The 1,153,433-nt window shown below is 39.7% G+C and overlaps 1 protein-coding gene and 1 pseudogene across 3 annotated transcripts; both read left to right on the top strand.

The window, feature by feature from the left end:
• Positions 1–529,358: 529,358 nt before the first annotated feature.
• On the top strand, positions 529,359–1,098,371 carry SGCD (sarcoglycan delta). 3 transcript variants are annotated; one of them, XM_047873975.1, is made up of 8 exons: positions 529,359–529,429; positions 726,090–726,278; positions 878,044–878,145; positions 946,324–946,411; positions 952,109–952,228; positions 988,521–988,593; positions 1,088,435–1,088,558; positions 1,089,906–1,098,371. In XM_047873975.1, the coding sequence occupies exons 2-8, from the start codon at positions 726,090–726,092 to the stop codon at positions 1,090,077–1,090,079; spliced, it is 870 nt and encodes a 289-aa protein (XP_047729931.1). In that variant the 5' UTR covers positions 529,359–529,429; the 3' UTR covers positions 1,090,080–1,098,371. The 3 variants fall into 3 exon arrangements, with proteins under 3 accessions (XP_047729931.1, XP_047729939.1, XP_047729923.1); XM_047873983.1 differs by lacking the exon at positions 529,359–529,429 and adding an exon at positions 705,441–705,661 and having other exon boundaries at positions 726,090–726,158; XM_047873967.1 differs by lacking the exon at positions 529,359–529,429 and adding an exon at positions 705,445–705,661.
• Positions 629,980–630,111, top strand: LOC125147654 (uncharacterized; annotated as a pseudogene).
• Positions 1,098,372–1,153,433: the final 55,062 nt, after the last annotated feature.

The raw sequence follows: 1,153,433 nt of genomic DNA, 5'->3' as shown, positions 1-1,153,433 counted from the left end.
CCCAGTTAAAGTGTAAACAATGTCTTCAACTTACTGCTCATCTTTTTACTCTCTCAAGAGCATCCTTTGAGCAGAAAACTCTAACTTAATATAGTCACATTTATCAATCTCTTTCTTTTGAGTTCTGTTTGAGACGTCTTTTCCAACTTTGGGGTAGGGAAAGAGATTCTCCTATGTTACCTTTCTAGAAGTTTTATTGTTTGAGCTTTCATATTTATTTATTTTATTTTATTTTTTTTAATTTTTTTTCAACATTTATTTATTTTTGGGACAGAGAGAGACAGAGCATGAACGGGGGAGGGGCAGAGAGAGAGGGAGACACAGAATCGGAAACAGGCTCCAGGCTCTGAGCCATCAGCCCGGAGCCTGACGCGGGGCTCGAACTCACGGGCCGCGAGATCGTGACCTGGCTGAAGTCGGCAGCTTAACCGACTGCGCCACCCAGGCGCCCCTTGAGCTTTCATATTTAGATCACCTGTTTGCCTCTGGTATGAGGTTATGTTCAAGTTTAATTTCCTTCCGTAGATATCTATCCTACTGACCCAGAATCATTTATTGAATATTCTCTATGGTACAAACTTTATAATAAGTCAAATGTTCTTGTAAGTATAAGTCTGTTTCTGGGCCCTCTTTTGTCTCTTTTGTCCAACCACACTGTTTTAACTCCTGATATTTTATAGTAAGTCTTGAAATCTAGTATAACAAGTCCTCCCAAACCAGCTTCCTCAAAATTTCTTATCTATTCTCTGTCCTTTGTATTTCCATATGAATGTTTAGATAAGCTTATCAAGTTACAAACACAGACATCAGTTGGGATTTTGATTGGAATTCCTTTGAACCTGTAATTCAAATAGAAAATTAACTTCATTACGTCATGAGACTTTGAATCCAAAAATATGGCATATCTCTCAATTTATTTGTCTTCCTTAAATTCACTTAATAATGCTTTTGAGCACAGCTCCTTAAATTTTAGCCAGCCTAGATGGCTTTTAAAATCCTGATTGCTGGGTTCCCACCCCAGAGTTTGAGTACATCTGGGGTATGACCTGAGTATTTGCATTTCTAAGAAATTCCCAGGTGATGCTTATGATGCTGGTGCTAGGACCATACTTTGAGAATCACTAGTTTATGATTTCCAGAATACTGGTCTTGTATATATTTTATTAGACTGATTCCAATTTATTTGGAATTTTTTAATTTAAATTTTGTTTAAATGTCATTTTCTGTCTATTGTTGGCATTTTTAATATTGACTGTGTATCCATGGGCTTGCTGTTCTCATTTATTAATTCTAATGATTTATCCATAGTTTGTTTGGGTTCTCTGGGTAAACACTCCCTAGGAGACTGTCAAAGTGCTGCTTAGCCTCTCATGTCTAATCCCATCTGTAAATGCCCTAAGGTCGAATGTGGCCCTAAATATCTGACTTAACCTCTCTGTACTTCTTCTTCCAGCAGCTTGGCCCTGTAAGGTTCTACAACCTTACTACCTCTCTGATGCCTTTAAGCAGACACTTTATATTCTGCCCATATTTTCTGACTGTCCTCAGCAGGAGGGCTTCTTTGAATTACTATGCTACCTATACCAGAATACCCCTTCCCATAATTGGAAACCAAGGGCTCTTAATTCTTTTCTATAGATTAATATTTATTTACTTCTTAGATAATCTTCTATTAAACTCTTCACCATAGAGCCTGGGATAAATAAAGTAAATACACTTCATATAAAAAACCCTTTGGAGAAGATCATTGAGCAGAGTATAAAAGGGAGTTAACAAAGGTGGTGAGGACAGATTTAACCACTCCCAGTTTGGGCCAATATTGGTATCGGAAATAACTTGTACCCAAATACACATTTCAAGTGATTACCTCTTTTTATGTATGAAATGTTTTGCCTACACTCTATTCTGGCCATAAGTCTCGGGTAAGTCACGTAAGTTAAGCCTCACTTCTGGAAAATGCAAGAAAGAGGATTAATTTGGTAATTTCTACCTCTACATTGTAAGCATCACAGAATAAAAGCAAACACCTACTATAAGACCTTGTGAGATTCTCCTTATATGGTAGTACTCATAAATATTGGTTGAGTAAAAAAATGAATATTTTAATCTCTAAGTGACTTTTTCTAGTTTATGATCCTCTTTAAGAACTGACAGTCCTTATCTTCAGAACCACCTACCTGAGAAAGGTAGTCCAGTCGCTCACAGCCCCCCATCCCATAATGACAGTGGGAATTGTAAAATATGGAGCATGTAAAGTTATATATTGGAAGAGAATAATGGAGGAACTTCTTAAGATTTTTTTTCCTGGAATTTGGAATCAGATAGTATATGCAAGTGCTTCTGCCACTTGATTTTGTTTGCCACGGCTGGAAATATGATGTGAGGCTCATTGTGTCTCAACTTAAATATCAAGTTACATTGCTAAGTGCTTAATGGGCTGAAATGGACACTTGGTCACAAACACCCTTTTCATGAGAAGGTGAACACAGTGTTGTAGGAAGCAGAAACAACTTCAGATGGAGTTGTTCGTGTCACCAGCACATACGCCTTTGCACCAACACACATGCAAGAGACATCATTGACTGGCTCCAGGTGTTAGCCCCAACATTCAGTCTAAGCTTACTCCAAACCTCAGAAGGCAAATGCCAGTCCAGGAATTAATTGTTCACCAGTCTTCCAAGACCACATATTCACAGTACTATTTGGATGACATCCGTTCAGGAGGGTGGCTGGGAAATGAGAGTGATTCCAATCTACAAAAGAAAGCTTGGACCCAGATCGCTAATCTCTGCTAATCTTTGCTAAAATTAACTTTGAGATTGTAACTTCTCCAAGTATAGCTGGCGGCAATGACTGTAGTGGCTGCAGAGCTCAAAGAGGTGATCATAGTGGACAATAACCTCGCATCCTTGATTCTAAGGAAAGGATGGGTGAACTCATGTCTGCTTCCTTGTATCAGACTTAAATCCTTCTTTGCTCTCTAGAAAGAGAGAACAGGTCTGACTGAGCTTTTAGGTTGCCATTAGGAAAACCGATCGGTAAGGTCATCTTTACAAGCCCGTTCAAGAGACACAAGTAAAGTTGACCTCTTGGCCAAACAAGCTTCAAAATCTTGTTGGGGATGCACAGACTGCCATGGTGAATAAAAATGCAAAAGTAGAAGTTCAAGAGGTTATGAAGAATGAGATTGGGGAAGAAAAAAACTACAAGCAGTATGTTTCAGTTCTATTATTGGCGTGACCTGGAATGCTCTCAAACTGGAAGACATTGGTTTAATGTGATGAACTTTTGCTTCATTATTGTCACATGTCAATAAGATTAGTCTTACTCATGTGAAATATTACTCACCTCCCTCCCTCCCTCTACCTCTACCGCAAAGCTTCACTTCTCCACTTGGGTTTGGGGGCCCTAGTCTTCTGATTGTACTATTTGCGAAGGCTGAGGAAGGAAATCCATAAAATTAATTTTCACAGTGAGAGACATACTCATTGAGTACCACTGGGTCACAGGCATTGATACGTAGTTCACAAAAGTAGAAGACAGCCATGGCTGTCTGGAGAGAGAGAAGCTCCAGACCTTTGCATTCAGTGGTACATACTGATAGTGACAAAAATGTCTACACCTGTCAAGACCCTGTTGTTTTTTCCTTTCTAGAAAAGCCTATTGTATACATTGCAATGCGAAAACTGGCATAGAGAAGACATAAATAAAGAGCCATGTGGATATAGAAAAAGGAGCAACTTGATTCTTTCTGGAGCATTTAGGGAACAGTTTTCAGGGCACTTGAGTTGGGCCTTAAAAGATGCGTTGGATTTTCCCAGGTTGGGAGGAAAGAAGGTCATTTTATACAGGGAACTAGCATGATCTCCATGGCTCCTCTGCACATGTCCTAAATCCCACTGCCATTTAAATTCTTTAACCGTTCCTTATAGTCATGCTTGGGGGGCTCAAGAAGTGCTGGCTCCTCCATCCTCACAATTCATTTTATGTAGATAGGCACACCTTGCTTTGCCAGCTACTGTCCTTTGCACTGTCTGCTGGAAAAGCAGGGCCATCTGTTCTGACAGACGTTACCCAGATAACGTCAGCAATGCCAAGGGCTTTTTCTTTCTCCTCTGACCTACTTAGTCTTCCACAATTCGACATTTTCTCCCCTTTGTTACCATGTTGTGCTGGAGCTCATTGTTCTCTCCCCTCCTTTTCGGCTCAGCGACGTTCTCTTTGCTTTTAGGAAAACACTTAGCCATGGAGCCAATTTCTGAGTTATTGTGCTTCTGTATCCCCTTGTAATCCATATGCAATCATCTGCTTATTAAGGTTAAATGAGTTCAACTGATACTATAAAACCATGATTAATGGAAACATATGGGTAATGCTTCTGGTTAATTGAATTTTCAGGTTAACTGAGGGTTAAATGGGAGATTTAATAAAATTGCCAAGCACTTATCTTTATCTGTTTTATGGCATTTATCACATAATATGTTGCCTTGGCATTTTTAAAGTTCATGTCCTATCTTTCTTAATAGACTGTGAACTCTCTGAGGGTAGAGTCTGGGCCCTGTACTTCTCTGTAACTCAATGTGACCCAACAGATAGTATTTTTAGGATAATTACATTGTCTTCGTCATCATCATCATGTCATCATAGTTGTGTCATGGTTAGTAGCATGGACTCTGTAGCCAGACAGCCTGAATTCGGATACTGCCTCTGTCATTTTCTGGTTCTGTGGGCTTAAACAAGTCTTTTTGTTTCTAAGTGCCTCAGTTTCCTCATCCATGCAATGGGATAGTAATTATCTCACAGAGCTGTTAGGAGAAGTAAACAAAGAGTCAGTAATTATAATGTGCTTGGAAAACTAAGCAAGGCATTTTACTAAGTGCTCTATCTACATCCCATTTGATGTCAGAAGAAGATGCTATTATTATCCCATTTTACATATGAGAAAACTGGAGGTCAGAGAAGTAACTTTCTTAGGTCATATGACTAACAAGTAGTAGAGCCAGGTTTGAATTAAGGAAGTTTGATTTGGTACCCTGCATTCTTCACATGATGCTCTTCTGGAATCTGGAATATTCTGGACTATTTTTGCGCTTTCAGAATAATCATACTCTTGGATCTGCCTAACTATGGGGAAATCATTTGCCAACATTGTATGTCCAATACAGTTAGCAGGGAGCACCAACTGAGAAAGCCAGGTGGACAAGGGCTTCATTGTGACCTCTGGGCTATGTTTCCAAGGCTGTCGCAATAGTAGGAAGAGAACACAGTGTATCACCCATTAGCCTTAAAAATTAAGCATATCACTTACACTCATATTTTACTGGCTAAACCAAAGCACATGGCCACACCTAACTTCAAAAAGCGTAGGAAAGTACAGCCTTACCATGACCCAGGAGGCAGAAGGCTGGAAATACTCCACAAATACCAATACTTCCTGTATCCGAAGATTCAAATTACCAGACAAAACCTGGGCACTGAGTCATAGGGTTAAATGGGAAGGTGCACAAACTAAAGAAAGTCAGGTTCTTGCTCTTGAGCAGTTTCTCAACCTTGGCACTGTCCACATGCTGAACCAAATGATTCTTTGTTGTCGGGTGGGGAGGATAGCCTGTGCATTGTAGAACATTCAGTAGCATCACTGACCTCTGTTCACTAGATTCCAGTAGCCTCTTGTCTCCTTCAGTTGTTACAAGTAAAAATGTCTCCAGTCATTGCCAAATGTCCTGTGGGAGGCAAAATCACCCCCAGCTGAGAACCACTGCTCTACAAGTGACCTACTTGTATCCACAGCTGTTGAGTCCCAGGAAAATTCTGGTGATATTATGACCCCATCGTATAAATGAGGAATGTGTGGAAGATTTTGCAGATTTGAAAACAGACGTAGAGGGTCAGTGGCTTGCAGGAAATCATGGGTTTCAAGTTGGCACAGGAGGCTACATCATCTGGATCTTTGTCCTCTTTTTGCTATACCATATTTTCAAATCCCCTTTTTTCTTTTTCTTTTCTTTTTTTTTTTTGCAGTGAATTTATACTATGCAAAGTTCTTCAGTGAATCTACCTCAAATTGTCAGCCCCTGTAATTTTCATCCTATTTATTTTTCTTGGTTCTCTGTGGAAGTAGGGAACAGCTGGTCATCATGTTCCGTGTAATAACTTTTCATATATTTGAAGACTGTTATTAAACCATCCCCAAGCTTCTCTTTGCTGGGTAATTGTTATGCTCAGACATGCTCTAGGAATTGTGCAAAGCCTAGAAGAAGATAGAGTCTCCACACTAATGTTTGTGTATTAAATTTGAAGAAAAACAAATTTTGACTGAAAATATCAATGGAGAAATAAGGTTAAAATCTGAAATCTAAGGTTTATTTTTTAGAGTTTTTTTTCTTCTTTTTTTTCCTATTTTTTTATTATAGCTACTGTAGCTGACCTGGAAATTTTAATTTATTATGGTGGAAATTAATGTCCTAATTAAGATTTTATAGTACTTTTAATCTTAATGACATTTTAATAGAAATCCAGTGATGGACAAGATAGTGCATCTCTGCTTGTCACATCTCAGGACATGACCAAACATAATCCAGTTAACTGCACTGGCGTTGATGAGAGGCCACGGCTTGAAACAAGGCTTTCCCACAATAATATATAACGTGGATGACCACTGATTAAAAAAAAAAAATCTGCCATTTATTCCATGCCTTCCATCTGTCAGGCCAGATGCTAAGAGATTTATAAGAATTATCTCATTTAATCTCATTAACTCTAAGAGGTAGTTGCCATTATTTTCCTTATTTTTCAGAATTAGAAACTGCAGATCAGAGAGGTTAAGTAATGTATCCAACATCACAGAGATGGTAAGTGGTAGAGTGAGAGTCTGAAATCAAGCAGTCTGACACCAGAGCCCATGGTCTTACCTGTAATAACATATGGCCTCTCTGCACACAGAAGCCATGCCTTATTAATTTCTGTATTCCAATGTCTAGCTCCTGAAGTCAGTTCTCAGAAATATTTATTGAATGAATAAGGAAGTAGTGAATGACAGAGCAGAAATGTGGAACAGCAATATGGGCTATGGTTTAGAACATTAGAAGAGCATTATGTTCTCAGGTACCACTATCCCACTTCACCCCCGGGTGGGTTAGATGCCCTTTCTAGGATTCCATACTAACTTGTGTATGTCTCTATCCATGCATTGACCTCATTGCATTATAATGATATTTATGTGCCTGTTTCTTCTGCTAGAGCACTGATTCTCAACCTGGGGCAAGTTTTTCCCACAAGGGAACTTTGAAAACATCTTTAGACATTTTTGGTTGTCACACTGGGGGACTGCTACTGCCACTTAGTGGGTAGAGGCTGGGATGCTGCTTTAAATCCTACAATGCAAAGGACAGCTCTCTATCACAGTTATCGACCCCAAATCTCATTATTGTCAAGACTGAGTAGCCCTGTCCTACACAGAGAGCTCCTTCATGAAATCATCCTTGTGGTTCAGGATAATCTCTGTGTCCCACGTGCGATGCACAGTGCCTGACATATCAATGGGGCTCAATATACATGCATCAAAGGAGTAGAGACCAAAACAGTGCAAGAATGGATGACAGAAGGAACAATGCAGACTGGTTTTCATTTGTGGTGAGTGTCAGTAATCACCTGGGTCCTAGAAGAGACACTGCCAGTTAATGTTGGACTCGACCAGGCTAAGAGAACTTGAACACGATGAGTTTTGATGTAGTCCAAAGGCAGTTGTCATAAGGGAAGCGTATCAGGTTACTATTTTGATTTATTAACCTATGTTTTTCTCCCTTTACTTTCTCGTATTTTATAATCCTTCCATTTATAGAGCAGCTAGAATATTCTGTAACTCCTGCCCTCAAAGAAAGGGGTGAAGCAGCCATAACCAAAAAAATAAAGGAATAAAATTTCTAAATTTGGAGTTTCAAAAGCTAAGGTTCAAGTAAGTATAAGATAAAAAGACTTAGGAAAATATAGTTGGTTGTGTCCAGTTTCCTTGTTTGTGACATGAAATCAAAAGGACAAGAAGAGAAAGAAAGATCAGAGTGGTCCTAGGAGGGTCCTTGAGGAGAGTTACCTATTCTCTTCCCCTTTTCTGAGTTTTGGGCTGGAGGTAGAGAGAACATCCCCAGAAAGATCTAAGGAGTCTGAAAACAGGAATGTACTCCTCCATCCCTGGATAAACCACAGGGAGTAGGTAAGATCCCAGAATTCCCTTGCACCTGGAATGGTACAGGAAAAATGGAGCAGAAATGACTGCATAAAATATCTAGGTAGAACCAGCAGGCTTCCTAAACCTCAGTGTGGCCCACAATAGTTTAGACACTCCTGTAAACCACAGACCTGCAGAGCCAGACCTGCAGAAGCCCTGGGGTTGGGAAAGGAGGGTACAGCAGTGATCTCAATGAGACTAGATTGGAATGAAGTTATCTGAGAGGATGCCAACATGGATGGATGACAATGGCCCTTATCAGCTTCCTCCCACTTACACCATGGCCCCATGTAACCCTGGGGAAAAAGAGGGGTGGGGACATTCTGCATTGGGTGAGTTCAGTTTCTACTGCAAAGAAGGACATCTCAGAATGGTAATTAAATTCAATGTAAGAAAAACATAGTTACATTTCCTGTCTCCTGTCTTGTGGTCTACCATTTATAGTTGCTATAGAAGTTGATCAGTTACTGGCATCTCAGCAACAATCGCAAAGTTAAGGGCAAGCTCTGCATGGATGACTGATAGGACCAAAGCATGACTCTAGGATTGAGGGTATAGTATACAAAAAAATATTATCAACTCAGAACTTCATTCTCTGGGAGCAAGGCAGGACTCCTGGACCAGAACTACATTTCAAGGAGCCTGCAGGGCCTGGGAAATGAATGAAGTTGCTGAGTTCCCAAACTCAGGGACAAGGTCAAGCTGAATTAGCAATGGCTGAGACCTGTGTGGTGCTCTGAGCATGGGATGTAACCTGTTTAAAGGCCTTCCTTCAAGAATCATCCTTGGCCATAATGAATGAGATGGGCAGAGTTTAGAGGGAGAGTCACATGGCCTCAGTCCCAGAGAGGACTAAAAGCCTGAGAATACTTGTCTAAGTGATTCAGTCTTTGATAAATGAATCTTAAAAAAAAAAAAAAAGACAATGTGAATTACTAGGTAAAAATAGTGTCCACACTACTCATATTGTGTTTAAAAACCTTGTAGGTTTTAATCCAAGAAAGAATCTTATCATTAATATTAATTTTTCTGTCAAGAATTTTTGGTACTTACTAATCTGACATGAGGGAGAGGGGATTCCATTTGGAAGAAAGCATGACGAAAAGTATTTCTGGAGTGCCTTTTGGGCTGATCCAATCTTGTAAAACACAATCTTTTACATGTTCATTTCTCTTTTCTTTTCTCTTTTCTTTTCTTTTTTTTCTTTTCTTTTCTTTTCAATTTGTGTCAGATTGCATGACACTATCCTTCCCCACGTCCAACTCCCCTAAAAGGGCTAGAGGAATCTCCTCTATCATTAGTATGTCCTTCAAGGGCCCCTAAGCATTGATCCCTCTCAGTCTCTCAAGGCTCATCTCCTGACATTCTTCATTTCTCATCCTATTTTCTATCATACTGGCCTTCGTGAGTTCTTTGACTACAGTAGTTTTTTGAATTGGGACTCACCAGGATGTATGTTCACATGGAACTTCAGAAAGTGGGCTTAATTGAACTAAGGGACTTTGTAAACAGAGTAAAGATCTTCAGATGAAATTATCCTGGATTAGGGTGGACCCTAAACTCAATGATAGATGCCCTTATAAGAAACAGAAGAGGAGAAGATTCAGAAACACAAGAGGAGGAAGCCATGTAAAGATGGAGGCAGAAATTGGAATGATGTATCTACACACGAAAGAATGCCAATAGTTCCCAGCAGAAGCAAGGAAGGAGTGAATGGATTCTCTCTCAGAACCTCCAGAAGGAACCAGTCCTGCTGAGAGCTGTATTGATGTTAAGTATCGCAGACTTGTAACTTCCAGAACTGTGAGAGAATAAATTTCTGGTGCCTTAAACCACCAAATATATGATAATTTGTGACAGCTGCCCTAACGACTAAGGCAAGCACTCAAAGTTTTTTTCCTGCGTGCTCTCGCTTCTCAGAGACAGTACATATACTGTATCCTTCCTGTGGTAACTTCCACCCACTCAATCCCCTGTCTTCAGTGACTTTTGGTCAGTTCTCAGTAGACTTTCTGTAAAGGACCAGATTACAAATATTTTAGGCTTTGTGACCAATATACTCTATCACAACTACTCATTTCTGCCATCGTATCATGAAAATAGCTGTAGGTATCATGTAAACACATGCACATGGTTGTGTTTCAGTAAAACTTGATTTATAAAAGTAGATGCTTGTCTGGATTTACCTGCGTGCAATAGCTTGCTTACCACTGCTTTTTGTTATTCTTCAGATCTCAGCTTAAACATCATTTCCTCAGGAACTTCACCTGAACTCTTTAGGTCTCCATATCAGTTATTCTACTTATGAGTATTTTTTTCCAGCTTTTACCAAGGTATAATTGACATATACTGTGTAAGTTTTAGGTGTACAATGTGATGATCTGATACATATATATATTGAGAAATGATTACCGCAGTAAAGTTATTTATACCTCCATCACCTCACATAATTGCTATTTTCTTTGTAATGAGAACATTTCAGATCTACTCATACCAACTTTTGAGTATATAATGTAGTTATGTTAACTATTATTGCCATGCTGTACGTTAGATCCCCATACCTTATTCATCTTAGAACTCAAGTTTGCTTTGACCAACATCTCCCCATTTCTTATACCCCCTCGCCCCTGGAAACCACCATTCTACTCTTTATTGCTATGAGTTCATCTTTTTTTTTTTTAAGATTCCTCATGTAAGTGAGATCATATAATATTTGTCTTTCTCTTTTTTCTAGTTCTTTAAATTGAAGTATAGTTGGCACCCAATGTTATATTATTTCAGGTGTAGAACCTAATGATTCAACAACTCTATACATTATGCTATGCTCACCACAAATGTAGCACACAATGCTATTACAATACCATTAGCTATATTCCCTATACTGTACCTTTTAACCCCATGATATGTTCTTTTCATAATTATAAGCCTGTACCTTCCACTTCCCTTCACCCATTTTGCCTTTGTCTGACTTATTTCACTTAGCATAATGCCCTCAAAGTCCACCCATGTTGTTGCACATGTCAGGATTTCTTCTTTTTTTATGGCTGAATAATACTTCTCTGTGTGTGTGTGGGGGGGGGGGTGTATATCACCTCCTCTTTATCTCTTTATCTGTTGGTGACACTTAAGTTGTTTTTATATCTTAGCAATTGTGAATAATACTGCATTGAACATGGTACAGATCTCTCTTTGAGATCCTGATTTCATTTCCTTCAGCTATGTATCCAGAAGTGAGATTGTTGGCTTATGTGGTATTTCTATTTTTAATTTTTGAGGAACCTTTATGCTGTTTTCCATAGTGGCTCTACCAATTTACATTTTTACCAACCATGTACCAGGGTTCCCCTTTTTCCATACCCTCACCAATACGTGTTATCCTTTGTCTTTTTTAAAACTTTAATTTACTTCAATTATTACTATTTTTTACCTTTTGAATCCCTTCACCCATTTCTCCCACTACCCACCCCTTGCCTCTGGCAACTTCTAATATGTTCTCTGCATTTATGAGCCTTTTTTTTTTAGATTTCACATAGAAGAAAGATCATATGGTACTTATCATTCTCTATCTGACTTAATTCACTTAGCATAATGCCCTCAAGGTCCATCCCTGTTGTTACAAATGGCAAAAATTCATTTTTTTTATGATTAATATACCATTGTGTGTATGTGCGCACGTGTGTGTGTGTGTGTGTGTGTGTGTGTGTGTGTACACAATACTTTTTTATGCATTCATCCATCAATGGACATGCAGATTGTTTATCTTTTGTCTTTTGGATAACAGCCATTATAATAGGTATGAGGTATGGTTTCAAATTGCAATTCTCTGTTGATTAGTGATACTGAACTCCTTTCCATGCACCTCTTGGCCATTTGCTTTTTCTTTGGGAAAACGTCTATTTAGATCTTTTGTAAATTTTTTAAATCAGATTATTTATTTGTGATTTTTTGTAGTTGAGTTATATTCCCACTTATGAATAAAATCATTGTGCATATATTTGTTTTATGTCTGGTTCCCAACCAAACTGAAAACTCTATGAGGTTAGGAACTATAACTATGTCTGTATTTGCTCAATGCTGAATTCCCAGTACCTCCTACAATCCTGGCATGTAGCATTGCTCAGTCAGTAATTAGTTTTGAGAATCCAAGAATAATTAAGCTTAGTTCTTGAGCTTCTACAAGTAAAGTCTCATTGCTTAAATCTGTTTTAAAAATATACAAAAGGTTGTTTCTGAAAAAGTTGAACACAGAATGACCATATGATCCAGCAATTCCATTTCTAGGTATAGACACCAAAGAACTGAAAGCAAGGTGTCAGAGATATTTGTGCACTCATTACCACCATTATTCATAACAGACAAAAGACAGAAAACAACCTAAGTGTCCATCAGTGAAGGGATGAACAACCAAAATGTGGTACACACATACAATGGAACATTTTTCAGCCTTAAAAGGGAATGAAATTCTGGTACATGCTACAACATAGATGAATCTTGCAAACATTATGCTAAGTGAAATAAGCCAGACACAAAAAGACAAATGTCATGTAATTCCACTTATGTCAGATACCCAGAAAAGGCAAATTCAAAGAGACAGAAAGTAGAATGATGGTTGGGGCAGGGGGGGCAGGGGCGGAAGGGGAGAATAGGGTGTTTTGTTTAATGAATTTAGTTTCTGTTTGGGATGACAGAGAAGTTCTGCAGATGGATGTTGGTGATACTTGCACAACACTGTGAATGTATTCAGTGCCACTGAATGGTACAGCTAGGACGGCTAAAATAGCAGATATGATTTACAAATATGCAGGAGGAATTAATCAGTTGAGATATGGGAAGAGACTAGGCCAGGATGGAATAAAACAGAATGGAAGATAATGGATCATGGGGAACTTGGGTGGCTCAGTTGGTTAAGCATTCGAGTCATGATTTTGGCTCAGGACATGATCTCACGGTTGTGAGAAGGGGACAAAGGGACAGTGTGGCTCCGTGGAAAGCAAACTGAATTTCAGAAAACTTGGGCTCAAGCCCATCTGGACCACTGGTTTGCTATGTCCTCAAGCACAACCTTGGTCCATATCTCTGAAATTTGTAAGTACGAGCTCTGGTTGCTCCATTGTCCTGGTTTTTGGTATCAGTCTGGAATTTCTTTTGGGTCATCTAGGCAGGCAGGTTGTTTGCTTGTAGTGAAGGGGCTTTTCTGAATTTTGGCTAATTTTGGTTATTTTCCTCTGCTTGGTCTCCAGCCTCACTCTAATTTTCTTTGCAGTTTTGGGTCAAGATGTCTTTATTAAGAAACACTTGCTTGGCTCACTTTGCTTCACACAATGTGTCAATTCTGTTTCTTGGGTAGGGGCAGCCAGCTTCAGTGGAAGAAGCCAGGAGTTCTAGCATCTACTTTAAACTCTGACTTGAACTCCCTTAATCTTATGTCAATCAATTGACTTCTAGGGGATTCTGTTTTCCTAAGGATAATGAAAGATAAGTTTAATGCTCTTTCTTTCTTTCTTTCTTTCTTTCTTCTTTCCTCTTAACTCAAAAGATTTTTGTGAGGATCAAATTATTAGATGAAATTGACTCTACTTTAGTGGACCCCTGGCAAAACAAACAAAAACAAACAACAAAATAGTGGTTATATCTGTTTGATATTTCACTACCCAAGTGTATGCTTCAGATGACAGGGGCTTTCTCTGCACAAGCAGGCAAGGAAGATGAATAAAAAGTGCTATGGATTCAGAGTCACGAAGATGGCTTCCGGTCCTGGTCTGTCACCATTTTGCCTCATGGTGCTGGGTAGATCAGGCCACCTGCGCTGACTCGTTTCCTCCTCTGTAAAGTGAGGGGCACTGTAAGTTTCCTTGTAAGTTTCCTTTTCTCTCTGACAGCTTATGATTTTTGTACTTCTTCTGGCTCTTAGCTCTGTGCCTTGCATATCTTAGGAAATTAATCAATGTTTACAGAGTTGAATTTAGTTAATTGCTATTTATCATTAGTCAAGTGTCATTGACTCATCACATCATTTGGGTTTCTGGAAAGAAGTTTGGTACTTTTTTATCATTCTTAGGAGGAATGTGGTGGTTCTAAAGATGAACGGGTAATAATAGTAGTAGCAATAAGTAACAAACATAAATCGAGTGCTTGTTATCAGTTCCAGAATTAAAATTTTTAATCCTCAGCACGAACTTATGAAGTAGATATGAACATTAACCGCATTTTACAGATGAGAAGGTGGATATGTTTAGATAACTGGACATGTTCATATACAGGTTTGTAATAACTGACCTGAGGACACAGCTGGTAGATGGTAGACCTAGAAGTTGAAATTTGTTTAGTCTGGTTTCAAATTGGGTTGTCACGCTCAGCAAATAAAAATACTAGGTGCCAAATTAAATTAAAATTTTAGATAACCTATGAATAATTATTTTACTTAAGCATGTCCCATGGGTAATATATTTTTTTACCAGTAGCTTATAGATTCAGCAGGTAAAATGGGTTCACCTGGAGAAAATTAAATTGGAACAGACCTCTTGTTTCTTACAGGAAATTTGGAATTCTCTACTGTCGGGCTGACTGGAAATCAGGGTAGAATTTAGTAGTAGGTGGTGAAAAGATACAAAGATGAAAGGTTTCCATATCAGGAAAATGGCCCCACATGTTGCAAAACTTTCTTTTCCCCTGGATCTCTTATACTGAGTGGCTTTGTATCTTAATTTCTCTCATGAGTGCCTTCTCTGCTTCTTGGGCTTTCTGTTTAAACTAAAAGGGGGAGCAAATGGAATTTAAAAAAAATTCACACGAAATCTGGAATGATGACACTGAGTTCAGGCAAGTGCTCTTGTGGATCATTTGAGAATGTAGCTTCTGTGTGCTCGAGCTGGAACATCTGATGTGTCTGTTGCTATGACAATGGATTCACGTTAGTGGTGATGTAGAAGTTTGATCTGTACATTCACAACGAGGGGTCGTGTTGCAGCCTCTTTGTTACAATTCCAAATCTCATCAAGTTGGAGGTGTTCCACCTTAATCTAAGAAACTAAATCTACAGCAGGAGGCAGTATATCTCATTGATTAACTCTGGGGCCCTGGAGGAAGTCAGGCCTGGGCTGTGGTCCACTAACCATCACTTTAACTCAATTTCCTCCACTGTGAAATGGGTATAATAATAGTTCCTACTTCATAGGCTTATGTGAAGAGGGTTCAGGAGGGGATATACGTAAGATATTTAGCATAGTATCTGGCAACAGTCTTCAATAAATGCCTCTGCTGATGTTATTTTTGTCATGATCGTTAAATCAAAATAGTCTAGTCCAGGGAATCTTGGTGAAGGTTTATAAAGTTACATTTTATATAAACCTTGGTGAAGGTTTATAAAGTTACACCCAGTTCACCCCCCCCCCCCCATAGGGAGGAAGAAGAGTTAAAACTGGAAACCAGAAACTGGAGCCAGAAAACAAGGGCTCTAGTGGTAGTTTCCCAGTCTGGTTTTGGGAATTACGGCAAGGTTTTTGACAACTTTGAACCTCATTGCCTTTTCTGTGAAATAGCAATAATGATCAACTCAGGCCCTGCTGTGCCCCTCACAATGTTGCAGGGATTAAATGAGATCCTTTATGGGAAATACCTCACTTGGCAGGAAGTGCTCTACAGATGTAAACATTGCCTGTGTATAGGAGCGCCTGGGTGGCTCAGTAGGTTGGGCTGTGGACTTCAGCTCAGGTCACCATCTCATGGTCCGTGGGTTCGAGCCCCGCATTGGGCTCTGTGCTGACAGCTCAGAACCTGGAGCCTGCTTCTGGTTCCGTGTCTCCCTCTCTCTGCCCCTCTCCCACTCACGCTCTGTCTCTCTTTGTCTCTCAAAAATAAATAAATGTTTAAAAAAATTTTTTTTAAAGATTGCCTGTGTATAAACAGCCATTTTCCACAGGGGCCTCTGCTCACTTGTGCTCCATCATTTTAGCATTTCTCTCCTCAGGTTTGGGAATTGATCCTTATCTGCTATGAGACAAGAGGCTACTCTTTGCCAGGGCCAAGCATAGGCACCATAGCTTTACTTCATGAGTGGGATGTTTGTTTTGCTAATTTTGTGATTTGGCACATTCTGTTCTTTTTCAGGTGTGTAAACGTGGGCAAGCTTCTGTGTGACTCCATTCCTTTAGCTATAAAATGGGCTGAAAACGAAGTATTTCATGAATGTGTTGTAAAGGTTGAATAAGACAGCATACTTCATGGATTTTGCATGACGGCAAATACTTTAAAAGTTAGGTATTAATCACTAGGAGAGTTCTTTCTGTACATTTGTTTCTTCCAGTGCTATCCTATGACCCTATACAATTTCAGGCTGGTTTTTCTTGCTTTTCAAGCTGCGGGAATCTGTCGCTATCAGTTGAGAAGGCCACTAATAAATGCTATTCTTTTCAAAGAGCTCTCTGCATCTGCCCTCCAAATCCACGCTCCATAAATCAGGAACCCCTACTTCACTGTTTAACACATAACCATATGCTTTATGTCGATGCCTACCTACATATATTAAAACTAAAATCATGTTTGGAGAAAAAAAAAGCTACTTTTAGCAAGCAACGAGACAAAGAATTGCATACACGGCAATTTCTCATATATTAGATTTAAGACGGCATCATCTTTGTATTTTCATTATCTGATAGTTCTATCTAACATTGGGTGCTCTCCTCTGGGGTTCTCTCCCTGGTGCCACTCCCTTTGATTCTGCCACTCTTTGTGAGTATTCAGTTTAATTTGGGGAACTAACGACTCTTGGCTATGAAATCAAAATCCTTTCCGTTTCACGCTATTAAGAGGGAAGTTTCCGATCGCTGCTCAGCTCCTGACTGCCTCTCACTGAGTTCAGTGGGGAGGGTGGAAGTTCACTTTGCCACAGGATGTCCCTCACTCCCTTGCTCCTTTGTGAGAACAGAACGCAGGGTGCTGGTGTGGGTACAGATTGGGTTTCCTGACCTCGTCCTCAGTTTTCAATCTGCTTCTCCTCCGATACAGCAGTCCCCATGTGTTCATGATGACCTAGAAGCAGTCAGGCCTAGCCTGAGTGCCCAGCTAAGGCAGACTGCAGCCATCAGATGGTGTTTTGAGGTGGGGCACATTTTCAAGTGATTAGTAATCCCAAGTGGCTATCGGACCATGGCCAATGCCCCAACAGTAGTTCCTTATTCCAGTCCTGTCTCTAAGCAACAGAACACCCAAGTCAATTTAGTTTTCACAGACTGAATTTCAAATCCTATTCTTTCAAAACCTGTGAGCATTCCTTCTTGGAAATTAACCAGTGAAATTAAGTTGAAAACTGTTGAGGTGATATTATTTATCTTTATGGCGTCACGGAAATTGGCCTCCTGGGGACGATTTTTCTTCCGGTTCAAAAGTCATTTTTCCGATGAAAAAGGCCTAGATTGGCATGAAGTTAAAATCTACTACCTGATAGCTATGATCAAGACATTAGGACTTTCACACGTTTCTGGTGGGAACATAGATGGTCCAGCCATCTTGAAGAACTTTGGGGCAGTTTCTTACAAAATTGACACAGCAGATCATTCAGATACTGCACTCCAGGTTATTCATAGGAGAAGTCAAAATATTTGCCCATCCAGAGATTTGTATACGGATGTACAGCCTTGCAGTAGCCTCAAACTGCAAGCAGGCAATGTGGACACTGCAGATGAGTGGATAAATAAATTGTGGCATACCCATAACGTAGAACACCACTTAGTAATAAAGGGAATAAATTACCAGTGCCCACAACCACATAAAATAATCTCAAAGACACTGTGCCAAGTGATAAAATCTAAAAAATAAAGAGTACATACTGTGTGAGTCCATTGATAGGAAATTCTACAACAGTCAAAACTGATACTAGAGGTGACCTGGGGTGAGGTTCACAATGGGAGCGAACGCAGAAGACCATAAGGAAACTTTGTGGAATAATAAAAAAGTTTCCTATACTGATTGAGATGATGTTTTCAAAGGTAAATACACGTGTCAAAATGCACCAAAAGGTACACTTAAAATAGTTGCATTCTGCTATATGCAAATTATCCCTCAATAAAAGTACTTAAAAATAAAATACCATTAAAATACCATAAGCACAGTAGAATGAACTTTCAATAATACTATTACTTCTTTTAAAAAATGTTTTTATTTATTTATTTTGAGATAGTGCGAGCGGGGGAGGGGCAGAGAGAGAGAGAGAGAGAGAGAATCCCAAGCAGGCTCCAGGCTGTCAGTGCAGAGCCTGATGCAGGGCTCAAACTCACGAACTGTGAGATCATGACCTGAACTGAAATCAAGATCCAGACACTTAACCCACTGAGCCACCCAGGTGCCCCACGGTATTACTCCTATATTCCTTATCAGATTATAAACAGGTTGGGTAAATGGTTGGACTCTGAAGTACAGATTCCTGTAGTAGATTTGAATAAACCGTAAGGAATGAACATGTCACATAATTCACATCTTCTCATCGTATTGTGTTCCAGTAACACGGATGCGGAATGTTTTCATTGGTTGCTAAATCCTTAAGGAGTAAGAACACCATAGCAGTGTCCCAAATCTATCAGTCTCATCCTAGATAAAACATGTTATTGGTTCACAGAGTTTGTGATCCATTTTCCAAACACAGTAAGCCTCCTGGAAAAAAATTTTATTTTTTAATTCTTCGTAGGAACACCAAGTCTCTTTATTACGTATGATTTAAATTATTTACCTTTGGCTAATTCTGGGAAGGGGATCTTGAATGATCAAGGTAAAACTTAGGCGAAGCAAAGAAAACTATAGTGGATTGTAGTCTCTAAGGGCAGTTTTGGGGGTTAGAATCTCTGGGTTCAAATCCCAGGTATGTCACAAGTTACATGACCCAAGGCAAATGAGTTATTTTCTCCAAGTGTCAGTTTATATACTTGTCAAATGAAAACAAAATACAACCCAATGTTGAATAAGGGTTAAAAGAAACCATACAAATGAAGTAGGCAGTATAACTTTTGGCAAATGGTGGGAGAGGTACTTTTTTGTATGTTAAAGGATTAGGAGACAATGAGAGCTTATTCACAAGAAAAATATGGACAGGAAAGGCTGATAGAGACAATGAGTTCTTCTGATTATGAAAAGACTCATCAGGTTTCAAACGTACCAAAAGCACAACATTTTCACATAACTTTTCTCTCTTTAAAGCACAGATCTATCCTGACTCTCTGAGAAGGCGAGACAGATCAAGAGCAAGGAACTTGGAAGGGCATTTGCCTGATAATTTGCTCCCTGACAGACATCTTTTGACAGGGAGATCAAAGGCTAAAAGGGGAATGCCTGCCAAGGCTTTTTGATAGAGAATGGTCCAGAAATCCTGTAGGGTTTTTAATATATCTTTACATATAAGCTTTCTGTGTCTGGAGATGGAAATCTTCTCAAGTGTGAAGATGTCGTCAAAATTATATTAATTACCCTAATTAATATAATATAATTATCATATTATATTTTGAGGTTTGGAAAACCCTAATGCCTTGTGAGAAGTTATCTCCAAGTGCTTCTGGTTGTGTTTCTTAAAATCATGTCTTATATCAGTTATTTGTGATATTTGTTGACGATTCTGGTTGGCTTTTTCATAAAGAATTTCTCCACTAAAAACTGAGTAGGAAAATGCACCGCATTCTGTTTGTTCAGTTTACCTCAGGGTGACAGGTGGGATGGCCACAGAATCCTAACACACCTATTACAGTCCACCCAGGGTAAGTGCACACTAGCTAACTACAGGCCAGATATCCTAGGGGGAGGGAGGGTGGGAATTAACCACCGCTGGGAGTTTGAAGTCTTGTCAAAAGACACCTGAATGTAAATGAGAATATTAACAGAATGTGGGTTTAGTTCGTTCTAGTGTAGCCAGTTCAGCTGGTTACAGCAGGAGTCAACAAACCTCTTCTGAAAAGGGCCAGGCAGTAACTATTTTCAGCTTTGCAGGCCTAGCGTCTCTCCTGCAACTACTCCATTCTGCTGGTTTTGTATGCAAACAGCCGGGGGATGCTGTAAACAGGTGAACATGGCTGTGTTCCAATAAAACTATGTATCTACACTGACATTTCAATTGCATTTTCATATCGTTTTCACATGCCATCGAATTCTTTATTTTATTCAACCATGGAAAAGGATAAAAACCATTCTTAGCTCACAGGCCATGCTGTTAGGTAGTGGGTTGGATTCAGCCCATCGGCCATAGATAATCCACCCTTGGGTTGAGTGTCGCTCTCTTAAAAGGCAGAGTTGCCCTTAGGGTTCAGTTTGCCTTCTCCTGCCGAATATTTTGTGCCATGGTTGATACTTCTCCACCTTTCCAATGTGGACCCCCTAATGGCAAGTATTTTTTCCTTGTCCTGGGTTTAACGCATGACTCATTTACTTTGTATTATAACCCAAGAAAGAAGGTACCATCATTAATTCAGATTAATAGACCAGATTGGAAGACGAAGGCTCATCAGTGTTAAAAAACTTGCCTAATATTACACAACTAGGAAGATACAGAACTGGTTTCTCAGTTGGATGGGTGGATGTGGATGGCTTATTCATTGTGACCAGTAACACAATTACTAGGAAGCACAATTCATAGCCCTTAATAGATGCGCTCCTGGGGTGGTTGAGGACAAAATCTTTATCGCCATTTACAAAGAAAGGCCTTTCCTGCCTCATGCTTTTCAGTGAAGCTCAGTAAGTCATTCAGAAAGCCCCCTTCTAACCATAACATCTAAGATAAATTTTCCAGGAGTCTGTTGGCAATTTGGATACTGCAAATCTCTTCCCAAAAGCACTTGCCTTGTAACGATGTGGCTATTGGGAAAGAATTTTCCCACTCTCCCAGGGAAAAAAAAAATCTATAGAGCGTAATACAGTTTGTACCCAGGCAGCTCTCGCTTAGAGCTAATTTTTCTTCCAGAACTTTAAATTTGCAGTAAGTACATGCAATTTAGCTGGAGTGGCAGAAAGCTTATAAATCAGACCACATCACTCTCTGGCTAAAATCCCTCCAATGGCTGCATTCTAGAGTTAAAACAAAATCCAAGCTTCTTATAGTGACCTGCCAGGTCCTACGTGACCAAACCTTGGCTCACCTGTCAATTCTCATTCATACTCCTCTCTCCCTCTGCTTTGTACTCTCCAGTCACATGACCCTTTTTCCTCTGCACACACTGTCCCCTTTCCATATGCTGTCCCCTATCCCTGGAATGTTCTCCCTTTCATCTGTGTGTAGCTGACTTCTCAGCTTCTGGGTCTCAGTTCATATATTTTTCTCCTCAGTGCAGCCTTTCCTAACTACTTGTGTATTGACATTTCCTGCCTCATCACCCCAGTGTCTATCTCACTACCCTGTTTTATTTTCTTTAAAGCATGTGTCACCACGTGAAATAATCTTTCAGTTTGTGCATTTGTGTACTTGTCTGTCACTTTCCACTTATGTCCCAGCTCCTAAGATAGCAGGTGCCTTGTGCAGTTCACCTTCTAGTCCTGGGACCTAGTGCAGATATTCAATAAATGTTTGTTGAATGGAGAATGAATGGCTATTCTGGAAAACCAAAGAACTAGGCCTTACCTTACTGTGATGATACAGACTAATTTTAGACTTTGCTCACGTCTTGGGTAGAGCAGACAGACGAGAAAGTTGTGGAGGTCTTCTTGGTCAACAAATGTCAACTCAGATTTATTCTCCTTTCTTGTCCAAACCTCAAATTCATTATTAATGTGCAACCAGTTGACAAGCTTGAGTTTCCTCGAATATGTCTATGACCAAAAAAATGGACAATATATTGCACAATGAGCTCTTGATTTATAAGCCCCCCCAGCAGACATACACATTATTCTGAATACATAATTACATTGCAGGCAGCACATTTTTCACCCAGGATACGGCACATCTAGATAAAAACTGAGTGTGCTCAACTGAGTGCCTTGTCTAAATCTGGGTGTGCAGAATGCATATAACACTAACATTCCATTAAAAAATGAGCTGGGGCACCTGGGTGTCTCAGTCGGTTAAGCGTCCGACTTCAGCTCAGGTGTCATGATCTCACAGTCCATGGGTTCGAGCCCCGCGTCAGGTTCTGTGCTGACGGCTCAGAGCCTGGAGCCTGCTTCAGATTCTGTGTCTCCCTCTCTCTCTCTGCCCCTCCCCTGCTCATGCTCATGCAAAAATAATAAATAAAAACATTAAAAAAAATTTTTTTTGAATAGCAAAATGTGAGACATGGCTGTAAAGAGGCGCTCGCATCGTCTGACATATGAAAATGGCAGAAGCACAGCAAGGAGGCTCTGGCTTCCTCGGGGCATTAAGGTATGTGTCAAAGCTACTGAGGTCTTAGGCTTCCGTTGACTTTTCAGAGGCAATGAGGACACGTACTGTTTGGTTACTGAAAGCACACAATGATCCAGTAGTTAAGAGAAGCGTCTGTTAAGTCAGACAGTCCTGGGCTAATATTTAATAGCTGTGAAACTTGGGTCAAATCCCTTACCCTCTCTGAGACCCAGTTTTCTCAACTGCAAAAAAGGGGAGAGCAATACTATATATCTCACAGGATTAGAGACAACGCAGGGAAAGCATGGCACCAGCCCATGATACGTGTTTAGATAATATTAAATACCAATAACTCTGTAGTTGCTGCACCCTCAAAATCACTAAAGTCATCTACTGTCCTGGTGAAGCGATATTCCAATGAAAGAAGATCTGGGTTTGAGCTTCAGTCTGCTGGTTCCCGGGAGTGTTACTTGGGCAGGTTTCCCGCCCTCTGTGGGTTTGAATGCAGCATCTGTTGGTTCAGTCTGTGAAACCGGTCTGCCACCAAGTATTTTCAGAGCATCCATGCTCGAAAAACCCAACTTTTTGTAATGTCACCTGATCAGTTGCCCTCTGTTTTCGGAGAAGAGCAGCACTACCCCCTGCTTCGTGCAGTGGGATTTAAATTTAAAAGCACAAGATTTGTTTCTCAGTGAGATGACAATGCAGTTTGGAACATGGGACAAATATGACACAGCTAACAGGATGAGGGAATCTAGGAAAGCAAATAAGAAGTCACTTGAAACGTGCTGTGCTGTGCTTTGCATAGAGAGAGGGGAAACTGAGGAAGTCTCGAAGAGTTCCGGAGGACTTTCTGTACATAGCAACATTTGAGCGTGAAAGGTGTAGGGTTCAGGTAGAATGAGGGCAAAGTAAAATACACTCAGGAGTGAGGGGACGTTATTACCAAAATTTAAATGCATTTATCCTATAGAGAGACAAGTAATGCAGATATAGCCAGTCTTAATAATGCAATTGACAATGACACCAGTTTTCAATGGAGTCAAGTTTAATGCCTGCACCGATGGCAAGTAAGGTCAGAAACAAAATATTCACCAGACACCCTACTGAGCTTATTACTTCTAGCATTATCTCATGTAATCTTTTCAACAACCGGATTCTTCAGGAGTCTTTTGGTTGTGAGTGGCAGACATTCAATACAAGCTAGCATAAGCATAAAAGGAAATGTATTGAATCTCATAACTAAGACTCTCCTGGAGCTGAGTTTGTGTCCAGCTGGATGGAGGGCCCAGACAATGTCATTAGGACTCTGTCTTTTTTCTCTACCTCAGGCCGACTTTCTCTCTGAGGTAGAAAAGATGGACTCCTGCAGATTCATACTCACCGCGTACTAACGTTGCAGGCCCAGGGGAAAGAAATTGCCTCTAGAGGCATCTTCAGGAGAAAGGTTCCACGGAGGGTTCTGATTGGCCCAATTTGAGTCCCATGCTCATCCCTGAACCAATCGCTGAGAACAGAGACATGGTGTACAATGATTGGTCAGACCGGAGTCTGCCGCTGTGCTATTACAGTATATTAAAAAAATATATATATTTGATCTTCATCCCTGGTTCCTGACACAGAGCCCCTTGGAATTTCCTGAGTGATAGGTGTGAGAGGAAGGTCTTCTTATTCGTAATAAGTCTCTTTCAACCATACCTGGGCTTACGTTAATGAGATAACTGGTGGCTAGAAGTCCTCAGATCGCTTCAGGATGGGGCTAGTTGCCAGAGGGAACCAATCATGTGATTAGAAGATTGGATCTTTCAGCCCCAACTCAGACTTCCAGGGTTAGGAGAAACGATAGGGATTGAGTAGCCGGTGATATAATCAATTATGCCTATGTGATGGAACTTGCGTTAAAACCCTAGACAAAGGGGTTCAGAGAACTTCTGAATGGTGAATGCATCCACATCCCAGTTAGGTGGTGTGGTTCGAACTTCATGGGCACAGAAGCTCTTATGTTCAGGATCCTTCTAGGCCTCACTCTATGTACCTCTTATGTTCTTATCTGGCTGTTCATTTATATCTTTTATAATTTCCTTTATAATAAATGATAATGGTAGGTAAAGTATTCTCTGAGTTTCCTGAGCTCTTACAGCAAATTATCAAACCTGAGGCAGGGGTCATGGGATTCCCCCAGTCTGGAGTCAAGTCAGACGAAAGTGTGGGTAACCTGAGAACTCACTGCTTGTGATTGGTGTCTGAAGTAGGAACAGTTTGGTGGGCCTGCACCTTTAACCTGTAGGGTCTGTGCTAACTCTGTCTAGTTACTGCCCAAACTGGAGAATTGTTTGATATGGAAAACCCACACATTTGGTGCCAGAAGTATTGTGAGTAAAAGCATATTGTAGTATCCACTTACATGAATGAGGGCACGTTGATTTACAGTGGATTCCACTGCACAAGTTCTCCATAGTGAAAGAGGGACCCTATTGGCACAACAGGATTGGGAAGAAGCTCTAGGAAGGCAAAGACAACAGATGTCACAGCAGATGCCATGGCATCAATGTTCCAAATTGTTGCTAGCCCCCTTTTGCAGATGAGGAAACAGAGGCTTGAAGTGGATCAGAGAGGCAAGAGGTCCTAAAACCAGGAATGCACCTAAGTTTCTCTGCCTTCAGAACCTGTGCTTATCACCGACATGTCCAGTGGTGGTTATAGTGCCTGGCGGCTATTTCTCAGCACCGTGGCCTCCTATTGTTCTTAATTTTTTTGAAACCCCAACAAGTTTCCATCATGTAGTAAATTTCTGTCATACTTTTGCTTTCCTCTCAGAACTTTCTCCCTCTGTTTGAGGAATTTGCTAAACACAGGGCTCAGCCCAGACTGGAGAGGCTGAAGATGCCAGAAAGTCAGCTAGGGCACAGCTAGGGCACAGGCACATGAGCTACGCTCGAACATATGCTCACCCGGACTTTGAATGGGAGCTAGTGGCCCGAGGCCCCTCGCTGGCAATGGGGCTGGTTGTAACAAGGTTGTGCTCTCAGGGAGAGCGCTTGCTAACACTGGACTCCCTCGCCAGTGACTGGCCTGATCGTGACAGCAAGTGGGGTATTAACAGATCTGCTGTGTGAATTTAGGTGCTGTTTCTGACCAGTTAGCTGCTAGGTCCATTGTCCAGCCTTCCTGGTGATCAGGAGCCACCCAACTTCCTTCTAATGAATAATTTTCTGCTTCAATGAACCAGACTTAGTTTCTGGCAACTCAGAGCCCTCTCTGATATACACACATCCAGGGAGAATGGCTTGGCTTCTTACTCTCTCCTCTGGTGCCAAAGGACTAGAACTTTTCTGAATACAGTTAATTATTTGTGTTGTCTTAATAGTTCCTCCCGCCTCCCCTTTTTCCTCTTCTGCCCTCCCAACATTTTCTAGAGACCTTGATATTCTAGGATAAAATTCTGTGCCTTTGGGAACACGGCAGCTTCCCTCCTATCTGTCCTGGCCTCCTCCGGCTCTTGTGAGATCACCTGCTTTGTTTTAATTCCCTCCCTCGTTTCCCTTTCTTCTGGGAGCGCCTCTTTTCTTCCATGCTCCCAACCCTTTCATTCTAGGTTAAAGTGTCTTTAAAAAAAAACTGTAATTAAAAATAACTTTGACTTCCCCAAGTTCAAGTACAAACCCATAGGCACAGACCTGGCCTTGAACACCTTCAGGAACTCAACCCCAACCTCATTAGAAGGGATGTCACTTGGATCAGCGGCTGTCCTCCCTGGAGAATGAAAATGGATGCTCTTTTAGATAGAGGTTTGCTCCCAATAAATATGGAAGCTTTGGGGCCAAAGCCTCTGAGAGAAGCTTGCAGGTGCCCTGACCAACTTTGTAATGGACTTGACCTGAAACGGTGTGTTTATTTGCTGTTTCCTGAAATAAGCACTGCTCAGCTTCAGGGAGTTGCTTCAGGCGATGTGAGCCAGCCAGAGAAGGCAGGGCAGAACTGTTTTTAAGGGAGATTTCAGGGTACATTTGTACTTCACCCTCACCACCGAGTATATCCCCCTAAGCTTGGATGCTCTGAAAGTCAGGCTTAATTGGGGCTCTTTAACATAATTTAATGCTTTTTTTTTTTTAAGAAGAAAGATAAAAAGTTGTCCAGAAGGGAATATTGAGCTCAAGGTATTTAAAGAAATTATTCTTTGAGGATACAGATAACTATCTCAGCCTCCACAATTCATTTTAATAAAATGAGATTAGCATTTCAATATAATACTTGTTTTTTTTTTCTTCCTATTTCACTTCTACTCTGTTTTTTAAGAACAAAAAGGGGTGAGGGAGATGCAGAAAATAGAAAACGGAAGCAGTAACCTCATGCTAGTGAATGATGGGAAGCAGTCTCTAGTTCTTAAACCAGAGGCCTGCAGACCACCCCCCCCCCCCACCAACCTCTGCTACCCAGACAATTAGCTTTCTCATTTCTGTTAGCAGTGGAATCAAAGATCCTCCAGTTGTACAAGCAACAGTAGGACATAAGTTTGCAAGTCAGACATCTGGAATGCACACTTTTGAGAGACACTGAGCACTTACTGTGGGCCAAGCTCAATGTTAGGTACTATGGAAATGGGAAAAAATCTTACCTTTAACTGGAAGGAGCTTCCAGTTACAAAGAGAGACAGGGAGTAGATTGGGCTTCATTTCACAATAAGTTTAATAACTCCCACTTACTGAGCACTTACTTGTCTTATGCCAGAGACTCTGCTAGATACTTTGTACATCATTTTATTTAATACTGCCCAAAGCCCTATAACACATGCTGCCATTATCGCCATCTTGCAGCTAAGGAAACTGAAGCTCCAGGCAGACAAGCACCTTCTCCCAGGTCCTAGAGCTGCTAGTACATCCGGAAGCTTGAGTTCTAATTCATGTGGGTCTAAGAGTAAAGTCTGTGTTCTCTCTATTAAACTCCCATTGGATGCCTGAAACCAGATTTGGATCTTTAGATTAATAAAAGATAGATGCTGCCCTCTGGGTGTTTATATTATAGTAGAGAGGAATAAGGCAAGAATGCAAAATGCTGGAACATAGAGTAAAACCTCGTGTGATAGGACTGTGCAAAGGAGTGAGGTGTGAATCTTCAAAGGAAGGAAATATGACGTCTGAGAAAATGATACTGGAGTTGTGTCAAATGGTAAGGGGGGGTTCTTCAGACAGAGCTGGGTATCTGACAACCCCCAACAGCTCAGATTCCCACCTAGAAATGGTTTTAAAGCAAGCCAGATTATCAAACGTTCGCCACTCTTCCTCCCCGCTTGTCAGGGTCATAGTGACATTGCACAAGGTGCTGATGAAAAGCAGGAGCCTGGAGAAGCAGATCGGGTAGGACCTCCCACAGCAGTGCCCGCTCCATTTCTGTGCGAGCTGAGGCAATGTCAGCAAGGAGGCGATTCAAAGAAAACACAGAAAAACATTTCTTGTCTTTTTCCTCTTAGGTGTGACTCCCCCGATATCACATAGGACACATGTTCTCATAGGGAACAACTGTGTCCTTTAGCAGACACGGGTGTTGTCCCAGCTAGCAAGCCCATTCCTGCTGAAGAAGCTATTGGATCTCTGATACGAGTGTAGGACATTTGCAGACAGGACAAGGAGGTTGCCTGCAGGTTCCTGCACTCTGCCTCCGAATAGGCTGCTGGTGATTCTTTTCTGTTCTGAAAGTCACAGCAGTTGTAGACTTTGCATAACATTGCATTCGTAGAACCTAAGAACTCAGGTTTTGTCCTGTAATTGTCTAGGTTTCTAGCCAATCTTTTTTTTTTTGTTTTGTTTTATTTATTTATTTTGAGAGACAGAGACAGTACAAGTGGGGAGGAGCAAAGAGAGAGGGAGACAGAATCCCAAGCAGGCTCCACGCTGTCAGCACAGAGTCCAATGCGCAGCTTGAACTCACGAACCATGAGATCATAACCTGAGCTGAAACCAAGAGGCATACGCTTAACTCACTGAGCCACCCAGGCACCCCTATCCACTCTTACCCCAACCAGTGTGGGTTTGTTGGGAAAATAAAAGTAATATTCATAATTGCATCATCACTTAACCATGTAGATATTCATTGCTCTTACATACAATTATAATTAGTAAAATAGGAATTTCCTCTGCATCAGTAGGAATGGGCACAGCATGGCTATGGACAGTCAGCCTCTCCTTTGCTCTTACCACCTGCTGCAGAGTCAAGGGTGGCTCTCATATTTGGGCACGGGATGCAAGTATCAAAATAGAATTTGGAGGCTGGAGCTCTCATGGTGAGCTGACTTGTTGTAGGATCCCTGCCACGAGTGACTCCCAACAGTTTCTTGGTTTGAGTCAGATTTACAATTTCTTCAGAATGATCTCTAGAAAATTATTCGTTGAGAAGTCTCAACATGCTATACACTTGCTTTGCAAGTACCAAGAAGGAGGGTGTGGTTTTTAAGCAGCAGGGAAAAAAACTTGAGCTTGACTGCTGCCATCTGCTCTCTAGATCAATGCCACAAGATCTTGCAGGAGGAAAGGAGTTAAGGTTACCAAAAAATTAGAGGGATTGAACCAGGGAAATACCACCCTGCATCCTATCTGAGACTTACCCTGGTAATGTTTTAGATGGACAGCCAGAGCCACCCCCATAGACACAAAAACAGGGAAGATGTTCCAACCTAGCTGTGGCATTTCACATGGTAGTGCCATAGTCATGGGTAAATATGTGGGCACAGTAAGTGTTTAAAGCAGGCCATGAGGACTTCCAGGGGCCCCTTTTCATCTAGCACAATGAACAAGTTGTTCATTACTTCTAAAGCAAATTTCCCCAGAGTTATGCAGGCTACCTTGTACCTGGATGAAGACATGCTCAGAACCTTGCTCAAAAAAATCCCTCTGCATTCAACAATAAATTGAATGAATGAATGGAGTGAATGAATGAATGAGAATGAATGCCTTCCACATCCCCACTTCTCACTCACTCTTCATCCTTACAAGGTTCTTCAGAATAAAGGACCCTGACTATACTGGATTTTAGTGGACCCTTTCAAGCAATCAACCACCAAGTATAACAGCAGCCAGTCAATTAATTAAAGGACAAACCAAGCACAGATTCATCAAAGCCACTATTTTGCTTCCTAATTAGTACTCATAATCACTTTGCTGGGTTTTTTCCTCCAAATTCATCAAGGTCTGATTTAATTGTCACAAAAACCTGAATAGAAAATTAAAATTGTTAGGCGTTCCAGGCATTCTGGTTGAAAGTAGGAATGATGAGGCTTGCCTTCCTACATGGTACATGATGGTCAAAATTTCTGATTGTTTTTGGATTTTTGTTTTCAATTCCTATGGCCTAGATTTCTAAGTCATAAACTTGGGGGGAGGGCTGTGGGGGAGCCATTCTTTTTCCTTTCTATGAATACATGGATTGGATTTTCCCCCAATTTCTGCTGGAGCATGGTGGGTGGCTACTGTGGGCATTGCTAGCATAGGTTTTCAAAGGCCACTTATTTTGTGAGAGCTTCTGGATAAAATGCAGCTGCCCCTCATTGAACGACTCTATTCGACTATCTAATGGTGAATGTGTAAATTGATCATTTGACATCATGAATAGAAAATTATAGATGAATGTCTTTGGTTCTTTTTGTCTCTTAGAAGAGAAAAATGGAAAATTTAGAAAGATATAGTTTCTGTTTCCAAACATTCTCTTAGATTCACCCACCCTTCTCCATCACTACTCTTAGGTACCAAGATCTCCCTTACCTGGTGAAGTGCGAGAACTTCTTACCTCCTTTCTCTGCTCCCATTCCAACTGCCTTCCTGTCCCCCAATCCATTCTTTATTCTGAAGCCAAGGTGACCCTTCACAATCTAAATAATGATCATGTCTCTCTTGTGCTGAAATGCCTTCTGTGCCTACCTGTGGTATTTAGGACAAAAGCTCAAGTCCTTATGGCCTAAAATGCCCTGATATGTACCTTGTGACTTCTCTGACCCCACACTACTCTTCTGACTTATCTCCATTCCTTACCAAAAAATGCACAAGTGTGGGTACACATACGCATACATGCATACACAGCTTTCACCCATGGGCAGTGGTAGAGGGAGGGGAGAGATGGGGGGAAAAGGCTTTCAAAAATGCCTTTTCTTCTGTCTCTCATGCTCTTTCTTACATTTTTTCTCTTCAAAACTCAGGTGCACAGAATTAGAATAATCATAATCCTCAGCTCACAAAACACTCTTTACATTGGTACTAGTTAGGAAATTAGAATACCTACAATAACTTATATTTACTCATGAGATTCTCCACTGTCCTAATCTCTTTCCCTCCATCCAAAGGAAACCATCAGAATCTTGAGTTGATCTTTCCTCTCTCCCTCTCTCTCTCTCTCTCCTCTTCCTTCCATTTCTTCTTCTTCCTTTCTTTCTGTCATACTGGTGTATTCTTAAAATGTACATTTTTAAATTATAGTTTATTTTCTTTCTGAAAGTGCTATCATGATGTATATAATTTGTAATTTTTCTTTTTTTTTTACTTTTTTAATTCAACACTATATATATATATATACACACACACACATACATATATATATATATTAATGTTTATTCATTTTTGAGAGAGAGACAGAGTGCGAGCAGGTGAGGGGCAGAGAGAGAGGGAGACACAGAATCTGAAGCAGGCTCCAGGCTCTGAGCTGTCAACCCAGAGCCCGATGAGGGGCTCAAACTCATGAACCACAAGATTATGACCTGAGCTGAAGTCAGATGCTTAATCAACTGAGCCACCCAGGTGCCCCAACCCTATATTGTTAAGATTCACCCATTTGGGTGTAAATACCTATACTGCACTCACTTTGGCTGCCATGTTCTGTTGAATGAGTGCTCTTAGGTATCAAGATCTCCCTTATCTGGTGAAGTGCAAGAACTTCTTACCTCCTTTCTCTGCTCCCATTCCTACTGCCTTCCTATTCCCCAGTCCATTCTTTATTCTGAAGCCAAGGTGACCCTTTACAATCTAAATATGATCACATCTCTCTTGTGCTGAAATGCCTTCTGTGCCTACCTGTGGTATTTAGGACACAATGAATTTATTTATTCTCCTGTCAGTGGGCATTTGGGCTACTTCTAAGATTTTGTTGTTACACGGTTAGGGCCACTGTGAGCGTTCTCAAATGGGTTTCCTGTTGTGCAAAACTTTCTCTTTGGTATATATCCTAGGAGGGGAGTTGTGCTGAGTCGTAGGTATGTGAATGCTGACTTTATGCTATAATGGCAGTTATCCAAAGTTACTCCATTGATTCATACTCCATAGCAATGTATGAACGATCCCTGGTCCCACTCTCCGTTGGCACAAATTAACAAGTTCAACAATACATAGAATATTTGGTGCAATTGCAGTAGTATAAAATTTGTATCTTACTATGATCTTCATTTGTATTTCCTGATCACCAAAAAGGGTGTATTCTTACTATTTGTCCTTATGTTAAATCCTATTCAAGCTTCAGGTTCAACTTAAATGTACTTCTTCACATTGGCCTTCTTAAATTTTTCCCTCACTGATCCAAGTCAGTTCTCTCAACTTTCTGTATTCTGGGCATCTATGGGCAATTTTGTTGTAATGGGGACATCTCAATACTGTCTTCTTTGTCAGGAAAAGACCCTTTACACTTCAGATAGCCTCAAATGTATGATGAATAAGTAACATGAATTGATGCGGTCAAATAAATGTCAGAAATGGGAAAACCCATAGAAATTATTTAATCAGATCCCCTTGTGTTGATTTGAAAGTCGAAAAAAAACCAATTCAAACTGCCTTTAGAATGAGAGAAGCGTTCATCAACCCATGTAACTGGCCTTTCCAGAGGCTGAGATTCAGGTCTGGTTGCATCAAGTCATTCCTATAGAATTACCAGGACTCTGTCTCTTTTACCATCACACGGTTTTGTTTTTCTTTGTCTATCTGTGTTCTCTCCTCTTGTGGTTGGCTTTTTTCTGCGGCCAGGCAGGATGGTCCTGGCGTCTTCAACTTCACATCGCCAATTTTGTAGCTGCGGAAGGTAGAACAGTTCCCTCTCAGTATTCGCTTAATAATACCAGGAAATCATAATAGTAAGTAGCCTAGCCAACTTTCATTGGGTACTTGCTTTGTACTCCTGGCTTTGTACTTACCCTTCCATGAAGTTACACAATTCCTTGAGAATTGCTGTTATCATCTCTGCTGAGAAAGTGGAGATCCGGTGGCATTAAGGACGCTATCCAAGTTGACACAGCTTACAAGTGACAAAGCAAATTTAGAACCCAGACAGTCTTATTGGCTCTGCTGGAGTCAGATTTCCTGAAATCCTCACTGGCCAGGGGGTGGGCCGCCATGCTTGACCCGGCCCTTGTCTCGGGTGCGCCCTCAAGTCAAGGGTGAGTGTGTGGAGAAGAGAGTTTCCCCAAAACAAAAGGGAGAGTACCCAAAACAAAGGAGATAAGCGTACATTCTGGGAAGACCAAACAACAATAGCTACCACAGCCCATGACACCCCTTCTGTGATAGACAAGGAAATGCCCTCTGGAGAGAGGAAACGTCTTTTCCAGGGTTGAGAGCCATGGGAAGGTTATAGTCAAGATACAAAGCTGGACACTCTGATTCTTTTTTTTTTTTTTTAACGTTTATTTATTTTTGAGACAGAGAGAGACGGAGCATGAATGGGGGAGGGACAGAGAGAGAGGGAGACACAGAATTGGAAGCAGGCTCCAGGCTCTGAGCCATCAGCCCAGAGCCCGACGCGGGGCTCGAACTCACGGACCGCGAGATCGTGACCTGAGCTGAAGTCGGATGCTTAACCGACTGAGCCACCCAGGCGCCCCGACACTCCGATTCTTACGCTTTCTCCTCCGGGCTCCAGCTGCCTTGCAGAAGAGTAGAGCATGCATTTCTGAGGCCGCAAGTATGAGAGAACCCTCCCACCTCCAGGGCTTTCTGCACGGGGTCGGCAGTCCATCAGCTGAGGGTGCTGGTCTGAATTAACTGTGAAGGGTCTACAACACACAATTTGAAGAGGCTATTTCCCAGCTCCTACCCTGAAGTGTCTGTGAAAGCTTTAACGATTTCCCACTGCTTCCATGGTGACAGCAAGAGGGCTGGCCGTCCAGTACACACGTGGAAGTAGGCGGGGGTGCAGCTCCACTGCCTGCCTGAGCAGATACCCGACACATTGCTGTGCCTGTCACTTACCATTTCAGATGGATCCATGTTTCCCGGCATCAAACTAGATTGAATTTCCATTAAAAAAAAAAAAAAAGAGAGGGAGAGAGAGAGTAATTCCTTCCTCGGCTTGTCAGAAGCCCTGCCTGAAGTTCGCAGCAAATGTAATCTGCTCTACACACGGGCATTTCCCTTTGATACATGTAGTAGTTGATAAAGACAGTGATTCTCTTCGGGTCTCCTGTCCCTCTCCACGTCGCACTCTTCCTCCCATTTCCAAATTCTTTATACTAACCGCGAAGGCACCCCTGGCCCACACAGGTTACACTGATAGAGGAAGGGCCTGGGACCCCTTTCTATGTTGGGTCTAAGAATCTTGAGCACAGAAACTCCCCCCACAGTTGAGGTCTCCAGTTGAGCAACCTCCCCATTAGCGAAGAGTCCACCTCTGGCTTTCTGGTGGGCTCAGAGAATCCTATCCTTGGAAGAACATGGGGTGTGTGTGCAGTGAACAGGAAGATCCTTGGCTGGAAAGCCAGGGGACCTAACTTCTAATACTGGCACTGCCTCCTTTGTCTTGTTCTTCTCAGTCTCTAAGCTTCTGATTCTCATCTGTATGGTGGAGCAATGCTTGAACACAAAGGGCATAGGAGGCAAGCATCAAGGCCCTATAAATGTAAAAGTGTGGGTTTGTAAATTGTGTGTGTCAGCCTGGCCTGAGGAAATTTATGGCATGTCATACCGATCTTTGTTTGAGCTGAGAAAACATTTTCCAAAGGGCAAAACTTGCAAATGTTTTGGTTTTCAGTTTGGGTTCCATGCTAGCCTTTCTGAGTAATCTGCATCATATTATATATTCCTCCAGATCCAATCTCCAAGGGGAAGCCTCTATAACACCAACAGCCTCAAACACTGATATTCGTTACATTGTTTTAAAATAAGGCATCAGTTAGCTGGTAACAGTGAGCTTTTAGGATTAACTCCCTTTCCTCATTTACACCCAATTCCTTGTGAAAACCACCAGTGGAAAGATTTATGACTGAAGATGTCTCGTGGGAAGATTTACTATGAAAGTTCAGGGTTGGGGCAGATGCTGACAAAGTCACAATACTGATTCTGAGTAAGGACTCAGCTTGTAAAGGAGTTTTCAGCATGAATAAATCCATATTCCATGAGGGCCAACAAAACTGTTCTAAACTGCAGCTCTATTTCATATGGCAGTATTCACACAAGACCCCACCCACAGGCATGTTGACGGGGCTGCAGTGAACAGCAGACTTGACATTCATTCATCCCACAGCAATTATTTTCTGAGTATGTCCATACTATGTGCCAGGGTCTGTGTTAGGCTCTGGGCCAGGAACACTGAACAACACAGATAAGGTCTGCTCATTGGGAAATGTGGTAGGATGTATAACGGGCCTCCGGGGATGTGTCCTAATTCTTGGAATGTTCAAATGTTACCATATAGAGCGAAGGGGATTTTGCAGATGTGATTAAGTTAAGGATCCTCAGCCAAAGAGAGCATCCTTATTATCCACTGGGCTTAATGTAGTCACAAGGGTCCTTTGCAGAGGGAGGCAGGAGATAAGAACCATTTGTGGGAGACAGGACAATGAAAACAAGAGAGGGAAATGATCTGAGAATGTGGCCGTGAGTCAAGGAATGCAGGTGACTTCTAGAAGAAGGCAAGAAAATGAATTCTTCCTTGAAGTCTACAGAAGGAATGCAGCCCTCGGGATAGCCCGATTTTAGACTTCTGGCTTCCAGAACTGTAAAAGAATACATACATTTGTGTTGTGTTAAGCCATCAAGGTTGTGGTCCTCTGTTACAGAGCAATAGCAGACTGATACAGGAGCTTACATTTCATCTGAGAGCAACAGATAAGATAGCACGTTGGTGTTTCCCAACAGGGGCACCACTGGCACTTTGGGTGGTTTTTGTGGTTCAGAATCATTCAGGCTTTGCTGGACAGTTAGCATTCTTTAGCTCCATCCACTAAATGCCAGTGGTGGTCTTCTATTAGTAGGTCAATCAAAACTCTCCCCACACATGTTCAAACACTGCCTCACGTGGCGATATTGACCCAGGCTGAGCACCACTGATGTGGATCACAGGAAGTGGCAAGAGGACCCTGAGGTGAGAGATGTCACACAGAGACTGGAGTTTGGGCACAACCGTCAGCTGAGAGTGCTCTAGGAGGCCTCCAAAGACGTGGGAACCAAGCTGGGGCTGCATGATGGGAAGGATGCAGCCTAGTGAACATCTGGGGAAGAGTGTTAAAAGTCCAGGAAATGTGTGCAAAGGTCCTGAGGCAAGAACACGTGGTGTGTGTTGGGAAGGCAGTGCAGTGGTCAGAATGTTTATGTCTCTCTCTCTAAATTCATATGTTGACTCCTAACCCTCAAAGTGATGGCATTAGGCTGTGGGGCTTTGGAGAAGATTATGAAATCGTGAGGGCACAGCTCTCATGAGAGGGGTTAGAGAGACCGCAGAAATCTCCTTTGCCCCTTCTTCTTCTTTTTTTTTTTTTTTAATAATTTTATGTGTTTATTTTGAAAGAGAGAGAGTATGTGAGCAGGGGAGGGGCAGAGAGAGAAGGAAAGAGAATGAATCCCAAGCAGGCCCTGCTCCCCCAATGCCGATCCTGATGTGGGGCTCGAACCCACAAAGTGTGAGATCATGATCTGAGCCAAAACCAAGAGTCAGTCACTTTACCTCCTGAGCTACCCAGCCATCCCTCCCTTGCCCCTTCATGAGGAAGGGGCATAATAGCCATTCAAGAGGAAGCGGATTCTCACCAGACACAGAATCTGCTGGCACGGTGATCTTGGACTTCGCGGCCTCCAGAACTATGAGACATAAATGTTTGTTATTTATAAGCCATGTAGTTTGTGGTATCTAGCAGCCCTAAAGGACTGAGATAAGTAGGTTGCCAGAAACAAGGGGAGGGAGTTGGGAGGTGAGACTAGGAAGAGGCAGAGCCTTGTGTAAGGCTAGCGAGTTGTGCCAAGGCGTCTGGCTTTTATTCAAGAGACAAATGAATTCAAAGCGATCTGTTATCAGTGCAAGACCTATTTACTTCATGTGTTCATTGGATAGTTGGCTTTATGCACGAATTACGATGGATTGCAAGCAAAGTTAAACTAAAGGAAAGAAAGGAAGTAAATGAAACGAGAAAAGAAAAAGAAAAATGAAAGAACAAAGAAAGAGAAGAAAAAAGGTGAAGTAGTTTTTGGGGGGGTTCTTTCAAGAGTAATATTTACGATATTGCTCAAAATGTTTTCTTATGTCGTAGAGGGCTTTGCAAAATATTTTTAATGTATGTTATCTCCCATATCTCACGAAGTCTACGAGAGTTGTTTCCATTTTCCATAGGAGGAACCCTGCCCCCACTCCCATTACTTGGTGGACATTGGCCTCATCCCTGGTTTTCTGCTCCTTATTCCAGGCTGTTTGCACCATGCAAGAGCACCCCTGGATAACAGGATGGAGGTTTGGAGATCTCACCCAAGATCTTGACTCTTTCATTTATTTCATTTGTTTCCAACAGTTCCTTACATTTGTGTGATGATTTGGATTTTCTGAAATATTTTCCCATCTGGCATATGTCCCAGGAAGGGATAGTGTCCGTTTTGTGGTGGGAAAACCAAGGCTCTGGGTTTGTGTGAGGTCCCAGGAAGTAAGACCTCTGACTCAGAATCCATTGTTGTTTTTTTTTCCCCTGATATTACACCGTTTCTCAAAGCTTTTCATTCTGAAGCTTCCTTTCCATTCATACTTGCTTTATGGAAATCTTATATGCACTTTAGATTTTAGGACCTAATGCTGCTGGCACATGTGTTTTTAAGCAGGCAGTTTGTGAGGCAGTGACTCAAACCTTAGTTCCAGCTACGGAAGCTAGTCTTTTATGACATCAGTCATATCCTCATTGTTGGGGCTAGGCAGATTAATATGGCCCATTTGATAGAGCAGTAACATGGTGTTTTAGCTGCACTAATTCTATATAACTTTGATTGTGCATTATATTGTTTAGTTAGGAGAAAATTATAGTGGAGCGAAACTCCTGGAAGGTCCTGATAGCAAACTGATTTTCATTTTAGGTCAGGTTTGAAGATGTCCCTAATAATGTGAAGGGAATCTGTGAGCTCCCCAGAGGAAACTATCATTTCATTCTGCTGCCTCCAAGAACTACAGCTAGCCAAGATCATCCCAGTAGCTACAAAACATAATAATTGTTCCTCTCTTCACTTCTTCCCCAAATTTAGATTCTACAGAAGTTTCTCTCCCCTCCTTTTCTGTAAAACCTAGACTGGTTAAAAAGCTTTTCATGAACATCTGTCCAACACTTCTCAGCGTATTACACAGTTACACAGGAGGTAGCAGGTTGATAAGATATTGTCCCCATTTTTTGGATTAGTGCACTGAGTTTCTGGGAAATTAAACCAGCTTGCCCAAGCTATTGCAATTCTGGCAGAATCGCTGGGGTCTCTGAGAGAGGTCCTCTGGCCTCAAAGTTCGCAGCTGCTCTAATCCTTTGTGCTGCTGGAGCTCCCCTATGTTCTGTTAGGTGCACTGGGAATTTCTTGACCTGAATTAAAAAAAAAGGCACTCCGCTTTGACTTGGATGGGTCACAGTTCTGAATCGTGGCTTCCACAAGAGAACTAAGGATAGGCAAATAGTAATACAGAACAGCAGCAGAAGCCAGACAAAACCAAGCAGAAGAGGGGACTGGAATCTGGGGAAATTCTAATGGTAGTCATGCATTATTTCTAGAGCGGTTACAGCGTTAGCAATAGTGTTAAGCACATATGTGCATTATCTCATTAGATCTTTATAATTACCTTATGCAGTTGATATTATAATTACCCCCATTTTATACTTGAGATATTTCAGGCTTGGAGAGGTTAAGTAACTTGCCCAGTGTTAGACAGATAGCAAGCTGGCAGGCTGGCAGGCTCTATCTGTCTGACTCCCAAGCCTGAGCTCTTAATCATTCGATTACACTTGCTGACGATGCACCAGGAGATTGAGATCATTTCCCAGGCTCCCTACTCACCCATCAAGCTTTCCCTGACACCCCATCCCCCTTTCCACGTTCTCAGAGATTAATGGCATGGAGAACGATATGTCTTCTTTGCGTATCTCTCAGAGGTGCCTATCCAAGTGGTACAGGCGTCAGAACCAATCCTCGACTTCAAGATGAGCCAAAACACCACAAAGGGGCTTTTCGGGCCCTGCCTCCCCATGATTTAATATCACAGCACTTACCCTTCATCAGTTGCTGTGGGCAATTGGTCAGGCAGTTAATAAACACATCAACTTACTTTGAATTCTTGAGCACAAAGGGAAAATAGATATGAGCACAGACAGATTTATTACAGTCTAATTTAATAAAAATGTCAACAAATAAATGCACATTTAGCTGGGAAATAAATATCAACGATGAGGAAAGCTGACGGTGGAGTAGGTTGTAAGAAATTAACATTAAATGGTTTGGGTTGACAGTGACTATAAAACAAAATTGTACCTTGGAGACATCTTGAAACAATTTAACAAATGTGTGCTTTGAACCTGATAAGAGGCAAGTGAGGCCAGGTGGCTTTGATGCAGGACAGGATCCCACAGAGCAGTGGAGAACAATCGCTTGCATTCTGTCCCATACGTCTGCAAAATGCCATTTGGGGCACACCAAATCAATAATCTGAAGATCATTTTCTCAAATCTCCCAAGCACCTACCACAATGCCTGCTATAATGTAGCAGCTCAATAAAATCTTACTTCTTTAAGATATTTATTTATTCAACAAATAATTATTGAGCACCTCCTATGTGCCAACCTACAGAACTAAGGATCAATGAGTGATCCCTTCCCTCAGGAAGCTCCCATTCAGCACAGGGAGACAGAAGATAAATGGTGACTATGATAAACAGATACAATATATAACACGTTAGGTTGTGTGTCAAGGAGGAAAAGGAGAACAGAGCTTGTAGGAAGAGTAGGTTGTAATTTTAAAGAGAAAGATCATGGGAGGCTTCAGTGACGAGATGACATTTATGTAGAGTTTCCAGATTTCACAAATAAAAATATCAGTGGCCAAGTTTAACTTGAAATTTAGGTAAACAACAAATTTTGGTGCAAGTATGGCCCCAAATTAAATGTCCCAAATATTGTATGTCCCAAATACTGCACGTTCTATGTCACTGTTCATCCAAAATTCATATACTGCTGGGTATCCTATAATTTATCTGGTGGCCCTATGGTTTGGGCCAAGACTATAAGTTATCTGTGTGTATATCTCCTTGTCTCTCTGCACAGAAGTGTACTGATGAGTATGCTTTTCTTTTTCTTTTTCTTTTTAAAATATTTATTTATTTTTGAGAGAGAGACAGAGCATGAACAGGGGAGGGGCAGAGAGAGAGGGAGACGCAGAATCCAAAGCAGGCTCCAGGCTGTGAACCATCAGCACAAAGCCTGATGTGGCGCTTGCACTCACAAACCACAAGATCATGACCTGAGCCAAAGTCAGATGCCCAACCGAGCCACCCAGGAGCCCCCATACTTCTTTTTTCCCTAGTAGGAGGATTTTGGGGTGAGCCCATCTAATAGCATGGAACTTCCTAGTTTGCTTCACTCTTTCATTGGGGTGAATTCATTTATTTTTTTTTTTAGTTTATTTATTTATTTTGACAGAGAAAGACAGAGAGAGACAGACAGAAAGAGAGAGGGAAAGAGAGAATCCCAAGCACTGACAGTGCAGAGCCTGATGCGGGGCTCAAACTCATGAACCACAAGATCATGACCTAAGCCAAAATCAAGAGTCAGATAACCAACTGAGCCACCCAGGCGCACCCTCATTGGAGTGAATTCTTAACTGTCCTTTTGTATCATTGCTGGTCTACCATCCAGGTCCTCACCCCCCCCCGCCCCCCCACCACACACACACATACCCAAGTTCCTGATGAGTTAGTTACCTGGTAGCCCATTCAGAAATCTCTCCATACTCCTGGAGCTCAACTCTCTTGGTGTGAACCTCCTGAATGACTTCTTTAAAATAAATTTTGTATTTTGGAATAATTTCGGATTTACAGAAAAATTGTAAAGGTCGTGCAGCAAATTCTCGTACCCACCCCACCTAGTTTCCCCTCATGTTAGCATCTCACGTTACCAAGGTACATTTGTCAAAATGAAGAAATCAGCATTGTTATATACCTTTAACTAAAGTCAAGATTTGATTCGGATTTCACCCAATTTGTCCAGTAGTACTCTTTTTTCTAGGATAGAAGCCAGGGCACTGCACTGCATTCAGTCATTGTGTGTCACCAGTCTCCTCTGGTCTGTGACAGCTTCTTGGTCTCTTTATATTTTACTTGACTTTGGCAGTTTTGAGGAGTAGTGGTCAGTTTTACACTTTGCAAAATGGAACTCAGGGTGTGCTTGTCTGAAGTCGTCCTTATGATTAGACTGGGGTTGTGGATGTTTTTCTTTTTTTGGGAAGAATGCCACAGAAATTAAGTGTTCCTCTCATCATATCACAACGGGGGTTGCATGATATTAACTTCCAGCTGGTGGTGTTAATTTCGATCACTTGGTTATCTACCAGGTTTCTCAACAGTGGTTACTGTTGTCTCCCTTTCCATATTCTTTTCTTTGGAGGCAAATCACAAAGTCCAGCCCACATTCAGAGATGGTGGGGGATTAATCTCCACCTCCTAGAACAAGTTTTGTTCCTTCTCACTTATTCATTCATTCATTCATTCAATCATTTATTTACATCAGTAAAATTCAGTATGAGCTCATATATATTTATTTTATACTTTGGGTTATAATCCAATACTACTTATTTTTGCTTCCAATTACTCCAGCCTTGGCTGTTGAGGGTTCTTTCAGGTTGAAGCCTGTGTCCCTTTGACATGCCCCCAACCGTCTGGTTCTTGAACAGATCTTCACTTTCAGGCATTACAAGAATTTCCAGGGTCATCTTGTGTTTCTCCTGCCCAACCTTAGACTGAGCTATTTCTCCAAGGACCCATTCTTCCTTTCCTTAGATAATGGTAGTCAGAAAAAGCAGAATCTGGACAATGGGTACCCAAAGACACATAACTGGGGTAAAAGTATTCTTCCAGGAAGGGCTCTGGAACCACCTGCACATATTGTGTATTACCCAGAGGATGCCAGCAGAGGTCACCAAGTGACTGGATCAGGATGTGATGGGATTGACAAATTGGGGGGGTAAGGACAACTTTACATTCTCCCAGTTGGAGCCGATCTTACAAGTAGGCACAATGTTGTCTATGCAGCATGGTTAGAAAGGCAGTCATAAGACTCCCTTTTTTTTCATACCCCATTCCAAAATATCTCCCTAAGGGAGATATCTCCCTAAGAATATCTCCCTAAGAATCTCCTAAGGGATTCTTCTAGAGTTTAAGCTTTGTCACATAGGTCATCAGGAACCCATAAATGTTCTTAACATGATGTGCTGTATGTTTTCATATGGTGATAATGTTGGAGGTCACACTGGTTCCCCATGTGGCAAAGAGCAGCCCTGGGCATGGGAAGAAGTGCCAGGAGCCTAGTGCAGCCAGGAGGGCTCTGGGTGAACAGTGCCCCAGAGCTGCGCTTGACAAACAAGATTCTTTGCCTGCCAAAGTCTCAGGCCATAATCGTCAAAAGGATCTTAGGGAGTAATTAGGAGAAGACTGCTTCAGGATGACTGATTTTAATTTTTTCAGAGCCTGGTCGTTTGGGTGCAGAGGCTGGGTTTATTGACCTGTTATGTGCAGTGAGATTGGGGTGTGCTGAGACATCTTCATACCCTCAACTGGGGTGTCTTGAAATTATTAGCAAGGACTTTTGATGGAGCTGCCTGGGGTTGGAATGTTCTGTTCCTACTGCTACTAGTACTGTTAATTCGAGCAAATACTCTATAGCTCCTACTGTGTGCCAGGCACTAAGATAAATCTATATCTGTATCTGTATACTCTTGTTGACTTTTCACGAGCACCCTATGAGGTTGGTTCTATTATTATCCTCATTTTATAGACCAAAAACATCGAGGCACAGAGAGGTAACGTGACTTGTCCTAGAGTCACAGTCTTATTAAATAGCAAAGACAAGATTTAAACCTAGGCAATCTGGCTCTAGCTTTCTGGCTCTTAACCGTATTCTGTGCTGCTGACTTGAATATGTCTTCTGCCTCTTGGAAGATAATTCTCCCAAGTCATCACCTGGCTCCATCCCTTTCCCTATGCCTCCAGAATCCTACTCTTCAAGACCCTTCCCGATCAACTTTATTTTTCCTAGGCCTCACTCATGAGCTCTCTCCCACACCTTCAGCCATCTCATGACCTCTTGGGGCCTTTCCCATCCCCTGACTTCACTTCCCCCAGTCGTTACTGACAATGATATTTGATATATTGAGCTGATATGTTGACGTAACTTACTTTTCTAGGGGCATATTCATATTTCACATAGGACTGCTAGCTTAACTCGAAGGAATACATTCTAATGACAGAAAAGAGGCCAATAAAAGGTCAGTAATAAGGATAATAACAATAATGCCAGCTTGGCTAGGCATATCATAAATGCAGCTGTTAGCATTTATTGAGTGCTTACTTTATGCTGAGCACTGTGCAAAGTGGTGCACGTAGATAATTCCACTTGATTCTTACAGTAATCCTAGATAGCGCCATCATTGTCTCTCTACATACATGAGAGGTTGAGTGGTTTGCCCAAGGTCACACAGCAGATACACAGAGGAGCAGAAATTTGATTGGCAATAATGAGCCTCCAAGAGCCCTTACCCTTGAGCTTGACACAGTACTGACTACAGCACCCATCAGATGATCCCAGACTGCCAGGCCCAGTGTTATCTAATTCAGTCCTATTCAAAAACTGTGGAGGAGGACCACTGACAAATTTCATCTCCGATATATTCTGGATTAATACTTCTATAAAATACGATAACAGTGAGTTATGTGATCACATGCTTGGATGTTATGCCTATGTCAACTTGTTATCAAACTCTCTGAATGCTTTCATTAATTTCTGCACTTACCCCAGTAGGCTGATAATCGACATTTCGTGAGCTGGCATGAGTTTGTGGACCATGCTCTGAATAGCACTGGTCTAATTGCATTCTTTTCAGTAACGTGATTCCTCAAATGTGTGTTTGGATATAAATGAATTTTTATTTCTTTGTAGGTTGTTAGACCTTGTCTTCCAAGTATCAGTTGTTAAACTCATAGACATTAGGTGGACCTGAAGCCAGACACATCTGGAATCAAATCTAATCCTGCCAATCCATGTGACCTTGAGTAACAGTTTCTCTGGGCCTCAGTTTAATTAACACTAAAATGGGGATACTAATATTTACCTGGATGGATTATTGTGAGGATTCGATGAGACAGGGATGCCTGGCACCTAGTAGGTGCTCAAAGTTTGTTCCCTAGCTACCCCACCCTACCCCACAGATACCAAACTAGACTAATATCAAGGCTTCTTGTGGCCATAACAAGAGGCTTATCAACTGGCATACATGTTGGGGAGCTGATAGACCCCCATAAATTATTAACACTTGTTTGGATAACTGACCGTGTTAAGCCAGTGCTTAAACACTTCTGATTGGGAAAAATGCACTTTTACACAACTCCCACTGGGGAAACAGGTGTCAGGGGTGGGGATGGTCTGTGCACTAGGAGGGAGAAGTTGTATCTGAGCAGAAGTCTCTCACCTAGTGAAACAATTCATTAGACCCCTGGAGGCTGGCCCTCCTCTGTCCCTTCTCCCTCCCTGGGTCCGGCTGCCTCAGGCACACTCAAGGAGGACGAAGCTCAGAGTGGGCCACACGGTGAAAGAAGACTGATGTCAAACTATTAATTCAGAGTCATCACTGCTGGGATATAAGCTAAATAGGCACTCCTTTTAGCCCAAGGAGTCCACCGAAACGTATTCTCAGTTCTTAATTTTTTTTTTAATGTTTATGTATTTTTTGGGGGGTGGGGGGAGAGAGAGAGAGAGAGAGCATGAGTGGTGGAGGGGGCAGAGAGAGAGGGAGACACAGAATCTAAAGTAGACTACAGGCTCTGAGCCATCAGCACAGAGCCCGATGCAGGGCTTGAACCCATGAACTGCAAGACCATGACCTGAGCCGAAGTCAGATGCTTAACTGACTGAGCCACCCAGACGCCCCTTTCAGTTCTTAACCTACAAGTGGAAGAGGGTGTTGTTGGCAGGCCTTGAGGATCTGAAAGGTTATTGCAGGCCATTGATGGGGACTGAATTGTTGGAGGATCCACCAGTTAATTTTCTGGAGACTATAGGATTGGAGAAAGTTAGAGCTGGACAGAGCCTTAGGTATCAACCTCCCCCTTAAAATTAGAAAGACAGGGCTGGTCAGGAAGTCAGGGGCACCTCCCAGATCCGCCGCTCATGATTGGTGTGATGTTAGGCATTTACCTTACTTCTCTGAACCTTGATGTCAGCGTCTATAAAATGGACATAATTAAAAGGTCTCCATTATAGATTATGCCTGCAGATTGAACTCGAACACACATGTCATTGGCTCTTTTAATTCTTAAGGGTTCAAAGAAAGTCTTTTCCCCACAAGACTCTGACTCATTCCTTCATGCACCACCTCTTTTGCACCTGTGGCAGGTGGTGCAAAAGGCAAGCAAAACTAGACATGCTCTCCATCCCCATGAAGGTGAAGTTTGATGGGAGAGACAGACCCTGATGAACTCACCACTCCAAGTACCGTAAGTGCGACGGCAGTACATGCTATGGAGGAGTGGTTCCAGCTGCCACAAGGGGCATCAGAGGGGAATCCGATTAAGCTCGGGAGGCCAGGCCAGCTTCCTGAAGAAGCAACGGCTGATCTGAGAAGTGATGTGTAAGTAGGAGTTTGGGCAAACAGGAGAGAGCACAGCAGTGGAAGCTGAGGAAATAGCACGACTGAGTCTCTGTGGTGCCTGCTGGGAGAGGGGCAGGGTGCAGACTGCTGGGAGAAAGTGGTAGGCCATGAGCTTGGAGAGGTAGGCAGGGACAGGCCGGGGGCGTGGCCACACTAAGGATTTGTTGTCCTCATCCCAAGAGCCGGTGGGTGGTTGAGTTACATGATGATCCATCTGTCTGCAGTGAGGACAGCAGAGTCTGCTCACAAGCCTGTGTTCCCAAGAGTGCTGTTGTCCTCAGTGTGGGTTCCAGGCTCTGCCTTCTGCCTTCTTCTTCCTTAGTGATCTGGTTCCTCCCCTGCTCTCCAGCCGCAGAGTCAGACCTGCTTTTGTTCTTGCTGCTTTTCCGTTGCCCTGAGGCACCTGCCCCCTACTCTCATCTGCAGCCTCTTGGCCCTGGCTTTATCGTCCTCATACTCGAATTGGGTTCTCTTGTCCTCCAGCCCTCCTCCCCCTAACCAGCCCTCACAGAGATTCCTGCCCCTATAGATTCTCATGTCTGCCAACGAGGACAACCACCACCTGGTGCATAATATTTTAAAATTTTATGAAGCCCATTTGCATTTGTTCCTCTATTAGCTCCTCATTATAATCCCATGAAATGAGTTGGACAAGAATTATTACCCCCATTTGCTAGATAAGAAAACAGTTCCAGAAAAGACTAGAGACTTAGGCATGGCTGTGCAGATGATGGGTAGCCGGGCTTATGCCCTATAACTCCAAACTCCTTGATTTTTTTTTTCCTGTGTTCACTTAGGATTTGTTATTACCGTTTGCTTCTTTACTTTTTAGCAGCCTTATTGATAGACTGAGCACAAGTGTGTACTTTGATGAGCTGTGATACAAGACATACCTGTGCAGTCATCACTCCTAAAATTTTCCTTGTACCCCTCTGAACCCCCTCTTCCAGCCCCTCCAGGCACCACAACCCCTCGCCAGGCAATCACTCACCTATGTTTTATCACTACAGTTACTTTGCCTTTTCTAGAATTGAATAAAAATGGAATCAAACAGTATGTGTGCTACTTTTCAGGCTTCCCTCACTCAGCTTCGTTCTTTGGAGATTCATCCGTGGTGTTGTCTGTATCAATAGTTCATTCCTCTTTATTGCTGAACACTATTCCATAATGCGGATATCTCACCATGTGGCTATCCATTCACCTGTTAGTAAATGTTTGGGTGGCTTCCAATTTGGGGGGATTACAAATAAAGCTCTTGTGAACATTCATGTTCACATATACAAACTTTGACTTTGTTCTCTCTTGGATAAATACCTAGAAATTGAGTGACTAGATTGCGTAGTAGGTGTATGTCTCATTTTTTTAAACACAGTGCAGTTTATCTATTTTCGAGGCTATTTTTACAAAGCGGTTCTACCGTTTAGCTCTCCTACCAGCAGGGTGTGAGAGTTCCAATCCCTCTACATCTTTGCCAATGCTTGATATGGCCTTTTAAATTTTGGAGGTGCCAAGAGATGTGTAGTAGTATCTCATTGTGGCTTTATTTTGCATTTCCCAAGTGACTAATCGTGTGGATTTTGAAGCATTCCTGCTTGTTTGCAAGGTTGATGCCATTCAGTTTTAATAATAAATTTCTTTCATTAAACTGATACGTGTTATTAGATTAGTTTGTGATCACGGATAAGATAAGGAATGGCTTTTTACATGTGTACAATGTGATCCCACCATATACATTCATCAGGAGTGACATTTATCATACTGTGTAAACTTTCGTTTATGTAAAGCTTCTGCTTCTCTACTCAACAGTAAGCTCCTCAAGAAAAAGTCCCTGTCTGATTTATTTTTATATGCCCCATGTCCATCACGGTGCCAGGCTCATAGTGGGAAATTTGTTTAACGACTTGAATTCATGTGTTTATCTATGAAAGCTGGCTCCGTGGTAGCTGCTCAAAAAATATTTAAAAGACAGACAAGATGAATGCCTTTTGGGTCTTCTAGTATATAATTATGTGACAATGGCCTCTGACCCTCAATTTTCCTGTGTCCTTAATGGGCAAGTTTGATTAAATGCATTTTGGGTTTTTGTAGTGTTAAGATTCTATGATTCGAAGTGTTAACAATATCCCCAGATTTTAGCAACCTATGATAAAAACAAAATAAGGTCATATTTCTTTTAGTGCTCAAACGACACTGACTCTGAATCATGCTCAGATGAACAAGGAATCTGGTCCTGAGATATCTTACCCGAAATCTTTCCCAGATGCTTATTCCGAGAAGCATCTGGCCACAGGTGAGAAAGACGCATCTCCCAAGAGGACACAGAGCCCTGAGGTCACCTCCACTTCAGAGCATCCCTGGCAGGGTTCGGGGTGGAGGGGACTTAGGAAGGGGTTTACTCCTTCTTCTACTCTCCCTACAGAGTATTACAAAGATTAGCAGAGCAGAGAGGGGAAACAAGTTGAGGTGCCCATCTGGGCCACTTTAGGGAAATGGGAAGTGAATTCCTTATCATGGAAGGTAATTAAGCCAAGAGACTGAGAGCAGGTCCAAGAGTCAACGCGGTTTATTTATGGTGATGAAGAGATGGCAAGGATCTGGTGACAGTGCTGGGAGATGAGATTAAAATAAATGTAAAAAGCGTTGGCGTATCGACTGTGTGACCTTAGACTGCTCTAAAATTTAATTTTGTTCAAAGGCTCATATTAAATATGGAAAGTCTGTCGCTCTTTAGCGTCATGTAATATTCTGAACAGTGTCCTTGCAACAATCAGATCATTGTGGCACCATGGCTATGCTGAAAGCAATGTTTATTCGTTAAGTTTCTCCCTCTTGTTTCAGAAATAGGGCAGTAACCACCTTTAATCTTTTAACGAGTCAGGTCCTTTCAGTGAGGAAAATATTACTTTTTCTCGTGGGGTGGTGAGGTAAGTTATATTTCGTTGTAATAATTACATAATTATGGCAGGCAAACCTGTCTTTACTTACAGGTTTTCATATTAGAAGTCATAACTATGCCTGTTTCCTTTTCCCAAATTCTTTCTTTTTTTATTTTCTTTTTTTTATTTTAGGGAGAGTGAGTGAGTGCGCAGGGGAGAAGGGCAGGGGGAGAGGGAGAGAGAGAATCTCAAGCAGGCTCCATGCTCAGTATGGACCACAATGCAGGGCTCGATCCCACAACCCTGGGATCATGACCCGAGCCAAAACCAAGAGTCAGACGCTCAACCAGCTGAGCCACCAAGGAGCCCCTTCCCAAATTCTTAAGTGAGAAACAGAGAGAGCTCTGAGAAGAATGTCAACATTTGTGGTAAATTACTGGGGTGGTCATTTAGTGAGAAAGCCCTTGTGCTAACCTGAGACATTCAAAATGTTTTTCTTTTAAAATTATTAATTATGGATGATTCATGTAAGGATAATTAAAATGTCGCATCTAAAATCTCAGTTGCATCGGTTTCTAATGGAATCTTCTGGTGGAGAGCATTTCACATTCTGTAACCCAGTCGGTTAAATCAGGCAAGCTTCCTGAAAAAGGTGACCTTTTTTTAAAAAAATTTTTAAAAATGTTTATTTGTTTTTGAAAGAGAGAGAGAGACAGAGACAAAGACAGAGACAGAGCACGAGAGGGGGAGGGGGCAGTGAGAGAAGGAGACACAGAATCCGAAGCAGGCTCCAGGCTCCAAGCTGTCAGCACAGAGCCCAACACGGGGCTTGAACTCACAAGCTGTGAGATTATGACCTGAGCCAAAGTCAAAGGCGTAACCAAATGAACCACCCAGGTGCCCCAGGAGGTGAATTTTTAAGGTAGCAAGTCCAGACTCAGATGTTCACAGGGGCCAACCAGGTAACACAAATATATGAACCAGGGCTCAGTCTGCCTTTTTCCCCAAGACCTTTGGTAGCCATATAAGTAGAAAACTTTTACTTTTCTTTTAACTGTGCTGTTACATAAAACCACAGCTGGCAGTTGGCCTTGGAGCCCCGGAAATAACCAGAAGTGGTGCAGAGTGTAGCAAACCCGAGATTCCCTGGGGTCTGAAGAGGTGATCTCTACTCGGGCCAGCTGATATTTGGCTTGAGTGAGGTGTCAACCTAATATTGCCCGCCATTGCATCTTTTTTGTTTTTTTTTTTTAAAGAGAAGCTGGAATTCTAGATTTTTTTTTTTTCCAACGTGAAACCACCATTCTTTTCATTAGCAATTAATTCAGACATTTTTTAAACTCATCTCAGGCCACCACCGTGTGGGCCAAGTCAAACATACTTGTGGAACAGTCGAGCCCACTGGCCTCTGGTGATGTCTTCTGTTTGAGGGGAATCACTGTGTTCCTCTCGTTACACATCCTACTAGTTTTCCTTCAACTGCAATCTTACCTTAGTGGAAATTTGGAAGAAAAGCAAACAAATGATATGTTTATGTGCTCAAAGACAAGTTCTTGCTAGATATTAGAATTTCCAAGAAAGGTCAAATTTGGAGTCTTATAAAATGTTGTCTCTATTACTCATTCTTGAAGAAGCCCAGTTTTATTCACAGCTGTGACTCTAACTTAGTTTTGAAAAATACCTCCAGCTCTGAGAAGAGATATTTTATGTGACATGGTAGCAAAACTCGGATATTTTCCTGTTTAGATTTATGGCTATTTCTTGCTCTCAGAAGGGCTGCTGCTGGCTCTATCAGTGAAATGGTGAATTGTCTCTGACAGCAATGAATTCACTCAATGTACTCTTAAACCTTCCCAATTACTGGCTTTTTCCTAAGCCTCAGAGTACATTAATCATGTAACCAAGAGAAGACTTATTATGACCTTCTTTTGTATCCAGTTTAGATATACCCTATATGTGAAAAAGCTGTCTGCAGATGCGTCCAGTGTTTTCCATGAGAATCTAAGTACATCAAATAAGAAGGAAAATGGAAAGTTGAGAAAGGAAATTAAGACCTTTTTAGGATAGAGCAGTGTCATCATAATCCCATTTAACTGGAGTGGACATAGTCTTTGTGGGAAAGAGAGAGGGAGAAAGGTTAAGGAAAGAGTTCTGACTGGCATTTTGACCTTAACCAGGAAGGAGTAAAGGCAGAGGGGAATCTGCTTCTGTTCAGTTTGTTTATGTGCCCATGTGCTTCCATAATGGGAGCATCTTATGGAGAATATGGAGTTTAAAATGTTATATTAAAAAAAAATAACATGACCCATAAATGCAAGCCATGTCCATCATGTGACGCTTTGCTGGGGAAATCTGGATATTACATAAGCTGTTACATAAATGTAATAAGCCCTTTAAGCACAATATTTCCGTACCCAATGTGACACCTTCCTAGTATTTTTCAAGGATGGTCTTGACCTTTCACATTTTTCACTTTATGTGCTGACTTTAGAACCTACCTTCTGTTGAGATATTTTCTGCAGTATACTTTGTCATTCTCAACCATAATCATCATCATGGTAACCTCTGCCATTACTGTACCCACAACAGATGGGCCAATCCATGTCTCTCTTTCTAAACTCTACATTGCGATCATTCATACAGGAAAAGGGACTGAAGAAACTGCTTTCTCGGGCTGATTCATCAGAACACTAAAAAAAAGAGAGAGAATTATACAAGGGATGATTATTTTCTTCTAGCCTCTCATATGCCATTTTCATTCCCCATTGAACATGAACACACGCTAAGTGCTGACCACTCATAGGAACATGTTTCTTGCTTGGTGAGCATGACGAGTGCACCACACCCTCTGAGCTCTTTATTTGCTAAGGACTTGTCACAGATAGAAGTAACCACCTGTTAAGTGCTGGAATAGAATCCAAAGCGTTTTCTTCAGGAAAATAGACTAGCTTGCTTTTTTTTTTTTTAATTTAAATGTGATTGGAGATAGGTGATCAAAGGAGAAAGAGTAAAAGAGAAACCATGGAATTTATAAGGGGAAATTGGCAAGTCCAATTGCAACCAGTTATTCAAAGTATTAGGCAACCATCAAGGGTTAACCCAATACTCATTACTTGCTCAATTTTGTGTTAAGTGCCGTGAAAGAAAAGAAGAGTAGAAGGAGCTGACAACAAACCTGACAGTGTAAAAGAATGAAATAACATAAAAAGAACATGGTGAAGTAATTATTTATCTAGTTCCTTGTGGCTTAAAAAGCACTTTAAAATACATTGTCTTATTTGGCTCACCCAATTACTTTAAGGCAGGGATTATGACCCGAGTCTACTGGACAAGGAAAATGAGACCTCACTGAAATCAAATAATTGGTCCAGCTGGGTAGTGGCTTAGCCTGGTTTTGAACTCAGATGATGTGACAGCAAACTCGAACCACAGAAGTTCAGAGGAGGTGTAAGCAATTGATGTTGAAAGCCTGTTCTCCACCAGGTCTCTCAATCTTTTTGGTGTCTTGCCCACAGAGGCGCTGACTGCCTTTGTTCTAGACCATCTTTTCAAGGATGTTGGTAGAGCACAGAGCCTTGAAAGGTAGAGATCATGCCCCCTCAGGAGCAGGAGGGAGGTTTATTTCCTGTCCAGTGCAATAAAGATCATGTCTTCCTGTAGGGCAAAAGATCAGGCAAAGTCTTAAAGATTTGTGCTCCCTGAGACACTTTATGGATTGAAAGGATATTAGAAGTTCTACAATCTAACTGCCCCCCAACACACACACACATACATTAAAAAAAAAAAAAACAGCTTCACTGAGATGTAATTTAAATACAGTAAAGTTTACCAATTTCGGATGTACAATTTGATCATCATATCTATAGAATACTGTCACTACCAACACAATCAAGGTATAGAGCATTTCCCTCACCTTCAAAAGTTCCTTGCTGCCCCTCTGCAGTTAGTTTTCTCTCCTAAATCCCTTGCCTCTGGTCACCATAGACTCCCGCCATGTTGGTTTTCTGTCTTTGCCTCTTCTGAGAGTCCATACAGATGGAATGGTACAGTGGGCTGTCTTCTTCTATGTCTCATCTCTTTTACTTAGGAGAATGCACTTGAGTTTCACCCACGTTTTGGTGTGGATCAGTAGTTCATGAGTTTGTTTGTTTTTTTAATTTTCTGAGTAGTAGTATATGCCTCTACATCAACTTGTTTATCCACTCACCAGTTGAGAAACATTCAGATTAGTTCCAATTTTTGGCTGTTGTGAATAAAGCTGCTATAGAGGTAAACACAAAAAATTGCATGGAACCATACTTTTTAAAAATTTGTCGTGGGTAAATCACAATAGGATTACTGGGCTATACAGTAAGTATATATTTTTATTTTTGAAATGGCCAACTATTCCAGTGGTTTTACTGCTTTTGCATCCCCTGTAGAAATCTATGAGTATTCCAATTGTTCCAGATCTTCAACGACACTTGCCATGATTAGTTGTTTCAGCTGTGTGTGTGTGTGTGTGTGGGGGGGTATGTAATGGTACCTCATTTGTGATTTTAATTTACATTTCCCTGATGACTAATGGTGTTGAGCATGCTTTCATGGGCTTATATGCCATCTGTGTATCTTCTTTGGTGAAGTGTCTGTTCCACTATTTTTCACACTTTAAAACAAGTGTCTTATTTTGTCTTCTTATTAAGTTGTAGACATATTTTTATGTATTCTGGAAATAGGCCCTTTATCAGAGGTATGTGTTGCAATTTTTTCCCATTCTATGAAACACCTTTTCATCTTCATTACAGCATCTTTTTTTAAGCTTATTTATTTATTTTGAGAGGGACAGAGGGAAAGAGAAAGAGAGTGGGGGAGGAGCAAAGAGAGAGGGAGAGAGAGAATCCCAAGCAGGTCCTGTCGGCGCAGAGCCTGATGTGGGACTTGAACTCATGAAGTGTGAGATCATGACCTGAGCCCAAATCAAGAGTCAGACGCTTAACCCACTGAGCCACCCAGGTGCTGTTTACAGCACCTTTAAAAGATCTTTGCAGTGTCTTTTAAAGAGGAAAATGTTTAGTCTTAATATCCAATTTGTCGGTGTTTTCATCTCTGATCTCGTGATTTTTGCTACCTTAAAAAAAACCTTTGCCTGAACCAAAGCTGCCTATATTTTCTTTGAGAAATGTTATAGTGTTAGCTTTTCCATTTAAATCTGTGACTCATTTCAAGTTAATTTCTTACGTGCAGCATGAGCTAAGAGTTAAGATTCGTTATTTTGCATCTCCGGTACACCCACTCACTTTTATCGAAAAGATTATCCCTTCCCCACTGAATTTTGTTGCAAACTGACTGATCATGTGCATAGGAGCCTATTTCTGTACTATCTACTCTATCCCATTAACCTATATATCTATCTTTGTACCCATACAATGTTGTCGTAATTATGATAGTTTTATGGAAAGGTGATATAATCCCTCCAATGAAGGTAAGGCATTTGTCCCAGGTCACACAGCAAGGCGGTATCCAATTCGGGACTAGCATTGACATATCCTCAGTCCCAACCCAGTTCTCTTCCCCCTTACCCTTCATTGCTTTATGGCACCATTTCTTTCTTAACTCCTGCCCTCACTCCATGCCCCTACGGCAGAGGAGAGGGACATGTTTTTATCTTAAAAGTTCGTGAGATTTTTGCATTCTATCCAATCATGTATTGTTTGATTTAATATAAAACAATGTTTTTGTTTTCTCTACACCCTTTCTTTTTCTTTAAATGCTTTTAAATTATTATTTATTTCTGAGAGAGGCAGAGCGTAAGCGGGGGAGGGACGGAGAGAGAGGGAGACACAGAATCTGAAGCAGGCTCCAGGCTCCGAGCTGTCAGCACAGAGCCCGATGCGAGGCTCAAACTCACTGAATGCAAGAGCATGACCGGAGCCAAAATCAGATGCCTAACCGACTGAGCCACCCAGGCACCCCTCTACTGCCTTAATACCCCTCAGTACCCACTTGACACTAGAACATTGCATCCCATCTGTCCTTATATGTTGTGGGGCGTGCACCTCAACTGAATGGAATGGACTGAAGCAAATCTGAAATGAGTATTGCTCGGTGAGGACACAAGCCAGCACTGCCATAAGGTGGGCTGGCCACTAGACTCTCCAGAGTCACACCTGAGGCGTTTTCTTTGGCTTTCCTCCTTAATCAGGACTTCCCTGTTACTATCAGTAACAGATGGCTGGTACAATATGGAGCAAACAGTCACAGGAGGCTGCTTCTGTTTCCCAAACTTCCTTTCTGTAGCCAGCAAACATGAAATGTAGGACATCTGACAAGTCTCCAGGCATGGGAATCCCAAAAAGGTGTTCTCAGGCATGTATTCTTTCCACTCCGGAACTATGACTTCAGCCCCAAGGATCTGCAGAGATCTTAGGCCTTCCTTTTCAGTTATCTGGAATGCTGGGCTCTCATTGGAATGTAGGCTCCAGCCAAGAAGCGTGTTGCTTGAAATAGGTATCTTAACCACGTTTTATTCAGATTCCATTACCACTGTAGTTTTGTGCTTCTTTATACTTAAGCTTTCAGCCTGATCTCTCCGTCCTTACTTCTGACACACAACTTAAATATTGATTGGGAATTTTGTTGTCTAGTGGAGAGCGTGGGTGCATGGATGTGTGTGATCTGCTGGATGGGGATGGGGTATTAAAAACTGCATTTTATTGAAAAGATTTGAAAAATAATTAGCAAAGCCAGAGGGGGGAAAACAAGAGAAGGGTCATATAACATTTAGAAATATGTATGTTATCAGATAAGAAAATTGATTAACTCACCCTTTCATGTCTAAGGTAACCCTTTCCCCCTTCTCACTCTTAAATAAAGAAAAAGATCAATTTAGCATAGATGGTTTAGGGAGTATCACATTGACCATTGTATTTATATGCTAAATATAGTAAAATCTCACTTAACTACATGACTCTAAGAATAGCATTCTAGTTATTTTACTTTCCTGATTGAGAGTTTAAATAGAATCTTCCTCTTCAGCTTATGTTGAAAACCCTTCCAAAATGTATGAGTATGCTTCCCTGTCTTCATAATTCTGGGGAACATAATTGTGTTCTTCTTATGATTCAGGATCTGAAGATTTAGGGATCATTTGGAAAATGCATTTCCTTATTTAAGGTCATAACAGCAGAATGAAATTGTGAGAGTTCCATTAAGTGAGTGAGGACTCTAGCCCTCAGTTATTCATTTATTTGTTTATTTTTATTTTTATTTTTTTAATTGTCAAAGATGGCAATGGGGCTGCAGTTATGGTTTCTGCACCACACTGCAGAGCCCCCGGCTTCCTACATATCATGCGCAGCCTGAGATGTTTTTTTTTTTTAATTTTTTTTTAATGTTTATTTACTTTTGAGACAGAGAGAGACAGAGTGCGGGCGAGGGAGGGGCAGAGAGAGAGGGAGACACACAGTCTGAAAGAGGCTCCAGGCTCTAAGCTGGCAGCACAGAACCCAATGCAGGGCTCGGACCCACAAACCATGAGATCATGACCTGAGCCGAAGTTGGACGCTCAACCTACTGAGCCACCCAGGCGCCCCACAGCCTGAGATGTTTTGAAGATTGTCTACATCATCACACTGGTCTAAGAGGTGGTTATTATCACGCCCATTTTGAAACTCAGGCTAGAGAGGTTGTGTGTCCCGCCCAAGGTCTTGGAGTGATGGGGGAAACAAGTCTGCAGGAAATTCAGCCTGTACTTTTCCCCTGTACTTCCTTCCACTGGCCCCTTCTGTGAGTTCTTGCAACTTCGCTTTCTCTCCCCACTGGCCCCTGTGTCCTGAAAGACTCTGGTTTAGGCTTACCATCTTTGGGTAATGAATCAGGCTAAAACTGTCCCTGCCCAACAGCTACTCTCTCCGGACCCAGCACCAGCTAGCTCGAATCCGAATATATTCCCACTTTCGAAGCCGTCATACAGAGAAGCACAAAGGGTGTCACAGTGGCAGAAAGATCAAGGGCCGTTGGGGGCTCGTGGCCCTCCTCATGTTTGAGATGCCCTGCAGTGCCTTCCTTTAGAGGTCCTGAAGTTGGCTCTTGAAGTTTGTTCCCGGTTTGGGCTTGTTCTAGGAGGTTGTCAAATAGATTGCAAAGCAAGGGCTACAGGTTTATTTTTCCTTCTGTTTTGTTTTTAACTTTAAAAAATTAAAACATTAGTCTTTGCTGCAGAAAAATTGAAAGAAACAAAGAGCTATAGAGGAAACAGTAATTGTTTTAAAAATGCAAATTCAGGAGGCCTGGGTGGCTCAGTCGGTTAGGCGGCCGAGTTCGGCTCAGGTCATGATCTCTCTGTCCGTGAGTTTGAGCCCCGAGTCGGGCTCTGTGCTGAAAGCTCGGAGCCTGGAGCCTGTTTCAGATTCTGTGTTTCCCTCTCTCTGACCCTCCCCTGTTCATGCTCTGTCTCTCCCTGTCTCAAAAACAAATAAAACGTTAAGCAAAAAAAAAAATTTTAAATAAAAATGCAAATTCAGTCACGTCATTGTGCTGCTCAACAGACTTAAATGGTTTCTACTTACACTTAGAATAAAATCCAGACCCCTTCTTGCTTACAGGGTTCCGCACATTGGCAGGCTTTATTGCATCTTTATGCATTTTGCATTGTTTTTATTTTCTTATTTTATTAAAAATTTTTAAATATTTATTTATTTTTGAGACAGAGAGAGACAGAACATGAGCAGGGAAAGGGCAGAAAGAGAGGGAGACCCGGAATCGGAAGCAGGCTCCAGGCTCTGAGCTGTCAGCGCAGAGCCCGGCGCGGGGCGGGGCGGGGCGGGGCTCAAACTCATGAACAGGGATATCATGATCTGAGCCGAAGTTGGCCGCTTAACCGACTGAGCCACCTAGGCTCCCCTAATGCATTTTATATTGTTAAAAGCACTATTTCATAAGAACTTTCCAGTGAAAACAAACGAACCCAAAAAACTCTGAAAACCTCAGGGTTATAACTTTATTGCACTATATGTATAGATCATAACACACTCATTTCCCTCACGTTGAACAATTAGGTGGTTTTCAGTTATTTTCCTTTATAAAGAGCACGGAGAGGAACATCTTTGTGTGCAAGTATTTATAGGCGTTTTTCGATTGGAAAGACTGTAGCAGTTAGGAGCCTAGCGAGGTCATTTAAATGAGGTAATGGATGAAAGCACTTAACTGTACTTACATGTGCGTTTTCATAATGGATGCAAATTACTCTAGCTTCAGATGCAGTTCATGTCAGTACTGACTTCAGGAATAAATTGGCCATCTCACAGTATGACCTGGATCTAGCCCTCTAACCAGTCTGCCTCCCAATCCTGCAATCAATGATTGTAAATGTTATCAGGTCAAGGTTTTCTGCCGCAATACTGATGTTGCTATAGCTGGTGTCCAAATCTCTGAGGCAGATAACTCACGGGTTCTTCCTGCATTTCAATGGAGCCTATGTGACGTCATAGCAGCTGAGTGGGGAAGTGATCTGGAGTCAAGCATCCCTGGAGCACACTTGCAAGTCTCCTCAACACTCTGATGGGAAGGTATTATTAAAATAAATTATCTAATACTTCAATGGATGCCTCGAGAGAAGGCTGATTTCTTCTCTCTCTCTCTCTCTTTTTTTTATATCTCTAAACAGGAGGCTTTGTGGGAGTTTGTTTACATTTGACAGGGCCAGGAAAGCATGGGAAGGCAAAAAAGAACTAGTTGCTTTTTTCGTTGAAGCTTGTTTTTTGAAAATCCTGCTCACTTGCAATTTGAGTTTACAACTTCATCTCTTTCTGTTTGTTTTTTATTCTGTTTTGGAAAATGCTTTACTCTAATAGTAAAAAAGAAGAACGTCTTTAAAACAGACCAGAAACGTTTGGGAAAGGGATGGCCTGAAATATTTGCAGGAGAATTTGACTGATTTTTCAGGGCCAAAAGATAAACTGAGGCCCTCCCTGCACCCCAGTCTGAGCTAGTGTTCTCAGACCCAACTTTCTGCTTCCAAATCCTACATCTAAGGTCCCAAACTCAAATAGGCACATGATTTAGGCAGATGACTTTAATGTAATCAACCAGGTTGGGACAGAGGAGAATGGAAGGACATTTTAAAACACTGTGTGGGCCTTAACAAAACCTCTGTGCAAGCTAAATGCAGTCCATATACAGCAGATATGCACATGAAAGTAGTTATACATGCACAAGTATGTGTGTGTCATATATTATCCAACTTGGTATGCATCTATAATGAGAACATCCTCAAGTTTTTAACCTTGACTTCAGCCTATTCAAGAAAGCAGTCTATATTATTTTATTTATTTATTTAAGAGCAGTGGAGGAGGGGGTGCTGGGTGGCTCAGTCGGTTAAGCCTCTGACTTCAGCTCAGGTCATGATCTCACAGTAGGTGAGTTGTGAGTTACAGCCCGCCTCAGGCTCTGTGCTAACAGCTCAGAGCCTGAAGCCTGCTTTGGATTCTATGTCTCCCTCTCTCTCTGCCACTCCCCTGCTCACACTCTCTCTCTCTCTCAAGAATAAATAAACATTAAAAAAATAAAAATAATTTAAAAAAAAGGGGGGGGCAGGGGCAGAGAGAGACACAGAGAGAGAGAGAGAGAGAGAGAGAGAGGGAATCTGAAGCAGGTTTCACAAGCCTGACATGGGACTAGATCCCATGACCTGAGCCAAAATGAAGAGTCAGTTGCTCAACAGACTGAGCCACCCAGGCACTCAGCAGTTTGCATTATTAAACAGAATGCTTAGCCTCTTTGTCAGAAACATTCACATTTGTATTAACACCTCAGTTTAGGACTTCTTCAAGAATGAGGGGAAAGGCATAGGGATACCTATTAACAACTTGCACAAGTTTTGTGGAATGCACTGGAAAATTGGAAAATGTTTTCCTGTAATATTTAGTACCCCTGCATACCCATGTAAGAATTTAATTACAAACATCTTCGGCTTAGCATGAAATCAGTAATCTCTTCTTGAAAAATCTAATGTTCTACACAAAAACGCTAACCAAGAGCATATTTACTTTTATTTTAAATGGGAAAACTTATAATGCATTATTCATCAACCCCAAATTTACAACTAATTTACTAAAACACAATTTAAGTACACACACATATATATGTAACAACTTATAATTTAGGATATCAAATGCTTAAAACATTGCTTCCTGATAACCAAATTGTCAATATGATTGTTAGCAAACAGTTTATGTATGGAACATAATGGTCTGATGCCTCTTTGCACTAGCAACATTCCCTTTGATGATAATCAGCATGTAATAAAAAACGGGATTCTGATTTTCCACAATTTGTAACTGGAATGTAACTTGAGAGTTTTTCTCTACACTTCCTTTTTTTATTCATTTAAATTCAGGTTAGTTAACATATAGTGTACTATTGGTTTCAGGAGTAGAACCCAGTGATTCAACACTCACATATAACACCCAGTGCTCATCCCAACAAATGCCCTCCTTCATGCCCATCACTCATTTAGCCCATCCTCCCACCCAACTCTGCTCCAGCAACCCTCATTTTTCTCTGTATTTAAGTCTCTTATGGTGTGCCTCCCTCTCTGTTATTATCTTATTTTTCCTTCCATTCCCCTATGTTCATCTGCTGTGTTTCTTAAATTCTACATATGAGTGAAATCATATGACATTTGTCTTTCTCTGACTGACATATTTCACTTAGCATAATATCCTCTAGTTCCATCTGCATTGTTGCAAGTGGCACCCATTGTTTTGTTAAAAAATGTTGTATGAATATTCAAGACTTAAAAGTAAAATTTTCACATATAAACGGTAGTGAAACCCGTTGTATTTAGAAATATATAAGTTCTGGGGCGCCTGGGTGGCGCAGTCGGTTAAGCGTCCGACTTCAGCCAGGTCACGATCTCGCGGTCCGTGAGTTTGAGCCCTGCGTCAGGCTCTGGGCTGATGGCTCGGAGCCTGGAGCCTGTTTCCGATGCTGTGTCTCCCTCTCTCTCTGCCCCTCCCCGTTCATGCTCTGTTTCTCTCTGTCCCAAAAATAAATAAAAAACGTTGAAAAAAAAATTAAAAAAAAAAAAGAAATATATAAGTTCTATGAATTTGAGTCTAAAAAAACAAGAGTTGTTGTATTAGCAATCATCAACTGTAGAGGTAGGCTGCAGGGCAATGACAAAATGAGCTATTGTTCATAAACATAATGATATAATAAAATGCCTTGTTAGGGATCTGGTACAGTTCAGGACACTTTTTTGTGTTTTAGTAATATTACGGCTCCTATTTTCTCTTAATAAATTCTACCAATAAATTCATTAATTGGGATTATGTTTATATTTCCTTTATGAATTTAAAATCTAATTCATTTTAAGAAACATTTAGGAACCTCAGTTGTAATCTGGGTTTAAGTTCTCTCCCACAGTAAATTGAAGAATGTGTTTGGCCACCTGATAGATTAAGGAAAAAAAAAACAAACAAGAAACAGTCAATGAGGACTAGTCTGAATTTGGTTTCCTATTCAAAGAAACAGAATCCAATGATTAAAAATCAACTTAAGTTTAAGCATGGTAAAGTAAGCTCCTAATAGATGTATTCTGCTGCAGATAATACCTATAAATTCTGGACAAAATCTAAAACCCAACTACTTTAAGGATCTGAGAACAAACAAAAGCTGGCAAATTCTAGAGAGTAACAGATACTTGTAAAAAAAAGGACTAGCATAGGATAAATTTTCTGTTAATATGAATTTAGGCCTGAGTGTAGGCAAGGTTGGCACCATGTGCAGCATCTAAACTTGTGATAGGAACCCTATAGCCTTCCTGGCCTGAAGAAACAGAGGGCAGAGTTTATGGCAACCATAATCATTAAGAAGTGAGGTGGGGATCCTCGCAAGGAGAGAACCAGAAAGGGAGGAAGAGGGCAAATTCTGTGTATCTTTTCCAGCCAGATCTCTGGCTGATCCCTGAACAGCACATATCCCTGCCATACTGCAAACTAACCCTAACCCTAACGAAACAGATTTGCACTGCAGCCCAACAGACACAGTTTGGAGTTGTATTCAAACCAAGTAAATTGTCTCCTAGAATAAACAAACTAAAAACGTCAACAATTTTTGGAGGAATGTAATAGAATGTAGCCTCTACATCATAACAGCACAATGTCCAGCATACAATCCAAAATTCCTTGACATGAAGAATAGGGGAATGTGACCCATTCTGAAGAATTGATTGTTATCAATGGAGGCCAATCCCAAGATGTCTCAGATGTCAGAATTAGCAGACAGTTTAAAGCAACTATGATAACTATAATTAATGAGGTAAAGGAAAATATATTCATGAATGAAAACATAGACAACCTCAGCAGTGAAATAGACGATATAAGAAAAAGCCAAAAGAAATTTTAAAACTGAAATAGCAAATCTGAAATAAAGTATGCAAATAAGAATAATTCTCATCTTTAATGTAAATCTTTTACTTTGTATGTAAAAATACTAAAATATTAAATATGTATTTCTAAGTCATAGAAAATATTTTTACCATCTTTCCTTTTCTTTGGTGCCTCTCTCATTCTCCACATGGTCAGCAATATCTGCCTAAAATGTTTTTCTCTTTTCTATCCTACTTTCAGCTTCCAGGCTGCCCAAATTTCTACCAACATCTACCTGAAAAGGCTTCCTTTATTGCGTTTCATTCTGTTTTCTCTCTTCTCTTCCCCCTTCCTCTTCTGTTTAAGGATCTCTGGATTTTGTTTTTTGCTTATTGTTCAGGAGCCTCACAACCATCAAGACTCAATTTTTTTTAAATTTTAATTCCAGTATAGTTAACATATAGTATTATATTAGTTTCAGGTATACAATAGAGTGATTCAGCAATTCTGTACATTACACAGTGCTCATCATGATAAGTGTAGTCTTTAATTTCCATCACCTATCTCACCCATCCCCCCACCCACCTTCCCTCTGGTAAACATCAGTTGTCTATAGTTAAGAGTCTGCTTTTGGTTTGTGTCCTTGTTTCTTCATTTGTTTTGTTTTTTAAATTCTACATGAGTGAAATCATATGGTATTTGTCTTTCTCTGACTAACCTATTTCACTTAGCATTATACCTTCTAGCTCCATTCATATCATTGTAAATAACAAGATTTCATTCTTTGTTATGACTGAGTAATACTCCATTGTGTGTGTGTGTGTGTGTGTGTGTATACCATGTCTTTCTTATCCATTTATTTATTGACGGACATGGGTTGCTTCCACAATTTGGCTATTGTGACTAATGCTGCAATAAACATAAGGATGCATATATGTTTTTGAATTAGTGTTTTCATATTATTTGGATAAATGCCCAGTAGTGGAATTACTAGATCATATGGTAATTCTATTTTTAATTTTTTGAGGAAACTCCATACCGTTTTTCAGAGCGGCTGCATTAATTTGCATTCCCACCAACAACAGTGCATGAGGGTTCTTTTTTTTCCCCACATCCTTGACAACACTTGTTTCTTATGTTTTTGATTTTAGGCATTCTGACCAGTGTGAGGTGATATCTCACTGTAGTTTTTATTTGCATTTCCCTGATGATAAGTGATGTCGAGCATGTTTTCACGTGTGTGTCGGCCATCTGTATGTCTTCTTTGGAGAAATGTCTGTTCATATCCTCTGCCTATTTTTTAATTGGATTACTTGTTTTGGGGTGTTGAGTTATTTTCATTTTCGTTTTCAGTTCATTATATATTGTAGATATAAATCCTTTATTGGATACATCATTTGCAAATATCTTCTCTCATTCAATAGTTTGTCTTTTAGTTTTGTTGATTGTTTCCTTCACTGTGCAGAAGCTTTTTATTTTCATGTAGTCCCAATATTTATTTTTGCTTTTGTTTCCCTTGCCTTAAGAGACATATCTAGAAAAAAGTTGCTATGGCCAATGTCAGAGAAATTATTGCCTTGCTCTCTTCCAGGCTTTTTATGGTTTCAGGTCTCATATTTAGGTTCTTAATCCATTTTGAGACTATTTTTGTGTATGGTGTAAGAAAGTGGTCCAGTTGTCCAGTTTTCCCAGCACCATTTGTTGAAAAGACTGTCTTTTTTTCCCACTGCATATCCTTATCTCCTTTGCTGAAGATTAATTGACCATAGAATCATGGGTTTATTTCTAGGCTCTCCACTCTGTTCAGTTGATCTATGTATCTATTTTTGTGCCAGTACCATGTTGTTTTGATTACTGCCATTTGCAGTAATCTGGGATTGCAATAACTCCAGTTTTGTTCTTTTTCAAGATCGCTTTGGTTATTCAGGGTCTTTTCTGGTTCCATACAAATTTTAGGATTATTTGTTCTAGTTCTGCAAAAAAATTCTGTTGGGATTTTGATAGGGATTGCATTAAATGTTTAGATTGATTTGGGTCGTATGGACATTTTAACAATTTTTGTTCTTCCAGTCAGTGAGTGTGGCCTATCTTTCCATTTGTGTCTTCTTCAATTTCCTTCATCAGTGTTTTGTAGTTTTCAGAGTACATTTGTGTCACCTCCTTTGTTAAGTTTGAAACTCAAATTTTGACCCTGTAGGCAATAGTGTCTTTCCTTTGGAGAAAGAGAGAGCAAGAGAGAGAGAGAGAATGAAAACATACAGTAACTACTGATGTATTTTTGTTCCTAACCATAATGAAGTAAAGTGTAGTTATGTATCCATAGACTTGTCTATCTGAATCCATGTGTCACTTTATAGATATACCCTGTTCCCTAGTATGCTCTACTGCTGACATTCTTCCTTTTCATTTATCTTCATTATTTATTCTGCCGCCTACTTTTCTGTCCTTCCACTGCCTGCACCGCTGTCAACTTCTACTGTAACATTGGGTCTAAGGCCAGGGTCTAAGGCCACCACTGCCTGGGAACAAGTTAATTCCTCTGGCCACAGAGTACACCTACTTTTGTCCTTCTTCAGTTAATAGGAAAGTTTCCCCCCCTTTATATGACCACTCCTTCAGAGAGAATTCCCGCGGCATAGTTTTTGGATTGTTAGTAACCTAGTTTTTTCATTTATACTGTATAATTCTTGCCCGGTGTGAGGGCACAGGTAAGTAGCAGAGAAAGAACAGATTGGAGTTTGGCGACAGCCAGACTCAGATGGAGGACCTGCTGTTCAGTCTTGACCAGTGTGATGTGTATGTGTGTGCGTGCATGTGCATGTGCATGTGCATGCATTTTCTTTCTCTGCATTATGATGTTTTGACATTTAAAAAAATCTTTCTGGTGGAGGAGAGAGTGATACTGCCTGAGCTGGCCAATTTACTATCTTCCTAGGATAGCAAAGGGCCCAGTGGGGAACACTTCTTTGATATGCAAACTAACTAATCCAGAGCCATATTTCCTCTCTCTGGCCCTTGCACCCCAGGAGGTCATCTTCCTCTGTGTTTATCATCCCTGGACCAGGTACAGGACCCCTAGGGGCCACCTCTACAGCCCATATGACCCCATGGGGTGTGCTGTGGCTTCTGTCCCTAGGAACTGTGAGTGTGTAAACTTTGTTTTTCCTGAATCTTTCCTTGGTCTCCTCTTGTGGCAGAACCTGACTCAGCATCTCAAAAACTAGTAACAAACAGTCACTCTATCAGGTGCTTCCTCAGGGTTCCTTTCTCTCAGGATCTTCACTGCCCCTTTTCCCAGGCTGGCCTCTTCCAGGAGCTCCTTATCCATTGGCTTATCTGAATCCCAGTTATAATCTAGTTTGAAATTTTTACCCACAATCCTCCTCTGTCCTCAGTACTGTGAGACATGTGGCTGGTTTTCTGTTTTTTGTTAACCTAGAACATTCCATGACAATGAAAAAATGAAGAGATATTTCAAGAAATTTTATTTAGAAGGCTGGCTTTCTCAGAGCATGCAGCAGACTTTCAGTTGGAGGTATGACTGGCCATAAAGGAATTCTGGGAATACAGAAGAAGAATCAGCGGCTATATTTCATAAGGGAAGTAAAGTTTTTTCTACATTCAGGGTCCGTAGCTGGGACTGACAGGAGAAAAGCATACAAAATTTTTAAAAGTAACATTTGCACGTACACTAGAGACTTCACAAGAAAAAGGAAGACCCAAAGAAGCGGTTAGAAGCCAGAGTTTACATGTTGGGTTGGACACAAAGTAGTAAATTGTGAAAAAGTGACAACATAAAGGGGTTTGGGCTAGGGCATTTAATTGCGGAAAACTAACTAAGAAGATAAGCATTAGGTTAACAAGGTTTGTTTGTACAGATTTCTCTTGTTCCCCACTCTCCATCTCTGGTGAAACTGATGTCTTCCTTCTTCCTGGTATAGGGAGGGCATCTTTCACATGGGAGTTATATCTCCTGCTTTTAAGAAGAAAAAAGGTGAGAGTACCCATTTTGTATTTGCTGTTTTCCTTTTTTGTTGTTTTTTGTTTGTTTGTTTTTTCTTTTTTCTTTTTTTTTCTTTTTTTTCTTTTAATATGAAATTTATTGTCAAATTGGTTTCCATACAACACCCAGTGCTCATCTCAACAGGTGCCCTCCTCAATGCCCACCCCCCAGTGTCCCCTCCCTCCCACCCCCCATCAACCCTCAGTTTGTTCTCTGTTTTTAAGAGTCTCTTATGGTTTGTCCCCCTCCCTCTCTAACTTTTTCCCCCCCTTTCCCTCCCCCATGGTCTTCTGTTAAGTTTCTCAGGATCCACATAAGAGTGAAAACATATAGTATCTGTCCTTCTCTGTATGACTTATTTCACTTAGCATAGCACTCTCCAGTTCCATCCACGTTGCTACAAAAGGCCATATTTCATTCTTTCTCATTGCCAAGTAGTATTCCGTTGTGTATACAAACCACAATTTCTTTATCCATTCATCAGTTGGTGGACATTTAGGCTCTTTCCATAATTTGGCTATTGTTGAAAGTGCTGCTATAAACATTGGGGTACAAGTGCCCCTATGCATCAGCACTCCTGTATCCCTTGGGTAAATTCCTAGCAGTGCTATTGCTGAGTCATAGGGTAGATCTATTTTTAATTTTCTGAGGAACCTCCACACTGTTTTCCAGAGCAGCTGCTCCACTTTGCATTCCCACTGACAGTGCAAGAGGGTTCCCATTTCTCCACATCCTCACCAGCATCTATAGTCTCCTGATTTGTTCATTTTAGCCACTCTGACTGGCATGAGATATCTGAGTGTGGTTTTGATTTGTATTTCCCTGATGAGGAGCGATGTTGAGCATCTTGTCATGTGCCTGTTGGCTATCTGGATGTCTTCTTTAGAAAAGTGTCTATTCATGTCTTCCGCCCATATTTTCACTGGATTATTTGTTTCTCAGGTGTGGAGTTTGGTGAGTTCTTTATAGATTTTGGATACTAGCCCTTTGTCCGATATGTCATTTGCAAATATCTTTTCCCATTCCATTGGTTGCCTTTTAGTTTTGTTGATTGTTTCCTTTGCAGTGCAGAAGCTTTTTATCTTCATGAGGCCCCAATGGTTCATTTTTACTTGTAATTCCCTTGCCTTTGGAGATGTGTCAAGTAACAAATTGCTGCGGCTGAGGTCAGAGAGGTTTTTTCCTGTTTTCTCCTCTAGGGTTTTGATGGTTTCCTGCCTCACATTCAGGTTCTTCATCCATTTTGAGTTTATTTTTGTGAATGGTGTAAGAAAGTGGTCTAGTTTCATTCTTCTGCATGTTACTGTACCGTTCTCCCAGCACCATTTGTGAAAAAGACTGTCTTTTTTCCATTGGATATTCTTTCCACTTTTGTGGATCCAATTCTGGAGTCTCTCTTCTATTCCGTTGGTCTATGTGACTGTTTTTGTGCCAATACCGTGCTGTCGTAATGATTACAGCTTTGTAGTAGAGGCTAAAGTCTGGGATTGTGATGCCTCCTGCCTTGGTCTTCTTCTTCAATATTACTTTGGCTATTCGGGGTCTTTTGCGGTTCCATACAAATTTTAGGATTGCTTGTTCTAGCTTTTTTTTTTTATTTAAAAAAAAATTTTTTTAACGTTTATTTAGTTTTGAGATAGAGAGAGACAGAGCATGAATGGGGGAGGGTCAGAGAGAGGGAGACACAGAATCCGAAACAGGCTCCAGGCTCTGAGCTGTCAGCACAGAGCCAGACGCAGGGCTCGAACTCACGGACTGCGAGATCATGACCTGAGCCGAAGTCTGCCGCCCAACGGACTGAGCCACCCAGGCGCCCCATAGGATTGCTTGTTCTAGCTTTGAGAAGAATGCTGGTGCAATTTTGATTGGGATTGCATTGAATGTGTAGATAGCTTTGGGTAGTATTGACATTTTAACAATATTTATTCTTCCCATCCATGAGCACGGAATGTTTTTCCATTTCTTTCTATCTTCAATTTCCTTCATAAGCTTTCTATAGTTTTCAGCATACAAATCTTTTACATCTTTGGTCAGGTTTATTCCTAGGTATTTTATGATTCTTGGTGCAATTGTGAATGGGATCAGTTTCTTTATTTGTCTTTCTGTTGCTTCATTATTAGTGTATTAGAATGCAACTGATTTCTGTACATTGATTTTGTATCCTGCGACTTTGCTGAATTCATGTATCAGTTCTAGCAGACTTTTGGTGGAGTCTATCAGGTTTTCCATGTATAATATCATGTCATCTGCAAAAAGTGAAAGCTTGACTTCATCTTTGCCAGTTTTGATGCCTTTGGTTTCCTTTTGTTGTCTGGTTGCTGATGCTAGAACTTTCAACACGATGTTAAACAACTGCATTTGCTGTTTTTGAAGTACCTTCAACTCAAAATAGTCAATGTATCAAGGCAACATACTTTTGGGTGACAGCTCTGAACCCCTACAGTTTCCAACACTGTTCACATGTAATGTTTCTAAAATGTGCACAGGCCATTTAGTTTCTTGCCATCTTTAAAAATGTGGCAGTAAAACTATAAAGCATCGTGTAATTCATAGTGTCTTAGAATTGAGGAAATATGGTACTTTTAACTAAGGCTGAGTGGTTAGTTAACTAGGGTTAGTGATAGTGGTTATTCTAATAGAGAAAGTGGCACCTATTAGACCTTGAAGGATAGCTGAAACTTTGTCAGATGGAGACTGACATAGAATGTATTCTGGGAAGAAAGACTAGGAAGAAATGACCCAAATATAGAGGGTGAGTTTTGGGGTTTTGAGGCTTTGTGAACTGTGTGGACCAATGTATGGGTTTTATACATAGAATGGGAGATACATTTGAAGATCTACATGTTTTAATTTGTGTTGGCTGAGAATTGAAAGCTAAGAGCATTTATTTTCACCTGATATTGGAATAACTAAAGGGTTTTAAGCTGGGGGGTGCTTTCAGTACACTGAATTTTCAGGAGCCATTTGAGGCAATAAGACCAATAAGGGAATTATAGCAATAGTCTAGCAAGAGATGATGAGCATTTGATCTAGAAGCAGTAACAGAAAGATATAGGAAAGAGGGAGATAGTACAACTCCAAAGATAGATGTGGCAAAACATACACGTGGAGGGTTCTGGGAGGAAATGAGGTAAAAGAAGAATCAAGAGTTTTTACCTCGGATACTGAATAGATAGATGATGGAGCCATTTATCGAGAGTAAATACAGGAGGAGAAGCAGGCTTAAGGTCTTAGAGCACAGTATGAAAAAGACAGCAGTAGACTATTTGTGTGAACTTTGAGGCTTCCAAGGCGGCACAAAATTAGGTAGTAAGAAAATCTGGGGAATTTATTGGAAAGGGATTTGAACGAAAGGCATGCATGCATTCTTTATTTTAGTATGTAATGATTTGGGGGGGCTCTCCTATGTGCAAGTTTCCATTGTGGGTGCTAATGATACAAAAATGAAAAAGTCCCAGCTCCTGCCCTGACGGAGGTCACAGTTTAGGAGAAGAGATACATCAACCAATCTGAATTTCTTGTCCAGATGATTAGCAGTATAATTAAGGTATGATGAAAGTCCTGTAGCAGACCCTGTACACGCCCCAAATTACGTGTCTACTCAGCTCTCAACATTACTGTACATGCCAATCCCACAACTTCCAACTTCAAATAACTGATGCTTTTTTGAGGGGGGGGGGGTGGTCCTCTGGCAGTGGGAACCCTCTGAAAGGGTCAGGGGGTTCCCACACCTCCCTTGCCAAGTAACTCTCAGCCAAGACTATGAGGAGTTAGTAGATAAATAGCTCCTCAACCTTACTTCACTGTTGGGGAGAACAGTGGGCTTATTCTATGCTGCATCACATAGTTGTCACTGAGGTTGAGCCCTAGTTGGTTATAGCACTACTCCACTAGTTAAGTCACCCTGAATTCTTGCACTTGACTTGTTGGCTCAGAGGTTGTTTGGTGGCAGCTTTTAAACATGGCTACAGGGTCACTTGGGTGGCTCAGTTGGTTGAGCATCCAGCTTGGGCTCAGATCATGATCTGGAGGTTCATGAGTTCAAGCCCCACATCTCTGTGCTGACAGCAGGGAGCCCACTTTGCATCCTCTGTCCACCCTCCCTGCCCCCGCCCCCCGCTGCCCTTCCTCAGTTTGTGTTCTCTCTCTCTTTCAAAAATAAACATTTTTTTTAAGTCAAAACAATAAAAAATAAACATGGCTACAAGCTCTGACATGCTCTTCATCAAGAGATGGGATTTAGATCCCTATCCATTAAATCTGGCTGTATTTTAACCTGTAGGTTTATAGTGGAAGTAATGCTATGTGAGTTTTGAGCCTGGGTCATAAACGACCATGGAGCTTCTGCCTCATTCGCTGGAAAGTTTGCCATTGGAGCTCTGAGCTCCAGGTGAGGAATCCAGTTTGCTTGAGGCTGCCATGCTGGAGATGCCACACTGAAAGACCACATGGGGTTCTGGACACTCTCTAGGCATATAGTGAGATGCCCAATGAGCACCTTGCTCTTTGTCATTTCCAGTGTAAGTGTGACACATGTGAGTGAAGAAGCCTCCAGATGATTTCAGGCCCCAATATAGGAGTCACCCCTAGCCATCCCTGTTTTCTCAGTTGGATTCCAACACATCATGGAGCAGGGACAGGTTATCTACACTGTGCCCTGAGTTAGTTCCCAGCTCACAGAATCATATGCATAATAGTGTATGAACATAGTAAAATGGTTTTACACCACTGAATTTTGGAGTGATAACCAGAACATTGACCTAAGATAGTACCTACATAGTCAAAGCATCATGAGCATTTGCAAGATAGTTGAAAACTGGAGTATGAAATAACTCATCAAGGGAGAGGGTGCAGCACAATTATTTTCTACCATGCAGAGATGATTTGCCTTATCTAAAAAAAAAAAGGGCACATTCTGCATGCATTCTTTCACCCCAAATAAGACCAGCCTCAATTGATTATCTAAGAACATTGGCTTCCAGGAAGTCACATGGTCTGAATTAGGCTCATAAATTACAAAAGGACTACCGAGGGGCCCGTGGCTAATAGGTTTTCCACAGCTTTCCTGTTTTAAAAGTATTTGTTTGTGCTTCATCATTAGTAATCAACATACATTTAGTTGGAAATAAATGTAACCTGAAAAAAGACTGAAAAAAGATTCTGCCTGAGTTAAGCTCTAGATTCTCTCCGGTGTGAACATGAGGTGAAAGGGAGGGGATAGTTCTCAGGTGATTGGAAATTATTTCTGTGTTGGATGTGATGTCTGTCACATCCAATCACCTGGTGCCTGTTTAGGATCAGACAAATGACAGCAGGTGGAAGTGTGCCTTTTGATCCTGAAATGGCAACAGACCCTCACGTCTGCAGCTTCATCTGACAAATTTGGCAGGAGGAAAGAGGTCTGGAACCAGAAGCATCTGCCACTGAGTTGGGAGAGCTGAAATAAATGATTTTATTAAAGCCGTTTCCTCCAACTGCTATCCAGTGAGTTTACAATGGACACAAGATCAGACCCAAGCATGTTGATCAATATGAGGATCCTGGGATCATCTGTCCATGACTGTGGTGCTTCTGAGAGTCCATTTGAATCAGTCGAATCCACGTCGATTCGAGAGACATGTTTACACTGTGTTAGGTGGGTGTATGTCTGTGCTAGAACCATGGAGGAGACCTGAGCAGGGTATAGTTCATGCCTCCCTGACAGTCATCCCCCATCTAGTCATTAGGTAGGTGCCCCATCACTGGAGGGGAAGCCTCACTTCACACAGGATGGATTACAGTTAACTTAAAAATAGAAAAGAGAAGAGTTTAAATGCAGAAGAAAACACATGTCACTATTGGATACCATGCTGGGCAATCATTTTTCTCTAAAAACAATGGAAAAGTTCACACAGGTAAGAGATGATAATTTGTATATGAGTGAACAAAAGCTACTATGGGCCATAAATCTAAATCAAAAAGGAAATGACACACTGAGAAAATATTTGAAATAAATACTTGGTTAACTTCTTGAATGTAGGAAGAAATCTTACCAACAAATCTTACCAATCAACTACAACAAACAAACAAACAAAAACAAAACCACACACACACCCCAGATGAAAACAAAACGAGTAAAGAGCATGAGCAAATAAATCATTCATTAAAAGTACAAATGGCTAATAAAGGTATGAATAAAAGAAAACAAATTAGGGGCGCCTGGGTGGCGCAGTCGGTTAAGCGTCCGACTTCAGCCAGGTCACGATCTCGCGGTCCGGGAGTTCGAGCCCCGCGTCAGGCTCTGGGCTAATGGCTCAGAGCCTGGAGCCTGTTTCCGATTCTGTGTCTTCCTCTCTCTCTGCCCCTCCCCCGTTCATGCTCTCTCTCTGTCCCAAAAATAAATAAATAAAAAAAAAAAAAAAGAAAACAAATTAATATGCCACATTTTGCCTATCAGATTTGCCAAGATTTCTTAAAAGCAATAACACCCAGTGGGGTGAGAGCGTGGTGAGATTAGTAGTTTCTAACTCCTTCCCTATGGCTGGTAGGGACAGTATTTCCCTTTTAGATACAATCTGATAATGTGTGTCAAGATATTGAAGGATTTCAAAAGCTTTTTGATTCATCCAGAGCACTTCCAGGAATCTGTCCTAAAGATAAAAGAGATGACGTACAGGTTTATGAAAAGAATAATTATCAAAATGAAGTTTATTACAAAAGAAATATGAAGACAATCTAGATGCCTCCAAAGGGCATGGTTACAGAAATATTTATATATGCATAGAATATAGTAATTGCAGGGGCGCCTGGGTGGCTCCGTCGGTTAAGCGTCGGACTTCGGCTCAGGTCATGATCTCAGGGTTCGTGAGTTCGAGCCCCGCGTCGGGCTCTGTGCTGACAGCTCAGAGCCTGGAGCCTGCTTCAGATTCTGTGTCTCCCTCTCTCTCTGCCCCTCCCCTGTTCATGCTCTGTCTCTCTCTGTCTCTAAATAAATAAATAAACATTAAAAAATTAAAAAAAATAAATAAAAAGAATATAGTAATTGCCAAAAGTTAAATTTGCAAGTCATATTTGATAACATAAAAAATTCTCTTATTGGAGTACTGATGAACAACATAGAAAATGAAAGGCGAGAGAACAAAATTTACTAACAGTTTGTTACCGGTATGGAACACGTGTTCATAAATACCGGAAACAAACACACCAAAAGTGTCAGCAGGGTTACTGCCTCTTATGGTGAGATGATGGGTGATATTTATTTTCCTCCATTCAACTCCTTCAGGTGTCCCAAATCTCTACAGTAAACACTGAATTTGTTTTCTATCGCTGCACAGCGAATTGCCACATCTTTAGTGGTTTCAAGCAATACCATGTATTCTCCGCTTCTGCAGATCGGAAGTCTGAGGTTGGCTTAGCTGGAGCTGCCACTTGAAGTCTCACAGGGTGAAAAGTGAGTCCAGCTGGGATGAACTCTCACCTAGAGCTCATTCGAGCTCGTTCGAGCTCATTCAGGTTGTTGGCAGAGTTCAGTTCCTGAGATTGTAGGACAGAGGCCCCTGTTTCCTTGCTGGTTGTCAGGGACGGCTCTTTGCTCTGAGAGGCTTCCCATAGTTCCTTTCCACCTGACCCTGTAGGCAGTCACGGTGTGAATTTTGCCTCTGATCACATGGCGTTGGGTAAGTTCCGTAACCTCTCTGAGCCTCAGTTATTTGTAAGATGGGGCAACGGTAGTAGTGGTAATATAATAGTTGTCGTGGTAATTGTCTCAAAGGATTGTGGTAAAATTTGTGGCAAATGTAAATGTAATGATATTTCGTTACTTAACTTGGCATGAAGTGTGGTTTTAGTTTTGGTCTCAGAAAATGCAAAGCAAAACTTAAAAGCCCACAAAAACCAGTTGGGCAGGACAGAATCTGACCAGGCGTCAGAAAAAGCTCCAGATGTTTCTCATTATCTCTTTTTCTAGTCAATGGCGAAGAGCCTGTTTAGTCCCTACCTTTGTGCGGTGAAATGAAGCAGAAGAACACCTCTCTGTTGCTCTGAACTCTTTCTCTTGATGCTCTGCTTTGTCTGTCTGTGAAGATTTCTGCTTCTTTTGTTAGGGGCCCCACATGGCAGGTCTAAACCTGCCTCCTCAGGTCAGCCTCTTGAAGCTTACCAGTGTGGAAAAGGAGATAAACGCTGAAGTGCCTGCTTTGGGGCCCAGCCTACTCTGTTCTAGGCTATTTGTTCTCGCTGCCACCAATCCCACCCTTCGTTTCATTTGCACCCACCTCCCTTGATACTGTGTCATCTCCTACTGGGAGAAGAAAATGACTACAGGCAAATCAGATCTGCTCTTGGGTTTTCTGGAAGGTGCTCCACACGAGGGTCAGGTTGCTGGGTCCTGAGATGTACCTCTCCTCCTCCTCCAGCCAGAAGTAATGGGATCATAGAAGCCAATAGCCAGGTGAACGAGGCCAGGTTCTCTGGCAGATAGAATTGTGGTTTTGTTTTTGTTTTTGTTTTAACCCAGAGTATATGTTCAGGAAATACCTTTGAAAAGAACAAGTGGCAGGGTGCCTGAGTGGCTCAATCGGTTAAGTGTCAGACTCCTGATTTGAGCTTAGGTCATGATCTCCCAGTTAGTGAGTTCAAGCCCTGTGTAGGGCTCTGTGCTGACAGCGCGAAGCCTGCTTGGGATTCTCTTTCTCTGTCTCTCTCTGCCCCTCCCTCAATCAATCTCTCTCTCTCTCTCTCTCTCTCTCAAAATAAATAAACTTAAAAGAAAAAGGATGAATGAGAATAAATTATGACAGCTCCTACAGATGAATGCCCTAACATTAATTATAAAACAGTTATTCCCTTATTGCGCATGAGAATATGGGTATTTGAGTTTGGGTTACGTAAAAAAAGGAACGTCTTATAAAATATAGCAAAAGCAGGACTTTTTTTTAAAGTATTATGTGTTAGATGCAGTGCCAGGTGCTTTATAGGCAGGATCTTAGTTAATCTGAACTAGATTGTAAACTGTAGGAGGACAGAGATCAAGTCTTCCCTGTGTGTTACGGTATCCTCAGTGTCTTGCATAGGGGCTAGTGTAGAGCAGTGTAGAATGTCTGTGAATTCCTTCAGCATGTGTTTATGGAGCGTTTACTTTGTACTGGAGCAACCCGACCAATAGACACTGATAGATCTCCATACCAGGGAATATGCAGTGCATAAAACTTGCAAAAATCCTGACCCTCGTGGAAGGTAGTCCTTAAGAATGAAGACTGGAGGCAGGTTTAAATTCTGTCTTTGCCACTCATTAACCATGTGAGTTTGGGCACTTATTTCATATCTCTGGGACTCTGTTTCCCCATTTGTAAAACGGGACGAATACTGCCTAGGTCTTAGAGTGTCCCGAGAATAAAAGAACAATGCTTGGCTTATGGTATGTTCTCAGGACATGGCAACTGCATGTTATCACAGGCACCTGTGAGTATGAGTTGAATGTGTGTGTGTGAATAATTCCTTCCAACAACCCAGAGAGGATGCATATTCTCCATGTCATGAATAAGAAATCTGAACTAGAGACGAGTTAAGTCCCTTGCCCAAGGTCAAACATCTGGTAAGGAGCAGAATTGTGATTTGCATCCAAGACCGTATGACTCCAAAGTCCATTGTGTTCTGTGCTATTGCTGTGACTTTCTATTAATGGTGAATGTTGACAAGCAGTATAAACACCTGGTAAAGGATTCCTGAAAGGAATTAAGGCAAGAGGGCAAATACCATGTTGTTTCCCTATAAGAGTGGGGCCAGGGAGGTAAAAAAAAAGTCCTGCAAAACTCCACCGGGGTCCAGCTGCCAGTGCGGGAGTATTGCTCAGTCTAGCTGTTAAGCATTATGTGCCAGTTGGAAGTGGGCTGCATTTTCCTCATGTGACAGCTGGTCTTGGTAGCAAGGAATGCCTCGAAGTTGGCACTACAATTCAGCCCAGAAAACATTTGACTTGATTCACAAATCTGTAGCTGAAAAACTACAACCAGAGAGAAGGTGGGCTCAGAATAGAGTCTGAAAAGCAGACAGATGAGAAAGGAACATTTATTACTCTGTTTGCATAATTAAAGATGCTACATCTGGATACAAATCTCCAATTTACTAATGTATGCTCTCAAACATGTTCTCAAACACAATAAACATTAACTTCTCTATCGATGGTGTTTTTGATCAACTATAGACCTTGCTCTTGCAGGTTTTGTAAAACGGTCCCATACAGGGTGTAATTCATGCAGAGATCACAGTGAGTCTTATTTAGGTTTTCTGTAGATTTATCTCGAGTGCCACCTACTCCACAATGACCTCTTTGGCTCGCTTTATTCATTGATTCACTCATTCATTCATTCATTCATTCGTGTATTTTTACAATTTCGTACATATTTACTGAATACGTACTATATAAAAGATTGGTGGGAAGCTTGAACAGGGTCCTTGCTCTTATGGGATTTGCATTCTATATATTCTATATATGTCTGTTAGAGAGACAATACATAAGTAAACCAACAAACAAGGAAATAAAACATTTACAGAAAGTGGTAATTTCTATGAAGGCATAAGATATGTTATGATGCCTGAGATGGCATTTGAGCTAAAAAATGAATATTGGGGTGGGATGGCCATGAATAGAGCTGAGACAAGTACTATGGGCAAAGGGAAAGGCTGGTGCAATAAGCCTTATAACTATAACATAAGAACAACTCATTTCAAAAATGGGCAATCGACATGAATATACATTTCTCCAAAGATATACCGATGGCCAGTAAGAACATGAAAAAATGCTCAACATCATCCCCTAGAGAAAGGCAAATCAGAACCTTGGTGAGATACCACTCCACACTCACTAGGATGGTTATAATAAAGAGGTAATAACAAGTGTTGTCTGAGATGTGAAAAAATTGGAACCCCCATACACTCCTGGTGAAAATGGAAAATGGTGCAGCCACTTTGGAAAAGAGTCTGGCAGTTTCTCAAGTGTTAAACACAGAGGTACTGTATCTTTCAACATTCCCACTTCTGAGAATGTACTTGAGAAAAGTGAAAACAGATTCACACAAACGTTTACACAGCATTTTTCATGACAATCAAAAAAAGTGAAAATAACCCAAATGTTTGCCATCTGATGAATGGATACATAAATTGCGCTCTATGTATGTAATAAAATATTATTTGTCAATAAAAATAAATGTAACACTGACACATGCTAAAACACATATGAAGTTGGAGAATATTAAGTGAAAGAAACCAGTTATAAAGGAACATGTATTGTAGGACTGTACATATATGAAATACCCAGAATAGGCAAATCTGTAGAGACAGAGGTAGATGAGTGGTTACCTGGAATGGAGGGAAATAAGACTTTGGGGGATTATGGTTGAGCGGAGAGGGATTTCTTTTTGACATAATGAAAATGTTCTAAAATAGACTGTGATGATGGATGTGCCACTCTGTGAGTATAATAAAGTCATTGAATTGTGCACTTTAAGCGGATGAATTGTATGGTATGTGAACTGTATCTCGGTAAAGCTGATTTTTTTTTTTTAAAGAATAGACTGTTTGTAGGGAAAGATTAGAGACATGTAACTAAATTAGGAGGCTGTTGCTCTTGTCCAACCAGGATATAGTGGTGGCCTGAACAAGAGTAATCCGGTCACCCTGTCCGTTACCAGTCCAAAGTAAAAATTTCTCTCATTTTTTCTCATGTGTCTACCTACATCATTAATACTTACCGCATCGCACTGAAGTGATCTGTGTAACTGTCTGTAACCCTTACTACACTGTAAATTTCTGATGAAGGACTTTATTCTTAATTTTTTTTTCAACGTTTATTTATTTTTGGGACAGAGAGAGACAGAGCATGAACAGGGGAGGGGCAGAGAGAGGGAGACACAGAATCGGAAACAGGCTCCAGGCTCTGAGCCATCAGCCCAGAGCCTGACGCGGGGCTCGAACTCACGGACCGCGAGATCGTGACCTGGCTGAAGTCGGACGCTTAACCGACTGCGCCACCCAGGCGCCCCTGAAGGACTTTATTCTTATCTCACATTTTATATCCCTCTACACAGGATATCTGCACACAGTAGGGACCAAGTAAATATTCAGTGAATTGATGTGAGCCAGAAGCTGATAGCATTAAAGATGTTTCAGATATTTCTAGAAGGTATACAGCTTAGTATAATTAAGACTGTATCCAACACTCTCATTTTCTCTCTCCCACATCTTTATCTAGAATTCATTTCAGGAAGTTTAACTGAAAGAGAAAACAATCCACAAAAAGAAAATCTTAAGGGGTTAGAATAGAAGGGAGTGAAAGAAACAAAACTGTCTCTATTTCCAGAAATCTGATTGTCTATATTGAATATCCCAAGGAACATAAAATCCCAGGGAATTTATAAAAACAACTCCTAGAACGAAATAAATGAGTTTAAACTTATTTATTTATTTTGAGAGAAAGAGAGAGAGAGCAGGGGAAGGGGCAGAGAGAAGGAGAGAGTCACTACAGAGCCCAACCCAGGGCTTGAACTCATGAACCGTGAGGTCATGACCTGAGCCAAAATCAAGAGTCGGACACTTCACTGACTGAGCCATTCAGGCACCTCCTAAATAAATTAGTTTGAGAAAGTCACAGAATATAAGGTGAACGCACAAAAATCAATTATACACTAGCCATGAAAAATAAAACAAACTTTTAAAATAGCATTTACAATAGTATTCAAAAACAGAATACATATGTATGAATATAAGAAAACATGTATAGGGTCTCTATACTGAAAACTAACCCCAAAAACGTGGACAAAAGAAATGAAAGGTCCAAATAAATGGAGACATATATTCATGGTTTGGAGGACTTAATATAATAAAAGTGTTAATTTTGTCCAAATTCAGTTAGACTTTAATACAATTCTATGAAAATCACAATAGGCTTTATATATATAAGTGAAGTTGAAGGAATCATATAAAGACCGCCTAGAAGGGTGCCTGGCTGGTCCAGTCAGGGGAGCATGCAACTCTTGATCTCAAGGTCATGAGTTTGAGCCCCACATTGGGTGGTGATTACTTTAATAAATAAAACTTAAAAAAAAAAAAAAAGACCAGTATCAAGAGTGTGGTATTGGAGAAGGAATATGCATATAGACCAATGGAATAATACAGACTCCAGAAGTAGACCCACACTACTATGGCTAATTTATTGTCTTTTATTTCTTTCCAACAAATGGTGTTGGAGCAACTGGACGTCCATATGAAATAAAAATGAGTCTTGAGCTAAGCCTCATACCCTATGCAGTAATTAGATCCAAGTGACATCATCAGTCTCAATATATATTGGAAACTAGAAAAAATTACAAGGAAACACACAAAAAATTCTTCCAGTCCTAGAGCTCATCAAAGAGGCCTTAGACCTGACACCAAAAGTATGATCCATTAAAAAAGTGGTAACTTGTATTTCATCAAAATTCAAAAACTTTTGCTCTGTGAAAGATACTATTAAAATAATGCAAAAAATAAGCTAGGGGTGCCTGGGTGGCTCAGTTCATTGGGCATCCAATTCTTGATATTGGCTCGGGACATAATCTTGAGGTTGTGAAACTAAGCCCAACATAGGGCTCCGTGCTGAGGGTCGCGCCTACTTGGTATTCTTTTTCCTTCTTTCTCTGCCCACTTCCCCATTTGTTCTCTCTCTCTCTCTCTCTCCCTCCCTTCCTCCCTCCCTCTCTCTCTCCCTCTGTCTCTCTCTCTCAAAGAAATATATATATATATATATATATATATATATATTTCTTTATATATGTATATATAATATACAGTATTTGGGGGAAATATTGCAAAACACACATTTGACCCAAGACTGTATCCAGAACGAACTCTCATAACTCAACAGTAAATGAAAAAACAACAACAAAAAACAAACAACCAACAATGAATTTTAAAATAGGCATAAGACTTGAACTTTACCCAAGGAGATATACAAATAGCAAATAAACATATGAAAAGATGTTCAACATCATTAGTCACTGAGGAAATATGAATTACAACTCCAGGGTGATAGAGAATCACGCACCTGTTAGAATAACTAAAATTAAGATACTGAAGATATCAAGTGGTGAAAAGAGCAACTAGAACTCTCTCACTGCTTAAGGGAGTGAAAAGTAATCAGCCACTTTGGAAAACAGTTTGGCAGTTTTCTTGCATGTTAATCTGTGACCCCTCAATCCTACACCTGAGTATTTACCATAGAGAAATGACAAGTATGTTCACACAAAAACCTCCTCATGAATGTTTATGGCAGCTTTGCTCATAATTGCTCCAAATTGGAAGTGGTTCAACGCCCTTCAGTGAGTGAATGAGTAAACAAACTAGGATATCCATACAGTGGAATACAGTGCTGCAATAAACAAACTATTGATAAATGCAACAATTTGGATCAGTCTCAAAGTCACTATGCTTAAGTGACAGGAACCAGTCTCAAAGGTTACATACTATATCATTTCACTTATACGTCATTCTTCTCTTAATTTTTTATTGTAGTTAACACCCAGCATTATATGAGTTTCAGGTGTACAGTACAATGATTCAACAATGATTTCCATTACTCAGCCCTCATCATGGTAAGTGCACTCTAAATCCCCTTCATCTGCTTCATCCATCCCTCTACCCACCTCCCTTCCAGCAACCACCAGTTTGTTTTCCATACTTAAGAGTCCGGGTTTTTTAATCTCTTTTTTTGTTTGCTCATTTGTTTTGTTTCTTGAATTCCACATCTTAGTGAAATCATATGATATTTGTCTTTGTCTGACTTATTTCACTTAGCATTTTCCTTCTAGGTCCATCCATGTTTTTGCAAATGGCAAGATCTCATTCTTTTTCATGTCCGAGTAATATTCCAGTATGTATGTGTGTGTGTGTGTGTGTGTGTGTGTGTATCTACTTTATCCATTCCTCTATTGATGGACACTTGCTTTGCCTCCTCACATGACATTTTTGAAGAGACCGAATGTGAAGGAAAACAGATCAATGGTTGTCATCGGTTAGGATCAGGAATAAGATGTGACAACACAGGGGTTGCTGAAAGGAGTTTTAGGGATGATGACGTTGTTCTGTATTCATATTATTGTGATTGTAAGAATTAATATGTGTTTTAGAATTTCTAAAATTTTACAGCAAAAAGGCAATTTTATGGTAAATTAATTTTTAAGTAAAATACAGAAGTAAAACAACTTTCTTGATTCTCAAGAACTCTGGAGACAGACTTACCTGGAATTTGATCTAGCTTTGCTACCTAGTGCCTGGGGTAATTTGGAGTTACTGTTTAATGTCAGTTTTCTCATTTGTAAAATGGAGATAAGAACACGGGGCACCTGGGTGGCTCAGTCAGTTGAGCGTCCAGCTCTTGATTTCGGCTCGGGTCAATCCCAAAGTCATGGGATTGAGCCCCTGCTTGTGATTCTCTCTCTCTTTTCCTCTGACCCTCTCCCCCAACATGTGCTCTCTCATTCTCTTTCTCTACCTGTCTCTCTCTCTTAAAAAAAAATGAAAAAAGAAAAAAAAAGCACAATATCTGTCACATGGTAGGAAAAATTCAATGGGAATACCCACATGGCACTTAGCACAATTCTTGTTACATGGTGAAACTAACATTCAACTGATGTTTCTGTTGCTATTTCTGTGCTCTCTACTACTATCTTATCGAAGAGAACAATGCCAATAAAAACAATATAAGTCTGGTATTTTAACCCTTAAAATGTTAATATCAGGACATTTTGAGAAGTAGCAACATGGAGGCAGCACTGTGATATTTTATCCTGAAATCATATCCCAGGGCTGGGCGGGAAACAGGTTGTTCATCAGTGCCCTCAAACAAACAGAGGCCACTGTTCCACAATACCCCAGTGCATCTGATCGAGCTCCATCTAGAATCTCTGATCCTACCGTTCACGCATTGGTTAACCTTGGAAGCAGGTTCAAAATAATAGATTAAGAGAAAGCCTTTTGAGAGGTCCTGTGCATCTTCACTCTAAGGATGGTTTCCAAAAGCTAATAAGAATTACCATTGCTCGTGTGTGTGTGTGTGTGTGTGTGTGCGTGCACGTGCACACAAGCATGGCAGTCTTCTAAATTTCTCTGCCAGTATCTCACAGCCACAGAAGGCTGGGTTTTAAGCATTTGGATTTCCAGTTCTTATCTTCCAGAGTTAGCATTGAGAGCCCAGGACAGCCTCATATGTAAGTGCCTGATGTCACTGATCATCTATAACTGATAGAGCTGGGATTCCTGATTGAGTATGTCCAATCGCTTAAGTTAATAGAGAAGCTTTATCATGTGCCTCTAATCTTTGCCATCTGACTTGCAGCCCTGTTCCCTCCCTCACACTCTGAGCTGGCAAATTTCCCTCCACCTGCAATCTCCTGGACTAGAGTATCTCTCCAGGAGGCAGCAGAGGCTCAACTCCTGGGCCATCTTGTTACCTTCTAATCAACTCTAATAGCCCTCCATGCTCGCCACTTGAGAATCATATTAAACAGGGCTTCCTGGTGTGTATGTTAGGGTTTGTTTAGAAACATCTGTGATGGGCAGGCCGGGAAGAGGCATTGCCAGCTATAGAGAAAGAAGTTGCTCAGCCTGGACGAGTCCTCCATATTTCCCTCTGGTCTCAATTTTCACAACCGAGATGGTTGGATCAGATTGTTTCTAAGGTCTATCCATTTTGATATTCCAGGACTCTAGTTCACAAACAAGTTTTTGTTGTTTAAAAAAAATCTCCTTGCCCTCTGAAATACACATTGATTCTGCACTCTTCATGTTTTTTCTCCCCAAATAATGCTCACATTTAAATTGAGTCAGGAGTACTATAATCTTTGTTGCATGATTCAGTCTGGCTCCAAAGAAATTAGCTCCTGAACTATCAACAAATAAACATTGATTCGTGGTTACTGTTCAATGCAGATTTGACACTAACCATAAACTTAGGAGTTTGGGGAATACATTTTTTTGGTAGCAGAAGTGGTTGAAAATGGATTAGATTAGTTCAAGTGCTTGTATTCTTTAGTAGGAGGCAGAGGTGGAAAAATTGGTAGCAGCAGTGATTGAAGGGTTAGGAAAGAAGGAAGGGGATTTACTAACCTCATGTGGCAGCACAATCACAATTACGCAAACCTTCTCCCTTCATGCTTAGACCAGAACATGTTAGCCATTTACCTTCTAGATTCACTCCTGAGCCAGAGGAGTGTGCAGACTGAGACAGCATCCTCAAATTAGAAAGAAGCATCTGAGTGACCTTGACCTTGTTTCATGTACAGCTCCTGGCACCCAGGCATCAAGGAGGAAGATAGGATGATAAGGAAAAAGACTAAATTGGCCTACTGGGTCCAGTACATTTTCTTCAGAGCCAAGCTTCACAATTCTATATTTACGAGTGGAGACGTTTCTCAGACTATGCTTGCACAATGGTGAGATAAATCCTTGCCATCACCTCATTGCTCAGTTAAGAAGGCTGGAGGACCAGGGGTGCCTAGGTGGCTTAGTCGGTTGAGTGTCCGACCTCGGCTCAGGTCATGATCTTTCAGTTCGTGAGTTCGAGCCCCGCCTCGGGCTCTGTGCAGACAGCTCAGGGCCTGGAGTCTGCTTCGGATTCTGTGTCTCCCTCTCTCTGCTCCTCCCCTGCTCACACTCTGTCTCTCTCTCTCAAAAATAAATATTAAAAAAAAATTAAAAAAAAAAAAAGGCTGGAGGACCAGTGTAGTATAAGGAACACCAGACCTGTTGTTGGAAGACAGGGGGTTGGGTCTTGCTCTGTTCTTTATCAATTATATGACCCTGGGAAGTCATTTAACCTCTATTATTCATTCCTGGATTATTTGAGGAGGTATATATTGAATTCCTGCTATGCCATTCATAAGCAACAAGACTACAATGAGACATTCTTTCTGTTTTTATCAATCTCAGAACCCTAATTATCACTTATACGAGTTGGCATTTGTTGAATTCAATCTGTGTGTCAGGCTATCTGCGTTCTATATAAATTATGACACTTAAATCCTAAGAGAGTTATTTTTTTATATATATAATTTATTACCAAATTGGTTTCCACACAACACATAGTGCTCATCCCAACAGGTACCCGCCTCAGTGCCCACTTTCCCCTCTCTAAGAGAGTTATTTTTATCCCCATTTTGCAGAAAAGGAAACTGACGCTCAGGTAAGTTAGGTAATTTATTCAAGAACACAGAACAAGTGGTACAAGTAGGACATTCAGTCCAGAGCATTAGAATTTAACTATGGTACTACACAGTCTCTTTCATTTTGTATTTTATTTTATTTCACAGTATCTTTTAATTGGCTAATATGCAAATGTAGATAATACTATTTAATTAAATATATTTTGTAAGGTTTTGTGAAAGTTTTTAGTAAACTCTGTGTTATTACAATGCATTCAATTGTATAAGAGGTCAATCAATGAAGTGGCTCAGGGGTGAATACTATCCTGCTCTATCTTTAGTAAATGGCATGGCTGTAGGCAGGTCACTTTAACTTTTTGAATTTTAAATGTATCAACTGACAAAATGGAGGAAATTGTTGTCAGTCTTCCTTGAAGTTTGTGACGAGGATCAGAAAAAATTGAGAATGTGAAATGCTGTGGATAAAAAGAGCTGGGAGAATTTAAGCTCTATATCAACATACCGTGAACATTTTTTATTTTGATAAACCAGAGGGACACCAATGTGGAATCTCAGAATGTTCTATATTATAATCCCATGCTTAGTAACCACTGAGTATCTGACTCTTGTCTTCCAAGAGGCGACGTTAAACAGAAAAAGGCAATGACATAATTGTCTCAGAGAATGTTAAGAGTTCCCACATGTCTTATGAACTTTGGAATGCATTCTGGGTCCTACCATCCAGGTACTCTGATTTGTAGACCCTAGCCTGGGTCACAGAAGTCTAACCCTTTAATAGACATGCTGCCCGGGTTAACTGATTCAGAGAAAACTCAAACTATCCTTTGAATCTCCCACCTTGTTCAAGACCTTCCCTTTACAGGTTGGACACAAAGATGCCTGGCTTCTAAGGAAACACTCTTCATAAAACACTCTCTTGGAATTGAATTCGCTCATTCAACAAGTGTTCAATGAGTGTATACTATGTGCCGGGAATTGTTCCTGGGGCTGGGGTATTGCACTCATGGAGCTGATGTTCTAATAGAGGAGGCAGGCAGTAACATGCTAAACACACCAACAAATGATACAGTGGGCTTGGTGCACAGGAAAGGCCGATCTATGAAAGGAACTGAAGCAGGGTAAGAAGGTAGAGTGTTATAGGGGGGTCCCGTCTTTCTCATAACTTTACCATAGCTTTACCTGATGCCTGGTTGAGTTCTGGCCACACCTTAAATTGCCACTGAGGACACTCAGGATAGGAACTGATGATTTTTCTGGGGTGTCAGAACATAGCAGGGTGGCTCCAGTGGTGAAGTCACAGAGCTCACGTATGATGTTTGAAAACAGACATGACAAGGGTGCCTGGGTGGCTCAGTTGGTTGAGTGTCTGACTTCAACTCAGGTCATGATCTCAAGGTGCTTGAGTTTGAACCTGTCTTTGGGTTCTGTGCTGACAGCTCAGAGCCTGGAGCCTGCTTCGGATTCTGTGTCTCCCTCTCTGCCCCTCCCCAGCTCACACTCTGTCTCTCTCTCTTCCTTAAAAATAAATAAACATTTAAAAATTTTTAAAAAAGGGGCGCCTGGGTGGCTCAGTCGGTTAAGCGTCCGACTTCGGCTCAGGTCACGATCTCGCGGTATGTGAGTTCGAGCCCCGCATCCGACTCTGTGCTGACTGCTCAGAGCCTGGAGCCTGTTTCAGATTCTGTGTCTCCCTCTCTGTCTGACCCTCCCCCGTTCATGCTCTGTCTCTCTCTGTCTCAAAAATAAATAAACGTTAAAAAATTTTAAAAAAGAAAAGAAAAGAAAACAGACATGACAGAAGGGAGAGAGAGAGAGAGGCTCTACAGGAAGTGAGAGAACAGAACCCTGGGAAGAGGAAATAGCAGATGCAAAAGATCTGAGGCCAAAGTATGCTTGGCATATCCAGAGGACAGCACAGGGGCTGGGGGCTGATGTGTAGGAAGTAAGGGGTACATGCCCTCTTTATTCTCAAAAACACAACTCTGCACCTGCTTCCAGCTGCCCAATTTCTTAACCTCACATTTAAAGCCTTTTACGATCTGGCTCCAAACTCCACTTTGATTTTTTCTCAACTTCTCTTTAACATGAAAGCTCAGGTCCAGCTGACCTCCCCTGGCTTTGCATGGCCTCCCTCCCTCGGGGTTCCCCCTGACCTCTGAGATCCCTAACTTTCTCTAAGATAGTGGTTCTCAGCTGCGGAGAGTTTTGCGCCCCCCCCCCCCCAGACTTAAATGGCAATGTCTCCAGATGTTTTTGGTTGTTGCAGTTGGGAAGTTCTACTGGCATTCAGTGGGTAGAGACCAGGGATGCTGCTGAACATCCCTACGTGGCACAGGACAGCTCCCACAAAGAATTATCTGGACCAACATGTCAGTAATGCTGAGGTGGGAAGATGCTGCTCTAAGGCATCATTCACTCTTCAAAGTCAGAGCCTCCTGTTTGCAGCTTCCCTAAACCTCACACCTCATTCTACACGATTCTCTGAATTCTGTGGCCCTTACAAACTGCCTTTCATCATTATATCTATTGTGACATGATTATGTGTACAGGGTTTTGGAATTATACAGCATGGATTTCGTTCTCAGTTCTATCTATATGATCTTAGGTATACTATTTAACTTTTCTGATATACTGTTTCCTTACCTGTAAAACAGGACAAATCACACTTTGGGGAGGATTAAATGAGTTAATGTGTATAAATCCCTTATCACAGTGCCTGATGCAGGGCATAATAAATATTAGTTATTATCATGATAACAATTATTTGATTTCCTTAACTGGTTTGTATGACTCTTGGAGCCATTGATTATACCTTATAGTTATATACCTTATACTTCCTTGTATCCCCAGGGCCATGTGAATTAGAGTTGTTTACCAGAACTTTCTTGGTGATGGTGAGGTATGGAGTAAGTCTTCAGTATCTTTCCTAACGACGGCCTCTTAAAACTGGGAGTGGAAAGTAAGTGCATCTCCCTTTGAGAAAATAAACAGCTTACTAAAGTTGGTGAATAAAGTCTTTCAGCTTACCAAATACTGATTCTTGATCCAGGACAAATCCATCACTAGGGCTGCACCTGAGTTTTAGGAGACAGCTTTCCTCTTTTCTGTGTTAAGATAAAAAAGAAAAAGAAATGGTCAGAATAGAAAGTTAAGCACAGGCTGAACCTGATAAGAAACAGGACTGTGTGAGGCATTGATGGACGCAGGAGTAAAGAGAAGTGATAAATGAACTGAAGACAGACTGAGAGCTGTTCATTTAAAGGAATCCTGTGCCCCCACACCTTTTTTTTTTTAAAACAGTCCACTGGTATAATTTCAGTGGCTTCTTGGTTGTAAATACATCTCTTTCTCTCTCACCTCTACTCCTGAGTAACTAGCTGATTTTCCAACTTGCAATCCAGAGATCAGAGCAGTAAAACAAGACAAACGGAGGCTAACATATTGTGCAAGCAAATATTCACTACTTCACTCCCCACCAGTTTATCTTTTATTTATCTATTTAAAATGTTTATTTTTGAGAGAGAGAGATAGAAACTGAGCTGGGTAGGGACAGAGAGAGAAGGAGACAGAATCCCAAGCCCCGAGCCCCATGTGGGGCTTGAACTCATGAGCGGGAGACCCGAGTCAAAAGCAAGAGTCAGACGCTTAACCAACTGAGCCACCCAGGTGCCCCTCCCTCCCCAATTTATCTTTTAGGTAAGTCGAGATGTTTACCCATAAAGCTCTCTGACATTGGGAAATATAGAGCCCCAGATGGAAGTAGAGGGCTGTGACTTTCCCCTCCTACTCACCGCTAACAGGGGACCTCCAAGAGGCAACAGAAAGGGGCGGGCTTTTATTTTTTCTTATTTGGCAGAAACAGGGTTGAAGGGGGTGCTGGAGACAGGAAAAGGCCTCTGTGGGTCCCTGAACGTAGCCGCTCTTTTTCAGTTCTGAGGACATCTCTCTCTCTTCCCACCTTGGGACTTCCCACCCACCTCCTGGCCCTCTCTCTTCTATCCAAAGCCTGCTCACCCTTCAGTCACAGTTTAAATGTCTCTTCCTCAGGGAGGTCTTCCCTCACTGCCCTTGCCTGGCTCTTTTCCTCTCATTCAATACCCCAGCACCCTCTACTTCTCCTTTATGATGCTTATCACAGTTTAATAAATGTAAATCCTATTGTCCTCTACACTGTAAACTCCAATAAGAGCAGGAACCAAGACTGTCGCCTTCCTTACTCAATTTCCTGCGTTCACAACAGTGCCTGGAACATGGTAGTCTCACAGTAAATGTTTATTGAATGGATCCGTGAAGTAGATATTAAAAGACTTGGGTTTTAGACCCAACTGTGTCATTGACTTGCTATGCGACCTTGAGCAAATGTTTTCTTCTCTAAAGTAGTTTACAGCTACAAACATTTTATGTGCCTGCTTCTATTTAGTCCTCACCACAGCCCGAGAGCAGATGAGTACTATTTGTTATCCACATCTCGTAGATGAGAAAACTAAGACTCAGAGGTTAAAGACTGGGTCCAAGTTCACACGGTATTCAAATCACACGATAGCGATGCCTCAGTTTCCCTGCCTATAATGCTAAGGCGTTAAGCTAGGTAAATTCTGAGATCCCTTCAAAGTCCTATTTTGTAGAAGTTTGAAACTCGAATATTAAACTGGAACTAGTAAAATAGAATGGCTACAGTGGGGATGGATATAGAAAGATCAGCTTAAAAATTTGATTCTATTGATGTAGGTCTAGGAACATGAGGGCCGGGGGGACAGGGCCAGCAGAAAGAAGGTCCGCTCATAAGAAGTGATGTGTCTATTCTCATTCCAACTTATCCAAAAAGTTAAATGACTCCAGCAAGCTTTAGCAGTTGGCATAGCACTTAGCTTTATAAGATTTGACAAAGATCAGGCAGGAGTCAATAGTTTGCCAGAAGCTAAATGATACATTCCAAATACGGCATCTCATTTATAGTCACTCTTTCTCACTCTCTTGCCTCCCCACCCGTGTTTTTTTGTCTCCTTGTTCTGGAATTTCTTGCTATCTGACAGCAAAGCAAATGAGCTCTGCCCAGTGAAGAGTGAAAGCACAACTCCTGTACCGTGCTTTGCTCACTGCCTCTGTTTAATCGTGCATGACTTCCCGAGTAATTGGAGATGTTGGAGGTGAAGTGAGGAATGTGCAGATTCTCCAGCTCTCTTGATGATCTCCATCTGGCTTTGAGGATCCAGGGATACTGTCGTAAGCAAGGACAGTAATGCTATTGAGGGGCAAGGTGAGAATGAGCCACTGGGAAAGTGGGTGGGCAGGGCTTCCCCTGGATTTCTAGGTCCGGCATCACTGGCAGTGCAGAATGTATGTGCTGACCAAGCTGCTGATGCAGTGTATTCCTTCAAAGCTCTGTCACCAACTCCGGTGACCTTGGCAAATTCACTCTTCTGGGCTCAGTGCTTCTCCATCTATAAAGAAAAGATAATGGAACATTACGGGGGTGCAGAGGCTTAATTATTGTTTGCAGAGGACTTGGATATTCTTGGATGAATGGCGCAATCAAGGTGCTCTGCAAAATATTATCATTTTGCATGTCAGTTAGCAGGATGGCTTACACCTGTCACTGCATACGGGGTAAGTCTTAATAGAGGAAGTGCTGCAGATATAAAGAGGAAGAAATAAGGGGCTGGAGACTGGCTAATGCATGGAGATAACAGCTTTTCAGTCCAGTTGACCATCCTTCCAAGTTCTTATTATTCCTAGTGTTAGCTACTATAGCACATTAAAGATGGCCACAAATTCGTTGATTGTCTTTTTATCAAGAAGCGTTCCCTCTTCTCTTGAACCTGGGCTGGACTTGGAGTATGTGGAAGTGACATCGAGGCAAGTGTAGTCTTGGAAGCCAGAGACCAGTAGCACTTGTCCTGGTCTCAGGGAGTCTGAGAGTTCCAACTTGCCTGATGGAGAGTCCGAGTGAACGCATCCTGTGACTCTATGGAGAGTGGTCACCAAGGAGCAGGGTATGTGAGTAAAGCTTTCATGGAACTTCTTGGAGCTCTAGATCAGTTCATCTGCCTGCTGAACATCCCCAGGCAACCCAGTTGTTGCCACATGGAACATAAGAATCATTCAGTTAAGCCCTACTTGAATGTCTGATCCACAAAATCATGAAATATAATAAAATGGGGATTTGGATATGAATCCATGTGTGAATGAGTCTGGAGCTTATGGTCTTTCCATGACAATACCCACTTTCCTTGGCCCATCTTTCCTGAGGGCCTGCCCTGGTACATGAGGTATTGATTTAATACTGTGTTTTTGGGGCTTAATACTGCCCAAATTCCATTCTTATGCAAGCACAGAAGGATATGTTATCATTCAGCAGTCAATAATTGGAAGTAGCTCTCAGATATTTATTGCCAGATTATTTTTAGCTGAGAGCAAGATGTGATCATCTCTAAGAATGATCACTAACATTTATTGAGCAATTCTCTGTGCCAGGCTCCGTGTTTTACCTCTAAATCCTCACCATGATTTGTGAGATGTGTACTGTTATCTGTCTTCCTTTTACAGATTACGTCCAAAATCACCTAGCTGGCTCACCAAGATTAGATTAGACCCATGCAGGTCCTATTCTGACCAGTTCCCAGGGTAGGTGGATCCATGAGTTCCCCGCATGATAAGCAGACCTACTGGTCTAAGCTGGTGCTATGTAGGGGGCTGATTCCAGTAGATCCTGGGCAGGCTGCTGCATGTGCTGCCCAGGTCAGTCATTTGCTTCCTGTAGGGTCAAACTGCCAACACCCTGAGAAGCATGGTGCTCGAGGATCAGAAACTCAGCTCTTGGCCCCCTCTACTGATTCCCAGATTGGTCACTGTGGAGGGGAGGAGGGTGGTTGGTGCGTGCTGAGCCTTGCTCACTGGGGACATCTGAATCTGAGCCTACATACTTACTCTTGGTAGGTGACCTGCAGTATGTTAGTTAGTATGTTAGCCCCTTCAAACGGTCTCAGAGTTAACAGAACATTGAGTAATGCCTCTTCCAGACCCTTCATTTCAGATAAGTGAACTACTTTTAACATTCTCTTATGGATGTTTTGTAGACCTCATCAACCACTACTATCTGTGTCACTTACTGCTCTGTAATATACTAGCCTTCTTTCTCTTTCTCAAAAACCTAAGCTTGGGCCTTCCCTACAGCCTTGGCACTTGCTGTTTCTTATACCCAGAGTACTCTTCATCCACATCTTTCCGTTTTTGCTTCTTTTATTTAGCTGTCACTTACAGAACACTTGCTGTACCAGTCTTTGTATATATTAACTCATTTCAATCTTCACAATCACCTGGGGAAACTGAGGCACGGATAGGTTAAGTCACTTGCCCAAGGTCACACAGCCAGTTAGTGATAAAGCCAGGATTTGGATCCAAATTGTCTGGCTCTGGCCATCATCCATGCTCTCAACTCATACCATGCTGGCTCAACCTCCTGATGTTCAGTCCTGAACTTAAGGTCACATTACACTGTTCTTATTACACATTCCACAGCACTTAATCATGATCCGAATTTGCCATGTTTGTTTGTTTGTTGTCGGTTGGCTATCTGTCCCCTCTCCCCAGGACATGTGTACCCCATGAGTATAGGTACGTGGGTTTGTCCTGTTCACCACAAAATTTCTAGTGTCTTTAGTAAGTCAATGAGTGGAATAAAGGCCCACAAAATCGAATAAGTTTGTAGGGGAAGAGGTGATTGGGCAGCGTGGTCATCCTGACTTCAATCTGATTCCAACTTTGCTTCCCTTTTTTCTTTGTCATTCTTTACTGTTGCTCTTTCTTGGAGAAGTGGCCCTTTTAAGGGGGAAAACACACAAGTCTAGCAAAAACAGATCTGGCTTTGAGTCTGTTTGGTTCCTGCCAACTGCTGGGGGAAGGCACTGGGCAGGCCATTTAGCCTTTAGGAGTCTGTTTTATTTCCTGAAAAAGGGGGGGGGTGGTCCCTTTTTTTCCCCCACAGGGCTGGTTTGTGGCTTAAATAGCAATAATAGTAGTAGCAGTCATAGCTAATGTGAATCAGTCCCACCTGTGTGCCAGGCCCCGCGCAAACCCCATTACTTGGGTTGTCTCAGTGCTTCTCAAAACCTTATGAGTAAACTGGGTCATGGAGAAGTTTGATATCTTGTCTGAATAAGAATCAGATTGTGAGCCCATGTAACCTGACTCCAAAATCCAAACTCTGAACCCCTAAGAATGCACGTCTAAAGTGCTATGAAAAATGTTGGTGATTATCATCGGTGCGATGTGCCGCATAATGCGGAATTGGTGGTTGCCTGTTGGGGTTAAATCTATAGCCAAGAGCAGCACTGTGTTTGGCCTGCTGTGGGTTGAAGTTAGCACCTGTAACAGATGTGCTTCACCCTGGCAGGAGGCTGACAGGATGATAGAGTATTGCTCCCAAGTTGGCAGGGTGGGCAGAGACAAAGCAGGAGAGAGAGAGAGAGAGTGGGAAAAAAAAGAAGGTTAAAACATCTCAACATTTCATAGAGCAAATGCCTCCCTTTCCTGCTGAACATTAGCTGGCATTTAAAGAAAATTATATAACTGTGCAACTTCCATATAATAAATTGGCTTATAGCTGGTGCAGTATGTTTCATATCTTTTTAAAAACTAGAGCAATATGTTGGTAGAATAAACACAGTTGTACTTCAGCACGTAAAAATTGAGATAGATATTAAAACGCCTGTTTCCTGTTGTGTGAACCAATAGGAGGTATTAGAATCATTTTTACTAATTATGGTAATACATGTTGCTATTGAAATGAACAGCTTACTTATAAAAAAAATCATGAGTATTATTAGCTTCTTTGCATGACAGTAGTTCCCCATCCATTTTTAATGTTATAATCTGGAAAGCTCATTGACATTTCATGTTGGCAATACATGGAGTGCTGCGTCGCAGTGCGGCCGCTTAGGGACAAGAGCATGTCAAGATGGGGGGCAAGGAGGATCAGAGGTGCGGAGGGAGAAAGCACTGATTCAGCTGAAGTCCAGGCTGAATCAAACATTTCATGTCCACTATTTACTTATCACTATGGCACCTGAGGAGGTAATAAAAACTAACATTTGCATAATGTGCTTTAGTTTACACAGACTATCGCATACTTTCTTCCTTTGAACTCGGAGTTTATTATCCCCATTACAAATGTCGAAATCGACATGCAGGAAAGATGTGACATGCCTAATTTATCATTAGGTCCTGGAAGATCCAGGGTTTGAATCACTGTCTTCTGACGACAAGGTCTGTTGAATTACATTCCACTCCCCCTGATACGATTACTATTACTGTTTTGTCTGATCCCTTGACAGGGAATAGAAACAAAAGATCTGGCCTGTGAATCCAGTGATACTGCTGGTGTTTTTAATATCAGGTCAGCTGACAAAAACAATGTAGTTTATCTTTTCAGAATCCTATACAACACTTTTGGTATTCATTCATCCATTCATTCATTCATTCATTTATACATATTTATTTAACATCTGTGAACATCTTTGATGTTCTAAGTTAAATGATCTATGTTAGAGTAAATACAAGTGGAGGAACATTATGCAAGAAATAAAAGAATGAGGTAAATCTGTATGTAGTGACACATCGAGATTTCCAAATCTTATTGTTATACAAAAAGAGAAAAATACTTACAGTAGATATGATTGATAGTTTAAAAAATCAGGGAAACAATAATTTGTGTGTTTGTGTATATATATCTATGGAGAGATACATATATACACTCAGAAAGTCAGACACACACACACTAAAACATGGTCAAAAAGATTATATTCTGTACAAATGGCTACCCCTGGTGGGGGAAGGGTTGGAGGGTTAACATAAATGTAACAGATAAAGATTCTGCTTTATTTGTACTTTCTCAATTTTTTACTCATAGAACTAAAATTAAAATAAAAACTCTTTCATCTCATGTCAGAGTGAAGAACACTTCTTTCTCAGAGTAACAAAGGAATCCAAGTGCTGTATCTCAGCTCGGGCTGCTATAACAAAGTACCATAGACGGGTGGCTTATACATAGCAGAAATTTATTTCTCACAGTTCTGGAGGCTAGAAGTCCAAGGTCAGGTGCCAGCTTGGTTGGGTTCTGGTGAGGACCCGCTTCTGGGTTGCAGACTGCTGACTCCTTGTTGCAGAAAGAGGACTAGAGAACTTTTTGGGGTCTCTTTATAAGGGTACTATCCCATTCATGAAGGCTCTACTGTCATGACCTAATCACCTCCCAAAGGTCCCACCTCCTTACACCATCACACTGTGGGAGCGGGAATTTGGTGGGGGACACAAATATTCATCCCACTGCACTCTGAAATATGGTTGCATATTCATAAAAACAAAGTTTTCCTCTAGACCCCAAACAGCCTCCTTTCTCTGTCTTCTCGCACTAAAAGGACTAGGGAAAAAAAATGGAAATTACCAATAATATATCAGTTTTCTGATCATTGAAAATCATTCTTTTAAATAGTAAGCTTTTTCGTGGGGTCTCTGCATATAATTCTGGAGAGCTAGTTGGACAGTATGTGACATTAGCTGGGCTATTGTAATTCTATTCTTGGAGCCATATTGTGATTTCAAGTGAGTTACCTATCACTTGCTAACTTCAGTGGCTTTTTTGAAAGTTGAGTGGCTTTCAGTGGAATACATTCAACACAGAGACTTTTCTCTGCTCTTTCCAAAAGTAAAATCACACAAAAATTGCTAAATAAGGCAAATAAATAAAAACACAACTGACTTTAGTGGCAGTGGAGGTACACCACTCTCATCTCCATCCAGAGGACCTGGTGTGAGCAGGGTCACTGGCTGACAGGTACCAGCTGTTGTACCTTCAGACCCACTACATTATGGTCACCGAGACCACATTCCTGCTGGGATGCTCCCTGGCATTGACTGAGGGTGGTGAAGGAAGTAGAGCCAGGCCGTTTATGCCCAGTGCAGGACTTCTATGGACTTCTCTGCCTGGAGGTTCCCCATCGGCTGTTAGAACTTCACCAATGTCCATGATCTTCTTACCTACCCCTGCTGCCCTCCCCCTCTCTTTTCAGAGATGTCAGTACATCAGCACAGTTCAAAGGCTCTCCCCACCTACTCTTCCTCTATTTCTCCCTCTCCCTTACCCTCTACAGGTGTCTCCTCTCATTGCTTGCAGGTCTGATTCTATCTTGTCCCCTGCTCCTTGGAGGACCTGAGCTGACACAGACCTAAACAAGATACAGATCCCTGCAACAATGACAATGGGAAAGGGGATTCTAGCAGTCTTTGATCATAGTTTGGAAGATGGAAAGTGGACAAATGAGTGGTAAGTGTCATAGCAGAGTGGAGAAAGCTATAACCTCTCTGCCATGTAGGCTGGGGGTGGGAAGTGTGTGATTCAAGCTGAAGAGTTCTAGAAAGTCTGGAATTAACAGCGTCTTGTATCCTTCAAGCTTGTGATTCAGAATAGGGCTAAAGTGAGGGGGTTGATGGAAAGTCTGAACAATTATGACAGATCAGAAGATCTTTCACTCCCTCCCAGCTTGGAAGGAAAGAAGTTTGAGCTTTTTAGTTCAGAAAGTCTCTCTCCCCCTGGGACATCAGGCACAGAAAAGACAGAGCAGGATGTCTGCATAGGTGACATCGTGAGAATTTCTACCACTTTATTACCCATTAAGTTTCCAGAATGCTGGCACCAGCCTTATATAATGCATGCAGGCAAGTGGAGGCTTTCTCTTGGAAAAACTTATCTATGAAAAAAATAAAGTGGTACTGACATCAAGAGGTCCCCCAAGGAAATTCAAGGCCCTTGCTTATTCACCCTATAATGCTCTGCTCAGTCACACGTAGTTTTCTATCAGCTTTTTAATGCTTATCTCTTAAGTATGGCTGAACAACCAAGGTTAGCCAGACATGAAAACATGAAAAAAAAAAAAAACAGGAAAAAAAAAGAATGTAAGAGAAAACAGAGACATGGTAGAGAACAGACAAAAACCGAAATAAGCCCAATCATCACTACAATTTTTAGATAAGGAATTGGAGCCATGAAACAAAAATCTAAAAAATAAAAGAGTATTCAAAGAAGAAAAAATAAGTAATGCAAATTTAAAATAGAACAGCTGAAATTATTATTTCTTTTTTTTTTTAATTTTTTTTCAACGTTTATTTATTTTTGGGACAGAGAGAGACAGAGCATGAACGGGGGAGGGGCAGAGAGAGAGGGAGACACAGAATCGGAAACAGGCTCCAGGCTCTGAGCCATCAGCCCAGAGCCCTACGTGGGGCTCGAACTCACGGACCGCGAGATCGTGACCTGGCTGAAGTCGGTCGCTTAACTGACTGCCCCACCCAGGCGCCCCTGAAATTATTATTTCAATAGAAGACTTTTTTGAGGTAAAGCTATGAGATTTTCCTATAAATTAAGACAAAAAGAGAAAATATGAGAAAAGATTTCTAAGTTGGAGAGTTTAATAAGACTAACATCTGACATCACTGAACTCCAAATGGGAAGACAGATACATTGAGGAGAGGAAATAACAAAAGAAATATAGAAAGATTGTCCCCCCAAAAAAAGTGTGCCTGATATTCCAGATTAGAAGTTCCCCTGAGTGTCAAGCATAACAATTACCAGACACACACACACACACACACACACACACACACACACACACAGGCTTTCAAGCACCGGGGATAAAGAGACATTTTTTCAGCTTCCAGGAAGAGACTGGGAACGATTTGTGTTAAAACTACTCGCCAACATAATTGCAAATTAGATGGAAATAGAACAATACTTTTAAAATTGTCATCAGAAGTGGTTGACAAGCTAGAATTGTATACCCAGTGAGACTACGCAGTGAGTCACTGCATAAACCAACAATATTTTTAGTGAAGCAAGTTGTCAAAAAATTTGTCTACCAATCACCTTTTGTCAGGAAGCTATTTGAGAGCATGCTCCCCAAAATGAGAGAGTAAATCAAGAAAAAGAAACAAAGCAGAGGATTCAATACAGGTGTGAAGAATTCTCAGATGATGGGGAAGGAAAAAAAATTAAAAAACAGGGCACCATCTACACAGCAGGCTTCGAAAAGAACCAGCTGAGATTAGAACTTAGTTGGGGGGGGGGGTGTTCTCAGAGCCATTATCTCCAAGAGCAAAAGAAAACAATGAATTGGATAGATTTACTGATGTTATTGACTCTATTGAGGATCAGAGATTTGGGGGCGGAGCTGGAAATACATATGTAAAAAGATAAGCAAACAAATGAAAGCACCCATTATTAACTCTTGGAAACACAAATTTTATATCAGCAAGGAGTTCTATGAAACACTGTGTAGTACAGCTGTGAACAAACAACTGGAGTCATATTGATGTGAACACTACTATTGATTAGCCTAAAAAGTATTATGTGATTTCACTGGGAGGATGGGGAAAGGGGGTTGGGGTGGGAAGAAGAGTTTCAGGGCATATTGTACAGTAGGAGGTCAATATCAAAATGGGAAATAAATCAAGAATGGCAGTATAAGCATGTTATTTAGAATGTGGAAGATAAATAACAGAAGAGACACCTAAGAAATTTGGAAGGTAGGGGCACCTGGGTGGCTCAGTCGGTCAAGCCTCCAACTCTTGATTTCAGCTCAGGTTATGATCACAGTTTGTGGGATCCAGCCCCACATCAGGCTCTGTGCTGACAGCATGGAACCTGCTTGGGATTCTCTCTCTCTCCCTCTTTCTCTGCCCCTCCCCCACTCATTCTCTCCCTCTCTTTCTCTCTCTCTCCCTCTCAAAATAAATTAATTTAAAAAAAATTTGGAAGTGGCCACCTGTAGGTAGCTGGAACTGGAGGGGAGCAAGGACAGAGCAGGAGACAGCTCCTTCCATGTCTAAACTTTGTGGTCTTCTTCACCTTCTAAGTCATATAGAAAAATCCTTTGATAAAATTAAGAAATAAATGTTATAAAAGGCATGGATTAGAAAACTGAGGGGAGAAATATCCCTCCCTGCCACAAAGGATTTTTCGAGATAAAAATTTCCAAATTCCTTATTGTCTCATTCCTCTTCTGATGTGCTCTGGGGGAGACAGTAAAACAGACCCTTTCAAGATCAGACATTCTGAACTTAGCTTCTTCGCTTTGTTTCTAAAACCCAGGAAGCTTTTTGTTGCACTGTTTGATTTTTTAACAACAATCTTTCAATTTTTGGTAAAAATCAATGATCACAACCATAAAAATAGAAGTGCTGATCTTAGTTGATGTCCTGTGTATGCAAATAGCCCTCTGTTAATAACAATAAAAAAGCTTCAATAAATTCAATATAATATGAATGCAGAAGAGGCAGACTATTAAGGCCTTTCTATGAGCCAGATACAGAGCAGAGCACTTACTGTGCACGGTGTCATTTAACCCTTACAACAACTCCAGCAAGCACTTATGGCCCTCATCACCTTGAGTTTCCCAAGACTAGCAGGGTCTAATTGCACACATCTTGCTTCTCAAAATGCTGGGTAACCTCCCAGTTTCTCAGGCAGTAGTAGCCAAAAGAGGCATGCGATCTTAATCTAATTAGACCTCACCATCTAATTTCATCCTCACAGAAATTTTGGAATGAATGCAAGGCAGGCGTTAGTTTCTCCATTTTACCAACAATTAAAATAAAGCTTAAGTAAGTTGAATGATTTGTTAACATATACCCAGAGTAGGAAGTTATATTGCTGGAAAGAACCCCAGTCTTTCAATTCTGAGCCTAAGGAAGTTTATCAGTTAAAGAGAAATATTTTGGGGGCACTCGGGGGGCTCAGTCAATTGGGCATCCAGCTTTGGCTCAGGTCCTGTTCTCACAGTTTGTGGTTCGAGCCCCGCGTCAGGCTCTGTGCTGACAGCTCAGAGCCTGGAGCTTGCTTCGGATTCTGTGTCTTCCTCTCTGTGGCCCTCTCCACTCATGCTCTGTCTCTCTCTCTCTCCCAAAAATAAACATTAACAAAAAATTAAAGAGAAATATTTTTATCTTTGTTGTGATGGACTTTCGTGCTTCTGCTCAAACTATGATAGCCCAGAGGAGTTGTCTATCCAGCTCACACTCTTGCATTCTTTGCAGACATCAGACCAGGGAGAGTCTGTAGCTATAGTTCTCTGGACCTGGTTTGAAATATATACACTTTTTTTTTCTTCACACAATGGTGTTCCTTCTTCATATAATTGAAAGTCAGAATTATTCTAATCAACTTGGACTCATTTCTGGTAATTTATACCCTTAAACATCCAAATGTCATATTTCTAGCAGAAGCCTGAGAATGACAATCACATGTAGGATCAGAATGCTCTCCAGGTCCATTGTGCAGGACTGGAGAGCAGGGAGCTTTGCAGGGGAGCTCTTAAATTCCAGAGCAAGACTATAATTAGCTGTAATAGGACCCAGAGTAACTTCACTGTCATAATTCTCAGCAGGAAAACAATTATATTGCAGCCGTATAACTAGACAGACATGCTGTAAATACAAAACATTCTCTGGAAATATATGCTCTATACTTCTAAATACATGGAAAATTAAATAAGACACTTCTTTGCTAATTGTAACTCAATACAGTATTATTTTGTTTTCCTCAACATTTTTTTTCTTTTTCTTTCCTTTCCTATTTGGTTTCCTGCCCAATTTTAGATTTTCTATGTTAAAATATAAGGAAGGCATATCTCACTTAGGAAACATATAATAAGGGAAACAATGATGAATTTAAAATATGGTATATTCCAGGAGAGCCTGGGTGCCTCAACTGGTTGAGCATCTGACTCTTGATTTCGGCTCATGTCATGATCCTAGGGTCAGGGATAGAGCCCCATGTCAGGCTCTATGCTAAACCTGGACCTGCTTAAGATTCTCTCTCTCTCTCTCTCTCTCTCTCTCTCTCTCTCCACCCCCCCCCCCCACAATGTGACCCTCTCCCATTCTTGTGTATGCTCTCTCTCTGAAATAAATAAATAATAAAATAAAATAAAATAAAATAAAATAAAATAAAATAAAATAAAATAAAATCTGATATGTTCCAGACAGGCAATCTGGGGCCAAGAGAGCCCTGATCTTGGATCTGGGAGACTGGATTTTTTTTTTTAATTGAGATATAGTTGAGGGTGCTTGGGTGACTCAGTCAGTTAAGCATTCAACTTTGGCTTAGGTCGTGATCTCGCAGTCTGTCGGATTGAGCCCCGCGTCAGGCTCTGAGCCTGCTTGAGATTCTGTGTCTCCCTCACTCTCTCTGCCCCTCCTCCGCTTACATTCTCTTTCTCTGTCTGTCTCTCTCTCTCTAAAATAAATAAACATTAAAAGAAATTTGAATTGAGATATAATGGACATATAACGTATTTGTTTTAGGAGTACAAATATGATTCAGTCTATGTATATATTGCAAAGTGATCACCACGATAAGTTAACATTCATCACCACACACATAGTTACAAATGTTTTTTGTGTGATAAGTGCTTTAAGATCTACTCTCTAGCCAACTTTCAAACTTACAGTGCAGCATTGTTAAGTACTGTCACCATGCTGTACATTACATCCCCAGGACTTACGTATCTTATAATTAGAAGTTTGTACTTTTTGAGCACCTTCACACATTTCACCCACCCCTACCTCTGGCAATCACCAACCAATCTGTTCTCTGTATCCAAGAGTCTGGTTAATTTTTTTGATTCCACATATAAGTGAGATCATACAGTAGACACCTTTTGTCTGACTTAGATCACTTAGCGTAAGTGAAATAAGTCAATAAGTAAATAAGGACCTTAGCCCTCAAGTTCCATCCATACGGTTGCCAATGGCAGGATTTTCTTCTTTTTTTTTTTTTGTGATTGAACAATATTCCACTACACACACACACACACACACACACACACACCACATTTTCTTCATCCATTCATCCATCCACAGACACTTAGGTTGTTTCTATGTCTTAGCTATTGTATATAATACTGCAGTGAACATGGGGTGAAGGTCTTTTTAAGACAGGAATTTGGTTTCCTTTGGATAAATGCCCAGAAGTGGAAATGCTGGATCATATGGTAATTCTATTTTTAATGTTTTGAGGAACCTCCATACTTACAGAGTGGCTGTACCAATTTACATCCCTACCAGTATTGCACAAGGGCTCCTCCTTCTCCACATCCAAAGCTTATTTTCTTGTCTTTTTTGTAATGGCCATTCTAACAGGTGTGAGGTGATGTATCATTGTGGTTTTGACTTGTGTTTCCCCAATAATTAGTGACGTGGAGAACCTTTTCATGTACCTTTTGACCATTTTGTCTTCTTTGGAGAGACTGGATTTTTTATCTCGTACTGCACCTAACTGGACCAGTCATTTTGTCCTGAAGCCACAAAATGGCAGCTTACATATGAGTTCTGACGAATAAGTGACAGATGTCTTTGTTATAACCTGTGCAGTATTTGTGGGGGAAAGTTTGAGCCAACCTGTAAAAGTCAAAGATTCTATAAGAAAATCTTGATTTCTGGTTTATCATGAAAACCTCAGAAGATGTGACCCCACAGGGTCCACAATTCCTTAATGCAACAGTCAGCAGTGGCTGGGTAAATACTGCTTCCTTTGGGTGAGACATATGCTCCCCAGTTCACCAACAAATTCACTTGTTCATTCTGCTCATTTAAACTATCCACTTTGTAATCCATTTCCTCACCTATTAAAAGCAGAGGTTAGATTGAAGGTTGCAAGTTGGACTGCTTAAGTATTCATTCATCTTTTAAAATCTAGGATTTTGTACCATTACTAACTAAAAGACTGATTCAGAAATGACTAAATGATATAAGGATTTTTTAAAAGCCTAAATTATATATTTTTCCTCTTTTCAGTTTGTATGCTTATGTTGCTGATAGTCTGCTTTTACCCCTGGTAGAAGAATCATGATAATCACAGATGCCTGCAAAAAATGCAATCTCTCCCTGCATGGGAATTTACACCAAGTTAAATGGATAGTTACTTACACATAAGGCTGTTTAAGCAATTGGAAATCTTTGGGTTTCCTGGGGTTAAATCAGAACGTTGACATCATTTTAACACAGTTTTATCTTCCTATGACCTCCAAGGATCCTATATAATCCTAAAATCATAGCTATTCCAAGGGAATCATTTCCTCCTGCATTCTGCTCTACAAAGACTGTGCAGCAAAGAGCTCCACAGGCACCAAAGAGGGAAAGAACAAATTCCTGAGTTCAAATGTAGGAGGTTCTGTCCACCCTACAAAAGCCTTGGTGCTCTTGGCCCCACCTTGGCCCCACTCATGTCTCCATGCAGAGAAAATGACCAATGAAGATGGAATTAGATTTCATTGTGATAAAAGTTACGGTTTCAGAGTTCTGAAACTATGACTTCCTAGCCTGCCATGACCTGCCATCAGGATGGATAAAGGTACGGAGGATTTTACAAACCATCAATGCTATGAATATCTTTGGTTGAATTATCAAAGTGGAATTCTCCGAGTCCAAGCTTTTCTTTTCTAGTGGTTGACTGAAGAAATTGAGATCCATTATAAGACTTGGGTGAAATATATTACTCTTTAATTAATCAAAATAATGTATCTGTGGATTATTGATGTTTTCCCTGGAGACAATAATGTTATCTTCAAATACTAAGTGTTTTGTTTGTTTGCTTTTCAATTTTCATGCTTCTGTATACATTTTATGCTTTTTATCACCTCAGTACATAGGATAGGATCTTCAGCACCATATTGAATGAGTGTGGTGATGGCCAAAATTTGATCTTAAGTGGAATACTTTAACATTTTACCATTGTCTTAAATCTTTGCTTGTTTGTTTGTTGATATGTATTATCAGGCTAAGGAAGTTCTTTCCACTTCTCTATGCTGAGAGGGTTTAGTATGAGTGGATGTTGAGTTTAATTTATTTTAGTTTGTTCACCCTAGAAAGTTTCCCTGTGTCCTATTGCCTTAGGCAGTCACTGATTTCTGTTGTTGTACTTAGAATTTAACATGACTAGAGTTGTATAGGTTGTACTTTCTTATGTCTGGCTTCTTTTCATCAGTATAAATATTCATCCATGTGTTAGTTGTATCAGTAGTTCATTACTTCAAGACATATTTTAGATACAATCTGCATAAAGTTCACAATTCTAAAGTGCACAATTGGTGGTTTTTTACTATAGTCACTGTATTGTGCAACCACCACCACTGTTCTAGAACATTTCATCACTCCAGAAAGAAACCTTCCACCTGTTAACAGTCACTGCCTACCATCCCCACTTCCTATCCCCTGACAACCATTCATTTACTCTCTGTCTTTATGGAGTTGCCTCTTCTGGACACACAATAATGGAGCCTTTTGTTTCTTTTTTTCACTTAATAGAACGTTTCCAAGGTTCAGAGCAGATGGTGAATTTTATCTCATCTTTTTTTCCCCTGCATCTATTAAGATGACTCACATGATTTTTCTCTTTTAATGGGTCAATATAATCAACTACATCAATCAAAGTTTAATGTTAAGGTAAACTTGAATTCCTAAAAATATCCAAACTTAGTCCTGGTTTCTTAATTAAACTGGATGCCTGGTTCATTTACTTTTAGCCTTTATTTCTAAAATGTGTATTGGGGCACCTGGGTGGCTCAGTCAGTTGAGCGTCCAACTTTGGCTCAGGTCATGATCTCACAGTTCATGGGTTCGAGCCTCATGTTGGACTCTGTGCTGACAGTTCAGAGCCTGGGCCAGCTTTGGGTTCTGTGTCTCCCTCTCTCTCTGCCCTCCCCCACTTGTGCTCTGTCTCTCTGTCTCTCAAAAATGTTAAAAATTTTTTTAATAAAATAAAATGTGTATTTAGGGGTGCCTTCCTGGCATACAGGCATGTGACTCTTGATCTCAGGGTTATGAGTTCAAGCCCCATGTTGACCATAGAGCTTATTTAAGAAAGAAAAAGAAAGAAAGAAAGAAAGAAAGAAAGAAAGAAAGAAAGAAAAGAAGAGAAAAGAAGAGAAAAGAAGAGAAAAAAGAAAAGAAAAATAAAGTGTATTTAAAGCTAGTTACGTATTTTCCTAATAAATGTTGCTCTCTGGGGCACATGGATGGCTCAGTTGGTTGAGCGTCTGACTCTTGATTTCAGCTCAGGTCATGATCCCAGGGTCATGGGATCGAGCCCCACATCAGGCTCAATGCTTAGCTTGGAACCTGCTTAGGATTCTCTCTCTCTCTCTCTCTCTCTCTCTCTCTCTCTCTCCCTCTGTCCTTCTCCCCTGTTTGCACTCTCTCTCTCTAAAATAAAAAAAAATGTCATTCTCACTGTATCCCATAAGTTTGATGTGTAATATTTTAATTGACATTCAGTTTTAAGTTTTAAAATTTTCCAACTTCTGTTATGATTTCACTGTGCCACCAACCCTTTTAATGTGCTTTTTGAATTTTCAAATATATGGATGTTTTATGTTTTTCTATTTTTTAAAAATATTTAGAATTTTAACTTTGTTCTATTATGGTCAGAGAATTTTTTGGTAGCAAACTAATCCTTTTAATTTGTTGACTTGTATGTTAATTGTGTTGTTTAGATTTTCTATATCCTAATTTTCTTTTTGGTACACTTGATCTACCAGTTACTGAGAATGTCCTTCTTGATGGTGGATTTATAAAATTCTTTTGTAATTCTGATCATTTTGACTGTATACATTTTGAAGCTATTAATTAGGTCCATATCAGTTTAGAATTATGTCTTTCTGGTGACAAGAGCCATTTATTCATAGGGACCCTCTTTATCTTTATTAATGCTTTTGCCTAATGTCTAATTTATCTGTTATTAACATAGGCATCCTAGTTTTCTTTTATTATTTTCATAATATATACATTTTTCATACTTCTACTTTTTTAAGTTCTTTTGTATTATTAAATATAACTTTAAAAAGAGATCTGTTATGTAGTTGCAAAAAAATCATGCAGCTAGGATGATGCTTCAGAGATATCACAACTTGGGTAAGGTTATCTGACTCCAAAATCTTGTATCGCCTAGGCTATCCCCAAGGAGAGGGTCAGAGACTTGAGCTGAGGGCAATTCTTGGGAAAGACCACAGCTCTGAGCCATCATCAGGCAACACTTCTAGATACTGATGGAATGGTCATTTCGATATTGAACAGTGAATCTGGGTAGTGCACCACAGCATCCATTAGTAAATCGTATGTGCTTTTGAGAGCTGCTTGCTTCAGATAATGAACTCATTAAATCTGGCACCAATTCCTCCAGGATTCTTTGTTCTTCTTCCTGGAGAAACTTAAAAGAGCAGGATTAGTTGAGTGGACTCTAGTCTCGGATACTGTAGCTGGTCTCAGGGTCAACTGAAACGCGTTTCTTCCCCTCTTCCTTCTCCCTCAGGCAATACCTCTTTTACTTAGTTGCTTACCCACTGAAATAAGTCAGACCTTCTTTGATTAGTCTGAGCCTCTACTCACCATTTTCAGGTTGTGGCAGCTGTGCTTGACTGCCTACCTTCAAAATTGGCAAGGGAGTACCAAGAGATGCTCTTGGAGATCACCCGGGTGCCCAATATACCTACTCCCAATAACCATTAGCAGAGTGGTGACACTTTTTTGCCTGGTGTTTTGGTGGTGTTAGAAGCCTACAGAGATAAGGGGCCCCTGGCTGGCTCAGTTGGTGGATTATACGACTTTTCATCTCGGGATTGTGAGTTTGAGCCCCAAGTTGAGTGTAGAGATTACTTAAAAATAAAATCTTAAATAAAAAGAAGCCTAAAGAGAATGGGTGGCAATCATAATTTAAAGTCTACTTGAACATTTGCAGTGTCTTCTTATGGACACACTGCACTCATAGAACTAGAACCCTTAGGTCTGAGAAGCATAGACTTTTGAAAATGGGATGCACAGATTCCCCAAGTTGGTCTCTAGGAATGATAGTTAACAAAACCACTCCAATTCCAATTCTTAGTTCTGGGACCTATGTTTCTACCTGTTGTGGACGTAGCACCATATAAGAATTAAGTTAGGCTGTATTTCCCATATTCAGTGTATCATCCAAGCTGGTGTCTAGGCATGACTTCAAAAGGCGATTTGATCATTCTATCAGGCCATCAACCTTGAAGAGTGAGGTATGTGACAGGATCATGGTCGTATGCCCATTGCCTTTCTCCCTCAGTCTGAGGCAGTGTTCATGGAATCCCCTGCCATTGGATCAAACATTCTGAGTCCTCAGAATGCTGATTGAGTCCTCAGAGTGCTGATTGAGACCGTATGGGAAAGAAGGGCAAATCTGTATTGAGAGAATTTTCCAATTTGCATCAAGATGAATTGCCACCCCTTCCAGGGTGGAAGGAATCCAATATAATCAACTTATATTGGCTAATCTCCTTGAATGGGAGCTAGTTCGGGGGTTCAGTATGGTGTCATCTGCTGGGAAGTTATATATTTGGCATTGGCAGTAGCTGGATCTGCCTTCCTGAGTGGCTGCCCTTACTATTGGCTAATGCCTAACCTCCATCCCAACCACCGTAGCTATTCCATTTGTGGTAACGTTGTACCAGCACTGCAGTGGTGAGTGACAGAGGTTGGATGATGTCATCTTGCTAAGACATCTGGTCTATCTGCTTACTAGTATCTCTTCCACTGTTCATATGTCTTGTAGTTATTAACATTTAAATGAAAGATACTTACTATCTGTTCCCACTCTGGTAGTTCATCCACATATTTCTTCCTCAGACCTCCTCGTTCCTTATGTTTGAAACTCTCTCTTTCCAAGCCCCTTTCTTCTCATACAAAGTGGATGACTATTAGCATCACCTAAAACTCTGCCCACTGAGGGAACTTCCACTTCCCATTGCCTTTCTGGGACATTCTCGAGTAAGGCAGTAACATAGCTGTTCATTTTTGGTTTGTGTTCACATACAAACACAATTTGAGCTATTTGGTCCATGAACCAAGCTTGGCCTTTTTCTCCTCTGCTCGCTAGTAATAAGGGACACCCTGCAACATGGCTATACATGTGAGTAGAGGGAGAAGCACTGGTATAACACATGTGGACATTGTGGGAATCTGGGTTATCAGCTTATACTTCTTACTTATGCCTTCCGGCATAAGTACTTGTACTTATGCCTATGGCATAGACGTGTTTGATACCACAACTACTGCTTCTATCTTTATTTATTTATTGAAAATATGCTACAGTTCACTTATATATTTCCCTATTAATGGGAATTGGGGTTTTTCCAATTTTTACAACTAAAATTTTGCTGAGATTCTATGTCTATATCTACTTGTTTACATATGCAAGAATCTCTCTAATATGTATATACCTAAAAAAGAATTGCAATAAATATTGTATGTGCATTCTCAATATTATTATGTGTTGTATTTCCCTAAGTTCTAGTAGAGTTGAACATAAATGGCCATTTATTTTTCTTTTTTTCTATTCATCTTCTTGCCCTTTATTCTGTTGAATTTTTTCTTTAATATTTAATAACCCTTTCATTCATTTCTCTCACCTCCTACCACCTGGAAATCCATCCACATTATTTCAAATGGCACAATTTCATTCTTTTTCTATAGCTGAATAATATTTTATATACTATATATATATTTTTATATATGTGTGTATATATGGCCCAATTATATACATATAAAATTATATATATACCATATATATATATATAATTATATATATACCATATATATATATATGGTACAATGGTACATATGGTAATATGGCACAATTTCTTTAGCCATTTATCCATCAATGGACATTTAGGTTGCTTCTGTATCTTGGCTATTATAAATAATGCTGCAATGAATTATGAATGAATATGGTATTGCATATAGCTTTTTGAGATGGTGTTTTCATTTTCTTTGGATAAACACCCAGAAGTGGAACTGCTAGATTGTATGGTAGTTTTATTTTTAACTTTTTAAGGAACGCTATGCACTTTTCCATAGTGGCCACACTAGTTTACGTTACGGTCAATAGTGCACAAGTGCACTTTTTCTCCACATCCTTGCCCACACTTGTTATTTCTTGTCTTTTTGATAACAGCCATTCTAACAGATGTGAAGTAATATCTCATTGTGGTTTTCATTAGCATTGGCCATCTGTATGTGATCTCTAGAAAAATATCTATTCAGATCTTTTGCCCATTTTTTAGTTGGATTGTTTGGTTTTTTGATGTTGAGTTGTATGAGTTCCTTAAATAATTTAGATATTAACCTCTTATCAGATACATGATTTGCAATTATTTTCTGCCATTTAGTAGGTTGCCTTGGCATTTTGTTGATGGTTACTTTTGCTTTGTGGAAGCCTGTTGATGTAGTTTCACTTGTTTATTTTTGCCTTTGCTTTGGGAGTCAGATTCCAGGAAATCATCACCAAGACCCATCAAGGAGCTTACTATGTTTTCTTTCAGGAGTTTTATGGATTCAGGTCTTACATTCAAGTCTTTAATCCATTTTGAATTAATTTTTGTGGGGAGTTGCGGCAAGATGGCGGCTTAGGAGGACGCTGGGCTCACCGCACGTCCTGCTGATCACTTAGATTCCATCTACATCTGCCTAAATAACCCAGAAAACCGCCAGAGAATTAGCAGAACGGAGTCGCCGGAGCCAAACGCAGACGAGAGGCCCACGGAAGAGGGTAGGAAGGGCGGTGAGGCGGTGCGCGCTCCACGGACTGGCGGGAGGGAGCCGGGGCGGAGGGGCGGCTCGCCGGCCAAGCAGAGCCCCCGAGTCTGGCTGGCAAAAGCGGAGGGGCCTGACGGACTGTGTTTCCACAACAAGCGCGACTTAGCGTCTGGGAGGTCATAAGTTAACAGCTCTGCTCAGAAAGCGGGAAGGCTGGAGGACAAAGGGAGGGAGAGCTGCTGAGCCCCCTGACGACAGAGCTCAGTTTGGTGGGGAACAAAGGCGCTCGCCAGCGCCATCTCCCCCGCCCATCCCCCAGCCGAAATCCCAAAGGGAACCGGTTCCTGCCAGGGAACTTGCTCGCTCCGCGCAAACACCCAACTCTGCGCTTCGGCGGAGCCAAACCTCCGGCAGCGGATCTGACTCCCTCCCGCTGCTACAGGGCCCCTCCTGAAGTGGATCACCTAAGGAGAAGCGATCTAAGCCTGCCCCTCCTGCCCCCGAGCACCTTGCCTACCCACCCCAGCTAATACGCCAGATCCCCAGCATCACAAGCCCGGCAGAGTGCAAGTAGCCCAGACGAGCCACACCACCCCACAGTGAATCCCGCCCCTAGGAGAGGGGAAGAGAAGGCACACACCAGCCTGACTGTGGCCCCAGCGGTGGGCTGGGGGCAGACATCAGGTCTGACTGCGGCCCCGCCCACCAACTCCAGTTATACACCACAGCACAGGGGAAGTGCCCTGCAGGTCCTCACCACGCCAGGGACTATCCAAAATGACCAAGCGGAAGAATTCCCCTCAGAAGAATCTCCAGGAAATAACAACAGCTAATGAGCTGATCAAAAAGGACTTAAATAACATAACAGAAAGTGAATTTAGAATAATAGTCATAAAATTAATCGCTGGGCTTGAAAACAGTATACAGGACAGCAGAGAATCTCTTGCTACAGAGATCAAGGGACTAAGGAACAGTCACGAGGAGCTGAAAAACGCTTTAAACGAAATGCATAACAAAATGGAAACCACCACAGCTCGGCTTGAAGAGGCAGAGGAGAGAATAGGTGAACTAGAAGATAAAGTTATGGAAAAAGAGGAAGCTGAGAAAAAGAGAGATAAAAAAATCCAGGAGTATGAGGGGAAAATTAGAGAACTAAGTGATACACTAAAAAGAAATAATATACGCATAATTGGTATCCCAGAGGAGGAAGAGAGAGGGAAAGGTGCTGAAGGGGTACTTGAAGAAATAATAGCTGAGAACTTCCCTGAACTGGGGAAGGAAAAAGGCATTGAAATCCAAGAGGCACAGAGAACTCCCTTCAGACGTAACTTGAATCGATCTTCTGCACGACATATCATAGTGAAACTGGCAAAATACAAGGATAAAGAGAAAATTCTGAAAGCAGCAAGGGGTAAACGTGCCCTCACATATAAAGGGAGACCTATAAGACTCGTGACTGATCTCTCTTTTGAAACTTGGCAGGCCAGAAAGAATTGGCACGAGATTTTCAGGGTGCTAGACAGGAAAAATATGCAGCCGAGAATCCTTTATCCAGCAAGTCTGTCATTTAGAATAGAAGGAGAGATAAAGGTCTTCCCAAACAAACAAAAACTGAAGGAATTTGTCACCACTAAACCAGCCCTACAAGAGATCCTAAGGGGGACCCTGTGAGACAAAGTCCCAGAGACATCACTATAAGCATAAAACATACAGACATCACAATGACTCTAAACCCGTATCTTTCTATAATAACACTGAATGTAAATGGATTAAATGCGCCAACCAAAAGACATAGGGTATCAGAATGGATAAAAAAACAAGACCCATCTATTTGCTGTCTACAAGAGACTCATTTTAGACCTGAGGACACCTTTAGATTGAGAGTGAGGGGATGGAGAACTATTTATCATGCGACTGGAAGCCAAAAGAAAGCTGGAGTAGCCATACTTATATCAGACAAACTAGACTTTAAATTAAAGGCTGTAACAAGAGATGAAGAAGGACATTATATAATAGTTACAGGGTCTATCCATCAGGAAGAGCTAACAATTATAAATGTCTATGCACCGAATACCGGAGCCCCCAAATATATAAAACAATTACTCATAAACATAAGCAACCTTATTGATAAGAATGTGGTAATTGCAGGGGACTTTAATACACCACTTACAGAAATGGATAGATCATCTAGACACACGGTCAATAAAGAAACAAGGGCCCTGAATGAGACATTGGATCAGAGGGACTTGACAGATATATTTAGAACTCTGCATCCCAAAGCAACAGAATATACTTTCTTCTCGAGTGCACATGGAACATTCTCCAAGATAGATCATATACTGGGTCACAAAACAGCCCTTCATAAGTTTACAAGAATTGAAATTATACCATGCTTACTTTCAGACCACAATGCTATGAAGCTTGAAATCAACCACAGAAAAAAGTCTGGAAAACCTCCAAAAGCATGGAGGTTAAAGAACACCCTACTAACGAATGAGTGGGTCAACCAGGCAATTAGAGAAGAAATTAAAAAATATATGGAAACAAATGAAAATGAAAATACAACAATCCAAACGCTTTGGGACGCAGCAAAGGCAGTCCTGAGAGGAAAATACATTGCAATCCAGGCCTATCTCAAGAAACAAGAAAAATCCCAAATACAAAATCTAACAGCACACCTAAAGGAACTAGAAGCAGAACAGCAAAGGCAGCCTAAGCCCAGCAGAAGAAGAGAAATAATAAAGATCAGGGCAGAAATAAACAATATAGAAACTAAAAAAACTGTAGAGCAGATTAACGAAACCAAGAGTTGGTTTTTTGAAAAAATAAACAAAATTGACAAACCTCTAGCCAGGCTTCTCAAAAAGAAAAGGGAGATGACCCAAATAGATAAAATCATGAATGAAAATGGAATTATTACAACCAATCCCTCAGAGATACAAACAATTATCAGGGAATACTATGAAAAATTATATGCCAACAAACTGGACAACCTGGAAGAAATGGACAAATTCCTGAACAACCACACTCTTCCAAAACTCAATCAGGAGGAAATAGAAAGCTTGAACAGACCCATAACCAGTGAAGAAATTGAATCGGTTATCAAAAATCTCCCAACAAATAAGAGTCCAGGACCAGATGGCTTCCCAGGGGAGTTCTACCAGACGTTTAAAGCAGAGATAATACCTATCCTTCTCAAGCTATTCCAAGAAATAGAAAGGGAAGGAAAACTTCCAGACTCATTCTATGAAGCCAGTATTACTTTGATTCCTAAACCAGACAGAGACCCAGTAAAAAAAGAGAACTACAGGCCAATATCCCTGATGAATATGGATGCAAAAATTCTCAATAAGATACTAGCAAATCGAATTCAACGGCATATAAAAAGAATTATTCACCATGATCAAGTGGGATTCATTCCTGGGATGCAGGGCTGGTTCAACATTCGCAAATCAATCAACGTGATACATCACATTAACAAAAAAAAAGAGAAGAACCATATGATCCTGTCAATCGATGCAGAAAAGGCCTTCGACAAAATCCAGCACCCTTTCTTAATAAAAACCCTTGAGAAAGTCGGGATAGAAGGAACATACTTAAAGATCATAAAAGCCATTTATGAAAAGCCCACAGCTAACATCATCCTCAACGGGGAAAAACTGAGAGCTTTTTCCCTGAGATCAGGAACACGACAAGGATGCCCACTCTCACCGCTGCTGTTTAACATAGTGCTGGAAGTTCTAGCATCAGCAATCAGACAACAAAAGGAAATCAAAGGCATCAAAATTGGCAAAGATGAAGTCAAGCTTTCGCTTTTTGCAGATGACATGATATTATACATGGAAAATCCGATAGACTCCACCAAAAGTCTGCTAGAACTGATACAGGAATTCAGCAAAGTTGCAGGATACAAAATCAATGTACAGAAATCAGTTGCATTCTTATACACTAACAATGAAGCAACAGAAAGACAAATAAAGAAACTGATCCCATTCACAATTGCACCAAGAAGCATAAAATACCTAGGAATAAATCTAACCAAAGATGTAAAGGATCTGTATGCTGAAAATTATAGAAAGCTTATGAAGGAAATTGAAGAAGATTTAAAGAAATGGAAAGACATTCCCTGCTCATGGATTGGAAAAATAAATATTGTCAAAATGTCAATACTACCCAAAGCTATCTACACATTCAATGCAATCCCAATCAAAATTGCACCAGCATTCTTCTCGAAACTAGAACAAGCCATCCTAAAATTCATATGGAACCACAAAAGGCCCCGAATAGCCAAAGGAATTTTGAAGAAGAAGACCAAAGCAGGAGGCATCACAATCCCAGACTTTAGCCTCTACTACAAAGCTGTCATCATCAAGACAGCATGGTATTGGCACCAAAACAGACACATAGACCAATGGAATAGAATAGAAACCCCAGAACTAGACCCACAAATGTATGGCCAACTCATCTTTGACAAAGCAGGAAAGAACATCCAATGGAAAAAAGACAGCCTCTTTAACAAATGGTGCTGGGAGAACTGGACAGCAACATGCAGAAGGTTGAAACTAGACCACTTTCTCACACCATTCACAAAAATAAACTCAAAATGGATAAAGGACCTAAATGTGAGACAGGAAACCATCAAAACCCTAGAGGAGAAAGCAGGAAAAGACCTCTCTGACCTCAGCCGTAGCAATCTCTTACACGACACATCCCCAAAGGCAAGGGAATTAAAAGCAAAAGTGAATTACTGGGACCTTATGAAGATAAAAAGCTTCTGCACAGCAAAGGAAACAACCAACAAAACTAAAAGGCAACCAACGGAATGGGAAAAGATATTCGCAAATGACATATCGGACAAAGGGCTAGTATCCAAAATCTATAAAGAGCTCACCAAACTCCACACCCAAAAAACAAATAACCCAGTGAAGAAATGGGCAGAAAACATGAATAGACACTTCTCTAAAGAAGACATCCGGATGGCCAACAGGCACATGAAAAGATGTTCAGCGTCGCTCCTTATCAGGGAAATACAAATCAAAACCACACTCAGGTATCACCTCACACCAGTTAGAGTGGCCAAAATGAACAAATCAGGAGACTATAGATGCTGGAGAGGATGTGGAGAAACGGGAACCCTCTTGCACTGTTGGTGGGAATGCAAATTGGTGCAGCCGCTCTGGAAAGCAGTGTGGAGGCTCCTCAGAAAATTAAAAATAGACCTACCCTATGACCCAGCAATAGCACTGCTAGGAATTTATCCAAGGGATACAGGAGCACTGATGCATAGGGCCACTTGTACCCCAATGTTCATAGCAGCACTCTCAACAATAGCCAAATTATGGAAAGAGCCTAAATGTCCATCAACTGATGAATGGATAAAGAAATTGTGGTTTATATACACAATGGAATATTACGTGGCAATGAGAAAAAATGAAATATGGCCTTTTGTAGCAACGTGGATGGAACTGGAGAGTGTGATGCTAAGTGAAATAAGCCATACAGAGAAAGACAGATACCATATGGTTTCACTCTTATGTGGATCCTGAGAAACTTCACAGGAACCCATGGGGGAGGGGAAGGAAAAAAAAAAAAAGAGGTTAGAATGGGAGAGAGCCAAAGCATAAGAGACTTAAAAACTGAGAACAGAGGGTTGATGGGGGGTGGGAGGGAGGAGAGGGTGGGTGATGGGTATTGAGGAGGGCACCTTTTGGGATGAGCACTGGGTGTTGTATGGAAACCAATTTGTCAATAAATTTCATAAAAAAAAAAAAAAAAAAAAAAAAAAAAAAAAAAAAAAATTTTTGTGTATGGTGTAAGATAGTGGTCAAATTTCATTCTCATGTGGATTTCCAGTTGTCCAAACACCAGTTAGTGAAGAGACTGCCCTTTCCCCATTGTATATTTTTGGCTCCTTTGTTGTAAATTAATTAACCATATATGTATGCGTTTATTTTGGGCTCTCTATTCATTTCCATTGATGAATGTGTCTATGTGTTTTTATGCCAATACCACACTATTTTGGTTACTACTACAGCTTTGTAATAGAATTTGAAATCAGAATTTGAAATTATGCCTCCAGCTTTGTTTTTCTTTCTCAAGATTCCCTCGTGGTTCCATAGAAATTTTAATATTGATTTTTCTGTATATATGAAGAATGCCATTGGCATTTTTTAAAGATGGCATTGAATCTGTAGATGCAGTAATATGGACATTTTAACAATGTTAATTCTTCCAATCCATGATAATGGAATATTTTTCCATTTATTTGTGTTGTCTTCTTTTTATTAACGTCTTACAGTTTTCAACATGTAGGTCTTTCACTTCTTTGGTAAATTTATTTCTAGAGGTGTTATTCTTTTGGCGAATTATAAATGGGACTTTTTTCTTAATTTCTCTTTATGATAGTTCATTAGTAGTATATAGAAATGCAACAGATTTTTGTGTATTGATTTGTATTCTTCAACTTTACTGAATTTATTTATTAATTCTAACAGTTTTTTTGATGGAGTCTTTATGGGTTTCTCTTTATAATATCATGCCATCTGCAAATAGTGACAGTTCTACTTCTTTCAACTTTGGATGACTTTTATTTCTTTTTCTTGTTTAATTGCTCTGACTAGGAATTTCCAATATGAAATTAAATAAAAGTGGTGAGAAGGGGCATCCTTATCTTATTTCTGATCTTAAAGGTAAAGCGTTCAGCTTTTCATTATTTAACATGATGTTGCCTGTGAGCTCATCAAATATGGCCTTTATTACATTGAGGTAGGTTTCCTCTACATGTGCTCTTTTGAGAGTTTTTATTTAAACATTAAATGGATGTTGAAATTTTTCATGCTTTTTTCTGCATCTGTTGAGATGATCATATGATTTTACCCTTCATTTTGTTAATATGGTATATCACATTGATTGATTTGTGGATATTGAACCATCCTTGCATCCCTAGAATAAATACCACTTGATCATGGTGCATGATCTTTTTAATGTGTTGTTGAATTTGGTTTGCTAATATTTGCTGAGAATTTTTGCATTTGTGTTCATCAGGGATATTGGCCTGTAATATTATTTTCTTGTGAAATCCTTGTTTGGTTTCATATCAGGGTGAGGTTGGCCTTGTAAAATGAGTTGGGGAGAGAGTTCCCTCTTCTGTTTTTTGGAAAACTTTGAGGATTGGTATTAATCTTCTTTGTTTTTTTAAATTTTTTTTTCAACGTTTATTTATTTTTGGGACAGAGAGAGACAGAGCATGAACGGGGGAGGGGCAGAGAGAGAGGGAGACACAGAATTGGAAACAGGCTCCAGGCTCTGAGCCATCAGCCCAGAGCCCGACGCGGGGCTCGAACTCCCGGACCGTGAGATCGTGACCTGGCTGAAGTCGGACGCTTAACCGACTGCGCCACCCAGGCGCCCCGGTATTAATCTTCTTTGAATGTGTGATAGAGTTCACCACTGAAGACATCTGGTTCTGGACGTTTTGGGTTGGGAGATTTTGACTACTGATTCAATCTCCTTATTAGTAATCACTCTGTTTAGATTTCTATTTCTTCATGATTCAGTGTTGGTAGGTTGCATGTTTTTAGGAATTTATTTCCTCTTGATTGTTCAGTTTGTTGCAGCATAATTGTTCATAGTCATCTCCTATGATCTTCTGTATGTCTGTGGTACAAGTTGTAACATCTCTTTCATATATTATTTTATTTATTTGAGCCATCTCTCTATTTTTTTTTTTCTCTTGGTGAGACTACTTAATGTTTTCAATTCTGGTTATTAAAAGAACAAAAACAAAAACAAAAACAAAAAACCAAACAGCTCCGAGTTTTGTTGATCTTTTCTATGGTGTTTTTAGTCTCTCTTTCGTTTATTTCTTCTCTAATTTTTGTAAATTCCCTTCTTCTACCAACTTTGGGCTTTGTTTGCTATTCTTTTTCTAGTACCTGAGATGTAAGGTCAGGTTGTTTATCTGAGCCTTTTCCCATTTCTTGAGGTAGGCCTATGTCACTATGAATTTCCCTCTCAGAACTGTTTTTGCTACATTCCATAAATTTTTCTGTGTTATATCTTCATTTTTGTTTGTCTCAAGGTATTCTTTATTTCTTTTTCAATTTTTTCTTTGATTCATTGGTTATTCAGTAGCATATTGTAAAATTTCCACATATTTGTGAATGTTGTAGTTTTCTTTGTATAATTGATTTAGTTTCATATCATTGTAGTTGGAAATGATGCTTGATTAAATTTCATTTTTGCTAAATATATTAAGATTTGTTTTGTGGCCTAACATATGATCTGTCCTGGAGAGTATTCCATATATACTTGAGGCAAATGTTAATCTATTGCTTTTGGATGGAATGTTTGATGTATATTTTTAAAGTCCATCTGGTCTAATGTGTCATTTGAGGCTGATGTTTCCTTACTTATTTTCTGTCTGGATGATCTATCCATTGATGGGTGGATAAGTGGGATATTAGAGTTCCTGTACTGTTACTATATTGCTACCTATTTCTCCCATTAGGTTTGCTTATAAAAAGAGCTTTATATATTTAGATGTCCCTATGTTGTATGCATAGATATTTACAAATAGAGGCTTACACCCTCTTGTCTGATTAACCCCTTAATCATTATGTAATGCTCTTCTTTGTCTCTTATTACGATCTTAGTTTTAAAGACTATTTTGTCTGATATATGGATAGCTACTCCAGCTTTCTTTGTTTTCAGGGTTTTTTTTTTAGGTTTTTAAAATGTTTATTTATTTTTAGAGAGAGAGAGAGAGAGAGAGAGAGAGAGCGAGAGGAAGCAGGGGAGGGGTAGAGAGAGAGAGAGAGAGAGGGAGAGAGAGAGAATCCCAAATAGTCTCCATGCTCTCGGCACAGGGCTCGATGCAGGGCTTAATTCCATGAACTGTGAGATCCCGACCTGAGCTGAAATCAAGAGTTGGTAACTTACCTGACTGGGCTACTCAGGCACCCCTGTTTTCACTTTGAATTGAATACCTTATTATCATCCCTTCATTTTCAGTTGTGTGTCCTTACATCTAAAGTGTGTCTCTTATAGACAACACATTAATGGGTTATGTTTTTGTTTTGTTTTGTTTTCATCCATTCAGCCACTCTATGTCTTTTGTTTAGAGAATTTAGTTTCTTTACATTTAATGTAAGTATTGATAGGTATGCATTTATTACCATTTTATTAATTGTTTCCTGAATTTTGTTGTAGGTTCCTCTCTTCTCTTTCTCTCTTTATTATTATTGTGCGTGTGTGTGTGATTTGAGTACTTTCTTAAGTGATATGCTTACTTTTTCTTTAAATTTTGCGTATTTATATTAAATTTTTACTTTTTAGTTACTATGTGGCTTACATATAACAACTTATATTTGTAAAAGTTTCAGTTGATAACATGTTTGCATTCTAAAGCTCCACATTTTTACTCTCTCCCTCACGCTTTACGTTTTGATTTCACATTTCATGTCTTTTTATCTTGTGTATCCCTTGCCTAATTATTGCAATCACAGTTGTTTTTATTACTAGTGTTTTAATTTTCATACTAGCTTTATAAGTGATTACTCTACCACCTTTACTATATATTTACCTTTCCAGTGAGATTTATTCTTTCATATGTTTTCTTGTTGTTAATATGTGCCCTTTACTTTCAGTTTAAAGAAGTCCCTTCAGCATTTCTCGAAAGGCCAGTTTAGTGGTGATGAACTCCTTTAGCTTTTCCTTGTCTGAGAAACTCTTTATTTGTCTTTCAATCCTGAATGTTAACTTTGCCAGGTAGACTATTCCTGGAATAATTGGAATCATTTTTCCTTCATCATTTTGAATATATCATTCCATTTCTATCTGGCCTGCAAGGTTTCTGCTGAAAATTATGCTGATGGTCTTATAGTAGTTCCCTTGTATATAAAAAGTTGCTTTTCCTTTGATGCTTTTAAGATTCTTTCTTTCTCTCTAAATTTGACATTTTAATTATAATGTGTCTTCGTGTGGGTTTGGGTTCTTCTTATTTGGAACTCTTTGGGGTTCCTGAATCTAGTTACCTGTCTTCTTCCCCAGGTTTGGGGGAGGGGATGCCCAGAAGGACACCTGGAAAGAGAAGAGGAAGAGAAAGGGACAGAAAATGATTTGAAGAAATAATGGCTAAAAATTTCTACCTTACAGTAGATTGTTTCAAGACCCTTCTAAACTTACGATGTTTCAAGACCTTTCTAAACTTATGACTTGGTGGGTCTGAAAGAACCCAGTTCATGATGGGCAGTTCTGTCCCCATAGTCACTTGATGTTCCATGATTAGATTCTCTGTTTTTACCAGCATCTAGTTGCCTGTCAAGAGAAACTTTTTTAATGGTGTATAGTTTTCTGCTGCCAGTGCTATGGCCTTTCTTCACCATGCTATAGTGTTGATGATGTGATTCTTCTTTGAGGCGTGTCACAACGTTATACATATATCTTTTCTGACTTCAATTTCTTTAAAACCTAAAGACTGGTAGTATATATGACCTACAAGTCAGGGCTGTTTCCACTATGTCATGGACCTGGTATAGAGAACTTACTGCTCTGAGCACCCACTCAATGGAAGCCGTCTTTCATTTTAGTTGATAAATTGTTCAAAGCAACATTCTTAAGGTTAAAGCTATCATTTTGTTGCCTAACAGCTCTAAATCTACTTTTTATCACCCTTCTTGAGATAACTAGAGCTGTATTTTGTAAATGTTTTCCTTTTGCCAGCTTGCATGTAATAAAGCTTTGCCAGTAGAGGGTGCTGGAAGGTGTTTTTGTTTGTCTTTTTTTTTTTTTTTTTTTTTTTTTTTGTCTAGTTCTGGTGTATTTTCCTTGCTTCTTGCCCCTCTGGTTCTTAGCTAGCATGTGTGACATCCAAGCTGTTCCTTGATTTCAATAAGTATGATAATATTACGGAGCAGCAGAGGCCAAGTGGCAATACTTCTAAATAGAAGGTGGCCACACTTTGCAACCATAAAGAGCAGCAGGGACATACTGGTAATTAGAATGCCTTGGCCTACGAAGCCCTTTGGAAGTGCTTAACTGATTGTGTTGTCCCAATAACAAAATTTATGGACAAGTTGCTAGTATATTGCTATATCTATATAACTAAAGAAACCTCTAGCTCTGATAGCAGAAAACCTGACTTGCATCACCACAGTGGTTAGTTACAGCCTCATTTCCAGGCCTAAACCAATTCACAGACGCTTAGGTTCCTTGATTGAAGGGGAGTCTAGGTCCCTTTGAGGAAAGACCTTGTAACATCGCCACAAGTACATACCATAAATCTTCCTCCAAACCTTCTGCAAGGAATCTGTAGCCATACTAGAATGACTAAGCATTTGGGGAAAAGGAAATGAACAGATCTTTCAGAGATTACTAGACAATGGCTTTGAATTGATGCTAATTTCTGGGACACAGAGTAAGAGCCTTATGGCAATCAAGTTATAGATAGACTCTTAGTTCAAGTCTTAATCATACTATGACTGGTTTACCACCTCCCACCACTAGACCTATTCCATGGTTATTTGCTCCAGTTCCTTAGTGTATCTCTTTATATTTTTTAAGTAGGCTTCATGCCCAGTGCAGGGCCCAATGTGGGGCTTGAACTCACGGACCTAAAGTCAAGATCTGAACCAAGATCTGAGCTCAGATCAAGAGTTGGATGCTTAGCCGACTAAGCCACCCAGGTACCCCTCCTTAATGTAGAATTTGAAGAGACATACCAGCAAGTAGGTGGAATATCCACATGCTTATCTGAAACAGAATTATTATGGTAGGAGGGGCCAAGTGGAAGCCCCTGGAACTTCTCACTACCAAGATAGTTAACCAGAAGCAATACTCTATTCCTGACGGAATTGCAGAGATTGATGACACCACCAAAGATCTGAGAGATATGGGCATGTGATACATATCACATCTTCATTCAACCCATCTGGTTGACCTATACAGAAGTTGAGTGGGTCTTGAAGACTATGGACTATCATAAGTTAATCAGGTTTTGATTCCAATTGCAACTGCCACCTCGGATATAGTGATTTTACTAGGGCAAAGTGACATGGTCCTTGCATTTGGTATGTAACTATTCACCTGGGTTATGATGTTTTCACCATGCCAATTTTCAGGGACCACCAGAAGCAGTTTATTTCTCTCTGCAGAGCCAACAATATATTTTTACATCTTGCCTCAGGGTTACATCAATTCTGCTCTCTGGCATAAAATAGTCTGCAATGATCTTGATCATCTTGACCATCTACCAAATACCACACTGGTCTACTACACTGGTTATATTATGTTGTTTTAATCTGATAAACAAGAAGTAGCAAGTCATTTGATACGTTGGAAAAAAATATGAATGAGATGATGGGAAATAAAGCACATACAATTTCAGGGTCCCGCCACTTCTGTGAAGGTTTGGGGGGGTTCGCTCACTTGAGATATGCCAAGCTATATCCTCCAAGGTAAAATACAGGTTGTTCAATCTTGTGTCACACATTATGAAAAAGGAGACACAATGTTGGGTAGACATTTTTGGACTTAGGAGTCAATATATACCACATTTGAGTGTGCTACTTCAACCTATCTATGAAGTCACCTTGTACGGTTGCCAATTTCAACTGGGGAACAGAGAAAAAATAAAAGCCTCTGCAGCATTTCCAGGCTGCATTATGAGCTGCTCTATCACTTGGACCTTATGATCCTACAGACTGGATTATACCTGAATTATCTGTGGCCACTAGGAATGCTGTATGGAGTCTCTGACAAGCACCAATAGATTACAGCATACATATCTATGTTGTTGAAACAAATCCATACCCTCTTTTGCTGATAACTATTATCATTTTGAGAAATGGCTTCTTTATTGCCGGTTCCTCTGGGGAGACTACTACATTCCTAATGATGGTACATTAGATGACCATGTGACCTACGCTTCTTGTCATCAATTGGGTGTGTCTCACACACCCCGCCATAAGGTTGAGTGCATACAATCTATCAAGTAGAATGGCAAACGAGAGATAGAGCTCAGATAGGGGCAGAAGGCATGAGTAAGTCATGACCAGATCTCTCTTGCTCTGGCAGTAATGAGATCTGTTGCATTGTCTCCTTTCCCCAAATCCATATCTATGCCCTTTGGGGGAGTTATTAAGAGACTTCTCTGCAGTGGACGTAACTTTGGGGAGCACTCACATGAGACACAAATATCTTCAAAGTTTTTGCCCACTTAGGATTTGAACCCTTAGAAATAAAGGTTTGTTCACTCCACCAGGTGAAAACTGACCAGCTTAAGTTCTGGCTGAGGACCAGGAAAATATGGAATGAACAGCGGAAGAAGGAAGTCACAGATATCAATTCCAGCTTCTGTGACCACTTACAGAAACAAGGACTATTTTCTCTTTGCTTATTGTATTTGTATATGCTAACCAGTTTTTTTTCTTGCTTTATTTCCCCATTACTATTATTTATGTAAGTTTTTGAGGTAAATTTCTGATTAGCAGAATATTCATCATGATTTCAGATTTGAGGAGTAATTAATATAGTCTGACACAGATACAAAGGTTGTGGGATGTTGTGTCTCTTTCTCTTGAGAAAAGAGTGAGAACTTCTTCACTTGTAAAAAGGATAGCTATATCCTGTAAGTTAGAACATTTGGTTCATTGTACAGAAGTTCAAATGTCTATAGGGTGATGCATAGAGAAGCTGAATATTCAAAGGGGTGGACTGATACCAATTTATTGACTGTCAGCTCCAAATCTACTCATCATTGCCCTGTTTGTAATACTAGGGTTGCATGTTGCAAACATTTCTCCTTTGCCAGTGAGCTTGATGTTAAACTTTGCCAGTAGAACCCCCAGAGTGTCACTGCAGGAAAACCAGGTTTATTATGATGATGATGATGATGATGATGATGATAATTATTATTATTATTTTGGTTCTGGTGTATGTTCCTTGTTACTAGTTTCTAGGTGGCTGAGCTAGTACCTCAGACCCCGAGTAGAGCTCACTCCCAGTGAGTTTCAAACAAATCTTACAGGAAACTTCTGGTGAATTCTACAGGCTTCAGCTGACTTCCCAGAGAATTCAGTAGTGTCCCCTATTGGCAGCTTCCCAGCAAGCTTTCTTGGTAGTCCTGGAGGCAGTTTCTCTTTATTCAGTCTGGGACTGCAGCATCTTAGAGATGAATTTCTCTTCCATCCAGTAGGTTATAGATATACTTTCTCCAGTGAGGTCAGAATCGCAACCGTGGGTGGTCCTTTTCCAAGACCTTAGGTACCTGCCTCAGTTCTAAGTAGTGACTGCTCATTTGTGGTTTGTGATTCTTGTATTATTCCAAGTTCTTGTTAGCTGTTAGTAGCCAAAACCCAGTTAGTAGCTAATTCCTTATATTAAAATTTTCTGAGTAGATCCCATCTAATATGCCAGGTTTAGAATCTATTGCCTCCAGAACCTGTGCTCCTTCTTTAGGAGTAGAAGGTTCAAGATGAAAAAAAAAAAAGTTTTTACCTACTTTGGAGGGGGATACTGGAAAGTCCCACTCCACTGGATCCCTAAAACCTTCACTGATATGGTGGGATACCATATATTTGTAGGGTTTAATTTTCCACCCTCTATCTGGTATGTATCCTATCAAGTCCCTAAATATACATACTTACTTCTTGCTTATCTGGACCACTTAATATGATGTTATCCATATAATGAACCAGTGTAATTTTCTGCAGAATGTCAAAAGAGCTTAGATCTAATAGTGGGCAGAAGAGTTAATGTAACTCTGAGGCAAGACTATAAATTTATACTGTTTCATCTTACCCAAATGTGAACTTCTCCTGATCTTCCTTCCTGATAGGGATGGAAAAGTATGCGCTCACAAGACCACTGGCTACATAACATGTACCCGGAGCTGTCTTAATCTCTTCTATCAAGGTTTCAACTTTGGGCACAGTAGCTGCAATGGGACTGATGGTTGTTTGAGTCTCTGGTAGTCCACTCTCATTCTCTAGGATCCACATGCTTTTTATAGGGGCTGAACTTGAACTTATGAATTAAATGGGAAAAATAACTGGTGTACCATTTCTGTATATTTTAGATTTTTTAATTTGGCATTAATCTTTGCCATGGGACTCCCCCACTCCCTTAATACAAGTTTTGATTTACTGTCTTAGCCAGTTTCACAAGTTTTCACTTGGCTTTTCTCACTGTGAGAGGACAAGGAACCAATAAGGGGGCTCTCCCAGCTACCAAGAATGTCTATGCCAATTATACAGTCAGAGACTTAAGAAATGTCCACTGGTTGGGTCCATGCACAAATTAGACTTATTGGTAACCAAATCTGGGCCAATATTTCATTTATTACCTGGTCCTCCCAATATTCCCCCATTTAAAAAGGGGGACATGATGACACTTCAGGTATCAGTGCCAACTCAGATCTTGTGTCCAACAATTCTTGAAATATATGAGTATTCCTCTTTTCTTGGTTTACTGGATTAAATAACAGTAGATTTTGGTGGGGGGGAGGACTGTATACTCTTGCTGAAGTGTTCTGCCCTTCCCTCTGGAGACCTGGCACTGTCCACCAATGAGTTCCTTTCTCAAAACCGGTTTTGATCTGGAAACTAGGAAAGGAACCATTTAGTTTTTATTGGGACAGTGGGCCAAAGTCTTTTTGATATTCTTTTGATTGTATAGTATAAGTCAGAAGTTGGCAAACTTATTCTGCAAAGGTCTATATAGCAAACATTTTAGGCTTTGAGGGCAATAAGGTGACTATAATAACTAGTAAGTTCTTTCATTGTAGCACAAAAGTGGCCACAGATAACATGTGAATGAATCAACATGGCTGTGCACCAATAAAACTTTGTTTATGGATACCAAATTTGAATCATATAATTTTCACCTATCATGAACTACTCTTTGTACTTTTTTTAGCCATTAAAATGTGTGAAAAACTTTCTTGGCTCATAAACTGTATCAAAACAGGTGGTAGGCTGGATTTGGCCTTAGTTTGCTGACCCATGGTTTAAGCACTGCCATTGTTGGCTGCCCACCTATCTTGTTCCTAGGGATGCGGTATTCTTTTAACAGTTTCTGTAGCTCTCTGCAAGTCAGACCTTCTTAGTTGCCACTATGACTCTAATCACAATAATATAATTGTGCCTTGATTCCAATAGTCAAGCACCACCACTTGGATTTACTGTCATCCTCAGTTCTATAAAGGAATCCAGTTTGTAAAATAATTTCCTGTTAAATCCGGTCTAGAAAAGGACAGTCACCACTGAGCTTCTCAATGGTTCTGGTGCCCATCTCACCAGTATTCCCAAGTGCATTGTAAAACATGACATTCTCCACATTCTCTACATCTTCACACAGAATATAATTGGCTGTTGGTATTTAGCTTTGTATAGCAAGTATACTCTAGGCATGCACACACTTTTTTAGCCTTTTTTGTCTCTCCTTTGATCATCTGCCATAATAGTTTTGGCATATCTAGTTCACTGAGTTTAGGCCACTGCTGCTTTCTCCATATTGCCAAGAGCCATCCTAACTCTGTGTTATCATTGTCTCCTTGGGTTTTTGCCAGCATATTCAATCCTACATCTTGAGAAGGGATTTCTATGACAGAAACTCCTCTTTGTCCAACTTAATGATCTGTCCCCCCCTAATAAGCAACCCCAGGTTTCATCTCCACAGTATATTGTCCCAACTCCTGCTGATATGTGTTGGCTATAATGTTGATTATGATTCTTTAATCTGTGCCTATTTTATCCTGTTATGTATCAAATTACCAGATGTTATAAACCATAATCTCTCCAAGTCTCAGCTTTCCATCTATAAAATAAAGTATATTCTTCATGATATTGATTTGAAAATAACAGAACTCCCATGCTAACTAATTTTGGCAGAAAAGGATTTGCTAAAAGACAGAGTCTTTATGGAGGGCAGAGACCCATGCTTGAAGATGATACATCTGAGAAAAATGCCTGAATGACTGTGCCTCCTAGTAGAGACTCCTGTGCTGCCACAGTGGCTAGAAACAGATACTAAATCTAGTATCACAGATGATGTGTATGATGCAACCCATGAACCACTGTCTTTGCCTTCAGCCCTCATTTATTCTTCAGGCTCACCAGAAAGTAGATTCCACATGCCTATCCCTACACATTGCTCCCTTCTGAACAGAGTACCAAGAGAGCATGACTGATTGAAGAAGCTTAGATGAAATACCTGTGTCCTAGTTGCTAGAGAGTCTGGAAAAAGTGGTTCTGGCTTCTACCTTATAAAGGAAAGATTCAGAATGTGGGAAAGCCCACAAGCAAAGGAAGGCTTTAAATGACGCTAGGTGGCCACACATATGACAAAAGTGTACTAGAAAAGGAGATCTATGAACAGTAGAAACCTAATACTCAAATAGAGTAAGTAATCAAGATAATCTCTAAGCAGCCCCCAGCTCTTACATTCATTGCTTCTATGATCCTGATGAGAACATGTCTTTGCATTTAGAACATGTGGATGCATAAAATTATGATATTTGTAAAACTCTCTGATATGATTTTATAAATTTTGCTGTCTAATTCCATTTAGTATCAAATGCATGTCACACACACACACACACACACACACACACAACTAACCTGGTTTATCTGATTTTAAAGCTAACGAAAAAAACTCACTCCCCACTTCCTAATGAGAAACTTTAGATCACCACAAGTAAGATTATTTAAATATGGTAATTTGTAAGGTGAAACAATTCTAGTCTCAATGATTTTTTTCAGACATATTCTTAAAACCTCTTTGGCTACCTAGTCAATTAAATGATTTGGAGATTGTTCAAGGAATTTAACCTTTAGGTTACCCTTTTTTTTTTTCACTTACAGTTACTCAAATTTCAGCTCAATGTATCTGATCAGTTATCTTGTCTCTGCACTAAAATACCTAAAGATTATGACTTCTTTCTATAAGCAACAAACATTCACTAAAAATACAGTTCTTAACTGGGGAGGGGCCATGCCCACCAGTTGAAAAACATATTTTCACCCATCCTACTTCTTCATCCTTTAGCAGCTTGGCAAATGGGCTTTGGCTTGGCATGGGCTTTGCATCTAGGGCAGACTACACAATATCCATTCTCCCTTTCTTCCTCCTGTTAGATTCTGGAAGCAAAGTGCCCAGCCCCCTTTGTAGCTGGAGGTAGACAAAGCAAGTGGAAGTTTGAAAGTGGAGCTTCTAAGAAGATATCTTAAAAGGAACTGACTTACCGGGGAGGTTTATCCTTTTATATCTTGGCCACCTTCTTTTCTTTTCTCTCTGGGATTTGGAGGTGAGAGACAGAAGTCTTGCATCCATCTGTGTCCTTGAAGATGAAGGCAGCGCCATGGATAGCTAAACAGAAAGGTAGAAAGATTCTGGGTCCATGACAACTTCCTGGAACTGCTGTAATAGTACCATGTAGCTTACCTATGGACTTTCATTTTTTTTTCTATGAGAGTAAACCACTACTCTTTAAAACAAACAAACAAACAAACAAACAAAAAACCTTTTTTTAAAGGCTACTGTGAAATAAGTCATACAGAAAAAGACAGATACCCTATGTTTTCACTCTTACGTGGATCCTGAGAAACTTACCAGAAGACCATGGGGGAGGGGAAGAAAAAAAAATAGTTAGAGAGGGAGGGAGCCAAACCATACGAGACCCTTAAAAACTGAGAATAAACTGAGAGTTGATGGGGGGGTGGGAGGGAGGGGAAAGTGGGTGATGGGCATTGAGGAGGGCACCTGTTGGGATGAGCACTGAGTGTTGTATGGAAATCAATTTGATAGTAAATTTCATATTTAAAAAAATAAAAATAAAAAAATAAAATCTACTGTCTGTAATACTGTCAGCCAAACACATTTTCTAAACAATAAAAATCAGATTCAACTTGGTTCAAATCTCTTGGTTCTATGCCTCTCTAGCTATAGAGTTCTGAGTCTGTCATTCACCTCTCTGAGATTCATTTTCATTATGCAGAAAATGAAGATGCCTGTTTTATTGTGTTGCTCTGAGATTCCAATGAGCTAATATGTGGGAAGTACCCTACCCGGTTTCTTGTACAAAGTTGATTCCCAATGAATGTTAAGTTCTTCTGACTTTCTCTTTGTAGTTTTTCTCTTAGTGGTAACTTTGGGAGCAATAAAATCTTCCTAAGGGGCTACTGAATCACAGGACAAAAAGAAATTGTATATTGTAAAGTCCTATGGGGAGTGTATTTTGTTTAATTTAAAATAGTTGAAAAATTAGTTGTTTTTATACAGGTTGTATTTAAACTTTCTATTAACTAGACTAACCAGACTACCTTTTTAGTTAAGAAACATGACATTGCTAAAAGAATAATCAGTTCTCTGAGACTGAAGGGCCTCAACGGAAGGCAGCTGACCAGGGACCTAATTTAAGCTTGTAGGAGGAATTAAAATTTCAGACCTGGGTTTTACTACACTACTTAGCTTTTCAAAATGTATGCATCCTAATGTTTTTCCTCATTTTATCTTCTGTATGCCTTTTACCAACCACAAAAACTTTGCTGACTTTCACTGACCATCACCTGTACTAAACATTATAAGAATAATAAGTATATACACTTATATAGCAATTTACTTCCAGTATAGTACAAGATTAAGAACACAGGTTTGGTGTTAATGAATCTGGATTAATTAGAGATTACTAGATATACACATCTTAAACCACACCTATAAATTCTTCTTAAGTTTTTTTAATGTCTATTTATTTTTGAGAGAGGCAGAGCATGAGCAGGGGAGGGGCAGAGAGAGAAGGAGACACAGAATCCGAAGCAGACTCCAGGCTCTGAGTTCTCAGCACAGAGCCCGACACAGGGCTCAAACCCACAAACCATGAGAATATGACCTGAACCGAAGTTGGACCCTTAACTGACTGAGCCACCCAGGTGCCCCCACACTGATAAATTTCTAATGGCGAACTATTGGGCAAGGTGGTAAGACCAGTTAAGATACAGAGAAGACACCCTGCATTATATCTTTATACAGCGGAGGGCTAGGTTCTAGTACCTTTGTGGGGATTGAGGTTCTGGAGTCTGCTGGAGTCTCCAACTCCTTGTCCTTCACTGAGTAAAAGAACAAATTTAGTAATAGTAGCAGCAGAAACAGCATCAAGGGGAATGGTAACCATCATCATAATAAGTTTCTTTAACATTTTCAAAATCCATTCACTGTGCCGCTATGGAGGCATACCCCCCCACATCCCCCTTCACGGGAGAACCTTCTGTTTGGAGTACAATAAACTGACAGCTTCCAGCCACATACCTTGCAGGATCTGCACACAGCGGTAGAGCCAGGCCATTCCTGCCCAATGGAGCACTTCTCTAACAGGCAGTCTATGCTCCCAGCTCTCCATGGGCCTGCCTGAGACTTTCTCGGAACTGCACTGCAGGACAAGGCTCTTTCTACCCAAGCAGCCTTTCTTCTGTCTTCCCATTTATGGATGTCAGACTTGCACTGTGGCCTGAGGGTTCTCGTTGACCACTCACGCTCTCTTTCTGCTTTATCCTTTTGTATTCGTTTGCAAAGTATCACAGACGGAGTGGCGTATACAACACAAGTTTGTTCTTCCACCAGCTTGGAGGCGAGAAGTCTGAGATCAAGGCGTTGATGGGATTGGTTTCTTCTCAAGTGTCTCTCCTTGGCTTGTAGATAGCAGCCTTGTCACTGTGTCCTCACGTGGTCTTCCTTCTGTGTGCGTGTCTGGGTCCTGATCTCCTCCTCTTCCTCTCAGGACAGCAGCCACCTTGGATTAGGGACCACGCTAATGACCTTAATCAGCTCTTCAAAGAGCCTATCTCCAAATTCAGTCACATTCTGAACTCCTGGGATTCAGAGTTCAACAGATGAATTTGGGAGGACTCTAGTTCAGCCCATAGCACCGCCACCAGAATTTCTTTCAGTAACTCTCTTGTGCTTCTCATTCGGTCCTGCATCTGTTTCCCAAGACCTCAAGTGACCAGTGCCCAAAGGTTATTTCCCCTAATCGCCTGAACAAGCCTGTTTTAGAAGTGAAAGGTGAAATAAGTTCACCAAGCCATCATTACCAGTACACGTGGTGGCCAGAATCTACATCTTCCCTCAGCTGGATGCGATTTTGTCTACGTCTTGCTGGAGTAAACTGTTTGTTTCACGTAGTTGAGCTAAGATGCAAAAATTTCCCTCCAGGCCTTCTTACACTGAATTGGCCATAACACTATATAGTTTGGTGCGTCTTTAACAAACTCACGTTGTTTATCATTTTCTCTGCTTTAATTACTAGTAGCCTTTCCCTTTTTTTTTTTTTTTTTTTGTTGTTGTTGTTGCAAATGAATCCCATTTCCAGACTCCTGTTTTGAAGGCTGGGATTTTGTTCTTTTTCCTCTCTGTTCTTCTATAGCGCCCAGGGTAGACACTGACTCTGTTCCCCTACAGTGTCTAGTAGAATGACTTCACACAGTAGATGCTCAGTGAAGACAGCTTGCTTGAACAACCACTGCGTGTGCTCGGGTGCCTGTTCTGACCTGCGTTCCTAATGCCTAACCCCACACCTAGCGTATGCTACTTCTCAATATAAATGTATTACGTGAAAAATGTGTTACTATTTCCTGAGCAATTACCGTGTGCTAGACGTAGCATTTTCTCACTTAAAACCCATAACAGTCCCTTAACAGGTGGTACTGCTATTATCTCCATGATTCGGATGTGATCTGAGGAGGTTCTATTGCTTGTTAATGTCACAGAGTTAGTGACAGATCTAGAATGCAAACCAAGGCTGTTCGATTTTCGATTTAACAACTGCTTCACACTGCAGAGTATCTTCAGTTGGTCGATGGCTTTCCCAACACAAAGCTGTAGAAGAAAACGAATTAGAGAGAACTCATTACCTTTCAAAACCTTGAAACAACTCCTTGGCCTCTATTTTTCAGTCATACAAAGTATCATGACTCATTAACAGCAGGAGTCCTGTTGTTGTGTTGCAGGATTACAGTGTTGTAAGGTATCCTTGAGAGAAACTAAAAATAGTTCTTTAAGACTTTCAGTGGGGGAAAACTTTGGGGAAGGATTTTTAGGAGTCAAAGTTGACCTTTAATACTTACTTTGTTTTTGTTTTGTTTTGTTTTGTTTTGTTTGTCATGGATCATTTGATTTGACAACTGATAGACAATTAAAACTATGGCCAGATTTCAAGTTTTTCACTATAAAAGTTACCTTCTCATGAGCATTGTGAAATAGGACTCTGCCACAGCCGAAAGTAGGAGAGGCAATGTGTTTCATTCAAAATATTTTTTTTTTTGAGGATCTAACTGAAAAGATACAGTGTGGGAGTTAGTGAGAATCCAAAAAGGAATCACTTAAGAGTCACTATCTTCCAGGAGTTTGAAGTCTTGTGGGAAAGACTGACATGTAAATTAAACATCCAAACTCTTTTCTGAGTGCCCTCTGTTTCAGACACTGTGCTAAGTAGGGCAAGGACTAGGGTGAGACAAGTTAAGCACTCATCTTGGGTGTATAATTTACAAGGACAACGCCCCAAACTCAGTATTCAAGATAAATAATATGTCATGTTTTAAATAATTTTAAACCAAAGCAAATGCAAGCAAATCCATGATGGGAAAAACCAATTTTAAATAAAGATAGGATCAGTATTACTGATTTTTCCTTTTGCCTCAGGCTCAGCATGGCGCTGGAACTAAGCACTTGACATATACATCAAATGCATATGTTTCTGCCATCCAAACCACTTGCCTCCAATTAATTTCTCAGGAAGATGACTGGAACTTTGGAGAAAGAAGGTTTTCCTTTAATGTAATGGTTAAGAACACAGGTTTCTGGCTCAGGCCCACCTGAGTTCGAAGCTTGTCTCTGATGCTGATTCATTATGCCCTTGGGTGAGGCACTTCATCATCCTAAGCCCTTGATTCCCTTTCTCTAAAATGGAGCTAATAGTACTCAGCTCCTGGAGTTGTTGTTTTAAATGACCTAATACAGGGGCGCCTGGGTGGCTCAGTTGGTTGAGTATCCAACTTCAGATCAGGTCATGATCTCAGGGCTCGTGGGTTCGAACCCCACGTAGGTCTTTGCGCTGACGATGCAGAACCTGCCTCAGATTCTTTTTCTCTCCCTGCTCTTCCCCCGCTTGTGTGCACGCAGGCCCTCAAAAATAAATAAACATAAAAAAATTACAAAATAAATGAGCTAATACATGTAGAATGCCTAACTAATGTGTTTGATACGACTCTCATATAATAAATGACAGGATGTAGTAAGATATTAGTGATGCAAATATTATGCATCGCGATTGTAAAATTGAGAGTCATTTGTGCCAGGGGGTGGGGGGTGGGGTATTATTAAAGGTTTAACAGAGGAAGTTATGTTGAGTCTTGAAGAAACTTGAAGTAAAAACTTAACAAGTGAGGGAATGCATTTGAGACCAAGTCTCTATTATAAGAGAAGCATGAAATCGTGAATGTAAACGGCAAATTGTGAGTAGAGCATGTAGTCTACAGAGGATGGTAAGAGGGAATAGAGATTAGCCCTCGGAGTTCTGTCTACCATCTATTTAATGGGAAGTGCTAGAAGGTTTTTGAGGAGGGGAGCGCCATATACTGACCTGACTTTTAAAAAGATGACTGGCCCCAGGACGAAAGACTGATGGCTGAGTTGACGTTTTCAGGGGTAATAAAACTTCATATACATGGATATAGAGACTGTTTCATGGATTACATGAAAGAAGAAACTGGTTTGCAGTTACATTTACAGCAAGTGATATTTTTGAGTGTCCCACTGAGGAGAATAGTAGATCATATTTTCAAAATGTAATCCTAACTGGAGAATTCAGGAAGACTCAAAAGTCCTATTGCAAAGAGCTCCGCTGTATCTTGAGGAAGATATGGTACCGGAGATGTCCTGTAATTAACCTGGACCCTACAACCCAGGGCTCAAGCAATGATTCTGCCTAAAGCAATCAGTTTGTGGGCACGTCGTAATTTGTTTTACTGAACTTGTATTTTTCAAGTCTTAGTTATTCTTAAAATAAGGTTGTAGCAAAATTAAGCAAAGTGTGAAGAAAATTAGCCATAGTCTCACCATTCTGATACAACTGTTTTATTCTCCGGGCTTCCTGCTGGTTCATTTGTATGTATGTGAATTTTCACTCAGTGTAATCAAAGCACATGTCTAATTTTGCAGTCTTTTTTTGAAGCCTAATGTTAGAGTACCATTTTCATTATTCTTTTGCCAAAATGTACACCATTCAATAATAATCCACTCCCTCCTCACTAAAAGATGGATAGTCTATCATAGGAAAGAGAAGAGGTTAAAACACCTGAGATTAGAGTTGTAGAAATTAGGGTTGGAAACCCAGCTCACTTCTTCTAGATGGCTGAATTTGGCAAAGTTATTTACGCCTCAGTTTCTTTGTCTGTAATGTGAGTAATGGCAAATTTTGCATGTGCTGGGAGGTGGAAATGAGGCATAAGGTTCATAAAGTGTACATATGTAAGCATAAGTTAAATACTCAATAAAAGGTAGCAACACTTATTATTCCTGTCAGTCACTATACCAGCAGTCTGGTATATTTTTTTTATTAAAAAAAAAAAAGTTTGTTAAAGACTTACTCTATACTAGATACTGTGCTGATCACTGTGGTGCAAAACTCAGGGTCCCTGCTTTCTAGGGGCTCTCAGTTGAGTAGGGGGTGATAGTTCTGTAAATGGATGACTGCAATGAAACCTGTTAAGTCTATTTTTGGTATCTCTGTCCTGCTTCACAGGTACTAGCATCCTGGTTTTTGTGTTGTCTTCACTATGAGCTGCTGGGTCTTTCTAAATCCCTTTGCAAATTTCTTGAGTCGGATTAGCATGGGTCCAGGGCCTACCGGCCTTACCCCGAACACTTTCTGTGAGTGGGGCTGCTCCAGAAGGTAGCTCTGTGACCAGAAGAGTAGGCACGACTGTCAGACAATCAGCTTGCGAACGCCAGCTTGGCCACGTGTGAGACTTTGAGAGAATTCCCTAACCTCTCTGAGTCTCAGTTTCCCCAAGTGCTCATTGAATGGGGGTAATGCCTGCCTCGAGGGGTAATTGTGAGTATTAAGTGAGATAATATTTGTGATGCTCTTAGCTCATGCCTGGCCCATAGTCAGCACCGTGTAAATGGAAGCTCTTATAATCAGTGTTTATCTTGTAGCTCTGTGAACCATCATTGGCTTCACCTCATCTGTACTTTGCTCTGACTCATGAAATGCCAGTGCCTTGAGAGGTAATGAGAGAGGTCCAACCAAACCCCAAAAAAGACATCTGACACCCACTGTGTTTGCCAAATACTACCTTAACTACCTTAACTTGACTTCCTCCATGATTTCCTGTTTATAACCTGTATCCTTCTCAAATTTATGCTTCTTCACATGACTAGCTGTCCCTCCATCCTCTCCACCTGTCCACTGTCCCTCTGGTCAAAATCTGATATCTGTGGGTCTGCTAAGCAACTCCATCTACAGTCTGGCCAAATCTGCCATTGGCTTCACAGACCACACTGGATATTCTGGATCCACGTCTCAGATTCCACACATGGTCCATGCACCCACCACAGCCTCTTCTTGGCCTGACAGGCCCTCTCAATACCATCTGCTTCTCTGCCTGACGGGAGGTTGCTTTCTTATTTCTACTTTTGATGTTTTAGGTGGCAAAGAACAGCTGAGTGGCAGAGTATCAATAGGGAGTTGGTTCTCCTAGGGAAAAAAAAAAACAAAAACAGCTCTTTTTCTCAGTATTCTTTTGCCTGTACAGTGTCTACTCTTTCTGTTCGCTAATCCCCTCTACTCTCCACATGAACACTATTTGTTACAATTGGACAAGGCTGGTGGTTCAGTGTACAGGTGCTTTGTAACATGCGTCCTCGTGATATGCATGCACACGTATACATTTGTGTTGATATTAAATTCACGTAACATGCCATTCACCATTGTAACCATTTCCAAATCTATAATCCAATGACTTTTAGTTCATCCACAATGTTGGGCAACCATCACCACTATCAGGTTCTAGAACATTTCTACCTCCCACAGGAAGAAATCACTTCCCATTTCTCACTTGCTCCAGTCCCTCCAAACCACTATCTGCTTTACATCTCCATGAATTTGCCTATTCTGGACATTTTAAGTAAATGGAATTGTACAATATATGACCTTTTAAGTCTGACTTCTTTCTTTTTTCCTGTTTTATTTTTTTAATGTTTATTTACTTTTGAGAGAGAAAGAGCAAGAGAGAGAGAGAGAGAGAGAGAGAGCAAGTGGGGGAGGGGCAGAGAGAGAGAGGAAGACACAGAATCTGAAGCAGGCTCCAGGCTCTGAGCTGTCAGCACAGAGCCCGACGTGGGGCTCGAATTCACAAACCGTGAGATCATGACTTGAGCCAAAGTCAGACTCAACCAACTGAGCTGGCCAGGCTCCCCCTGACTTCTTTCATTTAGCATTATGTTTTCAAGGCTCATTCATGCTGTAGCATGTATCACTCCTTTTATGGAAAAATAATATTCCATTTTATAGATATACCACATTTTGTTTATGCACTCATCAATTGGTGAACACCTGAGTTGATGTCACCTTTTGGCTACGGGGAACAGTGCTGCTGTGAACATTCCCGTATACATTTTTGTTTCAATATCAGTTTGGGGATGTATAGCTACAAATGGAATTGCTGGGTCATACTTTATGCAATTTCACTTCAATATTTTGTCACAATTAATTAGGTTTGCTAAAGTCACAAAATTCATATCTTATTACATATATAATTTAATCTCATGAGATTCCAGGGTACTAAAGTAAATATTTGGTTCTATTGGTATGCTGGGTCTCAAATTTTCATTCTGGAAAAATTTTCCGGGAGAGTCAATATCTTGCATTGAAGTAATATTTGTGTTACTCAGAACTACAACAACAACAAAAAGAACTCACATAAAACATGCTTTCCAAAGAAAATACTGTATGGAGAAAGCATTGGTGAAAAAAATTATACAGCTTTGGAAGCCCAAAAGAATAGTTCAGTTCTGCCTGGTTTGCCATAGAGGGTGAATAATGAAATACAGAATCCTTTCTTTTAGTAATTTGGAACTGGCTGGCAATCTTCATTTTGCTGTTCTCTCCTCCAAAAGCCAATGAATAGATGAGGAAAATGGATGGAAATGAGGATTTGAATCACCTCCTAATTGTTTTACTCCGTTCAAATGGCCACAGTTACCATCCACACATTTTTGTCTGCTAAGGAATCACCAGATGATAGAAAACAGTCATCTTTTTAAAGGATTCCCTTATTCCCTCTATTTTTGTCCCATATATAAACTGGCACACAGTCTTCTAAATGCACACTTGCACTTTGTTATTGGTATCTAAACCTAAATCAGACTCTCCTCATCAAGTTTGATTTTATCTGCTTCATTGAGATTGAATCTAATAGCCACCGAATACATGCTGTGGGCAAAATAACATTAATGTGCACCGAGGCAAATGCCTATGCAATGAAGGGACATTTTAATAGTGGCATGCTGAATAATCAATTCCACTTTAAGACACAGATCAATATTATCTTTGAGATGTCTAAATAGCCATCAAATATGAACAGAACAGGTCTAGAAAGCAGAAAAATGAGAAAGAAGATTGTTTTTGACAACAACATGAGGCTTCTAATGATTTTGAATAGGGCAATTGGCTTGTCTGGAAAATTAACTGTTATATTTTTCTCATTGACAAGTCTAAATTAGTTAAGTTTTGTTTTCATTTTTGTTTTCGTTTTGGGTTTTTTTTTATGCTTTAAATATTTTATTATGTGAGAAAAGGATACTATGTATTTCCTGTAGCCTATCTCCTGGGGCTTTACATTTGTTTTTGGTTGTTGTTGTTGTTTAATTTTTTGAAAAGCTTGTTTACTTTTCAATAGTTTTAGATTTATAGAATCTATACAATTTATACAATTACCAAACTAGTAAGAGAGTTCCCATATACTTGTATACATCATACCTACTTCCCCCTACTATTAGATCTTAAATTAGTATGGTAGCCTTGTCACAATTAATGAGTCAATAATACATTATGGTTAACTAAGGCCCATTTTGTTCATACATCTTAGTTTTTAAGTTAATGCCCTTTTTCTGTCTCAAGATTGCATTAGGGTATACATTGCATTTAGTTGTCATGTTTCCTTAGATGCATCTTGGCTGTGATAGCTACTCAAACTTTCTGTGTTTGATCATTTTTGACAGTGTTAGGTGCACTGCTCAGTATTTTGTAGAATATCCCTCAAATGGGATTTGTTCGCTGTTTTCCTCATGATTAGACTGTGGTTGTGGGTCCTTGGGAAGAAGATTATAGATGTAAAATGCTGTTCCCATCACATCATATCAAAAGTACATATCCTCAACATGACATCACTGCTGATCTTAACCTTGATCACTTGGCTGAGGCAGGGTTTTTCAGCCTTCTCCATTGTAAAGTTCCTCTTTTATCCCACTTTGTATACTGTGCTCTTGGAAGGAAGTGACAACACCCATCCCACACTTACAGGAGGAAGAGTTAGGCTTCATCTCCTTGAGGGAGGTATGTACATAAAACATTTGGAATTCTTCCATATGGGATATTTGTTCTTATTTATTCAGCCAGTTGTTTACTTATATCAGTGTGGACGTCTTAATATTTATTTTAGACATAGACCTATGTCTAAAGGAGTCTTGGCTCCTTTGTCCATTTGACATATTCCCCCAATACTCTGTGTGTGTGTGTGTGTGTGTGTGTGTGTGTGTGTACGCGTGTGCACGCATGTGCGCATGTTGAGTACATCCTTGCTTTCTGGCACTACAAGATGATCCAGGCTCATTTTGTACATTTCCCACCCTAATTGTAGGATCAGCCATTTCTCTAAGATGCTGTGGGTTTTTGTAAATGGAAAATGGTATTAGAAACTAGGATCTGGGTGCTAGGTATACTCATTTTTACTGTGTCATTGCTTTTAGGCCCTCTAAGATGACAGAACAAGGAAATATACGTGTGTATACTAATCTGTATGTGTTCACATATCTGTAATGATTTCTGTATGTATCCATCTGATCTGTATGAGTTCAAACTGATCTCTCCAACTCTAATCCATTACCACATGGATTGTTCTAACTTTCGCTCATTGCTTATCTGAAATCTCCCACTCCAAGGGTGAGAAACCAGACTCCCACTATCATTCCTTTACATAATTGTTCAATTCCAGCAGACATGGATGGTGGTTTCATAATTGTTAACGTGCACCTGCACAAGAAACAACCTGATCAGCCAGGAAACAGTGCATATGTACATTTCCTTTACATTTGGTCTTACAGACTCCACTCATTTTTAGTTATTTAGGTCAACAACTTCTTCCTTCGCTTCTTCCAGTGACAGTGTTTCATATATTTGTAATGTGATTAAGAGTCTCTTGGGGCGCCTGGGTGGCGCAGTCCGTTAAGCGTCCGACTTCAGCCAGGTCACGATCTCGCGGTCGGGGAGTTCCAGCCCCGCGTCGGGCTCTGGGCTGATGGCTCAGAGCCTGGAGCCAGTTTCCGATTCTGTGTCTCCCTCTCTCTCTGCCCCTCCCCCGTTCATGCTCTGTCTCTCTCTGTCCCAAAAATAAATAAAACGTTGAAAAAAAGAAAAAAAAATTAAAAAAAAAAAAAGAGTCTCTTGTCAGAGTCTGCATTCCTTCCTGAGATTGCCTAAATGATTCCTTACATTTGCATACATTAAGGTTTACTCTTTGTGCTGTAATGTTCTATGGATTTTGACAAACGCACAGTGTCATATCCTACACAATAGTTTTGCCACGCTGAAAAATACTCTGTGCTTCACTCTTCAGTCCTCCTTCCACCAAAGCCCCTGGCAACTACTTATCTCTTTACCCCCTCTCTAGTTTTGCCTTCTCTGGAGTGTCCCACAAATGGAATCATATAGGAAGTAGCCCTTTCAAGCTATCTTCTTTCACTTCTCAATGCGCATTTAAGGTTCTTCCATGCCTTTGCATAAATGGGTAGCTCATTCTTTTTCATTGATGAATACCATTGTATCATATATATCATATGCATATACTACAGTTTATCCATTTCCTTATTGAAAGACATTTTGGTTGCTTCCAGTTTGGGGCGATGAATAAAACTGTAATAAACATACGCCTGCAGGTTTTTGTGTGGACATTTCTTCACATTAATTGGGTAAATACCTAAGAATGCAATTTCTCAGTCGCATGGTAACACTATGTTTAGCTTTTAAGGAACTGCCAGACTATCTTCGTTTTTTAAAATTTTTTTAATGTTTATTTTTGACAGAGAGAGAGAGAGAGAGAGAGAGAGAGAGAGAGAGAGAGAATGAGCAGGGGAGGGGCCGAGAGAGAGGGAGACATAGAATCTGAAACAGGCTCTAGGCTCTGAGCTGTCAGCACAGAGCCTGACGCGGGGCTCAAACTCACAGACCGCGAGATCATGACCTGAGCCGCAGTCGGTCGCTCAACTGACTGAGCCACCCAGGTGCCCCCAGACTATCTTCTAAGTGGCTGTACCATTCTGCATTCCCATTAGCAATAAATGGACATTCTTGTCACTTAGCATCTTCACCAATAATTGGTATTGTTATTTAAAAATCCATTTTAGGAGTGCCTGGGTGGCTCAGTCGGTTGAGCGTCCGACTTCGGCTCAGGTCATGATCTCACAGCTCATAGGTTCGAGCCCTGCGTCAGGCTCTGTGCTGACTTTTCAGAGCCTGGAGTCTGGTTCGGATTCTGTGTCTCCTTCTCTCTCTGCCTCTCCCCCACTCATGCTCTGTCTCTCTCTGTCTCTCAAAAATAAGTAAAATGTAAAAAAAAATAAAATAAATCCATTTTAGGGCCACATGGGTGGCTAAGACTCTTGATTTTGGCTCAAGTCATGACCCCAGAGACGTGGGATTGAGCCCCTGCCTTGGGCTCTGTGCTCAGCGTGGAGTCTGCTTGGGGTTCTCTATTTTTCTCTCCTTGCCTCTCTCCCCTGCTCATGTTCACTCTCTCTCTCTCTCTCTCTCTCTCAAAACAAACAAATAAAAAACAAAAATATATTTTAATAGGTGTGTTGTCATCAAAGTACTTAAATTGTGTTTAGTGACCATATATTCATCAGAAAAATATACACATCAAAAATGTATGTGGATTTATGACTGGATAGTTTTGATTGTTAGAGGCTTCCTTTTTTTTTTTATTTTAAAGAGAGGATACGAGTGGGAGACAGGGATGGGGAAGGAGGGAGGGAGAAAGAGAGAGAGAGAGAGGGAGAATCTTAAGCAGGCTGCATGCTCAGCACAGAGCCCAACAAGGGGCTTGATCCCACAACCCTGGAATCATGACCTGAGCCGAAATCAAGAGTCAGATATTCAACCAACTGAGCCACCCAGCTGCCCTGAGGCTTCCCTTTTTATAATACGTTTTGCACCACCAAAACTTTACATTTATCTCACATTTCTTCCTGAGGATATAAAATGCAGAATAGTGTAGTAGTTACTTACTTTAACTTTGGAATGAAGTAAATCAAATTTTAATCTGGACTCTCCGACTTAGTACTTCTGAGACTGTGGGTAACTATTAACTTGCTCTGCTTCAGTTTTCTCTTTCTAAACCAGAGACAAAAATGGAACTCAGCTAAGAAGGTTATATGAATTTAATGAGCAAATGCGTGGAAAGCATTTAGCACAAGGCCTAGAACATGGCAACCATATGGTTATCATGGTCATTGCTGTATTGCCGCTGTAACTATTCCTACTACTGCTACTGAAGGCTCAAGTTATTTCTTAAAAACTGTACACTTTCAATCCTTCACTTTTGAGCTGCACTGATCTTTTTCACCCAACCATGGCTCATAAAAATAGAATAAACACACTTCACATTCATTACATTTCTTGCAGCATGATTTTTTTTCTACTCCAAAGAGCATGGTGGAATAGATATTTGCAAAGGTAACCTAAGTGTTACAACTCATTGGCTTCCTGTTATTTCTTGTATTACTAATAATCTCTTACATTTTCTCAGTGCTTGAGATTTTACATAGTGTTAGCTTCACAGATATTATCTCATTTGCTTCTTGAAGAGCTTTCTGAGGTAGGCAGGGCATGCTTGTTAACCCCCAGTGAGGTAACTTGTCTAACAGGTAGGCGCAGAGCCTGGGTTTGAATCAGGGTTCTCTGATTCCTGACTTAGTGTACTTCCCAGTAAACTAAAATGAATCCAAATGAACTGAAACATTAATATCCAGATCAATGTGCCTGGGACAGTCATTGGTTCCCATTAATTTTGGCTCATCTGTACAGGATCATGGGTGGCAAGGATCTTTAAAATAGTCTCCATTGCATTTTGGGCTTCAATCAGTGTTAACATCACTAGTCCTCATGTCCCGCTAGTGATCTCCTACATACAATCTAGTGTGTGCATACTGAGATCCCTCACACCATTTCTAAAGCACTTGACTGTTCATGTTAAGTGTAGTAGTCTGGGTCGCCTGGGTGGCTCGGTGGGTTAAGGCAAGCATTTGACTTCAGCTCAGGTCATGATCTCGAGTCATGAGATCAAGCCCTGCAATGGGCTCTGTACTGTCAGCACAGATCCTGCTTTGAATTCCCTGTCACCCCTCTCTCTTTGCTCCTCCCTAATCTCTCTCTTTCTCAAAAATAAATAAACATTTAAAAAATTTTTTTAAAAAAGGAGTGTCATAGCCACATTTCTGCATTCTGTCTGGGATTTATTCTAACCTACCTTCTCCACTTCATATCTGAATCACAGGGCTAAGCTCCTAGCAGCTTTGTTACTGTTATGAGTACATCCTCCTGGTTCTGTCTGATGGACCACAGGTGAACATTTGACCAATGAGATACCCTCTCCTGAGGGAGACCCAGCGACAAGTCAAGAAATGCATGGGATGGATATTATCTTGTACAGGAGCAGAGAAGCAGTCAGGTCTTTTGCAGGAAGGGAAGAAAGTAGAAGCAGAGCAAGACAATGAGATGAAAAAGAGAGAGAGAGAGAGAGAGGGAGGGAGAGAGAGAGAGAAAGAATATATGCGCTCTAGCAGGATTCTATTCCTACTTTCCAGTCCCTTCCAGAGGTCTTGCTTCATTACTTTCCATGGATTTCTTGAGTCCCTTGATTCTTTAAAATCAGTTTCCTGCCCCACGCCTCAAACTAGCTTAGGTTGGTGTCTGTTACTCCAAACAACAGAAGAGCGCTAATTTACACTGGGAGTGAAATTCCCCTGATGCACAAACTTCCTTTTGAGCTTCAGCCAAAGCAGCTTTCAACAGCAGCATTAACTTTCAAGTGTAATGGACCACCACTGAGTCAGTTTGTGGATTCTGCATAGCGGGGGGGTACTCAAAGTACTTAATAGTATTTCCACCTTGGTGTGAACAACCCTTCAGAGCATCCCAGAATCTCAGCACGAGGGGCCCCTTTTCAAGTCAGCCATTCAATCCTTTGCCCCAATCAGAACTCTGTCCTTCCATCTTCCAGACAGTTTTTGCTGGAAATCTTCCGTGGCGGGGCTGCAAAGCGCAAGAAAAGAGGGAGAACGGATTTGGGAGTAACACAGGCTTTTGTTCAAAACCTGATCTGGAACTTTGTAACCTTAAAATCTTAGGCAAATTATTTACCATTCTGGATGATCCTGCCTTTCCTCACTTGCAAAATGGAGATTAAAACCTCCTACTTCATGGATTTTTGTAAAAGGGGGTTTTATGAAATTCAAGCATGAGAAATAGCAGCTCCAGTGCCTAGTCCATAGTAGATACTCAATAAATATATCCACTCCAGCCTTTTCAAGTAACTCATTGATCATCTTCACCTTGAATTAGAGATTCCTCCCATGTCATCTGTGGCATTCCTGTGTAAAATATATATGCCTGCGTTTGAAAGTCTGAGATGAAATACTTCAGCTATAGCTTTCTTAGATATCTCATGATAAGGAACTCTGTGATAACTTCCACAGATTCCTTTAAAAATTTTTTAATGTTTTTTAATTTATTTTTGAGACAGAGAGAGACAGAGCATGAGCAGGGGAGGGGCAGAGAGAGGGAGACACAGAAGATGAAGCAGGCTCCAGGCTGTCAGCACAGAGCCCAATGTGGGGCTTGAACTCACCGACTGTGAGATCATGACCTAAGCCAAAGTCAGAAGCAAACTGACTGAGCCACCCATGCGCCCCATATAGATTCCTTTAAGATAGGGGGTTGAACTGGTGGACACTTGAGATGTCTATACCATGAGATACTGTAACTCTATTGTGCACATTTTAGGTTATGATTTTATTTATATGAAATAAATCATAATACTCTCCACTCCATCTAAGAACAGTAAGCACTTCTTCATTCTCTGTGGTCTCTTTCCTGTGGCAGGGAAATCATTGCCTCCAAAAGAATCTATTTCATTTTGGAAAGATATCGTTGCCAAGCATCTCTGTGTATTCGAACAAAATCCACTCCCAGTTATTTTCTTCTCTTTGTCAGAGACCCTGGTCCCAGGACGACAAGACCATGTGAAGCTTCCCTCTTTTCATGTCAGGTTTGTACGGATATGTCTTCCTCATTTCCCCATTTCTTTTCCTTTTCTAAGATTCTGTGTTCGCTACTCAGCTTCTTTCCCTCCTACTCAAGTCCCCAACGTTTCGAATTTTGTGAAGCAACAAAGGTGAACACCATTGGCAAAGAAGATTCTGGCCAACAGTGGAGCATTTGGAATGCATGACTGTTTTAGAAATGACCTTCTGTGCTCATAGTCCATTGATATTGCTTCAGGGAACTGGAGTTTTGGGTAAATATTTTCCTGGCTTAGGTTCTTCTACACGCCAAGCTTTGTTCTCTTCTTCCCTCGGCTTGCCCCAGTCCCTGGCTTCCATCGGTTTATGCATTAATGGATTCACTCATTGAATAGTTATTGAGTTGCTACCTCATACAGAACCCTCCGTTAACTCTGATCTATAGTTCAATGATAAAAAATCTGAACCTTGCCTCAAGGAATTCACTGTCTAATGGAGGAGATAAGATACACACACATGCAAACAAAATCCAAGATAAAATAATTGATAGCATGGCTCAATATTTCTCAAGCCCCAAATTACAGCTCTTTAGCAGGTCATGGAATCTATTAGCAGGGCATGGCCAGCATTTTTTTTTTAATGAAATAAATTGGATAGAAAATATTGAAGTGAACTGTACATTAAAGATATGTGTTGTTTTATGAAACATTTATTTAAATTATAAGTGTGTGTGTGTGTGTGTCGCTGTGGTGTAATATATGGCTTTTGAAAAAACATGCATCACACTCAAAAGTTTGAAGAACACTAGCTTAGGAGAGGAACAGATAGAGAAAGGAATCTTAATGTATCAGCTAGGAATCTTACGACAAAGATTCTGATTGATTGGGAATCAGAGGGTGGGACCTCCGATTCTGTGCCTGGTAAGCCTGAGATGCTGTTGGTGCTGGTCCACATCATGGGTTGCTACACAGAGAAACTATTTCCACTGGAAGAACCCGAGGAGGTCCTTGAAGTCATTCATTTGTGACTTTAAGAGCCTCCAAGGAATAAAAGAAAACACGATTTCCCCTTCCCTTTCTGGTTTTCTGTTTTGGTTGATTGATAGAAATCCTAACTTAGCCCATTCTTCTCTAAAGGCTGTTGCTGTCCAGCTCCCCAGTGTTGAATGTTAAACCAAGGGACCAGATAAGCTTCAGATCAGTTACTGTGAAAAGCTCCACTTCAGTCTCTGAGGGTTGGCGTCCAGCTTTCCATTGTATCTCAAACACATGCCCCTTTCCATACAGTGTCCCCTGCAATTAACAGCAGAGTACTTCCTATAAAGGAGGCTTAAAAGAACAGAGTTAGAAAGTTTCATTGATTTCAGCTTTACCTGCCACCACATTTCATCAGGCTTCTACCACTTGCATCTGGATAGCTGCCTTGACCTCCTAATGGTTCTCTCTGCCTGCAATTCCTTCCCTTCCCGCCTGCCCCCCCCACTCCGTCTCCTTCCTCCTCCCTCATCTCTTCCCCCCCCCCTTTTTTTATCCATTCTGTACAGGACATATAGATTATCATAAAATGAAGCTCTCATTTTCTTTTACTGCTTAAAACCCTTCAGTGGCTCCCATCACCCAGGCAAGCTCTCTGCTCCTGCCAAACTTGTTTGCTCCTCTTGTAACACGTCCTTCTTCATCTTTCATTGTGACCTCTCTCCCTCCCCTTGCATGGTCTGGCTTTTCCAGATACCTGAATCCTGCCTACTGTTTAGGGTTTAGCTTAAATCCCAACACTTTTACGAAGCCTTTTTTTTTTTTTTTTTGGAAACCCAGAGGAAACAAACGTCTCCCCCTTTTTGCTGATGTCTCCTCACAATACTGCTGAGTATAATCTGTGTCCTGGTGTGTGGCAGAGAAAGCACTGGTTTGCCAGTAGAAGACCAGACTAACCAATTGGATTATGTGTGACCTTGGACAAGCCATTTGCCTTTTCTGAGCTTCAATGTTTCGGCTTAAATAATGACAAGATTGGAGACAAAGATCTCTAAGTAACTGCACATGTGCCCAATAATAGGTGCATTTTGCTAGTTTTTTGTTTCCCTAGAGATCTATTTTGTAACTATAAAAAAAATCACGTTTCTTGTTAATATCAAATTATTTATTACACATCTTTTGAAGTGTCTTCTAATTTAAAATTTCTCACAGGTATTTGTTTTGTCTTTCTTACTCCAATGAGGAAGGAGCCTCATTTTCTGGTTGGAGCCAGGAGGCCCAAGGAGGGCCTGCTAAAGGGCGCGCAGAACAGAGAACACAACTTGAAACCGGGAAGGGCCCGACGATTCAGGACACTGCCCGGGCATCACTCAAAGTGAGTGCTCAGTAATTATTTGTCACTTGATTGGAGGTTGTCAGGCCCATCTTGCAAGACAACTCCTTTCTCCCGGGAAGGAGGAGCCCCTTGGAGTCTGTTGGTTAACGGGAAAAGTGCTCACTCTGGGAGGAAGGCGGGGCCAGCCGGAACAAGCTCTCTCTGGGAACCCGCATATTCCCTCACTCGGTGTTTCCGAACCCTGTTCTTCTCCCCGGAGAGGTGAGGGGGTTCAAGGATACTTGGAACCCGTCCCTTTGGTGGAGACACGTAGCCGCCTCCGGCCGCGGCTCCCGGCTGATCCTGCGGAGTGGAGCGCCCCCCCCCCCTCCCGCCCCGGGTTTAGCTCAGGCTCCCTCCGTTCTGCAAACGGAGGGGGGAGCTGGGGGAACCTTGCACACCAGTCTTCCCGGAGCTGCAGACCAGAAGCCCTGCGCCCCAGGGAGCCTCTCGGCGGCTTCCCCTCCGCTGCGCGGGTGTGCAGGCTCTCCCCGCCACCCCCACCCGCGGCTCGCCCCAGCTCCCTCCCTCCAGCCCGGCCGGCCGGAGCGCGCACACCGGGGCTCCGGCACGTGGGCGCGCGGGAGGCGGCGGCCGCTGCTGCCGCTGCCGGAGCCCAAGCCCGAGCCCGAGCCCTAGCCGGCGAGATCGCCCTCCATGCTGCGGGCTCTGCGGTCGCCTTCCGCTCAGCCTCTGGCCCAAGCCCAGCCCCGCGAGCCCTGCGAGCTGGTGAAACAGCGGAGGGGAGGAGGACTCGGGCAGGAGGAGGGGCGCGGCGGGCTGGGGCGAGCCGGGCTCTGAGCTAGGGGCGCCCGCAACCGGGAGGAGGCAGCCCGGCTCTCTCGCTCGCTCTGTGCTCCAGCCGCTGCTGGGGGTTCCAGGCGGTGCGATGCCGCTGTGCTCCTTCTAGGCGGCGGCCAGCGGAGGCTTCCTGCAGCCTCACGGCCCACGCCTGCCCCCATTCCACGGGCGAGTCCCTTGTCTATCCCAGAGGACGCGCCCGGCCGCTCGAGCCGAAGCGAGCGCGAAGTCCGAAGTCCACCCTCAGCGCCGCCAACTTCCCCGGGAGCCCCTCTCCCCACTGCAGCCTGCGCCAGCTCTGGGAGCGATGCGCCCCCAGCCGGGCGGCGCGCCCTCTGCCAACTCGCCACCCATGGGATCGACTGCCCTCGGCTGCCCCGCTTGGAGCGCGTAGCCTTCGCCGCGTGGCCCGGGAGACGAGCGAGACACCCAGGCGTTCCACGGATTCCACGCGCTTCAGTCTGTTGGGGTCCCCTGCGGGGGCAGCGTTCATACCCAGGGGTGAGTAGCCCGTTCGTGGCGGCGAACCTTTCCCCCAGCTAGTTGCTTGCAGGGAAGGCAGGGAGACACCAGAAAGTTGAGCTCCTTTGCACCTATCCTGGGATTTGGCTGCGAAACGCAACATTGTTTCCCCCAATCCGATTGCCTTCGGGGTTTCCCCGAATGCCTTCATTTCTGAACCGAGGAAGGAGACCCCTTCCGGTTCCCTAGGTGCAAGGGGGCTCCCTAGAGCAGGCCACGGACTGTTCCCCCTCAATGTGCCATTTGGGGCTTTTCTGCCGCCCGCGCATTAAGGAGACACCCAGCTAAGCGCTTGGAGATCCGCTGCCGCCTGGGCGCGCTCGGAGATCACGGGCAGCCCGGGCCCCTAGGGGAGGCTAAGCGCGCTTCATTAAAGAGTAGTGACTGCTGGAATATTAAGGAAGTATGTATGTGTGTGATTGGGAGCAGGAAAGATAGCCATAGGAGGAGGGCGCAAGTGAATTTTTCTGTTGCTGATGGATTGGGTACCTTGGAAGCCCTGCTTCTCAGTGCGGGTTTGAGGGCGCAAGATCTAGGGCGGCCGGACAGAGTCCAACAGGTGGCCTGCACGGGCTTCCTGTGGCCAGGCACGCGGGAAGGGAACCGCAACTGAACCGCATCCAGGGGCACATCTGAACATGGGTAAGGAAATGCGCTCTGCTCTCAGGCCCGATTTGGGTTGAGTGTGTGAGGCATCCAAATGCCTCCTGTCGGAAAACAGCGGCCTCATTGTGTGCCTGACTGAGGTTTCAACTTGCAGGCAACTGAGGGGCCATTCAGCTGGGGCGACGCGGACTTGGCTGGTCCTCGGACGCGAGCCCCTGCCTTCTGCGGTCCCTGGTGGCGGGTATTCCCGCTCCCTTAGCTGGGCAGCGGGCCAAACCTCAGCATTTTGCCCCTCTATACTCCACCAAGGGGAGGGGGGAGTTGCGGGAGCATTAGGAGCCATGGCCTGAGTTTATTCTTCTTTACCGGCCTGGCCTCCTACACTTTCATCCTAAGACCCAGAGAGAGGGCTCAGGGTGGGGAAAGCGCGTGTACAGGTGGTGGGCGCGGATTAGCGTGCGGACCCGTCGAGTTTGAGAGCTGCACCGGAAGAAACTAGGAACGAAGTTCTGCCCCTGCCGACGGAGATTCACATTGAGAGAGGCTGTGGTTCAGCCTTGAAAAAAGTTTCTTCTGAACTCACCATCCTCTGGTGTTTTCCAGTATGCAAAATACTCTGGGTCCTGATAGCAGCGGCACTCCAGAGGAACCTCTTCTGGAGCCTGCTGTGCAACTTCTCTGTCCCTCAATTTGCCTAACTGCAGATCCGGAAAGTTACCCCTGCTCCTGGCAGGAACTCTGGTATGTCTATAAAAGAGGTGCTTAGAGATGGGTTAGGGTTGGTAGATGGAGGGGCAGCTGGGGGGTTGTCGGAGGTTGTAGCGTGGTCTGGAGGCTACATGCAAAGCAGACACACAATTTTTATTTAGAGTTTGTGTTTTGAGGAGGTTAGTGGGCTCTGAGAAGACTGATAAAAATTTTAAGAGGCTGAAGCTTTCCCAACCACCCCGTTGGCACCCCCACTGCACTGCCTGCCCTCGTGTGTATCTTGGAAATGGAGTGATAGACAAACCAAATTGCAGAAGAACTCTCCACTGCTGGGCTTGGCCCCGTGACTTCCCGTGCGGGAGACACTCCAGGTACTAGAGCCGTCGGGCCCTCCTGTTTCTACTCCGTAGTTGCTGCTGCATCTTCCCGGCCCAGATTTCGTTTCTATTCCTTTGAAGGATCCTCCTCAGTGGGGGTCTCTGGCAGCAGATATCCAAGAACTTGTAAGTAGACTGAACCTCTTATAGAGGGCGCTGGCTGACTTAGCATGGGGCACAGGGTTGCCTGCCCAGAAGTGTGCCCCCTGGAGGCTCCTTGGTGAGAGGGGAGCCAAGAGCCAGGCATCAAGTGGAGGAAGGGGCAATGAGGTATTGTGTGTGATAGAAAGACAGGGAGAGACCCACAGACAGAGGCACAACAGGAGGGGAATCAGAGAGAGACACACATATACCCCCGGGGCAAAATGAGAGAGAGAAAGAGGCAAAAGAGAGAAGGAAAACTGCAGGGTAGAGGGGGCAAACATAGGAGAGAGGAGTGTAAGGAAGGGAGAAAGAAAATAAATCTGAACAAAAGAGCCTGAGCACAGAAAGCATAAAGGGAAAGCAGTGGAAACAGGGGTGAAGTCAGTGGGGGAGGAAAGACAGGGTGGGAGAGCAGAGCAGAGGAAGGGGAAGGCAGAGGAAGTGGAGAGGCACTCACTGCTTGTATTTAATTTTTACAAACCATGCTGCCATTCTAAGGAAGTTGACATAACCCACATCCGTAAGTAGCCAGCCCTTGGCTAGTGTTTGTTTCTCTGGGGAGTTGTGAATTATGCACAAATTGGACACTTGCTTGGAACCCAGCTGCACTGGAGATGACAAGAATGTAGGAAGTTTAGATTCTTGGTAAATGCACAGATGCACAAGTTCATTTGCCTTCACTGTGTTGTTCCCCCCTCCCCCCGCCCGGGTAAACACAGGACTGGAGAATTAGGGGGAGGATTTTTTCATCAACTATATTTGCCAGTGATCCTCCAACTCCTGTGTAGCTCGTGAGAAAAACAGATTGCTGGACCCACCCCCTTGGGAGTCTGATCCAGTAGGGACAGGAATAGGCTTCTTTAATGACCGCCCGGTTGGTTCTACAGCACATCATCCCTGAACCACACTTTGATAAACATGGTATAGATTGTATAATGCCTTTCTCAAATTTGTTCCCACGTTTCCTCTTAGGAGGCGTGACTTAATGCCCTCCCTCCAATATCCCACCCTTTCCCAAAAAGCTCATTTCCTTTGAATTTCTCTTGATAAAAGGACAAGACCAAGGATTGTGCAGCCAGGGTTACCTTTCCCTGAACCTCATTAATCACAGTAGCTCCAGGGGACAGCAGGAAGCTCTTCTGGCTGACCTTGGCAGGGGTATCCACAACTAACAGCTATTGAGCACTCAGCAGGGCACTGTCCTGGACACTCTTCATGCACTGCCTATTTCACACAAAACTTTTTAATCACAAAAAACTATGCTGTAAGTGCTGTTTTTTTTTTTATCATCAGTATTTAAAAAAAATCTTTTTTAATGTTTGTTTATTTTTGAGACAGAGACAGAGTATGAGCAGAGGAGGAGTAGAGAGAGAGGGAGATACAGAATCCGAAGCAGCCTCCAGGTTCTGAGCTGTCAGCATGGGGCTCGAACTCACAAGCTGTGAGATCACGACCTGAGCCGAAGTCAGGAGCTTAACTGACTGAGCCACCCAGGTGCCCCTGTCATCGGCATTTTATGCTTACAGTTGAGGAAACTGAGAGTTAGAAATTATATTACTTGTCCAGGAGAAATGATAGAAGTTGTCCGGCAACTGGAGAGCAGCAGTGCTGAAACGGGGACCAAGGTTCGGTGCCTTGAGGGTCTAAGGTCCTAATTATGCTCCGTGGTGGCCCCTAACCCCTACACTATGTTCGAGACTGATGGAGGGAGAGATCCTTGGAGATCTTTCCCATGGACTCTCTCTCCCCCGCCTTATCAATTGGGGGAAAGGAGAAGTGGCTGAAAAAACAAAGAAGTGACTTCCCAGAGATCCCACACCCAGGAGGTACCAGAACTGGGACTAGCACCCTGATAGCTTGAGTCTCAGTCCAGCCTTTTCCCCATCAGACCAGTGCTGATTGCACCTGGCTGATCATCAAGGTCACATGAGCATCTCAATCGGAACTCAAGCTCTTGGAACCCAACAGAGGCTTACTGAATCCAAACCTTGGGGCAAAAAGCCCATTTTATTGGTGCCCCAAGTCTGCATCTGCACATTACCATTTGCCCCAGTTATTTCGTAGCTCCTGGATTCTGACTTTCAAACGGCTTCAAGAGCTCTCCAAGTCCCTCCCCCTTCCAGCAAAGCAGACACACAAAAAGTAGTATCCTCTGTGTGTTCTGCAGCTCTTGCTAATGTTCCATGGGTAAGGAAACAAGCTGGTCAACCCAGAGGCAACTTTGAAAGTTCTTTGAGAGGTATAGCAATCACATTGATGTTTGTTACACTTGGTTTTTCTTGTGCCAAGTCGGAAACCATTTAAGGAAACATCAAATGCTCCTTCAATGCATCAGTGTAGGTATTTGTACTAATACTTGACACAAAATGACACCATGAGCCAGGCCAATGTGCTGCTGTGTCAAAAAGTGTCAAGCTCCGTCTCCCAATTTAGTGGATCTAGCTGTGGTGTAAGAAAAACCCCTTTCCTCCTCTTCATTATTACGCTTTTGACTGCCTCAGACTATGTCAGTGTCTCCTGCAGGTGAAAAGGAGCCATCACACACACTGTGTCTCTTTCTGGCCCACTTAAATTGTTTTCTCAGTGACCTCAACATCTTTTCCCTTCCATTTCATTGAAAAGTGGCCAAAGGGGCCAGACATCTTGTCCAGCAAACTGTTTTGTCATCTTTCCCTTTTCAGATCCAGATTTATCCTCTGAATCTGTTGCTTTTAACCCTGACCTCTTATTGAAGAATCATAATGGAGACTCAGGTGGCTTTGATAAGCAATTGTCTGATAACATGTGTTTTAAATAATGGCAGGTGTTTGACTAGAACACAAACCAAGGAATATACAGGTAGTTACTGCGTCTTTAATACACTGGGAATGTTTTGCCATTTCAGTGGTGAAAACCTACTTTTCTGGCATTGGCTGGCAACGGAGAAGTAGAAGGTAGAAACACCGTTAGTGGTTAAGACTGGGGCTTAGAATGCAGACAACTCGGGATTAAGGCTTGCCTCCAACTTGCTGGCTGTCGTGACCTCCATCGGCTTATAGAATTTCCCTAAGCCTTTGTCTCTTCCCCTGGACATTGAAGACAGTAACAGGATGCTCTTTCTGTGCATGCTGCTAGGACTTATCTTCGTCAGGGACTGAAGTGTTGAGCGCAGCATCTGGCATGTGGTAAGGACTCATCTATTAGGTGGTACTTGTTAAACATTTGTCCTGTGCCAGGCTCCATTTAACTGTGGATGAAACTGACAACACAGAGGTTAAGCAACTTGCCCATGTCACCCAGATCCTGAGTAACAGACAGAGACTTGAAATCCAGATCTGTCCTTTTAAACTTCCCCAGAGTCTTACTGTTGCATTGGTTTGAGTCCCTGTTGTTTTCTTACATGTTAAGAAATGATGCTGCGTATGCAACATATTCTTTCTGGTTTGTATTTTAATTAAATCCATTACTTAGAACATGATGTAGAACAGTTCTAGGTGGGGATCTTTTGAATTGGGGGGGGGGGGATAACTTTTAGGTAGTTACTTTACCTCCCCAAATTTTCTTGTGCTTTTCCAGGAATTGGTACGAGTTTCATGGATTAGTAAGAGTTCCCTGACTCCTCAATGGCTGGGTTATGAGTCTTTATAATGTGTTCCTCTACTTAAACTGTAGTGTATGTACATTTCTCTTTACTTTTCTCTATATGATACTTAGTCTATGTATAGGCTTCTTGAGTTCAGGAATCTTGTCTTAATTGAAGTTGTATCTACAGGAGCCAGGACAGTACATGACATACAGAAAACTCACACAATACTTTTGAATGACCAATTGTAACTTTGAGCTAATTCTTGGTGGCCCAGAAAAAGTGACCATTGTGTTTAAACTCTAAAAGACAAACATCCAACCACTGGAACTGCAAACCATAAAGTATAATATGTTCCCAGAGGCAGCAGTTCTTCAGATAGAAGGAGTGTAATGGTATCAGAGTTGTTGATTAACTATGTTGGTAGCTCTGGGCAAGTTCCATTGTGATGTTGCTGAAGGTATAATTAGAAGGGACATTCTGATATATAAGTTAACGTGATTTTATCTGTACAGTTAATTAGCTTCTCAGAAAAACACTTTTGTTTCTCAGCCCAAAAGTTTGAAAAATAGACTTCTGGGGTTAGAACCAAAGATAGAGATAATCTAGTTCTACCAGCTTGTAGGAGAGAAAACTGAGGGCCGGAGAAGGAAAGGACTTTTCTGAGGTTATCCAGCAAATGGGTGCTAGAGCCATCGTGAGCTCCAGAGGCTTCTGGTTGCTAGCTCAGGACTCTTAATGCACAGCTGAGGGTCGTTAACACATCTGTGGTAAGCTACTTGTTTGCTTCGAAGGCATTCTTGCAAGCCGTCTGCACAGACACAGCCTGGCCTCTGCAGAATTCCAAGATCAAGCCCATGCTGGAAAGGAGGAAAGCAAGATTGAGGTAGTGTGTAACTGGACAAACCTCAAGTTTCAGAGAAGTTTGCAGGAGAGTTTGCAGGTAGCAGGTCCTGTGTTGCCAAGGTCATATGGGCTTCTGGGATTCCCAGTCTGCTTTTCAAACAAGGAAATGTGGCTTGACAGGCATCTTCTTCTGATGTTCAAACATAATATTTCAGGGAGATTTAAGGATATATGGAAGTGCATTGCCAAACCCCTGGCTGAGGGTTGCTGGCAAAATAATGGTTTAGATAAGGCTCCTCTTTCTTCTTGACTGTTTTTGTTTTTGTTTGTTTGTTTTGTTTTTAATGTGGGATGTAGTCACCTTAGGCCCTTTGTGTCTCCCTCCAGGATGCTTTGGTGTCTGACTAAATGGACCAGCCTAAATACATCCACAGGCACAGAAGTGTGGGCAGTTACTCTGACATTGTTAACACACAGATCTTTATCACATGGTGTCAATATCATGGAGACAGTAAGACACAGATCATTGGTGCGATGTATTGTGGATGATCTTTTGGAAACATTATAATCAGTGCTGACAAGGCAGCAGAAATCTCTCAACATAGCACCTTCCCCGCATCCCAAAGTGTTTGCCCAAACCAACCAAAAGTAACAAAATTGTGATTATTCAAGGAGAGAAGGCCCCGTTAAGAATTCTCTTTCCTCTCAACCACAATCAGTCTGAGATGATTGGTGCTATTTATGATTTGGTCTTCAAGGACTGGGTGCAAGGGAGAGGCATCTTTCTTTGTATCCCTACCACCAGAATGAATTACTCTCTTCCCTACATCGTCTGGGTTCCTAAAGTCCCACTGTGAAGGAGTAATTCCTATGGTGTTTGTCTTTCTCTGACTGATTTCATTTAGCATAGTACACTCTAGTTCCATCCATGTCATTGCAAATGGTACGATTTCAATACCATATGATTTTACTCATGTGGAATTTAGGAAACACAACAGATGAACATAGGGGAAGGGAAGGGAAGGAAAAATAAAATAACCTAGAGGGTGGTAAGCCATAAGAAACTATTAATTATAGAGGGCAAACTGAGTATTGCTGGAGGGAAGGTGGGTGGGAGATGTGCTAAATGGGTGATGGGCATTAAGGAGGGCACTTGTGATGAGCACGGGGTGTTATATGAAAGTGTCGAATCACTAGATTCTAGTCCTGAAATGAATGCTACACTCTGTTAACCAACTTGGATTTAAATACAATCTTGGAATGAAAAAAAAAGTGATTACTTTGGGATTCAAATAATTTGGAATATTTTGTGGTCCTCTATTAAAATGTAAAACTTTCTGAGCAGGATATCATTTAGTTACTTCATCCGTTTAGACCTACTATCTCATCCATATGTCTGACCCTGCTGGAGGCATTTTGATAGCCATTAAGGATAAACTCGATCATTACTACCACCACCACCTGTTACTATGGCTTCTAATTCCACTATTACTCTTGCCATTTATTGAGGTCCTACTATGTACTGAGGTGGTCCTAAGTTCCTTCCATGTTTTTTTTTTTGTTTTTTTGTTTTTTGTTTTTTTCTCATTTCATATGCCCAGTAGCCCAGTCAACAGGACTCGCGATGTTACCATAGATTGACAAATATACCCCAAAGTTGGGCAGGATCTGCCTAGAATTGTAAGAAAGAAAGTAGTAGTCTGAGCAGGAAAATATTAGGGAGCAGCAATGCAAAAGGGCAGGAGGGAACGTGATCTCTTCCTTTTCCCTATTCCCAGACACCCCCGTCTCCAAGTGGGATCTTCAGAGAAAGCTAAGGAAGCTGACACTTGAAAGGTTAATGTGCACCAAATCGTCACCACTGACAGTGTAGAGCAGGGCTTTGAACCCAGGCTTTTCTCAGGTTCGAAGTTCACTAGGTCATACTGTCTCCAGTTGACTTAGAAAATTCCTAGCTTGAAAGGAGCTTAGAGAATATCTGTCTTGTCCTGTGGCTTTCAAATGACTATAATGTACATGAAGAAACGTTTTACATCCTTATCTAGTATATAGCCACACACAATGGACACAAAGGTTTTTTAAAAAAAATAACACCTTGACTGTGTTTATTTTGTGGTATTTCCTGTTCTATTACTGTGCACATATCCACATACAGATACAACATACTCACAAATATACACGAAACAAAAGTTTCAAAAAATGATACTTACCCTTAACATGGGTGATATACTCTGATGCTTTCCATTCTATTCTAGTTATTTTTTTAAAAAAATTTTGCTGTGACCCATAAAATTGATTTCACAACTAATGGTGTGAAACCCACAATCTGAAAACTGCTTACCTAATCAGCCACTATAGATTTTTAGAGGTGGAGAAAGTGAGGCCCGGGGAAGGATAACCATTTTCCCTGGTCCAAGGTACCATGACAAGCTAGTACAGAGCCAGTGTTAGACCTGGGCTCCCGGTGCCCACTCACACCTATGAGTAAAGGCATCTTTGATTGTGGATGCTGGACCATAATTTAGCATCAGTCTGATAGTGGATTGTTGTCATTGATTGCTCATGATATCTGCCTTCTGACTTAGCCTTGACTCACTCCCTTCGTATGGAGACTTTTTGTGAGATTTGAGTGACAGTTGATCTGTGATGCATGAGTTTGGTGGTGGGTGTTTGTGGCTTAAAGCGTCTTTGGAGAGGCAGAGATGGTGGTGGCTCCTCCGTGGACCTCCACAGACATATTGATCATATGACTAAGGCTATGATACTGGAGGATGGAAGAAGCATTAATGCCACCTAGGAGGTCCTCTCTCCCTATACCCCTCTCTCTCTGGCCACTCCCCCTTCTCAACTCAGAGGCCATTACTCTTAGGTTTAAAGACATTAATATGAACAGCTTATGAGAGCCTGGCTTTGCCGTTCTGGGTGTACAAAGAACTCTTTCTGGAAGCTCTGATGAGTCCTGGGATGGGGGGCAGACCTTTTAAAAAATGGTAAGTTTTAACTTAACACTGTGTGCAAATGGTAAAATGCTAACCAATACAAATTGGCAAAAAGGAAGCATTCTTCCATTTCTGATCCCAAGTCCTCAGTTCCCTCTTTCTTGGTACAACCATGATTCTAGTGTGTTCTGCATTTTCCCTACTACATCTGGGGACAATATGCACATGATTTTCCTCTTTCATGTGAATGACAGCCTAAAACAGACCTCGTTTTTTAAAATTTAAATGGTACATTTTGGTGAATGTTGACATATGTTTGTACTGAGCTGCCTTTTTATTTTTCTGAGCTGTATAATGGATGTGCTGGGATTTATTTAGCTGTGGTCAACTGTAGTGATAAAGGGCCTAAAGTCTGGAGTGAACCTGCTTGTGTGTATGAGTGTGTGTTGGGGGGGGGGGGGAGTGAAGCCAGGGAAGGCCCCAGTGAATTGAGCTGAATTTGCACATGTTTTTAAGAAACGATGGGGCACCTGGGTGGCTCAGTTGGTTAAGCATCCAACTCTTCATCTGGGTTGAGGTTGTGATCTCATGAATTCTGAGATCAAGCCCTGCATTGGGCTCTGTCCTGACTGCATGGAGCCTGCTTGGGATATTCTCTCTCTCTCTCTCTCTCTCTCTCTCTCTCTCTGCCTCTCCCCTGCTCTCTCTCTCTTAAAAGAAAAAGTTTTCACTATTGTATGAACTTTTTTCACACCATGAAACTATGGACAATTATTTGTTGAGGATCTTGGCATCCTCTTGTTGAGGATTTGTCTCTGGGATCCTGGGAAGATAGCAGATAAAGACAGACAGTGCTTCTAGTCCTTGATGAATCTGTAAATGGCATTTACTTACTCAAAACAGGTGGAGAATGATAAACAATTGTGTGTTATTGAGACGTAAGCCAGATGTTATTAGGAGTTATCTGCTAAAAGAACCTTCCAAGCAGAGGGAGAGTGAGTACACAGGCCCTGAGGAGGGATTGTGAGTTTCACAAAAGAGAACCTGCAAGGAAGCTAGTGGTACTTGAAGTAGAAACTATAGTAGTTCATCTTGGTTCCTAGGAAAGAGGTGCATTAGGCCAATGGATAGGTGTGCTGCACAAATAGAAATGTTCCAACTAGGGTTCTCTAGAAGGTCTGAAGAAGGCTCTACATGGCGATTTCTCAATTATAAGAAAATAGATTTTCCTATCTATGAATATATTAGAGTTCAGGAGTTTTCAGTGAAACTCTCTTGCCTATAGTTCTGGCGAGTTCAAAGGAAACAGCAAAGGACCCAGTAAATGTTCAGTGAAGGAACATACACTTGAATAAATGAATGAATCAGAAAACAAACTCACTAGGTTGGCTAGTGTGAAAATAACGGGGCAGCTCCCTCCTAATGGGCGCGCAGAGAACTCAGTGAAATTTGTAAAACAGCCAGTTTTAAGGGAATTTCCATACCAGCCAAAGGAGGGAGGAATTTTTGCTTTGTATTCAAAGTTGTGAGGTTTTTGTCAGCTTTAAGATCTGTTGTTTTGAATGAAATAGAATGAAATGAAATAGCCCACAGTTAATACCAGCCAGTTCTTCTGTCCCCACCCTGCCTTTATGTGTTCCTTCCATGCTACCCCCACCAGCTCAAAAGAGATAAAAGCAGACTGTATCAAAATGCTTGAAATGTGTTAATATATTTTTATTGAAGGACACACATTTTTAACAGCAAAAATATCTCAACTCTTAGCAAGATTTTTATTTTTATACATCCCAGGGAAGAGTGTTATGGAAACATATATATAGGACTACTTGATTTTGAGAAAATATTTATATTGGATGTTTACTGTGCATTTATTTCTGTTAAGAAAATAACATAGCCGTGAAAAACACTATCAGTCCGGTGGTTCCTTTTCAGATGCAAAATCCCTCAAACTGAAAACCCTTTTGTACTCAAATTGAACCTGCCAGCTTTAAAAGAGGGCAGTCGGGAGAATATGATAAACTGGCCCCTGCGTTCAATCTTAGCTCATCAAGGCTGCGCCAGAATTGACATTTTCGTACAGTATGGCTTGATGCTCTGATTACAAATTGGACCCGAGTAGCTAGACTCTTTGTAATTTTATTCACTAAGGGATTGTGCTTGTATCATTAGGTCTGTTTTGGTTGTTACTCTTGGAGGAGGAAATAGATTTCTGCTTCCCATCACTTGTTTAAAAATGTGATAGAGAGGGAGATTCATACAGAAACAAATGCAATTTATTATGTGCAAAGTTAAGAGTTTCATTTTCCCTCAAGGCATTGGTGGTACCCTTTCCCCTCCCACCTCCTCCAGGAAGTTTTGCTGTGAACAGTTTAAATTGTAGTTTTAAGAAGGGGGCTGGGTATTTATATTTCTCATCATTGATTTTACTTGTGATAAATGGATGAATTGTTTTGGAAAAGAGAAGATCTGTAATTGTGTCTCTTTTGTGCTTGTTTTCAAGAATTCTATTTTTAATTCAATTGTGTGAACTTTTCTTTTTTAACACATGAAATTACCAACAATTATTTTTTGGTCAAAGAACTTTTGTCCTTGGGGTCCTGGGAGAATAGAAGACAAGTAAAGACCATGCTTTCTGTCTTTGGAGAACTTAGAGATTGCATACACTTACCCAGAGCATATTGAGAACGATAAACTATTGTTTATAGTTAAGACTTAAACTGGATGCTTGCAGACAGTGAATTATCTAGGATCCAGAGAAGGAAGTGATTAGGTAGGAGTGACATAATTGGATGGCATTTCTAACGTGTCATCAGAGAGCCACCATATAATGGATAGTGAACAGTTTTATATGACCCGGATTATATCAACTGAACTCTTACAACAGTAAATTAAAAATAGTTATTTTATGCTTTCACTTGGCAGACTGTCTCAAAGGGTCTAAGTATAAAATACCTAGATCATGGTTAAACCTAGGTTTAATGCACTGCTAGATTTGGAGTAAGGGAAATCCCTAACCCTCCAAATACCCAACCACCACCCCAAAGAAAACAAACACAAAACTTGAGCAGAAATTCAAGTAGAATGTACTGAGCAAGGAACAAGTGAGGATGACGAGAATTGTTCTGAGGCAAATACCCATAAAGCTCTGTATCTCAGGATCAGCCTTGAGTAAGCCGGTTGGAAACAAGAAATGAGAACTTGACCCCTGCATGAAATCAAGACCCGAAGGGGACCAAATGGTCCTAGGTTGGTAGCCTCCTGCGGCTTTCAGCAAAAGCAACCACAAATCCTCTCTAAGGAAAGCATGCCTTATTTGAGACTACAGGAAACCCAATGGTAAAGATAAAGAAGTGATCCGACAATCAAAGATGATAAAAATACACAAGAAAACCAGCCATTATCAGAGATATCATAAAACAAAGCAGGAAATACCCCCCCCCTTTTTTAGTTATTGGAATTAGCACATGTAGAATATAAAATAAAGAGAGATGAAACCTCAAAGGAATAAAGGCAGTTATTTATTTATTTATTTCAAGAGAGACAGAGATAGAGAGCAAGCAAGGGAGCAGAGAGAGAGGGAGACAGAGAATCCCAAGCACTGACAGTGTGGAACCCCACGTAGGCTCAATCCCATGAATCGTGAGATCATGACCTGAGCTGAAACCAAGAGATGCTTAACAGACTGAGCCACTCGGGGAACCCCTAAAGGCAGTTATTTAAAATGGTAGCCTGCAACAACAGACTAAGTTTGTTATATGCTTAATCGGAGCCCCAGAAAAGGAACAAAATGGAGGAGAGACACATTTGAAGAGATAATGTCTGAGAATTTTCTAAAACCGATGGATGATGTCAATCCCCAGATACAGAAAGTACAAGCAAGAAAAATAAAGAATGAGTCCATACCGAGACATGTTGTAGTGAAATTGCAAAACATAGCGAAATGTAAACATACAAATGGTAGAAGGTTTTAGAAGCATCTAGAGAGCAAAGACAGGTCATCTACAAAGGAACCACAATCAACACGGACGGGAGGCTGTTCCTTGACAGCAGTGGAAGAAGAAGACCTGGCAGGGTCTCTTCAAACACCTGAGAGAAAATAAGCTGTCAAGCAAGACTTGTTACCCTTTTAATAATAAGAACAAAATAAACGACACTTCCAGACAAATAGAGCTTCACTATGGAAACTGTACAAAGGAAAAGTATCCTAGAAAGAAGGTCTGGTACAGAGAAGGTGGAATGGGAGGTAAAATAAATTGGTAAATTGTAAACAAGGTTAAATACTAGGCTGTTTTTCCTCACCTGTGTATTTTTTGAAGAAAATAAACAAAATACTAGACAACAGGAATGTGTGTCTAATCAACCACAGAATCAAACTCCCAGACAGCTTTATAATCTGCCTTCCATCTTCCTCTCTCCTGCCCCCCCCCCATGGATCCCATTAGCTGCTTACCAGTTTTATTAGACATTGCAAAAGAAACCGTTGACTTTATAGTTCCTTTGTTTTATATTACTTCAAATATATGTAAAGTGAGGAGATCAGCCACAAACTGGAAAGTTGTTATTTTTTATTTTCTTGCAACACATGTAAATGATGAAGAAGTAGTGAATAGCATATGTAAAAAGCTACTACAAAAGAATAAGATAACCTAATGGCAAAATGGCCAAAGGACTTTAGTAGGAGGTACTCTGAAAAGGAAGGACATATGGTAAATTTTTTTTTACATTTATTTATTTTTTGAGAGACATAGAGACAGTGTACAAGTTGGGGAGGGGCAGAGAGAGAAGGAGACACAGACTCTGAAACCAGCTCCAGGCTCTGGGCTGCCAGCACAGAGCCCCATGCAGGGCTTGAACTCACAAACCATGAGATCATGACCTGAGCCGAAGTCGGATGCCCAACTGGCTGAGCCACCCAGGCACCCCGGGAAGGACATATGATAACAAATGTATGAAAAGTTGCAAAACCTCATTAGTAACTGGGGGAATGAAAAATGAGACATCAATAAAATGTTGTTTATGCTTGCTTGATTAGAACAGATAAAGATGCCTTAACATATGAAGCCTTGGAGAGGACTTTAATACATTGCTTTGAGTGTATCATCGGCCATCATTTAGAAATGTGGCATTTTCTTGTGAAGTTAGACATTGGTGTCCTCTCTGACCCAGCGGTTCTGCTACTCTGTGTATGTCTTCTAGATACTCTTGCTTATGTGATGCAGTTGACACATACCAGAATATTCATGCAAGCATTATTTATAATAGTAAAAAAATGGAAATAACCAAACTGCCCATCATTAGGAGGGTGAATAAATAAGTTGTAGAATATTTATGCAGTGGATGACATGGCAGAGAAAACATGTGAGTTGTGACTACATACGCTAACCTAGAGATGAGTAGTGAGATCAAAACGTTGAATGATAATTACATTATTTATGGGGTTCCTGCGTGGCTCAGTTGGTTGAGCATCCAGCTCTTGATTTCAGCTCAGGTCATGATCCCAGGGTCATGAGATCGAGTCCATCGTTGGGCTCTGAGCCGAGCATGAAGCCTGCTTGGGATTCTCTCTCTCTCCCTCTGCCCCTCGCCTGCTCATGCATGTGTGCACACTCTCTCTCAAAAATAAAAATAAGAAATACATAATTTATGGTATTCTATTTATAATAACATTTTTGCATTTTGCTTGAGAATAAGCACCACTAAATTGCTTATACGTGTATAATATATTTGAGAGGAAGGAAAATAAATGAAGTTCAAAGTCGTGTATGATCGCGGTCTTCTTGAGGGAGAGGCAGGGGATGCATTAGGAGAGGTGCATGGCCAGTAGGGTCCAGAGATTACTTGGCTTTGAGAAGCAGAGGGTTTAGGTAGTTGGCTACCCTTTATCTGAGAAAGTGTGGTTATTGGAGTTGATTGACGTTGGGAAGGGGAGACTCTCACTGATTAGCTGGCTTTTAAATTTTGCTTGCTTAATTTGTATGAGTTTCAAACCATTTCCTTGTAATGACGGATGCAGAATAGTCAGTCTTTTCCTTCCTTTTATTCTCACTTGTGAAGTCTGAATCTTTCCATTTTGAAGGTGTTGTGGGTAACTACTAGCTTGAGTTACTAGCTACGAAATGGTGGAGCTGGGATTTGAACCTCCGTATTCTGGCTTCACAGTCTACCATAACATAAGGTAGTTATATCTAAATATAACACTTATCATATTCTGTGTTACAAGCTTATAACAAGATTATTCTTATCCAAAGTCTTAGAGTTTTTCCCTAGCTTAGTGTTGCTACTCTCCACTTCTCTATCTCAGTAAAATGGCTCCAGTTAGGCAAATCAAAAACCCAGGCTTCTCCTGGACATTTCTCAGAATTTCTCCCTACCTCTAATTAACTAGAGTCTTAACATTCCTAAACAGCTGTACAACCTGACCATTTATTGCTGTGGTAAAGAAAAGGCAAATCTGATCCTGTCACTTTTGGCTACCAAATGTTAAAGAACATTATTCTGTTCTTTTTATTTTGTCTTCGGGTAAGAATCAAATCCTTCCCCTACTTCTCCATCTTGTCTCACACCTGTCTCTCCCTCTCACTGGTTGTGTGGCCTTTGTTTTTTTTCCCCAACCTCTTGTTCTTTCTGAGGATAGGGCCTTTCTATGTGCTGTTTGATTTAAAGTTTGAACCCTTGTCTATTACCAGCTACTGTCCCTGGGTATGGTAGTTCACAGATCCCCAGGTCATGGCTCTTAAATTCTTAAAGATTTTAGATCCTGGTTGGCTCACTGTCTTTCCTTAAAACACCTCTGGTTATAGTTCTTGATGATTGCAGTTTCTACGCACAAAATTCTACTCTGTAGCTCACTTCCTTCTAGTAGCTTCACTCCAGTGATTCTCTGACAATCCCCATCTCTAATCAGATATAAGAAAATGGAGAGTTTTGTAATGATCCAGTGCGTGTGATGTATGCAGCAATTAGCATGAGTCATTCAGGAGTGGTGTTATTTTCTCGGTGTCAAGTTTGTTTGAAATTTCTGGAAATTGTCGCAGTGTTCTGCCTTCCTTTCTCCATGTATATTAGTCTAACTTAAAAAAAAAAAGTCAAGTTGTTAAGCTCCTGTAGGCAAAATGGTATAAAGCAGATACAAAATACATTAATAAACTTTGTTCAACTTAAAGATGTGAAACACACACACACACACACACACACACACAATTTACTGCAGGATTTTTATTGTTTTCATCAGGCCTTCTAGTAATTTCATCTAGGTCCTTTCAAATCATAGGTATTTCAGATATTTATCAAATCTGTTTTTATTTTAAGAAAATATCTAAAGCCATATCATTCTGTTCCTGAAATGAATAAGGAAGCCATCTGTGTTTGGTGATAGTATCTTACATTGATAAGTGCTGTGGTGTTGCTTGCGGAAATGATTTCATATCATTCTTAACTGCAATCCTATGAGATGGTGGGGAAACGCATCATACCCCTATTAGAAAAACACAGACTGGAGGACTCCAGCAGCCTGTCCAGGGACACAAACTCAGTCAATTTGGACAACATATGGACCTTCTGGTTCAAAATCCAGAGTTCTTCCCATTTGGATTACAGAATCGTGCTGGGTCAAGAAGATCCAGAGATCATTTAATTTAGGAATCCCAAGGAGATATGAAAGCAAATGGCATCAGCCACAGAGTATGATAGAGACCATCAAAATCAGACTCCAGCTGATTGTCACGGTCTGGCTATGAGTATTGCCTCATCTTCTGATTTTCAAAGGAAGCTGGAAGTATGGAGTTTTACTTATATGTTTTAAATTTAAATATGTTTACACAACTTATCTTAGGAGGAAAATAGCATGGAGGGCCAAACTGAACATAATCTGATCTGTCTGTCTGTGGGGGTGTTTGGTTGAAACCTGTGATCTAAAATTATATTGCGGGTGGGAGGTATTCGTTCTACAACAGTCTTAGCATGTGGTAGTTTGGCCTTTGCTCAGATATTTCTAGTGATGTAGAATTTTCTAGAACTTAATAGGCTTGGTTCCATTGTTGGTCACCTCACTGTTCTTAGGTTACTTATCCAGAGCTCCTTCCTCCTGCTTATAGCCTGTGTTCAGTTATTTGTGATTCCACAGGGAATCCTTTCAGACATTTTGAGAGAGTGCCCTTTTTTCCTCAATTCTTCCCTACCCCAACCAGGCTTCATAAGTTGTACATTCATAGCCTTTAAACTATTCATCCTAAGATATGGTGTTTAGAGCCTTTATAATCCCAGCTACCTTCTTCTGGATGTTCTCTAAATTAAATGTTCTCCAAATGTTAAATTTCTCCTGATCAGAGTAGCCCAAAGTGTTCCAAAATAACATCTCTTACCCAATAGATAAAAATTAAGTTTTGATTCACTGTAACATCACTCAGACCCACATAGATTTCTGACATATTTTTGAGGTTATGTTGGGAACAATATGACCAAAAATGTGGTCTATGCCATAATATTAAATTCATTCTTCCAAGTACCCCTAGATGATAAAGGTCAAGAGGCATATGTGATCATCCACTGAGAAAGTCTTGCCATACTTCCTGAGCCCTCATGAGCAGAGAAAATAAATCGTTCTAAAGAAGGGCCCTACATTAAAAGGTTCAGAAATTCTAGGCATGACTTGTGGTAGAACTGGTCCCCACAAGGGCCAGGGTCTCTGGGGCTTGCTGCAGATAGTGGACTCTGGAGTCGAGAGTCAGGAACTTTGGAGATGTTTTAATGACATGCTTATGAGTGATTCTCCCAGATAAGGTTGTAAGGCCAACTAGTTCATAATGGGAGCCATAGTTTATTAGACACCTGCTCTGTGCCAAACACTGTAACATAAGACATATTGATGTGATAGTGCTTGTAATTAATGATTCAAATAGGTGATAGATGCTATTATCATTATTATTAATATCCCTAGTATGTTCACTATGTTATTTAGTCATTATTCTTTAAGCAATAATTATTATCGCCATTTGATAGAGAAGGAAACTGAATTAAGTGAAGTTCGGGGATCACCTAGCTTGCAAGCCTCACAGCTGGGGGGTCTTAAACTCTGCCCCACATGTTCCTCCTTCCCCCTCATGCTGCCTTCTCCCTTGCAGCCTAAGATGGGCTTGGATCCATGTGTAACCCTCTGTTCCTTCTGAGTAATTATCCAATTATTTCTCTGTGTGATGATTTGGCAATGGATTTAATTTTGAGCTCAGATGTAGAAATAGGCGTTTACCTTGTCAAGCATTTATTTGTGGTATTGGCCCTGTATTCTAATCTATTTAGATCACTTTGATACTCTAAAATTTTAATCATTGTATGAAACTTGTGCCATGCATACATTTGACAAGCAGGATTGGACTTCTAGGACTTTTTCCTACTCTTTAATTAAAAGATTTTTTAAAGTTTATGTTGAGAGAGAGAGAGCACAAGAGTGTGCACATGTCCACTTGTGCGGGAGAGGAGCAGACGTGGGGTGGGGGAGGGAAGAGAGAATCCTAAGCAGGCTTATGCTGTCCGTGCAGAGCCTGACGCAGGGCTCAATCCTATGAACTGAACCGTGAGATCATGACCTGAGCCAAAATCAAGAGTCAGATTTTTAAGTGACTGAGTCACCCAGGTGCCCCAAAAGATTTTTTAAAGAGGATGCACAATAGGGGGAGGCAGCAAAACAGAGCCTTGGGGCACACTCTGAGAGATGCTTTCATTCTTGTAAGCTCTGATCTTTGTATCAGTCATAAATTGAAGTTCTTTGTCTATGGTGGGTTGACCTGATATACATTTACCACCCTAATCTTATCATAATCTACCCTACGTTTTTTCCTTCTTGTCCGTAAATTTATCACAAAGTATTTTGGCAGCTTTGTTACCAAAACCTATAGATTTCACAATTATGGAATTCTATTACTCTGCAAGACAAGTAAGCTTATTTAAAATTCAGGTGACTTTGGCATGAATTGTTTTTGTTGAAATTATAATGACTTTAGTTATTGCTGCTTTTTGATATTGATTCATGCTTGTTTGGCCTGAGAGAGTAACATTTCTTTCACTTAAAGATTCTAAAATGATTCCAGCTTTTAAACTGACTTTGGGAAGAAGAGGGCTAGGAACCTGAAAAGTTTTGAAGCAAACCATCATTGTTACAATTAGAATCTGGGTGTTTGTAATGATTTTGTATAATCACATGCCATCAAAATGAACGTACAGATGTACTGCAAATAGAAAAGATATTTTTTACATGATTTAGATAAATAATAGTTTTGGTGTGGGAGGATTGTTCCAAGAATGTACAGAAAGTAAATGTATTACTCATTCCTTTACATCTTGTCCCACCATAGGGCAGAGAGTTTATTTAAACATAGACCAGAGCTGGCATGTTCCACATGTAATTTTCCCATATCTGCTAGATGGTAAAAGGAAACCACCCTGGAGAGATGCATTAAAGGCTGCATTTCGTTCGGGAGGAAAAAAAAAATAACCCATATTTGTCCCTTTTAATTAATGTATGAAGAACAGTATTTCTCTAAAGATTCCGTTCCTAGTCTGTATTTATAGAACAGCGTCTTAAAATGACAGTTTTCTTGAAGAATGAGAATTTTAAAACAGCTTCATACTTTACATTACAAAATACATTTTAAAAGATACTGCGCTTAATGGTTTGTGAACAGTGAGGGATCCTTCTCAGTTTAACACCTTGGTGTTCGTGGGCTACTTTTGGCCCTTGGCCAGAGTTACATGTAAGTCCGAGAAGCTGTTCAGTGGAGGGAAGTGTGTTTCAGTGAAACCGGATTGCCCTTTAGGTGGGAGGTGTGCTCACTGTCTTATAACAGCGCTTACTCCTCCAGACTGTTGTATACATTTGCTGTCCCTGATGGGGCTCTGTAAGCATTTGAATTTGTAACCTCTCCGGTAAAAGGAAGAGGGGTGGTCTTGTGAATGTAATTGAGATGATGTAATTGAGATGTAATTGAGATGGTAACACCTTTGTGGATTAACTAAAACCCTTTCACATTTAGAATTTTCTTTTTCTTTCTTTCTTTCTTTCTTTCTTTCTTTCTTTCTTTCTTTCTTTCTTTCTGTCTTTCTGTCTTTCTGTCTTTCTGTCTTTCTGTCTTTCGCCAAAGTGGTTCTTTGATAGTTTTAGACCTGCTTAGCACCTCACTATGTAAATTCAACTACAAAATGTCTTGATGAAATGCACACAAAATTAGGGGGCACCTGGGTGGCTCAGTCTGTTAAGTGTCTGACTTTTGGTTTCTGCTCAGGTCATGATCCTACAGCTTCGTGGGTTCAAGCCCTGCAGCGGGCTCTGTGCTGGCAGCACGGAGCCTACTTGGGATTCTCTCTCTCCCTGTCTCTCTGATCTTCCCCCACTTGTGCTGTCTCTGTCTCTCACAAAATCAAGAAATAAAAACGTAAAAAAATGTACACAAAATTAAATCATGGCTACATTTATTTTCAATGATGATAATAAGAAACCATTGCATGGTTTTAGGGAAGTGGGTGGTAAAAATATTCACCAACAGGAGTTCTACATTTTTGAATTTGACAAATTGTCAGTGGATAGGAGTGCACATGTTTTGTTTTGTTTTTGGTACTCTTTGATCTATGTACATGAGCACCCTGACAGCTTCTGTCTCAAAATTGCTATATAACTTTGAAATGACTATATTTGTTTGTGATACAGATCAAGGCTCTAAAATTAAAAACAAAACAAAACATTCTTTTGTTCAAATAAAAGCCAAGGTTCAACCCTTTCTTATATTACATTTTTTAAGTTTTATTTTTATTTATTTTGAGAGAGAGGGCACTTGAGAGAGAGATTGAGAGCAAGTGGGGGAGGGGCAGACAGACAGGGACAGACCCCCAAGCAGGCCCCATATATCAGCACAGAGCCTGATGTGGGGCTCGAACTCACAAACCGTGAAAACATGACCTGATCTGAAATCAAGAGTTGGATGCTTAACTGAGTGAGCCACCCAGGCGCCCCTCTTATGTTACAGTTTTGACTCACTTGGTGCCATCTTCTAAGGCATTACTACCTTTATTTTGTAGCCTGCCTGTCCAAAGGCAATTTGGGATAGTGCAGAGTACTTTGAAGTCAAGCCTATGGGCAACCATTTGACCCTGAGCAAACCACATGATCTCTTCAAGATCTTGTTTTCTCTATACTTAATGAGACTAGTGGTCTTCCCTACTGAGATTTTATGAGGATTAAATGAGATAATGCATGTAATATCTGTAACAGCAATAATAACAAGTGTTATTTAAATAACACTAAGCCCTATTCCGCTTTCCTTCATCCCATTGCCAACACTATAGCCTAAAGGACCACTTGTTATTATCTGGTGGAACATAATGTCCATTTAACTTCCCGCCCCCCCCCCCCATGCCTAATTCTCCACATGCCATATACCTAGAGTGATAGATTTCTGAAGTTAATATGATCTGACCAGTTCCAAGGCTCTTCATTGCTCATACTCCAGGGCGCCTGGGTGGCTCAGTCATTTGAACGTCTGACTTTAGCTCAGGTCATGGTCTCATGGCTGTGAGTTCGAGCCCCGCGTCCAACTCTGTGCTGACAGCTCAGAGCCTGGACTCTGCTTCAGATTCTGTGTGTCTCTCTCTCTGTGCCCTGCCCACCCCTTGCTCTCTCTCTCTCTCTCTCAAAAATAAACATACAAAAAAGCAACAGTCCACAAGTTTCTGCATGGTGTGGTCTCTGCTACCTAACCTCAGTATTATCAGCCATGCTCCCCATGGCTTGCATCACTCAAGTATCCTAACTTTGTTATAATTTACGTGTCCTGCTCTGACTCACTGTCTCCCAGGGGACCCTCACTGAGGCTGTGTTTCTGCTCAGTCTTTTCTCCTGTTCCCAACTGATGAATGCCTACTCATTTTTCAGATTTCTCCTGCTCTCCAGCTACTTCCTTTTTTTAATTGTTAAAGAAATGTTTTTAAAGTTTATTTATTTTTGAGAGAAACAGAGACAGTGTGAGCAGAGGAGGGGCAGAGAGAGAGGGAGAGAGAGAATCCCAAACAGGCTCTGCGTTGTCAGCACAGAATCCAATGCGGGGCTTGAACTCATGGACCCGTGAGATCATGACCTGAGCCCAAACCAAGAGTCGGACACGTAACCGACTGAGCCACCCAGGTACCCTCAGCTATTTCCTTTTTTTCCCTGACCCTTAGCCTCCCCAGTCAGGTCTGATTCCCCCACCCCCAATCTCATAGGGCCATAAATGTCTCCCTCAAAACACTTATCATGGTTATAATTTTGTATTGATTTGTGTGATTATTTAATCAATCTCCATCTTATCTGCTAGAATGAAAACTGCATGAGGTCAAGGACTAGCCCTGTATCCTCTGCACCTAGTAGTTGCCTTAAGATCATAGATGCTCCATCAATATTTGCTGAATGAATTAATCATGAATGAAGGGAACACTTACTCTACACTGAATCCTTGTGATGGCACTGTGAGGTGGGCATCATTATTCCTTTCTTATGGAAGAGGAAAATGAAGCGCGGAGCATTTTTAGAGCCTTTGCTTACTATAATGCAGCACATTGGAACCGGTGCCGTAATTTGCATTCAGGTTACCTTGCTTCTAATACCATGCCCTTAACCTCTAGCCTTTGCTGCATCTTGAAGAACCTAGAATAAGTGCTCAGTGTCGTCGCTCCTCTTACAGCCAGAAACCATTTCATCTCAACTACCTCTCTTCCTTTTGTTTGTTTGCCTTCAGAGGACTTGAGTTTTATCGAAACCTTCTGTAATTCACGGTCAAACATTATTGAGTGCCAGGAAGGCTTTATGCTAAGTTAAGTTTAGAAGCAAAATCGCTACACAGTTTCTCTTGCATTGCACACAGAATTATTTCTCATCCCAGTGTGTGCAAAGGGCTAGGAGAGTTCTGAAGAAAACCTGCCTAACTCTGACTGGGAGGAGTTGAAGAGTGGCTTCCCTGAGGGGGTGATGTTTTGATGGGTCTGCCCATCATTTCTCAGTAGACTGTGAAGCCTCAAGACCAAGGACAGATTTCCTATTGGGAATTCATTTCTCAGTTGTTGGAGGAATATGGTTCCCAGGTGTGCCTCTGTGTGCATTGGGAGCTTTTATTCCTTAGATACGTACTGACAAATACGTATAATGCAGGAATCACCACCGCCTGCTCAAGGCCCAGATTTACGGCCTCTTCTACCCATCCTTAAGTGTATTGTCTTTTGACCCATATCCTATTTAAAATTCTTTTGAATTGGCATGCTTTTTTAGACAGAGTTCTCCCCAAATGCTTACCACTTCGCCATAGTCCCCACCATTCCCTGCTGTCTTGCACCGATATGATTCAGTCATAATATTCACTCATATTCCTTACTTGAGTTTACAGACCATGCGTGAAGTACCAGGGTAAAACACTTCTTGAATTACGAGGCACGCAACATATTCTAGAAAAAACTGAACTGGCATCTTCAACCCCAAGCTTGCTGTTCACCTCACATGGCCTTGAGTGCTCCTCTCATCTTCTGTCCCCTCATCTCTAAACTGAGAATCATAATCTCTGCCCTGTCTTTCCCATGGAGATGTTGTGAAAGCCAGATGAGATCATGGACAATGAGAACATTGAGTAAATGGAGAAAGGTTCAAGTATAAGGGACTATAATTAAGTGTGAGTTTGGCTTCAGACAGAGCAAGATGGCCATGGACAGCCTGCCCTACAATTTTTGACACCCACCACAGAAAGAGGACTAATTAAACGGGCAAGAGTTGCAGAGTTAAGACACACAGGCACAGGGGGAGGAGATCCCCTGCTTCCAATCACCAGCATGAGGGAGTAGGAGAGAGGAGGGAACATGAGTTTGAACGGAGTCCCAGAGAACTATACAATTATGCAAATGATCACACTGCAGTGTATTGTGTTGGCTCTGGAGCAGTGTATGTTATGACATCAATTATAAAGTGGACCATTAAACACTCTATTTTTAAACCACTTCTTAGCGTTAAAAAACTTTGTTCAAAAGTGAGCTTCATTTATGCTTTTCAACAGACAGGCAAGAGGCAATGGAGTTTTTCTAGCCTTAATTGATAACTGAAAGTTTATCAATAATGCGTTTCATTGCATACGGCTTAATTTCATGCTTAGTAGTAGTTGTAATTATTTCTAACCTTCTACTTACAATTCTCCCTCGACTTTCTGCATTTGATGTCTTTCTAGATAGGATTTTTGGCTTACTGTCAGCCCAGTTTTGCAGCCATGACAGCTGGATAGAATCCAGAGAAGTGGGCGACATACAGCCACCTACCTCTGAACTGTGATGAGAACACACGTTAACCTTTGTGTCCTCGAGGCGAGAGACTGCCGGGGTGCACGACGCTCCTGTTGGTACCTTTCCATACAACTCGGTGCATTTTCCTTGTGACTCACCACGAGATGTTATCATAGCTCATGGAGAAATGTTATTAACTTTAATTTACCAAAATTGAGTGCTCTATGAGACATTGAATCAAGCTGCATTCTCCTAGCTGGTAAACACATTTATTAAAACAAAAAGATTAGCAACTTACCGTGCCCTACCTGGGCGGATTCACATAAACTATGAAAATTACATTCTCATATCCTGGGACTCGATACTTTATTTCATTTCTGTTTGTACTGTTCTGAGACCTATTCTATGAGACTAATAGAAGAATCAGACCTCTCCAATCTAACATCATGAAACACATTATCGTGGAGTCACTTAATTTGTGGGGAAAACATATACTTGGCCCTTCTCTGTAAGTCAGGAGATCAACCAACGTGTTGTCCTAGCTGAGGATGCTGTAGCTAATGCATAGTGATGGGTAAATTAAAAAAGGACTATCTCTTATGGTTCTTTTTTATGGGTAGACTTGCACTGAGCCTTTCTTTTCCTTCTGTGTTCATGGGCATGCCTGGGGGGTAGGCCACATCTTTCTGTGTTCTTGTAACCCTGACAAGATTTCTGAGAACACACTGATTTCCTTTTATATAACTCTTTTTTTACAGCGATTTATCCACCTCCAGACTGTGAATTACTCAGGAGCTGGCACTCAGTTTGTTAATGTTTATGGTCCTGATATGAGCAGAGTGCTGGGTAGATATTTGGTGCGCAATTGATGGTGGTTAAATACGTGAATGGTATTTGCATCTTTCCTTTTCATAGTCACGGCGGAAAAAAACCCAAAAAACAATAGAACTACAGTTTGGTGATTTAAACTTAGGAATAATTTTCACCACCTGGCTGGTATTCACATCTTGCCATTTGTTCAATTACAGTGTGTATCTAATGATGAAGAGTGTGGGCTCTGGAGTCAACCAGCCCGGGGTTCGGGTGCTCGTTCTGGCACTTACCAGCTGTGTGGCCTTGTGAACTTCCTGGCTCAGTGCTTCATTTATAAAGTGGGGGCACCAGTAATAAAGAGTGCTGATCTCACTTATATAAAACAACGCTGGCCATTCTTAGATCTGCACGCAGAAGCGTGTGTGGACTGAGGCATTTTCCTAAGAAATGCGGTGCACCCATTGAGACACATGTGAAGGTCACCTGGAGGTCCGGAAAGGGGGAGGGGAGTTTGAGCTGTACTTGGAATGAGACTTACTGTTTTTTTTGTTTGTTTGTTTAATGTTTATTTAGTTTTGAGAGAGAGAGAGAGAGAGAGAGCACGAGCAGGGGAGGGGCAGAGAGAGTGGGAGACAGAGGATCCAAAGCAGGCTCTGTGCTGTCAGTGCAGTGCCTGATGTGGGGCTCGAATTCACAAAGGGTGAGATCATGACCTGAGCCAAAGTCAGACCATTAACCGACTGAGCCACCCAGGTGCCCTGAAACTTATTTTTATTATAAAAAGCTCTTGCCTTGTTGCTAGGTGATAGTCTTTTATTGCACAGTTTGGTCTTTTCTCCTCTTCCCATGGCCCCCTGGGTGGAAACCCCCCATGGTGGGGGGAAGAACCCCACACCCCACAAAAACTGTTGATATGTTGGTCAATAAAAGGTCCTGCAAATGTCACTTGAAGCCTGATAAGTTTCAGCACCGGCCCCCTCAAGTTGGTGTAGGGATTGAGTGTGATTATGTTGAAAATAAAGTTTCTGGTCCACAATTAACCATTCAGTAAGGATTAGCTATTGTTTTGGTCACTGTGGCCCATCTACTATTGCAGCTGTATGTGATGAGAATTAGTCTAGAAACATTACCGGTTTATGAGAAACGCCGAGCATTTTTTAAGTATAGCTCATTATTATTGAGCACGTCTTGGAGAAGCTGTCCAAGAAATGGCATTTACCTCACCCCGAAGCTTTTGCCTGAGATAGGCATGAGTTGCCCACACTGGTGTGGTGAGATGTCAACCACAAAGATGGCACGGGTGTAGCATCAACCTGACCCTTCCTCAAAGCGTCTCAAACCTCAATTACATCTCAGGTTTCCGGGGTAAATGCCAGAACTGGATGTGTGTGTCTGTCCGTCCTTTTCCACAGGAAGTGGTGCCCGATACCAGGGCTGTCCGTCAGCTGTGGGCCACAGTCTGCGATGGAAGGCCCTGTGCAGGGGTAGGTGGGAAGCTGGTCCTCAGCGCCTCACTGGGGCTTCTGACTTGGGGTTGTGTGTTCTGACTCAGTTTCTAAGCAGGGTGGGAGCCAACATTCTGGGCTGGGAGACAGGAAACCCAGGTTGAAGTTTAAGTAACAAGAAACAAAGGTTACCTAATCATGGAAGGCTTAGAGCCTTGTACAGTTAGTTCATTGTATTATAGCAGTTCTCTAATACTTAGTTCTTTATTCTATTTTCAACTTGGTAGCAGCCGTGTGTATTTCTTTAGGCGTCAGGAGCACCCCGGGTAGGTGAGATTCCATGTCAAGGGCTTGTTATGTCTATATAGTAACAATGAGCTAGTATTTATTGAGTATCTACTATAGGGTAGGCACTGCATTACAACTTATTTAATTCTTACAATAGCCCCACAAATTAAGCAGTCTTTTATCCGTCTTCCTATGTGCCAGATCCATGCTGAAGGTTTTGTATAAATTACCCCATTTAATCTTGATAACTGTCAATGGGGCTCGTGATAGTAAATTCGGAAATGGAAAGGTCTCAGGTCTTGGAGATCTCAGATGCCTCATTTAGCCACAAGCAGTTTCTAAATGGCAATGCCAGGTGGCGAAATCAAGTATCTCTGAGAGCAAAAGGTGAACACTGCTGTTTCTTGTCTCATCCTTTGCTTACTGTGGTTGACAACAATAGCTGTAAGGAACCTGCCCCAAATTGTACAGGGTGTTGGGTGCATCTTCTTTAGGATCTGAGTTCTTTCTCTGTTCTCAAACTCTCCGGTAGATTTGTATGACCTCTACAACCCATCCAGCTCTGGTCTGGTGTTGTGTGTCTGCTCCTCATTCAGCTGTTGAGTCTCCTATGCGAACACCTTGAATTGAAGTTCCCCATCATGTTTAGGTTGGTTCTGAGTTACGTGTAGGGCCAGGATAGAACATCGGTGGCAAAGTGACTTTCCTCATTGCTAATCACCTCTGTAGATGTGTGCTCACCCCTAAATTTACTGTTTCCTCCGCTGTTGGCAGGGGAAGGACAGTCTTTGTATCCAACTTTGATACATCTTGATGATTGAAGTCATCGAGAGTTTTGTCATTACATGAGTAAAATTTGCAGAAAGATAATTTGCCAAGTGTAGTTTCTCATTTCATGTGGTCTGGAGTGATTGTGGCTTTTTCCCCCCTCTCTCCTTATGAATATGATCCATTCTGAAAGGCTAATAGCCTTCTATTTTACGCTTTCATTGTCTTCAGGGAGTTGGTGGTCCATTTACTGTGGTATTTGGTCATGGAACTATGGCTGAGAAACTTTTCAAGATGTGACGTAGCCTCCAATTTGTCCCAAAATTTCTTGTACTGAATTTGCATGGTAGTATTTAGACATTAACCTTGGCAGAGAAAATATTTTTTGTATCATAGCCAAGGGGCTGAAATTAATATTTTATTTATGTCTAATACAGAACATTACTGTGTTACAAGTGATTCATATCACCTCTCTCTCTATCCCATCTCCTGCCTCTTTTTCTCTCTAGTGCTTATTTGTTTTACTTTTTCTTTTTTCTTCTTCCTTCCAGAGTATAACACATTCTTCACAGGCTATAATGATGCAAAATAATGATGCTTGTCTTTATTAATTACTTAGGACTTTCCGTGTACAGGAGTGCATGTGGACAAGGGTGTCCTATTCTTTGAATCCATAAGTCAGCAGTGTGCATATTTCACTGACAAGAGTAATTATGGTGAGATGTTCACCATCAGGAAGTAAATGATCAGATGTATTATTAACTAGTGAAGTACTATGTTTTAACACACACTTTTGCCTTTCTTATCTTCTCTTGAACCCACTGGAGAGGTCACTTGGTTTCAACTCCCAGCCCTTTGTTGATCTCCAGATCTTAGTTGCCATCAATTACTCCTCAGCTATTATCAAATTCTTTGGGTCAAACAGCTTCCGGCTTTTCTGCCAGGACCAGGAAACTTTTTTGTGAGGTAACTCCTATCCTGTCTGTGTACATGAATTTCATTAATCTGCCTTAAGACAAAGCAACTTCTGGGAACTGACCCACGAGCAGTTTCCACTGTTCTCCTTAGCCTCCTCCCTGTTAGCCTATGATCCTCTCCATTGTCACGGCCATCACCACCGGCATCATAATGGTCATTGTGCCTGCCAATTGCTGAGCCCTCATTATATAGCACACATGAGACACCTGAGTCTCAGGAAAGTGAAATTAACTTGGCCAAGTCCAAGTCCAAGTCCAAACAGTCACTAAATGGCCGAGCTGGGGTGGGGGCATCTCTTGTGTTTGGCTCTGAAACCTGTGCCAAGGTGTCACTATACAACTATACTCCTCCTGACTGGCTCCTTCCCTTTCCTGGGCACACCCAGGCTGGTTGGGGATGGACAAAACAAATCCAGGGCCTGACCACTGTGAAGGATTACCAGCTAGCTCAAGCGCTGACCAGCTGGTGGCAATGTACAAGTCACATCTGGACTTTAGGTTTACCCAGATGAAAAAAAAAAGACAAAAAAAAAAGACATTTGAATGAAATGAAGCTTAATGTCCCTTCCCATAAAAATTTCGGTGCTTTTTCTGACCTGTCTGCTAACCCACTATAAAAAACACTAACATCTTTGATTTTCACAAAATTGATCTCTCTTAATAATAACGTTATCATCTATGGTACCTTACAATTTGCAGTGTACCTTTGCTTATTTTAATAATAATAATAGTAGTAATCATAATACTAGTTATCTGCTATTTAGCACTTACCATGTGCCGGGGGCTCATTTAATCTTTATGGTGGCTCTAAAGGTTTTTGTTAAGCTGTATCACTTTTTTATTTATTTATTTATTTATTTATTTATTTATTTATTTATTTAAAAAAAATTTTTTTTTCAACGTTTATTTATTTTTGGGACAGAGAGAGACAGAGCATGAACGGGGGAGGGGCAGAGAGAGAGGGAGACACAGAATCAGAAACAGGCTCCAGGCTCTGAGCCATCAGCCCAGAGCCTGACGCGGGGCTCGAACTCACGGACCGCGAGATCGTGACCTGGCTGAAGTCGGACGCTTAACCGACTGCGCCACCCAGGCGCCCCTATTTATTTATTTTTTAACATTTATTTACTCTTGAGAGAGAGAGAGAGAGAGAGAGAGAGGTGTGAGTGGGGGAGGGACAGAGAGAGGGAGACACAGAATCTGAAGCAGGCTCTAGGCTCTAGGCTGTCAGCACAGAGCCCAGTGCAAGGGCCCTGAACTCACAAACTGTGAGATCATGACCTGAGCTGAAGTCTGTTGCTTAACCATGGACTGAGCCTCCCAGGCGCCCCCAGCTGTATCACAGTCTTGAAACATACCTGTGTATTGTGATACAGTTCATTGTATTACAGAAGTTCTCCCAATACTTAGTTCTTCATTCTATTTTCAGCTTGGTAGCAGCCATGTGTATTTCTTTAGGCATCAGGAGCACCCCTGGTAGGAGAGTGAGATTCATGTTGTCAGGAGCAGAGCAAAGGTGAAGAGACTGTTGATTTGCAGTTTCTCCTTTCCCCTCCTCCCTGCAGACACTGCCGGTAGAGCAGCTGAATTGGCACCTGGAGCTTGCTCACTGGTGTTGAAAAGATAACATGCCCAGAGCAGAAATCTGCCTCACGTGTGCTTAGAATTGATTCTTTGTTCTTTTTCCTCAGTTTTGTTTGGGGTCATTTAATTCTTCAGTTAAACTCTCTTGTTACTGGGATTAAAACCATTGTAGCTGGCCCTGGTGTTTTGATCACGGTGCTCTTTGAAGAGGAGGGAGTACAGGACTTTCTAATCTCTGGGCTGAAGGAATTACAATGGAACCTGATGTTTCCCAATAGCAATTCTCAACCAGGGAGGCTGGCTTTTTAGAGGGTTAGAGGGAGGAGGGGCTGCCAATGGATGAAAAGACTCATGCAATATTCTGAAAATAATATTATAGCTAAGAAATGAGAAATAATGAATATTGTTAACCAAGCTATAGAGAGTTAAGCCTTGTAAAATCTTCTCAACTGGTAGGGCACAAAAGTTAGATATTCCCAACAAGATGGGTTCTTCCTCTCTCCAGGGCAGAGTTTCAGAATGTCACTGGTGTGATGGGCTATATCTCCGTTCAGGAGAAATATGCAAGGTTGTTTTCAGAAGCATCATTTGTAATAACAGAACCAAATAGAACTGGAAAAAAAAAAAGACTCATTAAAGGCAGAGTGGCTGAATTAAGTCAGTGGGGTATCATTGTGCCATTGATGTGAACAAACAGCAGTGTGGATATTGGAAGATCTCCAACATATATTTCAAGTTAAAACAACAACAACATGAAGGGCACAGCGAATAGTGTTAAAAAGAAAACCACAAAGCCCCAAATGGTGTCACTTTAAGGCCTCAAGTTAGTAAACCAATTAATACCTAACCTGACTGCTGTTTCAGCCCCCCAGAAATGTAACCTTTACCCAGTCGACCTGGGAATTTCCTGGTCAGCGCTAGGAAATTTACTCATAGACCCCTTCCGTTTCCCTTAGGGTGACTTGCCTAAAACAACGGATTCTTTGTTAATAATTTCCTTTTTTCTACTCCCTCTTTCACTTTAAAACCCTTTCCTTTTCTGTAGCCCTTTGGAGCTCCCCTCTCCTTGCTAGACAGGCTTGCTGTTCAATTCATGAATTGATTAATAAAGCCAATGAGATCTTTAAAATTTACTCAGTTGCATTTTTGTTATTTAACAGTAGTGTGATCCCGTTAGTATGGAAACAGCCCCCGAACCTTATAAAAACAATAAACATCCCTCTCTCTCAATTATGACCCCCTCCCCCTCTCCCTTGTGCTTATACATGTACATAGACTTTTCTTTTCTCCTGGAAGGATACCTAAAAATTATTCTAGGAAGGCTACCTTGGGGAGAGAAACCACAGGAAGGGAGACTTAAACTTTCACTTAGTACTTACTGCTTTTTAAAGTTGCATAACTAATCATCCAGTCATTTATTCCACAAATATTTTTTGAAAGGTTACTGTGCCGGGCAATGTAATGCTCTCTTTAAGAATGGCAAGATCCCAACTTTCAGAAAGCTAAGTCTACTGAAGAAACGGAAAGTAATAAGAAAACACAGAAAAGAAAACACCAGAGAGTTCTAAGAGCTAAAAAAAAAAAAAATAACAAAGTAAGTTAAAGATTAATAGAGGACCATTTTAGATAGCATAACCATCAACTCTTGCCCCTTAAATGCTTCGTACATTAAACAAAACAAAACCAAAACACCCTAAATGATGCCTTGACACAAGCATTTATCCTGTTGTTCAATTCTGCTAGTCAACTGTGACTCAGCAGATCTAGGCTGGGCATGGCTGGGAAGTTGTGGGTCAGTCATCTGGGTTTGCAGGTTGCAGATTGCACTCAAGTCTGCTCTGTATTTGTTCATTCTGGTTCCCAGGTGGAAAGCACAACAGCTCTTCTGGGAGACTCTTTTCATGATAAATCACTAGAGTGCAAAAGAGCCAAGCCCAACTGTGCAAGCCCGGTGAAGGCCTTTGTTTGCATCATTGTCTGCTCATGTCCCACAGCCAAAGCAAGTCCTGTGGCCAAGCCAAGTGAACAGTGGGGTGGAGAGTTATATTCGATGCCTGGGGACAGTGCATGCAAGTGAATATGTGCTACAAAATAGCTGACACTATAAGTCAAGGCCACTCTGATAGTTGAGCTGGAAACTGAACAGCAGTGAGCCCAGACATGCTTAAAACCATGCTAAGACCTAGGAGTGAGGGTGAAGGGATCATTCCAGGGAGAGAAAACAATAAGTGCATAGAGTTAGTATCTAAGCCATCAACTAGAATGGACTGATCAGATCATAGGCCATTTTTTTCTTTAAACTTTCCCTTAAAAGTAAATGCAAATGAATGTTCATTCATAAAGGAGTGGTCTGAGTTGAAAAAACTCTAAGAAACACTGGCTGAATCTGGAGCCTTATATCTAATTTTCTATATAGAAGAACTTTTGTGGTCATGAATGTAACAGGACACGAAATTCACCAATTCTGAGGCACCAAGATGCAATAGGGGCAAAGGAGGCGCTGGTCCATATGCAGGATTCCAAAGTGGATAACCCAAAATCAGTTGGATGGCCATTACACCCCCCACTCACAAGGGGGGTTAATATAAAAAACAATAAAAAGATATTTTTGTAAGGGTTTCTTTGAAAATGTTGTGCTGAGATTCCCGGCTCCTGCCTACCACCAAGTGGGAGTGATAGAGAATGTCTCCCCCTCACCTCAAGTCCAGCAGGAAGGTCATCAGTGGTACCACTTTGGGCAGAGGTCTGGAGCCAGACCCACATCTAAGAAAACTCAAGCAGCCTGTGGAGAAGGGGGCTGCTCTTGGGTGTGTCTGCCCTCCCCTCTTATGGGGTCCAAGGGGTGCAAAGTCCTGGAGAGATATATAGAACTTGTGGCATGCTTATTGGCAGGGGTCATTTTAAAGCGTTCCTGCTTAAGAGGGCACCATGCCAGGGTGAGGGCTCTGTGCTACTGTAAGAGGCTGGGATGCTTCCCCAGGGGCAAAAGCTCAGCCACCCAAGAGAAGTCGTAGTGGAGGCACCTAGCAGGGAGAACCCATGACCTTACGCATGAGAGAGAGAGAGAGGGAGTGCTTTAAAAATCTGCCTGGTGCAGGCAACAGGAAACCATCAAAGGACAGTAGGATCCATGAAAGAGTTTTCATCCCTCTTAACTCTCCAACCCCTCCCACAAGGACTTTAAACAGGTCACACACAGCAGCTACCTAGAGGGGAAGGAGGTAAGCAAGAGAGAGAAGCCTTGGGGAACCACAACCCATTGTCAAAGGCAGATGTCAAAGGCAAGGGCTGTGGCTTGTGGGGGAGGGGAGAGAGGCCCTGCCTTGGAGAGAAGAATGTTGTGTGTTTTGCCTGGTCGACTGGACTTGCCGATTTCTCAGTAAAGACCGGTACTGAGTTAGAGTGACGGCAAAGCTTTCTAAGAGTGGTGAGAAATATCACTGGAACTGTTTACATCTTTATCCAGGATAGGGCTTCAGCTAAACCATGGCAGATTTTAGGGACAGTGGCAGTCAAAATGGATTTGCTTTTATGATTACGTCTTTTGAATCTTGTCCAAGCTACTAGCTGCATGAACGTTTATTGAAAGGTAGAGATTGAAGCATTGTGTTGAGTTTTATAGATATTAACTCGTTCCTGTGAACTCTGTAAGGCAATTATCATTATGCCCATTTTACAGATATGCATTTTGAAGCCAAAGGGAGGTTGAGTGATGGTCCATCTTATGGCATGGTTTCAGTCTTTACCCATCCTGCTCACTCTCATGACCTTATTCCCATGAGTCATGTGTAGCCTCTCTGCATGTGGGAATACTAAACATTGTATTTGATCACATGTGTGTCACTTGGCTGATGCTTCAGCTCCTGACCAAGAGCAGTTGCACGGAGGTAGGCTAGGGCCTTATGGATGCACTTTGTACAGGGTCTCCTGCTGTGATTTTCACCAGGGTGACTGAAGCACACACGCTCCATGTGGCAGTCCTTAGAAGGCATAGCAATTACCTCTTTATATAGATCTCCAGTTCCTTGAGTTTTATGAGATGGAGTGAGAATCTGATAGTGGCAGAGCATTAAAGCAACAACAGCAGCAGCTCTCTTTCTCCCTAAATGCTTTCTAATAATACTGGAAATAGTTTTACTGTGTGGCCTCTCATGTATTCACTCACTTATACATTTGTCCAAGCATTCATTCATACAGTAGATGCTTATTGAGAGTTTACTCTGAATTAGACACTGAGATACAGTAATGGGTAAGGCAGGTCCTTGTTCCTGGGAAGCTCAGAATCTAGACTGGGAAGTGGGTAAATAAATCAATTGTCATGCTCTGGTGGGAAAAGTACTAAGTTGAGGTGTGAACCAAACACCGCGAGAGCACCCAGGAGCAGGTAACTAGGATCGTTCTGGAATGTCACACAGTGTTAGTCATGGTGTTGGGCCTAAATTAGAAAACCAAAAAACAAACAAACAAACAAACAAACAAAACTGTGAGAGGCCTTTCTTTCAAGTTCTGGCTTTATTTTACAGAAAACTGTTCATCTTCTGAAGGGCTGGGGTGACAAATGCTGTATCTTTTGTACAGAAAGACCTATTTGACCTTGCAGTGAATCACCCCAGATATTCCTCTTGATTTGCATGTTATCCTCTCATAAAGGAAGGCCTGAGTTGCTGGGCCCCAGGCTGTGTCCCTGATGCCCTTCTTAATTCTGCTGACCCTCCTGTAAGTGCTTTCCAGAAAAGTGGACCCATTCACTACTTCTGCTATGTGCTTGCAGAAATGAACCAAACAGCTGCACAAAGATGTGTATTCAAGGGTGTTCCCTGAGGTATTGCTTACAATAGTAACAAATGAAAGTATCTTAAAGAGCCCCCAGTAGGAGATTGACTGAATATATTAAAGGCCATACTACAATGAAAGACCAAATTGCTGCCTTAAAAAGATGAGTAGGATCTCTATATATATTCACAATACACAAATATATATATATATGTATATGTGTATATATATATATGTATGTGTATACATATATATGATATATATGATATACATATATATATGATATACATATATATGATATATATATATGATATACATATATATTATATATATATATATCATATATATATGATGGGTATATATATTCTGGGCTGTGAATGGAGGTTTTATAAATTTTATAAATTATTTTTATAAATACATTTTTATAAATGTACATATTTTATAAAAACTAAATGCATATTCAATTACAGAAAGAAAAAAAGAACAACGTAGAAGAGAGAGTTGTATAGCAGAATGAGAACATGGCTGCAGGTAACAAACTCATGGAGTCTGGCTCTTCTGTTTGGCTTTAAATGGTAGCCAGGGTTGAACTCACTATCTCCCTTAACTAACCCAGAACCTTCACTCTTCCCAGATTTTCCCGTTTTCAACCTTGGCATAACCTGGGAGGACCTACTTCTTCTTCTCTTGCTTTCCGTTGTCTAATCAATTGCAAAGGTTCTTTTGTGTAGTTTCACTTTTTCCTTTGACCCTTTTTTTTAAAATTAAAAAAAATTTACAGTTTAATTTTGAGAGAGAGACAGAGTGTGAGCAGGGGAGGGGCAGAGAGAGAGGGAGACACAGAATCCAAAGCAGGATCAAGGCTCTGAGGTGTCAGCACAAAGCATGACGTGGGGCTTGAAACCATGAACAGTGAGGTCATGACCTGAGCTGAAGTCAGCCACTTAACTGACCGAGCCACCCAGGAACCCCTGCTCTGACTCTTTTATTCTTCTGCGATACACTGGCCTGGCCTACTGGTATGACTCTCTTCTGGTCTCTATCCTTCATACATTTGTACCGTCGATAAGACAGATTCTTCTAAAGCATAGACGTAACAATTTTACTCTCCTTATCAGAGACTTTAAACAAATCCCCATTGCTCATGGAATAAATACAGATTCCCTTGTTTAGCCCTCAAGACTGTACAAGATGCAGTCTCACCAGCTATGTCGTTTCGCATACCTCACGGAAGACCGAACTTGCGCTTTTCTCTTTCGTGGTTTTGCTTGAAACACCTGCTTCTCATTTTTGTCCTACCCTGTAAACACTTAATGTATACTACCTGATGTTACAGCTATTGTATTTCTGTGAATCTTCTTTTTTCATTCACTCATTAATTCTGTAAATCTTCATGGCGTGACTCCTGTGTATCTGGTACCGTGCTGGGGACTGAAGATACGGCAGTGGATAAAACAGACCTCCATACCCCTGCCCCCTCCCCACACCCGGGCAGAGCTAAAGGAGACAAGCAGATACAAGTACCACTTGGGGAAAGCCATGGTAAGAGAATGAACACAGGGCTGAGAAAGAGAATAACAGTGATGACGGTGGGGTGCAGGAGGAGAGAGGGTGTGATTGGGAAAAAGTCGCCTTTACTTCCCACCTCACGAACAGGAGGGAAGGAGCCAGCCAGCCATGGCGCGAGTGGGAGTAGAACATTCCAGGCAGATGGAATATCAAGTAGGAGTATATTCAAAGTTCCTGAAGCAAGAAAGTGCTTGGCTGTACTGGGATCTGAAATAGGACTTGGGAGGAGGGAGGTTGAGGGAGAGAGTGGCAGAAGATGCTCGGAAGGTGGGAGTCTTCAAAGTCAGGCCTTAAAGGTCATGTAACGAACATGGATTTCCATCCAAGTGCAATGCTATTGTCAGGGGAGGGGGGACTTTAAGCAGGGAGGTGAGATTATAAATCCAGTTTATCCCTTCCTGCCTTCCCCTCAGCACCTGTCACAGTGTCCTGCATATAATTGTTGCTCAGTGAGTACTTGTTGCCATATTGAAGGATGCGGCTGTGATTGATTATAGAATTAGCCACACTTCAGCAGGGGATGAATTTAGTTCTCTTTATCGGTTTTTATCCAGCAAGCTAGATAAGTTCATAAAAAGGTAACTTTCCTGGTAATCTCCTATTTTCGGTTCATTAATCATATACTGAATGATGGCTCTGGTTTTGCCTTAAAAAAACTGTGAAATGATCTCTTAAGTATTCTGGATATTTGAACTTTCATTTAAATCCCGTGGAGAAGTTCTTTCATTTTTCTTTACTAAAAGACATTTAAATTTTTGACGGAAAAAAAGTTTGGGAAGTGCTGCTGTATTCTGAACCACACAATATATGTTTGTTGGTAGTTTAGAACATAGACGGATCCTGGGATCTTCTGGATGAAAAAACAAGGTCCAGAGGGTCAAAGTCCCTTGTCTGAAGGCATCCTTTTAACATTCGTATTTCCTGGATTCCTGCTATGCTCTGCCATATTGCTACTTATTATATGGAAGTGTTTGTCTTTCTCCAGATTCATCTGTAATGCAGCATAATGTTTGTAAGCACAAGGCCTGATAAATATTTGTACTATGCTCCTTAAAAAATAGCTCGAGAAACCTATTCATTTGATTGTTGTGAAGAAATAACTTGAAGGATTTGCTCCTCTTTACTTTGTGGTGAAGGACGTTAGTCAGGAATCTCTTTGTTCCAAGAGACAGAGACCAAATTCAGAAGCAGGAATATATTGATGTACGTTGGTAAGCTGTGGGAGGTAGAGTGGGCCTCAGGTCCCGCAGGGTCCCCCACACTTCAGAACCTGCCCTTTCTGTCTCTTGCTTCTGCCTGGGACAAGGCAACACCTCCTGTTTGTTTGGACCAATGACTAGGGAGGGAGAGGGGAGCTATTAACTGCCCCAGAATCAGAAGGTGCTGCTTCCAGGGGAAGGAAGGGCATTGACAGAGTAAGTTGGCTACCCCATATTATAAAGACTGGCTATTTGGGCTAGCCATCATGGTAGCAACTATCTGTGTAACACTTTGATATTTCCAAATGCTTTTGTGCCTATTATCTCATTTTATCTTCAGGAAAACCTGGTAGGTTTCCAGGAGGGGCAACACTTTGGAGGCAAGTAAATGAGGGAAAGAGATGAATTCAAAAGGATGTAAGAAGAGTCAGGTCGTGGAGGCTGTGGCAGAGGTGGATTGAGTGGGGGTCTAAGTCCGGAAGCCAAGCTTTTAGTCACACATCGTTTTGTAGATTCTCCACTGTGGCAACTTTTTCTCAAGTGTACGTTTGATTTTTAGAAACAAATGTTTTTTGGAGGCAAGTCTTGAAGATATACAGTAGACCACGGAGATAGGTGTAAGTTATTGAGACTGGTTTCCTGATGTTGCTACATTGATGCTTTGATTTCTTTAACCAACCTTTGTCATGCCCATTATGTGCCAGGCACAGTGGTGAGCATTTAGGATTCAGAGAGGAATAGGGGCATTGTCATTGCCCAGGAGAGGCCTCCAGGTAGTTGGGGGAACAGATGCATAGGCAAGTAATCAGAACAGTGGCATAGCTCCTAATGATACTCTGTCCCAAGATGGCAGGTGGAGCAAAAAGCAGGGAGCTGGTCTAAGGCTTAGAGTCAAAGAAACCTAATGAAGGAGACAACATTTGAATTGAGTCTTAAAAATATATATATAAAATTGAATGCCTTTTACTAGGTCTTAGGGTTAATAAATGGAAGAGGGACACCGCAAGCGAGGAAACAGCATGTGCAAAGGCAGGCAGTGGAAAAGGTGATCATGTGACCTATGCATGGGATATGGGTGGAGAGGTGACGGTGGTCCAGAAATAGTAGAATGAGTGTGTTCCTGTCTCCTCACTCCAGAGTCGACCCTAAAGATTACAACAGGCACGTGGATGATGGACTTCTAGAGTGCTTGATAAAAAATTGGACTCCTTTATGATTATGCATTACCTCTCCAGTTCTCAACTTAGGTTTGGAATGCATTTTCTCATAAAGTTAACATGTAAGAATGGAGACAATGAGATAATTTCTTTCAGCTTGAGGATGTTGGATTTTAACTTTGCTCAAAATCCTGGGTCACTTCCAAGATATTTTTGTGCTTTTGGAAGTTAGCCTTTTAGCTTTTTTTTTAAGGAAATTGTTGTGGTAGAAAGCTCTTCTCAGAATTTTCACCCAGTTGCTACCCATCTGTAAATGAACTCTCAGTTGGGAGTCATCTGGGTGCTTTGTAACATTCTTCTTCATTAAAAATAAGAGCCAAAATCAAAGAACAGGGGTCACTTTTTCCTGTCTCTGTTGTCATTTCCTGCGGCTGTTTTAAGGAATCATCAGAAACTTAGTGGGCTACCCAACACAAGTTTACTTTATTAACAGTTCTGGAGGTCAGAAGTCCAAATGCAGTTTCACTGAGCTAAAGTCAAGGTGTCAGCGGGGCTGGTTCCTTCTAGACACTCAAAGGGAAGAATTTGATTACTTGCAATTACTTGCAAATCTAGTCGTCACCTGTATTTCTTGGCGTATGTTCTCTTCCTCCATTCAAGACACATCACTGTAATCTCTGCTTCCATTATCACATGGTCTTCTCTCTCTCTCTGTCTTTTAAAGTTGTATTTATTTATTTTTGAGAGAGAGAAAGTGTGAGAGAGAATGTGGGAGTGGAGGAGGGGCAGAGGGGCAGGGAAGACAGAGAATCCCAAGCAGGCTCCATGCTGTCAATGCAGAGCCCAACACTGGGCTCAATCTCCTGGTGAGATCAAGACTTGAGCTGAAATTAAGAGTCAGACACTCAAAAGACTCAGCCACCTGGTAGGCACCCCTATGGCTTTCTCTTTTGACTCCTGTGTTTATCGTGTAAGTGCCCCTGTGATTCTATCAGGCCCCCCCCCCCAGATGATCCACGATAATCTCCCCATCTCTAGATCCTTAACTTGATCACATATGCAAAATCACATATGCAAAAATATTTGCCATGTAAGGTGATATTCACAGACTCCAGAGATTAGATGAAGGACATTTTTGGAGACTATTATTTCACCCTGCCAAGGTCCCCTGGCAGCTTATGAATCCTTTGATGGTAGCAGCAATTTGGAGACAAGTCAATGAGGAAAAAGAATAATAGGAGATGAAGTCAAAAGGATATAAGAACAAGATCACGTAGGCAGAGATGTCCATATTGAAGCCATGCACGTTTTGTTTTTGTTTTTGTTTTTTTTTTTTAGTTTGTATACAGTTTTTCTAATTTCCATCTAAATGCTTTTGGATTTTCTATATAGAACAATGTCAATAGGAGATTTGGTGGTTGAAGCTTAATATCATTGTTTCTAAGAGTTTCTTACGACTTGCTTGACGATGAAGATACTACTTTGTTTGAAGATACTTTAGTAACTTCAGAAAGAGAAAAATGTTTACTTTTAAAGGACTAGAGAGAGCCACTACTGGGAATTTACCCAAAGAAAATGAAAACACTAATTCAAAAAAATGTATGTACTTCTATGTTTATTGCAGTGTTATTTACAATATCCAAAATATGGAAGCAACCCAGAGTTCCCCTGATAGATGAATAAAGAAAATGTGGTATATAAGTACACAGTGGAATATTATTCAGCCATTAAAATAATGAGATCTTGCCATTTGTGACAATGTGGATGGACCCAGAGGGTATTTTTCTAAGTGAAGTGAGTCAAACAGATAAAGACAAATACTGCATCATTTCACTTGTATGTGGAATCTAAAACAAACAAATGAACAACAGCAACAAAAAACAGAAACAGACTCATAAATAAAGAGAACAAATTGGTGGTTCCCAGAGCAGGCGGGGTGGGGGTGGAGTGGATGAAATAGGTGATGGGGATTAAAAGGTACAAACTACCAGTTATGAAATAAATAAGTCTTGGGGATAAAAAGTACAGAATAGGGAACACAGTCCATAATATTATAACAACATTGTGTGGTAACAGATGGTAACTAATACTCATCCTGGTGAGTGTAGCATAATGTACGGAATTGTTGAATCACTATGTTGTGTATCTGAAACTAACGTAATATTGCACATCAACTATAATAATTCTTAAAAATTTTTAAAATGTTTGTTTATTTTTGAGCATGAGTGTGGGAGGGGCAGTGAGAGAGGGAGACACAGAATCTGAAGCAAGCTCCAGGCTCTGAGCTGTCAGCACAGAGCCCGATGCGGGGCTCGAACTCACAGACTGTGAGATCATGACCTGAGCTGAAGTCTGACGCTTAACTGACTGAGCCACTCAGGCGCCCCTATAATAATAATTTTTTTAAGGTAATACATTAAAAAAGGCAGAAAAAAAAGCTGGCGTGATTGACTTCTCATGATCCTCTGTGACGTCTTATAGCACTTCATAGCTCTTTTAGGGCACCCACTTTGTCTTATGTTCAAGTTGTTTATATACATGAGTTGTCTTTTTTTAAATTATTTTATTTTATTTTTTTTTAACATTTATTTATTTTTGAGACAGAGAGAGACAGAGCATGAACAGGGGAGGGGCAGAGAGAGAGAGGGAGACACAGAATCTGAAACAGGCTCCAGGCTCTGAGCTGTCAGCACAGAGCCCGACGCGGGGCTCAAACTCACGGACCACAAGATCATGACCTGAGCCGTAGTCGGACGCTTAACCGACTGAGCCACCCAGGCGCCCCCATGATTTGTCTTCTTACTAGACTGTAAGATTCTTTTTTTTTTTTAATTTTTTAATATTTTATTTATTTTTAAGACAGAGACAGAGCATGAGTGGGGATGGGGCAGAGAGAGAGGGAGACACAGAATCTGAAGCAGGCTCCAGGCTCTGAGCTGTCAGCACAGAGCCTGACGAAGGGCTCAGACTTGCGAACTGTGAGATCATGACCTGAACTGAAGTCGGATGCTTAACCAACTGAGCCACCCAGGCACCCCTAGACTATAAGCTTCATGGGGACAGAATCCTTTTTTGCTTTATCAGTGTATCTGATAGAGCACATAGCATACCTAAAATATAATTAAGGTGCTTTGAATGTGTTAACTTTTTAAATGCTCACAAAACCCTGAGACAGGCTCAGAGAAGATATATAACTTGTTTCAAATTAGACAGCTACTAAGATACAGTGCTACTATTCCAGTCCACTCTGACTTCTGCACCCATGCTTTTATCAACTCCATTATGTTCCTCTTTACTAGGGCACCAAAGTATATGCTGAATGAATAACAATTATTGCTTCATAGCTAACACAGCACTTTCACATACATTAGATTATGAGATCCCCATTAAAAAAAAGGCAGGCAACAATCACCTGCTTTTTTATTTTAGAGATGAGCAAACAGGCTCTGAGTGGTCCAGTGTTCACTCATTCAGTCTTCATTTGTTAAACAGACATTCACTGAACCTTCATGAGGCGCTAATGCTGGGCGAGGTCTTGGGAAATTGTGGTAAACAGACAAAAATCTCTACCCTCGAGGAATTTATGGTGCTCTGGGGAATCCAGCACCATTACCTGTGCCATGACTCCTCCACAAGAGAAGTAGAGTGTTTTGTAGAACAGATAATAGGGGAGTGTCGGATCTGTGGCATCGCAAAAGGCTTCTCTGAGCAGCATATATTAATCAATGCACTTTTGGTTTCCCAGTAACAGAAACTCATTTAAAATAGCTAAAACTTTTAGGTACATATTGGCTCAGGTTGCTAAAAAAAAAAAAAATCTCTGCATATAAACTAGCTTCTAAATTAGATCCGGAAATTTCTATGATGTTATTAAAACTCTGTGTTGGATTTATTCTTCATTCCTGGTTACAAAGATGGCTGCTAGGCAGTGAGATGTTTTTGTTTTTCTTATTGTTAGAGACCCAGAAGAAATAAGGACAGTTCTTTTCTGGTAGCTCCAGGAAACATAGTTCTTTAGGAGGACTCCATTTGGCTCTATTTGGACCTCATGTTCAAATATGATGATGGCCCAGGGTTCAAGGTACTCGGGTTGGCTGGACGGGGTCACATGTGTCTTTCTACTGTGGAGAAATCAAATTTCATGCCTGATATTGGGGAAGTGACAGTTTTTTGAATGGCAGATTTATTCAGTAGATCAAATTAACAGGTATTCTCTGCATGGTGACATAGGAGGTCACATACAGGCAGTTATGCAATAATATCAAATACAAAACAATATGAACTCACAATAACCACACTATGCAAATTTAAACAATAGAAGTCATGGGCTTATGGTAAAAATGGGGTTAGGGGCATCACAAGCAAAGGGTAGAAACATAACAAAAACAGCAGCACAGCCATGTCCACAAATACTTCAGTAAATATGGCACTTTATCTTGAAAAAGATCTGGAATTTGCTTTTGAAGATGGACAACGAATGGGTTCCTCCTGATGAGTTATTGTGAAGTGGTTTAAGGAGGGTAGTACACATTTGCTATCTTTTACAGCCTTACATTCTGGAGCATATTTTTCTGCTGTTGAGACTAGGGCCTTAGAGGCATATGTTTATAACTGATAACTTGTTTCATCAGATCAAAAATTTGATCCGATGGATAGCTTTATTCTGTAATTAATTTTGGTAGGGCTGCTACAAATTTTTACAGCGTTTTTGTCTTCACTTGTGGCTTCACCCAACAGCTGACAGTTTTGGAAATTTGTAGAGATGTTTGAGGCCACCACACCTGCCACTACTAGCGCTAAAATGAGCCATTTATGCTGGATTTGGCAATTTCTGTTTTAGCTTAAGGTCTTCTTAGATAGATGGTGCTTTCTCTTTGATCATGAAAAGGCTTGTTTCTGTTTTTTTTTTTCTGTTTGTTATTTGCTGTATTTGCTCAATATTCTCTTCATCTACTTCTGTGTCCTTATGAATTCACAACAGTTGAATTGTTCTATCTGTAGAGTTTTCTGCCCCCTCACATTGATTCTGATGGTCTGCAATCCTGATTTCTTCATGCCCATTACTCAGGAGAGCAACATGTTCTCTTGCTTTCAAAATTATTAATTCGAGTTTTAAAAAAAATTTTAATGTTTATTTCTTTTTTGGGGGGTGGGGAGAGAGAGAGAGAGAGAGTAGGGAAGGGGCAGAGAGAGAGGCAGACCCAGAATCCGAAGCAGGCTCCAGGCTCTGAATTGTCAGCACAGAGCCTGATGTGGGGCTCGAACCTATGAACTGTAAGATCGTGACCTGAGCTAAAGTTGGACATTTAATGGGCTGAGCCACCCAGATGCCTCAAAATTCTTATTTCAAGTTTTTTCTCAAGATTTAAGACTTACCTTCTGCATATACTTTGTGGCATTTTTGAATCTGGATACTTTGACATAAATAGGACATTGAAAGAGTGTTTTTTCATACAGGCAAGTTCACAGTTACCAAAGAAAAGTGAAACACAGCATTGTGGGATAATGCACACAGTGAACTAGTTGCTGTTAGATATTTGAGATGCGTGCCTTTTGTGTCTTCTTGTATGGCTGCGTTCACCTGGATGGAGTTTCTGTGTTTACCTAGTATAGTGTTTCTGGTGGACAAAATTGTGCCTATGCAAATGCAAAACTTGTGTTACATGCAAATTGTTTTCTAACGTATCAATTACATTACAACACATCTGCAGAAGCAGAATAAGCATTATAGAAGAACTTACTATAATTAGAAGAGAAGAGAATATAACTGAGACCTTCAAGCTTTGCCACTTTTTGCTCTACGCAGCAGTGTTATTAGATCTAGCAGTTGTGTGAACACTCTTGAGTTTTCAAATATAATGAAGTTAACACAGAAATACCAGAGCCTAAGTGTCTAATCTTGTTACCTTAGATGTTAGGTCTTTACATTTATTTTTAGACTGTTGCAGCCATTGTTTAAAATGAATTTGGAACAATTTTGCTTTTGCCTTTGCCTGTAGAGCCATTTCATGGCATATTAAGAAATCATTTTCACTGTTTTATTACCAAGTCTCTATCAAGTATCCCTACTTGATCATTATTTTTTTTCTCTGTCTGATTGTGAAACACATTGCCAAAATAGAGTTTATGAGAATACTCTATAAAGCCTAAAGAACTGCGCTCATAGAAGTTGTTATTTTATGGCTTGGCTATACTTACCAAAACATGAACTACATCTTTCGAATATAAGCTTTGCCACCATTGAGGATTTCCAAAATAAAGTGCCAGAGACTTTGAAGGTAGTTCCAAAAGAGGAGCTCTTAAAATGAATTGAGCTGTGCTGGGAAAAGTTGTATGGCAAGCTTAGTTTGAATAAGCTTTCTTGATCTCTACTGTAATGTATGTGTCCTTTCACCATTTTATAATCTCCGCGTAGATTTCTGAAATTTTTAAAACCCAGTGAAACCAAAGTGACAGAACTTGAGGAGTGGGTTCATATTTTAATCCTTTGTCCAGTCTGGTATCTCGTACACGGTGAGTACACAACTGACGATTGCCTGTGGGCTAGTTTGTCGGTGCCTTTCTAGTAGTGTCCTATGCATAGAAGTTACTCAATGAGGATTTGATGCTCTGAATTTTTTGTTTTACTCTTATTGTTGACTACGGTATTTTTTAAGTAGGAAGGATTAATTTAAGTGAAACAATCAGCGGCATAGAAGAAACTTTTTATTATTATTATTTTTTTGTTTCCTCCTTTTGAATCTTGGTTGCAGAAATGTGAGCTTATAACACGCCTCAACACATAGTGAATTTACGTTACTGGGCCCAACAACTCCTGTCACTTGTGTTAGTATGTTATTTCCTTTCAGCTCCAAACCCCAGGCTTATTCTCTTCCTCCTGAAGATTCTATGAATCTCTACATTTACAGGTATTCTTATGAAATGCATGGTACTGCTTTGGAGGCTGTAGGCTTTTAATTTACATAAAAATCATGTGCTGTTATTTATCTTGTTTTGTGTTTCTTTTTTTCAACTCAGCAATGTTTTTGATGTCTGTCCAACTTATTGTTAGAAACCGAGTGTGTTGTTTCTGAATTATATTCTATACAAAGTTTTCCACAGCTTCAGTTATCCACTTGCTTACTGATAGACCTCTAGCTTGTCTCCAGATCACTGTTGCTACAGAAGTGCTGCCTTTGTTGAGTATCCTTGTATATGTCCCCTTATAAGCCTCTTAGGAATCAATGTGAGATATTCTATGGGCCAGATATTTAAATATGAGACTTCTGACCCATAGTGAATATTCATACTTAATTTATCTAGAAATGGCCAGATTGACTTTGGATATAGCTGTTCCAATTTACAATCTCCAAATCAGTGCTTGTCCTCTCACATCCTTGCCAATGCTTGGTATGATCTGATTTTCCATATTTGCCTCTATAGTGGGTATGAAGGGATATCATATTCATGATTTTTAAATTTTTTTAAGTTTTGCATTTATTAGAGAGAGAGAGAGAGAGAGAGAGAGAGAGAGAGAGAGAGAGAGAGAGAGAATGAATGGGGGAGGGGCAGAGAGAGACAGGGGGACAGAAGATCCAAAGCAGGCTCCATGCTGACAGCAGAGAGCCTGTTGTAGGGCTCAAACTCATAAACCATGAAATCATGGCCGAAGCCAAATGCTAAACTGACTGAGCCACGCAGGTGTCCCTATATTAATTATTTTAGTATGCACTTTTCTGATTAAGGGTAAGCCTGAGTACTTTCTCATAGGTAGCGGGCACTCATGTTTTCCCTTTTGTGAATTTTGTATTCATGTGTTTTGGGGCAGTTTTTAAGCATTTTTAAAGGGCATACATTAATTCACTGGAAAAAGAAAATGCTACTCTTAGATTTGCAGGGACTCAGACCCTGAAATAAAATATAGATAATCTCTTAGTAGATTTGGGTCATTATATTCACTTTTTTTCTAGATGCACAGCAACAGTATAGATGAATTCTGGATTCCTGGTTTCTCTGTCTGATTATGGCATGAAGGGTTATCTGATTGTGCGACACTTAGGTCCTTCCCCGAAACAACTTGATAGTGTCACTTTCTGAAAAGACACTTGGGAAGCGTTGTGGCATTCAGAGTCATATTGTGTGGTCTACGCAACTGAGTACATTTTATGCATCCTGGCAGGATTTGATTTCAAATGGTTAGAAAATGCTCTCTTTGTGGAGCCAATTAAAATAGTGACATGGATAGTGCATTATTTTTCTTCCTCTGGAGTGGAACTTCTGTCAGAGTTCCTGTATCTTATTTGGCTCTATTTGAAAGGAAAATTTGAAATCCCCCACTGCACTATAAATGTACTTATTTTTCCCATGAATTTCCATCTGGTGCCTTTACAATGATTGTTGACAATTACTTGTCTTGCTACTCCTTTGGGGAATGAGGTGCAGCGTCATTTGAATGGAGGAGAGCACTCCCGCCTCAGACAAGGTTGCGTTCCGTAATGGTGGGAGGTGACATGTGGTTCCACTAGGTGCAAAGGTGAAAACGTGATTTCTAGAAATGCACATCTCAGTATGAATTCACAGTAAATGGTTAACATTGATGTATAGCAGTGATTCTCAAACTTGTGTTCACGAGGAATTATGAAATATTTTTTGCCCCCGCATTTGAAGAGAATAAAAGACCCCAAAGGACTTGGATCAAGATAACAGTATGTGAAATCATCAGACTTATCAAAGTGTTTCACAGACTTTCTCAGGCACCTAGAGTTAACACAGTACTGACTTGGCCATTCTTCTGACCAGCGCTATAGTTTGAATATTAAGGTTCACATACTTCTGGCTTGTCTGTCTATTTATTTACTTATTTATTTTTGAGAGAGAGAGAGAGAGAGAAGGGATGGGAGGGGCAGAGAGAGAGGAGAACAGAGGATCTGAAGTGGGCTCCATGCTGACAGCAGGGAGCCTGAGGTGGGGGTTGAGCTCACGAACTGTGAGATCATGACCTGAGCCAAAGTCCCATGCTTAACTGACGGAGCCACCCAGGCAACCCTGTCTGTATATTTAAAATAAAATCATGGAATGACTTCAGCTTTTATTGTGTATTCAGCTTCCTTGAGAGGTAAAGTCTAACTTTCAATTTGATTAAATGATGAACTGTTAGTTGTATAAATGGCCCTATTCATCATCTAGCTTGATTGTGTTAGAGATGAGGAATCTGAGACTCAGAGAAATCCTATTCTTAAGTTTTAGGAACCTCTCAAAAGAGAAATCTCTCCTCTCTCTGTTTTTTTTTTTTTTTTTTTTTTTTTGAGACCTTCCTGATAAATAGGTCATGGAGTCATACGGGTCTTTTTATCTCAGGTTCTTTGGTAATTTTCATCCATCATAGAGCCCAACAAACCCTCCAATGAAAGAACATGGCAATAAATGGCTCTTTCGAGTGTTTGTTAGTTTGTTGATGTCCAGATAGGTTATAAACTGACTGATAAACTAATAGATATTTTCGGTGAATTATCCTAAATGTTTGTATTCCTTAGATTACTTGATCATTAGACTCAGTCCAGCACATCTGCCTAGAGAAAGATGAAAAGAGTATTAGTAGTTAGTGGCTTGTACCCACATACCATGAAGCCCAGAGATTCCTTGTTGGTTACTTGAAATGGAGGTCTCACGGGAAGGAAGGGCTAAGTGGATGGAGAGGGAGGGGTCTTAGAGATGAACTCCAGATGTTTCACATTCGTTTCAGTCAGAGCCATAGCATTTTATCTTTTTTTTTTTTTCTTAATGTGCATTTGGGTTTAGTTTTGTACAAAGGGTTTTCCTGCCACAGAACGTTTGAAAAACCACTGCTAAAGCTCATTTAGGGAGACGGTAAGTTAAACAAGAAGAGACTAGTTTGTTATTAGTAGTAATTTTAGCAACTGACTGAGGTGAGTATGGATCTCTTGCATGGCAAGAGCTCTTGTGCACAAGAGGGTCTTGCTCCTGAATGTTCTAAGGGATAAAATAAAGCCTAAAGTCTCATTTTTTTTATTTTTTGGAAAAACAGTACACAGGGAAATAGATTCCAGCTCCATATAAGTAATAATTGTCTAAAATCACAGGATTGATCCCAGAGTTAGAAGGAGTAGACAGCAAAGGAGAGACGGAGGGAGGGCGGCAAGAAGGGGGTTGGAAAGGGAGAGAACTTGATGTGTCCGAGCCTCAGGTCTGTCATCTGAAAATTCAAAGATGGGCATCTGCTCTTGTGAGATGTTCTGAAGATGAAATGATACAGTGTATGTGAATCATGTCTGGAAGTGCTGGTATGAGCGGAAGGGAACTTCCATCAGTGCGAATGCTCTTGGTGGGAAATTAAAAACACCACTTCCTATCCTATGAAAGATTGAAGAGGCAGGCAAGGACAAATGAAAGAAATGTCAACATTTTAAACATTTTAAAGTGATACGGAGCTAAACTATAAAAAAAGTTGAAGGGCAGTTTATATGAATTCATAAATGAATATTGAGCTCTTAAGTGATACTACAGTCATATTCCTGATTCCAGTGACCTTTGGTGTTGCTGTTTAGGACAGGAAATCTAGCTGCTTGGTGACTGGTTTGTCCAATTACAGAATTGCTATATTTTTAAAAGTTAAGAAATGCAATCAAAGAAATGCAAATCAAAACCACAATGAGAGGGGCGCCTGGGTGCCTCAGTTGGTTAAGCATTCAACTGTTGATTTTGGCTCAGGTCATGATCTTGTGGTTCATGAGATTAAGCCCTGAGCTGACAGGGCCCTGAGGCTCTGAGCTGACAGCATGGAGCCTGCTTGGGATCCTCTCTGTCCCTTCCTCTCTGTTCCCTCCCCTGCTTTCTCTCTCTCAAAAGAAATACATAAACTTAAAAAAACCCCAACACAATGAGATGCCACCTCAAAACTATCAGAATGGCTAAAATTGATGGCTCAGGAAACAACAGATGTTGGCAAGGATGCAGAGAAAGGGGATCCCTTTTGCACCATTGGTGGGAATGCACACTCATACAGCCACTCTGGCCAACGGTATGGAGGTTCCTCAAAAAATTAAAAATAGAACTTCCCTCCAGCCCAGCATTTGTACTATTAGGTATTTATCAAAAGCATACAAAAATGAAGGGGGTGCATGCACTCTAACAATGTTTATAGCAGCACTAGCCGAAGTATGGAAGGAGCCCAAATGTCTATTGACTGACGAGTGGGTAAAGAAGATGTGATGTACATGCATGCATGCACGCACGCACTGGAATATTACTCAGCTCTAACAAGGAATGAAATCTTGCGATTTGCAACAATGCGGATGGAACTAGAGAGTATTATGCTAAGTGAAATAAGTCAGAGAATGACAAATACCATACGATTTCATTCATATGTGGAACTTAAAAAACAAAACAGATAAACATAGGGGAAAGGAAGGCAAAATAAGATGAAAACAGAGAGGGACGCAAACCCTAGGAGAGTCTTAAATACAAAGAACAAACAGGGTCGCTGCAGGGGAGGTAGGTGGGGAGATGGGCTAAATGGGTGATGGGCATTAAGGAGGGCACTTTTCAGCATGAGCATTGGGTGTTATATGTAAGTGATGAATTCTAAATTCTCCTGAAACCAATAAAAATTTAAACACTAAGTGAGAAAAAAGGATCTAGAAGGGATTTTTTTTTTCATGGAGTCTAAAAGCATAGTCCCTGAAAGCATTCTGTATTTGTCACAGTGGAAACCAGTAGCACATGATAAAACCAAGCAACCTAGAATAGGACTGATTAATTGCCCCAGATTAATAACAACACTTGTTCAGTCTAGAATTAATTCATGCTGAAAATAACATTGCAACAATATCAAGCATCTCCCTCTCCAGACCTCAAATACCAGGAAAGCTAGGCTAAAACATTCTATCCCCTGTGTGGAAATGAAGAGTGTGAATTATTTTGAATACAATGTATGATAGCAACAAAGCTACAGGAATAATCTGCAGCTATATCTATGACAAACCGAAGAAACAAGAAAAGTAGAACACAAAAGAGATAAAATCGAGTTAGCAACTTTGTTTGGTCTTGCTTTCTCCTGATGTCCCCTCTCTGGCTCAGGCTATCATGAGTATGATAGTGGTGAGTTAACCAGCCTGGGTTCCTGCTCTAGAAAGGCTCCCGATCCAGTGGGGAGAAATATACAGATGAGGCAAGTGTGCTCTTGTAAGGACTAGGTGCCAGGCTTGCTGGAGCAGAGTGCTCTGTGTGCCTTTGACACGCCCCCCCCCTTTCCAGATTTGGGGAGTTGTAGTAGGTTTTCTGGAAGGAGTCCTAGCTAAGCTGTAAACTCAAAAAGGGAATGGAAGTTAGCCTGGAGCAAGTAGATAGAAGTGGACAGGAGAGATTTCCAGGCAGGTCTGAAGACCTGTGAGGAAAAAGCAGAACTAATAGCTATTGAGTAATGTTGGAGCGAGGAGAGTTTCAGGGTCAGGGCAAGAGGTGATGCTAAGAAGGTAAATGTGGCAGGCAGACAGTATCCAGCAATGTTAAAAGGATTTGGATTGAGTGGGTAGTTAGGTGTTTGAAGCAGAGGAGAGTCATGATCCAACTGGATTAGAAGGACCACTGGCTGTAGCTGGGAGAGACCAGTTAGAAGGTGGTTGTGGTTGTGGTGCCTGGGTAGCTCCGTCGGTTCCAACTTTGGCTTAGGTCACTATCTTGCCGTTTGCGAGTTTGAGCCCCATGTTGGGCTCTGTACTGACAGCTCAGAGCCTGGAGCCTGTTTCGGATTCTGTGTCTCCCTCTCTCTCTCTGCCCCTCCCCTGCTCTCTTTGTCTAAAATAAATAAACACTAAAAAAAAAAAAGAAGAAGGAGGAGGAGGAGGAGGTGGAGGAGGTGGAGGTGGTGTGGTAATCTGGGCTAGGAACATGATGTGACGGTATATTTGTGGGGCAATGTTGATCCTGGCTATAAAATAAGATGTTAGAGCCCATTTTTTATTTATGTTTTTTTCCTTTTTCCTGATCCCTTATCTCTAGCATCTACAAAAAAGTCATATGTTAAAAGTGGTTTGAAAATTATAAAGATATACACAAATATCAGCTATTAACAAGAAAGCGGGATGAAATGGGTCAGGTTATACATAGTGCTTTTAAGTCAGGTATTCCTAATTCTTTCACTGTTGTGAGATTTTTCACATGAATTTATTTTCTTTTTATTTATTCACATAGGATTCTATTTTTCTCAATTGTCAGGATATTCAAATTGCTGGTGGGAATATAAAATGGGTCTGTCCAGTTTGTAGACCAATCTGTTATGACATAATGAATTTGAAGTTGTGTATGGCTCCTATATCCACTTCTGGCTATATGCTTCAGAGAAATTCTCACACAGTTTGCATATAAGGGATGTGTGTATTACTGGGGTATTCATCATAATACTGTTTGTTCTAATGAATGATTGATGAACGAAAACGCCTAACAGGCCATTATAGAGAAACTGATAAATTGTGATTTATTTGTATAATAAAATGCCAAAGAAATCTTGAAGTGAAATATATATTTATGTATATAAATTATATATAATTTATAAATATAAATCATATATATATATGATTTATTTGTATACAGGGACAAATTAAAAAAAATTAATTCAGGCCAACCAAGGGAAGTTATAAAAGGATATACTGTGATACCATGAATGTAGGTTTTAAAACTCATAAACCATTATACCTTATTCTGCGTGTGTACATATGTGGTAAAATGCACACAAAGGCATAAGAAAACTCAGACCGACTTCACCAGTCTCTTTAAAAACATCCTCATAGTCTTTAGTATATTTATCTATAAATAGCAAGATAAGTTCCACTGTAAGATCAATAGAGCTGTAAATTAAGCCTTTCTCAGTATAAATAACCTGAGTGTTCCAGATATTACTATGATTGCTGCTAGTTTCCATTTATTTAGTGCTTCCCATATACTTTTCCATTTATGTGCTGGACTGGCCCTTTGGGAGTTAGCTGATGTTACCTTGGGGGATGTGAAAGCAATATTTGTCATTGATGACAACATCTGTTTGGAGTATGTGATCATATTTTCTTTCTCTATACGTGTACTACTTAGGAAATGTTCAATAAAGAAAAAGGAGGACGGATAGTGCTGCTCTTCTGAAGAAAACACTTTGTTCCACTTGCAATAATGTCTCTTTTTAGTCTGGACTCATTCTGTCGCAAATGTCAGAAACTGAAGTCCCCCTAGCTTAAGGCAAAACGAGGATTATGGGCTTGACTCCCAAAAGCCTGGGTGATGTTTCGTTAGGCACGGCTAGACCTAGACCCTTTCACCTTTTTTGTGAGCTCTGTCCCTCTGTTTGGCAGTGCTCCCAGGCAGACAGCCCCAGACTCGCTCACTCCCGGCGTAGCCACCTAAGCAGCCAGAGAACATCTCTCCTGCAGGAGAGTCTTGAGGAGGTTTTGGATCAGTTTGCCTCGGCTCACAAGCCCCTTTCTGAAACAATCACTATGGCGCAGAAATTAGTTGGTGTATTTGGTTCCGGCAAAGGAAGTGTGAGACAGCAGGTAGAAGAAATAAGGAAGGAGTATTTCATTAAAGGGACTGCAGGGTGATGTTGCCAGGGGCCGGGTCCAGGGGGCATGCTAAAACTGGAGATGCCATAGAACACCTTCGATTCTCTTCTTTCATTTTTCTCCCTCACACACCTAAAAGAAAATGCATAAGAAACAGGCTATGCAGGTTTTAAGCACTCTTGAATTTTGCTGAAGCATAATTGACTCCTAAGAATGAATGGCCTTTCCTCAGGTGAAACTCTCCTTTCCCACCCTAATATTCCTCATCAGTAGCATCTGGCTGAGTGAAAATTAGGGAAGCTCCTCTAAGAGATTTACCAGAAATTGCCTTGTTCAGCGATGGGCTCGAAGATGAAACCCGTGCTTTCCCACTTTGAGAACATTAGCGATTGGAGCTAGTTCATTAGCTGCCTTAATTTATCCCGATCCTGATGGAAGACTGGAGGACCCACCTTCATCAGAATGCTGCCAGAGTGTGATCTGAGTGAGCGCGAGTGAGCTTTTGCTATTAAAGGCCCAGTAATGACTTGTGTCGGTTTATGCAGATTTGCACTGCTGGGTTACTCTGTGCCCAGCACTTGGCAATGCCCAGATAACATTTAAATCAGGCACTAAGTGTAATTAAGTACTACCCTCAGCACAGCTCTCCTTTTAAGACATTTTTATTCACCATGATTTAGAACATGACAATTGGGTGAGATTAAAGCAGCAAATTGTGCCTATAAAACAAACCCCTGAAAATAGCAAGGGACTATAAAATTTTATAAAGGGAATACTGCACATGCCTCCAATCCGATAAAACTTTTGTGAGCTGCGAGATTAACTGTGAAATAAAAGTAAGCCCATACAGTATGTGCCACATCCAGACTATAAATCGCATATTATTGTTTAGTATAACTTTTATATTCCCTCCCCAAATGACGCCTTAGCATCTCGAGAATACCCCAGACAGCAAGCAGTTAATTAACCTTCAAGGGAATCAACTCAAGAGACAGGGGGCCATTCTGTGAGTGTAAGGAATCTGGGTGACAGTGTTGTAATGCGATGGTATTTGGTCTTTGGGGGATTTCTGTGGTTCTTGCAGTTGCTACTTTGGTTTCCTTATTTACTTGGTTCATGTTTATATCCTGTCTTGTTGTAAAGGATGGAACTGATTTCCGAGGCTCTTGAAGGCTATCTGCTTTTTGCTTAGAGTTCCAGGGTTTTATGGCTTCATGGCTCGTGAGCGCTCATCTACCCAAGCACCTGTTTTTAAAAATGAAGAGGCTGAGGTTGCAAGCATCAAATGGCTTTTAGGTTCACATAGTAAGGTAGCGGGACACTGGATTCTCCTTCCGGGATAATCATGACCCGTTCTTTTTTTTTTTTTTTTTTAATTTTTTTTTTCAACGTTTATTTATTTTTGGGACAGAGAGAGACAGAGCATGAACGGGGGAGGGGCAGAGAGAGAGGGAGACACAGAATCGGAAACAGGCTCCAGGCTCTGAGCCATCAGCCCAGAGCCCGACGCGGGGCTCGAACTCCTGGACCGCGAGATCATGACCTGGCTGAAGTCGGACGCTTAACCGACTGCGCCACCCAGGCGCCCCTGCCCCGTTCTTTTTGCGTGATACTTTGAAGGTTTTCTTTCGTTAAATGGAAATAATGTATAGGCATATTTTCCTGATTGTAATAACAGAAGACTCTTTTTTTTATAACATTGAGAAAGTCCAGAAAATATTTTGAATTAAAAAAAAAAATTCACCTGTAATCTAACCAACCAAAGATAACTGCTTGTATATTGTGCATCACATTATATTGTATATTCTTCTAGCTTTTTATCTACATACATGAAGGCAGAAATATAGGTAAAACTGTTTACTCAGAAAAGTAAGGAATATTCTGTTTTATTCACTTAATACATTTCTTGGGAAGATATTTCAAAAGCATGATTTTTGGTAATTTTATGTTACCTCAAAGTTATATGGCTAAATAACACTTTGTATAGTTATGGCACTGTTGTTTTATTGCTGGTCCCTTTTTCCCCTGGGTCCAGGTACTAGAGACTTTTGAAAATAAAAAATGACTTGGAGACACATGAAAAATGACAGATTATTGATGGAACATAAATCTTTTTAATGGTTCATATCCACAGTAGTTTTATGTGAACAATTGAATCAAGTTTTATGTGATAATATCCAAGATATTCATACCAGATAAGATTGGATAATATTATTTCTATATCAGGATAGATTTATAAGTTAGGTAGATTTTTTTTTATAATTTGAATTTGCTCTCCTGCCAAGTGTATGCTAGCTTATAGGTATCAATCTGTAGAACTTTAAAATACTGTGTCTGTCACTTGGCCTTCTATAGCATCTAGCCATTCATTGATTCATTTGTCCATTTTTTGCTTTCACGTCCTTGCCTTTTAAGCATATGCCAAACTCTAGTGTGCCATGGACGATAGGAAGATGAATATGGCATTGTTTTTGTCTTTAGGGAGTTTATACTTTAGTTGAAGAGGCAGGTACATGAACAATTTACCATTACTAGGCCGAACATTCGGTGGAATAATGGCAAGGCATGGCTTCACAGCCCGAAAATGAGTGAGGATTTTGGTGGACATTGGACAGTCCAGGCCAAGAGAATAGCAAAGACACAGAAGAGGCAAGCTTCCTGGAGTGCTCAAGAAATGCTGGTGTATTTGGGGAAGGGGGAATGTGGAAGGGGAGAAACGAGGTGTCAGGCCATAAAGATATGCTTCTTTTACTTTCCGTATTTAGATACATTTAAATACAAGGAGATAAATATCTTTTTACCTGATTCTCTTCGTGTCCGTAATTCAGGTGGGCTGGGCATTGAGGGATTATCAAGACTGTGAAATGAGCTGGAGACCAGGGAGTTGTAAGTTCTAGTCTCTTCATGTTACTCGACATTATATAGTGATGTTTCTTGAACTTAACCTTCTTTTTTTTAAACATAGGCTGTTTCTCGAGTGTGAAATGGAAATCTCAGAATATAGCATAAAGCATGTCCATAATATTTAGATATTGTCACCAAAGAGAGTGTCAGTAACTGTTGGAGTTTGCACTGAACTTATGTCACAAATGTAGGCTTTCCTCTCTCACAATCAGAAAGCATACAATTTAGAGTAATACTTCAGATAGTTGGATTAATGGAGACTCTTTGAAATTATTATTGAAAGAGAAATGCAGCTTTATTACTTTCATATACATAATTTGAATTAAGCTAATAAAGAATTGCTTAATAGATGCCCTGATGAACCTGCTTTAATGAATACATGAAAATAATTTGTAATTAGAATAATAATTTTATGCAAATGAAAGCTGGCGAGGTTTTCAAGTGCCTGAAGATAGTTTGTTTTCTGAAATAGGATAAAAATACCTCTTAGAGTTACACAAATACTGATTCTTAAACATTTGCATAGTGCTTTCTCATTTTCAAATGTAATACTTTAAAAAACACCTTCTCATTTGGTCCTCACAACAATTATGATCCCCATAAAATATGTTAGGAGTTTTTAAGCCTCATTTTATAGATAAGAAGTCGTGGAGTTACAGAAGTTAAGTGATTTGCTGGAGGTAACAAAATTAGTAATTGATAGAACCAAGCCTAGAGCCTAGGGCCTTTGATAATTAGTCTATGGTTCTATATCTCAGTTTATGCTATTAATTTTCTTAGTATTTCCTCATTTTCCTGCTATAGTAGATGACCATCAGTACCATATGTTTTGGACTTTGCATAAATTCAGAAATCCATAAGCATCAAGGAACCTCGCTCATATTTCTAGAAGCAAAATGTGTGGTATGATGTTCCTTATGACTGCCTCAGTAACTTGAAACAAACCCATAAAATCCAAACTCTAGAAACAATGTTTTACTCCTATGTTTTTAAGTTGAAATTCTCCAGTTTAGAGGCTATCACCATTGATCTTCAGTTACTAGAAAGATGGGAACTCTTTAATTATATAATAAAGACTGGGTCTTTTGAAAAGTTGGAAGGTCATCCCAGATATCATGTTTGTTAAGAATATATCCCAGAAAGAAAGAGATAACTTTATATTCTTACTTTTCATTGGCTGCTTTCATGAATGAATATGGAAAAGTTAAACTTTGAAGTTGCAAACATTTCCAGGCTTTCATTTAGATACTAGTATGGGGACTGATGAGATCCATTATGGCAAGATTAAGTAATAAGATAGAAGAATAGGCACTTCAAATGGACTGGTTTTTAAAGAATTTCGTACATATAAGGACAGTTGTATCAAAGTGATTTTACATGTTTTAGGAAAAATATTGCTGTCATCTTCTAAGTATATAGATCCAAAAGAAAAAGCAAATCCATACCCCCCAAAACATGAACAACATGGAACATCACTGTGTCATTTCCTTGTTATATTATAGAATTGCTGTAAAACACCTCTTCCTTCAGGGCTATGCATCAAGATTTGCTGCTGGAAATAAGAGGTATATTGCTTGTTCTTTTTTGTCTTTTATATAAAATCTGGTGACATGCATACTCATTGCGGCGTTATGCTTAGGCTGCAATACAGTGATTTTGCAGTATTCTAAGTAGCATTTTAAATTCCTTTGCACTGTACAAAGCTCTTCTCAGCTACTTAATATAATACTTCTCCATCTGTCTGTCTTCCATGACAACTTTTGAAGGGACTGGTGGAATTTATTTTACAATGAACAAAAATATGACAGGGTTCTGGATAGGGTGGAGTGACTTGGGGGGTAGAATATTACTGTTGTTTGTAACAACTGGAAAATATGGATAACCGTGTAAAAAGTTACGCTTAAATGCATCAGGGAATTTTTGATCTAATGAGAACTAGAATGGCTAAAATTTCAGAGATAGTAACAACCATGGAAATATGAGCTGATGATTGATAGATACCTTTTCTCTGGGGAAATGCCCTACTTTTGGCCATGGGTAGGAAGTAAAGAATAAAAACTCAAAAAAAAAACACAAAAAACAAAAAACAAAACAACAACAAAACCAGACTTAAGGAAGTAGAGAATAGGGCCTCTGCCCAGGTAGAGGCTGGTGTTACTATAAAAAGAAATGTACAAAATTTTGGTCATCTCAAAGGAGTGGAGTAAAAAATTAAAAACAAAAAAGTGATTCAAAACACAGCCTACTTTTTCCTTATTCTGCTAAATTCTGAAAATGAATGAAGGGCTGGGGCGGGGGGAGGGAAACAAAACAAAAATGAAGTCAAGAGCTTCTGGGAAGCAGCATTGAAGCAACAAAGATTAGTGTTCAAGAACTATTGGGATAATGATCCTGATGATCATATTAGCTATTCAGTTGGAAGCGTACAAGACTACACCCTAGGGGGAGTAAACTTCTAGAGGTTCTTGAGCCTTAGTAAAACTACAGCCCAGCCTCCAAGCAGATTATTCCTTGGTTGGATAAGGATGATCAACTCTGACTCTATCTGCCTAGCAGAAAAAAGGGCAATTTTTCTCTGGAGGAAGATAATGTAATCTGGAACCTCTACAATTTTTAACGCAGTGCCTGACATTCATTTAACTCTAATTGGCCAAAAAATATATATCAGGACAAAAAAAAAAAGGGTCAATAGAACATATTCACAGGTGATAACAATTGATGTTATAAGACAAATATTTAAAAATGGCTATGATTAGTGTATTCAAGAAGATAGAGAAACTGAGTAGCAATGGATAAAAAACATGGATACTTTTACCACAGAAGTACCATCTATAAAAGGAATCAAATGGACATTGTAGAACGAAAAAATATGATATCTTAAGTTAATTACTTCGTAAGTGTATTTGACAGTTGAATGCAGGAACAATAATCTGGTAGACAGCTCAACAGGTTGAACCTGTCCACAACTGAAGCACAGAGAGGAAATAAAAGAATGTATAATAGGTAAAGGAAGGATAAGAATTGTAGAATATAATGTAAATGTCTAACATACAAGTAATTGGAGTATCAGAATTAAAGCAAAGAGTTCAAGATGGTGGCATAGAAGGATCCTGAACTCACCTCCTCCCATGAACACAACAAATCTACAGCTACATATGGAACGGTTCCCTCTGAAAATGACCTGAAATGTAGCTGAACAGCACCTCTACAACAAAGGACAAAAGGACCACATCAAGACAGGTAGGAGAAGCAGACACATGGTCTTGGAAGAAACCACACGAGGTGTAGTGACCCACTTTTGGGAGGGATTTCGTAATATGGAGCTTGCCCCTGAAGAATGAAGTGTTTGTGCCCCACACAGGCACCCCAGTCTTTGGGAACTGCATTGGAGAGATGAGATGGCCTTGAAAACCAGCAGGGCTTACTTTAAGAAGAACTATATGATTATAGGGAATGGAAAATCTACACTTAAAGGCATCCTGTGTAGACCCACTCACCCCATGACCTAGCCCGGAAGCAATAGTTTGAAAGGCATGTGGCCCATATGAGAAGGAGACTCATTTGTTAATCTTAAAGTGTCTGCCTGGAAGGCAGGAACCTGTTAGGAGTCTTGCCAGGGATGGAGGTGCTGGTAGGTGCCATTTTTGTATTCTTTTCTTGCCTAAAGGGGTTTTCAATCCCCTCTTTCTAGCCTGTGGCTCTGGTGGGAGCACCCCACCCTGCAATGTCTTAGCCACAGCCTTCCCCACCACAGCTGGTGGGCTTGTACAGCCTACCCCCAGGAATGCTCCTTGAGTGCCCAGCCCTGGTGGCCAGGGGAGATTGTGTTTCTGGGGACCCATGGGTTTGAAACACTTGAAGAAATAGTCCTTGGCAGGCTACCACCTCCAGGCACTGCACAAATAGCAGACTGAAACATCCCCCCATTCTTTATTTCTTCATTATTTTCTTGTCCTGGAGCTTTAGCCTGAGGGACAGGCTTCAGGTTTGCCACAAATCCCAGAGGTTACAGAGTTGCCCCCAGGGAACATGGGCAGGGAGACACCACATTAATACCCTCCCTTGGCCTTTCCATAGCTCACTGATATTTCCAAGAAAGAAGCTTATATCTAAAGCCATGATTTTTGCAACAGTTACTCAGGAGATACCTTCAGATCTCCTTGTCTGAGGCCAGCAGGGTTTATGATAGTGGACTCCTATGACTCTATATATTTACATGCCTTAAAAGCTTCTGCCTGCAGATCTGACTTACAGCTAAACTAGGCATTATCTGTTCCTTTGTGATACTTACTCATCTTGGCACACCTTCAACAACTTGGATCTATCAAGAACAAATAAGGGGGCACCTGGGTGGCTTAGTCAGTTAAATGTCTTCCTTAGACTTAGGTCATGATTTTGCGGTTTGTGAATTTGAGCTTTGCTCTGGACTCTGTTGACAGCTCAGAGCCTGGAGCCTGCTTTGGATTCTGTGTCTCCCTCTCTCTCTGCCCCTCCTCTACTCATGAGCGTGCATTCTCTCTCTCTCTGTCTCTCTCAAAAATAAATGTTAAAAATTAATTAAAAAAAAAAAGAAATCAAGCTACTTAGAAAATCACAAAGGTTTGAGAAACAACCAGAGTAGGGCAAAGTTGAATGATAAGGTCCATCTCCTACACAAGTCCACTCCTTAAAGACTGGGAGAAATAGCTGTTTTGCCTAATACATAGAAACAAACACAAAGATGTGGGTTCGGCATTCAGCTTTGTCCAGAAAAGCTGAGGAACGCAGAAAGGATTACTCAAGACTCCGCGCAAGTCAAGAGAGGTGAAAGGGAGGGAACTCTCCCCGAGCTGTTCTCAAGCTCCCATATTTATTGAGCATACATTCAGGGAAACATTGTGCAGTATATCAGTGGGCTACATGACAGTCAGAATGTATATAAAGCATGAAAAACAAGACAGGATAAAATATTCCATTCGATAACATGGTCTAAGGAATTTATGAGCATAGGCAGGACCTAACCCCTAGATACACATTAACTAAATAAGCAAAACGTGGCCTGCTGTTTTAAGCAAGACCAGAAAGCAATGTTCTGCTTTGCAGTGAGTTCCCTATAATCTCCTAACCCAGGACATAGCTCTTTGATTTCCCACACAGAGAGCCACTCAAAATGAGGACACAGTGATATGTTCCAAGTGAAAGAAAAAGACAGAAACTCAGAAAATAACCTTATGATATGGAGATAAATAATGTACCTGATAAAGAGTTCAAAGTAATGGTCATAAAGATGCTCACTGAACTTTAGTGAAGACAGGATGAACACAGTGAAAACTTCAACAGAGACAGAACATATGAGAAAGTACCAAACTGAAGTCAGAGCTGAAGAATACAGTAATTGAACTGAAAAATACGCTAGAGAGTTTCCGCAGGAGATGAGATGCAATAGAAGAATGGATTAGCAACTTGGAAGACAGGGCAGTAGAAATCACACAGAGCAGGAAAAAAAAAAAAAAAGTGAAGATAGTTTAAGGGAGTTGTAGGACATCAAGCAGAATAACATTTATATTATAGGGGTGCCAGAAAAAAAAAATAAGAGAAAGGAGTAGGAAACTTGTTTGAAGAAATAATGGCTGGAAACTTTTCTAACCCAGGTAGGAAAATAGACATCCAGATCCAGGAAGCACAGAGAATTCTAAATAACATGAACTCAAAGAGATCCACATCAAGACATATTATACTTAAATGTTAAAATTTAAACCAAGATTATTAAAAGCAGAAGGAGAGAAATAATGTGTTATGTACAAGGGAATTGCCATATGGCTATCAGTTGATTTTTCAGCAGAAATTGTGCAGGCATAAGGGAAAGGTATGATATACTGAAAGTGCTGAGAGGAAAAAGCCCAAGAATACTATACTCAGCAAGGTTATCATTCAGAATTAAAGAAGAGATAAAAAGTTTTCCAGTCAAGCAAAAGTAAAGAAGTTTATCACCACTAAACCAGCCCTCAAGAAATGTTAAAGTGACTTCATTAAGCTGAAAAGAAATGGCACTGGCTAGTAACAAGAAAATATGTACAAATAAAAATCTTACTATAAATGCAAATATGTAGTTAAGGTAGTATATTATTCACTTATAAAGCTAATATGAAGGTTAAAATAAAAGTAGTAAAGTTAGGGTGCCTGGGTGGCTCAGTTGGTTAAATGCTCGACTTCAGCTCAGGTCATGATATCATGGTTCATGAGTTCGAGCCCCACATCAGGCTCTGTGCTGACAGCTCAGAGCCTGTACCCTGCTAAGGATTCTGTGTCTCCCTCTGTCTCTGCCCCTCCCTTGCTCATGCTCTGTCTCTCTCTTAAAAATAAACATTTAAAAATTTTAAAAAAAGTAGTAAAGTTAACAATAACATAGCAATTAAAATAAACAAAACATAATTAAATAATTAAACAAAAAATAAAAAGATGTAAAATATGACATCAAAACCACAACATTTTCAGGGGGAATAAATATGTAGCGTGTTTAGAATGTGCTCAAATGTAAGTTATTATCAACTTAAAATAGACTTCTGTATATACAATATTATATATGAATCCTATGGTAACCACAAGCAAAAATCTATAGAGGAACATGAACATAACACTGAAGAAAATTACCAAACCAGAAGGGAAGTGATCAAGAGAAGAAGAAAGGAACAGAGAGGAACTATTGAAAATAAGCAGAAAACAATCAAGAAAATGGCAATGATGGCATATCTCTCGATAGTTACTTTAAATGTAAATGGACTAAGTTCTCCAAAAGACATAGAGTGGCTGAATGGATAAAAAAATGGAACTCATATGGTGTCTTGAAGAGACTCACTTCAGAACTGAGGACACACTAAGAGTGACACTAAAGGGATGGAAAAAGATACTCCATGCAAATGAGGAATCAAAAAGAAAGCTGGTGTAGTTATACTTATATCAGACAAAATAGACCTTAAAGCAGAGACTCTAATAAAAGACAACGAAGAACATTACATAATGATAAAGAGAATATAACAAAAGGATACAATAAAAGTATATAAAAAATTATGTATATTTATGCACCCAACATAAAAGCACCTAAATATATAAAGCAAATATTAACAGACCTAAAGGAAGAAATTGAGAACAATACAATAGTAGTAGGAGAACTTAATACCCCTTGTACATCAATGGATATGGATGGATCATCTAGACAGAAAATCAGTAAGGGAACATTGGGCTTAAATTGCACATTAGACCAAATGGATTTAATAGATATAGATAGAACATTCCATCCAAAAGCAGCAGAAAATACATATTCTTCTCTAGTGCACATGGAACATTCTCAAGGATAGATCACGTTAGGCCATAAAACAAGTCTCAGTAAATTTAAGAAGATTGAAATCCTATCTAGCATCTTTTCCAATCACAATTATATGAAACTAGAAATCAATTTTGGGAATAAAACTGGAAAAATAAAAAAATATGTAGAGATTAAACAACATGCTACTGAGAAACCGATGGGTCAATGAAGAAATCAAAAGATAAATCAACCCCCCCCCCGACACACAAAAAGACTTGAAAATGGAAATACAAAAGTCTAAAATCTATGGGATGAGCAAAAGCATTTTTTTTTCAGTAAAGTTGTAGGATACAAAATCAGTTTACAGAACTCTCTTGCATTTCTGTAAACTAATAATGAACTATCAGAAATTAAGAAAACAATCCAATTTACAATTGCATAATAACGAATAGAATAGCTATGAATAAATTCAATGAATGAGGTGAAATATCTTTAAATTGAAAACTACAAGACCCTGGTAAAGAAGACACAAATAAAGTGAATGATATTCCATTCTCATGTATTAGAAGAATTAACATTGTTAAAATGCTCACACTGCTCAAAGCAATCTACACATTCAATGCGGTCCCTATTAAAATCCCAAAGGCGTTTTTCGCAGAACTAGAACAGATAATTCTAGTAATTATATGGAACCACAAAAGACCCTGGATCACAAAAGTGATCTTGGGAAAGAACAAAACTAGAGGCATCACTCTTTCTGATTTCAAAGAATAGTACTAAGAGCTAGTCATCAAAAAAGTGTGGTATTGGCATAAAAACAGATCCATACATCCATGGAACAGACTGGAGAGCGCAGAAATAAACCCAGACACTTATGGTCAATTGATTTATGACAAAAGAGTCAGGAATATACATTGGGGAAAAACAGTCTTCAGTAACTCAAAATTAACTCAAAATGAATTAAAGACTGACATGTCAGACCTGAAGTCATAATACTCCTAGAAGAAAATATAGGCAGTAAGCTTCTTGACATTGGTCTTAGTGATATTTTTTTGGATCTGACTTCAAAGGCAAGAGAAACACAAATAAACAAGGGACTATGTCAAATTAAAAAGCCTCTACATAGTGAAGAAAGCATCAACCAAATAAAAGAACAATCCTGAATGGGAGATTTATGTAAATCGTGTATCTGATAAAGGGTTAATATCCAAAATATATAAAAAACTCCTGCACCTCAACAACAACAAAAAACAAACAATCAAATTAAATAGGCAGAGGACCTGAGTAAACATTTCCCCAAAGAAGGCATAGATTCAATAGGCACAAGAAAAGATGTTCAACATCACTAAATATCAGGTACATGCAAATCAAAACCACAATGAGATATCACTTCACACCTGTTAGAATGGCTATTCTCAAAAAACAAACAAACAAACAAACAAAAGACAAGTGTTGGAGAGGATGTGGAGAAAAGAAAACTCTTAGACACTTTTGGTGGGAATGTAAATTGGTGTAGCTAAAATAATTGTGGAGGGCTAAATAAATTGTGGAGGGCTAAAATAATGAAAAACATTGCTATTCCACTGCTGAGTATTTATCCAAATATATCAGCACTAATTTAAAAAGATATATGCACTCTTATGTTCATAGCAGCATTGTTTATAATAGCCAAGATATGAAGAGAATCTAAACGTTCACTGATGGATGAATGGATAAAGAAGATGTGAGATCTCTCTCTCTCTCTCTCTCTCTCTCTCTCTATATATATATATATATATATATATACACACACACATACACACACATGCATAGCATTTATATATACACATACACATGTTTATATGTATGTATTAACCATAAAAAGGAGGAAATCTTGCTATTTGCAACAACATGGATGGGCCTTGATGGTATTACGCTAAGTGAAAGAACTCAGATGGAAAAAAATGCCATGTGATTTCACTTATATGTGGAACCAAAAAACTTCCCCACAAATGAACAAATAAAACAGAACTGATGAATATTCATAATCTTTTCTAGATAAAAGGAAAAGAAGGTATATTATCTTTATTTCATGATTCTTAATTTTTTTTATGTTTATTTATCTTTGATAGAGACAGAGCACAAGTGGGGGAGGGTCAGAGAGAGAAGGAGACACAGAATCGGAAGCAGGCTCCAGGCTCCGAGCCGTCAGCACAGAGCCCGGTGCGGGGCTCGCACCCACAAACCTCAAGATCATGACCTGAGCCGAAGTCGGACACTCAACCAACTGAGCCACCCAGGCGCCCCTTATTTCATGATTCTTTAATGCGAAGATTACAAGAAGTTTAATAAAGTCAGAAACCTAGGTATTACAGTATGTTATAAAATAATTCAAGAGGCGTTTCAGTCCTTATAACAATCTTTATTAGAATAATAAAAATTATTCCATATATATGTATTAGAAATGCATAATCATACTACTCAAGACTGATTTGTAAGTGTCTATCATCTTCAAAAAGAGGCCAATATAATTGTTATTGGAAGTGGTCAGCAGTACAGAGCTGTACTTCCACTGAGTTTTATGATTTAAAGATCTTTTGATGATAAATGTCTAACAGTGCAAAGTACATTGGTTTGGGATTTAGAAGACCTAGGTAAAAATTTTGTTGCAAACTGCTTGTGACTTTAGACAAATAAGCTAATATCTCACAGCCAAATTGTTTCTTCATCTGTCCGATGAAGGCTTTGGGCTTGAAAATCTTAAAAGACTCCTGGCAAATCTGATGAAATCTGAGTTGTCTTTCCTTTCTACCCTATTGAGAAAGGCAAGTGGCAAAACGTAGAGATTTTTTAGGCATTGACTTGCCACAATTTTTAGCACCCCGTGAAAGTTATCCCAGGAGTGAGTGATACCACTGATTTCCTCTGTACAGGGATGCTGACAAGTGGGCCTTGCGTGACTGTGTGAGTTCACAAACTCTGGGTTTATTTACCCGGTTGTTACTAAGCCTTTGGGAAAACAAGCAGGCACCAGAGGTAACACATTCTCTAGGTCACAATCTCAAGGCACCTGCTCTGACTTAAACCCTTCTCTGTATGTTCTAAGACATTTTTCTCTGCCCATATACCGCCCCCCCCATACTCCCATACACAGTTCTTTTTCTTTTGTTGTCATAAGAATGTCAAAACTTTTGAGTCTCTTCATTTTTATTATGCCAGTGTTTCCAAGTAACTTGCTGTTGGCCACCTGTTATAACTGACTAATGTTCCCTGATTTCAGATATTTTATTTTGAACTAAGTGACACAAAAGATTTCCAAACATACCAGAACCACGTGGTTATGCATTCTCCTTAATGATACCTCAAACCAAAAATATTTCATAGACTATTTAACAATACTTTTTCCAACTTCAGGACAATAGATTTACATCCAACCAGTACCGTCTTTCACACTATTTCCATGGAAAAAAATTGCACGAATTTTACTATCAGTCTTTTTAAACAGTAGTAATTGTGTGTGTTTTGACTCATTTTACCAGGTCACACTAGAGTCTCTTCCATAATCGGAATGCACATTACTAACGTGCTTTCCTTAGACACATTTTCTTTTCTAATGACACATGTCACGGAGGCACTGTTTTCATGAATGATCTCAGCCTCTGTCTGTAGGAGGTGATAGACACAGAGATGCCAAAAACATCTGTGTGAGGGATGTTTTCAGAGGAGTACATTTAAAGCTAAGGAAATGAGACGATTTTGGCTCTGCCCTTTTCCTGGGGGATTTCTAGGGGAAAACAGTCGGTTTCACCATAGTTCCTAAGTCATTGCAGTGACATGCATGTGATACAGATGTTCATTCCAGATGCATATTAAATGATCTGTAGAGGAAACCTAGGGAAGAAATGCATGCATGTATGTAAACATTAGTTTGTCCTTTTCTTTGTTTTCTAGGTAATTCCTGAGTGAGTTTTAGATGTTACTTTACATGCAACAATATATTCAGGACATATTCACTGGACAATTCATCACTACAGTCTGTATCTCATCACTGTTCAAGGGACACAATCCTCTCTCTTTGGCCAAATATCTGTCCATGTACCTTTTAAAGATATATTAAAGCAGTCCATGATTCACATATCTGTTTGATATGCATTTTACACTAAAAGGATTCAAATTGAGATTTGAACAATTGTTTTATTGACATGGAAGTTCAACTGTCATCCGATAATAATTACAAGTCCCCTTTTTGCTGGTTCACACATAGATGATTGCTATTCCTTGGTAGCAAAATACAGTCCCACCCACAGTCCATTTTTTTTTCTTCATTATCATCAAAATTTTACTCGCTTTCTACTTCTCTGTTACTTCCCACAAAGGATAATAATGTTTATTTCCACATCTTCTTCCATATATGCAACATGTATGTCTTTGATGCATGCAGTATAATGCTTTCCAAATGTTTTTATCTTCTCCTTATTTCTACCTCCTGCTTCTTTTTAATTTTTTTCCGGAAGAGTTTAAGAAAATGTATCTCTAAGTGTCTGTTGTGTTTCAAATATCCCTCCCTGGTACTCATATTACACGTGCCCACCCAGTTACAATTCAGTGCCCACCCAATTACAATTCACTGGTGTATCTGCTTTAGTGTATCCTCCCTTCTATATATTTTTTTAAACTCAGCTTGGGCTCATTTGTTGTTTGTTTAGGATACTTTTTTTCAGGTGTTTCAGATTAGTCATGCATATGATATGCTTTCTCAGTTACTGCAAGCCCTAGATGTTCTTTCTTCCACTCTGATTGGTGAATTATATCTTGGTTGGCAGAAAGTTCTTGAGTTGCAGACCTTTTATGAATGTGGTCTATAGGTGCTTTAGCTTCTAATACTGCAGATGAAAAGTCTGATGCCTGTCTGTGTTTTGTTTTCTTTTTAGGTAGACTTTTTTTTTTTTTTTTGTCTGACAGTTTAACCATTTGTTTTAATCCTAAAACTTCATACATTGTATCAAAATAAGACTGGGAATTTTTTTTTTTTTTCTCCGATCAGCACAGCCTGGAACTCACAAGCCCTTTCAGTTTCAGATTCAGATCTTTGCCCAGTTCAGGGAAGTACTTTTTGTTTTTGTCTTTGTATTGTTAAAAGTTTCTTTTAATGTTTATTTATTTTTGAGAGAGAGCACGAGCAGGGGAGGGGCAGAGAGAGAGAGACAGAATCTGAAGCAGGCTTCAGGCTCTGAGCTGTCGGCACAGAGCCTGACACAGGGCTAGAACTCACAAGCCTTGATATCATTACCCTATCATGACCTGAGCGGAAGTCAGATGCCTAACTGGGCCACCCAGGCGCCCCTTTGTCTTTGTATTGTTTTTCCTAGTATTGGTTTCTAGGCATTAATCACTATTATTGCCTTTATGCCATCTGTTTCTTTTTCTCCATTTGTATTATGTTGCATCTGTCATCTTAGTTTCTTAGTCTTTTCCTTTGTGATTTCCTTGTTTTTTCTTTTTGTTTTGTGCCTTGAGAGATATTTCCTATATTCAATCTTTTGGGCCACTGATTATTATCTCAGGAGTCAACCTATTCTCATTTTTAATTCTTTTACTGAATTTTATCGTTCAAAATCATATCTTTAAGTTCCAGGAGGTCTATTAAGGTTTGCACTCGAATCTCTCTGGAACCTTTATTATTTTACATTCGGGTGCACCCCTCTCTTCCAGGAGTGCACGTTTACCTGGCCCACTTCTTTGCTTGCTTGGCCTCCCAAGAAGGTAAGGTATTTTCCTCTGTTGACTCCCTGGGACTCAAGTTTAGTTGTGAGGATATTTTTAACTGTAGATATCCTGTATTTGGTGGGGGCGGGAAAAAGAGATTTCTTGCCTTGTGGGTAAGGGGCTTAGGACTGTTAAATTCCTTTTACCACAGTAGTTAAGCACAGTAGAAAGTCACTTTCTGATCTGATCTCCCTCCACACTCTAAACCATGGGAGTAGGGGAGATGTATTATGTTCATTTAGTTCCCTCCTGGACATTGAAGGCTCGGGGAGACCGTATTCTCTTTTTAAATTTTTTTTTTTTTTTTTAATTTTTTTCAACGTTTATTTATCTTTGGGACAGAGAGAGACAGAGCATGAACGGGGGAGGGGCAGAGAGAGAGGGAGACACAGAATGGGAAACAGGCTCCAGGCTCTGAGCCATCAGCCCAGAGCCCGACGCGGGGCTCGAACTCACGGACCGCGAGATCGTGACCTGGCTGAAGTCGGACGCTTAACCGACTGCGCCACCCAGGCGCCCCGAGACCGTATTCTCAAAATGGATGAAGTTGAACTTCCCTTACCCTACTCTGCTGAGCTCTGTAGACGTGGCATTACCATGCTTTATTTAGGGCTCTGAGGCTCTCTGGCGCTTGCACAGAATTTGTTTCAAGTTCTTGCCACAGGTATTTCACTAGATTCTGAGTCCTACTAAACATCTCATAGCAGCTGCTGACTTTAGAGAGGCAGATGGCTGAGCTGATGGAGGTAGACAAATAGTATAGGTGATGATTTTGGAACACTCGCTTGGTTCCTTTAGAATTATGGTTATTTGTAAGTTTATGCTTTTATGCCACTTTGGTATAAAAATAATAAGTAATAGTGGTGGTAGTGGTAGCAGTAGGCTCTCACTTTCCATATTTTGCCTGCTACAGATTCTATGATATAGGTGTTAACTTAGAATTGAGGAGAAAGAATTCTGGAGTCTGGAGTGGCTCAGACATTAATCAACTGTGAGATATTGGACAAGTGATTTAACCCCTCTGTGCCTGTTTCTTTTCTGAAAAAATCACAATAATTATAATAATGCTCTTTTGTATTGTTTTTGGGGTTGATATGCTTAAGGGGTGCCTACCTATCCTATTCCTCTCTTCTTCCCCTCAACCTTATCTCTTAGAACTGCTTTGCCAACAGGGCTAGTCTAGCAGTCCTACTCATACTAAATGACCTTGTTTCCCCAGGAGTGGCTGAGGGAGTCTGCTGACCTTGGACCCACGCTGGGTCAGATGAAAGTGATTTGCCTTAAATTGGGGATTTAGAGAATCCTTAGTCCCATCAGGGCCACCTGAACCAAGGACAGGCTAACATAGATGCTGAGGATAGCATTGTGGGGTGGCCAGCCATCTCAGCCATACGTAAAGAGAAGCCAGAGAGTCCACTGGCATGCAGATGAGAACAGATAAATCGTAGATGGAGAGAGAATGACATAGGAAGAATATTTCTTTGGTTCCTGATGATTTTCTAGTTCTTGGCTTTATTCTTCCTCCATAGGCTTGCCTGAAGTTTTTCTCCTTGGAACTAGTGAGTTTGCTTCTAGATTAGTAACAAATTCTGCCCATTTTCTGTGTCATTCAGTTAGTTTGGGTGAGTATCTGTTCCTAAGAACTGGAGGATTCCTAAGGCACTTCTCATTGTAACTGACCAAGTATACATAGAAAATGATAATGGAAAGATGGGTTGGGAAATAAGCAGATTCAGAAAGACATCTTCTTGCTCTCCTGGCCAAATAAATATGTTCATGTATCAATAATTTAGATAACTTCTGGATATTTTTATTCATTTATTTTTTATTTGTGTTTTTACAGCTTCTACACTTTATTTTTATTTACTATTTATTTTATTTATTAAAAATCTTTTTTTAATGTTTATTTATTATTGAGAGAGAGAGAGCGAGAGAGAGAGAGAGAGAGAGAGAGCGAGAGAGAGAGAGAGAGAGAGAGCACAAGCAGGGGAAAAGCAGAGAGAGGGACACACAATCTGAAGCAGGCTCCAGGCTCTGAGCTATCAGCACAGAGCTGGATGCGGGGCTCGAACTCACAAACTATGAGATCATGACCTGAACGAAAGTGGGATGCTCAACCGATTGAGCCACTCAGATACCCTAGCTTCTACACTTTAAATTAGGGCCGTTAGTCTTGTATCTAAGGTATTTCAGTCAGAAGTTGGAGCATTTTTTAGCACTAATTGGGGTGGATTTTGGTCACATTTTGGAATCAGTCTCCTTTTTCTTTCTCCTGTATTTCTAGAGTTGGAGTGAAAGTGGGGGAAAGAAATAAGCCAATATGCTGTCTCTTTGAAGTCCAGCCTCCATCTACTACTCACAGAGATTTCCTGTCTGAGGAATCAGTCTCCTTTGGGGAAATGGTGAATTTTTCCACAAAGGAGAGCATGTCCATGAGGAGAAAAGTAGTTTCAGCTTTGACAGTTTCTTCTACACTTATATCCCTAGGAGATAAAACATCACAAAATTCATGTTTCCTTTAGAGTCACTACATTATGAGGCACCTGGGTGGCTTGGTTGGTTAGGCATCTGACTTCGGCTCAGGTCATGATCTCACTGTTCATGGGTTCGAGTACTGCTTTGGGCTCTGTACTGACAGCTCAGAGCCTGGAGCCTGCTTCAGATTATGTGTCTCCCTCTCTCTCTGCCCCACCCCTGCTCATACTCTGTCTCTCTTTCTCTCTCTCAAAAAACAGACATTAAAAACAAAACAAAACAAAAAACAAGAGTCACTATATTACTTCTCCACAAGCAATGAAAAAAAAAATGTCAGAAATAATCTGTTCCTCTAACTACTCTTTTCAGTCATTCATCCAAGGTAAAAATAGGAAAAAAGACATCATTCCTATCTTTGTGTCTGTCAGTGTCCAATCAGGAAAACAGAAACTCCTCAGTGTATTTCAACAGAAGGGATTTAATGGTGCAGAAAATTCATTACATAGGTGACAGAAAAGTTGAAAGAGAAACCAGGGGCATGAGGCCATGTAGAGAGTAAGAAGAGGCTTGAAGAAACCAGAGGAGGGAGTATTATCAAAGCCCCAAGGCCAGAGTTCACAGGGGCAGGAACATGGGCAGGGCTACCCTTGCAGGAATTTGGCCTATGGAGAGAAGGGCTATTGGATCCAGGAGGACTGGTGCCTTCCAGAGAAGGGACACTACACAAGGCAGAGTAAGAAAACACTCTGACTTCTCTCCTTTTCCCACATGACAGTACCTTTCATTGGATGAACCCACCTAGAAGGCAGTTGGCCAAAGAGCTCTGGGGATGTCATTCCTTGAGATGCAGAGCAGGAGAAGGAGGGGAAATGGATCTGGGAGCTAGCAGGCAAAGTCTACCATATAGCTCATGGAACTCCTGAAATACCAGTCCTCTCTGAGCATTCCTGTTTATTTTTTTCAAGCTTACATCTAGGAGGGAGATTTTAGCCATGGAAATAGTTTTTAGCGGCTGATAGTACTACTGCCTTTATAGGGAACATGGGAAACATATAAGGACATTTTGTTGTTGGGGGAGGGGAAAGTGGGTGATGGGCATTGAGGAGGGCACCTGTTGGGATGAGCACTGGGGGTTGTATGGAAACCAATTTGACAATAAATTTCATATGAAAAATAAAATAAATAAAATACCTAGATTGTACAGTAAAAAAAAAAGACATTTTGTTGTTTCTACAGTGATTTTGTGTGTGTGTGTGTGTGTGTGTGTGTGTGTGTGTGTGTGTGTACATGCATGTTCACAAGCTACTGGTATCTAGAGGGCTGGAGATGCTCCATGTCCTGTAATACATGGGACAGCACAGTATCATAAAAAAAATGCCACATCCATGTGCTAATAGTGAGTGTCTCATAGAGAAACATTGTGATTTTATGTTAGAGTCATCTGCCATGGAAAGAATTGCCTCAAGAAGCAGTAAGTTCATGGTCATTAAATGATGTCAATTAGAGACTGAGCAATCCTTGGCAAGAATATTGTAAAGAGGATAAGGAAAGGGGCGCCTCGGTGGCTCATTCGGTTAAGCGTCCGATTTCAGCTCAGGTCATGATCTCACGGTTCGTGGGTTTGAGCCCCATGTCGGGCTCTGTGCTGACAGCTCAGAGCCTGGAGCCTGCTTCGATTCTGTCTCTCTCTCCTCTCTCTCTCTGCCCCTCCCCCACTCCTGTTCTGTCTCTCGCTCTCTCAAAAATAAATAAACATTAAAAAAATAAGTCAGAGGGGCACCTGGGTGGCACAGTCAGTTAAGCGTTCGACTTCAGCTAGGTCACGATCTCGCGGTCCATGAGTTCGAGCCCCGTGTCAGGCTCTGGGCTGATGGCTCAGAGCCTGGAGCCTGTTTCCAATTCTGTGTCTCCCTCTCTCTCTGCCCCTCCCTCGTTCGTGCTCTGTCTCTCTCTGTCCCCAAAAAATAAATAAACGTTGAAAAAAAATAAGAGAGTGAAGACAGAAGATAGGGTTGGAGTTGGATTGACCTCTTGGTCTCTTCTGTCTTTAAAGATTACTTTTGATAATTATGAAAATAGCAATATTTATTCATTGCCTGTTAGGTATGTTTCTGTTGAGCACATCATACATTATCTCATAATCTCTTCAATAAAACAGTGAGGAAGGTAAATATTACCGTTACCCACATTTTATAGATAAGGAAACTAAAGTTCAAAGGAGTCGACTGACTTGCCCAAATTACCTGATTAGAAAATGACAGGAGGAACAGGAGCCCAGACTTGTCTGACTCTAAAATCTGTGTCTGTAGCCAGTCAGTATGCTCTGAGGCTTTCCTGTTCTAGTTTCTATGTCCCCGTTGTCTCTCCAGAGTTTGAATTTTCCCCTTGGGATCTGTGTGCATTATAATTGTATCATCTATATCGTTGCTGTCGCAGGATTCAGCTGTTCCAGGAAGCCAGTCAGGATAGACTCAGTCTGGGCAACTGTCACTTGGCTTCTGGAATGTTAATTTTCTGACATATGACTCTTCTGTTTGTCCTGATGCCCTGGATTTTATTCATTACTCACCCTGACCATATTTTGCCACTCTTGACTGAAAGCTCTCTGTGCTGACCAGTAGCAAACTGCAATTTTCAGAGCCTTTCAGTCTTGGCTTTGCTTTTATTTTTTCATGCAAATAGAGAAAATGGAAGTTAGCACCCCCAGGATCCCTGTACCTTAATTCATTCATGTAAATATTTATGGAATACCCACTGTGTACCAGGCATGTGTATGAATATAGATATAGCCCCTCACTCTCTTGACTTTCTAGTCTAGATGCTGTGCTGCTCAGTGGAACCGTCTACACTTTGCAGTACGGTAGCTACTAGGCACATGTGTCTATTGAGCTGTAATGTGGCTAGTGGAACTGAAGAACAGAATTTTCAATTTTGTGAAATTTAAATTTAAATACTGTATTTGGGCAGTGCAGGTCTAGAGGGAAAAGTAGAATATTATGAGAAGGGATGTACACTCATTTAACATTTATGGAGTATCTACAGCAGGCAAATCAAGGGGTAGAAAGAAGAATAAGACTTGGCGGATTGGAGTTCACAGAAGGGGAAGATACAAACACTGAAGTAGATATCTAGTATATGTGTAGGTTGAAACATAGCTTAAGCAAATTGGGTTGGGAGAAAGTGAGGGAGTTACTGGCAACCTGGAAAATCAGGGGCTGTTTCAAGGACAAGGTGAATTCTGAGTTGGACCTTGACAAATTGAGGAGTTGGCTGGCTGGAGGGAAGTCCTTTCTGGTAGGACAGAGTCCTTCAATCTATTTACTACTTTAGGCTAGGTTATATTTAGTAATAGATATTTGGGGCTGGATAGTTCTTTTCCATGGATGACTGTCCTCTGTGCATTGCAGAGTGTTTAGCAGCAGCCGTGGCCTCTACCCACTAGATGCCAATGGCACTATCACACTCCTTTGTGATACTCCAAAATGCCTCTGGTCACTGTGAAATAGTGTCTGGAGAACAGACTAACCACTGGCTGAGAACCTCTGATGGAGAGGAAACACTGTGTGAAAACCACAGGTGTTCAATACGAGGATGTGAGTCACTTAAGGGGGGAGCATGGGTAGGGAGGATGGTGCTAATGAGAAGGAGCACATTGATGGGGGTGGGGCCAAATATGAAGCGCTTCAGACAGCATCCGTGGAGCGAGAGAGATTTCGTAAGCAACAGAAAGCCAGTGGAGACTTTTATGGTAGAAGAGGGAGAGGATTGATTTCGTTATTTTGGAAGGCAAACCTGAAGTGGGGTGTTCTCCTGCACATTGTGCTGAGTGGGAAACCAGCCAGGTTGGGGAGCCATTGGAAACAGACCATATCAGGGCTGATGTCATGGCTTGTGCCAGCACATAGCAAGGGCTTGACCAAAGGCTGTGATAGTTTTCAACTATCAGCCACTCAACAACATTTAAATAAATCAAGTCTTCCACTGTGTACAAACTCACAAATACATTTTTGGAAGGACAGATTTTGAGAAAATTTATGTGATTTTTTTTTGTAATTCCATGCTTTTTGCATTTTGTATTTTCATTAGAAATGGAATTTTTTTCTTCTTAAAAAATTTATTTTTTAAAAACTTATTTCGAGAGAGAGAGTGAGCGGGGGAGGAGCAGAGAGAGAGAGAGAGAGAGAGAGAGAGAGAGAGAGAGAATCCCAAGCAGGCTCCATGATGTCAGTGCAGAGCCTGATATGGGGCTCGAACTCACCAACGATGAGATCATGACCTGAGCTGACACCAAGAGTTGGATGGGTAAGCGACTCAGCCAGCCAGGTGCCCCAGAAATGAAAGTTTTCTAGAATGATTTTACATGTAGATTTTTTGAATGAAGTGTCAGAAAATGTTATTTTCCTATTTTCATTTTTATTGTGATATTGAGATAGGGAAGGTAAGAATATGATTTTCATCTTCATTTATAATAAATTCTGAGTAATTTGAATATATTTAATATATATGTATTTATTGTGATATGTGGGTATAGTAAGATAAATGTTATCTGTTTTTATGAGCAGTTTGAGTATTAGGGATTAACGCTTATAATTACTTGATATAAATGTCTTGAATCAGAGAAGACAGCAATGAAAGAATAGAAATGTTGTGGTTTTTAGGTCACTGCTTCTTTTAGACGGCACTTTGCTATTGTATTAATTTCACTTGTAAGTCATGTGGTTAGTTCATTTAAACAATCTACTGTATTTAGAACATAGAGTAATTAGCACAAAAGGGCTTTATAAGTTGAGGTTCTGAATATGCAGGGCTAGATTGATCTCGAGGGAACATACTATGTCAGCATTGAGACTAGCAGTGAGGCAAGGGGACGGATAAGTAAAAACAATGTGCATAGTGTACAGATACATATATGACATATACAAACCAGACTGTCTGCCTGATTTTCTTAGGTTAAGTGAGGGAAAGAAATGCCCCTAGAGATGTTTCTCTTTTCCAAGACTTCATGTTTAATGGTAGATGCTTTTAAGAGCATGTTTAATGCTCTTAAGGGTTTAAGAGCAGCCCTCCCTGACTGAATTCCTATTATTTCCCCATTAGTCCAGTGGTTTAGCTCTTAATTTATTCTATCTTGTATATTTAAATCCTTGTGAGATTAAACCATGTACTGTATACATGAGCACATGAGAAGTTGTGTTTGGGACCATTATTTCCCTTATTTGGATTTTGCTTCTACACTAAGAGAGTAAGCTCCTTGAAGGCAGGGACCAGATCCAATATGTTTTTATACAAACTTTGTAGAAATAAATTGGGATTCATTTGTGTTTCAATTCCTCTAATGAGCCAGCTTGTGGTTAACATACTTCAGTGTTGGTCCAGCCAGTAGGTTCTGTGTGTAGAAGTTAAAACAAACCCAAATACCAAACCGTCATTAAATTGTGTGTGTGTGTGTGTGTGTGTGTGTGTGTGTGTGTGTGTGTGTGTTTAATGGTAGAACTACGACCTGTTGCTTGAGATAAGTCCATAAACTCCATAAAGCATTCTCTTTGAGCTTTCTTAGATTATTTTAGTGCAGCCCATAAAATATTTCTTGGTCATTTCCATTATTTCTGTTCAAAAGAAAGTTTTCCTTGTTTTATGATATAAAGCATTTGGTATATTTTTTGTGGGAAACTGGAGCTTATCTGTTTGTTTGTTTGTTTGTAGCAGAAGATGTTTCAGAACGTTTGGAATGCCAGGTGCGACTCCAAGAAGACTCCTTTTATTGAGAGAGGATAGTTGTTTGTTTGTTTATGTATGTATTTATTTATTTATTTTTGTTTTTGTTTTTTTTTTTTACCTTTGAGTCTTGGAGTTGGGTGGGTAGGGTCCCATGGGCCAAACATAGCTAGTTAGGAAAGAAAGCTGGAGGCAAAAATAGTACCTTATATTAGTAATATGTTGGCTCTTTGGATGTATTTAACTAAAATTGCTATGTCAGCCACCTGATAAAAAATGGGATGAATAAAAATTGAGATTTGGGTGAATGAACTTGCACTGGCACTTAAAGACCCCTGTAGGAGTTCTGAGGGTTCTGTCCTGCTTTTATAATTTCATTTCCCTGGCTTGTTTACAGCTAGACCACATATCCCATGGGCTTCCTTATTTCTACTCAGAACAAGAACTTAGAGTTGGTATCTTGCCACTTTGTGGTTTATTCCTCCCCCCCACCCTTGTTCTGGCATTTAACAAATTTCCATTTATTTCCAAATCTTTCTCGCCACTGAAAAGCAGCACCCACCAGAATACTGTTCTAAAAGGTGCTTGTGTAGCATAAACGGTTGATGGACAGAAAATCAACCTGGTTGCATTTTGTTTTCCTTAAACCTTTTCCCCCACCCCTGTTGGTAGGTAGAGTGGAGAAGACTCATGTGAGGCAGACAGAGGCACAGACACTGTGCTGTTGGGGAGAATCTGTTCTCTTCATGTAATAGTTACCGAGTCACTTTTCTATCCCATAAGTTCCTCCTGCTCAGGAAAATCCAGTGGAGATTAGATGATGCTGAGCAAGCTATCCCATCTGTGAGAAATAGATAAAACACAGAGTCATTTATTTGAAAATGAAAAAAGCATAGAGATTATCCAGCTCCTGGGTTATCATTTTGATTTTAGTAGAACTCTTGAGTGGGTAAAATCTTTCATAAAGTAGTGATGTTTGAGACAATAATGATAATGATAGAAAAATTTATCGAGTGCTGTCCAACACCACGGGTGTTCTCACAAGAAACTGGAGGGTATGAGAAATAACGTATATGCTAGAGTCACACAGTTACGAAGAGACAGCTCTGGGTCCTTGCTGTCCTAGAGCCACAGTCACCCACCCTGACACTCTGTACTTGTAGACTTCTTTATAAGGAGGTTGATGGCATGTTTTTATTGCATTAGCTTTTGCCACTCAGATATCTTATATGAGCTGAATACCTCTTAAGTATGTTGCAAGAGAACTCAGCTACCTAGTTGTGGACTCACAAGTCTAGAGCTGATAATTGCCTTTTACCTGCAAGTCTCTGAACTATTTCTGAGGGTCCGCCAGGCACAGTGCTAGGAGCTGAGGTACATCTCTGCCAGTCTCAGGAAATTCATAGACTGGTACCATAGACTGTATCATAGACTGATACATTTTGACTAGAGTGGTTACACTAGGAAATGAGAGACAGTATGTAGAGGAGTGTTTGTCTACATCATTGTGTTTAGTCTGTTCAGGCTTCTATAACAAAATATCACAGACTGGGTGGCTGGTAAACAAGTTTATTTCTCACAGTTCCGGAGGCTGGGAAGTTCAAGATCAAGGTGCCTGCAGAGATGGTGTCAGATGAGAGCCTGTTTTCTGGTTCATAGATGGCTGTCTTGTCTCTGTGTCTTCACATGGGGGAAGGGGCAGGGGAGCTCTCTGGGATCCCTTTTATAAGGGCACTCATTCCATTCATGAGGGCTCTACCCTCATGATCAAATTACCTCCTGAAGAACCCACCTCCTGATATCATCATGTTGGGCATTAGGTTTAAACATAGCAATTTTGGAGGGGCATGAGCATTCAGTCTGTAGCACACTGTTAACTGCAAATGAAAAGAACTTGGTTGTGTATTTAAAATTATTGAGAAGAACCAAAAGATGATGAATGTAGTGTGTTTAGTAGGAAACTAGTGTGTTCAGAGATATTCTTGCCTAAAGTTTGAGGTTAATATCTCCAGCCGTTTTCAACAAGGGTCTTCGTATTGCTTTTGCCTTCAGTAGGTGAACAATCTTGCTGACTTGCTTACCTTCCTAGTGCCTGAATGTATGATTGTAAGTTCTCGGTTGGCAGACAGAAAGAATGGGGAGTGGGAGGGAACAGAGGAATAGAGCCAGGGAAAAGAAAAGTGAAGATAGAGAGGGGAGAGGAAGGAGGAGGGTGGAAGAAAGGGCTACCATCTTTAGGAAGGATAAGCATCTTGTGGAGAATACATAAGTGGTAAAAGAAAAGAGTCAACATTTTGGGCCCTGAATGAATGTCACTTCATACGCATGGCAACAGATAGTTAGGATTACTTCATGAAAGCATTATCTTTCCTTCCTGAAGACTTTATCAATGAACATATAACTCTGTAATAGCCATATGATGGATGACTTTCTGGAATGTGTGATCCTGGCAAGTGAATAGACGTCTTTGGACCTCAGTTGTCTCTTGTGTAAAATGAAAGAGTAGAATAAAATGAACCTCCCTTTTCAGTGCAAATATTCTCTTCTGTTTCCTTCCTATTGGCTTAAAGGTTGGTCATTTATTGCTGGAACAGTTAATTTGTCCAGGATTATTACTTTCATTAGATGTAATTAACAAAGAATGCATATACTTTGATGTTTTTATTTTCACTAAAGATAATGGGGATATTAATTTAAGACTGTGCAATCTCCAATAAAATAAGCCATTATAAATTTTAATGCCGTTGCTTTAAACTAACTAAACCATGTGTTCCTGTACTTAATTTTTTTTTCTTGTCAGATGCTCTTTCCGTATGTTCCTTTATTTCTGTGCAGAAGCCAACACACCTTTTAATAATTTGAGCTTTTGTCTTGCTCTTTAAAAATAAAACTGTAGCTTTGCAAGATATTTTGCTTTTAGAAGGTTGTATTTGTTATTTCATTGTGGTTTTCCTCTTCTTCCAAACGTCAAGCCAATTTTTGAGAGCATTTTTAAGGGTTATAGATGTCTTTATCTGTCTATCCCTGTATCTACCTATCTAATAATAGCATAGGTATCTCCCTTTGATTGCATCAGTTATGTTAGTTTACGTTCATACAGTTACAGTTAACCTTCCTAACTTCAATAAAGATAAAATGAAGAACTAAATGTTGATTAAGTCCATAAAAAATGTTGGGAATGGGAAAACAATCATTCGATGAAAATTAGATCTACGAAAAGTTTTGCAGTAAAGCGTGGATAAAAAGATTTGCCTTAAAAAGATCAATCGTGACTTTGTGGACTTTGGTTTTTCTCTCAGTAATTTTCCTTTAATGTCTGCTTTTTACTGATAAATTCCATTCCATGCTAGATTCTTGGTCCCACAGAACTACCAATAAATCATTATGTTTTCCAGAAATACTCTTTTCTGTTGTCATTTAGGCTGATGCTGGATAAAATAATCATCTGTGAAAGTATGGCGTAGGATGTCTATTTCACAGAACCAGAAACAATGGCAGGATTTTAAAACTAGCCCCCAGTTCCATGGCTGGAAATTGGCAGACCCTCAAAAAGGTATTTGTGGAATAAACCTGGATTCTTATGAAGAGACATGTCCCTTAGAGAATAAATTGGGCCAAGAAGGAAGTACTAATCCATGGTCTATTGTTCAGAATGCCGCTCCAATGTCAGTCTGACCTCACCCTGATAATTTCTTATTGAAGGCATTAAGCTGGGAACGAGCATCCTCAGATCATGAAAAACCAAATAAACCACCATACATTTAATACTCTAAAGTTATTGTCAGTTCTTAATTTCCTTCAAAAATTCCTATCACCAGAAACAGGTACTCAGCTGAATTCTGCCATTAGCATGTCAATAGAGAAATATAATGAATTAGAAGAGCAGTCTGTTTGAAATGTAGGAAGTCCACCTCAACACTGCAGAAACACTGAAGTATTTATTCCTCAAAGTATTTCTCCAAGTATCACTTTAGGACCATTGAAATCAGAACCAGGTCTGGTGCTAGTTATCGGGTGGATTCCCTGGATCCACCAGACTATTTCAACGCAGTATTTTGAAGCCCGCTTAGGAATCTGCGTGTTTAAGTAGTTTTCCCAGGACGTCTTCAACTGCTTCAATTAAATCATCTTCCCCATGGAGTACCATTACTGTGGCTTTAGTTGTGCAGCCATCCTGGGAACAAACCAGGAATCATCACGATTGTACTTGGTACAAGAAAGTAATATTTTCAATGGGAGAACTTAAAAGTTTGTTTTTGTTCTAGATGCCTATGACTCCTGTGTCTTTAGGCATCTTGACTTGCGTTGCAGAGGTAACTGATGGTGGGATTAAAAGAAAATGAAAGGAAGAAACAAAGGAAGGACATCAGGATGCTTGAGACTGGTTGTCTTTGTCATTGCATCTAATAAGCAGAACAGTGGTTTGATCATGGTGAATATGTAGAGGGTAAGTGAGAAGGGGTTAGAGAAGCATGTGGGGGCATGTAGGAGGTATGGGATGTCATGTGGCAGGCTTAGAAGTTTTTATTCTATTCTTCAGGCCATGGTGAGCCACTGAAGGTGGGGCAGGGCGGAGCGGGGGGGAGGGTGAGATGATCAAAGCTTGTTTTCAAAAAGCAAAGAAAGAAAGGCAAACTATCAAGTGGACTGCAAGGGAGAGGGCAGTGCGTTTGAAACTGCAAGAGATTTTTGTTTGCATGCTTGAAAAGAAAAGACCTGTTCATGCATGAATTCAGTGGAGAGCAAAGGGCTAGCTAGAGAATAAAAACAAAGCATCCCCAGGTCAGAAGAACACCCTGTGAGCAGGTCCTAATCAAAGCCCCCAGTCTCATCACTTCACATCACCCTCCCAGGTCACTGTTGGAGGACAGTTTTCCTCTAGGTATTTTCTGTGTTGTTGAGCTGGCATCCTCTTTGGGATTCTTCTGAAGGCTTGTTGGTTGACTCTGTAACCTCAGAACATTTGCTTGTGATTTGATAGTTTTCCAGGGAGACTTTGTTGGGGTCCTGCCCTGACCAGACTTTGGCTTTGATTATGGAGCAGTTCACTTGTCTGGTAGCCTCTTATCCCATTCGTTTAGACATCAGTTGCACTGGATGTATTTTTAAATGCCACTGTGAGAGGATAGGCAGGGAAACAGTAGTGGCTGGAGTCTTCCCTCCCGCCACCCTCGTTAAATCTTCCTCAGTAACTCAGAATCTCTTAATTCTTTGAGGAGAGGCAGAAGATCATTCGTTCATTCTTCAGTCCTCCAACAGACATTGAATGCCCACTGTGTGTCAGGTGCTCCCCAAGATTCTGGGACTATGTATGGGATTATGAAACAAGAACATTCGCTGTCACATGTGGAGGGACAGGCATTTACATGCCTCAGTATTAGTTACTATTATTCTTAGGGTACGTCACACATTCTTCATCTGGCTTCTCAGGCCCTGTGCCTTCTGTCCCCTACATAGTTTCCAGGTACATCTTCCTCTACTCTTTTCATGTTAAATGTGCCAGCCAAACTTCTCTTGTTTGCACCAGCACCTCGTGCCTGCCAAGATCCTCTCCACCTCGGAGCTTTCCCGTTTGCCCGTTCTGCTTCCAGGAGTGTTCTTCTAGCTCCCATTTGTCTGGCCAGATTCCAGTCATCCTTCAGCATTTGACTGTAAACCGTTACTTTTCCCTTCTTTGTCCTTCAAGACCAGATGTTTATCTCTTGCTATATATTCTCATCACTCCCTCATCACAAATACCTTTTCTTTTTTACAGCACTTATCAGCAATATAACTGATTGTTTTCACGATGCTAGATTTCTATTTCTTATTCTAGACTCTAAGCTTCATGCGAGAAGGCATGGAGGTTAAGTCATTCATTGCGGTAACGTCCACACATTGTCCGGGCCATTAAATGGCACTCCTTGAACATTGTTTGGATAACTGAGTGAATGAATGAATGAATGAATGAATGAATGAATATAAGGTGGTAAGAGCAATCACTGCATATGCACGGAACATAGGAGGGACATACTAAACTCAGTTTTGGAAGGATCAGGGAAAACCCTGAGGCCAATACTTTAAACCTAATATATACTTACCATACAAAATAATGCCCTGTTTCTCTTTAAGATCCCAAATCATCCACCACAAACTAAACCCTATTTCTTGACTCTATTTACTAAGATGGTAAAAGCCACACTGTTTTAGAAAGAGAATCCATGACAGTTAAACCCAAATGGTTTTTCATGTAAGTCTTAATTATAAGAAAATAAAATAACGAAAAGGCTTTCAGTCAGTGGATATTTCCTAGAGAGTAAACACAATGATCAATGATTGTTTCTTGTGGCTCATCAATGTAATCCTTTCTGATATTAAGTAAACTGTCTACTACCCAGTTTAATAAGTTTAACACAATTCTTAGAGATTGGTGTTATTATTTGCTTCATTTAATCTTAATTTTATATTAGTACACCTGTACTAATTTGTATTAGTAACTTATGTATCTCACTTATTAAAATTTTTTTAATGTTTATTTATTTTTGAAACAGAAACAGAGAATGAGTGGGGAGGACAGAGAGAGAGGGAGACAGAATACGAAGCAGGCTCCAGGTGCTGAGCTGTCAGCACAGAGCCCTATGCGGGGCTTGAACCCACCAACCATGAGATATGACCTGACCCAAAGTTGGATGCTTACCCGACTGAGCCACCGAGGCGCCCCTGTATCTCATTTATTTTAAAATTTTTAAACATATCTGTGTTATTGTCCACCAGTTCAAATCATATTTTAACCAGACTCTATATTTGAAGCTCCTGTGTTCGTTCGTTCTTTCTTTTTCTTTCTTTCTTTCTTTCTTTCTTTCTTTCTTTCTTTCTTTCTTTCTTTCCTTCCTTTTCTTTCTTTCTTTCTTTCTTTCTTTCTTTCTTTCTTTCTTTCTTTCTTTCTTTCTTTCTTTCTTTCTTATTTAAATTCTAGTTAACATACAGTGCAGTATTGGTTTCAGGAGTAGAATTCAGTGATTCATCACTCACATACAACACCCAGTAGTTATCACAAGTGCCCTCCTTAATACCCATCACCCTTCCAGCCCATCTCTCATTCACCTCCCTGGATCAACTCTCGGTTCTCTATCAGTAAGAATATTTTGTGGTTTGTTTCCCTCTCTTCTCTCCCCCCCTTCCCCGCCCTTACCATATGTTCTTCTGTTTTGTTTCTTTCTCATTTTTTAATGTTTACTTATTTATTTTTGACAGAGAGAGAGAGAGAGAGAGAGAGAGAGAGACAGAACACAAACAAGGAGGGGAGGGGCAGAAAGACAGGGACACAAAGAATCTGAAGCAGGCTCCAGGCTCTGAGCTGTCAGCACAGAGCCTAACATGGGGCTTGAACCCATGAACTGTGAGATCATGACCTGAGCTGAAGTTGGATGCTTAACAGGCTGAGCCACCGAGGCGCCTCTTGTTTCTTAAATTGTTAATAGTCTTTGTCATTTTTGTTCTTTACTAATTTTTGCCTGTTTGTTATACATCCATGAAAGTAGTTCATAGAGAAAATTGTAACTCACATTCATGAAGTGGAGACATATTTGCTGCTCTCAACATAAAGTTAGAATCCATAGGATCTATCTAGAATATTAGTTGGACAAAGTATGAAGCCATATACATGATACATAATAAAAACAAATTCATTTGAACCATTATTCCGAGTTATCACAGACATGTCCATAATTAATAAAAATTGGCAATAAGTAAAGACTGAGAGGCAAAGAGAGAAGGCAAGGGTAGACAGATTTAGCACACTGGAAAACATTTACTGATGGTTGTATTTATAATACAACTGCTATAATACAATAGCTAACTGACTAGCTATTTTGAAGTTGAAAACTTAGGGTTCCGTTCATTGAGCAAATTTGCTGAGTATTCCCTTTGTAAAAACCTTTTTCCTGGGCTTAATTGGAACTAGTGAGAAAAAAATGGATGAGGACTGGTTTTTTCTTTTGAGAACCCAAAAATTGTGTAGAAAGGTAAAAACACATATCATCTAGCAATTGGTGGATGCTTAGAACATGATGTAGTAACTAATGAAAATAATTGTCACAAAGATAGTGACTCTGTGAGAAATCACTGAAGGAAAGCTTCCTAGAGATGAGTTTTGGACAAAATGTTGAAATTGTAGAGCTTATAGATTTGTAGGCACAAGGCAGGTCCATGACTTCCTTGAATGTGCCTTTCATGGAATAATTCATATACAGGTCTCAATGAACATATTAGCTTAGCTAATAAGGTCACAGTGGAAACACATTGAAAAATTATGTGGGTGGGCTGAACAAATGGTTGATGTAAAAGTAGGTTGGATAATAAAAATTACTAATTTTTAAGAAGTTCTGAGGATTTATACATTTTAAAAAAGGAAGTCCCTTATTTACTTCATGCCTGAACACAACTATTGTGGACCTGTTTCCATTTTTATATATTGCTCTCCAAATTTTCGCTGCATCTGTATATTTTACGTTGTTGCTCTCATAGTGCATACAGCATTTTGTATTTTGCATTTCTCATTTAACTGTGCATCGTAAACATTTTCTACATTTCCTTCTAGTTACAATAATTTTAACAGTATACAATTTCATCATGTTGATCTATTGCAATTTACTAAATCATTGCCTTATTGTTGCATATTTAGATTGCCTGCTGGTTTTCTTTTATTTTTAGTAATGCTGCAATAAATACTGTTGTGCATACACTATTTTTCCTTCCACTCAATTATTTTTAGAGTACATATTCACAAAAATAGATTTATTGGATCTGAAGGTTAGAACATTTTTATAGCACTTGCTTTTTACCATTCTGATTTTGGAAGGATGCTACCAATTTTACTCAGCTGCAAACAATGTATATAGGAACTGCTTGTCCTCGGGTCTGTGTCAACAATAAGTTTAATCATAAGAAATGTTTTTGTTAATTTTATAGGCTTAAAATTACACTTTAAGATTGATTTAATTATGGTTTCTTTCTTCCTTGTGAAGATGGTAATTTTCTTAATTTGTTTGCTTATTATTTGTATTTCCATTCATGTAAATTATGTATTCCTATCATTTGGCCTTTTAGCTAATGAACTCTTTTTTTCCCCCAGATATGAGAATTATTTATAGGGCATGAGATTTTATATACAGCCATTATTAGCTCAATGTCAGAACAGGAAAACTTTGTTCTTCCCATATGAAGCCTGAGCATATCTAAATAAATAAATAAATAAATAAATAAATAAATAAATAAGCAAGCTAATGCCATATCTGGTTGAAAGGCTGGTATTGGGTCCTCTTTCTTGGACTTCTCATTCTCTTGGCTACAGAAGTACCTCAGAAGATTGAGCATTAACATTATTTCAAAAAACTTTAAAATAGAACTACCCTACGGCCTAGTAGTTGCACTACTAGGAATTTATCCGAAGGATACAAAGATGCTGATTTGAAGAGGCCCATGCACCTTCGAGGCATGTGGGCATGCTATCAATGATAGCCCAAATGTCCATCAACTGATGAATGGATAAAAAAGATGTGGTCTATATATACAATGCACTACTACTCAGCAGTGAAAAAGAACAAAATCTTGTCATTTGCAATAACATGGTTGGAGCTAGAGGGTATTATGCTAAGTGAAATCAGTCAGAGAAAGATACCATATGATTTCACTCATGTGGAATTTGAGAAACTCAACAGATGAACGTAGGGGAAGGGTAGAATAAGATAAAAACGAAGAGGGAGGCAAACCATAAAAGACTCTTAAACACAAAGGACAAACTGAGGTTGTTGGAGGGGGCGTAGTAGGGGGATGGGTTAAATGGGTGATGGGCATTAAGGAGCATACTTTTCGGGATAAACCCTGAGTGTCATATGTAGGAGATGAAGCCAAGACTACCTTGTATGTTAACCAACTTGAATTTAAATTAAAAAAATACAACGTGGGCGCCTGGGTGGCGCAGTCGGTTAAGCGTCCGACTTCAGCCAGGTCACGATCTCGCGGTCCGTGAGTTCAAGCCCGCGTCAGGCTCTGGGCAGGTGGCTCGGAGCCTGGAGCCTGTTTCCGATTCTGTGTCTCCCTCTCTCTCTGCCCCTCCCCCGTTCATGCTCTGTCTCTCTCTGTCCCAAAAATAAATAAATGTTGAAAAAAAAATTAAAAAAAAAATACAACGTTAATTTATAGTAGGAAATGCACGTATTGGAAAAAACAGCCTATGACTGGCATTTAGATCACAAGTTACAGTAAAGATGTTTTAGAATTGAGAGGCTATAAAGAAAGTTTTACTGTAGACTTTCTGAAGAGTCAGACATGCAGAATATATTTTTCCTTATTCAGTTCAGTAAACACTTCATAAAGAGAACATGCTGATTGCTGGGAAGAATACAAAAATGAACCAGGTTATGACTGAACCCTGAACAAGCTTTCTATATTGTGGTGGAGATAAGATACGTATACAGCAACATACAGGATCCTGAGAAAATTCTCTAACTGGGCAACAAGTACATTTCATTTTTATGTACAAAAGCAAGATAATTTCTTTTGTGAGGTTGCGGGGGGCGTGGAGCAGAGGTTATCTCAAAGTGTTAATGAGATGTCAGTAGGGAAAATACGGAGTTGGAAGGAGGGTATTCCAAGAAGAAAGGAAGAGGCAAGAAGCAGGTTGTGGCGACAGATAGAGGAGGGGAGTTGGAAGGGATGGGCAGAGTTCAGATTAGGTTGAACATCCTCCGGGGAGAGGGACAAGGCAGGAACAGTCATAGCGAGGCAGAGGGGGGCATGCTTAGGAATTTTATACTCCTTACTTTGGGAATAAAGGTATTTAAGGAGGAGGGTACCAAGATCAGAGCTGTCTTTACACCACTTATAGCATTTTTTTTTGAGATTTTCCTTTTGCAGCTTCTGTATTTACACAGTTTCTCAAGAATGTTCTGTAAATTGTTAATAGGAGAATAACATGATGTAGTAGAAAGAGAACTAAACAGAGAGTCGTGAAGCTGGATTATAATCACAGCATACTGCAGCCTTAGGGGTAGGTAACCCCATCCCTCTGGGGTTGAGCTTTTCAACATGTATTCTACACTTCATTTATTTATTTAAAGTAGGCTCCACATCCAATGTGGGGCTTGAACACATGACCCTGAGATCAAGAGTTGCATGTTCTACTGACTGAGCCAGTCAGGCACTCCCAGCTTTTTCACATGTTCAAGGGAAGAAAGGACTGTATATTTTCAAAGTTCCTTATAACATGAATGTTCTAAAATCCCAGATATGCTTCAAGAAACCTTAAAGACCTGTTTTCTTTAAATTCCTTCCTTCTTTCCCTCCCTCCCTCCTTCCTTCCTTCATTTTCTTCCTTTTCTTCTACCCTTTCTTCTTCCCTTTCTTTTCAATCACATGTATCTTCATTTATATGTATATACACCTGAAATTTTATCTCGAGAGTTTAATTTCATTGTATTTCAGCTTCTCAGTATTCACTAGTTTTCTCCCCATGTGCAAACAACACAGGGGTAATATACCAAATCAGTTGGTTATTATGAGTTCAGAAGGATTTAATTATATCAACTATTCTCTCACTTGACAGCTGGAGGAGTAGGGATGTGTCATGTGAGAAGGGACTGCTGACTGGAGGGAATAATAAACAAAGAAACACTTACGTGGCATTACCATGTGCATTTCCATTTATTAAATTGCTTAGTCACAACAATCCTACAACATCTATACTATTAAAATCTTCATTTCAGGATGAGGATGCTAAGGCATGGAGACTTTATTATTTCCTTAAAGGCACACAGCTCATTAGTGGCCGAGCCAGGATTTGAACCCAGGAATTCTGACTGAGTCCACACTTCTAGCCACCATATGCCACTTCTTCTTGAGGGTCTGTGGAGAGAAACATATGTGGATCTGGATTCTGTCCATGGAAAGCACAAATATCTCAGTCTCCATGGGAAATGGGAAGACGAGTTTTGAAAAGGGAGATAGAAATGTGCCGGTGATACTCCTGTGACTTCAACATTTTGCTCAGGAATGTTGTGATCAGGAGTTTAAATAACTGATGAAGACAGTGTAAGCCTTTCCCTTCCCTGAATGTATTTTAAAATGTAGATTCATGATCATACAATTGTAGCCTGCATTGATTTCACTTAGATCTGTGATTGCACAGAGTTGGTTGTTTTTTTGAGCAAGGCTAGAATGTCCAAGCACCATGGTTGTGAGAATGAGCCACATCAGTTGGTTTTGAAGTTCCTGGGTCATATTCAGGGGCCAATGCTCTGTTATGTATTTCCCGGCACTGGTCTTTGAAAGGTCAAGCTGTAATCAAACCTCCTAGTCTTTTGCCAGTTCCCTCTAAGTAACAGTTTTGCCACAGACTCCCTGAGAAATACTATTTTGCTTTTGTTTTCTTTGAGTTTGGCTCTTTAGCGTATCATAGATAGGTAACAATGAAAAGAAAGGTCTAGTCTTCGATGTATAGGGGTGATTTGGTCATCAGTTAAAATAATGCATGTGGATGTGCTTTGTGTCCTATAAACTGCCATACAGATAAAAGGGTTATAGTTATAGCAGCCTTAGTATTTATATTGCAAGTGACCATTACTTGGGAGTTTCCTCTGTTAAAAGGTGCTGGTTGAGTGGTCAAGGTCACAGCTTTGACAAGGAACAGACCAAAGCTTCAGTTCCTAGCTTTATTCTTAACATTTGTGTGGTCGTCATGGACAAAATGGGATTAACGTCCACACTGGCCCCAGAGGCTTGTTGTAAAGCTTAAATGGGATACTGCATGCAAATTGCTGAGCCCAGCCCCATATGAGGACTCCATGCATCTTGGCTTTTAACGGTAGTGGTAGTGATAATAATAGAAATATTATTCCAAAGCAAAAGTCAGAAAAAAGCAGTAGAACAAATTGAATATATAACCCAGAACACACCTGAAATCTAAACCTATCACTTTTAAGCAGAAAACACATACAAGATAAATTTTCAGAAAACAGATTTGTGTCCTGAGTCTTTGGAAGCTCATTCTCTTTGACCCAGTTTTTTCCCCCCACATCTAGGACTCTGTTCTAAGTTAATAATCAGGGATTAAGGCAAAGGCTTATATACTAAAAGAGTCATTGGAAGTTATTTTTAACAGTGAAAATTATAGTCTAAATGTCCATCCATAGGAGAATGCTTTAATACTTTGATATGATAGGATATTTATTTTGTAGAATATTAAAAAAGTTATAATTCAAGAGAATATGTAATGACAAGTAACAATGTTTATTTACTATTTCAGAGAAAAGGCAAGATCATATTGTAATACTATTAAATATATTAATATCAATTAATATGCAAAATAAACATATTTAAATACATTTTTGTTCTTCAGCTGGAAATGGGGCTAAAATAGTAATGGTAATGCCTATATTTTAGGGATTTTGTAAGGACTATATGATGATTACTACATGCCTGATATATCTATCATATCATATACATATCATATACATATATCATATACATATACATACATATATATATGCATCATTAGATGTTGACTAAGTTAAATTTTCCAAATTTTACTTAAATGTCATGTGTATTAACCATCTTTTACTGAGAATCTATTATGTTCCAACCACTGAATAAGATGCTGGCAATACAGAAATGGTTAAATGAAGCTCACATTCCAGGGAGGAGGGAGAGGTATAAAAATAAAGCAACAGTGGACTTATATCTAACTATTTAAATTTATAAAGTCAGCTTCTAAAGTAGCCCCTCTCTGGACAAATGAATTGCAAAAACGTACCTTTTCATCCCAGCTGAATCAGCTAAACAGTAAGGAACAGGTGGGTTTAAGCCCCCTTGCCCTCTCAGGGTGCTGGTTTCAACCTGCTTAAGTTTACACAGAGGTCCTGAAAATAACCTTGAAATGTCCTGAAATTGACCATGAAGCACAGTAAATAAGATTTGGTGTCTATAACCCTGGACAATGATTATTTTGCACATTGAGGTTTGAGAAATCCTGAACTAGATTAAATAATGGAACAAAGAAAAAATCTATAGGCAGTTGTCTGGATAATCCCTAGCACTGAGTGAGTGATGGATGCAGAATTCTAAAATGTTTCTGCTCAACTGTAGGATTTTATCCATTATGTTTTAGTATTCAGTCTCTGTAACAATGCACACTGATATTTTTACTTGTCCTTATGAGCATTGCATAAAATAACATGTAGGAAAGCATGTAGCTCAGGGACTGGCACATAGTAGATGTTTACTAAATATTAATTGATCTATATATCAAACTTGCTTGATCACATCTGAAACACATTGTCCTTTGAAAACTTCTGGAGTGGAGATTTCCTCCTGCTTTTTGTCTTTCCTCACTGATGTCCTGCTAAATAACTCTGAGTAGCAGTCCCTCCCAAATGCGTGGTCATCTGTCTCCCCTTTTTTTCAAAGTTAGGGACTCAACCCATGAGCTAAATGGTGTGTGGAGTGGTTCCCCTGAGATACAATGGATGTTAGCACAGGGTTCCGGACAGAAGTCTAAGGTGCCCAGAAAAGAGGTAGAATCTTTCCTGATAGCTAGCTGCACATTCACTCTTTTGCTCTAAATTAAAAAATGTAAGCAGTGGCTGCAAACAATAGGCTTCAGAATGCTGAAGAAATATCACCTGGTGCTTGTTTCTTCGGGCATCATTACTACCATTTTGCCTGTATCTGACCATTTCCACCTGGGAGTTTGGAACTCTTCAGCTGCGAATTCATAGTTGATGTTTCTGTTCTAATCCCAGATTACCACACCAGGACAACTGGAACGGACTGAAATCGAGAAACTCTTAGGGGAAAGGAAATCATTAGCCTGTCGTGAGTCACCAGGACTGATGAAAAGTCAGATTAGGAAGGGTTTAAACTGCTATGGAAAGCCTACGATAGGCTGCCGGAGTATTAATCTTGAATATTTCCATTCTGCTAAACTTGCCTGGAAGTATTTTTAACATTCATCAGAGACATAGGTATCCCCTGTTCAAGAATTGATACCTTTCTGTAAACAAAAACAAAAACAAAACCTGGATTATTTGAAGACTGATTTTCAGTATGCGCTATAGGCCTGTATAGTAGTTAAATGTGGGCAGGGATCAAGGCTGTCTGGATTCACATCCTAACATTTCACCTGACAAGTTACTGTCACCTCTCTGTGCCTCTGTTTGCTTATTTGTTAACTGGAGACTATGGTAACACCTGCCTTCTAGAGATTTTGGAGAATTAATGAGTTAACACTTAAAACACAGTCTTGCAAAGGCTAAACACTTAATAACTGTGTTGTTATTATTATTGTCATTATTATCGTAGGTTGAGAGCTTTCCAATACTGGTGGGTTTAATTAGTATCAAATCTCCCATTATTAAAGCTTTTCTACTATTAAATACTTGAGAAATGTTCTTAACAGGCAAGTTACTTGTAGGGAAAATAAATCCAGTTTATTTTATATGCGTCATCATTTGCTTGTTTGAATTTTATTTTGTTTTTAAAATTTATAATGATCTGTCATAAAATTTATGGTTTATAAAACACCTTCACAGGCATTACTCTCTAAGTCCTTGTAAGGATGCTGAAGCCAAGGCCCTGGGAAATTGGGTTCTTTGATTAAATAACCTCTAAAGAGATTATTTAATCTCTGAAGATCGTGAGGGGTTAAGACTTGAATCCGTGTTTTCGGACCCCATGTTCATCTCTCTGTTATGCTGAGTGGAGGGGAGCCTGAGAGAGCAGAAGTGCACAGGCTTTGGGGCTGTTAGAATCTTGCTTTGAGTTGTAGCACGGCACTCGCTATAGGTTGTGGTCAACAAATTGCCTGGTTTCACTGAGCCTCGCTTTCCTTATCTGCAAGAGTTAGAGGACCATACCTTCTCTAAACTTGCCGTGCAGATTAAAAACCAACCAGCTCACATGTAGGAAAGGCCCAGGTCCATGGCCATGACATGGTTGAAGACAGTTTTTGAAAAAATAAATAAAGAGGAATTCTGCCTTCATTTCTTGAGCATTGATAACGTACTGGGTACAGCGCTGAACTCATTTGTTTTTGTAACCAAATATGTATTTCATCAGTGAGGGCCTGTGTCAGAGTTTGATTCTAGTTGCACCAAGACATCCTGTGATCCATATGATTCCATTTCCAGCCACTCATGATGATTAATGCACTTCTGTGAAAAAGGAGAAGGGACAGGAGGGGAATGAAGGTAAGAGGGAGCAGAGAAAGAAAAGCCGACCTCCTCTAGGCTTAGGGAACTTGTAAAATTCATTAGCAGCTAAGCAGCACGGGGAAAGGTCCCTAAACAGTGGCTTCATCTCTTTGCTCCTGTGAACTAGGTGTTCCAGACTTCCAAATAGAGGGAAGGTGAGAACCGTGTGCTCGGTGGGTAAATGGTATACTGTGTTACACCATCCGGGTCATGTTTTCTAATTATTCAGAATTAACATTTGAAGGTGAAACACCTGCTTGGTCTAAGGGGTCTTTGGATTTGATGGTGTGCTCCTGATTCTTCATTAGCGTATGGTGCTAGGATTCGAAGGTGAAATGATAGAAAAAGCAGGAGGATGTTATAGTTGCCACAAACATGTCAGACAGGTGCAAGGTATTGCCTCTTCATACAGTGGAGATGATTTTGTACATTGATTTTTTGGGAGGGCCTGTACTGGGTCAAAAAAAGCAAGTAAATTATTTCTCAGATGCTTGATTTCGAAAAATATCCCAGTGAAGTTTGAAGGAAGCTCCACTGAACAGATCCATAAATACAGAGAACAAACGGTTGCCAGAGGGGATGGGGGCAAGGGGATGGGCAGAATGGGGGAAGGGGAGTGGGAGGTACAGGCTTCCAGTGATGGAATGAGCAAATCATAGGGCTGAGAGGCACTGCGTATAGTCAGCGGTATTATAATAGTATGGTGACAATGATGGCTTGTGGTGAGCATAGCATGACATGTAGAAAGTTGAATCACTGTGTTGTACACCTGAAACTAATGTGACATATTGTGTGTCAATCATCCTCCCCCCGCCAAAAAAAAAAAAAAAAAAAAGGAAAAAGATAATGGAAGCTCCACTGAAAAGGTGAATACTGTTGCTGGTGCAAAATGCCATCCATTAGCCAGTCAAGCGATTATAGCTCTAAAATGTCCCCCAGATCTGCCTGTCCCTCTCCAAGTTGGGTGCTGCCACCCCATGGCAGCCATCTTTGTTTCTCAACCGGATTACAGCATTGGGCTCCCAATCAAACTCCTCGTGGCTGCTCTTTTAGCCTCATAATTCATTTTCTACCCAGCAATTGGAGTGATTTTTTTTTTTTAAAGCATAGACCTTATTCTCTGCTTTAGAATCTTCCATTGGCTTCCTATTTTACTTATTGCACTTACAATAAAATCTAAATCTACTGTCATGGTCTATAGGATCTGATAGAATCAGACCCTTCTATCTTTCTGACTTCTCTCTTACTATCCCCACCCTTGCTCCAGGCATTCCTCTCTCTGTTTAGTCTTCTTTCTGATCCTAGAATCAGCCAGATTTCCTTCTGGCTTGTGTCTTTACATTTGCTGTGCTCTGGATGAATCACTGGGTCTTTCTTGGCATGCAGCTCTCACTCTCTAGATAACACCTCTTCAGATAGATTTCCCTTTCTGCTGCTCAGTGTCCAGAACTTTATCTGAAGAATCCTAGGTGAATTTATGTTGTTCATTTATTCACTTTTGTATTGTCTCTCTCTTTCTCTCTCTCCCTTGACCACAATGCAAGCTCCATAGGAGTAAGAATGATGTTCATTTCTTGCTGTTGTCATACCTGGTATGTAGAAGGAACCATTAAGAATGTTTGCTGACTGGCTGATTGAATGAATGAATACAACTAGACAATGGGGATCTGTGAATGAATGAATAAATATGACTCCAGAGTACAGTATCCATGGATGAATGAGTGAATGAAACTATATTTAATGAATGAATCAGTGAATGAATAAGCCATGAATAAGTGAGTGCATGAATGAATGAATGAATGAATGAATATAATCCTCAGGATCCTCAGGGCCAGCAGTGGGCCTTGTCTTTTTTCCTCTATACTGTTTTGCATGTAGGTACTCAGTATCTGTTGAATTGGATTCAACCAAAAAATGTATCTTCCTGTTCAGTGAGAAAAAGTGTAAGATGAAATTTAAAAACATGTTTTGATAGTACTCTTCAGGGAGGAAACCTGCTTTTTGGATAACTAACCATCCCAGTTTGCCTGGAATTGATTTCCAGGATGCAGGGTTAGTGGTTACCCTATGTGCTTTCCCTGGCTTTAGAATCAGAAAGACCTAATATATCAACGAGGCATTGTACTTAGCTGCTCATAACAGAAGCCAGAAGTGACATTATTTTACACAGGAAGAGATTATTCTTTCACATAAAATGAATTCAAATGTGGGCACACCAGGGCTGTATGGCAGTGTGAAGGTCATCAGTGACCCAGGTTCCTTGCGTCTGGAGCTTCACCATCCCTAGTACATGGTGTTCATTCTCAGAGCAACCTTGCGTGCTATCACGGCAGCTTGGAGCCTTCAGCTCTCACATCTATGATCCACACAGGCACTGTGCCCACTATCTGGCCTCTTAAGGAGACTTTCTGTGTGTTCCATCTAAACTCTTGTGTTTGCATTTCACTGGCTCTCTGTAGCTAAAAGAGAGGCTAAATAATAGGAGATGATCTTTCAGCTGTGCAGATTGCCTCTCTGAATAATTTTTAGTAACATGTTACTGAGAGAGACTGGTTAATGAGTAATAGACACTTAGCACTTACCCACTCCTGCCATATCTGGATTCATCACTTTATTGATATTGTGACCTCATGAAGGCCGCTTTATTTCTCTGTGCCTGTTTCTAGGTCTACCCTATGGTCATGAAAATAATGGTAGTAATGTCTATCTACATATTGGATTCTGGTACTTGTCAGGCAACGTACATACAGAATGGTCTGTTCTGCAAGGGGTGTGTTATTCTCATTTAGATGAGAAGAGCGAGGTTAGCTGGTGGAGATAAATCTGGAATACAACCCAGAGCAGTTTGACTCAACATCCATTCTTTCTGTTATACTTCACGTTCTACCTCATTGGCTGTAGAGATTAAATGAGAAAATGAATATGAACTGAAGTGCTTGACATGTAAATTTTTGAAATAAACCAAAGCAATATCTCCGTAAAGAAGATACTTGTGAGTTTTCTACAAGAGATTGTCTATGGTAGATGCATATGGAAAACGTTTTGATGTCATCTCTAAACCAAGTGAATCTGATGAACAACCCCTCACCCTCGTCACCCACCACCCCATCCTTTCTCCACCCCAGCCTCTTCTGGTGTTAAAGAACTCTCCCTACAGGAAGTGCTTCTTGTAGTCAGTACAGATTGTTTTTTTTGGTTTTGTTTTGTTTTGTTTTTTGTTTGTTTTTTGTTTTTAATTCTGTCTCCAGTGGAAAGCTAGAAGATCTGGCCACGATTTTTGAAATGCCACTTGAGGGGAATGATCAAGTCACTTTTCACTCTCTTTCAATGTAATTTAGAGGCGAAAGAAGTATCTGAACTGGTCAAAGGAGATGATAATCCCCTGGTACTAGGGGTGGATGACCATACCCTTCCTTAGCACTGGCAGTAAACATTTAGGTAATGCAGTGTATTCCTTTGGCATTCGTGTGCCTCTGAGCCTGTAGCCTAGCAAAAGGCCCCACCCCCCACCATTGCTCTTTGTTCAAGGAGGTCAAATTTTTTGAAAATGCATGAAGTTTTAAAATAGCTTTTCTCCCCCTCTGAAACTGGCTATAGGCATTATTCTCCCTAATAATGTCTTGTCAATAGCTGATGTCTGATTTCCCTAAATTGCACTAGACTTTTCTTATCCCAAAGCCCTTACAAGGGATCTCCCCCCAGACACATTTCAGAGTGTGATGGCTGTCTGTGTTTCCAGGGAATAATAAATGAGAAGAGAGCAGGGAGACTATATACATTCTTGGGCCTCAAAGGAGGCTGCTAACAAGCAAAATAAAGACACCTGGTTTTGGAAAGCTAACTCAGCCAGTTTGGGAGGCCACTATGGAAGAAATTGAATAGGAAATTTAGAAGCCAAAGTAGCAATTTATTTACCTTGTCATTTATCATCATTCCCCCCCCCCTTTTTTTTTTAACTGTCTTGGTTTAGGTAAAAATGTGGATGGCACATAATCTTAGGGGTAAAATTTCATGCAAAAGTAGTAGATGAGTGAGTGAGAAGAGCCCTGGATCGGAAACTTAAGTTGTATTAGTGATTCTGAATCACAAGAATCATAATTCAGGTTAATACTTATCAAGGGCTTCTACATGCCTGACATTGTTGCTAAGATCTTTAAATGCGTTCTCTCACTGAATTCTCCAAGTAGCCAAAATAATGATGTATACTGGACGGTGACATCATCTCTCTTCACAGATGAGGGAATGGGAGGCCTGGAGTGGCTTCATATTTTGCCCCAAGTCACTCCATTAGCAAGTGGTTGAGACTGAATTTAGACCCACTTTTGTCAGCCAGGGATTGTAGTATATTAATCTGCCAGGACTGTCATAACACGCAATACCGGAGACTGGGTCACTGCGACAACAGAAATTTATTTTCTTACAGTTCGGGAGGAACCAGGAGCAAGGTGAAGTGGTGAGTTTCTCCCGTGGCCTCTCTCCTTGATTGCAGATGGACACCTTCTCACTCTGTCCTCACGTGGCCTTTTCTGTGCGCACGTGCGCTCTCTCTTCCTCTCATAAGGACACCAACCCTATTAGATTAGGGCGCCACTGCTATGACCCTGTTTAATCTTAATTACCTTCTTAAAGGCCCCATTTCCAAATACAGTCACATAGGGGATTAAGGCTTCGATATATGAATTTTGGTGGCAGTGGGGACCCAATTCACTCCATAACTAGAGCCCATGAACTTAACCAGTGTCCTCAGCTATTCTGGTAATAGGACTTTGCTCAAAATCATTATAACTTCTCTGGCTGCAAGTCTGTCGTAGGTTAAAAAAAAAAAAGTCCTTATTTTTTGAAAATAACTTTGTTAAGTAAGGTATTATTGATATATGATAAAAACTGCACTGATTATTCAGTTTTTAAAGACTTCTCTCACTCTAAAAAAGCTTATGATTAAGAAATAAATAGCATATAATTCATCAGCAAATCGAGGCATTATTGGCATAAAATTAAAATGGGGCCATTCTCATGGTGTAACTCTTGTGAAGGTGGGGAAGCATTGCAACTTTCTTTGGGGCCATGTCGTTACTTCAGTCTATTATTACCATCTTCCCATCGTGTTATTGGCTATCCTTTTTTTCAAACACAAAAGAATTCAGTTTCTCTTCTTGCTTCTTTATGACTTTCCCCAGCAAACAATTATTGCTAGTTTGGTGTATGCTAGGCTTTCTTTTTTCAAGCTTAAGCTCACTGAATGCTTGTTATATGTGAGACACTCTTTGAAGGCCATATGCTCCTTGTGTCTGATTTAGTCTTTGAATAAGCCTGGAGGGTGGCACAGGTGGGGAAATTGAACCTTTTGGTGCTTAAATAATTTCCCTGAGGTCAGTCAGCTAGAAATGGGAGAGCTGGTATTTGACTTCAGGTCTGATTCGCAAGCCTGGGTCTTTAGCTCTTAAGCCACTGAGATGAACAGCCTCTTGTGCTCTTGTAAGACTCTTAACGCTTTCACTGGCTCTTGTGGCTTTGATTTTTGTTCCTATTGACTGCCTCTTCTGGGTACCCCTTCTTTCCCCCTTACTTCCCCCTCCTAGTTCATTTTATCTTGGATGGTGTACACAATATGAATGAGGGAGTTCTGCCTCTGTTTCACTCCCAAGTTTAATTGCATTGTCTGCTTTAACCTCTTGCCGATTAAGTAGTGGCAAATGTAGAAACCATTGTCAGATTTATAGGAGAAAGCAGGTTGAGAAGTGCCCTTGCTTTTTGAAGGATGCTTTCTTTTTTCACTGACATTACCTGGACTTTTGTATGCAATTGTTTTGTGCCTTCCATTATTTTTAATTTCAGCTTACAATTAGAGCTTGCAAATTGAATTGCTTTCTCTGAGGAGCAACGATTTCTCTATTTGGCAAGTACCAGTGTTCCCCCCCACCCCCACTCCTCTCTTGCTCAGCTGAAATTAACATGGTTGATTTTGTTTCCTTGTACTGCAAACCCGCCTGATCAGTAGAATCATGACCGCACTTAGTAATTGCTTCCACGGAGTCTATGGGGAGATTAGATATCAGCAGTGCTCGGTCTGATGAGGAGAACGGAGGTTCTCGAGGGAAGTACACAAGGAGCTTTAGGCAATGATCTTGGGGATTAGAGAGAGCTGTTCCTTTTCAGTTGCGCTCAAAAGTCTTGTGGCGTTTACAAAAGCCATGAAGGGCCCTGCTGTTGGAGGCGTCTTCTTCAGAGTCAGAATAAATTCAGAGACTTGGTTATTTACTGTGGCTCACAGATGCTGCAAAGGGGGCCACATCAACCCTGGATATTCTAGCTCACCCTCAGCTCAGCTCTGATTATATTTACTCGTGAAAATTTAATATCTAGCCAATTCTTCAGGACTTCGTGTTTCATCTCAAAAAAGTTGAACTGATTTTCGTTCCACGAGTGAGAGGGGGATTAAGTGTATACCGAGAGACCACAGGGTGCAAAATGAGAGCCGGGATAGCTGTGTGGGTGGTCAGTGTTGGGTTCCTGAAAGTGCTCTGGAATCTAGACGCAGATGACCTGTAATATCCTTTCAGCTCCTGAGATTCGAGATCCACCCCCTACTCTGAGCCTTACCTCTCAACATGTACCATAGGGTAGCACCCCGTATCTCTGTAATAGTTATGAACCTGGTAGTCCCTTAATACCCCAGGCATTTTTATGTCTCTGTGCCTTTGTACCTCTTCTTACCTATTTCTGGGAAACTGTTTTCTCTGGTCTCCTGCATGGTTGATTCCTAGCTAGTCTTCAGAATACAATCCGAGCATTACCACCTTTCTGTATATGAACATCTATCTCGAGGATTGAGTATAGGCTCTGTTCTGCACCCCTGCATACTGCCCCTGTAGTACTGGGCACATTGTTTTGTAAGTGTTGGCTGACTTACTCTTCTCCCCTTATTGAGATCCATGACGATGCTGTATTTATTTTGTAAATCACAGGTTGAAGATGTAACAGACTTACGAAAAATGTTGTTGAATAGGTGAATGAAACACAATAGCAACGATGTTTTGGTGTATATCGAACCGTAGATTTTTATTTTTATTTTTTAAATATCTTTCTAACGTTTATTTATTTATTTTTATTTTTATTTTTAAAATTTTTTTTTTCAACGTTTATTTATTTTTGGGACAGAGAGAGACAGAGCATGAACGGGGGAGGGGCAGAGAGAGAGGGAGACACAGAATCGGAAACAGGCTCCAGGCTCTGAGCCATCAGCTCAGAGCCCGACGCGGGGCTCGAACTCACGGACTGCGAGATCGTGACCTGGCTGAAATCGGGCGCTTAACCGACTGCGCCACCCAGGCGCCCCAGTTTATTTATTTTTGAGAGAGAGAGAGAGAGAGAGAGAGAGAGAGAGAGAGAGAGAGAGAGACAAGAGTGTCAGCAGGCAGGGCAGAGAGAAAGGCAGACACAGAATCCAAAGCAGGCTCCAAGCTCTGAGCCTGATGCGGGGCTCAAACTCACGAGCTGAGAGATCATGACCTGAGCTGGCGTTGGACACCCAGCCAATGGAGCCACCCAGGTACCCCACGAACTGTAGATTTTTAAAATACATTATTTTTGTTAACATTGAAAAATATATTTTATTTCATTAGTTTTTTTAGTGAGAGAGAGCATGTGCAAGAGGGGCAGCAGGAGAAAGAGAAAGAGAGGGAGAGAGGATCTTAAACAGTCTCCACACTCAGCACGGAGCTGATGCGGGGCCCATTCCCATGACCCTGTGATCGTGACCTGAGCTGAAATCAAGGGTCAGATGCTCAACTGACTGAGCCAGTGCGGTGCCCCTGAAAATTTCAATGAGACTATTTTTTATGCTTACAGTACCTAGTTTTCTCTTTTACGTACTTTGTAGGAATTATATATACATTTTGTGGGGTGTTGTCAGTGAGCATGTATACCAGTTTTTAAGAAAGTCACAAGGCACTGAACTAAAATTTAATAGTTAATATAAAGAAATAACCATTATGTAACACTTATTTCTGTAGAAAGAAACAGATTTTGTGTTTGTAATGTCAAATACAATGGGTAAGGAAATCTCTTCACTGGTGAATGGTTTGATGAATCCAATGGAGCAACTCTCCCTTTTGATTTGCAAATTGGAGAGGTTTTTCTGGTAATCCTGGGCATTCAGGAGACCTCCTTTCCAATAGAGGGCGCTGCTACTCCACAAGCTATGAGGGACCCCAACGGATGAAGACATCAAAAGAATTGTTCTAAATGCATCACAGCTGGCTACTTGAAATTATGATTTATGTTCAGCTGGAGCCCAATTTGAAGAATTTTTAACCAAGGGGGAAAATGTCTACCTGCTCATTTTGCAAGCCCCAGTCTTGTTACACGCTATGTTTCGGCACTTTTCAGGTTCACTGGGGAAACCACAGTGAGTCTCGCAGAGCCATGTTTAAGAGCCTCCCATGTTGCCTCTGCATGATGTATGAGTACCTCTACCTTTCAAGGAACCCATGTGTGCTGAACGCATTTCTACTTTACTTTCTCTTTCTAATAAATTTAGGCTAGGTCTGCCTACTTGGCCTCTGGCTACAGGAGGAAAGTGAATATGGAATGCACATGATTAATAACCTCAATGAAGAGTGTAGAGAATGCATTTTCTTAGAGATCTGGTGCTGAGATGTGGAAGGACCTCAGCCTTTCTTTCATGCTTCCTCACTTTCGTTCACGCTGTTCTCTTAGCCTTGACTGCCCTTGCCCCTTCTCTGCCTTCTACATCCTCACCGTTCTCTGACAGCCAGCCCAAACACCCGTGTAGAATTCGATACTCATACTCATGTACCACCCACCCCAGCTACTTTCTTGTAATTATGAGTGGCACTTGCTTCATTTTGCCTTATATGATTATTAGCTGTTTATGTATTTGTCTCTCCTCTAAGACTGTAAATGCCCCATGGCCGGAGCTGGGTTGTATTCATCTCTGCACCTCGGGCACCAATAGACTGCACAGCATAGTGCCCAACAAACATTTGTTGATTTGAAATACATGTTTCTGAGGTCTGTACTACATGCAAACACTGAATTTACAGTAATGAATGGTCACAGCTTTATGGAATTTCTAGAAGTGTGGCTGTCTATATGTATTGATAAAAAATAAAAAGGGGCGCCTGGGTGGCTCAGTCACTTGAGCATCTGACTTCAGTTCAGGTCATGATTTCATGGTGTGTAAATTCAAGCCCTGCATCGGGCTCACTGCTCTCAGTGCAGAGCCGGCTTGATATCCCTCAGGGATCCTCCTCTCTCTGCCACTGTCCTGCTCTTGCTTTCTCACTCTCTCTCTCTCTCTCTCTCTCTGTCTCAAAAACGAATAAACATTTATTAAAAAAATAAATAAAAAGGATAAAAAAGCATATGATAGTTGAAATACGACGAATTGTGTGGTGTGGATACAGATGATACTGCAATTTAGGAGATGGTCTTTTGTAGACTTTGGCTACAGTGGCACTCTGGGATTTTCCTTTTTACTATATTTTCTGTTTTCATGAAAACTCCGTCTTTAGATGATTCCTAGAAAGGCAGTGCTGTGACATGTGATGCACCCCAGATAGCTCTTGCCAAGTCCTTTTGACATTTCTTTAATGTTTTTACGCAGTTACACCTTTTCTTCCTTGTGACGTGAATGGTCACCCAGGTCTCCCTTTTCCTCATGTCTGACACCATGTTTACAATGAAGCCACAGTGTCACACGGTGAACCCATGAGGGAAGATGCCCCGCCGGTTGTCCACGGAACTGTTTGTGAGAACCTTTGGCTTCCGTCATTGTTTCTGACAAACCAGAAACCTTTATCACAGGACTAACGTGCTCGATGTGAAAAACGGAAATAATTTCTACAAGTATAAATGGCATGAAAAGCGAGATTCTCTTCCTTCACGTGTTCTCCAAACTCTATTCTGACCCCCAGAGAACCACAGTTTCTAGTCACTTATATGTTTATACACACACATACACATACATACACACACACACACACACACACACACACACACACACACACAATTTTTCTTTAGAGGTACTATTTTGATTTCCCATTTTACCTAGTGACAGACAGTAGGATTATAGCCAATCCTAGCAAGACTCTTCTTGCAAGTTTAAGTCCTGATAGTTCTGTTTGCCTGTCCTTTTTTCCCCATGGCTTATCTAAATGCTGGGCACTTAAGGAGGGTCATGGCTTCTGGAGTGAAAAAATAGCTGGACTCTATGGGGTATGTTCACCTTAGAATTTTCTGCGGCATGTATTGTCCTCCCTGGTTCCTGGATCCCTGAGCACCCAGTAAGGTATTGGCATTCCTATTTGGTCCTTGGCTGCACTGTGTATGTCACTACCTTCTGGTCTGTATAAGAGCCCTTCAGGCGTATAGACTTTCTTCTGTGCTGATGAGGAACAGTTCTTCAAGATACGGGGAGCGAGGGGCACCTGGGTGGCGCAGTCGGTTAAGCGTCCGACTTCAGCCAGGTCACGATCTCGCGGTCCGTGAGTTCGAGCCCCGCGTCAGGCTCTGGGCTGATGGCTCAGAGCCTGGAGCCTGTTTCCGATTCTGTGTCTCCCTCTCTCTCTGCCCCTCCCCCGTTCATGCTCTGTCTCTCTCTGTCCCAAAAATAAATAAAAACGCTGGAAAAAAAATTAAAAAAAAAAAGATACGGGGAGCGAGGTGGGGCTTCCTTTACCTTTCACATCCCCCTTCCCCATACAAGCATCCCAGGCATCTTTCGTGAGTGAGTGAGAGCCCCCTTTGGAAGTGCTTGCCCCAGGGAAAACAGGCAGCAGGCATCTCTGCTGTCAAACCCTGTATATAGCAGAAGGTTCTGTTTCTCCCATACCCTTGAAGCTAACCTTGGGGGAGAGAGCAGAAGTATCTCTCTCTTCTTCCACTACCCATGGAGAGGTATTCCGCCCACCCACGTCTTCTAGGATAGGTAACAAACAAAAAAATGGTGTTGCAAGTGTTGTACACATGGATCTCAGCTTTTAAAAACTGAAATGTCAGGAGTTGGATGTCTTTTTCTATCTGCAGTTCTGCAGTGACATCTTTATCTTAACAAGCGACGGAGTACCTGAAGTGGGGTTACAGTGCAAAAGGAGTTTGGGGGAAAGTGTACTCATTCACTGGGCACAGAATCACCCAGACCCCCAAAAGACACATATGCACACCTGCATAGTTGTACCGTTTCCTTTCTGTTGGTCCTTTACGTAAATGGGATCATACTTCACGTATTGTCTGTGATGTGCTTTTTTTTTCCTTTAGTGATATATCCTGCACATATTTTAATTGTTGCATAGTGTCTCTTAGTGTATTAGCCTAATCTGGTGGCCATAAAAAAAATCCTGTATTTCTTGTGGTTAAAACCACAGGAGTTTATCTCTCACAGTTCTGGAGGCTGGAAGCCAGATCAAGGTGCAGCAGGGTCTGATTTCTGGTGAGATCCCTCTTGCAGACTTGCACATAGTCACTTGGCCTTTCTTGAGTGCACATGGAGGGGGAGTTCTCCGGTGTCTCTTCTTTTAAGGACACTAATCCTACTGGATCAAGACCCCACCCTTAAGACCCCATGTAACTTTTATTACCTCTTTATAGGCCCTATCTCCAAATACAGTCACATTGTGTATTAGGCCTTCAATATATGAATTTTGGGGAGACACAGTTCAGTCCATAGCACTTAATGTGATGATAAATGCATTCTATAGGATGAGTATTAACCATTGGTTACATATATTTTAGTAGTTTTCTAATCTGTCACTTGATTAAAACATTGTGGTAGTTTTCATTCTATAAACTTTTCAAATATATAATTTTTGATTTGGTAGGGGCATCATAAAATGTTCTCATAATCCAGTGCTTCCCACAATTTACACAAGGAGAGACCTAGTCATGGCATTCATAGTTCTTCTTCTCTCCGTGCACCCCCTATCCTCACAGCCCCCCCCCCCCCAGGTCACACCTCCTGGACTGTGGTACAGAGAAGAAATGCTTAGAGTGCCTGTTGTCATAAAAACCATCAGGATAGGGGCGCCTGGGTGGCGCAGTCGGTTAAGCGTCCGACTTCAGCCAGGTCACGATCTCGCGGTCCGTGAGTTCGAGCCCCGCGTCAGGCTCTGGGCTGATGGCTCAGAGCCTGGAGCCTGTTTCTGATTCTGTGTCTCCCTCTCTCTCTGCCCCTCCCCCGTTCATGCTCTGCCTCTCTCTGTCCCAAAAATAAATTAAAAATGTTGAAAAAAAAAATTAAAAAAAAAAAAAAAAAAAAAAAACCATCAGGATAAAAGCAAAGTGAATGTAATTCAGCCCGCTTTCCTTATGCAGAAATCAGCAAAAACCATCTTACGTCTCCTTGAATTGTCATTTCTGAGTTAGTGACTCTTTTGTGGGCTGTTGAACTGTCTCAGCTCTCATTTAGAATTGCATTTGGAGACTTCTAAAAGGCATTTGGCCCACTGAGCACCGAGTTCCAGTGGACATATCCGGAGAAGTCATCTTGTTTGTTTGTTTCTTTCTTTTTTTCTTATTTTTTTTATGAAAAAATAGAAACACAAAAAATTAGGAAAATAGTGTTGTGAGATTTGTGACCTCAAGGCCTAGCCTTGACTCCCCCTGACCTTCTCTCCTCCATTTCATTGGATTCTTTTGAAGCAGGTCGTGAGTGTTGCATTATTTTATCTACAACTGTTTCGTCCTGTAAGTGCCCATATTCTGTATTTTGCTGGCAATCTCCCTATGGTGTCATTTAACATGTTCCTCCGTATATCTTGTAAATGGGCTGTCAGTTCTAGAGCAGCAATTCTCAAAGGGTGGTCTGGGGTCACGTGGCAGGGGGTTTCTGAGGCACTCTCAAGGGATGTATGGGATCTAGACTGTTTTTACAATAATGCTGAGGTGCAAATTGTCTTTTTTAAAAGTTTATTTACTTATTTTGAGAGAGAGAGAGAGACAGAGCCAGTGTTGGGGTCGGGGAGAGGGAGAGAGAGAACTGACACAGAGCCTGATATGGAGCCCAAACTCATAAACTATGAGGTCATGACCTGAGCTGAAATCAAATCCAGAGTCAGACGCTTAACTGACTGAGCTGCTCAGGTGCCCGTTGCTACGTGTTTCTTTAGGCTCATGTATTTCCTGCCTCAAGTTTGCGGTCAGCCATTTCTCCTAGGAGCTCTGGTTCCTTTTATTGGAGAATAATATTAAAAACCACAATCCGGGTGCTAGGTAGGCTCATTGTTACTCAGATGCTGTTTCTTTCAGATATCAGCTAAGTGAGCATAGAAATATGTATCTAACCTGTGTATACATGTAACTCAATATTTCTTCATGTAACCATCTGCACCTATATTAATCTAAATATGAGTTTATACCCGTGTCTCCAATTCTGTTCCCACGTGGATCATTCTAGCCTCTACCCCTTGCTTATCTGTAAATTTCCACTGTTAACAGTGAGAAACGTGGCTTCTAACATCCACCATCCACTTAATTGTTCTGTTCTAGTATACATGTGTAGCTGTATCAGAATTAACCCATAGTCTCTTGGGAAACAACGTTATCAACTAGAATACAGTGTGTTACCTGCAGTTCCTTTGACCTTTAGTCAGCACTTTTCCCCTCCCCCGAAGTTCCCTTCTCCCCAGTTGTATTTGTGATACAGTTAGATTCTCCTCACAGAATACATTGTTTCCTGGGATCCCCCTAGGTCCTAAATGAGTTTTGGAAATTTATATACATTAAGGTTTTCTCTCTGTGCAGTAAAGTTTTGTGGATTTTGATAAATGTATTCACCATGGTAAAAATCCCCTATGCTTCAACTATTCAACCTTTGCCACCTTTTATTTATCACATATATAGTTTGCAAATATTTTCTCCAAGCTTTTGAACTGTTCTTTGATTTTTTTAACAATGTCTTTCACAGAGTAGAAGATTTTAACTGCTATAAAGTCTAAGTTATCAGTCTTTTCTTTCATGGATTATGCTTTGGGTGTTGTATCTAAAAACTCATTGCCAAACCCAAGATCATGTAGAGTTTCTCCTATGTTTTCTTCTAAAAATTTTAAAATATTGCATTTTATATTTGGGGATATGATCCATTTTGAGTTAACTCTTTGTGAAAGGTGGAAGGTCTGAGTGTAGGTTCAGAGTTTTGTATACTACATCCAGTTGTTTTAGCACCTTTTGTTGAAAAGACTATCTTTGTTCTTTGCTCTTCTGTCAAAGATCCGTTGGCTATATTTGTGGGTTATCTATTTCTGGGCTTTCTATTATATTCTGTTGATTTGTGCATCGATACTGTGCTGTCTTGATTATGGTAGCATTAAGTAACTCTTGAAGTTGGGTTGTGTCAGTCTTCCAATTTTGTTCTTCAGTATTGTGTTAGAACTGGATCTTTTGACTTTCCATATAAACTGTAGAATCAAAATAGCTTTCTATTTCAAGATTATGTTTTGTAATTAAAAAAAGAATTATAGAACATTCATGTGATGCAAAAGTCAAATCTACAAAACGCCCATTTTTGTCCTCTCCATTCTTTTTGCTACATGCCCTAGTAGATATATTTAAATACACACACCTGTGTATGTACATCTATTGCATATGTACGTGTGTGTGTGTGTGTGTGTGTGTGTGTGTGTGTGTATGTGTCAGTCTGTTTCCTGAATACTTTGCCAATATCCTTTCAAACTTGTGGATTTTTTCTAATTTGATAGGTGAGAAACAGCATCTCAGTGTAGTTGTAATTCACACATTTCTTATGAGCAAGGTTCAACATCTTTTCAAATGTTTAAAATCCATTTGTATTTGATTTTTTGTGAATTCTCTGCTCATGTCTCTGCTCATTTTTCTATGTTGATGGTTTCATTCTTTTTTATTTTATAAGCTCTTTTTTATTAGGGACATCAACCATTTGCCAGTCAGGTGTATTGCAAATATTTTTTCATAGTGTGTCACTTCTGAAAGTTTATCTTGAAGCTTCCAGAAAGCATGATATTTTTTTTCATTCCATAAGTCCTGTGGGAGAACTATCTCTTCGTCATTTTATAATAGTCATGTTTAGTCGATGTGGTTTGGGAGTATGTGACTACCCTTTCTTCCCCAAATGTCCAGGGGAAGAAAGAAAACCCAGAGGTGGTTGTGTGATTTCTGTCCTTCTGGGCTGTCAGGTAGCACATCCTTCTAGACACATTAGTTTTTCTGGCAATGGAGTCGGGCATGGTCCAACCAAGACCAACAGGAATGCTTTTTTGGGTTTGTGAAATGCTGTTGGAAAGGCCTCCCTGATTTTATCATCCATGAGTGTGGGCTGCTGGGAGAAAATGTCTTCTGTCTTTTTGAAAGAGTAGACTTGAAAATGACGCCAAAATAGAGAAGAGAAGAGAGACAGGTGAAGAAAGAGAGAGAGATGTCTGAAGATAATGAACCTCTGCACCTAGCTGGACCTCCATTTCGGCCACTTTATCGTATGAGCAAGAGAATTACTTATTTTTGTTTAAACTAGTTTGAGATTGTTTTTTCTTAATAACCCAACTATGACCAACTACTACAAAGTTGCTTGTTTTCAAGGGATGCTTGTTGCTATCTAGTGGTTCTAGGTAATATCAGTTCAGAGAAGCAACTGTGTAATCATGGAAACTGACACATAGAATTTTAATAAAATTAACACAGCATTACAAAAAGTCTTCCAATTAGTGGGTAGAAGTGTCTAATTATGTTTGTCATTAATTCAGCTTTCTGGGAAGTATAAAAGTAAAACAAAAACAAAATAGAAATCTCCAAACTACTTGCCTGTTCTTCTGTAAAAATGATTAATTATGGATATCAGGGCATCGTTTATCTTCTGCTAACACTTTTATTGTAATGATGTCTGATCAGTTGTTATATGAATCTTTTTACCAAACTGACTCCAAATTTGTAAACTCCCCATAAAAGCTTCCAGTTTCCCAGAGTCCATGTTCTTTGTAGTCACCTTGAAAGCTGTGTCTTTATTGCTTCCTCCCTCCAGTTTTAAAATAATCAACTTCTGTCCTCAAGAACGGGTCTGGTAGAAGAGAGATGTTTGTACAAAGATATTATGTCTTAAGTGAGGATTATGTTAGAAAGTCTACACATAAGACAAAAAACACATATGCTCATAGTTGACCTTGAAAAACAAAGAGGAAGTTTCCATTGGGAAAATAGCAAATTGCCCATCACTGTGTTGGGCATAGCCACTTTTTCCTTCGGTTTTGCATCCGGTGGCTATTTCTTCAATTAGATAATGTACTTGGCCTTGGTCTAAGGGGCATTTTTTAGGGAAAATTTGTATCTTTAAATACTAGAGTAGCACTTACACAGCAAGATACTCCACTGAGGTGACAGCAGATTTGTATTTTCCAAATCATGCACACACTAGGAATATGTTCACTGAGTCCGTCAGCAGACAGAATCCTCAGTTTCAAAATTATTTATCTTTCTCTCAAGTGTGTGCATTGAAGTCTCAGATTTATATGCACAATGGATTGAATGTTTGTGAGGTCCCCCACCCCAAATCATGTATGTTCAAGCCCTGACCGCCTCCCCCCCCCCCCCCACCATGTTCTGGCATTTGGAAATGGGACCTTTGAAGGTGATTAGGGTTAGATTACTTCTAACTTCCACCCTCATGATGGGATTAGTGGCCTTAAGGGGAAGAGAGAGAGGGAGAGCCCTATACATACACTGAGGAGAGGCCATGTGAGTACACAGAGATAAGGTGACAGTCCGCAAGGCAGGAAGGAAGCTCTCGCCAGAACACAAGCATGTTTGTACCCTCACCTCAGACTTCCAACCCCAGAATGGTGAAGCATGTTCTTTAGTCCATCTAGTCTATCGTTATTTTTTTGTGACAATCCAAGCTAAAACAAGTGATAGGAGTTAGCTGAACTATGTGACCCATTCCTTCTACCCAGGGCAAGACCAAAATAGAACAGGAGAGGTGACTTCTGACTCAAAGAAAGACAGTCTGATTCTCTTTCTTGTAAGTGTAGAACTCAGATTCAGAAGGGAGATACTTACTGGGGATGCTCCAGCTAGGACATGATGTGGCCCCAAGGTTCACCTGTAGCTTTGACTCTCAGTGGCTTCCTACTGCTCTGTCCAAGTCTCTCACAAAGCACAAAACGTTTCTTCTGACTCCATCTCAATGGACACATGTAGACCCTTCTAATAAATTCTGCACCATCATCTCTTCTCCCAAACACGTAGTTCGGCTCAATCTACCTTGAAGTGAGTTTCCGTTATGTCCCAAAGTCCTTGATTTATGGAGTGCTACACTTAGAACAAACACAACCCATTATTCTTACGGTGGTGTGAATAACTTGTAGTAGGGCTGATGCTTTGAAACTCAAAATTCATTTCCTCTGCAATTTAGAATGAATGTCAATAATATGAATTCAAAAAACACAGCTCACGAAGGCCTTGTGTATTGAGATTGAGTTTGTGTTTCCCTTGATTTTACATTCCTTCTTTGCACGTAGCCCTGCCCCTTCAACTGGCTATGGCAGCTTCCCACTTTACCGGATTTCTAAAATCTTGTATTTTTTTTAACGACAATATGTTGTCCTGTATTTCCCTTCTTCATTGTAAATTCTCCATCTTCCTTAATTAGGTTCTTCCCACACTTACTGCATAAAAACTCATCTTAAGCAAGTTTGTTAATTGCCAGAGGGTGTTGCTAAGACTTAGAATGTGGTTTTATTTTTATAAATAAGGCTGTTTATAACATATTAGAATAAAGTTGTGACTCAGGGATCCTGGAAAGAGGCATCATTCATTAATAGAAGCCTTTCTTACGATGATGGAGGGAAAGAGGAGATTCTATAGTAAATGTAAAGGAAAGAAGGCAATAACCATACAGCACTGTCATCTACTTCCTCTTAATTGTTACTTACCAAAACCTAATTGAGGAAGCTTCGTGCTGCCATCCTCGTGTTGTTAGTGCTGGCAATGGAACAGAGCCTAAAGGTAGTGACTCACCTAAGTTCACCTGCTCAGTTAAAATCAGCATCATAAGGAGCAGTTTGATGACTCTTAAGAGTATTATAGGAAAGGTTGAAGCCTTGTCCTCCAATCCATGCTACTTGATGACTAGGTGACATTGGTTATTTCACCTTTCTGTGTTTCCATCATCTTATCTTCAAAATGTACTAACTCGTCTTGGTTTCAATGAGACAATATGTAGGAAATGCTTGCTACAGTCATTTCACAGTCTTAAAACTGTTACCAAATTTCAATCAGCCAATTGCACATCCTGCTGCCTTCCACACTGTCTTTGTGGCTGAGTAATTTGATAATTATAGTAGAAAGGTGTGGGATATGTGCCTTCTTCTCGATGGAGTTTGAAGAAAAATTAAAGGGCCGAGTTGTAAGACCCATACCTGGTTTTACACATTATCTTCCCTCACATTTAATTTTGCCCAAATAAGGCCATAACAATGAACAATTTTATTACAACTCCTTTCTCCATAAATGTGTAACGTCTCCACCCTACTTAACTTCCCGCTGAAAAATAGAGCTCAGAAATATTTGATGGATGTAATCATAGTGGTGATAAGGTGGGAGACTTATAGGAAGACACCAGATAACTTTTTGTGTGTCATACAGCCTCCCAGACGTTGGAGGCTCGGAATCCCTGGCAAAGCTAATTCACGGTCTGCAAACCCATTTTTTGTGTGTGCAAGCCTAGGGTTCACAGAGGACCAGGAAAGACTCCTGTAAGAATTATGCTGACTCTTCAGAACATTGCTGCCTCTCTCTTATCTTGGATGTTCTCCTATCTGGAATCTTCACTTTCCTTTTAATTTTTTTAATACTTTTTTTATTAATTTTTTTTAATGTTTATTTTTCTGAGAGGGAGAGAGTGCAAGCAAGGGGCTATGCAGAAAGAGAGGGAGACACAATCCGAAGCAGGGTTCAGGCTCTGAGCTGTCAGCACAGAGCCCGATGTGGGGCTCAAACCCACGACCCGTGAGATCATGACCTGAACCGAAGTTGGACACCTAACCGACTGAGCCACCCAGACGCCCCTTTCTTATTTTAATTCCAGTGTAGTTAGCATACAGTATTATGTTAGTTTCAGGTATACGTATAGTGACTCAGCAATTCTATACATTATTCAGTGCTCATCATGGTAAGTGTACTCTTAATCCCCTTCAACTGTTTCAACCATCCCCTCCCCACCTTGAAACCATCAGTCTGTTCTTTATAGTTAAGTGTCTATTTCTTGGTTTGTCTCTTTTTCTCTTTGTTCATTTGTTTTGTTTCTGTAATTCCACATGAGTGAAATTATATGGTATTTGTCTTTCTCTGACTGACTTATTTTACTTAGCATTGTACTCTTTAGCTCTGTCCATGTTATTGCAAATGGCAAGATTTCATTCTTTCTTAGGGATGAGTAATATTCCATTGAATATATGTACCACTTCTTGTATATTCATTCATCTATGATGGATACTTGGGCTGCTTGCACAATTTACTATTGTGAATCACGCTGCAGTAAACACAGGGGCCCATGTATCTTTCAATTAGGAATAATTGCAGCTCGGATAAACCTCATTGGCTTCGATACTACCACTGCACAAGGCTGCATGTGTCTTTTCAAATTAGTGTTTTCCTATTCTTTGGGAAAATATCCAATACTGGATCATCTGGTAATTCTGTTTTTAATGTTTTGGACCAGTTTGCATTCCCACCAACAGTGCACACGTATTGTTTTCTGTGTTTTTTGATTTTAGTCAGTCTGACAGGTGTGAGGTGATAGCTCATTGTTGTTTTGATTTGTATTTCCCTAATGATTATTGACGTTGAGCATCTTTGCATGTGTCTGCCTGCCATCTGTATGTCTTTTTGGTGAAGTGTCTTCTGCCATTAAAATATCCATTTAATTGGATTATGTGTGTGTGTGTGTGTGTGTGTGTGTGTGTGTGTGTGTTGAGTTGTATAAGTTCTTTGTATATTTTGGATACTAAGTCTTTATCCAATTTGTCATCTGCAAATATCTTCTCCCATTCAGTAGGTTGTCTTTGAGTTTTGTTGATTTTTTTATTGTTATGCTGTGCAGAAGCTTTTTAATTTGATGTAGTCCTAATAGTTTATTTTTGCTTTTGTTTCCCTTGCCTCAGGAGACACATCCAGAAAAATGTTGGTATGACCAATGTCAGAGAAATTATTTCCCCTGCTCTCTTCTAGGATTTTTATGGTTTCGGGTCTGACATTTAGGTCCTTAATCCATCTTGAGTTTATTTTTGTGTATTGTGTAAGAGAGTGGTCCAGTTTCATTCTTTTGCATATAGCTGTCCAGTTTTCCCAAAACCCTTTGTTGAACACACTTTTTCCCATTGTATACTCTTTCCTCCTTTGTTGAAGATTAATTGTATAATCAGGGGTTTGTTTCTGGACTTTCTATTGTGTTCCATTGATCTATGTGTCTGTTTTTCTGCCACTACCAAACTGTTTTGGTTACTACAGATTTGTAGTATATCCTGAAATCTGAGATTGTGATATCCCCAGTTCAGTCCTTCCTTTTCAAGATTGCTTTGGATATTTGGGATCTTTTATGGTTGCATACAGATTTTAGGATTATTTATACTAGTTCTGTGAAAAGTGCTCTTGGTATTTTGATAGGAATTGCATTAAATATGTAGATTGCTTCGGGTAGCATAGACATTTTAACAATATTTGTTCTTCCAATTCTTGAGCATAGGATATCTTTCCATTTGTTTGAGTGGTCTTGACTTTCTTTTATCAGTGTTTTATACTTTTCAGAGTATAGGTCTTTCACTACTTTGGTTAGGTTTATTCCTTAGTATCTTATTATTTTTGGTATAGTTGTAAATGGGATTGTTTTCTTAATTTCCCTTTCTGCCACTTTGTTATTAGTGTATAGAAATGCAAGAGATTTCTGTACATCGATTTTGTATCCTATGACCTTACTGAATTCATTTATGACTTCCGGGAGTTTCTGGTGGGGTCTTTAGGACTATATATATGTACATATATATGTACATATGTCTCTATATATGTACATATATATGTGTGTGTGTATATATATATATATATATATGTATAATCACATCATTTGCAAATAGTGAATATTTTTTTCTTCTTCCTTACTAATTTGGATGTCTTTTCGTTGTTGTCTGATTGCTGTGACAAGGGCTTCTAATACTATGTTGAATAAAAGTGGTGAGAGTGGACATCTTTGTCTTATTCCCAATCTTAAGGGAAAAGCTCTCAGTTTTTCCCCATTGAGTATGATATTAGCTGTGGCTTTTTAATATATGGGCTTTATTACATTGAGGTGTGTTCCCTCTAAACCTCCTTTGCTGAGGGTTTTTATCTTGAATGGATGCTATACTTTGTTAAATGCTTTTCTGCATCTATTTAAATGACCCTATGGCTTTTAATCCTTTGTCTTGTTGGTGTGATATATCAATCACCTTGATTGATTTGCGAATATCGAACCACCCTTGCATGCTGGGAATAAATTCGGCTTGATCATGGTAAGTGATTTTTTTTAAGTTTATTTACTTATTTTGTGAGGGGCGGGGAGGGGCAGAGAGAGAGAGGGAGAGAGAGAATCCCAAGCAGGCTTCATGCTCAGCACAAGCCCAAAAAGAGGTTCAGCCTCGTGACTACAAGATCATGACCTGAGCCAAAAGCAAGAGTCAGATGCTTAACTGACTGAGCCACCCAGGTGCCCCATTGTGGGAAATGATTTTTTAAATGTACTGTTGGATTTTGTTTGCTAATATTTTGTTGATATTTGCTAATACTTGCATCTTTGTTCATCAGAGATATTGGCCTATAGTTTTCTTTTTTTGTAGTGTCTTTATCTGGTTTTGGTATCAGGATAATGCTAGCTTCAGAGAATGAATTTTGAAGCATTCCCTTTTCTTATAATTGTTGGAATAGTTTGAGAAGAATAGGTATTAGCTCTTCTTTAAATGTTTGATGGAATTCACCTGTGAAGTCATCTGGTCCTAGACTTTTGTTTATTGGGAGGTAGTTTTTTTTTTTTAATTAATTAATTAATTTCTGATTCCATTTCATTGCTGTTCAGATTTTCTATTTCTTCCTGATTCCGTTTTAGGAGGTTATGTGTTTCTAGGAATTTATCCATTTCTTTGGAATTCTCACTTTTCTTGGCCTCCTGCCCACATGCTTCGGTCTGAATAGGTTTGCTTTTTTAATTTCACATATAAACCTGAGACGAGCTGAACAAGTTTTCTTGGTTGGGAAAACAATTCTCTTTGTAGCTTCCCATGAAAGATAATGCCCATGGGCAGTATGGGAATTCTCAGTGTCATCTCCGGCAGGAAGTAATGACTGGAACTTTGTATCCTCTCTTAAGAATTTTATTCATGATAACTTTTAGTGACTTGAGGAAATCAGAGTATTTTTCATGAAGGTAAGAATTTGATGTTGTATGGAAATCAATTTGTCAATAAATTATGTTTAAAAAACAGCTTTACCCCCCCCCCAAAAAAAGGGGAAAAAAAGAATTTGGTGATGTTAATTTTATTATAATTTCACTTAGAGTACATACTAGATAATCAGTCAACCTATTTGCCCGGATACACCATTCAGCCTACGAATCGGAAATCAGCCACTTTGTAGTGGTTTCCTTTAGATTTTTGGTGATACAGATTTTTAAGTGAGTAAAATTCTAAAATGAAGGGCTTATAGTTTATTGCTCTTTGAGTGCCTTATGGGTTTGTTGTGGTAACAGATATACTTATAAATTGAGTGGAGCCTTTTCTGCTATACCTTCTCTGTGTTTCACCCATTGTCTGTCCTTGTGGTTAGTGAAGGACCTCCATCCATGTTGTTATGTTCTGATTCCCTATAAACCTTGAAGGTGATTTTTAAGAGTCATTTGTCTGATTCACCATATTTCTCTTTGGTTCTAACAGTTTATACTCTGACCACAAACCCACAACTGCCATCTAATTGTGCCAGATTTTTTTTTATCTCTTAAAGAATTGGCTCAGAATCTCTGCATAATATAAAGTGCTATGGGAAATAACATTTTGCTTTAATGTCACTGCCTTCTGAGATCTATTTTATTTCTTCTAGGACCCCGTGATTTAGACTAGTAATTATTTTCTTGCCTCTTATGTTTTTTTTTTTTTTTTTTAATTTTCTGTTTAACCTTCAACCTCTCCTTCTTGAGCTGCTGGTAACTCAGTTTAATTTTTTCTTAATTTTTTAATGTTTTATTTATTTTTTGAGAGAGAGACAGAGGGTGAGCAGGGGAGGGACAGAGAGAGAGGGAGACTCAGAATCCGAAGGAGGCTCCAGGCTCTGAGCTGTCAGCACAGAGCCCGACGCGGGGCTCAAACCCACAAACCGTCAGATCATGGCCTGAGCCAAAGTCAGACACTTAACCGACTGAGCCACCCAGGCACCCCAACTCAGTTTGATTTTTTGCTCAAAAGGAATGTCCACTGTTTTCTGTCATCTTTGTAGATGTGGTTACTTCAAAAGCACATATTTGAAAATATGAAATATAAAATTACGGAGACATGAAATGGTCATAGTTACTCAATTGTACCATTGTTAATGAGAATAGCAACTAACCTTCCCCGAGTGTCTGCCATGTCCCAATGTCTGGGCTAGGTGTCTGCTCTGTGTGCGTGCATACTCCTCTGTGGGTGTGTGTACATGTGTCTGCAAGTGCCTGTGGGTGTTTGTGTGTTGAATGAAATCTCATTTAATTATTAAAAATCAGAGGCGCCTGGGTGGCTCAGTTGGTTAAGCATGCGACTTTGGCTCAGGTCATGATCTCGCGGTCTGTGAGTTCGAGACCTGCGTCAGCTCTGGGCTGACAGCTCAGAGCCTGGAACCTGTTTCAGATTCTGTGTCTTCCTGTCTGTACTACCCACCCCCCACCCCTTGCCTGCCATCTCTCTCTCTCTCTCAAAAAATAAAATAAACATTAAAAAATTTAAAAAATTCATCCATCTGGGTAGAAGTATTAGCCTCCCTTTTCAGAGGAGAAAACAAAAATTCTGAGTGGCTAAATCGCTTACCCAGTGTCACATTCCTAGGACACAGTGGAATCAGGACTGAAAACCATGTCTGTGAGACAACCAAGTCTTGCTTTTGATGACAGCATGTTGCCGTGTTGGTGCTTTGTATTTTACCTCATGGCACAGTAATTTGGGATTCGTCTTGGCTCACTGCAAATTCTTTGACACTTTTCCCATTGAGGGATGGGTCTCTTTCCCCTTTCCTCCAGCTTGGACTGTGACTTTGTGGACAAATGGAGGGTGATGGAAATGATGCTAGGGCAGTTCTGGCCTCACCTTTAAGAGGATTGGCAGGTTCCACTTTGATCTCCAGGGACCGTGAGCCAGTGTTAGAGATACAAGTACCCTGAGGCCTCCTTGCTGTAAGGAAGCTCAAGCCACGCAAATGGAAAGGCCATATGGACAGGGAAAGCTGCCCAGTCAGCCCTCAGTTGTTCAGACCCTGACTGCATAAACCATTTTAGCTCAGATCCCAGACTTCAGTGGAGGAGAAATGAGCTTATTCCTGCTATGGTCTGTCTTAATTCTTCCTTTTTAGTTTTAAAAAAATTTTAATATTTATGTATTTTTGAGAGAGATAGAGTGCAAGCAGGGGAGGGTCAGAGAGAGAGGGAGACACAGAATCTGAAGCAGAATCTGAGCTGTCAGCACAGAGCCCAGCGCGGGACTCGAACTCACAAACTGCAGGATCGTGACTTGAGCCCAAGTCGGACGCTTAACCTACTGAGCCACCCAGGCGCCCCAGGTCTGTCCTAATTCTTGACCAGTAGAATTATGAAATCTAATCATAATAGGTTGTACCAAGCCATTATGTTTTGGAGTAGATTGTTACAGAAGAATAGATAATTGAACGCCCACCTTTGTGAATGACATACTCTTTCAAAGCAGGGATGCCGTCTCATCCATCTTTATACTTCTAATTTCTAGTACAGGTTCATTCTTAGAGTTGTGGCTCAATTCATTTTAGCTGATTAAATGAGAAAATGAATGGATGGAAGGAAGCGACAGGGAAGACAAGCACACCAGTCCCCTGGAGCTTCTGTTCCAGATAGTGTGGAGGGAGACAGACGAACAAAGAGATACTCTGAGGTGGTGGGTATGCTGTGAAGACAAATAAGGTAGAATAAGAGGACATTTCTGCAGAAATGTGCCTGCAATGAGTCAGACACTACCTGTATGCCACCGAGCCTGTGGCTCTGGGGTCAAAACATCAAGGATTTGGCATCAGCATTCTCGGTTTCCACACACACCGCCACTGTTGGCAACCTCACACCTCAGGGCGTGAAAGGCGGAAGGTGCCAGAACAAAAAGGAAGTCTGGGTGGAAAAAGCGCCGATTAGGATATCGCTCAACAAAATCGCTCCCTGAGCGTGTACAGCCTCCACTTCCAAGCCCTTGCAGATGTAGTCCTTCACACGGAATGTTCTTTGCTGTTGAAAGCCCTCTCCTTTTTTTCTGGTCAAGTTCAGTGTTCCATTCTCAGACACCGAAATCTCTTCTTCTACTGCATTGCAGATCTTTGCTTTGATAGCACCTCTCGCTAATGCTTGCTCACCCTCCCTAATGTAAAAGCTGTTTATGTAGCGTTTCCCCCAGTTGTTTGAGAAATCAGTTAGAGCAAGGAATGTGTGTCTTACCATCATATCCACCACAGTGCTTGCCCTAGTATTTTGCCATAGAAGCTGCTTAATAAAATGCTTGTTCAAAGCAAGAAAAAGAGGAGAGAAATAAGGGGAAAAAAGGCCTGCCTCCTTATTTATGTAAGGTCTGGGCATAGAATGTATTCAATAAATAATTGATGAATGAATGAATGAATGAATGAGTGAATGAGTTTGTGAATGCATTAATTAGTGCATGGCTAACATAACGCCGTTTTCAGTATTTTTAATCACGAACGAGTTCATTATTTTGTCATAAAACATCCCGTATTGAATTATTAATGGCAAACATATGTCCGTAAATGTTTTTGTAATGGATGAGAAAAACCGCAGATCATCCAGGGATGTGAAAAATGGTCACCAGACCATGTCCTCAAGTTTTGTCCATTTACTTTAATTAACGTTGTAATGGAAATCAGATTTTTCCAATGTGAAAGCTGTTCCTGGGAAGTAATAGGAATTTTGAGAAGCCTAATGCCCCCCCCACCCCCCCTTTCTCATGTCCACCATCAGGGCATAACTTACAACTATTTAAGCCCATTAACTAAAATACTACTGAGCAGAAAATGCCATTTTTAATACTAAGATGCCCAATTTATATCTAGGAAACACTTTGTGGAGTGAGATGCCTTAATGTGCGGTATCTTGTCTATCTATCCTATTTAGATATAATCCAAATAAAGGATTAAAAACTACATTTTCATCACACATGCCTGCGGTCTCTTTACAGATAACAGCTGTACTTAAAACTTTGCTATCTTACATAAGTTTTTAGAAAGTTGTTGATTAATCAGGAGAACATAACGGCATTGACTGCACAATTCTTATTTGAATAGCAATTTGGATTACATAGCATAAGGGAATATGGTAAGAGTATGGTAAAATAAGAGTATGGTAAAAAGATATTAGCTATGTTGTTTTGCATTAAAATGGAAATGGACTTTGTTTATGTCATTCCATTATGTCAGGTAGAATTGAATGGTTTAGATACATTAGCAGACACCCTAAATGCCACCTCTCCTTTTAAATATCATAACTGGCCAAAGCACACATCTTAGTGAAAGTACAAATATCTGATTCAGTGGAAGAAAATGACCTTGAATGAGTTGACAGAGTTAAAAAAAAAAATGATTCTGATTCAATACATTTGAAGAATTAAGCCAGAAACTTTAAGCTGGGACATTAGAATGAATGACCATATCATTTGCTATACAAATATCAGGAATGGAATGCTTGTTATTTGCTGTTTGCTTAATTGGTTGGTTTCTGGCTGTAAAGAGAATATTGGGCTCATCCTAATTGATTAAATACCTTGTTTCCCCATATTCTTTAATTTTGGATTCAAGGCTTGTATGTAATCCATTTGATGGTTTTATTTGCTTTTTTCTCTAGTGCAACTTTGCTGACTAGGAATTGGTTTACTCTTTCACGTCTGAAAGCTCTGATCAATTGAGGAGCTTGGGCAGACAGCTCTTTTATCCGAGAGCCCTTACTGGGCTGGTGATATTGCTGAAACCTGTCTTGACTTAAGAGCCTGCAGGGAGGAAGAAACAAGGGAAATTTTTTGCAATGACCTTAAGAAAAAAAAATACAAAACAAAACCAGAATTCACTCATGCAGCAGTCTGTGCCAAAGTAAGAGGGTGAGAGTAGGCCTCCTTTTGTTCTGCTTTGGCTGATGAAAGGATGGTGAATTGATAAAATGATCAAAAGTGACATTGCAGGCCAACTAAGAAATATCAAAGGAGACTATACGCCGACCAGTCACGGGACTCGAGTCCACCAGGGAACAGCCCCACAAACGTTTGCTGAGTGATTATGTAGAAACCATAGTAGGTGATGTGGCAGGTACAGCGATAACACTCTCTAGGTCTGTCGTCCCTTTGCTGCTCTTGCCTTTTCTGTTGACTTTGCCCCTCACCCTGCCCTTCTCTCTCCTTTTGCATGGACATCAGACCCATTCTGGGGGTTCCAGAGATGCATGTGACACAGTTCCTGCCTTCAAGGAAGTCTCAGTCTGTTGGAAGAGATGGGAAGAGAAGTCTCAGTCTGTTGGAAGAGTCTCAGTCTTTGGAAGAGAGTAGAACTAGAAATGATTATCTGAACTTTTGTTTTGCTTGAAAGCAGCTTCTGATAAAATCACAGAAAATCAATGGGGTGTGGAGGCCTTGTTACATTAATAAATGAGCTGTGATTTTTATGATTGTCAGAGGATATATATTGTATCTGATTTCTTCTATTTTTAGAGTGCCAGTTAATTAGAAGCTTTACTAATTACAGTTCCAAGCAGCTGGTATCTTTCTTTCTGAGAAATTCATTTTCCATCCCGTCTTTTGCCTGTGTTAGTCATACATATCAACTTCAGGCTATGACTTACAAATCTGACATGAATATGGCAAAACACAGTGTGTTCTTTGGGATTAATCTGTAATATTTTCAAGATCCACATCAGTTGAATGATCTGAGCTTATGAAAAGACTGTATCTTCCAGCTTTCCAGAGGAACACAAGAATACCTGGGGAGCTCATTGTGTTCTTGGATGAAAGAGAAAGGAGTTTGTTGTCAGGATCAAGCAAAAAACGCAGTTTCAATTGTGAGCTGATACTTTTTCTTTCTTTCTTTCTTTCTTTCCCCCCCGCCCCCCGGCTGCTTTGAGCAATTCATCATTAGAGGGTCCAGCAGTGCCTTTGGTCTTTCTTGTGATGGAACAGTGTACCAGTGGAGGAATACAATGTTAATGACCAATGCTAATGGTCAGTGCTGACTTCTGCTAGTTTTGACGTTCTGGTGCTGGCTGTCTACCTGCGTGTCAGTGCCAGGTGGCCCCAGTGCTACTGTTGCAGAAGCACAGTTCATTATAAAATGCTATCCCTTTGTCTATAAAGGTCTGCCCTACATATTCTACGTGAATAAATCATTCTGGCTTCCTGGACATCTGCTGATTTTGCCTGCCTAGAAGCTATCCCTTTTTCCTGTACCACCATCTTGATTTTACTTTGGAGAGCTGCTTCTTCCTTCCTTAGTGTGAATCTATGGGAAACAGCGTCACATGGTGTTGAACTGGGTGGTGTCTAGAACAGGGTTTGTATCCCACCTACGGTTTGGATCCTAGCCCCGTCCACAATACTCCCAAGGTATCCTGTTCATATGCCCATCATCCATTGTGACCACACTCATTCACTCTTATTGATCTACCTGGATCTGCTCCCAAATGACTGAGAATCTCGGGAGCTCTTTGAGTTGTCATTTTCATTTGGACAACCTCAGCTACTCGCCCAAAGCCCGGGTCAGGATAGGAGCTCAGAGGACTAAATGCAAGAGCTCCTGTCCTGGATAATGACATGACTTGTGGCAGAGCATGCGTGGCATTGTTCATGCTCCGTCTAGACTCTTTAAAGTTGAATGAAAAAAATATTTTCAGAGTTTGATGTTGAAAGAACTATGTCTTCTTCCACATAAAAATAATCCTGTTATTTCTCAAGTTGCTTTTTCCCTGTGTTATCTTTTCCCCAAATATGCTATAACTTGGCATCAGATCATTGAATGAATGGAGAGTGTTTAAGGGAGTCCACCCTTTAGAAATTGTTAATAGGCTTGACCATGTCGTGATTATTGTCTTGTTATTAATTTGATGTGTTTGTTCACTGTAGTGAAGTTCTTTTTGAAAAGCTGAAGATGTATGGATTCATATGCTTCGTGGTTTTTGGCGAATGTATTTGTGATGGGGACTTCTTGAAGGTATTAGAACTTTCATCATGACTTCTCTTATTATAATACAATTGCAGTGAGATCTTATTGTAAATAAGATTATTTTAAAGAAGCATTTTTCCCCTTCACCAATGAAGGATTAAGGTCAAAGACAAAGGAGAATGGAACAGATTTGGATGTGAATTTTTCCTGCAGGAGAAAAAGTTAACATGTAGTTCATTGAAAGCTGTTGTGGCCAAATGCATGGATGTTGTCTTTCAGGAAGAAGAAAAGTGAGGGAGAAAGAAATTTAGAAAAATGTTAATTCACCCCTTTACACTTGTAGAATAGTAAACTTTCTGCATACCTCTTTTCATTGTTGTTTATAGGCCTTGATGTGCTGATGTCTTACATCACAGATGCTAAATCACAACTTGGTGCAGTATTATGGACTCGAGTCAGAGTTGCCCAGGTAATGGGGGAAGAGTTACAGTTCATAGGTTCTGAATCTTGATTTCAGAATAACACTTTGCTTCTCACTGTTATTTACATTTTGTAGGAATTGACAGATGCTTTTAGTAATTCTTCTCTGACTTGCATCTGTTGATTTCATCTTGGGTTTTGGTATGCTAAATGTCCAAACCTTAAGATTGGAATAATTCCAGTGATAGTGTAATGAATAGAAACATCAGGGAAATGAAAACGGTTTTAGTGCTGTTATTTAAGAGTTTATTATTAGCATGCATTAACATATATTTAGTAAATTGAAAACTCAGTGTGCTTACATGCTTGGGTCTCATCTTATTTAGCTTGTTTAGGGAAGAAAATGTGTTTTCAGCTCTTTAGTTTTGCTACAACTGTGCTGTAACAAAGCAATTTTAGTAGAAAAAATGGATTTGGATCACAGTTTCTTGTGGAGTTGGGTGGAATTTGTCAGTTAGAAAAAAAATTGCCTTGCTGAAAATGCGTTTGCTTCTCTGCTTACATGTTCTAATCTTGGTTCTGATGTTATTTGAACAATTGTTGACAAGCCTCTTTACCTTCCAATAGTTGGAAGTAAAAACACTCATTCTCAATTTTTATTTTGTTCTTGTACCTTTAAAACTTGATTAAAAGTCGGCAGGTTTCTCAGAGTTCTAAGTGAATAGGCATTGTCATTAGCTCTTTGATAATGTTCTCTGTGTTCTATAAACCAAGTAATCAGGTTTAGCTTGTACTTGTTGTGTTAAAGTTCCCAGAGGGTTTGCTAATGAAAACAAAAAGGCAATGCATGTTGTTGTAATAAACCGTCATTTCGCTTAAAATAATTTGTAAAAGAAAATTTTAGCCCCATGTGCCATAGCTTTGACCTTAGAAATCCCTGCGTTCTTCTCTGTCATCATTTTAGCTATTATAAGTTGGGGTGAATTAACCAAGGTCATGTCTATACCAACATTGTAATTACCTGGCTTTGTGGATGGCTTGTTGAAATTGCTTTCATCTGGCAGGTTGAAACACAACAAATTTATGGTAGGGATTGCTGCTCAGGGTTCAAGGCTTCTTGATGTGTGCTTCTTGTCATAGGAAGCCTTTTTTTTTAACATTTAAAAAATATACAGTATTTTATGATTTAAGAAAACACTTGCGTATCAGAAGTGTTTATTGTTTAGAGACTCCAGTGATTTATGGCATTACTATGTAAACTGTAAATCAGGATTCCTCAAGGTGGGCACAGCCTTCATTGTGGGGGGCTGTTTGTATTGTGGGGTGTTTGGCGACATCTCTGGCCTTTCGTCACTAGGTGCCAGTAGCATAATACAACCCCTCCCCAATTCTGACAGTAAACTGTCACCAGACACTGCCAAATGTCCTCTGGGGAGGTGGGAACAAAAGAATCATCCTAGATTGAGAGCCACGCCTCAGAATTATCATTTTATCCAGATTTATGTTATTGTTTTACTTCATTTTTGTTACCCATTGGTGTGCTTCTCTGGCAGAGACAGTCAAGATTTACATAGTTTTCCCCTAAGAAGTGATTCTTTTCCTTGGATAAAAAAAAAAAAAAAAAAAAAAAAAAAAAAAAAAAAAAAAAAAAAAAAAAAAAGTTTTAATCTCTATAGATAGTTTGCCTTGGAGTATAGCTCCTTATATTTTATTTGAATTGATTTGATTATAGGTAGATTTTACAGATTCAAATTTTTGGAAAGCGTGTTTTCGCTATTAAGAACAAAACAATACATTATTTCTATACGGTGAAAACTTTTGTGTAGCACTTTCGGTAACATTTGAATTGAAACCCAGAATAAAGATGCTTTAGTGAGACCTTCCCATATTGATACCCCGTTACCTCCTAATGTGAATAGCATGCATCATAAAAAAATTCACAACTTGGTGGGCGCCTGGGTGGCTCAGTCAGTTGAGCATCTGACTCTTGGTTTCAGCTCACATCATGATCTCACTGTCATGAGAGTGAGATCTAGTCCCATATCAGGCTCTGCACTGACAGCATGGAGCCTGCTTGGGGTTCTCTCTCTCCGTCTCTCTGCCCCTCAACACCCACCCCCCTCAAAATAAATAAATAAACTTAAAAAATTCACATTTTAGGTATAGTATTAATAGAAATTATTATAATAGTGGCTGGCATTGATTGTGCCAGGCACTGTAATAAAGCTTTACTTACAGTGAGTCTTAAAATGCTTGTAAGTACCCTGAGGGTCAGTACTGCTGTTGTCATTATCCCTGTAGAGAGAAAAGCTTTAGAAAAGTTTAGTTACTAGACCAGTGTAAACTATTGTTCAGGGTTGGCATTAGGGCTTGAACCCTTTCTGATTCTTAAAGATCTTGCTCTCAACTTCTGTGCTGTTATGCCCACCACTTTCTTTTTTTTAAATATAATTTTTAAAATTTTTAAATATAAATTTTTTGTCAAATTTTGCTTCCATATAACATCCAGTGCTCATCCCAACAAGTGCCCTCCTCTCTCCCCATCATCCACTTTCCCCTCTCCCCCACCCCCCATCTACCCTTAGTTTGTTCTCAGTCCTTAAGAGTCTCTTATGGTTTGCCTCCCTCCCTCTCTGTAACCTTTTTTTTCCCCCTTTCCCTCCCCCATGGTCTTCTATTAAGTTTCTCAAGATCCACCACTTTCTTTTCTCTGCACCACCTCCTCGGGCTTACTGTTGTAAAACCCTCTGGACTGCTTTAACTGCTAATATCTACGTCTTGGCTTGAGGGTCTGCCTTGCTTCTTCTGAGACTATCCTATCCATACTGGAAGCAAGAAGTTTCGGTGAATTAACACCCATGCTCCTTTAGCAACTCTCAGTTAATGACTGGTGGGAGCGGTTGTATACATATACATACCCTAGGTCTCTGACCCTAAAACGATATAGCTCTGAGACTGCTACACTGGGCTCCAGAGTTTCCCAGGACCATTAAGCCCATGTTGATAGTGTATTTGCTGGCTAATATACCCGTTATTAGCTGCCTTCCCCTTCCCTATAGTGCTCCTTTCCTCCCCTACCAGTGGTTCACTTCCCAGGTAAACTACTTGCCTTTGAAATCTTGCCTCAAGGTTGATTTCTGGGGAAACCCAAGCTAAGTTGGTTATCTTTCCCAAAATTTGCTTTGATGGAGAAGATGATACATGAGTGGTGTTGAATCCACACTAGAGTTCAACATTAATGGAAGAAAAACTTGTACATTTATATAGTGGTAGAGCAGCAGTTGAGATATTTTCAGCTGATGTATCACAATGTGTTTCTTATGTTATAATATATTTATATATTACATTGAAATTTAATCTCCTGAAGTGTATAGCCATATGTTGAGCTTAAATAATGTGCCATATGGAGACTCAGTCTCATTAACAATCAGTTTCTCAACTTCCAGAAGGTCTTTGGTGACTTTGACATTTTTTATGAGCTTTATTTATATCCTATTTCAATCTATAGTATCTGAATACATAATATGTTTTCAACTAATTCATTCAAGGACTATGCTGGGTGTTGTGGGCTTCTTACCCTTAAGAAGCTTGCAACCAATTACAGGAAACAAAATTTGTACTCTTGAAGCAAATTGAAGAACAATATAAATAATAACATAAAATTTCAAAGTTTTACAATTTAAAAAGCACACAGAGTATTAGAGAAGACAACTGTATAATGGAAAGACTCTTAGACAGCAACCTGGTGTATTACTTTCTTAGGGATGCCATAACAAAATACCGCATATTTGGTGGTTTAAAGACAATAATTTCTTGCCTCACAGTTTTGGAGGCTAGAAGTCCAAAATCACAGTATTGGCAGGGCTATACTCTCTCTTAAGGCTCTAGGGGAGAATCCTTTCTTGCCTCTTCCTAGCTTCTGGTGGTTTGCCAGCGGTCTTGGCTTATAGATGTACCACTCCAATCCTTTATTGCCAAATGGCATTCTCTTTGTGTCCTTGACCTCAAACGGCCCTCTTCTTCTAAGGACACTAGCCGTATTGGGTCAAGGGCTAATTTTACTCTATAAACTTCATCTTAACTAATTGCAGCATTTTGTCCAAAGAAGGTCACATTTTCAAGTAGTGAGGGTTAGGACTTCAATACATCTTCTTTTGGGGGACATAGTTCCACCCATAGCACCTGGCTTGTGGTTTTGGTTCTGTTTTCAAACAGCCATGAATTGCCTTGGAAAAATCCATTGCCTCTCTGACCTCAGTTTCATCATCTATCAGAGAAGAGGCATAATTAGAAGTCTCTGCTCTGAGATTCTTTCTTATTTCTCCTAACCATCTTGATTTGTAAGCAGAAAAAATATTATTATTGTTTTGCTACTTTACACACTCAGACTCAAGAAAGTCAAGTGACTTGACCAATGCCATACTACTTCTTGATTGCAGATGGTGGATTAGAGCCCACCAGCACTCTTGCCCAATAACAAATAATTTCTCCATATGACAGTCTACTTTCCATGTCCATGATACAAATATTAATAACTCTCATTCACTGAGCACCTACTAAGATCTGAGTCTGTAAATCTCAACTCTGAAAGTATGTCCAAATCACCTGGGGACCTTTCTAAAAGGCCCCAATGTCAGGGCTGGTCATCAGGGACTATAATTCAAGTGGTTTGAGGTAGGGCTCAGGCACTGAAACATCTTTTTAAGGTTCTCTAGGGAATGCTAATATGCAACCACAGCTGTGAACCACTGATCTAGTCACTGTGCTAGACTTTTGTATTTGAATTAAATATAATCTTTGCAAAAAATCTTGATATATGTTAGTTTAAAATCTTTCACCTGACATAATCCACAATAGTTGATGGGATAATCAAACATGCTGTATTGATACATTAAATATTTTAATTTAATTTGACACATATATATGTACATATACTTACCATTCTTTAGATACACAGTCAAGGCCTTTTCTTTGAGGATATGTCTGTTTATCGGGCACAGGGTTTTTTTTTTCTTTTTTTTGCATATATTATATCCACAATGAATCATCTGCCATGTTCATCTTTGGTGTCTTAAAGTATAGCAAAAAATTAAGACATTTACAAAGACTTCCAATACCAGCCAAAATGGAATAACAAGAATGAGATTTACTCTCCCATTTGAAACAACTAAGGGAACATACAAAATGTATGAAACAAGGGTTTTTAAGATGTTGGACCTTGTGCTGTGAGTGATGGTTATCCCTGAGGAACAGGAAACAAGTAAGCCAGCCCCATGTGTGCCCCAGGCTACTACCTGGAGTGAATTTCCAGGCTGAAGTTCACGGAGGGAAAAACTAGGCAGAGTAAGTGTGGGGAGATAGAGCCCGGAGCCCAGTGAGGCCAAGGCAGTTCAAATTTGCAGGGTAGAGTACAGGACAGAAGAAAGCTGCACAGAGAGGGAAAATCTCCAGGGATCTTCAGTAGATTAGTACATTAAAACAATTTTAACTGTACTCCATATATTCAAGAAGCAAGAGAAAAGATTGATCATATCAAAATATGGAAAAGATTAAGAGTGCCTGTGTGGCTCAGTGGGTTGAACATCTGACTCTTGATTTCTGCTCAAGTCATGATCTCAGAGTCGTGGGATCCAGCCTTCGATCTAAACTGTCTCTGTCTCTCCTTCTGCCTCTCTCCCCCATTTGTGCTCTCTCTCTCTATCAGAATGATATGGACAAGATTTTGTAAGTCTATAATATCTATAATATATCATATATTAATATATATTGTATATTATATACATTATGTTATATATTATACAATTAATAATGTATTATAATATAATACATAATAATAACATTATATTATGTTATATATATAACATAGCCAAAACTTGGAGACAAGGAAATTAAAATGTTGGAGATGCAAAATGTAATAGATGAGATTAGCAATAGTTTAAACATGGCAGAAAAAAAATTAATGAACTTAAAAATATAGCAATAAAAATAAAAACTATCTAAAATGAAACAGAAAATAAACTAAATAAGAAATCAAAACAATACCCACAAATGTATATAGACACTATACATCTTAAAGAAACAACTAAAATATCTCAGGTTACAGTTACGAAGACAACACAAGATCATATAGAATCATCACAAACATTATCCCCCCCCCCCCACAAAAAAAAACAGAGAAAAAGGGAAAGAATAACAGAGAAAGGATGACACAAATATTAAGAAGGTATACTTAGACTCAACCATATAAATAATCATATTAAATGTAAAGTGTCTAAAAACTCCAAAGATACTGTAAGTTTCGGTTTATAAAGTAAGATCCAGGGATGCCTGGGTGGCTCAGTTGGTTGAGCTTCTGACTCTTGATTTTGGCTTAGGTCATGATCCCAGGGTCCTGGGATTGAGCTCTGCATCAGTGTGGAGCCCTCTTAAGATTCTCTGCCTCTGTCTCTGTCTCTGTCTCTCTCTCTCTCTCTGAGACCTCACTCCCCTGCTCATGCTCTCAGTCTCTCTAGGAAAAAAAAAAAAAAGACCCAATTGCATACTGCCTGCAGGAAAACCACTTTAAATATAAAGACACAAAAGGAAGAAAACCCAAAAAAGGAAGAAAGAGGTACATTAGACTTTATCGTAATTAAGAACTTCTGTTTGAAAGACACCGTTAATTAAGAAAGCATAAAGACAAGCCTTAGTGGAAGAAAACATTTGTAAATTGCATCTGTACTAAAGGACCTGTATCCAGAATATATAAAAATCTCTTAAATCTTGGTAAAACACTCAGGTAAAAAAATGGGTGCAAAATTTAAACAGACATTTCACCAAAAAAAAACCGCATAAAAGAAGCAAGAAGGATATGAAAAGATGATTAGATTGGTCCTCAGAGAAATACAAATTAAAGCCATGAGATACCTCTACACACATATTAGAGTGGCAGAAATTTTAAAAGGAATGTGCCAATGTTTGTCAAGGACATATAGCAACACAACTTTCATACACTGTCAGTAAAATATAAAATGGTGCAACCACTTGGGAAAACAGCTTGGCAGTTTTGAAAGAAGTTAAACATGTATCTACTATGTGGCTCAGTCGTTCAACTCCAGAGTGTTTAGTCAGAGGGAATCAAAATATATGTTAATGGAAATGGTTGTACAGAAACATTAATGGCAGCTTCTTTGTTATGTACAGAAATTGCAAACAAGTCAATGTCTATCAGCAGGTAAGTAGATAAAATGTGTCATATCCATGGGAATATCAATCAGTAATAGAAGGAATGAAATCTTACACAGGAAAACACAGATGAATCTCAACATAATTATGCCGAAAGAAGACAGCACCCCAAAAAGAACATATATTTATGATTACATTTAAAAAAGAAATCTAGAAAATGCAATCTATCCTAACTGAAAGCAACCCACTGGCTTTTGCTAGGGAGTAGAAGAGATGGGACCTGGGAGGTAGAGGCAGGAGGGCGAGATTACGGAGAGACACAAGGAAACACTGGCGTAGGACAGGTAGGTTCGTTATGCCTGTGATGATGGTTTCAAGCATATCTGCACTTGCAAAACTCATCTAATGGTACTATTTAAATATCTGTACTGTATTTAATGTCAGTTATACTTCTACATTTATAATCTTTTATCATTGTCCACACAACGTCGAGAGTACTGGTTTTATAAACTCACCCTTATTGAGTCTTTACAAAGCACCCAGCTTTTGGCATTTCAGCTCTTTTCACTCTCAAAATACATTGTTTTATGTAATATTTAATTGTATTACCTAATTAAGATAGCAAGCAAAATTTAAGACTTGCTAGCAAAATCAGCTTTCGCTGTGTAGGGAACAAACACGATGACTGGTAAAGCAGTCAGCGTTTCTGTTAGCAGGAGAAGCTGTGGGTCTTTTATAGCCTTGTTCAGTGTCTGCCTGTGGACCAGCAACATGAATGTCCCCTTGGAGCTTTTTAGAAATGCAGAATCTCAGGCCCCAGCCTTAATTACCTAGGTGATACCTATGCATATGAAAGGTTGACAAGTGTTCCATTTGGGAATAACCCTGTAGCTTGGAGAATTCAACATGGTCTGACTATCAGGCAATACATTTTTTCTCTTATGGAAATGGAGGGCTTTTTTTTTTTAAGGTTTATTTTATTTTGAGAGCTACAGAGCCCGAGTGGGGCAAAGGCAGAGAGAGAGGGAGACACAGAAACAGAAGCAGGCTCCAGGCTCTGAGCTGTCAGCACAGAGCCCGACGCAGGGCTCGAACTCATGAACCGCGAGATCATGACCTGGGCTGAGGTCGGACGCTTAACCGACTACTGAACCACCCAGGCGCCCCGAAATGGAGGGCTTTAATTCCAAGTATTAGTTAAATAGAGAGTGATTCCTTACTTTCTGTGGTTATAATTTTTATTATTTTCAGATCAGGCCTTAATGAGGAATAGTTTACATTCATTAATGGTCAACAACTTTATGTGTACAAGTCTGAGTTTTGAAAAGTATATATGGTCCACAATTTCCACAGTCAGGATATAAATATTTCCATTTCCTCACAAGGTCTCCTTGGACCCCTTTGAAGTCAGTCCTCTCCCCTTAATCCTTGGCCTTTGGAATCACTGATCTGCTTTTCTACTATTAGAGTTTTGCCTTTTCTAGAATTTCATGGACATGAAATGACCTAGTATTTAATGTTTTTTTTTTTTTCCCCCACTTAGCCTGTGCTTTTGAGATTCATCCCTGCTGGTGGATCAATAGTATATACCTTTTATTACTGAGTAGTATTCCATTGTGTGGGTGTATCTTAAAACTGGTGGTAGGAGGCAGGCGTGAGCCCAGTGGTTAGGGAACCCAGAGAGAGCCATGGGACCGACCCCGTGTGGCTGCTGAGGCTGTAATGGTTATGGTCTGAGAAATGAGCACGCCCCTCCCACTGAGCCCAAAAGTTGGAAACGTGGGTGTACACATTTGGCCCTCTCCGAAAAATCCAGGTGATATCCACATCTCAGATGTGGGAGCTGGTCAGGCCATCCATTCATCACAGGGCTCTGAGAATCCAGAAGTTTCTCTGAAAATTGCGAAGTCCTCTTGTCTCTGGCCATTGAGAGATTGCTCCAGGTACAGCCCTTCTCTCCATACATTTAATGCCCTTCAGAGAGGAAGATGAGGCGGGGGAGGGACAGAACTATTTCCTTGAAGTGCTGAACTTAGTGTTACGTACTGTGTAGCATTATGTGCGTAGAGGTATGTGACGGAGACTGGGCCAGTCGGTAAGGAAACTAAGATGTGTTGTTTTCTTAGGAAACTTGTCACCCAGTGTAAATTTTGGACCGATTTGCTTCTAAGTGCTTCTCATAGAAGTTATTTGAGAAGGTTAGCCTGGAGACTCAACTGGTTATTTCCTGCTTTTAACTGACAATCCTGACATGTAAAAATTTTTATAGTGTTGGTAACATTTGATCATTTTAGAAAAGTTGCATCTTGGTTTCATCATGATTTTCAGTTGAGAAACTGAGTCAAACCTCAATTCAGGTTCACTGAAGTCTTTTTTTTTTTTTAAAGAGCAGATGTTTATTTATTTTGAGTGAGAGAGAGAGAGAGAGAGAGAGAGCAGAGGGAGGGGCAGAGAGAGAGGGAGAGATAATCCCAACCAGGCTCTGTGCTGACAGCCCCCTGCCTACGCATGGGCTTGATCCCACGAACTGGGAGATTGTGACCTGAGCAGAAGTCAAGAGTTGGACACTTAACCGACTGACCACTTAACAGGCGCTCCAACTTCACTAACATAGTTACTTTCCTAAGCACCCTCTTGTAGTGATAATAATTAGCCACTAGACAACCCTAGCAGAAGTATAAGATTAGTGCTGAAACAAGAAAGGTGAAAATAATCAGAGGATTTGCAAACAACTGAGACACTGAATTTGAGGTCTGTCTTTGAAAGATTCGTTTCCTTTTGCAAGCTGTTGATATCTCACTTCCCTAGATGTCTTGCAAAGTATTCTTGATGAAATGCATGCTTCACAGGAATCATTTTCCCTGTGTTTGGGAATACCCATTTTGATATTTTGGAATGCCCTGTATTTGAGAGCCCACTTCGAGGCTCTCAAGCGATTCACTTAAGATTTTCAAGATTTCTGCTTTAGTTATTTTTAAAGAGTAAAATAAAATCCAGGGAATATAGCTTTTGATGTGGAAAGTCTGAAACAAAAACAATTTGATGACTGTCACAGACAAAGCAGCAAAACCCTAAAGTAGAATTCAAGGTTTTTATAAACTCCAAGTTATAGGTTATTCTTTGGCAAATAAAATGAGTTCTGAGTCTAGAAATGGTTTAATTTGAAAACTTAAGTTGAGGAAAAGAGCAGAGAATCTGCACATTCATATAGCTAAGATATACATACACTTTTCAGTATATGCATATACAGAATGATCATTTATCCAACAAATGTTTGTCACGCACCTCTATTTTTTTTTTATCTTATTTATTTTGAGAGAGGGAGAGAAAGAGAGAGCAAGCGAGCACAGGGAAGGGGCGGAGAGAGAGGGAGAGAGAGAATCCCAAGCAGGCTCTGCACAGTGCAGAGCCCATTGTGGGGCTTGAAACCATGAACCATGAGATCCTGACTTGAGCCAAAATCAAGAGTCAGACACTTAACTGACTGAGCCACCCAGGCGCCCTGTCATGTACCTTTAATGTGCCAAACCTAGTCCTTGCTCTTGTTGAACTTACAGTGTAGTGGGAAAGACTTACAATAAACAAGTAATCGGAACAAGTGCCTGCTGGGACAGGAACATATATCGGGAGGAAATAGCTTAGTTGAGTCAAAAAAGTCCTCCTTCAAGAAGTGATGTTTATATTTATTATTCCTTTATAACATCTTCCTCTTATTTAACTTCTGACCCCTTGGAGAGGGGGGAGGGTCATTCAGGGCTCTGTTTCCCATTCCTCTGGGACCTGTGGGCCATGGAGAACTCCTAGCCCTGCCTCTCTGTGTGTGGTCTTTCTGGCTTATTCTTCGATTCTGTGGGATCTGAGAGCTAGAGGATTTTACCAGCAGGTGGGGGTATCCTATTTAAGTTCTCTGATGGAATCCATAGTTTTGTCGTCTCTCCTGATTATTTTCCCACTAGTAGAAGACTTGCTGGTTGGCTCCCACAGACCCCATGAGTTCTTCTGTGGCAACCCCTCCCCCAGCCTTATGTTAAGTAGTTAAATAATCGGGAACAATAATTAATAACGATGGCCAGCCCGTGGAGTGTTTGCTTTGTACCAGCCACGAAAGCTGTGCATGTGACACAAGAGTCCCATGGTTATGTGCTTTTAGCTGTGTTTACTTGTTCTCCTCCCCATCTCTTCCCAGGAGAAGGAGACAGCAAGAAATAAAAACATAAGCAACTTGGGTAATGCTGCTAGTGATTCCTCTCAGTGAGCCATGGTCCAGAGAGACCTGTCTTAAGTGACTTGGCACATGTCCTGTGGCACCTGCATAGTTTGAGCATCTTGCTGAGAACTGTGCGTGACTTCTAGGGTGCAAATGGTATTTTAACCTATGCATACTTTCACCTTATTCACCCACACTGGAACACAGCCCTAGTTGTTCACGCCCCACTCCCTGCCTTATTTCAGTGAATTCTTCCAGCAATTCTGTAAGATAGAGACACATATGATCTCTCTTCTGAGGGTCGGTGGAAATACAGCAGAGAGGGAAATAACTTGTCTATAAACCTAGTAAGTGGCAGGGGCAAGATTTACGCCCCACAGATCCCCAAGGTGTGCCTCCTGTGATGCTACCTTCTTACTGTCAGCAGTTTGTTCAGAAGCCTGGAGACATTTGTTTCGGACTCTAATACTGCCTTTCACAACAGTGGAGAGAGAAGACCCAGAGGGGAGGTGTCCTTTGGTACCATTTTAGAAAATATTATCAGGGAAGCAGGGAGCTCTATCTTTGCTGAACCAGGGACATTTTGAAAGAACCGTCAAGAGGTCTGAATGCATTTTGGAATGGACAACGGGTGTCCTCTGACTTGACTCACAGAGAGGCGGGGGAGTCGCCACCTGAAGCCAGCAGCCAGAAGACTTATAACAATATTGGGCCCTAGTCATCCCCCCAGGGCATGGCGGCTCCATCCAGATGTAGAGCTGTCTTCATGGCCGCTTCCTACAGCCCGACTCCCACCTGGCTGCAGTTTGAGGCAGCAGGTTCTCATTATGCTTTAATTTTTTAAAAATGTGTTCTTGAAATTGAATTAAAGTTGCTTCCTTCATGGTGTGTGTTGATTTTGAAATGACTTCCTGGTGGGTTTTCTTCAAGATCTTCAGCCGCAATGCAAAGGTTCTCAGGGTAAAATGAGAGATCCAACCGGATGAGAAAACAATGTATGATTTTCTTACCTTTAAGTTTAACTCAAAGATGCTGCGTTTTGACCAATCACAGTCTTTATTTCCTCAAGTGTTTTTGCTTTCCCTGCTGGAATGGCCTAAGTCAATTACCCTTCTCTCCCTGAGGTGTTGTTAGACCTCATTCACAGAACAAAAAAATTCCTCCTCTCCTCCAACAAAATTGCCAATCTTCTTGAAACGATTGCATTTTCCATGGATACTGAAATGCTCTCTCCATGGGAGATTTGGAGATGAGGGTCAGGATCCCCTTTCAGTGTATCCCAGGGATCATGTTCATAAAAATGCCTCCTTCCCTTAAATTCTCGAGAAAGCCTCAGAATCAATAAGGCCTAAATAGCTGTCATTTGTTTATGCATTCATTTCTCCATTCAACAAATGCGGGATGGAGCGTATACTGTGTGTCAGGTGCATAATAGGAAAAACAGACAAAAATCCTTCCCTCAATGAAATTGTGCATCAACGGAGAGACAGTCACCAAACAGATAATCAAACAAGTAGGTTAGCCAGAGGAAATTGCCAAAGAGAATAATAATACATGCACAGAGGGAAGGGGAGTGGGGGCGGAAGGGTGGGATGTGGGTGTGTGGGAAAGGGGGCTGCTGGCTAATGGCAATTTCAGTTAGGTCTCCAGGGAGAGTTTCCCTGAAAAAAAGTGAGGGCTCCCTGGAGGAACATTTTCCGGAGGTGAAAAGAATAAGTGCATGGAGATCTGGTGTGTCAGGAGAATAGCCCGGAGACTGGGGGGCCAGAGCAGAGTGGCCTGATCAGGAGGGGGCACAGTAGGAGGTGAGCTCAGAGAGGAGGTGGGAGCAAGATGTGGGTGTCACAGCAAGGACACTGGTTGTGCTGTGAGCTGGATGGCGGTGCTACAGAGGAGGTGCTCCTAGCTAATAGCTGTACTACAAAGCTGTAGAAAAATTTTGTGCAGAGTAGAGGCATGATCTCAGTTCTGTTTTATTTTTATAAAGTTTATTTATGTCTCGGACAAACCGAGACAGTACGAGGAAGGGAAGGGCAGAGAGAGGGAGAGAGAGAATCCTAAGCAGGCTCTGTCCTGGCAGCGAGAGCCTGACGTGGGGCTTGAACCCACGAAACTTTGAGATCATGCCCTGAGCCTAAACCAAAAGTCTGATGCTTGACCGACTGAGCCACCCAGATGCCCCTCAGTTCTGTTTCAACAGGACGGCTCTGGCTGCTATGTTGCTAATTCTAAAGGGTGGCAAGGGTGAGGACAGGGAGGTCTTTCAGTAGAGGGTTGAAGTAATCCTGGCCAGAGATGGGTTTGGCTTGGATTGATAAACAGAAAAGTGGTTTCCAGGGCTGGGTTATTGGAGTGATTGGAAGTATTATCTTTAAAGGTAAATGAAAATGTTTCAAATGCAGAGGAATTTGAAATTACTATTGCAATCTTGATGAATGAGATTTTTAAAAATGGAATTTGAGGGGCACCTGAGTGGCTCAGCTGGTTAAGCGTCCGATTTCGGCTCAGGTCATGATCTCATGGTTCGTGGGTTCAAGTCCTGTGTCAGGCTCTATGCTGACAACTCAGAGCCTGGAGCCTACTTCGGATTCTGTGTCTCCCTCTCTCTCTGCTCCTCCCCTGCTCTCTCTCTCTCTCTCTCTCTCTCTCCCTCTCTCTCTCTCAAAAATAAATATTAAAAAATATTAAACAAAATAAAATTAAAAAAAAATGGAATTTGAATACAGCTTTAGCCACCGAAAGAGTTAATGAAGCACTTACTAAATAAAACCCGGCTAAATAAATGGTAGGATTCCTGATCTTCTCCCGAACAAGTTACTTTAATCTCGTTGGATAAACTACAAAAACATGTGAACATTTGTTCTGGTATAAATTATGCTTAAATGTTTGTGAGAAACCTAATGTTACTGAGTGCCCACCATCTACCAGAGTTAGTGCTGGGATTTTTCCATAAGCAAGCACATTTAAACCTTCAAAACAACCTGTGCCAGCAATTTTCAAAAATCTTGGTTCCAGGACCCCTTTAGACTTTTAAAAATCACTGTGACGCTGGGGCACCTGGGTGACTCCATCATTAAGCACCCAAATCTTGATTTCAGCTCAGGTACTCATCTCATTGTGGTGAGATCAAGCCCCACTTCAGGCTGTCAGGCTCATGCTGGGTGTTGAAACTTAAGATTCTCTCACTTGCCTTCTCTCCCTCTGCCCCTCCCCAGCCTGGGCATGCTCTCTCTCCCCCTAAGAAAAAAACGTTGAGACCCCGAAAGAGCTTTTGTTTATGTGGGTTACAGATATTGATGTTTAATTGCTATATTAAGAATTAATGAGGAGGGGCGCCTGGGTGGCTCAGTCAGTTAAGTGTCCAACTTCAGCTCAGGTCATGATCTCACAGTCCGTGAGTTCGAGCCCTGCGTTGGGCTCCGTGCTGACCGCTCAGAGCCTGGAGCCTGCTTCAGATTCTGTGTCTCCCCCTTCTCTCTGCCCCTCCCCTGCTCATGCTCTGTCTCTCTCTGTCTCAAAAATAAATAAAAACATTAAAAAAAATAAAAAAGAATTGATGAGGGGAATTAAAACTATTAAGATTTAAAACCAAAACATTTAACAATGATTGATTAATTTAAAATAATACCCTTCGTATGTTAACAAATAACATACATTTCATGAAAATACTATCATTTACAAAGTTTTAAAATGTGGAAGGAATGGCACTGATGTACTTTTTTGCATGTCGCGATGTACTTTTTTGCATGTCGCTTTCATGTCTAGCTTGATAGAAGATGTCTGAATTGTCACATTTGTCTCTTGTGATGTATGGTTGTGGTTAAAGTATATGAAGAGAATCTGATCTCACACACATATAGAGTGGAAAAGGAAGGCGTTCTTTAATATTCTTTTTAGATCATTGTGGATATTGTCCTTGGATGCTAAACTAAAACTCAACAAGTGGAGGCTTCTAGAAAGTGAGTTGTAATGGGGAATCTGAGGTAACATTAGCTGTTTTATTCTGGTAACTTAACATCCACTGATCACTTTGCATGTTACCCAGGCACAATGTTGTAACATCATACATTTGTCATTTGGAAAATACTGACTTCCTGAATGATGCAGATATCCAACTGCTGACATATTTTATTAGCTAGTTTTTAAATGTCACCTGTGTTAGTATTGCCACCCGTCTCATCAGAGAAGTCTTTCTGTTTTAGGAAGCTCTCAAGCCATTAGAGTGTCAAATGCAGGTTTTCCAAAATCGGTGATGAATGTTGTCGATTGTCTTCCTTGAAGGGACAGGCTTGCTTCTTTCATTTTTAAGAAAATGTTTACCCCGTATCCAGGTCCCGGTAACCACAGGATGCATGTCGCTACTTCAAGTGAACAGGAGGCTCTGTGGCCAAGACTGCTAGTTTCACTTCACAACTCAAACCGTTGCCCAGACGCTTTTCCTTGGGATGGTCATAGTGCTTCACTGAGCGAAGGAAGTGCCTTCTGTAACATCCATCTGGTCACAGAGCATATTAAAAGATGAGCATCCAAGGGCCCAGATTTAATATTATCAATCATATTTAATACTTCATCAAGGCAGTATGTGCAAGAAAACTTTGCTCTTCTCTCTCTCTCTTGCTCTCTCACTCTCCTGCTCTGTCTGTTGGCACTGAGTGGTGATGAGTACAATGATTGCTATGCTACTTTGGTACCGCTGCTTATGTTGCTGTGTTACTTTTGGTGTCCGGGCCGAAGTGCCAGCGGTTTTCTCTTCCGTTACTTTTGCACCATCAGGGCGAGTGTCAAAGCAGGGACAAAAGCCAACAATCTTAGTGTTATTATACAGAGGTTTTGTCACTGCAGACTCCTTGAGAGGATCTGGGGATACGGAGCCCATCTCCTACCTCAGCCTGACGGGTCTGTGGGCCACAATTTGAGAACCGCTGCTGCTTGCAACGTGTGTTTCCTGGATGAAGCAAGATGAGCCGCAGAGAAGTGAGGCAGCTTGTCTCGGATCACATGGGTTTGTTGGAAGCACAATCAGGACTCCAACGCAGGCCTGTCAGACCCAAAGTTAGTCTGGAAAGTTGGTCTCCCCTGCGCCCCGCCCTCTCCTGGCACACATGAGAGTAGAATTTGTGTAGAACTCGGAAGGGAGTATGAACTGGATTGTTCGGAAGGACACAGGGGTCTGGATGAGAAGACTAAAAAAGTGCAACAGTGAGGACTGGAATGGGCACAGTTTATGTGGTGGATAAAGGAAAGACGGAGCCTAAAGCAGAGCACCCATTGGCCATCTCTAAAGACAGTTTTGGATGGGAGGATGGGATGAATGGATTGAGGAGCTGAATGTCAGAGTGAGGAGCCTGACCTTAACTCATAAAGAAGCTTTTAAGTTCTTAAACAGCACCGGTGATGAAAGTAACATGAAACCGGCCTTGGTGGTGGATGTTTTACCAAAGAAAAGAGGACAGAGTCAGAGAAAGTCTTGAAGGTCATTGTGGTTCATCAGCACGTGGTAGTCGTTTGAACCACCGTCAAAGGGAAAGAAGAATAAAAAAAAAAAAAAATAGAGCCAAGATAAAGCATCCAGAGTGTAGTCATTGGTGATAGGGGAATGCAGAGGAAAATGATTTCCCTGGATTCCCAGCTTTCAAGTGTGAGCCTTCAAGGGAGACATGATATTTCTCAGAGATTGGTGGTGAATATGTGGACAGTTTATGGTGAGCTGGTGGCGGTGATATCAGTGTAGCAGACCGAAGACATGACGAAAATAGTTTTTTGTGCCTTATGTCGGGGTTATGGTAGACGCAAAGGTGGATTCCCTGAGAGTGGGTGGTTGAGGGCTTATAATGGAAGATGCCTTCCCTTAGGATGGAATGAAGAAGAGCCAACTTAGGAGAAGGAGCTTGTGACTTGAGAGGTGGAAGCACATCAGCGGCCACTGTAGCTGTCGCTGTCGTCATCAGCATACGTAATAATGGTAATAATGGTGGTGGCTGACACATACCGAGATCTTATCATGTGCCGGGCTTGTCATGCAGTGGGTGATTGGATTCTCAGAACAATTTAATGAATGAGAATAGGTTTTAGTCCCAGTTTGGGGGATGGAGACGATAGGGTTTAGAAACATTAAACATCTGTCCAGGGTCGCATGGTGAGGGAGCTGGTTTCAGCTGGTCTTAGACTCCCGCTCTCTCGGACTCCAGCACCCCTCGTCCACCTGAATGCAGTCTTAGGGAATTCAAGGAGCGGAATGTGCTCAAAAAGGTCTATGCAAAATTGCCAAGCGAAGTTGGAGATGATGAAAACCGAAGAAGATCGTCATCGGACTTTATGCGAGGTGTCAGTAGAGTGGTGATGTTGGAAGCAAATGACAGGACGTGGTGACAGTAACTATGGGAGTACAGAAAATGGACGGCTTGTGGGAGAGGTTTGTGCATAAAAGAAGGAAAAAAAAACCTAAAATAGCTTAACGTTGGCATGGATTTTTAACTGAGGTGACTTAAGGTGTACATGAGAGGAGGCTGAAGTTCGTGGAAGGTGCATGGGAATGATGTGTCAGATGATAAAGAGATTGTTGGTAGGAGGGGAGACAGGTTTGGGAGAAGCAGACTGGGGGGAATAGGATGCAGGGTGCAGGGAGCAACTTTGGCAGGGAGGGGGGCCCTTCTCCCGAAACAGCACAAAGAGTAATTATTATAGAAAGTAGAATTTGCTACAATGAGTAAAAGTCATCTGGTAACCCTAAACTGGTGGTCTCGGAATTAAGGAAACATAGAGGTTATCTGTTCTCTTGAGGCTTAACACGGAGCTGTAAATCTCAGGGTTGGAGGGGACTTTGGATGTTAATACTTTAGATTGTCTCTCTCTACTGTAATTAATCATTTCATCGTACACGTTTAAGGGATCTGCTAGTTAAGAAACATGACTTTCATTTCCCTTTCAGTCTTGTCTTTGTAGGCCAGAAGGAGCCCTGTGACAAGGCAGAGACCCCACTGATTGTTTCTGGGCACCGTTGAGCGCCTAGCACCCAGACTGTTGCCTGGTGCAGAGTAGGGGCTCAAAAATAGTTGTTGCACGAATGAATGGATGTGGTCTCAGTCATCTGATGCTTCCTTTACCTTTGTTACTTCATTCTTTCCTCACGTTTGGGTAAAGCTCTGCAATTTCTAAAATGAGTTTACTCTTTTCAGTCATGATAATGATACTGTGTTAGGAACACTGTTAGCATTCCTGTTTGATAGATGTGGACACTGACTGTCCTGTCTAAGGTTACAGCACATTGTAGCTGTTTGGAGCCTGGACTTTGGAGTCAGACCTGGTCTGAGAACCACCTCTGCCATTTATAAGCTATATTCCTTTGGCAATTTTCTTTACCTCTCCTAGTCTTAGTGTTCTTATCTATAAAAAGGAGGCATGCAACTATCTTGTACAGTGATTGAAAAGATTAAATAACATAGTGCCTATAAACTGAGTTATAACACAAAACTAGGTAGGTATGTGCAGTGGTTAAAAGCACAGACTGTGAAGTCAGACAGCCTGGGCTTGAACCTGAGCTCTTGAGTTTACTGCTGTGTGATCTTGGGCAAGTTATCTATCCTTTCTGTGTCTCAGTTTTCTCATCTGCAAAATGGGGATAATGAAGGGTCACAGTATCAGGGAATTGTCCCCTAATTTCTTCTGACCAATCACTGCTGAATCACAGTTAACTCTCCAAATTGTATTATCTTATTTTTTTGAATGTTTGTTTATTTTTGAGAAAGAGAGAGACAGAGCGAAAATGGGGGAGGAACAGAGAGAGAGGGAGACACAGAATCCGAAGCAGGCTCCAGGCTCCGAGCTGTCAGCACAGAGCCCATGCGGAGCTTGAACCCAAAAACTGTGAGATCATGACCGGAGCCAAAGTTGGACGCCTAACTGACTGAGCCCCAGGCACCCCATCCAAATCTTATGATCTTATTTATGTTATTTGCCTTTGCCTCATCCCTTGCCAAATACTCTAAGAGGATCTGTTATTTACTAAACATGGCTTTCATCCCCCTTTCTTCCTTCTTCCTTCCTTCGTTCCTTCGTTCCTTTCTTCCTTCCTTCCTTCCTTCCTTCCTTCCTTCCTTCCTTCCTTCCTTCCTTCCTTCCTTGTAGGCTCCATGCCCAGCATGGAGCCCAACATGGGGCTTGAACTTAACCTTGAAATCAAGAACTGAACTGAGATCAAGAGTCATACGCTTAACCAACTGAGCTACCCAGGGGCCCCTCATGTCTGTCTGTCTGTCTTTCTTTCTTTCTTTCTTTCTTTCTTTCTTTCTTTCTTTCTTTCTTTTTTTGTTTTTACTTTGTTTGCCAGAATGAGCCCCAAAATACCTAATGATGGACAGAAAAGGAATATCCAGGATTTTAATATTCTGATGATTATGTCATCTGCCCTGTCCTTGTAAAGGATACCTTAAAATGATATTTACCCCAAATCACACTTTATTAGACCCCTTCTCCACCTGCCCCGAATTCTTCCTACTGAGAAACCCACCCTGTGGGTGTCCTGCTCCCATGTCGGAAACAAAAGAAAAACCCAAAAGTGGTTTCGGAGGAGACATGTGAAAACACCCTGTTGAAATGCTCTCAAGACGATGCCTTTTTTTGTAGGTGACCCTTGTTCCATCTCTGCTGCTTCAACCAAGAGGTTGCTGTACCCGATTATTATTTTAGCTTATCACTATCAACAGAATGAATAGAGTCCATTTGCACAATTGTTGCTTTCAAAATAAATTACTCAGGATGAAAATCTTTGCAGGGTCGGAAAAATAGATAAATATTCTCAGCAGGATGTAAATAAAGGTGGGGATGGAGTATCCCAGACTGTTGATTAGCTTTGCAACTTATGCAGAGGCGCTGGGAAGCAAAAAGAGAGGGGACCCAACAGAGGCATTTGTTGGGAACTCCTACTACATCATACGAGAGCCTGTTCTTGCTAATCAAAATGACATTCCCCCATGATGTTTGGAGCCCTCGTTTACAGAATTATAGCATTTTGGTGCTAAAATCTTTTAGTGGAATAAATCTCTCCTGGACAAATGAGATGTCTATTGTCATAGACCATTGCTGAAACTGCAGGGCTCGAGCACATCCAGAATGTGGTCCGGGAAACCCAAGGCCTGTGTTTGTGCCTTTAGGGTGTGCTACCTATCTGCCAAAGTCCTTATTTCTTCAGAAAACTTTTGCTAGGGACTGTGGTATGCTGGATGTCATGCCAGGCCGTGAGATGGTAAGAAATGCCCAGGTGGGAATCTCGGTCTGCCTGGGGAGCCAGATAAATGAGCAACTGTGATTTAAAGGTGTGTTAGGTCATAAACAAAATGCTGTGGGAACACGTGCCAAAAGGTAAGAAGAAGAGAAATTGCTGTTCTGAGCATGTGCCGTGAGCCAGGCGTGGTGCCGTTCAGTGGGGGGACCAAGAGGAAGGTAGGGAACTGGGCATTTTTGGGAGGTAGGGAGGCTGTGATGGAAATTTCACCTGGAGGTGAACATGTCCAAGAATGACTGGCCAGGCCACGGGTTGTTGAGGGAGGGCTGGTAGCGAAGGGCTGGAGGTGAAGCTGAGAACATTTTGGGCATTATTCTGCCTGTAAGTGGGAACCACCCACGTCTCAAACACGGAAGAAGTACATCATTAGATTCGTGATCTTAAAGCTCTGAGGGTAGCATGTAGGATGAGGTGGAGAGCAAGCGCCCGAGTTAGAAAGTCTCGTTAGGAGAAGATGACAGTTGCCAAGGCAAGAAATAATGAGAGCTGGACAGTTGTGTTAGGGGAGAGAAAGGCAAGAGGTCCAGTGGATTGGAGCAGTGGGACCTATGACAGAATCACAACAGCTCCTGGAAAGGGGGAGGGCCATCTGCCTTTTCTAGCACCTCTTACTTCGCGTATGTTACTTAAGATGACGCTAAGGAAGGAGAAGGGGAAGTTAATAAGTTACTACATCCTGGGGGAGTGGGTGCCTGTAGTATTAACTTCCATCCCTACAAGGAGTATGAGAATGTCTATGGCCAAGATGGTAGTGAGGATTAAATGAGAAAATTTATGTGGAATCTTCAGCATAATGCCCAGGACATAACACCTCATGATAAGTATCGTCTCCTCAAATTCTCTGTCTCATGCACACACATACACACCTATACACACACAGAAAACTCCATAGCCTATTGACATCTTTAAAATCTTGCCCCATATGTAATCATATTTTTAATCCTTACAACATAATTTTTAAAGTCCAAAAGCATTGCTGTTAAAATCGAGAGGCAGCCAGCATACAAGTGACCTTGAACAGAATTCGTTCCCAGAATATTGTAAAGGTTGCTATGTGTTTGTAAGAAAAAGGTTAATGTACATCGCGTGCGTTCCTTTTGCCAACTACTGAGTAGTTTGTCCTAAGTTTTTTTTTAAGAGGCACTTCTCTGAGTGCCAAGTAATGCCAGATGCTGTCCCAAGAGAATCAACTGCTATGGCTGTGAAATTTCTTTCCTTCTCTGGTAGCGGACTGCCATTAACATGGAAAATATGGCCAGTCTGGTGTGGGCAAGATGTAGGTTGATAATGCATAATCCAGGAAAACAATGAGATCCAGCATTTGTCGTTACTTGAAGTGTTCTTATAATTAGAGCAACACACCCATATAAAAATTTTATGGGTACAAAAAAAAACCTGTTGTGAAAAAAGCCTGGGTGTCTTTTTCAAAACTAAGTAGATATCCCCTTCCTAGAAGCCAGTCTCTGGGCAGGTCTCCAAGAGGTTACAGCTTCCCAAGAGCCTGTCCTTACCCTGATCAAGGGAACGGTGCACTAAATACTCCTCTGGGTGCCTGAGCAAAGGCTACATGCCTCTAGGGAACCTTCTTTGGTTTCGCCTGTCCTACATGGGGCCCTCCCTCCCCAAGAGAATGCTAAGCTTCACTTGGTGGATGTCCAAGCCAGTTACCATCATTTCAACGTGCTTCACTTTAGCCAAGGTTTCCATTAGCAGTCTTGCTTCTCCACTCAGGAATGTTAGTGCCTCTCTCTTCCCCCTGGGACTTCTCTCTTAGCACCTGATATTGCCTGTGTAATCAGGATCTCATGGAAATGAAAATTGGAGTGCCATGATGATAAATTCTTTAGGAGTCATAAAAGCTGAATTATAATGAGACTTATTAGCTGTGTGACCTTGGGCAAGGCAAACCCCTCTGAGTCCTCATTTGATTACCTCTAAAATGTGGATAATGATGCCTAATACTCAAGATTGTTGGGAAATTTAAATGAGATACTGTATATATGAGCTCCTAGGACAATGCCTGGCACATGTAATTGCTCAACAAATGTTGATTCACAAAGAGTTAAAAAAAAATCCCTATTTAAGGATTTGCATGTTAGAGAATCAAGGTGAAAATTCTTTGTGGGCTTCCTACGTTATGAATGTCAGACTTCTTTGGAAAGAAGCCTGAATTCTGAGTTAACAGATCGTTTGGAATGGAGACTTCTAAATATTCATTCACAGTTGTCCTTTGGGCTTCAAGAATTTTAACTTGCAAAATACCATGCTAGTGAGGCAAAATGCCTTATTATGGCAACAAATTCAGTAGTGCAAATACTTGGCAGTTTATCCATCAATAAATGTTCTTAAAAGTAGCATGCATGAGAGTTATAGCAACTGCCAGTTTTGAGAGCTTTTTCTGCTTTAGGGACGGTGCTAAACTCTTTGCGTACAACTTCCTACTTAATCTTCGCAACACGCTGAGAAGGACGTTCCTCTCCCAGTTTTACAGCTCAGAGAGGCTGATTAAATTACTCAAAGTCATATAGATAACACAAGTAAGATTTGAACATCAAGATGTGTGATCCTTTCTGACCTATTGAGCCTCTGCCTTGTACCCAGAACTGCAGAGAGAGGTACCCACAGGGCAGGGGACGCTCTGTATAGAAATTCAGCCTGTGTTAGACTGTAGTTGGGGCCTGGGGCCTGGGTAGTGGTTGAATGAGGCCAGATGCTGTATCAGACTTGGGAAGGATGGCTGAATGGAAGACAGATGTGGGTAGTATTGCTCTCAAGACCTTTGTGAAGACTGTGCGTATGTTCTGCCCAGGGATATTGTATGAAGGGGTGAGCGGTGTTGAGTCCTATTTGCACTCTGCCTACTAGGTTGGGCACCTGCAGGGCTGTGGCTGCCATGGCGATGGGAACCATTTCTTCACTGACACAGAGGCACCAAATGGGCTGACAGCAACCCGGCATCAGCTCATTTCCCATCCACGCCAGCCAGTGCTCCATCAGCGCAAAGGGCCTGCAGTCCCAAGAGGCGGGAAGGAAGAAGGCTGGAGAGGGAACATAGACCCATTCCTTAGCAAGTGGAGTTCAAAGGAAGGTCACGATAAAACAAAACATTTTGGAAAGAAGAATCAAAGGCAATTAGATGTCTGCAAGGACTATAAACCCACTGAGTAGAATATTGATCTATTATTTGAAAGGTCCATGACAAAGCTGGGGGGAAAATTGCCCCTGACAGTAGAAACGTGCTCAGATACCCAGTAAGTAACCACCAGCATATGAGAAACTGTAAATATTAATGAAGTGACAGGGCCAGCATTTTAAAAGGAGCTTTTTGCTCTAAGTATCTTTTGTACAGGGGGAAACAGATCTTTAAACTTTAAAGGGATGAATTTTCTCTACTGTATACTGGAGTTTTATAAAGCACTGCCTCTTGCCAGACTCTCTACAGTGGACTTTATATTCTTTTGGAGAGAGGCATTTGAGAACCTATAAAGGCAGGTCAGGCCTACAGTATTAGGAATTTATAGTAACAAAGGAAAGAAAAAAGAGACCAAGTGAGACAATAGAAGAAGATGAGTTAAGACTACCTTATTTTGTGGCATGATGGGATTATCAGGAAAAAATGAAAGAGCAGTGGGCTGATGTTCAGGGACACTAAGCGTAAGGCAGGGTTTTGTGAATGAAGACCTGATCACAAGGGGAAGATCGAATTCATGTTTTGACTTCTCCTGCTTGTGAAAAATAATCTGCACACAGGAGTGGTTCTTAAGAAAACATTCTAGGTAATTAGCTAAGTAAATCTTTGTTTAAATCTTTATTTCTATATATTTAAAAAAATATTTATATGCCTTGACTTTTATTCTAGCATTGAAAATAATTAACTTTAACTGTACGATTGCCTACAAATCAACTTGCAGTACCAATGATTTCCTTATATTTATTGAATAAATAGGCATCCAAGTGTTTGAGCTTCAGGTTTATTACCTGTTAAATGGCAACAATCGTATAATAATATAAGTCTGCTTTCTCTTTGGGGTTGTTGTGCGATTAAATGGCACCGTGAGCTCGTGAAATGTTAAAGCTAGGAGAGACCTTTTGGACTATTACATCCATGTTCTATGTTGAAGCATGATCCGAGGGTGAGGCACTTTTGTTTATCCTCATCTCGTGGCACGGCCATGCTCATACACGTTGGCAAATCAGAGTAGTAAGTGGTATGTGGTTTCAAGGTAGGGCTCACTAGTTTCTGAGCCGCGTTTGGGCATTTCGTGGTAGTGGTTCTTTTGCAAAACGTGTCACTGGGAGATGATTGGAAACAGGCAATTTCCTGGAAACAGGCATTAGGTAGGCAAACCTACCTAATGATACAGGTCCCGATGGGACAGGGGGAATAAAAAACCAAACACCTGCTGCTAAGCATGTTAACTTATCTTTTAATATAGCAAATTAAGATTAATTCACATACCATGTACAGTTCACTTACTTAAATAGTGTGGAGTTCAGTGGTGTATAGTATATTTATAGCTGCACAGTTTTAGAACATTTTCATTGCTCAAAAAAGAAACCCTGTACCCATTAGCCATCAGTCCCCATTTCCTCCCCCGCTCCAAGCCCATGGCAACCACTCATCTCCTTTATGTCTCTACGGATTTGCCTGTTCTGGATATTCTGTATACATGGAATCATATAATATATGATCTTTTACAAAAAGCTTCTTTTACTTAGCATGATGTTTTCGAGGTTCATATATGTTTTAACAGGTATTAGTACATTGTTCTTTGTCATGGCTGAACAATGTTCTATCATATAGATCTACCGTATTTCATTTAGCCACTTATGAGTTGATCGACATTAGTTTGTTTCCACTTTTGCCTGTTATGAATAATGCTGTTATGAACATTTGTATACAGGTTTTTGTGTGGGCATGTTTTCATTTCTCTTGGGTGTATACCTAGGGTTACAGTCGCAGGGTCATATGATAACTCTGCTTTCAACTTTTTAAGAAACTGATTGACTTCTTTTTCAAGCGGTAGCACCGTTTTGTGTTCACACTAATGTCATCTGCTTTCTGCTTTATTAACTTTCGTCCTCTTAAAATTTATCTTCTTCCTATTTTCTTTCTTCTGTTTGATTTGGGTATTATTGTTCTGCTTTTTTAGTTTATAATGATGGGAGTTGGGAGCATTGATTTGAGACCTTTTTTGTTTTCTAATGTAGGTGTTTTGTGCTATAGAGTTCCCTCTCAGTATTTTAAATGCATCCCACAAATTTTGCCACATGGGTTTTCATTTTCATCTGGTTAGAACTACTTTTTAAATTTCTTTTTAGATTTCTTTTTCATTTAATCAAGCGTTATTTAGAAGCATATAATTTGGTTTCCAAATATTTGGGGAATTTTTACTTATCTGTTATTCATTTATAATTGAATTCTGCATTAGGCAGAAAATGTACTTGGTATGACATGAATCGCTTTAAATTTATTCAGACTTTTTAATGGCCCATATATAGTCTATCTTGGTACATACTTTGTGCACACTCGAGAAGGAAGTGTATCTTCCTATTCTTGGGTGGAATGTTCTATAAATACTAATTAGGTCAGGTTAGTTGATAGTGTTGTTCATGTCTTCTGTAGCATTACCGATTTCTGCCTGTTCTGTCATTTATTGAGAGGGAGTGTTGAATTCTTTGGCTGCAATTGTGGATTGAATACTAGCATTTTAAAGGTACAGATAACGTTCATTTCTGCAGTATCTCATAGTGCTAATTGCTGGAGATGCAAAGATGAATAAGAGACGTGTGGCTCCTGTAATCATGGAGTGAAATACAGAGTGCATCCTTAAAATAGCTTGGATTCACTTTTTTTTTTTTAATTCTATTTCCACTGGTCCTTTCTAACCTGGTCTCTCTTCATTTTATACTCAAGTTCCTGCAGATAGTTCTTTGCTTTATTCCTAACTGTCTCTGAGCCATTTTTTCCCTACTAGGTCTGGCTTAATCTTCTAAGGACAATTGTCATTGTATTCCTTCATCCTTGTTGATGGGGGCTGTAGCACAGTGACTCATGGAATGTGTCATGATGCTCGGTTATCATTGACACCTTGCATCTGATAAAAGAGTTCTCTATTTGGTCCCTTTGTCTTTTTCTAGTACTTCATGTCCAAACTCCTCCTTGTTACTTTTTGAGGTAATCCTTAAACTAGCTATGCTCTATTAATCCTAACTTTCCAACACTTCGTGATATAAAAGATCTGTCTGTTCCCTCTAGATGCAAATCGTTTCCCCAGTTCCTAATCTTTGCATTAGATGCGGTGTACCTGAGGTTAACATCCTTCCAACTAATAAGACACCTGTAAGAAGTTAATATTTTTAGGGGCAGACTTCATTAATCATTTGGTTTTTTATCTCCTCAGGGCCACCACTGGTGGTTTGCTCATCACTTGGTTATGACCATAGTAGGAAAACCAATAACATTTTCATTGAATTTAATTGAGATACTGTTCTTTCTGATTTTTAAATTGTGTGCCACCATTTTGCTTCGCAAAGCCATTCCCAAAAGAATACACACATAATATTTATATTTCAGTAAGAGCATACCTCTTAAAAAGTTAAAAAAGCACAGCATTTTGCAGTTATAATTTTATGACTCACCAGGGGGAAAAAGTACTTCTAAAAGGAAGAGATGAAGCCACTCATCCAAAGGTTTAAATTAGTCGGTCTTCAGTTTTAAACACCATCTCAGAAAATTTAACATGGCATCTATTTTTCATTTTTAAAATCGTTCTTTTCAGCCGGGATCAATTTTTATATCATCCTCCCCCACTACAAGGAAACAGTTCTCTATACCGTAGACTTTTTTGAACATTTACATCATTGCTCATATCAGCGGGAGGCTTCTTGGAATTCCACAGCAATTATTGTGACCATATATGCTTTGTACAGTGTTGCACATTTTTTTCTTCTTATTCTGCCTTAGGTTTTCAAAACCTGCCTTAGGTTTTGTATTTACAAAATGAGCATCACCCTCTGGCCTAACGCAATTGCAGGGAACACATTTTTACGATGTGATGAGAAAAAGAACATTTTTTACAGTTTGCCACAGTGTGAGTACAGATGTATATTAAAAATAATAACAACAACAACAAATCTATGGGATTTCTAGAAACTTCTTGAAACAGGAAAAAGCTTAGTGACTTTGGGTTTGTCAAAGATTTTTTAATATGACACAAAAAAGTAAAAAAGTTTAAGATTAAAAAATTACATTTGCTTTTTTGAAAAAGCGTGGTTAAGAAAATGAAAAGGCAGGGCACAGGCTGAGAGAAAATATTTGCACGACAGCCATCAAACAAAGGAGTTGTATCTAGACTATATAAAGAACGTTTATAATTCAATAATATAAGAAAAGCAAACGAATGCACATGGGACAAAGATGTAAACATGGTACCAGAGAACATATGCAAATGGAAAATAAACTTATGAAAAAAAATGCTCAACATTGCTAGTCATTAGGGACATGCACATTTAAGCCACAAGGAGCAATCATTACACATCCCTAGAAAGGCTAAAGTTAAATAAGAACAACCATGGACATACCAGGTGTTTTTGAATATGTGAAGCAACCGGAAGTCTCATTCATAACTGGTGGGACTGCAAAATGGTCCCGCTGCTTTGGGAAAGAGCTTAACAGTTTCCTAAGAAGCTAAACATACAACCATTTAACATATGGCCCAGCCATTGTACTGCTAGGTATTTACCCAAGAGTAAAGAAAGCATCTGTCCACACAAAAGAACTACATATGAATATTCACTGGAGCTTTATTTCTAGTAGCCAAAAACTGCAAAAAATGTCTAACAAGAAATGAATGGATAAGCAAATTGTGATATATACGTACAATGGAGAGCTTCTTGGCAAAGAACAGACTCTTGGTGGATGCGACACCATGGATGAAAATCAAAATGCTATGGTGAGTGTTCTTTGCCAGGCAAATAGATGAGTGCCTACCGTGGGATTCCACTGATATAAAATGTCAGAAAATGCAAGTTATATAGCGATTGTGTAATTCGTGTCATTATTGCCTGGTTTGGAAGAGGGTGATTGGAGAGAGGTAGGAAAGGGAGATGACAGAGGGATACATGGAAATTACTGGGTCTGATGAATGTGTTCATCATCCTCATTGTAGAAATAGTTCCATAGCATGAATATATGCCCCAAATTACCAAACTTTACTCTTGGAATATATGTGGTTTAATTTATGTCAATTATAACTCAACAGATCTTTGAAAAAAAAACACAAAACAATATAAGTAAAGATGAAAGAAATGAGCACCTTGTAGAACCTTTTACTTGGGAAACTTCTATCAAACTTAACAACCTGGTACATTTGCTCTTAAGGACTCTTGCAAAACTTGTGATATTTCTCTAGGTCTCCATCTGCCTTCTACCAAGCTGCAGCAATTTAAAGATGTTTCTATATTCTCAGAAACTGATGTATTATTTTTAACCAGAGTTTAGAATTTAGTCAAGATGGCTTGACTTTTTTTTTTTTTTAAGTGGTTAATGGCTTTTTTTTTTTTTTAACCTTCCTTTCAAAGCCATGATGGCAATTTCCCCAGGCCAGAGGCAAGGATGTCTGGCAGTCCTGTGACAGTTCTGTCACAACCTTCTAAGGAGTGGGCAGAATCTCCTAACACCCCCTGCTGTCTGTTATAAATTGATGGCACTTTGGGTGGCCTGATGGAGTTGGAGAGATGTGGCTAATAAAGAATTCACATCATTGCAATGTTCCAAGAATTGATGAGCGAATAAAAATTGAAAGCATGTTAAACATCAACTGAGAGGGGCACCTGGGTGGCTCAGTCGGTTTAGCGTCTGACTTTGGCTTAGGTCACGATCTCACAATTTGTGCGTTTGAGCCCCACATTGAGCTCTGTGCTGACTGCAGGAAACCTGAAGCCTGCTTCAGGTTCTGTGTCTCCCTCTCCATCTGCCCCTCTCCTGCTCATGCTCTCTCTCTCTCAAAAATAAGTAAACATTAAAAATATTTAAAAAAATCTGCAAACTAGCTTTGATCATCTCCACCCCTTCTGTAGCATCCAGCTTGATTTTCAAAAATGTTTTGAGACTGACATGGATAAGAACACTTCATCTCTCTCTATATTTGGAGTGACATCAGTATAAGAACATCTGTATATCTTCCCATTTTGGGGAACAGTATCACACTTTTTAAAAATAAAAAAAAATGCAAAACACATTGGAAAGCACCACACGAATGGAGGTGGTTGTGTTATAGTTAATAAAACGTACCTTCCTTTTGAAGTGCCTTAATAACAACACTTCGTGTGAAAGAACTTTTTAGAATTTAATTTGAAAAGTAATACACTTCTTAAGCCAAGCCTTTTGACCTTTGAAGAAAATTTACATAATTTGTTTTGAAGCGTTGTAAGTTATAATTTTAAGTGTTTTTGTCTACAACTTAGCTGTCTTTCTTAATGTCCTCCTTTTGTGATGATAGAAATACTTGGGCAGATACCCCTCTCCATGGTGTGTGGTTATGTAGGCTACTTTAGAATATTAAAATGACATTTCATCATTTGATTGCTAGTCAAAGGACAAGAGGCTATTAAAAAAAGTTAAGGCCTTTTACCTCTTTGGTTAGGTTTATTTCTAGGTATATTAATTGGTTTTGGTTCAATTGGAAATGGGGTCGATTCCTGGATTTCTTTTTCTGCTGCTTCCTTATGGTGTATAGAAATGCAGCAGATTTCTGTATGTTAATTTTTTTATCCTGCAATTTGCTAAATTCATGTAGTAGTTCTAGTAATTTTGCGGGGGGGAGTCTTTCAGGTTTTCCACATAGACTATCATGTTATCTGCAAATAGTGAAAGTTTGACTTCTTCCTTGCCAGTTTGGATGCCTTTCATTTCTTTTTGTTGTCTCATTACTGAGGCTAGGACTTCTAGTACTATGTTAAATAATGGTAGGGGCACCTGAGTGGCTCAGTCAGTTGAGCCTGTGACTCTTGATTTCGGCTCAGGTCATGATCTCAGTTTTGTGAGTTCAGACCCTGCGCCGGGCTCTGCGCTGACATTGGGGAACCTGCTTGAGATTCTCCCTTTCACTCTGTCCCTCCCCCACTCATGCTGTCTCTCTCAAAATAAATAAACTTAAAAAAAATAAAAACAAAGAAACAAATAATGGTGAAAGTGGACATCCCTGTCTTGTTCTTGACTGCAGAGGAAAAACTCTCAGTTTTTCCCCACTGAGGATGATATTAGCTGTGGGTCTTTCATATATGGCCTTTATGAGGTTGAGGTATGTTCCTCAACCATTTTGTTGAGGGTTTTTATCAAGAATGGATGCTGCATCTTGTCAAATGCTTTTTCTGCATCTACTGAAAACTATAGGACAATTATGAAAGACATTGAAGAGGACACAGAGAAAAGAAAAAACATTCCATGCTTACAGGTTGGAAGAACAAACATTGTTAAATATACTACCCAAAGCTATGTACACATTTAATGCAATCTCTATAAAAATACCACCAGCATTTTTCACAGAACAAACAATCCTAAAATTTATGTGGAATCACGAAAGACCCTGAATAGCCAAAGCAATCCTGAAGAAGAGAAGCAAAGCTGGAGGCGTCATGATTCCAGACTTGAAGCTATATTACCAAACTGTAGTCATCAAGACAGTATGGCACTGGCACAAAAACAGACACATAGATCAGGAGAGCAGAATAGAAAACCCAGAAATGGACCCACAACTGTATGATTAACTAATCTTCGACAAAGCAGGAAGGAATATCCAGTGGAAAAAAGACAGTCTCTTCAACAAATGATGTTGGGAAAACTAAACAGCGACATGTAAGAAGTGAAATTGGATTACTTTCTTACACCAAACATAAACATAAATCTGAAATGGATGAAAACCTACATGTGAAACAGGAAACCACCAAAATCTTAGAGGAGAACACAGGCTACAATTTCTTTGACCTTGGCCACAGCAGCTTCTTACTAGACCGTCTCTGGAGGCAAGGGAAACAAAAGCAAACATGAACTCTTGGGACTTCATCAAGATAAAATCTTCTGAACAGCAAAGGAAACGATTAACAAAACTGACAGACAAACTATGGAATGGGAGAAGATATTTACAAATGACATAGCTGATAAAGGGTAAGTATCCACAATCATTAAAGGACTTCTCAAACTCAATACCCCTCCCACTCCAAGTAACCAGTTAAGAAATGGGCAGAAGACATGAACAGACGTTTTTCTAAAGAAGACATCTAGATGGCTAACAGACACATCAAAAGATGCTCAACATCATGCATCATCAGGGAAATATAAATCAAAACCACAATGAGATACAACCTCAAACCTTTCAGAATGTCTAAAACTAACAACACAGGAAACAACAGATGTTGGCAAGGATGTGGAGCAACAGGAGCCCTCTTAGGCTGTTGGTGGGAGTACAGACTGGTGCAGCCACTTCGAGAACAGTCTGGAGGTTCCTCAAAAAGTTAAAAATAGAACTACCCTATGTCCCAGCGGTTGCACTACTAGGTATTTACCCAAAGGATACAAGCATATTGATTCAGAGGGGCACTTGCAACCTGATGTTTATAGCGCGTTATCAGCAATAGCCTAACTATGGAGAGAGCCCGAATGTTCATTCACTGATGAATGAATAAAGAAAAAGGGGCGCCTGGGTGGCGCAGTCGGTTAAGCGTCCGACTTCAGCCAGGTCAGGATCTCGCGGTCCATGAGTTCGAGCCCCGCGTCAGGCTCTGGGCTGATGGCTCAGAGCCTGTTTCCTATTCTGTGTCTCCCTCTCTCTCTGCCCCTCCCCCGTTCATGCTCTGTCTCTCTCTGTCCCAAAAATAAATAAACGTTGAAAACAAAAAATTAAAAAAAAAAGAAGATACCATTCAGCCATCAAAGAGAATGAAATCTTGCTGTTTGCGATGATGTGGATGGAGCTAGAGTGTATTACGCTAGGTGAAATAAGTCAGAGAAAGACAGATACCACATGATTTTGCTCTTATGTGGAAGTTAAGAAACAAAACAGATGAAAATATGTGAAGGGGAAAAAAAAGCAAAACAAAAGAGAGAGGGAAGCAAACCATAAGAGACTCTTAACCATAGAGAACAAACTGAGTGTTGATGGAGGAAGTTGGGTGGGGGATGGGCCAGATGGGTGATGGATATTAAGGAGGGCGCTTGTGATGATGAGCACTGGGTGTGGTATGTAAGCGATGGGTCACTAAATTCTACACTTGAAGCCAAATTTACCACGTATGTTAACTAACTAGAATTTAAACAAAAACTTAAAACAATCAAAAGCAAAAAAAAAAAATGTAAGGTGTTTTAAGGACACAGATATTCTGCCTTTGTATGATCTGCACTGTACTTAAATAAGAAGATATATTTCTACATGACAATTAAGTGAAAATACTAAGTAAAGGCTATACTAGTTTGATAGATTCTAAGAAAAAACGTGGGACAGTAGAAACTAACAGACAGATTTAACTTGTATGACTACTATATATTCTGTATTTTGGAATACCTTCATTGTCTTCAAGAAACTTATGGCTGTGTTGAGATGCTCAGAAAACCTTCTCAACTTCAATAATCTTTTATTTGTGAGTGATCTGTCAACGTCTTATGGGCTTAAAAAAATTAAAGCCTAAAGAATCCCAAAGGATTTCTGCAAATGCAAATGTTGTTAAGAAGAAGGCTGTGGCTGTTTGTGCCAGGATTAAATTAAATCCAACTGTGTCTTTAAATAGAAGTGTCTCCAGATCATATCAACACTACCGCATCCTGAAGCCATCAACCCCGGTTTTAAAATGCTCACTGACACTCAGCACCCACATAGCATTCTTGTGAGGTTTGCCAAGTTACTCACGGCCAATTTCAGTCAGTATGAAGAGTGCATGTCTAGCAATAGAATCTGGCTAGTAGTTTTAAGTGTAGGATGAAGTTCTTTTCAGGAACTGTGAAGAGTGTGAGTCATGTAAATCACAGCATAACAGGGCCCATTGTCTTTCTGGGCCTCCCTTTTCTCATCTGTTAAGTGGGTTTAAATTTTTTTACCATTTTATTTATTTATTTTTTTTCGAGAGATGGAGAGAGACAGAGAGCGAGCAGGGGAGGGGCAGAGAGAGAGGGAGACACAGAATCCAAAGCAGGCTCCAGGCTCCGAGCTATCAGCACAGAGCCTGACGTGGAGTTCGAACCTGTGAATAGGAGACCATGACCTGGGCGGAAGTCAGGCACTCAACCCACTGAGCCACCAGGCACCCTGGTTAACCTGGTTAACACCCTGGTTAACTATAACAATAGTATCTGCAATTGATGAGTTAAAGTGTTTTCTGACAGCACCCAGTCCAGAGTAAGCATTCAATAATTGTGAGCTATTCTCACTTAAAAATGGTTTTTATTGCAAATAGGCAAGCTTAAATGGTGAAGTTTCTTCAATACATTTTGTTCCAATGTACTTGTTTAAAAATTCTTGGGGTTAAGTTAATGCTTCTCAAAGTATGTTTGGAAAAACATCCGTCCTCCTGGATTAATTAATATATTTTAGGCGTGAAAAAAGGGTTCTGTGATTAGATAAGCTTGGGAAACAAACCCCTGATTAAGCACAATAAAGTTAATTAGGTTTTATTGCTGCAAGACTTCTTAGAGTGTTGAATATGATAGTAAGCAGTATGACTCAAAAGGGTTGTTATGGAGAACTTATGTATTAAGGTCAAACTCTTTCGGATACTATTTTTCTTGCTACCTTAGTAAACTAAGAATCACATTTTATTTAGCAGACAAGGGACGATTTCTAAAATCACCATATCTTCAATGTCCGCATATTTTCCCCAGTCCTGTAACGCAGAGGAAGCCATTAATATGGGTGACTCCGAATTCATTTGAGACTGTATGCTCAGCAGTGGGCTTATGGCAGAAGTGGAATTTTTGGTGTTCAGGTGGAAGTTTGTAGCAATTCACGTACTCTTGGATGCAAGTAATAGAAACCCATAATCAGAAATGGCAAACTGCAAGAATATTTATTATCTCATAAGCAGTCTAGAGATAGGTTCCAAAATTGGTTAATCCAGCAGGAAGTGACTTTTCATGGACCCAGGTTTTTCCCTTTTTTTTTCTCTCTACCATCCTCAGAATGTGGGCTGGTAGTCTTACATGGACTACCAAGTTCAAAGAGGTTCAAAACAAGCTAAAAGAAAAGAAAAGAAAAGAAAAGAAAAGAAAAGAAAAGAAAAAAAAGTGGCCAATAGAACACTGGCGCATCTGGTATTTTTTCTTTATTCAAAGTAAAAAGATATTTCCAGAAATCCTCAAACAGATGTTGCCTTACATTTTTTGGTCAATGTTGGGTAACAAGTCCACGCCTAAAACAATTTCTTTGCTAGGAGACTAAAATATGCATTTTGCTAACCCATATGATATTATGCATCACAAAATAAGCATTTTGTTAACCCATATGACATTATGGGTGCTATTTTCAGATCCAGTAGAATTAAAATAGTCACATGAGAATATGCAAAAGTGGAGTCTGTCACATTTGAAAAGGTATGAAGCAAGCTCAATACTGGGGCCTCATGTTATATTTTATTTTTTTATTTTATTTTTTATTTTTTTGTATATATTGTATTTTATTTTTTTCTTTTAAATATGAAATTTATTGTCAAATTGGTTTCCATACAACACCCAGTGCTCATCCTAACAGGTTTCCTCCTCAATACCCATCACCCACCCTCCCCTCCCTCCCACCCCCCATCAACCCTCTGTTCTCAGTTTTTGAGAGTCTGTTATGTTTTGGCTCCCTCCCTCTCTAACCTCTTTTTTTTTTTTTTTTCTTCCCCAACCCCCTGGTCTTCTGTTAAGTTTCTCAGGATCCACATAAGAGTGAAAACATATGGTATCTGTCTTTCTCTGTATGACTTATTTCACTTAGCATCACACTCTCCAGTTCCATCCACGTTGCTACAAAAGGCCATATTTCATTCTTTCTCATTGCCGCGTAGTACTCCATTATGTATATAAACCACAGTTTCTTTATCCATTTGTCAGTTGATGGACTTTTAGGCTCCCCATGTTATACTTTAAACCGAAGTACATGTTCTTACTTTTTGCTGCTTCGAGCAAGTTTGACTGGGTTTTGGTTTATTAGTGACTACTGGCAAATAAAACTGAGTTTGCATTTTTTTAATTGAGTTGAAGATGTGTAAGTTCTGTATTTCACACCACACAGCCAAACCCACTCAGTACACTAAAGGAGATAGCTGTAGTCATCAGGAGCTACATCTGCAACTTAGAAAAAGTATTTGGGGTTGGAGGTAGGACAGATTGAATTTACTCATCTTTCATCCCCTGCTATAAAAATTACATGGCTTTTAGCCAATACCTATATACTTTTCATTCTAAGCATCAAATGTCCTAGCATGTATAAACTGCAAAGTTAGAACTCACGGATGTGGCATGTATTTAATTAAACACATAAAACAGCAAACTGTATTTATGAAACTGTAACCTGCTCATTTTGTACATCAGAATGATTTTTCTGTGGGTGCAGCTGGATTCTTCATGCTTCCTATCGGTGAAGCAGGTACGAAGGCTCAGAATTAGGCGTTGCTGGTTGTCTCACCGTCTGGGTCAAAATGATGCTAACTGAAAGCTTTTTTGACAGCTTCTGCCGATAACTGTTGTCCCCTCCAAGTTTACCCCTCAGAGATGTGTGATTGAGACAATTGAATCATCACAGAATTTCCTTTGGATGCAAATGTTCTTTCTTGCAAAAACACCCTTTCTGGCTTCTGACGTTCCTTATCATATGCAGTACAGTTTTGGAGCAGGATATTTTTTAAATAAAATATAGGAATACAGGATTTTTTTTTTTGAATTTCCAACCACTACATTTTATCTTATTATGTTCAAATGATGATGGAAATAATGAAAACAAATTGTCTATAGGTTTTCATTTTCCCCAAGAATTTTCACATTAAAAAAAATGTCATCCTCACCACAACTCTGTATACTAAGGCAGTTGTTTTAACAAATTGATAGATTAGAAGACCCAGGCATGAAAACAGAAACAGTCTTGCCACTACTCTCATAGGCATTGCCTAGTTTGGCTTAATTTAAAATCTTATTTATTTACTTATTTATTTTTAATACTTTATTTATTTTTGGGAAAGCGCAAGCGGAGGAGAGGCAGAGAGAGGGGGGCAGAGGGTGTGATATGGGCTCTGCCCTGACAGGCTGACAGCAGTGAGCCTGATGTGGGGCTAGAACTCTCGAACCATGAGATCATGACCTGAGCCAAAGTCGGACACTCAAATGACTGAGCCACCTAGGTGCCCCTACTTTTATTATTTTTTTTATTTTATTTAAATCAAAGTTAGTTAAAGTATAGTGATTCATCCCTTACATACAACATCCAGTGCTCATCCCAGCAAGTGCCCTTCTTATCCACTTAGCCCCATCCCCTGCCTACCTCCCCTCCAGCAACGCTTAGTTTGTTCTCTGGATTTGAGTCTCTTACAGTTCACTCTTTTCTCTGTTTTTATTTTATTTGTCCTTCCTTTCCTCTACATTCATCTGTTTTGGTTTTATATTTTATGTTGTCCTTTATAGTAAGAAAGACAAAGAGGTTACACTGTCATTTTTTGCTACCCATTTTCTGGCTGGAAAAGCTGAATTGGGGAGTTTTGCAGTAACTTATCCAGATTTGTATAGCAACTAAATAGCAGAACTGTAGGAACTCTAAGAGAGCAGCAACTATGTGGTAGTGAAGACCTCTGGAATCAGCCACACCTCAGTTCAAAAGCCAACCGGGCTGTTAAGTGTATGTGTGTCCTGGGGCAAAGAACTTAACAACGCTGAGTTTCAGTTTCCTTACCCGTTAAAATAGGAGTAAGGTCATACCAACCCTCTAGACGATTGAGGATTTAATGAGAACGTGCCTAGCACGCGCGCACCCACACACACAGACACACACAGACACACACAGACACACACACACACACAGACACACACACACACACACACACACTGGTAGGCGCGCACACACACACACGCATGCACACACTGGTGGGCACACGTGCAAGCCATGTTATAGAAGAGGAGATGGTGGGATAAAGGGGTGTTTATGCCTGATTTTGTACCCATGCATATCTTCTAGCAGCTCTGACCTGTGACTCTCCACAGCTCTGACTCCAGCCAGCAAACCTGCATTTGCATTTGTATTCCCACCAGGAATGTTGTGGGAATGTGTTTTTTTTTTTTTTTTTTTTCTGATTCCTTCTCTAAAAAATCCAGACTGTACATTTCCCCTGCGGATAAGGACATAGATTTGTTAGTCTTGTCAGAACCTGATCTATCCTTCTGCTGTTTTTATTTCAGAATTTTACTTGTATTCGACTCCTGGGCAAGCAGAAAAAATTCCTTCTTTTGGGTGAAATGATCACCCGTGGTATTTTCGAAAGTTAATATTCTGAGATTCAGAAATGCAGAGTCAAAGACCTCTGCAGCTAAAAGCAGTGTTGGAGACTGTCTAATGAGACGTCTTATTTTAAAGATGGGGAAACTGAGGCTCGTGGGGGGCGAGGGGAGAGAATCCTCAGTTGAGTAGTCAGACTAAATAATAGCCAGGTGTTCTGACTTTCAATCTACCAGAATTCCCATAAATAAAATGCTTCCACCTGTAGTCAGTACCAGTTAAAAATTAAGAATTTAAGGGTTCATCGGCTACGTATTTATTTGATAAATGGAGACATGAAGGCTCATAGCATTTCAGCACAATCCTACAGGATAGTTAGTGGCAGAACTGGGAAACGAGTCCAGATTTCTAGACTCCCGTTTCAGTGCTCTCTCCAATCACATGGTTTGTGCCAATATGCCCATAATGGGAATTCGCTCTCACCAATGGTTTTTGAATGCTGTTACTGCCCTATTCTTCTTGGCTTTTTGTATCTCTGATATAAGCCATCCTGCACACAACTGAAAACCTCTGTTATGACCCAGGTGACACCTAAAGATGATGAATCCTTTACCAAGGTGATTCATAGCTCTTTTGTGCGAGGTGAGGGAGCTTGAGAGACCTGCTTTCGTTTACTTTCAAGCCACTTGTTTGTCTTTCTGTGTCTCTGGAAGAATCCACAGTAGTCACTCTGCTGATTTATGATCTGATTAGTGGTTCTGGGGCTGCTGCTCTCCTCAGGAACAATAAATTCCACACAAGTCCTGCCCCATTCCCTGTGGTGATGCCTGGGAGCCTTCCAATGTAACCTTTGGCAGTAAATTCGGCTCATCATCAAGCTTTCAACTATTATAAAAACTGTTTACCATTATTTAAGGGCTTTTCTTAAGAAAGATTACTTCCAACTGTTATAATTTCATAATATGTGTACATGCCTTATGCCTAAGTAAGGATTCCCAGGTTGAAATACTCCAAAACATAGCAAGGGTTTTCTTCTTTAAAAAATTTTTTTTTTGAGAAAGAGAGAGAGGGGGGAAGAGAGAGAACCCCTAGCAGACTCCGCTCTGTCAGCACAGAGCCTGATGTGGGGCTTGAACTTATACACTGTGAGATCATGACCTGAGCAGAAACCAAGAGTTGGGCACTTAATTGAGCCACCCAGACACCCCAGCAATTTTCTTTATCAGGCCTCATTGCTCTATCCTTTTGCTATACAATTAGTGCCCTTCAAATTGGTATCATTGTCTCTGGCATCTAGTTAGTATTAACTGTAGAGACTGGCCAACCTGAGTTCAAAACTCTGTTCTGCCACTTATTAGCTGGGTGGCCTGGAACAAATTACTTAAAACTTTGTGGACCCCAGCTTCTCAACCGGTAAAGTGGGAATAGTTAAGAGCACCTAGCTGGTAAAGACTTCTGATCATGAAATGAGATAATGCATGTACAGAACTTAACATAATACCTGATATACAATAAGGGATTGAATGATAGGCTGCTACTGCTGACAATAGGTCTGACAGGTTTCAAAGGATATACACTTTCAGTTATGAGAAGAGTAAGTTCTGGAGACCTAATGTACAACATGGTGACTGTCTTGAGTAGTAATGTAGTATATAACTGAAATCTGCCTAGAGAGGAGATTTCAAGTGTTGTCAGCATATACCTATGTGCAGAGGTGTAGCTATGTGAGGTGATGGGTTGTGGTAATCATTTTACAGTGTATGCCTTAAATATATATAATTTTTATTTGCCAATCATATCTCAGTAATGCAGGAAACATAGTCATGACGTGTTTTATAGAAGTACTTTCTCTCTAGCCTCCATCAAATTAATAATGTCTTATGCTTTTTTTAAAAGTTTATTTATTTATTTTGAGAGAGAGAGAGAGAGAGAGAGCACAAGCAGGGGAGGAGCAGAGAGAGGAAGAGACAGAATCCCAAGCAGAATCTTGGGGAAGAGGAAGAGATAGGATCTGCGCTGACAGCTCAGAGCCTGACCCTGGGCTCGAATTCATGAACCGTGAGATCATGACCTGAACTGAGATGGAGAGTTGGACAGTTAACTAACTGAGCCACCCAGGTGCCCCTATCTTATGCTTTTTTCTCCATCCTTCTCCTCCCCCTAGCACTTAGCCTAGATGTATATCATGAGTGAAAGATCATGTACTTAATTAGTAAACACGAATTTACACCCATAGAGTCCAAAGTGACATGCTTCTGGGATACATATAGTTTATTTGGGTGGATAATATATGCCCACTTTTTACCATACAGTGGTAGTTAATAATTGCTTACGTACTAGGGATTGTACTAGGTGTTGAGAATACAGAGACAAAGGACAAAATTTCCTGCCCTTAATAAGTTCCCAGCCTAGTGTAGCTAAACAGGTGTTAACGCAACATAATATTTGTTGACATAGAGGCAAGCATAAAAATTCAGATGTTATGAAAGCCCAGAGAAGTGACATAGGAGGTGGTAAGGGAAGGGCAGTCAGTAGGTGGAGAGAAACCACTTGAAAACATACCAGATTATTAAGTTAGGAGATACAGCATTATGTCTGGATAGGACCAAAGTAAAAAATAATAGTAATAATAGGGTGCATACATTCTTATGTTCTTGCAAATATTATGAACAAAATGCTTATTTTTTGTATTTTGAATTTTGTGCAGCCACTAATCTGCATATTAAATGCGAGCTTGGGTGTTTGACAACATGAACAACTGCTCTCTAAACGGAAAACTTGAATGTGTATTATTTTCTCTGTAAGCAAGTCCCAGGGAATTTAATTTTGTCTGTTACTTTGTTTTTTTTTGTTACAATTTATTTAATGTTTGTTTATTTTTGGGAGGGGGGGGGGGAGAGAGAGAGAGAGAGAGAGAGAGAGAGAGAGAGAGAGAGAGGATGAGCAGGGGAGGAGCAGAGAGAGAAGGAGACACAGAATCTGAAGCAGGCTCCAGGCTCTGAGCCATCTGCATAGAGCCCAATGCGGGGCTCAAACTCATGAACCATGAGATCATGACCTGAGCCAAAGTCAGACGCTTAGCAGACTGAGCCACCCAGGAACCCCTCTCTGTTACTTTCAAGAAGAGAAAAGAGTAAGTGATGATTTGCCTTTTATAATCAGTGATCTGTCCATCTCAAAAATAGTATAAATCTTAAAACCACTTATTCCAAACATGGGTACATTGGAGATCCAAGAATGCAGAAAAGTTAGAACAGATGTCGGTGTTTCCTTATATTTTAGTTTCTCCATCTATGAGTAGGGTCTGAAATGCCACACCAACAGTCATGATTAAATAACACACTATTGGGGTGCCTGGGTGGCTCAGTCTGTTGAGCGTCCGACTTCAGCTCAGGTCATGATCTCACGGTTCGTGGGTTCGAGCCCCACGTCAGGCTCTGTGCTGACAGCTCAGAGCCTGGAGCCTGCCTCAGATTCTGTGCCTCCCTCTCTCTCTGCCTCTCACCTGCTCACACTCTGTCTCTCTCTCTCTCTCTCAAAAATAAACATAAAATTTAAATAACACACTATTTGTAGGCCTACTTTGAGAAAAACACTGTTTATTATCATTATTATTTTTCTTACAAATTTATTACAGAGAGAAAGTCCTTGCTTCTGCCTTATCTTGGGCTTCTGGAGAGTGAAATTTCCAGCATTATTTGCATTGATATAAAATTCCTTTGCTGCATGTCTTAGTGGAGGCTTTTAAGTTATAAGTAACAAGTACTTGTTTTAACTAACCAAATCCCAGAAGAGGTAATTTTTTTGAAAAAATACAGGGGTATTTCAGGCAGTTTAAAAGAAGGAAGTTCAGTGAGGCCTTGGAAGGGGCTGGATGACCATCTGTAGCTCCCAAGTGTCTACTCCCTGCTTCTTGCTACACTGGAAAGGTGCTCCCCCAAACGCTGGTCTTGGCTCCCAGCTCATATTAGCACACACCATCCAGAGATTCCAAATTCCCAAATAAGAGAATCTGGTTGATGGATCTTGAGTCATTTGTCTGTTCTTGGTTCAATGAGAACCAGAAGGATGGGTTCATTCCACACAAACACGATGGCAGAGGCGTGTGTGTGTGTGCGCGCGCGTGTGTGTGTGTGTGCATAGGCCCACGTATTACATGCATGTGCACAGCCGTAGACGAGTGAATAAGTCATGGGACCAGCAGATTACACAGATATTGTCTACTCTAGAGGAAAGTATTCTGGATACCAGGCATAGTTACAAAATGATGTTCCTGCACTGAAGATGGAAAGAAAATACATGGGCTTTAAAGAGTAAAGACAAGTTCATGGTGGGTAGGGATTTATTTAGGCAAGCTTCCAGGACTAGCAGCTGAGATTCCTACTTCCCTGCAGCCTCCTATGACTGCTCTGTCAGGGAGTGTGCCCAGGGGCCAAATCACTCAGTAGGAAGCCTCACTGATTCGGATGTTCTCCTCAGAAGCAGCTGCCGAGTTAGCTCTGTCATTCAAAACCAGATAGAACATACTGGCTGCAGATTTCCCAAAAGCCTCTGGTGGAGCTCTTGGCGGGGAAACCACAACCTTCCTTTCTCTTGCCATCGAAAATCTCCTGATGGGCAGTCCCAACAGGAAAATTCCTGGCTTCCCTTTTATTCACTGAGACAGCCCTGCTCATGGAACAACACTAGGGCTCTAACCGCATATCACGGTTGACGCTGGGAATGCAAGCGTTGGGAGAATGGAGTCATAAAGATACTTCTCTCCTTCACACATGGGTTGCTTCCTGAGAAGTTGCACAGAAATCAAACTTGTGTTACTCCAGTGGTATTTTCTCTCTGCCTTGCAAAGCGATTTTTGAGGCACTTTTGCATTTCTGATTAATCTTCTGCTAGCAATAGTTCTTCATGCTTTACTGTCTCAGGTTCTCTGTTACTTGGTCTTTCTTTTGAGTAGAAAAATGATTTATGAACACACCACATTTCCAACTCCACTACTCTAGTCCATTTTAGTGTCTCTGAGCTTGTTAAACGAATGATACCTCTCTCCCCTTACCAAGGTAACTTTGCCCTATCCCAGAACTTCCCTTGCCTTCTGAGAGTGTTGGTGTTCAGACTCTATGTTCCTTTACTTATTAGCTATGTCACTCAAGCTACTTCTTTGCGCTTCAGTTTTTACCGCTGTAAATGTGAATAATGATATCTGGGTTTCTTACAAGTACTAAAAGAGATCATGTATATGAACCTCCCAGAATACTGGTGGCATTTGGTAAACTCTGAATAAGTGTTACTTTTTCAATTAATAGTGTATTTCTGTCTTTTAATTTTTTTATTATTATTTATTTTTGAAAGAGAGAGAGAGAGAGAGATATACAGAGTGTGAGTTGGGGAGGGACAGAGGAAGAGAGGAAGACACAGAATCTGAAGCAGGCTCCAGGCGCTGAGCCCAATGTGGGGCTCGAACTCAGGAACTGCAAGATCATGACCTAAGCTGAAGTCGGATGCTTAACCAACTGAGCCATCCAGGTGCCCTGATTAGTAGCATATTTCAGTTTATAGCATTGTCATTAGAAGACTCCCAAGCTAGATGGTTATTTCTGTTTCTCTTCCCTGCCATCTCCCCATGAATTATTCATTACATATTTGTAGTAATAATGGTAGTAATAGTGTCACTGTTCAGGGGGCATTGAGCATTTAGTATGTGCTTTAATTTATACTAGGTGCTTTACACCGTTAGCTTCTTTGGTCCTCTCAATTTTACTGTCTTTCTTCCTTTCTCTCCTTCATTCTTTCTTTAATGTTTATTTTTGAGAGAGAGAGGGAGAGAGAGAGAGAGACCACAAACATGTGTGAGCGGGAGAGGAGCAGAGTGTGAGGGGGACAGAGGATACCAAGCAGGCCCCGTGATGACAGCAGAGAGCCTGATGCAGGGTTCGAACTCATGAACTGTGAGAGCATGACCTGAGCTGAAGTCGGATGCTTAACTGACTGAGCCACCCAGGATCCCCAACACTGTCTATATTTTAAAGATGAGAAAGGGGAGGCTCAGAAAGATGGGATGACTTGTGTGATGTTGTATGGCTAGTGAGTGGCAGGGTCGTCTTATTCCCAAACTCATGCTATTGACACCTATAAGTCCCTTTAACCAAATACAGCCCATTTTGGTTCTGAAATATTTCTGGAATGGTTTGCTCCTCTCCATCCCAGCTTCTACAGATTTCTCTTCTGATCATAAGGCAGTTTTCTGTCTGCCATCCTGCCCCCAACTTCTCCTTCCACAAACCATCCTCCAGCCTCCTCTCAAAGTTATTTTTCTTAAACGTTTAGTAGATATGAGCTTTTAGTGGGTGTCCATTTATGAAACATGTCGGTCCTTCATAATCCGTATTCCCAGTTCCACCATGGTGGTCCAGTCTTACCATATTGCCATTGATTCTTCTAATGTCCGTGGTGTCCTTAGTTCCTGTTCTTTTACACAGGCTGTTGGGTCTGTCTTGAATAGCCTCCACTCTCCTCACTGGGTTAACTTGCTGGCCTATCAGACGCTTCTCAGATTCCTGTCTTTTCTCTTCCCCACTCCTCTCAGAACAAATTGACTGGTTTCTTTCCTCTACTCTTATAACTCTATATTCATGCACCTGTACAGTAATTCTCATAGTGTATTTTTTCCTCTTTTTCAGTATCTGTCTCCACCACTGGACTCTGGGTTCCTCAAAGGCAAGGAGCATGTGTCCATCATCTCCTGTCCTAGGTTCCCAAAAGTTTTGTATGCAGAAGGAAGCCAGTAACTGAACTCACCTACAAAGAGACTGATTAAGTAAACTCCCAGGCACAACTATATGTTTTTGGTAGACTAATTTTTAAAAATAAGAAGGTTTCCTTTCCCATTTGTAATCTTTGTAAGTTTGGGCACTTGGGTCATATGTTTCCTTAAAAATAGGATCTAGTCTAGTAACGTAAGACCTAATGTTCCTCTGAAGAAGTTTAAGCCCCTACATGAAAGCATTATCATTCTCTGGGAGGTAGAGTTTTTTGTGTTTTCACTGCATAGAAGATTCAGGAGGTGGTAATTAAAGTGATTAACAAGAGAATATGGGTGTTTAAGTAATCAGCCTAACAATTATTCATTAGAGGTCTGTAACTCCTAGGTAGGAGAATTGTTAATTTAAACACCTTTCATTATATCTTGGATCTTATTGTCAAAAGATGAATAATGTCAGAGAGACCTTGTAAATGGAGGGTTGTCAGAGGCAAAAAGTACTGGAAAGTTAGTCAGAAACCTGCTTTCTTAATCAGGGGTCTTGCAACATCAAATACGTTGTCCAACACTCATAACCGTTTATGAGTAAAACCGTACCACTGATCCTATATCAGGGATGGCTCCAAGTGGACCTTGTGACCTTGTCACACTCCCATCTCCCCATCTCTTGGCCAGTTGAGCAGAGAGTAGTCACCTAAACTATTCCATAGACTGGTTAAACCAGGCATGTGAAAGACTGGGGTCAAATAGCCTTTTTCTCTCAGAAACATGAAGTAAGAAATATTCAGACAAGAAAGTCAGCCTAGTAGGAGCAAATGCTGAGAGTTTATGATACAGAGCATCATATTTAATTTTTTAATGTTTTTATTTACTTTTGAGAGAGAGAGAGAGAGAGAGAGCAAGCAGGGGAAGGGCGGAGAGAGAAGGAGACACAGAATGTAGAGCATGCTCCAGGCTCTGAGCTGTCAGCACAGAGCCTCACGCGGGGCTCAAACCCACGGACCGTGAGATCATGACCTGGGCCAAAGTTGGACACTTAATCAACTGAGCCACCCAGGATCCCCCAGAGCAGCATCTTTAGAGACTACCTGCACCAGAATTAACTGGCACTCTTATTAAAATGCAGATTCTCAGGTCCCATCTCCAGATTTCAGATTCATGGATGACACAGATGGGAAAGAATGTTTAAGAAACACTCTATCTTACTTACATTAAGGTTTACCAATCAAGGCTGTATAGTGAGGCTTGGAAAACCATGATGAGCCACGGGCAAGCTAAAGTTGCTGAAGAACAAGTGTCAAGAATAAAAGAGAAGCTCTGTGGAGACAGACACATATCCTTTATAATTTGTTGGTGTAGGTTCTTCGGATATAGGAAATCTGTTATGGCCAAACTTATATCCATTGGAAGGATATAAAATAGTTCACAGATTATAAGGGGAGGGTGGAAAATGAGGTTCAGAAAAGGAAAGGACACAGGGCAGGTATGGAGTAGCCTTGGGATAGCATTAACTAATTACCTTAACAAGACTGGTTTCACTGGAATGAGCTCCAACCTATATTTCCCATCTTTGTGTCACTCAGCTCAAGATTCGTCATATGGAGTGGTGGTGCTGGTAGACTATGGCTTCATGTTGGCCTAGCTTAGGTCATATGCCCATCCCACAGTCAAGTGAGGGCAGAACAACCTGATTATCAGCTTTATTATGTTTATCTACCAGGCAGGATAGGCCTTCCCAAAAAAAGGTTGGGGTATCCCAAAAGCATAAGAAAAAGGTTGCTAAATATCTCCTAAAATAAAAAATATCCTGTGGAGGATCAAAACCCATATTGATGGGTGCCTGGTTTGGTCAGTCTGTTGAGCACCTGACTCTTGATTTTGGCTCAGGTCATGATCTCATGGCCTTGGAATGGAGCCCTGTGTCGTGCTCTGTGCTAGATGTGGAACCTGCTTGGGATATTCTCTCTCTCTCTCTCTCTCTCTCTCTCTCTCTCTCTCTCTCATTCTGCCCCTCTCTCCAAGCACCCCCTCTCTAAAAGTAAAATAAAATTGTGGGGTGCTTGGGTGGCTTAGTTGGTTGAGCATCCGACTTCAGCTCAGGTCATGACCTTGTGATTCGTGAGTTCGAGCCCCGCATCGGGCTCCGTGATGGCAGCTCACAGCCTGGAGCCTGCTTCAGATTCTGTGTCTCCCTCTCTCTCTGCCCCTCCCTTGCTTGCACTCTATCTCTCTAAAAAAAATAAATAGACATTAAAAAAATAAAATAAAATCTTAAACAACACAACACAAAATAAAACCCCTCATATTGAAAAAGAAAAGAGAAAGGCCAATATGTAAATAATAGTATAAATGAAGAAAAGTCTTCAAACTCCTACTGCTCATATTCCTAGATAGATTTGGGATATAGAACCACCTCTGGGGGCCTACTGTTCTAGAGGCCCAGTTGTTGAGCTTTTCCTTATTTCTCATTTACGTGTCTCATTCTGGTCACCACTCACTCAGCCCAATTGTGTCTCTTCAATTTATTTGTGGCTAAAAGTGAAATAAAACTTTTGAGCTCTGTCTCTTTTTTTTACATTATTTTTAATGTTTATTTATTTCTGAGACAGAGAGAGACAGAGCATGGGTGGGGGAGGGGCAGACACAGAATCAGAAGCAGGCTCCAGGCTCTGAGATGTCAGCACAGAGCCGGACGTGGGGCTCGAACTCACAAACCGTGAGATCATGACCTGAGCCGAAGTCGCTCAACCAACTGAACCACCCAGGTGCCCCCTTTTGAGCTCTGTCTTAAAGAGCTAAGTGGTCCTGGTCAGTAAATGCCTGTCTCCTTGGGCCTCAGTTTTTTCCATTTATAAAATGAGGAGGTGGGCTTATTAAGCAGTTTTTCTAATCTCTGCAACAGTAGTACTCATCTCCCCTCCCTCCCCATCCTTCTATTCCTGATGAATATAAATGTGGTAAAGGAGTTGTCAAATTCAAGAGGAAAATAATTTTAAGAGTGTTTTGTTTTGTTTTGAATATGCATTACCTGGTTACACTCTCAATTTGTCCTTCAAAATAGAAATGAAAACAATATGGCAGTGCTCCACGCTGACCTTAAGTACTCTGACACATATATTCCATGTCTGGCAGATAAGTGACATTCATGTTGGATGTCAATGCTCACAGAATTCCCATGTTGGAGAAATCTTAGGAACTAAAACCCCCAATTAGTCACCCCAGTGTTAAGGCACAATCTAATTATACAATGCTTACTTGTATTTTTCTAGTTAACGAGAGAAAGATCCTTAAACGTGTTTTCCCCTGCTTTTAGTGGCAACAGAATTGAGACCTGTATCTGTTTCTTGAGTTTCTCTTGAGAATTATAAAAATAATCTATGAAATGAGATAATACTCTAGTGTGTATTATTTCCACTGCAAAAGTACACTTTCTTCGGGGACTGAAAGATTACTTAGCTCTCATATTTTTGGACATAGGTTATTGCTTTTTTTGAACTGTATTTTGATCTCTTTGGAGGAACAAAACAGTCATGGAATCTATCTTGTGTCTAAGGCAGGGATTATAAACTTTGATGCTTACAGTGGCTAGGCATGTCCTGCCTGGGGCATGAAAGAATGACTTAGTTGGTTCTATAGGGAATGGACAGATCTGTGGAGGACACATACCCCATGTAAAGGCATACCTGGGGGTTCAGTGCTAGTCAATTCTTGCCCTTTGAAAATGCAGGTTTTTGTATTGCCCATCTTCTGATTTTTCAAGATGACTTAGAATTTGGGATATTTGTATAAATTCTTATGATTTTTAAATGTTGGCAACTATTTTACTTAAAAAGGGAAATATTTAGGTCAAATAATATGCATCCACAGTGTAGATGTCACCAATAGCAAACTCTGTTCTAAAGGATCCCTAACATGTGGAGTAGAATAATGAAAAAAATCTTGGTCTTCCAAGTGTTGACATAAACTGTGTTAAAACTTGACTCATGGGAATTAAGAATACACTTACCTTGATGAGCACTGAGCAATGTATAGAATTGTTGAATCATGTTGTAACCTGAAACTAATTAACACTATATGTTAATTATACTTGAATTAAAAAAAAACTGAACTATTTCTCATTATCTGGATATTCAGCATGATTCAGTTGAATTATATGAATGGTTGATGTTTTTTTTTTTTTCTTTTTGCGTTTGATTATTAAGACCAGTTGTCAGAGAAAGGCATGATGAAAGAGAGACATAGATTGGCCTTTATAGTCCCAAGGCCAGTATTTGAGTCCCAGCAGATGGTAAATTAGCCAGATAAACAAGGGTAACTTACATGACTTCATTAATTTTTTTTCTTTCTTTATAAAATGTGACAGTAGTTCAAACACCGTGGATTTAGGTAAATATTAAATGAGGTAATGTATGTGCAACGTGTGTGTCATTTGAACTTTTTTTGCCCTTGGTCTGACTCCGTTTCTAAAGCCTGGGCCAACTCAAAGCCCACCCCAACTCTTTTCAGATTAGGATTGTCAGACCTCACTTGTGCTTTCATTCCAACAGATTGTAGTCCCCCTGGCCTTTTCTCTCTTAGAGTCGCACTGTGCCCAGAAACAGAACCTGGTACTAATGTATTTTCCTTAAAAATCCATTCACACTTAACATTCTATAGACTGGTAACTTTGATACAGATACTTGGAGGTCCCAGGCCAAGGCTCCCATGTATTTCCCTGTTCCTTTGTCTCTCTCTTACTCTCCATCTCATCTCCCTCCTTGAGTCCTTGCATTTTACCCTTGACTCACCCCACCATGTACAGATCCTGCACAGGATTCCTGTAGTATAATCCCTCCTCCTCTTCTGTTTTTTGTTTTGTTTTGTGTTGTGTTGTTGTGTTGTGTTTTAACACAGAAAGTGGCCTTGCTTGGCTAGTCTGCCTTCCCTGTCCCCTCTGGAACTCTGATGATGAAAATGTTTCTCTACAAGGTTCTATACACATTCTGTCCTCTCTCTACCTCTCTGCATTTCTTTGAGCTGATAATTGCTGGGATCTCTGATTATTACCTTTTTCCCTGAGACATGCTTGGAAACTTAATTGTGGGGCTCACTCCCTGATTGATCTCATCAGTTTTGAGGTTTTAATTATAGGTCTCCATACTGGTTACTCCCCAGTATTGATCTCCAGATTGTACTCATGTCCTGCACTCCATGTTGTTTACATAACATCTCCCTTTGGATATCTAATAATATGCATCTCAAATTTTAGATGTCCAAAGCTGAACTGAACTTCAGAACTTTCTCACAAAAACTTTTCAGTGTTTCCAGTAAGACAGGATGTCAGATAGTGTCAAATGCTGATAATAGGTCAAGATACATGATGACAGAGAACAGACTCTTGGATTTACCAATGTGGGTGGCATTAACCAGTGGGGAAACCATCTAAAGCCTGATTGGATTTAAGAGAAAATGGGATTGGAGAAGGATTGGAGACAATGGTAGTGACAGCTTTTAAGAGTTTTGCAGTAAAGGGAAGTAGTCACTGGGAAGAAAAGTGGGCTCAAGCAGTTTTTTTTAAGAGATTACTAATAATAACATGTTTGTATGCTGATGGAATCGATCCAATAGGGAGGAATAAATTTGAGGGAGGAGAACTGCTGGAGTTGTGTCTTTGAGTAGGTGGGAAGGGGCTGGGTCTAGTACACAAGCCCAATGTGTTGGCCTTAGGTAGATGTACAAGTAGTTCATGTATTGCCACAGGCAATAACATAAAATAGAGTAAAGCATACAGACCACGTACAAGTGGTATGAGATTAGAGATAGATGGGAAACTGAGGTGGCTCTTTGGAAATTCTCTTCCAGTTGCTTTGGTTTTTCCATATAGGTCAGAGGAAAGGTCTATCAGCTAAGAGTGAGGGTAGAGGAAGAGGTGTTGAAGGTGAAGAGAGAGAAGTGTTAAGAAATAATTAAATAGCTGTCTAAGAAGGTGAAAGAATAATCAAGAAGGAAAATACAGAATGGTTGCCTTGTGGTGTTGAGAGCCCCTTGAGTTTTTTTTTTTTTTTAATTTTTTTTCAACGTTTATTTATTTTTGGGACAGAGAGAGACAGAGCATGAACGGGGGAAGGGCAGAGAGAGAAGGAGACACAGAATCGGAAACAGGCTCCAGGCTCTGAGCCATCAGCCCAGAGCCTGACGCGGGGCTCGAACTCCCGGACCGCGAGATCGTGACCTGGCTGAAGTCGGATGCTTAACCGACTGTGCCACCCAGGCGCCCCAAGGGCCCCTTGAGTTTTCTACACAACAATTGACACTACGGTTGTATGCTTGTCTGCATCCACAGCAACCTGGGACATATGGTCACCCTACTTATAGGGATTAAAATATGGAGGTGAGGAGATGCTGGGAATATGGGGGTTTCTTGTAATGACACTTAATCGGGGATAAAAGGCATAATGAGATTTGTATCTGGGCTTGAGTCAGATGGAGGTAGATGAAAGTCTGAGTGCTGGGAGTATCAGGGCCAGCCTTCCCGCTTGAGCCCTAAAAATGGAAGCTGGGGCAGGGCACTCTGAGACTAAGGGCTTCTGTCTTGACTCCTGTTGATGGTGTGAAGGGCCTGGGGAGTTGCAATCTCAGGCACTGAGTTCACCAGTTGGAGGCAAGATAATCAGAGGAAGGTGGGTCTTATGCAAGTGCGTGGATTTTCTCCTGAAAATCCATGGAGGCATGTCAATGGAGGCAAACAGAGTCCATGTGCCTTTGAAGCTTCACGGGAAAACAGTCTTCCTGCCTCCACACAATAAGGTGCAAGAATGCCACGTCCACGTGACTTTGTTCCCTCCACAAGTAGGATTGACATGTTGGGTTCAGTTCTCAGGTGGCCAACAATCTGGGGGAGGTTTGAGATCTGGTTAACAAAGTGCTGTCTGATTGGGTCGTTGGTCTTCAGATATATTTGAAAACCTGTTCCTAGCAAATGTTTTTCTTTCACCCTTTAATGTGTTTGTTAAGTGAATTAAACTGAGTTCTTTGAATGGCTGGAAGGGAGATAGTAGTTGAAAGTCCTCTTTAATGGGTTCATATTTGAAGCTAAAATATTTGAGCATGGTGGTTCATAGTTAGGGGTTCGGGCAATAACAACAGTACAGACATCACACTCTGCTGTCATCTTTCAGCCTTCACTAATGTCCTGCTGGTAAGTGACACCTTGTATTTAAATAAATACATTTGGACCTAAGTTCTGCCTGTCACGCTGTGAAAGAACTGTCAAATTCGAAGTGTAATGACTGTATGATTTCTTGTGATGGCACCAAAAAAACCGCCCTGAAAAACAGATTTGAATGTCATCTAAGTAAATTCTCTGTGGGATGCAGACCCATTTAGAGATTACTTTGCCTTTTGGCTTTTATACAACAAAGCAGGAGCACATTGCAAGGATGTGAGTAGAAAGTGGTATCTCAGGGAGTAATACGCAGAGTGAAGCCTTACAGTGCCCGGAAAATTAAAATCGTTGATATTATTTTACTTGAACTACCCCATTTCCATGAGAGAACTGACCCGCAGTGTTGTCTGAGACGTATGGCCTTTGGCTTAAATGAATTCTCTCTCTTACACTTTGACTTACCTGGTGAAACAACCAGAAATCCTCAATTTTCCCAAACGGATTGGTTTTCCTGTGTTCTACTCCATTTTCCCTGTGGTATCTTAGTATGTTCTAGAAATTCTAATGTTTTAACATCCATACAAGATCGTTGGTCCTTCATCAGATCTCTCTTGGCTTTCATATTCAGTAAGTCAGTTGAACATGGAATAGAAGATAATGTGCTGGAATGGAGAGGCAAAGGATCTGAGTTCTAATACCAGCTTAGGGGTGTTAAGTGGGACATCTTAAACTTTTGGACTTTATTTTCCTCCCTATTAAAATGAAAGAGTTGGAATAAATTAGGCAATTTTCAAACTGTGCTCCCTTGAGTCCCTGGGTTTTTCTGAGACAGCCCAGCAGTCACCATAGGGTTTGCCAGCCTAACAGGCAGGGTCTTACCCCCAGTCATGACACAAGTTTGTGTTTGGACAAAAACCCTCCAAAACTTAAAGTTTGAAAATCAGTATCTTGGATAATCTGTGAGAACTTCTTCTAAGTTCAACATCACATGGGTGTGATTCTTTGTTTTTTCATAAAAACAATTTCAGCAAAAGCACACACTGTTATTCAGGTGTGTATTTGTGTGACGTGTTGATGACGTTGTATGGTGCATTTCCTAGGAGGCGATGAGATACTTGCAATGACTTATTCCTTCTATTCTGTAAGGTCCATGAGGGCAAGGCTCATGTCTACCTGAATCATACTCAATTGCTAGCATGTAGTCCATGCCGTGATACACAGCAGATGCTTAGTAAGTTCTGGATGGGTGAAGGAATAGGTAGATGAATGAACACCCGAGCCCCTTTCTGATCTTTTGGTTTGAATTCTTATATTCAACTTTGAAGCCACTTCCACTGGCACTTTATATAGCCCCTTTTCCTTCTGCTGTCTTCTCAGTTGGTAACTTCTAAGAATTGTGCCTGGGATACTTTGAGCAGTTGCCTTGTGGGTGAACTGTCCTGATGTCCCAGGTGAATATCAGAAGACTTTGGAACCACTGTAAGCTACCATTTGGGGAACACTTTTCTTTAATAGCAGATATGAAAAAAAAAATAATAGAGAAATAAATGTGCCAAGAATAGCACCAAGTACTTTTCTTATGTCTCTGTATATGTTTATTAATTTATCTATCCACTTATTCATTCATATTCTCTTTTAATAGACTTGTATTTTCTTCTCTGTGCTTAATCCTATGCTAGGGAATGGAGAGTTCGCAGTCTTTGTTTTTAAATTTATTTCTGTTGAGATATAATTGCTGAACAACACTGCGGAATTTCAAGGTGTACAATGTATTGATTTGATACACTTTTGTGTGGCAATATGGTTACCACTGTGGTGGAGCTAACACCTCTCTCACATCACATAGTTATCATTTCCTTTTTGTGGTGTGAACAATTAAGGTCTAGTCTCTTAGTAGCTTTAAAATTTATAATATAGTATTGTTATCTATAATCACCATGCTGTACATTGTATCTCCAGGATTTATTTATTTACTAGTTGCAAGTTTTTACCCTTAAAAAACATATCCCTATTTCCCCTAGCCACCAGACCCTGGTAACCACCATTCTACTCTCTGGTTTTATGAGTCAGCTTTTTAAGATTCCATATATGAGTGGTATCATACAGCATTTGTTTTTCTCTAATTTATTTCACTTAGCATAATGCCCTCAAGGTCTACCCATTTGTTGTCACAAAAGGCAGGGGACCTGCTTTTTCATGGCTGAATAATATTCCAGTGTGTGTGTGTGTGTGTGTGTGTGTGTGCGCATGCATGCACGCGTGCGCGCACGCATGCGTGCATGCACGCTCACGTGCAAAACAATGTCTTTATTCATTCATCCATTGATCATCCATTGATGCATACTTATGTTGTTTCCATATCTTGGCAATTGTGAATAATGCTATAAGGAACATGGGAGTGCAGATATCTCTTCACTATCCTGTTTTCATTTCCTTTAGATGTATACCCAGAAGTGAAATTCCTGGATATATGATAGTTCTATTTTTAATTTTTTGGGGAACCACTGTCATGTTTTCCATAGTGGCTGTGCCAATTTACATTCCCATCAACAGTGTGCAAGGGCTCTGTTACCTTTACATACTTGCCAACACTTGTTTTCCCTTCACAGTCTTTTAAATGAGCCATATATTTGTGAAGATATTGTACCAATATGAATAGATGCCTTTAGAAAGATATCATAAGAATGTTTTGGGAGCCACATGGGTGAGTATTCTCCCCTGGCTAGGAATATCTGTAAGATGCTCTGAAAAGCAGTTAACCAATAATACTTAAACAATTCCAGCCTTTTTAGTAGGCATTCCAGGGTTGGTACAGTATCCGACGTGATATCCTAAACAGGCATTTCCCCAATTCTTCCTCTTGGGTGCCAGCCTCACGACCTCAGCAGTCTCTTCTCACAGTTGTGGAATGCTCCAGAGCTCAGGAATACCAGGCTTTCCGAGGTTGCTTTTGAAGGAGACAAAGCAGCCACGGTGGTGAACAGAAGCAGTTCTCTTGACACACTTCTTAATCAGGATGGGTAGTTATTCCTAGAGACCTCTAAACAGATACCTCATATCTCATTGGTTAGAACTGGGTCACATGACTACCTCAAGCTGCAGTGGAAACTGGGAAACTCAGTATCTAACTTTCAGCTTCTTAAATGGAGGCCAGCAAGGCAGGAAGAGATTAGGAATGACTATTGAGCAGACCACCGCTAGGATCTGACAAATTAGAGGAGTCAGGAAAGATATTACCAGAAAAGGCACTACTGGATTTGTTGTGAAGGACTTACTAGAGCTTGCCTGGAGGAAAATGGGGGAAGCTTCTAGGCAGAGAAATGGAAAGACTTGCAAGGCTATGGGGCTATAGAAAGTCTCCATGTGTTTGAGAACCGGAGGAAAGTTAAGTGTGGCTATGGGAAGTTGTCATGGGGAAGAAGGCATGAAACAACACTGAAAAAAGAGAGGTGTGTAGATTTGTATACTGTGCTAATGACTTTATAGGCCATTGTGCTTATAACTTCAAAGTGAAGTCTGTTCCTGTTGATAACCCTAGGAAAACACGGGGGGAATTATGTGGATGAAAAACCATCACAGCTTGCCCCCCTAGAAATCGATTTTGATGAGAGATAAATGAATTAGTTGAAACACAAATACACATAAATAATATCTGCGTAACGGATGATTTTATTTTAACCAATCAGCATATTTTTAGCTCAAATCCTAGGGCTTTGAGAAAGTTAACTAACATGAAAGAGCATTGTTTCAAAAATCCTCTATTTTTAGAAATGCTATTAGCGAAACCATCAGCTCTAACCTTTTCCTTGTTCTCTCTATGTCATGCACATTAATTAACACTTCCACCCGAAAAGAATGTGTTTCTTTCATGCACTGGGCATGATATTTGAGAAGCATGCTTTAGATTAGAAACCTCAAGAAAAATAAATAAGGATCATTTAAAAATGTTCTTTGCTGCACGTAATTTCCTGTTTAGATTTTTTTTTTTCTTCAGATCATGACTAGTTAGAATTTATGATCTGCTTTATGGAGGGCAATGAGGTTGAAACTTAACTTTTGCAAGATCTTTGAAAAATAATTTCCTTTTATCATTTAACCAATTAAATGGTACACAAAAAATGTAGGAGAACTATCATAAATACCAAGATGAATAAAGTTTTAAACATTTTGGAAATTCTTTTTTTGCAGGCAATTTACATGGAATATAGAGAGAATTCTTAGCTGTTAGAAAATCAGAATTATCTAAAAATCCTGTCAAGGAAAAATATAGCATGGTTAAAATGCTGTTTATACTTGAAACGATGACCCTTCTTTGTAAGATTCATGTTCTACTCTCTACTAATTTAGGTTTGCTTTTCCTAACTTGGTCAAAAGATGGTATCTGTTTCCTTCTTACCCACACATAATCTGCTAAAAGTTAATTTGCTTTGTTCATTTGGGGTCTTCCATGATATTGGAGATTTTTGTTTTCTATTCATATTGCAGAATAATCAAACTACTGTAAATTTTCCCCATTGTTTGAATGCCTGTAATTAAACTTTTCTAGAAGATTCTTGCAGTTGAGAGCTGGTAAATTCCCCCTCTTCATACCAATTAATAATGGCTTCAAAAACTACAATACAGAGAAAGCTGATTTAAACAACAGCAGAGATAAGATAACTAACCATTGCTCTTCCATCAATGACCCACCGCACAATTTCTTATCTTTTTGCAAGTAGACTTTTGAGTGGATGTTCGGGTCTGTTCTAGGTAATAATTCAAAAGGCAGAAATAAGATTTTTGCTAGGGTGTTTTACAAGAGCATACTAAACTCTTTGAAAATAATGGTAACTCAATTATGTTTTCACTTTTCAAGAAAGGGCTTAAGGAACTATTTAGAACTGTGTTTTGTTACCAAATGCTGGAATTTGGGGCTATAACCCATGTTTCAAAAGTTGGTATAAAATACAAAAGGAAACCAGACGCTGAGTTGGTTTTAAGTGGCTAGATGGACATGACAATCAAAAAGTGACAACATAAATGACATTGCTAAGGTTTCTGGGACCTCTGAAATTGAGATTCAGAAATTGCATCTGAAAATCTGGGCTAGGAGCAGACCAGCTCTGACCCGGGAAAACACAGCCCAGAGAAGCTCAGTGATTCACCCCCGTTCTTTGAATCACAAGTGGCACATGTGGATCATGTATGGAGCACTCTGAATATGGTGAGAAAGTTAACTAAGTTCAGTGCTCTTTGTATAAAGCCACCTGGTAAGGGAATAAATTCACATTTAGTTTTTCAAACAGGCCTGACCTCACACATCTGAAAGCTTCAGGAGTCTCTTATTTGGCATCTAGCCAGGAGGATGGACCTTTTAGAACGTTGAAAAAGAAACCCTTGCATTTGTATTGAACTCTGACTCTCAAATGGCTTCCATATCTCCTTTAACATTTAACCTTCTTACTTCTGAACCTTATTACCTACTCGTAGCTGGTAGTTTATCCCTGCTTTTATGGATCCGGGAACAGAAATGAGACAGTAATGGCTTAGTGGGATTTTACCCAAAATAACAGATTTCTCATTTACAACTATTTGTAGATTTCCTAGAATCTTTCCTCCCTCTCTCTTGGTTCATAGATTGGTATTAAAAAAATAATCTGGTACTAAAGATTTAACCAACCTGAAATTGTATACCCACAGTTTTTATCTTCTCTGTCAAGGTCGAATATTTTGATATGAGACTTCCTGCGTTGAAGCCACTGCTCTCACTTACTTTGTGCCTTTTAAGCAAGTCACTTTTCCTAAGGATTAATTCCTACAGTTGGGAAAAGGGACTGGTAGCAGTAACTATCTTATAAGTGTGAGGATTAAATATGATAATATGTTTACTAAGGCTAGTATTTTTTTTTTATTCATTCAACTGATATTTAATTGGACACCTACTGGGTGTGAAACTGTGCTCATAGAGAGGGCTTATATAAATGTTAGTTGGTATTGGTAATAATATTCCCTTTCCAAACTTAAAAGTTGTTTATTTGAACAGTAGCATTTTCAAGCCAGAAGCAATTTTGGTCATTATCTATGCCAATACTCTCATTTTACAGATGAGGAAGCACAGGGTGGTTAATTGGTTCCTCAGGATCATACAGTACATAATTGGCAGATGAGGATAACAATTAAAATATAGTCCTTATAGACATGCCAACCAGGTCAGGATCCCCAGCTTGGCCCCTTAGTTTTGTGACCTGGGCTGCTGACCTTCAGTATTCTTATTTGCAGTTTGGAGACAATTATGGTTCCCATGGAATTATTATCAAGATCAAATTTGACAATTTAGCATAGTGCTCAGTAGACATTAACTATTACTCTGCTTTTCCTGAGTTTTCTTGAAATTAAGCATATTATAATTGTTCATTCATAAGCATTTGTAGCAATAGAATTCTCCAGATAGGTGCCCAGATCTGTTTTGTTCTCCATACTAGTGCATAAGAGAGGTCTATTCAATGTCAGGCTATTTGATGACGTTTTGTAGAGAAGAGTTATTTACAGGCAATCTCATTTCTCTGGAGTCCTGTCTGTACTTCCAAGTATTTTCAAACCAAATCTTTGGACTATGATTATGTATGTAGTTGAACTAGCTAAGCATTACTGAAAAATGAAAAATGAAGATTAGAATTTTTCTCACAATCAGGTTTTGTTAATCGTGTGAATTCAGGTATTCTGTGCTGTAAGAATCAGAGAAGGGCTTTCTGGAAGGATGTCAGCCCTGCTCTTCCCAAGCATGCTGAAACTATGTTTCTCTGTGTCTTCTTCCCATGGGTTATTCTGGGTTCTCAGCCAGTCTCTCTCTTTCTCTTTCTCTCCTGCAATGTCTTCAGCTTCTCCTTTATTGTTTTATTAACAACTGGCTGGTTCCCTCCGTATATCCTTATACAGACTCCACGGGAGAAAATCTTTTTTGGACCAGCTAATTACCACTGTTTTCATGGAACAGAGTTTTTGTTGTTGTTTTGTTGTATTTCCAAGTTCTCCTTGTAGGTCTCTAAACTTCCTGTCTTTTGGTTACCCTTGAATGAGTTAAACTCCAGTGGTTCAGCCAGGGTCTACCCATTGTTCTGAGTAACAGTGTAGAAGAAGCCTAAGTGCTTCTTCTTTTTTTTTTTTCCAAAATTTTTAAGTTTATTTATTTGTTTTGAGAGAGAGAGAGAGAGAGAGAGAGAGAGAGAGAGAGAGAGAAAGCGCGACAGCAAGTGCACAATCGGGGGAAAGTCAGAGAGAAGGAGAGGCAGGATCCCAAGCAGGCTCTGCACCATCAGTGCAAAGCCCAATGTGGGGCTTGAACTCACAAACTGCAAGATCTTGACCTGAGCTGAGATCAAGAGTTGGACACTCAACCGATGCGCCGCCTAGGTGCCCCATAAAAGCCCAGTTGCTTCTTTACCAAGCAGGAGTCTCTGAGTGAAGCAGCTTCCTACCCTCGAGACATTGAGTAAAGTTGGGACTATGATAGGTATGAATTACATACTTGTATATTTAAAAAAAAAAACCTCTTTTGGACTAGCCAATTGATTATGAACTAATTTCTAATGGTTGGTAATGGTAGAATACAATCGAATAAATAGGTGGCAAAACACCTATTATGTATGGGGTTCAGGGCTACAAAGGAGTTGTAGAGAAATATGAATTCTGGGCACAGTGTATTCATTTCTCTTAATTCAGTTTCAGTTAAATATGTACTTTCTCCTTGGCTCGAATAGAAAACAACTTTCAACTCACTGTGGATCTTCTCTTAGAACCAAAGGGCTTTGGGAGCTTCGGCAGCGCAAAGACCTCAGCAGGGCTTTGGAACTTGAGCTTTGTGTCATAAGGACTTTTGCCACTGACTTCATTCCAGCCTTGACTCACCAGCTCTCAGAGAGGTGATGCCCTGATTGCTCCCAGTGAATTTCTCCCTCTGACACATGTGAGTGCTAATGTGGGACTGTGCACGTGTGTGAGAACGTGTAAAAATCTGTATGTGCATGTGCCTTTAGAAAGAATGTCCTTCCTTGTTATCTGTGACCTGGTTTAATTTAAAAGAAGAAAGGGTTTTGGGAAATATTCCTGATATATTTCTGTAGCTGTTGAATATTTTCTTCCAATGAGGACCCAGTTTCCTTGGTAACCATGTTGTAAGTCACTTATGGCCTTGCCCAATCTTGATAGAATAGAACTCACCGCCAACAAGTGTCATAGGCTTAGTTGAAGAATTTTAGCCTCCTCTTTTTTATTGTGGTAAAATTCATATAAAATTACCCAGTTTAACCATTTAAATGTGTACAATTCTGGGGCACCTGGGTGGCTCAGTCAATTAGGTGTCCGAATCTTGGTTTCGGCCTAGGTCATGATCTCATACTTCATGGGTTTGAGCCCCGAGTCAGACTCCATGCTGACAGCACAGAGCCTGCTTGGGATTCTCTCTCTCCCTCTCTCTCTGCCTTTCCCCAGCTTGTGTTCTCTCTCTCTCTTAAAATAATAAAAAAAAGGGTACAATTCAGTGATATTTAGAATATTTGCTTTATTATACAACCATCAATACTATACCCTTAAAAATTTTTTTAACGTTTATTTAGTTTTGAGAGAGAGAGAGAAAGAGAGAGAGAGAGAGAGAGAGAGAGAGAGAGGGAGGAGGGGAGGGGCAGAGAGAAGAAGGCACAGAATCTGAAGCAAGCTCCAGGCTCTGAGCTGTCAGCACAGAGCCCGACATGGGGCTCGAACTCACAAACCCCGAGATCATGACCTGAGCCAAAGTCAGACATTTAACTGACTGAGCCACCCAGGTGCCCCCTATACCCTTGTTTTTAATGATTAAAAAAACACACTTATTTACTTATATTTTTCGTTTATTCATATGTTTTACTTTTATATGTATTGTGGAATATCTTTTAAACAGAGTAACACCTCCATAACCTTAAATGCTTATGTAGAATGTAAGTGAAAGAGTTTTTTAGACCTTTTTTTAAATGTAAATGGTTGTACTGTGACCTACTAAGATGAGAGAGAAGGGGAGAAAGAGAGAGAGAGCAAGCAAGCTGTTTACTGTGGACTTGCTTTTTGATGTGTGATTTTTATAATTTTAGGGTTTTTTTTTAACTAAACCATATTATCAAAGAAGTAGCATGGAATGTAGCCTCTTTTATTTTGACCTAATATGCTTCACTTATGTGTTAAATACCACTAACCGTTTTAATTGTAACTATACAATGTTTAATCTTCTTGGGCAAAAACAGCAGTTAGGGATCTCTGCCACCTACTGATTTGACAACCTTGAGTATGACAGTTTCTTTCTCTGAGTTTTCAGTTTCCTCATCTATGAAAGGAATGAGTTTTAGCTACTCAACAAAGATCTGACTCTGTCCCTGGTACTGTGTCATACATTGGAGATAATGGAAAAATAACGGCACTTACGCTGTCTTCTCAAAGGGTTGTGGAGAAAATGGTGCTGTAATGAAAGAATTTCTTCATAATATAGCATTGTGCTGATTCAAAATATACCGCTGATCATCACCCTCATCATTATTCCCTTGTGAGTTTCAAGGTGAAAAAGAGAAAAACAACAACAACAATTTGCCCAAGACGATAGAGATGATAGTCTTTACTCTGACCACCTAGAATATGTGTATAGGGATAAACATGGTCATATGACCTTCACGCCCCCTAGGATGGCTATCTTCAAAAAGACAGGTGATAGCAAGTGTTGGTGAATATGTGAAGATACTAGAACCTTGAGCACTCTTGGTGGGGATGTAAAAAAGAAATGAAATACTGATATGTACTATAACATGGATGAGCTTTGAAAACATGCTGAAGGAAAGAAGCCAGACACAAAGTCTATAAATTGTATTATTTCATGTATATGAAATATCCAAGAGAGGCAAATATATAGAGACAGAAAGCAGGTTGATGGTAGCCATGAGTTGAAGGGATGGAGAAATGAGGAGTGACTACCAGTAGATACAGGGTTTTTTGGGGGCAGTGATGGAAATATCCTAGAGTTAGATATCTTGATAGTTTCACAACTTCGTAAATGTATGAAAACCCATGGTGTTGTGCAGTTTAAAAGGGAACTTCCATGGTATGTGAGTTATGTCTTAATAAAAATATTCTAAAAACCAATAAAGGAATGGGATTCATCACAATAGTTTTACCCTTCATCCATCTTTGCAGGAACTTTGAAAAGATGGCACCTACCCTTAGAGGAAGGTTTTGAAATGAACACTATGTCAATCAGAATTCAATCAGAGAAGCAGAAACCCTAGCCAACATGGATAAGATTTATATAGAGATTCCTCTTTCACAGTTTTAAGGGTTGGTTACCTGGGAAGCTGTTGCTTTGGTGTCTTATATTGGAGTCTGAGTTGGCTAAGTGGGAGTCAGCAAGGAAAGATGGATGCGAATTGGGGAAGTGAGGACAATCTAGAGCCTGCAGGATGGGCCAGAGTCCATGAGAGCAGATGGACCCAGGTAGGTTTCTCATTGCTCCCAACTCTCAGGTGAGACGTCTCATGTAGCCCGTAATGCGGGAATGAGAGTTCTAGGTGGCATAATTCTGGTTTACCTTACCTGGTGCACAAAGAAATATACCACAATAATAACTGAATTAAAGAGAACAGGTGGAAAAATTATGTTAGGGAGAAGGCCTCATCCCTAGCCAGACTGAAGTCATTTTATCCAGCACATGGTATATGCTTAGTAATTATTAACTAGTATTAGCTTTTTGGATATGCATGTTGAGTGCAGCTGTCAGTCAGAAGGGACATTGTACAACAAAAGAGTCTTAAAAATGAATCACAGAGGGGAACTCAACAGGACCCAACCTGCTTACTTGATAGGTAACCCCTCTGACCACACCTGGCTGTGTGAAGCAGGCAGCTAATTCCCCTTTTTCTAATGGATGACAACTTTCTCTTTATTTCTCATATATACATACACACACACACACACACACACATATATATATATATATATATATATGAAACATATATATATATATACTTATGTATGTGTGTATATATGTGTGTATATATACATATTCATGTGTATATGTGTATACACATATACATATATTTACGTGTGTATGTGTGTGTGTGTGTATATATATATATATATGAAGCATATATATATATATATATATATGAAGCATATATATATATATGAAGCATATATATATATGCTTATGTATGTGGGTATATATATGTATGTGTATACATATTTAATGTTTATTTATTTTGGGGACGGAGAGAGAGAGAGACAAAGCATGAGCAGGGAAGGGGCAGAGAAAGAGGGAGACACAGAATCCGAAGTGGGTTCCAGTCTCCGAGCTGTCAGCACAGAGCCCTATGTGGGGCTCGAACTCATGCACCATGAGATCATGACCTGAGCCAAATTTGGATGCTTAATCAACTGAGCTACCCAGGCGCCCCTCTATTTCACTTCACTTGTCTCCAAAAGCCCATTTGATTCATTCACTGCTGTATCTGCTCTGTTTAGTATGATATCTGGTACGTAGTGTGTGCTCAGTACATATTTACTGAGTTAATAAGTAATAAACACCATTTAAAGTTTATTTCACTTAATAGCAACAATTTTATGGAGTAGGTTTTGATTCACTGAGGATCTAAGAGTTTGCTAAACTTGCACAAAGTCAGGGAGCAAGTGACAGATTTTGAACCTTTTTTCACATAATTCTGAAGAGCATATTGATTGGGATACACTTTACAAATCCTTGGTCCACTTTGCAGTCATTTTTCTTACTTGTTTATACCTCAATTTCTTGTGAGCTTTACTTCTTTAAGTCAGCATCAACAAGAACCGATACATCTAGGAATTAGGCAGTATCATTTCTAAACTTCTTTGGGCTGAGAGTCCAACCGCCAACTGTGACAACTTCAACAAATTAATTACCTTGTGGGTATGTCTGTCTCCTTTGTCAGGCAGCAGCTTTCCATCTTTAAACTTCAAAAGATGCAGTTTATCTTGTATCATAGTAGGTGATCAAGAAATTCTTGTGAAATGAAGGAAGGAATGGGTAGATCACTTACTTTCCAAATGTGTTATAATAGAACACATGTCCTACTGCTGATAAATCATTAGTGGCTTCTTCATTCATGAAGGACACAGGAAGCATGATTTCATTTTTTAAATCATTGATTACCTTGAGGCTAATCATCTGGTGACTAGTAGGCTCTGAGAAGGTGCATGATAATCTTTCTGCAATTGTGTGCAATTCTCCTCCAGATGCTCCAAACAGGTCCCCTGCTGAACTCTTTTAAGGAACAAAGTGTATCTTTCTTCTCTCCTCTCTAAAAGGAAGTCTAGTTTTAGCCTGTGAATCATTAAGTGCCTTTTATGCCATAGCTATCTTATTCCAATAAACCTTAAAAACAGTTGGTTTGCTTAGTAAATATTCACAAGATAGAAAGTGTGCATTTTCCGGGGGATCTTCTTTATTACTTGGTGATAAGTGGGGTCCTGATGGAACAGGGCTGTAAATATCTCTATAAATAACCATCATTTTCTCCTTTATTCACTGCTATTGCACAATGCCTTTATGTGGAGAACATTCTCATGTTATTGAAGAAGAGCTTTATCTGGTAGTTAAGAATCTGTCTGCAGATCACCAGAATGCCCCTTCTAGGATGGCATGCATTTGAAAAATAAGATTATAAGAACTAAAGCAGAGATTATAAAGTCTTTTTTTGACTGGGATGAATAAATAATAGCAGTTGCTTCCAAGGGCATCAGAGTATGTCTTTTTAGAGAGATCAGCTCTTCAGCTTCCAAGAATCACTGCGTACTTCCTCCAGGTTTCCCCAGGCCCTTAACAAAGTGAGAGGCACTTGAACTTTGTCTTAAATCTTTTGTAGTGGACCGCAGGCAAAAATATTAAAATTCTTAGCAGTATTGAGTGCATTCCATTTTTTTCAACAGTTTAGCAAATGAAGGCAACATTTTTCCAAATTTTAGGATTTTTTCCCCCAGGGTATTTTGGATAAAAATCTCACAATTTACAGTTTACTCCTAGAGATGAATATTGTTGGGATTAAATCACAATATGTTTTAATAGTCTAAGAACAAAAGGTAACCAACAGCCATATTTAAAGCCCATTGGTGATATCAGGTGTAACTCATTTTTCCCCCAAATGGAATATATTCAACCATTTTCAATTTAAATATTCTTTAAAATGGAAAGTTGTGTAATGTTGTGAGTTAATGGTTTTCAAATTTTGTACTCTGGAAGATACAGAAGGTGATAGTTGGGTGAGGAGGAGAAATATCTTGTGGATGGTGGTCTAGACCCGTTATCACCACCTTTTACTATTTTGTAGACTGGGGTTCTGCCCAGTATGTCATTAACGAGCATGAAGTTTCTTCCACTCAGTAAGGAAGTTTAAAAACCAGTGATGAAGAGAAAAATGCAAGAGACTTAAATCTTCCTTTCTCATTTTTTGGTAATAGGGTTGCAGGATTCTAGTGACAGATTCCAGTAAAAGAAGCAGTGTAAGAAATCCAGCAGTGAGAAGTTAGATGACAGACAAGTGAAATTAGGGAAGAAAGCCAGTCTTGGGCTTTGGTCCCAAGAAGGTCATTAGATCCCCCAGCACAGAGAGTTTTAGCCAAGATAGTAGCTTGGTGATTACATATCATGCCAATTCTCATAGTGAAAAATATCCACAGAGGGCCCTGAAGAAGCACAACACTAGGATGACAAATTTACGTGAGTCTGTGCAAAAGAACCGACGGAAAGGTTGGCTATACTCTGGCCTCTGAGAGAATTATTTTTTCTCCTCGAGGAAAAGAGGAATAAATGGTAACTAATCTGTCACTTGATAATAGTCAGAGAAGAGAAAATGAATCATGTACATAGAGTTTTCCCAATTTTAGGGGAGTATGTTGTCAAAATGGAAGATACCCTGCAACCTGATGGTATATTTGCTTTCTGTTCATTCCTTCAATTGCTTTATGAGCTGCTACATAAATATTTGGGCTTTGTTGCTCAGAAGAGAGAGCTGTACATCTTCTGCATGGAAATTGTGGGAGGATGATTTCAGGGTCTAATTTGGCATTTAGATGCCTGTTCCATCACAGAGCAGGCTTCGCTGGCTGTCTTCTCCAAGGTATGTTAGCATGAATGCCAGCTGGAGAGGGACGCGTTATTTGTAATTACCTGTATGATCACGAACATGATGTCGCTGTTTTCAGAAGGGCCATGGCCCATCTAAGTTTATAAAATCGTAGATTTATAGGGCCTCAGAATATCCAAGGTTCTTGAATTTTAACTGCCATCTTTAAATGTTGTTTATTGCATGCGAATTTCCGAATCTTTTCCAACTGCTTCATTTCTAGATTTAATTTTTTTAATTTATTGAAGATAATCTTATTTATATGAGAATATCACGTCTCTTCTCCCAGAGGAATTCTTTTTTTTTTTAAATTTTTTTTTCAACGTTAATTTATTTTTGGGACAGAGAGAGACAGTGCATGAACGGGGGAGGGGCAGAGAGAGAGGGAGACACAGAATTGGAAACAGGCTCCAGGCTCTGAGCCATCAGCCCAGAGCCTGACGCGGGGCTCGAACTCCCGGACAGCGAGATGGTGACCTGGCTGAAGTCGGACGCTTAACCGACTGCGCCACCCAGGCGCCCCCTCCCAGAGGAATTCTTTAGCAGGGCCTACCTAAGATTACCAAATCATAAGCAAAGAAAAATGGAATGAAATCTAAACATCTTCTTGACTTTAATAGCCTCTGGGTACAAATAAGTTCACAATGGGATTTGTATTTCATGCTTTATGATTCCTGCTCATAACTGTACTGTCCACTGGAAACTCTTTTCCTGAGAGTTCTAAAAGTGCTTCAGTGGCTTCTTAGCCAGCTACATTCATGATGTGGTAGCCACCTTGTTTTTCTTCTTTTTCTCCTATTCTGGTATTAGTGTCCTTTGCTTGTGAATTCACTTGTTGTTGCCTCTGTCCTCCTGCTAGCATCCACCATGGGAACATGAAATGTTATAAAGTGATGTGTCCTGAAACTCTGGAAGTATCTTGTCAGGGGATTAGATCAGAGCTGTATGGCATGAAAAAATAGAATGGCCCTCTCCTCCAATCAGTGTCACTTCTGTCCACTTCTGTCACTTGGGGGCTACACCTGCTCTGTTGTGTGTTCTGTATCTCTCAGGGCCTCATGTGAGAACAACCTCTTTTGCTGCTGCCCACAGCCTTCTCCCTAAAGGGGTAGCCCCAGCTTGGGGAGCTAGACAGACTTCACCACACTTCCTCCTCAATCTCTGGCCCAAGGACTTTGTGCATAAAAACTTCCTTTTTTCCAAGCGTCTTTCCTGCCCATGAGTTGGACTTAGATGGAAAGTGTAGACAGTGGCTTCACTTACTCATTCTCACCTTTGATGGAACTGATACCTTCTTTGTCTCTGGAATTTCACAAGTAGTATGTGATAGGAGAGCTCTTGGATATTGGAGGGCTGAAAAGACACCACACCTGGGAGAATCCCCAGGTGTGCTCATGCATGCCATCTCCACAGAGGGAGTTGGAGAGGGATTCAGGACACCTGGGATACTTGAGGAAGGGAAGAGGTGTGAAGAGTACCGCTTGTGTTTATCACTGTGCTTTGTTAGCTTTTTGCACACCTTTTAAGTATTTCTCGTGCAGGCAGCACCGTTGAGAAATTACACACCAACATGGCAACTGCCTTCAAGATTTTTCTTTTAACAATTTGTGCTGCTTGTTGGGGCATGAACACCTTGGGTTCTGTCCAAATGGTGTTCAGAACAAGTTTCTTCAAATAGTACCAGGATGAAGCAGTACAACCTGCTCTGTGCACAGGAACCACACAGTAAGTCATTTTGTTCCAATTCACATGGCTTTCGTGGCTATATTTTAAACACAACTTGGAAGTGAGGTTGTTGTATTGGAAGTATTTTTCCCTTCACACTAATTTTCTTTGGGAGACTGTGTGGCAGCCAATTTAGCTTTGTCTTGACTGGTGTGCGTTCCTCCCTCCCTCCTTGCTGTTTCCCACAGTCTTTCTTTCTTTCTAATAGTGTCCTTCTTCCCTAGATTCTTTCCATCCCATTTCCCTTCCTAACATCTTTATTGCTAACGTCCTCAGTTCCTTACGTATTTCTTCCCAAATTCCTTGCTTCCTAATTTCATTCCTTCCACTCTCCATTTGTTCTTGACACTTACTTTTAGAAAAATAATTTCTAAGAATTTTCCTTTTAAGGATTCTTATATGTCTGAATCTATACTCTTAGTCATGAATTTCTTCATGCTATTGTATTGTGATATTTTCTGCAGTGGTGACATGGTAAATACCTTTCCAAACTTCTCTTTTTAACAAGATTCCTGATGGTCTTTCCTACTCCTGAGTTATTCAAGTTTAGGTTAATCATATCAAAGAGGCTTAGAAAAGAGGGCTGCCTTTTGAACAGGGACAGGGATGGGGAGTGGGGCTGGGATGGGTACAGACTAAACAAAGTCACGTGAGGGAAATGGTAGAAGGAACTGGGAATAATTGCCCAGGTGAAGACAGAGGGTGAGTTGAGCCCTGCCTGTAAGTGACTTAAAAGATTTCAATTGGAAGAGGAATCTACTTGATCTGTGGGACTCCAGAAAATAGACTATGGAAAGAAGAGCAAAAGAAAAGTCAGCTTTAGGTCACCACAAGGCAAACTGTGTAATAAGAAGGGATGAGTGAGACAGAAATGGACTCTCTAATGTAATGAACTGTTGGCTTCTCCGTCTGTAGCAACATTTATCTGGATAATGCTGCTAAATGGTAACGCAGTTCGATGGTATAGGGAGATGAAATGCTCTAAGGAGAATGGTTAAGTTACGTCTCAGGCCCCTTGCAGTCCAGGATGCTATGCTTCCAAAGCACTGCCTCCTTCACTGAACCTCTTGGGAATTCCATGAACATTGACCAATCTCTTCCCATTTTGACCACTCTTAGCTCTGGTTATCGGCACATTATATTTTTGCTGTTGAGCACATTCAGTAAAAAAGTTGAATACATATTATTTCTTGTTGTTATTTGTTATATATGCCTACCTTTTTTTCTTCAGTAATTCTAAGCACCTGGAGAATCAGGAAATTATCATTCCTTTCTTTAGGCAAAACTTGGACTTGTTATACTGAGTTACATTTGAAGTAGGGTTCCTTTTGTTTTTTTAAAAAATAGGCCAAAGGCCATAATATTGTGGAAATGTGGTTGAGGTTAGTAGGCCCACCCTGATGAGTGGAAGATTCTTGCACAGTCTGTGCTCACCATGCAACATTCAAAAGCAGAGATATTAAGACTGTTGAAAGAGTTTCCTTGATGCTGAACTTTTTGGGCACAGGAATATAAGCTATAAATTCAAACCCAGCATGGGCCATGAGAAATTGCTGGTGAACTTTTATTGACCATAAAACTCATACAGTTTTATGGTTAAAATGCTGGCCTTTTGGTATCACTTGTCCAGGGCCTTCATTGTATGAATGGGGAAGTCAAGGTACAGGGACGCAAGCAACTTCCGCAAAGTGTCAATGTAAGTAAATGGAGGAAAACCCTGAACTCGTATCTTCTCATTACCTTCCCATTGTTGTGCCTTATTTTACGATTATGGTTTTCATGGTGTACTGCCAGCCCTTCACAGGTTTGCCATCAAATTTTGATGACGTTGTAAATGTATGTCTGTAATGAAAGGGGATGTATACTGTCATCACAATGGGTATTTGGTTGTCTTTGAGCATGACCAAGAACTTATCTTACGTCCATTTAACAAATAACTCATTTTCACTTCTCTGTGCCACCCGCTAGACCAGGCGCTGAGAGCCAAGTGTTCTAGATGACTTTAAGGTATGCCTCTTGGCTCTTTCACTCATTGTTGCCAGGGCTAGATGTATCATAAAGTCTATTCAGATCAGTATTCCAAATGACAGAAAACCAAGCCACAGTGATACCCATTCTGTTGATCACAGGCAATATAGAGGAATGAATATGATAATTTAATGACCAAAATATGCCCTGCTGGTTGACTTTATGTATAAGAGTCAAACAGATTTTTTTCAAACATCTCCAAACTTACTATGTACATATCTGTATATAGTTGTATATTATGTATGTAATTAAATGTACACATATAATTGTTATATACTAAGTTCCTGCAAGTATGCTCCAACAGATTCTAGCATACAAATTCATTTTATTGGAGAGAAGTGTTCCTACAGACTTCACATAATTTGTTCCCTACAAAAGATGGAGAGAATTTCTATGCCCACAATGCTACCACCTGGCAGTAAACACAATTAACAATGCACTTGCCTTGCCAGATTTGAAATCAGGCAATTCTTGGCAAATTTTTAATTTGAAGAAATTTGCATTATTTCACATTTTGAACCCTGGGTGTTTATTATGACATGTTTTCAAATTTGCATCATTTAGAGTTGCATAAAATTAGACCACAGTGTTTTCCCAGGAGGGTGAAAACCAAAAATTGTTAGGAACTTTGAGCAGGTGGTGTAAACATTCGGAAGTAGAAGATATAATCCTTGTTCTTATATAGCTTCAACTTTGTTAGGAAAACCAAATGAATACATATAAAGCATATGAAAACAATCCAAAGCAATGGCTTTATGCCATTAGCACCCCTTCTAAAGAACCTTTTCAGACTTTTGTTGTAATTGCCCTTCTACCCCCTGAAAATGCGTACCACAGATATACTGTATCTCTGCTTATGTACTGTGTGTATATATATCTGTGCTTCACTCATAATTAGATTTTCATTTCCCAAGAACCAGTTTTCATCCCCATAGGAGAATTATTTCCATATTGAGAATGTATGATTTAACATAATCCCTGCTTATCTATTTGGCAATACAAGACAGATTTATGATATACAAGACCCTGAAAGATCAGAGTAATAGACCCAGGGCCTGAAAGAAAAAAATTTAGATCAATGGCTATGGAATGGAAGATGCAAAATCAAAATTCATCAATATTTAACTAAATATAAAACATTGTATCAATTTCAATTTTAAGCTCTTAAAAATTGGGTTACATTTGAAAACAATTTGTAGGTTGTTTTTTTTTTTTTTCACTTCTTACTAGTCCCTGAGCCTGAATCAGATCCTTAAGCACATCAAATGAGTTACTCATAACCAACGAAGTTCAGAAGCTAAGTTATTTAAACACTTCAAAAACTTTCTAGCAAACATATATATTTAAAGCGGTGTAATGGTACATTTAATATGTGTGCGATCATGTTGGGTGGCACTTCTAAAAATAGTCTCAGGAAGATTTCCTGATAAAAATGAAATTTGAATCACACCTTGACTGCCCAGAAATGACATGTAGATGAGAAAGAAGGTAATAGGATAAAAAGCAAAAAGGTGGCAGTTCCCTTCGGTGCTTAAGTGGTTGTTATCTTTATACATATGTAAAAGAAAAATACTTGACAGGATTAATTGTCTTCAGTTAAGCAGCTCTTTTTACAACCCCCCCCCCCCACCAAAGGCCATATGCTCATTGCAGAAACGGAGTTCTTAGCAAGCCTGAAACATACTAAGATGTACACACAGACCTAACCATGCCAGCAAGGAAAATAAGGAAGTCTTGTTGATGTTTCCCAGTAGAAACCTGTTACTTCTCACAAGCCCTATTAAAGGAGGTTTTTCATTAGGGGGAGTTTTGGGGGAAAGTATAAAATCTTATGATTTATAAGAAAGGATAAAACAAAAATTGGATGTAATAATTTCTTTCAGAAATAACCCTTGGCTTTATTCTGTGTATAATTTAGTGGATTGGTTTAGTGTCTGTTTTAAAGTTCCTAAAAATCATAAGTTATGATTTTTAGGGCAGTTTGATGTGAAGTCTCTGATCTTGAGTTTCTCCCAGAGATTGGTCCAGCATCCTCGTCACCATGGCTGGTGATGATCATGGTTTTGACAGGTGGGGGGGTGGGAGTTGTCCCAAATTGAACTTGGTTTGTGTATGAACGTCGGGTTGGTATCGATCTTCATTTTAACAATCTCATTTTTTGTTTCTTTGAAGTTGTTTCTGGGCTGACTGTAGTATTATAGCTGAAGTACAAAGGATACGTTGTGTTTGAGAAAAGCGTAGGAAGTTTGCTGCTATTATTTTTGAAGTTTACTATCCTAGAATTTCAGGTAAATGAAGTTGAACTGAATTAGAGGGATGGTAATAATTAAGGCTTGCAGTTACAAGTCAGTCAGGCTTTTTCAAAATTCTTTCAGGATTATTATCTCCTATGAATCTTGCAGATGCCCCCAGGAATGGAAAAGGCAAGGAGTAATATGTGAATTCTACACCCAATGAAGAGTAAGCATGGAGGTGAAGTAACTTGCTCAAGTTACTTGGCTGGCTTGTTTCTTGAATTCCTTCCCTTTGCTTTTTCCTGAACTATGACTTTATCTCCCATATTTTTCCTTGTCCTCTTAAAAAGTACATTTATACTGAGTATGCCCAAGGGTGATATAATGAAAGCAAAATCAGTCATTTACATAAAAGGTGGCTTGTATTTGAATTTGACATTTGGCCCTAACCTCATCTTTCAACCCACGGATATGCACCACTCTTAAATTTCCAGTGATCATTTGTTGCCTTTCTCACCTCTAATTCCATTTGATCAGGGCCAGACGGAGAACTTTTCACTTACTACTACCCGAGAGGGACAACCTTAGCGCCCTCCAAGCAAGTGGTGGAACATACATGAGGGTCAGCCTAGGTTGCCGCAGTGTTAAATGAGGTTGACTGTAGTATATACCGACTTCATAGGACTGTTGTAAAGAGTGAAAGGGAAGTTTGCATGTAAAACACCTAAAATGGGGTCTGGCCCATAGGAAGTAAGCAATTTAATGCTAGCTATTCTCAATAGGCATTACTAGAACATAGAATAGTGTTACTAAGCAAAATTGAGAATCGTGTTTTGAGAATTAAAGAATGAGTTTTCAGGGGAAACGTTACCTGTAGCCTAGTCAACTGGAAAGAAACCTTTTCTAGATAGCAAACACAATGTCCTTAGGAACTTGGCTCCTAGACCAAGATGCCAGTCTCAAAGGAGAGGACTCACCCTGCTCTTAAAGCAGAGAACCTGCACTGGTGGAAAGATGGCCAAGAATGTGCACCTCTACAAATGTCAGCTGTGATCCGCATCTATTCCCAAAGAAGGATCTATCTTTCTAAAGGGTTAGGACTGTTCGAATGTGACCATGAGAAGACTTTTTCAAAGAGCCCTGGGGCTTATTTCAGTGGATCTGGTCACAGAGGAGAATTACCTTGAAGTAGGAATTAATGGTTTCATTTAATTCGTTAGGAATAACGTATGTTTGTGTTATATGTTCTGTCTCCATTTGTCTTGAACTCTAACTCATACTGTGCTTTCTGATCTCTAATGCCCTGGGACATTTGCTAAATGGCCAAATATTACAAATGGTCTGATTTTTTTAAATTTCTTTTTTACATTTATTTATTTTTGAGAGACAGAGAGACAGGGCACAAGTGGGGAGGGGCAGAGAGAGAAGGAGACAGAATCCAAAGCAGGCTCCAGGCTCTGAGCTGTCAGCACAGAGCCAGATGTGGGGCTCGAACTCATGAACTGTGAAATCATGACCTGAGCCGTAGTCAGACCCTCAACCAACTGAGCCACCCAGGTGTCCCTGGTCTGATTTTTTAATCAGGTGATTTTCTTTCAGAGTCTACCTGCCTCAAAAGAATGGAGAATGTATCACCCCATGTTACTAAAACTCTGATATGAATGTCCCTCTCCTTTAAACAAGAGAAAAAGAAAATAGCAGTAATGGGTCTCCTGAAAAGACCAATAATGGGTCTCCTACATCCAATTAATGCAGGTCACCAGAATAGAGTTTAAAAGTGAGTGAAGTGATATAATACTTCCAGGATATCGTGGCACCACATACTTCTAGAACACCAGACTTGCCTTCATACCTCATCATATATTTTTTCTTCTCCTAATTTAAGCAAGGTAGTGGGAGAGAGGCGAATTATTGGATAGATCCACTTAGTGCCGGCCAGTAGTCCTTGGACTGCCATTTCTGATCCAGTTTCTCGGACTTTGCTATGCGATTTCCAGCAACTCAGCAGTTGCCTAAATTTCCATGTTTTGTCTTCTCCCTCCTCCTCCTCTTCCGTAGGTCGACTTGGTAAATAAGTATGTATGTTTGCTCATTATCTCTTTCCTATTTAAACACATATAAAAGGTGAAGAAGAACAAGGCTGAAAATGGTTCCCGTAGAATGCTTTCAGCTTGCTGACGTGCATTGTTTTCGCGGAGTAGTTTCCTGGTTTCTGTTTTAAAGTTTATTTTTGGCTAAGTCTAATAAAAAATAGCCATTTTGAATTCATTTTCCAGTTTGCGGAACACACTGGATTGACAGACATTGAGAAAGTTAAAAATAACATAGGACAGAATGGAATAGAATTTGAGAGCTAGAAGTGGACATGAGCACCAACAAGTCCAGTCCTGTATCCCTACAGACAAAGAAGTACAAGTTCACAGGAGTTAAGTGCCTAACCCAAGGTCACACCACTGGTTTGTGATTGAGCTAGGAGATGAACCCTTATTTTTCCACTTGTTGACTCGGTTTTTCCAGTATCGAAAATAATTATAATGGAACAGGCAGGACAGGTGGTATAAAACTTCCATTCCAGAGAAAGATTTGCTTGCTTAGCCATTCTAGTCCTGTCCTCCACCTACTTATTCCTCCATAATTATTATCATCAATTAGTATTTATTGATTTTTCTCTGTTGAGTAAACTACTTCATCGCACAGACTGGTATTATAAGCCCTCTTGGAGATTACAAATTAAAAGGTACAAAATGGGAAAATGTAGCTATAATTTAAAACCTTGTTCTTCAGAACTTTACCAACATTCCTCTTACCTTCTAAAGTAGATCATTTATCATGACAATCAATTCAACACCAGGGACTAGACTCTTGGAAGGATGAAAAACCGGTTTCTTTTCCTTTCCCTTTCTTGTTTTCATTATTGCCTCCTTTCCTTTCCCTTTGATTCATTACTTCTTATGGACTGATTGATGAGTTTTTTGATTTATTCAACAAATACATGGTGAGTGTCAACTATATGTCAGTCTTAAGCTAAACACTGGGAAGTGGAAAGACAGGAAATACAGAGTCCCCATCTTCAAAGAACTTAACCACCTAGTACAGGAAAGGGGAGACACTCGGCAGGGTGACCAATTGGGACCTTATAGCAATAGCAGTGTTTTCTGTGTTTTTCACAATGTGACATACACAGGCAATGATAATATTGAATGACAAATTGTAAGACCCCAGTAGTAATTTGGAATCCTGGATGAGGTTATTCTTGCATACAGGCAAATAAATGGTCTGTCCTGGCTGCCTTGGCTCCATACAGACACCCTTGGGATGAGAAAATCAACTGGTTGGGCTGCACTGCAATGATTGGTGAGAGGAGACGTGTTCCTGAACTGGGGAAATTATAGTAAAAGTAGAGAAAAGATTAACCTGGAAGATATTTGGGAAGAAGAATTGACACGACTTGGTGAGTGGCTGATATTGTAGGGGAAAAGTATGTGTCCTAAGCAACAGGGTGGATGACGGTGCCATTTACTGAGATGGTGAATATTGGAGGAGGAGGGAAAGGAGGAGAAAGAAACCATGACTACCCTTGGACTAGGTCCTTGGGAGGAGTGCAGCCTGTTTGTAACCAACAAAACTGGAGCCAGAATATGGATAGCATAGGGTGTGGCCATAGTTTGAGTTGGTCTGGCTTGGTTTAAACTCTCCTCAAGTCTGACAAGTTAAGGAAAATCCAGCTCTTTTGGGATTTCTGCCTTTGCCTCTGAGTCCTAATGTGTTCATTTTTTATAGAGTTGATAATTAAAGAATAAAGTTTTAAATAAGTAAAAAAAGTTTTTGTAAATTCATAGAGGAGTGTGATGAGGTTTTTTTTGATGTAGACTGTGGTTCCCTACCTTGGAGAGTTGGATACTGAAGATGTATTGGTGAGTTCTCATAGGAGATAACCCTATAGGGGAGTAATAAATGGAGGAATGAGCCAAGAGACAAGGTGAGAAATGGGGTTGCAACTGAGATGTCAGCCAGCTATGCCCTGAGCTCTGGAGGGCATTTTATAGTCCTGGAAATTGTAGCAAGAGGGTCTGGTCTTTTTTTTTTTTTTTAATGTTTATTTTTTTGAGAGACAGAGACAGAGCATGAGCTGGGAAGGGGACAGAGAGCTGGGGGCGGGGGGGGGGGGGGGAGTCACAGATTCCGAAGTAGGCTCCAGGCTCTGAGCTGTCAGCACAGAGCCCGATGCTCAAACCCATGAACCATGGCATCATGACCTGAGCCGAAGTTGGCCACCCAACCGACGGAGCCACCAAGGCGCCCCGAGGGTCTGGTCTTTTTATCCCCACTGACTGGTCATTTACTATGGGCTTCCTGCTGGGAGAAAATGTGACTGAGGGACACAGCTGTGAACAGTCAGCAGCTGATACCCCTGGCAGTCATGAAGAAGAGATCTAGGGAGAGCACTGGAGTATCCACCACTCTGGTAAGTGAAGCTATCTGGGAGGCAGTTTACATATGAGTCTGGAGGTAAGAAGAAAAGCTTGGGGTTGGAGAAGTGAACTTGGCATTCATTACAGTGTAGAAGATGGTTGGAGTCCTGGATAACTGTGAAGAAAGAAGAAGGACTAGACCAGAACCTTGGGCAATACCAAAACTTAGTGGGTAAGGTGAAGAAAAGGAGCCCTGAAGATGAAGAAAAAGTGTCTACAGAGGTTGGAAACCCAAGGCAGATTGGTTCTAGAAGCCAGGAAGAAAGGTACATCTCTGGGGTCCAGTGTTGCAGGAAGGGCTTGAAAATGTCTGCTGGATTTAGCCACCAAGAGAGTCATTGTGATTTGAGGGAGACCAGCTTTTGTAGAACTCTGGAGGCAGAAACCAGGTTGTAGTAGAGAAAAAAGAGAAAAGAAAAGAGAAGATGAGAAAGTGCCACCCAGTGTATGTAGACAACCCTCTTCTGAAGTTTAGTTCTTGAAGGAAGGAGATGGGGTGAAGTAGAGGGAGTGCACACGATGGAAGGTTCTGTCTAGTTTTATTTTGAGAAAGGAAAGATTTGAGAATGTAAGAGTGCTCATAGGGAGTAGTGGTAGTGGGGTGGTAGGTTGAGAATCTGAAAAGAGACGGGCCAGATGAGGAGGCTGAAGAGGGTGGGTATCAGATTGAAAACACAAGTGGAGCGTGTGGCCTGTGAAGATTTTGGCTGCTTAAAATTAGGAAGAAACCTGAACTCACGTTCAGGTGAGTCCAGGAAGCCTGGACCTTCCACTCTCCTTTTCCAGGCCTTCTTTGAGTTCTCATGCTCTGGATTTACAGGATGCGATCTTTCAAGTGTGATTTAGAAGGCAGGGTGTTGGCACATGTGAATTGTCACCGGTTTTCATCATAGGAATTGATATGATTAGATGAGGTTCAGAGAAGTTAAGTGACTTGCCAAAGTCTCATAGGTGGACAGTGGGCAACATGGTGGGGACTTGGTGGATCCCAACCCCCAGCCTTTACTTTTCAGTTGTTGTACCTGGGCCAGCATAATCCTGAATATAATAGGAATACCCACAGCAGCAGGGTAAACACGGACCATCTCCTGGAAGGCATCCATTTATGTGGTGTTCCTGATTTTAAAACATTATTTTTGCATTAAAATTTTAAAAAATGGCTCAATAAAGAAAAGAATAGACAATTCAAGTAAACAAGAACCCTCGAAGAAATTGTGCAATTTACAAAATTGCATTTGGTGAGTATTTTCTAATGAATGGCTTCAGAGAAGGTGTAGAGGTGGGTTGGTATTTTGCAGCACTGCCTTTCAGGTTACAATTCCAGACTGTGAGGACATTTATTTCCTCTCTCCTGCTAGAGCGGATATTTCAGTGCAAAAGCTTGCCAGTACTTTCAGTAAAACTGCAATATTGCCAGCCCCCAAAGAAAAGTAAGTTGTAGAGGAAGAGGGCATGTGAGGTTGACTGTTCCATCTGGGAAGACCAATAAATCACCAGCGGCTCCAGCCCAATCAATGCCTACTGAAAAATTTGGACATCAGACAATGCCCCAAGTGCTCCAGTGGGTAATGAACAAACGTGTACAATGGCGAGTAGATCGATTTCTAGATGAGCCCTATTAACATAACCATATAGCATGAGACATAGTTATTATTTGGGACAGGACAGGGCACAAACAGATAATTCTCATCACTATTGACAGTTTATCTCCTTAATCTGATAGAATTATAGTCTCCAAAGTGGGGTTTTCACACTGGATTGAAAGTCAGCAAGACTGTTCAGATGCTGGAGGAAAATATTAAAGTTTTATATTTATATTTTTACTTTCATCCATTTAACTTTTTGTGTGTTTTTTAAAATATATGATATATAAATATAATGGAATGTATGGATTTACCAGAAAGTACACATACATGAATTAGGAGTATGTCACAAATTTACTTTACACGTGATAATGTCTAATGGCTGCGTTATCAGAACACTTTATCTCTGGAAAAACTTTCTGTGCCTTGACAATAAATTAGTGGAACTCCGATCTTTTGTATGGTACTAATGGTTAACATCAGAAGTTGTTACCCTAAGCCATGAGTATTCATTTCTTACTTTACAAAGAGAACTACGATATGGAAAATATGGACATTGATAATTATCTATTTTGTGCTCTTTATATAGTAGGCTTCTTGTGAATGGCCATTTCCACACAAGGCCCTTGGAAAAACCATCACGTGATCGATATGTTAATGTGACAGGCCCTCCAAACTGAGGAGTGTCATTGCATTTTCAATTAGAGTTTCAGAGAAGGAAGAAAGGGAATCAAGGAAATTGGACAAACAGATTTGGCTAATGCAAGCAATATTTCTTTACCAGGAACGCTTAGTATTTGTTTTGTGCCTTTTACTTTAGGGTTGTTGTTTTGGTTTGATTTTGTTTTTCTTCATATAACACCTTATAGTTTATAAACACATATATTTCATCCTTACAAACACCCTATTAGTAAATAGGCTCAATTTGAAATTCCCACACTGTGAATAGACAGACTGAGTCTTAGAAAAAATAAGAACCATATTCCAACTTAAACCGAGGTCTTTAGTGCTCTTGCCTGGGGTGTTTTCTGAAATATGTTGTACTGCAGGGAAAGAGCAGTACAAAGTAGATGATTGAGAAAGTGCTATCTGGTGAGACAAAACAAAAACAAAAACAAAAACACCTTCATTCTACTCCCTCGCTCATTCCATCCCTTACCTTTGCCTTTTTGTTTTTGTCTTCCTTTTGCTGTAGAAAGGCAACATTATATATAGTTTTAAAAAGTCCAGAACAACTTTACGATTTTAATCCAACCCAAATGTATCTAGCCACAGCAAACGTGGGAGGAAATACTAATCACTGAAAGCACAGGGAAGATAAAACAAGAAAGAGGCTGTCAACAAAGGATCCCGTGGAGGTGGGGGTGGGGGAGAGGGGTCTGATTCAGTTAAAGAAATCACCTTAAGGATGAAGGACGATGCTTCCTACCTGTAGCAGGAGAACTACCCATCACAGATGAAAATAAGCTGCTGCCTGTTTCTTCTCTTGCACATGAACAGACGGGCACTGATTGCTTAGCCAGAAGGAGAACTGTGGAAGGATGTCCTTGGACCTCTAAGAGCTTAGCCTTGAGTTGGGGAGGTAAAACACAAAAACGGAAGCCAGGAGAAAGCCAACCAAGGCAAAGAATAGCAGAGGAAAGAACCGTTAAGTTGGAAGTTAACGGATATGGTTTCAATCAGTACTAGCTTTGCTATACTGGTTGAGTAGTCACGTGTAAGTCTTCCTGCTCCATGAGCCTCGGCATCTCTTTAGGTTATAGGAACAGATTGAATCGGCATCTCCAGAATTTATTTCAGGTTCAGATTTTTATGATTTACTCTCTACTAAACCTAAATTGCTTGTACGCATGAAAATATTAAGAAAATGCAAGAGAGTACATTTGATTTCTAGAGAACGTTTGCAGAATGCTGGTGTTTCCTGTGTCCCTTCCTGTGTGCATGGTCATGACGCTCCATAGGGGAGACTGTGAAGGTTGTTGCACTTGTGAATAGACTAGAATTGGCAAGGGTTTAATGAACCCAGGGTGGAATTGTGCTGATCCCTGACTGGATTTTTACCGGTCTTTGGCAAAATGAGGACAGTAAGAAATTATACACATCCTATTTACATTTTGATAATCATCTGAAATTATTGCCAACCTACATTGGTATTAAAATACTCTTGCCTTTATACAATGACGGTGACGGTAATAAACACACACATACATATACATGCACACATATAACCATTCTTCTGATACCGACAGCTTCCTGTTGAATTTCCCTCAGTGGCTTTTCAGGGACAGAGTAAAGGCCATGTCCTGATCCTGGGGTATTAGCTTCCTTAAGCTGCTGCAACAAAGTACCGCAAACTGGGGGGCTTACAGCAGCACAGACTGATTTGCTCACAGTTCTGGAGGCCAGAAGTCTGAAAGCTGTCAGTAGGGCCATGTTCCTTCTGCAGACTCGAGGGCAGGACCCTCCCTTCCCACTTCCTAACTGCTGGTCGTTGCTGGCCATCCTTGGTGTAGCTTGGCTTGTGGCAGTGTTCGGCCTTCTCTGAGTGCGTGTCTGTCCTTGCACTTTCCCTGTGAGCCCAAATTTCCCTCTTATGAGGACGTTTTTCACTGGATTATGCCCCCTCCTCCAATCCAGTACGACCTCATCTTAACTTAATTACATCCGCAGAGATCCTATTTCTATATAAGTTCGCGTTCTGAAGTTCTGGGTAGACATGAATTTTGGGGAACTGTCTTCAACCCAGTACATCTGGCATGGGAGAGTCTTCACAAGTTTGTTGTTCACAGTCTCATCCCATTCATCCCATATTTTTGTTACCTGCGGTGGCTTTTAAGTATGGATGCTGGATTTCTGGCTCCAAATATGATGCTGTCTGAATATAGCAAAGATTGAGGTACATGTATTTCAGCAAAAGGATACAAATGAAACAGGTTGTTCAGAGAGTTGGAAAAGAAACCTGTATCTTGTTTAATTATATTAGTGGAACAAATTGGTGAATAAAAAGAATGTAAATGGTCTGCCACTTTTTGAAAGTAATAAAAAGAAAAATAAAGATCCCCTGTAGTCCAATAATTCCTTTTCCTAATAATTGAGTTGAAGGAGAAAAGTTAGAGGGATTGAAAATAATTTGTGTGCAAAGTTGTTCCTTAGGGAATTGTTTAAACAGCAAAAACATTGAAAACAAATGAAATAGTCCATGGTAGGGAATCTGTAAATATATTGTGGTGTAAATATATTTCTGTACCCGTTAAGATTTATGATTTCAGAAAGTAAAAAGTATATTAACAGTGGGAAAACAGAATAAAACCTCAAGTGAAAAAACCTGGAAATAAAATGATGCACAGTATCATCCCAATCATTTAAAGCAATGGTTCTCAACTGGGGGCAATTTTGTCTCCAGGGCACTTTTGAGATGTCTCGAGATACTTTTGGTTATTTTAGCTGAGGGAGAGGGGGACATGACTCTGGCAGCTAATGGGTGGAAGTCATGGGTGCTGCTCAACTTCCTGTAATGTACGTGACCATTCCCCACAACAAAAACATATCCAGCCCCAAATATGCCATGGTTGAGAATCCTTGATTTAAAATGCAACTGCTTAGGGGCGCCTGGGTGGCGTAGTCGGTTAAGCGTCCGACTTCAGCCAGGTCACGATCTCGCGGTCCGGGAGTTCGAGCCCCGCGTCAGGCTCTGGGCTGATGGCTCGGAGCCTGGAGCCTGTTTCCGATTCTGTGTCTCCCTCTCTCTCTGCCCCTCCCCCGTTCATGCTCTGTCTCTCTCTGTCCCAAAAATAAATAAACGTTGAAAAAAAAAAATTAAAAAAAATAAAATAAAATAAAATGCAACTGCTTAATCTTTCCATTTCTGCCTGTCACCGCTAAAAAAGAAATAATCCTACCCACTTCACAGGGTTAAGATTAGAGTTGTTGGACAATGTAGGTAAAGCACGAGAACAGTGACTGAAACGCCGTTAATCATTTAGTGTGTGTTAGTTCACTATTATCTGTCACAGTGCAAGGCAAGAAGAGATCTAGCAGAGTGTGACGGTGACAGCACTGTAGGTCTCGTCAGTGCCTTCCAGCCAAAGACTTTTGGGGACATTTCAATAGTTGAACAAGTTAGAGCTGGGGAGGACAGAAGCCATGGAAAATCATGGGGTGTCTTGGGAGAAGCGTGTTAGAAAGGACCCATTATAGAGTTTGGGCTTTAGTTGAGTGACTTGTGGAAGGTTATAAGGCAACAAGGGGTTCACTCTGGGTATTACCAGAAAGCGGGGGTAGTTCTGTGATTAGGCATCCTGATTGATCTTACCTCTAGGGAGAGAGCAGAGTGGGGTGAGTACAGAGCTGTAACTGGTAAAGAAGTCACTGTCATACATTTTTGGCTGAGAGAGGGAGTGCTTGATTTTTTGTGGGAGGTACAGTGACCTTGTGATAGTCAATGCCTGCACAAAACTCTGAAGTAGCCTGCTTTGTGTCATTTTGTCGTGGTCTCAGAGTAATCATGTGTGAGGCTGGTATTCTGTAAGGTGGCTTAGATCCAGCAGGAGAATAACACGGCCACCTGTGAGTGGCAGGCCAGCTTCTGAAAGTCAGAGGCTACTCTTCCTTTTCTTTCTGAGTCCATTTAATTTTCTTACCACCTTTCGATATTTTTTGAATCTTTGTACTTTGAATTCATATTACTTTTGTAGTAAGAACAAATACATGTTAATTAAAAAATAATAAAAGGCATGCTCACAGAAAAAGGAGTCAGGTCTGCAATATGATAGAATGAAATCTCATTTCTGCAATACGGGCAAAAGAAGACCATTGTAAATAATTCTGTCTCTTCCCAATAATATGTCATGACCTTTGCTATTAAGGAACTTGGAGAAAAGAAGAAAGAAATGTAGCTACTGTTTCATACCCACTCCTTAGGTGACTCTCTTTATGTAACATAGAAGCAGTAGGAAAGGTTCTTTGTGGTAATGGCTTTTTAAATGAATTACACATACAGAAATTGACTTGCTTCTTCAAAGGGGGATATAAGGTTTGGATGGCATTCTGTATCAATCAATCAAATCTTGATTTATAGAAAACAAAATGTGTTTTGCCTTTATTCTTTTAAAGAAAAGAGAAAAACACAGTGCTTATAAAAGAATATGAATGTCTTCAGGGTCTCACATTCAATAACAAGCAAAGAAAAAAATTGGATTTTCTCTCTTTCAAAGTTTTCAGTAACATTCAGGGCAAGCAAATTAAATTAAGCATATTTATGCAACAACCCAAAGCGAGAATCTTCAAGGGCATCTTTAAAATATACATGAATTCTCTTTATATTTTGAATCCTTTTGAAATTGGGTTTGGGGGCCTATTGAACTTTGTATTTTTAGTTACTTTTTAATCTTTATTGAATTTTTAAATGTTAAAAATAATATTTCCCCATTATAGTAATTTCAAACAGTCCAAAGGGCATAAAGTGTATGGCAAATCTTTTTTTTTCTTCTAATTTTGATCCCCACAGTAATTCCAGTTCTAATCTAATCTAATTTTATTTTACTGTATTTTATTAAATTTTCATTTATTTTTGAGAGAGAGAGAGCGCATGTGCAAGTGGGGAGGGGCAGAGAGAGAGGGAGACACAGAATCTGAAGCAGGCTTCAGGCTCCCAGCTGTCATCACAGAGCCTGATGTGAGGCTCAAACTCACAAACCGCAAGATCGTGACCTGAGCCAAAGTCAAATACTTAACCGACTGAGCCACCAAGCTCCCCTAATCTAATGTTAAATTATTACAGGCTTTATAGATTTTTGTCTGGTTTTAACCAGTGTGAATACATTTACTTCCATACTTGAAGTATTGGTCTTCAGTTTGACGTGAGAAGGCGATATGTTTCATGAGGCCAGGATTATGCCGGCTTTCTGTCCCCAATGGGTCATCTCTGCTTCCTAGTGCCATATGTACCTGCTGAGAAGTTTCTATTTTTATTAAAAAAATTCTTTTTTCAGTTTATTTATTTTAGGAGAGAGAGAAAGAGTCCCAAGCAGGCTCCACACTGTCATAGTGTGGAGCCTGATGTGGGCCTTGAACTCACGAACTGTGAGATCATGATCTGAGCCGAAATTGAGAGTTGGTCAGTTAACCAACTGAGTCACCCAGGCACCCACAGAAATTTCAATGAGAGGCACCTTCAATGGAATTGCAGGGATTACTTATCTCAGTGAACGCTTTTGTATGAACCTGATATTCAGAAAAGAAACATGTTGTATTCTCCCTTATCCTTTCATAGAGACTTTGCGATTTACTGCCATATTCTCTTCCAAATACCTTTTTTTTTTTTTTCTTCTATCACTGGTCTATTACACTTACTCATCATATTTAATCTCTATTCTTCAAGTAGCTCAGCCCTTGAGATAGTCTCTCTCCCTAATCTCTTATCCTCCAACCAGTCCCACAGTTTTTTCCCTCAGTTATTTTCTAAAATATGAATCTAGATCATCCTGCCCCTTGTCAAAACTTCAGACTCTCACTGCTCCCCAGATGCTGTCCTTACGTTGCAGCACAGACTTGAAAGCTCTTCTGCACTGACTCTCAAACTCTTTTCCTGGTTTTCTTCACCCTCCTTCACGCCTCCACAGCCTTTACCCTAATAATCATTCATTCAGCCCTTCGTTTTTGTGTGCCTACTGTGCTGCCTGATTACATGACATTTCCACTCCATTCCCCGCATCCACTGCCTGCTTATATTCCACTGATTTTTCTCCCTCTTCATGATGTCATTCTCTCTGGTCTCCCTTGGGAAAAGACCTATGTGCCCTTTAAAGCCCAAAGGTCCTCCCTATGTGCCCTTTAAAGCCCAAAAGGTTCTCCAGATTGACTTCCTTGCTCTGGTTTCTTTGTGCTGATAGTATTTGGCTTACACCACAGTATATGTTCTCCCCCCGCTTTGAAGGTATGGCATACATACATCTTCCCTGTGCCCTTGTGATTCCCCTCCCTTTCTTGCCAAAGAAAACTCGAATGTAAGAGATTCTTTAATTCTTCTGTTCGTCTTCATATTTCTCATGCCACATATCATGATCCCTGGAATGTCCGGATCCCTGGAATGCCCCTGTGTACAACTGGAGAAGGCTTTCACACAGAAAAATGATCACACACATTCTGTGTCAGTGGGGTACACTTAGAGGGTGTGCAAGAGATGGCGAACGTCTGAGATAAATGAGTTGAACAACTTCAGCCACTGAGGCAGAAGGACTTTGCTAATCCATTGGGCATGCTGTAGAGGCAAAGTGTGTTTCCAGTGTCTGCAGGTTAGAGAGGGAGAAAGAGAGAATATTAGACAGCAGAGCACATATTAGGTTCTGTGATATTGTTGGAGCACTGTGGTCAATGGAAACGGTCTTTTGAATATCTCTCCCTTGGGTCATTGTGCCCCATCCTTGGAGAATGGGGGAGAAGCAGGTGTGGAGGCCTCCATGAAGGGCCAGAAGTAGTGTAGTCTCACTCTGGCTCATGGACTTTTCATAACGAACAAATTACATCCTACATGTATTCTGATGGTCTAAAAATAACACTAGCCAAATATCATTAATTAGGACGTAGGGAGAGATGACCCAAAGTGTCCCTTCCAATTCAGAAATTCTGCAATCCGATACTTATTTACATTGGTAACTGTTGAGAGCTATTGAAAACTTAAGGCTTAAGATATGCTTGCCCTCATTAGTTGAAATGATTTTGAGGTGAAAGGTCACATTTGAACGAGAACCATCATAATAAACATAATCCCTGACAGTTCCATCAGGTTTAATGTTAAGCTGTATATAATCTTGTTTTGAAGTTATGAGTCCAGGGCTACTCATTTTTATTTTCCTCTTTTCTGCTTATTTAATGTTGTCAAAGTACTATGATCTTCCATGATGGTTAGAATAGCTTAACATTTGCAAATGGTTGCATATGGATGTTTCTCGTATGCTGCTGGAATATGTTACTAAACTGAATAATCATATGGTATTTGAGACCAGTCACATGAAAAGTAAAATCACTAAGCATCAAGGAAAAATCTCATTTCATTCTTTTTAGTTTTCTTAAAGCTTTTAAAATCAGAAGGCCTTTTTTGGTTAGTTTCAATGGATGTTTTATTATATGCTTTGTATTCTGAGTTTCATGGGGAGTTATAAGAAATTAGAAGGAAGTAGAAAACATTCAAATAACTATTTTGTGAAAAATTGCTTCAACACCTTAATGGATTGTTTTTTTCTATTTCTTTTGTATTATAAACACTCATTGGTGAATATACTTCAACCTAAACAGACTCAGTTACACATGCACCAGAAGTATTCCAAAGTCTTTGTAGTTCTCTTCATTTAATGTCATTTATGTAATTATTTCTATATGAGGCATAAAAGTTGTGGGTTTTTGCTTTTTAATAGCTTAGGAGCTATTGAAGAGATAAGCAAGATTATCCAGTTGTGTTGAGCCGGTGTTTCTAGTATCCCAGCAAATAATACATTTTCTTAGTTGACATAAAGAAGTATTGTTAGTATTTTGGCACTGAATTCCAGGTTACTATTCAGTCTGGAAGTTTGTCAGCTATTCTTAGCATTTCATTTGGTAAGATAACATATAGCTTCAAAACCAGAAAACCTGGGCTCAGATTTGCTTTCAACCACTTACTGTCTGTTAATGCAGTTCACTTCCTTTCCACAATGTGATAGCTTCATCAGCTTATCACGGACTTCCTTGACACTATCTATTTTATTGTAGCATTTTCCAGACTGTGACTCATATACTTAATTAATTACTTCCTAACCATAGGTTTTCTCTAGAATGTAAGTTTCTTGAAGTAATGAATAGATTTTTTTTGAGCTTGTACATACTGGGTCGCAAGCTTGACTCTAGACATTGTCTGTGCCTTTAACTTATCAGATTGTTGTCCTCCCAAGGTGTTCTCCTGGGCCTATTTTACACAACTAGGGATGCTCATAAGAAATATGTTTAGGTTCATTTTCCATTATGTATGTGACCAAATTTCATGTATTATTTTGTCTTGTTGCAGTTCAAAGATGATTTGACCCATTCACACCCAAAATAGCTCGTTCTGGGAGCTGTTTCTCTGGAAGATTCAGTAAAATGTAAGCGCTTAATAAATACCTCACCCTGGACCTTCATCAGATTAAAATGTTTCATCAGAGTGGTGGGCATTTCACTGATTTCCAAAATGTTTCTAATTTCCTTGCTGTAAATGTCAGGGGCATTTGGCTTATCTCCTTCTATTTAATGAATGATGAAACAAACATGTTATCAGATGGGCCTACAATATTTGGAAAGAGTAATTTTATCTATAAACCCTCACATTGACTCACACACAAAAAGATGGAGACGTTCAAGGTGACCACCAGGTGAGGCTGGATTCATTATTCAGTTTTTGTCTTTCCTGTCATCCATTGTGTTCTCTATCTCACCACAGAATGCCAGGAATAGGAAAGACCTTTCAGGTCCCCTGCTCCTGCGTCTCCATTCTCCTTTTTACAAATCAGGAAACAACCCTGGCAGGGTTAGTGAGTTTCCTGAGGACACACCACTGTTAGAGATAGGACGACAAGTAGAAGCCAAACTCTGAAGTTCCCATGGCATCTGGATTCTTCCTTTCAACCTGACTTCAGTTTCTACTCATTTATCCTCTCTCAATTTACTGTAGTCATACAAGCCTTGTGTCTTGCACACCTTATGCTCACTCCTCCCCCAAGGATGATAGCACTTGACATTTATGTCTGTCTCAAATGTTCTGTGCCAGGTGTTAGCATGGCTCCGGACTGTTTCACCACACATTAATACCACTTCTGTCACACACTGTTACCTTAGCCCTTAGTCTCCTGCTTGGGAAATGTCTAGTCAATAATTATTGAATGAATGAATGAGTGAATGAATGAATCCCGTTCTTATCATCTAGTGCATAGGGGTCAAGTGCATGGACTTTGGCTTAAGATGGAATGGGTCGTGTAGCCACTCCCATGAGTGTATCCTTGGCTAGGAAGTTAACCTGTGTAAGTTGCAACTTTCTCAACTGCAAGTTGGATATAAAATGAGTATCTACTTTGAAGGTTTTGTGAAGGCTAAAATGATATGGTGCTTATAAAGCATTTGCCCCAAAGCCTGCAATATAAAAAGTACTTAATTAAACTTTAATCATTAATTTAATCATCTTCAGGTTATCTCCGGATGAGACTGTAATTTAAAGCTCATTGTGAGATGACATCAGCAAAATGGCAGAAAAGGAGTTTCTATTGTCTTCCTCCTTGAAGTAAACTGATTTTGATAATCACCCAAAGATAAAAATGCCTTTGGAAAATTCTAAGAATTCAGCAAAGAAGTCCTAGCACACTGTTGGGAAAAAAAAAAAATCCAAGATTAGACCCAGTGAAAAGGGTACGAAGAATAATTTTACTTTACCTCTGTCACCTCTCCCTCAAGTGGCATAGCTCATTCTTTGGCAAGAGAAACCTTCTTGGCCCACACTGTCTCCCATGGGCAAAACTTAGTGAATGCCTGGCTTCCCCACCTGTGTGAGATGCTGCCAGAGAGGCTCATTTTGGTTTTGCCTCATCCAGAAAACAGAGATGTGCTACACAACTGGAAGGTAGGGTAGGACTGGGAGGACAACAGCCAGGGCTCTGGGAGGGCATCATAGGGATGCTGGCCCATGCTAACCAGTTTGCAGACTACAATCAGGAAGCCCATCCATGAGCCCCTGGGGACATCTCATCTGTGGATCACTCCAGCCAGCACAGAGGCTCCTCCCGTGATCCTCATGCCTCATCCTACAACTCCCTACCCCTTGGCTGACACCCTGTGTGTGCCCCCAGTGGTAGCAAGTGCCAGCCTTTGTAGATGACTGACTGGTCAACATGTACAGAGAGCTCCCCTCCTGTGTGGGATTGAGTGAAAACACAGCCACTTGAGCATTCAGCATCATCTTAGGGAAAGCAAATGGGAGGCGGTCAGCACCTAGCGTGACTTTGTGGGATAGAGAGCCAGCAAAAAGAGAGAGAGAGAGAGAGAGAGAGAGAGAGAGGGTCAGAGAAGACCCCAGAGTCTCTATTTTGAAGCCTACATTGAGAAAAAAGAGAGTTCTCAAGAAAATGACCTAATTTTATACCTTAAGTCCTTAAGGAACAAAAACAAAAAACAAAACAAAACAAAAAACGAAGCCCAAAGTTAGCAGTAGAAATAAATGAAATGGAGAGTAGGAAAGCAATAGAAAAGACCAGTGAAAGTAAGGGTTGGGTTTTTGAAAATATAAACAAAATTGACAAACTTTTAACTAATCTTACCAAGAAAAATAGAGATCAGATAAAGAAAATTATAAACAAACAGGAGACATTACAACTGATACCACAAAGATACCAAAGATCATAAGAGATGACTGTGAACAATTATACACCAACAGATTGGATAACTAGAAGAAATGAATAAATTCCTAGAATCATACAACCTAATAAGACTGAATCATGGAGAAATAGAAAATCTGAACAGACCAATAATGAATGAAGAGATTGAACGTGTAACAAAAAATCTCCTGACACAGAAAAGGCAAGGAGCAGATGGCATCACTAGTGAATTTTACCAAACATTAAATAACTAATGCTAATCCTTCTTAAAATCTTTAAAAAAAAACCCTGAAGACAAGAGAACATTCCCAAAATCATTTAATGAGTCCAGTGTTACCCATATATCAAAGCTAGGTGAGGATACTACAGGGAAAGAAGACTGCAAACCCATGTCCCTGGTGAATATGGATGCAAACATTCTCCACAAAATACTAGTAAACTGAATTAAACAGTGATTTAAGAGGATCATATACCATCATCAAATGGGACTTATCACTAAAGATGGTTCAACAGCTACAAATCAGTAAATGTGACACACCGTATACATAGAATAAAACTTAAAACCATATGGACATCCCAATAGATGCATAAAAAGTATTTGAAAATTCAGCACCTTTTCATGATAAAAACTCAACACATTGGATGCAGAAGGAATGTACCTCAACATAACAAAGGCCACATATATCCAGCCCACAGCTAACATTATTTGTAATAATGAAAGGTTGAAAGCATTTCCTCTAGGATCAGAAAGAAGGCAAGGATGCCTCTCACCGTTCCTACTCAACATAACATAGTAGCCAGAGAAGTAGGCAAGAAAAAAAAAAAAACACAAGGCAGGTGAATCAGAGAGGAAGAAATAAAATGGTCTATGTTTGCAAATGATATGATCTTATATATGGAAAGCTCTAAAGACTTCAGCAAAAGAAAAGCTGTTAGAACTAATAAAGGAATTTAGTAAAGGTGTGGGACACAAAATCAGCATGCACAAATCAGTTACATTTTTACACACTGACAATGAATTATTCAAAAAGGAAATAAAACAATCCCATTTATAACAGCATCAAAAACAAACGAACAAACAAAACCAATCCATGCTTAGGAGTAAATTTAACCAAGGACATGAAAGATCTGTATACTGAAAACTAGAAGATATTGAAGAAAGATGTTGAAGGCACATCTAAATGGATTGGAATAATTAGTATCGTTAAAATGTCCATAGTGCCCAAAGCTGTAGATGTGGTGCGATCCCTATCAAAATTCCAATGGAATTTTTCTCAGAAATAGAAAAAATAATCCTAAAATTTATATGGAGCCACACAAGCACCTGCATAGCCAAGGCCATCCCGGGAAAAGAAACAGAAAGCTAGAAGCATCACACTTCCTGATTTCAAACTATATTGCCAAGCGATAGTAGTCGAAACAGTATGTTACAACAACACATAGACCAGTGGAACAGAAGTGAGAGCCCAGAAAGAAATCCATGCATGGATGGTCAACTAATATTTGACAAGGAACCATATCTATTTAATGGAGAAAAGACAGTCTCTTCACTAAATGGTGCTGGGGAAATTAGACCCTTACCTTACATCATTCATAAAAAATAACTAGAAATGTATTAAAGACTTAAATGTAAGACTGGAAGCCATAAAACCCCTAGAAGTAAACTTAGGGAAAAAGCTCCTGGACATTGGAATAGGCAATAAGTTTTTACATATGACACCAAAAACAAGCAGCAAATGCAAAAATAAACAAATGGGACTACATCAATTTAGAAAGCTTCAGTACAGCAAAAGAAACCATCAACAAAGTGAAAAGGCACCTTACAGAATGGAAGAAACTATTTACAAGCCATACATCTAATAAGGGTTTAATATCCAAAATATATTAAAGAACTCAGATAACTCAATAGCAGAAAAACAATCAAGATTAAAAAAATGAGCAAAGGACCTGAGTAGACTGTTTTTCTAAAGAAGATAGACCAGTAGCCAACAGATACATGAAAAGATATGCAACGTCACTAATCATCAGGGAAATGAAAATCAAAACCAAAATGAAATAACACCTCATACCTGTTAAAGTAGCTATTATCAAAACGATGAAAGGTAATAAGTGCTGGTGAGAATGTGGAGAAAAGAATGTGCTTCTGTACTGTTGGTAGGAATGTAAATTGGTCTAATTGCTATGAAGAACAGTATGGAGTTTGTCAAAAATTACATCAGATGGTCCATTAATTCCCTCTTCTGGTTATATATTCAAAGAAAATAAAATCACTCTGTCAAACATATATCTGCCTCCCCCTATTCATGTTCATGTAATACACACACACACACACACACACACACACACACACACTCACTCACTAGTGGAATATTATTCAGCCATAAAAAAACAATGAAATTCTGCCATTTGCAGCAACATGGATGAGATTTGACAGCAGTATGCTAAGTGAAATATGTCAGACAGAGAAAGACAAATACTGTATGATCTCACTTATATGTGGACTCTAAAAAAGCTAAACTCATATAAACACAGTAGAATGGTGGTTGCCAGCGGCTGGGGATAGGAATTTGGAAAGATGATATTTAAGGGTGCAAACTTGGGAGTTACAAGATGAATGAGTTTTGGAGATTCTGATGTCTACCATTAACTATAGTTAATGATATTCTCTTGTATACTTGGAAGTTGTTAAGACAGTATATTTGGATGTTTTCAACACACACACACACACACACACACACACATTGTTTAAAGCAATAGAATCTGATGATATATATGAAAAACTCACAGAATTAAGGAAAGCTAAGCACCGGTGTCAAAAAAACAATGGGAATTTGAATGAAACCACGATCTAGGCACCAGGATATTTAGGGAGCGCCATCTCCCATTTTGTTGTTGTTGTATTTCTAGGATATCTGTCAAGATTCACATTCCAGGGAGAGTGACTCAAATTGATCAAGTTTGGTTAGGAGTGGCTGGGCGTCTTGATGCATAGTTGCATCAAGTCTGTATCAGATAGGACTGGGCATCCCGAAGCTAACTCATGTTAGAGAATGTTGCAGAGTTCAGAGCCCCATGAAGTCAGCAGGTGCCTCAGTAAAGAGCCTTTGACATCTGCATTTTTGGAAAGCAGTTGAAGGTTCTTTCCGTGGTGAGCAGCAGGCCACGAAAATGGCCTGGCGTCTTTGGGAGCAAGCTTGCATCCCCAGAGCTGTGGCGGCGAGAAACCTCTTTAATGATTTTGCGTGTGTGCTGTGTGTAGCACCGAACTATGTAGGACAAGAGTTCCCTCAAATCAATACACAAGCACATTTAATATCCAGCTAGTTGACAAACTGAATAACTCATGAAGACGTTGCAAAGTGTGTGTTTCCAACTTGGTCCCGCTTTAGAGAATTAAGCAGTAGGTTTTTCTGTGCCTTCCCCTTTTCAAAAAATTGACTGTCAGTTGTTTGCTAAAAGGGAAGCTCTTGGTAATTGGATTGTTTTGTGGTTAATATTTATTGAGCATTGTAATGGAAATTTGTCGTCACTGTTGACTGTTCAGCGTCTGAACCTCATTCCTGTGTTTGGAAAACTCACTTGCTGATTCAAGGTGGGAGTGATAGCCTTTCTTCCGTTACAGAAGCGGAAATTGTTGGCCACTTGCTTTCTCCACACCCTAGTAATAGGGTGGGCATCTGGCCTACAGTCTGCCAGTTGGCTACACCTGCTGCAGACTTGGACTGTGAGCTGATGACTTGATGCTGGGGCCCAGGGACTGTTGTGGGGACAGTGTTTGTGCCCAGAGGATTCCCGGATCAACAGTGTCAGCACCCCCGTTCACCGCCGCTACCGCTCCCAAACCATTAGACGTTCTTGTGGCACAAGCTGCCTTGTCTGGTGCCTGGGGGCAGTCGTAGCAGTGATGTTCTTACCACATCATTCTGTGACTGGATTTGGGTTGTAAATACTTGGTTTTCAGCCTGTAGCAGATTCTGAATCCTCCCAGGAATTCTTTGAGTTAACTAATACTCTTCAATCAAATCCTTTTTGTGCTTAGATCAGCCGCAGTTGATTTCTCCTGCTTGTAACTGGGAACCCTGGCTGACGCAAGACCACGTTTTCACTTTTTTGTTGTTGTTACTTAATCTTTACTGTACTCTAGTGAGTTTTGTTCATTCATTCATTTACTTATGAATTCATTTGTTGCTTCATTCATGTATTCAAATCTATTTGGTGAAAGGACAGTTATTTGCCAGGCACTGTCCTCGGGGCTGGGCTACTGTGGTTAACAAGATGAGAGAGGTAACTGTCCTCATGGAACTTCTCTGTTGCAGGGGGAGACTGAGGCTAAACAAGTAAGCAGATGAGATCATATTATCCAGCAGTTAAGTGCCACAGAGGTAACTTAAAAGGATAATGGGATCGTGAGTGACGGGTATGGGCTCAGGGAAAGCCTCGATGGAGTTGTGTTTGACCTGAACCTTCAGAAAGAGACTGCCAGGAAAAGATTCAGGTGAAGGGCATTGCAGGCCTGGAACACTAAGTGCAAACTAGCTTTCCATCAAGGTCCTAGAGAGAGAGGGCCAGTGTGTCCAACATCTTGCCCAAGGTCTTACATCTAGGAAGTGCCGGGCCCAGGCTTAAATCCAGGTAATCTCCTACGAGGGTTTATTTTCTCAAAAAATACAATCTGGAAAATACAGAAACAGAACCAGGGAAGCCAAAAGGTTAAACTGATTTCCACAAAAAAAGGTCAGGGGGATACATGATGGAAAAAAGCCTGGGTCTGTAAAAGAAGAGGAGTGAGAAAGGAAAAAAAAAAAAAAAAAAAAAAACAACAGAAAGTGATGAGTTTTGGAGAAAGGTCTTTGGAGAGTCTGGAGCACATGGAATGAGATATTTGGGGATGAACAGACTTAGGGGAGATGAATGTGCAAGGCAGATTGGTTTTGACAAGAAAGATGCAGTCTCAGCTCTCATGGAGTTGATAATTTAGTGGGAAGATGGGCATTGAGTTCATAAGTAATCAGCACTTATCTAATTACAAGTGTGATGTGAACACCATGCAAGGTGTTACTCAACTATATTATAAGGGGATTGAAACTGGTCTGGGAGTGGGGCTGATCAGGGAATGATTCTCTGAGGAAGTGGTATTTAACTGCTCAGCACATAGAAAGGAGATGAGAAGGATGCAAGCTGAGGTTCGCAAGATTAATGACTTACCCTTGGCCCCATCGCTTGTCAGTGGCCAAGTCAGCATTGGAACCCAGCTTTCCCGTGCTCCAGATCCTGTGTTCTTTCTTTGAGCCATGGCGTTGGGAACCATCTCCAGTCACACACACACACATAGGTCTGTATATATGGACACCCAGGGGCTACATTCTCTGTTGCCTTCTTGGCCCATGGGGTGCTTTCTACAGGGGAAGCAGTGATTGCTAATGACATTCTTGGCGCCTGTGATACTTAGATCACTTTATCAATCAAATGTGGCATTTGGTGGCAGCCCTGCCACCTGTCTCTTTTCATCAGTGTCAGAGAGTATTTCACTGCAGGCCACAGGTGCCAGCTGTCAGCCTGAAATAAAGTGGGGTCTGCCCCAGGATCAGTGTGCCTAGGGAATCGCTTCAGATTGAATTTCTCATCTGACAGTGCTTTCTGAGTTTGGGACTCAAAAAGGAAAAGTAAACAAATTATGGATGAGTAAACAAACATGTGGTTGTTTATGAGGCATCAGGCTGGCTGTTTCTGGGGCTTCATTAATCACTCTGCCTTTTTCTCTCCTCTATTGGCCCTGGTATCATGTATGGTCTATTGAAATATACATGAATTTAATAGGCATTAGCGTAATTGGGCCACTAACCAGAGTGCTGATACTCTGGCAATGATTTTTCTCATAAGGCAGTAGCTGTTCCCTGTAGGGGATGTTTTGATTTGAGAACTTTAGAAAGAAGGGGAAGGGGAAGGAAATTGAACAGTTTTGTTCCCTCACAATGCTGGGCACCCTATTAGGTGCATGATATATCTATGTACTATCTCATTTAATCCTACCGATATACCTGTGAAGTAGACATTATTATTCCCGTTTCACAGATGAGAAAACAATCCCATTGAGAGTTTAAATAGTTTGTCTAAGGACCCGACTAATAAGTGTCAAAATTAGCATTTAAACGTGAAATCCTCTTATTTTCTCCCCTTTATCATCGTGCCTCATGGTTCTTGTTATCTGTTTTACAGTCAGAGTCGCCATCACCACCCAGATGAAGCTGCACTGGTTTGAGAGTCAATGTCAGTATGGTATCACGTTTAGCAGAGACAAAAATATCTCATGCCCGAAACTAAAAAAAAAAAAAAAAAAAAAAAAAAATTAAAGCAACCTAAATCTTTATCTCAGGTCAAAACAAAGCATGTTGCACGGCAACATAGCTAAAGATATACATTCCATCCATCTTCCCCAAATCTGTTCATCCCCAGAGTTCTCAGCTGAGTGCCTCAGACTCCAGAGATCTTGCTCCAAAATTCATCCCTTTCTAGACTTTCCTTTTTGCCTCCTCCTCTTTTACAGATCCAAGTTTTTCTCCATCAGGTAATCCCCTGTGTCTTTTAGAGTAAATTATTTTGACCTTTTTATTTTCCTCAGTTCTGTGTCTTTACTCTTCAGATTATGATTGTTGAGAAAGCTGATCTTGGTAACGCATTCCCTGGATTCAAATCTTGCCTCCAGCCCTTTCTAACTGTTTAATTTTGGCAAGATATTTGACCAGTCTGAGTCTCAATTTCCTCTTTGGTAAAAAAAAAATGATAATAATGGCAGTATCATGATACTGATTTGAGGAATAAACAAGTTTCTATGTATAAAGTGCTTAGAACAGTACCTGATATAGCAATGCTCTAGAAAATAAGGTAGTGTTGGAAAATTAGCTCTCATTCTTACTGATTTTATCTTTATCAGTTCATTAGGAGCCAGATACAGGAACCAGGAACCTAATAAGCAGACACATTTTCCTTACAAGGTGGAGGAAGAGACTCATGAATAGTCTCATGAATAGAGGCTATGAATGGTCTCATGTAATTTGGGGTGGCATACTCCTATTACAGTTAGAGTACCATTAATAATCAGTGATATTATTTAAATCACCAAAGTTAGAGTTACATTGGCATTAATAGTTATTAATAATTTAAAAATAAACAATATTAGTATCATATCAAGGTTTTTATGAATGCCTATATATTCATTATCTCACATATTACCTACCATTACCTACATTATCTTATTTAATCCTTACAATATTACTATTTCGGGTAGATATCATATCATTATTATCCCTATTTGACTGATGGGAAAAAGTCAGGCTCTAAAGAGGTAAAAGGTAGAGTAGCTTTGTTTAAGACAGTGTTTTTAAATCTTTTCCCTGTTATGGCACACTTAGAAAATGAAAATGCTGTATATTGGGGTAAACTGTGGTGGAGATAAATGGCTGTAAGTGCTGAGAAGTCACTCATAATCCATTATCAGCGCCATGGTTAGAACGCTCTAAGGGAAAGTCAGGGCAGTGACTCGAGTCTGCCAGACCTCAAAGTGTATAAACTTTGTGGACACAATGGAGAGTGACCTAAAGAAGGCAGAAATGGGCTGGGAGTTGACACTTGGAAGAAGAGAATGGCACTGGGTGAGTGTCCTGTTTTTATGACTTTTACTTAATGGTTTCTTACTGCTGTGTGAGCTAAAACCTGTAGTTTTATTGGTATGAGGAATTGGAAGACAGAATTTGAGGCTACTTGAGAAGCTGGAAAGTGAAGAAGAGAATCTAGAAGGGAGAGCACCCCAAGGGGAAGCCTTGTAATAAGCTCTGCCCAAATCACTAGATGATCCCTGAGCCATGCAAGTGTGAAAGCTACAAGAATCAAACAGGATTCAGCTGATGCCATAATACAGGCAGAATTTGGAGTCCAAGTCCAGCTGAATGTCTGCTAAAATAAGCAGATGGCACCAACTATAAACACACCTATTCAGAGGAACATAATAGAAGTCAGCACAAACTGTCATGCACAATATCCAGGATACTATCTCAAATTACTGGATATAAATGTGAGGAAATAGAAAAAAATGTAGACATACTCAAGGCAATAAACAGAGGTAACCCCAAGGTGACCCAGCTGTTAGAACTGGCAGATTTCAAAGCAAATATTATAATTATTATCAAGTGTGTAGAGTAAAATGTGCTAATAATGAATAAACACAGCCCATGCTCTGTATCACCATGCTATGCCATCTCCCAGATTTTTCTTAGTATACTGTTGTCACATGACAAATGTGAAAAATAAAGGGTAGAGATGTACCTTGCCTAAATTTTTCACACAGCTGTGACAGAGGTGACACCAACATCCAGGTATTATTATTAGACTCTCAGTAGAATTTTCCATAGAAGTGAAGAGCTCACATGCTGTAGTTGATCTGCCTTGATGTGAGTCACTTCCTAAATATATAACCTTGGTAAATCATTTAATTCATCTAAGCCTCATTTTCCTTAAATAGTTGCTGTGAGAATTATTCATGCTATTACAAATAAAAAGCTTAATGAAGTGCTTGACACATAGTACATGCTTAATAACATTTTAGTTATCATTACTGTCGTTATGATCATTCCACCACTACCGATTCCTATATGGAATTCTGCCCTACTGATGTAATTACTACATCAAGCAGTCAAAAGGGAAAATTCTCTCATAGAAATGTGCTCCTATATTGCTTCGTGTATTTATTCAACATTTACTAAGCACCTACTTTGTACAAGAAGCTGTGTTTGCTATAGAGGAAAAAGAGCCCTATGTGAGACATAGTCCTTGCCTTCAATAAACTGTCATATGTAATTTTGAACATTACATAATTTGTATAGAGGGAGAACCAAGAAACTCTGGAACTGTACTTTTTTTTTTCTAATTTTTCATATTTGCTATAGATGAGATGATGAAGATTTTTCAAGAGTACGTGAATCCCTTTGCTCTCTGGAATGATACGTAGTTATCCTGTCCCTGCGAGTGCTTCTTTATTTTGGGGCCACTGAATCTTACAGGAAGTTGAAGCAAGTTACGGAACTGCTCCTCTGAAAAATGTCTACACGCACACAGTTTTGAACTTACTGTTAGGGATTCACTGACCCCTGAAATTTATTCACAGACTCTCTTTTGCAGAGATCTCTGTTTCTCTGATGTCAAACTGGCTATCTCAAAGCAGCTCATTTTTCTGTTGAATAGCTCAAAGGTGGGAAAGAACTTTTCCTCACTGCAGTTGGCTGACATTTGCATCTTGAGCCTTCTGTTCATTCAGTGATCCTCATTCTTCCCTGCAGAGGGCACTCGGCTGCTTCCTGCATGCCAACAGCCCTCCAAGAGTTTGAAGGCAGTTATTGTGTTCTACCTTGGCCTTCTCTAGGCCGAATGTCTCCATTTCTTTGTGGTTATTCCTTTCCCATGGCATCCAGACCCTTTATTAGCCTGATCACTTTGCTCTCCATAATAACTCTGTAAGTTGTTTCTTTTAATCACAGAAGTAATATATACTTACTGTAAATTAAGGTAAAACCAAATCAAAATCCAGACAAATCCAAAACCGTACAGTTTGGTATGAAATGAAAAGTAAATGTGTTTGTGTGCCCCACTTAGGCAAATCAATTCCTACAAACACCTACCTGTTAAGGGTTTGTGGATATCAGACAATGTGTAGGCATACGCTGTGCATCTATCTCTGGGCACATATGTGTTTTTTCCCCATTCTCAAATGGAATCACACTATGTGTACTGTTTTATAACTTAAACAGAAACAATCTATTACAGATATTATTCTATCTCAATATACTGATTACCTGATTTGCCCACATGACATCAAAAGTTAGAGTCCAGAATAAAACACAGGTTTTCGTTGTTCAACTTGAAAAAAGAAAGCTACTGTAATAGCCATCATTGTTGCATTTGTTCAACAACTTTGTATCGAGGGCATTCTGTACTAAGTGCTAGGCCAAGACATACACTATGAAGATATAAACCTACCCTCAAGAAACTCATGTGTTAGTGGCAAGGATGGATAGTCTAACCAAAAATTACAAGAGTATGATGAATCTATGATTGTAGATTTGTAAATTTGTCCCTAAGTTTCAGTTATATTTGCCTCTCCTATTTTCTGTCTTTGCAGGCTGATAGTTAACATACATTTATGACATCAGGGTAATTTTTTAAATAGATTTCCTTTTGTCTGCCTTTGGGCATGCTATTGAAGATGTAGGAACCATGAAGCGGAGGACAAACCTCACCATATTGGTGGTAGCCCGAGGTAGCAAACACATACCAAGAGTTTTGTAAACACCAATGGTTTTATTCTGGTTTTGAGTGCAAAACTTAAGCCACATGTACAAATGAACAGAAGCTGCATAGAGATAAATTTTATAAAGCTCTTGTTTTGAAAAAGAGCTATCATAACTGTCCCCACACGAAAATTTGGGGGAGTAATGAGGTCCATGTTACTGGAAATATTCAGAGCTTGGAAAAGAATGTTAAGAGCACGAAATGGAGTAACTGGCATATTGTGAATATTCAGTAAATATTTGTAGAAGGTTGAGAGGGAAGGAGATCAGGGAAAGGAAGAAAAGAAAGGGAGAGAATCCTCACTGATTCAAAAATATTTATTGAGGGGCATCTGGTGCCCCTCATTCATTTAAGTGTCTGACTTTTAAGTTTATTTGTTTACTTTGAGAGAGAGAAAGAAGGGGAGGGGCAGAGAGAGAGGGAGAGGGAATCCCAAGCAGGCTCCATACTGCCATCACACAGCCCGATATGGGGCTCAAACTCATGAACTGTGAGATCATGACCTGAGCTAAAATGAAGAGTCAGGCACTTAACCAACTGACCTGCCCAGGTGCCCCAAGCGTCTTACTCTTGATCCCAGCTCAGGTCTTGATCTCAAGGTGGTGAGCTCAAGCCCTGCACTGGGCTCCCTGCTGGGTGTGAATCCTACTTAAAAAAAATAAATAAATAAAAAATAAGAATTAAACAAATATTTATTGAACACCTACTCTGGGCCTGGCTCTATACTAGTTACCAGAAAAACGACAGTAAGAACAGAAATGATCCCATCTGCCCACTGAATTTATAGATTTTAGTGCAAGGCCTATGCAAGCAAAGCATTACACCAGTGTTTAAGTGCAAGTGATTGTAGGTTGTAAGGAAAAGCCTGGGAAGCCATGAAAGCATGTGCAGAGGGCTGACTCAACCTCAGGTGTCAGGAGTGACTTCCCTTAGGAATAGAGGTATACGGGGGCCCCTGGGTGGCTCAGTCAGTTAAGAATCTGACTTTGGCTCCGGTCATAATCTCCCAGTCTGTGAGTTCAAGCCCCACGCCAGGCTCGGTGCTGACAGCTCAGAGTCTGGAGCCTGCTTTGGATTCTGTGTCTCCCTCTCTCTCTCTGCTCCTCTCCACCTTGTGCTCTTGCTCTCTCTCTCTCTCTCTCTCTCTCTCTCTCTCTCTCTCAAAAAGAAATAAACATAAAAAAAAGAATAGAGGTATATATATATATGCTGGTAAGGGGAGTATTCAAGCATCAGTACCAATTGTGTGGCTGGAGAGCACCAGGAACCCTCCAGGCATACAAGAAAGGCCAGTGTTACCAAAATCCAGAGGACAAGGTGGATGGTGAGTTAAGATGGAGCTGAAGACATGGCCAGGGGCCAGCTCAGGCAGAGCCTTGAAGATCACAGTGAGAAATTTGGTCACATCCTAGGTGTATGAGGGAACCCAGAGGGCTGAATGGCAAGGAGGGACATGTGGAGATTTGCTTTTTAAAAGATAATTTTGGATGTTTTGTGGAGAGTCAACTGGAGGGGAGACAGAGACAGATGTGAAGAGGCCAGTTCAGGTGGGATAGTGCAGTTCAGATCGACAGGGTGGGAGCATGAAGAGTGACAGTGGAAATGGATCGAAGGGGGCTGCATTCGAGAAATTGAAGAGGTAAGCAGATGAGAAGGAGGATGTTATAAGCAGTAGGAGGGTGATGAGGAAATCTAAGGCTTTTGGTTGGTGCATCTGAGTGACTGCTGGTGTCCACTGAGGCAGAAAACACTGGAATGCAAACCGCTGGTTTGTAGAAGAAAACAATTCTTATTTCTGTTTAGGGTATGTTGACTTTGAGGTACTGTGAGTCATAGGCACTGTTAGATGCTTTGCATATTTTATTTCATTCTCATCATAATCATCTTGTAAGTTAGTTCTCATTATACTCGTGTTCTAATTGAGGATATCAAGATACTAAAGATTAGATTAATGACCCAAAATCATCCAGTGACTTAGGGCAGAGCTGGGATTTGAAGCCAGGTGTAGCCAGCTTCCAAGTCTCTGATGTTTCTACTGTATTTTTCTTGCTGAGAGAGTTTAATCAAATGTTTGCCAAGTAGTTAGACTTTTGATAAATATGAAAGCTCTTTTCCTAATGGTATTTTGAAACCTTAAGAAATACAACATTATTTTAATACTGATAGGGTTATGCCCTCCCTGATTTCTTCTTTTTCAATCTTTCTAGAGATTTAAATAGAGCTTGATACTCTAGCTTAAACAGAGCACGTTTTAATATCCAGACAATACAGCCTTGGTGGCTTGAAAGTTACTGTTTATATAACCACAGTGAAATCATCAGCCACTGTCCAGACTAGTTATAGCTTTTTAAAATTTACAAAAAAAAAATTTTAATGCTTATTTATTTTTGAGAGAGAGAGACAGAGCATGTGCAGGGGAGGGGCAGAGAGAGGCAGAATCGGAAGCAGGTTCCAGGCTCTGGGCTGTCAGCACAGAGCCTGACATGGGACTTGAACTCATGGACTGCGAGATCATGACCGGAGCCAAAGTCAGCTGCTTAACTGACTGAGCCACCCAGGCACCCCTAATTATAGCTTTCTTTGGAATATGTGGCCACCCAAACCAGCTGAATCATGAGGACAGAACTGCACATGATTTTGCCCCTTGCCTGGCGCTCTGGGAAACTGAATGTAGTGGTAACCTAGGGTGATGGAGTACTAGGGTGATGATGAACTTGTATGGAGTCTGAAAATATTGGGCATTTTAGGGATGATCCAGCAAAACCCTTCATTTTATGGATGGGGGCCACAGAGCCTGGCAGAGATGACTAGAGCAGTAGATCTGGTAATGGAGGTGGGCCAGGAAACCAGCTTTCCACACCATTGCCTTTTCATTCTGTCAGAAAACATATGCGACGGATGGATAGTGAGAGGGAGAGGTAGATGTGTGGGGAGTGGGTGGACACAGATGGAAAGATAGACAGGCTTCTTTTTAATAGCCATTAGAGTACTGATGGTTTACTTATTTCCTTATTTAATTCTTCTAACAACCTAGTAGTATTGGTATTATTAGCCACATTTAGCAGATGAAGAAACTGAGGCTCAGATTATTAGCTTAATATTAGCATAAACCCCTAAACTATATATATATAGTTTACATAGGCATACATTTTTAAGGATCTCGGAAATGACTTATAATTTGTATTTATTTTTATATAGTTGTTTCCAAAAAGATGGAATTTTCTATGTAAGAATGGGGATACATGGGCACCTGGGTAGTTTAGTCAATTAAGTGTCTGATTCCTGATTTCGGATCAGGTCATGATCTCACAGTTCATGGGACTGAGTCCCTCATTGGGCTCTGTGATGACAGTGTGGAACCTGCTTGGGATTCTTTCTCTCCCTCTCTCAGAATAAATAAATAAACATTAAAAAAAATAATGGGGATACAGAGGGAAACTTTATGACTTTCTTCAAAGTCTTAGAATCTTAGAAATACTGTGATCTTTGGACCCAGATCTAGGTAGCAATAGAGCTCATTCGTCCACTACTTTGGGACTTTGAGCAAGTTACTTTACCTCCCCCAGGCTTACTTTCTTCATCTGTAAAATGGGTATAAGAGTATTCAGCTCCCAGAGGGAGAGAAACTACTTACAGAGGTACTTTGGAAAATTAATGCAATCAAGATTAAGTTAAAGAGTAGCATGTGAGACATAGAGGTGGAAGAGAGCAGGAAGGACCAATTTTTAACTGACTGCCTACTACCCCCTGCTGGCACACGTTGGTTTGGAACACAGTGCTGTTGTTCACTGCGACCCCAAGAGTGGGCAAAGAGATATGCGGGAGAGATGGAGAGGAAAGCACAGGCTCCCCAGCTCTAGGAACTTGAGCGAGAGCATGATCTTTCTGAGCCTGACCTTTATTACCTGTAAAGCTGGGAAAATGGGACCTACCTCATAGGGTAATTGTAAAGATTTCCTAAGACGATACATTGAAATTTCTAGTGCAGTTCCTGACATGCATACTCAATAAAGACATGCTGCTTACCTGGTGACTGCCCACCTGAGAGGCAAGAGTTTGAGAAAAATATACACCTTCAATTGCAGGTGCATTGCTATTAATATGGATCCCAGTCTCTTGCCTTAACAAATTTATTCAACCGAATTACACTGTTTTTTGTTTGCATCCCTCAAGCAAAAGCAAACTGTCATTGGTTTCCCTGTAGCCTGGACCAGAGAAATCAAACTGGCTTGGTGCCCTCTTATACAATGAGCCACAAACCTTCTCTAAGTCGTCTCATTAGCTCCCCTGTGATATTTATGAAGATTGGGATTTGCTAATGATCTTAAACGGGGTTAGGATCTTTAGTGTGTGCTGGAGAGAATCAGAGGACCTTAAGAGACCTTAAATGCAAATCTTTACTGAACCATGTTTTGGTTATCAGTTACCCAGTGGGGTGTCTGACAAACAGAGTATGGGGTCTTATTCCCCATCATCTGTGTGATGGGGTACCATCTGGGCTCATAGAAAGAGACATAGTCTCTAAGATTTGGCTGAACTAATTAGTCAATGAATAAATTATCTAAACCGACGAATGCAGTTCAAACCAGAAGTGACCGTGGGTTTTAAAATTTTTATTAGCTCAGCTGAGTCTCTGCGAAAGAATTTTTTTCTAAAGAAATGCATGATGTAGGACTGGAAGCAGGGTACCCTCTTCTCACACACACACAAAAAATCATGACCTCTTTTTTTAAAAAACAGTGAGGCAGAGGTGCCTGGGTGGCTTAGTTGGTTAAGCGTCTGACTTGGTTTCAGCTCAGGTCATGATCTTACGGTTCCTGAATTCGAGCCCTGTGTCAGGCTTGTATTGTCAGTGCAGAGCCTGCTTGGGATTCTCTCTGTCTTTCTCCCTCCCTCTGCCCCTCTCCTGTACTCTCTCTCTCTCTTTCTGTCTGTCTCTCAAAATAACTAAACAAACAAACAAAACACACCCCCCCACACACACACTGAATGTTGCACTGAAATGAAAAGCAACATGCTAATAAACATCTGCATTCCCTAAACTAGAAATGCACACTATGAGTTACCTTAAATAGGTCCTCACTTTCTCATCTGTCCTTCTGACAATTTGCTAAGGATTCCTTTTTTAAAAAAATGTTCATTTATTTATTTTGAGAGAGAGAGGACATGAACCAGGGAGGGGGAGAGAGAGATGGAGAGAGAGAATCCCAAGCAGGCTACTTGCTGTCAGCACATGAAGCCCAATGTGGGGATCTCGATCCCATGAACCCTGAGATCATGACCTGAGCCCATATCAAGAGTCATTCGCTTAACCAACTGAGCTTACCCAGGCACCCCATTGCTAAGCATTTCTGTATGCATTAGATTATTTTATTCTTGGAACAAATTTATGGGTTATGACCTATAATGGTCCCTATCGTTTCAATGAAGTTATAGGCTTAGAGAGATTAAGTAATTTGTCCAGTGTTAGGTACCTAACATATGGTCGAAGAAGAATATGAATATAGAAATTTTGTGTTCTCTCTACCTCAGGGGTCCACAAATTATGGCCCATGAGCTAAGGATGATTCTGCACTTTCAAATGATTGAAGAAACCAAAATGAGGGCAGTACCTCGTGGCATGTGGCAGTTATGTGAAATTCAAGTCTAGTGTCCATCAATGAAGCTTTACTGGAATGTACTCATTTGTTTACGTGTTGACTGTGGCTGGTTTCATACCACAGTGGCAGAGCTGAGTAGTTGTGACACAAGTCATCTGGCCTGCAAAACTGAAAATATTTACAAACACAACAATTTTTGCTGACCTCTGATCTTAATCCAACGCATAGTACAGTCTCCCACCTTGCTGTGGTGCCTTTCTTGACTTGAGTTTGCTCACAGATCCTCCTTTACCGCCTTCATCCTACTGTGCTTACTCTTGGAACACAATTTCATGCCAGCTCTACCTGTTGAATGCCTCTTGTCCTTTCCACGTCCAGATCAGCCCTCGCTTATTTCACTTTGTGGAAGTTTAGGTTGCAAGCAAGTCAAAAACCAAACTCAAATTGGATTTTTAAAAAGAGGATCCACAGGGTGCCTGGGGTGGCTCAGTAGGTTAAATGTCCAACTTGATTTCAGCTCAGGTCATGATCTCATGGTTCATGGGGTTGAGCCCCATGTCTGGCTCTGCACTGACAATGTGGAGCCTGCTTGGGATTCTCTCTCACCCTCCCTCTCTTCCTGTCCCCCATTTATGCTCTCTCTCCTCCTTCCCTCCCTCTCTCCCTCTCTGTCTCTCTCAAAATAAATGAATAAACTTAAAAAATAACAAAAAGAGGGTCTATTAACCTGTTTAAGACACATCTGGAAATTCATCTTACATCACTTACAGTTCCGTCTGAGACAAAAACGATATTATCAGAACATGATTCATGGCCCTCCTGCCATATCCAACTTTTCTCTCCAAAGCTTCTATTTCACACCACTTAGGCCAGAATGGAGTACTATAGGAGTCTGTGCTTTAACCTTCACCAAAAAGACTGCATGTCACAGTGATTGAATTATCTTACTAGGTCATGTGTCCTACCGGCCTCAGGCTAATGTCTGTGACCAAGAGAAGAAATTCTGTGGATTGGTTCGGAAGTGGATTAAACACATCTCTGAACCAGTAACTAGGCTACAGACATGAGATATCCTAGTTGGATCCTAGTCAGTCTGTGTCCACCCTTAAAGCCAGAGATTGGTTAAGTACCATTGTAATCACTAGATGAGAAATTTGGGATGTGATTCAGAAAGAAAGGGAGAATCATTGCTAGGAAGGCCTGACAAATGCTCACTGCATCTCCTTGCCCCAAAGCCTTTCACCCTTCTGTCTCCCTGAGCCTGCTCCTGGCAGGCAGAATTTATCTTTTTTTCCTCTCAATTTCTATAGCCTTTCCTGTCTGAGGGCTTGAATTATAGGGAGTTGTATATATTCTCTCTCTTTTAACAACTGGTAGCACATGATACTCTTCAAATTGTCAGAGTCTGTTGTAATTATTGATTCTTGTGCCGGAGGCAGGAAACCCTCTTACCTAAAATTTCTTCTTTAAGGAATCCTTACGTGGTTTTGAAAGCATATTTTGTTCTCTCTTTTAGGTGGGTGATTTAATATTGTATGTGATCTGCCAGGCTTCTTAAGTGTTCATTTCTGTGTATTTCTCCTCAGTCTCAGCCCCTTGAACTAGGCAGGATCGTGGGGGACAGGGACGGACTTGAGGATGGTCCATGTAAACCAGGAATGTCTCCTTCATACATTACCCTAAACAAAAGAAGGGGGTTTCGCATTTTAACAGGACAAATTTGACATTGCCCTGTCAAAATGCCATGCCACCATGTTTTTTCCCACATCAAAGTGGCAAATCAAAATCTGCCATGCTCACCAAAAGGCATGGCAAGCACTATTCTTGAAAGCCCAAAGCGGGAAATAACCCAAGCTACCACCAGTAGTAGAATAGATGAATACATTGTGGTATATTCACATAATGGTAATCTATTCAGCGACGAGGAAGATCCGGCTACAGTTAGACTAAATGATATGCGTAAATCTCACAAACTTAATTTGGGCCCAAAGAATCCAGATAATAGGCTATACTATATGATTCCATTTGTGCAAGAATACAAGCCGTGCAAAACTACCTTATGTTGTTCGAAGTCAGGGCAGTGGTCATCCTTAAAGAGGGTATGAGGGTAACTTCTGGTGCTAAAGTAATTATTATGATTTTTCTCCCTAGTTGTTTGCTACACAGGTATGTTCATGGTGATCATGATGTGTGCACTTTTGTGTAGGTATATTGTATTTCATTATAATTGAAATTAAATGGAAAAAAAGAAAACATGTGAGGCAGGCTATATCAAAATGTCCTACTGTGCTCTAGTTTTCCCCCTTGTCTGTGAGGTGGGATGGTACTCTGAACTGAATGCCACATTTGGGGTAGTGTTCCATCTGACTAGGTCTGCAGGCAGCCTGGCTAAGGATGAGCATCCTTCCTGTATGAGGAATAGAATGAGGACGTTAGCCTATTGTAGAGTGAGGCCTTTGCTGAGCTAACCAGCTCCGGTTCCAGAACTAGTGAACTTCCCTGGTCAGAAGCTCTTGTTTGAGAGATCCACACACACTCTGGCCGCAGATCTAAAGCATCTGCAACCTTCAACTTTGTGGAGACCCTAAACCTCAGCATGCTGTTGGTGGTGCTTTCACAGGGTGAAATGCTTTCTCTGAAATCCTGAAGTTAAGCTTTTCTTCTCTCCCTGATGGTAAAGAGTGAATTAACTCTTTTAGTATGTACCATTCTCTCCCATTTGGACTATTATTGCTTTTCACTTTGGGGTCTGTGGATTCATAAAATGTGTGCTGCGCCTTGTTCTTCCAAGGTGAAAGACCCAAGTGACTGGGAATGCAGTGCTTCTGAGAGTTTCTGTGGACCCTAGGAGGAAGATGCTGATTTCTATTAAGGTCACTTTCATTCTCTTACTGGGCACACCCCCAACATACATTATGCTGTCTCAACGGGGGGTGTTTTCTGATTCCTGAGAATATTTTTTTTTTAACATACTCTAATTTGCCTGTGAATGCTTTATGTTAATCGGCCTTTAGGTGTTCCTATTCCTATCTTTGAACAGGTCAGTCCCTCCTAGCTTTTCATCATTTTCTTGGCCACACTATAAATGTCCTCCATTTATCAATGCCTGCCTTGGTCTTGCCGGTCCAGAGGATGCATCCTGGTTCAAAATGTGGTTTCAGTGATGCTGAAAAAGGAAATGGGGATGGCTGTTTGCTTTCTGCTATTTGGTATTTTCACTTCCGTTTGCATCCTGGTGCTGTAATGAAGTATCATGTAGAGTTCCTATAGGGCTGATAAGCCACCCTCAGCCCCTAAAGATAGCTCTGTCTGTGCATCACTGCTTTCCAAGAAAATCCCTGTCATTATGCAGAGTGTTATGCATTTCCTTTCAAACCTAGTCATTTGCATTTTTCGCCTTTGAAAAGGCAAATTTGCTTTGAAAAGTGTAATGAAATGTGCCCAAATGAAAAATGGGCCCTGAGGATGGCTGGTGCCAGCATGGGGCTTTAATTAAATGATTAGATGGCAATTTGATATGACCAGCTTTTGAACTGCATCATGTTATCATTTAGCTTTGGGAGGGGAAACGCAGCTCGACCTTTAGAAATACCGAAAGATAATATGAACTTGGCTTCCAACCACCACAGAGCTATGTGCAGAAAGGCTTTTTCTAAATCTCTGCTCATTTTTCTCTGACCCCATTCTCCCAGTTCTCATGGTACCTCACTCTTCTGGAACAAGCCGTGTCCTTTAACGCTTCCATGACTTTGCCCTGTCATTCCCACTGCCAGGAGGTACCTTTTCTCTTTTCCCTTCTGACTTTCTAGGGAGCCTTGTTTCTTCAAAGCACTGCTCACTTAGCAACCCCTCCCCCCTCCCGGTTTTAGTGAAGCTCTTCTTAATTCCCCAAGGCTGTGAGTTACTTGCTTCTTCCACTATCCAGGGATCTTCAAACTGCAGCCTGCCCGTCTCCTGTTTTTGCAAGTAAAGCTTTATTGGAATGCAGGCATGATTGTTTGTTTACATATTGTCTGGAGCTGCCTTGTGTTACAGTGGCAAAGTACAATAGTTGCATCAGAGACCACTGCCTCAAAACCTAAAATATTCACTCTCCGGCTCTTGACCGACAAAGCTTGCCCAGATAAGCATTTCATCCAATTGGTCGTTACCGACTAGTTAGTGACTAGAAATTCTATTAGACCTGGAGCTCCTAATTTTACTCATCACTGACATGTGGCACCAAACATGGGCCTGGATCACAGAAGCTATTCAGACAAACATCAGCTGCACATTGTGGCTATGAGAATGAGGTGCGCTGATTGAGCTGTGCTGTGACGTGCCTGGTACAGACTGGACACCTAGTAAGTGCTCATTTGCTGAATATCTGTGCTCCCACCCTGATACCCAGGCGACCAAGTCATCTTGTACTGTGGATTCACAAAATGCGTGCTGTGTTTTCATCTTCCAAGGGGAAAGGCACAAGTAATTCATGTTTTTCCTGTCTGCCAGGCTTAATATTAATTTTGCACATATGCCTTAAAATATTAAATTGATGCCTGAGTTTAGCCGCATTATCTCTGTTCATCATTTTTACCTAATACCTAGTGAGGGCTTTGTCTGGTCTAGGTATTGTGCCCAGAACTTTCTATCTGTTACTTCACCAGATTGCTAGTGCCTTTGGAGGCAAATATTCTTTTTTTTTTTAACGTTTATTTATTTTTGAGACAGAGAGAGACAGAGCATGAATGGGGGAGGGGCAGAGAGAGAGGGAGACACAGAATCTGAAGCAGGCTCCAGGCTCTGAGCCATCAGCCCAGAACCCGATGCGGGGCTCAAACTCACGGACCGCGAGATCGTGACCTGAGCTGACGTCGGATGCTTAACCAACTGAGCCACCCAGGCACCCTGGCAAATATTCTTTTTATCCCCACTTTGCAGGTCAGAAATGGAGGCGCCATTGGGGTAAGCAGATAGGCCAGTTTCACAAGTCTGGTCAAACTGAGACCTAAAACTGTGACTGCTGACGGCCAAACCTTCATACTTCTCTACCATATGGACTATGGACATCCCGCCCGACTCTTCTGTCTGTGAAAGATAACAAAGCATTATTTCAAAGAGTGTTTGAAAGTATCTCTGGCTCATCAGTAATTTTAGACTGTTTTTTGGTTGAAGTTTATTGCTTCTTAAACTTTGACTCCTGAAGAAAAGCCCCACTTTCGCTTCCTACCTACCTTGTAACACCACATTTGACTGAACTTGCAGAAGGAAGTGTACTTACACGGCACACGCACATGCAGATGTGTATCCACACAGCATGTGTTTGCTAAACCGAGGAGACATGAATCAATAAAATCAGAGATTAAAATGGACCCTGCTAAGATGTACTAGGTTAATGTGATAGCAAGTGGAATCTACTTGGTTAGTGACCCAGGTCTGGCGTTAAGGCAATTCTTTGTATCCTATTTGTAAAACAGGGATAAAAAAAAACTGTTACTGGGCTATATTACGGTTCTCCTTTCAGATTCAGTGATAGATTGTAAAGCCTCTGAGACATGGATTTTGTTTGACTAAATGTCTAAGTTTCCCTTGGCTCAGTCAAGTTGACATAAAATTAACCATCACAAACTCCATAAATATTTGATGATTTAATAAATAAGTGAGTTCAATGAACATAAAGCATTTAGAACTATGGCTGAACCAGAATAAGCACTAAATTAACATTATTATTATGAATTTTCTTAAAATTTTTTGAAGTATTCTGAAGCCAGGGTTGGCTTATAACTAATTATACACAGTGCAATGTGTAATATTTCAGATTGGGACACTTGAATATTTTGGTTCTAATATTATCTGTGCAAACACTCCATTGTCTGTTATATTGAAGATATTTTCATCTTTCTTGTTCTCCTTTGTGAAAAATAATTACCTAACATATTACTAGAACTCTCAGATATGATGATAGCTGTTATCAGAACTGCTTTGGGGTCAAATACTTCTGCTTCATGTTAGCATGTGTGTGTTGGGGTATCTGTTGTGTAGACACATGTATATGAACATGCTACCTATATATATATATTTTTTAGATCTACTGATACACTGACATAGCAATGCTTCAACATTCATTAGGAAGAATAGTTATAATATTGGGGTAGAAGCTTATGACTAGGAAAATAAAGTTAAAAATCAATTAATAGCTATCTCTTAATTATCTCCTCTTTTTACTCAGCCCTGAAAAGAAACTGGGGATATAAGAAAGGAAAATAGAGATAGTCTCTAGACTAAAACAGCTCACAGGGTGAGTTATAAAGACAGTTCTGTAACAGTTAACTGGCAGGTGTAAAACTATAGGGAATTAAGTATAAAATGTGTTAAGTTGATGGTGAGCACCAACATAATTCAAAAGAGAAGGAATCAGTATTACTTGTAATACTGGAGAAGGAAAACATTGAAATAATTGCATTTCCACTTTAAAAATTAATAATGTTGTTTTCAGTATCCCACTGAAATTGCCTCCTTGCTTTTCTTTCCTTACGTCTTCTGCCTTCCACGGCCTTGGCATTCCCTCTGGTTCATCCAGGGTGGGAGTGCTATAGGCTGAAGTGTTTGTGTTCATGATTTAGACCCTTCTTGCTGCTTCTTGTAAATCTATCACAGATATTACCAGCTGGCAAGAGGTGATTTTATTGACTTGGCATCTGGCTTAATACTAGGTTATTTTTGAAGTTAGGAAGCTCTATGACCAATGGAATGTTGAGTTAAAAAAAAAAAAGACAGGATTTAATCAACTCTGAGGAAAAGAAATCAAAACTCTACATGAATGGAGATTCTCCTCTGACAGGTGATGGCAGCTTGTATCTTGAGCTTGCACAGAAGATAATGAGCTTCCTTTTTCTCGATCCCTGAAATATTGACTGTATTTGTTTCCTAAGGCTGCCATAATAAATTATGACAAACTGGATTGTTTAAAACAAGAAATTTAGGGGTGCCTGGGTGGCTCAGTCGGTTGGGCATCCGACTCCTGATTTCAGCTCAGGTCATGATCTCATGATTCATGAGATCAAGCCCCGCATTAGGCTGTGTGCTGACAGCTCAGAGTGTGGAGCCTACTTCGGATTCTGTGTCTCCCTCTCTTTCTGCCCCTCCCACACTTGTGCTCTATTTTTCTCTCTCTCAAAAATAAATAAACACTAAAAGCATTTAAAAAAACCCCAGAAATTTATTCTTCCATAGTTCTAGAGGCCAGAAATCAAGAAGTAAGGTGTCTGCATGGCTGTCCTCCCTTGCCTCTTTTAGCTTACGTGGCTTCCAACATTCCTTGGCTGTGGCAGTGTAAACTCCATCTCAGCCTCTCTCTTCAGTTGGCTTTTTCTGTGTGTTTCTGTGCTTCTCCTCAGGGAGTCCTCAGCCTGAAAAGATACATCGTGTCTTTTCTTCTTTTTATAAGGACATTTGTCACTGGAGTCAGGGTCCATCTCATTAATCCAGGATGATCTCACCTTGAGATCTTCCACTTAATTACATCTGTAGAGACCCCTCTTCCAAATTAGGTCACATTCACAGGTGCCAAGGCTTAGGACTTGGACAAATATTTGGGGAGCTGCAATTGAACCCTGTTCACTTATTCTCCCTGCTTTTTGGTCCATGCAGGCTGTGGAGAAGAGCTGCTGTGTCGCTAGCACAGCCTTGCTGAAACCTGGAGGTTAAGTGGCATCTGTGGGATGAAATGGAAGGGCCTGACTAAGTAATTTGCCGAATAGCTTTAAAAACTTATGTTAGTTGTTCCTCTCTTGCTGGGGAAGGTCTGTGTAAGGCCACAGTGAACATAAGAAGGAAAAACATTTTCTAGTTTTTATAATTCAAGTCACTTGTGGGAAATTAACATTTTATCAAGATAGTCACTGACTTTTTACTTTTGCCAAAATACTAGTTCTCTCCATTACTTGAGATATCATCTAGAACACGAGCTGTGAAATGTTTATTTTTTTCCCTCCATTAGATATCAAATCTTAAGAGGAAGTTTGATTTCCAATCAATAGCGTTCTTCCATTTGATACACACAGATCTTCTTGCCTAGGTATATATTATAGGACAAGGCTGTCAGAAGTCCAGGAGGTGACAGACATGTCTACTTTATTTCATCAACTGTATCTCCAGAGCTCGGCTCAGTACTGGATATATAACTGATTACTCAGGGGCACCTGGATGGCTCAGGCGGTTAAGTACCTGCCTATTGCTTTTGGCTCGGGTCATGATCTCATGGTTTCATGAGTTTGAGCCCCGCATCGGGCTCTGTGCTGACAGCTTGGAGTCTGCTTGGGATTCTCTCTCCCCCTCTTTCTGTCGCTGCCTCTCCCCCATTCACGCTGTCTCTTCCTCAAAAATTAATTTTAAAAATTAAATAAAAATAACTGATACTCAGCACTTTTGTTGGATGAATAATGTCCTGTGATGATCACATTTTAAAATGGATTAAATGGTATGTTTTGAGTCAAAATGTGGTTACTCATTATTGATTATACTCCAGTGTTGTTTCCCTCTCCCCAGTGATTTCACTCTTTATTCAGAAATCTACCAGGCCATCCTGATCAATTCTACATCTTTGATTTTGTTCTTCACAATATACAAAGAGAGATCAGGGAGGATGTCTTGTTGTTCAGCGAAATTTTAGAGCACTAGGCAAAGAGTCGAAAAACTCTGATGTCCAGAATCTTGCTAGTTTTTCACACTAATTTGTGACCTTGGGCAAGTACTCAGTGTCTCCCATCCTGTGTGATCTCCTATCTCTCCTCCATTCATTCGACAAATATTTACTGAGTTTCTTTCAGAGGCCAGGTACTATTCTGAGGGGTGGGCATAAAGCAGTGAATAATATAGGCAAGAGTCCTTGCCCTTGGAGATTTCAACCTAGTGTAAGGAAGGAGATTATAAATATAAAAATAATAAACTATTGAAGTGCATCAGATGAGTGCTCTGGGGAAAACAGATCAGGAAGGGGATGGAGAACTTTGGAGTGGAAAGTTGACGCGTTTTGAGTAAGGTGGTCAAGAAAGGCATCACTGAGCAGTGATATCTGATAAAGTCTGAAAGGGTTGAATATAGGGGCTTACGTGTATCTGGAGGGCAGCATTTCAGGTAGAGGAAAGGATGGTGGGAGGTGCCTGTAGTGGATGCTGTGATGTGCTGTGTGGATTCTCCCTTCAGTGCCGAGGGACTCATCCCCAAAGCTTCTGGCTACTCCACTGAATCCTCTGGAAGATGCTCTTGACCTAGGAGTGCTGCCTCCTCCAAGGTCATGCTGCCTTCCTGGGGCAGCCTGCATGTAAAGACTAGTTCATATGAGGTTACAAAGCTGGGTTCCCTTGCCTCAAGGCAGGACTACGTTTCTGGAGGTCAGATGTCTGGAACGGGATTCCATGGGCCAAAATTGAGGTGTCAGCAGGGCTATTCCTTTCTGGGTGCTCCAGGGGAGAATCCAGTTCCTTCTGTTTTCCAGCTTTGATAACTGCCCTCCTTCCTTCGTGGTGGCTCTCTTCTTTCATCTTCAAGGACAGTGACCGTGGGGCCAGTCCTTCTGCCATCAGATCACTCCCACCTGTCTCTTCTGCCTCCCCATTTCCTATTTTTAAGGACCCATGTGATTACACTGGCTCTGCCCAAGTAATCAAGAATCATCTCCCTGTTGTAAGATTAGCTCAATGATAACCTTAACTCCATCTGCTCGTTTAGCTCCCCTTTGTCACGTAATACAACATATTCACAGGGCCTGGGGTGGGATGAGACCAGTATCCTGCCTACCACAGATGGGCACACATAAACTTCATCCGTGCCAAAGCAGAAGGCAAGAATGGGCACAGATGAGTGGAGGTAGGTAAATTCAATACTGGGAACTTGTAGAAGTTCTTTTCTGATGACTTCACTTTTCCTGGTAAAGTAGTAATGGAGGTCAATAGCTGAGAGGTACCAAGGGCTTGAGCAGAGACGTTATGAGAGTCCTCTAAGAGTGGGGCATGAGTTTGCCAGGATAGTGACATTGCTAGGCTCCTACCTGCCTCACAGGATTGCGGTGAGGGCTGCAGTGAACAGCGTGGATAGAAGCAGTCTTTAAACACTTGGCACAAAAGCTAACGTCCAATGGCTGCTTATCCTGGGTGGCTACTTCCTGGTCCATGTATTATACATGTATGAGCTAAACTAATCCTCACAAAACAAAAGGAGCTAGGTATTGTTATTATTGCCATCCCCATTTTACAGATGGAATGACTGAGGCCTTAAAGGAATGAAATGCCCAAGGTCCCACAGCTGGGGAAAGGCAGAGTCAGGGAATAAACCCAGGCAGAAACTCAGACATTCCACGCCTCACCATTACTGTCTTCTGCCGTCCACTTCTTGTATCTGATTCCCAGCCAGAGTTTGTGTTCCCCTAGGAGTAAGACCCGCGTCTTCCACTCATAAGGAAATGCTGTTACTTACCGCACTTAACATAGACAGACAGTGAATATCGAGGAATGTGTATAAGCATGGTGACAATAATAAAAATAGTTAAAAACATATATCTTGAGAGCACCATTTGAGTCCCGCTCCAACCATCTACTAGAAATACTGTGCACTTAGCAAGTCTAAGCCCGGATGTCTTCCTCTGTGAGATTGGAGATCATATCTGCCCCAGGGATTGCTGTGAGGTTGAAAGGAAACCACGCCCAGAGGACCCCTGTGCCTGTGGCTAAGAAAGCACTTATAAGCAGAAAGAGCTATTTCCGTAAATAAATGCCGTGTTGAGAAGGAGGAGGTTTTTCATCCTAATGCCAAACAAAACTCTTCATACAGTCCTGTGCCAGGACCTTGCTTGTCCTCAGGGCCCCCATAGTTTGGGAGTTTATTCCCCAAGACCAAATCCTTCACCCTTCCTTCTCTCTGCCCTTTATCTTCCACAACAGAACTCCAGTGAGTGTCATTTGAGGTCGGCCAAACTACAAGTTTGCTGCAAACGCTGGACGCCGTATTGTACCACTTAGCTACGGTGAGGTCATTTATGGGTCCCTGGCCTCATTTCTCAGTTTAATGGGACATAGCTTAGCACATTCATCAGCCTCTCTCAGTCACCTGTAGTTTTTCTTCCCATCCCTTCGTTCATTCGTTTATCTCGCTTACATTTATGAGCCAGGCCCTTCGCCAGGTGCCCTGAGCCAGCGCTGTGTCTTTCATCCTTATTCTCAGCTCCTGCCCTGGGGTTTCTCCAAGTTTTAATTCCAAGTTCCGCCTGGAGAGCGTGCCAGTGGCCTTGCTTGGGGTGTTCCAGATGTCATGCACCTTATAAAGGGGGGATCCGGGACGTACGTCCCTTGGTGGAATGCTCCTCTTTGTCTGGATGTTCTGTATTGTCTTGAGACAGTCCGCCTTTATGGTGTACAGAGACTTATATTTCGTTTCCTTGTTTTGGTTTTTGAGAAGATTTTGTGGGGCTGCCCTTAGAGTAACTTTCGGGTGCTAGAATTTAAGGAACTGATGAATAACATTTTCCATATGCGATCAGTGTTTTCGGAGATATTTTTTAAAATACGGTTGGAAGGTGTTAAGTAGCGTTCTTGTCATAGAGATATTTCCTAATTAGCACCACGTACTAGCTGTGTGTCAGACAGGACGCTTAGCATGGTATATATTGACTTGCCTAACTCTCCTAACAGCTCCAAGGAAAATGGATTTATTATCTTTTTTTTGTTGTTGTTTTTCATTTGAGGAAACTGAAACTTGGATTAACAGATCACATCAAGGTCGTACAGTAGTCCGTTTCAGAAGGTTCCCATCTACACTTTCAAACTGACATTTGACGCCCAAGTCCTTGCCCTAACCCCAGGATTAGAGAGAGAGAGAGAAACCTATTATAGTAGAAAACAAACAAAAGTCAGCAATTGTGGATCAGAAGCAATGATTTTGTGGTAGAGTTTCCCAGGGCATAATATATGATCTGGTTTTCTCTTCCCCTACCCTCTCCACCCCTCCCTCCTCTACCTTCCCTTCTCCTCCTTTTTCTTCTCCTTCTTCCTTCTTTTCTCTCACTTACCCCCTCCCTCCTATCCCCTCCCTCTCTCTCCCTGCCTCCTTCTCTCTCCTCTTTTCTTTCCAATTCCCCTTTGTTGCTTCCACAACCAATAGTGCTAACATCCATTTCCTTGAGGGGATCCCAGCCCCAGCCACTCTCTTGACCTGCTCTGGCAAGGCCAGGGGAGGCCCTCACAGGAGCTGACAGAACATTTACTCACTTCTGAGTTCTTGCTTATGTCAGGGGTAGGACACCAAGAGTCTTGACCCTGGCCAGGCACCAAGGCTTGGTACTTCCCAGCATGCGGTGAAGAGAGTTCAGACCTGTGTCTTTCTCCTGTCAGGCTCCAGCTTCATGATCCCCTCTGAGAAAAATCCTCTGACAAAAATAGTAAAAGCCTACACATATCCCCTACCTCACCCCGAACAATAATTTTCAAGGTAGTCTGGTGAAAATTCATAGAAGAAAATTAAATGTGGCCAGAAGGGGAGAGCCCTAAGGAAGATGAACCCATTTCTGATAAAGATGAACCCGTTTTCTTTCACTAGGCTGAAAACCTGACATCTTAGGGGCACCTGTGCTTGGGTTGCTCCCCAGATTTAAGACTTCCGCAAGAATAGCAAGACTTCCGCAAGAACAGTGTATCTGCTTATCTAAATGGACTCACGTAAGAGCTTCCCTACAGGGCAGAGTTGCAGTCTCTCCAAGGAAGCTCCAGTTTCTCTCCCCAAAGGCTGAAACTGACACACATAAGGAGTAGTAGTAGTTTTCCACTTCTGCTCTGGGTCTGGGGTCCCTGTTCTTAAGTCTACCCTGGAACTCCACATCTCGCGTGGGAGAACTCAAGCGCTTTGAATATGTGATGATGGGAGAAATACGACGAGGGCTAACAATGGCTTTGGAGAAAAGGGAAGTAAGAAATGCATCCAGGATTATTGGTTATACACTTCTTTCCATCAGTTTCCCGATCTGAAATTTCTGACGTTCTATTCATGTATCAGGATCATCAAATAACAACCCAGTTTTCCTTTTGCTTGCTTTGGCTTCCTCCTGCTTCTGTTGGTAAATAGGTAATATTTGGAGAATTTTGCCTTGCTTAAAGACACAAATAAATATGCTCCCCTTTATTTGCTTTAAAATTTATCTTCATTTTCTATTTTATTATTCTGTATATTTTATTTTAATTTTTGAGCAATTACATCTCAATTAGTCTTTAAAAATGATCTTCCACAGCTGATGAGTATTTACGTTTCTTATTTTAATTCAGCGGCAGCTTTAATTTGTATACTTTTTATGGGAAATAATTTAAAATGTTTCTCTGAAAACAAAGTGTGACTCTCACTATAAATAGCCAGGTAACAGTTGCTCCCTTTGGCCTTTAATTGGCTGGCAATTTAACATGGTAGCCGACAAATAGACATTGCTGGATATGGGTTGCTGAAGACTAGTGAAGATTAAAAGTCCAATCAGCCATCCTATATGTTGCTCACCTGCTGTCGCCTGGCAAGCTTTAATCTCCATTGGCTAGAAATGAAAACTAAGAGTTATCAGTTCCTTCCTAAAGTAGGCAAGTAAGGCATTTATTAAACCACATGTCGGTGTTTTGTTTGGGTGTTTTTAGGTCTATTGCGGAATCACTTTTTAAAACCTTTAATCCCAGCCTTTTTGGAAAAGTACAGGTTTTCAACGAGAAGAGTAAGTTTTGTTTTTTTTTTTTTTTTTTAATACATGAAAACAATGGCATTTGGTATGGTAGAGGTTTTCTGCACATACATTGGTAAGTACGTATTTCTTATGAAGAAAAACATGCAGTTGCTTAACAGATTGATAGAAAAGGGGATAAGCAAATACTTATGGTCTGAATACTTTCTTTTTTTTTTAATTTTTTAACATTTATTTATTTTCAAGAGACAGAGAGAGAGTGCTAGTGGGGGATGGGCAGAGAGAGGGAGACACAGAATCCGAAGCAGGCTCCAGGCTCTGAGCTGTCAGTGCAGAGCCCGATGCAGGGCTCAAACCCACTAACCGCGAGATCATGACCTGAGCTGAAGTCGGACACTCAACCAACTGAGCCACCCAGGCGCCCCCTGAATACTTTCTAATCAATAATAATAATAACTACAACTATTTGTACAAGGTTACTATGTGTCAGATGCTTTATTGCATTTTTATCATTGTGACATCTAATGAGTTAGGGACTATTAGAATCCCTACGTTATAGATAAGAAAACTGAGGCTCTCAGAGATATATGATCTGTGTCTGGTGACATAGCAATCAGAGGGTAGAGTCACACTTTAACCCAAAATCTGTCTAAGAGATTATTTTTTTAATCATGATATTTACTGACTATAAACCCACTATGCCTATGGAGCTTGGGTAAATCGTTCTGTCAGCGTCTGTGAGAACCTAGAAAGTGTATTTACCTTTGGAAATGTACGTGAGTCATTCCCTCCAGAGCCCTCGTGTTTTTGCTAATCTAGGGTATATGTGGGCTTTGGCATTCAGATGGCCCTGACATAACTCTTCCTGTCCTTCCACTAAACTGAATCATAGTCAGGACTCTCAGTGCCCTCTACTAGATACTACTAGAAACTCTACTGGTTTCTTTACAACTACTGTACCTCGAAGGAGCCCTGCAAGCTCGCATCATAGGAAGCCTTTGGAGGTAGTAGGGGGAAGAGCAGGAAATACAATTTTAGCAGCAAGCAGTGGGTTATGCTTCAGTTGAGTGTGGCAAGACTGAAATGAGAAAGTGTCCTGAACCATCTAGAGAAATTAGGGGGGCAAAGGCGTGGGTCACCACCTGGGGGCATCTTTCACAGTTGGTAGAATAGGTGCTTGATTGAGCTTGCACCGTGTCTGCAAAGCCGTACTAAGTGACACAGGAAAACGCAAAGGGACAGGAAATCTTGGCTCTGCTGCAGGGAGTGTTTTAAGAGACTGATTTCTGACAAAACCACCGGGTCTTACATATTGAAATCATAATGCTGTCTTTTTCAAAGTAGTCACCTTAGTGAACCATGCACTCATTTCAGCAATGCTGCCAATGCTCCATTGCAAAACCCTTTGAAAATTACTTTCAGAATTATATGGGGGCATACAAGGAAATCTGACTCCATTCAGAGCAGGCCTCAGTTTTATTACCCAGCTTAGTCACCTGCCTAGACTTGGCCCTGAACCAGTTTGGTCTGTTTCCAATAATCAGTGCTAACATTCAAGGACAAAGGCTTTCTGCCATCATGGGTATGGACAAGAGTGCCTTACGTACCATGAGGCAATGCCTAAGCTTGTCTTGGTATCCTCTGTAGTGATGAGAGAGAGAGAGAGAGAGAGAGAATCCCAAGCAGTCTATGCAGTAGTAGTACAGAGCCTGATGTGGGGCTCGACCTCAAGAACGGTGAGATCATTACCTGAGCTGAGGCCAAGAGTCGGATGCTTAACCGACTGAGCCCCCTAGGTGCCCCGGCCTTGTTCTCATCATATGCCATGTATTGTCTCATTCAATCTACACAACTACTGTTATGATGAAAAACATCATAATTCTTCTGTTCTCATTTTGGAGATAGAAAAATTGAGACTCCAGGAGTGGCCTGTATAAAATTCTGTGACTGAGTGATCTGTTACCCAGGGAGAACCCCAGCCTTCCTTATTCTTCTCGTGGCTGTAGCAATGATGTATTCAGTAGGTGCTCTGTTAAAAACAAACAAATAAGCAAACAGACAAAAACCAAAAAAGAAAACCCTAAAAGTTTAGTGTTTTATTCTGTTTTTGTAAATAATTCATATCCCTCATATCAGAAAGTGAGCCTAAAACTCGCCTGAAATTGAAGCACCAGAAAGTTGATGCTTTGGGGCACGTCATTTCAGGGACTTAGTTTTTGTTCATATTTCATACCCCACAACATTCACGGAGGTTGGCCTGATTGCCACAGCATCTGTCCATGAAGATATCTGTAAAAGCAAATGGCTTCTCTCATAGTTACCCATTACTATCGTCAGAGAAAACTGCCTGCAAGAGTTCTAGATCTATTTTGCTTTCCTGTGATTTTACGACCAGGGTGGTGTTGCCTCTTAAGACTTATGGGCATTTCCTTTTGGCCTAAACATGCCTCCTCATCTTTTTCACCACAAAGGAGAGAAGGGGAGGAAAGAAGACAAACCCACTTTTCTTGGTATCTATGATGGGCTGGCTTTTGCATTCAGCGATAAATACAGATACGTTCATCTCATCCATAAACAGCCTATTACAATTCCTCATGGCATAGATCAGAGTGCTGGGCCTCCAAGAAGGGAACTAAGAATGCAGAGAATCTGTGACAGAGCTCGGATGGTATGCTAAAAGTTACGACTCCAAACCCCAATTCCCCTACATCATGTGGCTAGGACTCCTGCATTTCTGCTGATGAGCCAATAGCTGGGATATTGGCCCAACTCCACTAAATAAATTCAACCCCCACCTGTATGCTCAACTTTCCCCAGCTACTCATACAGGTGAGTATCAGTGCAGATTTAGCATTCCTCCCGGGTCCCAAGACACCCAACCCTAGGGCACTGTAGTGGACCTCTCTGGCCAAAAGAGTAAGTTCCAGAATTGTTCAAGTCTGCCTGAGTGCAAGACATGAAAACTCTTGGAAGCAGCTTTCAGGGAACGGGCCCAGAGTCCCCGTTACCGACTCTCACAGTGTTCAGACACTCCATTTGGTGCACCTCTGCTCCATACGACAGGAAAAGTTGAGTGTGGTGGTCCTAAATTCTTTCTGATGTCTGCAAGTGTAAAGTTAGACCTTGCTTCAAAATCCTTCCCTTTGTCTTCAGCAGACTTCCATGGTACACAGTGCTGCTCAGAACCAGATACTTCACAGTTCCTTCCTCTAATGCTTTCTAGCCCTTAGCCTTCTTCATGAGTACTGGAAGCACTTGGTCCATCACCCTGGCCCACCCCCAGTAGAAGAGAGAGCTCCCTGCTAAGGATGGCCTTCTCTACATCTGCCACAGTTCAGTTCCTGCCTGTGGCTGTTGCTGTACTGTTGATAATGTCCCCCAGCCATCAAAATAGGGAAGTTGTTCCTTATGTCTCATGCTAATTCTCTTTCTACGTCTCTTAGTTAATTTTAATAAATATGAGTAGTAGGACTTGAGAAAAAGGGAATTTCTCTGCCTGGTGCTCTCTGTTTATTTATTCTTTGAATAAAACCATTTTTTTTTTTTTAAATCGTTAGGGCCACCCGGGTGGCTCAGTCGGTTAAGTGTCCAACTCTTGATTTTGGCTCAGGTCATGATCTCACAGTGAGTTTGCACTCCATGTGAGCCTGCTTAGGATTCTCTGTCTCTCTCTCTTTCTGCCCCCTCCTCAAAAATAAAGAAATATTAAAAAAATCATCATTAAACTCTTGCAAATCTTATAAACCTCTTAAAACACAGCATGTACTCACTTCAAACACAGACCTCAACAAATTTCTTGATGCCAAGAGAAATATCTGGAAATCCTGCCTTTCCATAAATTCTTGTCAAATCCAAACAGAATCACCACTCTTTTAATAAGTGCTGACTGTGTCCATGTGAGTCCAACTTGATTTCAGCCTCCTGAATGGCAACATGCATTGCAATCTTTGAGCTACAGGGAAAGCAAATTTTGGTGTCCAGCTCCGAGTTCAAGTTTTGTATCTCCGTTTGTCAGTTGTGCAGCTTCGGACAAGTCTCTTGACTGATTTGAGTCTCAGTGTCCTCATCTACAAAATGAGGATAACACCCTTTCTGACTGTAAAATTTGAAATAATAAACTACTAAGGCAATGCGTGGGATAGTACTTTATAAATGTTGGGCAGAAGCCAAAAGTTTCCATGAGAACATTTTGAAAAGAGTCCTCTGAGCCACGTCTGCAGGTTGCAGGAGACTGTGGGGTGCTCAGACTCTGGATCACTCTGTCGGGGTTTGAACTGCCTGCTCAACCTCTGACCAGCTGTGTGACTTTGTGTGGTCTGAAACCTCTCTGAAACTCATTTCTCACATTTCGAACACAAGGGTGACAATAATGGTTCTCAACTTCTGGAATTATGAGAATTCAGTGTAGTTGGTTAGCACAGGGTGAGTGCTCACTCAGAATTGCCCAGTATAAGTATTAATATCAGTCTTAACACGGGGGTTTGCATCAAATAACATCAGAATGTAGCAGGTCACTGAGTGTTAACTTCCTATGGTTCTGTCTCCTGAGCAAATTTTAATCCGTGGTTGCCTTGAGCAGTTTTGTATTCTATTTTCAGTTCTTTTATAAGGGACAGTTTCTAATTGTCTATATATCGATATCTACATCTGTAATACATTTTGTGCAGCTCTGCCTTTATTGTCTTATGTATTGGAGATTGCGATAATCGGTGGGCACTTTTTCCCAGAGAACTTCTTCTAGAATACTCGATCGCTTCACACACACCATTGAGAGAGTAAGAACTTGCCGCTAGCCTGGGCACCCAGTGGATGTCGGGCTGCCTGGGGAACCGAGGCTGAGTTGCCCGTTGTCTGTGATGAGTGTCTCTGTCCATGTAAATGTCCACTTCTTGTCTTGAGCCCTGGACTTAGCCAGGGAAGAGTTGCTGCGCTGGGAGGGAAGTTTCCTATGTCATAGGTAAAGGGAGAGGAGCATGTTGTGAAACCAGCTGCCGTGAAATTGAATTACAGGTGTCATATTCTTCCAGCCTTAAATTGCTCCATTTTACCAAGGGCCTTTCTGTTTGTTTGGAACAAATAACTGCAATTTACTAGGATGCTAAGAGATGAGGGGAGAAGCAGTCAGAGGTTGTTTAAGGTTTCTATAATGATGGAAAATTACCCCTATCCATTTCAAGTATGGTTTCTCTCCCAAGCCACCACATTTAAATGTGAAGAGAGGAAATGCCTCACTTTTTAATTCTCTTCTCTCAGCACAAGCTCTTTAAAGGCGCTCCAGGTTTCTCTAATGTTCTTAACCACACACATCCAATCAGTTTTATTTATTATCCCATGGAATACGTTCAGTAATGACTTCTGAGGCGGCCAGGAGTGAATGGACAATTTGCTTTCACTGCCTCCGTCTCCTCAACCCATTTCCTCTTAATTTGGTGGAGATGGTGTGGAGCTTCTGGAAATAGGAGGCACACAGACACTTTAAGGAGGAAAACGCTAAGACACCTTTTTTCTTCCTCATAATTGAACATTGTCAGAAGTGATTTCTGTGTCTCGCCTTCTTCCTTCAGTGCATTTTAGCTTTCCAGGGAGTGTTCTTGCTTTCTTTTCAGGCAGGAATGTAAATAATTGTAATTTGTTTGCCTGGGACTGTTCTCAAACGGGTAACTGCCTCAGCGTTACGGGATGGCGGGCTGAGGTGGTGGAGGTGATGGTGATCGTTTTCGTGTGATACAGTCATGAAAGTGATCATCATTTTCTCAAAGCTGAGCTGAGGCAGTGTAGGAGGTTGATCAAAATGTGTATTTTGTGTGGTGGTTCTAAATTTAAATTGTTGAGTTTCCTAAATGGAAACAGTCTGTCAGTAGTATTTGAGACATTTCTAATGGAAGGACACTTGGAATTAGGTGGGGGGGGGGGTGGTATTTGCTTCAGTTGCAAGGCTCAGTGGGTTGATGCTTTTGGAATCTATTCTTGGGATACTAATGGTTTCAGTAATTTCTTTTGCTATACAAATGTAAATGAACCCATTCTTTTTGTAAAATTCCCATAATAAAGAGCAGAGGGATTTTATGCTTTCATCTCCACCCTTCAACCTATTTCTTGCCCCATTATTACTAGTTAGGCCTGTGTGTGTGTGTCTTCCAGATGTTTTTGCATGAATGCACGTATGTAAATTAGTGCAGAGAGTAATATATAGTTTTGCTTTGTGATTACTTGAAGTAAATGGGGCATATTTTATTGTTTTTTAAAAATCATTTTGTTGTTGCTGTTGTTTTTTATTTAACGCCATATTTTGTAGCTCTATCCCCATCAGTACATATAGATCTAGGTCATTCTTCCTAAGAGCTGATAAGTCTTTCATGTTATGGATATACCACAATTTATTTAACATATTGATGGATACTTAAATTACATTATTTTACATTTACAAAAAAGATGTTGCTATGAACATCTGTGTGTCTTTTTTTCAAAAATTTTTAAATGTTTATTTTTGCCAGAGAAGAAAGCAAGAAAGAAAGCAGACTGGACAGATGCCCCCCCCCTGCAGTTGGGATGATCAGTGTCCCCTGGCTGCCCTTTGGTATGAGGAAGACTGAGGCAGTGAGCCTTTAGCTCTTACAGTCTCTCCTAGTGGAAGAAAGTAAGGAACAAAGTGGAAGGGAGTGCTGGCTTCGTGTTTACTCTGCTGTGAGTTACATCCCCAGTGGCATAGCTCTGGTGAACCAGGTCTGTCTGGCAGCAAAGTTTTATTTATTTATTTATTAATCTCTCTTTGTCTGATTCCTTTGGAGTGGTCATTGTCTCTTACAGGATCTAAAGGAGGTGACTAATGTCAGTGACAGCTCCTTCCAAAACACTAGCAGCAGCACCAACAGTGGCTGTGTGGCTAATATTGGTACTATCCCTCTCTGTTCTTTCAAGTATAATTTCCAGGCATTGGAATTTGTCAGGCTCAACTTTTCCTCTGATCAATCTGTTGTTTCATAAGAGTTTTCCTACAATTGATGCAGTTTGTTGCAAATCCAGAGACCAAAACCATGCTTGCAGGTGCGATGTAGATACTGGATTACAGGAAAAGTACATTAATTTATCTTCTGAAGAAACACTGCTATATTATTACTTGGGTGTTGTCCAGAGTCACAGAACCCTTCATACATGTTGAGGGTCCTCCACTTTACATGTATTTTTTTTTTTTTTACCTGCATTGATTCATCTGCTTTGCATAGCTTTCCTGGGAATAATGCAGGAATCCTTATTGCCATTCTTACGTGGGTAAAGGGATACCTAGAAAAAAAACAAATGACTTCAGGTGTTAAAACAAAGTTAATATTTCCTAGTCATGTGCTCCTCACTCTTATAAACAAATAAACAAGAAAAAACATTCTACTAAAGCAGATTCAGTTACCTCCCTTCAAACAGATGACTGCCTCGAATTCCGTCCTATATAGCAATTCTGAACTTGCCTCGGTTAGGTACAGAATCATCATTCTTGCAATGTACATGTAATCATTGGCTCTACCCTACTCATGAAGCCCTTTGAAGTGAATGATTAGATCATCAAGTCTTAAAAATACTTTCTGGCGTTTCCTAATTGGAGGAAAGAAGAATACATGTTAATTGCCAAAGATACAAACAATACAGAAATGTTTACACGACACAGTGAAATTTCTCTTTAGTCCTAACTCCAAAAGATAACTACCGTTAGAGAGGAGTTTATATCCTTTCAAACGTTTTTCAGTAACTGTTTGCAGTGGTTATTATTTTTGTAATTACTATTGTTATCATTATTAATGGAATGTAATATTGTGTTACAACTTCTGTTGCCTAGCACTATAAATGAAAATATATTGTGATCTTTTCATACCAGTATATCTACACGTACCTAATTATTTTTAACAGGTAGTATTATTTAAGAATGAATTACAATTCTTACAGCCCACCCCCCAATAAGGGCCACTTCATCTTTTCCCAAAATGTTTAATATTATAATAGACATTCTTGAGAACTGCCTGTATCTTTAAGCAGATATTTAGTATTTCCATAAAAATACCACCCAGACATGGTCCCAATTGATGAGAAAGGAGGCATACTGGAGATTTTTATAGATATTACAAGATTACCCTCCACCAGCCGTGTCGGAGTGCCTGTTTTCTTACATTCTCACCAGCACTAGGTAGCATGCATTTTTAGTTCTCATTAATCTGAAAGACGGAACAATTATATGTTTGTTTTAATTTGCATTTATTGGATAAGCAGTGATTTCAGGAATCTTTCCTATGGTTGTTGGTCACTCTTTCTTTTGTTGTCTTTATGATTTTGCCCACTTTTCAATTAGGTTGTTTCATTTTTGGATGAATTTTTTAGATATTTTAGGTATTAACCCTACATGGGGCACCTGTGTTGTCAATCCGCTCTTCTCTGTCCTTTGTCTTTTGACTGTGTTTGTGGTCTCTTGCCATCCCAATTTAAAAATATTTCTATAGTCAAATGTGTCCTCTTTTTCTTTCTTAGTTTCTGGCCTTATTGCAGTGAAAAGTCAGAAACAGTCTGAGTATACAGAATTTCGAGTTGGAAATCTACTTGGCAGGGAGCTTTGACTGTGTGGGGCCTCGTCAGACTTGAGTAATTATCATTACGCAGCTGATATTTACCCACACCCATTTGCAGTATAGTCCAAACCAGGATTTAATAACCCATAGCATATTTGCACAGACTTTCTCATTTTCTAACCATTTAAAATTAGTTCTGAGAAATGAATGACTTATTTTTTAATATAGTCCCCTTTGAATCCAGCTATACCCTGAGAAGGTTTTTAAGGGAGAGCCTGTGGCTCGGTTACAACAGCACAGGTGTAACTTAACTTCTATGAAAGTATCTGGCTTTTGTTTTGCCCAGATGTTCTCTCTAATGAATGAAATTGTAGGCGCAACCCAAACTTGTCAATGGTGATGGGTTTTGTAAATGAAGGGGATTGGAATGAAAATGATCAGGAAAGAGAAAAAAGAAATGCCTTGGTATTTGGTCATTCAACTAAATCAGCGAGTTACCCACACAATATGGCTATAAATGGCACATGCAATGTGTAGAGTAAATGTATAGAGTTTGTACCTGGGTATTCTCTGATTATGAGTGTGGTCTTTGAAATCCTGAAGGCCCGGCCCTGAATTCTGGCTTCTCCACTTAATATTTATGGTGGACAAGTTATTAGACTTCTCAAAGCTTAGATAAGGATAAAGCTTTATCCAAGAAACAAGGGTCATATCTGTAATGGCCCTTTCCTTAAGATCACTTATTTTATCATTTCTGATGTTCATTTCACTGTTGATTATAAAAATCTGGGTGATCTGTTTTAATGTCAGTGTGCTTTGGCCTCAGGTGTAGGCACTATTTAAAAATCATAGCAGATGAAAGTAAGAGAGGTGAATAAAAACTGAGCCAAACTGCCATTAATTTGGCATTTTATAAGCAAGTTCTCTGTGGTGCTCAATTCATACTGTCTGCTAAAGTAGCCCAACTTCTCATTTTTATTTTATTTTTTACATCTCAATCTTTCGTGACTTAAAACTGATGACATCCGAATATTTCTCAAGCAGTTACTACATATTTATGAAGAACAGTTAATCTGTGCAAAAGTAGAGGGAGAGGAATCATAAAATTTTAGAACTGAGTGATTTCAGGCTCACATACAGTAGAGGAAATTGAGACTCAGTCAAGTTACGTTACTTGCCCAGCATCAAATATGAGTAATAATGATAAAAAGTAACTTCTACAAAATTGTAGTGTAACATGGGAGTCTTGGGTTGGTTCCTGTCTGTTGTATCCAATGGTGAGGCACGGGTGCTAGATGATTTTTTCTTCCACACACTCTTTTTCTCCAGGTGTCAAGGGCCATCAAGGTGTCCAGGAAAGGTGTTCCCACAGGTCACAATACATGGGTTATCCAACAAGGTCCTGTGTGCAACAGTATTCCCCTGGCCAGCCAGCAGTGGTGAGTGAATGGTGTGCTGAAAGTAGATATGGCATTCCCTCCCTGCTGGACCCAGTCTGGGAGCCCAGCTTCTAGAAGCCTCAGTGAGATGATAAGCACTGTTTATGGTAACAGAGTAGATGGGATGTGGGAGCTCACCTGTTCTCACGTGTGTAGGGGACAGACAGAGTACCCTGATGGGATGCCCCCCAGAAGACAGAAGGCCTCTGGAGGTAGCCCCTTCCCCTTTGGCATGTGCCCTTCAAGTCTGATCCTCCTTTTTAGGAGCCCTCTGACTTCTAATCCTCCTGGGAACACCCGTCTCTTCTTTTCAGCCCGGGATGTCAGTTCTAGACCACAGTGGGAAATTTGTGTGTTAGCAGATCCTTTCTTAAATCCATGAGATCCTACCTATTCTAATCCATGAGATATCTAATCCCATATCCAATCCATAAGATACCACCCATTCCTGGGGCTGGCAGTTGACTCCTCATCATTGTCTCTGTGCATTTCTGCTGTCATCCCTTCTGGAGGAAATGACTGCAGAAGGCCTCAGTGATGAATGAAGAGGGCCCAAGAGAAAGAAGAGAATCCTGAGAAGGAAAAGCACATTTGTGTGTAATTCAACAACATCCTCATGTCCTCATCGATGTTGACATCCCCACCATCACCACAACCACCATCAGCCAAGTGCACTTACTGACATCTTATTGTGAAATTGCTAGCCAGTATGATAAATGCATTATATCGTGTTATTGCAGATTCCTATAGTGTTGCTCCTATTATTTTCTCCATTTTGTAAGGGATAAAACTGAATCTTACACGGGTTAATAACTTGCCTAACACAGTGGTTCTCAATCAAGGGATATTTTGTCCCTAGCGGACATTTGACAATGTCTGGAGACATTTTTGATTGTAAGGAATAGGAGGGTACTACAGACTAAACATTCTACCATAACACATAGCCACCACAACAAGGAATTTTCTAGCCCCAAATATCAGTCATGCCCATGTTAAGAAACCCTGGCCTAACATGATACATTAGCAAGTTGAAGAGAGTTTTATTATGAATGGGTAGGGAAGTATTTATCAAATACTTGTGCTATATCCATATAAGCATGTGTCATATCCTTAGTAATCTGTTTATGTGATAAATTCTATCCTTAGAATTTTAAATGTTAAAACTATTCTTTCATTCCTGGGATAAATCCTATCTAAGTCCAGTATGATGTGATTTATGTGAAACTTTTAAGCAAACAAAAAAATACTAGGTATATTTTGTGGACATTTACATATGTAGTACAAGTATTGAAAACCTGTAGGAGAGAGATACACACATTGTAGAATAATGGTCACTTCTTGTGAAGGAAAGAAATGGAAATGGAGAGAGGTCTTTAATTGGATCTTACACCATTTTATTTCTTTAAAATTAGATCTGAAACACCTTGTAAACATTTGTTAAATCTAGGAGTGTGCACGGGATGCCTGACACTTTATTTTCTATATTGGATTGATTGAAATATTTTATATTTGGAAAAAGAAATAAAAAACAAACCCAGAGCTAAAAAGAAATTTTCAGAAAGTAGAGCTAAAGTGATAGAAATGGCTAAACAGTAAATAGAAACTAAATGCCAGATCCAGGATTCATAGTTAGATATAAATGTCTCTAGAGCCCCCACTCTGAATTAGCATACCAGGCTATTCTACAGCGTGAGCCAGTGTGAGACTAGGTTGTAGTGACTGGAGCCTGTCGTCTTCCAGGTACTGTTCTCTGTAACTGATGTGTTTTAACTCATTTAATCCACCCCACAATCCCACACAATAAGCACAGACTGTCCCCAATTTGTGATGTTTCAATTTATGATCTTTTGACTCCACAATGGCATGAAAGTGATACTCATTCAGTAGATACCATACTTCAGATGGTGAGTTTTGATCTTTACCAGGATGGTGATACATGCTGTATGATCCTCTCTCATGAATGCTGTGGGGATGGGGCAGTGGCTGCTCGTGGCCGGCCACAAGGGTCCGCAACCCATAGGCTTCCAACCATTCTGCACCCATATAACCGTTCTGTTTTTTACCTTCAGTACGGTGTTCAGTAAATTACATGAGGCATTCAACACTTTATTATAAAATAAGCTATGTGTTAGATGCTTTTGCCTAACTGTGGGCTAATCTAAATGTGCTGAGCATGTTTAAGGTAGGATAGACTAAGCTCTGGTGTTCAGCAGGTTAGGTATTTTAAATGCATTTTTGACTTATGATATCTTCAACTTATGCTGGGATTATTGGGACAGAACCCCATTCTAAGTCCAGAAGGATCCATACTCTTATTTTCTTCTTGTTGTAGACAAAGACAGTGAACCCCGTGCAGAGCACATGCCATTTGGAGGGTGTGCACTCAGTGCCATGTCTTCCTCCCCTTCTCCAGAGGAGAGACCATGAATCAGGATTCACAAGGACCAAGGGAAGAGTGCTACGTGCATTCTCTGGGCATCCTCCTCAACACTGCCTCCTCGTCTCATATTTTTCTCAAGCACCAAATTTTCCTGAGTCCTCAAAGTACCCACCTCTCCCCCCCTCCCCCTCCACTTTCGTCATCTCATCTCCCCAGCATCTTACTGTTCCTCGTTTGTTTCTTGACAGCTCCCTTTTTTGCTCTTCTCATTTGTCTTCTATGCCCAACCAGAGTGTTTGAAATGCAGTTTGGAATTCCTAACTCCCCTTCTCAGAGCTTCACACGGTTCTTAGAGTAAGAAGATAATCTTCAGTGTAAAGATCAAGTATGATCTTAGGATATGAGCCCCTTTCTTGTCCTTGTCTTAGCTTTCCAGCCATTTGGCTGAGCACCTTTATACCTCAGGGTCTTGACACACACGGCCTCCCATGCATTGCCTTGGCATTGCCTCTGGCCCCATGCCATCCACATCTCATGCTCTTGGCCAAGATATTGATTCCTTCCTGCTGTATAATGTCCATGTCAAGTATTATTTCCTCAGGGGCTTTCCTGTTTCTTCCAAATCTAGGTAGATTCACTGCTGTATGTCCCCCATAGAACATCATAATTATTCTTTAGAGCTCTCACAAGTTTAAATATACAACCCATTACATAATCACTTTAAAGTTTGTTCAAATATAACCCTGTAACATGAATTTTAAGCCTGTTGTTATTTGTTTATTTTTTAATTGCTGTATCCTCAGGACATAGTATAGTTCCTGGCATGTAATTGGTGTATGTTGAATTACTATATGTTGAATAAGAGAAGGAATAAATGAGCGAGTGAATGAATGCATTTTTCTCTATTGTTGTTGTCACGGGGCTGGGACAGGACTCAGCTCTTCCATTATCTGTGGCCTCAGTTTGTCTGTTACCTGTGTCATGGTGCACGGATCTGAGGGATGAAAAACTATTCTGGAGTGGCCACCAGGAAAGGGACTGTCAGGCTGCTGTTAGGAGTCAAGTTATGGAGCCCAATGGACCAGGAAACCAAGGAGTTAAACGATGAAGGGTTGCAGGTGAAGGAGGAGGTCTTCACGGGTGGGGCCGCCCCACAGAAAGTGGTCAGAATGCACACATCTAAGAGAAGACCAGAAGGTGGCATAGTTCATTTGTATTTGGGGGTTCCAACTGTGATTTCACTTGTCAGAACAACTAATTCCAGACATTATGGCGCATAACGATCCCATTGTGCTTGCTAAAAATTCAGATTCTTGAGCGTCTCTAGAAACAGATTCTGAATCCGAAGGATCAGACCAGATCCCAAGTGTCTGCAGGAGAATAGTAAATTAGAGAGTTGGGTTGGCAGGGCGTGGAGTGAGGGTGTTGGGAGGTGATGGGGTGTGGAGTAAAGGAAAAACAGTTCAAAACTTCCTGGCCATTTACGCTTTTTTGAACTAATGAAAACACAAGTCATGGTGAACGTGACATCATGGCAGCTATGTCAATGGAGTCCCTTTAAGCAAGAAGGATGATGCAGCTCTCGCACCAGTGAAATGTGTTCTCCTGTTGTGCATGGTGGTTCCTGCTTTTAACTCATCCACGACCGAGATTAATGTTGATTTTGCTCCCCTTGTCTAGACTCAGGGCCCACAAGATATCAGTAGCACCCCTGGATTCGCATGCTGACCCCTTCTTAATTAAGAGATCTTAATTAAGATGTTAATGTCTCTTAACAACGAGATATTGTTAGTCTGCAAACCTGTAAATATAAGCATTTTGTGTTATTTTTACTAACTTAATCTTCAGGAGCAGAACTGTTTCTTTAGAGATAATATGAGGGGAGAAAACGTTGGAGTTAAAAAAAACTGAGTTAAAGTAAAAAATGATAGAGCTACCCAGCTGCCTTAAAAAAGACAGTGTATTTACAGCAAGAAAATCACTGTTTAAAGACCCGGTTAAAAAAACCAGCCTCTCAGATGACCAATTAGACCGTAAAGCTGGCCTCTTCCTGATTTCATTAGCATGTAGCACAGGGTGTCTCCGAGGGGGCTTGTATTTTCTTAGTCAGCCAGTGCTTCACAGCTGGGCTGGAAATGCTGCCACATTATTTTTGAATGCAAGAAACTTGTGATTCCAGACTCTCCCAGGATTTTAACTCTCTTGCCTGAACAGATTGACACAACAACAGATGGTCCACGTTGAATCATTGCAACTACCTTGGATATTAAAGATCAAACTCTTTGGAATAACTACTAGTGCATTCGGCTTTGTAGGTGAGTGTGTAGTGTATGTTCACCTGTGAAAAAGACTCTGCTTTCTAGAGGGGACCTGCAGACTTCTTACGGGGACCCAGCGCCCGGCACACAGCAGTGCTCAATAAATGGGAGAATCTGCATTACAGATCCAACAGTCTCTGGGTAGGGTAGCTCAGGTTTCAGGAAACAGACCCCAAGGTGTCAAATTAGCATGTGGGACTTCTACTCAAGAGGGCTGTGGAATCATTACCTGTACAAGAGAGCAGCAAGGGCTGTGCATTGAAAGGATTGCGAGGAGAAGCTGGGACGGACTGCCATTTGCAAGAAGCCTCTGCAGATCCCATGGAGAGTTGTAAAGCGGGGATGCTTCACTGCAATTTATCCCTAGTTGAGATGAGGAAACTGGGCCTTAATACCCCTGCCTGGAAGAGGCATTGGATGTAGGGTAGCTCACAAGGACAATTCTTAGAGAGGATATGTAGCCGAGGGCTGTCTGCTGGCCTCCGTCTTGGCGGCTAGAGGAATCAGTACTCTTCCTAAAAGGGGATCTGGTAGTGCTGATTGCTCTGTGCTCTGTGCTGGTACTGAGGTACCCACTGGGTCTGGCTCAGATGAGCGTGTATAAGGCTGTAATGTGTACTCCTGGTGATCATGGCTGACGTAGACCTCTCAAGATTCTTATCAACTGCACAGACACCTCTCAAAGGCTACTCGGTGCATGGAGTATGAGTGTGATAACTCTTTTCATAATTCCTTTTAGCCTGTTTTAAAACTTACTCAGATTTGAAAAAAAACTTAATTATATTTGGTTGGAGGGTGCAGAAATAATTCTCGCAAAGGAACACAGAAACAAAATTACATCAGCAGAAGGTATCAGTGCCACGTGTTGGGTACCCTGGGATCTGGATGGTCTCCGAGCTGAGAAGGAAGAATGGTCAGCTGTAGGGAAGCAACCATTAAGGATGGTACCACATGAGAAACCAGTGGTCCAACTCACAAAATCCAAAGGCACAGAGCAAACTCAGGCTCGCTCTGCATTCTTGTCCATCTCTGGAGGATTCTGTCTGGCTCGGAAGGGAGGTGTAGCAGCGGGAGGAGGGATCACTATAGTCTAGTGGGTGGAGGAGAGGGAATCCAGCTGGAAGGGCTCCAGCCCACGAGGGAAAGGGTTGGATCTGAGTAGAGAGATTGGCAAGAGCCGGGGAGGGGCTGTGTGGCCCAGCCCAAGTGTAGCACGCTCAATGCTGGGTTCGTGGTCAATGGAAGCCTGGAGAACCTGGGGAACCTGGTCATTGGTTGGTGCTCTGTTATATGCTCTTTGGCACTGTTTATCAGTGTTTCACATGCACATAGGCTTTACTGCCCTGCTGAAATTAAAAAAAAATTTTTTTTTTTAGAAGGCAAGGACAAGGTTTCACTTCTTTTACACCCTCCTTAGTACCTAAAAGAGATGGTGGGTTATTCTCAACCCATGATGGGCTGCCTGGCTGGCTGGATGCATGGAAGGAAAGACAGAAAGAAGGAAAGTAAGGGAAATGGGGACCCTGAAACCATTCCTGCTCCTGGAATGCTTCTCTACTCTTTCTTCATATACTGAATGTCTATTTTGCTGTAGTCCAAAGCTCCTTTCACTTTTTCTCCCAATCCAGATGATGTCCTCTGCCCCAAGCCTGTATGTCTCCCCTACTATCTTATTCTTTTCCTTTAAGGCACTTACCACAATTCATCATGACCGTTTGTTGTGTGTGTTTTTGTTTGTTTTCTGTTTTTCTTCCAAGTGTCAGTGGTGTGAGGGCAGAGCTTAGTCTATTTCTCCAGGCCGGGTTTTGTGTCCGATGGGTGTCCTTTTCCAGTAAATGCTTAAACGGGTGAGTGAAATGCAAGCAGACTGTAAAGAATTTCTTGTCTTGGTGAGTAAGTGCATCAAATCTTCGAAAGTTCTCGGTTGCTGGTTCTGTAGTATATTTCGGCTTCCTGTGAATGAACCCAACATCCCTCTGCTTGGACCCTGAAAACACTCTTTTCTGATCCCAGCAGACTCATGTGCACTTGTGGGGCTGGTAGGGTTGGGTGTACACAGAGACCAGCTCTGGACGCGGCTGCTCGCTGCCCTTCCTCTGGCCATCTCTCTCCAGGTTACCGCTGGCCTCCCCGTGTATCTGCTCTGGCATTTCATGTGCAATTAATGCTCCCATGATAAGAATTTCTTTGACAGGTTTCCCAGTCAGTTGAGTAAATTTAGAGACCTAATTACCACATGCCTGAACTCTGGGCTTTGCTTTGAGGCCTCGGCTATGATACTGTGGATGAATGACTCGGTCTGCTCTGCTTTCTTGGGGTAAGTCTTTTTGGAAATTATGATGACTCCTGTCTCCAAAGTATTTCAAATGCCAACAATCGAGATTGATCTCTGAAGCACGGATGTTCTGCTGTCTGTACTTAATGCAGCCCCGAGTTTGGCTCTTTCATTGCTGCCTGGGAGAGCCACCCCCTTCAGCCCCCCAGTAAAGAGAGATAGCTCAGCTAGGAAATCTTCTGTAGGATGATTTCAGTTGTTTCTGCTTTTGTTTTTCTATTTTAGTGGTAGGGAGAAAAGACATAGGCTGCGGAACAATTAGTGAGATACTAATTGCATTTCTGAAATACTGTTTTTTTGTCTTAAAGAGATTTGAGCTTTCAGAGTGTCACAGGAGACATGGATTGATAGTGATAATAGGATTTGCCAAATAGTTTTATGCAGTAGGCATGCACAAAGCTCAAGCATGCGTGTTAGGTCATCCTACTGTTCCTATTTTGCTGATGGGCAAACTGAGTCGTAGTGGTGAAGTAACTTCCCTACTGTCAGCCAGGGCTGTGATGAAACACAGTTCTCTTGGGACTTCAAAGCTCAGGCTTCCAACACTGTGATGTTCTCTCTGTGATAGGGAACTATGTAGGCTCTAATTCCCGGCCAGAATTAAGAGCTCGGAAAGAGAGCCCCCAGAGAAACAAAATGCTCTCAAGTTTCCAAGGAAGGGTTCTGGCAGACATAGAAACATTATGTTTTAAAAGAATGTCAAATTTGTACCGATTGCAATTTTTGGCAGATTTGACTCTAATGATAACCACATGTTGCGTTAGTAGCCTGTAGAGTTACTGGGCCCTCGTTCTAGTTAGAGCAGGTTTACCTAGAAACCTAGGACTCAGGAAACCTCGCCTGGTCTAATTCCTGTTCCCTCTGCCGACATCCCCCTAATCTGCTGCTGGCCACTGGCTGCTATTCCAGGCATGAGTGCTTGAACATTCTATGACCTTCTTCACTGACCTGTTCCTTTCATTTGTCAGTTACTCTTATTTCTCTTTAGAAGCATAAGCCATCTTTCCTTTTTGAAGACATTGTTGGATTAATAATATTAGTATTCACATTTGTGAAACATACTCCACTTTACAAAGCACATTCACATACTTGGTTTTCGTTTGATCCTGAGTCAAGCAGGGCAGGAATTTATTTACCTAGCTTCTCAGCAAGTATTTATTGTGTCTCCTATTTGCATTAAAGTATCATTTCCATTCTGTAGGTGAGTAAATTGAGCCTTAGAGAGAATAAATCACTTTTTATACATCTCTGTCTCATAATGCCAAGTTTAGGGCTTTTTCTAAACCTGTCGGAGATCTGATGTTTAAAGGTCATACCCTTGGGCCACTGGGTGGCTCAGTCAATTGAGTGTCTGACTCTTGATTTCAACTCAGGTCATGATCCCAGGGTTGTGGGCTCAAGCCCTGTGTCTGGTTTCACATTAAGCATGGAGCCTGCTTGAGATTCTCTCTCTCTCTCTCTCTCTCTCTCTCTCTCTCTCTCTGTCTCTCTCTCTCCTTCTGCCCCTCCCTTGCTTGCACTCTCTCTAAAAATAAAGTAATAAAAATAAAAAATTTGAAGGTCACTCCCTGTACTCCATTTCCTAAGCTACGGATTACAACCTTGAAAGCCTACAGCTCACAGGGACAGCCTGAGTATTATTTCATGTATGTAACAGTTTCTATAATTCTATAATCATTAATCAGTGAGACATTCCTTTGCTTAATGCAATTTTAAGCAAAGGAATTTTGTATCAAATTTTGTTAAAATTTATTTATTTTGAGAGAGAGAGAGAGCGCACGGTGGCGAGAGAGTAGGGGAGGGGTAGAGAGAGAGAGAGAGGGAGAGAGAGAGAGAATCCCAAGCAGGTTTTGCACTGTCAGCATGGATCCCAGCACAGGGCTCGAACCCACAAACTGTGAGACTGTGACCTGAGCCCAAATCAAGAGTTGGACGCTTAACTGACTGAGCCACCTAGGTGCCCCTAGTGCTTAAAAAAAAACCCAAAAAACAACAAACATGATACATGTTTTTATTTTCTTTATGGAAAATCCTTAGAAAGCAGTCACAATTTCACCATTGCCTGTCTCTTCAGCCCAAACTGCTAGCCCAGCATTTTCACTGTCTCACACTCCTCATGTTCCCTCTTGCTTCAACATCTCTGCTGGTCTTTCTGCCCCCAAATCCCTGCACCTTCACATCCTTCCTACCTATACTGCAGATCTCTGTTTCACTGTCAAGAGTGAAGGGAAGTCTTCATTAGCACACCCCCACCGGAACCCCTGATATAGGCTCTCCTCGCACCGGCCACCTCCTCTCCATTTTATCTGTCACAGTCTAATATGACATCTGTATTTATGTGAATGTTGTTTAATATTAATGTCCCCAGCTGGCATGAAAGCACTGGAGGGGAGACCTGTTTTTGCTCGTCACTGTGAGCTTACCTCTTAAAAGAGTTTCCACCATATATCTGACCAGAGGAGGTGAGTTGTTCCAAAAAGAGATACTTGGGTGGGTGAATCAACTAATGTTCACCAATGTTGAAATTTTAATATCCTTAGGTTACTTGAACAAATCCTGTATTATTGTTCTAGGGCCTCTATAACAAATTAGCGTAAATTCCATGGCCTAAAATAGCATCCATTTCCTATCCCACTGTTTCTATGGGTCACAAAGCCTGGACACTGGGTGACTCCGTTGAGTTCTCTGCTTAAGTTTCATGAGATCAAAGTCAAGGCATCAGTAGGTCTGGGCTATTTATTATCTGTGGGAGAATCTGCATCGAGGCTTATTCAGGTTATTGGCAGAATTCAGTTCTGTGGCTGCTGGCTGTTGACCCGAGGCTACTCTCAGCTCTTGGAGCGGGCATTCCTTAGCCCATGATGAGATTCCTCTCTGTGCTTCTTATCTCTTGCCTTCCCTTTCTGCCTCATGTCTCTGATTTCTTTGTCTCCTTTTCTGCTTTTCAGAGCTTGTGTGATTGCATTGGACTTACCAGGACACTCTGGGATAATCTCAACATGTTGCTATATGCTAGGATTTAGGACATGGACATATTTGGGGAACCATTTTTCTGCCTACCATAAATCCCAAGTGCCTATAAATTTGTGTGATTTATCATAATGAAGAGCATGGCATTTGAGATAAAAGGCATTTGTGTAGATTTCCCCCCACTTCTGTGATGCCAGAGAATTTGGTAGATAGGTTCCTAAGAAATGGAGCTAATGAAATTGGGGACTGCATGGCCTCAAACAATTTAAAATAATGGTATTCTCACTCCATTACTTCTGAGTGGTAGCACTCCACATTAACGCACTCGTTTTTGTGGAGCAGGAGTGCTGAGTGAATCAGATTTACAAAATGGACAAAGGAGAAGAGTGTATTTTCTGGCAGACAGCTGCCAGCCCCAATAGATGGCTGTCCCTTTGGAGCTGTCCCTTACTTTTTTTTTTTTAAGTTTATTTAATTATTTTGGGAAAGACACAGCATGAGTAGAGGAAGGGCAGAGAGACAGAGAGGGGAAGAGAGAGAATCCCAAGCGGGCTCAACGCTCCCAGCACAGAGCCCGACCTGGGTCTCAAACTCACGAAACCATCAGATCATGACCTGAGCCAAAACCAAGAGTTGGACGCTTAACCCACTGAGCCACCCAGGCACCCCTGTCCCTTACTTGTAAATGCTTTCTCTCATTCGTGTGACTACTTCCTGAGCTGTTTTTGTCCAATGCAATACTTTTTCTCTAAAAGGGAATCTCCTTACTTTCGACATCTCAGAATTTCCCCACGGGGAAATAATTATTTCAGAGAAAACATATTGGTAATTCGTTCATTCCATTGATTTTGTTAATTTCATTCATTCATGCATTTTCTATATGAAATCTTAGGGCCAAAGATTTGAAAATACTCTTTCCTTTGTTCTTTTGTTTATCCATCCTGGAGATGGTGCATTCACCTGGATAATGGATAATATCATTATCAGGTCAGTGTTGGAAATATTATAAAGGTTCTTCTGCTTCTGATTATTTTCAGTGCATGGTAGTGTATCAAAAGGATTGGCTGTTTACCAAACTTATTTCTCTATGATCACACCGCCCTAACCTGTGTGGCACCTAATTAACATGCATGGAACCAGGGCTCCAGGGAGCACGTGGGCCATGGTGGGTGAGAACACGGACCAAGTGAAGTTAAGGATGCTAAAAAGTACAGGAGGAGTCCTGGGGGCCAGGGAGGAGCACGGCATCAAACCTACTAGGGCCGATGCATGGAGCACATGCCCTGGAACAACTTGCAACACTAATGTACCATTTTACGGGATGGGAAGTATATGAATTGTGACGAGCAAGCGAAGCCTGGTCAAAGATTGAGAACTGACCATGGGTTGTGGGTCAGAGACACTGAAAAAGTTTAGGGCTCAGGCCAGAGAATGCCATATTTTATCTCTATGATGCTGTAGCCAAATCACCAAGAGCCTAGATTCACGCAAATAGCTCCATGCCCTAACGTCTAAGACCCCTTCCACAGTGGTCTCTTTGGAGCATCCACAATGATCATCAAAGACTTTAAGTGTCCCCTTAAGGAGTTTGATTTCACATCAGATCAAAGGAACAGCCACTTTTGGGGCACTTACATTTGCAAGGTCCTACTTTGGGCATGGCGGCAGCGGGCTGCTGGGGTGGATAATAGGAAAATCGAACCATGTATCCTGACTGCAAAATCTTCATGGAATTGTTGGTGAAGAGGCTGGAAGTTCTATTTCTCATCAGTGTGCATTCACAACTGTTTTATGATGGCTTTTTAAGAACAGAACACGGCCATTCCTTATTCCTGTGCTTTGATGTCCCCAGAGACAGCAGGTATGGGTGGCGTTGAAGGAGAATTAGGTGAGACTTTAGTAAGGACTTGACAGAAACAGTGAACTTCCAGAAAGACCATATTATAATTTGAACTTTCATTTATTAGTACACTTCCTGAATATTCCTATCTCTGGCAATAGCATTTAATGGGCTCTCAACCCTCCAATCAGAACAACTCAGAGCCCACTTTGAGTCTTTAATTTTTGTACCCTTCCAAAGCTCACTGATCCTTTTTCTCCCTCCAAAATGTCTCTCCAAACTACCCTCCTCCACCTGCTCTGGCAACGCTGCCCTAGTTTGGTTCCTCATTATTCTGTGGCTGGTTTATAGAAATACCTTCTAATGATTCTTGTTACTTACATTTTCTACCATCTCCAGCCCAAACTCCCATTCTGCTGCCAATTATCCACCTGAGAGACCTGATTATGTCACTTCCTTGCTTACAACCCTTCAGAGACTTCTTGCTTGTGGGATGAAGCACCGGACTCAGTCTGGTATTTATGAGGCCCTTCATGATCTGGCTCCAGCCTGGCCTTTCCTTCCCATCACCTGCCAGCTCTTAAGGCTCACCGCGGTCTTTATTCCATCTTCCACTTCTGCCAAACTCTCCCCTTAAGGCAGTTATCTATGCCCCAAACATTCTGCTTTCCCTCTGATTTCTTCTCCGGCAAACTCCTAATCATCTTCCCAGACAGCCTTCTCTGGTTCATGCCGGCCCTCCTCTAGCACTCCTCCTTCCCTCACCAGTATTTAAATATATGTTGTTTGTACCTCTGTGTGCTGCTGATAATAATAATGGCGACTTCTGTTAATTGGCTGTGTGCCCTGTGTGTTTGATTGCACTGTCTTGAACAGCCTTCCACAGTGTATGATAGCAGAAATGATCCCTGGCAGTTAGACTTTCTGGTGCAAATGACTCTTGGCCTTTCTGAATTCTAAGGCTTTCTTTGCCACAAGTGTGTATAACAGTGCCTGGTCCATAGTAATAAGATTCTTAAAGGGTGTTTTTTTTTGGAGGGAGAGAATGAAGGAACAAATGCATGACTGTTAGAATTTACTGAAGGCTTAGCTGGGTTACATATAGAGTTTATATATTTATTGTTATGAAATATCATATGAATTTGAGTTTTTGTGTGTGTTGGGAGCCAGGCATCCAGGAAATAGGATGGACTGAATGCAGAGATGAGCTCAATGTATGTTGCCTCATTGTGTATCTCTGTCAGTTAGGAATGGCTACAAGTAATCACTATGTGAAGGAATGTGAGGATGGCAATTGCCGTCATTGGTTCCAGAGCAGCCTCTCTACAATTCTTTGTTTTACTCCTGTGCATGTTGCCTCATGATCACAAAATGACTGCTCTAACACCAGACATCACATCTACTTTTAAAGCATGGAGACAGAGAAAACAGGAGTGGTTCCAGTTATATCTTTGACTTTTATAAGGAAAAATTGTTTTCTAAGAGACCCCGGCAACTCTTTCATGGGCCTGCCTGCCTTTCCTTGGCCAGAATCGTGTTCTAGAGTCACTCTGGCTGTCGGGGAGATCTGTATCCCACCTGGGACTAGGCGCAATGAAGGTGAATGACTTCATTGCCACCTTGAACGAAGTCAAGTTCTGTGAACAGAAACTGGGAGGAGCTAGGTACTAAGTGGACCGCTACTTGAGCCAGCCACAGCATGTATTGCCATTCTTCTCAAGTGGTCCGATTGACTTCCTGCTTCAGGTGCCCTCATGGTGTACTTACGTGTTTTCTAGCGTCCAACAAGAAAGGAGATATTCAAAATCAGAAGTGATGGAACGAGCAATAATTTGAAGATTCGATCATGTTTGTGGGGGGTGTGAATGAGCCCTAAATCATTAAGTAGACAGGTTATGTAAACTCCTTAAACTCTGGTGTCCTCCTCCTTAAAATGGGAATGATGACAATGACACCTGAAGGTTCATGTCAGGATTCAGAGAAATAATGCACATTTGCTTGGAACACTGGAGGCATTCAGTTATCTTAGCTGTTGCTGTTACTGTACTGTAGTTTTTGAAGTTTAACAGTGAAAGATGGAACCAGCAGACCTAGCCTCTCCTTCCCATTGTTAACTGCGTAAGAATGTGGAGTATTTACTTATTGACTGTCTGCCAAGATGCTCCTTTTTTTCTTCTAGAGGGATTTTGAACTGTTGTCAGTTTTGTTGATTCACTAATCCTAAGCAAAATACCCATCTAGGGGCTTGTAGTTAGAGTTGAGCCTACTGAAGTCAGTTTCTATTCATTTATCAGTGTTGGCAAACTTTCTCTATAAACAGCCAAACAGCAAATATCCTAGGCTTTATGTAGGCGGTCCTGTCTCTGTCGTTGTAACCTCAAAAAGCCATAGACAATGTGTATACATATGTCTTATGGACATTGAAATGTGAATTTCATGTAATTTCCATGAGTTATGAAGTATTATTCTTAGATTTTTTTAAAAGCATTTAAAAATATGAAAACCACTCTTAGCTCATGGACCATATGAAAATCCATGGCTAGGTGAGTTTGGGCTGTGGGCCGATGTTCACCACCCCTGGTTTTACTTAATGTCATTGCCATCTTTTCTGTCATATTAGGTTAAAGCTATCATCCACTCTGTCGCCCTGGAGCCCACTTCCTAATTAAGTACTGTGGCTTTTAATATTGCCAAGTGCAATTTTAATGCACAAACTACTAGCTCCTATTACTGGAATGATAGTACACAATTCAAAAGCATTGAAATTTATTTTGTCTTCTGTAAGTAGATAAGGCAGCTTTGAACAAGTATAACTCAGCATAATTAGAATGTTCTTAGTTTATGAGGAAGCAAGAAATAACATCACACCCTCAAACAGGTGATGATCAAGATTCGTCCGATTAGCCACAGCCACACGTCCACCTCACCTCTTGTGTTGTTAGGCTGGGCCTGTAGAATTCAGGACTAAAATACCCTTGCATATTTGGTCACATGACAAATCATGGTTTGACTTGTAAAATTCCACCGGGAGTAAATAAATGCCAGCCTGGTAGCTCGAGAATAAAAATGAGACCATGTTTGTTCCTTCCTTTTGTTCAATTCCTTTACTCTTTCAATCCAATTACTCAGGCCCCACCGCCACTTCTGGGCAGCAGCCTTGGAGTCTTGAAACTCATTATGTCAGGTTGAAAATGAGAGACAACAGCTGTCAGAGCCAGTGTTTGATGCCTTTGACTTGTTTCCTTGTAGCAAAAAAAAAAAAAAAAAAAAGCGTGCTTGCAAAGTGTACAATTGAGAGGACTCACCATTTCTTAAGCTAAGGGTTCTGAGCAACTCTCAGCCTTGCTTTCCCCTAAGCTGTTTTGCACAAAAACATACCTGTTTTATTTTTCCAGTGTGTTTAATATCAGTAGGGTATTGAAACAAGGCAGCCACAGAATTTCTGAATAGGACATAGAAAGATTTGAAAAATAGCAGTGCTTTTGTAAAGATGTAACGATATATCAATCTTTATTCTTCCATCTGTATTAGAGAAGGAAAGTGCATGTGCGAACTTATATGGTATTATTATAGGTAATTTGATGTTTCTGGGGTAGAGTGGGATTTCCACATGGATCAAGTATGCAAGTAAGACTGACGGCAGTGGGTGCCTGCATTATCATTTTATTTATTTGTAGGCTTTATCCTTTTTTCAGTCACATATAGTTTTAGAACTTTTCTGCCCTCTTGGCCATAAGACCTTTCTGAATCTCTGGCCTCTGTGTTTAAGGGACCTGCCCCATTCAACACTTGTAACATTTATTGAACACTACACTAAGCACTTTATGAATCTTACCAGTTAATTCTTGCAACAACCTTTTGTGATAATAATTGTTCCCATTTTTAAGATGGGGGAACTGAGACAATGTCAGTGAATAATTTGCTGAAGTAAACAGAGGAGCCAGGTGTCAACCCCAGCTCTCAGTGGCCATTTTCAAGGAAGACATCCAGATGGCCAACCGACACATGAAAAGAGGCTCAACATCACTCATCATTAGGGAGACACAAATCAAAACCACAATGAGATACCACCTGACACCTGTCAGAATGGCTACCCTTAACAACTCAGGCAACGACAGATGTTGGTGAGGATGCAGAGAAAGAGGATCTCTTTTACATTGTTGGTGGGAATGCAAGCTGGTGCAGCCACTCTGGAAAACAGGATGGAGGCTCCTCAAAAAAACTAAAAATAGAACTACCCTACGACCCAGCAATGGCACTACTAGGCATTTTCTGCGCTCTTAACCACGACTGTACTAAATCTTCTATGCTTCCCTCTCAAGATAGCACTTCTCAAACTTTAGACTGTTTCAGAATCACATGGAGAACTTATACACTTAGAAACTCCAAAGTTTGTGATTTAGTAGTTCTGGCCTAGGACCCAGGGATATGCATTTCTAATAAGTTCCTGGGTGATGCTGATGTTTCTGCCTCTAGGCCCACACTTTGAGAACAGCAGTTTAAGTCACCTCTCAAGTCAATGGCATTATTTTCTTTGTTCGTTGTCTAACATCTGTGCAAAGGCTTTGAAGATATAACGTGCTACCTTAATGCAAAAAAGCACTATGTTTCTTAGAGCTTTATCTGAGCCAAGCAAGTGCCATATATATATATATTGCATTCCCATATATATCTGCATAAACACACACAAGTATAAATTGTTTGATACTTCAAAGTTCTGTTGAAAGGCTTTCGCTGCTTTGCACAGCTCGTCTGCGCCGAGTGAGTATGAGGCATCTTCTTGGGATTGGCAGGTTAATCTCTTAAGGACCAAGCTGTTTTTTGGAAACAGCATAACGAGGTGCAGGGCCCTGAGTGTGAATTCAGACTCAAAGAGATCACACTGAAGGGAGTTCACAGCCAGCAGCGGGTGGCCGCTGCAGAAGATTGCTGTTTCACGGGTGGAACCCTCAGCTCGGGAGGGAGCAGGAAGTGTGATCAAGATGCTTAAAAAAGATTACATGATATGCTAAAGGGGGAAAAAAAAGCAGTAACTAGAAAGAAACACTTTTGAATAAAGATTATTTTTCACAGGTGATGTTCAATGTGTGATGATAAGCATTCTTTTAGACTCTCTCTTCATGTATAACTATCGTCTACCTTCCTTCGGAAACTTTTTTTTTATATCCAGTTATAGAATTCTAGAAATATTTGCAAGGTGGTAAAAAAAAAAAAGGTGATTATGTGCCTCATTGCTTTCAGTCTTGCTGCATACATTGAAAATATTAAGGGGGCACCTGGCTGGCTCAGTCAGTTGAGCGTCTGACTTTGGCTTAGGTCATGATCTCACGGCTTGTGAGTTCAAGCCCTGAGATGGGCTCTGTGCTGACAGCTCAGGGTCTGGACCCTGCTTCAGATTCTGTGTCTCCCTCTCACTCTGCCACTCCCTTGCTCATGCTCTCTCTCTCTCTCTCTGTCAAGGATAAATAAAACATTAAAAAATATATATTGTCGGCCAAGGCAGACAATTATTTTGACTTTCTTATTTATTTGTTTGTTTATTTATGAAGTATACCTGACATACAGTATTATATAAGTTTCATGTGTAAAACATAATAGACTCCACAATTCTGTGCATTATGCTGTGCTCACCACGATAGGTATAGTTGCCGTCTGTCAGCATACAAAGTTACTATGGTATTATTGACTGTATTCCAAATGCTGTATGTTACATCCTCATGACTCATTTTATGACTGAAAGTTTATACCTTTTAATACTTTCAATGATTTCTCTCATTCCCCAACCCTCTCCCCTCTGGCAACTACCAGTTCTCTGTATTTAAGAGTCTATTTCTGTTTTTTTGTTTGGTTGGTTTTTTTGGATTCCACAAAAAAAATGAATTGATATGGTTTTGGTCTTTGTCTATCTGACTTATTTCACTTAGCTTAATACCTTCTAGGTTCATCTTTGTTGTCACAAATGGCAAGATTTCATTCTTTTTTATGGCTGGGTAATAGTCCCCTGTGTGTGTGTGTGTGTGTGTGTGTGTGTGTGTGTGTGTACACTATATCATTTTTATTCATTCATCTGTTGATGGACATTCAGGTTTCATCCATGTCCTGGCTATTGCAAATAATGCTGCAACAAACATAGGGGTTTGTGTATCTTTTCGAGTTAGTGTTTTCATTTTCCCACTATTTCCAGTAGTGGAATTATTGGATCATATGGTATTTCTATTTTTAACTTTTTGAGGAAACTTCATACCATTTTCCACAGTGGCTGTACCAGTTTACATTCCTACCAACCGTACAAGAAGCTTCCTTTTTCTCTACATCCTTGCCAACACTTGTTATTTACTGTTGTTTTGTTTTGTTTTGAATACTAGCCATTCTGACAGTTGTAAGGTGATATCCCATTGTGGTTCTGATTTGCATTTCCCTGATGATGAGTGATGTCGAGCATCTTTTCATGTGACTGTTGGCCATCTGGACATTTTTGGAAAAATGCCTACTGAGTCCTCATCTCATTTTTAAAACAGATTATTATTATTATTTTTTTGGTGTTGAGTTGTGGGAGTTCTTTATATATTTTGGATATTAACCCCGTATTGGAAATGTCATTTGCAAATATCTTCTTTCATTTCATAGGTCATCTTTTGGTTTCCTTTATGGTTTCCTTTGCTGTGTAAAAGCTTTTTAGTTTGATGGTTTTGACTTTTGAACGTTTACGTGTTTATGTTAAAATATCAGTCTTGTTTCCTCATTATCTCCAGCATAGAGAATGTAGTTAGTAATATTATAACAACTTCACGTGGTGACAGACGGAAACTGGATTATTGTGGTGAACATTTTATAATGTATGTAAATGTTGAATCACTATGTTATATACCTGAAACGAATACAAATACTATATGTCCCTTGTTCTTCAAATGAAAACAATCGAAACTACTGTGTTAGGTATACCAGACATCTATTGAGCTCTTACCAAGATGTCAGGGATTATGGCATCTATTATACCCCTTAAATAGATATATTACATTCTTTTCTTGTACTTATGGTCTCAACCTAGAGGGCTTGAGGTTTTACATAGGGGATTGTTAATAAAAGTTTTCCAGAGAAGATAGAATTTGAACTCAGTGTGGAAAATAAGTGCTGTGGCACAAGAAGAAGTGATTTTCATGTTTGCTTTCCATATTTACTGAGCATCTACTAGGAGGTTAGGTGTTCTTTCCAGTGCTGGGATGAGTACGTTATAAGCCGTGGCATCTGCCATTTTGGAGTTCAGGGTTTGTTGGAGGACAGAAGATTCCACAAATAATTACTCTATTCCCATAACAATATGAGATGGATAAAAAGGAAATGCAGGGCCTGATGACAACATAGCACAGTCAGAAAGGGTCTGCCCCCAGTCAAGACCTGAAGAAAGGGAACAGTCGACTGGATCATGGATGAAAGAAGAGGTTCCAGAATGAGCAAAGCCTTACGATTTGAAAGAGCTTAGTGCTTTGGGAGAAGTAAAAGGAGGCCTGTGTTGCTAGAGGAAAAGGGCATGAGGCTGACAGGCAGGCGGGGCCGAATTGGGCATGGGGGGCAAAGAGAGCCAGGTACAAATTTTAAGGAAGATGAAAAATAAATGTGGTCAGTGGTCCTCAGAGGCATTTTAGGTATGGGATAATCTGAAAGTTCTGTTTTTATTTATTTTTGTCAGCTTTATTAAGATATAATTGACATATAACATTCTGTAAGTTTAAGGTATACCACATGTTGATTTTATATATATACATATCTATAAAATTTTATTTATTATGTATAAAATAAATATTATATTTATTTTACTTATTATATATGTATATGTGTGTGTATATATATATATATTTGTAGCAACATGATTACCACTATAACATTAGTTACCTCTTCCTTCCATCTCATCACATAATTATCATTTCTTTTTGGAAGTGAGAATATTTAAGATCTACTCTCTTAGCACCATTTGAGTGTATAAGGCAGTATTATTAGCTATAATCACCATGCCAAAACGTTCTTTTTATAATCCAAATTTTGCTGCTATTATTATTATTATCATTATTAATTTGGTTTTCTCTTGACATAGAAGAACACTGTTCTGAAAATTAGAGTTTTTCTCATCTGTACTGAGGGGAACCAGTATCTTTCTATACACCCCTTTCCGTAGGATTTCCTGATGATCCAGATGACCTGAGAATCACTGGACCTAAATACTTTTGTCACATGGCAGAGTCCGTGTTTGAGTCTGTGAATGAACAAACTGACTGATTGTTCTTGGATGGCTCAGTCGTCACAGGAGTAGCATACACTCGAGGAAGCCTGCCTGTGTTGAAGTGAAGTGCCCATCATTTTGCAGTGCCATGTACATGGTAGGCGTGACTGTTGTAAATGTGGATAAAGTAAAAAACACTTTGCAGGCTTCTCTGACTCATACTATTATATTTTGAACCCCAAAACAACTTCTGGATTTCAGGACCAAAAATACTGCTAACCATGAGGTAGTATATTGTTGGGATTCAGTAGGAGTTGCACATTGTTCTATACCTGCCATTACTTGGTGGCTGGGGCCTGGAAAACCTGTGACTGGCATCACTTTCAGTCCACTCCATAAGGAGGTTTTTTCCTATCATGTTAAGTTTCCCTTTCATTTTTTTCTTCATGTTACTTATTTTTGAGAGAGAGCGAGAGCGAGCATGAGCAGGGGAGGGTCAGAGAGAGAGGGAGACACAGAATCCAAAGCAGCCCCCAGGCTCCAAGCTTTCAGCACAGAGCCCCATGTGGAGCTCGAACTCACAGACTGGGCTTAAACTCACGGACCGCAAGATCATGACCTGAACTGAAGTTGGCCACTTAACCGAGCCACCCACACACCCCTTAATTTTCCTTTTCAAAAGGGGATTGTATTCTGAACTGTACAGAGGCATGCTTTTGGACAAGGTTGGGGGATGAGACATCCAACTTTCTCTCATTTTTGCCTCTCCTCATTTCTGTCTGTATATTAACATGGACATTGTTGTATCACTCCTCCACCTCCCTTGTAGTTGAACCTTCAAAGCCCTCAGACACTCCTTTCAAATTGGCACATGCCTTTGAATTTTAATTTTTATCATCTTCCCACGAAATATGTGAGGTTTTTTTTTTCCCCTCATTTGGGTTGGATACTACTTTTAAATTAAGATCAGACTAGTTCTGCCATTATAAAAAGCAAACTGAATCGGCAGGAAATAGACCTCTTGGAACCCTGCTTGTCCCTTTCTTCCTGTTCTGTGCACGCTCTGGAGAAGTGATCCTTTTGGCTGGGTACAAGTTACATCCATAAAAAGGGAACTTCCTATGAGAAGCAATATTATACATATCCCAGCCTTCTTGAGGATAAAGAATTTCAAAATCTTTAAATGTTGGCTTTGCACCCAACATTTACTAGGTAAATACAAATCAAAACCAAAATGAAATATCACCTTACACCTGTCACAATGGCTAAAATCAACAACATAAGAAGCAACAAGTGTTGGTGAGGATGCAGAGAAAAAGCAACCCTAGTGTAGTGTTGGTGGGAATGTAAATTGGTGCAGCCACTGTGGAAAACACTGTGGAGGTTCCTCAAAAGATCAAAAATAGGAATACCATGTGATCCAGTAATTCCGCTACTGAGTATTTACCCAAAGAAAAGAAAAACATTAATTTGAAAAGGTATCTGCACCCCTATGTTTATCACAGCAATATTTACAATAGTCAAGATATGGAAGCAATCGAAGGTACCTTGAGACACACACACACACACACACTGGATTATTACTCAGCCGTAAAAAAAAAAAAAAAAAAAAAAAAAAACGAGATCTTGCCATTGCCAACAATATGATGGACCCAGAGTATATTGAGTAGGGCTCAATAAGTCAGACTGAGAAAAACAAATATGAATTCACTTACATGTGGAATCTAAAGAACAAAACAAATGAGCCAACAAAAGGTAGAAACAGACCCATGGATACAGAGAACTGGTGATAAGCAGAAGAGGGATAGGGAGACTGGCAAAATGCGTAAAGGGGAAGGCTATACAGGCTTTCAGTTTTGGGATGTCAAAGCCATGGAATGAAAGGTACAATATAGGGTATATGGTCCATGATATTATAATAACGTGAAATCGTGACAGACGGTAGCGACACATATAGTGAGCACAGTATAACATATAGAGTCGTCCATGCACTGTGTTGCACACCTGAACTGATGTAACATGGCATGTCAACTCTACTTCAGTAAAAAAAGAGAGATTGGGGCCATCTGAGTACACTAAAAATAATAAAGTTTTCATGTGTCAATTACACCTCAGTAAAGCTGGGGAAGAAGTTTTCTCATGCAAGAAAAAATATAAACAAAGTCAAAACGCAAATGAAAAATTAGGAGAAAGTATTTGCAATAATACCCCTATTACTATTTTTTACCAATTTTTTTAGTTTATTTATTTATTTATTTATTTATTTTGTGAGAGAGAGAGAGAGAGAGAGAGAGAGACAGACAGTGCATGCAAGTTCACGCAGACATAGGCTGCTGGGGAGAGGGGCAGAGAGAGAGGAGGGAGAGAGGATCCCAAGCTGGATTCTGGGCTCTATCTCACAAGCCATGACATGACCTGAGCCAAAATTAAGAATTGGGAGTTTAACTAACTGAGCCACCCAGGCACCCCTAACATGTGTAATTTTCAAACATCGAGGAAATACTAATATTTATTTAAGGTGTCAGTGTTCTGGGGAGCCTGGGTGGCTCAGTCAGTTAAGCGTCTGACTTCAGCTCAGGTCATGATCTCACAGTTCGTGAGTTCAAGCCCCTCATCAGGCTCTGTGCTGACGGCTCACAGCCTGGAGCCTGCTTCGGATTCTGTGTCTCCCTCTCTCTCAGACCCTCCCCCACGTGTGCTCTGTCTCTCTCCCTCTCAAAACTAAATAAAACATAAAAAAAATAAAAATAAAGTGTCAGTGTTCATTTGGGAAAAAAATAGAGAATATTTCTTTTTTATTGGAAAATTAGGTTATCTCTCAACTAAACTTATGAAAGAAAAGATGAGGAAATGAAAAAACAAATATTTTATAGAAAAGGCAAAAGATATTTTACAAAAGAATTCAAAATGATTTTTAAACATATGAAAAGATTTCAATTTCACTTTTAAGTAAGAGAAATGCAAACTTCTCAACCATAATTCAAAGATTCAAAGTGTAACCATATAGTGTGTTGGTAAGGCCATGGGAAAATATTCACTCTCATATACTGATGGTGGAACCTTGAAGGTACCACCCCAACAGAAGAGAATGTGCACATGTATTATAACCTCTACATGCTTTTATTATTTGATACACCAATCACATATCTGAAAATATATCTGAACAAACCTCTTCCAACCATACGAAAGCATATATTTACAAGGTCAAGGTCATTCACTACAACAGCATGCGTAACTACAAAATATTGATAATAATCTTAAGTGCCCATATAGGTGATTAGTTGAATCAACTATAGTATATATACAAAAGGGGAACACAGTACCCAAAAGGAAGACGAAGGAAGGTCTCTGTGCACTGATAAAGAATAATTATCAAGATGTATTTCAGCAAACAGAGCAAAGTAAAAGAGATTATAAATAATACGCTACCTTTGTGTAATAAACAAAGGAAAATAAGAAAACATATGTACGTCTGCTTATTTTTCAAAAAAAAAATAGAGGAAAAATAAATCAGAAACCAGTCAAACTGGTTACCAATCCAGGATGGGGGAGAGGCTACAGATAACGAGAGATAACGGATGGAGAGACCCTTTCCTGGTAGCTTTGACTTTTAGAATCATGGTAATATTCTACATATGAAAACAATAAAATTAAAGCAGCAAGAATAGAAATAAGACAATAAAACTAAATATAGACAGAAATAAATGAACCCCAACTGCATTTTAAATGAATAACAACAGAAAAGGAAGGAAAGAAAACAAATCCAGGTAACTTTTAAACACAGTATTTTGACATATATCTTCAGTCTAGTGAAAAAAAAAAAGAACTAATATCAAATCTTGAACTCTTTTTAGACAGTTTGGTTTCTAGAGAGGTATGGTGAAACTTTTATACATGGATTGTAGAACTGGGCAAATGAGTGAATGTGTTAACAATGGGATCAGGATTCTCACTGTGAAAGAAGGGAGATTACAAAACTGAAATATGAAAGTGTTATTAGTTTCCCTTTTTGTTTCAAAAATCAGTTTATTGTACCAAAAGACGTCAGTGATTTGTTGAAGTAAGAAACCTTTGGGACTGAATTGGTTTTGAATAGGCTTGGAACCAATAATGCCCTAGAACCACCTAGAAGCCAGATTTTTTTGTTAAATACCATTCCCCACGAAAAGAATCAGAGTACTCTTTGAAGAAACATCTAACTCCAGAGCTGGAACAGCTGGTTAATGTAGAATGTGAGAAAATACATGCTCTGATTACAAAAAAAATTCATGGAAATAAAGAAATAAAATTTAATCAACTTTTTTATCCCAAACTAGGTAGGATTACATATCTCTTTCTATAGTACCAGTATCATTAACTACTTGTTTTTCAGTGAAGATTACCCATACATATTTTTTTCACAAGTGTAATTACCATCTGATACCATACGATGCTATTATAATACCATTGATTGTATTTCTTAAGCTGTATCTTTTAACCCCATAACTTATGTGAATACCCATATACTTTTAATAAGATAAATTTTACATTTTCCCAATTTCTGGGATCAGCCTATAGTACAAAACTTTATTATGAAGTACTTGACTGGACAATTAACTATTACAGAATAGAATATATATGCTTTCACAAGTGTAATTTATGTTTTTTTTCTAGAAGTTAAGACATTCATATGGTTGAAAATAATTTTACAATACAGATACAGTATAAAAATCTCACCACCACCACCTTTGTCTTCAGTGGTTATTTTGTCTGCCACCTGTGGGTAGCCACTTTCTATATTCTTGGGGATTATACAGAAAATCCTTTTGAAGAAATAAGCAAATATATATATTATTTTTTCCATTTTCTTCACAATGGTAGAATACTATATATATATATATTTTTTTTCTGTACCTTGCTTTCTTTCACTTAGCAATGTATCATGAAGGTTTTTAACAATCACCATATACATATCTACCTCATTAAGAAAAAATACACACTCAAAAGGTGACAGAGACATAACAAAAAGACACAAGAATCACCTTCAACTGATCCCAACTGGGTGAATCTGGGACAAATTTAGTGTCAACATGGTTAAGATCACTAAGATATTTTAATCTACAGAATAAATAAGAATCCATGGGTCCATATTGAAAATAAATGGGTAAATCAATCAATAAGTAAGAGAAAAGTCAGGGCTCACCCTTATGTTAGAGTACCAGCTAATAAATATGGAGAAGAGGGAGTTAAAAAACCACCACTTTGCAACCAAGTGAGGGTTGGTTCATACCATAACTACCAAAGATAAAGGTTTTGAAGTGTCTCCTTGAAGAATGCTTCTTAGTTACAAGGGAAAAAGTAGAATACATAGTAGAGAAATGGACAGTACCCTGACTGGTGCCACAATAAACATTATCCATTGAAGGTCAGGTACACATCATGTGCCCCCAATGTGGTGTGCTGGAAAGAACACATTACTTACATAGTATTCTGACTAGAAATGTGACATGAATCTTTCTTATGAGAGACCATCTTCAAACCCCAAATGTAGAACACTATAGAAAGTAACTGATCTTTACTTGTTAAAAAATGTCAATATCATGAAAGCCAAAGAAAGGTTGAGAAATTGTCCTAGACTGAAGGAGACTAAGCAGACAGGACAAATGTAACGATCCAGACTAGATTCTCTACTGGAGGGAAAAAAATGCCATAAAGGAAATTATTGGGATAATATTGGGCAAATTGGGACAAATCTGAATATGGACTGTAGATTAGATAAAAACATTGTGTATTAATTTCTTGAAGTTGATAAATTATTTACTGTGATTATAAAAGAATATCCTCATTCTTAGAAAGGAAACACTGAAATATTAAGTTTTAACATATACAGTCTACCTTAAGTAACAATTATAAATAATAAAAATACATCATTTTCTCAAATGAAAAAAATAAATACATACATGTGGATAATAGAGTAAATATGGGAAATGCTAAAGAAAATTAAATCTTATATATACTTCTTTGTATTATTCTTGTAAGTTTCTAGAGATTTAAAATGATTTCAAATAAAAGACTCTATATTTCACTGGAAAAAATAAATAGTAAGACAAGCCAAGGAACCTTTGAAAGAATAGAGTAACAAGGAGAGTCATACTCTACCAGTATTGAATCTCATTAGAAAGTTCTAAAATATTAGTCTTATGCTAGTCTAAGGATTGATGAATAGATCAAAGAAAGACATCTAAAGGCCCCAAAAGAGACACTAGAAATACATATGTTAAAGTTGGAATTTCTATCTCTTGGCAAAGGACTCATATTTCTAAAGTTAATGCTGGAACAACTTTATAACAGTTTGAGAAAAAAAATCAAATTCAATCTTTATCTCAAAAGTAACCAAAACATGCATGAGGTACAAACAAGCAGAAACAAATGAAAACCCACACACATGCAATGGAAGAAAAATGCCAAAGAATTAACTATCTAATTTAAGAATGAGCAGTGCCTTTTAAAGAATAAAGACAAATGATAAAACAATTAAGGAAAATGTTAATATGATATAGAAATGAGAGATTGCTATATGTGAAAGAAATACCGTAAATAAAAATAAGGACAAATAAAAAATCAAAAAATATATCTGTTAGGGCCTATAAAAGTTTAACCAAGAGTGATACAATTTTTCATTGTTAAATTCGCAAAAATTTATTTTTTATTTTTTTATTTTTTATTTTTTTGTTTTTTGTTTTTTTTTTTTAATATGAACTTTATTGTCAAATTGGTTTCCATACAACACCCGGTGCTCATGCCAACAGGTGCCCTCCTCAATGCCCATCACCCACCCTACCCTCCCTCCCACCCCCCATCAACCCTCAGTTTGTTCTCAGTTTTTAACAGTCTCTTATGTTTTGGCTTCCTCCCTCTAACCTCTTTTTTTTTTTTTCCTTCCTCTCCCCCATGGTCTTCTGTTAAGTTTCTCAGGATCCACATAAGAGTGAAAACATATGGTATCGGTCTTTCTCTGTATGACTTATTTCACTTAGCATAACACTCTCCAGTTCCATCCACGTTGCTACAAAAGGCCATATTTCATTCTTTCTCATTGCCATGTAGTATTCCATTGTGTATATAAACCACAGTTTCTTTATCCATTCATCAGTTGATGGACATTTAGGCTCTTTCCATAATTTGGCTATTGTTGACAGTGCTGCTATAAACATTGGGGTACAAGTGCCCCTATGCATCAGCACTCCTGTATCCCTTGGGTAAATTCCTAGCAGTGCTATTGCTGGGTAATAGGGTAGATCTATTTTTAATTTTCTGAGGAACCTCCACACTGTTTTCCAGAGCGGCTGCACCAGTTTGCATTCCCACCGACAGTGCAAGAGGGTTCCCCTTTCTCCACATCCTCGCCAGCATCTATAGTCTCCTGATTTGTTCATTTTGGCCACTCTGACTGGCGTGAGGTGGTATCTCAGTGTGGTTTTGATTTGTATTTCCCTGATGAGGAGTGATGTTGAGCATCTTTTCATGTGCCTGTTGGCCATCTGGATGTCTTCTTTAGAGAAGTGTCTATTCATGTTTTCTTCCCATTTCTTCACTGGGTTATTTGTTTTTTGGGTGTGGAGTTTGGTGAGTTCTTTATAGATTTTGGATACTAGCCCTTTGTCCGATATGTCATTTGCAAATATCTTTTCCCATTCTGTTGGTTGCCTTTTAGTTTTGTTGATTGTTTCCTTTGCAGTGCAGAAGCTTTTTATCTTCATGAGGTTCCAATAGTTCATTTTGCTTCTAATTCCCTTGCCTTTGGGGATGTGTCAAGTAAGAAATTGCTGCAGCTGATGTCAGAGAGATTTTTTCCTGCTTTCTCCTCTAGGGTTTTGATGGTTTCCTGTCTCACATTCAGGTCCTTCATCCATTTTGAGTTTATTTTTGCAAATGGTGTGAGAAAGTGATCTAGTTTCAACCTTCTGCATGTTGCTGTCCAGTTCTCCCAGCACCATTTGTTAAAGGGACTGTCTCTTTTCCATTGGATATTCTTTCCTGCTTTGTCAAAGATTAGTTGGCCATACTTTTGTGGGTCTAATTGTGGGGTTTCTATTCTATTCCATTGGTCTATGTGTCTGTTTTTGTGCCAATACCATGCTGTCTTGATGATTAGAGCTTTGTAGTAGAGGCTAAAGTCTGGGATTGTGATGCTAAATTGACAGAAATTTAAAAGAAAAACTGGTAGTGTCCCACTTCTAACAAACTAATGCAAGAATAAGTTGACATGAAGTGTTTTGAGTAAAATTTGGTATGTTTATTAATAACCTTAAAATTTTTCTTTTTTAAAAATTTTAATGTTTACTTATTTTTGAGAGAGAGGGAGAGAGAGTGCAAATGGGAGAGGGTCAGAGAGAGAGGGAGACACAGAATCTGAAGCAGGCTCCAGGCCCTTGAGTTGTCAGCACAGAGCCCGAAGCAAGGCTCAAAGCCATGAACAGTGAGATCATGACCTGAGCCGAAGTCAGATACTTTACCAACTAAGCCGCCCAGGCACCCCAATAGCCTTAAATTTTTCTAATCTCACTGTGATTTTAAATCAAACATGAAGGAAGACAGCAACATGTGGAAAACACATAAATGTCCAGCTATAGGGCAATGGAAAAGCACTGCATGGCCTTAGATATGAGGGAATGCTATGAACCCATTAACAGTGAAGCCTTCATGGATACTGAATGATAATGGAAGATGCTCATGATCTGTTTTCAACTACAAGTATAAAACTCTTTCTTTTAGATAATAGGTAGATAAATATAATCTATACTCTGTTGATTTAAAAATTATTATCTACTAAAACAGTATATAACATCTGCAGAACCATAGTAAAAGGAGCAAATAGAAAACAGATACAAATGTATAATTAATAGTATGAGATGCATACAGTTTTTATGACATATACAGTTGATAGTGACATATCTCTCATCCCTCAAATTCTTTAAATTTTTTTTTTATGTTTATTTTTGAGAGAGAGAGAAAGAGACAGAGAGAGAGAGAGAGAGAGAGAGAGAGAGAGAGCGCACAAGCAGGGGAGGAGCAGAGAGAGAGGGAGACACAGAATCTGAAACAGGCTCCAGGCTCTGAGCCATCAACACAGAGCCCGACGCAGGGCTCGAGCTCACAAACCGTGAGATCATGACCTGAGGAGAAGCTGGAAGCTCAACCGACTGAGCCACCCAGGCACCCCTCGCCCCTCAAGTTCTTAATGTGGTATTCAGTAAACACTAAATAATTAAGCTCCACCTCCTTGTAAGGTTAAATATATTTGAAAGGGACATGTTTTTGTATCTACAATTGGAATGGAACCTATCCAGGGGTAGAGGTAGAGTTTATTATAAAGGGGGAAATATTTTCAAAGTTATTAATGTATTTTTGTCCTTTGCCTTTCTGTATATGTGACCTTGGTCCAAAGCAAGTACCTGGTAAAGAATCCAGATTTACAAAAAGAAATCTAGAGAAGGAACTAAGTATTAGTCATATTTTACAATTAAAAATAGAATTATGCATGGGGCACCTAGGTAACTCAGTTGGTTGAGCATCCGACTCTTGATTTCTGCTCAGGTCATGATCCCAAGGGTTGTGGGATGGACTCTGCATCAGGCTCTGTGCTGAGTATAGAGCCTGCTTGAGATTCTCTCTCTCTCTCTCTCTCTCTCTCTCTCTCTCTCTCTCCTTCTCTCCCTCCCTCCCTCACTCCCTCTTCCCCACTCACATGATCTTACTCTCTAAATTAAAAAAAAAATTAATAGAATTATGCAGACGAGTTCTCATTGAATCTATCAAACACTACATCAAGAAAACTCAACTTATACACGCCCCGATGGTATGGAGCAGTGTAGGCACCTCTTCCTTAAAGGTCCAGGTGGTGAATATTTTGGTTTATAGGACACAGTCTCTGACATAACTATTCAATTCTGCACCTTGAGATGTGGAGGTATTTTAGGTAAGTTGAGATCTGCGGAGGGCGGAGGGGCAGGGGGCTCTGGCATCCACACCCAGTATGATACACTTGAAAAAGGTCCCTTGCAATTTCCCTCTCAAATCCTGAAATGTAGTTACATAATATTAAATGTGGCTCATTGTGCTCAGATGGAAGTTTTAGTATGCCAATGCAGAGCACCTTCAGTTCTTGAGTGGCATGGATTCCCAGTTGAGAGTCAGTGAGGGTTAGTTGATAGGAGGCAGCATGCAGGCCTGAGGGTCTTTAGCAAATCAGAGCCCACATGGGCCCATCCAGCCATAAAGGTTCATGAAATCGTTACCAAGGCAGAATATAGAGACCAGGATACGGATTATACTGATCAAAGACTCTAACACCAAACCCAGGTGACTCTAATACCAAGCCCATCACAGCAAACTGATAAGTGAGGAATTCTGCCTTGGAAACGAAAGGAATAGAGGACTTCTACTTTGACCTAATCTTCATTCAGTCACCTAAGCCATTGATACTCAAAATGTGGGTCCATGGACCTGTAGCATCACCTGGGAGCTTGTGAGAAATGCACCGTCTCAGGCTTGTCCCACACCTACTGACCTATTTAATGCATTTTAACAGGATCCCAGAAGATTTGTAAGCATCTTGAAATTTGAGTACTGAATGAGGGCACACCCTCAACTCCTACCTCCAGGCACTATCTCAGAAAGAGAAATGTGGGGCAGGGTGATGAGATACAGACTACTCTAACCCAGGAATGATCAGAGTCATTCCTGGTTCACTGGGGAAATTATTAACTAAATGTCTAATCTAATTTAAAGCCTAGGCCGTAATTTCAAGAATCTATTCATACCCATGTATCTGTGTGTTCTTCCAGGGTTGGTGTGTCAGCAAGAAAGGCACAGAGGGTGGTGGGGCACATGCAGGCCAGGTCATCAGCAGGATCAGGGGAAATGAGCAAGATCTTGCACAATACTGAGCTTGTACACCTCACTGAATCCCCTGGGGAAGCCCGAGTGAAGGCTGGATTTGCTTAGCAACTCAGGGCCATAAGAGCATGGCGCTGGTAGAAACTTAATTCTCCCTTCTGCATCCTGAAGGACATTTACAAAAAGCGACCATGGAAATCAAGTGGAGACCCTCACTTGAACAAGATCTAGGTTCCAATTCTTGCTCCACTGTTTATGAGCCATGTGACCAAAGTACAAGTCACTGGAGTTGTCTCAGCCACAGTTTCCTGATCTATGTGTGTGGGTAATACAAATCCACATGCCATAGTCCATGATTCTGAAATCAAAAGCTCTAAAAACTAAAAGGTTTTCAGAATGTATTTGATAGCAAACCTGACCTGACATGAACTCATCTAACTGTAAAATGTGATCTGAACCAACATGGGACCAAGGATTGCCTTTATTTATTCCATTTGGCTTATGTGTCACATGTTTTGTTGCCATCAAAAAAGTACATGTTCAATGTACAGGTTTCTAAACAAATCTAAATTTCAAAACATATCTGGCTTGAAAGATTTGGATAAGTGATTGAAGATGGCAAGCCATTATAGGGATTTAATTTGTGAAGTGTCTAGGCTACTTCAATATCTAGATGAGAATAGAGGCCCCAAATAAATTAATTTCCTTCTCTCTCTTTCTTCGTTCCTAAATATCTTACTTAAAAAAGAAAGAAAAGGGGCACCTGGGTGGCTTAGTCGGTTGAGCGTCTGACTTCGGCTCAGGTCATGATCTCACAGTTTGTGGGTTCAAGCCCCACATCAGGCTCTGTGCTGACCATTTGCTCAGAGCCTGGAGCTTGCTTCAGATTCTGTGTCTCCCTCTCTCTCTGCCCCTCCCCCGCTCACACTTTGTCTCACTCTGTTTCTCAAAAATAAATAAATATAAAAAAAAATAAAAAAAAAAAGAGAAAAAAGTCACCATGGTAAAGATACATAAATATGGATATTTTAAGTTTATACTTTTAATGTCTTTCTCTAAGGTATGTAGGGTAACCATGATTGTGTTTGGTAAAGAACTGAAACACAGCAAAATGAAACCAGTGAATGAGCATAAAATCAGCCATAACAATATATATCATGAGTAGCATTTTCTGGAAAGGGCAGGAATTAGTGGTAGTTAAGAACATGAGATTTGGTATCAGGCAACTCTGGAGTCAAGTCCAGGCTTTGTTTCAGACCACCTTCATGAAATAGTGTGTTACTTGGATAACTAGGTTGACTTCACAGACCCTCAGTTTTCCAAACTATAAAATAGGTATTAAACCTTTACCTCTGTCCTAGGTTTATGCCAAAGATTATATATATATATATATATATATATATATATATATATATATATTTATGAGATGTTTGTAGATCACTTAGCACAATGCCTGTCAAATTCCTATTTGGTAATAGTAATAACTTAATAATTGAAACAATTATTATTATAGATTAAAGCTACAGTTGACTAGATACTAAATCACCTAGATTCATTAGACATCAAAAGTCTGAAAAATTATTTCAGTTCCACATTTGATTATGCATTCGGTAAAAATATATTTAAAGTTAATTTATACATTAATTGGGTTTTAACACTAACAAACAGGTTGTATGAGCTGCCTAACATGTTTTGACATGCTAACAGCTACAGGGCATATTCTCACACTAAATTATAATTTTGTAAATATTTAGTTTGTCAAAGCCACAAAATAATTACTGTATGAGACTTCTAACTGTTAAATCTTACCCTGAAGATTAATATACTATGTAATAAACAGAATCTAATTGCTACTGTGTGTAGAATTTGTATAACACCCCCAAAGTTATGGTAAGTACCATTAATTCACTCCATCTAAACTTGGGAAAAATTAAGAAACCATTGACGCACAGTTGATTTTACACATTAGCACATTTTAATTAAATCTCTCAGAGTCTATAACAATATATGTGGGTCTCATTAACTAACTCATCAAGCTTCTAAGTGGACAAAAGAGTAAAATATTTGAACTTAGGCAAAATCATTAAAGAGGAAAATTTGCCAAAACTTGTTTAAGTCTATAAAGAAAACTGGCCTTTTAGTCTATGCTGATTCTTGGCTTTCTGCAAATATGCATTCCTAGGGAAGCATGAGGGCATTCATTTCAAAGGTAGTAGGTTAACAATTTTGGGGCGCCTGGATGGCTCAGTCGGTTGAGCGTCCGACTTCAGCTCAGGTCACGATCTCGCGGTCCGTGAGTTCAAGCCCCGCGTCGGGCTCTGGGCTGATGGCTCAGAGCCTGGAGCCTGCTTCCATTCTGTGTCTCCCCCTCTCTCTGCCCCTCCCCCGTTCATGCTCTGTCTCTCTCTCTCTCAAAAATAAATAAAAAACGTTAAAAAAATTAAAAAAAAAAAATTTAGACAGTTGTTAGCCTACGAGCAGACTCTGATTCAAAAGTTCAAAGAGGTATCAGAGCCATAACTCTCGACTGGGCCAGTTTAAGAGAGCATTAGAAGCCTTCCCTGGAGAAGCTGAAAATTCTTAAAGATCTATGTCAAAGATAAGAGTCTGAAGGAGCAAGGGGATTACTGGCAGCATCTGGGCCAACTGTAACCTGCTTATTCCTTTATTCAAATAGTTGTTGTGTCTCTAATGTGTGCTGAACACTGTACTAGCAATGAATATCTAGGAGGCCTGGCTACGGGAATATGAGACCAAAGAGGCAAAGAACACAAGGATTAACATCCCTAAAGATCTGATCTAGGACACCTACGACTAAATTCAATCATGAGAAGTGTAGTCCAGCAGCAGGGAAATAGGCTGAGACACCTACCTAAGATCTCACATGTGTGCAGGTAGTTATTATAGCAGAGATCAAGTTAAGTCAGCATCCCCATCCATGGGGACTGGTGGGTTGACAGGCAGGGTGATTTGGCAAGGCATTACAATTTGTGAACTTGATTATTTGGATCCCACAGGGTTATTTTGCTTGTGAACATGTCCACAAACATGAATATCCCATGATAAAACTCATGTCGTAATCTAGCAATGGTGTTACAGAACCTTCCCTGTGTTTGTAAGTGTTTTATAGGTAGGGGAAGGTATGTGGTATCAGGGGACATATCTTCTACTTCCTGCTGAACTGACCTGACAGTGGGGTTGGAGACATCTCTTCCTTTTCTCCAGTTGCTGGTCAAGATCCAATATCCACAGACTTTCTAGCTGATCTCACACATGTCCTTTATTCCAACATCCTCATTAGCCTCCAAAGACGGTCAGAGCATAGTTTCCAAAATGTTAAAGACATGATTCTAATATATATATAAGCATAGGATTAACATATACTAAAGGCATTATTTAACTCATTAATGACAGGACAAGCAAGATGGTTGCTATGGGTTGTTTCCCCCAAAATGATATGTTGAAATCCAAATGCTGAGTACTTCAGGATGCGGACTTCCTGGAAAACAGAGTCGTGGCAGATGTGATGAGTTAAAGTGAGACCATTCTGGAGTAGAGTGAGCCCTTAATGCAGTAGAGTGACCACTGTCCTTATAAGAAGACCATCTGAAGACACAGGCAGATGCCGAGTGACAATGGAGGCAAAGATCGGAGTGATACAGCTCAAGCCAAGAAACACCAAAGACCACTGTGCAAACCCCAGAAGCCATCAAGGGGCAAGGAAGGCTGTCCTCAACAGATTTCAGAGGGAGCATGACTCTGCCGACACCCTTATTTGAGATGAGAAGACATGATTTTAAACTCCGGACCACGACAGGTCTCCCTTTCTCCAGTTCTGCTGCTGTAAGCCACCAAAGTTGTGGTCATTTGTTATGGCAACTCTAGGAAACTATCCCCTGGGTAAACCTGGCTCAAATAGCATTTGAGAAGTTGGGTATATACTGTCATTTCAGAAAAAAAAAAAAAAATCTTAGAATAGCCTTGTTAAAGACACAAAACTGATTTATATCCTAGAGAGAAGCCAAATAATTATCTTGGGGGAGAGAAACTACCTCTCCTGGACAAATGTCTACAAGCCATCACATAACACCACAAAGCCTGAGCTTTTAGTGAAATGTGCATGGTAAGTCAAGCAAAAGTACATCCCTTAGATAATTCAAAACCCCATGGGTAGCCCATTAAATAATGTTCCAATAGGACATATTAAAAGGACTTATTCCCCACTTCCAGCCCTTTTGCATGATCCCCAAAATTTGTATCTTTTTTTTTTTTTTGACAAGTCCCCTACTCATATGTCTGCCCACTTGAATTTGTTGTTTTACTAGCATGCTTACCTGGCCATGCCCCACCTACTTGCCGACTGTTTGCAAATGAAGTTTGTCATCCTGTCCACTACTCTAGAACTCTGTTTTTGTTCCAGTTCTGATAATAATCAAGCTCCTCCCATTTTAATACACCAGCGCTTGAATGAGTCTGTTCCACTAAACCAGACTAGAGGCTTAGTGAGATGCGGCTCACTTCAGTAGAAAACAAACAAGTTCCTCTGGCAAAAATCTCAAAGGAGGTTCAGACAACTTTCATATGAAAACTTAACTCCTTTGTTCTTTGATGCACTAGAAAGGAGAAATGAAATAGTTTTCATCACCTTCTAGGAGGGTTTGAAGATTACGCCCACCCTGCTTTCTAAGAAAGGAAACAGAGATCCTATCTTGCTAAGAACTTGGACTCAAGGTTTAGTAGGCCAGAAAGGTCTTCGTAAGAGAAGAAGAAACTGGGGTGAGGTATAATCAACCTAGGTACCACCACCTAGCTTCCAAGCCCAACCTCACCTTCCATCACAGGGAAGGACCACAGCCCCGCCAAAGTGCCTCCTCTCTCTTGCCTCCATAGTATGCATGTGCTGCTACCTCAGTTTGGAACACTTTTCTCTCTCCCCCTCAAGACTCTGGCCCCTCTTCTCAGAAAGGTTTCTTAGAAGGGTTGCCAAGAGAACTTCCCAAGCAGAATGGAGTTGGTGGTACAGAACTGAAGAAGGGTCTGGAGGTCTCCTGCCCTGCCAGGGATCAACACTTCAGTTAAAGGATTGGTGGAGGGAGGGAAGGGGATCCTGGGAAAGAGATCAGGCAGTGGAGGGGGCACTTGAAGGGGGTGGGTTCTTAGAATAGAGGCTATTGATTATTTCAACAGATCTAAAAATGTACCTCTGGATCCGCATGCACCTGCAAAGTATCAGCCCTGAAAAAGATAAAGGTTGAACAGAAAGAGGAAAACAAAATGACTTGATGAAACTAAGAATGAAGAAAGGATAGCCTTCCTGGATTCCTCCAGGACAGCCAAGAATCCAAGGAAGGTATTAGAGCCCTTGACTCGTGTGGGGAGGGAGTCAGAACTCCCCCTCAATCCACATCGTTCTGGTGGTTGGACAGTGCGAGTTGGAGGACACTCCAGCTGGAAGAATATTAAATGACACCCTAGTACAGATTTCCATTTTAGGACTTAAAATAAAATTGAATCCATTCATTTGTCATGCCCTTCCCCCCCTACCAGGCGATGCAACCCAAATTGAAGGGTGAAAACCTAGGAAACATGTTTTTATTTTATCTCAGGGTGGTGGAAGTTAGGGAGAATGATTTCTCCTTTCTAGCATCAAGTGAACAGAACCAGATTTTTTCTGGCTCTCAGCTATGGTAAATGATTGGATACATGGCCTGGCTCAGTAAAGTGGTGCCGTTTCATTTCCTGAAAGGAAGAGAGGTTTAAATCCGCCAGACAACTCATTTGTAACAAGCTTGCAAGTTCCTGTGAGAATGCAGTAACCATCAGCCCTGCTTGAACGAGTCAGTGAATGAAACAAAGGCTTTTGACCGCCAATGAAAAAAAATTAAAGGGATTTGTCACTTGGATTTTGGTTCTGAATTCAAAATCAGTGCCAAGGTAGAAAATGCCATAACACATAGAAATGCTGCCGGTGACCTTCTTTAGAAAATGGGGTGAGGGGCGCCTGGGTGGCGCAGTCGGTTAAGCGTCCGACTTCAGCCAGGTCACGATCTCGCGGTCCGGGAGTTCGAGCCCCGCGTCAGGCTCTGGGCTGATGGCTCAGAGCCTGGAGCCTGTTTCCGATTCTGTGTCTCCCTCTCTCTCTGCCCCTCCCCCGTTCATGCTCTGTCTCTCTCTGTCCCAAAAATAAATAAACGTTGAAAAAAAAAAATTTAAAAAAAAAAAAAAAAAAGAAAAAAAAAAAAAGAAAATGGGGTGAAATATTAGCAGTCACTGGATGAACGTGGGTCCTACACACGATCAATAGGGGTCCTTCATTCCAACAGCAACAACAATAGCAGCAACAACAACAACAGCTCACGTCGATTGAATGTACCCTCTGTGCCAGAGATGTGCTAAGGGATCTGAACTCTCTGAAATTGATCTTCACAGTAGCCACCCAAAGTCCTTATCATGCCTACCCTGGTTTCCAGGGGAGGAAAGTGCAGCTATGAGAGGTTATACAACTCTCCATCAATAAATGGAGAAGCTGGAATTCAAACCCAGGCCCATCTGACACTAGAGCCTGTGAGCTTAAATACAGTGGTGCCATCATATCACCTAATAGCCCAGAAAAAAAAAAAATGGGGCGCCTAGGTGGCTCAGTGAGTTACGTGTCCATCTCTTGATTTGGGCTCAGGTGATGACCTCGTGGTTCGTGGTTTCACGCCCCACATCAGACTCCAGTGCAGAGCCAGCTTGGAGGCTCTCCTTCTCTCTCCTTCTCTCTCTGCCCCTCCCCTGCTTGTCCTCTCACGCTCAAAATAAACGTGGGGGAAGGGGCACCCAATGATGCATCCTGGCTCTGAGTCCAAGAGACTTTGTGCACCAGAGAAGCTGCCCCTGGGGATTAAAACAAACAAACAACAACAGCCACAACAAAAATAGCAACCAGAAAAGAAAATAGAAGACTATTCTTGAAAGCTACCTAACTTCTGTTTTAGTATGATTTGATTTCCTTCCTTGAGATATTTCTTAATTCTGTTAGAATACCTTCTGTGAAATACAGACTGGGAAGAAATTGCCCTAATGCAAGCTAGAAAGCAAGATCAATCAGAAGGCCATTAGAAGAAGAATGAGGGCAAGTGGCTGAACACAGCCAATGCCAAGAGGATATCAGGATCCTTCTGAAATGTTTCAGATGTCTTCAGTGTCAGTTGCTTCCTGAAATGCTATAACTCTGGAGTCAATTTCCCATTATCCACCTGTGAATTCCCCACTCTGCAGATTTATATTGAGGCCTTTGAAGCTTTATGCCTAAAGTGACTCCAATCTCCATGTAACTGACTTCGGAGCTGTGGCTCCCACCTGCCAGTGAGGGCTCACCCCTGGGTGGAATGCCAGCTAACTGGGCTGTGGTTCCTTCCCCTAGTATCCCAGTTATTCCTCAGCTGCCAACAATGGCCTTTCTTTTATCTCTGTGTCGGTGACTGCCGCGAGTGCTCCCAGAACGGGAAGTAGGAATGGGCACAATCTGGGGAACAGGAATTGATTCAATTTGGCTGGAGGCAAGAATGTATGTATTTTAGTGTGAGAGGTGGATTCACTCACCCAGCTAATAGAGCATTTGTATTACATAAAAATGGTTTAAAATCCTCTGAAAAGAAGGGGTGCCTGAGTGGCTCAGTCGGTTAAGCGTCCAACTTCGGCTCAGGTCAGGATCTCACGGTTTGTGAGTTCCAGCCCTGCCTCCGGCTCTGGGCTGACAGCTCTGAGCCTGGAGCCCCCTTCAGATAAGGGGCATCTGGGTGGCTCAGTTGGTTAAGCGTCCAACTTCGGCTCAGGTCAGGATCTCGCGGTTTGTGGGTTCAAGCCCCGCATCAGGGCTCTGTGCTGACAGCCTGGAGACTGCTTCGGATTCTGTGCCCCCCACCCCTTCTCTGCTCCTCCCCGACTCGTGCTCTGTCTCTCTCTCTCTCAAAAGTAAATAAACATTGAAAAAATATTTAAAATCCTCTGAAAAGATAGTATGACAGAAAAGTATAAAAGAAGATCAGACACCAAACTTTGCTTTATGTAAATGTTGTTATCTGCCTTTCCTATTAAAGACATCCTGGAGGACTTGAAGGAACTTGACCTTTCTACTGAAGCTAATCTGGGCGTGAGTTGAGGGCCCATCGCTCATTGGCTGGGTGACCTTGGGCAAATTACTACTTCTTTCTGCCACTCTCTTAGTGTGCAAGAGGGACAGTGATAGTGCTGATCTTAGGGTTGTTTTGATTATACGAGCACCTCATACAAGACTAGGAACACTGTCGTTTTGAGTTGGTTGGAGGGCTCATCGTTCTCATGGTCATAAATAGCAGTAAAAGCACCAGGATTACTAGTGGTAGGAACGTTTTTGGTCATAGAAATACCAGTAGTAGTAGTAGAAGTATTAACAGGGTAGCAACAGCACCGTTGTAGAAAGGAGCAACTTACAAGTGTTGGATACGTTTTGAATACGAGTTACCCCCAAAACACAAATATTATGTTTAAGAGCCACACATATTTGCGGTTTTTAAAATGCTTTGCCTCTAGCTACAAGTATCAAATAACATCTCACCCCACAATAAGTACTGGCATAACAAATTAAGATGCTTTCCATTATTCTTTGAAGATATTAATTCAAGAGAATTGCTTAATCTTCCTCTTTCTTAATCTATTTAAGCATGCAAAACATAAATGGACTTCCCTGAGACCCTAATAACATGAAATAGAAGATAAGGCCACTTGCTTTCAAATTAAAACAAAATCTGTGTTTCTATCTTTGTTCCTAATGCAGTGACTAATGGAGCCCTAACACTTTGATCTTACACTTGAAAAATATCAAAACATCTTTACTGTGCAAATCAAGGCAAGAGCTTGTGGGGTCATCTTCAGCAGGTTTTTCCCCCTTATAATAGTAATTGGAAAACCTGTGGGGCCCTGAGGATCATTATTTTAAAAATAATTTTACCTCTAGCAAAAATCCACTAGCTTATCCTTAGTCACATTCTGAAATGAAATTTAGATATTAAATAGTATTGATCTCCATTCAAAAGCTGCTTTGACCACCTCTATATCAATCCCACTGACTTGGAATGAGAATTGGTGGAAATCATTAAGTCATTTATCTTGTCAAAAATCTTGGCAATGTGCCCAGATGTATCAAACACTGGACAAGGCTACTTCTAGTCCCCATTTCTGCAGGGTAACTGACTTCCCATAAGCCCTTCAGTCAGCCTCTTCCCAGGTCAGACAGCTCTGGGGAGGAGGGAAAGGGAATTTGAAAATACACATCATCAGAACTGATGACACGGACCTTTTAAGATGGATGGGAGGTGGGGGTGAGCATCACATATCCTCCCAAGCGATGTGATGACCTCCAAAGCCCTTGTTCACACTCCCTGGGGTTTTCAACACATACTTCTTCCTTTCTCCACTCAGCAAACACTCATGTAGCTTTTATCTTGTGCTGGGCATGCTACTTGCTGCTGGATGACAGCAATGAACCCACACAAAACAAAGCCCTGTAGAGCTTATAGGCTATTGGGGGAGGCAGGAAGTAAATAATCAGTTGTGCAAATAAATCCACAAGTGTACATTATGATACCTTCTAGGAGGAAAATAATAACAGAGTGCTGTAAAAGGGAGGAATACGAGAACTGATGAGAGGAGAGGAAATGACATTTAAGCTAAATTATGGGGTAAGTGCGATTTGGCCAGGAAAGAAAACCATTCTAGGCAGAAGGAACCCGTATGGCAACAGATTGGAAGTCAGGAGAAGGTAGCTTCAGTGATTCCACAGGGATGATATCACCCCATGATTTCGGTCTTTGGGTGTAGACTCTTCTGCTGAACTGTCTTTGGCATGGCAAAGATGGTGGAGTTTATACTAAGTGCAATGGAATGATTTTAAGCAGGGAGGTAACATAAGTGAAATAAACATAATTAAAATCTAATGAAAGTGTACAAGAGTGTCCCATTTTTGTTTTGTTTTGTTTTGTTTTGTTTTGTTTCCCCGGAAAATCTCTAGGATTCAGCTTTTCCTCTTGCTTAGGGTGGTCTAAGGCAGTTATTAATCAAGAGTGGTTCCCCTACATCTCCTGCAGAATCGGCCAAGGGGGTTGTTAAAAGTGTAGAAGAACCTCACTGCCGACCTACTGGATCAGAATCTTTGGGTACAAGTCTAGGAATCTGCTTCTTCAAGTATCATTCTTATTCCAGTGTCCTGTGCACCAGCATGGGCCCGGCAGGTGCGCCACGGGGAGGGCAGAGAGGAGTTAGTGTCATCACAGGGATGACATGACAGAGACCAGATAAGTACTAGAAGAGGGGTCTGAATAGGAGAGCTGTGTCTCTGGTCAGTGAGCATGGAAGGAGCACAGGACATTTCATCCCCAAAACACAACCTCTAGGAGACCTGTCTGTATTAGTTTGCTAGGGCAGTAATAACCAAGTGCCACAGGTGGCTTGAAGAACAGAAAATTACTGTCTTACAATTCTAGAGATTAGAAGTCCAAGATCAAGGTGTCTGCAGGGTTGGCCTCTCCTGAGGCCCCTCTCCTTGGCTTGTAGATGCCACCTTCTCCCTGTGCCCTCACACGGTCTTCCCTCCATATGTGTCTGTCATGATCTCTTCTTCTAATAAAGAAGAGATTTTTTTTCTTTTCTTATTCTTTTTTTTAAAGAGTATTAAGGGAGAGAGAGAGAGAGAGAGAGAGAGAGAGAGAGAGAGAGAGAAGGGATGCACTAGGGAGAACGCCGTCCTTTCTTCAGCATTAAGTGACAGTGGATGGTCTGGATTCAGTTCTTGGCCGGAACAAACTTGGGCTGTGGCTCCAGTGTCAATTCATACCACACCAGTGCTTTTCCACTTATACCGGATCAGGATCCAACCTAATTCTCCTCATTTTAACTACATTAGCTCTTTAAAGACCCAGTCTCCAAATGCAGTCACACTCTTTAGTACTGGGGTTAGGATTTCAACAGAGGAATGTGGGGTGGGGTCAGAGGGGTGTAATTTTGCCCGCAACACCACCATGTTACTCTTTTTTCACTTCATGGCCAGTTTAGAGCCCACAGAGCAAGAGAATCTTTCTCTGTCTCTTTCAGCTTGGGGTCTCATTGTCAAGTACACCAGTCATATCTTCTGAGTTACCACAGGCTCCTCACAAGTACAGAGCTGTAAAGAGCCTGCCAGGCTGCCTGGCTGGGAGTGTTTCTGGCCGGTACCTTCCTCCTCAGTGGATCCTCTGGATCAGCCATGAGGACGGAGCTCTGCTTGAGTTTCCATCCTCATGTACATGCATGTATTTGTTTCTACTTTTAGTGAAATAAACCAGTTGCTTCTGTTCTTTCTTTACTACTAATAATAATCTATTCCTCAACTCGATACATTGCACTTAAAAATGTAATTGCTGGCCAAAGCAATATGTTTATATACTAGGAACATAATACTCAGCTGAAGCAAATTAAATGTTCAAAATACCTCTTACAGAACATAAGTATTTGGAAATTGGATGGTTAATTACCAAGAATATTGTTTAAATGTTAGGAGTTCAAAATTGGGAATATGAGGTGGAGATACACTATTCAGACCCCAAGTTGCTCTCAACAGCATGAAAGTAAAATGTAATTATAACATTTTTCAATGAATTGATGGAATATAAAACACATCTTTCTAACTAAAAATAAAATTTTAATGAATCATTGGCAAGATTTTGAAATTCAGCCAGGTTCCCCATAAATTAGTCTCTATTTCTTGACTTAGAAAGTAGTGACAAAAAGCTTTCTCCCTGTTCAAGTGCATTTCATTCTGAAGATTTTGTTTTCTAATCTTAAAAGAATTTATTTAAACCGCTGTTTCAGATGTTTTATTCTAAATGCAGAATGTGCTGGCCTTCTCCAACTGCCACACATAACCATTTATATAATCAGCTCCCACTCTGTGTCACTGGCATCGAGAAGCAAGATGATGAGAAGACAATTATTGCAAATACCAACCAAGTAGTAGGCCTTGCAGTTTGCCCAACACAGCCCTCTCCTATTTTATTATTCTACATGACATGTAAATCTTAGGCATCATTTGGTGGTTCCAGTGAAAGACAACAAGCCCCAAAAGTTTTCATGGGAATTAGCACGAACAGGATTCTGAGTCATCATTTCTGATCCAGTGGTCCTCAAAGTCTGGTCTCTGGATCAGCAGCCTTATCAGTGCCTGGGAATTTATTAGAAATGCAAATTCTCAGGCTCCCCATCCCATATTTTCTGAAATGGAAACTCTAGGAGTGGGAAGGGCAGCCATCTGTGTTTTAATCAGCCCTCCAGTACAATCTGATTCCCGTTCAAGTTTCAGAACCACTGGTCTAGTCCAAAGTCAGAGCCCTAATGTTCCTCAAAGGCACATCTGACATTGAGTATGGGGATAGGGTGGGAATAAGGAGAGTGGGGAGAGATATAGAAAGGGAAGAGGGAAGGCAGAATGTGAACCCAAGGAAGAAAACCAGTCAGGGCTCATTTTAAGCTTCAGGTACTGACGTCAATATAAGTACCTTTCTCTTACCTGTTTCATATATAGCTTTGTTGAAAATATCATTTTTATGCTAATTTTTTTTGTATTGTATTTAAAAACCTTGTTCCAGCCAGAATTCCCTTAGAACACAGAAAGAGGTGCCTCGTGCTATAGACGTCCTATGCTCAGCCCTCTTCCAGTGACCTCCCTTTTCACAGGGACAAGGGAACATGCCAACCTGGAGCCCAAGACCTTCCAGACTCTGCTCTGCCTTTGAGGTCCCAGAACTGCCTGCCCAAATATGCCCAAGTCCATTTCCCAGACCTGTGTTGCTGGCCTCTTGCCCAGGACCATCTTCTGGAAGGTGAACTGTGCCACCTGTGTGCACTATAGTCCCAAGAAGTCATGTATTGTAAATAATTTTTAAATCTGTTTTTATTTTTTAAGTATTCTATATATTATGGTATTTTGATATCTTAAAAAAAAAAAAACAAAAAAACTTTCTGGCTGGAGGGAGACTGTCTCTATTGAGGCAAGCCAGTTTCTACAGAAAACAAAGGACCCAACCCTTTGCACACCTTTGACATGCAAACAAACCAATCTTGAGTTTATACTCCAAACACTTCCTTATCTAACTCTTACACACTACACCCTAAATCATCCCAGGGCCAGGTGCCAAGTGACTGGAGACAATTTCTGTAGCTTAGAGCCCTCAGAAATTCTTCAAAATAGCCAATCCCAAACTGTTAACCCAGTCCTGGGTCCTGCCTTCACTTTCCTGAGAAAACTCCAATAAAGGCCATGATTAGTCTAAGCTCTCTCTCTCATTCTCGTATTCTGCTTCCTGACTACCCTGGTGTTTTCCCCTGTGGCCCTGCACACCATGCAGTGACTCCCTCTTTGGGCTGTGAGAGAATAATAAACCCTGCAAGCCTCACTCTCATAATCTCCTGCGGCTGCACCAACTTGACCTTGCAACAGCCAACACATGCATTCTTAAAACAGGGCACCAAATAGCAGCTGTGTAGTTGGAAGAGGGGTGGTGGTGCACAGGGCTGGCAGAGCCTAGAAATGTTGACTTGGGTGTTCACCCATGGACATACAAAGGTCCCTCACAGTGTGGGATGTGCCCAAGCTGGAAAGAGAAGCCTGTGGCCCCAGGTTGAAGCAACATGGATGTCCATGGTCCAGGCTCCAAACTCTAAGGAGTCCAAGAAAGTTAAATTTAGAGCTGGCCCTTCAAGTCATTATGAAGGTATATTTGTCAAGATAGAAAGATAAAACCAACTCTAATTAACAGTTTGTTTACTTGATTTATAACTTTAAATTTTTATACACTCCATTTGTACTTTTTTCAAGTACCCGAAGGTCAAGAGAACCTGGTTACAGGGTAGGAAAAGTAAATGTGTTTTGCTTGGGTGGTTGCTTGCAATGCAACTAAAACTAAAACTTATCTTATCTCGGGGCGCCTGGGTGGCGCAGTCGGTTAAGCGTCCGACTTCAGCCAGGTCACGATCTCACGGTCCGTGAGTTCGAGCCCCGCGTCAGGCTCTGGGCTGATGGCTCAGAGCCTGGAGCCTGTTTCCGATTCTCTGTCTCCCTCTCTCTCTGCCCCTCCCCCATTCATGCTCTGTCTCTCTCTGTCCCAAAAATAAATAAACGTTGAAAACTTATCTTATCTCATCTCATCTCATCTCATCTCATCTTATCTTATCTCATCTCATCTTATCTCATCTCATCTCATCTCATCTCATCTCATCTCATCTTACCTGTTTATTTTATGCAGTAGCTTCTGGAAAAGAAGTTTTCCCATCTATCTTGAGGAAGAGTGAATATCTAGAGGAAATGAAAACATTTCTGTATTCCACCTGTGCCATTTTACTTCTAAGGAAGAGTAAAACTACTTTTGTGTTGTCAAAGATTTAAAGTCGAGTTCTAATGAATTAATCAGTTCTTCAGAGGGACCTGTGTGGGATTCCATTATTGGGATAGGAATTTTGTCTTGTTTATCACTGTGTCCTTAGTGTCTACCCAAAAGCCTGGCACAGAATATGTTCTTTCTTCCCCTCCTAATCCATTGTTGTTATTATTATCATTATTATTATTATTATTATTATTATTTATTATTCAAATAATTAAGATATAACGTACAGGTAAAAACCTATATATATGCATACAACTCATGAGCTTATGAATAAGTATACACCCTACACACATGAAACCATCACTACCATCAAGGCTGTAAACCTGTCACCTCCAAAAGCTTCCTTCCACCCCCTTATCTTATTATTTGTGAGTATGTGGTAAGAATATTGAGCATAAGATCTGCTGTCTTAGCAGATTTTAAGTATACAGTATTGTTCCCTAGGTACTTCTCCAGACTTATTTTTCTTGTGTAACTGAAAATCTGTACCCTTTGACCATCACCTTCCCATATTACCCCTCCCCCCAAGCCCTGGAAACCACATTCTATTCTATGTTTCTATGAGTCTGATTATTTTTTAAAGATTTTTAATGCTTTATTTATTTTTGAGACAGAGAGAATATGAGCAGGGGAGGGGCAGAGAAAGAGGGAGACACAGAATCTGATGCAGGCTCCAGGCTCTGAGCTATCAGCACAGAGCCCGACCTGGGGCTCAAATTCATGAACCACAAGATCATGACATGAGCTGAAGTCAGATGCTTAACTGACTGAGCCACCCAGGCACCCCAAGTTTGATTATTTTAGATTCCACATAGTAGTAAGTTCATACAGTATTTGTTTTTCTGTGTCTGGCTTGTTTCACTTAGAATAATGCTTCCCTGGTCTATGCATATTGCTGCAAATAGGAGGATTTCTTTCGATTTTACGGTTGAATAATATTCCATTCCATGTATGTATCATATTATCTTTATTCATCCAGTGATGGACACTTAGGTTGTTTTCATATCTTGGTTATCGTGAATAATATTGCAGGCATCTCTTTGAGATCTGGACTTCAATTCCTTGGGATATATATCCAGAAGTGGTGTTGCTGAATCATATAGTAGTTCTGTTTAATTTTTCGAGGACCCTCCATACTGTTTTCCCCAATGGCTGTATCAGTTTACATGCCCTTTCTCCGCATCCTTGCCAGCACTTGTTATCTCTTGTTTTTGTCATTATTGTTCTTGTTCTTGTTGTTAATAATAGTCACCCTAACAGGTGTGAAATGATAGCTCATTGACATTTTGATTTGCATTTCCATGATGATTAGTGATATTCCTGGTAAATGTTTGTTGAAAAAATGAAAGAAAAACAAATCACTGAAGGAACCAGTTTTAAAAAATCCAACTTTCCAAAGTATATTAAGTGTACCTTAACAATCATTTATTGGCCCCCTGCTGTATGCTGGGCAGGAGACACCAAGATATGGAGGGCATCAAACCCATCCTTGAAGAATTTACAGTTTGGGGGAGACAAATACGCAAACCAATGATTTCCCCAGGAGCTGGCAAAGGCATAACTGTTCATCTTGTCTTTGCAGGGCAACTTTTTATCAGAGTTTTTGTATTTAAAATTCACCGAAAATCCCGTGGTAACACCTCCAAGGGGACTAAGTGGGCAGGGCCCCTGAATGTTGGCAAACTAGTCATAGACACTAAGGTTTCTCTTATCCAGAAGAAATCTCAGTTCATTTGCTCACTTTGGGTGTGGGGCGAGGATGTTAGTTGCAGGTGAAGGTATCATAAAAACAGAGATGCCACATCTCTAAGCACAGGTCTTATTTCACATTGTTCACTTGCTTCATGTCAGAGTGTGATCCCACAGCTGCAAATAAGACAGGGTCGCTGCTCAGACATTTACTTCTAATGAGATCATCAAAGTGAAACTAACAAAGAATGTCTATACTTTGTCCATTTTACAGTCATCTTCCATTGTATGCCCTGTCATTAGGGGATCCCAGCAAGGAAGTCATGAACAGTGTGAGCTGGTGTTTTACTAAGCTTTCTGCAAAATTCCAAGACTTAACAAGCCTGATAGGATAGAAAGACATTTTCTATACACTGGCTTGTACACCACAGGTGTTTTTCTGCATGAAACCCTGCAAGGTGCAGTTATCCAAAGGGCCAGACCTGCAATTTAAGGTCTATAAGACGGATCAACACCACAGAGTAAGATGTGCCACCAACAGATGATGAAATAAGTGGATCATGTTTTGTGGCAATGCCATCAATGAAAATTCTTCACATTTTTCTGATTACAATGTAGACCAATAGAAGAAGCCAGCAAGCAGAGAGAACTTGCCCTAGTCAGCAAATTTCTCAGGAAACACCCACACAGAATTTTAAATCAGCTTTGAATTCAACAAAAAATTGCCTTTTCCTAAGTTACTTCCTTGCTGACAATGAAAGGTATTTTTTAAATTATTTTAAAAATAAGACTATGTGTAGGTAACATGACCAGATTTGTCAGACCAGATGCCATAGCTGATTAGCTGACATTGGAGTTCTATATTTGGCCAACCCCTGTTGATTTTCTAAAATGGAGAAAGTTTTATAAAGTTTGCTTATTATGTTAAACTGCAATAACTTTATCACTTTTTAAAATTATTATGCTACACGGATCCTCCTATTTATGAAAAGCATCCAGCATCTTCAATGCCTGAGGCAATGACTGTCATCATAATACATAAGAAAATCTAGTCCTACCTAGAGGCAGCCCCTGACACATGCACATTCAGTGCTTATAATTTTCCTTCTGAACCATATATTCTAAGATTTTACATTTAAAAAAATTTTTTTTCAACGTTTATTTATTTTTGGGACAGAGAGAGACAGAGCATGAACGGGGGAGGGGCAGAGAGAGAGGGAGACACAGAATCGGAAACAGGCTCCAGGCTCTGAGCCATCAGCCCAGAGCTCGACGCGGGGCTCGAACTCACAGACCGCGAGATCGTGACCTGGCTGAAGTCGGACGCTTAACCGACTGCGCCACCCAGGCGTCCCAAGATTTTACATTTTTAAGTAATCTGTACTGTGCATGAGCAATAGGAAAGTTCAAATTCAATGTTAAGACACCATGAATGTCAATCGTGGAAAGATTGACCTAATGGTAGTTCTGTTTAATTTTTCGAGGACCCTCCATACTGTTTTCCACAATGGCTGTATCAATTTACATTCCCTTTTCTCCACATCCTTGCCAACACTTGGTATCTCTGTAATGGGGTTCTCTGTAATGGAACTGTAGAATCAACAATGGGAGCCTGGGTGTCTCAGTCAGTTAAGTGTCCAACTCTTGGTTTTGGCTCAGGTCATCTCACAACTCATGAGTTCGAGCCCTACATCGGACTCTGTGCTGACAGCACAAAGCCTGCTTAGGATTCTGTCTCCCTCTCTTTCTGCCTCTCCCCTGCTCACACTCTTTCTCTGTCTCGAAAGTAAATAAATAAACATTTAAAAACAAAGATTCAACAATATATTGGTAGTTTGAAGAGCACTTCTCCACAGTGTCCCCCTATGTTACCAGGGAAGGTAGCTGCGTTCTAGGTATCCATAATTAGGGATTATGATATTCTCCCCATGGGGAAATGACTTCTAAGACTCAAACAAATGACATATATTTTGGAACACAATGTATCTGTACCTAGGTTAAAGAAGTTCCAGTAGGGTTAGGACTTCTTTGGAAGTATACACAACGGCCTTTCTGCCAGAAAGAGTAAATTCTCTGGTAAGAGCTGAGAGGACGCACTTAAAATGAAGACAGAAACAAATTCCCATACAGTCTACTTTTTGTTGTTGTTGAAGTATGTTTCATGTTGAATGGCATGCTCCACAATGAAAAGATTCACTTATAGGAACATTGCTCTAACTCCTATATCAGGAGCCAAACAGGCTGATGATAAAAATCTGAGGGATGCTAAAGTCACTCAAGCAAGTGTCCCAAACTTAACAGCCAAATGCAGAACATCCCTAACTCTTGCTTAGAATGGATAAAATACCCTAGCCCTTTCACTATACCAGGAGTCAGCATAGACTAGTGAAAAGAAACAGACTATAAGCTCTACCCCTTAATTGCTGTGTGACCTTCAGCTTTTTTTTAAGTTTATTTATTTTGAGAGAGAGAGAGAGAGAGAGCGAGAGCGCATGCAGGGGAGGGGCAGAGAGAGAGGGAGAGAGAATCCCAAGTAGGATTTGTGCTGTCAGCATGGAGCCCAGCATGGGGCTCAAACCCACAAATCATGACCTGAGCTGAAACCAAGAGTTGGACTTTAATCGACTTAGCCACCCATGTGCCCCTGACCTTTAGCTTTCTTGCTGTGAAGTGGGATTAATAATAGTAAACATCTCCTTGGGTTGTTGTAAGAATTAAGTTAGTTATTACTTGCATTGCACTTAGCATGGTACCAAACACATAGTCAACATTCAATAATGGCTCATCAATTATTATTATATTTAGTAGGATTATTTTCCCATGTAATCATTGTCCTAACACAATCTCTCAACCAGAAAGACCGACGAGTTATAAATTTTAACTCCTTCCAAAATCATGGATAAAAATAACTTCGCTTGCTGTTAAAAAAATGGAAACATAACATTAAGGCAAATCTGTACATATATATATATATATATATATATATACGTGTATATATATACGTATACATATATATATACATATACATATATACATACATATATACATATATATGTATACATATATACATATATATGTATACATATATATACACGTATATACATATATATGTATACATACGTATGCATACGTATACGTATGTATATATGCATACATACGTATATGTATGTATACATACGTATACATACATATATATACATATATACATATATACGTGTGTGTATATATATATACATATATATATATATATATGTATATATATACGTATACATATACCTACATACACCTCTGATTTACCTTTTGGCAGCCTTTGCTTTTCCAGTGCCCCTTAAATAAAATTAAACCCATTCATTAAATAAACACAGAAGACAGGACACACTGCTGGCTTTGAATCCATTTTATCACTGAATGCTAACATAGAGGGACAGATCATGGCTTGCTGTCTTGCAAATAAAGCTAGTTAAGAAATCGGCAGACCCCACACCCTTGTCAGGCTGCTGTAAAGGAATGTGCTCCTGATCTCCTTCTCTGGTGCAGAAAGGGCATTCTGGAGTTCTTTCTTTATGAAGGAGGCGTTCTCCCTCTCCACGTGCTGCCAGATTGCTTTTAGGTAATAGGGATGGACAACGTCCACAGAGCCCAACTCTTGCCAATGCAAGTACCTATAAGAAGCCTGGCTGAGGACCAGCATCAGTGTGGCTTTTCAGGACCAGAGGCTCCGGTGCAGAGGATGAAATGTGGGCTATTGGGTCAGAGGGCTTGAATTCAAATTCAGGCTCTATCCCCTAAGGGCTGTGTGCCTTTGATAAGTTACTCTCTGTGCCCCAGCATTCCCATTGAATATACAGCTGTGAATGGAAATGGCACCCACAGTCAACCTGAATCTAGGGAAGTGCTCAGCACAGCGGCTGCTACCTAGTAGGTGTCGAAACAAGCTCTGGGGTCTCAACTGCATTGCGTCAGCCTTGTTGACCCTGTGGTCAACCAAGATTCCCATGACAAGCTGCATTCACATAATTATAATGCAGTTGCAGAACCGTTCACAAATTATATCCAGCTTCAAAGTTCATTTGAGGACAGAAGGGCAGGGAAGCAATTATTGATCATGTCTTACAGATAAAGAAACCAGGTGGTTGGCTATCTGAGGCCTCAAAGCTATTTGACAGTAGGGCTAGAACTTGATTCCAAGCATCGTGACCAGAACGTTTCCCGCTCAAAACCTGTAACTTATCACGTCTTCAACAAATATGACTTTGCTTCCTGCCATTTGTGGTGAAAGTGGTGTCTCATTGTCTTTCAAAGCACAAGTCCTAGAAGAGGGAAGATACAGATGCAGAGTCCTCCAGCACAATAAGAACAGGGTTCACTTGCCTGTGTTAGATGTGACTTAGTGCTTTACATGGGAGGTCATATTTCATGTTCAAGGATTCTTGTCCAAAATATATTAGATCTTTCATGCCTCCAGTGTGTGGTGGTCCTTTCTGGTCTCCTCTCACTAGTATGGTCTCCATTACTTCTCAGGAAAGATACATGCAATATCTTGGGGCAGAGTGTGTTTTCCAAATAGGATCACCATCGTATCTCTCATTCCACATTTTGCTTTTTTCAATGTGACCTGATACTTTTCCCATTTAGGGGTGGAACCTCTGTTCCCTCCGCTTGAACCCGGGTGGACCTTGTGTCTGATTCAAACAGAAGTAGCATCGTGGCAGAAGTGATGCTGTGGTACTTCCGTGGCTAGATCAGAAAATGTCGTGTACTTCTGCCTTGTTCTATGAAGAAGCTTGCTCTAGGGACTCAGCCACCATGCTGCAAGACAATCCAAACTGGCACATGCATTGCAACCACAGACGGTCCATGGGCAAGGTATTCTGACCTACAGCCAACATCAACCACTAGACATGAAAGAGAAGCTACATTCAGGTTGCTTTAAGACGTATGCAAGATTTGTTTTAGCCGAGCATTGTATGACACACAGACATGAAAGTGACTGTCACCAAGGAATAAGCTTGCACTCACAAATCCCTAGAAACAGGAGGCATGGCCACACCATGCTGGAGGGCCACACGGGGAAGCTTCAGCATTGCTCAGGAGACAGAGAGAATAAGAGGAAAATGTGAGCAAGAACCTTTATTGTGGCTTCTACAGAGGGAACAGGCATGGTGGGCTTAGAATTGTCTAGTTTGAAAAACTTCAGTGGGCTCAGGGGTATAAGTATTGTCTCTAGTTGTCTGGTACCCACACCTGAGGTGATTAGGGCAGGCTAGTGGCCAGGAGTAGGAGAGTCTGATAAACCAGATGGTTGGGGTAATGCCTCTGGATTGCTTAGTTTGCATATGAAAGGGGCACTCTTGGGTGGGACAGGTGTCAGCAATCTCTACAAATGAGCTAAGACAGGCAGTCCCCCAGTATCAGGAAGGCCTTGGATGTCAAAGCATCACCAAGTATGGAAATTAAAAAGGCATGAGTCCCACAGATTATTCCAGCCCCAGCCATCAATTCAACCCCGAATTATAGTCCTTCCAGCTGAGGCTCCGGACAGCTTATAGCAGAGAAAATCCATTCTTACTATGCTCTGTCCGAATTCAGAACCATAAGTAGAGTCACCACTTGGTTGCTTTATGCCACTGTGTTTTAGACTGGCTTGTTATGCAGCGGTAGATGACCAATACAAAGTTTTGGCTTACATGGTGATAATTCCGATCAACCCTAGTTTATTTTACCATGTAGAAGGGGGAATCCCTGATCATTCTGTGTCTCTTGACATTACATTTTCACCAATTAGTGCTTATGAATGATATGGAACTGTGTTTAGGTTATGTTTCCCTCTGTCTAAAGGAAGGGCTTGCTGAGATGAGCGATGCTAATGTTTCAATGTCCTCGTGAAATTTCTCCTTATTAAGAGACAAGCTGCGATTCCTAAATCTGTACCACCCGAGGCTGCCCCCATGAAAAACACACACAGTGCCCTTTGTTGGCAAGAAGAATAGAGTTGCCGTCATTTGTATAGTACTTCAGCATTCATACACAGACGTTTATTTTTTTTCTCACCAAGGCACCGATGGCAGTTTCCCTAGTGGTAACAGATAAATAGAAAGAAAACTTAAATCTTCGCAGTTGATGCTACATAATATTTCCAAGTCTTTCATCGAGCTGTAACCATGTAATTTCATTTACCTATAATTCAAAGGTTCATTGTCTTTTTTGTGGAAAAAAATCTGTCAGACAGGGAAATACATAATGTCCACAGAGAGACATTAAATTTTTCACTGGAAAGACACAATTCCTGCCATTAATCTATCACCTATTTCCCTAGCTCATCCTTATTTGACGTATTTAATGAAAATCACTGATGGCTCCTAGTATCATTAACTAATCTCTAAAATAAAGCAGAGAAGTTGCATATTTCACATTGGAAGAAGGATGAAAACTTCACTTGAGACATTTATTTTGTGATTTCAATAAGCATAGTTAAAATGTTAGCAATGGAGCAGGAAATCACCATATGCACTGTTACTTCTAGGCTTGGACTCAGAACCTTGGATGTTGACAGAATTAACATATTAATTTGAGCTTTTCCTGGATGTTTCGGTTTGACTTTTGATATTTTTTTTCCCCAAAGACTTAAAAAAAGCCTTTCATTTAAAATGCATTACTTAGGGAACTATTTTAATGATCTCACTTCCTTTCCTTAAATGGGCAAAATCACATTTCTTTGAAATATGATATCTGCCCAGAATTTGATTATTGAATGGAGATCAGTAATTTGGGGATGTGTGGAACATCTGTCAGGAATTTTGGAAAGGAATTGCCAGCTCCATTCATGTGACATTTCTTATGAAAGCAGCAAAAACATTCTATCAGGAAGTAAAATTGGAGCTGTATCAATATGGCAGCTATAAAATGCAGAGGGAAAAACTGGACAACTTGTGGTAGCGGCCTAAATGCCTACTCCTGCTTTGCCCCCTCCACCCCTTAGCACATACCCCTCCACATGACCAGCCCTCATGTGCAACTCTGATCATATCATTCCTTTCTTCACAAATCTTTCTAATTTTCCAACACCTACCAGGCAAAGTCCAGAGGCCTAGATCTGCCATTTAAAATCCCGCGCAAGCAGCCTGACTCTTGTCTGGCATCTCACATCTCACATCTGTGCACTTTCCTGTGACTTTTTGCCTCTCTAGTAGCTGCAAACTCCCACCTCTCCCCGGGCAAGCCCACCTCCAAGCCCGCGTGCCTGCGTGGCCCTGCTTTCCTTAGCCTGCAATTAATTCCCTTCTCAAGTTTTCCATCTCGAATTTCCCAAATCCCTTGTAAAATAGTCCCTGATTTTTCCGACTAGATACACCTACTATGTGTGCTCATTTTTATATTTTTTATAGAGTCAAGAGGATTTATGTTGTACGTACTGCGTTATTCTTTATCTTTCCTTTTAATGATGTTTAAATATCAACTGAGCACGTATACCTCTTTTTCATTTTTAATATGCGTGTCTTTATTCAATGATTTTCAAGAATAAATGAGGAATGCTGTTCCTTTTTTCTCCTTAATTAAAGATGAAACTAAAGCCTTAGAGAAAATTGAGGGAGCTGAGAAGAGGGCTGCTCTGTGCCTTAGTTTTTAAAGAGTTGGCTTCATACTTTAACAGCCACATTTTATCACATCGCATGGGCACTCCATAATTTAATTAACCGATCCTATTGTAATGGATATGTCAGTTGTTTCTAGTTGAATTTTTTTAATCTATTAAAAAATAGCATCTATTATAAACACTCTTTTTAAATTTTTTTAATGTTTTTATTTTATTTTTGAGAGACAGTGTGAGTGGGGGAGGGGCAGAGAGAAAGGGAGACACAGAATCTGAAGCAGGCTCCCGGCTCTGAGCTGTCAGCCCAGAGCCCGATGCGGGACTCGGGGGCTTGAACCCACGAACCGCGAGATCATGACCTGAGCTGAAGTCAGACCCTTAACCGACTGAGCCACCCCAGGCACCCCATATTATAAACACTCTTAAATGTTTATATTGGAGAGCTCTTGCAAGGGTTGTCGGTGGGATTAATTCATAGCAGTAAAATTGTTTCCTATCTTGAATTATAATGGTTTATAGTGAGGCGTCTTCACTGTCTCCTCTTCTGGAGGCTATTGGTTTCCTGATTATAGAATGAACCATCATCATTATGTATTTATTGATTAGGCTTTATGCAGAGTACTTTATTTTTATTATTATTTTTAATGTTTATTTTTGAGAGAGAGAGAGAGAGAGAGCAGGGGAAGGGCAGAGATAGAGGGAGACACAGCATTTGAAGCAGGCTTCAGCCTCTGAGCTGTCAGTGCAGAGCCTAACTGGGGACTCAAGCTCTGGAACCATGAGATCATGACCTGAACCTAAGTTGGAACCATGAGATCATGACCTGAACCTAAGTCGGATGCTTAACCAACCACCTGAGCCACCCAGTTGCCCCTAGGCAGAGTGCTTTATAGATATATGCCATTTAGTCCTCAGACCAACCCTCTGGTGCTGGGTATTGTTATTTTAATTCCACAGATGAGGAAACTGAAGCTAAAGTCAAGTAACTCGCAAAAGAAGGTTGTATTTGCACTCCATTTAGGAGGCTGCTTGCAAGCCGATTCCTAACCACCGTGCACTCCCACAGGCAGCTGAACCTCTGAGATATTTGCTCAGTGGTTATGCCTGGAACAAAGCAAAAGGCAGACTTGCCCAGAAAAGAAAACAAAAGTTGTTTATATAAAGAAAAAGGGTTTCTTCCTTAGGCCACAAATTGTTCTAGCAATTCTATTGGGTGTTTTCCTTGAGGGCATTTATCTTCTGGAAGAAATCACTTAAAAAAAAATCTGTTTTGTGTTTGGTTAGTAGCCTTGGTTCCATTCGTACTTCCCTGTATCGACAGTTTATTTGCAAGTTTTTAAGAGAAATTCTAACTATATTTCTTTGCTAGAAAAACAGACAAGGAAAAGAAAGCCTTTTGTGGTTAAAAGAAAAAGTTTGACCAAAAATTCGTTCATTTCTAAAATTTGTATCAAGCTTGTACTGTATGCCCGCTGTTGTGCTACCAGCTAGAGGGACAAGCAGGATCAAAACCCCTGAAAAAATTCAAAGTTTAAACAAATGTGTGGATGTATAAGGGGATCATGTGTGATTTTCAGAGATTATTCTGGAGGGTCAGGGGAGGCTTCCTTTGGCCACATGAGAGGGGCAATCTGACGAGAGTGAGAGTTAACCAGGTCGGGCTGACATGTGGTGGGTTAGAGGTAGCAGCAGAGGTGGAAGGGGGAGGCTGGACATTGGCGGCGGCATGAACAGCAGGTTCAAAGGCCTGGTGTGGGGTCCTGGCAGGTCTGGTCTCAGGAGCCAGAGGAAGCCGTGTGATCTCAGTGCTAAGAACGAGAAGAGCAGTTCAAGGAGAGGCTGCCTTTGGGCACTGCTGGTAATGATTCTTCATAGGGTAGCTTTATTGACCCCTAATTCACATACCATGTAGTTTACTCATTTACAATGTACAATTCAGTCATGCCTGGGTGGCTCAGTCCGTTAAGCATCTGACTCTTGGTTTTGGCTCAGGTCACCACCTTGTGGTTTTGTGAGTTTGAGGCCTTCGTTGGGCTCTGCACTGACAGTGTGGTGCCTGCTTGGGATTCTCTCTCTCTCTCTCTCTCTCTCTCTCTCTTTGCCCCCCATCCTCTCAAAATAAATAAATCAACTTTAAAATTATGTAATCCATGGTTTGCAGAGTTGTGCAACCATCACCTCAGTGAATTCCAGAATATTTTTATTACTCCCCAAGAAACCCAGTACTCATCATCCCCTATTTCCACGTACTCACTCCCCCATCCCCTTGCAACCCCTGATATACTTTCTTCCTCTATGGATTTGCCTCTGTTGGACATTTCATATATATGGAATCATACAGCATGTGACCTTTATTTCTGGCTTCTTTCACGTAGCGTGATGTTTTCAAGATCTAGCCATGATATAGCTTGTATCAGTACTTCTTGCCTTTTTATTTTTGCCAAATACTTCCTGAATTTTAGTGCTGAGTAAATTGTTCATGATGTTTTATCTTTGTTGTCGTGTAGTGATTTTAGCAGCGTCTAAAATACCTCAGAGGTTTGAAGTCCTAAAACAAGCTCACCTTGAAGACAGTAGAATCATGAAATTATATCCTGGTTATTAATTGTTATTCTTAAAACATATAACTATCATGCAATAGCATTTTTGGAAATGGCCAACTGTGACCTCTAAAATAGGATAGTATGTATTTTCTCCTTTGAAGAAATAAGAACTCCAGCATTTTTAGTGCCTAATTTTTTGCAATGCAATATTATGAGAGCATGTAAACATGACACATTTTATAATTTCAATTAAAGAACAAGGGCTTACATACATTTCTTATACTTTCCCAATAATGGATAGAAATTTGTTTGAGGGACGGTATGTAGGGAATTTTTTTGTGTGGAAATGTTTGAACATAGTTATTCCTATTGGAAGAAATCAGTGGAATAACATTACCTTCCAGCAAATGTTTTAACTGTTTTAGAACATAATACTGTAATGCTATAATAATCTTGCCAGGTTTTTTCTACCGTCTTTTTTTATTTCCGGTCATGCCAAAATAAAAAGATAGAAGTAGAATCAGATAGTAATTACTTTTCTTCCCTTGCTATATGAGAAACTCACTCTGGAAAATAATCTTCTGCTGTCAGATTACTATGAATCGCCCCGTAAAAAGATAGTACAACAATGTACCCTGCCACCTCAGCTGTCACTTCTTTGTTCCTTGGCTAAAAAGCTCATCCTGTTTTTTTTTTTTTTTTTCCCTAAGTGTAGAACAGTGGGATGAACATAGCCTTAGAAAGAGCCAGGGAAAAACGAAATTTGAATTGGGACTCCGTGCCCACACACTGCGAGGCTTTGGGCAGGTTACTTAGACTCTCTGAGCCTCTACTTCCTCATGGGTGAATTAGGAATGATGACATCTCTATCATGGGGTTCTTGGAAGGACTGAATTAGATAGCATCTGTAAGCAAGCAGTAGTGTGCCTGGCACACAGGAGAAGCTCATGAAGTGGCAGTTATTAAATAAGGAGGATTTTTAAAAATTTATTTATTTAAGTTCAAGTTAGTTAACAGTGTAGTATTGCTTTCAGGAGTAGAACCCAGTGACTCATCTCTTACATACACCCCCCCCCCCCCAGTGCTCATCCCAATGAGTGTCCTCCTTAATGCCCATCGCCCATTTAGCCCATATCCCCACCCACCACCCCTCTAGCAACCCCCGGTTTGTTCCCTGTATTTAAGAGACTCTTATGGTTTGCCTCTCTCTCTGTTTTTGTCTTATTTTCCTTCCCTTCCCCTATGTTCATCTGTTTTGTTTCTTAAATTCCATATATGAGTGAAGTCATATGGTATTTGTCTTTCTCTGACTGACTTATTCTCTTAGCATAATACACTCTAGTCCCATCCACATTGTTGTAAACGGCAAGATTTCATATTTTTCATCACCAAGTAATATTCCAATATATATATATGTATATACCACATCTTCTGTATCCATTCATCAGTCAATGGATATTTGGGTTCTTTCCATAATTTGGCTATAGGGCTGTTACAATTTATATATAGGGCTGTTATAAACATTGGGGTGCTTGTGCCCCCTTCAAATCAGCATTTTTATATCCTTTGGATAAATAGTCAGTAGTGCACATGCTGGGTCGTAGGGTAGTTCTATTTGTAATTTTTTGAGGAACCTCCGTACTGTTTTCCAGAGTGGCTGACCAGCTTGCATTCCCACCAGCAGTGCAAAAGAGATCCTCTTTCTACGCATCCTCATCAACATCTATTGTTGCCTGAGTTGTTAATGTGAGCCATTCTGACAGGTGTGAGGTGGTATCTCATTGTGGGTTTGAATTGTATTTCCCTGATGATGAGTGATGTTGAGCATCTTTTCATGTGCCTGTTGGCCATCTGGATGTCTTCTTTGGAAAAGTGTCTATTGATGTCTTCTGCCCATTTCTTCACTGGATTATTTGCTTTTGTGTGTTGAGTTTGACAAGTTCTTTATAGATTTTGGATATTAACCCTTTATCTGATAAGTAATTTTGATTCCACAGGACACAAATGGTCCTTTAGTTGTTTTAGGTCTTGGCTTCCATGTTAATGTAGTGTCCCTATGTTGCCAAGAATTACACTTACTATTCTTGTCATCCAATCAACCATTAAAAATAAAGTTAAAATTAAAATTAAAGTATTGTAATTAGAATTAGAATTAGAATTAGAATTAGAATTAGAATTAGAATTAGAATTAGAATATGAGCTCCAAGAGGCCAAGAACTTTTCTGCCTTGTTAAATGCTGCCTGCAGCTGAGGTATGAGTAGGTATCTCATTAAATATTACAGAAATTAATAAGTTGTGCACCTTCTAGGTCCAAGATTCAGTGGTTAGCACTATGGAGGATGTAATAAAATACATGAGCACCCGGTCACTGTTCTCAAGCAATGTGGAATATGAGTTTGAGTAGTATTCGCTAAGTTCCTTCAGGGATTGAGATAGGCCGAGTTACATAGAGGAAGTGTGAGAACATTCAGGCAGCTGTTAGAGCTGCCCAGTAAGGGGCCATGGAGACCTGGACCACCATTCAGGATGCACGATAGCCTTATTGACCCTGTGTGTCTTTAGCTCTCTAACAAGGCTAACATTGCAATAGGCTTTGCCATTCTCACGTCTTCTTTCTTCATCTCAGCTTCCACTCTGATCACAATTGGTTCTTCTTCTTCTTTTTTAATATTTACTTATTTATTTATTATGAGAGAGAGAGAGGGTGAGAGCGTGAGCATACATATGAGTAGGGGAGGGGTAGAGAGAGAGGGAAATAGAGAATCCCAAACAGGCTCCATGTTCAGCATCAAGACTGACGCAGGGCTCGATCTCACGACTGTGAGATCATGACCAGAGCCGAAATCAAGAGTCTGACGCTTAAACGACTGAGCCACCCAGGTGCCCCACAATTGTTTCTTCTATTGATACCGCTTATTGGGCTACCCTTCTGACTTTGAAGCCTCTCCAGAGAGAAGGTCTAGCTAACTTTCTGGTTGGAATCCAGTTTAGAATATTCCTATAGGAAGACTTTTTGGGACAAATCTTCTGTGGTTTGTTGCTGCTACCTTTGGCTTCCGCAGTGATCATGATTCCATCAGCTGTGGCCAATGCCAGAGATTATCGGTTACAAGCATGGCAACCTGAGTATTGGGAAGTGTAGGAAACCTAGACATTTCCAGCCTTTTCTCTGCAGAAGTGAATGGATAGCTATCCATAAAGGGTCGTTTGAACTAAATGTCAAGAGACAGAGACAGACAATGCAAGCCTTGTAGAGAAGATAGCCCACCAGGGTGAGTAATCAGGGTAGAAGGAGGTAGAGAGTAAATCACAAACCACATCTCATGCTATTTGGTGCCCTCAGGATACATTCAGTAAATGTTTGCTAAGTGATTTATTGAAGGAAGAGATATTTGGGCTATAACATTGAGAGAGTTAGTAGAGGAGAAAGAAGCACAGAGAACTGTGATTTTTAGTACCTGTCTTCCACTTTTGAATTGGCTCTCTGGATTCTCCCTCTGTCTTTCTTGCAGATTCAGGTATATTTATTTGTTTACAGAATCTCAAAACGCTGCAACCAGGGTTCCTGGGAAAACTATTTTAGATGGCATAGTGATCCCCCAAGTGTTTCCCTGTAAGAAGTTTTCTGTATGATATTTATTATTTTTATGAGAACAAGGAACTCTATGCTCAAATGAATTTAGAAAAAAATGCTAGGATAGACCATGCAGTGGTAACAAGTTAGTCCCCAAATATCAGTGGCTAAACTTGGAAAATATTTCTTTCTTGCTTTTGAAAAGTCCTACGTACCTGGAGAACTTTCTGGGGAAGTTAGCTTTTATGTGTTGACTTAGAGGTCCGTGGCACCCCCCCCCCCACATGGTTCTGACATTATCATAGCACGGTATTCATGATCTCCTGATAAGAATTGAGAAAGCTGGAAGATGACCCAGGAACTTTTCCCTGCCTCCCCTGGAAGTCACACCCAGGCACATTTCATTGGTTGGAACTAGTCCTAGGGCATTGCCTAATGGCAAGGGGCTGAGAATCTTTCTTTGTCCAGTAACGGTAGGATAACCCAGATGTGAAAGAAGGCTAGCAATCTCTACTACTCTGAGTCAAATTGTATCATATTTTCATAACTGCAGGGAAGTTTTCCATTTTTTTTTCCTTTTTTGGAGGTTTGAAGTGGTAACATACTTTACCCATCTTCAAGATGGGTTAATTTTTTGCAGTTTTTCCCAAATTCATTTGTACGTAGAACTCTTCCTTCAAGGAGCACCTTGCAACACTACTATTCCATGGAACATACTTTGATCAATATCGCAATAGGTAAATTATACATCTCCTTTGTCACTGCTGCTTATAAGCATCAATTCTCCTCATCGCCTGGTGGCTGTCTTCCTTGTAAACCTTTATTTTTATGGTAATTGCTCTAAGTGTGCTACTTGCCACTACAATTCATAGCCTGATCTCAATATCTGCAAAGAGCACATGCTAGAAAGGCAAAGCAAACAGACTGTTGGAATATAGCAGAAGTGATTACTGGGTGACGAGGAAAGACTTGCCAGTCTACTGGTAGTTTTGTTCGTGTTGTTTTAACAGCCCACTGGCCCTTTATTTTAGAAGGGTAGGAGACGAAAATATTATCACTCATGTGAAATAACAGCTGCCACCAAGTTTCTTTGAACTGCTAAATGACATCATCATCTATAAAGTAAGTAGCACAGACAGTGGCTCTAGTCAGCTGTTGTTAGATCAAATTTGGTTGGCTTTCAATTCCTACAAGAAACAGTTGCTGAATTCCTGATAAATGGAAGTTCGATTGCTGGGCTCTGAGGAGGGGTCAAAGAAGTATGCAGCCTAGTATTGTGTGGGAAAAGCAACAGTGACTACTTACTACTAGATAGATAATAAGCATCAGTCAACAGATACTTCTTGAAGATATACTCTGTGCCCCCAAACTATAGTAAACTCTAGGAATATGTCAGGGAGACAGAAATAGACATAGTAGTGGTAATTCTCATAAAGGTTACAGTTTATTAGAGACAAATGTTAATCAAATAATCACAAGTGTATAAAATAACTTGAGATGAGTATTCTGGGTAAAAGGGATGTATGCATTCCCCAAACCAGCCTGATGGAATATAGGGGTGCAATATGTAGTCTGAACTCCAAGGACAAGGAGGAGCCAGAAATCTTAGAGGTAGCAAGGCCTGAATTTAAACTTATTACTATGTGAAACCATACACTTTAAATTATGCAAATTATTCTTTTTTAAAAATGTTTTTAAATATTTATTTTTGAGAGAGAGAGAGAGAGAGAGAGAGAGAGAAAGACAATGAGTGGGGGAGGGCCAGAGAGAGAAGGAGACACAGAATCCAAAGCAGGTTCCAGGCTCTGAGCTGTCAGCACAGAGCCCAATGTGGGGCTTGAACTCATGAACTGTGAGATCATGACCTGAGCCAAAGCCTGATGCTCAACCAACTGAGCCACCCGGCTGCCTGGCAAATGTGTTCTTTCATATGAAAGGGTTTTTGAGCCTTAGCTGTTCAGGGACTTCTGAGACAAGAATGACTTCTGAGAAAGACCTACGTGAAATCAGTTAACTTCAATCGTGGGCCTCTCGGTGGTATCAGGCACACATCACAACTAATTCCAAGAATCATACGGCCTTGTCTTCCCTAATACCTGGATTCTGTTGGAGTTCCCATGGTAACCTGCCTGAAGGGACAGTTGCAAGAGGGCCCATGCATAGTGGCATATGGCTCTTCGGGAAGAATCTGACAGATGGTTTAGACCAGAATTTGGCAAACTTTTTTTTTTTTTTTTTTAGGCCAGATAGTAAATATTTTAGATTTTGCCTGCCACATGGCCCTGACTCAGCTCTGTCACTGTAGTGCAAAAACAGTGATAAATAATACATAAATGCAGAGGTGAGGCTACCAATAAAACTTTATTTATAAAATCAAATAGCAGGCTGGATTTGGCTCCTGGGTCATCGTTTGCAGACCAGTAGCTTAATCCACAATCCACATATACCTGATTTTATCTGCTGTCAGCCAGTGGGATTTTTTTTTCCTTAAATGAAGAAAGGCATTTTGGTGACATCCTTTTGGTATTTCAAGCAGGTCCGCAAATGCAGTGCAATTTTAGGAATATCAGAAAAGATTTTGGCCCTTCCCATCAAAAATGATCCTTATTCATTCTCATGTGATGTTTCAAATTCCCCGGCTGGTACATTATCTATTTTAAGTATTCAAATCCAAGTTGGACACCAAGTTTTCTGAAAGGGAGGTACTTTAAGAGAATTCAGTTTTAACACCTTGATGTGAAGAAAGGATTTAAGAATGAGTTTGGGATAAATGGAAAGGCTCTCTAAAGACCTGTCCACTTTAGATCAGATGAAATGGAAAGTTGCCAGTAAGAGTATGGCTCCTGCTTCACAGCTTTTATGGATCTGACACTGATTCCCATTTTACGAGAATTTGATGACAGTTAAATAGCAAATATCATGATTACAGTTATTTCAGCTTCTTCTTAGATGGGAGTGATCACATTTCAAATAGCTATGCATTCCCCGTAAAACTTCACTCATGGTTGGTGCTCAATATGCTGAATATATATTTTAAAAATTAATAAATGAATGAATGAACACATAAGGGCAATGACTCTGCTACTTTTTTGTCAATATCAGTCACTTCAGAATGCAGATGAAAAGAAATAGTTGTATTGCTGGAACACGTGTGTGTGTATCTGTATCTATCTATGTAGATACACACACACACACACACACACACCATATATAAATATCTTTTTTTGATGACAGGTGAACTTGTCTAGAAAGACAATGGGTAGTTTTACTTCAGTTTCTTCTGAGTCTGGTATAATTTCTGGGTTCAGTGACTGTTGTTGATGGCCATGATGGCAGTATGAACGATGGGGTGGAGTGTGCACTCACCCCAGAAATAGTCCTTGAACATTGCTCTGTGATGAGTTTGTTTCTAAGATCAGTTGCTTTTTTTTATGGCTTACCTTTTTCTGTTAAAAAAATGAATGCAACATGACTGAGTAAATTGCACATACATTCTAGAGTGAGCCAGAACTGAATTATAATCTGACTCTTCAAATTACTAACTGTGTGACCTTGGGCAAGTTATTTTTCTTCTGATATCTCAATTTTTTTCATGTGTGAAATGACAATAATCACAATTTTTAGCTCACAGCATCATTGTGATGTTTAAATTAGAGAATGTGGCGCTTTGCCTTAATGAGTACTAAAAGCTCTACTTAGAATATAAGAATTGCTTAACAAATATTTGCTACGATGATAATGACGGTGAGGTTCTATACTTTCTTAAGCCTCTGTACATAACGAAGGTGCGGGTATGAGATGAGTCATTAAGATGTATGTACCACACATTGTGAGATCTGAGAAAGTTATGGAGATTTTTTTTTCCTTGAAAGAGATTTAATATTTCATTTGAATTACAAGATAAAAATTTAATAATCATCCTTCACAAGGAAGAGAATAAAGCATGATGCTGTCCCAAACCTACTGTTGCTTGTCAAAGAAAACCTGTCAGTGTTAATGCTCCCCATTGCGAGGACATACCCCTTTGTGCAAAAGTGCACGCTGTATACACTGCTTGTTTCATTGACTTTGCTATGTGTGCACTGGAGGGAGTTGGAAGGAAAGCTATGAAAAAAATCACACATTTTCTGTATAGCTTTTAGGCTGTTCTGACCTTTTTTTTATACCACAGTTAAAGAATTAATTTATTGAGGCCACCATTTTCAACCTCATCATCTGCTTTGAATTTGAACACAAGCAGATTCTGCATAAGCCTTGTCTGGTATATCTGATGTTGGTTAAGCAAAGTACTGTGTTAAAATAGATACAAAACAGATATAAGCTAAAGCCCTGTTTAATGAATGAATATAAACAAGATTGGGGACTATGCAGGGAAAAAAATCAAGTTAAATAAGCAATTCACACTATTTAGGAACCCAAGGTGTCAATTGAATGATTGTTTTCCAGTGACCAGGAAGCTAGAGTTCATGGACTGTAATAGCCACTGATAAATGCACCTATATACACATACATGCATACCCACATACGTGCATACATATGTATATTGTTATAATTGCCCTTTGTCATTTAGTCATCCATTCAAGATGTATTTACTGAGACTGTTCTGCATGGTGAGTATTGAAGATACTATAGTCACCAAAGCAGATGTGGTCCTCATCCTACTCTGTAGCTTGCCCTCTAGCACAGGAAGATGATTAGTGTCAGGAGAATGAAGTCCAGGGTTCCATGGGCACATTAAGCTGCCAACTCAATTATCTTCTCTCAGACATGAATTTAGAAACTAGCTAGGGAATAATAAACAAGTAGGAAAAATAGAGAAGAGAACAAACAATGATCATTGAACTAACAAGAAGAACAAGCGATGGGTTGTTTCCCATTTCTGCCCATCCTCCTCCTTCTGTTCCAGACCCACTTGCTAGGGCTCTGGTTCTACTAACGCAGAATTTTTTTTTTTAATTAAATTTCCACAGTCTTTTGTTCATACTCTTTCTCTACCTGGAAAGTTACACTCTTGTTTTCTCTCTCTGCCTATATCTTGTCCATTCATTAAAAAGCCCTCTGCCTCCATGAAGCCTTATCTGAGCACTGCCACCCTCATAGACCTTGCTTTCAACCTCCCAATTCTGCACAGTTGGATAGACCATATAACGCAAGTTAGTTTAGTTACTAGTTAATGTAACTACCACTTAGCTGTATTCTGCCACATGTTTTTAGTTTTCCATTCATTAAAGTACAGTATGCCAAAGGAGTTATTTTTCTCAATTAGGTCCTCTAGGGGGATTGGGTGGGCGGCTAGGAAAGACGCACAGGGAAGGGAAAATGGGAATGAACTACAGTACCTGTCTGCAAGGAGCTTGCTATTGATTAAGGACCATATGTCAAATGTGTAAATGACAATGGGTTGAATTGTGTTTCTCTAAAAGATGGGTTGAAGTCCTAACCTTGGAGTATAAACGATTGTGGCTTTATTTGTAAATAGGGTCTTTTACAAATGTAATCAAGTTGGGATGAGGTCATATTGGATTAGAGTGGGCCCTAATCCAATATGACTGGTGTTCTTAGAAAATGAGAATAAAATGCAGAAACATTAAGGAAATGGCACGTAACTATGGAGACAAAGATTGGAGTGATGTGTCTGTGAGCCAAGGAATACCCAAAATTTCTGGCAACATGAGATACTAAGAGAAAAGACCCAGCCCTGATGACACCTTGATTTCAGACTTCTCGTCTACAGACCTATGAGGGAGTAAAGGTGTATGGCTTTGAGCCACTCTGTGGTTTTTTGTTATGGCAGCCCTAGGGAACAAATACACCATGATGATACCAAGGAAGGACATGAGGGAAACATGGACTAGGGTGTTCTTAGGAGAAAGCAGTCATTTCTATAGGGTATTGGTGGTATATTGAGAGAAGTTTCATCGGTGGGCCTGGACCTTGCGGTTTAGCAGGGTGTGCACATCTAAGATAGGAAGAAAGTTGAAATTATATTACACTTTTGGGAATTAGTAGGAGTAAAGGCATAGGAACGTATTAGTAGAATCATAACACGAATCGTGTCCAGAGAGAATTAGGGGTGTTGGTTTTGCTAGAGCATTTTGTGAGTAGTAGAAGTGGTAGATGAACCTGGCAAAGGAGACTGAGCTTAGACCGTAGAGGGAAGAGTTTGAGCAGCAGCATATGAGGATGTATTACCATTGCTCAGTAGCTAGAGAGAATCATAGAGCATATATACGTCAGATGTATGTAGGCTTTGGGAAGACTGATCTGACAGTAAAGGTTCTCAAGCTTGAGTGTGCCCATGACCCCTTGGAGGACTTGTTATAACACAGATTATAGCGCTCCATCCTTAGAGTTTCTGATCCATTAGCTCTTGAGCGAGCACAAGCATTTGCATTTCTAACAAGTGCTCGGGTAATCCTGATCCTACTAGTCCAGGAACCACCTTTTGAGGACCACTGTTGTAGAGAGATGGGAATCTGAAGAAACAGGAGGCCAGGAGACCCTTTGGAGCTTAACATAATGAGCAGACAAAAGATAGACATGGGCTGAAGGAGTGTCAGTAGGTATGAAGATGGGGCAAGAGATTTCTATCAGGTGGGTCTCAGGCATCTCATTGGAGAGAGAGGTTCAGGGAGAGAGAAGGCATTAGTTCTAAATCCTTGACTCTGGGAAGTTACTATGGTGCTTTCTTTTTGTTTCTTGTGTGTTAGTCTTATTATTCTCACCAAATTAAAAGTTTCTTGAGGAAAATAACTACGTCATTTTGGCAGGCTTATAAAACACACACACACACACACACACACACACACACACGTAAAAACCACCTCTTTGTATTTGGTATGATAATAATAACTAACATTTATCAAATGTATGATGTATACCAGACACTTGGCATAGATTACCTATTTTAACCTTTACCAGCAATCAATCAGTTGGGTATTACTATTTGTTTTATACGGTGGGGAACTGAAGCTCAGAGAAGTTGAGTAACTTACCTTAGGTCACACAGTAATTAAGGGGCTTAACCAGGATTTAGACCAGGCTATCTGATTCCAGAGTCCCTGTGCTAACTCCCACATTATAGTACCTCATTAGTGATGAGCTAGGTGCCTAGTAGATGCTGGGTCATTATATCTATTTATATTATGTGACAGCCCATAGTCATAGAGGAAAATTAGCTGATACAGATAATAATAATGTTAATAATAATAAATTCTTCCATATATCCACTACCCAGTGATAGGCATTGCCAAACATGTTACTGTATATCTTTTTAGATCTGTCTCTAAGCCTGCATATTTATACATGTATGGGGTGTACTACAATGTTTATGCTATGTTGTAACTTTTTTTTTTTTTTGTATTTATTTTTGGGACAGAGAGAGACAGAGCATGAATGGGGGAGGGGCAGAGAGAGAGGGAGACACAGAATCGGAAATAGGCCCCAGGCTCTGAGCCATCAGCCCAGAGCCCGACACGGGGCTCGAACTCACGGACCGCGAGATCATGACCTGGCTGAAGTCGGACGCTTAACCGACTGCGCCACCCAGGCGCCCCTATGTTGTAACTTTTAAAAATTAAAGTACCCCGAGCAATTTCCTTGTCAATAAATATACTCCTATAATGTCAATGTTAACGATGATTTATTTTTTTATTCTATAATTTATTTAACTTCTTTTCTCCAGATGGGCATCTAGAAATATGTCCTGACATTGAGACTCATTCTATGAATGGATTCTTAACCTGTATCCCTTGGGACATAGAATTCTGAATTTTGTTGGAAGAGATAAAAGTCATATATTTGAAATCTCCCATTTATTAGATGAGAAGGGCAAGGTTCAAGGGAGGTAAAATAGCTTTCCTAGATTCACAGATTAGAACTAGAACTCTTATCTTGCCATCCTTGCATCCATACAGACATCTCCATCCATCCTTCTGTCCATCCGTCCATCCATCCATCCATCCATCCATCCATCTACTGACCCACCCAGTAATTATTAATGACTTTCTACTTTGTGCAAAGTACTGTTTGTGTATAGGGAATATGGCAGTGGCCAAAACAGCCCAAAGATCCTTCTGTCATTGGAGCAAACATAATGGGGTTGAGAGGGTATTGCTAACCCAGTTTATTTTTATTGGCCAATGTTGCCAATTTTCAAGACAGCTTTGTTTCATATCTTTTGTCAAGGATGCCAGCTAAATAAAGCTGCTTAATGCTAGACATGATCTTTTCCTCACTGAATGTCCACCAAGGGAACACTGCATCTTTCTAACCAAAATGAGCTGGTGTAGTCTGCTGAAACACCCTTCTGGGGTATTTTTCACCCACTGCTCAGAGGTATTTAGGTATGCCCTACCAATTTTTAACAGCCCTTCTCTCCTACCCAACTCCTCACACTTGAAGAAACATAATTTGTTTCTCACAAAAGACTGCAGTCAAGCTGAAAAATGCTTTCTTTTGTTTGTCCATGAGCTACCCACAGCTGAAAGATGGGGATGGCAGAGGGTGTGCAGGTGTTTCTTTTGTCATGCATTTCCAGCAAGGACAGAAGTGCATTCAGAATCCAGACCCAAGGGATTTGCTCTAAAATCTTGCTTTCCTTGTTCTGATGGCCAGTCCTCTCCCAAACCTTTTGGAAGCATTTCATCAATTAGAGCAAGTCTAGATTGCTACTCTTAAGTATAAAGTATCAGAAGACATTTTATCAACCCGTACGTGGCATCAGGCTGTGTAATTGGGAGTCAGAACAACTAGGTTTTAGCTCCCTACTTTACTAAATACAGACTTTTAACTTTTTAAAAGCTCGGTTTCTTCATCTGCGTGTAAACACACATAGTTCATATAACTGAACTTTTTAATAGTAGTGCTTATTATATTTAATTACATCATGTGTCACTTTTCTAGAGGACCAACTCTACCCCTTTGCCCAGAACTGAGGGAAGTCTTCGGGGATGTGAAAATCTCAGTGCTAACACAAGGAAAGTCCTAGACAAACCAGGGTATGTTGGTCACCCTAAGTTAGGCAGTAAACATTAAGAAACTGTTTAATGTATAAAGTGCCAAGGTCAGGAGAGATAAGGAAAGATGGAGAAACTGCCTTTGATTGGGGGAAACTAAGGAGATTAGACAATGCAGTGAGATGAACTGAATTACATCCTGGAGCACAAAAGAGATGTTAGTGCAAAAGGTAATAAAATTTGCCTGAAGTTTGCCATGTAGCAAAAAGTATTATGCCAATGGTGATTTATCATTATTCATACATATACCATAGTTATGTAACTAGTTTTAAATGTTTATTTTTGAGAGAGAGAGAGAGAGAGAGAGAGAGAGAGAGACAGAGACAGATCACAAGCAGAGGAGGGGCAGAGAGAGGGAGATACAGAATCTGAAGCAGGCTCCAGTGTCTGAGCTGTCAGCACAGAGCCTGATGCGGGACATCAAGCCACGAACTGCGAGATCGTGACCTGAGCTGACATCGAACACTTAACCGACTGAACCACCCAGGTGCCTCTACCATAGTTAAGGAACATGTTGATATGTGAGGAAGCGGGATAGGGTATAAACAGATATTCTATACTGTATCTACAGTGTTTCTCCCCTGCTGGACTGCATGCTTTGTGTGGGCAGGGATCTGGTGTTTCTTGATCTAAGCCCAGTGTCTGATGTATTGTAAGCACTTGATAAATATTTGTTGAATAAATGCATGAAAATTAAATTAGTTAAAATGTCTAGTTCAGAGAATAGCATATCGTAAATGCTTAATAAATGTAAGTAAGTGAGTTTTGCTATTTTCTTTCTGTGAGCACTCTTTAGTCTCACGTATTTTATTGGCAACTTTTATTTTTTGAGACTGCCTTCTTTCTACATGTTTCCAATGTAAATTTTATAAGGTAATTAGTAGGACATAATGGATACCATTAGATAACCATTCTGTTATTTGGGGGATTAAGAAACTTCAAAGGAATTTTATCTTAAGGTGTTTCTTATACTTTTCCTTTGTGAGTCTTTCTGTTTGCTTTCCTACTTTGAAATGCTAATGTCATGATTCCCTTTTGTCTTGTGCATCTTTTAATTTGGGTTTCAATTCTACCAGTTATCAGTACAACTTAAACCTTCTGCCAAAGCTTTATCAGAGTGGTTAGGCAGGTAGGTTTATAAGCCAGAAGAGTAGAATGGGGTGACAGTTGGGTGACTTTGTAAGAACAGAACAGAAATGCAATTTGCCTCTCTGGTAGTCTAATACAATGGACTGTAAAGTGATTATTTCCTGTTGATTTCCACTGGGCAACTGTTCCCCTGCCCATTAATAAACCCGTCTTCATTCTTGAAATAACATCAAAGAACCCAAAATGGTTATCTTGAAGCATAACATTTTAGTGTGCACGGTGTCCAAATCATGTCTAAGAAGACTGGTAGTATCGTAAGGGAAATCATCTAAAGAAATATTAGAATGCTAAGAAATACATTTTTAATAGAATAGAGAAGCTAGCACCTATTCAGCGTATAATTCATGCAGGACATGATTCTGTGCTTTCAGCTATATTATCTAATTTAATTCCCTTACAGGTTTTTGTGATGAAGTTTTCTTATCTCAGGTGGATGAGGACATGAAGAGTAAGAAATATGAAATAAGCTGTCCAAGTTTACAGAGCTAGCCAATCACAAAAATGAGATTTGAACCTCACTGTGTCTGACTCTGAAACACATGTTTTCCCTGCTACATCATGCTGCTGTCATTGGCTTAATAAATATGTACCATGATTTTTTTTTTCTTTCCAAGATCTTTGCCAACACGGGTGATTCTGGGGAGAGTGAAAAAACACAGAACACGCCCACAGGCCACTTACAGTTTGCTGGAGTGCGAGGCATTTATCTAGTTGTACCTCCAACTCCTCAGGGTTTGATTTTGAAAAGTGAATGAGAGGTACAGTGCTTGGCATAGACAGAGAGCTCTCAGTAGTTGTTAGCTGACCATGTTGTTATTAGATGACGGCACAGATACGCAAGTATAACGTTTGTTAAGTGCTATGAAGGAAAGGCACATGGAATTGTGAAAACATACGAGGGAAAACCTGACCTAGTCTGGAAGGGGGGTGAAGGCTGTTCTGAGGAAGGCCAAAAAGAAGGTGGGGAGGAGAGTTATCTAGGCAGCAAGAGCAATGTATGCAAAGGCCCTAAGGCAGAAGAGGACGTTATGTGTTTAAGGAAGTGGACCCAAGTGTGATGGAGCTTGTAAAACAGGGTGACTTGCAGTAATTTTCTCCTCAGTGTTTCCCCGACACCAGGCATTTCTCCAAGTCTTTGACTTCCCCTCTTAGCACCTTCACAGTTCCCAGTACCTAATTTCCTGACTCTGTAAGGAGGCAATTCTGCCTGTCAAATTTATCTAAACTGAAGGGTACTTATACAAACTTACTTAGTGACTTATCTTAGGACACAAAGAAATCTTGCTCCTATTGTGTTCCATCTTTGCAGATTCCATCCATAGATTAGGTCTCACATTGATGGGTGTGATTTAAATTTAGGGAGACAGCTCTGTTGTCAAGAGAAGATAATTGGGAATGAGTCATTGTCCTTTTACAAAGCAAACAGTGAAGTTTAGAGAATTTGCAGGCATGGGTCTTGCAAGAGCTAATTCCCTGCCAGTGTAGATAGAGTATGCTACCTAGAAAGGGATGTCCTGAGGGTATTAGAGACCAAAAATTATCATGTTAAAAGAAAATTCTTCTAAGGAACATAATACTTGTCTTGTTATTGTAGACATATTGCATCTGTGGTGGCTTCAGGGAACAGAGAGAAGGAGAAAATGTAGGAAATGACTAGAACAAATACTGTTTGAGGAGGGTTAAAGACTAATGACGTTCCCAAAAAGAAGATGGGATAGAGCACAGGGCTTCCGGTGACTATCATATCTTAACCTTCATTCAGGTCTGATGTGCAGATTATGCTGGGCCTGGTTGAATAAAGAAGATAGAGGCCAGACTTTTTTTTTCTTTTTTTAAAATAAAGTTTAGAGCGGGTGAGTATGGAACACTCACAATATGGCTGATGAGAGGGTGTTCTTCCCCAAAGGAAGAAAACATTAAATAAGCCCAAGAGGAGAGACATTCTACAAAATACTTGACCACTGCTTTTCAAAAGTATCAAGGTCATGAGAGACAAGAAAAGATGGAGAACTATCTTTGATTTGGGGGAGGCTAAAGAGATACGGCAACTAAATGCAAGAAGATGACCTGAGTTGCATCCTGGACCACAAAAGAGGTGTTACTGGAATAATTAATGAAATCTTCATAAAGTTTGTTGTGCAGTGAAAAGTTTTATGCCAATGTAGATTTCTCAGTTTTCATATAGATACCGTAGTTATGTAAGATGTTGATATTAGGAGAAGCAGGGTAGAGTTTCAACAGGAATTCTATAGTGTAATGTATAAAAATGTAAAAAAATTCTGTAAATTTAAAATTATTTCAAAATCCATAGTTTAAAAAAATGTGGCCACACACACACACACACACACACACACGCAGACACACAGACACACACGCCATATGGCCAAAGTTTTCACTTTATAGACAAGGGAACTGAAACTTAACAGAGGAAACATGGCCACTTGGAGCCTTACTTGGTTACTTACTCTGTTAGACTTGGAGTTGCGAAATATTTCCCACCTTGGAGGATCTATTCTGGGTTCCTACAAAAGTTGAGGATCCTAAAAAGGGGTCGTTCCACCATACTACACATTGAGGCCACTTTAATATATATATTTTTTATCTATAGTTTTACAAATGTACAAAATGGCATATATTAGGTAAAAGGCCAGATCTTTAGCATGGTCTATCGAGTACTTCATGGCGGTCTCACCATTTCCCCAGACTTACTTCTCTACAATCCAGCCATCGTTGTTTCCCCCAAATGAGTCATGTATTCCCCCAAATGAGTCATTAATTCCTGCCTCAGGACCTTTTCATCTGCCTGTAGAGTGGCATCCCTGCCCTTATACACACATAGTACTCAGATTCCATCATCTGGTCACACCTTCCCCAAGGGACCCTCCATCAACCTCCTACCCCTAAGAACCAATTAGGCCATCTTTTTTTTTTTTTTTTTTGCTTACGGTATCCTGTGCCTCTCCAGTGAATCAGTCAGCAAAGTTTGTCCCATGTGTTCAGTTTTGCCCTCTACAATACCACTATTAATACATACATTTGTAGCTGAACAATCTTTATTCCCCATTTTAAAACAGCATCTCTATGGTCATACCCCCCTCAATGTGCCTGATATTGTCTATTTGTTATTATTAATCCTGGTCTGCCTTCATCCCTGCCCCTTAGCATCCTGAAACCCAAATGTCTGCAATGTATCTACCTTAATAAAGAGAGTAGTATGCTTCTTGGGGGAGTTTTCTTTTTGCAAAATGATATTTAGGCATGTGCCTTTTATCACAAATTCATGGCTAGATGTCTGGTCTCTACCGTATAGGCACATGATAGACATTTAAACTATCTTTGAACAAATAAATTATGAGATGAAAACTAGACAATGGAAACATTCGTCTGGAAACCAACTGGGGAGTTAAGGAAAAGCAATATTTGGAAATCTAACTTAACTAGATTGAAATACTCATGTGTTTTCTCCTCTCAGCCTTTACGCCTTGTCGGTTATCCATTGAATCTCCTTTTACTACAGAGAGAGTAGTTTCCCTTTTCTGCTTCACAGTCATGAGAGAGAAAAGGAAGTAACATATCACAGGCGATATATTTGCAGAAAAGCTTCAGTCGGCTCTTGTCATGACTCCTCTATAAAAAGAAAAAATAAATTCTCTAAACCTCTCTAGAAATGAAAGAGACTGATGTGCAGTCCCTTCCTATTCTTCTGAGTGGTGTCCTTGTGAGGATAAGTTACAGTGAGTGTCAGGCCATTTGTAGGAGCAGCAGGTCCCAGACGAGGGGTTATACGTGGGCGAGAGTAGCAGGGAGTAGAGCCACAAGACAATGGTGAGGGCTGTCATCTAGGCTTCTGATGGGGTTTCCATTGGCCAATGGCAAGAGCATGAAGTAATATAGACGTGTGCTCTGTATAAATCTTTCTCTCCCTCTTCCGCCTTCATCATCATCACCATCACCATTATCTTCGTCTTCATCACCTCCATCATCATTTGTTCCATCACTTACATGGTCATTTGGCAAACACCGAGCAGACCGTTAATGGAGGGTTTTACGGGGACAAGCACTGCTGTGCTATAATCAGAGGAGGATTTCCTGAAGTTTGTGAATCTTAAGCCTCACTGCCCCTGGCTTATAAGAGTCTCTTTCAAGAATGTCCTCTTGCTTTTGTGTATATAAATTTGTGTCCATTTTCTTAAGGGCATACCCTCAAATTACATAAGCTTCAAGGCCTCACAAAATCTGGATCTCCTCCTGATCATAATTATCCAATAGAGGAACTCAAACAAAAATTCCTGTATTGAGGATACAACAAACTGGATGACGTGTTTTTATGCCTTGGAGGAGCTCGCTCCACTAGCATACTGCACCCCAAGTAGAAACTTAGGAGATACTTGTGAAATTAAAGCCAAATCATGGTGAAAAGCTACCACTTTACACTCTTCTGCATTTGCTGTTGGGGTGACTGCATTCAAATATCTGGATGGTGTGGTGTTGTGCTCAGGATCTCTCCAGCTGTTTGTGACTCTCTCATGAGTGTGGGCAGATGCATTCCTTCATTTTCATTTGGATGACAGTTTTAATCTCTTGTAGTGGGCCATCTACTGTTAAGTTTGTATCAAATTATTTTAGGACTTTTAACATCCTCTGCTGAACCTAGTTCTGTCCTGGTCCTGGTGGAGCTCATTCCAGTGAGGTGTCAGCCTCTAATTTAGGAATGCACTGGCCGGAGGCCCACTTCAGTTTTATAGTAGCCTATTAATAAAACATCTTCGGATTTAGAATCTCGATTCAGAGAAGGGTGATAGCTTCTTGGGATTTTTCTCTGATACTTCTGATGTATAAACTGTAGAATGTTCTGTATTTCCTTTTGAAGTATCCTATTTAGAAATATTGTTTTTTCTTGGTATCCTTCCCCACATGAGCTCAATGTTAGAATTTGTGAGTATTATCAGATGTGTATGTGGGGCTGTCATCCTTATTTTCCTTCTATAAATAATGGACCAATTAAAAAGTCCGTCTAGGACTCATAGACAAGCTGGACCAGCATTGGTGGCCTATATCAAGAATGCCTCCAAATCAGGCTGACTCACCCATGTGGTGACATCTGAGCCTCTGGAATAAGGTGATTGCCTTATGGTTGGGCCCCTCTCTTAACCTTACTGGTAACATTACTTCTTCCTCCTCATTTGGCTATGAATGAGTAAGGAGAGGTGGGAGGACAGACAGAATTTTTCTTACCAATACTTCCAAAAGAGCGGATGTTGCTGTTTTATGGAGAAATGTAAAAATGCTAGAAGAAGAATGATGGAAATTAGTGGGGGGAGGCTGCTGCTCTTAGAGTATAGATCAAGTTCTTTCGTTGATTCAAGAATAGGCTTGAAACCACTCATTTATTTATTCATTTATTAACTATTTATTGAGTACCTATGTAAAATTTTCTCGACTCGTGTATCTTTCATGTGTGTATCTTTTCACACTTTCTAGGTGTGAAAAGATACACATTTGACAAGGATGTAATTTCTATAAAAAGATACATCCTTGAGAAATGAGACATTTGCTGCTGCTGGGGATATAAGAAGCTCTCCTAGAAAACAAATAATCTAAGGTAAAATGGAATAAAATAAACGTGAAAGGGAGGAACTATCCAAGTATTTTGGTTGGGGAGGGGGGCAGTTCCAGACAATAGTGGTAGCTTCTGACTGTAGATTACATGATTTCTTGGAGGTAGTAACCTTTGGACTAAGGCTTCAAGAGTGACAGGATTCAGTTATATTGACAATGGCAGCCAATGGAATGCTAGGGATAGGGAATAAATAGTTGAGAAGACAAAGATATAAAAGGTTTGATCAAAATAAGGAATAATGGCTCGTTTGGTACACTTGTTGAAATGAGTCAACATCAAGATCCTTGGGTGCAACCATTCCAATGATACTAAAGTGCTCTGGTCTTCTGTACAACTGTCCCAGGTAGACCATTTCCTCTAAACCTGGACTCAGAATTTTTAATTTATAGTTAAAAGAGTTTCCCTGATGTGGTAGAGAATAATAATAGAAACTCTACTTTTTAAAAAGTATATGTCAGATGCCCGGAAAGAAGTGTTATTTGCCTTAGCCTATTGTTTTATATATATATATATACATATATATATATATATATGTATATATATGTGTAATATATACATATATTATATATAATATATCACATATATGGTTTATTATATATGATATATATGATTTATTATATATTATATATGGTTTATTATATTATATATAATATATATGTTATTTATATATATAAAACAATAGGCTAAGGCAAATTACACTTCTTTCCGGGCATCTGACATATACTTCTAAAAAAGTACAGTTTCTATTATTATATATTATATATTGTATATTATATATTATATTTCTATTCTATATATATATATATATATATTTGTATTTGTGTGTGTGTGTGTGTGTGTGTGTGTCACTATGATAGTGCCCATTTTACACATGACAAAACTGAGGAACAGATAGGAATACTTGCTCAGGGTCACACAGGTAAAATTTGTCAAAGCTAGGAATTTAACACAAATCTGTAAGACTCCACAGCCCATATCTTACCTGTGACCAGTTTTTGTTGCACAGTAGAAGAGCTTAAAAGTTAACATACTCTAAGTGTCTTTCTGGAAGAACAAGAGTCAAGACATGATGCTTCCCATGTTTCTAATTGCTCCCTTGGACCGTGGAGCAGAGACATCTTGTTGCAAAGATCCATTGCCTTAAGAAAATGAAATTGGATGGCACCTGCCTTTCGCTCAGTGACACAAATCGGGGCCCAACTGTTTCACCTTGATTTTTTTTCTTCAACCAGATGGAAAATTGGGCAATTCCTCAATTAAATGTCACCAACCTTCTTGCATCCCCAGCAGCAAATGCCTCATTTCTCAGGGGTTTGGCAAAATTTCACTTCTCCGGGATCTCATTTTCCTGGCTCAGGACTAGAAAAGTGGGGACAAAGACACAACTTTCAGCCTGGCTGTTTCTTGATTCTTAAGACAATCTCTTAGCAGAGAAAAAGCAGTTTCACTCCTTGGAAAAAGATCCTTTCTTGTCACCTGGTGCATGACTGTGGAGACCTTCAGTTCTCATTCACTATTTCAACCCACCCATCTGGCACAGACTGGAAGGAAGAGATTTCTTCTTTGTATTGTAAATTAACAAGCCAGCCCTACCCTTTTTAGAGCCAGTTAGAAAACAGGGTGAAATCCAAGACTCTTTAGAAAGGGATCATTACCATGTTTAGAGACCAAGGATTGGCATCTGTTTCAATAAATATTAACTGTATGCTAGCAGTTTTGCATTACAGCTTTAGAGCAAGAAATCCCAGATCTGTCAGTTCATCAACAAACATTTGTTCAGTGTCTACCAAGTGGAAAACACTGTGGAGAATACAGAGGATTTTTAAAGAGGACTCTACCCCGCAAGGCCCTATAGTCGATCTATAAAGAGAGGGAGAGAAGTTAAACATATTGAAAAAACCAAGGACTCATTCTTATGTGCTCAAAGAGACACTGAGCACTTTGCAGTTTCAAACAAGGGGGATATTTGCTGTGGCCTAGAGACATCAGATAAGACATCTTGGAGAAATTGGAGTTGGGTCTTCGAGAAGAGGTAAAATCCAGGTATTTGGTGAGGAAGAAAGAAGAGAACATGTCATGTAAGAAGGAGGGTGTGTCCCAGCCTAGAGATTTGAGCACATGAGATGCTTGATGAAGGCTGTTGAATGGATTAAAATTAAAATTTAATTAAAACACTTAGCATCAATTAAAAAAATATTTCATTTTTACGGAAGCACTACATGTGTATTATAGAAAATTTGTGAATACAGACAAGCAAAATAAAAATTTATCATATTCCTACCACCGAAAGGTCCAAACTATAACACTTTAGTGTATACCTTTCCATGTATATTTTATATACATATAAAATGTATATGTATATATATGCACACACACATTTTTGAATTTTTTTCTCAGCATGAGATACTATACGTATTGTTTGATAATCTTGCAGTTTTGGTTCATAATCTTCACTTTATGGGTAGATATTCATCTTATCTACTACACAGACCTCATTCTGATTTCCCCAGTTGACTCAAAAATGTCCATTAAAAGGCTGCTTTTCCTAAATCAGTGTCCAGTTCAAGACCACACATGCATCTGGTTGTTGCAGCCCTATCTTACTCAGTTCAGGCTGGCATAACAAAGTACCACAGGATGGGTGTCCTAAATAATAGGACTTTAGGGGCGCCTGGGTGGCGCAGTCGGTTAAGCGTCCAACTTCAGCCAGGTCACGATCTCGCGGTCCGTGAGTTCGAGCCCCGTGTCAGGCTCTGGGCTGATGGCTCAGAGCCTGGAGCCTGTTTCTGATTCTGTGTCTCCCTCTCTCTCTGCCCCTCCCCCGTTCATGCTCTGTCTCTCTCTGTCCCAAAAATAAATAAACGTTGAAAAAAAAATTAAAATAATAGGACTTTATTTTCTAGAGCTCCAGAGGCTAGAGTCCCAGGTCAAGATTTGGCAGGGTCAGTTTTTGGTGGTGGCTCTCTTCCTGGCTTGCAGATGACTACCTTCTTGCTGTGTGCTCACATGGCCTTTCTGCATGTGCTCACAGGGAGAGAGCCCGGGTGCTAGCTCACTGGTGTCTTTTGTAAGAACAGTAACCCCACCCGTATGACATCATTTAACCTTGACTTCTTCCTTAGGAGCCCCATCTCCAAATACAGCCACACTGGGGTTAGGGCTTCAATATGAATTCTGGGAGCACCCAAAATGGGTCCATAATAGATCCTTCTGAGTCTTTAGTCCAGCATAGACCCCTCTCATTTTTATTTAGGACTTGGTTTGCTGAAACTTCTTAATCTTTAAAAATCAAAAAATTGCGTTGTGATCCCTGTATATTGCTTATAAGGCCCTTGCTGTCAGTATAAGAGCTCAGTGTGGAACTGTAATCTTGGTATTAACAGCTGGAAAATCAGAGTTTTGCACCTGTCCAGCTATTGACTCTCTTTGAGGCCTTAGGAACACCATTCTTGCTTTCTTAAGCTTCATTTTCTGTATTGGACCAGAATTCTTGAATCAGAATGTCCAAGGAAGGAGCATGAGATAGCATGTTTATGATAAATTCCTCACTTGACTCTGATCCCTAGACAACGTTAGGAAATAGTAGGGTAGATAATATTTTATGACTTTTTTTAAAACTTGTGCTTCTGTTCCATGCTATATATGAAAATATAAACTGTATAACTCTCATTATAATAAACCATATTGGTTTTTTATGGCTTCTGTAATAATGTGCCACCAATTTAGTGGCTTAAAACAACAACAGTTCTGGAGGACAGAAGTCCTAAAATCAAGGTCTCAATAGGGATGTCTTGCTTCTGGAGGCTCTAAGGGAAAGTCCATTTTCTTGCCTTTTCTAAGCTTCTAGAGGCCACTTTCATTCCTTGGCTTATGTCCCTATCCTGCATCTTCAAAATCAGCAGGGTAGCAACTTCCAATATCTCTGGATTGGACCCTCTTATAAAAACTTTTTCATTACATTGGTTTGAACTAGATAATCCAGGTCAATCTCTTCATCCAAGATCTTTAACGTAGTCACATTGCAAAGTCCTTTTGGCTGTGTACTGTGATATTTTCAAAGTCCCAGGGATTGTAACCTGAACCACTTTGGGTGATAACTATTCTGCCTATCACAAACTTTTACCAGAGACTAAGATAGCTGAATAAGTATTAAACGTTTCATTTAAAAAGAATTTTTATGGGGCGCCTGGGTGGCGCAGTCGGTTAAGCGTCCGACTTCAGCCAGGTCACGATCTCGCGGTCCGGGAGTTTGAGCCCCACGTCAGGCTCTGGGCTGATGGCTCGGAGCCTGGAGCCAGTTTCCGATTCTGTGTCTCCCTCTCTCTCTGCCCCTCCCCCGTTCATGCTCTGTCTCTCTCTGTCCCAAAAATAAATAAACGTTGAAAAAAAAAATTAAAAAAAAAATAAAAAGAATTTTTATTTGCCTTCTGAAACTTTATTATAAAATTTGAGGGATGAGTATTATGGACTGTGATTAAAAAGGAAACATGGAAGGAAGGAAGGAAGGAAGGAAGGAAGGAAGGAAGGGAAGGAGGGGAGGAGAAAAATTGCCCAGGCAAGTTTGATTTTGAGTTTCTTTCTCTAGATAATTTCCAATAAATCCCAAAATTTAGCTTACTCTTCTAAAGTAACACTGTACTTCCTTTCTTCCATGAATATAAGATCCATACGTACCATGGTCAACAGTCCAATGATTGGGTTGAGGCTTGAAAATTAATATGCAAATTTGTATTCATCTACATGCTTTCTAGTAAACTGAATATCCATTGTATACCCAAGTTTCCAACTTTCAAAGGCTCCAAACTGATATGATATAATAGTACCTTAAATACTATCACCGTAATGAGTATTTATTCATTTAATAAATAATTGTTGAGCACTAAACTTCAAGTACTCAGATAGGCTCCTGATACAGATTGGTTGAGAAAACAGACATAGTTGTCCTCATGAACCTTGCAGCCTAGAGAGGAGGAGGCAGACAGAAAAAAAGTTTAAAAATAAGCAAATGAATAAAACAGCATACAGGGCATGAAGGGGACAGCACAGTGTAGGAGGAAGACTTAGGAAGGAGATCTGGGAGGTCTCTCTGAGGATGGGCTGTAGCATGGGAAGCAGCCAGCCTGGCCTGTAAGCCTTCATGCCTGCAGTGGGTGCTGGGGGGCGGTGCTCAGCCTTGACCCTCTGTGTACCTGCTCTTGGCTCCCCTTTGAGGGTGAAGGGCTAGAGAAAAATGCAGTGTCCTACCTGCCACCAGTGCCAAATGGTCACAGTCCTGGATAGAGGGGAGCACCTGCCACTGGGCAGTGACACGGAGGGGAAAACTGGGTAAGACTCCAGATGCTAGGGGACAGGCAATGGGAGGCTGAGAACCTGTGCTGGGAGTCAGGAAGATGGTAGGAGGTAGGACCACATGTGAGCCAAACTCTAAGCCCTTGCCGTGCTCCATTGTTTATTGCCACACTTCACTTACGAAACACAAACTGGAAGATCCAATTAAGAAATTAAAGACAGCAACCACAGGGTTTTAAACTCCAAGTGCAGGACCCTCCAGAGTGAGAGGCTCTGTATGAAGGTGCTGGACATATACCCATTAAGCTGGCCCAGACTCCCAAGTTTTTAACTCAGGCATTTTGGTAGATATTGGGGCTGTGTTCTGAGGTTAGGGAAGACTGAAAAACATTCATTTTGCAAGGGGAAATTACTTCTTCAGTTTCACCATGCTAAATTCCAGATGCCTTTGATGGATCTGGGGGAAGATGTCAAAGAAGGAATTGTAAATATAAGTCTAGAGGTTATAGAAGTTCTAAAAGCTTTGAAATGTTCAGGGTCATATTCTGATAATTTCATTAACTCTTTTTCAAAAAAAAAAAAAGAACATCTATGAGCATCTAGATGTTTGGATGCTAGGTAATCTGTACAGTGAACAATGGGGGGCTAGAGGCACTGATCCCCATGCTCTTGAAAATCAACATATGACTTTTGAGTCCCCACAGTCTAAATACTAATAGCCTACTGATGACCAGAAGCCTTACCAATAACATAAACAGTGATTGACAAGTATTTTGTATGTTAGATGTATCATATACTGTATTCTTAAAGTAAAATGAACTAGAGAAAATGTTTTTAAGAAAATCATAAGGAGGAGAAAGTACATTTACAGTATTGTACATTGTACTGTATTTATTGGAAAAAGTCCATGTATAAGTGGCCCTGTACATTTCAGAGTATTTTCTTCAAGAATCAATTATATTTTAATATCTCAAATATTTTTGGCAGACCTTCATATTTATTTGCTCACATAAATGCCTTTTCAAAGGTCTTTCTTTTTCATATAATTACCTATATTCATTTTCCATTTTATTATCCCAGAAAACCAATTTTCTGATTTCTAAATAGTATTTTTATTTTTCAAGTAAACATTAACTCAAATTATTCTGATTTTCAGTATATGAAATTCTGTATTGTATTTTGAATACACAAAGAGAGACACTGAGCCTTTCTTTTTTCTTAGAATAAAAATGTGCAGCTGGGCTAGATCCCCTTGCCTCAAATATAGTTCAAGTTAGAAAACTCTGGCCAACATGTCTGTCTTTATTTGTTTCCCCCCATACATTCTACATTTCAAAATCAAGTTATTTGGACCACCCTCCCCTCCTCCTGTTATATGTGAGATGGCGTCAAAAATAATCTAAAGTAAGAGTCCTGTGGTCAAAGAAGTTACGAGATGTTTGACTGCTGGTGATGTGTGAGAACAATCTTTCTCCAGTGATTTGCCTCTGGCACTGCCAGCTTCCATTTATTTATTTCCTTCACTGCCCACCCCCCCCAACCCCCCCACCCCCCCGCACTCACCCCCAGAAGAATTCACCCCCTAGGCTCTTCCTTTCCTTTCCTTTCCTTTCCTTTCCTTTCCTTTCCTTTCCTTTCCTTCCCTTCCCTTCCCTTCCCTTCCCTTCCCTTCCCTTCCCTTTCCTTTCCTTTCCTTTCCTTCCTTTTTTTCTTTCTTTCTTTTCTTAAAGAATAAAAGAAGGGAGTGTATGATAGACACTAGACAGACTGGGGAGACCAAACCTCTGGTAGCTGGATTACAGATGCGGCTCCTCGTTACATCGGACTGTGTCTTTGATATCTAGGCAGAGCACCTCTAAATTGGGTCTCTTCCAAATGACGTCAGAGAAAACTAGAAATGTCTTTATCGAAGGCCCAGGATTATTATTGTCTCTACTTCCAGCTAATGCTTCAGGCAGCCTGTTGAGAGCAGGGACATAATTAGAAATTATGTTAAAGATAAATTTCTTCTGTAGATGAATATGGATATGAAGATTGTTATCTATGTTCACCCAGTCCTAGTGGCCTAGTTTTAAAGAACTCCCTGTCTCTTGTACCAGTTCTGTGGTCAGATGGTAAAGAAACGATATTTCAGGGGACAGTTTTTAGGCTATATATTTTCAAGTGAACTTACTTTTCTAACAAACTTAATTTATCTGAAAATTACACTTAAACAAGCATGGTGGCTTGTAAATAAGAGGCAATCAATAAATATTTGTAGTACTTAAATTAGGCATGAATCTTTTCTAGACTCAGAGCCATACACTCTAGTTCAACAGCCAGGAGGGAGTCTGAAAAGTTAATTCAGCATGCAGGTAATAAAACTCACCAAGAGTAAAGAGTGATATTAGATGCTTAGTGGAATAATAATAATAAAAGAAGAATAAATAGGTAGAATAACAGCCCTGACTTCTGAAGAATGCCGAAGAACACGAAAGCATATGAAACTCCTTAGAATTATACTCATTTTTAAAGCTGGAAGAACATTTATTAAATAAAATCATCTAATCTAATGCTTCTCTTTTATAAATGACAGTGTGGACTAGATTCATCAATCAGAATTAGTGATGAAGTTGAGGTCAGATGCTGTTCTACATCGGCTATTCAGTTGTATCAATTGGGCTTTCTTTGAAACTAGCTTTGAAAGTGCTGTTTTGGCAGTATCCCTGGAATGTGATGACTGATACTTGCTTAGCTTAAGAGGTTGTTCAAAGCAGTTTCATCAAGTGAAGGTGCAAACTAGCTCCTAAGGAAGTAGGTCTGAAACCGTGCAAGTGGCTTATCTACACGGATAGTCATTAAAATGATTGAAACTGTGATCCATAGAAAACAGGTTGGATGACTAGTAATCAGGGAATGATTAAAGAGTCTATTTCCTAGCCATCAAAAATAAAACTGTAGAAGATTATTTAATGATGTAAAAAAATGTTCACCATGTAACGTTATGTGAAAATACACACTGCATTATAGTAGCCTCCCATTAGTGTATGTATTGCCTATCATTTGACACAGCAATCACTTCTTCAAACCTATCCAAAGATGAATTTGCCAAACAAAAGATGCAAACAAAAGGCTATTTATTGCAACAGTATTTGTAATAGCAAAAACAAGAAACAACCTCAAAGTCCATCATTAGGGACAAATGAGGAATTATGTTGATGTCACTGAGATCCAGGGTGTTTGGTGTATGAGAATTGAAAACTGACTGTAAGACAAATGGGTTTAAATAAAATCACGATCATTCTGAATTTGATTTGTAAGTATCATTTTGAACTTATGATGACTCTCTCTGGAAACAAAACATATTTAGTAAGCCTGTCCTCTGAAAAGAGCTAGAAAAAAATGACTGTCGTTAAGTCAGGCTTCTTGGGAACATGAGGGATCCTGCTAGCCAAAGATGCAAGGATTTTAGCTTCAATGAGATAATAATTGAGATGATTGGAAAATATCAACTATGTGTAAATCCATGCATTCCTAATAATGCTAAAAAAAAAAAAAAGAAAAATCCCAAAAGCTTTTTGGTTACCCCTAGAGTCTGATTGAGAACCAACTCAGTATTCTGAAAACTAATAAAGGGAAAGAATTGAAGAGTCATCTTGTCTTTCTTGTACAGATGATGCCTCAGAGGAATCCTAGAGCTGATAAAGAAAAGATGCTCTTAGAAATGTTAACGCTGTACAAGAGGGAGAAAGATAGAATGTCACCATGTTACAATGCCTAATGAAATAATAGTTCTACAGAATGATCTTTAAGGCTACTAACATCACAAAAAGGGGCAACTGAACTGTATGTGCCTCTTGATAGAAGCCACCACCGCCAGTGATGTATTCTTCCTCCCTAAAATTGAACCTGATTCTAATCAAGGCTTTAGATAAATTCCTCATTTATGTTAAATTACATACAGGAGACAGGAGCTGGTTAAACAATACCATGAGTATAACATTAGCTACACTGTGTGAAACTTGAGGAGACCTACAAGCTAGTTTTTTTTTTTCCTGGAAAGATTTACTAAATGAAAAGGTGAAACAAGAATGGGAAACCATAGATTAAAAGAGACTTAAAACCAGTGAGCCTCAAACTTTAATGTGCATGTAAATCACCTGAGGTCTTGTTAGAATGCATATTCTGCTTTGGTTGGTCTGGGTTGTGGGGGGCATGGGGGAGGTTGAGGTTCTGCATTTCTGACAAGCTCCCAGGTGATGCCTCTGCCGCTCCCTTCCACCCCACCTCCCAACACACTTTGAGGAGGTAAGATTTAAGAAACGCACTGACCCATAGATAGCAACTTGTGGACCTAAATTTTATTCTGATTCAAACAAGTAACCTAAAAAGAAATGCTTGGTGTCTCCTGGGTGGCTCAGTCAGTCAAGCGTCTGACTTCAGCTCAGGTCATGATCTCACGGTTCGTGGGTTCAAGCCCTGCATTGGGTTCTGTGCTGACAGCTCAGGGCCTGGAGCCTGCTTGGGATTCTGTGTCTCCCTCTCTCTCTGCCCCTCCCCTGCTTGTGCATGCTTGCTCGCTCACTCTCTCTCTCAAAAATAAAATAAATAAATAAACACTTAAGAAACCCTATTAAAAAGAAATGCATGAGAAATTGGAAATACAGCCATTAAATGGGGATATTTAATGATATGAAGGAACCATTGTTAAATTTGTAGGTAAAATAATGCTATCAGATTATGATTAATGAAAAACACATTTATTTTACACAAGTACATAATGGAACATTTACATTTGAAAGGATATGATGTCTGAGATGAGAGGAAGGGGGAAATGGTAGGGATGTAGATGAAATGACATTGGCCATGATTAATAATTGTGCTGAATGATGGGCACATTGGATTTCTTTATATACCAGTCTGCCTACTTTTGTGTATTTTTGAAATTTGCCATGAGAAAAGTTAGTTTATAAATATCTATTGCCTATGCATAGAAACAAGGTTAGAAATATCTATTGCCTATGCATAGAAACAAGGTAGAAACTGTAAGAGTGGTTATAGGTGATCTTTATTTTCTTCTTGGTGCTGTCCCATAGTTTTCCAAATTTCTACCAGTGTGTGTGTTATTTTGAAAATCAAGGAAGTTGTTTTTTTTGTTGAGGGAGAGTCCCCTGCTAATTGGCCCAGCTGAACATGACTTGGTTTAACAAGCAAACCCACACCCTGGCTAGAGGAGCACAAGTTAAATAAATTAAGGTTGTTTCCCAGCAGAGAAAGCGAGAAGGGGGAAGGGGAGGGCAGGTTCATTTCATTTCTCCTTCTGCTCTGGGAGTCCTGCGCCCTGAGAGAGTTTGAGGGGCATTTCAAGGATACAGCCCTTCAGGACTAAGGACTGGAGAGCTGGGGGAGAAAGGCTGAGGAATCTGAGTGCAGCTATTTTAACTTGTCAGAAGCGGTGTCTTAGAAACCCGAACGGGCTGCAAACATCAGACCCTGCTGGAAAGGAACACCACCTGGATTTGGCTGTCTTTACACGTGTGTTGGCAGTGGCTCGGCAAGGCGTGCTAGGTAAAAGAGTCTAATGTTTTTAAGCCCCACACACTTTGGAGGCAACACAGTTTGAGTTCAAATCCCAGCTTTGTGGTTTAGCTGTTCTGTGGCTCTGACAGAGTGCTTTGTCTTTTTTCAGCCTGAATTTCTCCATTTGCAAAACAAAGAAATGATACTGCTACTTCCCAGGTTTAGGAATATAGTACCTTTGGAAACAGTTCCCGGGCAATAACTAGAAATTGTTTCTGTGGCTATTGTTGGTAGAAAAGAAAATATCCACACCTGCCATTTCAATCAATCCGTGAATCATTTCCCACTTCACTGGTTTTTTAGCAGTTATTTTTCTTGCTTTCCCCTTTTGAGATGTTAATGGACCCCACATTTGGCTCTTCTCCCCAAAGGAGCCCTGCAATATTCTCAGATCATCATTTTCTTTACGCGTATGGTTGTCACCAAACCATTCAATCATATATTCTGCCAAGAAGCTAGTGAATAAAATCCTATATAAAATTCAAACTCTTGTTACAGAAAAACTATCCTGAAATCGTAGCTTGGGTTTATTGTTGTAAATAATTTTAAAAGTTAGGCTTTTGGAGCACCATGCAATCCACTGCCTGTTTAAGTAACTTCCTGGAATATAAGGTGGGCAGGACTAGAAGCCATGGAAAAATGAGAATAGATGGGAAATCTGGGGTCAGTTCCTACATGTCCTTGAATGCCGTGCTAAGTAGTATGGATTTAAGTTATTATGCAGTGAGGTACCTATTGAAAAATTTTGAGCAGGAATATAATCTGGTAAGAATCTAAGGTATGATTTCTTTGTATTGGGTTTGGTGGGGGATGACTGGATTGTAGAGAAGATTTGGAGCAGCCCAAAAGATATCCCTGCCTTTGAGGCCAGAGGACTGTAGACCCAAAATAAGATGATAGAAGAGAGGATTGTGTGGGTGATATCGAAGGTCATTCCAATGTTTAGTTGTTTGTTTTTTAACGACGGTTTCGATGAGACACCTTGGGAGCAGAACTGATAGCATTGGATATATGGAGAATGGGTGTTGGCAAGGAAAATGGTGTAGTTAACGCTGGGCTCCATGTTGGTTTAATGAACGGAATTAGTAAGATCAAGAAGTTTGGAACTGTGGGCAATGTGACGAATTCAAGGTACATTCAAGTATAGCATGAGTACAGTTGTTTTAGTCTTGATAGGTGTAATCTGGGTGTTATAACTGGAAAGGATGTTTTTAATACCAAAAAAAAGAGTGACATATAGTAATTTTGATTAAGTTAACTTAATTGTGGTAGAAAATTAGTGCCACAGTGTTGCTCTGGGAGCAAAATGAAGTTACAGGAGAGGGCCCCGGCGGGGGCAGTGCTGGGGTGCTCGCTTGGTTAAGTGTCTGACTTCAGCTCAGGTCATGATCTCATGGTTCCTGAGTTTGAGCCCCGCCTTGAGCTCTGTGCTGACAGCTCAGAGCCTGGAGCCTGCTTTGGATTCTGTGTCTCCCTGTCTGTCTCCCCTCCCCTGCTTGTGCCTCTGTCTCAAAAATAAACATTTAAAAAATTAAAAAAAAAAAAAAAGGCCACCAAGAAAAACACTGCCTGTGTCTTTGCGCTATGTCTGGATTCCTGGAAGAATTGATTTAAAATCTGTTCAAGACTTCATCCTCACCTAAACCGAAGCACTAGTCTTAAAGACACATTTTAAATTTATGTGTGATTGTCAATAGCAAATAAAATATTCCATAAAAATGTGTCTATAAGAACTGTACTCCCTGCAAAAAACAAAAACAAAAACTGTACCGTAGTAAAATTTTCCAGGAGCTTATCCATATTATTTCACACTATACAGATTTTGCCTAATCTATTATTCTTTAAGGCTAAGAGAACATAATCCTTGGCCTTAAGCTGAGGACCTGGAGTTAAAAAAACAAAACAAAACAAACAAACAAAAAACCCTGCTAAAACCAATATAAAACAAAAACACGGGGCAGGGAACAACTAGTAAAAGAGACAGGAAGTCAATTATATCTGTTAGGTCCTGTGCCTATATTCTATAGGCTTGCTTCCTGATCACTTTTAGGATTTACTCGTTTCTTTTCAGGCTTGACCTTAGAAGATTGAACTAAGTCTTTCCTCAGAATAGCAAAGCTAGAGAGATGATATTTTCCACATCTGAACTCTGAGTCTAGGATGAGAAGGTTTTATTTTCAGCATACATAATAAAAGAAGTAAAAGAAAAAAAAGGGGAGGCCTTTTTGCAAGGGAAGTTGTTTTATCTATTAATTGAGGCTGAGGGAGCAAACACCATTTGTGTTATGTTTGTAGATTACAGGTGCTTTCTAGCTCTATCTTACTATACCCTTACACTGCTGAACTGTTGTGGACCAGAGAAACCTAATACGGCTGGCTAAAGCATGGGCTGAAATTTACAGAACTAGTCTACTGAGAACCAGGATTTCCCGTCATTTTAGTTTCAGCCTTTAAAGGATGGGAGGCAAAGATCTAAAAATGAACCCATTGCATAAATATTAATGAATTGGACCCCTGAGTAGAAAAATAAAGCTATTGTCAGGGAGTATTGTTAAAATGTAGGAATCAGTATAAATTTGAGCTATACCAGGTGGTGGTAGAAGGACAAGGCACATAATTGCTCTTAAATAATTGCTAAGAGAAAAAAAAAACTAGGAGCACAAAGAAGTTATGTTTAAAGTAAAGGCAAAGTAAGAAGCAAAGGCAACAAATATCTAGTGGGTTATCTGGATGATTCCATAGACCCAACAGATGGGGACATGGCTACGTCAAAATGTGTTTTTTAGAAGAACTCCTTCATAGAAGCTTGCAGCTGTAAGAGACTTAGTGTAATCTATTCCTGGCATTTTCAGTTTTTATTATAAATAGTCTATAAGTATTCTTGATCTATAAATACCAGATCATTATGTTGTATAAACTAAGTTATGTTTTATGTCAATTATAACTCAAAAACAACAACGACAAAAACAACAACAACAAAATCCCATTGAAACAGGTGTCTTTGGGGCGCCTGGGTGGCGCAGTCGGTTAAGCGTCCGACTTCAGCCAGGTCACGATCTCGCGGTCCGGGAGTTCGAGCCCCGCGTCAGGCTCTGGGCTGATGGCTCAGAGCCTGGAGCCTGCTTCCGATTCTGTGTCTCCCTCTCTCTCTGCCCCTCCCCCGTTCATGCTCTCTCTCTCTCTGTCCCGAAAGTAAATAAAAGTTGAAAAAAAAATTAAAAAAAAAAAAAAAAGAAACAGGTGTCTTTCCACCTGTTCCTCCTGGAACAGCCTTCCTTTTCCAACCTCTCCGCTTGCCATGGTCTGAAATGCCTCTTGAACTGTAAAGGTTCCTAAGAAATGGCCATAATGCCCCCACCTTCCATTTTTGCTTCATTTCATAAATGAAATTCAAAAGCCTGTTTTGTAGCAAATTCAGGAGGGAGCAGGTGGCTTATCTCCTGTATCTCCTCTGATCTCACCTCCATTACATCACATTGCCGCCCCAGGTCTCTGTGTTCTGTCCTTGGACAGATCCACTGGGTGGGAGAATCCAATTCTTGGTGCTTAGTGCTCTGATAAATACAAGAGAAGGAGACCTGTGTCTGCCCATGAAGAGCATACCAATTAAATGAGCAGACAAGGGACAGAAATAAAACAGGGGAAGGAAGTCAATTTTGCCAGTGCTTTTAGCCACAGCTGTTTTCTTCATAAAACGTGCTTCAAAGCCCCATATGTTCAGTGGAAAAGCTGCTCGGAGGCTCTGTGGAGTCTCGGAGCTTGTAAAGTCGAAAATGTTAGAGAAGAGAGAAGTTACTAAGGACTAGAATTGGGGAAGGGAAAGGTTTCAGGAGGCATTTCATGGAAGAAAGAGGACTGGGCTAGTTCTTGAAGGGTGGTAGGATTCAGGTAAATGGATAGAGAAAAGACTTCCTTATCAGAGCCCGAAAAGTGAAGGAGGAGGGAGAGTAGAGGGATGATATGAACAAATGGGCTTATTTTCTTAATGGCCTTGGCTTTCTGAAATTGTCTGGTTTATCTAATTATTTACTTATTTATTGTCTGTCTCTTGCAGCCAGAATGTAAATAATGTGTGGTGCAGTGACTTTGTGTTATCTCAATGGTAGCCCAAGCATGTCTACAGAGGATTTTGTGCTGTGAATGAAAGATTGACTTTAGGGAGTTTATGGAGGTTAGACTGGACTGTTGCCATGTGGTCCAATTGAGGGACTAGGGTCACCAGCATTCAGGGTTTGAAATTAACCTATCAAAAGGTTACTGAATAGAGAGGAGAAAAACTCTGTTGATGTGGGTCAGTGATAATATGAAAGTGGAATTTTGATGGACTTGGGACAGAAAAAATGGTAATCAAGGAAGACTTAGTACGAGCCCTTTGTAATATTCCAAACATGAGGTGATTAAGGTGGGTATTAGGGTAATAGGAGTAAGAAGAGTACAAAACATTTGATAAGGAAAATCTCAGAGGCAGTGTTTGTGAGATCTTGTGGCTGGACGCGATAATTTGAAAAGACTATTGGATCATCTTGACCTTCATCATTTTCAACCTGTAATTCCTCTCCAGATTCATTTTTATTTTTTTAAGTTTATTGAATATGAGAGAGAGAGACAGAGAGCAAGCACAAGCGGGGAAGGAGCAGAGAAAGGAAGAGAGAGAATTCCAAGCAGCACAGAGTCTGATGTGGGGCTTGAACTCAGGAACCTTGAGATCATGACCTGAGCCAAGATCAAGAATGAGATGCTTAATCAACAGAGCCCCCCAGTCCTCTGGAGAGGCCCTTCCTCCCCAGATTTAAACTGGGCTGACAGTCTGCATACCAAGTCAAAAGCAATTGTAGGCTTTGGGACTTCCACACAGATGGCATCCTAAATGAATCTGTTTCACTATTTAAAAACCTGGAACCTTTTCTGGATATGTCCTTTTCATGTGCAAAATATCATAGACCAGTAGACCCTATTCTAGATTTGGGTGCTTGTTTTAAAATAAATTCCAACAAGGGACAGAACTACTCTTTTGTGGTCCATGTGCTGAAATACGGAGAGAATTAGATCCCTTGAGTAATCCAAGTAATCCAAATGTCATTTCATGCCATTTCTCTATTGTTTTGGTTGATTCAAAATGCACAGGTTTCTTTTTGTATGCTTTCTTCCTTCCTCCACCTGTCTTCACCTTGATACAGGGGGTAGGTGTTTTCCTCCAGCTCTCACGGCTCTTTTTGTCCTCGTCGGTCTTTCTCTAAAAGGTTCTGGGAGTCCTCGTCATTTCCAATCTTCCAGTTGGTGCTTAGTTTACCGTAATTTTATGCAGCATATGATATAAAAGTTTACCACCTTGTTCAGTTCAAAATTAAACCTCTCAATCAAAAGGAGAATTCAAATGAATCTCGAAGAAATTTGAGGAGGATAGAAATGAGGAAAATGATTACATCCCTGAAGCAATGTCAGACTCTGAAACCAGTTCTGGATTTTCTTAAAATTGCTCGCTGGCTGTGTGATAAAGCTTGGCATTTGGCATTTCTTGATGATTTGAGGTGGGTGTTACATCAACAGTAGATAACGCTACTCTTCACCAGTTCCCTCCCACCTCTCACGTATTTTAATTTTTGCTCAACACTGTGTTGAGCTGTACAATAATGGAGCACTCTGAACATGGACACTGTCTGGATAATAAGCTGTAAAAGGGTTAGAAAAAATAGGTTGGTCATGGCTCTAATTTGGGCATTTGCTAGAGAAGAACTGTGATATAAGTCCAGAGCTTCCTTACAAGATAAACAGTGACTTTACAGAAGAACCAGTGAATAAAATAACTGCCACTTATTCAGTGTTTACCATGGGCTCAACATTGGGATAAATGCTTTACCTGCGATATATCTTTTAATACTTCTAAGACCCTGTAGGAGCAGTATAATTAGTAACCTTACATTTGGGGAAAATATGTTTTAGAAGGGTCAAGTTGCTCAAGCCACAGATCTCGTTTGTTGGCCTGGGTTCTCCTGAAAGCAACACCAGAAACAAAGATTTGTGGGTCGTAGTTTTCTTGGGAAATGATTGCGTTGAGCAAGAGTGGAATGATCAGGAATGAAGGAGGGAATTTGTATGTAGAATGTTGCTGATTTGGACACTACTAGAAATCTGTTGTTTGCTCTTGTTGGAAGGGTGTTATGAGAGACTCCAGGAAGGGCATCTCAAAACCATCCTCCTTGGGGATGAGAAGGAAACATTTTTCTATTAGCTGTTGTCACTGCCTTCATCTAGTACACTGACTTCATGTAGTACATTTCTGAGGGCCAAGCAGCTTCTCATTGGTGTTCCTCAACATGGTGTCCAAGAAGGTCTGAGACAGGTACTTAAGACAACTCTGTGTCAAGGGCCCAAAGTAACATGCTGTTAGTTTGCACCACTCTTAAGCTGGCTGATGGCTGCTAGAAAGTGTTCCAGCCATGGCTGGAATAAAAGGTGGGTGAAGTGGCCATTCACAGGAAGAACCCGGTCCAGCTGGTTCCAAAAGGAACCAAGTTTTGAACCCAAGCCAATCTGATTCCAAATCCTGTGTACTTCACCACTATACATTGTTATCTTTACAAGCAGTATTGGACTCACTAGATTGGCTCTCCTCGAATGTGTTTTAAGGATTTGATCATCTATCTTGTTGGAAAAAAAGGCCTTGATGGAAATGTAGCCTAAGTGAAGTTTGCCTTCAGTTCTCCCAATGCTGCACTCAGGGCCCTGGTGCTGCTTTGCCATTTTAGCACCCATTTGCTCCATTCCTGTTAAGTGATACACATACCACATGTGACCTGTCCCTTCTTGTAATGACATCTATTCTGTCACAGTGTGTTGGTCCTGGAAAGAGCGTGGAGTCTGGAGTCCAACCTGCGTTTGAAATATTGTACTTTAAGCAGTGTGACATTGGGCGAGTCGTTTCTCCACTTCTTATTTTCCATGTTTTATTTGCCAGAGGGGAGCTGTAATACCCACATAATAAGGCTAATGCATGAAAGGAAAAAGGATTAAAGAGGGGAAAAGTCAATGAAAACACTTCGATAATTGCCCTTCCCTCTCCCTTCCCTCAGTCCTCTGGTTCTTTCTTTTCTGGATCTTTAGGTGATGGAAGTTAATTAAGCAGATTCCAAATACATGAATGGCTTAATGTAACTTCTCTCATAATAATTTGGCTTTAACGACTGCTGCACCGAAAAGAGGTAGTAAGAATAAGTCACCACCCGGCAATCTCCTCCCTATCCTTGAAGAACCATCCCAGATGTTGGCGCTCTGTGGAGTCCTCCAGATGAGTAACCTCAGAGCACAATCAACCGCCCTCTTCCTTTTCCCAGTAACTAATCTCTCTAACCACAGTCCCACAATACTGAGAGGGAAGGAGAACAGTTGAGCACCAAAATGTCTCTGCTGTTAGCAATCAGGCTCAGGTAAATCCCAGGGAATACCCAGTATATCATTTCCTTCACCATCAAAATTTCTCTTCCGACTCAGAGTGCAGAACTGTAGAAATCTGAGAGTGATTTCTCTTGCCAACTCAACTTGTCCCAATGGTATGTCCCCACGTGCCATTTGCTATTGTGAAACCCTCCACTTTGACTCTGGGATCATCTAGTAATTCCTGCCCTTAGGTACTACCTGTACTTGTTCATCAGAGGTTCTTTATTCCCCCTTCTTACCAAGGTTATCAAATCTTCATTTGCCCATGCCCCTAGCCATTCTCTACTTTCTAAGAATTTGTCTTCTTGAAATCCCATCTCCCTTTGTGTCTTACCACTACAGGGTACTCACAGGCATCCTCATTCAGGTCAGTTTCTCTTCTCGGACAGAAGATTGGCTCTGAGTGTTGGCAGTAAAGAAGAGGGTGTAAGTTCTGACATGATTTGTAAGGTTGCTGTGGTTTGGCCTCCAGGTAAAGCATCTAAAAGACAACTCATCTTTAGAAGTTATAAAGATTAACTTTTCACTGTCAGTTTAAATATACCTTCTTACATTAAACATCTGGGTGTCTTTTTAAGCTTGGAGTTACTGCCTCACAGGAAAAAAAAAAAAAAACCCTTTGTTACATTATTCTAGAGAGTGCCTAACTCTAGGGAAGGTAGCAGAAGAGAACATTTCTGGCCTTGCCTCTCTTGAAACACTTTCCTATACTATAGCTTGTACACTATAGTTTACTTTTTTTTTATTTGAAAATTTTATTAAGATAACTCAATGCCAATGCAGTTGTAAGAAATAACTCAGAAAGATCCCCTGTATACTTGGCCAACTTGCATTCATTCAGTAGTAATGTTTTTCAAAACCGTAGTATAATTTTGCAACAAGGGTTATTGCCATTGATACAATCCCCTAGTCTTAGATTTATGCAGTTCTATGTGTACTCACTGTGTATGTGTGTGTGTGCATGCGTGCACTGAGTTCAGTACAATTTTATTACCTGGGTGGGTTCATGTATCACCTCCCCAGGCAAGATGCTGAAAAATTTCAGCCTCACTATAGTCCTTCGTATTGCCCTTTTGTAAACATAACCTCCTGTTCCCTCTGTGTCCCCCTGTACTTCACCCCTGAAAACTCTTCACCTTTTTAAATTTTTTTTTAATTTTAAAAGTGTTTTATAAATCGAATCATATAGTTTGTGACACTTGGGATTGGCTCTAATTCAGTACAATTCCACATGGATCCATGCAAGTCTGCTATGGTATGTAGCACAGTTTGTTGAACTCTTCATCCCTTAGGACATCCGGGCTGATGCAAATTTATACCTATTACCACTAAAGCCACTGTGAATATTCATGTGTGAGTGTTTGCATGAACAAATGTTTTGAATTCTCTACAATATGCAAGGTATATATATAAAAGGGGATAAATGCCAAGGAGTGTAATTGCTGAGTCATGTGATAGTTGTTACATTTATTAAAAAAGAAAAAAAAGTAAAGACATTTTCCCAAAGTAGCTGTGCCAGATAAAAAAAAAAAAAGGCAAAAAAAAAAAAAAATCCCACCAGCAACGTATGAATGATTTGATTTCTCAGTATCTTTTCAGCATTTAGTGTTGTCACTTTTTTTTTTTTTAATTTTAGCCATCTCATACATGCCTGCATAACTCATCGTGGTTTCATTTGTATTTCCCTAATGGCTAATGATGTTGAACATCTTTTAATGTGCTTATTTGCCATCTGTATACCTTTGCCAGTGAAATATCTGTTTGCCTTTTGCCCATTTTTTCTAATTGTATTGCCTGGCACATGTGTTTACTATTGATTTATGAGACTTTATATATTTAAGATACTAATCTTTTGTTGGGTGTGTGGTTTGCAAATATTTTCTCTCCATCTGTAACTTGTCTTTAAATCCTCTTTCAAATGCAGTTTCATATAACCAAAGCTATTAGTTTTAATAAGCGCCAGTATACCAATTTTTCTTTTCATGGCTTATGTTTTTGGTATCAAATTTAAGAACTATTGTCCTAGTCCTAGACTCCAAAGACTTTTTTCCTTTTTATCCCCCCTAAATTTTTCACATATTTGTTTTACATTTCAGTCTGTAATCCATTTTATTTTGAGTTAGTTTTTGTAAAAGGTGTGAGGTTTAGGTCAAGTTTCATTTATTTGCTCGTGGATGTCCTGTTGTTTCAGTAACCTTTGATCAAAAGGCTCTCGCTCGCTCTTGCTCGCTCTCGCTCGCTCTCTATTTTCTTTTCTTTCTTTCTTTTTTTTTTTTTTTGGCCCCCAATGAGCTGTACTTTGGTCAAAAACCAGGATATTTCTGTGGATTTTTTTCTGGGTTCTCTGTGTTGATGTTGAATGGTGTCCCCCCCCTCCCCCCCCCCAGCAATACCATGTTGTCATGATTACTGTAGCTTCTAGCAAGCCTTAGTGTCAGGTAGACTAATTCTTTCTACTTTGACTTCCATTATTATTATTATATGTATTTTTTTAGGTACTCAAGAGCCTGAGTCTTTTCTTTTTTTTAATTTTTTTTTTCAACGTTTTTTATTTATTTTTGGGACAGAGAGAGACAGAGCATGAACGGGGGAGGGGCAGAGAGAGAGGGAGACACAGAATCGGAAACAGGCTCCAGGCTCTGAGCCATCAGCCCAGAGCCCGACGCGGGGCTCGAACTCACGGACCACGAGATCGTGACCTGGCTGAAGTCGGCCGCTTAACCAACTGCGCCACCCAGGCGCCCCAAGCCTGAGTCTTTTCAATCAAATTTTAAAATAAACTCTCCTGTGTCTACAAAAAAAGAACTTGGGAGTTTGACAGGGATTGCCTTAAACCTGTAGATGAATAGGGGGAGAATTGACACCTTTACTATATAGAGTATTCTGATCCATGAATATGGTATTTTTAAAATTAAGACATCTTAAATTTCTTCAGCATTTTGTAAGGTTTCATTTTGTTTTTAGGGTACACATACCGATGAAATAGATGATGCCTAAGGGTTTTATTTTCTTCGGAGTGATTGTAGGTGATGGCATGTGTTCAGTTCCAACTACTGCATGTTAAGTGTTAGTAAATAGAAATGTGATTGATCCTAAAACCTACGACCTTGCATTTATTACTTCTAGTATGGGGGTGGGGTGGGGAGATACCTTGAGGTTTTCTTCATTATTGTCTCTTACTTTGCAATCTGTCTGCTCTTTATTTCTTTCATTTGTCTTATTGCAGTGTCTGGAAGTTCTAGTATCATGTTCATTAAGATTGGTAAGAGTGGGCATCACCAAAATTGAACACTTCTGTGCTTTGAAAGACATCCTTTCAAAGGAAAGAGAGAAGACAATGTACAGAATGGAGAGAAAAAAAAAATTGTAACTCCTGTCTGAAAAAGAACTTGTATCTAGAATATATAAAGAACTATACAAACTCAATGATAGAAGCACTTTTAAAATGGTCAAATGATTTGGATAGAGAGAAGGGAAAAAGATGGCCAATAAGCACATGAAAAGATGTTTATCATCAGGGAAATGCAAATGAAAACCAGGGTAAGATAATGCTTCGTAACGACTGGACTGGCAATAATTATTTTTAAAAAAATGACAAGGATTGGCAAGGATGTAGAGAAATCGGAACTTTCATATGCTGCTAGTGAGAATTTAAAATGGTACAATTGCTTTAGAAAGCAGTCTGGCAGTTTCTCAAATGGTTAAACATAGCTACTCCTAGGTATGTGTATATCCAAGAGAATGAAAACCTAAAACATGTCCTAATAAAAACTATGCAAGTGCTCATAGTAGCATTGTTTATAATAGCCTAAGAAGTTGGTGCAATCTGAGTATTTATTAGCTGATGAATAGATAGATAAAATGTAGTAAATCAATACAATGGAAAATTATTTGGCAATCAATAGAAATGAAGTACAGATACATGCTACAATATGGATGGACTTTGGAAACATTACACTAGCTGAAAGAATCCAGTCACAAAGGATGAACCATGGCATAATTCCAGTTATATGAAATTTCAAGACTATGAATATTTATAGATAGAGATAATGGGTACCTAGGGCTGAGTAAGATAACCATTTTGGGAGATGACAGCCAGGTGATCAGTTTGGAGTACTGAAAATACTTTAAATTTGTAATGGATACACAACTCTGAATATACTAATACCCATTGAATAGTATGCTTTAAAAGGATAAAGTTGATGATATGTGAATTCTATCTGAATACAGCTGTTATGTGCATAGGAACTTGCAAAAATTAATATGAGTGCATAAGTATGCCATCTTTAAACTTATTTTTTCATACATTTTTTCTTGCCTTGCTATAGATTAATTGAAATTTTTATTTTTATTTCCTCTTAATTTGTTTGTAGTGGGTTAGAATGCATCTTTTTGTGTGTGTGTGTAGATTTTGTAGTAGTTGTTCTAGGTATTATAATAACCAGAAAAAAGTAGACTGTAACAGTCTACAGTTACCAGCACTTACCACTTAAAATGAGATGTGTAGAACATCACCTCTATCTTGGTCTCTTCAACTTTACCACTTTTATTAATTTTGTTAAATGTTTGTTTATTTTTGAGAGAGAGAGCACAAGCAGGGGAGGGGCAGAGAGAGAGAGGGAGACAGAGAATCCAAAGCAGCCTCAGTGCGCTGTCAGTGCAAAGCCAGCCCGATGGGGGGCTCCAACCCAAGAACCATGAGATAGTGACCTGAGCTGAAGTTGGACACTCAATGGACTGAGCTACCCAGGCACCCCACTTTACCAGTTTTAAATAGCATTGTCTTGTGTATCAGATGGTACTCTAGTTTTTATTGATGAAACTTTGGCAAGGGATGGTTCATGGTCTTCCATCTTTGTGTTCTTGTTCCTTCTTCCTGATACATCCTGATACTCCCAAGAGTTCTTACCTCTTTTCCTTCTCTTTGAAGCCTCCTTTAGTCATTATGTAAGGGTATTTTTGCTAATAACAAAAATATTTTCATGTTTCTTAATATCCTAATGTTCTTATTTCCCTTTCTCAGAGGATCAATGTGCCTGATACAGATTTCATGGTTAATAGTTCTTTTAGCACCTGAAAAAATGTTGTGCTACTCTCTTTGTCCTTTATGGTTTCAGGAGAAAAATCTGTTGTTCCTCTCTTTGGTATTTCCCTCTAGGCAAAGTCTTGTTTCTCTTTGGTTGCTTTTACAATTTTATCTTGAGTATACACAAGTTTAATATTGTTTTTTTCCAACGTTTATTTATTTTTGGGACAGAGAGAGACAGAGCATGAACAGGGGAGGGGCAGAGAGAGAGGGAGACACAGAATCGGAAACAGGCTCCAGGTCCGAGCCATCAGCCCAGAGCCTGACGCAGGGCTCAAACTCACGGACCGCGAGATCGTGACCTGGCTGAAGTCGGACACTTAACCGACTGCACCACCCAGGTGCCCCTACACAAGTTTAATTATGATGTGTCTTGTTCTGAATTTCTCTGATTTTACCCTGATTAAGGTACACTTACTTCGTGGATGTGTTGTTTTGTGTCTTTCCACAAGACACAAATTTGAGAAGTTTTGAGCCTTTTCCCCCCCAAATACTCTTTTATTTCCTCCATTTCTAGGACTAGATAAAAATGTTGCTTCTTTCATCATTATTCTTTAGATAGAGGGTCTCTGAGGCACCCTTTTTGTTTTGTTTTGTTTTTTTCCTTTTCTTTTTAAATTGTTAAGATGGGGTGAATTCTGTTAATCTGTCCTCAAGTTTATGGATTCTATCCTTTGTCATTTCCATTCAGCTATTGTCATTTCAATTTTGCTATCTAGGCAGAATTTTTCATTTCTGTTGCTGTCTTTTTTTTCAGTTCTAGAATTTCTGTAGGTTCTGTTCTGTAATTTCTTTGAGATTTCCTATTAATTTTTTTCAAGAGTTTGTAATTGATAGTTGAAGCTTTTTTATGACAACTGCTACAAAATCCTTGTCACAGAACTCCAACTTTGGATTTATCTTGTTGTTAGCATCATTTGATGGTCTTTTCTCATTCAAGTCGTGATTTTCTTGGTATGATAGGTAATGTTTCAGTGTACCCTGGACCTTTCGTTGATTATGTCAGATTCTAGGTTCTATTTAAAATTTTTTTTATGTTTATTTTTATTGTTGAGAGAGAGAGAGAGAGCAAGAGAGACAGACAGACAGACAGACATGGAGCACCAGTGCGGGAGGGGCAGAGAGAGGGAGACACAGAATCCAAAGCAGGCTCCGGGCCCTTGAGTTGTCAGCACAGAGCCCGAAGCAAGGCTCAAACCCACAGAATGCGAGATCATGACCTGAGCAGAAGTTGGACGCCCAACTGACTGAGCCACCCAGGCACCCCTCGAGGTTCTATTTAAATTCTTAATTTGGTAGGCAGTTACCTTGGTTTGTTTGAATACACAGGTGTTGGTTAAATTTTGTGGGCTGTAGTTCCAGTGACCGTGGAATTTCCAGAGTGTTTGTGGTAACACTCCGCTTTGCTTGGCTTGTCTGGTGCCCCTGGAATTCCCACTTTTTCCAGTTCTTACTGCCTGCTGGGGCAGAAAGGCTTTCTCCAGGTTGGGCTGCCTCGCTACTCAGACTTGATCTCTTTCAGAGGAGCTAGGAGTTCATGGTATGCCTCCCCAATGTCTGTAGGCAACTGAGGGGAGTTGGGTACACAGGAATAAAGCAGCTTCTCAGTGTAGGCCACTTTCAGTGATTGTTTTCCTTTTCTTAGTTCTGACCATGCGTCCTGGTGTTTCTGGCTGGGGGAGAGGGTCATGGGCCCATGAGGACAAAGGGGTTTCCTCGGCTATGCTCCTTGCTATAGCTGAGTTTTTTCTGCCAGCTCTGCACCCTGCCTTCCTAGTTCTTGGTAGGAAGAAGATGTCTCAGGCCCATGTTTCCCTTGGCTGCTCTTTCTCTGGCTGGACTCCCAATGAATCCCTCTTTCTGTTTGCTTTCACTTCACCTTATATTGTCAGAAAAACTTTCCTTTGGTTGTAGGGAAGAATGAGTTTACCCAACTGCTTTCCACCCCCTCCACCCCTGTCCAAGGTTGGAGGTTCTTGTGAATACCAGGTCTGGGTAGTATTCCTCCTTTAGGATAATTAAGAAACAAGACATCTGGCCACTGTGCTGTCCCTCTTATCCTGGGATACTGCTTCCCACCTTCTTATTGCCTATCAGTGTTCTCCTTTATCTCTCATAGCAGGGTTTACAGTTTATAGGGTTTTAAAAGTTGTGCTTTGCATGAATGAAGCATGGAGAAATACTTGTGCCACTTTGTCCTGAAGGGAGTAATGTGTACTATACCTTTCTTGTTTGTTTATGCGTCAAATTTTTCCATCTAAATACATTTCTCCATATCTTACAGATAATTGGTATTATAACTCCTCTTTTACCAATCAAGTCTTTTGCTGATACTTAACACAGTCCTGACTTACAGTATATTCTCAGTTACAAACTTTTGCACATGAAATGAAACAAACACTTATGGTGGCAATATCAGGCTTGTACTTAGACTCTTAGGTGTGGCGATGGCCAAATGGAGCCTTTTGAACCTATCTATAATTTTACCAGGTGAACAACTGCCTTCACTTAGATAGAAGACTATGTACATTCTGTAGTGTGTAAAGCCTAAAATTCTTAGAAGAAACGTAACTGTAGTCACTTCCCCAAGGAAAGTGAGTTGCTTCCTCTTTCCTTTCCTAAAGTTTATGCAAAATTTTTGTTGGAATGAACACAAGTGGACTTGTGGAATTACCGGGTCTCTATCTTTTTCAGTCTCTGTATCATTCCTGGAGAAATATCTGAAGAAATTAAACTTGACCAGTATCTGTACCTTTCTGTGATGTTTGGAATCATTCTTTTGTGTCTTGTGGATCCTTAATAAGTTGAAATAGTAACATAACCTAATTAAGTTGCTTGTTGGGAGTAATCTGCTATAATCTGAAAATCTAAAATCATCTCTGATCTCTGGGGCTGGGGATGAAAATCCAAGAAGAAATGGAAACACTTGAAAAGATATAGCATTGGAAACTATAATGGTAAATTAGCCTTGATACAGTGAATAAAACAGAATTGCCAAAGTGCATGTAGAAAATGAGCCTCCATATTTGTTTACATACCTTGTATGGCATGCATAGCTGAGATGACCTCTAATGATCCCATATTCTGTGTGTGATTGCTTCCCCTTAAGTATGGGCTGCCCTACTGACTCGCTTATAACCACAATTTTGTGTAAGGTGATGAGATGTCATCACTACAATGGAGAAACAAGAAATTGTAACTTTTATCTTTCTAGCTGACTTTGTTGACTCTGTCTGTCCTTTGATGGCTTCGGTAACTGCCATATATAGAGGAACACATGGCAAGGAAGTTCAATAGCCTGAAAGGAACTGAATTCCGCAAGCCACCACCTGAACTTGGAAGTGGATCCTACCCTGGTTGAGTGTCAAATGAGACTCCCAACCCTAACCAACATCTTCATTACAGTCTTGTAAAAGATGCTGAAGCAGAGATTGAGCTGTGCCCATATCCCTGACCCCTAAAATTGTGAGACTATAAATGGGTGTTGTTTTAAGCCAGTAAGTTTTTAGTAATTTTTTTTATGCAGCAATAGACAACTAATATAGCTACCTACTTTTTATATTAGTGTAAGTAGTGGAAAAGTTGTTATTTTTTACTTTGTACTTTTCTATGTGGTAAAGATTTTCACAAGAACATTTATGTGCTTTTCATAAATACATGCTCACATACATGTAATAGGCTGTATGTGTATTCTGACTCTCTTTGTGTCTAATCTTTATAGCATCATACCGGAGCAGAGTGGTCTCCAAATGATGCACTGACATAGTACGAAATAATGGCAAAGAAGGGAGAGGAGAAATTCTGAAAGAATTCTTTTCAGAGTTGTTCACATGGAAGTATCATTAGGGGAAATAATGGTACATCTTAGTATGCCTAACAGTCTAGAGCCAAAGAAAACACTCACTCTTTCTTTTTTATTATTATTTTTTAATATTTATTTATTTTTGAGAGAGAGAGAGGGAGGGAGGGAGAGAACAGGGGAGGAGCAGAGAGAGAGAGAGACACAGAATCCGAAGCAGGCTCCAGGCTCCAAGCTATCAGCACAGAGCCTGACTCGGGGCTCGAACTCATAAACCGAGAGATCATGACCTGAGCTGACGTCAGACACTCAACCGACCGGGCCACCAGGCTCCTCAACACTCACTGTTTCTTAATGCACTTAGGAAGTGAACAAAGAATAGGGTTGGCTTAAAACAGAATAAAACATGAAAGAGGATATGATTTTTATATTTTATCAGAAGGTTATCTCCTGGGAATGTCAAAACACTAATAATTATCAAGGAGGTGAGAAATATGTCCGTTAGCAGATGTCTTTAATACATGTGTGCATGGAGGTGTATTTTTTATTTTCCTTAGGGTAAGATGGGCAACATGAAGCAATTTAATTTCTTATACAAGTTTTTCCTTGTTAGAAATCCAAAAAATGTTTGTCATTCTGGTATCTAATGATTCAGCATCTTCATTTTTCCATATTACAGTAGTGTTTTTTCTTTAACCATGCCTGTTAGATCAAAACCACAGCTTTTACAAAAGAGAAATTAGGAATTTGCACATCATTTCCTAACAGATATTAATTGAGCACCCTACAGAGGAGGGGGATATAAATATGGGCTCTGCTGATAATTGAGAGATTTTTTAATTTTTATTTTTTTAGTGTTTATTAATATTTTTTTGAGAGAGGGAAAGAGAGAGAGAGACAGAGAGAGAGAGAGAGAGAGAGAATATGAGTGGGGGAGGGGCAGAGAGAGGGGGAGACACAGAATCCGAAACAGGCTCCAGGCTCCGAGCTGTCAGCACACGGGTCTCCAACTCCTGGCCCATGAGATCATGACCTAAGCCGAAGCTGGATACTTAACCGACTGAGCCACCCAGTTGCCCCTAATTAAAAAAAAAAAAAAAATTATTTATGTTTTCAGAGGGGGGGTATTTTTTGAAGAATATCTTTTGGTAGGTATTATTTTGATGAGATTTTTGAATATTTGCCTGTTCAGAGCAGCTTGTACCCTAGTAGATTAGGCAAAAACTGCCACAGTCTACCTTGCTTTTAAAGACAAAGCACAGAAATTCTTTCTGAATTCAGAAAAGTGAAGTTCAGAAGATGGCCTGGCCTGTTCAAGATTCTGTTTAGTCATTTTCCTATGATGTAGCATGTGTCATTTTGAGCTAATCAGTTGGATACATGAGAAGAAACGTATTTGGGTTCATGCAGTGAAATTTCTCCTTTTATATAGGCTCTTACCTCTCGGGTGTTCCAGGAGTAGAGAGGAATATTCCATGTGAGTAGTCAGGGAAAGCTGTGTGTTTGGTGGAGGGAATCTTGTTTTAGCATAAGAGTGGTGCCCAGAGTATGGGAACATACCTTGTCCTTAGCTAGAATGTTCTCCTCTGATAAATCCTGGTTTCTCCTTGGAGGTGCTTATAAACATCTTTATCTTTTATATTTGAAAACACAAGTTTGTTTGAAGTCTACCATTGTGCCATTTTGGTAAGTGTATTTTAATTACTCAAATTACACAGCCATTCCTAACAAGTAGTTCTGTGTATTGTGATGTTTGGTGACTCAAGCCAGCTGATATATGTATCCATATTTTAGCAGTTTCTGAGGAAGTTACACATGTAAACAAGTGTTGATGCGTATTTGCTTGGCAGTATTCCATCAGTTCTGTAGATCCTCTGCAGGGCTGGTGCTTTGTCTAGTAAAACAGACCATTTTTTTCCATGTATTTTTCATAATGCCATTCTAGTTTTATAGAGTAATACATGGAGTTGTAAAAATCTTAATTATTTAAGTAATGTCTACACCCAACATGGGGCTCAAACTTACAACCTAGAGACCAAGAGTTGCATCTTCTACTGACTGAACTAGTTAGGCTCTCCAACAGTAACACATGAAGTTTTAATTAACATTTCCTTCAGGAACTCAATAAGAGTCCACTATTGTATGAATTTGATTTTTTTTTTTCCTCGATGGCAGGTCTCCTTTGATAAACTTATAATTCAAAAGAGGAAAAACTAAGTTGGATTATTTCACTTAGCATAACACTCTCCAGTTGCATCCACGTTGCTACAAAAGGCCATATTTCATTCTTTCTCATTGCCACATAGTATTCCATTGTGTATATAAACCACAATTTCTTTATCCATTCATCAGTGGATGGACATTTAGGCTCTTTCCATAATTTGGCTATTGTTGAGAGTGCTGCTATAAACATTGGGGTACAAGTGCCCCTATGCATCAGCACTTCTGTATCCCTTGGGGAGATTCCTAGCAGTGTTATTGCTGGGTCATAGGGTAGATCTATTTTTAATTTTTTGATCCTGAGAAACTTAACAGAAGACCATGGGGGTAGAGGAAGGAAAAAAAATAAAAGGTTAGAGAGGGAGGGACCCAAAACATAAGAGACTCTTAAAAACTGAGAACAAACTGAGGGTTGATGGGGGGTGGGAGGGTGGGGAGGGTGGGTGATGGGTATTGAGTAGGGCACCTGTTGGGATGAACACTGGGTATTGTATGGAAACCAATTTGATAATAAATTTCATATTAAAAATAATAAAATAAAATGGGGAAGAAAATGTAAAAAAACTAAGTTGGGTTAAATGCTTTATTTATTTATTTATTTATTTATTTATTTATTTATTTCCAATGCTCAATGTGTTCTAACAAGTAAAAGTAATTTAGGAGTTGACTAAAAGGCCACATCTACTACTTTAGTTCATGACAAGGTTTTTGTGCAATTCTTAACAAATCAGTATATAAAATTCAATAATTGAATTGGATTTTCTGGATTTGGTAAGTTTTAGCTACTTGTAGTTGAATCTCAAGGACTTACTGCTATTACAAATCCAGATCCTTGATGTCAGAATAATCAGCCGAGGTTGGATAAGAAAGTAATGTGTAAGCTCCCCACTTCTGCTCTAGACTTGATAAATGAAAAGTGAAATATTGGCCTATAGGATATTATGCCCAGTTCTGATGTTGAATAATGTTATTCTGCTGTGGGTGGTGGTGATGTTATTTTGACATTACAACGAGCCTTTTTTATTTGAAATTTCATGATTTGAAATTTCTTTTAGCACTTAGTGGGCTCTTGCTAGATGCTGGGTGCATTGATCCATGTCTTTATTTCATAGTTTGACACTCAAAAAATTCAATTTTTCCATTTTAATGATGTGAGGCATAAAAAAATGTGTAAATATCTCTTCCTTTATTTAGAAATAATCCATGCCTTCCCCCAGACACAACATAATAATGCTTAAATATTGAATAAAAACAAAAGACCCAAAGTATAATTTAAACTTCATTAGATGATTTTAGTTTTCTAGCCCTCAGCAAAACTCCATCATAATGAATGATAGGAGGTGTTCCACAGCAATATTAGAAGATAATTTATTATGGTACAGTAGGTCTGGAACTGCTATAGATGATCTCTAAAATTATTAGGTTACATTTGGAAAAGTTTCAGGAAGTCAGTGAAGATGGAATATTGTTGTCCTTCCTAGTAGACTTGCAGACATTCAAAGTGTATTTGAAATCTCTCTTAGAAAATGCTCAAAATCACTTTTCGCTACATATTAAAATGTCCTTAACTGCTCTATAACCATTAGCAGTTTAGTTGTATGATTTAAAGTGTACATGAGTAAATACATGGTTAATATTTTGGTGTTTCCTGGATATAAAAAATGTACAATATTAATACATTGGCCCAAGCCATTTTGAACACAGTTTTATTTCACAATATTTCATGGAGTATTAATTAAAAACTGCTAATTGTAACTTGTTGAGGTCACATTAATGACATTTTTGCTTGACGAAATATTAGCTAAATTTTATATAAGAGAAATTTTAGAAGCCTTCAAGTTACAAGAGAACATAGCTAAATTTTAGTCTCCATGTAAACTCAGACGAAGTTCCGTGGGAATTCTTTAGGTGCAAAACCATCTAACACTAATTGTACTGACTTGGATTTGCATAATGCTTGCTAATTTTCATAGCTCTTTCTTATCCTGTTTCACATTTGATCTGCACACTGTGCCCAAGAGGATAGTATGATGGGTATTATCCTCTCTAATTTGTAATCCCTTGTTGAGTTGTGGTCTAAGTGGAACCTGACTAATACTGAATCCCACTGTAGAGATAAGGTTCGAGAGTATTTGCTGGACTTTCTCCTTGTGCTATTTTGATTTTAGGTCACTGGAGTACAGACTCCTCTATGATTTCTGTGCTTTGGATTGGGCTCTACGGTTATTTTTATGTCAATATCCATATGGGGTTATGGTTAAATTTTTCACTAAAGTAGTTGATTTTGACGTCAAAGCAAGTTTTTTCCCTTAGGGAATCATGCTGAGTTAGCAAGTGTCCCATCTGCTGTGAATAACAGGTATTAAAACGGTACAGCATAAATGTTAAGATCTTGGTTCTTTCTAGAGCAAGTCCTGGATTTAATTATTTTGGCCCTTGCCTTGGCAAACTTTTTAATCTCTCCAAACCTTGGTTTCTTCAACTTTAAACGGGAAATAATGCTAGTTAGTATGTTATTCAGTTCTGAGATTCAACAGGATGATTCATATATGGTATGGTACAGAATAAGCATTGAGGAAATGTTCATTGCCTCTATTTTTCCTCTAAAATGTGTTTTAGCCCAAGAAGGAAGGAAGAAGGTATGTGGAATATTGTATAGATGAAGTGTTTTACACATATTTTCATGTAATCCAATAAAGAACAAGTAACCCACTGAGAATATGTACACCTTTCCCATATAAATCAGTGAACAAACTTGTTTTTAATTTTTTGGCAGACTTATGAAACCAATTAGCTTGGTAATATGTATTCAACTTTAATGGGCAAGTAAATAATTAATGTTATTGCCTTTGTAAATTTAGCTTTTCAGTTATAAATTAACATAATTAAAAGAGTAATGTTTCAGTATGCATTCTACTAGCCAAATTTAAATCAGGCAATTAAACTGTAGGTTTTCTGCACCAAATGAGCTCAGCTCATAATGAGACAGACGACAGACGTAAATTTGTTTTTTCATGGTCAGGTTCATTACAAAAACATGAAGGAAAATACTTGTAGTACGTGTAATCAAGTAAATTATTCCAAGCACCATAAATTGTTTTTTCTGGGTCTTCTACCTGAAACTCAGAACTTAAACACTGTCTTTTTTTTCCCCTCTCTCCTGAAGAATGAGCTCTAGTTGCAAAAGAACACTTAGGTTTTTGTCAGAATATTTTTGTGTTGGTAACTGCCTGCAGGAATCCAAATCTCTGAAGAGGATAGGCTTACTCGTGGGGGACAGGCCTCAGAACCAGAGCTGAGACCATTTACGTAAAAGATGAACCATTTTGCATGACTTGAATTGGAAAGGCCAGCTGTGTGATAATTGTGTGGCGGTGGTGATGGAGAGAAATGTCTGAGGGGGTCACTGCTGTGCTCTGAATCCGTCCAACATGAATGGAGAAAGGTATAAAGCCGTAGCTGGTATTCTCCCTGGGAAGTGAAGCAGGTGTATATTTCCCCCTTTGAAATCAGCCCGGTGGAGTACTATCAGAAATATTTTAATCTAAAACCATATATTTTGTGACTACGTTGTTCCAAGCTGAATGACTACAAAATGGGACTTGCCTTGTGAGGATAATTGAACTGCAGACATTTTTAATCTTCAAGAAATATTGGTATATAATTAAACATGCGCTGACTAATGATCTATATTTAACAGCTCACCACTTTGAAGAACACTAGTAAAAGTAAAATTCCGGGGCATATTAGAATGGGCACATGTATCCCATTAATCTCCTTCTGGAGATAAACACAACTGCTTCTTTGTGCCCACTGATACATACGTAAAGTTAACACCCCCCTCCTCCTTTAGTGATGATGAGCTTATGAAAACATCCCGTTTTGATATTTATTTTTAATTAGTTCCATCTCTAGTGATGCATTATTTTAGTGTATAATATCTTAAGAAAGACTTGAATTCTTTGCTAGTAACTTTTGGGAAATGTGTATCCTATTGATTATGGCCTTTTTTGATTACAGAACACATTTCTTCCCCTTGATTACCGTGTGATATGGTCCTAGTCCCCTCAGGTCAAATTAAGAGTTTTTCTAAGTGCTCTATCTGATCACTCCAATTTGTTTTTCTGGACAGCGTTTTTCTTTTCTTGTCTTTTCTTTTTCAAGGATCATTGTCAATTTACTTATGATACCTGTTATGGATATTTAAAAGTAAATGAAGTTGGAAATCACAGCTAACTTTTATTTCTCATTCACCCATCAAATTACCTTGGAATAAGTCTAGAGGTCACTGGTTCTAAATCTTATTTTGGATCAGAAGCTGTGGGCCTTCTCCCTTAGGAAGATGGAAATAACAAAAGGTTTTGCATAAATTGCTGGGGGTTCATGGAACACCGAGGAAGTCATCCCTGGCTTCAAGTTCAAACCTCGATGATTAGAATTATCAAGACTGGCAGTTCTCCCGTTACCGTTCTGTTCCAATTGAGTAGTTCTCTCTAAAATGTTCTAAATTAGAACCCTTATTGTTCTAAATTAGACTCTGTTAATGGTCCGTATTGGTCATATTAACTTGCATTTGTGTGGTTTCTGCTTTGTAAAATTCTGGTTACTTTTCCAAGCTAAACCCAACACCCCTTGTGCCATGAAGCTCCCTGTCTTCTCCTGAACCTTTATGTGAACCCAAAGTAGGTAGCCTTTCTCTGTCATTCCCACATTCAACTCCCGTCCCACTTTATAGTTGTATCTCTCATTCAAGTTTGTGGTTTGACTATGTCATAGTTGTATTTCTGCCACTATGTTCAACTTCTTCCTGGAAACAGAAATTCTGGTTTTTTTCATCACATATTTTTGTTCACATAGTGTTAATAGTAAATACTGAAGAGACATGGGCTTTTCTCAACAAGAATGACCGAAATAGGTTTGGGAGCTAACCCGGTTGCCTCTCAAAATGTGCACTGCCCTACTTCTGGGATAGAAATGTGTGAGATGTAATAAAGTAGTAGAGTAGCTTCAATTATTTATCATGATGTGGGCAATGGTTGCTACATTTGATAAATATAATGAAGAGCGTTGTCTAATTTGATGAATTGGTGTATTGTAGGCCACTTTAGACTGTTTTGCAATAGGGGAACTAATCCACTCTGATTATATCAGTTATTGTGACAGAAAAATAGGAGTAACAAGATGCATGCCTTCTAGTAGCTTTCATTACTTAATTTTAATGTTAACCTTGAAAGTTATAAGTTAATGATGTTCTACTGTTTGCATTCTGTAGTATTATCAACAGATGTTAAAATATCTTTGTGAAGCAGCTAGGTATAGATTTTAAGAGCTATTCATGTGGAATCAGTAGGTAGGAACTCTTGCCTCTTAATAGCTATACAATGTTGGGAAACCTGTTTAGTTTATGACTGAATTCTCACAACTGTAAAATGGGGATAATACTCATAAATGAGTATATAGTTTGTTATGAGACTGGATGCCTTGTACATATACCACACATTAAATAAATATGATCTGTTAATAGGGAAAGTTGCTGGGTATTTACTTTCCATAATTCTTTCCATAAATTTTATTTAATTTAGAAAATTCTAAAGAATATAATTCTCTCCATAATTCATTATAATTTTATAATTACTTTCCATAATATATCTTTATGATATGTCCTTAATTTTATTTATTTGAAACAGCCTTTTAAAACTCCTAGTTGTATTTCCTTTAAGGATCTTGAGGGCACTGATAATTACCTTGGGTAGTATTCACATCCACAGATGAAGTTTCAACCAAGACCTTATTGCCTTTCTAAGCAAATATTTGTTTTTATTTAATAAATTTTGTTGAGCTGTGTATATACAAATATGGAAACTCTTGGGTATGAGGGCTCATCAATTTCAGTATTTAGTTTCACTGTGAGTGCATCAAGCCAACATGGTGGTGGGGGTGGCAGTGAAATGAACCAGTTTATTATTTCAGGCTTGTTACTCTCTGATACCTTAAGAGTCCATAGGGTAATGGAAAGTAACTCCTTTTGTAGTAGTCTAGTTATTTCTTTCCAACAATAGTAATAATGCCACCAAATCCTCACTGAGTGTGCTGATAAACCAGATCTCCAGAAATGAACACCTTGTGTTACAGTATTGGCCAATGTTAAGAGTATAAATACTCCCAATATGTTTGATTTCAAGGTACATAATTTAACAGCCAGTTTACAAAATTCCTGGAAATTGAGCAGGATTCTTGTTAGCTGGCTTCAGCTTACCAGGACAGATTCTTTGATCTCATCTCTCAGCTGCCCTCTAGTTGATTGCCTTCCAGTAAAGTAAAATTCCCCTTCTTTAGGATACCCTCTTTCTTTTCTCCCCCCCCCCCCCTTCACCTCTTGTCTTGCTGACTTCTTAGGTTTCCTTTCATACGCTGTGCAGATTTTATTGACTTAGTTTTGGTCCTTGTCTGATTTTTCAGTGATAGGGTGGTGCAGTGGGGAAGCAGAGGGAGAGGGAGGGGGAGCCATGCAACATAGAAGTCTTGCTCATTCCTTAACGTACAAATGGTTTAGTCTGTTGTAATTCCTTAATGTAGCCTTCATGGTTCTGTGTGGTCTCATCCCAATTTATTTTTCCATTGTGAGAGGTTATAACGTTCCATCCTGAAAATGTGTAATGCCTTCATCCATATACAACTTCTTTAAGTTCCTTGAAAGCACAACATTCTCTCTTCCAGGATCTCCTACAAGGAGCTCTTTCTGCCTAGGAAGCTCTTCACCTTTCTTCCCCTCTTCTTTGGTTTTCATCCAGGTAAACACTCTTCAGCGTCACAGCTCAAGAACACTCCCCTCCCTGTGATGAACCAAATGAAGGTTATCCTTTGGTGATCTTGCACACCCTGATACTTAACTCTGTCAAACCATTTTTTGTATCTCAGTCATTTCTCAACACAGAGATGAGTGTTTGAAAGGCACTACATGTATATTTGCCAAATGAGAAACCATGGCCTTTGAGGGCACTTAGAGATTAGGAATCAGGAGATCGTGCATCATTTGGGGCAAGTCAGAAGATCTTTAAGACTTTGTTTTTTTCATCTATACAAACTTGTTTCTGTTTTTACGTTTTCAGGAACTCCCAGCTCACATGTGTTTTGATGATCAGTGTCAAAGTGTAACATTTAACATAGCCCTTTGGGCCTGAATTCTTTTAAGACCTGAGAGGCAACCTTGTGCCATGGTTTGTAAGTGTGGACTCTGGATTTAAACTGTCTTAATACAAATCCCAGCACTGCTACTTCTGACAAGGTGCTTGGTGTCCTCTCCTATGAAGTGGAGATGATGATAGAACATTCCTAATAAGTTAGGGAGAAGAACTGAGTCAGTACATATAAACGGGACTTCGATCTTTTTCACTCACCGATAGTGTTCTTTCCCTCCTCTCCTGATAACATTACTTGGTGTAATTCCTTCTCTGCCTTCTGGGAGATAGTACAGCATTGGATTGGCTGCCGGCCGTTAGCACAACGATTTTGAGAAAGCATGGAACGGTTTTTTTTTTGTTGTTGTTCTCCTGTTTCCTCTCAGCATTGAGCTGCTTCGTGTACATTGGCAATTTTATTTTTCAAACAAGTACTCTTGCCCTGTATCCAAAATAACTTTTCGAATTAAGGTAGTGATGTGTTCCATTCTCAGGGGTAATTATCTGTAATGCTTTATTTTTAGAGTAATATCCAGTAATTTTCAGAAGCTGGAGCTTGTCATAAAATCATTGAAAGATAAGTAATTTTCTTCTAACTACTCCAGGAGAGTAGCTCAATTGATTCCAATCGTGCTTGAGAAGGGAGTTTAGCATTCAGGTTGCCAGTTTATACACACAGTGAGGATAAATATGTTTTGAACTGTCTGAGATTTGGGGTGGGGAGGGAACTATGAGGAAATAGGCAAATGAGAGAAACTTACTAGAAAATCCAGTTCCAGTAAATAGGACATACTTCTGCTACCGAAGGAAGGAAATGACTTTTACATCCATGGAACATCTGGAACTTCTCTAAGCCGGTGAACCCAACCTCCTCATGAATGAGGCGGGGGAGAAAAGAGAGTCCATGTCTTCGACAAATCACCTCCAAATTATTGTATCTTTTTGAGGGCATGGGGAACAAAGATCACACCTTCTATTTACAGTGTGCTAAAGACTAGAGACCAGAAGGGGCATGGCTGGTGCCTCACAAACAGAAGACTGGCCAGTATGTCCGGCACATGTTAAGTAGGTAGAAGTGTAGAATACAAGATGAGACCAGTGAAACGGGGCAGACCTCGGATCTTCTAAACCACAGTGAGGATTTGAGATTGTGTTATAAAAGTCATGGGAAACCTTCGGAAAATTTAGGCGGAGGAGTGGAAGTGACTTAGGTTTAAAAGCTCATTCCTGCTATAGGGAAGAAAAAGGGGTGGGGTCAGCCCAAGATGGGTTGATGAGAGACCGTTGAGAAGGTTGTAGAAATATTCCAGACAAGTGGAGATGTGCTTTTAGGGGCTCCTTCTAGGAGAGGAGAGTGGACAGTAGATGGAGAAGCCACCACCATGTGAGAAGCATTGCAGGTAAGCTGCTGAGTGGCAGTTGTCCTGGATGCTTAGCAGGATTATGTGTGGCTCTTCATGTGAAAACATTGAGAAAAGCAGCGTGTATTCTGTGTGTATGCATGCGCGTGCGTGTATTGACGAGGTAGAGTATATAACCTTGCCTTAACTGTATTTGTTAAAACTGGAGGCTACGTGTAGAATTGTTTTTATGCTTTCTTACGTAATTGTGAAGGAGTTCAAGGATTGACCCATTTGTTCTCCTTTTTAATAAACCATTTTTCCTCTTAGAAATTTCTCAACTTAGAACTTTCAGTAAGCAAGCTATAAAATTGAGATAGAAGTTTTTGGACTTCAGCCAAATGGTTCATGTAAGTTCATGAACGTCACTTGGTGCCAGATGGCTAAGAACAATTATCAGGCATTTCTTTCAACTGTGATGTTTTCAGAGAACTTTATGATAAGTGACTAATTTAACTTCACATTTGCCTAGTAAGAAGTGAAGGGAAAAAATAATAGCTATCTAAGGCACAATTATGTAACTCATACAGCTCTGTGGGTTCTTAAAAAATATTAAGTGTAGTGACTTAGCTTCCACTGTGGTGGGAAACAGATGGTTCGGAAAGGCTTAGGACCAGCAAACCTGTATTTCCCCGTACTTCATGCCTAGACTTACGGAATTGTTTGGATTTTGTGTTTGTTTTGAAAATCAAAACAGGATGCTAGACCTGTCTTGTACTCTTTTCTCCTTTAAAAACTGTGGGTATTCTTATGCCTCCTTCACAGCGTGGAAAACTGAGGCTGGATGAGTAGGTCGATTGCTTTAAGTTTGTGGAACAGGGATTTGGTTCAAAGGTTTGAGTGACTCTGTAGTCTTTGTTTTGACATTAGATGACAGCTTTCCTCTCCCTGCTGAGGCTACAAGGCTCTTCCTCTCCCTAGCCAGGCCCTTGGCTGGCCCACAATGCGTATCTGTGTTGTTTTATAAACTTTCCATAATCTACCTCTTGATGGGGCTAAATATGTTTCTAAATCTAATCTTTCTGGTTTCTAATGTGATTTCAGTGAAAGCTTATTTCCAATGCAATGGTTTTGCAATTATAGTGGAGTCTCAGCTTATGTGCATTTAATTTATGCAAATTCACTTGTACGTGCATAGCAAATAAAAAGAGAGCCACTTACATAGTGCAGAGGATTCTTTCCCCTGTTCCATGCAGTGGACACATGCTACAGAAGAAGAGAGGCTGTATTCTGCTGTTCTCAGTGTCTGTTCCAGTCTTTGGCCCCCCTGTAGGGTGAGAATTTGGTCTGAGTGAAGTTCTATCCCTTAATCATACTTACTTTTCACACTCTAAGGCCCGTAAGATGAGTCTTCACTTTGTTCACCTAAAGAGGTGTGTGGTACAAAACGGAAGGAAGGTTTTTTTTTTTTTCCCCCCCTCTGGATCTGTTCATTTAACAAATACTAAATCAGCATTTATTATGTAGCAGCACTGTTCTAGGTGCTAGGAATACTACTGGGGGTACAGTGACCTACTAGAATAGATCACCTGCCCTCACAGAAATTAGAGCGTAGTGGCTTCTGAAATCTATCAGTTAATGTGCCACCTTCCTAAGATATTTTGAAGAATGATGTTGGTTTTATGTGGTTTTCACTTTGCTGATTTTTAACATTAAATCCCTCTGTCCAGCCAGTTTGAAGACACTTGGGCACTTTTTTAGAAAACTAAACATATTCTTACTTCATGATCTAGTGACTATGCTCCTTAATTTTATCCCAAAGAGTTGAAAACTTAAGTCCATAATACAGAAACCTGCTCCTGAGTGTTTAGAGAAGAGTTATTCATGATTGCCCAAACTTGGAAGCAACCAACATGCCTTTCCGGAGGTGAATGGGTACAGAAACTGTGGTACAAACAGACAATGGAATATGACTCAGTGCTCTAACGAAATGAGCTGTCAAACCATGAAAAGAACTGGAGAAGACTTAAATGTGGATTACTAAACGACAGAAACCAATTTGAAAAGGCTACTTACTGTGGGATTCCAACCAAATGACATTCTGGAAAAAGTAAAACTATAGCCATATTTAAAATCTTAGTGGTTGTCAGGGATTAGAGGGAAGGGAGGGACAGACAGATGGAGCGCAGGGGATTTTTAGGACGATGGAAATATTCTGTATAAATACTGTTACAATGTATAAATACCTGCCATGAAACATTTGTCAAAGCCTATGAATGTGTAAAACCAAGAGGGAAGCCTATGGTTACCTATTGACTTGGGTGGTGATGATGTATCAGCGTAATGGCTCATTGATAGGAACAGATGGACCACTGATTCAGGATGTTGCGGATGGGAGTGGCCATGCGTGCTTAGGAGGAGGAAACATATGAGAACTCTCTGCACTCCCTGCTCCAGTTTGTTGTCAGCCTAAAACTGCTGTTATAGTCTCTCTCTCTCTCTCTCCCTCCACCCCCCCCCCCCCCACTGGTACTCTCTCTTTCTCAACAAATAAGCATTAAAAAAAATAAGCCCCTTGTTCCTCTCAGGCACCCCCACGTAAGCCACAACTCCTTATGTGTCCCATATATTCTTACTAGTTTTTTGATAATAGATAGAATGCAGGTGTATTGTTGTGCCAGTATCATAGAAACATTTGGAAAGATGCTATTTGGTAAGGCATGGTCCTTCAAGATGGGAATCGGGCAGTAGAGAACTGGATCCTTGTTGCTCATCTGGCCCCAATCACTTTTGTGACTTTGGACAAGCCACTTAAGTCATCTTCAAAGTAGTAGGATCTGACTGGCTGGTCCCTATGATCCTGTCCAGTCCTTTTCTTTGAAATATTTTTAACTGGATGATTTCAACTTGGTCCTAATTATTTAACAGTGTTACGGTAACATCCCTCCAATGTCACGAATTACAGGTCATATTTTTATTCCTTTAAAAATTAAAAATATTTAAAGATATAAAGGTGGATAGTATTACAGTATGCTCTTCTGTGGGCTTCCTCATAGGGTGGATTCCTACTACCTCTTACATAATTCTTTGGAAATGGCTGCAAAATTGTTCTTACATTTATGGTGAGAGTAAAACTATTTTACATTGTGGGACACCCTTTGCTTTTAGAGGTCACTTTGGAGAAAGTATTCAATATGACCTAACAGAGATCACAGGACAGTCCATTTATTTTCAGTTTTTATAATATTTTATTGTACAAGGTTACATTTTTTTGAATTAAGGAAAATCATAAAATGAACGGTTGTGTGTCTATCACCCAGCATGGCAAATCCTAAGATTTTGCAATATTTGCTTCCCAATTGTTGAAGTAATAAAATACTAATGGTTAAAGTTTCATATGCAAAAAAAAAAAATTTAAAGATTTTTCAAAACATTATTTTGAGAGAGAGCAAGCCAGAGAGAGGGGGAGAGGGAGAGAATCTCAAGCAGGCTTCACGCTCAGTGTGGAGCCTGATATGGGACTTGATCCCACGACACTGGGGTCATGGCCTGAGCCAAAATCAAGAGTCCAATGCTCAACCAACAGAGCCACCCAGGTGCCCTGGAAAAATATTGTTTTTAAAATGAATTTCCCAGGGAGCCTGGGTGGCTCTGTCTGTTAAGCATCCGACTTCGGCTCAGGTCATCATCTCAAGGTTCATGAATTCAAACCCCGCGTCAGGCTCTCTGCTAACAGCTCAGAGCCTGAATCCTGCTTTGGATTCTGTGTCTCCCTCTCTCTCTGCCCTCCCCTACTCCTGCTCTGTCTCTCTCTCTCTCAAAAATAAATAAAACTAAACAATTAAAAATAAAATGAATTTCCCATTTCTGTTTGTAAGTGTGTCACACACTCATTAAGAGGAAAAAAATAATGAGAATTAAAGAGGTCAAAAGCCTACATAATTTCACCACCTAGAGACAACTAGTGCCATTTTTATCACATTCCTTTGTTTAAAAAGTTGCTCTATGTTGGGGAACCTGGGTGGCGCAGTCGGTTAAGCATCCGACTCTTGATCTTGGCCCAAGTCATGATCTTGCAGTTCGTGGTTTCAAGCCCCGCATCGGCCTCTGCACTGATGGTGCAGAGCTTGGTTGGGATTCTGTCTCTCTCTGCTCCTCCCCTCTCTCTGCTCCTTTCTCTCTGCTCCTCCCCTGCTTGTGCTCTCTCTCTCTCTCTCTTAAATAAATAAACTTAAATTTTTTTTAAAAAGTTGCTCTATATGGTTTTATCTGGCAAATAGTTCCCCTTATTTTATTATGGAAACGTAAATTTTAAAATAGAAGGAACAGGGTAATGAAATCCTAGGTAACCATAAATGAACTGTAAGACTTGCAAATTCATTAGCAGTCTTGTTTCATACATCACCCAGACCTCACTCGAGCAAATTCCTATCCATAACCTTGTTCCTTCAATATTGCTGGTTCATCTCTAAATGGTAACATCCTTTTTATAAATAAAACAATGTCATTCTTATACCAAAGATATTATTTTGTACTAGCAAATACCTAGTCTTTTTTGAAGTGACTGCTGACATTTTTTTTCTTTCACTTTGTGTCTCAAGATCCAAATCCCTTTCAGCCCTCAAAAGTGACTGTCTTTCTGAAGTTTCTCTTAATCCATAGGTTCCCATCACTCTTCTCCTTGTGATTTATTTGTTGAAGATGATCTTGTTCTTGATCCTGCAGACAGTTCCACAGCCTGGATGCTGCTCATTGTATCCCTCTGTTGTGTAAGCAAATTCCTTGCTCATGTGCATTTCCTTTAAGCTAGCAAGTTTAATTCAGGTCACATGTTTTTGGCTAGACTGCTTCCTAGGTGAAGCTATTGTGCCTCCATAAGGAGGCACCTGTTATCTTTCTTTTGTAATATCAGCACCCATTGGTGATTATTACCTGGATTCATTATTTCATTAGGGGTTAAACAGTGGAGACATTCTACTTTTTTTATTTTGTTTTCATTTTTTGGTGAGAAACTTCTACAAATGGTAACTTCTTTTATTCAGTATTTGATTATACGTCCTAAGGAAAGGCAGGACATAAGGTTGATTTCCATTTATTTACTATTTTCAAAGTAATGTTGTGGTTCTCTCGTGTCTTCCAAAGGTGACCAGTAAGATTTTTTTTCTTCTTAGTATCATTATAAACTCACTGATTTAAATATATCTGTGGTATTTTCATTCTTTGGATTTCTTATTATGAGTGTTGCTGAGTTCATGGGCTATTTGCATGTTTTTTTTCTTGTAAACTTCCTGTTGATATCCCTTGCCTATTTTTCTAGACACTTATTAGTATTTTTCTTTTCTATCTTTATAAGGTATTTAGATTGGGAATATTAACTCTTTTATCCTACAAAATGAAAAGATTACCCCTCAAAAACTCACGTAAGCAATATAAGGAGCAAAACATGGGCAGTTTTTATCATAGACAAACATGAGTTCATGACCCATCAGGAAAGACTCTAGGGGTGGTTGGAAGCCCAGAGCCTAGACTCACTGTCCAGGGTTCCAATCCATACTCTGTACTGTGGCACAACTTGCTTGAATACTCTGAGCCTTCTCCTTCTCCATATGCAAAAAGAGAATCCCAATAGCACTGCTTCATTTTGGAGCATTTCTTGAGCAAATGTAAGCTCAGAACAGTGCTGGTACATATGAGCTCAATAGCTAATCATTTCTGAGACTTTGATTACTTAATAAAACCAATGATAATGTGTTATGCTTTTATTAACATCTTGAGGGTTGGACAATAATTCTGCCCCTCTCATTCTCAGGTGATTTGGGTTTATCCAATGCCTCAGTCATTCCCTAGACTGGCCTTCCCTCTTTGCCACCACAGAATTAGCAAGGAAAAGGTATAACTTGCTTTGGAGATCAGTCAGTGAAGGAGATCAAACATAAATGGTTAATATATGTCTACATACAGATATAATGCCTATGCAATGTCTCCATGTTACATTCTTACTCTGTTCCTCAAAGAAAGAAACATGATGCAGATAGATTTGATGTTCTCAATGTCTTGTTCTAGTAGGTAAGGCATGGACGTAATGTTGCACGTAATATTTTTCACCTCCTAAAACCCTTGTCAGAGCTAGTTGAGGTGTTGTTATGCCCTTTTAATAAGAAAATTCATACCACTATTAATTATAACATAAGTACATTATATTAATTCAAACGTACCATCATTGTATTAAAGTTATTCCTCAAAAAGAACGCTTTGAAGAACTACAGGCCAATATCCCTGATGAATATGGATGCAAAAATTCTCAATAAGATACTAGCAAATTGAATTCAATGGCATATAAAAAGAATTATTCACCATGATCAAGTGGGATTCATTCCTGGGATGCAGGGCTGGTTCAACATTCGCGAATCAATCAACGTGATACATCACATTAACAAAAAAAAAGAGAAGAACCATATGATCCTGTCAATCGATGCAGAAAAGGCCTTTGACAAAATCCAGCACCCTTTCTTAATAAAAACCCTTGAGAAAGTCGGGATAGAAGGAACATACTTAAAGATCATAAAAGCCATTTATGAAAAGCCCACAGCTAACATCATCCTCAACGGGGAAAAACTGAGAGCTTTTTCCCTGAGATCAGGAACACGACAAGGATGCCCACTCTCACCGCTGCTGTTTAACATAGTGCTGGAAGTTCTAGCATCAGCAATCAGACAACAAAGGAAATCAAAGGCATCAAAATTGGCAAAGATGAAATCAAGCTTTCGCTTTTTGCAGATGACATGATGTTATACATGGAAAATCCGATAGACTCCACCAAAAGTCTGCTAGAACTGATACAGGAATTCAGCAAAGTTGCAGGATACAAAATCAATGTACAGAAATCAGTTGCATTCTTATACACTAACAATGAAGCAACAGAAAGACAAATAAAGAAACTGATCCCATTCACAATTGCACCAAGAAGCATAAAATACCTAGGAATAAATCTAACCAAAGATGTAAAGGATCTGTATGCTGAAAACTATAGAAAGCTTATGAAGGAAATTGAAGAAGATTTAAAGAAATGGAAAGACATTCCCTGCTCATGGATTGGAAAAATAAATATTGTCAAAATGTCAATACTACCCAAAGCTATCTACACATTCAATGCAATCCCAATCAAAATTGCACCAGCATTCTTCTCGAAACTAGAACAAGCAATCCTAAAATTCATATGGAACCACAAAAGGCCCCGAATAGCCAAAGGAATTTTGAAGAAGAAGACCAAAGCAGGAGGCATCACAATCCCAGACTTTGGCCTTTACTACAAAGCTGTCATCATCAAGACAGCATGGTATTGGCACAAAAACAGACACATAGACCAATGGAATAGAATAGAAACCCCAGAACTAGACCCACAAACGTATGGCCAACTCATCTTTGACAAAGCAGGAAAGAACATTCAATGGAAAAAAGACAGCCTCTTTAACAAATGGTGCTGGGAGAACTGGACAGCAGCATGCAGAAGGTTGAAACTAGACCACTTTCTCACACCATTCACAAAAATAAACTCAAAATGGATAAAGGACCTAAATGTGAGATAGGAAACCATCAAAACCTTAGAGGAGAAAGCAGGAAAAGACCTCTCTGACCTCAGCCGTAGCAATCTCTTACTCAACACATCCCCAAAGGCAAGGGAATTAAAAGCAAAAGTGAATTACTGGGACCTTATGAAGATAAAAAGCTTCTGCACAGCAAAGGAAACAACCAACATAACTAAAAGGCAACCAACGGAATGGGAAAAGATATTCGCAAATGACATATCGGACAAAGGGCTAGTATCCAAAATCTATAAAGAGCTCACCAAACTCCACACCCGAAAAACAAATAACCCACTGAAGAAATGGGCAGAAAACATGAATAGACACTTTTCTAAAGAAGACATCCGGATGGCCAACAGGCACATGAAAAGATGTTCAGCGTCGCTCCTTATCAGGGAAATACAAATCAAAACCACACTCAGGTATCACCTCACGCCAGTCAGAGTGGCCAAAATGAACAAATCAGGAGACTATAGATGCTGGAGAGGATGTGGAGAAATGGGAACCCTCTTGCACTGTTGGTGGGAATGCAAATTGGTGCAGCTGCTCTGGAAAGCAGTGTGGAGGTTCCTCAGAAAATTAAAAATAGACCTACCCTATGACCCATCAATAGCACTGCTAGGAATTTATCCAAGGGATACAGGAGTACTGATGCATAGGGCCACTTGTACCCTAATGTTCATAGCAGCACTCTCAACAATAGCCAAATTATGGAAAGAGCCTAAATGTACATCAACTGATGAATGGATAAAGAAGATGTGGTTTATATACACAATGGAATACTACGTGGCAATGATAAAAAATGAAATATGGCCTTTTGTAGCAACGTGGATGGAACTGGAGAGTGTGATGCTAAGTGAAATAAGCCATACAGAGAAAGACAGATACCATATGGTTTCACTCTTATGTGGATCCTGAGAAACTTAATAGGAACCCATGGGGGAGGGGAAGGAAAAAAAAAAAAAAGAGGTTAGAGTGGGAGAGAGCCAAAGCATAAGAGACTGTTAAAAACTGAGAACAAACTGAGGGTTGATGGGGGGTGGGAGGGAGGAGAGGGTGGGTGATGGGTATTGAGGAGGGCACCTTTTGGGATGAGCACTGGGTGTTGTATGGAAACCAATTTGTCAATAAATTTCATATATTAAAAAAAAAAAGATGGGAATTTACTGAACTAAATATATTACTATAAAATGTTCAAAAAAAAAAAAAGAACGCTTTGAGATATGTATTGTGACTTCTGTCTTGCAGATGAAGCACTGAGACGTAAAAAGCATGTCCAAAGATACAGATAGTGGGCAGCTGAGCCAGGAATCAAACCCATGCAGGGATCTGATACTTTCAGCCAGTGTGACCTTTGCAGTTTATGGTAACAAGGCAAGACAGTGTCCATGTTTACAGCCTCTTAGAATGACATGTTTTTGCTGAGCACCCTGGAGTGTTCATGGTGTCATAATCTTGTGGATCTAACTTCTGTATGTCACCAAGAGCAGGAGATCAGAGATGGGTTCCAGGGATGAGGTGATGCTTTCTTATATTTTCTTTACTGTGTTAGTATCTAGAGGTAGATGGAAAGCTGCCACTTAAAATGGCCCCTGGTAACTTAACTACTGGTTCACTGAGGCATGTACTCAAGCTGTGTCTCCATGCTAACATATAAGAGGGGTGTGATAAACTCACCACTGGCTGGGTTTGAGGTGGCTTAGGAAGCCTACTGTCTGGATTTGAGGCCACGTGAGGTACTATGCTGCCACTGTGAATTTTGTTGGGATCTACAAGGTCGAATGGTCCATAGACGTGTGGAAGTTGATGGAGAGTTTGAATACGTGAGTCATGCAAAGAGCAGGTGTATTTAAGGAATCGTATATATACTTGCTATTAGGCTGGGAACAAAGACGGCTTCTCTGGTGACAGTGATACATTTCCTAAAGCAAAGGTGAACCTGTATTTGTAGATAGCGAAAATAGCAAATGTCAGACTGGGAGAAATAGTGGATAGGTGCATATGGAAAGGGGTGAGGGTGGGCATCTATCCTTCGATGAATGTTAAATTTTAAAAGCACATCTTGTGGGCCACCGGTGTTTCTGCCTACAGACTGTCAGTGTCTGACCCTCTTGATGAGGTTGGAGATAAATCATTTGTTAACTAACCAAAGAAAAATGCAGATGAACAATGAGCCCAAAAGCTAGCAAATTCTTTCAAGTTTCATTATAATGTTCAGTGACATTTCTTCTAGCGTCCCTTTGATTTCACTATTCAATTTTTTTAAATGTTTATTTTGAGAGAGCGAGTGAGCATAGCATGCATGTAAGCAGGGGCAGAGACAGAGAATCCCAAGCAGGCTCCATGCTGCCAGCACAGAGCCTGACAACTGGGGCACAATCTCACTAACCGTGAGATCATGACCTGAGCCGAAATCAAGAGCTGGACACTCAACCGATTGAGCCGCCCAGGCTCTCCTCACCATTCAATGCAAAAGGATCACCAGGTAAGAAAATGAGGTGTTAATGAGTTGGCAAGAGATCAAGTATCTGAAAGTCATTAGATATATCCTATTATCATTAAAATCCAGTGACACAACTATTCTTCATTTATTCCCTAGTAATTTGATGGTTTGGTGTCCAGATTAGGAATAAATAGAAGACTTCCAGATTTAGCCCAAAGGTAGTGATTGCAGTTACAGATGAGCACCCAGATCTCCAAAATATTTTATGTTTCACCAACCCAAAGCTGTTTCAATAAAGTTAGCTGGAAGTGTAATTAATATTTTAGAAACTGAGTCCACTACCAGTGGTGACTGGGTGCAGGGCAACTGCTGTTCAGGAGGCAACTGTCCCAACATGGGGTGTGACCTCCTCTATGGCTTTGGAAGAAACCTGCCCTCTCCTGTATCTGGGTGCTTTCACTCTGTCTGGCAGAAACCAAGCCCGGCCAGTCTTCCCACTTAGGTGCTTAGGACACTGACTGAATTCTTTCCTTGAAGATCAGACTGTGGCATTTCTGAGCATCAAAACTCCCCTGGACCAGATCTAAAATCTAGGAAAGAATCCTTTGTGATTTTCAGTGTATTTGGAGAACACCGCGAAGCTCCAGGGTTGGTTCTGAGTTAAATCCTGTCACTTTCTAGTTGTGGGATCCCACGCACATTACTTTAATGAGGTCTTCATATGCAGATGGAGGTAATGAACATGTGACGCATTGCTGGCAAACATGAATGCCACGTGTATGTCTGTGAGGTGCAGCCTTGGACACATACATGGTTTGTGTATAATCACAGTGCTTCTCCTTGAAAGGGAAGTCCTCTAGGGCAGTGCTTCTCCAGTTCCTGGTAAAACCCAGCCTAGTTCATTGGATTTAAATTCACGGTTCATCCCTTACCCCTGGCCCGCTTCCACTCAGAAATCTTATTCAAGATACATAGTTCCTAGTATCTTTATGTCCCTCTCCTACTCTGCCTCGTCCTGCCCTCTCTGGCGAGTGTGTCTGGGTGCATTTGTGTTGTGTTGTACACTCACAGGAATCATTATTAACTCAGCCCAATCATTAGAGAGGTGTGGTTCACACTCTGCCATCAGAACAGCCACTAATTGATACCTCTTGAAAAATGACATATTCCCTGAAGCATTCAAGGCTGCCCAACAGGCAGAGATTACACCCACCTGTGTGATTAGCACTCTAACCATGCAGACGTTGGTGATTGAAGACACATGTTGTTCTTTCTTGACATTATTCCCTTTGGCAATATTCCTAGTATATCCTTTCTCAGTTTATTTTGCCATATAACAGCATTAATCCCATCACATTCCCGAAGATTTCAAAAAACGCTGATTTCTGCAGCTGTGTCCTCTGAGCCCAGTACCTTCTTACCATACCATCCGTGTAGCATTTTGTTAATGAATGGAATGTATACTTGCGGATTTGGTGGCTACTTTTTTGTTTCTTTGCTGCAGGAGGGAAATAAACCAGGATCAACTAAGAAGAGGTGTGTGTGTTGGATGGGGGCTGGGCAGCAAACTAAGGAAATGAGCTTAATTCTTGAGAAAACCAAGAATTAGAGAGTTCTCTATAAAATCAGCAGAAATTAGGCTCTGTATAGCAGGGCACTCTCTGTCACTACTTGAGACAATCCACAGCTTTGGAGGAGTTTGTCCAATCTTCCCATATCTGGGCAGAAGTTAAGAAATGGGAAAAGACAACAAAAAACTGCTGGAGTAAAAGCTTCATGAGGATAGGAATGAAATCGTTAATCTTCCCTGCCCTTAACAAAGTGCATGGTCAATGTTCTGTGTTCAAAAAACATGTGTTCGTAAATGCATTTCTGGGCAAGTCCTTCAGTGACTTAGTATGGAGTATACATAACTTGTCCCTGAAGCATCCTAACTTATTATTGGGTTGTAGTGTAGTTAAACCTGAAAAGCAAGTGACATTTTTATGTTGTTACTACCTGCGCATAGTTTCCTAATATCAGTTAGGAAAAAAAAAGGAAGAAAGATGAATCCAGATAGAGACTCAAATTCTCAAAGCAGTCAGCACAATTTTCTTCATAACTCCATGTATCATTGTGCCAAATGATAGCATTGTGTGCCTTCCAAATTGGGTTTCTTGGCTTTGGAATGCAGGAATAATTGTAGACTGTGGCTTTATGATTATCAGCCTAAAAGAATTCTAGGGACAAGATCATCCTCAGATTGCTGGTCATCAGCAAGAGGATAAGAAAAGAACCAGAGAACTTGAGTGTCTCATGTTGCAGATTTCTGCCATCTGCCCTTAGAAAATAGGGGCAATTGGGGTAAAGCCTTTCCAGAGAAAGTCATCAGGGGCCACAAAAGCAGTTGCGTGTGACGAAAGATGGAGAAGATTAAGACTCTGCAGGCAGGTAGAGAAATTTCATGCAGGATGGTGGCCTGAAATCATGCAAAATAAAAATTAAGAGCAACAAATATTGAGTCCTTAGGCCCTGCACAGTAACAGGTGATTCACCTATGTTACCTTGTTTGATTTCCATAAACCCCGTATAGAGACAGCTATTTCTATCCACTCGCTTTGACAGAAAAATGATATTTAGACAGGTGGAATGTCTTGGTTCAGAGTTCCACAGTGGTGGAAACAGGATGTGAATGCTAGCACTGTCCTGAACCCTAGTTCTTAAATATTGCACCCTGCTTCATAACCAGTCTTCGACTACTCAGAATGACAAAGCCTTTTACTAATTACAAAGGAAAGCAATCAATTTTGGGGGAGTGAGGACCTCTTTGAAGGGCATGTATTTTAGCTCAGCGAGCATCAGGATCTCAGGAAGGGGAAAGGATCCCACTGAAGGCATTCGGTGTGTTGGTGGCCCAACTAGCCTCAGATCCATAGTCCTTTGATCCCTGCCCCACACCTTTTCCCTAAACCTATTTCTCCTCTTGCCTTTATCTAATCTTGGATCCCTTTTCCTCATATTCATTCAAGAAAGGCAGGGACTGAAATTTGAGGGAGGGACAAAAAAATAAGTGTAGAGGAAAGGCAGTGGAAACTGAGAAAGATGAGGTGAAGGTTAATAGTGAGAATGCTACATAAGGGTGTAAGCAGAGCCATCCCACTATGTGAAATATATTCTCTTGAGTTTCTAGAAAACCTTTGGGCTCTTCAAATATAAAATACATCTTCTGTGTCACCTGCCGGGCTGTACTGAACCTATTCCTAATGCCAACACTAATCGGTCCTCATGTAGCCGTGATTACATAGTATCAGGAATACTGGAGACAGATGCTTTTGGCTTAAACCTGGCTCAGCAATTTATCATCTGAGTGGCCTTGAGAAGGTTTATGTAACCTTCCTGTTCGTTCGTTCGTTCGTTCATTCATTCATTCATTCATTCATTCATTCATTCAAAAATATATGTTGAGCTCCATGTTGGTGCTAGGCTGTACGTGAAGTGCTGGAGATCCAGCAGGATACCAGGGATAAAATGTCTTGTCTGCATGGAACTTGTGTGTTACTGGGAAAAGGTAGATAATTGAGTAAACCATGTAGTATATGAGCAGGTCTTTACCAATTTGTAAACAGTGAAGGGGGATGAGGAGATGTTGTTAGGGTTTACTATTACCAGCAATTGTGAAAAGGTCACACTGGAAGGAAGATACAAAGTAATGAGGGGAGAAAGAGCCTTCCAGGTAAAGGGAAAGTGCCCAAGTCTGCAGTACAGCTAGAGGAATAGTTGGGAGGCCAAGATGGCTGGAGAGGAGTCAGTGAGGGCGAGGGTAGGAGATAAAGACGGTGGTAACAGAGCTGTGTCATGTGGAGCCTTTTCGGCCAGTATAATGACTTTGACTTTGGTTCTGAGTGAGGTGGAAGGTTTTGAGCAGGGGAGTGTCATGGTCTTACTCAGGGGTCTAGTTGAGAGTGACAGCCATGGCTTGAGCATACCTGCTGTGCAAACTTATAGATCTATAATGATGCCAGGAACCAGAGTGTGAGCGAAGGAGAAGGTAAAGTGGTCAGCTTTTGGATTTATCCTGATGATAAAACCACTGAATTTTGAAGAGAACATGGGGTATGTATGAGAGAGAGGACTCAAGGTTGATTGGCAGGGTTTGCACCTGACCAGCAGGGTGAATAAAATTGCCTTTGAGAAGGAATAAATTAGGAAGAGTGTGAGCCTCACTTTTTTTTTTATTCAGAGGGTGTTGTGTGGGTAATAGAATCAGGACTTCACTTCGGGCATGTCCTGACATGTCTGTCAGAATTCCAAGCAGAGTTGTTGGATAGTCCGTCGATCTGAGAGTCTGGAGTTCAGCGAAGTACCTGGGCCAGGAGATGATCTCAGAGTTGTCAGGGTATAAATAGTTTCCTGAGCCTTGGAGCTCGGGGATGCCCCTGCTGAGTGAGTTCACAGAGAAGATAGTTTCAGGACTGAGTTCCAAGATGCTCTTATCTTGAACATTGTAAGAGAGGGGACTCACAGAGGTAGCCATGATGGAGCGGCCAGTGATGACAGGCAAGTTTGATATCTTAAAAGCCAGGGGAGGGCACTGTCTCAAAGTGAAGAAGGGATGCATTGTCCCCTTTTGTCTCATTTTAACATAGACCACAGTGTGAAGCATGTTTGCTTGTTTTTATTCAAGATTTGCTTGATTCACTGTTGCAAATATGCCACCAGTAATGAATTATATTGGGAAAAAAATCTCTTTTTTTAGTTTCCCTATGAAGTGAAATGAGCAAATTTGGTTATTTGTGTCCTAAAAACTCTGCCAGCCTTGATGCAGTGTGACCTTTTCTGCTTTTGTATGATTACTCAAGTCTAATCAAGACTGAATCCATTCAGGTATTATTTGTATTTATGCCAATCAGAATTTAATGTGTCTTCTGTTTAGTCTATTCAAGTCAAATGGTTTAGAATTTAATATCCTTGTTGAAGGTCCGGTTTAGGTTTCATTTATGAATATCTTCTTTCTCTTATGATGTTTTGTGTTTGTTTTTTTTTTTTTTTTCTTTTGCTGTTGTTGTTTTTGTAGCCGTGGAAGAAACCTCCATCTTCAGAAGGCAGTACTGGAACCCGTGTGGAGGTTAAGAACACTATCCCGTTGGTGGTGGCCTGAGGAGACTATCTCAACCCCAATGTTGCCCTGAAATTTGTGTTCAAGATTCAAGAAGATTAGGACTGCTAAGGTATGGACCTTTGATCTTGAGATCTATATGTATATATACACATACATTTAAGGATATATATACACACACACACCCACCCACCCACCCACCCACCCATACACGTGTGTGTAATATATATATATATATATATATATGTATATATGTGTGTGCGTGTATATATATATATATATATATATATATATATACACGCACACACATATATTTACGGCAAAATATATAAATATATATTTAAGGCAAAAAAATTAAAGATACTTAATCATTTTCATTCTTTTCTCCTCCTCATACCCCATTTCTCTTTCCTTTCTCCTTTTCTCTTTTCGAGCAATGATCTTTTCTCTTGCTACTAACTTTTGGGATGTGGTGGGATGAATAAAGGTACAGTGAGAGAAGCCAAAGTCCACGTGGTCTCCATAATAATGAAGTGACCAGAGGGGAGTGAGACCAGGCATGGGGAGAGGTGTGTGCAGGTGTCTGTGATAGAAAGAAAAGTGAAATGGATCCAGGCGCCTATGTGATAGGACTTCAGGTACAGAGATGAATGAAGAAGGTGTGCTGTGGAATACACTGGTAATTCCTACTTTCAGTGTCCACAGGACACTTTTGGCAAAGCTTTGTATTATTTCTTAAGATCTTTGGGAGGACCTGCCTTAATATTTATTTTGGATACATACCAATGTTGAGGCAAGTTTGAATAAGGAGATTCCATTTTTTTTTATGGTTGCAGTGATAATCACTGTGTACATATACAGGCATATGTGTAATACATATGTATTATATGTATTATATATACATATGTATTATATATGTATATTATATTATAATATAATATGTATATATATTATATATTATAACACATATATTATACTACATATGTATATATACATGTGTATTATAATATATTATATATATATATATATATATATATATATATATATAAAAAATTTGTGGAGTGGTGTGTAAACTCTCTCTCTCTCTCTCATTCTCTCTCTCCCTGGGTGGTGAGAGAGGAACAGATGGAGGGAGGAGAGAGAGAAATCTACAGAAACTACCATTAATGGCGCGTTTACTGTGTTAGGCATTGTTCTGTAAGCTCGGGGGGAAAATCACAAGTATAAGTGATAACAGCCATCTGGAATAGGGATTTCTGTTCTGGGAAAACAAAAGAACTATAAGTAAAAAGGTTTTCTGAGACTCTGTACCACGGAAGGGCCAATGGGCAGACACTCTCAGACATATTGGAGTTTACATCTCTATGCTCACTACTGTAGAGAATAGTAGTACATCACACACAGCTGGGTAAGCCCTGTGGAAATGTGGTTTAACAGCCTGGGGCCACATGACATGTCTAAGAGAAACTGGAGAACATCTCCGACAATTCCATTGATAACTCATTGCTGTCATTTTAATTGCCTTCAAAGACAAAACCCTCATACCCCAAAGGCTTTGGAAATGGGGAGAACAGTTGTAGCTAAGGTGTTGGTTGGTTCCCTTCTCTGGCACAGAGGACTCCCATAGGTCAACAGCTGGGCAAGGTAGAGTTCTAGAGCTGTTGAAAATCGAACACGTTCCAGCCTTAGGCCTGCTTTCATTGTATCTTCGACTTTCTCACTGCTGAAAGAAATGTGGTAGATACTTTGCGTTGATTCTGAAAAGACCTTCTTTTAAGGAGGAAGTACAATTTACTTTCTCTCCAGTTTTCGTAAAATCCTCCAAAGCCCGTGCAGAAATGATTAAGCTCTGATGCTCACGCTGCTCACAGCACCTCTGAAAAGAGTGCTGAGGGGCTGGTGACAGTGGGAGGGTGGCATTTGAAACTCCTCTCTTCCCTTTATTCGGGGGATTTGTTATTTTTTTCAAAGAAGGAAAAATAATTTATCTCCTTCACAAAGGGCACCTTCAAAGCAGTTCACATCTAAATATTATTTATGAATTAATTTCCCATTAACATGGTTCCAAAGGCTAACTACGTAATTGAACAATCAGAAAAAGAAGTAGCATCCCTTCTTTGGGTTCTTGCACAAATCCCAACATTCTGCCTAAGGGATGCATCATTGTGGTATGGCCCTCTGCTCGCATGTGCTTGATCTGTTGGAAACAAAAGCTCAAAAAGCTGTTCTGTGCTAGTCATAAAAATCTAGAGAAGCGTGGGGGTTTGGGTTGGGATTTTGACGACTGAGTTCTTTGAGTGTGTTGATCTTTAATTCAGAACCTGCCTCTGTTCTGTCAGGAATATTCACCTAGACGCTAACCACTTAAAACATAAATTCAGAGAAAGTTTTAAAGGACTTGGCCATAAAAATGTTCCTGGTTTAGAGACCAATCAACTCTTCAGGGGAAAATAAAACTTTCTCTGATTGTTGGCGGAGGCCACAGGGAGAAGAATGCGCTTTGCGGTGCGGGGACGTCACGGGGCTAGATTCAGCTGTAGCGTGTGCAGGTATGTGCGTGCCCCTGCTCACAGACCAAAATTGAATTTCCAGGAAGGAAGGAGGAAATGAGGCAGTGTTGGTACATCAATCTACCATAATGTTTCCTGGCTCCCATGCTCCAGTGCTTTCGGCAGATTTTTCAGATGTCTTTTCAAGTGAAGACAGTGTAAATTAGTGGCTGTGGTACACACTTTAGAAAAGGCAAATCAAGCTTCTGTATGAACATTAGGAAAGCCATTTAATTTTTTTTTGAAACCAATGCTGCTCAAAGTGCAGCCCAGACACCAGCAGCATCCACGTCACCTAAGCTTATGAGCCATGCAAATTCTCAGGCCTTTCCCTAGACTTACTAAATCAGAACATCTTAAAGTGAGGTCCAGGAATCTATGTTTAAACAAGTCTTCAAGATAATTCATATGTCTTGCTAAAATTTGAAAACCACTGCTAACCCTGTTCCTTGAGCTCTGAAAAAAGAGTTTTAGAAAATCTTGGGTCTAAAAACTGGGACACTCTCAGAAAATTGGTACACCTAAGTGTATGTGTATATGTGTATGTAAACACTCACACACATGTATTTATAAATACATCCATATGGCATTAAAAGAGAGAATAAAACCTTTCTCAAATGCCAAAAGCAAAGTGTACTGGGCTTTAATTATTGCATCTGACATAAGGAAAAGTTAAAAAATTGATAATAATAAAAAGTAATGTTAGATTGGCTGCCATTGTAAACAAATGGATCAGTGGACCAGAATTCTGCATTAGACCCACACATGTGCAATCAACTGGCCTTCAACAAGAGCACCACGTGAGTTCAGTGGGATAAGAAAACTGCTTTAAGAAATAGTGCTGGAATACCTGGATATTTACTTGAAAAAATAAAGAATCTAAACCCCCACCTAGTCCTGTACTTAAAAAGCAACTTGAGTCAAATTGCATACTGAACAATGAAAGCTGAAACAACAAAGATAGTAGAAGAAAAGTGAAAATACCTTTCTAACTTCAGAAGGCAGGTTTTCTTTTTTAAAGGACACAAAAGCACAAGCCATAAGAGGGAAAAAATACACTGAACTTCATGAAAACTAAAAACATCTATTCACTGAATAAAACTAAGAAAATAAAGAGATGCCCCACAAGACTGGGAGAGCATATTTGTAACACATATATCTAACATGTACATAAAAAGCATACAAAAAAGATATAGAATGGCCAATGAACAGAAGCGATGGCATCTGACATAACGTGTCATCAGGGTGATGCAAATTAAAAACGTAAGATCCCAGTACATACCTGTCAGAATGGCTAAGATTCAAGGCGTGCCAACACCAAAACTTAATCAGTCTTGACAAATGTTTTTCAAGACACAGGACCTTCTGTCACTGCAGAAATTTCCCTCATGTATGAGCCACTGGAGCTCTCATATGTAAAATGTTCCAACCACTTGGAAGAATTATCTGGCAGTTTCTTAGAAAGTTATACAACTGTCTTCCCGGAGGGCCAGATATTCTAGTCCTAGATATTTATTCAAGAGGCTTGAACACCTTTGTTGACACCTGTTAATAGCAGTGTTTTTAAATAATAATTTCATGCTGAAATTGATTCAGATGTCCACCAACAGGAAAATGGATCAGCTCTGGTATATTTGGAAAATGAAATGCTATTTAGCGATAAAAAGGAACATTCTACAGATAAACATAATAACATGAGTGGATTTCAAAAATAGCATGATTAAAATTAGTTAAATAACAAAAAATACTTTAGGATTTATGTGAAATTGTAGAATGATCAGAACTCACCAATGATAGAAATTGTTCAGTGCTCAGTTCTGGTGTGATATGATCACCTACCTAATTTAGAATGGTACATGAGGGAAATTTCTGGAATGACAGAAAGGTTCTGTGTCTTGACAAACATTTATCAAAACTGATTAAATGGCACATTCACTAAGCGTTTCATTATAGGTAAATCACGTATGTAAAAATGCATAAAATATTGTTTTTAAACTCCCATTTATTTTTTTTTAATTTTTTTAACGTTTATTTGCTTTTGAGACAGAGAGAGACAGAGCATGAACAGGGGAGGGGCAGAGAGAGAGGGAGACACAGAATCTGAAACAGGCTCCAGGCTCTGAGCTGTCAGCACAGAGCCCGACGTGGGGCTCGAACTCACGGACCGTGAGATCATGACCTGAGCCGAAGTCGGACGCTTTTTTTGGTAGAGTTGCAGTGACGATGAAGTGAAATCATGCTTGTAAAGTGCTAGTCTGTGTTGGTTTCTTTTAATCTATATGAATATGAAGCTGCTGTTTTTGGTTTAAAGATCGCATGAGCCATGACCCTCCTGAGTAAGAGAATTAGCATTACCTTCCGTTTACTGTGGCCTCTCTGAGTCATTGTGTATATTCCTGTGTATACTTAACTAAAGCTGAAAGAAAACTACTGTCGTTTTCTAACAACTGGATCATTTGAATTATAAAAATTGAGAAACTCTGGAAAAAGTTGATCCTGTTGTCAAAAAAAAAAAAAAAAGCTTAAATAGTATGTAGGAAATTGTATTGAGGGAGAGCTGTCATTAAATGTGCATGTTACAGTTTGTCTGTCCAGAGTGATTGAAAGGGAATCTGAAGCTTAACATGGCTAATGGATATCAGCAAGGTTAATTATCTTGGGAACACTGACGAGCTGAATTTCTCTGTGTACGTCTCTGATTTGTGGTACTGTCATATTATTATTTTTTTTGTGTATGATACTTGGACATCAGTCTGTATTTTAGCTGTGCTCTTGAAAGTCTCAATTTCCATGGTCAAATTTAAAATCCAGACATACTACAAATAGGTGCAAGCTAACAGTGCTTTTCCTACAAAATACAAATTAGTTTATTACCACCTGCCTAAGTCAGTAGAAAATCTCTACACACTTCTGAAAGACGTTATGAAAGGGAAATTTAAAACTGCTTTTGAGGATAGTTTCTTGTCATTGTTTCTGATTGTCACCACTAAGTGTGGGAAGGTGGGTGGCTTAGGAAAACTCTTCAGAAATTGTCAGGGTGTGTGTGATGTGTGTGTGTTTGTGTCTGTGTGTGTACAAACATGCATTTCCCTTTTGGAATATTTTTCCCCAATAAATTCTTATGCCGGTTTTTGTACAAGTGTGAGTATTGATGTGGATCACTTGGGCACTTACCTGTTTCCTTCAGAAGTGGAAATGGTGGTTTGTGTATTTTGTGTGCCTCCCAGCACATTATCAGAAAGGTGGCTAACTTATCAAGTCCTCTGAAGGCCCTTCTCATGGTTTGCTTCAGCTCTCATTGGATTGCCCTTAACATTCATCACGCATCAACATTTCATCTCTGGTAATAAACATCTTGCTGTCAGAAATGAAAGCATTCGCAGAGATACTTCCTTGTGAAAGAAAGAGAATCTTGCTGGAGAGCCCACAGTGTTGCTTTCTGAAGATGGCTTTATTTCTTTAAGCAATTTATGCCAACCACATTCTTGAGCAGAGGCGTCCTGCCGAGTTTGCTACTTGGTATCTGTAGGACACCTACCCACTTTTGCCGTTGGTTCTCAGTTTCCTCATATGGAAAATGGGGGTTCAGATCACATAAGCCTAAGGATATTCTTAATTTCAGTAAGTAGTCCAGTTTCCCTTCAAATAAATGAGTAATTAATGGTATTACAGCTACATACTCTGGACATGTTTGACACCTGTCTGTAAGGCTCAATTCAGAGATGGAATATGAAGGTCCAAACAGCTGGAGACGAAGAAATTTAAAACTTCTTCACCAAACTTCTTGTTGAATTTTGTTTTTGTGTAAATTGTTACACATTTTTACTGGGTTCATTTAAACTAAACAAAACGGTTCAACCGTTCTCCCACCTCTCACTCCCTGCCTCTTACAATCGCCAATCTGTTCTCCATGAGCTTGGGTGGTGGTGGTGGTGGTGGTTGTTATTTTTTAAGTGAGATTATGCAACATTTGTCTTTCTCTGCCTCACTCATTTTCATTTGGTATAATGCCCTCAGTCTCTATTCACGTTGTTGCAAATGACAAAATGTCATTCTTTTATATGGCTGAGTGATGTTCCATTATGTATTGCTACCATAGCTTCTTCATCTGTGTATCCACTGACACTTGGGTTGTTTCCTTATCTTGACTATTGGAAATAATGCTGCAGTGAACATGGGGGGTACACATGTCTTTTCCAATTATCTGGTTTTCTTCAGATAGACTCAGAAGTAGAATTGTTGGATCATAGGGTATTTCTTTTTTTATTTACTTTTTTAATGCTTATTTATTTTTGAGAGAGTGAGGGATCATGCAAGGGGCAGAGAGAGAGGAGACATAGCATCTGAAGCAGGCTCTATGCTATCAGCCCAGAGCCCAATGCGGGGCCTCAATCCCATGATCTGTGAGATCATGACCTGAGCTGAAACCAAGAGTCGGATGTTTAACTGACTGAGCCACTCAGGTGCCCTGGTATTTCTATTTTTAATTGTTTGAGCAATTTCCATACTGTTTTCCATATAGTTTGGACCAGTTTGCATTTCCATCAATAGTGCACAAAGGTTATCTTTTTTCCACATCCTCACCAATGCTTGATGTATCTTGTCTTTTTGGTAATAAGCATTCCAACAGATGGGAGGTGGTGTCATCTTGTTGTGGTTTTGATTTGTATTTCCTTGATGATTAGTGACCTTGAGGATGTTTTTATGCCCCCGTTGGGCATCTAGGTCTTTGGAAGAATGTTTATTCAGATCCGCCCATTTTTTAAATGAGATTTTTTGTGTGTTTGCTGTTGATTTGTAGAGGTTTTTTTTTTTTAAATCTCTTTTGAATATTAGTCCCATATCAGTCACATGATTTGTAATGATTTTCTCCCATTCAGCCTGTTGCCTTTTTATTTTATTGATGGTTTCTTTGCTATGTAGGAGATTGTTAATTTGATGTCATCGTACTTGTTTGTTTTTGCTTTTGCTGCACTTGTTCTTGGCGTTAGTTTTGAAAACATCATCACCGAGCTCTATGTCAAGGTGTCTGTTGGGTGGCAGTCAAAGAATTGGGGCTCCAGACTAGTACCTAAGCTCCTTCCCGGGAGACACTGGCAAGCTGGAGTGAGCAAGAGGCTACCAAGACAGTGTCCACAGCTTATGTTGTTTGAGAGGAATTCCCTAGGCCACTCAGTTGTGCCAAACCTGAAGTCTGCCTCTGTATCTGAAGCTCCATAACAAGGAAAACAGGCCTCCTTCACAACAAGACTAGTGACTATGCCTCAGTCCACTCTGCACTGCCCTGGGAGCAGTAGCCTACCAAGAACCGTCTTGCCGATTACTATAGTCTTGTGGGACTTAGGGATGCAAGCCCCTCTGACCGCTAGGACCAGTGATCAAGGGGAGTCTCCTGGGTGTTAGCTGAAAAAAACCAGCACTACCTGCGTATAGATCTCTCCCCTTCCATAGATGTGTTCTGGAACACAACAAAGTGAGCGTGAAGATTGTGCCAACCCTTCAAGGTCTGTGGAAGGCCTTGATGCGAGTTTAATTAGAAGCCTGTTCCTCAGACCACAGTCATGATGATTAGCAGTAGACCTCCACAGAAAGGACCAGGTTGATGGGTCTGGTGCCTCTTGGTGTGCCCTGGGGGTGGCAGCTGTTTAAGAGCTCTTTCTCTGTTGGTTACAGTCCTTGGGGACCTATAAGCATAAGCCCCACTAGCCACAAGGTAGGCAATGTAGAGGGGCCCCCAGTCACACAAATTAGGGTGCCGGAAGGGGTTATGAGCTCCTTTCTGGGTGATGCAAATTATATTCTCATGTGACCAGGAATACAAGCTCCCCATGGCATCCAGTGCTAGACAATCTATCCCCTGAGCAGCAGCTGCCAAAATCAGGGCACCAGCTGCATGAAAAAGGCTCCCTTCTGGGTGCTCTAGCACAGCAAAGGGAGAGCATAAAGATGGGCACCTTCCAGTCTCAATCCACAGAGCGTTTTCCAGCACGTCTCAGACATGTGTGTTAAACTAGATGTCTGCCCTCCAGTCCAAGGTTTTAGTATAAGCAGGTAAGCCTCCTTCACTTGAAGTCCAGATGCCATCAGCTGCCTCCGAGTTGGGCCCTGGGGAAAGTGAGTCAGAGCCCACTTTGTGGCCCCTTAAGAGATGTTTCTCAGATGCTACTCTCTTGAGAGTCTCTAGATATGAGTCGTGTTGGATTTCAAAACGACATGTTTTTGGCTTGACTCTTGAGTGCATGTCTTGAAAGTTGATGTGCATGATGGAGAGTTTGAATCCTTTGCTCCTCAGGGAGAAGCTTTGGGTTTTGGGTTAGCTTCCAGTGCCAGGGATGGCGTTGATGATGAGATAGTGTCTCAGCATCTCTGACCGGCTTTCACTTAGTTTTCTTCTCATTTTCCTGATGTACAGTCATTACTCAGCCAGGCTGTGGTATTTTAAGAGGAAATTGTTTCATATGTAGCTGTAGACTCCGTGTGTTCATGGCAGGACGTTCAGAATCTTCCTGTGTCACCATCTTGAATGGGAACCTACTTGTTGAATTTTTGCTCTCACTGTATACCCTGAGATGTTAGAATACCATTCAGAAAGTCTTCTTTGGGATATTTTACAGAGGGGGAAATTGAGGAACCAAGATATTAAGTAACTTTCTGGAAACCATCCTGGTAGAATAAGAAACTCTCTGATCTTTGGGTTAGGCCCTTAAAATGTGCGGATGGGCCCAACTCCATTCACAGACTGTTTCATCCTGCCCTGAAGCTTACCCATTACAAGAAACCTGCTTCACTGCTCTTTGATTCTGCTTCCCAATGTGGTAGCACCTTTTTGCCTGTATGTTTTGTTTCTAATTCAAAGAGCTACTGTTTTAGGAATAGTCTCCTTTTGACAGTTGCTGAGGAAAAGATGTGTGTTTCTCCCCTTGAGCATGATGTTTTGCAGTCTGTCTGTTTACTTGAGCTGAATTTTACCCAAGGCCTTTGAAACTAACAAAATCTGAGTGGTTGCCGTGTTCAGAATCTTGTACAGATTGAGGTCTCCTTTGCCGGGTTAAAACACCTACACAAGCCCACCACTCTCACCAACAATGACAATGACAAAATGGCCCTTTTAACTTTTCCTGCAACTGGGCACGGTGTTTTTATAACTATGCAAATATAACCTAGGTTAGAAATCTACAAACTGCAAATTTGCATCTACTGATGATCTTTCTTCTCAGAAGGACTTTCTCTTCCACTTGCTTCTTCTTCCCCTTTGCTGCTAAACCTGCCCCCCCACTTTGCCATTTCTTTTTCACGACAGTTTTTCAAATGTTCACACCAGCATTTTCTTGATCTTGAGCTTGAGTTGCAAAGGCGATCTGTGCCTATCCCATGTTTGTTGTGAGGATCAGATGGAAATAATTGTGAAAATACTTTGAAAATCCCCCCTTAAGAGCTGTCCAAAGACCTTGATGTGCCATACACAATCTTCCTGCTCGATTCTGTCTGTGCAGCAGCTCTTTCTGCTGTTCGCTCACCCTCTCTGTACCCCCAGCCTTTGCACCTGCTGCAGTGACCTTCTCCATTTTTCTATAAATGTGCTCTGTCTTTTTAAACCACCATTTCTTTGTACCTACTGGTCCTTTTGCCCATAGTGGCCATCCCTACTCCCCCACCAAAAAAAAAATCTGAAATGTTACTCATTTTTTAAGATCCAATTCACTGGAAGCCTTCTGGGACTCCCCTGAGCCATGTGTCAGTTCTTCTCTGACTTCTTGGCACTTTATTTCAAGCCTTCATTATCACTGTTAGGATGAAAGAGGTCACTGTGCTTGTGTTTGGAAATCACTCTCCTTCAGTGGAATCCATCCTTGCTTTTCTGAATGTATCTGCGGCTTCCCAACTCTTCCCATAAAATGGTGAGTACTTAACAGGCATGGGAATGGATAGAGGGTGCTTAAGTATATCATAGAATGGATTCAGTTTAAACATAGGTCAGTTTCTCCTGGATGATTGGTTACTTTTGGATTGCTAAATTTTCTTTTTGGTTGTTTTCTATTTTTGTTGTTGGTTTCTATCTGCTTCTGATTTTTCCATCCATATAATCTTTTTTGGAGGTCTTCTATTATTTTCTTTCTACCTACACTACCAACACTGATTATTTGTCTCTCTTACACAGCACTATGCATGGCAGCCTTTCTCAAGTCTTCACTCTGACCACAGGATTGGTGCCCATGTTGCATGTGCTCCAACTGTCCTTTCCTGTGCCCTGTGCAAACATCACTCACCAATCCCAGCTCAGAGCCCTAGAATCCTACATCACTCCAGAAAACAACTGATCGTAGCATGGAAAAACAAAAACCTATTTGCCAGTTCTGGACTGGGAGATTTCCTTTCCAGAGCTTCCATTTACTCTTTGCAAGGTTGGGACCTAGTTGCTTAAAGACCGAATGCATTTAATTACTCCTTGCCTTCCATGTATCTAAACCATAGCTCCTTCCTTGAGAGATCATAGGTTTTAGGATTTGGGAAAAGTTTAACAAGCTGTCAATTTGCTCCATTGGACTCGAGAAGCCAAGAAGCACTTGTGCAACATTTGGAATATCTGAAGAGCTGTTTCTGTAGTTTGAATTTGATAGAAATCAATGTTAATGTCCCTGGAGATTATCCAGGTTTTTGAAGAAAAATTACTCTTTTAACAGAGGGTTTTCAAAATATTTTAGACTCATGAGGCTAGATTTAGTGGTAGAGACCTCTTGATTGTGTTTTCTGACAGGTGATGGTCTCATCTGCAAATAACGTTTTGATGTCATTATTGTGGGTCTAACAAAGAATATAGGAAAGTCTGATGAAAAATTGATTTATAACTATAATAAAGCTGATAAAAGCTCCCTTCCCCAGAAACAGAAATATAATCCATTCATTGTAGTCACTAATTTTCTGACATCTTTCTTCAATCACATTACCTTCTATCCATGACTATGATTAAGCCACAAAATTTCATCCCCCAAACAATGACCACATGTAAATATAGATGGTGCTTATGTAATTTCAGGATGTGTTTGTATCCACTTAACCCCATCAATGGATTAAAAGTTCAGAACTCAACCTATATTTATGTAGAAGGTGTTCTCACCCTAGATTGTGGCTTTAATCTCCTCCTCCTTTAGGAGTGAAAATACACACATAAAATAGAAAGAGAGGCCAAGTTCCCATAAAAGCAAGTATGTGACCTATAGGAGGGATAATAAACATAGAAAGCCACCAGAAGTAATCTTTGGCATTTAATGATATTCACAACATTGATATCTAGGGTTTTACTGGAAGCTGTAGGATTGAACTCAAGCAAATGTGTCTGCTTCCCTCTATATAGTTAAACCCCAATTGGGGAAAAGGATGGGAGAAGGGATAAACAGTATATAAAACTTCAAAATATCTTTGGAAGATTTATAAAGGAAATGCAGTGTTTTGATATATAAAACATAGCTCAGTAAAGAGAGGAAAACGCTCAGTAGAGCTCTAAAAATGGGAAATACGCCAAAGTACGGGCATAAAGGAGGAAAGAAGGGAAAAGAAGGGCATAATTAAAAATCTGCCTGTGGTGTGAATTTTGGTTTGTCTCTTCTCTATTGCTTCTCATTAACAGAGCTGATAAAATCATTTTAACCTTAAGCAAAACAAACTGGAAAGGATCCTTTCTGAAGACACTGAGTGAGCTTCCTATGTAGAGCTCTTCAGTTGGATGGGTGTCCTAGGAAGGAACCTTTAAGGTCCTAGGAAGGTTTAAGGTTTTGCCTTAAACCTTTCAAGGGCATCCTAAGCCTGAGATGAATTTCCTGCTTGTCCAGCTTTGAGGAAACCCAGGCAGTGCTGTGGCTCTGTCATACCCATAGAATGGCCAGCCAGGTAGCCATCTTATTCATGGGTAGAATCTAGTAGTAAGACTTGAACATAAAAGAGTGCTATAAGGTATGTACATTACACTTACCTCAATTCAATTATGTGTGGTCAGAATATTGAGAAAAAATGATTTAACCGTTCTTCTCAATGAGAGCATGTTCTAGGCTGACCGTGAGATGGGGCACATATTTGCTAATTTATTAAATCTCACTTCTTTCATGATTTTATTTATTTTTTAATGTTTATTTATTTTGAGAGAGGGAGAGAGCATGTACAGGGGAGGGTCAGGGAGATAGTGAGAGACAGAGAGAGAGAATCCCAAGCAGGTTCCCTCCTGTCAGCTCAGAGCCTGAGCGGAGCTCCATCTCACATACCACAAGATCATGACCTGAGCCAAATCAAGAGTCAAATGCTTAACCAACTAAGCCACCCAGGTGCCCTTCATGGTTTTCAGAGGGTGGCCATCTCCCTGTATTGAATATAACTCGACTTCTAAAAATACATAAGGAAATTATTTCATATTGTGTTCAATTTGATTTCTTCCCTAGAGGAAGACCTTTGTGATATATTTATTGTGAAATATTGGACACTTTTCTACTGGCATTCCAAGGGTTATTTTCACTGTAAATGAATTTCGCCTCAAATACGGGTTCTGTATTCTAACCCTTATGTAAGATGACTACACTGTAAAACAGAGGAAAGTTTATCTATAATAAAATAGTTAACTCACTCTCCCCATTCCTTTTTTAAAATCCGTTTTCCTGAGATAACATATTGTAAGTGAATAGTTTGGATTTTGAACATACACATTCCTATAACCACAGCCACAATCAAGATGTTGAAATATTTGTATCACTAGAAAGTTTCATCAGTCCTGATGTTTCCCTCCTCATGTTTCTGAGGCAACAGTAATCTCCACCTTCAGTATTTCTTAAAAATGGCCATTTATGCAATATTCTCTTGTCTCTTGCTTCTTTCATTCAGTGTGATGATTTGGGGAAATACTCATGTTTTTAGGTGTATTAGTAGATTGTTCACTGTTATTTATCATCAGTATCATTGTATGAATATATCCTATCTTGTTCTTTCTTTGGTAGATGTCTGGGCTGATATCAGTTTGGAAATATTAGGAATCAGGTTCTTATGAACATTTGTGAACCAATCTTGGGAGATAAATCTTAATTTCGTAGGGTAAATATAAAGGAATGAATTGCTAAGTCATGGGATACATGTATATTTACTTTTATAAGGAACCACCAAATTGTTCTTCAATGTACTTCACTCCCACTTTTTATTCTCACAAGAGATGCGTGAGATCCAGTTGTTCTGTCGGCTAACAATTGTATTCTTAGCCTTGTTAATTTTAACTGTTCTAGTTAATGTGAAATGATACCTCCTTTTAACTTGCATTTCTGTGTTGACTAATAATGTTAAGCACTTAAGCTTCTGCTTCTTGGTCATTTGTATCTCTTTTGTAAAGGGTCTGTCAAAGTCTTTCGTCCAATTTTTAATTGCATTGTCTTTTTAATTATAAGAATTCTTTATTTTTTTACATTTTATTTTTTAGAGAGAGTGACTGTGTGAGTGGGGGAGGGACAGGGAAGAGGGAGTGACTGAGAGAGAGAGAGAGAAAGAGAGAGAGAGAGAGAGAATATATCTCAAGCAGGCTTCATGCTCAGCTCAGAGGCAAATGTGGGGCTCCATCCCAGGACCCTGGGACCATGACCTGAGCTGAAATCAAAAGTTGGGAGCTCAACTGACTGAGCCACTCAGGTGCTCATAGTTGTAGGAATTCTTCAAATGGTCTGGATATAAATTCTGTGTCTTTTATATCCTGCAGATAAGTTGTCTTTCAGTTTGTTACTTTTCATTTTCTTTGTGGTGTCTTCTGAAGGGCAGGAGTTTTTCATTTGGATGAAGTGTCCATTTATTCACATTTTCATTTTATGGTCTCTGCTTCTTATGTCCTACCTATGAAATCTTGGCCTGACTTAAAAACACTAAGATATTCTTCTAAGTTTTCTTCTAGAAGTTTTATGGCTCTAGCTTTTACGTTTAGGGCCTGGAATGAATTTGTGCATTTTGGGTATTTCTAGTTTCAAATCCAACGCAGTAGCTTACAGGTTCATCAACATTTGGCTAGTTTCTCCTGGTCAAACAAAGGCTATCTTTCTCTAGGAGACTCGTTGCTCTGATCCCCCTTCCTCCAACCTCTCAAGTATGAAATCATTCTCTGGAGTTTGATTCTTTTAGAGCTCTTTGAATCCATAGCTCTTCAGTGAAGATCTTTAAAGAAAGGTTTATCTGGCTAGTTCATGTAGTTGTAGTAGGGGTGACATTGAATTATGCTTTTTGATATCGTAACTGTAAGTGAAACTTCATTTTTGTATTTTTAAACCAAAAACTAACAATCACACTAATGAAGAAAACCACTTGTAAAGGAGAAATCATGAAAGAAGGACAAAAGTTAACAAAGGTTACTACTAAAATGTGTAACCATTGCAAAAATAGATAATGTGAGGGACAAAAGAGTATATTTAAAACCTTCGTATCTTTATCCTTAAAAATAGTAAAAAAAAAAATCTGTTCATAAAATAAGTACATAACAGTATTAAAAAACACTGAGAGTAAGAACTATCTCTTATAAATTAAGTTAAAGGGTTGTGAAATAAAGTATAGATCTAAGACCTAGAAAAGAGAATATTTAGTGGAAATCAAGAGTCAAATATTGTAGATAAATCCCATTGAAGAATCTCCAAAGACACCAGATAAATTTGGGAGGTGGGGCTATTTGATTATCAAAATTTTTAAATATTACTCAAGTGAGGCAATAGGTTGAATTTACACATCATAAACCAGTGACCTAAATGGGAATTAAACACAAGGTCCTGATGTGTATCAGATTCAATTTTCAAAATTCTAAGAATAAAAGAATCTTAAAAGCTTCTGGATGGGGGAAAAAACTTATACAAAAGGTATTATTTTTAAAATGCTATAAAACTTCTCATCAACAACACTAGAGTCTGGAAGACATTGGATAGTTTCTTATATTTCTGAGAAAAAACTCTTTTGAATCTAGAATTCAGTTCTAAACCAAATTATAAGTGAGAACAGTGTCAAGGAATTAAAAAAAAATAAAAACATCAAGGTATATAGACCTCTCATTTACCCTTTCTGGATATATTTATGTGAATTTACCATGGAAATTTAATATTTCTGAAGATACCAAGAAATGGTGAAACTAAAGCCAAAAGCCCTTCAAGAAGTGGAAGATAGGGCAGTACAGCAGGTATGGAAAGTACTTGGTCAAAATTGGAGAAATCAGGAATTCTAAGAAGGATATCTTCAAGAAGAAAGTTGGAGCAGATTACTATGAAGAGAGTTTTGCCGGTGAATCAAGTGATGTGATGGGAAGGAGAGCGTGTGGGTCTTTAAAGAAAAGGCAGACATTTGGAAATAAGTCTCAGCAAGAACAATGGCAAGAACTATATGAGGAGACCATGGCCCAAATAAGCATAAAAATAACAAAGAATCCACTTGACTACTATAGTCTGGGGGTATGGCATTTAATCCAAAGAGAATTAAATGCTATCTTAGTATGCTCCTTGCTTCTCCAATGGACAATTTATGTCGTCATAATAAACTCTTCCAACTTTAGAATCCTCCTATAAAGCAAACATACAAGCAAGTTAAGCAAATGTTATAACCCTTGAATAATGGAAATAAGAGCAAGGTTGGCAGATAGTGGATACAGAGTCAAAGGAAGAACAGAAAAGAGTAGCGGATACAGAGACAAGAGAGGCATGAAGATCTTTAACAAAATGGGAAGATGAATTTTTTTTTCTTCCAAGGTTAACGAAGCAAGGCAAAGTTTAGATGTATTATTTCAGCTATAAGTAAAACCGCAGAAGAATAAAAGCTGAGGGAGGGAAGAATAGGCTAAATCCTTACATTTCATAGAGCTAATAGATTATATCATAAAAAGGTAAATTATGAGAGAGGAATATAAGCCTAAAAAGGAGAGTGAGATAATCATTAGAGAATTAAGCACTGAGTCAGTTAAATATTGTTGATTTGCTTTTGGGAAGCCGAGGTTGGAGAAAGAGGAAGGCAACTGTTGTGTTTCAACAGAGTATTTGCTTTTTACTCTGTACTTGTCTTCTTTTGGGGAAGATATTAAAAAGAAGGAATTCACCCTGACTTCTTGGTAGATGTTTACTGATCCTTAAAGACTCCCTTTTTCCAAGTATAATATTCAGAAAGTATAAACATGACTCATCCAAATAGGTAATGGATATATTTCAAAGGTTTTATTTAACTCATTAATAAATGTGAATAAAAGGAAAATAGAAATCTAGATCAAAGAGCATTTTAAGGAGCAGTGTAACTATAGTATACCATAAAAGGTGTTTGGAGATGAATTTGGTCAGCGACAAAAGGGTTAGTACTAGAGAGAAAGCAAGCTATAACCTTGAAATTACCTTTTCTACAGGTTATACGTCTACATGTTAACAAGAAGCTTCTCAAAGTCTCAGCTCTAATGAACTAGTAAATAGCAAAGTCAAACACTAGTGAATTCTCCTAGAGGGTTAAATAACTCTTGGATGAGTTTGTTGAACAATGTCTATCTAAGTCTGCCTTTTCATTTCATAGCAGACATTTCATACTCTTAATTGACAAGTTTTAGATAACTTTTGTTTCTAAAAGATCTCAAATATTCGTCTGAAATTTTCCCTAACCCTCTCAGCATCTGACTTTTCTCTCTCCGTGTCTGTTTCTGTAGCCTACCTCTAGTACAAGGACAACATTTAAAAATGTTTCATTATTCTTTGCTCACTTCACGCCCCCACTAGAAAGGAAGCTTTCTGTGCCCAGGCCTACATAGTAGATTCTCAAGACATTTGTTGAATTAATGATTTAAGTCATTAAATCATTGGGGCAGAGAGAGAGAAAGGGAGACAGAGAACCCCATGCAGGCTCCACCCTGTCAAGGCAGAGCCCAGTGCGGGGCTAGACCTGATGAATTATGAGATCATAACCTGAGTGGAAACCAACAGATGAAGGCTCAAACAACTAGGCACCCCTGATGATTTAACTTTAGAAAAATATTGGCTGACTTTATAATGCAATGCAATGATGGGAAATTAGAGATAAGAACATAGGAAGAGAAAGATCAGTAAATAAATATCTGGAAGGGGAAACTTAAATCTACAAAATCTGTTGATATGGCAGTTTGCAAGTTGTTTAATAAATAGCTGGGAGAAATTCTACTGTCTTTTAATGCAGTTACATTCAGATGTGAAGGGAAATGGAGTTAAGATAGAAGTATTGTCAGGTTAAATGACTTATTAAAGCCTTCTCTATTTCTTAGATCTTTCATTAACTTCATCTTAATTGCAAACGTACTCCTGAATGAAACAAAAAAGGAAGATTTCAGGGAGAAAATGTCCTCCTATTTATTTTATAGTTGGGGTTAAGAAATGGTTGCTACTTGCACTTTCTTAAAACCCATAATCATAAGCCTTTCCCCCCTGCCCCCCACTACTGGATTGTCCTCTTTCCCACACAGACCACATACAAACAGTACCTGGAAACTGGGATGCTTTTTGGCTAGTCCTGTTTCAAAGAATGTTGGGGTTGTATCCAGCCTCAAAAGTCTAAAATGTTCTATCCAATCAGGAGAAGTAGAGGGGTCCTGGCAGATGTTTGGCCTCTATATTTTCCTCATCTTACTAGTAGAGGACTTCCTACCCCACAAATCCAGTGTCTTTATTTGAAGCAGCTTAGAATTGACTCCTGTCGATACAACTGGACCACAGTCTTTCTTTTCTTTTCTTTTCTTTTTTTTAATACTTATTTATTTTGAGAGAAAGAGAGAGAGCATGAGCAGGGGAGGGTCAGAGAGAGAGGGAGAGACAGAATCCCCAGCAGGCTCCGCACTGTCAGCATAGAGCCTGGTGTCTGGCTTGATCCCACAAACCATGAGATCATGACCTGAGCTGAAATCAAGAGTCAGACTCAACTGACTGAGCCACCCAAGCGCCCCTGCACCATGGTCTTTCAAGTTGAGCTTACAGCATACTCTGATAAATGCACTACGTCATGATTTGCATGATACTGTTCAGATGGTCTGTTGCATCATCGTCAGCATTTTTATGTATCTCAGGATGCTGGAGCCTCTGATGGCTCCTGGGCACCCCTTTCCCAGTTGTGGTAGCCTCATGATGGACTGCTTGCCAGTTTAGCCCTGGAGGCACAGGCCCTTTAATTTCTCCCTGTCTTGAGTTTGATCACTAGATGGTTCTACTCTGGAGGTCAAGTTTATATATAGGAGCCAGAAATGAAGTTGTGTGGTGAGACAGGGACCTTGAGAAACTGGAGGCCTGTGGCCCTGCCTGAAAGAGGTTGGCACTCCTCAGCTCCAGCTGGTTGTTTGGGATACCTATGTGAGTGAGCCTACAGTTGCCAAGGCTATCTTTTAAGAGATGCTGGAAAGGCAGGTTTTTACATGCAAACATCTAATTTTCAGAATGGTTTGTGGACTAAATGAGATGTATTGGCAGGCTCCATTCACTTGGGAGCTAGTTTACCACCCAAGTCTGGACCTTGAAAGCAGGGACCCTTCTAGATCCCTAAATGGTCTCCCTGCAACCATTCACAGTCCCTCCTCTGTTTTCCACACTACAGCTAGAATGATCTTTTTAAAGAGCAGACGTAATCACATATTTTCTGTGTGTAAAACCCTTTGATAGCTTCCTATTAGAGCTGGGGTAAATGCCAGAACTTTATCAGGGTTTCTGGGGGCTCTCCCCATTACTATACCTCCTCTTTCTTTCTGTCATTCCCTCTCTCTGTGACTCTTTTTGGTTTGTCTAGTCTAAACTACCACACCAGCAACTCTGGCTTTTGTCAGTCCTAGTATGCCTCTTGGGATGCTTCTCTACCCTCCTAGGTTTGTTCATTTAGGTAACTTTTGCATACCTTTGAAGGCTCAGCTTATGCTCTAAGGGGCCTTCATTAACCCCCTATACTGGGCTGGTTTCATTTCCTTTATATGCAGCCAACATGACCTCATTGCCCTACATCATCATGTACATCAAACCCTAAATTATAATCATAATTTCCTATCACACAGTAATTTTCCTTAATGGACAGGATGATGTTTGTCTTGTTCGTGGTTTATCTTCATGTGGTATAGTGTAACGAGCATAGTAAAGAGCTTGATAAATAGGCATTGATTTGGCATTGAATTAACATTGCCTGTAGGAAGTGTGGAATGTTGTGAGGATATAGGATTTTATACAGCGGGAAAGATGATCTTCAGCCTGGTGGTTTCTCTGAGTCTGTTAAAGCCTCTGATTTTGAGAGAGGAGGCAGTTCCATGCAGAGATTTTGCTGGTTCTAAATAATGAACTTGTTTCGTGTTCTGAAAGATAGGTCATTAATTTTTTTGTTTTTGTTCTGAAAGGCTGCCACTGGTCTTTAGATTTCTGTTGTGACCTAATGAAGAACCGGAAGGACTCTAAACAAAAACTCAAATGCATAGTTAATTTCATGTAGGACAGCGGTTAAAAAACTTCTGTACCTCAAGGGCTCTTAACATAACTGGAATAGAAAAATACGATGCCGTCAGTAGGTAAACATTTCCTGAAAAGAAAGACATAAAACATTTCATTACTCTGCATTCAAACTGAGAACAGAGAGGAACATAAACCATTCGGCCACACAATAACATGAGCTGAGATACATCAAGGGCAGCCAGTAGGGAAAGGTGGTAAACAGAAGGGAAGCCAGAGAGCCGCTGAGAAACAGATACAAGAAATTCTTGCTTTTGCCTCTTTTTATCTCTTTGCTCCCGTGAGTAATATAGAAGATGAAGGGATGAAGTTCTGAAAATTTTAAATACTGTTTACTGAGAGCATCTTCAGATAGAGAAGTGAGCAAAAGAGGAGATAGCCTAAATATGCATGATAGTTCTTTTGCGTACGTCATGATTGTACATGTGAATCATTTAAGTCACGTATCCAGTGTAGTGGCCACTGGCTATGTCTGGCTATAAAATACTGGAAATACATGTGACAGGTATAAACTGGTAGGTTGTATAAGTGTAAAAAACACATGATATTTCCAAGACATGGTATTTTAAAAAATGTATATCTATAATCATTTTAACATTATGTTGATCTATAATTCACCTACCTGTATAATTCACCTGTTTCTGATATAATAAATATTGATTATATGTTGAAATGACAATTTTTTGATATAGCAGGTTAAAATGTATCAAAACTCATTTTACCCTTTCTTTTTACATATTAACGTGGCTGTTCATTTCAAATGTCTGTCATGTTCTACTTCTTTTCGACAGCATTGACTTCAATAATGGCTTGTGAATATATGATTTGTTGAAGAAAATGTGATAAAAGTACTCTTTGACCAGTTAATATATATCTTTTTCAAAACTGGAAATGCTATGGGTCTGTATCTCCTTGTGTTTTATTTACCAAAAATATGTCAGGAGATCTCGCTCTCTCTCTCTGAGACTGTTCGAAATTGATCTTGGTGGGTTTTGATTAGCCAAAGTAGGGGAAGGAAAATGCTCTAATCCCCTTTTTCCAAAGATGATAAACCTCCCTTGGTTTAAACACAATTTAATACGTATTTGTCAGTTAATTGTTCATAGCCAAGTTGCTGTATTATCTTGTTCACATGTTCCAAACGATGTTTTTGTAACCCTGCTGGTGTATACCTTTCTATTTGCTCTTTGAACTGAAATGTTTCATTTTACCACAAAGTCCTACTAAAATAACCTGTTAAAGGAACTGTCATAGCGAAGTGAATCAAAATTAATTTTTTTCTTCTGGCAAAAGTAGAACTTTAACTCCTTATAGACTGAGTGGGAATCTAGGCTGTGATTGGAATTTTTTTTTTTTTTAATGCGGACCTTGGTTTTATAGAACTCCTTTAAAACTGAATTTACATTTTCTTTTACTATCTCCATGAAAGAAAGTAATTAGAAATCAGGTCTTCAAGAAAATAAGTAAACATCACTGGCATTCTTTAATGATCTGAACTCTTCCCAAATCATGCTCCTTATGGGATTTTTTTTTTTTTTTTATTTCCTTACATAAGCTTCCTGGGATCTCTGCATTGAAAAGACTGAGGGCAGACCAGTGGGTAACCTTGGTCTTGTCTTGGCTAATATTTTCGAGGTCAAATCATTGGAGAAGCTTTTGCATATCTGGACATCCAGGCCACCCTTATGACCATTTAAATCGGTCCTGAGCTAAGTCCCATGCATCAGTATTTTCATAGCTCCTTGGAGTGATTCCAACAGGCAGCCAAATTGGAGAACCACTGTTGTTAAGAATTACAAGCCCCATTGTTTGAAACACTTGGGAAGCAGCACAACACTTTCGCACATGATCTATTGTGAGGAACCTCTGTAAAAGCTGTTCTCTCTAAAGCGAGGCTGGATCTGAAACCCAGGCACTTGGTCTGCCCCTAACTCCCTACCTAAATGTTCCCCAGGGAGCACAGATAGAAAGCCCTGGATCTAATGTGAAATCCTCACTTTCTCAGCTAATCCCTGTTCAGTGACTTGCCCCAGGACACTTGCTTTTTCTTCTCCCTTTTCTACTTGCACCTCCGCTTTGTTTCCTTTGAGAGAAGATGGTGGCCAGTTTGGGAGCAAAAACATAATTGAAGCCTAATGTCTTGAACTGGAGTAGTGACTTTGCCTCTCTCTACCCTCTTGACCTTTGACCTCAAAGTCCCTGGAGACAGTGAGGAAGGCTGAACTGCCAAAGCAGTTCATATGGTTGGTGAACAGAATAATGTCCGACAAATACATACACTACTATTTTTCATATGCATGCAGATGCCACTAGGATTAATGAAAAATAAATCCATTTCAAAATAATGTACATATACCAGCTTTGTGTTATGCATTTTATCTGTCAATAATGGCAATATTAATAACCCTTATTGAGCATTTACCATCTGCCAGATACCACATTTAGTGCTTTATATGAATACTTGATTCAAGCATCATAAGAACCCTAAGAGACAAGGATTATTAATTATCTCCATGTGAGAAACAGAGAGGCAAAAAGGGTAAGTAACTAGATCATTTTTATATTAAGCTGTCTGACTCTGAAACTTTGCCCTTAACCATTCAACGTGACTGCCTCTCAACAAATAACCAGTAGAAATCTTTTTTTTTTTCCAACATTCATTTTCCTTTTAAGGGATCTTCATCGCAAGGGGCCTTAACACCCCTGCCCTGCAACATGCTGCTTCTTACACAGTCCCCTGGTTTCTTAGTGAGCTTTGGACATAGCTCTTGTTACCAGACTCGCGTCCTTGGACTCAGCAATGGTAGGAATGAGGCTGGACCCAAAATGTACAAACACAGGCAAAGCTTTAATGGGGCAATGGCTCTAGCTGAAGAGAGACACAGTCACAGCTGGAGTGTCAGACTGGCTCCCAAGAATAATAGCCGGGGAAAGTTTTAACGGGCCTGACGCAGGAAAGGAGTGACATCTAAGCATAAAAGGGTGAAGAAATACAGGGAATTGGGTACAGAGGTGAAGTTGACATGACAACATGAAGTTGACATGCTTCTTCATATGTCATATGCTTCATTTGCATGTTAAGTCTCCAACTCAAGGCATGATTTTTAGCATTATAGTGAAAGAAGCGGTTGGTGACAGATCAAACTTGATGGCCATCTTATTTGTGGACTAGTCTGAACCAGTCCGGGCTTCTGTGTTTGGCACTTCAAAACTCCTTCCTCTGTGTTTGGCACTTAAAAACAAACAAACAAACAAAAAAAGCTGTAAACCAGCAGGGTTAGAGGTGCACAGGGGCTTGTTCCCAAGGTCCCTGACTGTCTCAGCTCAACCTTTCTATTAATGAAGGGGTTACAAATCCAGGGTCTAGAGGAACAAGGAGGGGGATGCTAATCAGTGAATTGGGTCAGGTCTGCATGTTAAGCATTTACAAAAGCTGTGTATCCTCATCCTAGTTTTCTGAAACCTACCAGTCACTGACACCAGCTTTTTTTTTCCACACCCTGGTTTTTGTTGGAAATGTAGCTGCCAAAGTATTTGTCTATTTAAAAACAAACAAGGGCGGTGCACCTGGGAGGTTCAGTGGGTGAAGAAACTGACTCTAGAGTTTGGCTCAGGTTACGTTCTCACAGCTGATGAGTCCAAGCCCCGTGTCGGGCTCCGTGCTGACAGTGTGGAGCCTACTAGAGATTCATTCTCTCTCTCTCTCTCTCTCTCTCTCTCTCTCTCTCTCTCTCTCTCTCTTTCTCTCTTTCTCTCTTTCTCTCTTTCTTTCTTTCTCTCTTTCTCCCCCCCCCCCCCACTGCAGCTCCTACTCTCTGTCTCTCTCTCAAAATAAATAAAAACATAGAACTTTTTAAAAAAATTAAAAAAAAAAAACTAAAACAAATAAAAAGATACCAGGAGCAAGGTAGGAACCAACCATGGATGTTAGACTTCAGTCTATATAGTAGGGAGTGGTAGGGTCTGAGGGTAGCCTGGGTTATACATGTTCCCTCTAAATGGGAGCAGTTACTGGCTGTGAGAGCAGTTATTCAGCTCTCACAAATGATGGGTTGGCCTTTTTTTTTTGCCTAACATTTAGGACTTTTCATGGGAATCTGGAAAATTGGATTTTTATGTGACATATTCCAATTTTCCAAAACTTGACTTAAATGGTATAAAGACACTGCAGTAGGCCAAACAAATTAGGTTTTCAATCTAGTTCTGGGTCTGGGCCTCCAGATCACAAGCTTTTACTTTCAGTGGAGAAGAAACAAACCAAAACCAAATAGTGAAAAGTGGGACAAACCTATTAATGTCGTGAGCTAGCTCTAGAACCAAAAGCACCCAGGGTTTGCTCCTGCAGAATTTCTGCAGCTTCCGGTACATCCATCAGCTTCTTGGCGGCTCAGCGGCAGTGTCAGGAGGCAGCCAATGGAGCCAAGTGGCTCTCTTCCCTCTTTGCAGACTGACTTGTGCTCTCTTGCCAGTGACCAGGAGAGTTAGGGTAGCAGTGGGCTTCCTGCCAAGGCTCAGTTTCTCATTAATTTTAACTTGATAAACACTTTGGTATGCAGGAAACTGGCAGCTTTGTTGCGGAGGCAGCAAGCCTTCCAGATAAGAGGAAACAGAAGGTTGTCGATAATGTTTTTGCCCTGAGTGGCGGGAAAGCCTTTTAAAGAGCTGTCCAAAAAACTACTTGACCTGCCAAAATTCTCCCTGATTGGCCAAATGTGCATTGACCTTTTTCACACTTACCGTGATATTTCCTCTTTCTAGTTGTTTCCGTTTACTTTTAGCCTTCCAAGTAAAATGGCAGATTCCAGAAGAGATCTTACAGATGCTATCGATGCAGCCCATTTGTGTTGCAAATTTATGAATTGAGGCCATGAGAGGAGAGTGAAGTTGCAAAAGGACACTCTAAAGTTAGCAGAATAGAACTTGAGCCTTCATGACTCAGTTCATTGACTTTCCAGGGATTCCCAAATCTGGCCAGGCAACAGAATACCATGAAGAGCATTAAAACCCAGCTATGCAGCTCAGCCCAGACCTGCTGATTTAGAATTCTGGGAGTGACGACCAAGAAGGTGTATTTTCCCAGGTCCCTGGGTCACTCTCAGATAATTCTTCCAGGGACAGGTAGTTGGGAATCATTGGCTTTTGCTGGACTCCAACCCAGATTGGTCACAACTGAATTCTACTGTAGATATTCTTAGAACTCTTGGTATTCATGTGTCTTGGTAATACTTGACTCTAAGGCAGATTAGTTTACTTTTGCCTTCAGAGAAATTCAAGAGTACAGAAATTGTTATACATTGTATAGGAGTGTTCCTCATGGATCCCTGATGCTTGACAAATTTGAGTTGAAGCGTGCTCAAAGATTTATTGCATTCGGGAGTCCAAATGATGATGTGAACAACATTCCCAGAATCTCTAAGGCAAGAATGATGAAATATACCAAAGTTACTGGAAAGCAGGTTTTTTATAAGATGCTTAACTTTGGTCATGGAGATATTTAATGTCTTCTCTGGCCATGAATGATTAGCTGCTGTCAATATAGTAATAGTCATTAAACAGGCAGTATAGCTTACGGACTCCAGACCAGGTGCTGGTACTGGACTGAATGCTGTTTTAAACATCATCGTCTAGTCCTCACATGAACTCACATGAGGTGTATTATTTTTACCATCTTACCCATGACAAAACTAAGACTCAGATTGTAAAATTTGCCCTGGGAAACAGAGTTAAGAATATACAGAGCCAGGTGTTGGGCTTAGGAGATGGCCCCTCAGCTTTGTGCCTAGGTCCAGTGGGTGACTGTCCCCTCAACTTCCTTAAAAAAAACCCTCCAATCCCACTTGCTCAAAACCTCCATCCATCACTATTCCTCACCTCCAGTTGGCCATGGACTCTGCAAGTACTAGAATGTGGTGTTTAGTTGGAGGCAAAACATTTTTCCACAGAGGATGCAATTGGAAATGTAAACTGTTGTCTGTGTAATATAAACAAGAGACTTGATTCATTCTGGCTGTCTTCACTGTGGGAGCAAAACATTGTTCTGTAGCTTTGTTTCACTAACATATTCATAACTTTTACAACTTGTACTGTAACACAATGGATTTTGAAAATGGAACTTTTAATTAAGGATATATTGAAAGGAACTATACTTAGTGTAATAGTTAAGTGCGTTTACTCGGTCTTTTTTACAACTTATTGTTTGCTAAGAACTATGGTACAACTGGTGTTTTGAGCATTTGAATTTGGGGATTTTGAAATTATATATCAAAATAGAAGCTTCTGAATTCATATTCAAAGTTTGAAACAATGTAAATCATCCAAATTAATATTCCCCAAGGGGTGCAGAATAACAAAGTTGGTGATCCATGTGAACACTAAAGTTTGTGTTCTGAAGTGACTCACACTCTGTTCCACCATTTCCACATCTGTAGAGCTAGGGTATTGAACTATATTGGATAGTCTCTGGGACTCCTCCTTTCTGTAACCTTCTCAGAATCCCCATCAATCCTAGACACTGTTTGACATTCCCCATTTGGAAAAAAATGATTCCCCCCCACCCTCCCCCTGTGGAGTCAAATTGGGCGTAGGAGTTTCCCTTCTTTTTCCAAATAACAAATCAGGACACAGATGATATATTCAGACTGAGAATGTAGGAAGGTTTAGGAAACTGTGGATAGTGCACCACTCGGGCCCAGTAACTAAAGGGGGCTACAACTGCTTCTAGCCCTGAAGGAGCAAGGAAAGGAAGCCAGATGACTAGTTAACCTAATGACCCAACTCTTCTGCTCCCTGATCTCCTAATGCCCCATTTGGAGCAAATCCAGCTGGAAGGGTTGAGGACCAGTGGTTCCATTGATGATGTCCATACAGACTGGCTCTCTGAGCCTCATTTCCATCATTAAAGGAATGGTAATAACTGTCCTGCCTATTTCACAAGATTATTTCGAAGATCAAATAATTGAAGAGCCTGATAAAATGTCATGTGCTATCTATACAAAAATTTATAGTTGTTAATCATTCAGAGTAGATTTCTAAGTAAAACTATGAATCTTTGTTAAAGAATAAAACTATGTGAATTTCACCAATTTTTTTAATGCTCTGGATATTTACTGAATATTTGGAATAATTTCAACTTTCACTTTTAAAAAGATCATTTTTAAATTATTCTTTGATATTAGGTTTTAGACGAATGAAAAAAAAAACATTCAAGCCACAACAAATTAGAGTCCAACCACTATGTATATTATATATTTTTTTCTCCCAACTACCTATTAAAATGAAACTTGTCATTCCTTATGCTTCAGGAGGGTGTTAATTTTTTTTGTTTGTAATAATCAGTTTCTTGTGGTAAATACTATTTATGAAATGTTTAATAGAATTATTTCTCCTGTTAACTACAGATGGCATAAACATTGAACAAATAAAATCTATAAAATATAAAAGTCAGGGAAATTAAGTAACTAATAATCTCCCAGCTCCAGAAAGAATCACTCTATTAAATATTTACACACTTTTTTTTTAACATTTATTTATTTTTGAGACAGAGAGAGACAGAGCATGAGCAGGGGAGGGTCAGAGGGAGAGGGAGACACAGAATCCGAAACAGGCTCCAGGCTCTGAGCTGTCAGCCCAGAGCCCGTTGCGGGGCTCGAACTCACGGACCGCGAGATCATGACCTGAGCCGAAGTCGGACACCCAACCGACTGAGCCACCCAGGCGCCCCTACACACGTTTCTTATAAAATGGGAATTCATTGTTGTAACATTTTCCTTTTTTTTTATAGTTCACATTTTCTTTTAATATATTTTTGTCATTCAATATTGTAATTGTAATGGCCATATAAGAATTCCTTAATTTCTTAAATCCATCTCATGCTGCTAAATGTGTATATTTTTGAAAAGTGTCTTTTTAAAAAAATAATGTTTATTTTTGAGAGAGAGAGACAGACAGAGAGACAGAGTACAAATGGGGAGGGGCAGAGAGAGGGAGAAACAGAATCCAAAGCAGGCTCCAGGCTCTGAACTGTTTACAGAGAGCCTGACGTGGGGCTTGAAATCGTGAACCACAAGATCATGACCTGAGCCGAAGTCAGATGCTTAATGGACTGAACCACCCAGGCGCCCTGAAAAGTGTCTTTGATGATTAAGAAAAGGTGACATTTTTCCTCAAGTATTTATGGAAGACTGGGGCTTGAAAAACAATAAGAAATTGTATTTTTTAAATGTTTTATAAATGAGTTCTTCAGCAAATTTAGTTTGCAGTAAGTGTTTGAGTCCATGTGATTCCCTGCATTAAATCAGTTTAAACATATTTTTAAATCTTTAACTCATTTTCTGCAAGTGCCTCACAATAAGATACAATAATTACATAAAGAATAAAACTATCTCAAAAAAGAAAATGTGTCATCTTAAATAATCTAATTTTTTTAAAGACTATAATATGAAACTGGAAGGAAATTATCTTTTTAATAGGGACGTATTGATATGCAGATAAAGATCTAGTCCAGCATCAATCTTATATACACTAATTTCAAAGTGTTAAATAATTGATATTTTGAGTTTTTCTATTAGAGAAATCCCTCCACTTCCTGTATTTTCTTCATTCAATTCATTTAATGAAGTAATAAAAATGCTACAGAATTACATATATTTCAACATATCTTCTTTATAGTCTCAAAGATGTTTTGGTAATAATCCTATAAATCAACAGCCAAAACAAATTAAATCCAATTTTTGTTGCATTTAGTTCACACAAAAGGCTATCTGTGAACTTATATGTGCTTTTTAAAAACTGTATTTCCTGAAATGTAACATCTTTAAGACCCTGGGAGAGAAATACCTGAACATTCTTGGTTCCGACATTTAGCTGTAAGTAGCATTAATGCCATTAGTCTTCTGCTAACACTGAGCTTGATTTATGTGTGTTATTTCTTGGGCTCTTCCCCATTTGAGCCCATCCTCATGTGGGAAATAGGAGCTTATCGTTTGAAGCCACCTCACTTGATATTTTCTCAATTTTCCTTTCAGCTTGTCTTTAGGATTCTTGCCTCTTCCCTCAAGTTCCGCCTTAGATCAAAGGTCAGCAGACTTGTTCTCTAAAGAGCCAGATAGTAAATGTTTTAGGCTTTGTGGACCCTAACCTTTCTCTTTGTGTGAGAGAAGTTTTAGACAATATGTAAATGAATGGGTGAAGCTAAGTTCTAGTTAGACTTTATTTGCAAAGACAAATCACACACTGTATTTGCCTTTGGACCTTGTATTAGATGTTGGCATATTTCTTTACGTGTGTGTGTATGTATATGTGTGTGTGTGTGTCTGTATATATATATATATATATATATATATATATATTCATATATATATACATATATATATGAATATCTATAAAATTCTGTGTCTACTGTGAATAGTTTTGAAACTAAGGGAATCAGTGGCCAAACATACCAGAGGGTGGGATTTTTGTTCTATCCCGAAGACCCCCCTATTGATTTGAATGTCGCAGCGTGGAGGGATAAGCTCATTAAGATGGAGAACAGTAAAAACTTTATTTCTTCTTCTAGTTCTGAAAAGAGGAATGTTCTCTTTATTAAGTTGATGAATTTTTCAGATTGCACTCAACCAAACACTTTGATACTAATAATCGTAGCGCACATGCAGTAAGTGCTCTCTCTTTTCTAGGTACAGTACTAGGGACTGTATGTTTGCCCTCAAAGCCCATGTTAGACATATGTGCTCTTGTCTCTATTTTATGGATAAGAAGACAGTGTGTCAGTCCGTTTCCCAAGGTCACAATGCTGATGAATTGCAGGAAAAATACTAAGACTGCCTGCCTTTGACATCAGAATCCATGCTCTTCCATGCTCAGCTACTGCTTGAACTTATCCTACATACCATAAAATGAGGAATGAGTGATAGGGAAGGGTGGGGAGCTACTGTATATAGACTGTCATAGACTAAACACTCTCCTTTTCTCTCTCCTGTGTGGCGCTGAATTTTGGGTTGTCTGTCTCCAGCCTTTAGGCAAAAGATTTTCATAAAGTTCGATTTTTTTTATATTTCTAAATATAACAGCTATTTAATTCATAAGCTGCAAAGTTAGATGTACAAAGATGTAACTGTTTTTTCTTTCTATGACCTTAATTCCTTTGTTAGCCTCCTAGTTGAGTCCAGAGTGTTAATTTCAAGTTAATTTTAGATGTTTTCTCCCTTCTTCTTTACCTTCCTGGAGTTAATGTTAAATACCACTACTTAGCCCACATTCTCTAGGAAACAAAGTGTGAGACAAAATCTACATATTAATGACAAGTCCAGTGTGCAGTTCCAGGGTGGTGAAAGAAGTGCCCGAGGAAGGAAGGAAGCAAATACAAATTTGGAGATTACGGAACACAGATGGCTGCCTCCCATTGGTCAAAGCTTCATCTACATATCTGGGTTTTGTCAGCCCCCTTCACCAGGCAGCTGTTGGGGAAGCCACAGCCCATGTCCCATGAGCGGTGTTGCACTTGAGTGTAGAAGAGAAGAGGCAGAGCCTCTTGGATCTGATGGCTTTGGGTTTGGGAGCCAGAGATGCTGGATCTTCTTTGATGTGGTGTGTTGGAGGGTGACTGCAGCCCCGCTCTCAAGCGGGATGAAATCAGATGTTAATAGATGAGGCCACATGGTTGTGGACACAGCTCTCCACTGAGCACATGGCCAATGACAGGGAGACAGGGCGGGCTGAATAAATCTGATGAGGACCATAAACCAGGTCCATGAAGCAGGAGTTCCCGGTATGTTGGCATTTGCAGAAAAGTAGCCAGACTCCTTTTTAGATTAGATTCCTTTTTATCGGCTTGTTCTACTGAAATGTCATCCTCTCAAGTCCTACCGTGGTCTCTGAAGAAATGTGCATGTTATCCTTTACTATTTCTCCTTCATTTTGACCAGGAGGACTGTTCACACCTCTGCTTTATCTCTCACCTGATGTCTCTTACCAGCTCAGGAGATGGGAAGATTTCACTGTTTGTCCAAGCTGCTCCTGGTCTATGGGAGGTGATTCATTCATGTGCACATTAAAACACTGATTTAGGGCAGATCTAAAACACTCTGCCATCCTAATCCCATGCAGGTTATGGACCATGATTGTCCTCTACTGTAAAATTCTTAAAACTGAATTGGATTTTGTAATGTCCACATCTGTGGGGCCTGGGGGAGGGGCCAGGTGGGAGTTTATTATCCCATCAACAACTACTTGTTTTTTTAATCACGCTTCTGTCCTGTCCCTCTCCTCAGCTAAGAGGTTCGCTTTTCTAGATTTGGCTGGTAGAGATTGGAATGGGAATATAGCCAAGTTTCTCTCTCAATTTTTCCTGTCAGAAGCTAGATTTCAGACACTTTTAAATATGACAGTCAACAACTTGATTTTTTTTTCTCAAAAATTATGGTATACTTTCTTGTATTTGCAGAATGCTGGATTCCATTTTGCTAATGACAGATTGCAAGGAAACACTAAGGTAACTGGAGTTGAGGGAGATAATATATAATCTCACCACTTGAGGTATGCAAACTGAGGAGTGAAATCCACTCCTATTGAGGAACCAGGTGAGGGCTTCTATTTCTATGAGAACCCATCATTTTTCCTGGAAGCGCCTATTAGTTTGCAGTAACCTTGGCTTCTTGTCTCAGAGTCCATGACAGACACCATCATTAACCACACACAGTTTTCTCCACAGAGAGGTGTCTTCAGTCCTCATTCTTGTTCACTGTGATTTCTCCACCCAGCATATAAGGTCTTTTGGGTTTGAGGAACATATGGTACTAGTGTAATTGTTACCCCCTCCCTCCGCCCCCCCCCCCACACTTTCTGACCTCAGGTACTATATTCCATTGACTCTTTATGCTGTAAGTTACTCCCTTAGCACAAAGCCATGACCAGGCATCACTCAACAGGCTCTCAGAAATAAGCATGAGCTGATTTCTGGGTTTAGAATCTACCAGTGCTATTATCAAAAGAAATCATTCACATTTTCTGCACGTCTGAACTTTGCCTGCCTTGGAGAATGGCAGGGAAGGAAAGCTAATACAATTTGATAAAATGGCTAAAATGAGTCTATTTACAGTCCTGCAGCTTTTAGAGCTGCGAATTTAAATATAGCCACATAGTCACCCATAAATGTAAATGTATGTGTATTTGGATAGAGAATGGGAGCTGAGAGTCGATTTTAGACTTGAGGTTCAATTTTCCTGCTGGAATAAATATTGAAGCTTAGGCTACTGCATTGAAAATTCTATCAATTGTTGGACTGGCTTCTTACTCTCCTTTCGTTGGATTTTTAATCCACAGGATGTGAATGTCTGTTTTTTTTCCCCCTCTTTCTTTCTTTTTCTTTTCTCTCTGCCTTTTCAGCTTTGTTCTCCACTCCTGCCCTTGCAGCTCCCTTCATGAAATGGCACTGAACCCTGGTGTCAGCATCATTGTTTTACAATGAGGGAGCCTGCATTTTCCACTCTGCTCCTGCCCAGGCTGGAAATACCAAAAGAATGGCAGACATGGAAATGCCTCCCATTTATATTCATTTGGTATTTGGTTCTAGTACCGAATATGAATGGGTATTGAATTTTACTTCCAAGTCAATATTGAACTCAAATGTCAGTCATTTGTAGAGGGTACATTTTAAGAAAGCATTACCTCTCTGGTCTTTTCGATATCAAATCAAAATACATTGGCATATGCAAGTTAATGTTGTGCACAAGATGGTATGCTAGGCTTTCCGAGTGACACAGAATTACAGCAGGTCCCGTCTCTCCAAAGTCTCAGAGCTATTGGAAGAGGCAAGACATGTGCAAGCATCTTCATAAATTCATAAGTAACTCAGTTTGTAATGGGGGATAAGGAAATTTCTTCAGTTTAGTCCTCTGGAAAATGGACATGATGAGGTTTTCTATTTCTTAGAGTTGTGGTAATTAATTAAAAAATGTGAGGACATTCGATTAGGACCTAAAATAGAATAACTGCTCAATACACTTTATATATGTGCATATATATGTGTGTGTATATGTACCTACGTGTATGTATATACACATATGAATATATAAAATGCATTTGGATAATTGTCAAATGGGGATCTTGTAATTTATGTAATTGTAATGTGTGTGTACACAGTTTTCATCTGAGAGACCTCACCAGACAGTGTATTCTTAAGAGTTAAATTGACGGAGGGGCACCTGGGTGGCTCAGTCGGTTAAGCAACTGACTTCAGCTCAGGTCATGATCTCACGGTTTGTGGGTTCGAGCCCCACATCCGGCTCTGTGCTGACCGCTCAGAGCCTGGATGGAGCCTGCTTCAGATTCTGTGTCTCCCTCTCTCTCTACCCTTCCCCTGCTTGTACTCTGTCTCTCTCTGTCTCTCAAAAATACATAAACGTTAAAAAAAAATGTTTTTAAACAGAGTTACATTGATGGGCATTGAGGAAAGCATTTCTTGGGATGAGCACTGGGTGTTGTATGTAAGCAGTGAATCACGGGAATCTACCCCCAAGACCAGAAGCACACTGTATACACTGTATGTTAGCCAACTTGACAATAAATTCTATTGGAAAAATGAAAAAAATCAATTAAAAAATAAAACTAAATAAAATGACTAAAGGAAAAAAAAAGAGTTAAATTGATGTGCAAGCAGGGAATTCAGGTGTTCAAGAGGGAAGGTGTTAATGTTCCCCTTCTGCAAGTTTCATGGAGGTCATAGGAATTTAGTTGGGCCATTAAGAGTGGAGGAGGGGCAGAAAAAAGACTTGCCAGTGGACATTCTCAGGGGTAGCACAACATCCCCTTATGTTCTTTTTGTCCTTTCTCTTATTTCTTGACAGCGTGTGACATGAAGACTCACGGGGGAAAATAAAAACAAAAACAGGGCCTGAAGTTGAACCTCTGTCAGAGATACCCAGCTTAGCAAGGAAATTGTTCAGCCTATATCCTCTAGGAAAGGTAGCACTTCTTTACTTGACCTTAGGACGCTATGTTTGTGTTGCCCAAAATGCAAGATGATGGAGCCTGTGTACTTCAGTCCATACAACACACTGCCTGGACACCTGTTGTGCTTTCTGGTTGTGTGTGCAAGTCTTTACACAGGTCAAGTTGTGAGAGTGCTTCAGACCTGGGTGGTATTGACACTTGCCTTTGGCCTTTGTATATAAGTTTAAGGTATCTTTCAAATACTGACCTCTAAATGCTTCAGACTGAAAGTTGCAGGTAGACAATTTTAGGAAGAAGTGCCATTATTTTCTCTAGTTTGCTTACTGTCTTTTGTCTCCAGTACTGCCTAATTGTAAAAAAATTTGGTAGTAAGTATTTTTCAAATAAAAGAAAAAAAAATCACTTAGGTGTGCCTAAAGAATTTGGGACCAGTATATCTTGCAAGGTTTTTCAGGAAGAGTTCAGGAAATAGCACAAACATTTTGGAGAAAGTTGTTAAAAGGATGGCAAGGCAGTATGTTTTTTTTCCTCTTTGACTTAGCGTTGTGTGAAAAATGTTTCTCTCATAATCTGCACTTGGCAGTTCCTTAAATTCTTAGATTCTAGCTTCTCTTTCTCTTCCCATGTCTGTTGTGTATATTCCCTCTTTGGGACTATCATAGGCTTCTGGAATTTAGTTTGTGGACTTTTGTTTTTTGTTTTTTTTTACATGTGCCTGTTCCCCTTAATATGTCAGTGAAGTACATCACTTGAATGTGTTTTTTTTTAAATAGTACTAATTGTTGCTTTATAGGGACATAAAATAAACTACATAGGAGAGACTACAGTCTCTCCAGGGTGTGTTGATAAAGCTGAGTTCATCCCCAGCCACCCGAGAGCAGACCTCTGTCACATTTGGCTTTTGGACTGAATCGAGGATCTGGGCCCAACCTGTCCTACTGACTTCGGAAATAGGCTTGCTTGAAGTTTGGGAGAAGGATTTTTGGACGACTTTGGACTTTCTCTGCCCTTAGTGCTTATCCACACACTACTCAAATCCTTTCCAGTGAAAAATGAACTTAGTCACACCCAGAAAATAGTGTTCTTCATTGCCATTGTGTCCATTCCACCCCCCCTCCCCCACAACTGTAAACAGTTCCCCAACCTGCCCCATGAAGGCAATTATACCCCACAGCAATCCAGCAATTGTAAAGCTTTTCTCTAGCAGGCTGCTCACCCCCCACTCTGATTCTGCATACGGACTTTTCTCACTCTTCTCTGAACTCTGGTGTTTGCTTCTGTCATTCTGAGGCCCGGCTTTTTCTCCAATTAAGCATCTCCATAGACACCTGGCTCTAGCAGAACATACCCTGCCCTCTCAGCTCACCTGTCAAGTTCATTTTGGAGGATCCTTCCCTGACAATCCACATTTGTACCCTGGTCACTCACTCTTGTGGTGTCCGATATTGTCATAGTTCCCTGAAATTTTCCTTCCTGGCACTTACTGTAATTAGTAATTATGTGCTAATTTGCTTGGATCCTTGTTTAATGCCATTATCCTACACTGGATTTCAAGTGTCTCAAGGGCAGAACTGTTTCTCTTTATTCTCTGTTACATTTCTCAGCAGCTACTACCAGGCCTTGTACGTGGTAGATGCTTATCCATCTTTGTTGGATGGATGGATGGATGGATGGATGGATGGATGGATGGATGGGTGGGTGGACGCCTGGGTGCCTGAATGGAAGGGTGGATGGATGGTTCATCTTGGTAAATTTTAGAGAGGCAGGATGGTGGTGCATTTGTCACATCACAGCGCATGTGTTGATTATCCACTCCATCTCTGCTGTGTGACCTTGAGCAAGTGGTTGACGTTCTCTGTGCCTCAGAGAAATGGAAGAAATACACATGGTGATTTTGAGGAACAAAGAGGTTATGCATACAAAGCACTGTAAAAAATACCTAGCACCTAGTAAATTATAAAATGGTAACCAAGATAAAATCATTTTTTCAGACTCTCTGATTAGAATAAGTAAATACTAGGTATTAGATTAATGTAGAACAATATTATTCATTCAATTTGCAACATGTTTTTTGTGATCAGATTGAACAAATTAGAATATTTATGAATTCATTGGTGAATGTAGAATTTAATTTCCTTCCTCTGATGTTGTGTCAACCTCCCCCCCCCCCGAATGAATAAGTAGCTCCAATAAAAATCTGAACTTTCCCTTTCTAAAACTGTTTTATGACAAGTGAGATAATGTCATGCCCCCTAAAAGGCTCAGAACATGTTTGTTTTACCTTTTAAACTTAAAACCAATACATCTTGTGGATGCTATTAAGAAAAAAAAATCCATTTGATTTCACTTGTTCATCCAATAATCCTTGTAGAGAGCTTTACTCTCCCCATTTGACAGATAAGAAAAACAGACCTGGACCTGATTAAATGAACTGCCAATTCAACATAACAGAGATTTATTGAGGACCTGCTCTGTGCCAGGTGCTCTGAGAGATAGAAAGAGGAGTGAGGCTCCGGTTGGACTCCCAAATGGTTGGGGTTCAGCAGGAAGAAATATACAAGTGTAATCTGCAGTCACTGGACTGCTGACTAAGAGCCTTTCCCCTCACCCTCTGCGTATCCTGGAGGCGATGAGCCTGTTCATGGAGAAAGTGAGCCTAAGAGCTTCAGCCCTTGTAAGTGGAAATCAAAATGGCTGACACGAGAAACCCCTGATCTTCAGGCCTAGTAAAAAGCTTTCCAAGCATGACAACAATTCCTAAATCGCTGAGGCTTTCCCACTTCCTCACTGTCAAAACGTTAAAACTAATTGCCCCCAGGCTCCTTGATGATCTGCGGCCCAGCTGCTGCTTTGACCACTTGAAAAATGAACAGGCCTCCCCGAAGGAGGTTTGTGTCCAGGAAATGATGGAGTTACTGCTGAGTAGATACCTGGCTGCTTACTGTAGCTGTTCAGTCCTCCCCTTGGGCCGCTGGTGCTCTGTGACCCTAGGTCAGTTGCTAGCAGTCTTCTTGTCCCATTCCCTCCTTTACATGACCATTCGTTTTGTAAACTTTTTTCTCCCTTGAGCGGGAAAGACAACAATTTTCATTATTTGAGCTTCTGCAAATCACTTACGCTCACTGAACTTAATTTCCTCACCTGTACCATGGAAATAATAACAGTCTTAAAATCTCTCTCTAAGGGTTGTTGTCCATGGGTCATTAATGGAGTGTTTGTTTTTTTTCCCTCTCTTGATGTATATTCTCCCTGGAGGAGAACAAACTTTAAACAAGCAAACAACTATATAAGATGTTTGACGGTGAAGTGCTATGAAGAAAATACAGCAGGGGCTGGAGAGAAGAGGGGTGGGGTGCTCTTCCAGATAGGGTGAGCATCAGGTCACCCTGAGACAGTGACATATCAGCAGGTGAGCTCTGGAGGGAACTGTTTCAAGGTGGACCTAAAAAGAGAGTAGTCTGTGCAAAGGCCCTAAGGTGGGGGGTGTGTTTGGCTTGTTGCAAAAATAAGAAGGAAGTCAGTGTGACTGGAGCTGAATGAGCAAAGGGGAGTAGGTAGGTGAGTCATCATGGGAAGAGGGATTAGGGGGGAGGCTTGGACCACAGAGAACCTATCAGGTCTTGGCAAGAATAGTGGGTTTCATTCGAAGCAGAGAGCCATGGAGGGTTCTGGGTTGTGGGGTACGTGATCTGATTGACCCTTTAAAAGTGTCACTCTGTCTGCTTGCTGGGGAGTGTATTGTGAGGAGGTGAAATAGAATCAGAGCAGTTTTTATGTATGTGATAGGTATGTTGCTTCTGAGATGTTAACTGAGTAGTCTACTGGGAATGTGGAATTTCTAAGGGTCTCAGAGAGCCAAAGATGAATATATATATATATATATATATATATATATATATATATATATATGATGGTACACTCTCCACGGGTGGATTACCAGGGGCTTTACAGCCAGGACCTGGAAAATCAGCGCAAGCAAAGTCTGAAGGGAGATAGAGTCACAAAGCAGGAGCCATCAGGCCTTGAGCCTGTTAATGAACAATCCATATAGGACACCATCAGAGACGCTAAAGATCCTGAGAGGAAGGACCCTTTCTGTCAGGTTGTCAAGTAAGGGTTCTTCCGGAGCCAGTCCATGATGAAGGAAAATCTCTAAAATAAGATATCATTGCTTAAAGAAAACCAAGTTGCAAATCAGGCGAAAGAGGAATTTCTATCACAAAAGGAAGATTTGGTAGTCTTCTTCGAGATGGGGACTAGAAATAAGATGAGATAAATAATGGAAAATAGTCAAATTTTCTTTTGCCCACCTGATTTGTAGTGGGTACATTTTGACCATGACAAATAACAGACACTTTTGGCAGAGATCAGGGCATAGTTAGCGCCCAGTAAATGGTAGAGGAAAAAAAAAAAAACGGAATAGCAGGGGTATGACGCCACTCAGCAGCACTTCCCCAGAGAGCCAGAGCTTCTGTGATACTCAGGACTCCCAGAAATCACAGGTGTCCTTAGTGTCCTCTCGCTCCAACTTCTGATAATCCAGTGGTGCCAGAAAGCCTATTTGTGGTACTTCTTGTTCCTCTGGAGCTCCATTGCAGTGCCAGGTAAAACAGATAAAGAGGAGGTGTGAGGGATCATCGGTCACATCAGGAAAGCCATTTGTTAATGTAGGCGGAGACCAGCACCCTGTTATCCTTTTGCCCTGGCTCAGGTACAGGCCATAATCACATCCTCTCCCCCCCCATAAATTCCCATGTGGCTCTTGCAGTAGAAGAAATTGCTGCTTTTCCCGACTTGGCCACAAGTACTTTCTCTTTGCAGTGCTTGGAATTAGTATTTGGAAGCCTATAGGCATTTATAACATGTTCCCAGACACTATCCATTAGGTATGCTCTTAAGCCATCTCCAAGCTGGCGAAGAACCTCCTTCCTCTCTGAATGAGAGGCCTGTCTTAGGATCTCTCTGATTTCTCTGGGCAGGATTTTTTTCTTCTTTATTTAAAGTTATTATGTCTTTGTGGCTTAAGCATTAGAAACAGAAATTTGTAATGCCTCATGGATGAAAATCAGGTACCAAAGCAGCTTAATCAGCAATGCCCATATCTGCTTTTTTAAACTTAGTACCACAAGACTTAAAACCAAAAGGCAGAGCATAGCTCTGTGCTATGCTAAGTAGGTTCTCGAACTGATGGCATTTCAATTTTTGTGGATTGGTTAATGCAAGCCTGTGGCACTTACTCTAATGATGAAGTGGGTACTTGGACAGTGTTCTCTGCTTACCTGTGAGCACCTTGATTTTGATAAATAGAGCTAAGCTGCTACATTCTTAATTAGAGCAATATAGGGTCTGATTTAAGGCCTAGGTTATACTAAATGAAGTGTGATCTGGATTGAATCTTGGAACAGAAGGAAGACAATAGTAGGTAAATTGGGGAAAATCCCAATAATCTATTTAGTTAGTGGTAACCTTTCAATTAAAACCATTGTACCAATGCTCATTTCTTAGTTGTGTTGAACATAACGTGGTTATGCGAGATACAAACCAGTAGAAGAAGCTGGGTGACAGGTACACCGTAGCAAACTGCACTATCTATGCAACTCTACGGTAAATCTAAAATATTTTCAAAATAAAAAATTAAATTTAAAAAAAGGTATAATAGAGAGGGAGATGGTTTGTCGATCTCTCTTGTGCCTTTCAAATCCAGCCCTAGAAGCAGTGTCCCAGTGTACATATAGTTCACTGAGAATCATCTTTAGCAGTATAATAATAATGCAACTGCTGGAAACCGTGAAGCCAACTCATAAGCAGTCAGTAACCCTGTGAGGCCGGTACCGTTTGATCTGCAGTGCATGGGTGAGGAAACTAAGGCTCAGAGTAGGGAAGTAGCTCCTCCAAAATCCACAGTTAGTGATAAGGGACCAGAATTGTAGCCCCTGCTCCTTAATGCACATACCTGCTCCAACCCAGAGTGTTTGGATGTGTGTGTATCAATCATGGCCCTGCCATTTATTAACTGTTATATTGCCCAGTTCCTACACTTCTCTGGCTGTCCATTTCCTCCTTATAAAACAAGGAGTTACGGTTTGACGACCCTTAAGGATTTTTCCAGCTTCAAATTTCTCTGACTTCCTGACCTATATAGAGTACTTTTTAATTGAAATGTTACCATTCAACTTTTCTATCCAGTGGAATCCTTTCCAGACTTATGGAAAATAACCTTTTGATCTGCAGGGGACTTATGTGACAGTTGAGCTCTTATCCACATGATTTTTTTTCCCTTTGAATAATCCTCCTGTTCTTTCTTTCTGACGAAATATCCACCAATCCCAAAAAGTGTGAGCTCTTGAAAGAGAAGTGTTTTCATAATTTATTGTAAAAATTTTAATACAGACTTTTTGCATGTATTTGCCTTATTTCTTTTTTATCTTCAATACATTATTGGCAACACTGGAATGAGAAGAAATTGATAGAGATAAGCTGTTCCGAATGCAGTTAAACATCATCGTTTGAGTTTATAAGGGAAGAACCGCTATTACCTTACCAAATTTTATGTGAATTAATGAAGATTAACATGAATTTGATCCTGTTTATTTAAGTTCAAACATCGCCTTAAGAACCCCTTAGCTATTCTTAAAATTTTTGACACGGCAAGTCAGTATTAAGCAAATTAGGATCGACTAGTAGTAAAAATTGAAATTTCTGAATCCTGGAAAATTTGGGGCCAATATGAGTCGGTTTTTAAAATTTCAATAGTACTGGGGCACCTGGGTGGCTCAGCCAGTTAGGCGTCTGACTTCAGCTCAGGTCATGATCTTATGGTTCGTAGGTTCGAGCCCTGTGTCAGGCTCTGTAAAAACAGCTCAGAGCCTGGAGTGTGCTTCATATTCTTTGTGTCCCTCTTTCCATACCCCTTCCCCCTCCCCTGCTCATGCTGTGTCTCTATGTCTCTCTCAAAAATAAATAAACATTAAAAATTTAAAGAAAAATTTCAGTACTACTGGATTATAACCCGCTTTATTATATAAACCAAAATTAAAAGACCAAGAAAGAATCATGTTCACTTGCCAAAAATGTCATTTCCTGGCATGCAATAGAAAATTATTTTTAATTTTTTTTTTTTTACTAATCTTCCTTGCAAGATCTTGAGGATAGCTATAGTTCTCTAGAGGATTAATGCCCACACAAATACACAAATACCCAAATTAATGTCATTTTTTTTCTCTTGACCAAAATAAATGAAAGAAGCACAAATAAGCAGCTACTCAACTAAAAAGAATAAAAGTGAAAAGAAAAGTGATCGTCATTTTGCCAAATGCTATAACATCCAGGAAAAAGGGGATAAATCAGTCCAGTAAGTTCATAAGCATTTACATGTGTTTCAATACACAGACTCAAGTGATGTCTTCAACATTGTTGCTTTCGTGCATAGAATCATTTCTGATTCCCCCATTCTAATGCCCTTTTAACTAATTTTGATGCAGAAATCTTAGTGAAATCCTAAAATTCCCCAAACTATGTTAAATAGCTAAATTTATTTCCTTTTCTTTAGAATAATGAAGTAATAACTTCTTTCATGGCTAACTTGACCTTTAATCATTATCCCTTTGATAGTAAATTTTAAAAAGTCTGTAGTTTTTAAATGATGATCAATCATATGGAAAATTAAGTTCTTTGTAGTGCACCTGCAATTAATAGTTATGTGACTTTACAAAGTCAGGAAACCTTGTTAAGTCTCAGTTTCCTTATGCATACAATGAGCTTAAATTCTTGCTGAATTTATATCAGGGGCTTAATGGATATCGAAGTGCATTATAAAGTACACAGAGCTGTATCCTGGGCAGTTGAAACAGTTCGGTATTTATTGTGTGCTTACTATGTGCCAGGCACTGCATTCATGGTGCAGTAGTGAGCAAAGCAAAAAACAGTGTGTGTGTGTGTGTGTGTGTGTGTGTGTGTGTGTGTGTACTTGTGGAGTTCAAATTACAATTAAGACAACCAATGGAAAACAAAATACTTTTGATAGAGATGAGAAATATGAAATAAATTGAAGAGGGTAATGGGTTTGTAGAAGGGGGAGGCTTGCTTTATTTAGGTAAATGGTTGCAGAAAGCCTCTTGGAGAAGGGGAACTTTGAGTTAAGAGCCAGTAGTAAGGGAGTATAAGGAAAGAGCATTCCATTGGAGGAACACATCAAGTTGAAGGAACAAATGGTAGGTCGGGGTCGATGGAGCATGGTGAATTATGTGGAAGAGGAATACAAGATGGAACCAGAGATGTGGGCAGGGGCCAGATCACACTGAGCCATATACACCATGCTGTTCTGGAGGCCTGGGTAAGCTTTGTGATTGTTTTAAGAATTGAAGTGAATCCATAAATGTTCTCAAGAGCAAAGGCAATAGTCATATGTGGCAGTTTCCTCTCACAATTTGTTCATGGATTGTTTTCTCTTAATCCTTTATTTCCTAGTAGCCACAAAGTTAGAATATGTAGATGAAAGCAGAGTATTCCAATATAAATATTTGGCCTCTTTCTAGATTCTTCCATCATAACTGATAGTTAATTGATGATCTCAATCATTATTTCTGTCTTTTAAATATCTCTTTCTTCTATCCCATTGTTTTGCTTCTCACTGCCAGTATTTTTGTTCAGGCCATCATCATTTCCCTCTTGTACTAATACAGACTCCAAAGTTGCCCTTTGCAATCTGTATTCCAAATTACTTCTGAAGTGCTTGGTTCTAGAATCAAATCTGATCATGCTCTCAACTTCTCCTTTCATCCATGCCCATCCCTCCTAACTGCTTAAAAACCTTGTGATTTCTCATCACTCACGGAAGTCCAATTGACTTCATTTGGGACATGAAATGTCTTTTTTCTTCTTTCATTTTCAGACTTGTCACCACTAACCCCAGGCGTTTATATGGGATCTTTTTGTGCTTCCCTAAGTGGCCTACTGTGCCCTTCCCACCCTCCCCCACACCTCTGCCTATATTCTTCCTTCTACCTAGAATGCTTTGTGATGTCCATTAACCCTCCCAAAATCCTGTTCTTCTGTGTTTCCGTAGCACCAAGGATCTAATGTGACAGCAATCAAATACTCCTGTTATTTGGTTAATTTTTTAGTTTGCCAACTAAAACCACAATCATCTCAAGGTCAGGGAACAGGTCCTACTTAATCTTTAAAGCTATAGTACCTGGCACAGTGCTATTACAAAACACTGTTAAAAAATGCTTAGTGATGGGATGCGTTTTAGATCATGCTATTATGCCTTTGGCTCTGGCTAGGTTATAGAAGTAAATTTTAAAAGCATGAAAGCACCTGTTCAGTGCATTGCTCTCTGTTTAATAACCCTTCCTGCTTTTGTTCCCTTGCCTCTAAAAGGGAGATGGAAACTCCTTTCTGGCAATGTTAAAATGGTCGCCTGCATCAACTGTATTAAAAATGATAAGTACAGTGCCTGATGACTGTTGTCACTAACAGCACTAATATAATCATTGGAGGAGGAACAAAGAATTGAGGACATGGTTTCTGCCCTTAAAACTTTAACTCACTGGCAAAGCAAGATCTGTATACAAAATGAACTAGCAGCCTACCTGATTTTAAATTAAGAAGTTCCAGAATACTTTGAAATGTTGATGTATTACAGTAATTCATAGAAGAAGGAAAACACTCAGGGATGGGGAGAAAAATAACGATGCTAATGACAATGTCTGACAGGTATTAAGCTCATATTTTGTGCCAGGCTAAGTGCTCAGCTTTTCAAATGGATTATCTCATTGAATATTTGTTTTTTGGTTTTTTTTTTTGTAAATCATTCTTTTCTACTTTCACAGGTGTCTTTCTTTCTTTCTTTCTTCCTTCCTTTCTTTCTTTCTTTCTTTCTTTTGTAAATGTTTATTTTAAGAGAAAGATAGCAGGGGAGTGGCAGAGAGTGAATATTTGGAGTAACCCTTTTATTGGGTACTTTTTATACCTCCCACCCCTGCCACATTTTTTTTTTAACAGATAAAGAATCCGAAGCTCAGAGAAGTCTAGTAACTTGCCCTACACCACACTGTACGACATAGGGGAAACAACTTCTGAACCCAGGCATTCTGGGTACGCAGATCTAGTTTATAACATCTTTGCTCGGTGGCTTCTGTGACGCTCTCTGGGAGGAGGTTAAGATTTGTCACAGGCCATGAGATGTAAGACTTGAACTTTTCATTAAAAAAAAAGGGGTGTGGTAGGAAGGAACAGCATTCCTTATGAATGGGAAGATGAAAGTAGGTTACTGGGGAGTATAGCAGAGAAATTAGAATGAGTCGGGGTAGCAGCATTAGAAATTAATCTGAGTATCGGGGCGCCTGGGTGGCTCAGTCGGTTGAGCCTCCGACTTTGGCTCAGGTCATGATCTCGCAGTTCGTGAATTCGAGCCCCGCATTGGGCTCTGCGCTGACAGCTTGGAACCTGGAGCCTGCTTCGGATTCTGTGTCTCCTCCTCTCTCTGTCCCTCCCCCGCTCATGCTCTGTCTCTCTCTGTCTCTCAATAATAAATAGATGTTAAAAAAATTAGAAATTAATCTGAGTAGAATAAAGAGATCTATGAAACAGTAATGGACACATGATTATCAAACATTACCTCCCAGGCCTTCATCATATTCTGCCTAGTTTCCTCTCTGGTAGTCCGGCTTTTCCACTTGTCAGTGAATGTTCGATCCATTGTATAAAACTGGAGGGATAGGTATTCCAGTGATGGTATTTTCAACATCTTGAGGTCCTGCAAAAGATACTGCTACTGTGGCCTCCTGCTGCCTACCTCATCCGCTCACGGGTTTAGCCCCTGTGGTTGGACAGGGCTTTTGATCCACCTATAGTTTTCACTATTGCATTTGTCATCCAAGAGGTTTATGGTAATTCAGGTATGAGACACAAACTGAGGGATGTAGTTTGAAGTCTGAAATTTTGGTATTTCCACAGTGTTTTGAGTTTCAGATGGTGGGACAGTATTGGGTTATGGTGCCGAGAATGGGGGCAATGGGAAGAGCATGGTTGCAATTATATTGTGAAGGACCCACCAGGGGACCTTAAAATTCCACATGTGAGTGAGTGGTGAAAAAAAGGCATCCAACAAGCCTTCATGGTTTCTCATCTGAAGTTCCAGAAGGGCACAGATAATAGTTGAGGTTGTAAGAATAGCTTTTGTGGGAGGGAGTGCAGACTCAGGGTGAGTTATGGCTGAAAATTGACTATTTGGAGATGCCTGTGCCAAGGGTTTGGGACTAGGAGTGGAAAGATCAAAAAGTGATGAGGAAGGAAAAACAGGGAACCTATCGGGAGAGATCAATAAGTCCAGGGCAAGAGCTTGATTTAGTTAAGATGGGATGTATTAAATGAAGCAACATTATAAAATCAGTTGATGGCAGACCAATATGTCAATAATACCAACAAACTTGGTGGCCTAGAATTGATTTGGCTGGTGAGTAAGGAAAAGACACTATAAAAATAACCAAGAATATTTATGGTGAACTGTATTTAGGTGTAATCACTAAGTATTCATTAGTCATATAATCATGAATTTTCTTGGTATCTAGGCAGTCTTTGAAGAGTTTATTTTAGACGTTTGTCCATTCTGAATGCAGAGAAAAACAAACAAAAGGAGTAAAGAAAGTAGTAAAAAAAAATCAACTGAAGAAGTAGAATAAAAATACAAATGCATCTAGCTCTTTGTGAGAGCATTTTATTCAGAAAAAGAAGTATTTTGTGTGCCATACTGTCTACCAAATCATCAACTACAATAGGTTTTTATCACCAATATAGTCTCATTTCTGTTGTGCACACAGAGCCAGTTTTAATCATATTCTTGTTCTCCTGAAAAGGATATTATCCAAAGATGTAATAATTAATCTAGGATAATGCATCATTCTAAGAGACTGACTCTGTGGAAAAGAAAACACAACAAGGAGTTTCTGGTTTTAATTTATCTTTTGAAAAAATAAATAGGGAGTCAGTAACTACTTATATGTGAAAGAAAAATGGAAATGTGCTCCAAATAAATTCACTTGGAAGTCATGGGCCCTAGAAAGATATGCTGCTATTTAGACTTCTTATGAAGGTCAATTAATATAATTTTGTTGGTACTAATCAATAATGAGGAAAATACATTACGTTATACTTAAAGGATACAAAATTACTTTGCTCTCAATTGGAAGAGTAAAGATTAGTGCTCGTTTCAAATGTATTTAGTTAAGGATGTTCCTTTAGCTAAGGATGTTCCTTAGCTAAATACACACTTAAGTGCTACTTTTCACTGGATCATTGCTCTTATTTTGAGGATAACTAAAAGAAATTATTTGACTAGTATATGTAGAACTGCTATCCCATGTCAGATGAGCCACTTTCGGAAAGATGGTTGCAATCTTGTTATTTTCTTTTGGTTTTAGCTTAGTGTGGTGGGTATGGAATTCAGGTTGTTACCTGAACGTTGTTTTTAGCCGTGGTGGTGGCTTAGTGCTTGGTGACAGCATGTCTGACTCTACCTGCTCACAGATTTCGGATGTCAGTTGTGTATTCTCCTATTTTATCAACTGCAACCAGACAAACCGTCTAGTTTTAGAGATGCTGGAGTCAAATCTAAGGACAAAGTACATAGAGTTATTTACTTATGGGCTTTGTTCAAATAGAAATACACTACAGATGTGAAGAATGGCAAGGAAAAATGGATGTATCTCCAAGGAATACCTTATGCCATTTTTTTATAGGCCAGGAGATAAAGAACCTTGAAGGAAAAAAAAAAGTCTTGCTCACCCATAGCAAGCTATGTTCTGTTTTGAAATCTTAATTTCAATGTAATTCTAATATTTTAGTTATTTTTAGTTACTTTTTTTAAGAAAATGATGTGTCCTGTGTTGTTTACTTTGGGGAGCAGGTGAAGAACACCATGTGTTTATCCTTCAAGCATCAGGAATTATTTGTAATATAAAATAATCATTCTGACTGATTTCACAGACCTTTAGAAGTCTGAGGGCTTTCTTTATCTTATGTTGGAGTCTGCAAAAGATTGTGGTAATATGTTTTGTAATTATATGTGAAAAATCGATTGCTTATGGTTTTTTCATTTTAAATATGTCTGCCTTCAAAAAACATTATTTTTGCATCAATACCCACTCCCTTTTAATCCTTATTTGACTTCAGCTTGGGATAGTTACAAGGTGATAGGTTGTGAAGGATGATGCTTTAAAAGAAGATACTGGGACCTTTAGTTCTTTATCTCTGAACAACAATATATACTATAAACAGGTGTAAAATATAAACTATAAACAGGTGCCAGCTCTAAAGCAAAAATTAATGAATTCCAGATAACCTTTTCTAAACTGAGATATTTAAAATGGAATATACCTGGATGGTCTGGAAAGTGGCTTTTGGGTCTATTACTGGGTCTCATAGTCAACAGAAGCTTCAGAAAGTATAGAAAGAGAAAGAGTTGCTACATGATCATTAAGTTCTCCTGAGGTACAGGAACTATTTCGCGAGTTTATTTATTTAACCAACTTTATTAAGATATACTTTACATGCAATTTGCTGCTTTTATTTTAAGTGTACGATTCTGTTTAGTCAGACATACGCATGCATGAAATTACTATTCCCACCATCAAGATAGAGAACCCTTGCACCATACCCAAAAGATTCCTTAAGTCCTTACGCATCCTACACCTCTCCTAAGCTCCTCTCCAAATTCTGGGTGATCAGTGATCTGATTCTTGTCACTGATTAACTTGGCAGGGTAGTCTTGTGAACACGGTATTTGTTCAATGCAGAGCATTGATCAGTTTGAGAAGATACAGAGAAGAGCGATGACATTAAGGGTAGGGAGAGCTTAGCATGAATTTTATACCCTTTGTCTAAATAGTAACTAAAGGGAATGCTATTTGATAATGTTTCAAGGGCAGCAACATGGACTGAAAAGATTTATAATGAAATAGCTTGCCCTGTTCTGTTACAGCCTCAGTTCATCACCGGCATGTCCAAACCTTAGTTCTTTGAGTGCACTTCAAAACAGGAATAGATGAATATGAAAGCAGTCACAGCAAACCCCTTTGGCCAATTAGAGAGGTACATCTGTCTATACATCCAGGTTAATTTTCTTTGACTTGCTATATACATACAACAAATGTGTAAGTGAATTTCTTAATGCAATTTTATATATAAAAGTAAATGATACATATTAGTCCCCAGAGTCTTAGTTTTCCTCTTCTACGGAATGCTAGGGACAACTAATAGGTGCAAAATACTTAGCAAATGTCAGGCCATATACATGCTTAACAGATGGTAATCATCATGAAGACAGGTGGTATAACAGAGATCAGATCCCACACTTAATTGAATTTATTAATGGTTGTCAATATATATATTGTTTGAGCTTCTAACAGTGTCTAAAATTTCCTACCACTAATGTTTCTCTAACGGGTGCAGTGCTCAGTTACTCTTTTCGGAAGTGAATAACCAAGGCTAAACCTCAGTCTTAGGCTGATAAATAACAACTTTTCAGAATCAAGTAGAAATAAAGGCTATTGACCTCTTTCCTGCTTTCATCATTGTTTCCTTGTGGTGCTATTTTTAACACCTATATAAGCTTATATTTTATAGACATTTTGTGTAGTTCACCAGATGTTGACTACTAACATTTTAATATGTGCTTTCATATTTTAAATGCACGTATACACATATAAATGTTTCCAACAAAAATTTTATGTGTGGTTTTATTTTTTTTTAAATCTAATGTACTGATACCATATTTAGCAATGAATATAGTTGTATTCATCCATTCCTCTTTTGTTGGAGAATTGAACTGTTCCTTTTTTCCTTTATTGAAAACAATGCTTGTGTAAATCTTCCAGTATATACATAATTGCGTACTTAGTGAATTTAGTGCCTGAAAACATCACTTCTAAGAAAATATCTCTGGTCAAATTATGGACGTGTGAGGCATATAATGATATTCATGATTTTTCCTATATAAAGATTATACATTTTATTCTATCCTTCCCACGTGAGTGGTTGAATATTAATAAGTTCCTGATTTTCCAACTTTTTCAGATGATACTATAGTTGAACATGCAAACATATAAAAAAAACACAAGAGATGTATATATTCATTTTTTCCGGATTAGTCACTGAGTGCAAAGAGATCAGTGCATCATTTCTGAATCAAAGAAATGGTAATTCTGAAGGTCTGTATCTGGATTTGTCCTGGATAAATAAGGTGGGCACCTTTGAATCTTCTTCAAGTCATGTAAGGGAAGATAATCCTTTGAAGTAAGCTCTTTTTTTGGAACAAAAGGGTAGGGAGATATCTTGACCTTTGCTATTTTCCAGGAGCACAGGGTTCGGTAAAGTTCCACATTGGCAGTTCAGTGCAATCCCAATTAAAATCCCAAGAGATACTTTTGCAGAAATTAGCAAAACTGGATTCTAAAATTTATATGGAAATGAAAAGAGCCAAAAATAGTCCAGGCTATTATCAAGAACAACAAATTCTAAGATTTAACATTACAAGTGTTAAATAACAAAATTCAGCCAAGGAAATTTGAAGGTTTAATTGGCTTTATTAAATGATTCATGAATCCAGCAGTACCCCATCTAACAAGTCGACAGTCCAAGGAGTTGCACCAAATGGAAGCAGGAGGGGGCAAAGAAATTGAAGCAAAAGAAAAAGATTGTTTCAGGCAATGCATCTTCTAGGGTGCAGATCATCTCCTCTTTGAGGTATGGGGAGGACCCATGTGGCACTCTTTGGTGCTGCTGAACAATTTCTGACTGACTGTTAAGACTGTAGTTCTGGGGGACTTTGAAACTGATTATGTAGTAAGCACTGGTTGGGGTGCTTTGTCTAACTGATAGCATTTTCGGTCTGTGGTTTTTTTCGTTTTTGTTTTTGAACACAAATTATTAAGGCGTATTACAGAGCTCCACTAATTCAGATGGAGTATTGATTTGAGTAGGACAAATGAAAAGAAGAAGCTAGAGAATCAGAAACAGACCCATTCAGAATATGGTCACCTGATTCATGACTGTGAAAGACCAGTTAAAGTAATGGTCCTTGTTCTTCCTCCCTTCCTTTGTCTATAGTCATTTGCCATGTGATGGCAGTTTTCCTGCCAAAGGTTCAGAGTCTATTTTCTTGCCCCTTGAATTTGAGTTTGGCTTTGTGACTTGTCTTGACCAGTGAGATGTTAGCAAATGTAACAGAAGTAAATGCTAGGCAAATCATTCAAACAAAGAGTTGGACATCTCTACTGCTTTTTTTTCCCCTGGCCAACCCAAGACGACACATCTGGGCTAATCCATTGGAAGAACTACATGGAGCAGATGCCATATTACCCCAGTTGTTCCAGCTGAGGCCATTGTCCTAGAGGTCAATAACTGGACTGTCAGGCAAATGTTAGTCACATTTCAAAGATAGACAAACATATAAAGAATAAAAGAGGCAATTAACTCAAGGAAAAATGGAGTGTTGAAATGGAATGGAATTGAAATAGTATTTGACATAGCTTAGTAATGACAAATATTTACAGAGTCGTAATCATGTTTTTAAAAGCCACATATGGATTTTATTAAAGATGTGATTGAATTATACCAAGAGGAAGAAGGAGAGGGAAACTAGTGGGGGTGTGAAGGTGGCTGGTGGCAGTAGAGAGTTAAACTGCCATCTTAGTAGCAAATCAATGAGTAATAGCTAAACGTGGAAGATCGATAACTGAAATATACTCATGTGAATTTAAAACATGAAGGCAAATACTAGAAGGAAAAACTAAAAGGGTTGAAAATTGTGTCTCTGGGATGTGGGAGGCTAGGGAAGGATAGATGACTAGGGCACAGATGCTTTTCATTCTAGTCATCTTATTAGTTGATTTTTAAATGATGAAATAATTTTTAAAAATAGTTGGAATTAAGAAGCTATCCCTGCCTCAGTCCTCCTGAAACGCTGCTATTGTAATGTGCCCTCATATTTTTATTGATTTCCCTTTTCCTCCCCTGTCTGAAACTCATGAGATTTCTCAAAAACATCCCAAATCTGGAGTATCTTACTAATGAGGCTTTGATTAAATACAAATCCAAAAGAATACAGCTCATTCTGAAGACCATGCCATCCCTACCCCTTGAGGTCCTCCATTGCTGCTAGTTTGCTGCAGCCAAGAATTCATCACCTCTACAAGTAGGAGACAAAACCCCCAGGATAAGAAAACAAATAACATGAGGATCACTAACCCATGGTGATGCCAGTTACATCAAAAACACCTAAGTGACCTAGTGCTTCCTCATGTTGTCCTAAGGCTGAGATCAGGTCCCGCATCTTATTTCTTTGGAAAGGTTAGTTATACAAAACAACAAATTTACAAAGTAAGCTAGGTTTGGGATGCATACTCCAATGTTCAGTATTCTTAAGTCCTCTGATAAGCTTTAACACCCATTCAAGAAATTGTTATTTCCCATGGAGTCTCACTTTTCACATATCTTTACTTTTAACTCAGTCTCTGAATTTTATTTTATTTGTAAAATTGAAATCTAAGTCTTTTGGTTCAAATGTTCCAATGGTGGTAGCGGTCAGAAAGTAAGATGACTTGGTTTATTATATAGTGTGTCTATTTCTTTTTCCTTTCATTTTTTTTTCTATCCTCATTTCAGCTATGTATTCCTTTTTTAAAAAGAAAATCTATACATTGAGGCACCCAGGTGGCTCAGTCATTTGGGCATCCAACTTCGGCTCAGGTCATGATCTCACAGCTCGTGAGTTCGAACCCTGCATCGGGCTCTGTGCTGGCAGCTCGGAGCCTGGAGCTTGCTTCAGATTCTGTGTGTGTGTGTGTGTGTGTGTGTGTGTGTGTGTGTGTGTGTCTGTCTCTCTCTCTCTGTCTCTCCCCTGCTCATACTCTGTCTCTCTGTGTCTCTCAAAAATAAATAAATGTTAAAAAAAATCTATACATTGATATATATATTTTTTTCCCTTGATCAAAAAATGAAGGCCTTCAGTTGTCTGAAATGTATAAGTTACCTTGAAGTTAAGGATATTCCAACATCTAACTTTCCCCAAGGAAAACTCGCCAGAAACCATGTGTTTCATTTTTTTAAATTTTAAAGAGGCCCTCTCTGGTGGAGCCTCAGCAAATGTCACTGTTTTGTGGGTCTTTTAAGAATTCATTGGACTTTGATTTTTACAAACCAAAATAAAATAGCTGTATCTCTCACGTGCTTTCTTTATACTGTTTGTTACTGCTGCGTATTCCAGAACTCGGGATGTGGGGGTGTTTTTGATCTGAACCAAACAGCTATGATTAGACAGCCATGATAGAGGTATCCACTTATCAGATCTTGTTATTGGCCACTCTAATGACTATTCATGTCATTAGAGGGTTTTCCTGGCAAAAATATCCATTTTCAAATTTATGAGATTCATATACATAAACGTGTCGAGCACGCCCTGTGCCGGGGCTTGAGCCAGGGAGCTGATCATAATCAAGGGAAACTTTGTGGTACAAAGGGAATGTAAGATATAAACATGGGGACAACTGTCCAAGTTCTAAAGTGTCAGGATCATGGCTGTGGAGGATGGGTCATGAAAATGGACTGGTCATGATCTGTCAGTGCTGATACATGCATGATACTCTTGTTTCCATGTGGCCCATTGGCCATTCTAGACACTGTGGAATCACTCATCATCCCTACCATTCAAGAACAGCTTTTCCTCAGATCTTGGCAAACTGCTTTGGGGCATGTGAAATCATTTTGCTGCTTAAATGCCACCTTAGACTAAGAAAGCACCTTTAACACTAAGGCACTGTCTGGTCTGATACTGCTTTGGGCAAAATTAGTTGATTTGTTACCCTGAGTCATGCTCTGTGTGCATCATGCCCCCTCTGCCTGCATGTACAGCCACAGGTTTTCTCTAGAGTTTTGCTGCTTTCTTGGGCTCCAGTCTACAGTTGATGTACGGGTCCTTGCTGCTCTCCTGTCTTTCTAAACTAATAAGATTTGTCACATCTGCACTTGTTGTGGGGCTCCCCTTCTTTATGAACCTAAAATCTCTGTTTATTCCTTGCCTTCCCCTCTACTTCTCATCCAAGTTGGGGATTTTTATCTAACTGGGTGGGTGGAATTACAAGTCATCCAGAAAGCTGAGGCCTCTACTCATCAAAAGATTTCTCTAATTGATGGCCTTTGCTCATGAGTAATTTCTTCTCTAGGAGAATGTGCTGGACTTTTGAAACTCAAGAGCCAAGAGTTTACTTACTTATTTTTTTTCTTCATGGTGATTTTTTTTTTCAGAAGCAGGGAGTATAGAATAGCATGGGTGGTGCTTTAATGATAGAAAGGGACAACACGTAGAGGAAATAAGGCTTGATAAGGGCTAGTGTGTCAAAATATTTAATCAGATCTGGTTAGTTCTGCACAAAACCTAATTTAGGGTAAACGAGAGAAACCAAGTTAAATGGCCACAAGAAAGGGAAGGGTACCTCACACCACAGTGTTTGAAGATGGCTTCCTGAAGAAACTGGAATTTTACTTGGATAATGGAGAATGGGTGTGATTTTAATGGGGATGATTTTGGCAGAAGAATGAGTGGAAAAGTTTTCTCAATAAAGAGAATACCTGAGTAAAGAAGAAATCTGAGAGGATCTAGGAATTGCATGACAGCAATTCCCTGGGAGCTAGAATATTGAAAGAATTCTGTCTAGAATGTAGTCTCTATGAATCTGCATGACCACAGGTGACTTACTTGTAACCTTTCTGTGCCATTATTTCCTCATATGTGAGTGGCAATGGTGGTATATATCAAACGGCATTATATGACAGGTGCAGTATATACAGTCATGTTGGGAGCAGTGTTCTGGGCCATGAAAAGATGATGCATTAGCTACTATCAGAGCTCTGTCAGGGAAAAGAGGGCAAAGCTAAGCTACACAAAATTCATGAAGGGTCTTGAATGAAATGAACGAACTGGCTCAAGATGGTTTAGGGAAAAAGTCTTCTTGGCAGTGCTGCTGAATTTAAAGCGCTGATTCTCAAATAAAATTGTGTGTAGGAATGACCAAGTAGCACATGACATGTGAAATTCCAGGCCACCATTTTCCGCACAATGTTTGTGATTTAATAGGCATAGGGTATGGTGGGAAAAATAATGTGTATTTTAAATAATAATGGTTGTCAGATCTTGGATTGGGGCAAGACAAGTGAGGTGCCTGAGATGCAAAATTGAGGGAGTCCTCTTGACTCCCTGAGGGCGTGTTTGGGCAGTGTTGGCCCTGAGGGTGAGTGCCTCCTTAAATTTTGCACCCTAGAGGCCTCATTCACTTCATTCTGGGCTGGACCCTGAGAATCGGATGCTGGTGGAGGAAGAAATCATTCATTTCTTTATTAGACCTATTGAGTACCTGCTGTGTGCCTGGCATTATTCCAGATGCTTGGTGCGTGTCGGTGACCTCCATAGACAGAATTTGCGGGCCTTGGAAAGTTTGTATTTTAGCAGGAGAGACAAAATAATAAATATGATAACTAAGTAAATTATATGTTATGTTAGAATGTAATATGTTCTGTGGAAAAGTAAAAATAGAGCAGGAAAAAGACAGTAACTCATCCTTGGAGAAGTTTGGTTTAAAGGCTGACTCAAGCCCGTTCTCAGGTCTCATTTCCAGTTACCTACTCACATTCATTAGGAATGGTTTCCTGATGCCTCCTATATGGTAAAAGTATTCTGAGATTACTTCCTTCCTCAGCTGGAAGTGTTTTCTAGAAGCCATGGGCCCTGTCTGCCATGGGTTCAGTCAGGAAGAAGGGGGTTTTCATCGCTGTCTATGTGCCTCCTCTAACATGATACACCAAAAGTTCTAGCTCTTTCAACACCTAACATTAAGGCAGCCTATGGCGAACTTGCCAGTGACACAGATGTTCTGTGTTTTTGGAAGCTAAAAAACCTCCAGTTGTTGGAAAAGATTCTGTGAGAAAAATCTGAAGACAAATTGACTGTAAAATATCACTGAAATGAGAAAGCAGGCTGTAATACTAAAAAAAATTAGAAGAGAATGATGAATTCTATGATCTCCTTAGTATTTGTCACACACAAATGTCATAGAATTTTAGAACTGGAAGGGGACCTTGGCGATCATCTAGCAAAGCAGATATGAAATGAGAGTTAGGAAATGACGAGTGCAAAGATCATTTAATTAGGAAAATCTCCTTTGTAAAAAGAGTGATAAAGGGAGAGAGCTGCTATTACTGAAAACAGGAGCCCACAGCCGGGCTTATCCATCAGAACACATGGCAATTAGATGTTTGAAGACAAAGCAGAGGAGACTAAGGGCATGGAAGGACAAGAATAAATCAGGAAAATAAATGAGGCCAACAAAAAAAAAGAGCCATAAAGCACTGGAGTTTTGAAGTTTGTTAGATTCTGTTGTATGCCATTGCTAATGTACAAACAGAAGAACATGTCATTGAGTGCAGGATATCTCAAAGCTCCACATGACAGCAGTGTTTGTTTTTTTTTTTTTAATACTACATTAAGTAAATGGGTCACAATTAAAGGCCGCTGGTTCTGTGATTGGGGACCTTGGGGGAAAAGCATTAGAGCATTTTCTCATTCACTCAATGGTTGTTCATTGCAACTGGGTTTCCTTTGGAAGATAGTGACAAAAATAGAACCATACCTGCAATCTACAATTAACTAGACCTACATAAGTGTAGGTCTAGTTAATTTCCTTTCTCATATTTATGAAAGATCAACATTTGGGCTTCATGCCGTATTCTATTAACCTCGAGTAGAGTGGAAGCTGGCTTAGACAGGATTACATTGCCTGACTAGTTCAGTTATCTTATACAAATGGTGATGTGCACCTGAAAGTTTGTCTTACAATGTAAATCTTCTGCATTAGTAGTAGCAACCCAGGAGTCCATAATCAGGCTTGGACAGAAAGAATTTAATTGAGGAAATCATCTAGAAAAGGGCTTAGTGCATAGTAGGTGCTTAATAAATATTGATTAAATAATTCAATAAGTTGGCGACCCATCTACCATGTATTTCAGACAGTTCCAAAATGGACAAAAAGACACCTGCCTAGAAATAACTCCTTTGGAAGGTATTAGGCTTATGAGGGCCTGAATAAAGATGAACGTCTATGTTTTACCCTATATAACTTAATGATAACTACTTGGGTTAGATAAAAATTGACGAAATCGGTAATATCTGCTGTCATACCTACTATGTGCTTGGCATTATTCCAGGGGCTTGGCGTATATCAGTGAACATGATAGACAATGAGACCCATTCATGAGGAGCTAAACAGGAGAGACAAAACTAAAAAAAAAAAAACACAATTGCTAAGTAAATCATATTATGTTAGAAGGCGATAGGTGCTATTGGGAAAGAAGGGTAGAGCAGGATACAGATGGTAGTTCACGCTTTAAGATGCCCCACGTTAAAGGACCCAGGCCAGCTCTAAGAATTTGTCTCCTGTACTAGTTCAAATCCATTAGGAGTGGTAACTGCTGTTGCCTTCTGTAAGGCTTGAAAACCTGATAAAAACTGTAAACCTGATAGAGTTAATTTTGGAAAAAAAATGTTTCAAGTAATACCACTTTGAGTACATATGATTTTTATACTTTTCATGGGAATGTCCTATACTAAATAATGGATCATTGATTTTCACAATAGTTCTATGAATTAGGCATGTCAAAAGGTGAATTCATTTTTCCTCATTTTTTTTAACCTGCAAAATACACGTAACAAAAAAACTTACCATCTTAACACTCAAGTGCACAGTTCAGTGGTATTAAGTATATTCACAGTGATGCACATCCTTTGTCATCATCTATCTCCATATCCTTTTCATCTAGTAAAACTAAAACCCCGTGCTGATTAAATAGCAACCCCATTCTTCCCTCCCCCAGTCCCTGGCAACTACCATTCCACTTCTGCCTCTATCATTTTGACTATTCTAAGTACCTCACATGATTGGAATCATACAATATTTGTTCTCTTGGGACTGGCTTATTTCACTCAGCATAATGTTCAGGTCCATGTATATTGTAATAGATGTTACAATTTCCTTACATTTTAAGGCTTCATCATCATTGTATGTACATACCACAGTCTGTTTATCCATTCATCTTTTGGTGGATAGTTGGGTTGTTTCCTTGTTTTCACCACTGTGAGTAATACGGCTACACACATGGGTGTATAGATACCATAGGTGTGCAAATACAAATATTTGAGGCCCTACTTTCAATTCAATTGGGTATATATCCAAAAATGGAATTGCTGGATTATAGGGTAATTTTCTTTCAATTATCTGAGGAACCCACCTCACTGTTGTCCGCAGTTGGTATACCATTTATATTTACATCAATAGTAAGCAGGCCTTCCAGTTTCTTCATATCCTTGCTAACCCATTTGTTTAAATAATAGCTATCCCAAAGGGTATGAGGTCATATCTCACTGTAGTTTTGATTTGTATGTCCTAATAATTAGTAACATTGAGCATCTTTTCATGTGCTTATTGGCCGTATTCTATTTGAAGAAATGTTTATTGAAGTCTTTTGCCCATTTCAAAATTGTGTGTTTGTTTTCTTATTGAGTTTTAGGAGTTCTATATAAATTCTAGACGTTAATCCCTTATGAGATACATGATTTGCAAATATTTTCTCCTATTTGATGACTTGTCTTTTTACTCTGTTGATAGTGTACTCTGATGCACAAAATTTCTTATGAAGTCCAATTTCTCGACTTTTTAAAATTTTCTTGCTTGTGCCTTTGATGTCCTATTCAAGAAATTCTTGCCAAATCCAATGGTGTACAGTTTTAATCTTATGTTTTCTTCTGAAAGTTTTATAGTTTCTGTTTTTACATTTAGGTCTTTGATCCATTTTGAGTTACATTTTATACTGGGATCAATTAGGGATCCCAATTAGGGACTAGCATTGTAGTACAAGTTGAAATCAGCAAGTATGAGTCTTTCTGTGTTGTTCTTTTTCAGTATTATTTTGGCTATTTGGGATCCTTTAAGATTCCACATGAATTCTGGCATGGGATTGTTTCATTTTTATTTATTTTTTATTTTTACTTTTTAGAGAGAGAGCATGTGCATGAGTGAGTGGGGGAAAGGGAGAGAATCCTAAGCAGACTGGGGGTCAGGGCAGGGGCAGAGTGAGAGGCTTGATCTCACGACTGTCAGGTCATGACCTGAACCAAAATCCAGAGTTGGACGCTTAACTAAGTGAACTACGCAGGCACCGTGGGAGGTTTTTTTTTTTTTCATTAATTCAAATAAAAATGATTGGGATTTGATCGGGATTGCATTGAATTTATAGATTGTTTCGGGTAGTATTGACTGACATCTTAACAGTATTAACACTAGTAAGTCATTCAGCCCATGAACATAAGTTGTGTTTCCATTTGTTGAGATTTTCTTTGCTTTAGTAGTGTTTTGTAGTTTTTATTGTACAAGTTTTGCACCTCCTTGATTAAGTAAGATGAATTAATTTTTATTTAGAAGATGGGAGCTATGTGGTAGGATCTTGGTTTTATAGAATAGTACAGAGAAGATGATGGTTAGGATGATAATTCAGAATCACCTGATTCCTATTACAGTAATTGAAACTATGCTTTGTAGAGATGACAAAAGAAAAGATTATCAGGCTCCTGAAATCAAGATCTCAAAGTGGGGATCTTGAAGACATCAAGGCATAATCCCAGTTTGGAGCAGATTCTAGATTCTTATCAGTTAATCTACTGCTGGGGGATTAAGCACTGAGGGATGGATTTCATCACATCAAAATAACAAAAGGTAAATTAATAAAGGTGACAGTTTATTGATTTATAATATGAATACATATTTGCAGTTTCCAGGATGTATGTATCTAAAGTCTAGGACGACATCTTCCCAAGACTCTTAAGTTACCGTTCAAAATATGTTAAATATGTTATTAGATTGAGTCTAAAACCCAAAGTTTGTAGGATATTAATTTCATATACCCAATAATTTGTTTTGCATATGTAGTTCTCTCCTTTTTTTATTGCTAGAGTTCCCTTCCTCCTCCCACCTATTTCCTTGAGAGAACACAAAGGACACAAAACTTTGAGATGTGGCTTATGACTCTCATTTCCACTCTTAGCAGCTATGCAGGTGCACTGCTACAGGCAAGAAATAACAGACAAAGCCCAGGGAGTGAGATTGTGAAGCTGTCAATCAGGATCACAGCTCAGTGGGAAGCAACCAATGGGTCTTGGGGCTCAGTGGGAACCAGCCAATCACTTTCACAGCTCAGCTGCAGGAGAGCCTGGCTGGCAACCAACAGCCAACAGAGGGTTTTGGGATTCCCTGTTTAAGTTCCATCTGTCTCTCCTTCAGAAAACTGTAAAAATAAACAAAATGATATGCTTTAATACAATTTAAAAGTGAATCATGATGGAGGAGGTTGTCAGATTACATAAATTGTAGAAAGTGACTTCTAAGGATCCAAGATAGAAAAAAAACAAAAACAAAAAACAGCTGCTTCCACATCTCCTTTTTCAGCGGGTTATTAGTCTATAAGAAAGGTGAACATAAAGGAGATAGGGCCTATATTTGATCACTTTGGGGAAATTTCTCTAAAAAGGAGAGATCTCATAATCTGATGGTGATGTATTTGGATACTTGTCAGATGCCCTAGAGGTGATATATCTGTGAAATTTTAGCATGATCAGACAATTCTAATAATGGGCACACATCCTTAAAGAGCTCTATTGGTTATCTGTGTTAATAGGGATTGATGATTTTTTCTATAATAGGCCCAAGAGTGTGTATATATATTTTAATATTTATTTATTTTTGAGAGAAAGAGAGCATGAGCAAAGAAAGTGCAGAGAGAGAGGGAGACGGAGAATCCCAAGTAGGCTCCGTGCTGTCAGCACAGAGCCTGATGTGGGGCTCAAACTCACGAACTGGGAGACCATGACCTGAGCTGAAACCACGAGTGGGATGCTTAACTGACTGAGCCACCCAGGCTCCACGGTGTGTATTTTAGGCTTTGTGGTTATGTGGCCTCTGTTGCAGCTATGCTGTCATTGTAAAAGTAACAATAAACTATATGTAAATTAATGACCAGGGCTGTATTCCAACAAATGGTGATTTACAGACACTGAAATTTTAATTTCCTGTAACTTTAACATGTCATGAAATATTCTTTGTTTTTTAACCATTTAGAAATGTAAAATTTATTATTAGCTCTTAGGTAGTAGTTTGCTGATACCTGTCTCACACAATCTAACAACACAATGAATTTGTTCTCAATATAATGGAAGCCTAATTCTTCGAGCATATTCATGGAGAAGGGCACCTAGAGTTTTATGCTTCATGATTCTTCTTCTTCCTTTTCTTCTTCCACTTCTTCCTCCTCCTTTCTCTTCCTCTTCTTTTTCTTGTTTAACGGCTGTCTCAGTCACCAAATCTAAGTAGTCTAGCCATTCAGGAGCACATGGTTCCTCCCTGATACCCCTGTGGCATAGCTTATTTTGAGCATTCAAGCTACATTTATTTCTCTTTTCCAGCATTCTTTGTTATTTTGTGAAAATAGGTAACCTGGCTCACAAGGTAGTAGATATGTCTTCATTTAGTCATCTCTACAGGATGTGCAGCTCCCCCGTGGCTCTGGCAAAGAACACATTCCTCCTGCTCACGCAACAGGTCCTGATATGTCTGACCACCTTACAGGCTGGTCATAGTAGCATCTCAGAGAGAGTGTAGGGGGTCCGCTTGACCACCAATTTAAGGCTTAATTTCCAAGTCTTGTCACAGAATCTTCTTTTGACCAAAGGTATACCAGAATGTCTACTCCCTTCACAGGAAAACAAATCAGCCACCCACAGAGAAGGAGCCTCATCCTCTGATCTGAACAACTAAGAAGTTTCATCTTTTATACTTAATCTGATTAATCGAGAGTGCTTTTGGGGGGACATTGTGTCACATATTGATTTTACTATTTTTTCAGCTTTGTCGAGTTAAAATTGGCAAATGAAATTGTGATATATTTAGAGTACAAAGTGATGATTTAATACATATATACATCGTGAAAGGATCCCCAACATTGAGTTAATTGACATTTTCATCTCCTCACATATTTACCTCTTTGGTGTGTGTGAGAACATTTATTTTCTACTCCCTTAGTAAATTCTGGTTGTACATCACAGTGTTATTAACTGCATTCACCAGGTTTTACATTAGACCCTCAGACCGTATTCACGTAAAATTGAAAGTTTATATCCTTTGATCAGCCTCTCTGTGTCCCCCTGCCTGCCCATCCTAGGTGACAATTATTCTGTTTCTATGAATTCAATTTTTATTTTTATTTTTTTTAGATTCCACATATAAATTATGCCACACTGTATTTGTTTTTCCCTGGGTTATTTCACTTAGCATAATTCCCTGAAGGTCCATCTGTGTTCTCACAAATGGCATGGTTTTCTTCTTTTTTAATGTTGAATAATATTTGTTTGTGTGTGTGTGTGTGTGTGTGTGTGTGTGAGAGAGAGAGAGAGAGAGAGAGAGAGAGAGAGAGAGAGAGAGTTTCCCACATTTTCTTGTTATTCAACTGTCAACACTTAGTTGTTTCCATATGTTGGCTATTGCGAATAATGATGAATGCGAGAGTATGGACTTCTCTTTCAGATAGCATTTTTTCTTGGAATATAGATACCCAGAAGTGGAACTGCTAGAGCACAGGGTAGTTCTATTTTTGATTTTTTGAGGAACCTCCATATTTCCTAGTGCTGTACCAGTTTACATTCCCACCAACAGTGTATAAGGGTTCCCTTTTCTGCACATCTTCACTGGCATTTGTTATTTCTTGTCTTTTCTTTTTTTTTTTTACATTTTATTTATTTTTGAGAAAGAGAGAGCACAAATGGGGGAAAGGTAGAGAGAGAGGGAGACACAGAATCCGAAGCAGGTTCCAGGCTCTGAGCTGTCAGCACAGAGCCTGACGTGGGGCTCGAACTCACAAACTGTGAGATTATGACCTGAGCCCAAGTCGGATGCTTAACCAACTGAGCCACTCAGGCACCTCATATTGTCTTTTTTTTTTTTTTTTAAATTTAAATCCAAGTTAGTTAACATGTAGTGTAATAATGGTTTCAGGAGTAGAATTTAGTGATTCATCTCTTAAATATAACACCCTGTGCTCATCCCAGCAAGTGTCCTCCTTAGTGCCCATCCCCCATTTAGCCTATCTCCCCACCCACCTCCCCTACAGCCACCGTCAGTTTGTTCTATTTAAGAGTCTATTATGGTTTGCCTTCCTCTCTGTTTTTCTAATTTTTCCTTCCCTTTCCCTATGATCATCTGTTATGTTTCTGAAATACCACATATGAGTGAAATCATATATTTATCTTTCTCTGCCTGACTTCTTTCACTTAGCATAATACACTCTAGTTCTTTCCACATTTTGGTATATGGCAACATTTCATTCTTTTTGATCTCTGAGTAATATACCATTGTATATATATACCACTTCTTCCATATCCATTCATCAGTCAGTGGACATTTGGGCTCTTTCTATCATTTGGCTATTGTTGATAACGCTGCTGTAAGCTTTGTGGGTGCATGTGCTCCTTCGAATCAGCATTTTAGTATCCTTTGGATAAATTTCTAGTAATGCAATTGCTGGGTCATAAAAATAGCTGTATTTTTAATTTTTTGAGGAAATGCCGCACTGTTTTCCAGAGTGGCTGCACCAGTTCGCATTCCCACCAAAAGTGAAGATTTGTTCCCCCTTTTCTACATCCTTGCCAATATCTGTTATTTCTTGACATTTTGATCAAAGCCATCTTAACAGGTATGAGGTAATATCTCATTGTGGTTTTGGTTTTCATTTCCCTAATGATTGATGATGTTGATTGAGCATCTTTTCATGTACCTGTTGGCCATTTTTTGTGTCTTCTTTGAAAAAAATATCTATTCAGATCTTTTGTTCATTTTCTAATTGGTTTGTTTTTGTGTGATTGAGTTGTATGAGTTTCTGGTATGTTTTAGGTATTAGCTCCTTATTGGAAAAGTGGGTCGCAAATATTTTCTCTCATTCCATAAATTGCCTTTTGTTGATGATTTCCTTTGCTGCAGTAAAGGTTCTTAGTTTGGTATAGTCCTTCTTTTTAATTTTTTTCTTTTTTTGCCATTGCTTTTGGTAGAAAATTTAAACAAATCTTCATTAAGACTAATGTCACAGAGCTTACCCCATATTTTTTTCCCCTAGGAATTTTGTGGTTTATGATCTTATATTTAAAATTTTTAATGTATTTCAAGTTGACTTCTTTGTATGGAGTAAGGTAAGGGTTGAATTTAATTTAATTTTTTTTTTTTTTACTGTGACTATCCAGTTTCCCAGCACCATTTATTGAAAAGGTTATCCTTTCTCTTTGCATATTCTTGGCTCCTGTGTGTTGACTTTATTGACCATATATTCATAGGTTTAATTCTGCGCTTTTTTTCTGTTCCATTCATCTATGAATCTGTTTTTATGCCGATACCATACTGTTTTGATAATTATAGTTTCATAATATAGGTTGAAATTAGGTAGCGTGATGCCTTCAGCTTTGTTCTTTTTTCTCAAGATTGCTTTGGCTTTTTAAGGTGTGGCTCCATACAAATTTTAGGATTGTTTTTCCTGTTTCTATGAAGAACAACATTAGAATTTTGGTACAGAGTGCATGAATCTGCATATTACTTTGAGTAGTATGGACATCTTAACAATATTCTCCAGACCTTGCATACAGAATATCTTTCCATTTATTTGTGTCATCTTTGATTTCTTTTATCAGTGTGTTACAGCTTTTGGTGTATAAGACTTTTGCCTCTTTGGTTAAATTTATTCCTAGGCATTTTATTCTTTTTGATGTATTGTAAATTAGATTATTTTCTTAATTTCTCTTTCTGATAATTCACTATTAGTATATGAAAATAGAACTCAGTTTTGTACATTGATTTCATATCCTATAACTTTACTGAATTCGTTTATTAGTTCTAACAGTTATGTTGGTGGAGTCTGAGGGTTCTTTTTATGTGTAATATTTTATCTTTGGCAAATAGCGACAATTTTACTCCTATTCTGATATGATACGTTTCTTTAATTTTTCCTGCTGAAAAGCTCTGGCTATAACTTCCATTGCAATGTTGAATATAAGTAGTAAGAATGGACATCCTTGTCTTGTTCCTGACCTTAAAATAAAAGCTTTCAGCTTTTCACCATTAAGAAGGATATTAGCTGTGGGCTAGTGACATATGGACTTTAATATGTTGGTGTACATTCCCTCTATGCCCACTTAGTTGAGCATTTTTATCATAAATGGTTATTGAATTTTGTTAAATGCTTTTTCTAAATGTATTGAGATGATATGATTTTAACCCTTGTTTTGTGAAGAAAAAACCCTTGTTTTTAATTTTTTTAATGCTTATTTTTATTTTTGAGTGGGGGGGGGAGAGAGGGAGGGAGGGAGGGAAGGAGAGAGAATGAGCAGGGGAGGGGCAGAGAGAGAGGGAGACAGAGAATCCAAAGTGGGCTTCAGGATCTGAGCTGTCAGCACAGAGCCTGATGCGGGGCTGGAACCCATGAACTGTGAGATCATGATCTGAGCTGAAGTCGGATGCTTAGCCAACTGAGCCACCCAGTGCTCCAGTGTGATTCTTTTAATGTGTTGTTGAATTTTGTTTCTTAATTTTGTTGAATATTTTTGCATCTATGTTCAATCTTATTGTATCCTTGTCTGGTTTTGGTATCAGGGTAATGCTTGCCTCAGAAAAATATGTTTGGAAGTGTTCCTCCTCTTCTGTTTTTTGGAAAAGGTTGAGAAGGTTTGGTATTAATTTTTCTTTAAATGTTTGGCAAAACTCATCAGTGAAACCATCTGGCCCTGGACTTTTGTTTGTTGGGAGGTTTTGAATACTTACTTAATGTCTTTACTAGTGATCAGCCTATCAGATTTTCTGTTTATTCATGACTCAGTTTTGGTAGGTTGTATTTCTAATATTTTCCCCCATTTATTCTAGGTTGTCCAGTTAATTGGCCTTAAAGTTATTCATAGTATCCCTTAATGATCCTTTGTATTTCTGTAGCATCAGTTATAAAGTCTCCTCTTTTATTTCTGATTTTGAGCACTCTCTCTTCTTGGTAAATCTAGCTGAAGTTTGTCTATTTTGTTTATTTTTAAAGAAAAATAGCTTTTAGTTTCACTGATCTTTTCTATTACCTTTTTGTTTTGTCTATGTTTCAATGATTTCTATCCTCCACTTCCTTTTTTTTTCCTACTAATTTTGGGCTTAGTTTGCTCTTGTTTTTCTAGTATGTTAGGTACAAAGTTAGGTTGTTCATTTGAGATCTTTTTTCCTCGTAATTAACCGTTTATCTCTCCAAATTTCTCTCTTAGGATGGCTTTTGCTGTATCACAGAGGTTTTGGTATATTGTGTTTTCATTTTCATTTGTCTTATTTGTCTTTGAAATCAAATCAAAAAAATCAAATTGTTTTGATCTCTCATTTGATTTCCTCATTGACCATTGATTGTTCAAGAGAATGTTGTTTAATCTCCACACATTTGTGAATTTTTCAGTTTTCTACTTGTCATTTATTTCTAGTTTCATACATTTGTGATCAGAAAAAAAAATCCTTGATATGATTTTAATCTTCCTGAATTCATTAATGCTTGCTTTTTTTTGCCTAACATGATCTCTCCGGAAGATGTTCCATTGTACCTGAGAAGAATGTACATTATGCTACTGTTAGGTGGAATTTTCCCTATATGTCTGTTGGGCCCATTTAGTCTAAGGTATAGTTGAAGTCCGGTGTTTCCTTACATTTCTGAAGACATAATCTATCCATTGTTGGGAGTTATGTATAAGTTTCCTGCTATTACTGTATTGCTATTTACTTCTCCCATCAGATCTGTTAATATGTGCTGTATATATTTAGGTGCTCAGTGTTGGGTGCATAAATATTTACAGTTGCTAGATCTTATTGATTAATGGGCCCTTTTATCATTATAAAATGATCATCTCTTGGGGCGCCTGGTGGCTCAGTCAGTTAAGCGTCCAACTTTGGCTTAGGTCATGATCTCACGGTTTGTGAGTTCGAGCCCCGTGTCATGCTCTGTGCTGACAGCTCAGAGCCTGGAGCCTGCTTCAGATTCTGTGTCTCCCTCTCTCTCTCTGCCCCTCCCCTGCTCATGCTCTTGTCTCTCTCCATCTCAAAAATAAATAAAACATTAAAAAAAATTTTAAATGATCATCTCTGCCGCTTATTACAGTTTTTGGTATAAAGCCTATATTGTTTGATGCAAATATTGTGACCCCTGTTTTCTTTTGGTTTCCATTTGTGTGGAATATCTTTTTCCTTGTTTTCATTTTGTCTGTGTATGTCCTTAAAGCTGAAGCAAGTGTCTTGTAGACAGTGTATGGTTGGATCTTGTGTTATTATCCATTCAGCCACTCTGTGACTTCTCTTGGAGGGTTTCTTCTGTTCACATTTACAGTAATTATTGATAAGTATGGACTTACAGTTACCATTCTGTTAATTATTGTCTGTTTTTTGTTTTTGTTTTCGTAGTTCTTTTGCTTCTTTATTCCTTTCTTGGTCTCTTCCTGTATTTTTGATGATTTTTATGTAGTGTTGTGTCTTGATTCCCTTCCTTGTATATGGTATGTGTTTGCTATAGGTTTTTGCCTTGTAGTTACCAGAAGGCTTATGTAAAATATCTTATAATGGTTTCTTCTAACCTGAGAAAAACTTAACTCTGAATGCATACAGAAGCTCTACACTGTTACACTCCTTCCCGACATTTTGTTTTTGATGTCACAATTACATTTTACATTTTGATATTGTGTATCTAACAGATTACTGTAGTTATGCTTTTAAATTTTATTTATTTATTTTTTATTTATTTACTTATTTTCAGAAAGAGAGTGTGTGTGCAAGCAGGGGTGGAACTGTGGGAGAGGGAGAGAAAGAATCTGAAGCAGTCTCCCAGTGTCGAGCAGTGCCCAGTGTCGAGCCTGATGCAGGGTTTGATCTCATGACTGTGAGATCATGACCTGAGCTGAAATCAAGAGTAGAGTGCTTAAGTGACTGAGCTACCCAGGCATTCCTACAAATTATTTTAGTTATGGCTGTTTTTTAATATTTTTATCTTTTGATCTTTATACTGGTGTTATACTTTACTTTTCATCATTTACTTGGTTAACGTGTCAGAATTACAATATATTCTGATTTTAACTGTATGTTTACTAGCAAGTTTTATAATTTCCTGTTTTCCTGTTAGTAATTACCAGCCTGTATTTTAGCCCTCTGTTAACATTTTGTGTAAAGCTGGTCTAGTGGTAACGGGGTCCTTCAGCTTTTGCTTGTCTGGAAAACTTTATCTCTTTGAATTCTGAAGGGCAACTTTGTTGGCAGTGTATTGGGAGAGTAGCTTGGTTGGCAGTCTTTTTCTTTCAGGACTTTGAATGTGTCATGCCACTCCCTTCTGGCTCTACTTACTTCTTTTAAGATTCTCTCCTTGTCTTTAACTTTTGGCAATTTAAGTATAATGTGTTCAGGATGGATCTCTTTGGATTTATCTTTTTTTTTTTTTAATTTCTGTACTTTCTGGATATGGATATCTTTTTCTTTCCCTAAATTGATAAAATGTCCACCCATTTTCTTTGGATTAGTTTTCTGTTCCTTTATCTTCTCCTTCTGGGACCCCTGTAATGCACATACCGGTCTATAGGGTGGTATCTTATAGGTCTCTTAAGCTGTATGTACTCCTTTTATTTTATTATTATTATTTTTTCATTTTGTTCCTCTGATTGGAATACTTCCATTGCCCTGTCTTTAATTTTACTAATCCTTTCTTTTACTTGATCTAGGCTGCTATTGAAACCTCCCTACCAGCTTGTGAAGTTTTCAGTTTAGTTATTATATTCTTCAGTTTTATTTCTGTTTGATAGTTTCTCATATTTTCTATTTGTTGAAATTCTTACTTTGTTTATGCATTGTCTTCCTGACCTTGTCAAGCACCTTTATGACCATTATTTTACATGGAGACCTTTGTGATTGGTTTTATTTATGAGGTGAGTTAGAGGTTAAAGTCATGGGAAGTGCCTCCTGGCTCTTTTGGACTCCAAGGAGGATCCCACTGCGGCATCTAGATGTGTTCCAATTAGGAGCTGGATCCTCAGGCAGCAGCTTGTAAATCAGAAACTCAAACTTCATTTAGGGAAAGGTTGGGAGATGAATGCTTATGCCTATTCCTTATGCCCTGAGCCCTGTGGGGATAGCCGGGGCAAGGGCTCGTGCATTCCTGCTAATAGTCCTTTTTTGTTGGCTAGAGTCCTGATGGACTGACTTGTGAACACAGACTGTATTGTTTTTCAAAGTTAGGTGTTTTGGGAGCCCATCCTTTGGGTGGGAGCCTTAAATGTTGGGGTTCTAGATATGGAATCCAAACCTTTAACTCGCCAAAGAGAAGCTGGGAGTTGGATATTGCCTCCTAATTGTATGGTGCTATGCCATGAGTTGGGTTTATGGCAAGAGTGTGCCTCAGCCTTTCTTACCCATTTTGATAGAGGTATTTTCACGTTTGCCTGATGTGTAGGAGTCACTCAGCCAGTTTCTGGAATTCTCTCAGAGAAAATTTTTTGCCATAGGTGGCTGTAATTTTGATGTTACATTAGGAGAAGGGAAAGTCAGGAGCCTCTTGGGTCGCCATCTTGGTGTTTGGTTAAGCCTTTCCCCAAATAGGCTTTTATTTCCACTAATATGTTTACTAGTTTATTTAAAAAGATGCAAAGTCAGAAATATCCAAATAGAAGAGAATCATAGAATAATGTGTGGAGTGAGGTGGGGACATTCTGTTCTCCTGGCACCTCCAGGTGTTCACCAAACCGGAAGCTCCATGTGTTGTTAGATTTTGAAGTCACGAATGGTTCCTATGGAAATGAGAACAGTCATTAGTTTTTTTTTTTTTTTTTTTGATGTTTATTTATGAGAGAGAGAGAGAGAGAGAGAGAGAGAGAGCAAGCGAGCATGAGTGGGGGAGGGACGGAGGGAGACACAGAATCCGAAGCAGGCTCCAGGCTCTGAGCTGTCAGCACAGAGCCCAATGGGGGCTGGAGGCCACGAACCCTGAGATCATGACCTGGACTGAAGTCTGGCCCCAAACCCACTGAGTCAGCCAGGTGCCTTCCAGTGATTAGTTTTAGCAGCTGCAGCATGGAAGAATGGCAGTGCTCCTGTTGCAAACGTCCCAGCCAGGCATATATCCTGAAGAAACTACTATTATCAACCCCCCAAAAGAAGAGAGTACCAGAGGCACTTTCAGTATCAAATAAGATCATATATAATAAGGATAGACCATTCCTTGAACATATTAAGATTTCAAATTTTAAATAGGTATTTGTTTGAGGTAAAATATTTGAGCGTTAATACTCTCTGTGAAAGGTACGTTTAAAACATGAAGCTCTCGGGGTGCCTGGGTGGCTCAGTCAGTTGTGCATCTGGCTTCCGCTGGGGTCGTGATCTTGCAGTCCGTGAGTTTGAGCCCCGCATTGGGCTCTGTGCTGGCGGCTCAGAGCCTGGAGCCTGCTTTGGATTCTGTGTCTCTCTCTCTCTCTCTGCCCCTCCCCTGCTCATGCTATGTCTCTCTCTGTCTCAAAAATAGATTAATAAAAAAAAAAAAACATTAAAAAAATTTTTAAAAAACCCATGACGCTCTCATAGTTTTATTGTTTTTGGAGTATTATCAACTATATTGTAATTTTTTTTTTTAATTTATTTTTTTTATTTTTTTTTTCTGAAATTTATTGACAAATTGGTTTCCATACAACACCCAGTGCTCATCCCAAAAGATGCCCTCCTCAATACCCATCACCCACCCTCTCCTCCCTCCCACCCCCCATCAACCTTCAGTTTGTCCTCAGTTTTTAACAGTCTCTTATGCTTTGGCTCTCTCCCATTCTATCCTCTTTTTTTTTTTTTCCCCTTCCCCTCCCCCATGGGTTCCTGTTAAGTTTCTCAGGATCCACATAAGAGTGAAACCATATGGTATCTGTCTTTCTCTGTATGGCTTATTTCACTTAGCATCACACTCTCCAGTTCCATCCACGTTGCTACAAAAGGCCATATTTCATTTTTTATCATTGCCACGTAGTATTCCATTGTGTATATAAACCACAATTTCTTTATCCATTCATCAGTTGATGGACATTTAGGCTCTTTCCATAATTTGGCTATTGTTGAGAGTGCTGCTATGAACATTGGGGTACAAGTGGCCCTATGCATCAGTGCTCCTGTATCCCTTGGATAAATTCCTAGCAGTGCTATTGCTGGGTCATAGGGTAGGTCTATTTTTAATTTTCTGAGGAACCTCCACACTGCTTTCCAGAGCAGCTGCACCAATTTGCATTCCCACCAACAGTGCAAGAGGGTTCCCGTTTCTCCACATCCTCTCCAGCATCTATAGTCTCCTGATTTGTTCATTTTGGCCACTCTGACTGGCGTGAGGTGATACCTGAGTGTGGTTTTGATTTGTATTTCCCTGATAAGGAGCGACGCTGAACATCTTTTCATGTGCCTGTTGGCCATCCGGATGTCTTCTTTAGAGAAGTGTCTATTCATGTTTTCTGCCCATTTCTTCACTGGGTTATTTGTTTTTTGGGTGTGGAGTTTGGTGAGCTCTTTATAGATTTTGGATACTAGCCCTTTGTCCGATATGTCATTTGCGAATATCTTTTCCCATTCCGTTGGTTGCCTTTTAGTTTTGTTGGTTGTTTCCTTGGCTGTGCAGAAGCTTTTTATCTTCATAAGGTCCCAGTAATTCACTTTTGCTTTTAATTCCCTTGCCTTTGGGGATGTGTCGAGTAAGAGATTGCTACGGCTGAGGTCAGAGAGGTCTTTTCCTGCTTTCTCCTCTAAGGTTTTGATGGTTTCCTGTCTCACATTTAGGTCCTTTATCCATTTTGAGTTTATTTTTGTGAATGGTGTGAGAAAGTGGTCTAGTTTCAACCTTCTGCATGTTGCTGTCCAGTTCTCCCAGCACCATTTGTTAAAGAGGCTGTCTTTTTTCCATTGGATGTTCTTTCCTGCTTTGTCAAAGATGAGTTGGCCATACGTTTGTGGGTCTAGTTCTGGGGTTTCTATTCTATTCCATTGGTCTATGTGTCTGTTTTGGTGCCAATACCATGCTGTCTTGATGATGACAGCTTTGTAGTAGAGGCTAAAGTCTGGGATTGTGATGCCTCCTGCTTTGGTCTTCTTCTTCAAAATTCCTTTGGCTATTCGGGGCCTTTTGTGGTTCCATATGTATTTTAGGATTGCTTGTTCTAGTTTCGAGAAGAATGCTGGTGCAATTTTGATTGGGATTGCATTGAATGTGTAGATAGCTTTGGGTAGTATTGACATTTTGACAATATTTATTTTTCCAATCCATGAGCAGGGAATGTCTTTCCATTTCTTTAAATCTTCTTCAATTTCCTTCATAAGCTTTCTATAGTTTTCAGCATACAGATCCTTTACATCTTTGGTTAGATTTATTCCTAGGTATTTTATGCTTCTTGGTGCAATTGTGAATGGGATCAGTTTCTTTATTTGTCTTTCTGTTGCTTCATTGTTAGTGTATAAGAATGCAACTGATTTCTGTACATTGATTTTGTATCCTGCAACTTTGCTGAATTCCTGTATCAGTTCTAGCAGACTTTTGGTGGAGTCTATCGGATTTTCCATGTATAATATCATGTCATCTGCAAAAAGCGAAAGCTTGACTTCATCTTTGCCAATTTTGATGCCTTTGATTTCCTTTTGTTGTCTGATTGCTGATGCTAGAACTTCCAGCACTATGTTAAACAGCAGTAGTGAGAGTGGGCATCCTTGTCGTGTTCCTGATCTCAGGGAAAAAGCTCTCAGTTTTTCCCCGTTGAGGATGATGTTAGCTGTGGGCTTTTCATAAATGGCTTTTATGATCTTTAAGTATGTTCCTTCTATCCCGACTTTCTCAAGGGTTTTTATTAAGAAAGGGTGCTGGATTTTGTCAAAGGCCTTTTCTGCATCGATTGACAGGATCATATGGTTCTTCTCTTTTTTTTTGTTAATGTGATGTATCATGTTGATTGATTTGCAAATGTTGAACCAGCCCTGCATCCCAGGAATGAATCCCACTTGATCATGGTGAATAATTCTTTTTATATGCCGTTGAATTCGATTTGCTAGTATCTTATTGAGAATTTTTGCATCCATATTCATCAGGGATATTGGCCTGTAGTTCTCTTTTTTTACTGGGTCTCTGTCTGGTTTAGGAATCAAAGTAATACTGGCTTCATAGAATGAGTCTGGAAGTTTTCCTTCCCTTTCTATTTCTTGGAATAGCTTGAGAAGGATAGGTATTATCTCTGCTTTAAACGTCTGGTAGAACTCCCCTGGGAAGCCATCTGGTCCTGGACTCTTATTTGTTGGGAGATTTTTGATAACCGATTCAATTTCTTCGCTGGTTATGGGTCTGTTCAAGCTTTCTATTTCCTCCTGATTGAGTTTTGGAAGAGTGTGGGTGTTCAGGAATTTGTCCATTTCTTCCAGGTTGTCCAATTTGTTGGCATATAAGTTTTCATAGTATTCCCTGATAATTGTTTGTATCTCTGAGGGATTGGTTGTAATCATTCCATTTTCATTCATGATTTTATCTATTTGGGTCATCTCCCTTTTCTTTTTGAGAAGCCTGGCTAGAGGTTTGTCAATTTTGTTTATTTTTTCAAAAAACCAACTCTTGGTTTCGTTGATCTGCTCTACAGTTTTTTTAGTTTCTATATTGTTTATTTCTGCTCTGATCTTTATTATTTCTCTTCTTCTGCTGGGCTTAGGCTGCCTTTGCTGTTCTGCTTCTAGTTCCTTTAGGTGTGCTGTTAGATTTTGTATTTGGGATTTTTCTTGTTTCTTGAGATAGGCCTGGATTGCAATGTATTTTCCTCTCAGGACTGCCTTTGCTGCGTCCCAAAGCGTTTGGATTGTTGTATTTTCATTTTCGTTTGTTTCCATATATTTTTTAATTTCTTCTCTAATTGCCTGGTTGACCCACTCATTCGTTAGTAGGGTGTTCTTTAACCTCCATGCTTTTGGAGGTTTTCCAGACTTTTTTCTGTGGTTGATTTCAAGCTTCATAGCATTGTGGTCTGAAAGTAAGCATGGTATAATTTCAATTCTTGTAAACTTATGAAGGGCTGTTTTGTGACCCAGTATATGATCTATCTTGGAGAATGTTCCATGTGCACTCGAGAAGAAAGTATATTCTGTTGCTTTGGGATGCAGAGTTCTAAATATATCTGTCAAGTCCATCTGATCCAATGTCTCATTCAGGGCCCTTGTTTCTTTATTGACCGTGTGTCTAGATGATCTATCCATTTCTGTAAGTGGTGTATTAAAGTCCCCTGCAATTACCACATTCTTATCAATAAGGTTGCTTATGTTTATGAGTAATTGTTTTATATATTTGGGGGCTCCGGTATTCGGTGCATAAACATTTATAATTGTTAGCTCTTCCTGATGGATAGACCCTGTAACTATTATATAATGTCCTTCTTCATCTCTTGTTACAGCCTTTAATTTAAAGTCTAGTTTGTCTGATATAAGTATGGCTACTCCAGCTTTCTTTTGGCTTCCAGTCGCATGATAAATAGTTTTCCATCCCCTCACTCTCAATCTAAAGGTGTCCTCAGGTCTAAAATGAGTCTCTTGTAGACAGCAAATAGATGGGTCTTGTTTTTTTATCCATTCTGATACCCTATGTCTTTTGGTTGGCGCATTTAATCCATTTACATTCAGTGTTATTATAGAAAGATACGGGTTTAGAGTCGTTGTGATGTCTGTATGTTTTATGCTTATAGTGATGTCTCTGGGACTTTGTCTCACAGGGTCCCCCTTAGGATCTCTTGTAGGGCTGGTTTAGTGGTGACAAATTCCTTCAGTTTTTGTTTGTTTGGGAAGACCTTTATCTCTCCTTCTATTCTAAATGACAGACTTGCTGGATAAAGGATTCTTGGCTGCATATTTTTTCTGTCTAACACCCTGAAAATCTTGTGCCAATTCTTTCTGGCCTGCCAAGTTTCAAAAGAGAGATCAGTCACGAGTCTTATAGGTCTCCCTTTATATGTGAGGGCACGTTTACCCCTTGCTGCTTTCAGAATTTTCTCTTTATCCTTGTATTTTGCCAGTTTCACTATGATATGTCGTGCAGAAGATCGATTCAAGTTACGTCTGAAGGGAGTTCTCTGTGCCTCTTGGATTTCAATGCCTTTTTCCTTCCCCAGTTCAGGGAAGTTCTCAGCTATGATTTCTTCAAGTACCCCTTCAGCACCTTTCCCTCTCTCTTCCTCCTCTGGGATACCAATTATGCGTATATTATTTCTTTTTAGTGTATCACTTAATTCTCTAATTTTCCCCTCATACTCCTGGATTTTTTTATCTCTCTTTTTCTCAGCTTCCTCTTTTTCCATAACTTTATCTTCTAGTTCACCTATTCTCTCCTCTGCCTCTTCAAGCCGAGCTGTGGTGGTTTCCATTTTGTTATGCATTTCGTTTAAAGCGTTTTTCAGCTCCTCGTGACTGTTCCTTAGTCCCTTGATCTCTGTAGCAAGAGATTCTCTGCTGTCCTGTATACTGTTTTCAAGCCCAGCGATTAATTTTATGACTATTATTCTAAATTCACTTTCTGTTATATTATTTAAATCCTTTTTGATCAGCTCATTAGCTGTTGTTATTTCCTGGAGATTCTTCTGAGGGGAGTTCTTCCGCTTGGTCATTTTGGATAGTCCCTGGCGTGGTGAGGACCTGCAGGGCACTTCCCCTGTGCTGTGGTGTATAACTGGAGTTGGTGGGCGGGGCCGCAGTCAGACCTGATGTCTGCCCCCAGCCCACCGCTGGGGCCACAGTCAGACTGGTGTGTGCCTTCTCTTCCCCTCTCCTAGGGGTGGGATTCACTGTGGGGTGGTGTGGCTCGTCTGGGCTACTTGCACCCTGCCAGGCTTGTGATGCTGGGGATCTGGTGTATTAGCTGGGGTGGGTAGGCAAGGTGCTCGGGGGCAGGAGGGGCAGGCTTAGATCGCTTCTCCTTAGGTGATCCACTTCAGGAGGGGCCCTGTGGCAGCGGGAGGGAGTCAGATCCGCTGCCGGAGGTTTGGCTCCGCCGAAGCGCAGAGTTGGGTGTTCGCGCGGAGCGAGCAAGTTCCCTGGCAGGAACCGGTTCCCTTTGGGATTTCGGCTGGGGGATGGGCGGGGGAGATGGCGCTGGCGAGCGCCTTTGTTCCCCACCAAACTGAGCTCTGTTGTCAGGGGGCTCAGCAGCTCTCCCTCCCTTTGTCCTCCAGCCTTCCTGCTTTCCGAGCGGAGCTGTTAACTTATGACCTCCCAGACGCTAAGTCGCGCTTGCTGTCGGAACACAGTCTGCCCGGCCCCTCCGCTCCTGCAAGCCAGACTCAGGGGCTCTGCTTGGCCGGCGAGCCGCCCCTCCGCCCTGGCTCCCTCCTGACAGTTCGTGGAGCGCGCACCGCCTCGCCGCCCTTCCTACCCTCTTCCGTGGGCCTCTCGTCTGCGTTTGGCTCTGGCGACTCTGTTCTGCTAATCCTCTGGCGGTTTTCTGGGTTGTTTAGGCAGGTGTAGATGGAATCTAAGTGATCAGCAGGACGTGCGGTGAGCCCAGCGTCCTCCTAAGCCGCCATCTTGCCGCTCTCTATATTGTAATTTAAATAATATAAATTGGCATGGGGAGAGATGAAGGTATTATATTCTATTTTAGGAATTTAAGGTATTTTACATATTTGGACCACAGATAAAGTAATACTGCAACAAAATAAATAATTGGAATTTGAATTGATATACCTTGAAGTTATTAATATAATAGTATTTAAATTTATTAGTAACAATATACTTTAAATTGATAATATAATAATAACCTGAAGAAACTAAACTCTTTTTTAAATAATTTTTGATGTTTATTTATATTTGAGGACGGGGGAGAGAAGGGGCAGAGAGACAGAGACAGAATCTGAAGCCGGCTCCAGGTTCTGAGCTGTGAGCTGTCGGCACAGAGCCTGACGTGGGACTTGAACTCATGAGCAGTGAGATCACGACCTGAGCCAAAGTCAGACACTCAACCCATGGAACCATCCAGGTGCCCCCAAATTAAACTCCTTTTGAAGTGCTGGCTCTGCCTTTATTGCTTGTTTGATTTTCGGCAAGATAGTTAAACCATTTATGGCTCAATTTTCTGAACTCAAAAATGGGAATTATAACATATAGGATTGTTGTGAGGAAACGAAGTAATTCTGTAACACACATTAAGCGTATAGTAAATGCTCAATAATAATGGCAGTGGTGGTGGTGGTAGAGATGATGATGATTACAATCGAGAAGTCACAGGGGAAACTGGAACCTGCCACTGAAACAGAATAAGATAATATCCAGTATTGCGATATTTACTGTTCTTTAGGAAATGCTTATTTCCTTAATAATTATTTTATCCTATTTTTATTGCCAATGGTTGTTGCCAAAATTATTAACCAGTTGATTAATCTTTGGTTTTGATCTAGTAACCTCATTTAAACCCAGCGCTAGCCAATTTCACGAAACGATTTCCATGTTCAAACAGAGAAACTATTCATTAGTCTTACCATGTGTTTCCATATGCTTCGCATTAATCATTGTTTAGCTGGGTAAACAGGGGCTCGCATTTTATTCTTGATGCCATTAGGGAAATTAGTGTAAATGAGAAATTTCATTCTGAAAAGCCCTCAAACATACCAGAGGCTTTCACATCCAAATGTTACATGATATCATTTAACATTCTTTTAATCAGAAGTCGTCTTTTTTGTATAAGAGAATTGCTATGACTTATTTTTTTTTTATGGAAGAATTGGAAAATGAAGGAAAGCACCAAGGGAATTAAATCATTCATAGCCTCTCACCATCTAGTAATAACTACTGCCAGCATATTGATGACTATGCTGCTTTTTTTGTTCCCTGTGCGTATATTTCCATGTGGTTTTTTTGTTGTTGTTGTTGTTTTTTTCTCTAAGTTCCTGTCACTCAACTCCAAATCTGTTCTTGTGTACCTTGTTTTGTGATACTATGGCTGGGACTGGACAAACCATAATCCTCCTTTGTTTTTGGTTCCCTGATAGGTCTTGCCAACTGAGAGAGTAAGAGTAAATTGGAGGAGAGTAGGTGGGCAAAGGAATTCGTTTTTTAAAAACTATTTCCTCATTATTCGGTTGACTGTGTCTCACCAAGGGATTACTACCCATGGCAGCAGTTGATTCCTGTGTTGGCTGGTGTTAGTTTCCATATTATTCTCATGTTCCCAGAGTGAAATTGATGCACCCTTTTCTGAGGGCTGTGGTTTTTAGCTTTGTGGAGACCCCACCCCTACCCGCCCAGAGCCCTGAAGGCACCAGCACTAGCGAAGGACGAAGGACGAGGGACCTTCTTCAGAATTCTAGATCCTAGATCCCTTGGGGGCTTCCTTGGGTGTTCGCATTTCTTTCTTTTTTTTTTTTTTTTTTGATTGTTTATGTCATTTATGTCGTCCAATTACTCTGTTATCAGCCAGTCTGAATACATCCCCAAATAAGTAATGTTTTTCTTTGGCGGGGGGGGGGGGGGTGATGTAAAACTCATTTTTATTATACTCTGTTCTAAAATTGTATAATCCCATTAGTAATTTTATCTTGGGTTGCTAATCACATTGCGCACAATGTCCTCTTGAGATTTCTAGTGTTCTTTTTTTAATATGAAATTTGTTGTCAAATTGGTTCCCATACAACACCCAGTGCTCATCCCAACAGGTGTCCTCCTCAATGCCCATTACCCACCCTCCACCCTCCCACCCCCCCAACCCCCCATCAATCTAGTGTTTTTATAATCCATGCAAGCTGTATATTGCCATGTTATTCGTGAAAAATTGATACTTGGGAAAATATTTTTATTTGAGGGGTTCTCAGAGATAGAAATCCTTTGAGTCCTTTCAGCCATGAGACATTTCCTTTACCGTTGCCAGAATAAGAAACAGATCAGTTTCATGGTTATCAATAGAACAACAGAAATTTGGTCAAAAGTGCTCCTAAGAACATGGCTGTGGACAAAATTAGACACAAAGTGTGGAGTATCAATAAAATGGTTCCTGTTCTCATTTCTGATACTTCCAATTTCATTTTTGTGTTTGTCTCGCCCTAGGGGCTGCACCTTTTGTGTGTGGTTTCTACCATTGTGATACCTACATATTGCCCTTTGCCTCTCCAGTTCTCCTATATCTCTTGAACAGTTTTCATAGATTAAACTATATGTGTTAAAAGAATTGATGGACCCTGACTGATATGCTCACATATCATATTTCTTCACTCTTTGAATTTTCATCTTTGCTTGAACATTACTCACGAGACCCCAAAGTATCTTTCACAAACCAAACGTAGACTTGATGCATCCCTGAAGTACTGACATTTAGACTCTAGTATCAAGATGCTGCTGTCTACCAGGCAACTGATCAATCATTTCAGGATTGCAATCTCTGCATGTCACTATTTGATGCAGCTGTTTAATATTGTGGGCATTTACTCCTCATTTAAAGCTCAATGTTAAGACTAAAATATACCTGTTGGCCATGAGTTTAAGGATACATAATTTGGGGAGAATTTGGAGCTCAGGAAAATGTAAAAATGGCATTTTAAGGGAAAGAACAAAAATTAGTAATGTGACCCGAATGCTAGAAATATATTATCGAAGATTATGTGTGAAAGACTACATTCAGTTAGGAGTATAAGACATATTTTAGTTTGATGGAAATAAAACCCATGTCAGCACACCTAACTATGGATAAAACAGTTTTTTTCAGATTTAAACCTTATAAGAAATTTGCATTTATCAAAAAAGGACCTTCCCATATTTTTTATTAAAATGTCATATGGGGTGTTCAATGCCTCATGATCTATCCTGTGTACTTAATCTATTATGAACATCTACACATGGCATGAATCCTCTCTCAATACCTGGTTCTAAAAAGTGATTTATTTAAATATTCCTCCACTGTCAGACATTTATAATGTCTGGTCCTCATTTTTCAATATAAAAGTTAAGCCTTTTACATCTGCTTGTAGGTAAATCTTTGCATAAATTATTAATGACTCCCTTAGAAAATTTTCCCTAAAGGAATAATTGAAGGGTCAAAGTGTACAGATCTTTTTTTAGCCTTTTCATGTATGCTGCCAACTTGCCCTCAAGAAATGGTGTCTCAGTGACATTTCCACTAGCAATGAGTAAGGATACACATTTCCCAGCCCTCACTAATTAATTTGAGACAACCATATGAAGAGTTGGAAAACAGTTTTCTCACCTATTTCACAGCATTCTCTTGGATTATATTTTAAAAATTATCTGTTGAACTACTGTTTGTTCCCACCTACTAAAATCTCCATTAATTATTTAGAACTAAATAATTTTTATTTCCATGTTTATTTTTTTTCTTTTTCTATTTTATAGCTGTACTAGGGCTGAAAGAAAGCCAAAGGAGTAAAAGTGATTAATAAGAGATGGAGAGTGGAAAATCAAGGCCAAATAGAAAGATGAAGCATTATATTGTTCAATGAATTTTAAGCCTACTGCTATGAAAATTGTACTTTTTTTCTTTTGCTTGTAAATATTAATTACATATGATTTTTGTGCCTGTTTACTTGGGCATGTTGGTTCTTTCCTCTCTCATGTTCCCTTTCTCTTATTCTTTTTTATTTTTACATTTATTTATTTTTGAGAGAGACAGAGCATGAGTGGTGGAGGGATAGAGAGAGAGGGAGACACAGAATCTGAAGCAGGCCCCAGGGTCTGAGCTGTCAGCCCAGAGCCCAACATTGGGCTCAAACCCACGAACGGTAAGATCATGACCTGAGCCAAAGTGGGACGCTTAACCGACTGAGCCACCCAGGTGCCCTGTTCTCTTATTCTTTAAATAATCAACGTGAATTACCATTACCCCCAAGACACAGCCAGAAAGGAAGGAAAAAGTGAGGAAGGATGTGTCATGGGACTGCTATAACCAAACAACACAGGGGTACCTAGGGGGCTGAGTTGGTTACACATCTGATGTCGGCTCAGGTCATGTCAGGTTCCTAATTGGCTCCCTCTTGCTGTGTTCTTACATGGTAGAAAGTCCTAGGGAGGGGTCTGTGGAGTCTCTTTTATAAGAACATTAATCTTACCTAGTAGTAGGGCTCTACTCTCATGAGATAAATGTCTCCAAAAGACCTCACCTCTAATACCGTTGTCCTTGGGAGTTAGGATATCAACATACGAATTTTGAGTGGACAGACTATAGCAGGACAGAAAGGATGAGCGGAGGAAGGAAGGTAAACCTCTCCTTTTTCTGATCCTAAACATGTTGGCTTTCACTTCTTGCCTCCTCACCTCACTATTCCCTCCCCCGCTTCATCTTACATTCCCTTTGTAAATGTAACACAAACATTGAAAGTCAGGTAGATATTTTCTATGTTAAGAACACCAACATCTGTTTTTCTTTTTCCTTCTTCTTTAGGGCTGTGTTTATTCTTACATTCATTTAAAAAAGTAGTGTTTTTTGTTTGTTTTGTTTTGTTTTTTTGAGAGAGAGCAAGTGAGCACGAGTTGGAGAGGGGCAGAGAGAGAGGTTGAGAGAGAGAATCCCAAGCAGGCTCCATGCTGTCAGCACAGAGCCCAATGTGAGGCTCCAATCCCATGAACCATGAGATCATGACCTGAGGTGAAATCAAGAGTTAGATCCTTAACAGGTTGAGTCACCCAGGTGACTTCTGTTTCTGTGAAAGAAGCAAAGGAAACATAAAAGATGATCTTTACTCATAAGGAGAGATGCAGACAGTAGAGGTAGATAAGTAGTCTAGGAGTTCTTGGAGCAGATCCAAGTAGAAACTTGGCCTTGTACAAATGGTGTAATTTGGGTATACATAATGTTTTTTGTACTCACATTAGAAATAAATGTATTCTTCTTTATTCAGTAATAATTTACTGAGTACTTGGATTGTGAGATACCGTATTAGGCGCTTTGTATTTATTAACTTAATTTTCCCAACTTTCATATGGAATATGTGCTTTTATGTTCCCCACTGTGTTGATAAGGATTCTGAGGCTTGGAGTGGTTGGAATCAGTGAGTGAGTAGTTTGGAATTTGGCTCTAGCTTTCCGCCTCTTGCTCTTTACTCTGTTACCTTCCAGAAATGTCTCTGTGTGTGGCCCATGGCCCTCTATGTGAAAGGGCTAATGGTTTCCTTTTAGTTGTACTGAGGACTCAAATGGCACAAATATTTATTATTACTGGCATTTTAATTGACATTGCTAGGAAATCTTTCTCAGTCTTATTTGAGGTGTGACAGAGTCCTCATCTTTGCTTCAATTTTGAGAAAGTTAAAGACTTGTAGTACATGAGTGTGGTATATAAGGTTAGAATTGGGACTTTCCAGTGAATGAGGGCTGCAATATCTCCTTGGCATGAAAAAAATGTAGCACACGGGCAGTAACCCTACTACCTCAATACAGACACACATGCCTACCCATACACATGCACACACACCTCTTATAGCCTCAGTGGAAAAAAAAAATAATAAATCTGAACTTTTTGCTTGTGAGCCTAGATATGATCTTTGAGGGCTTTTCAACACTTAGCTTTAGAGGGCTATGCCATTTGAGTGGACCAAGAGTTTGAGATCAAGCTGGCTTACTGTCTTTTGTCTAGTCCAGTCACTTCCAAAGAAGAAGATCAAGTTGAGACCCAAAGAGATTTCTGATTTGTTTACTTTAGTTGTTGGCTCAAAAGCAACCTTCTGGCAATTTTTGACTCAAGAACAGAAATGGTGTCTGCCTCGCATAGTCCTGAAGGAGTAAATTAAATGAGGTACTCATAGTCCTTTATTTAGTACCCCATACACATGGGTTTCAGGAAATGGCCTCTCTTAGGCAAGTTGCTATCTCACCAACCTGTACTCCTTTGTGAGTGCTCCTATTAGTAGAATCACAGGTACAAGTAAGAAAGAACACAGAACTGGGAGTCTGGAAACTTCCCATTTCAAAGTTTTATTGCTGGCTTTTGGGTTTCTCACATTTGGGAAATTACTTTACCTCCTCATGCCTTGATTCCGTCCTTTTTGAAGAATGACACTGGAGAATAAAGCACTACTACAATGGTATGTGGATTCAGGGAAGACAGAAATGGAGGGGAAAGGGAAGAGGAAGAATTAGCAGCAAAGGGAATTCAATTCAAATTTGCATGATTTTATTTAAAGCCAGCAATATTGATGATTGTTGGTGACTGCAAGAAAAGAAAGACATTTTACTTTCAATCTGGGCAGGATTTAACTGTAAAAAGAAATAATGGCATTGGATTAGCAATAATTTTGAGCTTTTATAGATCATTTACCCACAGAAAATCCAGAAACTTTATGAAGGCAGGGCTCTCACTCACTGTGACTTCAGTATCCCAAGTACCATGCACATTAGATGTACCATGCATATTAGATGCTTTAGTGCTGAATGAATATAAGACTCATTAATGAATGCCATCGATATTTTATCTTACTCCATGGGATACATAAATTAAAAATTGTGTCTATTTCTTGAGTGTGTGTGTGTGTGTGTGTTCATCGATTTTCAAAGCTTCTTGGACTTCAGCTAATAGGGTTTTGGATTAAGAATCATATTGCCTACAGATTTACTTTAATATTCTAGGAATTTACTAAAGGATTATTAAAATGATATGATGTAAATACGATAAAAGAAAACATAAATAAATGGAAAGACAACCTGTGCTCATGGATTGAAAGACTTAACATGGTTAAAATGTCCATACTACCTAATATGATCTACAGATTCAGTGCAACACCTGCCAAAATCCCAGTGATGTCTTTTGCAGAGATAGAGAAGAGCATACTAAATTCATAGGGAATCTCAAGGGACCCCAAATAGTCAAAGCACTCTTGAAAGAGAATAACAAAGTTGAAGGTCTCATATTTGCTGATTTCAAAACCTAAGACCCAACTATAATAATAAATATTTGTACTGGCATAAAGATAGATATGTAGACCAATGGAACAGAATAGAGTCCAGAAGTAAACTTTAACACATATGGCCAAATGATTTTCAACGAAGGTACCAAGACTACAATGGGAAAGGAAGATCTCTTCAATAAATGGTGCTGAGAAAATTGGATATCTATATGCAGAAAACTGAAATTGGATCCTTATGATATATACATACATACATACATACATACATACATACACACACACACACACACACACACACACACACACACGTATTAATGACCTAAACATAAAACCTACAATTCTAAAAATCCTAGAAGAAAATATAGGGGAAATGTTCAGGACTTTGGATTTGGCAGTGATTTCTTGAAATGACACCAAAGCCAAGGAAACAGACAATAGACAAATGGGACTGCATCAACTTACAATTTCTGTGCATCAAAGGAAATATCAAGAGAGTGAAAAGGAAATCTATGGAGTGAGAGAAAATATTTGCAAATTATATATTTCATAAGAGTTAGTATGCAGAATATATGGAGAACTTCCACAACTCAATAACAACAATAAAAATATCCATATTAAAAAATGGGCAAAGGACTTGAATAGATACTTCTCCAAAGAAGGTATATAAATGGCCAAAGCATATGAAAAGATGCTTAACATAATCATAAGAGAAATAGAAATCAAAACCACTATGAGATATCATTTAAGTCCCTTAGGATGACCACAATCAAGAAGACAGAAAGAACAAATGTTGGAAAAGATGCATATTTTTAGAATCCTACACTCTTGGTGGGGATGAAAACTGGTGCAGCCATTATGGTAAATAGCATGAAGTTTTCTCAAAAAAAAAAAAGCAACCTAAAAGTAGAATTACCATATGATCTAGCAATGTTACTTCTGGGTATACAGCCAAAAGAATTTAAAGAAAGATCTTGAAGAGATATTTGCACACCTGTGTTCATTGTTGCATTATTCATAATAGCCTTAAGGTGGAAACAATCCAAATATCTATTGGCAGATGAATGTATAAAGAAAATGTAATATGCACAATATTCCTGTGTGTGGGGGTGTGTGTATGTAGATCATGATTTATACACCACACACATACATGAATATCATATAGCCTTTACAAAGTAGAAGAGTAAAAACTCCTGTCACATGTTACAACATAAATGAACCTTGAGGACAGTGTGCTCAGTCACAAAAGGCCAAATACCATATTATTCTGTTCATAAAGTGTATCTAAAGCCTCCCAAATCATAGACACAAAAAGCAGAAAAGTGGTTTCCAAGGGCTAGGGGAGACAAAGGGGTAATTAGTATTTAATGGGTGTACAATTTCAGTTTTGTTTGTTTATTTTTTTGTTTTTTAGATAGCACCATGGGGGGGGCGGGGCATAGAGCCAGGGAGACAGAGGATCAGAAGCAGACTCTGGCCTGCTGCGTGCTGAGAGCAGTGAGCCTGATGTGGGGCTCAAACTCACCAACCGTGAGATAATGACCTGAGCTGAAGGTGGATGCTCAACCGGCTGAGCCACCCAGTCACCCCTGAATTTTACAGGATGAAAAAAGTTCTAGAGATCGGTTGGACAACAATGTGAAAATACTTGACTGATTCGTACACCTAAAAATTAAGACAGTAAATGTAATGTGTTTTTTTACCACAATAAAAAATAATGACGGGGCATGGCACGTAAGTACACAATAAACTTCGGCTATCATGTTTATGTTTAAAAACGGTATGTTCACTATTTTGAAAAACTAAGAAACCCAGAGTATCATCTTTGTGCAAGCAGCAGCCCAGAACATAGTTTCAGTAAACACATTGCCACACGTTCTTCACGCCCACTCTAGCAATGAGGAAGGCTCCAGTCACTGTACAACGTGACACCAAGATGTCTCACACTGACGTTAAAGTGTAGCCACAGGAGATTTTGGTTGGAAGCCCACAGTTTAACAGGAAAGCCGCCGTCTGTTGGTAAATGTGCCAATATCATAGGACCATAGTAATTGCAGATGAGTCTAGTTTGGGAGGTAAAATGCAATGAGCCTTTGCTAAGGAGAAAATGTGTTATTAAAACCAAATAAATGCTTCGTGCTGCAGGAGGCAAGTGGACAAGCCCATAGTCCCCAAGGTGTGTGTGTGTGTGTGTGTGTGTGTGTGTGTGTGTGTGTGTGCGCGCGCGCACACGTGTGTGTTTTTAAATCTAATAAGTGCTTTATCACTTTTCAGTTTCTCAGCCTGAGCCAGGCATGTTTGGGAGTTATTATGAGATTTGAAAGAATGCTGAGTTTTTTATCTTGTCAGGACTGCAAGTGCTTTATAAATGTCAGAGTTGGTGTGTGGGAATCTAGGACACTGCTTCTGTGTGTACCTTATGAGAGTCCGCTAATGAGGCCACAGGGGAGCCGCCCTCTGAGCGACTCCTGGAGCAGTCCTGACTTCGAAAACGCCTCTCTGAGTCCACTCAGTGAAAGAATTTCATGTTGTTGTTGTTGTTGTTGTAGTTGTTGTATTGCAAACAGTATCCAGGTTTAAATGACCTAATTCTAAACAGCACTCATTTACAAACTTCAAAACATTATTAATACTCTGAGCACCTCCTTGTTACAGGAAAGACATCACCTAGGGGTTTCCTTTCTAAGCCTTACTATTTAAACAGTCTCTTGGGGTGCCTGGGTGGCTCAGTCAGTTAAGCATCTGACTTTGGCTCTGGTCATGATCTCGGGATTTCTGAGTTCAAGCCCCATTTCTGGCTCTCTGTTCAGTGCAGAACCCTCTTTGGATCCTCTGTCTCCCTCTCTCTCTGCCCCTTCCCCATGCGTGTGTGCTCTCTCTTTCTCAAAAATGAACAAACATACATTTAAAAAAAAAACAGTCTCTTGATTGTGACCTTCCTCAGTGTTGAACTTGTCATACTGCGTTAATGTTTCTTTGATTCCTCAGAATTCAGTACTGTTTTCAGTTCAGTTACCAGCACATACTTACTAGGCTTACAATAAATACTTTCGCAGTGAATGAATGAAAGCCAAACTGGCTCACAGGTTTGAGTTTACCACTATGATTCTTGCTTATATAGCCTCTGAGTTGTGAATGATTCTGATCTTTATTATGGCTCTTGAGTTAATTGAAAGAGGTGTGAGGCTAATGATATAGTCTTGCAGTTGTAATTTGTTTTTAGCACCGAGATTCCTTGACCCTCAGTGATGAAACTAAGGCCTTAGAGAAACATTCATATTGGAAAAGCCCTTCAAAGTCTCTGCTAAAGCATTCCATTTAGAGAAGAGGTCTGTGGTTCAAAATAATGTTATATCTCCAAGATTTTGAAGACACAGATTCACTGTCTATATCATGTAAGGTCACCCAGGGGTGTCAGGATCAAGATAGAAAGTGGAGTACTAGATATATTCATGGATAATATAATGAAATAGAGGTTCTTTTGTTTATTTTTAATTAAAAGGACTGCAGTTTAGGAGTGGCTTTAATGCATTTGGTCAAGGGTAAGGATGTGCTCTGCTAGGTTTTTTTCTTTATGTCTTGTGCTTAGTAGTGTGTTCTATTAAATAGTGGTTGAAAATGTTTTAATTGTTGTCTTCTATAGAAAGTAGATTCTATGGTCAAGCAAGTTTGAGAAATAATACATTTAACGAAGTGAGATTTTTCAAAGCTTTCATACACTTATAATGCTTCAGGACTTTCCAGAAGGTTATAAAATGATACATCACATCCCAAATAATCTGATCATAAAAATCTTTTTTTTATGGGAATTTTCCAAAACAGTGTGCTTTGGAGGCCACCTGGGGAAACCATACTCTAATTTTGCATATAAATGCCCATGTAATTTTATCTACGTATAGTTTCTATATTTTCTGTGGCATTTCCACTTCCATTTGTTTGCTCACATTATGTCAACATTCTCCTTTAAAAAAATCTATTTGGAGATCAAGCCTAGATTTTAGGTACTTAGAATTTAATTTTTTCTAAATCACTAAGTTAGTTAGGACCACATTGTAATCATATTCCCCTATTGACCCTATAAGTAAAGAAGTACAAAGGAGTAATTCTTGTGAAGTTTGATATTTGACATGGATAAACAGGGTAGCATCAAGAGGACAGGTTTGGACAAATTTCCATGTTTGTGAGACTATACACTTAGAAATTCATGAAAGTGTAAAGATGTTTAATGGTTCTATATTCCAGCCATGTATTCACTCACTCACATATATGGTCATCCCATGTTTATTGAACATACGCTACAACACAGTATGCTTTACACTAGAAAAGTGAAGGTGGAAATTATGTAATCTCTGTTGCCATTTTATTTCTAAACTCCCTCAAAATAATACAGTATTCAGGAAGACTTCCAGTTAGGAGTAAGATTTTCAGTTCTTTGGTGCAAATGTCTCCATTTATCCAGTAGGATACCAAAAACCCAAGTAATGAAATAACTTGTCCAATATCACAGTTAACTAATGGAAGTATACACTATAGGACCTAGGTATTTGGAATTGAGCCCCGTGCTCCATTTAGTACTGTGACATAACATAAACATGAAGGGGTAATTTTTTTTTTAATGTAATGATTACATTTGTATGACTGGAAATAGAAACTTGTCAAAGTGGGAAAAAATACTGAGAAAGATCCCAAGATAAGAATATCATGTGTTATTTTGAAGACTAAGTCCCCATTGAGCTTACATTCTTGGGGCTTCCACATTGCTTACAACTATAGACTTAATCTCAAAACTAAAGTGTTGGCTAATGGAGAGTTGACTTAATTTCATAGCTACAGTGATGGCTATTGGAGATACCCATAAAAGCAGAAAGTGTGGTTTGTGGGAAGTTGTCATCTCCTTGTGTCTTTTAATTCTGATGTTCTGATCCTAATTTATTGGGTCATGGATAGTGAGGTGGCTTTTCTTCCTAAACAACTGTGATTAAGCCTGAATCTTCAGAAGTTAAACCCGCTTAAAAGTGAGAGGTTTAACCTTTCTCTAACAGGGCTGACCAGCGGATATCTTTGTGTCATATAATAAGAATAGAAATTCCATTCCAAAAATATGGTTATGATGCTGACTTTATATCACAAGTGAATCATGTATTAGTCAGAATCACCTCTTAATGGCTTATAATGTTTTCAGTAATATGCTAAGCATGGTAGATGATGTAATATGTACATAAGGTACATAGTATTGAAATACTCTTATTGAAAGAGGTTCCACTTTAATGAAGGAGGTAACACACACTCACTATAGGAGATGAACTAGAGTGGCTCCTGGATTGATGCCACATAATGATATGCCAAGAAGATGGTGTAGACAGTGGATCAAGTTTAATTCCCTACATTGTTAAAACCTCCTTTGCGTGTGTCAGCATACGTAACCTTCACAAGTTGTATTACTTCCCTGAGCCTTAGTTTCTTTGAGAAAAAGGAACAGCAGTCACTACTTCATGGAATTACTGTCAAGAATAAATGCAAGTATACAGATTATCATAAATGACATGTTGGATACTTGTTGAAAGAGACAACTTTGAATTGTCTTTTCCTTTATCTGTAAAGCAATGTACATTTGGAAAGGTATCATCTCAATTAAATAGCAAGATACAGTTTAAGTAACCAGTCAAAAAAATCAGTGGATGAGTTTGATAATGAGAGTGTAAATTTGTGTCAGATGTGTTCTTTAGCAATGAGTGATCTAGAAATAGAGATTTCCAGAACTGTGATCTCCAAAGACCACGAAAATTCCTAGAATACACAGGAAGGCTGAATCTTGAGTTATTCATTGGGTACGTGTAATTTTTACCTAAGTTACATTCATAGTGCTCAATAGATTTTTGCTGCTATAAATTGCCCTTCCTGCATCCACAGAAGGAGGTGAAGCAAAAGCTCATAATGCACACTCAGTATAGACTGTTAAGAACTGCCAGGCACGCATCGTCACCAGCCACCCGGGTTACTGCCTTTCTAAAGGCTTAGAATCTGAGAGATACTCCATGATCTTTCATTATATTCTTTTGAGGTTGGGCTAGTGAGAGGATTCTTTAGTGGGAAACAACAGGAACTAAAGAAGCAAAGAGTGGTACAAAGGCAACAAAATGAATATTTACAATGAGTAGATCAGGGTAATGAGCAGAATTTATGCTGAAGAATAGTAGAAGACAAGGTTTAAAGAGTCAGATGAAGCTAGATTGTTTAGGACTTTGTAAAATAATCACACAGGTTCCATTGCATAAAACGGTACTCTATTATAATGTCAGAAATGTATTGAGAGAGAAATGTCTATAAATTTTATTTTCCCCTGTGTTGGTGCTTCTGTGAGTTTCCTAATCAATGTACACCATGCCCTAGATTCTGTAGAGCAAACTGTATCTTCTGAGACCTTACCTTGAGAATACTTTCTATAAAGGGGCAGGAGAGTCACCTTTCTCCTAAATGAAATACAACAAATTCGTAACATTTTTGCAAAGCCAATACCTTGTTAACTTAAATAGATCCTAATCCCCTATGTATAGGTGAGGATGTAGCATGTGTCAGGAATAACAATGGGCTAGGAGGGAGTAGGATTCTAGTCCTAACTTCATTACAAATGAGCTGTGTGAACAGGAACAAGTATTTAATCATCTCTAGACCCTTGTTTGCTTATTTGTTCAAGGGAGATGTCCTGGCCTGCCCTATCTATTTTGCTGAGTCACTATGAGGCTTTTGTAGGGTAATGTGTGAATCTCCCCTGAAAACAGTAAGGAGTTACTTCTCTTCGTATATATGTCTGTATACATATAAATGTAATACCTTATAGAGAGTATAATTATAAGGTAACTTTGGAAAATGATCTCTGAGTATGGTTGAATGATTTTATGATGCTTGATCTCATGACTCAGAAACTGTTGAATGTACTATGTCACACAAAATTTAATGCCCACCACCAAAAATCTATCAGAATGCAATAACAAAACAATAGTCGTGACAACATTAAGTGCTCAGTGAGTGTTCACTATCTTTGAGATATTTGGTGATTTTTTTAGATCAATTATTTCTTCTATGTCAAATATTATACTTAGTTCTTCTGCATATGCACTTATTTTTCCTTAAGTAAACTTATTTCTTTAGATAAATTTCCGTATTTTAGAACAATTTTAGATTTCAGAAGAATTGAAAGATTCTACTATTCCACTATTCTAAAGATAGCAGAAAGGATACTCATATACCCCACAAGATAAGTTTCCCTTATCTTGTACATATTTTTAAAATGTAATTCTAAGAACAAACCCACCAGATTGGTATTGTGATTTTGTTATTGATACTAAGTTTTAGATTTCTTTGCAGTGTCTTTGTCTTTAGAATGTTTCTCACCAAGAAAGTTACGTGGATTAACTACTTTTTATATATAGTTATGTCATCAATTTGATATGGAGTTAAGTTTCTTTGCTCTTTGTCTTTATATTAGGTATGACTTTTAAACCTTTTTAAGGTAGTTTTTTTGAAAGTGTAAAATGCTTCTAGGTTTAGAATTAAAACTAAAAGTTGTGCTTGGGCAAATCTTATTCTCATCTTTATTTTTTCTACTTTGTTCTGACATTCCCATAAGTAGATTTTATTATGTTCTCATTTATCCATATTGTGTACATTCAAATGCATGCTACAAATATATACACATACTTATGTGTCTACATACACTTGAATAAGTGCATTTATGTACATTCATATGTATACATACGCTTACATTTACCCTTTTTTACTCAAAAAGTAAATACAATAGTCATTCATACCTTGATATTTTTACTTACCAGCCTATTTTAGAAATCACTCCATATTCGTTCATAAAGATTTTCTCATTTCTGTTGTACATCTAATACTCTGTAGTATGAAGTTATTATAGTGTATTTAACCAGTCTTCTGTGATTAGACATTTTAGTTTTTCCCAATATTCTGTTGTCACAATTAATGCTACAATGAATATGCCACAAGGTTTTGTGCATATGTTTAATTCTTGTGGAAATACATTTTTAGGTAAACTCCTAGATTGCTGGGTCAGAAGATGAATGCATATAGAGTTTTGCTAGATATGTAGAATTATTCTTCATTAAGGTTGAATCATTACGCCCTCCAACTAACAGTATATGAGCTTACTGGTTTCTCTACAGACTCAGCAACAACATAATTTTTGGTTAGGCCGTTATATGTGGACGGTCTTATAGGTATGAAATATTAAAAATACTTTTTAAATGTTTGTTTTTGAGAGAGTGTTTCTGAGAGGGGCAGAGAGTGGGGGACAGAGGATCTGAAGCAGGCTCTGCTCTGACAGGCTAACAGCAGCGAGCCTGATGTGGGGCTCACACTCACAAACCACGAGATCATGAGCTGAGCCAAAGTCGGACACTCAACTGACAGAACCACCCAGGTGCCCCTAAAAAATATTTTTTAATTAGTATATGATGAGTATGGTTAAATGGTTTTATGTGGCATTTTAGAAATTAAATTTTTGCCAAGTCTTCTGCATTTAACCTGAAAGTGTAATAGATCTTGTGTACTATAGCTTTGAGAAAAGATAATTTTGTTCATATGAAGGAAGACTTTTTCTTTGTGTCACTCTTTCTTAGAGCATTTGTGTAGTACATATGATATAGACACATGTCCAAAGGGAAAAAGTTGGTTTTTACATAAAAATGCATCATATTATTCAAAGGTGACTCACTAGGCCCTTGAAAAGATTGAGTTTTTTTTTTTCTTCAAATGCACTTAGTCACATGTTTATAGGCATTATTATCAGGAAAACGGAATGATAAGACCTAAATTGAAATGTTTATTGTATCAAAAAGATTTTAATAAAACATACTTTTATTGGTGAACATGACCCTTGGAGCTTGCCAACTGTGTTTTTTTTTTTTTTTTTTTGAAATGTGTTTAGAAAGAATGATTTAGGGGACGCCTGGGTGGCTCAGTAGGTTGAGCATCTGACTTCGGCTCAGGTCATGATCTCACGGTTTGTGAGTTTGAGCCCTGCATCGGGCTCTGCGCTGGTGGCTCAGAGCCTGGAGCCTGCTTCAGATTCTGTGTCTCCCTCTCTCTGCCTCTCCCCTGCTCATGCTGTCTCTCTATCTCTCTCAAGGATTGAATAAACATTATTTTTTTTTTTAAAGAAAGAATGATTTAGATCAGAGTAGTCTCTTCTTGCAAATGTCTTTTGGACATTTTAGTTTCCGCCATTTTGAAAAAGGCAAAAATCAGCTGACTAAGTATGACACCTTCTACTCTTCATCAGAGATCATTGTACTTATGCTCTGATGGCTTTAAGATGCTTGTGACTCCGTCAATATATTTTTTTTTAAAGCCACAAATTCTAAAAGGAAAACATTCAGAAAAGAAAAGTGGCAAGGAAGAGGCATGACTTTTGGTTGGTCCTAGCACTGTTCTTTGTAACTTAAAGCAAGTCATTTTATATTTCTGGATCTTAATATTTCCCACTTCTAAAATATAAACAGTTTGGATTAGCTGATCTTTAATGCTGTTTATAGATTTAAAATATATTCCTTTTTATTAATTTATTTTTACTTTTTAGATAACACAATTTGGGGAGAGGGGCAGAGGGAGGGAGGGAGGGAGGGAGGGAGAGAGAGAGAGAGAGAGAGAGAGAGAGAGAGAGAGAATTCTAAGTAGGTTCCATGCTCAGCACAGAGCCCAATGCTGGGCTTGAGCCCATGACTCCCTACAATCATGACCTGAGCCAAAATCCACAGTTAGATGCTCAACCAACTGAGCCACCCAGGTGCCCCTAAAATGCTTTCTTGATTCTAATTACGCTATCAGTTTTTACCTTCTACATTTAAGCTTTGGCACTTGTGTAGGGAATATCTAAATCTACATCAAAATTAGATTATTGCTGAGCTTTCCAAATCTTTTCCCAAATTATTTCAATATAAATTGCATATAGTCTCTTGATTATAATGTACCATAGGTGTTTTAAAACTGTGGAATAAAGAGGCTACCATTTCCTAAAATTATAGGTAGAAACCAGAGGTAGAGGGGAAATTTTTGTTTATTGATCCATCTGCATTTGTTGCACTTGTCACTCTAGCAACTGGTCATTTTGACAGTTGTCTTCTGTCATTGAGAAAAATAAAAAAGGTAAGAAAAGTGGTCACTGTATTTCTTTTCTATCATTTTATTCATTAAAGGATTTTTGAGACCCTCCATAAAAACATGATTTTAGATAATAAAAAGTTAGCTATAAAACTCAACATTATTAATAAGCATGGAATTCAACTTGAGAGAGATAAAATACATGAGAAGAGTTGTGAGCATAAATTATAAAAATGCCGTTTATAACTTATTGTATAAAGGAATACGTAGAATAGGTGGAATTAGGGCCTCCTGGGTGGCTCAGTTGGTTAAGTGTCTGACTTCAGCTCAGGTCATGTTCTCGTGGCTTGTGGGTTCCATCCCTGCATTGGGCTCTGTGCTGACAGCTCAGAGCCTGGACCCTGCTTTGGATTCTGTGTCTCCCTCTCTCTCTGCCCCTCGCCCACTCGTGCTCTGTCTCTCCCTCTAAAAAGTAAATAAAACATTAAAAAAAAAAAAGAGGTGGAATTAATCCAAGAAGACTTCTTACATGAGAACACCTTTAATACAAGACTTGTTATGCAGAACTTGAAGTGAGTCTGTCTGCTTCTCACTACAAACTAAAGCTCCATTTTTTTCTCTGCTCGAGAGTTTGGTTATACAGTGATCCAGTAGAAAGCAAATGCAATCAACTTTACATCTATTCTGGATTTTAGATATTATATATTGATAAATAATCAATATAAAGTCATTTGTATCAAATGAGTCTGAAACTCTCCTGATTCCCTGTAGCTCTTCTGCCTTTTGGAGTTGACTCACATAGCCTTCATTTTAAGTAGTTCTTAGTTATGATTAGAAGCACTTATATTTCAGCACATTGGAGAGCTACCAGTGGATGTGGGTTGTGTAGTTTAACCCATTAGCTATTCAAAGGATTTGGGACAATTTGGCTTCAATGAAAATATTGACTGGACTTCTTGAAGGACAGTTTCTTGTGACTCTCCACACCTAACAACTGTAGATGTGCCTTAAAATGTTTAACAATTTCTCTACTGATAAATACCATTTCATTGTTGCTGCTCTTAGAATTATATCTCCACTAGTCATGTTTTGTGTGTGTGTGTGTATGTATGTATATATATATATATATATATATATATATATATATATATATACACACATATTCTTCTGTCATGTTGCTTTTACTTCTGTAAAGTTAAACTCTTAAATTTGAAATACTAGATTAGTTTGTTATGGAAGTATCTCTATAAAGCCAAGGCAATACTTATTTTATTCCCAGCTGTCTCTTACGCCATCACCCATAAGGTGCTACATTATACCTAGCACTTTCAAAATGAAGTATGAGCTTTTTCAAGAGTAGAGACATGCATTTGATGCAGTTTTGTAACTTGTATTCTGTCATGATAGTCTCAGGCTCTTAAACACATTTGTCATAGGGACAAGGTAAATATATTTGGAGAAATTCCGGAAAAAAGAATACTTTAATGATGTGAGTTCTGGAGAAAAAAATTAAAGCAAGTATAATCAAAGGAATGTAATATTTTAATATTAAGACCACAAGAGTATTAACATGATTGAAAACAGAATGCATGGTGTTTTAAACAATAGCATCTCTGAAAATGGCATGGCATTATAAATATACTTATGTAAAGTGTATTGATGTCAGGCTTAATTTATGCAGTCATGAAGAAAAATTTAATTTGATTTTTAATAGTATAGTGAAATATTTTGGTTTTAAAGATTACCTAAAAATAAAATCCTAATCTTCTAAAAGAGTATAATATTACCACACATTCACAGACCAGCAAGAAGAAATACTAGCCATGAGTTTTCTAAGCTAACCATTAACTCTTTTTTCCCCCCCTTGGCTTTTCTTCTTCCATAGAATCTCTAATACAAGGAATAGGTGTGGGGCAGCCTTAAAATGGATTTTAAATCCCCTTAACTTTAAATATTATTATTTTTGTACAAAAAATTAGTTCTGGCTTATCTTTCTTTGCATAGGTAATAGCTAAGAAAGGTTTAACCTACAGTTGCTTGACCTTCTGAACTGTGCCAAATTTAACTCCCCCAATTTTTTTTTCAGTGAACTAGAACATAAATAAATTTAAAAGTGAAGATGTTAATCTTTTGACCGATACATACCAAGTAACAGAGAAAATAACAGCTAATAATGTAAAATAAAAATAAGTATGTATCACCATGGCTTTGGGGGGATTTTTTTTTACTGTTTCTTCATCTTTTTATTTGCTCTATTCGTCATCAAAATAATGGCAAAAATATTACAGTGATTAGCCTAATGAAGGAAAGAAGCTATTAATAGAATTTTTAACATTAATAACAGTGTTATATTTACTCAAATGTAATATTGTCATTCAAACAACATGAAAGATATTACATACACCACTGTCTGAAGAAGAAAAAGAAAAAAAAAAAGAGACAAGAGGAGTCAGATTTACTTTAAGGCTGGAACAGAAAGAAAATTGCCATACGTTTGCTAGCACCTGACTCTTGTAAGCTGGCAACAGTTTAATAGAACTTAACCTCATCAGATTTTCAGCCTGCGATGTAATAATGTTATGGCCAACATTTTCTATTTGGCAAAACTTAGGTTATCCAACTACAATTTACTAAATTGGCATTTTGCTGAAATGGCTATTGTTGCCTGAACACTTTTCTAAAGTCTTGGCGAAGTTGACCCGAGTCTTGTGTGAAAAGGCCAGAGTCATGAGTTGGGTCTTTCTTCCTTAATCACTGTTTGCAGAACTATGACAGTTTTTATTTTGTAGTTTTAAAAACTCTACCAGTGGGTGAAAGAATAGCTTATTCCCTATTCTTTCTGTGTGTACATTCATTCTGCTAATATAAATAATTGTATTAGTATATTTCTATGGTTTTCATGCTTATGCCTATTAGACCATAAATTTCATTAAAGAAAAGAACTATGTCCTATTTTTTACCAGTTTCATTGAGATATGATTAACCTATAACATTGTGTAAGTTTATAATGTATACACATGTTGATTTAATACACCTATATTTTGAAAAGATAACCATCATAGCATTAGCTAACACCTCAGTCACTTCAAATAATTACCATTTCTTATTGGTTATGAGAAAATTTAAGATGATTTTCTTAGGAACTTTCAAGTATGTAACACAGTATTATTAACTATAACCACTATGCTGTATATTAGATCCCCGGATCTTATCTTTCTTATAACTGGAAGCTTGTAATCTTTGACCAACATCTCCCCATTTCCCCTACCTCTGTGTGTCTGGTAACCACTGTTCTACTCTCTGACTTCAGCTTTTTCAGATTCTATGTATAAGTGATAGGATGCAGTATTTTTCTTTCTCTGACTTATTTCACTTAGCACAGTGTCCTTAAGTTCCATCCGTGTTGTCACAGATGCAATGTTGTCTTTATATTTAAACTAGTCACATTTCCATCTTCATTCCACAGGACCTCGCAGAGTGTTTTCTAAGTAGTATATTCACCCATGTCCACTCACTGATATACTTATTCACTGTCTTGTCTTGCCATTATCCTAAAATAGAGGCTTGGAAAAGAAATGAGATAGCCACAAGGAAGAAATGTACTTTAATCATATAAATGTTTCTGAGTAGAGTCTCTTTCCCTCTTTCGCTCTTTTTATCTCTCTCTTTATCTGCCTCTCTCCTTACCTCCTTTTCTCTTTTTTTCTTGCTGTCTCTTTTCTCTCTTTTTAAATACTATCTAGTTGAGATTTCCAAAGCTGTAGGTCAAGAGACCTGTGTCTTCCTTTGTGACCAGGTGAAATGTATTGGATCTTTACTTTAATTTCTTCATCTTTTGAAGGCACTCACATCTATTCACCTCTTCCATATATAGGAACGTACATAGTAAGGATAAAATTAGATAAGAGTTGTGAAAGTACTGTAAAAATATTTAAAAAGTTAATTTGGTAAAATTAAAAAGCTAAACACACTGATAATATACATAGACAAGTGAACACATACATAAATGTATGTGTATGGGTGCATATATATGCAAATTTCTTCAATTGAGAGAGAATTTCCATTCTGGTAGTTGGACTACAAGTTAAACTGAGTTAATGTATCATAAAAGCATTCATGTCTTATTTTTTTGCATAATCCCCACACATTAAAAAAAACCACAACACTTCACACATGCTTTAGGATCACCACGTCTGTTAAAATGAGACCTTGTGATTTGAATAGCTAATCAAATCATTGAGAAGCAGCTGTAACTCTGTAATACTTTATTGAGGTCAAACTAAAAATAGAAGCCAGAGCCTTATTTATGTTGCTATCTCTTAGTGATCGAGCTACAAATACCATTCCTGCCATCTAGACCTTAGTTGATATAATGACAACTAAGGCCAGCCATAAGACTTAGTAATGGTGGAAATAATTGATTATTTTGTCTGCTTCTGTAGTTTTCAAAGTTTTAACCCTATATATGAGAACTATTTTAGATCCAAACATGCAGAGGTACAATTCACAAAATGCCAAGTCAATTAATGTGCGTTTTGCTATGGTAGCAACGCTGCCAGTTTATTTCATTTTTATCTATTTTTTTAATTTCATTTTTATTTTTTTTTATGAAATTTATTATCAGATTGGTTTCCATACAACACCCAGTTCTCATCCCAAAAGGTGCCCTCCTCAATACCCATCACCCCCCCTCTCCTCCCTCCCACCCCCCATCAACCCTCAGTTTGTTCTCAGTTTTTAAGAGTCTCTTATGGTTTGGCTGTCTCCCACTCTAACCTTTTTTTTTTTCTTCCCCTCCCCCATGGTCTTCTGTTAAATTTCTCAGGATCCACATAAGAGTGAAAACATATGGTATCTGTCTTTCTCTCTATGACTTATTTCACTTAGCATAACACTCTCCGGTTTTGTAGCAACGTGGATGGAACTGGAGAGTGTAATGCTGCCATTTTAGCACACGATCTTTGTCTTTAAATTCCCAGGGGTAGGATTACCATGTTTGAAATCTTAGACTGCTTTATTCTTCTACAGATTTTCAATGAATTCTGGAGACAAAAATATAGGACAAAATAAATATTCACATATTTCTGCCTTCAGTTAAAGTCTGGTATCATTTTTATAAGTATTTGAGAATTCACACATACTGGAGCTATCATGGTAATTCAAGGTTTGGAGAAGAAGGAACATTTCTGGTTTTGTTATTTGCTTTGCAAAGCTCGGCCTTTATGAATACATATTTTTGGAGTTTTGCCACAGAATCTGTACCTTAGGTTTCCGATTCATACCCTAGAGTATTAGCTAGATAAGGGAGTTTGTTCCATTTTGATATTGTGCATGTTTGCATGTGCTTTAATCTTAACATGTCCTGATGTTATTTAATTTACTCGTGTGTCCAATAGAGTCTATCAAGTAGACCAGCTTTTTGTGATTTTTATCACTACAGATCAAAAACTTCAGATACAGGCATGAAGTATCTATTTAAAATAATCAGAAAATAGAATTGTTTCTTAAATTGTTAGTACGTGATAGTATGAATGGTAGACTGGGTATCTAACTGTAGTAATCTCAATAATAATAGGAATTTTATTATGTTTATTAGACTCATTTATTTTTGGAGATTTATCAGCTTATAGGGAAGTACATCCCAAGAGACGATGGTAAAACAAAACCATTAAGAAAATATCAACGCTTTCTTCAAAGTTTTTGTTTGTTTTAAGCAAATTACATACAGGATCTACTAATCTTAATAACAAAATTTGTGAATTAAATGGTGTTATTCCCAGATGAAAACAAGTTTCATAGAGATTAAATATCTTGCCCAAGGACCTGCAACTCATGTAGGACAGGGCTGGTACTGAGAGCTCGATCAGACTGATTTTCAGCCTCATTATTTTAACTCCTCTCATTTTCTCAACAAGAATGGTTGGAACAATTGGCATCTTAGAGAACTGAAGACTTTGAAATGTGTATGAAATGGAATTGTTGTAGGATCTATGATGATGAAATGGTTGAGCTCATTTTTCATGGCCCCATATGGCCTAGTTAGAACCAATGAGTAGATGTAAGCATAAAAGTTTCAGTTCTGATACTTTCATTTAAGAAAATGACGAGGCTTCTTCCAGGACGAATGAACTCACTGTCATTGGAAACAACTGTTCTCAGACTGCAGACAAAAGTCAAGTAGAAAAGGTTCTCATGGGAACAAAGGTATTGTGCTAGACGATTTCTAAAGTTCTATCCACTGCTAAGATTCCACATTTTAAGTATTTGCAAGTGTTTATGGGTTGAGACAAAGAGGAAATTTTAACAATTTCTACTTTTTGAGATTCCTACATATAGAGAATTCACCTTATGCTAGTTGCTCTGTTGAATTTGTTAATATTTTCTTTTGAAGGAAGGGAGAGGCAAGTTTTAACAAGTTCTTATACTCAACATCATCTATTGGTTTTTATTCTGTAGGAGGTGAGGTACATTTGATTTTTTTGGTAATAAATAATTTCAGGTAGAAGTTGGTACTTTAAAGAACCCTCGAGAGAAGTAAAATGGTTAGCTTTTGAAATGGGATTCATTCTGGACTTGTTTTTCTGAAATTTTTACAAATCTCACATCTTCTTAGGGAGCATAAAAATGGACTGCTCTCCTTTGAATGCTCATTGAAGTTTCAAAGCAAATAACGTAATTATTTTTAAAAACATGCTAGAGCAGGAAGAAGATAGTTATTTGACTTTTATTTTTTTAAGACCTCAAGTATTTATTTTTTAAATATTTCTTCATTTAAATTCAAATTAGTTAACATAGAGTGTAGTATTGGTTTCAGGAGTAGAACCTAGTGATTCAAGACTTAGGTAAAATACCCAGTGCTCATCCCAACAAGTGCCCTCCTTAATGCCCATCACCCATTTAGACTGTCCCTCCACCCAACACCCCTCCAGTTTGTTCCTGTATTTAAGAGTATCTTATGGTTTGCCTCCCTCTCTCTTTTCATATTATTTTTCCTTCCTTTCTACTTTGTTCATCTGTTTTGTTTCTTACATTCTACAAATGAGTGAAATCACGTGATATTTGTCTTGCTCTGACTTGTTTCACTTAGCATAATACACTCTAGTTCTATCCACGTTGTTGCAAATGGCAAGATTTAATTCTTTTTGATTGCTGAATGATATTCCAGTGTGTGTGTGTGTGTGTGTGTGTGTGTGTGTGTGTGTGTGTATGCACACACATCTCTATCCATTCATCAGTCACTGGACAGTTATTTGACTTTTAAAGAGACAGAAGTAGCAAAAACTATACATTATTTGATTGCTTTGAAAATTGTTGGGTGCATCTGCTTAAAATATTTTTTTCTACTTAGTGTGAAAAATAAAGCACCATTTAGGTAACCTTTCTTGTCAATCATGTTTTACTTGTATTTTTAGTGGACTTATTCCGTCTTGAAGATTCTGTTAGGCCTCCCTGGTCAACCTTCACCAGCAACCTCCAATCTTCCCATGTACTATTATAAAGATGTATTGCTGTCAATGTAAATAATAAACTAATTATTATAGCTATGAAATTAATCACTTCTCAGCCTTTTGGCTAAGATCACGTGTAGTATCTGTTCTTATCAGTTTAAAACTATGAACTTCGTCCTTGTATTTATTTGGAAGAATGTAAAGAGGGAGTAAGTGGTAGGCAATGGGCAGTTTCTTCTTACTTTGAATGTATAAGTTTTATCAGATGAGGCAGGAAGAGTTGATAAAGTTTATGGGAAGTAACTAATTTTGACTCTTTGGACTGAAAGTAATAGCATTCACAATATAGGATTGTGAAAACTCAGGGCCATTTGGATAGATAGCCTCTGAAGAAGTTGAATTTTCTTAGGTGATCAGTGGAGATTGTTGCATGGGTGCTGAGAAGGATGGGACTATGTAGAACTAGTTCTATGAGAGATCGATAGTATTGTATAAGCAAACAGAGTTACCCTGGTGTTGGTTTAATATAGGAGAACAATACCCAGAATTCCAAAATGAGACTGTTGGGGGAAGTGAGTACGTGGTTTTTGTTTGCTCATGGTTTGAATTGAAAGCTTATAGTGCAGGATTTCAGAAATTGGACAAGACTTTGGACCTGTTGATTTTCTAAAGAAATAGTTGATGCAGTGAAGTAGAATCCTGGAAAATAAGTTGGATTTAGTTTGTGCAGACAATGGCTGGAATGCTGTGTTTCCAAGAATGGAGAGCATGGGGCTGACATTAGTGATGCCATGGAAGAGTGAACAGCAGGATGTGGTGACAGATTGAATGCAGAGGGGGAACCTAAATGACATGACTGGCTTGTGGCTAACGTGACAACAAAGCAGCAGGATGTAGATTGTGTGACAGTTGCTTTCTGTCCAAGGACAGCCACAAATGGAACAGTAATCACAACAGGGCATGTCTTTTTAGATAAATCAACATATGTGATAAGGTATGCATCCAATGAAGGGAAAATTAAAATTGGTGCATAAATTAATGAATCCAATTATGATCCATATCTTCTTTCAATTCTGGGTTTTTATAACAAATGTCAACATAGAGAAGTTATGAATTTGTGTTAACATGATAACAGTTCTCTTTTGTTGATTGCTCAACAGCACTGTGCTGTTTCATCTGCATTGGTTTGTTTAGTCTATATATGTACAGTTTTCACCCCCAGTGTATAGATGGCAACACTGAGGTTTAGGAAGGTTAGAGATATGTGTCCAACATTACACAGCCAGTAAATGGTAGGGCCAAGGTTCAATTTTCATCACTCAGACCCAGATCTGTTCTCTTAAAAATTTGGCATTCTATGTCACAATTAACTTTCTGATGGTGACCTACCCCGGAGACAAAACCATTATTCTTCAATTACCTTTTAAAGTGGACAAAACATGAAGAATAGTGTCCCAGACAAAAGAGGGAGGTATTTGAGCCTAAAAACAAGGATACAAACTATCAGAAGCACAGATAGGTTTTTAGTGTCCCAACATGACCTTATCATCATTATTAATAACAACTACATTCCAATGAGATTTATTTCCAAATTATATTTTAGTCCCAATTGGCTACATTTTCATTTTGTGAAATGGCAGTTTTATAAGAACCAGTAGGTCTTGTTTTAACTAGTCTAACTCAAATTAACCACAGAAATCACTTTGGGGAAAAGATTGTTATCAAGCAAAAACCAGACAAAACAAAAAAATCTGCACGACTTCACCTCTTGGTAGAAATCTCTTGAGTTATCATTTAAACCAGAAAATAAGAATATAAGGATAAGTTAAATTTTATGTTAGGCTCTTTCGCTTTTAGTGAGCAAGTCACTTAACCTCTTTGTTTTATCATTTCTGTGAAAGTATCTTAATCATTGACCACTTAATTGATAACTTCCCATGCAAGCCTTTTAAAGCCATTAGAAACCAATCCAGTGCTAACTAGATGTCAAAGGTGACAGTTTGCTTTTTTTTTTTTTTTTTTTTTTTTACCTTGGTGTTTCACAGTTCAGAGCTTGTTCAACTTTAGTGAAGTTCAACTTTAGTAAAATAACTCTCTCTTGACTGAAAATATTCCTCAGTGGTAAGCAATCTAGCTACCAATCTGCCTTAAATATTAATTACTTACCACACATAAAAATGTCACACTGTGAAGATTAATAGGGTATTTTCTAAACATATGAGATGACAGAAAAACTCTTATTAGCACAATCTGCCGAAAAGGCTATTACTTTTATTATCATTAGAATTACAATCATATATCCCAGTAAATACTAAAGAATGCACACTGCCCTTTGAAAATCTAAACTAGAATATACGGTGCCATGAAATGACATTTTGAGTCTCTCTTAATTTTGTCTTCGGGACCTCTTACTCAGCATTCTATGTGCTTGCTGCTATTGCTAGACCAGAAACCAACAGTTTGTTAAGAGAATGGATGCCAAATTTTCCTATAGTTTCAAAACTACAATTTGAGTTTTGATTTTTTCAGTGGTCTCATTTAAATTTCTACTGAAATAAAGAGATTGAGAATCAGTATTTACTATAACTGACAGAAGATAATTTTCAATTGAGACACAAAAACAGGGAGAAGAGCACAAATGATAAAAGAAAACTGGAAAGCCACGAGAGACTCTCTAATCTTTTTACTCAAAAGAGTTTGCCTCAGTCTTTTAATTGATTTTTATTTTTGATTATTTATATTTCAGGTAGTTAACATATGGTGCAACATTGGTTTCAGGAGTAGAATTCAGTGATTCATCACTTACATACAGCACCCAGTGCTCATCATAACAAGTGTTCTCCGTAATACCCATCGCCCATGTAACCCATCTGCCACCCACCTCCCTTCATCAACCCTTCATTTGTTCTCTATTGTTAAGAGTCTCTTGTGGTTTGTTTCCCTTTCTTCTCTTTTCCCTCTCCTTCCTATATGTTAACCTGTTTTGTTTCTTAAAGTCCACATGAGTGAAATCATATGATAGTTGTCTTTGTCTGATTGACTTATTTCACTAAGCAGAATACATCCTAGATCCATCTACGTCATTGCAAATGGCAAGATTTAATTTTTCTGATAGCTTAGTCATATTCTGTTGTTTATATATACCATATCTTCTTTATCCATTCATTAGTCTATGGACATTTGGGCTCTCTCCAAAGTTTGGCTATTGTTCATAATGCTGTACATTGGGGATCATGTACCCCTTTGAATCTGTATTTTTGTGTCCTTTGGGTAAATATCTAATAGTACAATTGCTGGATCATAGGGTAGTTCTCATTTTTAGTTTTTTGAGGAACCTCCATACTCCAGATTGGCTGCATGAGTTTACATTTCCACCCGCAGTGCAAGAGGGTTCCCCTTTCTCTGCATCTCGCCAACACCTGTTGTTTCTTGTGTTGTTAATTTTAGCCATTCTGACAGATGATATAAGAAAAGTAGAAAGCTAGGAGAGACTCTCTCATCTGTTTACTCAAGAGTTTGCCTAAGTTTTGCGGAAAAGTAACACTTACACCACCTGATTTACCCAGTTGAATGATTTCTACTTTGATAAGGAAAATAAATGGTAAGCTGTTAGGCATTTAGGACACTTATTTGAAATGATTTCAAATACAAGTACTGCAATCAGGGTATAAGCAGCAACATTCACTTGTTTTATCTCCAGTACTTTGCATAGTGATGGGCTTGTAGTATGTGCTTAGTAAATGTTTAGTGGTCAAATAAATAGTTGTGTAAGCCCAGCACAGTTACTTATTATCACCTGTATTATCAATACTCGTAATACTCATACAAGGTATTTGGATATATAAATATTTCTTAAAGTATAAATATCAGCTTATGCATGTACATTGCATAAAAGTAATCAGCTGTGTACAATCTGTCCTGAGAAAAACAGAAGTCAAGCTGAATTTGAAGTTTTAGTGGAAATGATTGAGGATAGACAAGGAAATAAGTAGCTTGGAAGAGGGGTTGTTTCAGTAGGAAAGATACAGGAAAAATTATAGAAAGGAAGGGTAATGAATTTGGTTTGGAACACAACGAGAAGAAGCCACCATGATATCTGAGAAGAAACTAGGTGGTTGCTGATGGTTAGACTTAGCAATAATTGATAGAACTGAGGCCACTTCCATGGAAATTCTCTTCCATACTTTGTTGAAAGGTGGTTCTGGGAACCCATTATTAATATCGAATACAAGGTAAAGTTGGGAAAGTTTATTGGACTAGAAGATTTACTAACCCAGGATTAGCTTCTCAGATTATCTTGATAATTTGGACTAAAAGTTAGAAACTAGATCCATGAGAAAAGGTACAAGAGCTGTAGATTCACAGAGTTGAGAAGAAGGTTAGTACCACGGTAACCCAAATTACTGGCTTAAGTTTGTTTGGTGAGAGCAGGACTTGTGTACCATTCAGACATGCCAATCAGGAGGAAGCAAGGATTGCTTTAGAACTTGACTGTTCTCCTATTCCTCATTCCAGGTCTCATAGATCACCATCAACCTCCTGTGTTGGGCTTCTGAGGTATCCCTGTCTTTTCTTGACAGCTTAAGGTATAGCTTCAGTAATGAACTTCAGAGGCACTATTAGTAGCTTTAGAAATGCCCCTCAGAGGCAATGCCAGTAGCCATTAGAGCATAAGATTGGGCAACAGAAAAAGTCAGTCCCCTAATCTTGGATAATAAGAAGAGTGAGTATTTCAAACAGTTCTACCAAGAAAAATGAAAACCAAGAGGAGAGCCAACATTAGTCTACATTTAAAGTTAGTAGAATGTACCCAGAAATTTTCTTTAAAACCTCCATAAGCCTCCGTTTAAAATCCTCAGCTTTTGCCACCATTAACTTAAGTATTCATGATTTTTTAAAATCACTAACAACAGATTAGAACTGTCTTAGATGAAACAACAATCCAATGAATGAAACCCGTTAGCATCTTAAATATCTCTGCTTAAGCACCTCAAATACCTATTTCTAAAAACGATTTCACCCTCAGTTTCAACTGTTGGACAGATGCCTAAAATTGAAGCAGAAACCCATCTCTATGTGTTTACCCATGGATTCTTGTTCTACTTCTTTCGAGGTCACTATTTAACAACCCATCTGATACTGGTGAGTCTTTCACATTCCATCTGAGGATTTAACATTAGTAACTCTGCTTCTCTGAGAAACGAATGGCAACAAACTGTTTCTTTAACTTATACAAGCTGTGTTGTGACTGACATATACAACATGTATCATTAGGTCTCTACATATTCCAAACCTGGGATGACTTGGCAGACTCTGAAAGCCTAATGTAATCATAGCTCCTTCTGAGTATATTAGCATGCCTATTAGTATCTCCTATAATAAATATGCCACGTTTTATTTTAGGCAGTTCTGGGACTTTGTATTGCCTTTATTCGCACTTCACTCCATGTATATTTATTGAGTAATATTGTCTGGGGCTCTTCCTGTACATTTCCCTAGATCCCCAGTGTTTTCTCTCCTATTAAAAGGACCATTTATCCCATCAGAAAAATATAAAGACAAAGATACAGGAATTGTCTCTTTACACAAAATAAAGGCCTTTTAACTCATCTCTGATGTATCATAGCTGGAGATGAAGAACTGGTATGGGATTGCCTGAAAGGACTTCTTTGATGCATTGTTTTCCCTCTTTGGAGGATCATAGGAATATCCTCCTGACAACAGGAAACCAAAGAAAGCTTGATCAATTACAATTTATTTTGCCTATCCTAATGGAAGCATGGAAAAATTTGTGGCCAAATATAAAAATAGCCCATAGGAAAAATGAATATAGGCTATATCCATTGTCTATGTAAAATGCTAAGATTTGCTCTCCAGATTTTATTCAGAGAAGGGCAATTATTTGTGCAATGCCTTTGTAATAAAGTATCATAAAACAGAGTAATAAATGTTACATTTGAAAGCTCCTATAACTTCGAGTAATTAAACAGCATAATGGGAATGCTCCAACCATAACTTGACTGTCAGTTATTCTGTGTATGAATTTCCACTTACTTCAGGTGCCACTGTTGATGAGCAAGGGTGTGTTCAAGAGACAAACATTAAAAAGCTATGGCATTTAGTACTAGTGAAGGGAAAAAGAAGGTTTAGAAAGTGTTTACAGGTGCTTCAGATAATTTATTCAACTTAAATCGAGTCAGAGAATTGATAGATGCAAGAAATTGAGAGGAATGGAAATTGGAAACAATAATTTTAGAGTGTCAACATTTATGTGCACCTAAAAGGAACATGTGGCTGTGTTTTGGTTCAGTCAGATAATAACACATTACCCTGATTCAAAGGAGTTTAGAAGTAGTTGCTTAAGTTTCCAAAGGCAAGTGTGTTTGTTCGACCAGAAATATTGGCAAAAAATTGTAAAACTGTTTTCCAAAGTGACTGTGCCATTTTGCATTCCTGACAGCAATGTGTGAGAGTTCCTATTGCCCCATATCCTTGCTAGCATTTGGTATTCTCGATGTTTTGGATTTTAGCCATTCTAATAAATGTTCCATGGCATCTCATTGCTGTTTCAGTTTGCAGTTCTCTAATGACATATGATGCTGAGTGTCTTTTCAAATGATTATTTACTATTTACACGTCTTCTTTAGTGAGCTGGATGTACATGTTTTTTGCCCAGTTTTTAATTGGTTGGTCCATTTTCCTTTTATACATATAGTACTATTATTTATATTACATATAAATATTATATTCATTTACTTTCCATATGAAATATGTCATATTGATACATGTATGTCTTATTATATATGATATAAATATTACATATATATACTTGCAAATTTTTGTATATGTAAACAAATTCATATATGTACTTCACATATAACATATTAGTTTTAGGTGTGTATGACATAGTGATTCAATATTTGTATATGTCATGAAATGATCACAGTAAGTCTACTTAACACATGCTACCTCACATAGTTAGAAAAATCTTTCTTGTGATGAGAACTTTCAACATCTACTATCTTAGCAACTTGAAAATATGTAATACAATATTAATATAATTGACTTGTCTGTTTTCTTTTTATTCCAAGATTTTTTTAAATGTTTATTTATTTTTTGAGAGAGAGAGAGAGAGACAGAGTGTGAGCAGGGGAGGAGTAGAGAGAGAGGGAGACACAGAATCTGAAGCAGGCTCTGGGCTGCAACTTGTCAGCACAGAGCCCAACATGGGGCTTGAACTCACAAACCATGAGATCATGACCTGAGCCAAAGTTGGATGCTTAACCGACGGAGCCACCCAGGTGCCCCGGCTCATCTGTTTTCTTGTTGAGTTTTAAGAGTTATTTGTATATGTGGGAGTCCACTATTTTATGAAGCAGGTGTTGTGCAAATATTTTCTCTGAGACTGTGGCTTGTCTTTTCATTCTCTTAACCCACATTTTTATAATAATTTTTAAATTTAAATTCTAAACCGGGAGCTTAAATTAATATCCTAGATTAAAGCAGAATCATAGATGGGAGGCATGAGCCCAACCCAGTAGTGTCCCACCCCACCTCCTCCATGGGGGTATCATTACAACTTTGCACTGTGCTACACAGCTTGAAAATAATAATAATACTGTTGTAACACTTAATGAGGACAATATTTGAAGAGAATTCATTTTGATAGCTAGAAGTACTTTCTGGAATTTTAAGCCTTGGCATAAGGAAGAACTTTTAAGTTGTCAGAATATTCCAAAAAGGGAATGGTACTTATGGATAGCAGATAGGTAAGCCAAATTTAGCAAATACAATTCAGGCCACTCAATTACATTAGAATTTCAAAGGTACAACATATATCTACATATATATTAGAATAGCTATGGCCCATGGAATATTTGGATCATCTTTATACAAAACCATAGTCATTAGTTATTTGAAATTCCAGCTTAACAGCCTCCTGTATTATTTGGCAATCCTAGCACTGGATACTTTTTAGTCCTAAGCATGTGCAGAGTCGAGTGTCCATTGAATAGAAATCTTGTTGAGTTCCAGGATTCAAAGGAGTGCTTTCAAGGATCTTCCAAGTGATTAGGACTACTTCTATTCTTACATCTACAACTTCTGTTGAAGAATCTGACCTAATATAAATTCTTTCAAAAAAACAGTCATAGTTTAAGTGTCCCTATCAATGAGCATCTTCATTTAATCTAAAAGACTGATATATTAATTTGTGTGGGGGGGGTAATTTTCAGTAATAATTTCTGATATTTGGTATTATCAAAAAAAAAAAAGATGACAAAACATGTGATTTAGGGGTAAGAAAACAGATTTAGGCATGAGAAAACTTTCCTCAGATCTGAAGTGTGATACATTTATAGAGTATCTCCAGCGTCAGTTACCAATTTTTGTACTAATACTTGATTTTGCTTTATAAAAACATCCTATCTGTGCTTTTGGTTCATGAGGTTAATATGAACATGGCACTCAGGTCTGGCTGCCACAATCACAGATTTGATTCTATTTGCTTCAGTGATTGGCTCATAGATGAGAATATGGTCAATCAGTGACCATTTGTAGACTCTTGCTAGATTACTTTAACTCCTACATCTCTGCTGGGTTTAGACCTGGGCAAATGTTATTGTAGCGCTTCTGGAAGCCACAGTGCTACCACGTGGGATCTGAGTATAGTGCCTTTTGGAGAGGAACAAAGCCAAGAGATGGACGAACCAGGTGGGGTTATCATAGTCTGGTCCCTTCGGTCACCACCTATACTTGATCTTTCTCTCACTTCCACGAGAGTTCTGATATAAGAACATGTAGGTATATTTTACCAGTAGATAACTCATATCTGATAATGGAGATTTATGGATCTGATTAGATTTTTCTATAATACCAGCAAGAACTGTTTATAAACCAAAGTCTCTACCTTGACAACACATAGCCTTTCCCCTCCCTAGCCCTCTCTGGTAGGTTTTACATAGAGAAAACGTTGAATGACATGGAGGAACTATCACTGGAAGTGACTGAAGCATACAGTTTGGAAAAAGAACATGGGGCCACTACTGCAAATCAAATTGGGATGACTGTGCATATGGCCTAGTTGACCTGGGCTTGATAATGTCACTTGGTGCACAGCTTTTATTCTCTGGCAGAAGATCAATCATGTTGTACCATGTAACTCTTGGATGACTTATATCAGATCAAAAAAAAAAAACACAACAAAAACAAAAATGAGCAAGCAAGAGAACATGGTTATCCATATCTTAAAATGTATTTGACTCTTTGGCTTGTTATCTCTATAAGCTACTTGCCGATAGGGAAGTAAGGAAATGGGACTAGAGAAATACAGCCATGTGTAAATATGTAATTGCTGAGCACAAATGTAGCTCAGAGCTTTGTCAAAGATAGATTTCTTCTATTGATTATGAATTAACTTTACTTCTTAATGAAAGAAACAACTCTTCTCTCCTCTACAGATAATTTAGGTTAAAGTGCAACAGTCTGTCCTCTGCTGGAAACCAATGTAATTAAATAATTCAGTCTTAAGGATTTTGATGACCATGAATTTATTATGTAAAAGTTCATTAGAAAGCTGGAGGTTCTTCAGATAACATGATTATAAATTAGATACTGTTTTGTGTGAGGTATTTTATTTTCCTGAATGCTTCATAAATCGGAGAGGTCAATGGTCTCTCCTCTATTTCTTCTATTAGGGAAATTAGGAAATCTGGAGAGGAAGAGAGAGGTTTTCATTAAATCAGTCTATTCTATCTCACCTTCTCATCAAATGTGTCTTGAAGTAAACACGCAATTTGGTGCATAAGGCAGAAACATGGTGTGAAATGTTTCTCTCTTGTGGAAAAAAAAAAAAAAAAGACATGCTTGTTGACACGATAATACACCCAACCCCCTTCTTGGAAGAAAGTTCATTTTAGAAAATGATTATAAAAGATTATAAAGGAGCAAATGCTGACTGATATTATCTTTAAAGTATGTCCTTCCTATGCTCTCCGCCCCTACCCAGGAATTTGCAGATCACTAATTGATTAAAATATGAGTAATATTTTCTTCCCCACGATGTACTGGGAAATCAGACAAGATCAGTGTGTGTCCTATTATACACTGCAGGCAAACCTCATTTAGTTTGTCGTATTACTCCTTTGGGTTTAGTGCAAGGACAGTCATTTCTGCTCTAGTGAGTTCTTAGCCTCCAGTAGTTAACTTTGGCACCACCTGAAGTTAATGATACCAATGGATCATTTTACCCATACAACTTGATTATCAGTGTATGTTGCTAAGTGTATATTCATTTTGAGGGCCCCCCCTCCCAATACAAAAAAAAAAGGTTATAACCAGAAATACAATGAATGCACTTATGAGCCAATTTTAAAACAAAACCATTTTTTAGTAAAATGTAAACATTTTATCTCTAAAGGGAGAACCTGCACTGAAAAATGTGTGATGTATGGGCACACTGAGAAAGTTAACAGAAGTAGCTACTGAAGTCACTCAGCCTCTTCTCACGGTTGTCCTGGCACCTTGACTAGCGGTCCTTTAAACTAGAAGGACCACGAAATGTGTAAAACGAACTACAGCTCTTTTGAAAAGAAGGGGGAATTCTGTTAATAACTACAGTAGAGCAACTGGCATAAACCAGAATGGAGGAGGCAAAACAGGATCTGTGCTCACCTTAATTGTAACGCTTTTAAAGATAGTTGTTAAATTCAGTACTCATTCTGTAAATACTTAGTGAGCACCTAACACATGCCAGATGCCGGAGATACATGGTACAAAAGAGCAGCTCCTGCCCTCTGGGAGATTACAGTCAGGTGGGGAAGTTGGGAACCAGTAAAGTTCCCACTAGTAGAAGGAAATGTTCATGGAGAACAAGAGGAATGATTTTACGTGCTCATTATTTTCTTTGCAATGCTATGTTTTTGTTGGTTTTATTTGGTGAAAGAATATAACCTGTAGCCTTCTGTAGTAGAGATTCCTAGAACCTAGATTCTCCGCTGGATGAGGCATCTATCTCCCAGGCATGTCAGCAGCTTAGGCTCGCAACTGCCCCGCTGTCTGTACCCACATGAGGCTGGGCCCTGTGGTTCCGGCTCCCCTTGGATCAGGCCAAGGCCAGACTTCATGTGACATTGCCCCTTATCACTACTGAGTGTTTGAGATGTGGCTAGGAACTATATTTTCAACCTTATCTAATATTAATTTAAATTTAAACAGCCACATAGAGATGGTGGTTACCCTGTAGAGCTGCACACTTTTCTAATAAGATGTGCATAGCCATGTTTTTCCACATGCTAAAGTGACCCCCCCCCCCGGCCCCCACCCCCTCACCAAGACTATAGAGAGTCAAGAGACCTTATTTAGGCTGGAGCTCAACTATGGTTTGATGGTCCATGTGTTACGATCCCAAAGTATTAGTGTCCTACAATCTACTCTGGAGGGTTATTAATGGGAATTTGGAGTTGCTTCTTTTGCTGTGATAACAGGCTTATGGAAGAATTTCTGATCAGTGATTTCCTAAGTTTTTGAGTGAGATGCTGAGGTTTGGTCTGTCAGGAAGGTGACGTTTCTTTTGGGCCAAAGGCATTCCGAATGACAGCCTAGAAGAGTTTTCAACAACAACAACAACAAAAAAGAAAATGTAAAGCCTCTTTGAGGACATCACCCGTTCCTGGAACCATTACAGTGGAGCATCTTTGATTTGGAAATAAAGGATCAGATTTGGTTAGTGCGCAGGAGAACAGTATAACATAAAATAGTGGATGAGAATTGTTGTGAAAAAGAATCTGATTAGCAAGGGATACAGGAGTACTGATGCATAGGGCCACTTGTACCCCAATGTTCATAGCAGCACTCTCAACAATAGCCAAATTATGGAAAGAGCCTAACTGTCCATCAACTGATGAATAGATAAAGAAATTGTGGTTTATATACACAATGGAATATTACGTGGCAATGAGAAAAAATGAAATATGGCCTTTTGTAGCAACGTGGATGGAACTGGAGAGTGTGATGCTAAGTGAAATAAGCCATACAGAGAAAGACAGATACCATATGGTTTCACTCTTATGTGGATCCTGAGACACTTAACAGGAACCCATGGGGGAGGGGAAGAAAAAAAAAAAAGAGGTTAGAATGGGAGAGAGCCAAAGCATAAGAGACTGTTAAAAACTGAGAACAAACTGAGGGTTGATGGGGGGTGGGAGGGAGGAGAGGGTGGGTGATGGGTATTGAGGAGGGCACCTTTTGGGATGAGCACTGGGTGTTGTATGGAAACCAATTTGTCAATAAATTTCATAAAAAAAATAAAATAAAAAAAATAAAAAATAAATAAAAGACTTCCTACAAAAAAAACAAAAAACAAAAAAACAAACAAACAAACAAACAAAAAAGAATCTGATTAGTATGAAGCTAAAAAACAAAAACAAAAAATAAATAAACAAAACCCCCCAAATTGCTATCACAGATCTGCTGTGAACGTTGAATGGATACTTGTGAAAACAGATTTGTGTACATTAGAGAGAAAAAAAAAGTTTTATGGCCATGTGTATGGAAAATGCTTGGGAAAGAAAACCACTGCGACTAGTTCATGAGTGTGCAGTGTAGTGCGACCTAGAGACACTGGCTCTGAGTCCACAGGCTTTTTAGCCTGCTTGCTGTGAAGTCTGAAAAAAGTTACTTATCCTTTGAGCCTCAGCTTTCTTGCTGATGAATGGAAACAATTACCTTATCTCCTCCTCTCGTGTGGTCTTGTGAGCTTTGAATGGGGTAACAAAATGCTTTGGTCCTATGCACTGTTAGAGACACAAGCTTCTGTAATAGTGTATTGGGGGCTCTTTTGTTTGTTCTTTATTTGTGTTCTGTAAGGTTCATTGACCTCAATTTTATTAATGTGGGGTGTTGCGATTTCAAAAGGCTAAAGGTTCCACGCAGGTAACTTTAATAACTGGATGAACCAAGTAAGGTCGTAGGGAACTTGAGAAGCTCATGCAGTCTCAAGGTGCAGCCCCACACGGCGCCATTCTTTGGCTGCATATGAACTTGGGCCCGGAGTTGCCAATGCCTTTTTGATAAGTTAAAGGCTGACTTTTAATAGATTCTGTGGGACAAACAAACTCAATTATTGCCCATATCTAGCCTGCAGGTCACCAGTTTGCAACATGTGCCTCCTTCCAAAAAGGATTTAAAATGAATTATATTCAAAGAGAATATAATAGGGGAGAAAAGCAGAAGAGGGAATCAAAAGTGTAGAATAAGCTGTCTTCTGTTGATCGATAAGAATTTATTAAGCTCTATCAGTCTGATGCTTTGGGAGATGCTAACAAAATAGAAAACATTGTCTTTGACCTAGAGATACATGCAAATGCATGAAGTCTTAGAGAATGAGAAAAAGCCAATATGTAATTAGGTGTGAGATGGGGTCAGATAGACCAGTGCCACACCGAGTATGGTCTGCAGACTGGCACCAGGCTGCGGTGATTGTTACTCATCCCAGATGAGATAAGGGCCGAAATTGAGAGTAAGTGCTTAGAAACTTCCAGACCGATTTGACAGAGGGCTTTTTAGTTCGTTTTATATGGTGAAGTATTGAGACTTAGGTTTTATGGACGTTTGTCTTATTTCTTAATTTTCCTTTTCCTTATAATTCATGTTCATTATATTTTACCAAACTATTAATCAGCAGCCAGTTGACACACACACACACACACACACACACACACACACACACAAAATGACAACAAATTGTTGATTCTTTACTCTGGGTGTGTTTAGAGTCGCTGGTAGATACTCATATTTGTGAAGTTGGAGAAGAAATAATTTGCTCTTAGATGAGAATTGTTGGCTCTAGTTATTTCACTAAATGATTGATTCTGTAAAAGCTAATGAAGAAGAGTCACCTTAAAATGGGTTTATGATATTTCACCAAAGTTGTTTCACTGTGAGAGGCAGCGTAAGCTGACAAATATAAAGTCAATTGTATTTAAGGGAAAACGGAACCAATTACTTAGCAGACCATTGAGAGGTTGAGATCAGCTGAAAGTTGGAAATTTGAAACATTTGAGAAACAGACATTCTTCTCAGTGACCCTGATGAGTTCATAGCTAACTGGCCATTGGACATGCATCATAAGATCAAAACATTTTTGGGGGATGGAAAGTGTCCTTAATTATTTATCTAATGGATCAGAAAATCAATCATTCAGAAAGTTGATTTACAGTGATTCAACTTAATTCCAGTATTAGAGAAAGCTTTGTTAAGAAGCTGTGGTAAATAACAATTTTTTGTTTCCTTACCGCATTAACATGGAGGGTGACTGACTCATTGTGGACTTACAGGGAACAGGTATGCATAGATTGTGAGATATAGACGGAGGGAGGGAGTAGCTAGGACAAAACCATAGGTCAGTTCCACACTGCTGTCCATTCCAAAGTTTCCTTCTTTAAAAAACTTTCCTAACACTTCCTTCCACTCTTCTCTCTTTTACAGAATCATTTATTCTTACCTCTAAGAATTTAACATTCATCAATTATTAAATTAAGAAATTTCCAGTTTGTCTGTTGAGGAAGCACATTCTCAAATGTGCCTTCCCTCGTTCACAGACATCCACTGAGTGCTTAACTGGCTCCAGTCACTATAGTAGTAGGTGCTGGAAATATGTTCTCCGAAGTAGCCTTTGCATAGTGCTTATGATCACTTAAGCTCCTATGTATTCACCTCTCATACTATTCTGTCCTAAATCCAGTAAGTAGGGCAGAGTAAAGAAGACACTGCTACTTGGGGCTGGGAGGGATGTGCTGTGTCTCCATACGGTGACCTGTAGTGAGAGCACTCAACCCACTCCCAGGGTTTCTGTGAAGGGATGCAGGCCAGTGTAAGGTGTGAGGGGCCAAGTAAGGTGTTGACACAAAAAGCCTGAACACACATGTTCATAGAAGCTTTATTCATAATGGCCCCAAATGAAAGCAACCTAGATGTTCTTCAACAGCTGAATGGTTGGGGTGCCTAAGTGGCTCAGTCGGTTGAGCGTCAGATTCTTGATTTCATCTCAGGTCATGATCCCAGGGTCATGGGATCAAGCCCCACATTGAGCTTAGTGCTGAGCGTGGAGACTGCTTAAGATTGTCTCTCTCTCTCCTTCTTCCCCTCTCTCCCTCCCTCCCTCCCTCCCTCCCTCTCTCTTTCTCTCTCTCTCCCCCTCCCTCCCTCCCTTACACATTAAAAACAAGCAAACAAACAAACAAACAAACAAAAAAGCACGTGGGTGCCTGGATCGCTCAGTAGGTTAAGCATCTGACTTTGGCTCAGGTCATGATCTCGCAGTTCATGAGTTTGAGCCCCACCTTTGGCTCTGTGCTGACAGCTAGCTCGAAGACTGGATCCTGCTTCGGATTCTGTGTCTCCCTCTCTCTCTGCCCCTCCCCTACCCATGCTATGTCCCTCTCTCTCAAAAAATAAAACGTTAATTCTTTTTAAAGCAGGTGAATGGTTAAATAAACTGTGGTACATCTATATTTTTGGAATACTACTCAACAATTGAAAAACAAAAAAACCCAACTTTGATATATCTCCAGGAAATTAGACTAAGTAAAAAAAAAAAAATCTCAAATGGCCACATGCTTTAGGATACCGTTTACACAATATACTTTATGTAACAAAACCATAGACATGGAGGTCAAGTGTGTGGTTGCCAGGAGTCAGACGTGGTGGTGGGTGGGAGTGGGAGGAGGTTGTATCGGACTATGAAAGTATAACATGAGGATGTTCTGTACTGATTCGGGTGGTATTCACATGAATCACATGATTCGATACATGTGATAAAGCTGTATGGAGCTCCATATATCTGCACATGCCTGTAAAATAGGAGATACCTGAATAATATTGGCGCATTTTATTAATGTAAGTCTTCTATTTTGAAATATACTCTTGTAAACTGTTACTTTTAGGGAAAATTGAGTAAAGGGTATGTGGGATCTCTATTAGTTCTTATACGTGTATATGTAAATCTGCCATGACCTTAAAATAAAACATTTTTCAACTTTATGAAGATAGTACTGACATACAATATATGTTAAATTTGAGGTACACAATGTAATTACTTCCTATAGATAAATACTGTGAAATAATTACTACAACAGGGTTACTTAATACCTTAACTACACTTGCATAATTATCATTTGTGTATGGTGTGTGGTAGAAACATTTAAGATTTACTCTCTTAACTTTCACGTATAGGACACAGTTTTGTTAATAATTAACTATGCTGTACACAGATCTCTATAACTTATCTTTCTTATAGCTGAATGTTTGTGCTCTTTAAACATTATCTTCTCATTTTCCATCACCTCTCGGCCCTTGAAAGCCACCATTCTACTTTGTCTGGTTTATTTCACTTGGGATGATGTCTTCAGGGTCAATTAGTGTTGTCACAAATGGAGGATTTCCTTTTTTGTGGATGACAAATATTCCACTGTATGTATTTACCATATTTCTTTTATTAATTCATTTGTCAGTGGGCATTTAAGTTGTTCCCCTGTCTTGGCTTTTGTGAATAATGCTGTAACGAACATGGCGGGGTGCAGATATCTCTTTAAGATAGTGATTTCATTTTCTTTGGATATATGCTTAGAAGTGTACTTCTTTGATCATGTAGTAGTTCTATTTTTAATTTTTGAGGATGCTCCATACTGTTTCTTATTGTGCCTGCACCATTCTACATCCCTACCAACAGTGCACCAGGGTTCCCTTTTCTCTAAAGGCTTCTCAGCACTTTTTTTTCATCTCGTCTTCTTGATAATGGCGATAAAATAACATGACGAAGTAAAAGAGGAACCAACTAGAGTGAGGAGGGCATTCGTGTAGGAGCATTGCCCACTGCACGGTGTCAGAATCAAGCGAGCTGTGGAGGGCGTTGAATAGAATGACTGCCTAGCACATGGTGTTGGAGCCTGAGAAGATGAGAAAGAAGTCTGTAATTGGCCAGGGGAAGGGGTGATTCTGCCCAGGAGCTCAGAGCCTAAGGGGCAAAAGGAAGGTGTATACATGGGGTGATAAGGATGTCAAGGTCAAAGTAGAAGCAAAATGAGAAAGCTGTTCCCATGAAGAAATGGCCTGGTGTGTTAGGCAAGGTAAGGAAGGTTCACGCTGGGAGCCTTCTGTGTGGCGAGAGTGAAGAGGGTGGGTGACTGTGTGTGAGGGTGGTCAGCGAGATGTCAGAACGCTAGCGGATTGAGGACTGTGTCCCTGCCAAGGCAGCCTGGCACGGGGATGGAACCCAAGCAAGGTGAAGAGTGTGTCTCTGTGGGAGGGAGGCATGGAATGGGGAATCATGTGAGGAGGGCTTCCATGTGGCACAGTGCTGCATGCAGGGTGAGGTAGGGACCAGGAATCCAGTAGCTAGGTGCAGTGTCAGGAGGTCATCCACGTGCGGGACAAAGTCGTAGCAGTGATGGGCTATTGGTTACGTTCAGGAAAATTATCAAAGGAGTGAATATATTACGGATAATAAGAGCTTGGGGCACCTGGCTCAGTTCATGGTCATGAGATCAAGCTCTGTATGGGGCTCTTGGCTGAGCATCGAGCCTGCATGGGATTCTGTCTCTCTCCCTCTCTGCCACTCCTCTGTGCACGTGCTCTCTCACTCTCTCTCTCTCTCTGTATGTCTCTCTCTCTATCCCTCTCTCTCTCTCTGTCTCTTTTTTTTTTAATTTTTTTTCAACATTTATTTATTTTTGGGACAGAGAGAGACAGAGCATGAACGGGGGTGGGGCAGAGAGAGAGGGAGACACAGAATCGGAAACAGGCTCCAGGCTCTGAGCCATCAGCCCAGAGCCTGATGCGGGGCTCGAACTCCTGGACCGCGAGATCGTGACCTGGCCGAAGTCGGACGCTTAACCGACTGCGCCACCCAGGCGCCCCTCTCTGTCTCTTTTTTTGTTTGTTTGTGTGTCTTGGTTTTTTGGCTTTTGCATGTGCGTGTGTGTGCATGTGTATGTATCTTCAAGTTTTTATTTATATTCCAGTTATACAGTGTAATATTAGTTTCAGGTGTGTAGTGACTCTTCACTTACATACAACACCCAGTGCTCATCACAAGTGCCCTCCTTAATACCCATCACCTGTTTAATGCATTCTCCCCTCTGCTTACCTTCCCTCCAGTACCCTCAGTTTTTTCTCTATAGTTAAGAGTCTCTTATGGTTTGCCTCCCTCTCTATTTTTTTCTTTCCCATATGTTCATTTGTTTTGTTTTTTATATTCCACATATGAATGAAATCATATGGTATTTGTCTTTGACTGACTTATTTCACTTAGCTTAATACTCTCTAGCTCCATTTATGTCATAGCAACATTTCATTCTTTTTTATGGCTGAGTAATATCCCTACACACACACACACACACACACACACACACACATATATGCGTATATAAGACACACACACACACACAGAAACATTTTCTTTATCCATTCATTAGTCAGTGGACATTTGGGCTCTTTCCATAATTCGGCTATTGTTGATAATGCCGCTATAAACATTGGGGTGCATGTACCCCTTCAAATCTGTATTTTTGTATCTTTGGGGTAAATACCTAGTGGTACAATTGCTGGATCATAGGGTAGTTCTATTTTTAATTTTTTGAAACCTCTGTACTGTTTCCAGAGTGGCTGCACCAGTTTGCATTTCCACTGTTGGTGGAAAATTTCAATCACAGTATGAGAAGTAGTATAATCAACCTCTAGGTACCCGTTGCCTAGTTTCAACAATTATGAACACATGGACAATCTTATTGCATCTAATCCTCCTCTTACTCCAAAAAGATTATTTAAAAGCAACTCCAGACATCATGAGTAAACATTCTGGTGTACATCTTTATATAATAACGTCTCATATATTTTTCAGATATAACCACAATACCACTACTATATTTTCTTTAGATTCTTTTAATATTTAATTTTAAGAGAGAGAGAGAGAATGCGCATGCGTGAGTGGGGGAGGGGCAGAGAGAGAGGGAGACACAGAATCCCAAGCAGGCTCCAGGCTCTGGGCTGTTAGCACCGAGTCTGATGTGGGGCTTGAACTCACGGACCACAAGATCATGACCTGACCCAAAGTCTGAAGTTGGATGCTTAACCTGGAAGTCATGCCCCCTACTACTATACTTTAAATGCAAGGTTGATAATTTCTCAGTATCTTCAAATAAAGTGTTAAGATTTCTCCGTTTGTCTCATAAATGACCATTATGTTGCCTTGTTCAAAATAATCAAGGTCCACACACTGCATTTGGTTAATATATTAGATGTCATTTCATGGTAATCATTTCCTCTTAATTTTTTTAAAGATTATTTATTGTGTTCTAGAATTTCTTATGTTCTAGATGATTTTTGGTGAGTTTCAACTGTAGTATTATTTAATGTACTCATTTATCCCTCATATTTCTTGTAAACTGCCCTTTAGACTAGAGGCTTTGTCAGATTCAGGTTCAAGTTCTTGGCTTATCTTGAAAGTGGTTCATGTGTGTCTTATTGCTCTAAATTAGAGTATACATAATGTCTGGTTGTCTTTTTTTATTTTTTATTTTTTGCTAAAATTAATCATTAGTTTTGTTTTTGTTTTGTTTTGTTTTGTTTGTTCATCAGTTTGGTTTCTCCTTTTTAAAACTCCTCACAAGATTTTTCACCTTCTCGTTTTACAAGCCATACTTATTACCTGGATTCATTATTTCAAAAGGAAATGTAAAATGGTGGTGTTCAAATTTTATCACTTCTCATTCATTTATTAGCTGGGGATTTTCTCTGAAGAATAACTTTTTCTGAACAACTATTTGATTACCCTAAAGTGTCATTCAAACAAGAAAGAATAAATGTCTGACTTTTCCTTTATGGATCATCATCATTACTTTTTTAAAAGTAATGTGATGTAGAATAATTGTTAAAAGTGATGAAAATATACTAGAGGAATATACTAGCATGAAGTAAATGCGAGAGAGAAGGGTATGAAAGGGTGCATGATGTCTTTTTTTTTTTTTTATGGACTTACTTTCTTATTAGCTAGCCTCCCAATGTAGTCATGCCCCTCTCACCCCTCCCATCCATGATGTTAGTACCTGTCTGTTACTCTCACTGGGGATATGGTGGTGAGTCAAATGTGTGTCCTCCATCAGCTTTCAAAAAGAGTTACCACACATATCCTCTAAGTTAAACATTTAAGACTTTATTAATGTGGGACAGAATGGATATTGATCAGTGAAGCTTGGGGAAAAAATGCACATCACTCACACAACCACAGTGACAGGATTCAGATTAGAGTATGTTTATATCCAGTACATTTTCAATGGTGGCTGCCTTTCCAACCTGCCAGATTTCTAGCTTTTTATTCTGAACTGCGGTTTGTCTCTATTGTCTGTAAAAATGTTGGAGGATTATCAGCTTCTCGCTGTTCCATAGATGATCTGTCCACTAAATATAATTCATGCCCATCACCAAAATCGCTCTTAATGTTTCTGTGATCTAAATATTTTATGTTGTTTACATTTGTTTGCTCTGCTTCCACGGAGCGCTCCCTAGTCAGCTGTGCTAGCATAAAATCAGCACATTTTCATCTCTGCCTTACAGACAGTGGCAGCAGACTGATGTCTGAGAGGGAAAAGAACTCTAAACGAGTAAAAATCTGTTGAAAAAAAATCAATAGTTTGTTTTCTGTTTGGGCAAAAAATAGGATTATGGATTTTTTTTCCCCACTAACACACAATATTGATGGGTTCCATTAAAGCCCATGAGAAATTTGATTTTTAATGGAGTTGTTCTTTCACATATGCTGAGCAGATTGATTTAGGAAGTTGTTATTCACACCAACTGAGGAGAGGTGTGTTAACTGCTTCATACAAACAAGGGGTATGCTAACGCTAAGAAAACTTTCTCAAACCCACGTGCAAAGGATATAGTGTCACTCTATTCCAATACGTTTAATATGTGAAACTGTATTTAAAATAGTTTTGTTTAAAAGATGATGTATTTTTTTGTGTGCTTCATTTGAGCCAGTAGGTAGTGAAATACCATAATATAATCCAGTGTATCTTTCCATAAAAATGGCTTTGCACATTGCAGGAGTTTCCACATGCCAGACCCCAGAAGCACTGAGAATAGCATCCAATCCCTGGATATTGCCTGCTCAATGACCACTTTAGGCCTAAAACATATAATTAAGCTTGAGGACTGAGCATCTCAATGAAGGATATTGCTAAGTAACCAGTCTGCAACCTACTTAATTAGCATAAATAACAAAAAAAAAGCACCACTTAGACTCACAGTCCTGGGGCACCAGTGGGCCCCTTTTCATTTGAAGCATTTCATGAGCAATTTTGAAAAGAGGAAGAGATAATGAAGATTATTACCCTGTTGCCCTGTTAGCTACATGTTCTAGTCCTCACGCTAAGTCAGGACTGGAAAGGACAAGAAATTAGAGCATCACGTTATCCTTCTTTCATATGAATTCTGAAAGTCATGAATTGCTCAGTAGATTTTATTCAAGATATAATAAGCATTCTTTGGGGTCCTAATCATTAGAAGTCATTTCTGGGCGGCTTCTTGACTTCCTGGGCTTCTCAAAGCTCACAGTAAGACTCAGAGTAAAGGGAGCCCCTGACTCTTTTCAGTAAGCATACTCTTGCAAAATGTCCTGAAAGGGGATTTTGGCAAAATAGGTCACAGTCAACACACATTCAAGAATTAACAATAGCTCTTAACACCTACTAAGTGCCTGTGAGAATAGGTGCACACACCAGGTGCTTGCCCTCATGAGGCTTACATTCTTTTTTTTTAACACATGTTTTTAGTGTTGATTTATTTTTGAGAGAGAGAGAGAGAGTGCGAGCAGGAGAGGGGCAGAGGAAGAGGGCGAGCAGGAGAGGGGCAAAGAGGGGGGAGACACAAAACCTGAAGCAGGCTCCAGGCTCCGAGCCGTTAACACAGAGCCCAATGCAGGACCCGAATTCACGAATGGCGAGATCAGACCTGAACCGAAGTCGGACACCCAACTGACTGAGCCACCCAGGTGCCCCGAGGTTTACATTCTTGTTGGAGCCAGACAGAAAATCATCAGACAGTATCATTTGATGAGAGGAATAAAATAGTGATATGAAAAAAGATAATGGTTTTGGAAAGAGGTTTTTTTTTTTTCTGTAATATTATGAGTTTTTAAACTGGGAATTGAAGCAATCTGATTTATTCATTTTCAATAATCATTTTAACCTCTGAGTAGAGAAATAATTTTAGGAGAACAGGGGAAAGCACGAAGACTAGTTAAGAGGCAATTGCAGTAATTCCAGTAGGAGATAGGGTGCCTTAGACTGAATGATTTCGGCGATGCTAGAGAGAAGAGAAGGGGAAGGCCCCTGCTGGCCTTTAGAGATAAACACAGCAGATCAAGGGAAAGAATGGAATCAGAATGATTGTTAGGCTTCTAGCATAGACAACTTGGTATGTTATGGCACTACCCATGCGATAAAAATACCCAAAAGGGAGGTTAGTAATTGAAAATAGAAGTTTGGAAACAATTAACCTTTTCAGTTTTAGTGTTGTGCCTTGTCCCTCGTTCTCACATTGAATCCTTTCTGAAGCAGAAGTTGATTCACTCATTCATATTTATTGAGTACCTACAATGCCTTGTGCCTCAGTAGGGCCCAGGGATCATACCCTACTTCATGAAGGAAGTGGCATTAAACAAAGAGCCACACTAATAAAGCCATAACTATAAACTGAAATAAGTGTCCCGAAGGAACAGAACATGGTTTTCTGGGAGTCTGTAACTAATGAACCTGCCAGAGGCAGGGGTGGGGTAGGCCCATTAAAAAGGGTTCCCTGAAGAAGCTTCCTTTGAGTTCAGTTCTAAAAGGTAAGAGTTAAGTACAATGAAGAGTGTAGCATAGTGTGTGTTCATGGGCAGGCACGTGTGTGTGTTAGAGCAAGAGAGAATGTGGGTGGGATAGGGAGGACTGGAGTATTCCAGGTAGAGGGACCAGAACCTGCTAAGGCCCTTTGGCCAAAAGGGAGTATGAGCTCTAGAAATTAAAACCTAGGTCAGGGAAATGCAGAGAGCAAAAGGAGAAAAGTACAGGAGGAACTCATGATAAATAGAAGTTCGCTCATGCTGGGCTATGTAGGACAATAATACACACTTAGGACTTTATCCTAAGATAGCAGCAAGCCACCAAAGTGTGAAAAGATGACTCAGGTCACTGGGTGAAGAATGAATTGGAATCTGTTTGGGAGACCAGTTAAGAGGCACTGGGAGCCCTTGGGCAGGAGAGAAAAAATGGAGGAGACAAGGTGGTAGCAAATGAGAAGGAAAGGAGCCACTTTTGGTAGGACTTGGGATGATGGAGTGGTAGGGCTGGTGGCTTGAAACTAGCGTTCAAGGTGATTCCAGGCTTCTTGTGAAATTAATTGGATGAAGTTGCCACTTACCAGTTATTTAAGCCTGGAAGGAGACTGTGTTTGGAGAAGGGAGACATCAATACTTTTGAGACTTAATGAGTTCTGGCACCCGTGAGACATTGAATCGAACATTTGACGATTCCTTTGAGTATATGTGTTCAGACTGCAGATAAGAGCTCCTGGGTGCACCCGTGCAAAAAAGTGGAAATCACAGCTTTGGGTGTGAATGGTGACCTATGAAGTGACAGGACAAAGGATGCTTGGACTAAGCCTCTGGGAGCTCTAACATTCATGGTAGAGTGGATGAAGGGACACGTGTGGTGGCAAGAAGGAAGGATGGGCAGAGAAGTAGGAAGTGAACAGCAGAGTAGATATCATAGAAGCAGTGGGATGCGAGTGTTTCAATTAAGAAGGAAGGGTAGCAGCCTCAGAGGGGGTCAGGTAGGATGAGGAAATGGATACCATATTACAGTGCAGTGATAATCCTCAGAGTGGTATCAGCAAATTTCTAGAACCTTTGATGTTCCCTGTGTTCTGAGCCTACAGGTTCCAAGACAGGTGATATAAGGCAAAAAGCTCTGGATTTGATATTAAAGGACTTGAATTAAAGTCCTGGTGTTCTGTTTATCACCTGTATGTTCTTACACAAGTAATTTTCTTTCTCCCAGCCTCAGTAATGAAGTTCCATAGGAATTAGTATAAAAATTGCTTCCTACGTTTATTATTCTCTAAAAAGCACATTATTACTCTTTCAGTCATAGAAAAATGATTCATAAAGGTTATTTTTAGGAAGGAAGTGTGTAACAAAATGTATGTGTGACAAATATGGCTGTCTACTTGGTAAGAAATGTTTCCTGACCAAGTGCCCATACAGGTTTCAAATTGCATGTCTGTAGATTTTACACATTAAAAATGATAACATTAAGAATCATTTTATGTGATGTGGCTCTCTCTAAGCTCTTGTGGAATTTTATAACTATAATGAGCATTGAAATTTTGATTCATTCTCCCATTGGAATTTCTTACATGGCCATGAAAATCAACAGTATCAATTTGAATTTCCTCTTTTTTGGAATTTATTCTGAAGTCAGATATAATTTATAAAGAAACATTGAAGACTACCTTTGTCACCACTGGTATTTCCCAAAGACAGTAAGAGACCTTTATACGATGACATTTGATGTATATACAAAGGAGACGTGGTAGTTCTTTTTATGATCGATACAGAAAGTGTGTGAACATCATAAGGACCACAGATAAAATTAACGATGTCAAAATCCAATACATAAAACCCCAAATAATTTGCAGAGGCAAGGAAGCAGAATGTCCTGGGCTGGCAATTCGTGTCCAGATCCTGCCCTACTACTAATGAGCTATGGGACCCTGAAACAAGGTTCTCACTGCTCCAGTTCCACTTGCTGGGAAAAAAAAAAAAGATAAATAAGATAAATAAAAAAGAAAAAGAGTTTTAACCAGTGTTCATTTTGCCTATAAAATTCACCAACTGCAAGATTGTGTAACAAAATCTAGAAATCTCTTTAAGGAAGACTCAAGTGTGTTTTAGGGTTTGTTTAGAGATTATTAACTGTCTGACACAAAACTGGAAGTTGGGAACTAGTGATCAGGGAAAATTAAAATGTGCTTTTTTTCCCCCCTTTGAGTCAATTCCAACAGAAAATGAATCCAGACTGAAAATAAAGTATATCTGAAATTACCAAGTAAGCCAATGGGGAAATAATGGTAATAAAGAGACAACTAAATATCTTGTGGCTCTTTTTTATAGACACTTAACCAAAAGCTTGGAAACAGGCATTGCTCTGGAGAGAGTTTAATGATTTCTTTTGCTTCAGTTTATTGAATTTAGCTTAATTTTATGGTTTACCAAATTACTCTTACTGTCGAAAACTTAGGTTAAAATGTTATTAAAATATAAACACATTTTACATTAATAAACTTTCTGTATAAATTAGGAAAGCAAATCATTAAAGGATCTCTTAATGTCTTAAAAAAGCAAACATATATCATATCTTCCTTCCCCTTCCCTTCCGCTTCCCCTTCCCTTCCCTTCCCTTTCCCTTTCCCCTTCCCCATCCCCATCCCCATCCCCATCCCCATCCCTATCCCCATCCCCTTCCCCTTCCCCATCCCCTTCCCCTTCCCCTCCCCCTTTCCCTTCCCCTTCCCCTCCCCCTTTCCCTCCCCCTTTCCCTTCCCCTTCCCCTCCCCCTTTCCCTTCCCCTTTCCCTTCCCCTTCCCCTTCCCCTTCCCCTTCCCCTTCCCCTTCCCCTTCCCCTTCCCCTTCCCCTTCCCTATATAGGTTGTATTTGTGTATTCTGGGCAGCAATGTTACACATTTTTTTCTATTTCTCTTAGCAATGCCCAAAGCAGATCTTGAAACATTGTGGTTGTATAACAATTGTCTTGAGAAGGGAATTGTGAGAAGTTTAATTGTGAAGAGAATCTGAGACTAAATTATGCATGTTGGCAAATGGAATTACTTTTTGGACTGTTCTAGTTATTGGTATTATAATGCATGAGTATTCAAACGTTTCTTCTAAAGAACCCCTAATGGCAGAGGAAAGCAATGGGCGACCCCATGAGGCTCAAACTTGGCCTCAAGCAGCCTGCCAACAAGCAGAAATGTCTTTGAAGTCTGGTATTTTATCTTAAATATTCATACAAAGTCTTAGTTTAATAATAAAAAAAAAAGATCTTAAATTACATAATATGTAGTAAATTGGACACTGTGGGAAGATGCAACATGTTTATCCTGTGGCTTTGGATAGTGGCTAGTGTGCTACTTACATGCCCTTGGAGTCCATGCCCCTAGTTAGAAACAGGCACAAATTTTTCTCTTAGAAGGTGCTAAGATGAGAAGTATCTGAAAAAATCACTAATACCTAGTCTTTTCAAGTAGAATAGCCTTCTAATGCATTAAAACCCTGTTTTTCACATACCTTTGTCAACGCTTCATTCTTGAAAGTAGCAGAAACCCACAGAACTAACTTTGTCATCTCATAAAACTGATGTCAGACAGTAGAATTGGAACAGGAACGAGTGCAGAAGCCAGGTGACTTGGATTCTGTGCCTTTCTAAGCCTGACTCGTTGTCTTGTCTTTTCTCTGAGCACATGGCCCATACTTGTCTATCCCTTTGCTGACTGTCTCCCAAGATGTGGGACCTCCCCACACCTCCTGCAGTAACTTCCCCTCCATTCAAGTAACAGGAGAAGTAAACTAGCATTATCAATACCAGCTTTACATGCTCAAGAAAGACATCGTGTGCCAAAATCAGTCCCCAGTCACGAGTATCCTTGAATTGGGGTCAAAATTCAAAATGAGGAAAAAAGCCACAAAGATGAGAAATGTATTATGACCGTATTTTCACTCTCTTGTACTTGACTCCATTGTCTCCTGTTGTGATGGTTCTTCCCATCATCCAGAATATTTAATTTGAATACTTATCTAATGCCTAGTAAATTAATTCATCTAAAACATACCTCGCCTGTGTTGTATTATTTACATCCCTCAGGTCACAGAAACTACAATTAGTCAGTTAACCTCAGTTAAACAAGGGGAGGTGGTATAACTGAACTGTCCTCTAGCTGAAAGTCAGGTTCAGTATGGTATTCTGAATACAATTCTGCAATAAATACTATTTCTACTTGGACAACTTACTCAAGGAAAAACTTACCAATGTTTTCCCTAACTCCAAAAGAATCTACGCTTTCTTCTAGTGGTTAAATTGCATAGAGCAAGATCCAGGAGTCCCAGTCAGCATGTAAAATAATAAAAGCCACCTTACTAAACTCTTGTATTGTTTTCAATGAATTGTCTCTGTATATATTTGAGGAAGTAGAGGTCTTTGTAAACTATCCTATTATCTGCAAGTCCTATCAGTTTTATTTCCTTCTTTTCACTTTTCTTTAAAATCTCTAGTTCTATTAGAAAGGCTGGGAATCCAACATCACTATCGAGTAGTACACTGATGGTTGGCATGTGCCTCATTCCGAATTTTAAAGAGAATGTTTCAGGGGCGCTTGGGTGGCTCAGTCAGTTAAGCGTCCGACTTCGGTTCAGGTCATGATCTCTCGGTTTGTGAGTTCGAGCCCTATGTGGGGCTCTGTGCTGACAGCACAGAGCCTGGAGCCTGCTTGAGATTCTTTGTCTCCCTGTCTCTCGGCCCCTCCCATGCTCATGCTCTGTCTCTCAATAATAAATAAACGTTAACAAAATTTTTTTTTAAAGAGTGTTTCTAAGACTGAACCATTTATGACAATGTTTGCTCTGGTTATTGTTTTCAAATGATACTGTTTATCAGGTTACGGAACTTTTTGTTTCTAATTAGAAACAACAAATGGTAGGGTTTTTGTTTTGTTTTTCTCCCCCTAAATGCATGTTAAATTCTGTCATTTTTTTGGTACCAGCTGAAATAATCATGTGATTTTTCTTCTCTTTAAATCCGATATTGTGAAAAGCATTTATGAATTTTCTAGCAATAAGCCACTCTTGCACAATTGGGAGCAACCCAATTCTCGTGTGGTTATTATATTACACTGATGGGTTTATTTTAGTAAGCTTTTAGAAGGAACATCTAATTTTTCTTTCTTGTGATACTTTGATAAATTTGGTATCAGTCTCCTATTGAGTTGTACCTCCTTTTCTGTTAATTGAAAACGTATGTGTGAAATTTGGATCTGTTCTTTGAGATTTTGGTAGTACTCATCTGTAAAATCACCATCTGATTTTGTTTTCAAGGAGTGGAGGTGGGTTCCTAAATAAGTTTCAGTGAATTATTTTTCTAGATATTCCATTTAGGTTTTCAAAATTATTGACATATAGTTACAGGTAGTGTTTGTCTCTCTCTCTGCCTTCACTACTCTCATTTTTTGTTTTGTTTTGTTTTTGTCACTCTATCCTGTTTTCATTCATAATAGTTTCTTTTTCTCTTTCCTGATCTATCTTGCCAGAGGTTTATTTTGTTTTTTCTAAGCATCAACTTTTGGCTTTATTGATCTTCTGCATTCTGTTTTATTAATATCTAGTATTTACTACTTCTTTCTTCCTGTTTTATATTCTTATTTTTACTAAAATTGTAGGTCAGACACCCAATTCAATAATTGAGACTTCTAGTATGTAATTTTTTCCGGAAGTTTCATGGAGATATAATCAACATGCAATAAAATGTACAAATCTTAAACATTCCATTCAGTGAGTTTTGGAAATTAAATATACCTAAACAAAGCTATAGAACATTTTTTCCTCCAGAAATGTTCCTTCAGTCCCTTTCTAGTCCTACCTCCTCAGGAACACCCACACAGTATATACTCATTTATGTCTTGCTTCCCTCACTAGACAGAATGTTTTGGACAAAAACACCCAGTTGTTGCAGCTATCATTCTTCTTTTTCTTTATTATCCGCTACAGTTCCATTCTATAGATACATGACACATTGTTTATCTTCTCTCCTTTTGATGGATATTAGTTTTGTTTCCAGTTCTGGGCAATTTTGAATGAGTTTGCTATAAACTTGTTATCTAGTATTTTGGTAGACGTACATTTTCATTTCTTTCGTGTAAGGATCTAGGAGTAAAACTGCTGGGTCAGAGGGTAGGTTGATCCTTAAATTTTTAACAGTGGTTCTCAGGCTATGGTCCATGGACCCCTGAGGAGCATCATACTATTGTAGGTTTTTTGTGATAATTCTAACATGATGTTTACCTTTTACACTACTGATACAAAAAGTAATGTTGGGTAAAAAATGAATGGAGCCTTAAGTACTCATGGTAATCCTGCCTTATTCTGCACCAAACACTCTTTTTAGTATAGCAGTTTCAGTTAAGAATGTTCTTGGGGTGCCTGGGTGGCTCAGTTGGGTAAGCGGCCGACTTCAGCTCAGGTCATGATCTCATGGTCTGTGAGTTTGAGTCCCGCATCAGGCTCTGTGCTGACCCCTCAGGAACCTGGAGCCTGCTTCAGATTCTGTGTCTCCCTCTCTCTCTGCCCCTCCCCCATTTGCGCTCTGTCTCCCTCTGCCTTTCAAAAATGAATAAATGCTAAAAAAAAAAAACTTTAAAAAAGAATGTTCTTGATGAATCAGTAAAAAATTATTAATTTTATTAAATCTCTACTTTAGATTACTCATATTTTCAATGATTTGTACGATGGAATGGTATTACACAAAAGGCACTTCTGCATACCAAGGTATGCTGTTGAGTTCAAGGAAACATAGTTGTGCAATTGTTTGAGTTACAAGCTGAACTAGCTAATTTTTTCATGGAGCATCATTTGTTATTTACACACAGACTGATTATTCAGACTTGGATAGATGGCAGATATTTTCTTTTAAATTTATTTATTTATTTATTTATTTAATTCTTTTTTTTTTTAACTTATTTTTTAAGTTTATTTACCTTGAGAGAGAGATTAGGGGAGGGGCAGAGAGAGAGGGAGAGAGACATAATCACAAGCAGGCTCCGTGTTGTCACCTCAGAGCCTGATGTGGGTCTCAAACCCTCAAACTGAGGGTGAGATCATGACTTGAACTGAAACCAAGAGTCTGATGCTTCACCGACTGAGCCACCCAGGCACCCCCAATATTTTCTTTCTAAAAATCTTATATTAAGCTTATTTTCAGAGAGAGAGAATGAGTGGGGTAGAAGTAGAAATAGACGGAGAGAGAATCCCAAGGAGGCTCCATGCTCAGACCAAAGCCCGGCACATGGCTCAAACTTGAACCATGAGATCATGACCTGAGCCGAAGTCAAGAGTCAGATGCTCAACCATGAGCCACCCAGGCACCCCAGATATTTTCTTGTAAACGAACAAAGTAAGTCTGTCACTTTACGGAAAATAACTGGCTGTGTTTGTTGTTAGTGAAAAATGGAGCTTCCAAACAAAAATTAGAATTTCAGAAAACATGTTTTAGCCATGAGCTTAGTAACTTTTCAGGATTATGCTCTTTTCTGATGAGATTAGTGGTAGTATTAACAAATGTGATATCAAAAGATTGTGTAATTTGGAAGATCCACATCATTCAGAGGACTAATGTTTTCCAAATGGTCACTGCCTAATGCTACAACATCGTGCATGAGATAAAGATCAATCTATATAACAAGATAGACCAATGGCTTTTAAAGTAGCTGACCACAAAAGTTTATTGACGTGGTTTGATTCCACTTTCAAAAATCTGCCCCTGGATGTTGGTTAAGTGACAACAAAAAATACCCACAATTATCTCAAAAAGGCCATTAAAATGGTCCTTTCTTTTCCAATGACTTTTCTATTGTAAGGCAAGATTTCCTTCACATACTTCAACCTAAAATAACATCAAGAGAATGCAGAGAAAGCTCAAAGAATATAGCTGTCTACTCTTAAGCCAGATTTTTAAGAGATTTATAATCACGTAGAACTTTTATTAATTCTTTTTGTTTTGACGTATACTGCATAGTTCTCATTAAAATATTAAATATGTTGTCATTTCAAGTGCACTGATAAGGAAATACTTAAAATTTTTATGTTATAATTTCTAATATGGTAGCTATTGATTTATAATCACTGTATAAACAAAGGCTCTGGGCTTCTTCATAATTAAAAGAGTAAAGGGGTCCTGACTAAAAATTTCAAGGAACAACTTTTTATAAGAACCTGCCAAACTAGTCTTACTTGTGATTGTACCATTTTATATTCTTATCAGCAGTTTATGTTTCTTTCTATATGTTCTCCAACATTTGCTATTTTTCTTTAAACACTAAAAACATTCTGGTGGTGTAAAGTCTTATTTTATTTTGGTTTCAGTTTGGTTTTCTCTGATTGCTAATGATGTTGAACATCTTTTCATCCCTAATAGCCATTCCTATAACCTTTATAATTTGTGTTTTCAAGTTTGTGCCTATTGTTTTATTGCATTTGTCACTAATTTATTGTTTTGTAGAGTTTTGTGTCTATTCTGGATATAAATTTTTCTTTAGACAAGTTGTATAAATGTCTTCTTTCCTATTCTATACCTTACCTACTCATTTCCATAATGATACCTTTTGAGGAGCAATATTTTACATTTTGATTAAGTCTAATATATATATATATATATATATATATATATATATATTTTATGGTTTCTGTCTGTCTATCAGACATCACAAATGTATTATTTATTTTCTCTAAAAGCTTTAAGGTTCTCAGGTTTCTATTTAGATTGGTGATCCATATTGAATTAACTTTTTATGTATGGAGTAAGAAAAGAGACAAGTATTTTTTTTTTTCGTATACCTGTCCAATTTTTTCTAGCAATAGATACATAACTTTTCTAATTGAATTGATGGTAACTTGAATTGCTTACACCTGTTCTTTATTTTTGTATGCATCTATTTTATATGAATACACATGGTCTTGTGTATTGTAGCCTTTTAACAAGTTTTGAAATCAGAGAGCCTAAGTCCTCTAAATTTGTTCCTTTTTAAAGACTGTTTGGTTATCCAATATTGTTTGCATTTCCAAAACAATTTTTGAATAGTTGCTGAGTGCCAGCTTTCAGAGTTGAATCCCCCCAAATTGAGTAACTTTCCATGGTCACTTAGTTATCTGTTGAGGCCACAATAGGATGAAGACTTCTCAAGCACACAGTGTGTTTGGTAAAGGTAAGACTTGAGAGCCTGGAGCCAGAGGACCTAGGTTGAATTTTCAATGCTCCACTTATTAGCTGTGCAATGCAAAGATCATCACTTCCTGTCTCGAAGCCTCAGTGTCCTCATCTGTGCAATAGAGATAGTGACAGTACCTCCTAGGGTAGGACTGTGGGAAGAACCAAGTCACATTGAGCAGCGAGAGCACTTTATAAAGCACCTGGTACTCAAGAAATGTTAGCTGTTGTTAGTTTTGGTCCACAGTTGCCTAGATGGTGGGAGACATGACGCTCTTTTCTTCATACTGCCTTTATCAAAACAAAACCCAAAAACACCAACAGAAAACACTGGTGGCGGCGTTGTCTTCTCTTCATCCTCTTCCTCCTTCTCCTCCTCTTCCTCCTCCTCCTCCTCCTCCTCCTCCTTTTGGTAAGTTTATGTATTTATTTTGAGAGAGAGTAAGTGCAAGAAGGGGAGGGACAGGAAGAGAGGCAGAAAGGGAATCAGGAGCAGGCTTTATGCTGTCAGCGCAGTGCCCCACATGGGGCTGGATCCCCTGAACCCTGAGACCATGACCTGAGCCAAAATCAAGAGTCCACAGCTTAACCTACTGAGCCACTCAGGCACTCTGCTCTTCCTTTTTAATATCAACCTAATACAGGCAACATTTGAATAACATTAGATTTAAACATGTTGTCTCCATCACTGGCATTGATAAAGTAGCTTAAGTTAAAATAAGGGATTTCTAATGGAGGTAATTTTTGGAAGGAAAGGGACCCCTCTCAACTCCTCTCAAATTACTCCACAGATGTAAACACCTGCTCTAATTGTCATCCCTGTGAAGAGTCCATGGATAATAGCTTTTTGAGAAAAATATTTCCAGTGCCAGTATGTTCTTAGAGAACATCAAGGATAGAGATGTTGTATCAGAACTGACTTGCCCTAGAAAGCTCTTGGCACTTAGGACTGAGATTCCGTGAACCTTTTTTGTTGGGAAAAGGATTTCCATGCTACCATCCTGCCTGGATGAGTGTTGGATCTTGTCTAGGCAGTCCACTTTTTCCCCAACATTTGTTTTGGTCTTACTAGATTCCAGGCAAAATCTTAATCTCTCTGAAGTAGGGCTTTCTTATCCTGGGATCTGGGGAGAGGCCTGGGCAGGGAGGAAAGGGTGTTAAAATTATATATATATATATTTTTTCCACTGGCATAGTATGTAGCTTTTATCACATACTTGAATTAGTCTGTTTCCAAAATATTAAAAAGTAATATTTTGGAGCGTCTTTTAGCTTAAGAATAAAAGACATGTATGTATGTGTGTGACTTTATGTTTGCCAAGGAGAACAGTCCTTGGAAGCTATTTTGGTAAATAGACCATGATCCAACAGGCATGTCCCAGAGAACGTGATGGATTCCTCCTCCTCCCTTGCTCATAGTCTAAAGTTAGCATGCTTTTTGCAGCAGCCCCTCAGGGAAATTTTGCAACAGGTGCAGTGGGTAAGCCTGTGAGTTGCAACATTTTCCAGCTAACTTCTGCCCAGGCAGAACGCTGTCACAGAACGTGACTTACGGCAACACATGTCTAAAAGAGAAAGGATGAGATTCAATTTAAAGTTTTGTTTGATTTTTTGCAGCAAAAGCAAAATCCCACTTGACTTTAATTCCCTACTGTAACGACATCCACAAGAAGAACACAGGTGCTGGGTTCCAAAGCTCAGGAATGCCTTGGATTCTTGCGAAGAACTGAGTTCTTTTTTGCTTTCTGCTAAAGACAGTCTATTTCTGTTTCTTGGCAGTAGGGTGTTTGCTTGCTTGCTTGTTTTTAATGTTCAATACTCAGGAGAGATTTGATGCCAGTTGCCTTTTAGATCAGGGGAAGGCAAACTATGACCCAGGGCCTATTTTTGTAATAAAGCTGTTTTTGCTTTGAATACAGCCACATCCATTTACTTATTGTCTCTTGCCACTTTAGAGCGCTATAATGGTGATGTTAATAGTTGCAAAAAGATGATATGGCCTACAAAGCCAGAAATGCTCAGTTTGGGGCCCTTTAGAGAAAAATGTTTTCTGGCCCCGTTTTAGAGGGTGAAAGATAGCCCTAGAGGAATTTGAATTTTTCTTTCCTTACACCTTTCTTAGAATGAGCTCTTCTAGCTTCTCTGCCTAGAAGAATCAGAAAAGTGGGGTCAGTGAGGAGGATGTCAGAGGAGGGAAAGCTAGGGAGGACAACAGGACATAGGATCATTTACTTCTTTTTACCCACATGTCTTTATTCAGGTTGACAAGTCCTAGGATCCCCTTCTTTCCTTAGCATTCCCTTAACTTGCAAGAAGCAAATGCAAAATAATTGCTGTGCTTGTTATATATATTTATAGTATGTCTTTCCTCACATATAGAAGAAAGAACAAAAACACCAGCAGGCTGATTTGAACTCATTTTTCTTGCAAGTCAGTAGGGAGCACTGCCAAGATTAGTGTGAGAGAGAGCTTTTGACAACATGGGAATCCCCCTCCCAGCACATTGTCAGCTCTCGGATGCCTGTGACTTCTCACATTTTGGATCAATAGGGCAGTCTTTTCCAGCATAACTTATTAATCGGGTGCTTGTGTAACTCTGTGATGGGATCTTTCCATTTTATTGCCTGAGCTAAATTTATTTCTCCTCTGACCTTTCAAAGGGTCTAATCTTCTAGAAGAAAAGAATTTTTAGCACCCTTTCTACAACTGGGAGAAGAGTTGTCTTGGTTATTTGCCATGCAAGACACTTTGAATTTTGGCTTTGGAATTTTTTAAAGTGGGAAAGGACTCAGTGCTGGCCAGTGGAGGTGAGTCACTTGGGGGTTATCATAGGATCCCAGCAGAGTGAGAAAAATTGATAAAAACATGTTTTAAAAAGTCCCTGTAGCTAAAATTAGCAGCCCGAGTGCTGCTGCTGCTGCTGCATTTGTAAGGTTGTCATGTTCTCCTTGGAATTGTAGGGAAATAGGAGACCCAGTTCTGTCCTCAGTGAGGATTGAACATAATTTCAAGGCTATGTTCAACGTGGGTCAGTCAGGTCATGTTGGAGCCCCCTTGGCATCCCCAGGGTGTGACACTGGCCTGGGTGTGGGGATGCTGCTGGGAGCCTGCTCTGAGTGAGTTAAAAACCTAACTTCTACAGTGGGTCCCTAGCAGAAGAGAGAGACCTATTACCTGGACCAGGCTAGGACCATGGGGAGGGGATCAGGCTCTTGTTTCAGACACAGAGTTTCAGGGGATACCTAAAGTTCAGATAAATCCTATTTTAATGCCATATTTTTAAGAATTGTTAATATCCCCCAAACGTTTTCTCTTTCTCTCAAATGGTTGTGAACAGATGAAGCCACATGGGACTCTTTAATGCAGTCATGTTCTTTATTAGCAGAGTTTCAGTAACTTTTTACACTTGGTTCAAAATATAAGAGGTTATATTGGTAAGTGCTTATAGGAATGCACCATTTTCCTTTGCCTCAGACTCTGCTGTGACTACAGAGCCCTGGCTGATGCTGTCAGTACAAACTGGTCCTGCTCTTAGTTGGACAAGCGAAACACATAGATCAAGAAGAATATTCAGGGCCACATGGGCAGATCAGTTGTTGAAGCGTCTGATTCTTGATTTTAGCTCAGGTCATGATCTCATGGTCCATTTGTGAGATCGAGCCCCTGCCTCAGGCTCGCTGACAGTGGGAAGCCTGCTTGGGATTCTCTCTCTCCCTTTCTCTGTGCCCCTCCCCTGCTCGTGGGTGCCTACTCTTGATCTGCCTCTCTCAGAATAAATAAACAAACATTTAACAACAGGAAACGAATTTTTAGATAGTCCTCTCTTCTGGATTCCATTGCCAGAGCAAAATGAGCACAGATCACAGCAGCTAAAAACCCAGGCTGGTTTCTGCACTATTCAGTTCCACCATGATCTTCCTTTGACAGACATGGAGACTTGGCCAGTCAAGAAGTTTCCCCCATGTTAGACATGTTCCTCTTCTTTTCCTATGGCCCCGAGGCTCCACAGTCTATATAGTATTGCAAGCTCAAATACCTATAGAATTAGAGCAAGTTTTGCAAATGGGAGAAACCAGTTTGGCAAGAACTATATTAAAGGATGTTGTATGACTGCTACTCAGGTCCAACAAAAGTGTCAGTGGACTCAGGAGCCCAGTGTTTTGGACTTGCTATTTCTTTAGGTAAAAGAAACGTCCTGATTGTAAAATGCTGACAACTAAAGCAAAAAATAACTCAAGCCAAGTAAAACGTATGTGAAGGCAGAGTTGACACCTTGTCTTAACCCTTTGCTCCCCCAGCTCTGACCCCCTCCTTTGGCAAGGATGGGGAAGGAGGGAAGCTTTCCATCCTGAGGGTGCCAAGAATGCACAGAGGATGGTCTAAAACAACGTGACTTTTCTCGTCCCTTTACATGTCTCTTTTTCAAATTGATAGTGTACATACTGTATGAGGACAGGGTACATGTGTATAATTTATAAATAAATACCCATATGTTGGAGATACATGCTTCAGACACTGGAAGTGGCACACCTAAAGCAAGTGAGGAGGGGACCAAGGTGAATGAGATAAGGTCTTCCCAGTGCCTGTGTCTCCTGGTGCTGGCGTGTCTCTTACACATCATGATGCTTTCAAAAGTGTCTCCTCTTCTTTTTATTTTCATTCTTATTTAAGTTTTTAAATGTTTATTTATTTTTGAGAGAGAGAGAGTGAGCATGAGCAGGGGGAGGAGCAAAGACAGAGACACAGAATCTGAAGCAGGCTCCAGGCTCCGTGCTGTCAGCACAGAGCCCGACGTGGGGCTTGAACCCACAAACCGCGAGATCATGATCTGAGCCAAAGTCAGATACTCAACCGACTGAGCCACCCAGGTGCATAGAGTGTCTCCCCTTCTTTATTGGGTAGCATTACCAAAGACTCCACCTTGTTGTGCTAGCTTCAGTATGTATGCACCAAGTTCCGGGATGGAAAGGCAGTAAGGATGGGGAGTGACCAAACATTCTGTCCCAACTGGCATGCTTGGAATTACTTTTAAGGAATGAAAATAAGTTTGAATGAGCCATCCCTAACTCCGCTCATGTTGCCCCTTCTTTGTGAATAGATGTCACTGTTGAGGTGCCGTATTGGTTCAGTCAGTGGCTCGAAAATGTAGCAGCACTCAGTGGGCTCTCCGAAAGTAAAACTTGTCTGAACTTCCAATAAAACTGCATAACTATGATTTATTCAATGCTTGGTGTGCCAGGTGCTGTCCTAAATTCCTTACATACGTTATAATTCTTTTTTTTTTTAATTTTTTTTTTCAACGTTTATTTTTGGGACAGAGAGAGACAGAGCATGAACGGGGGAGGAGCAGAGAGAGAGGGAGACACAGAATCGGAAACAGGCTCCAGGCTCTGAGCCATCAGCCCAGAGCCCAACGCGGGGCTCGAACTCCCGGACCGCGAGATCGTGACCTGGCTGAAGTCGGACGCTTAACCGACTGCGCCACCCAGGCGCCCCACGTTATAATTCTTAAAATCATCATGTGTCCGTTGGAGGTGCTATTCCCATTCTTTAAGGTGGTGACACTGAGCCTCAGAAGGATGTGACTTGCCTGAGGTCCTGTAGCTAGGAAGTGGTTACCACCCAGCTCCACCAGAATGTCAAACCTATCTCAGAACCATTTCATTCCATCATCTTCTATGTCCCAGCTGGCTCAGTACCGGACACAGACCCCTGGGCGCGTGGCAGTTGACACAGAATCTTTATGGTCTCTAGGGAGGCTTAACACCTTTTGGAATCTTTTTCTAAAAGGCGCTTCCATGTGGTTATTAGATACCAAACAGGTCACTTACAGGCAGGTCAAAATGACAAAAGAAGGCAATATTCGTTTGTTTTTATAAAAGTCTTTGATTTCAAACCTGCAACCAAAGTTTTTAATTTCTCATCAGGGTAAATATGTTCACCTTGAAAAGGATGTGGTAGCTTGACACCCTGTATCAGTTTCTCCCTCTTCCTGGTATGCCTTTGAATGCTGCTCAGGTACCTTTCCCAGATTGTAATGTGTACCACATTTCCCCAGTATTTTTTTAAAACAACTAAGAGCAGTTTTAAACCCTCTGTAAAAGTTTATAGGAACTCACTGTCCTCTTTTAATGGTGTCAGAGTATATATTAACTCATCATAGTTTCTACAAACATTTTTAGTGAACCTCATACTGTTCAAGGAATGAGGGCTCTTGCCCCAGTGGGCTTACACTTTAGTAATGGGAATGAGAAATGAGTCCACTTCTAAATGGGCAATAGATATGTATGATAAAATGTATGCAATGTCAGCTCACAATTTCGTGCATCAACAGTAGTGATGTAATAACATTCTAAGGCATGGATGTGCCAAAATTTACATGACATTCCTCTAGCAATAAACAGGTGTTTTCAGATTTTTGTTAATAATGCATGAAGCATTGATTATCCTTGTGGATACCCCTTTCCTTCCATGTACAAATACATGGTTGTGAAAGAACTCTGAAAAGTTACAAAATGGTGGGTTATGCTGTTTATAAGAAATTAACACCTCATGGTCGTTTGGCCTTATCCTATGTAAGGTCCTGTCACGCTATGACATATTTCTAAGATTTAATACCTTAAAGGATTTCGGTTCAGAGGATAAGGAAACGGAGAGTGAGATGGGTCACAGCCCTGGGCATATGTCATCCACCCCAGGACATTGTCTCTGCTGGGTTGCAAAGAGGCTTCTTTCCTCCCCTGTCTCTTCCTCACTTTCTCTCCCTGTTATTATTAATGGCAAACTGGCTGCAGTACAAGCAGTGTTATTGTTACCTCTCTTGGCCCTTGTCATATTTTATTCTGAGCCTGAGGTTTTGCCGATTGTTAGCAGCTAACAGGTATAAAAATAGCCCACTTGTTGTAATGAAGGACATGAAAATGCAAAGCGGGTTGTGGGCTCTCTGAGCTGGCCTATTAGCCTTTGCAGGATTCGCTGCAGAGTATTGACCACAGCCTAATAAAACTTCGGTGAGTAGAAGGAGGGTGACAAATGATAGATCAGTTTTACCCTTTGAAGAGGTGAGGAGACCCTGAGTGGTTTTGCAATCAAGCTCATTTATTTCCCTGCCTCTGCTTTGAGAAGTAGCAGGCTGGGTTTTTTCTTTCCTGTGGGATAATTGGGTTGTTTTAATCTCCGTAAGGGACGTTCACCTTTGTGGGCAAGCTGGCATTTGCTATTATGCTGAAGAGATGTAAGGGTTATTGAGAATTAGTGGATCATTCATATCTCCAGTCACTTGTATCTTGTGCTGTGGGTGAGGCGCTGTGTTGTCCCCACAAATAAGGCACGCGTTGTCCCTGACACATGGAACTGTACCCAGATCTGGAAATCTTAAGCATACAATTATATACATGGTAAATGAAGCATTGGACTGAGATGTGTGTTATTGAGGAAAAGAAGAGGGGGGGAGAGAGAGAGAGAGAGAGAGAGAGAGAGAGAGAGAGAGAGAAGCAGGGGGCGGGGTGGAAGCATCCAATTGGAACATCAGGGAAGGTGATGCTGAAGGTGAGAAGGAGCCAGTCATGTGAAGAGGGGAGCAAGAGCATTCTGGCAGAGGGGAGGGAGTATGTCCAGTGAATTAAGGTGGAGGAGAGGCCGAAAGAAGGTCATGGTGACTGAAGTATAGGGAGCAAGGGAAGAGGTGACAAGAAGTAACATGCTTGGGTGAGTTGTGGTGAGAGCCTTGGTGCTAAAGCCCTGGGCTATTACTGAAGAGTTTTAGATGCAGGGCGAACATGACAGAATGTTTCCCGGGAGTTCTTCTGGCTGCTCTTGCCTGTGTCCGCTGCAGCAGGACCGGGTGGATGCAAGAAAACCACTTGGGAGACACTCACTATCACAGAGATGGTGAGAGCCTGATCTAGGAGGGCGGTGACAGACATGCAAACAGAAACAACTCAAAATGTGTTTTCTTCTGGCAAAATCAGGAAGACTTGGTGATGGGTTGGAGGTGAGAAATATGTAAGAGGGGGCCTTCTGGGACGTGGAACTCACATCACTATCATTTTATGAGGTGATTCTTGATACAGTCATTTTGCAGCAGTTTCACAAATACTTTACAAATCCATCCTCGTGGAGATGGTGGGTTGCTTTTTTTTATTTACGTTTTTCATGGAAGTAGAGCCACACAGCACACCGTGTAATGAACAGTTGATTCTTGAACAGCACAGAGGTTAGGGGCTGACACCCATATGCAGTCAAAAATGTGTATATATCCTTTAACTCCCCCAAATATAACTACTAATAGCCTATTATTAACAGAAACCCTTACTGAAAACAAAAACAATTGATTAGTACAAATTTTGTATGTTATATGTGTTAGGTACTCTATTCTTACAATAAAGTAAGCTAAAGAAAAGAAAATTAAGAATTTCACTGGGGCGTCTGGTTAAGCTTCCAACTTCGGCTCAGGTCATGCATGATCTCATGGCTTATGAGTTCGAGCCCTGCATGGGGCTCTGTGCTGGCAGCTCAGAGCCTGGAGTCTGCTTTGCATTCTGTCTCCCTCTCTCTCTCTGCCCCTCCCCCACTTGCACTCAGTCTCTCTCTGTCTCTCAAAATAAAGATTAATTTTTTTTTTAAGTCCATAAGGGGTTGCCTGGGTGGCTTAGTTGGCTGAGCGTCCAACTTGATTTTGGCTCAGGTAATGACCCCAGGGTTGTCTGAAGGAGCCTGAATCACTCTGCATTGAGCATGGAGCCTGCTTGGGATCCTCACTCTCTCTCCGTCTTCCCTTCTGTCCCTCTCCCCGTCTCGCCCCCAATCTCTCCCCCCCCCCGTCTCTCTCGCTAAAAAACCCATATATATATATATATATGGAGGAAAGACATATAGTACTATATTTATTGATACCATAAGTTTATGTCTCTTGTTCATAAGATGAATCCTCTGTCCGAACCTAGCTATATCAATTTTATATGCCACAAAACACCGTAGATGTTATTCATATTGCTAACATGAGACCTCAAAAATGAATAGATAATGTGAAAAATAAACTCTTATTTATTTACAAGTCTAACAATTCATGCATTGATGATGAAGAAGCATCCATATGATAACTTTATGGTAGTCTGGTATAATTGTATGATTCTTTCACAGTAGCCTAGTCTATACACTAGTGAATGAATCGTTATAAAAATTTTATGGCATACAGTATTACAGTCATATTCATAATACAGCCCTGGAAGCATTGTTACTTTTTTTTTAAAAACCACTTACCTGTGATGATAAGCTGATGTGCAGTTTCTCCACTTATGAAAGAAAAAATGGCATACTGTATGGTAATATAATTCTTTGAAAGCACCATTATAAAACAGTAATAAAATGAACACATTGTTAATTTTATGTTAAATATCACTCACCTTATACTTGTGGTATAAGACAGGCTGTTTACATTCATACAAGTCTTGCATAAGATGTTCTACGTGATGAATACGTAGGTGGTGGTGATGATGCCGAAATATCTCCTACAGTTCTTGCCGTTCAGTTATTAGATTTTCATGTGAACACACAACTTACACCATGTAAGTTCATTAACTGTACAGTGTGATGATTATTTCCTATTCATAAAGTGGAAGTGGAACACCATGAAGGTCTTTGTCCTCATTGTCTTTATGTTGAGTGGGCGGAGATGAAAGGGTTGTCTTCTTGTTCCAGGGGTGGCAGAGGCAGAAGAGGTGAAGGGGGTGGAAAGGAAGGCAGAGGGGCAGGCATGCTAGGTGTAACTTTATGGAAATATAGTATAATTTCTGTCTTACTTCTCTGCTTTTTTATTTCTCTAAAAAAGTTGCTATCTGTACCAATCGTTCTTCTATTAGTGGCTTTAGTTTCAGTGCCCTTACTCTAGATTGGTTCACGTTGTGAAATAAGTCAAAAGATGTCCTGAATAATCAAAACCCTTGAGTTGGAGTGTCTAATGTCATTCTGTTTTCTGACACTGGCTCTTCTAAGTCTTTGTTCTCCTCGTCTGGCACTGGCTCAGAAGTAGTCATCCTCTGGTGTACTATCTGCTAGCTCTTGAATTTATCCTAGGGCCATATCTTGAAACCATTCACTCCCACCATTTTTCCATACCCACACTTTTTCATGATTTCATGATTTCCTTGATTGACTCTTGTAAATCCTGTCAAGTCATATAAACAACGTCTGGATACAGTTTCCTGGCAGGAATTGCTTGGCTGGATGGCTTTCATTGTTGCTTCTGTAACAACAATGGCATCTTCAATGGTGTCATCCTTCTAGACTTACATGATGTCTTTTCTCTTGAGGTTCTCTTCCATATTTCTGGCAATCCTCTCCATAGAGTACCTTAAGAGTCCTTAAGATCCCCTGGTCTAGGGGCTGGATTAAAGACATTGTGTTTGGGGGCAAGTAGACCACTTCCACACCTTCACTGTTGAACTCATGGTGTTCTGGGTAGCCAGGTACATTGGCTGATACCAAAAGAACTTTAAAAGGCATTTCCTTTCTGACAAGTACTTCCTAACTCCAAGGACAAAACATCAATGGAACCAATGCAGAAAAAAAGGATTCCCATTGTCCAGACCTTCGTGTACAACCAAAAGATGGCAGCTGATGTTTGTCTTTTCTCTCAAGGCTTGGGGTTGGCACTTTATAGGTAAGGGCTGTTCTGATCATAAACTCAACTGCATTTGCACAAAACAGCAAAGCTAGCCTAACTATTCTTGCCCTAAATCTTGGTGCTCATTTGCCTTCCTTACTAATAAACATCCTTGTGGCATCCCCCTCCCCAGAATATGACACTTTTGCTTCCATTAAAAACCTGTTCTGGCAGATACCTTTTCTTTTCAATGATTTTCTTTCTTTCTTTCTTTCTTTCTTTCTTTCTTTCTTTCTTTCTTTCTTTGTAATATTTATTTATTTTTGGGAGAGAGCATGAGCAGGGGAGGGACAGAGGGGGAGGTGCAGAGAGAGAGAGGGACAGAGGATCTGAAGCAGGCTCTGTACTAACAGCAGTGAGCCCAATGTGGGGCTCAAACCCATGAACCATGAGATCATGACAGGAACTGAAGTTGGATGCTCAACCACTGGAGCTACTTAGGCACCCCTCAAAGATTTTCTTAATGGCATCTGGGAACTTGTCTGCTGCTGCTTGGTTGGCAGAAGCTGCTTCTACTGTTGTCTAGAACTTTTTAAGCCCAACTTTTTTCTAAAATTATCAAACCATCCTTTGCTGGCATTAAATTCTCCAGCTTTAGATCCTTCATTTTCCTTCTGCTTTAAGTTATCATAAAATAACTGTGCTTTTTCTTGACTCTGAATCTACAGGGATGCCTTTCTTATAGCAACCCTGCACTCACAAAACAAGCTGCATTTTTCAATACAAGATAAAAAGGTACATTGCAAAAAGCATAAGGTCTTTGTACCTGCTGGCATGGCAGCAGTGATGGCTTCACAAATTTCCTCTACTTTTTTTTTTTTTTACAATGGTCCTTAGGCTGGATCCATTTATCTTGAAATGGCAAACAACTGCAGCTGCAGATTTCAGTCTACCAGTACATATCAAGCAATTCAACTTTCTTGTGTCATGTCATGACTTTTCTCTGCTGCTTGGAGCATTTCCAGCCTTGCTATTGGCAGTTTGTATGTCCAATAGTGTTTTCTAAGGTTTATGCTACTACACTAAACATGATGAAAACCATGCAAGAACTTGGAAGTTTCACTTTTTACTGCATTGGGCAATTAACTGGAGAGAAAAAGGTAAAGATGATTAGCATCACGTGGCATTTTAAGGGGACACTTATAACAGTTGAGCTCCCTCCAAGAGTAACAGCAGATGGTTATGAAATTATTACAGTGGTGCAATTTGTACTCTAGTTAACCTTATGCAGTTATTTACAACATAAGACTGCATCTTCACTGTTACTTACATTTCTCTCAGAAACAAACAGCGACGTGTATGGTTGGTTAAGTATGTACAGTTTGGTAAATTTTAATTTTTAAATAGAATTGTGTACATGTTATGGTGCCAAATGATAAAATAGACTAGTATGTGCATACATGGATTCATGACCTACTTTTTACATTTTCAAATTTCTAGGCTGTGTGGTTCATCAGTAAGTTTTCTCAAAATGTCACAGATCTCAAAAAAGTCCCAGTATGTTTATTGAAAAAAAGTCTATGCATAAGTGGACCCACACACATGTTCAAACCCATGTTGTTCAAGGGTCAACTAGAGTCAACTTTTCAAAAGTTAGGAGCAATATACATCCAACATTCTACTCTGGCACTCTCTTCCATGGTCATGTTGCTTGACTTCAATGTTTCTCTTGCATTCAGAAGAATGGCTGGCCTTGGCAGAGACTGAGTTTTCACTTTGAAGACTATACAAAAATTCTATTCCATGTATACATTAAACAAGTCATTTTCAACTGAAGGCAATTTTGGTCGGAAACTATTAAAGATTTCTGTATGGGGTGCCTGGATGGCATCGTCAGTTAAGCATCTGACTCTTGATTTCAGTTCAGGTCATGATCTTGTAGTCATGAGAGGGAGCTCCACATCAGGCTCCATGCTGGGCATGCAGCCTCTTGAGAGTCTCTCCCTCCTGCTTCCTCTGCCCCTCCCTGGCTAGCACTCACTCTCTCTCAAAAAATAAAAAAAATGAATGAATCAATGAATCAATGAATGAATAAGATTTATACGAATAAGCTAGACCGCTAGTGTTGAAATGGAGAAAATTTTGTCCCTCAGAGGACATTTGGGCCATGTCTGGAGGTGATTATCACAACTGAGGAGGTGCTATGGGCATCTAGCGGAAAAAGGCCAGGTAAACATGATACACACAGGATTGCTCCCTCAACAAGGAGTTACCCAGTTCAAAATGTCAGTAATGCCAAGGTTAAGGAAACTTGAACTAGAAGGATATTTACTAGCTTGTCGTTCTGCATGGAGCTAGAAAGGGCTTCACCAGTGTCACTGATCAATCATAGTCCATTATGGTCAGGGTAGGAAACACAAAGGGTCCTAAATTCTTGTAAATAACCAGAAACCTATAACATTGTCCCAAGTGTCGAATTCTATAGCCTTTCAAATACAAATTTTAAAAATTACATGTGGGAAATCAAATACAGAGCTGTAGACTCTTAACAAAATTTAAATATTTAATTAATAGCTTGCATTTAAAATTTAGATAATGGTGTTAGCAAATCTAGTGCTTAGAGTATACACCTGATAGATACTACTTAAGATTTCTCCCAAATGAGATCTCTACTCTTTTTTCTAGTTGTTAACATGACATCATAAGAAATACTTCCCTAAAATAACCCAATGATGAAATGGGCAAAGTATATAAATAGGTCAAAAAAGAAGAAATTCATAAAACCAACAAACATGAAAAATGTGTTTGATTTTTTTTCTATATGTTGCTATCTGAACCCCCTATAAATTACAGAATAAACTAATATTTCAAACTGGTAAAAAAATGTATTTGAGAGCTTCAGTAATATGAGATGCAAAATCAAAACAGTTTTTGCCCATCATGGGGTGTCTGGGTGACTCAGTGGGTTAAGCACCCAGCTCTTGATCTTGGCTCAGGTTATGATGTGACAGCTCCTGAGATTGAGCTCCATGTCAGGCTCTCTGCTGACAGCGCAGAGTTGGGATTCCCTCTCTCTCTCTCTCTCTCTCTCTCTCTCTCTCTCTCTCTCCCTCCCTCACTCACATACTCTAAACAAACAAACAAACAAACAAACATTAAAATTAAAACAACTTAAAAATTTTGTACATCAAATTCACCTACAGTTTAATTTTAAAAATATATCTAGACAGTAGGAACGGATATGGTGACTGATGTTTGCTTTTTGTATCCACCAGAATCTGTTTTTCTTTGATTTGGGAACAGTGGTCATAGAAAGTGCTGGGAAAATGCAAGTGCCAAGTTTTTCCATGAGAAAGGACTATTTTATGCTGTATCCAAAGTCATCTTATTAGTGGAAAATACAGAGACAGAAAGTGATGAAAGCAAAGAGGGGCCACCTTCTATATTAATTACCTTGGATAAGAATCTTGAAGAAGCTACTCCAACGGGGAGGGTGTGGCTGCACATTTTGGCAAAAAGGATGACCAAGTCATGATGGCAGACCAGGAAATAATCCACATAGGAATCTGCTCTGTGAAATGGTTGGAACCTAATTTATATACTAATTAGTACTATTGAGGAGCATACAAAATAAGGATTATTTTCTTCCTTTAAAAAAAAAATGTTGTACTGCTGGTATGTTCTCTGAGGCTTTATCTAGTCTTTTCTTTCTCCCAGGTAAGATGAGATGTTGCATTGACCAATATATATCAATTTCAGCAGTTGTTCGTGTTTTAATGAGAATGAAAAAAAAAATCCACATTGGCCCACAACTGGCAACAGCGTTGTGCCCCAGTTTGCCTCTTGTGATGCTGAGAACAGCTCATCCAACAGATTGGCTTTTCAACGGCATTGTATTAATACGCATACAATGCCATGATCACTGGGAACCCATAGAGTGTGTCTGATTTGGGAAAAGGGGCACACACACATAACAATGTGCAATTAGAGTGGAAACTTTTAAAACATTCACCTACAGGTTTGAGCCTGAAAGGCAGTTTCAGGAATCCTTCCTGAGCTGGAGAGAGAGACTTTTGAATATTTTATATTTCAGAAGACCTCATAATGGCATTTTTGTTTCCTGGTTTTCAAGTTGACGTTTATTCAATGTAATGGAAAGGCAGATTTGGGGAAATGTTCCTTCTCTCTTTGGGTTCTGCAGTTACACAGGGCAAAGAAGAAACAGTTTTAATACTCCACTGGATATTTACAGTTGGATGATATTTTTCTTGTTCGGGGGCTGAATATACCCTGGTGTGCTGTTTTAAAAATCAATCATAGATACATTTACATAGTTAGTACAAGCACAGGCAATTCACAGAGGGGGCACATTTCAGTGTTGGGAAAAAAGAATTAAGAATACAATTCCTGCCAGTAGCATTTTGGACCCAATCTGATTCACCCTTTTTTTTTTTCCTTTAATGGGGAGAAATTTTTACAGTGAACTAGTTTTCCCACTGCATTGTATTAATTGGAATCAAAAATAGTTATTAGAGCAAACCTATGGAGTAAGGTCATTTAATTAGGAGGCAGTTCTCAGAAGTAAAGATATAGGTGTTAGTAAAAACTTAATATAGTGATACGAAATGAAAATTTAACCTGTTAATTTATATCTATTCAACATACAGTAGACATCTATGAGTACATACAGAATACTAGAGACTATCTTAATGGAAACATAAAAGGTGGGGGAGAGGAAGAGGAGTTCACATGTTTGTATTTTCCAGAGTGTTACATTTAGAAATACAAATGTTGAGCTTTAATCCCAGCATATTCATTTAGGAAACAGGTTATTAATTTATAAGCCTAGTTTTCCTGATTCATGGCAAAAAAAATAATCTGTCTACTTAATTGTTACATCTTTTTTTGCAATGATTAAGATCAAGAAAGGAATGATTATCCAATGAAAATTTAGGATGCTCTAGCAGTTTCCCTAAGTAGGTATCCTATGTGTATGTACGTGGGAAAAGGGTTAGTGGTAACGGTGGAAAGGAAGATTAGGAACAAAGTAATTCCTATTTTTAATTCTTTTACTTGAATATAATTTACACACAATGTTACAATAGTTTCAGGTGTAGAACATAGTGATTCCATTTCTCTATATGTTACGCTCACCACAAATGTAGCTACCATCTGTCACCATACAATGCTATTAGAATATCTTTGACTATTCTCCCTATGCTGTGTCTTTTATTTCTATGACTTACTCGTTCCATGGTTGGAAGCCTGTAACCCTCATTCCCCTTCACCTATTTTTCCCATTCTCCCATCTCCCTTTCCTTTGACAATCTTCGGTTCATTCTCCATATTTATAGGTCTGATTCTGCCTTTGGTTTGTTGATTCATTTGTCATTTAGGTTCCACATATGAGTGAAATCGTATAGGATTTTTCTTTCTTAGTCTGACATATTTCACTTAGAATAATACCTTTTAGGTCCATTGTATGTTGTCACAAATGGCCAGATTTCATCCTTTTATGGCTGTGTAATATTGTGTGTGTGTGTGTGTGTGTGTGTGTGTATGTGCACGTATCACATTTTCCTTATCCATTCACCTGTCAATGGACTCTGAGATTCTATTTCCATGTCTTTGCTATTGTTTCCTATTTATTTTTTGAAAAATAGTGAGTAACTGCCATGTGCTAAGCCCCATTCCAGATGCAGAAACATGATAGTGAACAAAATAGATGCTCCCCCCCCAAAAAAAAGGGGTTTCAAGAACCTTATATTCTATGGGAGTGGAAGGATCTTGACAGAAAATAAATATCTAAAATATGTAGAGTGTCAGATTTAAAAATAATAATAAAGCAGGAAGAATAATATGGAGTGTGTATATGTGCTTTCTAATGTAAACTAGAGGTCAGTTTTAGCTTCAGGCATGGCTTGATACAGGAAATGGATCAAGCAATGTAATTCACAGTCTGTTTCTCCATCTCATGTTGATTTCCTCAGTGTACCATAGATTGTGTCACTATAGTAACTCCAAGAGTTCTGAGCTTACATTGTCCAAAAAACTACCAGTTTCAGCAGATAAGGTATCTGTTTTCCTGTAGCTCTAACATAAGCCACACACATGCATCTCATTGTGGTTTGAGTCCTACTTCTGACTTGAATCAATCACAGGAAAATAGAGTATGCTGAATAAAGTAGGACTGAGTCATGTGACCAGTTCTGGTACTCAGTGGTAGAATCAGCCCCAGTCAAACCAAGTAAACTGAAACATGGTAGGGTTCTCTAAGGAAAGTGAGGGCTCTCCTACAACAGGACGGCAGAATGAGTGAAAGACAAGAGCCATGGGCATCTAATACATTTGGACTCACTTAGTAGAATTTTGCTTTCTGAAGCCCCAGAAAATAAGGCCAGAGGTGGATGTACTGTGTAGGGGGGCGGGGGCGGGAGGGCTGTTTATCCTGTGGAGTATCCTATCTCCCACAGTTATCATTGTCCTGGAATGTGGTAGGCCCTCAAACTTTTACTAAAGGAATGAGCCAGTGAATACATGAATGACTTAGACACGTGATTTTGGCTGCCTTGGTTAAATAATACTTTCTATCATTGCCAGCACAAGGAAAAATATAAGGCAGCTGTATGTATTTAACTGCCTTATAGAATGAGCAAAGAAAAGTAACTCAATTAGCTGTAATTTGGTTGAGTACTATTAGATACTTAATTGAATAATTACTGATTTGGGCAAAGGGGTGTTTTTATCCTGTACTCTGATTCTCTAAACGTAGTTTATATTCATTCTTAATTTTTTTTTCTTGTAGAAAGGGAAAGGACATTCTCTTCCAAAGAGGGAAACTGGTATGCTTGTACCTGTCTACACTGTCTGAGATACTCAATTGAATACTTAAAAATACTTACTTTAATAAAAGTAGATTAAACTGGTAAATATCTTAAGTATGGAAAATATATAATTTTTGGACATTTCTGCACATGATATCATTGTCTGAAATTTCTAGTGCTTTTCTGTACTTCAAAAATTATTTGGAGGTGAGTAAATTAGCGTTGCTAGAAGGATAAGAAGGGACACTTTCTACTATGTCCAATAAGAGATTCTACATTTCTAAAGTTATTCTCCAGAGAACATTGTATATAACAGGGACATTTAATTAGAAGCAAATTCACACAAAATGGTTATAGCGGACCATAGTTATTATTTCTTCATGATCATGTAATCCATTGAAAGAAGATGATCGGTATTGGTCCTAAGGACAGAGCCATATAAACATTTCATGCATGCATGGTATTTAGAAACTTAAAAACTAAGTTGTATTTCTTTGCTTCAAATTGGGCTCTACTGTGGTTTAACATTATTAGATCAGCCTCGTTCCCCTCTTCTTCTCTTTCTTCTTTTTATTATTGAAGTGTAGTTGACACAAAATATTACATTAGTTTCAGGTGTACAGCATAGTCATTTGACAAGTTTATACCTTACACTCTGTTCATCACAAGTGTAGCAACCGTCGGCACCATCCAATGCTATTGCAGTACCTTTGACTATATTGCCAATTCTGTACCTTTTATCCCCATGACTTATTCATTCCATAACTGGGAGCCCCTACCCCTCTCTCTCCTTCACTTATTTTGCCCGTCCCCCATCACCCTCCACTCTGGCAACTGCTAGTTTGTTTACTGTATTCATGGGTCTGTGTCTACGTTTTCTTTGTTCATTTGTTTCCTTAGGTTTCCTATATTAAGTGAAAACGTGGTATTTGTTCCAATCTGAGTTATTTCTGGTAGCATAATGCTGTCTAATTCCATCCATGTTGTGGCAAATGGCAGGATCTCATTCTTTTTTATGGCTGAGTAATATTTGATTGTGTATACGTGTGTGTATACATCCCATACCATACCTTCTTTATCCATCCATGTACCTTTGGACACTTATGTTGTTTCCATATATTAGCTATTATAAGTGATGCTACAATAAGCATAGAGGTGCATATATCTTTTTTTGAATTAATGTTTTTGTTTTTCTTTGGATAAATACCCAGTAGTGGAATGACTGGATTATGTTATTTCTGGTTTTGAATTTTCAGGGAAATTCTATACTGTTTTTCACAATGGTTGTGCCAGTTTGTATTTCCACCAACAGAACACAAGGCCTTCTTTTTTTTCCACATCCTTGCCAAGACTTGTTATTTCTTGTCTTTTTGATAATAGCCATTCCGACTGGTGTGAGATGAGAACTCATTGTGGTTTTGACTTGCATTTCCCTGTTGATTAGTGATGTTGAGCATCTTTTCATGTGTCTGTTGGCCATACATATGTCATTTTTGGAAAAATGTGTATTAGGTCTTCTTGATTTTTAGTTAATTTTTGTTGTTACTTGGTTCTATGTGTTCTTGATATATTCTGGGTATTAAACTCTTATTAGATGTATCATTTGCAAATACCTTCTATCATTCAGTGGGTTGTTTTTTCACAAACTTTCTGTCCAGAAGTGTTTTTTTTTTTTAATTTTGGTGTAGTCCCAACAATTTATTTTTGTGTTTGTTTCCTTTGCCTGAGGAGACTTATCTAGAAAAATGTTCCTAAGCCTGATGTCAAAGAGATAACTGCCTATATTTTCTTTTAGTTTTATGGTTTCAGGTCTCAACATTTAGCTCTTTAAATTCATTTTGAGTTTATTTTTGTGAATAGTATAAGCAGGTGGTCCAGTTTCATTCTTTTGAATGTAGCTGTCCAGTTTGCTCAGCACCATTTATTCATTTATTGAGGAGACTTTCTTTTCCCCACTGTATATTCTTGCCTCCTTTGTCTTAGATTAATTGGCCATATAAATATGGGTTTATTTCTGGGCTCTCTATTCTGTTGAGTTGATCTATGTGTCTATTTTATGCCATATTGTCTTGATTACAACAGCTTTGTAGTATATCTTGAAATCTGGAATTATGATACCTTCAGCTTTGAGTTTCTTTCTCAAGATTGATTATTCACGGTCTTTTGTTATTCCAAACAAATTTTAGGGTTATTTTTTCTAGTTCTGTGAAAAATGACCTTGGTATTTTGTTCGTGATTGCCTTGAATCTGGAGGTTGCTTTGTGTAGTATGAACATTTTAATAGTTCTTCCAGTCCATGATAATATTTGTCTTTCCATTTGTTTGCATCAATTTCAATTTTTGCATCAGTGTTTTATAGTTTTCAGTATATATGTCTTTCACCTAATTGGTTAATATTAGGTATTTTATTATTTTCAGTGCAATTGTAAATGAAATTGTTTTCTTAATTTTTCTGCTACTTTGTTATAATGTATATAAATACAACAGATGTGTGTACATTAATTTTATAACTTGCAATTTTACCAAATTCATTTATTAGTTCTAATGTTGTTTTTCATTTTTGTTTTGTTTTCATCATGGAGTCTTGAGGGTTTTTTACGGTATCATGTCATCTGCATATAGTGACAGTTTTACTACTTCTTTACCAATATGGTTGATTTTTATTTCTTGTCTGATTTCCGTGTCTAGAGTTTCCAGTACTATGTTGAAAAAAAGTGGTGAGAGTAGACATCCTTGTCTTGTTCCTGACCTTAGGGAAAAAGCTCTAAGTTTCTCACCACTGGGGATAATATTAGCTGTGGGTTTGTCAGATATGTCCTTCATTATGCTAAAGTATATTTCCTCTAATACTGCTTTGTTGAAGGTTTTTGTAATGAATATATGTCAAATTTTATCAACTGTTTTTTTCTGCAACAATTTGGATGATCATACGATTTTTTATCTTTAATTTTTTAAATGTGGAGTATCACATTGATTAATTTGTGGATATTGAACAATCTTTGCATCCTCAGAATAAATCCCACCTGATCCTGGTGAATAATCCTTTTAATGTATTGTTGAATGTGATTTGTTAATATTCTGTTGAAGATTTTTTTGCATCCTTATTTATCAGGAATATTGGCCCATAGTTTTCATCTTCATCCTTTGTAGTGTCTTATTTTGGAATCAGGGTAATTCCGGCCTCATAGAATAAATTTGGGAGTTCCCCTCCCTTCCTTCCTTTTTTTTTTTTTTTTTTTTTTTTTTTTTTGAATAGTTTGAGGAGAATAGGAATTAACTTATTTTTAATGTGTGGTAGAAATCACCTGTGAATCCATCTGGTCCTGGACTTGTTTTTTGGCAGTTTTTTGGTTTTTTTGTTTTGTTTTGTTTTTTTGGTTTTTTTTTGTTTTGTTTTGTTTTGTTTTTTACTGATTCAATCTCATTACTAATAATCGATCTGTTCAAATTTTCTATTCACTTTTGGAAGATTGTATGTTTCCAGGAATTTATCCATTTTTTTCTAGGTTATCTAATTTGTTGGCATACAATTTTTCACAGCAGTTTCTTACAATCCTTTGTATATTTGTGGTTACCCTCTTTTAAAATATTTGTGTAACTTTACGTGTTATGTCATTCATTTTCCCTAGCATTTTGGGGCACGTTTACTATGAAATAGAAGATAGGTCAAGTATTTTACCCATTATCTCCTTCTGTTGTGATGTCTCCTAATTTTACAAAGTTCTTTCTCTGTGTTGCTTATTAGTGATGATTGCTCAGTGCATTCTTCTTTACAAACAGCTTTTCTCTTTATTTAAAATGTTTACATTTTAGAGAGAATACAGAGAGAGAACGAGGACACATGAGCAGGGGAGGGGTAGAGAGAAAGAGAGAGAATCTCAAGCAGGGCCCACACTGTCCATGCAGAGCTGAATGTAGGGCTTGGTCACAGGAACCAGTGAGTTCATGACCTGAGCCAAAATCAAGAGTTGGATGCTTAACCAACTGAGCCACCCAGGTGCCCCAAGAGCTTTTCTCTTTTAACAGTCTTTTTTGTTTTGTTTTGTTTTGTTATGTTTTGTTTTTGTTATAATTCAGTGGTTCTAAATTTGAATATGCACCAGAATCACTTAGAAGACTTGTTAAAACAAATCACGGGGCTCCTTTGCAGAGTTTCTGACTTATTATGTCTGGGGTCATGTCTAAATATTGGGATTTGCAACAAATTCTCAATTGATGCTGATGGCCGGGGACCATCCTTTGAGAACCACTGCTCAACCTCAAATAAGTAGTTGGTTATGATGCATATCTGCTTGGTATTGTGAGGAAAAAGTGAAATGTGGAATGAGAAGTGCTGAGTTCCACCACAGATCTTTCATTTAGGGAATAGATTGCTCACTTAACTTTGAGTTTTGTTTTCCTGCATTGTTGAATTGTGTGTATGTATGCATATTTTTTTAGGGCATCTTGTAAGGATGAAAGTCAGGGACAATGTGATATGCTTTTGAATTGAAAATATCATATAGAAGAAGGGTGGTGAAAAATGATTGATAGAGCATTTAAATTGCTGACAGGACCAGTTAGTGGGAGTCTGCTGTGGATGGAGTTTAAATATGTAATGATTCCCTTTCCTTCATTTATTCAATAAACATTTATTGATAATGAAGTAGATGCTAATGGAGAGAGTTAGGAATGAAGAAAAGAGACAAAAACCTATGCTTATGTAGAGTTCACATTGTAGAAGGAAAATACAACAAAGAGGATAAGCACACAGCCCATTCTGAGGGAAGAAGTGAAATGAAGAAAAGTAAGATGGAGGGGGCTTGGTGATAGGTGTATGAAGAGAAGCAGTTTTGATATACACATAATGCATAGACTAATCTCTCAGGGAGCTTAACCAAAATTCACGTGCCCAAACTCCACCCCCAGATATTCCTATTCTATGTATTGTCTGGGTTGGAGCCTGGGCTGGGAGTTACCTGTTGACTGAAAGGTGGTTCCAAAGCTAATGGATTGGATTTTGGAATCTGATTAAGAAACAGTAAGCTACAGGGTAGTAAGGAAGGAAGTTTAGCAATGTAGCTAGAGAGAGAATTAGAAAGGAAGGTGGACAGGAACTGGAAGGACAGACACAAGGAGAAAGAAGGGAAGACTAAAACCTTTATGGGAGAGAGGTAGTGAGAAGCTCAGGCAAACAGACTGTGTGGGAAGACTGTAGGGGTGGTTACGAGAGACTCATGTGTGATTCTGGCTCTTCCTTACCAGCTTGGTGGCCTTGGGCATGTTACTTAACTTCCTGAAACCTTAGTTCCACAAAGAGGGTGTGTGCGTGTGTGTGTGTGTGTGTGTGTGTGTGTGTGTGTGTGTGTACACCCATGTATATATACATATCTTCGTTGTTGGTAGTTTTAGGTTACAGATTATATATGCCAAAGTCCATCCCCTCCAGTTGGGCCATATATGGTGGTGGCAGTCATGCTGATTTGAAGGCATTGAAGCTAAGGTAGAATGAATTCTTAAAACATTACATACAGACTAAGATGACCCAAAAGTCTAAAAGCTATACTGGGTGGATCTTGCCACTCAGTTGTGTGCCCCACAATATTTTGCAAATATAGGTTTGTGTCAGGAAAGGTGTCCTGATAGGAAACAGTTTGGAAACAGTCATTTGCGTAGAACTCCAGGAGTTTTCTGTCACTGGATTTTTTCCCCCTGTGTTTTATCAGTTGCTTTCAAAGACACAAGGAAACCAATAGTTGTGAGTTCATCACTTGGTGCATACAATATCTAACATAGTAGAACTAAGAGTCTTACATGGTTTCATTTCTACCACGTGGCCTGATTTCTATTCCCAACCAAATCCTAGGATGAAAGAAACATTTCTCTACTTACTTGAAGTTATCTTCATTTGGCAGCCCTTCTGGGTTTTATTGCCTGTTCAGAGGGTTTACTTTTCACAATAAGCATCATGTGGTATCCTGAAGAGCACTATTCTGTTTGGTGTTTGTCCAAACTGGACTTTTTACTTCTGGGACTCATTGCATCTCAAACATGGTAAACATCGTAGAATGGTAATCTCAGTGTGTTTGTGATTTTGTGGGATTGAAGACCAAAAGAAGTGCTCTTAGTTTGTTGTTGTTTTTTTTTTTCCCATAGATGAATAAAATTCCAATTTGGATTCTCGAATAAACATGTCCTCAGTCCACTTCTTTTTTCCTGACTTGTTTTGAGGTATCCAGCATTTGCTACATGGTTCATGCTTCAATTCTGACTATGAAAGTATCACTCGATGATAAAGTCTCTTGGTTCTACAGTCTGGCCCCTGGGATCCCATTTTCAGAACTTCCACCATGGTTTCTTTACTTAGCATGTCTATTTTTCTCCTATGGAGAAAGACATGCAGACAGTTCTCTTTTTTTTTTTTTTTTTTTGTCTCCATGGCCTCCTAGTATAGAATTGGGCACATTATTGGTGTTAGGTAATTACTTAATTAGATTGCACTGATTAAAACAAGGAGTTAGAGTTCTTGTTAGCTTGCCTTATTTCCTTTGCAGTGAAATTTTCCAAAATGCATGCTATAGAACATTAGTCCTATAAAATGCTCCATTAAGAATCTGTGGTCATATAAGCTTAGGAAATGCTCTGTGTACTAGATGGCTCTTGGAGGTTCATAATATACATTGGATTTGAACTCTGAAAAATCCAGCATCTAGCATTCTATTTAAATTAGTTAGCTCCCCACATGATTTTGACTAAAGATGCCCTTTCTACTGCTTTGTTTTGTTTTGTTTTTGTTTTTTACTGTGAGAACTGCTTGGGAAATGCGGTTTTGCTACTGTTTTATTCTTTAACTCACTTCAAGCATTTCAGCCTCACCTCTGAAAAAAGTGTTTTCTCTTAGGGCACCTGAGTGGCTCAGTCGGTTAAGTGTCAAACTTCAGCTCAGGTCATGATCTCACAGTTGTGAGTTCAAGCCCCATGTTGGGCTCTGTGCTGACAGCTCAGAGCCTGGAGCTGGCTTCAGATTCTTTATCTCCCTTTTTCTATCTGTCTCTCCCCTGCTCACGCTGTCTGTCTTTCTCTCTCTCTCTCTCTCTCTCTCTCTCTCTCTCTCTCTCTCAAAAATAAACAAACATTTAAAAAAATATTTTAAAAAAAGTGCTTTCTCCTTTCACAAAATCTCATCATTGTACTCTGTGGTTTTCTGGAACCAGCTTTTAGTTGTTGGTGAGAATATCTCTGATGAAGCATACATCTCTTCCCAGCTCCATGTTGACATCACATAGGGTGATGTCACCCTAGGCACAACCCAGTTAACCAACCCATGGATAAACATGGATGTAGTCTATCAATACCATGCCACAGCTGGCTAAGGGCATGATTGAAAAAAGAACCTAGATTTTCCAACTCTGATTCAGGATTGTTCTTTGTTTTGTTTTGTTTTGTTTTGTTTTGTTTTGTTTTGTTTTTCTAGCTTTATTGATGTATCATTGACAAATAAATTGTGTAGATATTTAAAGTATACCGCATGATGATTTGATGTGCATATACTCAGCGTTGGTTGGCTTGTTTTAGAAACTCAGTATCACAGGCAGGTAAAGGAGATCTGCCTGTTATATGCCTAACATATACCAAAGGCATTTGCGTAGGTTAAAGAACATTCTGCTGTGAAAGACTCTGAGAGGTAAACGTTCTATCCCCATTTTTTCAGTTGTAGATGCTGGAGTTGGAAAGGGTATGTTTGTCCAAAGATGTTGACTCCGTGAGTGGCAGAGTCAGAGTTCCCAGATACATAGATACAGCCAGCTCTTTGCCTTCTACCACACCAGTATTTTCCAGCCCTGTGACCTTAAACAGGTCACTTCTTTGTGCATAAATTTCCTCACTGATACACTTAGAAGAAAATAATCCTAAATTACCACACAGGGATATTGTGGAACTCTACTGAAACATTGTGTGTGTGAATGCATTTTATAAATTACAAAGTGCTATTAAAATTATATTAGTCCATTACTCATATAAAATATTAAATCGTGACATCACTCTACTTCAATTTCATATTCATTAATAGGAATGAGAAGCAGTTGAGCATAGCAATTAAGAATGCAGACTTTGTCATCAGGCAGGCCTGAGTTAATCCCATCTTTATCTCTTACTCACTGGGTGATTTGGGGGCAGTTACTTAACTTCTCTGTACCTCAGTTCCCTCACTTATAAAATGGAGGCAATTCCAGCACCTAACTTGTAAAGTTGTCTAAAGATTAAAATTCTACATGAAAAGCACTTAAGACAGTGCAAGTAGCAAGTCAGAGCTTTAAAAAAAATAACTGGAATTAGGTTTATCTTATTTCTCTGCCAATTTAACTAGCCTTATAAGAGAATTGTCTAAGCTCTTGTTTCCCATAGATACTGGTTAGGGGACTACTCTTTTTTTCTTTAATCCCAAGTTTAATTTCTTTTTCTTTCTTTCTTTTTCTTTTTTTTTTTTTTTCGTTTGAGGTATAATTGACATGTAACATGATATTAGTTTCAGGTGCACAGCGTGATGATTTGATATTCATGTACATTGAGAAATGATCACCACAATAAGTACAGTAGACACTTGTCACCATACCTAGTTGAAATTTCTGTACAAAGCTGTTCTACAAGCTCAGTTTCTTTACAAAGCCCTTGAGAGCTCCTCTCTCCCAATCCAGTATTGTTGTCAACTTCTAGACTTTCTTCCCTCTCTCATCTCATTTTAGCGATGTGTACCAGGTCCATATGTATCTCTCTGTATTTCTCATGGCTGAAACATTCCTTCCTTCTTCTCTCCTTCTCCCCCTCCACCTTCCCTCTTATTCTCTTTCTTGGGAATGTGTTGCCTGATGTCATACCCCTTCCACAAATAATGGTTAGTTGTTGATTCATGGTGCTTGAAGTTCCTGATTTGTCTTGGAAGCTGGAAAGATACTGCTCTTGAATTTTAAGAGATGCATTTAAAAGGGAATATTAAATAGAATCTAATTTATACTTGATTTCCCACACTTTTTCTTTCTTACTTTATTTTCCTCCTTTTCTCAAGGACTTGGTTCTAATAGTCTCTTGAATTTTTAACCAAAATGTTGCTTACCAATTGGAGAACATGTAAATAAAATACAGAGGAAAAGGGAAGCTAACTTGTTTTTATGGTAAGGACCAACGAGTAACTACAAGCATAATTTATTAGTTTTGATTTGCCAGAAACACTTGCTTTCCAAATGAGATGAAAAGCTCCACTGAAGAGAATGATCTGTGGTTGAATTCATTGTTACTTGAAGAAGAAAGCTATCAACTCAGTCATAATCCACTTACTTGTCAGTCATGTTAAGATCTTGGCTAGAGGAAGATTTTAACCTTTCCATTAAATATGAGCCATAATACAGACAGAAGCACATAAATCAAAAGGAGAAGGAACCATCGAGTCAGAATTACCTCCACTTGATTTTTTTTTAAGTTTATTTATTTTGAGAGAGAGAGAGAGAGAGAGAGAGAGAGAGAGAGAGAGAGAGCAAGCACAAATGGGGAAGGGGAGAGGGGGAGAGAGAGAGACTCTTAAGCAGGCTCCACTCCCAGCACCGAGCCCGATGTAAGGCTGGATCCCGGGACCCTAGATCATGACTTGAGCCAAAATCAAGAGTCAGACACTTAGCTGACTGAGCCACCCAGGCGCCCCTCTCTGCTTCTTATTAGTAACTGTCTCTCTGAGCTTTAATTCTCTGCCCCAATATTTAGATAATGCAGAAGTTGGCAAACTACGGCCCTCCCTGAGACAAATCTGGCCTACCACGTGTTTTTACAAAGTTCATGAGCTAAGAATGGCTTGTTTTTTTTTTTAATAAGTGAAACAAGAAAAAAGTTTTTGACACATAAAAAAAAGAAAAAATGTTATGAAATTCAAAATTCAGTGTTCATAAAAAGTTTTATGAGAATGAGACACACCCACTCATTTATGCATGTCTACGGCTGCTTTCTTGCCGTAACTGCCAAGCTGCAAAATTGCAACAGACTGTGCAGCCTGCAAAGCCTAACATATTCACTATCTGGCCCTTTACAGAGAAAGTCTGCCAAACCCTGAGATCAGACTAACTACACAGGGTTTTTGTGAGATGAAGACAGAAACTATAATTAAAGCATCTGGCACACAGTGGGCACTCAATAAATCTTGGCTGCTAGGATTATATGTAAATATTATGTTAATAAAAAGAGTCTGTGCATCTTATCCAATTCTGGTTACAAAACATAATGTCCTCTAAGGTCAGGTTTCCTGAAATAAAGCCAAGTGCCTCAGAATGGCTGTAGAAATCGGGTTTGAGGGGGTGAAGCTCTCTGAGTAGGAAGGGCTGAAGGATGTTGTTTCAGTGGCTTATGCAGTTGGTATTTAACATTGTGGGGTTGGGAGCAGGGACTGTTAAGGTAGTTGCTGTCTTCATTGAGTAACTTCTCAGGGATAGATTTCCACTCCTCAGTGCAGACTCCACATTCCAATTTATCTTTTCTCTGTTCATACAACTCATTCTTGAATTTGTGAAGGCTGTTCAACTTAGCTTCAGTGAAAATGTGTATAAGAAATGCTGCACAAGCCATAGAATCCTGATTTGTTTTCTACTAAATAGTTAGGTATCTGTTCTAACATTGTCTTTCCATACATCATGGAAATCTTGGCTAACAGTTCCTGAAATTCTTCAGAAATGGCAAGCCTGTGATCATTGAGTTTGTGATGAGATGCCTCGGTTTCCTCCTAATTAAGTACAATAAAGAGTTTTCAGGGAAAAGCCAATTTAGTCAAACATTTAAAAGTAATTAAACATAAAAGTATAAATCTAGAGGAAGGTTACTCTATTGGTGATGAGTTTATTCCAATTGAACTTCAAGGATATAATGTTCAGGATATTAATTAATGTAGCAGTTTAAAAGCTTTATTTTTGAAAGTCTACAAAGACTGAGCCAGAGAATAAAGTTAGATAGAAATTACACTGGTCAGTAAGCACTTGAGGTATTTAGACAGAACACAGAGTAAATCAACATTTAGGGAGCATTGGTGGTAGAGCGGTTAGCATAGCTGCCTTCCAGAATAAATAAACATTTTAAGATTAAGCTTTATGAATAAAAATTATTAACTCTATCATAAATGTTATTTTGTATTAAGTTCTCCAATACACCAGTACTGTCTCTGTCACTACCACCTTTCTGGGTACAATTTTCATATCCTCCCTTCTACCTTCATCCAGCAATTACTATAGTATCTACTCTGGCCCAGGCCCTGTTGATGGCTTTTGTGATAACTGATGAATGGGACTGACATAGTGTGTACCCTTAAGAGCTGACAATGTAGTCGAACATTCAGACAATAACAATAAAGAAGGGCATGTAGTATGACAGGAAAATTCAAAGAATGTTGTGGAGCACACAACAGAGGACTTAAGGTTTGGCGGAGTACATGAGGAGGAGAAGAAACAGAAGACTTTCTGCCAGAAGGGACCTATAAGCTGTTTCCTGGATGTCCTATAGTAGGTTCCAGGTCCAGGTTGTCCAACGCCTTGTAATCTGTGTTAGGAATTTCACATTGTATCCTAAGAGAAATGAGAAGCTTTGAACTATTTATATTACGAATGAGACTAACAGTGAGTGTCTAAAGATTAAAAATGCATTGGGTTTTTTTTTGTTGTTGTGGTTTTTACTTTAATTCTAGTATTGTTAACATACAGCATTATATTAGCTTCAGTTGTACAATACAGTGATTCAAAAATGCTGTATCTTAGTCCTCATCATGAAAAGTTTACTCTTAATCCCATCACCTGTTTCACCCACTGACCCTCTGTTTCTTGGTTTCTCTCTCTTTCTTTGTTCATTTGTTTCACTACTTAAATTCCACATGAGTGAAATCATATGGTATTTGTCTTTCTCTGATTGACTTATTTCGCTTAGCATTATACTCTTTAGCTCTATCTATGTTGTTGCAAATGGCAAGATTTCACTATTTTTTTATGGTTGAGTAACATTCCAGTGTGTGTGTGTGTGTGTGTGTGTGTGTGTGTGCGCGCGCGTGTGCACACGTGCACACGGGTGCCACTTTTTTTATCCATTCATCAATAGATGGATACTTGGGCTGCTTCCATAGTTTGGCTGTTGTAAATAATCCTGTAATAAAGCATACCTGTGTCCTGAATGTATTTAAATACCAAGTAAGGGGATGGCTAAAAAGAAAAAAAATCCACATGCAGAATTTAGCAATATCTGCTAATATTTGCGCATTTACTAAGCTGAAGCATGGTAAGCACTCAGTGCATGTTAGTTATTGCTATGTATGTTCAAGCCACTTTTACTAGTACTATTTTATTAAACCGTCGTACAATCTCATGAGATAGCTGCTCTTATTCCAACTTTCCACGTGAGGACTGAAGGATAAGAGAGTTTGTGTAGCTTACCATCTCCTCCTGGCTTAGAGTTCCAGCATCAGTATAATAAGCCAGGTCTGTCAAATTCCATGCCAGGGCAAACAGTTTCTAACTCCAGAAAATCATAAGCATGGTGGCAAGTACAAAGTTTTCCCCTTAACCAATTTTTCATACCTAGCTGTAAAGAATACTTTGAAATTCATGGTATTAAAACTAAAAGACTACAGTTCCCAAGTCAATAGACTCCTCACATAAAATCTGTTTAGAACCTCAAATGCATTTATTCAATGTGGACATGTTTTATACTTTGACTTAAGTTCCTAAACAGTGGAGAAGAGTTTTATTTATATTAATTATATCCTTACAAACTCAAGAAGTTTGACTTCACCTTTCACATTGAGCCTCGCTGCTGCTGTTGCTCATCTAACAATAGAATCTTCAAGTGTTTCTTGGAAATAAAATATCGATGTACGATAATATTTCAGCAAGAGAGGATTAAATGAAGTGGCTCAGTTCCCATGATCTCTTATCAACATGTTAAATGGAGTGGTTAAAGAATTGACCCATTTCTCTAACTATAAATACAAACCTTGGCCAATTCATTATTCTTCATCCCAGGTCTGGAAATCTGTAGATGCTATGGTGATTATTGATGGGCAGATCTTTTCCTTGGAGTCTTCACAGAATGTCTTTCATAACTTCAGTCTTAGGAAGCTGATTCTATCAGCTCAGCAAGAGAGGTTTTATCTCTCAATTGCAGACTCCCTCTAACCAACCTCATGAGATTGATGTCTACATTAAAAATATCACTTTGTAAATTTACAATGAAAAATAAGTGTTGCATGGATCAAGAGAGCTACATCTTCATTCCCTTTAGAAAGGTCTACATAAAAAGGGAACATAATGAGAAAGATAATTATGATAATTAATATAATGGAAATCAAAACAAGTTAGGTAGCAAGGATTCTTTAGTGGCAGCAGACTAGGTCAGCCCAACAGAGGAAGTCTTGTCAGTGGTCCCAGACGACAAAGTTCTCCCAACAAAACCTGTAAAGCCTTGAGGGTAAGGACCCCATCTGCCTTATATCTGTCATATCTGCAAAGCCTGGAAGAACAGCCACTCCTCAAATGAGAGTAGATTCCATTGAACTAAGACTCCTGTATTTAGTGTTTGAATGAACTCTGCCTCCTTTTTCCCTTTTGTGACCCTCCTTTCTTCTGTGCATTCAGGGATGGCCTTTTGAACACTATATTCTTTCATTAGATATGCCAACACAGTACAGTGAGGGGCGAATATGCTGGTCAGGTAGCCAATTTGTGTTTTCATGCTGACTTGTGCATTTATATTTTCATCCATTTAGTGTTTTTGCCTCTTATTGCTTCCCAGATTGGGAAGTGAGATACAAGGAATACAGGTACAGCCACTAAGTACGTTTTACATAAAGTTTATTTCTACAAACCTGTTACATCGACACTCCATGCTCACCTCTTAATATTGGATAGTAATGCAGCTCAGCCAGATTGGCCCAGTCTATTGCTTCTAATAGTTTCTGCTAATCACTAGAGATGAGGCTCAAGATATTAAAAGACTGTTAAAGTTGATCAAGATGGAAAACTTGGGGAAAGCCACCTTGTTGTTGAACCCTGCAATCTACTGAAACTACAAAAGTGTTTTACTTCCATCCATTTCCATGGATAGTTAATGAGCCCTTGCTCTGTTAAGGGCAAGGTTGGAGGTATACAAGACAATGTTTTGCCTGCATTTAACTTCGAAAGATAACATTCTATCTTTGGACTTATGTGTTAATTTTTCAAACAGCTTTATCTATTTCCATTTAGTTTTATTAACATAATACTTAGAAATCCTTAAAAGGATCTCCAGATTGCATAAGAGGAGGTAAGGAGAAAAGTAGGTAACCAAACAGTGCAACTTGGTGCATAAACTGTGTCTTAGGAATTGATTCCCAGCGGAAATTACCCAAGAGAGTAAAGAAGTGGTACAGTAAATCATGTCCTAGAACCACATTTATTGGCCCTAGGAGGCAACATAGGTATCAGAAATTGTGAGTCTTCTGTCAGCTCCTACATTATCTGTCTGCGTGACTCTCGCCATGTCATTTCAGGTCTTAGTTTTTCATGTAAGTAATGAAAAAATTGGACTGACCGTCCATCTCCTTCTAGATCAGAATATGCTACAGCTCACAATTTGTGAGCTTTAAACATTACGTAAAATTCTCTTGCCTGCAATCTGCAAAAATGGCACCAGAATATTTTTTACTCTGTTGGTCTGGTTTGCGCTTTATTTTTTTCCAGCTTTAATGAGATATAATTGACAAAGAAATATTACATATACATAAAGTATAAAACATGATGTTTGATATATGTATACATTGTGAAATGATTAAGTCTTTAATCCATTTTAAGTTAATTTTTGTTTAGACCCAGGTTTGAGTTCAACTCCATTCTGCACGTGGATATCCAGTTTTTTCAGGACAATTTATTTAAGAGATTATCCTTACCCCATCGTGTATTCTTGGCACCCTTTACGATGATAAATTGACTGCATATGTGTGGGTTTATTTCTGTGCTTTCTTCTGTTGCATTGGTCTGTGCATCTGTTTTTATTCCAGTACCACACAATTTTGATTACTATAACTCTATAGTATGAAATCAGGAAGTGTGATACCTTCAGCTTTGTCCTTCTGTTTGACAATGCTTTGGTTTTTCAGGGTCTTATGTGGTTCTGTACAAACTTTAGTATTGTTTGTTCTATTTCTGTGAAAAAAATCATTGGAATTTTGATAGGGATTACATTGAATCATTAGTTTGCTTTGGGTAGTGTGAACATTTTAACAATATTAATTTTTAAAAACTATAAATTAGATCTTTCCATTTATTTTTATATCTTCTTCAGTTTCTTTCATCAGTGCTTTATATTTTTCAGTGCAAAAATCTTTCCTTTCCTTAAACTTGTTTCTAAGCATTTCATTCTTTTTGATGATAAGGTAAATGGGATTATTTTCTTAATTTTTGATCATTTTCTTAATTTTTGATCATTTGTTGTTAGTATATAAATACAACTGATTTTTGTGTATTTTTGCAACTTTGCAACTTCCCTGAATAGATTAATTATAACAATATTTTGTTACAATCTTTAGGGTTACAAAACCATTTATATAAAATCATATCATCTGCAACAAGGCAGTATAGTTTCTCCCTTTCCAATTTGGATGACCTTTATTTCTTTTTCTTACTTAATTGCTGTGGTTAGGACTTTCAGTAGTTTATTAGGAGTGGACACTTTTGCCTTGTGGTTTTTTTTTGGGGGGGGGTGAGTCCTCTGATATATTTTATTGAGTATAGTCGACATACGATGTCACATTAGTTTCAAGTGTACAACATAGTGATGCAACAACTCAGTATTATTCTGAGGTACCACGTGTCACCATGAAAGACTATTGCAATACCATTAACTATTTTCCCTATGCTATACCTTTTATCCCCATGCCTTCTTTATTCCATAACTGGAAGCCTGTATTTCACACTTCCCTTCACCCTTTTTGCCCATCCCCCCATTATCTTCCCTCTAGTTAGGCACCCTTGTCTTATTCCTAATTTTAAAGGGAAAGCTTTCAGTTTTTCACTGTGGAACATGATGTTGGCTATGGGATTGTCCTGTGTGGCTTTAAGGGGAGGTACATTGCTTTTATACATTTTTCTTTCTTTCTTTTCTTTTTTTTTGGCCATTGTGATATATTTTTTTTCAGGAGTAGTATTTAGTGATTTTTCACTTATATATAACACAGAGTATTCATCCCAACAAGTGCCCTCTTTAATGCCCATCACCCATTTAGCCCATCCACCCATCCAACACCCTCCAGCAACTCTCAGTTTGTTCTCTTTATTTAGGAGTCTCTTATGGTTTGCCTCCCTCTCTCTTTATTTTTCCTTCTCTTCCTCTTTTGTTCATCTGTTTTGTTTCTTAAATTCTGTATATGAGTGAAATCATATGATATTTATCTTTCTCTGACTTGATTTGCTTACCATAATACACTCTAGTTCCATCCACATTGTCGGAAATGGCAAGATTTCATTCTTTTTGACTGTTGAATAATATCCCATTGTGTGTGTGTATATATATACATATATGTATGTATATATACACACACATATATATGTATATATGTATGTATGTGTATATGTATATATATGTGTGTATATATATGTATATAAATCTTATGATATTTGTCTTTCTCTGCCTGACTTATTTTTCTTAGCATAATACACTTCAGTTGTATTCACATTGTGGCAAATGTCAAGATTTCACTCTTTTTGACTGCCAAGTAATATTCTATTGTATATATGTACCACATCTTCTTTATCCATTTGTCATTTGATGGACGTTTGGGCTCTTTCAATAATTTGGCTATTGTTGATGGTACTGCTATAAACATTGTGGTGCATGTGCCCCTTCAAATCAGCATTTTTGTGTCCTTTGGATAAATACTAAGTAGTGCAGTTGATAGGTCATAGGGTGGTTCTATTGTTGAGTTCTTATCATGAAAACATTGATTTTTTTATCAAATGTTTTTCTGTGTTTATTGAGATAATATTTTTATTTTCTATTCTGTTAATGTAGTGTGTCATTTTCATTAATTTACTCTGATGAACCATTCTTGCATCCCAGGGATGAATCCCACTTGATCATAATGTATGGTCCTTTTAACGTGCTGTTAGGTTCAGTTAGCTAATATTTTGTTGAAGATTTTTTGTAACTGTATTTATCAGGGATTTGGGCCTGTTTCTTTTCTTGCAGTGGCTTTATCTGGCTTTGGTTTGAGAGTAGTGCTGGCCTTGTTAAATACATTTGGAAGTGCTTCCTCTTCTTTAAAGTTTTGGAAGAGTTTGAGAAGGATTGGTATTCCTTTTTTTTTTTTAATTTTTGGTATAATTTTCCCCTGAAACTGTCTGGTTCTGGGCTTTTGTTTGAGGTTTTTGATTACTACTTCAGTCTTCTTACTAATAATTATCTGTTTTGATTTTCACTTTCTTTATGATTCAGTCTGGGTAAGTTCTATGTTTTTTGGAATTTATCCATTTTCTTCTAGGTTTCCAAATTTATCCATGGATAATTTATCAAAATAGTCTCTTATCCTTTGTATTTCTGTGGGATCAGTTGTAATATCTTCTTTGATTTATAATTTTATTTATTTGAGTCTTCTGTATTAGTCTAGCCCAAGGTTTCTCAGTTTTATCTTTAAAAGAAAAACCACAACTCTTCATTTCATTGTTCTTTTCTCCTGTTTTTCTGGTCTTTCTTTCATTTGTTTGTATTCTATTCTTTGTTATTCCTTGTCTTCTGTTAACTTTGGGCTTAGTTTGTTCTTTTTCTCGTCGTCTTATGTGTCAAGTTAGGTTGTTAGAGATGTTTTCCCCCTAGTGTAGATATTTAGCATTGTAAACATTCCTCTTAGAACCACTTTGCTGCATCCCATCATTTTCAGTACATTGTGTTTCCATGTTTGTCCGCCTCAAGATACTTTTATGGTTTTCCTTGTGAATTCTTCCTTGACCGATTTGTTGCTCAGGAGTGTGTGGTATAGTTTCTACATATTTGTGAGTTTTTCAGCTTTTGCCCTGTTACTGATTTCTAATTTTATGCCACTGTGGTCAGAAAAAATGCTTGATATGAATTTAATCTTCTTAAATTTGTTAAGACTAGTTTTATGGCCCAACATATGATCTATCCTGGAAAATATTCCATGAACACATGTGCAAAGCATGTATTTTGTTGCCTGGAATGTTCTGTGTATGTCTACTGGGTCCATTTGATTTATAACGTTATTTGAAACCACTGTTTTCTTATTGGTTTTCTGTCTGGATAATTTATTCATTGTTGAAAGTGGGGTACTGAAGCTTTCCTACTGTTACTGTATTGCTCTCTATTTCTCTCATCAATTCTGTTAATACTAGCTTTATATATTGAGATGCTCCAATGCTGGGTGCATATATGTTTACAATGGTTAAATGCTGATAATTAATAGACCGCTTTATTATTATACAGTGACGGATTTTGACTGAAAGTCTATTTTGTCTGATGTGACTATAACCACTCCTGATGTCTTATGGTTACCGTTTACATGGAATACCTTTTATTTTTAATCCCTTCTCTGTCAATGTACATGTCTTCTCAAAGCTAAAATGTGTCTCTTGTAGGCAGCATATTGTGGCATTTTGTTTTTTTCTGTTTATTCAGCCACTTTGTGTCTTCTGATCAGAGAATTTAATTCATGTACATTTAAAATGATTATTGATAAGGACTTATTATTGCCATTTTTTGTTTTGCTTTCTGATTCTTTTGTAGTTCCTTTGTTCTTCTCTTCCTGTCTCACTGTCTCTTGTGATGTGTGTGTGTGTGTGTGTGTGTGTGTGTGTGGTATGTTTTGATTCCTTTTTATCATTTGTGTATCTAGTAGAGGTTTTATTGTCTGTGGTTACCACAAAGCTTATATAAAACATCTTACAGTTATAACAGTATATTTTAAGCTGATAACTACTTAACTTTAATTGCATACAAAATCACTCTATGCTTTTACTTGTCCCCCCCCCCCACATTTTATGCTTTTGATTTCATACTTGACATTTTTATATTATTCACCCATTAACAAATGATGGTAGCTATAGCTGTTTCTATGCTTTTATCTTTTAACTTTGAAATTAGAGTTAAGAGGGATTTATGTACCATTACATTATTAGAGTATTCTGGAATTTGACTATGTATTTTCCTTTATCAGTGACTTTCTATACTTTGATTTTTCACGTTGTTATTTATGTTTTCATGTTGTTTTGTTTCTACCTGAACTCTGATTATCATTTCTCGTAAGGCAAGTTTAATGGTGATGAACTCCCTCAGCTTTTATTTGTTGGTAATGTCAAAATCTTATTTGTTACTAGCAATGTTCATTATTAGTAAAACACTAAACATATATTAAGCAACTATTATATGCCAAACACTATGCTAGTTGTGAGTTTGCCCAACTGTGTATCTTTCACATATTTAAATGAATTCCTTCTAAAGATCAAATAATTTGAAATGTATAACATTGCATTTTCTCTTGTTGGCAACTTTTAATTTTTTTTTGGTGTATGGTTGCTGGAAGTTGGTGTTGAGGCCTTTGGTCTCAAGGATTCAGGGATTCAGGCAGCTAATAATTAGCATGGAATTCCCACATCAGACAGTTGTATTTTGTACCACTGAGTACTGATGGACCATCAAAATAAAGATGAGCAGTGCTAACATTTTTCATGTACAGACCTTATTTATTTCCGCCTACCACGGGGTGCCTATCGTGAAGTCTGGCCCATTTTTATTGATCAATAAATTTTACTTCCAAATAAAAATATGATATTTCAAGAATTTTACTTTCAGCAAGCAGTAATACAGTGAGATATTTTGGCCAAAAAGAATTTGGGGAGAATTGATTAGTGTTTGGTGCTGAAAAGGAAAGAATGCATGGAACCATTTGTGTAACTATACCAGTATTTGTTTTACAGTACTTAATTAATTTCTTTTAAAAAGATATATCTACAGTGAATTTTATTACTAGTTACATTAATTACCAAGTGCGTCAATTCCTTCTCAAAGTACTGACATAGCTTGAGAAACCTTCATTCTGTACCATGCATAGATTTGAATTTCCAAAACAGAAAATGATTTCAGCTTTACACACTAGGGCCAATGGAGATATTCTCAAAACTGTGGGTCACTGATTTGTCACTGAGCTAGACTTCCTCCAAAGATAAAGTCTCTTCCGAATCAACCAGATAATGTTGTCTTTGCCAAATGAAAAGCAGAGCTGTATTTGTTCTGTTTGGAAGGGCCAAAGCTGGGTGAGTGTCATTTTGCATCAGGTATTATTTGTGAAATGAACGGCTAGCATAATGTTACTGTTGTAATCACCTGCTATTAGATTAACTCAAATGCTCAGGGAATGGAAGAACAAATAGTAAATGCTTTTCTATCCTTAAATTAAATGTTGTTTCAGAACACTTCTTAAAGAACTTTCCCTGGGCAAGATTATGAATATGTCTTGGGTGCCCTATCATCCGTAGTGCACATGGGACTTTTGTTTGCCTTCCACTTTTTCTCAATTCTCTCATTAGCCTACTGAGTCCATGTGGTGCATATGGAGCTGATTTCTTCCTTTTAGTCTCTGGGATTGTCATATGAGCCAAATATGAACAACACGAGTATGTCATCCCTCAACCATAGAGATTTGTTCAGGGATAAGCATGTGGCTCAAGCTGGGTTACTTAGAATGCTTTATGGAAAAGATCTTTTATTTTTCCATGTAAGACTGAGATCACCTGTGGACGTTTTACGTCCCAGTAAATCAAAACTAAGAATGAAACCATGAGAAGCCTAGAGAAGAGGGAAATAGAGCCTTGATTGTATTAGAACTATTGTGCTGCACCCACCTTAAGATTAGAGTTACATGATTTAGGAACCCCCTCTTTTTCTCTGATGCTAATTTGAATGAGTTCTGACTGCTGTAACCAAAAGATTCTTGGCAAATACCTCTTTTCAGATTTGTGCCGTAACTACTTTGTGCCTCTTGAAGACCCCAAAGTAGTATCTCAGCCTGCCCTCCCAAGTAAGTGACACAACAAACACTCTACCCTATAATCATAGCCATTCTACCTTGTATCTCAGACCTTAAGGTCTTTGCCAGAAACCTGACTTGGTAATTTTGCACAAAGTCTTGTAGATAAACATGTAAAAGGCTTGTTAGTTTTGGGGGAATATTTACATCGTATAAGAGAACTTCATATCCTGAGTACAATACAATGTTTTAGCATGTCAGAAAGATTAAATGAAGTCTGAAACTTGAAGATAAAGTGGAGTTGTGTGCATATTCTTGCGCTTGGGTTAAAAAAACCAAACCAAACCCTGCATTCACATACTTAAAAGTATATTTTGTGCACTTCCTTTGAGCTAGGCACAGTGGAAGGAACTAGGACCCAATAGAGAGTAAGAGGTTTCTGCTCTCATGGAAAAGATTCATTTTGTATCAGGACATTTTGACATGGATCCAATAAAAATACAAATAAATGTGTAATCAAATCTATGATAAGTATTGGTCTTTCGGCATAGGTAATGGGGGGCTGTTGTGTTCAGGGATAACTAAATCCTAGAGGAAGTGATAATGGAGTATACATTTGAAGGTTGAATAGGAGTTAAAGAACTGAAAACATGAGAGTGAGGGTAACTTCTAGGAAAAAGAAAAGTCTTTCCAGAAGGAGAAAACAGCTTTGTAAAAGATTCTCAAGTGGGAAGATACACGATTTCTTTGAAGAAGAGAGAGTGGCAGCAGATGAGACAGAAGATGTAGACAAGGGACCAGATGAAGCCAGGCCTTTTAAGTCATGGTGACAGTTGTTGTCCTTACCTTTCAGGAAATAGTAAGAAAGACATTTAAGGATTTTAGTTCGCAAAGTGACATGCTTAGGATTATGTTTTAGAAGTTATCGCTGCAACTTCATGATTGTGAGGTCTGGCTGGTATTAGAATCACCTGGATTAAGGGGTTCCTGTCCCATTCCAGTAAAATCAAAGTCTCAGGTGTGTGCCCCTGGATCTGGTCATTTTAAAAGCTCCCTCCAGATGATTCTAACGTGAAGCTAGGCTGGAGAATCACAGATGTAAACCAGGTAGGAGATGTAAGTGCATCTGTGCTAGAGGCTCTGCGAGCTGGCTTCTCTGTATGACTCAAGGTTACCGCCACCAAAGCTAAGATTATCATGGTCTGTGTTAATAGAAACATAGTTCCTAAATGAGAGAGAGTTTTGTTCCTCTGCCCACAAATTAGACCTAGCACACCTGAAGAGTTTGTTCAACTCTCGGCATCAGATTTTAAGAGAAAACTAGCCAAACTGGAACATTCCTAGAAGAGGCCATTGAGGTGGTAAGAGGAATCTGCACTGTCATGAGCAGAAGTGATCCAATGGCACCAGAGAAGTTGAAATTGTAGTCAAGTAGTTCTTCACGAAGGATGATTTAGGACCTCCCTTTTCAAGGAAGTCCAAGGCTTCTATTGATTCAGAGGGTAAGTATGAGGTCCAACTACTTCCCAGTCATAGACATTGGAAACAATGGCAGGAGACGGTGTAGACAAGAATCTGTGTCCTCATGGAGTTGATGTTCTAGTTGAGAATGAAGTTTTCTCACTCACATGATTCTTAAAGTCGGAATTTTAAATTGACCTTTATAGTTAGTGGCTTTAGAATCAGGACGTGTCATAGGGAGATGTATTTCCGTTGTTAATTTTAGAACATTAAAAGTAGAAGTTTCTGAGAAGCTAGGAGGTCAGCATCCATGGAAGGATTCTAGCAGAAGTGGCCATTGTAGAATCTAAAGACAGGATTGGAAGATGTAATAGGAAGGAGATTATTGAGTGATCTAGTCTAGTAATCCCTAGAGTCTTTTACAAAACTAAAAAAACAAATATTACACCTTAAGTGCTTTATTATGCATTATCTCATGAAATTTATAACACTCATCATGCAGATGGGGAAAATGAAACCACATCACACTATCATTTTGGAAGTTAAAAACATGACTTCTACAAATAAAGCGTAAAGAGATGTCAGAAATTTAATTTGACTCATTAATTGATGAAGACATCAGTATGATGGTAAGACTGGGTCCAAGAACATTTGAGGAGCTCTTTGTTTATGGGTGTGTTAATAAAAGAATGTTAGTACAAGATTACTAGGTGGGACACAAAACGGATTAATGTTTCACAGGGCAGTAAACCACATGGGATTATTTTTTTTTTCTACTGGAGAAAAATAATTTCTACCTTTCACAGAAAAAAGTCTTTAAAGTAACATAACTTCATTAAATTCTGGACCTTTATTTAGTAGCAAGTAGTAAATGGAGCAAAGCATATTTCCCTTAGATAATTCTTGAGAGAGCATGTGACAAACACCACATAAAACATTGAAAGCACATGATTATCTTTTGGCCTTCTTTTCAAGTTTTGGATAATTTTTCTTACCATTAGAAGAGGTAAATAACTTTTCAGGATTTTTGAGTTTCAGTGATGAGGCTGCTCACAACCGATCCATCTTTCTCCAAATATCCCCCCTGAAATGAGCCATGTAGCAAGCACTTTGGGGGGAAAGGTACTGGGGATGCACCTTTTGAATCACATCACCATTGTCCGGCCTTTGTATAAGTCGGAGCTTGTTTTTTCCAGCTGCTTTATGTTGGTTTGTTTACCCGATTCCTAAAACATTTGTAAACCTCTCAAAATTAACTTCTCGACCTATTTTGTTTCTGTGAAAGTAGTTTGGCACACTAAACATGATTAATATGTAGCTAGTGGTTCATTAACTGCTTGCTGCTGTTGGCTCTAAGACAAAAACTCTGGAACCCCAGGTAGACATCTGATTCTTTAGAATTTATTGCAGCTTTTTGCTCAGTAAGTTTTCTTTCTCAGTTTCTGGAGTGTGTGGGGGATGGGGTGGCGGGGCGGGGGGTAGGGATGGTTGTTGTTAATTGAGGATGTCACAGTTACCAAACAGGGAATTGTAATTGTTAGTGGTTTCCTATTTTTAGAGTGGTAATCTTGAGCTCTTCAGGTTCCAGACCAAGTCCAGTTCTCTGCAAATGGCACTTTGTTCAGCCTCATGTAACTGACGGCAGATTTGGCCTCACTGTTTTCCTTTCCTGTGAGTTAATCTTGAGGAAAGACTTGAGTGTTAAGTTCAGGGAGTAAATGAAAAGTAGCTATGTGGTAGGCTTAATGTTCCAAGAAGGTATGAGGATACTTGCCTATGTTTAAGGAGATAGGCCCCTATTACGTAAAGGTAAAGTGGCAGAAAACTAGACAAATAACTTATTTTAGGAGCTCAAACTAGATGTAAGAGCACAGTTTTGCTTTTTGAGTTAAGAGAAAGCGTCCAATATTTGCTCCATTGAGAGAAAACGAGGTTGAAATTTACAGGCACTGTAATAATATTTCATAAATATAACATATCATATTTAATGTATCTTATAGGCCACTTTACGTGAGTTATCTCACCAAATTCCTCAACAATTCCATGAGGTAGAATCTATCATTGTTTCCATTTTATAGATGAGTAAACTGAGGTCCTTAGGGGTTAAGCAAGCTGGCCAAGATTCACAGTCAGTAAGAGAGACAAAGTTAAGATTAGACCCAGGTGAACTGATTACAAGCCTATTCCTGGGAAGGTTAGATGGCATTGCCCTTCCCCAATGATGCTGGGATGGAGAAAGCACATAGAAAATTAGTCAAAAGCCCATTTTCCAACCTCAGCTCCAGCATTAACTGTCTTTGCATCTCTGGATGAGTCATCTCATCTGTCTGGGTCTCCATTTCCCTCTACAAAATGAAGGGTAGAAACAATTTGGATTGGATGGTCTCTGGGGTTCCTTCCAACTCTTAAGTCCTCGGATTCTATAATTGCATCCTGACCGTAGAGGTGCACGTGCTCCCCTCCCCACACACATACATACACTGCTTCCCAAAGCAAAAATCTAATCCTGCTGTGAGCACCATTGCAATTTGATGCTAAATTCAAGCAAGACCCCACCAGATCCTGTTATTTACAACAGCCCGTCAGGAACACACAACACTTTCTAAAATTTGGTGAGCCTGTTCTTTAAAATAAGTTGCTAATGGGACGTGATTTTAGGACATAAAATATTAATTTAAAAAAACCCTCAAAACAGATGAGGCTTTCTCTATAAATCATCCCTTTCCTACAGTGTTACCTTGACAACTTAGCTTTGACTCTTTATAAATGGGGTTTTCAGTGTAGGAGAAGAGGGGTGTCCTCGTGGTATCTTTCAAGATTTTCTCGTGTTTGATGGTAAGAGGAAACGTCAAAAGTCGATCACGAAATCCAGCAGAATGTACACAGGACATCTTGATGGAATGTCATCCGGAAATAATCACAGGTGCACAGAATTAGGCCATATCCTGATTAAAGGTACGTTATTTTCTCCTTTCTGTTCCCTGTAACCATCACACGTCTCAAGAGCATGTGAAATGTTACATTCCTGGACCAGCACAGTTACAGAGCAGACAGCAACTAAAATGCCTGAAAATAATTGCATTATTTTTAGTTGCAGCAGCCAAGATGCACATACTAGGATGAGGGGAGAACTCTGAAGTACTGAACCAAAATCTAGAAATGCTAAAAATACTGTTCCCCCTCCAGCAATTGAGATTTTGAGCAATGACTGAGGCAAAGGCAGGTAGGGAGATTCAATTAGAATTCGCATCTCTCAGCTGTAAATAGGCTCGTTATCAGGGCTGGCAAGAGCTCAGTGGGCTCACAGGGCTGAGCCCGGGCCTGCCAGGGGAAGAAGTTAAAAATGGGCAGTGCTGAGCAGCAGAAGACTCCTCTCCGGCATCTGGCAGCACAGAGCAGAACCTGGAGAATGGCTGAACGATCCGAATTGGTTCTAGAAGCCCTTTCCCTTGGGGTTGTGAATATGAGCCCAGCAGACGCCACGGACGCTGTTGCAGGGGAGCGAGTCTGTGCTTGACACATGTGTTTCCCATTGATAGCTGGAGACAGACCAGTAGCTCTGAGTTGGCCTGACAAAGCCTTATTGAAGTACAGACAGAGTACGGTTTCAAAGCCATCAGAGAAAGAACGGGAATGCTGTTCAGGAAATTCTTCAGGCATGGGCAGGGACTTGGCTGCAATTCTGCAGTTGGAAAATCTGACTGGGGCAGCTTCTGAACACAGGCTGGGCCTGCTCACGCTTGGCGGGCTGAGCGGCCGCCTCCTTCAGAGCCTCTCGGCTCACTCTGGGCTTGTGGGCGATTTTCATCAGGCGCTTTGTGAAGCAGACAAGCGAGGTAGGGCACTGTTAAGTTTTTACATTTCCACGATTCTTTTCACTTTCTCAGCCTGCTGTTTGTTTGTAAGTACTGGGAGTTTTTGGCCGGTGTGCGTGTGTGTTGCAAGTTAGAACTCCATCCCTTCAAATGTTCGGTGTGGACTTGTAATCTTTTCTTTTTTTTCCTCCCCCCTACCCTCTTCAAGTTCTGATTTCCAACAGGACTGAGACACTTTTGAAAGTTGGGATTTAGCTAGCAACACAAACGGGAAAGGAAAAGTTTGCGAATCCTTGGGCAGTCACCCTGTTCCCACCTTCTGTAACTTATCTGCGTGGAAGGACGGTTCGTTGGCACGAAAGATCATTTGAGATGAAACTATCTGTGTTCTTTGCTTCATGAGAGCTTTGAGAGGGGTGTTTTTAGCAGAAAATAGCTTTCATTTTAGCAAGGAATCAGAGTTGGAAGTTTCTATTTTGGATTACATTTTCAGAGTGTGGGAGCAGATATGTGTATATGAGTTCCTGGCATCTCTTATTATTCTATGGGATTTGGGCTGTCATTAAGGAGCCCACTGATAGGTTTGCCTAGAAATATGCTGGATCAACCTTTGTAATTCTGTTTCTATAATACTTTTCAACTATCCTGAGTTGAAAAGTTAGTGGCAGTTTTACTCTCAAAAACTACTTCTGTATTTTGGAAATAGAGACAACTAAAGGGAAACGGAAAACAGTAGTTTCTTCATAATCGTTGCTACAAGACAGACATAGGATGGGGTGAATTTTAGCTCCTTAATTGATTTTATTTTACACTTTACTGGAAAGAGTGCTTTAAAAAACCCCAACTTTTTAAATAATTCTTCCTCATATGTATCAGCTATAATGCAGTACAGGTTTTTATACCCCACCCCAGGAAAGCTCTACCTTATTCTGTGCTTAGCATTTGTAAAATACACTGTGTAATTGCACTTAAGAAACTCGTTCAGCTCAGGAAGGGCTGGACGAAATCTCACTCCAGCTTTGTGATTACTGGCAGAGCAATTGGTGACAGCTCTTGTGCTCTCCAAAGGGTCTTGGCCAAGAGTCAAGCTGGAGAAAGAGTTGAATGAATGGATTCAGGTGCGTGTTTACTTTAGTTTTAAAATCTCTCAGTGAGGAGCTAACAGTCCAGATTGATGGGTGAATGAAAATACAGGGCTGGAGCTCTTAATCTTCTGTGTAAGACGTCTGTGCAGGCCGACCTCTGTCCTCTCAGTGGAAAGTCCGCACTCTCAGCCCTCATGTTCTCCACAGTTGTGCACTTGGAGGAAGGAATTGGGAAATGGGGGCCAGCAGGGGTGCTTACTCGAAGAGTGGCATGCAAACATTTTTTTCATCAGTCTTATCTCTGTGTTATGTTGGGTGGCGAGGGTTTGGGACACACAGGATGTGGGACAGAAACAAATGTGCATTTGGAAGTCAGCATAGACGGTGACTACATTGGTGTTTTTCCTAAGTGCCTACTGGGTGAGCAGAATGCCAGGACACATTAGGAACCGACATGAGCCATAGCCAAGCCCACTGCCAGTGAAAAAGGAGACTCAAGTGAGCTCTAATGTCATACTTGTCTAAATTTAGCCTGTGTCAAGCACTGAGCAGAGCAGGCGTGAAATGGCAGCTCCGGGTTACAGAATTTTGAACGGCAGCGCCTAAAACTTAGAAGAAACTTTATAGTTTCCCTTTTTTGGAAGTATAGGAGGGGCGAACCAAGCTCCCTTGACATTTGAAAAGAAAAAGAAGAGGTGGGAGGGTAGAGGAGAAGGAATCAGGGCAGAGGTGCAGGCAACAGGGTAGAGGAGTGGCCACTGCACACAGGGGGCAGCGAGGGCAGAGGGAGGAGATGGTGACCAGGAATGAAGCCTGCGGACTAGAAACAGCACAAACCAGCAGGCACCAATTCATTCGCTTGAAGTGCGTGGATAAACCACGGTCTTGGCAAGAATCGTTTTATCCTCTAACACGCTGGGAGACCCTGTGGCCAGTCTGCCCCGCTGTGCCTTCTGGAAGCAATCAGAAAGCACATTTTGTAAGAACGGCAACGCCCAGGGGTTCAGATTTCCCAAGCAGCGAGGGAGCAGGCTCTTAAGGCTTTATTTTTAACCCCTATTTCTTCCATCCAGAGGTATTCCCACTGGGGGTGTTGAGTGAATGGACCAGGTGCGGGTGGGTGAGTGATTGTGGTGACCAGTTGGTTCTAGGCCCTGCCCATGGACACTTTGTCGTAAAGACAAAGTTTTTCAGAGGAAGATAAAAGGATCCATAGACTTTATTTTGATGAATTAAATTATTTAAATTATTTTTAATTAAAAAAAAACATCTCTAAGGTCATACCTGTACCATTTGTTGGTGAAAGTGTTTAATTCTACTTTCAGAAGGTTAGGAGTTTCATAGAATCTTGGATTTGACCATCCGGAAGATACCTGGGCCATCCTGTAGTGCAGAATTTCTTGAGTATGAGTAATATGGAAACCCCTTTCATAACAGGGTGTTTGTGGGGGAAATCAATGCCCTCATTATCGACTTAATTATTTTATTGTACTGTCACATGTACAAACCGAAAATACCCACCTGGATACTACCTCTCTGTTTTAATCATTCTTGAATAAACATAGTACTAAAACAAAATTTTGCATTAAATACAGAGAAATGTATCTCATAACATTCAGATTATGAACTTTGGTTTCTTATGTAGAAGATGCATTATTGGAATTTAAAAAAAAATTTAATGTTTATTTATTTTTGAGACAGAGAGAGACAGAGCATGAACGGGGGAGGGTCAGAGAGAGGGAGACGCAGAATCTGAAACAGGTTCCAGGCTCTGAGCTGTCAGCACAGAGCCTGACGCGGGGCTCGAACTCATGGACCGCGAGATCACGACCTGAGCCGAAGTCGGACGCTTAACCAACTGAGCCACGCAGGCACCCCATGGAATTTAATAAGGTTTATACCATGAATATGGGACTAACACGTACCCAGAGATTACTTTGATCCCAGCACACTTACATTCCTATATCCTGGACAGACACTTGATTCTTCAACAGCTGTTTTCTCTTCCCATCTACCTTCACTCTGTCCTTTTATTTGCACCTTGAAGGAATGTGCCATTTTATGTTGTGTCACATTCTTTTCCTTTCTCTCTTCATGACAATTAGAATGGAGTCATTTGTCACCCACGCGATCACATGGTTAATACAAATACAGACACCAAAGCTGTGTGGTAGTAGGCATTAGTTGTGAATCTGACCTATATTTTCTAGGACAAAATTTACATCAAATAACCACATCAAAAAAAAAAAAGGAAAGAAAAACACAAGAACAGATTTGGTGCAGAACTCTCAGGTCTCAGGGAAGATTTGAGGATCTCTCATGGGGTCTCCACGTTAAGAGATGCTGGTCCTGGCTGGTTTTGGTTCCGTGGAAGAACCTCGTCAGGAATCTCGGGAAGGATGGTTCTGTAACTGGAAACACCCTCTCCGTATTTCTACTGTAGCCCAGCTACTTTGACTTGTTGTCTGTATTGGGGTTTTGCAGGAGATTTCATCTGAAAAGGGAGTTCTAAGGCAGTACCTGTGAAACTTGTGTTTGGCTACAGTAATAGAAACTCTGCTCACAGAAGTCTAAAGGTATAAGGTGTTGCTTTTGGCGTGGACAGGTGTAGGTCGTGCTTGGACAGTCCAGGGCTAGTGCGACAACTGAGCACTGTCCCCAGTGAACACAGCTTCCTTTCTGCTTCCCCATCTTCTGCCCTTTAGCTGACCTTCCCATGCTCATGTCCATGCATCATGTCTAAGTCAGGGCGCAGGTGGCAGGGCATGAAGGGGAAAACACCTTTCCTCATGAGACTTTGCCCCTTTCATCAGGAAGGGATCCTGTCCCATGTAGACTTCCCCTCGCATCTCAGAATACACACCCAGAACTGGATTGTGTACCCACTGGTCCCATGCGATGATACTACCATACTGGTTACAGCCAACCATGCTTCACCCTCTGGGTATGGAGTAGGAACCCACAAATTCAGATCGAGATTTCTGCCAGATGATGAGCCTATCAGCGCCTATCTATTATCAGTGAACACCAGGGAGGATGCCTGTAGGACAGGCATGGACAGTTGGGGCCACAAATGCTTAAAAACAAAAAACAAAACAACAAGAACAACAATAACAACAAAACCAAATAAACAAATACATTTGAAAAACACTGCCTCAGTAATCTATTCCTTCCACTTTATGGAAGCAGACACTGAGATCCGGAAAGTGAACACTGAGATCAAAAGACTGTCTAAGGGACACAGGCAGTCTGCGACAATGGCAATACTTCTTGTTTCTTGACTATGAGTCTGGTGTGGACTACATGTTATATGCATCGCCTCAGTAATGATAACTTAGTGATACTTTGGAAGGCAAGCCTCAAAAACAAAACAAAACAAACAAAAAGAGAAACATACTGGAATCTTAGTATTGGAAGTTTCCTCAGAAATCACCTCCATGGTTTCTCAAAACCTCCTGAATCAGAATTCCAGAGATTAGAGTTGGAGAGTCTCTATATTTTTAAAAGCTCTCTGAGTGATTCTTTTGAAGCCAGCCAGACACTGTGCACAGAACTGGGTTTGTTTAAGATGTGGTTAAATCAGTATCCACTGCAGGGATGCCATTTATAGCATTGCTGACAGATATCAGCCACATGGGTTGGCAGTGCCTTCAATGATGGCAGGCAGCTGGGGTGTCATTTCTCTACTCTGCAAGGCAGCCGGGGTGTCATTTCTCACCTCAGGTCTCCTCAAATTGAGCCAATGTTCATGTCTGCGCTTTGTAACCTATGCCCTTTGTCATGGGCTCTGGAGCCACATTTGAGATGGGTGATGGTACTTGGTGCAGAAGTGAGGTGGAGAAAGGGAGTAAAGATAGAAGTGGTCAGAAATCTTGGGATAGGTCCTGACTTCACTAATTGCTGGATCTCAGTTTTCCCACCTGTACAATGGGATCCGATGCCACTAGAGTGTTTTCTGTTTCTCATAATCTATCGTTTTTGGAATTCTAAAGCTCTCCCATTACTTTATGAAGGTCCAAGTCTTCCTTTCCCAAGGATGGGCATCTTGAATTATTTCATATGTCCCTCCTCTTTTCCTGTGCTATTCTCCTTACCTTTCTTGAACACATTCTACTTAAACTCCTCTTGACAAAAATATGATTCCCTGAACTCAGTTCCAGTCATCTGCCAGGTGCATATTCCATGAACAGAACACCAAACGTCTATATTAACCTAAGGGGAAGAGAGTGATTTTATGGGAGAAGTGGCACAGTAAGAAGGAAGAGTGGGAGGTGAGATGATCTTATAGCAGAAGGAGATACACACACACACACACACACACACACACACACACATACACACACACACATTTAATATTGACTAAGACAGCATGAGACAGACTGGCAAAGAATGAAATAGGCAAACCATGACAAAAAGACGTATGGGCACAATCAGCAGAGGAAAGAATATTTTACCCTGAGTTATCCAAGTTACTTTTTCTGCGTTGCCCGAATTTCTCTCCAGATTCCACTGTGCTCTTTCACCTTTGCTGCCACACAAAGAAGTGATTGTCTTCATTATTATTTCAAACTCCAATTGCCAAGTGTGAACCACTTTATATAAAGAAGCCTTGTAATCTGTGGCCCCTGGCCTGCTGTCAGAGAGGTTTGTAGGACTTGGGGAGGAAGGTGTCACCACGGTTCACTAAGTGTATAAATCCTGTGAGATTGGCTTGCTTGAAAACCTTTGCTGGTGGCTGTCCTAACGGAGCTCCGGGTGTGTAGGTGAATGTGGAGCTAAGGCTTTATTCTTCTTTGTAACTGATAATGCAGTGGCACCTATTAACACAAGCCCAGTTTCCTGATAAAAAACTATATTGCCAGGGATTAGAAACTCCCTCCTTTTCAGCCCACTTTCCTTTGCGGGGTGATAGGATCAGACTCTCTCATGAGCACCCTGAATTCTAAATAACATATTTCTGAACTCTTAGAAACCCTGCAGTTAGTTACCAGCTGGGGTTGAAGTATTTAGCCACGGAAACTACTTCTTGAGCTCAGTGAATAAATATCAGCTGTTAGCTCCTTCGTCCAAGCAAACATTAGACACCACCCTGTTGTCCTAACTCTGGTCAGGGTTGTGGTAGTGGGAGTGGCATGTTCCATGAAAGAAGACTACTTAGAACCTAGGAATAGCGGACAGGCAGAGTCACACTGTGTTCCTTTCCTTGCTGTTCTTACCTGTGGTTGTCCGCCATCATCTCTCTTGTCCTGTACTCATTCCAGCTCGCTCACTCTCTCTTTGAATTTCATTCCATTTTCCTGTTGCCAGTTCTTCTCTCTATTAAGGATGTTTCTTAATATCCTTAAGTAATGACCACGTAATGACACACATTAACTCCCAAAGTTGGCCCTGATCTTCAAACGCTTGTGGCATCACTTCTGTTGTAGACAAAACTACACCTGGTATTTGCCAGGCCAAGGATGCGAACAGCAGATCACAGTCTAAGAGCTGGCCTAAAGGCACATTTTGGATCACCAAGTGTTTTTTTCTTAACTAATTACAAAGGATTTAGACATTCTGAGATATTATCTATAAATCTAGATAATCTAGAAAGAGGTAAAGAAGGGTGTCACTAGTCTGGTCTCCCACAGCATGGCAGGTAGTAGGACCTGAGTTGTTCCCATTACTTTGAGAGGGTTATGTGTCCACTTTATTCACTAACCCCACCCTCCTGATCTATAGGTGTTTTCAATAGTAATCTTTCAATAGGATTTCTTTTCTGAACCTCAGAATATAGAAAATGATTTGAGGGACACCTAGGTGGCTCAGTTGGTTAAGTGTCTGACTCTTGATTTCAGCTCACAGTCATGAGATCAAGCCTTGCATTGGCCTCTGTGCTGGGTGTGGAACCTGCTTAAGATATGTTCTCTCTCTCTCCCTCCCCCTCCCCCGCTCTCCTCCCTTTCCCTCTCCCTGCCCCTCCCCTGCTCTGGTGCTCTTGCTCTCTCTCTCTCAAAAAAAAACAAAAAAAGATTTGAATCACCTTTCTTTTATAGTTCTTTTAAGGGTGGTACATAAAGTAACATTCTAGATGCATAGGAAAGAAATTAAAGCATTATGACCTGACTCTCTTAGAGGGCACTGTCGAGTAGGTCATGGGTAGGTATCTACTGAGCAAAATGCAGTAGGACAGCATGCCTAGTGCACAGGTTTTGAAGTCAGATATTCCTTGGAGTAATCACATCATAGTATTGTACATGGAATTAAAATTTTTATTGTGCTAGGAATCAGAACAGTCACTGCCTCTAGGGATGGGGATTAATTAGGAAGGGGCATAAGGGAACTTTCTAGGGTTCTGGAAACATTCCCTACCTTGATCAGATATTGTTTACACAGATGTACAGATTTGTAAAACTTGAGCTGAATACTTAATATTTGTGTTTTTCACTGGAAGTAAATTATAGCTTAATAGACATACATACATACATATATGGAGGCATGCCAGGTACTTATCCAAGTACGTAATAACTTCACTATTATTGTTAGCGTGTTTGTTTCTGGATGCCTTGATTTAAAACAAAACAAAAAAAATGTAAATACTTCCTTACATACATACAAACATACATAGATACAAATAACATGACTAAGAATGAGGTAAATAGCATTTCCTTTCAGACCACAGATTTCATTGCAAATATTTGAGAGCACAGCAAAAGATCATTACCAAACACAATTGTCAAGGGAAAATCTACTGGATCAATTCTAATTTTATGGAACTATTGAATCACTATTAAAAGATGTGCCTAATTTGTTGTAGTTGTTTTTCATGATGCTGTAAAAGTTTGTGGGTTCCAGAGACACAATCAAAGATGGCTTATTACCTGGGAAAGATGCCTGTACTTAAGGAATATGTACCCCAGCAACTACTGTTGCCATAGTATTTGTAGTATCGATGAATTGTCTTACAGTTCATATCCATGTTGAGAAATTCACGCTCAAACTGTCACAAAAACATGTTTTTCATTAGTCATAAGGCTGTTCTGACCAAGTAGACACTTTTGTGTGGAATCATTTAACATGAGTTAGGAGGATTGGTTTTTCAGCCAGACAATCTAAATTCAAATTCTTGCTTTAACACTCCAACTGTGTTTGGGTCGATGACTTAACCTCTCTGTTTCTCAGTTGCCTCAGCTGTAAAGTGGGGATAATAATAGCGCCTTCCTCATAATTACATGACTGTGAGAATTATATACGTTCAGTAAAACATCTAGAACAGTGTCTGGCACATGGTAACCATTAAACAAGCATTTGTCATCAGATTTGCATGCTTTCTTTGGGCTAGCAAACCAATGGGTTTGTTGTGATTTGCCGTTGGGTTTTGTTCCGAAGGTGTGCCCGTGGTGGTTGATGAAAGTGATGTCAAACAGCTGAAAAGACCAAAGCCCGGATTTATGGGAAGCCTGTGGTTCTCTGGCCCACTTTGGCCTTATTTCTGACTTACTCTCTGGTCTCCCTGAACCTGGTTTTCTCCTGTTAAATAATAATTTCAACTTTATATTGCTTGTGTCCCCTTCCAGCTTGCATCTCATTGTCTGGTCTTAAGTATTTGAGTCATGTTCATTATTATTACATGGCTTGATCCCCAAGTCACAGAAGAGTTCTAGATGCTCAACTGGGATCCTCATTACTGATTCTGGTTGGAGTCATCACAGGGATTTAAGAAACATTGGTCTTGTATGACACAGCTGGTTTGCTGCAAAGGACTGTCACTCCTGTTAAGAAAGGTGGCCATGGGGGCGCCTGAGTGGCTCAGTAGATTAAGCATCCAACTTCAGCTCAGGTTATATCTTGTGGTTTGCGAGTTCAGGCCCTGCATCTGCCTCTATGCTGTCAGCGCGGAGCCTGCTTTGGATCCTCTGTCTCCCTCTCTTCTGCCCCTCCCTCACTGTTCACATAAACATTAAAAAGTCACATTCTTTAAAAACAAAATCTGACCATAGGTGAGGCTCTGATGGGTAGATGCATGCCAAGTGCACATGTGAAAATGATACGATTAAAATTGTGGTCAGGTGTTTGAAATTATCTTTCCTCTTTAAGGGTGTTCAGTTTACACGTTCTCTTTTAGTCATCACTTTGGAGCATCAAGAACCACGTTACAATGATGTCCACGTTTTATACACAGCCAAAGCTTCAGTGACTCTCCAGATTCCTTCAAGTCTCTTAAGATATTACCTTCTCCATGAGTTTAACCCTTCCCATGCTTTTAAGAATCGAACCTGCTCTGATTCCCCCAACCCCCATACTTCTGATCCCCCTTTTCCTGTCTTTCAATCAGGGGGAGTCCTTTACCCCTAGTACTTGTCCCCTGTAACATAAGTGTAATATACTTTGGTTTCATATTTGTTATCTGTCTCCCCCTTCACTGCCTCTCACCACTGCCATGAGATTAGGCATCTGTGTTTCAGCTCACTGAGGTATTCCAAATGCCCAGAACAGTAGCTTGGGAGGATCTGAAGGAAAACACAGACTTGTCAGGCGGTGGCCGTGCTTACGCCATTTTAAGCGCATGCGGCACTAAGTACACAAGGATGGTAATTCTAAACACCTCATGTTACATTCAGGGAAAGGCAAGTCTTTGCCACATTCCATATGTGGTGGAAAGAACACTGGGCCTCACTCTGAGTCCAGACCCTAACCAGCATACTAATTAGAGCTGTCCTTGAAGACTTTCCTTCACTCCGTAGTACCTCAGAATCTTAATTTATGAAATGATTTTAATAATATTCACCTTCCAGGGTATTGCCAAGAATGTATTAGCTCATGTATATAATGGTCCCTAGTACAAATATGTGTGTGTGTTTCAAAAATATATTTCCATTTAAAACTACCTCAGCTGGCACTTCATACTTCTAACTCTCAGATATGGTGAGAAGTAATGGTCGCAATTATACTGAAATATCTTCCAGTTGATCAGAAATAAACCTTTTGAATGTAAGTATAAGGCGTATTATACATTGGAAGGGAACTTTGGTAATATCTATAAGAAACACTGTCCCCTCCCCTCCACCCCACTCCCCACACATACGCAGCTTGACCTAGCAATTCAATTTCTCAGGACTTCTCTGAGGCACATTTGGACATAGATGAAACATGCATGCTACGTTACTGGGGCTTTAAATAACATTCATATACAGGAGACTTGAATATTTAATCTCTAAGCCCAGTCTTTCCCCTGAATTCCAGACTCCTTTCAAAGTGCCTTTGGGACTCCACCCCCATGGATTCTTCTATGCATTTCAGAATCAACTTGACCTCTCTCTCTCCCCTCTGTACACTCCATCCACCACCTGCCGGCGAGCCCACTATTCTCCTAGTGTTCCCCATCATGACGAATGGTACCATCCTTCACCCAGCTGCTCACACCAGACCCTTGGCATTCCCCAGCTCCTCTCCTTTTCTTACCCTCACCCTGTGTCTCTGGCAGCAGCGAATGCTGTTAGCTCTACTTTCCAAAAAGACTTGAAATACAGTTGTACCTCACCAACTTCTCTCTCACCGCTGCTCCAGTCTGGGCTACTGCCCCCACCAGCCCCTGAGCAATAGCAGTAATCACAGGTGCCTGGTTTCTCTATCTGCATTCTTGTTGTAGTACTCTCTTCCTTACAGATCCCGAAGCGAAAATCGGACCCTCTTCCTCTGATGCCTCGGTTCTCAGATAGTTAACAGCATAATCAGTACCCTCCTTAGGATTTTCACAGTGGCTTATAAGACCCAGTGTGCACCCCTCTGCCTGCACTCCCAAATTGATTCTCAAACACTTTCCCTCTTCTTCGCTCTGGTCTAGCCACGCTGTCCTTCAAACTTGCCCATTGAATTCCCACCTCAGTGCCTTTGCATGTGCTTATACTGTTTCCTCTGACCAGAGTGCTTCCCCCAGATGTCTTCATGCTTTGCTCTCTCACTTGATGCTTTTGTCACAAATCTTTCCACTATAGAGTTTTTTCCTGACCATCCTTGAGACAAGAGGCTCCCGCTCATTATCCTTTCCTCCTGCTTGCTTGCTTGCTTGCTTGCTTTTCTTTGTTTCTTTTCTTTCTTTCTTTCTTTCTTTCTTTCTTTCTTTCTTTCTTTCTTTCTTTCTTCCTAAGCCTTCTTCTCAAGGATAAGTTTAAAATTTCATTTTGGTTTGTTTATCTGTTGATTGTTTTCCCCAGTAGAATGGAAGGTCCAAGAAACAGGGCATCTTTTTACTGCTAATGTCATGAGAATCCCTGATAAGTACTTATTTGTTAAAATAAGCCTTGGTAACAGAAAATTATTGGAAACAACCTCAATGCTCAAAACTAACATGTTGGCTAGGTAAAATATCATGTATCCATATAATTTCAAACTGTTTAACTTAAAAAATACAAATTTATGTATATTTTCATGGGACTATCCCTTGGCTATATTAAGTTGGATTCAGAATCTAACCAAGTTAGATTCAGAACAATAAAGAGCCTTAAATATGCCATTCTTTGTGTAAAAAGGGAAAATTTAAACGTGTGTGTACATATTGAATAAAGCTTGCATATTTATTCAACATTTCTATAAAGATAAAAAAAAAACTAGTAATAGTCACTTCTGTGGAGGGAAACTGGAAGTGTGAACAACAACAAAAAAGGTTTTAAATGTGTACTCTTAAGCTTTTTTTAAATACATGCACTCGTCTAGTTTTTTCAGTAAAAATTGTTCAACACTTACATATTCCAATTCTTAGAAAACTAAACTGTGGAATACCTAACTTTTAAATTAATCCACATACGTGTTTAAACGGAAGATGCCATTCTTAGACTGTTTCACATAAACAAGCATTTGTTCTTACAGATGAATTTTTATAAGAAAAAAAAGTGCTGATTGTTAGATCACAACCGAAAGTGATGAGTTTGTTACAATTGTCTAAATTGTGCCAAACATTAACAAACCAAGACTAATGGGCTATCTGGATGGCTGATGGAAAACAAGCCTGGAAAGCAGATAGTTTGAAATCAGAGACCTCAAAATTAACATGGCTAATGGAAAACTATTTTCGTGCCAAGATAATCCAAAATGACTGTGATTTCACACAAACCCTAGACACTGTGATGCAGCTGTGGGGGAATGCAGTCCTGCTATTTACATAAACTGGTTAGATTCGTACACAGTGATGTGATTCATGTTTACTTGTAAATGTACTGGAGATATTAACATGCAGCATCATTATCAACAAACCCTAGCTCCCATGAGTTGTCTTATTGGTCTTATTTCTAAATAAGATGGTAGTTATTCATTGGGCCATTTTAAGTCATTATTCCTTTTCATAACTTACAAGGTGTCCAGGTGGGCCAGAGTCTCTGCAAACTAGTCTGTCCACTGAGCTCATTCAGCACCAGCTTTGGCACCAACCCTGCTTAATTTAAACAGGCTGTTATGGCCAGAATGCTTGCTGTGTCTTCTGCTGAAAATGTGTTCTCCTTTTTAATTGTCCCTTTGTCAGAATGGCCTTCCATGATCAGAGTGGATCACTCTCCATCCTCTCCTAAGGAACCCTCTTCATTTCCTTCTTAACACCTAACTTAGATCTAATGGCTTAATCTGTTGGCAAGAGTATTGTCCATCTCTCCCATGAAAGTACAAGCTTGAAGAAAGCAGAAATACGATCCTCCTCCTTCATTTGAAGACCTACGTATCTCTAGGACCTGCTGTGGTACTTGGAACTTAGTGGCCAAAATATTTTTTCTTGCTGAAAAAATAGATTGTGATTGGGAATTCCCTCTGAAGGCCAGGTCTGTGCTCTGCCATGTTTCTTCCCTCTTATGCGTAACTTTACAGACTTGCACTCATTGGCATCCCTATAAATTCCCTTATGGAACAAGATATTTATAAAGCCTAGTGGGCAGAAGAATCTGGCAAGCAGGAGTGAAATGCATGCCAGTACCTCCTTGTTCTCAATTCTACCTTGTTAGTAGAGCAGATCATAGTCTAAAATTTTACAGGCCCAAAAGAAAAATCATCAGGAAACTTGGTGGCCTTATATGTGTCTTTAGAAAGTTTACTAGTTATTTTAAAACCAGCTCTCAAAACATAATGCATTCCTCCATAGCAGATTGATAATGCAGATGCTCTAACTATTCTCTAGGTATCTCTTTTATTTGGGGAGACAAAAGGACAACATTTGTTCTTCTCCTGAAGATCTCTGTGGAAATAAAAACACTGAGCGCAGACAAATGAGGACTTACAGCAGTATTAGATTCAAATATGTACTCAGCCTCACAAAGTATGCCAGCTGTATGGGGTTCTGCCCCAGGACCTTCCATCCACCTTATAGCAACTGATGAAATCTAAGAACTGGGGCAGTTTGAGATTGGCTAGTAGCTATTTGGTGTCAATTAGATTGAGGAAGGGAAGTCAACATGTATGAAATGTATGATCACTTGAGTATGATCGTCTTTCTGTGTTAGGATGTCAAAGGTTTGTCAAAGAAGTGGGGCTCATCACTCTGAAGCTTAGTGTTGGTGACCTTAAGCTGAATATATAATTCAGCTTCCTCGGGAGCAATAGCTACAGGCTTCAGGGGCCAGCTAGTCTGGCCTGGCTTAAAGGTCTTTGTAATGACTTCACCATAAACTTGGGATTTGTACAAATTCTCCAGTGGCTCCTATGACTGGTGTTGGGCATTTGTGAGTCCATTCAGAAAAGCTTCATGGCTATCAGAAAGTCACTAAGCTATTGGTGATGGCTGCAATGGCAACAGGGAAACAAATAGGGCTATACACCCTAAGAAGAGGTCTTGTGAAAGGATACTGTCCTGAAGGCTGACAAATTAGGATCAGGCCTTGATTCTCTAGTGTTACGTGATCCCAGGTAAGAATGTTTGAATGTGTGAGACCATGAGACTGCAGCTTTCAAAACCATGCTTTAGTAATATGTGCATCCAAAATGACCTTTTTTGGAAACTCAGCATCTATTATATGTAGCAGCTACTTAATTAACCCGTGATGATATTTGGTTATTATATTATGGTACTACCTTGACTGTAGTTCCTTCCTATCTTAGGGCAAAACAACAGTAAGTTCCACTGTATTCATTCTATGAGAAATACAATTCCCTTGCATTTTGTGTGCAAGGCATAGATGATCTATAAGTCAACTGGATTTGTTTATAAACAAATGAACACTGAAAATGGGCTCATAAAGGAATAGAATAATGCTTTAGATCTAAGCCTACTTTTGACATCAGTATAATCACATGTGTATTTGGAAAGGGAGTCAAACTGTGTAAATTTACTTTCTTTTACTAGTGATCTGATAGATTTGTGTTACTGGAGGATGTGCATTGGTTATGTTGTTTTGGCTTCATTTTTATTCATTGAATAAATGTATGCATGTACGCACATGTACACACACATATTTTATATAATTACATACATACATAAACATACCGTTGTTTAGTTGCTCCTGGAGTTCAAAGTTTTACATACTTAAAAGCATTTAGGATATATTCAGAGAGATTACACACATCACTGTAAAATATGCTGTATAACAATTAAAGAGGTTCCCAAAGACTGATGGAAGGTCCTAGTCTTATGATTCTCAAGAAGACAGTATTGGGATAGAGGGACCCCTTTTTAAAATTCACATGAGCAGTACAATAGATATAGATGCATGTAAGCTGAGATTTCTTTCTCATGGCAGAAAAGATACCTGCATGTTTAAAAACCAAGACACCAAAGGTTGTAAAGAGCATAATATTCAGTATCCTGCTGAAAGAGGATGGTGGAAATGGAAGCACCAGTGTAGGAAAGCAGTGAAAATGTGAAGGATGACACAGTAAAAAAAATATGACTCTTTCTCTCTCCCTCTCCCTCTCCCTCCCTCTCTCTCTGTCTATACACACACACACACACACACACACACACACACACACACACACGTATACATACACATATATGTATATATATATTTTTTACTCTGCCAGCCTTCATATTTATATATGTATATTTATATATACTCTATATAGACACGGGAGGAAAATGGGTGAGCCAATGACTGGGCCAGGGATGTATCTCTATGTTAGATCTAAATTCATGTTCTCAAAGCATGGTCTCTGAGCCACATCTATCAAAATCATTTGGTGCTTGTTAATAAACACAGGTTCCTGAGATGCCCTACTGAATTAGGGCATAAATGCACCTAGGAATGTGCATTTAATCAATTACCCTGGAGTGGTTCTTATCCACTGCGAAGTCCAAAAGTCACTCCTAATGGAAGACTGATAACAGTACCTTGCAATGTGTTCAGCTAAGCAGTGATGTCCCACAGTGGTGTCCCACTGAGGGCTTGCCGTATGCCTAGGGTCCTTTATGGCAGGGGCTAGGGGAGGATCCAGGTTTTGTGAAGCCTGAAGCCTAAATAATTTGGGGGGATGTTTTAATGGGAAAAATAAACTTAAAAAATTATAAATACAAACAAATTAAAAACATGAATATGTTTAGGGTGAGAAAAGAAATCATTAATTTTTAGGGGCGCCTGGGTGGCGCAGTCGGTTAAGCGTCCGACTTCAGCCAGGTCACGATCTCGCGGTCTGGGAGTTCGAGCCCCGCGTCAGGCTCTGGGCTGATGGCTCAGAGCCTGGAGCCTATTTCCGATTCTGTGTCTCCCTCTCTCTGACCCTCCCCCGTTCATGCTCTGTCTCTCTCTGTCCCAAAAATAAATAAACGTTGAAAAAAAAATTAAAAAAAAAAGAAATCATTAATTTTTAAAAGACCTATCATAAAATCCAGAAAAATGATATTGTTAATAATTAACTGACATACTTTTTCCATACTTTTTGGTTGCATAGCCGTAGATCGCCTCTTCATATGACAGCTGTTTAGCACTATCACTTTCTTGTATAGACAATAGAAAGATCATTGCTTCCTATGGCAATTTCAACAGAACTGAGATTTTATTACTGCTGATGGTGATGTGTAAAGCATGCAACTTTACAAACAGTGCACATAACCTGCAAACGTAAGAATTCTGGTTCATTCTATTTTCCATGATTCCCATAAAAAATAAAAACTGTATGGAGCACCTATAATTTTATATGCTGAATTGGATATATTCTTGTCAAGAGAGAATTTCTGTTTTGACTAAGTGTCAGTGAGAATTGGATCTCACTTGAAATTTTACATATCTAATGATTGAAAAAAAAAGTCCAGCTGGCATCTGGCTCTTTACTACCCAGATATTTCTGGTGCTGGCCATCACAGGATACGTTTACATCACAAGGTGTACTTGGGTTCTTTATCTTCATGACACCATACTCGGTGAGTTGGCACCAAGGGTCGAAGAAGAATTTCTGGAAGACATTGCTACATGAGGAGGACTAGAAATAATGTGCCCTCTACAAGGAATTGTCTGCAAATGATGTAAATACTTATTACTGTACCCAAACTATATGAACCCCCAATTCACCTTCCTGTTAATTGGACCTCCAAACTTAATGTAAATCCTCCAAAGCCACCCAACATAAAGGGAATTTTAAAAATACACAGTCTTAACTAGTTGTAATTAAAACATCTTAACTTTAGCCCATTTGACAAAAATTGTATGGTGCTATTAATGTATTACTAGGGTGCCTCCCAGAGTCATGAAAGGAACCTGGACAAGAGAGGACTTGAAACTTGATTCCCTGGAAGGATTTCTACTGGGGAGGATCAAGAAGAAACACAGATTGGAGACTATCTTTCTTTTTATATTTTTATCATCTCAACATGTTTCAGTTTTTGACTAGAAAAATTAGTGTACTCAGCATATCTAAATTTTCCCTTTCTCGGCAGGATTATTGGTAACAGATGTATGCATTTCCTTATGTTTGGTTGGCTTCGCTTCCTGTTGTAACCATTCATACAAAATTTCTCACTCCCTTCCCTGTTCTTTCCTTCTTCCCTTACCATCTGAGTTGCAGACTGGAGTATTCTGTTTTACGTGGCTTATTTAAGTAGGCAGTTGGTGTGGTAGAGATTTAAGAGCCCTCATTACATACAGAATAGGCCACTACATCGTTCACGAGGGGTCCGAATTCTGATCCCCACTCAGCCTTTAATTTGTTGTGTGACTTGAAAGAGAACTACTTCTCCTTCCTGGCTTCAGGCTCCTCAGCTAGTCAGTAAACATGGTGGTCAATACCAGTGGTCCCTAGGAGCGCAAGAGTCCTGCCAAGCCCTCAGAGAAGCTCTGCTTTTTTGCTGTTGCGTATTCTAGAATTTGTTGCAATCTTTTTCTCTTGCAGTGGTCATACTATTAAAAAATATATTGAAGGCCAGTTTTTAGAGAAGTAGTCCCAAATGCTTGGAACAGCCTATGGAGGTTTTTTTAATTAATTAATTTAATTAATTTATTTTATTTTATTTTATTTTTTAGTAATTATAACTCCATCATAGAGCTCAGAACTTGTATTTGTTAAAAGTTTGTTTTTGAGCCTGATGCATAGTCAAGGCTGAGGGAGGATTATTCTGGACAAGTGGTATGCAACCTTGTCTATACCAAATTACATGGGACACTTTAAAAATGCTGATGCCTGAGTCCTACCTTTGTGATTATTATTTAATAGACACCTATTATTTAATAGGTGTTTTTAAAGCCTCCATAGCTATCTGATATGTATCCAGGATTGAGAAACCCTAATAGAGACAGTCCCTGCATTTCGTCAAGGTATAACAATCTTTGTATGAAAAAAAAAGTTACAAGTGTGATATCCGTATCTCTAGAGTCTTCTAAATATTTATTGAACATGTTGTTTCCACTTTATAGCTAAATTATGTAATTCCCACATTGGTTGTGGCAAATGTCAAAGAAAAAGCAGCTGGTGTGGTGGCAATATGTCTAGCTTCTGTACTCTTATTTCTCATTGTTCATCATACCTACTAGAGTCCAGTACAGTTATTCTTGTCCTTGCCTGCTATAAGCCCTATATTCCTGCACAAGTTGGTCAACTCTAGGCTTAAATCAGCTCATTCATAAAATTAGTTCATTGGAGTTAAAGGACCTTGCAGATACGATTTTACAATTATGTGATCATTTCTTTAATTTATAGAATATGTTTTAATAGGAAATAAAGGCGTAATTTCCTTCAAACTTATAAAACATTCTTTCTCCTTCTAAGGGATCTTGGTGTGTAAAAAAGTTAGCGAGAAATGACTTTGTTGCATTTCTATGTTGTTACAATACAGCCCTGATCTATAGAATTATAAGGAGCTGAGTTATGAAATGGAGATCCTCTTGTAGCGTAAATTTCACTGCTTGGTTGGGAACCCAGAGCTTTGGAAGCCTAAGTGAAAATGTGCAGGGATACTAGAAATTAATTTTCCTGTGGTGTTGGACTTAAGCTTCTATACACTCCCAGATGGCAGAGGATTTCATATTAGATGGGAAATCATTCATTTGTCATTTATGTATTTGTTTTTTCACTCATTCATTCCATACACATATATTTAAATAAATATTTATATTAGGACCTGATTTTGGCACTAGGATAGTGTCCAAAACAAGACAGATGCCATGTAGGACTTCATTGAGCACTTCCGTTGATCATAAATAAGAATTCACTAGGCTTTTCAGAATACCAGTGATGTTTAAAGGCCTTGAGTTCTCAAGGGGATTTTTAGATTTTATGTGTACATTTTAATGATTATCTAAAAACTATAAAGTAATCATATTCCAGTCCATCTGGAAGATGAATTAATAACCAACGATGTGATTTCAGAGCCCACGTTTTGTTTGTCACCATGGTCACTTTGGTACTGCACACAACACATTTCATTGATCTTGACCAAGATGAAAATAAAAAGAGGCAAGCTTTATTCTTAGGGAATGGAGTATGCTTACGTGAAGGGCAAATGAAGTAAAAAATCCCAAAAGAAAGGTTGTGCAAGTATTTGAATAGAGAAAAACAGTAGGGGCCATTTTGTCGCATGGCTCATGGCAGAATAGGGATGATAGACTGAGAAGATGCTGTGCTAAAGTCCTTGGTACCACATTATGTCACTTAGTTTTAGGAAATCATCAACCTTTGTAGAAGTCAGTTATTGTCCATTTTGATTGACACACATTGGTTGATTTGTTCGTATTTAATTTTATTTAATTTTATTTTATTTTTTTTTAAATTTTTTAACGTTTATTTATTTTTGAGACAGAGAGAGACAGAGCATGAACAGGGGAGGGTCAGAGAGACAGAGACACAGAATCTGAAACAGGCTCTAGGCTCTGAGCTGTCAGCACAGAGCCCGACGTGGGGCTCGAACTCACGGACCGTAAGATCATGACCTGAGCCGAAGTCGGACACTTAACCGACCAAGCCACCCAGGCGCCCCTCGTATTTAATTTTAAATTCAGTTTTGGTTTTAGAATTTTATTGAAATAAGTTTACTTAGATTTGTGTTGATACTTAAGCAGTAGTGGTAGGAGAAAGATCTTTCGTGTCAACAGCAGAGTTTAAGGAAAGCTTCCTTACTTTAAGGAGGATTAATATATTACTTAACTTTGACAAATATTTTTCTAACTTATCTCACTGTGCTGTAATCACTACTTAATGAGTTCTTTCCTCCCATTAACCTGCAAGCTCCTGGAAGGCATTTTCACACCTTCCTTGACTTTGAGCCTCTTTAATGTTTATTAAATAAGTGAATTGATTGATCACAATTGGAATCCTGTAACTCCTAAGGACTGATTCATCATGTAATGAGGTTACTGTTAAGGGAGACATTTAAGCACCAGCTACCATTTGAAGATTTCTGAGTCCAGTGGGGCTTAATCTATGCCCATCAGCATCACTTTGAACTCTGAAATAGGGAGAAGATAAAAATTGTTACTTTTCCCCGACTTTTTGTCAGTACAGAATGATTGCATTTGAGATCATTTAGCACCCCCCCACACACACACACCAAATAAATTAGTTGAATAGCCTTTATTATACCACCGCGATGAACTGTTGGGGTTCATTTATTTTCTCAGACAAATTCTAAATTTTGCCCTCAGGACTTTGGTAGGCGGTTGAGCATCTCCCTCACAAAGAGGTTGGAATTCTAAGAATCATTTGGAAAATGGCTTCCTAAGGGTCTCTTCCTCCCAGGGTATGCGCACCTGTGGATGTCTCGGTATATACATCATGCAAGATGACTGTGTAAAATGAGGGGACTAACACAGTGTCCAGAGGAGATACTTTTGTCCAGGGGAAACTGACTTTTGGAGTTGTCAGGAGGATGGAAACGTACAGACGGCAGCCAGCCATATCTCTTCATCAGTTGATTTTTTTCTTTCTTTTTTTTTTTTTCTTCCTCTCAGCAGTTTAACGTGAGTGCGTCTCTCTTGCCTTGTCTATTTCAGATGCCTCAGGAACAGTACACACACCACCGGAGCTCCATGCCCAGCTCTGAGGGGCCACAAGTATACAAGGTGGGCATTTATGGCTGGCGGAAAAGATGCCTGTATTTCTTTGTCCTACTCCTGATGATTTTAATACTGGTGAACTTGGCCATGACCATCTGGATTCTCAAAGTCATGAACTTCACAATTGTAAGTAAAAACACATGTTTCTTCAGCCCTTCTTGGGGGAAGGGAAGGGAACGTGTGGACAAAGAAAAAGGAATGTGGAAAAGTAGTGGTAGTAGGATTCAAAAGATCTTGTAGCCTGGCATTTGGTTAAAAGTATTTCTGTTCACATTACTTTTGGGGATCCACCTCTATCTCATCTCTAGTTCCCAAAGGCTGGTAATTCAATTTGGAGGCATTTCCCTCCTTTACAGTCTCTCATATGGTTTCCCTTCATTTTGATAACCGTGTCTGTGTATCCTGTAGTTTCTAAGCCCTCTGAGTAAATAATGCAGGAAGAAATATGGGAAAAATTCAAAGTACTAAGTTTTCCCAAATTTAGTAGTGATTATGAAAGATTTTGTGAAGTGGAGGGTAGAAATATCTGAGTAAAATGAGGCTTTGTGAATTATTTAAGAGTTTTAACGGTCTGTATATGCCGGGTAGCGCATTACTACGTTTAATTGAGATTCTCCTTGATTTTTAGAAGGGCAATTCTCTTTGCCATTGCCAGAGCAGGATGGAAATGAGAGCAGAGCCATGTTTCATTTTTTGTAGTAAAAATTGTGTTTATGCTTCTTTGAAGAAATTCTTGCTATAGGTACTTAAGGGTACTATGCACATTGAACATTTACTTGTTGAAGTTCAAATGAAAAGAAAATCCTGGAAATATGATTTCTGGAGTCATTCTGTGGGTTTTTTCCCCCTTTAGATTTCCTAGAGATTCTGCCATTATAAGTACTTTCACTTTTAGTGAAAGCATAGTGGATAGTAATCTGCTGCCTTGAGATTACTTTCCTTTCTTGTGATGTCAAAGGTAAATAATTAGATTGGCCATAAAAATAAGTCCTATTGTATAGAGCAATTTGACCATATTACAGTAAGTTACCAGTAAGATTTTCATGTGAAAATCCCAAATAAGATAGTGGATTTTTGCCTTTTCTGGATTATAAAGTTTATTTTTATCCTTAACACACAGTGCAGAGGCATGCTTCCCTGCCTTTTCGGGGGAAGTATCTTCTGTTTGGGCTACTTTTCTCCATCTGCCTGATGCTCCTATAGCTGCCTGGGAAAACCCTGGATCCTCCTGTAACTCCATTTCTCTGTTTCTTATTACACTCATTACCCAAGATAAGAATTTTTGCCTGTACTTCCCAGACAGACTCCCTTTGAGAAGACTGAGTGCTGAATCTTTTTAGAGATTATGGTTCTAAGAGGTATCCAGGGTCCCTTTGGTCCTAAGTCCAAGTGACCACAATTGCCATTTGTTGATGTGCATGTTCTGTGATGTTTTTATTTTGTAATTCATGAACTTACAAAGTGGAGAAACTTTTGTTTTGCAGTGTTAAATAAGACTGAGGCTAGGCCAGTAGAATGGAGAATAAAGATGGAAAAGACATTTAAAAGATGGTGTTGAATAAATACCTCAACTACTGGTTGGATGTAGGAGACAAGGGGTTGGAAGATATGCTGGAACATTCTCAGGTTCTGGCTGGTGAGATAGTTGGATGGTGGGGGGTCCAAAGAGCAAGATAGAATTGATTACTTTCCCATTGGAACCTAGCTGCAACTCATGTACCCCCTAACCCCCTATTTCTGTGTTTTTTTGCCTAATCTCTTATGAAGTTAATTTATAGAACCTGAAAGATTTTGGGGTGAATGTGGTGGAAAATACGAACTCAAATCTTTAAAACTGGCATCATACACATATGGCTTCTAGAGTGTGTTTTATTTGGCAAGCTTAATAGGGAAAGGTATATGTAAATGTATATTGAGTGACAATTCACTTTGATTGTATGTGAGCTTGGGGAGCAATATGACAGTAAGGTAATAATCTATTTGAAATAGGCTATTTCCTGTAGTTAACTAAATTGATTGCCAAAGTTGAGAGTTCTTAAAGCTTTACCAAACCAAGTACTTACTGAGTTGAGAATAATGCCATTATTAGCCATAATTGGTGCTTTATAATAGTAATGCATTTGAGCAAATAGAGCTGAAGTGTCAGAAAATTGATCTTTCCCTGCAAGTTAAAAGCATATTTTTCCATCAATCACAGTATAAAACCTATTCTTTTAGAATTATAATTCTATTCCACAAATAGTAATTTACTGACAGTGAAGATCATGAAAAAGAGTAAGGTATTAACCAATTTTATATTGGAGAATGTAGGGTGAAAGAGCAAAGGGAATCAATGGGATAAGAGTCAAGCATTTTATGCATGGATTTTAAAATATCATCAACAGAAAAGAGTGATTATTTTGTACATCTAAAATGTTCAATAATTTGCAATTTGGGAAAGTTGACAGTGTAATCAAACCTTCTGAGTAAGAATGAACCAAGAGAATGATGTCATATGAAGGTATTTCTAGGATTTGGCAATTTATCCAAGATTGGATATCCAGAATTTTACTCTGTAGTCAGACTTCTGTGCCATCCCCAAGGATATACGCTGCAAAAACCCTTCCGTTAGAGCAATCTGGACAAACATCTAACCAAGTTTTCTTGATCCCAGATGTAAATCAGAAGACAAGTGGTTTTGCTCTCCTATGCTCTTAGCAGAATATTCTGATGTTCGTTATAAGGCAGGTGGGCAAGGTTACACTTGTATTCTCAGTTTTCCCCTCCATGGAAGAGTGTATGGCTTACCAATACTGTGACCCATAAGTCAAACTATCCTAGTTCATCCCACCCTGTGCTGCCCAAGGGAACTACTATTTACTACACATTTATTCTTTTTTTTTTTTAATTTTTTTTCAACGTTTATTTATTTTTGGGACAGAGAGAGACAGAGCATGAACGGGGGAGGGGCAGAGAGAGAGGGAGACACAGAATCGGAAACAGGCTCCAGGCTCTGAGCCATCAGCCCAGAGCCTGACGCGGGGCTCGAACTCCCGGACCGCGAGATCATGACCTGGCTGAAGTCGGACGCTTAACCGACTGCGCCACCCAGGCGCCCCATACACATTTATTCTTTTAGTTCATTCTGTTAGTCACTGTGCTTGGCCCTTAAAATATATATCTCATTTAATTCTCACAACAACTATAAATTAGGTATTATCTCCATTTTAATAAAAAAAATGCTCAGAGAAGTTAAGTGACATGTTGGAAGACACACAGCTAAGATGTAAAAGAGCTAGTGTTTGCCTTCAAAGCCCAACCCTTTCCACTACACTGAACCTCCTCCTTCTTTTTTTTTCAATATGAGATTTATTGTCAAATTGGTTTCCATACAACACCCAGTGCTCATCCCAACAGGTGCCCTCCTCAATGCTCATCACCCGCTCTCCCCTCCCTCCCATCCCCCATCAACCCTCAGTTTATTCTCAGTTTTTAAGAGTCTCTCATGAACCTCCTCCTTCTAATTGCGCTAGTGATCTGGCTCTTCAACAAAACTCTAAAGCTGGCAAAATGGGCACTATCTTTGTTGCCCACCCTCTCTCATCTGAACCAGAAACTTCCCTCCCATCTGAGATAGCCATTGGTGTTTGCTGTGCCAAGTAGTTCCCTGATAGTTGTGAATGTTCAGTCCTCATCTTCTTTCTCTTGGCACTGTCTCTTATGACCCCCTCCCTCCACTGTCTCAACCTTCTGATTTATCCCCTTGTTGTGTTCATGTAAACATTTAATATAAACTTAATAATGATTTCTGTGTCATAGGTTGACATGAAGACTCAGTGAGTTCATTTGTGTTAAGCATTTATGGCAGCCTCTGGCCCACAGAAAGGCTCGATATTGGCAACAGAAAGTCGTGAGAGACCCTACATCATAGTGGAGTGGTTAAGGGCTCACACACTCCGGAGAGAGATGCTCTAGATACAGATCTGGCTTCTGTTTCGTACTTTGTCAGGTTCCTCGGCCTTCTGTGCTGCAGTTTCCTGGGAGTAAGAGCACCTACCTCTTCATAGGATTCTTGTGAATAATACATGAGGTGATGAGTCCAAGCTATTTAGAATGAGCTTGGCACATGTTAAGTTATGGTAGCGGTTGCTATCACCATCAACATCATAACTTTTTGAAGGCTTATTTTGTGCCAGGCACTGTACTGTTGTAATTTGTAAGTATTACCTAACTTAACCCTTCTGTGAATAGATGATAATAGGGTACCAACTTCACAAGGTGGTAGCTTGATCTGTGATCACACAGCTCTAAGGCGGCAGAGTAAAGATTTGAATCCAAGCAGTCTGCCTCTGGAACCTGGTCTGTTAGCCAATGTGGGGCAACACAAATAGTTCTAGCATGAGGGGGATCCTGGCTGGCTCAGTTGGTGGAGCAGGGGACTCTTGATCTCATGGTTATAAGTTCAAGCCCCACACTGGGTGAAGAGATGATTACTTTAAAAAGTAGGAGAGCACCTGGGTGGCTCAGTCAAGCATCGGACTTTTGATCTCAGCTCAAGTCTTGGTCTCAGGGTTGTGAGTTCGGGCCCCACTTAGGACTCCATGTTGGGCATGGAGCCTACTTAGATAATAATAATAAAAAATAATAATAAAAAAATCTTAACATGAATGTCAGGGAACTAGATGCCTAGCCGGCAATGAACTACATCACTTCCCCCCCTCCCCCGAGACTCAGTATAGAAATGAATGCATTGAAGTAGGTATCTATAAGACCATAGGTATCTTTCTGTTAGAACACTATGGTTTTGTCTTTTGGATTTTGCCTTGACCATGTGTGATCTCATTCTGTAGAAGACTGCTGCTACTGCCAGTACATTCTAACAACCCAGTCCAAATAATGTGGCTCTGAAGACCTCCCAAAATACTCAGTATTGATCATCTAAAATATCATTTAGCAGAAGTGGTTAGTAAGTGATAAAATTTAAAAGGTTTGGGAATTATGAATAGATGGCCTGATCTCTTAGCACAGTTGAGTATGAAATCATTCATTGTTAGACAAAAGCTTAGGAGTCACCTCACCAGACCTCCTCATTTTGCAGATGATGGAACCAAAGTGGAGAGTGAGGTTGCCTGACCCAGCTGCATTGCCCTAACTATGCCAGGGAACTTCTCAGGAGCAGGGATTATGTTCTATTTATCTTTGTAACCTCAACCCGGTTCCAGTACCCAGTCAGCTTTCAGTATGTGCTTGTCAAATTTAAATTGCCTTTGTGCCGATACATGCAAAGATACTGGATGTCCAGTACCTGGTCAGTGCAGGTCACATGGTAGGTCCTCAGTAAATTATAGTTTTCTATACCTTGTTTAATAGATACCTTAACTTATATTTCTCTTTTCCTTCATTAAAATGATAATAGTCAAACCATTTTGTACATGGTTATATAAGAAATGAAATGTCTATTTGTTTAATAAAAACTCAGAACTTAATATTTTTCTCATATAATCTTCATAAACACCCTATGAGTTTGGCACCACTTTTCCCCTGTTTTACAGGTGGGGGAGCAGAGAGTCCAAGAAGTATGATAACTTGCCCCAAGGTCATGCTGTCAGTAAGCCCTGAAGCTGGGGTTGGGTCACAGGGAGTCTGGCTCTCGAGCCCATACCCTTAATCAGGACACTACACTGTCCATTTTCCAAGTGCTATTTTTCATGAAGACAAATTGAATTTGTTCAGTGCAATGTCTAAAACATGATTTATTTACCCCAAAGTAAGATAAAGATCCACTGAGGGTCAAAGGAAGGCATTCTAATACTTGTAAATTGGACACATTGTAAAACAGTAAAAGCCAGAGAGAATGGCCAGTGTGTTCCTTACCTCAGAGCGCCGACATATCATCTGTTTGGAGAAAGCTCAAGGAACTGCGACCTAGTCAAACTAACTCAAGTAGAGGGGAGTGAGGACACACATGCTCCCGGGAGGAGAGAGGAATCTCATGGTTAGATGGGAGCACCTCACAGCAGAGACACCTAGAGTGCTGTCAGGAATCAAGCCTGCTCTGGGGATGTCCACCCTCTGGCTTTACAGGGTCACATGACATCCATCTTGCCCTGAGACATTCGTTGCTATTTGCAGGCCAGATTCCTTCTGCCTTGGTTGTGCCATCACGTTTTCTGCTTCTTTGCAACTTAAGCACACCTCTGCCCTTGGCCTTCCCTTTAAAATGGCCCTTCCTCCAGCTCCCGCCTGTACCTGCCCCAGTCTCTTGTTACCCAGGTGGAATCCCAGAGAGGGAAGTGCATTGGCCCAGCAGATGCTGCACATCACATTGTGACGTGTTTGCATGCCTAGAGACTCAGTAAGATGCCCCATCAGCTGTGTCCTGGCAGCACAAAGTCACGCAGTTCTCAGAGTTCAGCTCTTTCGGCAGCCTGGCCAGGATTCCCTCCCATTAGGTCGGAAATACACTCAAAAAGCCTATCTACCTTGGATCTTCTGTAAACATTGCCTCTTTTAAGCTTTTCTCTTTCTTCTCCTTTATTCTCTGGAATCTTCCCCTATTAAGCTGATGACTCTTTCTTTTGTATTGTGCTTTCCTGCTGTCAAGCAGTGGGGGGTGGGGGGGGGGGACATGCAGTCCTGTACTTATTTATTTTCCTGTCCCTCCCTCCTACTAGGCTATGAGTTCCAGAAGACGGGAACCTTAAACTATTCATATTTGAGCCCACAAGTTTAAGCACCGTGCTTAGCACATAGTCTTTAAAATGTTTATTGAATAAATGAATGGGAAAAAAATCATGAATAGCCTGTCACTTTAAATTAAAATGTGTAAAGATGGGTTAATAGAGCTTTATATGGCTTTTAAAATGAACTATTAGTTCATTTATTAAGGTAGACAGATCATAAATGAGATGAGTACTCGAATTTGATTATGAAAAGGTATTTTTAATACAGACACTCCCTCCTGTGTATCAGCTACCTGCTACATTTTAATTACATGAGAAGAGAAGGGTAATAATGGAGTGTGAAACAGAACTGAAGCAGGAGATGTCATCCTAGTTAATATACAGATTTGCTCAGCAAATGAAAGAAAATGATATTATTGGCTTCAGTTAGACTTTTCGTTTATTGCTGTTAGTGAATATACCGTGTGTGTGAGTAGCATCCACTTCAGTTTCTATATTGAAAATATCATGCTTCTGACTCTCAGTGCTTTGACTCCTGTGGTCACTTTTTATCCATTAGCTCAAATTCATTGGCCTGAAAGTTGCCAAAATGTTATTTTTTTTAAGGCAGCATGAAAACTGTGAAGCAGAAAAACAAAAGACAAAAGTCACCTGTTCTATCAGTCCTGGGATATGGCTCCATAATGTCCTATTTGCTTTGAAGCCTGCTGAGTTTTATACCTTTATAAGAATGAAAATCTTCGAGGATGATTTTAGTCATTGTGACTGCTGCAGAATGCTATAAGCCAAGCTTGTTACAAATTTATGTTCTAAACAACATGTTTAGAACATAACATGTTCTAAAACATGTTCTAAACATTAACATGTGTTCTAAAAATTACAAATATTTTAACAGAGTATCAATAAAGGAGTCAGCTAAAGCTAGAAGATACTGAGAAACTTCTTAAGTTGACTGTAACACGATGGCTAAGGACTTCTGAGTCATGTTGAAAGCAGAGAACCCCATGATGGCAGCCTGGAAGCGGTGTGTTAAGCCTGGTTGGGAAACCTCAGACACTAGGGCTCCAGCTTTGAGAGCTCAGGCCCCTGGAGACAAAAGATGGGGTGGGGAAGGAAAAGAGTGGAAGCCGATGCTCAAAACGTCCAAAAGAATGCAAATCGTAGACACTCAGGAGGTCAGACTGAGAAACTTGAGCTCTAATTACAAACGAAGGACTATGTAATGTTAGCCTAGGATAATACCCATGACCTTTGCCACTTACTACTATTTTCATATACTCAGAATTTGTTGTGAATGATTCTGGAATTGAGAAAAATTGAGAATGTCTGCAATCGCCCTGGAAATATTTTTGTCTTCATACATCACGCGTAGCTGCTCACACATGGAGTTTCAGATCTTATAGGTCGTGTGGCTGTTACCGTTCTGTTACTCAGAACTCTGAATTACTCTCAAAATTGGAAGTTATGGCCAGATCTTAGAGCACTGCTCACTATCACTGAGGCACTAAGCAATCATAGGAGAGAAGTTTTGAATCTCAAGGGAGTATGTTACTACAGAGAACTTGATTGAAGGACTCTTCCACCATAGGCAGGGGCTATTCAGACTGAAGAAGAAAACATGGTAACTACGAGGAGGTTTCAGGGCACTTGAGATGCCTGAGAATTATTAGGGTACTCTGAGCTCAGAGTAGTTTTGTAAATGCTTTGTCTAGAACTGTACTGTCTGATATGGAATTAAAATTAAATAGCATTAAAAATTCAGTTCCTTGTGGGGCGCCTGGGTGGCTTAGTCGGTTAAGCGGCCGACTTCAGCTCAGGTCATGATCTTGCGGTCCGTGAGTTCGAGCCCCGCGTCGGACTCTGTGCTGATGGCTCAGAGCCTGGAGCCTGTTTCAGATTCTGTGTCTCCCTCTCTCTGACCCTCCCCCGTTCATGCTCTGTCTCTCTGTCTCAAAAATAAATAAACGTTAAAAAAAAAATTCAGTTCCTTGGTCACACGGGTCACATCACAAATATGCAACAGCTACACGGGCTAGTAGCTACTCTCATCAACAGAGCAGATAGAAGACATTGCCATCATTGCAGAAAGTTCTTTGTTATAAAACAGGTCTAGAATCTACTAACCTGCCTTTTGGATAGGTCAGATCTTTCAATGTTTATTTATTTATTTTTTTTTTGGGACAGAGAGAGACAGAGCATGAACGGGGGAGGGGCAGAGAGAGAGGGAGACACAGAATCGGAAACAGGCTCCAGGCTCCGAGCCATCAGCCCAGAGCCCGACGCGGGGCTCGAACTCACGGACCGCAAGATCGTGACCTGGCTGAAGTCGGACGCTTAACCGACTGCACCACCCAGGCGCCCCATGGATAGGTCAGATCTTTGAACAAAAAAGTTTTTTATTTCTCTCTGTACAGTAATTTTTGCTTTTTATTTCTGTGTCCTAGACAATGTTTAGGACCTGGAGCCATGGGAGTAGGGTAGAAAAAAAGCGAACAAATAAAACTCAATTCAACAGAAAGAGAAGAAAGTGTCTCATAACCTGATGAGCAAATGGCTCCAAATAACTGGTTAAAACATCCTTGTTCCTTTTCCACCCCCCCCTCCTCTCAGTCCCCTCTCCTCCTTTCAGTACTCCTAACTGGGAAGGTAGTAAGACTATGATAGATTTTCATCTTGTTTTGAAGATCAGGGTGGCTCATTGTTGGGCAAAAATCTCTGTTGAGAGGGGAGGGTCTGGACCATTTCTGAACCTTATTGTCTCAATCTGTAAAATATGCAGTTCAGACCAGATGAAATACAAGATCCTCCCTCCAGACCTTAGATAGTTTCTATATATTTTTAAAAATTTTTTTAATGTTTATTTATTTTTGAGGGAGAGGGAGAGGGAGAGAGAGAGAGAGAGAGAGAGAGAGAGAGAGAGCACGCGTACACAAGTTGAGAGAGAGAGGGAGACACGGAATCTGAAGCAGGCTCCAGGCTCTGAGCTATCAGCACAGAGTCCGATGTGGGGCTCAAACCCATGAACCTCTCAAGATCATGACCTGAGCTGAAGTTGGAGGCTTAACCGACTGAGCCGCTCAGGTGCCCCAGACAGTTTCCATAATTAATGACTGCTTCCTCCGACTCTTTGACTCAGAATGACAGAGATTTAACCATTTTTTTTCCTTTAGAAGTGTGTGTGTGTGTGTGTGTGTGTGTGTGTGTGTGTGTGTGTGTGTGCGTGCTCACACTATATTTAGATAAAAATCCAAGATGCTAAGTGTCAGGGAGTATATCTCATGGGCCTTTAAAATTTTTTTAAATTTTTATTCATTCAATTATTTAATGAATGGATTTACTGGATTATTTAATTGGTCTCATTATCTTTTGCTACCCAACAAACCACCCCCGAACCCAATGGCTTAATGTAATAGCAGGAATTAATTTTGTTTTGCAATCTCCAATTTGAATGGGGGTCAAGGGGAATGGATTCTCTCTGCTTCCTGATATCTGGCATCTGAGTTGGGAGGACTCAAAGGCTGGGCTTGGCTGAAGAGCTATAGCTGGAATCATCTAGAGGTATATTTACTTGCTGCGTGGCCACATCTGTGAACTTGGACCTCAGCAAGCCAGAAAATCTGTACACGGCCCACCATATCGGCTAATTTGGGCTTTTAATCCATGTGGCAGCTGGGTTCCAGAATGTGTGTTTTACACATTCTTACACAAGATGGGAGTGTGTATTGCTGTTAGGACCTAGACTCAGATGTTGGGTAGCATCACTTGTGATTTAGTCTGTTGGTGAAGGTAGACACAAAATCCTGTTTAGATTCAAGGGAAGGGCATACGGATGGTACCTTTCCATGGGGGAGTTGCAAGGTTCTAGAAAAGAATGTCGGACAGGAGATTGTAGTGGGTTGAATGGTGGCCCCCAGATGATATGCCCTTGGCTTAATCCCTGGAACCTTACATGTTACCATATTTGACTTTATCTCAATTAAAGATCTTAATATGAGGAGATCATCCTGTATTACGTAGTTGGGCCCTAAATCCAGTGACACATATCCTTATAAGAAGCAGGCAGAGGAAGATTTGACACAGAAGAGGAGCAGGCAGTACGACCACAGAGGCAGAGATTGGAATAATGCCCCCACATGGGACGTCAATAGCCTCTGGAAGATGAAAAAGTCAAAGAATGAATTCTCCTCTAGGCGTCCAGTGGAAGGACAACCCTGCTGACACCTTGGTGTCAGACATCTAGCTTCTAGAACTGTGAGGTAGTATTTTTTTCAATGTGTTAAGCCATCGGTTTTATGGTAATTTGTTATGACAGTCACAGGAAACCAGTACAGATTGTGTTGTGGCCATCCTTGGAAAGTAGTTTGTCATAACAGCACACACAACAACTGACAATAACCATGCAAACACCATAGCTTGTATTGAGCACAGTGAGAAGTGCCTACTCTGTTATCTCTTATTCTTCACACTGACCCTTTGAGGAGGTCCTCTTATCTCTCCTTTATATATGATGCAGCAAAAGCGTATACAGCTTGCTTAACCTGCCGACTTCATCAGCTGGTGAGTAGCAGGGGCAGCCTGTGGATCCAGGTGTGTCTGACTTCAGAGTCTTGGCTTTTCACTTTGTCTGGTGATGTTTGCTGTCAAAAAAAAAGTAGATGTGTCATTAGCTAGTAATATATTTAGTTGTATAATGTTTAATGGCAGTGATGGTTAGTGTGTAGCTACAAGTGATAAGGAATGGCATTTTAAAACTACTTCGGTATGGTTCATCCATTGACTACTCAAGCAGTTTTATCCTCATAAATATCTATGTATCTATACATCTATATAGATCGATATAAGTCTATATATAGATATAGATATATTTTAGAAAGAGAGAGCACGTGAGTGAGGGAGAGGGGCAGAGGAAGAGAGAGAGTATCCTAAGCAGGTGGAGCCAAATACACGGGTCTGTCCCTTAGCACTGGGATCATGACCTGAGCCAAAATCAAGAGTCAGACGCTCGACCCACTGAGACACCCAGGCACCCCTGTATTCGTGAATATTTTAGGGAGTCATATTAACTCCATAACTGGTTCTTGTGGTATAAGAATCATTTTTGGTTGCTTTTGTGTGTTACTTTTTTGCCTTCACTAAGTCACATGTAAATAACCACTTGGTGCTTTGATAAATAAGGAGTTACACTAGAAAGAAATTTCTTGATAGGAGCATAGCCCTTCTATTTCATGGAGAAACCTTTTGGTTGGAATGCTTATAAACATAAAATTACACATTTTGACCAGGTTTTAATTATCAATCAACTTTGTTAAACTGAGGCCTCTTTAGCATCTCATAAAACTTGATTTTCTAATAGTAGATGCTCTGTGTTTATTATTTAAAAAATTTTAATGTTCATTTATTTTTGAGAGAGAGCACAAATGGGAGAGGGGCAGAGAGAGCAGGAGACACAGAATCCGAAGCAGGCTCCGGCTCTGAGCTGTCAGCACAGAGCTCAACGTGGGGCTCAAACTCACAAACTGCAAGATCATGACCAGAGCTGAAGTTGGATGCTTAACCTACTGAGCCTCCCACGCACCCTGCTCTGTTCATTGTTAAAGAATGAGTTAGTGAGTGAAATTTAGAACCAGTTTAAGCCTTTTTTAGAAATGTTTTTATTTATTTTTGAAATAGAAAGAGAGACAGAGTGTGAGTGGGAGAGGATCAGAGAGAAGGGGAGACACAGAATCCAAAGCAGGCTCGAACTCACAAACCGTGAGATCATGAGCTGAGCTGCTGTCAGATGCTTAACTACCCAAGCCACCCAGGCACCCCAGCCTTTTATTTTATTTATTTTATTTTATTTATTTGTTTGGGGGTGGGAGAGAGAGAGAGAGAGAGAGAAAGGGAGAGAGAGAGAGAGAGAGAGCACGAGCATGAGTTGGCAAGAGGAGCAGAGGGAGAGAGAGAGGGAACCTTAAACAGGCTCCAAACTCAGCTCAGAGCCTGATGCAGGGCTCAGTCCCACAACCTTAGGATCAGGACCTGACTGAAATGAAGAGTTAGATGCTCAGCCTACTGAGCCCCTGGTGTAAAATACTGTGGAAGGACATGAGTCATTTAATACCCACTTATGAAGTACTTGGTACGACCAGAAACTGTGATGGAGCTCCTCATGTGTAATTCCCTCCTCAAAAAACTAATAGTAAAGAGATCCATGAAATCATTACCATGTTGACATAATCATCATTTTATTTCAACAGGTATTTTTAGATGCCTACTATATTCCAAAGGACACAATAAAAGAAAACAGAGCTTCATTCTATCCCCATAACATCCTTATGCTTTTAAAAGTTCTTTCCACCTTAGGGGCGCCTGGGTGGCACAGTCGGTTAAGCGTCCGACTTCAGCCAGGTCACGATCTTGTGGTCTGTGAGTTTGAGCCCCGCGTCGGGCTCTGGGCTGATGGCTCAGAGCCTGGAGCCTGTTTCTGATTCTGTGTCTCCCTCTCTCTCTGCCCTTCCCCCGTTCATGCTCTCTCTCTGTCCCAAAAATAAATAAACGTTGAAAAAAAAAATTAAAAAAAAAAAAAAGTTCTTTCCACCTTAGAAATCCTGTTCAAATCTACTGCATTATGTGGTCCTTTACAAACATCCTCCCAGGAGAGACATGGCAGGGGTAATTGACTTTTGCCCTTTGATTGAAGGGGCAGCCAAGGCTCGGTGATCTGCTTAAGGTCTCCTGTCTATTAAGTGCTATAGTCAACCTCCCAACTTTAGAATACATGAGAATGGATAATGAGCAATAGAACACAGCAGTTAACTTTTCCAGATTCAGGCAAGTCATAGAACCATTGTTTGTGGGATAAATGGGAAGAGGCTCAGCACATTCTTGTTCCTTGTGTGGCCATTAAATTTGGGTTGGCCAATGTCGAGGAGTTTGAGCCATTAATGCAGAAGAGTGTAATTAGCCATGTTAAGTAAGCATATATTCTCTCTCTGACAAATATCTTCATTCAAGATAAGAGGGGGACATATGTCCCTAAAACCCAGAGATAGAGGAAAATGATCATTTGGGTCACTCCATCACTCACTGGGTTAAACCAGCTTCATGTCATGCCTCGTTGGTTGCTCATGCATCATTTTAGAAATGAATGCTTTATACTTCACATAAGCAATGTCAGATATTCTCATTTGAAACCTGCCTTGCAGTTTGGCAAGGAGGATTTCATGAGAGTGGGGATAATTTGTGTCTTGTTTATTTACCGATGGAGAGCCTTGTGCTTCTGACTTTCGTGGTTTTCTTTGAAAAATAGTTTCCTGGTCCCAATTAGGTGAGTGGTTCCTATTTGAAATTCTCAGCTCTTCAAATCTGTTGTCAGTCTAGTTGCTATCTGGTTATAGCCTAGTGAATGAATAACCATTATTTACTCAGTACATGTTTATCGATCTCTTCCTGTTGTCTAAGCACTGTACTAGGTGCTATAGGTACAACAGTGAACAATAGCAAATGCAGTCCCTGCCTCAAGGAGCTTGCTGTCTGGTCAGGGAGATAAGCAGTAATCACATGGTCAAACAAATAAATGTAAAAAGTACCCTGTGATAAGTGGATGATGTAAAAATTTATGAAGGGGAGAGGCACCTGGGTGGCTCAGTCCATTGGTCATCTGACTCTTGATCTTGGTGCAGGTCATGATCTCATAGTTTGTGAGTTCAATCCCTGGGTTGGGCTCTGTGCTGACAGTACAAAATCTGCTTCCTGCTTGGGATTCTCTCCCCCTCTCCCTCTCTCCCTCTCTCCCTTACTCCCTTTCTCCCGTGCCTCTCTCTGTCTCTCTCTCTCCATCTCTCTCTCCCTCTCTCCCTCTCCCTCTCTCCACTGCTTGTGCTATCTCTCTCTCTCTCTCTCTCTCTCTCTCTCTCTCTCTCTCTCTCTCTCTTTCTCTCAAAACTACATAAACTTTAAAAATGTATAATGTATGAAGGGTGATTTGGCATAATCAAAGAGGGGACTTTCAGGACAAGGTGAGCGCATAGATGCTAAAGGTGAAACTGAACAAAGCAAGATAATGGAAGAAGATAAAAACAATCTAGTAATGTTGTATGAGGATCCCTAGAAAATCTGAGAGCAATGGTTCCCTTTGAGGGGAGAGTTGGATGGTGGTAGGGGGTGGGGTGTCAAGGTGAGTGTGAGAGGCTGATGGAAGGTGCCTTTCCTTGTCATGGTATTTTGTTGAACATTTTTCAAGGAATGTGTGCTTATGTAATATTTGTGGGGCTCAAAAGTAAAAATAAGGAGGTAAAAGGAAAAAGAGAAGAAAAGTCATAAATAGAAAAAAAGGTATAGCATATACTTACTTTCTTTAAGGACAATTTAGCATCTTCATGGTCAAATTAGGGACCTCAGTTGTTAGGATGAATACAAACTATAGTTCCCCACACTTAATACAAATACTTAACTGCATTCCAAACGGTAGCCTGTTTATAATAGGACTTTGCTTTCTTCATTGGCACAAAGCAGTATTTGGCTACTCACAGGTACATTGTAGATTTCCAAATGGATTATTGCCACTAGTACAATAGACATGTATTGAGATTATTATTATTATTATTTGTGCCAGGCATGGTACTGGGCACTTAACGTGGGTACTTACTGTGCACTTAAACATAAAATTTAATTGTACCCTTTCCCAGATGAGGAAGTTGAGGTTTCGAAGAGAGGTCAAGTCACTTTCTCATGGTTACAATCAGTGACAGACCTGGAACATGAAGGCAATATGAACCCAGAATGCCTCATAACTATGCCATATATTCTCCCATGATACCCTGCAAGCTGAAAGGTCACTGTCTTTGTTCCTCAGGGCCCCCATTCCCCAGGCTTGTGACATTACTGTAATTGTTCAAAGAGTCAACAGCAGAGTACATGAAGAATGCTGATGGTCTGCAGTATCTCAAAGATGAACCGATCTCTAGAACCTTCTAAATGTCTGTACATTAGGATGAATACTTTTCGTTCCCAACTGGTGGTATGCCTCCCACACAGTTTATTGAGAAATTGTCTTCTCTTTGTTTTCTAATGGACTTTATTGATTCTTTTCTCTCATATGGGACGAATCACTTATTGAACTTAGAGAGGTTAAGAGGCCTCACAACCAGCAACCTTAATTATGTTGGAGCAAATCCTCTCAGTCCATCCAGACCACCCAGCTTCTTGGCTCATTTTCCATCACACACTGATTGGCCACAGTTGTTCTGAAGTGATGGCACCAGCCGATGATTTAGAAGGATGCTGATGTGTGAAAAAAATGTGGTGTTAGAGGCAGTGTGGTTTAATGGCTTTAGAGAAGACAGACCTGGATTCAAACCTCAACTCTGGTACTGATGAGCCGGGGTGATATTGGGAAAGTAGCTTAACATCTCTGAGCCTTGATTTTCTCATCTGTAGTAATGGGACTCATAACAACTGCTTTACAGAGTTGTGAGGAAGATTGAACCTGAAGGTAGAGCTAAGTAGACAACCAGTAAATGCTTGCGATTATTAATGTCAACTTGAGCACTTGGAGAATTGCCTTGCAAAGAGGAGGAGATTTGGTTGCTAAAATTTAGCCTAGAGTCATGAGCTCCCTTTTAAAGAAATGACTAATGGAGCCTTAAAAGCGTATTTAACTTGGGTGTGGCTGAAAAATTATTATTGCTGTAAGAGTTACAGTCGATCCAGTATTTTATATGTGTGCATTATTGCTGATTCAACTTAGAACTGCATGAAACACAGGAAACTATAACCATTCTCATGGATGAGACAGCCTATAAAGGAGCAGACGACTAAATAAACAAAGTAATTGTGTATCACGAGGTGTCCTCTGAACAAAATAAAGAGATGCAACAATGTGCTTGAGATACAGGTGAGCTTATGTCTCTCTGGAGAGGTAGATTTGAGTAGAATCCTGAAGAACAAGATCAAGACAGCCATGGAAAGGGCTGAGGGAGATTGCAGCCAGAGTGAGAGGTGTGTGCAAAGACCCTGAGGGGGAAAGGCATGAGCCAGACAGTCTCTGTGTGGTGGGAAGTGGGAGTGGCTATTCAGCCTTCACTGTGGGAAATTAGACTTCCGGTGGAACCCAGAGAAGGAACAATACACTTGTGCTCAGGTTCCTGCTCTGCGCTGTGTCCTTCATTAGAGACCAGTTGATCTTTAACGACTCTTTCCTGATGGGTATGATGTGATGCTTACACAAGGTGATTCAAAAGTCCTATCCTCTTGGAAGCCCGGTGCCTGCCACTGGTCTACTCCAAGCCAGTATCCCTATGTGTCATTGAAGATGGCATGTCCAAATGCCCTAGAACTAGTGGTGATGGAGTGACAGCTGCTGACCTCATAGATCGTCTTGGAGATGGAGCCACTGTAGGAAACAGTTCAATAACGGATACACTGGGGGACGATTTATGAATATACACTCCATTTCGTTTTTCTCAGAGTCCACAGCAACCTTAAAGTATTGTAAATGGGCTCCACTATCTAATCGGAATTATAGCAATCTATTAATTGCCATTTCTGATGATTTGCATTTAATTAAGGGGTACTCTTGAGAAAATGAAGGGCAGCGTAACCTCAAAATATGGCTTTACATCTTGGATAATTGACTAATTTCTGTTTTTACAGCTTTTCTAAATTGTTTATTTCTCCAGATGTTTCCTAAAACTATGATTTTACCTCTTTCCTTTCAATGGGTGAGCAGTAGTTTCTCATAAAAGCTTATATGGTTTAGTTTTCTCAACTAGATTAAAGCTTAATTAGCCAAAAATCCAGATCTGGGATGTGTTTATAAAATTTATACAAGCATAATTAATTTCAGTTAATTGCAGAAGTAGCTTTTCCATGCAAACAATAACCTTTTCTCTGCTGACCTCTAAACATCAGATTTCAGGTTATCTACATTCCTGCCTTTCCATGGTAATACTAAATCAACTTGAGTAATTCTCAAAGTATTACTCTTTCCTTTGATTTATGACTTTTATCACAGAAGTCAGTGATTACCTCTATAACCCATGTTTCATGTTTTGAAACTGCAATGAAAAAAGTGTGCTAGAATAGCATTGCTTTTGTTTTGATGAAAGCCAAAAAGAAAAATTAGAAATATGATTTTGATATGTTCTCCAAAGCCGACTACTTCTCATAAAGTTACCTAGGCTTTTTTAGTCTATTTGAATGACAGTTCAAATTACATTGATCAGCTAAATGTCAAAAAGAATAGCTATTATTTTTTAAATCTCCTGATATTTCCAGGATTTGTCTTCCTGAGAAGAATGATAACTTTACTATACACTGAGCCAGATTCTCTTGCTGTAGAAGCTATTCCCTTTGCAGAGATCTTTAGAAAACCATATTTAATCCTAAGGAATTATTCTCTGAAAACATGCCTTCTCACTTGATTGGCAATTAAACTTTCTTATTAGTTCCCTTATCATCTCCCTAATAAGTCTTGCATAAAATCAAAGGTAGTGAAATTCTCCCTTTTTCTTTCGTTCTTCTGTGTTCATTGTCTGGAAGTAGGTGGGTGATGCTTTTGAAGCTCTTTCAGAAAACCCAGGGAGTTCTTTCCCAGGAGCACCAGACAAAAATCACCACCTGTCTCACTGGCCTGAATAGTGTCACGTGCTCATCTCTGGACCAGTAACTGTGGCGATGGAGTGTTATTATCATCATTGGCTTGGACCTGATTCACAAGTCTGAGGACTGGTACCCCAAGCCAATAGGCTATGCAGGGAGGTATGGAAGCAGAAAGAAAATTAGGGTCACACCAAGTGAAGGGATGGAGATTATTGGGAAGGCATTCACAGGTGCATCTCACAGAGCTAAATGTACTGCATTTTAATGGCTTTGTAACAGCAGAAGCCTGGTGAACCTCTTGACTTTAGAGTGACTTTTTCTTCAAGATGGTCAGTGTATGTGCATTTTGAATCTGAAAAGTGCTCTTCCTTGCTATATCTCTCCAAGGTTCATTAACAACCAGTATTATAGAACCAATTCAAAAGGAACATGTTTTCAGTGCCTATCTTATTATTAGCTTCAGGGCTACATTTTTTTAAATGCATAATGAAATCCATGGAATATTTAGAAAGAATGTGCCACTTTGCAAAATTGGCTTTGGGGGCTGTGCATGGCTTAGAGTGAGATGGAAGAGTGTCTGGCAATTGCATGAATTGAAAAACCTTTGGTCCGTCTCTAGGCAGCCGTTAGCCGTAAGCACTTGGAAAAAAAGAGCAATCCAGTTTGTGACTTTCAGAGGATCTATAGAGGTCCAGTACCTTTTGAGTCTTGTACACAGACTCTAGGAAGGTCATTTTCCTCTGTGTGTATGAAGTCAGCCTCCCTACCTTTGTGGAGTTTCTGCTCATTTCAGAGGATAAGAAATGGGAACTGGCTATTGTTAGTGACAGGACAGTGCTTCAAGAATAATGAGAGTCACTCCTCCTTTCCCCCAAGGACTGGGAAAGCTAAGGTACACACAGACTGGGTAGCTTTTTTTAAATAGCTATCATTATCATTTTCTCTCCAGAATCATGTAGAGTCTCATCATTATTAAAGTCAGGAAACTTGAGTTATGGTCTGGGCTTTGTCACAAGCTTTGGGACCTTGGGCACACGACTCGTCCCCTCTGGGCATCATGGTACATGTTGATAAAATGGAGAGTTTCAAAGGCATACAGAACCAAGTTCTGTCTAAGATAGCTTTTAATCTTTTAAGTTGTAAACATCTGGAATGGAGAGATGTAAAACAGGGACTTTTGGATTAAAAGTGGCATCTTACTTAGTCTCTCTTCACAATCTACTAAAATGTAGAAGATAAAACAAAGAATGAGGAATTATTCTATCATCAAAAGCTAGGAATGGCAGTAGTCTCTTACCAAACTCTTGGAGGAATTGTCAGGAATCTTCAAGGTTTATGAAACTGCCTTAAAGGACACAGTTAAAGATACTGTTAGGCCATTGGAAAGACAGGATTCCTCTCCTCACCAGAAAAGAGATGTTTCCCCTTTGGACCCATATCTGTGCCTTGGATGTGAAATCCATTATCAGCAGAAACAGAGAAGACAAAAATGTCCCCCTCTGTTCTTTGTGGGTGCTGTTTTGGAGTCAGTGTGCTTTTCTGTTTTCTTCCCCTGCAGAGAATAAATACTCACACATGTGTATATATACCTATGCACACTTACTTAATATATGTATATATCTATCTATAGATATAGATATAAGGGCACAAGTACATGTACATATGTACACACACATACATGCATACACACACACATATATACACACACACACACATATATATACATACATATATATATACACACACACACACACACACATATATACATACACAAGCTAGTGAGAGGCTACAATCCCAAAGTGACAGCAGCCAGAAGTAGGACAGAGCCAAGACATCTGTATCTTGAGAGGTACATGTCCATGTACAAAGCTCCTGAAGCAAGAGAAGGTACAAGGAGACATGAGTAGCCATGCAAACTGGAAAATGTCCTTCGTGAATTTCATCTGTTCAGAGTGTGAAAGGTAAGTGCCTTCCCAACGCCTGGAGGAACAGCTAAACGGCGATGTGAGAAGGGCATTCAACCAGTGGGGACAGTGAGCATCCAGGAGCAGCGCGTCCACAGAGCTCTTTCCTCTTTGCATCAATAGATGCTATATAGAGCCTTTGGAGAAAACTCTAGGGTAAGGAACACAAGCATCATCCTGAAGATGGGGAGAAAAAAACACACTTCTAAAAATGATTTACTTTACAAATCAGAAGAAAGATTTAGGGGGGTGGGGGTGGGGGTGGGGAGTGGTGGATCAGGGAAAAGTCATTGTGACTTCTCCACGGCAGAAGAATGGAAATCCATAAAGACAGGTCAGGCTGACAAAAAGGTCACGGACTCAAGGGAAATGACATAGGAAACATTGCGAGGGAACTGAAAAGGCAGTCACAGAATTAAAACCCACTTCAGCATCAGCACAGATTTCATACTGAGTAAAAGTAAATCAGCCAAGTAAAGAATAAAATTGAGTGCTTTCACGGAAATGAATAAGGAAGCCAAGTGATAAAGTAGGAGAACGTAAGATGATTACGATGGTGGATAGAGACTGAGTTATAGAAATTTCTAAGAACTATAGAAATTCCTGAGGAAAAGACTAGACCTGAGACTAACACTTCAAAGACATAATCGAATTTTTCTGAGCTGGATTTACTGAAAGATTACATAGAGAGCCACATGAAATACGTGAAAAGACAACCAAACCCCCTCAGTAACACTGAGCAAAATATGTTTCCAGTGTGAAAACAGAAAAATCTTACAAAAGAACCGAAGTTGTGTTGATTAGAGAGTTCTTCTTTAGAGGAATGAAGATTGGAGGGGAAAAGTGAATCACATGAATGTTATGGTCAGAGAAGTTGTCTGCCTTCTGAGAGGACAACGGAAATGCCTTCTCACGTGTTCTAAGCCTCACCAGACACACCTTCCCTTCCCTGTTTGCTCCAGCCAAGTGAAAAACTTCCACAAATTAAGAACCCTAGTGAGAGGCTTATGATATAAAATGGCTGCTGGGTAAGCTTTGGAACCGTGTGTATATGAAAGATTTGCTAAAATTATAAAACATTCTAAACACTTGCTAAAAATTATGAAATACAGCTATAAGCAGATAAGAAGAGGTGCAATATGTTAAATAGTCTAAAAACCAATATCCAAGATGCCAGATTACATCTACGAAGACCAAAAAGAGGAAACCAGAGGTGCAGTTATAGGGGCACAAAGATGAAAATTTGGGCAAAATTCTGTGTATTATATATAAGCAATAAAAATCTATGATTTCTGTCTTCAGTTTGATAGTAGGCAAAACTTAAGTAAACAAAAGAATATTAAAAAAAAAAGAGAAGAAGAAAACCTTAAGAATGAATGTCTTTTAAACCTGAGGGCAGAGGAGGAAGAAATTGTAACTCGAAGGCAACAGACAACTCTAAATGGACAAACAAGCATGAAGGGCATTCCGATTAATTGAAAAGACTCAGTTTAATTATTTGTTAATTGTAACATGGAAGCAGTCATGTAGCTTCCTGACATATGTGAACATGTGGAATGTCCTAGATCTTTGACAAGGACACTTAGACATTCCTCCACCACCCCTGATACGATATGGCAGGTCCCCACTGGATCATGGTAAGCGCCAGCCCTGGTGATTGGTCCCAACTAATCCCAGAGTGATTGATCCACCCTGCTCTAGTTGCTGTTGTAAATAAAGTCGTTTCTGGTGATGCCATGCAGGCTTCTTGACACAGCATGAGCATTGTGCCAGGGATAAATTGCATGACTTACCTAAGTCTGACCTTCAGAAATGCTGTGGAATCTTTACCCGAATGGCAAAACCACTGTTTGTAGTTCTTGGGCACTTTAACCACTTTTTTCCCCCCTTAAATAAGGAGCTTCCTGGGATGTACTAAGAGCTGTTGCAGCTTTTACTGACCACTGACCAGAATCCAGGGACTTCTCTTCACTATCTTCAGTATACATAGTCTGTACCGTATGCATTAGCTCATACGTATATTTATTTATTTTTTTATCTTATGGTTTGGAATGTCTCTTCCAGGGTAAACCTCTATCCTAAAGAGCAAGAAGGCTAGCTTCTTTGTTTTGGTAAATTTCTCATTTTCCCAGGGTCTTTGTAACTTTATTGTTTAAATGGCATCTAATACTTTATCTCCTTGAAGGCAGGGGGTGAACTGGATAAGTCCCTGAAATTCCTTTCAGCTCTAAGATCTGTGTTTGTGGGCACCTGTGCGTGTGAGAGAGAGGATTTAGATTTAACAGAAGAAGTAACAGATTATTACTGTCTTCAGGACAAGGGCTATAAACTGATGATTTCTTTATCCACCCCAGGGCTTAGAACTGAGTCGTGAACACAGTTGATGCTCTATAGAGACTTGGGTTTATGGTGTTGTAGTTCCTCGTGTCACCTCAGGATACAGGAGTATGTTGAAGATGAAATTGGGGGCTTTGGATCAGGAGGCATGGGATCCCACTGGCAGCTCTCTGTCTACTGTGGCCTAAGACAATCCACTTAGAGTTCTCTGGGCTAAATTTCTGTTTGTGAATGGAAAGGTTTGAATTACATCAGGAGTTGTGGATCAGTAGTTGGCCCAACTGCCTAGCAGAACGTGTCATTGGGCCTTGAGGGTGTTGACACTTGTTGTCGTTCACATGAAAAGCCTTTACAGGGTGTGCCTTCTGCCACAGCCCTTCACTCTCTGTGACATCACCCCAGTGCAACTGCTCCTTTATGTTTGCCTTATTGGCCTGTATAGGCATTGGATAGTAACCTGGCGGGGAAAGAAAAAGGAGAATTCAATTTTGTTTCTAACATTAGCTTTTCTGCTCTGCAGACTCAGGACAGCCAGTGTGTAAAGGTATTTTTTTAGTAGACTTTGGAGGTTAAAAACTATTTGACTAATTAGAATGGATTGATGTGGAAAAAAATGTCAACCTAGGAAGACACACCAGAGAAATTCCAAATGGGTTTTAAAATGGAAATAGAAAAGCTGAATCAGTCTACTTGTTTTCAGGTGCCTTCTCTTCACAGTCATTAGTTTGGCCTGAACTACACCAAAATGGTTCTAATGGCCCCAGTCACAAGAGCTATTACAGGTTGTCTAACTTGGTTAAATTCTTTTCTGCTTTAAATTGTTAATGATTCAGCATTTCATGGCTTGAGTCAGGTGCTCTCAGAGGGCGCCTTTCTTAAAGGTCATTCACTCTCCAGAAATCAACATCCAAGATTAAGATTGCAGATTTTGCTCAGTGACCTTGGGAGAATAATTATTTATTAGAGACAAGACTCAGAAGGCACAACTCTGTAGCGGGAGACCCCTGGTTGGTGATGTCGGGAAAAGCAAAGAGGCTGCTGAAAGACAAGGGCTGAGAGAGGGAAGGACCATGGGACTGAGGACCCCTCTCTAAAAAGAGGGATGTGTGCTGCTAACAAAGAGGGTGGAAAATTTCTTGTATGCCAAACCCACTTAGGAGCTGCATGAGACTTACCTCACTCATTTCAACCTCACAAGGGGCCTGGGAAGTAAACCCTGTTGTCAACAGGTAACAGATAAGGAAACTGAGGCTCGGATAGGTGATGGAACCTGCCTGTATTAGATTTGAGGGTTTGCACATGTTTCGTGAAGGGCATAGAACTATTTTATGCACACTGGTGCCTGATGAATGATTCATGCATGTGATTCATTTATTATGATGTTATGATATCTGAAAATCAGTTTCCAGTAAATGTTGACATGGGAACCTCTTGTCACCTGCATAGGATTGTCAGTAGGAAGACTGTAAGGCTGAAACACCCACATTCCAAGAGTGAGTGCAGCAGTTGCAAGCTAATGTATGTATGTTTGTGTGCATGTATTAAAATTTTTAAGGGATCACTTCATGGCATTCATAGAAACAAAGATGGGGAGGGGAGATCTTGAGAGGCAACAGAACAAGAGTGATGAGAATGTGGAATACTAAAATAGTCGGCAAAGCAGTGTGCATTTCAAAGTAATTGGACTCTAATGCCTGAGATTCTGCGGGAGGTCAATAGAGGATTTATTGTATTTTTTTCTCTTTCCTGCTTGCACACCAGCAAGTAGATGATTCATGTACTGGGGGAAAGAAACAATGATTTTTTTTTTATGACATTTAGTTACCAGCTTAGCTTTCTATTTTTACCCTCTTCTAGTCCCTGAGAGTGTTTTTTCCCTTATTTAGGAAACCTGCAACTACAAATATGTTCAGTTCATTTTCTTACCTTTCTGCCAAATATAGGGTGCGATGCCTATATTGCTATGTCTAGAGATTAAACAGGATTGAGAGCAATTCAAACAGCTGGTCCTCTGGTGCTTGCATCCCACAAAACCAGATTTTTTTTTAACTCATTCTGGGAGGTGTTTATTTTTAGGAGTCATTTTTTATACTGTAAGTTGAGGGATAAAATAATCTTTACGATTGTTTTATATTAAGGCACAGAGCTTGTATGTACCTTACAAACTATGTAGGGATGGATGTAGGGAACACTGTCCCTTACATGATGCTTACAGAAAGTTGCAAGGAGAAAAGCAGTAAGTCTAGGACACGGGTGGCATGAGTTAAGGTTCCTTCTTAAGAAGCTGGAGAGAAGAGAGACACCCAGTGTCAGGCGTGTGATAGCCCTGGTTGTCAGAGTGTCCCATTAGGGAAGTAGGGAGATTCAAAGTGCAAACTTCGCCCTTGCACACTCACAAGCTTTCTCAAGAACCCAAGGTGTATAAAGCTGACTCTGAGTCAGCATTTTATCTCCCATAGCACTGGAGAAACTAATCTCCTTTTGAATGTTCTTCCTATTCCTTCTTGCCTGCCTTCTCCATCTTCATGGCTACCCCTGTAATTCAGGCCTGCTACTAACTAACCCCTACTAGCTCCTGCAGGCCCAGCCTTGCCCAACTAATCCTTCCTAAATGCTGCTTTTGTGTGTCGCTCCCCCCATTCAAAATGGTCATCAGTTCCCCACTGCCATCTATATAAAAGAGGAAATTCTTCTGCCTAATTTGGAGGGATCTCTAATCACGTCGCCCTTGGAACTGTCCTCTGGACTTTTCAAACTCCCCAAGGGACGCTCCCCCATTCCTCTTCCGGGGACATGATCACCGTCCCGTGGGGGTGCTCTTCTAATCTCCACACCTTTGAGCCTGAAGCTTGCAGTCTTTAACAGAGGACAGGAATCTACCTTTCATATGTTGAATTTTGGCTTTCATTGTTTCAAGCTCCCATAGGATGAGTGTCACTTTTATTTCTCTGTCAGTGTGCCATCAGTATCAAAATGCCCTGTGTTTTCCTTCATTCTTGAAATAATTAGAAGATAAAACACTATTAATGATGACCAGCAGAGGTCTCAAGGCAGTTGAGGCAACATTGGGCCTCTTGAGGTGTATTGACAGCAGTGAAACTGTGTTCTCTTCCAGGACCTAGTTGAACTTGAGCTAGCTGATTGTGTGAAATTCTAATGGAAAACAGCAAAAGTAAAGAATGTTTGAAATGTAGGAAATGCATCACTGAAGGCTGTTCAAAAGCTGTGGCATAATGGGCTTTTTGTAGTGTCTTTATGCTGTGTTAATCTGTTATTTGAGTTGTATACCTTCCTTTGGTACCTGAAGCAGTGAGAGGAGATGGTCTGCAGTCTTCAGTAATAGGTAGCTTGTACTATTGTTCTCACCTGTAATATCCAACTACCTTAAGCCCATCACACTATTAGGGCTCGTTTGATTTAACTTCCCCAGGAAGTCGCCTTTAGTTGTCTCTTACCTCTTCCCTTTGGGATGCTCAGAAATCAGAGTAGTATAGATCATCACAGTTCACATTTACTTGTAGCCTCTTTTGTGCTTATTTCTTGCCGACAATGTGTATACATCAACCAAGATATGAATTCCTTGAAGGCGGGAGTAACAGTTAACCCAGAAAAATGCATGCTTTGGGAGACTGAGGGCTATTTTAGCTAGTTACTGCAGAACTGTGGTACTTAACTTGCCTCCTATGAATTAAGTACCTTGAAGCTTTTAAAACAGCGTTCAGCATTTTGTCATGGTACTGGAGCCCTTAGGTTTGCTACAGATTGGGTGTTAAAGTTTATTTTGTTCATTCTCAATACATCTCTTTCAAGCTAAAAGCACTTGTACATTTATGTTCCTCTTCTATTCCCTTCAGGTCTTTGTAGATTCCAATCATGTATCACTCCTTTGCCCTTGTGTTATCAGCCTGAGATACCCTAATGAAGATGACATTTTATAAAATGTCCAGAAATGTAGTGATTTGCATCTTCTTTTGTATCATTCCAGAGGGACAGAGTAGGGATTCTTGATCATTAGAGGTTTTTGGTGTTTAACTGAATAGTTAACAGTCTATCATAATTTAGCTGTCTAGACATTGGAGTAGGTTTCATTTATGTTGGTGTTAGAATTCATGTCTTTTAGATAATTTACAGGAGAAGAGTATAATTTCCTCTAAAAGAGATCTGTAAGGGAGGACACTTGCCAATCCAATTACATCTCCAATTTCTCATTTCATTTTCTTTAACCTCCAATAATTCTGTTGGACTTTTAAATAAAAACATGATCTCATATTATTTTTATATCTAGCCTCAGTTAATGCTAATTTCAGTTTTACTGTTCCCTCTTTAGTATCTCTTCTATTGATTTGGTAGGAGTTACCTTTAATCACTTAAAAGTAAGTAATGCATTAAGACTGCCCAAGGCTAGCCCATATTTGGAAAAATCACTCCATTTAAGAATTAGTTTAACAAGAGCCTACTGCACATTTTGTTTTGGAAATTCACCAGGATTCTTTCCATCTCTGTGAAAGCATTTATTATCCAGAAGAAATTAGACCTAATTTTAGAGAATGCCACAGTGAGCAAAACTTCCTTAAATTTCCAGAGATTGCCGTAGCTCTGATTATAATAATGTTTAAGATTCACAGAATTACAGCACTGAGAGAAAGTGAATGGATAGTGGTTGTAATTAGAATGGTACTTCCTTCTGAAACCTTAAAATTATTTAAACATTAAAATGAGGCAGTGACACAGAGGCAGGGGCAGGGGGTGGCTGTTACTAACTCAGGCCAAGAGGTGTCATCCTTTCATAGACCTTTTTATTAGGGTCTGTGTTGCATTTGTGGCTGCTGAGAACAACACATCATCCAGTGATCAGCATGGAGGGATAGGTATGGAAAGACCAATCACACTGTGTTGCATTGGTGAGGAAGTAGACCCCAGGCTTAGTTACCTCTCTTTCAAGATCTGTTTTTTGAGAAGGGGACTTGAAAAATTTGATAGAAACTGGAAGAGGAGATGTGCTATCAACTGATATTTTTATTTGAGGTAGGCAGTAACTATGATGAAAATGATATCCAACGAGGGAAGAGAGAGAGAGAGAGAAAACAGAGAGAGAGAGAGAGAGAGAGAGAGAGAGAGAGAGAAAACCAGAGAGAGAGAGAGAGAGAGAGAGAGAGAGAGAGAAAACCAGAGAGAGAGAGAGAAAAAGAAATAATGCAAGAGAAAGAGGGAACAAAGACCAAGCAGGGAAGAAAGTGTTCAGAGTGCAGAAGTACATATTGGTACCCCAGTGTTCAGGTAACTGACAGCACTTCCTAGCTTAAATACATTTTTCAAATGTTTATTTATTTTTGAAAGAGACAGAGACAGAGCATGAGTGGGGGAAGGGGCAGAGAGAGAGGGAGACACAGAATCCCAGGCAGGCTCCAGGCTCTGAGATGTCAGCACAGAGCCCGACATCAGGCTGGAACCCATGAACCTTAAGATCATGACCTGAGACTAAGTCAGACGCTTAACTGACTGAGCCACGCAGCTGCCCCCAAATACATTTTTGACTCTAAGGGGCTGACTTATGCAGAAACTGTATCACAGATAGCTACAGAAGGAGCGCATCCGTGTCTGGCTTGAAAACAGTAACTGGCGTCCTGGATCTTCCTTGCAGTGGAAAAAGTAGCAAATAGCCAACTACAGCACAACACAAAAGTAATCTGTGGGGTAATTACTGCCAGTCAGCTTGACTTGGCAAAATATTAATAGTTTCCTTGATCAGCAGCTACTGAGTTTCCAATTCTTTTCCTCCAGGAGCAACAGAAACCTAGCAAATTGTCTATGACCTTTATTTTTCAGCACGTGGCTTATTCATTGACGGAAAAAAAAAAAAAAAAAAAACGAGAGGCTGCAATTCTCGCTAAAGAGGCAAAAAAAAAAAAAGAGAGAGAGAGATTTTGAATTGTTTCTTAAAGCAGAAGCCTCCTGAATGAATAAACAGTACAGAGCAACACTCACTTTTTGCCCACCAACCAGGGACAGCAACCACCAGTTCAGCCAGAGATAAGAGCCACTTTAAGTAAAAACTCACAGATTCAGGTGCCATTCAGTTCTGAAAAGGGCAATTTTAAATAGCCATGTATGACATGTTAGAAATGAGGCACAGCCAAACTGAGTATTGAATTTACTAACTACAGGGCATCGCTCTTCTTTCTTTTTCTAGTTGTGTGTGTGTGTGTGTGTAAGTAAAATACCAAGCATAGAAAAATGACAAGAGTATGGAGGAACTTCTGAAGCTGTTTAACTGAAATTCACCAAGTACTTACATTTTACTCTATGTTCATGTAATGCTCCTCTCCCTTCCCCTCTCCTCCCTCCCTTTATATTTCTTTCTCTCTTCCTTTTCCACTCCCTCTATTTCTCTCCACCCCCTATATGTGCTTTCTTTAAAACAATAGGTTGAGAGTAAGTTGGAGATATCATGCCTCTTTGATCTTAAATATTTCCGTGCACATTTCCTAAGAAGAAAGAACATTCTTTCGGTAAGCATCTGACTCTTGATTTCGGCTCAGGTCATGATCTCACAGGTAGTGAGTTCGGGCCTCACATCTCCACTGAGAGTGTAGAACCTCCTTGGGATTCTCTCTCTCTTCCTCTTTCTCTACCCCTCCCCCCACTCATGCCCTCTCTCTCTCTCTCAAAATAAATAAATAAAACTTAAAAAAAAATAAATACTAAAAAAAAAACATTTCTTACATAAACACAGTAAAATAATCAAACCTCAGGACCCTTACAATTGCTACAATTCTATTATCTAACCCACAGTTCATATTCAAACTGCATCCACTGAACCAGTAAGATCCTTCATCCTCTTTAGGAACTTCCGAAACCATTAGTAATGTTGCCTGTCCCCTCGCCTGGGTCCTTAGAAAGACACTCAGAAACCTTGAGAGAGAGCATGATGGCCGCTCTTCTATAATAATCTCAAGATTGTGTGTTACATCAGCGTTTCCCGAGACATGCTTCATGAAATGCTTGTTCCAGGAAATGCTATGGAAAGTAAAGATTTTGAGTTCAAAGTTGGGGAAAACTTTAAACAGTACTTACCCACCTCCATTTGTTCACTCCTTGGAGATTTACAGAATGCATGGGCTTATAGTAGGCTCTGAGTATTCACATATTTATACCGTGAGGAGATGTTATTTGTTTATCCCAGAATTTCCCTTAGTGACCACAGGCGGTCCATCTGATGCCCTCAGTTATCTATATCATTCAATTGGGTAATGCTGTTACCTATTTTCACAGTATGTATTTCACCTCAAAAAGTCTGTTCTCTTTAATTGTTTTTTTCAATTGTGGGCTAGTCAGCCTTCTTTTGAAACATTGACAATGACTGTAATATAACAAAAAAATGTAAGATTTATGTTTAAAATATTCATTTTTCCTATAAATGCAATAGTCATGCAGTAAGATCTATGACTTCACACCAGTGCCTTACTGTATGAGTCAAAATCTAGAAACTGTAGCAGATGATAAAACCCCATATCAGTGATTAACAAAACAGATAGTTTCTCACTCACCTAGAATACAGTGGCAGAGAGGGGGGTGAGGGCTCTGCTCCTCACATTCACTCATGAACCCAGACTGAAGGTGGTTTTGTCATTTTTTATTGCAGTGGCTCCCAAAATCACCTTGGGTGCTACACCCAGCCAGCGCAAAGGAAGCTATAAAGAATTGTGAGGGAAATTTGCAAGAGACTGGCCCCTATGTTTACAGGCAAATTCCTTAGACAAGGATTCATGGCCCCAGGGTCATGACTTGTGGGAGAAGGCTGGGGAGGGTTGTTATTCCTGGCAGGGCATTGCTTTCTGGAAGCAACTCCAGAATAAGAAAGGTGAATATAAATCTTTGGTGAAAAACTAGCTGTCTCTAGAAACCTGTATTTGGCATATGTGTATTTGGCATTCACAAGTTTGGTTTAGTCGTTTTGTGTTAATCTCATATCCTCTCATTTGATTCTTGCACAGACTCTCCTGAGATCACCCGCGCAGGTAATAAATACCGTCATTTTACAAATGGAGTCACTGAGTCCCAGCATAACTGATTGGAATAGAATAAAATGGTTTCTGTGTGTTAGATTTATTTGGGGGGGGGGGGGGCGGGGATTCTTAATAAAGTATTTTTGTGATTTTTAAAAATATTTTTAACCCGAATCATACTTTTTTGGAGGAAATTAATACTTTCAGGAGAAGGGATTTATTGAACTTGAAACATTCTCCTAGTTTATTAAGGAATTATCAGTGTCCCAAGGTGCTCTGGGTTAAAATAGTTTGATAAAAATAGGTGTTTTTTGATGTTTAAATAATTTTCTCTTCGTGACAGGAGATGGTGAAAAGTAGGTAACGTTTGGTTTTTAAATCTCCCAGTTCTACTTTAGTCCTATATTGGCCTTGTAACAGAAGAGAACCAAAACAGATTATCACTGAAAAATAATGGCAAAAAGAAAGTAAGATAGAGCTCACTTATCCAACAGTTTCCTATTATATATAATATATATAAATAATGTATAATAATATAAATTATATATATAAATAATATATAATAATATAAATTATATATATAATATATAATAATATAAATTATATATAATATATAATAATATAAATTATATATAATATATAATAATATAAATTATATATAATATATAATAATATAAATTATATATATAATGTATAATAATATAAATTATATAATGTATAATAATATAAATTATATATATATAATGTATAATAATATAAATTATATATATATATATCACTGAAATAGAAAATACAACATTATAGAGGAAAATAATTATATGTAAAATCCCAAACCACTACTTTAAAAAATAAATCAGTGTTATGGGGATAATGAACTTAATAGCTACTATTTAATTAAACTTTAGGCTAATTAGTCTAATTAATTCATCTGATGAGCATCTGAATATTGCCAACATTATTCTGAATCTTCAGCGTATGGTTCTGAAATTTGGAGGGAGTAATTTAATGATGCTCAACACCAGTTGTTTACTCTGCAAAATAAATGTGATATTTCATGGGTGCTCAACTCCCCTTTGCATGATAAAACTTACCCTGATTCTTGCAGAAGTCTCCTTTATCTCCGTCCTGATGACTAATTCAGTATTCTCACAACACACTGTGTTTTCTCATTGAAGCATGTATCACAGTCATAAAGTGATGATTTGTTATGATTTGTGCAATATCTGCCTGACTTCCCAGTTGATGGCAAGCCCTATGATGAAAGCAAGGTCACCACCAAGCCCAGTGAATGGAAGACATTCAGTAGATGATGGGCTATGTGAGTGGCTGTTCTTGACAAAAATAAAGCCAGCAATGCACTTTGGGATGGAAACGGTGTGAACTGGCTTGTTCGTGTGTCCAGGTCCAGTGAAGTGTAGGCTTAAGCAGCCACTTGCTAGCAATGATGTCTATCAGTTATCGTCAATCTTTATTATAAAAATAAGCTTTTAATTTCCATGTGATCCCATAATTCCCTTTCTAGGGATATACCCAAGAAGAGGGAAGACAGGAACCTCAAATAGATATTTGTACACTGGTGTTGAGGACAGCTTTATCTGCGGTAGCCTAAGGCTGGGACCAAGCCCAACTGCCCATCCACAGATAAATAGATAAGCAAAGGGTTGTACATACATACCATAGAATATCATTCAGCCTTAGGAAGGAAAGCAGTTCTGACATATGTTGCTATGGGGATAAACCTTGAAGATGTGCTAAGTGCCATAAGCTGGTCACAAAAAGACAAATCTGATTCACTTAAATAAGGTATATAGTCAGATTCGTAAGAGAAAGAAAGTAGAATTGTGGTTGCCAGAGGTTATGGGGAAGGGGGGATGAGCAGTTATTATTTAATGGGTATAGAGTTTCACTTTTGCAAGATGAAAAGGGTTGTGGGGATAGACGGTGGGGATGTTTGCGTAAGAGTGTCCATGTACTTAATGCCACTGATCTGTACGCGTAACATAAAACTTACCGTCTTGGCTTTTTTATGCATATTTTACCATCATTTAAAGTATTTTTTTTCATTTTTCTGTCCAGCATTATATAAATCCTCAGGTGTAGGCTCAAGTCTAGATGCCTCTTATTATCAGCATCGAGCTCCTAGTGTGTTGAAATTTTGATAGAAGCATACTTAAAACAAAACAAAGACTTTTCCTGTCATTTTTCAGTCACTTTACATAAACAAAAGAATAAATGCCTTCCGATTTTTCTATCCTTGTCACTTACTAGCTGTGAGTTCATGGATAATCAGTTTATTTTTCTCTCCGCCTTAGGTCTTCACATGTAAAAGGCAGTATAATCCTATTTGGTGTACCACCCAGAGATGAAAACACGATGTGGTATATGGAAAAATTTTGTTAACTAAAGTCCTATATGAGTGAAACATAATTGTAAAAATTTATCATGTATAAATGAGTGATATAGTTAATCCTAAAGAATCAAATACAGTCACCTGTAAGTCACCATCCCAGATACTACCCCATGTTATGATTCATCCATGTTTTTAATCTTTTAAATCACTGAGTGTCTACTTTGTACCAAGTAGTTGCATCTACTTCTATTCCATTTGCTTACTTATTTGTCCCCAAACATACACATTTAATTATGTTTATATACTCTTTTAACAATTAATCACTAAGCGTAATTATCGTGTGTCACACACTATTCTAGGTTCCAAAGATGTAAAAGAAATAAAAGAGAAAAGACACTTCCCTGAATATAGCTTGCATTCTTTTTTTTTTTTAATTTTTTTTTTAACGTTTTTATTTATTTTTGGGATAGAGAGAGACAGAGCATGAACGGAGGAGGGGCAGAGAGAGAGGGAGACACAGAATCGGAAACAGGCTCCAGGCTCCGAGCCATCAGCCCAGAGCCTGACGCGGGGCTCGAACTCACAGACCGCGAGATCATGACCTGGCTGAAGTCGGACGCTTAACCAACTGCGCCACCCAGGCGCCCCTATAGCTTGCATTCTAATATGGTATCTGACAGTAAGCAAGATGTAAAGAAATACATAGTATTTTTGATATTGATAATTGCTAAGGAGGAAAAAAAGACCTCCTAGATGAAGGTTGGAGAATGTCATTGGAGTGATGGAGTTAACATGTAGATAGTCCAGAAAAACCTCATATAGGTGATTTTGAGTAACAATCTCCAAGAAGTGAAGAAGTTAAGCAGGCAGATGTCTGGGCAAAGAGCATTCCATCAGAGGAACCAGCATGTGCAAAGATGTTGCAAAGATGTTGCAAAGATGTTGCAAAGATGTTGCAAAGATGTTGCAAAGATGGTGTGGATAGCATGTTCAAGAAGCAAAGAGGAGTGTTTTACTGTGTGGCTGAGGCACAGGGTGTGATGACAGATAGGATAATAGGGATAAGATCAGAGGGTCAGCAGGAGCCAAATCATGGAGTATCTGTAAATCAGAAGAAGGTAGGATTTTTTATTCTGAAAGTTTACTTCTGAGCCACTTCTTAAGCAGAAGAACGATGGCCAGATTTTTTAATTTACTGGCATGGCTATGACTGCTGTGGTAAGAAGGCACTGCAGAAGGGCAGGGGAAAGACAGAGCTGAGGTAGAAGGCTATTACAATAATCCAGGTGTGCAATAATAGTGATGTGAGCCAGGATGAGGCAAGGTAGGGAGGAAGATATTTTTGGGGAGATATTTTTGGCAGGATGTGTGGCTTGGGTAGGATGCTGCTTGTGAGGAAGAAAAAGAGCAATCCAACATGACACCCGTTCCTTTAATTTGCAAGTTTCTCCAGAAGAGTTGAGAACATTATCTTAGATCAAGAGAAAAAAGAAAAACCTGAGTACAGATGACAAATGGTCCATTGAAAGAGCTGTTTTTAGTCTTAATCCATCTGTTGTTTAAAATGATTTCCCCGTGTTTGAACAAAAGCAAACAGTTCCAAAGTGTGGGCTCATCCAGGTCTAGAGCCCGTTCTGGGAGCCACATTTATGGTCTTGTGTGTTCCCTAAAGCTTTTAGTGGTTGGGTCTTAAACCCTACCCTTTAATTTTCTGTTCTCAGTAGAAATTACGTGGCAGACATCTGCTTTCAACTCTCCTTTCAGGGTCCTGTGGGCACATCTCTGTTCCCTCTGGGTCTCAAAGAGAATTGCTACAGTAATGAAGAAGTTAATGTACTGTGCAGACTTTACCAAAGTCAAATTCAGACATCAAAAGTGCTCTCCTATGTAACCATATCTTAGAGAACCCTAATTTGATTGCTGCATTGTATTTTCTATTTATTTTTCTTATACAAAAAAATGTAAACACAACCTTCTTCTTCCAACATATAGCAGAAGTGGTTGACAGGGCTGAATTTACAAAAGCCAGAGAAGTATGCTCTTCAGGCACTCCTCGTCCAAACAAAACCTTGCCAAATAACGTCAATGAAGCATTATGATTTATAAGCCTAGAAGGTTTATTTTTTGTGTGTTTAGTCGTGCTAACATTTGAGAAGACGACGTTTAGAACATGGCTTAGCTGTTAAGATGGATGTGGGTTAAATTCCATTTCTGCTGCTTCCTAGACATGTTATTGAATATATCTTTAAATGTCTATGGACTTCAGTTTCCTTATCTGTAAAATGGGGAGAAGAGAATGAATCTCACAAGATTTTTTAATGTTTATTATTTATTTTTGAGAGAGAGAGAGAGAGAGTGCAAGCCAGGGAGGGCAGAGAGAAAGAAAGAGAATCCGAAGCAGGCTCCATGCTGTCAGCTCAAATCCTGACATGGGGCTTAAGCCCATGAACCAGGAGATCATAACCTGAGCCGAAGTTGGACGCCCAAGTGACTGAGCCACCCAGGCGCCCCTCACAAGGTTTCTGAGTGAAGCAGAGGAATTAGCGTAGAGAAAGTGTGTAGCAGAGGCTGAAATTGTATATAGACTCCTCATGGTTTTCATCTCAATCTTAAAATTTGAGGAGCCACATGAGGACAAAGCAAAGATAAGGGTTATGGTGGGCTCTCTGTCTTGTAAGTCCAGTAGGAGCACTATGCTGTTCTGGGGTCACAGTAACACTGGAGTTTGAGGTACCGTTTCAGTAGCTCAGGTGGCTTGGGTGTCTGGGCACGGGGCCACGGTGGAAATGTTTTCATTACAATTCACCCAGAAGCATTAGGTTCCCACCTGAGCGTGGTGCTTGCTTGGACAGATACGGGCCTTCACGTAAACACGCATATGTTTATTTAGGATCGAAAGGTATCTTAATGTTTTGTGCCGCTCTGTGCCACAACTAGCTAGGTCTTCTGTGTCTGTGTTAAAAGGCACACTTTGCTATAGAAGTCATAGGATCATAGCATTTGAAGGCTGAAGGGGACCCGTAGAAAGTTTGGTACTTAACAGTACCGTAGAAAGTTTGGTACTTAAGAGTGAGGGAGTGCAGTTAATAGTTGTGAGTGTGGGGGCGCCTGGGTGGCGCAGTCGGTTAAGCGTCCGACTTCAGCCAGGTCACAATCTCGCGGTCCGTGAGTTCGAGCCCCGAGTCGGGCTCTGGGCTGATGGCTCGGAGCCTGGATCCTGTTTCCGATTCTGTGTCCCCCTCTCTCTCTGCCCCTCCCCCGTTCATGCTCTGTCTCTCTCTGTCCCAAAATAAATAAAAAACGTTGAAAAAAAATTAAAAAAAAAATAGTTGTGAGTGTGGCTCTAGAGGCAGTCTGCTCAGGAATGAATCCCAGCTCCCCCCAAGTCAGCCTCTGATTCTGGCTGTTATTCTCTGTGTCTTAGTTTTCTTATCCACAAAATGGAATTGTAAGAGTGGATTCTTCCTAAGGTTGTTGCGAGGACTGCGTGATGTAATGTGTACAACGCTTAGCACATTGTAAGCGCTCAATGCATCTCTTTTTATTACTATGGTAAATACTATTTTTATATCATCTCCTTCTGTTCCCACAACAAGTTAAAGTATGTACGGTCTTCATCCTTACTTTATAGCTGTTAAACCGAAGGGTCAGGAATGTTAAATTACACAAGTGATGATAGTGGGGGCAGGGATCGAACTGAGGTGTCTTGTTCCAAATCCCATGCTCTTGGGCCACACGGCGCTCACTGGTCACTCTCCAGATGTTTAATTAGTGCCTCTCAGATATTCATCTGGCGTATTTCCATGTCCTGGGTCAACGTTCCTCTGCCAAAAGAAGCTGGCTACAGAATGGCAACATTGTTTTGCAGCCTTCAGAGACTTGCTCACTCATGTTGCTGTGTGTCAGAAACAAGATGCCTATCAAGGGAATATACAAACATGAACACCAAGAAGAGGGTGAGGGCTGGGTCTAATAGAATAATGGGAAGATCACTTTTGTGTCTTGATTCACTAGCAAATCGGGGTTGAATTTTATGAAGTGATTTTGTCTCATTTCATTCAAATGCCAGTTGGTTGTTACTCAAAGCCTAAAACCTAAAAATTATTTTCAAGAGCTGCAGTGGAGGCCGGTGGCGGGGGGGGGGGGGGGGGGTGGCTAAAACAAGAAGCAATAAAAATTAGGAACGCTCAGTTTTACTTGTACAAATAGCAGTAGGAATACAACATTTTCTAAATCCAGTTGAGGATATATTGGCACTCATGTTTAGTTTGCTAACTTGCCAAAGTCTGCTCACTGAAACATGTAAACAGGAAAGTTTCTCTCCTCTTACTCGAGGCTGCTGGAACTGGTGATTCACAGAAGAAATTGTGTGGGCTTTCAAAGATGGTGGCACAGTTTTAAGAGGAAAACATCGTTACCTTTTCATCTAGTTGATAAGGGCATTCCAGGCGCTCACATCATGGTGAATAGCTATATTTAATGTAATTGATTACATTCTCAGCAACCACCAAGCTCTTTCCCGTAGGTTACAAGCTCACCAGCCATTTTATTAAGTAGGCTGTTACAGAGGAGATAAACATTCATGAATGCCACCTGATTCTAAAGACTGGTATTTTAGGAAAAAGGCATGGAGTCTGAAAGGGTAACTATGATCCTATCACGAAGCTTGGGCCAAGATCTTCTGTGCTTGCCTCCGAAATTCATCTGTAAGAATAGGATGCTTAGACAAAGGGGTATTTCCTGGAAGGATAAGATTCCCGGAGCTGTGCTGCCCCTGGTCTGGTGTGGGCTTGGACAACTCACTGTTCTCTTAGCGACCTTGATTCTCACGTCTTTAAAAGGGAACTTTTCACTGGGGTCTAAAGAGAGGTTGATCCAGGGCCTATAATGCAAAACATGGATGTGCTCGTGGCCCTGGGACTTTTGCTTCACATTAGAAATATTAAGTGACATGTATGTCACCTCTCCAGAGGTCTGAAACAGCCGTTTATTCCGCCAGTGATGGAACAGATCATGGTTCCTCAGATTAAGCACCAGATGCCAGATACAGTCATTGACTTGTGTTTGGCGAGGAGTTGGGGGGTAATCATATATTTTTTAAAAATGTATTGTAAAATGCCAGATTTGTATGAATGTGGCAAGAGAGTCAGCATGTGTGAGAAAGATGTGGGGACTGAATATCAAATCTCTTAATCTCTCTTGCTCGTTCTGGAGTTCATGGATGTTTACAGCATGTATGGATACATATTTTACACGCATGTCTGTGTGTATACATTTAGTGGCTGAGGTTGGATTATTTGGATCAGAATATAAATTAAATATGTGCATATGCAACAGACCTTAGTAAGAGCCAAAGAAGAATGGCCAAGGGGTATAGATACTTCCAGTACTCAAATGGACCAAGTTCTTCATTACTTGCAAGGCTTTGAGTATATCGTCTCTCTTCTGATAATGCTGGTTTAATCGAAATTTTCTTTACTTCCCTAGCTTGTGTGCTTCTACTAGCTGTTAGCATAGAAATCCCTACTTCCAGGAAGTCTTTCTTGACCCCTTAAATCTAAGTTAGATGTCTCTCCTGTATGCTCTTAAAGCATCATAGATGTTTCCGATTAAAGCCTTTCTCACACTTTACAAAACTGTTCGGTGACTCGGCCCTTTCCTATCAGAAGAAGAATTCTATGAGATTAAGAACCTTATCTGTCCTGTTTATTGAGCATCTCTTGTGTGCCTGACACTATTCTAGGCAGGCAGATAGAACGGGAAACATGTGTTTAATAACTGAATAAACACACACAATTTTTTTCAGAAAAGCTAAATGCCAAGAAACAATAAAATCTTCAGAGTTTTACCTATAGAGGAGAACACTAAAAAGGATCCCTTAATAAATGCAATTAACAAAATGCCCAGTTGTTTTCTTTCCCCTCCACTGTTACAGTCAATGACATAGATGTGATGTGGTAGATGCTAAGAATTCTAGATTCTAGGATAATGTTCTCGAATATAAGGCTATGTGAGTACAAGTTATACCATATTTATGTGCAAACTCTGATAGTCACTCTAGGCCTTGGGTGACGAGAGAAGGGGCCTGGCCTGGACAACAAGTCGTACTTGAGTGAAGACTTGTAGGTGTTGGAAACCAGTGGCCCAAATGTGGAGCTGCAGTTTTCAGGTGCGGTGGGAGGAGTCAGGGTTTGAAGACAGCAGGTGGGCGAGGCAGGGAAAGAAAGCACACTGTAGCTCTGGGCCGGCTGAATGCCTTCTGGTGCATCGTGGGAAGATTCGGGGATCCAGCCTGATGTGGTAGACTGTTGAAAATACCAGAAGCTTACTCAAAAGTCTGGGTAGTCAGGGATCTGTGCTCAGATAGTGGCCTGCAATGGAAAGAGCAGTAACCCAGGAATTCACAGACCTGAGGTCTAATTCCAGCCTGCCTAGTAGCCAGTCCTATGACCCTGGGCAAAGCACCTTGCTTGCTGAGCTCCATTTCCTCTACCTGCAAAATGAGTGGATTGGCTCACCCCCTAAATGTGAAGTCTCAGCTTCAATCTGGGCAGTAGGCAATGTGACACCCTGTCACATGTTGGCCAGTGGGAGTTTTTGAAACAAGGACCCCCTAAACAACCATTTTTTTTTGCCTTCCAAATGTCTCTTTATTTTTTTATTTTTTTAATATGAAATTTATTGTCAAATTGGTTTCCATGTAACACCCAGTGCTCCTCCCAAAAGGTGTTCTCCTCGATACCCATCACCTAACAACCCTTTCTGCTAGCACCCCAAGTGAGTCTCAAGTTTGGGCAGTCTCAAGCCTAGGAGTAAGGGAAAATAAAGCGAATTGGGAAGTGAGGTGAGAAAGGAGAGACTAAGAACTCATATAGTTCTTCACAAGGGTGCTACACTTTCAAAACTGAAATCAGTGGGGGTGGGGGGAGTTACTTTAAGTTGGACAATCATCATTGGTGTTTTCACAATATATTTGGGTTGACGTCTGAAAGAGTGATTCAGAAAAGTGTGTGGGAATATCAGAGCAAGAGAAGAGAAAGGGTCAGTGCCTTATGGGTACTCTCTGGAGGAGGTAAGAGCATATGTTGGTCTGCCAGAAATGAAGGGACTTTGACCAATGAATGTCAGGTGGCAATGGAGGTGAACTGTGTCTTTCAGGATGCGGGAAGACCTGAGCATGGAACTAGAGCTTTATAAGCTCAATGTGATGGAGTTGGATGGATCCTCAAAGTAAAAAAGAATACAAAACTATAGACATCCCCATCTGTTGAGTACTTGGCAATCTCTAGGCACTCTGATAAGTGACTTCTATCCATGATCTCATATGGTTGCCTGAACTACCCTGTGGGTCTTTTCCATCCCTGTCACTAAGGTATGAATGAGGAAAACTGAAGAATTTGGGAGAGTAAGTGATTTGCCCAGGAACATAGAGCTAATTAGAGTCAGAGTGTGAACTCCAATTGTTTAGAGCCAGACGGCCTTCTAGCAGGAAATGATGACTAACATATTTTTTTTTCTTCTATTAGGTATAAAATTGGTCAGGAAACCTCCTCATGCATGTTAGTGATACTACCGTTATTTGACCTCCCTTAGTTTACGATTCATGAATATTCTTTAAGGCCTCATGCTAAATCCAGTGGTCAGGGAGCAGTATGATCTGGGGGACCATGCACTGTGGGTGGTAAAGCAGAGTGGGGACTCTATAGCCAGACTGTCAGGTGTTACCTTCTGGCTTCTGACTGTGTGACACAGGGCAAGCCCCCTTCCTCTTGAGTCTAGATTTTCCTATCCATAACATGGAGCGGTGAGGATTACTGAGTTAATGTAGTTAAAAATTTAATACAGATAGTACATGGCACACAGTGAAAATGTAACACATGTGACCAAATGTTACAATCATCACCCACATTATCACGTTTGATGGATTTACGTATAAACATCTGAGGTTGTGACTTTTAAAATGTGCATTGTTTAAAAAGATAAAATTCAGGAAATTCAGTGTCTCAATTGTCAACCAGTGGTCATAGTACCTCCTCAGAATGTTGTTATCTGCCTAAATGAAATGAAGTATGTAGAAATGGTTTCTGAAACACAAAGCCCCATACAGATATTGGTGATACTTGGCTGATGATGAGCTGTTCAGAGCTCCTTCACGACTGATATTGAGAGTGTTCCAGATCGTGGAGGGGCGGTGTGTTCCCGTGAGAGAAGGCTGGTTGCTCCGTGTTTGATGGTCATTACTTCAGGATCAGTGAAAACCATCTGAGGCTCATCCTAGGATTTCAAAAACTTTAGTGCACCCCAAATTATGTCAGAATGGTCAACCAAGTTAATGTATCCATCGTTTCTCATTTTTATTGTATTTGAGGGGTGTACACAGCAATTAAAATTGTGCTTTTAAAGTAATGCATTTATAGGGCACCTGGGTGGCTCCGTCAGTTAAGTGTCTGACTTCAGCTCAGGCCATGATCTTGTGGTTCGTGGTTCGAGTCCCATGTCAGGCTGTTTGCTGAAAGCTCAGAGCCTGGAGCCTGCTTTGGATTCTGTGTCTCCCTCTCTCTCTGACCCTCCCCTGCTTGCTCGCTCTCTCTCTTCCTCAAAAATAAATATTTTTGTTTTAATTTTAAGTGATGTCACTTATGAACACTCAGGAATAAACATTCCAGAATACCTAACAGATTCTGGGATCTTACAGCATCTGAGAATGCCTAACATTGACTTTCAAATCAAGAAGGCTTATGGGAATGAGCTCGATTCCCCTTTGCTTCTTGTTCATGCTCAGTAATAAATGGTCTTATCGTGAAGCGGGTTAACATGAAAGCCCAGAGCCTCATGCTTTGGGTATGTGACAGCTCCAAATGGTGCTGTTTAAAAAAGAGCATGCTGTGTTTAAGTGTACGTATAATCAATGTATGGTGACATGTCAAGGTTGTGAAAATTCAGATTACGTTTCCATGTGCGGTATTAAACACTGCATACAGAAACAACTGCTGTCTCTATTGTACTACACCCTGCAGGATGATTAATGTGCTTTTAGCTTAAATAATTGGGAGGGGTGGCACCTCAGGGAATGCTAAACATATTTTTAATTGCTATATAAATATGTCATTTCCTTGCTAATTCACGTTATGCATGGGAGGTTATATAATACCAGAGGGCCTCCAGGCATGATGTATTGCACCTATAAGCTGAGTTGAAGGACTAACAGGGCCCAACTGAAGATAAAATATTCCTTGCTAACTCTGTCTTAGCAGATTAAAAATAGATGTTGAAGCCTGGCATTACTTTATAAAAACAGAATTATTATTTGGCCTAGAGTATGGTCTCTAAATAACTTTCTGAAATGCTGGAAGGAAAATGTATTTTCAATAAGAAAAAAAAAGGTACCCCCAAACAATCCCAAGAACAATTTCCTCATTTAGGAGAATGTACATATTGAAGGAGATATGAGCATTGTCTTTGGCATGAAGTAAAAAATACACAAAATGGTGGAGGATGTTAGTTATCCATTGCTCACATTCACATTACAGTCTAAAACTGACCTCATCACTTGTGATACCTCGGAAAGCAAACATTCCTTTAACTACAATTCTTTTGCTCTGCTCGTTCCATTCTAACTTTTCTTAGAAGAACAGAGGGAGAAGAAAAAGAAAGATTCTAAATAAAACTCAATAGGTATGAAGTTGGGCTAAGTTATCTTTTCAGGATCAGTGGATATTGATGGATTCCTCAGCCAGAAGAGCTATGTAAGTTGGATTTTACATTCTGAGTCTGCGAAGAACCAATTTTTGGTTGTCAGAACCGCCAACCTGTAATTCTGAATTACCATTAGAAACAATTGTGTGATTTGTATTTCCCTGATGGTGAGTGATGTTGAGCATGTTTTCATGTCTGTTAGCCCTCCTGAAACCATTATTACACTATATGTTAACTAACTTGGATTTAAATTAAAACAATAAAGTAAAAAAATACATATTAAAAAGAAACACTTGCATGAAGGAAAGTTGAGGTGGCTATTGAGAAATTCAGGATGGGAGTACAAGAACCGTCTGCTTGTACTGCTGTTTTTAAAAGGCTCCTGGTGATAGTTTCCTTGAATACTTCTGTTTGTGCCATGGACTCTGGATCATTAACAGAAAGACAGTCGATGGGTTAAATATGGAAGGCAGGTTCATTCAGTGACCAGGTGCCAGGCAAATGGCAGTCATTGGCAAGCCCAGTAGTCCGATATGGACAGCAATCAAATTGCTATCAGATGTGCCCAATCACTGATTATTATTTTATTTGCAAGGACATAGAGGTGTCCTTTAATTTAAAGCTAAATGGAATCAGAAATCAATTAATGACTGATTGCTGTTTCTTCTACAAATTGATTTTGGATTTGGCAGCCTGAAGACCATATTGTGCCAGAATCCACACATGGACTACATTAAAATACAGCTAGGGGCTTGGATCAGTTAATTAGACCAATTCCTCCTCCTCCAGCAAAGCTCTGTTTTTTCTTAACAAAATAAATATAACTTGTAAATTTTCCTCACTCCCAATCTTGGTATCCTTCCATGATTTTATTAATCTCTTACTTTTAGCAGCTGAAAAAGGAATGATGGAGACCCATTTGTATTTTAAGTAATTCCCTAAACATTTCTGGAAGTGAAAACATAATACAGATAATATTTTGAAATATAAACTACTTGAAACCAGAAGGTCCCAATGCTAGCCTTGTAAAAACAAACAAACAAACAAACAAACAAACAAACAAACAGTGATGCTATGTGAACATCTACTGAACTGTCCTCACATATACATACCTGAAGTGTTGATTTGACTCTGTAACGGGGCTCAGAGAGGAAGGAAGTCACGGTTCTTATCTAGCATGAGCCTGTCACAATGCTTGCACATTCCCACCACCCTCCCACAAAGGCACACAAATGCTGACATATTTGAAAAGCACAAATTTCTGAAGCTTCCTCTCCCCAAGCCTCCCCAAAGATCAGCTTTTCTTGTGTCTTACTACCATGGGCCTTCTCTTGGCTACCTAATCTGGGGGGACAAACAGAGGCTTAGCATATTCTTCCTTCTGTAAGACATATCTCCATTTGAAATGATACACTGAAGAGCTTGCCCAAATCTAGGCAGCTAGTAGGAATTCCTGATCCTCTTTCTACTGGTAGGGGAGACATTTATGTGTCCCCAAACTAGGGTGGTCCCTCCTCTCATCCAGAGATCAGATGCCTACCCTAGAGATCTCCTAAGATTAAAACTCTTGCTTATGACAATTGGGACTAACTCCAGAAAGATAAAACTCCAGGGACATTTTGGACATTCTGGACATTGTTTGTTTTGTCAGCTGTAGTATAGCATAATGATGAAGGGCAGAGACTCTGGAGCCAGACTGCCATTACTTTCTAACTATGTGACCTTGGGCAAGTTACTTAAATTCCTAGTGTCTCAGTTTTCTTACAATAATAACAGTGCATACATTAGAGAGTTGTCCTATGACTAAAGGAATTAATGGTTCCTGGAACATAGGAATTTTATACACACAGATAGGATACACACACACACACACACACACACACACACACACACACACTGTTACTGTTATTTATTTTGAAATTATACAGGGAAAAACATTTTTAAAAATCCAAGTCTTACATGTTCTTCTTTGATGACACTTCTTTCTTAAATTGTGGACAAAAATAGTGTTTTGTGCAATATTACTTTAGTTTGTGTGTTATTATTTGCTGTTCTGCCTTTTACTTCATAGTTGATATCTAACGCTTAGTATAAACCGCTCAAGAAAGTGTAGCAGGTAACCCCTATTTGCAGCCTTGGTCCTTTTAGCACACATATACTCCGTGTTGTCTTGGGGTTTTCTTAAATGTAAGCAACATTAGGTCACACTAAGTAAAGACTTTGCCTTTCGTGGTTCCTGTTTGAAACCCCGTGTCACTTGACATCCGTCTTATAGCATCACCCTTATCATGTCAGTATAAAAAATCAAGTGGCAATAAGATTCTCACATGTTTACCCATCCACATATTCAACAAATGTTTATTGAGGTCCTGACACCAGAAATAAAGCAGTGAAGAATAGACAGGGCCTTCTACCTCACAGAGTCTGTGGTATGCTGGGGACAGGTAAGCATGGGACACATATGATAAAACAGAAGCATGTCCTAGAAAAGCCCAGGAAAGGGACAGGGAAGATCTACCTGAATAAATGAAATAGAATCTAAGCGGTGCCTTTATTATATTATTGATCTATTTTTTAATATTAAATATAATTTATTGGCAAACTGGTTTCCATACAACACCCAGTGCTCCTCCCACCAGGTGCCTTCCTCAGTGCCCATCATCCACTTTCCCCTCTCCCCCACCCCCCATCAACCCTCAGTTTGTTCTCAGTATTTAAGAGTCTCTTATGGTTTGCCTCCCTCCCTCTCTGTAACATTTTTTCCCCCTTCCCCTCCCCCATGGTCTTCTGTTAAGTGTCTCTGGATCCACGTATAAGTGAAAACATATGGTATCTGTCTTTCTCTGCCTGACTTTTTTCACTTAGCATAATATCCTCCAGTTCCATCCACATTGCTGCAAATGGAAGGATTTCATTCTTTCTCATTGCCGAGTAGTATTCTATTGTATATATAAACCACATCTTCTTTGTCCATTAGTCAGTTGATGGGCATTTAAGCTCTTTCCATAATTTAGCTATTGTTGAAAATGCTGCTATAAACATTGGGGTATGAGTGCCCCTATGCATCAGCACTCCTGTATCCCTTGGGTAAATTCCTAGCAGTGCTATTGCTGGGTCATAGGGTAGATCTAAACCCTCGAATACTATGGGTGTTTGTCTTTGGCGCTCCTTTAGGCTACATCTGAAAAAATTCCATGCTGCCTATGGTGCAGATGAGACAGCTTGTACTGACTCATAGGGGCAGATTGTTAAATTCTCAGAAATTTTCGAGTGGAGCTAGTTACTAACCCATTATTAAAATTAAGTTCTTTATAAATATACAGTTAAATTAATTGAAATAAAGGTAATGGGTACTCAAAAATCATCACTTCTTAATTATTTTTACTAGATTCTGTGGTTATCTAGGCTATGGCATTTACAAAATGGAAATACTACATAATGGTATGCCCCTGTGCATCTCTCCCTAACTCCGTGTTCAGTGAAGTCATGTTGATGGTTGATAGCTTGAAATTGGCCATGATGGAAGTATTTACACAAGGGAAAATTGGCAGACACTGTAAATCAAAGGAGTTGTTTTTTGTTCTTTAGTCTTTTCCTGGTGAGCCTGTGTTTTAAATATTCGTTAGCACTGCACTGTTGTACTTCAGTGCTTGACGTCTGGAGCACTTGTCCGCCTCCCTGGTCTGACTGGCTAGTGTTAAGATGTTGTATGATGAACTGAAGGCAAAACTAGGAGACTGGTGACTTAGCTTCTAATACCAACTTTGCTACTGGTGAGTTTTACATTCCGGGGATGTTGTTTAATAAATGTCAGTTCCGGGCATCAATGAAAGACAGGGATAAGCGGCACCTGGGTGGCTCAGTCGGTTAAGCATTCAACTTCAGCTCAGGTCATGGTCTCATGCATGGTTCATGGGTTCAAGCCCTGCATCGGGCCCCTGTGCTGACCGCTCAGAGCCTGGAGCCTGCTTCAGATTCTGTGTCTGCCTCTCTCTCTCTGCCCCTCTCCCCTCCCTCCCTCCCTCCCTTTCTCTCTCCCTTTCTCTCTCTCTCTCTCTCTCTCTCTCTCTCTCTCTCTCTCTGTCAAAAATAAATAAACATTAAATAAAAAGATAGGGATAAGATCTGATTCCTGCCCTCAACAGGGCCATATTCTAAGACAGATGTATATCTAACTAATTACAGTTAATTTTGATCTCATGGTGGTTTGGGAGTGAGACAAAGGAACATCTCAGATGGGACACCTGAGAGAAGTTCATTGAGATTGTGATATGTAAAGCCAGATGTGAGCAGAATGCACTGGCTCTCAGCAGGTGGAGGAACGCCTGGGCAGGTGTGGCATAGTCATGCCTAGATCAAGGATGGGGAACTTCTGTGGGTGGCAGAAGTGGGTAAAACAGACTATAAATTATAACCATATTGTGATCCTGAACGTGGGGTGCCAGCAAAGTTTTAAATGATTTTTCTACAAGTTGGGTAATGATCTCTCCTGTGTTTTGAACACATTATGTTTGACAGCTGCAGAAAGGATGAACTAAGAGGATCAGTGCACCAGAAAATAGGCAGAAGACCAATCTGAGACTTACCAAAATATAGAATAGAGATCACGGGTGGGTGGAGATCTTGATATAGGTAAGTGATAGCTGACCATTGATTTATTCATCCACAAAAAGGGCAAATGTTTTTTTCTCACCAGGGCTGCAACATGACTTTTGAAGACTCTATACATTTTTGCTTTTATCGGTCCTTTCCTCCATAAAAATGTATTAAAATTATATTTTACAGCACTGTGGTATAAAATCTGAGATACTTAGAGTATGTATAAATTATTTTTTTCCACCTAAAAGTTTGGGTTTTTTTTCCTTCTGATTTTATAAGAAATGAAACCATTTTTTGTCAGCCTCTCAAAATGTTGTGGGCCCTTCGCTTGGTTCTTAATGTTCTTAACGGAGAAGTTGACTGTGTCTCTGTTCCATTCATAAAGTCAATGAATGAATGAGGGAACAGTTGGGTAAACTCACAGAAGATTAAACACTACACAAACTTAGAGCCTTTTTAGAATTCTTATTGGATAGAACAAGCTTGAGTAGTGATACTATGATGATTACTTCCTTTGTGATGGTACATCAGCAAATTGAAAAGCACCACGCTGGTTTTCAAGAATTTTCTTGATTCACTATATGGTAACGTGTATGGTTATGCAAACGATTTTTGGGGTAGGTATGTATGTGCGTTGTGGAAGTAAAGGAAGACCACCTAAATGGGAACAAGCAAAGTCTATCTATTCAGAGCTGGCTACAGCAAGGGAATCAGCCACCATGACTTGTCTTTTGGCGAAGACTCATAGGCAGACAGAGGAGTAGGAAATTTCAGGTGAGCCCAGATTCCAGGCTGTTGGCATGGGCACATTGTAGGCAGGCTAACTAGATGCAGGGTATTTATGTGATTGGTTAGGGGAGTATATTGGGTTTTCTCTGATTTGATCTCAGTTGGGAGCAGGGACAGAATTAGGGAAGCTGTCAGTTACTAATTAAGTTCTGGCCATGTGGAGCTGATTGTTAAAGAAGTTATTGTCGGGGCGCCTGGGTGGCTCAGTCGGTTAAGCAGCCAACTTCGGCTCAGGTCATGATCTCGCGGTCCATGAGTTCGAGCCCCGCATCGGGCTCTGTGCTGACAGCTCAGAGCCTGGAGCTTGCTTCAGATTCTGTGTCTCCCTCTCTCTGACCCTCCCCCGTTCATTCTCTCTCTCTCTCTCTCTCTCTCTCTCTCTCTCTCTCTCTCTCTCTCAAAAATAAATAAACGTTAAAAAAATTTAAAGAAGTTATTGTCTAACCTCCTGCATTGTCACTGGAGAAAGGAATCTGACTCCCTGTGCATCCAACCTATAGCAGGCTGGCCTCCTGAGTTTATTGTAATCAAGAGGTTGGTTTTCTGGGCAGGTTGCTGCAGTTGTGGGTCAAAGTTGTATTCCCTCTTTGGTACATATGTACCAAGTCCTGTACCTTTAATCCTGTTACACTGTACCTTTAATCCTGTTACTAACCCTGTGAAGAAGGTACTGTAACATTTGCAGAGAAGAAGAGAATTGTAAAAAGTTTAGGCGATTTGGTAACAAGATGCGGAATTTCGAATACATGTGTGTCTACCTCCAAAGCCTGTGAGTTTACAGCTTTCTCATTTCCAACATGAGGAGACGAACAGGATGATCTCTGGAGTCTCCTCAGGTAGAATTTCTTGTTTCAAAACTTGATCACAGGAGTCTGCCTTCTCAGTCATAAACTTAGTTGGCCCACCAGAGCAGCTATTTCCTGTCAGCCCAGTGACACCATGATACCGGGAGTTTAATTTTGGCACAGCCACAGGACCTCAAGTATGTTCCTGGTGCTTCACCTGGAATTGGAGAATCTCAAAAGAACTGAAATCAACCTCCGTGGCCGACTGAACACTTCCCATGATGCCAGAGCCCTGAAGGATCTAGGCTTCCACACCTTCCCTACCAGAGCAAGCCATTTTCCCCTGGAACGATTCAATTTCCTGCGCAGAGAGAGATTGGGCGTGGGTGAAGAGAATGCACTATCATGTCATTCAGTCATGTCTGCGATTTCTCAGCTTCTCCCCAGTGCTGTAGAAGTGATTCATTCCTTGGGAAAGAAGCCAAGAAAATCATGAAAATAGCAAAAATATTTCGACTGCAATTGTAGAGCTCATTAACTTGTCACAGAAGTGGTGGGAAAACTGCTGGGTTGCCTCTCATTAGCAGCAAAATCTTTTATTTATATATGCGGTTTTGTGTGCGTTATTATTGCTGCCGTGCAGAGGGTATCTGGAGGGCTTTGGGCTCGGGTAAGCCAGGTGATGCAGACACTCAAGAGAAGATATTTCATGCCCTTGTTGGGCTTCTCCTCTGTGAGATGCAGAGCCCTTTGCCAATAGTAGTGATTGGATAACAGGTATTGCGTGTTCCCTGGTGTGGGGCGTGGTGGGGGTACTTTCCCATGTGGGGCTTTTTGACCTCTGAACAGTATTAATTGGGACTGTTTCAAAAGGCAGGCATGTGCAGGAGACAGGAGTGGATTATCACAATAACAATGAGTTTCCACTGATATATTAGCATGTTGCCAGCCTTCTACTAAATGCTTTTCATGCACTATTCCCATGTAAACTTTACCACAATAAAGGGTTCCTATCATGACTCCCACTTTAGGTAATTGAGATTTGGAAAGGTTAAGTGACTTACCAAGGTAATAAGAGATAACTCCGGGACTCAGCCTGAATATCCTGACTCCTAAGCTTAAGCACTAACTGCTAACTGTACAGACTCCCTGAAACAGAGTATGGTTAGGCCAAAACAGGATTTTATGGATCACTCTGGTCTGAGGCTTTCAGACTGTACAACAGAAGCCTCAGGGGTTTGCCCTAAAGGAAGGGGTATTGGTCGAGTTTCCACTCATGCACCAACCTCAGTGGCTTGCCATTGTGTTATATATTCACTGCTTGGAGTCCCTGTAAATTCTTCAGAGATACGGTTTTCATAAGATGGTGGGGAAAAAAAAATAAAGTGTAATAGAAGAAAAACATTTTTTTCTACTTTACTGTCTTCACTTTAGTGCAGAGGTTGGCCAACTTTTTCTATAAAAAGCCAAATAGTAACACTTTTAGGCTCTGGGGCCCACACTTAGTTTCAGTTGCATATTCTTGTTTTTATAAATCTTTAAAATATAAAAATCATTGTTAGCTGATAAACTGTATAAAAACAGACCAGAAAGATGATTTGGGCTATAGAAAAGATGATTTGGCCTACAGCTGGTAGTTTCCTGAAGTCTCTTTTAGAAGATAATGACAAAGTTCAGAGAAGGAAAGTGGTTTGCCTAAGGCCACACATCCAGGACTGGAACCCGCATTGACCAGAATAGCTTAGTGACCCTGTTGACCCAATTGAACAGATATAAGTTCACTACGTGCTGTGGCTTACCAGCCATAGAGCTAAGTGGCTGGGGGATTCACACATATAGAATGAACTCCCTGCCTTCACCAGCAGCTTAAAGTCTACACAGACAAGACCCAGAATACAAGATAAGTTAACCAGCAATACAGAACTCTCCCTAAAGTAGTGCATAAATTATTGCCAGGAAAGTGGCTGCCACCTTAAATGTTGAGTTCCAGTAAAATAGGGTGAAGTGATTTCTGTAAGCTCCCAACCAAGGGCAGGCACACCTTTGATGCATTTCTGGGCAAAGAGATCTGTTGCTCTCCTTTATCTTACCTATTGAGAAATGGTTTGGAATCTCTCTGGAGGCTGGCCCAGGAAGGATTTATTAACATAATGCCCTTACCGTTTTGAGCCAACATTCAAACTTTTTAACCCCTTTTTACAAATGTTCCAGGAAATTTAAGAGCTTGTCCTACTGGTTAGATAAATATCTCCCCCAAGGCCCTACTTGAAGTTCTTCTCTTGGTCATTCCTTCTGCCTAGACATTGAAGTTCTTAATTTAATGTGCAGCTCTGTATGCAGGAAACTGGGGAGGGTCAGGTGCAAATGTTAATGAGATTAATGCCACCATCCAGACAGGCTCTAAGAGAAGGGGCAGTTATATTCGACTTGAAGTGAAAGAGAAATAGAAAGTCTGGAGTGAGGAATGGGGGTGGGTCAGGCCCCCCTGCAGGTTCTTCAGGAAAGTCCCTGTTTATAACTGGAAAGGGTGTCACAGGGAACGTTCTAGCATGAACTGCCTGAACATCTGATTGACACTTGAATGAAGTTTTTACCTAATTCTAATATTGTGTAACTAGGATTGAATGTTCTATATTGAGTATAGTGGAGCCCTCATTAGTCTGGGTCATATACTTCTCGCGTGTTGTCTAAATGGGAGAGCTACATAAGGCTGTTCAAAGTAATTATAATTAAAACCCTAGTTCCTCAGGGCACCTGGGTGGCTCAGTCAGTTAAGCGTCCATCTCTTGGTTTCGACTCAGGTCGTGATCTCTTGGTTTGTGAGTTTGAGCCCCGCATTGGGTTCTGCACTGACAGCGCAAAGCCTGCTTTGGATTCTCTATCTCTCCCCTCTATCTCTCTCTCTCAAAATAAACAAAGTTAAAAAAATAAAATAAAAGAACAAGCTCCAGGTCCTTCGTCACAGTAGCCACATTTCCTATGTTTGATAGCTGCGTGGCTGTCCTATCAGACAACACATAGAAAATGTCCGTGACTTCAGAAAGTTCTATTGGATATTTCCTCTCTATTACATTTGAGCTTTTGATACTAATTTAAGTTAGCCTCCCCTTACTAATATAGAGATCAGAATAAGCTTGACACAGAGGGTTTGCTGAACTGCAAAAGGCAGGTATTTGTTGAGTGCCTACTGCAATGTCACTGTCTTTTACCAGTTTCCCCCCATACCTCAGCTACATTCTAAACAGCAGGCCCACCAAACCAGAGGCGTGACTTTGGAGGTTCAGAGGACCAGTGAGAAACAGCAGTCTAAGAGAAGACAAGCCTGTCTGTGAGCCTGTGTGCTGTAGCTTTGCTGGCCAGCATTGGTGGTCTGTTTGGGTTGCTATAACAGAATACCACAGTTTGTGGGGCTTATAAACAATAGAAGTTTATTTCTCACAGTACTAGAGGCTGGGAAGTTCAGGATCTTGGTTCTGACCGATTCAGTGTCCGATAAAAAACTTCTGGGATGCATACTGCCAAAGTTTTGCTACTTCCCTCACATGGTGGAAGGGGTGAGGGATCTCTGTGGAATCTTGTATAGGTCACTAATCTCGTTGATGAGGGCTCCAACCTCATGATATCATCTCTGCCCAGAAGCCTTACTTACTATAATACCATCACCTTTAGGAATTAGAATTTCAACATAAGAATATAGGGGGTGGAGACACAAACATCCAGACCATAGTGCCAGTCTTGTTGATGACCATGACTTTTCTAAAGCCCTTATACTTGGAACATGCTACAAGTAGTCTGATTATACCTGCTGTAGACAGGTGCCTTAGTCACCATGGCCTAGGCAGTGTGGACAAGAGAATGACGAGAATGGCTTGCAGAGCAACTTTAATGACCAAAGTCGTGCTGAACCGTCCATTGGCCCTCTTAATGTGTTTCACATCATTCTGCACAGTGTGCACTTCATATATAATATTTCCATGTGTTCATTGTTTATCTGTCTTCGCTACTAGTCCATATATCCTGGGGAGGAAGGGATCATGTGTGTCAAATCTCTCACAGTGTTCCTGGGGTCTGGCACATAGTATAACACAATAAATATTTTTTTCTTAACATTTTAGGTTGCCAATTTTGCAGTGAATATATTTTGCTTTTCCATAGACTTGCATAGCAGTTTCTAATGTATATCTTGTCCACCACAGATTCCGTGGAAATCGATAGCTGTCACGTGAAAAAGAGGTGTGGAGGCAAATATGTTTGAGTAATGCTGCTTAAAATAAGCAGGTTTCGTTGCCTCAGTCCTTGTTATACCATTAATGTGTTAATACAGTGGTTGTCAAACTTCACTGAGCATCAGACTCACCTGTGTTTTAACAGATCAGGGACTCTACCTCCAGAGTTTCTGATTCCCTAGGCTGGGGATAGGCCTGAAAATTTGCATTGTTACCAAGTTTTCAAGCGAGGTTGGTATGTTTCGTCCAGTGGCCACATTTTCAGAACCACTGTACAAGTGCATTTTTGACTCTTGGAGAAAAGATACAGTTTTCACCAATTCCCAAACTATACAACTAAAGGGCTCCTTAAATCAAGAACTCTGGCTAACTTTAGGATATGCTGACCTAGTTCATACTTACGTGTCAATCAATTATAAATTAATGCATGCACATTATAAAAAGGACATGTAGGCAGAAAACAATCTAAAGCACAAATAACGTGTTGCTGCTGGTAGAATTTAGACCTCATTCCAAAATAGTGACATACTCTTTGGGTGGAGTATAAAAAAATCACCTACTCCTCCTAGTTATAAAGTGGGGTTGATCACAATGCTATATTGCCTGGGAAAGCACTGTTTATAACTCAAATCGTTGACTTTATTATTGTTTCAAGCAACCCTGATGCTTTGTATCTGCAGCTGTTCTAGTTTAAACACACATTGCTTGGCCCTGACAGCATGCAGCTTTTTGCCTCTTGGACTCTCCTGTGACTTGAAATGTGATATCCATAAGTCTGCTGAATTCCAAGTATTTGAAAGAACAGATGAGGACCTAAAGGAATAATCAACTCTTGCTGGTATTGTTCCAAAAGGCAATAGATTTATGTGTATTGATACTTCAATTTATATATTTTGCTGTGTTAGAATGAAGAGCTGCATCTGGGTCTTTAGGTTTAGGGAAGTGTTTGGAAGGACAGCAGTGACTGTAGGATAGCCCAGTCCTGGGTGCAGTTTTATGCTTTTAGGGATATTATTAATCACGCAGCTTGGCACTTATTAATTTCCTAGATGCTCTGGGTGACACACAAAATGTAGAAGGAATATTTCTTGCCCTCATGGACAAGGTCTTATCATTTGGGAAGCAAGACATACGCATGAAGTAATTAGAGCAGAGATTTCCAAATGTATTTTCACAGCAGCTTAAGCAAATAAACAAACACTCAGATTCCCAGGGCCCATTCTAGACCTACTAAATCAGATATTGAAAGGGTGCTACCAGAGAATATGTAGTTTCAATAAGCTCTCCAGTTGTTGCTGATGACCAGGTAGCCCTGGAATCCATTGGGTTTCATTAAAATACTTGACTATGACAAGATGTTGTCTTGTACACTATTGCTAGAAGTTCTTCCTAGTGTAGATGTCCTATTCGGTAGAGTCTGTCCTATCCAGTCTTGTTCTCTTATTGGTCAATAGACCAAAAGGCAGGAAAGCTGAGCAAAGCTCTTTTAGTCCAGCTACAGAGAGCTGCCTAGTCTAGAAAGGGTGAGCTACGAATAGAGCTAAGAGACCATGACTGACTTGTCACAAAGCAAGGTACTGTGACAGAGGAAGCCACAGGTGGTGCCACTCCAGAAGAGTGGCCAGGGTTGGTTTACTCACTTAACAAATATCGGGGTGCCTGGGTGGCTCAGTCTTAAGGTTAAGCATCCGACGTTAGCTCAGGTCATGATCTCCTGATTTGTGAGTTCGAGCCCCACGTGGGGCGCTGTGCTGACAGCTCAGAGTCTGGAGCCTGCTTTGGATTCTGTGTCTTCCTCTCTCTCTGCTCTTCCCCCACTTGCACCCTATCTCTCATAAACAAACAAACAAACAAACAAACATTAAAAAGGAATCTTAAAAATTTATCTAGAACTTACTTTGTGTGGTCCTGTGCAAGGTACTAGGAATATCAGAAGCAAAACATTGTGGCCCCTGTCATCACAGGCCTTATGGTTAGTGGAGATGTACACAGGAATAGGCAGTCATGGTCTTCTTTTCTCCCTCTAAAAAAATTGTGGCAAAATACACACAACATAAAATGTGCCATTTTAACCCAATTCCAATTGTACAATGTCCAAGTGGCATTAAGTTGATTTGCACTCTTGTGCAACCATCATCACCACCCATCTCTGGCACTCTTCCATTCTCCCAAACTGAAACTCTATTCCCATTTAACAATAACTCCCTATTTCTCCCTCTCCCAGCCCCTGGCAAACCACCATTCCACTTCCTGTCTCTGTAAATTTGACTACTCTAGGAACCTCGCATAAAGTAGGATGATGCAGTATTTGTCCTTTTGTGAGTGGCTTATTTCACAAAGCCTAATGTCTTCAAGGTTTATCCATGTCCTTGCATGCATCCAAAGTTGCATCCTTTTTAAGGCTGAATCATATTCCACTGTTGGCCATTTACCATATTTAGTTTATCCATTCATCCCTCAGTAGACAGGAGTCCTCGCCACCTATTGACTATTGTAGACAACGTTGCTGTGAACATTTGTATACAAATCTCTCTCCTGACCCCTGCTTTACGTTCCTTTGAGTAAATACCTGGATGTGGAATTACTGGGTTATATGGTCATTCTATGTTGACTTGTTCAAGGAAGTAAGCCCCTCACCATGCTTTCCCCTGATCATTCTTCAGTCCATTGCCCCCAGTAAAGAAAAGCTACAATGCTGCCTTTTTGCCTCCAGTATAAGAAATCGAGACAAGATTTTAAACCCAAGGTCAGGTGGCCTCTAATGTGTCCCTGTGAATCACAGTTGTTCCATCCTGGTACCGTCTTGCATGATCCTATCACCATGCTCCAGAGAAAAAGCTGCTGATTTTAGAGAACTCTAACTCTGTTAAGGTTGAGCAAAGGCCTGGGGCATAGGCACTGGGGAGTTCTAAGCTCAGCTTTGCCCCATATTGAGCAGCAGCCCCAGGCAGGTCATTAACCTCCACAATTTTCTGTATCTTCTGACTCCCTGAAATGATTGTAACAACCTCCCTTTGGAGCTGGTCGTAAGGAAATGCATCATGATAGAAGAAGGTGTGTTTCCAAAGCCTTTTGCTGGATGTTCACTTGGCTGCAAAAGACTTGGATTTGACTTTCTGGCTCCTGTGTGTCTTTGAGTCCATATCTAGAGCTATGATCCTCAAGTACGTCACTCCCACGAAATCCCTTCCTGCTCTGTAGGGATTGAGCACTAGCTCTTGATGTTCAGCTGTAGTCCTTGCACTAAAACTTCTGGTCTGTGGATAATTTTTTTTCTTCCAGATCTTCGGGGAGAAGATAGAAAGGCACCTATAGGAGAAGAGTTTAAGATGTACTGCCATCTCTCATTTTCCCAAAGTATTCAAAATTAAGCACAAATACTATTAAGAATGTTGCTTTTATTGCCTTCAGCTTCCTTCCGTGTGTGTGTGTGTGTGCACGTGTGTGCACGTAAGCAGTGTTGCTGTCTTCATATGAGTTCTCTGTTTTTTCCACACCATCCCTCTCTGATGCAGAACTTAGCACTTCTTTGCATTTTTCAGGGAAATTCCAGTCACACAGAGAGCATTAGAGAGGAATTCAGATGTTACTAAAGATTTCGTACGGGAGCCAGAGTGAGGACATCTTCTGTAGCAAAGACCTTGATGTTTGCATCAACTCTATCTTCCCTACTAAGTCAGTTTGTCCCCTCTAAATCACACTGGGGTTTGCCCCTGTTCCTCTGCCTTTCTCCCCTGGTACACCCAAGGTCTCTTTTCTAACTTCTCCCTCCTGAATTTTACCTCTTTCCTCTCACATTGTCCCTCTCTGCCACTCCCCATGTCATTCAGAGCAGCTCAATTTCTCCAGCTTCCAACTCAAAGAAAGGGCTTTTCCATCTGCATCCTCTCTCTGAGGGCAGTGGTAGATTTTATACATTTTTCTTTTGCATATGTAAAAATGGAGCTATGCAACACTGTGATTATTTTTCTTCAGTTAAGAATTTTTGAAGATATCCTGGGGCGCCTGGTTGGCTCAGTTGATTGAGCGTCCAACTCTTGATTTTAGCTCAGGTCATGATCTCACAGTTCCTGAGATCGAGCCCTGCATTGGGCTCTGCTCTGACAATGCAGAACTTGCTTAGGATTCACTCTTTCCTTCTCTCTTTCTCTGCCCTTCCCCCACTTGCACACACATGCACTCTCTCTCCCCCTCAAAAATAAATCAACTTAAAGAACTTTTAAAGATGTCCTGTATAATATCTTGATATAAATATGTGCTGCTTCCTTTTTGGGAAAAAAATGCATGCTGGTAGAAATCCAAGACATACCCCCAAATCTTCACCCTTTATGCATGCCCTATGTAATTTCCTCTGTTTCAGTGAGGGAAGAACTTATAGTATATGATGAGCTCTCCCCTCTATAAACGTGTTATGTTCCACCATCTAAGGGAATTTGCAGAGGTAAGGTGGGTTGCTAATCATCTGGCTCTGAGTTGATCAAAAGGAACATTATCTGGGTGGGCCTGACCCATTCTCAAGAGCACCTTGATTTTCTTAATCTTTTTTAATATTTATTCATTTTGGGGAGAGAGAGAGAGAGAGAGAGAATGAATGAATGAATGAATGAATGAATACAGGGGAGGGCAGAGAGAGATGGAGACACAGAATCCAAAGCAGGCTTCAGGCTCTGAGCTGTCATCACAGAGCCTGAAGCGGGGCTCAAATCCACGAATCGTGAGATCATGACCTGAGGTGAAGTCGGACGCTTAACCAACTGAGCCACCCAAGCGCCCCTCAGAGCCACCTTTAAATTGAAGTATGGAGGTCAGACACTGGAGGTGTGAGGGGATACAGGAAGGGACCACATGGCAAAGAACTAACATAGCTTCCAAGACCCGAGAGTAGTCCCCAGCAGTTAGAAAGCAAGACGTCAGTAACCTCCATTCCATAGCTACAAAATGCTGACTTCCCCCACAACCACCTGAGTTGAAAATTATCTGAATCTCAGAAAGGGACACAGCCCAACTTAGTTCCAGCCTTGTGAGACCCTGGAAAATGAACCCAGTTCTGTGCCTGGATTTTGAACTTCGAGAATCGTGAGATAATAAATGGGTGTTGACTTCAGCCACTAAACCTGTAGTAATGGGTAACACAGCCATAGATGATTGCTAGGTGCCCTTTATTTGGGGCTGGTTTTCTTTTCATTGTGCTTGTTAAAATAGTCTCACCTTTTTGAAATGATGGTGGTAGTAAAGGAGAAGTTTTTATATGTTTAATAAAAGGTTCTTTCTTTGGCAAAACAAAAAGTTGATCTGTCCACGTCAGCTCTCGCCTGCCTTCTATGGCTTGACTGTGAACAGTTATATCACCAAGTCTAGGAATCAGAGTGAAATGTGCCCCCCTTCTGTCACTGAAGGTATCCCCTTTCCCAAGGCTCACTTCAAGTCAACTTTTTCACCAGGGTTCATAGGGATGTCCTGCCCCTGAGACATCCCCTTCTTCCTAGCAGTGAGTTCTTAGAACCTGTGCCCAAATAATGACTTTGATTTTGTTGTCAAGGTGGCTTTGAATCCTGTGTCCTTCGGTGCTCTCCACTTTTTGTCTTGCCTTCCTAGCTAGGGGCCTGAGGGCAAGACTCCAGCGTGTAGCTCCCGTGTCCCCACTGAGCCTAGCCAAATGCCCCATACACAGTCGGTCCTCCCACACACTCATGCATGGATTGATTTTACAAGTCAAGGACCAGCACTCCCTATTAATAAAGTCAGTCAACTCACCTTTTGATTCTTCACCCGCTTCTGTGTTTAGATATCACCTGCTGTATTTGGCCCCATCTTTGCTAAAGAAAAAAAAAAAAAGAAGAAGAAGAAGAATGAAAAAGAAAAGACCTCTGGGCATAAATCCCTCTTTCAGAGAGAGAAATAATTTGAGCAGCAGCTGGTCCGTGGCATTAAAGATTGAATGACTGTAATGTGTTCAGACCATGGTTGGCTTGTTAGGAGTTCTGTGTAAGGCAAGAAATAACCTGAGAGCCACAGGCCTCGGACACAGCAGGGAAGGGGATTGTCAGTGGTGGCGTCCTTCCTTGAGGCAACCTGTTATAATTCCTGGGCCGTTAGCACAGACACCCTTCAATAGCTTCTCATTAACTGCAGGAAAACATCGACCATCTCTGGTACACTGTGCTCTCAGCCCCTTGCAGCCTCATCCCCGCTGCTGTCCTTGTGCGGGCTTCTGATCTAGTTTTGCTCACCTGCTGGCGGCTCTTCTGTGCCCTGGGGTTTCCTTCCCTCCAGATTTGGTCTATGCAGTTGCCTGTTCTGGAGTGAACGTTCCTACAGCCTTCCCCTCAATCTGTGCAGTTTTCCTTCAAGATGCCCGTCAAATGTCACCTCCACACACCCTTCCCTGACCTCCCCAGGCAGCGGACTTCTTCACAAACATGTACCGAATACGCTCCCTGTGCCGAGCACTTTATAGGAGTTATCTTACGTAGTGCTCACAACAGCTCAGGAGGCAGACGTTATCCTCATGTTTACAGAGGATGAAGCCAGGTGTTTAGGAGTTACCTGCCCGAAACCCCTGCTTATCATGACAAGGCCCTTTGCCTTGCCTCCATGCCATGCTGCCATCTGGGTCCCCAGAGCTTATGCCTGGGCTGTGGGGAAGCTCTCATGACTTCCTGTCACTGTTGATTCAAATATTTCTCCCCAGTTGGTCTTTGGACTTCAGGAAGATCAGGATCACATCCCCTCCATCTTAATACACACCTCAAAATATGGGACTCACCTGAGCTTCATAAATGAGCAGTCGGAAAAATAGCAAGAGGAAACAGGTACGAAGGAGAGAAACATTTAAGAGAAATTCTCATCTACTCAGAATTAAATTTTCTATGGTAAGGCCAATCACTAATGGCCACGTTAGAAGGGCCTGCCTTCCTTCCGCTTTTGTTTCAAAGAAGGGAAAAGGAAAATTGCAGGAAAAAGCCACACACAGAGCAGGGGAAATAATGGAGGAAGGAGAGCAAGTCTGCTTCTTGCTCCATAATATGGGTTTTACTGGATCATTGATGTTTAATATGCTTATTTAATAAATATTGGATGAAGTCCGCGATCCGCCACTGTGGGCATTCAGAGCAATGGTTTTAAGATATTCCGCTCCCAAAGCTCATTTTCACAAACTTTCTGCCTTATGGCATCATATATAACACATGTGGAGAAGAAAGATCTTTTCCTTGAAGCGGAGGCTGGTGGCATTTAATGCTTGGTTTGGGGAATATAAATGGCCAGCTCTCGGGGATGGTGATGTGGGGAGAGAGGAGGGGCACAAGGTAACATTTACATGCTCCTTTATGTTACTGTTGAATATGTAATGAGACATTATAAAGCCGTACACAACTTAATAAAAGTTTATCACTGCCCCCTAAACCCTTTTATCTTTTCAGTTTTCAGTCTGAATGTTTCTTGACATTCTTTCCTGAATTCAGCATTTTACAAGGGCTAAGAAGTTAAAAGCCTCCTGATGCAGCCATCTCTACATTCTGTGGACTTACACATAGCAGACTTACGAGCTGACAAACTTTGAAAGCTTTTCTTTTTAGCTCATCTGCTTCCCGAGCAGGAATCCACACTTGGTTTTCATTTGCTCAATGCTTCTTGTTCCTCTTGGTTCCCCTTCCTCCTCTGTGTTCAACTTCTCCTTACATCCTCAAAGCATCTCTCGCTTTGAGTCATTCTCTCCTCCTTTTCCATGACAGAGGAAGCTGTGCCCTTCCTTTCCAAGGTCAAGACCTTTGTGTCTGGGGAAGAGGTACAGGTAAAGCTGAGAGTTCCATGGTCAGGTGCACTGCTTGCACACGGTGATTTTAAGCAGGTCCCGTACTTCTCTGTGCCTTGGTTTCTGCAGAGTCGCAGAGGAGACCATGGCCCTTCTCTTGCTTGCCTCCCTGGTCACTGTTGCTGTATATTTCTCCCCAATTAAAGGAGCTTATACCCTCTTGGCAGTAGAAAGACAAACATGAAACAGTACCGTAATAAAAACTACCTAAAATGTACTCGAGATTCCTTTGTCCTTAGAAAGAGATGACCTTTCTTTGACTCTGGCTCTGTGTCCCGAAGCCATGCTTATTTTTCTGTTTGTCTGCACTGCAAGACAAGCCCTTCTTCTCAGTCCCCACTGACTCCCCACCGATTCCTTTACCCCTTAACCCACTACAAACCCCATTCTTCCTTCCTCTGTCTTTTCAGAATTGTTCTCTTGAGGGTCACCGATGACCTACTGTTTATATCCAATAGCCTTTATTCCTTTTTCCTTCTTGATGTCCCTGTGGTATTTTTTACTACATTGGTCAAATTCTTGTCTTTGAAAGCAACTATGAACATTTTTGGACATTATGTCCAACTAAGGGCTTCCTCCTTGTTTTTTTGCTTTGTTTTTGTTTTTTGTAAGATAACACACTTCTGGTCTCCCGAGCTTCAGACCATAGCCTAAACTTGGAGTTGCTCATTGCCTTTATTTGCTCACTCCCAGCATCTCCAGGCCCTACTAGAACCTTGGCTGCAGTTTTTTTTTCCTTCCTCCTCTTCTGCAGACACATTAGTTGTGTTGTGTCTGTGCCCAGCCTCTTAAGATTTATGTGGCCTTTGACCACTAAACTTGCCTCAGCTTTGCCTTCCTCATCTGTAATATGGATAATAATCATAATAGTTTCTACCTCCAAGAGTTATTGTGAACATCAGAGTGGTAGATAATCTTATCTCTTCTTGTACTAAGCAGTCCTTTTATCTGCAGCACACTATCCCAACCCTCGGGGTTAGGTTTTCTTGTTTGTTTGTTTTTTTGTTTTACTAGAACAAGAGGCAGTCTTTTCATTTTCAATCCTTTTTGCTATATATATCTTCCACCCCATCCCCCATCTACTGCAAATACTAGACCCCACACACAAATACTAGATCAGTTTTACTACTGTACAGTGGGGAGGGCTCAGAAAGTAAGATGTTACAACAAGTGTATAGGCTTTGGAGTTGGCAGACCTTAGGTTAAATCCTCGTTCTGCTACTTCTTAGCTGGATAACTTTCGTCTGACTACTGAACCTCTTTGAGTTTCAATTGCCTCAAGTTAAAGACCAAAATATCATAGACGCCCTGCAGAGGTGGTGTAGGAATTAAAAAAATCAAGGCCCTAGTACAGAGGTCATACTCAGTAAATGGGAGCAGCAGGATATTAAATCAGTCCCTGTTCTCTTTAACCTAAAGAATGAACTCCTAAAAGCTTTGGTGGACAGTCAAGTTCATCTACAGCCCAGCCTCAACCTGACCTTTTAGCTGCCATTGCTGTCATACCTCCCAGTATCCTCCTGTATGAGCTGCTTGACTGACATAAGGGGCCACATTTTTCTCAGCCTCTGTCCTGCTATTTTTCTTAGTCTTCCTTTCTGGAATCCCAATCTTCTCTCCTTCTTTCTTGACCAGTCCCTCTTATTCTCCCAGGATGGGATAAAGTCTTACTTCATGAATAAAAAGAAGGGATCTAGACCTTACCATGCCAGTTTAGTTGGAACTTTGTCACATTTAGTGTATCAATGCCTTACATTAGCAAATGATTTTACAGTATTTGACATTATTTTTTTTTTAATTTTTTTTTTCAACGTTTATTTATTTTTGGGACAGAGAGAGACAGAGCATGAACGGGGGAGGGGCAGAGAGAGAGGGAGACACAGAATCGAAAACAGGCTCCAGGCTCTGAGCCATCAGCCCAGAGCCCGACGCGGGGCTCGAACTCACGGACCGCGAGATCGTGACCTGGCTGAAGTCGGACGCTCAACCAACTGCGCCACCCAGGCGCCCCTGACATTATTTTTTAAATGACCAGTTTTTAAGTCATTTTTTTTTAACATTTATTTATTATTTTTGAGAGAAACAGAGTGCCACTGGGGGAGAGGCAAAGAGAGGGGGAGACATAGAATCCGAAGCAGTTTCCATCCAGGCTCTGAACTGTCAGCACAGAGCCTGATGTGGGGCTCAAGTCCACGAACCGTGAGATCATGACCTGAACTGAAGTCGTATTAACTGACTGAACCACCCAGGCACCCCTTGATGTTATTTTAGAATAGTATTGTATATACACCTCTCTCTCTCTCTCTCTCTCTCTCTCTCTCTCTCTCTCTCTCTCTCTCTCACACACACACACACACACACTTTTTTTTTGGATGGATTTTTCTTTGTTGCCTGTGTTTCCTTTATAATGCCGAGACGAATGTTGAGCAGTTACACACTAAAAGCTTAGTAAACTCTTGTTGGTGATTTCCTAGGTTGATTTTCATGGGATTTTCAGCTTATGTACCATCTGATCCTTAGGACGCACCATTTATTTCTTGGCCCCTGCACAGAACCTTTCCCTCCAAGAGGTTCCATCTGCTTTGCAGAAATTAGCTCATGAGTCATTTCCTTTCCCACCCTCCTTGTAAACTGCAAAAGCAGGTGGGCAGCCCCTCTGGGGGAGGTGGGAAGTAAGGGTCAGATGGAGCACTGGGGAGTTGAAAGTAGGCTCAAGTTAGTCAAATCCTGGTTCAGATTATCATCCCCCAAGGCACATTGAGAAATGAAGCAGGGAGATCTCTCTACAGAGGAAAGAATAAGGTGCTTTGGAGCCAGACAAGACTGGGCTCAGACCCTGTTGTGTACTTTGAGACCTAGGGCGAGTTGCTCATCCTCTCTGAATCTTTGTTCATCAATCTAGAAAGTGAGAGTAACAATATCTGCCTACTGGACTATTGTAAGATGCGAGAAATTGTATAAAAAGCTCACACTACTGTAAGATGCGAGAAATTGTATAAAAAGCTCCTAGCATGGTTCCTGGCCCAGCATAGACATTTAATACAATTATTCTTCAGTCCCAGAGGTGTTTGGAATGCCTCCCAGAGAGAACGCTGCCGAAATTATGGATGCATGTGCCAAACACTTGGCGAACAACTTCTCATCTACATTCAGGCCTGTTGTCAAATCATTTTTAAAAGTTGATTATTTTGTTCTTCTTGCTTAACAGGAGGAAAATTTGATAAAATACACCTGTGAGTTAGGGCTGTTTTTGTTATTTCCTACCTGACAGCCAGAAGGAAAAGTCTGAAAATTACCTTTGTCCCTTTACTTTGAATTTTCAAGAACTGATCAATTTTTATGCTCCCTAAAGAGAGGAAAGTTCAATAAGGCAGTCTGGAATTTGGCTAATATTTTTTAGTCAGGCATTCAGAATGGACCTTGATAGGATGTTTGTTTCACCTTCGTGTATTACATTCACCTTTTTAAAGTGACTTAGGGAAATGGAATGTGGAAACATTGTACTATGTGGGGGGCCAGGGTGGCACCGAACTTGCCCACATCCTACCTGAGTGAGCCACGTTTGTGAGGAGGCCTTTAATTTCTCACCATTTCCCTTCAAAATGATTAGCATGATCACTCAGCCTACTAGATTTATTAAGCATTTCTTCATATAAAATTAGTGTACATCAGGACGCCTGGGTAGCTCAGTCGGTTAAGCCTCTGACTTCACCTCAGGTCATGATCTCGCGGTTTGTGAGTTCGAGCCCCGCATCAGTCTCTGTGCTGAGAGCTCGGAGCCTGGAGCCTGCTTTGGATTCTGTGTCTCCCTCTGTTTCTGCCCCTCCCCGACTTGTTCTTTCTCTCTCTCTCTCCCTCTCAAAATAAATATTAATTTCTTTAAATATTATAAAATTAGTGTACATATATAAAAGGACTTCTAAGAACTGTAGTACTCTAGGAGTATATACAACATAACAGCTATTTTTTCCTACCCGTTTTTATAAACTGAAGAAGAGCATAGTAATAAAAACAGCAACAGACATAGATGTTTTGTGCTTTGTAGCTTAATTAATTTGAACTTCAAAAATCCTATGAACTAGGTTGTTTGTTTTTCCTTTTATGAATAAGCACAGGGAGGCACAGAGATATGAAGTTACAATTGACTGAAGTCTCCGGTTATAATCAGAGGTATTAGTGTTCATATGTGGGCAGTCTGTCTCCAGAGTCCATGAACATAATGGCCATATAGAGAAACTTCATATTCTGTGACTTACTCGTTTCTTCCTGTAGTACATCTGTATTAATCATCTACTGTGTGTCAGGTGGGGCAGACCATGGTGGGATGAGGGCTGGGGGGCAGGTGGTGCTAGGGGAACTGGAAGGGCTTGTTTCTTGCTCTCATGGAGTTCATAGCCTGGTGGGTAGGTAAATACACATGTGAATGAGGAGGTAACTAATTGCACATGGAAATGGATAAGTGTTGTAACTAAAACCAGCAACCACTGAGATGGAGAATGAAGGATCAAGGTAGACCTCTCTCTGAATTAGATGATCAAGGAAGACTTCTCAGAAGGGGTGACGTTTAATCTAAGATGCAAGAAATAAGGAGGTAGCCTGACACATCTGTGACACCTCAACTTTGTCGTTACATAGAAGCCCAGGGCAGAGAGAAGACCAAATCTAACACATTACTTTAGACTAAAAAGGTATTTCATCCTTTAAACCCAGCAAGGCAGACAAAGCATCCTGCAACAGGATGGAGGTGGAGGGTTTTTTCCTCACAGTTAAAAATCTCGAATTTCTTGCAGTAGCTGCACAGTCCTATCCCATTTACCTCATTCTTGAGCCTTCTCAGTGTGGACAACAGATGTTGTCTTTGCTGGCCAGGACATTCACAATGGATTTCTCATAGGTTAGTCTCCTAGAACTAAAGCTAGAAAACTGAGTAAAGGAAGCCTTTTTTAATAGAAGTAAGTACCTTAGCAAAGAGCTTGGGACTCAGAAATGGTGAATACAGAACATAGAGTTCAAGGATGGAGGAATATGGACTGCTTTCTTAAAATGGGCCTGGATGAGAGAGAAGACCGCTTCCTTTGGATTTAGGTCATGCAGAATTTGTGAACTTTCAGAAAGGCTAGCAAACATTGCTTCGCAGCACATGTCCTCCTTAAGAGTATAATATGACATCCTGGCAGCCCCTTTCTCTGCTCCCACGATTTTTGAAAGAATATTTTAAATACTTTGAGTAATTTTAGTATTAAACTGTGCCCAAGAACTGAAGGGACAACCCATTATTAGAGGACTCCACAAACGTTTTTCATTACAGTTTTCTAAAGCGAGGTGCTTGTAGGTTTCTACCACCCACCACTTTTAAATGCTTCACTGATTCTCTTTCTTGAATTTATAAACTCAACCTATAAAAACAATTTTAAATGTCTATCAATAGGGCATTAGTTAAACTATTAAAATTCCATACAATTTAATAATATGTGTCTTTTGAAAAGAATAAGCTAAAACATCAGATAACATCATAAAAGGATATTCCTGATGCAAAGTTGACAGGAAATTAAGTTTACAGAAGAGGGGCCAGCATATCACATACAGTTTCTGTAAAGGACTGGATAGTAAGTATTTCAGGCTTTGAAAGCCATATGGCTTCTATCACAACTCCTCTTCTCTGCTGCGTTGGCGTGAAAACAGCTACAGACAATACGTAAACAAATGAATGTGGCGGTATTCCAATACAACTTTATATACGAAACCAGGCAGTGGGCCCGCGGGCTGTGGTTTATAGACCTTTATTATACACTATGGAGAGTGTGACATAATTTGTTATTAAACAGTAATTAAATATTTGGAAGGCTGTCTACCAGATTGTTTAGTGTTGATTATATTTTAGGAATGGGAAAATGGTGTGATATAAGCACTTGGTAGCTTCAAATAAACAATAATTGATTGCCCTTATAATCAACAGAAACAATGAAGATACTTCAATTTTGAAGAAAAAGAATTCAGACTTTTCACTCGTTCTGGGTGGTTCAGCCCAAATAAATAATCTTTAACTATATTATTACTATGGCATTAGAGTAGTTGCTGGTGTTTTATTCATTGGAGACAGCAACCAGAAGTATAAAATTAAACTAATTAAATTTACACAAGAACAGAGCATAATTACCCTCAATCATGAACAAGTTTTCAGTCTTGAAGAGTGTTTGGATATCGAGTGAAGTTCTGGCTTTAGTTATACTCTGATCTCGTATTCTAGACAAAGATAAACGTTGATGCAAATCCTTAGGGAAAGCAAATTTTAAAATATAACAAAACCTGAGGAATATACCTGGTCTGGTATTTCTCAGCAACCTGAATTTTGCATTATCAGAGCATTGGCCATCTTTTGCATATTGCACTAGATTAGAAGGTGCCCTTACTTTCTTTTATCAAATTACATTAATAAACACAACTGAAAGAGAAGGAAGATTAACCATCTGTTTTGAACACAATTTACATTTGAGATACATCGTCCAAGTCCAGTTGATACGATAGGACAATTAACATGTAGTGTAGGTTAGAGGTTATTTTAATGAAAATGGAAGCAGAAACTCAACTTGTAGGCATTGAATGGCCTACCCTCTGTGTGATTCCAGAATACCAGGGTAGACACTACCCCCATCTTGTAATGTTTCTATAACTGTGAAGTCTGCATTCTGTGGATTTTCAAAATCAGTTAAATGAAGCAAAGCTATGGTTTCTAATTTACTCCTAATTAGAGAAAATTCTTTTTAAAACTTTCAACTAAAATAGCTTTGTATTTTCAAATGCAGAATCATGGGTTGGCAAATATATATTTAGTAAATATACATCTCATTATTTATCAAGTTACTAGAAAGAAATGAATTCTTTTCCTATTTTAGGGAGATTGCAATCATTCCATTATCTCCCCACAGTTACAATGAACTCTCCATTAAACATCACTGGGCATTTATGTTTTTCCTCCTTTTAACTATCCTGGAGAAATTTCTAGGAGGGAGATAAAGTACTTTAACATCTAAATTTGTTTGTTCGTTCACAAACATTTAACAAAGGCCCCACAGTATGACATGTCCTATGTTAACGTATTTGGGAGTACAGGAGTCAACCTGTGTGTCATCTCGGGCAAACTACTTCATGTCTCTGGTCTCCTTTGTCCTGTTTGTCTTATAAAGAAATCATTTACGGGAAGTTCCCAGTCTCAGGCAGATCCTGGGAATCCATATTGTCAAGTTGCTTTCCAAACCTTTAGGGGAATTTGCAACACTATCAGCAGTCTTAGGGTACACTAATGACCATCAAAACTTTACCAGCAAGGACTTTGTGTCCTTTTAAATTTTTAGTCATTGAAATGAGTGAGAAATGGCACCTGATTTATTTATTTTTCCTCCTTGTGTCATTAGTGAGTTTGAAGAAGGCACAATTTTGGCTCTAAGTCAAATGCAGTTTCAATTCTGTATCTTATTCTTAGATTTTCTTTGCTTAAAAAATCATTTTGTAGTGGCAGGAAGTAGAAGAAAGGGCATATGAGAACAATGTTTTTTTAAAAAATTCATTTTAGGGAGGAAAACTGAGAAAACTATTTCCACTACACATTGTACATTGCACATTGTGATAATGCAGTGATGCTTCAAATGTTTCAATTGAATTACTTCATCTCATTCCCCCAAGTAAAATCCTCAATTTCTCTGTGTTTACCTTTGTTCCAAACATCACATGTTTATTTCCATCCCAGTTTCATGTTCAGAGACAAGATCCTAAGCAATAAGGCAGTAGCATACCTCTCTACTGATTAATAAATGATTGTGAGCACCTCTAAATGCAAAATGCTCTATAAATGCTTTGGAATGATGATGATAAGAATGCCTCACAGGGAAATGGAGAAAGCAAATGAATTTTGGGAAATTTGCTTAATATTTACAAGTGATTTTCAGAGAATGTCTTAGGTGTTGTCTCAGTCAGCTTGGGTTGCTGTAACAAAATATCACTGACTGAATGACTTAATAAAAATTTGTTTTCTCACCGTTCTGGAGGCTTGGAAGTCCAAGGTCAAGGTCCAGCAGAGTTTGGTTTCTGGTGAGGCCCCTCTTCCCAACTTGGAGACAGCAGCCTTCCTTCTGTGTCCTCACATGACAGTGGAGGAACAGAAAACTCTGGTTTTTCTTGCTCTTTTTTTTTTTTTTTAATTTTATAAGGGCACCAGTTCTGTAGGGTCAGAGCTTCACAGCTATGACCTCATTTAACTGTCATCACCTCCTTAAATGTCCAGTCTCCAATACAGTCATGTATTTGGGGGATAAGCCTTCAGCATATGAGTTTGGGGAAGTCACAGTTGCATTCATGGCAATGTATACTCAGAAATTGAACCATTGCTGGTCTGGAGTTCAGTTGTCAATTTAACAGTATGATTTCTTGCCCTCAGCATTTGTCATGGTTGGTCCACAATATCAGAAGTACTTCCACTCTTCTGCACCGTGAGAAGCGTGAAGTAGATGGAAACATTCAAGACTGGGTTTGGATGACATCTGTCCATTGATTTGTTAACATACAAGGCAGTAATGAGGATCAACAAGATCGCAGACTCACAGATCTCAAAAATCATCCACACAAAACTTACACCCAGATATTCAGGTGGAAAAATTGAGGTTCAAAAAGTTGAAGAGCTTTTCCATAGGTCATTCTGATAATTCATTATCAATATTATCCTAGAGGCCTTGTTACAACCATCAGAGTGCTTAGTATGGTGATACATGGGATTGTATTTCAAATGAAAGCTTATATGAAAATTAATTCCAATCTTATGGGATAAGTCAACATAGATTAGGATATTTGTGGTTGCACAAAATGTAAATTGACTCTGATCTTAATCAAAAGGATGTTGGAGGCTCACAGAATCAGTGAGGAGGACAGGGCTTTGTTTTGGTGACTAAGGGTGTGAATCCCAACAGCCACTGGGTGGGAAGTACCCCCAGAATCATTTACTGGACACCCATCCCTGCTGCTGGAGGGCACAGTCTCCACCACAATCACTCTGAGTGAATTCAAACTATCCTTCATCTTAAAGGGACTGTATAGAATGTCACAGTGCTAGGAAGGATGTTTCCACTTATCTTTGATCATGCACTCATGACTCCTCCACATGGGACCAAAAAGGGAAGATCTTGGCCCCTATATCTTCCACCAGGGAACATAGGCCCCATCTCCGCATATAAATGGGGGATACCTCAAAATAGAAAGTTGTTAGATGCAGGATATCCAAAGAACAAAACAAAAACTAATATCTGCTACGGTTTCCGACCTAAGAGCTTCTACAGCTGAAAACATTTTGTGCTGAGGTAGGTTCATTTCAAGTTCATGTTTCAGCTCTCCCTAGGGGCCTCTGGTGTGCTGCTAGAGACTAGTGTATGTTTGGCATTACCATTTATTTTCCCATTATATTCCCATTCAGAATGAAATCTAGTGTTGAATTCTCTCCTTTTATACATGTTGATTCCAGCATTCGGTTCCCATTGTGGTTCTAGAGATACATAGCAACTTGGCTGCCTCAGAATGAAAATAAACTTTATTAACCTACTTTGTTAGCTTACTATTATTAAGGGGCATATCTCAGTGCATTCTTTAGGCTATTTTTCCAACCACCCATAGAATCCAGACACACTTGTCATTCATGATCTTGCCACCAAAAAAATGAAACGGTATTTGATCACATGGGTTCACTTTTTCACTTGTGGGTTTGACTAAAATAAAAGTAACAATCACAATTACCTGTCCCTTAATCAGCAAGGGATCTTAACCAAAAGAATGGGAGTTTGTTGATAACAAAGTTATGGTCCCAGATCATGTCTCTGTAGAGAATTCTTAGTATCCTACCTTTTGCTGTACAACCCATGGCCATCATCCATTGCCGGGAACGTAGCCACAATAGGGAGTTGAAGTTTAAGAACTGATGTTCTGTTGGTGAAATAGCATATGCATCTTTATTTAGTCCATGACACTTGCACCTCCATCACTTTATTTTTTTTTTTTAGGATCAGATTTATACTTTTTACGAAACAGGAATACTGCCACTCAGAATGGAGTCTGGCTGATGTTGTGGATCACTTAAAGAATGTGATAAAGTTGTCCTAGTCGGCAAGCAGTAATGACAGGATGGTTATGGGTCAGCAACAGGCTGGCCCTCAAGAAGCAAGGGGAGATAGGGATTCGTAGCTGTCATTTGTATCATGTATTGATTTCACAAAAGGACAAGAAAAAACAGAAGGCTGTCATGACCGATGTTCTTGATCTTTTACTGAAACATTTTAAAAACATCTTTCTGGACAAAGACCTAAGCCCATTTCCATGGTTCCACAGCAGAATGGTCTTCCCATTTCCATAACTGATAGTTACCAGGGTTAGAACATATGTCTCTAAGTGTGAACTAAGCATGGAGAATAAACTCGTATACTAATACAGTAGTCTTTTTTTCTTTATCCTTGCCAGGGGTGACTGCATACCAGCAGGTATCAGAATGTTTAGTTATGCTGAGATGGTAAGACTCTGATGACATGGTTTTGTCCCCTTTCCCCACCTCAGTCTCTCCCTTCCCAAACACTGGTCCTAGTGTATCTTTCTTTAGCTTTCTCAGCATCCTCCCACAGTAACTTGCCAAAATATCTACTCAGACTTGGCCCTCAACCGCACCATTTTTTTTTTCTTCACGACGCTCAACTCTTCTAAGTGCTATTTACATCATACTTCAGTTTGAGTCCAGAGCACTGATGGACCTATCGTTATGGTTTGAACAGAGTCAGATATAAAATGTCCAAGAAATTCCTGCTATGTGAGTTTACATATGAAAATGTTTAGTATATTATAAATGCAAGGGAAGCTATTTCAAAGGGGAAGCACATAATATATATGTGAAGCATGACAGAAATACCAAATGAAATATGTTCTTGGGGCGTTTTTACTAAGCCCAGACCATTAGGACTTTAGACAATATTGGAAGAATGTTCTGTAATATTCCAAATAACTCACATAACTAATCTATGTGAATTTCACAGGGCTGTGAACTTCTTTGCCTGATCATTTCTATACGATTTACGTAAAACTCCATCTCAACTGAGGCCAGATTCTAATTTCAATTCCTACCTTACAAAGAAACTTACGCTGCCTCTTCTCAACCTGCTGGGCAATGGTGTTCAGGTTTTTTGCTGAGATAAGTGACCAACGTGGTATTTCCATGGTGGTTTTTTTAAAAGAGATTCTATGCTGTGTAATTGCAAGACAATGAGCTGCAAGGTATAGTTACTATCTCTTAGAAATGAAAGCTCCTTCCCACTGTAAGAATTATGTTATTCTTCAGTAGTGTTGACAAGATGAAGAGCCATTTTGGATGTTATGATTCTAAAATGGCTATCTGTTGGTGAACCATGCTTCAAAGTGGTTATGATTCAATTCCAGTCAACTGACATTTATGGCTTTCAGGGTCTAGGTTGGGGCTCTCAATTCCGCTCAAGCAGGTGTCTGCAAACAAGCATCTGTTATGTTTAAGTTTCCTGATATTTTCTTTGAAACCTGCTATTTCCCCTAAATCAAATGCTTAGTTCAGCAAAACCTTTAAAAACAAAACAAAAAAAAAAAAACACAAAATGGTCCCAATGGGACACTTGACAGAAAACTTACAGAAAGAAAGGCACAATGAAAGTACATGGAGGGGTATAGAACGGAAATGTCCAAATTTCTCTCATGCCCTCTAAACTATTATTAATAGTGGGGTAATAACACAGCCTAGATGCCATAGCGTCTTCAAGCATTTTCTACTAGATGGGCAAATGAAAGCATCATAATAGTTAGGTTGCAGAACTAGAATTTTTTGTGGTGTGGTGGAAAGAGCAACCCTTCGACACCTTGCATCTGCATCCTGACCCTGAATCTACAAACTCTATGACCTTGGATGAATTTCTGATCTCATATTAGCATTGGCTTCTATCTCTGTAAATTCAGGGTACTTCTATTAGATGAAGGAACTTTTCATCCATACACAAGTATTTACTGAGTCCCAGCTATGTGTGAGGTACTGTGTAAATCATTGGGCACTTAGATGACAATACAAAACAACAAAAATCAGGTCATATCTTTGTCCTTATGAAGCTTATATTCTAAAAAGGCCTAGTGTAAATCACACTGGTTTTAGGTCCCACATGTCTGCTAGAGCAGACTGCCCTTTGAGATATACATTAAATAAATGTAATCCTACTGTTATGTGCCCACCAAGTAATTCAGTACCCCTCCAGGTAGCCTCAGCAATTCCTGGGAGAAGGAGACATGTCTTTATTGTTTCCACTTCTGGGTTTGAATTCTTGCTTTTGCTATATTAGTTCAGGTGATGGATCTTCACATTTTTCAGCTCCTACCATCCCTGTTTTGTACACCCAACACATTTCAAACTCTCAGTGCCCATAATTCCACCAACATGAGACTACTGGTCAAGCATTTGTTATGTGTGATTTAGGATGATAGAGGTGGCTTACATCACAAATCATTTAAATTTGTGTGTGTGAAAAGTTCTTTGGCTGTAGCCCCACCAGAAATTCCCAACTGACTCCATTTCTCCACAGAGCCTGCCTTCCACCATATTGCTAAGCACCACCCCCCCTCCTTCAGTCCTGATGCCTGAGGACTTACCTGCCAACCCATAACTGTCTACTGAGCATTGTGTCACTTGGAGACCTGTGTCTCATTGAAGCAACCCTGTTACTTGTTGTTAAAGTAACACGTTTTCCCTGCCTGTTCGTTATGTTGGTGTTGATGTTTGGCACTACGAACAATTGAGTTATCTTTGCTTTATTCTAAAACTGCTGACAGCTTTCTTCACAACAGCTGATGAATTTTATAAGCACAGATCCATAGGACTGCCCCTGTGACAAGACACTCGGCCACACATGTACTTTTAGTCCAATAACATCATCTTCCCACTTGTACAATTGCCTTTGAAGTGGAGACGCGGAGGTGTAGTATGAAGGACATAACTTGAGAGGGGAAGAATGGGTGACAACAGGGGCAGATGGGGCACATCTCAACAGCCATAGAGTTTGAATTGCTAACATGGTCTTTACGTAAATGAGAGTCTTTGGTAGCACTTGAAGCTCTCAGTGGTGTCCTGAAAAGGCCCATTATGAAATCATAGGTGCTACTTGCAGAAACCTGGGGGATTCCTTCCCTTACTCAGCACTGCCTTTGGAAAGTATTCCAACTGGCCCTGGTTTAAGGATAAACACTAAAACCCAGTGAGTGAGGCTTTCCCAGGACTAGCACTTGGGATAAATGTGCAATGACAGCGTGTGCCCTCTGCAAATTACAGAGATAAGTAAGCCTGGTATGATGCTAAGCCAGTGAGTCCACAAAGTGCTTTTGGAAACATACACCTTCCACCCACCAGCTCGAAGTGTTTTATCAGCACTTTACTAATGTGGTTTCCCATGAAGGTCAGAAAGTTAAACTTATCACCCAGAAGCCAGGGTTGATAGTTCATATCTTGATCTTATCACTGGGCCTCTTTTTCCCATTCCAATTGCTTTTCAAGGACTTAGAACTGCTCACTTGGGGGAACTGTTTGCAGTGAGTAGGAACCTAAGTAAAAATAAAAATCAGGCTGTGTAAGGCAGAAGCAAAGTGTCCAAAACAATATCACAGTTTGCTCCCCAAATGTGGGATTTGAGCCATCCATTTCTGTCAATCTTTTTCTTCTTCCTTTGGTTCCTGTTTCTCAGACATCAGAGTGAAGCCTGTTTTCCAAAAGGCAGCTGTCAAAGTGATCCTTTTTTGCTTTTCTGGCCTTCCATTCACGTATAATTGATGACAGCAGCATCACAGCAGCCTTTTAAAGGAGTCAACACTTGAAATAGAAAGGGAATCACTGAAAATGTATATGCAGCTTTACACCCTTGATATTCATAAGCAAGATAACTTGATGTGTTCCCAATTCTCCAAGTTCATGAATACCATAGGCTATAATTTCTTCAATTTCCTTATAATAAAGCAGAGTATGTCAGCAGCATTATTGATATTTCGGGCTGGGTGATTCTTTGTTTTAGGGACTTGTCCTGGGCGCTATAGCGTGTTAGCATCCCTCACCTCTACCCCACAAGTTGCCCAGTAACACAGTCTCGTACCTGATTGCAGTAACCAAAATTGGTTGAGACACTGCCACATGTTCCTGTGGGGCAAATTCTCCCCTTGTTCTGGTTGAGAACCCGTGATGTCAAGTGAGGCTAACACGTCCTTCTGTAGGTTGCTAGGGTTACAGGAAATTGTGTGCAAGGTGAGACCAAGAAATCCGCACGTTGTGAATACTAAAAGGCCAGCAGTGTTTACTCACAAACTGATGGATTTACACGGACACCAAACTCATGATGCAGGATTGGTCTTAAGAAAAGTATGTAAGCCTCCATTTCACAAGGGTCTTTAGAAACAGTTGAAACAGGCAAAGGGTACAGGTCTTCTAGATTCCCAGGTACCTTGGAGGTGAAGGTATGTCTAGTATCTTATATCCTTTCTTTCTTGAATGTCACAATTTGGATTGTGAGGATTTTGTTTCTCTTTCTGGAGTATGGCTTAGCCTGTGGTGTGTGTGTGTGTGTGTGTGTGTTTAGATGTTAAAGGGAAAGGAAAAAAGAGAGAGGAGAGCATCTCAAGAACGGTACCAAAACCATCAGCCCCGTAGGTACAAGCTAAACCTCAGCATCCTTGAATTAACTTAATGGTCGTGTGCCAAGCTGTTCAGGTTTTGATTCTGAAAGCCTCTGAGCTGCTTTCAGAACTTGTAGCCTTGCAAAGTTGCTTTTCTGCTCTGAGCCTTAGCTTCCTCATCTATAAGGTGGGCGTGTTAACAATACATACCCAGTAGAATTGCAGAGAGGATTGAATAAGGTAATATTAAAAAGTATGTACCTGGTATATCATGCTTAATTAATGTTATCTAGTAAGATTATTGTCAGCATCATCATTGTCCATATAATGTGAGAAATAGATGTATCTTGGATCCCAGGTGCAGGAGGCTGAGTTAATCATACTCTTCTATAAATGGCACGTTTTCATTATGGATCTGTGCAAGGTTGTCTTATTATCAGTTTGTGTGAATTTACTTCCTTTCATTACACACCCCACTTCTCTCCCTCTTCCCTACTATTGACAATCATTCTGATATAGTTATTGAATGTCTTGTTTAAGTGTTCTTACAAAATAGATACTGTTTTTTTTTAAGTTGATTTATTATTGAGAGACAGAGACAGCATGAGCATAGGAGGGGCAGAGAGAGGGGGAGACATAGAATCTGAAGCAGGGTCCAGGCTCTGAGCTGTCAGCACAGAGCCCGAGGTGGGGCTCGAACTCACAAACCACGAGATGATGACCTGAGCAAAGTCAGACACTTAACTGACTGAGCCACCCAGGCACCCCAATAAATATTGTTTTATATGCAGATATCTTTAATTCATGTAAGGGGTATTGTGCTCTAATCAGTTTTTTTCCTCCTCTTCACCCAGCCTGTGGCTGTTCATTCCTGAACTCCTTTACACTTACATGATGGTCAGGGATCAACACATTTTACCTTCGCATTCTCCCAGTAATAAGAACCCAATGGCCTTCAGCTCTCCACAAATAGCATCATCATGAATATCCTCATTTATAAACCTTTAAGAGCCATGTGAGAATTTATTTGGATATATACTGTTCACACATTCCTGTCAGACAGAAGCTGAACTAGGAGAGCATTTCAGGTTTCCAGTCTTGCTACATCAATACCTCTATTGCCTTCAGTTTCATTCAGAGCAAAAAATAAATTAAAAAAATCAATGTATCAAGAGGATGACCATGCTAAGCACATCTATTGGTTGTATGTTTTTATATGCTGGATGTTATGATAGATGTTTACTGTATTGAGAGCTCCCAAGACCACCAACAAGTCAGGTTTGTTAATTCTCTGGGAGGACTCAGCATATAGTGACACTATGGTGTTCCTCGGCAAAAGCAAACTAAGCCCATGAAATCAGCAAAGGAAAAGGTGCATGGGTCAAAGGCCAGAGGAAACCAGATGCCAACACCCAGAGTTCTCTCACGGATGCCCCACCAAATGCATTTGCTTCTCCCAGCCACCAGCTCTGACCACACCTATCTAATATGTTCCCACTCAGGGAAAGCTCATTAGAGACTTAATGCGCAGGGCTTTTGGGGGGGGGGGGGGGTGGGGTGTGGTCACGTAGGTAGCCTGTATGGGGGATATATCAAAATTCCAGAAAGAAAGATATATAGCATAAACCGTATTGCCTGTACAAACAGTATGGAAATAGTGACACATTCTTACCAGTTCTGGGAATGGTGGGAACGCTCCCCAAGTATAAGTTCCCAGACACCAACCAAGAGCCAACTTTATCAGCAGGGCTTCTAAATGATAGAAGTCAAGCCTGCTATATTAAGTCTTTTCTGCATATTTGTTTTCATTGTCATTCCGTGCATGCATTGGCAGGAAAGAAAATGAAACTATCTCTTGTTAAAATAAGGTGACTGATGGGGCGCCTGGGTGGTTCAGTCGGTTGAGCGTCTTTTTTTTTTGTAAGTTTTCAGTCATTTTTCTTCTTTTACAATTATTTTTTAAATTTACATCCAAGTTAGTTAACATATAGTGAATTAATGATTTCAGGAATAGAATTTAGTGATTCATCACTTACATGTAACACCCGGTGCTCATCCCAACGAGTGTCCTCCTTAATGCCCCTTTCCCATTTAGTCCATCCCACCCACCCAATTCCCCTCCAGCAACCCTCAGTTTGTTCTCTGTATTTAAGAGTCTCTTATGGTTTGTCTCCCTCCCTGTTTTTATATTAGTTTTGCTTCGCTTCCTTTAGGTTCACTTGTTTTGTATCTTAAATTCCACATATAAGTGACTGACTATTGATGTAGGCTCAGGTCGTGATCTTGAAATCCTTAGATCGAGCCCCAAGTCAGGCTTCTTGCAGAACATGGAGCCTTCTGTGTATTCTCTCTGTCCCCCTTTCTCCCTGCCCCTACTCTGTATGCACACGCAGGTGTTTAATGTTAATAACCATTAAAAAATAAAATAAGGCAACTGAGGCTTAGAGAAGTAACCTACTCCAGGTCACAGAGCTAAAAACAGAAAGAGCCGAGATGTACCTCAAGCTTCCTGGAAAGCAATTTATTTTTTAGATCACAGATTGGCATACTCTCTGTCATTAATTTAGGTTTGTTCCAGTAATTAGACACAGAGGATTTGACAGGTTTCCCCCCCACCCCCCGAAAATAGCTTGACCTGTTATTTTCTTGTTTTTGGAAGAAGCTCCTGAGAAAAACCTTATGTAATTAAATTGACATAAGTATAGGATGTGGCTATTGCTACAGTCCTGAGCAAGGGGCGTTTCTTTTTTTTTTTTTTTTTATGAAATTTATTGACAAATTGGTTTCCATACAACACCCAGTGCTCATCCCAAAAGGTGCCCTCCTCAATACCCATCACCCACCCTCTCCTCCCTCCCACCCCCCATCAACCCTCAGTTTGTTCTCAGTTTTTAAGTCTCTTATGCTTTGGCTCTCTCCCATTCTAACCTCTTTTTTTTTTTTTTCCTCCCCCTCCCCCATGGGGCGTTTCTTTTAAACTGGGTAGGTGATGGCTATTTTGAACCACAGAGAGCAAAGCCTAAAATTTTTGTTACAGTGAATACAAAGCTGGGCTAATTCCTATGTGACAATCAGTTTAAAACATTAAAGTTACCTCTTTTCTGCCGTTTTCTCTGGTCGAGAAAGAACTATTCACTCTGTGCTGAGCATGCTATGTGCTTTATTCCCATTGTAGATACAGACACCAATGCTTATATATGTTGAACTCGCTAAGTGTCACCTGACTGGTAAATGGCGGAGCCACGATTTGAATCAGGCAGACGCCAGAATCTGAGCTCTGTTGTCATCCCCAAGCACTATACCAGTGGTGGTCAGAGTGATTCAGGTGAGGGGAACAAGACACCATGAACTAAGCAGGAAAATAATGGACCAAGTTGGTGGACCAAATTTAGCACTGGCTTGGATGTTAGTGAGCTCTGGTCTCTTTGTGCCTTAGTCCTCTTGTTTCCAAAATGAAGCTAACAGTTCCTGCCCTATCAACTGCCCAGTGTCATTCTGGAGGCAACGTAAGGTATCAGATGTAAATGTATATTGAATAGTTAAAAAGGGCCTATGTCAGGTATTGCCTCTTTGGTTGCATGTGCCTTTTGGCAAAAGGTCTTTTATCAAGGGCGTAAAACTGAGAATTCGGAGTATGTCTGTCAACGTGGGGAGCTTGGATAAAAGACCAAAATGATGTCAACACAAGTTGATTCCTCCCTGGCCAGCTTTAGGCTCTACTTGCCTTCATGTAAGCCCCTTTCTCGAAAGTGCCTCTGGTTGTGTTTGCAGGATGGCTATAGCACTCATAGACCTTGATGTCTCTGAGTGTCACATGTCTCAGGAAAGACAGTGACAGCTTCTTACATAGCTCAAACTGAGATTCCCAGAATTAAGGATCGTTGCCTGGGATTGACCTCATTGGGTAACACGCCTGGCCGTAAATCATTTCTACTAGGAAATGCTGGATCCTCATTGGCTGGGACCCAGCCATATGCCACCTTACAGCTGCAGGTGGAGCCAACACCATCAGAACCACTTGGAAAGGCAGTGTGGTGGCTCGCCAAGTGGCCAATACTCAAGAATGGTGATTACATTGGTAATGAAGATTTAGTGGCATCTCTTCAGTGTGTTGTATGCACAAAATAATCTTTTTAAAACATCATAGGTAGAAGAAAGCAATGTGTTCTGCAGCGTAGCTGGTTTCTAACAGGCCAAAGTGAGAAATGCGTTTCTGAACGTTGTGTTTAGCGGGAGGGATGGCTCACCATACCATTTATTAAACCATTTATTAAACATGCAGACAGGAAATGCAGTTCGCCATGCAGGGACTCCCTCCCTCTCCAGTCGCATTTAGGGCTTTATTTTTCAGCTCTTATCATATTGGCCCACTTAGGGAAGGGTAACTATATAAGGTAATTATGAAGATAGTATTTAATTAGTTTTGGTTTCAAATCAAGGTATTTGCTGCAAACCTGGCTAGCAATGCTGATGGACATTAATGAATGAAACCCTGTGATTAAAACATCTGTCACTGTCAAGCAGGGTCGATTCAGGGTGGGGATTGGCTCATCCCTGGGAACGTGATGATGGCCACAGAAAGCCAAATTAGCCAAACTTAATGTTCCCCTAATCATTAGGCGGTTGAGCTGACAGTGATTGGTCACAAACATGCACCGATGAGCAGTAATGAAGTTGCGACCAGATCAGTTCAGCATAGGTTTTTCAGGCTAATTAGCTAGACAAAAATGTTAATTTAATCAAAGAAACATGTATTCATTAAAGGTGTGTAAGAGAGCTGGAGGAGAAAATTGGCTCAGTCATTGAGAAGGTAAAATTATAGCTGCCAAGCCAGTCATCTGGGCTTCGCAAAAATCATTCCTCAATTTACTGTATCTCTTAGAAAACAGTCTGGTTACACTTGGGCATGTCACGTGGCCTTTTCTTTTCAGATCTGATTATTGTAAAGGAGAGATCATCTGCAGAGCAATGTAGAATAAAAGCAAATGCTTATCTCATTTTATCCCCTGAGGATTAATTAATTCCTGTGGAAATGTTCTTTTACTTTGATTCAAGGACTGTAGAAATAGAAACAGTTCTTAGGAGTTATCTAAGCCATGCCATTCTATTTTCCTGAGAAAAATGAGGCCCAGAGAGGCCGTACCACTTGTTCAAGATCACACAGCTTAGCACACTTTAATTTGTGCCTTTGATACAAGACTATGTAGTCAACGGAGTGTAACTTGTGAATTAAATATTGCAGAAGGTATTACCCCCTTTTGTCACTAGGCTAAAGACATCCTGTGACATTTTTACAGAGAGACAATTATCGCACAAGACTGTGATCTAGTCATACATGTAATTGTGAGGAAAATGGAAAATCTGTCTGATGGACAAATACAATTAGACTGTTTATGTTGGCATGGGATGGTATGTGTAACAGTGCTGGAAGTAACAAGGGCTATTGAGATATAAGCTCCTGCTACATCAAGTACTAAAATTATTTTCTGTGTGTACTCTAGAATGTCTCTGGCAAGTGATGTAGAGATATACACATTCCTTTACAATTCTGTATCCGGTTCCCAGCATACATCACCAGGGTCCAAGTATGCTAACATCCATGAGTTGTTAGCCACTAAAGTTACTTTATCCATTCCTCTACCCATTTACTAATCCTACAGATACTTCTGAAGAGGAGTTTGCAGTGGGAAACACTGTTAATTTAGGCTTTTGGAGACTTCTCTCTGTGTTGAAAAGGAGACACAGGGCTCCCAATGTTTGTCTCAGCCTCTTTTCTGTCCAAAATGCCTTTCATCCTCACCTTGAGCTGGTGAAATTCTATTCATCTCTAAATGTTTGTTTGAATCTTCTTTCCTCTAAGTAGGCAACCCTGGGTCCCATGACAACTAGGGAGTCTTTGTGCCTGCTGTGGCGCCATAACCTTACATTATCATGGCAGCTGTCTTTCAGATTTCAAGTATCCTGCTTGATTACCTGCCTCTCTCAACAGACTACAGTTTTTCCAAATGTGGTCCAGGCACACTCACATCAAAATCACCTGGATTTTCTGTTAACAATTCAAATTTCTTGGCTGTTACCCAGATTTAATCAGAGGGGAAGAACTATAAAGTGGATTTTAGCAAGTTGCTTAGGTGATTCTTATGCACTGTAAATTCTGAAAATACTTTCTTATGCTCTTGGCTCTCTGAAAAAACAGACAAGTACACTAAGTACTCAGTATGCACTTATCAGATGAATGAATGCATGAGTAAATGAATTCTGATCATAAGAAAAAGGGAAACAAATCATGTAATAAGAATGTCCCTAGGGGCTCCTGGGTGGCTCAGTCAGTTAAACGCCCCACCTCAGCTCAGGTCATGATCCCATGGTTCTTGAATTTGAGCCCTGCATGGGGATCTGCACTGGGGGTACACAACCTGCTTGGGATTCTCTCTCCCCCTCTCTCTCTCTCTCACTCAAAATAAAGAAATAAACTTTAAGAAAAGAGAATGTTCCTAAAGACTGACTTACAGTTTTGCTAGCATAGGCTTCCATTTCTTATGCCTGTTGCTGCAGAAGTGTAGAAGTAATAAATTTCCTAAAAGGTTCTTCCAGATCCTCCAATCAACCATTGTTGCTCAGATGAGCAGATAGAGATTTGCCTGAGGTCACCGAGCACATTCATGGCAGGGACCGAATCAGAACCCATGCTTTCAAACAAACCCATTGCCTTCCTTATTACACCGTGCTCCCACTGCCGTGTTCTACCCAGTGGGGCGTGAAGCTAGTCTTGCTGCCCTGTCTCTCAAGCAAAGATCCAAACTCTCTGCAGTTTTATAAAGAATTAGAAACAAATCCAATTTTGTACAGTGCGTGGATAACTAGCATCCAGTCCTCCTAGAGATTTCTGCTTTATAGTTAAGCAACTCATCCAAATCTAATTCATGGAGAGGTTCTTGTCAAAATGTCGGGGTGCTGGTGATGTCAGGTTGTCACCGTTAGGAAGCTCTGCTTCCTGGAGCTTAGTCCATTATCATTTCATCTGTGCCCTAGTTTTTGTTTATTCCCATTCATTTGTCACAATTTTCGCTGTATTCAAATTCTAAACATTTTCCTTTGAATGAGCTTTTAAAAAATATTGGATTCATCCTAAATAGTAATACATATATATGGAATCTCAGGTTTGATGTCCAAGGTTTTTTCCTCTAATGCACACTTGAAAATATTATTTTAAATGCCATTCTTGTACCATGTAAGCCATCTTTAGTATAATCAGTGATATGTGCATCGCACTTTGGGATACAACCTACTCATTATTTTAGTTGGATTCTGTGATCTTCCCATCATGCCCCAAAGGGGAGCATTCATAAACTTCCCAAAGAAATCTTTTTAGTCTAATTTAAATGAAAATAAAGATACTATCCTGAAGTCATCTTAATTCCTCTGCAGTATTATCTCTGGCAAGGCACGTTTGACAGTCTTCTATGTTAATATCATGCCCAGAGCTATTTGGTTATTTTAAAGAAATGACAGATGGCACAAAGGTTGCTAAGGTAGAAATTAAATTTTCTTTGTATGTCTGGTGAATTTTATAGCATATAAAGGCTGTTTCGTTGCTGTGATTAAACAATGCAGATAGTGTTGCATTCACATCTAAGTTTCACATTATTTTCAAGAAAACAAGAGACTTGGTAACAGATGGAAATGATTTGTAGTTATCTAGCAACAAAGGGAAATCCTAATTTGACTGGTAGATCTTTAAATCTGGACTAAGAGGAGATGGCAATTCAGGGAAAGATAAAGAGCATATAGCTGGGGCACCTGGGTGGTCCAGTTGTTAAGCATCTGACTTTGACTCAGGTCGTTATCTCATGGTTCATGAGCTCGAGCCCCACTTAGCGTGAGTTCGAGCCTCACTTTGAGTGAGCCCTGCTTCTCTCTCTCTCTGCCCCTCCAGGAGTTCTGTCTCTCTGCTCCTTGCTCATTTGTGCGCGCTCTCTCTCTCTCAGAAAAAAAAAAAAAAAAAAAGAATGGGTAATGTCACTCTTTTGGCGAAGGAAGGAACTATATATATATATGTGTGTGTGTGCATATGTAAAAACAAATATATAGAAGTATAGGAAATAAATATGAATTTAAAAATAGGTATATATATGCATATTTATATTTTTATATATGTATGTATATTTTAACTTTTGGAACTGATAACCAAGTTCAAGTTTTAGGATCACTACTTGGCCCCATTACAAGGGGTTGTTGGAATGAGCACTCCAAAGTGTTTCCAGCTGCACATTTTCTAGGTTTGAAGCAGAGAAGCTACAAGAGTCCTGGCAGCCTAAAGAAACCTATGTTGAGAGGGATTGAAGGCTTATGCCTAAATGTGCTATCTAGAGGATGCGTCCTGAAGGCTGGATTTGCAACCTGGAAATGGCACCAGACTCAATTGGGAGTTTAAGGATCTCCATGAGGGTTTTGAATGAGGAGAATTTATTTGTTGGATTTAGGGACAGTAGGAAATTGAGCATTTTTGGGAAACCATAAATGAGTTAATGTAGTGTTCAGGACAAGCTGTGAATTGGCCTCTCTAAGGAGGTTTGTAGTAATAACCTGCTGTAAAAATTACCACTGCCTTTTCGGCCGTTTTCACCATATGCTCCTGCTTTGAGAGCTTGCATTTTCTGGCAGTCACTGTAGCTTAAGGACCTATTATTCTGTGAGGTGGACTTTGGCTCTGTTTTCTATGGGTTTTCAGGTGGGCAATTTGCAGGAAGAGAGGAAAGCCTGTGGGAAACTGTATAAAGACGGAAAGATCTCTTTCCAACGATTTTCATGTGCAGCTGCAAGAAGACCAGAGCTAAAGGGAGGTGTTTATACTTGTGCGTGATGGAAAGGAAAGTTCACCTCAGCTCCCATCTCTCCCAGGAAGCTTTCTTGAGCTTTTCCAGCTCATGCTGGGCTCTCCTGTTTATATAGTTGTGGAGTACCAACCGTCTCTCCAGTGGTGTTGAGCAATTCATCATTTCCTACCATCTCTTTTCTCCTCATTTCGCACAGGGAACCCCAACCCAGTGGTCCCACTGTAAATGGTCTACATTTTTAAAAGTCTTTTGTACCTGTTGTACCTAATTTAATTATGATGGCCAGATAGGCCACTAATCACAATAGATGCCAGAGTAATCATGGCAGTAATAATGGTCATACAACTTTCATTTATTGAATGCTTTTTAGGTGGCAGACGCCATTGTAGCTTTCCAGGTACTGACCCCTTATTCAGTCTTCAAACAACCCTGAGAGTTACTTTTATTTCCTTCATTGGAAAGGCTTTGAAGACCAGGCATGTTTAGTAAATCGTCCAAAGTCAGAGAGAATACTTCAGCCCAGGTCATCTGTCTCTGTGGCCCTCTCTCACTACTGGGCTTTCACCTTTATAGGGAAGGTAGACTGTGCCGGGCACTATTCTAAGTCCCCTTGAGATATAATCCTAGGTAATACAATAACCCATTCAAGTGGGAGCTCTTTCCAGTCCCCTTTTCCATTGGAGGAAACTTGGGTTCACAAAGGTGATTAGTTGCTCAGTGCCATGCAGCTAGTAAGGGGAACAGCCAGGGAATCACTTCTCTTAAGTACTGTTAAGACATTGTCTTCAAGATGTACAGATGCCTCCATGGGGAAGCTTACCCATTTCTCAAGGGAAATGAATTGTTCCTGATTTTCTTTATCTAGGGAAGGGCTTGTCAATTATTCTCTCATTGTTCCCCAAAGGAGCCTATTTGGGTCTTTTTTCATAATCACCACCCTCCCCATCTGGTGTTAATACCACAGATATACTGTATATCCGTTTGTATACTATGTATGTACCTTTGCTTTATGCATGAAAGGAATAAGAAAATTAAACTACCACAAACCAATTTGCATTCTGTTGGCAATTATATACAATCTAGCCCCCAGTCAGAATATGTGCCTGAGTGTCTCCAGGTCCCCATGTTAAAGCTGTTTGGCATGGGCTCTTGGAAAAGCAGTGCACAGCAGAATTTTGGCTCAACTTAAAAACTCACTGTACAGCATGCCCCACTTAATTAAACAAGAATCCTTTAGGTTTGTGCCCTTAATGAATACCTTGCCTGGTTGTATCAGATCACGATAGATAGATAGATAGATAGATAGATAGATAGATAGATAGATAGATAGATAAAAGAAATGAGCAGATTTGCTTTTCATGCCTTTCATTCAATCTTTTGAGGTCGAGAACTCATAGGAGACCCTCCTTTAGAAAATTGGTTGCTTTTATTTTTACTGAGGTCAAGACATTCACATAACCTAAAACCAACCATTTCTACGTGAACAGTTCAGTGGCATTTAGTATATTCAAAATGTTACACACCTGCCATTTCTGCCTAGTTCCAAAACATTCTTATCCTCTCAGAACAAAACCCTGTATCCATTAAGCAGTCATTCCTCATTCCCGCTTCCTTCCAGCCCCTGACAACCACCAGTCTGCATTTGTTTTTGTGGATTTACTTCTTCCAAATGCTTCACATTGAACGCAGTCTATATAGTATGTCGCCTTTTGTGTCTGGTTTCTTTAACCTCCCATGTTTCTTACACGTTGTAGCATTATCAGTATTTCAATCCTTTTTGTGGTTAGATGATATTCCTTCTTATGGCTAATGCCACATTTTGCTTATCCATTTATCAGTTGATGGACATACGGGTTGTTTCCACATTTTGTGGCTATTAGGAATGATGCTGCTATGAATAATTTGTTTGAGAATTTCTCTGTGGGCATGTTTTCAGTTCTCTTGTGTATAGAGTAGAATTGATAGATCACATGGGAACTCTAGGTTTAACATTTTGAGCAACTGCCAAACTCTTTCCATAGTAGCTGTACTATTTTGCATTTCTACTAGCGACATAAGAAGCGTCCCCATTTTCCCACATCCTCAGCAACGCTCATTGTTCATCTTGTTTATTATTGCCATCTTACTGGGTATACAGTGATACCTCATTGTGGTTTTGATTTGCATTTCCCTAGTGTCTAATGATGTTGAACAGCATTTCATGTGCTTATTGGCCATTTGATATGTCTTCTTTGGAGAAGTATCTTTTCCAATCCCTCCTCATTTAAAGAAAATCAAGTTATTTATATCTTTTTATTGTTTTAAGAATTGGTTATACATTCTGGATACCAGATCTTCATCATATAAATCATTTCTAAATATTTTCTCCTATTCTGTAAGTTTGTCTCTTCACTTTCTTCATGGTGTCCTTTGATGAACATTTTTTTTTAAATTTTGGTGAAGTACAATTTATTGATCATTTTCTTTTGTTGCTTGTGCTTTGGGTATTATATCTAAAATGCATTGGCATTTTAATGGGCTTCTTGTAGCTATTAAATCCTTAACCTAAAAAATTGAAACATGAATCGTATGCTTTCAGGCCCTGTAATAAGATGAGTCAACACTAATTTTGGTGGGAGTGACCTTGTAGCAACTTACTTTTTTTTTTCTTTCTCTTCGTGTGTGTGTGTGTGTGTGTGTGTGTGTGTGTGTGTGTGTGTTAACTATTTTATCAGGAAGGCTTCCAGTCAACAGTAAGCTATGAGTTTGGGGAGAGTCGAAAGTTACATTGTATTTTCCGCTGCACAGACAGGTCAGTGCCCTTGGCCTCCACATTGTTAAAAGGTCCAACTGTACTTTCCATATGCAAGCAGATTGACAGAAGTTGCCATATGACACATCTTTTTATATTACAATACATTATAAACAACTTACTGTGAAAACAAACATTAATTTTAATGATGTGCATGCCAGATATTTAAGTTCATTTTTGAACATCAGGGTTGTTGCAATGTAAAATTGAAATTCTTCCATATATAACTTTTAAAACAAATTATAATGATAAACACTTTATCATCTACCTGTGACATCAGATAAATCTATATTTTATTTTATTTTGTTTTTTATCTTTATAAGGAATTTACTTATTTAATTTATTTATTTTTAATATAATTTATTGTCAAGTTGACTAACATACAGTGTATACAGTGTGTTCCTGGTTTTGGGGGCAGATTCCTGTGAATCGCTTACATACAACACCCAGTGTAGCAACGTATTTCAAGTTGACACATCATCAGCTATCTAATCTGAATATAGTAAAGCTACTCTGAGCACAGAGACGTTGAATCTCTAACAAGTGTAGCATACTTGTCATAGGTACAGCTTTAGAGGCAAACAGCAGTTTGAATCCAGGACTTGATTCTAAGTTTGAATCCAGGACTTACTTGCCAGCTCTGTGACACAGGACAAGTTAATGAACCTTTTAGTGTTCTTTTTCTGTAAAAGAAGGATGATAATACTCTCCTTCATGAGGACATTTTATAAATAGCTTAATACAGCATGTGGTACATAGTGAACGCTTGATAAATGTTATTGTTAGCTATATTATTAATAGGTATCACTTTATTCTTTACTAATCACTACATATGATACAAAACTAGAATGAATGATCATTCCCACATTGAGTGGTTCTGCATTATCTGTGCAACTGTTCCTCTCTTTTACTGTGACTAATTGAAAGATGATTGCACAGATAAACCTCCTGCATTTGCAATCAAAATTTGCCATTGTCACGTAGCTCAGTGCCTCTCCCCATGGATTTTAAAATAAGAAACCTGTTGGTCACCTGTGTAAGTACAGGGCAAGTTCACCTAGAAACGTGCCGGGAATCCAGCCGAGGCTGTTCTCTGACCTCACCTCCCTGCAATGTATTCTCAGGCTGTCATCAGGCCTTGGGGTTAATCTTATGCACTCCCTGAGTGCTGCAAATGGGCGAGTTGCTCACAACCACCCACATTAGAAATGACTGATTTGGATGGAATGTATGACTTGTGACTCTGTGCACTGCCATCAGAGCATCTCCCTAACTGTGAAATGTAGTCCTTATCCAAGGAGGGAGGAAGCAGGTTACCATTTGAGAGTAGAAAGCCCTTAAATGTGCAAATCATGGTGCACTTTTGCGGATGACAGAAAAAAAATCAAACGGTGCTTGGTAAGAGGAAATAATAGATTTAACTCAAGATGTGGCACTGTGGTTGTTTGGGGAGAGAGGGATGGTAGTGATTGACTGAGAAGTTGTGTATTGTTTTACTTTATCTTTCAAGCTAATGAAATAGATTCAGAAGAGTTGTCCATGTTCTGTAAGTGTGTCTGACTCAAGAAGTAAGGACTGTGCCAATACTCAACCCTAGGAATCTGACCAGTAGAGTAGAAGGCATTCAAATAGAATTGGACTACCCCAATTTAAACCTCATCTCTAACCTTCCTCACCTCTAGACATTTTTGGATAGCCCCACATCTCTGGAAGTCAGTTTTCTTAACTGTATGATGAGAAAATTGAAGGGAAAAATTGTGTGGTTGTTAAATTATTTGATTTTTCAACGGCAATTCATAAGCACCACAGGATAAAATTCACAGGTGTAAGAGTGTATTTGAGCCCACAGCACACATACAGCTTCATTACCTGCACCCTTCTCTTTCCATTCTATGAGCATTTTCCTAAGTTTTCAGGTCATCTTTGCAAGCATCATTTATAATCTTGCCTTATATGCCCTCTTCCTCTGGCTGTCTGTCTAGGTAAAAGCCCTCTGTCTTCTGTTACAAATGCTCTGAGTTTTACTCATTATTTAAGTTAACAGATACAGTTTAAGCACTCACCCTTACTAGGTATTGGGGATATGATAGAGAATAAGACTGAAGTATCCCTGCCCTTATAGGGCTTACGTCCTAGAAGAGGATAGTAAACAGGACAGCAAATGTAAGTGATTTCAGAACGTGGTTGGTATTTCTGAAGGAAATAGACATCTGCAATGGATCGAAAGAGGGAATGGACCTACTTAATAGAGAAGGCATACTGTGATGCATGGAACCTTCTTTCCACCTTCTGGTGGACTATTTGCTTATAACATATCCACACATTTGAGACTAATATTGCAAAGGATAATAACAATTTCCCAGACCCTTGGTAGAATGCATGGCTAAATTCCTATTGGAAACACTTTTGGCAGCATGAATTAGCCATATGCCTGGTTCTGCAGTGACTTTATCCAGGGAGCCATTAGACTGAGCCTCTTGTCTGGGACTGTGAGTGTTAGAGGGTGGATCAGGCTGACTAGAAATCGAACTTGTGGTCATCTCTTGCAGTTCAGTTTGCAGGGTCATGTTTTACTACACTCTGCATCACTGCTGATTGCAAATAACACTCTTGAGACATGTAAAATCTCCACAACCAGGAAGGGGAAACCCTTGGGATACATTCCAGTCTCTGACACTAACTTGCTGTGTGTCATTGAGAGAGTCACTAAACTTCTCTGGGATTCAGTTTCTCAGATATAAAAATTAAGGGACTATTTGACGTGTAGTGGCTTTTCGATTTCATCCCAAGTGCCATCGGTAGTGTGGAGCACTGAATCAGGGCCCAGTGACAAAGTCTGCCACAGTTGATTACGTCCACCATGGGCAAGGGAGAGGTGAACTTTGAACTCCTGACTTGCATTTGCAGACCCCAAATTAGATCATCTTTCAAGCTCGTCATCTAGCTATAAAACTCTTCCACCTTTATAAATAAGCATCTCAGTTAACTGAGATTATCTGCATTTTAAAGATTAGCCTAAACAAAACAAGATACTTGCTGATTTTGAATGTCTCACCAAGTTTTCAAAACTTTTTCTTTCTGTTTGTATATGTTTGCTGGCTTTTATTTCCAGCTGTCAACTAATCATTATTAAAGGAATGACTAGTAACTGTCAGGCTTTGTAAAGCCCCTCAAGAGCCTGGGAACCCTGCTCAGAAAATAACGTGTCTCTCCTCTGGGATAGACAGGCTGCCTCTGATGAAATGCTTAGCTTAGAAGCTGGCGAGGCTTCCAGATGTGTTCTGACACAGGAGACAGTTTGCATTTTCAAAGCTGGGCCCCCAACCGTGCCAGTTGAAGGAACGCAGCTGGTTCCATGGGCTCAGAGGCTTGCACTCTGCTGAGAGATGATTTTAGTTGGAAAGGTTGATGGCGCTGAGCATGGGAATCTCTCTGTGCCTCCCCCACCCCCAACCCCTCCTTCAGACATCCCTGCCACTGGAACAAATGCTTCTATTAGAGGAGGGAAGTAGTCTTCCTCTGCAGCTATCATAAATCGTTTTTCCTTCCGAAGAGATTGTGGTTAATTTCATTATCGGATATAATGGATGAAGAACATTCAGCACGAAAATGTATCTATCCCCTGTAATTACATCAACATTTTTAAGCTTAAAAAAAGTGCTACCGAAAGAACTCATTTCGCATGTATAACCAAGAATGCTCCATGTGTTTTTACAAGAGGATAATAAAGACATAAATGGGATAGATGGGGCTAAGTAGTTTTACAGATGGTAGTTGCATATTAAAGATTAAATTGCTGTCTATAAATAAAACCACTTTTACAGTAACTAGGTTACTGCTTTATCTTAATTTAGGTGTAATTGAGAGCATTAGCGTTCTTCATAATAGCCCAATGAATGTTCCTGCATACTGTAAACAGGACCCCGTGGAATGCTAACTGATGAATTTGCTTTGCCACAGAAAGGCCCTAACTTAAAAGGTTACTGGGGAAACTCTCCTGATTTCCAGGCTGATCTTTGACTTCTGTGAGCCAGAGTATTGTACAAAGATCTTATGGGGGTCCCTAAGGAGGAGGCAAATATCTCACTCTCCTTTGTGTTACGTGGGCACTGATGATGTGTTTTGATCCCTCTCACTGGTTGTTTCTTCTGTATTTTTATCAAAATTATTGTACTTGGCCCAAACTAGAGGTCTTTACATCTTGATCTTCCATCTTCCTGGCAAAATGAGAACCACAGAGTCACAATTTACTTTCAAGTGCATTTATTTGATTTGAGGATGAGAAGAAAATGTAAAATACAAAATACCACCTTTCAGATGGGAAAGAGAAAGGTCATGCTTCCTACTGTGATCGTATTGTCACTGCCCTCGGTCGGGCGTCCATGATTGAGAATGAGACGACAAAGGAGCATGATTATAACTGTCATCTAAGGAGCCAACTGCTGGCTTTCCATCCTCTATCAACTGTCTGCTGCCTCTGTGACCTTGGACAAGTCCCTTAATCTCTCTGTGCATTCTTTCCCGCCTCTGCAAACTAGCATCATAATAACATCAATCACATAGGATTGCTGTAAAGATTAAATCAATTTACTCTTGTAAAACTGTAGGAGCAATCGTGATACAATTGTAGAGTCCTACCACAATGTCATATGTGTTGCATACACACACCAATACATGATGTTTTTACCATCCCATGCACTTGAGATGTTTCCTTTAATACCTTAACCAGTTGTTTGGGAGGTGTGTACTGTGTGCTAGGTAGTATGCTAGTTGCTAGGGATGGCAAAATGAAAAATCACTCTGATCTCTAGGAGCTCTTATACAAGTGTAAGTTCCAAGCAAGAGCCTTGTCATTCTAGTCCAGCATCCTCAGGGTCTGTCACATTGTTGGTACTGAAAAAGAGATTTGCTTAGTGGATGAATTGAGTCAGCTCACCCGAGGTCCTGAGCTCCACCCCAGGGCTCCAGAAAACATGGACATAGAAGATGTTTTCCCAAAAGCAAATGGTCTTTGTTTTGTCAAAAGTTGGGGGAAAAGGTGCTGGGCCACAAAAATAAATGTTCTTTACAGACACAAAAAAAATTAGGGACGTTTGGGAGAGGGTGTTGTAAGACAAAGTAAATCACAAAGGCATTTGCAATGGGGTAGGGGGTATGAAGATTCTGGTAGACCTTAGGGATGGGGAGGTATCTGATGACTGAAGATGACCAGGATAATGCTATTAATAATGCAAGGTGAAAAAGAAGGAAAAGCCCAGGCTTTGGGCCAACTTCAGGATTGTAGAAGTAAACAAATCTTACTCAAAAGTCCCTTTTATTTTCTAGTTTTTCAATGAATGTATTTTGTGATTTTTCCCAACAGGTTTACTTGCCTAATTAAATTTATCCTAGGTGACCATTCAGAAACGTCGCCTGTAGTGTAGACAGACAGATGGCCAGAGTTCTACCTCCTTTCTTGATCAGAAGAGCTGGATCCAGGAAAAGGCTGGCAGGGTAGGAATAATTGTTGTGCAAATTAGCCCTTGGTAAAATTCCTGGGATGGAATGATTTTATGAGGATGAGATAATGTGGGAAAGAACATGAATCCCAGGTTCCTCACATTAGAACCCAGCTATAGAATTAGGGAATTTTAGAGTTGGCCAAGATCTGGAAGGCCTCTACTCCAACTCCTTCATTTTTATAGATAGGAGATTGAGGACTGGGTAAATTAAACATGTATTTTAAGATTATGCATCAAATAGTGGCAGGCCTAGGGTTTTAGCCCCCAGGTCTCCACAAGCAATAACAGAGACCACAGGCACTGTTCCCAGAACAGTACCCAGAACACATGACAGGTATTGAACAAACATAGATAAGATTCCAGAGATGAGATAAGGTAGCTTTTATAAATGTCCACAAAGAATTTTACAGCATTTTATTGGGAGTCCTGTGGAATTACATAGATAAATATTTCAATGAAGTTAATTTACTTCTACCTACCAACAAATATTTCTTTAGCATAAGATGGGGAGGTATGATTTGGGGGATATCATCCCCATAGAGATAGAAATTGTCAGTATCTGACCATTTTGGACATACTGAAATGGAAATTTCTGTAACATTGAATATAATGCAATATAACACAAATGAGTGCTTATTTGATATTCTAAGAACACAGCAGTGTGACCAGGAATAATTCATACTTCCTAATTCCCTAAACAAATTTTCTACTCCTGTTAGGGTGATGTTGCCTTCATCGAAATTCATCTTTCTCTTGTAATGTTGGCATTCCTTGTCAAATATAAATACCCTAATGGACAACCTGGATGTCATATATAAAAAAAAGTAGTAACATTAAAAAATCTTTTCAAGTGGGGCACCTGGGTGGTTCAGTTGGTTAAGCATCTGCCTTTTGATTTCTGCTCACGTCACGATCTTGCAGTTTGTGAGATCAAGCCTCGTGTCAGGTTCTGTGCTGACAGCGCAGAGCCTGCTTGGGATTCTCTGCCTGTGTCTCTGTTCTGCCCCCTCCATCATGCATATGTGCACATTCTCTGTCTCTCCTCCCTCCCTTCTCCCCTCCCTCCCTCTCCCTCCCTCCCTCCCTTCCTCTCTCTCTCTCTCTCAAAATAAATAAACATTAAAAAAATTTTTAAAGTAGTAATCACTACCTTTTACTGAGTGCTTATCATAAGTCATGTACCATGCTAAATGCTTTATCTCCATTGTTGTATTTAATTTTCATTACTGCCCTATGAGGTGTAGGTATATTTTTAAGACTTTATTTTTTAGGGATATTTAAGATTCCCAGCAAAACTGAGGGGAAGGTACAGAGATTTCCCTCATACCTCTGCCCCCACACTTGCACGCCCCCACCACTACCAACATCCTCTACCAGAGGGTACCTTCATCACAATTAATGAACATAGATTCACACATCATAATCACCCAAAGTTCATAGTTTATAGCATAGTTCATTCTTGGTGTTGTACATTCTATGGGTTTGGACAAATGTATAATGACATATATATGGTATTACTGCCCTAAAAATCCTCTGTAGGCTTCCTATCCATCCCTCACCTCTTCCCATCCCTCACCCCTTGGCAAACACTTATCTTTTTACTATTTCAGTAGTTGTACCCTTTTCTAGAATGTCATAGAGTTGGAATCATATACTATGTAGCCTTTTCAGATTGACTTTTATTTAGTAATATGCATGTAAGGTTCCTCGATATCTGTTCATGGTTTGACAGCTTATTTCTCTTTAGCACTAAATTTCATCCCATTGTCTCAATGTACCACAGTTTCTTTATCCATTCATTACTGAAGGATATCTTAGGTTGCTTCCAAGATTTGGCAGTTATGAATAAAGCCGCTATAAATGTCCTTGTATGTCTGTGTGTGAGTGTGTGTGTGTGTGTGTGTGTGTGTGTGTGTGTGTACCTATGGATGTAGTTTTGTAACTTCTTTGGGTAAATACCATGAAGCATCATTGGTGGATCATATATAATAAGAGAATGTTTAGTTTGTTAAGAAACCACCAAAGTGTCTTCCAATGTGGCCCTGCCATTCTGTATTCCTACCAGCAGTGAATGAAAATTTCTTTTGCTCTACATCTTTGCCTGTTATTTGAGGCTGTCACTTCTGGATTTTGGCCATTCTAATAGATTTGTAGTGGTATCTCATTGTTTGTCTGTTTGTTTTTAATTTTCATTTCCCTGATGACATATGTGGAGCATCTTTTCATATGCTTATTTTCCATCTGTAGATCTTATTTGGTGACTGTTGAGGTCTTTGGTCCATTTTTTAATCAGGATGTTTGTTTTCTTAGACATTGTTTTTAATCTCTGCTTTATGGGAGAGGGAAATATGAGGGTCAATGAGCTTAAGCAGTTTTTCTCCAGGTCAAACTAGTTTTCAAACCTAGGAGATAGAATTCAAACCTAGGTCTACCTAAATATAAATGTATATGTTTGGTGTCCACTCTATTCTACGTTTGCAAAATCTCATTCAACAGCACCCTCAACACTACTCAATCCTTTCTCTGTTTGAAGTCCCCCAGTGACTGGGACTGTAAACTTCCTGCAGCACAACTAAAATCTGTCTCAATTTCATACTCCTAACTGCCCCTCATTTGCTTTCCAGCTGTGCTCATTGCCTAATCCCTGTTACATGAACCTCCATTTCAGTTTGACCAGCTATGTGAGTCTACACAAAGTTACAATGAGATCACATTAATTAGAACACTCTATTGGGAATGAATTATATTGACTTCTCAATCAGAGCATGATGCTGGAAAGAAGTTGTTTAATTTCTTCCTTAGTATGGTCTGTGTACAACACTAAACAGCAAGCTCTCTGTGGGTCACCTTAGGCAGTTCTGTCTTTTCACACAGCACAGCACCATGGACTGGAAAGACATGCTTCAGGTAGCCTCACATTGCCTGTACCTTTTCAGGACACTTCATCACATACACGAATTTGAAGTCTTGGCAGTTGCCCATTCTATGGACAGGTACCTGCCCATGGTGATGGAAATGGGCGGGCACATCCTCATTCACAGGAATGTTTCAAATGTACAAGAAGGTTTTAGGTCCTTACTTTGCCTTTCTTTTCTTTTTTAAAATATAATTTATTGTCAATCTAGCTTCCATGCAACACCCAGTGCTCATCCCAACAAGTGCCCTCCTCCATGCCCATCACCTACTTTCCCCTCTCCCCCAACCTCCATCATCCCTCAGGTTGTTGCTTTTCTGAAAGGGCCTTAAGAAAGCACTCCAAACACCTATACATGATTGAGTCCTCAGTTCCTAAAGTGTGTCTGAAAGATCAGTTCTGTGGGATTGAGTAGGTCTTACTCTAAAAAGGGTTGCATGATCAGATAAGTTTATGAAACTAAACAAATCTTGTTTCTCTACTATTCTCAATTTCTCATTTATCCTTGTTTGTCAGATTGTTTGGGTCATGTTTGTTTCAAACCGGACCTTAAGTTTTGTAAGGGCAGAACTGAGTCTGAATTTCTTCACCAGTGAATCTCCAGTAACTAGTACAACACCTGGCTCATTTGAGATGTGTTTGAAAATGAATGAATGAATGAGTTAATAAAGGAATGAAGAAAAGGGAGTTAGGCAAGGAAGGATAAGGAGGCCTAACAACCCACCTGGAAGAAGGAAATAAGAAGAGTGAGAGAATAAAAAAGAAACTTCACTAACTTCATAATTTCTCCAAAGCTGGGCCTGCTCCAAACTCCATATGTACAAGGCTGGGGTTATTTAGGTCTGTTAAGATGGATGGTTATATTTATTTTTAGGTTCTGAAAGCCTGAAATGGTATGTTCTCCAGATGGGAGGGAGGATGAGAGCATCTGGGAGCCAATGTACTCTGAGCTCCCTCTTTTCACTACCCTTCACACCCTGGCAGCTGGTCAGATGAGCCCTGTAAACACTTGCTACTATATTTCAATATTGCTCTGTCTTATTCCTCTCAGAAAATTTCAGTGGCCTGCAATTTTGATTGCCCATATATTTTGTTTTTCCTGGAGATTGAATTTGCCTCCTTTGCTGGCAGCTTGGCTGTTTTGATTGCCCAAAACAGTCCATTTTTCATGTCCACACCATCAATAGGAACCCAGGTGCAGAACAAGGAAATGTGGACAGGTGTTTAAAGACTGTCGGGGCTCTCACAGGGTGTGCTTTGCACACTGGATAGTAAGCCTTGCTGAGAATAAAGCTACTAAAGGCAGGATATTTGATTCATAGGGTTCTTAAGCTTGTATTAAAAAGTCCTCCAAAACTTACTCTCCATTTTCCCTGCGAATGTAAATAACTCAGATAACAAAGATAGTATACAGCTAGCTGAGACATTCACCAAAAGATCACTTGGATTAACTGTGAATCCTCTTTGGAAAGAATTATTGTGTTCCAGATCAAGAGATTAGAAAAATAGCATTCTGGTTTCTTTCTGTTATTATTTGAGGTGTGAGGGGAATCTCTTTCCTCACAAAGCCCTGGCATTTGTTGTCAAATCATATAATTTAAATACTTTGTAGAATTTCCATTTTTAAATGAAAACTATTTAAGAGGAGTGTAGCTGGAACTTAAATCAATGGTAGAAACAAATTCTATCTATCTATCTATCTATCTATCTATCTATAATTTGGAGGAAACTTTCTTTTTATATTAAGGTAATGCAGATATACTGGGGGAAATTCTGAAAAATAAATGAACAAAACATAAATAAAAATTTGCTCAATTTCCTCATTCCTGAAATTAGCCTTTTTTTCTAGAGATAGGCATACAGATTGTGTAATCTGATTTTTCTCTTTTTCCTTCCTTTTTTTTTTAAGTGGGACCATACTTTTTTCGACAACATATCTCAGCTAAGAATTGGTGGACTTGATTAGTAGATCAGTTTAATGCCATAGATGTTTTGGGTCTAGGCTTAGTGAAGCATTTGACAAAGTCTCTTATTACATACTTGTGGATAAGGGGGAGAGATATGGTCTAAATGGCAGGACAATTAGGTAAGTTCACAGTTGGCTGAGCAGTTGTACCCTAAGGCCTTGATTAATGCATGGATGGCAACCAACAGGGAGGTCCCAGTGGTGTTGGGACAAGTATGTTTAGCAGGTATTATGCTCAGTCACTTCCCAGGAATACACCTTGTTAAGGAATTGTTGAGACCCGTTGCATCTGTAAGTTCTGATGACCAAAATCTTAACAGCAGTTTTTCAGTGAAAGTCCATTCGCCAATGATGAAGCAGTTTTCTAAGAATGGAATCATAAAAGGGCAACTGGTGGGCTTGGAAATACTATGGACACAGCCATGGACACGACTGGTCTGGAGTTTGCTGTGACTTGGTACAAAATCTGGAGGAGCTTTTATAACAAAGGATTCTACCAATAAGACTAGGGGCTGAAGTTAGTTGAATTGGTGCTGAGTAGTGTAGTACTGAGTTTAATAAATAGTTCACCTGACCGTGAACTAGAACATCAAACTACAACATGGTACATGGTGATTATTTACACTCCATTTTATCTGCACACAGAAGTCATTAACACACTCAGCTAGGTATGGCTGGCATGAATGTCTGTACCTTGTTCCTTGGTCGGTAACAAAACACTTGACCTTTGTTGAGCTTTTAATCTGTACCAGGAACTGCCAAAGACTTTAATGACTTACCTCATTTATTCTCCCAACAACCCTGTAGGACAGGTATTCTGGGTTTATAGATGAGAGAACTAGGGCAGAGAGAGGCTACTTAGCTCACCAGAGGTCACACAGCTGGTATGGGGTGTGGCACAGATTTGATTCCAAGCGTCGGTCACTACATACAGTCACAGTACCTACCCTTTGCCTCCTCATTCTGCCTTACTCACCATTTTTCAGCTCTGTTGCCGATGCTGGCAGCTGGTTGCATGCTCATCTGGGTTCCAAGGTCTGCCTCTTGGCATCGTAGTTTTTCATTCTCATTGCAGACAGTGCATGGCCCCTGCACTTCTTCAGAAGTCATGCTCTAGGTACATCCTCTCATTAAGTTTTTCTAGCATTTAATTCTTACACAATGCTTGCACTTTGTGTAACACAAGCTGCAGCTCTCTGCATTTGTCTCAGACCGCATGATCCACTTGCCTTTTACGTATTTTTCAGATTGTGCCACACAGTTAAGAGGCTTTTGAAGCTACTAGCTTTTTGACAGGAAAAAACAAAATTCCCTCTTTGGCTTATACATGGAAAACAGTGCCTTAATTCTGCAGGAACCAAATGTTCTATGACAGTTTCTAAGTGACTGTGACAATAGCCTCTCCTGCCTTTAATCACCATGGTTTTTAGAAAACATACCAAATCATTGGAAGCCAACAGGGTCCTTGGCTTTCCATCTTCAACATTTATCTTAAAACATAGAAGAATTAGAAATTATTTTAGATAATTTCTGAATGCCACAAAGCTTAGGTACTGCACTGAATGGCACAATCAAGATTTCAATGAACAATGACTTGTTGAAATGAGGGTTCACATGAACAAGGTGAAAGGTAACTTAGAGAAATGTGAAATCTTATAGTTGCACTGTCTCCAAAATAATTGTGGAAGAATGGGATAAAAGAGACCCTAATTTACTTTACGTGGAAAAAAAAATAGACTAACTTACCCGTAAGTTATTATGAACCACCTCAATCCTGAAATACATTAATTAGGATAATTTTACTTAATGACTATGAACATTCATCCTTTTATTTATACTATTAAATAGAATTTGGTGGGTTTTTTTTTTACTTCATTTTGAATATTGCATACTAAAAGTACTCTTGCTACGTTGAAGTTGATCCTGGGGAGAGAAGACAATCAGAATAGCACTATGGTATATGAAGGAAGGCTGAACAAACTAGAAATGTTTATCCTGAAGAGAAAGAAAAAATCAGAGGAGAAATAAGATAGTCTACCATGTGAAACACTGTCACATAGAAGAAGAAAGAGCATCATCTGTAGTTGCCTGTAGTGTAGAGCAAATGGGTAGATTTCCCCATCATGTAGAACAGACACATTAATGGGAACCACACTGCAGTGTCCAGTTATATGACTAGCTGTTTTGCAGAGTAGTGAGTACCCTCACCATCAAAAGTGTTCAGTTAGAGCCTGGAAAATTATGTATAATGAGTGCTAAGAAAGGAAGCATTATACTTGAACATGAATGTCACAGTAGCCAAAACTGGAACAACCTAACTGTCCATTATTTGGGTGGGTAGATAAGTCAATATTCTCAGCCAGGGGTGGTTTTGCTCAAGGGAGACATTTGGCAATGGCTAGAGACATTTTTGTTTGTCACAGTGTGGAAAGGGAATACTGTTGGCATCCATTGGTTTGAGGTGGGAGGTGCTGCTAAATGTCCTGTGATACAGAGGACACAGGAATTATCCAGCCCAAATGACAGTACTGCCCAGGGTGAAAGACTCTGGGATAAACAAAAGGTGGCACATCCATACAGTGGAGTTGCTCGGCCATAAAAAGTAACAAAATGCTGATATATACAACAGCATGGAGGAATTCTAAAGTTGTGACACTGTGTAAAAGCAGCCAGACACAAAAGGATAAATATGTTGCATTATTTCATTTGCACAAAATTCTAGTAAATATAAACTACTGTATAGTGACAGCAGATCAGTGGTTACCTCCGCCCAAGGGTGGTAGGAGGGAATGGATTGGAAAAGGTCATGAAGAATTTGTTGGGATAAAAATGTTCTGCATCTTGATTGTGGTATTTTCATGGGTATATGTAGTTGTCAAAACTCACTGCATTGTTTGTTTTAAAAAATGCACGTGAATGGATGTAAATCATACCTGAATAAAAAAATTGTTTTAAAGATGTTGTATATCAGAAACGATTGCACTCAAGATCTTTAATTTTGCTTCCCAACTTCAAAGTGCTATTATTTTGTTTAGATCCATTGTGCTGCCCATCTAGCAAACATAGAAAAAAATCTACAAAAGCTTGCTATATCATTATGGGTCCAATCATGAGATAAAGACCATGCAGGAAGCTAAAGAGGAGAAGTTTAATATAAAGAATGATTAAATACTAATGAAAGAGAAACTCAAATACATAAGGAAACTCCATATGGCACCCTAGAGCTAAGGGAAAGAACCCAAGGAATGCCAAACTTGGAAGGGAACGCTCTTCCCAAGTTAGCATCAGACTTTGTTCGACGGTGTATAGTTCTGACCCCTGGGTAGCAGAGAAGTTTGCTCATTGGTTCAGATCAGAGCTGGTCTGTGGTCATTGGTCAAGCAACAGGCAGCCTTCCGGAGTCTAGATGGGGTGCATTCAGTCAATGGCTGCACACAGAGGAGATCCCAGGTACAGGTGAACCAACCACGGACCTACGGAAAGAGTGATGACACAATGGTAAGAGTGTGGACCTAACTGGTTGTGAGAAAGCCGAGTGTGGGCCTACAGAGAGAATTGGAGTTCTCTGAGGGCAGGAGACCTCATATATAGTGTCCCTGTTAAAAGAGCTGCTGACGGGCTATTGTCAGGCCAGGGAGAGTCTGCAATACTGCCCAGCGACTAAGTACTCTGGAGATACGGCTGGCTCTGAACTCCACTGGAAGTCCTTACACCCACAGTGCCGATCCCCTGTGAAGCAGGCAAAGGGAGCAAAAGACCTTCCTCCCTTACTGCCCCTCCAGGAAAAATCTCAATATCAACTTCACCATAAAGAAGGGATGCTGAAAGAAGTTGTGGCCATTATTAAAAAGCATGTACAAACAGTGAATCTGGAGTTGAGGGAGACTTCATTGATACTTGGCACGCTCATTGTTATGGGTTGAATTATGCCCCTCCTTCTCCCTCCCCCCGCCCCCCCCCCAAAAAAAAGATATGCTGAAGGCCTAACTCCTCTCAGTATCCCAGTACCTGTGGTTGGGACCTTATTTGGAAATAGGGTCTTCGAGAATGTAATCAAGTTCAGCTGAGGTCTTACAGTGGGCCCTAATCCAGTATGACTGGCATCCTTACGAGAAGATAAAAATGCCAAGTGAAGACAGCCATGCAGGAGGAACAGCATGTGTCTATGGAGGCAGGGGGTGGACTGATAGAGGAGTGGAGCTCCACCCACCAGAACCATGGGAGGAGTCTCCTCAGAGTTTCAGAGGACGCCTGATTTTGCTGACACCAGTCTCCAAAACTGTGAAGTTAAATTTCTGTTGTTTTGAGCCACCCAGTTCGTGTTACTTTGTTTCAGCAACACTCGGACAGCAATACAGATTTTGGCACCAATAAGTGGGGTGCTGCTGTAAACAAGAATCTAAAAGTGCAAAAGTAGCTTTGGGATTGGGTAATAGATGGAGGCTAGAAGAGGTTGCAGGTACTTGACATAAAAAGTCTAGATTGCCTTGAAAAGAATGTTGGTAGAAATATTGCTGTTAAAGATAACCCAGTTAAGTAAGAGCTTATACAGAAGAAAGGAGATCTGTAGAGAAAGCTTTTACTGTTCTGGAAAATGCCTATAATGTCATGAACAGTGTGTTGCTGAAAATATGAATGTTAAAGGTGCTTCTGGTGAGATCTGAGAAATGAGGGACATACCATTACACCCTACAGGAAAGATGAGTCTTGCCATAAAGTGATGTGGAACTCAGCTGAATTATGTTCTGCTATTGCAAGAAAAGTAGAACTTAAAAGCACTGAGCTTGGATGTGGAGGCGAAGAGATTTCCAAGCAACGTTTGGAAGGTGTATTGTGGCGGCTTCTTGCTGCTTGTATTAACGTGCAAAAGGAAATAAACTGAGAAACGAACCATGAAGCAAAAGGGAACGCCTAGGGTAACTGGAAGCCAGAAGAGGCAAGGAAGCTTCTCCCCTCAAGGTTTCGGAAGGCGCATGGCCCTACTAACACCTTCATTTGGGGCTTGTACCCTACACCCATTTCTGCTGTGTTAAGGCACCCAGGGTATAATTGCTTTGTTCTGGCAGCTCTAGAAGACGAATACACTTGGCAAGTTTCATTCAGCAATTCAAATTTTGAATTAAAGCACATTTAGTAATTATATGCTTTGTTAGAATATAGACAAAATTGCAGTTTATAAAAAAAATACATCAATCCAAAAATAATTTGGTCCTAGTGAACATGTCTTGATTGGAGCCTCAGCCTGAGGAAATATTTTCAGTATCTAGGTTTTTGCATTGTTCATTTATCTACAATTTACTGGAACACAGACCACAAGCACATTTGGTAACTTTCTTATTTGCTTTCTCATGTGTGACAGTCTGTGTTTAATGATTATACCCCACTTACAAGCTGTATTTTTTCTAAATAGTAAAGACTTCAGTATAGGCACCTTGTTTTCCTTTGATAATACAAATAGTTCTGTAAAAATCCTTTAAAAAAACATCCTGCTTGCTTTAAGTTAGTTGCTATTGATATACTTTCGGTCCCCTAAAATAATTTTTGGCATATATAAGAAGCTTATTTGACATTTATGAATTAAATATACAGTAGTTACTGAAATGAAGTTTAATTATTTTACGATCTTAAAAAGTTAAGTAAACAAGAAACCATTGCAATAAAAAGCACAAAACAGTAAATATTTGACCCATTCATCCAAAAATGTATCAAATATTGCATCCCTGGTTGGGGGCTTTATACCATTGTTTTGGCTCATACTGAAGAAAACACAGGAGCAAAATAAAATTCTTTCCATCTTAACACCCATGTCATATTTATGCCTTAATGTCCCTTGGGGTATCTGAGCCTGGGGCACACAGAGTAACCTCAGAAGATTCAAGAACAGAACCCTTGCCCTCTGACTGTCTTAAGTAGTGATAGAAAAGGATAAGTGTCCCTTATGCCCTACTTCATGGTTTCCCGGGAGACATGTATTCCCCATCTGGGAGCTCAGAATGTGGGAGGCCACTGACCCCTCCTCACCTTTTTTTTCTTATTTGGGGTATGTGTGTGCAAGTAACGGAGATTGACCCACAGTCTTTGCCAGGCTTCCCTACAACCTAGGTGGGTGGCTTTTTGGCACCTTGACAGGTCTCTAATCCTCAGATTTTTATTTGTAAAATATTATGAATATATATGTGTATGTGTGTATATATAAATATATATTTAAATATTCCTGCAGATGTTGTACAAATTAGATGAGATGACTTATGTAAAGGGTAAACACAGCCACCTTATGAAAGCACACTCATCATCATCACCATCATGTGTAAGACAGAGACAGAGGTGATCTACCAACCTCAAGGGTATTATGGCTATCGCATGGGAGAACCTTTATAATGTGCTATACCCAGTGACTGGCACATGGTAGGCTTTCAGTACAGTTTGATTTCTTACTTTCTCTCAAAACTTGAGACTTTTTAGGAAGATGCCAGTTTTAGCAGGGGTTATTAGAGGCTAAGATAAGGTATGTTTTTTTAAAGAGATTTAACCTGAATTATGAAGAATAAAATTCAGTCCTTTCAAAAAATACTGACATTATCTTATTTTTTATTCAATTGATAGCACATAAGAGGGGGGGAAACTTTTGACTGGATGGCAAACTCAAGAATAAAAAAATCAACCTTGTCCAAGCATCTCTGATGAAATACTGTCTTATGCCCTTTCTCACCCCCTTCTGTCTTTTGTTCTTCCTTGCTCCCATTCACCATTTTATAAGTACTATGTATAATTATGTGCACATTATAGAGTTCCCACTGTTCTGAGTGCTTAGACATATAGACATAGACAGACAAGCTCCCTGCACTCAAGTGCCCTATTATCTACAAGAAAGGTTATAGTCTAAGTAGAGAATTTATATTCCGTTTTACCCTCTCAGTCATTCTGATTCTTCAAAATAACACTTCTTAAACTTTGGTGTGCACAAGAACCACTTGGAAGACTTGTTTAAAAATACCATCTTAATTTGAGAGACATTGGACAAAGTGAAGAGTCCAGAGATATGACAGGCGTTTCCCATTTTGTCTGTATGTCCTTGGAGAACTTACAGTCTTCTCTGGGCCTCTCTAGCTCATTGGCCACATTTTACATTGGGAGAAACTGGCAGCCTTTTGTGTGTCTATAAAGATCCCGTTTCCCTTGTCTTCTCTCAGCTGTGTCTGTGTTTGCAAGAACTGTTGGTAAATACTTATTAGCTCTTTGATAACTACTTGGTGATTTAAAAGAGGAGATAAAATGCATTTAATGCACCATGACTGTATTGAAAGTTAGCATAGGCCAGTTAACATCTTGACAATTTTTTCTTAAGTGAGGCAGTTTTTAAGGATTAACTACACTGATTTGGAAAAGCCTAGGTTCAAGTGGATAGCATGCATTTACCTACTTTTGTTTCCTTCTGCAAGTTAGCTAGGATTTCCTTTCTGTGTTCCCTGGAGGTTTGAATTCAAGCAAGAAATAAGCTTTGGCCTAAAAGGTTCTCTGCTCCTTTAGAGGGAAACATGTTTTAGAGACACCCTCCCTCCCCCCAATCCAGATTACTGAAATGTGTTTCTTTATTGCATACGGTACCATTATAATGAAACCAAAAGCACCACTAATGGATTGATACCATCAATAAAGCCTCTTATTTGGCTGAGGTCTTTCCTTTCAAACCTGAGCTGAAGGTCAATTAGAACAATGATGGAAGGCAGTTAATTTCCTGTTTATAAATACAGAGTAGGAAATGCGGTATTGATTGTTGCATTTCAACGGGGGGGGGGGGGGGGGGGCGGGGGGGGGGCAACTGTCCTCAGCTGTGGGCAGACCAGGGTGATGTCATTTATAAGGTTAGAGAGTTCAGTTTTCTGCATATGTTAAGTGAACAATGACTTACTAAACCAAGATGACATTAGGTCTGTAAGTCTGAAGTATATGAAATATAGTCCCTGCCTTTTAAGAGCTTAAAAAAAATTAGGTATCAGATCAAGACTTAAAAACATTAAAAGATCTAGAAATCATTATCATAATTGTGGGTATGCTAAATTCTTTTGGAGTTCAAAGAAAAAGGTCCATTCTCTAATGGCTAGTGCAATAGAATTCACTGAGGAAATTGGATCTGACCAGGACTTTGAAGAAGGAGAAGGGTCAGCAGTGCTGTCTCAGTGTTGTTGAGGGAGTGAATGAGTGAATGAATGATAGGTATTCTGGGAATCACAAATGGATATGAGCCCATTCGTTCTATAGGCTAAAATGGTTGAGCTAAGGGACTGTTCAATATAGGATACTGTAAGTTCAGACTTTCTAATTTTGAGGTATGTCATAATAGCATTTTCTGTGGTGTTCTCTGTAGGATAATAAAGATGGATCATGAAAAGGAGTTCTCCAGCCAGATACATTTTCAAAGCACTGGGATAAAGTTAAACCAATCACTTTTATTTTAGCCTTCTGAGAACCTTGAACAGACTACTGTGTCGTGTCATTTTCTAAGAAGTTAATAGAGCGTAGAGCATTTCCCAAGATGATTCGGCCAAGAAAGAAAGAAATTCATGACATGTTTGTGTATTTATACACACATATACCAATATATAGGTAGATAGATACAGAGTACAGATTTCATTTTTCCAGGTCATCTCATAGGGAAAGTGTTTCTAGGGAATGCTTTGAGAAGTGTTCACAAAAAAAAAAAAGTTTTCTTGTGCTAGTTTCTTTTACTAAATATCCTACTACCTTTCACAGTGAGCTTTCTCCCAGTCCAGATTTTTCATTTCTTATGACAATTCTTCCCCTTCCTTGTGTCAATTCTAAGAAGCCTCTGAAAATGTCAGAATATGTGACAGCTGATGTGTATTGCATTCTCAAAAACATATTTTTGATGCTAAAAAAATTACATATATTTAAGCAATTCTATGTGTCTGGACTTTCTTGTCTAGTCAACCCAACGAATGTCAAAATAAACACCCTCTTCTCATTGGAGTTTCTGTAACAGCATAGCATTATCAAAAATTCTGGCAGAAAGAAAATGAGAACGTTGTATCATCACTCCAAATGAGAGTGAAGTTTAAGAACAAAAAAAAAATGGCTACAATAAAATAATTTTTTAAATATTTATTTATTTTTGAGAGAGAAAGCGGGGGGAGGGACAGAGAAAATCCTAAGCAGGCTCTGCTTTGTCAGCACAGAGCCCAACTCGGGGCATGATCTCTCAAACCATAAGATCATGACTTGAGCTAAAATCAAGAATCAGGTGCTTAGCCAACTGAGCTGCCCAGGTGCCCCAAAATAACTTTAATCTCTGACTAAAAACAGCTGTAATGAAATTAAATTTCCTTAGGGGGGAAAAAGCCTCCATCGTACAAATTACTTTTCTTATATAAGATATTGTTAGGAAATCATTTTTGCCCTGGGTTTTCACTCTCTTTTTCTTGATCCTTTGCCCTCTTATTTTTTGGATAGACACAGACTGTACTCTGGAGTTATTTTTGCAATCATATTTCAAATAATTAAATTTCAAGTCACCTTTACTATAATATACTTTGGGCCTTTCAGTTCCACTTAAGAGGGAGGGAATCATAGAGTGGGAATCTGGTACTTATTTGACGTTCTTCTCCTGAAAATACCCTTTGTGATTGACCAAGTGCATTTCTAATTTCCTTCCTTCATGGATAAATCCATTTTGAATTACCATTAGAGTTCTATGTTCAATCAAGGAAATTTGGACCCTAATTGTACCTTAAGACCTCGAGCTAGCCACCTATACAGTTCTTGCAAATATTACAGATTTGGGCCATGGGTAGAACTGCAGTTGAAGGAAGAAACATGTGAAAAGCTGTAAATAGTAGAGTAACATCATACACAAATTTTATATAGCCAAGTTCAACTATATAATGCATAGAGGGATAGATAGGGTTGGAGGAGGAGGTAAGAAGAGGGAAACAAATAGCCTGTGTCCCTCCCCCTGTTAAGATGAGACTTTGGCCTTTGTTCTGTGGACCAGGAACCCATAGACAAAATACAAATAGAAATGAAAAAAACCTAATCCTGAACTTTTATGTTCCTAAAAGTCCAGCTCCTGGTTTCAAGGGGAAGTTTAAGAAAATTTCAGAGTTACCTTAGACTGTATATGTATGTCCTTTTTGCTTTCATCTTATCTGCTCACTTCTGATACCTATCCCTCTTTGAGGTGTCCCTCTACTGAAATCCATAAGATTGCATAATTAAAGAACTGAAGGAAACCCAGGACATTATTTAGTTTAACCATCCTTGTTTACTATCGGGAAAATCAAGACCCAAAGAGAGAAAATGACTTAAGAAGCTTACCATATCTGAAGAAGGTAGATAGAATTTTTGACTCCTTAATTCTAATATAGTGTCCTTTCCCCTGTGTTCAGAAATCAGATCCAAAGCTTGTTAGCATTTTGTATAAAGAAATATCAAGCAGACTTTGAGTGTCTGGGATGGAGGTGGTTGCTGGGATAGTAGTAAGGAATGTATTCTTACATGAATGAAGCACAAATGTTTAGAATATGCACCCTTTTATTTTCACAGAAATGTTCCCAAAGAAAGGAAGGCTGTAATGTAGTTTTTTTTTAGGCTGTGAGCTTATGCAGAATTGTGACTAATACACAATCACAAGTAATATGCGTTCTTATTATATTCTGATTTCATCAAGAGTTTATTATTTTTGAGACAAGTTAAGTGTGATCTATTAGGCCCATTTACTCTTCTTTCAAATGCTTCCCTTCACTTGAAAAGTTTGTACAGACATGTTGGAAGAGAGCGACTGGCCCTGGGAAACATCAGAGTAAAATGTGTATTGACAGTGGCAAAATGTGTTGACTTTCCCCAGAGAAGCCCTTTTCAGGGAGCAGACATACAGTTCTTGGTATTATGATACCAAATGATGAGTTCGTAATAAGGTTCTATGATAGGTTTTGAGGCACAGTTTTGTTTTGTTTACCTGAACTGTGTATCTCTTTGGATGAATTTACATAGAGACAGTACCGTTTGGATTGAGGTCAGTGTTCTGTTACTAGAGGGAACGCTAAGGAAGAAGTAAGATTTTTGCTCCCTGTTCCTAAAAGCATAGGACCGTGCATGGGTCACTGAGCTTCTCTCTGTTTCATTCTCTGGACTCAAAGTGAAGTTCGCAAAAATTGCGTAGCTCATGACAGTAGGTACATTTTAGCTATGTTATGTGCCAGGTGTTGTGCTCATCACTTGATATGTACTACCTCATTTAAAACTCACAACAAATCTGTGAAGTAGCTACTTCTGTGACACTCATTTTACAGATGAGGGAGTAGAGACCAAGGCAAATTATACAGTTTGCCCCCAAATCATACTGCCAAGAAGTGGAAGAGCCAGATTTGAAGTGATGCTAGGACCACCATTTTATACACGAAAATGTTTTGAGGATGGATGTATACAGAAATACAGGGCATGTTTCCTTTGCAGCAGCCTTAAATACTCTTGTTGAAGTCAAAGCAGTGGCAAGAAATGTTACTCGATTTACCATAGCTCTTTTCAGCGACAACCTGGGAATAATGGAAAAATGGTGCCTTGAAGCCTGAATGCAATAGAACCTGATGACAGCTCTGTCCTCTGCTGTTACTTCCTCCTCCAGCTACCTCTCCCCTGAGCACACATAGCTTGTACAATACACTACAGTTCATGCATGTTTCATGTTATGTGTGTCAAATAACGTAATGACATTTAGGAGTGGGCAGAGTGTCACAGAGGTGTCTTGGTCCCCAAATGCTTGAAAGTCTTTTGTATTGCTATTGATTTTTTTTAAGTCAAAACTCCAACAGTTCCCGGGCGCTAACATTAATTACAGCATTTTTATGCAGTAGAACCAAAATGCTACATAGGATAAGGTCATTCTGCACGTTTTCGATTTGTTGAGCTCTGTTTGAGGCAGTCTCCAGTGCCTCAGATGCAATGTGAGTATGAATTGGATGTTACTGGATGCAGGAAATTTATGGAGGCATGTGTTCAACAAAAGGGGGGTCAGGGGTTCCCTCCAGGATCCCCTCCAGGAACGACCATCCTACTTCTTCAAAGAGCTTCTAGTGTGTCTTTAGTGCTTCCAAAGCAGTGATGTGTGCATCTGTCACTGAGAGTGAAATGTACATGCGAATTTGGTGGGTGTGGCTAGAGCCTGGTGATCCTGATACTCTGGTGTATACACTGTATTTTGAGAATCAAGATAGTTGAAGGGCCTTTCTATATCTTACTAGAAGGAATTGATACAGCATGTCAGCTTGGGAAAGAGATAATCCTTGGACAACTTACTATAAGTAGTTGTTGGAAAGTTCTCAGGAATATTAGGAAATTGGCAAAATTTAGGTAGACATCTCCTGAAATACAGACCTACCCCCCACATGGTCATCTCTCTGTCTTTTTTTTTTTTTCTTTGGTAACTCTATTCCCGGAGTCATTAAGTCTTTAAGTTGTTCTCCCGTAGAACAGGCCTCCAAGAGGCCTCCAAGAGAATCTGTCTTCCTTTTCCATATGGCCCAGTATTTCTAAGACTTCTCCTTCTTTCTCTTTCTTAACTCATGTCAAAAGTTAACTGTGGCCTGACCCCGTACCCTCACAACCTTACCCTCATTTTGGTGCCAATGTGACCGATTCAAAGCCTTGATCCAAAAGCAAATGATTTGAAGAAATTGGATGGAGAGGGATTTGGGAGCAGAGGTGGTTCCTGGCATCCCTGAGATGATGGCCCATGAATGTTGGTGAGGATACACAGCGATGGGGCTCAGGAGGAACTGCTTTTTCCACTCAGCGGACAGTCCCTTGTACTTGCTACTCTAGACTCTCAGGCTTCTATGCTAACAGACATTTTCTTTTTGTTTCAGAAGTTCTTAGCTAGTACATGTTTGTAAAGAAAAAGAAAGTAATATACTTATTCCTTCCCCTTTGGGACAATATCTTTCAAATCTCTCATTTCTGTGTAGTCTCCTGAGCTTTCTCTGCAGCCAGCAATGTCCTGTACAAGTTGTAGATAACACTGGAAGGCAGCTTAAATTATTTTTCAATATATTCTGAGAGTGAAAATGCCAAGTCATATATTTTAGTGAACAGATACAACTATAAAAATTCTGTGTTTCCTTAACTGGAGAACTATAGGGGAGGGACTACATGACAAGAGAAGTCATCTCATCCCTGCTCCTGGTAAGACTCTAGGGAGCAAAAACATTCCGAGAAATAATCTTTTTTAACCCTTATCTACAACTGTTTGCAAGTACTAATTAAAATGCCTACTAGTTTTAAGAGTAATGAGGATCACAAGGCACTTAAGTAGCCCGAAACGGAAAAGCTTCTCTCCTTTTCTGGTGGCTCTTGGGTCATTTTACCTAACTGTCCCCATGATCATGGCAGGGAAGGGGAGGCAGTGAAAATGTATGACAAAGGGATTAAAAGTTCACTCTCCTGGGTCTGACAAAACCTGAGTCTGAGTTCTTGCTACATGCGTGGGCTTGTGTTGCACAGAGGACATCAGATGCTTGAAGATCTGGTTTCCTCATCTTCTCTAATGGGGCTTCTAAGAAGTATAAATCCTATCTATGATGTAGGCCGGGCTGATGTTTTTTAAGCACTGTGGGCACAGTGCTCACAATATTTTTGGAGCACCACAAAAGTATTTTAATTTCTTTTAAAATTAGGACAATAAAATGAATTTAAAATCAAAGAAAATGTTTTCATATGTAATATATTTATATTTATATCATAGTAGTCACAAAATATAATTTTGATCATTTTTTATGGAGGAAGAAACCATGAAGGCAAAAATGCCTAGAACCTCCCAAAAGTCACAATGGGCCCTAAATGTATGTGTGTGTGTGTGTGTGTGTGTGTGTGTGTGTGTATATATATATATATATATATATATATATATATATATATATCACTTAGCACAGTGACCATCACCCAGGAAGTATATTGAAGGTTGGCAGACATTTTCTGCAAAGGCCATATCGTAAACATTTTAGGCTTTGTAGGGGGGATGGTCTCTATCGTGTTGTAACTACTCATCCTTGCTATCATAGTGCAAAAACACCCATAGATAATATATAAACTAATGGGCATGGTTGTGTTCCAATAAAACTTTATTTATAACAGGCAACAAGCAGTCTGGACTTTTTTGTAGGATTTAGTTTGCTGACTTCTGGTTTAAATAAATTTTTATTTTATTCATTCAATTGTCTATGAACTATCCTGTGGAAAATGTGAGCAAAAGGCATAAGAAATACGTGATATACTTTGGGGTATTGGAGATAGCCAAATAGAAGTCTCAGCTATACAGGTTTCCTCTAACTAAAACAGGCCATCACATTTTTCTTCACTATACGGAAGAAGGAAGCCAAGCATAAGGTAACAAAATACTGTGGTCACACCTCGATGTTCCCAGAGACTGCTTTGTGTGGAAAATAAAACACTCATAAAGCAGTGTATTGAGGAGCGATACATGTCTGTATAGAAATCCATAAACAGAAATGGTATATGACAACATAGTTATGCTCTGCAACTCTCTGTTGTAATTTGAAGCTGCTTTCCCTGTGATTCCTTTGGCAGCTCAGTAATTGCTTTTAAAGACAGAGGATGTTTAATAATTTTGTAGGAGGGGCAGCAAGATCTTCCCAAAGACTAGTGTTAGCTCAGTACAAAGAACAGTGAGCCCCTGAAGAGGTGGGCAAGACCTTGTACATTAAGGATACATACTTGACCGTAGAAAAAAATTTTAAAAAGCCCCTATACAGTTTCTTGAAGCCAGACTCTTAGTTCACATCAGTCTGGGCCTAAGAAACAAATGGCTACATTTGTTGGTGGTGCATATGAAACAGGGATAGCTTTTAGAAGGAAGTGGGAGGGGAAAGACCATAGTCTTTGGGAGTAAATCTGGACTCAAATCTGATGTTAGGCAGATTAAGTCTCAGTTTTTGTAATTATTAGTTGGAGTTAAGAATACTTATTTATAGGGGCGCCTGGGTGGTGCAGTCGGTTAAGCGTCCGACTTCAGCCAGGTCACGATCTCGCGGTCCGGGAGTTCGAGCCCCGCGTCGGGCTCTGGGCTGATGGCTCAGAGCCTGGAGCCTGTTTCCCATTCTGTGTCTCCCTCTCTCTCTGCTCCTCTACCGTTCATGCTCTGTCTCTCTCTGTCCCAAAAATAAATAAAAACGTTGAAAAAAAATTAAAAAAAAAAAAGAATACTTATTTATACATCATGCATGGCAACTTGAGAGGGTTAACTGAGATTTTACGTATAAAGGTTCTCTGTCATTGATTGACTTGAGATAGGTTCTCAATGAATGGTTTCACTTTAACCCCTATTAGAGATAGGTATAATAATTGCTGGGGGAGAAAGGATAACAGAGAAGGGATGAACTAGAAAACACAGGTGTTACAACATTGGACTCTAGAATTTGAGTCTCCTCTCTGTTCAATTACTATATTATACCACATATTCTTCTGATCTTGAGTTTCCTCATCTGAGAAGTTAGTATAAATGGGTGTAAATAGAATATATGTCATGAGGCTGTTGGGAATATTAAATATGATCATGCATATAAAGCCTGGTAAAGTGCAAAATGCTGGCATGTTGTAAAGTTTTATCTCCTTCCTCTTGCTCCTTTTCCACATCATTGCTTAGTGTGAGGCATGAGGTTTTTGGGGTCTCCTTGGAGACTTGTGCCGTTTAAGGGCACATGAATCCTCTTAAAACTTGTATATGCCAGAGCTTGTTTTGTTTTGTTTTGTTTTTTAATTTTTGCTCCATGTGTGCATTTTTTCTGGAGCAAATGTTCATAGTTTCACTCTGCTTCTCAGAGAGATCCACAACAAATCATGTGATTATACAAACAGTCCATGTGATTTGAGGGCCTCTGCTGTAGCCTGTATCATAATTGCTTACGATGATAATCCTAGTTATCAAGAACTTGTTCCCTTAAATTAGTATGGCGTATTTAAGATGCCCAAGGATATATAGTGATGTATTTTAGTGAGATTTCCAGATAGTAAGGAACCAATTCTCATGTAAAAGGATGAAATTAAACTAGAGGTGGGAATTTCAGTACTTTGGAAAATCAATATAAGTGAAATAACTCCTACCTTGCTGATTCCGGGTGATTATCACCATGGTAAAAACATAAAATCCAATAGCTAATATGTATTTACTATTTTCCAGGGTACTAAAGAGTAACTTATGTGTGGTATGCCATTTAGTCCTTGCCACAACCCCAGGATAATTCACAAATGTGCCTGGTTTCTTGATTGAAATCAGTCCTTTCATGGGTTGATATCAAGTGACACTAGACATCCATTTAATGGGGACTGAAAGCAGCTGCAGAAAACAGGAGTGACTCCAACAACTATTGTTAGTAATGACACCTTGACTCAGCTTGCTATAAGGAGAGAGGTGCTCCAGGGGTCCAAGATGTGGAAAAAGCCATTCAGAGAAGTATGGACATGCCAGGTGAGGTGGAGGTCTGTAATGCTGCTAGGTCTGGAGTCTCCTGGGCTCATATCGCTTAAGAAATCCAGAAAGTATGATGGTCATAGAGGGAGGCACATGCACATTTTCTGAAGTAATCAGCTCCTACCAGGGAATTACCTGTAAGTTACATGCAGTGAGTGCTTTGAAGCCAGGCTAGGGAACTGAGGGCTTTGGGAAAAGAAGTTGGCTTCTATAGGGAAGTACCCTCTTTCTGGATGTGATCAGCTTTTTTCTAAATTTAAATTCATTTATTTCTTGAGCATCTTGGAAGAAACGAAAATAATTGTATGTTCACTATTATCTTCTCAGCTCCCTTCTAGGATATTACTTGAGACAAATGTTAAAATAGAAGAATTATTCCACAGGCTATGCTTCCAATTAACTCTGAATGATTAGTATATAATTCATGAAATGACTGATGTTTTAAGATTTTTTATATCGCTTCTGTTGCTCTGAATTTTTCCAAAAAGTCATTTTTGCTTAGGGTACAAACTGGTATCATATCAAAAAATTTGAACATGAACCAACAGAGAATATCTTAAAAGCAATTATAATATGGATTAATTTAATTCAAATTATGTTCATCTATAATAATGTTAAAAGTCACATTAGAGTTTTTTGGCCATAAGCAACAGTGTACCTTCCTGAAAGAAATGTTTAAAAGGATATTGAATAACTCACTAAATTAAAGAAAAAGGCTAACAGCTGAAGTCTACAGAAATGCAGGAGCTAGATCATCTTTGGAAAACTCACAAAACCCCAAACCTTATTTTTTTGGATATTGAATCTGAAGAATTCACCTCCTCAAATTTAAATTGCTAAAAGAGGAAATTAAATGAACCATGTTAGCTGGGAGACTTCTCACCGTTTGCTAACCTATGAATGTCAGTACGATAGCCAAACACAGAAAGACCTACCTGTGATGGGAGACAGACTACTCTTTAGAAGAGAAATTAAATACATATATCTTAGACTGGAAAACTGAGTATTACTGCATCATAATGCCATTTCTCCATTTTCCCTCTAATTTATAGTTTTAATGGAATCACAGTCCACATGCCAAAGAGACTTTTTTTTTGTAGATACACATTATTTCTAAATTTATGTGGAAATGCAGAGGAGTAAGAATAGCCAAAAGAGTCTTGAAAAAGAAAAAAGTTGAATATCTCCTAGTACCAAATTTGGTATAAAGCTGCAGAATCAACATGATATGGTACTTGGTGAAAGAACTGAAAAATTGAAGGATAGGACAGAAAAGAAAATCCAGAAATGCACTCAAGTATGTATACATACTCAAGTATATATAGTTAATACCTATATAGTGAACTGATTTTTGACATGGGTAGCAAGGCAGTTCAGGTGGGAGAGAGGAGAGGTTGTTTTTGTTTTTGTTTTTGTTTTTTTACAAGTGGTGCTAGCAAAAGCAAACTTAGGTTTTAAAAAGAGGATATTCAGGGGCGCCTGGGTGGCTCAGTCGTTTAAGCATCTGACTTCGGCTCAGGTCATGATCTCACGGTTCGTGAGTGCAAGCCCCGCTTCGGGCTCTGTGCTGACAGCTCAGAGCCTGGAGCGTGTTTCAGATTCTGTGTCTCCCTCTCTCTCTCTGACCCTCCCCCGTTCATGCTCTGTCTCTCTCTGTCTCAAAAATAAATAAACGTTAAAAAAAATAAAAATTAAAAATTATAAAAAGAGGATATTCAGGGGTCCCGGGGTGGCTCACTCGGTTAAGCCTCCAACTTCATCTCAGGTCATGATCTAATGGTTCGTGAGTTTGAGCCCTGCATTGGGCTCTGTGCTGACAGCTCAGAGCCTGGAGCCTGCTTTGGATTCTGTGTCTCCCTCCCTCTCTCTGCTCCTGCCCTGATAGCACTCTGTCTCTGTCTCTCAAAAAGTGAATAAATCGTAAAAAAAAATAAAAAATAAAAATAAAAAAAAATAAATAAATAAAAAGAGGAAATTCAGCCCCTTCCTTACCCTACACAGCAAAATTAATTTGAAATGGATCACAGACTAAGACTATTAAATTTCTGGAAGAAAATATACAAGGTTATCTTCATGAGTATAGGATAGCAAGGATTTCTTAGGACATAAGAAGCACATAAACATAAAAGAGTATATAATTAATTGGATTTTTTCAATATAAAAACATCTACTCATCAAAAGACAGCATTAAGGAGAAGAAAAGACAAGCAAGAGACAGAAAATATCTGCATTATAGAGATTTGATAAATGATTTATATCAATACATGAAGAGTTACTATAATCACCAATAAAAGACAACTCAAAAAAAAATGGGCAAAAAACCCCCACAAGAATTGCACAAAAGAAGATTTATGAATGACCAATAGCACATGAAATGGCCTTCAAAATCATTGGTCATAGTGATAGGAAGGTTTGAGTGGTATTTCAGCCATTGCCTCTCCTTCTGGCAACTTCCCGGTGCTTACCATCTTTAAAGATGTATGGCTTTTCACGTTTTAAAAATTGGTTTCTGTATCTTCAAAGAGATTGCAGATTCCTTGGGAACATCATCTATATCTGTAGTTGTCAGACTTTAATATGCACAATATTACTCAGGGAGTGTATTAAAATACAGATTTCCAGGCCTCTGCAAGTATAATGGTTATAATGATTCATTAGATTTGGTATTGACCGAGGAATCTTATGTTTTTAAATAGTATTTTGTGTGACTGTCCCATGACTGCCTTTTGAGGAACACTGATCTGTATTATATTTGAATCATTCCTGTGATGTCCACAAGGCTTAATTTGTGTTTGCCAAGAAATAAGCTGTTTAATCAATAAACCAGATGGGTTGGAATGACTCCCTCCGACACCAGTTTTGAACTGCAGCTAGTTGCTCTGTTTTGTTTTGTATGACACTATTAGAGACTTCAAATAGCATGGAAGGAAAGTTTCCTAAATTAAAAGATCATTCTTCTCAACCCTGTAATTTTACAGATCTGGAAACTGAGGTCCAGAGAACAACAGAGAGTTTCTCAGTGCCATTTAGGAAGAGCTAAATGGAGCCTGGACCTCATGTCTCCTGACTCCTAGCCTCATCCAGTTCTCCCTATCCAACCGCTGCTTTGTGAAGATGGGAAAGTGAAGTGGTTCTCAAGTGGGGGCGATTTTGTCCCCTAAGGGACATTTGGCAACGTCTGAAGATATTTTTGGAGATGACAAGTTGGGTTAGGGGGAGTGGTGGCTACCATCTAGTGAGTAGAGGCCACAGATGCTGCTAGAGGCTCTACAGTGCACAGGACAACCCACATAGCAAAGAACTGTTAGCCAATAATGCAAGGTGGAGAAACTATAGGACACTGAAGGTGGAGATGTAGTCCGGGTAGTCTTCAAAATGCTTCACCCTTGTGTAGGCATCACGTGTCAGGGTCTCCTGCAAACACTCTGGAGGCCACCTACCCTGTATGCCTTTGCACACTCACAATGGCTCTAAACCTGGCTGCAGACATTCCTCTCCTGTAGGCAGCTCAGATGTACTCCTTAGCACTTCCATAGCAGTTTGTCTCCTCTCTTTGACATAGTATCTGCCAGTGGCAAGCCAGGGCGTCCTGAAGATGGGCCACCGCAGCCCTGCTGACAGCTCTCTGGTGAGGTAGGGGGGTGCTCCAGCTGGTCGCAGAAAGAGCAGCCAGCTGGGTTTGAAAGGAAACAGATTTAATTTGGGTCCTGATTGAAGCTGAAACCGGTTTAGACATGTGTCCTCTCAAATTTGAGATTCTTAAAAGGATAATTGGGGTAACAGGTAGAAAGTAAACCTCATAACTCATGGTATAAGGAAAGATGGATGTTCACTGTGTTCCCAGAGTCCATTTTGCTGTGCTATTAGGGTAATATTAACTTTCCATATGTGCATAGGGTCTCAGGGGCTCAGGACTTTGTAGCTATGACCTCAGGAATTTACTAAACTGCTCTAACCCCTAGTTTCCCCAACTATGAAATGGTGATGATAATAGTGCCAATGCTAGAGGGTTGTTACAAAGATTAAGCTAATGCATGTGGAGAAAGATTGCAAGGTAGTGACTGGCATACAGGAAGCACTAAGTAAATGATAGCTATTAACTATATTATCCTGCACCATTAACTTGCAAAATATGCCAGGCTCCACCAGCCTCTGGCAATGCGGTATGTCCTCTCCCAACTTCCTTTTTATATCAACAGTATGTTGGTGCAGGTTTTCCCTGCCTTAATTACTGCAAGCTATAGGCTCTCTCCACAGTACCCCCATCCATTATTTTAACCATCTACAAAGGGGTCCCTTACTTGTCCCCATAAACCAGTCTTTCGGCTGCAGCCACCATTACCCCTATTATCCTGTCTCACTTGAGCTGACTTCCCCTACCCACAAGCCCATTTAGAGATGCCCCCCCCCATCCTCTCCCACCCCATCATGGAATGTCTTCAGATGTCAAAGCTCATACTGGTGGTTCAGGCTATAGCTTCTCCTGAGGTTAGTGGTGATGGAAGAGGTCAGAGCACATCTGAGATCCTTGCAGAAAAAGAAGAAAAATCTCCTTGCAACTATGTGTCTCTTTTGTTCCTCATGGGCCACAAAGCAGCCTATCTCTTATTTAGAAATCTGTGCTGACTTGTTCTAACAGCTTCTTCCCCTAGTCTGTCTCTCCCAAGAGGTTTCAATCCATCCAAAAGATAGGAAGGGACAAGATACACTATGACTCCCCTATCCTCCAGTCCCTTCTGCAAGCCAACACTTGTAGCTAATCCCACTGCAATAAAGCAAACACTCCCAGGTATACCAACAGCTGCAGACAGCTCCTAGAGAAGTGTATATTTCCCTGGAAGCTTCTGGCACCCAATTCAGCATGTTAGGATTATGAGGAAGCCTGATAGAATCCTAGAGGACTAAATCAGGGGCACAGGAACAGAAACCAGGAAGCCCTTGGGGAAGGAGGTGGCCAAATCTGAGACAGGCAGAAAGGAGAAAAGAAAGACACACAGGAGAAATAGAACATTTCTTGGAATAGGATGCACTGGGGCCTGAAGGTTAAGTTCCCTGGGGCCTCAGAGTGAGAAATTGGAGGGAGAGAGGCAATCCATCTGCATAGTTGTGATTTGCCTTGCCTGCAGGCAACAGTCAGCTATGGCCTCTTCCTCATCACTAATGTCCGAGCAGGCTGGGCTAGCCCCAGTCTCCCCATGATTTATCACCAAACCAAGCCAAGAACTGGATAACTTCCAAGAAATCTGCGTGGCTGGTTCTTGAACTTGAAGTGTAGGAGGAGGGCATGGGGATCTTTAGGGATCTGCAGACCTATGTGTTGGCACCTTCCAGATGCAGTTCTGTGTTTGCTTTTTAACCAAGTAAGGGCAGTGAGTTTTGAGTTAATCTTTGAAAAATTAGTAAAAAATCTATAAATAAGGTGGGAGGGGAGCATTCCAGTTATGAATTGAATGTGCATAGACAGGAGCAGCCAAAGCAGAAGCAGAATTAATTTGATAGAGTAGCTGTGGAAGGGAGTGGATTAGAAGCAATAAAACACTCAGTGAACATCATTTTTCACCCCACCATCCAGAAAGACCAAATTGTAATCATTATATTCGAACAAGGCCATAAAAAGACCTGAAGTTTAAAACTTTTGAAGAAAGGCATTTGAACTTCATCTCAAGATCAGGACATAGAAGAACCATATCTGAAACTGGAGAAAAGAAATATGCCTTCAAGAAAATAGGGCATACTGTAATGCTTCTGTAGCTAAATGTTGCACGCAGGGGAATTGGAACACAGTGAATGGTAAATCCCGAACTTCTTCAGCAGGATCATTGTAGAGGAAAATTGCTACCCGAGGGAGGAACCCATCCTGGCTGCTTCAGTTATAACGATGACTCTGGGAACCCTAATCAAGTACCATCTGATAGGTAAACTAAATCCTTTTGTTTTAAAAATACACACCTGGACCAGATGAAATTGCCAATTTAAGTAACAGGTTAGTCCCAACATAGATCTTAGCACCATGATCTCAGCAGGGATTTTTTTTTTTAAGAGAAAGATATTTTATGGGTTCACAAGAAGCTTCGTTGGAACTCACAATATCCTTGAACTACAAGCAATAGCTATTTTAGACATTGAGTGTTAATTCAGTGAACTTAGAAAGAAAAAAAAAGAAGAAAGAAGAAAACCCATACAATTGTCAGTGTTAAATGAACTGAAAAGTACTTTGAAAGAACATTTCAGACTCCATGCTTTCTATATTCTGTTTTTACTTTTAAGGAATCCTTTGGTATTGTTGAGCCCCATTGAGTTGAATGTAGCCAACAAAATATGGTATTTGTTTAGATATGTGTATGTTTTTGTACAATGCTATGGTAGAACCAGTACATTGAGCAAGTGAGAATCATAACATGCAATCAGACAGCAAGATTATTCTCTCATACACGATATAACCTGTTCAAACCCACTCAATACACCCAGAGTTTCCCCTTTCGCTGAATAAATGTAGGGCCGACCCTATGACTTTACTGGTCACACTCTGATAATGAAGAATCATCTGGGCAATTTGAGTCCCCCAAACGGTCTCATTTCGGTAATTCCAAGGGAGAAGAGAACAAGGGCAGAAAAGTCTCTTTCGACTAGTACTATCGTAGTTGGCGCCAGTGTTCTTTGCACTTGGCCTCTGTTGACAGGACTTACTTTCATGAGGACCTCCTGGGGATCTCCCACTGGCTGTTGCCTTCATCCTGACAACTGCATGTTCGGTTGCCATGAATTTTGAAGAGCGTTTTTATTTAGATTTTGTATCTATCTCTTTGGCATCCATTTAAAACAAGGCCACTTATATTAACTATATTCTCTTATTTTCACTATGCTCGATGCTCTCGCATTTGGGGACTTCACAAACCCAGAGCTAGCTAATTCCTAAGGACAGTACCACCTCGCTGGGGAGCATACCTGCTGTGGGCAAATCAACCAGTCCGAAGTCAGGTCCCAGCCACCTCCTTATCCAACTCTCTAATGACGCCATTCTGGTTTCCCCTGTCCTAAATCATCTAATGTTTTAGATTAGATGTGGCCCAGAGATCATTGGAATCATTCAGGCTGGCCAATCCTAAACCATTTATTTTTAATATGGAATTTATTGTCAAATTGGTTTCCATACAACACCCAGTGGTCATCCCAACAGGTGCCCTCCTCAAGGCCCATCACCTACTTTCCCCTCCCTCCCACCTCCCATTAACCCTCAGTTTATTCTCAGTTTTTAATTCTCTTATGGCTTGGCTCCCTCCCTCTCTAACTTTTTTTTTCCCTCCTTCCCCTCCCCCATGGTCTTCTGTTACGTTTCTCAGGATCCACATAAGAGTGAAAACATATGGTATACAGAGAAAGATAAACCATTTACTCTGCCTGGCCTTCCCTTTCCTGGGGAAAACCCACTGAAGGCTTTTGTCCAGCCTCCACCCCACTCCCCCTTCTGCCTGCCCAAACCTGGTGCTTCTTCTGCACATGGCCCTGCACAGCATGGCAGCCCCTTTCCCTCAGGAAATGGCATTGGCCTCGGCATGTCATCAGTCCATCACCTCCATAAATTAACATCCCGTGGGTTTGAATTTCAGAGCACATGGTATTCCACAATTTGAGAGAGCTTCTTCTAGAAACTGGCTTTGATTACGTAGCAACTGGACTTAGGATCTCACAAAAAAGGATTTAAAAATATTCAAGAGCAACCAAAAAATGGGATGTCATGGCCATAGACACTTCATCTAAATTTTGTTTTAATGGACTGAAATAATAGTAATGGCGGTAAAACAGGCAGTGGAAATTTACCTTGAAATCATTTATTTTCTATACCATTAGGTGCATAATGCAGCATTTCTCAAAGTATGTCCTCTGGAATGTTCATTCCATACAGTTAACAGATAGAGAAAAAAAATATTTTAGTCAAATACTTTTGGAATTTCTGGATCAGACCCCCACTGCTATCTAGGTAGTATACAAAATGTAAACAACAGTGAAAAAAAGGGGGGGTTCGGTATGGGAAGAACACCTGGAGAAGCAGCCTGGATCCGAGGGGACTTGGGACTGGAGTCTAGGGTTTGAGTGCACCTGAGGCGTTCACCAGCTTTGTGAACCTTGAGTGTTGGAGAACACGCATGATTTTTTTTTTTTTCATGTGGAAATGACAGTCCCCACCATACGGGTTATGACTACTCTGTGGCATGTCAGATGTCTTCATTTTTGTTATTTACCTTTCTCTAATTCCTAAGAGTACTTCACTAAGATTGATGAGAAGCACATATCAGGAATTTCAGTGGGCTCCCTTCCCCAAGCTGGGAGACAGCCTCAGCTACAGACCCTGACAGTGGTCACTGGTACTATCTAACCCCCATGAGGTCATTTTGAGATCAAGTAGCTATGCCCGTGGCTCTGTTCTCTGCTGCTACTTTTGGTCACAGGAATCATTGTGGAATCTCCCAACAGTAGTACGGTTGGCTTCGGTCCTGACAGGAGTCTATGTAGCCATCCCAACGTAAACCCTGTGCCCTGAGGTGTCTGTGTCTAACCTACATGGGGGAGCCACAGCCCTCCATCCACTTTCCCCACCTCATTCAGTCACTCTCCACTTGGATTCCTTAGAACCAAAAAGCTACCACCTCTTATTCCTTTCTGGTAATCCAGCCAGCTCCCTCAATTGTCTTTAGTGTGAGGGCCAAATCCACCCACCTACGTGTTTCATTTAATCTTGTCAGTGTTGAGAGAGGAAAAAAATGAATGAAAATTTCACATTAAAGAAATTTTACATTTAAAAAAAAAACACATTTCAAGATTTTTTTTTTAAATGTAAAGGAATTCATGAACTAGAGAGAGAAAGTAATTCACTGAGTGCCTCCCATGTGTCACATACCGTGCTTTCCAGTTTCCATACTTTTTAAAAATTTTTTTTAACGTTTTTTATTTATTTTTGAGACAGAGAGAGACAGAGCATGAACGGGGGAGGGGCAGAGAGAGAGGGAGACACAGAATCGGAAGCAAGCTCCAGGCTCTGAGCCATCAGCCCAGAGCCCGACGCGGGGCTCGAACTCACGGACTGCGAGATCGTGACCTGAGCCGAAGTCGGACGCTCAACCGACTGAACCACCCAGACGCCCCTCAAGATTCTTGTCAGAAATGTTCAACTGGAGCTAAGTAGACATGTCCCTATCAGGATCTACAGTCTCCAGACTTCTACTTGGGCGTCCATTCGTTAAAGTCACCTGCCAGCCTCTGTAGGCATTTGAGTTTGGGACCCCTGTCTTAAACTTTAAAGCACTAAGACTTGAGGAGGATTCACTCATTTTGCTCATATCCATTGTGGTGTCTTACCCATGCTCACAGCTTCAAGAACCCCTATGGCTCCCTTTTCACCCCAATACAATGGCATAAGAATAGAAAATATAAAAAGCACTCAGGAAACAGTCCTGGCTTTTCTGAAAGTCTTGGCATGATCCACTCCTTTTCTTTCTTTGTATAATTGTGTTCCTCTAGGGAAGGTGGAAGGCACAGTTGACACAAACCACCCACTCATAGGTAGGTCACCGACTGATATTACAACAAGTGCCACATTCTGGTCTTCTGGGTCTCCCAACACTTTGCATGAAGAAAGTGCCTGCTTTGACCCAAATATATGAAGTTACTCTAACTTCAAAGTCAATGCTATCAGCTGCTGTCTTGATGAGTGTGGTAGCCCAGGAGGAGCCCCTGTAGATGGAAGGGCCAGCTCTCCAGCTGCCTTGCCTCATACTACTTCCCCATCCCCACTGGGATGGCTGAATCACTGGAATGATAAGTTGCTGTTACAAGTATGCTAGCCAGTCAGTAGGAGAGTACATTGGTTAGCATGGTCCCCTGATATTCGTCATCTTGGACTTAAATAAATTGAAAGCACCAGAAGAGTGCTTTCAACTATACCTAACAGCTGTGTCTGGATTAGGGTGAATGCTCTCGGCTGCTAGATAATGTAAAAGTCCAGAAAGAACAAGGCTTTGACTGGAGTTTTGATCCATTTTTTTTTCTGGGATTCCCTCAGTTTTGTAGGAACTCGAAGTTGGCTTCTCTTCACATGGTTTCACTCACGGTTGCAAAATGTTAGCAGCTGTTCCAATAGTATATTGCACATCCAGAATCTACAATAGCCTCTCTTTTTTCCCCCACCCCCTCACCTCAAACAAAACCTGGGGATTCACTCTGAGTGGACCAACTTATTTCACACACCTAACCTGAGCCAATCACTGTGCAGGTGAAATCAGATGACCCTGATGGGGTTGAATTAAGCAGGGTCTTCTCTTGGAATGGAGAGAGGAGTCACATCTACTCATGCCTGTGAGCACACATGGTATGTGGGCAATTACACTAACTGCTCTAACAGCTTATTTAGTTAAATAGATTGGGGGGGAGGGAAACCAGCATTTTCTGAACCCGTACTCTCCCCCAAGCATACCTCCCAATTTCCACTGCTGAAAATGTGTTGTGCTATTTAGAAAATTCTGAATCTCAAGAGGCTAAGGAGCTTGTATAAGATTTTAGGAGGCCCATTAGATATTACGTCTCAAATTGTGTTGCTTTCTGGGGCACGTGGTTCAGTTCATTAAGCCTCTGAGTCTTGCTTTTGGCTCAGGTCATGATATCACAGTCTGTGAGTTCAAGACCCATGTTAGGCTCTGAGCTAACAGCACAGAGGCTGCTTGGGATCCTCTCTGTCTCTCTCTCCTCTCTGTCTTTGTCTCTCTCTCTCTCTCTCTCTCTCTTTCGGTCTCTGTCTCTCCTCCCCGTCTTTGTCTCTCGCTCTCTCTCAAAAATAAGTAATTTTAAAAAAAACATTGTATTTCTTTCAAAGGCTTTATCTAAAGAACACTGTGTAGGGAAAAGGTCACACTATTCCTTGAGAGTTGAGTGAGAGGAACACTATAAAGGAATAGAAAGATGGCAAATGGAGCTCATTGCAACCTACCCACTAACAGTTTACATGATCATGGTTTTGAGCACCATTCTCGGTCTCTGTGCATTGGTTTTGTCATCTAATAAATGGAAAACATAATAGGATGGATTCCATAATGTTGCCAAGAAGACTGAGATAAGGCGCATGGTATCAAAGCCTAGAGAAGGGCCATAACGAAAGTAAGTATTTCCCTCTCCCCTAGAGTATTGGTGTTTGAATTTCTGCCGTGGGCCTTTATTTATGTAGCTTAAAGTTTCCTCCATTTAAAAAATGTACATATCATTGGGGTGCCTGGATGGCTCAGCCAGTTAAGCATCCAACTGTTGGTTTTGCCTCAGGTCATGATCTCCCAGTTTGTGAGTTCGAGCCCTGCATCAGGTTTCACGCTGACAAAACAGAGCCTGCTTTAGATTCTCTCTACCTCTCTCTCTCTGCCCTTTCTCTTATTTCACTTTTTTTCTCTCTCTCAAAATAAATACAGAAAGAAAGAAAGAAAGAAAGAAAGAAAGAAAGAAAGAAAGAAAGAAATGTACATACCCTTAAAGTCTAATGCATTAAGCCAAGGCCCCAAATTCAAAGATCTACAAGGACTGACAAGTAATGAATAAATAAAGAGGCACAGGGGTAAGATGGTTGGGGGGGTCAGGGGACTGTGATGCTCTGGACCTAGAGTCCCTGATTGCATGAAAAGCAAAGTGACTACTCAGCCTTAGCCAGTTGTAATCATGTAGGAATTTGGGCCTCGTTGCTAAATCTTACGATTTGCAAGAGAAATCCACAATCCAAATGCCTGAGTTTTTATTTATGTATTTTTTTAATTTAAAACTCTAGGTAAATCCCCAAAACTGCATCTGCTGGCCCCAAATAGCCCACAGGCTCCTACTTTGAAACTTTTGTTATTCTATGTCTCTTGATGTCCACAAGTCTGGGGTTTTCTTATCTGTATCTGTCAGAAGAGGGAAATAATAATAGTACCTGCCTCCCCAGGAATTTAGGGAGAAGAAAAATGGGAATGTTTCTACAGTGAGTCTCAGATCTGTTCCAAAGGCAAATTATAAGAAGACACTGTTAAAGAGGTGTCTGTTATAGATCACCTGAGGTGTGGGGCACACTTGGTCACAGAAGCCAGGGTGGGGCCCAATATCAGCTTTCTCTGCTCCCCTTGGCCTCTACCAGCAAATCTGTGAAGAGGCTTAGGCTTTCTTTTGCCTCATTAACCCTGACTTATCACACACCACCTGCTTGGGCCCCCTGCTAGAGCCTTTGCATCTGGTGACTCAGGAACCAGCACAGCCCACAGAGCAAGCCATCTGGTCCCGGGCCTCTCGAAGGAGACACTTCCTCCTCCCCACTTCTAAGCCTGGCCACCGCAGTCTGACTAGTGAGGCTTTAATGAGGTGTTGAATTGGGGAGACCAGAACAGCTGCTGGGACTGTGTATCAGTCTTTGAGACAAGATCAACTCCAGGGGATCCAGTCTGAGATTCCAGTGCTGTGGGGTAAACACGACTGTGCAGGCCACCACAGCCCAAATGATCACAGTGATTTGGGTGCTTACTAGAAGTTTTCATTAATTAAAATCTGGGGAAAAATGCCAAAGGGTAGAAAAGGCTTAAATCTGCACTGATACAGGAAATGTGGTAGCCACGGGCCACATGTAAAGCTCTGGAGTGCTTGAAATGTGGCTTGCCCAGATCTAGATATGCCATAAATATAAAATATATACCAGATTTTGAAGTCTTAATACAAAAACCCCAACTATCTCATTTATATTTTTTAGTATGGTTATGTGATGGATTGATAGTAGTTTGGGTATATTGGGTTAAACAAAATGTTATTAAATTTAATTTCACCTGTTTCTCTTTACTTTTTAATGTAGCTATTCCAAAATTTTAAATTGCACCTACGTCTTGCATTATATCTCTTTTGGACAACACCGGTTTAGTCCTGTTGATACAAAGAAGTTATTTCAAATGCACTTTTAACTCACATTTCTTTAATTATTCAGACTCACGTAATTAAGAACAATCTATTTTGTGTCATCTTTATGGAATACTATACACTACAGTAAGCATCATATATTTACATGCACACACTATGTTGGGTCAAAAAAATACTGTGCATTCCATATTTTACTTATGGGAAACCAAAGAGATTTTCAAGATTAATTTTTATTTTTGACTTAATCCCACTTTATGCGTTGACCTTAGAATTTATCTTCACTCTTGTCTATTTGAAAGAGCATTCTATCCAGTATTAAGTGTCTAAGAATTTTCTATTACTTTTACAGGCCTATCTTCCAAAAGCACGTTCTAGAGCCGTTTTTTTTTTTTTCTTGTTGTTTTTTTTTCTTTCTTTCTTTCTTTTTTTTCCCCACTATCAGGGATGAGTTTGAAGTTAGCCATACACACACTCTCAGAGATGGCCTCCTCATGGTCAAAGGCACATGTCACAATGCAGTTTCCCTGAGACTGGCTCTTTTATTCATCAATTCACCTCAAATACTTTTTTCTAAAATGGATGCCCTATATTAACAGTTACTCAGTTTTCCTTAAATAAGGACTCATGCAGCAGGATGCTTGTGTGATTCAGTGCTATCTAAAAGGGAAAAAAATATAATTCTTTCCTTGTTCAGAAAATGGCAGTGATATCCCCTAGTAGTATTTCCCTTCTTGCCATGACTGCCAGGAAACTTAGAGGTAAATCCAGTCCTTAATAATAGTAAACCCTTAAGTTTAACAGAAAATTACCCTCTGCTAAAAGACTTGGGTGTTTTTAAATTTTTTTTAATTTCATTTTTTAATGTTTATTCATTTTTGAGAGACAGGGAGACAGAGCATCAGTGGGGGAGACAAGAGAGAGAGGGAGACACAGAATCTGAAGCAGGCTCCAAGCTCTGAGCTGTCAGTACAGCCCAGAGCCCAACACGGGGCTCAAACTCACAAACCGTGAGAGCGTGACCTGATCTGAAGTCAGATGCTTTACTGACTGAGCTACCCAGGCACCCCAAGATTTGTGTCTTTTTCAATATTAGAATCATAATTTATTGTACTATAGATTAGAAAAATTAACTAGCATATATGAAATATTTTATAAACACCTTGCTTTGAATGAGGCTATCTTTATTTTTTTAATTTTGATTCCAGTGTAGTTAACATACAATGTTATATTTGTTTCAGGTGTACAATACAGTGATTCACCAATTCCATATATTACTCTATGCTCATTAAGATAATTGTACTCTCAATTCCCATCACCTATTTTACCCCTCCCCTCCCCCCCAACCTCTCCTTGGTAACCATCTGTTTGTTTTTGTTTTCTATAATTAAGAGTCTGTTTTTTGGTTTGTCTCTTTATTTTTCTTTGTTCATTTATTTCTTAAATTCCAAATATGGGTGAAATCATATGGCATTTGTCTTTCTCTCAGTGACTTATTTTACTTAGAATTATACCTCTCTAGATCCATCTATTTTGCTGCAAATGGCAAGATTCCATTCGTTTTTATGGATGAATAATATTCCATTGTATATGTATAACACATCTTCTTTAAGATTTGGATCCTTTTTTGACCTTAATTTTGTTTTTTTAAGTTTATTTATTTATTTTGAGAAAGAGAGAGAAAGCACAAGTGGGAGAAGGGCAGAGGGCAGAGAGAGAGAGAGAGAGAGAGAGAGAGAATCCCAAGCAGACTCCATACTGTCACTGCACAGCCTAATGCAGGGCTCAAACCCACTAACTGTGAGATCATGACCTGAGCCCAAGTTGGATGCTTAACCAATTGAGCTATGCAGGCAATCCCCCCCACTTTTTTTAATGTTTACCTATTTATTTTTGAGATTGAGCACAAGCAGTGGAGGAGCAGAGAGAGACGAGGGAAACAGAATCCAAAGCAGGTTCTGTCAGCGCAGAGCCCAATGCGAGGCTCAAACTCAAAAAACTGAGATCATGACCTGAGCTGAAGTCTAACACCTAACCCACTGAGCCACCCAGGTGTGCCTTTGACCTTAATGTTAACTGCCCTGTCTCAGGGACTGCATGTTTTTCAACCCTCCTGTTTTACCTAATGTTATTTATATCCCACCTACAAATGTTTCTGTAAAGGAGGTATAGCATACAGATAGAAAAAAAACCCCAGAGAGGTGAAATAGGTTTTATTTCATGTGCTATTCAACTACGTTAATGACTGGGGAAGAAGGTTAAGAAGGACTCTGAGACTTTCCCAACGACATAGGGAAAGGTACTGTGGCCCATTTATGACATTTGATCCGTATTTCAGTGCAGCAGTGGCATCACACACGGCCACATTTCCCATCCTTGATTGAGTATGTGGCCTTGAATTGTGGCAAAAGAAACTTAGCCCCGGGAAGGTGACCCAGTGACTCGGATCTCATCATCATCGTGTTCAAATCAGTATAAGCTGGACTATCAAGAGTTTAGAGCAGTTCTGTAAGCACTAAAAGTAATGAAGCACTGCTCTCTACCTGAGGAACCTTGCCTGGGTGCTTCCTTTCCATTGTTTTATTTTTTCCCTAATTCTTATTTCAGTACTTAGAATCCGTATGCCTCAAGCTCTCAATTTTAGAGTTCCATTCTGGAAGGTCATTGGCACATCTTTGACACTTATTACTGTCTCCCCTTGTATTTGCTTCTGATCTCCTCCAGGAGACTGCTAGCTAATAAGGGCAGCATCCAGATCTGATTCATACTTTTATTCCCTTCCTCCCGACCCCTAGGATGCACATTCAGTGCCAGGCACAATATGGCATGGTGTTTACTAGCAGCATTTGCATTACACAGGGCTGGATTCCATTCCAAGCCTCACCATTTACTGGTTATTTGTCCTTGGGCAAATAGTTTGCTCCGAAGACTTAATTTTATCTTCTACGTATGTGGATAATAATAGGATCTACCTCAGGGGTAAGCTGTCAGTGTATATAAAGCATTTAGCATTGAGCAGTTGTAAGGGATTGATAATAATCTTTTTTGTTATATTATTGTTACTGTTTTATACATATTAACATCAAATAATTATCAAACCAATGAACAAAATAATTATAACTCCTGTTGTTGTTGTTGTTTGTTTGTTTCCTGAGGAAAAGGTCAGATGTTCCTTCTACCAGTTCTTTTATCTCAAAAAACAGGGATGGTAATGCTTGCTCTGTAGACTTTGATAAATAAAAAGCTCCACTCTGTGTTCTCTTTAGAATAAAGACCCTCTCTTAAAATCAAAGTACAAAGATTGTACTATAAATGAGTAAGATTTATAAGCACCTTTTAAGCCTCCTCATATAATCTGAAAAAGTATCAAGAGCTAAAAAGAAAGGTAGCATGTATAAAGTACTTTTCAAAACACTTATGTGCACGTTACCAATCTATCCTCCATGCAAGAGAGTGAGTTAGGAATAGCAGGTAAGTATTCTCTTTTTGGCCAGTTAGAAAACCGAGACCTAGAAACATTTGAATTATCTAGGACAGAGTTTCTTAACCTCAGCACTTTGGATATTTGGAACCAAATAATTCTTTATAGGGGCAGGAGGGGGGTGTTGTCCTATGCATCTTAGATGTTTACTGGCAACTCCGGCCTCTATCCACCAAATACCATTACCTTTGCTTTAAGGACCCCTCTCCCCAATTATTTCCAAACATTGCTAAATTTCCATTTGAGGAACAAAATCACCCCTGGTTGAGAACCACTAATGTAGGGCCATATAACAGTGAGTAGAAGAGCTTGTCGTAGAAGACTTCTCTCTTTCTTTTGATATTCATAGGAATAAACTAGAGTGGGACCAAAAAGGCAGAAAGTGTAATGTTATTTGGGTGTGGGAGCTAGAAGAAGGGCTATGCAGGTGAATGGAATGAGAATTTCCCAGAAAGGAGGATGAATGAGGAAGTGCTAATGCCGCTAAGCAAAGAAATAAGTGCATTTCTTTAAAATCTTGGGCTGAAGGTGTTCATATCTTTAATAATGTTTGACAAGCCTTCAGTGGCAACTAGACAGGTGTAATAGGCACACGTTCTTGCATGGAGTCTTACAAACGTGTACCCATATTTGTCATGGGTGGCTTCTTGAATATGATAGGAATCAGCTCTTCCATGATTGTCACAGCCAGTCCAGGTATCCATTCTTGTCATCACCCTCTGGCTATCCTACTGTGGCCTTCTGAACAATCTACAGAAATTGACCCCACTGATTGGTTTTTGTTCCAATCTTAGCCTTATGGTAAAATTTGTATATCCTAATATCAGGACATTTGGGGACAAGATCACTTACTTGTTTGAAATTCTGTAGCCAAAGACCAGTTAAAGTGATTTCAGACCATCTGGTCTGAAATGTGACTTTCAGGCTATCCACTTAGTAAATTCAAGGGTTAGATTTACCCCAGCAAGGTCTTTGGTTTGTACCCCCTCTGCCCCATGCACCATATCAATTGTTACATTGCAGACATTACTTCTTCATTTGAACTAATTAGTGGTTCAGGTTGAACCCCTGGTTTGGGGGCATGTTTTGAGGTGTCTGATTTGGGGTCTTTGTGTACTCATCTGTTACCTTATCCAGTGTTTTTATTCCAGCATTTTAATTCCCAGCTTCATGAATCAAATAACACTGGCTCCCTTTCCTTTCTCTACTATAGGCCTTTTACTTACTGTGTTCATCCACTTATCCATCTATCCATCCAACAAGAATCTATTAGGTTGTCTACTCTAGGTCAAGCCATGGGAAAGTCCCCAGTGCCTTGAGCCCCATATTATATACTGGTTTGGGGAATTGCGTTTAACCTAGGTGTGTTTCACATGTCAGACAAAAAAATGTAATTGTTTTTCAGTTGTTATAGAGCAAATGGCATCACCGCTAGAGTGTTTTTCTAATACAATGGAAATGTACCATTTTCTGCAAGCATGTCCATTTGGTTTGATGAGAATGACAAGGGATTTTTTCATAGCATCCCAGGGACCCATTCCCAGAGTTGAGACCACCTATATAGAATAGCATAAGAATCATTTTATGAAATTATTGGGTCATTTTAACCAGATCTATGCTACTGGGAAACTAACCTCTCTAAGATGTAGTTCATCATCTGTAAAATTGGGGAATTGTAGTTAATGATTGCTAGGGGGCCTTCTGGCTCTAAAATATGTTTTAAATTATTGGAGGAATCTTGAGATTTTTATATATCTGGGATATTTTTGCTGATGACTTAAATTTCTGGGTTTCTGCAAACACAACTCTGGAGTGAGGGGAAGGCCCTGTTTTAATTTATTGCTTGCCATTTTGCATTGTTTGGTTTGATGGCCATTTTCAAAGGGTCTGACTGACTTAGTTATTATTCAGGACTAACAGAATGGTGAAGTGGAAAGAGCACCATATGAGGAGTCAAGAGATTTAAATCATGGTTCCCGTCCTGCCAGTAAGTACTGGCGTGACTGTAAGCAAGTCAATGTAGACCCTGAGCCCCAGTTTCTTTTCCTATTCACTGGTAAGGTTGGGTTCCATGTCCTCCAAGGTTTCTTTTTGCTCTAAAATTCTTTAGTTTTATGCCTAGATATACATTCAGTTCACTTCTGATCTAATCTGTCTTTATGAAACAAAATCACTGACCATAAGTTGTTTGCATGAATGGGTCTCCCATATTTACTATGGACTTCCTGAAACGTGAGAACTAAATGTGATTAGAGACATGTGCATTTTACTGAGTGAGTTCTGTAGTGCCCAGACCCATGCATGGCTGACTCCACTGCCATTTCTGACCACATACTGGTAGTCCCAGTTACAGCAGCTTATTTCTTTCTCGCCCTAGGGCCTTGTATTTGTTGTCATTTAACAGAGTGGATTCATGACTCAGATTTGACCTCCTGTTTATGAACAGTTGATTAATGATGACAGTTTTATTGATTTGGGGCCAGTGATTCAGCTTGGACCTCTGGATTGGGGTCCAGCCCAGGCACTCTTCAGGGTGCTAGTCTATTACCATATCCAGTGTTTTGTCTTAATCCCCAGCTTCATGAGTCAGAACTGTACACTTGGCCCCATCTCGTTTTGTTTGCTAAGGCATTTTATTTACTTCATCCATCCATTTATCCGACAGGAATTTATTGTGTCTACTTTAAGTCAGGCCTAAAGAGAAAAACAATGAAATATGATTACTACTTTCAAGGAGTTCACCCACTCTTGGACAAGTTTATAAATCAAGCCAAAGCTTCAAAATCCATTATTTACCTGGTGCTCTGATAGAAGAGCTAGTTAACAGTAAAGAGGATCATAGTGATTACTAATACTTCAGTGCATTTTATGGTTTATTGAGTAGTTTTCAAAGTATATTAGTTCCTTTGCAAAACTTTATGATGTCAGGTATCATTATTTCAGCTTATAAATGAGGGAAAAAAATGACTTGGCTTTAGTGATTTGTCAAGGATAACACATTTACTTAGAAAAATTATTTATTGACCTCCTGCTATACGTCAGATATTGTTCCAGCAGTAAGCGAAGCAATGTCTTTCTCTCCATGGAGCTATGATCGGGGTACCAACCATGCACAGGTAAACAAAAAGAATGTTAGATATCAAGCAGTGGGCTGGTATAGATGGAGCAAGTGTGCTAATTTAGATAGCATGGTCAGGGAAAGCCTTCTGAGAAAGATAATGTTTGAGCAGAGATTCAAATTAAGTGAAGAAGCCAACTGTGCAAGGAACATGGGGAAGACTACGCAGGCAGAAGGAACAGCAGTATGAAGGCTCTGAGGTCGGGCCTGTTTGATGTGTCCAGACAAGCAAGAAGGCCAGTGTGGCTGCAGTAGACTTTGCCTCAGACCCCCCAAGATCATGGGCGTGCCTTAGAAGGCTCTCTTTTCTAAGATGCATGCTTGATATTTAACAGGAATCAGACCGTGACATTTCTAGAAGACAACAAATCTTAGATGTCTGCTTGTGAAAGGAATCCCCCTGAGGTTGAGGAGAAAGAACTAATACGAGTCACAGTTGACACAGTATGCCCATCTTACATGCTTACTGACTGCTGCTCCCCACAAGGGTTCGTTCATATGTTCCCTCTCTTCTGTCTTGGTGTGGGCACAACCAAACAGAGAGGGAAGTCCTCGAGTTCCACGGCTTCATTTATATATGGAGTCAACCTCAGGGGAAATTCAGGTTCTTTCTTCTGTATTTTTTAACCTCTTTCCTGAGAGTAGTAGCTTCTATACCTAGCCTGGAACCTTATATGTGCTGGTTGGTGAATAGACTGTGTTGTGACCCTCAACATAGCAGCCAAATGCCAATCTGTACATTTGAACTGAGAGGCACTCTTCTCTGCCTACCAGGCCAGCCATTTTGTTTCACATGTCTAGTTGGGATGTTACTTTTTGTGTTTTGAAATAACTCATACAGCAAGCACATTTCTAGGTACTGAACTTCAGTAAACCCCTGCTGTTCATTATAGTGTTTCTCCACTTCAAGATTGCAAAATTGGCATCATCCAGGAGATTAGAGTGAGCTTTGGGACATCTCCACTAACATCCTTATCAACTTGAGGACAGGGCTTAGAGTAAGTGTCACCACACTATAACCCAGATCTTAGAGCTAAATCCAGGTGAGAGAGAGGATAACCCGATGCCAGTTAGAATGGCCATCAGGGCCTGGATTTTACTGCTTCAGGATTTGAAGCTTAAATCTGAGGCAACAGGAAGAAACTTTGTGAATACTTCCTCTAGTCTGAAATTGACATCCCAGAAGCCAGGTCTTTCTAATATGCAGAAACTAACTCCGGTGAGTCCCACATGTCAGGCCTGGACCTAAGGGAAATAACTCTGTGGGCTTCAGTCTAGATCCACTAAAGAACCCATTCTCTAGTGCCTGATGTTATTATGAAAGAAAGGGAAAACCTGCAATTATCCTAGCCTTAAAAATCTCTACCCTTAACAGAAGGCCTTTTGTTCCCCCCTAAAAAGAGCACGTTAAAGCCAAATCTTTTTCTACTTTTAACTGAAATAAGAGCAGTAACATTTACAGAGCACCTATAGCTTGCCATTTCCTATGCCTGGCAACTTAAACACATTGTTATATGCTCATGCCCATCTCTAGGCAACATGTTCATATTTTATAGAAGAGGAAACTGAGGTGCAAAATAGTGACCTGCCCAAGGTCATACATGTAATTAAGAGTACAAGTGGCATATGAGTAAGGGTCTGTTGATTCTATGGCAACTGTACTTCTCTGTCAAAAAGAGAGAGAGAAAAAAAAGACATCTTTAAATCTGAAGTCAAGGAAGAAAGTATTGAGTTATTCCCTAAGCTGACATCTTCATTGTTTAATTACTTGTTAGACTGTGTATTTTTTCAAACTATTCTTATTCCCCTCTTATTCAGACACTCCAAATGGCTTTTTTGTGTTTCCCGGACCTGGTCTCATTCTTACACATACATCAGTGATGGTGACATGTCCTTTATTATTTTTTTTTAAGTCTTGCCCATTACAAGGCATTGTGTGATGAGAAAGGTGGCTTAGATGATAAAAAAAAAAAAAAAAAAAAAAAAGATTGGCGAGTTTTCCCAGCACACAGTGGATGGAATGAATAACGCATGGCCGTTTATGTTAAAAGGTTTCCTTTTACCTGAGTTTGGCAATTTCCAGGGTCATCTTGGTGAAATTAGATTTTAATTCTGAAATATTGTTGCTGGAAATGTTCCCAGTGGCCAATTCGCATCTCCTGAATAATAGGATTTGAGCCAAAATTGAAAGTGCTAGTAAAGTATGAGGAATATCTGCCACATAACCTTTGGGAACACGTTATCTTTTTCTTTCTTTTTTTCTTGTCTTTTTTTTTGTTTGTTTTTGTTGTTGTTGTTGTTGTTGTTTAATATAAAGAGTTTTACAAGTGTAAGGAGTTATTACCATGTTGCATGTATCTGACGTTCCTGAAAAGCAGAAGTGCACCTTAGATGAATGTTTTCCAGTTAACTTGAGATCTCCTCTATTGTACCTCTAAGTGTGACCCGAGGGATTCTGTGTCATTCCTGTTCATCTTTTACATCTCTTCCTTTCTGCTGTGTTTTGAGCACAAGAGAGCAAGGTTTCTTGCTAACCTCTCTGACATACTTGTGTTGTAGACAATGCAGGAAAAAGTGATTCTTACTATGTCTTCCCTATAACCAAAGTATGTAGAGAGCAATTAATAAATAAAGGCAAATCCATCAAGACCCTTGTATAAGCACGTGGATTCCACACCCAACACACAGAAGCACCTTCCAACTTCTAGTCGGCTGTAGTAAGTGTAAACTCTGACCAAACGATGCCCAACAAGTTTATTGTATTAAGGAGTTAATTTCTCTGTATGTGTGGTAGCCCCATTGCCATCAAGGTCAAGATTACCGTAAGCTCTTTGTAGTTGTGGCATAGCTCATTCTCACTTAACCCACATTGTCACGTTAAGTCTGGCTTCCAATTCTGGGAACTATGAGAGGAAAAGTTCTAACTTTGTAACGTGGTGCTTGAGAACTGAATCTGTCACATAATGGGGTTTCCCTGTCACAGGAAGCAGAAGGGGCACTGGTTACTCTTGTTCCCAACAGCTTTCAAAGGTGAGTGGTACAGACAAAGATTTTCGAACATGGGTGAATTCTTTCCAAAGGTTTCTTTTAATTCAAAGTCATGCTCACTTTGTTTCTTGTTACACTTTAATAATCTGAATTTAGGGATAGACTTCCCTACTACCATATTCGCCAGTGTTCTCCAGAGAAACAGAAGCAGTAGGATGTGTCCACATGTGCATGTATGTGTGTATGGATACTGAGATTTATTATAAGGAATTGGCTCACACAATAATGGAGACAGACCAGGCCCATTGTCTACAGTTAGCAAGCTGGAGACCCAGGAAAGCCAATGATGTAGTTAGTTCCAGTCTCAGTCCTAAGACTTGAGAATCAGGAGAGATGATGTTTCAATTCCAGTCTAAAGGCCAGCAGCCTGGAGACCTAGGAAGAGGCAACATTCCAGTTGGAATCTGAAAAAAAAAATCCCACTTCCTTGAGAGAGGGTGAGCCTTTTTGTTCTACTCAGGCCTTCACCTGATTGGATGAGGGCTGTCCACAGTAGGGACCACAATCTGCTTTACTTGGTCTACCAATCCCAATGTTAATTGCACCCAGAAACACTCTCACAGACACACCCAGAGTCATGTTTGACTATCTGGTCACCCCACAGCCCAGTCAAATTGACATATAAAATGAACTGTCACAACTACTATCCTAAATAAGATTTAAAGAATAGTTGTGATTCAGTTTGCTATGGATTTTTAATCTCCTCTGCCATCTTCCCTTCTTGCCCAGAGAATTACCCTAGTTCTTGGTCTCTGAAGGTGTTCAGAGTTTAAAGATTCCCTTCTAAGAAGTAGATGGAGGTATGAGGGTAATATCTATCATGGTAATTAAAAGGGAATAAGAGGTAAATGGAAACCCTTTAGCCAATTTCAGTCTCTTATTATTTGATGACTTGATTACTTATAGTTAAAATCATTCAGGTACTCTCTTGTCCATACTGGGAGGCAGTCTCAATTCTGGAAAACCCTAGAACACCCCTGCTCCTTTTCTTTCCTCCCACATTGCTAGCTGTAAGACACTGGGTGAATGCCAATCCCTTCACTTTCTGCTACAAACTCTAAGACAACTTCAGTGGCAAACTTTTTTTGCTTCTTCATCCTGCCCCTTACCTCCTGCATGCTCCATCTGCTTGACATCAGCAACTCCATCATTGACCCTCTTTCTGCTTCCTCTTACACAGGCCTCTCAGAGCATATCAAATCAACTATGTGCTAAACTGTGTGTGGCAGAGTGTGACTGACTGGTGTGGATAAGAGAAGGTAGTCAGAAAAGGAAGGAAGGAGGAGGTGGAGGTAGGAGCCACGGGCTGGGCTGGTGGAGGGTTCAGTGTAGGGCTCTGCTGAGTATTTACAGTGTACCAGGCATGGTGCTGAGAAGATCAAATGCGCGCGTGCACGCACACACACACACACACACACACACACACACACACACAATCCTCAAAAATGGTCCCTGTTTTATGAACATTAAAGTCTCAAGGAACATCTGATGACTAGTAAGTGGTGGGATCTGAACCCCAGAACAGGTCTTTATGATTCCCAAACACATCGTCACATTCATTGTGCATTCTGAATTTGGTCACAGACAAAGGAAGCAGAGAGTGTGTTCCAAAACATTATTTAAGTTGAACAAAATCACAGAATCTGCTATCAGCAAGTTCTTTATTAGAAAATTATTTTTGGAATTAATTCTGAAGTAGTGAATTTATCAATGTTGGGTTCAGTACTTTCATGAAAGTTTTATTGGAATTTATCTAAATTAGAATGTAAATCACTTCCCATTATTCCCTTCCTTAATGCATCCCATTGACATAAAATGGGTATAAAACAAAGATCAGACTTTTGAAAAGCATCTTCTCCAAGATGTTCTGTTCATCTGGTCGCTTCCCACCTGTCTGAATTCATCTCGTACTGTCCTCTATCTTATGTAGAGGTAAATGCGACACCACTGCAGTCACATTGGACTTCTTTGTGTTCCTCAGATGGGCCACACCCATCCCCCTCTCCTTGGATCTTCCCATGGCTGACTCCCTAGCTTCATTTGGGTTTCTGTTCAGAGGCAACTTCTTCAACCCCCTGTCAAAAGTGCACCCACCCTCCCTCCTCACCCTCTACCCTCTTGCACTGCCTCCTTCTTCACAGAATTTCATGGCTCTGACTGGCTAATGCTCCAGTAATAAGAGACAGATGCATTCCTTTATTCTCTGAGCAGACAGGATTTTCCAAGGCTTCAATTTTCCAAGGGTGCTGTGTTCAGTTGCTATACTCTTTTGAGAATACATGCATGAAATGTGGGAAGAATATTAGCCTTAGGGGTACACACCAGGGAAGCGGCAACAGACATCACCTCTGGAAGACTACTTTTGCTTGTTAGTTTAAGGCTAAAAGTAATTGTGGAAATTGGTGACACATCTGAAAGACGGAGAGTGCATGTGATACCATCCTTTGGAAGGCCAATTTGGACATCAAAACTTGAACAGAAGGGCCAAATTAATAGGTAAGACAGCTCCAGTGCCGGGGGTACAAGGACTAGCCTTCTTTTTTTCTGAACTTGTCCTCAAAACCTTTCTCACAAGTATCAAAAAGGCCCTGGGTCCTTTGAAGCTGTAACTTGAAGTCTCATAAAAGACACCGTCATGTACAACTGACAACTTTTCCTAATGAAACAGAGAGCAGACAGGACAGGTAGCTCCCTCGGGGTGTATACCCCAGTGAAAGAATCTATTTTGGGAGGGATTTTCACAGCGTGCATTTTTAATATCACTCAGGCCAACGTCTTAATCGGGCTTTACTGGTGGGGAGCGCTCCCTGCGCAGCAAGGATTGCCACGGTGGGAATTTAATCTGAACACTTGGCATAGGCCTAATCATACTTCACTTATTTTCCTTTCTGTGTCTGCTTAAGATAAATGAGTCCCCTCCTTTATCAACAATAGCTCAGGATTCATAAGCTCACATATTTCACTTGGGACAGGGGATGTAGCAACTTGTACTTTATTATCCATCTCTCATTTTCTTCCCTTCAAACGATCGATAAGTTCTCCACCGAGGTCTCTTTTTAAAGGTTGCTTACAAGTTTCTGTTTCAGAACAACGTGCTGGCAGTGGTGTTCGTGCCTAAATCCTCCCCAAATCTGGGTGTGCATCCGGAGTAATTTGCGAGAGTTTTTGCAAGAATTTCCTTGGCAAAACTTCAAGTCACATAAGACGCCCTAATTGCAGCTCCTCGGATTTGTGGGCACCAGTTCCCAATGACAGCTGTGATTTGTTGTCATCCAGAGAGCATCCCATTTCCTGGGCCTCATAATACAGGACATTTTTAGGTGGAAGAGACTTTAATGTTTATGCTGTCCAACTACCCACGATGATGTAGGACGAAATAGGCTCAGACTGGCCAGGCTTGTCCAAGTTTGCATTAAGACCTAGCAGAAGGGTCAAGGCCAGCACCCAAGTGCTATACTCTTATGATTCCATGAGATGTACTTACATTTCCTTGCAAACAGTCTTGCACAATAATCTTTGATATCTAGAGGTATACCTCAATCCCCATGGTGATCTGTTTGCCTGGGTGGCCACCCAGCACAGTACTGGTCTGGATAGATGGTACCTTGGGCTTGTTGACTTTTCAGCCAGGCCTGACTTCATTTGCGAGCCATACTCATGGTTCTTTATGGTTGACAGAGGACTTTTCATCTGGTCAGTCAAAATTTACTGTCTATCTACTCAGCGTAAGGGTTCTTACAGGTGATTGGGGATAAAAATACAGCTAAAATACTGCCGTTGCCTGCTAGAAGCTTTCAGTCGAGAGAGAGAGAGAGAGAGAGAGAGAGAGAGAGAGAGAGAGAGAGAGAGAGAGAATGAATAAAGAGAAGAAAGAGCAAAGCATGGTCAGGCATGCCCTGGCTGTTACAGCATCTGCTCTGAATTGACTTATGCTCACATTTCACAAGCTACAACAAATCTCAGGGCCAAAGCACCATACATGGGTGGGGAAATATAACCCTGCATGTGCCCAAAGTCAGAGAGCAGCACAATTTTCAAAATCATGGCTGCTCTATCCTCTGATATCCCTGGCTGACTCTGCTGTTATGCTTCCATGGACATATAACTTGGGTGAGAAATGAATCTTTGTTGTTTGAAGCCACTGAGCATTTTGTTGTTTTTATCATGGTACAACCTAACCTCTTCTGACTGATGCACATGGATTGTCTGATTTAATCCTCAGTTTAGAATATATAATTACCTTGGTTATCGAAATATTTATATACGGAAGAGTGAGATATAGAAAGTTAAGTGGAAGAACTAACACTTAACCCGTGATACTGATTGCAGAACTCATATTCTTAGCCTTACTGAAATGCTCTGTGTATCTATCTGTCTGTGTCTGTGTGTTCCAGTTACTGAAGAAAGGTTGCTTCTAAAGGATTTAAGAGAATCAGGGAAGATTTCCTAAAGAAACTAATAGGTATGCCCTGAAGGACAAGTAGGTATAAAGCAATTTGAAAATAAAGAGAATTAGGCTCTTGCATAGATAGATAGATAGATAGATAGGTGTGTGTGTGTGTGTGTGTGTGTGTGTGTGTGTGTGTGTGTGTGTAACTCTCCTCTTTGGCTGATTAACTCACCCCCAGGAAAGTATACAGCAAAGAATGTCCATCCATACATTACTACTGTCAACCAGGAAATATAGAATGCTTCAGATATCATGGCCTTGGATCTATAAATCATTAAAAGCAACTTTATGAAATGTTATAAAACATAAGTGAGGAATCACAATTTCTGACCCACTGAGGCACCAAAGCAATTTGGCAGCTATGTGTGTCTTATACCCCCACTTTGTCTTTGACTCCTCTTTTTTCTTCCCTCCTCCTCCTGCTCCTCATTCTCATTCTTTTCTTTCTCCCTCTCTCTCCTCTCTGCCCCTCTATACTTCTCTTTCTCTCTCTCTCTTTCTCTCTCTCGATCTCTCTCTCTCTCTCTCTCTCTCTCTCTCTCTCACACACACACACACACACACACACACACACACACACACACACTGTTCTAACCAATCTATGAACTTTTAGTTTTGTGATAACTTTGCAGTAGTAAGGAAAAGAAAGAAAAACTACAAGATAAATTGACATCAGTGGTAAAAGAAAAGGAATACGGATGCATTTGAGATTCTGTAGCATTTCAAACAAAGGATCAGAAGCTCTGACCTAGACACTGAGCGGTCATCTGGGCCTCTCTCTTGCTGTTGTGTTACTCATCAAGCACTGATATTTTTAATGCTCCCTGGAAAAGAAGACCACCAATTACCACCATAGCCTAGCTCACAATGTGATTGCCTTGACTACAGACACACGTCCTATGTCTAATTCAGCTCTGTCTTCCTTCTTGCTACTCCTCCCACCCTTACCTTGGTCCTTGATGACCGACACTTGCCACCCTGTTCCTTTAGTAACTCCATACCAGGTATAGGCACATAATAGGGTTGTCTCTTACTGGCACTCTCTCTAACCTCCTATGTCCTTCCCCTGGCACGCATCTCTAAACCGGTTCTCTTTGCTGATTTGGGGAATTCCAGAGCACATAATACTGTGTCTCTGAAACCGGATTCCTCTTTTCTGTGAACATTATTAGATGTCTGTTACTCCTTAAAAAAAAAAAACTTGTTAAATTTCATACTATAAGATTCCCTCTTTTAAATATATGTTTCAATGACTTAAAAAAAATTTAATGTTTATTTGTTTTTGAGAGAGAGACAGACAGACAGAGCATGAGCAGGGGAGAAGCAGAGAGAGAGGGAGACACAGAATCTGAAGCAGGCTCCAGGCTCTGAGCTTTCAGCACAGAGCCTGATGTGGGGCTCGAACCCATTAACCATGAGATCATGACCTGAGCTGAAGTCAGATGCTTAACTGACTGAGCCACCCAGGCGCCTCAAAGCTTACACTGAATGTTTCAATGACTTTTAATAAATTTACTCAGTTATGCATCTGTCACTACAATCTGATTTTGGAGAATTTATGTGACCCCAATAAATTCATCTAGCCTGTTTCTGGTAACACTTTACTGCCAATCCCAGATGACCACTCATCTACTTTCTGCATCAGTTTACTTCACTGGATATTGTATATGAACACAGTCATACAATACATGGTCTCTTGTGTCTGAGGCCAAAAACTTAGCATGTTTTTGAGGTCCATCCGTGTTGGACATACCAGCATTTAATCTTTTTTATTGCTGAAATGTATCCCATTGCACAGCTAGAGAATATTTTTTATATCTCTTCATCACTTAATAGATATCAGAGTTGTTTCAACCTTTTGGTTATTGTGAATCTTACTCCAGCGAACGTTTGCATGCGGGTCTTTGTGCGAACATACAGTTTCACTTATCTTTGGCAAGTAGCTAAGAGTGGAATTTCTGGGTCATATGGTAATTCCAGCTTTAACTTTTTAACAGTCAAAGCTTTTTCCAAAGTTTTGCCCCATGTTGTGTTCCTGTTAGTGGTATGTGAGAGTTCCTGTGCATCTACATCCTTGCCATCATGTACGTCACTCACATGTTTTTCCTTTAGTCTAGAAGCTCCTAGAAGGGAGAGACTCTATCTACATGTCTCCTCACTTGGCTTCTAGCACAGGACTGGGCACCCACTAAGAGCTTGGCAGTGCCACATGGAGTATGGTGATGAAGGACTTTTGTTTTCGAGTTAGGGTGTGTCAGCATGTCTGAGCAATAGTTTCCTCAACTGTGCAATGGGTTAACAGTGCCTACTGCCAGTAAGGATTAATGGAGATAATGTCAATAGGGTGCTTTGTCTAATGCATATGGAAATGGTAGCTTTGATATTATGGTTTTATATTTGTATGGATTCATGCTTTCTGAACCATCCCTGGTTTAGCGTATTTCTCTTTTGGTCTCACAGTCACATATTTAGGTAGTGTGTGCTGGGCCATGGGGATTGAATAGCGAATAACACAGTATTTCTCATCTCAAGGAACATTGAAGTCTGGCAAGGAAGGACATAGATGGAAATGGATCCCTGTAGTGCCATGCGATAAATGCTCTAATGGAGATGCGCACAGGATATGAGGAGACCTCAGACAGGGACCCCAGACCAGGAAAAGACATCTAACAAGAACCAAAGGACTGGGGAGAGGGCCAGAAGGGTTAGAAAGAGCATTACTGCCCAAGGAAGGACATATGCAAAGACTTGAAAAGGGGAAGAGTTGGGAGAAATTGCTAGCGTATTTTGTGCCAGAGAGAAGGGAGACTGGCAGGAGACGAGGCTGGAGAAGTGTGCAGGTGCCAGATGAAGACGGTGTTAAATATTACATTAAGGAGTTTCTCCTTACCTGTGCTGCTCTGTTCTGTCACATTTTACAGGCTGAGGAACTCCAAAGAAGATGGTTCAATACGTGAATGGCAGAAGTGACCATTTATAGATAGATTAGAGGGGAAAAAATTAGAGCAGTCTCCATATCTCTGACACTCTGATTCAATATTTATCAATCTTTTTTTTATTGCCTCCTCTCCCCCAGAACATTTTTAGATATATATTTTCCCTAATTGTCCCCCCACTCATGAATTTTTACTACTGTATATGTACTCTATACCTAGTCATGATTTGTGCTTTATACATAAAAAAACTAAGATTTTTCTTAACTCCCTCCAGTCACCAAATTTCACCCACTGGGGACACTATCACCTTTGTTGAGAATGCATGTTCTGATCTATTGGACTCTGCTCAAGAGATAAGCCTAGGTTTTAACATTTTGTAATCACCACAGTGCTCTTCAAAATGCACCCTTTAGAAGGAAGAAATTCTGTCATCAAATATTTGCTGAGCCAAGCATTATTTTAAGAATTGAGACTATAGGGGTACCTGGGTGGCTCAGTCAGTTGAGTATCCGACTCTTGATTTTTGGCTCAGGTCATGATCTCATGGTTCTTGAGATGGAGTCCCACGTCAGGCTCTGCGCTGACAGCAGGAGCCAGCTTGGGATTCCCTGTTTCCCTCTCTCTGTGCCCCTCATACTTGCACTTTCTCTCTCTCTCTTTCAAAAATAAATAAACATAAAAAAAAAAAGAATTGAGACTACAGTGAACAAAACTCCCGCCCCTCATAAAGCTTACATTCTGAAGCAACTTGTGTATAGATAAAAATGGTCCACCCTTCAACAAAACCAAGTAATGCCTGCCATTAAAATTGCTCAGCAGGAGATAGGCTTGCAACTTGATTCCTAAAATAGAACTTGACAGTACTTCCAGCTTGGAAATATGCTGAAGGAATTAAAAACTTGTTTGATGCTAATGCAGAAGGAAAATCAGAAGAGCAAGAAATAGCAAGATCTTTAAATCAACATAATACTAATTCCCAGCCCTCCCCCCCCCCCCACAAAAGGCAGCAGAGCGTTTCACATCTCAGGAATTTGAGGACACCGCAGTGTCTCAAATTTGCCAGCACCAGTGGGAAGGCCTCTGGGGACACCGGTGACTGTCTTTCATTGGCAGTGACTGAGAGAACCGTGGTCCCAAGCATGTGGTCCTTTTAAGTCTGGGAAGGGGACCTCTGCCATTGCTGTGGAAAGGAGACTTTGGGGAAGCTGGAACCCCACAGCCACTTCCTTCTAAGGTCGTATCCCCTCCTGGAGACCCTAGAAGACAGTGGCCTCTAGAATTCATGGCCTTGACAAATCTCTTGTCCACCCACCCACCCCCCCCCTTTGGAAAACCTCTCTTTCTCACTTCCCTTCCTAACATAGTCCATTCAGTGAGAGTTACCTTTCACAAAAGATAAGAAACCCCACTGCTTTCAGGCTTCCTATGCTCCTTTGCTCTCAAAATCTCTAAGCCTCATAATTACAAAGCCTAGGAACCTATTTGAAATGGCAGTGAAAGTGGCCAGGGTCAGCGTGAGAGCTGGGAAGAAAGAAACAAATTAATATTTCAGTCCATTGTCCTGCCCCTCGGAAATCTCTTTATTTATTCTGTACTCATTTTGTAGAAAACTGTCCATTTGAAACAACCAACCAGTCTCGACCGCATAAAAAAGAACAAATGTCATCATTCTTGGACCAGCCCAAAGGGAGAGTCTCTGGATTGTACCCACCTCTGCTCCCATCCCCACCCCCAACCCCTCTTTCCCTCAAAAGACCTTACACGGAGGCCATTCTAAATTTGAGAGAATACTGAGATTTCCTCATGTACGTGTGAAAAGCCCTGTGTGCCAGGCATGTGGGTAGACAGTGGTGTACTGCAATATATAGGACAGGAGAGGCCCTGCCCCAACTGGGATGACAGTGGGATCCTGACCCCCCACTTTTGTTTTGAGCATGCTTTATAGACTTTAGGACCACTAACTGGACAGATCTGGCCCTGTGGAGCCCAGCTTTCTGGCTGCTAGAATTTTTATGCTTGCCTTTAAGAATATTGAAGTTTTACCATTTGAACAGGGGGACATAAAGCTCTGTTTCCTCCTAATTACTTTTGAAATGACTGTGAATCTTCCATCTAAATGCCTCTTTTGCATCTTACTGGGAGGGAAATTTTGCTTTAAAACTGACCTAAAGCTCCTATCTTAATAATACTGATAGCTTCTTATGTCTGCAGTTAAAGGTGAAATGTTTTAAATAAGGCTATTCTCAAGTTGTTTTGATGTGTATCAATCCAGTCTAATTGTTCCAAAGCCATAAAGAAGATTCTAATGTGGGAACATATGTAATTGGACACTCTAATTTGTATTATATTTAGAATATAGGCGCCAATAACAAAAAAGTATACTACTTGTAGACCTTTCCCACTAATACTTTAGGCAGACCTAGGGATTGGGATGAAGACTGGAAAAATGAAGTGATGATTCACAAGAATAGGAAGAACTGATAACTGAATGAAATGGTAGAGATCTGGCAAGTTTATGTTAAGTTTCCTACCAAAAGAGGTATTGAAGTAAATGTCAAATTACTGTTGCAAAGGAATCCATTGCCTGTTGGATGACATGAGCATTTCTCAGATGTTGGTCATCTGGCTTCTCCTTCACTCTGGCTGTGTGCCACCTGTATTATAAACTGTCTCTGAGGAAGGATAAAGAGAGGCCTTCTTTTTTTCTGACTCCCCATGGTTTGCAGCACACGATTATGTACACAGCAGTCTTTCCAGAAATAGCAGATGATTCATTTTGCTTATGCTCCTTGGCATGGAAAATAGTTGGGTTATAATAAAGAAATTCTGGACCCCAGAAAGAGAGAATAGAGGTGTTTGACCATAAGAACAGATGGCATTATTCTTGCAGTTGGAGAGGGCCCTCTGTACCATCACCGAGCGCTCTCACCAAGTAAGTGAAAATCAAAATGGCAGAATGCAATCCAGCAGATACTTACATATATTACTTTTGCAAACATTAGATGAGGTTAGAATAATGAATAAGAGCATATAGTCTGAACTGGAAAGACTTGGGTTCAAATTCCTGATCCTGTAATTAACTAGCTGTGCAATTATGAGCAAGTTACGGATCAGTATATTTTTTCACCTGTAAAATAAGGAAAATAAAGACTATATCATAGGATCATTAAGAAGATGGCATGAGATGATGTGTATAGCACTTAGTATATGACATGGATTATTGACACATGTTACTTTTTAAAGCAACGTACTATTTTGTAAATAAATCAATGAGAACTTAATTATTTTATAACAGGTTTTCTCATTACAATTGCTATTTATAGAAAATGACACACTACAGACAAGCAAAAAGAGGAAAATAAAACACTCATATCTTAGGCATGTAAAGATTTTCATTATTAACATTTAAGTATATTTCTCTCTAGAATTTTTCCCCTATGAAATTTCTTAAAGAATTTGTCCTATGTGCACATATGATTGTATGTGTGTATCTGTATGAATATTTATATATAGTTATATAAAAATGGTAAAAATGCACATATATTTCTTTATTGAGTTATTATTTCATTAATAATGGATTATGCAGCAGTGCCTGGGTGGCTTAGTTGGTCGAGCGACCAACTATTCATTTCAACCCAGGTTCATGACTTTGAGCCCTGCATCAGGCTCTTCATTAACAGTGAAGCTTTTGGGTAGTTTTTAAGTTTTAATTTTTTTTTCTCATAACTGGCAAGGTGATGAGCAACTCAATAAATAGCCAAATAATTTTGCATTTATATTTTTATTTCCTCATGATTAAATTCATGAAGAAACATGGTAGTTTTCAGTAGAAATTCATAAAAATGAAATAAAGCATGGAAAACACAGAGTATAGTAATAAGCACATAGTAAGTTACCACTAAATATTAAGAATGGCAGATCTATACACTTTAATAAGAGGGGAGGGAGATAGATTTTATCTAAATAGGCTTGCTAATTACCCCAAATATAATAAGAATGTTTAGCCATTCTTATCTAACACACATCACACAAACAAACCAGTTTAGTTGGTTTATAGATGTCAGGTTTAGTATGTGTTTCTATGAAAAGGTCTGTTTCTCCAACTAACAAAAATCATCAAGTATAAACCAAAACAAGATAATTGACATATACTTTGGGGGGTGGGGATTGGGTGGGTGTTAACTGTTTCTTTTTTTTCTTTGGTTGTGGATTCTACCTGCTGCTAGTGTGATATGAACATACCCTCAGCCCATTGCTTCTCACGCTGGGTTTGAATGCCCAGTCTGGGACCCTTTTGGCAGAGCTGTCCCCACAAGTACCAAAAATAGAAATATACAGATGGCATGCTATCCATGAAAGGACAATATTGACCTGAAAAATCTGTTCTCATCCACAGGCTGAAGTGCCGTTATGAAGGAGGGATGGGGAAAAGTGCCCATTTCCCACATGGTCATTCAATACCCCCCAATGTGGTGTCTGTCCTGAATATATTGATGGACAGACCATGTGGCAGTGCCAGAGAGAAGAAATGGTAGACTCAAGAGGAACTTGAGGAATCTGAGAAAATGTAACTTAGTGAAATAGGCTGGGTGTGAACTGGCAAACTGAAGAATATATGGTCCCTAGTATAGCCTAGATCAGCTACTCACTTCCAGCCAGTGGTGACCATGAGAGAAGGCAGGCTCAGGTTTCCCAAGGCTTCCAGCTTCACAGGAAGCTGAAAACCTGGAATTTTTATTTAAATCTTTCAGTTTTCACATGTGTTTGGGAAAATGTAGGAATAAATTTTTAAAAAGTATGTGTGTGTGTATGTGTTTTTATATATGTATGTGTATATTGTTTTATTAAAATGGGTCTCTGGCTTGCTAACTGCAGATATTGAAACTTGCCAGCCTCCACAATTGCTAAAGCCAGCTCTTTAAAATGAGTGTGTGTGTGTGTGTGTGTGTGTGTGTGTGTGTGTGTGTGCGTTCTGTTTCCCTGGAGAACACTGAGTGATACAGATACACACCCACACTTATTTGGAAAAAAGGAAACATGGTGGAAGGACAAGGAAAGAAGCTAGACTTCTTTGAATACATCTTGTTTTGTAGACTTGACTTTGGTGCCACCTAACAGTTCACAGAACTATAATACAAAATTGAACCTTAAAACATTCATGAAAAATTGAAAGATGGTGGGGAATGAAATGATTAAACCTTACCAGACAGCAGGTTGGTGGCATAACCTAACTATACATAATGGAATTGTTTCAAGTGGTTTTGAAATCCAGTCATTTGACCGTACCTTCCTAGTAGGATGTGCTGTAGAGTTGTTTTAAGACAAATTTTAAATTTGTCTGCTTAATCATAATGTTAGAATAATAGTGACTGTATATTGTGGGTTAAATCAAATGAGTAATCATTTTCTTGTTACTGAGAACACAGATTTTTGGTTTGAAAGAAAGGTAATAACATTGTCAGATCTATGAGATTCAATGGAAATATTCAAGCCCTAAATTTGAATTGAAGTTTAATGAGAATTCGTAGTTTATTCTATTAAAAAAAAACAATATTCAGAACTTATTCTCCAGCTCTGTCCACAGAAACAAGGATCAACCCAGTAGCAATGAGCACCCGAAGCTCTTAGTTTGTGGTTTCTAATTACTACTTACTACAAAAAGCTGCCACAGGTGTTCTTAGTAGAAATGACTGGTTCCGGGCCTGAGACAGGATGTTCTGTGAAATAACTCTAGATAATTTTGTCATACCAGAAGCATAAGGTCCATCAAAGACTACTGGGTCATATTAAAATGACCTAGACACCAACTTGGAGAGGTTCCTGCTGAGCAAAGGTAGCACAGTTAGAACTTCAATAGCAATAAAAACTACACTTGAATGACGCAAGTAAAAAATGTCCATAATAAGTCTTAGAAAAGAAAAAAGGACTCATTGATTATCTTTGGAGGATACTAGGTGACCAATATTTTGAGGATCAATAAATAAAGGAGGAAAAATCAAGCACCTTTCAGGTTTTTGTAAACCATAATTTAGGGTAACAGTTGATGAAATGCACTTTTTCCTGATAGAATACCCCAACTAATAAATTAAGAAATAATAGAATTAGTTTATCACCAATTTGAAATCTCTAGTAAGTAATAGATCCTCTGGGCAAAGATCACCAGTGGCTGATGACATCACCGTGGAAGACATTGTATGTCTCCTGACAGAGCATGCATTAGAAAAATACCCTCCAGTTCAAAGATGTCATTGTCCCCATCTCAAAACCCCTGAATATGTCACATTGCATGGCAAAAGAGAATTAACATTATGTATAGAATTATGGTTGCTAATCAGATGACTTTAAAATGAAGAGATTGTCCTGAATTATCTAGGTGTGCTCAGTGAAATTGCAAAGATCTTTAAAAGTGGAAGAGGGAGGTGGAAGATTCATTGTCAGAGTCATCCAGTCAATGTGAACTTTGAAGATGAAAGAGGCCATGAGCCCAGGAGTGTGGGCAGCCTCAAGAGCCTAGAAAAAGTCAAGAACTGGATTCTCCCTTAAAACCTCCAGGAAGGGGTGCAACAGGCCTGCTGGCACCTTGATTTTTGCCCTTTGAGTCCTGAATCAGACATGTACAAAACTGTAAGATAATGAATTTGTGTTGTTTTAAGCCACTGAGTTCATGGTTATTTGTGATAGTAGCAATAAAATACTAATATATTCCATTTCTTAGAATGCGTTCTTCCTATAAAACTGAATTCTCAAGCCTCTTGATATAACTACCAATTTATAGGTAATACAGGAGACAGAAGAACACATTGTGTGAAATTATGGAATGCTCAACAAAATGTAAACTCTGGGCAATGCTATCACAAAAATGATATGTTTTCTTTATCGAATAAAGTATGTATATGTGTATGGATGTGAGAGAGAAACTGACTGACTTAGGAGACTTTCAGGAGATGATCTAGTATTTCATGTACCAACTAATTACAGCAGGGAACTGGATCCAAATAAGCAAATGTAAGGAGAGAAAATTTAAATGAATGAAATTTGAACATTGACACTGAGCATTAAATGATATTAATGATTTTATTTATTTTTTGTTGTGATGGTAGTAGTGATGGTTATATTTAACCAAATGAAATGAGTGTGGTGGGTAAAGTAATGATAGCCATAAATGGATCATTGTTGAAGACAAATGACAGGTACACAGATGTGTGCTATTTACACTTTCTGTTTTTGTATACATTTTAATATCTCCATAATAAAATATTGGTAAAAATGTTGGTAACTAATTTGACTTCTTAAATATTTTGTGAGAAAAACATACCGTGTCCAAAAACTGGATTCGACCATGAGGCTACCAGTTAACAATTTTTTTTTTAATTTTTTTTAACATTTTATTTATTTTTGAGACAGTGAGAGACAGAGCATGAACAGGGGAGGGTCAGAGAGAGGGAGACACAGAATCCGAAACAGGCTCCAGGCTCTGAGCTGTCAGCCCAGAGCCCGACGCGGGGCTCGAACTCACAGACTGCAAGATCACGACCTGAGCCGAAGTCGGCCGCTTAACCGACTGAGCCACCCAGGCGCCCCACAATTTCTGCATAAAGTTTTGGAAACTGGACCTTTTTCTTTAACCTGGGGAATTATCTTTTTCTTCTATCCCACTCACCTCCTGGCTCCCTTCTTTCTGCACTTCTTAGCAAAAGGGCTTCCTTCATCTGTGCTAGTAAATAACTAGGGGGCATTACAGATTGCCTGGAATAGAATTTTCTCAGAATAAGTGAGCAAAGAGGGAAATATGCATAATTGCACTGAACAATACTTCCTAGTATTTTATTGGACCTCCTCTCATTTCACCCTCTCAAAAAAGGGGGGGCAATAACTTTGTTTCCGTTTTTGAAAGCCTGAGGTTTTTTCGAAATATTGGCTAATTGCATTTTCTATGTTATCTCTGTGCTTCTATTTCAGGATGGAATGGGGAACTTGAGAATCACAGACAAAGGTCTAAAACTAGAAGGAGACTCCGAATTCTTGCAACCTCTCTACGCCAAAGAAATCCAGTCCCGACCAGTAAGTTTCTGCTGCAGGAAAAAGGAATGGTTGTTTTTCTTGACTCTAGATCTGGGGAAATTTATCATCAGCCATCAGCAGAGTATAGAGGATTATGGGAAGGAATGGTAATATAGGTAGTGAGATATGCTCATATCTGAAGTCTCAAGCGTAAGCACTGCTGTGGTACCGTAAACGATGATGATGACCTCTCCGAGCCTTTCTCTATTCCTGCCAAAAAGAGGGTAATAACCTCTGTTAATGAACTTTTCTAGATTCTGCTGCAAATAAGCCAAGAAAATAAGTGTGGATGTGCTCTAGGTACTATACAAATCCCAAAAGTATTGCTATCATTTTTTAATTGCCAAGTGCTTTAGATACTATCTTTAGAAACACAGAACTAAAGAACTAGAATTTTGTTTTTCATTAAGAATTTGGACAAGATGGGGCGCCTGGGTGGCGCAGTCGGTTAAGCGTCCGACTTCAGCCAGGTCACGATCTCGCGGTCTGTGAGTTCGAGCCCCGCGTCAGGCTCTGGGCTGATGGCTCAGAGCCTGGAGCCTGTTTCCAATTCTGTGTCTCCCTCTCTCTCTGCCCCTCCCCCGTTCATGCTCCGTCTCTCTCTGCCCCAAAAATAAATAAACATTGAAAAAAAAAATTAAAAAAAAAAAAAAGAATTTGGACAAGGTAGCCAAGGTTGGTTAGAATCAATTCAGTAATCAGCAACCATGCTCTGAAATGGTACTAATTACTCTGGTCTGGTATTAATCTGGTATTAATGCTCTCTGTTCCATGTACTTTGCTGCTTTGTGGGCATTACCATTACCTAATTTAATCCACAGATTTGTCCATAGGGTTGGCAATTATTGTCACCTCAATTTTACAGATTAAAGAATTGAGCCTGAGTGAGGTACTGTGTTCAAAGCCACACACTTACGAAGTAGGAGACCAGGGACTCCAGTGCAGGAAATCGAATTCCAAAATGTTTCTATTAACCAGAGTTTCCTACTTAAGCTTTTTCTCTCATCTGTTATTTTTGTCACGACAGAAGTGATTTCTGGTTTGCTTTTATTAAGCAATACGATCAGAATTAATTTTTGCTTTTGAGTGTTTTTTTTCTTCTCGGTTGTTTCTTTGGCTTTGTTTCTGTGTTCGTCTTTTTGGTGGGGTGGTGGAATTTGCTGTCTGAAAAGGATTGTTAATGCATTTGCTCTTCTGGGATTGGTTCATGCCCACCTGCAAACAAAGAGTAATGTGAAAGCTCCCCAAAGTGTTATTTGCATGGCGTGCATCAATGGGCATAATTAATGAAATTCAGCAACTTTATGCAGTGGGTACTTTTATCTGAATGCTGTCTAAACTACTGAATTCTGTTAAACTGGATGCAACTACTGAATTGCCAATAAGTTTACTTCCTTGTGTGCCTAGTAAAACGGAGGGAGTCGTGATGTTAAAATTATCAGAAAGAGAAAATCACTTCAGCAACCCAATCAGTGATTATAAAATTTAACTGGAACTCTTAGAACACTGAGTTAGCACTAAAGTACAAAGAGTACTATATTTATAGTATCTCTCATCTTTGAAGAAATTACAACCTAGAAGGAATCATGAGATAAGATTATAATAAGGAGGGCTGAGTGATGATTCCATGTTGAACTGAATGGAAGTAGTCAATTTCCAGCATTTAAGAAATCACTCTTAGAAGCATTGCTTTGATCTGTATTTATTTCTCCCAGCCTGGCAAGTTGGTTAAATCATCTTTTGAGTTACTAGTTGTACTTTAGATTAATCTTACCTGTATTAACCTTGTTTTGAGTATTGTTGGCACAATGTTCTATTAGTTTCAGGTTAAAAAAAGTGATTCAACAAGCTTATATATTACTCTATGTTCAGAACAAGTGTATCTACCATCTGACACTGTGCAACATTATTATAATATCATTGACTATATTGTTTATGCTGTATTTTTTATTCCTGTGGCTTACTCATTCCATAAGTGGAAGCCTGTATCTCCTAATCCCTTTCACTCATTTTGCCCATCCCGGCTCACCGGCTTTCTGGCAAACGGAGTTGTTCTCCGTATTTATAGGTATGATTTGGTTTTTTGTTAGTTTGTTTAATCATTTGTTTTTTTCAGATTTCACATCTGAGTGAAATCATATGGTATTTGTCTTTCTCATCTGACTTAGCTCACTAAGCAGAATACCCTCTTAAGTCCATCTATGTTGTCACAAATGGCATGATCTCATTCTTTTTATGGCTGCATAATATTTCAGTGTGTGTGTGTGTGTGTGTGTGTGTGTGTGTGTGTGTGTACCAATCTTCTTATTCTGGATTAAACTTTTTAAGTCACTGGTTTTGACTTATGATTTCCTTCTACTGGTGATGACCTCTTTATTTGTAAAGGGCCAGATATTTAAATATTTTAGACTTCTGTTTTTTTTTTCTTCTTTACAACTCTTTGAAAATGAAACAATGTTCTTACCTTGAGGGCCACCAAAAAATAGCCTGTAGGATAAAGCTTGCCAAGCCTTCTGTATTAGTGATATTTCTGTAAATATATAAATGATCTGGCTAAGCAACATATGGTACAAGAGAGCAGATTTTTTAAATGTTTTTAATATTTTATTTAATATTTTATTTTATTTAATATTTTATTTTATTTTATTTTATTTTATTTTATTTTATTTTATTTTATTTTATTTTATTTTATTTTATTTTATTTTATTTTATTTTATTTTATTTTATTTTATTTTATTTATTTTTGAGAGACAGAGTGCGAATCGGGGAGGGGCAAAGAGAAAGGGAGACACAGAATCCAAAGCAGGCTTCAGTCTCTGATCTGTCAGCACAGAGTCCGATGTGGGGCTCCAACTCATGAACTGTGAGATCATGACCTGAGCCAAAGTCAGACGCTTAACCAACTGAACTACCCAGGCGCCCCAAGAGAGCAGATTTTAAGATCATAGGTAGAATAATTGATTTTTTGCATAAAATATCCTGACATAAGTTTCCTTGGTGTAGAATTGGAGTCATATAAAGGAATTGAAAAACGTGTTTCAGAAGACTTGAAAGGGATACAGGTACATCTCTTAGGCCCACGTGCAGGAATTGAACTTTTTGCAAATTTTTAGCCAGCGTATCTGAAAATCAATGGCCATATGATACCAAGTCAAAGATATACTTGACAGAAAGCTTAAAAACTAATGATAACCTCAAAAGTCTTATTTTAATATTGAAAAATCAGTGAGCTAAATTCCATGCTTTCTTGTCATCACTTAAGGAAACCAGAGTGTCAGAATTGACTGTCTTTCATTGTCCTTAGAAAGTATTCTCCTTTCAAAAAATAAATAGTGAATAGAGCTCTTTAGCTATTCTGACAACAGAATAAATATCTTCTCACTGAAGAAAAGAAAGACCTACAGATATGCATATATAACAAAATCTGTCCGTAAATCACATGAGCTGTTGCTGAAACAGTGCCCGTACCTATTCTTCTCCGTCACGCGCTACCTGCAGGTTGCGGCCATCATCCTATCCTCCTCCACCTACACCCTTGCAATGTCCATCTCTCTCTGCTACCTTTCTCTCTTAGCCTCACATCTACATTGTAGCCAAAATGGGTGTTTCAAAATGTCAAGTCTCTCCACCTCTTCCCAAAGGATTCTCCATCCTCTTGCCATTGCACCCGGAATAAACTCCTGACTCCTCATGAAGGCCTAGAAAATTCTCTCCTAGATGTTTTTCATAGAGGGCTCCTTCTGGTCATCCTGTTCACAGTTCACATGTTGCCATTTTAGAAAGACCTTCCTCATTTAGTGTAACAGCATATGTGAAACATCATCCTGTTTTTTTTTTCTCCTTGTAACTGTCATCATTTGACATTCTTTCTTGCTTAAGAATATAAATTAGGAAGAGCAGGAGATTGTGCAGATTTTCCCCACTATATTCTAACCCTATTGCCATTTCCAGCACATGGTATATGCTCAGTAGATATTTGTAAAATTGAATAATAAATCATTCAAAATAAAGTATCACTTAAATCTGTCTTGCAGAGGAAGCATTCTTAACAGTTTTGCATACCAGGGCAGCCGGGTGACTCAGTTAGGTAAGTGCTCAACTTCAGCTCAGGTCATGATGTCACGGTTTGTGGGTTTGAGCCCCCATCTGGTTCCACACTGAATGTGCAGAGCCTGCTTGGGATTCCCTCTCTCTCCCTCTCTCTCTGCTCCTCCCCCATTTGTGCTTTCTGTCTCTCTCAAAAATAAATGAATAAACATTTTTTTGAAAAACACCAGGTTAGGCACACCTGGGTGGCTCAGTCTGTTAAGCATCTGACTTTGGCTCAGGTCATGATCTCACAGTTTGTTGGTTCAAGCCCTGCATTGGGCTTTGTGCTGACAGCTCAGAGCCTGGAACCTGCTTCGGATTCTGTGTCTCCCTCTCTCTCTCTTCCCCTCCCCTGCTCATGCTCTGTCTCTGTCTCTCAAAAAGTGAATAAATGTTAAAAAAACTTTTTTTTTAAATATCAGTTCAGTGTACATTTTTAGGCATTTCCTACAAGTATATTTTTTAAATAAAACCATACTTTGCATATTCTTTTGTACCTTTTTTCTTCCAAATAATATATTAACAGTAAATTTTCTGTATCTAAATAATTTTTAATAGTTTAAGAGCTTTTTTGAAGCATAATTGATATAGAATAAACTACACCTATTTAAAGTGTGTACATTGAAGTGTTTTTGCATATATATATATATATATATATATACACACACACACACACACACACACACACTTGAAGTCATCACCACAATGAAGATAATGAATATATCTTTCACCCCTAAGAGTTTCTCCCTTACCCCTTCATAGTCCCTCAACCAACTACCAATATGCTTTCTGTCCTGCACATTACTTTGCATTTCTTAGAACTTTTCTTAAATGGAATCATACAATTTGTGTATCTGAATAATTTTAAGAATACATTGTCCACATCACTTTATTAAGATCTTTCAACCATTTATTTAATATTCAACTTAAAGAAGATTGTGTGTGTGTGCGTGTGTGTGTGTGTGTGTGTGTGTGTGTGTGTGTGTGTGTGTGTTTGCTTGCCTGCAATTGCTTTTTCTTGGTTGGGCTGGAGAGAGATAGTGGAAGTGGTTCAGGGCATAGACCTTGAGTATTTCCCTTTTGGATGATATAAGAGCACTGAGAAGGGACTAGAGAATAACACACTAAGCATGGCATCCAAGGTAGAATTGGTATCTCTTTGGATTTTCACAAAAAGTAAAAGCAGATATGCTAGATCCAAAAGGCAGGAGAGCGATATCAGAAGCTGGTGACTTAATCTATAGGGCTCCCCTTCTTTCAAGCACAGGGGTAATTGCCCGCTGAACAAAACTGGGGTTCTGGTAGCAAGGAATGTGTGGAAGGCCTGTTGGATAGGCAACCAATAGACTTTGCCATACCTACGGAGTTGTAACCTTGCAGGGCACTCACATGAACCTCACACGTAGAACTTCCCTTCCTTTCTCCATTCTGGCAGTTTCAGCTTATTGGTTTTTTGCTGATGCACCTGACTGTTGCTTCAGCCACCCCTGGGAGGGTCTTTTCAGAAGAAGTATCTGCAGTATCATTTCCCTGTAGATTACACCTGCCTTTATTTCTTCTGCCCATTGAAAAGAGATCAGTGCCCTGTTGAAGAAGATTACTCAACCCCTCTAAGTGAGGATAACTAATGGATGTATTGCTTTTGTGTTTCATTGATCTGAAAGGAATTGGGATTGGTTAAGCAATCCACACAACGTTCAATACTGTATCCAATTTCATTATTGAAGGTTGCAACCCTGTAAAGTCACTACAAATTGATTAGTGTGATAGCAATCACTTTGGAAGATAAATTAATGAGAAAATGTTCATCCCTACAAAAACTTGCATCTGGGAATTAAATGAAAGTCCCAGGACATGCTAGCATTAGCCACATGGATGCATAGCTTCTGTAAGTATTGTGCCACTCAGAAAATAGATTGAAAAGGGCACACACTAAATTAACTATTCTACCATGACATCCAAAGACCAGCCTGTCTCTAGAAATACTACTTGAATGCATTAGCACAGAATTTTGTAAAGTTAAAGGATATAATGCCAAAAAAATTCTGCGTTTAAATGACCATTTCAACATGATGGTACTTTTTTCTTTTTAATTATATTTAAATCCATGTTAGTTAACATATAGTGTAATAATGATTTCAGGAGTAGAATCTACTGATTCATCATGTACATGTAACACCCAGTGCTCATCCCAACAAGTGTCCTCCTTAATGCCCATCACCCATTTAGCCCATTCCCCCCCACCTACCTCCCCTCTAGCAACCCTTAGTTCTCTTTATTTAAGAATCTCTTATGGTTTGCCTCCCTCTCCGTTTTTATCTTGTTTTTCCTTCCCTTCCCCTATGTTCATCTGTTTTGTATCCCTAATCCCACATGAATGAAATCATATGATATTTGTCTTTCTCATCCTGCTGGTTTTGCTTAGGATAATACACTCTAGTTCCATCCACATAATTGCAAATGGCAAGATTCCATTCTTTTTGATAACCAAGTATATTCTATTGTGTATATATACCACAGCTGCTTTACCCATTCATAATTCAATGGACATTTGTGCTCTTTCCGTACTTTGGTTGTTGTCAGTAGTGTTGCCGTATGCTAATAGTGCTGGCTATTGGGGAGCATGTGCCCCTTCAAATCAGCATGTTTGTATCCGTTGGATAAATACCTAGTAGTGCAGTTGCTGGGTCATAAGGTAGTTCTATTTTTAATTTTTTGAGGAATCTCCATACTGTTCTCCAAAGTGGCTAAACCAGTTTGCATTCCAACCAACAGTGCAAAAGTGTTCGCCCCACACTCATCAACATTTATTGTTGCCTGAGTTGTTAATTTTAGCCATTCTAACAGGTGTGAGGTGGTATCTCATTGTGGTTGTGATTTGTATTACCCTGATAATGAGTGATGTTGAGCATCTTTTTATGTGTCTGTTAGCCATCTGGATGTCTTTGGAAAAGTGTATGCTCATATCTTTTGCTCGTTTCTTTACTGGAGTATTTGTTTTTTGAGTGTTGTGTTTGATAGGCTTCTTTTTAATTGGTAAATACAGTTACAAAGTTTTGGCAAGTGCTACTAGTAGATAGGTTGAATGAACTAATACTAAGGAAACCTTTCACCACAAAGAATCAATTTGGACAAAAGTAGCAGATCCCTACTTTGGAGAGACTGCTCATCTTACTTTGCAGAATGATGCAACTAGATGGTGCTTTTACATAACTTCCCGTGAAGTGACAAAGGAAGGGACACTAGCTACTCTGGGTAGCTACTCTTAAAAGTATGTTGCACCAGGCCTACAGCAATGGGAAAGTTGCAAGTGAATTTCTTTCTTTCTTTTTTTTTTTTAAGTGAATTTATTTCTATACTCACTTCCAACTATACTTGGGCTGGGCATAGGGGTCCTAGCCCATTACTATATGGAATTTAGAAGTTTAGGGGAGGAGAGGCAGAAAAAGAAGTTGGAGGAAGATAAAAAATTAGTTTAAGAGAATAAAGTAGAAAATTATTATATTAGACTTGAGATTTATATGTCTTTTAAATTTCCTTATCCTATAAAAAGTCACATATTTTTAAGATGTCTTTACTTACTAAAACCTGTGTGTAGAATTATGATATCAAAACTAAATGTGGTTCTTAAAAGTTGCCTGTTCCAAGAGACGGTATCACACCATGGCTAAACCTCTGTGCTATATTGTTGAACTTGGATGGCAGCAAGTGCTACCATTTGACAGATGAGTGATCTTTGAGAACCTTTGTAATTTGGCAAATTCTTGTTTTCTTGCTTGTAACATTGGTATTCATGGCTACATCATGGTGGTTGCAAGTAAGATAATGTTTGTGAAGTGCTTAATACAGAACTTGTCATGAAGTAAGTGTTCCAGGAATGGCGACTCCTGCTCTCACCCGTTGCTGATGATGATGACAACAGTGATGATGAACATAACGGTGACAGTAATTTCCACTACCAGCATCATCGTCATGTGGCCTGCATATCACCTGATGTTTGAACTTGCTCTGAACCAGATGGTCTTTCCTCCTCTTCTCAAATGTCATCTTAATGACAAACTCATTGCCCTCCAAGGAAATCTATTTACTGTTAAATAGCTTTTAATTTTAATTTTTTCCTTCAGTGAATTATACTCTTCCAATGTTCAATTCATTTGTTTCTCATCTTCTGCTTAATTATTTTAGTACTGGCACAGTCTTTATTTTTTCTTTGTCCAACCTTTCTGAAAAAAAAATACTTTTATAGCACATATCAATTACCTTACAAATGCTTATACATTTTGATCTAGTAATGACATTTCCACTCATTTTATGATCTATAAAGAGCCAAATGTAATAAAATATTTAAATATTAAAACACAAACACTGGTGTTGTACAAAAATCAGGCTAAGTGTTGGTTCATATTAAAGTCTGAACTCCACATATAAAATGGGCTTTGAGGGTATACCACCTTGTCAATATTCATGAAAGTTGAGAAAATACTGCATTCTCCTTGAAAGTCTGAGCTGGTCATTCTCACTGTGGACTTCTACATTTGGATCTTTCATCTCCTTGTTTTATGGAAAGATGAGTTTTTTTTTTTTAATTCCATTCTGATTAAAAATAATTAAATAAATAAATAAATAAATAAATTCTGATTTTAGTATGATACGAATTAAGAGTTTTTCCACCAGCTAGAATTCCCAAGATCTATCTGGGGTGGAAGTTGAAGCCCCTAAGAGGTCAGTTAGACCATCACTGCATTTAATGGATGGAGTCCAAAGGCTCAGAAAGGAGGTAGGGATGTACCCAAGTTCTACCAAGCCAAAGTCAGAATAAAAATCCAGAATTTTAGTCTTCTTCTATATCAACACACTATTTTTATGGTAAATTATTTTCTCATGACACTGTTCAGTACAATAAGTTGAGTGATGCTGGCCATTTCCCTCTCATGGGGAATAACTTCCTGGAAGGTATGTTAAGTTCTGGAGGGAATATAAAGCTCTAAAAGAAAGAAAGGGAGGGAGGGAGGAAGGAAGGAAGGAATGAACGAACGAACTGGAGACAACAGTGGATAATGCAATAAGACCAGACTTAATTATGGCTGATCTCATCGCTGAGATAATATTCTCTACTTCAGAAATCTATGAGAGTTAAATGAAGTAACTTCAGTGACCCACCTTGTGAACTATCAAGTGAGCTGTTGGTATGAAAACCTATGACAGAAGTTGCACCCTGAATCCAGCTCATGGATCTAGTTTATTTGCCTCATGCAGTATTTTTTTTTCTTTTAATATGAATTTTTCTCATATTTAAATGTTTGAAGATTACACATTTTTTTAAAAAAAATCTACATTTTCTAATTCTTGTTTAAAAAACCTTTGGCAGAGTGGTTTGATATTTCTAAGGGCTGGAGCTGAGTAGAAGTTGCCTTCTTCAGATGGACATTTGTTCTCTGGTTTGCCACAGTCTCCACCAGGCACTATTGTCTCATACCCAAACTGCTTTAAGGCATTTATTTATATGATGGGGCTCTGAAGTCCCTTGAGGGTACAGCCCTTGGTTTATGGAATAGAGAATGTATAAATCTCGCCATGCAGAGTTCAGAAATTAGGTTGGCTTCTTAAGATCTTAGTCATTTATGATTCACTGTTCCCTAATATTTCTTTTTTGTTTTGGTTCTCTTTTGTGCCCCAGTTTCCCCAAGCAGTCTGGCTCCTGTGGGTTTTGAAATCATATGCAAGCGCAGCGGCAAGGGAGAGCAGCATCAGAGCTTCTTGGAGGCTGAGGCTCTGGCCTGCTACGGCCACACTCTCCCCTCCCTGAGACTCCTAGAGCATGCTTTCTTTGGGTCTCTATTCTCTGACCACTACAGAGCATTACTGGGAAAGAGGCAGATTGGGAAAAGAAAGTTGAAAATTTGGATTCAGCATTCTCTGCATGAGACAAAGAAAAGGTGGGGGTGGCAGAATGTGGCATGGCAGACAAGTACAAGCTTTGTCTGAAGAGGCTCTGTTACAATTTAGTTGCGACGAGAAGAGCCATGTCTCTGGTTAGTTGAGGAACCAAATGAAGGCTGCGGTGGTTTCTCCTCAGCAAGCAAAACAGCTTCAACTCCCAGCTGAACATATTGCACATAAAACAGTATTTTCCATGCCACTTGCATGGAACATGAGCATCTTGCTGTCTTTAATTAAGAAGTTAACTGGACCATGAAGTATTGCCCGAGTAAATAAAAGTGATTTGTACTAAGTCAGAGGGGTGCATAAGGCATCTTTGCATTTCTTTGTTCACACATAAATTATGGAGATTATTAAAAGATGGAAGGGTCATCTATAAGCCCATCTGCACTGGGAAGCTGATTGCCGTTCCCGAAATGTATCTCTCTTTTTGTGTGTTGTAATTTGTTGTGGACAATAGTGTGAACCAGCTGCTTACTCATTTTTTTTTAAAGCAGACAAACAGTCTTGAGTAGATCGACACTTAATACTATGGTTGGTGTGTTTGTTTGTTTATCCCGGGAAACAGAGATAGTTACTCAGAGGCTTTTGGTTGCCATAGAATTAAAATGGGCTGATAGGGTTCATGTTCTTCCTTTAATTTGGGAGGGATTGACTGTGTATACTTTTCTTAAATGAAGGTCATGCTGCAAATATAAGAGTTACTGAGGGCTTTGGTCAGATGTTCCTTAGAACTGTAATGGCCATTTTTAGTAGTAGTTCCAAACTTCACATACAATCTGGCTAAGAACATCTGATTGTATGACTTGAGGGCCGTTGGTCAGGGAGACTGCCCCAAATTCTTTCTTACTGCCTGTTGTGATGCCCACAGGTCCACCATGCAGATCTCATTTATTCAAAGACTCAGAAATGTATATTCACGCCAACGCCCTACAGCAAATATTCCTTCTCCCCACGTACATGCAAACTTCCGCAAGGATTTGAGGTAGCTCATAACTACTTACAGTAACATAGTAACAACAGCTATAATGGGTTAAGATCAGGAAAAATATAAACTCGAATAGAAGGCAGAGGTGGAGACAGTGTAATAAAATACGTGAGACAAACTAGAGCACCTGTGTACTTCCTCTTTCTAAGCCTGGAGTTTGATTATGGAGTTCCCAAACAGAGAGACACAGCCTGTTGGATGAAACCCTCTATGTTTACCCTCCAGAGACTATACAATGTCCTGGATAGGAAGGTGAGTTAAGGCTGGCAGTTCGGTGTTCTAGAAAGTACACCAGATTCCAATTTAAGGAATCTGAATTTTCTTCTTAACTGTCCTGCTGATCAGCACTGAGCCCTCAGTTCTTTATCTGTGAGCTAAAGAGGTTGGACATGATCAGTGGTTTTCTATAATTATTTTTTTAAGTCATGGAATCTTTTTATAAGCCAAATTTATCCGAAACCCCCAAATCCAGACAAGATGGAAGTTCAGCTGCTATGTCTGTGCCATGGCTGGAGCCCTGCAGCCTGTTTTCTTACCTACCCAGTGTCCCTGTCACCAGCCACACAATGCCTACGTGCCAGGAGGGTTCCACAGACCACAGTCTGAGAACTACCAGACTGGATGAAAACCTGGCCTTGCTTCAGCTAGATCTCTGCTCAGATGGCACTTTCTCATGGATACCTTCCTTGATCACTCTGTCAAGAATATATCCCTTACCTACTAGCTTTGTTTTCCTCATGGTGTTATCATATGAATTACACAAGTATATCTATTTCTATCTTTATATTATATATATTCTGTCATATAATTATATATTTATATACTTAACCTCTTTGCCACCGCTATTACTTTATAATCTCCATGATGGCAGGGACATCAAAAAGCACTTACTAAGAGATATTTAAGAGCAGGCTCTGGAACACCACCTTCCTGGAATAAAATCCTGACTCCTGAGCAAATTCTTTGACCTTTTCTCTGCTTCACTTTCCTCATTTATAAAATGGGCATAGGAATAGCACTACCTCATAAGCGTATTACAGGATCATAGGAGTTCATTTCTTTCAAATAATTATGTAAATTTTGCTGCTTATAGAACAGTACCTGGGTAGAGCACTATATAAACTTTCAGTATAATAATTTATTTTTTGCTTTGTTTCCCATTGCATCCCTATTTCTAGACTAGTGCATGTCCCAGGGAAATAAAGCAGATTGTGTGATTGTGTGTGGGTGTGTTTAAGTAAGTGAATGGATGTTTTCTTAGGATACTGCTGGCTCGAAGATTCTCTAAAGGCTTCTCATCTCAGGTAGAGAGACAAAGACAAGTTCTCTTTTATGAGGCCTTATAGATTGATTGCCTGAACCACACGCCACATATTCTATTATGTAGAATTACGTGAACCACACGCCACGTATTCTATTATGTAGACGAGGACATGAACGGCTATGTGGCATGATGCCACAGGCAAGTGGGGCCAACTAGGTGCAAGAGATAAAAGTGATATGAAAGGTACTAAAAGCCCTTCTTCCCCTACTTTGCAGTTCGGCCCTGCTGTATGTCTTGATTCATGCCATCCACAGGCCAATGTGAGCTCCCAAGAGTGGACCTGTGTGTTACAGACAGGAAAGTTTAAGAGAATGAAATTAGCCCTTCCAGCCCTTCAAATCTTTGAGCTTCTCTTCATCATCACTATGGCATATCAGCGTTGTCTAACTCCTGGTTTCACGAACGTCCCAGCAGCCAATAATGACTAGTCAGTGCAGGGATATTTCATGCTTATCTCATAAACAACATTTAGGAGGGCACCAGAGTCTCCTGTGGTTTGGTTTATGTTCCTTTAATGGTAGGAATAGTCCTACTTGAGCTAGGTGGCATCTCTTAGCCAATGATATTTGCTAAGTTTTGGGGAGTATGATGGAGAGAGGAGCAAACTGTAAGGAAGAAGAATGTAATGCATTCATAAAAGTTTTATTGTTCTTCACTCCGAAAGGGTTGGCAAAAATATCACTTAAAAAAATGCCTCAATCAAAACATGCTCCTCTCCTGACAACTTTTGTCATACCCAGCACTTTATAATTGCAGTGGATATGTTGCAATGCTAGTCTCAATTTAAAAAAAAAATGTTCATTTGTCATAAACGGTGATAATTTTTCAGGAGATATAATTTCCGAGGCTGGAAAAAAAAATGCCTGTCTGCCATATGAAGATACAAGCAACTACTTCCTATTACTTTGATTCTTTGATCCCCATCAGCAGCTGAGTATAGCCTTTTTGATGCAGTGCTCGGTAAATTATCACCAGCGATGTTTTAAATGGCAGTTGCCTAAATTATGAGTGCAGGACGTTCCATTTCCATGAATGATTCTGTTTTTATCAGCAGTGATTCTGCCTCTAGGCAAATACCAAATGGTCCACCAAGTAAATGAGGCTTTTAAGACTAATAAATATTTTGCAGATGCACTTGTTGCATTTTGGAGAAAGTAGAAGAAGAACCAGTAGACTGATTAAAAAAAAAAAAAACACCATGTTGAAAAAAATGAGACAAGTAGACTACTCTGTTTTTTCCCTTTGTTTTGTGCAATAAGGTAGATTTCTCTCTACCTCGTAAGCCACAGCTTTCATTTTGTAACATCAGAGTCCTGGACATAAAAAGTAACATCTCTACAGTAATAGATAAGTACAGATGGCCCGATAATTGCAGTTTTCCAATTTTAAACTGTGTAGATTGGTTTTAGCACTCTGTTAAGGCTCCGACAGTTATGTTGAGAAATATGAGAGTAATGTTACAGAACGATGAATTTTCCTTAAGTACCACCCCCATTAATAGTTGAGAAATACATGAATACTCATATCATTGGATAGATGTATAGTTTCAATGTTTGTTTCTCACTTCTGTTGTTAACAGAGGTTTTTCATTTATTTCTCAGCATTCTCAATAATGTTTTTCTTCCCGTGTGAGTTTCCTGAGACGTGGAATCCTCCCCATGCTTTTGACTGTTGCCACAAAGAGTTAACTGCATCACAAAATGTTTCTTTCATCATATCTAAGCAGCACTCTGGTTAGGGAGATACAGGAAGAAGTTTAATGAAAAGAAAACCAAATTTGACATTGTATCAGAGTTAGTATATAAAGATGGCCAGTGCCAGCTGGATTTTGCAAGACAATTACCCACCCTCTGTGGGTGAAGTAGTGGGAACTGTTTCTGTCAGGGTTCATACAACCCCAGCTGGCCCCTGGGCTCATTATCGTGTGGAATCCAGCAATGTGGATTATATGGGCAGGTTACCTGGCTTTGACTTTTAAGTTGGCTCATATGGCAAAAAGTGCATCTACTTGAAAATCACCCCTGAAAAGTCCTTAACACCACCACAAAGTATAGTATCCATGGCTTCATGTACACAACCTTACACAATAAACTTAAGGCCAGGAAAACCACTGAGGCTAGGCTAAGTAGAGGAATAAAAGACTCTACAGATGCCTGGAGTATTCTGTTGAGGAACTAACAAATTGCTACCAGGAACTTGAGAGTGGTTAGACAATTTTAGTATTGCTGAGGATATGCAAGTTTTCACTGTGTTCTTTTAATATTGAATATCTGTAACTTTAATACATATTAAAAGATTTGCTGTTCTGGAGATTAAGCGAACTAATAGGTACCAAATCACCTAGCAGAGATTTCTGCCCATGGTAATTGCCCATATATATGTGCTGAGTTTGAATCTAATGTGTTTAGGCCCTCATGTTGTAATAGCTAATGGCCACAGTTCTAATGTAAAATTATATTTTATTCTTTATAGTAACCATAGAAGGAACCTATCATTTTTATCCTCTCTTTAGAGATGAGCAAATACAAGGGTTAATGGAGAACACATCCCTGACATTCCAACCCATGTTGTCGTGACCACCCATATTCTCAACTGGGATGCATATTACCTTGGATGGTAAATGGTACTTAGATGTAAGCCGGTGCTGTTTACCTGACCTGCTTTCCCTCCAACCCATAGAAACATGCAGGAACCTTGCCAGTTGCATGAAAAGGAGAGCGTCTTATTTCCTTTTGCTGCCAACTGTTGTCTGGCCATTCCTTAGTCCCTTTCAGATGGCCTCTGTTCTCTAGGCTTGCCTCACATAGTCACAGCTTCCTTCGGAAGCCATTATTTTCCCCAAGGCACTCGTCTCCGACTACACCATTACTTTTCCCTGGCCATGCCTTGTGTTAGAATGTTATTACAGTATCTGTTTAGAAATAACCAAGGATCCATGTGCGGAATAAGTCTGACTCTGGGAAAATGCCAGGATATTCCCAAAATCTTAAGTTCTATAGCTCTGACTTTGTCCAGAAGCTTAGACTACAAGTTACCAGTTCGTCATTCTGAGCCCATCAAAATGAAACAAATATAAAGTTGTAAAGATCTCTAGATATTTCAGATTTCCAAAGATCTGGCCTTTCTTAACTCTGGTTCTTGATGGGAAACTACAGAACACAGAAAATATAATTGACTGTGTCCCCAGTTCTTCCTTTTCATCAAATAGCTGGTAGCATCATAGATTCATAGGAGAGAATTAATTTGTTACATGTAATGGATGTCTTAGGGCGTTAGGGCTTAATCACCTCTGGGAACCCCTTTGAAGATAGGATTCTGTCTTCTTCATTATAAATTCAACTTCTCTTACAAGTTCTTCAAATAAAGTACGTACAAGATCCCACTACCATTCTTATTCCTTGAACCGTTCCTTCATTTCTTATCAACCTCAACTGATACTTGCTGTAGTACCCCTACAGTGCAATAAGGAGTTTTGAGTTGCTTTCCCCTGTCGTGTTTGTTTCTTTTTGAGAGAGAACTTGCACATGCTCACGCAAGAGGGAGGTGGGGGTGGGCAGAGACCGGGAGACACAGAATCTGAAGCAGGCTCCGCACTGTCAGCACAGAGCCTGATGTTGGGCTCGAACTCACAAACGGTGAGATCATGACCTGAGCCAAAGTTGGATGCTTAACCGACTGAGCCACCCAGGCACCCATGCAGTAAGTGTTTTTGGATAGAATTTTCTTCTTCTTTTAAGATGAACACTAATCTCTCTTCACCTTCACGTATTATAGTGGGTGTGCATGGCAGTCAGTGTAAGAATGTACACTGTTAATGTCTATGTTTTCTTGGTCCAGTAGTCATTAATGGCAGGCTAGAGAATAAATGAATTGTTTTCCTGATCTTTTGTATAATTGGTAATTAAATGCAGACACTGTATTTGGACACCATCTATCTGTCTATCATTCTGCGTTTTTTTTACAGTGAAGGTTTACATGATGAACTTGTCTGGTCCTACCCACCTCCGTCAAGCCATCTGGTGTGCCCCACACTACACCAGCAGTGCACAAAAGTGGAACTCTGACTTCCCCATGTGTTCACAGTCTTGGTGTAACTAACCTTTCTGTGTGTTCAGTCTTAGTGTCACACTGCTTGCCTTTGCTCGGCCTCTACTCCATTTCTGAATTGCTCTTGGCTTTCCCCACATCTAAATCATCCTTCTGTTGTGGCCTTGCCCTGAGCTGGTTCATTAGACTCAGTTCTGCTTCTCCAACTTTGACGTATACATTCTTCTTTGACGGTGGTGGGTGAGTTCTCCCTATTTGATTCCACAGCCTTCAACTATCCTGGATTATCATCCTACCTCCTCTCCTCTAGACCCTATGTGGAAATGTCTCCATCCCCTTGGGAAATCTTGAAACATGGTGATCGTGAAGGCAATACAACATAGTAGCAAAGTACATGTGATTGAAAGTCAGAGTAAAATGAAGTTTGAAGCTTGGCTCTGCTACTCACCGCTTTGTAACTTGGGCCATGATACTTGATGTCTCAAGCTTTAATTTCTCTGTCCATAATATGGAGTAACTATAGTATCATACAGTTATTTTAAAAATTTCATGAGAAGACGGTGCTCAGAACACTGCCTGGCACTTCGGCCCTATAAACCCACACTATTATAATTAAAAGCTTTAAGGATAGAAGAGAACCTGGAGGTAGGTCTTGAAGGATTGGTAGCTTGGGTACCATTGTCATTGAAAATATAAATAAGGTTCCTTATATTCATCTCCATTTATTAATTCCACTAACATTGGTCAAAAGATTGATTTTGAATCTTACCAAAATTGCACTCTCTGAGCTGAAGCAAATGGAAAGGGAAATCTCTCTTTCCCAGAAGCCAAAAGCCATTTCCTGAGAGGTGTCTGTCCAACCCATACATACAAACGCTGCTGTGATGGTTTCATCAGAGGTTGTTGAGAATATTACACACCAATGTTAGCCTTAAAGAATGATACTGGGGCTATTTCCTCCTGGTTCACGGGGTGTACCCACAAGGAAAAATAGAAACAAAAGCAAAGGTAGGTAGCCCCACTTGGCACAGTTGATTGACTTTAATAGGTCCTGATTAGGCTGCTCATATTCCATGAAATTAAAAAGCTTACAAATGTTATGAGCCATTACCCTTCCATTTAAGGGAGCTTATGACATGTTAGCAACATTTAATGAAATTCTTTTCAAAATGCCATCGGCAGACTCAATAAGATTCCATGTTGAAATTCAACTTGAAGAATTGTTTGAGAAAGTTTATTCTCCGCCTACCTGTCTTTGTAATGTATGGAACCCACCTCAATACCAAAAGTAGTTTCTCTTCAGTCAGAAGGTGATTTGCAGGTACCAAGAAGTGTTTCTGCTTTGGCCAGTAGAGTATTTGCCAGTTTAAGTGGAGATTACAGAGACTGCCTTGTTTGTGTTTGCGCTTACAGTGGGAGCTCTGAATAGTCTGCATTTTCAGACACTGACAAATTTTAAAACTTAAGTCCTTTCTGTTTAATTCTATTTGCTGAAGATCTACAGTAGTCTAGCAAATGCTCCAAAATGTTATTGCCTGCCCTGTCTTCAGTGAGCTCTTACAATATAATTTGGGAGATAAGACTTTGTGCAAGAAGACAATTAAAGCATAGGAAATGAGATGATTAAATCCTAGATTGTATGGCACTGATTATTTATATAAAGAAGTTCAGAAAATAAAAATATTATAGTGAGTTGAGTGGGACTTTTTATAGAGTGTAAGAAAGATGAGTAGTGAGACACAAGTGATTTGGGAAGAATACTTTCTGCCAAATCTTGCATTTTAACTTTTATGACGGGATATTTAATAGCAATATCCATAATTTTGTCTGTTTGATTCTAAAGGATTACTAGCCATATGTACTTCGTATACATTTTCCTTAAATCCTCTTGGCGGTCTTTAAAGGCAGATCATTTGATCTTCATTTTATAGGTGAAAGCTAGAGCGCAAAATAATTAGGTAATTCTCTCCAGCTGGTATGTGGAGTGGTTGGAATTCACATCCAGATATGAACTATCCCAAAGCGTGTTTTCTATCTCAGTATCAATTTGCTTTGGAGAACAGGCTATTTCAAGGCAGCCCCCATTCCATCCCTCTGCTTTATGAGCTCCTTGCAGGCAAGAGCCCTGTTGTCGGATTTATTCACCATTGTATTCATTTGTCTATCACAGCCCTTGGCACTCAACAAATCTTTGTTGAGCAAATAGGTAACTGATATGTCAAATAAGCACAACTCATAATTAAAATGCAACTTTATTTTTGTCTTCACTTTTTCTTTGAAACATCGGCTAAGGGTGGTCTCCCCCTCTATCCCTCCTATGAAAGCTTGGCCAATCCCTAGTGGATTTTCTGCTTATTTAAAAATTATAAGCATTGTGTTGGTATTTTAAATGACAAAGGCTCAGTTCAGCAATTTTAAATATCTCATCTAAGGTATTTATCAACACTTTAAACCTCATTTGGAAATAAATGTTTGGTTTTCTTCCCTGGATATCCTTTGTTGGTGGCTTCCTACTTTGGGGGAGAGGAGCATGACTCTTTCCAGCTGTGTCTACTCTCACCTTCTGATCTGCTAAGCTGCCAGCTATAGTTTTAGAACCTTCTTGGGGTAGTGGTGGTGGTACAGGGTGAGAGAGTTGTTCCTTGTCTGGGTGACTCTGTGCCCTCTGGGAGTAGTAGATGGTTAAGCTGACTTCTTCCCTCATGAGGCATTTTCTGGATTCTTTTTAGCTTCTCAGTCCTGGAAGTACAATGCATCTCTTACAACCCCTATGAAAAAAATAGGCAAAACATTCCATTGCTGGACAGGCTGCTTCATCCCCCTTCCATTCCACACAGAAACCTCTTGTCTCCCAGAATGTTGTCTCCCTCCTCTTGGGTGGGGCTTCTGATATCACCAGGACAGCTCTCTCTCCCACTTGGCCCATGTCTTATTTCTGAAAAATAATCTACATCCTTTCCTTGACAGATTCGGAGAGCACATACTCGTTTTGAGTTAGCAGCTCTCTTCTACCTCCAGTACCTACACATCCCTCTCGTGCTAGGACACCCATGGCAAGACCTCAGATGGGATTCATTCCAGGCTCTTATTATTGAACTTAAGGTTAAAAAGTTGCCCCCTCCAGAACTGTCTATTTGCAAATGCCCTCTCCTCCACCCCTTTGACCTTTGCATCTTCTTGAAACAGTATGGTGTTCTTGGATATTTCCTCCATCGATTCTGCTTATTCTGCTCTGAAATCTTACTTTGGAATCACACATCAGTTATAGTTTGGTGCCTGGTTGAAACCTTTTTTTTTTTTAATTGAAGTATAATTGACATTAGTTTCAGATATATGCCATTTTGATGTTTTATTTATTTTTGAGACAGACAGAGCATGAGCAGGGGAGGGGCAGAGAGAGAGGGAGACACAGAATCTGAAGCAGGTTCCAGGTTCTGAGCTGTCAGCATAGAGCCCGACGCAGGGCCCGAACTCACAAACCATGAGATCGTGACCTGAGCCAAAGTCGGGCGGTTAACTGACTGAGCCACCCAGGCGCCCCAGGTGTATGCCATTTTGATGGGACATTAATGTACATTGCAAAATAATCACCACAATAAGTCTGGGTATCATTTGTTACATAGTCACAATGTCTTCTCCTGTGGTAGGAACTTTTAAATTTTATATACTCTTAGCAACTTTCAAATATGCAATCCAATATAACTGTATTATGTTCCCCATGTACTACGTTACATCCCTATGACTTATTTATAGCTAGAAGTTATACCTCTTTATCCCCTTCACTTCAACTATCCCCCAACCACCCTTGTCTCTGGTAACCAATTTATATTCTCTGTATCTATGAATTTTGTTTATTTGTTCTGTTTTCTAATTTATACATATAAGTGAGGCATTTGGTATTTGTCTATCTCTGCCTGCCTTACTTTACTTACCATAATGCCCTCAGGGTTTATCCATGCTGTCATAAATGGCAAGACATTGCTCTTTTTTATGGCTGAGTAGTTTTCCATTGTAAATATATGCCTCATCTTCTTTATCTGTTCATCCATCAGTAGACACTTAGATGACTTTCCTATTTTGACTACCATAAATAATGCTGCAGTGAACATAGGGGTGCATATATATCTTTGAATTAGTGTTTTCATGTTTTTGGTAAATACCTAAAAGTGAAATTGGTAGATAATATATTTGTACTTTTAATTTTTTTAATGTTTATGTAATTTAAATAATTTAATGTTACATAAAATATAATATTTGAGTGAGAGAAAAAAGAGCACGAGAGGGGAAGGGACAGAGAGAGGGAGACAGAGGATCTGAAGCGGGCTCTGCACTGACAGCAAAGAGCCTGATGCGGGGCTTGAACTCAAGAACTGTGAGATCATGACCTGAGATGAAGTTGGACGCTTAACCAACTAAGGCACCCAGGAGCTCCTGTACTTTACTTTTTGAAAAACTTCCATAGTGGCTGTAACAGTTTGCATTTCCACCAACAGTGCACAAAGGTTCTCTTTACTCCATATCCTCACCGACTCTTGTTATTTCTTATCGATAATAGCCATCTGACAGCTATGAGGTGATATATCATTGTGGTTTCGATTCACATTTCCCTGATGATTAGTGATACTGAGCACCTTTACATGTACCTGTTGGCCATCTGTGTGTCTTCTTTGGAAAAATATTTGTTCGTATCATCTGTCCATTTTTTGAATCAGATTATTTTTCATTACTGAGTTGTGTGAGTTCTTTGTATTTTTTGGAGATTAACCCTTTATCAGAAACATGATTTCAGAATATCTTCTCCTGTTCAGTAGATTGCCTTTTCATTTTGTTGATGGTTTCTTTCTCTTGGCAGATGCTTTTTAGTTTGATCTAGTCTCACTTGTTTAGTTTTGCTTCATTTGCTCTTGCCTTTGGAGTCAGATCCAAATAACCATCACCAAGACCAGTATCAAGAAGCTTACTGCCTATATTTTCTTCTAGGAGCTTTATGATTTCAGATCTTACATTAAGGTCATGAATCCATTTTAAATTCATTTTTGTATATGGTGTAAGATAGTGGTCCACCTTAATTCTTTTTCATATAGCTGTCCAGTTTTCCCAATACCACCTACTAAAGACACTGTCTTTCCCATTTTATATTCTTGATTCCTTTGTTCCTAATAAATTAATTATCCATATATGCCTGGGTTTATTTTTGGGCTCTCTATTCTGTTCCATTTATGTATGTATCTATGTTTAGGACAATACCAGACTGTTTTTATCATTGTACCTTTGTAATATAGTTTAAGATCAGGAAGCATGATGCCTCCAGATGTGTTCATCTTTCTCAACATTGCTTTGGCTTCTCAGGATCTTTTGTGGCTCTGTACAAATTTTATGACTGTTCTAATACTGTAAAAAAAAAGCCATTGGAATTTTGATAGGGATTGCATTGAATCTGTAGATTGCTTGGGGTTACTGTGGACATTTTAATTATATTAATTGTTTTGAGTCATGAGCATGGAATATTTTTCCATTTATCTGTGTCTTCAGTTACGTTCATTAATGTCTTACAGTTTTCATCATCTTACATCTCCTCAGTTAAATTTATTCCTAGATATTTTATTCTTTTTCTTGCAATAGTAAATGAGATTGGTTTCCTAATTTCTCTTTCCAATAGTTCATTGTTAGTGTATAAAACCACAACCAAGTTTTGTATATTGCTTTTGTACCTTCCAACGACCATATTTGTTTAGTAATTCTAATGGTTTTTCAGTGGAATCTTTAGTGTTTTATGTATCAAATCATGTCATCCTCAAATAGTGACAGTTTTACTTCTTTTTTAATCTGGATACCTTTTATGTTTTTTCCCCCTATCTAACTGATAAGGCTAGGACTCTCAATACTGTGTTGAATAAATGGGGCATGGGTGTGCATCCTTGTCTCATTCCTGATCTAAAAGCTTTCAGCTCTTTACCATTGAGTATGACGTTGGCTGTGTGCTATATTATATGGAGGTGTATTCTGTCTATATCTGCTTTTGGGGGGTTGTTGAATTTTGTAACATGCTTTTTCTGCTTTTATTAAGAAGATTACAAGGGGCGCCTGGGTGGCTCAGTCAGCTGAGCATCCGACTTCGGCTCAGATCATGATCTCATGGTCTGTGAGATTAAGCCCTGCATCGGGCTCTGTGCTGACAGGTCAGAGCCTGGAGCCTGCTTCAGATTCTGTGTCTCCCTCTCTCTCTTCCCCTCCCCCACTCATGCTCTGTCTCTCTCTCTGTCAAAAATGAATAAACATTAAAAAAAATTTTTAAAAAGGAAGAATACATGGTTTTTGTCCTTCATTTTGTTAATGTTGTGTATCACATTGATTGATTTGTGGATGTTGAACCGCTTTTGCATCCTGGAATAAATTGCATTTGATTATGGTGCAAGATCCTTTTAATTGCAGAATTGTGTTTTTGAATTTGGTTTGCTAGTATTTTGTTGAGGATTTTTGCATATATATCCATCAGGAATATTGGCTTGTAATTCTTTTATGGTGTCCTTGTCTAGTTTTGGTGTCAAGGTAATGCTGGCCTCATAAAATAAGTTTGGAAGAGTTCCTTCCACTTCAACTTTTTGGAAGAGTTGGAGAAAAATAGGTATTAAATCTTCTTTGCGTGTTTGGTAGAATTCACCAGTGATGTGAAGCCATCTGGTCCTGGAGATTTGTTTGTTGGGAGTTTTTAAATTACTGATTTAATATCCGTACTACTAATCTGTCTACTCAGATTTCCATTTTCCATGAAATTGTATTTTTAGTATCTTCTTTTTTTTTTCAACGTTTATTTTTATTTTTGGGACAGAGAGAGACAGAGCATGAATGGGGAGGGGCAGAGAGAGAGGGAGACACAGAATCAGAAACAGGCCCCAGGCTCCGAGCCATCAGCCCAGAGCCCGACGCGGGGCTCGAACTCACGGACCGCGAGATCGTGACCTGGCTGAAGTCGGATGCTTAACCGACTGCGCCATCCAGGCGCCCCTTTAGTATCTTCTTAAAAACTTTCCTTGATTGTCTAACAGGGTAAAATGAGTAGGAGTATTCTGCCTTAACTAGTCGTATTCTATCCTGTAAATAGCTTCTTGACAGCAGGATGGAAGGAAGAAAATGTTTATACCCACTTGGGATGCCCAAGTGAGTAGAAAGTGAAACAGTAATGTCAGTGTCCAGAAAAGAGGTGTTTCTGCTTTTATGACTTTTCTCACCCTCTCACTGCTCTAGGCCTGGAGAAGCACACTGGCTTTTTTTCTTGTAGGACTTAACTAACTGAAAGATGGTATGTTGTTCCTTGCTGCTGAGCTTCTATGGGCCTATTTTGGCATAGTTCCAGAAGGAATTCTTGGTTAATAAATTTTTCTCGGCTTTTTCAGATCCCCATGTATTTAGAATAACTCATTTGGTGTAACTGCCTTTGAATAAGGTAAACTCAGTGGTTGGCAGAAGGTAATTCCACTGGATGTTAGGGTGATGTCATTTAGAGCAATTCAGTTTATATTTTTAAAGGAAAAAAGCAAGTATATCAAGAGCAGATGAGAAAACAACAATGAAAAGTTGTTGTTTCCAATAGAACTGACCAGAATTTGGAATTGAATATGCTTTGCTTTTGTGTTTGTTGCTTTCTTTTGATACCTTATTTTGCTGACTCTGTTATCTTGGAGTATTCAAGGATGAGGGTCCAGAGTGACTTTTACTTCCTATACCTAGAGACTTCCCTTTCATGATTGCCTGGAGATAGCCTATGAGTTTCCTGCCATTTCAATCTCTTATCTCTGTTCTTAGAGCTCAGTGATTGCTCTGTTCCCAGTATCTTATACAGAACAGGCACTTAGCAAGTGCTTATGAACTTAATGTGAATTAGGTTTGGGGACTTCATGTGAATTAAGGCACCTTTTTTTCTTCTTGCCCTGTGTCTTCTCTTATGTAACACTTAAAAGTCTCATAGCTCCTTCTGTTTGTTTAGCACTGTGTTAAACATTTGGATACGTTTTATGGCACAGAGCAGGTGCTCCATAAATTATTATTATTGAAAACATTGACAGAGGAAACAAGAAGGTGAATTAAGAATGGAGGAAGGAAAGGAAGGAAGGAATTTGGAAAGAGACATGCCTTCTACTGTGGTGTCCTGCCTTAGCCCTGTTTTTCAAGGTTTGTCCTATCCCTTTATCTTTGTCAGTTTCTCTTTTCCATTCTTAGTTCTTTTCTAAGTAATTCCTAATTGGAATCTAATTCTAATCAAGCTATAAGTAACAGCTAATAATTTCATGTGTTAAACTCAATTGGTATGTATATTATGGCAAATGACCATGGGGCCTCAAAAATGAAAATAGTAATTTGTGGCCCTTTAGCAGAGCCTTTGGGGAGACCCTGACAAAGAGCACCATGCGGTCCTTCTTAAGTAATGGCAAAGAAGGCCCCACTTACACTGCCCATATTTGTGTCCAACCTTTGTGTGTTGAGTGGTGATTGTGGGGGCTGTAGGAAAAAAAGGAAAATGTGCCTGCTGGACTTGGTACACGTGGGTCACCCTCTTTTTGTGTGTTCCAACTCTGCCACATTTCAAAAGATGGATTTCCTTTGAAGGGCATAAAGTTATATTGGAAAAACCATAGTCTTTGGGACAATGTAGATCTCAGATAAATTGCTGAAGCTGCCAAAGCTTCATTTTACTCAATTGTAAAATGTGAACATGAGCTCATAGAGTCAAGAATCCTATAAGTACCATGTAGAACATTAACTGAATAATACATTTTCTCTTTTACATGTACAGCCCCCCTTCAAAATGTGGGTAACAAGTTTTGAGAGATTTTTAATTTGCCCAAAGCTTTATGAACAGTTAGGATTTTATCCCCAGACTCCCAGCTCTCAAGTCCATAACCTTGACCATGGTGTCATATTGTTTAATTATCACACACTTGATATGGCTACAAATAAGGTAGAAAAAAAATGCATCTAAAACACTTAGCACAGTCTTTAGCACATTCTTGGCATTCGGATGATAGAAAGATATTATAATTGTTATTTATTTTATTTATGATTTATCCCTATATTTAATAGCAAGTTATTTAAAGGAGAGGTAAGAATTACAATTTTTTTCTGAGGAAGGTCACTGATACACTAAATGTTTTTTGTTGTTGTTTTTTGTTTTGTTTTTTTCTCCAACCAATATTTGTGACAGTACTTGGATATCCATCTTCCAGGAGACATCTTCCCTTTTGTTTGTATACACTTGGCCAGGCCACATTACTTCTATTTATTTATTCTTTTAAGTAATCTCTTCATCTATGATGGGGCTTATACTCATGACCCAGAGATTAAGAGTCGCATGCTCTACCAACTGAGGGAGCCAGGAGCCCCTAAGCCACATCACTTAAATACACATTTAACGCCTATTTCCCTCTGAATATTCACTTGATAATCCTAGACCCTAAATGCTTCTTTGCATTGGTGGACCTTAAACTCGTGATCAGTTTAAAAAGTATCAATCATTACTTTGCATCAGAGTTTGCTGTCTCATCACATACCAAAGTGCTGGCCAAATCCTGATGGGCCATATTCTGCATAATAGAAGCAGTAATGTAGTAGTGTGTATTCACCCATTTGCCTTCTCACCAGCATGCTGGCCCTACAGAATTTAATGGCAATCAATTGTTCACATTTTCCACAAAGATGTCTTGAGCACCCCCTGGGTGCTGGGCAGGAAACTATGAGCTTCGAAGTACAATTTTTCCAAAGATTCACATTTTCTTAGTTCCGTGGAGTTAATAATCTAGTCTGGGAGATAAACAAAACAACAACAACAAAACAAATGTCAATTGTTCTTAAGAGCTATGAGGAAGACAGATTATGAAGAGATGGTAACAGATGACAGAGAAGGGTCTAATTTAGATGTTGTTATAGAGAATATTTCTGAGACCCAAAGAAGCCAGCCATGGCAAGAGAAGGGAGGAAGATGTTTCAAACCAAAGGAATATGGACACAAGGTTCTAAAGCTTGACATGTTCGAGGAGTAGAAAGAAGGCTAATGCAGTTGGAAAGGAAAATTTGTACAAGCTGAGTACAACTAGTTGATTATGACAGCTACAACGAAAGCTGTATTGGTAATGTTGATAGGCTGGGGTTTTATCCTAAATGAGCTAGAGAGTCAGAGATAGGATTTTTTTTAAGTTCATTTATTTAATTTAAGAGAGAAAGAGAGATTGTGAGTGAGGGAGAGACAGAGAGGGAGAATCCCAAGCAGGCCCCCATTGTGCAGAGCCTGATGTGGAGTTTAAACACATGAAACCATGAGATCAGGACCTGAGCTGAAATCAAGAGTGGGATGTTCAACCGACTGAGCCACCCAGGCACCCCTCAGGGAGAATTTTAAGCTGGGAGAGGATGCGTGTTGTTTTTGTGACTGATGTGTAAAAAATGGATCACAGGAAGGAACAACAGCGGTATCGGGGACATTGGAGGAGACCTGTACAATGGTCGAACAGAGACATAATGGCAACTCCGAATGGGATGGTGGCAGAGAAGATGGGAGTAGAGAGACTTGGAAAGTATTTTGAAGGTACAGTTGACGGGAGCTACTGAGACAACTACTGGGAACACAAGGAGAGGAGAAAGAGAGGACTCAGTTTTGATTCTTGGATTTCTGTTGGAATGGTTGTGTGTGTGTGTGTGTGTGTTTTCATCTTGCCACAACCATAAATTAAATTCTTAGCGTGAATGGAGGGCAGTGAAGGAGGACACCACGAGAAGGAGAGGGAAATGAAATCTATTAATGGAGCCCCTAATGTGTGTCAGGGACTCTGCTAACCTTGCATATGCTATTTAATCTTCTACTTCATGGCAGCACTATGCAGTAAAACTCATGACATGTACATTTTACATAGAAGGAGATGAAGGCTTAGAAAAGTTAAATAATTCACCAAAGGTTACAGAGTTGGCAAATGAGGAAACCAGAAATGGAAACCAGATCTTTCTGTTCCTAAAGTCTCATTTCTTTCTACAACATCAAGCTATTTCTGAGGACTGAGCTAATGCCACATCACTCCATATTTTATTCCTTGAGAAGTGACTCGTATTATGGTAGGCATCTGTTGAATATTCATTATATACTGGTTAAGTGATAGATTTTAATCATCAGTGAAAACATTTGCCTTTAGTGAAATGCCACAGGTTTCAAAGGCTGGTGAATGTAAAAAACCCAGTGTATTTAAAGATGGGTTGATCATAACAGTAGACAGAATATTAATGGCAAAGTTAGGGAGAAAAAACAGGTTTATTTGCCTGCCTACTGTGTGCAAACACTCCCTCCTCTCCCCATTATGCTTGGAGCCAAACTGGTGATGTGAAACATACATTTTCCCCATCCCCCCAGAATACTTAAAACTTTAAATACAAGCCATACTGAAGGATGCTAACAGAAGTTCCAGGATTAATTGCCAAATAGTTGGTGTTAGAAGAGTTGAAAAGGAAGGAAGAGAATTCACTGTCTGCTAAGTTATAGGATTCCATTCGGGGTTTGGAAAGATGACTTCTGTTCTGTTTGGCTTTGTATGTGTGTGTTTATCACACTTTCTGAGTCCGACTACTTTGGGCCTCAGCTACTTACAGTTTGAGCAATTTTATCTTGGGCAAGTGACTATATGTACCTTATATGGAAAAGACGATACCTGTATAGACTAAATGTTATCAAAACTTTGGGGAGGAGTTAACAAATTATAAAACAGCAAGCTCACTTTGGAGGGTTTGTGTGTGTGTGTGTGTGTGTGTGTGTGTGTGTGTGTGTGTGTGTGCATGCACGTGTGAGTGAAGACTTACAGGCATATGCAAATGTATGTATGTGTTTTAGGAAGAAGTAGATGATGTTAATTTTTTTAATGCCTTTTGGCAAGGAACACCATCCCCAGGTTGACACAGCCCCCACCACTTCTCTTTGTCTTAAGCCAACCATTTCTCCTCTAGACAATAACTGGCTTACCTTTCAAGGTAGTTTAGTTTGCATTGGATCTATTAAACATAGTCACCTTTGAATTCTACATCTAAATGCAAGAATTTATCAGGATGATATATCTGCATTATGGAAGTGCAATCTGACTTTCCGAAACCAGCTTGTGTAAGTGCGACCGGCTTTCTGGAAAAAAATAAGTTAAGAATTCCTTCATATACTGTCAAGGTAATATGCATTACACATATTAATTCGTGTATTGCTTCTAGCAATCCAGTGGAAGTAGGAACTATTATTATTCCTCTATTACAGGTAAGAAACAGTGAGGTGAGCCTCAGAGAGGTGGAGTAACTTGTCTTAAAGCTGATAAGCTACACAACCAGCATTCCCATGCAGGCACTCTGAATTTAAAGCAAGCCTTAACCTCGAGTCCATACTCTCTCCTTAATAGTAACCAACCTCATGACTTCTGCTTGGCTGCATCAAAGCACTGACTCACCAGAAAGAATTGCCCAGAGAATCACAGCAAATCAGGGGCAACTACAGAGCAAGAATTCCAAAACAAGAGATCTGACTACTAGTCCTCCATATTTGGAGAGTGGAGCCTGCAGACCATATGACCTAGATCTGTGAATTCAGGACTATAGAGGCAGGTATGTAAGATGTAGACCAAAGCCTGAAATCCAGATGAAGGCAAGGCAGAGTCCTAGATCTAGAAACCAAAGGAGATTCTGAGTCTAAGAAATGTTTCCAGGAAGAAGAACCTGCTTATATATCAACAGGAACCCTGGCTGCCTTTGTCTAGACTAGGACATCTCAACTTCAGCATCATTGACATTTGGGATTGGAAAGTCCTTTATTATGAGGACCTCTCCAGTGCACTGTAGGATCACTGCCCTTTACCCAGTAGATGCTGGTAGCACCCCATACATACACCAGTCATGACACCCTCGAGTGCCCTTGTTGACAACCACTGATGTAGAAGAAGAAAGAATGCAAGAGAATCCATTCATTCATTCATTCATTCATTCAACAAATGCTTGCCAAGTGCTAGTCAGTTTTAAATATCATGTGAGTTCAGATCCCTTTCATTTAAAAGTTGAGTAAAACAGCACTCCTGAATCACAGTTACTTGTCTGGAAACTGGACAGTATCACAGTGCTGTGGAGGACATGTGCTGTAAGTCTAATCCATTTAGAGTTTGGGCATCTTTATTTTGGGCAAGTCACTAACTCTCTTTGAGCCGCAGGAGCCCTGTCTGCAAACTAGAGATAATAATAATACCCAACACATGGGTTGGTTGTGAGGATTAAATGGGATAATAAAAGTAAGAGTCTAGGCCATAATGCCAGTCTCATGCGTTCATACATAGTAAGTACTTGAGTGATCTTTATCATAGGTGATGTCTGTCATAACCCCTGGGACCCAAAGGTAGTCTTTGATGCTCTGAGCTGGCACTTGCTGGACCCACTTCTATGGCTTTACTCTCAGGACAAACATCCAAAACATGTCCAGTCAAGTGGCTGTTCTGTGATTATAGGGAAACTTCCACAAACTGTGGTAGACCCTGTGGAGTCTGTCCAAAGAGTGGACTGGCTCCATTTCCAGTGCAATTTTGTCATTAAAGGATTTAAGAGATTAACAGCATCTCTTCAAGAAGCAGCTTGGAAAGCTCAGCTGGGTGTATTCCAGTGAAGAGGGATTTTCTAAATTAATTCTCCTCTTTGGGGAACAAGATGAGTGTGTATTACCGAAATAAAGAGGGGGACCTGAACGTCAAGCTAACAAGGAGTGGTTACTTAGTCAAAGTGATATCCCCTAGTCTAGTTGACATTAGCAAGAAAATCAAAGAGAAGCAGCAGGCAAGATGTATCATTATCTTGTCTTTCCATAGTCCAGGGAGAAATTTGAATATTGTTCAGTAAAGAGCCAGCCTGGCTAGTAAAGAGTGGCCTTCTAATCCTTAACCCTGTAAGTAATTTCCTGTGGGAACTTTGGGTGGATCACTCAACCTACCTGGATATCAGCTCATCTCTCAAATAAGAAAATTACTTGAGGACTGCCAGATTATGAAATTCAGTTTTCAGTCATTTCTTCCCTACAAGTCTGGAATGTCCAGACATGGATGGTAGTCTCCCTACAATCCACATTTCTCCGTCTGAGCCTTCCACATAAACTCAGTGAGGGCTTCTGAAGGTTTCAGAGCAAGGGGTGGGCTAGAGTAACCAGACACAGCATTTTCTTCATTCCCTAAAATTAGAATGTTCTGAATTCCAACTCCCCCCACCCCTCCTAAATTGGGACAGGACACTATTGTAATAACAGTTGCTTAGGGACTGGGAAAAGAATCCAGTAAGATATTGGGAGAAAATAAAAGGACATTTATCAAGGGTGATGGTAAAAATGGCTTGTTCTACATTATTAGACATCTCGTGTTCAACCACTACACAATGTTCTTGCAAAGTGTGTTTGCCATCCCACTGTATTCAGAACATTGAATAGAAAGGTTTTTTGTTAACAGGTATACTCCCATCAATCCCAGGCATCACCACTCACTGTTATTTGGCTCATGAGGTAGGTCATTTGGGTTTTGTTCCCACCCAGTATGAAATAAATACAGTGTTGGCATGTTAGCTGGAGCAAAACAAAAATAAAGGTCAGATTGGTTTTACACTTGGCCAAGAAGGTAAAAGGTAGGTTTCTGAAAAGGCCAAAGAAAAAGCAACTATTCTAGATAAGGGCATTTCCCCCATAACTATGGGCACTGGGATATTTCATCAGGAAGTAATAGCAGTGATGATATTTGTTGATATTATTCTGAGTTATGAATTTCAACATGTATATGCATAAAGTGATATTAGTAACTGCTGTTATCACTGACCATGTTAGGTTGCCATTCCTTTATTTCCCTTAATCTTGACATTGAGAAGTGGATATGAATAGACTCACCTTTTAGAAAAAGAAAGATTCTAGCAAGGTGAGGTGACTTGCCTGAGGTCACAGAGCTGGCCCATGGAGTCTTTTAACTGTGTGAGCTATTCAAGTGCCAGCTCAGCTGCGAACTCTGTAAGCTGTGTCTCCTTTTAGCACATCACTTTCCTTTGACCGTGAAATAAGGAGGTTGGATCAGATAGTTCTTGAAATCCATCCTTGTTTTAATATTCCATTATTCTGGGTAGTAAATGTTTTATTTAGGTATGTATCCCATGAAATGAAAATACTTAATAATGTAATGAGAATGAGACTACTGTGTGTTTTAATACCAGGGGACAGTAGATTCTATGTCCCCACACCCAGGCTTTATCAAAAAGTCATTTCAGGGCACTGGGTAACACAGTTGGTTAAATGTCCAACTCTTGATTTTAGCTCAGGTCATGATCTCACCATTTGTGAGTTGGAGCCCTGTACAGACAGTATGGAGCCTACTTGGGATTCTCTGTCTCTGTCTCTCTCTCTCTCTCTCTTTCTCTTTCTCTTTCTCTCTTTCTCTTTCTGCCCCTTCCTTGCTCATGTGTGCACACATACATTCTGTCTCTCTCAGAATAAATAAATAAACGTTTTTAAAAAGTCGTTTCAGGGGTGCCTGGGTGATTCAGTCAGTTAAGTATCTGATGCTTGGTTTTTGCTCAGGTCATGATCTCACTGTTTGTGAGTTCAAGCCCTGTGTCAGGCTTTACACTGACAGTGTGGAGCCTCCTTGGAATTCTCTCTCTCCCCCCTGTCTCTGCCTCTCCTGCACTTGTTCGCTCTCACTTGTTCGCTCTCTCTCACAAAATAAATATAAATATATATATATATATATATATATATATATATACATATATATATATATTTTTTTAAAGGGGTAATTTCTGTTGCTGCAGAGAAAAGAAAGAGAAATGTACTAAGAGCAATGGATTAACATGGAGTCAAGAGCCTTGGGCTATGACCAAGACTGTAAGCATCTTGAGACCTTAGTTTTGTCATCTAGCAAATGGGGATCACACATGCTTAGCTTGTCATGCAGGTTCAAAGGTGGAAGCTTGTGTGGGTGGTAGAGTTGTACACTGGAGGATACTGAGAGAGTTGAGGTGACAAAATAAAGGCGATGAGGAAGGAGTCCACAGCAGGAAAGCCAGCTTCAGATCCTGGTTCTGTAACTAACCAGCATGTCACATGAGTGCCAGCTTCTCAATTTTAAAAATGAAAGCATTAGTTTAGATTAGAATTTTTAAAACTATCTGTCAAGGATTCTTTAAAAATGTCTGAGAGGTATCCATCTTAAAAATATGGCATACTCTGTCCCCCCTTAGATATTAATGTTAGGGTATTCTAAGATGCTCTGCAGTAGAGAAACACATTTGATTTTATTTAATTTCTTTGCCAAATTAGATTGACCATGGAACTCCTTTTTTCAGGAATACTTATTACCATATCATAAAACATAACTGGAAAATTCAGAATTAGATGGTGTGGTTCTCTAAAAAAAAATATGTATGGAAGGAGATTCTGATGTATCTACTGTATCTTTGTTACATATACAAGTGTTGAGGGTCATTTTTATTCTCTTCTTTTTTTCTCACATAAAATTAAGTTTGCCTCATTAGTTGGAGGGCCAACAGGCATGTATACATTTGTATGTACATGTGTGTATTTTATTAGAAAGTCTTTTGGAGGCCAGTGTGCCTACCACTTTGGTATATTCTATGGACAATGGAAGAACAATGTAAAATATAGTTATTTAACTTCCACTGTGGACTTTATTATCCATGGGAGAAGTCCTAATGCTGAATGATTTTTAGATTATTCCATTGAATTCTGTGGCACTAAATGCAATAGAGGCAAAAAAAAATAGATCATCATGGGCTGAAGTTGTTAGAGAAAACTTTATGGAACAAATGAAAATTGTCTAGACCTTGAAAATTTGTGAAATGTGTTGTTTTCAGGTAGGAATAATATGGAATAGACAGGAATGGAGCCAGGATTTGAAGGGCAAGAAAAGTATCATAAGTTATTCAGCAAAGAAATCACATGGGGCAAAATATACTTTAGTGGAGAGAGATATGGGAGGTGAAATCAGCAGGAGGCCATTGGTATAATCCCAGGACAGGTGACTGGATAAAGTGTGGCATTGTCTCGCAGGAAGAAATACACTGGTTTTCAAACAAGAAAAATCACATTTGTTTCTTAATGAGTAAAAATTCCCCACTTTTATAAACACATCATAATTAATTCAGTGATTTATTTTAAAGTAATTGTTTAGTTTTTGGCACTATCTGCTGCAGCTACCCATTTCCCCTCCACAGAGACAGTCATAATGACCAGTGTGCATCCTTCAAGAGCAAGTTTGTCAACCTTGGCACTGTTGATATTTGGAGATGGAGAAGTCATTGTTGTGGGGACAATCCTGTGCATTGTAGGATGTTTAGCAGCATCCTTAGCCACTACCCACCATATGACAGCAGCACCCCCCCCCCTCAGTTGTGACAACTGAAAACAACCTCTGACAATGCCATATATCCCTTGGGGGACAAAAACCATTCTGGTTGAGAACCACTGTTACAGACATGTTTTATAAAGAAGAATCACTGTACAAAAAGATGGAGGTGATGCTGGTAGGATTTTTATATAAATAAAGAAGAGGAAAACTGAAAATTAGCTTCAAGGACTCAGGCATATGTAAATGGAAAAAGACTAAAATCTCTGTCCATTATCTTGCCTTTTGTGGCAAAGATCAAAATATGCAGACTTAAACCGGCTTGAACAGGAAGGAAGCCTATTTGCTCCTCTGACAGATGATCTTGAGGCAAGTCACATTCCAGTTTTGGGTGACTCAGTAGCTCTTGGTGTCATCATGGACTTGATTCTTCCTGGACTTTGGGGCCTGTCACCCGTGGCATTGTGCTGATTCTCTTCTGGGCTATAGGACGGTGATTGGCAGCAACTGTGTCTAACTGCTTCCTTATTTTGTCCAGTGATAGACAAATAGCCTGACTCACTTTCCCAAGAACCATCACAAACCTTCTCTTCATGTATTGTTGACCCCAGTTGACTTAGCACCCCTACTCTACACCCCAGTCCCTGAGCCTCTTACTGACAGTATGAATGAGATCAGATTGGTGGAGTGGATGTTGGGTTTTTAACCATGGTATCCACTGCACAATCTTTGAAAGAAAAGATATAGATAAGTATGGCCTATCGTGAATTGGGGGTCGTACCTCCTACATTTTGAGCTAATAACCATTCATATAAATTTACTGTTTGGGTTAGCAAAAATTCCAAATTGAATAGAAGCTGGTTCGTGAAAACATCCAAGGATGAATTTGCTGAGCAAGCAAGGAAGACAAAAAGAAAGCATAAAAGGCCAAAGACTATAATTGTGGAAGAAATTGAATATTGATAATTAAGTCATAGTTTGAGAGGTTTGGTCTTCCTTGTAAAGGGAGCTGGCTCAACTACCTGCTGAGCATGTGATCTCAGCCAAGTCACTTTTCCTCTCTGATTGTCTTCCTTATTTGTAAGATTGGGAAAATAAGACCTGCCTCATAACTCTTGTGGGATGATTAAGTGAGGCGGTGTGCCCCCACAAGTGATGGGTGTTGGAAAGCATCAGTGAATGGTCACTGGTAGGGGCAGCTGAGGTGACTGTCCCTGAGCTGGGGAGTAAACAGAGTGAGTGTGAAGAGTAGAAGAGAGGCCACTGGACAAGAGCAGATCCTGTGAGCTTGCAGGAGGCGGTGACTGCTCCAAAGTTTCCAGAAGAACCTTAAATAATGTTCTAAAATTCCCTATCTCTGGGTAAACATCACAGCACTTTAAAATTTACTTCTGCCTTGAGCTATTTAAGGAGCTTTCAACTTAGAAAATTGCCAGCTTAGACAGGAAGTTATTTAGACCATCTCTTTTTTCACCACTCCATTCCCTTCCCTATGTCAAAAGTCAAAAATCAATTGCTTAAACTCCTAGGTGAATAAGTAAATAAACAAACCCAAATATGAGAAATACATATGTTTAACATTTTGGGGAATATTTATTACTCCATGAGCATTTAGGTATGGTATTACCTTGTACAAGGTACACTATCATCTTTGATCACAGATTGTTGCTAAAGGAAAACATCTGTTCCATGGGATTTTTTTCTCAGTAAAACAGGATGTAGAAGATGTATGTCCATCAGCAAAGCAGGATGTGCTCAGATTATCAGCATAGATGCAAATGTGGTGGTACTTTATAGCCCTGTATTTTATATGCCTATTTACAGTTTAACATACTTTGCTATAAATTTTCATTCATTCCATCAAACACACAATTGTCAAGCTCTTGTTACATGCAGGATGTGGACTTGGCTTGGTGTCTGTACAGACACTCCCAGGTGGGGTAGAGGATAGAGACCTAGAAGTGTTAGCATCTACTAGGCATATATTCTACTCAAGTAAAATGAGCTAGAAATAGGATATGCTAGATAGAAATATGTGTGTTATTTTGTCTCATCTGCTTAACCACCTCATTGCACTATGCCAAGGTCACTGTGTCTGCTGTGAATGGAGGCATCGGTTTTTCTTTGGTGACATGATCTTTAGGTACTTTGTTCAAACACTAAATATTCATTAATTGCTGCTCAAGCTCTTGGCTATCTGTGCCATTGCCTAAACTCAGAGCTGATAGGCTGTTGGACTGAAATTCTCATGTCTAATTCTGACTATGGTGCCCAGACTCTTTCTGCTAAATGACCCTACTTCACAGGTGGACAAAATCATCACTGCCATCAAGAAATTTACTGCCTCATAGGTGAGTGAAAACTGAACACAAATAACCGTTATCATCATCATAAAAACAAGCAGCATATTGAAGCCAGGAAGCAGTACAAATATTGTACATACATTGACCCACTCCATCTTCACAATACAGCCCATGAGGTTTCTACCATGATTAGATCAATGTTACAGATTGGGGAAACTGAGGTGTGGAAAATATAAGTAAAAACTCATGTACAGAATTAGAAGTGAATCCAGGATTTAAAACCACTCATCTCTCTCTTATAGCTCATAACCACTGTGTTGTGTCTCATAACCGTACTACAAGGTTATAAGTGCACATATCCTAAGAGAGAAGCACAGATAAATTGTATTTCTTAGCTGAGTAAATGGGGATCCAGTCTTTAAGGAACGGGGAGGATTTGGTCATACAGAACCAGGAAAATGGGCATTCCAGATAAGAGTGTTTCGGCTGTTAGGGGGCGCCCAGGTGGCTCAGTCGGTTAAGTGTCTGACTTTGGCTAGGGTCATGATCTCATGGTTCCTGCGTTCCAGCCCCATATAGGGCTCTGTGCTGACAGCTCACAGCCTGGAGCCTGCTTCAGATTCTGTGTCTCCTTCTCTCTCTGCCCCTCTCCTACTCGCGCGCGCTCTCTTTCTCTCTCTCTCTCTCTCTCTCAAAAATAAACATTAAACAAATAAAAAAAAAGTGTTTCAGCTGTGAGCAGGCAGGGAGAGATGCTGGTGATTTCTTCACACTCTAGTTGCTTTGGTGATAAGTTGTAAGATGGCTTTACTCCCCCCCCCCATTCTCCCCCAAACTTCTGCCATCATTAATGCCTGTGGAGGGTGAGCCTGGGACACGCCGATAGCCCCGTGAGAGCTGACTTTATGTCCACTGATTTATCCTCAGATTCCTCAGACCACAGATACATCACCAAGCACTCCTGTTCCCAGAGTCAGTGAAGGGAGGTTTATGACTCGATTTTGTTCGTTTGCTTGTGCAGACAAGTGGCTTCAGTTGTGGAGGAGTCACTGAAATAAAACATCACTATTAAATTCCCTCGTTTGGCCCCATGGTTACCTCTGAGTTAAAGCCCAAGCCAGGGCGTGCTGGAGAACTTCTCCTCTGTGGAGAAAAGAAGGTTCCTTATTGGCAAGTAGGACTTTAATAATTGGGGCATGATACTTTTTAGGTGTGGTATCGAAGATCCACGAATTAGCATGCTGCATGAAGATGGTGCTTGACTTTTCACTTTGTTTTTCTGCCTTTGTGACTCATCTTTGCTTCACTGGAGAAAATAGTTATGAGATAAAGAAAGGCATTTTTCAAGAGAGGCACCTCACTTAGTATTCATCTTCCTCCCTGAGTTGACCATCTTGTCCTTCCACTCTTTCTTCTTATACTCAGCTATTAGACTTGTTCCTCATACCTAAGCATGATGGTGCCCCCAGATCTTTTCTGACCTTGTCCCTGTACTCACCTCATCAGTCCTTAGCCCTGTGCCCTCCAAAAATGCAAGCAATCTCAGCCTCAGGGTCTTGGCACTTTTCTAGCTGCCTGGAATATTTTAACTGCAGTGTGTATCTTTCTCATCCCCTCCCTGTGTACACACACACACACACACACACACACACACACACACACATACACAGCTGCTGGATCTTCTCTGATCTTCCAGACTATTGCTCTCACGATGTCACAGGCAAGTCTGCCCTTCCTGGTTCCTCCCCTTGATGTATATGTCCGTAGGAAGTGGGGAGGGACTTCTCTGTTTTGTATTCTTTATCTCTAATGCCTAGAACAGTGCCTGGCACGTGGCGAAATCTGGTAGTCATTTAATGAATACAAGTGTGAAATGGAAAGAAATGAAGGATAAAAGGGAGAGACAAGAAGGAAATAAAAAGGAAGAAAGATGAAAACAATATATGTTTAAGTTGACCTTGTCACAGTGACTTGTAGTTCTCAGAGACATCTCTCCTGGTCTAGCAACCTCTCTGTCGATGCTTGACAATATCTGCCCTGCCACCGTTAATACAGATCACCATTTCCTCATTTGTCCATTCCATGCGTTCTCACATTCTGCTTCTCCCCAAACTTTCTACCACTTTTCCCCTTTCTTCAAAGGCCTGATGAAAATGTCATCTCACCACAAAGCTGTTCCTGAGTAACAGGAGTGAAAAGAGTTCTCTATTTGCTCTTCACTTGACCTCACCAGTCACACTGGGGCATCTCTCTTGGCCTGTTTAACCCTAAGAGGCGGCTTCTGGGATGCACTGCCAGGCTTTTTTCCACAGCACAGACACATGAAAGCGAGTCTTCTCCTCTATGGTTCTGCCATTCAAATATTGAAAGTAAACTAGAACTTATGCCGCAGACAGACAAGCGCACATTTCTAACACTGTGCTTCTCTGTTCATTCCCCCTGATGTCATCGGGAGGAGAGCCTACAGGGCAAATGTGTAAATCAGTTTCCTCTTGATTACCAACTCTGTGGGCTGCGTCCTTTCTGCCTGGATTGCTGCGCTAAGAGAAACTGGGAAACTGATGCTGAGCCCAAGGGAGAAAGTGCTCAGTTAGCAGTTAGCAATGCTGCCTTAGGCACAAGAGTAGGAGGACTGGTGGTACCAGCTTCAGGTTTGCGGTCTTGCCCCTAGTGGGATCTAACATCCTATATTCTTGGTTCTGATTAACTAGTTTGAAGCAAGCATGCCCTTTTAGAACCAATTGCACACAGAAGACGCTTCCTATCTATGATAGGTAGGTAGGTAGATAGGTAGGTATGGTTCAAGTACAGTTGGATTTGGAGGCCCTGTGAATGGGGAGAAGTTCCTGACCCACTCAAGAGTAAGGATCAGCTCATTAGAAAATAAGAATGTCCTCCTGCTGTCAAGCCTGGGATATCCCCATCTCTTATTTCTCTCTGAGATAGCAGTGATATTACTGATGATGACAATGAAAGCACAGGCCATTTCACGGTAGAGCATAGCTGTGCTCTGTGTTTGCCGTCAGCCCAAAATATTTTAGTTTTTTGTCTTGTTCTTTTTTTTTTCCTTGCTTGTTTTTTCAGAATTCCCTTTCACATCTGTTAGTTTATCTAAAGCCTTAGCAAACCTAACTTTATATTTAGGTCATTCCACCTTAAAGGATACTAAGCTATACAAATGTATTTCTTCTTTTATTTACTTTTTTTATTTCTTCTTTTGGATGCCCTTAATCATTTGTTAGCACACTTCGAAGAAGGTCCTCATTTTATCCATTTGAGGACCAACATTCCTTCATAATCCTCTGTTTATAAAGATGCCAGTCACATAAACCTAAAATTTGCCATTCTGAAGGATATACTTCAGTGGTTTTTAGTATATTCACTCTATTGTGCAACCATTGCTACTGTCATTCCAGGACCTTTACTTCACCCCAAAAAAGAAACTCCAGACCCATCAGCACTTACCGTCTATTCTCTCCCCACCCCAGCCCCATTCCCTAACAACCACTAATCTGCTTTGTGTCTCTATAGATTTGTCTATTCTGTATATTTCATATAAGTGGAAACATATAATCTATGACTTTTAGTGTCTGACTCCTACCGCTTAGCATAATGTTCTCCAGGCTCATCCGTATTATTGCACGTACCAGGACTTTCTTCCTTTTATGGCTGTGTTGAATATTCTGTTGTTTAGATGCCCCTCATTTTGTTTATAGATCATCAGTTCACGGACATTTGAGTTATTTCCACATCTTGGTTACTCTAAATAACATTGCTACACGTATCCATTTACAAGTTTCTTTGTGTGTGAACATATGTTTTCTTGGGTGTATCCCTGGGAGTGGAATTGCTGAGTCATATGGTAATTTTATGTTTAACTCATTAAGGAACCACCTGCCAAACTGTTTCCAAAAGTGGCCGGTACCACTTTACATTCCACTAATAATGTATGATGCCCCGTGTCCTCACCACTTCATGTTTTCTGGTTGTTGTTTTTTCTAACCACCACCCTAGTGGGTGTGAAGCAGTATCCCATTACACTTTCTCTCTGCATTTCCCTAATGACCCATGATACTGAACATCTTTTTGTGTACTTATTAGCCATTCGTATATCTTCTTTGGAGGAATGTGTCTTCAAATCCTTTGTCCACTTTTTAATTGGCTTTGTCATCACATTGTTTAGTTATAAGAGTTCTGTGTATGTTCTGGATATGAGACTCTTTTAAGAAAGGTGACTTGGAAATATTTCCTCTTATTCTGTGAGTTGTCTTTTCACTTTCTTGATGGTGTCCTTTGGCACAAAAACATTTTTATTCTTTGATGGAGTCCAGTGCGTCTATTTTTTCTTTGATTGCTTATGTTTTTAGTGTCCTATCTAAGAAGTCTAATACCTTGTCATTTACAGCTACACCTTATGTTTGGTTATAATTATTTATAATTTTAGCTCTTACATTAGGTTTTCAGTCCATTTTTAGTTGATCTTCATATATGGTCGGAAGCTGGGAGCTAAATTCATTCTTTTGCATGTGGATATCCAGTTGTCTTGGCAACTTTTGTTGAAAAGACCCTTCTTTCCCCCACTGAATGGTTTGGACATCCTTGTCGAAAAACCTTCACAGTGTATGGATTTATTTCCTGAGTCGCAGTTCTGCTCCTTTAGTCTACGTGTCTATTCTTGAGCCAACACCAAACTAGGTTATAGTAGCTTTGTTAGTAAGTTTTGAAATAAGGAAGTATGAGGCCTCAAAATTTGTTGTTCTTTTTCAGGATTATTTGAATATTTGGGATCTTTTGCCTTTTCTTATGAATTTTAAGATTAGTGTATCTATTTCTGATAAAAAAAGAAGCAGTTGGAACTTCTGATAAGGATTGTGCGGAATCTGTAGATCAATTTGGAGAGCATTGCCATCTTAACAATATCAAGTCTTCAAATTAATGAAAATCAGATTTTTTTCCTTTTATTTAGATCTTTAATTTCTTTCAATAATGTTTTATACTTTTCAGTATTATGCATGTCTTAAGATTCTTAAGATTAAATTTAGCACTAAGTGTTTTTATTGTTGTTGTTATTATTATTATTATTATTATTATCATCATCATCATCAGGAGCAAAATTATTTCCCATAATCTTTTAAATATTTTTTTATGTTTACTTATTTCTGAAACAGAGAGAGACTGAGCATGAGTTGGGGAGGGGCAGAGAGAAAGGGGGACAGAGAATCCAAAGCAGGCTCCAGGCTCTGAGCTGTCAGCACAGAGCCCGACGCAGGGCTCGAACCCACAAACTATGAGATCATGACCTGAGCTGAAGTTGGACACTCAACCAGCTGAGCCACCAGGCACCCCAAGTTTTCCATAATCTTTTAAGCTTTAGGTATTTCTCCTTTTGAAAATTGATATTTTCTGCCTAAAATTTCCCACTTACTAAATCAATAATATATTTGTTTAATTGCCTAAACAGTGAATTACACATCTGATATCTAAAACACTTTAATATAGATGATGAGGAAAAACAAAACAAAACAGCTACCAGGGATGGGCTTAGACATAAACTCATGTCCCTCCCTCCAAATAAGCTAAGCCTAGTTGATCTTACTGTTGTTCCTTAGAGCAGAGAAGACCTTAAGAAGATGACATTATTCATGGTTATTTGTCACTTAAAATCTTCTCTATCCTTTTTGTCACCGTCTCTCCTTTGAAGGATCTTTTACCAGACTTTATCCTTTTCTGTGATTTTCCAGTCAACTGTCCTTCCTTGCTACCCTCCTGCTGCCTTGTTGTCCCCCTTCACTGTATCTCTCTGTGTACCAGAGGAATCTAATGCTGATCTATAGAGCAGGGGGATTGCACATGGTCAGCAATGACCCAAAATGGTGTCCAGCTAATGGGGAGGTTCTAATGGATTGTAACTTCATTTAGTTAATGTTTATACCCCTGTAGCTCTTCTCTTTTGTTGGCCTGTGTCCTAAATAAATATTTCAGAAATTAACAAGCTAAGAGTCATCTCTTTGGACCTAAGCTAGTTTAAGGTAAGGTAAGAATCAATGCAAAGCCAAACTATATACATTTTGTTCTTGTCTCAGCTGAGAAATAATGTTAGACCTTCCCTAAACGTTTTCTTTTTTGATGGACACCTACAAAAACAAGGACTTAATATAAGAACTTTTGCAAACTTAGAGGAGGTTTATCACTTTTCTGAAACGGCAGTTATAGGTTATACACCAAAGGGTCTATTTATAAATACAGAGCTATAAGATTTTACTATATCATAATTTCTATTGTTTAGATACCCAGTTTTACAGGGTCTTAAATTGAGACGACCCTGTGAATGATAATGTCATCTTGGTTTGGCTAGTCTTAATTGCCCCTACCTTCCCTACTTTTGGTGGTTTTCTAGCTGTGTAGTATGAGTGCCTTTGATTTATTTTATTATTATTTTTTTTACTAGTGGGTACTCTTGATTTGAGAAGATCAACCATGGCTCTGAATTTACTATCTGTAGAATGTTTCTATCTTTTAAGTATTTTCCCAAGAAGCCATCGCTTGGTTGATCATTTTCAGCCTGCAACCCGCATAGTTACATCTGCAGCTGAGGAGGATGTTGAAGACTCCATAGCAACACCATCTGTTGTTCACAGAATGTTTTCCCTCAGATAAAAATGGGAGGTGTTAGTCATAATTAGGCATGTTGCATGCTGGGATCAGAAGCTGGTCTGATTTTCTACAGTTTCTGTACCAAATAAGTACTACCGGTCATGTGAGTGTTCATAAACTTGGGAGAAGTTAACACTGATACAGCCATCAATGGGTTCTAGTTTTACACAGTAGAACAGAGGTCAGCAAACTACAGACCATGGGCAAATTCAGCCTGTGGCCTGGGTTTATAAGTAAAGTTTTACCGCAACGCTGCCATGCCCATTTGATTTTGTATTGTCTATGACTGCTTTCAGGATATACCAGAACTGAATAGTTGTGACAGAATGTATGGCCTGCAGAGACTGAAATATTTACTATCTGATCCTTTACAGACAAAGTTTTCCTCCCCTTGTAACAGAAAGTGTTTAGAAGATTTTGTACTGTCACTAGGTCTATATGACCTTCATGTGAGGCCCATGTCCACTTTAGATTTGCAACTGTTAGCTAAGAACATAGTATCACCACCTCCAGGTAGCCTTCCATGACACTTTCCTGTGCTCTCCATCAATCTGGACGTATTGCCCTATGACACTGTGGGTAGGTCTCAATTACTGCATATATCTTATATCTTTCATAACTTAATATCCAAAACAAATAATTTCTGTGACTTCTGTTTTCTCTAAGCCTGTGAAAATTCTCACATTATGTCCTGATTTAGATAGTGGTCCATCAAAACAGGAAACGTGGTCATTCATGGGGAAGGATTCTGTCTTATTTATATTCCTAGTGCCTAATATTAGTACCTAAGGCAAAGAGCGCACTCAAAACATTGTTGAATGAGTGAATGAATTAATTGAATGATTTATTAATTTTTTTTAAAAAGCTTTATGTGGCTCCCCTTAATTTTTTTTTTAGGGGCACCTGGGTGGCTCAGTCGGCTGAGCATCCGACTTTGACTCAGGTCATGATCTCACAGTTTGTGAGTTTGAGCCCCACGTCGGGCTCTGTGCTGACAGCTCAGAGCCTGGAGCCTGTGTCAGATTCTGTGTCTCCCTCTCTCTGACCCTCCCCTGTTCATGCTCTGTCTCTCTGTGTCAAAATAAATAAACGTTAATTTTTTTTTTTTAATTTTTTAAAGTTGATTTATTTTTGAGAGAGACAGAGACAGAATGTGAGTGGGTTAGGGGCAGAGATAGAGGGAGACACAGAATCCGAAGCAGGCTCCAGGCTCTGAGCCATCAGCACAGAGCCCGATGTGGGGCTCGAACTCACAGAGCTGTGAGATGATGACCTGAGCCGAAGTCAGACACTCAACCGACTGAGCCACCTAGGTGCCCCAGTGTGGCTCCCTTTTAAAGGCAGTGGTTAGGGATGCCTGGGTGGCTCAGTTGGTTAAGTGTTTGACTCTTGATTTCAGCCCAGGTCATGATTTCCTGGTTCATGAGTTAGGGCCCCACATCAGGCTCTGTGCTGCCAGTGTGAAGCCTGCTTGAGATTCTCTCCCCTCCTTCTCTCTCTGCCCCTTCCCCACTTTCTCTCTCTATCAAAATAAATAAATAAACTTAAAAAAATAAATAAGCAAAGGCAGTGGTTAAATGTATGGTCTCTGGACTCCAGTTACTTGACATAAAACTACATTTCCACCACTGTGAGCTCCAAGTCTTAGGTCAAGTTACTTATTCGCTCCCATTTCACCTTTCTCAACTGCAGATGGAGATAGAAATATTAAGTCCCTCCCATGTCATTGTCGGGCACACTTTATATTATCCATGTGAAGCGTCAGCACAGCATCTGATGTGTACTAAGTATTCAACATATGGCCACCATTATTGGTGATTCTCACCCTTTCCTTTCATCAAAAGTCAGCTCTCTGTCATGTTACAAACTTCCAACTTATTATTTGCATAGAAATACTCGTGTACTTGTATAGACACATCCTTCATACAAATAACCAAACATTTTAACTCCTACTTCTGTGTCAGACGCACCACACCAGTCACTGTGGATAGAGAGATGGATCTCATATCATTATGATCCTTAAGTTTTTCATCATCTGTACATGGAGCTTAAGTCTGACACTTAGCAAATGATACGTACCACTCAGTCTCAAAGGGGGTGGGGGTGTCAGAGATTGGTAATCACTGAGGATGATTGCCTTTCCTGGTACATTTGTCTGATGAGAGAACAAAACCCTAGGCAAATGAAATGCTGCTCTGTCTGAGGAATTTCAGAAACCAGCCAAGGAGCCCAAATCCTCACTGTGCCTGAAGACAGTTTCTGTCTGCACTTGCAGATGGTCCTAGTAAAACAAAACACAACAAAATCACTCAGGTTTCCTGACTTGATTAAAAGTTTGGTACTCATTGGTCTTTGATTATGTGATATGACTAACAGTACTCTGGAAAACAAAAGTAGGCATTTAGCAGATGGATGCCAGAGCCATTTGCCATACAAAGAATAGGGCTAAGAGCTCCTTTTCTGGGATCTGACAGCAGTTCAATCCCAGTTCTGGTTTTCATGAGCTAGATGACCTTGGGAAGACCCTTTCCCTTCTCTCTCTCTGTTTCATTTTTCCTATCTGTAAAATGTTAATGGTTGTATTAATCCCACACCAGGTAGTTGTGGGATTAAATGTGATAACACCAAGTGTTAAATAGCGCCTGGTGGATAGTACGACCTCAGTAAAATTAGCTGTGAAATGGGGGCCGGAGCTCCATTTGGAGGAGAGCAAAGGCCATTTCTAGATTTTGTTTAATTCTGCAAAGTAGGAATGTATTAAGGTGGACCTTTGTCTAGTAGAAGAAAGATGAGTGTTGGTGTGGGTTTTAGCCTCTAGCCTTAGAAACCCTGGTTCATTTTCAAAAGCTGCCCTGAATCTCTCAGACTAGGAGGTTTTGCATCATGAAGCCAGCAATCCCGGACTCCACCACCTGCCACTCTCCCCATCCATAGGTTTAGTTTCTGCATGACTTCTCCAGACTGAGCAGTGTGAGAAGAATATCCATGGGCCAGACAGGAGTGTCTCGTTGGTACTGTTAAGCTTTCAAAGTGGAACTTGGGTTTAATACATGTTGGCACATTACAAAAAACAACAACAAAAACTATGTTCTGTCTCAGTAGATAGTGAGGCTACTTCTGCATGGAAAAATCTATGGTGGCCCAGATATTTCCACAAGAGGCAGAATAGAACAATAGTTAAAAACAGAGCCTTGAGAATAAGAAGTTTCAGATTTGCTGCTTTCTAGCGGTAAGAACAAGAGCAAGTTACCTAACTTGTCCTCAGTTGCCTTATCTGTAAAGTGGGGATACAGAACCTCTCTCTCCAGGGTACCAAAAGAATTAAAGACTTCTGCATAGTTCTCAGTAACAGTGGTCATTAGGCAGGACACTGGCATCCCGAACTTTCTAGTTTTGAGTCTCCTAGAGATCTGTGCCTATATCAAGGGATTTTCTTTCCCCATTTTATGTCAAGAGGATTTAGCTCTAGGATTCAAAGGTACTAAGAACATCACATTATTATAAAGCAGTGTCGGTTTCTAGCTAGTGATATTTATCAAGCCTAGGGAGTAAAACTTTTGGATCTCTTTACATTTATCCCTCCAACAAGAATGCAACAAGGTCAATATCAAAAGTTTCTATAAAAAGCCTCCAGTGGTCATAGAGGTCAGAGGTTAGAAATATACATATGCATTACCATGGTGACAGAGTTAAGATTCTGTTATAAGCTTGTTTTATTTATGGTTAGTTATTTCTATCAGCTTTCTTTGATCACTTTTTTTTTTTCTCAAATTACAAAACAATTAAAGAATTTGGCATGGAAATGGAGCCAGATGTAACAGTTTCCTCTTAGATCTCTTAATAGAAGCAAACAAGCTATAATGTAATTTTTCTTACCTCTGCCAGAACCGCACCCTCCCCCAAATTCCTAGCTGCAGAGCAGTAACAAAACCCCTTGGAAGTGGAAAAGACCGCATCCTACACAAAATGTAATTGAATTTAAATAATGTTGCATCAGCCAGTTGAAGAGGGGGGTCTGGAAAGAAACCCTCCCTTTTCTCAAAGTTATTGTGGGCTACACCCAGAAATCCTTCCAGGTGCTGACATGAGTTTCCATACGATGGTGGCGTTAATACAACTGTGAGCTGTATCTATGCCATGATGGAGGAAGCTCGTGGAATCCATAAAACCAAAAAACTTTATAATAGAAATTTAGAGATGGGGATAATTTACAAGCCATTAGTAAGTTAATACTGGATAATTGTTAGAGTTTAGAGTAATACTTCTTATTTTTTCCTCCATCCTCTGTGTTTCAGGCAAGTGAAATTAACTGGAGGTGATTTCAATAAGAGACAATATAGGGTAGTAAAGTGAGTATGAACATTGGTTTTAGAGTTAGACTCCTGACCAGTTCCACTCTGTCTTCTGCCTCTGGTTCTCTAGATGAACTTAGATGAGTCAGTTTATATCCTTGGTCTTCACTTTTCTCATCTAAAAATCAGATGAGGGATAACATCCTTAATAAATGAAACTGTTATTAGCTCTTACTCTGGCACATAGCATACACTCAATAATAATAATTGCTATTGCAATTTTTTATTAGGCATGAAAGTTCAGTAGGAACCTCATTAATTAGAATTCATTCTGGGGGGTGGTGGTGGAGAGAAACACACAGGTAAGCCAGTCTTAATGAAAGATAAGACTATATTAATGAAAATGTGGAAGGCATTCCGTTCGGTAACTCCCACCTGTGTACAGAATATGACATCCTTCTGCTGACAAGTTTCATTCTTCTTCTACAGTTGGTTCTTTCTGGAAGTCATTTGGCAACTCTGGCCCTCAGTTTCCCCCTCTGCAGCTGATGAAGTAGAGTAGATGACCTCCAAGGACCACTTCAGATCTGGCTTCTAGAGATTCTCTCAGGATTGGTCCAGGGCATTTTTTAAGTCATTGTCAGAAATTATCATCTTTGCCTTAATACGTCAAAAGAGAGAATGATTTTTCATTTGAAAAGACTTAACCAACACCAATAGAAAAAGACTGGCTAAAATTTATCCAACATTATGTTAGTCCAATCAGCAAAAGAGTGAAACTCTTAGGAAGGTTTTTCTGACTGTTCAGGCTTAGATAACTTAGTTTTGATGAGTTAGAAACATAGATCAGAATTGTTCCTATTAGGATAGGGGTCACTGGCGCTTGCTTCTCTGAAGGTAGACATAATCAATCTAATGGTATTGAATGGACTTAAGTGGCTTTCCAGTGTCTGAGCAGGTTCCTTGGGTCACTCCTTCCAGCAGGGCTGCAATCTGCAAATGGACTGATTTTTGTTACACATCACATACTTTTTCCATTGTCGTATTAAGATGTGGTATTATGGAAAGAATGCTAAATTTAGAGTCAAGAACTTACGTCTAAATCCCAGCTCCCATGTCCACAATCTTGGAAAACTTGTTATACTTCTTTCATTGAATTGAAACTGCTTTGTCTTAAAAATAGGGATAGTATTACTCCCATTAAAGGATCAACATGAGGATTAATTAAGATAAGTCATGCAGAGCCCCAAGTATATATGTTTTACTTGGCAGCCATTCAATAGATGGATGGATGGGTGGATGAATGGATGGATGGATGGGTGGATGGATAGATAGATATGCATTTATTATTTTATTCAGCAAGTATGTACTGAGTATTATGTGTCAGACACTGTTTTAGCCACTTGGGATACATTAGAGATTAAAACAGACCAAGACCCTGAACCCATAAAGCTTAACTTCTGGTGGATGGAAACAGAAATAAACAATAAACATAAGGAAAATGAGTAAATTATGTACTACATGAGATAGTAATTACCATGGGGGAAAAAGAAAAATGTAGCACAGTATGCAGGATATGAAGGGCCAGGCTGAATGGGAGAGGTTGTAGAATTAAGTAGAGTCGTCAGGGTGGGCCTCTTGAAAAGTTGACATTTGAGCAATGCCAAGAAGGAAGTGAGGGAATGCACCACGAGGATATTTGTTGGAAGAGGGTTTTTGGCTGACGTGCAAAGGCCCTGAGAAGGGAGAATGCTTGTCATGTTGAGGAACAACAAGGAGGCCAGTGTGAACGAAGCAGAGTGACCAAGGAGACAGCATTAGGAGATGAGTTCAGACAAGTGATGGGACCAGACCCATCTCATGCTTTGCAGACCATTGTTAAGGCTTTAGCTTTTACTCTTGAGGATAAGGGGAGGAGACATTGAAAGATTATAGGAACATATATAGACATTGATAAGGGGAGGAGACATTGAAAGATTATAGGAACATATAAAGATTATAGGAACATATATAGACATTGAAAGGAAACATGTTATCTGACACAGTTTCAAAAGAGCCACTCAAGTTACTATTTTAGAAAGCAGCAGGAAATGGGAAGAAGGCAGCAAGGATAAAAGCAGGGAGACCAGATAGAAGCTGTATAGAATTCCAGATAACAGATGATGGTGGTCTGAGCCATGGGATGGTAAGAAGGGATCAGATCCTGAATAAAACATAAAGGCCCTTCTTTCCACTTAAACTTTTGTTATTGGATTATAGTAACAATATTTAACTATTTAACTTGAGAGAGTTATTAACAGGAGGAAGACAGTATATAGACAATTATTAACACTCTGAAATAGACACTATATGAAGCAATCATAAACCCTAAGAGGTAGATATAACTCTTTGAAGTTTTCTGTAACAGATAAGGAATCTGAGTGATATAGGGGAGAGCTCATATCTCCTAAGTAGTAGAGCTGGGAGACAAACCCAGTGGGTCTGGTTCTGGGGCTCTGCTGTGAGGATGGTCCATGCAGTGTGAAAAGTTCTATAAAGACTGTTCTCTCCTCACTACCTAAACTTTTTCAGACTAAATCAAAGAGAGATTTCCCACACTCAGTATCTTTCTTGTCTGGAATCATTATCAAAGAATGAGTAAGCTAAATGTGATGCTTAATGGTAGAGTAAATTTGTCCTTTGAGATGCTAGCGTGTTAGTTAGTTGGCAAATTGATTTATTGAAAAATAAGACAAAATAAGGAAAAAGAAATTCTATCAAAATAGTTTTTTAACTCTTTCAAGGTCACATTGTTTTTTAAAATATTTAATTGTGGTAAAATACATATATGCCACTTTGAAATGTACACATCAGTGGCATTAAGCCTACCCACATCGTCCTGCAGCCTTCTCCACCACCCATGTCTGCACGTTTTTTGCAAAACTGAATCTCTCTACCCATTAAACACTAAACCCTCTCCCACTCCCACTCCCCCACCTGCTGGCAGCCACCACTCTCCTTCCTATCTGAATTTGACTTCTTTAGGTACCTCGTATAAGTGAAATCATACATTATTTGTACTTTTGTAACTAGCTTGTTTTAGTCACACAATATCTTCAAGCTCCATCCATTCTGTGGCATGTCAAGATTTATTTTCTTATAAAGGCTGAATAATATACCATTGTTTGTGTATACCACATTTTGTTTGCCCATTTATCTGTTGATGAGCCAAAACACATTTTAAGAGCCTTATGGCACAATGACTTAACTGCTTGAATTTTAGAGGTCGCATCATTTTGTAATCAAGTAAAGACTTAGAGTAGAAAGTCTCTTTCATGCTCCAACACTATGTAGAAGAGAGATCTGAAGGCTCACAGACTCAGGAACTGATTTGTCTAAATAAACAGGACAGTGCCACAGTTCACAGAACAGAAATTTCTGTTGACTTTTCTTCCATAGACTCATAAATACAGAATGCTTCCCACTGTACATTTTCATCTCATTTGTCCTCAATTAAGCTAATCATTTTGTTTTAACAGCGGTTTGCTTTTTTAGGTTGTGTTTAGGTTTTGTGAAAATTTTACTTTCCACAGCAAGTAATAGATTTGTTGAAATACTAACCTTGGGGAACACGATTTGACAGTTCTTCAAAGAACATATAAAACTAATTATAAGTGAAAGTCATTTCAATTTCAATAATTAAAGAAAAACCTGCCAGGCCTGGATTATTCTCTTTCAGCTCATATCATAGACCTGTCCATCATTATGGTCCCACACATGCCCGTTGACCAAATTACATGAATCAAAGAAGTGAACATCTTTCTCTCTCTCTTTTTTTCAGTGTTTTATTCACCCTTTATTTTAAAATAAAATTTGCATAAACTCAGTTTTAAAAAACTGAGATGTCTACCAAAATAAGGATATTTCTAGTGTTTACTTCTAAAAGTTAGTTACATGGCTTATTTCACATGTTTTAAATAATAGCATGCTATTTATTATTAGGATAATATAAGGATTATTAGGATAATTATTATTAGGATAAACACCAACTTTAAAGGACCTACCATGTTATGGAATCATCAAATCTCAGATTGGAAGGAACGTATCTTAAAACTTATCTGGTCCCCACACTCAACCTGGACTGGATCCATGTGGTGGTCTGGTCCTTTAGCCTTTGCTGGAATACCCTCTGCCCTTCTTAACTCGAATTTTAGTCCTCTGTGTACCCTTGGCATAATTCGGGTCCTCCTTCCTAGTTTTACTTAATATTTTCCTTTTATATGACTCCTGTTTTCCTTTGATATTTTAAAAGACAAATTTAACACTACGTGAAAAACCAGCATGATGTCCCATGAATAGAAGCCTGACATAGAGAATAACTATAAATAGTGAGAGAATAAGCTTAAGATCAACTCTGTCTTTGATAAAAATGAAATGTGGAAGTATTGCATATGTATTAATGTCAGTGGGGGCCCAAAATTAGACATTGTCTTTAACATCATGAAAGGTAGAGGAGAGTTGAAAGGCAGTGACTTTCATATATGTAGCACCATGCTCTATGACCCCCCCCCAAGTCATCTTATATACCGCTGAGTCCCAAACTTGGAATATAAATTTCATCCAAAATACTGTCCAAGTTGACATAAAAGTAACAATTACACTGCCATTTGTATAGGGACCACACATTAAGTATCATGTTTAACAAAATAAAATGAGAATAGGTAAATATTCAAAGTATGATATGCACCTTTTTGAAATGTGTTAGACCCCTGCATGTGGCAAATTCAATATTGTCCTGAAATTTTGAACTAAGCTCAGAGATGGTGGTCCATCACTGATGGGTGTTGGATAGTGATAATGATATTACATTTATTATTAGCCATGCCAAAATAATAGCTAATGTAGCTTTGGGGTGTGCTGTCTGCCAGACATAGTTTTCATGGTTTTCTGACATTATCTAATCCTCATAATGATCTAGAAAGCAGGGTCACATTTCTATTGTATGGATGTAGAAGCTGTACAGTAGAGGAGTGAAGTAATGTGTTTAGGTTTATGTGAGGCTTCTAAGAGGTAAGGGTAGAATTCAAACTCGCATAGTCTGATTCCAGAGTCTATATCATAATGACCCTAATCTCTAGTGCACCCCCATTGAACCAATGAAAAGCATTGTAAAATATATGGGGTGACCGTAAATTCTGCAAACAGAGGTGACTAATTGACGTATCTGAATATTTAAGTGACCAATTAATACCCATATTTGCCTAGTTAGAAGGTCACTCAGATTGGTTCCAACAGGATGGCCACTGTCCTGTTGGAGGTGGTGATGGACTGCCTTGTCAATCATGTCTTAAGCTAGACTGGATGTGCAAACTTGTGCAGCAACCTACCTGTATCCCATATTTGGACCCTTCTGATAGGCAAGAAGTGCAGGTTTCTTCAAGAAAAAAACATACAAACCATCTGAGACATTGCATCAAAGATACAACAGCACAGTTAAGGAAAATTTGTTAATACACCACATGTATTGCAGTTTTTCAGTTCTTTGAATTCTGCATTGCTAGCAAGGAACACCACAATGAACATTCATAATGTCATTGAGCACATCATGTATTATAAAATAATACCATGAAGCTAATTTTAAGTATATACATCAATGTTTATATACTTCAGGATCATATTGTATTTACTGTCTTGGCTGTTGGCCTCTTTCTGTCTCCTGCTTGCAAGCATAGGGTCTGGATCTGAATTCAGTATTCCAGAAGTACTCTGATTATACATGGTAAAGTAGGAATATTTTCCTGTCTTCAGCATTTGAGGTACCACAATCTAAGAGTATTGACCTTTCCAGCAACCACTTAATTCAATGAACTCATGTTGACTTTGACATTCATCTGATAGATATTTTTCACACCTACCTTGTACAAGACTGTTTTAGGCACTGATGGCACAATGGTGAACAAAACAAAGGCCCTGCCCTCCTGGATCTTTTATTGTAGTAGGAGGAGACAGATCACAAAAACACCATCAAATAGACATATAATACACATTAGGCTGTGCTAAGTTAAAAGAAAGAGAAAGCATCTATGTTCTTTCTCCGAAGGGTAGAGAATGAAGAGGCTGCTGTGACTATCGGGGGCGGGGGGAGGGGGTAGTGACTATCTGGGGGGAGGTAATTGCTGCAACAGGGAACAGGAGGTACAAATGGCCCCAGGCTGAAGGAGAGGAAGGCACCTGACTTGTTTGAAGAATAGGAGGCCAAAGTCACTTGAGTAGAAATGGCAATGGGTTTGAGGAGAACCTGGTAGGGAATAAAGATTAGAGAAATAGTGGCAGACCAGATCATATGGAGTCTCATAGTACGAGTCTTAATTTAAGCCTTAGTTGTGATAGAAAGCCACTGAAGGATTTCCCACCCACCCCCCACCCCCCCATGGGAGTGACATAATATGTTTGAATTTGAAAAGGATTACTCTGGCCACTTTGGAACTGGTAGACATTAAGAGAGCAAGAGTGAAAGGGAAATCAATATAGACAGAAACAGCTATTTTTATTTTTCATATGTCCAAGATAGATTGGCTTAATTATCTGTTTTCTTTGATTTATAATTTAATTGCACTGCAGTCTGAAAATGTGTTCTACATGACCCTGTTTTTTTTTAATTCCTTTGTGAACTAGCCCAACATTAATTTTTGTGAACACTTTTGTGTATTTGAAAATAATGGAGAACCACTATTTGTTGGGGGCAGAGTTCTCATATCCATTAAATTAAACAAGTTAAATATTATTATTCAGATTAGCATCCTAGTGCTATTATTTGATCGACAGAGTCTATAATTTTCTAATAGATTTTTGTTAAAATATCACACCAGGGTTTGCCAAATTTACCTCATGCTTCTGACAACTTTTAATTAATATTTCTAAGCTACAATGATAGTTACATGTCTGGTCATGATTTGTATAGCTTCCTGTTAGATTTTTAGTTTTACATGTAGTTCCTACTTATGCATTACTGCTTTTTGCTTTGTCTGAATTAATATTGATACATCAGCTTGCTCTTAGTAAGTGTTTACATGGGATATCTTTTGGTCCTATCTTCATCTTCAGCCTTTCCATATGGTTTTGTTTTAACTACTTCTTTTATAAATGGTATTTTCTTTGATTTTTATATACATAGTATAGATTTGTTTTAATTTCTACCATCTTGGTTTGTGTTTCTTCTCTATACTCTTTGCTTTCTATTTTATTTTTTTTAACTTTTCCCTTTCTCTCTTTCTCTTTTCCTTCTTTCTCTATTTCTCTTTTTTTTAACTTTTTCTCTTTTCTCAATTCTGTAAGAATTGAGCTTTCTTTTCAGAGTATTAGTGACAATGACAAAATCACTTCTCTCCCTTTGACCTGCCCTAGAAATTAGAAATGTTTGACCTGCCAAGAATATTAAAAGCACACAAAAATAATTTAGAAACTTACATATTGCCTGTCTTTTCAATATTTTTTATTTAATAATATGTTATGTTATTTTAACATATTTTTGTTTTATATTCATGATATTCATTATTATGAAAATATTATATATTCATGATTTTTTATGGCTATGAAAATAATACAAACACATCTTTTTTTTTTTTTTGAGCAAGAAAATTAAAATTGTTATCTGCCACTTCTTAAGAGCTGTAAGGACTCCGTGGTCATGGCATGAAGGTCCCAGCATTACATACATTTGAATTATGAGCCTAGGTCTAGGTCAGGTTTTGTGTGACCTGGGGATTATTCCTATTTCACCTTTATGTGAATTTGGTAATTACGTGGATACAAAGTACAGACACCTTGCCTCAAGTATGAAGTATTTTGTTTGAATACTCTCTCTTATCTTCTGCCTATCCTTCATGAATTCCCCACACAGGCACACTTGGTCTAGGACCCCACATGGAATTAGTGCTTCCTGTCCTCACTTTAAATCAAGAGTTTCCCCCCGTGTATCAGGGGGGAAAGATTTCCATGAATCAACAGTCTCCATTCTTCACAAGCCAGGTTCTTCATGGCAGCGGGTAAGGAAGGCTTACATGTAAGGAGCAGCCTCTATCATAGGATCTTTAGGCACCTTTTGTAGTCGAGGTGTCTTTCAATACCTCCCTATATACACCAGACGGCTATCTACCCTGCCTAGACACAAAATGCTATGCAGGACCTTCTTCTTTAATGTCAGGTATGGTTACCACACATGACCGTACCATATGCTGTACATTGTGCATATATTATCTTTCTACTCACAGCAACCTGAGGTGGACGCTTTTCTCCCCACACTCTACCTGAGAAGACAGACACAGGTTAAGTTACCCACTGCCAGGATATAGAAGAGCTGAGTTCCGTGTCTTGCTCACCTTCCCCCAATCAGGCTTTTAACCACCATGGACAAAGCAGAAACATTTCACTTCCTAATATCTCTGCCATTTTCCTAGGGCTGACAGAGCTTATCAGTCATCAACATCAATGATCTAACACCCTTTCAAAAAATACATGTTTGAGGAAACAAATATGATGCTAAATTCCTTGTATGTGCTATTTTAGTTCATCTTTTAAGTTCTGTAAGGGAGGTACTGTTCTTATCCCTATGTTGCCCATTGTTATTATTCCCATTTTGCAGTTGAGAAATTGAGGCTGTGTGGTCTACACAGACTAGCTCAAAAATGGGGTCTCAGACAGGGCCCGTGTGCCCCCGCATGCCCAACATAACCATGACAGCACATCACAAAGAAGGGCTCAAGTCACCCCAAGGTTAGCAGTTTGGGCTATGTCACTCGACTGATTTTTTGAGAGGCAAAGCCTCCACCAAGTCAGTCGGCATTAGGCCGACATTGCCACTCTCCCACAACAGAAACCAGTCCTGTGCAACAATTGTCTTTCTTTCCATGTGAGCAATTCCAGCCTCAGCTTGCCCTTGTTTCTTTGTGAGAGACTCACATCATCTTCGCTCAGACTCTTCCTGAAAGATGCTTTTTTGACTCCGTAGAATGCCATGCACCCTTCTGTGAAAGGTCAAGATCCAAAGCAATTAGGCCTTCGCTGATGGAGGGAGGGAAACATGAGCAGACAGAGCTGAGGAATGTGTGGGGGCCAGCCACAAAGCCTGGACTTGTGCTCCCAGATCCGGGGGTGCTCTCGGGCCATCATAAGGACACCATGGGTCGAAAGGCCCTGTTTACAAATGTGGCCAAAAGCCAGACAAGTTTGGCCTACAGCGTTTCTGCAGCAAAGAACAGCAAAGAACTAGCATGGAACAATTTTCGTCTATATTACTTTGTGTATCAGGGGGAATGAAATTTCCATGAGGAAAGCCTATCTTGGTCTTGTGGCTGCTGAGTTTTAATGCTGCTCTATCAGAATCCACTTGACCTCACAGGGGAAAGCCTAAGCTGTCTCCTTGCACTGAAGTCTCTCTCTGTGTCACATGTCTCCTTCTGTGAAGATTCCCCTAACTGTGCCAACCAGAACCAAAGTATTCCTTCCATTACTTACAGCTCAGACTGTACATCCCAGGGCAGTGGAACGGGAGCCAAGTGGTCAGGTCTGGAATCCTGAGTGCTGAGTCCTCTCTCTCTGCAGCTCACCAGCATGCAGGTGCAGACTACTCATGCCCCACAATTATCCTCAATCTTCTCATCTATAAAATGGCCATAACACCTGCTCGCTAGGATTGTAGCCATTAGCCAGCCAGCAGGTATTATTGAGAGCCCATCATGCGTCAGACCCTCTGCTAAGCCCGTTCATGGTCTTAAAGAGAGGAAGCCAGAGATAATCTAGGTCTTAATGCATGTATTTAAAGCAGTCGATAAAGTAGCATTTCCCAAAATGAGTCCTGCAGTGTTTTGTGTTAACATGTGGTTTAAGGAAAAATAATCCATTATTAAGTAAATCTTAGAATTGTTACTGCACAGAGCTAACCAAATGATGTTGATATAGGACTTCTCAGAACTGATAATGTAGTAACTTGTACTGTGCAGCTAGAAGGAGGGGAGAGGTATGTTGAATTTCCTAGACTTTTTTGCCCCCCCCCCAAAAAAAAAACCCTTTCTTGGTCAGTTTTTTTTTTTTTACGTTTATTTATTTTTGAGAGACAGAGCATGAGCAGGGGAGGGGAAGAGAGAGAGGGAGACACAGAATCTGAAGCAGGCTCCAGGCTCCGAGCTGTCAGCACAGAGCCCAACGCAGGGCTCAAACCCACGAATGTCAAGATGGTGACTTTTGCCGAAGTCGGATCCTTACCCAACTGAGCCACCCAGGTGCCCCAGTTTTTTATTTTTAAGAATAGCTACTCACATGTTATGGAAGAGTTTTCTACAGAACACTGGGAAATCTTAGGAAGAAGGTTCAGACAGTTACTCGGGTATTATTTTATATAGTGTGAAGATGAAATTGTCACCCAAGATAATATTAGAGGACAGTGAACATTTTCAAGTGCCGCCTGTGTAGTCTGTCTCTGATCTCATAACGGTTTTGAATTATTACTTGAGTGTTAATGTTGTCTTTCTAAATACAGAAGTATCATTTAAATGGCCCATAAAAGAGCAAGGAGGGTGGACAGATATTTAGGCATATCACAAACCACAGAAATAAAACAGTACATATTGGTATAGGAACAGGCAGAAAATGAAGAGACCAGAAGTCTCTAAGACAGACTCCTGTATATTTGGGAATTAATGTATGATGAAGGTGGCACCACATATCAGTGGAGAAATTAACATTCTCTTGGTAAGTAGCATTAAGGAAAATGGCTTTCATTTGGGTTCTCACCTAAACTATGTACAAAAGGGGATTCCAGGGACAATGAAGATTTAGTATGAGAAGTAAAACTAAAGTGTTTTTTAGAAGAGAATATAAAGAATGAACTAGGACAGGAAAGGGTTTCTTTATGAAACCCCAAGAAACTATCGTTAAGAAGAAACAAATGAGTTTTCTTACATCAAACTAAACATTGCTGTTCATCAGAGGACAGCGTGGGCAGAGGTAACAGAACTGATGGCAGCACCGGGGGATTGGTTTCCCTCCATCCCTTGATCATAAGTCTCCAACCACATGGGCCTTTCTCTCTGCCCCTTTTATTTATTTTTTTTTAATTTTTTTCTACATTTATTTATTTTTGAGAAACAGAGTGAGACAAAACATGAGCAGGGGAGGGGCAGAGAGAGAAGGAGACACAGAATTTGAAGCAGGCCCCAGGCTCTGAGCTATCAGCATAGAGCCTGATGCGGGGCTCAAATCCATGAACTGTGAGATCATGACCTGAGCCGCAATTGGACGCTCAACCAACTGAGCCACCCAGGCGCCCCTTCTCTGCCCCTTTTATGTACCAACCTCCTTCCTGCCTCAGGGCTTGTATACTTGTCTATTGCTCTGTCTAAAAGTTCTCTCTCTTCTCAATTCACCTAACATCTACTTATCCCTGTGTTCTCAGCCAAAATGTCTCTCCCTTAGAAAGACCTTCCCTGATTGCTCTAATTTCACCTACAACTTTGTGTTCATTGCACTCATTGCAATGGCAAGGATATAATCATTTATGGGACTCTTAATTTCCTGTCCATGTCCCCTTCCAGGTGGTATGTACACTCCAGAAGAGCAGAGGCCACCTGCTCATACTTGGCACACTGTTTTATGCCTAGAACATATACCTTTAAAATGTTAGTGGAATGAGTTGATTAGGGGCAGTTGAAAGAGGACATATTCCATAGCTCAGGTTAGATGGATGCTGCAAGCCCAGGGAAGATTCAAGCATAATTTAACCTTTATGTCAGTAAGAATTTGGGGTAATTATTTGTGCCCCTGCTTCTCCCTGTCATCTAGAGACTCAACATCTCAAATCTCATTTGTATCACCTGCAGCTCGTTGCATTCCATAAGGTGGTACACAGATATTCGTTGATTATATATCTACACTGCTTCCTCCCACCGTGCTTGGTTTTCTGTGTGTGGACTATCACTTCAACCATGCTTAACGACTTGCCTTTTGAAAACTCTCTTTGACAGTTGGTGTCAACCTCCATTTAATTACTTCTTTTGTTGACAGCTCTCACTCTCTGTTGACTCTTAATTTGATCTGGGCATTCAGTTATTCAGCAAATATTTATTGAAAATCTAGTGGGTGCCAGGAATGTGCCAGGCACTAGAAAATCTGGCAGTCCCCTTCCACTGGTGACATGCTAACATGATACCTCAAAGGAGTCATTGAACAGAGCAGCTCAACTTAGTTAAATATTGAGAGAGACCTAAATGCACCCAAATTGGGGCACAGTGCAGAGAGTGGCTGAACAGGAACACTACAATGGAAAAACTGGACCAGTTCCCAGCTTATTTTGAGTAAGCGCTTCAGAGTGTAGCTTCATTATTCATGACTGGAAAACTTTTCAAGACAATAGAAATCTACCCAAGCATCATTATAAAAAGATATTCTAAAGTAAAATAAAAACTAACCATACTCTGCTATTTTTTTAAAAATACTTCTCATGCTTTGCAAAGGGTCGATTCAGAGACAACTAAAGCATCCTCTTGACATTAATAATAGATAATAGATAATAGAGGATTTTGAGGCTTACTAAAGATAAACTTACAAACTATCCTTTGGAAATGATTTTAATACAAATCTAAGTTGGTGTCAGCTTAAATTTTTCTAGTATTACTTAATGAACTTTGGTCACTGGAGCCAGTACATTGTGAAACCTATGGCAAAGAAATGGTTACTTGTGATTACAGTGTTTTCTGTAGGCTGAGCAGGGAAGGAATGATAATGGATAGAGAGCCATGTGTGAAGAACTATCTGTGAGACCTCTACACTATTGTTTATTTTAGTATTCCTTTTTTTATGTTCTTTATTTATTTTGAGGCAGAGACAGCAAGCAGGGAGGGGCAGAAAGAGCAGGAGAGAGAGAATCCTAAGCAGGCTCTGTGCTGCCAGCACAACACCTGATGTGGAGCTCAATCCCACGGACTGTAAGACTGTGACCTGAGCCAAAATCAAGAGTTGGAACCTTAACCAACTGAGCCACCCAGATGCCCCTATTTTAGTATTCCTAATGACAAAATCCCATGGAAATATACTTAGGGGAGACTTTCCCATTAATGTTATCAACATCAAAGTGAAATCACACGTCCATAATGTAGTAAGCTTCCTGCCTCCTCAGAGATTGGCTGGCTTCCCAAGGTCTCTTCCCGAACTTCTGGATCTTAGAATTTGGCAGCCTAATATAGCTTTCAAAAAAATTGCAACTTAAAAAAAATAGTTGTATATATGCAGAAAAGTTGCAAAGATAGTGCAGTGTTCTTATATACCTCACAGTATCCCTATTACTAACATCCAAAATTAATATGGTATATTTATCAAAATTAATGAATCAGTATTGATACCTTATTACTAACTACAGTGCATTCTTTATTTTGATTTCCTTGGTTTTTACCTACTGTCCTTTTTATGCCCAAGGGTCTTCTCCAAAGTACCGTATCACATTTAGTCTTCATTGTTTCTTCAAAAGGCTCTTCTTAGCTGTGATGGTTTCTTGGACTTTCCTTGGTTTTGATGACCTTACCAATTTTGAAGAGTCCTGGTTAAGTACTTTACAAAATGACTTTCAACTGAGACTCATATGGTGTTTTCCTCATTATTAGGTGGGTGTTACAGGTTTTGAAGAGAAAGGCCACAGAGATAAAGCATCATTTTCTTCACCTCTATCAGAGGTGCAGCTATCAACGTGGCTTATCACTGTTGATGTTGACCTGGATCCCCCTGGCTGAGGCAGTGTTTGTCAAGTTTCTCCACTGGGAAGTTACCATTCTCCATTCCATCCTGTACTCGTTGAAAGAAAGTCACCTTTAAAGAGTAGGCAGTTAACATAGTTAACTGTGAAAATTGTTTGGAATTCTTATACATGAAAGACTTATTTATTCTATCACATTTATCTATTCAGTCACTTATTTTTATCAGTCTGGACTAATGGATGATGCAAAGTTAGATTGTTTATTTGATTTCTTTTATATTTCTTGATGTAGGCATTTATCACTATGAATGTTACACACTTATCACTCTGAATTTCCTACAATTATTCTTAAATTTAGTGAATATTTAGCCATAGAGGCTATGTGGAAAGGTGTGTTTGGGTTATAATTCAATACTTCATCCTATTATTTTGTTGAAATTCTTTCAGCTTTGGCCATTACACCCACTTTCAGTTGTCTCCTGTGTCCCTTTGACATGTTTCCATGATTAAGAAGTGTTTTTTCTGTTTGGTTTTTTATTTGTTTTTTTCAGCACTTCCTTTCTTTCTGTCACTACAGGATTCTCCAGGTTCTTTTTGTATGTTTCTTGCCTCAGTCCTAGAATCAGCTATTTTTCAAGGGGTCCTCCTCATGTAGGTTTTGTGTAGTTTTTGTTATAGTTAATGAAGTATTTTGGTAGCCATTATGTAAGGCACTTGATATGTTTTGTCTTTCTTAATCTTCATTTCAACACTATTATATGTAGCCTTTAACTTAATTTCATAAGCATAGAAACTGGGGCTCAAAGAATGTAATGACTTACCTAAGGCCCCACAGTTAGCAAAAAAAGGCAGAGCTTGTGATTCAAGCCCATATCTGTCTGACTCCAAAGCTCATACCCTGAACCCTCGTTCCACAAGAGCCAGACTCCCCTGTGAGCTAAGTTAACACTGGATGCAATCTGTGCTATTGCAGACCACCCTTAAAATACAGAAGCCAGTGAACTGTGCTCTTGGAAGACTCCTCAGAACTCTAGCCACACTGGTCCCTTCCCTCTCTGAACTTTGCAGAGTGGAAAGCCTTCCCTGAACATGGAAGGTGCTTATGTTCTGTGTTATGGTTTTCTCTGTTTATCTAAATTCCCAGATCAGATTGTTAGCTCCTCAGGGAGCAAGGAAAATATACTACAATGTAAGATTATCAAGAGAAGCAACTTCTAGAGGCCATATCATTTCAGAACTGATTGTGGTGATACAGCTGCCATCAAAGGCATGTATTAAAATCACTGCCTTTTATACCAGGAAAGGATAGATCTCCACTGAAGTGATATCACATCATTGTTATGATAATTTTGCATCAGTTCAGTCTTCTCCTGGGTGAGGAGCTTTCTCAAAGATAAAGGCCGTATCTTTCTCATTCTCCCGGGCATAGGACAGTGTATATGTTGTAGGCACTCACACAGTGTATGTAAAATGTTTAATTTAAGAAAGCTTTTGAGTCCTGGACAGAGACTACCTGTTCTTGATTTATACACAATTTTAACCTGCTTTCCTTTTAATAAGGCAATAGTACTTATAGAATTTAATGGTTCTTAAGAAGGTGGTTCTAGAGGTAGACACACAACAGCAGTGAGAAATGGTAGGTCTCTGTTTCATTCAAAAACCCCACTGAAAAATACAGTAAATTGAGAACAAAAGTGAAAAGGGGTAAATGTACATGGTCACAGAGAAAGGGAGAGGAAACCATGGAGACAGAATGATGGAAAGAGGGTAGATGAGAGCTAAACATGCCTGTAGGATTGAAAGTCACTCTGTGAAGTGAGTGGGAAAGGGCCCCTTATCCATGAGGTATTTTAAGTGCAGTGTCTTTAACCACAGAAGTCAAAATGCACCTGGACTGGTCAAAAATCTGCATAAAGACCATACACTTAGACTCTCCATCTATTCCCAGTTGACCCAGTTAGGTAATAAGTACCTCTTCCCAACCTCACAGAAGATAGGAAGATTGTTTTCTAGAAAGTTTGACCAGAGGACCTCTGGTCATATGAAGTCAGGAATAAGGCATGAAATCAGGTTTAACTGAAAGTCTGTCCCTGAACAGCAAAATGCCCAGACCTCTTCCCCTCTGACATTCAGAACTCCTGTATCAAAAGTTATACCCACCAGTTTCCTGGCAGGAGTTAGAGAACTATTCTTTGATGAAATTAGTCATGGGTACTGACTGCCCACTGGTACTGACATCTGGAAACTCTCCATTGAATTAGCCAAACCCCTACTACTGTACCCTATGGCAAGGTTCACCCATCTAGAAGCACACAGCTTCCAACCAGTTTTTTTTTTATTCTCATGTAAGAGAGAATAGTGCATCAATCAAACAAGGAAGGGATGGCATAAAAAGGAAGGGTCAAAGAATAAGAAAATGCTCTTGAAAATGATGAGTATGATGATACAAGTGTTTTTAAAAAATCAACAGAAGAGATGCCTCTGGCTCAGTCAGTTGAGCATCTAACTTCAGCTCAGGTCACGACCTCACAATTCGGTTCATGTGTTCAAGCCTCGTGTCAAGCTCTGTGCTAACATCTGGGAGCCTGGAGCCTGCTTTGGATTCTGTGTCTCCCTCTCTTTCTGCCCCTTCCCTGCTCGGTTTCTGTCTCTTTGTCTCTCTCTCAAAAAAATAAACTTTAAAAACGTGAAATAAATGAATAAAATAAATAAAAATCAATAGAAAAATTGGATCTTAAAGTTGAGGATATTCTCCTCCCCCACCCCCGCAAAAAAAAAGAAAGAAAGAAAGAAAGAAAGAAAGAAAGAAAGAGGATTAAACAGAAGGAGGAAAAAAGAAAACTTAGAAAAAGAAGCATTTTTTAAATGATGCATTTATTGTCTCCAAGAAAAGAAAAAAAATGTGCAAGACAGCAAAGGACATGTAGTTAAAGAATACTACTTGGCTCAGCTGTGGACAGTACACACGTAATCATAATGCAGCTTCTGAATATTAATTTTACCAGAGTTGTATGAAAGAGTCCATATGATTGCAGAAATCCAATGGATAATGTCTAAAGGTTGATAAATCAAGAGATATGGTGGAAGCCTATTTCAGGCCATGGGAAGAGACATACATGAAGGAGCATTCTGGCAAATTGAAAGCTCTGGGGGTGGTAGGGGGTATAAGCCATTGCTCTTTGATTATAAGCTTTATAATATTTGACATTTCATATTCATTTTGGTAAAGAATAAATAATACATTTAAAAAAATAAGATACACTCATTCAAAAATGGAGCCATTTGGCATTCAAACGTGCATCTTGCAGCCCCCCGAGGACATCAGAGAACAAATAATGTTCGCTTCAGTGGTCTTGGATGGTCAAGAAAAGGTTTGATTTTGCTCTGCATGTTCTGCTTTAGAGAGACAGAGGTGATCCGTCTCCATCAAAATGCTGTGGGCATAGTTATATGGGGGAGAGTACTGATGTAGACTGTCCTCTCCCTATATGGGAAAAAGGGTTGTTCACCTCCCTTCCTCATCTCCCAGTCAGTCTCATCCCATGTCCATAAGAATGAAGGGCTGACTGGCCTCAGACTGACTTGACCTGGTCCAGAGCTCTTATCTTCATCAGAAGCCATGGATCTGCCACACTCTTTTCTGCCAGGCAGAAGGGACCCGCAGGCAGTTTCCTGCAAGCCCCTTATCCTCAGATGGTTGCATTGAAGTCAGTTAGTGAAAGTCACCAGTCCCCAGAGCAGATTCCTCTGTGGCAGAAATTAACCTCCCCAGGCCCAGAGGCTGCAGTGGTGAGTGGGAAGGACACAGGAGAGCGTTTCCTTTACTTGTTCTAATACTATAGAGACCCCAGTGTTTTGCAGTGGCTGGTATTTTCCTGGTTGGGTGTCAGTAAGCAGGGACAGCCAAATAAAAGTCACACTGACCAGTTGCCACAAGAGTTGCTTCAGAGTTTGTTAGCTGGTTTGTGCATTTTACTTGGTAATCTTTTTGTTATCAGGTATATGGAAGGGGGGATTATAGCATCACGTCCCAGGCTAGAATGAGGCTTTTTGTTTAAACCATGACATACCAAAGACTGTGTTTCCCAGGATTTTAGCGTATTAGAACAATTAATGCTAAATGATAATATTTTGACATGGCGTTATAAAGGAATGGGTGGCTCTTGTATCTCTGGTTATAAACCTTGAGCAGAGCTGTTGGGAGATTTTTTTTTTTTCTGCAGTGGAATTGTTTGAATAACATTCAGGGCAAGCAAGTAGCATTTGAGAAATTGGGAATTGGAAGATAATAGTGAGCCAGCCACATATAGGGAGATCTTTTGACATGTGGAAACAGAAGTTGCTGGAAATGGAAGAAGCCCCTGACTCAGTGCACAGATGGATTGTGAAGATTGGTAATGCAAAGGACCATTTCTCTCCATCTTACCCTCATTTCTCTCCATCTTACCCTCCCCACTTACCACCCCCCCCACCTCCTTCCTTCCTTTCTTCCCCTACTGCTCGTGCCTCATTCCCTCCCTCTCCCCTCCCCCAATTACTGCAACAACTTTGGAAGTCTTACTGTGTGCCTGGCACTGGACCGCATGTGTTTTAATAATTACATATAGAATTTAATAATTTCAGTAATATGTGAGTTTTAATACTTCAATAATATTTGCACCATTATACATATCAAAAAAAAAACAACAACAACAAACTGAGGCTTAGAACGATTAAATAACTTGCCTAGAGTAGCCTAACTAGCTAGTGGTAGAGCAGGGATAGTAAATTAGGCAGGCTGACTTCAGGGCTTCTACTGCATGTGCAGCACATCGTGAGCACACAGGTCTGTTAGCCATGAGCTTGCTGATCATACCTATGTTGGTGGTGGGGAATGCACAGAATGAACCACAGAGCAGTGAAGTGATTCGCTCAAGGTCACACACTGGTCAGTGGCAACAGAGTCTATCCTGTTCTCTCACTCCAGGTAGCTCCTCTCTTCAGTGCCAGCTTGCTGAATATAAGAAGAATTAGTACATTAACTTCTAAAAACATAGAACTTCCTGTCTGGGTTCCAGGTTCTGAATCCTTACATTACTTGAGTTGATTTTAAGTTTTAAGTAGAACTCTTAAGTACTGCCAAAAGCAATGCCAAAGAATCTCTTTGAAGCTAATATTTGTTATGTAATGGACAGAAGATGGAAGCCTATGACAATATTGAATTTCTTCTTCTCTTACCTAATCAAAAAACAAAACAAAGCAAAAAGTTTACCATTAGGCAGAATTTTAATCTTAAGTCATTATGGGGGATTCCAGTGAATCAGTGGTTGCCCTGATGAAACAGAAGGGAAACCATTCTGGGGCCCCTGGGTGGCTCAGTCAGTTAAGTGTCAGACTTTGGCTCAGGTCATGATCTCATGGTTCTTGAGTTTGACCCTACGTTGGGCTCTGTGCTGACAGCTTGGAGCCTGGAACCTGCTTCAGATTCTGTGTCTCCCTCGCTCTCTGCCCCTCCCCCATTCACTCTCCGTCTCTCTCTCAAATAAACATTGAAAAACTTTTTAAAAATAAGGTAAACCGTTCTTTCCTCAGGGCCTGGGTGGGATATGGGTATTGATTATCCATTTTAGAAGTTCACCTTGGGCAAGAGCTCCTGTCCTAGTGTGGGGGAGAGAGATGATGACTTCTTCATCAGGGCAACCACTGATTCACTGGAATCCCCCACAAAGGATTGGGTGATGGAGACCATGACTTCAGATCTTCAGTCTATGGAAAGAATGCCTTCATGGAGGCTGCCTGTCAGCACTGGCCGGCCACTCTGCCACATGCAGGTGCTAGGCTGGGCTCATGAATCTTCTCCTATACCCCACCTGCTTTAGAAGGAAAAAGACATCAACCATCCTACAACCTTTCTACTTCCTTGACCTCGTTTTTTTTCATTTCACCTTGGTGAAGCCTATCTATAGTCTTTTCAAGGCTCAGCTTAAGCTTTAACAAATATCTTTGCTTCCCACTCAACAGCCTCAAACTATGAATACTCTTACCATTCAGGAAAGTTCCCCACAGGCTTTGTGCGCAGCTCCTTAATTATCTGTATTGTTCTCTACCTGGTATTATTTGTGTGCCCATCGTATTGTTCCCATTAGAATCTAAGGCTTTAAAGAGGAGTCTTGCTTATCTTTGCTTTCCGCACAGCTCTGGGGACAATGTTTTTCTGGGTTTGGGACTTCATGCATGGTGGTGTTATAGAGTTTTCAGGCAGATAAGTGCCATGTGGTAACAAAGGTTTGGAACAATGAGAATGACTACACACATCCTTTTTCTAACAACAACTATCTGGATACTGACATGTTCTGGCAGCAAACATATTTCAGTTTATGGCTTTAGTTTACTCCAGGAAAGAGAGAACATCTAAGCCAGAGGTCGACAAACTGTGGCCACATCTGGCCCTCTGCCTGTTCGCTTATGGCCAGTGAAATAAGAATATTTTTTATATCTTTAAATGATCAGGGGAGAAAAGGAAAAACAATATTTTATGACACAGTGAGATCATGTTAAATTTAAAATTATTTGGAATTCAAATGTCACTGTCCGTGAATAAAGTGTTACTGGAATTCGGCCATACCCATTTGTCTGTGTACTGTCTATGGCTGTTTTGCACCAAAACAGCAGTTACCAGTTGAGTAGTTACCACAGAGACTGTACATCCCACAAAACCTAAAATATTACCATCAGACCCTTTGTAGAAAAAGTGTGCCAGCCCCTATTTTGAGTCATTTTCAGAAATACCCTCCACAGTGTGGAAATGGATTGGGGTGTCCTTTTTGACAAAGGAAAACTGGATGAAGGCACAAAATATCTGAAGGAGGAGAAATTTGGGAACAAGAAAGGGGAGGCAGAGGCCTACTCGGAGAAGCCACATCTCCTAGGTCTGGTTTACATATATGGCAAATATCTCCACAAAGAAACTATTTTAGTCTGAATTGTACCTGGCTTCTCTCAGCAGGTGGATGTGCCAGAGGGCTGACCTCAGGTATTTTATACAAGTTTTCTGCACTCCATTAAGTATTTTTCATGGTTCTTTTGAAGAAATTATAAATGAGAAAGGGTGAAATTAGGAGATTACTGATCATTCCTGATCATTCTGTATACCAAGGGTAACTAACACCTGTCGTAAGATCTAAAGGACTCTTTATCGCTGGGTTATCTCTGAGTCGTGTGTGTGTGTGTGTTAGGGAAATCTATTTTAAGTATGTGTTGGTCTCTGTGGGTCTCTTTGGAAGAAATCCATTTTGGATGAATTCCAATTAATTATGTATGTGGGGATCATTAAACACTTGGAGTATTCAAATAAATATACATCAGTTAGAACTTAGTGAAAGCCAGTTCAGGTCCTTGGAGAGTTGTGGTTACAGTTTTTCATTTAGAAATCTGCCATTTTCATGTGTTTTTCTTATTTTCTTATTACAGGGTAATGCCCTGTACTTCAAATCAGCCAGAAATGTTACAGTGAACATTCTCAATGACCAGACTAAAGTGCTAACTCAGCTGATAACAGGTAAGACAATAAAGAACGTAGCAGTACCTGGTCCACGCGAAGCACTCAGAAAACATTAGAACCAAAGATTGAATGAAATATCACATAAACTAAAGAAAGAAATGTCTGCTAAGACATTTTAGAGTGGAGAAAGAGAAGGTAGCATGTGTTGCATGATTCCACTGGAGGGTAGAGTCTCATCATATGCACACATTTAACTTATGCAAATCCAACAATACTTGTTTAGAGGGGCAATAAACTATTTTTTCACATAACATGGCCCCTAAACATAAGCCAGCTGCTTCATCTGGTGCTCAACAACAGAAAAGCTCTCTGTTCCAATGCTGGAGGAAAAGCTGGCTGTGTTGGATTAATTGAGAGCACAGTATACAAAAAAACCATGCGCACGTACTTTATGAGGTATAAAGGGGATTTTTAAAGTTAATTTGAATCCATGCCATGTTTGTGATAGGTGCTGACTTTGAGCCTGACCCAACTGCAAAATGCCGATGTACTGCCATTGATTATGGTTGCGAGGTTCCTTTCAATATAGCAGATCTGCTCCTAACAGTTGTGGAAAGCACCCACTGGGCTTTAAGCTGCATATTCCTAAAATTTAAGCAAGGATTGGTTATTCACTATAATGATTATAATGATAAACATGGGCCTTATGGTCACGGTAATGTGTTGAATGGCACGACCAACGCCCCCAGTGTAGATTATGGGCTGCAGTAAACAGGAGCCATTATGCACCCTGCCAGTGGAAGGGAAAAAGGGGTATGTATCTGAATGGCACTGTTACACTTCCAGAGAGAAAATGCCATTTGTTTGGCTTTGGGGCTGAGAGAGAAGTATACAGATGGACATTTTGAGAAGCCAGTTGCCCAAATGCCCTGAAACATAAACTGTGACTAAAACATCTGGAGCCCCACTAATAAACATGCCACAAGAAAACAGGTGCTTTGTGCCCAGAGTCTTGCTGGGGAGAGAGTCTCTGTTCCCCACAGGAGCACCGCATCTGATGTCTGGAGATTCACAGCCAGTGGGTGTATTAGACCATCTACCAAGGCTGGAAGGGATTGCCTCACAGCAAAGCCCATAATCCATAAACATGTTGTTCCAGTGTGTGACTGGATTGTCGGCCTTGCTTATATAACATCTGGCCTGTAGTCACAATGCTAAATAATTAAATAAACAGCTTCAGTAAGCAATGATTTAAGCAGCATGTGTGAAAATTGCCTCCAGGAGGGAAATAAATCCAAACTCCCCGTTCCTGATTCCTCTGTTCAAAAGGAACCTACTTAGCCTGTTGATCATTTGCCATTTATTTGCCATGGGAGATTTGGTTTACTTGAGAGATTTTGTTTTGATAAAGCTGGAAGTGCCCAAATGACTATTCTTCAGTCAGTGTCTCTTCCCCTCCCTCTCCCTCCTAACCTTCTCCTTTCCCTGCTTTCCCCCTAATTCCTCTACTTTCCTCCCCATCCTCTCCCCCTCCTTGTCTCCTCTCCTCCACCCTTGTTTTCCATCGTCCTCACCCTTCTCCCTTCCCTCCCCTACCCTCTTCTCTTATTTCTCTCAGCCTCTGTCTTTCCCTCTCCTTCTTCCTCCCCCATCTCTCCATTCTCTCTCTCCTTTTTCTCTCCCGTTTGCTCCTCTCTCCCTCCTTCCTTGTCTTCTGTCTTCCCATCTCCCCTGCCCAAATTAGACCCTCCTGGAAGCTGAGATACCTACCCAGAGCTCTCAGGGTGAGGCATGACATAGCTCATGTTATAATGAGATGGGCAAAAAGCCACTCTAACACCAGCTGGCAGGAGCCTTCCAAGATGATCTCTAGAGAAGATGATAGATGTATTTAAATATAATTCTGAGTACGTATACATATGCACACTCACCCCTAAAGTTTTCCTTCAGGCTTCTCCTTTTACATTTAAGCACATGGTAGAAAGCACAGAGCAGTTCCAGGAGACAGGATCTTCTAAAACCTCTTATACTTGCTGTTATATTTACCCGAGAACAAATGACTGCTCTCATCCCAGTAGCCAGGTTCACCAAAACAATCCTGAGGATCAAGAATTCTCCTGCTTACCTCACGAAGGTCTCAAAAGCCCAGAAGAAATTCCAATGTTAGAAATTCAGGTAAATTTTTCACATGATAGAGTGCTTTAAGTGATAGTTAAGTTCTCAGGCAAGGCCGTAAAAGCACATCTGGCCAACTCTGTTGCCGATTTAGTATCCTCTCAGTAGTGGCCTGAACAGAAAGCCCTCTGGCCTGCAAGGAGGAAAGCTGTAGGCAAGTCTTCCGCAGAGTGGGCAACAGTCTCAGTGTCAAGGGAGCTGAGAAAGGAGATTAGGCGAGATGGCCCCTTTCCAGCTCCCAAATCCGTAGCATTGGCATGACTGGGAAACTCCTGGTATGTCCCGATGGTTTCCAGTTCTTCCCGTGTAGGAGATTCATTAAGGAAGTAGTTGACACATATTACCCGGAACCGAGGGAGATTAATTGGAGTAGTTTCGGGCTTCAAATAATGATTTTTTTCCATCCTAGAGAGGAAGAGTGGGTTCCCTGACGGACCTCCTGAGCAGTCTCCAGACCTATTTCCTATTTTCATTTCCTCCAGGACCCTTGTTTTTTTGGGGGGAGGTTTGTTTTGTTTTGTTTTGTTTTTAAAGATTTTAGCCACATCCAGGACATTTGGCAGCCCCAGGTAAAATCAACAAAAGAACAAGCCATCTGCACCATTGAGCCAGCAGTTGCTCTGTGGGGTTTTGGCTAGAACTTCCAACTACAGAGCTTTATATGTGCAAATGGTTCTGGCCCTTGATAAATTCCTTTGTGTTCTGAGAAGCTCTGAAAAACAAGATAACTTAATTGTGTTTTGAGTTATCTGATTGTTTCGGTGTTTTTAGGACATTCTCTTGTACGTTTCAGGAAGCAGTCATAAGTTCAGAGCAAACTTGCTTTAAACAGGCAGGTGTTCTCAACTCCTCCAGGGCCATATCTCGTGAAACTGCCCAGATCCACGGAGGCAAAGGCCAAGCAGTTTTGTCTCCCAGTCATACCCCCATTTTGCCATTGACTAGATCCAGAGTGTCAAACTGTGCTCACCCCATGCCTATCCCAAGGTCATTCATTCATTCATTCATTAACACTTCTTCACCTCCTGGCACCCAGTCTCCCCCCTCTGGTATGACCAGAGAGTCTTCAGTATGACCAAGTAGATACCTGCATCTTCGCCCTCCAAGAATCACCTAATCAAAAGCCCTCACTGTCCATCCCTGTTCTTTCAGGATTGTTTTCTGGTCCTTGTCTGTAGCTTTCGACGCCCCCTCTCCCTATCCTCCAAAAGGTCCCCTCCTCACTGCTCCTCCTATGTTGACTCCAGCTGTCTTCTCCTCTCTAGACAAACACACATCCCTTTTCTTCTATGGAACAATTCTGAGAGCTCAATTCCAGACCCAGATCTTCCATTAGCTGACCTCATGACCTTGAGAGAGTCCTTAGCTTGCTGCCACTTGTTTTCACCTATGCATGAAGGCCATTGGAGAAGATAATGCCTCGGTCCCATGCCATTTAGAAAGTCTCTGCTGTGTCTGCTGTTTCCATTTCCTATTCATTCAGGAGCCTTTCCAATGCCCTTCTTTTTGTCAGAGGGCTGGTGTGGATGTAGTAGTGGGAGATCACACTTCCAAATTGGCAGGATTATGTGAATGAGGCAAGTGCACTAAGAGGTGATTGTCATTAATTATTTTCAATGTGTTGGGACCACTGTATTAGAAACTTGGTGACAGGTCATGATCACAATGACGATAGTCATGATTTCGCAGCACTTTCCCACCTACAGAGTGCTTTTTATAAATATTGTATAATTTGATCCTTTTAATCTTTCTATAAGGTAATAGAAGAGATGGTGATAGTACAATTCTACAGATGCAGAAAAATGAGGTTCAGAAAGATCAGAGGATTTTCCCCAAGTCACATGACCAGAAAATGAGAGAGTTGGAACATAATTCTTGTCTTCTGATTCTTAGTCTGATAGTCTTGTCGTTGAGGAAAACACCCCTAGACGTCCAGGAGTAGTCCTGGCAATATAAGCCAGGCTTCTGTGTTCTCCTGTTTGAACATAATCCATTTCGCAGAACATCAGCACCAGACAAGGCAACGTGGTGGTCATAAAGGATCAAGACAAAACAGAAAACAAAGACAACTCTAATCATGTCTGAAAACAGATAAAAATGGAAACACCTATCCAAACCAGCAAAATGACTGAACTTCTTCAATCCTGGTTAATATCAGTGACTTCTGTTTTTTATCCATTCCAGGTTTAGCATTGCTCTGATCTTCCCCACCTCTAGATAAGATGTATTAACATGCCAATTGTAAAATTACACCCACTTCCTGTCAGCACCTTATCCAAAGCAAAGCCTTGCTTCCTTAAATTCAGCCCCAAAATAACTTAACATAAAACCAAATACTATAGTAAGGTCTTTCTTACTGAGATGCCCTGAGTGGTTGCCCCTGGTGTGTGTTCTCTATCACAACAATGAATAATAAACTCAACTTGTTCACCTACATGTTTGTTCTCTTTGGTCTATACCTGGAAGGCATTGAGGGCCCTTTCATTACTGCTTTTTATAATTAAATGACACTGTCTTGAAAATAACTTGAAACAGAAATGCTCTATCAGAATCTCCTGATCAGCTTTGGGAAAATATAAGATTTCTAGACTCTTTCCTCCATTTTTTTTTCTTTATGAATTTTTGGACCAAAAGATAAATTCTTTTTGATCTGAGTGAGGTTCTGTGAAGATGATTATACCTCCCAGGTTATTCTGATTAATTTCTGCAGACCAGCTTTTGAGAGCCACCTGAACTTGAGATATTCAGTTAGCTCTAGTTCAGATAAACTACAATGCCTTCTGTTTGTTTTTTTGTTTGTTTAAGGAATTCTAACACATTAGTTTGTTTTATTTTTTCCATGGTACCCAAAACTCTGAAGTTTTCTGATTTACTAATAAATGTCTAAACTTCTATTTGGGTCCATCAGAAGATGCCACTACAATAGCTTCCCTTCAAAGATAGCATTTGTTGCCATATGATAAATCCTCTAAAATTTATTTTTTATTGAGTGAAATTCTAGCATAAAAGATTCAATAACTTTCTGGTAATTAATTGCAATACATTTTCTGGCCTTTTCTGCCAGGAAATTATCTATATACACTGAGGAAATAGACTTGTCTGGTATCAAATACAGCCAATGGTTTAAGGGTACTGGCCGAGACAGACTTCAATTGAATTTAAAGGCACCCTTTCCAAGAGTTAGAGCTGGCCATAGATATTCCGATTACTTCAAGAGGTGGTGAACTTTCTATGCCTTGATACTTTCAAGCCAAAATCTACAAGTATTTGATAGTAATTTGGTAGTTAGCTAAGGGAAACCTCATTCAAGCATTAGTTTGAAGAAGGGACACGATGGTCTTTAAAATCAGCCTGAGAGCACATGATTAAAAGTAATTGACAAGACATGGCCAGAGTCACAAGACTAATTTTCATGATTGGCTAGTGAAAAACAATCCACTTATATTAAAGTCCCACACAACCTCATCAGATGCATGTGTCCTGTGAAAAACTCTTTGTAATTGAATGCAATGAGACTAATGTCTCTCTCTCTCTCTCCCTCTCCTTCTCCCTCTATCTCTCCCCCCCCCCCCATTCTAGGTCCAAAAGCCGTAGAAGCTTATGGCAAAAAGTTTGAAGTAAAGACAGTTTCTGGAAAATTGCTCTTTTCTGCAGATAACGATGAAGTGGTAGTAGGAGCTGAGAGATTAAGAGTTTTAGGTAAGGAAACTTTGATCATATAACTGATATGATACCAATGTATACATTTTAGAAGAAAACGGAAATGTTGCCTTGAAGAGAGATTTAGATCAATTACTTGGATTCTCTTAAAGTAAGGTAGATGAACTCCCCCACCCCCTAAACTCAGAATTTGGTACCCCAGTGAAAAGTTCTCAAGTCAGGAGGTTTTGTGGCATGACTACCAACACTGAGCTTCATTTGGGGAAACATGTTCATGCCAACAAATACGCATGAACACATACTGTCCTTGCAGGCAGTTTTGGTAGAAGCAGTCAAGACCTACATACATGATACGGAGATTCCTAAACTGGGTTATAAATTAAGAATTGCTTAGGGAACTTCTGAAAAGTCACATGGATCCAACTGTGACATGCTGAATTAGAAGTTCTGGTGGAAAGACCCAAGAATTAATTGGTGAAAACATTTGCAGGAATATCTATGGTGTCACTGTTGCAATCACTGGATTGGAGCACACAACAAATTAGTCTTCTGTAGTTACAGCGAAATGGTCTAATATGGTGGTTTCAGAGTCCTGGTGCTGGAGCTAATCTGTCTTGTGTCCCTGCTCTGTCACCAATTAGCTGTGTGACTTTGGGCAAGGTATTGACCTCACTGAGCCAGTTTTCTGTCCTGCTCAGTGGGACTATGAACACCTACCATCTCAAGTTGTCCCTAGGATTAAATGACTTCATGTTTTATTAATCAGGTATTTTGAATTCAGCATGCTTGACTTTAAAGCACTATACCTTGCTACCTCCTCAAATTTGTCCCAATTTCAGATAAGTAGACAAACACTTACCAACAGTAAAGAAAATGGCCTAAGATCAAGCTACCAGTTGAAATCCTTGCCCAAGGACTCCAGACTCAGCATACCTAAATGCCTATAAATATGTTCTAAGAACTTGGCCAACCTTTAGTATTAATGTTTTTCTCTGTTACTTGTAGAAATAGCACTTCCCACATGAGTTCTACGTTTTGGGGGGTGGTGGAGGAAACAAACACAAAAATTTCTGGCTCTCCTTTTGTTAAAGAATACTTAGCTATACCAGCTATAAAATAATTGCCCAGGGGAAAAGTGATGGTATCTCCTGCTAAGATAATTATGTACAAATGGAGTTTGGTACCTCCCGTTAGTTCTTCGGCCCTTTGTGAGTCACCTCACTTCTTTAAAATCTGAATCTTCAAAGATTCAGAATAATTTTTAGATGTCCAAATACTTTGGCTTTACCTTCCTGTGCAAAACTCTGTGATGGTATCATTTAAGAACTTTCCCCTTCCCCACCCTACAGTTAAGTAGGACTAGAAGATTATTGTAATTTTTGGTCATTTGAAAGCAGATGGATATTTTGTTGTTGTTGCTGCTGTCATTGATTATGCTTTTGATATTTTACTTAGAGAACAATTTAGGACAAGATCTATCTCTCTCCATCATCAGGAACATTTGCTTTTTCATGTTAAAATGTAGAAAGGAAGCATCATGATAAATACCACTGTTGCTATCAATGCTAAAAAGATTAGGAAATGACCACCCTACAAATCTCGCATCAACCTACTCAGTGAAATGAGCTTAGTGTGTTGCAGAAATGAGCTTCCTGTCAGCTGGGATTCAGCCATATGGTGTGGAATGAGAAGTTTAGGCAATTTCATTTTCTGCTTAATGAGAAGTTTGTCTTTTTGAGTCATCAGACTGAGCAAGTTCTCAGGAGCTTTGAATCTGGATGCATATTTCATGGTGGAGTCTAACGTAGCTGGATTTGAATCCTTGTTCAAACATTTCGGATTAGAGTGACCCTACCCAAATCTGTTTTTCTCTCTAACATTTAGTTTCCACATATACAAAACAAAGAGAGTGGAGTGGTTCCGTTTGTTAAGCGTCCGACTTTGGCTCAGGTCATGATCTCACAGTTCCTGAGTTCAAGCCCCACGGCAGGCTCTGTGCTGACAGCTCAGAGCCTGGAGCCTGCTTCAGATTCTGTCTCTGTCTTTTTCTGCCCCTTCCCAGCTCATACTCTGTCTCTTTCTCTCTAAAAAATAAATAAACACTTAAAAATAAATTTAAAACAGGGTGGAACAAAATAAAGAATGGAAGGATAAATGAATATAATAAGAAACGTACATAAATAAATCAGTTATTTCTACTGATAGTTGAGTAGGAATAGCAGTAGAAAATAATAAGGAATAAGCCTAAGAAGATCATGCCTCCTAAATATAGAAATTTTGTTGTTTAAATTCTTCTCTGGATAATCACACCCACCTATTCAGTTTTTAGGACAATGACTTCCTCAAGCACACTCAAAGGACCCTGAATAGTTTGACAAAGGGATTAGAAGCCATGCCTCATACAGAATAATTACCCAGGAAGAGATACAGGGGCAGGGAGAAGGGTATCATTGTAGACAGATTGTAATTGCTGATGCACATCTTTACTGAGGAAAAGAGAGAAGGCAAGAACCACTTAGATGAGTGGCTGAGAGCATAGGTTTTGTAGTTGACACTGGCCAATAATCCTGGTTTCTATCATTCATCAGCCAAGGCCTTATAATGTCACTTCACCTTTCTAGGCATCCTTCTACTCTGTGCCATAGCATGATAATGCTTGACTGTCACAGTAGTTGGGAGAACTGGATGGTAAAGTGTATGTAGAGTGAATAGCACAGTGGTGGCACATGGTAAGCCATCCGTACATGCTAACCATCATGTTGGTGATGGTTTCAGTTGGTCCACTTGGATTTCAGGGGACCCATCACATTCTAAAATTTTACACAGCCCTCTCTGTCCATGAAAGAAAGTACTCAGAGAAATTGGCAGAGAACTTGCAGAAGTATCCATATATCAGTTAAGTTTCGACTAGCCGATTTCCTGGACATAGGAAGGGCCAGAATAGAAAGAGCCTTCAAGAGCTAAGAAGTACTCCACTGCCTACTTCACCCACGTGCACATGAAACTAATCTTGCTGGCATGTGTGTTCTCAGGTTGGACTTAAAAGAGGTTGAAGGCCTGGACTGGATTCCCAGATTTGTAGAGTCTTTTCCTCTACTCATGAAGACAGTGGTTCTGAAAGTGTGGGTCCCTGAATGGAGAGCATCAGCTATAGTGTACTTGTTAGGCTTGCAAATTCTCAAGCCCCACCCATACCTACTGAACCAGAAACTCAGGATTGGGGGCCAGCAAAGCTTCCAGGTGGCTCTAATGCATGCCAAAGTTTGAGAACCATGACCTAAGACACTCAACTTTGCCACAACTTTGCTGGTAACTTTCAGTTGAGTGTAGGCTCAGCTTTTATCACTTTGCTCCAGAAAAGTCACAGTATGGATATAGCTAACACATGTTAAGGGTTTACTCTGTGCAAAATACCAAACAAATCACCGTGAATAAACACATTTGCTTCTCACAACAACCTTCAAAGAGTCAAGAAGGGCACTGGCTTATCACCTTGATGTACAGACGAGCAAACTGAGGCACAGAGTAATGTAAAACTTGCCCAAATTTCCACAGAGAGAAACTGAGGGAGTCAGGATATGAATCCAGGCAGTCTTCCCACTACACATGTGACTTCTATCACAATAGTCTGTACCTTCCCTGAGCTCCATAGCATACTAGTACCACAAGGAGGAGAAAAGAAAACCAGGCAACTCTTTTTCAACAATTCCTCCCTTTTTGGATTCTGGATACTCTGCTGTTCCCACTATTCTCCCAGGTCTCTGACTTTTCTCTGACTTTTTCTCTGCTTCCCTCACTAACCCTTCTTTCATCTTGTATAAGTAGCCTGGACTCACACTTGGCATCAGGTGTAGACTCTCTCCAGGTCCAGTCCTTGTTTTCCTCTTTTTTTGCATTTCTGTGGGAAATCCCACACTTCTATATGGCTTCAACACTTGCTTCTTTTCAGATGACCTTCTCAATCAGTATTCACTTTGAACTGCCTTCTCAATTCTAAATTTTTTTTTTTTCCTCAACGTTTATTTTATTTTTGGGACAGAGAGAGACAGAGCATGAACGGGGGAGGGGCAGAGAGAGAGGGAAACACAGAATCGGAAACAGGCTCCAGGCTCTGAGCCATCAGCCCAGAGCCTGACGCGGGGCTCGAACTCCCGGACCGCGAGATCGTGACCTGGCTGAAGTCGGACGCTTAACCGACTGCGCCACCCAGGCGCCCCGCCTTCTCAATTCTAAATCCAAGTTCTCAGCAGTTAGCCTGCATTTTTCTGCATAAAAGTCTTTCTAGAAGTTTCACTTCTGTAGCTGAACTTAGGTGTCTTCCAGCAACCTCCCTGCCTCTCCAGAACCCACTTCCCTAATTCCACTGATGGAGCTGTTGTTCTCCTAGACTAGGAGTCTCCTAGTTCCCTGGTTTTCTAGTCTCTTTGCTTTCATGAAGGTATCCAGCCCTATGTCTCTTCATATGGTCATGGTATCTTTGTCACCCTTGGGTTTTCCATACTGCACAGTTATCTCTTTAGGCTTGATGTGAGAGAATTCAGGTTTGTAGTCAAATGCATCTGCTTAATTACCAAAAAGGTGTAAGTTAGTGTGCACAATAAGGTATGGTATTGTTCAGCTTTAATTAAAGAATAAAGTTATTAAATATTGGACAGGAATGGCCTTTAAAAAGCACCAAGAAAATAGGCAGCATAAAAGCCAGTGCATCTAAGAGGCATCTTCATGGAGACACCAGGGAAAAATAATTTTGATTTTCATTAATGACCAATTTCATTGAACAATGAATTGGACATTCTAGCATTTATAAACAAAGCATAATTATAAAGTGTTATTCTAATTGTTAATTAGGTCTGTACTCTAGATTAGTTTTTTTAAATATGTCCTCTAGATGCTACTTGATGCTAATTATCTGAGTTACATTATTATCAATTGAAAAACATTTTTAATTAATTCTAAATCCATTTAAATTAGCAGAAGATTTATAGAAATTTAAATGTGGTCTGATGCTATTTTTTTTTCCTTAGGAAGACATCAGATGATACATTTAGCCTTTTGAATTAGTTTTTGATGAAACTTTCTACTGCATCCTGGCAATGGATAATTATGATGAAAGGAGTGCAGTATTCTTAGTGGTGGTCTTTCATGAAATAGATGTGTGTGTGTGTATGTGTGTGAGTGTGTGAGTGTGTGTGTGTGTGTGTATGTGTGTGTGTGTCTGTGTATCATATATCCACTTCTATACCTAAAGCTCTAAATTGTGACTTCTGGCTTCATGGAGATACAGAGATGTGTGTACTTGTCCCTGTCCCTGCTCTCTCAGGGAGCTCTGTCTCTTCAGGAAGATGAGACACACATCCCAAAAACAAGCTGCTTACAAGGGTAGAAACAGAGTGACTAGAATTCCAGAATCCAGCTAGAGTACAGTGGGGTGGTGTGCTAGAGAGAGTTTAGAAAGCTTCATAAATGGGGAAGCATTTGAACTAGGTCTTGAGTACACGTTGGCAAATCAAAACATAGACGGGGAGAGCTTGCTTGGTGAATGGAACAGCATGTGTTTTTCAATAAGGATTCACTTGGTCGGGAGGTGGGGAGATTGATTGCCTTGTGATGGAAAAGTCCATTGGTAGTTGGCTTGAGGCTAGATTCAGTGGCTCAAATAATGTAACTGAAATTCAGTCACTCTCTTTCTCTTAACACCTCTCAGCTCTGTTACAGAATCATGGCTTTTGTCTTCAAAAGCAGAAATAGTGCTTACCTTCTGAATATAAATCCAACAAAGGCCTAAGCTTTTCCTCTAACTAGATTGGTGTGGGCCATATGCCCATCCCTGACTAGTCATTATGACCTCAGTGATGGAATTTGCTGGTGAGCAAGGCGTGATTCATATCTCCACTGCCACCGCTGAGGTTGGAAATGACCAAGAATGAGCTACAGGGGACAGTTGTCCAAAGGGAAACTGGGGTGTTGTGTCCAGAAGAGAGAATGGACGCTGGGCAAGAAACAACAAATATTCGTTATTGTAATCAAAGGTATGACCATGGAAAATTCTGAAAACTGCGCCTGAGACCATGGAACCCAGGAATTGTGAAGATCACCAGAAGATGCTTTACAAATTCTCATCCTCTTGCTTACTCAGCTCCACATTCACTGGATTTTCGTCACCTCACTCCTCACTTCATCACCAAGCATGCTCTCGTCACCCAGCATTTGTGTCTACTCTTCCCTCCACATAGAATGCTCTTTGCCAGTCTACATATAAAGGTTCTCTCCTTTTATGGCTTAAATGCCACTTCATCTCAAAGGTCTTCCTTGGCCACCTTATAAAAATAGCACACTCCTGCTTGCACTTTCTATACCAAGAGCTGGCAAAGTAAGCCTCTGGGCCAATGAGGCTGAAAGCACTGCCTGGTTTTGTAATGTTTATTGGAACACAGCCATGCTCATTTTTTAAGTATTATCCATGGTCACTTTCACACTCCAACAGCAGGATTGAGTAGTTGAGACAGATGATGTGGCCCACAAAGCCTAAAATATTTATTATTTGACACTTTCCGGAAAAAGTTTGCATATTCCTAGTCTGTATCTTTGCTCTATTCCTCTTCAGGGCAGATATCACAGTACGCATTGTTGTGATAAAATGTTTATTTTATGTAAAAATATGTTTATTTATATCATATCTTCCTCACTAGAATGTAAGCTTTATGACAGAGGGCACTTTTGTTTTTCAGGTTCTAGGATAGTGCCTGGTACTTATTAAGTGCTCAGTAATATTTTTTTTTTGCAAGAATGGATTGAAAGATTTTGAACATTGCAATATTTGATAACCAATCTGATTGCATAGAGAATGGGAGGGAGGGAGAATTGTGCAGCTAAGTTAAGAGAGTATTATTATGCTTTTGCTGAGGATTCATAAGGGCCTAAACCAGGATGGAAAGAGAAGAGAGAACAAATGGGAAAGAGCTCTTAAAGTAAAACTGATGACACTTGGTAACTAAGTGCATGTGGAGGGTCAAGAGAGGGAAGTCTGGGATGGCTCTGGTGTTGGGTACTTTGTCAGATACTTGTAGAATCATTAATAGAACTAGATAGGAGTAGGTTTGAGATTGGAGAGAAATGGTTCAGCTTCAGTTGCCCTGGGTCTTAATGCTTGAGCACCTAAAGGCGAGGCCAAGTGTCCAGTGGCCACAAGAGATGTTCCATTTGCAGAGGGCCAGAGAGTCATCCATACACATTGAACACATGGACTCCAGAGAGGAGTGCTTAGGCTTAGGAGGGCATCCCAGAGGAAGAACTAAGAGATGCCTTTCAAACAGGGCATCACCAAACAGCCACTTGCCCATTTCTTCCTATGAACAAAACTCCAGGGCTGGTTTGTCACGTCTGTGACTCACAGACACATCCTCACATGTTGAAGTCCCCATCCCGTGTTCTTAGGCTTTCCCTTATCTACTCTGCCTTTCTCCATGAGAAGGAACCCAATGCTTTAGAATGTGATGAACTGGTTCTGCCATACCTACCAGCCATGTGATGTTGGCTATTTGGCTCTGATCAAATCACTCTTTAGGCGGTGTGTGTAGATTCTAAACAACCTCTCCCCCTTTTTCTTTGCCCTCCATCTTTGTCTGTTTCTTTTCTTTTCTGAAATAACTTATCCATGAGTGGAAGGAAGCATGAGAGAGGCCGAAAGGTTATAGTAAAAAATGGAACACAATTCCTCTTAAATGATGATGAATTCATACATTGATTCTTGAGAGATGAGAGCCCCCCAGTCTAATAGGAACATTTGTGTAACAAATCAGAAGAGCCTGGAACCTGCCAGCGCCCTCTTTCTGCTCTCTGTTATCATTATCAGAGATAATCTGCAGGAGATTCAACTATTTAAAAAGAATTGCTTCTTGTAGAGTTGTCTGGCATCTCATTCCAAACTTGGTTTATTATTTAATGTATTTGATCATAAAGATACATTTCCCATAAATAATGCAGTGAGAAAGCCAAGTACAAAAGAGTCTCGGATGAACAACCCCAACCTTAATAAACCAGAGATACTTAATGAGAAAAAGCACAATTCTACAATAGAGGAGCAAGAGTGGGGTTTCATCTGAAATGCTGCAGAGTAGAACTGTCGTAATTCTCCCAAAACTAACAAAAGCCTAGATGATTCCACCACCTCATTTCATGCACCCACCCACCCATGCGCACAGGCCTCAATGAGCTGCCACGGTTCAAGGTGCATCTTCATCCCCCAAGCTTGAGGGGTTGATTCCTGATGCAAAAGCATTTGCTGGGCCCCACACACTGTTCCATTTGGCAAGAGGGATGTGATTTAATATCAGCATGACGGATTCATCGTACTGTGTAAACGTTGCCAGCTGTCCCAGAAGCAATGCCTTAGCAGACCTCCCCAGTTGCTGAGCCGTGGTCTCCCTCACTTGCACGTGGTGGGGTGGGAAGAGGGGGAAAGGCAGTTGGGAGACATTTGTCAGCTTTCTAGTTTGATTAAAGAGTTGATGAGGTTCACTCTTTGTCTGCTTTCAAGAGAACCAATTCCAGCACTTAGGGAGGGGTACGTCTCAGCTTTTTTGTCTGCAGAACCAACACGACTTGAAATTCTCTATCAAGCTACAGCTAATGTGCTTTCAGGCATCTGTTGGTTTGTTTTTATCATCAAAGTTTTCTTCTTGGCAGTTAATACCAAGAACAGAGTGTTTTCAAATGAGGGGATAAAGTTCTGCCAGGACATCTTCAATGTCAAAAGCTTGTCCATATAGTGTAGGTTTATTGTCGCCTTTCTCCTTAATTATATTCGCTGTTGCAGAATATTCTTATTCAACCAAAAGTCACCTGAGTTGATTTTTTTTTTCTGTCTTCCCAGCAGAGACCAAGGAGAATGTTGGTGTTTCACAGTGACACTAGGAATTTAATGAGATGACAATGTGAATAAGAAACTCTCAGTGTGCAGACTGGGGAAGGAAATTAACTTCATTCTCCTTTATTGGAGGGACTTGAATTTAATTCTGCTTATTTGAGTGGGAGAAAAGAGTGCTAAAAATACTTCCCTCAGCAACTTATGCTTTCCCTCCCACCTTGCTCTGTGCTTTTTCTCTGTACTACTGTTCTAATCTTAACCCCTTTTGTACCATGCCTTTCCTAGGAATGATGGGTAAGGTGGTGAGGATGAATCTAAACTAAAGAGATCGGGAGAGAGGGAGGGGAGAAATTGTCCAGAACCCCTCAGGGAACAGGATAGAAGCAAATGCCAGAGTTCCCTTTGCGACAGTAGGGTAGGACAGCAGAATGGTTGGATGGGTATGGGGTTTGGAGACCGACTGCCTGGATACCTCTCCTGGCTCTAATGCCACAACTTCGGACAAGTGTCTAAATTCTGAAAGCCTCAGGTTGCTCATATGTAAAGTGAGGGTGGTCAGAGTACCTACATAATATATGAAAAGTTCCTGGCACAGCGCTAAGTGCATGATAAGTGCCCACTGTTACTGATGCATATTACTATCGTTCCTTCTACAGGTTCCTCTTGAGCACCATTTGTGCATCTATTGCCAATCAAATCTCAATGTGGGGATGTAAGGACACAGCAGAGAAGTTTCTCAATCTCAAATAGGTTATGGTCCAATAGGGCTGTCAGTGCACCCAGTGAAATCTTAAATATCAATGGAAATGTTTCTTACGAACTTAGGTAGAATACAGAAGTTGGCACTTAGCTACTCTATGTGCTAACAGGACTTGCCCATAGTGCTCCACTCTTGGCAGCATACTGTAGAGGATGTGGCTGCATTGTTAATGGAAGTATCTGATGTGATTTTGATTCTGTAAGCCAAAGAGAAAAGTATACTTAGACAATTGGAAGTTATGCGTGATGCAAGAACTTTCATGGGTCCAAAAAAAAAAAAAAAAAGAAAAGAAAAGAAAGGGAGTGACATCAACAAGAAGGTTCTTGGCACTATTTAAGCCATAGTGTAGGAAGTTCTCACTTAAAAAGAAATTCAGGTGTACTCAACAAATTGAGCACCTACTGTGGCCGGCTGCTTTGCTGACCAAAGGGCACTGGGGCCCCCACCTTTCTGGATTCCATAGCCAAGCAAGAAAGACAGCTATTGTTAACATTTACATGAGAAGAATGTGACTTATCATGAGGGAAGTATGATGTCATGGAAACATAAAATTAGGAGATCTTAATCTAATTTTGCCAGTAAGGGAGTCTTCCCGAAGGAAATGATCTTTCAGTGGAGACTGGAGGAATAAATGGGAGTTAGTCAAGGAAAGGGGGTCAAGAGGCTGAGTGTGGAGTGACATGTACAAAGTCCTGGAGAAGCATGACCTTTTAGAAAAAGTTTTGCAACTCCAGCAGGGCCAGAGTGTGGAGGTCAAGGAGCAGAGTGCCCAGATATGAAAAGAGACCCGCTGTAATTATGATAGTTAACATTTACTAAAAGCTTACCCTATACCAGATACCATTCAAATCTCAAGATAACTCACGTTAACTCAATTTAACTCAAGTTAACTCAATTCTCAAGACAGCCCTGTAATATAAGTCTTGTTGTTATGCTCATTTTACATACGAACAGACTGACAAGCACAGAAGCAGGTTCCCCAAGGTTATGTGGAAATTAAATGGCTGAGGTTAGATGCAAACCCGATAATCAGATTTCAAGTCTATATTTTGTTTGTTTTTGTACCTTTGTTGAGATATAATTCCCATATCATACAATTCGTCCATTTAAAGTGTGCAATTCAGTATTTTAGTATAAAGAGCCTGTGTGTTTAACATGTATCACAGACCTATAGCAACAAATACACACATATATATATTTCAAATGTATGTATATATTTGTTGTATATGTCATGTGGCCTATATTATATGTTATATAAATATATAGATAAACATGATATATACATGGATCATTATGGAGATGTGCACATATGCATCTATTATAAAACCATACTATTACCTTGGCCACTGTGTGTCATTATTAAGGTACTTAGACTTAAGGGTAATGGAAAGACATTAAAGAGCTTCAAATAGGGGAGTGACGAGATCTGATTTGTGATTTACAGGATGGTGTGATGGAGGATGAGCTGGGGAGTGGGTCAGACAGACTCACTATTTATGGGACCAGACACATCTGTGAGGTCTCTGCTTGGAGGTTTCATTCAAAAAGACATTCCAAAAAGAAAGTTATGCGGCCTGCTCTCCAAGACCTTCAGTGTTCACAGACAGCTCACCTTTCCCGTGTTCACGCTCAGCCCAAGGGCAACAGGCTGAGCCTATGCGGAAGGGCAGTTTTATCCCAGTTGGACAGGGCACAAGCATGGCGGATGAATTCTGAACGCAGTTCATTGTTCTTCCCGCTAACGTGCTTGATGGGAGCTGATCGGAGGTCAGAGCACATCTAAAGTACTTGTATTGTATCACAGGCTTGTGGCAGAGATTGCATTTAACCAAACAAAGGAGAGAGCTGATATGAAATCAATATGCAGAGTGCCTATGAGCTATGGAGGAAGGTAATGTGCTTTTCTTCTTTGGCTGTTAAATGCATTGCAGCTGCCAAGGAAAATGACTTTCCCTCTCAACTTCCTATCTGTCTAGCTGACTGGTTATTGGGAAGTGTTCAGGCTCTAGTGCTTTAGCTGTGTTTAATGAGGGAATCCTTGCATGAGAGCCTAAGTTCCTGTGGCCTAATTCTTCCTCCCAGACTCTGAAAAGATGTTTCTCCTTAGCAGACTCTGATCATAGATGTCTGGCGGAGCAAGGAAGGGTGTCAGGGCCTTGGATTTATAAGGCATGGTTTCTACTTGCGTTTGCGAACTTAGGCTAGAATATAAGATGTGAAAAATGTACCAGAGAAACCCATGTGCAAGGCTGTGCTCCCTTAAAGTGCCCAGAACATTGGGGCCACACATGGTCCAAAGAGAGGCCTTCACTGAGAAGTAGAGGTCTGAGTTAACCCTTGAAGGATTTCAATGGATGAAGTTAGAGCAATCAGAAGAAGCTGTTCTCTTTGAAAGGAGATGTCAAAAGCCACTCTTATTCTTGCAGTCCAGCCTGGTAACTGAACTTCAGTTTAAAAACTTAGTCCTGTCACTTGAACAGCTGGGGGATAAAAAATGAATTACGGGATGGGAGTTGAATTGACTGGTGGTTAAAATGAGCCCTTTCCTCTTTCTCTCTCCATCTTCTTCCTGCCGCCTTTCCTTCTGCGATCCACAGACCAATTACGAGTGTGAGAAATCAGTGTGGGGACTGTCTTTGCTACCACAAATCACAAGTGAGGTGACACAAAACAGCTAATGCAGTCCTTGAGAACTGAATGTATAATCACCCTCTGCGTAGTAGCATTTAGTTAGATCAAAATACTTCCACGGGGTTTCTGTTTTGTTTTTGTTTTTGCCATCTCATTTGATTTTCAAAACCACCCTTAAAGGTGCTCAGGATGAGGGGGGGGGAAGAAAAGAAATCTCCATCTGAGAAATTAAGAGATGGAAGAATGTGGAAGTAAGCTTGCCCAAGTTTACACAGCGAGTGTGTATTTCTACTCTGACGTCATGCCCTCTGGTGGGACCAGTCACCCACCTCTCGTACTGCTCGCTGACAGTGGTTAGGCCTCTGCTGTGAGCATGCTCTTCCCCAAGCACCACTGCAGATGATATAGAAAGTTCTAAGAGATTGATTATGATCTCTGAACATTTGCCTGATATTTCTGTTAGGTGGTCATTCTAAAGCACAGTTTTTCTTTTTTCTGAAGATCATGGGCCTCCCCTCAGAATGTTTTTTTAAGCCCATTTATGAGTTAAACCCATTGTACCCATTCAATCCGAGGCATTTAAAAAAAATTTTTAATGTCTATTTATATTTCAGAGAGAGAGAGAGAGAGAGAGAGAGAGCATGAGCAGGGTATGAGCAGAGAGACAGAGACAGAATCTGAAGCAGGCCCTAGGCTCTGAGCTTTCCGCACAGAGCCTGACATGAGGCTCAGACTCACAAGCTATGAGATCATGACCTGAGCCGAAGTCGGAATCTCAACCCATGGAGCCACTCAGGCGCCCCAAATCTGAGGCATTTAAAATGGCAAATGCTAGGGCACCTGGGTGGCTCAGTTAGTTAAGCCTCTGACCAAAGCAAGCCAATGACATAGTTATAAACATATAAAACATGGTTTTGTGACACAATATTTGAGGTCTTCATTATACACATCTAAAAAGATCTAGTTGTAGGCTGAGGAATTACCATCATTTCAAAGTAGTGATGAGTATAAATGATGGCTTTGCGATGCGTACAACTTCACTGTGATAGGAAATCTGTGATTTCTGTTGGTGAAAGAGTCACAGAGTAATCATTAATACGGACCATTTTCTACATTCCAATCAAAGGAATGATGTATCTCAGTTAAAGATGAGAGGAAATAATGATGTAAAATCTGCCCTTTCACAGTTCACGGACCTGTGTGAATTCTATCTATTCATGAATCCCTAGCATCTCCAGGTGAGGTCCCCTGTCTTAATGTTAATGCTTAGTGAGCACTTAATGTGCAGTCTCTCCATTAAGCTGGGGATTTAGCTAGAATGTAACAAGACTCAGACACGGTTTCAGACTCTGAGGTATGTCTGTATCATTCCATGTTCAGTATCATGGACCAGATGAAAGGGCCTCCTGCCTCATGTGGAGTTCTATCATTAAGTTCTGGAAATGGAGTTAGCCTGGAATGGGTAGGAGGGAGATGCCACGATACACCAGGACTAGACAGTTGTTCTCAACATGGGCAATTTTGCACACACACACCCATTCAGAGATAAATGACAGTGTCTAAAGATATCTTTGATTGTCACAAACGTGGGTGCCTGGGGTTGCTACTGGCATCTCATGGGTAGAGGGCAGGGATCCTTCTCAACACCCTGCAATGCACAAGACAGCCATTCACAACAAAGAATTATCTGGCCCCAAATGCAGAGTTTGAGAAGCCCCAGACCAGCAGGAAGGTCTATTGAACACTGAAGTCCCATTGTAAATAAACTTGAGTGTCTCTGATTCTGTGCCCTCCATCCCATGTAATGTATGTCCTTTCTGATTTCTCCAGGTTTTGTATAGATTACATTCTCCCCCCACCCCCAAATGCTGCCATAGTGCCTGATGTCAGGTCATACATACAGCAGGTTGCACTATGTTAGCCACTGTTGAGGGGTGACCCTGCTGCCTCCCTAACTTAAGGCTTCACTCCAAAGTAATGGCAGAAGCAAGGAACTACAGACAGGAGCTCTACAAGAGATGGTTTTTGGGAGTGGGGACTAAAAGAAATGACACAAGTCGGGTTTGAATCTTTGCCTCCTATTCAGAGCAGTGTGATGACCTACTTTTATCTGTGAAGTCGGGGGTGAAACAGCTGGGTGAAGACACCCCTAATAGGAAGTTCTGTTTCTTCTTGATACAGCATAAATTATGCTTTTCATACAGGATGGATATCCCTTCCTTTATTTATATAATCTTTTAGTAGAAATTGACCTTAAAAGGCATTTATGAAATCACTGACATTAGTTAAGCACCTAATATGTACTTTTATCACTTCCCATGTTTTTGATGCATCCCCCACATTCCTTTCCATGAGAACCAGGGTTGTTTCCCCTATTACAAAAATCTATTACTAGGACAAAGGGTAGGCTGCATCAGTTATCTGAGGCATTGAAAATGCAAATGCTGGGGCACCTGGGTGGCTCAGTCAGTAAAGCATCTAACTCTTGATTTTGGCTCAGGCCATGGTCTCACAGTTCCTGACTGCACAGAGCCTGCTTGAGATTCTCCCTCTCCCCCTCCCCCTACCCCTCCCGTTTTCTCCCTCTCAAAATAAATAAACATTTAAATAGGTAGGTAGGTAGGTAGGTAGGTAGGTAGCAGGTGCTAAGTTGTGTGTTACATGTTACAAGCATGCCCTGTAAACTACCATAGTAATATGGGTATGATCTCATAGTTGGATCTGTTGCTTTAAAATCCTGAGATGTGCTGAAATTGGTGGCATTTCCTTCTCCTTTAAGGTGATTTGGCCCAATCCTGAATGATTCTTCAAGGTATGATCAATTGCCTGGTGGAAGGATGATTTCTGTGGGGTCCCTGGGCCTCTGAAAGTCCTTTGCTCTAATGGATTAGAGGGATGTCAGCTTCATCCATTTAGTGAGCTTTCTCCTTGAGCTGTTTCCATTTGTCATGAAAATCTGGAAGGAGTTTTTGCATTGCCTGAGCAAGAACATTGAGAAAAAAAATGAGACTAGGTTTATTGATTTGTTAGTGTCCACTGTCCCTAAAATGGGACCTTGGGGTGGGACCTTTGGGGAACTTTGGAAATATATAGAGAGAGTTTAATGACTTAGATGGAAGTCTTGCTTTTAATCTTAAATTAATCCTATTTAGTTTACTAATCTGACTTTAAGAAGACATACTTACAAAAGGGGCAGTTTTTAAAAAGTGAAAAGGAGTCTTGATTTGATCCAGGGAGATTCCCTGATCCAGGACCATTTGTCACTAGCATTTGTACTTTGCCGTGCAGGTTAAAAAGCTTGCTCTCCTCTCATTTGGGCTTCATAATAAACTAGCCATAGGTTGGACAGTGGATTGTGCTCACTTAATAATGCAGCAACTAAGCCTAGAACAGTTAAAAGGTCTAGAATCACACAGTAAGTTTGGTGGGAAATCCAACATGAGGATGGTAGAGGATATATTTCTTAACGTGCAGGAGTTTTAGTACTATTCTCCCATGACCGATGAGAACTTGGACTGGGGTTTATTTTTAATTACTTTGAATTTTCTTTTTTTTTTTCTTTTTTTTTTAATGTTTATTACTTATTTTTGCGAGGTGGGGGAGGGGCAGACAAGGAAACACAGAATCTGAAGCAGGCTCCAGACTCTGAGATGTCAGCTCAGAGCCTGACTAGGGACTCGAACTCGTGAACCGTGAGATCACGACCTGAGCTGGAGTCGGACACACCCAGGTGCCCCTTGGGTTTATTTTTAAAATAAGAGATAACGAAAAAAAATAACAGATCGGGCATCCTTGGGAGCTTAAAGCGGATTCGCATTAGGCAGAAGGGACCACCGTGACAGCTGCTGTCTTTTCGTTCTGCCATTCTCTCAGCTCCAGTCACCCAACCACAGAAGTAACCAGAATGTTTTAAAGTCCTTTATTCAAATGAGGGAGCTACGTGCAGGCCCCATATTTGATTAAAAGGGGAGGAAGAGGGAGGACCTGGATGTGTTTGAATGCATCACGGGACAGGCTTTCCATGGGAGTCCTCAGAACATACCTTCCTAGCCTCAGTCAGATCTCAGTATCAAGTCTTGGTGTCCCTGCCTACCTGAAGCAGGATTATGAGCAAGTCTACAACCCCTCGGAGCCCTTCTGTGCACAATGAGGGTTGGTGGGCAGTCCTGTTTTTCTAGGCAGTCGCTGTAGGAATTAAGTAACACAATCCATGTACAGCTTACCATAGTTCCCGAAAGGCACTACATTCTCAATAAATAAAATATTTTTTTATCATTAAAAACAATTACCTTTGTCAAAACCTCAGTTTCCTCAGCTGCACATGAAGAAAATAATAGTGTCTAATGTGTGTTATTGTTGCAGGGATTAAAAAGCATAATATAGCAGAAGCACCTGAAAGTAATGTTGTCAATTATTGTTCTTAGAATCTTGAACATTTCCTATCATCCAATAGTTAATATTTAAAATGCCCCTTAAAAATAGCATTTAAAAAAATTCTTAACTGCTCAGTAAATCAGCCAGCACAAACTTGAGCATAAAAGCCAAAGTAATACTGATTAAAAAAAAAAAAAAAAAAAAAAAAAGAATTCTAGCAAAGAAACACAAGAATGGTGTTCTCTGCCCAGTGAGTCACATAATGGGAAAAAGTTGGGCCAAGCATGAGATCATAAGGGAGCCGAGGATTGCTAAATACGTTTGGGCCATAATAAGGAGACAATAAATAGGAAGAGAGCAGTAGGACCACAGAAGAATGAGTTCATGCTCTAGAAGAAAATATTCACAAGGTTATCCAGCTGCCCATAGAGGGCGATAGAAAGGATTCCCCTGGGAAAATCAGTATCAAAATCATAAACTACCTTTCTGCATTTAGGGTATATCAGATGAAAGCAAGCTTATTGGCCCATAGAAGGTAAGCCATCATCTTTTATTTCTTAAGTTCCAAGGGATATTAAGGTAAAACAGCTGAAAGAATGCAAAGATACAATAATCCAGGCCAGGGATCTTTGGTCTTAAAGACACAGATAGTAGATATTTTAGATTTGGGAACCCCAGGATCTTTATCCCAACTCCTGAGCTCTGCCATTATAGTGGAAAAACAACCACAGACAACATGAAATGAAATTTTGCTTGACTATTTTCTCACAAAACTTTATCAAAAAAAAAAAATAGATGGGGGGATAGATTTAGCCCTAGGGTTGTAGTTCACCAGTCCCCGGTCTAGTCTGTATTTCTGTTACCTTTTCATCACTCAGTCTGTGACATCTGATACTGAATACAAATTCCAAAGACTGAAAATCTTCCCCCAGACTGTGAGAGGGTTGAGAGTGTGGGCTCATTCAACACTGAGTCTTCAGCATCTTTGTAGTGCTTGACACACAAGAAAGGATGGATGGATAGGTGGATGGGTGGATAGATGGAACAACACACAGACGGACAGATTGACAGTAGTTCATGTCTGTTTCTAAACAGGAACATCATCATCACCATTAACATTCACTGCACTCTCTTACTGTGTTCTAGGCACTTGCAAAGTGCTATACGTATGTTCTCTTAAGAACAGCAAGGCCTTACAGTAAACTATGAGGTAGATATTATCATAGCTCATCAGTTCTAGTAGTATGGTATAGTCCTGGACATGTTAGATGCTCAACCTTGAGTCACTTACACTCATCTCCCCAATCCCTTCACCTTCATATAGGTGTTTGTTAGAATTTAAAAGTATGTAGGAAAATCTCCATAAATATTAAAGTGATATTAAAATATTAGGTCACTGAGGGGGCACCTGGGTCTCTCAGTTGGTTAAGCCTCCAACTTTGGCTCAGCTCATGATCTCACGGTTTGAGTTCAAGCCCCTTATTGGGCTCTGTGTTGACAGCTCAGAGCCTTGAAGCCTGCTTCGGACTCTGTGTCTCCCTCTGTCTCTGCCCCTCCCCTGCTCATGTTCTGTCTCTCTCTTAAAAATAAATAACCATTAAAAAAGAGAATAATAAAAAATAAAAGATTTTTACCAAGCTTTGAGCAAGCGCTGGTGTACATGAACAGGCTGAAGTGGTCCCACATTGGAACGTTTGACCCTATGTTGTACTGCCCCAGGTGGCTGTGGAGAAATTAGACAATATTAGGGCAGTTTGGGGGTGGAGGTCTGTGGATCATTGTTCACCATCTTCTCTGTAGTGCCTTGGGCATTGCCTAACCTACAGTAGGTACTAAAGAAAATTGACTTAAAGGAGGAATGATGGCATAAACAAACTAACAAAGGAAAAAAAATAAGTAAAAAAATCCACCTGCCCAGCCCAGGAAGGACAATATGTCCATAAAATATTCTAAGTGTTAACTTAATAGGTATCCCCACAGAGATGGGCATATAGATCATAATATAAAATAATGGGAAATGCCTGATCTACTTACTACTGCCTTGAAAGCTGAAACATTTTCATAATGGATCAGAAAGGCATTTTTCAGGACAACTTGGTAATTCATCTTTATTTTCTTGTATACACAGTGCATTCCATTTAAAAAGAGATGCTAATGCATTTATGTTAAAGCATATGGATTTACAGCCTGGGATAAAGTATATTCATAAGTAGTATACCTTAATCCTGTCTATGGAAAGGGAAGAATCAACTGGCATCAGATTAGTATTGATTAACTGTCACTTGGATTGACAAAGCAGCACAAGATACACTTAGCAAATACCCAAACCAAGCTATAAAGCTCTGCAGATTTGGATTTTGACACTTGCCTTTTTTTTCCCCCCTCTAAAACATAATCAGTTCAACATTTAAGAATATACTCTTTGGCACTGAATAATTCAGACCTCATCGACACCATTTTTTTCCCCTTGCTGTATGACATCAGCACCATTTATAGGAATAGAGGAAAAAGCTATAAAAAGCTCAGAAAAAGTCCTTGCCCCTGGATTGTTAAATAGAAAGACAGACAGAGAAAGAGAGAGAGAAAGAGAGAGAGAGAGATGCTAAATGCCCTCAAAGCTGTATTACACCAATTCAGCCCCAAAGGCCACTTGAGCATACTCGCTTTCACAACTCTTGTCTGGTAGGGAAAATCGACTGGCTTCTGTTGCCCTGTGGATTTCCATTTCATATTGAGCAGGCGTTTGAAGTAGAGCTGTATAGGAATAATGATCTCTCTCAAAAGACAGGCTTGTTTGTAGGCTCCAGAGAACAGTTCTCCTTGCTTTAGTGATGTTGAGTGGGAGGGACAGTCGTGACATAGACTTCTCCACTCAAGAGGAAAAGAATGCATTATTCAGGTTGCTTCCAATTATCAGTGACAGAAAGCAAAAATTAATCAGACTTAAGGAACGTTTTTCTTGTTTGTTTGTTTTTTGTTTTTTGTTTTTTTAAAAAAGGGAACCTCCTTACTCACATCATTGGAAATTCCAGATAGGGCCAACTCTGGTGTTTTTAACATCTCCCCCCCCAGCCCAGGTTTTATTCAGGCAGCTCCTTAGCAGACATTACCTTAAGAGAAAGATGGAAACATCCTTGTATGGACAGACATAGCTGCCATTGGAGGGAAGTGATCAGCCCCACATGGGTAATATGCTCTCACAGCAACTACTTTTTCTGGGGAATCAGATACTCTCAATTGGCCACCCTGCATCACATTCCCTTCTTCATGTTTGTGGGGTATGTGGGGAGGAACATGTGATGAGCATCCCTCAAAGACTTACCCAAAGCAAATAATAGTTCTATTGAAAGGAGAGTGAGGGAATATTAAACAGGTAAAGCCATTGTCACCATTCAACCTTTTCCCTTGCCTCATGTGTGGGTGTGACATCTTCCTTTGAAATTCTTTCTTCAGACTTTGTTTCTTGCTAAAGTCTCAGAGATTTGCAATGACAAAGGACATGGGTGAAAATGAAACTTCATTTTTTTTTTTTAATTCCCCTTGTCTTTTCTCCATAGCTGTATTGCCTAACCCTGGTTGAGTAGTCAGGGTTTAATGCCTGTTACAAAACTTTGAAGGCAGAGGGCAATAGGAACTCAAGATTGTTGTGGGTGCCATGGCTCCAGTTTAATGTAGCAAAGTAAATGACCTGGAATATCTCCACCATTCACAAATGAAGAACTGTCTCCTGAGTGGTATTTTCTCTTCAACGGGCCCAAGCTTTGAAGCTTATAAAGCTTATAAGCTTTTAAAGCTGCTTATCTACATTCAGTCAGGTGTTCAGAGATCTGTGCCAGGGAAACCCTAGAATGCAGGTATTCCCTCCACACCTCAGAGGCCACATGACCTCTTTTTTCCCTGCTTGCTCACATTTTCTCATGAAGATGCTACTTCTTGCACACTTTCAATATGGCTGCCAGCCTTGCATCTCCACTTGGAAGTTAAAAGTGTAAGCCTGGGGGACTGGTTGGTCTAGTTTCTTATCACAGGTCTATTGCTAATTAGCTTTGTAATAGTGGGTAAGTTATCACTTACCCTGCAGAAGCCTCATATTTCTTAACCAGAGGGTTGTCACGAAGATGAAAGGGACTGTCTCTGTAAAAGCACTTAGCATGACTGTCAGTTAAGTGTTAGTTGTTATTGGTCAGTACCTGTCACTCACTGAACCTCTGGGTTGCTTAGTTTCAGTTTTCAAGCCAGAATCTGATTGGTCAGGTATGGACAGGTGGCAATTCTAACAGGACCACCTAGATAGCCCTTCAGCAGAGAATCTGGTCTAACCAATCATCACTACTTCTTGGTGGTCTTTTCTTGGAGGAGGAGATTTTTGGAATATGTCTCAATTCCCAGGCTTATGATGGAATAAATAACACCTTCAGCAAGAAGTTAAGAAGGTGCTTTGCAGCTAGATTTGCCTAAGTTCTGATCCTGGTTCCACCGTCACTCTCTGAAACCTTTCTGTGTTTTAGCTGTGTCGTGTGAAAACAGGGAGATAAAAATAGCATGTGCCTCATAGGGGTGGAGTGAGAATTAAATGAGTTCATCCATGTGAAGTGCTCAGAAGCATGCCTGGCAAATAGTAAGCACTTAATACATATCAGCCAATGAAATGGCTTTTTACTCATGTAACTCTGAGCTCCCACAATAGTCTGGTAGGAAACTCTATCTCCATTATTACTGGGTTGCTCAAGAATCAGGGTAGCACATAGAGTGTCAAGAAAATGTGGGCAAGCCTGTTAATCCTTGGTCCATTAAGATCACCTCTGCTATCTTCATTTTTCCAGCCTATATAGTCACTGAAAGTATGTAGTCTCCCAACTTGCATGCCACGGAGAGGGCTAAGGAATCTTCGCTGAGGCTGTGGACCATTGTGCCAAGGGGCATGACACAGCTGTGCCCTCTGAGAGTTTCCCACCTCCCTAAGGGTGATTCTGGTCCCCAGAGGACCTTACATCTCACAATTATTCTAAATCGGGGGCAAAATCTGCCTCTCCTCTGGGCTTCCCTCCAAGGCACTCTTCTCTTTTCCCTCCCTGGGAGAGTAGCCAGCACACTCTCCACTCAGATTAGGCCTTCACTAAGGGCAGGAATAGCTGTCGACTTGAGGCAGTTTTGCTTTTGATCCGCTGAAAACCTTCCATCATGGAACTTAATGCATTTTGCTAAGCGAAAGCAGCAAACCCAAAAACTCTCTGCTGAATGATTCCATTTATATGACGTTCTGGCTAAGGCAACACTGTAGGGCCTGAGGACAGTGGGAGCCAGGAGTAAGGGGCTTGAGGGAGAGATTGACTACAGAAGGGCAGTGCAAGGGAAGCAGATTTTCAGAGCGATAAAATTGTGCTGTGTTTGCTTATGGTGATAGATACATGACTGTACCTATTTATCAAAACTTGCAGAATGATAGATCACAAATAATAGTACATTTCACTTGCTGGAAACAAACATCAAAGAAATGCAGAGGGTCTTACTATCTGCTTGAAGTTGAGGAGAGATAAAAATATGGGGAGAACAAACACAAATCAATCGTTCTAAAAATCATCAAGCCACAGATGAAGATAAAGAGGGGGGCTAAGCCTGATCATGTCATGTTCAAATGTTGGGCTTTTTGTTGTAGGGAACAGGAGCTCATCACATACTGTGAACCAGACAGGAAACCTGAGACACGGGTTCTGGGAAGTTTCACTGACTGAAGTAAATTGGAGAGGTTACAAGAGAGCTGCTAGAGAAGAAGGGAGACTGTACCACTGAGACCGAATAGCTAAAGCCCTAACCATTTCCGTTCCTGGACAAAGATGTGTCAGGCTGTCACAGTGTTGTAGCAGATACTGACCAGCTCAAACCTCTTCCCTCTAGAAGTTTCTGTTTCATTCCACAACTTTTACTACCTAAGAAATTGAATTCAAAGCATCTGAGTTTGCGCATCTTGTTTAGAAAATAACAAAGAATCCCATGACGTGGTCTTTATATGACAGTGAAGGCAGCATACACTCAATGGACTGTCTCACAAGATAGAATAAAATGAGTGTTCATCCAGCATTTCAGTTATGCATTATGGAAGCACAAAAGAAGGAGCAATTAGTGATAACTGAGAGAGGACCAGGAAAAGATTCGTTATGGAGGAGGTATTTGAGCTGGGCCTTAAAGAATTTGATACACTTAAAAAAGAAAAAAAAAATTCTGGCTGAGAACATAGAATTGCAGTCAGCGATCAATGAAAAAGTACTTCAATATCATATGAAGGTCTAGTAAGAGTGGTTTCCAACTTTTGGTCATTTGGCTCATGGCAAAAAAAAAATTCTAGGTGAAGAGTATGATCATCTTAAAGGGTCTGTTTGCTTCTCTCTCCTTGGTCTTGGGTAGAATGGTATTGACTCTTATGCAGGGAGGGGTGAATAACAGAATTCTCACAAGGTGGCTCAAATGAATAATAACTAGGGACTTGGTTTTCACTCATAAGAAGTAGTCTATTGATAGACACTTGCTGGTAGCTTAGTTGTGTCTGGGTCAATATATCTGAAATCCACCTGGCTTTTGTCTCATGGTTGGAAGATGGCTCTCACAGCTCCAGATTATACTGATAATCAGAAATAACAGTGGTACCAGCCATATCTGTCCCTTCCTACTAGAACAGAAAAAGCTCACCCCATACTCATCCCCAGTAGGCTTCTACCTACATGGCATTAGACAAACCCATGTCATAATGGCCACCCCTAGCTTCAAGAGAGTCTGGGAAAGCAAGTATTTAGCTGCGTACTTTGCTTCCATGAATAATACCAATATTTTGTTGGCAAAGGAATGGATGTTGATAAGTGACATGCTGGCCATACTAGGGATAAAGGTAAAAGAAATCTATACAGTGTGTAAGGTGAAAATCATACAGTCAAAATTACCTCTTTAAAAACTTTATTTCTAATGTTTATTTATTTTTGAGAGAGGAAGAGGCAGAGTGTCAGCAGGGGAGAGGCAGGGAGAGGGAGACACAGAATCTGAAGCAGGCGCCAGGCTCTGAGTTTTTATCACAGAGCCCGATGTGGGGCTCAAACCCACAAACTGTGAGATCATGACCTGAGCCAAAGTTGGACACTTAACCGACTGAGCCAACCAGGTGCCCCAAATCAAAATTATCTTTAAGTCACCTGTAAAGTATCCCCATTTTGAGGCTTACTTTCATATAAGATTATATTCTGAAAGTAAAGCATTCAAGTGTTCTAATGCTTTGAGACATCCAGGACTTTTATTAAGATTTCAATTTGCTGGTCCTTACTTTTCAAGTCGTCATCTTGATCTCCTGTAAATGACTTTATAAGTTTCTTCAATTATTTTTTAGACAGTGTTTCTCCATGGTCCTCAATTAATGTTTCAATTTCCTTCTCTATAGGAAAGCATCACCCCCCAGCTGCTTGGCTACAGGCACAGAGTGTTCCACTTCTTTTTCAATGACCAGGAAGCCCTTAAAATCATGTATGTGTTGTTTTCTTGGGTCTCACCAGTGTCCATTGAGCCTCAGAGTCTTGATTTGCTCTCACACTGTGAGACAGACACTTGGGAACTGAGTCTTGCCTAAGAAAGCCGTGTATTCGGGGCTTTCATTTTGCACTCACTCCCAAGAGGAAGGGCAGGCAGAACGAGTGCTGTCCTTAACTTGATCGTGCAGTTCGTATCCATTCTCTCCCCCATCTCCCTGTACTGTTGGCCTGATTCTGGCCACCTGTCTCGCAAAGACCTGGAGGGGAACATGGGTGGAGTGCCACATTCATGTCATTCATGAGACACACAGTGCATCATCTTTGAGAACACAGAACATGGAGTCTCTCTCGTGCCCAGGTGTGCTGTCCTTGCCAAGCAGCCTTCTTGGCTTGTTGATGATGCTCCATTGTTCATATACCATCCTAACTTAGAGGCTGCCTTGTTCCAGCATTCTATCTGTTACACAAATCCAGTGAGTTGAAGTTCTTTGTTTTATTGTGTAGTTTTATTTACTATCAAAAATAGTGCAGTCATAAGAAACTAAAATGAGGTTCCTTGCTGCTTGGATGGTTCCTTTTATATTTTCCAGTTTTGGCTTAATGATACACCGAGCATGAGTTCTGGTCTATTGGTTTCTAGAGTAGAGTTTGTTTAATTAAACTACTTGTCTCTTCATATCTTGCTGGAATATTTTTATACGTGGATCTTTAAATTGCTCTGCAGTTTCACATTCTACAAAAATATATAAAATGTGCACCTTGATGGTATGGCCAGTTCAGTTAAATTGTCTTATTTTATTTTTCTCCATGGTTACCATTCAAATTATTTAATGATATTCTTCTGTATTACTGGCCTAATCTTCTATTATAATAAATAATGATATCTGTTGTTTGGTGACACTTTAGTGTTCAAGGACATGCAACCTTATATATATACTTTTATAATCCCCATTCCACAAAGCCAGAAACTGAGGCTTGAAAAAAGCTAAATAATTTGCCCAGTATAATATTCCTCTTCACAGTCTTCCTGTACAACCCTAAACTTGTTACACTTTACCCAGTGTACATGTCTATTAAAGTCCCCCATCTACATGAACCTGAATATCCACATTATGCACACGGACATTCAAGTAGCTAAGCACATGTGCCTCTACCCAGCAGGTGCCATAGAGCAGACCAATGCCCCTATAAAAGTTTTGTTACCAACCAGAGCTGGAACTTTAAACTCTGATATCTAATATCCAATATCCAATATTCAGCTATCTTACTATATTTCTCTTGTCAAAAAGTAGTAGCTCTTGCTTATAACAATTTCTTCCCTTCCCACTAACTCCTGCCCACAAGAATCTGCCTCCATTTCTTGATAGAATGACTCTGATTATATAAGTGATCTGCATGTTGCTAAATGTCATGGCATTCTTTTTTAAGTTTATGTGTTTATTTTGAGAGAGAAAGCAAAAGCAAGGGAAGGGTTGGAGAGAGAGGGAGAGAATGAGAATCCCAAGCAGGATCTGCATTGTCAGCTCAGAGCCCGATACAGGGCTCAGTCTCACAAACTGTGAGATCATGACCTGAGCTGAAACCAAGAGTCAGACTGAGCCACCCAGGCGCCCCTTCATGGGCATTTTAATTTCCCTTCTTACCTCTAAGTACCAATTAACATGGGTAACTCCTTCCACTTTTTAGAAGTACTTTTTTTCTCTTGACTTCCTATGTTACCCATTCCTGGTCTTCTTCCAACCTCACAAGCCATTTCTTTTCAGTTTCAGTTCATGCTCCGATAGCAAAACTTGAAATGTTGGAATCCCTTAAAATTCTGACGCTGGCTATCTTGGTCTATCACTCTCACCATTTCTTGGATCAGACCACCCATCCCATTTTCTTAGTTTCCATAATCATCTGTATTCCAAAAATCTCTATGCCAGTGGTTTAGAACTCTGCCTTGAGTATTATACCTCTGTATCCAGCTGCCTACATAAACATCTGAATTTGGAAAACCCACAGATACCTTAAATTCATCATAGCCAAAACTAAATTTTTGCTCTTCCCCCAAACCTGAACATTTCTTACCCCTTTACCCCTCATATCATACTACCAGGTTCTTTCAACTCTACCTCTTCAGTACCTGTCATGTTCACCTTTCCCGTTTTTTTCACTATGGGTTACATATTTTAGGCCTCCATAATTTCTTACCTGGCTACTAAAATAGCCATCTAACTGATTTGCATGCATTTGCTCTTGATCCCTTGTACTACATTTTATACAGTATAGTCAGATCCTGTAACTATTGGAATTCGATTTTGTTGGAAATAACAGACAGCCTAACCAGTAGTGGCTTAAACAAGTTGGGGATTTGTTATTATGTAATAATAATTCTGGATGTATGCTGTCCAAGGCTTATGGCAGAACAATGTTATAAAGAGACCAAATTCCTTCAATCTTCTTCCTATCACACCTTTAGCAATATGGCTTTTACTCACATGGTCTCATAGGGCTACTGTGCCTCAAAGCATTGCTTCTCTATTTCAGAAAGGGAAGAATAAAGAACAAAAATCCTTCTTTGTTATGCTTTGGGTTTTTTTTGTTTTTGTTTTTTTTTTTAATTTGGGAAGAAAATATCTCCCCAGACACGTGTTCCTACATCTCCCTGGCCAAGGCTGTATCACACAGCCACCTAACACTGCAAAGGGAGTCTGAGAAGTTGAGTAGTTTGGGTTTCCAGGCTGCATCATAGACAAATGCAAGAGGGGATGCGCTGTGCTTAAAATGTGACAAGCCGACAGTCCTTAATATCTGCCCCAGAGTATTTAAAAAAACATACCTGATCATCTCATTCTTCTCTCTATAGCCTTTCAGTGGCTTCCTTTTCCTATTAGGATAAAATTCTCAAACACGCACATGGACCAAATGCTCCTACGTGACCTTGCCTCTGACTGCCTCAGAAATCTTATGGCGGTCTTGCTCTTTCCACTCCAGCTACAGTCCTCTCCTTACTATTCCTTAAAAGCAGCAAGCCATTTTATGCATTGTGTGTATATCTATGCACAGAGAAAGATTTCTTGTGCCTATAAAAACCAGTGTTTGGGGGCACCTGGGTGGCTCACTCAGGTAAGCATCTGACTCTTGTTTTTGGCTCGGGTCTTAATCTCATGGTTTGTGAGATAGAGCCCTAGCTGGGCTCCAGCACAGAGCCTGCTTGGGATTTTCTGTTTCCCTCTCCCCCCGTTCTGTCCCCCACTTGCACATGTTCACTGTCTCTCTCTCTAAATAAATAAACTTAAAAAAGAGAACCAGTGTTTGTACCCTTGGGGGCTACATTGACCCCACTGAGAATACATGATTTACAATAATTGTCACTATAAAAATCAGTATCTGTCTAGCCACCATAAAAGTTCATAAGGGCAGACGTTAGATCTTCATAGCCAGGATTGCCTTAATACAGTGCTGGCCACAGAGTAGGTAATTGTTAAATGTTGATAGACAATGAATATTACAACACTTAGGATGGCTAGAGATTTTATATATTTTTTGAAAATTGTATTTGTGATCTCATAAATAAGAAAAGCCTGAATCTGTTTTCCCCCCAAAACCATTTATGGAATAGGTCATCCATAAATATTTGTTGAGTGAATTAATTATCTGTACATTTTGGTCAGGAGAATTGTCCCTAATTCCTGAAAAGAAAATATTTGGTATGTATCCTGGAAATGACTTGTAATGACTACAAATGTTTTGCATGAGCAGTTTATTAAATGCTACCAGCAGCCGGAGAAACACAATGGGATTAAATTACTTCAAGTGACTTTATCCACTCAAAGTTTCTGTTTGTTGCTCATGTTGGGAAGGCTTTCAGAAGCCGACAGCCGCCTTCAAAGTGCTTAGCCCTGAAATTCATGGAAACTCTGCAATCTCACTGATTACTCAGTTCATTTTAAATCCCAGATTAGACATAACCCAACCCACTTCCTTAAAAAGAATTTTTCACTGTGCATTACCATTAGGAGAAAGCCAAAAATTCTTGTTATGAAATAAATAGAAAACTACTGTTTTGGAGGAATTTCCTGTGATCAGCACTCCCACGAAACACTTTTATGGATAACATGATATTGGGATTGCTATTCAGGAAAATAGGCCTCTAAGGAATATTTAAATATTAAAATGTAACTGTGTTCTCTAGCCTGGACTTACAAGGCAAAAACCATTTCTCCTGTATCTAGAAAGCTTTTAAACAGTAGCAGATATGTGAAATGTGAAACGTGCTTAGCTACAATTTTGGAGTAACTAGAAAGTTATCTTGCAAGGAAGACAATGTTCATTATTCAAGAAATTACTATACTGTTCATAGTTTTTTTTAAAAATATTTCCTGTTTATAAATACTTTGGGAAACTGTAAGTTTCCTTGTCACATTGCCTACACCTTCATAAGAAAAATGTAGTCAGATTCAGAGCAGCTTCTTTTACTAAGTAAAGGCAATTTTAGTTGCAATTAAAATATCAAATGTGAAAAACTAGATTTCATTGGAGATGTAGAAGGTCGCCATGGGCACCACTGGCTTTGAGTATTAATCACCTGGTTTTGACCATCCATGTCAGCTCTTCCCCTGGGCCCTCTGATACCCATTGTTCTCTGTCTTGTCCAGTGCCTCACCAGATCCCATTGGCTTTCCACTTAAATATCTCCTAAACCCATCCACTTTTCTCCATCTGTGCTGCCAATTCTCTGGTTCAACCTCCCACCATCCCTCTCTCTGCCCCACTGCATCTATCCTTACCCTCCTCAAGTGTCTTTTCCATGATACAGTGTCTCAGTCAGCTGCTGGTGCTGCTGCTGTAACAGAATACCATAGACTGGATGGCTTAATCAATAAGAATTTCTCACTGTTCTGGAGGCTGGGAGCCTGAGATCAGGGTGCCAGCATGGTGAGGTTCCAATGACGATTAGAGTTTCAATATATGAGTTTTAGGAGGATACAAACATGCAGATAGCATGTTGGCTCAGTGATCTTGAAAAATGCCAGTTGGATCGAGCCAGATTCCTGCTTAAAACCTTCACCGTGACCTATAATGTTCTGAATTACCCAGATCAGCCCACCTTTCCAGTCTCATCCCATGCTGCTGACCCTTGCAAAAAATAGTCTGGCCACACAGATCTTTATTAACTTCAACTTCCCAACCCTGATGTTTTTTCATTATCTTTTCAACTGCCACTCCCCCCTCTTAACTAGTTTGTTCCTAATCACTTTACAAATGCCAACAGAATTTCACTTTCTCAGGGAAACTTACCTGCCAGACCAAGTTATGACCCCAAGTTGTATTTCAAAGACATTCTTTTATTTTCCTTTCAAGTCTTTATCACTATTTGTAACTATTAGATATTTTTATTTGAAAATAGCATTCAGGGGTGCCTGGGCGGCTCAGGCGGTTAAGCATCCAACTCTAGATTTCAGCTCAGGTTGTGATCTCACAGATTGCGGGTATGAGCCCCACATAGGGCTCCACACTACCAGTGTGGAGCCTGCTTGGGATTCTCTGTCTCTCTCCCTCTCTCTCTTCCCATCCCCAGTCCACATGATCACTCTCTCTCAAAGTAAATAAATAAACTTAAAAATAAATAAATAAACTAATAGCACACACTACTGGAATGCACTGTGCTCTCCTATACTATGGACTCCATGTCTGTTTGGCTCATTTCTAGACCTTCCTGCTGAAAACATGTTGAATGTTGGGTTTTTCAAACCTACCAGCCTCCTTTTCTGGTCCCTTTCCTGGTCCATTGGGTTTATCCAGCCAGGTTATCTGGAGGATTGTAAAACAGCAGAGCTGGAAACAACCTTATAGATCATCTAACCTCCACCCCCATTTTGTATAACAAATGGGGAAATAAGACTAGAAAACAAATTGCCAAAGGCCATATAATAAACTAACTCATAGAAGAGCAGCACTAAAAATCAGGTCTTTGGTTTGTCGGTTCTCTGGTATTTCAGGAGATCAAATCATTCCTTCTCCCATTTTTCTTATCACCATTTTTTAGATTGAAATCTGTTGTCGATTTTATAACCTAATATTGGTATAAAAATATATCCTTTTCAAGTAAAATATGGTTCTTGTTTAGGGTTATCATTCAGGTTATATCTACCCAAGCAACACGGATTAGAACACTTAAAATGTTTTGACTTCAAACAATGGTGATTAGATATTTTAACTCGGCATTTTGACTATTTTGGCCCCATGATTCAAGCCCAAAGATGAGTTTTAGTCTATGTTCATTAATACAAAAGCATTAATCATAATTGTGCCAATCTTAATGCATGCACATCAAGAAAGAATTACCAGAGCAAACTCCATTAAGCCAGCTTAACTCCTTAATCAATGTTCTAAACAGCACACTTAAACCATTTCTGACCTTTTTGAAAGTTTTCCTTGAAATTACTGTCTGAAAGATCAGTTCTTCGTGTACAACAAAAATTTGATTCATCATCCAATTGTTCTGGCTCCTACTATTATAACATCTAGTATAGTATTTCTTCCTTTGTGTCTAATGCTTCTGTCAAGTCCAATTTTCTTGTAGTGTGTTTTGCAGATGTGAATCTGCCTTTCAGGATTTGGTTCATGGCTTTATTTAACATATGCAGGTTTAGGCACTTTAGTGTTTTTTATTTTTTACAAAATTGAATTTTCCCCAATTTTTTTGGAGTTTAAAGACTTATGAACCAGGGTTTTGCTTTTGCAGTTAGCTTCCTCTATAATAAATTTTTCCATCTACTGTTTTATCTCTTATGAAATTTATTTTCTAGCGAGCAGTTCTGCCAGTTAAATGCAGTTTGAAATTGGACAAAAGTCTGTTTGCTATTATTTGATTCCTTCTTAAACACAGAAAAGTTTTAGCATTTTTTCTTTTGATATTTCAAGGTTTCTTTCTTTTTTTTTTTTTTTTTTTCCTGGTAGGGAATGGAGGTGGCCCAAGACAATCATCTGTTTAAATTGTTACCTGATGAAATATTTGATTTGAGGGGAAAACAATTTAGCTCTGACACTTCTTATCCCATCCCTTATTTTATAGCTGGGGAAATCAAGGGTCAGAGAGGTCTTCTGATTTGCATAAGATCACAGAGATAGGACTGGATTTCAGGTCTCTTGACATCTGGGACACTTTGAGGGGAAAGCCTCCGAAGTTGAGTATGCTTTCCCGAGAGGAGAAGCTGGCTTTTTGTTACTATGGCAATGGAGGGGATTTGAGATTTTTTGACAAGTTTACCCCCTACCTGTACTGCAAGGAAAAAAGAACCACTGAGCTAATCTTTATGGTGATTCAAAACACTTTAGATAGATCCTGTCACATGCTTTATAAGTTCCTAATTGATTGTGTGGAATTAAGTTATTGGGCAGAGAACCATCTAATGGAAACACATTGATGAAATCATTTTTGAGGGACATTAATGGAACTTAAAATAAAACTGAAATGGCTTTATGGATTTTTCACTCAAACTGTTTATGAACATTTATTGCCAGTAAATTATATTGTGTCAGAAGAGGGAATCAGTAGGTATGGCTTTAATAGAAACCTTTTTGAAATAATAAAATCGAGAATAATTTATTATCTAAGAACAGATAGGGGATGGGAGAATTCATCCTGATGGATGTTTGTCCACTCTGGAGCTTCTAGAAGAGTGAAAAATGGTGTTAAAAGCAGAAGCCTGATAGGACTTGGAAATAAATGGTGTTTTTGAAAAGTATTAATATCTCATCTCATTGTGCATGTGGATTGTTTTCAGAAGAGAGGTGAGGGGAGATTTAGCAAGTGTTACTTGAGGGTATAAACATTGGGATTTGTTCATATCTCATAAAAAGCTGAACAAGTAGAGAATGATTTAATATAATGAAAGAGACAGTCTAGAATAGTAGTCACAGACATTGGTTCCAGGGCCAAAAGATGAGAGTTCGGGTTCTGACACCTCCTTTTCACTGTGCAACCATAGGAAAATACCCTGACTTCCCTGAGTGTCAGATTCCACATCCGTAGCAACAGACATGCATAGTCCCTACCTCATAATAATGATCAAATTAAAACAATTTCCATAATTTCTAGTTTCTAGTATGTGCTTTAAAAATGTCACTTTTAAGAGTCATAGAGGACCTGGATAAGGGGAGGAAAAAATAGGTTTCATAAATATTTTAGTACTATAAGCAGTATCTTATTGACTATCATCTGCTGATTTCTATGTGCCAAAGATCTCGTTCAATCTTCCAAGACCCCTAGGAGATAAAGTTACCATTAATATCCTTTCTTTTCAGAGAAGAAAACTGAGCATCATAGAGATTGGGTTTCATGCCCAAGGACACTCAGATAATGAGAAATTCTGGTTCATTCCCCTGAGAAGTCATATCTGTGAGTCTGTTTTCCAGTATGGATGGCACGTATGGGCCCCTGTGGCAAAGTGCATCAAAAACAAAATCAGAGGGCATCTGGTTGGATGGTGGGAGCAAAAGGAGCCTTAGTGAGTGTCTTGCCCTTTACTTTGATCCCACATCCAGAGCCCGTCAACCACCCAGATCCTCTATGAGCGCCTAGACCCCTGGGTTTTGCTGTCTTGCCACCTTATGGGCTCCACATTCTCCTGGCATTCAGAAAACAAGACACTAGGGTATAGTGGCTAAAAGTAGGGCCTCGGTTCAGATGCCTGCATATGAATCTCAGCTCAGGCATTCACTAGTCATGTGACTGTGAGCCCCTGTTTTTTAGCCCCACTTGTCTTGTAGGACAATTAGTTTTCTTGGTCTGGGGAAGAAACTACAGACCTTTGATCTCATTTTATTTTAAAGCAATATTTGTATTTAGCCCAAATAATATTCTCTTCTTAGCATAGCTCTTTTATTTTAAGAGGCACAGTTAAAAGGAGTTGGATTTTGGACATTCATTAAAAATGCAATGTGATACATGAGGAGTTTTATGACAGTAAATTAGTACTCCCATAGAAGTATTAGTACCAATTGGAAATAAGTAGTACCAAATTGAACGCCAATAAGGCATCTGGTGGAAGTCTAGGGAACCTAAAATTGAATCTGTCTGTATTCTGTATGTGACCTACGGAGACCATGGTTGTTCCACAAGCATATGGTGAGCACCCATAATGTATTAGATGACTTCATATAACCTTTTTTATCCCCCTTGGAATTTCTTTAAAAGGGTGGCAGAGCGAGGGGCCCACTGGCTGTGGTACCACCACTTCCTTCCTGAGCTTAGTACAGCCAGATGTTAAGAAGTGGCAAATGAGGTTTGGTCAGTGTATCTGACAAATGGAGAAACAGACGCAGCACAAAGCTTGAATAAAATAAAGAAAATAGTGCATGCTTTTGAGGTTCATTTTAAGAAAATGGCATTCTTCATTTTTGGACAATTGAACTGAATAAATGTAGTATATATCCTTATATATGTATATATTTTGCATAGTCCTAAGAAGTAGGTATTCTTGGGCTTCAAGGGGCCTTATCAAATGATAGGAGGATACAGGAGATATCAGTGAAACACAGAGCCTCACAGCATTTTAATACCAGTTCAAATAAGGAAGGTTGTCTATGAGCAGTACTAATTGCTGTATCGGTAAGCCAGACAATTAGGGTTGTTTTAAGGGAGGTAATGCTCTTTCTCATGCAGTTTTCATAGTTTTCTTAGTAGAGGAAGGGGAGATATGAGCTGGTACTAAAGAGTCAACACAGTGTATGTAAACAGAAATAACTTTCCTAGCCTTAATCAGGTGTATAATTGTTCCTTTTAATCATTAAAAACAACAACAACAACAACAACAACAACAACAACAAAAATAGGTTCCAGTGGCTCAGAACTAAGCATCTCTAAGGAATAGAAAGGGAAGGGCTTTCAAGGGAAGCCCCTGTTAATTGCAGTAGTGACAGATGGGAATTGCTCAATAACAGGTTTGAGATGGTACTGAGAGGTGACTAAAGCCATGCTCTTGGGTCAGACACTTTAGAGCCACGTCCCAATGTGTCACTCATTGTCCCGTGATTTCTCCTGGCCTATTTTACCTACTAGGCACCTTCTACAGTATCTTTCGTCTAGGCGCTCTTCAAAGGATCACAAAAATCTTGGAGATGTGGATTGTATGCTCTGCAAAACAAAATTTAATACATGTGTAACAAAAGCCACATTATAGTCTATAATCCAACCCAATCTTATTCACTTATTGTGTTAGTCAGGATTCTTCAGAGAAACAGAGTCAATATAGATCTACCTATGGGAAGAAAGTCATTATAAGAAACTGGCTCAAGTCATTATAGAAGCTAAGGAGTCCCACAATCTGCTGTCTATAAGATGGAGACCCAGGAAAGTTCATGACATAATTCAGAATGAGTCCCAAGGCTCACTGATAACCAGTGCAGTCAATGGTGTAGATTCCAGTCTGGGTATTAAGGCCTGAGAACAAGGAGCACTGATGGCAGGAGAAGATTGATATCCCAATTCAAGCAGTTAGACAGGAAGAACCTAATTCTTCCTTACTCCGCCATTTTGTTCTAGTCGGGCCCTCAACAGGATTGGCTGATGCTCACCCACACTGGGGAGGGCACACTGCTCTGCTAAGTCCTTTGATTCTACTCTCATCTGGAAACACCCTCACACCCAGAGGTTGTGTTTAGCTCAGTATCTGATTACCTCATGATCCAAGTCAAGCTGACACATAAAATGAACCACCACATTTATAAAGAACATAATAAAGTTTAAATCACTAGGGCAAAATAGTGTATGCATAATAAAACAACATGCTTAGGAAATTTACATCAAAAAATGTTGTATATAATTGAGACTGTGGGTACATTTTGATATATTTGAAAGGTGGTGGGTTGGTGTCTTGAAAGGCAAAAGTGTCTATGGGCAGAAAAAGATCTTTAATGTCCCCACACTAAACGTCTCTTTGCCAACTGCAACTGTTGGTAGGGTGGTTGCAGGCAATAAATGAGCTAGTACATATGATGTGTACATGATGGTATCTGGCTTGTAGTAGTCACTCAAAATGCTAGCTCAGATTAATAGTTATCATTTACCAGGATACTTTAGTGACCATCCATGATGTTAAAATTTGAGGCATTGTTTGCTGATTTTACTTGCAGTAGTCTTACTTGTTTTTACAGTTGCTACAAAAGTCAAGAAACCATTTCATTTTCCTAGACTTAGCTAAGATAAATCTGGATTTGTAATATCAGTGGTTACTGGAGGAATTCTAGACATCATAGCAATGCAAGAGGATTCTAGAAATTCACACATGCATACAAGGTATTATTCTGCCCCTTTTTGTGGCTTCAAAGAACTACACCAAAAAAATGTATAAAAATCAACACCTTTACTTCAAAGTGCAGGATACTGCCTAGCTAAGTTTAATTGAAAAACTAATATTCAGTGCAATTGTCTGTGATAAACTAAGGCGTAAATGAGTTGAAAAACACTTTGGGAGCAGACAAATCAGATAATCACCACCTCTATGGCTGGGAAGGTTCAGCTGGTGATAACAAGTTGTAAAGATAAAAGCTTGTAGAAAGGTCAAGAGCTAACTGTCTAGATTGGGTTGGGGATCAATGTTGAATAATACTCAAAGTGTGAAAGCACTGAACTTCAAATGATCTCTCACAGTGTTCTGTTTTGTTTAACTTTTCAAGATAATAGTGTAGAACTTTAGGGAAAAATGTTTTTGCTGGATTTTATTAGGTGAATAGTTTACAGTGTTATAGTGTTCTCCACCATCCACCCACTGCTGAGATGTTGTATGTGTTCTATGATTTGTGCCCCACACTGAAATAAGAGGGCTTCAGCTGCTGTTTTTCAAAACATTTCCAGTTGGGTAACTATTAATAGTTGATGAGAGACAAGAGTTAGACTGCGCCATTTCTAGGCTTTTTTTTTTTTTTTTTTAATGTTAACATTGTATTTGCCTCATGGCCTCACTCTGATCTCAGCAAGAACACTTTCAAAAGAAGCTTCTTGTTTTTTCACAGGCTGTTTGCATGATTTGATTCAGTGCCCCCCCCCCCCCTCACTAAAGGTAGGAAGCTAAAGCCAATGGCAAAATGTGTGCTTTGGGTTGTGTGAAGGATTCACTACATTTAGCTCCATTCATTGTGCTGATCGTGTCCCCAGGTGACATGCAAAGTCTCCAACCTCTGTTTGCTTTTTTCTTTTGTTTACAGGAGCGGAGGGCACAGTGTTCCCTAAATCTATAGAGACACCTAATGTCAGGGCAGACCCCTTCAAGGAACTAAGGTAAATTTCTGACTATGCTTTGCATTGATTAGTGGCTGTTTCCTTTGTCTGAGCAACTGGCTGATGATCCATTTTGACTATAAGGAATGTAACAGCGTCACAACATGAATATACAAACTGGGAGAGATTAGAAAGGACAAGAAGATAAGCTACAGCCAAGGGAAAATTTTCTCTGAGAACTTAAGAAGATTGAGGGTTTGGAGGAAGAGGTTGCCAGCCTTGTAATTAGGAGACGCAGGATTCATTCATTTGCGCTGCCTGTTTCCTGCTGTATTTTGTGGGACCAAAAAACCTAACCAGTTACAGCACTAGTCAGTAATTGGTGCTGATCAGCCCAAAGAAAAGTGGTATCTGAAATAAACTGGACTCTAATACGATACAGATTTTTGTTTGTATGTAATAATCTCTCCATTACTTGGAATGTTATGGTACTAGAACTACTTTCTGTGGATATTCCTTGTACTGGTGTTAATCTTCAAATATCTATAATTGTGCTGCCTTTAGCAGAAAAAGACTCTGAGATCCTGTATATTTACCACCAACAACTAAGGAAACAAAAAAGAACAATATATATACCTATAGATAAACAGACAAACAGAGATAGATATAACCTAAAAACCATTACAGCCACCAAAGGACCATCCCTGGCTCCAAAAAGGAACCCATAAAAAGTGGTATGTTGACACAAATATAACTATAATTTTTACCATATACTTATGATATAGGCAGGCTGGGACCCAGAGGGGTCTCCCGCAGGACCAGTAAGAGGGTCCTGTGCTTCATGCAGGAAGAAATCAAATATAATCTGGAGAAAGTGAAAGCAGAATTTATTGAATAGCATGAGTGACAGACAGAAAATAGCAGATGGAGTGTCTGGGAGACTCAGAAAGGAAAGGAGAATGAGTTTTAGCATCGCTTGGGATTAGGGTTTTATACAGGAAAGGGGTCTGAGGTATGCGTTTCTCCAGGAATCCAGGGTAGGGTCTGATCAACTGCAAGTGTCGGGTGACCAATAGCTGTTATTCCATAAATCACTGAAGGTAGGGGGTGTTGATGCCAGTGTAGGCCGTGGTTTGTTGGAAGATAATGTCCTGGAACACGTTTGGGTTTTGGCTCTTCTTAGCTGTTATCAGATGTTTGGGACCTAGAACAAAATTCAGATTAACTTTCTTGCTTCCCCTTGGAAGTGGGAACATAGCTCCTTTGGCTTATTCAGAAATGGGGTCTAGTAGAAAAACAGCAGAGATGGAGCCTTTCTAAAATGGAGTCTCTTCTGCTTCCCTACCTCATTTACAGCCATGAAGAATTCAGGGAATGCTGGATTTCTTCATTTCTTGTAGTTCTTCTAGCATAAATCATCATAAATAATATTGAATATTTAATAGTAGACATCAAACATAAGCAAATGTGTTTGTATCACACAAGCCATATCTACTTTTTCAAGATGCAGCCCCGAGATCTATGTCTTGCTAAAACGGCAACAGCCATGTTGGCGTTTGGATTTCCCTGAACAGAAACACATTCTCAGTAAGTGGAGAATATATCTCCTCATTACAAAATGCCTAGCATTCTTGCAAAGCTTGTAAGGCTTTATGACTATAGGGAAATAAATTGGGCCAAAGGAAGAGGATAGTTGGTGAAGAAAGAGAACATTTTCTTCTCCAAATCCCATATACCATGAGCTGTATTTTTAACATTATATGCTACATTGCAAGGTTTTATTTTTTCCTTGAATAGTTGCTTCCATCTCAGGGCTTCTTCCTGCCAGAAGTTACCTGACGGTCAGCTAGATCCTTTGTTTCATCTTAGGTACTAAAGCTGGAATCTTTTCAGCAAATCCACCCAAGGAAACCTGTATCTCAGGACTCTGAGAGCAAGCTCATTCTCTGAGAGTGCAGCGAATCCTCGTGTCTGTGATATAAGAGCTCTTTTTTGAGACAAGCTAATGTGTGACCTGTTTCCCTTTCTTTTCACAGACCTCTTGAGGAACAGGGTTATTTTTTAACACAACTGGTCAGTAATTAGTGCTGATCAGTCCAAAGAAAGGTTCTGTCTAGAAGAAGTTGACCTCTAAATATGACCCAGTAATTCCTCCCCTCCCCCATGGAACAAGTGCTCCATTACCTGGAAGGCATGGAAAATATGAGAGTCAAAAATTTAGGCTAACTTTGCTTTAAATAGAAAAATAAGGGTGCCTGAGTGGCTCAGTCAGTTAAGCATCCGACTTCAGCTCAGGTCATGATCCCACAGCTCCTCAGTTCAAACCCCGCGTTGGGCTCTGTGCTGGTGGCTCAGAGACTGGAGCCTGCTTCAGATTCTGTGTCTCCCTCTCTCTCTGCCCCTTCCCACTCATACTCTGTCTCTCTCTGTGTCTCAAAAATAAATAAATGCAAAAATAATTTTTAATAGAAAAATAAATCTTACGTGGTTAAAAACAAACCCAGCCCACATCAAATAAAAAGACTAATTATCTAAGCATCAGCCCACTTTAGATCCATATTCTGAAAACTTTAGAGCACAGTAATTGCTCATATAAGGTTGTAGACTATGGTCCTCTGTTGACACCAATGGAAAACCCTGGGACCTTGCCTTAAAAAAATTAAATCTCCAAAATTTACAAGTGAATCTCCTGAGTCAAAGTGCAACAAAATAAGGACTTCTGCTCATTGCTACCTTTCCATTGTTTATTTTAAAGTTGTAAGCATATCCTATAGAAATAAGAAATAAAATTTTCTTGCAGGACACATATAAAGACCTTCATATGTCATTCTACAACTGGAATGTAGAATGTTCGCCCCTATTCAAATTGTGTTGATGGTTGATAGCCTGAATGGAGTCAGGCCTAGAATGTGATAATTAGCTCCTTCATCCTTATGATTTTTTTTTATTTTAATGGCACTTTGTAGGAGAATCTCTGACCAATTGAAAGATAATGAAATGTAGCTGATATATTAGCCCAGACCAGTGCTTCTGTGGATGTTTCACCTTTGTCATCTAATGGTACCACACTTTACTCTGTGCTATTGAACGGTATTGACCTTGGATATTGAGTAAATAGGTAATGAACTTGGTGACTAAGTCTTCTGGCCTCTGGCTTTACACTTGGATCAGTTTTACTGATCCAGTGCATTTGTGCTGGGATGTCTTATCATCTTAGGAAAGTAGAATAACCTAAGGAAGATCCCTGGATTTGTGCCAGCAGACAGCACTGAGTGAGCTGTTCAGGTGAAGCAGAATTGGTCCACTCCTCAGGAGCAACACAACTGAGGGGAAGAATATCGAGCTGGGGGACAGATACCTACAGCAAACACACTATATAGCCTTGAGCTAATCCTGGAGCACTGATATCTATAAAAAGCCAGGTCTCTTCAGGCTCCAAACAGCTAATCCCCTTATATTATTTTACTTTTTATTATAAAGTAATTTTAGATTAACAGAATAGTTGCAGGGGACCTTCGTGGCTCAATGGTTAAGCATTGGACTCTTGATTTTGGCTCAGGTCATGATCTTGTGGTTTGTAGATGGAGTCCCAAGTCAGATTCATTCATTCATTTTCTCTCTCTCTCTCTCTCTCTCTCTCTCTCTCTCTCTCTCTCTCTTTCTTTCTTTCTCTCTCTCTCTCCTTCTCTCTCTCCTTCTCTCTCACTCTCTCTCTCACTCTCTCTCTGCCTAAATAAATAAATAAACAAGTAAATAAACCTTTGCAAAAAAAAAAAAAAAAGAAAAGAAGAGTTGCAATATTCCTGCAGATTATCCCTCTATACCCTTTACCTGGTATTTCTGATGTTAACATCTTACATATCCACGGTATATTTATCAAAACTAAAAAATTAACATTGTAGCCCCATAAAATACCTTATTTTATGTAAGATTTGCTTAAAAACGTGCAATCACCTGAATGCATTACAGATCCAAAAAATATGTAAAGAAGAGTTTAACAGAAAAACTATTTGTTGATATGTGAATTAATGCATCTTTAAAACTCTCACTGCAGTTGTTAGAATGTTTTTAATGAGAGTTGTTTTTTTTATTTTAACTTGTTTTATTTTTTATTTTTTAAAATTTACATCCAAATGAGTTAGCATATAGTGCAACAATGATTTCAGGAGTAGATTCCTTAGTGCCCCTTACCCATTTAGCCCATCCCCCCTCCCACAAATCCTCCCATAATGCTCAGTTTGTTCTCCATATTTATGAGTCTCTTCTGTTTTGTCCCCCCCTTATTTTTATATTATTTTTGCTTCCCTTCCCTTATGTTCATCTGTTTTGTATCTTAAAGTCCTCATGTGAGTGAAGTCATGATATTTGTCTCTCTAATTTCACTTAGCATAATACCTTCCAGTTCCATCCACGTAGTTGCAAATGGCAAGATTTCATTCTTTTTGATTGCTGAGTAATACTCCATTGTATGTATATATACCACATCTTCTTTTTCCATTCATCCATCGATGGACATTTGGGCTCTTTCCATACTTTGGTTATTGTTGAGAGTGCTGCTATAAACATGGGGGTGCATGTGTCCCTTCGAAACAGCACACCTGTATCCTTTGGATAAATACCTAGTAGTGCAATTGCTGGGTCATAGGGTAGTTCTATTTTTAGTTTCTTGAGGAACCTCCATAGTGTTTTCCAGAGTGGCTGCACCAGCTTGCATTCCCACCAGCAGTGCAAAAGAGATCCTCTTTCTCCGCATCCTCGCCAACATCTGTTGTTGCCTGAGTTGTTAATGTTAGTCATTCTGACAGGTGTAAGGTAGTATCTCATTGTGGTTTTGATTTGTATTTCCCTGATGATGAGTAGAGAGTTGTTTTTTTAAATAATGTTCTATACCCAGATTTTCTTTGCCTTACTTGTCAGTGGGAACTGAGTTAAAAAGACTACAGGTTATTTTTCCATACACTAACTTCTGAACTGAACAAGCAAAACTTAAATATCCATCCGTGTCCTTCACTTACCCCAAATATCAAACGTGGGAAAATAGCATCTATTTTAGAGACCTTGTCTGTTGGGATAACTTGTTTCCTCCAACATCAGTTTGGATTTTGAAGGTTTTTTTTGTTTGTTCTTTTATTGTTGTTTGTTTGCTTGTTAATGAGAGGCAGATGTTAGGCCTCCAGCACATCTTCCTAGAAGATCTCAATCCTCAGCTCAAAAAGTAGTAGCTTCCTCTGCTAGAGTTTCGGTTGACTGCTTTCTTTTTCAGAGTTACTATCGTTACTGTATTCACAATGTTCACTTAAGATGTTTGTAAATAATCCAGAGTTGAGTTGAACAATCACAAAAGAGGGTTGCTTCTCTCCAGACAAATAATGAGGGTTAGCAAGGTCTGAGCCCAATATCCAAGTTGGGTGGTTTGTTGACTTTGCCCCTGAAGGACAATTCTGAAATAATGACATGTTGCTCTAGATTCAAGACTCTACTGAAAAAAATCTACCAGTCACTATGCCTGTCTCTTGAAATAAGAAAAACTAACTTGGAACAGAAACTGGATTTTAATAAATTCACGATCTGAAATTCATAATCTGACTATATTAAATGTTCACTTGTTCATTATTTTTTTTCCTGGTGTCTGTATATAAAGACAATTGGAAAGTTCCCTGATCTCAGGCTGTGCATGATCTGAGACAGGAAATAGGCCATTTAGTTTTGCATATGTATTTTCTGTAAGAACAGAAGCTACCTGTGAATGCCTACCTTGCTCTAAGGATTCTTTTCAACTATGAAGCTCTCTGTAAGATTCTGATCCTATAGGAACAGGAAATAGACTGTGAGATCTTATTTCCCAGACATATGCCAGGGCAAATGTAAAACATAGGAGAAGGTTACCTAGACCACTAAACACATATAGCCAATTCTGTTCCTCTGGATATCACTAAAAGCTTGGAAGGGACCAAAAAACAGCAAGAAACCAAAAGATCTTTACAAAAGAATTTTTCATCAACTAATGTGCGGATGTGCTCTTACTCTACATACAGTTATGATAAGGGTGGTGACCTGATTTCCATTTCATCATAGGTCAGTCACTCTTGGCCAGTTTTTTTTTTTTTTTTTGGACACTTACTAGGAGACAAGGCATGTGCTAAATATTTGGAATAAAGAGATAAATGAGTACTCAAATAATTTATAGTTAAGGAGAATAAGATAGACATGCAACCCAAATATAAGATAGTATGATAAGTGATGGACTAGATATATGAACAAAGTCAGAGGACACGCAGAGAATGACACAGAGAATTCTACCTGAGAGGGTTAGGTATGGGATATTTTAGTCGCAAGATGAAAGAAAAAGCCAGTAAGTGGGCCTCAGAATTTAAAAAGCATGGTTCTCTAGGTCCACTTAATGTAAAGGCAAATAGGCCAATGTATTTCTGTAGCTCCCAAGAATATTACCGTGTCATTTCTAAAAATGAGGTGCTATAATTTCCTTATGACCATTGTGTTCTTTAATAAATTGTGAAGGCAATCTCAAATATGATCACAGAGGACTTTAAGGATTGTTACAAGTTTCAGAGTTTAGTACATAATTCAGAACTGTAAGAGTCATTACTATCAAACCCATTCTGCCTCTTCAAATAAACAAGGCATTTCTTTGCTACTGTGTTTTTTTTCCCCACAACATTACCAGAGTTTTAATAATAAAGCAGAAAGATGCATCTGTTACTCCCAATATGCACTTGAGTATTCTGTGGGATTTTTTTTTTAATGGATAGATACTAATCTAAACTCCTTTGGGAACGTTTGAGATTTAAAGTCTGTGTATATCATAGGAAAACAAGAATTAGACACTTCCAAATTGACAAAAAATGAATTTATTTCTTTAATTTTATTTTAAAATGGCTGTAGCCAACTAAATGTTTATTTGACTGGCAGTGGTTTATCAATGGAAGCCACAGGAACAGTCTGTTAAAGCATCAGAGTTCTATTAATTAGAGACTTAGTAATACTTCTCCCTTCCCGTGTCCACCTCAAAAGTCAAAATAGCAAAAATACTGGATGGGTGGTCACATTTTTAATGACATGTGTAATATATATATTATATATACATATATAATATATATATATTATATATACATATATAATATATATATTATATATACATGGATATATATCATTTTATACACATATGACATTTTTACATATATGCATATATACATATACACATACATATGTATTTTATATATATATGCAGGTAGAGAGAGGAGGGAGAGGCTATATATTATGCTTCTTATAGCTATGGGTGCATGGTATATGGGGGAATACCATTGTAAGAGAAATCCTTAAATGTTCTCCTTTTTAAACATTTTGCAGACATGTTCTGTAATTTTATTGATCTTCCCTCTCCTCTAACTTCCAATTCCATGTACTTAGACTAGGTTTTTCAGTTTTATTTTGCACATATGAAATTCACAATTGTCTGATCACAGATCATGAATACTGAAGTTATTCAAAGGAGAAATGAAAATGTACAATGGCCAGATAATGTCATAGATACTCACAAGCCTTACAAAACAGAAGGATCATGACACAGTGTTCATGTTTGTCAAGAGTCATGCTTTGAAGGTATTCTGCATTGTGTTTGAGTTTGGCCCCAAATCTTATCTTCTTTGTGAACTTGGACAAGTCTCCTAAGCTATCCTCACCCAGTGCCTAGAACATGGGAAAAGCTCAGTGAACATTAATTCAACAAATGTTAGCTACTGGGAGGAACAAGCAGCTCATTTTCATGGGGCTCCAGCCCTCAGACACGAGTCCCTAAAGTTTTAAATTTCATCAACCAGTAAAAAGTTTCTATGAAACCTGGGTGACTAATAATTATTTTTCAATAAAGGACAAAACCAAAAAGCTTTTGTGTATCTACATCTACTGTTGACTAAGACATAGCCTTAGAATGAAAGCCCCATAAACTGCATGCATGTAATAATATTAACATATAATTGCAGAGGCTCCATTTTCTCATTTTGCCTAAGATGCTAGGGACTGTATCACAATTTTTCACCAACCTACAATGCCCACCCAGAAAAAATGAACATCTGAAAGCCACAGGCAAGAGCTTAAAGAAGTCCACTTTAAGGTTGCAAACCTGTTTGAAAACCCAAAGTAATACATCTTGTCCATCTTTCAAGACCATATATGTCCCTTTTCTCCCTCCTTCCCTTCTTTCTGCATTCCAGAATCCTATCATTCCCCCCCCCCTTTTTTTCATTAATACCAAAACAGAGTTTGGATTTATCTACCTATTTATTTTGTTCCCTTATCCCCAACCTTTTCTCTAGGTGCCCTTTTCACCATGGTTCTCTAAGTATATAGGAGAAACAAAGGGGTAAAGGTAAAGAGATCCTGCCATATTTGAGGTATTTCCATCTTTCCCTTTGCCATGTTTATCTAAGGCTTTTTTGTTTTACAAATACGATAGAGATTATATTTTAAAGCTACCAAACCTTTGTGATCTGCCGACATCTCCTCTGTACAGTATAATTCTACCATTGGAGGCCAAGGAAGGATAAATGGAAGATAACATCATGGGGGAAACAGAGTCTACAGCATAGAGGAATTCCCACTCAGGAAGAGGAAATGGAAAATCCATCTTTTCTGATCTCTGGTGAAGTGTAGTAAGAAGATAGGAAATGTAGGGAAAGCAAGTGGTAAAATATACTACAGCCTGTTGACCTTTGTTCTCTGATTCATGGAAAGGGGAAACCAATTAGATTTCAAGGAAAGTCAGAAGCAGAGGGTCATTGTGCATTTTCATTTGGGACTCTAGGAGGAAACCAGCTTATAAATCTGGTTGGTCTCACAACCCTCTGGATTGTCATGTGGCTAGAGAGGAAGAGGGGACTTGGGTCAGCACTCTCAAATCTCCTTCAGCTCCTGGGGGTTGGGAATGCCAAGGCAGGAAGGAATCGACGTGGTATCCTGTTGAGCCCGGCAGATTGATGACTGATGGGGCAGACTAGTGGGCTCCTGGGCAGCTTCCCTGCAGTGGGTCTGTGGGCTCCAAAGCAGACAGTCCGATTTGGTGGTACAGTGGAAAACCTACCCAGGCCTCAGGGCCTGCAAACACCATTCAGACTTCACTCAGCGAGCATTAAATGAGCCCAGTGAGCAGTAACCAGAATTCACCCTGTGAGGACTTAAGTGTGGGCTGCTAGGCTGATGTCAATCAGGACAACATCTTATGGAATCTGAACTGTCTTTGTTCCTGTTACCACAAGGTCACATAAGCCCCATCCTCCCCATATCCATTATGATATAAAGTGGGAGAAGAAAATTGAAAGATTAATTATTTATCCTAATGGGAAACAATACTTTTTAATCACAGAGAAGATGCCACAAGAAGTGTAATTTTTTTCTAACAATCCATAAGCATAAATTTGAGAGAACAATTAAGTCAAGTAAGAACAACAAAGAAATGCCATTTGCTATCACTGATGAACACAATTTGTAAATTGGGCAGCCTGCAATACAAGGTATTGTGTCAGTCATAATATCTGAGCTGACCATCAGGCTTCAGAAGCCATGAGTCTTCCCCTGTGTTTCTTGTAGGGAACACCGGGTGTGATCAAAAGGAAAAAAAAATGCTTTCAGAATCCATCACCAGGCACCTGCTATTAGTGATTTAGTTTCTCTGTAAGTCTTGAACTGGCATTGATTGACACTCATACTCCCCAAAACGCTCCTAGATTTATAATCTCTTAAACCAACAAAATACTGGAGGAAATGCCTTAATAACTAAAACATTTACATGCATCTCTCAAAATGATTACTCAACTATCTCTGACAGCTAAAGCCATCAACCATGTGAAATGAGGCACCTTAGTACCTATGTGGTTGTCCCTTAATGGCTGGCCCATTTTCATCTGAATCCAAGAAAGGCAATGTGACACATGATTATCATTATCCAGGACAAGTGGCTTTTACTTAAGAATTAAAATTATATCTTTTAAATTAATTTTTAATGTAAGAGTTCAAAATGTGAAAAAATTACTCAGAAGATTAACTCATGATGGGGGGGGGATGCGGTTTGAAATGGCATTTTCGTCCATGTTGTCAAGGCAGGTATGAGATCCTAAATTAAGTGCTAACCTCTCAGCCTTTTAGAACAGAATGGGCATGAGTGTAGGTTTGACAAAATTCCTGAGTTGGGACTACCTTCTGCCTCAAAAGGAGCATTGTGACTTTATTATTGTTTTTATCTTGATTAAAATGTCAGCAGCTGCCATTTATTATGTAAAGTGTGTGGGGTAGATTGTTCTATTATTCTTGAAAAACACACAATTGCTTTGTGATTCTCCGGTTTTTTTCCCCCTCAGTAGGATGGCTCTGCTGGGTGCATAGACAGAAAATCTTGCTTAATTACACCCTTCATGATTTTGGCTCAAAGCCAGCCTTGTTTTATTCCAATTATAACCTTTTCAAAACAAAGAGTAATGGGAGTTGAAAGGAACAAGCTGACAACAGTTTTTTACCTGAAATAAATTGAGAACTAGAAGTGAATCATAAAAAGAAAAAAAAAATCAGCCAATGGATGTCATTTTGTTTCTTACTCCAGAATTTTCCATGGATTGTTAGAATATAATATAAATGAGATCAAGACCATCCGATCTCAGAGAGAATTCTATAAACTCACTGGATATCCTGGCCAGGGACTATGTGCCAACTTGGGTCAAATGTCAATCCCTTGTTTGCTATCCTTTGGTGGCTCCCACTGACTTGAAGATAAAATTTCAAAACCAGAGTACTCACAAGTAACCTTCAAGTAGTTGATCTGGCCTTGGGTGATGTCCTGGCTTCTCATCTCTGATCACCCTTACCCCCCTTCCAATCTTTTCTTTTTTTTTTTTTTTTTTTTTTTTTTAACAATTTGTTGTCAAGTTAGCTAGCACACAGTGTGCTCTTGGCTTCGGGAGTAGATTCCCATGATTCATCATTTACATACAACATCCATTGCTCATCCCAACAAGTGCCCTCCTCAATGCCCACCACCCATTTTCCCCACTCCCCCCAACCCCTCCCCCATCAGCTTGTTCTCTGTATTTAAGAGTCTCTTATGGTTTGCCTCCCTCTGTGTGTAACTTATCTTTCCTTCCCTTCCCCTATGGTCTTCTGTTAAATTTCTCAAATTCCACATTTTGTTTCTCCCTCTGTTCTCCTCCTCTCCATTGCCTGTTCCTCCCACTGAACTTTTAATTCCTGAGCTCACATTTCAGTTTCTAAACATATTTTATTCTATAGCTGTTCCCTTCTGTAGCACCCTGTATTAATTTTGCAGGTGTATTATCGTCTCTTTATTCTTTGATGATATTAGTGATCATTTCAAATTTCTCCCGTTCTTTTTAAAATTATGTTTCAGATCACTGGCTTTTTGATTGGGACTTTTTCAAATGGCTGGTGATTCTCAGATGTCTGTTTATGTTTTAACATGAAGCACTAAGAATCTTTTGGGAAGTTTTGTGTGCATGAATGGAGCTTGTTGGATGTTGGGCTTCGAAGTAAGTAGCATGGTCAGGCTGGGATTTTTAGGTGGGTGACTCCAAATATGAGACTCTATATGCCTTTTTTCTCTTGGGCTGGTCAGTTTCCCCAGGTCACTGATTAGTGTCCTAATTCCTTGCTGGGAATGAAGCTGGTGTTCAGGTGGAGCCTACAAGGTGTCATTCTTCAACATGTAGATTTTCACTTAATTCCCTGTTTTCAGTATAGCCCTGCCTTAGCTGTCCTTGTCTCACAGAATTCAAGTCTTCCATAGTGAGAGTCCTAGTCCATTTGGACTGCTATAATAGAATATCATAGACTGGATAGCTTATAAACAACAAATATATTTTTTAGAGTTCTGGAGGCTGGGAAATCCAAGATCAAGGTGCTGGCATGTTCCTGCTGAGGGCTTGCTTCCTGGTACATAGACAGCCATCTTCTTGCTGTGTGCTCATATGACACAAGTGGCTAGGGAGTTCTGGGGTCTCTAAGGGCACTAATCTCATTTGTGATGGCTTCCCCTAATCACCTCCCTAGAGCCCCACTTCCTGTAACCATCACATTGAGGATTAGTGTTTCACCATGTGAATTTGGCAGGAAGTGCGGTGGGGGGCACAAACATTTAGTCCATAATGGTAAAGGTGGCCTGGTCCCCTGGGTATGTACAGTGGAGAGACATCTAGTCTGAGAGTTTCCCATGGAGACCTCAACCAGCCTTCCTGAAAACAGTCCCACCAGACTGTCAGTCACAGTGATGCCGGCATGTTTCCATGCCTGCACCTTGCAGGGATTATGCAGCCTGAATTTACTTTAGGCTAGGTCTTCCCCAAACCCACAGGCTCTTAGCTTTCAGTTTTCTGTCATTTGCTAGTGACGTCACCTCTGTTTGCTTCTCAACTTCCAAAACTGGATCAATACCTTTCTTCTACCCGCGCTGCTTCTCTTTTCATTGTGGGTGTGTGCCTTTTTTTTGGGGGGGGGGGTCATTTTACAGTTATCTCCAGTCATTGCATTGGCATTTCAGAAGGAACAGAGGTAGACCTTTGTTGAGCTCAGTCAGAACTCCATGTGACTTCAGCACTTGTACCTTCTCTTTGTTTCCTCTGCTGTACCTTGGTGCCTTCCCTTAGAGCTTTGTTATTCCCTTGCCTTGAAACATTCTTCTGTACTCTCTGTCTACATAATCATGTTTCAACTCTCAGTTTAAATCCCACTTCCTAAGGAAACCCTTTGGGGCACACCCCTGGCTCATATGACCTGCCTGTTACAGACACACAAAAGCCCCTACATTTCTTCCTTGTTGGATTCACTGGCTGAGATGCCTTCCATGTTTGCCATTGCCCACACTCACAAAGGGGTTTAGGTTAGATGGATCATTACAAATGTATCCTCTCCAAAAGTATGTGCTCAACCAGCACAAACATGAGTAGTTGCCTCTTTCACATTTGTTTGTAAAGGAGAGACCATCAAAGTCTCCTGGATTTTGTCTAAGCACTTATTATCCCATGCTTTTGTTTCTTCTGTCCACATGAAGTCATTTCCAAAAGAGAATAATTCAGTCTTCTTTCTCTTACAAGCAGTGTCAAAACTTTTGATTCTGTTTTCACCCTGGTTGTAGAGTCGTCACACTCCAGCAGAGCCATGCTTAACTGGAAGCCTCTGGCCTGTAGTTTCTCTCCATTTTCTCAACCATGGTTATTAGCGTTCCTAGAGGAATGCGAAGTCCCCTTTTGCCCAGTTTTGCATGTCATTGTCCCTTCCTATTCACAAAGGGAAATGAGTTTCCAGGTCTTTGAGATTTTTTTTTCCAAAAAATAAAACCTGAGTCATTAATAATTATTTTCCTTGCCTGACATCTGAGCTCAGGCATACTCACTCCAGAATAACAGCACAGAGCCATTTGAATCCTGTGACTGTACAGGCACCATACTCCTAACCTTGAATAGAACATCGATGCTAATAAATTCCAGGGCTTAAAAATGTGAATTATAGTCATTTCACACTTCGTGGCAGCTTCATGCTTAAGAAATAGCTTCAAACTTAATTATAATGCTTGTCCATTCATTAAGTGCAGATGACATTCCTCAGATAGATTTCTGCAATGACATCTGAGGGAAGGAGTTCAGAAACTTATTAGTTATTCATGATGGAGAATATTGACTGTGTACTGATTAAAGAAAAGTGTTGACACCCTTCTTAACATGATGCATCTGTCTGTTAGTTTATGGTTCTCCCTGTGGTCCTCATGGAAATCTCTTTGGGAAATGAAGAAAATACCCTTCAGCCTCTGAGTGCAAATATCTATGGAAAATATGCTTGATATGTGGGATTAAATAGGAGAGCAGGAGGCCTCGGGCCTCTGATTACCCACCCCCACAAATGACTGAGCTATGCTTTGAGGACCATTTGTGAGACACAACCATAATGAATTGGACACGTCCCCCTCTCCATGTTTGAGGAGCTATTACAATACATTCAGCACATTACTGACTGATTCTCAAGCTAGAAGTCAGTTCTTAAAGAAGGATGCATGGAGAGTTTTGCCTCCTGTCGTATACTAATACTATATCTTGAGTCATGCAGTGACTAAGTCAAATGAACAAGTAAAGGCACAATGTTCCTCTCTCTGCACAATGTGTGATATTCCTACAAAAAGAGAATTTTGCTATTCTAATGATGTGGGATGTCTAAGGAGTGAGGGCAATAGAACCCAAAGTGAGGAATCCCAACATAAGGAAGCAGTTTCTAATGGTCTGCAGTGGTAAATTATCTCCCTTGATACTCATGAGAGACTCAACATAAGCAGGGGGCCGCCAGACCAATACTATAATAGAGATGTGTCATGCATCAAAAGATGGGAAGATTTTAACTAAATGACCTTTCAGATATGCTTTAACACCAACATTCTAAGACTCGGCCTTCAAAGTACTGCTCATGGATGTGATGTTACCAGGGACCTCTCATTACATTTAAATTCCTTTTAAAGGCTGCATTCAGTGAGCTAATCTTGACTGTAACCTTGAAGGACACAGTCTGTGACCAACATTGATTGATTCCTTTTTATTTTTGCTTGCACTATGAGTGTTTGGAGTACAATTCAAATTCCTCACATTCCTGTGGTGCTTTGTAAATTTCAAAGCATTTTTATAAATACTCCCTCAGAAACAACCTAAAGTAGGACAAGAGGGATTGGCTTCATCCCCCATGGTACCTACGAGGAGACTGAGGGGTTAATGTTTGGCATAAGAAAAATGTTACTTTCTCAGAGCTCAGTAAGATTTTGAGGTTTTAGTCTATGGGCAGAATCCCTCACACTGGCAGCAGTACAGAGTAAAGGTGAGGGGAAGATTCTAGAGCCTGACTACTAGACCCTAGATCCCCGTGTTGTCCTTCACTGCTAGGATATGCCTCTGGACAAGGTTTTAAAACCTCTATGTCAGCTGCCTCATTTGTGAACAGGGGGACGAGAACAGCACCAATTCAGAAAGGCTTGTGAGAACCAAATAGCATGATGTATACGAACAACTTCACACATACCTAGAATGTAGGGACTCAGATGTTAGTTTTGAGGACTTTGTTGTTGAAGCAACAGACCATTACTCATTCTGGATTATGCTCACAGGACCTGTCCCAGTGATAGGGGTAATTTTGCTCTGTCATTTGCCTCCCATAGAAAATAGTCAGCAGTGGGTTCCTAGCCTATTTTATACAAGTCAATATAATCAAAACAACAATAAAACAAAGTGTAAGGCAATCAAAGTAACAAACATTAATAGTGAACTTTAACCCAGCTTTGGAAATTTTCTTAGAGCAAAGCCATTTGCCATTTGTATTCATGCATTAGAGAGGCAAACCTTGTTCTAAGGAAAGGGAAACTGAAAGGTTGCACTACACAGACAGGATGAAGTGGTTAAGTGTTGTGGTTATGCATGAAAAGCTGAATGTTTTAAGCACTCATAAGCAAATAGCTTTTGACCTTTTTCTGAATTTCGTCACAATATGGTGAGGATGGAGGTGGAAACATTGTTTAAAAAGGAAAAACAAATTAGCTCGTAAGTTTTAAAATGTTTTAAAATTCACTAACTCTAACACTGCCTTGACCAAAACACTGCCCCTCCTATCTTCTTCAACCATTTCTAGAAAGGAGACAGAAGCTTAGACCAGCTTCCCTGGGGGACAAACCAGGTAGAAAATCCCAGAAATAAGAAGCCTCATCTGGGTACCTTTCATCCTGGTTGTCAACTGCCACCAGGAATCAATGGCTCTCTCATAAGCCCAGCAGGAGAATGAAATTACACATGAAATCCTAATGAGATTTCTTTTAACATTTTTCACATTGACTCTTTTGTACCTTCCTAGAGCTCACCCATTTATTCTCACATACCTTCATAAAGGTTTTGATCCTTCATTAAATTGCACCCTTATGAGTTGCAGTGTTTTCTTCCCCCAAAGGCCAGAATGGGTACCTCTTTTTCACTTGGCTTACATGGATTTTTATCTAATAACCTTAGGTTGCCATCATTGAACACTTGCTTCTTGCCTGCAGCCTATTACCAGGCCAGATGAACCTGCAAGACAGAGTGAGTGCTGTGGTTTTGCCAATCAAATGAATTCTCTTTGGTAATAATAGTTAGATATCACCATGGTCATGAAAAGCAAACCTCAGCAGTATTTTTCAAAGGACTGGCATCACTTGACCAGACAATACTAATGAGGTCCCGTGGATGAATAGCACATGGGTTGAAACAGTTTTCATGTACTCTCTGGGGTAGCACTTAAGACAGAGCCTGGGACCTCAGGATAAGCTAAGCAATGCTGATCCTTTGGTTCACCAGCACTCCCATGTTCCAACGGAAAAACTTGATAAGATCTGGGGACACAGCCTATAAAGTAGGACAATGTGAAGCAGGCATAGAGCACCATTTGACAAGTTGAACCTGTTCAAGAGTCTTTTTTTTTTTAATTTATTGTCAAATTGGTTTCCATACAACACCCAGTGCTCATCCCAAAAGGTGCCCTCCTCAATACCCATCACCCACCCACCATCAGCCCTCAGTCTGTTCTCAGTTTTTAAGAGTTTCTTATGCTTTGGCTCTCTCCCACTCTAAGCTCTTTTTTTTTTTTTTTCCTTCCCCTCCCTCATGGGTTTCTGTTAAGTTTCTCAGGATCCACATAAGAGTGAAATCATATGGTATCTGTCTTTCTCTGTATGGCTTATTTCACTTAGCATAACACTCTCCAGTTCCATCCACGTTGCTACAAAAGGCCATATTTCATTCTTTCTCATTGCCATGTAGTACTACATTGTGTATATAAACCACAATTTTTTTATCCATTCATCAGTTGATGGACATTTAGGCTCTTTCCATAATTTGGCTATTGTTGAAAGTGCTGGTATAAATATTGGGGTACAAGTGCCCCTATGCATCAGTACTCCTGTGTCGCTTGGGTAAATTCCTAGCAGTGCTACTGCTGGGTCATAGGGTAGGTCTATTTTTAATTTTTTGAGGAACCTCCACACTGTTTTCCAGAGTGGCTGCACCAATTTGCATTCCCACCAACAGTGCAAGAGAGTTCCCGTTTCTCCACATCCTCTCCAGCATCTATAGTCTCCTGATTTGTTCATTTTGGCCACTCTGACTGGCGTGAGGTGATATCTGAGTGTGGTTTTGATTTATATTTCCCTGATGAGGAGCGACATTGAGCATCTTTTCATGTGCTTGTTGGCCATCCAGATGTCTTCTTTAGAGAAGTGTCTGTTCATGTTTTCTGCCCATTTCTTCACTGGATTATTTGTTTTTCGGGTGTGGAGTTTGGTGAGCTCTTTATAGATTTTGGATACTACCCCTTGGTCCAATATGTCATTTGCAAACATCTTTTCCCATTCCATCGGTTGCTTTTTAGTTTTGTTGGTTGTTTCCTTTGCTGTGCAGAAGCTTTTTATCTTCATGAGGTCCCATTAGTTCATTTTTGGTTTTAATTCCCTTGCCTTTGGGGATGTGTCAAGTAAGAAATTGCTATGACTGACGTCAGAGAGGTCTTTTTCCTGCTTCCTCCTCTAGGGTTTTGATGGTGTCCTGTCTCACATTCAGGTCCTTTATCCATTTTGAGTTTATTTTTGTGAATGGTGTGAGAAAGTGGTCTAGTTTCAACCTTCTGCATGTTGCTGTCCAGTTCTCCCAGCACCATTTGTTAAAGAGACTGTCTTTTTTCCATTGGATGTTCTGTCCTGCTTTGTCAAAGACTAGTTGGCCATACGTTTGTGGGTCTAGTTCTGGGGTATCTATTCTATTCCATTGGTCTCTGTGTCTGTTTTTGTGCCAATACCATGCTGTCTTGATGATTACAGCTTTGCAGTAGAGGATAAAGTCTGAGATTGTGATGCCTCCTGCTTTGATCTTCTTCTTCAAAATTCCTTTGGCTATTCGGGGCCTTTTGTGGTTCCATATGAATTTTAGGATTGCTTGTTCTAGCTTCGAGAAGAATGCTGGTGCAATTTTGACTGGGATTGCATTGAATGTGTAGATAGCTTTGGGTAGTATTGACATTTTGACAATATTTATTCTTGGAATGTTTTTCCATTTCTTTATATCTTCTTCAATTTCCTTCATAAGCTGTCTATAGTTTTCAGCATACAGATCTTTTACATCTTTGGTTAGATTTATCCCCAGGTATTTTATGCTTCTTGGTACAATTGTGAATGGGATCAGTTTCTGTATTTGTCTTTCTGTTACTTCATTATTAGTGTATAAGAATGCAACTGATTTCTGTACATTGATTTTGTATCCTGCAACTTTCCTAAATTCACGTATCAGTTCTAGCAGACTTTTAGTGGAGTCTATAAGGTTTTCCATGTATAATATCATGTCATCTGCAAAAAGTGAAAGCTTAACTTCATCTTTGCCAATTTTGATGCCTTTGATTTCCTTTTGTTGTCTGATTGCTGATGCTAGCACTTCCAACACTATGTTAAACAACAGTGGTGAGAGTGGACATCCCTGTCGTGTTCCTGATCTCAGGGAAAAAGCTCTCAGTTTTTCCCCATTAAGGATGATGTTAGCTGTGGGCTTTTCATAAATGGCTTTTATGATGTTTAAGTATGTTCCTTCTATCCCGACTTTCTCGAGGGTTTTTATTAAGAAACATTGCTCAATTTTGTCAAATGCCTTTTCTGCATCGATTGACAGGATCATATGGTTCTTATCTTTTCTTTTATTTCTTTTTTTATTTTTTTTATAAATTTTTTTTTTCTCAACGTTTATTTATTTTTGGGACAGAGAGAGACAGAGCATGAATGGGGGAGGGTCAGAGAGAGAGGGAGACACAGAATCGGAAACAGGCTCCAGGCTCTGAGCCATCAGCCCAGAGCCCGATGCGGGGCTCGAACTCACGGACTGCGAGATCGTGACCTGGCTGAAGTCGGACGCTTAACCGACTGCGCCACCCAGGCGCCCCTTATCTTTTCTTTTATTAATGTGATGTATCACGTTGATTGATTTGCAAATGTTGAACCAGCCCTGCATCCCAGGAATGAATCCCACTTGATCATGGTGGATAATTCTTGTTATATGCTGTTGAATTTGATTTGCTAATATCTTATTGGGAATTTTTGCATCCATAGTCATCAGGGAGATTGGCCCATAGTTTTCTTTTTTTACTGGGTCTCTGTCTGGTTTAGGAATCAAAGTAATACTGGCTTCATAGAATGAGTCTGGAAGTTTCCCTTCCCTTTCTATTTTTTGGAATAGCTTGAGAAGGATAGGCATTATCTCTGCTTTAAATGTCTGGTAGAACTCCCCAGAGAAGCCATCTCGTCCTGGACTCTTATTTGTTGGGAGATTTTTGATAACTGATTCAATTTCCTCGCTGATTATGGGTCTGTTCAAGCTTTCTATTTCCTCCTGATTGAGTTTTAGAAGTGTGTGCATGTTTAGGAATTTATCCATTTCTTCCAGGTTGTCCAGTTTGCTGGCATATAATTTTTCATAGTATTCCCTGATAATTGCTTGTATCTCTGAGGGATTGGTTTTAATAATTCCATTTTCATTCATGATTTTATCTATTTGGGTCATCTCCCTTTTCTTTTTGAGAAGCATGACTAAAGGTTTATCAATTTTGTTTATTTTTTCAAAAAACCAACTCTTGGTTTCGTTGATCTGCTCTACAGTTTTTTCTTAGATTCTATATTGTTTATTTCTGCTCTGATCTTTATTATTTCTCTTCTTCTGCTGGGTTTAGGCTGTCTTTGCTGTTCTGCTTCTATTTCCTTTAGGTGTGCTGTTAGATTTTGTATTTGGGATTTTTCTTGTTTCTTGAGATAGGCCTGGATTGCAATGTATTTTCCTCTCAGGACTGCCTTCGCTGCATTCCAAAGCATTTGGATTGTTGTATTTTCATTTTTGTCTGTTTCCATATATTTTTTAATTTCTTCTCTAATTGCCTGGTTGACTCATTCATTCTTTAGTAGGGTGTTCTTTAACCTCCATGCTTTTGGAGGTTTTCCAGACTTTTTCCTGTGGTTGATTTCAAGCTTCATAGCATTGTGGTATGAAAGTATGCATGGTATGATCTCAATTCTTTTATACTTATGAAGGGCTGTTTTGTGACCCAGTATGTGATCTATCTTGGAGAATGTTCCATGTGCACTCGAGAAGAAAGTATATTATGTTGCTTTGGGATGCAGAGTTCTAAATATATCTGTCAAGTCTATCTGATCCAATGTATCATTCAGGGCCCTTGTTTCTTTATTGACCGTGTGTCTAGATGATCTATCCATTTCTGTAAGTGGAGTGTTAAAATCCCCTGCAATTACCACATTCTTATCAATAAGGTTGCTTATGTTTGTGAGTAATTGTTTTATATATTTGGGGGCTCCCGTATTCAGCGCATAGACATTTATAATTGTTAGCTCTTCCTGATGGATAGACCCTGTAATTATTATATAATGTCCTTCTTCATCTCTTGTTACAGCCTTTAATTTAAAGTCTAGTTTGTCTAATATAAGTACAGCTACTCCAGCTTTCTTTTGACTTCCAGTAGCATGATAAATAGTTCTCCATCCCCTCACTTTCAATCTGAAGGTGTCCTCATGTCTAAAATGAGTCTCTTGTAGACAGCAAATAGATGGGTCTTGTTTTTTTATCCATTCTGATACCCTATGTCTTTTGGTTGGTGCATTTAGTCCATTTACGTTCAGTGTTATTATAGAAGGATATGGGTTTAGAGTCATTGTGATGTCTGTAGGGTTTCATGCTTGTAGTGATGTCTCTGGTACTTTGTCTCACAGGATCCCCCTTAGGATCTCTTGTAGGGCTGGTTTAGTGGTGACGAATTCCTCCAGTTTTTGTTTGTTTGGGAAGACCTTTATCTCTCCTTCTATTCTAAATGACAGACTTGCTGGATAAAGGATTCTCGGCTGCATATTTTTTTCTGTTCATCACATGGAAGATTTCCTGCCATTCCTTTCTGGCCTCCCAAGTTTCAGTAGAGAGATCGGTCACAAGTCTTATCGGTCTCCCTTTATATGTTAGAGCACGTTTATCCCTAGCTGCTTTCAGAATTTTCTCTTTATCCTTGTATTCTGCCAGTTTCACTATGATATGTCGTGCAGAAGATCAATTCAAGTTACATCTGAAGGGAGTTCTCTGTGCCTCTTGGATTTCAATGCCTTTTCCTTCCCCAGATCAGGGAAGTTCTCAGCTATTATTTCTCCAAGTACACCTTCAGCACTTCCCTCTCTCTTCCTCCTCTGGAATACCAATTATGCGTAGATCATTTCTCTTTAGTGCATCACTTAGTTCTCTAATTTTCCCCCCATACTCCTGGATTTTTTTTTTTATCTTTCTCTCAGCTTCCTCTTTTTCCCTAATTTTATCTTCTAGTTCACCTATTCTCTCCTCTCCCTCTTCAGTCCGAGCCGTGGTCGTCTCCATTGTATTTTGCAGTTCATTTATAGCATTTTTTAGCTCCTCCTGGCTGTTCCTTAGTCCCTTGATCTCTGTAGCAATAGATTCTCTGCTGTCCTCTATACTGTTTTCAAGCCCAGCGATTAATTTTATGACTATTATTCTAAATTCACTTTCTGTTATATTGTTTAAATCATTTTTGATCAGTTCGTTAACCTCTCCACCCTTCCTACCTTCTTCCGTGGGCCTCTCGTCTGTGCTTGGCTCTGGAGAGTCCGTTCTGCTAGTCTTCTAGCGGTTTTCTGGGTTATTAGGCAGGTGTAGGTGGAATCTAAGTGACCAGCAGGACACGGTGAGCCCAGCATCCTCCTACGCCTCCATCTTCCCCATTAGGCCTTGTTCAAGAATCTTTGAGATGACAGTTGCTGCTCGAATCTGGGCACTTTACTGGGCAGGGTTCTAGTTGGAGTTACTGAACTAGACATGTAAATATAACCCAAATGAATGTATTCCTTCTACGAATATTTGAATGCATGCTGTGGATTGGACCTAGGTGCTAGGGATACAATGACAACCAAGACGGGTATGGTCTTTGCCCTCATGGAGTTTATTGTCTAGAAGGGGAGACTTTGATACCCAGGCAAAGTGGTCAGTATTTATGGAGAACATCCTATGCCTAGAACCAGCTTAGTTCCTTGTGTGTCTTATGTCATTTAATCTTCATATCAGAAGAAGCACCTCTGGGAAGAAGCCCCATCCATGATCATCCCTGTTTTATGGGTAAGGAGCCAGAAACTCATAGAAGTTCAGGAGCTTGTACGAAGATATTCAGGGAGCCAGGAAGAATAATAGCACTTGGCCTGACTTTATACTCTTTCTGCTAAACCATACCACCATGCAAAAGGAATCTGTCCCCAGAGAACAAAAGGAATTTCAATCTCCCTATTTCATTTCTTATGCCTTCAATTGCACTCAAAAGCAAAAGCTTTCAGATTTTCTGATCAGAACAAGTAACTTGACACAGCAAGAAAAGCCGAAGGTTCAGCATCCTGGCCATTGCCTCACTGATAATCTGCCACAAGGGTAATGTCTGTTATAACTACAACCTCACCATGGAAAAAATGTGGGAAGACACAGATCCACAAAATTTAGTTTTCAGTCATAGCCTACTAAGCCTTGGGCCTTATCTCAGAATGGAGATTTGTTGGAGCTAACCAGAAAGCACAAAACACCACTCTTCATGGCCTTTTTTTTCATGTAATTATTATTATGTTGTTCACTTACTTATTCTTTGTCTGCCTGACTGAGTTGCAAACTCTAAGCCAGTGATCCTCAACCTTTGCTTCATATTCAAACCACCTGAGAAGTTTAAAAAATGACCCTGACTCTTAGTTGCCATCCCAGGACAATTAAATCAGAATCTCTAGAGGTGCCACTTAAGCCTTGGTATTGTTTAGAGCATGCCTGGTGATTCCAGAGTGTAGCCAAGGTTGATCACTGAGTTTCAAGAGGACAGCTCTTGTGTCAAATGCCCCCATCACTGTCCACACTCTGAGTATTATGAACTCTGAAAGAGTGCCTCACACATTAGTGGATATTCAATAAAGTTTTGCTGAATAATTTGGTAGGTGGAGTGGTGGATGAATGGGTGAGTGAGTGAGTGAAGAAACTAATGATTATAACAATTATTGGAGTTGAGTAAGTTCTTAGAATAACTGTTACTAGATAGTAGCTTACAGTTGATCTTATAGGGTTCGGGTTCTACGTACGACTGTGGGGAAAAAAAGGTTTTAGATAAGTATATGAAAAAGTACACAGTAAACTGTGGAGTGTTTGCACCATCTAGAAGTGGAATGCACTCTGCCTTCCTTAATACCACATTAATCTCCAGTCTGGGCACACTCCCATTTCGACAATGCAGGCAGCGGTTACATCAGAGGTAATGGCTCATTATTATTTCTTCAGTGAATCATGTTTGTCTGAAGGAAGCAAAGATAACAAAGAGGAAATTATAGTTTGTGTGTGGTGATATGAATGCTTGTAAACTGAGCAGTGAAAGGGAAATGTATGCAAGCAATTGAGAATTCTCTCTCTGTCCTCCAAATGCAAAAAAAATTAAAATTAAAATTAAAAAACACTCAGAGGGAGCAGTTTATGCCCTATTCACATTTTAATTGGGGGTGAGAGAAAGACGCTGAAGTATCTTCCACACGTGGGCAACCCGCGATTTCCTTGTTACAGCCTTGATAACACCGCTGGATAATTCTGTGGGATGCCAGTACCACATTGGGTACTCCAATTTTTCTTCCTCGCCTTCTTCATGTAAAAGTTCAAGCAAGTATGTGTATATAATAGAGAGCAGTGGATAAAGTAGCATTTGTATGGGTTTCTGTTGATGTACCTAGTACCACTTTGTTACTATGTGAGTTGGACGTCTGCCGAAATCCTGCCCTCTAATATCTACTTACAAGTGATTGCTTCAAAACTCTTTTTGACAGTTTGAGAAAACTGTAATGTCTGTCCCACGGTCCTCTGTCAAGTTTCCTGATGACCTCTGATCACCTCTGATTTTGAACTTCTATTCTGTGAGTGTATTTGGTTTAAGAGTGAGTACCACCAAGAGACCAGACATCACTTTTGTGCAGAATAGAAAAAGGCATACCTTCCTCCAACATGTCCATCTGTCAGACATTTGTCATAACATGGTGATTTTTTTTTTTTATGAACAGGACCCTTATTTCCATGTATTGGAAAATTATAAGTCCACAAACCTACTACACCTAGGATTTGAATTGCCTCTGCACTGTGTGCACACGTCACCCTTGAGCGCTGCATGAACTACATACCATGTACTCTGAAAGGGCATCTCGTTATCCAGCTCAAGTGGTCTGTTTCCTAAGACATTGGTTTAAACTTGGACCTCCACATTTTTCATTTAATTTCCACCAAAAATACTACTCACAAATGGCTCTGGTGTGTACAGATTTTCCTAAAGTTTTAAGAAAGCAAAATGAGCTAAAATTCAGTAGTACATGAATATTCTTTTTCCCAACAGTCTCCAGATCACATTTCCTGGTCTTTGTGTCTTCTCTGGCAGTCTTTCCTTCTTTCTTCTCTCCCTACTGTCTACTCCTCCATCCGCCAACAATCTGGATTCTGTCTGATAACTATCACTTTAGTTACACTCTTGGTAACTCACATTCCTGTTGACCTGTGCCCTTGGGGTCTTGTCTTTCCCTCAAGCGTCATATCAAAATAATTTCCCAAACAAAGAAAATTTCTTCCCTAAGATAAATTCTGGAGCAAGCACTAAGAATTTTTTTTAATCTTGCCACACATATTTAATTTGGAATTAGGAATTGTTCAGTATGCAGCTGGTTTCTACTTAGTAACCATTCTGTAGGCTGTATGTAGGGAGGAGAATTCCTAAGAGTTAAAGATACAGATAGCCCATGGCAATTACCAGGTCTAGTCCTCTGATGTTACCGGATGAAGTCTAGGCCCAGAAAGAGAGAGTGGCCTGCCTCAAGCCCCACAGCTAAGTGGGGTGGTCAGCACTGGAAACAAAATATCCTGATTCCCAGGCCTGGATTCTTTTGGGTACTAGACTACCTCTTACAAGTTTTAATCCATACTTTATATTCTGCTCACATGCCAGACTGATATCATAAGTATTAGAATCTTGACATTAGACTCAGACAGTCCTGAGTCTACCACTTACGACCAGGGACTTACCCCTCCCTGGCTTCTTGTTTTCTCATTTGCAAAATGGGTGTGCTAATACCATTAAGTAAGACAATCCAGGTTGAAATGCACTCTGTGGGTTTCAGAAGGCCTTTACAGCTTTAGAGTCCTGTACTTCATTCTGTCAACTAACTAAGCATATATTATGAATGCTTAGATATTCGGAGTACAAAGATGAATAAAATCATCGTCCCCATCTCAATGAATACATCACCCACTAAACATGTAGTCTTATAACAGGCTTATATAAAAGGCACAGAAACACCACAGATGGTTAGTCATGTGTGCTGAGGCTCAAAGATGAGTAGGAATTCACCAGAGGTGAGAGCCATCCAGCAGGGAGAGGCAGCAGCACGTGGTCCAGCATGGAGACAAGAAAGCACATGTATGGTACAGGAGAAGTGTAATGACAATGTCGACAGAGCATTTGGGACAGGAAGCAATAGGAGACAGTGCTGGAGGGGTACGTGAGGAATGGATGATGGAAATAATTGAATGCCATGGTAATAAATTTGGATCTCAACCTATAGATGATGGGGGAGAGCAAACATAATCATTAAATAAAAGAAGCACTACAATATTAATCATCACAGTGATGTTTTTAATGTTTGACTGTTATCCATATTCTTGATTGATTTCTCAATTTGGGATTACTGATGAAAAATATTCCAGTTTGAAGCTGTCCACCTGAAAATGGATCGCCTCAAATAAAGTAGCCAAACCAAATGCTGTCACGAAGGTGAAAATATAATCTCAGCAGGCTTTCATTTAATTGAGGGCTTGCGTAATGAAGGAGTTCACTGTAGCTAAAGTAACATGTTCCCTGGCACTGGGTTTAATGAAAACCTGCTTAAAGTATATATAAAAAGGGTGAAAACTAGGTGCATTTTCTATCTGGTACATTTCCTAGGACTTTACTTACTGAGGATCAAATATGACACATGTTGCTGATTTATTCGAGGATATGTAATTTTAAAAAGGGAAAAGATAATTGTGGGATGTCAGTCAAAAATAGATGTCAAAAACAGGTGCAGCACCACAGTTTTAATGGTATGAAACACCTAAGTAGTAAATTTGTAGATGCCTTCTCATTGAGAAATAAAATCTTACATTTTCTCACAAGACGTGACAGCCACCTGAAAACTTCTAAAATAAAATTTCAGAAGGTGTCTGGACAAGTGTACATGTCAAATAGATTCTAATGTGGGCAGGTAGCAAGAAATAATTCTTTAGAAAACATTTACGCTGGAACAAAAAAATTGTTGACTTTTGCTTCACCCCTCTTCTCCAAAATCAAACTGCACAAATGTAAAAATCTTTTCAGCTTCTACCAAAAAGGCATTATCTTCAGGCTGTCCTCTAGCTGCTTTAGAGTTTTAACACAGGGACCAAGACATGAGCAAGGAACGTTAAAGTACTAGGCAGAAAACTAATTGGAAATGGAGGAAGAAACCAGCATGTGCAACTCGTAAGAGAGACAGAGGACATCATCTGACCAGCAGGGGTTGGGTTCTCTATGGCACTGAAGTATGAGGGGTCAAGGACTGGGGGAAGCTTAGTTTTACACTCCACAGCACTTAATGGCTGGGCACAGTATCAGCACCGAGAGTCTCAAAAGTACTGACGCAGAATGTATACACATACAACACACACAGTGGATTAACGGATGTTTAAAGTCCTTCCCTTCCCTGTGCATCCTTCTGCCAGCACACATTTGCATGGGTTTAACTTAGAATCCCCAAGAAGGTGAAAGGTATTAAAACAATTGACACATTTCAGTGCAGGAGGTAAGTGCCAACAACAGTGATAAAATATAGAAGGAAAAGGCACCACTCCACTTGTGTTCCTCTGATAGCAGGGAATGGGGGGGGCATCTGGGTGAATGACAGTCAAGCATAAGTCTCAAAAGAACTTATGCCCAGTATGTAAAGATGTTTACATCTAAGGAAACCACATGAGATGGTAGGAAATATCAGAATATCTTCATTCTGTAAGGTTTTACTGAGTCTGTAAGTTTTGTAAGCTCATGAAACAGACACAGATCTTCCCATCAATGACTCCATAGATTCCCTTCCTTTTGCCTGATTAAATTCCATGCTGAGCTTAAACATCATCTCCTTATACTTTACCCCATACCCTAAGCTTTTAGAGCCCTCACATTTCTCCTCCATTGCATTTACTTCTGTTTTGTATTGCCCATTCACTTTTAAGCATGTTTTATTCATCTTTGTATCCCTGGTGAGCCAAAAGTACCATGAAAGCAGGGCAACTTTCTTTTTTTTATCATTAGGGTCTAACACAGTGCCTAACACATAGTAGTTATTCAATAAATAGTTGTTGAATGCAAAATAAATAAATGAGAAAAAATCAGAGCCATCTGGTATGGTTAACCCTAAGAAAGGAGAAGGAGATGTGTAATCCTGTAGGCACAGTTATATTTTGCTAGATTATAGAACCTCACACACTTCATTGTACCTGACATAGGTTCAAATGTCTTTACTCAACCAAAAAAACCAAGTCCCTAAGAATTTAATTAACAAGAACAACAAAGCCAGCACTTATGAAGCACCAAAACATCTGCACAATATTCTCAACCTTGAACTCATACAGACCAGAGTTATGACTTTGGTTCAGTCCTGAAATCGTACTAGTTATGTGATCTTCAACAGATCACCTAACAACTTGGATGCCTTATATATAAAAGAAAAAAATGTGACTCATTTCATAAGGCCTGTGTGAGGTTTGATATATAAACCATAGTGCTAGTAGAGACATTTAAAATAGTAAAATAACAACAAATTATAAGTTACTTGTTTACCAGTTGATTGTCTCCTGCCAAAACTCTAAGTTCATAACCCAGGGACAAACTTTGTTTTGTTTACTCCCCTGTACTATGAAGCATGGGGCTGGCACACAGTAGGTCATTAATAAACATTGGACAGATGGATAGATGAGTGGGTGAGTTAGGTGGATGAATGAATGAGTAAATGCATAAATTCCAAGATAAGATGTTATGAACTGCCAAACTATGTACTAGTTAGAATACTCTATGGTCCACATTGGAGTACTAGTTACAACACTAGTTAGACCACTTTATGGTCTGCCCTAGACTTCAGACCATCAAGGGTGAGCACAAGAAAAGGTGAGGTAAGATGAGGAAGTAAGAATGCTGTGACAAGAAAGAAAGCATAACATGGTGGGCTTCCACATCCATGTGGTCATCATGGATACTTTTGATGGTGACTAAATAGTCTTTCATGCCCTGACCTATTTTGCTTTCCTGCTCTATGGACTCCAGAAATGGTGAATTCTTTCCAGATTCTCAAATTCCTTTTCTTCCCACTTGGTCTTTCGATAGTCTTCTGCCTGGAATACTTTGGTATTCTGCCTGGGACCCTTCCTGCTCCTGGCTCTTTGAGTCTGAGTTTAGACATCTTTTCCTCCTGTACGACTTTACTGAACCTTCAAAGTGGTTCCAGTCTTTAACACAATCATAGCAATTATTCTTCTGTGTTGTGTGTCCATGTTGAAATATTTCTCTCCCCCAGTAGGCTGAGAAGAGACATGGATAGCCATGCCTCATTCACACTAACCATCCTCAAGGACATATTAGTGATATTCATTGAATGAATAACATTGTTCTAAGATGTAAAGCCTGAAAGAATGATCAGAATGTTGCTAGAGGGGTGCCTGGGTGGCTCAGTTGGTTAAGCATATGACTTTGGTTCAGGTCACGATCTCATGGTTAGTGGGTTTGAGCCCTCTGTCGAGCTCTGTGCTGACAGCTCAGGGCCTGGAGCCTGATTCAATTCCGTCTCCCTCTGTCTCTCTCTCTCTGCCCCTCCCCAACTCATGCTGTCACTCTCTCGCTCTCTCAAAAATAAAATAAACATTAAAAACCCAACTCATGCTCTCATTCTCTCTCTCTCTCAAAAATAAAATAAACATTTTAAAAAAGGCATGTTCCTAGAGAAATAGGAAGGTTAGGGATGGTTGGGGCTTAAAGTGGGATCATTTCAGGTTTTAGTCTTCTTTGAAGGAACAGAGACCAGATGAATAAAAATACCCAGTAAGCAAAAGATCAGAAGTGCAGAAGAGCAAAGGCGGGGCTGCAGTGGATGACATCTCCAGAGAAGAACAAAGGGTGAAAAAGACATACATACACTTAGGGACTAGAAGGAAGAAAAGAAGCTGACAAGGGAGTTATGTTACAGAAGCCACGAAGGAAAAAATGTTTCTAAAAGGAGTAGACATGGCCAACCCCTGCAAGTGGAATTTTAAAAAGCCATTGAAGCAAAGGACATGTGCTAAAGGAATTGGATGCTGGAATGGAGACAACTGCTCCAGCACACCGGAGCGGGGAGAAGAGTGGGATGAGAACTCGATGGGCTACTTGGCCAAGGGCAGCTGATATGGTGACAAGGTAGACTCCTGCCTGTCAACAGCAATGAACATGGAGAGATGGAAGACAGTAGAGAAAACGCCAAGGGAGGGAAGAGTGAGCTAGAAAGTCACTGGTATTATTCTGTCTCTGAATCTTCTTTGTTCCTAATGCTCCTTGGAAAGTTGGGCATGTTGCTGTATAGGATGCTTTTGTGGTTTCCCAAACATTTGATGAAGCATGCTCTGGAATAGTTGGAAAGGAAAAGACCATCAGCACTCCTTCATGAATATCTTTGTACTTTGTTGTGTAGCTCCTAGGAATTTCAGTATCACCCTGTCCACCAAAGTGCCAGCTTGCTTGTGTGCTGTCTTGGAACCCTTCCTGATTTCTTCATGCATGCATGCCTTGTCAAGAAGTTTATAGTACAGTTTGGGAAGACAACAGGGATATTGTCATTTGCTTTAGTGTCTTGGCAGTAATGAGTTTCCACATTAGCTACTTAACTAATGTCTACTGAAGTTAAATCAAGCTGGCCTAATGTTCTTTTATGCCATGAGGCTTGACTTTCACACTCTTTCTTCCAAGTGGGTGAAAAACACTTTAGAAAGAAGATCACTCTTCCATGAATTATTAACAATAGTGGCTAATCTACACGGAGCACTGTACAAAACACTTTATTTACATTTGATCTTCAAGACAATTCTAACAGGTACAAGTTTTATCCCCATTTCATTGATAAGGAAATTGAGACCTGGGAGGTTAAGGAACTTATTAATCCAAAGTTATGCTGTAAGTAAATGACCCAGCTGCCATTTGAATTCAGGCTTGTCTGAGTCCAAAGACCAGTAGGCTAGACTATCCCTTATTCGGTCAACTATTTTCTCATCTCCCTAAAACACATACCCAGAGAAAGTAGGGTTATGGTAATCTGCAAAGGAACTTTTCTCATACCTTCATCCTCATTTTCCCTCCAGCCCCAATAGAAGCTGGAGCTTTTGGGGGCGCCTGGGTGGCGCAGTCGGTTAAGCGTCCGACTTCAGCCAGGTCACGATCTCGCGGTCCGGGAGTTCGAGCCCCGTGTCGGGCTCTGGGCTGATGGCTCAGAGCCTGGAGCCTGTTTCCGATTCTGTGTCTCCCTCTCTCTCTGCCCCTCCCCCATTCATGCTCTGTCTCTCTCTGTCCCAAAAATAAATAAACGTTGAAAAAAAAAAGAAAAGAAGCTGGAGCTTTTGGTGTATTTAGCATGGACACTGCCTCATTTGCAGTGGAACCCAGAGAGTGTCTCTAGACAGGCTTGTATCTTCCACACCAGGGGTCCTCAGCTATCTTCCGCCTTAAACAGAATCTCTGCTGAACACAGAACAGCCACCATTCTTGGCACAAAGCTCACCCACTTGCTAACATGTTTATGTCCAGGGGACAAAGTTCTACCTGATTTTTCTATTTGCTTCAGATGCACTGAGCAATATAAGCATGGTACTTCAAGATTAACCACTTTGATTAACTCCTCTGAGTAACTGGGGATGGCTCTTCTTGAGTCTCTGAGCAGCTGTGCTTTAGGGAATTTTATAGGCAAAGGCAAAGCCACAAGGGAATTTAATCTTAAGGACTTCCCAGGGCCAGTCCTTAAAACTGACCATTTCTTCTTCTCATTGTGAACCTCTGTCAGGATTTAACAGCTGTGGCTGTGATTTATTAATGTGTCTGATTCCTGCTGGGGGCAGTTTTTTTTTTAAAGATTTTTAAAGATCTCCCATGCTTCAAGCAGCTCTTTGCAGTGACTGTCCATCACAGGCACCTGCTCCAGCAATCAGCAGCTCCAGATGTGCTCACACCTCATGAGACAGTGCAACAATCTCCTAGGAGTTGGCAGAGGAATGATGGATTTAGGGAAATGCATTACTGTGACAAAGTGAGAAGGCAGATTAACAGAAAAGGCAGGGATGACCAGAGGGTGAGGAACATGGAGACAAAATTTCAGGAAACTAAGCCACATGATGGTAGCACTTTATGTGGCTGTAGCATTTTGACACGCCCCCTACCCCCCACCCTAGCAAGAGGAATAGACATTTGAGCAACCTGGGGGTACAGGGGGGTGGGGGGATGTTTCTCAAGGACTATGAGATGGTCTTAGATCTGGATTGAGGCAATCTGGAAATCAGTAGAATTAAAAAGACAAACATTCAAGTGGAACAAACTTTCCTTGCTTCCCATCTTTTCTTTCCATGTTACTTTCTTTTCCTCTTTAAAAACCATTTAGAAAGGATCATGAAACATAACAAAGAAAAAGGAGGTGGTGAGTTGTTTATTGGAGGTAGAAAATTCAACTTGTGCCAGCATTGAATAGCTATCTGAGACTCTCTTTCCTCAACTTTGAATGGAAGCAAAATGTCACTGTTATCAAAGCTGCACGTTGAAGAAGGCAGAGATAATGTGTCTGGCAAAACAGGCAGCCCCAGCCAGGAAAATATATCACACTTCCATTCACTGACCCTCCTTTCCCTCTGCATCAGTGTCTGTCATAAATCGCTATTTGGTGACAGGTTGTGCTGATATGAACTCAAGGCTGGTTCCAGCACAAGAGAAATGTGCCATTCACTTAGTGCCAGTGACTGTAGGTCCTGCCCATCCCAAGCTGATCACCATTTTGCTGCCTAATAGAGGGTAGAAAGGTGACAACCATGATCATTACAAGACCAATTCCCAGATATGTGCTTCAACACATTAGTGACTGGAAGAGAGAGATTCAGCCACTATAGGAACCATGAGACATTCTGCTGACATCTACTCCCAGCCCCTTCCCGACACCCCCAACATGCACACACATGCACTCACCATGTCACTTCAGAACAGGAAGAGCTACAGGACATTTCAGCCTTGAATCCTGTTAATAATTATTTTGAAACATGTGCTATTTTTAGCACAGCTCTGGCACATATAGATATTTGGTATTTTTTTTTTATGTTTATTTTTGAGGGAGAAACAGAGTGCGAGTGGAGGAGGGGCAGAGAGAGAGGTAGACACAGGATCTGCAGCAGGCTCCAGGCTCTGAGCTGTCAGCACAGAGCCTGACACGGGGCTCGAACTCATGAACCGCAAGATCATGACCTGAACCGAAGTCGTACACTCAACCGACTGAGCCACCCAGGTGCCCCAGGTATTTGGTATTTAAATCTTTATTGAGCGATAGCTCTCCTTAGTCTTCTTTGGGGCAAAGCAACACACACTTATCGATCACCGTCTATATGCAAAGCACTATGGAATTCCCAAAAGTTGAAATCTCAGCCTCTGTACCAAGGAAACAAATTGTTTAGAAAGAGCAGTAGCCATACAAGAAAGGAAGAGGATGGACATGCAGGATATTCAGAAAGGTCAGACAAGGCAAGAAAACTAGGGGGCAGAACTGTGGAAGGGTGGTATTCAAGTTGGTCATGAAAAAGGGTGAAATTTGGCTCCCCGAGGAGTAGGAAGTAGAAAGCATATCCCTGGTTCATAAGAGGAGATGGAGAGTGAAATGGGGAGTAGGAAAGGCACGTGGAAGACCTTGCATGAGTGTATTTCATCAAGAATGTGGGGTCTCCTCCTCTCTGCTGGCAGTTAGATGGTGTCATTGAAGCTCTCTTTTGGAAGGCATACTCCAATTTGATATGTAGGAGAGGTTCTCATTAGAGAAGCCACAGGCAGGAAATGGGGTGGGAAGATGATTCAGAACTCAAGGTAAGATATCATTCAAATCAGTCCTGTGTCTTAAGCACAGAAATAGTCATCAGTGAAAGTCTATGCTTATCCAAATAACCAGAAATATCTGACAGAGGCACCAAACACTTGCTGCTATTTATGCAGCTTGGAGAAGCCAACTGGAAGTGGAATTTGGCTCATGGCTTGTAGTCATCTGTGATGTCTTGGTAAAAGGTTACCAAAAGTTTATCACCTCTTTTATTGTATCAAACAGCAGTTATCATTCCCAAAACATAATTTTTATATTCAAAAAATATTAAATTTTTATTTAAATGCAAACTTAAAATTAGTATCTACCAGGCAGTGTCCTAAATGTTTCACAAACATGTTGCCATTTAATCCTCTATTGTACATTCTTATGAAGTAACTACCATATTAGCCCTACTCTGCAGATAAAGGAACCAAGGAACAGAGAGGTCAGGTAAATTACCTGAAGTCATAGAGCTAATAAAGGTCAGAGCTGAGATTCAAACCCACACATCCTGGCTTGAGTCCTTGCTCTTAATCAATATACTGTTTTATACTATTTTTTAAAAGTTGTAATCAAAGCAAAACAGATCATGCTCGAACAACAGTGGAAATAGGAGGAATGAATGGGAGAGATTGTATAAAGACTATGGCAACTCCTTGAAGACAAGTAGGGATGGAGGGGGGGAAACTAAAGGGTGACTCCAAGCATGTGAGCCTTGCAACTGGAAGTTTTTCTGGAAAATTAAGAGAGACTGAAAGGGGGTGGCCAAAAATGAGCTGGAGCTTGTACGTTGGTGAGTTGTTTAAATAGAGACGTACAGCAGGCAGACTTGTGGGAACACCACTCAGATATGAAAGCCATCTGCTTAGTCATGACAGTTGGTGCCACAAGAGTGGAAGTTATTGTCAGGAAAACAATTATAAATAGAAGACTGGCCAAGTCGTTGGTAAATGCCTACTTTTAAGGGAAAAAGAGCCCACAATAGAGATAGGAAGACATTTCAGAAGCACAGGAAGGAGAAAATAACTGGTTTCAAGTGGAATAAATGCCAAGGAAAATGAACATCACCAATGGCACACTGTATTTGGTAACGTGAAGGTCAGTTGTATGGGGAAAACTAGGATGAATGATGAAGTCAGAAGGTTAAGGAGATGGCGGGACACTATACTCTTTGAAGGTCAAAATGGGACTCAAATTGCCATCATGGACAGACAAGAACTGTACTGTCTACTAGGTCCATGTGACTATTTAAGTAAAATTACATTTAAAAATTCAGCTCCTCAGGCACACTAGGTACATAATGTGCTACATGTGGCCACTGTATTGGACCACAGAGACACAGACCTTTCCCATCATTGCAGAAAGTCTTGTTATACAGCCTTGAACTGAAATTAGGGTCAGGAAACTTTTTCTGGGAAAGCTCAGAAGGCCACATGTTCTGTGTCACAGTTACTCAGCCCTCCCATTGTAGCTTGAAAACAGCCACAGTAAATACATGGACAAATGGATGTGCCTGTGTTCCAGTAAAACTTTACTTTTGGACAATGATACCTGAATTTCGTGATTTTTTTCATCATGAGATGTTACTCTCCTTTTGATTTAATTTTAACCACTTGAAAATGTAAAAGCCATAGTGTGCTTGTATACAAACACAGGTGTCAGGTCAGATTTAGCCAATGGGCTACAGTCTACCATCCTCTCGATAAGAACACCGTGGATCTCGGGAACAGAAGCAGCACATGTATTTACTGTATTTACTGAGCATTTGTGTGTGCTAGATTGGCTGGACAAGAATAAAGTATAAAATAAATACAGATCAGCACTGAGTTTCCTCTGGAAACACTGAGTTTTTCATCATCCAAATAGATAATGCAAGTCAGATAAAAACACACATCAAAATTACATGAGCTGTGTTAGAATATAAAAAGGGAGATCTTTAATAATATAATGATGAAAAGGAAATTTTGATGTGTGGAGTTCATATTAATATGCTGGAATCTCAACTTGTGACTAGCTTATTAGATGTGTTGCCATATAGAAATCAAATTAGATGGTCACTGTAAAAGAAAAATAGCCTACTTTCCTGAAATACCAGTATTTACAGTCTTAACCACTAATCGTGCCAAGACTCAACAAGGTCTTCAAAAAAGAAAAAGAAAAATTCCTTCAAAAAGGAAAAAGAAAAATTCAGTTAAGTACACTAATGACCTTTCTTATTTATTAGACGTTGGTAATAAAGAGTTTCATTTTATTCTACCAACTTTCACTAATTGACAGTAGCTGCCTAGAGCCTGGAGATAAGGAGTGTCATGACTGACTGCTAATGTCTGCCATGGGTGAGGGAGTGGAGACATGTGGCATAAGTATTTGCCATTCCTGTGTGAGCACTGAGATAGAGGGTGTTGGAAAGATACTAGATTTTGAAATATTCAAAGATCTAACTCTACTGTACATGAGCTCATTTGTTTGCCTTTTAGTAGAGAAAAATGTAAATATATATGGAAGACAGAATGCTATAATGAGCCTCTATGTACCTATGACTCAGCATCAGCAATTATCAACTCATAGCCAATCTGTACTTCACTTCCCCATCCCCATGTTATGTAGAAGCAAATCATAGACATCATAATATTCAGCTATTTTTTGACCACTTTTGAGTCCTGCCTCACAAGCTTCTGTCTAAATGCTTTTAGATTGTTCTGCGTTGTTTAGTGTGTAATGTTAAGGCAACATCAGACTAAGCTACTTTTGAAAGGGCTAAAAATGGTTGGTTAAAAAGAAACTTGAGTGAACTGCACTGTAGTCTAATAACCCTCACATGCCTGTATGTACGTGTTCAAAACCCTGATTTATCATGTGTGCAATTCTAAGTACGCTGTATCCTCAGGCTCCGCTAGCAGTTACCATGTACCAACCAGGTGCCAAACATCATGCTCAGCCTACTCCCCTCCTTTCGCACAGAGCTGTGTAAGATGTGGTTACCACAAGGCAAGCTGAAGCACAAGTATGTTAAGTGATGGATCTGAGGCCAATCAGCCAGAGGGGAGGCGATTAAAGGAATAATTTATTGATTTAATGAAACATGACTTCCAATACACCTAAGCTTCTTCTACCTTATCCAACATAACACTCATGTTCCCTTTGGTAGATTTTACTTTTTCTACTCAAGCTGTCTTTGAAATCTGGTCCAGTAGCTATGCAAAGTTTGGATCCATCTGACAAAAACCATGGAGAGAGATGTGGAGGGGAACAAGTGAGTTCAAGCTAATATTTATGATCATGGAATTAAGGAAGGCAGGAGATCTTGTTACATGCTCTGACTGCCTGGAGAAAAAGAGACCAGTGCATCCTACATCCCCAGACTTGAGCAAAGAAAATTGCGTGGATCTCTCTCTGCTTTTCTCCGCCATTGTGGTGTATGCAATTGACCGTTCCTTGCCATGTATGCTCACAAAACTTTGAATGATCAAGTGATTCCTGTTCAAGAAACAAAAGCACAATCATCCCATTACCCAGTGGATTCTGATGAAATCTGGTAATAAAATCAGGTACAACTCCAAGAGGAGGCACTGGAGAAGAACGAAGCTGGGTCTGTAAGGGCTCATACATGACATGGCACACATATTTATGCTGCGTGAAGGTCACATGCTCCTATCCTGTCACTCTGTAAACAGCCCTACTACCTGAACAATACACTTGTTTTATTGGGGAAATGATTTTTCTCTGTTACTTTGCTTCTGCAACAGTACGTTAGTTCAGGAATAAATGTATGAAACCTTTTGTTTGGGGGCGGGGGAAGAAGTGCATGGATCTGACTTCAAACCCATCTTGAGGATCTTCCACAATAGTTTTCATTTCTGTCTTGAGAAGTGGGTAGGAAGATGGAAAAGAGAGTGTGAAAATATTCTCAACTTCAGGAATATTTGGAGGCAGTTGCACATTTATGTTGAATAATCAAACTGTTGGGGACATCAATGCATCTGCCCAGTGTAGCCCAGTGTAGTAAACACAAGAAAATGGTATAGAGACCAGAGCCCCTAGCTGCTGACTGACTGGTGTCCCCCACGTGGTCACTTCTCTGTGCTCTTATTTCTTGTCAGGAAAATCAGAAGGATAGGCTATCAGAAATTGCAAAATTTTTAATGAGGTATAATTGACATAGAACATTATATTAGTTTCAAGTGTACAACATAATGATTCAGTGTTTGTACATAGTGCAGAATGATAACCACAGAAGTCTAGTGAACATCTGTCACCCTACACAGCTACAAATGATTTTTCTTGTGATGAGAACTTTTAAGATCTACTCTCTTAGCAACTTTTAAATGTATAGCACAGTATTATTGACTGTAGTCACCATGCTATACATTACCTCCCTATGACTTGCTTATTTTAAGAAATTGCAATTTATAGCCTATAAATGTTTGGTTTAACATATGGACTATGGGGAGTTTTTTCTTGTGGTTTTTAAAATTTAGGGTAGCTGCCAGTATTTGAAAATTGGGAAGTTTCACATTTCTTCTGGACCCTCATTCTAACATGGCAAGAGTGAGGGAATCTCCGAATAGAGCTGCTGCCTTCAGAAAGGATGAGTGGCCTCTTATTCTCCACAGTCCCTACCACTCCTTATCATATTCCCAACAATGAGGCTGAGGTCCAGCTGCCATTTAACACCGTACTTGCAGTGACTTCCCTCACATTTGTTGCCTCATCCCTGGAGACATTTGCAGTTATAACCTGGACTTTATGAACTCTAAGGTCTCAGAGGTTCTCCGGTTGTCTGGTAAAATAGAACATTCCCCACAGCTAAGGTTGCAATATGTTGTCTAATTAAAGTGGGAGCTTTGGTGTCCAAATTTCAGGATGAACCTTTTCACCCAGGTCACTGTAATTTTCAGAGGAAGTGCTGACTCCTGGATCTGGGAGTTTGGTGAGCGTGGTGGAGTCCTGTGCTCTGCTGAATTACATCTCCCTGGCTTTTGCTTTGCTTTGGTCTTCAGCCATTCACTGAAGATTTTTTTTTTAACTTCTTGCGTACTGATATTCAAATCCAAACTATAGGCAACTAGCGTGTTCTGACCCCCTTGCTTTATAAGCTTCTGTTTGTACAGTCTTTTATAATTTTCAAGAATTTCTCCGAAATAGTTGCTTTTCACGCTCACCCTGAGAGAGAGATAGGGCATGTATCACTCGACCTATTTTACAAAAGTGAGGGGAAAATAGCATGTTCTTAAAATAGACTTTTTACATTCAGCCTTTTCCCTTAAAATCAGACCCTGATACATTGTTTTTAAAGTGGTTCCCTAAATACAAAAATAAAAATGTGTTTATTCAATTAAAACATCATTCTCCAATGCCTAAAGACTTCTAGGTTGCACTAGTCTCCCTCCCCACTGAGACGTAATTGAAGATTGATATGATACATTTTATTAATTAGGCCCGTCTGGTTTTCCCACAGAGAAAAAAGGGAATGTGTCATCTTTTATGCCAGCTGATTTGAACAAAAATCCGTTTGGATTTAGCCTTTACATGCTGGTGCTACACAAAAGGACCGGGATGTGAAATGGGAAACATTTACCTTGATTTCATTCTCTAGAAGAAAATTTGAATTTTTGTAGCAAAAATGTATTCTTTCTCAAAGTCTGAGGAAATGAGCACTGTGCAGGGTCATGTATTGTCTTCCTGATTGACTGCAAACCAATACCAAGAAGTTGAGTGAGATCTTTAGATAGAATACAGATAGCATTGTGTTTTCACAGGGCACCACTGCAGGTGTATGTGTGCATGCATGTGTGCGATGGTTAATTTTAAGTGGGCCATAGTACCCAGATATTTGGTCAAACATTAGTCTAGATGTTTTTGTGAAGGTATATTTTTAGATGAGATTAACATTTAAATTAGTAGACTTTGAATAAAGCAAAATGCGGGTGGGCCTCATTTAATCAGTCAGAGGCCTTAATAGAAAAAGATTGACCTTCCCAGAAAAAGGGAGAATTCTGCCAGGAGACTGCCTTTGGACTCAAATGGCAAGTCTTCTCCAGCCTGCCAGCCTACCCTGCAGAATTTGGGCTTGTCAGTTTTCATAATCTCATGAGCCAATTCCTTAAATACACACACATAGATACACACATCCTATCGGTTCTTTTCTCTGAAGAAACCTGACTAATGGCTAATACGAGCATGTGTGCTATATCCTAAAGCAATCAAGATTCTAACCAGGAGTCAGCAAATGTTTTATATAAAGGGCAAAAGAGTAAATATTTTAGGTTTTGAGGGCCATTGGATCTCTGTTGCAACTACTCAGCTCTGCTATAGCTCAAAAGCAGTCACAGACAATGTGAGAACACAATGAGCATGACTGTATTCCAATAAAACTTTATTTGTATAAACAGAGGGTAAGTCATATTTGATCTGCCATAGTTTGCAGACCTCCCATCTATACTCCAGAGGGTTTGTGTAACATAACAATTTTAACAGTTATTGATTGACAGATAAAATATTTAGGATTCGTCATATACCCAAGCATTTTATGGCATGTAATGTGTATACATTTCAACCACAACTCAAATATACAAATATAGAAGATACAGAATCCTTATTCTTCTGTAGCAACTTAATATTTAATTTTAGTTTTCATTCCACCAGAGGGGAACAGAGTGACAGAACTTAAACTACCAGCTGGGACACCCAGAATAATTTCCTCAGGGCTTATCCTGTACAAAAGGAGCATGTCCATATGGCACTTTATATCTTCATCCTGCTGATATCCAATGTGGTGTCCGTTGTCTCATCTGATTCCTGGTCATCACAGATCACTACTGGGATATCCTGAGTTCTTGTCTGTAAGACATCAAGCCCAAAGATGCTTTCTGCTATCTGTATGCCTATCTTGATAATTGTTCTGTTCTTGCATCACATGGGAGCAGAGAAAACTCCTTAAGACAGTTTCTGGTCTTACTTTCTGAACACACCAGTTCGTTAATCTTACCCAGAATCTTGCCCCTCCTAGGTTCTTTCCAACATTGGGATACACTGGATACCATAAACTTTTCTCTTTTTTCCCCTCTTCTCTAGGCTCACTTCATGGAACAGGGTTCAGGAACTGGCCAATGCCTAACTTGTCACCCCCTGCCTCTGCCTTTTATCTGTCCCCAAGTGTGGTCAACTTTTTTCTGGTCCAGAAATGAGGAAAGCTCGCTCTTCCTCATCATGTCTTGAGGCATTTCCAGTACCCTCCCTACTAAGTTTTTCAAACCCAAAAGGCACCAAAAGACCCCTGTTTTCTCTGTTTTCTCTCATGGTATCTCTTCTCTGAGACAGTGAGCAAACCAGCCTGGCTCCTAGATGAGAGGAATAGCCATGGTGAGAAAGAAAATACCCAGATAAAACACTGGTAAATGTTTGACCATACTACCCTGTCACATTCAATCCTCACAACACCCAGAGTAAAATGACTAACTTTACCTGTTTTTAGAACTAGAAAACTAGAACTGAGAGAAACTGGATCATTTGCTGACATAGTAGACCTAAGATTCAAAAGAAGGTCATCCTGACTGCAAAGCCAGGATTCTGAACCTTCAGTGGGTTTTGTTGATCCCGTATTTCCACAGGACATTCTATGTTGAAGAGGACTACAATCTATGGAATCACAATTAGTTTGTGAGTCAGTATCAAAAGAAAAGGAGCACAACAGAGTAGTCCCTTTGTGGGAAATAAGTCATATAGTCAAGGGCTACAAGTTTATAGAAAGCAGAGATTACTGTGAGTTAGGGTAAAGCTTTCATAAAGAAATGGTAGTTCAGTCTTCAAGGATTTGAACTTACAGGATTCAGTTGACAGGGACATATAATTTATGAGGAGGAATTCTGAATCTTCCTGCCTTGGAGGAAGATGTCTAATCCATGGCCATCAGTACGTGTCCAGTCTCTTGAGATGAGCCACTAGTTTTAGTCACCAGCACCTATCCCTGGGACCTGAAACACTGATAAACACTGATACTTTCTTCAACCGTGAGACCTCTAAGTAATACCAGTCAATTCTTCACTATATATCCCCTCTTTGGGATGCTTGGGAAATTTTAAGATGCTCTTCTCCTTGAGACTGTATGGAACTGTCAAGTGTGGCCAGGAAAGAGGGAGATTATTTCTCTAGTTACACCATTTGGTAATTGCCACTCGGACACCAGAAAGACCTGGAATTTTTCATTGGGATCTTTAGTTTACTCTAGTGCTATCTAGAACTAAGCTATCTAAAACTAAGCAATGTTAATTTTTCTTTGTAAGCCTTCCCCAAGACCTATGTGGAGTTTGACTTGGCTGACCCTATGTTCATTGGTCCAGCATCCTGGAGCCTTGGGCCATAGGCAAGATCTAAACTTTGAATATGCTTTCCCTGCACTTCTTGTCTTGACAGCTATTTGTTCAGTTGCTTGGGGTAGGAAAACTGTCCTTACGCATGCTTGGAGTTTCCAAACTTCCTCTTACAATTCCATGTTTTTTTGCTTAATAAATAGACCAACAAACAAAAGACAAACCCTTTCTCCAAAGATCAGTTGCCATAAGTAAATACCTCTGCTTTCATGAGCCTATCTTAGAGCTAAAAATGAAGCATCTGACTCATTACTCTAGGGTCTCTTAAAATCCTCTTCTCTCCCCTGCCCCCTACCCTCCATACACATATACACACAAGCAGACTTCACCACCACAGAAGGCATAGAAGCCATTCTTGATTCCACAACTTGAGTTTCTGGCTGTTTGTTTTCTGGACAACAGATGGCAATTGACAGTCACGCCTTTTTTACTTCTGAAGGTCACTTGCATGTTTAAAAACTGATTGCCTTAGGGGATGACAGCTAAGGAGGATGGGATTTCTTTTTGAAATGATGAAAATGTTCTAAAACGGACTATAGTGAAGGTTGCACAATTCTGTAAGTATAATAAAAGTCATTGAATTGGACACTTTAAATCAGTGAATCATATGGTATGTGAATTATATCTCAATATAGCTGTTTTTTAATCATATTGAAAGAAAAAAAGAAAGAAAGAAAGAAAGAAAGAAAGAAAGAAAGAAAGAAATGACCCAGCTCTCTAAGACCCTTGACTGTGTGTCTGAGGAGATGCATGAAAATGACTAGATGTTCTGTTGCCAAAACCCCTGCACTTTGTTGTCTTCCTCACATGTTTCCTAAACTGTGAAACTCTGTAGGCATCCCTTATCCTTTCCCTTAAATCTCATATGTATGTACTGGGTCTAGAGAACTCAAACTTATCCTTTGGGAAACAATTTAGACATTAGTTATTTCTATGAAACTTTCCTTGATCAGCTAAATATGAATTAAGAGCCCCTGCTGCATACTCATATTACATCATTAAATTTCCCTACCATAGCCTGTTTCATGTTTTACCACAATTGCCTCCTCACTAGACAGTGACCTTTGTAAGAGCAAGACTCCTTTTCACTGTGTCCCGCTATTATATCCCCAGGGCCCAGAACAGTGCCTAGTAGAAAGTACAGAGTGGATGGGTAGTGGGTGGATGGATGGATGGATGGATGGATAATGGATAGACGGATGACCTAACTACTAATGTGCAGTTTAGTTAGGATTTTACTTTCGTGGAGTAAGAACTGATGGAAGCTACAATTCCTCACTTAAGTGAGGAAAAAGAGGTGAGGATGTTAGTATTGAGATCGGTCATTTTGTTTTTTCAGAATCTTAATTTTTTTGAGTGGTGTGTAATGAAGGCTTACTCTGGAGATAGTGGCTCATCCACATTTGCTATTATAATTGACCTAGCTCTGCTGTCCTGCTGTTCTCCCTGCTTGTTTATAAATTAGAGAACATCTTTCAACTTGGTGGGGGAGCTGTATATTCATACAGAAGAGTAAGATGGCAGTACATGTAGGACCATTTAGAGACATCGTTGTAGCTCAAATGGGGTGCTCCACATTTTCTTTAAAGGCATAACATCACTCACCAACTCACCAGGATGGGACCAAACAGAATGAGAACTTATTTGCAGGACTGACAATTTTTAAGCAGGCTAGAAGCAGGGATAACATGAAAAAATGACGAATTCTCTTCATTTCCTTCTGTGTCTTTCCTTCCCATCTGTTCCTTCCCTTATGACACCTACAATGGCCTACTCAGTATCCCAAACCCAACTCCAAAAATATGCCAACTTTTTACCACAATGTATCCCTTGGAAGGCACTTCAGAGGGTACCTGGTCCAACTTGCTACTTAATGAAATAGTGCCTTCTGCAGTGTTCTGAACAGATGGTATTCAGTTTGTTCTTTGTGCATCTCTAGTGATGATTACTCATTACTGCAGGAGACAACTGATTTCCCTGTTGGATGATGGCATAGAAAGTTCGTTTCAGAGGAGCAGAGTCTTAAAGTACACAGGTCTGGAGACACACCAGCCTTGGAGTCATGGCTCTGCTCCTGACCAGCTGGGTATCCTTGGGAGAATTACTTAACCTCTCTAGTCCTTATTTGTCTAAGTATACAAAATGGGGATCAATTATATCTAACTCATTATATTATGAGGATTAAATAAGAAAATATATGCAAAGCATTCAGTGTGTTGCCTGGAATATAGCAAATATCCAATAAGTAGTAGCTTAAAAATCAAACCAAGAAAATTCTCAAAGGTTCTCGGACTAATAGTTGCATATAAGGGCCAAGAACAGAATAAGCTACAGCTACCATTATCGCCCAAGTCATGCCAGTATCTTACGCTAACATATATGGCATCACATGACTATACCTGGATTTGAAATGAAGGACCCTGAACTCATTCTGAATTAAAGAAACTTAGGAATGAGGAATTACTAACCAGGGACAGGTATGCATGGGAAATTGCTGGACGGTTGGGGAGAGAGAGAGAGAGAGAGAGAGAGAGAGAGAGAGAATGAATCATGACACAGAATGGGCCACTCCATTTTTTTTAAGAAAAAGTGGAACAGAAAAATGAAAACTTCTTAAAGGTTCTGCCTGTGCCCCTTGGTCATCTTGCTTGCCAAGCTCTGTTCCTACTATACCAGGTGGTGAGTACCATTACACAATATAAAATCAAACAAATCATCCGTTTGAGAGAAAAGGCCATTTCTTTATTAGCAATACCTGCATGCAGAGTTTGATGACTTTAATTGTGAGTTAGGATTGTTGTTGTTGTTTTTTCTATTGCTAAACTTGAAATTACCTAGCTCATCAAGTTGATAATTGGAATCTCTGCCTGATCTCTAAAAGCAATTGGCTCCTTCTTCCCAAACAAAAGACCATTGTTCTTGAGACTTTTCTAAATTATCTTGCATTATAATCAAGAGTTATCCTTACAAGTAAGAGGGCCAAGGGTTAAGGCCCAGCTCTCAGTTCAGCAAACCAAGAAAGAAATAAGGTTTTGATGGAAGATGAATTAGCACCAAAACCTGTTTCCTCAAAGTAGCTATGTACTACAGTAGACAGAGCTCCTGAGAAATATGTGAGAATACTTCTTAGGTTGCCATGTACTTCTCAACGGGCATTGATCCAGATCTCATTCAGAGTCACCTACCTAATTTAAAGCTCATCTTGTGCATGTGAGCTGAACATGAGGTTGACATGAAATGGGCTTCCCAATAACCCAAGAGTAGGGCCACAGAGTTTTTTGAAGGACCATGAGGTTATTACTTTCTGGTCACCAACTTTTCATCTTGTTATATCACTGACTCCAACTGAAAAAATCCATTTGGGTCTGATTCTTTTTGATGGAGGCATCTTCAAGCTCAGGAAGAAGATGAAGGCTTGGCTTTTCTTTTTTCTTTGCTTTCTTCCTTTCTGTCTTTATTTCTTTTTCTTTCTTTCTAATGGAAGAAATCCAAGGTTTTTTTTCTTTGAATGAATTAAGCCAATTCCTAGAACAATTGTAATGCTGGTTTTATTTGTCCTTAACTCTGTCCTTTGGAGCCCATTATCCCCTTACCTGGAATACCTGTAGTTCCACTCCCTGATTCTCTTTATCAGGCTAATTCCTGCTTATCCTAAAACATCATCCATTCCTGGACTTCCCCCAGCATCTTAGTTCTGTACCTTCCAGGTAGCCTGTACTGTTATCTTGTAACCTACTTGCTTGCTCACCTGTCCCCAGAAGACTGTGTGCTCCACTTTTGTACTCTCAGGTTCATGGCACTTAATAACTTTCCAGTAATGGTTTTGTTGAGTACCTCTGATATCAAACTACTCTTATTGAAGTATTTTTTTCACTCAACACATATTTGTTGAGTTATTATACCTAAGGAATATAAAATTATAAGGGAATGAGGTTTCAAAATCAGCAGAACCAAGAGAACAATTTATATTTTTAAATAACCTTAGAAATCTTTTAAATTGTACCTATAGTACATGGTTTTATAGGTTCAAACCTGTGCAGTAATTCTAATGCACTCAAAGTTTTGGTATCCATTGAGTAAAAAGAAGGAACAAAAGGCTATCTCAGTGCACATATATGGGCAGCCAAACTATTCTGCATTTAAGTAACTATTAAATTTCTAAAGATGAATCAGTGAGTGAATGTCATGTTCATGTTCACCTGAGGGGTTTTTTTAATGTTAAGTCTCTATAGTCTTAATACACATAAGGATATTTAAAAATTACATGATATAGTAATTATAAAAACATATAGCATAGGTCCTAGTACCATGTGAATGCTCAATAAATGTTTGCTCAACTTAAGTTTAAATCTTACTTGATTGGAACTGTTTGGGAAAGTTATACAAAAGAAGATAGCCACTTGCTTCTTGGTCATTCTTACTGTGGCTTCACTGGTTGTCACTGTTAGTTCTGGGCCTCAGCATCCTGGAGCCCAAGAGGCAGAGAGTTTGGTTCTAATGACAGTGTTTATGTTGGATGCATGAATCATGTGACTGCACCGTATGTAACTAGGCTTTGTACCAGCCATGGAGGCAAGATAGGTGGGTGAAGCAGATGTATCTCTGGCCTTGGGAAACTCTAGGTCATGTATGAAAGACATAGGTTGAACAGATACTTAACAAGGAGTGTCTTGTATGGAAGAAAGAAGTCAGAATGGCAGAGAACCCTCTTACAATCTAGTCTCTGTAAGTGAAGACTTCCTTGAGGAAGGAGTATCAAGATCATTAGTAATTAGCCAAGGCACAGTGGGAGGCAGAATTTAGTAGGGGAGCAGAGGAAGATCTAGAGAAAATAGGGAGCATGAAGAAATGAAAAAATCGAGTCTGGTTGAAATGTTCAAGGTGGCCTCCCGAACCCTGTCATGAATGCCCCATCCTTGGTTAATCTAATGATTTGCCTACCATCTGTCTTCACTGGGGCAGCAGAAAATAGCAGAAATAGAGAAATAGAGAAAAATATACAGTCATAGTAACCAGCCTTTCTCTAAGATCACAAGCCCTAACTAACCTCAAGAGGAATGTAAGTAAAGTCCAAAAATCCTCCAACTTGTCTTTAGTCCATTCCCTGTCATAGTCCCCTAGAGAATTACTTCCTATGTCTTTTTCTCCAAACCTTCATATACCTGACTATACCTCCCTGTCTTCTGATATTTTTGTTTCCTTTTCCCTGGAAAAAAAATTAGAAGCAATAAAAAGAGAACTTCCACACATTCCATCCACATCTACCTGTGTATATCATCTACCTTCCTTCATTTTCCAGGATAGACTGTCTGTGTGCTTCTCTTCAAAGCATCCCTTCCACTCCTGCAATGGATCCCATTTCTCTCACACCATTTCACAGATATTAACCCAACAATTGACCACCATCTCCTCATCTTCATCTTCAACTTTATATATCATCTCCTAGCAAAGAAAAACGAAAGAAAAAGAAACCTTCCCTTAACTTCCATATTACTCCTGAATACCACCCTATTTCTGCCCCTCCCCATTAGAAAACGCCTTGAGAGCACTGTCTCTACTCTCTGTCTTCATTTCCTCCCCTCCCATTTTTTCCAGATTCACAATACTAGGCTCTCCCAAACACTCCAGAGTACACTTTCCACATGCATCAGAGACCATCAACAGAGGTGGCTTTGCTTTGGAACTAGTAAAGCTTATGCTTCAGCTTATCCTCATTTCCACAAGACCTTTTGAGGTGCTGTACCTAGGTCCCAAGAGCTAAACCCCTATGCATAATTCCAAGAGTCCCTAAATTGTATATGCTTTGGATCCCACAAAACCTGGATCTACCCCTCACTTCCACATTGCCATTGCCATATTAATGGTCAGTGTCTTTAGTCCTTTTTTTTTTACTAAATCGGTCAGCAGCATGTAACATGGTATGGCTCCCTCATTCTTAAAGATTTCCTTGCTTCAAGTGCTCCTTTTCTAGGTTCCTCTCCAATTTCGCTGGCCTCTTCTCAGTGTCTTTGCCTATTTCTCCTCATCTTCTTGTCTGCTAACGTTCCCCAGGACTCAACCCAAGATATTACCTACATTCACTCCCTTGATGGTTTCATCCAGTTTAATGGTTTTAAATGTTATCTTTCTTCTTAAAACTCTCAATTATTTACCTTTAGTCCAGACTTTTCCCCTAAACTCCAAACTTGTGCCCAAGTAGTTACTTGCTTTCCCTGTTGGGTGTCTGATAGATATCTCAAATGCTAACTTTCAACTCCTGATTTTTTCCACCAGCTTGAATTCTTATGGTCTGTCTATCTCAGTATGTAGAAATGCCATTCTTCCAGTTGCTTGAGACACAATAAGAAACAAACAAGCAGAGGTGCCTGGGTGGCTCAGTCAGTTAAGCATCCAACTTCAGATCAGGTCACGATCTCACAATTGGTGGGTTCGAGCCCCATGTCGAGCTCTGCACTGATAACTCAGAGCCTGGAGCCTGCTTCAGATTCTGTGTCTCCTTCTCTCTCTGCCCCTCCTTGGCTTGCTCTCTCTCTCTCTCTCTCAAAAATAAATAAACATTTAAAAAAAGAAACAAACGAAACTTCTTTTTTTCATGCTTTACATACAGTTTATCAGAAAAATCCTGTTGCTTCTCTTAAAAATAATGTCCAGCATCTGACTAGCACCCACCATTTTCACCACTGCTCCTGCCCCATGCTGCCTGGATTATTTTTTTATGTTTATTTATTTTTGAGAGAGAGAGGGAGAAGCAGAGAGAGAGAGAGAGAGAGAGGAAGGAAGGAAGGAAGGAAGGGAAGGAGAGAGAGAGAAAGAGAAAGAGAAAGAGAAAGAGAAAGAGAAAAGAAAAGAAAAGAAAAGAAAAAAGAAAAGAAAAGAAAGAGAAGGAAGGAAGGAAGAGAGAGAGAGAGAAAGAGGGAGAGAGAGAAAGAAAGAAAGAAAGAAAGAAAGAAAGAAAGAAAGAAAGAAAAAAAGAAAAAAGAAAAAAGAAAAAAGAAACGCTGGGGTGGGGCAGAGAGAGAGAAAAAGGACACAGAGTTCCAACCAGACTCCACACTGCCAGTGCAGATCCCGACACAGGGCTCAAACTCACAACTCATAAACCATCTGATCATGACCTGAGCCAAAACCAAGAGTCAGATGCTTAACCTACTGAGCCACCCAGTTGCCCCTTTCCTGAATTATTATAATAGTCTGGTAACTTATCCTCCTGCTTTATACAATTGGCTGCTTATATTTTCAACATTTCAATCAAAGTCAGACCATATCCCTTCTTTGCCCGAAATCATCTAATGAAGGTGAGGCAAGGTACCCAGGGAAGACCAGCTATTGAAAGGGCCCATTAATGCTTTTAAGGAGATAGGTAGCCTCTGAAGAGATTTAAAAGGGTACTTAACCCAGATTATCATTTAAAAATGATGTTTTGATAATACATTCAGACCCAGAAAAAACAGTCACAGGATTTCTCCTACCCTCCGGAATTTGAGAACTTGGAGATATGCAGTAACTAATATTGTCATTTACGTTTACAAAGAAAGCTAAAAATGATAGCTTTTGCATGTGTTGGCTATGTTTGTTTTTTTTTTTAATTAAAGTGTTAGTAGATTCACTCTTTCGCAATTATTTATACTTTTACAAAATGTAAAATCAAATAAAAAATTTAACATAGGTAAATAGAAATTCATAGAACCAGTTCAGCCTTTTTTTTTTTTTTAGATTTTATTAAAGTTTGTATGTGATTTGAGTCTCAAACTTAACTTGTGCCCTCTGTTTACCTTATTTATGAAAAAGGCATATTCAGGCAGAGGTCTTTTCAGTTTAAATTGCCTGATCCTTGTCTGTCCCTAGATGTACTTGTGTTGGATATTACAGAATAGTATGAGTAGTAAAATGTGGACTTACACTTCAACTCTTGTTTACAACAGTGTTTAAGGGCTAGATAACTAAAAATTACTTTATTCAAGCCAATGGGCCTCTGCTTGGGTTAATTTCCACTCCTAAAGGTACAAGCCTGTATTTCCATTCCTCTTAACAACTCATTTCTCAGCAAAACCTCCTTTTCTGAACTCTTTTACCCTTTTATCATAAATTCTATATTAGGCATTAAGTTAACATTCTAGCAAATATTGTAGATATATTCCCTCCCTAAGTCCTCCCCAAACAAATACAGAGGGAAATGTATTGAAACTCAACCTAGAGTTGCAATCAAACCCAAAAGAGTCTAACTTCCTTTGGAAAATGATTCTCAATAAAAAAGCAATATGTTTTTTGCTTTTTATTCTTCAGGATGCTTCAAAGTCAAATTGGCTTTGTATAGCTTCTGTTTCTGAGATGGTAGAAGTTCTATTTGAGAGGAAGTTAAATATCTAAAATTTAATGAGGTCATACTTTAATCTTTTAATTTAGGTTTTCTGTTATTTCTGCTACTATTGGTGAGAGGCAATTCTCATGGGTCTCCTATGTTGCTGTGTGTCTTGTGTTTAGCTTTTGATTCCAAACTGTCTTCTCAAGAAAGTTCATAAGGTGAACAGCTTTAGGAAATAGATAACATCTCCTCCAGAGCAGAAAGGAGCCATACTTACTTTCCGGTATGTAACCATATGTCTCTCCAGAGCAAAACATAGGCAAATTATTGCCCATTAAAAAAGCTTTGGGTTCCCTAGGTTCAGGGTTCCACTCCTGTAATGTAAGCCACCGCATTTGCAGACATCCATCTCAGCCCATCTATGTTGTCCCACACCCATGGGATTTGTGGCAAGAAAAAATGACAATGACATGATGATGCTTATGCTGATTTCTGTTCCATGAATAAGAGAGTCCTTTTACTCTGATCTAGGAATCTCATGTCTTCCATGAAACTGTAGCAGGCTATCTAATTAGCTTGCAATTAAGGTAAAATATCAGATTATTGTTACTGACAACTGTGGAAAAGATACTTTTAAATAATTTTTAAAAAGGAAAAAAAACTGCTTTAAAATTTATAGTGGGTGATTCTGGAACAGGAAATATATGTCTCTAAGTTTACCCAGACTTCTTTGTTTTACTTTATTCAAGCTATCTCTTCTTCCTGGAATTTCCTGCCTTCCACATATTTATCCAAGTCATTCAACAACAGGCATTTGGAGAGTTTTGTGAATAGGATTACTACTTAATATGCATTTAATAACCAATGGCTTATGCTACAACTTTGATGGCATTTTTTACTATGGTAGGCATCAATTTTAATATGGAATATTAATTCATTCCTTTGTTCAACCATTTATTACATACCTAATTTGTGCCAGGTACAGCATTGGATCTTGAGGATACAGAAATAGGGAATTCTTGGTACTATAAAGCACAGGATTAAATGAATATAAAATAATTAGGTAAAGATGAGACAGTATCCATACTAGTATGGATTTTATTCTTCCACCATAAATGCTTCACAGAAAGCAAGGTCTCTAAACACTATGGCTTTGTACTGCTTTTATGATCTACACAGAATGATATGGTACCCTGTGATTCTGAATCACCATCCCTTCTTGAAACATTATCATATACAGAGAGGGGAATGGCTATATCTACCAGAAGGACAAGTATATTGGTAAGAACTTTAGTCACAAGTGGAAGAACACTTAACTCAAACAGACTTTTGAAAGGATAGTGGGTGCCTGGATGACTCAATTAGTTAAACATCCAACTTTGGCTCAGGTCATTATCTTATGGTTTGCGAGTTTGAGCCATGCATGGGGCTCTCTGCTGTCAGTTCAGAGCCTGCTTTGAATCCTCTCTTCTCCCTCTCTCTCTGTCCCTCTGTCACTGGTACTCAGTCTCTCTCACAAAAATAAATAAACTTTGAAATTCAATTTCTCTTCTAAAAAATAAAAGTAAAAGGATGGTGCAGTGTAAGGGGGTAGTAATGATTGGCTCACATAACTGAAAATTCCAGAGAATAATATGCTTCAGAAGTATTTTTGGATCCAGGCACCCAAATTTTATAACCAACACTCCACTTTACTCTTTCCATTTTTGAGCTGTTTTTCCTTTGTGTAAGTTCCATTATCAGGAAAGCTTTCCTGTGGTTCTGTCAAGATGCCACCCTTTCATTCACTCCAGAAGAAGAAAGAAATAATCTTTTCTCAACAGTTCTAATAAAAATCCTGGAATTAAACCCTAGCAGCCTAACTTGGACCACATGCTTCTTCCTGAACCAATAATAAGTAGCCAAGAGTGTATAATACTCAGATTGGCTAGGTATGGGTCATGTGACTTTTTCTGGGTTGGAGGTAAAGGTATAGCCATCCAAATCTTATTGTCTGAATATATGTAAGAGATGGATACTCAAATTTTGGTCACTGTAACCAGATGAAAGGAGGCACACAGAAACAACAAATGTCTATTGTCTACCTAAAGATCTTTCTTTCCTTTAAATATACAGTTCAAATATAGAAACTGTAAACATTTCTTGAAATCACCAAATATTTATAATAGGAAAGTAGGTTACTCAAGTCTGTTAGTAAAGCAGCTGTCAATTAAACAATGATTGACAAAATAAAGAACAGTATCTTCAAGTTTATATTGCTGTAAATGTTGGTCTAAATTGCATAACATCATTCAAATACCCTGGAAGCTAGCTGCACATTTCCCCACATTTTATTATTATTTTTTTTAACACAGCTAACGATGCCTCTAGGATGCCTATGTAGTTACCCTTCAGGTATGACCATTCACCCGGTGGTAGCTTACCTAGGTTAAAAAAAATTCTGAAGTACTAGCCTCAAAATCATACCAGCTACTTTCTCTCTGTTAACATAACCCAAAGAACCAACTCTGATGTGAAAGTTTGAGATGATTGGAAGAAAATAAGTGACATTTTAGTTCTTTCTTGAAGATCTTTATAATAATCCATGCATAGTAATGATTCAGCAAACTTTTATTAAAAATTTCTATCTCTCACATGCTGTTGTAAGCATCCTTAATATGATAGTCAATCAAAGTAGGTACTTCTTTTTTCACAAGTTGAAGTGTTAACATAAATCCAGCCATCTTCTTCTTACAATAATTTTATAGGCAAGTTGCTAAAAAAAAATCCAAAATAATAGAAATAAGAATATGTATGGTAAATTGTATTATTATAAAAAATATTTGCTGTCCTTCGCTGGAGGAGATTTGCACTGCCCTGCCCATGTCAGGAATCACATGATTTGCTTTGACCAATGAAATATGAATAGACTTTAGGAGCCATTGCTTGATTTTGCCACTTTCTCTTTTCCTTTCTGCCATGATACCAGCACATCGTTTTTGTGAGCCATTAAAATTCTGGGTTCTTGTTACTGCAGCATACCTTAACCTAAACCAACTGATAACAAATCCACAGATTTAAAAGGATATTGTATCAGCTTAAATGCAATTACCGTTTTGATCTAGAAATCAAAAGAATCTTGTTAGCCCCTCCACCCACCTGAAAGTCAGAGAGCTATAGCCTATACTAATTAGGAAGAACTCAATGTTTTGAGTGTTGGCAATGAGCTGTGTGTAACTAGCTTGCATTGATTCTGCCTAGGCATTGCCTACCTCTCAAAGAAGATGAGTTTCTTTGTCATGACTCTGTGATCACAGGTATTGAATAGTCCCTTATTAATTTACTTTAAAGAACTCTAATATTTGATTTTGTGTCTTAGCCAATTCTTTAATAGTGATGTGACTTAGATCTTGCCCTTCACCGCTATTTTGTAGTGCCTTGTTTTTATTCGTGGTGAGTTCAAATATGTTTACTAAAATACTCCAAGCTGGGGCAATCATATTCAATTTTGTCAGAAATTCTAAAGTAAAAGTCACTTGAAGGATATATTTAAACCCTGGTTTTCTCCCATTTCTATAGAGGATGCAGTGGTATAATGTATTGTCTATATTCTGGGTGTAAAATCTCAAATTATATGTATCTATAGCAGGTACAATTCAATCTGGGATGAAAAATCAAATGGCCTTTTTTTTTCATTGATGTAGAACAGCTATTGTTTTAGATAGCATAGATTATTATTTAATTCAGTGTGTAACTATCTTCCATCCTTCTCACTCTGGTTATATATCTGTTTTGGTCAGAGTAATAATATCATGACAAGCCTTCTGGGTGGTGGCAGTTGAGTCCTTGTCATTCTGCACATACACTGACATCTGCCAAGATGCCTTTATTTCTTCTGATCCTCGGTCATTTGTTCTGGCAGTATCTTATGGCCTCCCTCTAATCCTGACAATTGGACTTGCACTCCATCCATTCTCTGTGTCACTTTCCTACTTCACTTACATGGTGGAAAAAATCTTGCTCCTCCCTGTGCCCTGATCAGAGGCACACTGAAATGCTCTCACTCTGTCTCTTGGTTCCATTAGGCAACCATTTCTTCTTGGGTTGTTGACACTTTGCTAGCCTTTCCTGGGAAAAGGATGAGGGTACATTTCTTTCTGTTCTCAGAGTCTCCAAACTTAATTGGAGGTTTCAATGGTCTTCCCCTTCCTGTACTTCAACTTTCCTGGGGCATGAAATAGGCACTAGGGCCCATTCTCAGGAATTCCTCATTGCCTAAACTTTCTTCTTTTCTTATGACTTACCCTTTTCTTCCTTCATGTGGGAGAGTGTTGATCAAGTTTGATATGTTTCTTTGACTCTTCAACTGGTTTTTAAGAACCCATTGTTAATAGCCTGACCTTGCTCTTTTGATATGCAAAAGACAAGAATTTGTCTCATTACTTGCATACCACTGTGCCATCTCTTTCTTGAAATAGTTTGCATAGAATACAATACCTATTACCTGAATAGGGAGAAGAGTTACAGAATGACAGGAAGTAGCATGTGTTCCAAAAAAGCACTACCATTATTATATCAAGATATTATTCTATCAGATACATATATAAATACATATACGTAGTCATAAAACACAAACTTTGGGCTGTTGGTAGAGCATTTTTGATCAAAGGCTAGACATTTTTATATGAATATTAATATTTGTTTTCACTTGTCTTTCCATCTGTCCTGTCTGAAGACTAGGGTGTTAACAGTATATGTCTATGCTAACCAGCACATCATGGAACACATTGGTTTCAAGCCTCTTCAATAGAATTATTTTTTTAGCCTCACATCCTCTTTATTCATTGTAATTATTACTCTCAGTAAAGAATGCTTGAATGTACTCAGATTTTGCAGATTTTAGTGCATTATCAGATCTTACAGCATGCCCCACTTTTTTCTCTTTTAAAAAAGAAAATTTCCTGGTTATACTAGATAACAGGCCCTTGAGCTAACCCAAAACAACAAAACCAAAATGAACACAATCAAATGAATATGAAGTATTTGTTCCTTGTTTATGAATATTTCATATTTATCTTTGAAAATAAATAAGTATTTCTTTCCTTTTATAGATGATCTTAACATGAGAATTCTGAGGTACATTATTGGACAAAACCATTAGTGATATAGATTGAATCAATATGATAAACAATCATGACAGGGATACCAACAAGTAACGTTTACATGTCATTTTTTCCCCTCAAATGAGAATCATTTTGTACTTGAAAAAGCACTTAATTAAGGGCCTAAAAGGGATTCTAAGATTTGCTCTGCCATTAATAAGCAATTCATTTAATTTCTCTGAGCTGTTATTTTCATCAACACTAGTAGAAGGAATAGCACTGTCAGTGTTTCCCAAAGTGTAGAAAGCATACCACTGGTGTCACTGGAGATCATGTTAGGTGATATATTAAATAATAGAGTAACAGCCCATTCCATTTTCAACTCTACCATCCTAATTAAGGCAAAGATGAAGTCTTGTTAGTGCTAGTTTTGTGAATTAACTTGGTGTTACTTCTACTTTTTAAAAAATTGAGTTATAGCTAACACACAATGTTACATTAGTTTCAGATGTATAACATAGGGATTCGACAATTCTGTACATTATGCTACACCACAAATAGCTACCACCTGTCATCATACATTGCTATTACAATATTATTGATTCTATTCTCTATGCCGTACCCTTCATCCCCATGATTTAGTCATTCCCTGACTGGAAGCCTGTGTCTCCCACACCCTGTCACCCATTTTGCCCACCCCACCCCTCTGGCAGCCATCAACAGTTGGTCCTCTGTATTTGTGGGTCTCTGCTTTTTTTTTTGTAGATTCCACATGTAAGTGAAATTATATAGTATTTGTCTTTCTCTGACTTATTTCTCTTAGTATAACACCCACTAGGTCCATCCATTGTCACAAATGGCAACATCTCATTCTTTTTTTATGGCTGAGTAATATTTCCTTATATATACTTTTTAAACAAAGATCTTTAAATTCAGAAATTATTAGTATGTAACAGTTTCTAGATAAAATATTGTTGTGTTTTTACTGTATTAATTCTTTGGTTATCTTCTTTGGGACAAGGAATATTGATTTCCCATTAATGGTAGTAGAACAGAGTAGCCTTTTAAAATTTAAGAAAAGAATTCATTAAAAAAAGAATAAGGACAGGCACCTGGGTGACTTAGTCAGTTAAGCGTCCAGCTTCAGCTTAGGTCATAATCTCACAGTTTGTGGGTTTGAGCCCTTCATCGGGCTCTGTGCTGACAAATTGGAGCCTAGAGCCTGCTTCAGATTCTGTCTCCCTCTCTCTCTTTGCCCCTCCCCTGTTCAAGCTCTGTCTGTCTCTAAATAAATAAATAAATAAATAAACAAACAAACAAACAAACATTAAAAATTTTTAAAAATAATAATGATAAGGAAATATTAGGGCAGGTAGAATATACATGAATGAACTTTTGGCACCACTGACTGAGTGATCTGAAAGGACTTTTCAAAGAGTCTAATTTTATGTTTTGTTTTATCCTGGTTTGGGTCAAGGTGAAAGACAGCATGGTATAAGCTGCTTTCTCCTCCTTCGGCCTACAGATCAGAGTGCAAAGTAGTAAAATAATCTTCAGAATATAAACAAGACATGTCTTCTAGAACATCAGCCTTACTTGAAGATTACAGCAGCTGGATACACACACACACACACACACACACACACACAAATATATAAATATAAATAGATGTAATATAAATAGATGTATTCAGGAACTGATGCTAAATTTGCATTAATTTGCAGGATAGAGCACTGGTTTTCAAACACATTTCTTGCTTGTTTTTGTATGGGCAGAATTGAGCAGATGGCAAAGTCCTCAGAGTGGATTAGTAGGTATACAATACAGAGTGTCTCTAAATTTTCAGGTCAATATGCAGAGATCACCAAGACCACTTGGTGACCAAAACAACAACAACAACAACAACAACAACAACAACAACAACAACTGGAAGAGTTTGAAATTGCAGAGTATTTCCATTGTGAACACAGAAGTGAACTAGCCACAAATATACTTTGATATTTGATCAAAAAGAGCAGGGGTTTCAGTAAGGTTGGGTTATTCCTACTTCCCCACTCTGTCAGGCACATGGTAATGTACATCCTCTCCCTGCAAACAGTATTGTAGTGAAAGAATCTACATGCATGGTTAAGTACATAACAATTAGAAAAAGAGTAACTTGAAGGCTCACCATCTCTACTTCGGGAGAAAGTCTGGAAAGAGGCAGAATGGGAAGGGATTTGTCCTGAAGACAGAAATTGAGAAGACCAAGCTCATGGGGGAAAGAATTCAGAGTAGTATGATAAGGATTAAAATGATCCTGTATATTTGAAAGCTTTTGGGGGAACTGGGCTTGTCTTCACTTGATTCACAACTTGTATAAACAATGGGTTATGTTCTTGCACACCTATTTTTTCTCCCCTTTTTTTACTGATCAGCAACACAGTGAGGAAAGAAACTTAGGGTTTAGAAAGAGTAGAAATCCATTCTTTTGGTGATCTATGTTATGTGCAAAGTCTGGAGCAACTGAAACTTCCTATCACTTTTATTATTTCCCCCCTACTCTAGGGAGTCAAGAAGGGAGTCAGCATGAAAAGCAGACTACATCTCTAAACTCCACCTTCACAGCCTGCCAACCATTAGGGACTTTAGACAGAAGAGTTTGAGAGGCACAGAGAAAGGATTCAGGTTTTTCCCTTTAAAGCCTTCCAGTCGCATTGCAGCTATGGCATCTGGGGAAAGTGTGCTTGCTTCAATATCTCACTTCTCCTTGTCAGTCTTCTCCATCAGGAATTACAGGAACTAATCTGGGCATGATGAACAGGAAGTGCCTGGGATATGGAGATTCTTCTCTCTGGCCTTCTATCACTGGCTTCTTGAGTATTGGTAGAAAAAGCCAGGAAGCTTACCCTCCCCCACCCACCCACCCAAGAAGATGTGCACATTTCTATATAGACCAAGTTGTGACAGAGATCAAATGCTCAGTAAATACTCAGTGAATGAGTGAATGCTGTTCCCAGTTCTAACACCCTTGGAAAAACAAGCCGAAGTATTGCCTCTCTGAGAGAAACATTTTTTTTTAGCCTGGGGGCGATATCACTTGGTTACACCAAGCACTTACAAAAGTACCTTCACTTTCCAAACTTTGAGCCAGATTCTAAGAGGCTTTACAGAGTTTGTCCCATAGACATGGAGTTCTAGAATGTCCTACTTTAGTAAACACTGCTAAGGCAATACAGATGGCTTCCTGCCAAGTTAACATTAAGTTCCTGCAAATGTATCTTTCGATATCTCCCTCACAGAGCAGTCAGAGATAAGAGGGAAAATGAAGCTGGGAGTGGGGGGAATAAATTTTGATGCAAGCAGCTCTGGCAGCCATCAGCATCAACATAAGTGCTTTTTAATCCTCTGTATTTTGCCAGAGGATGACCCTCTCTGTTAGGGGTGGTAATTGCTGAACTTTACTTCTTGCTGTGACTTCAGGGAAAGGTTGTCCCCAGGCCCTGACCTGATTTTGCTTAGTGAGAGATCCCTGGGAGCTACTATTTTAGCTTTAATCCAGTATATGCACTTTTTTTTATCAGGTTTTATATTTTAATGACTTCCCAAAACTCCCCAAAGTGAAATACATCAAAAATACGTATCTCTGCAGAGGTGTGATAGCCTAATAGTCTGGCCAGTTATTGCAAAAGAGGGTAACACTACAGGGGTTGGCAGATCTTTAAGAAACATTTAAGATGAGCTGTTGGTATGCAGGCATGCTATGGGAATCAGATAAAATAGTCATTATTTTATCAATTCATATTGATAAATTAAAGTTTACTTTTTCCAGCTGAGGTAATGTTCCCACTTACCTATTCCAATCAACTTTCCTACTAGGTAAGAAAGCATCAGATGCAATTATTAGAAACTAGACAGACTGAGGTTATGGGAGAAAAATATTATAAGCTTACTGAGTTTCTCACAGACTCCAAAAACCAGCATCCAATTTCTTAGGAAACACTGGACCCAGGGTCTGGGCTCTGATCTCCCACATGGCATAATGAGCCCATGTCTTGATGATGGGCACTAAGCCCTTGTTCCCTTCCTTGCTTTTACACATGCTCTTTCCTTAGGTTGGCATGCCCTTTCCTGGGCTCTTTCAGATAGGCATTCCCCAACATTTTTTTTTCCAGAATAGCTTTGTTTTCCTATTGTTCTCTATCCTCTCATTATTTCTTTCATAGCACTTAAAATAATGGGAAACGAACTGGTTAGTTTATTATCCCCAAACTTGGGAGGTAAGCTTCAGGAGCACCTAGTTTACCAGTATATCCCCATCACCTAAACGTTGCCTCCAACACAGTACTCACTAAATGTTGCCTGAATTAATATATAAATATAGGTTTAGTTTCAGTTAAGGGTGATCAGGCAGTTAAAAGATCATTGTGAGCTAGGAGAGACTCCCTCAAATGTCCACCACCACTTGGCTACCTTAACCAATTTCTAGTATTTTCTTAACTAAGCAGGAGATGTGCATCACATACTGATTGATGCTGATCTTTGCACTGATCCCACATCAATTCAAGGAGCTAATAATTGTGCCATTCATAGGAGAAGAGGGTGTAGGTCCAGAATCATGTCAAATAAATGTTCCAATTACAATTCCTTCCAACACACATGAAGGGCATCTCAAGCCAAAAGCAAGAGATTAATATTCATAATTTTCATTATTCGCAGATCCCATAATTGTTAATTCACCTATTCACTGAAATGACTTCCTGAAACTCCCCAAAGTGAAATACATCAAAAATACATATCCCCAAATACATACCAAAAAATAAATACAAATTAATAAAAAAAAAAATGTAACCCCAAAATCAATACTTGCTATTGTTTTTATGGTCATTCATGGACATGGGCAGAATGGTGACAAATTTGAGTCATTCAAGGTGCTATTCCCAGTTGAGATTTAACAGAACAACTCTGCCTTATTGTTTCAGCTCTTATGCTATAAACAAGTATCCTTTTTGTGGTTTAGTTACTGATACTTTTTTTGTGTCATTTAAAATGGTGCCCAGGCAAGTGTTGAACTGCTGTCTGGTATTCCTAAGCAGAAGGCTGTGCTTTGCCTTATGGAGAAAATACGTGTGTTAGGAAGCCTCATCAGACATGAGTTATAGTGCTCCTCATGAGATCACTGCTAATGAATCAACAGTATGCATATTAAATGTCTTTAAACATAAAACAGGGTTATTGATCACTTGACAAAAATGTTATGACCAGAGGCTTGCGGGAACATAACCTTATTTCCCCTAAGAGTAACAGTTCTGTATTTGCTATTTGAGTGTTCATAGTGACTTTTTAGAACATAACTATAGTGAATACTGAGAATAGAATAGAATAATTAATGTATGTATTAATTTAGTGAGACTTCAAGGGATTTTTATACCTATTTGATTATATCATATCACATAGATGATCTAGTCAGTAAGTATACATAGACATATATAGACCTATAGTCTATATATACTTAGATATATGGAGATATATATATATATATATATATACACACTTATATAGTGTCTAATATATACTTATACAGACATGTAGACATATGTCTATACATGTCTGTGTATACTTACTGTGTGTATATGTGTGTGTATATACACACATACATCTAGATGTTTGCTTGAAGCACAGTGTTTTTTTTTTCAAAACAAGCCATTCGAAAAACAAATCTTTGATGAAGAATGTGCATCCTTTCAATGTCATTTTTTTCATCACTTGTCTAAATTCATCTCAGATCATTGGTGTCAGGCTTGTGAGAACTATATATATATCTGTGAATACTTGGGGCTGAACATCTATGCCATTCTGCTCACTGGAGAAGAAGAGCTTGTATTTCTTATAGTTCACTGTTGACAGGCCTGGGAAAGGGCTCACTGAGCTGTGACAGTTGACATTTGGTACACAGCCACTCAGCCTTCATGGTAGTGAAGCGCCATGGAAGTATGTTACATTCTTTCTAACATGTCTGGTCAGTCATCGTATTGCCTGTCATTTGTCTTGGACTGAAAATTAATTAAGAAGCAATAATGGAAAGGGAAGGCAGGGAATAGATAAGATGAATAATGAAGATTAAGTTCAATGGAATTATTATAAATTGACTGACTCTAGGCTAAATGGAAAGGACAGGGGATTAGCCTTTAAGGCTTGTAGACGTTCATCTGCAAAGGGCAATCTGGCTGATAGAGTCGAACTTCACACTCAATGAGGATTATGCAAGGGGACAACTGAAGAGAGAGGTAGGCCCATCATGCTAGCACATTTAGGATTTACAAATTGTCTCTTTTGTGGTCCAGACTTGGCTTGCTCATCATGCTGGCTTCTCCCAGTCCTCAGTGACTAATCCATGTTCCCATGTCGCCATCAATCTGGCCTCATTCGACAAACGTTTCCTTGGAGTGGTGAGGAGAGCCAAGCAAGGTCAAACTTTGGGAATGTGGTAGAGTGGAAAGTTTGAGTGTTTGTACCATGGTGCAGAAGTGCCACGGTTTGAATTACCACTTCACCCATTAACTATGTTGTCTTAGGCCAGTTAGTTAACCTGTCAGGGCCTCACTTTCCACGACTGTAAAGCACAGATAACACTAGTACCCACCTCATAAGGCTGTTTTGAGGATTAAATGAGCTAATCCGCATATCGGAGTTGAGCACAGTGCCTGGCAAAGATTGAGTACTTGTCTGAGAAACAGAAGGGTGGCCACTGTGCCAAGATATCCTTAGCAGAGAAAGAGTGGTACAAGATGAGGTAGGTGAGCCAAATCCTACAGGGCCTCACAGATAGCCAAGGTGAGGATTTTAAAACTAATTCTTAAGTGCATTTAGGAAGCTTTGCATGGATTTAAGTAGGACACTGACGTTGTTTAGAAGAAAACAATGTTGGTTCTAAATATACTTTCTGCAATATACTGTCCTTTTCTTTTAACTGGAAACATTTTCAGCACAGTCTCAGTATTTTAATTCCCTTCAGTGCTGACTGGCCTCTGAGCTACTGTCCCCCATAGTGCTCCTAAATACTCTGTCATAAAATTCTGCAGGGACCCACTAACCAGATTGAATGTTGATGCTGGAAGTACTGGTGTAGGTATCCATAGATCCAACTGCTGTCGATAGTGTGCCTTCCCATGTCAAGCTCACATGCATTATTTTATTCAAACCTCACATCTACCTTCCCAGGTCTTATTAACCCCCTTTTCATGGATGAGCAACTGAGGCTTGAAATCCCACAGCTAGGGTTCCAGTGCAGGTGTTTTGCTCTGGAGCTCATTGGCTTCTCACCCATCTCCAGAGGCAACTTGGAGAGAGGGCCCCAAGGTCAGACAAGCTGTCTTAGCTCTGCCTCGCTCCTCTGTGCCTCAGTTTCCATGTTTGAAAAGTGGGAATAATGGCACCTTTCCACAGGCTCATGAGCAATTGCTGTGGTATTAACACAAAGTGGCCAGCATGGCGTTGGACATAGAGTAAGCACTCCACACAGGTTCTGCCACTCTCTTTATTTTGCTCTGTTGCCCGTCTGCCAGGGGGCATCTGGTCAACTGAAGTAGTAGAATGTTTTGTTTCCAGCTACTCCTTAACATGAACTGGTTCCCTTGTTGTCTCTCAGACAGTGTGTCATGCATGAGGAAGGCACAGCCCATCGCTCTGCAAAGGGTTGGTCCTGATGTTGTGCATGTGGCTGTCTCTTCCACCCTCACTGGAGGTTGAACAGGGAAGCTCTGTGTGTACACATTCACGATGCTAAGCCCCAATTCCTCCCAAACTAGTTTTCTCCAAATTATGCTTTTTAATTAAACCTTTCAAGGTTTAATTAGGAAATGACATGAGTCATCTTTGTTTCTGAAAATGTAGTTGTGGTTTGGCTAATTATGTAGTGAGATTTGATACGGTTTCTCTTCATGTGTGAAATTAATACACTGAATATTTTAAAAAGGAAAACATCTAAAGCATTTTACCTGAGCTTTAGGTTGACAGCAAATAGATAGTTCAAAGGAGTCCTGCTGGAAGCAATGCTAGGAAAAGCTGGGCTGGTTTTCAATGGCCACTAGATGTGAGATATCTCTGGGATATGCCCTTGGTCTCTTAACCAGTACATCTGGTTGTGTAGCTTTAATGGTGCCTCATTGCTTAAAGATCAAATCTTATTTCCTCATTGAGGTATTTTAACTCCAATTCCATCTTCCCCCAACCTCATGCGGATTGTTCTCCAGCTACATCACACTCTATCATTTCCCAAACTGCCTTGCTCCTTTATGCCTCGGTGGCTCTGTATATGGTATGGCCTTCCCCATAGGGCCTCATCCCATCCTTATGCATGTATATTAACCCTGTCTTTCTCTGTATTCTGATGCTTCAACATCAAGGGGCCTTGCTGGGAGGGACCACCCCACCAGGGATTAGCTAATTCTTAAGGATAGCACACAATTCACCTGCCTGCAGGCACACCTATCATGGGCAAACCAACCAATCCAGAGTCCACACTACCCACCCCCCCCACACCTTCTATGTAGAGGCTTTCACACTCTAGAGCACTATTTCCCTGCCGTATCACCCTAGGGCCAGGTACCCAACAGCTAGGGACAGTGCCTATACCCCAGAGCCTACTAGTTATTCAAGCTAGCTAAGCCTACCCCACCTACACCATTCCTTCCCATGGAAACCACACTAAAGACTTTTGCCCCCAGAGTGACCCTGATGCTAACCCACGTGGCCCTCCTGCATCGCATGCCTCGAGTTTCTAGGGCTCTGTGGCTAAAACTCTTCCTTCATGACCGTCATTTCTGTGTTTCCACACCTGATTAAAACAGTATGTTTCAGAGTGCAGCTCAAGAGGTGTTTTTTTCTGTGACACCTTCCCCTTGCAAATGTGGTTACTTCTGTGCAAGCAAACATGTCTGTTCCTTCATGTGACTGAACTTTCCCAGATCCCATGTCACATTTATCTCAACTCCCAACACTTAGGACAAGACCCAGGAAATTTTTGTGCCTAGTACACATGAAGAGTAAGTAGATGAATTGCAAATAATGCAGCCTTCTACCCAAGTCCATCAGTAGCAGATGAGTCAGAAAACAGTTCCGTATGTGTGCTGCCATGTTGTTTTTCCTCCTGGATTGACTGGGGCACTAAAGCTTGATGGCTATGGGCACAGGCTTGGAATCCGGTGTGGATCCTCCAATACCAATTCTGCTATCCTAGCCACATGGCTTCAGACAAGATATTTCTGCTCTACATGCTTTGGTTTTCTCGTCTATAAAATAAGGACAATAATATTATCTATCTCCAAGTGCTAGAAAGATTAAAAGAAAGAAGTCCCCAATTCTTTTTTTTTTTTAGTGTTTATTTTTGAGAGAGAGAGAGACAGAATGTGAGCAGGGGAGGGGCAGAGAGAGAGGGAGACACAGAATCTGGAGTAGACTCCAAGCTCTGAGCTGTCAGCACAGAGCCCTACATGGGGCTCGAACTCAGGAACTGTGAGATCGTGACCTAAGCTGAAGTCAGACACTTAACCCAACTGAGCCACCCAGGGGCCCCAAACTGCCCCAAGTCTTTTTACAAACTCTTGCCTCTGTCTGTAACGTTGTTTTCTGCTTCCTGAGCTCTCCTTACCCTTGACACATGGCAACTCAAGAGCCACTCCTTCAGTGAACCCTTCTGACTGCCTTAACTAGAGAAACATCCCCCGAGTTGAGACTTCCTTTACCCCGTGCACTTCCCCTCAGTGGCATTTTCTGTGATAATTCTTCACTGACAGTTGTGACTTTTGAATAATGTGTATCTTTCCTATCAGACTGTGTGTGAGTCAGGGTTCTCCAGAGAAACCGTACCAATGGGATGTACATGCATACATAGAGAGGGGTGTTCTTAGCAGTTGGTTCACACAATTGTGGAGGCTTAACAGTTGCAAAATCTGCAGGGTAGACTAGCAGACAGGAGACCCCGGGGAATTATTGTTAGTGTCCAAAGGCAGTCTGCTGGCAGAATTCCCTCGTCTTCTGGGGAGATCAGTGATTTTCTATTAAGGCCACTGATTGATCAGATAAGGACCACTCACAAAGGATAATCTACTTAGAGTCTACTGGTATGTTAGCCTAAAAATATGAGAGCAGGAGTCAGTCTACTAGTGCTACCTGTTGCAGTATGAGTGAACATAGAGCACTGCCAAGTGCTATACCTAAATGCCCAAGCAGTGGCAGATGGTGGTTTTCTTTACAATCGAAACTTTTAGCAGTGTTAAGATACATATGGATAGGAGAGAGCTAGATCCCAGGATTTTAAATAAGGAGACAAAAGGAGAGATCTCACACCATCCAGTAGGCAAAGCTATCCCCATCAGGTCTCTAAGGGAGGTAGGGTGTGGAGGATGGATGGATACAAACAGTGAGGAGACTTGTATAGCATAGGCCCAAGGCACAGAGGACAAGGGCAGTCACAGGAACATTTTATTTCTAGCTCTAAGTGTTTCCAAACCCTGAATTAGACTTTAATAAACAGAACTGGATCACAGTTGGGTCACAAGATCCCTTATTTACCTCCAAATTTAAAGGTACCCTTTGATTCCTTTTTTCTAGAGTTCTTTCTGGAGAGAAACACCTTTCAAGGGAAGGGGGAGGGGATTCAGATGTGTTACTGATCCAGCCACACTGATTCCACACATTTTGCTCCCTGCCCTGGTTATCCCAGAAGCTTCACCCCCCCACCCCCCACCAACTTCTCAGTGAGAGGGAACGAAGAAGAGAGGCAGAACTTGGAGATCTCACATTTGTATCCATTACTTTTATCAAAGCCTTTCAATGACCAGTCACTGAGCATTAATTCAACAGATATTTATTGAACATTATGTGTCAAGTAGAAGCTATAGACGATAAAACTAATAAACAGATGTCAGGTAAGTAATAGGAAAAATAGTAGGAGAAGCAGGGTGGTGAGTGCCTGGGGAGAATCCTATTGTGAGTGGTGGTCAGAGAAGCCCTCTAATCCCCTGGGCATTTTGAGCAGGCACCAGAAGTAAGGAACAAGCCCTGTGTATATTGTTGGCCTGGGGGGTAAGTGCGGTCCAGGCAGAGAAAACACAGTCCACAGGTCCTTGTGGTTGCATGCCTTGTGTGTTTAGGGAACAGCGGGTAACTAAGGCAGCTAACAGGAGTGAGCACAGGGGAGACTGTTCAGAGAGGAGGATGGAATGCAGCTGGGGGCCAGGGGTGGGGAGGCATTCTAGATGGTTGTGTACACTGGAGCTTTAACTCAGGCTGACATAGTTACCACCTGTGGGTTTTCAGTCACACAGTGAAATGAGGGCTGCTAAGAATGGAAGGAAATCCAGCAAAGGGTGGTATTCTCCTAAAGAGAGGTTTATTTTCTTTCTTTTTTAAAAATAATTTATTGTCAAATTGGCTAACATACAGTGTATACAGTGTGTTCTTGGTTTCTGGGGTAGATTCCTGTGGTTCATCACTTACATACAACCCCCAGTGCTCATCCCAACAAGTGCCCATCACCCATTTTCCCCTCTCCCCCACCCTCCCATCCACCTTTAGTTTGTTCTCTGTATTTAAGAGTCTCTTATGGTTTGCCTCCCTCCCTCTCTTTGTAACTATTTTTTTTCCCCTTCCCTTCCCCCATGGTTTATTTTCTAATTCACTCAAAGGGAACTTTGGCTCATAAGGCTAGTATTCCAAGGATTGTTTTGGCCTAGATGTGCTACCTTTAAAAATTGTTTGGCTTTTGTGAGGAGAAAAGACTGAAGGTCAGGGGGCAAAGCAAGGATACCAGGTAAAGAGGCTCTTGCAAAATTCAGGGAGGATAAGGGACACCTGGGTGACTCAGTAAGTGTCCCACTCTTGATTTCAGCTCAGGTCATGATCTCACAGTTCGTGAGTTCGAGCCCTGCATCAGTCTCTGTGCTGATAGCTCAGAACCTGCTTTGGATTCTGTCTCTTTCTCTCTCTGCCCCTCCCCCACTGGCTCTCTCTCTCTAAATGAATAAACTTAAAAAACACACACAGGGAGGATAAGACGGGGACACAGCTGGAGTGGTAGAACTAGGCATTTTGAGAAGAGCTGGGATTCTGAATATATACTGAAAGCACAGATAAGCAGCATAGTGTGTAAGACAAAGAAAGGAATTGTTGATGACCCCAATGATTATGGCCTGAGTAACTGGAAAAATGAGGTTGCAGTCAACAGAGATGGAGAAGGCTACAAGAGGGGAATGGCATAGAGGCTGGGGAAACAATAATAAGGAGTTTCGGTTGAATGTGTTGTGTTTGAGATATCTGAGGAATCCAGGTGGAGAAATTCCATAGGCAACTATCCAAGTCCAGAGTAGAGGCCCAGTCAGGAGATGTTGATGTGGAAGTCATCCACTTAGAGATGGGAGCCAGACCATGACACTGGTTAAAATCCCCTGGGTAGCAGGTATTAAGATCAGAGAGAGGAGGAGAAACTGCTAGTGAGTTAAGAAAAGAATTAATAGAACTGTCATAGAAGCTAAGTGTTGGAACACTCAAGGAGGAGGCAAGGATGGCCAGTGTCAAACACTGCTGAGAGATTGACTAATGAGACTGATACTGGCCCATCGACTTTGTCTTCATAATAGAAATGGAATGAGCAGTAATGATCAAATGTCTTAGGATTTTTGATATCAGAGTGAGAGAAATTAAGGAGCAAGTCTGTGTATGGAAATAATGCAAGAGAAAAAGGGAAATTTAGGTTACAAAGGAGGAGAGAGAATAGCAAGATGATTTACTTAAGTAGGGCACAGGTCTAGAGGGTAAGGTCAGAGTTTAACCCCGGGAGCATGGAGAGTCCATGCACAGTGAAAACAGGGAAGACAAAGTATTCCCAGAGTACAGATGTAGGTTAGTTGGGTGCAAGTTCTCTTCTGACTGTTGTCTTTTTCTTAGTGAAATAGGAAGCAAAGTCATTAGCAAAAAAAAAAAAAAAAAAGACATGATTCACTTTCACATTTAATTCCTGTATCTTCCATGCTCGACTCCTGCTGAACAGGAGCCATTGATCACAGAAGTTAATAGGCATCTGAAAAATGGGAGCAATGGATCACAGAAGCAATTATTATTTTGAGAATGCCTGTATAATTCTTATAATACTTGAGTACACTATAGATTGTTCCTTGAGTAGAATCACATTGGACAGGCAAGGGTAATTGAGAAGAAATTCCATAAGGGAGAATGGGTCTCACAGTCTATACCATCACGTATTGTCACCCCCATGAGGCAGCTATTCCACACCTATTTCCAACCCACTCTGCTAAGACTGCAGTCCACAGGGTGGCCAATCCTTCCACACCTCTCTGTGTCTGGTTTTTATTAGGTAAGACAAATTCTGTTGGGTAAGGAGAAAGGACAGAGGAGAGAATCTGAGCAGGCAAGGCCACGTTTATTTTTGGACAGATGTGGAGAGGAGGGAAAGCTGTGAACTCTCACACATTAATACATTTTTGTCTTGTCGCAACTATAATCAAAGCCCTGATAACAGTGTTGTCATAAAATCTATACAGCCACTACTCTGGGCTTTGGGTTGACTCTCTTTCCTGGCCTACAGGCTCAGAATTCACCACAATAAATTCTTCTGTGGCTGTTCAGCTCCCCTTATCATACTGTGTTTTACTACCTCCTCCCAAGCTTAAAATGCAACATCTACTTTATACCAAATATAGAATCTCAGAGAAGGAAGGTTGGAGGTCATCTTATCCAATGTTACATCCAGTTCTGGAGTTATTCTTGTCACTTCCCTGACAACTAGCCATTCGGACTTTATAAACAACCTCAGCTGTAGGACTCACCCTATTATAAGGCAGCCCATTCCATTTATGGAATGTTTTATGTTACAACAAATTAAATCTCTCCCTTCTTCTAACCCTTGATTCTCTGACTAACTTCCAGGGCTATACAGAACAAACACACTCTGTCCCCTTTTGAAGAGAACCAGCCATCTTTTTTTTTTCTCTCTCACCTTGCCCACTAAATGTCCAGTCAGCTTCTGAATCAAATATGTCCACATTCAGAGTAAAAGCTTTTTGCATAGTCCTTACCTGCTAGTAAATTAAACATTAAAGAAAGAGAATACACCTACTTGGCATCAAGTTCCAAATAGCCCTTTGCTTAGAGAGGATTAAAGCTCCTTTAATGCCAGTACTGTCAAATCTAATGGAAAGATTAGAGCTGAATGAAATTATATTTTGAAACCCTGTATCTCTCCAGACTTCTACAAGATATGAAAGGGAAGGCAAACCACGATTATCTGAAATTGAGAGGCAAAATGAGGGAGGGGGTCTTTCACATTCATCCCACTGAACTGTAATCTTACTCCTCCTATGCATCCTTATTCCTTCATGTACTTATCCAGTGCCTGAAGATTCCAGTGTTTGAGCTAGGTCTTAGGTTTGCAACATTGAGCATCTTTCTTCTCTTTTCCTTAGCAAATGTTGATTTTGGACCCACAAGTTGCTAGCACCATCCTCCCTATGGGACATAATAGCAAATAAAATAATCAGGTAAAAATCCTTCCCTTTTTCCCAAGGGGGTAAGACATAATTTAATAATCCCACAAATATATGTAAACTTGCAGTAGTTACAAACACTATGATGAAAAGATTCAAGGTGCTATATGAGTATGTCATAGGTAATTGAACCAGTCACATGATTAGGGAGGCCTCTCAAGGATGTGCAGAAGGTCCTTAGCAGAGGAGTTCATGGGTGAGCAGTCTGGGGGAAGAGGAGCATGGCATATATGAGAGCTGGAAGGAAGGCAGTATAGAAGGTCAAGGTCTTAAATGAAACTTGAGAGTTAAGAAGTATCCAGATAATGTAGGTATCAGTGGGCCATATTAATAATTTCCATCTTTAGCCTACAAGCAGTGAGGATCCACTGAAAGTGTTTTGGGCCAGGCATGGGTCTGTGTATATAACATGATCTAGTTTCTATTTAGAAGAGATCACTCTCCTTGAAATGCAGAGAATGGATTGGAGGTGACCATGGTGCAGATAGAGTTAGGAAACTATACAGTGAGTGGTCCACAGGAAAGATTTTAGTGACTTGGGCCAGGATGATAGCAATAGTTACCAGTGACTTGAATATGGAAGTCAAGAGAGCACAAGACAAATCCCTCACCAGGCCTACCACCTGTACCCCCTGCCGGTCATCTATCATGGAAGATAGCTTACTGCGAGGCACTGGCCATTGTTACTGAACTGAATGTGATGCTCATCTAGGATGCTTCATCACTAGTGTGTAACTTCTGGAGCAGAATGGAACTTTAGCATAGGAAAATATCATAACTGGATGGTGATAGGGCTTTCTAAAAGCCTTTTTCAAATATGTAATTGTGCTAGAATTTTAGACTGGTAATATTTAGAGGATGTAAGTATTTAAGTCCCCATTTGGGGCTTTCTGTGCACTGATAGGACATCACACTCAACAGAGAAAACCACAGTTACTAGCCCATGCCCATTCTCTGGGGAGATCTGAAGAGACTTGAGAAATCTGTCTTAATAAACATCCACCAGTTTGAGATCTCACAGGGAACTTTGCTTAGAATGTATCTTTTGTGCATATCACAGTAAAATATAACTTCTTCAAAAGTCATATGCTAGGGTGCTAATTTCTACTAAGCCTTTCACACAGTGTTCTGGAGAACTTCTGCACTGTCTGGAATGGATCCTAGATGGTGACTAAGAGTGGTGGTGCCACTCACTGGAATAGTGAGCACTGTAAGAGAACCAGACTTGAGGAGGAGCTACCATGCTTAAACTGGGGACATGCTAAATCTGGATGTCTGATTTTAAACACAGTAATGGAAGTGTGGAAAAACAAAGTCCATGGTTCTAAGGAATTGTCTAGCATGGTGATGCCAAGAATGATAGGCTATCTCAGGGGAGGGTCAAGCTTGATTGAGGAGTACTACATATTGGAGGCATGGTCTTACAAAACCATTTATCCAAGGAAGACTGGGCTACAGACTAATAGAGGGCCTTAGGACCACTGGGGCATCTGCTTAAAGTTGTCTTAGCATAGAATCAATTGGTTATAAAGTCCACTGCAGTTACAAGTCTACTGAAGGCAGGTTATGGAAATGTATTAAAAAGAAACAGGAGTATCAGATTCAAAAGGCCTAAATGGTTCCATAAATAGGAATTGGGTCTCCATCTAGAAATAAGGAACTTATCCCTTTCTCTGTAGATGACACAAACTGGCCCACCCCACTCCAGATACCTCAGTGCAGGGAATTTTCACACGGCCCGTGGCAGAGATTGTGGGAGCAGACATAAGCAGGCCTGACCAACAGACTAATGTGTCTGCAACACAATATAATTAATCTTCCAGTCTTTGAAGAAAAAAAAACTTTCTGCTTTATAATCAACTCTTAATTATCTTGATGGTTATTAATTTACATATCCATATCTCTCCTTGGTTAATTATTAATAGTACCCTTTCTGTCTACTCTATTTGCTGTCACTGACTTGGCATCTCATAAAATCCAATACTTGGTCTTGAGATTTTCTTTTCAAATTTTAGTCTTCTCCCAAGAGTTTTCGCTTCTCAGTTGTATTTATGTCCGTATTTGATTTTGTTTTCTAAGTATTATCTTCATGCACAGTACATCTTGAAGATGGCTATGCTTAAAAGTTCTGAAAATCCCTAAAATATTTCAGACATATTTGTATCCTTAGTTCTCTTTCACACAACTTACCTATCATAGTAATTCTATGGGTGGTGAACCTCAGACCCTAATACAACTGCCCACTAAGATGTCTATCTTTCCTGAGAGTACCACAGTGTGGCCCCTTAACTCCGTCCCACTCCCATCCCTGCTTCTCATGCTTAAAGACATAAATCTGGATGTCATCTCCCTCATCAATAATCCCTTCACCTGTCTGATCACTTTCCATCTTGCCTATTACCTCTTGCAATGTCTTCTCCTCCATGAAATCAGATGGTCTCACTAAACACAGTCCTACCATGTCATGTCCTGTTTAGCCCCCTTCAGAGAACAGATTCCACATTCCCTTCCGTGGTCCATAAGGTCTCGATGGTATTTCCTCACCTCCACCCATGCCTACCCCATCCTATTCTCCATGAGTAACAAAGACCTTGTGCTACATCACCTGGAGAAGTCTCCTTCCCTCTCATCTCCTGTGACTTTCTCTGTGGGACACTTTTCCAAAGCCCCCCATTCACAGCTCCCATCTTCCACTTCATTCTATTTCTCTTTCAGTAAATGCTTTCTGCTGGTTTCCAGTTGTCAGTTTACAGGTTTGTCTTCTTCAGGATAGGTAGTAAAATGAGCACCAATGTAAGAATCAGAGTGCTTAGGTTCAAATCCAAGTTTTGCTACCTACCAAGCTGTGTGAACGTGAGCAAGTTACTTAACCTTTCTGTGCCTTAGTTTCCTCTTTGCAAAAGAGGAATAGTAATAAAATCTCTTAAACAGTACTTTATTATAGTCTTGATACAATGCATAATACACAGATAACAAGGTCGTAGTAAATACCTATAGAAGAGACAGCCGATCATCAGCGTTCAACATCTGATTAATATAGGTAAAGGCAGATGTGACAGAATGTAGATAGACATCTGCTATCTCTTGGTCTGATAACTCAAGAACCCTTGGGTTCTTAAGCCATTTAGTAGAGGTTGACAAAAGAATTCCAGCATATTGTTACTTCCATTTTTTATTATTGAGAGAGCGTGAGCATGGGAAGGGCAGAGAGAGGGGAAGACACAGAATCCAAAGCAGGCTCTGAGCTGTCAGCACAAAGCCCAACGCGGGTCTCGAACTCAAAAACTGCAAGATCATGACACTTAACTGACTGAGCCACCCAGGCGCCCTTCCTAGAAGCTAAATTCTTAAGCACACTAAAAGAATACAGTAAAGTTAGATTTAGGTTTGAATCCATCTCTGCTACTTACCTATGTGTTCCATAATATAAATCTCTCTTTTTCTATGTCTCAACTCCTTCACACATAAAACGGGAGTTAAGAGTATTTGTATAGCTCCAAGGGGTACCTGGGTGACTCAGTCGGTTAAGCATCTGACATTTGGTTTCAGCTTAGGTCATGATCTCATGGTTCATGAATTCAAGCCCCGCATTAGGCTCTGCACTGACGGTGAGGAGCCTGCTTGGGATTTTCTCTCTCCTTTCTCTGCCTCTCTCAAAATAAATAAACTTTTAAAAAATTTTTTAAAAAAGTATATGTATAAATTACTCATCACCATGGTAAATAGGGAAGGTAGTCCATGTATTTCCCTTTATAAATCACCTTCCATCTTTTACACAAGTTTCCTTTCATTGTAAAATATAAAGGGTAGTTTGAGGAAATAAAAACATGTAAAAGTTTTCTCTATCTCATGAATATTAAATTGTTTGACTCCATCAATGATAAAATAGCTAACATCTTTGAACTGTGGAAATGAGCCAGGCATGAAGTATCTTACATTCAAATCCCCCAGATCCTATAAGGCCAGTACTGGTATCATCCTCATATAACAGATGGGTAAACCAAAGCTTGGAGAAGGTTTAGAAGACCAAAAGATGAACAGAAATGAGGAAGAATGACTTCATGGAAAATCCCTGTTTTGAAACCAATAGTGACATGGTATCATAGAACGGGAAGGAAGTGGTCTCAACAGGAATGAAAGATTTTCCTTTGCTGGGAAACTGGGCTTCTCTCTTATACTAATCGTACTTTCTTCCTGCTCCCCTCCCAGTTCCTCACTAAAATAAAAGCCCATTCAAGACAAAGTTAGTCCAAAAGGTGGAGGCACTTCACAGGCTTGGTACAGGTGAAAGCCTAGTTCATCCTCCTCAACAGCCCCCAGAAATAGCAGTGGACATTTTCCTGTAGTAGTTATGCATTTGTTAGCCAACAGCAACTAGTCCACTAGTTGCTTAAGAGCATTATTTTGTCACTGTCACTATGTACAACAACTATAGGACTTCTTCCCTGGGTACCCCAGAATTCAACCATATTAATAAACATGCTCCAAAATCAGCTGGCTCACAGAAACATACCTTTTATAGCAGAGTTGCACCATAACTGTTGGAAATTACCTGATGATGAATGTCATCTAACCCAGAGAACTATATTGCAATAAGGTTGAGGATTTATCAATAAATATGATAATAATCCTCTACCTTTGTTTACATCAGTAATTAATGTAGTTCAGGAGGGAGCCCTTGAAACCTTGTATAAGCAAGATTTATCCCCACTGGAATTGATTACAACCATATGTCACCATTCAAAAGGTAATTGGAACATTTCATTAGAAAGTAATTGAAAAAAAGATTTATTTTAATGCCTCATAATAAATAATCTTGATAAATACCATTGTTAACAGAGATATCTGCACCATGTAAAGAATTTGCTTTACGTCAAAACATGGTATATGCTACATAAGATTCTTGGATTTTTCTTAGGAACTTTTACTTACTGTTTTTGTGACTGAGTAAACAATAGCACATTATTATAGTATGACCTTTCCTTTGTGAGAACAAGACCTTCTCTTTATGGCTACATGCCTTTACTATTCTCATGATTTACCTTGCAACAAGACTCTGGTTTGTTCTATATTTCTCAATCTCCTACATGTATGAGCAGAAATGTTTGGAGCAAAGCCCTAAAAGACAGTGACTCTAGGCTGTGAAGTCTATCACTTTGGCTAAATGGAGATGATGATAGGACACATCTCTTAGGGTCATAGCAAGCATTAAATGGGATGAAACACATAAAAGATTTGAGCCAATACTTGGAATACAAGAAGCACTCAATGAATATCACAAATAGAGTAGGAAGACCTTGAAAGTACTATTGATATTTTAAATTGATATTTTAAGGAAACATTCCGAGTTCTAGGGCAAGCTTTTATTTAAATCATGTTGTAAAAGGATTTTTGTCTGCATTTTCATTTGTTTTGTGATCAAATTAAACACATGTGAACAGAGAAATACGCCATATTCTCGATACCAGCCGTAGTCACTACTAGAGTGGACTTCCATCCCCCACCCCTGCACTAAAGGCTCTGAAATAGATGCAGAGTTTTATAACTCTGTGAGCTTCTGTATAGATTAAACCCATTCGATTTAGTTCTTCAACAAACTGAGATGAAGAGCAAAAATATCCTGAAAGTCCATATGCTGATCGAAATTAAATCATACTCCTAACAGGGAATCAATTGAAATATCAAAGCAGTGGCAGAAGAGAAGTATGCAAGTATTTTCATTCTACATCTCCAATAATTAACCATAGTTGAGAGCTTTTCTTGTCCTACTTTCACAACTGAATCATGGCAGAATAGGCCAGACCTGTACTGAGCACTCAATGGACATACATTTTTTGGTAACAGCTCTATAAAGGGTCTATTAGAATCATCATTACCTTTATTTTGTAGATGAGTAAGTTGAGGTCAGAGAAGGTTAGCACTAATCCAAGATCACACAGCTACTGAGTGGAATGTCAGACCCCAGAATCTGTGTTTACTCACTCTGCTTTATTCCAGTGCAGTGTTTCTCCAGTTAGGATACAGAAAGCCACAGGACAAAATTGACACATCTTCCTGGAGAATGTTTTGCCTAAGGATTTTAAGGGAGAAGTCAAGTCATTTAGCCCATGATGAATCAAATCATTATTTTTTCCACTACACAGAGATATTATATGCTGCAGAACACTAAATCATATGACTTTTTAAGCTGACTCCAGGAGACTTCAAAGAAACACTGGCCTTTCAGTGGGTCCTGTGCCCCACAGGAACATATGAATCTTCTAGAGTAATTGCTAATTCCGTGGAAGGTTTTGAGAAAGCTACTTTGAAGCCAAGTAGTCCTGGTTATATGAGGCTCACCTCTGTGAGTCAGTGACTGGGTGGCTGGCCTTCGGTAAGCCTCATCTGTTCAGTAGGGATTTGACCTGCAGATTCCCTGGACCACATGGAAGTCCAAAACCTAATAGGTTCTCAATACATGATGATATTTAATAAATCTGCACAAATCGCTCTGAAATGTGCCCTCAGTTTTGGTCAGCCACCGGTATACCTAGAATCCTCAGCTAATCATACTGAGCCTGAGACCGAACCATTCACCTCTCTCTCTGTTTAGCTCTCAAATACAATTTCAGGCTTCCTGTGTTACCAATTTAACAAGAAAGGATTCTAGAATGGGTTGTGGAAAAAAAACCCACAAAGTACGTGGCTAGATATTAACCAAATTATCTATTTCATGGCTGGGCCCAAAATAGAAATTTTGAATTAATATAAAACAGACACTACTTGACCTTCATTTTCATTGAATGCCTTCATACTATCCAAAGTGTCTTTTAGCATAGCTAAGGTACTCCTTAAGTTTCAGTAGAAGTTACTTTTTCTTTAGAGCCCTAAAACTTCCTCTTGTTACTGTAACACGTGCTCATTCTTGGTAAATAGAGGCAGTTTTAGGGTAGCCTTTAAGAGAATGGGTTCCGATAATAGAGCTATGTTTGCTTGGAACACCCACTCTGCCACTTCCTCCTCAAATTGTTTTAATTAGCACAGTACCTCGTACCTAGTAAGTATGCAACAATTTTTAGCTGTAGTTTTGTAGTAAGTAGCTTTTCCAGTATTAAACTTGAGTGAAATGTAATTATTTACACCTGAGACATTAATTTTCACTTCTCAGCCTTTTAGAGTGAGGTAGCTCACTTAATTCGGTCCCCACAGACAGGAGTTACTGTATAACATATAAACAAACAAATGAAGGGTATTCCTTAGGGTGTCTCTGACTGTGGACATTGAGGGTGGACAGAAATCATCATGACCCCTTGATTCAGTGATGGGGTTACTTACATTAGAATCTTATGGCAGACAGACCATACGTTCATTTGCTATTAATCTTTCAAAATATGTATACTGATGGGGACCAGGATTTGGCTTTTAGGGCTGGGACAAGTACCCTTTCACTTGCTCTCCTAACCCTTTCGTTGTGTAGAGGAGAGTGGATCTCCATGGTAAGTGAGTGGCAAATCTGGTAACAAGAATCCACTCATGTTGGTGCTCCTTCCTGAGCTGAATTGACTTCAAAACTAGCAATTTAATTTAAAGGAGAAATCTAAATAACATTTGTTAATTACTTTTCATTTTTAATTAAAATAGTTGACAGCCTAGCTCTGCTACACATGGAGTCAGGTTAGTTGCATGGGTCATTAAATGTTCTGAGAGCATTAGGTCTTATTGGGAAGTATTGAAAATTATTACTGTCATTAATGAGAACTGGGAGTGTGGAAATGTACATCATTTCTTTGATATTCAAATCAATTATTTAGTTTCCATCTCACTTGAGAAAGAATCTCTCAGAGCGAAAAATGTGATGGTTTGGAGATGGGAGGGCACAGGAAGAACCATTGAAAGACTTCCTGTGGAAACTGCAATTATGATGTCTGTACTTTCATATGCAGTCACCTTGGAAACCCTAGGTTCTGAGAAATACGATTTGTTACAAAATCCAAACTCTAAGCACCATTACAGAGCCCATTTTAGACTAATAAGGCACAGTATTTGTGATCAGTTTTTCCCTTAGCAAATATAATGGACAGATTATACAGAACCTGTTGAGATATTCCGTTCTCAAAGCCATTGACATTTTACTAAATCTTGTAACAGTCTGAAACATACTATGGAGGAAAAATGGACTTCTTCAGCCAACCTGCCTTTGAACATCTTGGATTTAAATTACACTTGGCATGCAAGCTTTTTTGCAAAGTCTGTTATATTGCCACTGTGTAAGCCAGGATACCTCTCATGGATGGTGAGAATGCCAGAGGGTGGGGCGCCTGGGTGGCTCAGTTAAGCGTCTGACTCTTGATTTCAGCTGAGGTTGTGATCCCAGGGTCATGAGATCAAGCCTCAAATGAGGCTCCATGCTGAGTGTGGAGCCTGCTCAGGACTCTCTCTCTCAATAAACAAATAAATAAGTATTTAAAAGTGTCTGAGGTAGTTAGAGATGAGGAAGAAACATGATCATCCATCCTAACCAGAAGAGAGGAGGGAATGAACAGGTGTGACAGAATTTTTATCTGGATGACTACAGTAATAAAACTATTGTTTGTCACCACTTTCTGTATGCCATATCCTTGACTAAGGCACCCCTACATTTCCACATTCCAGCTTCATAACAGTCCTTTGAAAGAGATATTGTTATCCCTACTGAACACCTCAAAAACACTTTGTCCCTTTTCTGAGATCAACATCCAGCAGATGGCGGTGCTTGGATGTAAATCCTGACGCTGAATATCAAGCTTTATATTCCTTCACAAGATATTTAGATTAATATATTTTGGGGAGGGGAACTATGGACCTCAAAGAAAATCTAAAAGGTAACATATTACAAGGGGCAAAATGTGGCCCTAAAAGCACAAATACAGAATGAGGTAGTTACCAGCAAAACGGGTCACACACTGAGGGATTTGGAGGTTTTTTTGGTTTAAATTCAGTACAACACTAACATGACCACAAATTGTAATGTCATTAGACTGCAGTAAGTGGTCCAGAGTCATACCAAGGAGGGAAGGGGAGAGACTGGTTCTTTTGGTCCTGGACCTTGCTCAGAATATAGCAGGAGCGCTGTATTCAATAATAGGTGGCAGAATCTAAGAGGGAAATCCATTCAACAAAAAGTTATTGAGCAACAGTCAGTGTCCTTGATACTAGACATAAATCTAGGGGAATTACTGCCCTTACAGAGCTTATGCTAGAGGAAAAGATTAAATCAAGTAAACAGACAAATTATTACAAATTGTGTTCAGTGGCATTCCTTCAGTGACAGAAGGGGTGGTCAGGGAAGGCCTCTCTAAAGAGGTGGCATTTAAGGGAAACCAGACATAGGAAGAGGAAGATGAGAAAATGGGGCAGGTGGCCCTACCATCTGCTGCAGGCAGGATGACCAGGAGTGTTGCTCAAGTATACTCCTTGGAGCATCTGCTGAAGATCTTCTTTAGCCTGGATAAAGAAAACCTCAGAATAACTAGGGTGCTTGTCTTTACAAATTTGGAATATAAACCTATGGGAACTTTAGATTACTTAGCATGCCATAGAATGAGACTTCCAACCAATATGTGGAGCCACTTTTCAGCAAGCAAAACCATGGAAGATTACAAAACATACTGGCTAGAAATCAGGATGCCTGGGTTTGCCTCTTAAGGCACGTGGTCTGGACCATGACATTTAACCCCTCTGACCCTCTATTGCTTTCTCTCACAAATGAGGTTGTAACTGAATACCAGATGGAACAAAATACATGAAAAGCGCTCAATGTGCAGGGCATATAATATGTCTTCATTAATGGTATGTGAATCTAAATCTGTCCCTGGTTTTCACTTGAGGCCGCTGAGGCTCCTTTGAATCAGACGATGTAAAAACTTAACTCAAAAATACAGAATGAATCACAGGGGTTGTAGGAGAATAAGGTCAGAGGGAATACTATTAATTTTTAAGCTAAAAACTGAAGAGCCACCATGTTAAACATGATGGTAGCTAATACCATGCTCTTAAAGTTATCTGCCATCAAAATTTCACTCCACATTACTTTAAGTGGTCCATTATACTGATACAAGTCAGCTTCTTTAAATTGGCTGTTGGTTCATTAGTGTTTATCAAGCATACAACTAAAATATGAGAGCAATTTTTAAAGCACTTTGTTGAAATAGGAATTCGACTTTGAGCTCTTGAAGATTCAAAGAGAGCTAATGAACTTAAGATCAATGAAGAAACTGTTCAAGAAATATACACACTCCTTGGGTAAAGAATCCCACTGATTTGCTAAAGTTGTATATACACAGTATCATTACATCAGCAACACAGAAATACAGTTGGCCAGGGTAGTACGTTGGATCCACAGGGTCGGTACTGCAGGTCTGTTTTATCAAGTATATTAACTTAGCTGCTATCGTCATAGTTTGGGTTCCTTTTCCACCAGAAGCAATACCACAACTATTCTATTCTCATTAGTGGGATGGTAGCGTTCCATATTAAAGTTTCTCTACCTATATCACACGCATAGATCTGCTAAGTCAATCTAAGCCAGTAGTTTTCAACCATCACCACATAGAGAAGTGTTTTAAATATATAAATAAATATATTTAAATATTTAGTTTGTGTGGGATCTGACCCAAGTTTTGTTTTGTTTTTCATTCAAAGTTAGTTAATATACAGTGTAGTGTTGGTTTCAGGATTTGAACCCAATGATTCATGACTTACATAGTATACCCAGTGCTCATCCCAACAAGTGCCCTCCTTAATGCCCATCGCTCATTTATTCTATCCCCGCACCACCTCCCCTCCAGCAAGCTTTGAAAGTTCCCCCTTGTGATTCTGACTGAATTGAAATTTCCCAGCCATTGGCTTCAGCCAATTCAGGAACTCTTCAAAAGCAGCCATTATAATTAACCAAAGCACCAGAAACTTTTCAACCCCACCCACTAGTTTTTTTCTAAATTATGTCCCTTTCAAACATAATTTTTTTCTATTTCATTTTTTGCCTCAAACTTAGAACACACAGAGTAATCCTAGGTATTGGTGTTAGCACGAATATGCTATTTCCTAGATGTTGGCATTAACCCTCTTCTATTTCAGTTACCACATATAGTACCTGGTTTTTATGATGTTTTGAAGGTCGCTCCCCAAAGTAACAAAAGCGATTGTCTTCATTCTCTGAGGATGAGAGCAAAATATGATCTAAAAGCTTGTCTAGGTTTGGAAGTGATTAATGTAGATTCTTATGATGAAGGAAATGAAAACGAGAAATCTGGATAAGTAATCACTGTTTCCACAAAAACAATTTCAACAAAAAATGAGGTTGAAACGGAGAGAACAAACTGATAATGCCAACAGCAAATAAATTATTCTCTGAGTTTTAAAAACAGACCTTGTGATAGCATTTAAAGTTTTGTGGGGTTTTTTGATTCATGACACTTCTGAGTATAACCGAGGAAGAAAGGGACACTATTGCTGCCCCATGTTTTACAGGTATTTGGAATGAAATTTGAGCAGAGAAGGATAGCTTACAAATGAATGCAGAATGTGCCAAGAAATGATGGTTCAATAAAGAAAACATTTCTCCAGGGCTTTATAAATCTAAGAGACACAATCACATTTCTCCTTGTCATATTCCCTGGGCCACACCACAGCTGGGAAGCCACCTCAGAGGGCAGCAGAGTCTGGGTGCTGTGGAACTCTGGTCAGGACTTTGCTTTGTATCTGGCTATTGAAAGAGAATATTTCAGAGAAGATGTTCACCCTCATGGGATGCCACCATCATTACTTGGCTGAGACAGTTCTTGGGGTGTACCTACCTAGTCTCACCAGTCAAAACACGTCCATAGGATCTGACTAGGTTTTCAAATATTTCTTTTGAGTTGTATATACATAGTACCATTAACTCAGCAATACAGAAATACACTGCCAACCATGATGAAACATACCCCCTACTTTTCTATCTCTAGCCCTACATGTTCACATTTCCACTTGACACCTCAGACCCCTCCGATCTGACATGTCTGGGACTCAATTCATGATATCTAGAAGTGCTCTTCCCTACATCAGTGGCTGACCCACAATACTGGGAATCATCCTGGAGTCATTCCACCATCAAATCCAAGTCATCGTCTTCTCGTACCTGGATAATCTTAGACTTCTGTCTGCTCTCTTTGCAATCCTCTTGCCCCCCTATATCCACTCTGTAGCCAGATATATAAATAATAATTGTGTGTGACACACACACAGTATTAGAGTTTCCTAAATAAACAGAATCAAGAGGAAATATATATCCAATAAGGAATTGGTTCACACAATTATAGAGGCTGAGCAGTCCCAAGCTCTGCAGGCAGCAAGCTAGAGACTCAAGAGAGCCAGTTGTGTAAGTTCCATTCTGAGGGCAGGAAAAATTCCTTCTTAGCCTTTGTGTTCTATTCAGGTCTTCAGCTGATTGGATAAGGCCCACTCACATTAGGGAAGGTAGTCTACCGATTTAAATGTTAATCTCATCCAGGAACACCCTTACAGACTCACTCAGAATAATGTCTGACCAACTGTCTAGGCATCCCATAGCCCAGTCATGCTGACACATAAAATTAATTACCACAGTAATCTCTGCCACATGGACATTTGATCATGTTGTCCATTATCATTTTACTCCCCTATACCACCTCTCCATTTTAAATCCTTTATTGTCTCACCATATTCTGCCAGGCCAGGCCTGACTTACCTCTTCTTATTGATACCACATTTCTATCAGCTCCCCTTCAATTTCTTTTAACCGAAACTATTTTCCTCCTAAAAGTCTTCAGGCATGCTGCTCCCTCTGCTTGAAACATTCATCTTTTACCAGGCTAACACCTTCTCATCCTTCAGATGTCAGCATAAGCTTTCCTAGGCTCCAGCTTTTCCCATGACCCAGCCTCCAGTTATAAGTCCTAATAGCTTCTCCATTAAGGACTCTTCACCACCATAAACAAGTTGCTTAATATATCTCATCCTCACTAGCACATAAACTCACTAGGGCAAGGATTAGGATTACCTTGTTTACAGCTGTAACCCCAGAATCTTGCATATACTAAGAATTCAATAAATGTTTCTTAAGCAAATAAATGAGCCAATTCTTAAAGGACCTTCAAGACTAACCCAGACTCTGCCAATCAGGGATACAGGCCACTTCACTGTGTCCCCTTAGACCTAGTGTTATAAACGTTTATTAAATATATCAGCAATCTCTACACTGGAAAAGAAGGGTTGATTCAAAAGAATGTTTTGTGATGGCCTGACATGCCTTTTATAGAAGGAAACTTCAAAACAGTTTTGCCCTAGAGGACAGAATATCGCTGCTTTTGTAAGAGAAATGGCCTTCAAATGAGAATATCCAGTCCATTTCTTAAATCTTCAGAGCAGAACCCTAGAATATTCTGCTTAGATTTTTCAACTCAGGATTTAAAGACAGATCTAACTCTAAAAATTCAGCAGCTTCATTGGTAAGATTTAAATCCCTACTGCAGATATAAGGGGCTTGAATTTCAAAGTAAAACTCACCCAACTTAAAAGTAGACCTTATATAATTAGAAAAGCCCAAGTTTCTTAGTTTTTTCAGGTACTTATTTTATTTCAACCAGTTTCTGTATTGGAAGTTGATTCTGTATTTGGAAGTTCAAGCCAAAGTAGCCATTTAAAACATGATCATGTGGGTGGATTTGTATTGTACCAATTTGGCTATGTTAGAACTACGTTTCACTGACCTACAGGAAAACAATGGGTCATTTGTTTACAGAATTCATTTCCCAGTTTATTCTTGGCAAATGCAGTATTCACTTGGTCCAGATATTAGAAATTTGAGCATATCTAAACACATACTGACTTGAAAATCAAACTGGTTTAGAGACTGGTTTCTTAGACAGCAACAGATCTATAAGTGATTATTAACCAAATAATTTTTTAAAGAAGCACATTATCACAGTGTGATTCCAAGGTGATGCATGTTAACTAGACTTTGATATACAAATATCAAATCATTCTTCTGTACACCTCAGACTAATATGTCAATTATATCTCAATTTTAAAAAGTAATAAAATGAAATAACATAGTACAATTAAAAAAAAAAAAAGAACTCTGTTTCCTGTAATTCCCTTCACTGAGTTAGCATGGCTGCATGAGGACTGAAGGGTGGCATTAAATAGCAGATATAGTCCTTTTACCCCCGAAGGTCAGTGCAGGGCACCAGGCACTGTTGGAAATCACCTGCCAGCTCACCTGCTTAGTGTGGGGCAGCAGCCAAGTCTTTAACTCCTCCAGCTCATGTGCCAGGTCCATGCTTTCTTCACAAAGAGCAGCAGGGGTGTCCAGGTGGCTCAGTCAGTTAAGCGTCCTACTTCGGCTCAGGTCATGATCTCACAGTTTGTGGGTTCAAGCCCCGTGTCGGGCTCTGTGCTGACAGCTTAGAGCCAGGAGCCTGCTTCTGATTCTGTGTCTCCCTCTGTCTCTGCCCCTGCCCCGCTCGTGCTTTCTGTCTCTCAAAAATGAATTTAAAAAAACATTTTAAAAATGTTTAAAAAAAGGGCGGGGAAGCAGCTTTTCTTTCACTCAGAGACTTTGAACTGGTACTTGTTGGCCATCTCTTACCGCTTCTTCCTGGTAAGTTCCAGCTCATCCTCTCCCTCCATCTCCCCTTCCTGACTGCCTGTCCTGCTGACTTAAGACCCAAGATCAGACACAAAGACACATTAAATTCCTACAAGGTGTCTATATATTTTCTATTTACAGAGGTTCTCTTTCTCTGATTGAACATTGATCAATAAACTTCTAGAGAGTTTTCTAGCAAATTGGCAACACTTAGACCAAACCCTTAGACCTTAACCTTAGATATGGCTCTTAAAAAGTTGGCATATTCATGGTATAGAATAGTAATAGGCTACCAAGTTTTAAAATTGAGGTGATTTCACTGTAATTTCAATTTCCATCTTCTTTGAAAAATCAGAAACTTGGACCCCTAGTGCAGTAGAATGGTAGTCTAAGTATCCTAACCAGCACACCCACTGAAAAAACCTAAAATTGGAAATTAGGATTTTTCAGAATCCAAGAACTAAAACAGCATGGGAATCTAGAGAAGTAACCTGAGTATCAAGTCCAGCTATAACTTTACAGATTTTGCTGAACTAGATGAAACTCAGCTACAGTTTTAATGTCCTAATAGTCATAGGAGCAAAACAGATCTTAGGGCCAACCTGAAACAGTCTAATTAGAGATCCCACAATGAAACTTGGACCCCAGTGTACCCAACTCTCACCCAGTGGATTGCAAGGGAAGTTACCTATTTTGAATCTCAGCACTGAATGGAAGGGAAAGAAAAAATGATTCCAAAGTTTGGTAACTCCAAACTACCCTCACTGTGGCTTATAGCCTGAATATGTATTACTTAGGTGGTTCTAAAACCCTCAAGCAAAAGAATTAGTTTACAGTTGGCCCAAGCTGATGGTGGCACCAGTGACTGATGACAAGTGCAAATCCTCTCTAGAAAAAGCATCCTAAATGCAGGTCTCAATTTCTACAGATAAAGAAAAATATGAACTCACAAATGAGAAACATTAAACACTTAAATGAGGCACCATGAGCAGGAGAGCAAGCAGGAAAATGAGGCAGCCAATTTAGACCCACTGAAGTTTCCAATATAGGAATTAGTAGAGAAAGAATATAAAACAAGTATATTTACTCTGAGTAAAGAAACAAAAGAATAAATTGAAAGAGTAAAAGATACGGGTGCCTCAATTAGTTGCACATCCAACTTCAGCTCAGGTCATGATCTCCCAGTCAATGAGTTCGAGGCCCATGTCAGGCTCTGTACTGACAGTTCAGAGCCTGAAGCCTGCTTCAAATTCTGTGCCTCCCTCTCTCTCTGCCCTTCCCCCCACTTGCACTGTTTCTCTCTCAAAAAATAAACATCAAAAAAAGTTTTTTTAAAGAAAGAGTAAAAGATAAAGACATATAAAAATGACTAATTAGAACATGAACCAAACAAAATTTTTAGAAATGAAAATATTACCTCAAAAAGTAAAACTCCAATGGATATTGAGAGATAGGTGAAAAATAAGTGAACATGAAAATATATCTGAGAATTATCCAAGGAGATGCAATAACAGGAAAGCTGGAGTGAGAGTGTCTAGTCCAAGTTTCAGAATGAAAAGAGCAAAAGAATGGAGAAAAACAATTTTCAAAGAATATCAGGTGAGTATTACACGTGATGAAAGATACAAAACTACAAATTTAGAGATGCAAAAAAAAAATTCAAGTAAATAAAATGAAATCCACATCGAGACACATCAGAATAACATACCAAAATACCAAATATAAAAAGCAACAGGAGAGGAAAGAACCAAATAGAAGTTCTACCAAATAGAAGTTCTAGAACTGAAATTAGACTGACAGCTGATCTCTTAACAACAACTGTGAGAATGGGAACACAAAGGAATGATATCTTCAGTTCTCAGACAAAATAACTGTCAGCATAGCTGTGCATCCAGCCAAAATTCCTCCCACAGGGTAGGGCACGAAATTTAAAGATTTATTCCAGAAAAACAAAAGTGAAATTTGGCCCAGCAGACCATCACTGAAAGAAAATACCAAGAATTTTGTTTTATGTTAAAAACAAAGGGAATTTTAAGATGACAGAATAATGGAAGAAAGTAGAAACTACGTAGACATATATAAATAGTATATAGACAGTAATCTTTCTGGATTAAAGAATACAAGCCAAAATATGTAATAATAGCACATAAATGAAGAATGGTGAATTTGGGCAGCTAGATTTAAAAAGAAAATCCATTAAAGAATCAATATTGTTGGGGTGCCTGGGTGGCGCAGTCGGTTAAGCGTCTGACTTCAGCCAGGTCACGATCTCGCGGTCCGGGAGTTCGAGCCCCGCGTCAGGCTCTGGGCTGATGGCTCAGAGCCTGGAGCCTGTTTCCGATTCTGTGTCTCCCTCTCTCTCTGCCCCTCCCCCGTTCATGCTCTGTCTCTCTCTGTCCCAAAAATAAATAAACGTTGAAAAAAAAATTTTTTTTTTAATAAAAAAAAAAATAAATAAATAAATAAATAAGAATCAATATTGTTAAGATATCAACTCTCCCCAAAATTGTTTTATGGGTTCACAATCAAAATCCCAACAGGCTTTAACATTTCATATGGAAAAGGAAAGGCTATAGAATAGCCAAAAGAATCTGTTTTCCGTTTACAAAGGTTAAAGGACTGACACTACCTGATTTCGAGACTTATGAAGTTTTCGCAGTCAGGACGGTATTAGCATAAGGTTAGACATAGATAGATAAACAGAACAGAATAGAGACTTTAGAAATAGATCTATCAAAATGGTTAATTGATTTTCAACCAAACAGTACTATTCAGTGGGGAAAGGGGTATCTTTTCAATAAATGGTGCTGCAGCAACAGGGTAAATCTCTTGGGAGAGTACTCAATACTATTCTTAAAAACTAATACAAGATGGATCATAAATCTAATATAAGAGCTAAAACTATAAAGCTTCTAGAAGAAAATATAAGAGGCTATCTTTGTGACCCTGGTGTAAGTGTTGGTTTATTAGAAAAGATGCAAAAAGTACTCAACATAAATTCATCAAGATAGTGTTGGAAAGGAAAGGAGGGAGGGAGGGAGAGGAAGAAAAAGAAACAGAAAAGCCCAATCATGGAGTAGGAGAAAATACTGGATATATATCATATCGTGTGTGTGTGTGTGTGTGTGTGTGTGTGTGTATATATATATATATATATATATATATATCTGAAAAAGAACTTTTACACAAAATATATAGTAAATCAATAATAAAAATACAAATAACACAACTGTAAAAAAAAAAGTTGGGCATGAGATTTAAAATATCCCTCTCAAAAGAACATCTGTGAATAGCCAATAAGCACATGAAAAGCTGCTTAAAGTAATTAGTCATCAGAAAGATGATGACTAAAGTACCAATTCATAGCCACCAGAATAGTTTTACTTACATCAATATTGGTAGTAGGGATGTAAAACTGTGCATCTTGGAAAATGGTTTGGCAGTTTCTTATTGTATTATTCTGCTATATGGCACATTACCCTAAAGCTTAAAAACTTAAAGCAATAGACGTTATCTCACTGTTTCTGTGGGTCAGAAATCTGATTGCAATGTAGTGATGCCTCTAACTCAAGATCAGTTGTGAGGCTGCAGTTAAGCTGTTGGTCAAGGCTGTGTCTTTTCAAATGCTTGGTTTGGGGAGGATCTATTTCCAAAAACACTCCTGTCATTGTTGGCAAGATTAATTTTCCTGTAGACTGTTGGATTGAGGGTCTTGATTCCTCATGGGCTAATGGGCTTCCTCAGTTTCTTAGATATCTCCATAGGACAGCTCTCAAGATAGCAGATGGCATACCGCAGAGTGAGGGAATGAGAGCACTAACCCAATATGTAAGTCTTAGCCTTTTTTAAACTAATATCGTAAGTGACATCTCATTGCTTTTGTCATGGTGTACTTGTGTAGAACACTTCAAACCTAACAGCACAGACTATAAGTGAAAGGATGAAAAAATATATTGCATGCAAATTGAGGTTAAAAAAAGCCAAGGTAGCACTACTTATATAAGACAAAATAGACTTTAAAACAAAGACTCCAACTAAAGACAAAGAATGGCATTACATAATTATAAAGGGGTCAATTCAACAAGAGGATAAAACAGTTGTATATATCTAGGCACCCAACATAGGAACACCTAAATACATAAAAAAATTTTCAGAGACATAAAGGGAGAAGTTGACAATAATATAATAATAGTAGGGGACTGTCACTGGGTAAATCATCTAGACAGAAAATCAAGAAGGAAATACTATCTTTGAATGACAAATAGACTAGACAGACTTAATGGATATATACAGAACATCCCATCCCATCATATATAACAGATATATACAAAACAACACAATACACATTTTTTTTCAAGTGCACATGGAACATTCTCCAGGATAGATCACATGTTAGACCACAAAACAAGTCTCCATAAATTTAAGAAAACTGAAATCATAGCAGGCATCTTTCCTGGCCACAACAGTATAAAACTAGAAATCAATCACAATAACAAAACAAAACAAAAGAAATCTGGGAAAAAAAAAAACACAAATATGTGGAGACTAAACAACATGCTACCAAACAGCCAGTGACCAATGAAAAAATCAAAGAGGAAATCAAAAAATACAGGGAGACAAATGAAAATGAAAACACAATGCTCCAAAATCTTTAGGACACAGTGAAAAAAGTTCTAAGAGGGGAATTTACAGTGATTAAAGGCTATCAAGAAATAATAAAAGTCTCAAATAAACAATATAACCCTACTCTTAAAGGAATTAGAAAAAAAGAACAAAGCTCAAGGTTTAGAGAAGGGAGGAAATAACAAAAATGAAAGCAATAATAAATGAAATAAAGACTAAAAAATCCCAATAGAATAAGATCTATGAAACCAAGAGCTGGTTCTTTGAAAAGGTAAAATTGATAATCCTTTACCCAAACTCATCAAGAAAAAAAGAGAGGGCACAAATGAAATAAGAAATGGAGCAGAAACAACCAACACCACAGAAATACACAGGATTATGAAACTACTATGAAAAATTATATGCCGACAAATTGAACAACCTGGAAAAAATGGATAAATCGCTAGAAAAATACAATCTTCCAAAGCTGGATCAGAAAGAAATAGAAAATCTGAACAAAACAAAATTGAATCAATAATCAAAAAAACTCCCAAGAAATAAAAGTTCAGGCTAGATGGATTCACAAGGTGAATTCTATGAAACATTTAAGGAAAAGTTAATACCCATTCTCCTCAAACTATTTCAAAAAATAGAAGAGGAAAGAAAGCTTCCCAATACATTTCACAAGGCTGAAAATACCCTGGATACCAAAACTAGACAAAGACACTTCCAAAAAAGAAAACTACAGGCCAATATCCCTAATGAACATAGATGCAAAACTCCTGAACAAATTATTGGCACACCACATTCAACAGTACCTCAAAAAGATTATTCTCCACAATCTAGCGAGATTTATTCTGGGGATGCAAGGATGGTTCAGTATTCTCAAATCAATCAATGTGATATACCACATCAACAAAAAGAATAAAAATCATCTTATCCCAATAGATGGGGAAAAATGTTTGACAAAATTGTATGTTCGTTATAAAAATCTCAGTGAAGTGGGTTTAGAAGGAATGTATCTCATTATAATAAAAGCCATATATTAAAAACCCACAGCTAATATCATCCTCAATGGTGAAAAACTGAGAATGTTTCCTCTATAAGATCAGGAACAAAACGTGGCTATCCATTCTCACCACTTTTACTGAACATAGTACTGGAAGTTTTAGCCATAGCAGTCAGATAAGAAGAGGAAATAAAAGTCATTCATATTGGCAAAAAAAAAGCATTCTTTCCAGATGACATGAGACCCACCAAAAAACTACTAGAAACAATAAATGAATTCAGGAAAGTTTCAGGATACAAAATTAATATACAGAAATCCACTGCATTTCTATACCCTGAAAGTATAAGAGAAATTAAGAAAACAATTCCATTTATAATTGTACCAAAAAAATAAAATATATAGGAATCAACTTAACCAAGAAAGTGAAACACCTGTACTGTAAAAACTATAGAGCACTGATGAAAGAAATTGAACATGACACAAATATAAAGACATACTATGCTCATGAATTGGAAGAATTAATATTGTTAAAATGTCCATACTGCCCCAAGAAACCTACAGATTTGATACAATCCCTATCAAAATACCAATAGCATTTTTCACAAGACTAGAAGAAATAATCCTAAAATTTGTATGGAAGCACGAAAAAGCCCAAACAGCCAAATCAATATTGAGAAAAATGAATGGAGATGGAGGTATCACAATCCCAGACTTCAAGATATATTACAAAGCTGTAGTATGCAAAACAGTGTGGCACTGGCACGAAAATAGACACAGAGATCAATGGAACATAGAGCCAAGAAATAAACTCATATTTGCATGGTCAATTAATATACTACAAAGGAGTCAAGAATATATTATGGGGAAAAGACAGTTTCCTCAATAAATGGTGCTGATAAAAATTGGACAGCTTTGTGCAAAATAATGAACTGGACCACTTTCTTACACCATACACAAAAATAAACTCAAAATAGATTAAAGAACTAAGTGTGAGACATGACCATAAAAATCCTAGAAGAAAACAGACACTATTTCCTTGATACCAGCCTTAGCAACATTTTTTTTTCTAGCTATGTCTCCTCAGGCAAAAAGCAAAAATAAACTGTTGGAACTATGTCAAACTAAAAAGTTTTGCCCAGAAAAGGAAACCATGAACAAAATTAAAAGGCAACTTATTGGGTGGGATAAGATCATTTTCAAATGTTATTTCTGACAAGGGGTTAATATCTAAAATATATAAATAACTGATACAATTCAATACCAAAAGCCCCACAAATAACCCAATTTAAAAAATGGACAGAGGACCTGAATAATAAATATTATTTTAAAGAAGACATACAGATGGTCAACAGTCATGTGAGAAATGCTCAACATCACTAATCATCAGGGAAATGCAAATCAAAACCACAATGAGATACCACCATACACCTATCAGAATGGCTAGAATCAAAAAGACAAGAAATAACAAATGTTGGCAAGGATGTGGAGAAAAAGGAACCCTTAGGCACTGTTGGTGAGAATGTAAATTGGTGCAGCCACTGTGGAAAACAGTGTGGAGATTCCTCAAAAAATTAAAAATAGAAATACCATACAATTCAGTAATTCCACTCTGGTTATTTATGCAAAGAAAATGAAAATGCTAATTTGAAAATATGCCTCCATTTTTACTGCAGCATTGTTTACATAGTCAAGATATAGAAGCAACCAAAGTGTCCATCCATAGATGAAAGGATAAAGATGATGTGTCACACACACACACACACACACACACACACACACACACACAAATGGAATATTACTCAGCCACAAAAAAAGGATGAGATCTTGCCATTTCTGACATGAATGGACCTAGAGGGTATTATGCCAAGTGAAATAAGTCAGAGAAAGACAAATACCATGTGATTTCAGTTATATGAGGAATCTAAAAAACAAACGAATAAACAAACAAAAAACAAAATCAGACCCATAAATACAGAGAACAAACTAATGGCTGCCAGAGAGTAAAGGAGTAGTGGGGGGTAGCAAAATAGGTCATGGAGAGGAGATACAGACTCCAATAGTTATGGAATGGATAAGAGTGTTCTATGGTGACAGATGGTAGCTGCATTGTGGTGAGTATAACATAACATATAGTCTTTGAATCACTACGTTGTACACCTGAAAAATGTTAACACGTGTAAACTATGCTTCAGTTAAGGAAAAAAGCACATGACCCTCTCCAAAAGGTCACATTGTACACCTTCAATATATATGTTTGTCAATAAAATAAAAAGATCTGTGCATTTCACTGTATGTAGATTTCAATAAAAAATCATCAGAAAGAAAAAATAATCCAGTTACATGAGAAAATCTAAAACATAACCATACAGAATAGTTGGTATTTAAAAGTATGAAAAAAATGTGTCCAAGACAGAAACTAATATAAATAGAGTGAGAACTATACTAATAGGCAAAATTAATTTTAAGGCAAAAAAACATTTTAAGAAATAAAGAGGACCACTACACAATATAAGAAGAAAAGACATAACAGTTCTATGCTGGAATGTATTTAACAACATACTTCTTTTAGTAACTGACCTAACAAGTATGTGTGTGTGTGTTTAACTGTTCTTTTTAAATATATATATATATATATATATATATATATATATATACACACACACACATATATATCTTATATATATGGAATTAATAACCACATATAGAAGATAGCACCAACAATTGCAATAACACAGTCTTTTCAAACAGGCATGAATATTTGTAAAAATTGACACATACTAGGCCAAAAACCTAATCTTGATTTTTAAAGACTTGATTTTATAAATAAAATATTTTCTATTATAAGATTATCAGTTCAAAACCAATCAAGAAAATACATACTAAAAATACAGTCTAGAAAATCTTACATGCTTAGAAATTAAGGACAATACTCTATAAAACTCATAAACAACAGCAAAAATTGTACTAAAATTTTAAAAAAATATATTTGCACCCATATTATAAATACTCCACAGGGACACTGCCCCCCAAAAAGTGCATAACCTTAAATTCATATATTAAAAATTAGGGAAGGCAACGTATTTCAGAACTTAGAACAACTGCAGATTTATCCTTATTTATCTAGAACAAAAGAAGAAGAAATTCAAGAAATAGGAACAAATTTGAAAAATAAGATGGACATCTGAGTGGTTCAGTAGGTTGGGTGTCCAACTCTTGATTTCGGCTCAGGTCATGATCTCACGGTTCATGGGTTCAAGTCCCGCATTGTACTCTGCACTGACAACATGGAGCCCGCTTGGGATTTTCATTCTCCCTCTCTGCCCCTCCCCCAGTCATATGCAGGCTCGCACTCTCTCTCTCAAACTTTAAAATAAAGTAAGATCGGGGCGCCTGGGTGGCACAGTCAGTTAAGCGTCCGACTTCAGCCAGGTCACAATCTCGCGGTCCGTGAGTTCGAGCCTGGCGTCAGGCTCTGGGCTGATGGCTCAGAGCCTGGAGCCTGTTTCCGATTCTGTGTCTCCCTCTCTCTCTGCCCCTCCCCCGTTCATGCTCTGTCTCTCTCTGTCCCAAAAATAAATAAACATTGAAAAATAAATAAATAAATAAAATAAAATAAAGATAGAGAAACCCAAAGTTAGTTCTTTGAAAAGAATAATTGGCAATACTGTTCAAGGGGGAAAGATGTGAAAAAAAATATTTGAGACCCCAAATTACAAAACTACAAATCCAAGGGTATTTGAAGACATTATGAAAAGCTCTGCCAACAAATTTAAATCTTTATATGAAATGGAAAAATACCAAGAAAAAATATAACTTACCAAAACCCAACCTGCCAAAAAACACAAAACCTAGCTAATCCTGTAAATATTTTAATAAAAATTTCTTTCTGTGCCCAAAGGAGGGTTGTCCTTTAAATGAGTTTAAATAGGCCAGGTACAAATCAGTCTAATTTTTCATAAGAAATCCAGAATATAGAAAAGTGATGGAACCTGAAAAAAAAACTATAGGATAAACTCACTTATGAGCTAACACAGGTACAAAATCCTAAAAAAAATATTAACAAATAGTTTCAGAAGTAAAAAAAAAAAAAAAAAAAAAAAGATACTCTGTAATGACAATGTTGGGTTAAGGCCAAAAAAAATAGAAATGAGTTATTATCAGAAAATTAACATAATTCACCACATTAATATATTAAAGAGAAATAGTACTTGATAAAAATTCATATTAATGTATGACAGAAACTACTAACAAAATAAGACTAGAAAGGAACTCTCATATCTTGATAAAAAGTATTATTTTTAAAAATGCTGAGAACAAAATATCATACTTACTAGTAGATTGTTGAAAGTTTTTCCCTTTAAAGTTAGGAAAAAGGAAGATTGCCATTTCTTGACTTCTGGTCAACACTATATGAGATAGTCTTACACAGTAAGTACAACATGAAAAGAAAAAGAAATGGCTTAGGAAATAGAAAGATATAAAACTCTTGTAAATTAACATAATTAGTGCCTACAAACAAACAAAAAAAAACTTAGAACAACCTGTGCACAAAAAATGAAAAATAACATAGGTATTGATTATAAGATCAGCACACAAAAAATATTGGATATCAGTACAACAGGAGAGAGGAATAGGGATAAGAGATATACTTTATAAAAATACCATTTTCAATAGCCACAAAAGTATACTAATCCCACATAGAATTGTAAAACTTTATTGAAATACACCAAAGAAAACATAACTAAATAGAGACAGATGCAATGGCAATAGAATGAACATAAGACCTTGAAGACCAAGGTAAGAGGACTTGCCTTGTGAAATATACAGACTTTTAAAAGTATAATAAATAAGCTAAAATAATTGATTATTGTCACAGGAGTAGACAAATAATAGTGAAACAGACTAGAAAGTCCCCAAAGAGACCCATAGGTATATTCTGAGTCCACTTCTCTAGCAATGCCATATGGCAAATGGGCTTTTCAATATATGATAAGATCATGATATACATCTGTTTGGACCCCAACCTCAGACCATACACCAAAGGTTATACTGATGAATTAGAAACTTCATGAAAAAGCAAAGCTTGAAAGTTTTGAAAACAGTATATTAGATCTTTATGACCTCAGTGTAGGGAAGGATTGCTCAAATAAGACATAGCACAAGCCCTAGAGGAAAAGACCATAAATTTGTCGCTATTAAAATATAAAATATAAAACCCATTCTTGAAAACATGCTAAGCACAGAGTGAAATGACAAAAACCACAGACTCGAAAAGAAATTGTAAATACATCAAACTGCTAAATACTTCTTTTTCAGAATATGAAGTATGGCTACAATTCACACACAAAATAACAATACAAACAATTAAAATAGACAAAAGACATTTCACTGAAGGAGAATCCCAAATGGCTTCCAAACAAATGAAAAGATGCTTAACTCCAGTCCGAATCTGGGCAATGCAAACTTGAAAGATAATAGCATCCCATTTCACACTCGTGTCATACTAAAACATTATCAAATGCTGGCAAGAGAGAAGAACCAGAACTCCGTATAGTACTGGTGGGACCTGTACACACTACACTACTATGAGCTACTAGTATCTACAAAAGCTGTAATTATGCATCGTGCAGAAGCTAGCAATTCCACTCTTCACATATGTGTCCTCAAGAAAATTACACACGTGTACCAGGAGCTGCATACAGAATGTGCTGAGATGTACTGTTGATAGACAAAAACCTAGAAGCAACCCAAATGTCCAACAGAGGGATGGACAAATTAAGAGGACACCGGGGAAACTGAATAAATCACAGCTATGTGCTATAGCATAGCTGCACCTCAGGAATATAATGTTGAGGTGGGGGAGAAGTCGCTGAAGAATATCTAAGTGGAATTGTTTTATGCGTCAAGTTTAAAAACATGCACTGGTACACAATGGCATAAGGATGCAAACATGTAGTAATACTATAAAGAGAAGAAAATAGTCAACACATAATTCATAATAGTAGTTACTCTTGAGAAAAGGCAATGGGTGGGAATAGGAAAAAAAAAAAACAGCTCAGGACATTACAAAGGTCATCAGTAACCAGCCAAATTAGAATAGGAGCCACCTCCTATGGAAAGCATTTTCATCACTTGCCTTATATTGCTGTGCAGAGACTGTTTTCCTCACAGCTTTCTTATGGGTCACTGATTTACATCACCTGCATAGTCTTTGTGGGCACCTGAGATTATGACCTTTGCTTTAGGGCAGTGGTTCTCAAAGTGTGATCCCAGAACCAGCAGCTTCAACTTGCCACGAGTACTTACTGCATCCAAACTCTGGGGGTGGAGCCTAGCAATCTGTATTTTAACAAGCCCTCCAGGTGATTCCGATGCCCACTGTTGAGAACCCTTGTTTCTGAGGACCTGGCCCAGCCCATGGACCTCCCTGCCTGGCCATTCTTCAGTTCTGAGTCTGTTCAGTCCTGCCATAAGACGGTTGCACTCTCTTCTAATGGAAGCAGTATTTCTTTCCAAGAACCAGCAGGACCCTCAAATGCCCCCCATCAGAATGGAGCCGCCTCCCGTTTTTCCTTCCTCAATGCTATTTTAGCCACTGTGCTGTGACTGGTTATCTAGTGTCAGAAATTGACATCACAGAGAGCTCTATGCAGGCTCCCAGGGCTCTCTGGTAGGAGCTTTTTATCACAAGGGAAAGATTAACATGTGAACGAACTTAACTATTAAGTCTGCCTAACAGCAAAAGATATCAAGATAGATAGGCTACAAAGCAGAATGCAGTTACCTTTTTGTCTCTGCTTCCAGGAAATTGCCATTTCTACCTTTATTGTAGTTTTTCACAATAAAAGACAGTTTCAGAGTATTGCCCTTTCTCAGCTCCCTGATACTTTCAAGACTGAGAGGGGAGAAAAAGATAGCAGTCATTCTGAGTCTACTTACTTCTCTGGCCATGGAGCCCACCTGCTGATCTCAGAGCCCACAGGAGGTGCACAAGAGTAAAGGGAATTCTAATGTCCATCTGAAATGCCAGCACACCATCTGATCAAGTTCTCCTAGCTCTAAACATTTTTTTCTATGTTAAATTGTTTTTACCCCAGCTATTTATATGATCAGTCCGTTTGAATGTTTTTACCCCAGCTATCTATTTGTATGATCAGTCTGTTTGAATGCTACATACCAAATATGAACACATTCACCATGTCCTGAACTTGATGTCACTAGTGTCAGTTATTTAAATTTTGAGAAATATTGCATACGGGGAAGTATGTATCACTGAGCCATATGCAATACTATCACTCTTATTTATAGATACTGGCTTTGGAAATACAGGTGCTAATTCCATGAAGAGGTGGTTTACAAAGAATGGTGTGAAGGGGCACCTGGTGGCTAAGTTGATTAAGTGTTCAACTTCAACTCAGGTCATTATCTCACAGTTCGTGAGTTCAAGCCCCACATCGGGCTCTGCACTGACTTTATGGAGCCTGCTCGGAATTCTCTCTCTCCTCTCTCTCTGCCTCTCTCTCACTCTCTCTCTCTCTCTCTCTCTCTCTCTCTCTTTCTCTCAAATAAACAAAATTTAAAGAATGGTGTGAAGATATGATAGACAAGAAAGAAGTCCAATTTTTCTGTAAGTGGTAAGATATAGTGGAAAACATACTGGCTGTGGTATTCCACTAAACCTGGGTTTGAATCTCACCTATGCCCTTTTACTAGATGTACAACCCTGAGCAAGTCTCTTACCTTTGCATCCTTCTGTGCACTATCAAGACTAAGAGAGTATATAGAAATCATAGGGTTTTTGTGAAGGATTAAATGAGGTAATATGTATAAAGCACTTTGCACGGTGCCCATCACCTACTGATACAAGAAGTGACATATTCAAAATGCACTTCAGGAGGTAGACCCATTTGTGAAGTACACTGGAAAGAAAGGAAGAATGAGAGACAAAACTTGCAAGGCAGTCAAATAGCCCAGGTTAGAGATACATTAGTATACTGAGTAGGGAGAAGCTGTAGGCTAACTGGTCAAATAAGAGGGGGAGGGAAGAAGAAGGAAGGGGAAAGAGAAGATGGCATGAGACTGTCACCTGGAGAAGATGGATGACAGCTGTGCCATTGAGAATTGGGTGAAGGAAGCTGGAGTTGAACAAAAATATTACCAGAGGGGAAATTTATGCCTTTCTGAGGGTAAAAGGTATCAACGTTAGTACCAAGAAAAGACGTTACAAAATGCAGGATAAACTGTAAGCCAGCCAGACTTTGCAGGAGAGAAACAAAGAAAATGGCACAAAACCACCTTCATGTTTCAAAAGTGAGAGTATCAAGAGCGCAGGAGCAGCTGAATGGAGTTGGATTAAGGTCCTAGGCAAGACTGCGCTGCACAGACGTCACTCCCCATTGCTCTGATGTCAAGACCCCCCTCCTTGTATTGAGGGCAAAGTGAGAGAAACCACGTGCAAATGAAGTAAATTGTAATTAGAGGGGGCTCAGCCCCAACTTGGGGAAGAACTTATGAGGAGCCAGGAGGGATGGGGGATTTTTTTTCCATTACAAGGGCTGAGATGGCAAAGGGAAAAATGAGAGTTCCACAGAAGCTCAAGTCAATCTTTCACCAGTGCTACAGACCTGTCATTTTTCTTTGGGACTCTGGTTGAGTCACTGCAAGGGAAATACAAACATCAGTGGAGAACGCTGCTGCCTAGAAGCAAACATCAGGAACCCAGACTGAGAAGCATAGAAAAGCCCTCTCTTGGCACCTGTGGGATGAGGCTTGGGATTGCTCCATGGTGGTGTCCCCCCTGGTCAGCTCATTCTTCCTGCCACTTGCTGAAACCCGAGAGGGTTTGCAAGGAGTGGTGGACGCAGTACAGGGAGCCAGCAGTTGGCAGAGAGGATGCTGTTCCTTGTGAACATGTTCCAGGTGTCTGAAAGTTGGGAGCGTATGAATAAAACACAGGAGACTGGTCTGAATCAGAGCAGTTGAGAGCCATGCTGAGGTCTGTGCTTCCTAAGTTGGGGTACTTTCTTGGTAAACAGAGAAGATCTTGATTCATTTCTATTTGGCAATAATACTAAAATCTAGACTATTCTGGGGATGGTCAATATTTCTCACGTTAAATGAGTTAGGCAAAGATCTTTCTAAGGAGTATTATCATGTTGGGTCATAATAATTAACATAAGCGTAGCTGACTCACCTTCTCTCCTTTTTTAATTACATACAATAAAATCCACTCTTTGAGGGTACAGTTATGTGAGTTTTCCCAAACACGGAGTGTCATGTGACCACCGCTACAATCAAGATACAAAAAAAAGTTTATCACTAAAAACCTCTCCTTGCCATTCTGCCCCTTTGTAGTCAAATTCCTTACCCTCTCCCTCCCCCAGCAACCAAGGATCTGTTCAGCTCTTCTTTTGACAACTATTTGAGTAAGGCCGGAGATTTCTTTATGATTCCATGGTATAAAAACAATAGCAGCGGTAATAGGAACAGTTAATACATACACTGCATTTCCAATGTGTCAAGCACCATTTGAGGCACTTTATAGATGAGAATACTAAGGAGAAATTGAGAAATTTTGGAAAAGAAAGAAGTGAGGAGAGAAGAGTCTTGCGAAAGTCACCTACTACTGGCAGCCCCGGGGCTTGAGTCAGGCATGTCTAACTGGTAGGTCTCTTGCTTTAACCTCTGATGCTGCTTCTTTTGACAAAGTAGAAGGAGTATCTACCAATTTTAGAAAGCTCAGTTTAGACCTGAGATAGCCTTACTCTAAAAATAAATAAAAGTTATGTGAGAACTTGGTTAACTACGCCAATAAAGCAATAATTAGCTGGGTGTGAGATAAAATGAAGCCAGGATCCTAGAACACCTTCTTTATAATCTTCATCATATGCAATGAAGACCATGCCCAGGTAGGTTATGTCCTCTGTCATAAACCTGACCAGGTTTGTAAAACAAAGCTAGAAGAATTTCCAGCACGAATACAGAAATGCTGTTTTGTTTCAATGCTCTGAGCAGCAACTCCCTCTCAAATTTACCAAAAACAAAACAAAACAAAACAACAAAATGGGATTTTTAGTGTTAATCTTGTGTGTATTTCAGGTTGGAGTCCCCGACCCGGTCTCTGGTGATGGAGGCCCCAAAAGGAGTCGAAATAAATGCAGAAGCCGGCAACATGGAAGCCACCTGCAGAACAGAGCTGAGGCTGGAGTCCAAAGATGGAGAGGTAGGTGTGAGAAGGACACAAATTCAGAGAGATCCAGCTCCAAACAAGCCAACCTTTCCCACACCTTTCCCAGACTCCCGTGGCACTGAAGTTGATCCCACTTTCAAACAAGAGGAGCCAATCAGGTTTTGTTTCGGGAACAAATATGTTGAACAGCACCGTTATAAGCTTAACCCACAACACAGAAGAGTTATGGCTCATTGTTTGTAAGCACTGAAGTAATAGCATGTACTACAAGTAGAGAATTATACACACGGCTATAAAAATGAATGCTATTTCTAAATTCTCTCTCTCATCACCCGAAAGTAAGATTTAGGTAGCTGTCATGATTAAGCTGTATATCATGTACATCTAACTCAAGCTGAGCTTAATTTACTCACAGTGACTTTCAAAGTTTACATTGTATGGTTCTACTTTGAGAATGGAGAGTGTGATCCAACAGCTATCCCAAATCAGAACAAGGCAAATCTTAAATAGGGTAAGACTAGGCAAGAAGACTTTGGAGGACTGAAGATATTAATTCTTCTACCCAATATAATCCAACTTTGGTGAATAGAATAGCTACTTGGGTTTGTGTAGACAAAGTAAGGCAAATCCCCAAGAAAATAAGATTGAACTGCAAACTTTTAAAAATGTCTCCATCACGTGCATAGGTGAACTTTTCCATTTAAAAGTTTTTAAATAGATGGAAAAAAATTTGTATTTTTTTTAAATCAAAACTGTATTCCACTTTTCATATCTAGTTAGAGGTTTCCCATCCCCACCTGCTTCTGTGTACCCAATCCACGTCTTGATGGGTTTGGCATTTGCTATATTTGTTTTAAAAGAGCTAGTTAGATAAAGTATTCAGTTATCAAAATGGTCTCTTCAAACAGCCACAAACCCCAAATCATACACGTGTAGAAATAGTGGCTATATCACATATGCAGATTATAGCTCTCAGAATTCAGACTCCGGAGGAATTCATTATAATCTTAACAGTCATTCAAGACCAGAAAGCACTGCATATTCTTGCAGTCTTCCCATGCACACAGAGCTGAGGTGTGAAGGCCCATCCATAGTAAAGAAATTATTAACCTTGCATTTCCAAATTCATTTCACTCTAGGACTCTCTTCATATTCTACATGATATACTTTTTGTAAAATGCTAATATAGACCAGTGAGACATTGTCTTGGTAGAATATATGCTTCCCTGAGGATAGAGACTTTATCTGTCACGTTCGTCTCTGAATTCCCAGGGCCTAGAATACTCAACACAGCAGTTGAACTTCATCTACTGTTTCTGAATGTCAAGAGAATAAAGGGCAGCTTCTAACTCCTCTTTCCTTCCTGTTCGCTTTCTTTAGATTAAGTTAGATGCTGCGAAAATCAAACTACCTAGACTGCCTCACGGATCCTACACGCCTACAGGAACGAGGCAGAAGGTCTTCGAGATCTGCGTCTGCGCCAATGGGAGATTATTCCTGTCCCAGGCAGGAACTGGTTCCACTTGTCAGATAAACACAAGTGTCTGCCTTTGAGAGACCATCCATAGTGGACCTTGTTGGCAGCATAAAGGCCATTTTTGGCTTTAGACACTGGCTGCCAGCTATTTTTACTAGAACACAGAAAGCCTATCAAAGACCTTGTGTGTGTGTGTGTGTGTGTGTGGGTGTGGGTGTGGGTGTGGACGTGGGTGTATGCGTATGTGTGTGGGTGGCTATAAATATATATAAATATATATAAATAAATATATATATCCTCTGTATAAAATGAGGTTTCAGTACAAAAGGAACCATGGGTGACCCTGTGATATCCACCATCATTTCCATTTCAATCCTACCACCTACATGATAAAATCAAAACACTAATTCAGGCCCAATATTCCCCAGACCCTTCAAAACCACACAGTGTATCAGACTCTTACCGAATAGTCACCTACATGTTTAAGCAGCCACGCATCTTCCCCTTTAGTGTCATTACAAGGCAGTGATGGCGGGAATCTCTAAGTCACACTCAAGCACTGAGACCCTTGTATTGCAGTAGATACTTCGTTTCTGTTTTTAGCTTTCGTAAGGCTCGCCAACTTCCCCTTCTTCAAGTTAGGGATGGGGCATGCCATAGAAGTTGGCTGTGGGAACTCAAAATGGTGTTCTCCCTTCACAGCCGAATGTACTGGGGCCTTTGTAGTTGGATGAATGTGGAGGATGAATTTTAGCAAAGTTCGAACTGCCCACCCAACTCCTGCTATGTTCCTTCAAAATTACATATTATCCCACAGTCAAAATAGGAGTTGTAAATCAGCACAAAATAGGATAACAGCTGCTCCTCAGTCAGCTGGAAGCTACTCAGTGGCCTGACAGGAAAAGAATAAATGGGTGATATGTCTCTGTTTAAAGGAAAAAAATGGCTCAAAGTCTGTTTCATCCTCACTTGTGACTTTATCCAGTGGACTCCAGCCTCAAAATCCTTAAGAAAAGAACCCCCACCCCAAGAGAAACCATTTGGGAATGGAAACCTAATTAAGAGGAGCCTAGAAAACCTAATTAATTTTTATATATTTCCTGGGATTGGTAGGTAATTGGGAGACTTGCCTTTTTATTTCTAAAGATACGCACAAACTCTAGCTTCAATATCCTTATATATATTTTTGTTGGGATATTTATATTCCTAAATCCACCATTATATTTTCTCCAAGAATACTGACCCAGCAATCACTGATCTAAAATACCTGCCCCCAGAAATGGCCACTGGAAATTAATATAAACTGAGTCAAGTGTCTCTCTCAGACTCACCATGTTCCCAACGGCCCAGCGAAACCACTCCCCCATACGTGGAGGCACCTCCCTAGTTCCCGCCATCAGCTACCTCTCATCCCTCCACCTTCATCGTCATGCTCCAGGGTCACCCTGGCCAGCTCTTGTGCTGGGACAGGGGATTACACCATCTCTGTTCAAAGAGGGAGAAATGTGCCTATGCCTTAAGTCAATGCACTCAGCAAGGAGAAGCACATCCTATTTATCTTGTTGTTACCTGTAGTTTATTTTTGGGCGATTGGAGGGGGAATGGTTTAGTCATGAGTGGGCATCTTAAAAACTGGTAGACAAACCAGGTGGCTGACAGACATGGACTCTCAGGAGCCCGTATGGAGTTGTAACTGGCTTAGACAGTCCTGGATGCCATTTGGCAAGCAGCGGCCCCACAATCCTAAATGAGGTCATATTGGTAGGCCTGGATGGCATTTGTGTTTTTTTTTTTTCTTCAACAAGGTTTTAATTTTTCTTACTTCACAAGCAGAGAAAGTTTTGGAAACGAATATGAGGTTTGATATTTTTGAGATGACACTCAAGCATCAGGCTGAGGTTTGTATACAAAGGATGTAAAAAGCAAGCTGTGTGTTGCTTTAGGAGTGGGGCGGGGGGTGGGGAGGGGTGGTTTCCTAGCTTGACCAGCAGCCCTGCTGGCTTCCAGACCCCATACCCCCTCCAGTCACTCCTCGGTATCCCATGTAGAGGAATTGAGTTGTTCACGGGCAAGACTACTTAGTTTGCAACACTAAGAGTCTAAAAAGGAAAACCCTAAAAACATGTTAAGTTGCTCTCCATCGGTATTCTTTCCTGTAGGATCATACTGCCAGAATCTGCATGTACTATATACAGGGTTTTGCCAAATAGAAGAAGCCCCCCCTTGGCCCCGAGGAGCATCCCCCGCCCCGTCATTCAAATAAACAGTAGTAGCTGTGAGGCCCTCCATGGCTAATTACCTTAAGACTAAGTGTTTTTAAGCAGAGAGACCATCTTTGTATTTTACCATCTCAAGTACACTATCTATGGATGACAAGAAAACAGAAGGTTCCCTGAACCTCTTTCCTCTGAGTTTGTTCTAATCGTTATATGAAAGTCTAAGATGAGCCCCTTGGTAATTTTATGCCAATATAAAAAAAAAAAGAGTAATGGGATCCCACTTGCAGAATTTAATCCTAAAGGTAATCAGATCACAAATAGGATAAAAATAATAATAGCAAACCAAGAATAGAAATGAAGCACCTGTGGGGGACAGACATAATAAAAAATTCTGGTTTTCATTTGTGCTAAGTGACCACAGTATACCAGGTAATAAGCAGGAAACTTGGCATAGATTAAATCATGTATTTCAGTTCTGACTGCAGAATTCGGTAAAATGCATTTTAAGTTCTTAAGTGTCTATTTTTTTTCTCCCAACTTCCTCCAACTAGAAAATTTGTCCATGGTCATGAGAAAAAGTTTTAATTCTGGAAAAAAAATCTTTTACATTAAAATCTGATAAACTTTAATTTTAGAAATTGAGATTCTTTCTCATCTTTATATATAATACCTTCTAGACAATCACATCTTTGAGGATATTAAGGAGCAGGGGGTATAACAAAGAGTTCAAATGAATCGTCAATATTCTAGAAGTTCTAGTATGCTAATATTCTTCAGAAGATTTTTAAAAATTAAAGTGATCTCCAAACGTTTAGCCCTCATTTATATTTGTTATCTGTCCAATAAGTCATAAAAGTTCGGTGGTAACCTACTAACATATGACAAAGGTTGTCAAAAGCCCTTATGGTGGCATCTGTGTAGGTGGAAACTCGGTGGTGAGCCTTTTTAATTGTTCTTTTTCCCAAGGGATAGATCTTATAAACTTGAATTGGCTTTAACTTCCTTTAGGTCAGTTTCCTTTGGATGGTTTTCATTGTACATCCATAAAACATAGACCAAAGATTGCTTAAAGTTTAACTCTAGAGCAGGTGTCAGCAAATTGTGGTCCCTAGACCAAACCTGGGTCATCACCAGTCTTTGTAGATAAAGTTTTATTGTAACACAGACACATTTATTCATTTCCTTGATGTCTGTGGCTGATTTCATTCTGTGACAGCAGGGCCAAGTAACTGTGTCAGAGATTTCATGGCCTGCAAAGCATAAAATACAATTTGGATCTTTACAGAAAAAGTTTGCCGACCCCTGACATAGAGGTCATTTGTGCCATGTGTTAGACCTGGAAGGAAAACGAATTCCAAGGAAGCATGGAGTAACCCTACATTTCCCTGGATGCTTGGAAATATAAATACTTGCCTACAGAAAAAAAGATTAGCCCTACACTATGTATAAAAGTGATCCACTTGTCTTAGAAATCCAAGTTCACAGGATTCTTGAGAAAAGGGAAGATGGAATCAGAGGAAGCCTTAGTGCAAAAGGAAAGCTGTGATTCTCCAAGAGTTGTCTTAGAACCCTTAATAGAGAGGTGCTTTCTCTGGTCAGCATTGTGTAAGACAAGAAGAGAAGCAAAGGTCCTGTAATTAAATTTAGAATCTTTCTCCTGAAGAGACTGTTCTGCAGTTTCATAGGTTCCAGCTCACCATCACCTGTTCCAGAAAAATGCACATTCCATGGTCCTCCAGAGAACACTTTTGACCTAACATATCTTGTTGATGTCCATCACCTCAGTTATTTATACCTCCAGTGTGCTTGCCATTCCTACGTCCCCACCAGGCCTGAATAATAAATAATGTTGAAAGAATAATAAGAAATTTTGGAGGCAGCATCTGAAAATATGCGGGAAGAAAAAAATACAGTAAAAGTCTTTTATGAAGGTGTTTTGAGGGGGAAACCAGATCAATACCAGTTTGATTTTGTTTCCAAGGAGTTGGGTCTGTGTTCTTTGGTGTAGCAGGAGTGCAAAAAAAGACCTATTTTGAATTCTACCATGTCTACCTCTGTGTAGTAAGGCAAGTTCCTACCAGAGATTTCTCCCTTCAGTCAATAGCCTATTGCTAAGTCCATACTTATATTCAATATTGTTAAAATAGCATCAATAATGAATGACTCTTTGTAAGCATGAATGTTCATGTCAGAAAGATTTTTTTTAAGGAAATCGACCACCATTTATCAGACCCTAATCAATGTCACAGAAAGAGCCCTTTTGCATTTTATTTGGATTCAACCAAAAGGGGATTAAATTGGCAACACTGCCCTCCACAGAAGCAGCTCCATGAGAATATCTTGCTTTTGTTTATTTTAGGCAAAAGGTAGCATGATGTTTGGACCAAAGAGACAAACAGATCCATAGAAGCACCTGATCCTTATTTTTTAAGGCTCTGTGAAAGGTGAGAACCTCATTTAAGTAAGTTACAAACAAGACTATTTGCTCTCTTTCCCCAGCACTAGGAAATCATAGGCATAAAAGGATAACGAAGCAGTTTCTGGAATGATACATTTGCATGGTGCTCCAGTAGCAGGTGGGGGAAAAAGTTATAATAAAAGAAACAACCTTAGAAAACAGGCTTTTTATCTCAAAGATAAAAATGTATCTCTTTTGGTCTTTTATCACTTTCTCCTCAGGGGAAGGTTCCCCCCCTTCTAACATATTTCCAGTGAAATAGTCAAAACTACTGCATTGGAATGTCAGATGCATCTCTTTCTTTGTGGCAATCTGAATTTAAAATTGTACGGTTGCCTCTGAATTTCTCATTCACAAAGCTAAACCCACTGATAGGAGATAAAGCAGTCTGAAGCCTGCTGCTTCCACTAGCACACCACACACATTAGCACTTTCTAACGCAATGGGATTTCTATGGTTCTGAAAAGCTTTCTTCATAATGGAGTCCTTGACATTTCTCAAGGCAGGTCTGAATGGCAAAGGAAAAATAATTATTTGTGGGAAGTCCTTGTTTTGAGTATTGTTAGAGCACAAGTGTGGAAAAAAATAGCAAGTTTGGGGCGACTCATGCTCACAGAAGTTATTTGCTTTGGTTTTACCCCCCCCCCCACACACACACACACTGTTGCAGATACTGATAGAGTACAAAATTAGCATCTTCCTGGGAAAAAAGACAGCAGTTCAAGAATGTGAGGCCCCTTGATGCAATAGGCAGTGTGATGTCATCAACAGTGTTGATGATGTCATCAAATCCATTACTGAACAGTCTCAGAAGGTCAACAGTAATGCTAACTGCTACTCCTCACTGTCAGCCCAGCAAGTGTGAATATCAGTTCCATGTCCGTGAATTTTGCAATTAGAATAAAACAAAGAAAACTTGCTGTAAGCAAGAAGTATTTTTAGAATCTAAAGCCACCTGTCATAATAGGAAGCCAAAGTAGTCCAAGATGCCTCATTAGGCATGTAGACATCCTCAGTAGCGAATGAGGGGATTTTGCTTCATTGCTGAGCCCTAGCTGAGGCCAGATAAATACAACAAACATGAAGAAGGAAACATCTGTTTTACCTAAAATCTACTCTGCCCCTGCTAGACTTGCCTAGTGGTCTCTCGTCTGCCACTGTCTTCACAGCCTACGTCTCCACTTGGGTTATTTGGGGACAGTCAGAGTTAGCTCAGATTTCATCATGTGAGAAATTCCCAGCTGACAAGTTTGGTTACATAGGAACAGTATAGCAAAGGAGTGTCCTAAGGCAGGAAAACTATAATTGTTAACGAGGAAGATGTTGGTGATGATACTGAATTTGGGGGTTATAGATTCTTTTGAGAATCTGAGCAAAGTTCTCAACCTTCTCTCCAAAAAGTATCACACCCTCAAAATTTAACATAAAATGGAAGTGACTTTTATGGATCTGAAGCCTTCTCTAAGATATGTCAAATGTTGGATTCTATTCTCCAGTTATAATAATTTTCATTGACTGATGTTCATTAAGCACTATATGTTAGGCACAATGCTGAGTGTTTTATATGCACTCACTTATTTCATCCTCAAAACAATCCTTTGAGTTAAGTTCTATTATAGTTCCAATTTACAGGTGTGGAAACTGAGGCTTAAAGAGATTAGGAAACTTGCCCAAAGCCACTCGTTAGAAAATGGCAGAGCTAGAATGTGGGTCTAACTCCAACCCACTATGCTATGAAGTCACCAATATGTCAAACTATTTTTCAAGGTGTTGAGAAGTGTCTCCTACCAGCTGTTAGACTAGACCTTCTTGGGTGGATGAGGCTATAAAACTTTTATCTGTATAGTCTCTCATCCATGACAGCATCCAGTACTAAAGTAGAGATATCTGCAGTGAAAGTATAAGTGATCTGTCTGAACAATAGACTCTGGAACAAAAAAAAGCTTTTTTTTTGTTTTCTCTGTTTGATTCTTGTTAAGTCAGACTTCTTGTCCTTACAGATTGAAAGATGCCTGGGGTGTCAGCATTACAGTTAAGAGAAAATTGTAATACTTAGTGATTTATAGGCATAGGCTAAGCAATTCAGCATTTCTGCACACATACATTTCCTTCTCCTATTCCTCACTTCAAAAGACAGAGATCTTATTTTAGATGAGGTCTTGATTATCATACTTCCTGACCTTTACTTGTGGCAAAACTTAAGGAAAGAATCAAATAGAAGGGAACTCAATCTCTGCCATTGTAGCAAGAACTCAGTTAGCATTATTCATTCAATACCCAAGGCGACCACTTAGGCTCTAATAATGGCTGGAGACCCACATGCCATACCTTGTCAACCATTACTAATGGGCCATACCCCTCCCTGTGAGCAGAATTCTTCTTGGCAAAGCACTCAGGCCATCACAACCATTGATCTGAGTTGGAAATGGGACCTATTTGCCAATTCTTGTCTGAACAGTGGCTCTCTTTAACCTTGAACCTATACATTTTAACTGGTGTCCTAGATTCAGCAATGAGATTGGTGGCATTCTAACTACTGAAGGAGAAGATGAGTACATCTGAAGTCCCTTACAACTTGGTGGCTTTGGAGCACTTTCATCTTTTGAGCAAAGGGATGAGGGTTTGATATGTAAGAGTTAAAAGACCTAAAATCATTTTGAAGAATTAACTCAGCCGGGGACCATCTGAACAGGTTATAAACCAGTATGCCCATATTAAGGTCCTATGATCAATCTGCCCCCACCCAGAGCTGAGAGAACACAGCAGCAAAGAGACTGGGGTTCATCCTGCTTTTCTTGCTTTCTCAACAGCACATATCTGATCTATTGGGTGTCTGTAGACAGAACTTCCCACTGCTGCCAACAGACACAGACCCAGTACCAGCCAGAGTCCTATAATCCCCTCTGGCTCAACCTTACCCCATAAAACCTTAATAAAGGGACGAGTTCAAAAATGTCAAAAGCCCTGTTTCAGGGTAAGTCATTCAGTAATTTTCTTTTACTGATCAATGTGTCCCAATGGCAAATCAGAAATGGGTACCCTTAATGAGTCTCATGGAACTAACATCACCAGAGCCAAAAATTAGGTTCCCTGATAAGGAGGGGTGGGGGGGAGGTTTAAGCAGCAAAGGGAAGAGTTGGCACACCTGAATTTTGGATAGACACAAAATTGGCTTATTTTGTATGCAGTGTTTTGGTGAGGGGTGGGGTTGGAGTTTTCTATGTATTAACCACCTACCTCCTCAGTAAAGTTTCTCCCTTTGAGGCCATGAAGGAAAAACACACCTCTTAAGGAGGTCATATTTTAAAGGGAAAAGTTAGAGACCATCCGTCGTTGTTCTGGCTAGATACGCCCCTGGAGAAGCCAGGTTCTGGTGCTTTTCACAGAAAAGAGGACAAAGAAGTCCCACTTGCTTGGAGATTTTGAAAAAGGAACCCCATTCCCATAAAGCAATTGAGTTCAGCCTTTGGGTTATTTTGGGCTTTGTTTTGTTTTTCTCTGGGTTTGGGTTTGATGTAAGAGGAAGAGCCTTTTAGTTTAGGTTTGTTTTGTTTTGTTTTAAATAACATCGATCCTTGCACACTCTATGCAAAAATTTTGTAAGCATTGCAATAATGCTATGAACTACAAGGAACTATTTTAACTTTATTACACTTTCTGTATAAAAAAATTTGTATTTAATATTATTTCAACTGCAGTCTTGTAAAATATATTAATAAAAATAATGATTGGTAAGAAGGAAAGCACCCTTGTCCACTTCTTTAGGGACTTCCTCTTTCACAGTTGTTAAGTCAGTCACTCCTATTGACTCTACCTCAGAAATAAATTTTCAGATGAACTTCTCTTCCGCATTTCCTTGATCAGTGGCCTGACATGTTGATTAAGCCACTTTTGGCTCTCAGAAGAGATTCACACAGGCTGCCTCATAAAAGAGAGCTTATTTTTACAGTAATACATGGCCTGGAATTGGGAAGTCCCCAGGATTTGAAGCAGGTCAGGAAAACAGCTTCCACCGCTCCCCTGATGTCCTGCATAGGCTCCTTTTGCTATGTTATACTACACCCCCTTCTGAATCCAATGTGACTGGTCAATTTTAGGTAAAATCTTTTTAATCAGACTACCTTAGCATTCCTGGTCTGCCTACGAATAAGCCATGTTTGAGCCAGGGGCCCATTCTTGACCTAATCACCTTTCATTGTCTTCCAAAGAATATCCTAGCATCACTTCCCTAGATGGGGCCGTCAGTGAAGCAATTTATGATAGAAGGCATCTCAACAGAACCACTCCAATCTACCCACCACAGTCAATCCTCTATGTTGAGCATCTCCTGTCTCCTGGCCTTCCACAATGCTGAGTTTTCACACATACTACCATCCACCTAGAATGCCCTTCCATCTAGTACCACCCGACCCCAGGACATCATCCTTCAGGATCCTATTCCCATATCATCTTGTCTCAGTGGCCTTCATTATTCTTCCTCAAATCCCCTATGAATTTGTTCTGATTTCTCCTATAATTCTACATTGTACTGTGCTTTATTTATTTACCTTCCAACCTGGAGCCGTAGAATGCTTATATTCATTTTTAAACTTTATAAAAGAGTAACAACATTTAAATTGATCCTCATATGTTTTAAGGTAGATAAGTCATTATCTCATCTAGAAAATCTAAGATAAATTTTACATAACCAATACATGACAGAACCGGTGTCCATTCCCAACTATATGTTTCATGATAGGCTACATCTCAACAAATTTAGCTCCTGATTACAAATGACACTAAAGCAGTATTATTGAATTCTCAAGGTAAAAGGCTAAGATAAAAATTTGATTCCCATGCAGGGTATAGTTTGTCTGGGGGTATTGGGAGGTGGGAATATACCACACACAAAAAAATCTAAATCAAAGAGAGTTAAATCAGAGAAATCACCATTCAAGAGACCTGATGCATTGATGGACAAAAATGAAGTGTCTCTAGAATGATAAAGAAACACTAATAGAGGGAAAGACACTAATGAGTCAAATTAATTGACATCAATGTTGATACAAAATTGGAAAGCAGAAAAAATAACCAAGAAACTAAAAAGAACTCTATTCCTTTACTTCTTTGAAAGGAAAAATTTTTAAGTGGGAAATAAGTATAAATCAGCAACTTTTACATTTCCTCTGATCATGACTCCTTTAAAAAAGATGTAAGATTCTGTAACCCACTTAATAATCCAGACTTGCTTTGTCAGAGTTAAAAGACCCAAAGGTGGGGAACAGGCATCATAGTGCAGAGACGTACATTGTGAACAACAGGTTTGAATTAGCTTCTCCAATTAAGTCCAATGATGGGTTCATTTTGGTTCATGAATGCCAAATTTTAATTACTCTCAATAATACCAAACACTTAAAATTTGTGATTAATTTACAGGCCCCAAGGAAGGCTCTCATGACCTATTAATGGACAGACAGCATATAAGCCTTTGGAACTCCCTAGCACAAGAAATAAACATGAATATAAAATGCTTGTGAAATATTTCAAGATAACTCTTAATAGAATTTAAAGTGGGCATACAAAATATGAGGAAAGAATCTTCCAAATTATAATATATTTTAACAGGAAGTAAGAATTTTCAAGTGGCAAAATTTAGGAAATAGATACTAAATCAAAAGTAGAAGCTACAACACTAAATCATCTGTTTTAACTTATTATGAGACTTAAGTCAAAATTTTCACTTAAAATAGGCTGGGCAAAAATTAACCCATACAACTTGAATAAAAGTAAAATCATCTTTTAAAGTAGACTTTATGATGAAAAATATTAGGAGACATTCAGATGAACAATGTATGATGATGAAATTAGTCTTACTGATATACATGATTAAACCATTATACTGATCAGACAAGTAATAAAAACAAAAACCTACAACTTTTTGAAATATAAGAAAATTGACAAATATGATTGTAGTAGGAAATTTTTTCCACTCTTTATCTTCTAAATTGCAACCTGGCAAAGCACAAAAAAATAAATAAATAATAAACATGCACACACACCCTTAAACGTGGCACCAAAGAAACAACTTCTCTTTGACAGGCTATGATCATATAGAAGAAATAAATATCTCAAAATGAAAAAAGTTAAAACAACCTTTGTTTTTAGGCTAAGTTCTCTGAAAGTAGAAATAGATGATATATTTTATATTAACAGAAAATCCTAGGAATTTCCTAATTGAAAAACACTTCCCTAACTAATCTATGATTTGGGAAAAGAACCCAGACTATCTACAGCTTAATAATTAAAAACAGTACAAATTATTAAATTTGGCCAAAGAAGACTTCTGAAATAAAAGCATTTAAACATATCAATTGAGAAATGAATCAATAAAGCACTGAAGTTTCCAAAACAACCAACAAAACAACAAAATCAACAATAAATATAAGGAGGCATAAATAATTCTGCACCCTACCTCTTTAAAAAGTCAAAAACAAAAGTCTAAAATAGACAAGCCTGCTCAGAAATTTTAAAAAACATAAAAATAAGTTTGAGACACACATGTAAAATTTTAAATATGTTCTAGCATGTTTTACAACATGATTTTTTCCTTATAAAAAAACAGAAAAACTCTATAAAGTGTACAATTTATAAAAAATTAACCTAAATTAACAAGGTAAAAGTTAGTGCTGGTTTCTTAAGTGCAAGTAAAATAGTTTTGTGTAGGAAATGCCATCAAAGATATAACTTTTCCAATATCAACACATTATTGCTTATATTTTATTTATAACATACATGCAAACATATATTTATAAATTATGTATACAGAAAAAAAATACTGTGAGATCTGTTGTAACCTATACAAAAAATATTAAAAACTTTAAGAGAGATAAATCAGATAAATCTAAAAGGAAGAGATCAACGCTTAGCTGAACAGACTAACACTGGTAAAGATTTTGTCTTCCTTCAAGTTAACTTACACATTTAACAAAATTCCATCAAAATCCCAACAGAAATTTTCTGGGAAGTAAACAAAATAAATCTAAAGTTTATTGGGCAAAATAAAATAGAAAAAAAAAAGTTAAGGAATATTCTCCACAAAAAAAGGCACTAAAATGATGGACTATTTCAAAACACAAAATAGCAATAATGAAGATAGTGATATTTCAAAAATAGATACACAGATCAATTGCATTTAGTATTATTTCTCTATTAGGCAAACATCCTTCTCTTTTCTTTAGGTGGTCATTCAGCTCACAAATGGGCAATCTTGACAATGAAACAAACAGCTGTAGATATTAAATACGCCAAGAGGGTGTGTGTCTGGTGCCAGGGAAGCAGATAGTTGGAATATTACTACAAACCAAAGAAAAATATATTGAGTATTTGACTGCTATTAGGAAAGCTGATCAGCAAATTTATGGGTGATGATAGAGAGAGGGAGCTTTAGACTTACACTTTATTTTTTCAACATTTTTTTTTTTTTTGGGGGGACAGAGAGAGACAGAGCATGAACGGGGGAGGGGCAGAGAGAGAGGGAGACACAGAATCGGAAACAGGCTCCAGGCTCTGAGCCATCAGCGCAGAGCCCGACGCGGGGCTCGAACTCACGGACCACGAGATCGCGACCTGGCTGAAGTCGGACGCTCAACCGACTGCGCCACCCAGGCGCCCCTAGACTTACACTTTAAATGACCTCCACGGAACCAGGGTTAAATGTATTTGCTCATCTAGCATCTATTAAATGTTTATTCTCTTCTAAATAAATAACACACTCTCCTTTGCCTTTGAATATCCCAGAGTCCAGTGGGGTGGACAGAGATCTAAAAAGGCCAATTACAACATAGTATGAAGAGCTTTGAAAAAGATAAGAAAAAAAATTAACAGGAAATTGCCTACCCAGGATCTGAGGAAGAATAACAAGAAATTGCAAAGAGGAGAGAATAGCAAATTGAAGCATATGCAATTTTGTAGTTCCTACTTCCCCATCCCACCCCCGAACACAAGAGAACATTTTAAAAAATAATAATAGAATAGCAAAAAACAGGAGAAATGGTTAAAATGTTATGCTTTGAGGAGTTCAAATTAATAAGAAAATCATCAAGAAATCATTAAATAAATGAACAAAAGAGATAATAAGCACATTATTCACACAAGAAAAAATATATGCTTTTCATTCTAAAAACACTGGAAGATGTAACAGAGAATTAATAACCACTTTTCAAGGAGAACAAAAGAATGCCTACTATATTAAATATTTACTTTGACTTTAAAATACAATCTGATTTCAGAAATGTTAAAAAGTCCAACCTAGATCCTACTAAATAAAGTGTGGTTAAATCTATCAAATAAATGTGGTTAAACATGCTCATACCTTTGCAAAGAAAATGGAATTAAATCAATGAGATTTTTTAACATACCAAATGGGTTAAATAGTGACCATTTAAGGGCCCTGTAATTAGGTTGTATTTTATACTCTATGTTTAACCCTCTAAGGTAGATATTATCTCCATTTTACAGAAATAATGTTCAAACAAATTAAGGAACTTGCCTAGGGCAATTCTACTAGCAAATGTCAATGCTGAGTTTTAACTTCAACTAAAATTCTTTCCATTTTATGAAGTTGCCTACCTTTGCTAAGAAAAATAGTTGAGACAAATGCATGTCTGCACATTGGAGAAGTGGACATTAGTGTAGACTTTCAGGAAGTAGTGGGTTATAAAAATGTTCATACCCTTTGGCCTAGTAATCCCATTTTCAAAATTCATCCAAATTCAAAATTCAACAGTATTTAAATAGAAAAAAGTTGTTGGCAATAGTGATAGCATTATAGTCAAAATTAATGATGGGAAAAATTAGCAACACTACCTAACCAGATGAAAGGGAAGGCTAATTAGATCATGGTTATTTTAACTTTATGAAATATCATGCTGCCTTTAAAAAGAGTTGTAAGGATTTTGTTTCATATGGAAAAATAATGTTAAATATATAAAAATTATGTATACACATAAAGCAAGACTTCTAGAAAAACTGAAAAATGAAGAAAGCTGTTTTATTTGGATGGTGGTATTATAGGTATATTTTTCTTATTATCATTCTTGTGTTTATAATATTTGTATAATAAACTTTTTCAAAAAAGACTAGTATCTGCTCTTTTTCTATTAAACAGAATTAACAACATATCTTTGATCCTATAAATAGTCTACAGGAAGAAAAATGTATAGATCCAAAATTATTTACAGCAATGTATATTTACAAAAAAAATATGGAATTTGTCTTTTCTCCAATAATAGAGGCAATAGGTAAATAAATTATGGCACATCAAATCAATGGAATATTTTATATATTAATTTTGGAAACTATAGAATATCACTTGTTTCAAATAATTTAAAAAGGCCTAGTGTTGCAATGAAAGTTAATTGCCACTATATGAAAAAAATATTTATTTATTTATTTATTTATTTTAAGAATGACAAAGAACCACTGATAATTTTAAGTTATCACATATGATGTTCAGGTAATATGAATATGGCTGTTCATATCTGTTTTCCTAAACTGTTAAGTATAGTCAAGTTTATAACCATTAATTTTACAAAATGGATGAACAAAAATCATTTTTAAGCTTAGCCAAAAAAATTATTTGATTTTCAATTTTCAGTCTATTTATTCAAGTCTGTCAATGGGTCAAATTTGAAAAGACCTCTGAACACAGAATACCTAGGGATTTAAGGTGGTCTCTCCTTCCATTCCACAGAAGAATAAGATCTTTGAAAATGTTCTTCGGGTCCCTGTGATGGTTACAAAGCTCTACTACAGATTTGACATCAAAGAATAGGCCACACATCTAAGCTTTATTTGGACACCAAGGTTGTACGAATGTGGCTTCCCTACTGGATTTCAAGCAAAGACTAGGTGAGGAAGGGCCCAACCCTTCCCCCTTTTAAGAGACATAAAAAGAAACCAAAGAAAACTTTTACCACAACTTGAGATGGATAGCTACCTTAAATTGTGACTGTATAATTGATGCTCTCTGCTCTTGAAGATTGTTTCTGATCACTGCTACCTTCATTCACTCTCATCCTTCGAACTCACATAATTCCTTCCTACCTCAACAGTCCAGATTTGTTTTGTCAAGTTAGAAGACCTTATATTCTCTAATTTCAAATAGTTTCATACAGATTTGATATATCTACAAGCCATCCTTCCCATGATTTCTAGGCATCATAACCCACCTCCCTTAGCTTTCATGATACTGCAGTTTATGATTTCTCCTCCAACATCTGACTGTTCCTCTCCTTTCTGTAAAGACTCCATAATAATCCTCCAAGGTCCCCAGAACCCAATAATTATCCCCGACTCTAGTACCATGGATAGTTACCACAAAGATCTTTCTTTATTCTTTAAAAGCTCAAACTCTGAGATATCCTGTAATCTGGTCCAACTAATTTATCTCCCTCATCTTTACCCCCCTGGCCAAATGGATATTCTCCAATCAAATATGTTTCTTAATAGAAAAGGCACTTAACAGAGTGATGGGTGCAGACATTGAGGAGGGACGTTGATTTTGGTGTCAATTAGATGTGTATTTAAGTATCTAAAACCAGATTCCCTTATAAAGAATACCAGTAAATTCTGATCTCAACAAACTGGGTTCCTGATACCTTCAACTCTCCCCACTCAAGTTTTTTCTTTAGTCTTCATTAGCATTGGATGTGTATCTTACTCTCTTCCTTAAAGAAACATTTTTTTTCCTTGAGCCTCTTTTTCCCCCTAGATTTTGCCATATTTTGCTTACCAACAAATCTTCCTTGTAACAAAAGTGTTCTCTCTACTCTGCACACCTCAAGAAAATTCACAACTCACATTCTTGAAAACAGTCTATACTCTTTTCTTCAGTTTGCACACTTACAAATACCCTCCAGTCTAAATTTTGCTCATTCCTCTAATATGATGCTGCTCTCTAAAAAGGTTGCCAGTGACTTCCTAGTGGTCAAATCAGGACATTTTCCAGTAGTTATTTGTCCATTTTGAAACTATCCAGTCATTAATCCATGCTATAGAAGACCATGATGGTTGGACTACTCAGCATCCACTGACCCATCCTATTCTTTCCAGATCCCCATCTGAGTCAGGTACCCAGACTGCCCCATGACATCCACCAGACTCAGGGAAACATGAACTATTACCAATGAATGTTAGATAAATTAAACCAAAGCACTCAGAATTCCTTTCTTTTTCCATTTTGATGAAAATTTGGTGATTTCACAGCATCCTAGACAGATATCTGACATAAAAATTTTGCATTACTGGTTTCATTCCTCTGGCAGTTCTATCATGATTCTGATAGTTACAAAACTATTTTCACAGAGAAACAGAAAGGGGCCCACTCTCCAACTCTTCCTGCCATGATGGTGAGTTTATATCACCAGCCTCTATTCATATTTTCTCTTTGCCTGCTAAGTCTTTCTTTAGGTCTTATGTCTCTTGCCCCAACTCTTGAACATCAATCTCTCTGTCTTCATAATAAGTGCAGTTGGCACAAGGGCAGTGACCTTCCTTTTATGCTTCCTTTTCTTTCTGCGACTGCCAAGCAGGATCAGCACATGGATTGCCAAATAATCCTTTAAAATGATTCCACTTAGGGGTGCCTGGGTGGCTCAGTTGCTTAAGTGTCTATCTTCAGGTCAGGTCAAGATATCATGGTTCATGAGCTCAAGCCCGACATTGGGCTCTGTGCAGACAGCTCAGAGCCTGGACCCTGCTTCGGATTCTGTGTCTCCCTCTCTCTCTGCCCCTCCCCCACTTTTCTTCCTCTCTCTCTCAAAAATAAACATTATTTTTTTTAATTATCCCACTAAATTATCACAGTAACCCTATAAAATAAGACACATATCATCTTGCAAAGAGAGAAACTGAATCCCACAAAGACTTAATTGACTATCCAAATTTACATATGTAAAAGTAACAGAGGTCAATCTAGAATCTAGTCAGTGCATCTATATTTGCTGAGCACCAGCATTCAGCAGGGGCTCCAACCCTACTTTCAGAATCTGTTGATATAGCATGGATAAAAGAAAATCAACTTCATTTTCTTTCCAGCCACAATTTGGGTAAGTATGTTACGCCTTAAGCCTCAGCTCTTTCCTCTATAAAATAAAGGTGTCAGATAAATAATCTCCACTAACCTTCACATCTGGTGATGTCACACAGTGCTCTGTAAACTATCATCAGAGTGACCAGCTCTGAATCATGGACAAAACTAATCCACTTGTTCATTGGCCAAGTATTTAATGAATACATGCTGAGTGCTGCACATGTTTTTAGGTATTCGGAGATCATAAGAAACAACAAGGCAGACATGCCTCCTCTGTCATGGAGTTTCCAATCTAGTAGGAAGGGACAATACAGAAATATAACAACAATCAAGATAATTTCCAGACACTGAAAAGTACAGTTAATTGAATTATTAACCCCTTCCCTGAGGACATGACATCTGAGGTGAGATTTAATGGAAAGTCAGGCACATAAAGGAAAAATATTCAGCAGAGGAAACAAAGTTCTTAGAAAAGTGTGGCACATCATTAGTTTCATTACTTAGGAAGACTGAACACTTAGTGCTTTGTTCTTCTTCATTTTCTTCTGTGATTAGACATATGGAATGTAATTATTGCCTTTCACCTGCCAGGAGGGTGTGAATATTAATCTGTCCTCAGGAGTACATTTTTTTAGGTGCTAAGAATGGCTTCTTTAATCGACCATCAAGGACTATAATGAAAGAACTGAAGGATACAGGGAGTGCCTTTGAGACTGACAAGAAAGGAGAGTATAGGGATCCTATAAGGTTAATCAGAAAGGGACAGAAGTCAGAGGCCACTTGTAGTCGCAGACATTACATCCTACACCATGCCAAGAAAGGGCTAAAATTTTAGAAGCCAAGATATGGCATATCATGAATTACCAAATGAGGTTGGATCCCAGGGAAAAGAATCCCCAACTTAGGAGAGATTCCTGTGCTTCAAAATCCAGTCAAGGTGATGTAATAAATAAGCTTACATGTTAAGGCCCACACTTTATTTTTTTTTAAGTTTATTAATTTAAAAAAAATTTTTTTAACGTTTATTTATTTTTTAGACAGAGAGAGACAGAGCATGAACGGGGGAGGGTCAGAGAGGGAGGGAGACACAGAATCTGAAACAGGCTTCAGGCTCTGAGCGGTCAGCACAGAGCCCGACGCGGGGCTTGAACTCACGGACCGTGAGATCATGACCTGAGCCGAAGTCGGCCACTCAACCGACTGAGCCACCCAGGTGCCCCTAAGTTTATTAATTTTGAGGGAGAGAGAGAGAGAGAGGGAGAGAGAGCATGAGCAAGGGGAAGGGCAGAGAGAGAGACGGGAGAGAGAATCCTAAGGAGGATCTGCGTTGTCAGTGCAGAGCCCGATGTGGGGTTCAATCTCAGGAACTGGGAGATCATGACCTGAGCCGAAATCAGCAGCCAGATGCTTAACCAAATAAGCCACCCAGGTGCCCCTACACTTTGATTTAAACACCTATCAAAATTAAATATAAATAAATATATGAAAAGTTATAAAATGATCTCTAAAACAAGACAAATTGTGTAAAGCAGAAACTAATGAAAATGCAAAGCATATAAAATTAACACTTTAGGATTGCTGAGGCCCAGGACCAGAGAGACAGGTTGCCTGAGGGCCATACGCTTACTGCTTAAAATTTAGGACAGGAAGGGTAAAGGAGAGGAGAAAAGCCTGCAGTTGACTTCTATCTGCATAATAGGCAATGAGAAACTTCCTTTCTATAGCTTAAAAAGATTAGATACTACCTCATTACCAGTACCTAGAAGTATCCAGAATTTCCTTGATGTTGCTCTGGGAGACACAGCAAGTAATATAAAACCTAGTTCTGGACTAAAAACCTTTATAGGTCCTAGAGAAACTAAGATTAAAAGAAAAAAATTCATTTCAGTCAGAGAAAATCACCAAAACAAAAATCTCAAGCTGAGGGGGAAAAAAATCTCTAAAACATATGACAGAAACTAATAGGAAGATAGGCAAACAATAAATCAACTACTTACAAAATTCAATTCAGATGAATTAATATTATCGAATAGTCTGAAAAAGACTTCAAAATAAGTAATGATAAGATCCTCAAAATAAAAATATCTTTAAAATGGAAGAAGACATATGAAGCAAAAAGAAAAGTTATCTGTATATATGAAAGTATCAGGTGTAACTTTCGTAAATAAAAAGTAGTCATGAAGTAAAGTCAATGGAACAGATAAACTCCAGAATGGACACAGTCAAAAACAGAGTCAGTAAATTTGACAAAAGTATTAAAGAATTCAGCTAGAGTGCATGAAAAAGAGTAATCATTCTTAAAGAATTAAGAAGAGACAGACGGACTTAGGTACATTAGAGGTACCCATATATGTCTGATTGGAGTGGCAGAAGGATAGAAGAGGATGTTAGAGAAGGAATAGTCAAAAATATACACACTAAATATTTTCTAGAATAAAAGATAAGCAAGAATTCTCAATTTCAACATGCAGAGTACTGAGCAGGATAAAAGAAATTCATATGTAGACATATTTAAATAAAACAGCAGAAATTGTGTATGAAGAGAAAAAAAACCCTATCTGATAAACATAAAAAAAGGTTACAATGCACAAAGAGATAATAATAAACACCATCAGCTTATATCACATAGAGTGCTGGCTGAACACAATTATCAAGATAAAGTTGTTTACAGAGTTAAACTGCCATTAGAGATAAAGCAGAAAAAACATTAACACAAAATTTTACATACATAATGACTAAGAAGATGGGAAACCCTCTAGAAGACCTCTGGGAAAACTACCAAATGATGATCTCATAGACGAAAGGTTACCCTAGGAGGAGGAAGGCAGGCAAAAAGGTAGGAAATAAAGAACAGAGAATAAATTTCCCAGTTACAAACTGACTAAAGGTTTAAAACAAGTATTCCTCTGAGCAGGATATAAAAGTAACCAGCAAGCACTTGAAAGATGTTCAATAGCATTAGTCATTAGGGAAATGTAACTCAAAAGCAAGAGATACCATTTTACACCCAATAAAATGGTTATAATAGACAAGACAATAGCAAGTGTTAGTGAGGATATGGAGAAATTAGAACCCTCATAGCATTGTTGCAGGGATGGCACTTTGGAAAATACTTTGGCAGTTCTCTCAAAATATTAAACAGAGTTACCATTTAACCTAGCCATTTTACTTGGAAGTGAATACCCAAGAGAAATAAAAACATATGCCTACACAAAAACTGTTACACCAGTTTTCATAGCAACATTATTCTAACAGACAAAAAAGTAGAATCAAACCAATTGTCCATCAACTGGTCAATGGGTAAAATTAATGTGGTATCAACAATATTCATACTATAATGGAATATTATTTGTTTGGTAATGAAAAAGGAATGTTTTACTGATACATGCTACAACATGGATGAACCTTGAAAAAAATTCTGTGAAATGAAAAAAGCCAGACACAAAAGGTCACATATCACATGATGCCATTTATATGAAATGTACAGAATAGGCAACTCTATAGAAACATAAAGCAGATTAGTGATTGACAGGGGCTAGGAATGGGGAGAATGGAGAGTGACTGCTAATGGATATGGAGTTTCTCCATGGGGTGATGAAAATGTTCTGGAATCAGATGGTGGTGATGGTGGCACAACCCTGTGAATATACCAAACTACCAAATTGTACACTTCAAAAAACAAATTTTTTGGTATGCGAATTATCTCTAAACAAAGCTGTTATTTTTAAAGTTTGGGTGCGTGGATACAGCTAAAACAGTGTTTATGTGAAAATTTGTAACCTTAAGTTCATACTTTACAAAAAAAAAACCGCCCAAAATCTAAATACCTAAACATCTGCCACAAGAAGCTAGAACAGCAAATCAAAGCTAAGAAATAAAAACAGAAATCAATGAAATAGAATACAAATATGCATAGAAAAAATACCTGGACAATTGCTCTTATGAAAAGATTAATATGAAAAGAGTAATAAATTGATAATAATTTATAAAATTAAGGGAATAAAGAGGGAAAACACAAATTAACAATATTTAAAGTCAAGTGAGGTTATTACTACAGAATCTACAAATACAAAAATGTTAATAAGAGGATATTATGAATGACTTTATACTAATAAATTGACTATCTGGATGAATTGGAAAATTCCTCAAAAAGCAGTTTACCAAAGCTGACCAAAGGAAATATAAATTCTGAATAATTTAATACTGCTTAAAGAAATTGAACCCTTATTGTAAACTTCCCACCAAGAACACTCAAGGCCCACAGGTTTTCATCACTGAATTCTTTTAAACATATAAGGAAGAAATAATTCTAATCTTTTGCAAAACTTTCTAGAAAATAGTAAAGAGAGGAAGCTATCCTTTTTGTGATGCCAGCACAACTTTGTTTCCAAAATATAACTTTCATTTCTCATGATGATAAATGCAAAATTCTTAGCAAAGTATCCGTAATCCTATGACACCAAAAGTACAAGTAACAAAAGAAAATAGATAAATTGAACTTCATCACAATAAAAACTAGTTATGCAAAGGACATTATCAAGAAAGGAATAAGACAACTCCCAAGATGGGTAAAAATATTTCTAAATCATATCAATAAGAATCTAGTATCCAGAATATATTTAAAAACACAGTTCAAAAACAACAAATCACCAACACAATTTAAAAAAGGATAAACATTTGAATAGACATTTCTCCAAAGAAAATAATCAAATGGCCAAGAAGCACATGAAAAGATGCTCAACATCATAGTCATTAGGGATATGCAAATAAAAACCACAAAGAGGTATCACCTCATACCCACTAGAATGGCTATGACCAAAGAAATAGAAAGCACATGTGTTGGTAAGGATGTGGAGGAATTCTTACCCTGTTACATTGCTCATGGGAATATAAAATGGTGCCACCACTGTGGAAAATGATTTGGTGGTTCCCCCAACCCTTTAAATATATAATTACCATATGACTATGTAATTCTACCGCTAGATATATATCCACCAGAATTAAAGGCAGTTGCTCAAATCAAACCTGTACACAAACAACTCACAGCAGCACTATTCACAATAGCCAAAAGATGGAAATAACCCAAGGGTCTTTCAACTGATGAATGGAGAAACAAAATTGGGTATATGCATGTATATATGCATGTGCCCATAAAAAGTACTTACACATGCTACAATGTGAATGAATCTTGCTCAGTGAAAGAAGCCAGATACAAAGGACCACTTACTCTATGATTCCATTTATACGAAATGTCCAGATAGACAAATCCATAGAGATGGAAAGTAGATTAATGATTGCCAGGGCCTAGAGACAAGGGGGAATAGGAAGTGATTGCTTAATGGGTACAGGATTTCCTTTTGTAGTGGTAACAATGCTCTGGGACTAGACAGTGGTGATAATTGCACAACATTGTGAGTGAATTAAACACTGCTGAATTTTACATTTTGAAATTGTTAAGATGGTGAATGACATTACATAAATTGCACCACAGTAAACAAAATGCAAATCGAATCTAGTGACACATAAAAAAGCAAATATATCCAGCATCAAATAGAGTTTATTCCAGGTATGAAAAGATGTTTTAACATTTAAAAAGATATCACTGTAACTCGTCACAGTAACTGAAAGAGAGAGAACATACATTTGATCATCTGATAGATTCAGAAAAGTAATTTATAGTTAATTTTAAAATGCTACAGTCCTTTGCAATAAAGTTAATGAGAATACAGCAAACTTCCTGGACACATGATTTCAAAATAAAGTGAATAGTGTCCTACACATTAGCAACAGACAATTAGAAAAGATAATAGGATGAACTATCCCATTTAACCTAATAATGAAATTTGTCAAGTACTTAAATATAAATCTAACCAAAAATGCATAAATTCTACCTAAAGGAAATTACCAAATGTTATTGTAGAACAGAAGAATCTTGAATACATGGAGAGATATTCCATGCTTTTACATGGGCAGATTCAATATCACAAAAATGTCGATTTTCCCCAAAGTAATCTATTATTTCTTAATACAATTTTGATAAAAGTCCTGGAGCTCTCATGGAACTTGACAAGCTGATACTAAAATTTATAGAAGATTAATGGGCCAAAAATATCTGAAACAATTTTGAAGAATAATAAGGTAGAAGTCTACCTACCAGATAGCAGGAGTCACTATAAAGCTGCAGTGATTAAAATAGTGCTGGATGGAAGCAGAGATAGAAAAATACACCAGTGGAAGAGAATTTTCTGTTTTGCACAGAAGCAAATGCACACGCATATGGAAAACTGGGTGTATGACAGAACTGGCATTTCAAAGTGGTAGGAAAAATGTCTAGTATTCAATAAGTGATAATGGGAACATTGTTTCCTATATTAAAGTATTAAATAAAGTTAAATTTATGCCTCAGAAAATTTATGAAATATACTTTCAAGAGATGAAGATCTAAATGGGAGCAGCAAACCTTAAAATACTTAGCAGAAACTATAGGAATATGTTTTCTTTTACACAGAATAAAAAGGATTTCTTAATGTTAACAATAAGAAAAAAACTCACAAGTTGATCCATTTAAAAATTAAAACTTCTATACAACAAATAATTCCATAAATAAACTAAAAAGACAAGCCACAAACTGAAACAAAAAAGATATTAAAAAGTCTTTACCCGGCAAAGAATTTATGAAGGCCCTGTAAGTTAAAAAGTGCATGACAGGGGCACCTGGGTGGCTCAGTCAGTTAAGTGGCCAACTTCGGCTCAGGTCATGATCTCACTGGTTGGTGAGTTTGAGCCCTGTGTCGGGCTCTTTGCTGCCAGCTCGGAGCCTGGAGCCTGCTTCGGATTCTGTGTCTCCCTCTCTCTCTCTCTGCCCCTCCCCCACTCACACTCTGTCTCTCTCAAAAATAAAATGGACACTAAAAAAATATTTTTTTAAGTAAATTACAGACAATACAACAGGAAAGGGAAAAAAAAAAAAGGTTGAGGGCAAGATGCTCCATGACACCAGTAACACCAGTAATAAAGTAAATGCAAATTTAATTTTCAAATAAATAGCACAGCATCCCCCTCAGATTAGCTAGAAACGGGAAATCTGCCAACGCGAAGTGTGAACAAGGATGAGGAAAAATGGTAGTCGTCGTACAAGGGCAGTAGGAAGTAATAGGCTACTGTCACTATGGGAAAAGGTCCAGCAGTAGACAGCCAGTTTGCAGGGCTGTGCGTCCTTTAACACAGCAAACCCACTTGGAGGTCTGCACCCAGGAGAAAAACGCACATATCAAAATGAGACATGCAGGAAGATAGTTACCAAGCACCGATTTGTCACAGAAAAACAAAAGAGGAGAAAAGCTACCCCTCAGTAAGACAATGGGTAAATAGATTATAGTATTTTATATAATAATAAGGATATCACACAGTAGTTAAAATAACAGAGTCTCAGTTAAACATCCCAAAACATAATCTGGAGTAAAACATAAGGTTGATACATACAACCTGACAACACTGAAATAAAAAAAAATTTAAATCCACAAAAGAATACTATTTATCATTTGTGAATACCTGCATATCTGAAAAAAAAAGAAGTAAAAAAAATATATATGAGCAGATGGACAGGAAGAATTCTTACCAACTTTAGGATTGTGGTTACTTTCTGGGAAAGGGGAAAAATTGAGCTCAGGCTGTATTTGTATGGTTTGGTTTCTTAAACAAACAAACCAAATAGCTAAAGCAAATGTAAGAAAATGTTAAGGTTTGGTAAATCTGAATGGGTATTTGTTATGTAAGCTCCTGACCTTTAAATAAAAGTTTGCAATGTTTCAAAGAAGTGTTTTTTTTTTTAAAACAAAGTTTTCCTCCCTCAAGAACGTCTCGATTCTCAACTTTCCCTGTTTCTGTCAGCCCTAGACGAACATGGCCCTTGAGTTGGAACTAGATTGATTTAACATTTTACAAATATTCCTCATAAGGCTGAATTTTAGGCTTCATGTCCATTATACATTCATATCATAGAAGTGGGAGGTAGAACAGTAACTCAAAGGGCAAAGGCACCAGATTTAGTCCTTAAGAGGCTGAGAAAAAGCTTAAAACCACATCAAGGTCCAGTGTCGGAAAAATAATAAATTATCATAGTACAATCAAAATACGATACTCTACATAGTAATTAAAAATTATGTTTTCTAAGAATGTGAATGGCAGGACACAGTAGCAAATCTTACAATTTTATGTTAACTGAAAAACATAGAATGAAAAATTAACACAGTAGCATGTTTTGAACCATGTAAACACACACAATAGGAAAAAAAAAAGGCCTAGAAAGATCCCTCAAGCTTAGTGTTTCTTACTTCTAATTCACTGTTTTATACTTAGCCAAACTTTTTCAAATGTGCGTTTATTCCTTTTATATTTAGATATAAATCCATTAAAGACACATTAAAATGAACGGCAATTCACCACTTCTCTAACATAAAAAGAAATTATCATTTACTAAAGGTGCTTTTCTCTAGCTCTCAGACGTCAACTGGTATTTTCTCTTCTGTTCTGACACATGGTGCATCTGCTTCACATTTTAATCTTGATCAAAAATATGATATGCTGCTTATTTACTTAGACATTAGAATACTCAGCCCCTGGCATTGCTCTCTCTTCCTTTAAACAGAATCATTTTCTTGTCTGATCTTCATAGAATCTCTCACTAAGCTTCCCAGGTAGACCCTGGCTCCCGGGCACGTGGATACTTCACTGTTAAGACATTCAGCACTTAACAAATGTTCAAATGTTATTCTTTTTAAAAAAAAGAAAGGTAAACTGAAGAATGTAATTAGGTAAGAATTGTGTTCTCTCTCCTCAGCTATTTTCTTAGGAACATAGAAAACGAGAAAGGAAACAAGCAAGTGGAAGGAAGGGAGTCAGAAGGGGGCAGACTAGATAAACTATCATAATTAAAATACTCTCCTGAGCATCTGGGTGGCTCAGACTATTAAGTAACTGACTTCAGCTCAGGTCATGATCTCCCAGTTTGCAGCTTCGGGTCCTGCGTCAGGGTCTCTTCTATCAGTGGGGAGCCTGCATTAGATCCTTCGTCCCCCCTCTCTGCCCCTCCCCTGCTTGTCCTTTCTCTCAAAAATAAGTAAGCCATATAAACAAATTAAAATACTCTCCAAAATCCCTGGTTACATTTGCATAGAGACTGCAGCAGACTGGTCATTTGAAACTGGTAAGAAAATGAGGGCATCACACAGAGATTAAGAAATGGGTTTGAGGTTAGTTCACACTGGACAGGTTACGACTAGGAAACTTATTTAACATCTTGGGTCTCAGTTTCTTCATGCATAAAATGGAACTATAATAATCACAGAGTGAACATGAATTGTTTCTCTTTTGTCCAACATTGGTGCCTATTTCTCTATGGTTCTGAAAGGGTTGCCAGCCACAGGAAGGAAGGAAAGTCTTGCTACTATTAGCACTCACACCCCTGGCCAGCATGATCAATCCAGACATGAGCAGACATAAAAGCCAAGACTGGCCAACCACAGTCCATCCATGGGATTCTTCAATTTGAAGTGGCAGGGGGGGAAAAAAAGAGGTCTTGCCCTTGGGTCCTGTGTCTGGACATAAGATGCCATCTTCATTGCCCTGCAGAGAAAGACTAGCTGTGGTAGAAAAGAAAGAAGGCAACACATATATAGAAGGCGATTATGAGAAACCATGAGTGAGGGCAAGAGAGGCAGGGGGCCCTGGGGCAGGGCCAAGGGTCTCAGGCAGGAAGCAAGGAGACAGGGGACAACAGGGAGTAAGACATCTAATAGCACTGCCATACCTACAGAGTAAGATGAGAAGCTGAACAAGAGCAAGATGTGGAGAGATATGACAGATCTTAAAGGATATTCGATTAAGGAAACAGAGTTGGTGAGATAGAGGCTACTCTGGGCGCCTGGGTGACTCAATCAGTTAACTGCCTGACTCTTGATTCTGGCTCAGGTCATGATCTCATGGATTCGTGAGACTGAGCTCCACCCCTACCCTCCCCACCCCTGCCCCCATCAGGCTCTGCTTGGATAGCATCAAGCCTGCTTGGGATTCTCTCTCTGCCCCTCCTCCACTCGTGCTGTCTCTGCCTCTCTCAAAACAAACCAACCAACCAACAAACAAACAAACAGATAGAAAGAAAGAGAAAGAAAGAAAGAAAGAAAGAAAGAAAGAAAGAAAGAAAAGAAAAGAAAAGAAAGAAAGAAAGAAAGAAAGAAAGAAAGAAAGAAAGAAAAAGAAAAAGAATTTAAAAATATAAAAATTAAATCTGTGTACTCACTGTACACAGAATAAAATCCAGAACTCTCTTTTGGTATTCCAAGTACATAATGCTTTGATCTGTATCCAACTTTTCAGCCTCCTTCCTCACTATTCATACCAGCTACATGTGTCTACTGGCATTTTGGGCACAAACTTGGATCTTTTCTACTTCCTTGCCCTTGGTTCAGGCTATTTCTTCACTATTGATGCTTTCCCGCATACCCATTCCCCTTTTGACATATTAGCCTTGTTTTAGCACAAAATTCAAACACACCACCCTCCAGAAGCTTTTGGAGACACCCTAGTTAATTCTTTCCCTCAAAACTATCTTGAAGATATTACTTTATTATGGCACTTACTTGCTTTTATGCCTCCATCACTTTGTGAGGATTCAGAGAAGAGGAGATTTGTCTCACTCATTGTGTGAGCCCTTCCACTGAAGTTCTAAGTGATTACACATGAACATCATCCACAAAATGTTGGTTGTATTCACCCGAACTTAAAATTACATAGCTCAGCAGCTGTTGACATTGTCATATAGAGTGGCTCCCCCCCAAATATCTCCCAAGCAACCTAAGACAAAACTGAGTTTTTTCTTACTGTGGGAAAGAAGAGTACTACCTTGAAAGAGTCTTCATATCCTCACTAGTTGGGAAAAACAAAGTGGAGACATTTATGTTACCTAATGTCTACTTTTAAGTATGAATTTCAATGTGGGGAGCTTAGTTAGGATTGGGTAAGAATCATGATATAGTAGTTTGATATTGATGGACACAGTATAGTGAGCATTTTGAAGGGACACGTTCAAAGGGTATTAAAATATAAACTTGTTTAATATTTTTTATCTATTGGAAGGGTGCCTGAGTGGCTCAGTCGGTTAAGCGTCTGACTCTTGATTTTGGCTCAGGTCATGATCTCACAGTTCATGAGTTTGAGCCCCATGTCAGGTTCTGCACTGGCAGTGCAGAGTCTGCTTGGGAATCTCTCTCTCTCTCTCTCTCTCTCTCTCTCTCTCTCTGCCCTTCCCCACTTGTAATGTTTCTGTCTCTCTCAAAATAAATAAATGCTAAAAAAAAAAAAACAACAAAAGATTTTGTTTTTCTATTGGAGAGTTGATGGGTCATCAGAATGCAACATAAAATCATTCATTATATGTATCTTCTTGGGCAAGCTTTTTCTGAAAGAGTAAAGTTATATTGATGAAGACAGTATAATAGTAGGATCATGTTAATGTGGATAGTAAGCTGTGTAGGAGGTAGATGGCTTCTTTCTTCACATCAAGGAAAATTTGCCAGGCATCCAGTAACAGTATTTTAAGGATAGATTTTAGATGAAAGTGAACAGAAATAAAACATCCAAAGCTTCTTTATTGTTTCATCATCCTAAGTCTCTTCCAATAACCAATTGCCTCATTCTTTCAAATGAGACGAAACAGCTGGAGCACTATCTTCTGATTCCAACACATAGTCCCTACTAGGAAATTTATATTCACCTGTTTTTAGAACTTTCAATATGCCCCTAAGGTTCTTAATGTTGGAGAATAAGACAGAATGATAAAGTATGGAGAATTCGGGATTGTGTCAGGGATGGTAAACAAGCTTATTTTGCATATCAGTATTGAGTTCTTAGAGGGCTCTTCTGAAAGGATTCTGAGGCCAGGTCTGGGCTTACCAGAAATAGCAGTAATGATTGATTAATAATATCTGCCATGAGCAGATGCAAGTGTCCACATGCTAAGTATTTGCCATTTCTGGGTTACTCAGTTGAGAAGACTATATTGCTGTTTCATCCTATTCAGACTTCTTGTTTGGTTTTGCTTCGAGTTTTGCTTCCTCTTCTTCCTAGTAGAGCCATCCCAAGTAGACTCTAGGTCTTTTTTTGCCAAAATCTTTGGATGAAAGTTCTGGTGGGATCCATAAAAGTGCAGGTATTATTTCAGAGAAGTAAAATAGTAAAGTACCATTCAGCCAGAATATACTCAGTCAATGAAAATCTCCAGAGAATTGGGGTAAATGCTAAGAATATTCTGACAGGGATACAAGACTAAAAATAATACCTTCATACTTCCTGACCACTGAGAGGCCCACATATGGGGATGTGACCCAAACCAGCCAAGAAAACCCTTCCCTGGGATGGTGTAATCTGGTGTTAGTAAAAGAAACTATCTTCTTACTTCTGCAGTTGCTAAGTAGGGTTGTTGGTTTAAAAGCATGAAACTTGCAAGCAATGCTTCTTCCCCACAACTCGCCCTGTATCTGATGTCTGGAGAAATCCAATGTGAAGAAGGAAAAATTGAGGCTAACTCTGAGAAAAATCACACAGAAAGAAAGAATGACAGAAACTGGAGGACATTATGTGAACCTTGAAGATCGCCCTACTCCCAGACTTTTCAGTTATGTCAACCAAAAAATTCCTTTTGTGTATGCCAGTATCTGAGTCATTTCAAACTAAAACACTCCTGACTAGGATTCATTAGACCCAGGTCTAATGATCATTCTCAAATTCCAGACACATGCATAATTTTGTGGTTCGTGGGGCATCCTCCTCTTCCTTGCAGTCCTGTACCAATATGCCATACATTTCATAAACAGAGACAAAGTTTTTCACTTCACTTTGTAAACACAGATTTTATACCAGTCAGCTATATCTCTTGTATTGCATGGAAGCCAGACTAAAATTCAAAGAAATTCACAAGAGACCAAATATACCCTTTAGTGATGCCTGCATCAGAGTGGATAGAATAAGAGAGAAATAACACTAAACTATTTGGGGAGATGAAAAAGTAGAAAACTATTCACATGATCCCTATTAAACTCTTTCACACTCTTAAAATGTTCTGGGGCTCTATGATAATATAAATAAAAAATTCAAAAATCATCAAACCTTTCTGGAGAAAAATTAATTTCTTGAAAAGAAAGACTACAGGAAGAGCACCTATCTCCTAATAACTGTGTTACTTAAATTGACCTCTAGAGGTCACGTCTAGCCAATGCGATCCTCTTCTGATAATGCAAATGTTTCATTGGCCTCTTTAGTGTCTTGCAAACTGTTTCCTGGAGCACCTGGGGTACTGGTGAAATGCAGCAGGGACTTCATCAGGGGGAAGGAGATGACAAGGGACAGATTTCAGGCTATATCTTTCATCAACCAGAATCTTATTTTAAAATTATCTTCTGTGTGCTGGTCACCCAGAGAAACCTTATGTGCAAAAAGGTTTTCACTGCTTAAACACTTAGAAGCTAAATGCTTTTAACTATATAGATAGCATGAATCCAAGTATTGAGTTCTTAGATATTGAGGATCTTAGACAATGCAAGAAGGTATCAGTGATTTCCCATATATAGAGGTAACCTCTAGTACTCAAAGTTGTGTGCAATGTATTAATCTAAAAGGATCATCCTTTTTGCCAATTCTTTATTAGAAAATTAGTTTCTGTTCATCTTACTCTTCAGAGCATGCACCGACTGATGAGCACTGTTTGTTAGAAAGTAAAATAAAGTTTGAGGTTTCAGGGTAGTAGTGCTGCCTCTGGGGTTTAATAACTTGGACTTCTCAGACAGTCTCAATGTGAAATTCTACCATTTGAGATCAAAAGTTCACCACACAAATAGACCTCTATTGTTGCAACACAGAGACCCCCATATGCAAAGTAACATTCCTTCAAGACATCCCCTTTACATATGATCAATAATTCAAAACACACCTGTGCTCGCACTATGGTGCAAAGGACACATAAAAAAAGACTATTAAGAAGCACTGTAAAATAAGCATATAAATGTATTGTGGCTTTATAGAATTATTCCCTAACACATCAAAGACTAACACTGTTGTGACCTTGTTAATTTTATAATTCTGTCCTTTTCCATAACCAGAAAAAGCCTCAAAAGAGTGAGGACCTCTAATTCTTTCTCCTGCTCTCCATCTTCAAAGTGGGATTTCTTTTTCTTTTTTGCAGTTAGATTCCATTCTTCTGCTTGAGGTAATAAGTTCAGGGAATTTTCAGAGAAAAAGCTACTCAAAAGAATATAAATGTCAAACACATGTAAATTTCTCCTGCTCCATTTTCCCCCAACTCAGGAATGTCCTTTGTTTTCTCTTGGTATGTTTCAGCTGGCTGACATCTCTGGATGAGGAGCAATCACCCAGGCAGCATCTTTACAATGTAATGACAATCAGTTACCAAAAATGTGCAGGCACTGATAACGGAATTCAGAAGGGTCAGAAATGAGTGGAAGAAAATAGGCATTTCAAACAAGTGCACTGCAGCTGCTGCTGACCTTGGCTTAAGATTGCATCCGAAGCATTTATTAATTTTCTGTTGTAAAATAGAGGGAAGCCAAGTGAAATCCTGATAAAGGATCATTCTGGAAAGGAAGGGAGAACACTTTACTGTTTAAATGGTATCCTGCAGTTACATTATTTCAGAAACATCTTTGCTCCCACTTATGTCAGTAGGCCAAGATAAAGGAGTTACTAAGGAGTAGACACGACATGTCTTCAGATTTATACTTTCTTTGAGTATGATCCTATAATTTTATGGAACTGGGTAACTAAACCGGGCACATGTAAAAAACATGCACCAAAGATTTCGGCAAATTTGTAAATGAACAATTTATCCCACAAAAATGCTTTATCCAGAAGACAGCAAGTATACAAATATGAAAGCAGCTGTAGCAGCTACCTTTTATTGAATGACTAGTATAATCCGGGTGTTCTTTCAATTCACAAGGACTCTGCAAGCTGGGTAACATTCTCTACCTTACAAAGGAAATATCAAAGGCTTAAATTAACTTGTTCATGGTCAAGCAGTTAATGAGACAGACCTAGGATTTAAAAGTAATCTTTTTTTTACTCTAAAACCAGGAGTCCTAATCTTTATGCCCTCCACTTAAAAATGGAGAACCAGAATGATGAGGGGTCAGAAGATTATGTCACATGAGCTAAAGAATCTTAGCCATTCAATCTATAAAAAAACAAGAGGGGCCCTGGGTGGCTCAGTCCGTTAAGTGTCCAACTTCAACTCAGGTCATGACATGACCTCATGGTCCATAAGTTCTAGCCCACATTGCGCTCTGTGCTGACAGCTCAGAGCCTGGAGCCTGCTTACGATTCTGTGTCTCCCTCTCTTCCTACCCCTCCCCTGCTCATGCTCTCTAAAAAATGAATAAACATTAAAAAACATTTTTTAATTGGTTTAATCTATAAAAGAAACAAAAAACAAAGAGGCTCAATGGGCTTTATAGGACCTGTGGGAAAATATCTAAAAGGTCATCATTTGCATGAGAACAGACTTTTTTTTAATCCATGTTTTATTAAAAATAAACAAGAATTTGTGGGTGCTACTTCTAACTATGTCAAAGAAGCTTGATTCAGACTCACCTTCTTATATAAAACAACTATAAAAGCTAGAGAAAATAAATAGGGGGAAAAAACAACTGTTTATATTTTATCAGAGAGCAATTAAAGCAGACAGACTTCAATACATCAAGATATCAAAGAAAAAAAATATATCGAAAAATCTTATATTTGTGGGGTATTTTTCCCCCTCCAATTTAGAGAAAATAATAGGGCAGATCAGAAAATAGGAATTAAGAGGTTCTGTTTCACTGGGTTGGAAGACGAAAGTAAATTAGTTCAAGGCTACCAAGAAAACCAGTATTTAAGAGAAAACAAAAATGTTTCTAGATAATCCCCACTAAAAGTCAAATAATTTGTCACTAGCACAATGATATTAGAGAAATACTAAAAGAAGTTCTTCAGTCAGAGGGAAGATGATCCCTGGTAGAAAAAGAACACTAATGGAGAAATAAATTAAGAGCACCAGAAAGGGTAAAAACTGAGAACTGAGGGTTGATGCAGGGTGGGAGGGAGGAGAGGGTAGGTGATGGGTATTGAAGAGGGCATCTTTTGGGATGAGCACTGGGTGTTATATGGAAACCAATTTGACAATAAATTTCATATATTAAAAAAATAAATAAATAAAAATAAATAAATAAAAAATAAATAAAAATTTAAATTTAAAAAAATCTTGAAAAAAAATAAATAAAATAAAATAAATACAATAAAAAATAGTAAATATTGAATATTCAATAAAATACATCTTGTGCAAATAAATTTTATATATACACATATACACATATGCTCGAATGTATTTTATGCATAATTTTAATATGTGACAAAAATAACACAAAAGATAGGAGAATGGTAAGTGGAGTTAATATTTTTAAGCTTTGATTTACCCTAGAAGTGGCAAAAGTAAAATTTAAGTTGGAATAAGTAAAAGTTTCATATTGTAATCTTTAATATAAAACCTAAAGTGAAATAAAGAATTTATACTTAATAAAAAAATATAAGGAAAAAAGAATATATAAAAATTTTATCAATTTAAAAGAAGGCAACAAGAGCAGAAAAAATATGTGGGGAAAATAGAAAACATAGTAAAAATAATAGATTTAAACTCAAATATATTATCAATTACATTAAACATAAATGGCATAAACATTCAATAAAAATAAACAGTCAAATTGGGAAATAAAGAATAAAACTCTACCATATATTACTTCCAAAAGACACACCTAAAATATGAGAACCAGAATGAGTGAAAATAAAAGGTTATATATCCTGCAAATACTAATCAAAATAAGGTGATATTAGTATACTAATATAAAATGGAGATTTTAAGGAAAGAAGTATTAATAGAGGCATATCTTATAATAGTAAAAGATAAATTCGACTGGAATGTAAATATGTACACACCTAATAACATTGGCTCAAAAGATACAAATCACAAACTTACCAAACTAAAAGGAGAAACAAAAATATATATTTATAGCTTGAAAACAACTCACATCTTTCAGTAATTAATAGAACAAACAGAAAAATAAAAGATATTTTTGAACAACCCAATAAACTAACTTGACCTAATAGATATGTATATACATAGAACATTCTTCTAAACAACTGCAGAATACATGATCCTTTCAAACAGACGTAGTATCTTTGTCCAAAATGGTCCATAAAGCAAGAATATGTCTTTGATCACAATGAATTAAGTGGAAATTACTTAATGACAGGTAACTAAAAATTCCCCAAAATATTTATAAAGTAGCAAATGTTTTCTAGATAATTTATGAGGCAGAGAAGAAATTACAAAGGCAAATTAGAAAATATTATCAACTAATTATGAAAACATAGATATAAGACTTTGTGGAACACAGCCAGGGCATACTCGTGGCTCAGTCAGTTAAGCACCAACTCTTGATTTCTGTGCTAACAGCACAGAGCCTGCTTGGGATTCTCTCTCTCTGCCCCTCCACTGTTCATGCATGATCTCTCTTTTAAAGTAAATAAATAAACCTAAACATAATCATAATTTGTGGAACGCAGCCATAGTAGTGTTTACAGAGAAATTTTGAGTTAAATACACATTTTAGAAAAAAAACCTGAAAAATTATGTAACTGTCTCCTAGGAAACTAGAAAAAAAACAGCCAATTAAATATTAAAGATAAGAACAAAAATTAATGAAAGAGAAAACATAATTAAAAAGAAAAATTTGCTCTTCTGAAGAGATTAACAAAATTTATAAATATCTAACAATACTGATTACAAAGAAAAAATTTCAAGAATTTAAAAAGAATATCATTATAGATTATAGAGATATTCAAAAGATGGTAACTTCCAGCTTTCAGACAAGATGGAAAAGATTTTAAGGGATAATAGTTCTCATCATATATATTAGAAATATTATAATTCCCACCCCTCCCCACCATATTTAAGATACTGAAGAGTTACAGACACAAAGTTGCCTAAATAAATTAAATAAAGGAGGAGTGTGAGATCTTTCTAGGTGAGCAGATTATCAGTGTAGTCTTACCCGCCAAATTTCCTCCATGGAACAGTTGCTGAATGTGTGGAAGTGGCATGGAAGCTGAATTGGAAAGCAGAGAGAACATTCTGTAGTTTTACAGTGCTTAGACCCCCAACTCCTACTAGGGGGAGTGGCTTGTAGTATACACAAGGATGGAACAAAGTAATTCCAAAGACATTTGAAAACACAGGTGAAGTGAACCTAACTAAAACTGTAACCCAGCTACAAATCAGCTCAAATTTTGACTGGATATAAAAATTGCCCATTCTCCCTAATTTAATGACAGGGGGAAGTACCTACCCTCTCTTGTAGAGGACAGTATCTACCCTAGGGCTACAGCTTTTTCATTACAAAATTCGTGATATACAATAAAAAGTTACAAAAAAATGAAGAAATGGTATGACAGGACTCCAAATTGAGAGAAAAAAACTGTCAGTAGAAGCAGATTCACAAATGGCTCAGTTATTAGAATTAGCAAAGACCTTAAAATAACTATTAAAATACATTAAGAGAAAATCATAGAATGAAAAAAAGAAAATTTTAAGAGAAAAATAAAATATAAAATAAGACCAAGTGGAAATTCTTTTTTTTATTAATGTTTATTTTTTGAGAGAAGGAGAGAGAGTGTGAGTGGGAAGGGGCAAAGTGAGAGGGGGAGAGAGGATCTGAATCAGGCTCTATGCTGACAGCAGAGAGCCAGATGTGGGGCTCAAACTCACGAACCAAACCTGAGCCAAAGCTGAATGTTTAACCACTGAGCCACCCAGAGGCCCCCCAAGTGGAAATTCTAAAAGTGACAAAATACAAAATATGAAATTAAGAATTTATTTAATGGATTTAGAGCAGAATGGATGCAGTAAAGAAAAAAAATATATCATTTCATCCAAGTCATCACAGTCAAACTGGTTAAGTACCAAAGATGAAGGAAAAACTGTTAAATGCAGACACAAAATAAATTCTTGAATGACGACAAAGGAAATAGGCAAATTATAATCAGGACAGCAAGAATAAAAATGATAGCTGACTTCATCAGAAAACAATGGAAGACAAAAGACAGTAGAACTGGTATTTTTAAACTACTAAAAGAAAAAATTTATAATTCAAAAGCGAACTCTATATAAAGACATTTTTAGACAAACAAAAACTGTGACAATATGTTACCAGGTTTTCACCAGGCTGAAAAGGAATAATCTATGATGGCAGCACAGATATGCACGAAGAAATGAACACCAAAAACATCAACTATGTGCACAAATATAAAAGAACATTTTTAAAAAGCGAAAGAAAGTTATTGGCTATTAAAAACCACACTAAGAACAATACATTGAGGGGTTCATAAAACATGTAGAAATAAAATATAGGACATCAATAGCATGATGCAGCAGAGGGAATGGAACCATACTCTTAGAAAGTTTTGACAGGGAGGAGCCAAGATGGCAGAACAGCATGGAAGATTTTTGTGTGTCTCTCATCCATGAAATACAGCCAGACCAACACTAAACCATCCTACACACCTAGAAAACTGATTGGAGGATTAACACAACAACCTGCACAACCTGAACCACAGAATTCACAGGTACGCGGCGCGGAGAGGTGAACTTGGGGAGTGAGAAGGCACGGGAAAGGAGGTGCTTTTGTGAGCAGAGAGAGGATGGAGACTGGGGTGGGGGAGAAGACATGTGAAAGCTCCCCAAAAGCAGCTGGAGAGAAAGTGGAAAATTGGAAACAGCCACAGGAACTAAACTAAAAAGGGAGAAAGGAGAAAGGAGAGGGTTTAAGTTCCATTAAGACCGTAAACAAGGGGAGCACAAAGTCTGCAACTTCGCAGCTTGATACCTGGTGGTGCTCTGGTGGGAAGGGTGAATCCCAGGGAACAGCGTGGGGTCCAGGAGGTTCTCGGGCCACACAAGGAAAAGCGGTTCCACTGCTGGAAGCACAGTTGGTAGAGACTGTTGAAGCCACCCAGTCCCAGCAGACCCCAGAAGGTGGCCACATTCGCTGATGTTGGAACAAGGTCATTAAGGGTGAAGCCTAGTGCCAGATGTGTGTTGTGATTTTCCATAATACCTGAAAAGCTGCTGCTACACTATCTCGAAAACTTTGTCTGGGGCAGGCTGGCACCTGGCCGCAGTCTCGGGGCACCGGCAGCAGCAGGATCCAGCAAGCATTCCTGGGTGCAGCCAACATTCGGCCATTGCTCATTTGGCCATTGCTCAGTGAGACTCTCCCACAGAGGGGCGGAATGGGTCAAAGCCACAGTCCTTCAGAAGTAAGAGGTTGGGGAAAACAGCCATATCTGAGACAAAACTCGGGAGAGAGGGTCACGGAGAGTGAAGAAGTGGGGAGTGGACGAAAGCTGAAGACAGAGGACGGGTGCACGATTGCTGATCCAGGAGAACAGAGTTCTCATACCAAAGACTGGGTGGCTGGGTGGCACCATTTTCACCACTCCCACATGTGTATACACACCTACGAGTGCCACAACACTTCACCCCAGTAGGCCAGCAGCACTATCTAGTGCAGAGAGGAGCTGTTACACTGAGCCCTGCCCAACTGGGCCAACCTTGCTCTTCAAGAATGCAAGTCTCGGGGCGCCTGGGTGGCGCAGTCGGTTAAGCGTCCGACTTCAGCCAGGTCACGATCTCGCGGTCCGTGAGTTCGAGCCCCGCGTCAGGCTCTGGGCTGATGGCTCGGAGCCTGGAGCCTGTTTCTGATTCTGTGTCTCCCTCTCTCTCTGCCCCTCCCCCGTTCATGCTCTGTCTCTCTCTGTCCCAAAAATAAATAAACGTTGAAAAAAAAAATTTTTTTTAAAAAAAAGAATGCAAGTCTCACCACCTGCTTAGTTTATGGACTACAAAGTGCTACATAGCCTGACTTCTAGGGGAAAACTAAGTAATTTCAGTCCTACTTCAATCTGTTAGCAGGTCCATCTATTCAATTTTCTTTCTTTTTTTTTCTTTTCTCTTTTATACTTCTTTTCTTTTTCTTGAATACAGAAAGAGAAAAAATTCATTTTTATTTTCAATTTTTATTATTAAAAATATTTTTCTTCAATTTTTATTACTCTATTTCTTACTTTTGTGTAAATTTTTTCCAATTCTATTTTACTTCCATCATTTTATTTTATTCTAATTCAGTGTATTCACCTTTTCAAATATTCAAATGATTTGTTTTTTTCTTTTCTGTTTCTTTTTTCTCTTTTTCATTCTTTTTATTTTTCTTGAATGCAGAAAGAGAAAAACTTCATTTTTACTTTCAATTTCTATTAAAAATATTTTTTAATATTTTTACTCTATTTTTTGCTTTTATGTAAATTTTTTCAAATTCTATTTTACTCCCATCATTTTATTTTAGTCTACTACAGTGTATTCACTTTCTCAAATTTTCAAACAATTTCCTTTTTTTTCTTTTTTTCTCTTTTTTCTCCTTTTTACTTATTTTCATTCTTGAATACAGAAAGAGAAAAAATTCATTTTTATTTTTAATTTTTATTAAAAATATTTTTCTTGAATTTTTTACTATATTCTTTACTTTTATGTATATTTTTTCAAATTCTATTTTACTCACATCATCTCCTTCTAGTCTACTTCAGTGTTTTCATTTTTTCAAATTCTCCAAAGATTGCCTTTTTTCTCCTTCCCTCCCTGCTTTGTTTTGCAAATCTGTCAAACCACTTTCAACACCCTGACCAAAATACACCTAGGATCTAGCATCATTTATTCAATTTGTGTGTGTGTGTGTGTGTTTAATTTTTTAATTTTAATATTTTTTTAATTTTAATTTTTCTAATTAATTCCTTTCTTAAAAAGGAATTTTAATTTAAAAAAATAAAAATTTAATTTTTCTCATTAATTCCTTTTTTCCTTTCAAAATGACAAAATGAAGGAATTCACCCCAAAAGAAAGAGCACGAAGAAATGACAGCCAGGGATTTAACCAACACAGATACAAACAAGATGTCTGAACCAGAATTTAGAACCACGATAATACGAATACTAGCTGAAGTCGAAAATAGATTAGAATCCCTTTCTGCAGAGATAAAAGAAGTAAAAAATAGGCAGAATGAAATTAAAAACGCTATAACTGAGCTGCAATCATGGATGGATGCAGCGGCAGCAAGGAATGGATGAGGCAGAACAGAGAATCAGCAATATAGAGGACAAACTTATAGAGACTAATGAAGCAGAAAAAAAGAGGGAGATTAAGGCAAAATAACACAATTTAAGAATTAGAGAAATCAGTGACTCATTAAAAAGGAACAACATCAGAAGCATAGGGGTCCTAGAAGAGGAAGAGAGAGAAATAGGGGTAGAGGGGTTATATGAGCAAATCATAGCAGAAAACTTTCCTGACCTGGGGAAAGACATAGACATCAAAATCCAGGAAGCAGAGGACCCCCCATCAGATTCCACAAAAACCCACCATCAACAAGGCGTATGATAGTCAAATTGACAAAACACTCATGCAAGGAGAGAATCATGAAAGCAGCAAGGGGAAAAAAGTCCCTAACCTACAAAGCAAGACAGATCAGGTTTGCAACAGACATGTTGCAACTTGGCAGGCCAGAGAGGAGTGGCAGGATGTATTCAGTGTGCTGAATTAGAAAAATATGCAGCCAAGAATTCTTTATCCAGCAAGGCTGTCATTTAAAATATGAGAAGAGATAAAAAGTTTCCCAGACTAACAAAAATTAAAGGAGCTTGTGACCACTAAACCAGCCCTGCAAGAAATTTTAAGGGGGACTTTCTGAGGGGAGAAAAGATTTTATATATATGTATACATACACACACACACACACACACACACATATATATCAAAAGAAACAAAGATTAGAAAGGACCAGAGAACACCACTAGAAACTCCAATTCTACAAGCATCATAATGGCAATAAATTCATATCTTTCAGTACTCACTCTAAACGTCAATGGACTCAATGCTCCAATCAAAAGACATAGGGTAACAGAATGGATAAGAAAACAAGATCCATCTATATGTTGTTTACAAGAGACCCACTTTAGACCTAAACATACCTTCAGATTGAAATAGGGCATGGAGAACCATCTATCATGCTAACAGTCAACAAAAGAAAGCCAGAGTAGCCATACTTATATCAGATAATCTAGATTTTAAAATAAAGACTGTATCAAGAGATGCAGAAGGGCATTATATAATAATCAAGGGGGCTATCCACCAAGAAGACCTAACAATTGTAAATATTTATGTGCCAAATATGAGAGCACCCAAATATATACATCAATTAATCACAAACATAAAGAAACTTGTCAATAGTAATACCATAATAGTAGGAGACTTCAACACCCCACTCACAGCAATGGACAGATCATCTAATCAAAAAATCAACAAGGAAACAATGGCTTTGAATGACACACTGGACCAGATGGACTTAACAGATATATTCAGAACATTTCATCCTAAAGAAGCAGAATATACATTCTTCTCCGGTGCACATGGAATGTTCTCCAGAATAGACCATACACTGGGACACAAATCAGCCCCAAGTAAGTACAAAAAGATCAAGATCATACTGTGCATATTTTCAGACCACAACACTATGAAACTTGAAATCAACCACAAGAAAAAATTTGGAAAGGTAACAAATACTTGGAGACTGAAGAACATCCTACTAAAGAATGAATGGGCTAAGAAGTTAAAGAGGAAATTAAAAAGTATATGGAAGTCAATGAAAATGATAACACCACAACCCAAAACCTCTGGGACACAGCAAAGGCGGTCATAAGACGAAAGTATATAGCAATCCAGGCCTTCCCAAAGAAGGAAGAAAGATCTGATATACAACCTAAGCTTACACTTTAAGAAGCTGGAAAAAGAACATCAAATAAAACCCCAAACCAACAGAAGACAGGAAATAATAAAGATTAGAGCAGAAATTAATGCTATCGAAATAAAACAAACAAACAAACAAAAAAACCAGAACAGATCAATGAAACCAGAGCTGGTTCTTTGAAAGAATTAACAAAACTGATAAACCACTAGCCAGTTTGGTCAAAAAGAAAAAGGAAAGATCCCAAATAAATAAAATCAACAATGAAAGAGGAGAGATCACAACCAACACAGCAGAAATAAAAACAGTAATAAGAGAATATTTTGAGCAATTATATGTGAATAAAATGGGCAATATGGAAGAAATGGACAAATTCCTAGAAATATATACACTACCAAAATTGAAACAGGAAGAAATAGAAAATTTGAACTGACCATAACCAGTAAGGAAATCGAGTAAGTAATCAAAAATCTGCCAAAACACAAGAGTCCAGAGCCAGATGGCTTTCCAGAGGAATTCTACCAAACATTTAAGAAAGAGTTAACACCTATTCTCTTGAAGCTGTTCCAAAAAATAGAAATGGAAGGAAAACTTCCAAACTCTTTCTATGAAGCCAGCATTACCTTGATTCCAAAACCAGACAGAGACCCCACTAAAAAGGAGAACTATAGACCAATTTCCCTGATGAACATGGATGCAAAAATCCTCAACAAGATATCAGCCAACCGGATCCAACAATACATTAAAAAAATTATTCACCACAACCAAGTGGGATTCATACCTGAGATGCAGGGCTGGTTCAATATCCACAAAACAATGAACGTGATTCATCACATCAATAAAAGAAAGGACAAGAACCATGTGATCCTCTCAATAGACGCAGAGAAAGCATTTGACAAAATACACCACCCTTTCTTGATAAAAACCTTCAAGAAAGTAGGGATAGAAGGAGCATACCCCAAGATCATAAAAGCCACATACAAGTGACCCAACGCTAATATCATCCTCAATGGGGAAAAACTGAGAGCCTTCCCCCTAAGGTCAGGAACAAGACAGGGATGTCCACTCTCGCCACTGTTGTTCAACATAGTATTAGAAGTCTTAGCCTCTGCAATCAGACAACACAAAGAAATTAAAGGCATCCAAACTGGCCAGGAGGAGGTCAAACTTTCACTCTTCCCAGATGATATGATACTCTATATGGAAAACCCAAAATATTCCACCAAAAAACTTCTAGAATTGATTCATGAATTCAGCAAAGTTTCAGGATATAAAATCAACGCACAGAAATTGGTTGCATTCCTATACATCAACAATGTAGCAACAAAAAGAGAAATCAAGGAATTGATCCCATTTACAGTTGCACAGAAAAACATAAAATACCTATGAATAAATCTAACCAAAGGGTGAAAAATCTATACACTGAAGACTATGGAAAGCTTATGAAAGAAATCAAAGATGACACAAAAAAATGGAAAAAGATTCCATGCTCCTGGATAGGAAGAACAAATATTGTTAAAATGTCCATACTACCCAAAACAATCTACACATTCAATGCAATCCCTATCAAAATAACATCAGCATTCTTCACAGAGCTAGAATAAATAATTCTAAAACTTTTATGGAACCAGAAAAGACCCCAAATAGCCAAAGCAATCTTGAGAAAGAAAACCAAAGCCAGAGGCATCACAATCCCAGACTTCAAGCTATACTACAAAGCTGTAATCATCAAGACAGTATGGTACTGGCACAAAAACAGACACTCAGATCAATGGAACAGAATAGAGAACCCAGAAATGGACCCACAAATGTATGGCCAACTAATCTTTGACAAAGCAGGAAAGAATATCCAATGGAATAAAGACAGTCTCTTCAGCAAGTGGTACTGGGAAAACTGGGCAGCAACATGCAGAAGAATGAACCTGGACCACTTTCTTACACCATATACAAAAATAAAATGGATGAAACACCTAAATGTAAGACAGGAAGCCATCAAAATCTTGAGGAAAAAGCAGGAAAAAACCTCTTTGACCTTGGCTGCAGCAACTTCTTACTCAACATGTCTCCGGAGGCAAGGGAAAGAAAGGCAATGAACTACTGGGACCTCATCAAAAGAAAAGGCTTCTGCACAGCAAAAGGAAACATTCAGCAAAACTAAAAGGCAACCGACAGAATGGGAGAAGATATTTGCAAATGACATATCAGATAAAGGGTTAGTATCCAAAATCTATAAAGAACTGATCAAACTCAACACCCAAAAAACAAATCATCCAGTGAAGAAATGGGCAAAAGACATGAATAGACACTTCTCCAAAGAAGACATCCAGATGGCCAACCAACCCATGAAAAAATGCTCAACATCACTCATCATCAGGGAAGTACAAATCAAAACCACAACGAAATATCACCTTATACCTGTCAGAATGGCTAACATTAACAACTCAGGCAACAACAGATGTTGGCGAGGATGCGGAGAAAGAGGATCTCTTTTGCATTGGTGGGAATGCAAGCTAGTGTAGCCACTCTGGAAAACAGTATGGAGGTTCCTCAAAAAACTAAAAATAGAACTACCTTACAACCCAGGAATTGCACTACTAGGCATTTATCTAAGGGATACAGGTGTGCTGTTTTGAGGGACACGTGCACCCCCATGGTTATAGCAGCACTATCAATAATACCAAAGTATGGAAAGAGCCCAAATGTCCATCGATGGATGAATGGATAAAGAGGAAGTGGTATATATATACAATGGAGTACCACTCAGCAGTCAAAAAGAATGAAATCTTGCCATTTGCAACTATGTGGATGGAACTGGAGGGTATTATGCTAAATGATATTAGTCAGAGAAAGACAAAAACATATGACTTCACTCATATGAAGACTTTAAGAGACAAAACAGGAACATAAGGGAAGGGAAACAAAAATAATATAAAAACAGGGAGGGGGACAAAACAGAAAAGACTCATAAATATGGAGAACAAACTCAGGGTTACTGGAGGAGTTGTGGGAGGAGGGATGGGCTAAATGGGTAAGGGGAATTAAGGAATCTACTCTTGAAATCATTGTTGCACTATATGCTAACTAATTTGGATGTAAATTTAACAAAATAAAAAATAATAAATAAAAATAAATAAAATAGACATCCAAAAAAATTTTAATTAAAAAAAAAGTTTTGACATTACTCATGAAATAACAAAATACCAATTATCTTGATAAGCTGGGGTAATAAATTGAGGATGCATATAGTGATCACTAGAGCAGTGCTTCTCACCTTTGGTAATTTTTCCCCCAAAGGGATAGTTGGTTGTCTCAACTGGGGCTGGAGTTTGGGGAGGGGGTTGGAGGAATGGAGGTTGGGGATAGCTACTGTCCATAGATGCTGCTAAACATTGTACAATGCATAAAACATCTCCTACAACAAAAAATTACCTGTCCCCAAAAGTCAATATTGCTGAGATTGAGAAAGCCAAAGTACTAAATGCTTACCAAAATAACCATTAAAAACAAACAAACAAAAAATCCAAAAACCAAAAACAAAACCCAAAAAGCCAAAAAAAATCCCAAGATGTTATAGCTTAACCTGAGTGATTTAAAACCACATGACTAATCAGAAAGAAGGTAAATACAGAGAAAAATAAAGATGGGATAAATAAAAAATAATAAGCCACTAGACACAAAAGGAAATATATCAATGATTACATTTGATTTTTTATGAACAAATACTCCATCTATTGGCATAAAGTGGTTCATAATAAGACAGATTGTCAAATAATCTGGCAGACAATTTTTCCAGACAGATTGGAAAAAATAAAGCACAACTATATTTTTTATAAGAAACATACATATATAAATGCAGAGATAGGTTGAAAGCAAAATGGTTTGAAAAAATATATACCATACATCCTCTAACCATAATGTTGGTGTGGGTGTATAAATATCAGAAAAAGTAGACATCAAGACATGGAGTATTATTAGAAATAAAGGGGGATTTCATAATAACAAAAATGGTTGGCTAATAGAGGACACCATTCCAAATGTGTATGTAATGAACAGCATCACTTCAAAATACATGAGGCAAAAATTAAAGCTAGATTTGATAGAACTAAGAAAAAAGACAAATCTATAGTTATAGTTGGAGGTAGTAACATCTCTCTCAGTAATTCATAAAACTAGCAGTAATCAATCAATGGAACAAAATTATTCAGTAATATTCAGTATTGGCAAAGAAGATTTTGCACAACCCCTTAGCAAATTTGACACAGTTGATATTAAATATGACAAACAATAACTACAGAATGTGGAACATTCTCCAGAATAGACCAGAATGCTTGGTAAAGCACATCTCAAAAGTTTAAAAGCAATGAAACCAAAAACGAAGTTCTCTGTCCATAATTGAATTAAACCAGAAGTTTAATTTCAACATGTCAAAATTTGTGAAATGGAACTAAAGCAGAGTGTAGAGAAAATTTTATAGCTTTGAATATATATATATATATATATATATATATATATATACACATACATATATATATGCATACACACATACGTACATACATATATTTTGTATGTATATTTTTGTATATATTTGTATATTTGTATATTTTGTATGTATATATTTTGTATGTATATTTTGTAAGTAGGCTTCACACCCAGCACAGAGCCCAATACGGGGCTTGAACTCATGACCTGAGATCAAGACCTGAGCTGAGATCAAGAGCCAGACACTTAACTAACTGAGCCACCCCAGGCACCCCACTTTAAATGTATATATTGGAAAATGTTTAAAATAAATTATTTAAGCTTACTTGTCATGAATCTAAAACTAAAATGGGGAGTAGAAATGAACAGAAATCAATGAAATAGAAAATCAACAATGCAAAAAATTGGTTCTTTGAGCAATTAAAAACAATTTTTTTTTAATCTTTAGTTAATTTTGAGAGAGAGACAGAGTGTGAGCAGAGGAGGAGCAGAGATAAAGGGAGACACAGAATCCGAAGCAGGCTCCAAGCCCTGAGCTGTCAGCACAGATCCTGACTGGGGCGCGAACTCACGGACCACAAGATCATGACCTGAGCCGATGTCAGAACCTTGACTGATGGAAAACCCAGGTGCCCCATATTTTAGCAATTTTTAAAATAACTTCCTTACAAGACTAATCAAGAAAAGAAATACATAGGGCACTTGGGTGACTCAGTTGGTTAAGCATCCAACTCCTGGTTTTGGCTCAGTTCATGATTTCATGGTTCCATGAGTTCAAGTCCCATGTTAGGTTCCGTGCTGACAGTGCAGAACCTGCTTGGGATTCTCTCTCTCCCTCTCTTCCTTTCAAAATAAATAAATAAACTTAAAAAAAAGAAAAATATATAAACCACCACTATCAGAAATTAAAAATGAACATCACCTCAGATGTTAAATAATAACAAGAGAATATTATGAACAATTTTGCATTAATAAATTGCCCAGGGAGATGAATAAACAAGTTGATTAAAAACACATCTTACCAAAACTGACACAGAAAAATAAATAAAAACAAAATATTTCTGTATTGGTTAAAGAATTAAAATCTATAATTTAAAACAGAATTCTCCCAAACACTCAAATATACAAATAATCCAATATTATTGGTACAAAGTCTTTCAGAATAAAAAGACCAAATAAACAATTCCTAACTCATTTTATGAGGCCAACAATATCCTGATACCAACAAAGTTTTTAAAGAAAAGTAACGGACAGAAATATAAAATGTCTAAAACATACCAGCAAGTCGAAAAGAGAAATATGTGAAAAAGGACAATACATCATAACCAGGTGGGCTTTATTCCAGAAATGCAAGATTAGTTTAAGCTTTAAATTTAAGCTTCAAATATCCATTGAATAGAAATTTACTCGAGTCATGAACTGGAATATTCATTAAGATAACAATTACCTTGCACCAAAAATTAATGTATACATTCAATGCGTTCCCTACCAAAATCCAAATAATTCTTTGTTTTTGGCAGAAATCGACAAGATTGCACTAAAATTTGTATAAAATATATCTAGTCTAGCTATAAAAATCTTAAGGAAAAATAAATGTAAGCATACAATACTAAATTTTAAGAATTTCAATAATGCTATAGCAATTAAGACAGTGTGACAGTGTGGTATTGGGAGCAAGACTAGACAACTAGATCAATGGGGCAGACTATACAGTCAGGAAATAGATTTATACACAAAAGGTTGCTTTATTTTGCTAGAGCAATTCAACCAAGAAAGGAAGACTTTCAGATGTTAAACATCTGAGAAAAAAACAAACAAAAAAAACCTTAACCTTTACTTCATACTATATATAAAAGTTAATTTGAAGTAGATTGTGAATTTAAAAAAAATCTATAAAGTTTCTGAAATAAAACTTTTGTGAATGTCTTCATTTACTGAAGTAAATTCCTTAAACAAGACACAAAGAACACAAATCAAAGTTTTCTTTTTCTAAACGATACAACCAACTTCATTAAAACGAAGATATTTTAAAACACCTAAAAGGAAACATAGCACTAATCTCCTAACATTGGCCTTTGCAGCATTTTTCTGGATATGATTCCTCAGACAAGGGAAACAAAAGCAAAAATCAACTATTGAGATTATGTAAAACTAGAAATCTTTTGCAAAGCAAATGAAACCATCAATAAAATGAAAAGATAACATCCTGAATGGAAGAAGACACTTGCCAATGATCTATCTAATCTGGGGTTAATATCTAAAATATGTAAAGAACTCAAACAATTTACACCAAAAATCTCCTTTTAATCTGATTTGCAAATGGGCAGAGGACCTGAATCCAAGTAGACATACAGATGGCCAAAAAACACGTGAAAAGATTCACTAATCATCAGGGAAATATAAATTGAAACCACAATGAGATCACCTCACACCCCTAAGAATGGCCAGTGTCAAAAAGATAAGTAAGTGTTGATGAGATGTGGAGAAAAAAGAACCCTCATGCACTGTTGGTGGGAATGTAAATTGACTCAGCCACTATGGTAAACAGTATGGAGACTCCTCAAAAAGTTAAATATAGAAATACCATTTGACCCAATAATTACATACTGGCTATTTCCCAAAGAAAATGAAACCACTAATTAGAAAAGATATGTACCCCTATGTTTACTGCAACATTATTTACAATAGCCAAGATATGGGAGCAATCTAAGTGTCCACTGATAGATGAATGGATAAAGAAGATATGATATATGTATACACAATAGAATATTACTCAGCTATAAAAAATGAGATCTTGTTATTTGTAACAACATGGATGGACTTAGAGGTATGCTAAGTGAAATAAGTCAGACAAAGATAAATACCATGAGTTCACTTCTATGTGGAATCTAAAGAACAAAACAAATGAACAAACAAACAAATGCTTACAAATACTGAGAACAAACTGGCAGTTGCCAGAGGGGAGAAACATAATAGATAAAGGAGATAAAGAGGTAAAAATTTCCAGCTATAAAATAAGTAAGTCAAGGGGATGGAAACTACAGCACAGGGAATATAGACAATAATATTGCAATAACTTTGTGTGGTGACAGATGGTAACTATACTTATTATGGTGAGCATTGCATAATGTATAGGATTGTTGAATCACTATGTTGTGCACCTGAAACTAATATAGCATTGTACATCAAGTATATTTCAAAAAAAATAAATAAATAAATAAAAAGGAAAGAAGAAAACCTAAATCTACTGCCCATCAATGATATCTTAACCAAAGTGAAAAGACAAGCCACAGACTAGGAGAAAATATTATATAGAGATATATAAATATATGAGAACAGACTCATATGTGTAATGTGCCACAATTCCTATAAATCACTAAAAAAAAAAAAGGTAAATAGCCCAACTATTTGGAAATGAACACATGGCTTGAAAAGACATCTTTCAATAGAAGATTTTCAAAAGGTCAATAAGAACATGAAAGATTCTCAACGTGTAACTCAACAGGGAAATTCAAATCAACTAAGCCATACTCACTAGTAGGGCTAAAATTAAAAAGGATGACAAAACCATACCTTGGAGGGAGTGTGGAGCAGTTTTGACCATTATACATTACTGGTAGAATGTAAAATGGTTCAACCATATTTGACAACTACCTGGTGGTTTCTCATATTGTTAAATATATATCCTACCCTATGGCCTACCAATTCTATGCCTAGATATACACCAAAAAGACCTAAGTACATATATCTATAAAAATACTTGTATAAGACCATTCATAGTGGGGCACCTGGCTGGCTCAATCAGTAGAGCATGCAACTCTTAATCTCAGGGTCCTCGAGTTCAAGAATGGAGCCTACTTAAAAAAAATAAATAAATACAAAATAAAATAAAATGGGTTGTTTGTCTTTTTTTAAAGACAGAGGGTCCATACCAACTTTATATTCATAACAGCTTAAAATTAAAAAAATATATATTTGTCCACCAACACAAAAATGGATTAAAAATTGTGGTAAATTTGGGGCACCTGGGTGGCTCAGTCAGTTGAGCGTCCAACTTTGGCTCAGGTCATTATCTCATGGTTCATGAGTTCAAGCCCCATGTCAGGCTCTGTGTGGACAGCAAAGAGTGGGGAGCCTGCTTTGGATTCTGTGTCTCCCTCTCTCTCGGCCCCTCCCCCAAGAACACTCTGTCTCTCTCTCAAAAATAAATAAGTATTTTTAAAAATTTAAAAAAACTGTGGTAAATTCATACAATGGAATATCACACTGCAATAAAGATAAAATACACTCCCAACCAACATAACAACACAGGTGACTATCAAAAATATTGTAATCAGTGAAAGAAACCAAATATTATATATATATACATATACATATATACAATATATATATACATATACATATATACAATATATATATACATATACATATATACAATATATATATACATATACATATATACAATATATATATGTATATATATATATATATATACATATATATATATGGTATGATTCTGTTTATATGAAGTCCAAGAACAAATGCAACTAATCTACTCTGATATATGAGAACAGTGCTTACTTTGGAAATACGAGATATTCATTGGAAAGGAGTATGATGGAACTTTCTTAAGTGATCTGTAACTTTCTCTGAGTGAATCTTATACAGGTATAATCATAAAAACTTACAGAGCTGTACACTTAATACTTGTACATTTTACTTCATTTAAATTATACTCAATATCAAAAAGATAAGTGGATGTTATAAACAACTTTATGCCAATATATTTGAAAATCTAGTTGAAATGTAAATATACTTTAAAAATCACATGTAACAAAAACTGAAAAGTCTCATATCTATTAAAGAAATTTAATCCATCATTTAATATCTCTGACAAATGAAACTCTAAGCCCAGGTGAGAGGGTGTTTTTCTCACAAACATTTAAAGAATAAATAACAATAATACCACACAAATTGCACCAGGAAGTGGAAAAAGGGTAACACTTTTAAACTGGTTTTAGAAAGTCAGAATAGTATGAGTGCCAAAACTTGACAAGGACATTACTAGTAAGCCAGACATAAGGCCAGCTCTTTATGTTTAAGTTTTTAGTCATAGAAATCTTAACAAAATGTTAACAAAAATCAAATTTACCAATCAGTATATAGAAGATAAACACATCATGATTAAGTTATATTTATTCCAGGAATATAACTTTGGCTTAACATTTGACCCTCAATCATTATAATGTCCACATTAACAGAAAAATTATCTGATCAACTCAATAGCTGAGCAAAGCTTTTGAGAAAATTCAATACCCATTTATAATTTCAAAAAACTTTAACACACTAGAAATAAAAGGAAACTTCCTTAATCTGGTATTATATCTAATATTTTACTGATAAAATTCTGAAAGAGTCTTCCTGCTTTATAGAAAGGTAGAAGGACACCAGCTATCACCTCTTCTATTAAACATTGTAAAAGGAGTCCTGGCTAATGAAATATTACATAAAGGAGAATAAATAGCATGGGATTTGCAAGTGGAGAACTAAAATTATTATGTCAAACATCATAGTTGTATTTATGGAAAATACAAAAGCATCTATACACTAATAGAATTATTGAGTGGATTTAGCAAGATCACTGAGTATGAGATCAATATACAAAATTTAATTGTATTTTTCATATAAGCAAAGAACAATAAGATATAATTACATAATTACATAAAATTACATAATTTTATAACAACATCAGAAAATATTGTTATCTAGGGAAAGATTTTAACAACGGATATGCAAATCTTCTATAGAGTAAACTATAAAACTATTTTCTTGGTAATACTAAGAAAAACTTCAGAAGATGTAAATAAGAGGGTATATAGCATGTTCCTGGACTGGAAGCTTAAATGTAGAGATGTTACTTCCCCCCAAATTTATCTATAAATTCAAGGCAATCCAGTGATTTTTTTTGAAAATTGACAAACATTTCTAATATATATATATGCAAATGCAAAGGATCAAGCTAAGCTCAAAGAAAAAAGAACAAAGTTAGAAAACTTACACTATAGGGTACCAAGATTTATTTAAAGTTTAGTAATTAAAACCATATGTAATTGGCACAAGAATATGGACACAAATCAAAGAAAGAAAAGAGAATTCTTGGGGCATCTGGGTGGCTCAGTCAGTTGAGCATCTGACTTCAGCTAAGGTCATGATCCCACAGTTCATGAGTTCGAGCCCTGCGTCGGGCTCCGTGCTGACAGCTCAGAACCTTGGAGCCTGATTCAGATTCTGTGTGTCCCTCTCTCTCTCTGCCCCTCCCTGGCTCACAGTCTGTCTCTCTCTCTCTCAAAAATAAACACTAAAAAAAATTTTTTTTTGAAAGAGAAGAGAATTCTTAAACAAACCTACACATGTTTTGTTCACTTGATTTATGACAAAGTTATCACTGTGATTCAAAGAAATTGATAGTCCTTTAATGTACTTTACTGGATTAAATGGATATTCATATTAATAAAACATGACAGTTGATATTCTTTCCCCCATGTTATAGAAGATGACACTGGGACTCCAAGAGGTAAATGGTGTCACTAAGATCACTAATAAACCAGAGCTACATAAGATGTTGTTTGTCCTGGTTATGACCCAAGAACATATACATTGTTTCATTTGATTCCTCCAAATATTGTTTTTATCAAAATTTTGTAGATAAGGGAACATACTCCCAGAAATTAAATAACTCCTAAGACTACATGTGATAAGCAGAATAGTGACACCCTCCTCACAAAGATGTCCACCTTTTAATCTGCAGAACCTGTGGATATGTTATCTTACATAGCTAAAGGAACCTTGCAGATGTGTTAAAATTTTTGAGATGGGGAGATTATCCTGGATTATCTGGATGGGATAAATGCAATCACAAGGGTCCTTATAAAAGGGAGGCAGGAGGGTCAGAATCAGAGAGGAGATGTGATAATGGAAGAAGAGGTCACAGAAGGAGATTTGAAGATTTGAAGCCACATTGCTGGCTTTGAAGATGAGGATGTAGTCTTCAGCCCAGGAATACAGGTGACCTCTAGAAGGTGGAGAAGACAGGGAAATGGATTTTTCCTTGGAGCCTCTGGAAGTAGCACAGCCTTGCTGACACTTGGATATCAGCCCACTGAAAACCATTTCAGATTCCTCACCTCCAGAATTATAAGGTAACAAAATTGTGTTTTAAGTCACTAAGTTTGTGGTAATATGTTACAGTGGCAAAAGGAAGCTAATACACATACCCAACTAGGATTTGCCTCTAGGTTTTTCTGTGTCCACAGTTTATGCATTTAATCAAAATATGAGCATAGTTACCATAATGGGAAGCAAAGCTAAAGCATCTATCAGAAAGGTTTGCCCTGCAGAGATCTTTGGTATGGCCTATTTGATCATGATATCTCTAAAATTGAAGTATACAGGCAAACTACTAAAGCCTATTTGATTTGCATAAGCCTACAAACATACTTAGCAACTGGCAGAATCCTCATGGAGTGAGAGCTCCCTGAGTCGTCTTGGACTTTCTTCTCCAATCTATGTATAGATGTAAGTATACATACACAGATGTATAATTTATAGATACATAAACATACTTATATGTGTATGTGTATGGGTAACATACTCTATACATGTTTGTGAATATCTTTATAGATATGCACACAGATACACACATATATTTGCATGTATATGAATAAAATATCCGTGAAAGAATATATTAAGAAACTGTTTAGAAAATTTTGCTTCCAAGAAGGGGAACTGAGTTCTTAGGGAATATGTTTGAGAGGCTTTTAATTTTACAATTATATATCCTTTTGTATATTTTAAATGTCAACCCAATAGAAGTGTTTGCCTATTAAAAATACACACTTAAAATTTAAAAATTATAGAAATTCTCCTATTGTGCTTCCATCAGCAAGAGTCAAAAGAGGTTCTAGGTATTTTTTCCTAGGACTCTCAACCATTTCTCTCATCCGATACTCACTGCATTTTCTCCACTCTACCCTGAGACTGTGAGGCCTCATGTGGCTATGGCCTTTATCCCTGTCCACATAGAAAGCTCAGGCCCTCCAGGTCAGTTCCCAGTCCCTATGGCCCTCCATGTAAGTAGAGTTACTCCTCCTGCCCACCCCTTTCTTTCTCTCCATAGTATTTACCACTAGCTGGTACAGTTTCTATTTTACACCCTTATCTTGATCATTGCTTATTTGCCCCCACTATAAAGTAAATTCCATTAGGGTACAGATTCTTGTCTGCCTTGTTCACTCCTGTGAACCAGAACATATAAGAGTACCTGGACACAATAGGCTCTCAATAGATATTTAATAAGGGAATCAGAGAGGGAGTGAGAGAAGGAATGAGCGATTGTCTAGTACTCTGCTGGGAACCTCAGCTTCATCAGCAACAATGTGAAGAAGAGATGAGCAGGAGGAAGTCTGTTCCTTATGGGCAGGACTGGACACAAAGAAGAAATTCTACTGAGGAATGTCCCCTCTGTTAGTTGCCCCTGGAGACAGGTCTTCTGCACCCACTTGTGCCCCATATTACTCACTGCAGCAGGAGCTCAGCGGGGAGAAAGGCTGGAAGCCAACTAATGGGGCACAAGGCTGAGTTGAAGCATTAGGGCCCCCATGGCTGCAAGACCACTGATGTGAGAAAGGGACACAATGACAGTCATGCTTGCAGAAGGTAGTAGAGCACAATGAACATCTTAATAAAAAAATTTTATGATTTCCTAAAGGACTTTCTAAGAAAAACCTGCAGAAAGAATAATGAAAGATACTTGGAACTTGCTGCATGATTTGTGTGAATCATGGGCAGTTTTCAGGAGATGAGGCCCTAGCCTTTTATTTATATATATATATATATATATATATATATATATATATATACACACACACACACATATACATACACACACACACACACACACACACAAATATATCCTAGAATAGGTTTATGAGAATGTCACCCATGAAAAATTACTGAATCATTCAATATTTACCAAGTTCTCATCTGTGCACTAGGCATGGTGCTGGTCCCTGGGGAAGCAACACTCAGTAAGACAGATAGAGCCCTCATGGAGCTTATATTCTAATGAGGAAGACCAGTGACCAACATGTCACTGGTCACATGTCACATGTGGCCCCAACCACAAATACTGCTGTTGCAGGCTATGCTTTGCCGCACAAAGGAAATAAACTGAGAGAACCCGAGGACACCTTGGTGAGGATGGGCACGGAGGAAAGGGCAGCCCACAGCATCAGGGCCCATCCTGCCTCTGACTTATACTTGCCACGCACTTCCAATGTTTGCTGCCCATAGCATCTCAGAACATCAGCAGAGGCATCACCTGGGAATTTCTTAGGCAGAATCTCAGGCCTCCTCACAGAACTCCTGAATCAATACGTATCCTAACAAGATCCCCCAAGGTTTGTGTATACACTAAAGTGTGAAAACTACTCTTCAGGACTGCTCCCAAATGCCAGCACTGTGCTATTTCCATGCTCTGTCTGTACAACAAACACCAAGCCAGAAGTGCCTTCTGGCCGTCCAGTGGTCCCCTACCATGGTTGAGGGGAGTGGGTGGGCCCAGATCCCTATTCTTTAAGGGTGTTAACTTTGAGGTATGCATTTCAGACTTTCCAGAGCTTCCCCCAGGATTAAGCTTGGTTGCCCACTGTGGCAGCTGGTACCCGCTATTGGCTGCCTTCCCTTCCCTGTGTCCCTGGTCCTACTTTCTCACCCATGTTCTCCGCATTTTCCAAGTAAACTGCTATTGTTTGTTTCCTGAAGGAACCCCAAGCTAGGACAGCAGACCCCTCCATGAAGGGGGCATCTGAGTAGAGAACTGAAGAATGAAAAGGGACAGGGAGAGGTGCTTTCCCAGCAGAGGCCACAGTCAACGAAAGGCTCTGAGGCTGAGAAAAAATGTGCAGAGCCCCAGGATCAGAACTGAGACCAGCATGGCAGGAGCATGATGGGAAGCTGTGTGGAGAAGGAGTGGCACAGGAGTACAAGGGAGAAGGGTTGACATCGGTGCACAAATGCTGGTGACAGAGGAGCAAGGCCTGATAGATCTGGTAGAGCAGTGTTTGTAGAAGGTCACAGAGGCAGGTAGAAAAGTCTTGACTTCATTGCTAAGTCTAGCCTGAAGATATTCCCAACTGTTTGGAAACATTCACACAACCACTACTAGACTACTGTTGACCACAAGTCTTCACTAACATCAAAAGTCAATTAAATGTACTTTGTCATATGTATTAAATACTGTATTCTTACAATAAAGCAAGCTGGAAAAAAATTAAACGTTAAGAAAACCATTAGAGAAAATATATACAGTATTGTACTGTATTTACAGAAAAAAATTCGCATGTCAGTGAACCTGCACAGTTCAAACTCATGTTGTTCAAGGGTCAGTTGTACTTATTTATTTGAGGAAAAGCTCGATAGGGCTGGAGCCCTAGGTGATGGGCACTAGTTCCCAAGCCTGTTTCACTGAGTGATTTATACCGTTTTCTTAATTTCAGGATTCCTCAAAGACTTTCATATGTGCTTAGTGATTCTGCACAAGAAAGGCATGATATGTCAGATTTCCTAATCTTATTTGATAAAGATCATGCTCTTTGATGTTTTCAATTTTTAAAGAAACATTTAGATTACCTCCAGATAAGAAATATCATCTTAGATCACATTATGAAGTGACTTGTGAGTCAAACCCAGGAAATGACAATAAGAAAGTAAGAAGCTTTTAAGAAGGGACCATTAATATAATCATATTGATGTTTTAGAAAGCTAATTCTCATAGTAGAGACCATTTGCTTGAACTGATAGCTACAATAATAGGATTTTAAGTGATCACATAACCTCTGCTAACAACACATCCTAATCTTAAAAAATTCTTCTTGTCAAGTTCTTCAGTACATCTAACCTAAATCCTTCTTGCTGCAGATTGAGTCCACCTATAATCCCTGTATTCTCCTATATCATTCATGTTATTTTTCCAGATTATAACAGAATATTTTCCTCTTTTGCTGACTCCAGCACAACTCATTAAATACACCAGAGAAACACAGATGGTGAATATAAGAATCAGAGGATTTCCAAACTCAAACTTTTTTAAAAATAGCAAATAGTTCAGCTGCCTATGCATTTCTTCTGGAGTCTATTCCTTTGTAGAAATAAATATCTAGATATGAATAGGTTCTTTCTTGCAGAAACCATCCTATTTTGCCTCCTGAACACTATAGTTTGTGAATATTTGTACGGAACACTGTGCTATCCAATGACTGGATGATTGCTTTTTCTCATCAACCTCCTGTGAGAATCCCAGATTAAGACTAAAGACAGTTTGGGCACCTGGGTGGCTCAGTCAGTTAAGCATCCAAGTCTTGATTTCAGCTCAGGCCATGATCTCGCAGTTCCTAAGTTCAAGTCCCATGTCAGGCTCAGTGCTGACAGCATGGAGCCTGCTTGGGGATTCTCTCTTCTCTCTCTCTGTCTCTCTCTACCTCTCTCTTTCTCTCTCTACCCCACCCCTGCTCACACATGCAATCTCTCTCAAGATAAATAAACTTAAAAAAAAAAAAACTGAAGAGAGCTAGAATCAGGAGTCTCCTGCCACCAGCTATGTGACCTTGAGTAGGGCACTGTCCCCTCTGTGTTTCACCTTTTTGATGTATGATATGAAAACCTACAGGCTTGTCCATGAGTCTGAAAACTTTTCTCTCATCCTTTTAGGTCTCCAGTTTACAAAAGAGGCAAATTCGTAGGATTGGAGAGACGTCTAGATGCTTTCCCTCTCCAGGCCCCAGCTCTACCACATTCATGACAGAAAATGAGACAGCACTGAAAGTTTAGTAATAATCAAACTCTTCCAGCCTCTCCTGGATCAAGCGAAGTTAAGTATAGATACGTAAATTTTCTGGCTTATACTGTCCCTCAAAGTGCTGCACAAAACATTTCCTTTTCCTTGGAATGAAAAGGTGACACAGTTTCTCAAATTCTACCTATGAATGATATACAAGGAAACCCTATACATCTCTCAGGGGACCTTCCCTCATCATGTCAGAGCCGATCAGTTAGCTCAAACTAGAAAATGCAGGCAAAAGAATCCGAGTCTGAAAGGAAAACTTTCAAGTTTTAGTGTAATGATTATAGCTTGTTAAACTAGAAATCCCATATCTACCCACAGATTTTTTTTTATGTTTGAGCAAGCTTACAAAAATGAGAATAACTCACCAAAAAAAAAAAAATCCAGATTTCCCATTTCTCTTAAAAAATCTTAGGATCCACCTATGCTAGGACCCCATCACCTTGCTGGCATGTAACACAGCTGGTCCCTTATTCATTCTTAGTGTTTCCCTGACACAGAGCCAAGGGCCTTCATCAGGCTTTTGCAGTCTTGCTGTTGTTTAAAAACAGAAGAAATTTTCTCTGTATCAGTATTGGGGAAACAAGAGATACATCAAGTGGCCTGATCAAGAAAAATGGAAAACAGCTTATCTGGGGAAGAAGAGGACATAGCTTTTCGTTCAGACAAATGTGAGCTCACTTGATCCTTTCATTTGCCCGGCCCTGTGGGCATTTATGTTTGAGACAGTTTGGGAAGCCTAAGGTGGGGAAACCATCCCGAACAAGAAATCAGCTGTCCCTTCTCCATGACTCCGTCTCTCCATCTGTGAAGTAAGCTACTTGGACTGGTCCTTCCTGGCTTGTACAGAAAGTCTAATATCCTGTATTCCAACAAAGTCAATAAGCTTCTGATAAGCACAAGACAACCCCATGTGGGTTCTGCTAGGGTAAGAAAAGACAATACTGACACCCAGTGGTCCATTAACCAGCTCCCATCTGATGCCCTGAAGTTCCTGAGGACTGCTGTGGGAACTCAGTCTCAGATAGAACCTTCTTCACATCCTGGAAGCTTAGGAAACAAAAGACTACATAAAGTCAAGGATAAGAATAATAGTAATAAAAAAAAAAAAATAGCATGTTCTGGCTTGTTTTCCAAACCCTTCTGATGGAGATCTGAGGGAATCTTGGTTTGGCTTAAATATATCCATTATATCACAAGCATTTGTATTCAACAATGTATTTGCCTTACATAATGGAAACAAATATGCTTTTGAAAATGCAAGACTTATTTCCCAGGAGGTAAAAGCCCAAACACACTGAACTGCTCTATAATGATTTCTTTGATTTATTAATTAGTCTTCTGAGCCCTGAAAAGTAAATGATAAATATCTGAGATGATGAGGACAGGGACTCTGTTTGACTAGTTCGTGAACTTCTCAGCATGACCTCAAACCCTTCAATTTGGAATAATAATGAGGTTATTGCAAGTGGGAGGGCTAAGGCAGAATTGGCAGGAAAAACACATTCTGAGAGCTTCTTTCACTTTCAATGGACTGATAGTTACCAGAGTTTTAAAACCAGCAAGATCTAAAATGTAACCTTTGGTGACATTTAGTCTGACTGCTGAATAAAAGAAAGTAAGTGAAAAATGTATGTTAGTAATTATCATTTCACATCTAAAGCCCTTGATTTTGAAGTTTTAAATTTTTTTTTTTTAAAAAGGACCAGCAACCTGGCCTTCCAATCATAATGTAAGCTGACATCTGGATGCAGTACTCTAAACCAGGCGCCAGAATCATAGTACCAGCAAGAAGTGTAAGAAGACTCAATGCTGTTACGAAAATATCTAGGGATCTTGTCTTTTTTATTAGTGGTGGAATCACCAGCTGGCATCATGGCATAACCCAAAGGCTCAAGATGCACACAGAAGAAAGGATAGAGTGAACTGGTTCATAGATTCTCCCCTCCTCTTATAAACAACAAAATCAAGGGAAAAAATACCAGAAAAAAAAAATCTGCCATAACAAAACAAGGAAACCGAATGCCATAATCTCTAAAAGGTAAAAGAAAGGAGAAGACTGGCCCGTATCTTATCCCCAGAGGATACTAAAAGTCCTGAGACTATCCCTCAAATACTCCCAAATTAGCAAGAAATGTACGAAGAATGGTATCCATGTTGTCTCTTTTGACCTCAAGGTAGTACTGAGGCAATGGTCTGGGAGTGAGGAGAAATGAAAAGTGGACAGTTGCATTGACCCACTTGTGCAAAGGCATAGGCTACTGAACTCCATGCTGAATTGGGAGAACCATCTAGAAGATATTAAGTGGAGTAGTCCCCGGCACAAGACAAAAACAAAATTTAAGAAAAAGGAACAGAAACCAGTTCCTCTAAGAAAGATTGTACATAACCCCAATGGAACTCTCCCTTCCCCCACCATGACCATGGGCTAGAGAGAGGACGATGGAACGTAATGCCTGGGTCTTCTAGCTGTAGCTAGAAACTAAGGCAAGTCTCCAGTAATGGTGGAAAGAGGGCTAGGGAGAATTCTTTCAAACTGACAGACAAGCTAGGTAGTCAACAGAGCAGCTCTCTCAAGCAGGAGTAATGTAAAAAGTAGCAAGGTGTTAACCTGAAAATACAGCATGAAAAAGCAGTTAAAAAGGTTAATATCTTTGTTTCATGGAAAACGTACCCCAAGGATCAATCCCAAATGCTTTGCCCAGTAGAATACATTAATAAGAGTACTTAAGAGCAATAAGCAATAAATTAAACCTCTCCAAAGTCTAGCCAAATAAACTACAGAATCAAGTATAAAAAGCTACAGCAAAGGAAGTGAATAAGAACCAAATTAAAATAATGCCATTTAAAAACTAATGAATAAATTAGAAGCAGCAAGAAACGGAATAAATACAATCGAAAATGAAATTCAGGAAAGAAGTTTTGAGATAATCACAGTAGATAAGGAGGGGGGGAAAGGCAAGGAAAGGCAAATAATAGATATAAAACAGGAAGTTATTATATTCTAAAAAGAGAAAATCTCTGAAGTAGCTGTGTAGGTTGAATTATGTCCCCCCAAAAGATATATTGAAGTGCTAACTCCCAGGACCTATGAATGTGAACTTATTTGTAAATAGCATCTTTGCAGGTTTAATGAAGTTAAGATGAAGCCACACTTCTTAGGTGGACCGTAATCCAGTATGATTAGTGTCCTTATAAGAGAAAACAAATGTTAAAGGAAGTTCATGTGATGGGATGCCTGGATGGCTCAGTCGGTTAAGTGTCTGACTTCGGCTCAGGTTGCGATGTCACAGTTTGAGTCCTAGCCCCACGTCAGGCTCTGTGCTGACAGCTCAGAGCCTGGAGCCTGCTTCAAGTTCTGCATCTCCCTCTCTCTCTGCCCCTAGCCTGCTCGTGCTCTCTCTCAAAAATAATAAATGAAACATTTTTAAAACACAGAGAGAGAAAAGGTCATGTGAAGACAAAGAGACACACAGGGAAAAACCACCAAATGAACATCAAAGCAGAGATCTGAGTGATGTGGCTACAAATCAGTGAACCTCCAGGACTGCCAGCCTTCACCAGAAGCCAAGAGAGGGATGTAGAACAGATTCTCTATCACAGCCATCAGGGAGAATTGACCCTGCTGAAATCCTGATTTTGAACTCGCAGCTTCTGGAACTGTGCAAAAATAAACTTCTGTTGTTTTAAGCTATTCTGCTTGTTGTGGTACCTTGTTAAAGCTGCACTAGAAATGAAAACAAGTAGCAAATTCTACAAATAGAACACATGAACAACTCATTTAAATTATTAGCAAGAATTTTTAATTATATTAAAGCAATAGGAAAACTACAGACTGTGTTCCAGGAAACATTGAAATAGCTGATTGACACCAAGGCTACCATGGTTAAACAAATACACTTCAAGAATAAAAAGACATTTTAAGCTTAGAGACAGAAAAATAACTCAGGGACTCTGGTAACCTATGATAATGCTTTAAAAAGAAGAATGAAAGAAAAGAAATTGTTTTTGATGAAGTGATAAAATCCAGCCAATTAAGACAGAAATCAAAATAGAGACCTCAGCTATGCAGAAGCACAGATAAAATAACTTGGGATGAGCACTGAATCAACTTAAATATAGTATTTAATAAAAAATAACACCAGGAACTAAGATTGAGAAATGGAATAGAATATTATAAATCTTAGCAAAAGAGGACTTTTACTACCTCCACTTTGACCTCAAACTTTTTAAATAACCAAGTTCCTCCCTCCAGCTTATCTCTTAACTCAAGAAAAATACCTCATGGGCCAACATCCCCTGATGGGAACCAAAACTACTAAGGACTGCCCTGGGCCATCAAGACATAGCCCATGATTGACTCCAAGACAATGGTCACCTGAATTTTACTGCCCACCTGCATGTACCCACCAACCTTCGCCCCATTTTCTTTATATAAACCTGGATGTATCTTTAGCACTTTGGAGACAATCTTTGAGACGGTAGTCAATGGTCTTCCAGGTGTTATCCTCACGGCAATAAATTCCTATCTTATTTCACTGACACTTGTTTCTCTGCCTTTGGATTTTGTCAGGGGCCAGTAGCCAAACCTGGTCTGCTCAGGACCCATGGAGCTGGTACTCTTGCACTCTGTGCCCCAGCTACATTGGTAGAAATATTTAAGTATAATAAAAGTACAAAAGAGTAACTACTGGGGCACGTGGGTGCCTCAGTCAGTTAAGTGTTCAATTCTTGATTTCAGTTCAGGTCATGATCTCACGGTTTGTGGTTCTGAGCCCTGCATCAGACTCTGTGCTGACAGTGTGGAGCCTGCTTGGGATTCTCTCTCTCCCTTTCTCTCTGCCCCTCCCCCACTCCTCTCTCTCTCTCTCTCTCTCTCTCTCTCTCTCTCTTTCAAAATAAATACACACTGGGGCGCCTGGGTGGCGCAGTCGGTTAAGCGTCCGACTTCAGCCAGGTCACGATCTCGCGGTCTGTGAGTTCGAGCCCCGCGTCGGGCTCTGGGCTGATGGCTCAGAGCCTGGAGCCTGTTTCTGATTCTGTGTCTCCCTCTCTCTCTGCCCCTCCCCCATTCATGCTCTGTCTCTCTCTGTCCCAAAAATAAATAAACGTTGAAAAAAAAATAAATAGGGGCGCCTGGGTGGCGCAGTCGGTTAAGCGTCCGACTTCAGCCAGGTCACGATCTTGCGGTCCGTGAGTTCGAGCCCCGCGTCGGGCTCTGGGCTGATGGCTCGGAGCCTGGAGCCTGTTTCCGATTCTGTGTCTCCCTCTCTCTCTGCCCCTCGCCCATTCATGCTCTGTCTCTCTCTGTCCCAAAAATAAATAAACGTTGAAAAAAAAAAAAAAAATTAAAAAAAAAAAAAAAAAAGAAAAAAAAATAATAAATAAATAAATAAATACACATTTAATAATAAAAGTAACTACTGGGTGCCTGGGTGGTTCAGTTGGTTAGGCGTCTGACTTTGGCTCAGGTCATGATCTTGCAGTCCGTGAGTTTGAGCCCCGTCTCAGACTCTGTACTGACAGCTCAGAGCCTGGAACCTGCTTTGGATTCTGTGTCCCCCCTCTCTCTCTGCCCCTTGTCCACTCATGCTCTGTCTTGCTCTCTCAAAAATAAATGTTAAAAAAAAAACACAGAAAACATTTAAAAATAAAAGTAACTACTAATAGTTTGAGAGAAGGACACAAATTAATAAGTACTGGGTATAATTTAGTCATGACATTTAAAAGAGAATGAATGCGGGGCGCCTGGGTGGCGCAGTCGGTTAAGCGTCCGACTTCAGCCAGGTGACGATCTTGCAGTCCGTGAGTTCGAGCCCCGCGTCGGGCTCTGGGCTGATGGCTCAGAGCCTGGAGCCTGTTTCAGATTCTGTGTCTCCCTCTCTCTCTGCCCCTCCCCCGTTCATGCTCTGTCTCTCTCTGTCCCAAAAATAAATAAACGTTGAAAAAAAAAAAAAAAGAGAATGAATGCAAACTGTTCAATATTTTACCTCTTTTTTCTCAACATTCAACACTCTTAACAATGATAGAGATCTGCATGGGAACCACTGTACTGAATATCAGGAACCCAGTATGAGTAAGACATGGTGCCTCCTTTCCAAGATTTATAATCTTGTCACAAAAGTAAAGCTGCTTTTTGCACACTTTATTAGGCTTTTACATTGGCATCATCATAGGTAGCTCCCATCCTTTTATGAAATAGGCATTGATCAAGCTGCTTAATATGCATGTCATGGATCCCATGCAGCAGACTTATAAGGTACATTATTATCCTCATTACACATTTTACGAGAAAGAAATGTTTGTCTAAAAGTTATTAACTTTAATTGCACTTTCATTTCTTTTTGCCTGTTAAATT

Source organism: Prionailurus viverrinus, chromosome A1, assembly GCF_022837055.1.
Source record: "Prionailurus viverrinus isolate Anna chromosome A1, UM_Priviv_1.0, whole genome shotgun sequence".
Taxonomy (NCBI): Eukaryota; Metazoa; Chordata; class Mammalia; order Carnivora; family Felidae; genus Prionailurus; species Prionailurus viverrinus.
Note: the sequence above shows the minus strand (reverse complement) of the source record. Positions and strands in the feature narration are given on the sequence as shown.

Coding starts and splice junctions, on each gene's coding strand:
- SGCD (XM_047873975.1), top strand. CDS start 726,090: ATGCCTCAGGAACAGTACACACACCACCGGAGCTCCATGCCCAGCTCT. Junction 726,279..878,043: donor AAGTCATGAACTTCACAATT/GTAAGTAAAAAC, acceptor CTTCTATTTCAG/GATGGAATGGGGAACTTGAG. Junction 946,412..952,108: donor GCTAACTCAGCTGATAACAG/GTAAGACAATAA, acceptor CCCCCATTCTAG/GTCCAAAAGCCGTAGAAGCT.